Source organism: Rhinopithecus roxellana, chromosome 9, assembly GCF_007565055.1.
Source record: "Rhinopithecus roxellana isolate Shanxi Qingling chromosome 9, ASM756505v1, whole genome shotgun sequence".
NCBI lineage: Eukaryota > Metazoa > Chordata > Mammalia > Primates > Cercopithecidae > Rhinopithecus > Rhinopithecus roxellana.
Window position 1 is genome coordinate 58882156 of NC_044557.1, and position 1153433 is coordinate 60035588.

General features: G+C 40.2%; 4 protein-coding genes, 2 long non-coding RNA genes, 3 other non-coding genes and 2 pseudogenes across 22 annotated transcripts in view; 6 read left to right on the forward strand and 5 right to left on the reverse strand.

The window, feature by feature from the left end:
• The first annotated feature begins 724 nt into the window (after positions 1-724).
• NDUFAF6 (NADH:ubiquinone oxidoreductase complex assembly factor 6) lies at positions 725-113246 on the forward strand. Of its 11 annotated transcripts, XR_004059303.1 has the most exons (12): positions 725-853; positions 2289-2750; positions 9471-9570; positions 13223-13345; positions 19653-19709; positions 23994-24096; positions 25422-25555; positions 26884-26985; positions 30620-30676; positions 52462-52539; positions 104418-104539; positions 113139-113246. XR_004059303.1 is itself a non-coding variant. In XM_030937954.1 (10 exons), exons 2-10 carry the CDS (start codon positions 2554-2556, stop codon positions 52474-52476), a joined length of 888 nt encoding a protein of 295 aa, XP_030793814.1. In that variant the 5' UTR covers positions 725-853; positions 2289-2553; the 3' UTR covers positions 52477-52672. The 11 variants fall into 11 exon arrangements, 9 of the variants coding, with proteins under 9 accessions (XP_030793814.1, XP_030793812.1, XP_030793813.1 ...); XR_004059302.1 differs by lacking the exon at positions 113139-113246 and having other exon boundaries at positions 104418-104675; XM_030937954.1 differs by lacking the exons at positions 104418-104539; positions 113139-113246 and having other exon boundaries at positions 52462-52672.
• LOC115899872 lies at positions 36055-36157 on the forward strand. Its single transcript, XR_004059460.1, has one exon. It is a non-coding gene; the product is annotated as a U6 spliceosomal RNA (small nuclear RNA).
• LOC115899681 lies at positions 70404-72318 on the reverse strand. Its single transcript, XR_004059304.1, has 3 exons — positions 72170-72318; positions 71096-71134; positions 70404-70562 (listed from the first exon to the last, which is right to left on the reverse strand). It is a non-coding gene; the product is annotated as an uncharacterized LOC115899681 (long non-coding RNA).
• A 3475-nt stretch (positions 113247-116721) lies between the features above and the next one.
• Positions 116722-140470, forward strand: PLEKHF2 (pleckstrin homology and FYVE domain containing 2). The gene is made up of 2 exons (XM_010360636.2): positions 116722-117026; positions 137813-140470. The coding sequence occupies exon 2, from the start codon at positions 137827-137829 to the stop codon at positions 138574-138576; it is 750 nt and encodes a 249-aa protein (XP_010358938.1). The 5' UTR covers positions 116722-117026; positions 137813-137826; the 3' UTR covers positions 138577-140470.
• Positions 140471-186300: 45830 nt separating this feature from the next.
• On the forward strand, positions 186301-198882 carry LOC115899585. Of its 2 annotated transcripts, XR_004059235.1 has the most exons (4): positions 186301-186633; positions 186711-186893; positions 187230-187282; positions 196943-198882. It is a non-coding gene; the product is annotated as an uncharacterized LOC115899585 (long non-coding RNA). The 2 variants fall into 2 exon arrangements; XR_004059234.1 differs by having other exon boundaries at positions 186301-186893.
• A 27835-nt stretch (positions 198883-226717) lies between these two features.
• On the reverse strand, positions 226718-259154 carry C9H8orf37 (chromosome 9 C8orf37 homolog). 2 transcript variants are annotated; one of them, XM_010360635.2, is made up of 6 exons: positions 258790-259151; positions 253820-253907; positions 250279-250343; positions 249653-249718; positions 242705-242800; positions 226718-229585 (listed from the first exon to the last, which is right to left on the reverse strand). In XM_010360635.2, the coding sequence occupies exons 1-6, from the start codon at positions 258942-258944 to the stop codon at positions 229432-229434; spliced, it is 624 nt and encodes a 207-aa protein (XP_010358937.1). In that variant the 5' UTR covers positions 258945-259151; the 3' UTR covers positions 226718-229431. The 2 variants fall into 2 exon arrangements, with proteins under 2 accessions (XP_010358937.1, XP_030793832.1); XM_030937972.1 differs by lacking the exon at positions 242705-242800 and having other exon boundaries at positions 228796-229585; positions 258790-259154.
• A 258-nt stretch (positions 259155-259412) lies between these two features.
• Positions 259413-259494, reverse strand: TRNAS-AGA. The gene has a single exon. It is a non-coding gene; the product is annotated as a tRNA-Ser (tRNA).
• Positions 259495-295304: 35810 nt separating this feature from the next.
• On the forward strand, positions 295305-803847 carry LOC104654925 (annotated as a pseudogene). The gene is made up of 6 exons (XR_004059307.1): positions 295305-295364; positions 427386-427540; positions 507676-507727; positions 609533-609566; positions 700657-700666; positions 803704-803847. The product of XR_004059307.1 is annotated as an uncharacterized LOC104654925 (transcript).
• On the forward strand, positions 596982-597087 carry LOC115899746. Its single transcript, XR_004059357.1, has one exon. It is a non-coding gene; the product is annotated as a U6 spliceosomal RNA (small nuclear RNA).
• A 280430-nt stretch (positions 803848-1084277) lies between the features above and the next one.
• On the reverse strand, positions 1084278-1134498 carry LOC104671569 (annotated as a pseudogene).
• A 10146-nt stretch (positions 1134499-1144644) lies between these two features.
• Positions 1144645-1153433, reverse strand: part of GDF6 (growth differentiation factor 6) — a 19214-nt gene continuing 10425 nt past the window's right edge. The window contains exon 2 of the mRNA XM_010375067.2: positions 1144645-1147820. Coding sequence (XP_010373369.2) covers positions 1146859-1147820 — 962 coding nt within the window. The 3' untranslated portion in view covers positions 1144645-1146858. The remainder of the gene's footprint in view (positions 1147821-1153433) is intronic.

Here is a 1153433-nt window from a genome sequence, read left to right on the forward strand (position 1 = left end):
CATCTCAAATCAAAGGAGGAAAAGGTGGAATACTGAATCAATGATAGTAAGACAACTACTAAATATAAAGAAAAAAGTTGGATCCATACCTTCCTAATATTTGCCCCTCCAAAAACAAAAAAATAAAAGAAATGTAAAAAAGTGAAATCTACAAGTACTACAAGAGAAACCAGAAGGACTAGAAGAAAGCAAGGGATTCTTTTAACACATTTTAAATGGGGAAGGCCTTTCCAAAGACTGTGCAAAATCCAGAAGCCATAAAAGTAAATATTGTAAATTTGACTACATAAAAATATATTGCAAAATTTCTGCATGGCAAAGATTCCACAAGCAAAGACAAAACTAAACCAAACTGGGGAAAATAATAATGATCTATATTACAGACAAAGGACTAACCTCCCTCACGTGTCATGGCAGCTAGCTTCCCACAGAGTAAGTGATGAGAGAGAGAGAGAGAGAAAGAGAGAGTACACCCAAGATGAAATATGGAAGGTGCAGACCTTTTATAACCTGATCTCTGGAGTGATAATTGAGTTTTTCTTTCGAATTTTTCTGATTTGTTTCCCCGTGGTATCATTTATCTTGTTTCTTGTCTTTTTCTTAGAAACTTTAAAATTAGATTTAGAAGCTTAATTAACTTTATGTTAAGCCTTTTTGCCAAGAATATTTCATATGTAGTATATTGAATTTTATGTTTCCTTTTATTAGTGAAGCAACTTTCTCAGAAGCACCACAGTGGACTTGTTCTCAAGTCTGATTGGCCAGATCAGGGAAATATGCACTGTCCTGAACCAATCACTGGTGATGAAAGGACCTGCCACCGGAGTTCTGCTACTACACAGGATGAAGAGAGGTAATCTCAGAGAGTAAAAACCAAAGTTGCATGAATTGGTTAGAGTTCTTAGGTCCAGAGGACAAGGTGCTTTCCCTTGGGTTTAAACAGAAACATTAACTTGGAGTCCCAAAGGCAAGTGGCCAGAGTTGTGGCAGAAAGGTAAACTGAGGCCACATCATGGAAGGACTGCATACAACACACAGTAAATACTGCCAAGTAGGGAAACGCCATGATCAGATGGACATTTTAGAAAGAACCAGTCTGGCCACAGCAAGAAAAGTCTAGGCAAATCTGGAGGCAAGTGGTGTCACTGGGATTCAAGTGTAGGCAACTGCTGGCTGGGATCAGCTAGTTGGTAGCAGCTAGACCCACCTCTAATATTTGAGGGGCCTGAAGGTAAGAGTACCAAAGGAGGCCAACATACCATGTGAACAAATATTCAAAGTTAATCCCAGTGCTATGGGAGGCTAAGGTGGGTGGATCACGAGCTCAGGAGATGAAGACCATCCTGGCCAACATGGTGAAACCTCATCTCTACTAAAAATACAAAAATTAGCTGGATGTGGTGGCGTGTGCCTGCAGTCCCAGCTACTCTAGAGGCTAAGGTGGGAGATTCGCATGAACCCAGGAGGCGGAGGTTGCAGTGAGCCGAGATCTTGCCACTGCACTCCAGCCTAGAGAGGGTGAGACTCTGTCTCCAAAAAAAAAAAAAAAAAAAAAGTTATAAATCAAGCTAGTGAACTGTCAAAAGCTCTGTTTTCCTGCCTTGATAAACACATCTTCCTAAGGACCTGAAAGGTCAGGTTTACGTTGAGAATTTTGACTCCTTGGAGTTCCATGCTCGATCTTGGAGCCCCAGAAAAGCAGGCTCTGGCCTACGGCCTTCCTCACTTCCCTTCCCTGTCCAAATAAGACTGTGGAATAACGCAGATATTTGGAATGTTTGGATCTTACCTGACTACTTACTATTTATGTGAACTGAGGCACTTTAGCGTCTACAATTTTCAAGTGACAGCCATTGGGGGTAAAGCAGGAAACAAAATAATGGCTCTGCCCATGTGGAACCCAGAGGATAGTGGGAGAAAGAAGTCAGCAAACAGGTGAGCTATAGGTAGTGGTTGATAATGGCCTACTGTGTGGCTTCTCTCAGAGATGTATGTGCTTTTCTCCTGGAGGTGTTAGGTGGCCAGTGGTTCCCCAACAGGGCGGCATTTCTAGAGGCCTTTGGGGGTGTGTGGGCGTTTGGTGGTCACCAAGCCTGGGCATTCACGTATGGCAAACTTTCAGCAACGTGCGGGACAGCGCTATTGCGCCCAAAGTGCCAAGGGAGCACCTGTTGAGAAACGGTGCAAGGTGTTCTGTCCTCATGGTGGATTTAGGGTATAGGGGAGGCAGGGCGTGATTCTGACAGCTACTTCTTTCACCAGCAGCACCCATCCATCCCTTCTTGTAGGTGCTCTGAGGTCGCTTGTTGGGGAAGGAGAAGAGTCCAGGAGGGGTCGGACGGACTTGGGCGGGTCTTTCCTGGAACGAGGGCCAAAGAGTCGCAGCGGCGGCCCAGATGCAGAGGACCACAGCGACACCTGGCTCTTCTTCAAGCGGCGTCCGAAGGCGGCCTTCCAGCGACTCAAAGGAGTTTAAGGGGACCTGCAGGGGCGTGGCGGGGGCGTAGCTGCGCGCCGACTGCGTGAGGTCGAAGGGCACGCAGTGTCGGCGTCATGGCGGCCTCCGTGCAAGGCTCTGCTTGGGGACCGTTGCGGGTTGGCATCCCCGGCCTGTGCTGCCGCCGGCCGCCTCTGGGTCTGTACGCGCGCGTGCGGCGGCTGCCCGGGCCGGAGGTGTCTGGGCGGAGCGTGGCTGCGGCCAGCGGACCGGGCACCTGGGGCACTGACCACTACTGCCTGGAGCTGCTGCGGTGAGCGAACACGACCTTCCAGGGCGGGGGAGAGTAGTTGGGAAGCGGGGTCCTGGGGTGGGAGCGGCTGCGGCTCGCGTCCGACCTGACGTTTGAGAGAGCGGACGGCGCCTTCCTCGTGCCCTTCTGGGTGTGAGTTCTAGTGGGCGCCGGGTGTGGGTGTGCGGAGGCAGCGAGCCCACAGGAACATTCACATGGGTCACAAAATTATGGCAAAATTCCTTCGACTGCCCACGCTTGTCGCCTTATCCGAACCTTAATTTTAACCGAATTCAGAGTTTTTGCATGAATAACCTTTTTTATTCACAGAACGTCTATTAATTTTAATGACAACGGAAGCCAACTTTGAGTTCTTTCTGTGGGCCTGGCATTATGCAAAATAGATTACGAGTAATTAGTCTTAGTTACACGTTGCGACGGACAAATGTAGACCTATCATTTAAGGTTGTGAGTAATAAAGAATTTAGAACAATGCCTGGCATATAGTAAGGGCACAGTGAGTGGAAGTCATTATTATCTCATTTAACATACAAGGAAACGGGGTTTTTAAAACGGGGTTTTAAACCTGTTTTTTTAAATCTAATGATAATTTGCCAGAGGTTTACAAGAATAGCCTCATAAAGTCAGAACCCTGAAGTGTTTTGTTTGTTGGGCAGAGCCCTAGGAAGGCCTGGCACTTGGGTGTCGTTCCTTAATCATTTGTGGAGGTGGGTTGGATAAATCAGGTCACCTGGTTCATGCGGCAGGGGCCCCTGGGAATCTAGGCCTGACTGCTGACACCAGTGGCTTAAGCCCCGATGCCCTTCTGCATCTCATTTGAAAGAGTGGGGTAAGATCTCGAAGTACTTGGTCTCAAGGACTTACCAAAAGTACTCGAATAACTGAACTACCTTGAAGTTGATTATGCAAATAAAACCTGTTTTTTTAAATTCCATTTTAGAGAAAAGTAGCATAACACAACAAAATACATGCATTTCAGTGTTTTGTTTATAATCACTTTTTAAAAATTGTGGGCCAGCCGCGGTGGCTCATGCCTGTAGTCTCCGCACTTTAGGAGGCTGAGATTGGCGGATTGCTTGAGCCTAGCTGCCTGAGACCAGGCTGGCCAACATGGTGAACCCCCATCCCTACAAAAAAATACAAAAATTAGCTGGGCCTTGTGTCCCGCGCTTGTGGTCCCAGCTTCTCCAGAGGCTGACATGGGAGGATCGCTTCAACCTGGGAGGTGGAGGTTGCAGTGAGCCAAGATGGCTTCACTGCACTCTAGCCTGGAGGACAGTCTCAAAAACAAGAAAACAAAAATTATTTGTTCCCTACCTTATTTATTGATTACTTGTAAGAGAAACAAGATAGCAGTAATGGAAATCAGGCATTAAGAATTGTAAAAGCAAAAAAAAAAAGGCAAAATTGTTAAAAGATTGCATTAGTTTTACATATTTAAGTTGTTATATTTTGATGATAAAAACTTTAAGTTGCCAGAGTATACCACCCAATAGCCACTAGTGTCATAACTGCAGAGATAATCACTATTAAAAATTTCTTATCTATTCTTCCAGGGATAGTCTGTGGATTTACAAATATTTAAGGTTGGAGGAATGGCTCACACCTGTAATCTCAGCATTTTGGGAAGCCTAGGCAGAAGGGTTGCTTGAGCCCAGGAGTTTGAGACCAGCCTGGGTGACATAGTGGCACCTTGTTGCTACAAAAAATAAAAAAATTAGCTGGACTTGGTGGAACAATCTGTGGTCCCAGGGAGGGAGAGGCGGGAGGATCACTTCACTCCAGGAGGTTGAGGCTGCTATGAGCCAAGTTTGCTCCATTGCACTCCAGCCGAGGCAACAGAGCAAGACCCTGTTTCAAAACAAACAAAAATATTTAAGTACATTATTATTTTTTACTTCAGTCACATGCCAGTTTTTCTCAAGTATGTATATTGTATTTACAAATGGTCAGGTACTTAACCTGTCCATGTTATTTGTGTGGAATAGGGGTTCTTGACTCTAGTGACTTATTTCAAATGCTGAATTTTGCAGACAGGCCTGATTTGAGAGTATTAATCCCAGCTCTATCACTTGGGAAGATTCCATTTTGGCTGGGCACCATGGCTCACACCTGTAACCTTAGCACTTTGGGAGGCTGAGGAGGGAGGATTGCTTGAACCTGAGAGTTCCAGACTAGCCTAGGCAACATAGTGGCACCCCTTCTCTACGAAAAAGATAAAATTAGCTGGGCATGGTGGTACGCACCTGTAGTCCCAGCTACTCGGGAGGCTGAGGGGGGGGATCACTTGAACATGGGAGGTTGAGGCTGCAGTGAGCCAAGATCTTGCCACTGCACTCCAGCCTGGGTGACAGAATGAGACTCTGTCTCAAAAAGAAAAAAAAAGAGATACAGTTTTTTCCTCATTTGTAAACGTTTACTTTTACCTTATAGCCTGTTGTTGTGAGGATTAAATGTGATGATATAGTAAAAAATGCTTAGCAGAGTTCAGACACATAACACATAATACATTTAAAAAATAAAAATAAGCTTGAAATAAAATTTCTGACTTCTAATTGTCCATCAATAATCTCTGCAAGATTTGGCCTCTGAAATTGTGCAGGGTTGTTTTGGACGTGCATTTTATGCAAGGCCTCCAAATATTGGGAAAAATAACAGGCCATAACTTCCGGTTTGCCATCTTAGGCTCTCCTAGGAATTTAGGTTCTTGGGAAAATCTCAAGCCTAATTTACATAGGCTTCTCTGACTTTGACTTTGAGGAGGATAAACACAGAGCCTCAGGCTGTAGTGAGAAGGTGAGGAGGTACTACTGGTGATGCTGAAGTGCACTAATGTTCTTTACTTTCCTACAGTCTCACCAGGAAATCACTTCCTTTGTGCCTCAGTGGCACAAGTCCATGGTACTAATGCACAACAATCCTAATAACCTATGTGCTTATTTCTCATACATCTGTCTCTCTTGACTAAATTGAAGTCAGTACCCACCTTCAGTGTCTGGAACAGTGCCTGACACATAGTAGGCACTGCATAAATGTTAGAATGAATGAGAGGTTATTGGCCCTATTGCCATATAAAGCTGTTATATATACATCCATAATATGGCATTTCTCATTGTCTGGGACAGCTCTCAGGTAACTGGATCTTGGTTAGATGCTTAGGACATCCTTGTATATCCATAGTTCAATAATTCATATTTATAACAATAATCTAAGTGATGAAGAAATGGCTAAATAATCAGTATATCCTGTTTAATGTGTTGAAGGAGGTAATATTGTTTAGAAAAATTTCCATCCAAAATTAAAAAATAAATTTGTTAATAGGGCAAATCCTTAGCTGTGTGGAAGATTTATTTTCCAAATGTTGCTACATTTCATTTTTCATTTCCCTCTAAGAAGCTTGAAGTACTTCACATACTGCTTATTTTTAGGAGATAACCTTGATAGGTTATTAAGCTTCATTTACGAATTGGGAAATAGGAGCGATTGGTGTCATTTCTATTAATCATCAGTTGGGTGATGGAAGTTAAGATTATAGTTTGATTCCATTCAGTGTTTTTCTCACTGTTTCATGTTAACCTCAAGTGTTTTAAACACTTCTGAAATTCGGAGACTTTTTATGGTAAAATACAATTTAAAAATGTCAATTATAGAGCTGCTTTGCCTTTGCTGTCCTTAGAAACTTTTGGGGAACCATTTTGTAGGTGAAACTGCTTAGGGTGAGATCTTTTTAGTAGTACTCTTGAGATAGTAAGGTTACTGTTTGTGACCTCATCTTTTGGTTTATGTGGCAATTGGGGGAGATTGTCAAGGGAATGACTAGAAGCAGTTTAAGTTCTCTGTTAGGGACATGACAAAATGTGAACCAGTTGAAAAGTGGGAACAATGTGAATTTTAGTACCTAAACTCTATGGGATGAGACCCAGGTTAGACTCATATTAAATATTGTTTTGTAAGAAGGTTTCAATGTATTAAAGTAGGTAAATAGTCTGGTAAGTACCTTATACTTATGTCATCTTTCCTGGAGTGAATATGGTAAGGTCTATATGTTCGTAACATTTTATTTTGAAGTAATTGTAAACTTACATAAAAATTACAGAAATAGTACACAGAGATCCAATATACTCTTTAGCAGATTCCCTCATTTTTAACGCTCTGAAACATTTAAGGATAAGATGCAGACACGATACTCCATTATCTGCCCTTAATACTTTGGTCTATATATCATAAGTACAAGGATGCTTTCCCGTAAAATCACAGTACAGCCATCAAAATCAGGAAATTAATATTGATCCAGTATTACCATTTAATCCACAGGCCCTATTCAAATTTTGCTGGTTATCTTATTATGTTTTTTATCCAAAATCATGTGCCCCATTTAGTTTTATCTCTCTAGTCTTCTCCAATCTGGAACAATTCTTTAAGTCTTAGCTTTCAGGAGCTTGATATTTTTTTTGAAGAGAATAGGCCAGTTACTTTGTAGAAATCTCCTTTGATTTGGGTTTTTAATATTTTCTCATGACATGCATTTTTGGCAGAAATATCACAGAAGGGACACTCAGCTTTTCTCTCCATATCATATCAGGAAGCACATGACATTGATTTGTCCTATTACTATGATGTTAACCTGTGGTTGAAAAGGTGACTTCCAGATTTTTTTTTTGTAAATTTAATTAAGAATATTAATTATAAGCAAGAAAAGTACACTTTGTGGGGAGATACTTCAGTACTATGTAAATATTCTGTTTCCATCAAACTTTTACCCCTTTAACATTTTCAGGCATTTATTGATGATTTTTATCTGAATCAGTTAATACTATGATAGCTATCAAATGATGGTTTTTAAAAATTCCATCATGTCTTCTAAATTTAATAGTAGTCATTGTATTGGTTGTCAGGTTTTTCCTTCTCTTCCTATTTATTAATTTTTATTGGTACAGGCTCATAAGAGTCCTGTTTCAAATTGTTACTATTATTCATTTATTTATTTTAGAGACAGGATCTCCTGTAGACTGGAGTGCAGGGGCATTATCATAGCTCATTGTAACCTTGAACTCCTGGGCTCAAGTAATCTTCCCACCTCAGCTTCCTAAGTAGCTAGGACCACAGGCCCATGCCACCATGCCTACCTAATTTTTTTATTTTTTAAGTGTTTTGTAAAGACAAGGTCTCACTATGTTGTCCAGGCTGGTCTTGAACTCCTGGCCTCAAGGCATCCTCCCTGCTCTGCCTCCCACAGTGCTAGATTATAGGCATGAGCCACCATGCCTGGCCCTGTCATTATTTTTTGATCCTGAAATTGCTATGGACTTGGCCAGTGAGAGCTCTGTTAAGCCAGTTTCTGTGTTCTTTTGAGAAGTTTCCTCCATTCTTTAAACATTTCTTTACTTATTGCTCAAGAAGATGTTTTAGACTTACCTTGTGTTTTCCCTGCCCTAGGAATGAAGTCAGTCATTCCTTCCAGGAGCCTGTGTTAGTCTGTTTTGCATTACTATAAAGGAATATCTGAGACTTGGTAATTTATAAAGAAAAGAGGTTTCTTTGACTCATGGTTCTGCAGGCTGTACAAGAAGCATGCACAGTATCTGCTCAGCTTCTGGCAAGGCCTCGGGAAGCTTTTACTTGTGGCAGAAGATGAAGAGGAGCAGGCGTATCACATGGCAAGAGAGGAAGCAAAAGAGAGAAGGGGGGAGATGCCAGGCTCTTTTAAACAACCAGCTCTAGCATGAACTAATAGAGAACTCACTTATCCCCAAGGGGATGGCACCAAGCCGTTCACAAGGGATCCACTCCTGTGACCCAAATACCTCCCACTAGGCCCCACCTCTAACGCTGTGGGGGTCACATTTCAACATGAGATTTGGAGGAGACAAATATCCAAATATCAGAGCCCTAGTTTCTTTCAGTGGAGAATGGTTTCAGAAACCAAGATCTGGGTGCTAGGTGTGTTCACCAATACTGGAAATATGGGGTGGAGGCTGGGGATATTGTTACTTCTAGGCTCTTTCAGCAGGTGTTGCAAGGAAACATATGTGTGCACACAGTCCTCCGTGAATTTCTATGTCTTTTCTCTGCCTTTCTATGTATCTATGTGTCTTAAAAACCATACATTCACCCCAATATTTGCTTGAACTGTTTTAACTTGATTTGTACTTTTGAAGCTCATTTGAATTCTTACTAAAACAAAAGTGATTCTGAAACAGTTAAAATTATAAGTACTACATAAGTCAAAGTAAATTAATAGAGATTAGGTGGCATTGGGGTACATTTTTCATAATTTTTAAGGAACAGATATAAAAAATAAGACATGTCAGGCCCTTTCTGAACTGAAGCCTCATATTGTTGTTGTTTTTTTGAGATAGAGTCTTGCTCTGTCACCCAGGCTGGAGTACAGTGGCACAATCTGGGTTCACTGCAACCTCTGCCTCCTGGGCTCAAGCAGTTCTCGGGCCTCAACCTCTCAAGTAGCTGGGATTAGAGGCACATGCCGCCATGCCCGACTGATTTTTGTATTTTCAGTAGAGATGAGGTTTCACTAGGCTAGCCTTGAACTCCTGGCTTCAAGTGATCCGCCCGCCTTGGCCTCCCAAAGTGCTGGGATTGCAGGCATGAACCACCGCGCCCAACCTGAAGCCTTTTTGTTTTCAGTTAATTTTAGTCAGTATTTTTATGTGCAACTTGGAAAGTGAAGAGTAACTGTCTTTTTTTTTCTGTCTGTTACAGGAAACGGGATTATGAAGGTTATTTATGCTCCCTGCTGCTCCCTGCAGAATCCCGAAGCTCTGTTTTTGCACTGAGGGCTTTTAATGTGGAACTGGCTCAGGCTGGTATTAAGATACCTTAAAATATTATTTGCAAAATGGTGATATAATGTGTTTAATGCTGAACAATAAAGAAATATAGTTGTAATTTATATGTTAGATGTGTTTAGGGTCTCTGCTAGTGATTTCTTTCCCTGCTAACTGTTTAGGCTTAATAATTCAATACCAAAAATAAAACTATCTAATGAACTTAGTGGTTCTATAAATGCCATTCTGGAATTTTTTTTTTTTTTTTTTTTTTGAGACGGAGTCTTGCTCTGTCGCCCCCGCTGGAGTGCAGTGGCCGGATCTCAGCTCACTGCAAGCTCCACCTCCCGGGTTTACGCCATTCTCCTGCCTCAGCCTCCGGAGTAGCTGGGACTACAGGCGCCCGCCACCTCGCCCGGCTAGTTTTTTGTATTTTTAGTAGAGACAGGGTTTCACCGTGTTCGCCAGGATGGTCTCGATCTCCTGACCTCGTGATCCGCCCGTCTTGGCCTCCCAAAGTGCTGGGATTACAGGCTTGAGCCACCGTTCCCAGCCCATTCTGGAATTTTTTATTTCTCTTCCTGAGGATATTATAAAACTCTGCCATTAACGTTGCACATTTGTCTGTTAATTAAATAGGTTAGTCAGAGAATTACTGCTTATTCTTTCCAACAATTGCATAATTTACATGTATATAGCAGTTTTTCAAAGCACTTTTAAAATTGAGGTTTTAGCTTTAATGTGAGTAGGGAATGAAAGCAATTGTAACAAACCAGGACCTTAGATCATATTAATTCACTTTTGTCTAAGAATTCCAAAAGAAAGAGAGATCCTTTTTTCTTCTTTAGAATGGAAAGAATATGTGCAAATACAAAATAAATTGAAATGGTGGGTGGAGATGAGAGAGTGAAAACTGGAACAGCCTTAATCTTCTTAGTCATAAATTGAGAAGTCAGATATTGGGAGTGAAGGAACAAGAGAGGGTTCAGAGTCTTAAAGAGAGTAGCAAAGTTTGACACAGATTCTCAGGGAATATAGTAGGAAGTGAACAAGGAACAAATAAAAGGATGTGAATATGGCACTGAGGCACAACTGAGATTCACAACTATGAGTCTGCAGAGAGTCTAATAGACTGGCTCTTTTTTCCTCTGGTATCTTCCTGGAAGTCATGGGTTATGATTTTTCACCTCATGCTTTTTCAAGTATAAACTGTACATCAGCATGTTAAATCAGCCACTGTTTAGCCATAAATAGTTCCCACCTTGGTCTTTATTATCCTTTTTAAATGATTAAAATTTAATTTTTTAATTTTTAATTTTACAGACAGGTCACCCAGGCTGGGTGCAGTGGCATGATCACAGCTTATTGTAACCTTGAACTCCTGGGCTTTAAGTGATCCTCCCACCTCAACCTACCAAGTAGCTGAAACTGTAGATGTGCCACTATACCTGGCTAATTAAAAAGAGTTTTTTTTTTTTTTTTTTAGAGACAGAGTCTTGCTGTGTTGTCCAGGCTGGTCTCAAATTCTTGACCTCAAGTGATTTTCCTGCCTCAGCCTCCCAAAGTGGTGGGATTACAGGCATAAGCCACTGCACCCAGTCAATACAATTTTATTTTTAATAAACCCCCAGAGGTCCTTCTGAATTCTGTCACTTTGTACTTCTTTGTACACTTTGTACATCTTGCTACTTCTTTGCACACAGAGTCTTGTTTATTCACTCATTCAACAAGTGTTGATTGAATACAGGCACTTTATATAGACTGTATTCAATACTATACGCACATTACATGAAACAGGGTCTGCACTCAATGAACAAATAAATCATTGTGTCATGTGTCAGATGGAGAGAAATAAAGCAGGATAAGGAGGCTGTGAAGGCTGGGTACACCAGGGGTTCCTATTTTATGTAGGATGGTTAGGAGAAACCTCACAGACAAGGTGGCATTGGAGCAGAGATTTGAAGGAGGTGAGGGAGTGAGCTGTACAGATATGTGGACAGAGAGTTTTCTAGGCAGAAGGAACAGCAAGTGCAGTCTCTGAGGTGCAAGTGTGCCTGCTCAAAGAACAGAAGAAGGCAGGTGGTCCAGCAGAGCAGGGCGGGGTGCGTGGGAGGAGATTCAGTTAGGGGCACCTGGGTCAGAAAGGTAAGGTCTTGGAGACACCATTAAAATCACTTTGACCGAGTGAGATGGGAAGCCACTGGAGGGTTCTGAGCAGAGAGCCATCACCTCTTGGTTATATTTTGAAAGGATTACTCTTGCTGCTGTGTTGCTGTACTGTATGCCACTGGGATCTGGACACTAAACATTGCTAAGAAACCCACCCACCACCAGAGTATTTGGAAGTAATTTCACATATGGAAAAGTAAGAGTAGTACAAACAATACTCAGACCCTGTTGTGAATATTTTGTTCCATTTGCATTATCATTGTATCTACATATGTGTACATGTACATTTCTCTTTTTATGAATCATTTTAGAGTAACTTGACTATACCATGACCCTTATCCCTATAAACTTGAGTGTGTATCTCATAAGAATAAGGATAATCTCTTACATAACCACAGTACACTTACGAGAAAATAAACTTAACCTTGATGCAGTACTTTTATTTGATCTACCATCTGGTTCCCAGTTTTGTCAAATGACCCAGTAAGATCTTTTATGGCATTTTTTTCCCCTTCTCTATGGGATCTAATCTAGGATCATGTATTACATTTAGTTTTCTGTCTCTTTAGCCTCCTTTATTCTGGAACATTTCCATAGCCTTTCTTTGCGTTTTGTGACATTGACATATTTTAAATAATACTGCTCCTTTTAAGAATTAGAATGGTTCTCATTTGGGGTTTATTTTTCATAAGGATTGTATTAAACTTATGGATTCCTAGCGTAATATTACCTAAGTGGTCTGTGTCCTCCTTAGAGTCACAAGGAGGCATGAAATATCTGACTCCCAGCAGTAATGTTAATTTTAGTCACTGAGTCAAGAAGTTAATCCTTTTCCCCTTGCTACTAATAAGCAGCCTGTGAGGAGACCTTCTAAGACCATGTTCCTCATCCAAATTTACCTCCTAGATTTAGCTTGTGTTGGTGATTCTTGCCTCAACCTAAGAAGGCCATTCTTTTTTTTTGGATGGAGTTTTGCTCTTGTTGCCAAGGCTGGAGTGCAGTGGTGTGATCTTGGCTCACTGCAACCTCCGCCTCCCGGGTTCAAGCGATTCTCCTGCCTCAGCTCCCTGAGTAGCTGGGATTACAGGCACCCACCACCACGCCCGGCTAATTTTTTGTATTTTTAGTAGAGACAGAGTTTCATCATGTTGGCCAGGATGGTCTTGAACTCTTGACCTCAGGTGATCCACCGACCTCGGCCTCCCAAAGTGCAGGGTTTACAGATGTGAGTCACTGCGCCCAACCAGAAGGCCATTCTTAGTAGTGAGTGAGGGAGACGATCTAATAATCTTCTTTTTTTAAAAAAAGATTAAAGAATGAATAAATGAATTTATTTGAAAGTACATGCAGTAAAATTCTCTCTTTGTTGTCTTCCATAGGTTTTAAAAAATGTGGTCATGTATTTGCCACCATAGTCATAATATAGAACAGTTACATTAACTCAAAAAATTCCCTCAAAAATACTGATTTTTTGGACAGTAGAATGCATTTGCTAAAGTTTTTAAACCCTATTTGTAGGTTAAAGACTCAGTCTCTGAGAAAACAATTGGACTGATGCGAATACAGTTTTGGAAAAAAACCGTGGAAGATATATACTGTGACAAACCACCACATCAGCCTGTGGCCATTGAACTATGGAAGGTAAAAAAAAAATACTACTTTTGATTTGTAAGAATATTATTCGAGTCTACTTTTTGATGGATACAATTTGGGTCCTGGTGATTATAGTGGAATCTATTCTGAAAATATTCTTAGGCTTATGTATTCAGAGCTGTTATAGTTTTGGCACAGAAATTTAAAATCACCCACTAATAATTTACACAGGTCTTTTGTGTATTTGTTTATTAAAGGAAAAAGGAAGAATTAGTCTCTGTATTATAACTTGTATTTTCCACATTTCCATATTTGCCTGCAGAATTTAAATCCTACACATTTTGATGCAATAGCAAGTAAAATTTTCTGTTCTGTCTGCCTAACAGCAGCTCCTTATACCAGTGTTTTAATCCAGGTTCTGGGCTGTAGAACATGTGTTAATCTTTTGTGATGGGAGACTTACTCTCAGTGTTGTCCAGATACAAATCTAAAACTTGCCTTGTCTAGTTTGATAGAATTACCTATCCATTGTTGAGTTTTAGGTGTTAGAGTGGAAACCTATGGGCTAGAGTATTATTTGTATAGCTAAATGTATACCGTAAATGGTTTTATAGTAAAGCAGCTGTATGGATCCCTCACTCATAAGCAGCCACACATGGCTTAGAAATATTCTAAACTATGAGAGGAGGAAGGGAATTAGGTACCTTTCATCTCCGATCTGTGTCCCTGTTTTAATGCAATGATTGCCAAAAGAGGGTTTCTGTAACAGGAGCCACCCACAGACCTGACAGTGGTACACCTCTTCTCAGGTCTGCGCACCAGCAGAGGCAGGCCCAGTTTCTGGGCCCCAGATTGACTTCACAGAGCCCCAGTAAAGATGGAAAGCCAGACCCCCCCAACTGGGGATTGAGAAGAAAAAGTGGATGGGAAGCTGTGAGTATTAGATGAGTTCTTTACCTCTGTTCATCCCACTTCAAGAAGCTCAACCTAGGTGACTCACTAAAAAGTTATCCTAAAATCCAGAAACCCTTTCTATTTATTATTTTACATGTAAACCAGAGTATAGTGAAGGTGGAGGTTTATGTTAAGACTTGCATAAAAGGTTCTAGCCTTTGTCAGGAAATATGTGGAAGATTAGAGAGTCCTTTGATGCAAATATATCTTTCCTTGGCTTCTCTTAAAAAACCAGAAGATACATCTGAATTACAAAATGTTTTCATGTGTGCCAATTTAGGGTTGGTAAATTGTCCAATTTTAATAGCTGCTTGAATTTTGATGGTTAGTGTTGGCTGGCTTTCTGATGTGACCAGTGTTGATGCTAAATGTGAATATTTGAAAGATGCAGGTCTTGTTCAGTGCAGTTGTCCTTGTTGCATGTTCTCTATCCTTCCCCATCCTGCTGGAACATATGGGGCATATTGGGTATTTGAAGTGTTGGGTTCTTGAGGAGATTAAATAGATGGAACAATGACAATGTGTTATCCAGAGAGCACTTTTCTGTTGCACTGTTTCATTGTTATTTTTAGGGTACAAGATAGTTGAATATTTATAATTTCTTATCCATTCTATATGGGTTCCCCATTTCTCTGTGTATGAATTTTAGCTGCAGTTTGAATTTATGTTTGTAGCAAAGGTCTTTATTCTATTTGGCTTCAGTTTCCAGAGTTCAAACTTCATTCAGCAGATTTCTTTTTTTTTTTTTTTTTTTTTTTTTTTTTTTTTTTTGAGACGGAGTCTCGCTCTGTCGCCCGGGCTGGAGTGCAGTGGCCGGATCTCAGCTCACTGCAAACTCCGCCTTTCCGGTTCACGCCATTCTCCTGCCTCAGCCTCCCGAGTAGCTGGGACCACAGGCGCCCGCCACCTCGCCCGGCTAGTTTTTTGTATTTTTCAGTAGAGACGGGGTTTCACCGTGTTAGCCAGGATGGTCTCGATCTCCTGACCTCGTGATCCGCCCGTCTCGGCCTCCCAAAGTGCTGGGATTACAGGCTTGAGCCACCGCGCCCGGCCTCATTCAGCAGATTTCTAACTTCTTTAAAGTATTTACTTTTTTACCTTGGTCTCTGATTTCCTTCCGAATCAGAGCTGTATTTTATAATCAAGAATCTACAGCCATTATAGCCTCAGCCTTGAGCAAATAGGAGTTTGGCATTTTCATTTATTAAATATTTATTGAGTACTTTTACATGCTAGGAATGGTGCTTGAAGGTCTACAAAATCAAACATGCCCATCGGCCCAGACATGTGTAAAATAAAACAAGAGCAGGAATCCGTAATGACTGATTGGCTGATTCCTGGGATTTGGAAGAGAGGCCTATGGGGAGAGTCCTGCCATGTAGTAGTAGTAGTGCCGAGAACACTTAGGAACTAACTCCATGTAACCCTTTTACCTTCTATTAGATTCCTGCCAGGCAAAGTGGGCTCTGTTCTCCATACATACACCTTTGTCATGTAATGCATATTGATGAGCATGCTGGCCTTTACATAAGTATCAGTGACATCTGGGAGTCTTAGTTGAAGTATAGCATGTCCCTAGATTTTATGTTTCACTACTATATTTATTTATTGTGAAAATATGTTATGCTTAATGTTGACATGGCAGAAAAAAAACATTTTAAAACTTACTTGGAAATAATTCCAAACTTTCAGAAAGTTATGAAATTCAAAGCAGGACAAACACCTCCATATCCTTTACCCAGATTCAGCAGGCTGGAGTGCAGTGGTGCAAACATGGCTCACTGCAGCCTCAACCTCCTGGGCTCAGGCGATCCTCTTGCCTCAGCCTCCTGAGTAGCTGGGACCACAGGCATGTGCCACCACACCTGGCTAATTAAAAAAATTTTTTTCTAGAGATGAGGTCTCACTATGTTGCCTCTCCTGGCCTCCTGGGCTCTGGCCATCCTCCCACCTTGGCCTCCCAAAGTGTTGAGATTACAGGTGTGAGCCACTGTGCCTGGCCCACTTATTGTTAATATTTTATCCCATTTGTTTAATCATTTTTCCTCACTCACATATGCAGTTTCTTGTTCCTCTCCTCCTCCTCCTATTCCCCTATATGTGTATTCACATTCATAATTTTTTTGTGATAAATTTTATTTGATTGTAAGTTATGTACATCATAATCCTAACCTAAAAAATTTAGTGAATATTTTCTTTTTTTTCTTTCTTTTTTTTTTTTTTGCAGGGACAGGGTCTCACTCTGTCGCCCAGGCTGAAGTACAGTGGCACAGTCTTGGCTCACTGTAGCTTTGATCTTCCAGGCCCGAGTAGCTGGGGCTGCAGACACATGCTACCACACCCAGCTGATGTGTTTTTGAATTTTTAGTACAGATGAGGTCTCACTTTGTTCCCCAGGCTGGTTTTGAACTCTGAGCTAAAGTGATCCACTCACCTTGGCCTCCCAAAGTGCTGGGATTACAGGCGTGAGCGAATTGTCTGATTCAGTCTTTACCATGCCTGGCCTCGGTAAATAATTTCTTTTTTTCTTGTTTGAGACGGAGCTTTGCTCTGTCACCAGACTGGAATGCAGTGGTGTGATCTCAGCTCACTGCAACCTCTGCTTCCTGTGTTCAAGCAATTCTCCTGCCTCAGCCTCCTGAGTAGCTGGGACTACAGGTGTGTGCCACAACTGCCAGCTAATTTTTGTATTTTTAGTAGAGACGGGGTTGTTGGCCAGGATGCTCTCAATCCCTTGACCTCATGATCCGCCTGTCTCGGCGGATGCCAAAGTGCTGGGATTACAGGTGTAAGCTACTGCACCTGGCCTATTTTTTGTGTTTTTTTGAGACAGGGTGTCGCTCTGTTGCCCAGGCTGGAGTGGAGTGTCGTGATCTCAGCTCACTGCAACTTTCACCTGCTGGGCTCAAGCCATCCTCCTACCTCAGCCTTCCAAGTAGCTGGGACTACAGGTACCCGCCACCAGGCCTGGCTAATTTTTTGTTGTTGTTGTAAAAATGGGGTTTCATGGCCAAGTGCGGTGGCTCCTACCTGTAATCCCAGCACTTTGGGAGGCCAAGGCGGGTGGATCACGAGGTCAAGAGATTGAGACCATCCAGGCCAACATGGTGAAACCCCGTCTCTACCAAAAGTACAAAAATTAGCTGGGCGTAGTGGCGTGCACCTGTAGTCCCAGCTACTTGGGAGGCTGAGGCAGGAGAATTGCTTGAACTGGGGAGGTGGAGGTTGCAGTGAGCTGAGATCATGCCATTGCACTCCAGTCTGGCGACAGAGCAAGACTCCATCTCAAAAATAAATAAATAAATAAAAGGGGTTTCACCATGTTGCCCAGGCTGGTCTCAGACTCCTAAGCTCAAACTATCCTCCCATCTTGTCCTCCCAAAGTGCTGGTATTACAGGTATTAGCCACTGCGCCTGGCCTAATATTTTCTAAGAATAATGATACATATAATCAGGACAGTTATTTTTTTAATTTCTATTTTTTTCCTAGAGATAGGATCTTGCTGTGTTGCCCAGGCTGGAGTGCAGTGGGGTGATCATAGCTCACTGCAACCTTGAATTCCTGGACTTTATCCTCCTCCTTCAGCCTCCTGAGTAGCTGGAACTACAAGCACATACCAGCATGCTCAGCTAATTTTTAAATGTTTTGTAGAGATGAGGTTGCTATGTTGCCCAGGCTGGTCTTCAACTCCTGAACTCAAGTGATCCTCCTGCCTTGGCCTCCCAAAGTGTTGGGATTATAGGCGTGAGTCACTGTGCCCGGCCAGAACAGTTACTGGCTTTAGTAAATTTAAATTTGATAGAACAATTTTATTTAATTTTCCATTCATATTCTAATTTTGTCAGATGACCTAATGTCCACAATATCATTTTGCCCTCCAGTGGAGGATTTGATCTTGGGTCAAGTACTTAACTGTCATGTCTCTATAGTTTCTTTTAATCTGGAACATTTCCATGGCCTTTTTTTTAGCCTTTTGTGACACTGGTATTTTTGAAGAGTATCCCCCCACCTCATCTTTTTAAAATAGAACACTAATTTTTGATTTGTCTGATGTTTTGTCATGATTAGATTGAAGTTATGGATTCTTAGCTGGCAGCATACTTCATAGGTGGTATGTCCTTCTCAGAGTATCACATGTAGGGGCACACTGCGTCCACCTGTCCTTTATGGCCTTGTTAATTTTTATTACTTAGTCACAATTTTGCCTGGTTTTCCCACTGTAATTCCACTTGCAGTAATCAACAGTTTTTGAGGAGAGACTTTAAGACTGTAAATATCCTCCTCCTCATCAAAATTTCTCCCTAAACTTAGTAGCCATTAATGCTTCTTGTCTGATTCAGTCTTTACTCTTATGGTTGCAAAATGATAACTTCTCAACCTCAGCACTTGGTCCACATTTACCAGTTGGCACTTAGCATTCTGCTGTAAGAATGAGCTCTTATTTTCCTATATTTATTTGTTTATTAATTATTGGTGTCGACACATGATTTCTTGTTTTTTACAGTTTATGATTCACTTATGTACTGATTTGGGTGTTCAGGTTGTTCCAGCTTTGGACAGAGGGAACTTGTTCACAGTGGCTGCCATGTCCTTGTGACACGCTTCCATCATTTTTTGGAGCACTTTCTTATTTTCTGACACAGTAAGATATTCTAGGATCCTCTTGAATCTCTCCCTTGCCTCACCTTTGCAATCACCCATTTCTCGAGAGCCTTGATTGCTTTAAGGAGAATTGTAGTAGAGACAAGTGTCTGGGCACTAAGTGAGCTCTTTCCTACTGGGGTGTCTTTACTTGCTAAGGTAACAATTTACCATGTGGATTATTTTTGTTGGAGTTTTAGTTACTCTGTTTTTCGAGGAGTGGTTACTTTGCTAAATAGAATCTTTATCCTGTGGAAAAAAATTTGCGTGTAATGAGTAAGCATAGAAGTCAGAGTGGCTAGGCACAGTGGCTCATGCCTATAATCCCAGCACTTTGGGAGGTTGAGGCGGGAGGATAATTTGAACCCGGGAGTTCAAGACCAGCAACATAGTGAGACCCTGTCTCTACAATTTAAAAAAATAAAAAGTCGTGGTATATTACATAATAGAGAAGTTCAGTATTCGATGCGTAATTCTTGTTTTGTTTTTGTTTGAAAGTGGAATTGTTAAATTATTAGCAGTATAGGAAAAAAAAACAAGTTAGTAGAAAAGTATTAGAAATATAATCTTGTAAATGTTTTGAAATATTTTCTAGGGACGTTTTCTTTTTCCTTGATATTTCTTTAACATAACTGTCTATCTGGTGATGAGTTATTACAAATGTTTCCTTACTTAGTTTTGTATTTGGTTTGTTTATTCAGTTTTACAGAAGTCATTTCTAGTACTTTCTGAAAACTTATAATACTCTTTGTTTTTTAGGCTGTTAAAAGACATAATCTGACTAAAAGATGGCTTATGAAAATCATTGATGAAAGAGTAAGTCAAAATTGTTCAAGTTTTAAGCTTTTTCTTCCTGTTTAATTATTTTATTTTATTTTATTTTTTTCTTTCTTTCTTTTTTTTTTTGAGACAGAGTCTTGCTCTGTCACCCAGACTGGAGTGCAGTGGCTCACTGCAAGCTCTGCCTCCCAGGTTTATGCCATTCTCCTGCCTCAGCCTCCCGAGTAGCTGGGACTACAGGTGCCCGCCACTGCGCCCGGCTAATTTTTTGTATTTTTTAGTAGAGACGGGGTTTCACCGTTTTCGCCAGGATGATCTCGATCTCCTGACCTCGTGATCCACCCGTCTCGGCCTCCCAAAGTGCTGGGATTACAGGCTTGAGCCACCGCGCCCGGCTCTTTCTTTCTTCCTGTTTAATTCTTAAGCTAATTCTTCAGGAAGGAAATATTTTGATTGTATATTAATATTTTGGAGGAAGGAAAATTTTAGAGAACCATGCCATTTTATTCATACTTTCCCCTTGCATGCTACCCACGTCAGCCCCCCATACCCTCACATTGAGACAGGCACCCAGGCAGAGGCATGTGTATGCACAACCACACTCCACAATTTTGTTTTTAAAAGGAAATTTTCATACTTACATAAAAGTAGAGAGAATACTCTGCATGTGTAGAATATCTGGTGACATGTTAAAGAAAATCCCAGACATCTTATCATTTGATTTATAAATGAATATGTATCTTAGAAAAAGACAAAAAATAACCATAATATGATTATCGTACCTTAAAAATTACTAATTATTCCTTAATATCATCAAATACTTGACTAGTCATGCACATACCTTTATGTATACCCCAGTACTTGGATCTGTGTCTAAATAGTAGAGGGCATAAAGAAAGTCTGACAGTTCCAGTGAATGAAATCCTGTACTAAATTCTTAGAACTTAGTTCTAGGTCCAGCCAAGTCAGTGAATTGCTGTGTGACATGGCCTAACATGTGTGACCTTTCTGACGCATTGTTAGGTCAGTGTTCCCCTTGGCCTGATATTAATTACATGCTGTTGTCATGGAAATGTAAGTTTACTTAGTTTATTTAGATACAGTTTGCTAACTATAGGCTGTATCAATAATCAGAAGAAGCCAAAAAGAGATATTAGCTAAGAAGACCTATTTTTAGGTATCATCTTTTCTGTTTTTACAAGGTAAAGAAAATTAGAGAACCCAAGACAGAGATACCATTTTAGTTTAATGAAAAATAGACTTGGCTTTTGAAGGGGGATATTTAAAAGTAAAGAACTGTGAGCAAACATTGATCTGTAGATTCATTGCAATCTTTATCAAAATTCCAGCTTTCTTTTTTGCAGAAATTGACAAACTGGTCCTAAAATTCATATGGAATTGCAAGGGACCCAGAATAGCCAGAATAATCTTAACAAAGAAGAACAAAGTTAGAGGGCTCACATTTCCTGATTTCGGAACTTAACTACAAAGCTACAGTAATCAAATTGTGTGTTACTGATATAGGCTAGACATATAGATCAATGGAATAGAAATGAGAGTCCAGATATAAACCCATATATTTATAGTCAGTTGAGTGACAAGGGTGTCAAGACACTTCACTTGGGAAAGAACAGTCTTTGCAACAAATGGTGCTGGGACAATTGGATACCTCTTGCAAAAGAATAAGTTTTGACCCCTGCCTCACACCATATACAAAAATGAACTCAAACTGGATTAAAAGACCTAGATGTAAGAGCTAAAACTGAAACTCTTAGGGGAAAGCATAGGTGTAAATCTTAGTGACTTTTAGGTTAGACAGTGGTTTCTTTTTTTTTCTTTTTCTTTTTTTTTTGAGATGGAGTCTCGCTCTGTTGCCAGGCTGGAGTGCAGTGACACTATCTCGGCTCACTGCAATCTCCGCCTCCTGGGTTCAAGCAATTCCCCTGCCTCAGCCTCCTGAGTAGCTGGGACTACAGGTGCATGCCACCACACTCAGCTAATTTTTTTTTTTTTTGTATTTTAGTAGAGATAGGGTTTCACTATGTTGGCCAGGATGGTCTCGATCTCCTGACCTTGTGATCTACCCACCTCAGCCTCCCAAAGTGCTGGGATTACAAGTGTGAGCCGCTGCGCCTAGCTAGGCAATGGTTTTTTAGATGTGATACCAAAGGCACAAGCAAGAAAAGAAAAAATAGATAAATTGTACTAAAAGAAAAAAATATTTGCCAGTTATATATCTGATAAGGGACAATGATCTAAAATATGCAAGAAACTTACAACTCAACAATAAAAAAACCTCAATTTAAAAATGGGGAAAGACTTTTCTGCAAATAAGGTATACAAACAACCAATAAGCATCTGAAAAGGTGTTTCACATCTTTTCATTAGAGAAATGCTTATCAAAACAAAGAAACATCACTTCACAGCTGTTGAGATGGCTGTGATAAAAAAGAAAAAGATGCACGTTAACAAATATTGGTGAAAACAGGGAGATGTTAAAACCTTTCGTACATTGCTGGCGGGAATGTGAAATGGTGCAGCTGCTTTGGAAAAATAGTTTGGCAACTTTTTCTTCAAAGAGTTGAACATAGGAGTTATCATAGAGCCAGAAATTCTATCCCTAGGTTTATACCCAAGAGAAATGAAAACATACATCCACCCAGAACTTGTATATGAATGTTTGTGGCAACATTATTCATGATAGCCCAAAAGTAGAAAGAACTCATAGTCTGTTAATTAGTTGTTAAACAAAATGTTGTATATCCATACAATGGAATATTATTAATAATTTATTCAACTAAAAAAAATGAAGTACCAGTAGATGAAGAAAACATTATGCTAATTGAAAGAAGCCAGACACAAAAAGCTACATATTATACAATTCCATTTTTGTGAAGTTCCCAGAATAGACAAATTCATGAAGACAAAAAGTAGATAAGTAGATTAGTGGTTTGCCAGGGCTGAGGGGAGGGGGAAATGGGAAGTGTCTGCTTAATGGATGCAAGTTTTCTTTTAAGGGTCATTAAAATATTCTGGAATTAGATAGTAGTGATAGCTGCACAACTTTGTGTACATACTAAAAACCACTGAATTGTATTATTTGAGGAGATAAATTTTATGGTATGTTAGTTATGTCTCAATTTAACAAACCATAAAGGATGATTTTTTTTTTTTTTTTTCTGGAATCATTGCTGGTGTCATTTTCTTTTCTTTTTGTTTTCTTTTTTTTTTTTTTTTTTTTTTTGGAGACGGAGTCTCACTCTTGTTGCCCAGGCTGGAGTGCAATGTGCAATGGCATGATCTCGGCTCCCTGCAACCTCTGCCTCCCAGGTTCAAGAGATTCTCCTGCCTCAGCTTCCCGAGTAGCAGGGATTACAGGCACCCGCCACAATGCCCAGCTGCCTTCTTTTGTATTTTTGGTAGAGACAGGGTTTTACCATGTTGGCCAGACTGGTCTTGAACTCCTGACCTCAGGTGATCTGCCCACCTTGGCCTCCCGAAGTGCTGGGATTACAGGCGTGAGCCACCACGCCCGGCCTCTTTTTTTTTTTTTTTTTTTTTTTAAACCCTGCATATGGCATTTGATGCTGGTGTTAGTTTCTTCTGATTTTAAGAGGGTGAAATAGGGGATAATATTTTGCCCTAATAATAGTCTTCGTAAATGTATTATTATAAAAGTGGCTAAGTGTTCTTGCCATTAGATTCTCATTTTTCTGTTTTTTGCATATAGTGTATTTAGGGAATCAACCCTGTTATTTTATTGAGCATGGTTTCTTTTTGGGTAATGAGGTAGGCACTGGTTTCTGTTTTCTTTTTCTAGGTACCTTTTCCTCATTGACTGTGTAGATTCAAGAGTCACATATGTGGGTTCCTGTCCCCACCATTTATTTATTAACTGTGTGTCCTTGGACATGTTAATGGATCCATGCCTCAGTTTCTTCATTTGTAAAATGGGAAAAGTATTAATTCCTTATCTCTTGGTGGAGGGATTGTTTGGGTTAAGAAGATAATGTCTAAAGTGCTTACATAAGAGCTCAGTAAAGTCAGTTTATTTTGATAACTTGGACTTCAGATGAAATTAAAAAAACCATGCCGTGTCCATGGTGATTTGTACATTGATATTATTCCTGATGTCTTATTTTGAGGTGGTAATTTGAAAGTATTGAATATGTAGAACTTTAATATTGTAATTTTTTTTGTGTACTAAACATATACTAAATATTTTTATTCATTATTATTCAGTTCTTTGGGGCAAAAAAACAGCACCTTTATAAAATACTGACAGTTCAACAGATTTTATTTGCATTTTATTTGATGTAGGAAAAAAATCTAGATGATAAAGCATATCGTAATATCAAGGAACTGGAAAATTATGCTGAAAACACACAGAGCTCTCTTCTTTACTTAACACTAGAAATATTGGGTAAGTTGTTTTTCTGTTTCATACTTCTTTTTTCCAGTAAAATACCTTTGAGATTTCACTTTTTCATAATTTGGCAGTTTGACCAATTTAGCACTAAAGTCTTCCTTTGTACTATCTGTAAAGGAACAGTTTTTGTGGTTGTTGTTGTTAGCAAGAAGAGGAATTTATATCTCTTTCTTTGTAATGCAGAGTAATCCAAGACTCAGGCTCTCATACAGCTACTTTACCTCATGGGAATGTTGAAATTAATAATCTGGTAATTGCAGGTGGCTTTACTTTTTTACTATAGCATCTCCTACAGTTTGGAAGGCCTATAACCTGACTCTTCCTTTCCTGTTAATAATACTTATCCAATGAAAAAGAAAAGTAGAAGAAGTAAAACATACTTACTTTATTTTATTTTATTTTGAGATGGAGTCTCGCTCTGTTCCCAGGCTGGGGTGCAGTGGTGCAATCTCGGCTCACTGCAACTTCTGCCTCCCAGATTGAAGTGATTCTCCTGCATCAGCCTCCCGAGTAGCTGGGACTACAGGTGCATGCCACCACGCCCAGCTAAATTTTGTACTTTTTAGTAGAGATGAGGCCAGAATGGTATCGATCTCTTGACCTCGTGATCTGCCCGCCTCAGCCTCCCAAAGTGCTGGAATTACAGGCATGAGCCACCATGCCCGGCCTACAACTGCATTTATAAAAGTTTTTGAGATTTTTCTTTCTCTGCTTTTTTTAAAAAAAAAATTTGATGGTAGGATTTCTCCTCTGACTTTGTTGCCAGTTAGTGAGGTCTTATTGAAATGAGGAAATTATTTGGGCCAAGGACAATACCATCTCATTTGAAGAAGGTAATATATATCTTTATACCTCCCTAAAAGAATAATACAAGTCCCCATTGCATCTCCCAGGCCTGTTCTGGCCCACAGCTCTGGTGACATGTTTGCCGTCACAATGAAAGGAGGGAGCAAAGAGTAGAATGTTTGTTAAGCATATTCTTAAAATGAGGTCATATGGAAATTGCACAGAGGAGAAGAAATGGAAGACTTGTAAAGTTTTTCCATGATAGCTGATTAAAATTCTAAATGTGTTCTTAGTGTGCTGTAGTCTGAGGAAAACTGTCGTTTAAAAGTTGAGATTGAGATTTAGATATCTGCTAGTGGTAAATGGTCAACTTGTTTTTGTGCCATTTTTCACTCATAAATCCTGTTTTTTTCAGATATAAAACATAGGATATATGTCTATTTTTACATGTTTAGCTGATTTCTCTGTGCTATTTCTATTGATTTATTATGCACTTAGAGTAGAGCAGCCCTGTATAATTTCTGAAATCGTAGGTATAAAGGATGTTCATGCAGATCATGCTGCAAGTCATATTGGAAAAGCACAAGGCATTGTCACTTGCTTGAGAGCAACACCGTATCATGGGAGCAGAAGAAAGGTGTTCCTTCCCATGGATATTTGTATGCTGGTAAGGTTGTAATTTGTCCTTTTAATATTTACCTCAGGAATATGGGGAAGGAAGTTATCTTTTGCTTTTTTGCTTAGTCTAATCAAGTAATTGCTTTGAAAGGAATGCTTATTGCTTACTAAAAATGCTCTTCCTCTTTTTATCCCAGAGTTATCAAGTCAGAATTGTGTCCATCAGGCATTTTAGGTCTCTGGAGGAGCTTTGAGTAGGAAGGTCTAGAGAACCTCATTTGGTATAGCTTCATGTTGATGCCTTCCTCCTTTCCAAGCAACTGCAGTAATTATTCCTAGTGTTCACCTTAGCCTGTTCCTTACTTAATTTTATTGGAGTAAGTAATCCATTGTAAATATCTGTTTATGAGAACTGAGAACTTTGTTTTTTTTTTTTTTTTTTTTGAGACAGGGTCTTGCTCTGTCACCCAGGCTGGAGTACAGTGGCGTGATCTCGGCTCACTGCAACCTCCGCCTCGTGGGTTCAAGCGATTCTTCTGCCTCGGCCGCTCAAGTAGCTGGGACTACAGGCACGTGCCACCACGCCCAGCTGATTTTTTGTATTTTTAGTGGAGACGGGGTTTCACCGTGTTAGCCAGGATGGTCTTGATCTCCTGACCTTGTGATTCACCCGCCTCGGCCTCCCAAAGTGCTGGGATTACAGGCATGAGCCACTGCACCTGGCGAGAACTTTGTTTTCTATATGAGATTCATTATTATCTGTTCTTTCAAACTTTTTGTATGTTTGTTTTCTTGCTTGTATATTTTCGTTTTACCTACAACTTGTTAATTAACATCTTGTTGTGGCCAGGCGCAGTGACTGATGCCTTGTAATCCCAGCACTTTGGAAGACTCGCTTGAGTCCAGGAGGTTGAGACCAGCCTGGGCAATATAGGGAAACCCCATCTCTACCAAAAATACAAAAATTAGCTGGGTGTGTTGGTGCACACCTGTATTCCTAGCTATTCAGGAGGCTAAGGTGGGAGAATCCCTTGAGCCTGGGAGGTTAAGGCTATAATGAGCCATGATTGTACCACTGCACTCCAGCCTGGGTGACAGATTAAGACCCTGTCTCAAAAAACAAAAAAATCCTGTTGCGTGTTCCAAGTGTCACTCTCTCATTCTTGTTTTTTTCTCTCTCTCCACACATGCACACACACGCACGCGCACACACACATTTTTAAAGACAAAATAGGCATTAAACTGTACGTACTGTTCTGTCATGTGTTCTCTTGTGCTAAGTTAGTTTTCATTGTCAATTTAATTTTTCTTTCCTAGGTGAACTGTTGGAAGGAAGTGCTTTTAGATTCCTAATGTAATGTATATTTCCCCACACAGCATGGTGTTTCACAAGAGGACATTCTACGGAGGAACCGAGATAAAAATGTGAGAGATGTAATATATGACATTGCCAGTCAGGCACACTTGCACCTAAAGCATGTAAGTCGGCTTTCTTTTTTCTTTTTTTGCCAAACCATTTAGGGAATTATCATATCTAGATGTGGCTATTCTTAGAACATGGTTATGATATTCCTAACCTGGCCGTCTTTATTCCATTTTTCATTGATTTCCCAGTAGATTTATCTCAGAGTCTGTTGTAAACTTTTCTCACTTAAAAAAGTCCCTTCCCCCACCTCACAGCATATGAATACGTTCTTTACTGAGTAAATCAAGCCTGAGCTTTCTCATGTGGGCTCCTCTGTGCTCCATCCACTTCTCTCTTGGAAGACAGGGTGTCTTTCTGCCTCCCAAGGCCGAAGTCTCTCCTCCCGCTCCCAGGGATGCGCCCTCAGCCACTCCCAGCTGGTGTTTTCAGTTTGCTTCTCTGATAGGTGGCCTCTTTTATCTTCTGGTTTGTTGCTGCTGCCTTCTGAATTTACAGGCAGCCTGTAGATCCTTCTGTTGGTATTTTTCTCTCCTAGGTGAACTGTTGGAAGGAAGTGGTCTGCATTCACTGTTACCTCAGGCCCTTTCCACCTTGGCACTGCTCATCATGCTGTGATTTGGTTCCTATCCTGCCCATTCTAATAAACAATCACTAGTTTGGCAATTCTCCTTATTGCCAAATTCAGTGGTCACTTACAATTTGTTTTTGTGAACTCTTCTTCTTTTTTTGACACCATAGACTTCTTTCTCTCTGTGTCACTTACTGACTTTTCTTCCATTGATTCTCGGACTTGGCTCCTGAACTGGTTCCTGATTTCTCCTGCCTGTCACTTTAGTTGTTCCCTAAGAGTTAGTTCTTCATCTCTTAAACTTTTCCAGGACTTTTGTTTGGAATTTGACACTGTTGACTGTACTTCTCTTTCTTGAAATTGTCTGTCATTCATCTCCATGGTGTTATTCCTTTCTGGTTCTCCTTGAAGTGTTTCTTGATTTCAGTGGCTCTTGAAGACTTGGTGGAAACGTTCTATTTCCTTAGCTCCCATAATGCTAATTCTTCCTAGTACTTCTTGTGAACCTTTTTTTTTTTTTTCCTTAGGCTTCAGTAGATTCTAAAGAGTTGGACACGTACCTGCATACCACAGGGCTTTTGCACTTGCTGTTTTTCCTGCTTCTTCCCCTGTATCCCACCTCCACTCCAGTTAGTGCTCAAATGTCACCCTATCAGAAAAGTCTTCCCTGGCCATCTTACCTAAAACAACATCTTCCTTTTCCGTGACCCTCAGTCTCCTTACCTGGCTTAGCGCTTTTCACTACCTGACATTAAAAGTTTGCTTATTGCCTCCCACTTCATTGGAATGTAAGTGACTTTGTTTGATTCTATTGTATATTCTTCAGCATCTAAAGTACCTGGTACATTATGAGCACTCAGTAAATATTTGTGAAATATTAAATATGTAAGTAATCAGATTGTAAGCTCTTTGAGGGCAAAGACTATCTTCAGCTTCTTTTTAATTTCATGAATATCTAAGACAGTTCTCAGCCCTGACAGAGGTATAGATAAAATACATGGAACTTTAGATGAGAAATTACTTAGGACTAGCTAGCAGAGTTTTGGGTAAGATCGGAGCACACTACAGAATCATGAAAGGCAGGAAAGCTTTGTGTGGACCCTGAGCAGTCCCAGTCAATGGACATGTAAGGCACCTGAGAAATACCGATTCCTAGGCATCACTCCTGGATATTGGGATAGTAAATCTGGGATGGGGCCAGGAATTAAAATTTCTAAATTTCTAATTAAACAGCCAGGTTTGAACACCACTGGTGTATAGGTTATGTGAAATGTGGTCCTGGAAGATAGGTTTGGAATGGCGGATTGAAGAAAGATTATGGAGTTGTAGAGGCTTTTGAAAGACATTAGAGTATTGTGGATGAGAGTGCAAACTCTGGAACCAGAAGCCTGACTTTAAATCGTAATTCTGCCATTTACTAATCATGTAATCTTAACCTCTCTGTGCTTCAGTTTCCTCATCTGTAGTAGAGGATCATTTTAGCACCCAGCTTAAAGGGTCGTTTGGATAAATGAGTTAACATATACGAAGAGTTTAAACGTAGTACGACATATTGTACATGAAATATGTTAGTTTTCATCATCATCATCAAATAAAGCAGTGATATTAGTGTTGCAGAGTAGGAAACCCTGCTAGCAGTGTTTGACACAAGAGAGTTTAGAGGTTGGGTGATCAGTTAGGAGACTTAGGAGAGAGAGAAGGAGTATGATTTAGAGACAGTAGATGTTTATGTATGTGTATGTACATTTATATATGTATGTATACATACATGCCCACACATAACAAGTAGAATCAACTAGGCTTGATAACTAATTGGATTGTGGCAAGATCAGATAGTGGGAAAGTTGAAGGTTGCATGAAGAATTCAAGTATGGCACTTTGATGGTGCCATTCAAAAGCCACAGTGACAGCAGAAACTATTGCTATGTTTGGTGCAGATCATTAGACTTTGGACTAGCTGCTGGACATAATTGAATTTGAGGGGATTAGAGGGAGATGGGCTATTGAAGAATGCAGGATTGTGACTTTTAAAGGAAGTCAGGACTAAAGATGATATATTTGAGAGTCGTCCACATAAAAGGCTTATAATTAAAGCTCCAAGTTTGGATGGTGTTGCTGAAGAAGAATGTACAGAGGACCAGAGACAGAACCCCGAGGCCTACCTCTGTTTACAAGGTGAAGGAGAAAGGCAATTTATTAGGAAGAAGGGGAAGGAAAGAATGTTCAGAGAAATAGAACTGAGAGCCAGTGTCTTGAAAATCAAGGGAAGAGAAGATTTAAGAAAGGGGAATATCAGAGTTTTACATGCTGCAGAGAGATTGAAGAGAAAAGATAGATATGGTGATTAGTAAATCATGGATGATCATCGAGTAATTTTAGGGGATGGTTGAGGGTCAAACTGGAGTGTAATGGGTTAAGAAGTGAGTCAGGAAGTAGAGGGCTCTTCCTGGTGTTAAGGAAAGTATAAATGAAGACATGGAGACAAGAGTGGGCTTGGCGAATACAGGATGATGGGCATCAACCTGAGTGACCAGGTGTTCGTAGCCCAGAGTGGTAGGGAATTAGGTTAGATGGACGAGGTTAGAGTCAAGATGTGGGGGCCTTTGAATTCCTGGATGAATTGTTGAAACGACCTATCAGGGAATTGAAGAAGGTAAAAATGAAATGATGATGTAAGGACATTAATTTGTCTGGCTGCATGGAACGAATTAAAGGTCAGGGAACACAGGAAGATCACCTAGGAGGATCTTACTCATTTACACAGGAGATAAAGTCAGCCTAAGCTAGGGGTGCACAGGACTTGGTAATGCAAGTATTTCTTCATTTCCCACTTACTGGAGCTGGGGAGTCAAAGTTATTATGAGATATTGTAAGGTAGCTGGAAGATGCTAAAGCCAAGAAGGATGCTAAAGCTAAGAAAGGATGGAATTTTTACTACAGTAGTTACTTTTTTCTGAGTCCTTTAGGCTTAGGAAACTAATCTTAATCTACAGGAGATGAGTTGTTTTCTTGCATTTGAGAGAGGCCCCATCAATATTGTTAAACTGCTGGTGTTGCTTTCAGAGTGAGAGTGTTTATTTGCTTAATTTTGACCAGCTTCCTTTCCTCTTCCTTTTTAGGCTAGGTCCTTTCACAAAAGTGTTCCTGTGAAAGCATTTCCTGCTTTTCTTCAGACGGTAAGTAGATTAACAGAGAAGGCTGTATAATTAATGAAGCAGATGTGTATGATCTGTTTTTATATTTTATAAAGTTCCCAATGCACTTCTTTAGTTTGGAGCCTTTGTTTTTGTTTCCCTCCCTCATGGTGGCTTTCATTAGTTACTGATGCTTTTGCTGAGGGTCGTTTCTGTGTTTCTCAGAGGCAAGTGAGCTGAGTTTTTAGCACTGACTTTGCAGCCAGCTTGCATTGGCTTGAATCTGTTTTGCCCCTTACTAGCAATGAGACCTTAAGTTCCTTAATAACCACATTCCTCAGTTTACTCTTAGGTAAAATGGGAATAATAGGAGAAACTACCTTGTAGGATTGTTAGGCTGCTTATAGCTATATAAGTATTACTTACTCTTCTGTTCATTTTTTGCTCCATTGTGACCTGACCATATGGTAGCAGTGGTTCCAGAACAGTGGTTCATAGCCCACTGCTGAGCTGGTTGCAGTGGGGTAACCTGGAAAACTTTTTAAAAATATAGATTCCTGGAGTCTTCTTACCAAGTAAGACTTTTGGGATTGAGGAGGAAGCCAGTTCCTAGGAGAATCTGTGATTTTTAAAAAGTTCCTTTGTAAGTCTCTAAGGACTTGCTTTATGAATCTGGGTGCTCCTGTATTGGGTGCATATGTATTTAGGATAGTTAGCTCTTCCTGTTGAATTGATCCCTTTACCATTATGTAATGGCCTTCTTTGTCTCTTTTGATCTTTGATAGTTTAAAGTCTGTTTTATCAGAGACTAGGATTGCAACCCCTGCTTTTTTTTGGTTCTCCATTGCTTGGTAGATCTTCCTCCATCCCTTTATTTTGAGCCTATGTGTGTCTCTGCATGTGAGATGGGTCTCCTGAATACAGCAAACTCATGGGTCTTGACTCTTTATCCAATTTGCCAGTCTGTGTCTTTTAATTGGACCATTTAGTCCATTTACATTTAAGGTTACTATTGTTATGTGTGAATCTGATCCTGTCATTGTGATATTAGCTGGTTATTTTGCTCGTTAGTTGATGCAGTTTCTTCCTAGCATTGACGGTCTTTACATTTTGGCATGTTCTTGCAACAGCTGGTACTGGTTGTTCCTTTCCATGTTTTTAGTGCTTCCTTCAGGGTCTCAAAATCACAAGCATTCTTATACACCAGTAACAGACAAACAGAGAGCCAAATCATGAATGAACTTCCATTCACAATTGCTTCAAAGAGAATAAAATACCTAGGAATCCAACTTTCAAGGGATGTAAAGGACCTCTTCAAGGAGAACTACAAACCACTGCTCAGTGAAATAAAAGAGGACACAAACAAATGGAAGAACATGCTATGCTCATGGATAGGAAGAATCAATATCGTGAAAATGGCCATACTGCCCAAGGTAATTTATAGATTCAATGCCATCCCCATCAAGCTACCAATGACTTTCTTCACAGAATTGGAAAAAACTGCTTTAAAGTTCATATGGAACCAAAAAAGAGCCCGCATTGCCAAGACAATCCTAAGTCAAAAGAACAAAGCTGGAGGAATCACACTACCTGACTTCAAACTATATTACAAGCCTACAGTAAGCAAAACAGCATGGTACTGGTACCAAAACAGAGATATAGACCAATGGAACAGAACAGAGTCCTCAGAAATAATACCACACATATACAACCATCTGATCTTTGACAAACCTGACAAAAACAAGAAATGGGGAAAGGATTCCCTCTTTAATAAATGGTGCTGGGATAATTGGCTAGCCATAAGTAGAAAGCTGAAACTGGATCCTTTCCTTACTCCTTATACGAAGATTAATTCAAGATGGATTAGAGACTTAAATGTTAGACCTAATACTATAAAAACCCTAGAAGAAAACCTAGGTAATACCATTCAGGACATAGGCATGGGCAAGGACTTCACGACTAAAACACCAAAAGCAACGGCAACAAAAGCCAAAATTGACAAATGGGATCTAATTAAACTAAAGAGCTTCTGCACAGCAAAAGAAACTACCATCAGAGTGAACAGGCAACCTACAGAATGGGAGAAAATTTTTGCAATCTACTCATCTGACAAAGGGCTAATATCCAGAACCTACAAAGAACTCAAACAGATTTACAGGAAAAAAACAACCCCATCAAAAAGTGGGCAAAGGATATGAACAGACATTTCTCAAAAGAAGACATGCATGCAGCCAATAGACACATGAAAAACCGCTCGTCATCACTGGCCATCAGAGAAATGCAAATCAAAACCACAATGAGATACTATCTCACACCAGTTAGAATGGCAATCATTATAAAGTAAGGAAACAACAGGTGCTGGAGAGGATGTGGAGAGATAGGAACACTTTTACACTGTTGGTGGGATTGTAAACTAGTTCAGCCATTATGGAAAACAGTATGGCGATTCCTCAAGGATCTAGAACTAGAAATACCATATGACCCAGCCATCCCATTACTGGGTATATACCCAAAGGATTATAAATCATGTTGCTATAAAGACACATGCACATGTATGTTTATTGCGGCACTATTCGCAATAGCAAAGACTTGGAATCAACCCAAATGTCCATCAGTGACAGACTGGATTAAGAAAATGTGGCACATATATACACCATGGAATACTATACAACCATAAAAAAGGATGAGTTTGTGTCCTTTATAGGGACATGGATGCAGCTGGAAGCCATCATTCTCAGCAAACTATCACAAGAACAGAAAACCAAACACTGCATGTTCTCACTCATAGGTGGGAATTGAACAATGAGATCACTTGGACTCAGGAAGGGGAACATCACACACCAGGGCCTATTATGGGGAGGGGGGAGGGGGGAGGGATGGCATTGGGAGTCATACCTGATGTACATGATGAGTTGATGGGTGCTGACGAGTTGATGGGTGCAACACACTAACATGGCACAAGTGTACATATGTAACAAACCTGCACGTTGTGCACATGTACCCTGGAACTTAAAGTATAAAAAAAAAAAGTTCCCCAGGTGATTCTGATGCATAGACAGGTTTGGGAACTGTTGTTCTAAATCTCCATAGAGAAGTAATAATTGCTACCAGTTACTTAGAACCGTTTATGAGACATGCCCTGGGTTAGGTCATTCCATCATTATTCATAGTCTTCCTAGCAAAAATATGGTTACTTCATTTTATAGAGAGAAACCAAGGTTCAAAGATTTGTAATCTTTGAAAATTGTAAACTTATGCATTTTCTGTAATACCAAACATATCTTCTACCTTTTTCCCCTAAAATATACTTAGAGATTCATTTCGATCCCTTCACATCCTGTATCTTAGTTTTCAGGTCTGTGTGTTTGAAATCATTTTGTTTCTTAATTGAGCTTGCTAATTATAAAAGTAGTACATTAATATTTTAAATCTTCAAAGTGTAAAGATACAAAAGAAGAAATTAGAGTTCACACAATTCCACCCTATCTGGGGAGAATGTCTGTTCATCTTTCTGAACCTTTCATATACGTATAATCATATGTGTATTTTGTGTATGTTAACACATTATTCTGTATCACCCTGTTTAGTGGTTGATGGATATACCATCAGCTGTTTAACATACTAAGTAAGCTTCGTAAAGGTTAAGGACTTTGTTTTATTAACTTCTGTGGAAAAAGGTTGTTCTCAACCCTGTATGCCCATTATAATCACTTGGAGAGCTTTAAAAAGACCTAAACAATGCTTGGCTGCCCCGCCCCAGACCAATTAAATTGGTGGACCCAGGCATTGATACTTTTTAAAAGCTTCCCTTTTTACTTTTCTTTCTTTTTTTTTTTTTGGAGGCAGATTCTCACTCCATTGCCCAGGCTAGAGTGCACTGGTTATGATCTTGGCTCACTGCAGCCTCCCCGCCTCCCAGGTTCAAGTGATTCTCAGGCCTCAGTCTCCTGAGTAGCTGGGATTACAGACGTGCACCACCACGCCTGGCTGATTTTTTTGTATTTTTAGTAGAGACAGGTTTTGCCATGTTGGCCAGGCTGGTCTTGATCTCCTGGCCTCAAGTGATCTGCCTGCCTTGGCCTCCCAAAGTGCTGGGATTACAGGTGTGAGCCACCATGCCCGGCCTTTTTTTTTTTTTTTGAGACAAAATCTCTGTTGCCCAGGTTGGAGTGCAGTGGTAGAGTCATGGCCCACTACAGTCTCAAACTCTTAGGCTCAAGTGATCCTCCCACCTCAGCCTCTCAAATAGTTAGGAGCACAGGCGTGTACCAACACACCCAGCTAATTTTACAAATTATTTTTGGAAGAGATGGAATCTCACTATGTTGTCCAGGCTGGTCTTGAACTTCTGAACCCGAGCAATCCTCCAGCCTTGCCCTCTCAAACTATTGGGATTATAGGCATAAAACACCATGCCCAGCCCCCTTTAGTTTTAATTGTAAGGTATGGCTAGGCCTAAAAACCACTGTCATAGACCAGTGGTTCCCAAAATGTGGTCCCTGGACCAGCAATGTCCACCTTACTGGGGAACTTGTTAGAAATGCAGATCTTGGGCTCCACCACTGACCTGCTGAATCAGAAACTCTTGGGGTGGGGCCCAGCTCTCAGCTTCGGTTTTTTTGTTTTTTTTTTTTTTTTGTTTTTTGTTTTTTTGAGACAGAGTCTTGCTCTGTTGCTCAGGCTGGAGTGCAATGGCATGATCTCTGCTCACTGCAGCCTCTGCCGCTGGGGTTCAAGCAATTCTCCTGCCTCAGCCTCCCAAGTAGCTGGGATTACAGGCATGCGCCACCATGGCCTGCTAATTTTTATGTTTTCAGTAGAGGAGGGGTTTCACCATGTTGGCCAGGCTGGTCTCGAATGCCTGACTTCAGGTGATCCACCCGCCTTGGCCTCCCACAGTGCTGGGATTATAGGCGTGAGCTACCGTGCTCAGCCCCAGCTCTCAGTTTCTATCCCGTGCCAAGAGAGACTAGAGTGGCAACATGGTAATTCCTGAGGAACTGCTTCTGTCATACACCCTCATTCCAGCTTGGACAGGGCCTCTTACTTGTTTTATATTTGGGACATCTCTTAATTATTTTGTTCAAGGAAAGGATTTGCAGTTTAAAACTCTTTGAACATGACTAATCTAGGTATGGTATATTCTTCATAGATGAGGTTTCAATAATTCATATTCAGAAATTTGTAATGTCTTTGAGAGTTTCACAATCAATTTGTTACTCAGTTTATTTACCATTAGCCAGACTTTCCTTTGAACCAAAGCCTGATGTAAAAATATCCACTTGAGTTCTGTCTGATTTTGAGGTCATATTTCCTCTGTATTCTAATGGAATTTTCTCCTAATCCTAAAAGCAATACATTTCATAGTAAAGATTTGGACAATGTAAACAGTATTAGGAGAAAATAGCAATCACCCATGCTTGCTTCAGCAGCACATATACTAACTTTGGAATGATACAGAGAAGATTAGCATGGCCCCTGCGCAAGGATGACACGCAAATTCATGAAACATTCCATTAAAAAAAAATTACCTATAATTCTAACACCAAAAGAGAACTGCTAGTCATTCTGGGGTTTTTGGAAATGAATTTTTGTGTATAGTTGAAATTATACTTCATATGTTAGTATACTGTTTGTTGAGCATTTTTTGAATCATTTAAAAAATTTATAAATCTAACACTTAATGACTATATAATATTCTATTATGTGTCTGTACCTTAATTTTGTTAACTATTCCTTATAATTAATATCATAAAGCTATTAAAATTAACATTCTTACAGATAGCAAGTTGATCACAGTATATTAAGGGATAAAAAAGCAAGTTACAGAATATGAAATAGCATGAGCTTTGTTTTTTTTTTACGAAAAAAAGGGAGCATCTGAAAGGAAGTACACTAAAATATTTTCAAAACCAAGAGAACATGTGAAAGAAAGTGCACTGAAATATTTTCAAAGTTTTTTCTTTTATTCTCTTTTAAAATTGTTAATATTTGCTATATATTAAATGAATATATCTGTCTAGGTGTATATATTGCAATGTATAGCGTAATAAACACCATGAACTTATCACTCAAGCCAGGAACTAGCATGTCACCATTAAATTGGACTCATGTTTTTCCCATCTCATTCCCCTGCCAATGCCTTAATTTTTTTTTTTTTTTTTTTTTTTTTTTTTGAGACGGAGTCTTGCTCTGTCACCCAGGCTGGAGTGCAGTGGCGCGATCTTAGCTCACTGCAAGCTCTGCCTCCCGGGTTCATGCCATTCTCCTGCCTCAGCCTCCCGAGTAGCTGGGACTACAGGCGCCCACCACCACTCCTGGCTAATTTTTTGTATTTTTAGTAGAGATGGGGTTTCACCGTGTTGGCCAGGATGGTCTCGATCTCCTGACCTCGTGATCCTGACCTCGGCCTCCCAAAGTGCTGGGATTACAGGCATGAGCCACTGTGCCCGGCCCACTGCCTTTATTTTTAGGTAGCTCTCCTCAATTTTGTGCATATTATTTCCTTCCTTTTATTCCAAGAAGACTTTCATCATTTCATATATTCCTGAACAACATACTGCTTAGTTTTGTTTTTGAGCTTTATAAAAAAGGATCATTTTCTATTTATGTCTTCTAGGACATGTGCACACTCTTAATGTTCCTGAGATTTGTGCATATTACTGCATATTACTGCATCTACCTATAGTACATTCACTTCACTGCAGTATAATACTAATATTTCATTGTACAAATGATTCCTCTTTTTTTAGATCAAAGAATTTCTGGATTGTTTCTCTTTTTTTGAGATGGGGTCTTTGTCACCCAGGCTAGAGTGCAGGGTCACTGCAGCCTTGACCTCCCAGGCTCAAGCCATCCTCCCACCTCAGCCTTCCAAGTAGCTGGGACTACAGGTGTGCACCACCACAGCCAGCTAATTGTTTTTGTATTTTTTGAGAGATGGGGTTTTGCCATGTTGCCCAGACGAGTCTTGAACTCTTGAGCTCAAGCAATCCAGCTGCCTTGGTCTCCCAAAGTGCTGGGATTACAGGCGTGAGCCACCGCACCTGGTCTCTGGATTGTTTCTAAGTTTCTTGCTAATATAAAACAAGGCAGCTGGGCACATTGATACATATGTCTCCTGTTGTCTATATATGTAAGTTTAGGGTTTTAAAAAGATAATGAATTTGTTTGTATTTCACTCATATATTTATAAAAGTATGGGAAAAATGTCTGGAAGAAAATATTTTTTGTTTTCTTCGTTCTTATCTGCATATTCTACAGAATCTATAGGCATAATCCCTGCATTGATCACCCAGGTTCCGTGCTGCAGAACTCTAGGGGGCGCTGCTTATGTGGACTGAGGAGGTCTGGTGCCTCTTAGAAAGGTGGAGCACAAAACTAAGTGACCTGCCTGTTTAACAAAAATGTTATTAAAATAAAATAAAAATTTATAAATTAATCAAGACAATTGAAAACCAAAATTCAAAGGTACTGCACATCATTGGTGTTTTCTGTCCTGCTGTTATCCTTGTGAAAACTTTGTCAGGTTTTTTATGGTGGGGAAAGGATGGGGTGATAATTTTGCCTGGTTGAAAATCATGTGCTCTAGCAACAACGTGGAGACCTGTTCTGCTTCTTCACAAAGTAATGTCTTAAAAGACAACTTGAGCTACCCCTCATAGTACACTACATTTGGGGGTTCGGGGTGAGGATGTTTCGTTTTCCCTGATTGAAACAGCCTTTTTGCATTCCACTGAATTTAGTAATAAGTCCAGGCAAACATGATTTTGCTAATCCTTTATGTCTTGACCAAAGCTTTTTATATTATGAGCAGAAGAGGCTTGGTTTTTCTAGTACTAGATCTGTGATACCCTTTTACTGGTCTAATAGAAGCTTCTTAGATGCCTTTTTATTTTCTTTCTTTCTTTTAAAATTCTCACTTAAATTCTTATTATATAGAAAACCATCTCAGGGAAACTAAAATAGCCTAAACACTTGTGTTTATTCTTTAGTTTTTTTTTTAAGTCTTGATCATTTTATGATCTGGTGATCACTATTCTCTTTTTTCCAGGTTTCTCTAGAGGACTTTCTAAAGAAAATTCGGCGAGTGGATTTTGATATATTCCACCCATCTTTACAGCAGAAGAATACATTACTTCCATTATATTTGTATATTCAGTCATGGAGAAAAATATATTAAAATAATTTCATGGCACTGATGTTAATTCTAGTCTATTAGTTTTATAAAAGTTAGGGTTCTTATTTAGGAACAACAGGAAGTGACTGTTAAGGAGAAAATGAATTTATTGGATGGGATGTCAAGTAGCTCACAAAACTGATGAGAAGTTGCCATGGGACTAGGGTGCCAAGACTGCTGAGATTCTGGCAGAGGCACTGCCATTGGCACCACCACCCCACACAGTGTCTGCTGTGCTGTCCCTGGAAGCTGGAGCTCCAACAGGAATATCGGTTTAGCTGTACATAGGCCATAAGCCACACTTGAGCCAGCGGGCAGGGAGAGGGAATGTCATCCTCCCTTCACCACTGGGGAAGGAAAGGGGAAAGGGCTCAAGTTATCATAGGGGCTTACATGCTGAGCAGCTATAACCTAGGTGTTCAGAACAGCTGGAAGATGCATTTATTTAGGGGTCATAAAGAGTGAAATTAATATTTGAGGAGGATCAGTCACATGTTGTGGGCTTTATATCCCTAACATTTAATTTTTACAATCTTGTGTAAACATTTATCCATGATAATAATGTGACTTCTTTAAGGTCAGAGTGGCTGGCAAAAGCTAGAGCCTTAATTTGATTTTAGCTCTGGCTGATCTGGAAGCTTTTACTTTTTTATTAATCCCACTGCCTCACTCTGTCATTCAGCATTATGATCGTGAATAAAACTGTATTGACAAAGTTTGTATAAGTAATATTAACAGTATTGTATTGAACATCCATTTAAGGGTTGCTACACTTTATACTGTACATTCTGCACTATACCTTGTGCTTCCCAGTGATGAACACTGTGCTGTATACTTTCATCAGTGTTCTCATTTGGTTTTCCTAAAAGCCTATGAAATAAGGCACATTTTTGTTCATCAAACTTTTAAATTGTTTGAGACCAGCCTGGGCAACATCCAAAACCCCATCTTGACCAAAAATACATAAACTAGCCGGGTGTGGTGGTACACGCCCAGCTACTAGGAAGGCTGAGGTGGGAGGATTACTTGAGCCCAGGAGGGTGAGGCCGCGGTGACACATGAATGTACTCCATCTTGGGTGACAGAGCAAGACCCTGTCTCAAAGATAAATGAATAGTAACTAATAATAATATAAAACTTTTATAAGATACCTACCAATTGGAAAAACCAAAATTTTTTACATTGCTGGTGAACTGGTCGATCTGACTCTAAATGAATCTCACTCTCAGGACCAGGATTGTGCCACAGTTTCCTTTTTCCTGTATTTTCAGTAGCCTTGTCTCCTGCCCCATTGGGCTCTATCTCAGTTTAAGTCTTTGGTATCAGCTATGAATTAGTGCCTACTTAAATTGCGAGTGACTTAAAATGTTACATTTTTGCAAATTCAAACAGAGCTTTTGGAACAAAAGAATACATTGTTTCAATCATCTTGACATCACCCCCACCACACACCTACAATGGCTTCTGATTGAGAGCAAGTAGAAATTAATAAATGTATAGTTGAATGAATGTGCAATGTGGTTTTGTATGTTAGTAGACTCTTAGTTGGTACTGATGCTGAAAGTATATCCCCTTTAATTCTATGGCTTTTGAGAGCCATTCACCTTATCTTCAAATGAAAATACAAGGAAATGGGGCCAGGCATGGTGGTTCACACCTGTAATCCCAGCCGAGGCAGGTGGATCACCTGAGGTCACGAGTTCGAGACCAGCCTGGCCAACATGGGGAAATCCCATCCCTACTTAAAATACAACAATCAGCCAGGTGTTGTGGCAGGTGCCTGTAATCCCAGCTACTCGGGAGGCTGAGGCAGGAGAATCGCGTGAACCCAGGAGGTGGAGGTTGCAGTGAGCTGAGATCACACCACTGTACTCAAGCCTGGGTGACAGAGCAAGATTCCATCTCAAAAAAAAAAATAAATAGAAAAGAAAATACAAGGAAATGGGACATGTTTCCTCTTGGGATTCTGAATGAGCCAGGGTTGAAAAGTTCATCAGAGAGTTTGTTAGGAAGCATTGTCTGCAGGTCTTCCCAGGTTAAATTTGGCACCAGTCATCTAAGCTGCTTGCTTCCTTTCTAAGGGTCTTAAAAGGAGGGTTTAATTACGTGACTGGATTAGTGGATTCTTTACTGGCTCAGAAGCCAATTTATTATTAAGTAAATAATTTCAAAATACTTTCTAAACCATTTTAAATTTGATGCTTACAGATTTGGATGAACTAAAGTTACCAATGTAGAGATTCAAGTGGAGTCTTTGTCAGTGAAATTTACTGTACTATTGATTTCCTGCTGTAAAAGATACTCCCTTAGATGATGCTGGCATTCTTTTTGATTTTTCAAATCTCTGGGTTTTTATTAGAGTATTTTAAAGGAGTCAGATACATTTTCAAACCATTTTAGATGTGCTTTGATGTTGAATAAGTGGATAGCAGATAACATATTAAGTATAAATTACAGGTTATTCTCAGTGTAGGTAAAGTTGCATATCATTATGAAATAAGTTTTGGGTAGTTCTCAATCAATTGGCAATATTCTTTGCTTGTGGTTGAATCTCTCCTGTTGATGAAATTGAATTCTTGAGAAATGTAACTGTAGCTAACACTTATTGAACACAAACTCGAACAGGTGGTGTACTTTGCACTTTTATGCTTTAACCCTCATAGTGCAGTAGGCCTTTATTTTCCAAATGATAAAATGTCTCAGAGATGTTAAGTTCAAGGTCATGGAGGCATTAGTACTAGAACTGGTTGCCAGATCCACATTAGTTCAATGCCAAAGCCTATTATTATTATTATTTTACCATTCTTGAGATTGTAAACTGCCAAGTTTAAAAGCTCAAAGGCACACATTTTTTAGAAATAAGTATTACTGCTTAAGTTTCAGAGACAAATTAGGTTAAAAAAGGTAATTACTACATAAATTCCAACTGCAAATTAGGTGAGAGAGAAATAGACAATTGAAATAGGTGTCAGGTGCTGGTCACTGGGTGTATATGGCGGGGGAGTGTGGGGGGATACTTCACCGGCTTGGCAGTCAAAGAAGGTTTCCCAGAGGAGAAATAGTGTCAGGAAGATTGGGTAGGACCCAGGGCTTGGGGAGGGAGTGTTGACGTTTTTGTGGGGAGGTCCTGGCTGAAGAAGCAGTGTGTGCAAAGGCCAGGAAACAGAATGGATGGTCTATGTCAAGACTCTTGATTTTTTTGCCTTTAACTTACTTATGTAAAAAGAACAGAATGTCCAGAGTTCTTAGGAAAGTTTGTGAATAAAGTGACCACATCCCCTGATCTACTGAAACACTGAATTAAGATCAAAGACTTGGGAGTTCATATTTTTTCCATTTCAGCAAATCCCTAGGTGCCCTTGGATTTGTTTTAGCTCATATAAATTGGACTTTTCTGAAGACATTGGCTTAATCGATTGCCTTGTGAAAGATCCTTAGAGTTGTAAACATTATATGGTTCCTTACTGAAAATAAAACATCCTACTGTTTGTTCCTGCAAGGAACACAGGTCCAGAATTGGGAAGGGTGTTGGAAATGGGTCAGAAGAAGGGGAGAAGAGTCAATGAGGGAATGCATTAAAATAATTTTGATACTTCATTTTACCTACTTTTTTCTATAATGAATGTATATTTTTTGGGTAAGCACAAAGTTATTTCTTGAAAGTTAAGACTCTCCAAATGAGAAAGATGCTTGTAGAATGGGAAGGTGATTAAATTTATGGAACAATAAATAGGTAGGCATACATTTTTCTATCATATCAGTATATACCAGTTAAGAGTTCAGCAAAAAGGAATATTTGGCACAATAAATTATTAAATATGTAACTCATTCTGTAGTGTAAGCTGGAAAATACAGTTATTAGCTACAGGGCAGTAGAGTATTGTACAGTGATGTGAAGTGCTTTTAAGAGTGGGCTGGACGCAGTGGCTGATGCCTGTAATCTCAGCACTTTAGGGGGCCAAGGCAGGTGGGTCTCTTGAGCCCAGGAGTTCAAGACCAGCCTGGGCAACATGGCGAGACCCCATCTCTACAAAAAATAGAAAAATTAGCCAGGCATAATGGCGAATGCCTGTAGTCCCAGATACTCCAGTGGCTGAGGTGGGAGGATTGTTTGAGCAGAGGAGGTGGAGGTTGCAGTGAGCCAAGCAAGATCGTGCCACTGCACTGCAGCCTGGGCAACAGAGAGAGACCCTGACTCAAAAAAAAAAAAAAAAGTGAACTCCAGAGGAGCCTGTCTGTGTGGGTTCAGTCCCAGCTGTGCCACCCTAAGAGTTGTGTAACCTCAGCAAATTACCCCAATCCTCTGTTGCTCCATTTGTAAAACAGACAAAATCATATCAACCTCAGCGGTGGTTGTGAGGAATAAATGAATTTCTCCATGTAAAGTGCTTAGAATAGTGACCTACATGTAGTAAACAACACACGTTAATATTATTGTACAAAAGACAGACTGGCAGCCTGAACCAAATGAGGCCTGCAGGCATATTTTGTTTTGCAAGCATGGCATTTGAAAAAGAATGAGAAATTGAATGTTTTAGACAGGATGTGTCCTCTCCAATTGGCCACAGGTCCAGGCATGAGCTATTATCTCAAACTCAGCCTGACTCAAACATTCATGTTACTTGCTTACTCTAAATACTTGTGCTTGTGACCAATGGCTCAGGAGAATCGGTGGATGGTAGATTAATAACAAGGGATCTGAAATTTGAGGCTGACTTCACAAAGCACAGCCATGCTTTCTCCCAAAACGCCTGTTGTCTTTTAACTGTTTACACATTTCTCCCTCACTTAGCCATATTACTTGAGTGTAGGACAATGTTTTATTTATCTTTGTATACCCAGAACCTAAAGTAGATCCTGTTGCCGCTCTGAAAATCTTTGTGGTTCGAATGAACATGCTGTAGTATAATGTGGGCTGGGGGCTCTCAGGAAATGTAAATTGGGGTTCTGTTGGATATGTGAAGGACAAACTGGATATCAGAAAGATGGAACTGGAAGTCTGTGTCAAAGCTGTGGTGTCTGGGCAACACATGGGACGTTCAAGAAACCAGGTTGTTGAGTACAGAAAGCAGAGTGAGGAGGAAGTGAGGCTGGATGGATAAGGAAATCATAGGCAACATTAAGGTGTTTGGATTTTAAGAGTGACATGAGATTTGAAAACAAGTACTTCTCCACAGATGGTCCATAACATGTATTTTGTGTATATCCTAATGGAGATTATCTACAATGTTTCTAATGTAATCATATCTTTAGATAACCAGTGCCTTTTGAATCAGATATGAGATAGAATGTCTTTATTGTTATTTGATAAGTCTGTGGGTTGACATTTTATTCCCCTCCACAAATACTGTTTTCCTGCAGTGGCTCACGCCTGTGGTCCCAACACTTTGGAAGCCTGAGGTGGATGGATCACAAGGTCAGGGGTTCGAGACCAGCCTGGCCAACATGGTGAAACCACGTCTCTACTGAAAATACAAAAATTAGCCAGGTGTGGTGGCGGGCGCCTGTGGTCCCAGCTACTCAGGAGGCTGAGGCAGGAGAATTGCTTGAACCCAGGAGGCAGAGGTTGCAGTGAGCTGAGATTGTGCCACTGCACTCCAGCCTGGGTGACACAGTGAGACTTTGTCTCAAAACCAAACCAAACCAAAAAAAAAAAAAAAAGAAAAACAGTCCTGCCTTGGTGTACTGTGTTTTCCCTTTTATTTTGAATCACGATTAATCTCCTCAGCTGCTTAGTTATATAATAATATCCTATGTGTTTAAACACAGGCCTACATGATGAATTTCTCAGAGTAAGTTCAGGAGCTTTTTTTAAAACCACAGGATCTCTCTAATGGGCACCACAAGGATTCTTTAGGAACACGACATTGATTTGAGAAGCTATTTCACTATATCCTATATTTGTTTCTTGCTGCAGTTTTATATGATGACAGTTTTCTTTTCTTTTTTTTTTTTTTTTTTTTTTTTTTTTGAGACGGAGTTTCGCTCTGTCGCCCAGGCTGGAGTGCAGTGGCCAGATCTCAGCTCACTGCAAGCTCCGCCTCCCGGGTTTACGCCATTCAACTGCCTCAGCCTCCCGAGTAGCTGGGACTACAGGCGCCCGCCACCTCGCCTGGCTAGTTTTCTGTATTTTTTAGTAGAGACGGGGTTTCACCGTGTTAGCCAGGATGGTCTCGATCTCCTGACCCCATGATCCGCCCGTCTCGGCCTCCCAAAGTGCTGGGATTACAGGCTTGAGCCACCGCGCCCGGCCAATGACAGTTTTCTAAATTGATTAAGACATTTCTCAAGTTAATCAACATAAAGACGCTGCCTGCACACCTTTCTTGTAAGCTATTCTATTTAAGATGTTAGAAATAGATCTGTTTGAATCTTGCTTTGAGGGAATGTGTAATACACTCGTTTGTTGTTGTTTGAGGCAGAGTCTCGCTCTGTCGCCCAGGCTGGAGTGCAGTGGTGCAATCTCGGCTCACTGAAAGCTTCGCCTCCTGGGTTCACACCATTCTCCTGCCTCAGCCTCCTGAGTAGCTGGGACTACAGGCGACCACCACCACACCCGGCTACTATTTTGTATTTTTTTTTTAGTAGAGACGGGGTTTCACCGTGTTAGCCAGAATGGTCTTGATCTCCTGACCTCATGATCCACCCACCTCGGCCTCCCAAAGTGCTGGGAGTACAGACATGAGCCACTGCGCCTGGCCAATACACTCTTTCTTAAGAGGTCATTTGAAAAATGAATATGTTTATTTTCTGCTTACACAGCTAACTCCTAAGTGCTCATTGTAAAAATCATGGGGAAAAAAATAAACACAAAAGTGTAAAGGGAAAATATTTTAAGTCACCCATAATTTCACCAGGTAAGACATAGCCACTGTGATATTATCATTCATTCGTGTGTGTGTGTGTGTGTGTGTGTGTGTGTGTGTGTGTGTGTGTGTGTGTGTTCATGATTTCTGGCTCATAACTCCCATAACCCTTGTTATAGTCTTTTGCTATAATGTTGGAGTGCTTTAGGCCTCAGAAGCAGGCCTCGGAAAACAATCTCTCTGACCTTGTGCCCTCCCTTCACCTGCTCCTTTTTTTTTTTTAATTTTACTTTAAGTTCTAGGGTACATGTGCACAATGTGCAGGTTTGTTACATATGTATACATGTGCCATGTTGGTGTGCTGCACCTGTTAACTCATCATTTACATTAGGTATATCTCCTAATTCTATACCTTCCCCCCCCCATCCCCCAGCAGGCCGCAGTGTGTGATGTTCCCCTTCCTGTGTCCAAGTGTTCTCATTGTTCAGTTCCCACCTATGAGTGAGAACATGCGGTGTTTGGTTTTCTCTCCTTGGGATAGTTTGCTCAGAATGATGGTTTCCAGCTGCATCCATGTCCCTATAAAGGACATGAACTCATCCTTTTTTTATGGCTGCATAGTATTCCATGGTGTATATGTGCCACATTTTCTTAATCCAGTCTATCATTGATGGACATTTGGGTTGGTTCCAAGTCTTTGCTATTGCGAATAGTGCCGCAATAAACATACGTGTGCATGTGTCTTTATAACAGCATGATTCATAATCCTTTGGGTGTATGCCCAGTAATGGGATGGCTGGGTCAAATGGTATTTCTAGTTCTAGATCCCTGAGGAATCGCCACACTGTCTTCCACAATGGTTGAACTAGTTTACAGTCCCACCAACAGTGTAAAAGCGTCCCTATTTCTCTACATCCTCTCCAGCACCTGTTGTTTCCTGACTTTCTAATGATCACCATTCTAACTGGTGTGAGATGGTATCTCATTGTGGTTTTGATTTGCATTTCTCTGATGGCCAGAGATGATGAGCATTTGTTCATGTGTCGGTTGGCTGCATAAATGTCTTCTTTTGAGAAGTATCTGTTCATATCCTTTGCCCACGTTTTGATGGGGTTGTTTGATTTTTTCTTGTAAATTTGTTTAAGTTCTTTGTAGATTCTGGATATTAGCCCTTTGTCAGATGGGTAGATTGTAAAATTTTCTCCCATTCTGTAGGTTGCCTATTCACTCTGATGGTAGTTTCTTTTGCTGTGCAGAAGTTCTTTAGTTTAATTAGATCCTATTTGTCAATTTTGGCTTTTGTTACCATTGCTTTTGGTGTTTTAGTCGTGAAGTCCTTGCCCATGCCTATGTCCTGAATGGTATTGCCTAGGTTTTCTTCTAGGGTTTTTATGGTTTTAGGTCCAACATTGAAGTCTTTAATCCATCTCGAATTGATTTTTGTATAAGGTGTAAGGAAGGGATCCAGTTTCAGCTTTCTACATATGACTAGCCATTTTCCCAGCACCATTTATTAAATAGGGAATCCTTTCCCCATTTCTTGTTTTTGTCAGGTTTGTCAAAGATCAGATGGTTGTAGATGTGTGGTATTATTTCTGAAGGCTCTATTCTGTTCCATTGGTCTATATCTCTGTTTTGGTACCAGTACCATGCTGTTTTGGTTACTGTAGCCTTGTAGTATAGTTTGAAGTCAGGTAGCATGATTCCTCCAGCTTTGTTCTTTTGACTTAGGATTGTCTTGGCAATGTGGGCTCTTTTTTGGTTCCATATGAACTTTAAAGTAGTTTTTTCCAATTCTGTGAAGAAAGTCATTGGTAGCTTGATGGGGATGGCACTGAATCTATAAATTACCTTGGGCAATATGGCCATTTTCATAATATTGATTCTTCCTATCCATGAGCATGGATTGTTTTTCCATTTGTTTGTGTCCTCTTTTATTTCACTGAGCAGTGGTTTGTAGTAGTTCTTGAAGAGGTCCTTCACATCCCTCGTAAGTTGGATTCCTAGGTATTTTATTCTCTTTGAAGCAGTTGTGAGTGGGAGTTCACTCATGATTGGATTCTCTGTTATTGGTGTATAGGAATGCTTGTGATTTTTGCACATCGATTTTGTATCCTGAGACTGCTGAAGTTGCTTATCAGCTTAAGGAGATTTTGGGCTGAGACGATGGGGTTTTCTAAATATACAATCATGTCATCTGCAAACAGGGACCATTTGACTTCCTTTTTTCATAATTGAATACCCTTTATTTCTTTCTCTTGCCTGATTGCCCTGGCCAGAACTTCCAACACTGTGTTGAATAGGAGTGGTGAGAGAGGGCATCCCTGTCTTGTGCAAGTTTTCAAAGGGAATGCTTCCAATTTTTGCCCATTCAGTATAATATTGGCTGTGGGTTTGTCATAAATAGTTCTTATTATTTTGAGATACGTCCCATCGATACCTAGTTTATTGAGAGTTTTTAGCATGAAGGGCTGTTGAATTTTATCAAAGGCCTTTTCTGCATCTATTGAGATAATCATGTGGTTTTTGTCTTTGGTTCTGTTTATATGATGGATTACATTTATTGATTTGCATATGTTGAACCAGCCTTGCATCCCAGGGATGAAGCCAACTTGATCGTGGTGGATAAGCTTTTTGATGTGCTACTGGATTTAGTTTGCCAGTATTTTATTGAGGACTTTTGCATAGATGTTCATCAGGGATATTGGCCTAAAATTCTCTTTTTTTGTTGTGTCTCTGCCAGGCTTTGGTATTGGGATGATGTTGGCTTCATAAAATGAATTAGGGAGGATTCCCTCTTTTTCTTTCTTTTTTTTTTTTTTATTATACTTTAAGTTCTAGGGTACATGTGCATAACGTGCAGGTTTGTTACATATGTATACTTATGCCATGTTGGTGTGCTGCACCCATCAACTCGTCAGCACCCATCAATTCATCATTTATAACATGTATAACTCCCCAATGCAATCCCTCCCTCCTCCCCCCTCCCCCCTCCCCATGATAGGCCCCAGTGCGTGATGTTCCCCTTCCCGAGTCCAAGTGATCTCATTGTTCAGTTCCCACCTATGAGTGAGAACATGCGGTGTTTGGTTTTCTGTTCTTGTGATAGTTTGCTAAGAATGATGGTTTCCAGCTGCATCCATGTCCCTACAAAGGACGCAAACTCGTCCTTTTTTATGGCTGCATAGTATTCCATGGTGTATATGTGCCACATTTTCTTAATCCAGTCTGTCACAGATGGACATTTGGGTTGATTCCAAGTCTTTGCTATTGTGAATAGTGCCGCAATAAACATACGTGTACATGTGTCTTTGTAGTAGACTAATTTATAATCCTTTGGGTATATACCCAGTAGTGGGATGGCTGGGTCATATGGTACATCTAGTTCTAGATCCTTGAGGAATTGCCATACTGTTTTCCATAATGGTTGAACTAGTTTACAATCCCACCAACAGTGTAAAAGTGTTCCTATTTCTCCACATCCTCTCCAACACCTGTTGTTTCCTGACTTCTTAATGATTGCCATTCTAACTGGTGTGAGATGGTATCTCATTGTGGTTTTGATTTGCATTTTTCTGAAGGCGAGTGATGATGAGCATTTTTTCATGTGTCTGTTGGCTGTATGAATATCTTCTTTTGAGAAATGTCTGTTCATATCCTTTCCCCACTTTTTGATGGGGTTGTTTGTTTTTTTCTTGTATATTTGTTTGAGTTCTTTGTAGATTCTGGATATTAGCCCTTTGTCAGATGAGTAGGTTGCAAAAATTTTCTCCCATTCTGTAGGTTGCCTGTTCACTCTGATGGTAGTTTCTTTTGCTGTGCAAAAGCTCTTTAGTTTAATTAGATCCCATTTGTCAATTTTGGCTTTTGCTGCCGTTGCTTTTGGTGTTTTAGACATGAAGTCCTTGCCCATGCCTATGTCCTGAATGGTACTACCTAGATTTTCTTCTAGGGTTTTTATGGTATTAGGTCTAACATTTAAGTCTCTAATCCATCTTGAATTAATCTTTGTATAAGGGGTAAGGAAAGGATCCAGTTTCAGCTTTCTACTTATGGCTAGCCAATTTTCCCAGCACCATTTATTAAATAGGGAATCCTTTCCCCATTTCTTGTTTCTCTCAGGTTTGTCAAAGATCAGATGGCTGTAGATGTGTGGTATTATTTCTGAGGACTCTGTTCTGTTCCATTGGTCTATATCTCTGTTTTGGTACCAGTACCATGCTGTTTTGGTTACTGTAGCCTTGTAGTATAGTTTGAAGTCAGGTAGCGTGACGCCTCCAGCTTTGTCCTTTTGACTTAGGATTGTCTTGGCAATGCGGGTTCTTTTTTGGTTCCATATGAACTTTAAAGCCGTTTTTTCCAATTCTGTGAAGAAACTCATTGGTAGCTTGATGGGGATGGCATTGAATCTATAAATAACCTTGGGGAGTATGGCCATTTTCATGATATTGATTCTTCCTATCCATGAGCATGGTATGTTCTTCCATTTGTTTGTGTCCTCTTTTATTTCACTGAGCAGTGGTTTGTAGTTCTCCTTGAAGAGGTCCTTTACATCCCTTGTAAGCTGGATTCCTAGGTATTTTATTCTCTTTGAAGCAATTGTGAATGGAAGTTCATTCCTGATTTGGCTCTCTGCTTGTCTGTTACTGGTGTATAAGAATGCTTGTGATTTTTGCACATTAATTTTGTATCCTGAGACTTTGCTGAAGTTGCTTATCAGCTTAAGGAGATTTTGGGCTGAGACGATGGGGTTTTCTAAATATACAATCATGTCATCTGCAAACAGGGACAATTTGACTTCTTCTTTTCCTAACTGGATACCCTTGATTTATTTCTCTTGCCTGATTGCCCTAGCCAGAACTTCCAACACTATGTTGAATAGGAGTGGTGAGAGAGGGCATCCCTGTCTTGTGCCAGTTTTCAAAGGGAATTTTTCCAGTTTTTGCCCATTCAGTATGATATTAGCTGTGGGTTTGTCATAAATAGCTCTTATTATTTTGAGGTACGTTCCATCAATACCGAATTTATTGAGCGTTTTTAGCATGAAGGGCTGTTGAATTTTGTCAAAAGCCTTTTCTGCATCTATTGAGATAATCATGTGGTTCTTGACTTTGGTTCTGTTTATATGCTGGATTATGTTTATTGATTTGCGAATGTTGAACCAACCTTGCATCCCAGGGATGAAGCCCACTTGATCATGGTGGATAAGCTTTTGGAATGTGCTGCTGAATCCGGTTTGCCAGTATTTTATTGAGGATTTTTGCATCGATGTTCATCAGGGATATTGGTCTAAAATTCTCTTTTTTTGTTGTGTCTCTGCCAGGCTTTGGTATCAGGATGATGTTGGCCTCATAAAATGAGTTAGGGAGGATTCCCTCTTTTTCTATTGATTGGAATAGTTTCAGAAGGAATGGAACCAGCTCCTCTTTGTACCTCTGGTAGAATTCAGCTGTGAATCCGTCTTGTCCTGGACTTTTTTTGGTTGGTAGGCTATTCATTATTGCCTCAGTTTCAGAACCTGTTATTGGTCTATTCAGGGATTCAGCTTCTTCCTGGTTGAGTCTTGGGAGAGTGAACGTGTCCTAATCTTCCCTCACCTTTCTGATTGTGGGTCATCAGACTCCCATTTCGGAAGGGGTGCTGCCCCAGACCCTGGGGGAAGGAATGCTCCTCAGAGAAGCCAAGAAGAATCTGAACAGATGGGCCTTGCTGGGTTTCCTCATTCAGTCTATGAGCTTAGATCATACCCTTTTTGTTCATTCACATTCTACACAGTTGTCAATTATGCCTATCCAATGAAGTCTCCATAAAAGGCCAAGAGAACAGGGTTTGGAGCGTCCAGATAGCTGAACATGTGGAGGTTCCTAGAGGGTGGAGCTCCCAGGGAGGGCATGAAAAGTTCATGCCCCTTCCCCCATATGTCACCCCATGCATCTCTTCATCTGTATCCTTTGTAATATCCTTTATAATAGGCCAGTAAACATAAGTGTTTCCCTGAGTTCTGTGAGCTAGGCTGTAGCAAATTAATTGAACCCAAGGAAGGGGTCATGGACACCCCAATTTATAGCTGTTTGGTGAGAAGCACAGGTAAAACAACCTTGGGCATGCAATTGGTATGGGAAGTAGGGGGCAGTCTCGAGGCCTGAGCCTTCAACTTGGATCTGACACTATCTCTAGGTAGATAGTGCCGGGATTCAATGGGAGGTCCCGTGGCTGGTGTCCGCTGAAGAACTGATGGCTCGCTGGTGGGGAAAAGTTTCCACATATTTCTACTGACAACCACTATTAACATTTTGGTCTATGTCCCTCCTCTATTTTTTTTCCCCTTGGCATACACACAAGTACATTCTACATATTGTTTTTCAGTCTACATTTTAATTTAGTAATACAATGTAGAAAAGAAGAGATTAGAAAAATATTCTTAATTTTTCTGTAGAAGATGTTTTATTTAGTGGGAGTATGTTCTTTCTCTTATTTCGCAGTTATAATCCAAATGCACTTAAGGCCTCCAGCCTTGTGAGGTCTACCTTTCCTTTAATAACCAAATAAAGTTGCTTAAGCCACCATCCCATGGAATATTCTCTGAAAAGAAAGCATAATCTTTGCTAGTATTGATAAGGATTCTTAGGGTGGGATGGGACATGGGATTTATATACTTCTGTCACTTCTAGGTATAGTTTCATTTGCCTTTATTATGGGTGAATTTGAGCATGTTTTATGTATTTAAAAGCCATTTGTTTATCCTTTGATTTAGTTCTTTATATTTGTCCCCTTGAAGTTTATAAAACCTTTTCTGCCATGATTTCTTTTAGTACTTTCATGTTTTCATTTCTTGCATTTAGATCCACACGGAATGAATTTGAAGCAAGGTGTGAAGTATGCATCCACAGATGGTTGTCCACTTAAGCCAATACCATCAGGTTTGAAAAGCCATTCTGAGCATATATCTGTACTCAATTTCTATATGTATCTCAGTCTGAAGGGTATTTATTTTATTTTGAGAAATGAGGTCTCACTCTGTTACCTAGGTTCTAGTGCAGTGGAGTGATCATGGCTCACTATAACCTTGAACTCCTGAGCTCAAATGATCCTCCCACCTCAGCCTCCCAAGTAGCTGGCTCTATAGGCATGTGCCATCATGCCCGACTTTTTTTCTTTCTCTCCCTTTTCTTTTCTTTTCTTTCTTTGAGACAGGGTCTCACTATGTTGCCTGGGCTGGGCTCAGGTAATCTCCCTGCCTTGGCCTCTCAAAGTGCTGGGATTATGGGTATGAGCCACTGTGCCCAGCATGAGGGTATTTTAAATAAATTAAAGACAATCACTTTAAAAGAAATGTTCTCCTGAGACCCTTTTATTTAATAAAAATCACTTGATGATTTTCATAAATTCAGGTTTTTTAAAATCATTGTCTAAATGGAATAGTGTAGAGTCTAGAGAAATCAAATTTCAGTCAATCCCTTCAGTTTTCTCTTTCACTGTGTTTAATGAGAATGAGAAAAATAAGGCATTTTCTCTTTTTCGTTTCCTTTTTTGTTTTCCTCTTCCTCCCTCTTCTAACAGTGAAAAAGCAGCAGAAACAAGGAAGAGGATAAACTCGAGGCTTTGATACAGCACACTGCAAGTTAGCACACTTCTGAGCAAAAAAATGATACATTCCATAGCTCTGAATCATCTTGACTATCCATTTTGTTTTTATTCTCTTGGTTTGGACAGGTCCAAACTAAAACATTTTTAGTTTGTTGTCCCATCCAGTTTCCTGATGGGTTACCTCAGACGTGAACCATAATAACCAGGAGAAGTGGCATGCTGGGCCCAGGGCCCAGCTGAGGAATGTGAGGCCAACTAATAACTTAGCTCCTTCTAAACTAATATCCATTCAGAGAAGTTTTCAAGTCTCATTGAATGTGGATGGAGCTGGTGCCAGGGAGGACTATTTGTCCTGCCCAGGGCACTGTCTTCCTAAACCTATCTTGGTGAAACTGGTTTTAGCTGACTGTTCTAATAGCCACCTAGCAGGGCCGGGGGGAGCAAAGTCCAGCTTCAGCACTTGGCCTCTGTCCATACGGAGGGGAAGGGCTCCTGGTTACTGCTGGGCAGGGTGGCAGTTCTGGATTGCCACTAGGCCTCGTTACTGTTCCTTATGGCCTCCACTGACACCATAGGGAGGTAGCCTCATTGTCACTGGGCAGTGGTGAAAGTCCTGACTCTCCACTTGGCCTCCTCTGACACCACCCCAGCAGGGAGGTGGAGGGACTGCCTTGTTACAGCTATGAGTGGGTGGAAGTTCAGGTTCCCATGTGGTCTCTGTTGACACCATGGGGGCGGGAGCCTTTTGTCAGATGGGGATGGAAGAACCCTGTGGCTTTTGCTGATACCACACCAGTGGAGGTGAGGCCCCTTGTGATAGCCTGGACTCCCACACCCTTGGCTGGTGTGGGTGGGAGTGGACCACAGTTTTTTTCTGTGCTGGAGTAAGTGGTTACTAAGAGTTTCCTGTCGTTAGGCTGTCCCTGTCCTAGTCCTTTGGCTAGAGAAACAGGCTTTTGTTGGGGATTTTTTATTTGCTCCTGTTGGCATTTCTGGGTTGCCGGCTCCTTTAGTCCAAGTCTGGGGTCCAGGAAACTCATCACCAGGTTGTTTCTTGGATCACAAAGTCGCTGGCCAGTCTGCCTTCTTACTACCTTTCAGCATCTTCTCATGCATGTTTATACATAATGTCCAGGGTTTTAGTTGTACTCAGTGGGAGTATTCAGGAAAAGTATATCTACTCCATCTTCCTGGAAGCAGCACCAGGATGTCACTTAAAAATACTATTAATAGTTGGCTTCATGATTTTGGCATTGTACAGAGATCTGTTTACTGCTGGTATGCTGAATCCCCCACTAGAACGGTGTCTGCACATGGTAGGAGCTGAATAATATTCACTGAGTGAATCCCCGTTTCACAGATGAGAAAACTTAGGGAATCAAGTAATTTTCCCTAAATCACCAGCCAGCAATAGGAAGAACTGGGGTTTGAATGTGGGCAGTCTGATTCCAAAGCTCAAGCTCTCAGAAGCATCACTGGGGCAGTCATGAAATTCAAGGCCCCTTTTGTTCTCTTAGGACAATGAAGGAGTGAGAGGGCACTTCCACTTGAGACAGCAACAACACGACACTTTTCTACTGAATTAAGAATGAATGTCCTTGCTTCTGCCAGAAAATGCCCAACGCTGTCATCTCTTCTTCCATTCATTGCCAAACTTTCTGCCTGGTGTCCCAATTACTCCATAATTTCCGTGCAAATGGGGTTCCACTCCAATTTCTTTTCTGCAGCTTCCTTTTTTTTTCAGCCCCAAAGACCAAATTCAATAGTGTCTTTCCTAATTCTCATCCTTTTAGGTTTTTCTGCAGTATTTCCTGATGTTGTCTACCACTTCCCAGTCTCCCTGCTCCTGACTCTGCTTTCTTGGTTTGCCCTCCATCCCTCTGATTGCTTTCTGTCGTCTTTCTCCAGCCATCTTCAAGCTGGTGGAATTCCTCAAGAGTCCTCCTTTCTCTTCACTGTGCAGTCTTATTCTCAGTTCATCTAAACTCACTTAGATGACTCAACACTCACTTATTCACTCACTGTTCATTTGTTGAGCACCAGGCACTGTTCTGGAGCCATGAACAAGGTAAACAAGGTGGCTGTTCTCATAGAGCTTATATCTAACGGGAGACACAAAGGTAAACAAACAACAACAGTTACGGAGCACATAACATATCAACAATATGAATCACACTTGTAAACTTTTGTATGCATAATCCCAATTATCCCATCCTGGCTAACACGGTGAAACCCCGTCTCTACTAAAAAAATACAAAAAACTAGCCGGGCGAGGTGGCAGGCGCCTGTAGTCCCAGCCACTCGGGAGGCTGAGGCAGGAGAATGGCGTAAACCCGGGAGGCGGAGCTTGCAGTGAGCTGAGGTCCGGCCACTGCACTCCAGCCTGGGCGACAGAGCGAGACTCCGTCTCAAAAAAAAAAAAAAAAAAAAAAAAGTACAGAGGGTAAGAGTTGCATTATCTACATAAGACTACTGCTACCACCTTATATTCACTCGTATGATTGTTTGTTTTAAAGCTCTGCTTTCACATTGTTGGTCTCTAAAAATTCTATTGAATTAAAAATATAAAATATTGGCTTGGCATGGCGGCTCACGCCTGTAATCCCAGCACTCTGGGAGGCCAAGGTGGGAGGATTACCCGAGGTCAGGAGTTCGAGACCAGCCTGGTCAGCATGGTGAAACCCCATCTCTACTAAAAATACAAAAATTAGCTGGGCATGGTGGCAGGCGCCTATAATCCCAGCTACTCAGGAGGCTGAGTCACGAGAATTGCTGGAACCTGGGAGGCAGAAGTTGAAGTGAGCCGAGACCATGCCATTGCACTCCAGCCTGGGTGACAAGAGACTCCGTGTCAAAAAAAAAAAAAAAAAAAAAAAAAAAAAAAAAATATATATATATATATATAAAATACTATTTTTTCCCAAAGATCTTAATTCACAAATGTCTCAAAGCAGTTTAAAATGTTCTTGATGTTACATAGTTAGAAACCTGTCCAACCACATACCAGATGCATGGGCCGAGGCCGGGACAAGTTACTTGACCAATCTGGACTTCCATTATTCATGACTGCAGGAGCTCCTTCACTCATGAACTGTGTACCTAGACAGAGACACAGCTCAAGGCAGGCATTTTTATTGCCTTTGTGTCCCAAGGAGAGGGCCTCCTTTTTTCAGAGGCATAGCATATGGGACAAGAATGTAGTTCTGCAACTGGGCAACTTGGGTTTATATGCTGGCTCCTCTACTGCCTCCTGATTGACCACTAGCAAGTTATTATACTTACCTCTCCGTGCCTAAATTTTCTCACCCATAAAATGGCCTAGGGATAGTGCCTGCTTCCTGGAATTATCATGAAGATTAAGTTAGTTAATAACCGTAAAGTGCTAAAAATAGTGGCTGCCACTTACTAAGTGTACATATGTGTTTGCCATTTTAATCTGTTTACATACATACCATGTCACTTTCAGAGAAAAACAGGTCACTAGATTTTATCTGTTGGAATCTTGTTATCATTAAGCTTTGAGATTTGATATTTTCCATCTTGGATGCTTTAAGATTTCAGGTTATCAAACAAATTTAAGAAAGCAAACACATTTTTACTTCTTCTAACTTCAGAGAATGAGCTTCTAAAAATGAATGTTTTCTTTCCACTTTGGATTATGAAATTAAAAAGATATACATAAAACAAAACAGAAATCACATAAAAATCAATGAATTCAGGAGCTATATTTGAAATAAACAGGCTAGATGGCAGATAATTAATATATACTAAAATCATTAACGTCACACATAAGGATTATAATATATCAACAACTTCAAGCTGGGCAGAGAGTTTCTGGTATCACAGTTCACTTCTATGGGTCTTTGCTGTGCCATTCAACTGAAATTAAAAACAGAAAAACTCTATTGGTTTTAAAGCTTATCTCCCAGGATTTTTTCCTATTCCCCTCCCCTCCCCCAATCATCTGCCCTTTATTACTTGCCTTGGTCAGAGGGAGAATATAATTTTAGAAAAACACAAAAAGTAAAAAGCAATTTCTATACCAAGGAAATAATAATGGTGATAACCCAGATCACACAGAAATTAAATCTACCCTCCTTAAACAGTAAAACCAGCTAGCTTTGCATGTGTTCATATCATATGGCTATATTAAAGCATAAGGCAGACACTACCAGCACTGCACTCTCATTAGCCAGCCAGCTTTGCAGACTCACCACCCCCACAGGCTGCCCTGGAGGTTCCTGTGCCTGCAGTGGGAGCTAAGAGGTCAGCTGTTTCCCTAGAGCCCACCCCAGTAACCTTTGCAGCTTCCCTGAGGGCTTCAGGGACTTGCACCCTGTTTAGTGAGCACAGAGAAAATGGCTCATATCCTGGAAATACCCAGCCTGGCTCCATTTGGCTGTAAGTAGTTCCTGGCAAAATTCCTCATTAGGTAAGAATTTGGATGGTGGTGGAGATGTGTCCCTCCTACTTTACCCAAGAGGTAGTGGCAGTGTGGCCTGTGGGAATCTTGAGGGCAGCGGGCAAAAGTCATTCCAGTCCCAGGGCTCAGCTCCAGCAGTGCCCAAGGGCATCTCAGAAGCAGCTACATCATCATCTGTACCACCCCATACCCTGTGCTTGTTTAGGGCTGAGATCCTATCGGGAGGCATTTGGGGAGGAGGTGAGCTGCGCTGGCAGAAGGTTCCAGGTCCATCACTGGGGATTTTCCTGCCACTCACATCCCCTTCTTTCAAGTTTTCTTTAACTCTGCACAGATTGGAGTAACAGAGGATGCTGGTTTCCACCTCATCATTTTTTACCTTCTCATTCCCAGAAATTAATCTTTGCACAAACCTCAGGACCAGCACAATGCCTGTCTCAATAAAACGTTAGTTTCCTTTCCTCCTGTATCTCCTGCCGTTCCCTTCCTGGCCACCTACTAAGACACAGGGCCTTTATGTTGGGGTGCCCTACTTCACAGCACCTCCAGACCTGCCCAGGGCTGCTCCCCATGCCAGAACCCTCCCTGTCCCCATAAGAACTTGACTATCCTTTGTTTCATTCCCTAAAAGTCTTACTTTTCAAGGCTGAGGCTGCAGCATCCTTTATGCTGGTATACATTTTGGTGTTTACAAGTGTCATTGGGCATCCACTGGTACTCATCTTAGTTACCTTCGTAACAGAGCCCTGAGATATCTAACCAAAGCAGTGACTGACATTGAGATTTGTGGCTGCCTGGGTAGGTAGAGAAGAGAAAGAGAGCAGAGTTGACCATGTTTCTCAGCTCACAAGTTCCTATGATGGTTTCAAAGCCCTGACCAGCATTTTCTTCTGAAGCAACACCCTCATGGTATGTTCAGCCTTTTTCTAGATCTCTCCAAGACAGAAAAATACTTGTTGCTCCTGCATTGAGTTTGGGCAGATGGGCATTACTGGGGTACTAGTGGCCAAGTTGCCCTGATCCACCCACCTGAGAGCAGGTATGTGTGTGGTGGTGCAAGTCACTGCCTTTTCAGGCTGGTGCTGCTGGATGAGAAAATCCGAAAGTTCTATTGTTTAAAGACCAGCACAAGAGTAAGGACACACACCTTAACCGGCAGCGAGAAAGTGTTACACAGCGGGGAGGGCAGTGGGCACCTGGGAGAAGAGCAAGGCCGGAGGAGTGAGGGGAAGCAGGCCAACCTCGAGGATCTCCTCAGCACCTGAACGCCAAGGCTGGGGAGATCCTGGAGGCTGTCCTGCTTTTCCTCCTTTTTTTACAACTCCTGGAGAAGCGTGAGCCCTCTGCAGGGAGCTGGCCAGGCTGGCAGGCGAGGGTGTCAGTGCTATCATAAGTGGCTGCAGGGACCGAAGCTAGGGAGAGACGTGCTGAGGGCTAGGAGGGCCCCCACCGGGCGGAGGGACGCCGCATCGCGGATCGCGGATCGATGCCGATGCCCCGGGCTGTGCGAGTCGGGTGCTCAGCCCCAACCGCGCTTTAGGCGGGTCCCCTAGGCTCTCGCCCTTGAGCGCGCAGCCGGCACAATGTTGCTGCGCTTCACGAGGCCAAAGCGTGTCTCCCCGTTTTTTCCTCTGGGGATGCCAAAAGTCACTGGAAAAGACAGGAAGCTGTCGCCCCGTCGCATTCTCAGCAAGATGAGGCCCAGTAGGCAGCGCCACCTCTCCCGCGCGCCGCTGCACCAGCCGGGGAGGGACTGGAGGTGAAGTCGCAGGTGCGCTCCCCAGGGAATATCCGGGCTCGCAGCCCACGCGGCACGGCCGCCGCCTCGCCCGGCTGCTCCTCCTACCCCATTTCCAGGTGTCTCCTTTTCCGCATGCCCCTTAAACGTCCCACTGCCGCAGGGGTCCGACAGACCCTTTTCAGTTTACATTTCCTGCGAACCCCATCCACTGCAGTGGCTCATTCTAACACCTTCACTGGGTGTCTTTTTGCATAACAGTTAAAATAAAAATGGATCTGAATCTAATCCCGGCTTCCAGCTTACAGGACATGTAGAGGACAGAGGCACAAGTGAAAGTCCACCCAAGGAAGGCAATCAGCAAAGCCAGGGTGTGGGGAGCTCTCTCCAGAGGGTAGGAAAACCAGAGTGTGATGAAGGGCAGAAACCCAAAGAGTAAAAGAGACTTAAAAACCTGCCAACCAATCCCAACCTGTTGCCCTAATTTGAATCCTGATTAAAATCAATTGTTTTTAATGGAAACTTAAAACTTTAGTGGAAATTTGAACCTGACTCGATATTTGATGTAAGAAATCATAGGTTTTTTTTAAGGCATGATAATGGCATTGTGCTTATTTTTAAAGCATAGAGTCCTTATTTTTAGAAATTCAGACTGAAATATTTATGTCTGGAATTAGCTTCAAAATAATGCAGGGAGAAGTGGGTAAGGGTTGAGATGGAACAAGGTTGGCTATGATTTGATCATTGTTGAGACTGGGTAATGAAAACATGGGAGCTCATTCTAGAATTCTTTCTACTCTTGTATATTTTAAAAATTCTCTATAATAAGGTTTTAAAAAGAAGGAGAAAAGAAAAAAAATGGATATATTCCAGCTGATTAGTCTCAACGTTTTCAGGGCCACGTACAAGTAGGGCCCTGAAAATATGTTAATTATGTGACTTAAGATCACCTGGGAGTCCTTTTTGTTACTGACTTGTGTGACTTGTGTGGCTCGTGTGTTCTCATGCTTAATTGGGTTGGTCTTTAATCTGGGGCCAGGGAAGTGTTTGACCTGTGGCTGAGATTTCCACCTCTCTGCACTTTCCTTCCTGAACACTTACCAAAAGTGGCCCTGGGTTTCTAACCACCTGAAGATGACTTTCCACCTCCTCCAATGTCCTATGTCTAAAACTGTACAGCCTTATGCACTACCTCCTAACTTCCCCATTTCTATGAATAGCAGAGCATTTCCTCTGCCTCTGTCACAGGCTAGAAGACATCTAGCCATCTTTGACTTCCCCCTCCTCTTTTCTCTGCCCCTCCACTTAGTCACCAAGTTCTATGGATTCATTGTTCACTGTTTCTCGGACTCATCTCTTCCTCTCCACTCTCATTGCTATTGTCTAATCCCAGTTGTGGATTTTCTCCATTACATTTACTTCCTCGCTGGTTTCCTGTCCTTAGAGTCCTCCTTCCAGTGATCCCACCTGCCGCTGCCCATGGGAGAGCCTTTAGATCAAGGGCCTCATGTTATGATTAGGCTTTGCAAACTTCAAATTCCTTCTCTTACAACCTCAAAAATTTCATTCAAAGAAAGCAGAAATGATTATCAGGCATCCAGCAACCCCACCCCTCAAATAGAGTCTAAAGTGAAAAACATTATTTCTCAATTGTTAAGCAAACACATCCCTCACTGACTGTCGGTAGGTCAACAACAGCCCAGACTTGGACAGTTGACAAGCAGAACCCAGGGTCACACGGATCCCATTCATGTGGGTCAACAGACAAATGAAAGAGCTCAAATGACAGAACAGTCCAGAGATTCCTGCTGATTTTTCTAGCGTGCTCTAAAATGGAGCGATACACCAGGTTTCTAAACCATGGACACGAGACGTGACAAATGACTTTCAGATATGTGAATTCATTCATTCAGATGAAGTTTACAAAGGTGTACAATATTAAGTCATTTTTAGTTATACACTTAAAATCATCTTTATTAAGAAAAAATACATTAAATAAAATTAGGACCATCCAGGAAAATTCAGTCTGTTAGGTCACCAGGGCGAAATACACAGTCTCAAAATGCTTGGAATGAAAACAATATTTCTCTGATGCTCCCAAACAGACATTTATTATTTTGTCAGCCTAGATTAGCACTCCCTTTTTGGAGCTGGGATTTTATCCTCCCCAGGCCAACCATAAGCATCTCTTGGGACAGGGGTGGGTAAATGACCCAAGCAATGTTTCCCTAGAATTTTCTAGTTGGCTTGGTGAGTAAGGGTCCTCCTTCCTCTCTGGAGGAAATTAGGGATGCAGACACTCAGGGCATGTGTCTTGCACAGCCAGCCAGCCTGGGAAAATGAAGCCACTGGGAGAGAGATTTGAAGAACTGGAGTCTCTGATTCTAGCCATGCCCACTTCTCCAGGTACTTGAGCTTGGAAACCTTCTTGCTTAACTAGCTCTAGGCCAATCTTGCTTCATTCCAACACTCACACACTTCTCCTTGCACTATTTTGAATTACCAGAGGAGAATCTTTGACAAACATAGGTCGATGTTAGTGTGAGCCAGACTGGGTAACTACACAAAATCAAAATCAGGAAAGGAGAGGACTCCGGGGCTTTGAAATCTCTAAACAAGAGTGGTGACTCACCTCTCCTAGAAGTTGCCCTGGTTATATCATAAAAGGGTTCAATTTTTACATGAGGTCTCAATGGTCTTTTTACTTAGTGTTACATCATTAGAAAAATCAACCTTTGACGAGAAAGAGGCAGTTCCCTCCTTCCTCACACAATTCACAATTTTCTGGAATTATTAATAAAAATTGCTTATCTCTAAGCAGAAGCTCTCCAGTGCCAGATTTTTCACTAAAATTCACATATAATTTCCCTCAAGTTCCTCCTCTGCTCCTGACCTCTCAGAGCAGCCGTGGTACTCACAGGGTAAATTCCAAACACCTCACCCAGGCACTCAGGGCTTCAAGAATTGGGCCTGACCTTAGCCATCAACATCATTTCCCACTCCAGAATGAACACTTTGCCCTGGTCATGCTGGTCTCTGTATTTCCTTTACACGAGTCCTGCTCACTCCTTTTCCACATCTTGGTGTAAGCTGCCCTGAACCGTCCCTCCTGCCTGTGTTCTTTCTCTTCGTCTTTCTTTTTCTTCCTTTTAAAAAATTGAGTGCTCACTGTGTGCCAGATACAGCCCTGAGTGCTGAATACAAAATGACTCAGGCTGGGCACGGTGGCTCACGCCTGTAATCCCAGCACTTTGGGAGGCTGAGGCAGGTGGATCACCTGAGGTCTGGAATTTGAGACCAGCCTGACCAACATGGAGAAACCCCATCTCTACTAAAAATACAAAATTAGCCAGGTGTGGTGGCCCATGCCTCTAATCCCAGCTACTCGGGAGGCTGAGGCAGGAGAATCAGTTGAACCCGGGAGGCAGAGGTTGCAGTGAGCCAAGATCGTGCACTCCAGCCTGGGCAACAAGAGTGAAACTCCTTCTCAAAAAAAAAAAAAAAAAAAAAAAAAGATTCATAGCAACTGGTTTTTGCCTTTGATGAAGTCCGAACCCTCAGTACCTCACAGTGTGACTATATCTGGAGACAGAGCCTTTAAAGAAGTGATTGAGGTGAAATCATATGGGTGGGCCCCAATCTCCTATGAATGATGTCTTAAGAAGAGGAGATGAAGCCACAGACATGCACACATATGAAGACATCCGGCAAAGATGGCCATCTACAAGACAAGGAGGGAGGCCTTCGAAAAAATCAACCCTGTGGACACCTTGATCTTGGACTTCTACCTTCCACAACTGTGAGGAATAAATTTCTGTTTAGACCACCCAGCCTGTGGTATTTTGTTATGGCAGCCTTAGTAAATGAATACAAGGGGCTTACAGTCTGGGGAGGGAGACAAATAAGAAAAGAAGCAAGAACAGCACAGCCTTGTGAGCACAGTCATTCCCCCTTCTCCATGGGGAATACGTTCCAAGACTCCCAATGGATGTCTGAAACCTTAGATAGTTCCAAACGCTATATATGCTATGTTTTTCTCTATCCAGTAACTGAGATGACTACTAGGTGAATAAGGGATGGGAACATCTACAACGTGGAGATACTGGATGAAAGGACGATACATGTCCCGGGTAGGATGGAGCAGAATGGCAGGAGATTTCCGAACTCAGAACAGCACTCAATTTAAAACTCACAAAGTCTTTATGTCTGTAATTTTCCATTTAGTACTTTCAGATGCAGTTGACCATGGGTAACTAACACTGCAGAAAGCAAAACCTTGGACAAGAGGGGGCTACTCTACCATGACAGGAGAAGCACAGAACTCTCAATTGTGGGAGATGAGGAGGAGTGTTAGGACATTTCCCAGGGGGATGTTATTCTGGGTTGTAAAGGTCGTGAGAAGTGCCTGTCCCTCCGAAGGTGCAAGGGTGACCAGAAGCAAGCCCTTAGACAGGGGTGGGCTTGCTGTGGATCTCACCATCCTGCTTCTACCTGAGCCAAAGGCAAGCCAGTTTCAGGTGCATGGCTGGCCCCTCGAGATGGAGCTCATGGAGAGAGACGAACCAAGCCTGTCATATCTGCCTTGGCAGATGGAGCCAGCAGTGGGGGAAGAAGCTGAGAGCCGTGGAAGGAAGGCGGTGAGCAGCAGCCACGGGACCACAGATACAAGGCCACTCATAAAGCAGACCCAGGAGGCAGAGAAGAGGCTGGGATAAGCAGTCAGCATGGGACAGAGGAGCCCATGGAGAGAATCGAAGGTGGAGATGGAGGCCACAGGCATCATGGGGCCACTGGAGTGGAGAGAGCTTCGGAGGGTTCTGGCCAGGGTCGCTCCCTGAGGCGTGGCTCTGCAGCTGATACGTTTGCATGCACTGAGTGTGGAGAACTTGGTGTGGGTTCTTGGTGTGGAGAACTTCTATGGTTTTGGCAAATGCGTAATGTCATGTATCCACCACCACAGAATCATGCAGAATAGTTTCACTGCCTTTAAAAAATCCCAGGCTGGGCCCAGTGGCTCATGCTTGTGATCCCAGCACTTTGTGAGGCCGGGCCAGGAGGATCGCTTGAGCCCAGAAGTTCAAGATCAGCCTGGGCAACACAACGAGACTCTGTCTCTACAAAAAGAAAAAGAAAATTAGCCGGGCATGATGGCACATACCTGTGGTCCCAGCTACTCTGGAGGCTCAGTGGGGAGGACCGTTTGAGCCCAGGAGTTTCAGGCTGCAGTGAGCTATGATTGTGCCACCGCATTCCAGCCTGGACAACACAGTGAGACCCTGTCTCTATTAAAAAAAAAAAATCCCTTGTGCTCCACCTATTCAAGCCTTCCCCTCTTCCCCAGAACCTCTGGCAATCACTCATCTGCTTACTGTTTCTTTAGTTTCGCATTATTTAGAATGTTATATAAATGGAATCGTGCAGTTTGCAGGCCTCTAAACCTGGCTTCCTTCACTTTGCAGTGTGCAGTTCAGATTTGTCCACGTTTTTGTGTGACTTGATAGCCCATTCTTTTTTATTGATGAATAAAAAACACATGCAGGTATCCGTCATATGGATGCACCACAGTTTGTTTGTCTACTCACCTATTGAAGGGCATCTTTTTTTTTTTTTTTTTTTTGAGAGGGAGTCTCACTCTATCCACTAGGCTGAACTGCAGTGGTGTGATCTTGGCTCACTGCAACCTCCATTTCCTGGGTTCAAGAAATTCTCCTGCCTCAGCCTCCCGAGCACCTGGAATTACAGGCACGTGCCACCATGGCTGGCTAATTTTTGTATTTTTAGTAGAGACGGATTTCTCTATGTTGGTCAGACTGGTCTCAAACTCCCGACCTCAGGTGATCCACCCACCTCAACCTCCCAAAGTGCTGGGAGTCACTGTGAGCCACTGTACCCGGCCCTATTGAAGGACATCTTGATTGCTTCCAGTTTGGGGCAATAAATTCTTTTTAAAATAAAATATTTTGTAAAATTTGCAATACACACAAAAAAATTAAGGATATCTTATTGGGCTAAATCTACTTTGTAAATCCCCAAGAATGGCAGGTCTTTATTTTTAAGTAAATCACTGAGATAAGCAAGGTTGCTTTGATCAGAGAGCTCCATGATTTTGGTCTTCTATTAGTTTCAGTACCCATGACATTCCATTCAAAGGTCTGTGGAATCATTAAGTCTCTAAAGATGAAAGTTTGAAAACCATTGAACTAAAGAAGATTCAGTGAGAAAACTGGGTGAGAGAAGGAGGAAATTTATTGATAATAGTTAAACTATAGGACCAAACTCTTAATAGAGGAAAATAAAAACTGATTCTTGAAGGAAGAAGAAATAACTTCATTTTAATTTGTTTAGACTTTTCTTTTCTTTCTTTTTTTTTTTTTTTTTTTTGAGACTGGGTCTCGATTTGTTGCCTAGGCTGGAGTACAGTGCTACAATCTCAGCCCATTGCAACCTCCATCTCCCAGGCTCACGTGATCCTCCCACCTCAGCCTTCCGAGTAGCTGGGACCACAGGTGCCCATCACCATGCCTGGCTAATTTTTGTATTTTTTGTAGAGATGGGGTTTCATCATGTTTCCCTCTGGTCTCAAACTCCTGGGCTCAAGCAATCCTCCCGCTTTGGCCTCCCAAAGTGCTGAGATTACAGGCACAAGCCACTGTGCCCGGCCAAATGACTTATTTTCTTTTCTTGGAGCAAGCTATTTGAGCACAGCAAGCAGAGCCTTAGCTTTGGGCCAAGCTGTGTTGTCCCAGGATATGATGCTGGACCCTTGGGCCAATATGTCTCAGTTCACCCACTGTGGTCTCACCCCACGTTAGCCCACCTAGCCTCGTACTCAAGGACAGAGTGCTGATCTCCCAGCTGCTTCTTCATGCATCTTTTCCACAAATACTGAGTGTGCATGTTGGTGGCTGCACTGTCTTAGGCTCTGGGAACAAAAGAGTGAAGAAAAGTGGGCACAAGTTCTGCCCTCTGGGAGTTTACATGGAGTCCTGAGTCCTGCATCTTTTTTTTTTTTTTTTTCCCTGTCGCCCAGGCTGGAGTGCAGTGGTGTGATCTTAGCTCACTACAACCTCTGCCTCCCGATTTCAAGCGATTCTCCTGCCTCAGCCTCTCAGCCTCTGGAGCTGCTGGGACTACAGTGCATCACCATGCCCAGTTAATTTTTGTAGTTTTAGTAGAGATGGGGTTTTACCATGTTGGCCAGGCTGGTCCCTAACTCCTGACCTCAGGTGATCTGCCCATCTCTGCCTCCCAAAGTACTGGGATTACAGGCCTGAGCCACCGCGCCTGGCTAGTCTTGCATTCCTCATTCCAAAAATCTAGGTCCCAGCCCACCTTCTTTGTCAGCTTACTCGGCTATCCTGATACCCTGATTGGTGGTCTTGGTGAGGAAGGATGATGGTTGAGGAAAATGTTTAATGAGCCACAAACTCTGATAATACTCAACAGCACAAATATAAAGAAATTAACATGAAGGGAAGAGACAAATGAAAATGCTACATTTCAGTTAGAGTCTAGTAAAAAGAAAAGCATAATGTTTTCCCATCCAAGATCACAGAACCCCTGAATTTTATCCATACATCTTAGTTTAAGAACTCCTATTGCAGATAAAATCTGAACAAGAGAGAAACAGACCTGAAGCTAGTGGAAATAACTGAATTAAGAGGAATAAGAGGCATGTGGTGGAAACCAGAAAAGAATTAGACTGGGTGCGGTGGCTCACGCCTGTTATCCCAGCACTTTGGGAGGCCGAGGCAGGAGGATAGCTTGAGCCCAGGAGTTTGAGTCCAGCCTGGGTAATATGACAAGACCCTGCTTCATTAAAAAAAAAAAAAACAAAAAAAGGAAAAACTAATTGTGTAGTGGTGGTAGGAAATGGGGTGGGTGCTGTGCTGCTGCTGTTGGGATGGGAGGGTGTGAGAAGTAAATAGAGAAGCCCTGGTGCCCAGATGTATTCTCATACTGTCAGAATCATTGCCTTCTGTTCAGGATCACTCGAAGGTACTTGATACACTGTATGATTTCCAAACAGATACCTAGAATTTATGAAAATAGTTTGGATTTCCTGTTTTATGAAATAATCTCTCTCCTGTGGTGGGGGCAGGGGGGATCTTTCATATGTTCATGTGTTCCTTAGCATTCTTTTTGTTTGTTTGTTCGTAGAGACAGAGTCTGACTGTATTGCCCAGGCTGGTCTTGAGCTCCTGGCCTCTAGCGGTCTTCCCGTCTCAGCCTCCCAAAGTGCTGCAATTACAGGTGTGAGCCACTGCACTTGACCCATATTCCTTAGAATTCTTTCAGGGTTTTATCTGTCTTTGTTTTTACATTTAACTTTTCAATCTAAATGGAATTAATTTTGGTAAATTGTGTAAGGTGATGCTAAAATTTTTTTGATCCCTAACAGCCAGCCTATTGTCCCAGCTTCATGTAATAATAATTCTTCCTTTCTCCACTAAACTGGGGCTCTGTCTTTATCATCCATTACATTCTTATTTGAACCTGATCTGCTTTGAATGCTATTCTGTAGCATTTATCAGTCTAGCTATCATTACAAGTTATCCATCTAGTTATTTTTGTATCAGGACCACATCTGTTTAATTATTGAGCTCTTTCAATGTGTTTAATATTTCCTAAGACTTTTTCACATTATTCTTGAATGTTAATGTTAGCACTTTTCACATGCCCACTCATCTAGAACAGCAGTTCTTAAGCTTTACTGTGCTAGTTTTCTGTGCTATGGTTCCCTTTATTAAAACCTTTGAACCCTTTCTCAGATAATGACTTTAAATGGATAAAATAAACAGGATTAAAAAGAAAGTAAATTTAATTTAAAAATGGCCATCGAAATATTTAAAACCTTATGATGCAGTAAATATGTACTTCTTTATTAATGCATGAATTACAAGATCTAGCAGCAGGTCTCATCCCTACTACCACAGTCTCAAAGTGGTGATGATCATAAGTGATATTTCTAAATAACTATAACAACCATAATGTAATATGAAAATATCTGTGATTTCAGGCCAGGCGTGGTGGCTCACGCCTGTAATCCCAGCACTTTGGGAGACTGAGGCAGACAGATCATGAGGTCAAGAGATCGAGACCATCCTGACTAACACAGTGAAACCCCGTCTCTACTAAAAATACAAAAAAATTAGCCGGGCGTGGTGGTGGACACCTGTAGTCCCAGCTACTCAAGAGGCTAAGGCAGGAGAATGGCGTGAACCCTGGAGGCGGAGCTTGCAGTGAGCCGAGATCACACCACTGCACTCCAGTCTGGGCGACAGAGCGAGACTCTATCTCAAAAAAAAAAAAAAGAAAAGAAAAGAAAATATCTGTGATTTCTAATGGGGACAAAGTCTCCAGGGACTGCTAATATCATCATGTTTTGTTACCTACATTCATAAGTAAAGAAAATGCTACATTTCAGTTAGAGTCTAGTAAAAAGACAAGCATAACGTTTTCCCATCCAAGATCACAGAACCCCTGAATTTTATCCATGCATCTTAGTTTAAGAATACCTGTTGTAGATAAAATCTGAAAAAAAAAAAAATGTGTCACATTTTAGAAAAACTCACTAGGATATTTAATGGGAATTGTGTAAGTTTGATAAATTAATCTGGTATGAAAACTTCATTCTTCTTATATTTATTATTTCATTATTTATTTGAGAACATTAGTAAACCCAAGTTTTGTTGCTTTTCACATAGAAGTTTCTCATTGCTTTTGGTGGTATTCCTAGGATTTTTTTTTCTGTTGTGAATGCAAAAATTTTCCATTTAATGAATTTTTAAAGTCCCCTAGTTATTTTGAATCAAAATTTGGACACCCTATTATTTCTTTATATATATTTCAATAGACATCTCTAAAAGATAAAGACTTTAAAAAAGTACTACCACATCTTTAAAAAGATAATTTTGTAATATTGGAAAACATCATCTGTGTTTAAATCTTCCCAATTGCCTCATTATATTTTTTTAAAAATAGTGCTTTGTTTAAGTTAGGATTCAATATTACTCTTCATATTGTTTTTTACATCCTTAGTCTCTCCTTGGTTTTGAGTCCAACACCTTGCTAGAGTTAACTTGTGATTTGGCTAAAACACATTGGCGCCACTTTCCAATGGGTGCTATTCAGCATCCTTGGGTACCAATTCCATGGCTTGGTGTCAACTCAATTGGCTTCCTAGGTAATTGGACTCAAACATGGAGAGACTTATTTAGATGGCAAATGCTAAATAAGATGGCTAGAAATCTAAAACTTCTTACATGTCCTACCTAGACAGGGAGGTTCCTGTCTGTACCAAAACAATACTCGGGTACCTGTCGTAGGATTTAGCTTTTGTAACCAAACTTTTCCAGAAACAGAACTTGAGAAAGAACTGGGGAATGGTTAGAGGCTGCCTTACTTTTATAGCCCTTATTTTAAAAAGGCATAGCATATAGACAGAATCAGATTCAAGTAATTTTGGTTTAGATCTACCTGATGATCTCTATGCTAAAAACATCATTGGCCTGAATCACACTCAGTAAAGGCGTAAGACATTATAATACCACTTGCCAACTCCTTAGTATTTTGGCCAAAGACTGATGGCCCTTATTAATGGGTATTGGCTTTGGAGCATGAAAGCCCATTGGCTATTACCTGCATACTGGACCATACTGGACAGGGATTTGTTATCTTGGTAATCAATGCCTGCCTCAAGGATAGGCCCTGACAGGATTCAGGGTCGGTTTGTCCCATAAAGTTCTGGAAAAAGAAACCTTTAGATAATGTGATTCAAGATGAGAAAAGTTAGACCTTGATCTAAGTTCAAAAACTTTAACTACTGAAGAGCAATTGTGGGCTGTCTCCTCCTCCTCCCATGCCTCTTCATTCTACACTTTACAAAAGGCTTAAAGAATGAGAAAATCCTGTGTACCATGGTTCAAGAATAGCAGGAGAGCTTGTCAATGTCACCATGGTCATAGAAAACCTCAGCCAGGACACTCATAAAATTAGACATGTGGTGGTTAGGAACAGAACTCTTCTAGATACCTGAAAAGGCCTCTTAAGGCGAAGATATGCCACTTTGCCAGGCACGTTGGCACTTGCCTGTAGTCCTTGCTACTCGGGAGGCTTGAGACTGTAGTGTACTGTGCTCGTGCCTGTGAATAGCCACTGCACTCTAGCCTGGGCAATACGGTGAGACCTCATTCCTAAAAAAAAAAAAATTAAGAGATATTTAAAAAACTATGCCACCTTAAAAGAATACTTTGCTTGCATTTCCACAGACCTCTCTAGACTCTTTAACATTTCTAAAAAGATTCAAGACATAAACATGAAAATCAGATTAGATAATTTACATAATACCCCCATATCTGGTTCTGCAGGTTCTGCGGATTAGGGATGGGGCTTTATTAATTTGAGTAAACTTGAGTCTTGGTTTAGAAATGAACTACAAACTCTGATCATGATCTATTCTCCTAGTATTTTTGTGTTGCAGTGTTTAAATATGTGACCTCCAGAGTCCCAAATGTTAACGCAAAGCCATTGTCCTGTCACATGATCCACAGCTTACCCAGCAACAGGAGGAGCGACAAGCTTCCTTGCATCTATAGGCTGTGTTCTCAAAATCTAGAATAACGTCCTGTCTACCCATGGCCAAAACAGGGGACTGAAAGAGAAAATCTGACCAGGACTGAAAGAATAAAAATCGGCTCAAACTGAGAAAGAAAAAAAGCAGCCCTACCTTTAATCAGGCTGTGAGGATAGTGACAGGTAAAGCCAACTGCAAAATAAACAGAAAACAGTGTTCCCCTCAAGGCTGTAACATGCCACAATCCTATCTTTGAGCGATTACTGATTTGTACCAATGGCACCCCAGACGCACTTTGCTATTTTCATATGTTACTGTGGATCTATTGCTTAGCCCCATGGCAGCACCCAGTCCCTAGTTAATCCCTGCTTTTCCTGATCCTGTTCTTGGAAATAGCAAACCGTCGGAAATGACCTCCTTCCCTTAAACCCTCCTTTCCTTAAACCCTCCTCAGAATCCCTCAGTGGGAAGGCAAACCTGACAAAAGGCACTTCCCTCCTTCCTTTTGTCTCTTGAGTGCCTTCTCTCTGTGTGATCAGGTCAACACATCCTAGAGTCCCTGCAGAGGTGATGGCACCGTCATCTGAGGGAGGGGCAAGCTGTCTACTGGGTGCACTGTTAGCAGTTTGTGGGTTACCTGTGACCAAATACAACTCTTCTTTTTCTTTTTTTAAAAATTCTGCATGGAGCATATTTATTATTAAAAATTTCAAAAATATAGAAAGCTTATAGTGGTGGATACACACACATAGTGCTCTCGTTCTTAAAGAGTAGCCAACAGACGAAAGGTCCAGAAAGATCTGCAAATACAACTTTTCATACTTGCATCTTACGTTTTCTCTTTCCTGTAACGGTTTTCTCTCCCCACCTGCTGACCGCTTCTTATACATTTACAGGCGTCCCCAAGGATTTTTTTATACTCATATCTGTGATTCTTTGTACTTTTTCCTTTCTTGGAGCAAGAGGCTCTGTTTCATCATGACTGAAGTTCCCCCTTTTATTTCCCCCAAAGTTTCCTGGGACTTTTTTTCATCTCATCATTTGGCTGTAGCAGTTGTTCTTTTGCATTTTTCTGGCTGCTGGTTCAATTCTCTACCTGTTTTCCTGCATCCATGCCTTTCATTTAAACTTCCATACAGCCAACTCTATTTGTAGTATAAAACCTTTCTTTGGTTTCCTCCTTTCCAAAAGTACTTTTACTTTAAAACATTTAACGATATTTCTCACCATTCTGTGCCTCCTTGAAAAGAGATCCCAATTTCCTTCCCTTGTCCTTCGACTTTATTTTTCATTTCCTTCTGTTCAAACACGCGGTTGCTAACATGCTGGGTCCAGTTGAACCATCACCCAGCTTTTGAGACCTTCATTTCCACTGTCACCACTGTTACCCAGCAACAGGAAGAGCGACAAGCTTCCTTGCATCTATATGCTGAACAGCAGTGTCTTCCCTGGTACATTTCACAACTTTCAGTCTTTCTTGCTCATGCCCTTCAGGGCCGGGGAGTGGCACACACACAATTACAGCAAAACCCACTGTTTCTCAAGATCCCCTCTTCCTCCAGCTAATTGTGGAAACTTCAACCCCTACCTGCCCCATCAGGCTGTTTCCCGGTAGCAGAGAAGGGGCAGCTCATAAACTCTCCTTGGCAGCGCTGAAGACTAGCTGACCCTGCAGATGCCACACGGGCCCTGGCACCTTGGGCCAGCTAGCTGCTCACCACCCCCATGAGGTCGACCACAGTCAGGTGCCTGCACTGCAGCTGCTGCCACGCTTGAGGCACTGCCTGCAAACCTCATGGCTATAAGGACCATAGTGTCCCAGGCGGCCACCTGGGCTCACAGCCTCCCACAGGCTGTCTCTCACCTCTGCCACAGCTACGCCCATCCTGGGCCCCTAGAGTCCTGGTGCGCTGGAAAGTGACAGATATGCCCATTGGATGGGGTCCTAATGTGAGGCTGCCCTTGTCCACTCTGGATTTTTTCCATATTCCCTCTAGAAAAGGTAACTGGAAGGATCAAAGTCATTACCTTCCCCACGTTGAGCTAGAGTTGAATATTCTTCCATTGGGGGTTATGTGGCTGGATTCTGCTCTCTTCTACCCTGCCTCTTCTTCTCTACCCAAAACATACCTACCCCATCAATGGTTTCCCACACTTTGTAAAACAACAGGATGGGTCTACAGGAGGGTCTCCTCTCTAGATGCTGCAGCCCATTCCCCTTTTTGACATGTACACTGGAGATTAGACCCTGTATTCTCACATAGTGATCTCAGGCTTTGGCTTCAGAAATCAATTTTAGGTTAATTTCAGCCAAGTCACTTTTTTGGTTTTGTGTGTGTGTGTTTCTTTTTCTTTTCTTGTTTTTATTTTATTTTATTTTTTGAGACAGGGTCTCACTCTGTCACCCAGACTGGAGTGCAGTGGCACCATCGCGGCTCATTGCAACCTCTGCCTCCGAGGCTCAAGTGATTCTCCTGCCTCAGCCTCCTGAGTAGCTGGGATTACAGGTGCACCACTACTGCCTGGCTAATTTTTGTATTTTTTTGTAGAGATGGTGTTTCACCATGTTGGCCAGGCTGGTCTTGAACTCCTGACCTCAAATGATTCACCAGTCTTGGCTTCCCAAAGTGCTGGGATTACAGGCATGAACCACCACAACCAGCCTTGTTTTTCTTTTTTTTGAGACAAGGTCTGGCTCTGTCACCCAGGCTGTAGTGCAGTGGGACCTCCACCACTGCAACCTCTGCCTCCCAGGCTCAAGCCATCCTCCTACCTCAGCCTCCCGAGTAGCTGGGACTACAGGCACGCACCACCTCATCCAGCTAATTTTTGTACTTGTGTGGAGATGGGGGTTTCACTATGTTGCCCAGGCTGGTCTTGAACTCATGAACTCAAGTGATCCTTCTGCCTCTGCCTCCGCCTCCCATAGTGCTGGGATTACAGACATGAGCCACTGCACCCAGCCTCCAAATCACATTTCTGAAGATTTCTTTGAAATTCCCATCCAGTATCACTGTATATAGAAGAAATACATACACACAGTGTAAACTGTATATATATATATAAGGGAGAGGACAAGATTATCAATATTCTTACTTTTCACATCTCATAAATAGGATTTTCCTTTCCACGACCTCAGAGCTTTACAGAGTGGATGGAAGCAGTAATTATCGAGGAAGTGTCTGGTATGGTGGTATCAGCCACTCACTGCCTTAAACCCAGCGAAACCCTCCATAACACAGACTAGGATTTGCCACAATTGGCAATGGGTACCCCTCTTCCAAGTGGACCCAAATTCCTATCTTGGGCGTGAGGTGAGGTCACTGGTTCACTGCCCAGTGGTCATTTGCACTTGCTCAGTTCATTGTGGAGTCAGTGGGCGCAGACTAACTTTCTCTATCTTACGTGCTTTTCGAGAAATCCCAGAGAGGTTGAAAAATACTATTTTTAGTTAGCGTCACAACAGTGGGGCCCATGTGTTGTGTTTTCATAGTAGACTCCACTTACCTGACTATTATGGGTTTTACTGTACTTTCCTACTGTTTGGGTAAATATCTGCTGCCCTGAGAGTCCTCTACCCCAGGTTCTTCCAAGCCCCTCCTCCAAATGACTTCCCACATTTTTGGCATCCTGGCAAGAGGTAGGAGGGACAGTTTCCAGGACCCTGCACCTCATCAGGTGTCTCTTCTTAAGAGACACCTTAAGGTGAGTGCTCCTTATCAAAGATTTCATATTATGTCTGGTTCTATTCAGTGTGGCCCCTTTCCCAAATCACCGGTTGTGGGGAGAACCCCACAGCTGCCTCTGTGCACAGGAAGTGGCTTCTGTATATCAAATCAGGGTTCTCCTCCCTCTAACTCTAAAATTTCACATTCCTAGGCCATTTACCTAGCATGCCCACATCTGCGACTTAAGTATGATAACGTGAGTTGTATGATTGTGCTTACTTCATTCTTTAGTTCATGGTCTGAGCTCCCCTTCTCTTGTTTTTGACTTCTTGGGTTCTGCCTTTATCTCATGTCTTTCCTTGTCTCCAGCTCTATGTTCCGACATTTCTCCTTTCTTGGAGACTTGAGATTCTTTACAGTGAACTTTCTGCTCTCCCCTCCCTGCTTTTCTCCTCTACAAGCTTCAGATAAAGTTGAGTCATGGTTCTCCCATTTCCTCTGTCTTCTCCCTGCCGTTTCTTACTGTCCCCTCTTGTTGACTGTTTAATACTACGAGGGTGTGATGGTTAATAGTGCGTGTCAGTCAACTTGATTGGATTGAAGCATGCAAAGTATTGATCCTGTGTCTGTGAGGTGTTGCCAAAAGAGATTAACATCTGAGTCAGTGGACTGGGGAAGGCAGATCCACCCTTAATCTAGTGGGCACAATCTAATCAGCTTCCAGCTAATATAAAGCAGTCAGAAAAACACAAAAAGGAGAGACTGGCCTAGCCTCCCAGCCCACACTTTTCTCCCAAGCTGGATGCTTCCTGTCCTCTAACAATGGACTCCAAGGTCTTCAGTTTTGAGACTTGGACTGCCTCTCCTTGCTCCTTAAGCTTGCAGACAGCCTATTGTGGGACCTTGTGATCGTGTAAGTTAATACTTAACAAACTCCCCCATATATATATATATATATATATATATCCTATTCTGTCCCTCTAGAGAACCTTGACTAATACAGAGGGTGACCTTTCCATTCGCCAAACACCCGCTGTATTAGTCCATTTTCACACTGCTATAAAGAAATACCCGAGACTGGGTAATTTATAAAGGAAAGAGGTTTAATTGACTCACAGTTCCACATGGCTGGGGAAGCCTCAGGAAACTTACAATCATGGCGGAAGGTGAAGGGGACCTCCTCATATGGCGGCAGGAGAAAGAAGAGTGAGGAGGGAAGGGAGAAGAGCCCCTTATAAAACCATCAGATCTCATGAGAACTCACTCACTATCATGAGAACAGCCTGGGGGAAACTGCCCCCATGATACAATCACCTCCCACCAGGTCTCTCCCTAGACACATGGGCATTACGGGGGTTACAATTCAATATGAGATTTGGGTGGAGACACAGAGTCTAACCATATCACCCACCATGGCTGAACTCTATTTTATGTTCATGCTGAAGCTCTTCCAAAAAAACCTTCTCAGTCTCTTATGATACCCTCTCTTTTCTGCAAAAAGCTCTTCCCTGCATTTATTCAAGCAGAAGAAAATAACTCAACTGTTCATTTCTCTCTCTTGCTCTCTCTTTTGAGACAGGGTCCTGCACCCATGCTGGGGTGCAGTGGTGCCATCCTGGCTCACTGCAGCCTTGACCTCTTGGGCTCCAGCGATCCCCCCAGCTCAGCCTCCTGAGTAGCTGGGACTACAAGTGTGTGCTACTGCCCCTGGCTAATTTTTTTTTTTTTTTTTTTTTTTTTTTTTTGTAGAGACAGGGATCTCCTATGTTGCTCAGGCTGGACTCAAACTCTTGGTCTCAAGCGATCCTTCCACCATGACTGCAACAGGCCTTTTCCTCTTTCTGAATTCCTTTGAGGCAAGCCCAACTCTGTTTACTTCCATTATATAATATTATGCTCTGGGATAAACTGCCTAAGTGCATGTTAACCGTAAAGGGCAGATGTCATTTACCTGTCATATTTACTCCTTTCTCATTTATTTATATCAGGACTAGTGTTCCCAACTTCACACTGCCCTCCGAGTTTTGAGTCACACCTGTGTGTCTTCTGCTGTCTCTAAATGAAATTATCTACCATGTGGTTAACTTCAAATTCCCCTTGACTATATATATATATATATATATATATATTTTTTTTTTTTGGAAATAGAAGTGTCACTCTGTCACACAGGCTGGAGTACACAGGCACAATCTTGGCTCACTGCAATCTCTGTCTCCCGGGTTCAAGTGATTCTCCCATCTCAGCCTCCTGAGTAGCTGAGCTTACAGACACCTGCCATCACGCCTGGCTAATTTTTGTATTTTCAATAGAGATGAGGTTTCACCATGTTGACCAGGCTGGCCTTGAACTCCTGACCTCAGGTGAGCCACCCGCCTCAGCCTCCCAAAGTGCTGGAATTACAGGTGTGAGCCACTGCGCCTGGCCCCCTATGACATAATTCGATTCCACACTAATTGTCTCCAGGCCAAACCCCAAACTGGTCAGCATTTTTCACTAGAGCTATTTAATAGCTCATAAAGCCTGTTTTGTTTTTTTTTTTGAGATGGAGTCTTGCTCTGTTGCCCAGGCTGGAGGGCAGTGGCGCCTTCTCAGCTCACTGCAACCTCCACCTCCCAGGTTCAAGTGATTCTCCTGCCTCAGCCTCTTGAGTAGCTGGGACTACAGGTATGTGTCACCATACCTGGCTAATTTTTTGTATTTTTAGTAGAGATGAGGTTTCACTGTGTTAGCCAGGATGGTCTTGATCTCCTGACCTCATGATCTGCTTGCCTCGGCCTCCCAAAGTGCTGGGATTATAGGCGTGAGCCACCGTGCCCGGCCTCCTGAAGCCTTTTAAGGGCAATACAAAGTCCTGTATCCATTCGCATTTGCAGAAACAGTATCCAAAATAAATCCGGATTCTCTACTGCTCGGCAATTTCATGAGAACAATTGTGCCTAAGAATCTGAATTATAGAAAACATATGTCGAGTTCCCCGAGTCAGTTTCAGCGGAATTCATTACCATGGTGCCCACCATATGCTTCTCACTGGGTAGCTCTTCTAATCCCCTGGGAGTGTAAGGGGCGGGTGGGAGGGGTGGAGATGTAACTTGGGTTCTAGAGTCCGCCTTGGTGGATTTGCATTGTGACCCACCACTAGTTTCAGGACCTTGAATCTATTTTATCTATGTCTTGGGTTCCTCATCAGCAAAATCAGAATGATAGTATCTATCTTTGGGACTGTCAGAAGGAAACTTCTTATCTGAGGAATACAGGCTCCTTTCATTATCAGGCCCAAAGAAGCACTGAAACATGACAATGTGTGACAGAAGTCATGTCTCACTCCCCCTTGAGCCAAATAATTACTTCTTGAAGCCACTTGCTTATGTGAGCTCTAGACTATCTGATGCCAAGACACATAAAATTGCATACGCTGGACACCATAACTCTTACCCTATAGTTCAACAATGTATACCCAACCACTGGTCAATGTTACTTGTGTAAACTAATGAGGATTCCAAACTATTTTTTATCAGACCACTCCCTGTTCCCTTTTTGTCTTTAAAACCTGCTTGTAACAAAGTAACAAAGGCCAAAGGCAGCATTCCCCAAGGCAAATTGGAAGTGTCCTGGGCTACAGTCCTCAACCCTGGCCCAAACAAACTATATTAATTTTGCCTCAGTTTCTTTCCTGAGGTCAACAGTTAGAAGGCTTAGATGAGATAATATAGGCAATGTCCTGAAAACAATTATTAACACATATTAAGTGTTCAGTTAATGTCAGGTAGCCGGTGGTATGATTGCCACACGTCTTCCCTGCAAAGGGTCCACAGTTGTTCTTCCCTCACTTAATTAGCTACCTTCTTTTTTCTTTGCTTTCTCTTCCTCAAGGCCTTCTTTAGACCTGAAATAAATACTTCCTTTTTTTGTTGTTTTTTTTGAGATAGAGTCTCACTCTGCTGCCCAGACTGGAGTGTAGCGGCGTGATCTTGGCTCACTGCAACCTCTGCTTCCTGGGTTCAAGTGATTCTCCTGCCTCAGCCTCCCTAGTAGCTGGGATTACAGGCATGCACCACCACGCTTGGCTAATTTTTGTATTTTTAGTAGAGACAGGTTTTCGCCATGTTGGCCAGGCTGACTGCAGGTGATCCGCCCACCTCGGCTTCCCAAAGTGTTGGGATTACAGGCGTGGGTCACTGCATCCAGCCTCTTTCTTTCTTTTTCTTTTTTTCTTCTTCTTTCTTCTCCTTCTCCTTCTTCTTCCTTTTCTTCTTCTCCTTCTTTTTAAGAAATAGGGTCTTTGTCTGTTACTCAGGCTGAAGTGCAGTGTCATAATCACAGCTCATGGCAACTTTGAACTCCTTGGCCTAAGACATCCTCCTGCATCAGCTTCCTGAGTAGCTAAGACTACAGGTGCATGCCACCACGCCCGGCTAATTTCTTAATTTTTTGCAGAATTTGGGGGTTGGGGGGGTCTCACTGTGTTGCCCAGGCTGGTCTTGAACTACTGGCCTCAAACTCTCCTCCCACCTCAGCCTCCCAAAGTGAAGTGGCCACCATGCCTGGCCCACATTTTTCTATTGATCCTTACCTAAGTTTGTTTGTTGGCACTGAACAGATACTAACCATCACGCAGTTAGATAGGAGAAAGATTAAAAACAGAAAAAGGCATGGACTCCATAGGTTTGAGTTTGACCCATGGTTGTAGAGGATTCTTTCCCTCTCACAGGCAGGCATCTATGATTAATTTGCACAGTGTGCCTCAGGGGGTGAGTGAGGAGAAAATCTGGTGGTTTGACCAACCCAGAGATGAGGGTGAAGCTAGCTGAGAAGATAGTTACCTTAGTACTGCTGGAGAAGGAAGGATGTGAGGGTTGGGTGGGACACAGTCATCAGAATGGGGAAAGGGATCCAGGTCATTAATCCTTGGCCACTCTCTGTGCCCAGTGGCCTCCTCTCAACCAAAGTGCAACCTAAAGGCAATTCACCCTGAACCTCAAGGTGGAGTGCAGGGGCAGCCAGCACACCTGGGAAGGTCTGTCCCCTGAGACCTTCTCATTCTGGCCTGAGGCTGTTAAATCCCCTGGGGCTGATTGCTCCTCCGTCTCTCCTAAATTTTGTGCACTCCATGCTCACCCCACCCCCATTAGCCAATGCAAGAATTTTCTTGTGTCTAAAAAAGGTCATTTAGGTTTTTTTTTTTTTTTTTTTGGAGACCAAGTCTCACTCTGTCTCCCAGTCTGGAGTGCAGTGGCATGATCTCAGCTCACTGCAACCTCCGCCTCCTGGGTTCAAGCGATTCTTGTGCCTCAGCCTTCCAAGTAGCTGAGATTACAGGCACCTGTCACCATGCTTGGCTAATTTTTGTATTTTTAGTAGAGATGGGATTTTGTGATGTTGGCCAGGCTGGTCTCGAACTCCTGGCCTCAAGCGATCCGCCTGCCTTGGCCTCCCAATGTACTGAGATTATAGGCGTAAGCCACATGCCCGGCTGATTTAGTGCTTTTTTTGAAGTTTCAAATGAATATTCCATGTATTATCGTAACAACTTCTAAAGCCTAGCTCCTTCAGTTTTTAAGTTTACACATAATTTGTTTAAGTGTAGCAGGTTTTAGCAATCATTGTTAAGGGGTCTTCGATACCTGGCCCAATTTACAAATAGTTTATTTGCTGACAAGGAGTCAAATCAAGATGCAAGGGTTCCCTTTATTTAGAAGGACATGAAAGTTTAGGGACTGGGGGCAGTGGGTATGGAAAGTTGGAGTGAGAGAGCACTGGCTGAGCAGAGACAGCGACAGCCAGGAGACTGCTGGGCAAGAGGCACTGGAGACAGGACTTCAACAAAATTCTTGGCCTTTTTGGGAGGTCAGGCAGAGAAGTTCTGTTTCTCAGCCCCACTGCAACATCACTCAATGCCTGGGGCAAGTCACTGGCCAGGACTGCACAGGTCTAGACCTGAAACCACCTTCGGATTTTATAAACAATCTAAGTGACAAAAATGAATGGGGAGATGAAAAGGAGTCCTTAGTTAATAGAGCAAGAAGCAATAGCTGATAAAAGACAGAATTAATATTATTGAGCCCTCCCTGTGACCTGATGAGGTTAGTATCATTCTTCTCATTTTATGGATGTAAAAATTGCACCTCAAAGCCATACAAGTAGTAAGTAGAGGAGACTGAATTCATTCTGACAATATTTGCAGTATGTATGTCTTATTAAAAACTATGAACATCTTGCAAAAGTATTGGATCTGATTCAAAGCAGATAATATCGCCATGTTTTCACCTGTATCATATTCTCTCAGCCCTTAGTCCACACTGACTTTTTTCAAAACTGCCATACCAGGTTCATTACCTGAATTTCTGTGGGGCAAGAACATGCAAGTCTGATGTTGTGAATTTCTCACAAGAAAAAGAGCAGGAAGGGGTTGGTTCTCTGTTTACCATTTTCCTTGTAATTGCCAAAGTGGAGGCAGAGATGTTGTACAATTTCAGAGAGGAGACCTCCAGGGGCTAGGCAGGGACCTCTAGCAGCTCATTGGTAGCAATGCTGGTGGGATCCCACCTAACGAGGCCTAACAGGGAGTTAAGGAGAGAAGCACAGTCTCTGGGCCCCTGGGCCAATGAGCAGAGTCATTTGTACAGTTTTATCTCTGATTGGAAATGTACATTATGAACTTAGAGAGAACGTCCCATCTTTTCAACTGTCCATGGGAAATTACCAAAATACATGATGCCCCTGGCCTCAAATTTCCAAATGGAGAACGGTATAGCCTTCATTCCTTGACAACAAATGAAATGAGACTAAGAATGAATAACAAAAGAATAAATCAAGACATCTCAACTACACGTAGCAAAAGTACACCCCTTATTGGTAACAGCCTATTTGGTAAAAGCAGATAATTGGAAACAACCTAAATGTTCAACAATAGATGTAGAATAGTATATATTAAAATACTGTTGGCCGGGCATGGTGGCTTATGCCTGTAATCCCAGGACTTTGGGAGGCTGAGGCGGGTGAATCATCTGAGGTCAGGAGTTTGAGACCAGCCTGGCCAGTGTGGTGAAACCCTGTCTCTAGTAAAAATACAGATAATTAGCCAGGCATGGTGGTGTGTGCCTGTAATCTCAGCTACTCAAGAGGCTGAGTCAGGAGTATCACTTGAACTGGGAAGGCAGAGGTTGCAGTGAGCCGAGATCATGCCATTGCGCTCCAGCCTGGGCAACAAGAGTGAAATTCCATCTCAAAATAAATAAAATAAAATACAGTGACAGAATCCGTCTTCTGTCTATATTGTTGGCTCTTAAGTTGAAAATTAAGCATTTAGAAGTTGGTATACTCCCAAATGAGCTAACTTCTAAAATGCAAAGGCACTGGCCAGCTTAGGATCTGATGACTATCAGATACCTTGCAAATTCCTCATCTGTGGCTAGTGAGGGATCTCTAGGCCTACTGGAGCAGAGGGTAGCATGCAGCAGTTTGAGGGAGATTTGTGGTTGGTTCTGGACCCCTTTGTCTGGGGTTGCTACGCAACAGTAAGAAAGGTGAGAGGAGTTTCCTTATTTTCTATAGCTCCTCATTTGCAACTGGTTTCTGTTGAGAGCAGCTCATGTCTTGGTGGTGATGTTTTGATCTGGAGTCCCTTCTGCTTTCCAAAAGTGAATTTTCTTAACAGTGTAAGCAAAATGAATCTCTACTGCTACATCTGGAGCATTCCTAATGGAAAGATGTTTAAAGCAATGGATACCCCAATCTGGAGTGATCCGTTTTCTTTAAAAACTAGCTTCTGGCTGGGCTGGTAGCTCACCCCTGTACTCCTAGCACTTTGGGAGGCTGAGGCAGGCAGATCATAAGGTCAGGAGCTTAACACCAGCCTGACCAACATGGTGAAACCCCATCTCTACTAAAAATACAAAACTTAGCCAGGGGAGGTGGGGTGGCGCACACCTGTAATCCCTCCCAGCTACTCAGGAGGCTGAGGCAGGAGAATCGCTTTAACCTGGGAGGCGGAGGTTGCAGCGAAGTGAGTTCGCACCACTGCACTCCAGCCTGGGCGACAGAGTGAGACTCTGTCTCAAAAACAAAAATCAAAAAACAAAACACTGGCTTCTAGGCTGGGCGTGGTGGCTCACGCCTGTAATCCCAGCACTTTGGGAGGCCGAGGCGGGCAGATCACCTGAGGTCAGGAGTTTGAGACCAGCCTGGTCAACATGGTGAAACCCTATCTCTACTACAAATACAAAAATTAGCTGGGTGTGGTGGCAGGTGCCTGTAGTCCTAGCCAATCTGGAGGCTGAGGTGGGAAAATTGCTTGATCCCAGGATGTCAAGGCTGCAATGAGCTGTGATTGCCCTACTGCATTCCAGCCTGGGTGACAGAGCAAGACCCCATCTCAAAAAACAAAACAAAGCAAAACAAAAGCTGGTTTCTCTTTCAGAGTGCATTCTTTCTTCTGGGCCACCACCAGAGACCACCAGTTATCTCAGGCTTCCAGCTGGAAAAAAAGAAAAGAAAAGAAAAGAAAAAAAATTGGTCACTCTCCTCTGTGCCTTCCTCCATATTCTCTGCCTGCACCCACTTCTGTTGCCTGGCCAAAACTGCTAATAGTTCATGCAAGGGGTTGAGTGTAAAGAGTTCTTATGCCAGGTATGGTATAATCCCGGCTACTAAAGAGGCTGAGGCAGGAGGGTCCCTTGAGCCCAGGAGTTTAAGATCAGCCTGGGCAACATAGCAAGAGCCTATCTCAAAAATTAAAAAAAAGAAAGAAAGAAAACGAATAAACAAAGGATTCCTAGTGTTCACCTTGTCCCTAGCAGAGAGGAGAGCTCCCCTAGCAGTAGTTTCTGGAGACCAGATGCTTCTTGGATGTTCTACTTTTTCTTTCTCCTCACTCCTGGTTATGGAGCCTTAGCCTTCATCTCACTGGGGCTTGGTGGGGACACAAAGCCATCTTGAAGTTTAGCTCTCCTCATTCCTAACTACCCCACTGCTGTTGTCTCATCACTAAATCGTTTCCTATAATACGGCATCTGCAAGTGCCTATAAAATAATCCTTCATTAGTGGAAGTTTAGCTTCTAAATGTTTTCTCTGATGCCTTTTCATTGCCCCAGGCTTTGGGAGAACATGCACAGACGTGTCTAGGCTCTTTAGTATTGGTCTGGGCTACAGATAATGATCCTTAAATCATAAGTGAGGCTTGTAGTGAGTTGAACATGGATTAGCCTATCTCATCTAGAAACTGATTTAAACCAAGTGGGGACTCAATCCAGGGCTCTCTCTACCTTTCTCCTCTCTTAATCAATTCCTGCCTTAGTTCTTGCTGTGTAAGGAATAAATGAGCAATCACAAACGTTCCTGAAATGAGGATACCTGTAAGAATTAGGTTTTAAAAATGATTTCCTCCTCAGGATGTGGTCTGTGTGCAAAAAAATAAATAGAGCAACAGTAAATAAAAGACAACGTGAATAACTTGAAAGCAGGCTCTTCTCCACAAAAACTGTGGTGGAGGTATGGCTGGATTTTTTTCTTCTTAAAGAAGAGGAAAAAATTTTTGATAATGAAAAGGAAATGATCTGAAATGTTTGGTCTAGAGGGCTACTCCATGTCAGAGGCAAAGTTGCCTCTGCTTCCTGAATATATTATGCCTTTGAATATACTGATTTACTGTAGGTCTTAGTTTCACTTTCTATGTTTGTTTATGTTAAACCAATTTATCCTGTATGCCAGAGTGAGCTTAGTTTTGGATTGGACATCTTTAGAAGTTATATTAATTCAGAAAGGGTGGGAAAGTATTGGCTAAATGACGCAACTTCCAGTATGATTTATACCCAGAAACCTTTGCATGGAGATTCTGACTCAAAGTATCTATTGTGTCCATAGACTAATACATTGTTTTCTATTTTTGTAGACATTTCCTGTTTAACTTTCACATACTCTGTAAAGTAGGTGTGCCTACTTTGTTTGCTCTTGCAGTTGGACAAACCAAAGCTCAGCAAAACCAAGTTACTTTGCTCTCTTCCCTCCTGACCCACCTCACCCCAAGGTCACTGTAAAAAGCGGGAATAGAATCAGTGTTGGCTGCCTCCCAGCTTAATGTTCCATTTCTTGGGTTGAGCCAATCTCGGAGCACTTTTCATTTACCTACTCGTTTAAGCAATCTGACTTAGGTAAATATGCTTGAGTCAAATTAAAACCAAGTGTTTAATGTGCTTATTTTCAGAATGATTTTATTTATAGTGATTTCTTTCCGGCAATACATTGTGTTCTTAACAGGGCAAAGAAGGCTTTATTTAAACACCCCTATCTGGTGACTTAGTCCATTTTCTTTACATCTGATGATAACATCTGGCAGCACCCTAAGTTCCCGAGTGATTCACATAATGCACAATGTTGCCCTTGTCTGGTTTTCTCTTAGCTGGGACCATTGAATGGGATTTAGGCTAAGGAATTTCTGCAAGCATAATAGTAGAAACTTAGATTTGGAAGGGACTTTATAGGTTACTTGGTTGCAATTCCCACTCAATGCAATAATCTCTTCCACAACGTACCTGACGGTGGCGGGCACTCCTTGTCTCCCAACTTCCAGAGACAGAGCACTCACAGCTGGGCAGGGCAGTTCATTCCATTATTGAACGCTGAATTACTGGAAGGCTCTTCCTCATGCTGTCATGATAAACTGTCTCTGTAACTTCCACCCCTTGGCCCTAATTTGGTCATCATATTTATATTATATTTAAATTATATTACAGTCATATAATTCAAGTGCACCCTAACATTGAAATTCTACTTTCACATGATGGACACATGCATAGTTTTCATATTGTCCCCTCGGAAGATGACTCTTTCTGGGTAAACATTTCTTGTTATTTCAATTGTTCGTTCCCCTTTTGTGGCTTCTGTAATCAGGATCCTTCGATTTAACAGAGGCAGAAAACCCAACTCAAAATGACTCAAGTAAAGAAAAAAAAATTGGCTTCTGTAATTGAAAAAGTCCACAGGAAGAGGCAGCTTCTGACCCGGCTGGATACAGATCCAGGTTTAGCCAGTGCCATCAGGGCCTGGTGTCACCAGCCATCTGTGTCATTCACAGTTCCATCAAGAGTGAGGAGCCATGCGATTGTTTGAACGTTAGGAAAAGTGTAACCTAAAAAAGTATTTTTTTTTTTTTTTTGAGATGGTGTCTCACTCTTGTTGCCCAGGCTGGAGTGCAATGGCATGATCTTAGCTCCCTGCAACCTCGCCTCCCGGGTTCAAGTGATTCTCTTGCCTCAGCTTCCCGAGTAGTTGGGATTACAGGTGCCTGCCACCAAACCAGCTAATTTTGTATTTGTACTAGAGTTGGGGTTTCACCATGTTGACTGGGCTGGTCTCGAACTCCTGACTTCAGGTGATCAACCTGCCTTGGCTTCCCAAAGTGCTGAGATTACAGGCAGGAGCCACCACACCCAGCCAATCTAAAGAATTATTAACTATTAACAGGGGACTGGGGTAATAATGGACTGGCTAGTAAGAGATGAAGAGAATTTGAAAGAATGCAGGAATAGCAGATTTAAGGAGTACTACTTCTCCTAGGGCTGAGATAGAGCACCTAAGGAAGAATCTGCCACTCCTGGCCCCCCACTCCTGACCACCTGGGTTAAGACCCAGAACTTGTCAAAGAGCACATGGCTGTGTCTCATTGATTGACAGAGTTGCTGACAAAGTTGCTGTCATGCAGTGTCAGTGGAACTTGCTAGAAATCTATTCCCTGGAACTTGCTGGAAATTCATCTTCTAGGATGCTCAGGAAAGCAATTCAGGGGAAAGTATTTCACTGAAGGTACCTGAGGGAGGTGCCCTGGTAAGCTGCTGGTACTGAAGGAGCCAGGTGATAGAGGAGCTGTCAGTGTTGCAAGAGCTGGACCCTGGAGAAGCAGCCCATGCTCCCAGTGAACACACTGGAACCAGGAAGCAAACCCTATGTTTTCCGCAGTGTCTCTTCAGCGCCCTCTACTGAAAAAGTTTAATAACATGACAAATAGTAAAAGAGAAATACTTAAGGGCCTAGCTAGATTTTTGCTCAACAAACGATGAAGGGTAAATATGGAGCTGAGAGGCAATAGGCTGAGAGCAGCACACCACCTTTGCATTCCTTTTTTTCTCTATAGGCTCTACAGTCATGTACCTTATGATGACAAGATGGTGGGTGGCAACTCCAGGCTTTTAACCCTGCATTTCAGTGACCCCAATGCAAAGAGAGTACTTTTGTCCCCCAGCATTATGCCAGATTAAGTTTGACTCTGTTTTGCCAAGCATGTGTCACATGTTTGTTCCTGAGCCAATCACAGTGTTCAGGTGGTTTTGTGGCTCCGATTGGTCAGCCCTTGGGAGTGAGTCAACTTTTCCCCTATCAAATGTACAGAGGAAATTCCAAGGAAAATTAACCTGTTGATACCAGAAGAGAGAGAATGACTGATAGGCAGGCAGAAATCTACTGTATGGGTGGTTATTAGGAACAGAGAGTATAGGGCCAGATACAGCTTGATCAACCAATGACTGTTTTCTCCCCTGTAAAGTGTAAATAATAATAATGCCTGTTTGAGTTGGAATGGATAAATAAATGCCACACCTTTTTCTTAACCAAATTTAGAAACAATTGAGAAACTGACTCAAAAATCAGTAGGATGGCAAATAAAATGTCAGCTTTATTACTGAGAAAAGTTCATATTGAATAACATTCAGGGGCTGACCCTGTGTCATGGTCTCTGGTAGTGTTAAACAGCCCACAGGACCCTGTTCCCCAACCTCCTGCTCCTCTTGCCATGTAGATTGGCTGCTGTAAAACATACGGCATAGACATCCAGCAACTTTCTTTGGAGATAGGCAAAACTCAAAGAGAAGGATAGGAGTGAGCCAGTCCAGGCATGCATGGTTCTTTTGTCTAAACTCCCAATAAAATAAGCTATTCTTTCTTTCTTGGAGAAGAAGTTGGAGTAGGGCAAGAGGACGGGATTGTGATTCTAACAGAGTTCTCTCCACAATCCCTAGCTTTTTGTTCTCTTAATTGAATGAGCTTACCCATTAAGACTGTGATCAACCAGGGCTTTAACTCCCCACTTGTGGGGGGAGATCAGGTGTCTATCAGAGCCTGCTTCTTCCTTTATAAGGCTGCTCCATCAGTTCCAACCACTGCTTCTTTGGGTTTTCTCCTGGCCACTTACATTATTTTATTTTTATTTTTTAATGTGATAAAGACAAGGTCTCGCTAGGTTGCCCAGGCTGGTCTCAAACTCCTGACTTCAAGCAATCCTTCTGCCTCCACCTCCCAAAGTACTGGGATTAAGCTGTAAGCCATTGCACCTGTATTTTAAATTCTAATTCATTACCAACATTTAAAAGGTGGGTGACATAGCACATAAAAATTCACATTTCCTAGTTCTTTTGGGAAAAAAGAGGTCAAACAACTTGGGACCCTCGTTCTTCCGTGGAAATAATCAATTGGAACTGAGTATTGGCTCCCAGTTTCAAATAGCGCATGGCCTCTCCTGTCTACTGCAATTCCCACTACTCCCAATTCTTATATCTAGTCACCTCGCTCATACATCTACCTGCCTGGCCCCTGTACGCATTTACATTTGTAACTCCCTGTGCTAGGTCCCTATGGTTGGTGCCTTCCCTACCATTCTGGATGGCTTGGTTCAACCAGGTGGACATCCTTCTGTACTCTTTTAGGTAGGGCTGGTGGACACTTACCAAGTAGAGCCTAGAAGGGCCCAGGCAAAAGCTGGCCTATTTCTATCACTTAAAAGAATAAAATGCAAGTAGGCATCTTACAGTTGCACTTAAACACAAAGGTACTGACTTCCCTTTTGTTCTGGACTGTCTTTCTCAGCCTCGTCTAAGGATGTTTATGTAGTGAACAGTCTTGGAAGATACAGTGTCCCCTCTGGAGCAAAGAGCATTATAACTGCCCATTCTGAAAGAGTCATGCTTCCTAATCTTCGGCTTCCTCATCCCATTGTAACACACTCCATTGTGTGTGCAGTTGCCATTGGGCTCTCTTCACCCTGTCCTCTGCGTTTCTTTTGTTATGTGATTGCAGCCCCCTCACAGCAAGGTAGATTGTTCCGGGCTGGGCAGCTGGCCCTGGAGCAGCACTACATCGGCTGGTCAGCACTGATCATCTGGCCTGGCTGGGAAAGATGAGCTGTGGCAGCCAGAGTTTCTCTCTGAGAGAATGAAGTTGTTAGTGACAGGATCAGGAAACAAAAAGGATGCCCAGAAAGAGAGGAGATTAGAATTGGGGCCATGGAGGGTAAGGGTAAGTCAAATTTTTGAGTGTAACAGAAGCACACAGAGAAGCAATGATGCTATGAGAAACACACACCAACATACGTGTGCGTGCGCACACACACACACATACACACACAGAGACAGAGAGAGAGAGAGAGAGAGAGAGAGAGAGATCACGTAGCCCAAGAGAAAGAAAAAGTAGCCTCAGTTCCAGATGGCTTCCTAGCTTCTGTTCACAAAGATCTTTATCATAAATGGCCTTTTTCTAAGGAATAAATGAGTCTTTGTTTCCATCAAACAAGAGAGCCTGACCAAGACAGCTGGCCATGCCTGTAAGCAGATGTCTAGTTGAGATATAACACACTGTTGCTCTATCACAAAATACTCCTCTTCTAAAAAGTGACCCTGAATTTAGGGGCTTTTTTTTTTTTTTTCTTTTTTTGAGACAGGGTCTCACTCTGTTACCCAGGCTGGAGTGCAGTGGTGCAATCACGGCTCACTGCAGCCTCAACCTTCTGGACTCCGGCGATCTTCCCATCTCAGCATCCCAAGTAGCTGGGATTACAGGTGCATGCCACCACACCCAGCTAATTTGTGTCTTGTTTCGTTTTGTTTTTGAGATGGAGTCTCGCTCTGTTGCCCAGGCTGGAATGCAGTGGCATGATCTTGGCTCACTGCAACCTCTGCCTCCTGGGTTCAAGCGATTCTCCTGCCTCAGCCTTGTGAGTAGATGGGATTACAGACATGTGCCACCATGTTTGGCTAATTTTTTGTATTTTTAGTAGAGATGGGGTTTCACCATGTTGGCCAGGCTGGTCTCAAACTCCTGATTACGTGATCTGCCTGCCTTGGCTTCCCAAATTGCTGGGATTACAGGTGTGAGCCATCACACCTGGCCAATTTTTGTATTTTTTTTGTAGAGATGGACTTTTGCCATGTTGCCCAGGCTGGTCTCTAACTGCTATGCTCAAGTGATCCTCCTGCCTTGACCTCCTGAAGTGAGGGGATTACAGGCATGAGTCACCTTGCCTGGCCTAAGGGCAACCATCTTAATCATAGGAACCAGAAAGTTGTCTTTAAAAATATGTGTATGGGCCGGGTGCAGTGGCTCATGCCTGTAATCCCAGCACTTTGGGAGGCCAAGGCAGGCGGATCACGAGGTCAGGAGATCAAGACCATCCTGGCTAACACGGTGAAACCCCATCTCTACTAAAATTACAAAAAATTAGCCAGGCATGGTGGCAGCACCTATGGTCCCAGCTACTTGGGAGGCTGAGGCAGGAGAATGGCATGAACCCGGGAGGCGGAGCTTGCAGTGAGCTGAGATTGCACCACTGCACTCCAGCCTGGGCAACAGAGCTAGACTGTGTCTCAAAAAAAAAAAAAAAAAAAAAAAAAAAAAAAAAAAAAAAAAAGGTGTATAGAAGAGAACAGGGGCCTCAGAAATAACACTGCACATCTACAGCCATCTGATCTTTGACAAACCTGACAAAAACAAGCAATGGGGAAAGGATTCCTATTTAATAAATGGTGTTGGGAAAACTGGCTAGCCATATGTAGAAAACTGAAACTGGACCCCTTCCTTACACCTTATACAAAAATTAACTCAAGATGGAGTAAAGACTTAAACATAAGACCTAAAACCATAAAAACCCTAGAAGAAAACCTCAGCAATACCATTCACAACATAGGCATGGGCAAAGACTTCATGACTAAAACACCAAAAGCAATGGCAACAAAAGCCAATATTGACAAATGGGATCTAATTAAACTTAAGAGCTTCTGCACAGCAAAAGAAACTATCATCAGAGTGAACAGAAAACCTACAGAATGGGAGAAAATTTTTGCAATCTATCCATCTGAAAAAAGGCTAATATCCAGAATCTACAAGGAACTTAAACAAATTTACAAGAAAAAAACAACCCCATCAAAAACTGGGCAAAGGATATGAAGAGACACTTCTCAAAAAAGACACTTATGTGGCCAAAAAACATATGAAAAAAAGCTCATCATCACTGGTCATTAGAGAAATGCAAATCAAAACCAAAATGAGATACCATCTCATGCCAGTTAGGATGGCAATCATTAAAAAGTCGGGAAGCAACAGATGCTGAAGAGGATGTGGAGACATAGGAATGCTTTTACACTGTTGGTGGGAGTATAAATTAGATCAACCATTGTGGAAGACAGTGCGGTGATTCCTCAAGGATCTAGAACCAGAAATACCATTTGACCCAGCAATCCATTACTGGGTATATACCCAAAGGATTATAAATCATTCTGCTATAAAGACACATGCACACATATGTTTATTGAAGCACTATTCACAATACCAAAGACTTGGAACCAACCCAAATGCCCGTCAATGATAGACTGGATAAAGAAAATGTGGCACATATACACCATGGAATACTATGCAGCCATAAAAAAGGATGAGTTCATGTCCTTTGCAGGGACATGGATGAAGCTGGAAACCATCATTCTCAGCAAACTAACACAAGAACAGAAAACCAAACACCGCATGTTCTCACTAATAAATGGGAGCTGAACAATGAGAACACATGGACACAGGGAGGGGAACATCACACACCAGGGCCTGTCGGGGAGTAGGAGGACAGGGAAGGGATAGCATTAGGAGAAATACCTAATGTAGATGATGGGTTGATGGGTGCAGCAAACCACTATGGCACGTGTATACCTATGTAAAAAGCCTGCATGTTCTGCACATGTATCCCAGAACTTAAAGTATAATAAAAAAAAGTGTTACTCTGAAAAGGTGAATTTTATCTTATGATAATTGTATCTGAATAAAGCTATTATTAAAAATAATTTTTTAAAAATGTTAATGTAAGTACAGATTATTGAGTTTTTAAAGGTACCAAGGAAGTCATCAAGGACATATGTAAGGGACAGAATGAGTCTGCCTTTCAGCAGCTAGAGGAGCTTGGGAGGGTACAACTGAATGACCTGGAGTCATTTGGATTTGTGACCTAGGAGCTTGGATAGTACCAGAAGTAGATGGAGAAAGATGCCCTCCTGGTATTCAACCGTCTGGGCTGCGTGAGTTTGGTTAGGCTGTGTTGGCAAGTCCTCTCATCCAAATGATCTTGGAAACATCGGCTGGCACTTCACACCCATTAGGATGGCTATTATAGAAAAACAACAACAAAAAGCCAGAACATAACCAGTGTTGGTGTGGATATGGGGCAGTTGGAATCCTTGTACTTTGCTGGTGGGATGTAAAATGGGACAACTGCTATGGAAAGCAGTATGGCAGTTACTAAAAAAATTAAATATAGAATTCCAATTTTATCTAGTAATTCCACTTCTGGGTATGTACACAAAAGAACTGAAAGCAGGGACTCAAATATTTTACATGCATGTTCATAGCAGCACTATTTGGAATGTTTTGGAAACAACCCAAATATCTATTGATAACTGGCTAAATAAAATGTGGTACATACATACTATGGGATATTTCCTAGCCTTAAAAAGGAATGGAATTCTGATACATGCCATATTATGGATGAGCCTCGAAGACATTGTACTAAGTGAAATAAGCCAGATACAAAAGGACAAATATGGTATGATTCCACCTATATAAGGTATGAAGAATAGTCAAATACGTAGAGACAAAAAGTAGAACAGTGCTTACCAGGGCCTGGGGAAAGGGACAAATTGGGAGTTATTGTTTAATGGGTAGAAAGTTTCTGTTTTGGATGATGACAAAGTTCTGGACATGAATAGCGGTGATGGTTGCACACAGTGTGAATGTATTTAAGACCACCAAACTGTACATTTAACAACCAGTGTTGGCATGGATATGGGGAAACTGGAAGCTTTGTGCTTTGCTGATGGGATGTAAAGTGGTACAGCTGCTACGAAAAACAGTATGGCAGTTCCTCAAAAAATTAAATGTAGAATTACAGTTTTATCTAGTAATTCCACTTCTGAGTATGCACACAAAAGAATTCAAAGCAGGGATTCCAATATTGATTAGTTAAATGGTTAAAATGGTAAATTTTATATTAGGTATATTTTACCACAATAAAAATAGATAGATAAATAGAGTGGATGTAGCAACATTTTAATCATTGTACTGAAGTGGAGAATATACAGGTATTCATTGTACTATTCTTTCATATTTCTCAATATGTGAAAAATTTTGTGATGTTTGGGTGGAATTAGATATAGAAACAATGTACAGTTTACCCCATTTGCAGGTTTTTTTCCCAGCTCCAAGATCTTTCAGGATAACAAACGCCTCAGACTAAATCCCCCCAAAGCTTCTCAGCTCACTTGTTAAAAATGTCCTTCCAAAAACTTTAATGTTAATTAGTTGGGCAATAAAAATCAAAGTCTATCTGTCCAACATAATGTACAGGCATGTCCTTTTATAACCTTTTTAGAATTCACAAAACAAAATAAATGATTAACAAATTTAAAACATTTGATGGATTTGTGCTGCCAACAGAATAATATCCAGAGACGTCTCTAAGGTCTGTATGGTCTTACGGCCTGAGTCAAACTTCTTTCTTAGCTTCATCTAACTTCTTCCCATGCAGGCTGTTTATCCATTGGAAGAGCATCTGGAAATCATTGTACTCTTCAGAGAATGCCTTACAATTCCATGATAAGATGTATAAATGGTTGGATTTTTCAGAAAATGTAATCATAGATAGAGATGCAGCGATAGATAGATAGATAGATAGATAGATAGATAGATAGATAGATAGACAGACAGACAGACAGATGCCTTCATGATGAACCCATATATCCATCCATTTGTCTTCTCATGACCCCATATCACTTTAGCCTCTTCTTCTATCATCACATATTCCTTCTCTGACTCTGGACTTCCTACCTCTCTCTTATAAGGACCCTTGTGATTACATTGGGTCACCTAGACCAGCCGCTGCCTGCTTTACTGATAAGGAAACTGAAATTCAGATTGGTAAAGTGAAAGTGACTTATCTAACATCATGCAGGTGAGTCTGTTTCTGCCTCTTTTATGGACTATTTTGCTACACTTCCAAAAAATTTGTGAAGTTGCGTACCAGTATGTCCTTATAAGTATCCTTCTCCTCTTTATCATCTTTGAATTACCTTAATTCAACCCCCTGGATTGTGGTGAAAAGCATTCTTATTAATTTAGGAGGAATATTCTAATGACCCATTATGTGTTATCTGTGGACCTGTGGCAGTTTCTCCAATAATGGTGCTCTTAGTCCAATAATAGCCAATGATGGTGACTGGCTGTCCTTAGGAGCAGCGGCATATGCCTGAGAGATGGTTGGAGGAGGAAAAACTTTAGTTTGGAGTCACAGAACAGAATGAATAGATTTGATTCTACAGCTGTGATCTCATTAGCATCTCGCCTAACCAACAAACTGCACCAGGCAGAACATGCTTCAGCTTCTTACCCAGCAACTGTCAAGATGCCTTGGTGGAGCTCTTTATCTGCAGGCACAGTTTCATTGCTCTGTAAGGTATGGTTCATGGGTGCTACTTACTTAAGAAGCCAGATGGGCTAGCAAAGCCCATAGCAAATATCAGTGATGTGGAGTGTTGGACACATTCCAGTAAAAATAAGTTAGCTAACATACATTGAGTGCTTCTGGGTTCCAGGCACTATTCTAAGTGCTTTCTATAATCTTCAAAACAACCCGATAAGGCAGATACTATTCTTATCCTGATTGTGGAGGTGTAGCAGCAACAAAGATAAAGAGAAGTTAAGCCACTGATTCAAAAACAGCCAGTAAGTAGCAAAGCTGGGATTTGAATCCAGAAAATCTGGGCCCAGAGTCTGTGCTTTTAAATTTTTATGTTCTTCTGCCTCCTCTGTAACTGTTAAATTGATATAATGGATAATTCTACATTAGAACCATGTTGCTATCCAATCTCCTGAAGGAAAATTTGCCTCCCCCCTTTATTTTGCTCCATCAAGGTGTTATTGGATAATGTCCTTTCCGGATCTCACAATTCAGAGTCAGCTCCAAGATTTCTGTTGCTATGGAAAAGTTCTGGCTGAATGCAGTCTTTTCTATGCTGATTGGTAAATCACTTGTAACTTCTCCAAGTGATGCATTGCTAGAAAGGAATTATTATCCCAACTCTCTGATCCCCTGCTTGGAGGTGAAGCCTGGTGGGCTGGCCTGGCTTGATTGACCCTAAAGGCCTGGGCAGGAAGCCAGAGGTTCTTACCCACACTTATGACAGGGAAGCCGAGACACCCAGTGCAGTCAGGGGTAGCCAGCAAACTCAAGACTTTTATTTTAACCAGTAGCATTGAGGTAGGTAGGGAAAGATGAAGCAGGGAGGGATGAGATTAGAAGACCAGTGAAGACAGCAGGAGCAAAAAGAGGCAAGCCGAAAGGGGTCATTGGAAGGCATTCCAGGCAATTCTGAGCAACTCTATGCAAGATCAGAGACAGGAAGCTGTTGCCAGAAGCACAGACAGGTTGGAATACACTTCACAAACATCACAGAAAATATAAAACTCTATTCAAATCCTTACTGACATATGTATCCTTTAAGTACACGTGTCATCTCAATATGATCGATTCTGTGCACTCTTTTTACTTGGTGTTTATAAAGTGTTTCCAGGAAGCCACGTACTGCACATTCCTGGATTACAGTTTGATGACATTCTTTCCTTTTGCTGTTTAGCCATTTGCTTGTTCTTGAGATGTTTCCAGCATCTTGCTTGTGTAGGTAGTGCCTTGGTAAGGTGTTGTGGAAATGTGCCTGCCAAAGCAGCATGCCTTCAGGCACTCGCACACCTGCCTGCTCATCGTGGGCACCAGTATCTTGACCAAAATAGTCATCTGGGATCCATCATGGCCAGCTGTCCACTTCTAACAATAACCAAAGGGGTCCTGGAACTCAGGACCTTATAAAAACCACAGAGGATTAATTGAGAAAGACCAAGCCCAGACTATGAAACAATAAAAACATATTATTTACCATTATCATACACATGACCATATATTACGTTAGTTTTAAAATACTGTTTAGCGGGCTCCTATGTTCACTTTGTATCCTCCAACTATGGATAAGCCTTTTGTTCCTGCTTCCAGTATGATTCTTCTGCTTTTGCATCCTCATTCTGCTGGTTTCACTCTCCTGGTTAAAACCTCCCATTGATTCCTACTGCTCTTAGAAAGAAATCCATGCTTCCAACTACGGCAGACAGAATAATGGCCCCTCTAAGATGTCCACCTCCTAATCCTTGGAACCTGATTATGCTATTTTACATGGCCAAAGGGGCTTTGCTGATGTGCTTAAGTTAAATATTAAGGGTGCAAAGACCTCTGCTTTTGTATATAATTGTAATGGGTTGAATAGTGGTCCCCAGAAATATATGTTCAAGTCTGAACCCCCAGAACCTGTGATTCAGCCTTACTTCAGAAGCCGTTCTTTGCAGATACAATGACATGAAAGGTCTCAAGATAAGATCATCATGGGTTTAGGGTGGGCGCTAATCTAGTGACAGGTGTCCTTATAAGAGAAAGGCAGAGGAGATTGAAGATGCAGAGACACACAGGGGAGACTGGAGCTCCACTGACACAAGCCAGTGAACTCTTAGAGTCACCAGAAGCTAGAAAGGCAAGGAAGGATTCTCTCCTGGAGCCTTCAGAGAGAGCTTGAACCTTCTGGCGTCTAAAACTATGAGAGAATAGATTTCTGTTGTCTTTAAGCCATTCAGTTTGTGACAATCTGTTCCGGCAGCCACAGGAAACTAACACAACAGTCTTCCCTGCACTTCTCTATTACACCATAAGTCATTAAGATCCTGTTTGCCTACCATGTTGCAGACAAAAGACACCTTGCCATCCTCCTCCCTCCCATCCCTCCATGCTTCTGCCGATTCCTCTCTCTCCTCTCCAATGCTTTGATGACCCATTAGTATGTATTTCTCTGTGTGACTTTGCTTTTAGCACACACAGTACAAACATTAAGATTAAAAACAAACAGCACTAAGATTAAAAATGTTTAGCAACCAGGATGTCCCATGGGCTGACCAATCTGAATGGATGCCAGCTGCTATGCTGGAGCAAAGTCCAGATGGCCCACTGCCAGACCAGGCATTGCCCCCTTAGGTGCTGGATCCTGACCAGCAGATATTGGCAAGACTCCTGGTGTTAATTCTTACTGTGTACCAGGGTCTGTGCTGAGTAACGATCTCTTTGAGACCACCACAGTCCTACAGGTGAGGAAACTGAGACTGACTGAAGTTCAGTGATGTGCCGGAGGTCACGCAGGTTGCAAGCAAATGGCAGAGGAAGGGCTGGAAACCTAGCGGCCTGACTTTAGTCTGATTTTTTGTGGGGAGTGTGAGGAAAAGCCTGGAGAGAATAATTTCTCTATGGAATAGGGAATACTTAAAAAAGATGTGTCATCCAGTCTAGGGGCCTTCGGAAATTAAATTATTTACCTCAGACAAATGGTGCCAGAGGGGATAGTAGCTGACTCATCATTCAGTCTCCATTGGAGCTGCACGTTTAATTGCTGGGAGGGAGGCCTCATGGAGGAATGATCAACTCTGCCCCATCCCCATCCAGGGAGAGGAGACCTCAGAGCTTATGATACAGTGAGGTGTGGACTACACAGAGTCTGAGGGACCTCCCAGGGGTCAGGAATTGTATCCAGGTCCTGGGAAGTGAGAACTTGGTGGGATTTCTTAAGCCCTGAGCCTTCCTGCATTGACTCTTCTTTCCCTGCTTGCCTTCCTGAGGTCATCTGCAGTGAAGGCTTAGTCGGGAAAGGAAATAAGTACTTTTGTTTGGGAAGAGCAAAGACTGCATTGAACAAGCAATCTGCACCTCCACTCTTGGACTAGAGGAGTGAAGCCAGAGATAAGATGAGTGACAGTGACAAGAATCACATGAACCCAGGAGATTGTGGTGAGCTGAGGTGGCAAGACTGCCCTCCAGCCTGGGGGACAGAGAGACTCCGTCTCAAAAACAAACAAACAAAAAATGAATGGTGTTGGCTTTAAAGAGAGAAGGGCCCTAAGTGGCCTGAGGCTTGCACAACAGAAGAAAGGAGAAGGGTGGGGAGTGGGTACCTCACCCTTAGCCAGAGGCATGGTCCCAGGAGTTTAATCACTGAACTCCAGCAGTTCCCTGACAGGCAGGTGGAGGCGAATGTGAGGGAGGCCCACAGGACTGCAAAAGCAGCTGGTGCTATGAGTTTACCAGTAGGTGACTTTCTTGTGATTCCCCCCTTATGCCAAAAGCCATGTTTGCTGAAAATCAATGGCATTTTCTGGAACTGCCTGTGGAGGTGTACTTCACAGGAACTTTTAAATAACTTTAGTCCCAAGTGATTCATTATTCTATTACATTAGTTAGTTGTTGGCAGATCTGTCACACTGTATACAAAAGCTGAGCTATTTCAGAGACTGTACTTATGAGTCATCTTGCTGACTTTCTGTATATATTTTCTACCACTGTTCTATAATCTCTTTCATTCACCCGGTATATACAGGTGATAATTATGTTCTTTCCTTTTCCTACATTTTTCTTTCTGTGAGATTAAAATAGCAACATCAACAAAAAAGGCAGGTATGGTTTTCTTTAACGTATCGCTGAGATGTATAAAATGGACTTTGATACCAGTGCTTCAAATTAGATCTGAAATGAAAAATAAGCTAATATAAATGTTCTCCTGAGATCTGCAGAAAAGAATATGTGAAAGTGTCTCGAAATTAGCCAGGCGTGGTGGCAGGTGCTTGTAATCCCAGCTACTCGGGAGGCTTAGGCAGGTGAATCGCTTGAATCTGAGAGGTGGAGGTTGCAGTGAGCTATCACGCCACTGCACTCCAGCCTGGGGTAGAGCGAGACTGTTTAAAAAAAAAAGAAACACACACACACACACACACACACACATACACGTCTATTGAGATAGTCTTGCATTTGAAGTGCCAAACAAATCATGTACTCAACTTGGCAAATTGCCAACTCTTCAAAAATTCTTTTTATGTGTAATGAATCTAATTCATTCATTATTTCTACTGGAGTCTACAAAGTTTGTCTTGAACACCTCAATATTTGTCAGCACCAAGAAGGCTGAGGGGTCTGTTTTAGGAAGGAGAGGGAAAAATTATAGTGACCCAAGAAAAGATGGATTTGTATGACTGAGATGACTGCAAACCACATGTTCCACTTACTGTGCTATTTCTGGAAGGCATTCCCTTGGCAACTTTTAAATGTTATATTATCATTTCTTGGAGACTTCTCTAGCTGTTCAAATGTGGTGAGAAGATGAGAGAGTTATAACAGGAGAAGGAAGAGTCTTGCTTCTCTGATTGAAAACTGTTTCTCCATTTCCCTTCTTTTTCTTTTTCTTCAATCCTTGAAACTTTCTCCAGTTGACTCGGCCACATGGGTTGGAGTTCTGTTGCACATACTCAGAGGAACACACACTTCTCCATTCAAATAACCGCATCGGGAAGTTAGAAGCATAACTTTGACTCAGCGGAGGCTTTTCTATCCACATATTTCACATACATGAGCTGTCAGACCTCGGATGAGGGTCTTTAGGCAGCTTCAAGGTTTCTTTTCAGCTGCTCCAAACATGACTGCTTGGCAGATAGTTCTAAGGAGGTTGGACCTGAGAGTATGAGAGCTGCCCACTTGTTCAGGCAGATGCCCTGTAATGACACATGTCCGTCGCGCGGTGGCTCACGCCTGTAATCCCAGCACTTTGGGAGGCTGAGGCGGGCGGATCCCCTGAGGTCAGGAGTTAGAGACCAGGCTGGCCAACATGGTGAAAACTCGTCTCTACTAAAAACGCACAAATCAGCCGCGTGTGGTGGCACGTGCCTGTAATCCTAGCTACCTGGGAGGCTGAGGCGGAAGAATTGCTTGAACCCGAGAGGCGGAGGTTGCAGTGAGCCGAGATCGCACCACTGCACTCCAGCCTGGGTGAAAGAGCGAAACTCCATCTCAAAAAAACAAAAAACAAATAAAAAAAAGTGACAGATGTCTACAAGTCAACGCTTAAGGAATGCTCAACAGCTAGAAATCTGGAATATTCTCAGTTTTTAAAGTTTTTTTTTTTTTTCTAGATTCTGCAGATGGTGATTTATTCTTCAGCCATGATCATCGGGGCCTGGATCATGCTTTTTGCAAGTGACTATACTCGCTACTTTTTTGTTTTGTTTTGTTTGAGACAGGATCTTGCTCTGTCATCCAGGCTGGAATCCAGTGGTGCGATCATGGCTCACTACAGCCTCAGCCTCCTGGGCTCAAGCGATCCTCCCTCCTCATCTCCCCAAGTAGCTGGGACTACAGGTGCATGCCAACACAACCAGCGAATTTTTCTTTTTTTAGACACGGGGTCTTGCTGTGTTGCTCAGGCTGGTCTTGAATTTCTGCACTCAAGTGATCCTCCTGCCTCTGCCTTCTAAAGTGCTGGAATTACAGGTGTGAGCCACTGTGCCCAGCCTAACCACATTGAAGGATGAGTTTAACCATATTTTGAAGTAAAAAGTACATGTATTTAAGAGAACTGAAAGTGACTGTGTGACTGGATTATTGCATTGGCACTTATTAGTTAGAAGCCTTGGTTGAAATCAACAGAAAACCCAACTTACGCTGACTTAAACAATAAAAAGAATTCATGGTCTCACCTAAAAAGTCCCGAGGTAGTTCAGGCTCTAAAGGCTTGATTAAGGATCTTGTTTCTTTTCCTGTCTCTGTTCTGGCTTCCACTGTATGAACTGCATCCTACGGCAGTCTTCCTTCATAGTCCCAAAGCAGACGCCAACAGTCCTGGGATCATATGATTCCTTGTTCATGTCAACAAGGGAGAGAAACTCTCTGCCCTCAGATGTCAGATAAATTCCTGGGCTTTATGCTAATGGGACTGGTGGCTGTATCCAGGAGCATGAGTTACCCTGCTGAGCATAGATCAGCTCATCACTGGAGTTATGGGGGAATTAATCCCATACAGATTATGCTTGTCTTGCTAAGAGTGGGGTTGAATGGTTATGCAAAGGAAAATTAGGATGTTGTTTTAGAAAGAGTAAATGGACGCAAGGAGGCAAAAAATACCAACACTGTCTATTGAGTGTACTGGTAGAAAAACTGTGAGGTCCCTGGAAAGGTGGGCTGAGGAGTGACAGTGGATTTTAAAGAGTCTGAACTTGAAATCTTTGAAAGACTTTAGTCAGCAATTATCACTCAACATCCACAGAAAGCTCTCCAGGGATATTTAATATCCAATAATCTTTTTACAAATAAAGCTTTTTGTGTGTGTGGTTGTACAAGTTAGATGTCTGGATAGTGACTAGATGAATGCCTGTTATTTTAGGCATTGCACTTTTGTTATGTTTGGAATATTTCACAATTAAAAAGTGAAAGCAATGCACAGCCTTGACAGACATTACCACTGTTCACCAGTGTATCATTTTTCTCCTTCCTGGGTGCAGGAAGACTGCAGGAAGACTGCATTTCTTAGCTTGCCTTTTAGTTAGGCCGTATGACTTGGCCGTGGACAAAAATGACATATGTCTCTTCCGGGCCAAGGCAGCAAAAATTCCTATGCAAACTTTCAGTTCTCTCTTCTCCTTCAGAGTGATAGTGGAGGCCGGATATTAAGATGGTGGAGGTGTAAGAACAAAGCAGCCTGGATCACTGAGTCACTGCATGAATGTCAGCTGCTTTGGAGAACCAGCAGATGTTCTGGTTATTGATTTCCGTGTGTTCAACCCCCCCAAAACTTAGTAGTTTCAAGCAACAATTTACTATTATCTCTTATGATTCTGTGTCTGCTGACTGGGCTAAGGGGGCAGTTCTTGCTTGGGTCTTTCATCTGATTGCAGTCAGGTGTTGACTGGAGCTGCAGTCACCCTAACAACTCATCAGAGCTGGATCTCCAAAATGGCTCACTCGTCTGGCTGGAATTAATGCTGGCTATTGACTGGGTGTAAGGAAGCTGTCAATTGGAGCACCTATGTGGCTTTAGAGTTTCACTGCATGGGTTCTGGGTTCCTACCAGATGCATCCCAAGAGTGAGTATTCCAAGAGACCTAGATGGGATTCAAAAAGCTTCTTACAAGCTACCCCTGGATGTCCTGGAACATCACTGCTGCCATATTCTGTTGGTCAAGGCAAGTCACTAAGGCCAGTTCAGGTTCAAAGGGAGGGGAATTAGACTCTTACCATTAGTGCAGTGAGTAGCATATGCCACAGAATGGGAAAGTATTAATAATGGTTATCTTTTATTATCTACTACACCTGACTTATAGCTGACTTTGGGTGAGAAATAAATTTTATGTGTTAAGCCATTGAGATGTCCAGCAATTTTTGTTGCCTCACCATCAGCCTAGCCTAAGCTGATTAATAAAATGGGAATTACAGACAATATAGGAAAGACTAAAAAAAAAAAAAAAAAAGAAGAAGTCTATGGTTACCCTTTTATGTAATTTCTCCTGTTTTATTTTTTTTTTATTTTATTTTATTTTATTTTTTTTTTGCGATGGAGTCTTTCTCTGTCGCCTGTTCAGAGTGCAGTGGCACAATCTCGGCTCACTGCAACCTCTGCCTCCCGGGTTCAAGTGATTCTTCTGACTCAGCCTTTCAAGTAGCTGTCCTGTTCTTTTTTTATACATATTTTTAATATATTGTTATCATGCTATATAGATAGGTTTATAGTTTTTATCACTTAGCATTAGAATATAAATGTATCCCTTTTCTATCAAGAAGTCTTAGTAAAGACTTTGAATTATTGAATAATATTTCATTGTGACAAAGTATTCGACTGCTCTCAAACAGACGTTTAGTGTTTCCCACTTATTAATGATATTAGAATACTGCAATAAACGTCTTTGAGCATAAAGCACCATTTCTTATAATAGTTTCTTAGTTTGGGCTCCTATAACAAAATACCATAAACTGGGTGGCTTATCAACAACAGAAATATATTTTTACACTTTTGGAAGTTGGAAGTCTCAAATCAGGGTGCCAGCATAGTTGGGTTCTGGTGAGAGTTGTATACTGCCTGCCTCTTGTATCCTCCCATCGTGGAAAGAGGCTGAGAGAATTCTCTGGGGTCCTTTTATTAAGGGCGCTAGTCCCATCCATGAGGACTCCATTCTCATGACCTCATTAACTCTCAAAGGCTCAAACTCCTAATTCTATCACTTTGGGGGTTAGGATTCTAACATGAATTTGGGGGTGACACAAACATTCAGTTCATAACAGACAGATTATATTCGTTCATCTTTGTATCTTTGATTTTGAAAGATTTTATTCTTAAAATTTTCTTGCAAGCACCCTTAACTCTACTCTCATTCCCCATCTCTTTGTAGACAATGGTCAAATTTGTATTTTCAGTCCTGATCTCTCTCCTTACTCTAGACTTGATATTGCTATGTGAGATAACTAATAGATGTTTCAAACTAAGTATGTCAAATGATTCTTGATTCCTGTGACATCATGCTGCCTATCATCTTTATTTCCTTTATTGTACTCACCACAAAAAAGGAGTCTTTTTTCTCCTTGCTAGAATATGAGCTCCATGAAGACAGGGACTCTGTCTGTTTCTTCTACCTGCCCTACCCCAGGCCATCCCCAACTCTAGGAACAATACTTAGTTCATAGCAGGCAATAGATATTTGTAAATAAATGAAGGAATTGATATACAAATAAACAAGATGAGTTCACTCTATATTTTCTTTCCACTCCAACCTTATCCCCCAGTGGAAGATTTCCATGATAATTTTGGTCTTCAAATCCATGATGAACGTATTTTTATTTCTCTTTATATCCACAGTACTCCATTTCTGGGAAAGTTGAATGTGTGTCAGGACTTTTCTTGTAGGAAAGCAGAGACAAGGCGAGAATAAGGTGAAGATATGCTGGAGACGATACAGGAGAGAAACAACAGGAGAAAAGTTCAGTAAACGGAGAAAGTGTTGCATAGTGGGAAGAGGTCATTCATAACTTTGCATCGCCATCAGAAAGCTATTTAATTTAGTGTTTTCCAGATCAAAATTTCCTCTCTAACACTTAGGAATTTTGGCCCTCATTTTAGAAGCAGACCTTTGCACCAAGTGCTGTGGTCTCTGGCTATGAGCCTCTCTGCCTCTTGCCTTTGTTCCCTGTTTCTGGGCTGCCTTGCCCTTAGTTTCATTTCCAAATTTTGGTTTCCTTTCCTAAAAGATGACTTGCCTTATGTATGAGTCATAATGCAATGGTGATTTTGTGTGCTGCGGCCCAGTTGAGGGAGAATGGGGAAACTGCTCTGCAAGGAGCACAGACCCTTCTCTGAGGCACTCTTGGTCCAGCAACTTTCCCCTCTATCCAGCCATGCCTGTCTGTCTTGGTGCCCACCAGGCCTGGTGGCTGAACTTGAGCTAAGGAGTGGAGAAACATGTGGGTGAATCTGGGTAGAAGTCAGGGCTGGAGATGAGTGTAGGAAATAGCTTCATACAGTCAAAGGGAGACCAGGTGAGGAGTGGGACTGGGTGGCTGCAACTGAATGACAGTGTGTTCACATGGTATTTGTCCTGTTTGTGAACAGCCCTTTTGTGTTCTCAATTTCAGGAATATAAAGTCATTGAAGAGGCACAAAGATGGTGGAAAAACCTTTGCAAGAATTGGCCAGGGACCTGTGAATCAGACATGTCAAGGATTAATATACCACTTCCTGCCTTTCCACATGAGTGGTAAAAATTTATATTTTCTTAGTAATTTCAAGAGCAGCAACATTTGCTACTACAACTATTGCCAACACATCCTCTGTTTATTGAGCATCTATTTGCTAGGTGCCATGCTGTGTGTTTTACTTAATATTATCACTAATCTTTATAATCCTAGGGGATAGGGATTGTTTTCCTCATTTTATAAATTTTACAAATAAAGATATTGAGGTGCAGGCCGGGCATGGTGGCTCACGCCTGTAATCCCAGCACTTTGGGAGGCTGAAAAAAAAAAAAAAAGAAAGAAAGAAAGAAATTGAGGTGCAGAGCAATTAAGCCACTTACACAAAGTTAGCCAACTAAAAACTTACAGAATCAGAATAATAATTCATTTTGAATTATTATTATTATTTTTGAGATGGAGTGTAGCTCTGTCACCAGGCTGGAGTGCAGTGGCACGATCTCGGCTTACTGCAACCTCTACCTCCTGGGTTCAAGTGATTCTCCTGCCTCAGCCTCCCGAGTAGCTGGGATTACAGGCATGTGACGCCACGCCAAGCTAATTTTTGTGTTTTCAGTAGAGACAGGGTTTCACCATGTTGGCCAGGACGGTCTTGATCTCCTGACCTCCTGATTTGCCCACCCCGGCCTCCCAAAGTGCTGGGATTACAGGCATGAGCCACCGCACCCAGCCCGGCTTGCTTTTTAAATAGATTCACTTGGCAACGTTTGAATTTAAGGTTTCTGTTGAATTTTGTTTAATCTGGCACCAATTTTTAAAAACCTAATACAGTGTTCTAACTTTGCAGATTTTATGCTTATTTTGAGCTAGTTTCATAGGACATAAGCTTGTTAAATAACTGCTTTTTGAGGTTAATGTTTTGCCATTTATGGGATTTAATGTTGAGGAATACAGCATTTGCTGTGTATTTTTCCTCTAATGGCAGGGGAGGTAATGTTCCAATAATTTAGAAATTTTCTATGTAAGAAAGCAGCTGGTATGGTGTGGCTGTGTTCCCACCCAAATCTCAACTTGAATTGTATCTCCCAGGATTCCCATGTGTTGTGGGAGGGACCCAGGGGGAGGTAACTGAATCACGGGGGCCGGTCTTTCCTGTGCTATTCTCTTGATAGTCAGTAAGTCTCATAAGATCTCATAGTCAATAAGTCTCATAAGATCTGATGGGTTTATCAGGGGTTTCGCTTTTGCTTCCTTCTCATTTTCTCTTGCCGTTGCCATATAAGAAGTGCTTTTTGCCTCCCACTGTGATTCTGAGGCCTCCCCAGCCATGTGGAATGGTAAGTCCAATGAAACCTCTTTTTCTTCCCAGTCTCGGGTGTGTCTTTATCAGCAGTAGGAAAACGGACTAATACACTAAATTGGTACCAGTAGAGTGGAGCATTGCTGAAAAGATACCAAAAATGTGCAAGCGACTTTGGAAGTGGGTGACAGAGGGTTGGAACAGTTTGGAGGGCTCAGAAGACGACAGGAAAATGTGGGAAAGTTTGGAACTTCCTAGAAACTTGTTGAATGGCTTTGCCCAAAATGCTGATAATGATATGAACAGTAAGGTCCAGGCTGAGGTGGCCTCAGATGGAGATGACAAACTTGCTGGGAACTGGAGCAAAGGTGACTCTTGTTATGTTTTAGCAAAGAGACTGGTGGCATTTTGCCCCTGCCCTAGAGATCTGTGGAACTTCGAACTTGAGAGGGATGATTTGGTGTGTCTGGTGGAAGAAATTTCTAAGTAGCAAAGCACACAAGAGGTGACTTCGATACTATAAAAGGCATTCAGTTTTATAAGGGAAACAGAGCATAAAAGTTCAGAAAATTTGCAGCCTGATGCTGCAGTAGAAAAGAAAAACCCATTTTTTTAGGAAAAATTCAAGCTGGCTGCAGAAATTTGCATAAGTAGCAAGAAGCCTAATGTTAATTCCCAAGACCATAGGGAAAATATCTCCAGGCCATGTCAGAGACCTTCACAGCAGCCCCTCCCATCACAGGCCCAGAGGCCAAGGAGGAAAAAGTGGTTTCATGGGCCAGGCCCAGGGTCCCCATGCTGTGTGCAGCCTAGGGACTTGGTGCCCTGTGTTTCAGCCACTCCAGCCATGATTGAAAGGGGCCAATGTAGAGCTTGGGCTGTGGCTTCAGAGGGTGAAGCCCCAGGCTGTGGCAGCTTCCATGTGGTGTTGAGTCTGTGTGTGCACAGAAGTCAAGAATTGAGATTTGGGAACCTCCACCTAGATTTCAGAGGAGTATGGAAATGCTTGGATACCCAGGCAGAAGTTTGCTGCAGGGGAGGGGCCCTCAAGGAAAACCTCTGCTAGGGCAGTGCAGAAGGGAAATGTGGGATTGGAGCCTGACACAGAGTCCCCACTGGGGCACTCCCTAGTGGAGGTCTGAGAAGGGGCCCACCATTCTGCAGACCCCAGGATGGTAGATCCACTGGCAGCTTGTACCATGCACCTGGAAAAGCCATAGACACTCAATACCAGCACCTGAAAGCAGCCAGGAGGGAAGCTTACCCTGCAAAGCCACAGGGGTGGAGCTGCCAAAGACTATGGGAACCCACCTTTTGCATCAGCATGACCTGAATGTGAGACCTGGAGTCAAAGGAGATCATTTTGAAGCTTTAAACTGCCCTGCTGGGTTTCAGACTTGCATGGGCTTTGTAACCCCTTTGTTTTGGCCAATTTCTCCCATTTGGAACAGATTTACCCAACATTGTACCCCCATTGTATCTAGGAAGTAACTAGCTTGCTTTTGATTTTGCAGGCTCATAGGTGGAAGGCACTTGCCTTGTCTCAGAACTGAGGACTTTTGAGTTAAGGCTGAAATGAGTTAAGACTTTGAGGGAGTGTTGGGAAGGCATGATTGGTTTTGAAATGTGAAGACATGAGATTTGGAGGTTCCAGGGACAGAATGATTTCTGTTTGGCTTTGTCCCCACCCAAATATCATCTTGAATTGTACTCCCAGAATTCCCAGGTATTGTGGGAGAAACCCAGTGGGAGATAGTTTGAATCCTGGGGGTGGGTCCCCCATACTGTTTTTGTGGTAGTGAATAAGTCTAATGAGATCTGATGGTTTTATCAGGGGTTTACGCTTTTGCATCTTCCTCATTTTCTCTTGCTGCTGCCATGTAAGAAGTGCCTTTTGCCTCCCTCCATGATTCTGAGGCCTCCCCAGCCATGTGGAACTGTAAGTCCAATTAAACCTCTTTTGCTTCCCAGTCTTGGGTATGTCTTTATCAGCAACGTGAAAATGGACTAATAAAGCAGCCATTGTATATTTTTGTGTATAAGTATTTGAATTGGATCCAAAATGTACCCATGATTGTGCCTTGTGTTTTTCTAAAAAATAAAACAATACATACTTATTACAGAAGATTGGCTAGATACAAAGAAGAAAAAAGGAAAAGAAGCATGCTAGTCAAAGAAAAAACATTAATAGAGTGGTGTATTTTATATGGATTTTTATACTCAAGTTTACATATTTTACATGTAATTTACTAATTTACTTAGAATGTATTTTATTGTAGGGTGTTAAGCCTTATGTTTCTGATAGGACAGAGGTGATTATAAACCTAGTTCCTTAGTTTCCAATATGACAAGTAAATGATGTCCCTGTTAGATATAAACTTAGTTTGCAGTAAGGCAAATGCTCAATTTATATTGATTATTGGGAAAATTCACAGGATGCAATGTATACTAGATTTATATGTTAAAACTCCCAAGATCAAGATCAAATTTCTGCCAAGAAAATTTAATTTTTAAAAATATTGATAAGTATCTCAACATTACTTTTTGATTCTAAGGTGAGATAGCTTGACAGATGGTTAAAAGAGCAGTTGCCTAAGGAAAATGATTTACAATAAATCTTTCAAGAGATGAATTTAATTGCCTGCCGAAACATTTCTCAAATAACTCTCCAAGTTTAAATTTCAACCTCTCCAAGAGACGTGTGCATTTTTTTTTTGAATGGATTTTATTTTTGGAGCAGTTTTATGTTCACAGTAATATTGAGCAGAAAGTTCAGAGTTCCCATTATATCCCCTGACCCCTAACACACACAGTCTCCTCTACTATCAACATCCTGCACCAGAGTGATACAGTTGTTATTCATACAATCTATGAATCTACACTGACAAGTCAATATTACCTAAAGTCCATAGTTTATGTTAGGGTTCACTCTTAGTGGTGTACATTCTATGGGTTTGGACAAATGTCTGATGGTATGTGTTTACCATTACAATATCATATGGAGTTGTTTTATTAAAAATCCTCTGTGCGGCTGGGCACGGTGGCTCACGCCTGTAATCCCAACACTTTGGGAGGCTGAGGCAGGCTGATCACGTGAGGTCAAGAGTTTGAGACCAGCCTGACCAACATGGAGAAACCCCATCTCTACTAAAAACACAAAATTGGCTGGGCGTGGTGGGGCATGCCTGTAATCCCAGCTACTTGGGAGGCTGAGGCCAGAGAATCGCTTGAACCCGGGAGGTGGAGGTTGCGGTGAGCCGAGCTCATGCCATTGCATTCCAGCCTGGGCAACAAGAGCAGAACTCCGTCTCAAAAAAAAAAAACAAAAAAAATCCTCTGTGCTCTGCCTATTCACCTCTCCCTTCCCCCAACATCTGGCAACCACTGATCTTTTCACTGTCTTGCTATATATATGCTATATATATGCTTTATATATAGGGGTATATATATGCTATATATGCTTTATATGTGGGGTATATATGCTATATATAGGGGTGTACATATATGCTATATATATGCTATATATAGGGGTGCTATATATTAGATATATGTATAGCATACATATATCCCTATATATAATATATATATAGCAAGACGGTGAAAAGATCAGTGGTTGCCAGGTGTTGGGGGAAGGGAGAGGTGAATAGGCAGAACACAGAGGATTTTTTTGCTATTTTATATATCTATATTAGATATCTTATATATATATTTAGATATCTATATCTATATATCTAAATTGTATATATCTAATAATAATTAGATGTATACATCTATACATCTAATTATATATAATTATATATATCTAATAATTATAAATATCTAATAGTATATATATCTAATATAGATATCTAATATAGGTATCTATATTAGAGACAGGGTCTTGCAATATGTATATATTTTAGAGACAGAGTCTCTTACGTTGCTCAGGCTGCACTTGAACTCCCGGGCTCAAGAGATCCTTCACCCCAACCTTCTGAGTAGCTGGGATCACAGGTACAAGCCACCATGCCTGGTTCCACAATATATTTAAAGGAACTTTCTATGTCATTTAACTGGGAAACTTTTCTAAATGGTTTTCTAAGAGCTGACTGTAAGGGTCTTTGCTAAGATGGCACAGAACTGGCCGGGCACTGTGACTCACACCTGTAATCCCAGCACTTTGGGAGGCCGAGGCAGGCAGATCACTTAAGTCAGGAGTTTGAGACCAGCCTGGCCAACATGGTGAAACCCCGTCTTTACTAAAAATACAAAAAATAAATTAGCTGGGCACTGTGGAGAGCACCTATAATCCCAGCTACTTGGGAGACTTGAACCTGGAAGGTGGAAGTTGCAGTGAGCCAATATCTGCCACTGCACTCCAGCCTAGGCAAAGAGTGAGACTCTGTCTCAAAAAAAAAAAAAAAAAAAAAAAAAAAAAAAGGCACAGAACTGTATTTCCAAGCCCAGGGTCTTCTTGCTTCAAAGTAAAAAGTATGTGATGCTGCAATTTGGGGATGAGGTTATATGTTGGATTATTCTCTTTACATAATGAATTTTAGAAGGAATATAATATCTGATCCCACTTCATGCAGTCCAGGATTTGCAGCAAATGTGGTTGTGCCAAACTGGTTTGCAGGTCACAGTGGGCAGCAAAGCCACAAATGTCGCATATTGAAATGCTTAGAAAGATGCTGTGAGTACGATGGGTTATTTTTCCATAGCCAGGGAACATCTTGTCTTCTGTAAGAACAGTAAATTCGCTTTCTGTTCTCTGGGGAATTAGAAAAAAGTGTACAACATATTGCTGTTTAATCATATAGCAGTCACTTAGGTCCATTTTGAGACTGAATATTTATGGCAACTATCCTAGTTTGTCTTGCATTATTCAGAGTAGTTTATTTAGTGCTTTATATATATTTTAACTGTTTTCTGGGAAATAGTTTCAAACTTACAGACAGGTTGCAAAAGTAGAAATAGTATAAGGAACATTCACATACCCTTTACCCAGATCTACCCACTAACATTTTACTCCATTTGCTTTATCCTTTATGTATGTGAGTTTTCTCCTTTATATGTAATATTTAAATTATGTTATATATAACATAATTATACACACATCATTTACCCCTAAATACACTAGTGCATACATCCTAAGAATACGTATATTCTCTTATATAACCAGAACAGTAAATTTAACTTTGACACAACACTTTTATCTAATTTTCCATTCATGTTTAGTTTTGTCAGTTGACCCGATATCATCCTTTATAGCACCCTCCTCTTATAGTACAGGGTCCAGTCTAGGGTCAGGTATTGCTTTTTTTTTTTCCTTCAAGGATACAGCCCCCTACCCTTTAAAAAGTAGAATATTCAGTTTTTTGCTTTTTTTTTTTTTTTGAGACAGGGTCTCACACTGTCACCCAGGCGGGAGTGCAGTGGCATAATCATGGCTCACTGCAGCCCTGACCTCCTGGGCTCAAGCAATTCTCCCACCTCAGCTTCCCGAGTATCTGGAAACACAGGTGTGTGCCACCACACCCAGCTAATTTTTGTATTTGTTGTGGACACTGGGTTTTGCTGCGTTGCCTAGGCTGGTCTCAAACTCCTGAGCTCAAACAGTCTTCCCACCTTGGCCTCCCAAAATGGTAGGATTTATAGGCGTGAGCCAGCATGCCAGCCTTTTTGTGTTTTTTTTGCATCTAATATTTTTCCAGAAGTTCAGGAAAATAACCCGTTAGGATTTGAGCTGCATGTTCAAATGTATACTGGTATCTTAGTCCATTTGGACTGCTATAACAAAATGTCTTAGAATGGGTAATTTATAAACAATGGAAATGTATTGCTCACAGTTCTGGAGACTGGGAAATCCAAGATCAATGACCCAGAACTGGTCTCTGCTGAGGGCCTGTTCCTTACAGATGGCACATTTCTCACTGTGTTCTCACATGGTGGAAGGGCACACAGGCTCTCTCAGGCCTTTTCTTTAAGGACACTAATCCCATTCACTAGAGCTCTATCTTTATGAACTAACCACATCCCAAAGGCCCACCTTGTAAAACCAATCCGTTGGGGATTATATTTCAGCACATGAATTTTAGAGGGACACAAACATTCAGAACATAGCAACTGGAGAATGACGGGTTCTGCTTTTCTTCTGCCTTTCAATTCTTATATATGTGTCTCCACTGGCACAATTTAACCTGGAAACATTTAGGGTAAGTTCTCTGGAAAATAGAGTGCTAGGCTGTCTCCCTATAGGTGCAGAGGAGAATGTAGAAGGGGGTGGCAATCATGCCAAGTTGATCACTGACAAGCTGGCACATGCTCCTGTTGGGACCTATGGGTAGAAGGGAGAGGACAATGAGGTCCCTGGCCTCATGCAGGTTTCAGACTCCAGGGAGACCTATAAGTTTTGGGAGGGAAACAAGCAAAGGGCTGTGACTGAGAGTAACCGAGGCACTCTCTCGGACATAGTGTCCAGGAAAGGCCTCTCAGAGTCCTGAAACATGACAAGGAGCCACAGCTATGTGAAGGGCAGAGACTGTGGGGTTGTGTCTATCCGGGTAGAGAGGTGTCCAGGGCAGTGAGCCCCACAGCAGAAAAGAGCTTGATTTATTTTAGGAAATGACAGAAGGTCAATGTGAATGGCAGTTGGTGGAGTGTAGCATCATTTTAAGTTGGAGGGGATGGCAGGGGCTGGATTGTGCTGGGCCTTGTAGGACCTGGTGATGAGCTGGCATTTTGTACTAAGTGAAAGAGAAATTCTCTTATTCTATGTGGCATGTTTGGGCAAATTAGATGTCCATCTTGTTGGAAAATTGTTGTAAGATAATTTTGTTAGAATGAATCACTTCACTAAAATCTGCCAGAAAATATTAATAATAAATATTAAATTTCCAGTGCCTCCAATGTGAACACACTCTTCCATAGGGTTGTTCTACTACAACTGTACAATTCTATATGGCAGCCTTGGTGGGGAGCCATGGAAATGTTTCTTCAGGGAGTGACACAATCCTGTGTGGCTCCTGTGTGGAGGGGCCAGGAGGAGAGAAGAATAGATGAGATGAAGTGTTTTGAAGGTAGATTCTACAATATTTTGGAGATAAAGAGATTGGATGGAGGAGATGGGAAAAAGGATGACAGGATGGTGACTCATCAGGTTTGTGGATGGCAGTGCCGTTTTACTGAGATGGGCAAAACTGGGAAAAGACCAGCCTTTAAAGGTGGAGGGGACAAAGAAATCAAGGAGTAATTAAAATCCAGGTATTTGCCATCCTATCTCTTCTTGAATGTTCTGTTTTCAATTAAAAGTTAACCTAACTATTCACTTTTACAAAATACACATTAGATTCAAGAACAATAATGTGATCTTTTTTGCCTTTCAGGATTAAAAATCAGGTTAGTCAGTCTTGGCGGTGCATGCCTGTAATCCCAGCTACTGAAGAGGCTGAGAGGGAGGATCCCTTGAGCCCAGAAGTTTGAATCCAGCGTGGGCAGCAAAGCAAGACCCAATCTTTTATTCTCAAATGTAAAAAATTAAAAAAAGAAATTGGGGAAATAGAAACTCAACTTTTACTAATCTTTTCAAGTTCCTCTATGTTTTAGCAGTATGTCATACACTTTACACATTATCTTATTTCCTCCATTCAGCAGTTTATGAGGAAGTTCCTTTTTTTTTTTTTCTAAGAGAAAGGGTGTCCTTCCATCATTCAGGCTGGAGTGCAGTGGCTGGATCATTGTTCACTGCACTGCACTGCAGCCTTGACCTTCTGGGCTCAAGGAATCTTTCCATGTCAGCCTCCTGAGGAGATGGGACTCCAAGTGCCCAGCTAATTTAAAAATTGTTTTGTAGAGACACAGTCTCACCATGTTGCCCAGGCTGGTCTTGAACTGGCTTCAAGCAATCCTCCTGCCTCAACCTCCCAAAGTGCTGGGATTACAGGCTGGGTATGGTGGCTTACACCTGTAATCCCAACACTTTGGGAGGCCGAGGCAGGTGGATCACTTGTGGTCAGGAGTTTGAGACCAGCCTGGCCAACATGGTGAAAACTCATCTCTACTAAAAAGAAAACACAAAACATATCCAGGCATGGTGGCACATGCCTGTAATCCCAGCTGCTTGGGAGACTGAGGCAGAAGAATCACTTGAACCTGGGAGGTGGAGGTTGCAGTGAGCCAAGATCACACCACTGTACTCCAGTCTGGGCAACAGAGTGAGACTCAAAAAAAAAAAAAAAAGAAAAAAAAGAAAAAAAACTGGGCGGGTGGGAGGGTGGCGCTGGGCGTGAGCCACGTGCCTGGCCAGTAATTCCTATTTTTATCTTCATTTTACAGTTGAGATGTGAGGCTCAAAGAGCTGTCTTAACACTTGACTTGAACAGGGTACCACAGTTACAGGGTCAAGTAGGAGTGACTGTTACTCCCTTTCAGTGACTTTGAGTTCCCTGCTTTGTTCCAACTTGGTCAGTGCTATCCAATAGAACTTTCTGCAGTGATGGAAATATTTCATATGTGCATTGTCCAATAGTCATGTGGCTATTAAGCACTTGAAATGTGGTCAGTGTGACTGAGAAACTAAATTTTTAACAAATAAATTTACATTTAATTAAGACATGTGGCTAGTGGCTACTGTGTTAGCGCAGATCCAAATCAACAGTCTCCAAATTGGGGTGCATACAGCCCAGAGAGGGCATAGACTATGAAGAGTACAGAAAGAAAACATACATATATATATACATATATATTTAAAATCATTATTTCTGATTTTGTGTGTGTGTGTATGTTGTTTTTTAATGTACCTAACATACTAGGTACATTATAATAGGTGTATGTGTGTATATAAATATACACTACATATATTATACATATAATTCTGTGTGTATGTGTGACAGGGTCTTGCTATGCTGCCCAGGCTGGATTCAAACGCCTGGCCTCAAGTGATCCTCCAGCCTCAGCCTCCTGAGTAGCTGGGTATATTACATATATAACAATTTTTTTTTAATATTTTTTAAAATTTTTTGAGATGGAGTCTCGCTTTGTCGCCCAGGCTGGAGTGCAGTGGTGTGATCTAGGATCACTGCACCTCCGCCTCCCAGGTTTACTTAATCTGTTCTCCTGCCTCAGCCTCCCAGTTAGCTGGGACTACAGGTGCCCACCACCACGCCCGGCTAATTTTGTGTATTTTTAGTAGAGATGGGGTTTCACCGTGTTTGCCAGGATGGTCTCTATCTCCTGACCTCGTGATCTGCTCGCCTCGGCCTCCCAAAATGCTGGGATTACAGGCGTGAGCCACCATGCCTGGCCATATGTAACAATTTTTATTTCACACTTATGTAGCACTATATAAGTGTGTATATTATATATGTAATAATTTTATTTCACACTTGTAAAGCACTGTGTGCCAGGTATATGATTTACATATATTAATTCATTTAATCTGCATAATGACTCTGTGATATATACTTTTATTATCTCCATTTTACAAGTGAAAAAAACCAAAGTCATATTTGGATGTGCCAAGGTTGTTAGAGGCAAAGCCAATGTTTGATTACAGTCATTCTGGCTTCTATCTATGCACTTTCTTTGAGCTAAATAAGTACATGAGAAGTGAGGAGGGCAAACATTTTTACTAATGAGAGTGAGTGACCAAAAATATTTGATAACTAATGCTCTAGGCTTGACCTTAGACAACCAGACATAGCAATTCCTACTTTCCAAATTTAAAAGGATTCTAGGCATTATTTAGTCCTGCCTTTTCCCCACTGGTAGATATTCTGTGCACGTAGAGGTGAATGAGGTAGAGTGATGGTACAGACAAGCGACTGGCCCTGGCGACTTCCGTACTCATCTAGAGACAACTCTAAGACACGAAAGATTGTGTGTGTGTGTGATCATACAACTTTCCCCATTTAGAAAAAGTTCATCTTTGACAATTTTGTTCTAATTATTAATTAAATTAAAAAAAGACTTGTTTCAGAGACAAACTGTATTGAAATAGAGGAGGATGGGAGGCAGCAAGCCTGGAGGAGGAGGATCCCAGGTGGAAGAGCAGGGCGGAACCCAAGTCTGCTCTCTTCCCTAGGTGCTCATCCACGTGCAGCTTGGCTGGTAGTGACTCTAATTCAACAGCAATCAAACGCAGGTTAAAACAACTTACTGAAATAATAGATGAATAAGAAATATAAAATTTACCAAAACTCAATTTTCTCTTACACACCACACACACTTTGTTTAAAATAAGTATGCTGTTCTCCCCACCTCGCCCCCATCCCTGGTCTACCCTAAGCAACTTCGTTACCTCTCCACGCAACCACCAGAGCAATTAGCTATCAGATTAATTAGGGCACATTTAACCTTATATACTATGCTATAATTACAGTTTCTAGGTATGTGAAGTAGGCTGATGGGGTTTTGTGTCGTCAAAGTTTTGGAAAGACCAGAATTCTAAAGTATGCATTTAAAAGAAAGGGCTGGGTGGAGCACGTGGGGTATGTGTGTGTCGCCGCAGTTCCCTAGGTTTCAAGAGGAGGGATTTTAGGTAAAGCAAAGGGAAAGTGTGACGGGAAGGATTGCTGTGCTAAATGGGAGCAGCAAATGCCAGTACCGACGCCTTTGGGCATCTAAATCCAAAGCCTGCCTTTCTCGTTCTTCAGTTCCCTGGGGAGGCCTGCTGTGGGTGGGGAGGTGTCTTCCTTCTATTCTTCCACTCTCCCTAAGAACTTGGTAGACAGTTGAGCAATACTTTCTAAGGGCTGGTCGGAGTCAGGAAAGTCAGGTAAGGCGCCCCACGTGCACCTCAACGCGTCGCGGGAGCGCGTCCAGACATCACATACGCACAAGCTCCGCCCGCGGCAGGCCTGGGTGGGTGTGGCCTCCGCCAAAGGCCCCGCCCCTAGAGCGCGTCGCGAGGGGCGCGAGGGGTGGGGCGAAGGAACTGGCAAGAAAGGGCGGGGAGCGAGCGGTGTGGGTGTGCTCGTGACCGCGCGCTCGCGTCCGGAGTGTGGGCGGGGGCGCGCCCGTGCGCGCGCAGGGGAGAGGCCAGCCCAGGCGGCCGTTGTCGGGTTCGACTGGAGGGGCGGGGGGAGTCACCTGCGAGAGGCTGCGCTGGAGTCCGGCCCGCCCACCGCGTCTGGATCGCGCCGGCTGAGTGGGGCTGCGGACCGCACACACCCTGGAAGGCCCGGGCGGGGAGCCGGCAGAGTCCGCGCCCTGCGTCCGCGACGAGGAGGATCGGACCTTCGCCTTCGCTGCCGCCGCCGCCTGCGGCCGTCGGGGTAGGTGAAGCCCGAGTGGGTGGTCCGCCGGCTCCTGGCGGGCCGGGAGGGGAGACGTGAAACTTTCCGGGCGCTTCCTCCCGCGGTCCCGGAGCCGTCGCGGCGCCGGGAGGTGTTGTCGTCGCGGGCGGTGGCGGCCGACGCCATGTTGGGGTCTGTGAGAAACGGGGCGCTCCCAGCCGCTCCCCTCGCGCCGGGGCCGGCCCGCGGGCCAGTCGCCGCCGCCGTCCTGCCAGCCCGGTAGCAAGCCGCGCGCGCCCGCAGGACGCCGCCGCCGCCGCCGCCGCCGCCGCGGGGGAACGGGGACCGCCGGGGAGGGTCCGGTCCGCAGGTCTGCGGGGCGGGGGCCGGCGGACGCGGGAAGGAGCCCCGAGGCCGGGCGAGAAGTTTTGGCGCCTGAGGACTGGGGTCCCGGACACGGCCAGGGGCGTCTCAGGGTCGCAACAAATTTCTGGCCGAAAAGTTTGCAGGGTCTGCGTGTCGGGGACGTTGTGACCTGAACTACATATTTGTATGTCAGTTGGGGGAAAAAAATGGCCCCGCAGAACTTGCTGTGATAGAAGTGATGGTTTATTTATTTGGAGCCTTTTAAAGTTTTATGATCCTTTGCCGAATTTATTTTTCTTTTTAAAAACGTGATTGAAGGCCGAGAGCGCGCTGCTGGTGTTGCTTGAATAGCCTTGTGTGCTCTCCGTACATTCCAGCAATAACTTGAGTGTGCGGTGGAAGTGGGTATGAAGGTTACAGACACCTAAGCCCTCCTCGGTAGTTCATAGACTCACAAAACACGTTGTTGATGAATGCCTTCTTTGTCGTGTTGTGTAGTACGTTGCTGAAGAGACTCATTAAAGAAAAATTTAGATACTAACTTTGAGACTCTTAAAGGCATGTGTTCTTTTAAGAATAAGGAGAAGTGATCCTGACAGTTTGAAGTTTTTTCCCCCTCCCTTTAGTTTTTTAAGGGTGAATGCCTACCGTGTTTTGAGCATTTACCTTTTTTTAATACTCTGGTAGCTCGTGGGGTCTTCACGTTAATTCAGTATTAACGAAGGCTTCATTATAATCTCTTTGGGTCCCGACCACACGGGGGATGAATGGTATTAAGCTATTTATTTGGAAAGCACACGTAATCGGCCTCTAAATAAAAGTAGTGTAGTGACTAAGCATCAAAAGAAAAGATTCAGTCTCAGTAAATGAATCTAAATGATTTTTAAATGAAGACATCTTGCTTTAAAATTCTGTTAAATGAACTGAAAAGCCTCTTAAATACAGTAAGCCCTAAAACCCCAAATTTTTGGAGAATTTTACTTTTTAGATCTAAAAATACAGCTTCTGCTCATATTTGATTGTCAATTTCTTTTTCCTTTTTTCTTCCTTCCTTTTCCTTTTCCTAGACAGGGTCTCTCTCTCTGTCGCCCAGGCTGGAGTGCAGTGGTGTCATCTCGGCTCACTGCAGCCTCCACCTCCCGGGGCTCAGGTGATCCTCCTCGGCCTCCTGAGTAGTTAGGACGACAGGCGCGCATCACCATACTTGGCTAATTTTTGTTTGAATTTTGTGGAGACAGGGTTTTGCCATGTTGCTCAGGCTCTATTGCCAATTTCTGTTGTTCTTAAGAATTCTTTTAGTTTTGCTTCATTGTCAAGTAAATGCCATTATAATATTTATTTTTTACTTAGAAATGAAATAAACTAATTTCACAAATGTAGCAGCCAAGCTGGTATTTAACTGGGATGTTATGACTCTGAAACCTTTTCATTTTTCCTATAGCATAACTTTGTAGGATACATAACTCAGTTTTCTGGAGCAATCTGTCCATCTCGTTTGCTCTTATCACTGCTCTGACTTGAATTTAGTTCTTCAGTATACTTATTTCCCAGCGAGCTGATTTACAGGTGATCCTTGTGATGAAATTTTTCCTTAAAAATACTTAAGCCTGTACTCTTTGAAGCCTTTTCTGCTCTGTTCTCTCATTCCACTCCCTTTCTCTCTCCAGAAATCAATTAATTTCTCCCATGGTATTACTGTAAATATCGCATAGATCTGTCATGACATCTCCGTGACAGCAGGCAACACATCGGGGCTGATTTGCCTCTTCATTCCCTGTATGCCAAGAACATAGGAGCTACTTAGAAATAATATTGCCTGGATCCCACCCCAGGACAAATAAATCAGAATTACTGGATTTGGGGACAGAACATAGCAGATGCTCAGGAAAGGTTTGAATGGATGAGTACACATATGTTTGTTCCTTGTAAATATGCTTCATGAATTTCTTATGAAATTGTAAATTCCATGAGCATCATAGTTAAATCTTCTTTGTAGTCTTTTTCCCAGTACATGCCATCAACTCCATTAAATCCACAAATTGGTTTATTTTATATATATACACACACACACACACGCACACGCACATATATATATATGTTTTGTTGTTTTGTTGATAATTTACCTTAGTAACTGAGTGAATTTTGGCCTGGGAGTACAGAACTTGAATATTTATGAAATTTCTAAGTAGATAATGGATTAAAGTATAATTACTGATGTATGAGAGAGAAACCATGGATCATCAAAAGGATTATAATCATAATTTTAAGTGTGATTGAATGTATTTGAACTTGATGGAAATATTGTTAATGCTTGAAAATTTTAAAGGTCATATTTATACATTTAAGCTCTTGGAACAAATCCCGTATAGCTCTATCAATTATTGTTTTGCCGGAATTGTCTTAGAAGTTTTAGAATGCCCTGCTTAATAGAAAGTCTATGAAAATTTTTTTTTCTGTTATCTTTGATGAACCAGCTTTGTACATGAGCTGCCTGCTTATGTTTAAAAGCAATGTATGTGTTGACTTAACTGAATTAAAAATACTTGATGGACACACTTTCACAGTGCTGTTTTAAGTTGGAAAGCCTCTCTAGGTTAAGGTGTTTTGTAATTCTGTAATTTAGACTGTAGAATTCGGGGTTTATTTCCTGCGCCCACCCAAGATAACTTTCTCCCCTGTCAAACTGTAAACCACAAACTAATGTGCTCAATTTAGGGAGGTCCTGGGAAGAGAATAAAAGGCATTCAGATGGTTGCTGTGAGTGCACTGGAAAGAAAGCAAGTTGCATGTAGGATGGACTGGAACAAATAAACCTTGTCCTGGCTCAGCTCCTTGCTAGCTTGTGACTCTTGAACAAGCCGCTTCACTTCTGTAAGCTTCACTGGACTCATTTGTGAAATGGGCACAGAAATATTTGCCTCAGTGTTATCGTGAGGATCACCCAAGATTCGATGTTTGTGGAAGGGCCTGGAATACGATAGTAGTATTATTTTAACACATGAACAGAATGACAGTGAATTATATAGAATCATAGAATTTAAAAACTTTTAAAGGGAAGCAGCCTGTAGGAATACCTAGTTCAGTTTTCAGCCTTGGTTGCACATTAAAATCTCCTGAGGAGCTACTTAGAAATAATATTGCCTGGATCCCACCCCAGGACAAATAAATCAGAATTACTGGATTTGGGGACAGAACATAGGTCATTTTGCCTCTTTTTAAAAGCACCCCTGACTTTAGTGTTCAGTCAGGTGGAGAACCTTTTATTTAACTCAATTTCCCATCTCCTTTCTTATGCTCTTCATTTTGTAGTTGAATAAAATGCAGAGGAGTTAGCTGCCAGCCACATTCCTGTCAGTCAGGCTAGAAAGGATGTATTAAATACTTGGAACTGAGGAAAGCGAAGTGCATAGAGGTTAAGTAAGGGTTACATTCATTTCTGGCCAGAATGGCCACATTTGGAACTACACTAATTCCAGTGACCCTCACTGCTACTCTGCAACAGCAGCCTGCATGTTATGACCATGTTACTTGTCATCATTCAGAACCACTCTACCTCAAGTCTTAAACCTTGTGGCCAGATGGCGATGCAAGGGTCTATTTCTCTTTTTCTGTTGTAACTGGTGAAGCAGCTTTTTGTCCTTATTGTCACCTCCAGTCCCTCCTACGCCATTAGTTGTCTTCCTTCTTTTCAACCTTGAACTCTGTAGTTCATGTTCTAACCATGAACTCACTATACCACATAGTCTCTCCTCTCCTTGACCTTTGCTGGGTATAACCGGTCAGTTTTCTACTTTTGTCCCTGCCCCACACTCTCCCCCAAAGTCACACTTTTGGTGATTGTTACATACTTGTTTTCTACCTGCTATATACTAGTCACTTTCTAATATTTTTCTTATCCCCAAGTTGACTTATTTTCTCTGTTGCTTTTTCACTCGAGTCAGGTTGCTAACCCCAGTCTGGAAACACTTGACTTTGACCTTGCTTCCTTCTAAAATGATTAAGATTTTATGATGTGAATTTTCTATTTTCTTCTCTGCACCAACTTCATCTTTTTTTCCCCCCATTTTCAGAAGTGGAACTATTTTTAATTCTTTATACTTGTTTCATTTAAACAACAGTTGGGGAAAAAGATTTTTGTGTTCTTTGCTCATATTTTTATTAATTGTACATACAACTATATTTTGCTTTTTATACTTGTATTTTTCTACACATTCTTCTTTGTATTTTCTTCCCAAACTGGAAGGCTTTTTTTTTTGTCTATGAGAGAATGTGTTCATTATAAGATAATTAGGCATATCAAAATATTATTAGTCTAGTACTTAGAGATAACCACTACTAACTTTTTGGTGCATATCAACCACTTTTAAATAACAAATCGGCTTATACTATATGTGCTGTTTAGAAACTTTTATTTAATAAAATGCTTTATTTAACAATTTTTCACATTGAATATTATGTTTTCTAAAAAAAACTGCCTAAAAATTAATGGATGTGCCATAATTTATTTAGTCTCCTATTGTTAAATATTTAGGTTGTTTCCAGCTTTTCCATATTATAGGCAAAGCTAGAGTGAACTTCATGTGAACAACTTTGTACACTTTTAATTTTTGTGTATATTATTGGAAATAGAACTGTTGTATAAACTTTCTAAAGCATTTATATTGCCAAAATGGCATTTAGAAAAGTTGTTCCAGTGTGTATACAGTATTGTCAAGGATAAGAAGGCCCATTTTTACCACATCTTAGAGAGGTGAGTAATATATGAATATCATTTTAATTTTTATTTCTTTGATTGGGATTGAGAGTCATTTTTAAAATTTTCTGGTCATTTTCATTTTTTTAAATTGATATTTGTTTCTTATTTTTCTGTTGGGATATTTTCCTTTTTTCTTGTGGATTTACAGGAGCCCTTTGTATATTAAAAACGTTGGCTGGGTGTGGTGGCTCACACCTGTAATCCCAGCACTTTGGGAGGCCAAGGTGGGCAGATCAGATTGCTCGAGTCCAGGAGTTTGAGACCAGCCTGGGCAACATGGCAAAACCCCGTCTCTATAAAATATACAAAAGTTAGTTGGGCATGGTGGCATGCCTGTAGTCCCAACTACTCAGGAGGCTGAGGTGGGAGGATCACTTGAGACTGGGAGGTAGACGTTGCAATGAATTGAGATTGTGCCACTGCACTCCAGCCTGGGTGACAAAGCAAGACCCTGTCCCATCAGTCAATCAGTAAATGTTGACCCTTTGCCATATTACTTTAATATTCTTCTCCCAATGATGAAGTTTTAAAAGTTAGGTAGTAAAATTTTTCTTTTATGATAGCTTTTTGTGATATATTTAACTATTCCTCAGCTAGAAATTTAGGTTTTGTTTTTCACTATTAGAGTTAATAGTGGGAAAACGTTTTATATGCCACACCCCCTCCACCCCCTTCCTCCAGTTTATTTTTCCAGGATAAATTTTTGTGGGTACAAATTTCAGATATTTTATTGTTATACATTGCCATTAATCCTTGTTTTTTTCTTTCCGTGTGTCCCACTGCTGATTGTGACCTTTTGGCAGGTTATTTAGTCTCTGAGAGCTGTGAAACGTGTGAGAGCAGGTTGAAAAGGTGCTTTGTGCTCCTTTGTGTCCCATTCTTTTTTCTCTTAATTTTCCTCCTTTCTAAAGTAGGGGTTCCCCAAACTTTGGTCCTCCACCCTCGTTTTTCTTCCAGCATCAGCCAGTATCTCTAGGTGGGTGACTACCAAATCTGTCTGTCCTGGAGCTCCCTGCCCATCCTGGTATCTCTGTCCTGCACAAGTGTTTGTCTTGTGGATGCCCTGGAGGACTTCAAGATAAATATGTCCCAGACTGATTTCTTTTCTCTCCTGAAACAAAGCTAGCATCTGCCCAGTGGCTTACCCTTAAGCCTTTGAAGTCATCTTACAGTCCCTTTTCATCCACGTATTCAGTTATTTCCTAAATCCTGTCTGCTATGCCTCCATTATCTGCCAATTATTGTGGTTCAGTCTTTTCTTACCTTTCATTTAGAGATTGTTGTAATCCTCATATGACTGGTTTCTTTGTCTTCATTCTTCTCCATATTCTCTTCAGTCCATCCTGTGTACTGCTTCTGTGTCTGATTAATATTTTTCTATTTAAAAACCTTTGTCTTTCCATGGCCGGTATAATAAAGTGTAAACTCTTTATCTGATGTTTGCTTTCTTTTGCAGTTTGTCTCATCCCTGTTTTACCAGACTTCTTATCACTATGCCTTCTCCTGACCCTGCCTCCTCTGACCTAGGCTCCATTATTTCCTCTCTGGGCGAATAGACTTGTGTAGCATTATCCATACCCAAACCCCAGATACTTTGAGCTACTACTTTTGCTTTAAGGCCCAGCTTGAATTTCTAGTTCTTACAAGACATGTTCCTAGATGTTCTACCTGGTCAAAATTACATCCCACCTCAACTCCTTGGCCCTGGGACCTTCATCACTGTTTTTTTTTTTTTTTTTTTTTTTAATGTTAAAAAAAAAGTTTTTGGCTTGTTTTTCCTCTGCTGTGTTAGACTTTGCACAGATTTAAGTTAACCGTATACCTCAGTTTATAGCACACTATAGGGATACCAAACCCCTTCCTTGTTTCGGTTTTTTCCTTGTCAGATACTCCCATGATCATCTTTCCTATAGAAACACAACTGAATTATATATAGTTGTCTATATGAACATGAGAATATAGCTGTCTTTCTCTTCCACAAAGGTTTTCAGTTTTGAGTATCTTCTGTCCTTTAATACTGCTTTGCACAGAGCAAGTGATAATAAATGTTTGGCTACTTGGAATTTGTTAAAAGTTAATTTGCTTTTCTGAATTAATCACTTAGACTAAAACCCTGGAGATTAATTTTAGCTTTACTCTTCTATATCCAGTCTGCAGTTCTGAATCTGACCCATCCTTTCTTTTCCTATTGTAAGCTTCAGACTCTTCATCAACTTTCCCCTCTATTTTTGCAGTTACTTTTCAACTGGATCCTGTTTTCAGTCTCTTCCTTCTCAATTTGGCTTTCATTGTTTCTACAGTTATCTTAGAAAAATCCAGATCAGATCAGGCCACTCCTTCCAAAAGTTTCAGAAGGAAGTCTCAGATATTAACAATATTTTGTCTTATTTTTCCCCTCTTTTCCCACTAAATAACTCCCCTACAGCTTCTGCTGCAGCTGTACAGTGTGACTTTTTTTTTTTTTTTTTGAGAGGGAGTCTTGCTCTGTGGCTCAGGCTGGAGTGCAGTGGCGTGATCTTGGCTCACTGCAACCTCTGCCTTCTGGTTTCAAGCAATTCTCTTGCCTCAGCCTCTCAAGTAGCTGGGACTACAGGTGCATTTCACCACACCTGACTAATTTTTGTATTATTATTATTATTTTTGGTAGAAATGGGGTTTCACTGTTGGCCAGGCTGGTCTCGAACTCCTGATCTCAAGTCATCTACCCGCCTCAGCCTCCTAAAGTGCTGGGGTTATAGGCGTGAGCCACTGCGCCCCACCCAGTGTGACTTTTTATGTGAGTTTTTACTTGCAAAGCTTTGTGCCTTTATTTAGCCATTTTTTTTTTGCCTTCTTAAATTCCGCTCATTCTTCACCTGTTTTCAGTGTTCAAATGCTGTATTCTCTGTGGCATGCCCTCACTCTGCTTTTTTTGCTTCCTTACTACTTTGCTAATATTTTTATTATGATACTTACCTCCTTGTGTTTTGTATTAACCTTGTGGCATATATCTTATTTTTTAGTGTCTTCTTTGTTCTTTTTTCCACCAAACATATAAACCTTGAATGTAGTGAACAGGTTGTAACTATTTTGAATGATACTAAAGAAAATTGGCCAGGGATGTGACAGGATAACTAATTCCTCAGTAGTGTTTTAGTTGAGCTTTACCAGGTTTATTTTTCAGATATTATTTAATTACTTTTTTTTTTTTGTTGAGACAGATTCTCTCTGTGGTCCAGGCTGCAGTGCAGTGGTGCAGTCATGATTCACTGCAGCCTTGGCCCCCCAGGCTCAAGCTATCCTCTCACCTCAGCCTCCCGAGTAGCTGGGACCACAAGTGCACACCACCATACCTGGCTGATTTATGTAATTTTGGTAGAAATGGGGTTTCACCATGTTGGCCAGGCTGGTCTTGAACTCCTGGGCTCAAGTGAACTACCTGCCACGGCCTCCCAAAGTGCTGGATTACAGGCTTGTGCCGTTGTGCCCAAGCTATTTTTTAGATATTATCCAATGCTTTCTTTACAGCTGTCAGCACTGTACAGCTGCCCCTGTACAAATACTTTTAGAAATGATGTGAGTTTTTGAATCTGAGTTTTGTGATGGTGAAAATATGCACGTAATCATCATTTTTTATTTACTAACTAAACAGCTGTGCTTTTTGGAGAAAGAAGAAATCATTTATATATATTATCATGATATTGAAATTTTTTAAAAAACAGGATATGCCTTGCTCAATACTTAGAATTTTTAATTATATACTGTACTGAAATGGGCCACAACATTTGCTTGTAAATTTAAAATCTGTGGGTCTAGTGAAGCAGTTGATGGGTAGGGTGTGGTTCCTGTTTTCTGTGAAAATTAATGTAGACGTTAAAAATGAAGTCTTTGATTTTCATCAAACTCAAGATTGAGAGCTGCTGCCACTTCTAACTGCTGATCATATTCAGTTCAGTGCACATTGATGCCATTTATACAAGTATTTTTTTAGGTGCTGTTGCAAGTACAAAGTTGGAGGAAATAATCTTTTTTTAAGGAACCTCCACATCTGTTGGGAATGAGCAAGTACACACATTTTTATGAAACAAATAGACTATAAGTGCTATAAAGTGGTACAAATAAAATGGTATGAGGATATACCTGGCCACAGGATATACCCAGCCACAATATTTGGCTGTGAGGTGATTGAACTGAGTGTCTTGAAGAATTGGTGAGATTTCAGTAAATAGGGAAGAACAAAGGAGGGAGGACATGCCAAGCTTAGAGGTAGGGAAGGGAAGCCCAGAGCATATTCTGGTAATAGCTAGTAGTCTGATTTGACTATAACAAAGAGAATGTAGAGAAAGAGGTAAAACTGGAAGGATAGATTGCAACAGGTTAGGACTTGACTGTGAAGGGCCTTGAATACCAGGTTAAGGATTTTAGGTTTGATTCTGTTGCCCAAGGAATCTGGTTTCTGAATAGACATACTTGATTATAGCAATAGTTAGAGAATATTAATCTTGCCTTGTGTAGGATGATTTAAATCAAACTTGTCCAATCTGCAGCCCACGGGGTGCATGTAGCCCAGGACAGCTTGGAATGTGCCCAATATAAATTCGTAAACTTTCTGAAAACATTTTGAGATTTTTTGTGTGTGTGTGATTTTTTTTGTCTTTTTCATTTTTTTCTTTTCTTATTTTCTTTAGCTCATTAGCTATCATTAGTGTTAGTGTATTTTATGTGTGGCCCAAGACAGTTCTTCCAGCATGGCCCAGGGAAGCCAAAAGATGGGACACCCCTGATTTAAATAGTAAAATTTAAAGGGCTTGTTTAGAACTTGAAATCCATATTCGTTCCCTCTCTCCTACCTCTCTAAAGATGTTTTTAAACCTCCAATGTGACTGTTCTGATTTTCCAAACTCATTTTCTAAAATCTTCAACTATGACTTAGTTGTTCTTACATACTATATCGCTATCAAATCTTACCTATATGAAACTGCCTTTACTAGTACCCTAAATTAGTCATAGCTTTGCCTTTTACTTCTTTTTAGTATTTGAAGAATCATTTTGAGTGTATCTTATAGTTATTACCATAGATATGTAATTTCTTTTCCTCTTATTTTGTCAGTGGCTATTCCAAATACATAATATAGGTCCATATGCAAAAAATACTTCTGCCGTATTTATTTCTGAAGGTGAAGGTATAATGGAAAGAATATGCATTAAAAAAAAAAAAAAAAAGGCTGGGCACAGTGGCACAGCCTAATATTAACAAACAAAAAACAAACCCAATACTACTCATACTGTTAACCCAACACCTGCATGCTCTTAAGGAAAGTTTAAAAAAAGTAAAAGGAACTCGGCAAACTTAACACCCCGCCTATTTACCAAAAACATCACCTCTAGCAGTACCAGTATTAGAGGCACTGCCTGCCCAGTGACACTTGTTTAATGACTGCGGTACCCTGACTGTGCAAAGGTAGCATAATCACTTGTTCCTTAAATAGGGACTTGTATGCATGGCACCACAAGGGTTCAACTGTCTCTTACTTTTAACCAGTGAAATTGACCTGCCTGTGAAGAGGCGGACATAAAACAATAAGACGAGAAGACCCTATGGAGCTTTAATTTACTAATGCAATCAAAACTATACAAATCTACAGATTTTAAATTACTGCACCTGCATTAAAAATTTTGGCTGGGGTGACCTCGGAGCATAACCCAGCCTCCAAACAACCTATGCTAAGGCCACACCAGCCAAAGCGAATCAATATGCACAATTGACCCAATAACTTGACCAACGAAACAAGTTACCCTAGGGATATTAGCGCAATCCTATTCTAGAGTCCATATCGACAATAGGGTTTATGACCTCGATGTTGGATCAGGACATCCTAATGGCGCAGAAGGTATCAAAGATTCGTTTGTTCAACAATTGAAGTCCCATATGATCTCAGTTCAGACCGGAGCAGTCCAGGTTGGTTTCTGTCTATTCTATATTTCTCCCTGTACGAAAGGATAAGAGAAATAGGGCCCACTTCACAAAGCGCCCTCTCTCCATAGATGATATAATCTTAATCTAATAGAATACCACACACCCAACCCAAGAACAAGGTTTGTTAAGATGGCAGAGCCTGATAATTGCATAAAACTTAAAACTTTATAATCAGAGGTTCAACTCCTCTTCTTAACACCATGCCTGTAACAAACCTTCTACTTCTTATTGCACCCCTACTAGCCGCCATAGCATTCCTCACGCTTATTGAACGAAAAATACTAGGCTACATACAACTACGCAAAGGACCTAACATTGTAGGCCCCTGTGGGCTATTACAACCCTTCGCCAACGCAGTAAAACTCTTCACTAAAGAACCCTGAAAACCCTCAACATCCACCATTATCCTCTATATTACTGCCCCAACCTTAGCCTTTTCTATTGCCCTTCTCCTATGAACCCCCCATCCTATTCCCAACCCCCTAATTAATTTCAGCCTAGGCCTTTTATTCATTCTAGCTACATCCAGCTAAGCTGTCTACTCCATTTTATGGTCAGGGTGAGCATCAAACTCAAACTACGCACCAATCAGCCTGTAATCCCAGCACTGTGGGAGGCGAGGCGGATGGATCACCTGAGGTCAGGAGTTCAAGACCAGCCTGGCCAACATGGTGAAACCTCGTCTCTACTAAAAATACAAAAATCATTAGGGTATGGTGGTGGCTGCCTGTAGTCCCAGCTACTCGGGAGGCTAAGACAGGAGAATTGCTTGAACTCGGGAGGCAGAGGTTGCAGTGAGCCGAGATTTTGCCATTGCACTCCAGCCTGGGTGACAGGAGTGAAACTCTGTCTCAAGAAAAAGCAAAAAACAAAAAACCCAGGGAAAAAAACAAAAACAAAACTGTGAGGCCGTTTGATAATTGCTTAGCTAATTAGTTCATGACTCAGTTTTTTTGTAAAATTAAAGTAATGATCGCAACAAAATCGAGATTATTAAATGAAAGAGTATAATGTGGATGTGCTATTATGCACATGTGTAGGTGCCGAGTAAATGTTACTTCCTTTTTTTCTTTCTTGGCTGAGATTGTAGAATAAGTCTACTTTTCAGTAATAGGCACATTTGGTGCCTATGAGAGATTTAAAGAAAAAAAAAAATGACCTCTGTCTAAATGTGATTCAGAATTTTGAAGTTTCCATTTTTCTTAATCCAGTTTTAATAAATTTAAAATTAACATATGAAAGTTTTGTCTTACCAAAGAAATGAACCTCTTCCTTTTATCACTAGTAATTTCTACAACACATATTGTGTAGTTGGTTGGCCACAGTGGCAGAAATCCTGGTGGAAAGGGACAGAAAAAATCTTGACCTCTCTTTTTGTTGGAATAAGTAGAGTTTACTAAAATTCCAAATGCAATTTGCTAAATTTTCAAGTATTTATTTTTTTGCTTTATCATCTTAATGGTTTATTGAGACTCTTACCAAAAATTCCCTGATTATAATTCTGGCTACTAAACTGTAGAATTTTTGAAAGTAAGAACTGTCTTGTCCCTTGCAGATGGTAGGTACTCAGAATATTTGTTCATTTGACTTAGATGTATTAAGAAAGGAATAGTTTGCTTTGATATTATACATTTGCTCAGGAGGATGTACCTCTGATAGTTTATTGCTGTTTGTTTTTACCTCTGTTCTCCAGTTGCTCGTTAGCTTCTTCCTTTCCTTTTACATTTTCTGTAAAGTTTCAGTCCATCGGTAACACGAATTTTAAAATCTTGATTGAGATTAAAAGAGTCATAAATTTGATTAAAAATTTACTCATAGACAAGTAAGTCTACAGTAAACCAGAAAATATGGCCCATTTACTATCAAAGACTCACTATTTTAAGGACTGAAAGGGCTTTAAAAATTATGTTTTCTTCCTTAAAAAAAAAAAAAAAAGGTAAGTAATTCATATGAAATCACTTATTTAGTGTCTGAACCAAGATTAGAATCCAGGTCCTTTAGTTCATAGTTCATTGGTTTTCCACTATAATGCACGGTTGAATACTGAAGCTCACTGGTAACAGATATCATAGGTATATGTAAGAAATAAAATTAGATTTGTTTTCATTTTAAACTCACCTGTAAGGATGAGATAAGTATTGATTTTCCAGTAGAGAGAACTAGGACATAGTAGTTAGTCTATGGCATTTGGTCTCTCTTCTCAATTGTAAGTAGGATTCTCTTTTTTTTTTTTTAAGAGTTTTTCCTCTTCTAATTACATTTTTAACAGGTAGTAGACACCCCACTGAAGAACATGCTACTTTAAAAGCAGGATGTTACCAAAAGACTAGGATGGAGTTTAGACAATGTAAATGCAGTTCTTGTCTGCAGTGTGCAGAAGATAACTTGAAACCTTTGATTATTTTTAAAAATTGGTATATAAAAGCTGGCTTTATAAAAGATATGCTTCTGCTCTAATTTTTACATTTTAACTGCGAATTAACACTGCCAGGCACTGCTGGAAAAGAAGACAATGTAAAAAAAAAAAAAAAAGAAAAGAAAAAGAAAAAAAAAAGTCAAGTTGAAAACTGTTGAAATTAATAGAATTCTATGAAGTACCTGAATGTGAAAAGAAACAAGTATCAATAGTTTTCCTATTAACAATTTTAACTAATTAGAAAACATGCTGTGAAAAAGAGCTTAGATTCAAAGTGGCAACAAAAAGTATATAAAATCTGGGAGCCTATTTAAGAAGTGTAACTATCTTACAGAAGAAACATACAAAATTACTATGCCATAACAGATTTGAAGCCTTGGGAAGAGATACTATCACCCTTAAATGCTCAAAACTGTAAAGATGTTAATTCTAAATTAATTTACGGGTATAACGTAAGTTTCATCAACATTTCAGTGGGATTTTATTCTTTTATTTATTTATCGTAATTAAAAAATGGTTCTAAACCTTAGCTACATGTTACAATTATCTGAGGAGCTTTAAAAATATTCTGGTGCACAGGTCTTACCCTGCATACCCCGGACCAGTAAAATTAGACTATCTGGGGAAGAATCTAGGTATTGATGTTTCTTAACCCTTGATATTTATGAGCAGAATTCATTGTTCTTAATTTTAGGTTTTGGGTTTCTTTTCTGATAGTTTTAATTATTATATTGGTTCATATTCTATAACTCATTTCTTAAAGTCTTCCAAAGAACAAAAACAAAATTTACTTATTTTAAAAAGCAAAATAAAACTCATTCTAGCATGCAGTTACCATATGGTTTCTTTGGGCATTCATAAATCTAAGATATATTATGGGATCTTAGTGATTTTGCTTTTCCTATATCTTGAAGCATTTTGCTATTTCATTTTCCTGCGAATTATTTAATCATTATTCATTAATTTCCTCCAATTATGCCAAAAAGAAGAAAATGGAAGAGTGATAGAATTGCCAAGAAGGATGATGCAATGGTGAAATATAGCATCACTACTTTATCATTTCTCAAAAAGATACAAAAACAGTTTTGAGATCATCCTTTTTAGCATTTTTGTTCTAAACTTTCATTTAACATATTTGAGAATTCATGTTTTTTCATTTTTTATTTTCTGTCTTTAATAGCAAAAAGCGAAGGAAGACATTTTCAAACTATTATACAAGTCAGAAAATAAATGCAAAGAAACAACACTTAATAATGATAGTGAATTTAATTGTATAAGTGAAATCTTAGACTGTGAGTCTTCAAATGATGATTTCCTAGATGAGTTTTTTTCAAACTCAAGAATTAACAATATTTCTAAGGACAAAAAATGGAAATAATCCATGTTCATGCATTCAAAGTTTCATTCAAAGGATGTTTCCTATTTTGGATATATATACCTTTAAAATCAGAGAAAGATGAAATTAAAAATTTTCTTATGTTTAAGTGTTTATGAAGCTTTCTCTTAGTTTTTTTTTTAAACTACCCCTTTATTATTTTTGTAAATTAGTCATAAAATTACTTAAAATATTAAAAATAAAAAGTATTAAGTGAACATTTTTTTTCTGATATGCCAAAGGTTAAATCTGCCTTGTGATTCCAATGTGAAGCTAAGGTTGAGAACCACTATTCTAAGTAGATTTTATCTGGACAGATAAACAAGATTAGTTAAAATGTTTTTAAGTAAGTTGAGTAATGGTCTAGAATAGAGCTACCAGATATATGGTACTGAAATAGGAAATATGAAACAGGTTAATGGATTAAAGCAGATAGTCTGGAAGCAGATTTTAGAATAGGTAAAAATTTAATATGAGAGTGACATCAATCAGTAGGTTAGATTACTAATAGCATTAATGCAAGCTACCACTTGTTGACTACTTGCTGAACGTTTTATATACGTTATCTCGTTAATCTTTTCCTTGATGTATCTGCTATTACTCCCATTTACAAGTAAGGGTGTCTGAGGTCACACAGTTCTTGGTGTTTCTGGAACAATTAGTTAGTTCTTTTAGAATGCAAATATTGGAAAAGCAAAAAAGTATTTTTACCTATGCCAGAATACATTTTAGGTGGATAAAATGATTAAATGTAGAGTTTGTGTCATAAAGCATAGATAATAAATAGGTGCATCTGATATCTGGATAGGGAAGCTTAGGAGTGATGGAAGAAGAATCACCAAGAAAAGATCTGTAAGTTTAACTGCTTAAGAAATACAACGGACTTCGTGTCAAACACCATGAAACTATAGATTAATAGGAAAACAAAGGATTAATAGCTTTTATGTGTAACACACTCAGATTAATAACCTCTAAATATATAGTTTTAAAATGCAATTGATTAATAAACACATTAGAAAATCATTAACCTCATTAGGTAGCTATGGAATAAAACATTCAATTAAAAGTACTTTTCCTTCCTGTCTTGGGACCTTTGTTTATAATATTTCCTTTGCATGGCTGACTCCTCATCCCTTAAGACTCAGTTTGTAATACTACCTCAGTGAGGCCTTTTTGTACTACTCAATCTAAATGAGTTTCCCCCTGTATCTTGACAGCCGGCTTATTTCCTTCATTATACTTCATCTTTTGGAATTGCCTATTTATTTATTGGCTTTCTCTTCCACTGGCCTCTAAGCTCTGAGAAGAAAAGTGTAATACCCAGCATCTAGAGAGTGCTCAGTGAATAATTGTTGGATGAATAAACACTAAATAAAAGTGAGTCAAATGAATAAAGCAAGATGCTTTTAAAAATCTGTCATGCTTGCTGAAATTTTTAAAGAAAAATACCATATGTAGGACAAGATGGAACGGATACTGTCATTGTGCTGCTTGGTAAATTGGTGTTACTTCCAGAATGGAAATTTTGTAAAAGGTAGCGAGATTCTTTATTCCTGCCTTTTGACCCAGTAATTTTGTTTACTTCTTGGAATTTGTTCTGTGAAGCCACTTCCGCGAGGGGATGGGAAAGCTTTCTTCTTAGTTCTCCTATATTCACTAATACTCTTTCCCAAGAAAACTAGACATTACTCAAATTGAACCATGTTTATAGCTCTCTTCTGCTTCCTCTTTTGGTGCCCCTCAACGAGTAGGATATGGGAAGGACTCAGTCCTTGGCTAGGCCCTGTAATTTTGTATTCTAGTCCTCTCACAAAAGTATAGTATTCTTACTGCTTGGGGCACCTCAGTGTGCTGGAAGTAAATTTAGATTTGGGCTTTAGGGGAAGGGGGAGGCCTTGCTTAGGCCCTGAGCCAAATGGTAGTGCCCTAATCCAGTTTACCAAAGAACATTATTTGGGGTATCTAGCTGTAACCCAGATAAAAGTGGCACTTTGAATTCCCTTTTGATAACCTCTCCCCACTCCTTTCTTTCCTTGCTGGTTCCTATTTCCCTACCACCATTCTGTCTTTCTCGTGTGTGTGTGTGTGTGTGTGTGTGTGTGTGTGTGTGTGTGCAGGGCAGCATTTGTGTATTCCTGGGTTTTTTAGTTCAGCGCTTACTATCTTTTTTTATGTCTGACACATACAGAAAATGAAAGAGGATAATGGAAGAGGCTGCTTAAGGCCAAAGGCGTTAGGTTTTGTGTATGCCCATTGTTTTTCAGTTATAGGTGACAACTCATCAATCAATCAAGTGGGCTGCCAGAATCATTAAAATGAATGAAGATAAAATAATGCATCGATCATTGTTGAAATAATTATGTGAGTGTTTGTAACCTTGCAATATAAAATGTGTTTTATGTTGGTCATTGTCAAACTTTGAAAGCTATTTGCTTTGCTGCAGCCATATACTAATTCATAATGCCCCAAACCTCGCTTAAGTTGCATCATTCTTAAACAGGGAGAAAGATTTATGAACAAAGATTTAGATTTAATATATTGAAAAATTTGGACAATGAAAGATTATCAAGAGACTAGCTGGGTAAATCATGACATATCCATCCTTTCAGGTGATTTGTTCAAGGTAATATTCCCTTATCTTCAGTATTTTTAGGGTTTGCAGTGAAGGTCCAGAGGTTAGTTAATAGCTTCCTTAGAGTTCTTGTAGAGTCAGTGGAGTTCGAAGGAACAATTAGTGTACCATAACATACTGTAACATCACAGAGAAATCAGATTTGAGGCCTGGTCTGCTGTGACAGCCTTGGGCAAGTTATTTAACCCCTCTTTGTCTGTTTACTCATCCGTAAAATGGAGCTAATAGTGCATGTATCACAAGGTTGCTGCAAGAGGGAAATACAGTAGTTAAGTGCAAAGTGTTCAGCACATTGGTTGGACTCCCTATGAGTAGAGTTCATCCCAGGTTAAGTTTTGCTTTTACATTATTAAATATCTTTGTGCCTTAATGTCTTCATCAGCCCACAGTTCAGCTAATATTATTAGATGCTTCTTTGGGGGACAATGAAAACCTCTCTAGTGACTTTATAGGCATTTCAAACAGTTCAAATCAGAAAATAATATGAAAAGCACTCTACAAATTTATGATAGTATTAATTTTCATAGTAGCAATAATAGGAAATCTGTGTTGTATATGAGTTAATTAATAACTATATGTCGAAATGAGTGGACTCAGTAGTTGATTCAGGTGGAGATAAATAGATCTGTGAGTTTTTTTTTTTAAGTGCCAACATCTTTTCCTGCTTTAGGGCCTTTGCAGTTACTCCTTTTGTCTGGAATATTCTCCCCTATCCTTACCCCTTCTTATGTCTGCCCATCTAGTACAGCTGAAATGACACCACTAAAGGCCTTTCTTGACCATCTAGTCTGAATAGTGACTCTCAGTTTCTTTTAAAAATCACTTTAAAAAAATCATAGCATTGATTAGTACTAGATTCTCGATTTTGTTTTCTCTTTCCCCCTCCCCAACTAGAATGTAAACCCTGAAGAGCAGGGACCTTGCCTGTATAGTTTAATTCATTATTTTTAAAAATTTTTATTTATTGTCACATACTCAAGTATGATCACCTGTGTTGTTTATTTTTACTTTTCCTGCACCTGGATCCTAAGTGCCTGACAAATACTTGTTGAATGCCTGAATATAATGTAAAATATGAAAAAATGATCCATAATTAGACTTTCCAGAGATAAACTACCATTGTTGATAGTATAGTATATATTTTCTAACTTTATGTTCTGTGTGTGCTTACATATACAGATGTCTATGATTATGCTTTTGAAATATGTATTCCATTGAGTCTAAAGAGAAACATTTTTTACTATATTTTATGTCTTTGAAATTGGGCTGTCTTATAATCAGTGGTATGCTGTGATTTAATTGGCAACATTTTTCTCTTTATCAGTTGTACATAAATATGTCTTAAAATCTATAGCATCTTAGATTGATGAAATATGGTATTTATTTGAAATAACAATGAGATCAGGATATGCATCTCTTTTCCCCACCTGAAGATCTTGAGCATTTTCCTTGTCACTAGTTTTAGATCTATCTTATTCTCAAGAGATATGATTAAAGGTATGTCATAACTTTTTCAACCAATTTCTCTTGATGGATATTTGCAGCTTTTCCAGTTGTTTTCCTGTTATAAACAATGCTGTACTGATTATCCTTGTACATAGGATATAAAGATATAAAGATATCTTTATGCATGTGAGTGAAATTTCTTTAATTAGATTGGTGAATGCACATATTCTGTGTAGTGTACAAGGGTGCCTATTTCCCTATACCTTTATGAGTACTGCATCTTAGTAAGTTTAAAAATTTTTATTAATCTAAGTGAAAAATACACTAATGTTTAATATCATTTCTTTATGATAGAGATTGAGCCTCTTTTCCTGTTTATTAGCTGTTTTTATTTCCTTTTCTGTGATATACTTGTGCATAGGATAGTAGACTTTTAATTGGCTGGCATATTAGTCCTAATTAGAAAGAGAAACCTGTCCAGTTTGGAACCATGGGTTATCCTATTAATTCTTGGGAACAACTTTTAGGCCTGCCACATCCTACCTTTGTGGAGGACAAAAGGCCTTTACAAAGACCCTAGATTTGGAGGGAGACAGAATTCAGGAATAACCAGAATTCTAGTGTCCTTTTAATGGAGGCCAAGAAGGGTTATAATGTCAGTTTTTGAACTGAATACTGGAACTTGTACTATGCTGTTAGTCTTTAAACTTTAAATGTGCTTCTTCTCAAGGCTTATTGTTCTTTAATATGACTTGGTTATAGTATAGTAGTGTGAGTTTAGTAGGTTTGAAATAGGATACAACTTTGGGACTTGAGTGAAGTTAATATTGGACTTATAGATTAAATGTTTAGATTAATATGGTGTTTTGCACATTGTTAAAATGTTAACATTTTTTAGTACCTTTGCTGTGTCAGACCATATCAGTTTCAAACATAGCTATCAGATGATCTCTGCTTTTTAGGTTCTGCAATGGTCTATGGAGGAACAGATTTCAGTCCTTTGGTAAAAGTGAAGCTAGAATATACATGGAATATGGATAGGTCACAGGAAGGGTTTTAGTCTAGCATGGGAGTTTAAAGAAGGCTTCTTGGAGGAGATATGATAACGTAAACTAAGTCTTGAAGGATGAGTTTGAGTTAGCTGCAGTAGTAAGTAGTAAAAGGAACAGCAGTGAAATGGACTACAAGTAGCAGAGTGTTCTTAGAATGTAACATTTGAGGTGAAGAGTGACTTATGGTGAGGCTGCAGTGACAAGTAAGAACCAAGTAATGAAAGGCCTTGAACACCCTGTATTTAATAGGCTAAGGGATCATTTTGAGCAATGATAGAGTCAAATTAGCATTTTAGAGATCACTGCCAAAAGATGATTTGGGGGCAAGACTGAATGAAGGCCAGGAGACATATTGGGAAACAGTTATAGTAATCCAGGTGAGATAATTAAGGCTGTAGCTCAGTGGTAATAGCTCACTGGGAAAATAGTAGTCATTTGTCTTAGTTTATGTAACATTTTGTTCTCTATTGTTCAGAATCCCATTGAGATTACATTTCATTGAACATTATTTTGCAGAGATAAGTTATGTTAATTATCCAATCATCTTTCATTCAATTATGTCTGTAGGAAGTTTATACTTTTACAAATACCTGCTTAACTAGTGTGGTGCTACATGGAGATGACAAATAAGTGTTTTTGATGATTTTAAAAACTGAGACATGTTAGCCCTTTTGGTGTGCTTAGTGATTATCTTAGAGGGAAAGAAGTTTAGAACATTTTGCCTTTGTGTAGAAGCAATGATTTGTTAGCTTAAATTTATATATAATTAACTTACAGGAATTTATAATTTATATGTGCTAATTTCTTTTTCTTTTTTTTTAAAAAGGCTATTAGTGAAAGATGGTGGATCGCTTGGCAAACAGTGAAGCAAATACTAGACGTATAAGCATAGTGGAAAACTGTTTCGGAGCAGCTGGTCAACCTTTAACTATACCTGGACGAGTTCTTATTGGAGAAGGAGTATTGACTAAGTTGTGCAGAAAAAAACCCAAAGCAAGGCAGTTTTTCTTATTTAATGATATTCTTGTATATGGCAATATTGTCATCCAGAAGAAAAAATATAACAAACAACATATTATTCCCCTGGAAAATGTCACTATTGATTCCATCAAAGATGAGGGAGACTTAAGGAATGGATGGCTAATCAAGACACCAACTAAATCTTTTGCAGTTTATGCTGCCACTGCTACGGAGAAATCAGAATGGATGAATCACATAAATAAATGTGTTACTGATTTACTCTCCAAAAGTGGGAAGACACCCAGTAATGAACATGCTGCTGTCTGGGTTCCTGACTCTGAGGCAACTGTATGTATGCGTTGTCAGAAAGCAAAATTCACACCTGTTAATCGTCGCCACCATTGCCGCAAATGTGGTTTTGTTGTCTGTGGGCCCTGCTCTGAAAAGAGATTTCTTCTTCCCAGCCAGTCCTCTAAGCCTGTGCGGATTTGTGACTTCTGCTATGACCTGCTTTCTACTGGGGACATGGCCACATGCCAGCCTGCTAGATCAGATTCTTATAGTCAGTCATTGAAGTCTCCTTTAAATGATATGTCTGATGATGATGATGATGATGACAGCAGTGACTAAGGACACATTTGGGAGTATTTAATCAGGTGTGGCTATCTGAGAAATCAGCTTTGGGGGAAATGTAAGATTCTGAGCTCTCTGTTTTGTTCTAGCCATGAATTTGCCTGAGAAACTTGTAACCTATGTGCCTCAATATATTCCATAGAAAGTAGGTCCCCTGCCTTCTCCCACTCCTCGCACTCTTCTACAGGGATAGACTTTTGCAAATATATCAGATACATTTTTTGTTTCTTATTCTTGTTTATTTTTAGGTTATTTTCTTGGAAGGTTGGGAAAAGATGTTTGTTTAACAGATCATGTACTACTTTGTTGTTTTCATTTCTGTTATAGGTAAAACTAAAAGCACAGAATGGTGGGAAAGGGGTTATAATGTGGTTCATTAATATGTTAGTAGCTTTTTTCTAACCATCCTGTCTACTGGTTAAAACACCAGTAACAAAAACACATGATTTGGAAATACTTTGTTTGGCTTTTTCATATACCTAGTGGTGCCTTATCATAATAGCACTGTTACATGAAATAAGCCCCCTACCTTCTTACTTTCTGGATTTTGAAAAAATACACTGGTGCTCTTTGAAGTGATAAAGTGAGTGTTTATGAATGGGTGTAATTAGGAAATACTTCTCATCCGACAGCTACAAATAACTAAGTTTGGAGGTATTTTCACTCTATATGAATAAATATTTTTCCATAAAATAGTTGTGATTATATATTTGTTTTATATAGGTCCCAAATTATAATTATCAAATATATATTTTAAATTAATAATAGGTTGTCATTCTTAGGAATTTGGTTTGAAATTTATCAGTTACATAGAATTATACTGCATTAGCTTCCACCTTTAGTAAGACATATTTTTAGATATAAATTCATCTGCTTTAACATTATTTCTGGATTGAAAATCTTATAAAACCCTTGAAAATAAACAATTTCTTTTTTACAAAGCCTGTGTTAGAGCACAGATTTACCTAGGCTAGAAGATTTGGAGGAAATAATGTGTAAGGATGGTTTCAAGGCAGACCACTTTAAGTCTGGCTAGACTTCATATCGTGGAAGTATTATCTATTTCAGTGTGAAACTATCTTGAATTTGCAAATATAGTGTTATATTTTATAAAGTTTTGTAAAATCCCAAACAATATTTCTATTTTTGTAAAACAATTGTATGTGTAATCTGTATCTGAAATCAGTTTGCAATCTATGGAAATAGAGTAGCAATTGCTATTTCTAAATTGTGAACTGAAAGTCAATCTAGATTTATTTTGAGAAGTAATTGTTCACTCTTTACTTTTGAGGCAGCCATTAGGTTGAAAGTATATATTTATCATATAAAACTTGATGTGTTTTGCACTACTCTCTCCATTTATATGCTGCAAACAGCTACAGTCTTTGAAATATGGAAAATCAGCAGTCTAAAGTTTGTTTTAAATTATAAATTAAAAAAAAATCTTCAAATCTGAATATACTGCAAATGTCATGAGAAGTTTGATTCAGTAACTTGTGATGGAGGATTCTTTGGTATCTTACTGTTTGGTTAAGGCACTAATTTTACTTACCTATTAGATTTTGAAAGCATCTGAGATATACAAATCTCCCTGTAGGAAATGTGAAAGAAAAGCACAACAAAACTAGGGTTTTTTGTTCGTTTGCTTGCTTTTATGATTTTTTTGGGGTTTGTTTTAATATCAGGTGGATTTTTGTTTGTAAGCAATATATACATATAATCAACCAACATATCTGAAAAGGATCATGAAACCTGAGAAATGCTAATGGAGACTTGCTGGTACATAGGAATCTAGCAAATTCAGGAACCAAGGGGAAATGTTCTGAGATAACATTTACATTGTCAACCTTTATTGACTTTGTTTTTACAATAAAAAATATTTTACAACTTACTTTCTGTTCTCTGTATATTGTGACTTGAGGATTCCCCCCTTTGCTAAGATAATAAATATATTATGCATATTTTGCCTAATAATTCAACAGCTGTGAGTTCCTGCTGTGTGCCAGGCATTGTTCTAGGCAGTAGGTGAGAGCAGTGAACAAAACTCCCTTTTGGATTTACCGCACGAAGGCTCAGAAAACAAACATTCTTCCAAATGCTGAAGATATGGCTTAATGTTATGGGGAAGTGCCTTAATATAATTTGGCTTTGCTGTCTAATTACTGTTAGAAGGAATGACTTGACCTGAATTGACATGTCTCAGAAGGAAACATACACGTGGCTGACAGGTATGTGAAGAAATGTCCAAGATCACTAATCATCAGGGAAATGCAAATTAAAGCCACAATGAGATAATAATACCTGACACCTGTTGAATGGCTGTTATCAAAAAGATGAAAGAAGTGTTGGCAAGGAGATGCAGAAAAGGAGACCCTTGCACACTGTTGGTGGGAATGTGAAGTAGCACAGCCATTATGGAAAACAGTAGAGGTTCCTCAAAAGGTGAAAATAGAATTACCTATAGCATCTAGCAATCCCACTGCTAAATATATATTAATATCTGAAAAAAATGAGTATGTTGAAGAGAGAATCTGCACTCCCATGTTCATTGCAGCAGCATTCACAGTAGCCAAGATATGGAATCAACGTAAGTGTCTATCAGCAAATGAATGGATAAAGAAAAGGTGGTCTGTGTACACAGTGGAATATTATTCAGCCATAAAAAATTAAATCCTGTTACTTATGACAACATGGATGGAACTGATGGACGTTATGTTAAGTGAAATATGCCAGGCACAGAAAGACAAATACTTCATGATCTTGCTTATATGTGGAATCTAAAAAAGTTGAGCTCATAGAACCAGGAGTAGAATGATGGTTACCAGGGGCTGGTTGAGGGTGTGGGGGTGGGAGATGCTGGCCAAAGGATACAAAATTTCAGTTAGGAGAAATAAATTCAAGAAATCTATTGTACAATATGATTTCTGTAGCTAATAACAGCGTATCCTTGGAAATCAGAGTAGATTTTGTGTTCTCACCACAGAAACTGATGAGTATGTGATGTTAATTCCCTCAATTTGGTCATTCTGCAATGTATCCATCTTTCAAAACAAATCCACAGTACCATGTATATATAATGTATAATGATATGTATAATTATATATGACACAGTACCATATTAGATATATATAAATTTTTGTCAGTTTTTGAAAAAATAGGCCAGGTGCAGTGGCTCACACCTATAATCCCAGCACTTGGGAGGCCAAGGTGGAAGGATCACTTGAGCCCAGGAGTTCAAGACCAGCCTAACATGGCAAGACCCCAACACTACAAAAAATAAAAAATTAACTGGTCATGGTGGCATGCACCTGTGGTCCCAGCTACATAGCTACATGGAGACTGAGGTGGGATGATAACTTGAGCCCAGGAAGTTGAGGCTGCTGTGAGCTGTGCTCATGTCACTACACTCCAGCCTGGGCAACAGAGCAAGACCCTGTCTCACAAAATGAGTACATTTCAAAAGAATGACATACTATTTTGACTTAAACCATTACAAAAGTAATAGGGTAAAATCGTAAGTTTAGATTTTTTTTTTGAGATGGAGTCTCGCTCTGTCGCTCAGCCTGGAGTGCAGTGGTGCGATCTCCGCTCACTGCAACCTCCGCCTCCCGGGTTCACGCCATTCTTCTGCCTCAGCCTCCCGAGCAGCTGGGACTACAGGCACCCGCCACCACGCCCAGCTAGTTTTTTTGTATTTTTAGTAGAGACGGGGTTTCACCATGTTAGCCAGGATGGTCTCGATCTCCTGACCTTGTGATCTGCCCGCCTCAGCCTCCCAAAGTGCTGGGATTACAGGCGTGAGCCACCGTGCCCGGCCAAGTTTAGATTTTTGATGTAGATCCTGCCTTCTTACAGAAATAGTCTAATGACTTGAAACCAAAATTCCAGAGCTACATAAACCATTTCACTCAATAAATATGTATTGAGTACTTTTTTTTTTTTTTTTTTTCCTGAGGTGAAGTCTTGCTCTGACACCCAGGCTGGAGTGCAATGGCTGTTCACAGGTGTGATCATAGCATACTGCAGCTTCAAAATCCTGGCATCAAGCGATCCTCCTACCTCAGTCTCCTGAGTAGCTTGGACTACAGGCACAAACCACACAGTACCTGGCCATATTGAACACTTTTAATATGTCTACTGTCATTAGAATAAGAACAGCAATTCTTTCCCTTATTTTCATGACCTTGATATTTTTTAAAGATCATGCACCAGCGATTTTGTAGAATAACCCTTGATTAGGATTTGATGTCTTCTCATTATTAAATTCAGGTTATGCATCTGTGTAGCAGAAATATCACAGAGGTTGTATCATCACATCAGACGGTACCCAATTTCAATTTGTTTCATGGCTTATGTTCACTTTGATCACTTGATTAAGGTGGTGTATCCCAGAATTCATAGTATTTTTGGGGTGGTACTTTTGAGATTATGTAAATATTATGCTCCTCAAACTTTCAGGTCATTTAGTTTTCAGTATGAGCTCAGTTTCCTGATTCAGTGGTTCTCAAACTTGAGTGTGCTTCAGAATCTTTTGGAGGGCTTGTTAAAACAAAGACTGCCAGGTCCCATCTCTAGAGTTCCTGATTCTGTAGGTATGGAGTGAGACCTGAGAATGTGCATTTTGAACAAGTTTCCAAGTGGTACTGTTAGTGCTGCTGGTCCAGGGACCACATTTTATTACTTGTTATTGTCATTATTTTGATGCTCAGACTATCTCTATAATTTGGTCAGTGGCCAACTGGCTTCTGTGGCCTATTGACAAATCTTCATAATTTGAACGCTTCTTTACTTTTCTGCTACAGCAAGATGTTCCAGGCTCATCTTGTACTTTCCCTGCCCCAACCCTGGAATTGGCCATTTCTTCAAGGATCCCTGGTTTCTTTTAGTGCTAAGTGGTACTTAGAAGCCAAGATCTAAGCAGCAGGTGTGCTCATTGCCTTGGGAAAAGTACCACTCCCAGGCCTTTTCAGGGGATAAATTTAGAGAACATTAGTATATACATACCTACATGTTCCTATTTAAACTTCTATATCTATTGAAATCCATGACATCATACAGATGCCTCCATTTCTAACAATACTGTAGGGCTTCTTTCTTGACATTGAGGAACTGGATCTCACCAGCTTTAAGATATTTAAATTATTTGATCAATTTCCCTGTATGTAACCAATCTCTCATCACCACTGCTGCCCCTCTCCCACATGGACATCCTCTTTGCACTCTTAAGGCTCTGACACTTCACACCTGGTTGCCCCTATCATAGATGCCCCCTTTATCCTATTTGAGCTCCAACACCCTCTGCTGGCTTGCCCACACTGCCATGGACATCTTTCTCTCTAGTACTGCATTCTAGGCTGCCCTCACAGATGGATGCTCTCCACACCTCACTTGGGCTCCAGCACTCAACACTGGACCTCCTCTGTGGCATGGGGATGCTCTCCTCACCCTGCCTGGCTCTGACCCACCACTCTGGGCTACCTACATGTGAGCACATTTTACCCTGCTTGATCTCTGATTCCCCTCGCTGTGTCAGCCACACATCTGAGTGCCCTCCTCACCCTGCATGAGCCTTGACACCAGGCCCTGAGCCTTTCCTCTGTGTCGGATCTAGAACTGTGCACCAAGCTGCCCACGTAGGAGGGTGCCCTCCCCATTCCGTTTGCTGAGGCTCAAACCAGCATGTCAGGCTGCTCCCCCATGCAGACACCTGACTCTCTTTGGGCTCTGACTCTACGCTGGCTGCACCATCCCAATGCCCCCACCACCTTATACCTGTCAACATTGCTGTTCTCCTCAGCCAGCTCTGGCTCTGACCCCTCACACCAGGCTGCTTCCCCACATAGGTTCCTGCCTTTCTCTGGCCCACCTAACGGCTTTAGGGCTGAGTTGTTCAGAAGGAGAAGGGAAGGGTTATGGCCATAATATTATATACTTAATAGTCTTAGAAAGAGAGAAGGAAAGAGAAAAAAGAAGGAAGGAGAAAAAATGTCTTTTGAAAACCTGGAAGGAAGAAAGGAGAAAATAAAAGTATGTGTGTGTGTGTGTGTGTATATATATATATATATATATATATATATTTTTTTTTTTTTTTTTTTTTTTTTTGAGACGGAGTTTCACTTTTGTTGTCCAGGCTGGAGTGCAATGGCACAATCTCAGCTCACCACAACCTCCACCTTCCGGGTAGCTGGGATTACAGGCATGCACCACCATGCCAGGCTAATTTTGTATTTTTAGTAGAGATGGGGTTTCTGCATGTTGGTCAGGGTGGTCTCAAACATCCGAACTCAGGTGATCCACCCACCTTGACCTCCCAAAGTGCTAGGATTATGGGCATGGGCCACCGCGCCCAGCCAGGAGAATGTGTTTTTCAAACAAACTCACCTGGGGGTGGGGGAGGGAGAGATGATCTTTTTAAAACAAACTCACCTGGCAGCATAAACAAATAGGACAGATAAAACCAGAGCTCTCAAGCTGTTCTGCCTGAAGAAAGGATTGGAGAACCAAGAGAGGAAAGAAGAAAGGAGAAAAAATTATATATATAGTATATAATTATATATTATAATTGTATCATACAATTATAATATATAATTATACATTATACAAATATGTAATTATATACAATTATATATAATTATGTTTATAATTATATATACAATAATTATATATAATTATATAAATATATACTAAAATATATGTAAATCTCAAAATTATATATAATTATATATTATATATTATATGTATATATAATAAAATATGTATATAATAAAAACAAAATATATGTATATATGTATATAATAAAATATATAATTATGATATATTTTTATTATATATAATATATAATATAGTAATATATAATATATAGGCCAGGTGCAGTGGCTCAAGCCTGTAATCCCAGCACTTTGGGAGGCCGAGACGGGCGGATCACGAGGTCAGGAGTTCGAGACCATCCTGGCTAACACGGTGAAACCCCGTCTCTACTAAAAAATACAAAAAAGCCAGGCGAGGTGGCTGGCGCTTGTAGTCCCAGCTACTCGGGGGGCTGAGGCAGGAGAATGGTGTAAACCCGGGAGGCGGAGCTTGCAGTGAGCTGAGATCCGGCCACTGCACTCCAGCCCGGGCGACAGAGCGAGACTCCGTCTCCAAAAAAAGAAAAAAAAAAAAAATATATATATATATATATAATATATGTTATATATAATATAGATACATATATGTACATATATATTATATAATTATATATAATTATACATTTTTATTATATATAATATATAATAATATAGCGGCCAGGCGCGGTGGCTCAAGCCTGTAATCCCAGCACTTTGGGAGGCTGAGACGGGCAGATCACGAGGTCAGGAGATGGAGACCATCCTGGCTAACCTGGTGAAACCCCGTCTCTACTAAAAAATACAAAAAACTAGCCAGTCGAGGTGGCGGGCGCCTGTAGTCCCAGCTACTTGGGAGGCTGAGGCAGGAGAATGGCGTGAACCTGGGAGGCGGAGCTTGCAGTGATCTGAGATCCAGCCACTGCACTCCAGCCTGGGCGACAGAGTGAGACTCCGTCTCAAAAAAAAAAAAAATAATAATAATAATATAGTAATATATTATACATAATTATATATATTATATATAATTATATATATATATTTTTTGAGGTGGAGTCTTGCTCTGTTGCCCAGGCTAGAGTGCAGTGGTGCAATCTCAGCTCACTGCAACCTCTGCCTCCCAGGTTCAAGCGATTCTCCTGCCTCAGCCTCCAAGTAGCTGGGATTGCAGATGCCCACCACCAAGCCCGGCTAAGTTTTGTATTTTTAGCAGAGACGGAGTTTCACCATCTTGGCCAGGCTGGTCTTGAACTCCTGACCTCAAGTGATCCGCCCACCTCGGCCTCCCAAAGTGCTGGGATTACAGGTGTGAGTCACCACACCCGGCCAGGAGAATATATTTTTAAAACAAATTCACCTGGGAGGAGGGAGGGAAGGAAGAAGGGAGGAAGGGAAGAGAAGCAAAGGAAAGGAGCGAGTTTTTTTTTTTTTTTTTTTGGAGGCAGAGTCTCACTCTGTCTCCCAGGCTGGAGTGCAGTGGTGCGATCTCGGCTCACTGCAACCTCCGCCCCCCAGGTTCAAGCTATTCTCATGCCTCAGCCTCTGCCAAATAGCTGGGATGACAGGCGTCTGCCACCACACCTGGCTAATTTTTGTATTTTTTTAGACATAAAGTAGGCTGGAAGGAGGAGACTTAGGATCTTGAGGTAGATGAGGAATTCATGAATGGAATTTATTGGATTTTTAATAGAGTTTTAGTGAAATGAATCAAAAGTCAGGTACATAACTCTCCAGAAATTATTTGAAAATTAATTTTTGTGATGTGAAAAAAAGTAGCCACTATTGTATACAATTCTATATTTGTGTTTGGGCCAGCATGGGAAATCATGGCATATTTCAAAAAAATAAAATCTGTAAATAAAAATTTTGTTATCCATATGTTAAAGTACAAAGGAAATACTGCTAGTTAAATTAAAATAATTATACTGGCTGGATGTGGTGGCTCATGCCTGTAATCCCAGCACTTTGGGAGGATGAGGCAGACAGACTGCTTAAGCCCAGGAGTTCGAGACCAGTCTGGGCAACATGGTGAAACCCCGTCCCTACAAAAAATACAGAAATTAGCCAGTTGTGGTGGCGTGCCTGTAGTCCCAGCTGCTTGGGAGGCTGAGGTAGGAGGATCGCTTAAGCCCAGGAGGTTGAGGATGCAGTGAGCCAAGATTGTGCCACTGCATTCCAGCCTGGGCAGCAGATTGAGACCCTGTCTCGAAAACATAGTGATAATAATTATACAGAATACAGTGTCATTGAAGCATAGAAAAAACCAGCAAACTTAGGGAGAATTAGTTTAAAAGAGGTTACATTTGAAAAATTTGTTTTTTTGAAAACCAGTTTACTTTTAACTTGGTATAATAAAGGATATGGTTGTTTTTGAGGTGTAACGACTCCAAATTTCAAAGACTTCTATCTTTTAAAAGCATTTCTGGGGGATAACTTAAGTTTTAAAAATATTTTATTACAAGAAAATGTCTCCAAGAATCTGGGGGATATCTTAACATCTAAATCTCTGAGCATAGACACTGAGGCCTATGCTAATAGAGGTCAAGGTTTTTCTTGTTCCTTTGTGTGAATAGAACTGTGAAAAGCATGCCTCATGTGTGAACATAAATGACTTAGAAAGTTTTTACTGATTATCTGAAGTGTATATTTCATAATAGGGAAGTGTCAATGGTAACATCATAAAGTTTACAATGATAATTTAATATTTTACATCCAGTGATTTAGAAATAGCTTCTGTGATTTGGAATATTTTAGTATTAGGTTTGTGCAAAAGCAATTTCCATTACTTTTAATGGCAAAAATTGCATTTACTTTTGCATCAACCGAATACTAGCTTTTAAGGTCTTCAAAGCAGAAAGAATCAATGGCAAAATGTTAAAAGCAGCTTTCACTTGGCTAAGATGCCAAATTAACTTTAACCAGAGCAAGCTGTAGAGTCTAGGCTAAATGGTAGATTAATATAATTCCTTATTTTCACCAGGAGCTTCTCTTCTATGTAATGTGTACAACTATTATCTATGGTCATGATATATATGTGTATGTTATAACTGAATTAAATTCACTTCTATTTGTGAAGTTTTAATTTTGTGCAGAGTAACTGAGGTTTCATTGAATTACCTCAATTTAGAAAGCATGAGATGCTAGGAATATGATATTTGGGTTACTTGTAAAGTAGAAAAAGGAAGTTAAAAGCATTTTTTAATGTGGATTTTTCCTATGGTGGATAAGGGAAAATTTGTATTTTATCAACAAAAAGCTCCATAAAAGTAGTTGTGATTATTGTCATGAATATGTTGTCTGTTTTCTGGCTATAGACACTTATTTTGGTTATAGTAATCATTGTAAAGATGTTATTTTAAAATTTAACTAAATGTTTATACCTAAGATAGAAAACTTTCTTGAAATGTTTAGAGGTAATATGTGTTTGCAAAAGTGAATGAGGAAAAATGTCTGAAGTTGCTTTTTTTTTGTTTTGAGACGGGGTCTCACTCTGTTGCCCAGGCTGGATGCAGTGGCATGATCTTGGCTCACTGCAGCCTCTACCTCCTGGGCTCAAGCGATCCTCCACCTCTGCCTCCCCGGTAGCTGGGACCACAGGCACGTGCCACCACACCCCGCTTTTTTTATTTCGTATTTGTAGAGACAGGGTTTCACCATGTTGCCAAGGCTGAATTGCATCTTTAAACTCATACTTTGGTTTTTGTGATGTTATACCTGAATCCAATTTTGCACAGTATTTTCCTTCACTGTACACCTAGGTTTCAAGTGAATTGGAATTATTGTTGCCCCTGAATATGCTCTGAAGTGTTCTCACCTCTGTTTCCTGCTCACACTGTTCTTCTCATGGCAGTGCCACTGCTTATGCAACCCTTGTGTATTTAGCCCATTTTCTCCCTCCTCAGACACTACCTCCTTGAAGCTGTCCTTCCTCCTTCAGAGCTGAAATAATCCCTCTGACAATGTGTTCTGCCTTACCTTGTAATTATGCTTAGTTGTAGCTATTTCTTTTTATATTTTTATTTTTTGTATTTTTCATAGAGACAGGGTTTCACCATGTTGGCCAGGCTGGTCTCGAACTCCTGAGTTCAGGTAATCTGCCCTCCTTGGCCTCCCAAAGTCCTGGGACTACAGGCGTGAGCTGCTGTGCCTGGCCAGTTGTAGCTATTTCTTCTTGCTGCCAGCCCTTTAACAAAAGTATGGTGCATTAAAATACCTTATAAGCCAGCAGCTTGCACATAAAAATGGCTTTATAACATTTGGATAAATGAATAAACATTTGTTTTCTTAGGACCAAAAAAAATTATGTATTTTTTTCTCTCTAGAGTTAAAGTATTCATGTGCTTTGATATATAACAAACATTTAGGGTATTCTTAATTAAATGAATATGGCAGTAAGAATATTGAAAGAAAAACAGGGGACCATTCCAATTTATGGGTTGGTGGTAGGCCGTGTCAGATCTGCCTAAAACACTTTATAAACAAATAATGGGTCAGGTGCAGTGGCTTGTGCCTGTAATCTAGCACTTTGGGAGGCTGAGGCAGGCAGATCACTTGAGGTCATGAGTTCGATACCAGCCTGGGCAACATGGTGAAACCCCCGTCTCTACTAATAATACAAAAATTAGCCAGGTGTGGTGGCATATACTTGTAATCCCAGCTACTTGGGAGGCTGAAGCAGGAGAGTCACTTGAACCTGGGAGGCGGAGGTTGCAGTGAGCCGAGTTTGTGCCACTGTGCTCCAGCCTGAACGACAGAGCAAGACTCTGTCTCAAAAACAAAAACATTTGTTATTATTATTATTACTTATTGAGGTTTATGAAGTTTCTTGCACAGGGCAAGGAGTCCATTCATTGCTCCTTCATTGCTTCTGTGTCACCGTGCTGTGGATTTAAGAATCATTCAATTTGATTTACCTTTACATTAAAAGCTGTGCTGGTGTTTTAGGGGCAAGATTTACTCACACTGTTAAAAATGGCCTTCTCTCTGGTTAGGCCCTTATTTGGAGTCCCAGTTGCCCTCACTGCCTATGGTGGAAAGTAGAACTGCCTTTAGATCATAGTTGGTAGTTTTTTTTTGTTTTTTTTGTTTTTTTTGTTTTTGGTCTTTGCTTTTTTTTAAGACAGGGTCTCGCTCTGTCGCCCAGGCTGCAATGCAGTAGCACAATCTCGGCTTACTGCAACCTCTGCCTCCTAGGTTTAAGCGATTCTCCCACCTCAGTCTCCTGAGTAGATGGGACTACAGACGTGTGCCACCATGCCTGGCAATTTTTACATTTTTTTGTAGAGATGGGGTTTCACATTGTTGCCCAGGGTGGTCTTGAATTCCTGAGCTCAAGTGATCCACCCACCTCGGCCTCCCAAAGTACTGGGATTACAGGCATGAGCCACTGTGCCTGGACTAACACTTAATTTCACTCTGTATGTCAGGCCCTGTTCTAAGTACATTTATTAAGTCAATTGGATTCTTATGTGAACCCTGTGTGGTAGGTATAATATTATTATCCTTCACTTATAGGCATAGAGAGGTAGGTCTCATATTTAATAAGGGGCAGGCCCAGGATGTGAACCCAGGAAGTCTGGCTGCAGAGTTCATGCACCAATGTCTAAGTTAAAGAGGGTATTCAAAGTCAAGAAAGTCCCTGTGTTTGAAGGAACTACCATAGATTTTTGAGCAAATCAGTAACACCGGCAGATTCCTACTTTTACAGTAAGAACCAGCTCAAAGGGCCTCATCTGTCTTCCCCATTTGGTTGCTGATTTCCTGGCGCTTGCCTAGCACTTAATTTATGTATGTTTTGCATCCACCATGTTGATCCTAATGTGTCCATTTACATGTCTGTCTACCCTAGTAAATGGGACTTGACTAGTAAATGTGAGACCATGGGAGGGCAGGAATTGAGAATCCATTTTTCTCAACATATCAACCTAAATAATTATCTAACTAGAAACAATGTGCTGGCCTTGCACACCAGCTTTTAGGCAAATGTCTTCCTTCCCATTCTAGACTGGGACCTGTCGGCTCCTTTTATATGGAATGAGTAGATGCTACTAGATTCTGCAACCTTATGTCAGCTACATTCCAGCACAATGCCTGGTTCATTCACTCACCTGCGTGAAGGAGCAAGTGCTTTCCTCGAACAAGTACTTCCTTCCTTGCCAGGCACTGTTTTAGGTGGTGGATTATAGCAGAGATCAAAACAGTTTGGTTTCTGCCCTTGGGAAGCTTATGTTATAATTTATAATACAACATCACGTAGTCTAAGTGCTATGATAGAAAATGAAGAAGGGTGCTGGGGATTGAAAGTGGTAGAGAGAGCTCAGTTTTGAGTGCCTACTATGTACATACTGGGTGCCTCAAAAATGCTGAGCCCAGGAGTTTGAGACCAGCCTGGGCAACATGGCAAAACCCTGCTCCGCAAAAAATACAAAAATTAACTGGGCATGGTGGTATGCGCCTGTAGTCCCAGCTACTTTGGGGGCTGAGGCAGAAGGATGGCTTGAGCCAGGGAGGTGGAGGTTGCAATGAGCCAAGATCACGCCACTACACTCCAGCCTGGCTGACTGAGCGAGACCCTGTCTCAAAATAAATAAAATAAAATAAAATATTTTAAAAAGCTGGAATGAATTAAAGTTAAAGCTCAAGATAGACATCAAGTTTACTGTCCCAAACTAGAATGAACTATAATGTTGTAATTCCATTCTGAAGGATGAATATTTTTTAAAGTAATTTATGCTTAAAGTCAGGCTCAAGTCCTAGATAAAGCTCAGCCCTGCTAGGAAATATTTGACTTGAATTCAAGAACTTGCTCACTTACTGAATTAAAACAGAATGATAGTTTTCAGGGTCAAGTTTACATGCATCTTTTAATTAATGAATTTGTTAATATTTTCCTTCAGGGACCTGAAGAAGGATTTGGCTGGCTCTAGGATGACAGAGAAAAAGACTTCTCTGAGTGAATAAATTAGACATGCCAGCAATGGTGATAATTGGGAAGCTAGCCAAAATGTAGCTCAGCCAGGGCTCATTCTCATTTAAAGTCATTCTGTGTCCTAGTCTGTCATCAGAAGAGCTGCTTTGAAGCCTGCTTCTCGGCTGCTTTGTTTGGCATTGGAGGACAACCACTAATTAGGACGTTATGTATCTAAAGATGTAGCTGTTTCCATGCCTTTGCCAGTTCTTCTTAGAACAATGAACTTTGAAAGATTGGGGTTTGCATCCTGGCACTGGAAGTTTGGAGGACACCCAACTCCAATGTGACCACTTCTGAGAGCCTTCCGGGCCCTCGCCTCTTCACCCCTTGCCTCCTCCACACCCCCTCCCTGCAGAGCCGCATTCATATCCTGGGCGAGCTCTGCTCCTGTTGTATTAGTGCTGCTTTATCTGTGCCCCCTCCTTAGGCTACTTTGGGACCCATTCAGGACTGGGAGCTGCCTTGTCCATCCTGTTATCCCCAGCAGCTCACAGCGCCTGACATATGGTAGGTTCTTAATAATTTCTTGTGGAATTGAGTCTGATCAAAGGGTCCACTTGAGCATACTCTCTTAGGAGAAAGAGAAGTGTCTTCGAGTCTGTGGCCTACATTATCTTCTTAAAGCAGACATTGGAAGCAGAAACGAAGCCCTGCTGCTTGTTGATACTCAATTCTCCGAGTGCAAGTGCCAAGGCACGCCTGGCCACCTGTTCCCGCTTAACGGGTGGGCCCTGCGGGTGTGACAGGAGGGGTGGCCCGACTGGCCTCGTGTTCCAAGTGCCAGAAGGACAAGCCCACAGTGGTAGGGATTTCCCTTTGAAAAGACATCTGTGCAACTTCACTGTTCTATGCTCTGCCTTTGCTCAACTGCCCAAGCCACTTGCTTGCAAGGGCCATTTCTTGATTTTCACATATCCTCAAAAAGAAGAGTCAGCAGGTTTTTCCTTGTTAAAGTGAGCTTTGGAAGTGACAGATGGACTGTGCTGGCAAAGGTGAAGAATGTTTCTTCCACTCCTTATCACCTCTTTCCCGCTCTCTTACTTTGGTTACTCGCAATTTTTTCCTAGGCAAGTCTAAGAATACTAAATGTTAGGCCAGCTTCAAATTGATTTCCACTACCTCTCAGAAGGGAAGATGTTTCTACTAAATTTTCTTTGGGAGCAATTTGAATCTCTTTACTTATATCTACTATGTTTCCTATGAAGTGAGAAGCCAAAAGCTTATGTTTGGCGTTTGGGTCAAAGGGGCCAAGACTGTGACCAACTGGTAATTTCAGAAAATAGAGCACAGAAGTGGAATAATCTCTTTAAGGAATGCCATCCTCAAAGTCAGAGGGCAAATGTCTGGAAGTGAGCCCCTCTGCCAGTGGAGAGAGAGGGATTGAGGTAGGGGGTAACTGATGGATCTTTAAGCCCAAGGAGGCAGGAAAGGTGGGAATACTAGAGGAGAAACAGCACTTCCATTGTGCCTGGAGGGAGGAAACCCCCCACGGTATAGATGTAGACAGGAACAGCTCCCTTCCCATGACTTCTCATTTCTTGTGAAGTTGGGAGTGTGATATTCTTTGGAAGGAACAGAGTGTGGTTCCTTCCATACTCTGGAAAGAAGTGGTGGGACAAGAGATTTGAGGAATTGGAAGATTTTGCACTGGCTCCCATGGAGACTGGCAGGGAGAGCTGATGGGGATACCCAGAGGGATGGCTGGACTGCCCTGGGGACCCTTGCAATTGGAGACCATGAACTTATAATTGCCCAACCATGAGATGGAGGGGCATTTATGCAGATTCCCTTTGAAGCCAAAGTTTAGAAGTGGGAGTTGGGGATTAGGAAGCTGGAGTTATCCAGGTTTGGTGTTTTGCCGGGTGAGTGCAATGTAAAGATAATGTACATGGCAGGGGAGTTAAAGAGATTTATAAGATAGATGCACCGTGGAGTCTGATAGGGAAGGAAGTAAAAACAGGAAGGGGCTGATAGAAAAGGAGAAAGTACAGGAGTCGAGATACTGAAACTCTTGCTGAAATAAAATACAGGTGTGGTAGCAGTCATTGGAATGAAAGGTGGCAGCTTGTGATCTGAGTAGACTGCTGAATTAAAGGCTTCAGAGATAGAGAAATTGTGGGTGGTGACAAGGTCCAGGGAGTAGTGAAAGAAAGGGTGGTTTAGGTGTCATTGAGAGGACATTCCTTTGAAATCAAATAACTGAAATCTTGAAGCTATAAAGGACCTGGTGTAAAAAGGAAGACTGGGCAAGGTGCCAGAGGCTTCCAGAATGAGGAGGAGGAACGACTGGAGGTTGGCATCTGACACTGGCAATGTGGACTATAAAGGGTGGTTTAGCATCAGCCTGAATGAATAGAGGAACTGTCACCTGGAACTGACATTATGATTCTCCTCCCAACTCTTAGGTACAGTCTGTGGGGTGAGGGAGACTAAGTGGCATCCCCTTGGGAGGAGAATAGGGGAGACACAATGTCCATGCAAGGATGAGCAAGGTGGAGAGAAGGATCCATTGGTGACAGGGCTGTGGATGAGAGATTTTTACCATGGAATGCGGTTCTGGAGGGCTCAGATAAAGGTTATGCAGAGAGGGAGCAATGAGAGGATGGTCAGTGGTGAGGAAGATCAGAGCTCTTTGGAGGTTAGCGTGTAGCCAGAGAGACAACCTGAGAAGCTTGCATTTTGGCCATTGACTAAAGAAAATGGAAATTTGGTGTTTGGAGACACTAGCTGGCTACAAGTTTTCTAAAAGAGTGAGTTACAGACGTCTTCTAGTGCATGGGAGGAGGTAGAGGAGGACTCCAGGCCTTCTGGAAGGAGGCAGCCTTCCTTGGACTGAGGAGGAACGATTTTCCCACGGAACAAAGAGCATGGTCAGAGGCACAGAGGGAGTTTCACGCTACCAGGGTCCAGAAACTAAGTAGGTCAGTGCCGCTGGGATGCAGTGTTTGTGGAAGAGTGCCTGCCTGTCTCTCAGGTGGGGCCAGATTATGAGAGGCCTTGCAGCACTTACTCAAGACTTTAGACTTTATGCAGAGGTGTGACACAATAAGAGTTCCCTGATGCCAGTGAGAAGGGTGGGCTGAGTGCAGACCAGACAGGAGACCAGGAGCATAGACATTCCTGGCATCGGATGGGGGTTTGGTGAGGAGAACATAAAGTGATGAGGGCTACAGAGGAGTCAGAAGTGATACCCAATGACAGAGAGAGAAAGAGAGACAAAGTGGCAGGGGAAGAGAGGAGGGATAGGTAGGAGAGAGGCCAGGTGCGGAGACACATGCCTATAGTCCCAGCATTTTGGGAGGCCAAGGTGGGCAGATCACTTGAGGTCAGGAATTCGAGACCAGCCTGGCCAACATGATAAAACCCCGTCTCTACTAAAAAATACAAAAATTAGCCAGCTGTGGTGATGCTCGCCTGTAGTCCTAGCTACTCGGGAGGCTAAGGCAGAAAATCGCTTGAACCCAGGAGGTGGAGGCTGCAGTGAGCTGAGATCGCACCACTGCACTCCAGCCTGGGTGACAGAGTGAGACTCTATCTCAAAAAAAACAAAAACAAACAAACAAACAAAAAAAAAAAAACAAAAAAAAAAAAAAAGAAGGAAAGAAAGAAAGGAGAGAATGAGACATAGAGACAGAGAGAGAGAAATAAGGGGATGGGGGTAGAGAGATAGGTGACAGAGAGAGAGACACAAGAGAGAGAGACAGAGAGAGAAGGTGCTGAGAAGAGGGAGAAAACTTCAGAACACTAAGGTCTGCCCAGGGTTATACCATGGGAACATCTGAACAGTAACACAGGTACCAAGGAACAGATCTTTTTGTACATTTTGCTTTTTTGCATCTGATGTGAACAGGTAGGTATAGTAGCTGTTTGTTATGCTTCCTTTTAATGAATGATTATCAACTGTCATAAACCTCCTGCAATTTAGATTCAGATCCTGCATCACTTAGAAACCAAATATATGCACATCATTGATCCTGCAGTGACCACATCACCTGAAAATCCTTAAATGAGACATCATTATTCTTGATTTATAAATTTATTCATGCCATGTCTTCTTTAATTAAAGATTCCAGGGAACAGTAATTCAGAATCACGAGGACAGACTAGAGAAGTAAAAGGTAACTAAAATAAAAGTCTAAGTAGGGACCTAAGGTAAGATTTAGTGCTCTGAAGAACGACGGAGATTAATGAATTCACACGGTGAATATTAGATGCAAAATTCTCAGTTGTTGATCCTTGGGTTATTTAAACATTCTGAATTTATCTGAATTTCTCCATGACGGAAATTGACAAAACTATTTAATATTAACTCATCAGTATTTTATTCCTTTTGTTCTCCTGTGATAATAACAGGAGTCTGGCCGGGCATCGTGGCTCAGGCCTGTAATCCCAACAGTTTGGGAGGCTGAGGCGAGTGGATCCCTGAGGTCGGGAGTTTGAGACCAGCCTGACCAACGTAGAGAAACCCTGTCTCTACTAACAATTAGCCGGGCGGGGTGGCTCATGCCTGTAATCCCAACTACTCGGGAGGCTGAGGCAGGAGAATCGCTTGTACCTGGGAGATGGAGGTTGCAGTGAGCCGAGATCATGCCATTGCACTCCAGCCTGGGCAACAAGAGTGAAACTATCTCAAAAAAAAAAAAAAAAAAAAAGAAAAAGAAAAAAAAAAAAAGAAAAAAAACCCAGGAGTCTTTATAGATTGGGAAGTTCAGTCCCATGATGGGTAATAGGTAGATTATTTTTGCTGGCCTCCTGATCATTAGTTTGTCTTACGATGTTTTCATGACCATCGTCTCCAAGTTGGAGCAAATGTCTTTATTTTACGAGATTTTTCACTAGTGGTCACTCTCCAGTTGAATGAACATTTGCTTGTTCATTGCTTTCATTTTAAAAGTCTTGTCATTCCATCTTACTAGAAGCCACTTGTTTACATTCTAGAGCCCAATACAGTAACAGAGACTGTTTTTCTTATTGTATATCTCTGTGGTCTAAGTTCCTTAACCTGCATGATGACAAATGGAGTACAGGCCATCTATATACGTGTGTGTCTGTGTGCTTGCATGCCAGTGTGTGTATTTGTACATGCGAGTGAACTGGTCCTGGGTCAAATATTCAAAGTCAGAATTTGAAACTTAAGAGTTCTCTGTAATTCCAGCTTCCACCTGCTGTGAGGTGTTATGCAGACATGATAATAAAGTTTGTAGCTGGAGGGGCCTTAGGTCATCTGATCCATCCTCTTCTCCTTGCCCGAAGTCATGCAGAGGCAGTGAGACAGAGCAGGACCAGAACCCACATTTCTTGACCTCACAGTTACTCGGTTTGCATCTGTGAATCAGGATAATTGAGACACTGTTGTAATTTTGATAAAGAATGCAGAAATGAAGATTTGTCCTTTAAAATAAATATTTTAAGGAAGAGAATAGACAGCAGGAGAACTCGGCATTGGGTGGAGCTTCTCCTATGGGCTCATCTCACAGGCCTGGATGTTTCTGGTGTTTGGGTGCCATCGGGCCTGGAGGGGAAAGGCACCCTCCCTCATCATGACATCCATACATGAGGGCTACATTCTAGAATAGCACACAAGGCAGAAATGTAGCAAAGTGAAGGCCTCCCGTTGAAAATATTTTAGGAAGAGATTGGCATAGTGTCTCAGGAAGACAACTAGCATTTCCTCCCGCACTGGACAGGTGACTGTTTCTTCATGGAAGCACCGGGGGAAGTCACTGGTTTGCATTTAGGGGCCATGGTGTGTCCCAGACACACATCTCTTTTGCCACTAAGCAATGAGACGCTCACCCTTCCAGAGGCCCATGGTCCACGGCTCACTGAGGCGATAGTAGGGTCAGTCTTCATCCCAGCTTACTCTGCACTAAGCTCAGAGGGAGCAGGGCAGACAGTGGCATCTATGCTACATGAAAACGAAAAACTCTTTAGAGGTTTTAAATTGTAATCGGATAACTGTATTTAAATAATTTAAAAGCATATTTGCATGGTCAGTGCTACCATAGATTATTTTGTTGAAACCAATTAATTCCAATACAAAAGTCATCTAAATGAGATTGTCCCAGTCTGTCAACAGATTTCTCTCTTCTTTTATGTACTTTCTTCCCACCACTTACTTACTTTTGCCAAACTTAGCTTCTATTTTTTTTAGTAGAATTATTTTAAACACTCGCTAACTCCTTCTAAATGTATGTTGTTTAGAAAATGACACTCACTTTCTATGTCCTTCTATTTACTTTCTTGTCTATTCCCTTCTCTAAGCTTGTCAGCTACAGCTTGTTTACTCTTTGGAGGTAAGGGTAAGGGCTTTTTGTTTTAAATTTAAAAAATTGTTTTACTTGTTTATCTTGGAGGTGTGTTTAGATAAAATATGTTTAATGACTTCCCCCTCCTTCAATTTTTCCTCTATTCAATTATGCTAATTTCCCAGCTCAGTCATTTATTGGCAGTGTGATTTGACACTTTGTTTAATTTTTTGTTTGTTTGTTTTGACACTTCTTTTTCTTTTTTTTTTTTTTTTTTGAGACAAGGTCTCTGTTGCCTAGGCTGGAGTGCAGTGACACAGTCATGGCTCACTGCAGCCTCGTCCTCCTAGGTTCAAGCGATCCTCCCACTGAAGCCTCCCAAGTAGCTGGTTGATTTTTGTATCTTTTGGAGAGATGGAGTCTCACTGTGCTTGCCCAGGCTTGTCTTGAATTCCTGGGCTCAAGCTATGCACCCTGCCTTGGCCTCCCAAAGTGTTGGGATTTCAGGTGTGAGCCACCGCTCCTGGCTGACACAATTTTCTGAACTTATTGAAGCCTGCTTCTCTTCTGTGAAGCAGGGACGATAACAGTACTTTTCTCATAGTTGTTTTTATGAAGTCGATAAAATAATTAAAGCGATCAGAGCAGACTGATCTAGCACAGCAAATGTTTAATTAATGGGAACTACTAAGGTGTTAAGTTTTTTTTTTTTTTTGAGACAGAGTCTCACTGTGTTGCCCAGGTTGGAGTGCAATGGCACGATATCGGCTCACTGCAAACTCCACCTCCCGGGTTCACGCCATTCTCCTGCCTCAGCCTCCCAAGTAGCTGGGACTACAGGTGCCCGCCACCACGCCCAGCTAATTTTTTATATTTTTAGTAGAGATGGGGTTTCACCGTGTCAGCCAGGATGGTCTCGATCTCCTGACCTCATGATTCACCCTCCTCGGCCTTCCAAAGTGCTGCGATTGCAGGCGTGAACCACAGCGCCCGGCCAGATGTTCAGTTTTTAACATAATACTTGCATTCTAAATTACATGCCAATTGCTGCTGCCTGAAGATAAAGAATATTTTTATTGTTAGTTATCATCTCATTTTATTTCATCCCCACGGAACATTTGGGGTTGGGCTAAACTATTTTGAGTAGGGAGATTTCCTCATATCTTTTTATTTCTTTTAGTCTTTAATGGACTTTGTTTTTCAGAGCAATGTTAGGTTTCCAGCAAAGTCAAGCAGAAAATACAAAGATTTCCTATACACTCCCTGTCCCTGCCACCTCCCTCCTCCCCGACTATCAATATCCTGCACAAGAGTGGTCCATTTTTACAATCGATGAACCTACAAATGGCTTTTTATTTTTTCAATCATAATACTCTGAGAATAAGGTAGCAGGTCAAAGGGGCACAGCTGCATCTTAACATTTCATTATCTCTTCAAGATGCAGGAGCTCCTTGGAATTGGATGGACTGGTTAGAATAGTATAACCAGTGTGTCCTGTCTGACTGTCCCTTTTCTTGTCTCTTCTCCTTTATGAAGTTCTTTAAGGGCCTCAAAATGCAGAAATGCAGCAGGAACCCGACAATGGGGTGGGAGACAAAGCCAGCTTCAGAGATGCCAGTGTTTACGCTGAAGGGACGTGGGCAGAATCCGCCAACAAATAATCACACCAGAGTCCATTGAGCCCGAGCGAGGTCCCAGTGGGAGTGGTGAATGAGTAACTAGTGTCCCCAGCAGCCCTCTTCATTCTGCATGATAGCACAGAATAATCCATGCTGGGACTGCAAGGATCCCAACCTCCAGTTATTGTTTCCTCAACCCGGCTGCCCCGGGGCCCACTCCTCTGGCCAGCACTCAGGCACAAGCTTGTAGCATCAGGCAGGAAGATGTGGCTAAGCATTAACTTTCAAATTCAGCTCTGTCCAAATTAAAGAGAGGGACGGGGTATAGAGAGTTCTCAGACCCGTGTCTGGATGGTCAGCATATTCCAAGTTGATTTCTTTTTTGCAAGGTCACCATGCTATTAGTTACCGAAGTGATAATATTATTTCTTCTCTCCAAACAACCAGATGTTTTAAAAGTTAATAGAAGTGGAATTTGAACCTGAGATGTAAAAATGAGCCAAGGACAAGGTCTCAGAAAGCCTCCTGGTAACTTTTGCCTATTGATTTACTAAAAGAGGGAGAAAAACATCATAAAAACAAAAGATGAAGAGGAAATCTTCATTCTTTTTAGACTTTTCCATCTTCATGTCTATTGTCAAGTATTTTGTCGAGAAATGCATTATAACCTCATTTTAAAAAATAAACAGAACTTATAAAGCAATTCTCTTGGAGAATAACTGGAGTAGTTTCCAGCGATGTTTCAAAAGACAGACATACCTGGCTGGTGTTTTTGTAGGTCTGGTGATGGTCTGTGTTCAGCTGGGCAGAATAAAACAGCCCCAACAGAGAGAAGACACCTCACCCTCTGTCTTTCACTTAGGCAAAGTGGACATCTGATTTACAGGACTGGGAAACAAAACACGCACACAAAACCTATACCTCTTTTGGCTTACCGTATGTTGCTTCATCATCAACTGGCTCATTTAACCATGAGTGTGAAAGGTTGAAAAGCTTATTTAAATGTGGGCTACTGAACTTTCCTGGGGCTACAAGAACTGATAATTTGTTCAACTATTACATTCAGTGAAACTCTCTTTTTTAATGAACGTTGTTTCACATTACACAAAAGGGACCAGATTGGCTGGAAAGGGCAGGAGGCTCCCTGTGCAGGCCCACAGTGAAAGGGGGCCAGCGTGATTGCAGACAGGGTCCCTCTCTGCTAGAAAGCTTCCAATTCTCTAGCTAACAGCATCTTCCATTTTCCCTATCAGCTTTCTCCTGTGATAATTTTTCTACTTTTACCTTGTAAACCAAAAATAAAATTCAGAGCTCCCTGACCATCTGAATTGACCCCTCCTCTTGGCAAGGGCATTCCAAAGCTAACCTGAAAAACTAGCTCAGGCCATGATGGAAAAGAGGAGCTGGACATGCCTCATTATGCCCTATTCCCTTTTGGAATTACTGATAGAACAGACTCTTTAAGTCTCATAAGAAACTGGCCAGGCATGGTGGCTCATGCCTGTAATCCCAGCACTTTGGGATGCTGAGGTGAGCAGATCACCTGAGGTCAGGAGTTCAAGAGCAGCCTGGCCAACATGGTGAGACCCCGTCTCTACTGAAAAATATAAGTTAGCCAGGTGTGGTGGCACACACCTGTAATCCCAGCTACTCAGGAGGCTGAGACAGGAGAATCGCTTGAACCCAGGAGGCGGAGGTTGCAATGAGCCAAGATCACGCCACTACACTCCAGCGTGAGTGACAAAGTGAGGCTCTATCTCAAAAAAAAAAAAAAAAAAAAAAAAAAAAAATTTATAATCTATTCTCTCTGAAGCCTGCTACCTGGAGGCTTCATCTGCATTACAAAACCCTGGTCTCTGCAACCCCTTATTGTAACCCAGACTTTCCTTTCTATTGATAACTCTTTCAACCAATTGCCAATCAGAAAATCTTCGAATCTGCCTATGACTTTGAAGGCCCCCCGCACCCCCCAACCCCTTCCAGTTGTCCCACCTTTCTGGACCAAACCAATGTATATCTTACATGTATTGATGCCTATGTCTTCCTAAAATGTATAAAACCAAGTTGTGGCCCTACTACCTTGGGCACATGTTCTCAGGACCTCCTGAGGGTGGTGTCACAGGCCATTGGTCACTCATAGTTGCCTCAGAATAAATCTCTTAAAATATGTTACAGATTTTGATCCTTTTCATTGACCATCTGTTTTGGTAAATGGCTGTAAAAACATGAAGACATTGACATCTAAAGCTGTACCCCCAATTCAATCCTTTCTACCCCTTCTCTGGTTTATTTTCTTCTTCCTTGCCACTTATCACCATCTAACATACTATTTATTTTATTTAAACATTTTCTTTATTATTGTCTCTCTCTCCTGCTAGAGAGTAATCTTCATTAGGCTGAGGGCTTTTTGTTTGTGTTTATTATTATTATTTTTATTTTTGAGATGGTGTTTCACTCTGTCACCCAGGCTGGAGTGCAGTGGTGCAGTCTTGGCTCACTGCAACCTCTGCCTCCCAGTTTCAAGCAATTCTCCTGCCTCAGCCTCCCAAGTAGCTGGGACTACGGGTGTGTGCAATCACGCCTGGCTAATTTTAGTATTTTTAGTACAGATGGGGTTTCACCATGTTGGCCAGGCTGGTCTTGAACTCCTGCCCTCAAGTGATCCACCCGCCTTGGCCTCCCAAAGTACTGGCATTACAGGTATGAGCTACTGCACCCAGGCTGTGTTGTTTATTATTTTATCTCAACACCTAAATCACTGCCTGGCACCTCATAGATGCTCAATAAATACTTGTGGAATGAATGAATAATGGCAGGCCCTATAGCTTAACCCACTTCATACCTCTTAGTCCAGTGTTACTCAGAGGTCCAGTTGCTAAATACGGGTCTAGTTGATTTTATGGCAGGGTTAAGGGTTAGGAGATATAGTTGTCCTCATGGGGGTACGCTATGCAGTTGCAGAGGGACTCAAAAGGGTCCCGTACTTGGCTTAATGCTCTGCTGTCACTGCCAAAAATTCATAATAATTTTTCCTTTGAACTTCTGCTTTGTCAGTGACATCTAATGGGATAACCAGACACACAGGTGAGAGAGAGACACATGTAATCTGAGTGTCCAGCTCTATTGTTTGCCACTCCATTTGCATACAACATTCATGACACCCCAGGAACACAAAAATCTGGTGAACCCACAATCTGTGGGAGTTTAGTGAGACTCAAAGCAGGTACAATGTGTGTTAAATTAAATTTGACCTACAGCTGCATCTATACGTAGCAAACTGCAATGTAACTTAATAAGTAAGCAAATTGTAACCTAACTTAAGGAGTATATTCTTATAACAAATAACTGAGTCTTAGCCAATCACAACAGCTAAGCTTCAACCACTCACAGGCTGCCAGCTGATCAGACCATATCCATATAACGTGATGCAGAGCTGTAACCAATCGATCTACTGTTTCTGTACATCACTTTCTTTCTGTGTCTGTAGATACTACCTGCCTGCATTGCTGAGTGGAGCTCTCTGAACCCCTCCTGGTTCAGACTGGTGCTCAATTCATGAATTGTTCGTTGCTCGAATAAACACTGCCAAATTTAATTTGTCTACTCTTTTTGTTTTAAGGGTGTTGTGTCTATGCCTGAGTCGGCAGGGGCTGTCACAGCCTAAGAGCCCATGCTTTTTGTCTGAATCAGAATTTGCTTTGAACATAGAAATAAAGCAAGAAACACAAATGATCAAGGAACACTATCATCTGCTCTTACTTCTGTTCGTTTTCTGTGTTAGCCAACCACTAACACTGAAAATGATGACATAGAAGGAGAGGGAAAGATACAACAACCAATAGTACCTTTTCCTTTAGCCCTTCCTTACTTGTCAGTAAGCTGAAAGTAGAATGTTAGTTCTCTGATTTGTATTAGGAAGTGAGCTGAAATTAGTTGAGTTAGTTTGGTGCAGCATTTCTACTGTTCTATTAAGAATGAACAGGCTGGGCGTGGTGGCTCACTCCTGTAATCCCAGCACTTTGAGAGGCCAAGGCGGGCAGATCACGACGTCAGGAGATTGAGACCATCGTGGCCAGCGTGGTGAAACCCCCTCTCTACTAAAAATACAAAAACATTAGCTGGGTGTGGTGGCGGGCACTTGTAGTCCCAGCTACTCAGGAGCTGAGGCAGGAGAACGGCGTGAAGCTGGGAGGCGGAACTTGCAGTGAGCTGAGATTTCAACACTGCACTCCAGCCTGGGCGACAGAGTGAGACTTAAAAAAAAAAAAAATTAACTGCAGATTGGGTCCAGTGGTTCACATCTACAATCTCAGCACTTTGGGAGGCTGAAGTGGGAGGATCACTTGAAGCCAGGAGTTCGAGACCAGCCTGGGCAGTGAAGCAAGACCCCAATTCTACAAAAAAAAAAAAATTGGCCCAGTGCAGTGGTGGGTGCCTGTAGTTCCAGCTGCTTAGGCTGAGGCAGGAGGATCATTTGAACCCAGGAGTCTGAGGCTGCAGTGAGATAAAATTGTGCCACTGCACTACAGTCTGAGTAACAGAGTGAGACCTTGTCTCTTAAAAAAGAGAATTAACTACATATGCGTGTACCAACTCTGAAATAGGAAGTGTGTAATATGCTCTTATCCTTGCATTTAAACCTGGCATTGCACAATATAAAAATGAACAGAACAGTCCATTCTAATCATTTAAAAATTTACTTTTTCTTTACTGAGAACAACAATAAATAGCATTTTTTAAATCATATTATTTTTTTAAAAATATTTGAGACAGGATCCTGCTATGTTGCCCAGGCTGGTCTTGAACTCCTGGGCTGAAGCGATCCTCCTGCCATGGCCTCCCAAAGTGTTGGGATTACAGGCATTAGCCACCATGCCCAGCCTAAATAGCATATAAAAAACACCATGATAAATCAAGAGAGAAACTGTTGGAGAAAGAAAAAAGCTTTATATTTTAGTACCTTTAACTGCATTTTCCCCCTGCTTTTTGAACAAGGAGCCCCACCATTGGGCCCCACGAATTATGTAGCTGGTTCTGGATCTCATAGCTATGGCTGAATAATTCAATCCAGCCTGTCAAATTCTGGGGCCATGTTTCAAAAATAATTTCTTAAGTATAAGAAGCCTCAACTTACTAACAGATTGTGTTCCAACTTGTTTTATAAGTTAGCAGCTTGGATCTTGGCACATGTGTTCTCATAGGAACACTGTTTTGAATAGTGGTCAGGTTTCCAAGCTAGCCCACAAGAGCATACTGAAGCTATAATACAGCTGATGGTCTGCAGTCTTATTTGCTGTTGTAATAATGTAGCTGAAGACCATTTGTGTGGTTTGCCAAATACTGCACTGTGGGGTTGCACTAAACAGTTGGGTGGGGTCAGGGGAATTCTGGTTGGTTCTGGTCAAAGAGCTGGGAGTGGTGGTGTGTGCCACTCTGGGCCAGGGCCAGGGCATTCAGTGGGTGTTGCAAGACCCTCCAGGGTGCTCTGTTCCCCTGCCGCAGTCACTGGTAATCTTCTGGGGATGACACAGAGCAGAATCCTGGTGGACTGTGATGGGCATGTTGCATGAGCAGGAAATCTGCTGTTGTGTTTTCAGCCACTGAAATTTGGAGTTGTTACCAGTGCAAAAGATACACAGTCCAATTTTAGAAATAGTTCAGTGTGAAAAGCTATAATGTCTTTGGATGGAACTGATAAGGGAATGGGAAGTATCTACCCTCTCCTCCGATGTTTAGACAGAAGGGATGCAGAGAGATGGGACAGTAGCTAGAGAGGGATAAAGATCAAAGAGGAGTTTATTTGCTGATGCCTTTCTTATATTTTTTAGGTAGGAGATGCATAAGTGTGTTTATATGAGAGTCAAGAGAGACAGAGCCAGAGAAAGAGAGGTTAGGTACAATCAGTTTATATCTGCGGGAACTGAAGACTTAAGGGGGTTAAGTAACTTGTGCAAATCCTTATGGCCTCACTTTACAGATGAAGAAGGTCAAGTAACTCATGCAAGTTTACACGGTTTATAACTGGTTGAACTATGTCTTAAACCCATATTGGTCCGACCCCAAAACCCACATTCCTGACTGCTAGACTGCCTCACCTCCTAGTTTTCGGGTAAGTTAACACAGGAGCAGAGAGCCCGTGGCCCCACAGTTAGCCTGGGAGTCAGGGGCCTCGCTATTCCTGGTGAAAGCTTTGTCTACACAAGGCACTGCTTCCTCATTAAAACCTATACTGCCAATTCTAAGACTTTTATATAAAGTTTTCAGCCTTTTTCCTGTGGAAATTTTCCCTTAGGAAATCAGATGATATTGAACATCCTTCCACCACTGAAACTGGGTGATTCTAAGGAAATGCAGAATCTCAGGAAAGATTCTAAGGAAATAGAAACTCAGAATTTTAACACTAATGATATCCCTGCCATGTAATAAAAGAAAAACAAAGACAGTGAGACTCGGTGACTTGCTTGGGGTTCAAGAGTGTATTTAAGAACATTTCCAAGAGGTCAAACAAGCAAAAGGGAAACGCCAGTGACACTGGGAGGTACCCAAGTGTAGCTGCTGGGATAACATGGGTTATTGTTGTGGCCAGGGGGGCCTCTGGAGTGTGACCCCAAAATAAGGCTGCAGCCAGGAAGTTGTATCCTGGCTTCTCTCCAAAAGGATGGTGGTTTGCATCTCATCCCCACCAACTGGCTGATGGCAGGTGATAGCCGAGTCACATGGAGGGGGCCCAGCTGTCCGGGGGTTACCACTTCCTCCTCGCCCACAACAGAGGCCCTCTGCCAAGTGGATGTGTCTATAAATGCCTCCACCTTCAGCTTTCGGGGAACCGTGGACTATGCCTTCTGATATGACTTGTCAAAGCTGGAGGCAGCATTTCTTCCTCCGCACTCTGGCAGACAATGGGGAGGACAGGACGGTGGCACTCACATGAAAGCACGAAATTGGGATGAAAGAGATGAAGCAATTCAACAGTGGCAGATCTCGTGATAGTGGCAGCTCGGAAATAAAACAAGTCCCCAGTCACATGGTGTCTGGCACCACCAGCTTCATGGTGTGACTGCTTTGCAAAGGGAAGTTGGCTCAGGCCACTGACAAAGAACATCTAACCCCAGCAAGGCACTGCAACTGGGAGCCAGAGATGCAGCTTGATGGCTTGTTTGTGGCTTGGGGATCTACACCGGCAGTATTTTGATGTGTCCTTTTTCCTGTCCAGGCAGGGACCAGGGAATAAGTGTGTTTTAATAAAGCTTGGCCTCTGTACACCCGTGACCTTGGCCTGGCTTGGGTTATCTGCTTATCCCATGTGCACCTCACTGAGTTATTTGTTTAGATAGCATTTTGAATGACTGATTTTTTTTTTTTTGGACAGGGTCTTACTTTGTCATCCAGGCTGGAGTGCAGTGGCACGATCTCACCTTACTGCAGCCATGACTTACCAGACTCAAGTGATCCTCCTGCTTCTGCCTCCCAAGTAGCTGGGACTACAGACTACAGGCACACACCACCATGCCTGGCTAATTTTTGTCCTTTTTTTAGAGATGGGGTTTCGCCATGTTGCCCAGGCTGGTCTCAAACTCCTGAACTCAAGCAACCCACCTGCCTCAGCCTCCCAAATTGCCGAGATTACAGGTGTGAGCCAACTCGCCTGGCCTGAATGATGACATTTTAATTTAAATTTAGAATCTTAATTATTACCTCATATCTTCAAAAAGGTCACACAATGGTGTAGCATTGAAATGAAATTTCAGAAGATGACTTGCACACACCAGGCAGTGGAATTGATGGCAGTAGAGATGGCCAAATCTCTCAGAATAGATCCCAGAATTTCCAAAATTCAGAAAGTTAGAGTAATGGACAGTTTGTCAAAAACTTCTGGTTGACTTTCAGGGGAAGTCATGTAATTTCCATAATGTGAAATGCCACTAAGGAAAGAAGAAACTTCAAGGGGAACTAGAAAATGCAGGCAAACTTGGGATTCTTGAGCAGGTCTTGAACTCACATTTTGGAAGTATTTTAGAGGTCAAGGGCACAAGTCCTGGTTATGGAAAGCAGTGTGCCACTGAGGATGTTTTGCAAAGCTACTGATGATCCAGTATTATTCCTAAAGATCTCCAGATGCAGAATACAAAGCGGGCTTAGACTTAAATGTTGATTATGATACTAAAGAAGAAAGTGATGTGTTAGTGTTTTGATAAACGTATGCTATTGACAGTTGAGTACAGAGGATTTTTAGAGCCATAAAACTACTTTGTATGATACAATAATGGTGGATGATACATGTCATTATAAATTTGCCCAAACCCATAGAAGGTACACCAACAAGAGTGAACCCTAATGTAAACTAGGTAATTATGATGTGTCAATGTAGGTTCATCAGTTGTAACAACTGTAACACTCTGGGGTTGGGCGGGGAGTGTTGATAATGGGAAGGCTATGTGTGTTTGGGGACCGGGAATAGATGGGAAATCTCTGTATCTTCCTCTTAATTTTGCTGTGAACCTAAAATGCTTCAAAACATAAAGTCTTTAAAAATGCATAAGTTGAACAAGGACAGGACTCAGGAGAGGTGAACGAGATACCTGGGGTGCAAAAGGAAGGAGATGCGCATTCTTGGGGTTGTGCCGGTACAAGGCTAAAGGGTTGAGAAGTCCACGATATGGTTTATAATCCACAGCATCTTAGAATTGAGGAAATACAGTGGGCGCAGTTCCCCCAAGGGCTGGGGTTCTGAGCTCTGTATTGGGCCTTCCTGGCCTCGCCATCTCCAAGTGTTGTTTTCAGCATGAGCACCAGCTCCTCTGGGGAGGGGCTCTGGAGAAGCTGGGGAGGGTCCCGTCCTCTGCACTCTCATTATGCCCTCCCTGTACAAGTCTTTCTGTGAGTCATCATCTCAGTGGAATTGCTTTTAAAAATCTGTCTCTTCCCCAGACTGTGAAGTCCTTGGGAAGAAAAATTGTTGTGTTGCACCTTTTGTAATTGGCCCAACAACAATGAATTGACAAGCTCTGATGTCCTGTAGAGATGGGAAAAAACATAGAGTCCTCTGCGGCGTGAGTGATTAATTTTTCTTCTGCAATCATCAGTGCAGCCCTCTGGTGGGCTGATGAAATGTCTTCAGGAGCCGGAGGGCACTCCCAGTCCAACCAAGCCTTACCCTTGTCTTTGGTTGAGGAACAACTTTATCATTTGGTTAAAGTGTAATATGCCAAAGAAAGAAAAAGTTTTGCTTTTTATGACTCATGTCAACATTTTTAAAAATATCTCAAGGAAGTTAGTCAAAGTGCTTAGGGAACTTTGGAAAAAAGATGCCAGTATCTATGTACTAGTGCACTGCATGAAGTCCCAGGTGCATTGTGTAAGGTCTCAGGTGCACTGTGTGAGGACACAGCTACATCGTGCGAGGCTGCAGGTGTGTGGCATGAAGCTGCAGGTGCATCAGTGTGGCTGTAGGCTGTTTAAAATCCTTCTTGTTCCACACAACCTAAAATGCTAACTTTCTATAGAAGCGGTATCTCCTAGTTTTGCTTAGATCCCTAGACAAATAATCTGCTTTCATAGGAGCAAACACATGGCTTATACCTGACTCTAGTTTCCAAAATGCAATGTTTAGAGTTAACAGCATTTTCCATCTTGCTAGTACTCTGTAGCCACAGAATTTCCTGTTCATGGTATCTAGTTTGGATCTGTTTGTATTGGCTTATTATAATTTAAGAAGACTTGAGTTTGTAGCATTTAGAAAAGGAATTATATTTTATGTAACATGTACTTTTATTTTGGGTTCAGCAGGGCGGGAGATGGGCAGGAAGGTGGAAGTGCTGATAGCTGAAGAGATCTACAAGAGGATGAAGAAGGTCCAGATCGTGCCTTATGTCACCTTCCTAGTGATAACTGCTGATATATTTCTATCGAGCCTCTTTTAGTGGTATGTATCTCAAACATTTTGTTATAAACATAATACTCAGTTATTACAGAATTGAAGGAAAAACACTTTTAATGCCACCACTCAGATAACCAGTGTTGCTATTATGATGCCCTTTGTCTTTTTGCTTTGCATATAAAGTCAAATACTAAATTTACATTACAGTGTAAGCATGAACAAAAAAACCTGGCACACACTTTAATTGCACAAGACAGAAACAGTAGCACACAGAGCACACACATAAGTCCTATATCTCAATCTTAGACCTTGATGAAAAATATCAAACAAAATATTGACAATAGAATCCAGTAATATGGTTTAAGAAATGTATCATGACCAGGTGAAATTTATTTCAGGAATGTAATGTAGAGATTAGAACATGTTTGGAAATCTGTTAATATAACTAACCTTATATAAAAACCCTGTATGATCATCCTGATACTGAAAAGTCATATGAAGATTCATGTGATTTAAAAAAATCTCAAACTAATAGTCAGCATTATGTTTAATTAAACATAGTCACATTAAAGTCTAAAAAGACGAGTGTCATCATTATTTTCTTGTTCTAAAAATCCCAGTCAACACAACGAGCCAGATAATTAAACAAGATGTCTAAACATTGACAAGAAAGAGGCCAAATTATCTTCACTTGAAGATAATATGATTGCTTTCAAAGAGAATCCTAAGAAATTTTAGAAGTAACATAGTTCAATAGACTGTACAAAATAAATATATAAAATAAATATTTGAAAAATATGTAAAACAAATATTTAAAATCATACATTTAATATATATTTAAAATCATACATAAAAATTTAGAGTTTCTTATATATCAGCAATAACCACTTAAAAGTAAAATGAAAAATATATTCCATTCATTAATCAGCAGCAATAAAATAAAACACCTACGAATAGATGTAACCAAAGTCAAAAGCCAAACAAAGTCAAATCAAATCTTTATGCATCCGTTCTGAGAGAAATAAGACTAGAATGAACTGACAGACAAGTCTTGTTACTGGATGGGAAGCCCCGGTGTCAGAAAGAGGCACATTTTCCAACAGATCTGTAAATCCTATGTAGTCTCAAAAGGAATCCCTAAGGGATTCCAAGTGAATTCTGAAACTCAGCATGAGAATAGCCAGGACCATTATGGAAAAGACAAGTAAAATGGAGGTACTCCTCGCAGTAAATGTTATTATTATTGTCATTATTATTATTCTTTGTTCTAAGCCTGCCATTGTAGTGAATGACTACCACATATTAAAACAAAGCTATAGTAACTAAGTGTGCATGATACTAATACAGGAAAAGACAGGTCAACAGAACAAATTAGCTCAGAAAGATCCGAGTGAGTGAGTGAGTGTGTCAGCATGCATGTATATGTGTGGGTACGTTTGCATATAAATATATATATATATCAGAATTTAGTATCTGATAGAGGGGGCATCTCAAATGTTTGGAGTAACTGTCTTTTTTTGTTTTGTTTTTGAAACGGGGTCTCTCTCTGTGCTGGAGTGCAGTGGTGTAAGCTTGGCTCATTGCAGCCTCGACCTCCTGGGCTCAAGTGATCCGCCCACCTCTGCCTCCCAAGCAGCTGGGACAACAGGCGCACACCACCACACCTGGCTAATTTTTGTCTTTTTTGTAAATACGGGGTTTTGCCATGTTGCCCAGGCTGGTCTCAAACTCCTGAACTCAAGCCATCCTTCTGCCTTGGCCTCCCAAAGTGCTGGGATTACAAGCGTAAGCCACCACTCCCAGCCAGAGCAACTGTTTATTAATAGGAAAACCATAAAGCTGGATCCTTATCTCATTTTTTATACCAAAATAAATGGAAAATAATAAAAAATTCAAATATGAAAAATGAAACCATAAAATGCTGAAATGTAGGTGACTATTTTTAGCCTTAAAGTGCGTAAGTCATGATACCAAAGAGCAACTATAAAATAATATTTTATGGATTCACATAAGTAACATTTTCTAAAAGTCCTTTTGCATATTAAGAGTAATGAATAGGCTGGGCACGGTGGTTCGTGCCTGTAATCTCAGCACTTTGGGAGGCCGAGGCGGGCGGATCACGAGGTCAGGAGATCGAGACCATCCTGGCTAACACAGTGAAACCCTGTCTCTACTAAAAATACAAAAAACTTAGCTGGGCGTGGTGGTGGGCGCCCGTAGTCCCAGCTACTCAGGAGGCTGAGGCAGGAGAATGGCGTGAACCCGGAAGGCAGAGCTTGCAGTGAGCTGAGATTGCACCACTGCACTCCAGCCTGGGCGGCAGAGCGAGACTCCATCTCAAAAAAAAAAAAGGGGGGGGGGGGGGGAATGAACAAAGTTGAAATACAAACGATGAACTAAAAAAAGTTTAAAAGTTAACCATACATGTGACACTGGGTTAATATCTCTATAATACAAAAGAAATTTACAAATTAATTTGACAAAGACAAGTTTATTTAATTAAAAAGTGATCAAAAGATATAAAGAGGCAGTTCATAAAAGAAAAAAACAAATGAGAAATAAGTATATGAAAATATATTCATTCTCACTCATAATTAAGGGAATACAGATTAAAACAATGTAGTCCATGATTTGCTGCCAGGTTGGTGGTGATGGTAGATTCACAGTTATCAGGTATGGTCGGTGTGAGAGCAGTGGGTTCAAAGAAACTGTTGCTGCGGGTGTAATTGGCTCAGACTTTCTGGAGGGCAGCTTGCCAGCATGTGTTACCATGGAAATAGGTGTATTCATTGACCTAGAGAGTCCCATCATCTGACTGCATCCTGAGGAGATAATTGGCCAAGCATGCAAATTCTGAGTTACTGTTAAGATTTTGCCATGTACGAATTTTAAGTTGGTAGTGGTTAAATTAATTGATCATTTTCTTTGTGGTTTCTTTTATGCGTATGTAGTTCTTCCCTTTTTAAATTTTTTTACATTTTGACAATTACCTGGAAGGGTTTTGATTGTGAAGTGACACAGTATTTTAAATTAGTATTTTTCCAAGTTTTCATTTCCTCGCAACCTTTTGTTAAATAATTCATCACTTCACTGTTGATCTGAAGTGTACCCTTTATCATATGTCAAGTTCTTTGTATAAGATACAATTCTAGATTCTTAATTCTGCTCTGTTAATGTGTCTGCCTATGACTTGCTTATACTTGCAGTTTTAATTTAATACATATTAAAAGGAAGAAGCACCAGTCACTAATCAATACTATTTTGCCCCTACATTTCTTGTTTATTCTTCCAAATTTGTGAGATTTCACTAAAAATATCCCATTTGAATTTTAAATGAAATTAATGAAGCCATAAATTAATTTGGGAAGATTGACACATTGGTTTCTAATTCGCAGGAAACCTATGGGTTCTTGGTCATATCATTTTGCTCATTAATCCAACCAGGCCATAGGGCATGGAGCTGGAAACTGACCTCAATGGGAAGGTGGCCATGAGACCCATGACAGGACCTCACTAGCTTGGCTTATGTAAGGAAGGGGCCAGCAATCATGGGAGAGGCAGGGGCACTCCCTGTGAGAATTTACAAACTAGTGGCATTATGGGCCACAGACTTATTTTGAAGTTTTACTCCGGGATGGATCTGCCCACGGGGAAGCGAGGTGTGTGTTAACACAGATCCCTTGGTCTGGGTGAAGGGCGTGGAAGAGCAGGCTGGGACTGCCATTGCCTTATTCCTTCTCCCTGCCCTCGACAGGGACAAACTGCCTTGGTAAGAGCTCCATGGGCCTCTTTGAAATCCCACCAGGGTTTGGTGGAGAAGCAGAAGGCAATAGGTCTCTGAATGAGGCAGACCTAGGTTTGATTTGTGATGGCTGTGTGATCTTGGGCACATTCTTAACTTCTCTGATCTTCATCTGAGACATGGATAATGGTACTTCCCTGATAAGATTGTTGTTTGTGTTAAGTGAGATAATAACACAAAATATCAGTGTACGTCTGGCACATGGTCATACTTAGCAAATGGTAGCTATTAGCAATACTAATAAGATCAATGTTTTTTGGTAGTGGTGGGGATTGAACAGGTAATGGATACAAAAAGTTATATGCCTGGCACATATGACCTATTGCTATTGTTGTCACTGTATTGTTATTATTATTGAGGTTGTTATTATTAGTGTAGCATCCAGGCATTCCACACAGGACCCCCACTTGGGTAAAAAGGCACTCATTGTGAACCGTGGTGGCAGGGCTCTTGGACCTCTGCCCCACCTGCCTGTGTGGTGTTGCCCGCAGGAATGCTGGCGGACTTGGCTCATGTACCTGCACTTCTGTCCATAGTGATGTGGGATCCCCCACAGCTCAGCGCCAACCACAGCCTCTTCTTGGTTTACAAACCCCCTTCCCACCAAAAAGAAGGGTTGGGGAAGCAGCCCTCGACAGGGAGATCAGAGGCTCAAGGTTCCAGTGCCCACCCAGCCTTTCTGAACTGTGGGACCTTAAGCAAATCAGGTTACCTCTCAATGTATCCTTTTGCTCATCCATACAGTCGGGTCGACATAACTAACTTTCGCTCCCTCCCAGGGCTGTATAAGGACAGAAGGAGAGATGTGCAGACAGCATCTGATGCACTGTAGACCCCCCAAGTGGGGTCACCAGATAAATGCAGGACACCCAGTTACATCTGAATTTTAGATAAACAACAGGCATTTTTAGTATAAATATAACCCAAATATTCACAGAACATTGTTATACTAAAAAAATTATTTGTTTCGGTAGAAGAGCACAGTAAATCTAACATAAAAAAGACAAAAAAATTATTTGCTGTTTTCCTGAAATTCAAATTTACTGGAAATCTTGTCGTTTTCTTTGCTAAATCTGGTACTCTTGCCTTCAACAAATGTCATTCCTTCCCTGCTTATCATGTGTACACATGAATTTGTAACCCTTACCATCTTCCGGTTCATTGTGAGGGTCTCATTAATTTCCATGAACTCATTCAATCAACACATGCTTGTTGGGCTGGTACAGAAGATGCACAAAGGCCGAGGACGTAGATTCACCAAGTTTTCTGGCTTGAGCTTGTGTTATGAAACACCCTGGCAAGGGTCGAGGGCTGTTCAACTGCGAGCTGTTGGTATTATGGTGACCATTCAGGTTCAGGGCCTCCTTTTAGCCTGGAAACTCCAGGACAGCATTTGATCCATTTCAGGAGCTTAATGTATAGCTTAATCCGTCACCTTCCTCTGGGTCTCTGGGAGGGCCAAGTGGTGCACAGGGGATTAGCACCTCCATGTTTGCAAAGCTGCATCCCCAACCTGCGCCCCCCTCGAGCTCTCCTCCCACCTGACTATGAGTCAGCACTTTATTCTGGCTCCCCTGAAGTCATGAGCCCCTCCTGTCTGCCTCTTGTAGATGCCTTTTTGGGGCCTTCAGAATTATAAAGGGAGAGGGCAGATGGCAGCCCAGGCCCACACCTTCAGATATCCCCTGGGTGCTGTGTCTGCTGTGTCTCCTGAACAGGGAGAGGGACTGCAGATACCTGCACTGTCCACCCGCTACCTCCTGGATCATGCTGGCCTGTTGACACAAAGGAAGATCTCACTCTTTGGCTGTGAGACCTACCAGCCGGCTGGGTGATTGATGACCCACCTGCCCGAGTGGATGACAGGGGGATGTCAGCAGGTGGGTGCAAGTGAACTCTCCTTCTGCCTTTTTGAAGTGCTTGAGGTGGAGGGAAAGACACCTTGCAAAGCTCTCAGTCACCTTTAGGAGGGGAGAAGTTACCGATGTACTTCAAGCTTTTTACAAACTTGTATCAGGGTGACATGCAGGTGGATAGTTGAGTGGCTCTCCCAAGGGGAGAACAGAGGCCCCGGGGTTTAGACCTGGATCCAGCTCCGGTGCAGGCACAGTGACCTCTCAGATCAGCACTTCTTTATGCCCCAGTTTTCTGTCTGCAAATCTGTATAATAAAATGCACAATTCATGGGGTTGCTGGAAGATACAATGAAAAGATGCAACAGAAGCGCCTAGTCTAGAACCAAATATTAATAAGAGAAGGCAAAGGCTGATCTGAAGTCAGATGGAAATGGCTTCTCTTAAGTAAGCTGAAAAGATTTCCATGAAGCCATGCTTTGTGTAGATGTCCTGGGGGATGAGGGGTGGGCTCCAGTTTCTACTCCCTTCCCCCTGGCCTCCAGGAAGTGTGTATAATTGTGTGTGTGTGTGTGTAGTATGGAGAGGGTGATATTATCTCACAGCAAAACCACCACCTGACTTTTAGAAGCTGAAAAACCTGTCTCTGCAGAATTCCAACTAGCAGGCACACCCAAAAAACAATGCCAGAGGAATTTTGTCACACCTGGGAAGGGCTAGTGATGAATGTAATGATGCCTCTGTCCTCAGTTACAGATGGGTTAGCATCTGTGTGATGTAGAGTTTAAATGGTAAGTACTACTCCTTGTTTCTATGACCACCAATATATAGCCACCAAGAAAAGGTGCCCCAAAATGCTGATATGTGGGCATCCTAGGTGTGGAAAGAAGGGAAATGACATTTCTTGGGTGCAACTAGGCCCAGGTGCTCTGTCAACATCACTTTGTGCAAACTTCATTAGAACCCTTTATCATAGACAGGTTTTATCAGTTTATAGAAATGGGTGCCCAGAGGTTAAGCAACTCCCCCAGTGTCATGCAATTGTAACTGAGGGAGCCAGGATTCATACCCAAGACTGACTCTGTGGCCACAGAGGGCCTCAAGCCACTGCTCTGCCCCCCATGCCGTGGCAGATGCTGTACACTGATTGTGGCACTCTTTCTTGCTGCATCAGGAGGCAGCCTTAGTACTCTTCCAAATATAGCTGGCCACCACCAACCTGCAGGGTGGGGGCTATGATCTGAACACTTGTTTCCCCCCAAAATTCATATGCTGAAATCCTAACTCCCAAGGTGGCATTAGGAGGTGGGGGCATTGGGAGGTGATTAGATCATGGGAGTGGAGCCCTCCTGAATGGGATTAGTGCCCTTATCCAAGGAGCCCCAGAGAGACCCCTGGTCCCTTCTACCATGTTGGGACACAGCAAGAAGCACCATCTATGAACCAGAAAATGGGCCCTCACCAGACACCCAATCTACCGGTGCTTTGATCTTGGATCTCCCAGCCTCCAGAACTGCGAGAAATATTTTTCTGCTGTCTTTAAGTCAGCGTGTTATGGTATTTGGTTGCAGCAGCCTGCATGGACTAAGAATGGGCATGCAAACCAAGCCTGTGGGCCACCCCAGCACCATTCATACTGCCTTCCACCTGCCGTTGTTGGGCTGTTTGTGTCAGCTCAGGTGGGTTTTAGGGCCCAGCTCCTCTGCAGAATTCTGATGCCTGGTTCAGGTAGGCTGGGCCAGGTATAGGCATGCAGGGAAAGAGTCACCGTTTCCTGTGAGGATTTATTGTTGATGTGGGGAGTTTTTTCATTAGCAATCCATATATTTGAGTCAATCATTGTCCTCTCCTTTCTTAAGACATAAGTACCTCTGGGATAGGTAACACCTGTACTTTACTGCAAATTTATCTTTTGGATTTTTTTTTTTAAATTTTTTTGTCCAGAAGGATATGCTAGAGTTTTCCAGTTGTCTGGGGGTACTGGCTGAAACCCAAAGCTTAGAACAACAGGCAGTCTCCCTTGCCACGCCCCTCTTTTCCCGTAACACACACATTTTAAAGACAGGTGCTAGACTATGCAGGCGGAACTTGCTAAGAAGTATTCCAACTGGTCCTGCAAGTCCTGGTCTTGGCACTTCATCCACCTCCAGTCTGGATTTAATCAAAGGCTAAAGATTGCTCAAAGCAGATTTCTTTAATGAGAAAGAGTGTCGACTCCCTGTATGGCTCCCCACTGTGGCTCCCTCCCGAATCTGAGCATTAAATGCCTGGGAGTGGCATGCACGTCCACAATTTGTTGGGGCCAGGGCTGGAATGTTTCTTTGGAGTCCGAGGTGACATGATCCCTTGGGTGGTATCCAGGCCCCAGGGACTTGAAAGCACTCCACTCAAGATTTCTGTCTGCCAGGGAGAGGAGACCCCAGCAGAAAGAGCCCCGGTGGGGGGTACCTACAAGCAGGAGTTGAGGAATGGTAGGCAGTCGGCTGGAGAGGGTATGGCCCATGCTGCTTAGATCAGAGAATGGGGCACGCTGGGGATCCCCAGCAAGCAGGTCTCCAAAAATCCACAAAAATCCTCTCCTTGAGGGATAGGGAAAGAGCCTGCCCAGACAGTTACTGAACAACAGCTCCCCAAAGATATTCAAATTTTAATCCCAGAACCTCCAAATATACTGTTTTACCTGGCCAGAGGGACTTTGCTGATGTGTTTAAGTTAAAGATCTAGAGGTGAGAAAATTATCCTGAATGATCTGGGTGGTCCCAGTGCAGTCACAGAGTTGCTATAAGAGAGAAGGGTTGTGATAAGAGTCACAGGTTGCTGTAAGATACGAGGATGGAGGCAGAAGTCAGAGAGGAGAGAAGATGCTAAGCTGCTGGCTTTGAAGATAGAGAAGGGATTACAAACCAAGGAATGCAGGTGGCTTCTAGAAGCTGAAAAAAGCAAGGCAAGGGATTACCCCCTGGAGCCTCTGGAAGGAAGGCAGCCCTGCTTACCTGTGTCAGACTTCTGACCTCCAGAACTACAAGAAAACAAGTGTGTGCTATTTTATGCATCTGAGTTTGAGACAATTCAGCAGCCATGAGAAAGGAATCCACCTGCCCTGCTCTGGAGGCAGCCAGCAGCCATGGAGTGCTGCTAGAGAAAAAGCAGGACGCCCAAGTACTGCATGGGACATTCTTATACTAAAAGAGTATTTGTTGTTTATCTGACATTCCAATTTAACTTGACATCTTTTAATTTTTTTTTTTTTTTTTTCAAAATCTGGTAACTCGAAGCCAGAAGAGAGAACACTTTTATCCTTTGTTTTCCATCTCTCCTCCCTGCCCTGAACCTGGAGAGCCTGAAGTACATGGTAAACACGTGAGGAGGAGTAGAAATGTGGGGAGAGACAAAGAAGAGACCATGACCCTCCCTATAGCAGGTTTTTGCACTCTGGGTCAGGCATGGAGGTAGAAAACAGGGGAAGATGAAGGAGAGGGAATAAAACTTACATGGGTCAAGTGATTCAAGTTTTCATTTAGACTGGCCTGGAAATTTTAATATCTAAAAATAAACATCATTGGTTAATATCTGAAAGTGACCAAAATGTTTCAGAATCTTATCAAAATATCATCCAAGCTGGGGAAGAGAAAACCGAGAGGGAAGGTCTGAAAGGCAGGGTGAGAGGAAAGGTAAAGGCAATACCCAGTTATACAACCAGGAGCCCAGAATGGTCAATAAGCCAGTTACCAGTTCTTACCCATCCCTGCTGTGTCCTCTGTTGAAGTGGATGCATCATTTCTGGGAAGAGTGACACCCACATCTTACTATGCCATCATTTTACTGTATTGCTTTTTTTCTGTGCCAGGGAGAATGGTTAGGCACCACAGTGAGGGTGGAGGGCACCTCAAGAATAAGGACCACTATGAACCTGGTGACCTCTGGGGGCCTGGGCATCTCTTGAGACTGGACCTGAGCAGCTTGGTGAACCAATCCCAATTTCTACCATCAAAAAGAAAAATATGGGGTGCTTTCAAAGTTATGTGCCTGGAGCCCTCTGGACAGCTTCCGGGAAAACTTCCCAAAGCAAAGCTTTCACCAGAATTGTACATGACCATGATCACGTTGGCCACAGGGAACTGCTGAGAATGTTTCTCTCCACCTGGTTTTCTTGACTTCAGCAGATGTGAATGGCTTCTGTCTGTCTGACTCACCCTAAGCCTGACCTATTTGTGAAATGCTTTCTCTACAAAAAAGCTAGAGATAAGTGCAGAGAATTATACATTTATAATCCCAGTAGAGACGGGGTTGCCTAACCCTCTCATTTCAGCTGCTCCCTGCCTTGCCAGTGCTAGGTGCAAGCTGACCAAATGTTGGTGAGTGTCTAGTGGCCTAACTTATTTGCTCCAGTGGTAATTACCAGGATGGGAGGGGGTGGAGGGAGTGAGGGAAGAGGGAGGCAAAGGGCCAGGCAGCCAGTTAGGGAAGGGTGAGGGGATCTCAGAGATCCATGTCTAATTCTGCGTCTGCTTCTTGGTACACCCAGGAACTTCTACAGGATGAATGAACCACCTGTGAGGTATCAGCACAGCGGGGAGTTGGCTTGGTGTAGTGTGTCCGATCTGGATTAGGATTTTTTTTCTGCCATCTTTCTTGCTGTGTGCTGGTGGCTTTTCCACTCTGTCTTCCTCATGGAGATCTGCCCTCATGCTCTCAGACTTCATATAAGAATAAATAAAATACTACATACAAAAGGAATAATATTATATACTGCAAAGCACTCTACAAAATGTATTGAAAGTGCTTGGAGAGCTTTAAATAGGGTTTTTGAAAATTTGCCTTTTGCATGGGTGGTAGGAAGAGAGGAAGTCGAGTTAATTCCAAATGGCGGCTGATGCTGACTTGGTTTTGATGGACTGAGCCAGCCAGATCCTCCAACCCGCCCGTACTCTGCTTCTACTTCACTCCCTGTCAGGATTTGGGTGTGGGAGCCTAGTGGGCCCCATGCCAATCTGGGTCATAACTAGAACCGCTAATCATGCAGAGCTGCTGATAACTAATCATGCAGAGCTGCTGATCTAGTTCTTATTTCTACCCCTACCCCCATAGAAGAGGCAGTGCTCTTGGTCTGAGTGGAAACGGAGGCAAAGTGGACAGCACCTCACCCGCTCTGCCATGGCCACCTGCTGGCTGCCTTGGCCAGCAGTCACTGAGCTTGGAGCCTTGAGGGGGATTGGAGGTGACCTTGGGGCCATCTCAAAGGACACACCTGTTTCTGCTGCCAAGAGCAGCTACCTACAAGGGCATGTATGGGTTTTTTTCTGTTGCTGAAATGGGTTGTATCCCTCTCCTAAAGCTCCCCTCAGTTCTGTCTATAAAAGATGTTATATGGTGGCAGAGTTAAGTGCTTGGATTCTGGCACTGAACTTGTTTTCTTGGAGATTTGACCTGTTGCCATCAGCACCATGGGCAGGGGTGGAGCTGGCTTTCTCTGCCTCTGTTCTCCTCTACACCTGATGTTAACAGAATACCTGGATTCTGGGGACTTCCAGGTCTAGCTGGGCCAGTTTAGACTGTGCCAGGGATCTGTAATTAGGCAAGCAGTTGGGTCGGGAAAATACACAGGCACTGGAGGACCTGACAAGGTGAGGAGGGAGAGCGGGGAGGCCCTGCCTCAGCCAGGAGTCTTCAATGTAGATGCTGTGTGCTGGGCTCTGGTATGGCCAGCTCTGGGCATACAGATGAGCTGCATTGGGGAAGTAAAAAGTGAAGAGATTGGCCACATTGAGAAGCAGGACCAGAGCAAAATGCATTGACTGACAAAAGCATCTCTCTGAAAACTTTAGAGAACGGTCTTTTAGAATGTTATATGTCACTCTTGTTATATCAACATGCAAAACTATAAAGCCATTTCATTTTTGTCTTTTGCGATTATCAATAGCTAAAAACACCCCCAGCACGTGGGCAGGATGAGTACAGCATAGTGGCTAATTAAATATGCAAGTTTTAGACCCAGACCACCTGGATTCAAAACCTAACTTTACTTCCTTCTCACTGGGTGACATGGAACAAGTCATATGGAACAACCGATTCATGCCTCAGGTTTCTCTTATGGAAAATGGGGGTAATAATAGTATTCACATCATAAGATTGTTGTAGTGAGAAGAAAATGTGAGTAATACATGTAAAGTGCTTAGAACAGGAATTGGCATGAATAAATGCTCAATAAGTGTTAGCTACTCTTGTTTTATGTCATTGTTTCAAGAGTATAACTTTTCTCCTTTCCTTTTGGTATCATGGATCCGATGAAAAATAGGTTGCAACCTGTAGGTCAAGTTCAACCAGTTGGTTGTAGCTACCTAGAGAGCTGTGTTGAGAAGGATTCTGAGGCTGCATCAAGCTCATTTAAGGGGAAATTATATAGTGTCCTATGAGTATTACTATGAGTAGCATCTCTGCTACTGCATGTGGTAATGGGGAGTGGTGGCATTGGTGCCACATCATTTCCATTCCTGTATTGTATTTTGTCTTGTTGTAAGGTTTGTTTTTCCCTGCCTCTGTCTCAGCCCTCCCCTCCCCATCTGCCTTTGCCTTTGTAGGGCATCCTGGTCCTTGAATGGGCTTGGATGCCAATCGCTGCTCTGTAGAATCTGCAGTACATTCCAAGTAAGAACCTTCTGAGATGATGATGATGATGATAATGATGATTTTGGAGACAGCAAAGACCACATGGCCTGATACTGAGGATGCTGCTAGGCTGTGAAGCACCCACAGGATCCTTTGTGTGCCAGTCAAGGGCACCCTTAGAGAAACCAAGAAGCTCTTCACTGAGCAGGTTTTGTGACCCCCATGGTTCTGGAATCGGAACACTAATGATTAGCACAAAAACTTCCCCACAGCCTCAGTAATCATTGACTTATTAATCCATGCAGTTCAGGACCTTGTGCTGAGTTATCTCTATTTCCATTCAGTGGTCAGTCTTTTCTGTCTGGACACAGGACCACTGTGGTCAGGTCATCCAGTGGCACCGCCATGGCCATCCTGGTTTGCCGAGTGCCATTCTGCTAACTTTTGTGAGCTGTGCTCTGTCTTGAGTCAGACACCTGATTTGAATTTCTTGCTCCACCAATTACTAGCCTTATCATTTGGGTAAGTTGCTTAAACTCTCAAAGCCTCACTTTCCTTGTCTATAATATGGGAGGAATGACAGTTCCACCTCATCAGGTTGCCGTGAGGCCTAATGAAAGAATGCATTGTAAGTGCTTGGTATGTGCCTCGCCCATATTAAGCATGCCGAAATCGATAGCTCTTGTTTTCCTAACTCGATCAGAAAGCTCATTAAGTGATATGACATAAAAATAATGGTTCATATGTGTATGGCACTTTCACATTCATTATGCTGGGCATAGAGCTAATGCTCAATGAGGATGAGCTACAATTATTATTAAAAACAACATTGACAACGACAGCTCAACTTAAGCTGCTAGGAAGGGTGAGATAATCATCCAAGCCCTAGATTAGGCTTCTTCATCTGGTGCCTCTGGACCCGTCTGGGGATAGAATTTATGGGGTTTGTGACTGTGGATGAGATAAAAACATTAGACCTTTATTTCCACTGACCTCTAACTGAAATTTAGAATTAATTTCAATTATGAATGTAGGAAACAAAATACATCACCTGTGATGCTGACACTAATATACATCTACATCTTTTTTTTTTTTTTTTTTTGAGACAGAGTCTCACTCTGTTACCCAGGCTAGAGTAGTGCAGTGGTGCCATCTCGGCTCACTGTAACTTCTGCCTCCTGGGTTCAAGCGATTCTCCTGCCTCACCCTCCCGAATAGTTGAAATTACAGGTACCCATGACCATGCCTGACTAATTTTTGTGTTTTTAGTAGAGACTGGGTTCTGCCATGTTGGCCAGGCTGGTCTCAAACTCCTGACCTCAAGTGATCTGCCTGCCTTGGCCTCCCAAAGTGCTGGTATTACAGGTGTGAGCCACCATGCCTGGTTTAAATCTGCATCTCTTTATAGTTGTTGCAGATATCTTGAAATACTGGCTGTTTGTTGCTACTTCAAAATTATGGTAGATAGTAAATCTCTACTATAACTTATTATTTAATATCTTAATAAAGAAGCACATATTTTGATACATTTCAATATAACTGTTTTTTTTTTGAATACTATATATCTTATTTTGTGCATTTAATAATCATCTTCAGAAAAGTTCACAGCTTCACCAGACTGCCAAAGGCGTCCGTGGTACAAAAAGAGTTAAGAAGTTACAGAGTGCAAGGCTGTCCCCAGGATCACCTCACTTCTGACACCAATTGTCTGTTGAGGGGTGGTGGGAGTGGGAGGGGATTAGGTCTGACCACACTCAGATCTGATAAATCAGCAGGAGGACTTCCCAACTGAAAGCTGTTACACTTATGGTTTATTTCAGTGGAGGGAATGGGCCAAAGGAAGAAGTGTATGGAGCAGAAAGTCCCGAAAGGGAAGCTTCCAGTTGTCCTCTCCCAGTAGACTCATGGGCAGCGCCAACTTTTCCTGGCCAGGATATGTAACAGTACACATGGAATACTGCCCCCTAGGGAGCCTCACCTGAGCCTTTGTGTACAGAGTTTTTACTGGGTCTCAGGCAGGTAGACATGGTGGACTCCCTGTGTGACTGACCGTTCATCTCCAGCCCTTCTGAAGGTCAAGCTGATGCTTTGTGGCTGAAAACCCCCAGCATAAATCATGCTGTTAGGCTTTTCAATATGGTTCAACACTCCCCAAGCAAACAAAGATACTCTTATCAGGCAGGACATCCCCAGGGCTTAGAGGTACCTCCCAGGAACCTCTGGCAATGGCCGGACATCTCTGGATAAGGTCAATTCTTTACTACACAGGACCCAACTCTTGAAACTGCCACAGAGCTGCACACTTGGAGCAGTTGGAGGTAGGTGAGAGGGTGGAAGAATTAGCTAACACATAGTTGTAGCCACTGAAACACAATTTAGTGGAAGATTTCTTTTTGTACTTGCAAAGACAGCATAGAGTTCATTGCTTTCAGAGGCAACTGAGTAGTTCCAGGTTAAAAACATCACTCGGCCGGGGTTTAGCACCTAACACTTTTCAGTGTATTTTCATCTGTTGTCTCATTTAATCCTCAAAAGAGATGGAAAGAAGGGGTGTTGTTAAGCCTGGCCTGGAGGTTGGGGCTCACCAGGGTCATGGGATGAGGGAGCAGGAGTAGCATGAGGAGGGTCCTGGCCACTTCCCTCACCCTGCCCCACCCTGACTCCTCCTCCCAGGTTGTTCAGACAGAGCGAGTCCTGTGGCCAAGAAGATCAGCAGATATTTTGCAGAATCAGGTATCTGGTAATGCCCGGGTTGTACAGGGAGCTTAACCAGCTTTGGGATGGCTGTTGTGGAGTACACCACAGTGGGCGATTACATGAGGTCACTGCCCACCTGATGTGACCAACTTACTTGTGGGAAGGCAAGCTGTTTGTTGGAGTCGCCCAGGGTCATGACCTCACCCTGAAGTTTGGTGTAAATTCCATGCAATCTCTGTGTAAACATTGGAAAGCCGCTCTTTCAGGGCGCTTTCCTTTATGGGCCCTCCCTGAGGGGTTAAGCCATTTCTGTGGGGCTGCAGCTGCAATGGTGATGACTGTACCTGACTCCTCTGCAGGAGGCCGAACCCCCTGAAGGGGAAGAAAGGCAATGTGTCTGGGACTCTGCCCGCTCCCTCTGACCTGTACTGTTCCCTCAGGCTTTCTGGGGTGCAGCTGGGATCTAGATAGTCTTGTGTTTTCTCTGAAGGTGACATCTGTCTTAACAAATGTATTTGTATATAATTTGCACAGGAATTGGCACTATTTTATGGAGGTCTGTGTGGTTTTTTTGAGCTACCATTTTTGCTTCCTGCTTACCTGTGATGCTCGTCCATAATTACTGGAAGCACCACTCTTTCAGGCAGTAATCTGACTGGATTGCAGCTCCACGGGGCAGGGCCTGCCCTGTCCTGTTCACAGCTGCACCTTGGCACCTATGACAGTGCCTGCCATGTATGGCACTTGCTAAATGTTTGTTGAATCCTATGAGGCCACTCACTGACTTAGTTTCCTGTGGCTCCTGTAACATATACTGCAAACCTGGTGGCTTATAACAACATGCATTTTTTCTCTTACAGTTCTGAAGGCCGGAAGTCCACAATCAGTGTTGCTGGCTGAAATCAAGGTGCTGGCAGGCTGCGCTCCCTCTGGAGGCTCTAGGGGAGCCAGCCTCTGATGGCTGCAGCAGCTGCGGCGTTTCTTGGCTGTGGTCACAGTCTCTGCCCCCACGGCCACATTGCCTTCTCCTCTCCTGTGTGTGCCTCCGCCTTATTAGGGCCACCTGGATAATCCGGGATCAACTCCTCATTTCAGAATCCTGGATCCAATAGCAAAGTGCCCCTCCCTCTTTTCTGTATTGGTGGCAGCTACAGGTAGTGGGGATCAGGAGGTGGCTATCTGCCACACTCACAAAGGGGATGGAAACCTGAAGGGAGCTGGTCAGTGGTGGCAGTGTCACTCCTGCTGCCCATGAGGCCAGATGCCTGCTGGGGAGTCTGGCATGAACATGAGTTGGGGAAAGGGAGTTCCATCCCAACCCCTTCCCTGAGGATAAGCTTGCCTGGACAGAGAACCTCCCAGTTTACACGTGTAAGGTATATGGATGTGCTTTGGTTAAGAATAGGCCGAGGTGGATAACCAGGCCTGCATGACTCAGTGAGTTTAGAGTGCAGGCATATAGCTCTGCTTGTTATCACAGCCATGTAGCCATAACATGCGAAGGCCATGCCTTGGCCCTATGCCACTATTGTCTGTAAAAGGTATAATTGGCCTGCTGACTCCGTACAGGCGCACTTGCACCCACAGAGAGAGAGAGCCAGAGCTGTCCGACTTTGCAGATGGATGGGGGAACCAGGACACAGCTCAGCCTACTCATACCCAGAGAGAGAAGGAGTTCAGCTGCTGACCCTGAAGGCAAGGGAGAGCTGGCCACACAGGTGTGTGTGGGAGCTGGCTGCTGAGAGGAACCGCTGAGCCGGAGCAGGCAGCCAAAATAAAGGTGAACAGTGTAAAAGAGCTAGTGTAAGCTGCTGATGAGAGAGCTCCTGAATAAAATTACATTTCACCTGCCTTCAGCCCCCCGAATGTTCTTTCAGCTATCTGCTCATCCACCCACTCCTTTCGGACCTCAGCTGGGGCTGGACTGCAATCCTGAGCGTAACAACAAGCGATACTTTTGTTAGGTCCACTTTCACTTCCTTCATCAGAAACGTCCTGAACTCTCCCTGGGCACTGTCCTGTGGCTGGTAAGAGGCAGAGGTGAGTCAGATGTGAAGCCCACCCTCTAGGGGTTCCTCCTGGTAGGGCGGGTGGGCAGGTGAACCCATTATGAGGAGCCCAACAAGTTAGGTCTGTACAAGGTTCAGACTTGTCATCTTGGTATTTCCCAGATGTACCATGTTCCTTCCCACTTCAAGGCCTTGCCACTTGCTGTTCCCTCTGCCTGAACCCCTTTCTCCCCTTCCTCTGATAAGCTCCTAGTTGTACTTCAGGTGCTCCTGAAAGTCTTCCCCGAGGCCCTTCCCTTCATTATGCCAATTGCTCTTGTTCGACAATCTTATAAACCTGTGATTCCTTTTCCTTTCCCTCCTGCAGGGCAGGAGCTGTGTCAGTCTTGTTCCTTGTTGTAACCCAGTGCCTGGCACATGGTAAGTACCCAGGAAATGTTTATTGAATGAATGAAAAAAGCTGTTGCACAGAGGAGGCACTGGTTCACTTAAAAGGGGGGAATCTGGGAAGGTTTTCTGGAGGAGGTGCTGACTAAGCCAGGTTTTAAAGGAAGAATAGAAGTTTGCAGGCAGTGGAAACAGCATGCACAAAGGCTCAGAGAGGTGACGTCTTATGGAAGCTCACTGTTGTTGGAATGCAGAGTGAGGGGGGCAAGGGGTGAGGTGAAGGTGTGGCCAAGACGTGACCTGCTCATGGAAGGTCCAGTGGGTGTTTTCAGAAGCCGGGGAATGTGGGTAAGGAGGGGCTTAATGTGACCTGTGGTTTGGAAATACTGTTCTGGTGGCTGGGTAGAGTGGCCGGTGAGAAGCTGTTGTGATGCACCAGGAGAGACATGATGAGGCTCCAACCTATGCACAGTATGAGGATAGGGAGGATGGATGAGTTCGAGATTTCAGGCTTGAGTCCCAGGGCTTGATAACTAATTTGATGTGGTAGAAGGAGTAGTCAAGAGTGGAAGGTGATTCCACTAACACAAACCACAGACACAAGACAGAAGAAGAACAACTTTGAGAAAATTGGGAAGGGAAAGGTGGTTCTCTTTTAGACACATGGAGTTTGAGGATCTCTTGGGGCTTCATGTCAGAAGCATATAGTTTTATATTTGGCACCAAAGCTCAAAAGAGAGGTAAGAGCAGGAGATATAGATCTGGACTTTGGGACATATACAGTCATGTGCCACATAACAACATTTTGCTCAACGACAGACTGCATATGGTCCTATAGGATGATGCTACCATATTTTTGCTGCACCATTTCTATGTTTATCTCCATTTAGATACACAAAAACTTACCACTGTGTTAAAGTTGCCTACAGTATTCAGCTCAGTAACATGTTGTACAGGTTTGTAGCCTAGGAACACTAGGCTACACCACACAGCCTTGTGTGTAGCAGACTATAATATCTAGGTCTGTGTAAATTCACTCTATGATGTTCACACAGCAATGAAATCACCTAACAACTCATCTCTCAGAATGTATCCCTATTGCTGTCATTGGATACAATCCAATGTCACAGGAACACTTGATTATACATGGAAATTAAAGTGATAGGGGTGAATGAGACTGCCAGGGAGAGCGTGTGGAGTAAGACCAGAAAACATCTGGGCATAAAACACTCAGGGAAATAAAAATTCAGACCTTCAGAGAAAGAGGACACCAAGAAACAATGATCAGAGTAGCAGAGGAAGCAGGAAGAGAAGCTGTCACAGAGACTGTTGAAGGGTTCCTGGGTGGCCTGCCTAGCACATGTCCCTCTTTCCTCCTTCCCAACAGGTATCTGTTCTCCTTGACATAAGTGTATGGATGTTCCCACCCCACAGTGTGAATACTCATAATGGAAGCCAAAGGTGGTCGTTCCATTCTCCTTGCCAGGGACTGGCTGAGGAATAGACATGTGACCCATTAGGACCAAGGAAGCATGAAAGGGGCATTCTTCTAGAGAGCTTCTGAGAAAGGTTTCCTTATTCTTAAGGCAGAGGCGAGGACGAGGTGATTCTATTTTATCTCTGGCCTTCATTGAGACTGCATGTAATATTTGGCACAGTGGCAGCTATCTTGTGACCATAAGGAAAATTAGTTTCAGGGTCAAGTCAACACACCAAAGATGGCAGAGAGGAGACAGGGAAAGAACTGGGGTCTTTTATGACATTGCTGATCCATGGGCCCTAAATGCAATCACATGTATTTTTATGAGGGAGCACAGAGAGATCTGATGCACACAGAAGAAATGAAGTCAATGTGGCCATGGAGGCCGAGATTGGAGTAATGTGGCCACAAGCCAAGGTGTGCCAGCAGCCACCAGCAATTGGAAGAGGCGAGGAATAGATTCTCCCCTGGAGCCTCTGGAGGGAGGTCAGCCAACTGACACCTTGACTTCTGCACAGCATTTCCCCTGCCTTTCTGATCCAGGAGGTCAAGGAGGGTCCTCAGTGCTCCTGTGCCTGTGGCAGAAATGGTAGGAAAAGGCTGAGCTGCACTGCGGTTGCACAAAAAGAGGACTTTAAAAAAATGGTCTATAGAATTCCAGGAGTCAGAAATTGAGTCATCCATCCAGGAATCTTTATTATGCACCTGCTGTGTGTCACACCTGTTGGGAATACAGTTATAATAAGACTCAGAATTAGCTGTGGGCCTCAAAGAACAGGGGTGGAAAAGGCCTTCTCCAGAGGGAGCCGGCAGCTCTGAAAGAACCTTATTGACGATGGGGGTGGATTCATGTTGTCCAGGTACTGAGCTGGGGATGCAGCTGTTGGGGTGCAGGAATTCTCCAGCACATCCTGCTGGCCCTGCTAAGAGGCAGGCCTGGGCAGGAGGAGACTGGAATATCCAAAGCAGATGTGAGGAGGGAGCTAGCCCAAGGTCAGGTGTTGGCTCAAGTTTCTCCTGTACTCAACACAAGGGCAGTGGAGGAACCTGACCTGGAGTCCAGCCTGACCCGGAAGGAAGTTCATGGGGTGAAGTGTGAAGCTGCCAAGCTCCAGGGGCCTCAGAGACCTACAGCCGAGGGTGTGGGGTGGGGACTGGAAATAGCAGGCCAGAGAGCTGCCAGCCCTTTCCAGGGATGGCACTCTTTCAGGCTAGAGGGAAGTCACGATTGCAGTCACTGCTGTGTCTGCTGGGCCCTGGAAGATGGTGGAGTCCCTGAGGGACAGAGGAGCTTCCAGGCCTCTCCACCCCTGGTGGGCATGCCGTGTGGTCTGGATCTTGGTTTTTATGTGACTCTCACCTGGGGATGGGAATGGTATGTGACCTCTCCCCAAGGCCCTCCATGGCACACTGGAGCCGAGAACTCCTGCTTGACACACTGAGTAAGCAGACACGGGACCACGACGGCATTTTTCTTCAACCTCATGGAAGAAACAGAGCTCAGGGAAGAGGGAGGGGATCTTGTCAGGAAGAGGAAGGAAAGTGGGGAGTGGAGTCCTTAGCCAGGACCCAAGACTGAGGATACCAGTCAGCACCCAGTGATCAGAACATTCCAGCACATTCCTCAGGAAGAGAAGCTGCTGTTCTCTTTTTGTTTGTTTGTGGGGGCAAAGGGGATGGCACTTTGAAAGTCAGACATGGCGAAGGCAGCCACAGCTTTGGGGGTGCTGGGTGGCTCTCTGTCTCTCTTCTCTCCTCTGTTTCTCTCTTTCTTCTCGTCCCCCGTCTTCCCCTTCCCTTCTTTCTCTCTCCTCCCTCCATCCTTCCTTTTCTCACTGTATGTCTCCTTGACATCAGGACTCTCTGTCTACCGCTCACATCTGTGTCTCTGCTTCTCTCTCTCTCTCTTGCTGTCTCTCACACAGAGCCTGGCTTTATTCCTATTACCTCAGCTAAAGGGCCAGGACACCGCAGGAAGCACCTGTGCTCTGGCCCTGCCCAAGCATACTTTTTCCATGTTCTCCTTTACACTTCCTCATGCATCCCTTCCTTTAACACTTGCTCAAAATGTCATCCATGCCTTTCAGGTCCCCTCACATATTTTCATCCATTTTTATCAGCAAACATCCAGGCATTTTCCTGGTGCCCCCTATCCCATCCTCTTGGCCCAGACCCAGGCTGACAGAGGTTTCAGCTCCTTGCGGCCTGCTGGGGATGGGCGACAGGTAGGTGGTGCCAGCAGAGGTCGGGTTCCTCACCCTCGACTCCTGAGAAACCACTGAAACAGGAGGGGGCATTACAGCACCCTCAGCTCTCAGCCTCCTGGGGCTGCTCCCTCCTGAGGCCAGGACCCAGGATGAGAGCACCCAGGTAAAGGCTGCAGAGCTCCCCATTAGCACAAGGTTTAGAGGGAGAGCCTGGAGCCTGTTCTCTGACCGAGACCTCTGGCGAATCATGTAATCTTTTTGAGCCTCAGGTTCTTTTTTTAAAACCTGGAAAATTGGTATTTTGTTTGCTGTATTGTACCAAGGGTTACCCCAAATGGGTATTTTGTACTCAAAAAACCCATTTTGGGAATAAAGCGTGCCTTAATGTATAAACTCAGTCCTGCAACAACCTCACGACTAGGCAGTATTATCATTTCTATAAGGACATGGAGGTTTAGAGAGGTGAAGTCACTCATCCTAGGTTGCTCAGCTGGTAAGTGGCAGAGCTGGGGTTCAAACCCGACAGTCTGGCCCCGAGCCCCACACCCTTAAGGTTGAGTGTTTTCCTGATGGTCTGTGAAATGCTCTCTTCTTCCACTTTTCTGGGATGGCCTGGGAGAATACAGTTGGTGCCCCTTTCCAGGTACCTCTGAGAAACTCTATTTCCAGGTCTGGCTCTATGGACAAGTGCCCACAGTGTGGTTGTCCAGTCTGCAGAAGTGATAATCCAGGTGCTGAGAGCACGTGGCCACCTCCACCGGGGTCTTCTGAGGGACACAGGGTCACTGAGTGGAAGGAAGGCTCTGATCCAGGGCTGCAGCAACCATCTGTGTTTTTCCCTAAGTCTCCTCAGGCTTTGTTGCCACAATACATTTATTTTTGGAGAATTACCATCCCCAGTTCAGCGCACTGGGATTCTTATTTGCCAGCTGCTTTCTCTCTGGTTTCTGTTTAACTATGGTGTGTATTGACTTTGCTGCTGCTATCTTTGTTTTACCTCTAAAAAGAGTATTCGAGTGGCAAGTACTGTTTATTCTCTCATTTCTTCAACAAATGTGACTTCCATGCACAGGACACTGTGCTAACTACTCTGGGGGATATGAAAAATGAAACTGGTGTGGCCTTTGCCCTCAGGAATCTTAGAGTCCACTAGGGACATACCAACATGCACGGAAGTCACTGTGATGCCACGTGGAGTGTGGTGAAAGCATTAGCACCACACAGGCATATTGGGACTTCAGACAGAACTCTTAGGGAAGCTTCCCAGAGGAAATTATGTATAATTAACTAAGTTAAAGTGCAGAGACCCCAAAACACAGTGATTTATATAAGATCAATCTTAAGATATAATTGTATTTCTCTCTCCTGTGATTGTGCAGATGTAGGTGGCAGCTGAGGCTGCTGGGATAGCTCAGCTCCACAAGGTCATTCGGGGACTCAGTTCTGCTCTATCTTGTTACTTTGCTCCAGTGTTCCACAGGGTGTTGGCCTCATCTGTATGGCTAAAACTTGGTCATTGCCACATTAGTGTTCCAGCTTATGGAGGTGGAGAGGATGGAGGAATATGCAACAGGTGTTTTAAGGCCCGGACCCAGAAGTGGCTCACATATCCTGTTGGCCAGAAGTTGGTCATTTAGCACATCTAGTTACAAAGGAGATGGGGAAATGTAGTCGATGGCCAGGTGGCCAAGTGCCCAGCCAAAAGTTTAATGTGGAAGAAACAGATAACAGGTATTATTATCTCCATTACTCTATCACAATGAGTTGGACCTTGGCATATAAATAGAGCCTTGCTAAGTAAAAATTAGAATGAGAGGGCATTCAGCTGCCTTCCAGAAAATGTCAGAGGTAACGAAAGGTGCAAGATGTATTTAGGGAAAGTGAATATCCAGCATAACTGAAGTGTAGGGTTTCTGTAAAGGAGGTTGTGACCTACCTACAGGTGGAGATAGGGCAGGCCTCATCTCTTTAACAGGCTGCTCAGCCTTCCAAATCCATGCCACCTGTACACCTGTTATCCAAAACACTTGATTCTTCTCTAACCAACCACACAGGATGTGTGTTCTCTGAGCCCTACTCAGGAAATTTAACCTTGAGCTGATAGTGATCTAGATCCTATCAAAATCTCGGCTTCCTAAGGGTATGCTATTTGACTACTTTTTTAGCAATGATTCTTGTGTGTATTGATGCTGATCCCAGAAAGTTCTATGAAGGACTACATTAGCCCAGTCTCCTAGCAGAAGACCTTCACTATGTTGAGTTTCATGTTAAGCTCTTGGAAGAGATGGGCATAAGAAGAACACTTTGGTATGTTCCAATAAAACATTATTGAGGATGTTGCTCACATTTTGTTCATGGTATAACATGGTATTTTTAAATAAAAATCAACCACAGGCTCTATATCTTGCAACATCCTATTGCTCTGTCCTTGGCATTTAAGACTTCAACAAACATTTATCAAGGCACTGACTATTGACAGATACTGGGCCAGGTGCTTGGTGGGAATATAGAGAGAAGAGACACAGTCTCTAACTTCCAAGAGCTCACAGTCTGGGGCAGGGTATAGGGATGTGCCACTTGTGAGGCAGATAAGTAATAGGCATTTCTGACATAATTTGGTAAATGTTGTGTGAAGCACGGAACGAGATGCTATAGGAGCCTGGAGAGAGAAGGCGAGGAAGGCCTTCTGAAGGAGCTGAGTCTTAGAGGTTGAATAAGGGTCAATAACATTAATCATGAGGAATGGATAAAACAATGTTCTAGGCAAAGGCAACAGCTTAGCAAAGTCATGCAGAAATGAGGGAGGGTGGGGCTCAGTGTGGCTGTGGTTTAGGGGGAGGAAGGGAGATTCAGCTGGAGGGGTAGGCTGGGCTAGTCACAAGGGCCTAGCAGCCCTGCTGACGAATTTGAGCTTTTGCCCACAGGCTCTATACCATCCTGGCAGATGATCAGATCCATATCTTAGAAATGTCAGTCTTGTCAACATAAGTTAGGGAAGGGACTAAGAAGGGAAGCTGTTGCAATATGTCAGGTGAGAAATGATGTGGCCTTAAACATGTGAAGACAAGGTGGACATAAGGAGGTGGAAACAGGTTGGAGGAGTATTAAGGAAAAAGAATCAATAGCACTTGGTGACTGATTTGGGGGTGAAGGAGAAGGTGATGGGACAGTGAGGTGTTTGGACTGGCAGTGTTACTCCTTTAGAACCAGCTGATAGGGGAAGGAGCAGGTGAGGGGTGGGGGATAAGGCGTTTAACTATGGAGGTGGGCCAGGCAGTCAGATACGCAGGAGGCAGATAAAGATTTTGGAGTTACCAGTGTGCAGGTGCAGGTTAAAGATAAGGAGCGTGTCCAAAGCCAGTGAATACCGAAGGACACACCTGCGGTGTTGTCAGATGCTGTTTATTCCATATGAGAAGTTGATGCAATGCCTACTGTGGGCCTGGAGCTTTCACACTCACTCATTTACCCTGCTCCATGAACCTTGGAGGAAGAATGCATTTACTTATTGATGCTTGGCTGCAGAAAGGATTTAAGCCTATAGGTATTACTACCAGGCTGATTTTACAGTGAGGTTCAGAGAAGTGAAATGAGTGGTAGCAGGCCGGATTGCACAAAAGGCGGTGGAGGGGGATTGAAGGGCAGGCCTTTGCAGCCTGGTGTATACTACTGCCTTTTGTGATGTAGGTGACCTGCGAGCTGGAGAGGCTTAGCTTCTGGTGGCACATGCTGCTCACAGGGGACTACATGAGTCCATGGGGGCAAGGGCACTACATGAGTCCATGGGGCAAGGGCACCTCACCATGGCCTTGGCCCCCATGCATGCACTGGGTTCCGACTCTGGTGCAAACCTGGGCACACTCAACACAGTGAGCTGGTTTGGTGCTCATTGTATCATCCTTTTGGAGCAGGAGGATTTCTGGCCCTCTTGGCCCTCCACATCCCCTGCTGTCCTCATGGCTAGAGAGAAGGCCTGCGATGAGGCAAAACTGACACCAAGGCAGGCCCATCCATGGTAAAAGCAGAGATGTGCTGGCATTAGGTGTTGAAAGGTTTGCGTGGGGAAGGGATGGGTGGAGGAAGTACTTAACCACTGACGTTTATTTAGTGCAAGCCTGGCCCAGTGGGTTGAATTGTGTCCCCCCACCACCAAATATGTCCCAGTAACTGTGAATATGAGCTTATGTGGAAAAGAAAAAAGGGTCCCTGCAGATGTAGTTAAGAATCTTGAGATGAAATCATCTTGGATTTAGGGTGGTTCTAAATCTAGTGTCTCTTTTTTTCGGTTTGTTTGTTTGTTTGAGACATGGTCACTGTATTGCCCAGGCTGGAGTGCAGTGGCACCATCTCAGCTCACCACAGCCTCCACCTCCTGAGCTCAAGAGATCCTCCCGCCTTAGCCTCCTGAGCAGCTGGGACTACAGGTGTGCACCACCAGGCCTGGCTAATTTTTGTATTTTGTGTAGAGTTGGGATTTCACCACGTTGTCCAGGCTGGTCTCAAATTCCTGGGCTCAAGGGATGTGCCCATCTCAGCCTCCCAAAGTGTTGGGATTACAGACATGAGCCACCACACCCAGCCTGAATCTACTGTCTTTATAAGAGAAAGAAGAGGGAACTATGACACATGGGGAAGATGGCCATGGGAAAACGGGGACAGAGATTGGGGTGATGCAGCCACCAATCGAGGAATGCCTAGGGTTCCCAGGAGCTGGAAAAGGCAAGGAAGCTTCTCCCCTAGAGGCTTTGGAGGGAGTGTGGTCCTGCTAACACCTTGATTTTGGCTCAGTGATGCTAATTTTGGACTTCTGGCTTCCAGAACCGTGACCGAATAAATTTCTGTGGTTGGGAACCACCAAGTTTGTGGTAATTTGTTGCTGCAGTCCCAGGGAATGAACACAGCTGGCAAACATGTAGCAGGCAAGTGCCTCCTACACCCAAGGAGGATGCCAATAATCACCCTCAGTATCCCTTCTGGGGAACCCGGCGCCACCCCGATCCTGTCCACAGAGCCCTCCGGCAGCTGCTGCCACATGACTGCAGCTGCCACACTCCATGCTGTGATTTAGTGCTCACCACGTCCCTAACACCGGACTAGGCTCAGGCAGTTCAGAAAAGGGTCTGGCAGGGCCGCCGTTCTTGAGGGGCCTGGAGTCTTGGCCTGTGTGGATGTGGGGCGTGGGCGTATCACCTCTGGAGCATGAACAGTGCCTGCCAGTCTTTGGACATCTGCTCAGGCCACCCAGCCTCAGCTCAGCAGCTGGGCTTTCTCCAGCTTTCGGGCCGTCCAGCTGCAGCTCAGCAGACAGCAGCCTAGGACTTGTAACTTATTCACCTTAGGGTGAATCACCCCCAGAGATTTAGGCAGAGAAAACTACCGTTTGAGCCAACTGGATAAAGAAAATGCTCCAGTCCTTCTCCGTGGCTCCAGAAAGAAGGACTGGCAGGCACTGTTCATGCTCCAGAGGTGTATGCCCACGCCCCACACCCACACAGGCCAAGACTCCAGGCCCCTCGAGAACAGCGGCTCTGCCAGACCCTTTTCTGAACTGCCTGAGCCTAGTCCAGTGTTAGGGACGTGGTGAGCACTAAATCACAGCATGGAGTGTGGCAGCTGCAGTCATGTGGCAGCAGCTGCCGGAGGGCTCTGTGGGCAGGATCGGGGTGGTGCCGGGTTCCCCAGAAGGGATACTGAGGGTGATTATTGGCATCCTCCTTGGGTGTAGGAGGCACTTGCCTGGACTTTGCCTTTAAGTCCAGGGACAGCCTGGATTTAAAGGTCTATGAAATTCCTAAGGTGAATTCTTTCCGGAGCCATGGAGAAGGACAGCACAGAGTAAGTGTGACACGGGAGGCAGGTCTTAAAGGAGAAGCAAAACTCTCCAGATGTGGGAGAAAGGACAAAATATCACACAGGATGCAGCCTCCACCGCCCTCAAAGAGGGGTGCTTATCCTGATGGCGGGGGAGGTTTCCTCACTCAGGGCTTTCTCTTTCCTTCTCTTCAGCACGGTCCCCTCCAATTGCTTGCCTCAGAATCACTGGCTGTACTTATACAAAAGCGGATTCCTGAACTGCCTCCCAGACAGACTGAGTTCGAATCTCTGTGGCTAGGACCTAGATATATGCATTTTAAATAAGATCCCAGATGATACTGATGTATCATCAACTAAGAATTACTGGCCTAAAGGTACTTCCAACACAGCCCACCATGCCAGTACAAAGCAGGTGTGCACACTTTTGGAAGGATCCCCATTTTCTCCTGGGGAACTGGCCTTGGGATATGACCAATAGTGCCCCATAGCTCTCAGAACATCCCTGTCCCCATGGGCCCTCGCGGGCAGGCTGAGCACAGCAGTGTGGCACTCAGCGGCTGGCCTGGGATTCGGTGGAAATAGGTTTGCTGCTTCTCAGCCAAGTGGCCTGAAGCAAACGATTTAAGCTGTCTCGATTTCCTCATCTGGATAATAGGGACACAAATAGAACCAATAAAAAGTGTTGAGAAGACTGAATGCCGGCATGTGCATGAAATGCCTCATCGGTGCATAGCACAGCGTTTGATAACTCAGAACTTTTTCAAAAAGGTATGATGATGAAAACCTTATTCTGAAGAAAGAAAACTTCACAGAAATCGTCATTACAAAGCCCAGCTGAAGCTCTACTGCACATCAGACTCTCCTGGAGAGTGTTTGGAAAACATCAGTCTAGTGGCCCCTCCCTAGTCTTATGCCTTCCCCATCCTTCCCTCCTACCTGTGAAACCAGAGGAATCTCTAGTAGGGGGTGTCTGAATTTTTTGAAAAAGAGGAAGCTTTCCTATGGCAAGAATCACCCAGGGGCACTTGAAGACATGGCCTGGCCTCTCCGGAAAATTCTGCTTTGGGTGTTGGAGATGGGTTCTTGGAACTTGCATTTTTAATCAGGTGCTTCTTAACTTTTCAGCAATTAAGGAAGCACTGGTTTAAAGTGGGTTTAACCCACTGTGGTTGAGAGAGGTTTTGGTGCCACCCTGACCAGCTGAGGCCGTCTCCCATGTTACCCACAATTCCTTGTGACGATGCCACCTCTATCCAGGAGGGAAGTGTCACTCATGGTGTGGAGCTTGCTAGTCGTGTTTGGAGATTGCAAAGCACAGTCTTCGTCGATCTGTGTATGTGTTCATGTAAGCGTGCACACAGACTCACACTTCTGAAAACTACCTTGGTGATGGCAGGAAAAAAGAACTGACTAAAACTGTAGAAGTTGAGGGCCAACACAGTGCTCAGAGGAACTTTATCTCTAACACTAAATAGAAACAAAGGATGAGGAGGGGGTCCCATGGACATATGGGGAGAACGGGTGACTCAGTTCAGAGTGGAGGCCCCTGACTGAAAGACAGCAGTCCCCACGTGGAGCTCTTGCCTTCTAGATGGTTCAGCCTCGCAGGCTGCTTCTGTCTGAGAATCCTGAGAGGCTCGCCCTTCCCCATGTGCTTCAAGCCTAAGGAAGTGTTGGGAGCTGTCCTGCCACTCGTGGGGCAAGGGGAGGACTGCTTAACCAACCCTGGTGAGACGTGAGCTAGGGAGAGGCTGCTGTTCTTGCCTTTGCCCTCCCATGTCTTTCTAAGGATGATTCTAAAACCTTCTTTCTGTCTCCGCCGTGGAGCTGGCTGCCAACGGGCAGCTTTGCTTACCCAGCCCGGTGCTGCTGGTGGTGCCTTAGTCTTCCAATGTGATCTCTGTAACAGGGACTTGAAAATAACACTCAGCTGCGCCCTGCTCAAATGGTCACAGTTCACATCCTGAAGAACCATCTATTCTGGGCATGTTGAAGTTTGGAGCAGATCAGTGCTGGATAAACAGTGTCTTCCTAGGACTAGACCAGGAACACCAAATATAGTAGAAATGTAACAAGCCCTCAGAAGACGATTTATGAAAACAAAACAACAAAATGTGTAATTCTGTGAATATACTAAAAACCATTGAATTATACACTTTAAATGAGTGAATTGTATGGTATGTGAATTATATCTCAACAAAACTTTTACAAAAAAAAAAAAATGAAATGCTGAAAAGTAGATGATTTCCTGGAAAGGTAGTTTCTCATTTTAAGATGTAATTATCAGCCTGTGTGGGACCTGCTTTTCTCTCCAAGCCTGTCCTGTTTAGAAATATCAGCATGCATTTCCCATCAGCACCACAGAACCTGACTGCTCCCTACCCCACAAATCACTCAACTTCCCAAAAGAGCTAAACAGGAGAGCCATCACTATTCAGGTTTGCATTTGCAAACTGAATCCTTACTACCACAAATAACGGCAGCTTGCACTTGCTGTAGAGCTCTTCTGAGCCAGGGCCTGCTTAAGCACATTCAGTGCTCACATGAGCCTGTCGCCCAGGCTGGAGTGCAATGGCGGGATCTCGGCTCACTGCAACCTCTGCCTCCTGGGTTCAAGCGATTCTCCTGCCTCAGCCTCCTGAGTAGCTGGGATTACAGGCGCGCACCACCACACCAGGCTAATTTTTGTAATTTTTGTATTTTTAGTAGAGATGAGGTGTCACCATGTTGGTCAGGCTGGTCTCAAACTTCTGACCTTGTGATCCGCTCGCCTCGGCCTCCCAAAGTGCTGATATTACAGGCATGAGCCACTGCGCCCAGCCTACCTGGAGAGCTTTAAAAGCCACTGCTGCCTTGTTCCCATCCCTGGAGAGTCTGATTTTATTGCTTTGGGGTGCGGCCAGAGCACAAGCTTTGGGTTTTGTTTTTTTTTTCATAGCACACCAGGGATTCTAATAAGAACCCTGGCTCTAGAGTCCAACTTTACATTAAAGAGGCTATTTACTTCTTGCCTGGTACCATCCCTGTGACTTGGGTAGCTGTCCCTGGCAGCATGGCTACATTCCTCCATCTGGGGTTAACAGAGAGAAGGGGAATGAGTTTCAGGACAATGGCTGTGGCTGCAGGCTCCTGCACAATCTATCTGGCCCTGTCTGATCTTGGGCCTCTGTTGGCCTTTTCTTCCCCATAGCTGGAAACCTGATATCAGTCTCAGTCCAGTTCCAGCCCACCTCGCCCATTCTGCCCCAAGCCCACAGCCCAATTGTCACCCTGGGTGGGGGAATCAAGGCAGCCGTAGCTCAAGAGTGTGTGCCAACAGCAAGAATTCCTGATTATTAATCCACCCACCCCAACATTGGAATCCTATAAGCAGGTTGTGGTCTGCACTGTGAAGTTGGTTAAGGTAACTGCAGGCCTATCCAGCTCCTCCAGGCTTAGGATCTCATCAGGAACCTGGCTCCCTTCTCACATGTGGCCCCTGCATCTCACTTAGTGAAGGGGAATCTTGTCTTCCTGTTAGCCTTTGATCCCTGGAGCTGCCCCTTTCTATTTTAGTCTTTAATTCCTTTCCCACCACCGTGCCTGAGTAGGCAGGTCTTCCTCAGACCAGTTTTGCACTGCAGTCCTCCTGGCAGGCTGCCTCCTATAAAATATCCCTCTTTGGCGGGGTGTAGTGGCTCATGCCTGTAATCCCAGGACTTTGGGAAGCCGAGGCGGGCGGATCACCTGAGGTCAGGAGTTCGAGACCAGCCTGGCCAACATGTTGAAACTCCAACTCTACTAAAAGTACAGAATTACCTGGACATAGTGGCATGTGCCTGTAATCCCAGCTACTCTGGAGGCTGAGGTGGGAGAGTCGCTTGAACCTGGGAGGTAGAGGTTGCAGTGAGCTGAGATTGTGCCACTGCACTCTAGCTTGGGTGACAGAGTGAGACTGTCTCAAAAAAAAAACAAAAAACAAAAAACAAAAAACAACAAAAAAGCCCCTCTTCAAGGCCCACACACTTGTCCAGAATCTACATTTCCAATGTTTAAATAGGATTTGCCCGTCAAAATAGAAACATACAGTAGGGTCCTCTGAAGTTAATATGGAAATTCGGTTAGAAAAACAAGACTAAAATACTTGAGGAAAGAAAATGGGAAACCTGAGACTAAGATCATGACCCCTGGAAAGGATATGGCCATCCCAGCCTCAAGAGCTCTCAGCTCTGGGCTGCTCCCCTGCTTGCTCCCAGGCATGCTGGCCCCCACTGCAGGAGGGGACGTCCTCTCTCCCTGCCCTTCCAGCCCGGGCCAGCTCCCTCTCCTGCCCTCAGGAGTCAGCTGCAGGAAGGAACCGGAGTCGGCTTCAGCCTGACAATCACAGCAGGAAATGGCTAAACTCTCTTGGGAAATTTTGGGTCTCAGAGACCCTGGGCCTCGTTTTTGACCTTTGTCTCCAATATGGACCCTTCTTATACTCAGCCATACAGTATTCTGACTCCACAGCTCCCAACTCTTCCTACTACAGCACTCCCTGGCTCTCAAGGCTTTTGGCTTTGCCTTCTGGAAAGCCTGTTCCATTGACAGGAGTTCCCCATGGCTAGGGCCCTCTCCTCCTTCTCACTGGAGCTGAGGACACAATGGGTGATAGCCCTTGCGAGTGGAGGCTGCTCATTCTCCTGCCCCCCATTTACCTAAGGCCTGGAACCCACTGTTGGCATCTTGAAGCTTCTTACTGCTGTTTACAGGCAAATATGTGTTCATCCTCCTCTAGAAAACGCTTCTCTGCTGAGATCTGTGCCATCCTCCTCGACCATCTGTCATGTTTAGAATTAGTTCATTTGCTGACAGAAAACCCAAAATAACAGTATCTCAAACACTCGAGATTTTATTTTTTAAGTTAAAGAAGTCTCTGAGGCAGAACGTCCCGAGCAGGTAATTTGGCTTCATGAAGTCTTCAGGGACCCATGCTTTTTCCCGCTCATGGTTCTCCCATTCTTAAGGTGGAAGCCTTGTCTTATGGCCCAAGATGCGGCCCACACCTCAGCCACCACGTCAGAGCTCCAGGTCGGCCACAGAGAGAAGGGAACAGGAAGGGCTTCTAGAGCACCCTAGAGCAGGGACATAGCCACTCCCAGCGACCGGCTAGGATGAGCCACGTGATCTTAAAAAGTCTGGGTGGCAATGGCTCTGGCTAAAAATCTAACCTCTTCTTGCTAAGGAAGAAGGGGCTGATGGATAGGGAGGGAAGTCTCAGTCTCTCCCACATCACCCTCTTTACTGGCCTCCACACATCTTAGGTCTCCCCTCACAAGGTCTGAGGACTTCACTGCTCATTTCCCTCAAACTGTGCCATCATCTTGGGAGTCCTCAGCACTGCATCAGCCATCTCTTGATACCCCCATCCAAGCTCTCCCTCCATCCAGCCTCCCATCCTCAAGGCCACAGCAGGGAGCTTGTCATCCCAACTCCGAAGTATCTAGCTCACTGAACTCTTATCCTTCCTGCTTGCCCCTCTCTCCCACGAAACCTCTTCTAGGATCTCATGGGGATCTTGAGTTCCTGGCCTCCCCCCACTTACCAAGTAAAAGAGCCCATCCTCAATGCACTGCTGTTTCTGCCCCACTGCCTGCTGGCCTGGTGCCCTCATGGTCTCCCGTCCTTGTGTACACACTCCCTGCTCCTGCTTCTGGCTGAGCCAGCCCTTGCCCTCACCAGCTGAGCCCCCTTCCTCTGCTGCGCAGATCACACAGCCTCAGTCAGCAGCTGCATCCCAAAGAGAAGTTACATGTTTTGTTGTTGTTGCTTCATTTTGGGAGACGCTGCTCCCAAAGCCTCTCACGTGGACTCTGTCAGCTCCTTCTCCCATTTCCCGTCACAGCCCTTTCAGACCCTAGTGCTTTCTGCAAGCCTCCCTGCCTCCCAGCCACGACTCTTCCTGTTTTTTGGAAGAGGTGTCCTCAGTGTGGCCGCCGCCACTTCCTGCCCTGTCACCAGCGAAATTCTCTGCTTGTGTTCTCCTCTCTGTCCCCTTCTCCGAGGAAGGGTGGTCCCTCTGCTGAGCTAAGACTGAACTGTCCATAGGTGGTAAGCCTCTCATCCTCCTGCCTTCTCTGGATTATTATTCCTTTGAGTATCCTTCCATTGCCTGTGCCTTCAACCTCTTCTTCATTGGCTTCTTCCTCCCTGAAAAGGAATATGAAGATCTCTTTCAAATTACAAAAGTCCTCTGCATATCCCGCTCTCTTGGCCTATATAGGTTGTTTTGCAGCAAAGTTTGTTGAGAAAGTTGTCTTTGCTCCCTTTATCCACTTCTCTACCCCATTTGGGCTCCCACCCTTTCCTCTCTGGCTTCTCCTCTCACGATTTCCTGGAAACTGGGTGAAGGCTTCTACTTAGATGGGCTTTCCGGGGCTCTACTTACAGACTTCCCTGGGGCAGGAGACACCATCAGCCATACCCCACCCCTCTGCTCCCCTAGTTTTCCTGGCACGACTCTTTCTCTGTTGTCTCCCAGGCCAGCCCCTTTCATCTGGGTGTCTTGGGAATGCTGTCCTCCCAGCATTCCCACAGCCCATGGCTCTTCTCTTTGCAGGGCCCATCTTCCTCCCCGCAGTGACCTTTCACACCCAGGATGTCAGCTGCTGCTTACCCCCAGCAGAGCTTTCTGGTTTGAGCGGAGCTGAGCTTGCCAGGCCTCAGGCAGTTCTGGGCATGTCTGGGGACCTGGTGAACGGACTCGCCCAGGTCTATTTGTAAGGGAACTAGCAGTGTCCCAGGAAAGAACCAGCCTGTTGTTTTGCCTCCTCAATGACAACCAATCAACATATTTAACTCAACACACATTAATAAACACTATTCTAGAAACTGGGGGTACAGCAGGGAACAAAACAGACACAATTCTGGTCTTCATGGAGGCAGACAGACACAAGATAAGTAAGATCACATTGCAAGAAATGCCGAGGAGAAAAAGCAGGGTGAAGGGATAGGATGTGTATGTGTGTGTCTGTCTGTGTGTGTGTGTGTGCGTGCATGCAGGGTGGGTGGGTGTGCGTGTTGACATTTGCAATAGGGCAGTCACTGAGATGGTGACATTTGAGCAGAGACTGAAGGGTTGGTGTGTGATCATGTGCATGGAGAGTATTCCAGGTTGGGGGACAGCAGGTGTAATGAAGCTTATAGGAGGCCATTGCTTTGGGCTGAGCTTTTGCACTAGGTCCAACAGACCAGACCAAGCCAGAATGGAGCCACTTGTGCTAGCTTGCTATATAATTAAACAACTCTAAAATGGGCCCATTTTCCAAAAAATAGGAAAATAATCAGAAGGGCACCAGCTTACCTGAGCCGGCATGATAAGGAAAACCCCTCTGTTTTAACACTATCAAGAAAGTCACTTTGAAACGAGCATCCCACTTTGTGCTCCATTTCTGCTTCTTCAGCCCTCTTCTGCCTATAAGCCCTGCCCCCCACCTCAGTGCATCAGAGTACCTGTTCTAAATCTGTAGATGGGATGCTGCCTGATTCATGAATTGCTAATAAAAGCCAAGTAGATCTTTCAACTAAATTTATTTTAAAAATTATTTTATTAATAATAATAAATTATTATTATTTTTTATGATAGTCCTGAGAGAACAGCAAAAATTCTTTGCTTGAGAACTGAAGGAAGCAGAGTGAATCAGACTAACCCCCAAGATAAATCAGGTCAATAGTGGTGGAGGGGTGTGTGTGTGTGTGTGTAGGGTGGGGGTATTAGGGCTGATAATTTAGGGTTTTGTAAAAACTTGGGTTTTACTCTGAGGTAGGAAGACTAGGGAGGGTTCTGAGCAGAGGAGTGATGTGTTCTAATTGATGTTTTAAAAGGCTCACTGTGTTGAGAATATGCCAAAGGGCAGAAACAGACCTATGACAATAATCCAGGCAAGAGAAAATGGTGGCTGGGTCTGGGCTGGGAGCAACGGAGGTAGTAAGAAGAGACTAGAATCTGCTACCTTTTTAAGAGTAGCACTGGCCAGGCGTGGTGGCTCATGCCTGTAATCCCAGCACTTTGGGAGGCCGAGGCGGGCGGACCACGAGGTCAGGAGATCGAGACCATCCTGGCTAACACGGTGAAACCCCGTCTCTACTAAAAATACAAAAAATTAGCCAGGCGTGATGGCGGGCGCCTGTAGTCCCAGCTACTCGGAGGCTGAGGCAGGCGAATGGCATGACCCCGGGAGGTGAGGCTTGCAGTGAGCCGAGATTGTACCACTTGCACTCCAGCCTCGGCGACAGAGTGAGACTCCGTCTCAAAACAAACAAACAAACAAACAACAACAAAAAAAACAGTAGCACCAACAGAATTTGCTCATGGTGGACCCACAGATGATGCTATTTAAGACAGAGTAATCCAGTCTCTGGGTGTTATTGTCTACTTGGGCTATGCCTTCAGATTGCACAGTGTGGGATTAGGGTCTTTTTTCCTTGTAGCAAATGGATGTTCCCAATGTCAGTCATTGTGGAAAGATGTTAATCCTGAGGTAAGAGGAGAGGCATGCTTGGATAGGGGCCAGGGTGTCAGTGGGGACTGGGGCAGAGATGCTGGGGACCTTCCTGGTGATGGTGGTGTTGGTGTTGTTGGTGATAGTGGGGGTGGATACTGAACAAATTAGCCCTGATCTAGAGGCAGACCAGGACCTAGAAAAGGCTTGGGTGGTGAGGGACTAGGGTTGGGCTGGGTTCTGCTGGTTTTCAAAGAAGCTACTTCTAATTGTGGTCATACTTCACATGCTTTTTGTGCATTTGTTCCTTTTCAATGCAGACAGCAATGCCCTCGACAGTGGGTACATTGGTCCCAGTGAGACAGGGCAATTGTGGTGGCTCCTGGAATGAGCATCTGGACCTAGGCATGGCTCTGAGTCTTGGGTGGTCCAGGACACCACCACAGTGAGCAGGAGCAGGGAAGGGGGAACCATGGATAGCAGGTGGCACAGAAGTCTAGTTCAAGAAGTAAGTTTATGTAACCTCCTGTTCCCCCTCCCCCACCCCCCACATATACCAGGGTTTGCCAGGATTCCCTGGAATATGTTGAGAGGGGCTGGAGTTCCCTAAGAGTGGGAGGAGGCAGAAGCAGAGAAAGGCTGTCCTGGGTGACTCACTGTCATGCTATTTTTGACTCCGGGCTCCTGTTGCCTGGGAAATGTGCCTTCTTATAGTCAGCTGACTCCCAATCTCTCTCTCCAGACTGGCTTTCTTTCCTGATATCCACACCTCTTGGGCGTCTTGCCTTAGATATCCCAGACCTCAAACCCAAAGTGAGCTCTTCTCTTCTGCAAACTTCTCTCTCTCGTTCTCAGCCTCCAGAATGACACCACGAGCCAGCCAGCTGCCCAGGCTGGAACCCTGGGTCAAGTTTGAAGCCTTCTTTCCTTTTGTCTGTCACATGTAGTTAATTGTAAGGCCCTATGTATCACCTCCTAAACATCTCTTGACTCACTCTTTTTTTTCCATCCTTGCTGCCCTGGCCAGAGTTTTGGGGTGATTCCTTACAGGGGAAACTCCTTACAGGCACTTTTGCCTCATTGTGCCCTCCTCTCTGCTCCTAACCCCCCATGGCTCAGAGTGACCTTCCCAGTGTCACCTCCTGCTCGACGTTCTTCAGTAGCTCCCATCACCTTTGGGAGATGACATACAGCAGATAAGGCCGTGTTGGTATGGCTCAGGCTACCCGCCAGCCTCTGGCCACTCCCTGCAGCACTTCATGGGCAGTGATTCTGGACAGCTAATAGTTCCTGAACCCTGCTGGGGTTGGGTTGGGGTGGGGGACACTTATTCCCAGCATCTGTCTTTCTACAGACTGGAGGGAATTTCAGATTACCAGAGGGAACTGTAAAGAAGAGATACTTGGAGCTTCTCACAGACACCCTCTCTGTTCTCCTGGGGCTGGAGTGGGCTCTTTGTGACCTGGGAAAAGAAACAGAGCACACTCACCTGGGCATCGACCCTTTCTTGTCTTGAAGTAAAATGCATTCAGGTCTGTTTTCCAGTGTTCATGGATTGGGGTAGGCTCTGCTTTGAGTAGGAATGACCCTAGTTTTGGGTGGAAGGAGTTCAATTTATGGGGCACTCATTAGGAAACCCACTCCCTCCACAGTGCTATTTATTATTCCCTTAAAGTTCTAGGAAAACCAGGCTCTCTCACACCTCTGTGTTGTAGCCTCTGCTCTTCCCTGGAAATGTTCTGTCCTGCTCGCCCACATGGCAGAGTTCTCTGTCGTGTTGTGTTGCTCAGGCTCTGCATCTGCTGTGGTGGCCACTTCCCCCACCTGCCCTTTCCTGCATGCAGACTCTAGTGCTCCTTCCTGAGGCTTCCAGCACACTCTGGGCATCTTCCATTGTTACAAGAACCTAAATAAATAGCAATGTCCTTATGTCTTATGCAGGGGTGTTTTTTTCTGGCAGGGTAGGGGGAGTGTGATGGTGGTGGGGGTCATCTTTTCATCTTTATGGTAGTTGTGCCTTGCAAATGGTCCAGCACACAGTCTTTTGGTAACTGTTTGCTGAATAAATCAGTTCAACCTAGTCTATTCGCATAGATTCTATTGTAGGCACTGTATTTTGCATTGGGAAACACAAATGAATAAGATATGATGGGGACCCCAGAAAGCGGTGCAGCTTAGTGGTAAAGACACACTTGCGTAATATAAGTCCTATACTAAATCTATGAAAAATGTTGCACTTGTGTGGTTAAGAAGTATTGGATTTGGAACTGGGACTCCAAGTTTAAATTCTAGCTTCAAAACCCACTAGCCTAAATTTTCATAGCTGTGAAATGGGAATAGTAGTATCCATCTCATAGCTCAAGGATTAAATAAGATAAAGTATGTAATCACATCCTGCCTGGTTACTGGGCAATAATATACGCTCAAGTAATGTGTGCAGAAATGAATATGCCTCATTTGATGGGAGCACAGAGCCTAGAGCCTTTGGATTTGCTTGGGGCAGCTGAGCAGACTTCACAGAGGAGACATTAGCACTGGATTCAGAGAAAGTAGCTGGAAATGGCACTTCTGGAGAGAGGTCTTGGAGATAAACTTCCTGGGGCTTAGCCTGGGGGCTGTAGCTAGGTGAAGCTGCAGGCCAGGCAGTTTCCAGAGGAGCAGCCACAGCAATGGGATCTGTGGCAAGATCCCCTGCCCCAGAAGCCACTGAGTCACACCGAGGCCCAGAGGACTCTGTTTTGTTCCAAGTGAGCTTTCGGCTGAAGGACAAGCCTGGACAGGGCCTCTGTTGCTGGGACTTTGTGCTCAGCTCTGTTTTATGGGAGCAGCTTGGAGCCCTGCCTGACCCCTCCCGTCCCTGCAGGGAGGCCCCAAGGAGCCTCAGCCCAGATTCCTAAAGTAAGTTCCAGCTCTGATTTAGAGAGGGGTATGTTTTGCTTAGAGCTTTATTTTAAGCCTCACAGCACCCAAAGCAGAAAAGCCATAATTATTGCATCATAGCAGTAGGTGTAGAGGTCAAGCAGCCCTCAGGATGAAATCCCAGCTCCTTCAGTTTTTGACCTGGTGTAAGTTATTTAACCTCTTCAAGCCTCTTTCCTTCATCTGTCAAAGGGGAGTAATAAGGCACACTTCCCAGGCATGTTACCAGAATTAAATAAGAAAACACGCATTTTCTTACTTAACACAGTGAAGAGCTTTGTGCCTGGCATTTATTATTTACAGTTGCTGTGTGGGAAGGTTCAAAGAAAGGACCTGGAGACTCTCTCCCCTGATCTAATGAATCATGGAGTCCTGCAGACTCAGTGTTTCTCAAACTTTATGTCCAAATCACCCAGCGATCTGGAGGATGCACAACCTGATCCAGGAGGCCTGGGTGGGACCTGAGGGTCTGCATGATTGATGAGCTTCCAGGTGATGCCCTGGCTGCTCTGCAGGACCACACGGTGAGCACAGGGCTCCAAACACTTTTCTCCCCCTGCCCCACTCCACCCCAGGACTCCTCTCCCCTCCATCAGGGCCCAGGTAATGCTCTTCTCACGGGTTTGGCTTTGTCCAGCCTTCCTCACCTCTATGCCTGCAGCTCACTGTTGCATCATGATTCCTCTTGAAGTGTAGGAGAAAATGCTGATAGACAGTCACATATGATCGGAGGAGCTGCTGCTTCTGCTGGGGGTGAGGACAGGGGATGACATGACTCTCTCAGGAGGAGATGGCCTTTTATCTAGCAAAACACCTTGGAGACTGCTTGGTGTGAGGGAGATGAGGCACCCAAGGCTTGCTTTCAAGGGGACCTTAAGTGGTCTGAGGCTTAGCAAGATAGCTATTTGCAGACATGATCTCCACGTGTGGATGGTGGCTGTTAGGCTATTTGCTATGACTCAGTTTCTCTGTTGAAAAAGGGCTTAGAGGGGGCCAAACCTGTTGAAATAGGGCTTAGTGGGGGCCGGGCGCCGTGGCTCATGCCTGTAATCCTAGCACTTTGGGAGTCTGAGGTGGGCGGATCACTTGAAGTCATGACTTTGAAAAAGGGCTTAGCAGGTTCCTGGGATTGTCAGTGAGGGGAACTTGCTTTGGGCAGGCAGCTGGATGCAGGGCCCAGACCCACCTTCTCCTACCGTATCACTCCATCCCTGCTTGGCTCCAGTGGAAGGTGGGAGGTGGGGAAGAAAGGGTTCAGTTCAGCCTTTAAGAAACAATGGTCACACAGATGTTTAGACAGATTAAGTCTTGCTTTACAGAGCTTGTGGCCATTTCCATTATGTGCTCAGAGATACTCTGGAGAAAAGAGGAAAACATGCAGATGGATGCTGAGGAGTAAGGCTGATGTCCCGGTCAAGTGGTTGCCTGCACTGCTGGGGTCTAGATCCCACACAGGCCTTACCTTCAATTGGGATGCCTTCCCACAGTTTTCTGTTAGCCATTGGCTTTGGCAGGTAAGAAGCACTGTGCTGGCTTCACATAATTCTAATGTCAAGAAATACAAAATTGAGATTTACTGAACTGTGCAGAAACGAAGGAGGAGCTGTGTACCAAGAAAGAGTCCTGAGCTGCAGTCAGAGATTTTGCTACCAGGGGTTGGAGTGGTTGATCTCTAAGGTCAGATTCTAAGAGAAGATCTGGAGGAACATAATTTTCTAGCTGATGAATGAAAGAATGCAGATGGTAATTACTGCACATAAAACACATTCAGGAGGACATTGGGACCTCTGTGAGGCTTTATCTACTTTTTTGGTCTTCTTGTATAAAAGAGATGATTGGAGTGAGCCTAGCTGGTTTGTTAGCTAAACACAGATGTGCACTTGCAGCTGTAGTTACACTTGTTGGGCTGTCAGGAGGAAATTGTATATTGTGTATTCATGAGAAACTGATTAAACAGAGGAAACTGAAGGTTCACTGGTGATGGCTGTGATCTACTTTGATGGACTACATATAAAGCAAATGCTTTAAAACATTTGAGGACCTGGAGTTGATCCACAACACATTATTTTACACCTATGGTGCCTCTGTGGAATTAAAAAACACCACTTTCATCATCTTATTTATTTACTTACTTACTTATGTATCTGCTTCAAGAAAGTAACGGAAGCAACTTTAATTAATTAAAAACACATACTTAGTCCAGGTGTGCTGGCTCATGCCTATAATCCCAGCACTTTGGGAGGCCGAGGTGGGAGGATCACTTGACGTCAGGTGTTCGTGACCAGCCTGGCCAACATGGTGAAATCCCATCTCTACTAAAAAAATACAAAAATTAGCTGGGCGTGGTGGTGGCTGCCTGTAATCCCAGCTACTTGGGAGGCTGAGGCAGGAGAATTGCTTGACCCTGGGAGGCAGAGGTTGCAGTAAGCCAAGATTGCGCCACTGCACTCCAGCCTGGGAGACAGACTGAGACCCCATCTCAAAAAATGAAACAAGACAAAAAACCCCACATATGTAAACTGGGTAGCTTAAAAATAAGTCAGAAAGAGATCAGAAACCATAGAGAGGAAGTGGGAGAATGTTCTGCCCAGAACCTAAAGTGAGATACTAGGTATTAAATGTAATTCTGAGCCTCTCATCTTGCTTTTTTCACCTTCTTATATATGTGACTCTGCTGGAGTTGCATTTCTCATGGATCCTTCCAATGAAGTCAATAAAAATTTCCCCAGGAGTCCCAAGCTTGAGTCTGGATCAGCATTTGGCAGATTTCTGAGCCTAGAGACAGAGCACAGGCTTCTCTGGCCCATGATCTCTGCCCTGTGAAAGCCCTTGCCCTGATCTCGGCTCCCATGATGGGCATCCAGTGGCAAGGGGGCCTCTGTGAGTATATTGAGATGAGCCAGGAGGCCTGATGCTGTGCCTGAGACCCAGTCCTAAGAACAGGCCCACAGCTGGTGTCCACGCCTGGCCCATGTTCCCTGGCCAGCCTTCTTCCACCTGCTCTGTTAAGAAGAAACATGCACCCTGTGGCAACAGTCTAGCTCTCCTCAGCCCTCTTTCTTTCCCTGAGGATGTCCTTAGTAATTGTGGCTTTAGTGATGAGCAGCACCAGGAGGCCTTGGGGCGTTGGGCCTGCGGAGCAGGGAGAAGACAAGGCAGGGAGATAGAAGGCTGGAGTGTGGGCAGGGCCTTGACGGCCATGCTGAGAACCCAGAACTTCGTTCATGTTTCAAGCAGAGACACGGCCTGGTCAGATTTGATCTTCACTTGGCTCCCAGCTACAGTGCCTGAAGACAGGCCTGAACACGCAGCCCACGGGGAACCTGTTATGTGTGGAGCTTGGCAGTTGAACCTGGCTGGGGTTAAAGGTGGCGGTGATGAAAGGTGCTGGGCATCCGGGCTTCCCACCTCACCTGTGTCACTTCCTCTGCTCTCTATTACTCCATCACTCCCCAATCCTTGCTCTCCGAGCTCCAGTGACAGTGAAGCTCTAAGTTCCTTGGAAGGACTCTGTTTCCTCCTGCCTCTGGGCCTTCCCATGACAGCTGGAGTCACCTTGCCCTAGAATAAACCAACAACCTTCACTTGGTGATAGCTGCTCCTTCCTCAGGGAACACTCCCAATGCCTCATCCCAGGTCAGGCCTCCCAGCACCTTACAGTTCCCATATGAAACATGCACTTCACTTGTAATTACATGGGTGTGGGGGACAACACCTATTTTTGTGGCCTGGCAGCTTCTTTATTTGGTGTGTGGCTATGGTACCCTGGGTTTATTTTGAGGTACCACTCCTCCTCCACCATCATCCTGGGTGCTTTGGGTAAAGTTGACCCGACTCCTAGGAGCCAAGAGTGGGCCATGTGACCAAGATAGGCCAATCAGGACAATCCATGCCCCTTGGCTTCTGGGATTGGTTCAGAAATAGGCAGGTGATCTAAATAAGCCAATCAGGGCTAAGGACACTTGGTCCCTGGATTTTGGTTTGAGTTCTTGAGATCCTGACTTACTTCCATGGTCTACAATGGTGATGTGAGCCTGAAGCTGCCTAGGCCACCATGAGTAGCCTGAGAATTGAACCAGCCCAGAGGGTGCAGAGCCAAGAGATGGCTCCTAATGACATCATTTAAGCTCTAACTCAAGCTGTCCCTGAAGTCAAATCTATCCTTGCACATTTCAGCTACAGGACTCAATTCTCTTTTTAAACACAGATCTGCCTGGGTTGGATTTGGTGAGTCACAACTGGACAATCTCCTCAGCCTATGTTATCTTCCTTCTGCTATGAGCACAGGGGCTGTATTTGTGTCCCCAGGACCTGGCTCAATGCCTGGTGCCTAGGAATGTTCAACAAAGGAATGAATAATAAAGAGAGGGGTCCCGGCTTCTCCAACACTACGCCTTCACCCTTTCATACCTGGAAATGAGACGCAGATTGTGGTTCTCTCTGGGTGATGATCTTATTACAAAGCCCTGTTGGAAACAATTTTCTTCAGAGCAAGGAACTCCAACTACAAGAAAGTAGCCACTTATATGGTGTGACAAAAGGGGCCCTGGGAAAGCCTTGTCGCTCAATAAAATTTACAAAGTGCCTTAAGTTCTATTGTTAGCAAGATTCCTTTGGCTTATGGTTCTCAGAACACTTGAGAATTCTCTGTAAATATGTCTGTATTTGCTTATGTGAGTATAAAGAAACTCTGAAACGATACACAAGAAACTAATAAAAAACAGTTACTGAGAGTTGGGATGGGAACTGCCCGGATGGAATGAGGTAGGCACAGGAATGAGAACTGTTATAGTGTTTGAATTTTGAGCCGTACACATGTTTTGGCTTTTCAAAAATTAAATTAAAAAAAGAATACCCTTGAGAGTGCAGAACCACTAGAAGCCATTAGCAGCTCTTCCCAGCTATAGGGGAGGACATTTATTTACTGGCTTGTTTTTCAACTGGAGTAGCTGGTTTCAGAGGGGAGGCCCTGATAGACTGGACAGGAGTGGTTTGTCTTGGTTGAGGAAAAAGGAGGTGAAAGAGGGATGCAGAAGCCAGGGGACCATCTAGAGAGGCCTGGACTGGGCAAATCACTGAGAGAGAAGAATTAGGCAGGTTAAACAGAGGGGCAGGACATCAAAGATACTTTCTCAAGGGCCTAGCCACCCCTGGCTGGACTTGATAACTTCCAAGACTCTTTTTTTTTCCTTTAAAAAGTTCCTTATGCTAATGCTCTGTGTCTTCAGGCATGTCCCTTGAGGGCTCTGAGCCTGTGGACTCATCTGTAAAATGAAGGGGTTTGATGAATTACCTATTCTACTGTCCCTTCCACCTGTGCCGCTTTCATTTGAAGTTGTCTTCTCGCCGACTCTCCGTGTCCTAAAGCCCCACTCCTGTTCAGAACAGATACGAGTTATTACCAGGGAACACAACCTGTACCTTCATAACATGATAAGCTTAAACACCGAAGAGAGCTTCAGTGTCAAAGCATTTACTGGGGGTATTCACAGTTCCTTCCTGTGTTTAAATATGGCTCACAGAGGTTAAGCAGAGGAGCAGGTAATGAATTAGCTGAGCATGCAGCTGCCTGATGTACTTCCTGAACTGCTCACCTGTACCCTCTGGGGCTCCCTCACAGGCCCTCTGATGCCCTTGTGACACAGCGTGCTCCCTCACTGCCCAAGGGACTTCAGCAGAGCTGAAAAATCTGTGCTGGTGGCCATGACCCTAGAAAGGCTGCTGCACTCACTCCCCTCAGATTGTCACAGGCAAGGAAGGCCCTCTCTTACCTTAGGAACAAAGTGGTGACAGCTTCTGTGGTTGTCAGGCAGTGGTCGGGGGCAGCAAAGGGAGCACGGCAGCATTTGAGGATGGCTGGAAGGACACAGACCTGGTGCGGGTGATGGTGGAACAGGCAGGCTGGTCTGTGGGGCTGGAGGGTGGGCATGGGCCACAGGCACAGGGGCTGCTGAGTAGTGGAAAGGCAGGAGTTCACCAAGGCCTTGAGAGGTGACAACATGCTAGCAGCCCTAACTCTCGGCGCCTCCTTGGCCTTGGCGTCCACTCTGGCAGCGCTTGAGGAGCCCTTCAGCCTGCGGCTGCACTGTGGGAGCCCCTCTCTGGGCTGGCCAAGGCTGGAGCCAACTCCCTCTGCTTGCCGGGAGGTGTGGAGGCAGAGGCGCAGGCAGGAACCGGGGCTGCGCGCGCCACTTGCGGTCCAGCGCGAATTCCAGGTGGGCGTGGGCTTGGCGGGTCCCGCACTCGGACCGGGTGGCAGGTGCCGCCGGCCGCAGGCAGTAGGGGGCTTAGCACCTGGGCCAGCAGCTGCAGAGGGTGCTCCGGGTCCCCCAGCAGTGCCGGCCAGCTGGCGCTGAGCTCAAATTCTCGCCGGGCCTCAGTTGCCTCACCGCGGGGCAGGGATCAGGACCTGCAGCCCACCATGCCTGAGCCTCGCCACCGCCCTCCCACTCCTCCTCCTTTGAGTGTGGCTCATGGCTGTCCAGGTAGCCAATGGGGAACTGGAATGGCGCTGGAGTGGGCCTCAGCTGTGTTCTGGAACCTTGAGCACAGGGCTTTGGCATGCGTCTTTCTACCTCTACCACCTGCCCCTGCCCTTCAGCTGCCCTGGGTGAAGAAAGTGCCTTTGGATGTCAGGTGCCTCCCCATGCCAGGGTCCTGTGTGCTGGGAGCTCTGTGTACCTATCACCTGGTGGCTGGCATTAGATGGCCTGAACTCTCTTTGCCCAGAGTGTCATAATTCACACACCTATTTCTTTTAGAAATATGACCTCGATTGACTTCTCTTACTTTGTATTTCTTAAATATTTTTCATTTCCCTGATTTTCCCTGACCTTCTCCCATTCTCAATCCCTGCCAACAGGAATCTCATTGATAAATCCACTTTCTCCCTCCCTGCCCATGTCCCGCCCCTTCTTCCAAGAAGCCCTTGGCAGAAGGCTTCACTGATTGCAAGGTGATAGTTCATAAACTTGTCTATAGCCCTAGGGGGTGGCAAGGCAAAGGGAGTGGGCTAAGATACTTTAGCTATGGGAGGGAGAGATGAAGAGACAGTCAGAGGCTAGGCTAGATGTTGTTCTTTTTCTTTTTAGTTCTGTGATCTTCAGAAGCTACTTAGGCAACATGACCCAAAGTCTTAAGACATCTGTTAAATACTGTATATCTACAATATGAGTTATATAAGAAGGGAAGTTGGTAAACAAAATGAGTTTGGGCTTTGCAGTCAAACACATCTGGATTGAAATCTCAGTTTAACTATTTAGCTGAAGTGTGATGTGGACAATTCTCTGAAGAATAATTACTTTTTTTTTTTTTTGAGACAGGGTCTTGCCCTGCCACCTAGGTTAGACACAGTAGCCTGGTCATAGCTCAAGTAATCTTGAACTCCTGGGTTCAAGCGATCTGCCTGCCTTGGCCTCCTGCATAGCTAGGACTATGCCAGGCTAATTTTAAAACATTTTTTGTAGAAATGGGTGTCAGTATGTTACCTAGAATCTTCAACCCCTGGCCTCAAGTCATCCTCCTGTCTCGGCCTCTCAAAGTGCTGGGATTATGGGCATGAACCACTGTGTCTGCCAGAATTACCATTAAATTTGACTCAAGAAACAACAAAAATGTTTGAACTATTATTTTATCCTATTCCCTGTGGTTTCCTGTATGTTTGAAATATTTCATGATAAAATATATTTTAAACAGTCAGTAATGCTCAACAAACACAGACTCTTTCCGTGCCTTTAGAAAAAATATTAGTTGCTCTTATCCCTAGTAGTACTAATAGAAATTGACACAATTTTGTGAAAAGGTAATCTGGCGATATCATCTGAATTAAAAACATGTAAATTCTATAACCAAGCAATCCCAGTGTTTTTGGGGTAGGGCTTTAACAGAACTACCATTTTATTCTATATCTCACAATTCTATGAACCTTGAAACCAGACAGGCCTGGCCCGGCAATGCTTCTGCTCCACATCAGCTGAAGTCACTTGCTGGTGTTTACATGGCAGACTGGCAGGTCTGGAGGGTCCAAGATGGCTTTACTGAAGTTGGCAAGAGTGGGCTCCACTGGCACTATCCACCAGAATGCCCACATGTGGCCTCTACAGCATGCTGATCTGATTAGTTGAATTTGTTACAGGGCAGACTACATCCATGGACTTGCTGCTCAAAATATGGTCCACAGAACAGCAAACAGGCATCACCTTGAAGCTTGTTAGAAATGCATAATCTCTGCCTAGCAGTACCACTTTTAATAATCTGTTTCTAAGGAAATACTAGCAAGCATGTGTATCAATATATGTACAAAGATATTCCCTGAAGCATTTTTCATAACTGAAACCAAGATCTCCATAAACAGAAGAATGGTTAGAGAACTCATGGAACACCCACACCATGAATACCACAAAGCCATTCTAAGAAATATGTGTATATTGCTCAGGAAATACGGCCATGATATGCTGTTTAGTAAAACAAAAGCAAATGGCAGGATAATATGTAGGACAGGACCCATTTCTATTAAGAAAAATATTTCAGTAAATATCTCTATCATCTCTCCATCCATTCATCCCAAAATCTGGAAGGACAGACATTAAATGAGCAGTGTTTCTCTGTTGGGATAATGGAGGGATTTCTGCTTTTTATGTACTATATTTCAATGCACAAAAAAGTGAGATCATGAAATAATTTTTCATTTTGTTTTTCAGTCCATCAAAAAAAGCAACAACAACTCTTAAAAACAAAACCAAATTACTGTACTCTGGAAATATTTTTGCTGAACAATCATGCTCAAAGGTCATGAAGATATGGTTTCCTGGCCTCAAAGAGCCCATCAGCATTAACCTGCATGCCCTTGCGATTTCCTCCCTTAGCTCACCAAGGTCCTTACCTTGATTTTCAACCTTTCATTGTAGGTGAGGAATCATTTCATTGTTTCTCTTTAACTTTAGATTCACTTAGATTCCTTTAAGTGCCACAGAATTGATTTTTTAAGTGAATCAGTTAGAAGGTTCCAATTTTTCTTTCCCAGAAAGCAAGCTCAAGCCCACAAGCTTAGGCTCAAGCTCAAGCTCACAAGCTCAAGATGACAAGTGCTTCTGTGTTGAAAGGGCTGGAAAACTTCCCTGGAAAGATCCTAATATTTGGTGCCTATCCTTTTCTCCTAAAAGCAAAGACAGGGGGTTTACACTAGGGAGGATTTCTATTTTCAGCCAGAGAAAAACATTAGCTCCACCACTATGGGATATTGTTCACAGCAGGCACATTTGGATGAAGCGTTCTGAGTGCTTTTCCTGAGAGACCAAAGCCCAACAAAGAAATGAGATCCGGTCCTCAGTGTTGGTCTGCCCGCTATGGGTTAGATTCTCAACTTATTTGTTTCACTGTTTAGAGCGCTCGGGATGGTGGGTCTTTTACAACCCTGAGTCCCTGGAGACAAATTTGTCTCTTTCTTCTTCACTGTAAGTCACTAACTCTACCCCTGGAAAGGCTGCTTCAGGACCTCCCTCCTTTGCTGGGTCCCTCAGGTCTCAGAAACAGCCAGAGTTGGGTTCAGAATGTGACTTGAGGACTCAACAGCTGACTTGAAGTTGCAGTAAGAATTATAGACCCATAAAAGGGACGTTTAACTGAATTGCTTTTTCCCCCCTATCTGGAAGCAGTATGTTTCCAGCACAAGCATTGACACATAGGTTAGCAGTTTCCATTTTGGTCACATTATAATCAATGATGAGCAACAGGGGGATGGCCAGTGTTGAATTTCACTCGGTTGTGAAGTAGCCTAAACGCACTGTGCGTGGTGGTACTTGATGTGTGGTACTGACCAGAGTCAAAGATACCTGATGTAAAAGACCAATGATTACAGTTCCTTAGGAAATGACCCATGTTTTGCCAACCCTCGCTCCTATGTGGTGTCTGGCACCTCAGGGTCTACTGCCATGCCTGGCACAGTGCAGGTGGGCATTTAAGTGAAATGGTCCTCTGCTTTGAAGGCTCTAAAATGTGTCACTTTGGGCCTCCTGTTGTAAGATGAAACTTGGTGGGACAAACATTTTAAGGTAAAAAAAGAAGAATGTTGAAGGAAAAAACCTATCTAGAATCATGGCAGAGAGCCATGTTTAAGGTATGCATTTTTACATTGTACAGAGATCTCAGCAAATAATTCACACTTATTAAGTAATTACTATGTGCCAGGAGCCTCGCTAAATGCTTTCCATGGATTATCCCATCCACTTCCTCCCAGCATCACTCTCTGTTAGGTGAACATTCTTATCCCTGTTGCACAGGCTGGGGAGAAGAGGCTCAGGGAGGATACATGCCCTATAGAACATCACATGCCCCATAAGGCCAGTATTCAAATCCAGGCAGTCTAACCCTAGGCCTGTGCTCATAACCTCACACAATGCAGCAGCCTGTTTAGTGTGAGACTCTGCTTATTATTATTATTTTTTTGAGACAGAGTCTTGTTCTGTCGCCCAGGCTGGAGTGCAGTGGCCAGATCTCAGCTCACTGCAAGCTCCGCCTCCCGGGTTTACACCATTCTCCTGCCTCAGTCTCCCGAGTAGCTGGGACTACAGGCGCCCGCCACCTCGCCCGGCGATTTTTTTTTTTTTTGTATTTTTTAGTAGAGACAGGGTTTCACCGGGTTAGCCAGGATGATCTCGATCTCCTGACCGTGTGATCCGCCCGTCTCGGCCTCCCAAAGTGCTGGGATTACAGGCTTGAGCCACCGGGCCCGGCTGAGACTCTGCTTATTAACAGGGGCAAAGGCAAGAAGTGGCCTGGAGCTCCTTTGCTGAGGACGTGGTGCTGAGCATCATGAGTGCACATGTTATCTGTGCCTTCAAACTCTTGTCTAATCCCCCATCCCTCAAAAAATTATGTAAGGATTAAGCATTATATTCTTTGAGAGCAGATCTTTTACAGTTTTCCCTACATACCTGTGAATGTCAATTTTACTTGACTCTAAGAACTTAAAATGGCTTCTACGTTATGTAGTTTCTCTATTGTTTTCCATCCACTTTCTAGAGTCCTGCTTTCTACCTAACATTGCTAATAAGTGCTGCTCTTTGCAATGGAAGATGGTGCCAATGACTCGCTTTCAAGAGGGCCACACACTCTTAAGATACTTCTCCTAATGGGAAGAATTTGTATTGTCAACCTTTGGAGGCTGTTATTCTTTTCTATGTAAAGTGAATTGGTCATTAGGGAACTGAAACCTTGAAGTTGGCACTGACTGTTTCTAGGGGACTAAGAGAAACATTGATCACAATACACACTCAACCCTAAATAAAATAATTATTTCTGAATGATTATGAAAAGAGATTCATAGAACTTTAATTCTGGGAGGGACATTAAAAATCACTTAGTATAACCTAATATTTTTATACAGGCAGTAAGATCTTTTAGAGAATTGTTTTGTAATAGGTGAGGATACTAAAGCCCAGAGAGGAAAATGATATGCCCAAGGTCTTATTGCTGTTAGTGGATTGTAACCCTGGCTGTACAACGCTAGAATAAGTGGGAGAGTTGTTGAAAAGTACCAATGCTTGGGTCTCACTGCAGAAAAATGATTCAGATTTTCTGGGCCTAAGGCCTGGGTTACTGACACTTTTTAGAGCTCTCCAGCTGACTCTATCTGAGGCCAGGGTGGAGAAGCACTGAGCTAGACAAGAACCCAGCCCCCAATCCCGAGACTGCCAGGGTTAGCAAACCCATGGTAGTCTCTCATTCCACACCCCTGAGCCCATGGCAGACTTGACTCATGGGTCACCGAACTGTTTCCTGCTGTGCCTAACCTGGCCTTCTCATACTGTTCATGGAAGCTGCTGCCTGTCCATGAGCACTGGGAAGACAACCTGAGACATAGCTACAGTCAGGCACTGTATCTTGGCTCCTCTAAATAAAATCATACAAAATATCTGAAAGTATTATTCTGGTAACACTGGGATTGTATATTCTCACAGTCTAGTGTATTCATCTATTGGTCTGTCAAGGCTCAATGGGGGAATACCAGGGTGAAAGCCCTGTGTTACTCAGCTGAGCTAGGTCTGAACACTACTCTGCCATTTACAACCTGTGTGATTTTGGGCAAGTTTTTGTGCCTCAATTTCCTCCATGTCTCTTCTCTGGTATTAATCTCCAGCAAAACTGAAGCCTGGACCCTCAGTCTTTCCCGCTTTTTAAATCTATCTGAACCCCAATCCACTTAATCCCCGATACTAACTTGTTCTTATGAACAAAGGCTTGGTAAGAGTTAGCACTTAGGCCTCATTCCCAAGTACTCAGAGTGCCCGGAAACGGCCTTCCGAAGATACAATGCCTCAACACCATTTTTTCTTGAGTATTGTGTACTTTTCTAGCCAGAAATGAACTTTGCAGTCTCCTAACAAATTGGATTCTATTTAAATCAATTCTACTCAAAGGTGAGAGCAAAGGATGTAGGCTGCTGAACTGGGTGCAAACAACCTGACAATCCCTCTCCCCGACCTCCCTCCCCACCCTGCAGCCTGGGTTACCACCCAGGGCCAGAGCCTGAGGTTACATCACACATGGAAACTGCCTTGTTCTAGCAGAGACCAGATGCAGTTAGATCAAGGCCGCTCAATCCCCCCAAGGCTCTGATCCCTATTGTTTTTTTGGTTGAAATATGAGTTCCTTCCAGGCTCTCACCCTAATACTGCTCGTTCTTCCCCATCTCTTGCCACCCCCTGCCTTCCCTACCACCCCCAACTGTTGCCTCCTGACCAACTTCATTCACCATGCCTTCTGGAATGCCCACTTCATGGTAAGTGAGCTCCTCATGCCCTCACCCTGCCTTAACTGAACATGGCTTTCTTGGGACTGTCTTCCCGAGGTCCTTTCATCTCAAAGAGTGGGATGTCATTCTTCTCCTCCTGAGTTCAACAGGTGAGGGTATACAATCCTTCTGGGAGAGGAGACAGAGTAACTGTGAACAATAGTACCACACTTGGAAAAAGTGCTTGTCATTTTTCTCTCTCAACTACTTCTTATAATTAGTTCAATTTGTATCTCATGGGACTGTATGGGACAGACTGAATTCTTAACTCAATCCTAACTATGTCTCTAGTGCAGCCTCAGAGAAGACAGATGATATCTTTTGGAACCCATGTCTCTCTGACCCCAGAATCTGGGATCTTCCCCACCACGCACACCACATCTCCCAATGTGTGGCTAGCACAACACTAGGTGCACCAAGGTACTTTTAGAGGAACAGTACTCATACCATCTGCAAGTTAGAAGAAAACTTAATAGGCCGGGTGTGGTGGCTCATGCCTATAATCCCAGCAGTTTGGGGGGCCAAGGCAGGCAGATCATCTGAGGTCAGGAGTTCAAGACCAGCCTGGCTAACATGGTGAAACCCTGTCTGTATTAAAAATACAAAAATAAGCTGGGTGTGGTGGCGGGCACCTGTAATACCAGCTACTCGGGAGGCTGAGGCAGGAGAATTGCTTGAACCTGGGAGGTGGAGGTTGCAGTGAGCCTAGATCATGCCATTGCACTCCGGCTTGGGCAACAAGAGTGAAACTCCATCTCAAAACAAACAAACAAAAACAAACAAACGAGAAAACAATAATCCAATCCTCATTTCACATTTGAGGCCAAAGACACTCTGGCTTACTTAGAGTGATCCCAGGAAGTTAGTGACAAAACTCTTCCAGTTTCCCCTGTACCACTCAGAGACTTTAAAGAGCTTGAAATCTAATCTCCAAGATGAATACAATAAGCACACAAATAATTACAATTCAAGGTATTATATGAGAAACAAAGTCTGAAAGCAGATGGGAGAGGGAGAAATTACATCTTTAGGCTGGGGTAGGGTGGGCTAGGAAGGGTAATCAGGATTGTGTACAACAGTTCTCAACCTTTTTCATAACGTTTTTACACTTAAAAAAAAATTTGTGGGTACACAGTAGGTGTATATATTTACGGGGGTACATGAGATATTTTGATACAGGTATGCAATGTGAAATATGCACATCACAGAAAATGGGATATCCATCCCCTCGAGGATTTATTCTTTGGGTTACAAACAACCCAATTATACTCTAAGTTATTTAAAAATGTACAATTAATTATTCATTATGTATTGACTGTAGTCACTCTGTGGTGCTATCAAATACTAGGTCTTATTCATTCTTTCTATTTTTTTTGTACCCATTAACCATCTTACCTACGCTGCCAGGTCCCCACTACCCTTCCCACCCTCTGGTAACTATCCTTCTACTCTCTATGTCCATGAGTTCCTTGTTTTGATTTTTAGATCCTACAGATAAGTGAGAACATGTGATATTTGTGTCTGACTTATTTCACTTAACATAATCATCTCCAGTTTCATCCATGTTGCAAATGACTGGGTCTCGTTCATTTTTATGGCCGAATAGTATTCTGGTGTGTACATGTACCACATTTTCTTTATCCATTCATCTGTTGACAAACACTTAGGTTGCTTCTATTGTAATCAGAGCTGCAACAAACATAGGAATGCAGACACCTCTTCAATATATTGACTTCCTTTCTTTTGTGTATATACCCAGCAGTGGGATTGCTGGATCACATGGTAGCTCAATTTTTAGTTTTAGTTTTCTGTTCTCCATGGTGGTTGTACTAATTTACATTCCTACCAACAGTGTACAAGGGTTCCCTTTTCTCCAGATCCTTGCCAGCATTTGTTACTGCCTGTCTTTTGGATACAAGCCATTTTTAACTGGTATGAAATGGTATTTCGCTGTAGTTTTGATTTGCATTTCTCTGATGATCAATGATGTTGAGCACTTTTTCATATGCCTACTGGTCATTTGTATGTCTTCTTTTAAGAAATGTCCATTCAAATCTTTTGCCCAGTTTTGATTGGATTATTAGTTTTTTCCTATGGAGTTGTTTGGGCTCCTTATATATTCTGGTTATTAATCCTTTGTAACATGGAAAGTTTGCAAATATTTTCTCCCATCCTGTGGGTTGTCTCTTCATTTTGTTGGTTGTCTCCTTTGCTGTGCAGAAACTTTTTAATGTGATATGATCCCATTTGTCTATGTTTGCTTTGGTTGTCTATGGTTGTGGGGTATTGCTCAAGAAATACTTGCCCAGACCAATGTCCTGGAGAGTTTCCCAATGTTTTCTTTTAGTAGTTTCATAGTTTGAGGTCTTACATTTAAATCTTTAATCCATTTTGGTTTGATTTTTGTATATGGCAAGAGATGGGGTCTAGTTTCATTCTTCTGCAGAGGGATATCCAGTTTTCCCAGCATCACTTACTGTCTTTTCCTTAGTGTATGTTTTTGGCCCTTTTACATTCTTAACCCCCAAAGCTTGGTTATATCTATTGATTTTTATTGTATTAGAAATTAAAACTAAGAACATTAAAATATACATTAAGACCATATATACTTAAAAATAATGAACCCATTATATATTATCACATTTTTATGAAAATAACTGCATTTTCCAAAACAAATGCAGTGACAAGCGTGACATTTGTTTTCTATTTCTGCTGCTCTGTTTAATCTCTGGCTTAACAGAAGACAGCTGGATTCTCATATTTACTGCTGCATTCACTCTCTTGAGATACGTTGTTTTGGCTGAGGCCTTAGAAGAAAACTCAGCCTCATGCAGACATACAGCTGGAAAAGAGGGTAATAGTCTTTTCAGGTAACTGTGCCTATTTATCAATACTACATCAAAATTTTACAAGGAGTAGTTTCTTAAAAGTTAGCTGCAATGTAGAAACTGAAATCATATCAAATGAACTTTCAGCATGCAGTTATGTTAAAATCTATTGGTCCATCTTGCATTTTAAATGTATACTTTTGTTATATCATGTATTGGTTCCTTTGGCAATACTGGTTTGCTGAATTATACAGATCTTCCAGATATTGTCACATTTCATTATATAGTATAAAAAATTGCTTGTTAATATCACCACTAGTCTGATCTGGAAGGAATTTAAATAATGGGGACAGGCTCACAGTGGATATAAATATTTTGAAATTCTAATTTTCACTTAACATTCTGTCAGTTATTTTCTTGGAGGAGACTCACATTATTACTTTTCTGAATGCTCATAGTTTCTGTCTGTCAGCTGTTGTTTTAGGCAAAAATGGGTTCCACGAAAAAAGCAGTTCATTCAGCTCACAACTCAGACAATTGCTCAGTGCTTTAGTTGTACTTCCCATTTAGTCACTCAGAATATTAAAAAGACATGTTTTTGAAGGCTAAGGCAATAATTTTTGCCGCCTTTATCAAGGACATTCCTAAGTGAAACTGGCTTTTTTGATGGGAGGTGCACAGCATCACTGCTTTGAATGGTGCTAAGTAAGGTGCCAGCAGCACTATCTACCATTTCCACCATCTGCACAAACGTCAACACAGTGAAGAAGGAAACTGACATCTTCTGACTGACAATAGATTTGATCTTGTAGACCACCTGAAAGACCCCTGAGAGTGGAACTCACTTTGAGAACTGCTGTTGTACAAGACACTGGCTTTGAAAAATGAGTTGGATTTCGAAAGGATAAGATGAGGGAGTGTATCTGAGGAACAGCAGGTAGGCAGTTTGGTTGGAGGAGGAGGAAAGCAGAGGCAGATGAAACTGAAAAGATACCGTGAAAGGCCTGAATGCCTTCATGATGACTGACTGAGGTTTAAGCCACACAGAAAGAGGCAGGCTAGGAGGAGCACCTTTTTTTTTTTAATAGGAAAGTTGTAGCTTCAACTTATATAAAATAAAGGTCACCATGTGTACAGTCACTAGTTATAAAAATAATGATAGCATTGCTGCTTTCCTCATAGGGAATAAATAAACATCTTTACATATGACTTGTAAGAATCATGCTGCACTATTACTTCAATTTAGACAGTATTCATTTTAGAAGGAAAAAGAATGAGAACAAACCATTGTGGAAGACAGTGTGGCGATTCCTCAAGGATCTAGAACCAGAAATACCATTTGACCCAGCAATCCCATTATTGGGTATGTACCCAAAGGATTATAAATCATTCTACTATAAAGACACATGCACACATATGTTTACTGCAGTACTATTCACAATAGCAAAGACTTGGAACCAACCCAAATGCCTATCAATGATAGACTGGATAAAGAAAATGTGGCACATATACACCATGGAATACTATGCAGCCATAAAAAAGGATGGGTTCATGTCCTTTGCGGGGGCATGGATGAAGGTGGAAACCATCTTCTCAGCAAACTGACACAGGAACAGAAAACCAAATACTGCATGTTCTCACTTATAAGTGGGAGTTGAACAATGAGAACACATGGACACAGGGAGGAGAACATTACACACCGGAAGCCGGTTAGGGGGTTGGGGGGTAAGGGAGGGATAGCATTAGGAGAAATACCTAATGTAGATGATGGGTTGATGGGTGCAGCAAACCACCATGGCACGTATATAATTATGTAACAAACCTGCATGTTCTGCACATGTATTCCAGAACTTAAAGTATAATAACAAAAGAATGAGAACATTTATTAAGCAGCTATTCTGAACCAAACACTATGCTAGTAACTTTTCATGTGTTATATGATTTAATCCTTACAGCAAACTTACAAAGGCGGTATTACAATTCATTATAGATAAGGTGAATGAAGCATAAAAGAGTCATGTAACTTTCTAAGGGACATGACTCTGAACTCTGATTTTGTTACACTTCATTTTGTCATCCCTTATCTCAAGGCATTTGGGGAAAGTCAAATTTAATTATCATGTACTTGTATATATACATAACTAATGAAATATTTTTTCTTTTTTGGTTTTTCTAGTGTAATCTTAAAATAGGGCACAAAATGATGTCACAAACCCAATGAAATACAATAAGATGCAAAATCTCTAAAGAGATTGCCTATTTTAAATTTTTTCTTTGCTGCAGGAACTATTTTATACAAGAGATATTGCTGATTACTGGGAGCAGTAGGTTGGCTGACAGAGATTTTGTTAAAACAACAGTTGAGAAATATCAGCATTTGAAGTTTATGGCTAAGCTTCATCATAATGCTTTTGGATACAAAGACCTTTTTCTTTCATATTCTTAAATATCAGTAAGAAAAAGAGAGAAAGCAATTCAGACTCACAGTCTGATGACACATTCTCTGGCCCAAGAAAAAGTACTAAGTTTACTGACATCAACAAACAGGTTCTAGGTATATACCGCCAAGTCAACATGGTCTCTTCTTCCTAAACTTGGACCTGTTCCTTTGAATAACCATGTTATTTTACACGTGCATGTACATACACATTCTCTTTATGCATGCATGTATACACACACACATACATCAGAGTTATGGCATACTTCTCCTCCCCAATGTAAACAAATTATCTGTTTAACTGGATGCTTGGAAACTTTTCTGTTGACACTAAAACAATTTTTTTTGACTGGGCATGGTGGTTCACACCTGTAATCCCAGCACTTTGGGAGGCTGATGTGGGAGGATCACTTTAGCTCAGGAGTTCAAGGCTGCAATGAGCTATGATTGCACCACTGCACTCTAGTCTGGGCAACAGAGAGACTCTGTCTCAAAAAAAAAAAAAAAATCATCAAAATGATTTCAAATTAATACCCATCCAAATGAATATTTTACTATAAAATAAAAGAAGTAAATAACACAGAGTAATTATTTATTACTCATTTCTAGGCAGGATGACGGTCTGAGAGTAAAATACAGTTCAAATACAGAAGTTACCTGGCTTAACAATAGTTACTTGCTAAAGACAGAAAATTATTATAAATATTAAAAAACAAATAGGCAAAACATCTTGAAAGTTTTATAGGCTTTGCATTTTAAAATTATAGATGATTAGAAACTATACTTTTCTTCTACTGATACTAAAATAGTTTCATTTTCAGCTTAAATTACAAGTTAATAATTTATCTGACTGTATATAAACATAATATTCTTTCTACATTTTAGTTTTAAATAGTACAATATTAAAAAGCTTATAAATTGCCAATAAAAATGGGAACTCACACATACATTTCTGACATTGGGGGATTATTATAATTATTATGTTATGGAATGCCAAACATAGGCAATGTATGTATGTTTTAGGAGAGTTATAATGAAATAATAAAAGGGAAAAAAAAACAGGACAACTTTGTCCCTTCAATGTAGAGGCAATGTAGGTTACTTTGGGAGGCCGAGGCGGGTGGATCACGAGGTCAGGAGATGGAGACCATCCTGGCCAACATGGTGAAACCCTGTCTCTACTAAATTAGTAAATACACAAATTAGCTGGGCTTGGTGGTGTGCGCCTGTAATCCCAGCTACTCGGGAGGCTGAGGCAGGAGAATCACTTGAATCTGGGAGGCAGAGGTTGCAGTGAGCCAAGATTGCGCCACTGCACTCCAAAGTGGCAACAGAGCGAAACTGTCTCAAAAAAATTTTTTTTCAAATTAGTGATTTAGTAAATTTGCTTACTGGAATAAAAAAGAATTGCACCATTATGAATAATGTGTCAAATTCTACACGGTTTTGAATGTGTGGATCTTGTTGCTCTGGTATTTTTTTCCAGCAGTTGACTTCAATCAACATTCCCCTAGGTTTCTGACTCAATTACATGTAGATAAAACTTTTGGGATATAATACATTTTTATTAAAAGATAAAATCTGTCATAATATCCTTTTTTTTTTTTTTTTTTTTTTTTTTTTTTGAGATGGAGTCTCACTCTGTTGTCCAGGCTGGAGCGCAGTGGTGCAACCTTGGCTCACCACAACCTTCGCCTTCCAGGTTCAAGAAATTTTCCTGCCTCCGCCTCCCGAGTAGTTGGGATTACAGACATGCACCACTACGCCCAGCTAATTTTTGTATTTTTAGTAGAGATGGTGTTTTAACATGTTAGCCAGGCTGGTCTTGAACTCCTGACATCAGCTGATCTGCCCTCCTCAGCCTCCCAAAGTGCTGGGATTACAGGCGTTAGCCACCACGCTTAGTCTGTCATGGTATCCTTAATACAAAAGTATTAGGATTGGCCATTATAAGATCTATTCTGTTGCAATGCTAGACTTACTACAGTAAATTTTACAAGTATGTAAATATGTCATGGCTAGGAAAAGGATTCTAATGATCAGATCTTCCTCCCTTCAGTAGGGTGGTTGGAATAAATTTAGCATAAGACTAAGAAGATTATAACTTTGTTTCGGTTACTCCCTTTCAGTGTGCTCTGTATCACACATTTAAACTATATAGTACATATGTAGCAGAGGGTTTGTGGCAGATTGGAAAGCTCTCAAAAATCTCTCAATGGGGTTGGGAACTAGAAATTTTGAGGGATCTGATTTCCTGAATGTGCTGCTATTGTAGGGCTCCTCGGATCTCAGTGATGTCAGGAAGAAGCCCAATAGGTTACCTGCTGGTTCAGTTATGCTTTGTCTTTTCACTTACTCACCTAATAAACGATATGTTAACCTGATCCTGTCAGAAAAGTCCACAGGCTGCCTGAAAAATTATATTACTTGTTGTTTACTTCATTTGATGGAGTTTTAGGCATTAAAGGATAGAAAGCACTTGGAAAATCCAACAATAACCTGTACGTATTAGGATTTTTATGATTTTGGATGCATCAGACTCTTTTTATATATTATTGGGTTTCAAAATAGAAAATAACTTTTGATAGTTAAATGAACAAAAGAGGGAAAAATAAGCTAAAACTGGTAACATATATTTAATATTGTGCATAACATTGCTTTGAGTTGATGAGGTAAGATCAGCTATGAGGCAGTGTTTTTGCAAAATACCTGTAACTACTCCTGAATACCCTTCCGTTAGCCACTGATCACTTGGTTTCTGCCATGTCTAAATTATGATCTTTGGTAACAAGAGATCTGACTGGAGGAAGTGTTGTAGACACTCCTAAATGACCTCTTTGCCCTGGCTGGCTTTATCCACTTTAACTGCTACAAGTGGGGGAATGTTTTGCTAAATGTATTAGCAATCAATATTGCAGCTGCTAATGAAAAACTAGACATTTGTATGGAACTCCATAATCAAACCTCCATTAAACAGAAGACAGATTAATAAAGAATGTAGATGCCTGTCACATTAGTAAAGAATGTAGAAAGTGAAACATCCATATATCAGGAATAATTCCAGAGTGTTAGAATACATTATCTTCCTTAGTCCATTTGGTCTTCAAAACTGTATGTAGTTGTATCAGTAAAATTCACTGCTTTTTCCCACAGGGACTGGTATTGTTAGGGACTATTGTCTAAATATGATGATGATTCATGGAGACCGCTCTCATGGATGCATCTGTCTGAATGTGGAGTCTGCATTCTTAATGTTTACCACAAACCCAGCGAAGCTGATGATCTGTCTGAAGGTCAGTCACTTCTTCAATAGTTCTCCAGCTACACTGGCAGGCATATGCCCGTGTTCCTTTCTTCTTTACCAACTTAGCTTTTAATTTGTGGAATTCTGGCATGTTGTTCCTATCAGTAAAACAGGAAAGTTTTAGCATAGTGCCTTTGTTCAGTGCTTAATGATTAAAAAAAAATTTTTTTTTTTAAAAAGGTCATTGCTTTCTTTTCTTTTCTTTTCTTTTTTTTTTTTTAAGGAGTCTCACTGTTACTCAGGCTGCAGTGCAGTGACACGATCATGGCTCACTGCAGCCTTGACCTCCCAGGCTTCTACCTCAGCCTTCCAAGTAGCTGGGACCACAGGCATGTGCCACTATGCTCAGCTTAAAATTTTTTTTTGTAGAGACGAGGTCTCAGTATGTCGTCCATGTTGATCTCAGACTCCTGGGCTCAAGTGATCCACCCACCTCAGCCTCTCAAAGCGCTGAGATTGCAGGCATGAATCATGGTGCCCAGCCTATTTTCTTATTTTCCCAGTATCCGAACACTAAACAATCAAGATCCCCTCACACTAACATTAGATGATATGCTTTGGTGTTCTCTTTCTGATGGCATTTCTTTGATAATCTGTACTTTTTATGGCAATTCTCTAGGCTAGTTTATTGACTGTTGTGGAATACAATAACCTAAAGGGCTGAAGAATTATGAACATCCTATTAGAGATGAAATAATATGAAAATAGGATGGAAAGGATGGTGGTTCATCTCCTACCTCAGGTACTCACCTATGCCGTATTTTAAAAGCCTGCAATATGGCAAGTTGAGAGAACATCAGAGGTATAAAGATCATAGGTTTCTGATGAATTAACTATAGAAAATTTTCATTAGTTTCAATGATCTATTTACTCATACTATCAGCAACAAAAAGTCTATCCTGAAATAAATATTAATAATGTTGAAATAATTAAATCAACAAGTAGGGCCACCGTAAAAATGATAACCACTGGATTTGATACTATTATAAAAAAAGACTACAGAAGTTTAATTAATAAAAAATTGTGATTTCATGATAATCCATGTAATGAGTTCATATAAACATTCCATGGCAAAGAAAAATGGAAAAAAATTTTAAAAATGATGAAAAAATACAAAGTGAAAGGACGAAATACAGTATGAATACCGGAAAAAGAGAGACAGTACCTAACCACTACTTGTGGCTATCACTACAACAGAAGGCAGGCTACAAAGTGCCCTCTGCTGGTCAATGGGCACCACATTCAGTATTACACTGTACAAAATTCAGGCACAATTTAGAAGGTTAGAACCTCACAAAACCTGAGAGATTTTCCAAGCCAACTGTCTGGCTTCAGGAAACAGACTGACCAGCTAAACGACTTAGCTAAGGGAAGAAATGAATAATCTAAATTTTAACAGAAAGAAAAAAACCCTGCCAAAACTAGGTTGTTGAGGAAAAATGTCCTTTATTTGATCTGCAAAATATTTTGAAAACTTAACATTTGATACTTGACTGAATCCTTAGAGATTTTAGGATTAGGAATCATGAATAGGCAGGGATCTAATTATGACATTTAAAATGCTTTTTAAAATGCACATATCTTAAAAGCTTAGGGAAAAATCATTCCATTCCTTAAAGAAAACACATGATTTAATAGAAAAATAAAAGCATTTTCTTCAGCTGTTGTGGCAAGGTGGTAAGTATAACTTACACTTCTTTCAGAATGTTCTAAAACTTGTCTGGCTGTGGGGGGTCATGCCTGTAATCTTGACTTTGGGGGGCCAAGGTGGGTGGACCACTTGAGCTCAGGAGTTCGAGACCAGCATGGGCAACATGGTGAGACCTCATCTCTACAAAATTAGCTGGATGTGGTAGCGCACACCTGTATTCCTAGCTACTCGAGAGGCTGAGGCTGGAGGATCCTTTGAATCCAGGAAGTGGAGGTTGCAGTGAGCTGAAATTGCAGCACGCACTCTAGCCTGGGCAACCTGGCTTGTGAGACTGGCTCAAAAAAAAAAAAAAAAAAAAAAAAGGCCGGGTGCAGTGGCTCGCACCTGTAATCCCAGCACTTTGGGAGGCTGAGGTGGGCGGATCATAAGGTCAGGAGATCGAGACCATCCTGGCTAACACAGTGAAACCCCGTCTCTACTAAAAATACAAAAAATTAGCCGGGCGTAGTGGCGGGCACCTGTAGTCCCAGCTACTCGGGAGGCTCAGGCAGGAGAATGGCGTGAACCCAGGAGGTGGAGCTTGCAGTGAGCTGTGAGCTGAGTTTGCGCCACTGCACTCCAGCCTGGGCAACACAGCGAGACTCCATCTCAAAAAAAAAAAAAGCTCTAAAATTTCTCAAAGTTAGGATACATTTACTTCTCTCATCTGTAAAACAGGACAATAAAACAACTGAACAGCATTCCACTGTGTAACATTTAAATTGTCTTTGGTCATTGTCCACTTCTGGTTTCCTCAGTGATTATTCCACATCCTCCTCTGTCCGGAGCCATGAGGCCCGGAATTAGCCGACCTCTGTTGCTTGATCTCCGCAAAGCGGAGACAAGAGGGCACATTCCCGGTTTCTTTATTTACAAATCCTTCCCGCGCGCGCCCAAAGCTTTTCCCGCGCGCGCCTAAGATTTTCCCGCGCGCGCCAGAACTGTTCCCGCGCACGCCAACCTTTCCCACGCGCGCGCAAACATTTTCCCGCCCAGGAAGATATGCAGCCCAGGGCGCAGGCACGATCCCGTGCCCGGGAAAAGTACAAACCCATGGCGCATGCGCGACTGTAATTTGAGAAGACCCGGCCCCCCGTCACCGCCCTGGCCCAACCTCTTCCCCTGCCAGCCTATATAAGGCATGACCCTACACTCAATAAACGAGACTTGATCAGGCTATTTGTCTTGTCTCCATTTCTCGTGTTTTCTTGTCTCCTCCATTCCCACTCCCCCTTCCAGGGTCTGTTCGACTGTCCTGCAGGTCGGGACACCTGGCGCCCGAGCAGGGACCTGGACACGGGGGAAAAAGTGAGGAAGAAGGCACTAAAGTCGGCCGAAAGTGAAAGTGGAAAGAAATTCCTCCGGACGTCGTGGGAGCCTGCCGCGTTGGAACCAGAGGTGAGTAACAGTGTCTGATTATGGGACAAGAATTAAGCCAGCATCAAATTTAGGTAGGGCAATTAAAAGAGGCTTTAAAAACACGAGGAGTAAAGGTTAAAAGTAATGATTTGTTTAAGTTTTTTGATTTTGTAAAAGAAACCTGCCCTCGGTTTCCACAAGAAGGGACCATTGACGTAAAGAGGTGGCGTAGAGTGGGAGACTGTTTTCAAGATTACTATAGTACTTTTGGACCAGAAAAGGTTCCAGTGACAGCTTTTTCTTATTGGAATCTAATCAGAGATATAATAGATAAAAAGGAAAAAGAAAAAGATCCTGAGGTAATGGCGGTGGTTACTCAGACTGAGGAAATATTAAGAGGCAGCTCCCAAACCGACCTCGAAAAATCTATACCTAATAAAGAAATAGACCTTATATCGCTACAAAGCGACGAGGAAGAGGCTGGGGTCCCCTCAATGACAAATATAGAAACATCAAATAAGGAAAAGTTCAAAAAATACCCAGTTTTACCTACAACTAATGAAAGCAAAAGTAAAAATAACCTTAACCCTTCAGAAGTAAACTGGGATAATTTGGAGGAAGGGGCAGCAAAATATTATAATTCTGACTGGCCACAAACTCTTACTTATCCCCCTCCCTATAATAAGGCTTCTGCCCCCGCAGTTATGGCAGTAATAGACCCAAAAGAGGAGCTTAGAGAAAAAATTGCACAGCTTGAAGAGCAAATAAAGCTCGGAGAACTACATCAGTCTTTAATCACTAGATTGCAGAAATTAAGGACAGGAAGTGAGAGCATTCAATACCCTAAAGGAATAGAGAAACCCTCTCACCCTCAGAGACCCGGACAGCATGTCCCAAAAGGAAGGTCGCTTGGTAGTAGGGATAGGGAGGATTCCTCTCCTCGAGATGTTTTTCCAGTAACGGAAACTACAGATGCGCAGGGTCGAGCCTGGAGACACCACAATGGGTTTGAATTTACTGTAATAAAAGAACTAAAAACTGCTGTCTCGCAATACGGAGCTACTGCCCCGTACACCCTGGCCATAGTCGAATCTGTGGCCGAAAATTGGCTCACTCCCATAGATTGGAATACCTTAGTTAGAGCAGTTCTTTCTGGAGGCGACCATCTGATTTGGAAGTCAGAATTTTATGAAAATTGTAGAGATACGGCCAAGAGAAACCAACAAGCCGGAAATCGTTGGGATTTTGATATGCTAACTGGCTCGGGTAATTACACAGAAACCGATGCTCAGATGCAGTATGATCCTGGACTGTTTTCTCAAATCCAAGCAGCGGCTACCAAAGCCTGGAGAAAACTTCCTGTTAAGGGGGATCCAGGAGCCTCGCTCATGGGGGTCAAACAAGGACCTGATGAGCCTTTTGCAGACTTTGTACATAGACTTTTAACCACGGCCAGCAGAATATTTGGAAATGCTGAGGCAGGGGTGGATTACGTAAAACAGCTAGCTTACAAAAACGCTAACCCGGCTTGTCAGGCAGCAATCAGACCTTATAGAAAGAAAACAGACTTAACAGGTTACATCCGCCTCTGTTCAGACATAGGGCCCTCATATCAACAGGGTTTGGCTATGGCTGCTGCCTTTAGTGGACAAACCGTAAAAGACTTCCTCGCCAGTAAAAATAAGAATAGCAAGAGGGGTGCTTCAAGTGTGGAAAAATGGGACACTTCACTAGGGATTGTAAGGGAGAGCTAGCTAAGACCTTAGAGGCAAAAGCTCCAGGCCTCTGCCCTAGGTGTAAAAGAGGAAAACATTGGTCCAACGAATGTAAATCTAAAATTGACAATCAAGGAAATCCCCTAACACCTCAACAGGGAAACGGATTGAGGGGCCGGCCCCAGGCCCCGAAACAAGCTTATGGGGTGGTCAGTTTTGTACCAACCAACAACAATCCGTTTCACAGCTTAGTAGAGCAACCCCAGGAAGCGCAGGATTGGACCTCTGTTCCACCTCCCACACAGTATTAACCCCTGAAATGGGACCTCAGGCCCTAAGTACGGGTATATATGGACCCCTACCCTCAAACATGTTTGGATTAATCCTAGGGAAAAGCAGCGTCACCATGAAAGGCCTACAGGTCTTTCCAGGAATAGTGGATAGTGATTATATAAGAGAAATCAAAATCATGGCCAAGGCTATTGACAACATCATTATCATTCCTCAAGGGGATAGAATAGCACAGTTACTCCTGTTACCATTGCTAAAAACAGCTAATAAAGTCCAACCGTCCCTAAGGGGAAAGGGAGGATTCGGATCCTCAGACATCTACTGGGTACAGCCCATTACTAATGAAAAACCCTCTCTCACCTTGTGGCTAGACGGAAAGTTATTTACAGGACTGATAGACACAGGGGCCGATGTAACAATTATTAAACAACAAGATTGGCCCTCCAGTTGGCCCACTTCAGAGACCTTAACAAATTTACAAGGAATCGGGCAAAGTAATAACCCTAGACAAAGTTCCAAATACCTCACCTGGAGAAATCAAGAAAGTAATTCCGGTCTCATTAAGCCATTTGTTATCCCTGATTTGCCTGTTAACCTTTGGGGTAGAGATCTTCTCTCCCAAATGAGGGTCATGATGTGTAGCCCAAATGATATAGTCAGTGCACAAATGTTGGCTCAGGGCTACCACCCTGGAAAAGGGTTAGGAAAAAGAGAAGATGGCATTTTACAGCCAATCCCAGCCATAGGAAAATTGGATAAAAGGGGGCTTGGAAATTTTTAACCGTGGCCATTGACATGCCTGCACCCCAAAAATTTGCTGATCCAATCACTTGGAAGTCAGATGAACCCGTTTGGGTTGATCAATGGCCACTAATCAATGAGAAGCTTGCCGCTGCCCAACAGTTAGTGCAGGAACAATTGGAGGCAGGACACATTACAGAAAGCAACTCTCCTTGGAACATCCCCATATTTGTCATAAAAAAGAAATCCGGAAAGCGGAGACTCTTACAAGATTTAAGAGCAGTAAATGCTACTATGGTCCTTATGGGCGCCTTACAGCCAGGGCTACCTTCTCCGGTAGCAATCCCTCAAGGATATTTTAAAATTATCATAGACCTTAAAGATTGCTTTTTTACAATTCCCCTTCATCCTACTGACCAAAAACGATTCGCCTTTAGCTTACCATCTGTAAATTTCAAAGAACCAATGAAACGATACCAATGGAAAGTGTTACCTCAAGGTATGGCCAACAGTCCCACCTTGTGTCAAAAATATGTGGCCACAGCCATACACTCAGTTAGAGAGACATGGAAACAAATGTATATTATACACTATATGGATGACATTCTTATAGCAGGAAAAATGGGAGAACAAGTTTTACAGTGTTTTGCTCAACTCAAGCAAGAACTAACCACAGCGGGTTTACAAATAGCTCCAGAAAAAAATACAACTACAAGACCCTTATACATATTTAGGTTTTCAAATAAATGGACCTAAAATTACAAACCAAAAGGCCGTTATCCGTAAAGATAAGTTACAAACCCTCAATGATTTCCAAAAGCTCCTTGGAGACATAAATTGGCTTCGGCCCTACTTAAAACTCACCACAGGAGACTTAAAACCCTTATTCGATACCCTGAGAGGTGACCCCAACCCTAAGTCCCTTAGGTCGTTATCAAAAGAAGCTCTTTTATCACTTAATAAAGTAGAGGCGGCCATTGCTGAGCAATTTGTTACTAACATAGACTATTCACAGCCATTAACCCTTTTAATATTTAACACAACACTAACACCTACTGGTTTATTCTGGCAAAATAACCCTATTATGTGGGTCCACTTGCCTTCATCTCCCAAAAAGGTATTACTCCCCTATTATGATGCCATAGCAGATTTAATTATTCTAGGGAGAGACAATAGCAAAAAATATTTTGGAATTGAACCCTCTACGATCATACAACCTTATTCTAAGCCACAAATCCATTGGTTGATGCAAAATACTGAAACGTGGCCGATTGCTTGCGCCTCTTATGCCGGTAACTTAGAAAACCATTACCCGCCAAACAAGCTTATTCAATTTTGTAAGCTACATGCTTTTGTCTTCCCTCATGTCATCAGTAAAACACCTTTAGACAATGCCTTATTAGTATTCACTGATGGGTCATCCACAGGAACTGCTGCATATACCTTTGCAGACACCACTGTTAAATTCAAAACCAGCCATACTTCAGCTCAGCTAGTAGAATTGCAGGCCCTAATCGCAGTGCTGTCAGCCTTCCCTAATCAGGCCCTTAATATTTATACTGACAGTGCATATTTAGCTCACTCAATACCTTTACTTGAGACCGTAGCACAAATCAAACATGTGTCAGACACAGCCAAGTTATTTTTACAATGCCAACAATTAATACATGACAGATCAACACCTTTCTTTCTTGGACATATTAGAGCTCATTCAGGATTACCAGGACCTCTATCCCAGGGCAACCAACTGGCTGATATGGCAACCAAGACGGTAGCCATAGCTACAAATACAAACCTAGCCCAAGCACAGGCTATTCATGCCTTACACCATCTTAATGCTCAAACTTTGAGACTGATGTTTAAAATAACTAGAGAACAAGCAAGACAAATAGTTAAACAATGTCAGACCTGTATAACATACCTGCCAGTCCCTCACTTAGGAATTAACCCAAGAGGACTAGTTCCCAACATGATTTGGCAAATGGATGTCACTCATTATTCAGAATTCAGTAACTTAAAATACATCCATGTATATATAGATACATTTAGTGGATTTATACTGGCCACCCTACAAACAGGCGAAGCTACCAAACATGTCATAGCTCATTTACTACACTGTTTTTCCATAGTTGGAAAGCCTAAACAACTAAAAACAGACAATGGTCCTGGCTATACATCCAAAGCCTTTCAAGACTTTTGTCTTAAATTACAAATAAAACACATTACTGGAATTCCCTATAACCCTCAAGGACAAGGAATAGTTGAAAGAGCACACCTATCCTTAAAAACCACCATTGACAAAATAAAAAAGGGAGAATGGTACCCCACTAAGGGCACCCCTAGAAAGATCCTTAATCACACACTTTTTATTTTAAATTTTTTAAATTTGGACAACCTGAACAGATCAGCAGCCGATCGATTTTGGCATTCCGAGTCCAAAAAACAATTTGCCACGGTTAAATGGAAAGACCCTTTAGACAACACATGGCATGGTCCAGACCCAGTGTTAATCTGGGGAAGAGGCTCAGTTTGTGTTTTTTCTCAAACTCATGATGCAGCCAGATGGCTACCAGAGCGAATGGTAAGACAGGTACCTAACAATAACCAATCCAGGGAGTAATTTTCTCCCTGAGAGTACTCTTTTCCTCTATTGCAGAGATGAACTTCAACTACAAGCCCCTCTGGACCATGGTGCTGATTTGCCAAGCACTCCAGGTATATGCCGGCTTTGGTAATCCCCATGAGGCCCGTAAATATATACGACAACGATATGGTAAGCCCTGTGATTGTTTGGGGGGATATGTGACCTCCCTTCCAAATACATACATCTCAGCTGTGTCCTGCTCCGCTTACACAGCATACCTGTCTAGTGACTCTCTTAAGTGGAGGTGTGTGTCAACCCCAAGAATATTTAGCGGAGGGGATACCACAACCTGCCCTTGTGACACATTTGAGACTGCTATGCATAGTTCCTGCTACACTACTTATTTAGAATGTACCTCTGGCGGTAAAACATACTATACTGCTATCTTAACAAGATCTAGAACCCCTACTATAGGGGCCAATAGTGTCCCTACAGTTGTAGGAAGTACCAATAACCTTATATCAGCTGGCTGTACTGGAATTGTAGGACAGCCTGTCTGCTGGAATATTTACCCCCTCTCCACACCTCTGATGGAGGAGGACCACAAGACAAGGTCCGAGAAATTAGGGTATACAAAAAACTTGAAGAGTTGCAAAGGTCCCTGTACCCGGAAATTCACTACCACCCCTTGGCCTTGCCCAAAGCCCGAGGGAAAGAGAAAATTGATGCCCAGACCTTTGCCCTCCTCACGGCTACTCATAACTTGCTTAACAATTCCAACTCTAGTCTGGCTAATGACTGCTGGCTGTGTCTGCAATCAGGAGATCCCGTTCCTCTTGCCATACCCAGCAATGACTTAAATTATACATCCAATACCCCTTGCACCATAATTCCTCCCCTTAAAGTACAGCCTTTAGAATTTCCTAGTTCCTCTTGCATCTACTCCCCTCCCCTTAATAACACTTACGACCTCGATGTAGGATTCAATCAATTCAATAATTGTTCCACCATAGTAAATATTTTCCAATCGCTGTGTGCCCCAAACAGCTCGGTTTTTATATGTGGCAATAATAGGGCTTATACCTATTTACCTACTAACTGGACAGGACGCTGTGTCTTAGCCACACTTTTACCTGACATAGACATTATCCCTGGAGATGAACCTGTGCCTATCCCAGCTATAGATCACTTTTTAGGAAGAAACAAAGGGGCAATACAATTTATCCCCTTACTTGCAGGATTAGGCATAACTACTGCCGGAGCAACTGGGGCTACAGGCCTAGGGGTTTCTGTTACTCAATACACCAAATTGTCTCGCCAATTGATCTCAGATATGCAGGCCATTTCAAGTACTATGCAAGATTTACAAGATCAGGTAGATTATCTGGCAGAAGTAGTGCTCCAAAATAGAAGAGGCCTAGATTTACTAACTGCAGAACAGGGAGGCATCTGCTTGGCTTTACAGGAGAAGTGCTGTTTCTATGCCAACAAATCCGGGATCGTCAGGGATAAAATCAGGCGTCTACAAGAAGACCTAGAAAAACGATGAAAAGAAATAACCGATAACCCGTTTTGGACTGGGTTCCACGGACTCCTTCCCTATCTTATGCCATTCCTGGGCCCCCTGCTTTGCCTATTGCTCTTACTCTCTATAGGACCTTTGGTCTTCAATAAGCTCATGACATTCATTAAGCAACAGGTCGAGGCTATCCAAGCGAAGCCTATACAGGTCCATTATCATCGCCTAGAACAAGAAGATTGCGGTGGTTCATACTCACACCCATTATGACCACCTTCCCTGTGCGCTGAACTGGACAGCCAATGACGGGTAAGAGAGTATCATCTCTCACTAACCTAAGACAGGAGGGCCGTCATAAGCTACTGCCTAATCCCATGACAGGTACCAGTGATGAGATGCATTACTCCAACCTAAGACAGGCGCAGTTCCCGAGGGACAATCTTCTAGCCATAATTATATATAAAAAAGGGGGACCTGTCCGGAGCCATGAGGCCCGGAATTAGCCGACCTCTGTTGCTTGATCTCCGCAAAGCGGAGACAAGAGGGCACATTCCCAGTTTCTTTATTTACAAATCCTTCCCGCGCGCGCCCAAAGCTTTTCCCGCGCGCGCCTAAGTTTTTCCCGCGCGCGCCAAAACTGTTCCCGCGCGCGCCAACCTTTCCCGCGCGCGCGCAAACATTTTCCCGCCCAGGAAGATATGCAGCCCAGGGCGCAGGCGCGATCCCGTGCCCGGGAAAAGTACAAACCCATGGCGCATGCGCGACTGTAATTTGAGAAGACCGGTCCCCTGTCACCGCCCTGGCCCAACCTCTTCCCCTGCCAGCCTATATAAGGCATGACCCTACACTCAATAAACGAGATTTGATCAGGCTATTTGTCTTGTCTCCATTTCTCGTGTTTTCTTGTCTCCTCCATTCCCACTCCCCCTTCCAGGGTCTGTTCGACTGTCCTGCAGGTCGGGACACTCCTCCACTCCCTTATTTTCAGCAGATCACATCTTCATTCTCAAAACCAGGCCGCCAGGTATGAAAGCCTTCAATTTCCTGGCAAGCTCTCCCTGAACACATCAGTACCTTGCTGGCTTCCTCTCAGTCATAGAGGTCTTCCTTTTCCTATCCAAGGCTCACCTCCCATCAGTGCTCTTGGCCCTATTGTCTCTACTAACTTGCTGCTCACATGCTTGTCCCCGCCCATGTCTCCCTTCCCCTGGGTTCCTCTCATCTTATGAGCCCAGTATCTAAGAGTATCATAGACTAGCTGCTGAATAATGTCTACAGGTAAACACCAATATACTGTACAAAATAAATATCAATGATTTATATCTTGATGGTGGAGACAGCCTTATTCTTTAGCTGTTCCATTCTCTTATCTCCCAGAGACATTCCTAAGTGTCTTGAAAACCGAGACAGTATTTTCTACTGATTTAAATAATGACTACTTGTTTATTTTTAATAGTATAATAAATCCTCTAGCTGTCACTGTTTTATCTAAAAATACATATATTTTAAAACCAGGCTGCCACAGATCTAGGGTAAACCAACTGGTGTTCTTGATGACTCTGAGTTGCTGCAAGTTCCTCAAGTACCAACTAAGTTATCCATAGTTTACTTTATGCCTGTGTTCTCCACTGTCTTGATGTTACATGCATTTTATTATCCTATGATAGTTTTATAAAAATTCATGCTTCATCTTGGAGACATATGGAGATTATTAGCCACTTATTAGATTAACTGTAGATAGTAAATAGCAGAGGGTTTAGAAAAGTCAGAAAAGGAAAAGTCAACCTGTAATTAAAAGCCAACTTTTCCACTTATAGGGTAAAAAGTGGGCTAAGCCTAAAAGTATGGGTTCCTGACCTCAGATTCTGGGAATACATTAGGCTTTATTTGGATTGGAAACTCTAAAATTTTTAAAGTTATAATTTTTCCATGTATTTTTATATTTGAATTGTGTATATATGTATGAGGAGGATTCAAAGTTTTCATAAGATTTTCAAAGTGGTTCTTGATGTGAGAAAGTTTAACAACTATTAAATTAGGGTATACTCATAGATTTACCCAAGAATGGCTGCCAAAAGAGGTGTAGGGGAAAGTCTCTTACCCTTTTCTTTATGCTATTGAAAAGTGCTGCGGTAATATACTGTATTAATTTTTAGCTTTAAGTTTTTAATTGAAAATGTCAATGTAAAGTTCAAATATATTTTTATAACTTGTAACACCTTAAAGATATTAGGTATTCTGTAAGTGTATAAGAATGTACAAATTATATAAATATGAGCAAGACATTATCTCAGCCACAAGGAGAAAGGTAGTCATACACCAGCCTAAGAGCTTCAGTTTTATATTACAGTATATAATAGGTCCAAAGCACCGTGAATACACAGGAAGGGAAGAGTTTTCTTCCAGTTGAGAGAGTGGTGAAAGGATCATGGAAGACATGTGATGAACTTTACTCTGAAGGACAGGTAGGGTTTAGGTAGATCAAATGGTGGGAAGGCATCCTAGGAGGTAAAGAGGTTGTACCAAGTCAGAAGCAATGGGAGCCTTGAGTACTCTCATGTAAATGAAATCTTTCAAAGGTGAAATATACATTGTGGGAAGACAAAGCTGGATGATGGACGGATGGGAGCTGGATTATGGAGGGTCGTGAACGCCATGCTAAGGAATTTGGACATTATTCCGTAAGTGGAAGGGTGTTGAGCAGTAGGACGGTATACTCTGAGCTATGCTTTAATTCTGAACAAGGGAAGGATGGTCTGAAAGAAGAGACTGTAGGCAGAAAAACCAGTGAGGAGGTTACTTCTGTATTCTTGTCCAGAAGTAACATGTCCTTATCTAGGCTGACAGCAGGCAGATGGAGAGAAGGAGATGGATGACAGAAACACAGTCATGCATTGCTTATGCTTTGTTAGGCAATTCCATCATTGTGGGAATATCACAGATTGAGCTTGTACAAACCTAGACGGTACAGCCTACCACACACCTAGGCTATATGGTATAGGCTACAAACCTCTACAGCATGTTACTGTTTATACCAGCATCACCGCAAACATGTGCAATGCATTGCAGTACAATATTACAATGACGATGATGTCACTAGGTGTTAGGAATTTTTCAACTCCATTATAATCTTATGGAACCACCATGTATATATGTATGCAGTCCACTGCTGACTAAAGCATCATAATGTAGCACATGACTATATTGAAGAGGTGAAGCCCACATGATCTGGCCGGATCTGCCCAGACAGAATATATCAAAATAAGAAATATAAAGTACTTGGTACTTTTTTCAGAGTGAAGTTCTTTAGTAACATACCTGAAAAACAGATAATCACATGATTTGTCCCACATATAGTCATCATAGCTGACTACCAAGAAATCACAGGCTATACAACGCAGATGGTCACATGCTCTGTTCAGAAAAAAAAAATTGTATATTAAAGATTATTAGTATCTTTAAATGTGAAGACACGGTGATTTATTTATGGGATATACCACATATTACAGACTACTGAATAAACAACAGAAAAGTACAGATTAATCTGATTATAAATCTTTATACTAAAGCATTATTTGCAGTCTAAACCTTAAGGTTAAATTTTTGCACAAACCTATTTTACTACGATCTTGTACACTGAACATACACATATACTATATAGATACAAAAGAAAATAGATTTGTAGATCTTTTAATTCCATGGTTTTCAAATTAGGTCTGAGGGAGATCTTCACATAAGCTGACTTCTTTAAATGCTTCCCTTCCTACTGAAATTTTCAGGAATATCTCTACCAAAGAATATATCACATGACATTGAAATGAATCTGTTTTTCAGATAAGCTGATTAAGAGCTGGGAAAAGATTGTATTTGTTTGCTGCCTCACAACTTGGCATAATGCACTCATTCACTCACTTAAAAAATATTTATTGAGAGTCTGGTATGTGCTAGTGAGATTCTATATTCATAGAGCTTCGATTGTAGTGAGAGAAGAAACAATGCTCATGATAACTAGATTATATACTAATCTGGAGGGATATCTGAACCAAGGTGCACACTAACATGTATAGCATGATCCTACTTTTGTAAAAACGACCCCCCCAATAAATTCCTATATAGGTGGCTAGGAGTTTATAAGAACATGGAGCAAAATGTAGAAAGTTACATACTACACAGTAACACTGGTTGCATCAGGAGTGGTTGACTAAAGGGAAGGAAGGGAGATTATTATCTTTTTCTTTATACATGTTTCAATTTTGTTTTTATTCTTCCAGTAAGCACATAATACTTCTGTAATGAAAAAATAAAACAAACTCACCATTAGATTTTTTTCATTTATTTCCCTTCAAAGTTCAGATATGCTAATTTCAAAACTGCAAATACCTTTGGCCTGAAAGTTTCTTTGAGAATAAATGCTTTGTATTTCTAAAAATACTATTAACTATAATAATAATGAAACATTTAAAACCTATACAAGTTTCATAGGCAAGTCCATATTTTCTTTCAAACTTAGCAATTTATGAAGTTGCATTTCTACATTTGGAAATTCAACAACTACATTTGTACACATTTGAACTCAGACTTCGAATGTACAAGTCAGGAAATGCAAAATGATAGTTCCCAAAGTTACTATGACCTGCTTTCTTATGCATACATAGTTTATTACATGATTGCACAGAGTGTTAACTTTAATGCCTTAATACACATGTGCAATTTGGCTGAATTATTGCTGTTGTGGGAACTATAATTTAGAATTTCCTGACGTTTTGTATGTGTAAAATCTCAACCATAATGTTAAATACAGCTTTTTAATTTAAAATTTAGTAGTTTATTCAAATCTATTCACACCACATTTTCCTACAAACACTGTCCTTTGAGAAACATAAAACTAACTTGCAGCTAAGAAATCATTCCACTGCTACGATTTACTCTATTAGATCATAATTAGTACCAGTCTATGGAATAATCCAGTCTTGCAAGTAGTTTAAAAAATAATTGAGAGTAAAATGCGATTGGTTTGAAAATGCCTTCGTTTTATCTGTAGTACTTATTACTGCCACCATGCTTCCTACTACTATTCTCTCCCCTTTCCATCAACAAATGAAAGACAAATCTTTTTCTAAAATCTAAAGTCATTCAGCATTACCTCAAACCAGAGCTGTATCTAGAAATCAAACAAACAACACAAATAGGCAGGATAGATTCAATTTCCTTTATGCCCTGGCCATGTAAATCAGTACTTCTTTTCAGGGCTGAAATATATTTCTCTTTCATAACTATGTAAATAAAAGCATATCTAATATAAAGTCATGACTCCAGTGAAAGACAAACTGTCAGGTGTTTCCCTCTAAAATGTAGAGGACATCACACATGTCACCAAGAGCTTTGTTCTTTTGTCCAGCTAATAAGTAGAATTCACTATTTTAAAGATGTTTATGACAAGAATGCCCCAAATCTAACCCAATATAATCTTCTGCCCAGACACTGTGGTTCTCTATTCAATCCTATCAGATCTACACAATGGGACTAGAGAAACTTGATGTTTGGACAGTTTGAAGATAACCGCAGTTCCAACAGCAACATCAGCTAAGATTCTTCCCATTCATTACATGGCTTTCTGCTACATGGTATAATAGAAACCATAATGGATTAGGTATCAAGTAACCAACTTGAATCCTTGCTTTGTAATAATTGATATGACCTTGAGCAAGGCACATTATTTGGGAGTCATTCTTAACAACTTTCTCTCTTACCTTCCTTAATCAATCACTGAATTCTGTCAATTCTATATTCTAAATACTTCAAATTTGAGCTTTTCCCTAAGTCCTTGCTACCACGCAGGTCACAACTCCCATCTTCTCTTTCCTGTCTTGCCCCTCCAACTCCCAAGCCATTTTCTGCAGAGCAGCTAACATGACTTTTTTAAGAAACACAAATCTGGCCCATTGCACACAGGACATACTTTTTCCAAAACCCTCTAAAGGATTACAGGACCCTAAGTCAAATGTCCCTCCACTCTCTCTCCAGTCCCCTCAGCGGCCATTCTTTCCCATTATGCTCCAGCACAGCCAGATGCTCTCTGTTCCTCCCACCAGAGGAACACCCCCAGCTCCTCCCCTTCTCAGGGATCTTCTAAACATGTGTGTGCTCTGGCTCCAATGGTCACCTCTCTTTGCCTAACTCCTACTCATTTTTCACATTGTGGTTTGATTATCTTCTCAGAGAATTATTCCTTGATCCTTCATATTAGTTAGAGTGCTCATTATCTATGCTTATAGTATGCCATACTTTCCCTTTATGTCACATATCAAATGGAAATTAAATACTTATTTGTGGGATATCTATTTAAAGCCTATCTCCTTATCTAGACTGAAAGCTTATGGAGGACAGGAACTGTCCATTTATTTGTTCACCATAATTTGTTCATTTAATCCTTAGGACCTACCAGGTGATTAATATGTGTTTGACAAATTTAACACAAGTACCTCCATCTCTTCATTTATAAAATGGAGGTAAAAATTCTTGATAGGCATCTTGGGTTTTTCTCCTGTGGAGTAGGTAAGTCAATATGCATATATAAAAAGTGCTCTGGACAGTATAAAGTACTTCACACATAAAATGTTGCATATGCAGATGAACACATGTGTTTATTTTTCTATGGGTGCAAATTGTGTGTCATGAAAGGGGCAACTAATAAAAAATCTGCGAATACAAATATTTACCTGCACATATATATGCAACTGGTATCTCTTCTTACAGCTATGCAGGAGGTAGAAATGGGGTATAATTGATTTTGGCATCCCACTTGGACTAACAGTATGTGATAGGGGCCTCGAGCTATGAAAACAGGCTGTTCTTTGGTTTACTGAAATTCCATCTAGTATAGATTTTGTCTGTGGTAGAACTAAATCAAAGTACACACAAAATATTTCATACATAAGAAAATCTCAACGAAATGTTTACTTTTTAGAAGTAAACCAGAATGTATTTTTTTAAAAGATCATTCATGAAAACAGAAGGCACCTATAAGTATATGTATTTCCTGAGATTAAATGGAAAACTAGTAGTAGAATAAATATTCTAGTCCTTGAGATATAACAAGAAAGCAGGACTAATGGATAAGAAAGACACCTTAATTAGAACCCAGTGTGCCTGCAGTACCTAGCTGTCTTTTCCACCATAAGCATAGTTTTCATGTATTATTTCATTTAATCCTCAGAGTATCTCCATGAAATATGTTTAGTTTTTAAGAGTGAGGAAATAGGTTTTAGAAGATAACATCCCTTCTTAAGGCTTCAGAGCTTGTAAGTGGCAGAGTGAGGCTTTGAACTCAGGCATTCTGTCATCAGAGCCCTTCCGTTTCATGCCACAGGAGTAATCATGTGCTGATTTGTTCCTCACTGGCCAATGTTTTGCCTTTCATTGATAACCTAGCACAGGGTTTACGACATGGGCATTCAATGGATTTAAAAAATGGAAAAAATTCAAATGGAAAAATCAATCTGCAGTATGTGAATTAAACAGATAAGGTAGCAGGAGACATGCATTAGAAGGGAGTGTTGTTTCAGACAGGGAATAAATGTAAATATACTCAGACGCAGAAAAACGCAAGTGGAAAGTACAGAATGACAAGCGTCCCAGTGGAAGTGGAATATCTGACCCAGGCTTTAATTGGAGCTGAAGGAACTAAAGAGAGAAGAGGAGCAACAAGGATAACAATTTGGTAAAGCAAATAGTAAGTTTAGAGTTAATGTGAGACAAATGGCAACTCTCACTTCCCTTCTGAATAGAAGAGAGGCACTCAAAATAATATTTTAGGGATATCTTGATTGCTATATGTGGGTGATACTAGAAAAGATGGAAGTGGATGCTAACTGGGAAACTGCTGCTGTGGTTCATGGGTGACTTGATAGATGCCTGGAATAGAGGAGGCATGGCTCTGAAAATGACAGAGCAAGTCCCAACTGAGTTGAAACAGGTAATTTAGGATTGATAGCAACAACACTAAATTCACCTCTACAAGCAGTTTGTAGCTCTAATTTTTTTGTACAGAGAGTCCTCGATACATGATTCAATTACTATTAATTCTTCTTTATAGCTCTAACAGCAGGTAACATTCTGGTGGATTTATATTAGCCTTTGGCTGCCTGGTGTTCCCATATAAGGCTTCTCCAGACTCCTAATTTCACTTTTGTCCTATAGCCCTACCTTCTGGGCATTGTCCTTGGATGTAGGCTGGCACCACCACAACCCTCCAACAATGTTTTTTTAACTCCCACTTCTATGATTCAATACAGTTAATTTGCCACAGTGATGTTTTGGTCAACGATGGACCATATATACAACAGTGGTCCTACAGAATTATAACGGAGCTGAAAAATTGCTATTCCTACTTACATCATAGCTGTCCTATATAGCACAATGCTTACTCATGTGTTTGCGGTGATACTGATGTAAACAAACCTACTGAGCTGCCAGTTGTATAAAAGTAGTGCATACAATTATGTATGGTACCTAACACTTGATAATGATAATAAACTATGTTACTAGTTCATGATTTTACTATACTATACTTTGTATCATTATTTGAGAATGTACTCCTTCTACTTATTAAAACAAGTTAACTGTAAAACAGCCTCAGGCAGGTCCTTCAGGAGGTATTTCAGAAGAAGGCACTGTTTTTACGAGATGACAGCCCCATGCATGTTGTAGCCCCCCCCCAACGAAGACCTTCCAGCGGGGCAAGATGTGGAGGTACAGGACAGTGACATGGATGATCCAGACCCTGCACAGGCCTAGGCTAATGTGTGTGTTGTGTCTTCATTTTTAACAAAAAAGTTTACAAAGTAAAAATGAAACAATTGAAAAAACCTTATGAATAAGGATACAAAGAAAGAAAATATTTTAGTATAGCTATACAGTGTGTTTTAAATTACTATTAAAAAAGAATCAAAAGTTAAAAAAAGTTTATAAATGAAAAGTTTCAGTAAACTTAGGTTAATATTATTAAAGACTTTTTAAAGTAAACTTAGTGTAGCCTAAGTTACAGTGTTTATAAAGTCTACACTAGCCTAATGTCCTAGGCTTTCACAGTCACTCACCACTCACTCACTCACTCACCCAGAGCAACTTCCAGTCCTGCAAGCTCGGTTCATGCTAAGTGCCCTATACAGCTGTACCATTTGAAAAATCTTTTAGAATGTATTTTTGCTGTACCTTTTTAATATTTAGATACACAAATATGTACCATGGTGTTACCACTGCCTACAGTATTCAGTGTAGTTACATGCTACACAGGTTTGCAGCCTAGTAGTGTGTAGTACGCTAGTACACCACCTAGCCTAGGTGTGTAGTAGGCTATATCATCTAGGTTTGTGTAAGTATACTCTATGATGTTTGTACATGAGGAAGTCACCTAATGACATATTTCTCAGAATGTATCCTTGCTGGTGACGTTTGACTATATAACAGTTATCCCTCCAGAAATGTGGTCAACATGCAATCATATAACTTAGGCCGTTCTTTCTTAAAAAATTAACAGAAAGTAAGTGTTTTAGAAATAACTAGATAAAAATATTTTAATAAAGTAAGCTAGGTAAGTAGGCCTCTGCCAAAAATAGAACCAAAAGCAGCAGGAGAGTAGCGTTTGCTTAAAGCCAAACTGTTTGCCCATATTATGAAAGTGCCAGTGGAATGTGCTAGGACTATGGGGCTAACATGGGTTTGGGGTAGGTGGCATCATGACTATAAGATTGCCCAGAAAGAGGTACTGAGTGAGAAAGCAGAGGTAGAAAGGGCAGGGAAGAGACAAAGAATGTAGGGTTTCTGCTTTTGAAATATGTAAACATGTAAAATCAAGCAACTATGCTTGAGAATGTTTTGGGTAATGCAGACCTGTAGCTTTGCATGCTAACTGGCCAAGGCAGTGTGGGTAAGGCATCATGTATCTGCATGGCCACTTTGCTTCCACTGCCTGGAAAGAAGTTCACTCTCCTGTGTCCTGTGGAAACAAAGCTGGGACTGGAGTGATCCAGGCATTTCAAGTGGGGCTTAGAAAAGAGCATAAAATGAATAACACATACCTAACATCACAGCTTTCAATAGCTATCTCCCAAGAATTAAAAACAAAGAATTCTTAGATTAGCTAATAAAAATACCTCTCCTTATAAAACAGACTGATGCGAAGATGTTAAGAACTACATTTTAACAACGGGGCAACCATTTGGAAAAAACCTAGTAAGAAAGTATAATACATTTCTGACAACCTACCTCCATGAAATATTTGTTCCAATCCCACATGGAATAGAGCTTCCACCAAGGTACACCGGACTGCAACTAGATGTGTTCAACAGATGCAAAAATATGAAGTTATAACAAAAAATAGGAGAAGTTAATTGGCCATGTTAAAAAATTTTTGGTTTTGTTGACTTTATGTTCTTGTAATCAAATTGTTTATTTTCCCTAGCAAGCCAACCATTTCAAAGAAGAGCTATTTATTGTAGGATCACTGCTTTATTGGATATAACCTGTACATTCAGGAACACTCAAGGAGTTAAAATGAGTAAAAGAAAAATGTGTTTGCCAAATAATGTAAGGGACAAAGTAAATACTGAAGAATATAACAGAACATTAATTTTGAGAAACTGTTCACACTTTTTTTAAATGGCAGAAAATTATTTACAATAGCAATAATCCCCCATTTAATTTCCTTTACATGAAGGGGGTCATAGACCATAAGAACACTGAAGATATTGCTATTGGTCTTTCTCCTGAAGGCCAACCAATGCTTTGTTGTTCAATGTCACTGCTGTTTAAATGGTAACAAAATCTACTAGACTATGCTCATAGTGTTTGCTCAATAGTGTGTATAAGTCACCAAAGCAATCTCAACTTACCTTTTACCAAGGCCTTGAATGGAAGCTCTGACAGATGTGTTACCTGAAGATTTAGATTTTAATTTCTGTTAAAAAAGCAAAACAATAAAAGGCCACGAGTAACTTAGAAAACTGTAACATGAAAACTAATATTCCTTATAACAAGAATATTTTCTAAATGACTTAAATACACATTTTGATGGCATCATTTTTAAGTTTCTGAAATAAAAACAATGATCAAAACCTTTTAAAGGCAAAACGGAAGCAGAACTCCCTAAGGAATGTGCAAATTACTCTACTAACTTTTAGGCTAGGAAATTGATATATTGCCATTATTAGCATGCTAAGATTTAGAGTCACTTTATAACTCTTCAGTTAATATTACAGTTCAATGATTTAATATGAAGGACCTGCTATTTAAAACTTCATTCTAGAAAAATTCAATTGAGGAGGAAAAAAACCTCAGGCTCATTTTTAAAGGCTGTGAATGTGCGTCATAGGAACGAAAATTAAACTAACCAAGCTCCTGTGTAACTTCAGGAATATTAATTTTGATCAAATGGAATGGTATCAACCAATAAATGTTCAAGGAAAATGTAGAGCTACCTAGTCACAACCATACAGTAGTTCCTATATGGTTACATAATATCATCATCATTAGCAAGCATTTATTAAGTGTTAAGTGGTATATGGTACCAAACAACATAAACCAACCACACACTAGGACCACCGCCAAGGAGAGGAAGTGAGATGGAGAAAAGGCAATTTAAACTATGCAGAGTCGTGCCTTCATTTTACATAGTGGATGAGGAAATTTAATAGAGGCAAAAATATTGTTTTACTATGTCGCTCAACTCTTATTTGATGTTAAGCAGAAATGGAAAAAATTTTGGCACATGTCTGAAAAATAACAATATGCACGAATCTTTCTGTTTGGGGAGCATGTTTCATGTGCCATCCAGACTCATGCTTATGACTCTAAGCTGGCACACTCTGAGGTTCGTTGTTGGTTCCTGGGCTTTCTTGTGTGGGTCTGGGAACAGTTCAGAAATGCGACAGAATGGGAGAGCTGGGGGTGCGGTGGGGGAGTAGTATTTTTAGGGCATAATATAGCCTCTAATGACAACACTGGCATAGACCATCTGTTTATCAATGTTTCTTTTCTTTTTTTTTTTTTTTGAGACGGAGTCTCGCTCTGTCGCCCAGGCTGGAGTGCAGTGGCGCGATCTCGGCTCACTGCAAGCTCCGCCTCCCAGGTTCATGCCATTCTCCCGCCTCAGCCTCCCAAGTAGCTGGGACTACAGGCGCCCGCCACCTCGCCCGGCTAGTTTTTTTGTATTTTTTAGTTGAGATGGGGTTTCACCTTGTTAGCCAGGATAGTCTCGATCTCCTGACCTTGTGATCTGCCCATCTCGGCCTCCCAAAGTGCTGGGATTACAGGCTTGAGCCACCACGCCCGGCCCGATGTTTCTTTTCTTAAATGTTTTTTTCCCCAGTGAATGTTTTACTTAGACCTGCTATCTCCTTTGAAGGTTGGGAAACTGGACATAATACATAACTAAAAAAGGAAAAGATCATGCTTAAAAATTTATTTCTTCATGACTGTAAGAGCTACTTTTATTTCAAATTAGTATATCTTAAAGCCAAGCCAGAGAAGTACTTATCTTGTTCTGAAACACCTTAACTGAAAAGATAGCACCTCATAAACAGATATGCACCCTATAGTACTTAATAAATAATGAATTGTTCTGATGATTAATGAAGAGCAACAAAATGATGTAATTTTTTTCTACCATTAATTAGTACTACAAATTGGCATTACTATTCAGTGCTTACACACTTACTTGGTACTTAGGAAGTATTCTGTTTGCAGGGTACAGGTGACCCTTGAACAACATGGGTTTCAACTACACAAGTCCACTTATATGTGGAATTTTCCCAACCAAACAAGGATCAAAAATACAGTATTTGTGGCATGCAAAACCCGATATACAGAGGGCTAACTTTTCATATAGGTGGGTTCTGTAAGGCTGACTGTAGAACTTAAGTATGTATGGATTTTGGTATATGTGGGGGGTTCCTGGAACCAATCCCTTGAATATACCAAGGAATGACTATATTTAATATTGCTATTGTGTTTACATATTATTCAGCTTGGCATCAGTGTATTAATTTACTTCAGGTGAATTGAAAAAGTTTAATTTTGAAAAATTCAGATCTTAAAATCTATACTAGTCATTTGATTTTCAGTCTGGGTGACAAAAATATAAGTGGTCTCTATCCATATTCTAACCACAACCATTACCTAGATGTTTTCAGTCCACTGTTTTGCTTTTATCTTCCCTATCCTTTAAAAAACAAAACCCTGCTACTATAGTTATTTCTTACTGTTTTTTGTGGTCTTTGTAAATTAGACTTCTATTTTTGTATCTTTCTTTTAAATCTAAAAGATATGCTTGACACACACCATACTGATAAAAATTAAAACACATAAATTCTCATATACTGCCCAGTATGAAAAATGTTAAGTGATAAAGTCACTTTGGAAAACAATTTGGCAATGGGTAGAGTTGAAGATAAGCACACCTTATGACCTAGGAATTCCTCTTCTAGCTTTATACATCCTAGAGAAATTTCTGTATATGGGTAAAAGAAGCCATGTAAAGATATCTAATGAAGGAGTAATCACTGGTTTTCCCTGTGTACATGTTAAAATTTGTATGCCTTTTCTCCAATTAAAAAAAGATATCTGATGAAGCATTATTTGTAATAGCAAACAACTGAGCACAATGTAAATGTCCATCATCAGGGAAGTGTATAAACTATGGCAGTTATATAATGGACTACTGTACACAGTTACAATTGTTTATGGTTATATACATATGTAATAAAAGTATAAATGTATGGATAAAAAGGATAAATGGTTATCTTTGGGAAGGAAGGCAATAGAGTAGGATTTAGAGAGGTCTTAAACTATATCTTTAATTTGCACTTCTTTTTTAAAAAAAAGGTCCAGTGAAGCAAATATAGCAAAACATTAATATATGTTTAATATGGGTAGCTGTCATGGTATGTTCAGTATATAGGTTGCTGTTATATTATTTTGTGAACTTTTTATGCACCTAAAATAGACACATAAACATTTAAAAAATGGAAATATTAACAATTTAGTCATTGCTTCATGGGATAAGAGCAATGGCATTGCACGTGAGGTGCTAAGCACATTCCTATAATGAAAGCTGTTTGTTTTTGGCCTTTTAGAAAAGTGTTCTTAGAAACTACAAATAAATACAAGTGACCAGCTTGATGTGTGAGTTGACTTCTATGCTAACAGCTTTTCTAATTTGTTATTCTTACTGAGAAGTGCACAGGGAAACACGTACTGAGAGTTTCTAATATTTTACTACTTCTACAGCTCTTTAAGTGTAATAATTTCTTTAAGTAATTGTATTTTTCGGAATTCAAAAGATAATGGGTAGCTACTTGCATCTTCTTTAAGACTATTCTAAACATGTCTTGAAATAATGACAGAATTACTACATATTTATAACACTTGACTTACAGAGGGCTTTTTGTCCAAGTTGGACTCTTCAAATATTTCATTAATAAGACTGTCAAGATCATCTTCTTTTTCAAATGTTTCTGTTGATCTGAAAAGAAAACATATGCAGAGAAAACTCGCCTGAGGTTTATGAGCAGATAAAGCTAGTATCGGAAGAGTTTTGCTTAAAGTCCATTATTAGAGTTGATAGTAGAAAGATAAAAGTGATTTTAATTTTTTTCACTGTGGATATAGTCTAAGTTTGTTGAGACAAAGATATATTTTATCAGGTACAAATTCACATATGTTCTATACTATTACATACTTGATATTACATACTTGAGACATTTAAAACTATATACATTATATTTGAGAGGAAGCTGGGTATGTACTTATCTAAATTACATAAAGCATGTATTTAATGCAAAATATGTACAATGATAAGCAGAACCTGATATTATAAACAAAGATAATTGTAAGAGTCTTCCTGACTTTTCCCCTAAAGGTTGCATTGTAAGTCAACCATATCTCTTTACAAGAGGAGCCAAAGGTCATGTAATCAAATGACCACCCTCCCCCCAACCCCCCAAAAAAGGTGCTATTTGTTAGAATATCTCAGCTACTCAACTACCTCTACCTTCTGCAGGCAAAGTCATCACTGGATTATTAATACAACCACTACTACACAGAACTTCTATTTAATAGCTGATGCTAAATAGCTAATAGCTAAATAGTAAGTATTGACTGAATATTTACTATAACCCAGGCATTGTCCTTAGTCTTTACATGAGTGTATCTTTATTTAACCCCATTTTATAGATGAAGAAAAGGCACTGAGAGATTCAGAAATCTGTTCAAGGTCATATAAACAGTGGGAGAAAAGGCTTGGAATTGAATCTAGGGCAGTCCCTGCACTTCATACTATACAACATTAACTTTCTTTAGCGTTTATATGAAGTAGATGCTGTACATCAACTTTATAACTTCATTAAATTATTTGTTTTAGAAGACAAGTTTTTTAGTCAAACTCTCTAATTTCAGAAATGTATTTATTCTGACAATTTTTAACATAGGCCTTCTTCGTTACATCTTGGAGTAAAAAAATTTAACCTGAAATAAGAAAAGCAAGAGACTGCTGCCTACTACCTAATGGTTGATTCTATCTGTCTCCAGGCTTAGGCTCTTCAGTTGTACTGTAACTTTTACCCTTAATGTCTTTCACTGTATACTGGTTTCTTCCTTTGACTTAGAAGTATGCTTAAGGCTTTCTTCTTCAAAGAGACACTTCAAAAAACCCCTCTCTTAAAGCTGCCACCCTTTCTTACTCACTACTGAATAGTCTATATCCACGATTTCTACACTACTGAATAGTCTATATCCACGATTTCTACTTCCTTACAAGTAGACTAGATTTAGAATCAGCTGGGTGTTAATCCTAGACAGGGGTTTCTCAACCTTGGAACGACAGACATTTTGGGTCAGATAATTCTCTGGGGTGTGTATGTAGGGGCAGGAGACTGTTGTATATTGCAGGACGTTTTACAGCATCTACCCACTAGATGCTATGAAATAATAGCACACCCTTCCCCAGGTGTGACAATAAAAAAAAGTCTCCAGACATTGCCAAATGCCCCTTGGGTGGCAAAATCATCACCAGTCTAGAGCTACTGACCTAGTTTAAATTATTTAATCTCTCTGAAACTCAAATATTTTATCTATAAAAATGATATATAGATGACTACTTAAAATTTATTTCAGGTATAATATTCTACTTCTGGCCTCTAATCCCTCAACTACAGTGAAACTCTTCTCTCAAAGGTTTCCACTGCCCAAATCACTACAATATAATGGTGGTTCTCAGTTCCAATCCTCTTTAATCTTTCAGAAGCATCCGACACTGTTGGGTACCAATTCCTTATATTTCTTTTTTGATAAGAGGTGGCTAAGATGGCCTCTTAAAATTCTCTTCTTTGGCTTTCAGGACATACTCACTGGGGTAGCCTCCCTCATGCAATTTCACAATTTCAAGAATCAGATGCATCCAAACTCCACCAACCTAATCAGTACTGTTACAGATCCAAATTACCAGCTTACATAAGATTCTGGTCTGTTCTTAGATCACTCAATTTCACAATGCCTACACTTGCCTATGCTTTGCTATAGTAATAACAATAAAGTCAACATTTCATTGAGAACTCATAATTTTAAAGGACTGTATAAGACATTTTTTGGTCTTCTGATGTGATAATAATCTCAATCAAATGTTAATAAGCTTTTACTGGTTCCCTCTCTGACTCTGTTTCTGACATTCTAATCTTTTCAAGATATAGTTTCTGCTGAAAATAAAAGGTATATTCAAAATAAAATATAAACACTTAAACCTATAATTAAATGTGACAGGTATATATACAAAGCTTAAATCTAGATGTACTATGTCCTTGTGATTTAGCAATATGACTGTAGGCAAGTAACTAAGCATTGATTTGGTCAGTGAAATGGGGTAACAGTATTCACCTCATGGGGTTGTGAAGATTAAATGAAATAACATATATAAAGCACTCAGCATACAGAAAGAGCTCAATAAATGTTGGCTGTTATATATCATCTAGAAAGCTATATTATCTTTAAATATTCCCATCTGTATCATCCTGAACCACTTTATTCCTATTGCAGTTCCTCTCAACCCACATCAGTCTTTTCTTTTACTAATCACGTATTTCTTTTTATCATTTTGAACACTTCAACAAATTGCACGTTTTGACCCCTTACATTAGCAGTTGTTCCTGGTATCCAGATGTAGCATGGTCATTTATAGTATTACTTGCAAAGCTATCATTTTAAGAGGTAATATCAGTATTTTAACTCTTATGAGAGATACAGGTTACACTGTTATACAATTAGTAGGTAATCTCCTGTTAATAAATTCAAACATAAATTGTTCCTAGCTTTTAAGTATCAATTTTGCTCAAGGAAAAATTTTAATATATAACATTATAAACCAGGTTGGGACTATATTTGGTATAAGGTTTAGGCCCTTTGTTGCTGTTTTTGGTACAATTTACAACTACATTGCCAGATGAAAAGTTTTAATATAAATGACAACAGTACTGGTTCACTATGGCTTTTATGTTATTTAGTACTAAAAAATCTAATGTATTAAGGTGGGCTGAGGTACTAGAAACATTATGGATGAATTTTAGTAGAGCAAGAACAGGCATGACACAACCCATGGTTGGAGAAGATACACATAAATAGTCCCTTCCATTTTGAACAGCTTGCTTCAATACATCCTGCCCCACCGCATGCTAGTTCTCCTAAGATGAACAGCTCTGAAAAGCTCCTTGATAGATTGGCTCTATCCCCTAGAAGGACAAATGAAAAGTACTAAAGCAACAACTGTTGTGGGATACGGATGGTAGATGTGCTAATAGGCACATAAAGAATTCCAGTATACAAGATAATAAAAGTTAATGAGAGTGATATTTACAACATCCAGCCAAATGAGTGTTAGCCCGTTCATAGTAATTATAGTTGTCTCTAATTTTTGTTTTAAAATGTTGCTCAGAACTCAACTAACTTTTAGAAATTTTGTTTATGTGCTCCTTTAGAATTTTTTCGATGCTTTTATCTTCGCAGAGTGAATTTTTATAAATAAATGTCACTGGAGATAAGCCAGGTGAACTGGATAGTAACAGAGCTGGATAATACTTTGGGAAATCACACACACACCAAAAAAAACAAAACCAAATCAAAGATGCAGCCAAAAAATTAACGGAGATGACGTTCTTAGATTGATCCAAGGTTGCCTCCGTGTAATTTCACAAGCGTTTCCAAAATATTCTAGGCAAGAGGCAATTTCCAAAAGATTCTAGCAAGAGTTGCTGAAGGACAATACTCTGATGCAAACATTGTTTTTTGAGGGATTGTGGGGTAAATGGGGGAGTGAAGGAAGTCCTATTATTTAATAATTATATGGAGGAAAAACGACTGGTAAATTTGAAAGGTAGTTTTTTTAGATCAAAAACCAAAATACTTAAGAAATGTCCCTAAATTTCTATATGTATGCCTGGGACCTTTAACTAGGGGGCCATGGAGAGAAGGAAGGTAGATGATTTAATGTTCACAATAATTAACCCTTTTGTCATGAATCTAATCTCATCTTAACTCCCTGAGTTAAAAACAAACAAACTGAGGTGCGATGGCTTACAACTGTAATTCTAGCACTTAGGGGAGGCAGAGGCAGGAGTACAGCTTGAGCTTAGGAGTTCAAGACCAGCCTGGCCAACACAGCGAGAGTCTGTCTCTACGAAAAATACAAATTAGCCGGGCGTGGTAGCTCATGCCTGCAATCCCACCTAGGGTAGGCCGAGGCGGGAGGATCGTTTGAACCGGGGAGTTGGAGGCTGCAGTGAGCTACGATCGTGCCACTGCACTCCAGTCTGGGAAACAGGACAGAGCGAGACTCCATCTCAAAAAACAAAACAAAACTGAGCTAAAGACAGAATTAGGATTGGCCTGGGGAGCGGGGTCTGAGTCTATGGGATGAGGTTGTCTAACAGGCCCCTCACAGGGAGATGAGAACCGCTTGGCCACACAGAGGCAAAATCTGGCCGAGGTCAGCACAGCCTTCTCGGCGTTAAGAACGGGGCGCCTGAGGGGCATCCCGGTCCCCGATTAGAACCTCCTAGGCTCTGGCAGGCAGAAACAGGGTGAAGACAGGCTCCGGCCGCGGGCTCTGCGGAAGGGCGGGACTAGCTCTCCGCGGCCTGCCGGGGGGGCGGAGTCTGCGCTGAGTGAAGAAATGCCAGAATCCGCGTAGAGGGTCCAGGGGTGCGCTGCCGCTGAGGATAGGGCGCTGAGGGTCTGAACCGTGATGTAAGGAGGGGCTGGAGTTCGCGGGCACGTTTCTTTTGGGTTGGGCGGCGGAGGGGAAGCTTTAGGGCCCGGAGCAGGGTTTTACCAGAGCAGTCCACCCCTCCCGCCCCGTTAACCTGAGATTCTCTTTCGCCTCGGCTTGGTTCCGGTCGCTACTGTGTGTTCCGCCGTCGCAGCCTTTGGGCTGCTCGACCACGCCCCGTCTTAGAAGGTCAGGTGTGCAAAACTTGGACTCGACTTCATCCAAGAGCTCGTCCAGGTCCTCCGCCATCTTGAATCGCCTGGCGTTTTCCCCTCCAATCGCCAGGGTCCGGTCGTTTCCAGGGGTAACGCGGAGACCCGGCTGGCTCACGTTCCATTATGCGTCCCTGCGCATGCGCACTGCTTCCCGTGGCAACCCGGCGCCCAAGAGGGCTAGCGGCAGAGAACGCGGTGGGTTCGGGAGGGGCTGGCGCATGCCGGGTCGGAGTTCGGAGCTGTCTCTGCCCTGTGTCTATGTGACTCGCGATGCTTTGCGTTTCTTCCTTTAAGCTCGTCTGGCGTGGTTTGTCCCGTCTGCCCCTCCCGGGCCCACGTTGTAACCACAACCACACTTTCTCGCCCTTTCATTCTCTCCTCTCCCGTTTGGGTCCCTGTTGTGTTTCAACCGTTAGAAAATTCCTGAAATCTGTGGAAGTTGGGGCAGAACGCTCTAAAACACAAAAAGTGTTTGATGGCAAGAAAAAAAAGCTGATGTAACCGTAGTCGGCAGGATTCGAACCTGCGCGGGGAGACCCCAATGGATTTCTAGTCCATCGCCTTAACCACTCGGCCACGACTACTGGCGGTGAGTGTCTGTGGTGAGAATGCATGTAGAACCTGCACAAGCGTCTGCTGCACTGACAGGCACGTTTTGATCTGGAGGAAACCATTACTGAGCTGTTGGGAGCATATTTGAATGTTATGGCGCTTATCATTTTACTGTTTGTAAAACTCTTATAAGGTATCCCGTCCAACTCTTTGTTGGAAAAAAGGGAAATTCTAATTAAATCTGAGAGAGGGAGAGATGCGTGCTCAAAACTATTGTACACCCACCTGCTTGCACAATGTTGGAGCCATTTCCAGGAGAGAACCAGGAACCGGGTGGGGGCCAACCAGTCTCCTGGCTTCCTTGATAGGGCTGTCAGTTTCACTCTTTCGCCTTTCTCTTTGACAAAAGGCTCCCAGGACTTTCTTTTCACCCATTCATTATACATTAAGAAGCTATTTACCCAGCGATTTAAATTCACTCCGCAGGGTCAGACAGTCCCACCGTGCCATAAAAGTACTACTTTGAAAAGTGTAAAGCGGGATACAAGCGTAAGGTGTTGTTAATGGCATTCTTAATAAATACGGTCCACAGTTTAACCTGTGTTTTGGGTATTTCTAAAGTGCGATAGCAAAGAGTTTGGCATCCTTGGGAACTCTGGAGATAGTTTCATCCAGATGATTTGTTCAAAGTATCTTTTAACGTCCCTGAAGAGCAACATGTAGTGGTGTGCTGGAGTGAATGGGACCTGCTCACTCCTACCCACTGATAAATTTTCAAGGATTTTGGGAGCTAGTTGTTAAATGCAACTATTATTAAATATTAAATTATGCAAACTTGCAATTACATTATATTAAAAGCAAATGTGATACTCAAAATTAACATTCTAGTGATTCTACTACATTTTACTATTATTTATAATTGAGATTATTTACATCTGAAAGACTTTCTCTCTTTAATTTTCCATTCAGCGATGTCACTTGGGAACCTTGAAATGAGCCATAGTGGGTGTTATTTACATGAGGGAAATTGCGAATGTGCCAAAGCAGGGCTTTTTATCCGTAGGAGCTGGTTGTCATTTAGTAGCATACTGCATGTTACCATCAGACCAACTTTGAATATTCCCAGCAAGGCAACACTCCCCTTTTCTGCACTGCCGCTCTAGTTATTGTCTCTGAATCTTTGTTTTAGCTATTAGAATCCTGGCATATACCTCCCCCCCCCACACATATATGCATATAAACATATATATATATATATTTACACACACAGAGGAAACCAGCATTTTTATGCAAAATACTTAACAACATTGAGCACTGACCACTCAGATCAGACACTGCCAGGATGCTTAATTAGTATCCTAGAGGCCCCCAGACATAGTGTTGGTTACGCTTGTAGTCAGAGTAGAGAACTCCAGAGGGTGGGGAGACAATGTTGGGGCAAGGAGGGGACTCGAACACTAGTTATTTGTCTAGAATCCTGACTTATTCTATGATTTTCCACTCATTAATTTTTTTTTTTTTTGAGACGGAGTCTTGCTTTGTGCCCCAGGCTGGAGTGCAGTGGCGCGATCTCGGCTCACTGCAAGCTCCGCCTCCCGGGTTCACGCCATTCTCCTGCCTCAGCCTCCCGACTACCTGGGACTACAGGCGCCCACCACCACGCCCGGCTAATTTTCTTGTATTTTTAGTAGAGACGGGGTTTCACCGTGTTAGCTAGGATGGTCTCGATCTGCTGACCTCGTGATCCGCCCGCCTCGGCCTCCCAAAGTGCTGGCATTACAGGCTTGAGCCACCGCGCCCGGACCCACTCATTAATTTTTTAAAGTTTTTTTCCAAGTTGCCTTGCTGGGCTATTTTACCTAGAACCGGCCTCCAGCAGAAAGACAAGGAAAAGCTGCTTGAAAAAGCGGTCCTTGCAACGTGGTTCTAGGGGAAGTCATGCATAGTTGCCATCCAGTTTAACAGGCTTACATTAATGATTTGCTTTTGCTCTTGAGAAGATGAAATCTAAGGGGATCTGTAGCAATGTTGAAAGTATCTATTAGCGTATAGAAGATTTGCAATGAGAGATGGTGAAAAAATAAAAGAGAAAATGTTTCTGGTTTTCTGTTTTGTTTTTGTGACTATTAGACAAAAATCAGTGTGTTCCCTCCTTCCCTCACTTATACTCCCATTTTTCTGGTCTTTTGATTGGATGATTTATTCCGTTTACATTTAAAATTTCATTTTATTGATTTTATTTACTTTCAGTAGCTTTTGGGGTACAAGCAGTTTTTGGTTACATGGATGAATTGTATAGCGGTGAAGTCTGAAATTTTAGTGCACCTGTCACCCGAGTAGTGTACATTGTACCCAATAGGTAGTGTTCTTTTTTTTTTTTTTTTTTCCGAGACGGAGTTTCGCTCTTGTTGCCCAGGCTGGAGTGTGCAATGGTGCGATTTCTGCTCACCACAGCCTGTGCTTCCTGGGTTCAGGTGATACTCCTGCCTCAGCCTGCCGAGTAGCTGGGATTACAGGCATGTGCCACCATGCCGGGCTAATTTTGTATTTTTAGTAGAGACGGGGTTTCTCCATGTTGTTCAGGCTGGTCTTGAACTCCTGACCTCAAGTGATCTGCCTGCCTCGGCCTCCCAAAGTGCTGGGATTACAGGCATGAGCCATCATGCCCAGCCTCCAATAGGTAGTATTCTTATCCTTTACCCTCCACCCGTCCTCCTCTCTTCTGAGTCTCCAGTGTCCATTATGCCACTCTATATGCCTTTGCGTACTCACAAATTAACTCCTACTTACAAGTGAGAACATACGATAATTTGGTTTTCCAGTCCTGCCCACTCCCATTTTAATAAAATGGATGTATGGATCATCTAGAGTTTGGTATTTTGAGAATTTCATTTATGGCTCATTCAACTCTGGTGGGTCTCCTGACTTGAGTCATGTTCTCTTTCTGGTTTGCCTCTGAGAGTAAAACGTCGAGTTCAGAGTCTACAAGGAGAAATGCCACATGCCACGTAAGAGTAACATATGTGTATGGCTGTGTGATAAAGTATAAAATTACAGTGCACTAGTAAAATCTCCAGATGTGAGTAAGAAAGTTACACAGTGATAAAATTCAGTGGGCTCTAAACAATGGATGTGGATGTATAAGATGAAGGTAGTGTGGCTTTAGAAGATTCTACATTCATGCAAATCCTATTAGATCATTTTTTAAGAAACCCCTGCTATAAATTCGTTTGATATAACTTTCTGTTTTCTGAGCAATCTTCTTTCTTTCTCTGTAATTGTTAATGTGTGTAGACAATGTTGTGAATCCTTGTCCCCTGTCTTTCCCAGTCATGGAAAGCATGCTGAGTGTCAGGTATTTCATAAAGAATGGGCAAGTGCCTCCAGGTGATACAATCATTAACATGGTAAAGGGGACTGGGTGCGGTGGCTCATGCCTGTAATCCCAGCACTTTGGGAGGCCAAGGTGGGCGAATCACTTGAGCCCAGCGGATCACTTGAGCCCAGGAGTTTTGAGACTAGCCCAGGTGACATGGCAAAACCCTGTCTCTAAAAAAAAAAATTACAAAAATTGGCCAGGCATGGTGGCGCTGCACCTGTGGTCCCGGGTATGTGGTAGACTGAGGTGGGAGGATGGCTTGAGCTCAGGAGGTGGAGGCTGCAGTGAGCCGAGATAGTGCCACTGAACTTTAGCCTGGGCAAGAGAATGAGACTCTGTCTTAAAAACAAAACAAAAAACACGGTAAAGGGGCATGCCATGTATTATTACATACATTTAGTATTCAAGGAAGTATTTTAGGTAAGAGGTGTCCAAATTAGGAAATCAAAGCATTGTTGTCTTTCCCAAGTATCTGAAGAACTCTCTGAGCCTGGTTTCTTGCTAGTACCATTGTAAATAAGTTAGAAGTGGTGAGGCAGCTGGTTCTGCTGTCCCACACAGTCCCAGGCCAACTGCTTCAGTTACAAGGTGTCCTGTAATCTCCCTGGCTACTCACATAATGAATTGCAAGGCTTCTTCGAATTCCCAGGTACTTAGGTTTAATTTTCCCTTCCCTGCATCTCTCCCCCGCATACTACAGGTCTTTTAAACAAATACCCACTGCTGGGTGGTGACATTGGCATGAGGGAAGGCATCCTCCTGGGCCAGTTGCAAGCCTCCTAGCAGCTGATGCCATGGAAGAATGGAGTATGGAGTAGCACCAAAGCAGCTCCAGTTCTTTTAAGTGGTCTCTGAATTAGGCCTCGATGTCATGTAGGTAAATTCAGCCCAGAACATGCAGAATCTTTAATGGAATTTGTACGTTCATCTCTCACAGCTGTGGAGAGTTTAGACTAATCACAACTCTCACTGGGATACTATTATCTTGGTAATTTGAAAAAGGATCAGGAGCCTGCAGGCTTGGAACATCTTGAGAAAACTCTGACTCTGAAATACATCATCACATGTGGGGGACAGCACTTGCGGCATCATCGCAGCGAGCTGAAGAATGCTGAAATCAAGTATTTCTCTGGCGTGATTTCAAATGGCTTGAGAAACCTGAGAACTTTTTTTTTTTTTTTTTAAACTGCAAAACAGATTCTTTCCTCTTCCATCAACCCCACTGCTGTCAATATGTCCAGTGTTAGGTGCCAGAAATGAGCATAGCCTCTTAATGATAACAATGCCAAGGTTAACACAGCCGCCAGGGGCTCTCTCAAGAATCTGTTAGGGTGTATTTTGCTCTACAGACACGTTCTGAAGGCATGCACCTCTTTAGCTTTTCTAGTCTCAGTACATTTCTCTTCAGCAGCCTGGATAAAACCTGTCACTTTTTGCCAGAACTTCTCATGCTTTGGGGCCCCTCAGACACCATTTTTCATTGACCCCATGAGTCCATATGGTAGGGCGAGGTTCAAAGTTGGTATTTGGGAATCAGCTTCTGACAGCACAGAAGTCTGGTGTACTGCGGTCATGTGTTCAAAAGGCCAGGATTTGCAGATGTGCTATAAGAGTGTAATATAATTTTTGACTCCATCCAAATGGATATTTTATCACCATCCACATAGCAACCAACAAACAGATGAGTCTGAGGAGGCAAGTGCTAATGTATGTGGCTCAAACCAGTCGGCCCTCTGAGGAGTCAGTAGTTCAGCCTCTTTTTGAGGCTTTAACATCACAATGTTCCTTTCAATTCTACAGTTATGTGAGTACAGCTCCTTCCCTCCCCCCTTTTTCATACTGTTTTTGCTTTATAATTTTTAAGCTTTAGAAAGTTAAGCCTGATTCAAAAAAAAATTGGGGAAAAAGGGGAGGGGAATAGCAATTTCAGTCAGGCATTAAAATGAAGGCAAAGTGAAACCAAATTGATGGAGGTGATGGGACATGCCCAACAGGCCTGGGCTTAGGTTTGGTGTCCATCAGTCTTCCATTTCCCCTGATTGTCCATATGGACTCTTGGGAAGGAACCCAAGGTTTTATGCAGGCCAATTTGCTCTGTTTCCTCCGTTACGGATTCACAAGTCAACCAGTCTTTATGGCCTTACAAAAGGTACCTGTTGGTATCAACCTTGCCATGAACTGCCCACGGAATATTTGGGGGCTAGAAAGGACTTTAGTGATAATGTATGAAACTCTTTCAGCTGAGGTTGCAGTGAGCCGAGATCACACCACCGTACTCCACTCCAGCCTGGGCAACATAGTGTGTCTCAAAAAACAAAAAAACAAAAAGCCAAAAAAAACACCTCTTTCATTTTATAGATAAAGCAATCAAAATCAAGGCCAGAGAGGTGCAATAATTTAGAAATTCTTTGATTATTCAGAGATTTTCATTATAACCATTCATTGCATTCTTTTTTTTTTCTTTTTATTATACTTTAAGTTCTAGGGTACATATACACAACATGCAGGTTTGTTACATATGTATACATGTGCCATGTTGGTGTGCTGCACCCATTAACTCCTCATTTACATTAGGTATGTCTCCTAATGCTATTCCTCCCCCATCCCCCCACCCCACGACAGGTCCTGGTGTGTGACGTTCCCCTTCCTGTGTCCAAGTGTTCTCATTGTTCAATTCCCACCTATGAGTGAGAACATGCGGTGTTTGGTTTTCTGTTCTTGTGATAGTTTGCTGAGATTGATGGTTTCCAGCTGCATCCATGTCCCTGTAAAGGACACGAACTCATCCTTTTTTATGGCTGCATAGTATTCCATGGTGTATATGTGCCACATTTTCTTAATCCAGTCTGTCATTGATGGACATTTGGGTTGGTTCCAAGTCTTTGCTATTGTGAATAGTGCTGCAGTAAACATACGTGTGCATGTGTCTTTATAGCAGCATGATTTATAATCCTTTGGGTATATACCCAGTAATGGAATCACTGGGTCAAATTTCTAGTTCTAGATCCTTGAGGAATCGCCACACTGTCTTCCACAATGGTTGAACTAGTTTACAGTCCCACCAACAGGGTAAAAGTGTTCCTATTTCCCCACATCCTCTCCAGCACCTGTTGTTCCCTGACCTTTTAATGATCACCATTCTCACTGATGTGAGATGGTATCTCATTGTGGTTTTGATTTGCATTTCTCTGATGGCTAGTGATGATGAGCATTTTTTCATGTGTCTGTTGGCTGCATAAATGTCTTCTTTTGAGAAGTGTCTGTTCATATCCTTTACCCACTTTTTAATGGGGTTTTTTTTTCTTGTAAATTTGTTTGAGTTCTTTGTAGGTTCTGGATATTAGCCCTTTGTCAGATGAGTAGATTGCAAAAATTTTCTCCCATTCTGTAGGTTGCCTGTTCACTCTGATGGTAGTTTCTTTTGCTGTGCAGAAGCTCTTTAGTTTAATTAGATCCCATTTGTCAATTTTGGCTTTTGTTGCCATTGCTTTTGTGTTTTAGACATGAAGTCCTTGCCCATGCCTATGTCCTGAATGCTATTGCCTAGGCTTTCTTCTAGGGTTTTTATGGTTTCAGGTCTAACATTTAAGTCTCTAATCCATCTTGAATTAATTTTTGTATAAGGTGCAAGGAAGGGATCCAGTTTCAGCTTTCTATTTATGGCTAGCCAGTTTTCCCAGCACCATTTATTAAATAGGGAATCCTTTCCCCATTTCTTGTTTTTATTAGGTTTGTCAAAGATCAGATGATTGTAGATGTGTGGTATTATTTCTGAGGGCTCTGTTCTGTTCCATTGGTCTATATCTCTGTTTTGGTACCAGTACCATGCTGTTTGGTTACTGTAGCCTTGTAGTATAGTTTGAAGTCAGGTAGCGTGATGCCTCTGGCTTTGTTCTTTTGGCTTAGGACTGTCTTGGCAATGCGGGCTCTTTTTTGGTTCCATATGAACTTTAAAGTAGTTTTTTCCAATTCTGTGAAGAAAGTCATTGGTAGTTTCATGGGGATGGCATTGAATCTATAAATTACCTTGGGCAGTATGGCCATTTTCATGATATTGATTCTTCCTATCCATGAGCATGGAATGTTCTTCTATTTGTTTGTGACCTCTTTCATTTCGTTGAGCAGTGGTTTGTAGTTCTCCTTGAAGAGGTCCTTTACATCCCTTGTAAGTTGGATTCTTAGGTATTTTATTCTCTTTGAAGCAATTGTGAATGGGAGTTCACTCATGATTTGACTCTCTGTTTGTCTGTTATTGGTGTATAAGAATGCTAGTGACTTTTGCACATTGATTTTGTATCCTGAGACTTTGCTGAAGTTGCTTATCAGCTTAAGGAGATTTTGGGCTGAGACGATGGGGTTTTCTAAGTATACAATCATGTCATCTGCAAACAGGGACCATTTGACTTCCTTTTTTCCTAATTGAATACCCTTTATGTCTTTCTCTTGCCTGATTGGCCTGGCCAGAACTTCCAACACTATGTTGAATAGGAGTGGTGAGAGAGGGCATCCCTGTCTTGTGCCAGTTTTCAAGGGGAATGCTTCCAGTTTTTTGTCCATTCAGTATGATATTGGCTGTGGGTTTGTCATAAATAACTCTTATTATTTTGAGATATGTTCCATCAATACCGAATTTATTGAGAGTTTTTATCATGAAGGGCTGTTGAAGTTTGTCAAAGGCCTTTTCTGCATCTATTGAGATAATCATGTGGTTTTTGTCTTTGGTTCTATTTATATTCTGGATTATGTTTATTGATTTGCGTATGTTGAACCAGCCTTGCATCCCAGGGATGAAGCCCACTTGATCATGGTGGATAAACTTTTTGATGTGCTGCTGGATTTGGTTTGCCAGTATTTTATTGAGGATTTTTGCATCGATGTTCATCAGGGATATTGGTCTAAAATTCTCTTTTTTTTCTTGTGTCTCTGCCAGGCTTTGATATCAGGATGATGTTAGCCTCATAAAATGAGTTAGGGAGGATTCCCTCTTTTTCTATTGATTGGAATAATTTCAGAAGGAATGGTACCAGCTCCTCCTTGTACCTCTGGTAGAATTCGGCTGTGAATCCGTCTGGTCCTGGACTTTTTTTGGTTGGTAGGCTATTAATTATTACCTCAATTTCAGAGCCTGTTATTGGTCTATTCAGGGATTCAGCTTCTTCCTAGTTTAGTCCTGGGAGAGTGTATGTGTCCAGGAATTTATCCATTTCTTCTAGAATTTCTAGTTTTTTTTGCATAGAGGTGTTTATAGTATTCTCTGATGGTAGTTTGTATTTCTGTGGGGTTGGTGGTGATATCCCCTTTATTATTTTTTATTATGTCTATTTGATTCTTCTCTCTTTTCTTCTTTATTAGTCTTGCTAGCGGTCTATCAATTTTGTTGATCTTTTCAAAAAAACCAGCTCCTGGATTCATTGATTTTTTGAAGGGTTTTTTGTGTCTCTGTTTCCTTCAGTTCTGCTCTGATCTTAGTTGTTTCTTGCCTTCTGCTAGCTTTTGAATGTGTTTGCTCTTGCTTCTCTAGTCCTTTTAATTGTGATGCTAGAGTGTCAATTTTAGATCTTTCCTGCTTTCTCTTGTGGGCATTTAGTGCTATAAATTTCCCTCTACACACTGCTTTAAATGTGTCCCAGAGATTCTGGTACATTGTGTCTTTGTTCTCATTGGTTTCAAAGAACATCTTTATTTCTGCCTTCATTTTGTTATGTACCCAGTAGTCATTCAGGAGCCGGTTTTCAGTTTCCATGTAGTTGAGTGGTTTTGAGTGAGTTCCTTAATCCTGAGTTATAATTTGATTGCACTGTGGTCTGAGAGACAGTTTGTTATAATTTCTGTTATTTTACATTTGATCAGGAGTGCTTTACTTCCAGCTATGTGGTCAATTTTTGAATAAGTGCCATGTGGTGCTGAGAAGAATGTGTATTCAGTTGATTTGGGGTGGAGAGTTCTATAGATGTCTATTAGGTTCACTTGGTGCAGAGTTGAGTACAATTCCTGGATATCCTTGTTGACTTTCTGTCTCGTTGATCTGTCTAATGTTGACAGTGGGGTGTTAAAGTCTCCCATTATTCTTGTGTGGGAATCTAAGTCTCTTTGTAAGTCTCTAAGGACTTGCTTTATGAATCTGGGTGCTCCTGTATTGGGTGCATATATATTTAGGATAGTTAGCTCTTCTTGTTGAATTGATCCCTTTACCGTTAGGTAATGGCCTTCTTTGTCTCTTTTTATCTTTGTTGCTTTAAAGTCTGTTTTATTAGAGACTAGGATGGCAACCCCTGCCTTCTTTCATTTTCCATTTGCTTGGTAGATCTTCCTCCATCCCTTTATTTTGAGCCTATGTGTGTCTCTGCACGTGATATGGGTCTCCTGGATACAGCAAATGGATGGGTCTTGACTCTTTTTCCAGTTTGCCAGTCTGTGTCTTTTAATTGGAGCATTTAGCCCATTTACATTTAAGGTTAATATTGTTATGTGTGGACTTGATCCTGTTATTATGATGTTAGCTGGTTATTTTGCTCATTAGTTGATGGCAGTTTCTTCGTAGCATTGATGATCTTTACATTTTGTCATGCTTTTGCAGTGGCTGATAGCAGTTGTTCCTTTCCATGTTTAGTGCTTCCTTCAGGAGCTCTTGTAGGGCAAGCCTGGTGGTGACAGAATCTCTCAGCATTTGCTTGTCATTTGCTTGTAAAGGATTTTATTTCTCCTTCACTTACGAAACTTAGTTTGACTGGATGTGAAATTCTGGGTTGAAAATTCTTTTCTTTGAGAATGTTGAATATTGGCTCCCACTCTCTTCTGACTTGTAGAGTTTTCTCCCGAGAGATCCACTGTTAGTCTGATGGGCTTCCGTTTGTGGGTAACCCGACCTTTCTCCCTGGCTGCCCTTAACATTTTTTCCTTCATTTCAACTTTGGTGAATCTGACAATTATGTGTCTTGGAGTTGCTCTTCTTGAGGAGTATCTTTGTGGTGTTCTCTGTATTTCCTGAATTTGAATGTTGGCCTGCCTTTCTAGGTTGGGGAAATTCACCTGGATGATATCCTGCAGAGTGTTTTCCAACTTGGTAGCATTCTCCCTGTCACTTTCAGTATACCAATCAGACATAGATTTGGTCTTTTCACATAGTCCCATATTTCTTGGAGGCTTTGCTCGTTTCTTTTTACTCTAAACTTCTCTTCTCGCTTCATTTCATTCATTTGATCTTCAATCACTGATACCCTTTCTTCCAGTTGATCGAGTCGGTTACTGAAGCGTGTGCATTTGTCACGTAGTTCTCGTGTCATGGTTTTCATCTCTATCAGGTCGTAAGGACTTCTCTGCATTGGTTATTCTAGCTAGCAGTTCGTCAAATATTTTTCCAAGGTTTTTAGTTTCTTTGTGCTGGGTTCGTAATTCCTCCTTTAGCTCAGACAAGTTTGATTTTCTGAAATCTTCTTCTCTCAACTCATCAAAGTCATTCTCCGTCCAGTTTTGTTCTGTTTCTGGCGAGGAGCTGCGTTCCTTTGCAGGGGAGAGGCAGTCTGATTTTTAGAATTTCTAGCTTTTCTGTACTGCTTTTTCCCCATCTTTGTGGTTTTATGGTCTTTGATGATTGTGACGTACAGATGGGGTTTTGGTGTGGATGTCCTTTCTGTTTGTTATTTTTCCTTCTAACAGTTAGGACCCTCAGCTGCAGGTATGTTGGAGTTTTTTGAGGTCCTCTCCAGACTCTGTTAGCCTGGGTATCAGCAGTGGAGGCTGCAGAAGAGTGAATATTGCTGAACAGCAAATGTTGCTGTCTGATCGTTCCTCTGGAAGCTTTGTCTCAGAGGTGTACCCGGCCATGTGAGGTGTGAGGTGTCAGTCTTCCCCGAGTGGGGGATCTCTCCCAGTTAGGCTATTCAGGGGTCAGGGACCCACTTGAGCAGACTGTCTGTCCATTCTCAGATCTCAAACTCTGTGCTGGGAAAACCACTACTCTCTTCAAAGCTATCAGACAGGGAGATTTACATCTGCAGAGGTTTCTGCTGCCTTTTGTTTGGCTATTCCCTGTCCCCAGAGGTGGAGTCTACAGAGGCAGGCAGGCCTTCTTGAGCTGCTGTGGGCTCCACCCAGTTCGAGCTTCCTGGCCACTTTGTTTACCTACCTAAGCCTCAGCAATGGTGGGTGCCCCTCCCCAGCCTTGCTGGCACCCTGCAGTTAGATCTCAGACTGCTGTGCTAGCAATGATGGAGGCTCTGTGGGTGTGGGACCCCCCCTGAGCCAGGCGTGGAATATAATCTCCCAGTGTGCCGTTTGCTAAGACCCTTGGTAAAGCGCAGTATTAGGGTGGGAGTGACCTGATTTTCCAGGTGTTGTGTGTCTCGGTTTCCCTTGGCTAGGAAAGGGAATTCTCTTCCCCCTTGCGCTTCCTGGATGAGGCGATGCCTAGCCCTGCTTCAGCTCTCACTCGTTGGGCTGCACCCACTGTCCTGCACCCACTGTCCGACACGCCCCAGTGGGATGAATCCAGTACCTCAGTTGGAAATGCAGAAATCACCCGTCTTCTGTGTCACTCATGCTAGGAGCTGGAGGCTGGAACTGTTCCTATTCAGCCATCTTGGCACGGATCTCGGCCGTCTTGGTGCAGATCTCATTCTTTTATTTCAACATCATGATGGTCATTCTGGATAACACTCCTTCCTCTCTCCCTCCCTCCCCTCCCTCTCCCCTTCTCTTCCTTTCTCTCTTCCTTCCTTCCTGCTTTCTTTTTCTTTCCTCCCTTTCTTTCTCTTTCCTCCCTTTCTTTCTCTTTCTTTTTTTGAGACATGGTCTCACTGCGTTGTCCAGGCTGGGATACAGTGGCGTGATCATGACTCACTGCAACTTCCACCTCCTGGGCTCAAGCTATCCTCCCACTTCAGCCTCTCAGTAGTGTGGACTACAGGCACACACCACCATACTCGGCTAATGTTTATACTTTTTATAGAGATGGGGTTTTGCAGTGTTGCCCAGGTTATGTCTAGTGGCCATAAAGTTGATGCTATGAATTTAATATCAGATTGCCATATTTTGGAATCCTTTCATTCCTGCCATTGACATATTAATACAAATATCTCTCATGCTCTGTTCTCAACTTCTTCAACTCTGATGGCTTGTGCCACTCTACTGTACTCACATCTCTGTAGATTAGTGACTGTGTTTAGACCTCATATTATGTATGAGGACACAAACTTCTGAAGGACAGGGACTATAACTGATGCACATTTATTTCTCCTATAGGGAAGGAGAAGTGTAGTTTTTGAGAACATCTAAATTGACAGCCTATTATGATACCATTTTTTTTTGTTGTTGTGGGGGAAGTAGGATATCCTTGTTGTATTCTAACAATGAGGCCGAGTCTCAGACATGAGTCTGAACCCTGTAGGGATAGTAAATTCTTCCTTTTCCCATTTCTCCTTTCTTACTAATATGGGTGCAGAATGGTCTGTTCAAGTAACAGAAGCTCTTGGCTGAAGAAGGAATCTCCCTGAGCACACAGGGAGGTCTTAGTTTCAGAGAGGATAAGGGGGCTACAGAGAGGGCCAGAGCAGATGGCATGCTCTGTACCCCAGAGCTAGGGCTAGCATGTGCCTGGTCTATGAAAGAAAGGAACTAGTGTTTCCAGGTCCTTGGACAGATTCCTTCCGGAGCAAGAGCAGCATATTTTCTGACCCTTTGTGTTTTTTCTTTTGAAACTGACATTATCTCTAATTATATGTGGTCAAGTTCTAGAAGACATTTATCATCTATTGCCAAAACATTACCCCCTGCTTTGCCAGTTCCTGTTTGCCCAGCCTGGCTGTGGCTGCTTAAATATCCCATCTGCAAGGTGAACTCAGTTCTTAGCCAACCCAAGACTTCTCCCCATCATGGTTAGATCTGGAATTGGTCTGGATGGCCTATGTCTGGTATGCATTGAGCAAAATGCCACACTGCTGTCTTCTCTGTGAACCCCCGTGGATGGGCTTCTACTCTACTTCTAGATTGAATTCCATTTCTATTCTTGGGCTGAAATTTTGTCCAAACCCCAAAGCCTTGTCCAGGACTGTAGCAGTCTTCTATGGCTGCCATGACAAATCACCACTTAAAACAGTAGAAGTTCTCTGAGTTCTGGAGGCCAGAAGTCTGAGATCAAGGTATGGGCACTACCACACTCCCTCTGAAGGCTCTAAGGGAGAATCTGCTCCATGCTGCTTCCAGCTTCTGGTGGCTATTGGGATTCCTTGGCATTCCGTGACTTGTAGCCACATCACTATAATCTCTGCCTCTGTCTTCACATTGCCTTCTCCTCTGTGTTTATTCTATAAGGATACAGGTGATTGCATTTAGGGCCTACCCAGATTATTCAGGATAAGTCCCTCTTTTTCAGATCCTTAACTTAATCACATCTGCAAAGACTTTTTCCAAATAAGGTCACATTTATAGGTTTCAGGGATTTGATGTGATTTGATATCATTTTTGGGGCCATTTTTCAGCCTAGCACAAGGGCCCTGACAAACTCCTGGCTTGTGCTGGCCCCTCTTTTTGGGGGATCAGCCCCTTATCTCTTTTGGCCTGGCCAAGCATGTGTTTTAACATGAGCGAGTCTGTCTGGAATCAAATTGTTAACCACTTGACTATGACTGTCTCCACAGTCACACCTTTCTAGGCCTCCATTTCTACACCCTTGGGTATAAGTGCCAGCCTGGATCAGAGTAAGCTTGCCTTTAAATACTGTGATTTAGTCTGATGGACTCCTTCTCCACAAATAAGCCCAAGCTCAGGTCAATTATTTTAGCTTGAGCCATACTGGAATGGCTTCCATCTCCTTGTCATCCTGGTATTGAGGTTTCTGCATGCCTCTTGGCAACGATGTGTTGGCTATAGTATCATCATGTTAAGTATAACATATTTTTTTGCATACCTACCTTATTCTGAGCTCTTTATAGAACTTATTTTACTTAATCACTGTAGATCAAGAAATAGGGACAGAGAAAGGCGTAGTGGCTCATGCCTGTAATCCCAGCACTTTGGGTGGCTAAGGCTGGCTGATCACTTGAGCTCAGGAGTTGGAGAGCAGTCCGAGCAACATGGTGAAACTCTGTCTCTACTAAAAAAATACAAAAATTGCTGGGTGTGGTGGCATGCACCTGTGGTACCAGCTACTAGGAAGGCTGAGGTGGGAGGATCTCTTGAATCCAGGAGGTTGAGGCTGCAGTGAGCCAAGATTGCACCACTATACTCCAGCCTGAGTGACAGAGCAAGACCCTATCTAAAAAAAAAAAAAAAAAAAAAAAAAAAAAGAAATAGGGACAGAGAGGTAAGGTTATTAGTCCAAGATCATATAACCTGGATCAAACTGTAAAATTCATGTTCATTTTACCATGCTGTACTATATTTTACATGCTTAATTATCTCTCTTATTGTTATCATCTCTCCTCCTCATTAAAACAAAACAAAACTGAGACTAGGATAGGAATAAGCTTTATTTGATTTTCTAATGACTTGTGAGGACTTGGCAGACAAATTTTCTCAACCAGACAACTTAATTCTTAAATTTTTGTCTGGGGGATCTTTCCAGTTCAAGGTCTGTTATCGCATATAAGTTTGTAATCCTCTTGCCAGTTTCATTATTCTACATTTATTGCCATTGTTTTTTGTGTAACATCTGTCTGTATACTCTTAACATTTTCCAGTAACCATCCTACATACACAGAGAAGAGACATGAGTGTAAAGGAAAAGGTCAGCAAGTTCAGTCAGCCAGGAAAAGTTTAAAAGTCCATATTTCAAGGAAGGAGTCATGTGCTGAATTTGCACACTGGCCTGTGACTGAAATCCAGATCAATATCCATGCTCTAAGTACAGTTAGACGAAAACTCTTAGAACCCAAAACTATTTAAGTCCCTTGGTCTTTCTAGCATACGTTAGGAAATGTTTTCTCCTCTTCAATATTTTGGAAAAGTTTGAGCAGAATTGGTATTAGTTTGCCTTTAAATGTTTGGTAGAACTCACAAGTGAAGCCCTCAAGTGCAGGGCTTTTCTTTGTCAGGAGATTTTTGATTACTGATTCAATTTTCTTACTAGTTATAGGTCTATTTGGATTTTCCATTTCTTCATGGGCTTGTCTTGATAGGTTTTGTGTTTCTAGGAATTTTTCCATTTAGTCTAGGCTATTCAGTTTGTTAGCATATAATTGTTCATAGTGCTCTCTTATAATCATTTTTATTTCTGTAGAATCAGTAGTAATGTCCCCACTTTTATTTCTGATTTTAGTAATTTGAATCTTTTCTTTTCTTTCTTGTTCTGTCTAGCTAAAGGTTTGTCAATTTTGTCTGTCTTTTTAAAAAGCTAACTTCACATTTTATTGATTTTCTCTTGATTTTCTATTCTCTATTTCACTTATTTTTGATCCAATCTTTATTATTTCCTTCCTTTTGCAACTTTTGGGTTTAGTTTTCTCTTCTTTTTCTAGTTCATTAAGTTGTAAACTTAGGTTGTAGATTTGAGATCTTTCTTGTTTTTTACTGCAGGTGTTTACAACCATAAATGTCTTCCCTAGCACTTCTTTCACTGTGTTACATGTTTTGGTATGTTGTTTTCATTTTCATTAGTCTCTAAGTATTTTCTAATTTCCCTTATGATTTCTTTTTTGATCCATTGGTTGGTTAACAGTGTGTTGTTTGATTTCCAAAAATCTGTGAAATTTTCAGTAACTTCTGTATTGATTTCTAACTTTATTTCATTATGGTTGAAGAAGACACTTTGAATAATATCTATCTTTTAAAATCTACTGAGACTTAATTTGTAGCCTAACATATGGCCAATCCTAGAAAATGTTCTAAATGTACTTGAGAAGAATGTGGATGATGTCAATGGGTAGAGTGTTCTGTATATGTCTATGAAATCTATTAGTTGGTTTATTGTGTTTTTTAAGTCTTATATTTCCTTACTTATATTTTGTCTAGTTGTTTGATCCATAATTAAAAGTGGGGTATTGAAGTGCCCAACTATTCTTGTAGCGCTATCTGTTTCTCCCTTCAGTTCTGTTGGTTTTTGCTTCATATATTTTGATGGTCTTTTATTAGGTGTGTAAATGTTTATATTGTTATCTGTTCTTACAGTTTTTAACTTTTTATTAACATATAATATCATTCTTTGTCTCTTGTAAAGTTTTTTGATTTAAGGTCTGTTTCATATGTTAGTATATCTATCCCTGCTCTCTTTTGGTTACTGTTTGTGTAGAATATCTTTTTACATCCTTTCACTTCCAACTTATTTGTGTCCTTGGATCTAAAATCAGTTTCTGTGAACAGCATATAATGAGATCATGTGTTTTTACCCATTCTGCTAATTTTTTTTCTTTTGCGTGGGCGTATGGATGTGATGATGGTCAGTCATGTAGATGTATTTAGTTGGGGCATTTCACTGTAGAGAGGGGTTGCTTCTCTCGGTCTTTAACTTAAAAGGTTAATGCTGGGGCAGCTGTACAGTGGGTCTGTAGAGATATTTTGTAGAGATTTATTGGGTGGAGGTGTGTTGGAAGCATAGAGTAGGGTGTGGTGAGTCTATAGAGTAAATATGGGCCCTGTTTCAAAAATTTTTAGTGGAATTAATTCTACGATGATGGGTAGTTTAATTCATTTACATTTAAAGCAATTACTGATAAAGGACTTACTTTTGTTACTTTAACATTTGTTTTCTATATGCCTTATTTCTTTTTTGTCCCTCATTTCCTGTATGACTGTCTTCTTTTGTGTTTAGTAGATTTTTTTTATAGTGAAATGTTTAAATTACTTTCTCATTTGTGTGTGTGTGTGTGTGTGTGTATTCTATAGTGATTTTCTTTGTACTTACTGTGGGGATTACATTTGCCATCCTAAAGTTATAACACTCTAATTTGAACTTATAGCAATTTTATTTCTTTTCTTTACTGTTTTTTAAAGACAGGGTCTGGCTCTGTTACCCAGGCTGGAGTGCCATGGCGCAATCTCGGCTCACTGCAACCTCTGCATCCTGGGCTCAAATGATCCTCCTGCCTCAGCCTTCTGAGTAGCTGAGTAGCTGGAACTATAGGCATATGCCACTGTGCCTGGCTAATTTTTGTATTTTTAGTAGAGATGGGGTTTTGCCATGTTGCCCAGGCTTGTCTCAAACTTCTGAGCTCCAGCAATTCACCTTTTTGTAAAAACAAAACAAAACAAAACAAAAAACCACAAAAACAGGATGGTGGTTATGGGTCAGACTTTGGACCTAGACTTCCTGAGTTTAAAAGTAAACTTATTTACTGACTGGTTGTACCTTTTTTTTTTTTTTTTTTTTTTTTTTTTTTGAGACGGAGTCTCGCTGTGTCGCCCAGGCTGGAGTGCAGTGGCGCGATCTCGGCTCACTGCAAGCTCCGCCTCCCGGGTTCACGCCATTCTCCTGCCTCAGCCTCCCGAGTAGCTGGGACTACAGGCGCCCACCACCTTGCCCAGCTAGCTTTTGTATTTTTTTTTTTAGTAGAGACAGGGTTTCACTATGTTAGCCAGGATGGTCTCGATCTCCTGACCTCGTGATCCGCCCGTCTCGGCCTCCCAAAATGCTGGGATTACAGGCTTGAGCCACCGCGCCCGGCCAGTTGTACTATTTAATATATTTATTTATTTATTTTCTCATATGTAAAAATGGGGGCCAATAATAATACATGCATGATTAGGACTATTATGAGGATTAAATGAGTTGATACATGTAAAGCACTTAAATGGTTGGTATCTACCATTGGAACACTATACATACTCTATGACAAACTTTACCACACCTAGGTATACACTCAATAGATATGAATACATATGTTTCCCAAAAGACAAGTACTGGAATGTTCATTGTAGAAGTATTTGTGATATCCCCAAAGTGGAAGCTACCGAAATGCCCACCAACAATAGAATGGATAATTGTAGTATGTTTATATAATAGAATATTATACTGCTATGAAAGTGACCAAACTGCGTGTACATGCAACAACAGGTAGGAAACTTGCAAATATAATGTAAAATAAAAGAAGCCAAACACAAAAGAGTAAATACTGTATGATTTTATTTATCTAAAGCTTAAAACCAGTCAAAACTAGACAATAGGATAATGACTCCCCTAGTTGGGAGAATGAATACAAAGTACCATAAGATGGGTTTCTAGGAGTTGTTGGAAATGTGTGTTTCTTGTTGTGTCTTCTGATTATATGGACTAACTCCTTACTCAGGACTAGTTCTGCACACCAAGGGCTATGGTAATGGGGCCACCTTTGTCAGAACACAAACAAAAATCCCCTAATAACATTCCCCCAGGGGTAAGAGTTATCTACTGGCCTTACATTTTTACAACTATGGGATGCACTCCTGTGATTTTTTTTCCTGTTATAATGAAAATCTACTCCAAATCTGCTGCTGAATATTAAGGAGCTCAGTTTGTGAAAATTCAGCAAGTTGTATACTTGGGATCTGTGTATTTTTCTGCATGTAAATTGTTTTAAAATGTTTTTTAAAAGTAGCTGGTGAATAAAAAATGTATAATAAATGATATATATATTTAATTGTTTTTAGAAAGACTAGGTTTTGAATCCTGGCTTTGTGGTCATGGAGACTAGGAAGAAGTCTCTTAAACTCATCATTTCTATAATGGTAAGCAGAGGTAGTGATACTTGGCTTAAAGAGACCTTAGATATTATTGGGAACTAGTGAGATGAAATGTAAAAATATGGTAACTGCCTCTTCAATGTTGAGCAACAGACTTGAAGCAGATTTTCATCATGATAGGAAAAAAATCACATGAGTGCATCCCATAGTTGTAAAAATGTCAGGCCCGTAGATACCTCTTACTCCCGGGGGAATGTTATTAGGGGATTTTTGTTTGTGGTCTGACAAAGGTGTCCCCCTTACCATAGCCCTTGGTGTATAAAACTAGTCCTGAGTAAGGAATTGGACAATTTTGCCAAGAGGGCAAGGAGTCCCTGGAAGGAAAGGGATAAAGTCCTTGGCCTTTCTCTTGTGAGGGTTATGTCATTAGACACTGATGTATTGAGATGAACTGGACTGAAGTTTGTTGGAAAGGACACTAAGGGGGCTAGTTTGGAATTCACCATGGGCATGTCTGGTTTGGTGGTCTGGATTCAGTATTGGTACTTGGTCAGCTTCTCATGGGGAAGGATAGTTCCTTCTAGTAGTTGGCTGAGGGATGAACCTCCACACCCAGCCAGCTGGGCACAGTTTCACTGAGGAATGACAATTGAGCAAGTGCAATGACCTAGAAATACAAGTGAAGGCATAACTGTGACCTGTGAGCAACAAGGACATTTCCAAAACAAGGATGATTGGCCGCTGGGGTAGCGGGACCAGTATATAGTATGCCTATGAGGTAACTACCAAAGTGATGGTGCTGGTGGGTTTATAGAACTTTCTAGTTATTTCTCCCACCTGGCATTTGGAAGTGTAATTGACCCTTTAGAAGTGAGAAAGGGCCCAGAATGTTGGATCATCTGGAGATGGAGTATTGGGAAAGGCCCCAAGAAAGGAACACCAGATTTTCTGTTGGTGAGGTCCTTAGGCCTCAGCAAGTTGCTAGAAAAATAAATGAAACACTATTTGTACTCTAAGCTGGTGAAGCATACATCCTGGTTAATAATAATAGCTATCATTTATTGGGCACTGTGTGTCTGGCATGGAAACTGTTCTTTGTTTACCAAAATTGTTCTCTCTTTCTTTCTAGGCCTGTAATGAGACTTCATTTCACAGCCTACTTTGCATTAGATGTGTTCCTGTGATGACATTCAGAGCAGGTACGCCGTGTGGCATTTCTGGGTATGGGCCTCAGGGCAATAAAAGGATCTTCTCCATGCTCTCCTCCACTGCTACTGGTTGGAACCCCATAGTTATCCAGCTTTGACCAGGCAGATGTCCTGGAGGATGATGAGCAGCGCAAAGGAAGGAACTTTGGTACCTGAAAGACCATGTGGAGCAGGGCTTCCCTGTTACCCTGAACTGCTACCCTGGAACTGTTATGTAAGAAAAAATAAGATTCTTGCATTTCTCCAACTTTAATGGGCACAAGAATCACCTGGGATTTGTGAAAATTCAAATCCTGATTGAGTGGGGCTTGAGATTCTATATTTCTTAAAAGTTCCTAGGTGGTATTCATGCTGTTGGTCCAGTATCTACAGTTTAAGTTCCTCTCCAAGAAATTCCGATTTAACTGGTTGGAGTGGGGTTCAGGGACATGATACTAAAAGAAAGCCCCAAATACCAAAAACCTCTCCAGGTGATTCCAATCTACACCAGGGTTGAGACCCCACTGGAGAAGAGAAACATTTTTTGAGGATGGAAGAATCCAGTTCCTTTCCCAGTGCCCTTTGGAGGAGGCAATTCCTTTGAGCTCTTCCAAACAGCCTTGCCATCCTACTATCTCATTAACCACTTACAGATAATGCGTTTGATTGCTTGTCTGCCTCTGCTAAGAGTACTTGTCATCTTCTTGAAACTTCATTTCAGCCAGAAACTTCTTTTTTGACATATTGATTTGGAATGTTGAGCTTTGTTTTTGAGTAAAATAATTCAATATGATGATGTATAGAGGAGCTGATTATTGGCTGTTCCCAAGATCTGCCTTTGGGGACCATATTTGAGCATTTAGTCTTAAACACTATAGCAGCAGCCTAACTTGAGGTTTCAGCCTTAAGACAGACAGACACTCATCATTACTGACAGGGATGATGTAATAATTAAACTATTATTTTGTGCAATCAGTTTCACCTGAAGGTTGCAAAGCCTTAAGAACATCTGGTGGCAATTTGTTAGTTATCACATTATTCTGCATTTATTAAGTGTTGATAATGCACTAGGTGTTGTACAGAATGCAATCCCTGCTCAGGAGCCAAGGGAGATGGCAGGTATGTCCCAAACAAACAGAAGGTGAGGCTTACAACGGTTAAGGATTTTTCCTAAAAAATCCCTTCTACCTAGGTTAGTTGAAACTTTATGATTTTGAAAAAAAGCTGTCATTTGTATAAGTTGTCTCTAGTTTACAAAATACTTTTAGATAATCTAATTTATTTATTTATTTATTTTGAGAAAAAAAAAAAAAAAACTCTCTTGCCCAGGCTGGAGTTCAGTGGCACAGTGTAGTTCACTGCGGCCTCGATCTCGTGGGCTCAAGGGATCCTCCCCCCTCAGCCTCTTGAGTAGCTGGCATTACAGGTGCACACCACCATGTCTGGCTAATGTTTTATTTTATTTTGTTTTTATTTATTATACTTTAAGTTCTGGGATACCTGTGCAGAATGTGCAGGTTTGTTACATAGGTACACATGTGCCATGGTGGTTTGCTGCACCCATCAACCCGTAATCTACATTAGATATTTCTCCTAATGCTCTCCCTCCCCTAGCCCTCCACCCACAACTGGCCCCAGTGTGTGATGTTCCCCTCCCTGTGTCCATGTTTTCTCATTGTTCAACTCCCACTTATGAGTGAGAACATACGGTGTTTGGTTTTTTGTTCCTGTGTTAATTTGCTGAGAATGATGGCTTCCAGCTTCATTCATGTCCCTACAAAGGACATGAACTCATCCTTTTTTATGGCTGCATAGTATTCCATGGTGTATATGTGCCACATTTTCTTTTCTTTTTTTTTTTTTTTGAGACAGAGTCTCACTCTGTAGCCCAGGCTGGAGTGTAGTGGCCGGATCTCAGCTCACTGCAAGCTCTGCCTCCCGGGTTCACGCCATTCTCCTGCCTCAGCCTCCAGAGTAGCTGGGACTACAGGTGCCCGCCACCTCGACCGGCTAGTTTTTTGTATTTTTCAGTAGAGACGGGGTTTCACTGTGTTAGCCAGGATGGTCTCAATCTCCTGACCTCATGATCTGCCCATCTCGGCCTCCCAAAGTGCTGGGATTACAGGCTTGAGCCACCGCGCCCGGCCGCCACATTTTCTTTATCCAGTCTATCATTGATGGGCATTATGGGTTGGTTCCAGTCTTTGCTATTGTGAATAGTGCTGCAATAAACATACGTGTGCCTGTGTCTTTATAGTAGAATGATTTATAATCCTTTGGGTATATACCCAGTAATGGGATTGCTGGGTCAAATGATATTTCTGTTTCTAGATCCTTGAGGAATCGCCACACTCTCTTCCACAAATGGTTGAACTGATTTACACTCCCACCAACAGTGTAAAATTGTTCCTATTTCTCCACATCCTCTGCAGCATCTGTTGTTTCCTGACTTTTTAATGATCGCCATTCTAACTGGTGTGAGATGGTATCTCATTGTGGTTTTGATTTCCTTTTCTCTAATGACCAGTGATGATGAGCGTTTTTTCATATGTTTGTTGGCTGCATAAATGTCTTCTTTTGAGAAGTGTCTGTTCATATCCTTTGTCCACCTTTTGATGGGGTTGTTTGTTTTTCTGTTGTAAATTTGTTTAAGTTCTTTGTAGATTCTGGACATTAGCCCTTTGTCAGATGGATAGATTGCAAAAAGTTTCTCCCGTTCTGTAGGTTGCCTGTTCACTCTGATGATATTTTCTTTTGCTGTGTGGAAGCTCTTTAGTTTAATTAGATCCCATTTGTCAATTTTGACTTTTGTTGCCATTGCTTTTGGTGTTTTAGTCATGAAGTCTTTGCCCATGCCTATGTCCTGAATAGTATTGCCTAGGTTTTCTTCTAGGGTTTTTATGGTTTTAGGTGTTACGTTTAAGTCTTTAATCTATCTTGAGTTAATTTTTGTATAACATGTAAGGAAGGGGTCCAGTTTCAGTTTTCTGCGTATGGCTTGACTGGCTGATTTTTAAATTTTTTGTGGAGGCAGGATTTCACCATCTTCCCCAGTCTGGTCTCCAATTCCTGGCCTCAAGTGATCCTCCCGCCTCAGCGTCCCAAAATGCTGGGATTATAGGTGTGAGCTACCATGTCCAACTCCAGATTATCTAATTTAATCTTCACTTCAGCCTTGCTGCCTTGTGATTTAGTCAGCAGCAAGCAATAGAAAACCTGACTCGATAAGGAAAGCAATACAATAAGGAAAGTTATAGATACTTCTAAATCCAGAGGTGTAGTGATCTCAGGGTTTTTCCTATTTTATAACACTTTCTTTCCTCCTCCCCTATTTTTATTTGAGCCTCTCTTGTCAGTGGTTTGAAACTTTTTTGAGTCATTATATAATGACCCAGTACACACAAACACTACACACACCCACATACAGCCCCTCTGAATTAAAAGTTTCACTAAACAATACTTATCCTTAGTAGAGTGTAATTCACTAATCTATTGTATATCTTATCCTATCCTGTCCTATCTTACTCTATTTTTAAAATTCTGGAGAAATATTGGCTACCTTGATTTCATGACCCTTCCATGGATCTCAACCCTTAGCAAAGCTTCCAGGCTCAACCCTCAGCTGGCTGTTTGGGCCTTGCACTTGGCTAGTCTGCATTCCCTCAACCTCCCCATCCACTACCTGCAATGCAGTAAAGTTTCCAAGTCTTACACTTCATCTTCTGGTGATTCTGGCTCCTGCTTTCCGCTGTGACAGTTAGTCAGACACACTGACATTTAGCTCACCATTCTGCTAACAATCTTTGTTCTGCCCAGTCCTCTCTGGCCTAAGCCACTGTGAAATAGACTGGTTAGATCATGTTGGGTCCTCACAGGGCCTTTTGTCACATTTGAGTAGTTCTGACACCAATAAGTCATGAATGAAACCGAGAGAAATGATTATTTTCTAGAACAAAGATAAAAAAAACTAGAGCATTACAAAAAGTTAGCCACTTCTTTACTTAGATTTCTGTACATTCAGATGCTCTTTCCTTTTTTATTTCCTTATCTCTTTGTTACTCAGAATGAGGTGCTCAAGTAAGTGTTTGTCCCATTTAAATAGAGAACCTTATCACCATGCGTGTTCAATGTTGGCTCTGCCTGTAGAAGTGTAGATTTGTCCAGAATTTCTGCAGAAATACTGGATACATGCAGGTTCACCAGCAACCCTCACCACCTGAAATCAAGTCCAGTCTAGCTCTTCATAAGTACATAAATCATTTTAGGGAAGGTGAAAGTTCATCTGGCCCAATATTTCTCCTGTTTTGGTTTATCTTAATCCTGTTTTGCTATTTTTTCACCACACCCTCAATCTTCGCTGTCTCTAAAAGAAGCGTAACTGCCTCTTCTTAACTTTTATAAACTCTGTTAGAAGCACTTTCTTCAATAACTTGTTCCATATGTTGCATACATGAGCTCCATTAAGATCCCCCTTCCCCCCACTGCTTCCTCAATTTTGTATGGCATCCATCAGTATTTGAATCATTACAAGTAAAGGGGGAAAATACCCTTCAATCCCATCCCAATGGGACCTTTCTCTTTGGCATGTTCAGCATGTCCCATCATGTAGAAGGCTCTGTGTGGTTTTCTGAAAGTTTTTCTAACCCAGTGAGAAACAGCTGGTCTACCTTCACCGTCCTCTCCTTCTTTCCTTTGAAAGCTCCATATGGCTTGGGTGATGCCGCCTTGCCCTACTCAGGACAGCTTCCTGGGATAAAGGACAGCAAACACCTCTATTTTCCTTAGAAGGGTCCAACAAGAACTCTGAGTAGACCGAGGACATCTCTCTGGGTTTCCAGTCAATTTCCTCTGTAAACTCACTCTCAGATTTTGGCCATTCTTAACTGTAGCTGATGATTTAAATATATATATATTTTTCAGTTTCTAAATAACTCCACTTATCTCCATTCTAGTTCTTTTTGTCCTCTTTGCCCTTATTTGACTGTTTCATGAGACACATACTTAAAAGCCAGGTCTCTGCTCCTAGCCTAATTATTTCATTTCTCATTAATAATGATAATTACTTTTAGTTTTCAGGTGGCTATATCTTTTCCTTGTGAGGAGAGTTTTCTTTTCTGTGCTAGCAGGTATTACCATCCTTCACCTCCTTCTACATCTCTCTGAAACAGGAAAGGTAGCCGCTCCCTTCTCCCCTCACTTGCTTTGGGGCCTGAGTGCCACAGGTGCTAGGAGCTCTCAAATGGTTTATAGGGCCTGGCAAGGCTGCAGCAATGGGGAGTTGCACTTCATTATTGTTGTTTTGTAAGTCCACCCTTTCTTAAATGGCTACCAGGACACTGTTTTAGGGTGTTTTCCATGCCTCCCAGGCACGGAACCCTCATGGATGTGGCCAGCCTATAGAAGTTGTGCCAAGGCTCATAAGAAAAAAACTGATAACTGGTGAATATTTTGTTATAGCACTAATTTCTTCCTTTTTTCCCTCTTCCCAATCTTATAAACATGTCACTGGAGAAATGTCTATTCAAGTTCTTAGCCCAGTTTTTAATCAGGTTACTTTTTTTTTTTTTTTTAATATTCAGTTTTAGAGGTTTCTTATGTATTCTGGAGATTAACCCTGTATCAGATGTATTGTTTGCAAATATTCTTTCTCATTCCATAGGTTGCCTTTTCACTCTGTTACTTATCTCCTTTGCTGTTCAGAAGCTTTTTAGTTTGATGTAATTGATTTAGTTTTGTTTTCATTGCCTGTGCATGAAATCATTGTCAAGACCAATGTCGTGAAACTTCTTCCCTATGTTTTCTTCTAGGAATTTTTATAATTTCAGGTCATAAATTTAAGTTTCTGATCCATTTTGAGTTGATTTTTGTGTATGATATAGGATAACAGTCTAATCTCTAAAGGAGACACACAAATGGCCAAGTATATTAAAAATGCTCAATATCACTAATCATCAGGGAAATGCAAACCAAAACCATAATGAAATATTATCTCATAACTGTCAGGGTAGCTGTTATCAAAAAACAAAACAAAAGACATCATCATCTGTTGGTGAGGATTTGGACAAATTGGAAATCTTGTACACTGTAGGTGGGAATGCAAAATGGCGTAGCTGCTAAGAGAAAGTGTGGAGGTTCCTCAAAAACTAAAAATTAGAACTACCATATGATCCAGCAATCCCACTTCTGGGTATTTATCCAAAATAGTTGAAATGAGAATCTTGAAGAGATAGTAGCACTCCAGTGTTTATTGCAGCAAAAAACGTCCATTGAGAGATGAATGAAGAAAATGTATATACATACAGTGGGATACTACTCAGCCTTAATAAAGAAGGAAATTCTGCACTACATGACAACATAGATGAACCTTGAGGACATAATGCTAAGTGCAATAATGAGCCAGTCACAGAAGATTCCACTTGTATGAGGTATCTAAAATAGTCAAATTCAAAGAATCGAAGAGTAGTATGGTAATTACTAGGGGCTGGGGGAAGAGGGAAATGAGGAGTTACTAATCATTGGGCATAAAAGTTTAGTTAACAAGACAAATGAGTTCTAAGATCTGCTGGACAACGTTGTACCTATAGTCAACAATAATGTACACTTAATTCATTTTAAGACAATAAAATAAATTTAAAAAAGAGATGTCATTGGGTTTGCTCCACAGGTCCCAGTGCCTGCCTCTTTGCAAACACTGGCCTGATGCTCTTAGATGTACCTCCACTGTTGCTGGAAGTTCGTCTAAGCTGATGGGGACTCAATGGATTCATTTGGCCCCATGTTTGGCATTGTTTAAGGGAGGGTCTTCTGTTTGGCCTCATAGTGTAGTACTGAACTAAATAAACCCTGATGCCATACTGCCTGGATAAAATATCCCAACTCTGCCACTTACTCACTATGGATCTTGGGGAGGTTGCTCAATCTTTTTGCATCTGAGTTTCTCTCATCTGTGAAATGGAACTGATAACACTGCTGTCCTGAGAATTAGATAAATTAATGCACAGGAGTGCTTAGAAGCATGCCTGCCTCATCGTAAGCACCCAACAAATATTGGCTGTTATTTGGTACTTTCATGTTCCAGCTCCATTCTCCAACCCCCCTCCCCACATTCTAAGAACATTTCCAAGAATGGACAGTTAGGATGATTCTATTAGGTCTTGGTCTTCTATTAGTGGTTCTATTGATCCTTGAGATTGCGTCATTTTAAAAAAATGTCTGGTTTTATTTTGCTGACTTCTGAAATCTATGCAAAGTATGGATGTAGAATTTTTGCATTTGGAACTCCTTCAGGGGCCCAGGGATAGGGAAAATAAAAGAAGTCTTCAGAGATGTCTGTGTCTCTCCAGAGAAACAGCAGTATTACTTCACCAGTTGGCTTAATGGAATCAGTCAGAATCAGCCCCATGCAGTTTTCCCTGCCTAATTTCCCCATCACCTGTTCAAATACAGCCATTACTTTGGTATTTATTAATTGTGTTGTGATCAGCCTTTAAGGTATGTCTTTTTCTTTTTTCTTTTTTTTTTCCGACTTAGCCAGAATCACATTTTAGGGCAACCAGATTTTAATGATATTGACAGGTACTATAGCTTGACTTTCTAAGCTCTTTCATACAAAGTTAATTTTTGGTTTTGGTAATTTCGTGAAATGGATAGCCAGTTTCTAACTCTTGTATGTTTCCCTGCGTGAACTGTCATTTTAATTTTTTGTCAGGTGAGCTACAGGTAAAGCTTGTTACCTGTAACAAGCCTTTGCTCACGCCTGCAATCCCAGCACTTTGGGAGGCTGAGGTGGGCGGATCACGAGGTCAGGAGATTGAGACCATCCTGGCTAACATGGAAACCCCGTCTCTACTAAAAATACAAAAAATTAGCCAGGCATGGTGGCGGGCACCTGTAGTCCCAGCTACTCGGGAGGCTGAGGCAGGAGAATGGCGTGAACCCAGGAGGGGGAGCTTGCAGTGAGCTGAGATGGTGCCACTGCACTCCAGCCTGGGCGACAGAGTGAGACTCTGTCTCAAAAACAAACAAACAAACAAACAAACAAACAAACAAACAGCTTGTGATTATAGCAAAACATGTTTAATACTTTTGATGGAATTGAACACAAAGTTAACTTAATCTTTCACTAAACTGGCGAGTTAACTGAATGAAATGATTAGTTTGTTAGTTTCTTTGGTCAACTTTGCTTGAATAATTGGTTGATCTGCTATCATAGAGCCTAGAACAGTTTCACTTCTCTTAGTCCCATGCGAAGTATTCATTGATTGTGGTTCTTTCCCAGGCAATACTTGTTTCAAAAACACTACTACCTGAGGTATTTTCAGAGACCTTTACATGGACTGTTTTTGCAACTCTTATTCCATGGGTGAGTCAGTGCAGCAACAGGTCTGTGTGGACTCCCGGCAGGTTGTTTCTCTGACCGGAATCACTTGCCAGATAGTTTTAATGTTGAAGGGCAAAACTTAGCGTTGGTTTGTGGCCCTTTTTAAAAAATCACCAAGGAGAACAAATACCAATTCTATAGGGACTTGGGGGCAAGAGAAGTCTCAGAAGCTGGCTCATTTCTCAGTTTGGGTCTGCTAGTGAGGCAGGTTAACTCAGTCCTTATAGGTACAGGACTGTCTCTTAGTTTTATAGTCTTCAACATTTTATTAGTTTCCAGGCAGTATTAATAACTACTATATAACCCTTACTGCAGGTAGGCACTACTTGAAGTACTTTAGATGTATTACTCAATTTAATGTTCTCAACAGCCCTGTGAGGTAGGCTCTGTTAATTATCCCACTTTACAGATGAGGAAACAAAGTGCCTCAGAGAAATGAGGTTTTTGTCTGAGGTCCCATAGCAAGTAAGTGGCAGTATCTAAGGTTTCAGAGCAAGTGTGGACAAAGCCAGGATTTAAACCTAGGCAGCCTGACTCTAGAGTCATAACTACTATACGGTACTGAGGGATTGCCTTAAATCATGCTGAAACCAGAGTGGAAATGGATTTCTTTACAATGACAGGTATAATAACTATGATAATAAATATTGGTTATTTTCTCTGATTACTCTCTCCTAATGAATGAATCTACTGGAAAGTCCGAATCATTGACTAATTGTTGCTAGGTGAGAATACAACCTGAACAAAGACAGTAACAGATATTCATTGGATTGGAGGGGTAAGGAAACAGGTGACATCATTACTTTTTCTGGGCTCCAGGTCACACGGCCTCAGCCTGATTTTTCAGAGGCACATCAGAACTTGGAGCTGAGGAGTGAGCACCAAGTCTTGCCCCGTGAAGTCTCAGGTCAGTGCCAAGAGTCTGGGGCACCATTACCAGTCCCACCTGGGGTAACAAGCCACGAGGGAACCAAGGCGAGAAGCCAAGAGAATCAAGAAGTATGTGTGATGAGGGGGCTTCAAGCTGGCCCTGGGGAGGCATTCTGGAGGAATTTCCTGAGCCGGAGTCCAGAGTTTGCCATAGGTTTTTACGTGTGCCTCTGGTGTGGGATCCTTGGGATAGTTAAAGGGGCTGTGTAGGAGGAGAGTTGTTTCTAGGACGCTAAGGAAGCTGGATGGATTACCCTGTCTCCTTCCAGGGCTTTGTCTAGAACATTGACAGTGGTCCCAAAATTAGACACTTTCTGTCCTGGGTGGATCATAGTCTCAATTATAACATTCCTTACTCTCAAATTCCTTAAAAAAACTTTTTATTTTGAAATAGCCATAGATTCACAGGGGGCTGCCAGAATGGTTCAGAGGGTACTATACACTCTTAATTCAGTTTCTGCCAGTGGACACATCTTGCCTAGCTAGAGTACAATATCAAGCCAGGAAGTCGACATTGGTGCAATCCACAGATCTTTTGCAGGTTTCACCTGTTTTACATGCACTTATTTGGGTGTGTGTGAATAGTTCTATGCAATTTTATCATGTGTGGATTTGTATATTCACCATCACAATCAGGATACAGAACTCTTCCATCATCACAAAGATCCTTGAATTCCTTTTAAAAAGGAAACATTCACTTCTGAAAGCACTATTACCTCATGCTGCTAAGATGTAATTGAGGTTACAGTCTCCTTTATATCTTTTGCATTTCGTGAATATTTTTGTGTGACTACATCCTGCTTATCTCACAGACATAACAACATTTGGGTCCTTTTGACTGGATTACGAGGTTATGTTGCTTTCATTTTCAGCCCACCCTTAGGCAAGCCATGTAAGGAGGTGGAGGGTAGGTCTCTCTTGTTTACCACTCTGCATCTAGAACAGGGATTAAAACACAGCAGATGCCCCATAAGCATTTCTGAAAGCATTTAACCCATTGTATCTTGATTCTTAGTGCTTAACATTCTCAGTGTGTGTGTGTGTCCCCCGACCCTGCACAGTTCGGTCCCAGCTACTGATCTTGATTTTGAGTCAGATTCAATCCTAGAACTTTCACTGCATTGTTTTTTTTTTTAATGGATTATTGCCCACAATGGACTATTTTGTGCTTTTAACAAAATTGAAGCTAAAAATTGTTTAGCCTAGAAGAAATATCTTTGATAAATAACCATGGGTACAGCTCATGCCTTCCCCCCTCCCCATTTGCCTGCTAGCCTCTTTCTTCTTACGTATCTTCATTTTATCAGGTTAAAACACCTACCAATTCAATGACATTCACACACCACCCCCACGCTCCCAAAATTTAAGTTCTCATGAAAATCTCATTAGCAGAGAGAGGTGGAGCAAATTGAGCCTCATCTGTTTGAGTTTCGTTGTACCTGTTGCACATCGAGCAGCTGGCCACATGGGTCAAAGCTTATTCTTATGACTGCACCAGGGTTACTTCGTGGTTATTGAGAGGCCCCGTGGCAGCGACTGCTAGTTGCAAAGGGAAACCTGCAGGGAAAAGGTGGAAAGAGTAAGGGAGTAGTGATTTGTGTATGTGCCAACAAGGCTCAGGCATCAGATGTTCAAATGGGCACTGATTAAACTGGCATTCAAACTAAATTTTCATTCTAGTATTTCCAGTTTGGACAGAGCCATTCCCTTTTTTTTTGTATTCTGAGGTTTGACATTGGATTTGTTACCTTGAAATTCTTAATGTGTTAATTATCGTGGATTCTTCCTTTGACACAGCCTTATTAATCTAATGTCTGGACTCTTGAGACAGCCTTCTTTCAGAAACTACCTTCCCTGCCCACATCCTTATCCATACTGCACATTGTTTCCAATTTAACCATTAAAATACCTGGCTTTAATCAAAAGCCTAAGGCTGCCCCTTGGATCAAATCAAGTTCAAACTCTTGCCATCTCCAGCTCTCCTCTTGAAGCTGACTGCTCACCATTAGCCCAGCACTCGTCTCTTCAGGCTAGTCCAGGCTTCTTATGAAGGACCCTGAGTGTAGTCACTTGTATTTCTGTCTTCATGCCTTTTAGCATGTGTCCTTGGGGCCTGTATGTGCCTTTGGCTGCCTCCTTCACATAACATCTGACTCCTACTAATATGTCCATCAAGGAGGCACTCAACAGGCAGTGGTTAAACATGTAGTAGTAGCTTCCTGTGGTTTTTGTTATGAATGACCATAAACTTGATGGCTTGTAACAACAGGAATTTATTCTCTCACAATTCTGGAGGCTAGAAGTCTGAAATCAAGGTGTATTTTCCTTTTTCATGCTGCTGATAAAGATATCCCTGAGACTGGGTAATTTATAAAGAAAAAGGTTTAATGGACTCATAGTTCCACGTGGCTGAGGAGGCCTCACAATCATGGCAGAAAGAGGAAGTGAAAGGCATGTCTTACATGGTGGCAGACAAGAGGGAATGAGAGCCAAGTGAAAGGGGTTTTCCCTTATAAAACCATCAGATCTCTTGAACTTATTCACTGCCATGAGAACAGTATGGGGAAACCACCCTCATGATTCAATTATCTCCCACTGGGTCCCTCCCACAACACATAGAAATTATGGGAGCTACAATTCAAGATGAGATTTGGGTGGGGACACAGCCAAACGATATCACAAGGTGTCGGGAGGACTGAGTTCCCTTGGAAGGCTCTAGGGCAGAATCCTGCCTTGCTTCTTTCAGCTCTGGTGGCTCTAGCCATTCCTTGGCTTGTGGCTGTGCAGCTCCAATCTCTGCCTCTCTGTGTCCCCGCTAGGTGTCTCTTGGGACACTTGTCATTGGATTTAGGACCCATACAGGTAATCCAGAATGATCTTATCTTGAGATCCTTCAATTAATTATGTCTGCAAAGGCCCTATTCCAAATAGGGTCACATTCACAAGTCCCAGGGGTGAGGACATGGACCTGACATTTTGGGGGCCACCATTCAAACCACTACAGTAATTAAACAGTCAAACCCAAAGAGGATCAATTCTGAGGTACCAACCAATGCTGTTAAAATATAAGTGGCCAGGCGCGGTGGCTCACACCTGTAATCCCAGCACTGTGGGAGACTGAGGCAGGCAGATTGCTTGAGCTCAGGAGTTCGTGACCAGCTTGGGGAACACGGTGAAACCCCGTCTCTACTAAAATACAAAAAATTAGCCGGTTGTGGTGGTGTGCGCCTGTAGTCCCAGCTACTCAGGAGGCTGAGGCAGGAGAATCACTTGAACCTGGGAGGCGGAGGTTGCAGTGAGCTGAGATTGCGCCACTGCACTCCAGCCTGGCTGACAGAGTAAGACATTGTCTCAGAAAAAAAAATTATCTATCTATCTATCTATCTATCTATCTATCTATCTATCTATCTATAGATATGCTACAATTTGGACAAAAACATAAAACGTGCCTTTTGAATTTGTGGTTAAGATGAAGCTGGGTTAGATAGATATGTACTTAAAAACAGAAAGAAAAAAATTTAAAAGTTATAAGAATGATCCCAAATTAACAAGATGGACTTTTACTTTGTGCTTATCTCTATGACATGACATCTTACATGGTTTTGCTCTCCCATTTGGCAGGGAGTTTCTTGTCTGTGTGTTGTGTGCTTAGCGTATTTGTTGTGTAAATGAATAAAGGAAGGACTGTGAAGCCTCAACTTTGGTTCAAATGATTAACAGATAAATAATTAACAGACCAGGCAGAAATTCAGTCTTTTGGGAATTCACAGGGAGAATTATTCAGTAGCTTTCAAGCCCAAAACACTTCAAGAATGTGACATAGCTGCTAGAAAATGTCGTACAATGTTAGGGTGCATTATTTAGAGTCCTGCTTAAAGTGGGAATAAGCCTTTGTAATTTGCACAGGCTTGAAGACTGTATAGGCTCTATAGTCTTGTATAGTCTTCAGATCCACAAAAGATGAGGACACTCTATTGCTTATATGGCCAGTTTTTCTTATGTTTTAAATCAGCTGATGGATTCTTTTAGAAAAAGAGGAAATTCTTGTTGCTTACTTATGGTCATCTATGAGCACCTAGGAAAAGGGAAGTCAGTGATGAAAACTGAAGGAAGTGGAAGTAATCACTTGTCACTAGCTGACTCAATATTTTAATCAATGCTTAGGTAAAGACATACTGATCTTTTTTTTTTTTTTTTTTTTTGAGACAGGGTCTCACTCTGTCACCCAGGCTGGAGTGCAGTGGCGCGATCTTGACTCACTGCAGCCTCCGCCTCCTGGGTTCAAGCGATTCTCCGAGTTCAAGCGATTCTCCTGGCTCAGCCTTCCGAGTAGCTGGGACTACAGGCGTGCGCCACCACGCCTACCTAAGTTTTGTATTTTTAGTTGAGATGGAGTTTCACCATGTTGTCTGGAGTGGTCTCAAACTCCTAACCTCAAGTGATCCACCCACCTTGGCCTCTCAAAGTGCTAGGATTACACGCATGAGCCACCACCCACTGCCTGATCTATTTACTTTGGTTGTTCATAAAAGAGAAGGTACCCAACCATGGGCTGTATTACTAAATCAAGCAACCTCAGTGGTTGTGATGGTCAGTTTTGTGTGTTGGCTAAGCTACAGTTCTTAGTTATTCATTCAAACTATGAAGGTATTTTGTAAATGTGACTGAAGTTCATAGCAGTTGACTTTAAGTAAGGGATATTATCCTGGATAATCCAAGCTGACTCAATCAATTGAAGGGACTTAAAAGCAGGCTGAGGTGTCCCTGAGAGTGGAAGGAATTCTGCCTGGGGACAGCACCTTCAACCTTTGCCTGAGAGCTGCACCTTGTCCTGACTGATGGCCCGCCCTTTGGATTTAAGACTTGCTAAGCCAGTCCCACAATCTTGTAAGCTAATTCCTTGAAATACATCTCTTTCTAAGATCTCCTACTGGTTCTGTTTCTCTGGTAGAACCCCACCTGATAACAGCAATTGCCTGGGATGTCTGTTAAAGGGCCGAACAGCTGGGGAGGAACTGTGAGGCAGTGGAGTGTTTATCAGCGTTCCTTAAACTTTAATAAGATATCAGTCACCTGGGGGTGAGGCAGAAGAACAGGGAATTAGGATAACCAAGGGTTAAGGTATAAGGAAAGAACAGCAGGTGCAGCAAGTTCTAGGCAAGATTAGGCAACGTACAGGCCACATCCTTGTTCCTCTGATAACAAGATAGAAGTTTCCACTTCAGCCTCTGATTGGTCACAGGCCAATCCTTCATAGGGTGTAATCAATTGGAGGCCTCTAAAGTGCATCTAGGGGAGTTACTAAACTTTTGTAACTTAATAAGAAGCCTAATTGTTGTTGGTGGGGGGCGTGCTCTTGTGCCGCATCACTTGGTGGATCCTGCTCCCACTCTGAATTGTAGCTTTGCTTCAATAAATCTGTGCTTTCGTGACTTTTTTTGTTGTTGTTTGTCTTTCGTTGCTTCATTCTTTTATTGCTTTGTTTGTGCATCTTATTCCGTTCTTTGTTCAACTTGCCAAGTACCTGGACAACTCAGTCAAGACCTTCCCTCCAGTAATAGGGTCTGAGTGGACTCAGGTGATGTTGATGCTGCCAGTATGCTTTGATTGGCAAGAGTATATCTAGTAGTTCTCAAATCAGGCTGCACATTTGAATTATCTGGAGAGCTTTTAAAAAACACTGGTGTCTAGGCCACACCTCTAATGATTATGACTTCATTGGCCTGTTTCAAAGTGTGGTCAGAAGTACAGAAGAGCGTAGGTGAGTGGTTCTCAAAGTGTGGTCCCTAGATCAATAACATCAGCATCACCTGGGAGCTTGTTAGGAATGCAGATAATCAGATCTTATACCTACTGACTCAAACTCTGGGATTGAACCCCAGCCATCTGATTCCCTCCAGGTGATTCTGATGCCCACTGAAATTTGGGAACTGGTGTAGGAAGATATTGAGTCTGTAGTCAGCCTCCTTTCTTAGGCAAGCAGCCTAAGCTCTCTGTGACAGATATTAGCATCTGTAAAATGGGAATAACAATAGAACTCACGTTATGGGGTGTCTGAGCTTGATCAGGAAGCTGACACCAACTATGGGGAAAAGCTGAGGTTCCAATGCCAGGAGAGCATGGCTAAGTCTTTAATCTGGAGGGGCTGAAGACAGAAACAGAAGCACGATTTATAGTAAGCAAGACAAGAGTGAGAGGGAATGGTTTGGGGACCAACTGGGGAGATGGGGTGCCCTGAGAACTTGCCTTGGTGGGCCATGGGGGCTTGACTCAGCACCTTTATCAGTGCAGCCTAGGTGAGGACAGGTGGGGCTACGAGGATGAAATTCTAAAGGGCCAAAGTTTGGAGGGTAACGTCTTCCTCTGAGGCAGTGGAAGAACCTGCCGATGGAGGGACCACAGAAGGATCGTGGGAGAACAACGGGAACTGCAGGAGAGGTAAGAAGACCTTCAAATATCAGTGGGCAGGAGTTGGGCTCTTAGAGGATGGGGCCAGGGTTCAGACCTCTGAGGCTGAGGGAAACAATCAGGATCTGATGGGGGAGAAGAGGTGGGGGGTGGGATGGGGAGCTGTGCTGGAGGCCTAAGTGTTGTGCTGAACCCCTATTAACTTCCATAGAGAAGGCACCAAGTTCAAGAGGTCAAAGAAGAGACCTAGAGCTAGCAAATGCGACTTGGGGATTTTATTGGGACTGACTTACAGGGGAGACAGTCCAGTGGTGGTGAGCTGGACAGGAGAACCACCTTACTTATAGAAACAATCCAGCGGTGGTGGGCTGGACAATATAACCACTGTACACATGGTCCAGTGGCAGCGGGCTGGGCAGGAAAACCACAAACGCTTGCAAACGGCATGCAGATTATACAGCATTTTCATTTAACACCCTCTCCTTAATGATCTCCACCTGCCAGCTTTCATATACTGCGCTCCCCAACCCCCAACTCAGGGCCTCCATCCCCCATAGAGCCAGTGTTCCACGGGACGGCCTGAGGGCTCAGATGTTCCTTATAGACAAGGAATGAATCTCTGGGTTGGTGACTCGCATTCACTATTGGAATACATTCAGGTGCGCCTGCCATACGAGGTCATTCTCAGAGTATGCTTGCTATTGCTCTCAGGTGTGCTTACCATGCACTAGGAAGTCAGCTAGTTTGGGGTTTTTTGTTGGGGGCCGACAGGAGGAAAATGCCTGGGCCCAGGTTTGAGGACTCCTATGAAGCAGACAAACCCACCATCCCAAACTTTAGCCCTTCTTAGGCTTACCTCGGGCCAGAGCTATTCCTAGGTGCCAGGCCAAGCCAGGACCGGAACCCTTGTCTGCTTATCTAGGGCTAGTGGTGGGAGGGTGGGGATGGAGGCAACTGCGTGAATCCTGCACCCCCACTTCCTAGGCCTCCCACCCTACCCAGCATTTTTAAAGTTCCAAACATGTTTCTGGGTTCTCTATCCTGGTCCCCAAACGACCTTGGCCTTAAACGCATTGTAAGTCTTTAGTGCTCTGCTCAGAACTCCAAAGGTTGGTGTAACTAAGATAGAAATGCTGTGTCTACAGCTGTTGCCTTGAAATGGGAATGGAAAGGGCTGCCAGGAAGTGTAGTCTCTCGGAACGTGTGAGGTGCAAAGAGAAAAGCTGCTGTTCTGTCTCTGGGACCTTGTCTCTCCAGGAGGAGGAGGGGAGAGTTAAACTTACTTTACATTTTTTCACTTTTCTATATTACTGCCTTGGACTGTTTCCACTTTTCTTCTGCTTCTATCTTCCTGTCTTTCCTTTTGATGAAAGAGAAGGGGGAACTGGGCAATAATCTGATTTAATGAAACCTGCCATGCTATTTGAGAAAAACTGAAAGCTTTATTTTAGACCAAATGAAATGAAAAATTGTATATAATGTAAAATTAGTAAAACAGACACGTTAGGGGAGCACGTGCTGGGATTTGTTAGAAGGAAAGGACCCTGTCTCAGCTTTGAGGAACCACCACAGCCTAATGTGGGTTATGGGTCATGGACAAAGGCGGCACACAGGACGTCACATAGGACGTCACATATGCCTGTGCAGAGAAATTATCGAGAGACTGGATGGGCAGGATTAGAGGTCCAGAGCTTGACAAGGTAAAAGGGATCTTCTAATTCTCTTTAGATAGTTGAAACTGACCACTTCTCAAGGAAAAATGTGTTTTAGGGTATTCAAGAAAGCACAAGAAAATCAATATTTTTAGACTAGTTTTAAAGGGGTATTTATTGGCTGGTGGGTTAGGCATCTAATAGTTAACTAGTAGGTTACATTTATGAATTAGTAGCTAGGAAAGAAGACATGAGATTCTTTGTGTCTTAGTTTATTCAGGTTGCTGTAACAAACTACTACACACTGGGTGGCTTAGAAACAACAGAAATTTCTCAGGAAACTGAGAAGGCCAAGATCAATGCAATGGCAGATTTGGTGTCTGGCGGGGGCCCATTTCCTGGTTCATAGGTAGGTGGTCTTACTGTAACTCCACATGGCAGGAGGGACAAGGGACTCTTTTATAAAGGCAATAATCCCATTGTAAGGGACCTAATCACCTTTCAGTACCATCACCTTGGGGTTGAGGATTTCAATACCTGAATTTTGGTGGGGGAAGGGGTGGGCATAAACACTTTTTATCCATTGAAATTTTCAGAAATTTCCCAGAAAAGCTACAGACTGAGTTTTACATGTGGTTTTCAGAGTCAGTAGCCTGAAGTCAAATAGGTTAGGTTCAAATTCCCTCTCTAGTGTGCTTGATCCTGGGGCAAGTTAGTTCTCTGATCCTTGATTTCTCTCGTCTTTGAAATGGGGATTATTGTGGGAATTAAATGTACTACTAATGTATGCATACATTAGTAGTTTGTAGAGTTGTTTGTAGAGTGCCATTTAAAGATTAGTTGTTATGCTTCCAAAGTCCTATTTCCTAGAATAGAAGATTAAATTGGATGTCTCACGGGGTCTCAGGAGTTTCTTTTGTTTTTTGACCCACCTATAGGCATACACAACATGTATTCCAGCATCATTCCCAAGCTGCAGTGGTATTCTGGGATCTAAGCCTAGGTTTCTCTTTTTCTTTTAATGATAAATAAATGAATAATCACAGTGGTTGCAAAGTTTGGGTGAAGCCAAGCTTTTCCTTTTCCTCAGTGCAGGTTCTCTGGGCTGAAGCCTTTGTGGAACTGGGGAAAGGCATGGCTGGGGCCTCTTTCCCTAACTTGTTCTACTTCTGCACCACTCACTCTGCTGCCCTGGATGGAGGTGGAGGTGAAAGGGAAGGTGAAGGGGCTGGGAAGGTCCTGCTTGGCATGACAGCAGTAACCTGGCATTGAGGCGGCTGGATGGATTGGATGATGCAGTGTTAGTGCTTACTCTTGGTGGGCAGAGGGAGTTTGCAGTGAGTTTTCAGGGATTCTGGTCTTAGCAGTTTTCTACCTGCAATTCCCTTAATGTGGGCAGTTACTCCTGCAGTTGGACATTTGTGACTCTCCCCTCAGCCCCTGGCTCCTGGCAGTCTGTCTCTCCGTTGGGGTCACGTTATCCCTCCAGGGGATCCATTTATGGTAACCAGAGTCTGGTTCTCTTCCATGGGGTTTCCAGTTGCCCAGTGAGAACTCTGTGAATGTCTGTTTCCCATTCAACGCTGGAAAGGCTGGCTGTTCCCTTCATTCTGCCTCTTTACTACCAGGTAGCCATTCCAGCCAGCTTCTCATCTTCACCACTAGAGGGACAAGTCAGGTGTTAGTCCACAATCTCCAGGGAACAAACAGCAAACTCTCCAAGTTGTCCTCTTGAAGAGCCCTCTTGGCATAAGGAGGGGGAAGGACTACCTTCTCCTTGTCCATGGGGACTCCTGGACACCCATAACTCTCTTCAGAGAAAATCCCAACTACCTCCTAACTTCTGTCTTCCTGATGAATTCTAATATTTCTTTAATATTGTCAGGAGGTGTGTGATGGCCTCCCATTGGACGAACAGTGTTTTCGGTCACTCCCTTCCAAATCCTGAAGAGAAGGCCTTGATATCTGTTGTCTCGGCTTTGGGGCATGGCCAAAATGTTAAGATGGGAAGAGTCCCATTTGAACATCCTGCCTCACCAAGATAAGGTTAAGTGTTCTCATGGCTAGGACTGCAGATACTTCCTTCGGGATCCTTCTGCTTCCCCTGGATACCTGGAGGCCTTTGGGCCTCCCTTGTCCATGCCCCAAACTCCTTAATAAAAGTCTTAACTCTTTTAGTCCCATCTAACCACAAAGTTATTTTACACTAGTTGTCAGACAAAACTAATCTGCTTCTAGGAAATCTCATTAAAACAAGTGCATAACCAAGGCAGTTAACTCCCCCATGATTATCTGTGTGTTGAAAGAGATGGAAAATTCATGAGAGGGAAAAAAATCCAACAGAAGTTCAACATAGTTTCTGACAGATGAAACTCACACTATGTACAGTTGTGGCCACCCTGTATAGGACCAGGGGTGAGGCGGGGGAGTGCTTCGGAGATTCAAGGTTCTCTGCGTCCCTCCCTAGAGGGTCCTATTCTTTCTCTGGAGGTGGAAGTGCCTCTCCCTTCTGTTGACACTGGGTTGTCACCAACATGACTCAGACATTCTCTGTAAGCTTGTAACCTGGATGGCATATGGACCAAAATGATACCCAATTTGAAAGGTATGTGGAAATAAAACAAAACCTTCCCATGTAAATTATTCCCACAGCACCGTGTAGAAAGGCAGGGCCCTTCCGCTCCTTCCCTCTTAGCCACTTCTTAAAATGACCAGTAGGGGGCACTGCAGGGTGAGATTCCCAGCCCTCCTGCATGTCCCATTCATGAAAAGTTATTGGAACATGAAGTATGGAATGTAATACACCTATTTTAGCTACAGTAATGCTTGCTGAGAAATTGATTACTCATAAATGTAAGATCTCAGTTGTTCTTGAGATGTGATCAGCTAAAGAAGGAAGTTTTAGCTTGAAGGATAGGGGATCCGTTCTAACTAGGTGTTTGTGAAGTACCGGACCCTAATGTCCCTGGAAAAATGTCTCAGACATGACCGTTGTGTGACTATGATATATTTGGACAGGGCACCAAAAGAAGGATCTGGCAGCCTTAGATTGGGGATGCGGGAGAGCCAAAGACATGAAAGCTGAGTGTTTTTAAATGTCAGGAAGAAGCTATCTTTTATGCTGACTTTATTGGATACTTGGAAGCTTTATTGCATGTCGGGCAATTGAACTTAAAGCCAGCAGCAAGTTTATTATAAAATCAAGTGAAGAAGGGACAAACAGTTCTTTTTGTCAAGGAAGGGAAATTGAGGTACCCATGGAAAATAGAAAACAAATCTTAGATTTTAAGAGTCACAGATACAGAAACAAAAACCCAAGACAGGTTTTGAAATTGGGCCATTTTAATTTAAAACAAAGTTATTTTTCAATCAGGGAATACATTCATGTGATTCAAATCAGAAGACGCAAAGAAGTTTATAAGTCTCCCGCCCCTTCCTACCAGGCACCAATTTCCGCTCCCCGCAGCTTTCTAGAGATACTTTATGCCTTCTACAAATTACGCATCATCTTAGCTTTATGTTTGTTACACGACTATATCTTGAAGATAATTCTATTTTAGTACTACAGTGTTTTCTTATTCTTTTTTATTGCTGTAAAATATTCCATTGTCCATGGATATACATCTGGGCTAGTTTTAGCTCATATAGGAATAGAAAACCAAATACCGCATTCTCTCACTTACATAAGTGGGAGCTAAATGATGAGAACACATGGATGCATAGAAATGAACACAACACACTGGGGTCTACTGGATGGCAGAGCTGGATCCAGAGCTATCTACTGGATAGCTGTTCTCTGCTACAGAGGAGGATTTGTTGGACAACCTTATACAGGAAGCTAGAGCTCTGGGGAGTATACTAAGATTTCCCACAGCAGTCAGCTCAGTATTAGGCTGCTTCTTGGGGGCTGCCATGGAGAGGGTGTATTCAGAGGGACCCCAGAGGTCTTTACCCACCAACCCAAGACTGTAAAAGTCTATGAATCTTTGACCTCAGCTCCGATACAAGGCCGGTTATAATCTTTATAAACATTTGCTTGTACCACAGCCTTGCTGTGTAGATGCTCAAGAACTTCCTGACTTTTCATCCTGTTTCTTTGTCTTCTCTGGGCCACAGTTTCTTCCTGTGTAAAATTGGAAAGCTGGAGTATAAGTTGTTTTCAGACATTTTCTTAAACTGATGTTGTTTTTTTTTAAACCAGATAAAATTTAGGAGGAACTCTAATAAAAGCCCCAGATAAAAAATGAGGTATGATATAGAATGGTGTCTTAGTTTCTTCTTTATTTCTTTGCAGATAGTATTCTGTAAAATCTCTGAATTAACTCTGAGAAGCTGTTAGGATCTGTGGAAGATTATGTGAAAAGAAACACACCAGCTGGAAGGTTTTCTGTTCATGTCTGTGACAAGATTATAATAATGACTGGTTACCATGATTCACAGGGATCTAGGGTTCTTTTGTGATCTACCGTCTACCAGCTTCTACATAAATTATGAAAATTAGATTGACTCTGCCAAGAAGGGAAAAGACCAGAGGATTAGAAGCATGAACAGTAGGTCTGGGTGAGGGGATGGGAGGAAAGGAAGGCCCCCCTCCCCTGAAAAAAATGGTAAGAACTTGGGAAATGAAGGAGGGAAGACATTCACCTGACTTTCAGATTCATGGCTTGATCACCAAGTATCGTAGGTAAGTGGATTTTTTTTTTTTTTTTTTTTTTGAGGAGGAAGTACATTTTAGAGAAAATACAACTTTTTCAAAAAATGTTTCTTTGTAACATGTTTTCCTGTTGTATAATCTCTTTTTAAACTTTTAAGTTCAGGGGTACAAGTGCAGGATGTGCAGGTTTGTTACATAGGTAAATGTGTGTCATGGAGTTTGTTGTATAGATTATTCCATCACCCAGGTTTTAAGCCTAATTTTCCTGATCCTCTCCCTCCTCCCACGCTCTGCCATCCAGTAGACCCCAGTGTGTTGTGTTCATTTCTATGCATCCATGTGTTCTCATCATTTAGCTCCCACTTATGTAAGTGAGAGAATGCGGTATTTGGTTTTCTATTCCTATATGAGCTGATTCTTGAATGTGAAAGGGTGTCCAAGGCAGAAAGAGACCATTCATAGGAAGAAGGGAGACTAAAATGTACTTAAAATTTAGTTGATTTTAAAAATATGAAAGTATTTAGATATTGATTTTTTTCAGTAATAACTTCTTCTCTGGACTTCAGACAGGTTAAAAAGATTGTAAACATGGTGTGGTTAAGTAGCCTGCTGGAAGCATATTTCAATCTCACTCCATCTTCCAGAGGAGGAATGTGTGTGCGTGTGCGCATGCTGCGTCTTTGTTACGTTGTAGGTAGACTGAACCATCAACATTAGCCTGTGCTTTTGGTACCATTCACCTCTTAGGAACATTTTCTGTGAGTATGCTGTGTCTGGAGGAGATTTGGCTGTGGCAGGAAGAGGAGTTTAGTAGAGATATTGACTCCATAGTGAAGGCTGGGCCCGGTGCTCACGCCTATAATCCCAGCACTTTGGGAGGCTGAGGTGGGTAGATCACAAGGTCAAGAGATCGAGACCATCCTGGCCAACATTGTGAAACCCCCGTCTCTACTAAAAATACAAAAATTAGCAGGGAGTAGTGGTGCACGCCTCTAGTCCCTGCTACTCAGGAGGCTGAGGCAGGAGAATCGCTTGAACCCAGGAGATGGAGGTTGCAGTGAGCCGAGATCATGCCACTGCACTCCAGCCTGGTGACAGAGGGAGATTCCATCTCAAAAAAAACAAAAATAAAAACAAAAAAAACAAAAACACACAACAAAAAACTGCCCATAGTGAATGCTTGTAGCCCTGGCCCATCAAAAGATAACAGAGGAATCAGAAAAGCTATTCTGATTTATGAGTCACATCTAAAAGCCCCTGAGTGGCCTCATTTCCCACCCCACATCATAGCAAATTATTCCCTATATCGAAGTTAAGCAAGATTTCCAGCATTGATAAGCTAACTAACCTTTTTTCAAACTTACGAAATGTCAACAAATATACTATATAATAATAAAATTGGCATATGGGCTCATGATTCTTAATATTATACTAGCATGACCACCCCTTCCCCCCATTCTTATGAGGTTTACTGTCTCAGAATTTCTATCTGAATTTTAATGTAAATCAGAAGAGAAAATGGGAAGTACAATGTCTGTGTGTAGCAGACAAAAGGAGTTATGCCCTAAACTTCAAGTTTTCCTGATTTTATAAAGACAGCAGTAGCAAAGCCTGATGGCCCAAATCTTTTGTCTTACTCAGCCTTTAATGCTGTGTGGGATTATAAGAAATGCTGAGATTCTCTTTTTTCCTGCAAATATCTGGAAAGTTTTGTGTATCTTCAAAAAAGAATTCAAAATCTGCTTTCTGTGCTGCCATCTGTGAGAAGCCATCCTGCCCAAGAAATTCTTCACCGTAGTATGGGGAATCTCTGAAGACTCGATTGAAATGAGTTTGCGCAGGAAAATAACAGGTAACAGAATACAGAAGATGAACCTGCCCCAAAAGGTCCTAGATTTGGCCAATCAGCCTCTGAACTGAAGAGTCGAGAACTGACAAGGCCAAGGGCAAGGGCTTGATTTCCTCAGAGGCTGTTGGCCGGTTTGCCAACCCCAGAAAGAGCTTGCTGCTGCTGATTGGGGGGTAGGCTCCCCATGAATCTCTTCACTCCCATTGTTACTACCCTGTAATCAATCATATCTCTGTGTGACAAGAAGAAAATACTCTTGTTGAAGAGACGTAGTCAGATGACTTACAAAATTAACTATATCTCATTTGAGAAGTTTCTTACAATCTGGACCATTTTGAATAACTCAATTATTTTTGACCAGATCACTCTCTCATTATGCATCGTGACCATTGGCAAGTGTAGGATTGGTATCCAGCAGTGGCTGATACAGGACAAATTGTGTACCCCATTAAATCCCTGTGAACAGAGGGGAGAGTCACTGCCTTTTTTAGGATAGTGAAACATTTCAAGTTAAATTTTAAAGGTGTTCCTTGAGGAGATTTTAAACACCTTAAGAGTAGGGACCAGACCCTTTTCTTTTTATCTCATCCTTGCCTCTCATTTTCTCAGATGTGGTCTTTTAGGCAGAATGAACACTATTAATGTATTTGACAAAATAATGATCTATCTGTCACTATTTGAAACAAGTTCCCCTAAAGATCTGAAAGGAGGCTGTGGTGATGGAAGGTAATGTTAAGAAGGGGATGTGGACTTTGGAAGCAAATAGAGAACTTTGAGAGTGCCTGTAGGAGACGCAAAAGCATACTGGAAATGCTAGAAAAGATCCTGGACCAATTTCTTCATCCCTCAACTATATGATTGTAGGCAACTTGCTCACACTGTCAGTACCTTAGTTTCCTCATCTGTAAAACTGGAATAATACATCTACAACACAGGGTTTTTTCTGGGATTAAATGATCTAACGTATTAGAACTTGGAACAATAACTGGCAATAGTAGTTGCTCAACAAATGTTAACTATTCTTACTACTATTATTAAAGGTCTTGGGAGAAAAGACAGATTAGCTTTAACCCCCCAACCCAAAAGGTAAAATATTTAATGAATATATTTGATAATGTTAACTTGAGAGAGAGATGTTTATGAACCTTGCAGTACAATAATTCATAGATATGGAGTCTATCATGCTTTCCCTCGACTTCAGCCTCTTCGGTTTCTCTCACTCCTTGGGTTGTGGGTCTTGGGTGAACTTTAGAAGATTTGCGAGGCAGTGTAGCTCAGTGTGGAAGGAGCCCTGAAGCTGGGGCAGACACCTGCTTCCAGTTCCATCTCTGCTGTTTATGGCCTTGTGAGCTGTGGGAGTCACTCAGATTCTTACGTGTCAAATGACATCTGGTGAAGTGGATGGTGAGAAACATTCTATAGGGGTTTAAGTATAGAATTTTAATGAAATGAGACTGGTAATGTAACAAGTGTGACATTTTATGCATGCAAAATAACCCTGTCTCATTAAAAAGTATCTTGAGAGGCAAATGCCATGCATAACACTCAAAATAATTTGGTACTCCTTTTAGAATTGTTTTCAGATTCATGGATGAAATCCAGTCTCATAACTTCGTCACACATTTTCACTTTTTAATTTTTAAAAACTTTTAAATTTTATGTCTGAAATTTTTCAAAATGGCTGCAAAAATAGTTTGAAGTTCCACATACCCTTCATCCAAATTCCCGAACTATTGATTTATTGTATAACCACAATATACTAAAAAACAGGAAATTAATATTACTGTAATACTACTTAATCTACACACTTTATCCAGATTTCACAAACATCTTACTAATGACCTTTTTTTGGTCAGCATATAATTTAGGACTACACATTGCATTTAGCTATATTTTCTTAGTTTTCTTTAATATGGAACAATTCTGTGGTCTCTTTTACCCGTTTTGAAATTATTTGGTAGATTTTAGATTTTCTTCTAATTTGGGTTTATCTGATGTTTCCTCATACTTAAAGTTGTGCATCTTTGGCAAGCAGGCCATGGACAAGATGCTACGGCTTTCTCAGCATGTTATGTCAGCATGTTATGTCAGTCATGTTATGCATAATCTCAATTTGTTTTATTATTCAAATGAAACTTTGCTCACTCACTTAAGGTAGGTCTGCCAGACTTCTCCACTATAAAGTTACTACTTTCTCTTTAAATGAATATCCTGTGGTGGATACTTTGAAACTATATAAATCTCCCTTTTCCTATTCATTCTCTCATTTTACCATCTATAGTTCTTGCCTGGAACAATGATTACTTAGGTGTTTGCCAAATGGTCACGTTTATGTAAGACTTCAAGCCAGTATGCCTGTGGATGGTTCACTCTTACCACACTGGACTCAAGGCGACTGTGTGGTGTTGAAACTGTGGGTCATCCCCACATTCAAATCCAGTGTCTGCAAGTGCTATTCTTCTTTCCCTCTCTCCCTCCTCTGACACGTTTTTCGCTGCCTGCATGGAGGCTTATCAGGTGGAAGAAAGCACATTTTCTTTGGAAGTAGCTTTGGTAGAATCCTAGACCCACCACATATGTGTTGGGTGACCCCATTCAAGTACATTAATCTCTTTGAGTTTCAAGTGCACAATAAATAGAGAGTCTTGCTTCCTGGGTTCTTTTAAAGAGTAAATAAGATACCATGTATAAAATCTTCTGCATCAAGCATGATGTGAATCTCTTTAATGTTAGCTCTATTTTCTTTTTCCAATGAAATCACTCAAATGGCCACAGTAAATACAAAGGCTGAATTTTGACTCCATTGGTCTGGATGGAAGCCAGCTTAAAATCTCTGCAGGTGATTCTAATGTGCACCCAAGATTCGGAACCTCTGACTTTGATGTGCACTTACTGATTTAAAACTGTAAGAAAATGAAATTGAATATATCTTTACTGATATCATTTTATCAATAAAAATGAAATATTTTATAAAGGGATAAATTTTGTGAGGTAATTTAAGTATTTTACATATTTGCTAATTCATTTATTAGTAATTTCTTGAGCCCCTACGTTCAGGCATTGTGCTAAGCGGTGGGCATATGACAATGAGATAGACACGGTCAAGCAGCTACAACACAGTTCAGGGCAGTGCAAGCTCTGGTGGGGGCAGGTACAGAGATCTAATTTGCCATGTAAAGGAGTTAGAATTTTGTCCCATCAGTGTTTGACATATGAAGGATATTGAGCTGGTGGGGAGGGGGTCATGACTAAGTGTTAGAAAGACTACCCTGATGTGTTTGGAATGGGGTAGGCAGGGTGATCAGGAGAGATGGACGCTGAGGCTTTATTCTGAGATGTTACAGTGGGGATGAAAAGGAGGGGTAGGACTTGTGAGACATGTTGGAGGCGGAATGATAGGACCTAATGACCACCAATGATGTAAGGGAGGTCTGATGACTTCCAGGTGCCTCGGTAGATTGTGGCATCATTCATGGAACCAGGGCAAGGGCAAGGTTGTGGATGGGGATATTCTGAGTTCAGTTTTGAACCTATGCAGTCAAGGCCTTTGGGAACATGTTATCTAGTAGGTGGTCGATAAACGAATCCAGAATTTGGGGAGTGTATCTCCATTAAAGAGAAAGATAAGGCTCTGTGCAATTGGTATTTGAAGCTGCAGGTATGGATGAAATTGTCAGAATATGTGGAAGAATAAGAGAAAAGCCAAGGACAACATCAGGATCATTGGCATTGAGGGTACATTGAGGAATAGGAACCAGAAGAGGGGAGTCCAGGGAGCAAGAAGAGAACTGGGAGAAGAGAGCTGCAGGGACATGGAGGAGGAGGAAATGTGAAGCAAGGTAGACCAGCCAGCAGTGCAGAGGCAACAGAGGAGTCAAGTAGGGTAAGGCCTGAGCTGAACTGCAATCACTGGACTTGGCCTCTAGGTGGGCAGAGAAGAAGTTGAAAATAGTCTCCCCTTTCAAGAAACCTTCCCTGACTAATTCCACACCCCTCTGTTTACTCAACTCATTAGGAGGCTTTGAATGACATCCTCTCTGAGCTGCAAGTCCCCATATAGGTTATTTAATATACACCTTACTGAACAGTTGAGGAAATTGAGCCCCAGAAAAGTCATTACTTGTCTGAGGTCAAGTGGCAGATTCAAGACCTTAAACCAGGTATTTTCCACCTTTATTGGTACTGGTACAATTAGTTTATACCAATTTCCTACTTGTTCATAGGTCGCTTATTTACCCTCTGGTTATTTTGTGTTTATGTAATTTGTAGTTTTTGCTGTTTTCCAAGGTCACAGAGGATAGGAATTCGACTGCTACTATTTTATTACCTTCTTTCTTCCTCCATGTTGACCTTTTTGACTTCATGGGCTATTTTAAAGAAATAATAAGCCAGCACGGATAAAACTCCTTGCAAAAAGCATGACACACAACAGCTGTTCAACAAACACAATTGGACAATCAGAAGGTATTTAGATGTGATGGAACTGATGCATGAATGACAGGATAGAGTAGTCAGTGATGTTTCTTTTTATCAACATTTTGATCAAGGACTGCCAAGTACTATATAGGTAGTCCTGACATCAGGAAGTTAGCTACACGGACAGATGCTGTGTAGGTCTGGATCTCAGAGGGAAAGTCCAGACCTGTCATTCTACCTGTGGGCATGTGCCCCTCTGGGATTCACTGTTCCTGAATCTATAGCCACAGAAATCTACCCTAGGTACACACAGAATGCATACCAGGAGAATGATGGAATTTGTAATGATATTAGTGTAAGGACATTTGAAATGTTTATACTACCTAGGATCCATTCGTCCTTCCTAGAAACATCTTGATTTCCTTTTGAGGCAAGGCTTTGCTCACTGTAATGTCTTGGGACATTCCCTATGTCAGTTAGCTGTGGAACTGAAAAGGACAAGATTGTTTCTCTCTCTATCCTGGCATAGCCTGGGGTAGGGGGTTGGTATGGCTTATCACCAAAGTTAGAAATCAGACACATCTTCCTGGGACTTTGACTTTTGAGTGAGTGATGGAAAAATGAGAGAAACAGTTGGAATTTCTGTAGTTCGGTGGTGGTGCCCTGACCAGTGCTTAGTTCTTGATTCCTGGTTCTCGGGAGCTGGCTTGGATTCTGCCTGCTGTCAGGCTGGCTCTGCAGCTTCTGGTCAGTTTCTCAAGCCCCTCATTTCACTTGGCTGGCGTTAGCCATCTGGATTAGTCTGTTCAGGCTGCCACAGACTGCAAGGCTGAAACAACAGAAATTAATTTCCCCACAGTTCTGGAGGCTGAAAGTCCAAGATCAATGTTCTAGCAGGGGCTGTAGGCTGTAAGTTTGTGTTATGGTTTATTGTGAGGGCTCTCTTCCCAGCTTTGCAGATGGACACTTTGGCCTCTCATGGCCAGAGGAAACCTCTGTACATGTATGTGGGAAGACAGGAGAAAGGACAGAGCATGCATGAGGGGGCAAGCTCTCTGGTGTCTCTTCTTATAAGGACACTAATCCTGTTGGATCAGGGTCCCATCCTTATGAACTCATTTAACCTTAATTACTTCCTTACTCAGAATATAGTCCACACTGTGGGGTTAGGGCTTCAAAATATATGAACTTATTCTGGGGGAGGACACAAACTTACAGTCTATAACACCGGCCAAGGTCAGTTTTCCTTGCTGGTAAATCAGGAACCTAAACCAAATTTGCTAGTCTTATTGTTTTCTTCTGAGCTCCAAAATAAAAATCCTTTGTTCTTTCATCTTGTTCTGCAAAACTAGCTCTACATCGTTGGTCAAAATAGTAGTCTGCTTAACAAAAAGCAAGGGAACTGTGACCGACACCAGTCCCCCTTTCAGCTCCTTTCCTCCTTGCATCTTTGCTGGCTTTCATGGCATTTCTTGAGCAAGACTGTCAGGCAGGCAGGTGACTGGAGACTCTCTGATGTCATTCTCCACACTGATGTCAGATGCCAACCTTTGGGGCTGGCTGGGTGGAAAAATGACCAGCTTGGCTCTGACAGTTCTGGCTCCATGTTGCAAGAAGTTGGCAATTTTCTTCTTGCTTTTTTCTTTTTATTGCTTGTTCCACAGTCTGAGGCGCATACACAGCTGGTTGGCAGTTCTGCTTCTAAAGCTGTGGCACTCCCCATCTTAAAGGTTTTGAATCTGCCGGCTGTTCCAGACATGGGGACAATGACAAATTATATTAAGCCAGGGGATCCTTCTTCAAGGATCCCCAAGTTAGAAGTCTGTGTGGAGCCTGGCAGAGGGAAATCTACATTAAATTGCCCCCAGGATAAGGATGTTCTCAAACAATCCACCCCATGCCACATTTATACCTGAAGAGTCACCAACCAGGCTAGAGAAAGGTGCATATAAATTGGCTCTGAAAAACTTTTGCTTCATGCTCATTTCATTTTTTGTTCTGCCCCAGTATTCCCCTCTGCACCTGGGAATCACTCAGCATGAAGTAAACCACAGCACTTTCCAGAACTGTTTTTGTGTTTTTTCAACTGCAGATGTCCGGGAAACAGTAAACTCTTGTTTTGAAGCTTTTTAAAAATTGAGCTTTTGATTCCAAGCAACTGAAAATGGTTCCTGTTTATGTTTCTTATTGGTGATAGTTTAACTAGCTGGATTTTGTTTTCTCTGGATTATGTTTTTTTTTTTTTTAATTTTTTTATGGTTTTCCTTTAGGAGTTTACCAGTCCCTGGAGCTCACTGGTAGCAGAGGAAAAAAGTGTCCGGAGAAATTGAATTTCTTTTATGTCCACAGAAAAAGTGGCCAGCTGCCATTATAGGATAAACCTAGGGCTTTCTTCCCAGGGGCTCATGGATTAGTAAAATCTGAGCAATGGTAATACCTTTTTGTTCGGTAAGGCTAGAATATATACTTTGGAAAGTGTCTATAAAATTAAGTCAATATAACCACTTATTTCTGGCATTTGTTATGGGATAATTATCCTAATAGTTCTTTAGTCTTGTAATTTAGTAAAATGGATATTTTCCTTACTCTTGAGTTGCTTGGGCAAGCATGACTAATAGTTACCGAAGTGTAGATAGTTTATTAACATGTCTAAATCCTTCTTTTTAAGTCAACCTAACAGGTAGTTGTTACCATCATGCAGCATTTTCACCAGTTCTTCCCATACCTAACAATTAAAATTGCCCACATGTGATTGAGAATTCATTGTGTGTACATTTCTGGGTTCCGGGATGGGGCCTGAATGAAGGATGTAATAAAGGAAGTATTTACAGATAAAGCGTGCATGTTTGTAGTTAGTTTAGACTATAGATAATGCAGATTATGTGGAAATCAAAGTGGAGACAGGATTGGTTTTGTCAGGGCATGTTTCTTAGAGGGGAGTTTATGGTGTTGTTGGTGGGAAGTGGTAATTCCAGCCTGGAAGATGGCTGATAAGAGATGTGAATGGAAAAGCCAGGTAGGTAAGAAAACTAACTATTGTTGAGCAGTCATATGTGCCTGACACTGCTAGTGCTTTACCAGTATCTTTAAAAATTAAATCTTCTTTATTAATTTACAGTGTGGTAGGAATTTTTTGCTTTATTTGAGAGGAGGAACCTGAGACTAGGGTTATGCAAAGAATATTAGAGGTGATAGTAGAATTTAGGGTTACTTGACTCCAAATAATGAAAGTGAGTAAGACTAACGTGGGAGATAGTTCCCTGGCTGCAAGGGAGGGGTCTCCATGGGGTGAAGCAAGAGAAGAATTTGATTTCTTGGGACTGGGACAGTGAAGGCACATTTATATCTCATAGGAAAGACAACCTGAGGCTCCTGTAGCATCTTGAGCAGGCTACTGACATGATAGGGAAGCACATTGTATCTGTAATATTTATCAGTAGTTTTTTCTTTATTGCCAGTGTTATAGTCTATGGATGATGAACATTTTGGTTGTGTCCAGTATTGGCCTTCTACAATAAAGCTGCTAGTGACATTCCTATACAAGTCTTTTAGTGTTTGAAACCACTCATTTTTGTTTGAGATATTCCCAAGAGAAGAAAGACCGTGTCACAGGCATACACGTGTTTGGCTTTAGTAGGCATTGCCAGGCAAACATTTTCCCAAGCTGGTTGTACCTATTTACATTTTTATCAGCAGGGTAGAAGACTTCCAGTCTAACTTTCATGTCTTGTCTTCCTGGCATGACTTTGGATAGGAAATTATGCAACAAGGGACATACTGTTTGTTATCAGCCATATGGCCTGCACAGAGACTGTGGGTCACAGGGGTGTAAAAAACACCAAACGACTTAATAATCAGAAACTCACCAAGAATCAGATTCTCCACACTACCAAAAGGCTAAAAGAAACTGCAGGAAAGTCAAGATCATCCAGATTCGGACAAAGGCAACAAGATGACTCAAACCTTCCGTGCACCGTTTGTGAAAATCTTACCCTGTTCCTTACCGTTTGACATCAGGATATTACTCAAAGGTGAACCAAATGACTATAGACCACTGAGCCAAAAACTCTGTTTAAATGATAAGTCTTGGGCAAACAGATCTTTTTATTTGAGAACAGTAAAATGGTTTTGTCTTCTTAGATGATCTAAAAAATTTTCTAAGCAACAACTGTAGCTCTTTGTTCTCAACTTTCTTGTAGGTTCAGGCAAAGGCCTGATAACTTTTTCTAGTTAGTTGTTGAACATGGATGTGATGGTTCTCCTTTCATGAAAGACAGCAACTGTGATGGTTAAGGTGTCAACTTGACTGGGTAAAAGGATGCCCAGATAGCTGATAAAACATTATTTCTGGGTATGCCTGTGAGGGTGTTTCTAGAAGAGATTAGCATTTGAATCTGCGGAGTGAGTAAAGAAGATCCATTCTCCCCAGTGTGGGCAGGTGTCATCCAATTCATTGAGTGCTTGAATAGAACAGAAAGGTGGAGAACGGGCAGGTTACTCTTTTCTAGAGCCAGGACATCTATCTTCTCCTGCCCTTAAACATTGGAGCTCCTGGTTCTCAGGCCTCTGGACTCCAGGGCTTACCCCTGTAGCCAACACCAGTTCCCCACTCCCTCTGCTGCTGGTTCTCAGGCCTTTGGACTTGACCTGTGAATTATATCATTAGCTTCCCTGGTTCTTAGGCTTTGAACTCAGATGAATTACACCACTGATTTCCTGGCTCTCCAGCTTGCAGATGACATATGGGACTTCACCTCCATAATTGTGTGAGCCAATTCTGATAATAAATCTCCACTTTTATATATCTATCTCCTATTGCTTCCATTTCTCTGGACGAATGCTGGCTAATACAAAGATGTAGTAAAAAGCACATGAGCATTTTGGGAGGCTGAGACGGGTGGATCATGAGGTCAGGAATTCAAGACCAGCCTGGCCAAGATGGTGAAACCCCGTCTCTACTGAAAATACAAAAATTAGCCAGGCATGGTGGCGGATGCCTGTAATCCTAGCTACTCGGGAGGCTGAGGCAGAGAATTGCTTGCACCTGGGAGACAGAGGTTGCAGTGAGCCAAGATCACACCACTGCATTCCAGCCTGGAAGATAGAGTGAGACTCCATCTCAAAAAAAAAAAAAAAAAAAAAGCACATGATATGTTTTTCAAATCTCATCTTAGACACATCTGTTCTATGTGATTCTAATTAAATGCCTCTCTGGGCTTGTTTGCTTGTCTATAATGTGGCAATGACAGTATCTCCCTCTCTCTGGGTTATAAGGATGATATGTGTGAAATACAAGTCCAGAGATGACATGTGGATTGGACATAAAAAATATATCAGCCTCTTTTTTTCTTTGATTTCTTGGTGGCAATGGTTGATGTTAACATTGGCTTTGGAGTCTGACCTGAGTGGGAACCTGGAACTTGGCTCTGCCATGAATTGGCTATTTGGCCAGGTCAAGTTACTTAACATTACGGAGTCTCAGATTCTTCACTGGTAAGATGTCAATGATAATATTGCCCACATTATACAGTTATAATAAGGATTAAATGAGATAATATATGTAAAGCAAACTAGTTAGAGGCCACTACATAATAGTGACTCAATACATTTGTTTCCTTTTTCATTCTAAGATTTCCCCCACATGAGAATTGTGGTTCTAATATTTGGAACTTCCCAAAATCTAACATAAAGGGTTTGAATTGCAAGATGTCTAATGATAGAGAAGACTTGCAGTTACCTACTGATTTGAAGCAGAATATGTAAACCTGAATTTTTTTTTGGCAAAGTTTATCTTTTATGATTTAGTAAAGAATGGGACTATTTACCTGAGCATTTCAGCTTTATAAATGATTATATGATAATTAATGTATGATAACCATCTTTTCAGTTTGTATTGACTTAGTCATATCGGCTCCTCCCTCCACCCCCACCAAAAAAAAAAAAAAAAAATTCTAAACTCTTGCTAGTGAACCCAGTACTTACGATGGTCCAAGTGGATATACACCAAAAGTCAAGAGGGTAGCTTGTTTCTGGGCAAATACTTTCACGTTAGTGGATCTCACTGGGGGCATTTTGGAAATCTGTGGGAGCATTACTATTGCAAAGCACTGCTAACATGTAGTGGTCAGAATGCAAGGGTGCTCAATATTCTGTAATGTGTAGGATTGCCCCACACTGCAAAAATCACCTTGTTTCCCAGTTACTTCTCAAATGTCTTGATCTTTGAGATAGGGCCTTCCATTTTTCTTATTGTTTCCAGACCTGAAGTTGCCATAGGTTGACATATATCATAAGACATTTTAGTATCCATCAGCACCCCACTTCTTTCATTTTTCTGTGTGCACACAGAATGTCTTCTAAACTTTACTCAAATACAAGCATTCAGTGTGAGTGAATACATGCATTAGACTATTTCATTGTTTTCTACTGGAGTCCTGTATAAGCATTTACATATTAACATACAAATCATTTTATTATAAATTACTTTTATTTATCCTTTATACTATAGTTGGTAGATCAGTTTTCTGAAATTGTATATTTATATGTTGTATAATTTATCAATTTAATTTTAGAATTGTACAGACAGCTGTAAAAAGGGGGTGATGAGGCTGATAGGAAGTCCCTTCTCCACAAGTTTTTTGGGAACATTTTTACTTAGTGAGTTTCTCAGTTCCTACCCATCTCTACAGCATTCTTACATTACAGATAAGTTACACGACTGTTAAAAAAAGAATAAATGACAGGAAGAAATAGTTGAACAGAGACTCCACACTGTACCTTGGTTTATTTTCCTGCTGTATACTTATGATTCTTGTAGGACCTTTTAAGCATCGGATTCTTGTAGGACCTTTTAAGCATCGGATGCTTGTAGGACCTTAAAAGCATCGGATGCTTTTAAGAGGCTTTTAAGGACTGAATTGTGTCTTCATAAAATTCATATGTTGAAGCCCTAACCCCAAATGTGACTATATTTGGAGATAGGGCCTTTAAGGAGGTAATTAAGGTTAAATGAGGCCATCAGGGATGAGGTCCTAATCTAATAGGGCTGGTGTCCTCAGAAGAGGAGGAGACACCAGGTATGCAGAGCACAGAGAAAAGGCCACGTGAGGACATGGTGAAAAACTGAAAATCTGCAAGCCAAAGAGAGAGACCTCAGGACTCAGGAGAAACCAGAAACACCTTGATTTTGGACTTCTAGCCCCCAGAATTGTGAGAAAATTAATTTCTGTTGTTTAAGCCACTGTCTGTGGTATTTTTTTATGGTAGCCCTAGAATACTAGTACAAGGAAGAGGCACCTAATTTTCTGAGAGCCTGACCACCAGCCCCTTCTGTTCTGTCCTTCCTTCTAACACCTGCTTCCCCTGATTACCTTCAATCACATACCTACCTCCTTGGAGATGTACCTGATCTCTTCCTAATCTTTATTCTCTTCTATCTGGGATTTTTGTTCTACTTTCTGCTGGATTTAATGAACCCCCTCCTTTTCTCCATTTCTGCTCCTTTTCCTCACTGTTCCTTCCCCTGGCCTCTACTCTTACCTGCCCATCTGGTAGACACATGGAGGCATATGAGATTTATGAGTAGATCCCAGCTGATAGAAGAGAGTCTCCGGCTGCAGGAAGCCATGTGACAGGCAGTGACCTAGAGAGGCACAGCTATCATGGCAAATCCTACCAAACAGGATGCTCCTATTTGGTACCAGTTTGCTGTGTTGACAGAATTAGTTAAAGAGATGAGTAGTAAAGATCTGGGGTAGGAAGACAAAGCTTTGGGATTCTTTCAACAGTCTGATGTATTTATTCCTGTTGAGCTGGGTGGAAACCAAAAAATCCTATCATGTTTTGTGTCTTTGTTGGGGGAAAGTGCAATATATGAACTAATTATCATGTAGCAATGACAATGCAGTGGTTAAGAATGCAGGTGTTGGGTTCAAATCCTGGACTGGCTGCTCCCTAGCTGTGTCATCTTGGGCACGTTACAAACCTCTGTGTGTCTCATTTTCCTCATCTACATGATGAGATTGATAATAATGTCTACCTAGGTTGGTATGTAAAGGCTTAGACTTCTGTCTGGCACGTAGTAAGAATTTTTGTGTTAACTATTATAATAAATACATTAAGTAATTGCATTTTTTTTTTTTTTGAGACTGAGTTTTGCTCTTGTTGCCCAGGCAGGGGTGCAATGGCATGATCTTGGCTCACCACAACCTCTGCCTCCCGGGTTCAAGCGATTCTCCTGCCTCAGCCTCCCAAGTAACTGGGATTACAGGCATATGCCACCATGGCTAATTTTGTATTTTTAGTAGAGACGGGGTTTCTCCATGTTGTTCAGGCTGGTCTGGAACTCCTGCCTTCAGGTGATCTGCCCGCCTCGGCCTCCCAAAGTGCTGGGATTACAGGGGTGAGCCACCACGCCCAACCATAATTGCAATTTATGAAGTGTTTTCACATCCTCTGACTCCCTAGGGAGTCCCCATTTTATATCATTGATTTTAAAACATAGATTCAAGAATAATGGTTTTATTTATGTATTTCATTTATCAACTGTATGTTTTGGAAGACAAGGTTAAATTGGTAGAATATTTAAGTTCATATAATAATGATTTTTGTAATGGAAATCTACAATGTTGGCTTTCTTTAAATTTTTGTTGTATGGAGCAGTATTTCTGCAAGATGTTCTCCAGAAAAAGGTTCTATGTTAAAGTATAATTGGTTGTAGCACAAAGTATGCCATTTTGGAGACTCACAATGAATGTCAGCATGTTAAAGGCTCATAAAAGTCTTTTAAAGAAAATGGGTTAACTTAAAAAGTGTGATCTTTACATGGTTTCCTAGGAAATGGAATCTGAACTGAAGTTACAGTCTAAAGATTTATTGGGAGTTACAATCCTAGGGCAGCAAGAGTGAGGCCAGAAGGGACGTGAAATAGAGAAAGAGGAAAAGCAAGTGCTAGATAGTGTAGTACCCATTTGGCTGCAGTTTCATAAGGAGGAGCTCCTCATGACCAAGCAAGGGCTATGCCTTCTAGACACGCTGCATGGAACCACCATGCTTTGGAATTATCTTGTTCAGAGTTTAACCATGGAGTGTTAATGCCACTGCACTTAGGCATTGTGTTACCTGGTGTCTTTGGGCAGCTGCTGGGTTAGACAGATTCCATGCTCTGCAACATGGCCTTGGGCCTTGGGTTAGATCTGGACATTGAATCTTCTGTTGTGCCTCTGCAGAGGACGTGATGGTAACTTTGTTAGGGCCTTGTCCTTGCTCTGGGGAAGGCCGAGACAGCCTGTGGCATTGTGGAGAGGAGGCCCTGATGGCTGATGGTATGGGAAGAGAGAGGGCCAAGCAAAGGCAGAGAGGCATGTGAACTGAGTCCTGTACCCCTATGCTTCCACAAACTTTGCCTGTATAAATCTCACTTCTTTCCCTTTCCCCCTTTAAAATTACATCCATAATTATCCCATAACATTAGTGCCCTGAGGTGTAAATTATGATGTGTCTCTGTTTGTAATATGATAGAGAATTGATAAGACTGGTTTCCATGACTTTCAAAAGTGATTCTGAATACAGTGGCATATTTTTAGGGTCCTATTGATGCAGGAGTTTTTGCTCCTTAGTTCAGCAAAATCTGGGTTCTTGTCTCATGACCAGGAAAAATTAGGCATGTGGACACATTGAAGGGTGAGGAGGATGGAATTTATTAAGCGAAAGGAAAGCTCTCAGCAAAGAGCTGGGGTCCTGCTCACAGGTTTCCACCTCACAAATTGAGTACCAGGCCACCAGACACGAGCTGAAGAGGCCAGGCTCCTCCCCTGCATAAGGCCCGAATTTCTGGTGGTTCCACCCCGTTTTTCCAGTGTGCATGCAGGCCCTTAGTCTGAGCCACTCTACATTGATTTATTTCCCTTACTGTGCATGCATTAAGGGATGGAATTTTTCACCGTGGGCATGTTTAGGTAAACTGCCTGTGCACAATGACCTGGGTGGGCCAGAGGTTCTTTGGGGACCCTCCCTTATCTGCCTAGGCATTCATCTGCCTCCTGCCTCGATCTTTGTGGTTTCCCTGAAGACATTCCACTTTAAGTTTGGGGCAACAACTACAGCCATACTGAGTTGGAGTCATAGTTAATCCTATGCAGTATTTCTTTGCAAAGGGTTTATCCCAAGTAATGTCATCAGGAGCATTTGTGTTTCTTCCTAATGTCAGTCTCCGCTTGTTCTCAAATGTTCAGTTTGTCATTTACCTTTTGACTTTATTTTTGATTTTTGAAAAATCTGTTGATATTTATAAAATAACTTAAGAAGGGTTTAATGAAACATTTTATATTTTGAGACTATTTTGAACTTACAGGAAAGTTGCAAGAATAGTACGAAGAACTCCCATATATTCTTCATCCAGAGACTTCATTCAAGTTTTGCCAATGTCCCAATAATGTTCTTTATAACAGAAAGATCCAGGTCAAAGTTATATGTTGCTTTTAGTTATCATGTCTCTGTGGTCTCCTTCAGTTTGGAACAGTTCCTCAGTCTTTCCATGGCTTTCATGATTTTGACATTGTTAAAGATTACAGGCCGTTTTGTAATACATTATTCAACTTGACTTTGTCCAATGTGTCTTTTTGACTAGGCCTCAAGTTTTTTAGTTTTGGCTGGAATATCACAGAAGTGAATGTGTTGTTGATGTCATATCTTATACCGTGGCACATGATGTTGATCCGCTCCATCACTGGCAGTGTTAGCATTGATAACTTCCTGGAGATGGTGTCTGCCAGCTTCTATCACTATGAAGTTCTTCCCTCTTTCCCCTTTACAATTCGTAAGAATTTTGTAGACAGATACTTTGAGATTCTGTAAAACTCATTCCTCACACCACTTTTATCCACTAGTTTTCAAATACATTGATATTTCCTGCCTCAATTAGTGACTACTATCATGTTGCCAAATGGTGATTTTGTAGTTCTGTCACTCTTTCTGTATTTGGTGGTTGACGTTCTACTGTAAGGAAGATCTTTCTTTTGTCTCTGTTTATTTTTTCATTTATATGAGTGTGGACTCCTGGATTTTATTCAGTGGTTCTTAGTCCATTAATATCATTATTTATTTTGATGCTCAAATTGTCCTCCCAGACTTTGTCAGTAGGAAACCTTACAAGCTGGCTTCTATGTCCTTTTTACATGTCCCTATCATTCTTTGAGCACTTTCTTATTTGCTCCACAGAACAATATGTTCAAGGCTCATCTTATGTTTTCCCTGTGTTAGTCTTGGAATCAACCATTTCTCCAAGGAGCCTTGGTTTCTTATAGTGAAGAGTGGCATTTAGAAATCAATATCTGAGACAGGGTGCCCAAGATGGCCGAATAGGAACAGCTCCAGCCTCCAGCTCCCAGTGTGAGCGACACAGAAGATGGGTGATTTCTGCATTTTCAACTGAGGTACCGAGTTCATCTCACTGGGTCGTGTTGGACAGTTGGCGCTGTTCCGCGGGTGCAGCCAGACCAGCGAGAGCTGAAGCAGGGTGAGGCATCACCTCACCTGGGAAGCGCAAGGGAGAAGGGAATTCCTTTTCCCTAGCCAAAGGAAATTGAGACACACAACACCTGGAAAATCAGGTAACTCCCACCCTAATACTGCCCTTTACCAAGGGTCTTAGCAAACGGCATACCAAGAGATTGTATCCCACACCTGGCCCAGAGGGTCCCACGCCCATGGAGCCTCCCTCATTGTGAGTACAGCAGTCTGAGATCTAACTGCAAGGTGACAGAGAGGCTGGGGGAGGGGCACCTGCCATTGCTGAGGCTTAAGTAGGTAAACAAAGCCCCCAGAAAGCTCGAATTGGGTGGAGCCCACCACAGCTCAAGGAGGCCGGCCTGCCTGCCTCTGTAGACTTCTCCTCTGGGGACAGGTCATAGCTAAACAAAAAGCAGCAGAGACCTTGGCAGAGGTAAATGACCCAGTCTGACAGCTTTGAAGAGAGCAGTGGATCTCCCAGCATGGAGGTTGAGATCTGAGAATGGACAGACTGCCTGCTCAAGTGGGTTCCTGACCCCTGAGTAACCTAACTGGGAGACATCCCCCACTAGGTGCAGACCAACACCTCACATGGCGGGGTACATCCCTGAGACGAAGCTTCCAGAGCAAGAATCAGACAGCAACACTCACTGTGCAGCAATATTCTATCTTCTGCAGCCTCTGCTGCTGATACCCAGGCAAACAGGGTCTGGAGTGGACCTCAAGCAAACTCCAACACACCTACAGCTGAGGGTCCTGATTGTTAGAAGGAAAACTCACAAAAAGAAAGGACACTCACAACAAAACCCCATGAGTAAGTCACCATCACCAAAGACCAAAGGCAGATAAAGCCACAAAGATGGGGAAAAAGCAGTGCAGAAAAGCTGGAAATTCAAAAAATCAGAGCGCATCTCCCTCTCCAAAGGAACACAGCTCATCACCAGCAATGGAACAAAGCTGGACGGAGAATGACTTTGACGAGTTCAGAGAAGAAGGCTTCAGTCGATCAAACTTCTCAGAGGTAGAGGAGGAACTTTGTAACCAGCGCAAAGAAACTAAAAACCTTGAAAAAAGATTTGATGAATGGCTAACTAGATTAACCAATGTAGAGAAATCCTTAAAAGAACTGATAGAGATGAAAACCATAGCACGAGAACTACATGACAAATGCACAAACTTCAGTAACTGACTCGATCATCTGGAAGAAAGAGTATCAGCGATTGAAGATCAAATGAATGAAATGAAGCGAGAAGAGAAGTTTAGAGAAAAAAGAGTAAAAAGAAATGAATAAAGCCTCCAAGAAATATGGGATTATGTGAAAAGACCAAATCTACATCTGATTGGTGTGCCTGAAAGTGACGGGGAAAATGGAACCAGGAGAACTTCCCCAACCTAGTAAGGCAGGCCGACATTCAAATTCAGGCAATACAGAGAATGCCATAAAGATACTCCTCGAGAAGAGCAACTCCAAGACACATAATTGTCAGATTTACCAAAGTTGAAATGAAGGAAAAAATGTTAAGGGCAGCCAGAGAGAAAAGTCGGGTTACACACAAGGGGAAGCCCATCAGACTAACAGCAGATCTCTCAGCAGAAACTCTCCAAGCCAGAAGAGAGTGGGGGCTAATACTCAACACTCTTAAAGAAAAGAATTTTCAACCCAGAATTTCATATACAGCCAAATAAAGTTTCATAAGTGAAGGAGAAATAAAATCCTTTACAGACAAGCAAATGCTTAGAGATTTTATCACCACCGGGTCTGCCCTACAAGAGCTCCTGAAGGAAGCCCTGAACATGGAAAGGAACAACCGGTACCAGCCATTGCAAAAACATGTCAAAATGTAAAGTCCATCAATGCTAGGAAGAAACTGCATCAACTAGCGAGCAAAATAACCAGCTAATATCATAATGATAGGATCAAGTTCACACATAACAATATTAACCTTAAATGTAAATGGACTAAATGGTCCAATTAAAAGACACAGACTGGCAAATTGGATAAAGAGTCAAGACCCATCAGTTTGCTGTATTCAGGAGATGCATCTCACATGCAGAGACACACATAGGCTCAAAATAAAGGGATGGAGGAAGATCTACCAAGCAAATGGAAAACAAAAAAAAAGCAGGGGTTGCAATCCTAGTCTCTGATAAAACAGACTTTAAACCATCAAAGATCAAACGAGACAAAGAAAGCCATTACATAATGGTAAAGGGATCAATACATTAGGAAGAGCTAACTATCCTAAATATAAATGCACCCTATACAGGAGCACCCAGATTCATAAAGCAAGTCCTTAGAGACTTACAAAGAGACTTAGACTCCCATACAATAATAATGGGAGACTTTAACACGCCACTGTCAACATTAGATCGAGACGGAAAGTTAATAAGGGTATCCAGGAATTGTACTCAACTCTGCACCAAGCAGACCTAATAGACATCTACAGAACTTTCCACCCCAAATCAACTGAATATACATTCTTCTCAGCACCACATGGCACTTATTCCAAAATTGACCACATAGCTGGAAGTAAAGCACTCCTCAGCAAATGTAAAAGAACAGAAATTGTAACAAACTGTCTCTCAGACCACAGTGTAATCAAAGTAGAACTCAGGACTAAGAAACTCAATCAAAACCGCTCAACTACATGGAAACTGAACAACCTGCTCCTAAATGACTACTGGGTACATAACGAAATGAAGGGGGAAATAAAGATGTTCTTTGAAACCAATGAGAACAAAGATACAACATACCAGAATCTCTGGGACACAAAGCAGTGTGTAGAGGGAGATTTATAGCACTAAATGGACACAAGAGAAAGCAGGAAAGATCTAAAATTGACACCCTAGCATCACAATTAAAAGAACTAGAGAGGCAAGAGCAAACACATTCAAAAGCTAGCAGAAGGCAAGAAATAATTAAGATCAGAGCAGAACTGAAGGAGATAGAGACACAAAAAACCCTCCAAAAAATCAATGAATCCAGGAGCTGTTTTTTTGAAAAGATCAACAAAATTGATAGACTGCTAGCAAGACTAATAAGAAAAGAGAGAAGAATCAAATAGACACAATAAAAAATGATAAAGGGGATATCACCACCGACCCCACAGAAATACAAACTACCATCAGAGAATACTATAAACACCTCTATGCAAATAAACTAGAAAATCTAGAAGAAATGGATAATTTCCTGGACACTTACACTCTCCCAAGACTAAACCAGGAAGAAGTTGAATCCCTGAATAGACCAATAGCAGGCTCTGAAATTGAGGCAATAATTAGTAGTCTACCAACCAAAAAAAGTCCAGGACCAGATGGATTCACAGCCGAATTCTACCAGAGGTACAAGGAGGAGCTGGTACCATTCCTTCTGAAACTATTCCAATCAATAGAAAAAGAGGGAATCCTCCCTAACTCATTTTATGAGGCCAACATCATCCTGATACCAAAGCCTGATAGAGATACAACAAAAAGAGAATTTTAGACCAATATCCCTGATGAACATCTATGCAAAAATTCTCAATAAAATACTGGCAAACTGAATCCAAAAGCACATCAAAAAGCTTATCCACCACGATCAAGTGGGCTTCATCCCTGGGATGCAAGGCTGGTTCAGCATAAGCAAATCAATAAATGTAATCCAGCATATAAACAGAACCAAAGACAAAACCACATGATTATCTCAGTAGATGCAGAAAAGGCCTTTGACAAAATTCAACAGCCCTTCATGCTAAAAACTCTCAATACATTTGGTATTGATGGAATATATCTCAAAATAATAAGAGCTATTTATGACAAACCTACAGCCAATATCATACTGAATAGCCAAAAACTAGAAGCATTCCCTTTGAAAACTGGCACAAGACAGGGATGCCCTCTCTCACCACTCCTATTCAACATAGTGTTGGAAGTTCTGGCTAGGGCAATCAGGCAAGAGAAAGAAATAAAGAGTATTCAGTTAGGAAAAGAAGAAGTCAAATGGTCCCTTTTTGCAGATGACATGATTGTATAGTTAGAAAGCCCCATTGTCTCAGCCCAAAATCTCCTTAAGCTGATAAGCAACTTCAGCAAAGGCTCAGAATACAAAATCAATGTGCAAAAATCGCAAGCATTCTTATACACCAGTAACAGACAGAGAGCCAAATCATGAATGAACTTGCATTCACAATAGCTTCAAAGAGAATAAAATACCTAGGAATCCAACTTATAAGGGATGCAAAGGACCTCTTCAAGGAGAACAACAAACCACTGCTCAGTGAAATAAAAGAGGACACAAACAAATGGAAGAATATACCATGCTCATGGATAGGAAGAATCAATATTGTGAAAATGGCCATACTGCTCAAGGTAATTTATAGATTCAATGCCATCCCCATTAAGCTACCAATGACTTTCTTCACGGAATTGGAAAAAACTGCTTTAAAGTTCATATGGAACCAAAAAAGACCTCGCATTGCCAAGACAATCCTAAGCCAAAAGAACAAAACTGGAGGCATCACATTACCTGACTTCAAACTATACTACAAGGCTACAGTAACCAAAACAGCATGCTACTGGTACCAAAACAGAGATATAGACCAATGGAACAGAACAGAGCCCTCAGAAATAATACCACACATCGACAGCCATCTGATCTTTGACAAACCTGACAAAAACAAGAAACGGGGAAATAATTCCCTATTTAATAAATGGTGCTGGGAAAATTGGCTAGCCATAAGTAGAAAGCTGAAACTAGATCCTTTCCTTACTCCTTATATGAAAATTAATTCAAGATGGATTAGAGACTTAAATGTTAGACCTGAAACCATAAAAACCCTAGAAGAAAACCCAGGTAATACCATTCAGGACATAGGCATAGGGAAGGACTTCATGTCTAAAACACCAAAAGCAAAGGCAACAAAAGCCAAAATTGACAAATGGGATCTAATTAAACTAAAGAGCTTCTGCACAACAAAGAAACTACCATCAGAGTGAACAGGCAACCTACAGATTGGGAGAAAATTTTTGCAATCTACTCATCTGACAAAGGGCTAATATCCAGAACCTACAAAGAACTCAACCAAATTTACAAGAAAAAAACAACCCCATCAAAAAGTGGGCAAAGGATATGAACAGACACTTCTCAAAAGAAGGCATTCATACCGCCAACAGACACATGAAAAAATGCTCATCATCACTGGCCATCAGAGAAATGCAAATCAAAACCACAATGAGATATCGTCTCACACCAGTTAGAAAGGTAAACATTAAAAAATCAGGAAACGACAGGTGCTGGAGAGGATGTGGAGAAATAGGAACAATTTTACACTGTTGGTGGGACTGTAAACTAGTTCAACCATTGTGGAAGACAGTGTGGCGATTCCTCCAGGATCTAGAACTAGAAATACCATTTGACCCAGCCATCCCATTACTGGGGATATACCCAAAGGATTATAAATCATGCTGCTATAAAGACACATGCACACGTATGTTTATTGCGGCACTATTCACAATAGCAAAGACTTGGAATCAACCCAAATGTCCATCAGTGACAGACTGGATTAAGAAAATGTGGCACATATACACCACGCAATACTATGCAGCCATAAAAAGGATGAGTTCGTGTCCTTTGCAGGGACATGGATGCAGCTGGAAGCCATCATTCTCAGCAAACTATCGCAAGAACAGAAAACAAAATACTGCATGTTCTCACTCTTAGGTGGGAATTGAACAATGAGATCACTTGGACAAAGGAAGGGGAACATCACACACCGGGTCCTATTGTGGGGAAGGGGGAGGGGGGAGGGATAGCATTAGGAGATATACCTAATTTAAATGAGGATTTAATGGGTGCAGCACACCAACATGGCACATGTATACATATGTAACCTTCATGTTGTGCACATGTACACTAGAACTTAAAGTATTAAAAAAATCAATATCTGAACACTAGGTGTGCTCATTATTACAGAGATGTAACTGATTCCAGGCTATCTCAGAAGGCAGCATTAGGAAATATATGTGTGTATAAATATATATACACATATTTGTATTTATTTGGTATCTACCTCTATATATTAAAGACAATTCATTCTGCTATCTTCAATTCCAATCACACATGACAGAGTTCATCTATCCTTCATGCTTTTCATATTTATACCTCCTTTCTCCAATAGCAAGAAATCTGATTTTCATTTTCTTTAATATGTTTATTTACTTGTTTAATCTCTCTGAACGTAGCTGATCTTCTGGCCACTGGACCAGCCTACTCGGACATTCCTCACTGCAGGACCCAACCTCCACTCTCACAATCCCTCTTCAACAAAGGAATGCTATATAGAAATCTTAAACCTTAGTTGTGATTTAGATTGTCTTAGAAGCTATTTCTGGCTTGGTCATTTATAATTTTTTCCAAATCTTTTGGGGCTTAATTTATACTTCCCCTTTTTACCACTTTTTGGTAATGAGTTCCATGAATCTAATCTTTACTTTGGGAACAGTACTTCCTATTTTTTTCCTAAATTTAAGTTCCTTAAGTTTTAAAAGGTGATCTTGAGTTCTTACATTTCAGTACTTGATGAACAGATTTCCAGTAGTTTAATTCCAGCCCTCAAACCATAGGACTCAGCAGGATTTGCTCACCTCTTATCCAAATGGTTCATGGTTTTATATGTTTTGGTCATGGCTTGAGTTTCTTGTGTTCCTTCATGAGTAGTCAAATTGCATGTATTGTACCTGCCTTTTACCACCTTCCCTTGCTTCTTTCCAAAAAATGTCCTCATTTCATGATATGCTTTTTAATATCTGATTATTGAATTTTATACAATGTTCCAGCGGTTTTACATTGGGCACAACTAATTTTTCTGATTTGTTTGAATATTCTTGATTCTTCTTGGGCCACTGATGACTGTTTCTCTTTGAGGGAAGGCTGAAATGAAGGGAGGCTGGAATGTTCTTGATTGAGCTGGAACTCAATTAGGAGGGACAGTTGTTCAAAGTGGCTGGTATGAGGTAACCCAGAGGAAAAATAGAATTATTGTCTTAGAAACAAGACTGGCCAGGTGTGGTGGCTCATACCTGTAATCCCAGCACTTTGGGAGGCCAAGGTGGGCAGATCACCTGAGGTAAAGAGTTTGAGACCATCTTGACCAACATGGCAAAAACCTCGTCTATACTAAAAATACAAAAAATTAGTTGGGCGTGGTGGCAGGCACATGTCGTCCCAGCTACTTGCGAGGCTGAGGCAGGAGAATTGCTGAAACCTGGGAGGTGGAGGTTGCAGTGAGCCAAGATCACGTCACTGCACTCCAGCCTGGGTGACAGAGCAAGACTCTGTCTTAAAAACAACAACAACAAAATAAAAACAAAACAAGACCATTTAGGAAGCAGGGTGAGACAAGCTTCTGACCAATAGCCACAAATAGGGTTGGGGAGGGGGTAACATTGTTGAGGCCTTTTGGTTTAAACACAAGGGCTAAGGCAGATGGTAGCAGAACATAGAACCAGTATTCTCTGAGAATAAACTACAGTAAATGTGAGAACCTTTTCCTGGATCAAAGTTCATTCTCCAGAACCTTTCATTCTGTATGCATATTTTCAATAATTTTCCAGTTGTTTACTAAAATAGATTTACCATTCTTTTGGTCACTTACAGAGACTTGTAACACCACCTTTTGACTTATGTTTTCTATCTCACTGGGCTGCTTCTTTACCTGAAGGCTGTGGCAACAGCAGGTGCAGAGTCAATTCTGATCTACGAAAGGGTTTATCAGCAGCTCTGATGCCCACCTTTGGTAGGGTTTAGAATTAAATTGTTCTGGCCGGGCGCGGTGGCTCAAGCCTGTAATCCCAGCACTTTGGGAGGCCGAGACGGGTGGATCACGAGGTCAGGAGATCGAGACTATCCTGGCTAACACGGTGAAAACCCGTCTCTACTAAAAAATACAAAAAACTAGCCGGGTGAGGTGGCGGGCGCCTGTAGTCCCAGCTACTCGGGAGGCTGAGGCAGGAGAATGGTGTGAACCTGGGAGGCGGAGCTTGCAGTGAGCTGAAGTGAGCTGAGATCCGGCCACTGCACTCCAGCCTGGGCGGCAGAGCGAGACTCCATCTCAAAAAAACAAAACAAAACAAAACAAAACAAAACAAAACAAAACAAAACAAATTGTTCTTTGGGACTTGGGAACTGGTGGTTTAGTTCCCAAGTCCCAAAGAACAATTGTGAGATAGTGTATAGTAGGAGGTACCTAGGCTTTGGATTTAGATTCAGCCTCGGGTTTCTGCTGTTACTTACTAGCTGTCTTTGTAAGTTTCTTACATTAGTTAGAACTCAGTTGCTTACCTGTGAAGTGGAGATACTATCTACTTTGCAGGATTAATTTTCAGAAACTGAAATATATAGTGGCCCATAGGTGCTCAGAAAATGGTAGCTATCTTTCTAATTATGACTGCTACTGGACTCCCTTATTACTTCTTGAGTTGCTCAATTGTTAAACATCCCTAGGATATTCCAAGAGTGACCACTATGTACTTGTTAACTCTGAGAAAAGCAATTTCTTTTTCTATTCCATGGGCCTTGATCTTGGCCTAGAGGTTTTACACTCCGTATCTATTTATTCCTTTGTTCCCACGTGGCTTTCTGAATGGTGGAGGCTGGGAAGCCCACTAGGTTTCTGGATGAGAATCCATTTCCACCAATCAGATACACTTGTGTGATATTTGGAACACTGGTTATTTTCTGTTGCCAAGCAAGGTAGAGGAGATGTTGGCTTTTTCTGCAGCAGTGCTCTGGTATCTGTGAGGGTCTTGGCTTTTTCTGCAGCAGTGCTCTGGTATCTGTGAGGGTCTTGACTTTTTCTGCAGCAGTGCTCTGGTATCTGTGAGGGTCTTGGCTTTTTCTGCAGCAGTGTTCTGGTATCTGTGAGGGTCATGGGAAGGTTGTAGGGACAGTTGCAGTAGTTTGGTACTGATTGCTCTGTCTGCAGCAGCATCCATTGCCCACTCCCTAGCTTTGTGAGGTCAAGAAGTTGTGATGGTGATAATGTAGTTCATAGATGCTTCTTGATTCCACACCTCCTCCTTTATGGCAGAGGGAGCAGCTCCTTTGGTGGGCCATTTTGGCAGTGTTCCTGGAGTTATTTCTGAATTCTCATCCTAGAGCCCAAACTTCCAGCTTTCCAGTGATATTCCAGACAGGATTTCCCTATGTTAAATTCTTTTTTTTTCCCCTGAAAATTGCTAGAGTGGTTTTGTTTCCTTCAGGTGAACACTGCCAGATATGATTTCTGTGCTCCAAGTTTGTTGAGGTTCTCTTGGTCATCTGGTCAGGCTTGTGATTGCAGACCCTGGTACCTGCCTTCCTTTTTTGAGGCTTGCTTTCTGGGATGAAAGTCTTGACTCAAGCCTGTCCTATGGCCATAGGTAGGTATTCTGATTGGCATTTGCTCTCCTGGCTGACCCCCAGGTTTTCTCTCTGAGCACCCCTGCGGGGCTCTACCTGTCTGGATGGACTGCCTAGTGCAAGCTGTTGCTTGAGGCATCCTGAACTTGCTGTAGTCTTTGAATCCTATGCTTGGATTGAATAAGACTACCTCTTCCAATGTCCACTCAGTTCTTCCAGCCTCCAACTCAGTCTTGAGCTGGGTACACTCCCACGGTCCATTCTCTGTGGCCATGAATGATCCATGGCAGCATATACGTCCACATCCGATCACAGATCTTTCATTAGATCAGATCTCTAATGTTCTTCCTTTAACCAGAAGAATTTAGGGTTAGCCAGCAATTTGACATCTCTAGGTACTTATTTTTTTCAGATCACATGCAAAAATAGTTACTCTTACAGATTACCTGCAAAAATAGCAAAAGCTTTGTTTAGGTGTTTCCAATTAGAGAGGGTTAAATCTGCCCCTGGGTTGGTTCTTCATCGTGAAGAAGAAGTTGAAGGAAGGCATAGTATTTTTCTGTTGGAGTCACTGTGTATTTTTATTTGTATCATGATTGATAAAAGGGGAAAAAAGATGAGTTTTTCCCATCTTCAAGATGTGAATAGTTTTTATATTGGTTGAATTAATTACAACAGTATCATTTAAATTAGAGTTAGGTTAAATAGTGCTATACTAATTTTCTTATAATGAGTAAATATATATTTTAATATTTTTAAATTTATTTTCTGTGGAGACAGTCTTTCTATGTTGTCCAGACTGGTTTTGAACTCCTGGCTTCAAGTGATCCTCCCACCTTGGCTTCTCAAAGCACTGGGATTACAGGCATGAGCCACCACACCTGGTCATATTTTCTTATAAGTAATTATTTACTGTAGTCTCAATGTTAAAGGTTATATAAAACCATTATAATTAACTAGAATTAATTTCTTATATTTCATTTTACAATGACAAGATATAAAACAAATATAAATCTGAAATAAGACCTTCACCCTGATCCTGGTAAAAATTTATTATCTGGGAGACTGAATATCTAAATGGAAAATGACCAGACTGTACATAAAAATAGAATTCTAACCTACAACCTGGATAGGAAACCAAGTCTTTATCTACAAAAGCAGCCCAAGAAGCCAACCTGTTATAAGTCAGCTTATAGGAAGTCAGGTTGCTATCTCTAGTAATGACCCAGGACACCAAACCATAACCCCTGTAACAATTGGCCCCAAATGACAAGGACTTAATTAGTAACTTCCTAATTTTTGCCTCTACTTCCAACATTAAACCAGTAAGAAAAAGGCAACTGCACTCCCCTAAACATGTAATGCCCCACTTCTAGTTAGCAGGTCTACAGCTTCCCTGTCAACAGCCTCTAATTAGGGCTTATCTGATGACTTACCCTTTTTCTACTGTAAAGTTTTCCCACTCCCCCACCTGCCTTTGAGTCCTTGCAAACTGGGAACTGACTCTTATTAAAGCAAGCTCTAAATAAATAGCTTTCCCCTATTCTCATTTGGTTGGTCTTCATTTATTTCCATGTATCTGTAATGTCTTCAGGGAATCTTTTCATTTAAAGATGATCATATTTTTCTAGTTGCCTATAATGCACTGGTATTTTCAAAGTCCTGAGTAAGAATTTAAAGTTTCTCAATCTCTCAGCTTTCCTGTTATTAAAAATCTATGTCTTCTGATTTGAGCTATTAATTAGGGCTGAATTTGAAAATTTGGTTTATAATTTAAAATTTACCATTTCAAATGATAAGTACAGTCAAGCAAATGAACATATCCATCATCTCACATGGTTATCTTATTTGTGTACATGTGTTGGCAGGGTAAAAGTACCCCATGACTCTCTCAGCAAATTTCCAGTATACAATACAATATTATTAACTATAGTTAGTACTCAGACTGTTCTAGATTTATTCATCCTATATAACTGCAACTTTGTACCCTTTGACTTCCATCTCTCCAACTCCCCAGCTGCCGATAACCACCATTCTTTGTTTTTATACATTCAAGTTTTTAAAAATTTCCCCCTGTAAGTGAGATTATGTAGTATTTTTCTTTTTCTTTCTGTGAGTGGCTTATTTCACTTAGCATAATGTCCTTCAGGTTCATCCAAGCTGTGGCAAATAGCAGGATCTCCTTTCTTAAGGCTGAATAATATTCCATTGTGTGTGTGTGTGTGTGTGTGTGTGTGTGTGTCTGTCTGTCTGTCTCTCTGTCTGTATCTGTGTGTATATCTATATCACAATTTTCTTATTTATCTGTGGACAGATACTTAGGCTGTTTCCATATCTTGGCTGTTATGAATAATGCTGCAATGAACATGGGAGTGCAGATATTTTGATGAGGTGGTGATTTTATTTCATTTGAATATATACCAGAAGAGGGATTGCTGGGTCAGGTGGTGTTTTTAGTAACCTCCATATTGTTTTTCATAATGGCTACACCAATCTGCATTCCCACCAACAGTGTACAAGGGACTGAATCAAGTTGAATGTTAACTAGAAACATTTATGAATTTATTTTTGTGTGTGTGCTTATGTTTCCCTTTGAGAAATCCGAATAATTAAGCAAGTGTCCAGAAACTGTAGTGCATCATTTTCCCGTAAGTATTTCATAACCTTCCTTTGATATGCCAACATGTCCTCATTATCATTATCATCTCATTATACCTTTATTATGTTTTACTCTCTTTCCTCTCACATTACCAAAGTTTCTCAAAGTACGGTCCTCAGCTAGTTTGTATTACCCAAGAAACTTTTAAAAATGCAGATTCAGATTTACTGAAGTAGACTTTTGGAGTGGGGTCCAGGAATTTTCACTTACAAAATGCTCCTCAGCTGATTTCTAAATCAATCATCTATCTAATCCTATTCATCCTGTCTGTTTTTCTGTCTCTAGACTCAAATTTAGGAACCACTGGTCTACTATATTCCAGGAACCTGACAGGCATTATATATATATATATATATATATATATATATATATTTTTTTTTTTTTTTTTTTTTTTTTTTTTGAGACGGAGTCTCGCTCTGTCGCCCAGGCTGGAGTGCAGTGGCGCGATCTCAGCTCACTGCAAGCTCCGCCTCCCGGGTTTACACCAGCCACTCTCCTGCCTCAGCCTCCTGAGCAGCTGGGACTACAGGCTCCCGCCACCACGCCTGGCTAATTTTTTGTATTTTTAGTAGAGACAGGGTTTCACCGTGTTCGCCAGGATGGTCTCAATCTGGATGGTCTCAATCTCCTGACCTTGTGATCCGCCCGCCTCGGCCTCCCAAAGTGCTGGGATTACAGGCGTGAGCCACCGTGCCCGGCCGGTGTTATATTTTTAATCATTGAGAAGGTCACAGCTATAAAATTGCAATTATAATTTAAGGGGATGGTGGCTCAAAGACAGTAAGTGGCTTGTCCAAGGTCATACAACTAGCAAATTGTAGACCTGAGAGTAGAAGCCAGATTGTCAATAGAGAAATAATCTTGTTTGGTAAAGAAAAAAATCTTGAAGTTTTCTATAGCAATTGATCTCAGTGCTTTATGGAATCAGTTATTCAACTCAGCTGCAAGAGTCTCTCTGGTGTGGATGTAGGCTAAATTGTGAGATATGTATTTGGTAAGGTAACTTAGCCATCATCCCATTTATGAGATAAGCAATATCTCACTAGGAGCCTTGAGAAAAGGAATAAGGGATGAATTAGTTACACCTGGAGGAGCTCTAGATGCTCAGTTTAGAGCAGCAAGAAGTATAGGTTCAGCAGAGTCCCATCATTGTTGAAATTGGTACTAAAACTATGGGAGAACTAAGTTTATTTTCTCTTGCTAAAACATCTCTAAGTGAAAGTCTTTAAAAGGCTTATAAACACTTAAAAGGCCCTTGGACATCAAATGACTGTTAACAACAAATTAATCAGAAACATACGGATTAAATTTCTCATAAAATAATTTTAGGTTTAAAATTATGTGAAAAAGCTCAGGACAAAATATCTTTTAGGTTTGTTCGAACCAAACCCTAAGTTCTTGGGGAAAGTTGGAAATACTTTAACAATATCAGGATGACACTGAGCACTTATGTAGCATCTTCAGGTAACACAGAAATGCTGAGTCCCATTCTCCTGCAGTGGGGTGGGGCCTGGACTCATGTGGAAATGCAAAAAGCAGCTCTGACAGATTCCCCTGATGTTGGGTGGTGGGATGGGGTGGCAGAAGGAGTTTGGAGGATGAGGATATGGTTTTCCACTCTTCCCAGAGATAGCTGGCTAGTGGCATTTTTTCTTCGTAGGCCCTGTCCCATTCCCACCCTTGGAAAGTCTTCTAGGAGCAACCTAGGTTGATGGAGAGAGATCTGGCTGGGTGGTCAGAAGACCTGCATTTTTTTTTTTTTTTTTTTTTTTTTTGAGACGGAGTCTCACTCTGTCACCCAGGCTGGTGTGCAGTGGCACAATCTCAGCTCACTGCAAGCTCCGCCTCCCGGGTTCACGGCATTCTCCTGCCTCAGCCTCCCCAGTAGCTGGGACTACGGGCGCCCGCCACCGTGCCCAGCTAATTTTTTTGTATTTTTAGTAGAGACGGGGTTTCACCGTGGCCTTGATATCCTGACCTCATGATCCACCTGCCTCAGCCTCCCAAAATGCTGGGATTACAGGCGTGAGCCACTGCACCCGGCCAAAGACCTGCATTTTAATCTTAGCTCTGTCACTTCCCAGCTGGCTGATGTTGGTCAAGTCACCTCCACCCCAGGACAGAAGAATTGTCTTTCATGATCCACAAAGCTTCCTAAGCCTCAGTTTTCCACCCATTAGATGAGAATGGCATACAACTTGGAGTAGCGTTGGGAAGATTTAGGTGAGATGATGATGTAATCCACTTAGCATAGTGCCAGGTACCTTTTAAGTGCTCAGTAAATGATTAATATTGTTATTCTTTGGCATGATCATAAGGTTCTGAGATTTCTAAGTAAAAAGGAGCTAGTTGCCACCCAGAATGTGCCAGGAGGGAGGAATAAAGGAGGGGTTGGGGGAAGGAAGGGTTTTCCTTGCATCCAGGTAGGAAGTAGATTTCAGAATTGAATTTGAAACTAAGGATGTCAAATTTTCTTTGGATAAAAACAGCTTTTTGGTTCTTTATTTTAAAAAATAAGTACCAATCAGTGATGCATAGATGATTATTCTTCTAAATTTTTGTTTGGAAATAGTCTGGCATATATATATATATATAATTTTTTTTGTACAAATTATTGTCCCAAAGAGTTTTAGAGATACAAGTGTAAAAAAAAATTCGAAATGGATAATTGAGTCTTGTGAAAAACATCAATCTGCTTTCATCAGTTTCCTTCATTCTTTCTGATACAGGCTTCCACACTTGCCACCTACCTGCCTAGAGAGCATGGCCATCTGTAAGGGCAACTCAAGGCTCTGTAAATTTATTTTGATCTTCAGAAGTGGCCCACTTTCCCATTTCTCTCAACTCTCCTCTCTCCTGCAACCCAACCTCTCAGTGTACTCACAACTTAGGGAGACTGCATACTGGACTAAATTTGTCCATTTGTGGAGGGGTCCACCCACAAAGATGTTTTCTTGACCTAAAAATGTTCTGGTTACTGTTGTCTACATAGTGCAAAAGAAGAACTTTAAGATGTATGGATCCAACCATCATATAGTTGAGTATATTCTCTGAGAATTCTATAAGTTTTAATTAGATATTTGAAAAATGTGTAAGCACCTAAGTATGTGTTCTGTTAATTTGTGTCTTTAGCTCCTTTAGATTCATTTTTGTGTTCAAGTTTATATGACCTTGAGCACCAAGTATAAAATAAAACACATCTGTCATGCCTGAGAAATGAAGTGTGAATCTCTTCCGTTATTGGTTGCATGACCATTTGTTCATTTGACTGTATACATATTTTATTATAGATTTTAAATGAAAGAGGGCTAAAATGCAATAATTTAATGTTACCATGAGAATTCAATTTATTTTTATTATTTCCAAATTTATAGTTAACTGTAGTTTTACTTGTATTTTACAGTGTTACACATTTTGGGGGTATATCTACAATGGAAAAAGCCATCTACTGCTGAGAACTTCTTGTTAAAACTAGCTTGCATAAGCTCGGGGCAGTGCGTTACATAATGAGACAATTTACAGTCATCATGATAACAGAGGCTGTTTGCTGGAAAGAAAAGATAGCAATATCTGTAAAACTGCACCTGCAAGGAGGCTATAATTTCTGTGCGGCTGTCATAGACAATGTGAATCATGGATTATTACCATTTTTAAGGGCTCCATGCATTTCCCATTATTTATTATAGCTCCTATAGGACTTATCCCTGTATACTCACATGTATTGAGATAGATATATATTCAGACACACAGATGTGTATATAGTTATATACTTATACACATATATGCACACACATTATGCTTGTAGTTTATGGCAAACAAAATAAATAAGCTCAATGGCTAAAACCATGCAAAACACCCAAACTTAGACAAAAGGAGGTTTTACATCTGCCTGTTAACTCAGGACTAAATCCCTGGAAGGACTCTCAAAGCTGCTGCCCAGGTTTTCAAGAAGAAACCTCAATCTTGTCAATGAACCGAAGCCAAAGGTCAGAGTTCCCTTCGGTGTACACGCAGTCAGTGGGCCCCATTTGTCATTTTGCTCTGGGTTCTGTTGAGCTGCATCTAGCCCCAAATGCCCATAGATGTGACTCATTCCAGCAAAACCAAGTGGGGCTCTTTCTTTGCACTTTCCTGTTGTCATCACAAGCTGTTTATAAGCCCCATTCTCTTGGTGCCATATGATTCCCTGCTGCAAATGAATCACTTCTGTGTAATACCTACAGTCTAATTGATTATATGTTTGATTTCTGTCTCCTGTCTCTTTCTTGATAACAACCTTGACCATTCTCGGACATTCCTAGTCTCAACACTCTCTGTTGGTTATCTGTTGCCACAATAATGCTGCATAGCAAACAACTGTGCAACCTCAGTGCCATAGCAAGCATTCGTTGCTCATTCTCAAGTTGGCCAGGGTTTGGCTAGAGGGCTCTGCTGATTTTGACTGGGCTTTCTCACCTGTTTGCGGGCAGCTGGCTGTCCAGTGACCTAAGATGACCTTAGCTGGGGCAACTTGGCTTGTGCTAGATGTCTTGTATCTTTTAGCAGGTGAGCCTAGGCATGTTCTCATTGTGTTGTTAGAGGTGCAAGCAGGAGGGTGAGGTGCGAGCAGGAGGGCAAACTTCGTTGTGAAGCACTTTTCAAATCTTTTTGCATCACATTTCTGACATCTCATTGGCCAAAGCAAATATTGTGGATGAGCCCAGAGTGAGAGTGGAGGGCATTGCCAAATTACATGGCAAAGGGCATGGGTATGGAAAGGGGTAAAGAATCGGGGCCGTGATTTTGGTGTATAGGAATAGAAAGGTATAATACACCTTTCTTCCTATAGAACTGTCCTTCAGAAAAGGATCTAAGCAACATTTCCACTGAGCTGCAATGATGGTTTTATGCAAAACCTAATATATTGCCACTACCATATCCATCTACTTTTATACATATGACAATAAGAAATGGAGTTCCATGGTGGGACTGAAGATGATGACATATTCTTTGTCATTCCTTCCACCATGAGGTGGCATCTAGTTCTCCATCCCATCGCATCTGGGTTGGGTCAGCGGCTCTTTGATCAATGGGGCACAGTGGAAATAACACTTTGCCTGCTCTAGGCTCTATGTTTCATAGAACTGGCAGCTTCTATGTTCTCCTTTTTGGAATTTGTGCTCTTGAGATGCATCCTCTCAGAACACAATTGCCATGGAGAAGCCCAAGCTATGTGGAGAGGCCACATGTGGGCTCCCTGGTCGAAAGCAACCTCAACTACCAACCATGTGACATTAATGCTTCCGTTCAATTGGGACTTCAGATGACTGCAGCCTTAGCTAGCATCACATGGAAGAGAAGACCTGTCTAGCTCAGCTCAGAATTATGAGAGATGGTAAAATAATTATTTAAGCCACTAATATGTGGGACAGTTTGCTCTGCAGCCATAGATAATCAAAACAAGCTCCAAGAGGAACATTCTAGACACTAGGCCAGGGTGAAGGTGGTATTTTTGATCTTTGGGTTTTTCTAGAGCCTTTGAAAAAGGCAGTGACCTATTTTACTTAAATTTAGCGTGAAATTCTTAAATAGTTCCCTGAAAAGGTAAATGCAATTTATAAAGGGTGCTGATGTGGAAGTAGAGAATCACAGAAACTATGCAAAGGTCTTAACTGTTACAGGTTTTGCCTTATTAAGCACCTCAGGCTTTATTATCTATTCCTGACTCCAGACAGCACTGCAGGGAGCTTTTCAGAGAGCAGAGAGGGGGCAGCTTCTCTCATCACTTCCTGAGGCTTCTATGTGCCCTTTGTGCACATGCATGTGTGTTGTTATTTTTTAAAATGTGCTTTTTCTGCTGATTTCATTCTTTGGTGACACTCAGCATGGTTCAGGGTCCTGTGTGCCATACCTCCATTGTTGAATATTAATCTGTGTCCCTAATATTAGGTTTAATTTTGAAAGAGATTTGCTGTTGTGGCTGACAAATCACATTGTGTCTGGCATAGGAATTGCCACCTACTATGAATTCTCCAGAATTTTGCTCTTCTCCTTGTTTCAGATGGTCGGATGGTTGGATGCAGATGGTACAGCAGACTGTATCATCATTTAGCTCAGATGTTTCTCCCAGCTAGCTGCAAAATTCCTACATTGTCACTCTTAAACAGGGCCTTAAGGGCCACAGACTAAAGACAAATAGCAAGCCTGGTACAGTGAAAATAGTTCTGGGCCCAAACTTAGGAGACCTGCTACCACTAACTGTGTGATGTCTGTGAGTTTCTTTAGCTTCTCTGGGTCTCAGTTTCCTCATCTGTAGAGCAGGGGCAGGATAGAGATGACAGTCCTATAAGGCCCCTTCCAACTGTACAATTCTTGGATTTCACAGAGCACCTGGAGACATGAACAGTGGCTTTTGGAAACTCCTTTGAGGGATCTTTCCATGATGTAGGCAGTGTGGGGTGTCATAAGGAACATGTCCCCTAGGAAAATGAGCATGCTTCAGATCCTTACCTCCTGCTCTCCCTGCTTACTTTCCATGTTTAGTTTGAAAATGAGATCTATGGTCTTACAGTACTGCTGTGATTCACTGCCAATATTTGCTGAAGTGAACCAAAGGGACGGGTTAGGTTGGAGTACAGTAAAGAAGGCCAAATGACAGAAATAGTCACTTAAACCAATGAATTGAAAATCCAGTTCTTTTCTTCATGATGGTGAGGGGTCTTCCAAGATGGCTGAGACACCCCCTCCCCTTTTCCTACACTTCTTTGTTTCCTGAGCTGTTGAAAGCAGCCCAAACACCTAGGGTAGCTCTGGTGTTGTTAGTACATCCTGGTCTGGACCCATTCCCTTAGGAGGAGGTGGGGAGCCTAGACTCTGGGGTGCAAGCTGAGGGGAGCATACCAGATGGCTGGATGAAAGTCACACTGGTACTTGGTCCTGTGGCAGAGCTCTGGGTGATGAATGGTGCACTCAAATGAAGAGCATTACATTAAAAATTTGGAAAGGTATATTCACGTAGCGATGGCAAAGCCAGTGACCATGTGGATGCATCCAGTCACTTTTTAAGTGCTATGGGGTCAGCAAAGCATAAAACTTCTTTGCCCAGAACTTTTTCCCCCTAATTTTTAAACCCATGTGCATTTTAATGGAAATTTAATCAGTATGTTTCAGATTTATTTACACTTAGCTCATCAAAATGTTGTTTTGCAAGAGGGATTCAAGGTCCAAGAAGCCTTTTTGAGTTTTTTATAAGCTTTTTAAGGACTTTTCTTTTTTCTTATAAACAGGAAACCATGTATCACTGAGAGCAAACAAACTTGAACCCTAAGAGGTTCAAGTTTGATCTGAATCTCAGAAGTCTGAACACCAGGACTCCTCTGTGGTGAAATGGATTTCTCCATGTTTTTTCCTTAGAAATTTATAGGGAAACAGCTGAGGGTTTCAGCAGAATACTATCTATTTTTCTAAAATCAGTGAATATCCTGAAATGTACTATACAAAGTAGAAATGTTACCACTCTTTTTTTTTTTTTTTTTTAACTTGCTTTTGACACATTTTTTTCAGTGTTTTTCTCTGTAAAAGTTGGGTTAAGTGCAAAACCACATCAGAAGCAGAGATTTTTTATTTCATGTCAAGTTTCTTAGTAATATTAAAGTTATACCAAATAAATAAATAAATAAGAAAGGTTATGTGAAAAAAGGTGCCATTTACAAGAAAAACTGATTTAACTTGTCCCAGTTATTTTGTCTGTACTAGCTGTGTCTGTAGTGTTGAAGTGGAGAGGTGATTGGTTCATTTGTAGATGTCTGTAATGGTCCCCCTGCAACCCACAGGAATTGTGAAGCAATTCTCCCAAAACACCTAATCTAAAGGAAATCATTGTTTTTATAGTCTGAATCAGTATTTATATACTTCATATACTTACACCTTTAAGATTATATGCTTTACTTATATATTCTATTTACTTTATACTTACTTACTTATGTAAGTATATGTACTTACATGCTTTTATGCTTGAAATATTTTACTTACATATTCTTTGTTTACTTTATACTTATTTTACTTTATACTTATGTACTTTATATATTCCTATAGAGTCTGGATTAGTATTTAAGTTAGAATTCATTTTTATTTTGTATAGGCTGTGCCTATATGTACTTTGCCACTCTGTTGACATGTATTTGAGGAGTTGAAATAAGCAAAATGAACTGATCATTCAACCGAGAACTCATCACTCAGTGCTTGGTCTTTGCAGTGGCTGGAGAAGCAGGAATTGATTTAAAGGCAGTCAATTCATGGTTGCCAGAGAGACACCTTTATAGGTTGAGGCCCTGCCAGTAGGGCCAAATGCAGGATGGAAGCTTCCCCATGTAAAATTCACTGGAATGTGTGATATCAGCTGCTCTTCTGTGAGCCTGTCATTATCCATCCTGAAGTTTTTTTGTGTGTTTTGGTAGGAACAATGTGTGTTCTGTTCACTACCACCTGACTAAGCTTTATACAACTTCTATGAATCTACTATTGTAACTTTAAATATGGTTCAAAGTAAGATTTAAAAAAAATAGTCTTAATATGAAAGCAGTTAATCATTTGAATTTTACCAGTACTCACTACCTACATGTAAGCTGGAAGAGTCTGAAGTGTTTTCAACAGTATCTCACACACTAAAGAACTCTTATTTTATCACTAATATTTAACAACAAATTAAAAATATATCCATATCTGGCAGAAATGTCTTTTGAAGAAACAAGTAGATTTTTAAAACACTATAAAATTTGTCAATGCCATAATCACAGCCAATGAAATAACTGACTAGAAACTTCCCCAGGTTCACATCCTTTCCGGCTGTTCAGAGGAACTCTATCACATCTGCCTGGGAGAGCAATAAAGAGACTTGGTGGCAAAACACAACACAAGTAATTGCTCATCCTGTGCGAAATGCCTTCCATCCGCTCTGGGAAAACCTCCTTGTGGCAGGAAGAAGCCAGGTAGCATGGAATAAAAGGGTAAGTAACTTGTGCCAAGCAGGTACCCAAGAGCCAGCTGGCTACCAGGGACTCATGGGCAGAAACCCAGATTTAAATGGCAAAAGCCAAAGGAAAAATAAGGATTGCACCAGCTTCAGAAATGAGCTCTTAATGGCCTCACAGAGAAGGCTGTGAGGGAATTCAGCACATGAATAAAAGATAAACAAACTTAAAAACAGGCTTTATAGGTCCAGTGTAGTGTACTAGTAGTTATAGGGTCTTTGCTGGTGCCCAAGGATGCGTCATTGTGGGTGGTTATGGCTTTTGGAACAGCGCAGAGCTGAACTGGGTAGTGCAGGTAAGTTGCTGGATTTAGTTAGGAGGTTGAGATCTTTTTATGATCTGTTTGCAAACTGGGTCAAATTGTGTCCTCTGTATACAGGTCACAGTCATCTTCATTCTGAATTTGACGGAATCAATCTGCATTGTCAATATTGCTGCTTAATAATTATTTAAGGTCTCATGTGGAATAATTCAAAGAACACATATCACATAGTTACAAACTCTACGTTAATGCTGGTATCCTCAAAAAGGGTGAGCTATTCATGCATATGTATGTCAGGGTCACTTTTGAATGTTCATGTTATGTCATTTTTATTTTCTTCTATAGATTTAAAATAAAAATATTTTGATAGATAACATGAATTTCATGTGGGAAGAGTGCTTCTAGATAGATTTGCAGGGAGTTGAGAGTCTTTCTGGCAAATTGTCCCATTTGGAGTTTTGCTCAGATCATCTTTATTTAAATTTAGTTTGGGTATGATTATAGTAAAGGAAAAAAATCAGAATTATTTATTTTAAATCTGAGAAACAAAAATCCAACAGCTTCTCCTTCCCTCTCCCCATAATCCAAACAAAATTCACATACCCATCATGATTTTATCTTTAAAGGGCCTTTACTCAAAGGAGCCAAAGAACTTGGACTTCTCTACTCCTTTCCCTGGAATACATTTGGCTTTGTTCTTTGCAGCATAGGCAATTGCTGTTAAAGACACTTTCAGTTTAACATGTAATTAATAGTTTGGCATTTCCCCAGGGCTTTCCTCGGGACCCTTTTTCTGTATCTGTTTTGTATTACAGAGTTCCCTTGCTAAATATTTCCAGATCATATAGATTTAGATAAGACAAGTTCCAGAACTTAGAGTATTTTTTATTTTGACATTTACAGTATTTATTAGTGAAATGAGAATAATACTTTGACAAGTCCCCAAATAATAAATGGCAATATTCTCAAACTCTGAGTAGTTTAGAATAATTTTCAGTGGCTAGTGACCACCTGATAGTCAACTGTTCTCTTTTCAGATATGTTAGCAAATTTGAAATACCTTGGGATAAGTTCTTTTGGAGTGCTTTACCATGATGATAATTGTATTTCCCCTCAGTCCCTCTGGGTGGTCGGTGGGCCTGACATATCTTGTTCCTTTATCTGTGAGAATTAAAGAGTTAGGAGGGGATGAACTATAGCTCTGGGGCAAGTCACATTCTTTGTGTCTGGGCTTAGCACAGGGCATGCTGGGAGTCATGCTGTATTCAGAGGAAGCAGCCATTGCCCCCATACCATGTGTGTTAACCAGAGGGTGATGTGGATCACTTTGAGTACCAGGAGACATGACCTAACTGGAACAAATACTTTCAACTCAATCTGGGAACTAATTATGGTTTACTTGGATGTTTTCCAGAGCAGTCTTCAGTGAGGTGAGTTGGGTGGCCTTTATTCATCGTCCCTCTCTACCTTCTCTACAGATCTTTGCTTTTCTTATGAAACTTACCTCATTTTTGCCTCATAACTTAGTAACTTGAATATATGTCTCTATGCTCTGCTAGTTTCAAGTCTTGGAAGGGATTATATTTTTCTCATTGTATACTATCCACAGCTCTTACCATACTGCTTTGAATGAATATTTTTCAAGTTGTAGTGAGACTGTAAATCTCACAGCACTTTGTACTTCTTGTAGTTAGGCTAAGGATAGCTTCCTGGAGCAAACTACCAAATTTCAGTCGTTGCACTCAGGAAAGTTTATTTCTCATTCATGGAATTGTCCAGCAAGAATGTGTCTGGTCAGAGGTAGCTTCCTCCATGGGGTCATTCTTATTTTCAGGCTCCTTTTATTTTGTGGTTCTGCTTCCTATAGGCCCCCTGCATCCAGCCAGAGATGGGAAGAGAGAATGGAAAAGGGACGTCTGTCTTAATCGCCTTGCCTGGAAGTGATGTGCATCACTTCCACTCATTATTATTACTAATTATTTTTTCTGAGACGGAGTCTTACTCTGTTACCCAGGCTGGAGTGCAGTGGTGCGGTCTCGGCTCACTGCAACCGCCATCTGCGGGGTTGAAGCAATTCTCCTGCCTCAGCCTCCCGAGTAGCTGGGATTACAGGCACCCGTCACCATGCCCGGCTAATTTTTGTATTTTTAGTAGAGATGGGGTTTCACCATGTTGGTCAGGCTGGTCTTGAACTCCTGACCTCACAATTCTCCCACCTAGGCCTCCCAAAGTGCTGGGATTACAGGCGTGAGCCACCACACCTAGCCCACTTCCACTCATAGTGTATTGGTAAGAACTTGTCACATGGCTGCACCCAGGCTCAAGGTTGTTGGGAGTAGCCCTTGGTGAGGCTGCTGCTTCCCAGCGGAGGAGGGGAAGCTCCAGAAGGAGCAGCCCACATGTTTGGAGGGCCATTATCTCCACCATCTTTTCCAGAAGGTAAACAGCTTGAAAAATGACAGAGGCCGGACGCGGTGGCTCAAGCCTGTAATCCCAGCACTTTGGGAGGCCGAGACGGGCGGATCACGAGGTCAGGAGATCGAGACCATCCTGGCTAACACGGTGAAACCCCGTCTCTACTAAAAAATACAAAAAAGTAGCCGGGCGAGGTGGCGGGCACCTATAGTCCCAGCTACTCGGGAGGCTGAGGCAGAAGAATGGCGTGAACCCGGGAGGCGGAGCTTGCAGTGAGCTGAGATCTGGCCACTGCACTCCAGCCCAGGCGACAGAGCAAGACTTCGTCTCAAAAAAAAAAAAAAAAGAAAAATGACAGAACCACACAACATTAGATCTGAAGTGACTTTAGAGCCATTATATCCCCATTTCCATTTTACAGCTGAAGAGACCTGGGCTTAAAGGGATAATGAGAATTTCCAGCCTATTTAGCTAGTTAATGGCAGAGTTGGGTCTAGAATCTGGGTCTGTTTACTGCCAGTTATTTCTGTGGCACCATGTCCAATCAAAGTGTTTGTGATTTTTGCACCACTCAGGTGTAGTTACCCATCAGGTGACTGAGAACAGCAAACGAAGAGGGTATTTGTGGAAAGTTCAGGGTAGTTGTGGTATCAAGTTTCCTTTTAGGATATTTTAGTTCATTTGTGCTTCTATAGCAAAATACCACAGACTGCATAATTTATAGACAATGGAAATTTATCTTCACATAGTTCTGGAGGCTGAGAAGTCCAAGATCAAGGTGCTGGCAGGTTTGGTGTCTGGTAAGGGCTGCTCTCTGTTTCCAAGGTGGTGCTTTATTGCTGCGTCCTCTGGGGGGAACAAACGCTGAGTCTTCACATGACAGGAGAGTGGAAGAGAGTGAACTCAGCCCCTCAGGCCCTTTCCTGAGGGCCATAATCCCATTTATGAGGGCTCTGCCCTCATAACTGAATCACCTCTTAGAGGCCCCACCTCTTAATACTATCAGATTGGCGATGAAGTTTCAATATATGAATTTTGGGAGGCATTCAGACCATAGTAGTATGTTTAATTCAGCTCCTACTTACCTCTGACTTACCAAGGTCCTCTCTCTGTGTGGTAACCCACAATAGTAGTAAGTTGGCTGGGTTTGGAGGTGAGTGAGAAGTGAGAGCATGATTGGGGTCAGAGGTGTGGCCAGAATGACTCATGCTGCCTGTGGAGTCGTCCTGGTATTTACTCTCCAGGTAAGGTGTTGTGTGAGTCGAAAGAACACGTGTCTAAAACTTCCTGGTGATCAGCATGAATATCCTCTTAGAGTTATTTTTTAAAAAGAGTATTTAGAAGGCTCTTGTTAAAATGTATTTGTAGAAATTAATGAGGTAATATATGAGCATCCAAAAATATGTTTATTGATCTATTTGCCAGCATGTTGATCAGCAAGCAGGGTCTTAAGTGAACAAGAGAGTGGACAGATAAGTTTTAAGAGAGAGTAAGAGACAAAAGAGGTTTGGAGGATGGGATATTTCAGGGAGGGAAGACCAGAGTGTGCCATGTGAGTGGTGGAGAGAGAATATTTGTCAACAGAAGGTTAGGATGAGGGCACTGGGTAACTTACAGATAATACAGAAAGAGGGTGCTAGCTGGGAGGGTCGGGAACACCACAGAGACAAGTTTCTTCTTTCCCTTTCTTTTTGATCCCTTGGGGGTGCTGACCATCATCATCACATGGCAAAACATCCTGGATCCCAGACCTGGCTCTGCCATTCAGCCCTTGAATAACACTGGAGCAGTGACTTTGCTTTTCTGGGCTTCAGTTTCTCCAACTGTAAAACACAAGTGGCGTATGAGACCACTAGTTTTCTGTGTTACTTGGGTCCTTGGGAGTCTTGTGGCTGTGATTCACAGGTATCACTGCAGGCATGGGGGCGGGTAGCAAGCAGACATTTTCTGCCCTGCTTCCCGCCTCACCCCGAAAATACAAATTAGCTCTGTGACGTCTGAATTTCTACAGAAAATTGTTTGAAGGTCAACGTCTAAAGAAAATTTTAAAAAGCACTCAGCCTATCCCATTTGTCAGGCTTTCCCTGGTTCTGACATTTTGGGAATCTGGTCAGTACCCAAAGCCTTCCAACCTCTAAAGAAACAGGGCTAGGATTTAAAGTCGGCTGTGATTCTACAATTCATACTCTTCTTCAGTCTAGGTGTCTTGCCTGGGAATCGCCTCATTTGGCTGTTGGTTCTTTTGCAGGTGTGCTCTGCCTTGTCAGGGTGACTTAGGTGCTCATCTGGGCTGTGAAACCCTCACTAAGAGCAGTGTTCAGCACAAGGCAGTCTGATGCCTGGTGAATGATCCATCACTTACAAGCTCATCAAAGTTGCACCACTTCTGAGGGGCAGGAAGCCCCAGTAAGGTACCTGAGACAGTTCACAGAACACCACCCTGATTATTTTATGGTAAAGCGTGGTAAGATTCTGGTTTTCAGCAATGAGAAGCTACTCACACACACACCCTGAAGTCTAAAACACAGCCATATATTGAGAGGTATCTGGATTTTTTTTGAAGACTTTCAACCTCCTGCAGCTTTTTGCTTCTAGATTAATGTTTTTAATGGTTTTGTCACTCTTAGTCCTATTAGTAAATTCCATTCAACCTGCAAATTAATTGTTCAGGAGCAAAATCAAGTTGAAGATGGACTTTTAATCTGCCCTGCCTCAGCCCACTTCCATGTTTGTATAAGTTTGAAAGCTTAGCCTATCTCCCTTATTCTGGCTCTTTGAATAGCATAACCTTGGTGATGAATTCCAGATGCTGCACTACAGAGTGCTTCAGGGGCTTATACATTACAGTTCTCGGCAAATAAATGTATTTTTTTCCTTGTGATTAAAAGGCTAAACAGCAGGTCATGCGTACCTATGCATGCAAAAGGGTATTTATATTTTGGATCAGGTGAAATGCACCTGGGTGCTGTAAATATCATGGATCACTGTGATGTGATTGAATCTAAAAGTCTGCATAGCTCAAAAGACCAACTCTAGACTTCCTTTTCCCGTCTACCTTTTGCTTCTTCCCTCCCCTTCCTGCCCCTCCACACTCCCTCTTTCCTGCTCTTTCCTCTCTTCCTTTTCTCTTTTTAAATACCCTTTGAAAGCAAAAGTTCAGCAGATCATTCTTTCCCATGATCGGTGATGAACCTAGACCATCAGGGTTGATGTGAGGTTTTCCTTCACATCTCAGAGGGTGAACCTGAACTATCACTGCTTATTAAGAGGTCCTGTCAAATATATTTCAGTAGGGATCACAATCTCAAAATTGCTCTAAAAGTCTGGAGCCTACACCTTGGAGAGCCTGGACTTCTCTTAGCATTGCTTTTCTAATTACTGTGTTTGGGAGGTGGTTGGGATTGGGGGACTTTTCCCAAGGCTTCACATTTCAGAGCAAACGGAGCTCCACTGGAGAGATACTCCTGGCCTCCTTTCCTACTCCTGCAAGTTGGGAGAGCTTTGGAGAAGAAATGGGGCTGAGAGCCCAGCTAGGTCAGCCCTCTTTCTGGGAGCCCAAGGCAGTAGCATCTTTCTCTACCGTTAGACTGGCAGGAATCCTGGCAAGGCATGAACTCTTCCCAGACTGGAACCTGGGGTTTTGGCATAAGCTCAATCCTGTGGAAGGTTATCATGTTTCTTGGCCAGTCCTGGCAATGACATATGTACATACACATGTGCACAACGTTTTATTAATAATAAGGATGATACTGGGGATCTCCATCTTGCTGAGTCCTTGACACTCTCTAACTTGGTTCAGAGCGTGGATGAAGTAGGGGATCTTTTGTGACCCTAATAGTCATTAAGGTAATCATGCTCATGAAAAATTTGAAAATAGAAAAAGATGCAAAGGAAGAGTCATCCATAATTCTATTGGGATAACCCTTTTACCATTCTCTGTGTTAATCCTTTAAAACTTTCAGTCCCCTTTCTGTTTACCCTTCCCTCTCTCTTCCTCTTGTACAAATATAGGCAGGAAAACATACATTACATACATATTATGGCGATGTGTGAGTGCAAGTATATATATATATATATATACACACACACACACATACACACATACATATACCCACATTATCACAAATTAAGGTCATGCAGTATTAATACTTGCTATCATTTAAATTCTTACCATGTGCCTTATTGTATAATAAGTAACATAACCTCATAGTAACTCCATAAAGTGAGTACTATTTTAATCTAATTTTATAGATGAAGAAACTGATCACAGAAAGTTTAACTCCTTGCCCAAGCTTACACAGTAAGTGGCAAACAAACCTTTAAACTCAGTTTGAGTTTTAATCATTACGTGGTGTAGCATGTATACTACACTGTATAGTATGTTTTGTTTTGGAATCTGTTCTTTTTACTCAATACTTCATGAACAGTTTGTTCATGTCATTAAATATTCTTCCAAAATAGGATTTTAATAGTTGCACCAAATTTAAGTACAAGGATATGCGTTGTATTTAATCTCTTACCTTAGAGATTTGGTTTGGTGGTACATTTTCTCTACCATAAGTAACACAGCAGTGAACATCCTTGAGCTGCATTTTTGCTCATAACTCTGTTTACTTCTTTAGGCTAGATGCTTAGACATTGAACTGCTGAGGTGAATAGGGTCTGCCTATTTTTCAGGCCTTTGATGCTCCTGTCAAAGTCCTGATCCACCAGCTCCCCCTTGCAGATGCATGGATGCAGGGACAAAGAACTGGGAGACGCCCCTCAGGTCTCCGCATCTTGCCCATAGGGTGTATTGGTTGATCTGGAGTGGTCTTTCTTTCTTGCTAGCTTGCTTTCTTGCTTGCTTTTTCTTTTTACTTTCTTTTATTTTTTTCTTCATTTTTTCTTTCCTTTTATTTTTTCCTTTCCTTTCCTTTTTTTCCTTTCCCTTCTCCTCTCCTCTCCCATTTCTCCTTTCCTTTCCCCTTTCCTTGTCCTGTCCCTCCCCTCTCTTCCCCTCCCCTCCCCTCCCCTCCTCTCCCCTCTTCTCCCCTCCTCTACCCTCCCCTCTTCTCCCCTCCTCTCCCTTCCCCTCCCCTCCTCCCTTCTCCCCTCCCCTCCTCTCCCCTCCCCTTTCCTTCCCTCCTCTCCCCTCCCCTTTCCTTCCCTCCTCTCCCCTCCCCTTTCCTTCCCTCCTCTCCCCTCCCCTTTCCTTCCCTCCTCTCCCCTCCCCTTTCCTTCCCTCCTCTCCCCTCCCCTTTCCTTCCCTCCTCTCCCCTCCCCTTTCCTTCCCTCCTCTCCCCTCCCCTTTCCTTCCCTCCTCTCCCCTCCCCTTTCCTTCCCTTTCCTCTTCTTTCTCCTTTTTCTTTCCTTTCCTCTTGTGACGGGGTTTCACCATGTTGCTCCAGCTGGTCTCAAACCCTTGAACTCAAGCTATCCTCCTGCCTTGGCCTCCCAAAGTGCTGGGATTACAGGTGTGAGCTACCACACTGGCCTGGTTTTTCTTTTTAACTGCTATTTTAAAGCTTAGATTTACAATAATCTTCTGTCCTTGATGGAAGATCTTTGGTTAGTGTCCCTCAGAATATTTTTGGTTAGCAAGAATAAGTAGGCTCATATCCTAATTCCTTGGCTCTTTAACGTGATGAATGCCCATCCTACCTCATTGTTGCAAGAGACTGAGGATCTCCTCAGTGACATGTCCCTGGCACCCCTCTCCCACCTGTGCCTCTGCTCTTCTGGTGGCCTCACACACAAGGCCCTTTACTCTCATCTTTGCAAGTCTGCATTCTATTTATTCTCAAGGGCCAGCAAAATCCTACCAAATGGCACAGTCATCTTTGGCTATCTTTGTTCAGAATTATCAATCTTATGTCTCATTTTCCTGTCTATTCTTCCTAGAAGCTAGATTTCCTGGAAGATAGTCTTTTTTTTTTTTCTTTGATAATTCCATTCCATTCATTTTTTTCAGTTCATTCATTCATTCAAAAACCAGTACTGTGCTGAATGAATAAACTTGGAAACAACAAAAATATGTTGGCAGACTCTTTCTTCAGGTCTAGTAGGGAAGAAATATTACATAAGCCAAGAAATTCTGTAGTGTGTTAAGTATTATAATAGGAGAGTGGTATGTATAATGACAGAAAAGAGAGGAGTCGGCTAGGCGTGGTGGCTCACGCCTGTAATCCCAGCACTTTGGGAGGCTGAGATGGGCGGATCACGAGGTCAGAAGATTGAGACCATCCTGGCTAACACGGTGAACTTCCTTTGCTACTAAACTTCCTTTGCTACTAAAAATACAAAAAAGTAGCCGGGTGTGGTGGCAGGTGCCTGTCGTCCCAGCTACTGGGGAGGCTGAGGCAGGAGAATGGTGTGAACCCGGGAGGCGGAGCTTGCAGTGAGCCGAGATCGCGCCACTGCACTCCAGCCTGAGCGACAGAGCAAGACTCCGTCTCAAAAAAAAAAAAAGGAGTCACAACATGTGAATGGGAGGATGGTGGAACATGAGCATGACTTAGCCAGATGAAGGGGGGAAGCAGGAGGAAACTCCAAACATCTGGAACAGCATGGGAGAAGGCATTAAGGGAAGGAACAACATCCATAGTCGACAAAGTGAGGGGAGCCACAATTAGTGACTCTGGCTGGAGCAGTGTGAGGCATTAGTGGGGAACGAGTGCTTTGACATTCTGTACTTACCCCCATTGTGGCTTTACCACAACTGACATGACTTCTTATTTACTTGCCTCGCTCCCCCACCAGACAGCAAGTCCTTTGAGGGCACTTAGGTCTCTTCTGGCACTGTACAAACTCTACATCCAGCACAGTGCTTGCCCTGTAGTGAGTGGGGAGCCTCAGTAACTATTGAATAAATCGATAGAGGAGGAGGGTGAGAACAGGTAGCAAAGGAAGTTACCAGTAGTTTTCACAAAATGCTAGTGTCTTAGTCTGTTTGCTGCTGCTATAGCAGACTACTACAGACTGGGTAATCTATAAAGGAAATTAACTTATTTGGCTCTCTGTTATGGAAGCTTGGAAATCATACACTGAGAGGCTACATTTGGTGGGGTCTTCTTGCTGCATCATAACATAGCAGAAGGTATCATGTGGTGAGAGAGAGAGGAGTGGAGAAGGCAAAGGATAGGGCTGGAACTTCATCCTTTTATCAGGAACCCATTCCCATAATAAGTACATTGATCAGCTCATGAGGACGTGCTCTCATGACTAATTGCCTCTTAAAGGCACCACCTCTTATCACAATGGCAATTAAATTTCAATATGAATTTTGGAGGAGACAGTTGAACCATACAAGCCAGTCATACATTCACAACTCTCATGCACTTTCTACATCAGTTTGAAAGTAATCCAGCCTTTTTCCTTCTTCAGTTGAATCAATGCCTGCCAGACTCACTCCAGCCCTTGAGAGGGGATCTTTATTTGGTTGAGACTTCCCTTTCCCTGTAATTCTTCCTGTTGTGTGTTGCATTTTTTGGCTTAAAACAATAAACATTATTGCTCACATGGTATTATTGTTCTCATTCTCCTTCATGTTGTTTATCAAACATTTGTTCCTTATATAATTATGTCATCAGGCGTTTTGTGTCTGCTAGAATATGAGCTTCATGAGGGCAGGGATACCTTATTTTTCCCCATTATTAGGGCCTAGCATGTTGTCTGACATGCTCAGTAATACTCAAAAACACTTATAGGACAAACGAATGTAACAAACTCCTAAAGAGCTTGCTGTTTATTGCACATATTGTGGTGGTTGCTTATACATTGCACTCTTTTTGTCATTTCAATGGACAGATTTTGAGCTTTTTGAGACTATTGTACCTGTACCAGGAATGCAGGGTAATACTAGATTCTCTCAGACTCAATGTTGAGGGATGATCAATATGATTTGTATTACCTGTGGAGTATCTCTGAGTCTCTCTCCAAGCAATTTTCATATTCTCCAAGAATAGTATTGGAGAATCTCCTGGTTGAGTGCCCTCTAATATGTAATTAATGATGAATCTTAGCAGTTCACGTTTTCAGAAGTCTTTCTAGGTATGACCTCACCACCACACTGTGATGCCTCACTGCCAAGGGACTCCATGTGACCCTGGGGGAGGTCTCTCAGTCCAGCCAGTCTGCAGTTTTGGTGTTCATAAGATTATGAGCCTGGGGAATGTGCCCACATCCAACCACTCATTCTTACCCTGCCCAGATATTTTGACCCATAAAATGTGTGCTCGCTGATTTCAGATGGAGACCAAAGTATCCACTGGCCAAGGAAGCTTCCAATAACCTAGAACCTTCTTAATGCTGAATCTTAATTCAGATAGCCAATTTGCCCAACACTGAAAGATTTCATGGGAAGTGGGACCTAAACTGCTAAAACCAGGACAGTTCTGGGAAAACTGAATTGTTGGTCATCTTAATCTCACTAGAGATTCTGATTGGAGAATGTGGTGGGTGCTTCAATCAAAGAAAGCTGCACAAAGTGAGCAGATCTAGCCTGGTTTAACCCCTGGGTCGAAAATGAGGGTGGATTTGATAGCCCCTTGAGTCTGCAATTGGTGGCAGAAGTGAGGGCAGTCTTGTATATTGGCAACACCCTCTCTAAAATGGTACAGTTGACTATTGCAGTTCTGAATTTTCTGCACCTTAGGAAGCATTAAAATCAGGAACTGAAAATAGAATCTTCATCTCTTAGTTTGTTTTCCCTCAGAAGTGGATCCTGAGTTAAGGATAGAAGGGTAAGTTGCTTATTTGAGAGAGAAAGGCAAACACTGGTAGGGGAAGAGGAGAGAGAGGAAGGACAAGGCAGCCAGTAAAGGTTATTTTATTGAGTTGGTTACCAGCTGTAGGTGACTGGAGCTTAGTCCTTAATCTTTTCCTCTAGAGGACAGTTTATCGACCTTGGCACTCTTGCCATTTGGGGCTGAATAATTCTTTATTGTGTGCGGGCCTTCCTGAGCATTGTAGGATATTTAGCAACACCCTGGTCTCTATCCAGGGGTGTCAGTCACATTCCCTTTCCCCAGTGTGTGACAGCCCAGAACGTCTTCAGACTACCAAATTGCCCCTAGTTTATAACCAGTGTTCTAGAACACACAGAGTTTTCCCACCTGGGTGGTGAGGGAGCTGGGATGTTTATGTGCTGATGGAGACATTGAAGAAATCTCTTGGGCAAACGCTGGCAGCTAAAGCTGAGAAGTCCAAGGTCGCTGGGTGGGGCACAGACCGCACCAGCATTTCTCCATCTTCTTTAGATACTTGTTATCTCTGCAGATGGGCTTTCTCTTTTTCTCTGTCAACATGATGAAATATGACTTTCTGCCACTCCCGACCACAAATACACATCCCATCAGCTTTAAAATTCAGATTCCAAGTTCCTAGCATAGACGATCTGATTGGCCCAATTTGCGCTGGGTATTCATTTGGACCCAATCAGCTGTGACCATATAGTACAAACATGGCTTTCAAGGGGCCCACGCCTGTTTCAGTGCAGGGTACACGGGCAGCATAAGGAGATTGGCTGTCATTGCAGACAGCAGGGATGGGCAATTATTTCAGCCAACCTTCATCAGGCATCTCCCATGTGCAAGGCTATGTAAGGGGCACATGGACAAATGACTTGTCAGAGTGCAGAGAGAACGTGAGGAGAATACAGAACTTAAAGACAGAACTGAGACCTTTGGGGTTGATGGTTTCGGAAACATTCCCCTCTCCCCAGTGCTTGGGTGAGTGATTTTGCCTAGGAGAGTAGGAAGGTAAGTTGAGATAATTGTCTTTCCGTGTGCATACTCTTTATGGTGAAACAACAGAGTGGACATTTCGGTGGGCTGGGGCAGTTTTCTCGCCAGACTTTGAGATATATTTAGACCTTGCCACCAAATTCTCTTGGCCTTCTCTTGTCTTAGAGGAAGGCTGTAAAATCTGCTGTTGGATTGACTGCTCTGGTAAAGGAGGGAGGTTCATGATGTGATGGGGAGGGGAGAAATGTTATTGTCTGACAGCTTTCTGCTGGGAAGAAAAGGCAGGACTTTGTATTGCCAGCCTCTCCCCTTGCAGTCTCATTTTTTTTTTCCAAATCAATAGACACAAAACAAAAATAGGGCATAGGATGACTCTTTATCAGACCTTGGCATGAGGGGCTCTTTGCCCTTGGTGAGCCTGCCTGCCTGGGAAGTGCAGAGTGTGGGCTGTCATATACCTTGTGGGCTCTTAAGATGCTTCTGCATGGAGATAGCAGCATCCTGTTGGCAGAACAAGGACACTGCTTTTAGCTTAGAATGTGTGTTTATTATGGGCAGCTACAGGGTCCAACAGAGGTAACAGGGGTTTAGCCAGAGCCCCTTCAAGTGGACGTTGCCTTACACAAGTCAAGGAGGTACCAGCCATTTAGGGTGCAGTGTGACTGTTGTCCCTGGAGTTGTGCAGCAGAGTCCCTGCCAAGGCACTTCTGCAAAGAAGAATCGTTTGCCAAGATGTGATGGCACTTGTGCCCTGCAGTAGCTCTTAGCTGCTTCTGTCACTTCCCAGGCCTGGCTGTGGCAGGGGAAGGTGAACCATAGTTGGATTTAGCCAGGGTCCTTCTGACTTCCAGGAGGAAGTCAGATTTGCTTGTAATGGATGTTTTTCCAAAACTTGGGGCTTCATCAGGCTGAGAAGAGAGCGAGAAGCATGGCATAGCAACATAAAGAGATTAATAATCCCTCTCCTAAGTAGAGTGATGTGGTGGCCATGGAAATGTTCCTCTCTCGAAGACCGCCACCTACAGGGCTGGGGAACGGGGTCAGGTTGGGGGTGGTAACTGACCAAAGGCCCTAGCTGCCAGGCTCTCCTGGTACATCCATTGTTGAGGTCATGATTCTCACAGACTGCTCCCAGCAAATGACTGAGCAGGACAGGGAGCCTGAGGCAGGCCCATTCCTGGCAGTGATGTGTATCCTTTGATGGCCAAACTTGGCTCCAGAGCTCCCTGACTGCTTTGCAGAAACTTCATCTACCCACCCTTCTCTCACTTTACTGGGAGTCAGTCTTGCCTTGTGACCTGGCAGCTCTTTCAGCTTTACCTAGCTCCCTCCTCCTTTCTTCTCGTAAAGGTGTTTCTTCTGATAAGGTCTACCCTGTGAAATCTCATCTTGGTGACTGCTTTTCAGTGGGCCTAGATCAATGAAAAACACAGATGACCATATAATTTATACTTCAAATTGAGGCATGTTTGGAATGAAATAATGATAATGATGCTAAAAATAATAGTAGTAAACCAGGGCTGGCCTAAGGAAACCTAAGGAAAAAATTTTGAAGAAATTTGGCTTACTTTGAGATTCTTAAAGACGTAAGAAAAGCTGATAACTGGGACTTTGCTTGATGAATTTAAAAAAAGAGAACTCAACCCATTTAATTCCAGGAAATGATCAATTTGGTTTCACTGTTTGTAGAGCAACTCTTGTGTGCCAAGTAAGAGGCTGGAATAGAAAGATGAATAAGCCACAGTCTCTTCCCTCAAGTGGCTTGTGGTCTAGAGGAGGAGACTCACATAATTTGATAATGTTACCAAAATATGATTCTTATAAGATAAAGAGCTGACAATGGGATTAATTTGGCTATATAAAGACAGGACCCAGCTCCACCCAGTAGTTTCTAGTTCCTTCCTAGAAAGCAGTGCTGGTGTAGGGGAAGGGTCCTGGGTGGGCTTTGGAGGCCTTGTTTGTGCTAGTAGAGGAACAAGAGAGGTAGGGGTAGGGGTAGGGATACAAGCAAGGTGAGGATGGCTTCTGGTCAGGCTCTAGGATGCAGTGCAATGTGCCCCTAGCACTTTTTCCCCCTTTTAATTGCAAGAAAGCAGTTCCCCTGCATTCTCCCTAACCCCCAATACGTGGCAGAAAAACAGCTCTGTGATATACACAATGATTAGACTCAAGACATGTTTTCTAACAAATCCCTGCCCTACATACATGTGTACAAAATCAGCGGAGTGATTGTGCACCCTCCAAGGCAGCTTGCATTTAGCAAATCCTGGCTGAATGAAACCTCCTCAGATAAGCAGACAGGTAATTGGCCTCCTCTGGGCTCTGAGTGAATCGCCTCTCTGAGGCAGCTGGTGCTACCAGGTTTTCTGGCAAAGTTGCTCTTTCTACAAGTGGGGCTGGGAAAGAGCAAAGTGCAATGACACACACACACACACACACACACTTGAACAAAAAAACACTTGAATAAACAGATGCCTGGTTTACTCCTCTAGCCTTTTCCTTGGCCTCATGATGCCTGACAAAAATTGAGTTGAAAGTGATGGCTGGCTAAGATGAGGCCAGCAATATGTCACCCTATCAAGGCTAGCCCTCAGGGGATGGCAAAGGCATTTAGCTCCAAGCTCAGCCATGGTGCTGCCATAAGACAAGAGCCCCATAGCTCCAGCAGCTCCTCCCTACTCCTTTCCACATGATTCAATTTCATGCCATTTGCAGTTGTGAGACAAAAGAATGTTCCAGTTCCAAATTCCAGGCCCCCATCCTAAGCTCCCTGTGTAAGCCCAGGAAAGGAGGCCCAAGAGCCTCATGCATTCCTCTGGTTATAGGCAGCCCAAGCTGATGTTCAAGGGCTAGAACCACACCCTTGGCCTTCAACTTTTAACCCTAATGGGTAGGGAATCTTGAACTTGAAAAAAGTCCATGCTTTAAGAAAGAATATTAAAAAAAACAACAACAACAAAAAACCCATGGCAAAAGCTTCTTGAAGCCTGTGGCTTATTTCTCTGCACTGCAGGGGAGATCATAGCATTGGCGTATGTCACTACAGTCAGGTGAAAAGGTGCTGTAGGCCATCTCAGGATAGCATACCTGCCTTACCCGTGGGGCAGCAAGTATCTTGGAAAACCTTGATGCCCGTGCATTCATTTGCTTAGCACCATTGCTTGCCACCTGTTGTATCATAGATTGCACTTTCCACCTTCTTAGGCACTGGCTTCCACCCAAGTGGGTCCTGGGTGGATGTGGCCCCCTGGCCTCTGGGGCCCAAGCCAGTATTGTCACAGTTTAAGGTAGAGATTCTTGTCAAAAAGCAGCGACTCTAGAGTGTGTGTATGTCTTGGTAGTGATAGGGACTTAAAAAGTAATTTCTTTTTTTTTCTTTTAATTTGAGCTGCAGTCCAAATATACTTTCAGATGGGGGTTGTAGCTTGTAATAGGAACTTACATCAAAGTAAAGCAGCCCCTTACTGTCATGACAGCAATTTAAGTCCACTTGAATGGGTTGTCTTGGTGCTGTGGGGATTTAGGCTCCACCTAAGCAGTTCCAGAGTGATGCTGAGAGGTCAGAGCCATAGATCGGGTGCAGATGTGAACGAGAGGCAAGAAAAGGGAAGCAGGTAGTGTCAGTTGCTCTTTCAAAATGTTTTCTGGCTCATGGAAGAAGATCTCAAAGGCAGAATATAGAGGGAAAAATAGAAGACAGTATTTTTTTTGGCAGGGGGCGATGAAGGGGTGATATGGTTTGGCCGTGTAAATCTCATCTTTAATCGTAGCTCCCATAATTCCCACGTGTTGTGGGAGGCACCCAGTGGAAGATAATTGAATCATGAGGGCAGTTTCCCCCATACTGTTCTTGTGATCGTGAATAAGTCTCATGAGAGCTGATGATTTTATAAGGGTTTCCCTGTTGGCTTGCTCTCATATTCTCTTGTCTGCTGCCATGTAGATTGTGAGGCCTCCCCAGCCACGTGGAACTGTGAGTCCATTAAACCACTTTTTCCTCTATAAATTACCCAGCCTTGAGTATATCTTTATCAGCAGCATGAAGACAGACTAATACAAAGGGTAATGAGAGTAAAGTGAGCAATGAAGAGAAGCCTTCACTTCATGTCTCTTTCCTTTCCTTCTTTTTCCTTTCTCTCTTCCCTTCCCTCTGGTCACTTCTCCCCCTCCCCCCTTCACCTTCCCTCATTTTCCTTTCTCCCTCCCACTTAGCCGATTAAACTCTGGCAGTGGAAGAAAGTATACTGTGGTAAGAAACAAATTATTTGTGAGAAGAAGGATTGTTTGCTATTTACTATCCATAGACTTCTATGTCTTCTAAAGAGGACAGATCCTACTAAATAATGCCTTTTATTTACCAAATAGAGTGATAAGTGTAATGATTCATTATTAGAGAATCCAGGAGAGGGCTAAATTGTTGGAGATTAAAAAAATGGGGCTGGGAATTGGGAATTTCCAATCCTCCAGCAAAGACAGAATCACAAGGCTGGGAAGTCTGTGTGGGATAAAAGTCAAGAGGAAATAAGGTCACTGGGACCAAACTGGGACTTTGGAGGGACACACATGATTTTTTTTTCTGGATTTTTGTTAAATTTTACTGGGTGATATGTGACTTAATCATCATCTTCATAGGCCCACAAGATTTTCAGCAAAAATTAATTGCTAATACTTGGCAGAACGGGATTTGCTTTTAGGGGCTGCTGTGAAGTGCCAAGTTCTGCTTCAAGGCAGATAGGGAAGCAAAAACAGAGGATGCCCATTGTATTCTGCACTGCAGGGGAGATCGTAGCATTGGCTCATATGACTACAGTTGGGTGAAGAGGTACTGTAAGCCATCACAGTTTTGGATGCTAGTAACAGGAATACCAAATGGTGACCTTAAGCAAAGACGATTTATTAAGAAGTAGTCTGGAGTCAGGTGGTTCCAGGACTGGTTGAATACATCTAGCATGCTCTGATGCTCTGTGTTTCTGGTATTCTTTTTGTCTGCCCCTCATGGTTGCACGGTGGCTGCATAGTCTAGTCACCAAGCCTGCAACTTGTGGGCAAAATGAGCCTCTCATTTCATTAGGGTGGAAAAATCTGTCCCAGATGTCCTTATGCATCTCCCTGCCCAGCAGTGGGTCTCATGATCACCTTAACTGAAAGGGAGGCTTGGAAATTGAGTATCTGGCTTTTCTCATCCTCTATGGTGGGAATGTGCTAAAGATAAAGGTGGTTGGGAATGGCCTCTGAGTAATCACTGTTGTTTGCCATCCAGGTATTTGCAGGTATTATAAGTCCTTCGAGAAGAAGCTGACAGAAAGGCAACTATTCAAGAATGTTTCCACTGTATTTTTCATAAGAATGGATTTTTGTTTTCTTGCTTTCCAGTGTCTGCTTTCTTTTCAGGATCACCTCTAAAGTGTTAGAAGGCTTTTATTTGTATCCTGGTTTTTGCAAAGTGATTGAATTTTAGAAAAAATCCTCAGTCCTTTTCACATTCTTTTTCAGATGGCATATATGTAACCAAACTGTAAGGAGACACAGCACCCACTTCAGGGTACAGATCAGATTGGATGATGGCAGGGTACAGTGTGCAAAGGAGCCTGTGGCCAGCATGGTCCAGGTGTTAGCAACTTGATTTTGTGACTGAGTGTTGTTAAAGCAGCACCCTGGTTTCTAAGTGAAAATTTTCTATACATGGCTTTGTTGTTTTTATTAACATAAATTACTTTAATGACTTTTTTAAGTGGAAAAAATTTACTTTCCCTGACCCTATCTTGATAGGGAAAGTGGCAAACTACAGGGTGGCTAGCTGCATGAATCTTTTAGAGAAGGAGAGTTGCTGATAATAAAAAGGCATTTAGTAGGATGCTCTGAAGAATGCCAACCAGACCCAAGAAGATTGAGTGCTATGGTTAATGGTCACCTTCAGAAACCACTGGTTTGTGTTCGTAATGATGTATCAGTTAACCCTGAACTTCAGTGAGCCACGTAACTCTGGCTGCCTTTCTGCTCCTGCTGGGGGAGTGTACATCTCGCTGATAATGACCCCTCTACCCACTGGCCTGTTCCCAGTGTCTGTGTGGGCCTCGTGGAAGCAAACATCCACTCTTGTCTTCTGAGTGTTTCCTTGAGCTTGGGAAGCACATCTCTCCAGTACAAAGACTCAAACACTAACCTTGGATTACACTCTTCAGGATTCTTCGTAGGGCACTTCCGGTTGTTAGAAACTTTGGGCAGTATTTAGAGGGATCTGGAAGAGGGAGTTGGCAAGTGTTACCTTCTCTAGGCAGTACTCCTTCTGGCCCGGGCTTATCTTGCTCTGTGCACAATGGAGAGCAGGGAAGATGCTGCTCATGTTTTGTGTCTCCTTCAGCTCCCATCTGTTGGTGCAAAGGGAGAGTGGTCAGCCTGCCTTTGAGCTAAGCACTGTTCTTCAGAGGAACCATCCAGATGCCCATAGTGGGGCCATGTTTGCTAGGGCTGGCTTCAGGAAAAGCAGGGTTGTGGGCAATTCAGTGTAGGGGAAAGCGCATGGCACCAGGTGTTTAGAAGTTGGTTGTGTCCTCTGCTATCTTGGGCCTTGGCTGGTAGTGTCTTCTAAGAATAGGTGCTGTGCCTGCTGATTTCCTTCGTGCCTCTTTCTAGAGCACATTAAATTGTTGTCGACTGAGTTAATCTCATGAAAGGTCCCTTACCTCCTCTGAACCACTCAGTTTTCTCCTTTGAAAATGGAAATGATATCTGGCTCAGAGGAAAAGGACTAAATGAAATAAGTTTGTGTAAAGTCAAATCATACCATGGTGCCTGGCATACAGCAGATGTTGAAAAGATACCGTATCTTATTTCTCTTTTCCTTTGGTGCCTCCTATTCACTGCCTTTCCTCTCCTCAGTGGCCATTGCTTCCTGGTTCTTTGAGGCACTCAGATCCCCTCTCCTTTTCCCCTTGTTTCATTGGTCTTGCACTTGGGCAAGCATCTGAGATTCATTCACACTGAGGTGTAGGTTTCTGAAAATGATCGAACCTGCATTATGGGAAGTGTGAGGTTAGCCTAGTGTATGTGGCAGAAAGAGGAGGGGGTAGGGATGAAGTGGGGAAAGGACATCTCTGCTTTGCAGAGATGTTTGGGAGAAGAGAAAGGGGGTGCTGGAAATCTTTCTCAGCACCTTATGTTAGGGCTCCAGGCAGATGCAGCAATCTCTTCTCTCATATGGAGAAGCAAATTTTAAACAATCCAGGGCCACAAGGGCATCCCTATGAAGAACAAGACTCTTTAGTCTGCAAGGGGCATATGATTAACATTTTATAAAATCCAGTGAGACTGGGGGCTATGCTGGAAGCTCCAACATGATACTACTGCTAGTGGACATAAGGCAAGTACCATGTCTACAAGGTGGTCTAGGAACAAGTTGTAAATAGGTCTGAGAGGCATACAATTAAGTCATGGAGGGTAAATTCTTAGGAGAAACCATTAGGTACATGCTAAAGTTATGAGGTTGACATCACAGAGGAAAGTCATTTCCTCTCACCTATTAAACTTGCTGCTCTCTAAGAGACAATATGAGGATGTATGGGATGCAGGTCAGATTTGAGATGTAAAGGGAGAAGGCTCAAATTTTATCCATCAAGCTTTAAAGCATATGCATTTAAAGCATTTAAAGCAAATCCATAAAGCATTTATTTACAGTCTAGAAATAAATAAATGCAGTTCAGCTAAGTGAATTTCATTGGTCATACAATCTTCTAAACCTAGAAAGACTTTTTGTTCTATTGAGAAAAAGCCTTTTTAAATACTTATTTTATTAATAAACTCACATCAAGTACCTACCAGGGGCCAGGCTCCATGAGCAATGGTTTCCCCGCTGTCAACAGTGGGTACCCGATGTGCTTTCTGATCTCCAGGCCTCTCATAGTCCCAGCTAATGCATCCAGCCAGTATCTGCGGTGAATACGTGGTGTGGGAAAGGGCAGAGGTAGGTAACCTTTCATATGTGTTAACTATGTTAATACTTTCCTAATTAGAAAACCGGCACTGGGGAAACTATTGCTTTATCTCATTTAATCCTGATAGCAACCTTCTGAGAATAGATACCTATATTATCTCTGTTGTATAGGTGGACAAAGTAAAATAAAGCTCAGGCAGGTTTTGTGACCTGCCTGAAGGGACATAGTAGTAGTGGCAGGCAGAGATGCAAACTCCATCTGCTTCATGTCCAGTTTTCTCCATACTTATGCCTTAGATTCTAATCCACTAAGCTGTACTTTTAATATAGTGGGAGTTTAGGAATTCAGGACCTCCCTTTTATCTGCATAAAAGGAAGATCTATTACCCATATCTGCATGACTCCCAACCCATACCGTTTTGTAGTGATACATGGATTGAAAACTGCATTTACTTTTGAGGATGCTCTGGATGCCATCTCTTAAGTTATTTCCCTAAAACATTTTCATTATGCCTAAAACTTACATGTTTAGTGTAACATGTCTAATTTTACATGAGTAGCTCAGGTAAAGGAAAGTAACTCTGATAAGACCCCGGGACCTGCCTATTCCTTCCCCATCATAACCTTGCCCTAGTCCTTGAGGGAACTGATATCTTGAGTTTACGTTACTACTTTTCTCTTTGATATAATTTATTTTTAAAAAATTTTCAATGTAGAAAATGCTCTATTATAAAATATTTACTTCCATTTTCTTGTGCATTAAGTTTTTAAAATAATTGCTTGCTTCTGAGTTAAAATGACCATATTTAAGTTTAAGGAAAAAATGAAGGATTTACTGAGAAAAAAATCAAGAATGTCTAATTGGAAGATAATGAACACACCCATATGTATAAACGTATATACATATATACATTAGATAAATGGTGATATGTATCAACATACATGTGCATGTATTTATTTATAAAATTATGTAAATATCTGTTAACATTTATTTAATTATACATTATCCTTTCTATTAGCCTGGGAATCAAATCTGGCCAAAAGTTTAAGCTCTAAGATTGATATAATTTATTTAAAAATGTTTTTTATTCTCTAGATTGTAAAGTTTATTTTAGTTTAATTTTTAGATTCATTTCTTTGTGGTGAGTGAATAAAGCCTAATTGTTGCTACCTATTGAGATTTTTTTTTTGAGACTTACTACTCAGAAAAATATTCTTGACTTTTTCATAATTTTTAAACCTGAAGCCCTTAAAGTATGCCTATTTTGGCTTTACTCCCAAAGATTGAGATTTAATTGGTCTGGGGCAAGACTAGAATTTAGGTTTTCTGGATCTCAGGTGAGGGTCTCTATATTTAGGTATTTAATGATAAACGTATTTTCTCTTTGTATTATTTAGGGCATGGTCTAAGCAGCTGTAACAGAAGGAGCCTCAAAAGACAGTGGCTTATATAAAGCTAAAAGTTCATTTCCTTCTTATATCAGAGTTGTGGGGAAGAGGACCAGGGTGATAGGAAGACTCTGTTACCCTCAGCACATCACTTCTCATCATCTCCTAGTAGCTGGCAGGAAGAGGGGAAAGGGTCAGGGATGCCCACATCTAATCTTTTTGAGGACAAGACCCAGAAGTTGCACACATCATTTTTGCTCACATTCAGTTGGTCAGAAACTGGCTTCTACGGAGACTAAGAAGTATGTTTTCATCTGGTCATCCATGTGCCCGGGTATAATTCTACAACAATGAAGAATGGGCAAATAGTTTTCAGGCACAACTGTCAGTGGACCACAACCTGTTTTGCCAGCCTGTTTCCCCATCATGACAACGAAGCCTCCAGGCTGAGTGCCTCAGAGAAGGGCGGAGCAGGAGCAGCAGGCAACAGAGCTGTTACTGTTATGCTTTTGGGATCATAAGCAGCTCACAGCCCAGAAACCCAAGCTTTCTTGAAAGATAAAAAGGAGCCCTGATTTCCTAAATTCTCATTATATTAAAAGAAAAGCTTAGTGGATTATCAGATCTTATTTTCTTTCTATTTATGCCATATAGGATATGATGTAGAAGTTCCTCCCATCTGATGGGGGGAGGGCAGAGAATGGTGGAACAGGGAGAAAAGATAAATGCCAGATAGGTTGAAGGGGAAGCCAAAAACAGAGGTGATATTGAGTCTCCAAACTCAACCTGGAATTCCAGGAGGATGCTGCCCCATGACACAGGGTGGCTGAGGTGAGAATGGTAACCTGATGGAATACATCAGCAGAAAAAGGGCCTGGGAGACTACCCGGGCCTCCTCCACCTCCCATATGGATGGAAAGAATCCATAAGGGTCACTTGCTCATTGAAAAGTCATTTATTGCCAGGCGTGGTGGCTCATGCCTATAATCCCAGCACTTTGGGAGGCTGAGTGGGGGGGATCACCTGAGGCCACAAGTTTAAGACCAGCCTGGCCAGCATGGTTAAACCTCGTCTCTATTAAAAATACAAAAATTAGCCAGGTGTGTTGGTATATGCTGATAATCCCAGCTACTGGACAGGCTGAGGCAGGAGAATTGCTTGAATCTGAGAGGTGGAGTTTGCAGTGAGCCGAGATCATGCCATTGCAGTCCAGCTTGGGCGACAGAGCGAGACTCTGTCTCAAATAAATAAATATAAATAAAAGAGTTATTTATTGAAATCTTACTTTGTATAAGACCTTGTTCTAGGCACTTGGGATATACTAGTGAACAAAACAAAGATCCTTGCTCTGGAGGAATGAGGGAGGTGAGGGAGTGGAGAAGATAACACAGACAGATGTAATAAATATATAGTTCACGGAGTATGTTAGGTAATATGTGCTATAGAAAAATAGAAACGGAGAATAGGATAAGGGCCCCATGAGTTTCAGGGAGCAGACTGCAGTATTAAAAGGCAGAAGAGGCCTCATGCAGAGTTTGAGGGGTGAACAAAGGCATGAAGGAGACAGGCATTTGGCCACGTGCACGTATGGGGGAAGGTGATGGAGGCTGAGGTGCCAGCTTCTGGTATCCTCTCCTGTGTCTGCCAAAGCCCACTGTGGGGCCCCATACACACATGCTTCTCTTCCCTCTGGTTTCTAACCCTTTCTTCCATGCCTTTCCCCCTTTCTGATTCTACCTTCTATTGTTTTCCTTCCTCCTTTCCCCTTCCAGCCCTAGGTGGGACACAGGCCTTTGTGATGAGTAGAGTAAGCAGGTGGCTGGAAGGAGGGCTTGAGTCCAGGGAGGACGTATCTGCTCTGTGCAACCTTGTAGGCTATTTTAAGGCCTTTGGCTGTTACTCTGAGTCAAATGGGAGCCATTGAAGGGTTTTGAGTAAAGGAGGGATATGACTAAGTTTTATTTTAAAAGGATCACTGTGCTGTGTTGAGAACAGGCTGTAGGAGATAAAGGCGGGAGCAGGGTAGGGGGTTGAGTAGCCACTGCAAAATCAAGCAATAGGCCATGTGGTTTGGTCTAGTCTGAAAGGTAGGAGTAAGAAGTGTTTGGGTTCTGTGCCTTTAGGGGGGACTAAGAAAACATCTGAGGGTGGGGAAAGATCTGCCCTGTGGGGTTGCCGTGGTGAGGGGGCAACGTGAGCATGCCCAGGAACTTTGAAGTGGAGAGTCCATAGGTCAGAGGAGGCATGTGGCTGACACTCCGAGGACCTATAGCACAGCAAGAGCCAAAGGGGGGGTCCCTGGGCCCCCTTTTGGCCATGGAAACAGACTGCATGCATCACCAGCTATGGACACTTTAGAGTTTGCAGTAGACAGAGGCCAATTCCCAGGTACTAGGAGTCATCACAGTGATCAACAGAGAAGGGTGGTATGGGACACCCCTCTTCTCAGTGCCTCAAGGATGCATAAGTGTCACCTCATGCCCACTGTCCATATTTTCCCTTTGGAGGAAAGAATCCCAACTGAAAGTGAGTTTAAACTTTGAGAGAATATTTACCCCCAAATGAAACTGCTTTAAATAGGAAGAGACCTGGTAAACTTAACTTGTAAGTTTATTATTTTTCTGCCATGCTGGGGAATGGGCTTTTGAACAGGCTCCATTCAGATATAGAAAAATAAAAGAAGCAATGTTTGTTGTATTTATTTATTTATTTATGATGGAATCTTGCTCTGTCACCCAGGCTGGAGTGCAGTGGCATAATTTTGGCTCAGTGCAGCCTCCACCTCTCGGGTTCAAGCGATTCTCCTGCCTCAGCCTCCTGAGTAGCTTGGATTATAGGCACACACCACCACGCCTGGCTAATTTTTGTAGTTTTAGTAGAGACGGGGTTTCACCGTGTTGGCCAGGCTGGTCTTGAACTCCACTCCAGACCTCAGGTGATGCACCTGCCTCGACCTCCCCGAGTGCGGGGATTACAGGTGGCTGGCCAGGAGCAACTGTTTTGCACATTAGATTGGCAGTGTATGAATTTTAAGACCCTTGATTCAGATATTACCAGTTAGAAAAAATAATTGCGATCCTTTTCATTAACAGTGATGAATTCTGGCTACGTTTGTTCTGATTGGCTTTCCTGACTAAAGGAACAACTTTATGGTGGGCATTCCCGCAGCAAGATCAGTAGGCCAGGCTGGTGGAGGAGAGATTTGGGTGAGGTGGGCCTTTCAGGACCCCACCTGTTCAACCAGGTGAGTCCTGACTGCTCTGGGTGTGGATAGAGCTGGCTTTCCTGTATCAGAGGATGCTTTAGTGGCTGTGGAGGAAACACACATGTCCTTAGAAATAACTAGTCAGAAGATAACGGCAATACTATTATTTTAAGAAAAGAACCAGAGGGAAGGTTGATATAATAAAAAGTACTGAACCATGAGGTGTCCCTTTTTCTTTTCTTTCTTTCTTTTTTCTTTTCTTTCTTCTTCTTTTTTTTTTGAGATGGAGTCTGGCACTGTCGCCTGGGCTGGAGTGCAGTGTCGTGGTCTCGGCTCACTGCAACCTCCAAGTTCCAGGTTCAAGCAATTCTCGTGCCTCAGCTTCCCAAGTAGCTGGGATTACAGGCGTCCACCACCACGCCTGGCTATTTTTTTTGTATTTTTAGTAGAGACGGGGTTTCACTATGTTGGCTAGGCTTGTCTCGAACTCCTGACTTTGTGATCTGCCCGCCTCGGCCTCCCAAAGTGCTGGGATTATAGGTGTGAGCCACCACACCTGGCCGCCTTTTCTAAAGAAAAGAATATGTCCATCCCCTGCTCCCTTTCAGGTAGCCACAGCACTTGGGATGGAGTTGATCTTCCCAGGAGCCATCTTACCCCATTTGATTCCTGAATGGAAATCAGTGAGGTGCCTGAATATGCTGCTCTCAACTTTGCAAACCCGCTCTGAGGGTACACAGCCCTTCCTCATGCAGCTCCGGGGGTCTAGCAAGGATAAAAGACATTTTCTTGGCCCGTGGCCCACTTATTACTTCACACTCTGGTCATGCTGTGATGTCAGACTTTACCCCAAAGCCTTGCAAAGGGATGAAGCCAACCCCAGGAAGCCTGGGAGTCTAGAGGAGATGCGGTCAGTTCTAGGAGCTTTGGGGGAGAGGTTGGGCTTGAAGGCAGGGGCTCCGTTTCTGACTCCCAGTGGAAAAGAATCAATCTAGCACCTTCTGCTCACATCCTGGAAGAGGCAGGGAAGATGGATGGTGGTGTACTGGACAACATCTGCTGCTGCAGTGGTAGCCCCTCCACCCTTCAGTGTAACCTGAGAAGTGTTGTGCTGGCCTCCTGCTCCAGCCCTGCTTGAGCAGGGAGGAGGAGGCAGGGTGGGGGCCGAAGCTCTGCCAGCGGAGTGGGGCTGGACCTGTTCCGTGGCGTGTGCCTGGATGTGATTTGCTTCCCTCAGTACCAGACCGCAGGCTTCGTGTGAATTGACAGAAAATAAGAAACCACCAGCAGAAAGCATCTTGTCTGGCTCTTTTCCAGACATCGTCCTTGTGAGCCCAGTGGGGCTCTAACATCCTGCTGTTTTGTGGATTTGAAGAAGAAAAGTCAGGGCATAGCCTGCCTTGTTCCAGAAAGAATTTAGGGGCTATTTGGAATGATGCACACAGCCCAATGAGATGGCACGTGAGTCTCCATAAATATTTGGTGAAGGTGGTCATAGGGAGACACATGGGATACAGTCGAATACTGATAGGAGTCAGAGTGAAGAGAGCCATAAAGCCCTTGACTTCTTTCATAGGTGCTATTAAAGTGGGGAGAATGATAGTACCTACTTCAGAGGGTTGTTGTGAGGATGAAGTGAGTTTAAATGGCAAGTACCTGGCCAGGTGCTGTGGCTCATGCCTGTAATCTCAGCACTTTGGGAGGCTGAGGCAGGCAGATCACCTGAGCTCAGGAGTTTGAGACCAGCCTGGGCAACATGACAAAACCCTGTGTCTACAAAAATACAAAAATTAGCCAGGCACAATGGTATGTGCTTGTGATCCCACCTACTTAGAAGGCTGAGGCAGGTGAATTGCTTGAACCTGGGAGGCGGAGGTTGCAGTGAGCCAATATCATGCCACTGCACTCCAGCCTGGGTGACAGAGCAAGACCTTGTCTGAAAAAAGAAAAAAAAAAAGTGCTAAACATGATACCTTCTATGTTAGCTATAATTATTACATTGATGATGATGGTTATTTCTATTGTGAGGCACTTCTAGGTGGCAGTCTTTCCCAGTGGTTCTGCTGAATATAGACTTGAACCTGACTCTGGATTTACTGTTTCTATGATCATGGACAGATTAAGTAACCTCTCTAAGCCTCAAATTTTATTTCTATTATGCAGGGATGATAGTACCTACTTCACAGCATTGTTTTGAGAGAAACGGGAATGTCATGTTGTGTTAGCTGGGGCTGCCATAACAAAATACCTTGGACTGGGTGGCTTAAATAGCAGAAATTTCTCAGTTCTGAAGGCTGGGACATCCAGGATTTAGGTGCCGTCTAGGTAGGTTTTGTTCGTAGACCTCTTTCTTTGGTTTGTAGGTGGCTACCATTGTTCTGTGGGCTCACATGCTCTTTGTGTGCAGAGAAGGGAGAGAGAGAGAGGTAGGGAGAGACATCAGGCTGTCTGGTGTCGCTTCTTAGAAGGCACTAATTTCATCATGAGAGTCTGACCCCCATAACCTCATCTAATCCTAATTACCACCCAAAGGCCTCATCTCCAAATATGATCACATAGGGGCTAGGGCTTCAGCATATGATTTTGTGGGGGTGGGAGGGTGGGGGTGGACACAAACATTCAGTCTGTAACAGCACCACAGAGGATCTATGGAGCTGTTCTCTACACCACTGGAAGAATCAGAACCCACCTCTGTTAGTAAGATAATGGCCTTGAATCTCTACGCAGTCTGCAATCCCATTGGCTTCCACTTGGCTTTAGTTGACTCGAGAGTGGTGGACCCTGAACCTCTGCCCTCACCCTTATTCCTTTATTTATTTTATTTTACAGTCTTAGAGATTAGGAATTTATCACATATTGCACACAACATATGCATAACATCACATATAATTCTGTTTCTACACAAGCACCTAGGAACTAATTTAATAAAAGACTAAGGGTGCTAAAAAGCCCAGTGGGTCTCTCCCATCTCCTGCTTCTGCCTGGGGGCCCCTTGGTCTGAATCTGTCTCTAGAGTGTGCTCTCACCTACGGGCATGATATTCAAAACACTTGCCATCCAACCACTCCCATAGACCTACAACGGCTGGCCTAGGTCCTGGAGACCCCTGCTGTTCGCAGACCCTTTATTGACTGACCAGGACTGGTCTTTCCATATTTAACAGCCATTATAGTGCACAGTTGTGTACTCACTGAGGCTTGGCCTTGCTCCTGCCCAACCTTGACATTGAAAAGCAGTTCCTTCTGGGACCCAGATTTAGAATCTGGAGATTCCCACTCAGCACCTCACCTTCATCTGCAGCCCACCCCATCTACTCCCTTGTCTGGTTTGTATGTTGTCTGCCTATTGCACTAAACGGTATAAGCTCCTTTGAGAACTCCAGGAATGTTTCATCCACTGCCTACAGGGCTCAATGCTGTGCTTTGCACACAGTAAATCTTTGGAACCACTCTGATGACCTGAACATCACTCCCTGACAGACATGTGTATGGACTGAAGGTTTATCTATGGTGTTTTGTTATGTCAGCCTGAGCTGACTAAAACAGGTCTCACCAGTTTTTTCTTTCTTTCTTTTTTTTTAATGTGTTGATAGGTCAGGGAAAGGTTTTCTTACTTTTTCCTCTATCTTCTTGTCCATCTTCCATGTGCTTTTATCATCTGTCTACCTATCAAATATCTGCTCTCAAGAAAGGCCTGAAGTAATCAGCAGCATGAATGGTGGGACCTGATAAAGAAGAAGCACCCTCAAGGGGAATTGTAGTGGAGCAGGCACTAATATTTTGGCGAAAGGATTTTCTAACTGTGGTATGTCAAATGTCAGGTCCTTCCAGTCATATATGGGAAATCCAAAGGATGCTAGCCTTATGGCCCTGCTGGACATACAGTAAGCACTCAGTAGATATTTGAAAGTTAGCTGAACATGTCAGCATCTACTCATCAGTAAACAGTAATGGGGGCATCCTGTAGAGAAGAAAGAACATTTCTTTGGGGATATTGTCAAGTAGAAGCATCTTCTTAGCAGAAGAAAGAACTACCAGGGGTTGTAGCCTGGTGCTTTTCCCTTGACTCTTCTCAGCCAGTTGGGGGTTACTATGGAGTCTCCACATCTAACCATGGCTTGTGGAATTGGAGAAATCTGGAAGGGACTGAAGTTTCCCAAGCCTGCCTGACCTTCTGTTCTCAGCTATCTTGTGTGTTTAAACCATCTCTGTTGTTTTCTCAGGGCTATTCTCTGAAGCTTTTGAAAGAAATGAAACACCTTTTAGCATGTCTAAATGCAGAATTCGGCCATAGAAGAAAATGAACACAACACAATGTAATGAACTCTTAAAATGCTCTCCTGCCTAAAGATTCTTCTCTGAATCAATGTCTCCCTAATGCTCTATCTTTTTCTGATCAAAAAAACCAAACAAACAGAACTAGGCTCTAAGGAGGACAATGCTTTCAAGTGGTTAGGGTGTCAAGGTACCATCTAAGTGATCTCCTAGAAACCTAAAAGAGGTAAGTGGGTTTCCTAAAAACATTACTTCTCTTGGGCATAGGACTTAAAACTTCTCAGAGCAATTTCAGATCTGTTATCTTTCTTAATGACAACCTCATGTGGAAAGGCAGAGACATTTAGGGCCAGAGGTCCAGGGATGTTGAGTGCTTTTTAGAAGATCCTATAGCTGGTTGGCAACCAAAAATAAGGTCTAGAGAGACACTATAGGGAGTGTGAGGGCCTGTGAGCCTCTAGGGATAAAACAAGTAACAAGTGTTTCCTCTTGTCCCCAGGGGAAATTGCTGGTGGAAGGGACAACATTTACCTACAGTGGAAGAAATGATGATATAGAGTCTGGGTGGAGTTGAGAGTGTCACATGCCTGGTAATTACCGAAGCATTAGTTTCTTGTCATTAACAGCAGCAACAAACATCAAGTGCTAACTCTGTGTAAGGCCCAAGGCTGGATGCAACAGTAAGACATGAGGTTTGTAGTTCGTCTAGGGAGATAAGACACAAATACTTGAGAAAACACAAATGTTAAGAAAACATGGTACTTGGTGGGTGCTGAATGAGTGGCAGGAGAGCAATGGCTCGAAGAGTTTAAAAGTGGGAAAGAGAAAGTTCTCTTGAGATGGTCAGAGGGAGGGAGTTTTAGTGATAGATCTCAGAAGGTGCAGAAAGGTAGAGCATTTATGGTTCAAATAATGTAGCAAAATACACAGAGGCAAAATAATACAAGGTTTCTTGGGGGCGAGGGCATGAGTAGATCAGTCTGGAAGGAGTAGAGAGCTGATTTAGGAAATGGAATGGGGAACCCCAGTAGAAAGGAAAATAGAATGAGGTTAGAATGTCAGGCTAGGAATGACTTGCAACCTCACACTAGGGGTTTCCCATGGAAAACCTAGGAACCTTTTTGAATGACATGTAAAAGCAGAGCACAGGGGCTAGTCCATCCTCTGTGAAGGCTGTCATCACAGTGGGGCTTTCACAAGTTGCACTGCTGGGGACTGTGCTCGTGTCTGGAGACCCCAAGGTGAGTAGGAACAGTTCTTGTCTTCAAGGAGCTTTTGGTTCAATGCCAGGGACTGGACCAGAGCAAAGTCTTCTTGGTAAAGAAAAGTTACTGGCCACTGTTGTCAACTTCCATCTTTTCCTTATGTCTTACTTTGTATTAACCTCCTTATGTTATTCCTTTAATTCTTTAAATATCAGATTCCATTAGGTTCCAGTGAAAACTGTTGGAGACTGAGCCAATGTCTCTTCAAGGTGACTTTGAATGCTTCTGGTCTAACTCCAGCATTATGTATTGATTTTATTGGATAATGCTTAGGGGACAGCTTGTTTTATCTCTAAATTATTATTGTTATTATTATTTTTTGAGACAGAATCTTGCTCTGTTGCCTGGGCTGGAGTGCAGTGGCATGGTCTTGGCTCACTGCAAACTTCACCTTCTGGATTCAAGCGATTCTCCTGCCTTAGCTTCCTGAGTAGCTGGGATTACAGACACCCACCACCATCCCCAGCTAATTTTTGTATCTTTAGTAGAGACGGGGTTTCACCATGTTGGCCAGGCTAGTCTCGAACTCCTGACCTCATAATCTGCCTGCCTCGCCTCCCAAAGTGCTGGGATTACAGATGTGAGCCATCATGCCCGGCCATCTCTAAATTATTAATAAATTCTCCATTGTGGTACCTGACTGCTGCATAAATACAAGTTCAGCTATAAGCTTGAAAGTCTGCAATTTCTGGAATATATATGATATTTTATTTTTGAAAATAGGAAAAGAAGTTGTTCATTTCCAGTCTTCATATCCGTCTCCATTTTTCACATTCCATGTTGGGAATTGATAGTGGCAGCTTCTCTTCGTATTGGATATAGGCTTGATCCAAACCTGGAGACCTGAAACTTGTTTAAAGCTGTCAGATGTTTTCCTAGCACCTCAGCTGCCAGGATCTCAGTCTTGCCTTCACCATCATCACCACAATGACCTTCACTTTTGAATATCTATTTGCTAGGAAATGTACTGAAAAAAATGTACTGGGTGTCTACAGTTCAATGTAAAAATGGCCTACACTCATTCTAGTAGCATCAGAGGGTAGATATTAATATCCCTATTAGACAGATAAGGACACTGGGGTCCAATTAAGTGATTTGCCCAAGACTGCATCACCCCGAAGTGGGGATTTGAATGCAGACCTCTCTAGCTCCAAAGCCAAAGCTTGAGTCAGCACATGACATCCACTGTTTGCCCTACTTCTTTTTCTTTTTTCATCTTTTTTTTTTTTTTTTTTTTTTTAAGACAGTCTCACTTTGTTGCCTAGCCTGGAGTGCAATGGTGCCATCATAGCTCACTGCAGCCTTGGACTCAAGGTCTCAAGTGATCCTCTTGCCTCAGCCTCCAGAGTAGCTGGGACTATAGGCATGTGCCACCATGCCTGGCTAGTTTTTTTCTTTCGGTGGAGAAGGGGGATCTCACTGTGTGGCCCAGGCTGGTCTCAAACTCCTGTGCTCAAGCGATCCTCTCGCCTCGGCCTTCCAAAGTGCTATTAGCCAGGCGTGGTGTCATGCACCTGTAGTCCCAGCCACTCCAGAGGCTGAGCCACCATGCCTGACCCGCTGTACTTCTTTATAGCCGTATGTATTACTTGTGGTTCCCCCAGTAACTTCGCCTGTAGGTTTCATCTTTGGAGAGGAGGGATGGGAAGGCAGACTACCTAGATGGTAAGAGTCAAGCCTGGGAATCAGACACAAGTTTGAATCCTGAATCCACCACTTACTTGCTACCTTCGTGTCATTATTTCATCTCTTTGAACCTTCATTTCTTCTTCTTTTTTTTTTTTTTTTTTTTTGGTGGAGGTGCTTGTGGGGCAGGGTCTCACTCTATCATCCAGGCTGGAGTGCAGTGGTGTGATCATAGCTCACCGCAGCCTCGATCTCCTGGGCTGAAGCGATCTCTTGGCCCAGCCTCTGGAGTGGCTGGGACTACAGGTGCATGACACCACGCCTGGCTAATTCTTTTTAAATTTTTTTTAGAGATGAAGCCTCACTATGTTTCTCAGTCTGGTCTTGAACTCCTGTCTTCAAGTGATCCTCCCACTCTGGTCTCTCAAAGCACTGGGATTACAGACATGAGGCACTCTGCCTGGCCAGCTTTCCTTTCTGTATCTGTAAAAGAGAGATAAGAACTATCTCAGAGGATGTTGTAAGGTTTCACAGAGATGTGTGGCCTCTAGGACAGGGCGTGGAATAATAGTATGAGCTCAGTAAATGGGGCTGTTACAAGATCTGTGTTCACAGTCTGGGGAATCCCAATTCCTTGGCACACAGCTTCTGTGGTGCCGTTTCTTCTCATCCACTTTCCGCAGTCAAGTTCTTCCAACCACCCCCTTGAGTTGGTTCTGATTCCTCTCTATCACAGAAACTTTTTATTTCCCTTTTTGGCTTTCATCTTAGCCTATTTCCTACATTCTGTCCCATTTACTGGGATGGCTTCTTAATTCTTTTATCTTCTCCTTTGGCTTGAGAGTCACCAGACATAATTGGTGACTGCTACAAGGAATTTTTTAAAAAAGCAAAAATAGGACATCTACTACAGGCTGTTGGCAGTAGTTCCTTGCTGTCCAGATGTCTTGGGGCACATGTGTACTGTGCTTTCCCTAGCCAGGGATTCCTGGACCAGCGACATCAGCATCACCTGGAAATTTGTTATGAATACAGACTCTTTGGCTCCACTCCAGAAACCCTGGGTGTGGCCAGTTACTTGTGTTTTTACAAGCCCTCCAGGGGATTCTGATACGCAATTTATGTTGGAGAAGCACTGCTAGAACCCCCTGGAAAGTTCTATGAATTGGGACCTTGGTTGTACCTCTCTAGGCTGCCCAGCTACTCCCTTTTTGGGCTAGCCTTAGCCTGCGGCCAGGTGTTTTTGGCACTAGTTTGTATCTTCTGATTCCTATACTTATGTTGAGTTATTGGCTCTGCTAACTGATGTGCTAGACAGCTTTTGATGTGTTAGACACCAAATAGCTTCACAGAACTTAATTATTAAGGGTGGTTCATTTGCCTTGATTGGAATTAAATTTAGGTTAAATTTCACTTCTTTGAAAAAATGATGTAGACATTTTATTATTTAGCATAAGCTACACAGCTTTCTTTTATTATATAGCCCAAGTGTTCATTTGTCTCTTAAGAGTCACCCTTCTTTAATATATTTGGGGTGCTATTATTGTTAGGGCTATTATCTAAGGCATATCTTGTATGAAATCTTGCTTGAAGATTATTCTTGGGTTAGTAGGAATATGGATTACATTGTGAAGAGGTAAATATATGGACTCCATGACTTAGAGGGATGGCATGGACTAGATCGAAATAGGTTCAAGGAGAGTTAGCATCATGAGACTGTGAAGCTCTTAAGGTGAGTGGTGTGCCTTATTTCCCTTTGTGTCTCATTATCTAGCACCACGCCTGTCAAATGCCTGCTGAGCACCTACTATGCACGAAGATCTGAGGCTTACAATCATGAGCCAAACAGATGTGGTTCTTGCCCTCATAAAGTTATCATGATTTAGCAGAACATAATACATTCTGTATTACTAAGGGAAGCTAAGAGTTTATGGGATTTCTTGGACTCAGGAGTTAATATTAGGGTTGATCACCAAATGAATTGGATGATGAAAGTGGGTTAAAATGAAACTTTAAGCACTTTGGGAGGCTGAGACAGGCGGATCACGAGGTCAGGAGATCGAGACCATCCTGGCTAACATGGTGAAACCCCGTCTCTACTAAAAAATACAAAAAACTAGCCGGGCGAGGTGGCGGGCGCCTGTAGTCCCAGCTACTTGGGAGGCTGAGGCAGGAGAATGTCGTAAACCCGGGAGGCGGAGCTTGCAGTGAGCTGAGATCCGGCCACTGCACTCCAGCCTGGGTGACAGAGCGAGACTCCATCTCAAAAAAAAAAAAAAAAATTACACTTTAACATTTTCTGATAACAGGTACGAAACTAACCCTAGTATGAGTTTCTTAGAGAAGTCATCACTCTTGGCAAAGAGATGAAAATAAGCTGTATTATTCGGCACTTTGGGGTAACAGAAATGATGATGATGACAAGAGTGGCAGTCATAGCTAGTATGTGCTAAGTGCTCATGATATGCCAGGCAGGGTGCTCAGAGCTTTGCAACCCTTATTCTATTAGTCTCATGAGCAGTGGACAAAGACTGTCATGCTGTTCTCCCAGCTCTGCCACTAACCTGCAGCGTGACTCTGGTAAATCACTTTGCTTCTCTGGATCTCTGTGTTCTTGTCTATAAAGTGAGGGGTTTAGATTAAATGCTGTCTATGACTTTCAAGTCTATGATACCACTGTCTTTGCATGCCTTATTAATGGTCAACAGAGAAATGTTCAGTTAGAGGCTTAAGTTTAGACTTCACTCATTTCTCTCGTTTAATTCTCTAACACCCTGTTTGAGGCATGGAAAATGCATGGAGATGCATCAAGTTTTGCTCATATACTAGGGCACTGTATAGCATCTACAGATGACATTTCTTAAACAGGGCCCCAAATTAGGAAGGTATATACATGACTATCTCTAGAACTATCCTGTTTGTTTAACTACTGAATTTACTTTACCAAAGAGTTTTTCTTTTTATAAATAATAAAGTATTAGATATTACATTCAAAGAGTATGTTGATGATATCACATTATTTTGCTTATAAACAGACTATAGAACTTATGCTAAATTTATGAGACGTGCAACAGAATGTTACAGCGTTCTTGAGCCACCACTGTTTTACAAATTTGGCATCTACAGGCCTCAAAAGGCTGAAATGTTTTAAATTTATTTACACCCTGCAGTTTCCTTAGGGAACTGTTTTCCATAAGCTAATGAGGCGCTGGTGCAAGGCCTCTCTGTTATTCCTGGCAGGCACACTGAGACACATCGCCTGCTGCTCTGCTTTTTTCCTCAGTAGTCTACTGCAAATAATAAATATGGGGAAATACATCATCCCTTTGAATGTGGGAGCCAAGCTGCAGGGCTGCCAAGGTTAAAACAAAGCAATCGCAAGCTTGGAGCTCGTTCATGTCCTGTACCACATGTGCCCGCACTTTAGGGGCACTCTGAACGTGGCCTTTATCATGTCAATTTGCTTATTCTGAGCACAAAGTTAGTCTTTTGAAATCTCTATGAAACAGGTCTTCCCAAAGAAGTTGCGTTTTGTGGATTAAATTCTATCCTGAGGTTAGGGAACTTGTCTTCTGGATTATGAAATCGTGAGGATTTATCGAGCACCTCCAAGGTGCCTAGCCCTGTGTTGATGGGAGCCATGAAAAGAGGGAAGCAGAGTATATGTCTTGCTTTCACATGTGGTCATGGTCACTCTGGAGGGGGTGTTTCAGATTACAAAGGCTGCTCTGACCAGAGGTGGCAACCTCATGTGTCCACCCAACTTCCTGGCGGAGGCCTGGGTGCACCCTTGGTACACAGCAAGCTTCCAGTGACAGAATGAATAAGTAGGGGTTGCTGCTTTGCTTCTGGTCTCCCCTGAGAGCAGTCTAGTGATGGAGGTTACACTGATACTAACATCAGCACAGCCTGAGGACTAAACAGAAGTGGGTTAAATAGCCACAGGGTTTTCTCAGCCCCCAAACTCAGCCCCTAAAGCATGCAGATATTCTCACCTCCAGCTATCCTTTGATAACACCCTCTTCCAGCTTAACTCCATATGGGCAATTAAGTCTGACTGATTTAATTGGACATGTTTCCTCCTTCTCTTTACTGCTTTGTTTTCTCTGCTTGTCACTCAGAGCTGGTTGAGGTCAACCCACAAGTGTTTCTTGAGTTGGGGGAGGCAGTAAAGGGATTTTAAAAAATCTATTTGGTGGCTCATGAGAAATGGTCTCTTCAATAATTAAGCAGATGTTTCTGCCTTTGCTATAGTTCTTAGGTGGTCTTAGGTCCCAGAATAGAAGGTAGGCCTGATGATTTAAAAGTCCTTTTCCAGTTCTGGAACTTTACCAGAACCATGTTATCCTTCATGTCTGGAGGACCCTGGCATACCAGTCAGGCCTGATCCTCAACAAGGATATGAAGTGAGTGAAACTTGTCTTGTGCTTGCCCACCAAGGTACCCTCTTCTCCCACATAGCTTCCTGATTGCTCCCTACCTCCCGATCTATCTTTAGATTTTGCCCTTAGTTGGATGTCCCTCAGGGTATTATTAGAAAACCAGATTGTTAGCTAATCAGGGCTCAAAGAATTTAGAAAAGATAAGAACCAGCAAAAGGGTAGATAAGGGAGTTAAGCCCAGGTTCCGTTGCAAATTAGTCAATGTGCCTGTGGCCTTTGGATCTATTTGGGGCACACAGGGACCTATTCTAGACACAAAGTCAAATTAGACATAGCCTGGCATGCATTTCTGCCCTGCTTCTCTGAGACTGCAGACCTGAATGCTGGAAATCGCTTCATTCTGCTGCTGTTGGGAACAGTCATTTCTACTTAGGTTTTCCATAAAGAGAGGTGTGACTGGAGAGAAAATCAGAAACTAGGGGGTGCTGCGAGATTGTTTCTCCCTGGCCTAGCTATTTCACATATACTACCTCTATAATTATATATTTAAGACAACTTTATGAGGTGTATACCTTTTTTGCCATTTACAGATAATGAAACTGAAAATCTGAGAATATAAGTAGCTGACCCAAACCTCACAGCTAATATTGGCAGAGCCAAGACACATACCCAGGCTGGTATTTTTGCCCCTTACTAAACTATGGTGCCTCGTTCAGTCTATCAGCTCTATGAGTGGTCTGGGCCATTGATTGAATTCTTTGCTCACCTTTGCAGGGTAGACCATCTGGTTGTGTTCCTAGGGCCCCTTTTCTGACTGAGCTCCCACAGCTCCAGGCCTCTGCAGTATTCTTCCCTCTGCTTGAAATCCCTTCCCTACCTTGGTCATTGGGAGAATGTTAGTGTTGCTCAAATGTACTCCCACAGGACCCTGTGTGTGACTCTGATAAGGCTGGCATCTGTCGTGCTTTACCGTCCTTTTTTGTATACCTGTCTGTCTCTCTAGCATATGAAGTCGCAAGTTTCATGGAGGCCTTTTTAGACCATGCCTGATGTGGCAGATGTTCAGTAATGGCTGGATAAATGAATGGTGTAGAAAGACAAAATTTTCATCACTCCTCTCTGTGTTTCAGGACAACATGCAACTAATTCTTGCCTGAGCATGGGAAAAAATTGAGCCCAGTGGATGTTACCGTCTGTTTTAAGGCAAAGGCCAGCAGTGGACTGGAGACATCTGGGTAGGCTGTTGGTCAAAGTTCTTGTGCAGTTTTGGCACCAAGGAGGAGCAATGACAGACTGTCCTCTGCTCAATTAGCAGTTCCTTTAGGGTGATAAAATCGTCCTTAAAATGGAAATGCCTCCTGGAGGGGTTAAGTCTGTTGATGCTTTGGTGATATTAATTTTACTAATATTAGCTATTGTTATCTTAATCATTATTTCAATGTTATATTCAAACTACTTCCGGAGAGTCTGAGATGATCTCTTTGAGGGAAACAGAATGAGGAGTGGGATGGAGGACTAATTTTTAGGGCAGAGAAATCCTGTGGGGAAGACATCATTTCAGGGAGACTTCCTCTCCCCATAATGAGGTTTTGAGTAGCTAGAAGCAATATGAGGTCATGGGGGGCTATGATGGTGTGAGAGCCCCAGAGAATGGAACAGGGAGGATGGAGAGAGAGAGAGAGGGAAGATCAGAGAACAGTGTTATCTTTCTGATGGCAAAGACAACTTTGCAAGGGAAGATTCCTTCCCACAGTTGATGCCTGGGTCAGAGCAAGGCTTGCCAGAGAAATGACAATATTCTGTGATTGTGAAAAATTGCCTTTGAAGAGGAGGTCCTATGCTGGGTGTATATGGCACCTTGCACTTAGGAGGTCTTAATGAACATAAAACTAACCTGTGCCCAAAAGATGCCTCAATTAACTGAAACATAACTCAGCAGAAGCCCCAATTAAGTGATATATTTGGGACAATCTGCAATTAGCAGAAAGCAGCAAGAGAAAGCAAGCAGCATCTAGGATTTATAGGGGATGCTATAGGGGCCAAATTCTAGGTTTAGCAAATTATCTACACTGCCTACAGCTTACTAACGAGAACTGATTTCCAGAATAAGTCTGGAGTCTTGCAAGATTCTCATTCATCGAAGTTAGATCTTCTGGTCAAGGTGAAGCTGGCAGGTGGTGAGATTGTTCACTGAATCAAATTCACTGTAACTTGCACACAAACTGAGTGGTTTACCCACTCAAAGAAGCTAATGTAGAAACCTGTACTATGGTTTTATCCAGGTAGTTCCCAGGGCCCTGTCATTGTCCCTCAAGGCCTGTGATACCTTCTTCTAAATACCTCCAATGGATTCAAATCCTTTTCTGTTAACAGTGAATGGGATTTGTGAAAACATTCCACTGTCTCTGAGTTTCAAGTTTAAGGAAGAAGATAGCTGATCAAGCTGTATAGCACTTTTGATACAGAAGGATGCATGGCTTTGACAAATCATGGAGATGCCCACACCTGGATTAATCACTGCGATTAACTCAGCCCACCACAGAACCCAAGGCTCCCCTGTGGTTCAGGAAGGGCATATTCTGAAAAAACCCTCCTCAAATTGTGTGCCTGCCCTGCCCCAGCAGCACTGTTGGGGTGCCTTTGATGGCAGCCCACACAGCAGCTGATACCAAGACCTTTTCTGCACGTCTTTTTTCTTTTTCTTTCTTTTTTTTGAGATGGAGTCTCACTCGGTTGCCAGGGTGGAGTGCAGTAGCGCAATTGCAGCTCACTGCAATCTCTGCCTCCCGGGTTCAAGTGATTCTTCTGCCTCAGCCTCGCGAGTAGCTGGGTTTACAGGCGCCCGCCACCACACCTGGCTAATTTTTTGTAGAGTTGGGGTTTCACCGTGTTAGCCAGGATGGTCTTGATCTCCTGGCTTCATGGAAGCACAGTCCAGGGGAGATCTTGGGCTGACACTAAGGAGTATTCATGGACTCCTGTTGAACCAGTGGGGAGAAGGTGTTTTGCTTGCAGAGTAGTGAAAGAGCAGTGAGACATGGGCTTTGGGTTTGCATAGCTGGATTTGAATTCTGACACTAACTGGCCCTTGAGAATCATGAGATCCCTTGGAGCCTCAGTTTTCCCACGTTAGATGGATATAACAACCATAGAGGGTGATTAAGAGACTGCAAGAGAATACATGGAAAATGCCTAGTGCATAATGGAATCTTTCTGTGATTAACTCTCACTTGCCCTTAATAGTTTTGCTTAGATATGCCTTCCTTCAGGAAATCTCCTCCTCCTAAGTCTGTTAGGCACCTCTTCCATAGACACTCTCCTTTCTCACCACCATCCTTAAGACACTTCAAAGCATGTGTTTTCTAAACTCTCCACACTAGGTAAACTCTCTCTTGTTCCCTGATACCTAGCACAGTGCCTGACACATTGTCAGTTCTTTGTACTCATTTGTTAAATGAATGAAGTAAATGAATAAATGGTAGATAGTATGTGTTCCAGTCATTTGAGGATTGAGAGAAGAGCCTTTCTTTTTTAGCAGAACCTATCTGGAGCTAAGATTTTTATGGGTCTAGTTTAGTGCTGCCAAACCATGGAGCTCCAGGAATGGTTACCTCGCTGAGGCAGCCTGACCCCAGACCCACTAATTCCTTTTGCCCTGGCCACAGCTAGTAGTAAAGGTGGTCACCTATGACAGGTGAGTCAAGAGGGGGAAGTGACACTTCTTTTGCTATTGCAAGTATTAAAACACTTGGTGACTGTGGTCAGTAGTCAATAGAGTTGAGTTGATTGAAGAAAGCCTAAATGTTTTCTTTAGAGTCTGCTTTAGAGGTTGGTGATTAGAACTGTTTATTTCAGGCTTGATTCTACTCATTAGGTTGAGAGAGGGGTGAGGACACTGCTGTCAGACTCATATGGGCTATGAAGGGTCTTGCTTTAGCCCTGGGCATGTGTCAGGAATGTCAGACATGTTGATCTGTGCCTGCCACCTAGCACTCTGTGTGGGGAATGGATGTGGAGGCAGAAGACCTGAGTTTATGTGACATCTCACGCCCTTGCTGGTTGATTCCTTAACCTTTCTGACCACCCAGTGTTTCAGAGTCTCAGTTTCCTTGTCTATAAAGTGGACACAGAGTACTGATTTCAGGCTTGTGAGGATGAAATTAGTGCTATATCAAGGTAAGAAGTCATGAAAGATAATAATCTCTGGCAGTGGCACAAGTCAAACACACTGAGCATTGATGGGAGCACTTTCTGTCATGGCAGGTATGGAGAAACTTAGTACTCCTCTATTGCTCTTTCCTGTGATGAAATCAGCAAGCTAGTCCCAGTTGGCATATATGTAAATAGAAAAATAATATGGCCAAAGTAAACAGAATTGGGAAATTGCATTTGTATAATTTAAAAATAGTTTATTTTTAAAAAATTCAAGTCATTTGTTTTCATTCAAGCCATTTCCTCTTGATTTGAGTGGATTTTTTGTTGTTGTTAATTGTACTTTGCTTTGAGCTTTCCCTATTTATTTCAAGACCAGATACCATTCTTTTGTTGACATAACCACTGACCTTATTAAAAGTTTGTCCAGATAAATCACGATTTTTAAGATAAGAGAGACACAAACACAAACATGGAAAACTGGTCACCACATGGAGACTGGGATAAATAAATGCTTTATAATTGGCTAATAAGGGCACATCTTGGCCTACAGTTTTGATTTGTCTTTTCAATCCATTTACAGCCTCACTGGGAAATAGGGAAGGGCTGAGCGTTTACTTGAAGATTTGCACAGAGTGTTACATTTTTAAGAAATTTCCAATGCATTTTGATTCAGACAAGCTTTTGTTGGCTGAGAAATTACATGATGCACCCAAATGCTTTTGCAGAGTGTGGTGTTGAGTGCCATTTTATTCCCATGAACTAGAAGTTCAGTACAAAAGGCCAGGATTGAGAAATGCAGTCTGAAATTTTATATACTTACTTATATCTCACTTACATCTGAGCCTCTCCTGAAAGTTAAAAGTTTAAATTTTCCAAGTATATTTGGGGAGGGGAGTGGAGAAACTCTCAAGGCCTGAGAGGTACAGAGGCATCTCATTTGTGGGACAGTTCAGACTTTCCATTTCTTTATTATGTGTGCATGGTGGAAAGCTCTCTAATGTTAAAAGTAAATAATGTCCTTTAAGCTATAGCACTCAGATTAGTTAGTTTAAATATTGTGCATTTGTAACCACAGCCAGATTATTTGATAACACCTGTCTCTGTCTATTATCAGAGAGCACTTGGAATGCATTTCTCCTATTTTATTAAGTTTTGTTTCATGAAAAGGGGTAGATGTTTTAAAATATGATAATTTGTTTATAAAACTTCAGTTTCAGATGTAAAAAATCGTTGTTTGTTGATGAGAACACAGCATGCCCAAAGCAGAAAGGCTTTTATTACTACCATTCAGGTTTACCTGCTTTTAAGTAGCAACAGATGAGTCTTTTTGGTACTAGATAGGGAGGAGTGAATGTACTGTGTTGATATATAATCATTTTAGTTATCTGCCCCGTCTTAATTTGTCTACATATTTAGTGTAATTATCTTATTCATCTGCATTGTCTTAGGATGCAAGGGGGAATTTGACTACCCTTTCTGCAATCTTTTCCTCCTATCAGAGTCCTCAGAATCTACTCTTCTATTTCCACCCCTAATAACTAGCAGAGTAAGACTGACCAGTTTCCAACTAATCAATTACTTGAGTTACCATGTCCTACAGATTTCTACTTTGCTGTATCTCTCGACTCTGTTGCCTTGTTCATTTCCAACACCACTCTGCCAGTCCAGGCTTTGATCCGCATATGGCTGGACTAACTGCTCATCTACCTAATGTGGCTCATTCTCCATAGCACTATCAGATTAATTCTCCTAATGTAGAGCTTGACTCCCACTACTTTCTGCTTAAAGCACTGCCTGCTAAATAGCCAAGTGCCAGCCTCTCCATCTGGCATTTAAGCTGCTCACACAATGGCTCCAAACATTCATTGAAGAAAACACTCAGAACACACTGATGGTTCTGGGGATATGGTGGCAAACAGGACAGCAAGTTGCCCCTGTCATCATGGATCTTATATTCTAATGAGGGAGACAGATTTTAAATAGCTTATGATGAAATTAATTATTTGAAAATCATGTAAAGAACTGCAGAGGAGAAGCACCATGTGCTTGGAAACTGTGCTGTGGGAACGTGAAGTCAGGGAAGGCAAGCTGAACTCAAGAAGCTGTTCTGAAGTGTGAGCTGAAGCACATTAGATGGAGTATGACTTGGGGGAGGGAGACTGGGGGAGCAAAGGGGAGGACCCAGGAAACAGCCTGTGGGAAGGAGTAAGGTACACATGTGAGGAAGTCACAGAAGTCTTAGACTAGGGAGGCAAGGGGCAGGGCCAATCCTAGAGAGGACAGTTGGCTCCATAGGCCTGGGAAAGATTTTGGACTTTCTTCTCTGGGTAGTGAGAAACTGAGTAGGATGTGACATGGCCAGATAGTTTTTAAAAGTCACCTTGCAATGGGAGAAAGGTCTAGAGGCAGGCCTGGGTGCATGCAGGAACAGTTAGGAAGCTGTTACAGAAACCCAGATGAGAGACTACTGTTGCTTCATGAGAGTGGGAACAGTACAGGGGTGGAGGAGAGTCAAATTTGAGAAATATTTTGGAGGATTTGGTGATTGTTTGGACATGGAAGTAAGGGAGCACCAGAATGACTGTCAGGGTGGGAGTAACATTCTCCAAACTGTGGAATACTGAAGGAAGGCTGGATTTGGGGAGAAATGTCATGTTTAGTCGTTACTTTCTGTAAGACATTCAAATAATGACTTGTAGTAAGCAAATACATCTAAAGGCAGTATTATGTAGTAGTTAAAAGCATGGTCTCAGCAGCCCATGTGATCAGCATCTGTGCAACCTTGGGAAAGTTACCTAACCTTTCTGTGCCTTACAGTTTCTTCATCTGTAAAATGGGGAGATTCAAATGAGTTTAGTATACATAAAAACTTAGATTGGTGCCTGGTACAGAGTGAGTACTATTTAAATGTTAGTCGTTATGACTATTATTTATATACAAGTCCAAAGCTAAAAGAAGTCTGGGCTGTTCGTATAAACTTGGGGCTTGTTCTTAAGTAGTAAGTGAAGACACATGTGGGGATAAGGCTGTCTTGGGAGTGCATATAGAGTGAGGGAGGAAAAGGGCCTAGTTCCAGGTCTCTAGGAATCTGGGAGTGGACTGAGGATAGTAAGCGAGCCAAGGCGCTGCGGACTGAATGGAACAGAGAAAGGGAGAGAGGAGAAATTCAGAAGCAGACAGAAGAGTGTGTTTTGAGGAGCAGAGAGTTATTAGCAGTGTCAAATGCTGCTAGGAATGCCTTAATGCTAAGACTGGAAATTGACTGTGTGATTTAGCAAGCTGTTGAAAACTTTCCTGAGTTGTAGGTGGCAAAGTGGAGGTTGAGGACAACTTGAAGGGTGAGGAAAGAGGGACACATTAAGTGAAAACAAACAATTTGAGAAGTTTGGTTTTTCGGAGATGCAAACTTCAGCCAGGAACATAGGGCTACCCCCTGGTCAAGTGTAAGCCAATCTATAAGGACCAGCCCTAAAGAGAGTCTACATCCACTTTGGCTTGTGACAGAGAGCCATAACCCCCTCCCTCAGTCATGGCCTTCAATGGGATGGAGGGGTTGGCCTCAGAGGTCTCCTGCATTGCAAGGTTCTGGCAGTGGTGAAAGTGGCCTGTGTTAGCAAGATTGCTGTAGGCATCAGTGGCCTTGACTTCGGCAGTGGCCAACAAAAAGATCCCACCACATGAAGAAGATGATGAAACATGAAGGATTGGGGAACATGCAGCCAGGCTCTTTGTGGAGGGTGTGCTGGGCCTCTGACTCAGAAGGAACCTGGCCTCCAGACTAGGAAGAGTGGACTTTGAGTCTGGGCTCAAATGCTTGGGTTTGGGAAGACCATTCTTCTAACGTGAGTTTAGAGGAAACTCCAGATCAAAGTAACACTTTATAAAGGTGTGTACCATCGCCCTGGGAGAGGGAACCTGGGAGAGCAACCAGGTTCGGGTTGAAAATCCATGTTTTGTGGGAATGTTCTGCTTTTGGGAAAACTTTCTTCTAATGTTTTTGACTGCAAAGGGTGCAAGCTGCACATGCGGTGACTTGCTAATGATTACTGGGATATGGAGGTAAACCATCTTGGGTCATCTGATCATGATGCCAGGCCACTAATGGGTTCCAGGCAGGCTGGATTCATAATCGTGAGGTTGGATCTCATAAGGGAGAGAGTCACTGAGATTGATGATACTCACTTTCTGTAGCTTCCTTCCTCAATCCTGCCCCAAACATGACGCCTTTGTGTGAGAGAAAGAAGCAAATAAGAAGCAAAACATATAGTCAGTTATCATTATTCATAGTAGTTAAATACTATAAAGTTATGTGAACACCGATTTAGTGAATACTAAACCGTTGAGCCTAGGGGAAATACAGGGTTACGTTAATGTGAGCTTTTGGTCATAATACTTTCATCAACTAATCAATACATAGCCTTGTTTTATGTGTGTTTCTGTTTAAAGACACTTATGCAATATTAATATATGTTGTTGACTAACATTGAACCCGTGGCCAGCAGCATACCACTCATGTCAGAACAAAGCTTATTTAACAAGATATTTTCTCTGTAAGGCATATCAGAGTCTTCTTGTTCTTAGGAAAGTTATACAACACTACATTGGGGGAGGTGCATTTTAAGCAACAAAGTTACCAAGAAAAAGCACAAAAAAATGCAAACCATATGGCACCAACTATGCCATGAAAGGACACTGGTTTCCAGCAGGAGAGCTGAGACAAAAAGGCAGAGCACCACCTTGTCTGAGCTCAACTGGGAAGCTGCACATCAGGCCACTCAGGTTTTTCACCTGCTCTGTGCTTGCACGTGCTTGTAAATGACTGCAAAAGTGGGGCAAATCATTATTTTGGGATTACAAATAGATTTTAGTGACTATATGAATTAACAAATATGAATTTCAGAAATAATGAGGATCTGCTGTATATTAGCCTTTCGATGTTCGTGGCTGTCTATAATTTGGCTATAAGTTGATTATTCTAGATGCCATTTAACTCACCTTCTTACACTGAGATTCCATGATTGTCTCAAGAGTCAAAAACCAATCAGTTCAAATGTCTGCACCTTTTATACCTAAACTGCAGCACAGTGGGGAGCTGTGCAGAAAGATGACGGACATTCTCAGACTTGCTCTTCTCATGGCTGCAGGATGTTTGTGGCAGTGCTGAGCATCCTATCTGGACACAACAAAAGAGGAACTGTTTCTTCTTGTTCTGTTAGTGAAAAATCCTTCCCTAAAACATTCTAAGAGATTTGTTCTCACATCTCATTGGCTACGAATATGTCACATGTCTATCCATTCACCGGCAAGGGTAACAAGACCCCCATCACTGGCACAAACCAATCCTATTTCACCCCCTGGGGCTAGAGCTGCGCCAACTTCTGAAGCACATGGCTTTGTAGAGAAAGTGATTTTGAACAAAACTGGGGCTCTGATGAGAGGACAAGGGAAATGGATTGGAGATAATCAGACTGTAGTGTCTACCATACTTAGTAAAGGAATTTTGCATTACTATATGAAAAATCTTTTAATCTCAAATTGAATGTGTGCTTTATTTTTTGTTAGAGTTTCCAGCACCCAGCAGACTGTCAGGCCAATTCCTAGATACTTCTTTTTGGAGGAAATCTTCAGAGGGTTGGTTTCTCTTCAGACACATATGAAAGAACTTGTGATTAGAATCATGGGGGAAAAACTGTGGGTGAGAACTTGAGGGACTTAATCTTGCTATGGTAGAATAAAGTGGGGTGCTGATTCATTGCTACTACTCCCTGTCTGATTGCCTACCTTTTGAGTTGGGCTGATCTTTGTTGATTGCCTGACCAATAGATTGTAGTGAAAGTAAAGTTCTGGGACTTCTGAGGCTAGGTCATAAGAAGTCTGTCAACTTTGTTCAAGACCTCTTGGAATACTTGTTCTTGGAATCGATCCACTATGTTGTGATGAAGTCCAAGTACCCCATGGAGAAGAACCAAAGCTCCTAGATCCCAGCCTGGTTAAGCTCCCAGTTAATAGCCAGCATCAGCTTGCTAGATATGTGTGTGTGCCATCTTGGAAGTATACCCTCCAGCCCCAGTGAGCCTCCCCAGCTGTTATTTCATGGAACAGAGATGATCCATCTCTGCCAAGTTCTAGCCTAAATGCAGATTCATTAACAACCTAAGTGATTATTTTTATTTTGAACCTCTACATTTTGGGGGTGTTTTGTTACTCAGCAATAGATAACCAGAACACTTACTGCAAGAGAAAGCAAGACAGACTCAAAACTGCAATAATTCCAGCTGGATGCTTCAGAAACCAAGAGGCCTTTAGTTAGACTTCTATTGATCACCCTATCCCCAGTGTGGTGCTCCACAGCCCTCATCAAGTGAATGAATGGCCATTTTGCCCTTTATACATTCAGAATATGCAGGGAATAAGAAGAAACTTTCAGGCCATTCTTTTCTAGGAATATGATTTCAAGCTGTAGTTTTTTTCGTTTTTTTTTTTTTTTTTTTTTTTTAGAACATTCAGAAAAATCCTAGAATCAAAGGGTTAAAAGGGAGCAGGTGCAGCTTGTCACCCTGCCCCAGGGTTACTTGGCACTTCATTCATAAGCTTTCCAGCAAGGATGCTTTAAGCCTCTTCTTGTATTGTGTTTGCTAATGTCCTGTTGGCGTAAGTGAGAGAGATGGCCAAGCTCAGATTCCAGGGTAGAGAAATAGACTCTTCTTCTTGATGGGATTGATGGGAGGAACTGCAAATGATTGGGCTTGTTTTGGCCAATCTATAATACCTATATAGGAATCTGTAATTCCTAAAGTGCCATGATGCTAAGTAACCTCCAAGGAGGTGGAAGGAGCACTGACAGGTGTCAGAACAGAGTCTAGTGCCGGTGCTGCCAATTTTTTTTTTTTTTTTTCCCCTGTGGATCCTTAGAAAAGTCAACTCATCTCCTCTACCCGACCCCAGATGCAGGAACTGAAGCACATGCAAACTGTTAAGCTCAGTAATCGCCAAAGTCCCTTCCAGTATCCCTTCCAGTACCCTAATTTTATCTTTTTTCCCCAGCAGAGGAGTCAGGTTCAAAGTACACATTGTGGTAACTAAAAACATACTGGAGTGTGTTGTTTTATGGCAGTACAGGGCACCTCCCGAGCAGCCAAACCCTGAGGCAAGACTCGGAATGGACCAGGCAGTTGCCAGTGCCAAGGGCCAGCACAGCTGCGGCCACTTCCCTCTCCTTTCAAGTTTGACTCGGGTGAGTGGGAGGTGGAAATCATTTTTATTTCTGGTCTGCTTCCTGCTGATTGTGAGTCTTCCGTTCATGCCCTGTGCACATTGAATCTCACCTCCACGGTCCTACATCGAGCTGGTTTCTCCTTTTACAGGTGTTTTCTTTTGCGGAGGTGGTGGATTGATGTGGCCACATTTTCCAAATAAAAATAAGCCAGCATGGAAGGAGCCCTTGAAAGTAGAGTGCCTAGAGCCAAGTCTTGGAACTGTGGGGTGCCCCAGCCTCTTGGGGCCGCTCTCGCTTTGCTTCTCCTTGCTTTGCCAGTGAGGTGGCAATGGTGATGATTGTCCTCTTTAAGAAAGCAGCAGTCAAAAACTTGAGGGGAGAGGACATCAGGAATAGTGTCCTCTGGGGTTGGGGGCAGAATTGTGAATTTTGTCTTTCACCCACGGAAACAGCCAGAATGATGAGAGGTTATGTGGCTTTTCACATTCTCACAGCTCCTATCCCACACCTCTCTTCAGAGATGCATCCCAGGAGCCTGAATACAACCCTCTTAGTGGCCTCTTTCTCTCTAGCCTTCCCATGTTTCCTTACAAACAGAACCACTGGCAGAGAAAGCACTGGAAGGAAAAAGGAGCCCCAGAAGAGCAGCCTCCGTGCCTAAGGTGTGGAGAGGAGCTGATAGGCAGAGTGGGGTTAAGAGCCTCAGGGCTCTGTGAATCCCCCTGGCAGCAACTCCCCTAATACCCTCTCCATTCCAATCCAATCCCACAGACTGCCCCAGAGACCCTGCAGGGCCAGTGCCAACAGGAGAGCTCAAAGGCCCAGGGCTTACAGCTCCTGAGCTGGGCTTAATTCTCTGCATCAAAATAATACAGACCATGATAGTGGTAGTGGCTGCGGTGAGTGGGAGAGGAAGTGAAGGGTAGGAAAGAATCAAACGGAGCTTCCCAGACCGTCCTACAACTGCAAGCTTTTGGGTGAGTGTGGAGACTCCTTTTATTCTAATGTTGCTGCTTCTAGCAATCGAGAGAAAACCAGAAAGAAAACAGGAGCTAGGAACTGGCTGCCCTTTCTATGCTATGAGCTATTCAGCAGAAGGCCTGCCCAATGTTGGTCAGTTTCTTTGGGAGTAAAAAATTAAACAGGGTTAGAAGATTTCCAGGTAAGTGTAGTGACTCTCACCTAATGTCTAATGACTGTTGGGACAATATAAAATAGTGAGTGTTGAAAAGGAGACCATGATTGTGAGCTACAGTGATCATTGTTGGTAGCAAATGGGGACAGGTGAGTGTGTGTCAAGAGCACAATCAGGAAAGGGTTTGGGATGTAAGATAAGAAGGAGAAGTTGTTGGAGAGTTGAGTAAACATGAATTACTGAAAAAAGGTAAGGGAGATCTTGGAAGAACAACAGACAACACAATTGAGTTGGCCAAGGATATTTTGCAAGTCCCTCAGCAGCAGAGGGATAGAGTCACAGTTGTCTGCTTTTTGGCAGACAGCTGATACCATGGAGAGGCAGGGAGAGAAGAGATGACTGAGAGACTGACTTTGAGAAGGCAGCGAACTTTGTAGAAGAGTTTTGTATTTTGGATAAAAGGGGCATGAAATGGAAATTCTTAGAAGCATTCCCTCCAACTACTGCTTAAGATGTTTCCTGATCTACTCTGTCCAGGGCTGGGCATGATGAAAGATTAGAAGTAACTTGTGTAACCAATAAATCCTCAGCCTTATTAGTCTATGTCCTGCAAATAAGAATGCACTTTCTTTTAATATCCCAATTAATTTGCTGGAGTACCCATTGGCCTAATTGCAGGAAATTAGTTTCTCTGAAATGTTCCCTAGCTAATTCTAAGATAACTTCCTTACTACATAATTAAAAGGGCTCAACCAAGTTACTGCTCTGAGAACAAAGGGATAGGCTGCTTCAAAGGCAAATTCTGGGTTGCATCCAGAAGGCAGTGACTTTTTGTTACTTTCAGAAGAGACGTTCTTTTTTCAGCTTTCAAGAAAGCTAAATTGGTCTCTATAGATAACTTCAATACAGACAATTAAGTACCTACTGTGTAGCCAACTTGCTGCTCTGCTATCCCTAGGCTCCTGTCCTTGCTCATGTTCCAGGGTAGCCCATCACCACATCACAGGTGAGCCAGAGCAAAGAAGAAAGGAAAAGCGGCAAGGCCTGGAAATTGCACACACATTTTTTTTTTCGTATCCCAGAACTCATGTACATTTTCAAATGTAGCTGCAAAGGAGGGTGAACATGTAGGTTTTACTCTGAACGGCCATGTATCCAGATAAATACTTTAACAGTAGAAGAAAGAGGAATCATAAAATGAGTGAAAAGCATAGCTTTTGCTATAGGCATCTAACATATATACATGCCTTTTTTTCAGTGAATACTTAGAATAACACTGCAAGATTATTATAGTGTCCCTACGAAATGTAGGCTTAGCGAGATACCTTCCATTGGCTGAGTCTACCAGGAAGCCAGAGGGCAAGGAAGCCTCATGTAGATAGAAAGCACAGGAGGGAAAGGTTAGTGAATGGATGTGAGAGCAAACGGGTCAGTGATGGGCATGCCATTTGGAAGTCACTGTGGACTTGGCACGTGGGAGAATCCCTACATCCTCAATAAAATGAAAATATTTATTTGATATGTGCCAGAAGAATACATGCCTAATCCAAGCACTTAGGAAAAAAGAGAAATCAGATAGTACCGAGTCTGAGATTTGTAGTACAAGGTCAAAAGGGAAATCCTTTGTTAGTTGTTTTCTGAAAACGCTTGTGTGTCCGGAATTGGTTCCTTCCAGTGGATTCTTGGTCTTACTGACTTCAAGAATGAAGCCGCAGACCCTCGCAGTGAGTGTTACAGTTCTTAAAGATGGTGTGTCCAGAGTTTGTTCCTTCTGGTGGGTTCGTGGTCTTGCTGACTTCAGGAGTGAAGCCGCAGACCTTTGCAGTGAGTGCTACAGCTCTCAAAGGGGGTGCATCTGGAGTTGTTTGTTCCTCCTGGTGGGTTTGTGGTCTCGCCGACTTCACGAGTGAAGCCGCAGACCTTCGCAGTGACTCTTACAGCTCTTAAAGGTGACACATCCAGAGGTGTTTGTTCCTCCTGGTGGATTCGTGGTCTTGCTGACTTCAGGAGTGAAGCCTCAGACCTTCGCAGTGAGTCTTACAGCTCTTAAAGGTGGCGCATTCGGAGTTGTTTGTTCCTCCCAGTGGGTTTGTGGTCTTGCTCACTTCAGGAATGAAGCTGCAGACTCTGGCTGTGAGTGTTACAGCTCATAAAAGTAGTGTGGACCCAAAGAGTGAGCAACAGCAAGATTTATTGTGAAGCGCGAAAGAACAATGCTTCCACAGCGTTGAAGGGGACCCAAGCAGGTTGCCTGTGCTGGCCCAGTGGCCAGCTTTTATTCCCTTATTTGGCCCTACCCATGTCCTGCTGATTGGTCCATTTTACAGAGTGCTGATTGGTCCATTTTAGAGAGGGCTGATTGGTCAGTTTTTACGGAGTGCTGATTGGTGTGTTTACAAACCATTAGCTAGACACAGCGCTGATTGGTGCGTTTTTACAGAGTGCTGATTGGTGCATTTACAAACCTTTAGCTAGACACAGAGCACTGATTGGTATATTTACAAACCTTCAGCTAGACATAGAGCACTGATTGGCGCATTTTTACAGAGTGCTGATTGGTGCATTTACAAACCTTTAGCTAGACACAGAGCACTGGTATGTTTACAAACCTTCAGCTAGACTTAGAGTGCTGATTGGTGCATTTTTACAGAGTGCTGATTGGTGCGTTTGCAAACCTTTAGCTAGACACAGTGCCGATTGGTGCATTTTCACAGAGTGCTGATTGGTACATTTACAAACCTTTAGCTAGATACAGAGTGCTGATTGGTGTGTTTACAATCTTTTAGCTAGACAGAAAAGGTCTCCAAGGCCCCATCCGACCCAGAAGCCCAGCCAGCTTCACCTCTCACTTGTCCCTCTCACCCAAGCTGTACATGGGGAAGATATATCTGTGAACATTTGATAGAACTTGGGTGTGGAGAATAAATGCAAAATTAATACCAAATCAGATGTTCCTGTTGTCCTCACACAAACTTGAAATGATGCCAGCATCTATACAGTATGGAAATAAAGCTGTTATAAATACCATCCAGTGTACCCTAAACCTTCCATTTCCCCACTGTTCCCTGGTCTCTCCTGCCTCCTGTCCTCTGTACATGCTGTTCCACTTGAAACTGCATGCCCTAAATGTCTCTTCCCACTCCTGCCTTCTAAACCCTTTTCTATTTTCCTTTGTTTGGCAAATTGCTTCTCATCCATTATGCCTCAGTTGCATACCACTTGCTCTAAAAGGCTCTTCCCAAGTCTGAATTAGACTTGTCTTCTATGTTCCTAATACATCACTGCTACTAGTAATAATAATATTAATAGTTAGCAGTTACTGAGTACTTGACATGTTCCAAGTGCTGTGCTAAGTTCTTTCTATGCATTGTCTCATTTGAAAACCCCAGTAAGGTATGTACTGTTATTACTATGTTTTAGAGATGAGGAAACTGAGGATCACAGAGGATAAGTTTATTGATTTCTTGAGACTACCGTAACAAATTACCACAAACCTGGTGGCTTAAAACTTGGCTAGACTTGAAGCCCTAGGAGCCAGACTGTGTCTTATTGATGCCTACTATTTTCACACCATAGTGCCTGGTTGGTGATGCATTTTCAATAACTGTATGTTGAATGAATAAATCAGTGTCAGGTACTGTTAAGAATGCAGAACTGTTGAGGGCATATTGTTCAATCTGAGTCATTACTCTGGCTATAGAACCTGGCACTTCATTGTCTCGTGGCTCCCCACTACCCCCTTTTCTGAAGGTGCTACTCACTTCCTGGGCTGTGTGGCTATTGCTGGTGCCCTGAGTGGGCTGGAGCCTGAGTTGACAGCCCAGGTTTTCTGGTCTGCCCTCATGCCTAGCATCCCAGGCCTATCTGAGTGCCTCTCCACTTCTGGAATAGGATGAAGTACCACTCCATAGGGATGCACCCCAGTTTCCTGAGCAGTGGAAGGGGGACTAGATGATACAACTGAGAAATGTGGGGGATCAGGTCCCCATTGGGTAAGAGCTCCATCAGTAGGAAGCAGGGAAATTTAGGTTTACAGATCATCTCAGAAAAGACACTGTGATAATGTGTGCTTCTGTAGATGCTTTTTGACAGAATGTAAAAATTGTATATAACTTTCAAATGTTTCTGTGACATTTTCTACTTGGTCTAAAAAGTTCTTGGATTGTAATTTAAAAAATCCACATATATTTATGTAAATATAAAATACAACATCACATTTAGGTGGCGAAAAACCCTGTATCTTTCCTCCTGACTTATCTGCTAAAAACCCATATAGTGATGTTAGCATTTACCTTTCTTATCCCACATTCACTAAATGGTGCTATTCATATAGTTGCTGTTCATATAAGTGCTTATATAGTTACAGAAATGAGAAATACAGATATAATGGAATGATTAAAAAGGGGCAGGGACTGTGTGATGAGAGGCCTGGGCTGGGCCCTGATTCTGAAGAGGAAGGCCATGAACTCTGGCTGGTCTCAGAGGCGGCAGCCAGTGGAGTGCAGTGGGGCAGGAGGACAAGTGACTTGAGGAAGGTAGTGAGGAGGGGAGGGGGCATTCCAGAGGGAGGAGGGACTGGTATGGGCAAAGGACAGAGGCTGGAGCTCCTATGTCATGACGCCTCTCTTTCAATTGTTTCTTGCTTGGACCCCATGATAATCCTTTTTTAAAAAATTGAGATAAATGTATATAACATAAAGTGAGCCATTTTAAAGTGGACAATTCAGTGGCGTATAGTATTTCTCAGTGCTGTACAAGCATCACCTCTATCTCTTTCCAAAACATTTTTATCACCCCAAACGAAAGCCCTGGACCCATTAAGTAATGTTATAGACTGAATGCTTGTGTCACCCTGAAATTTGTATGTTGAAGTCCTAATCCCCAGTGTGATGATATTGGAGGTGGAACCTTTGGGAGGTGATTAGGTTTCTATGAGGTCATGAGGGTGGGGGACCCATCATGGGATTAGTGTTCTTTTAAGTAGAAGAAGGGATATGAGATCTCTCTCTGTATGCACACATCAAGGAAAGGCCCTGTGAGGACATAACCAGGAAGAGGGCCCTCACCAGGAACCCCACCATGCTGGCACCCTCATCTTGGACTTCCTAGTTTCAGGAACCATTACAAACCCAGTCTATGGTATTTGTTACAGCAGCCCGAGCAGACTAAGACAAGCATTTACCACTCATTCCCACTTTCTCCCCGACCCTGGCAATCACTAGTCTGCTTTCTGTCCCTATGGATTTACCTATTCCAGATATTTTATGTAAATGGAGTCATATAATATGTGGCCTTTTGCATCTGGCCTCCCATTCTGGTCTTTTTAACATGTCTTCCATTTTTCTCATTGCGCCTTCCAATCTGTTCTCTACAAGCAGTTACACTGCTCTTTCTTTTTCCTTTCTCTTTCTTTGATGGAATCTTGCACTGTTGCCAGGCTGGAGGGCAGTGGCGTGATCTCGGCTCACTGCAACCTCCGCCTCCCAGGTTCAAGAGATTCTCCTGCCTCAGCCTCCCAAGTACCTGGGACTACAGGCACATGCCACCATTCCCAGATAATTTTTGTATTTTTAGTACAGACAGAGTTTCACCATGTTGGCCAGGATGGTCTGAATCTCCTGACCTTGTGATCCGCCCACTTCAGCCTCCCAAAGTGCTGGGATTACAGGTGTGAGCCACCACACCTGGCCTACACTGCCCTTTCTAAACATGAAGCTGAGCATGCCACTCCTTTCCTGAAAACTGTTGCAAGGCTTCTGCTTGCCCTGGGATATATTCTGTGTGCTGTGCCTGCCTACTTCTCCAGTGTCAGCTCTTAGGCTCTGAGAGCCTTACACACCACTCCCCCTGCCCATTGTTTCCAAACCCACCTCCTTTTAGTTTTTTGCACACAGCTAGGCCTTGCTATTAGGTTGGTGCAAAAAAAACTGTGGCTTTTGCCATTACTTATAATGGCAAAACATGTAGTTACCTTTACACCAACCTAATATATGCTGTGGCCCCAACATGTAACACTGTCTCCTCACTCACCACCCTTGACCTTGCGTTAGAAAGGACTTCCTTTAGAAAACCTCTAGATGGGGTCAGTACACTTGTGTGATCTCTTATCTCTTCTTCCAGTCTGATGGTAGTTGCCCTCTCTTTTGCACCTGCTGGTTGAATACCAGTCTCCCCACTGCTTCCTGAGGGCAGGCACCGTGTAGGCCTTGCTTACTGTTTACCTCTAGCACATGGTGAGCTGGCAGTAGTGTTTGTTTAATGCAGGAAGGTAGGAAGGGTGATCTTTTCTTTTTTTTTTTTTTTTGAGGCGGAGTCTCGCTCTGTCGCCCGGACTGGAGTGCAGTGGCCAGATCTCAGCTCACTGCAAGCTCCGCCTCCCGGGTTTACGCCATTCTCCTGCCTCAGCCTCCCGAGTAGCTGGGACTACAGGCGCCCGCCACCTCACCCGGCTAGTTTTTGTATTTTTAGTAGAGACGGGGTTTCACCTTGTTAGCCAGGATGGTCTCGATCTCCTGACCTCGTGATCCGCCCGTCTCGGCCTCCCAAAGTGCTGGGATTACAGGCTTGAGCCACCGTGCCCGGCCGGAAGGGTGATCTTTTCAAGGGCTATCAGGTAGGAAAGTTTTTGAAAGGAGGGGTCAGATATTCGGCAGTGGTGTTATGCAGAGTCAGACTGGGGAAAGCCTTGAATACCAGCAGTTCAGAATTCATTCTGTAGGTCAAGGGTTAACAAATCTAACCACTGCAGGGGGCAGGCAGGAACCATAGTGGGGAAAGGCCAAGAAAGATGCAGAAGTGGTGATGGGGTCATGGTGGGCCATGAAGAGCAGGTGCCAGGGACAGGGCAGCCACCACTCAGCAGGTAGAAACATGGGCTCAGAGTTGCCAGACTTGCTGACTTTTTAAGAGAAGCCAGAAATCAATCAATTTCTCTCTCTCTCTCTCTCTCTCTCTCTCTCTCTCTGTGTTGTATGAAATCTCAATTTAAAAATGTTGTATCTAAATTATGTTTTTGAAAAACACAGTATGAGCCAAACAAAAGCCATCTGTGGGCTAGATTGAGCTCAGAGACTTCTAGTTTTCAGCCTCTGCTAGAGGCATTTAAGTTTTGCTTGAGTTGGGAAGTAACAGATTGCAAGTGGTATTGTAGGAAGGTACCTGCATAGGTGATACATAGGATGTCTCGACAGAAGAATCATCTGGCTGCAAGTCTAGCTACAAGGCTGGCACACCAATTCACTTGTTCAGCACCCACTGAGCACCAGGTCTGTGCAACACTATGGAGCTGTTCCAGAAGAGAAGACCAAGGTGGCATCTGCAGGAATAGAACCAGCACGTCCTTCCTCTCACTATAGCCCTAGTCAGTGCAATGGAAGGGCTCCAGCTTGCGCTATGCAGATGGGTAGTCTGCTAGTCATGTGACTGTGATTTGGGGTCTGACCTCCTACAAGAGCTTGCATCCCTGGGGTCTCTGTCTTGTTCTTCAGTCTTGCTTCCACTTCATGGCTGGTATCTTGCTTTTCTATGACAGAGACCCTTGTCTTGATACCTGATCCAGTGTCTTAGCCCATCTGAAGCCAGTCCCATGACTTCGTAGATTTGAATGGTGATTTTTTACTACTTTTTGACAGACTTTGGGGTTGGCTTGCCTGTTTCACCCATTTTCACCTGTTCCTGAATTCTCAGTTTGTGTGGACATCTCTGTTGCTTTCTTTAGACCTTCCTAGTCCATGCTCTGATGGTCACTGCTGCCAGAGGTGACACCTGCCATTCTCTTTTCCTTCGGGTGGGTGTTGTGTTCTGCCTGCAGGACTCAATTTCCCTGAGAGCCTGCAGAAGGCTGTGTCCCACCAGGGTCTCCCCACTCCAGCAGGTGGTCTAGTTCTGGATCCTGACCCTTTATTGCCCCACAGCTACATGCCAGGCCCTGATAAGGAGTGTCCACCCTTTCCTTAGTGTCCATCCTCACTCCTTACTGTTGACAACAGAAGTAAAAGTGTAGAACATTTACACACATTCTAGGGGTTTAGATGGGATAGGGGTCAAGTTAAGCACTGAAAAAGTTATGGTCCCCCTTCCCATCTACCTGTGTCTTAAAAACCATAAAACTCCAAACTCATCTATATGTTGGAATTAAAATAGCCTCTTTTCCAAATTTCAGCTGGCAAAATTCTGGTTGAATTGATTAAAGCTTTCTCATGTTTTCCCCCTGCTTTCCTAGTGCCTTAAACATATTGATCTGTATTGGGCCTGGGGTGAGGAGGACAGAAAGATTGTGAAGCCACCCAAGGGGGAGATCCGAGCAAAGCAACCATGAGAACGCGCTTAGGGTGGTGATAAAGCAATGGGTTTCCCAATAACTCTAGATCCTAAATGTCCTATAGTTCTTACCTATTGAATTAATGACATTTGTTGTTTGAAATAGAGCCTAACATTAAGTGGTCATTGCCGAGATTTGAACTTCAAATCAGACTTTTTCTGAATTTGAGCAAAGGCAAATGAAGCTTTTATTTTTATTTTTTGAAAGACAAAAAGGTTTCATCAATTTCAAAAGCTTCTCAGTTTATATCAAGATCCAGGAGTGGTTAAGTTAGATGTTAAAGATATTAGCAAACGCTGTGGAGCAGGAAAAGGGGGAGACAATTGTCAGGAGGGAAATTTCTGGTAGACAGAAAGGGGAAAGCCCTGCTCATGCCACGTGAGGCATCTGGAGGGCCAGGGAAGGACTGTGTCAGCTGTCAGTCAGCAAAGTGACAGCTTAGAGAGCTTAGAGCTGACAGAGGCAGGCAGACCAGCTGAGTATACCTCTGTTGTCTCCAGCACAGGACTCCGGCGAGCAGGGCGATGAGGAACATCTCAGCAGAGGATAGCCTGGAACTAGGTCTGCAGGGCCCCCTTCACTGCTGGGGGAAATGCTGGCACTTCTTGGGAATGAGGAGAGGGAGAAAGACCTCTCAAGAGGGAAGAAGCAGTCCTCACATGGAGTTTAAACTTTGAGTGGTTTTAATTGGCTGCTTTGAATATTTTTGTTTTTCTGCCATCAGCAGATTTGGGGGTTCAAAAAAGTAGACTTGTTACAACAAAATAAAATATCTTTTTTTTTTTTTCAATATCTGAATCACAGTGTGTACTTTTCAAGTCTTCCCACATATGCACATATGTGCAAGCACGTACACACAATATAGAATCATATGTAGTACTTTGTGTCTGGGTGTTGGAGACAAGGAAGAAGAAAAAATTCAAGATGACATTGAAGTGCCAAGTCTGAATGATTAAACCAGGGACAATGTCAAATATCTACAACAGGACTAGGTAAGTAGGGTGTGGTGGAGTAAGCTTGTTTGCCACAGATTGAAGGTAGCCAATTCTTCCATTCTGCAGGTAATCATTGGAGATATTCCTTCCTGACCCACCTTGCTCTGGGCTGTCTCTTCTCTGGCTAGAGTGGGTCTGTCTTCTTCTTGGCAATTATTTATCTGGTTGGGGTCCAGAAGAGAACACAATGTAATCAGATGGTGCCTCCATGGCCTAACCACTTCCTTCAATGAGCCAAAGTATAGTAAAATTAGTTTTTGTTACGAGTAGCAACTACTGACACTATGGCTGCAAAGACGCTATTATACTATGGCTGCAAATCTTTTTCAATTAAATTTGACTGCCACTGGTATAACTGAGAGTTGATTATGTGTGAAATAATTTAGAGAAAATAAACTGTAAATTTTTGATGTTGGTGTTAATTTAGCCTTGAACTTCATTGTATAATTAAATTTAACGTTTAGCATCTCAGAATCTTAGGATTAGAAGAAACCTTGGAGGCAATTAAATCCAACTTCAGCCCCACATAAAAATCAAAAAAACACTTTGGTGTTTTATCAATAAGACAAGCTCGTTGGCGGGGAGGGACTGTGCCTTACTTATTTTTGAATTCCCAGTGCATTGTACAATGCCTGGCACATAATAGGTGCTCATTGAATGTTTCAATGCTTGTCCAGTATGCTTGTTCGTTGGTAATAAGCAAGCCAGCATATCTTAGAATAAGTAGTCTAAGTTTCCAAATCTAGAGTTTTGTTCATTGTAGACTAGAGACAAGTTTAGCAGATGCTAAACCACAGGTTCTAGCTTACATGCTAGAAACATCTAAGTCAATGATGGTGATGGAGATGTCCATCAAACATTAAACATCTCTTTCTGTGCTGACATATCAGAATTAGGAATTAAAACACTTAGTTTAAAAATATTTAAAAAACCCTTCAAGACTTGGAAAAGACAAAAAGACATACCCTTCTTTATAGCCAGACAGGCTAAAGACAATTGTGATGTATAGACATGTTTTTAACATTAATACTGTTTTTTTTTTTCTTTTTTTTTGAGGCACTCTATCGCCTAGGCTAGAGTGCAGTGGTATGATCTTGGCTCACTGCAACCTCCACTCCTGGGTTCAAGCAATTCTCATGCCTCAGCTTCCCAACTAGCTGGGATTACAGGAGCTTGCCACCATGCCCAGCTAATTTTTTTTTTTTTTTTTTTTTTTTTTGCATTTCTAGTAGAGATGGGGTTTCACCATGTTGGCCAGGCTGGTCTTGAACTCCTGGTTTCAAATGATCCGCCTGCCTCGGCCTCCCAAAGTGCTGGCATGGGCCACAGCACCCGGCCAATATTAATACTTTTCATGTTGAAAATATAGATTTCACATCTGGGAATGAAGAAAAAAAAAACAGAAGCAATTTCTCCCCCAGGGATCAGCAATATCCCATCTGAAAGGACAAATTTAGTATGCTGGGGAAGCATAATGTAACTATGGGGAAGCATAATGTAACTATGGGGAAGCATAATGTAACTATGGGGAAGCATAATGTAACTATGGGGAAGCATAATGTAACTATGGGGAAGCATAATGTAACTATGGGGAAGCATAATGTAACTATGGGGAAGCATAATGTAACTATGGGGAAGCATAATGTAACTATGGGGAAGCATAATGTAACTATGGGGAAGCATAATGTAACTATGGGGAAGCATAATGTAACTATGGGGAAGCATAATGTAACTATGGGGAAGCATAATGTAACTATGGGGAAGCATAATGTAACTATGGGGAAGCATAATGTAACTATGGGGAAGCATAATTACAGCAGTGGCAAGACCTGGAGACTTTCTGGTAGGAAGAGTCACAGCAGGGAATGAGACCAAATAATAAAAAAACTTTCCAAAATGATGAGGGCCCAAGTTGTTGCATCTCCATGACAACAGAAAATGCAGTATTTACACCCTTATTTACCCTTTTATTCAGCCAAAAAAAATGCATGGCATTTGCCATGGTCATGCCTACATCATATATGCATGTATCACTTCAGATGTGTGGCCTGCTGTTCTAAAAACAACAAACACATACCAAGACATGGGCGTCATGTGAAACCTCTACTCATTTTACAGTGTTTTGATGGAAAAATATGTCCCGCTGGACCTGACATCTTTTTTTCTCAAGGATTGTGTTCCAATTTCAGTGGCAGAAAACCCAGGTGTCCCTCTGCTTCTTTCTCTGCCTCCAGAGTCACAGTGAGAGCCATGTCGATGTGTCATTGTGAGTGGATGGGGGAGGAAGTTCGGGCTAAGAGTGTTAGCCATAGGACAGGTTAGAGGGGGTTATGGTTTTGACAGGACAGGGAAGGTGGCTCTGTAGTTACAATGCCTGATTCTGTGGTGCAGGGGAGCACAGGAGACAGCTGTCTGTATTCCCCAGAGTGACTTGAAAAGCCTCGATAGTCCTCTTTTCCCCCAAAGCTTCTGTGGATTTGCATTGAGAGATGACATTCAGACAGTCACATCTTTCAATTACAGCAACGATGCTGCCTCTTTCAATGTAATTAACTAGGAGAATAATGGCTCACTCCCAAAGTAGGCAGTATCACCTTGGCTCATTAAAATTGATATATGAGCTTGTCCAGGCTCTAAGAGGACTGGGCTTGGGACTGACAAGATAGGGTAGAGGAGAAGGAAGGTGTTGAGGGTGGGGTGTTGCTGGGATGGCTTCAGAGGTTTGGAACCTCAGAAGAACTAGACCCTGGGTGGCTGAGGGATGGGGCTCAAGGTCCTGAAAGAGGCAGGGGCAAGGAGAGTGAACAAACAATCTAAGAGATATTGATTATGTCAGTGGCATGGCATATATCGGGCTCTAAAAATAAACTTCACAGTTTTGTTCATGGCTGCCCAGGTTTTCAGCTTTCTAATGTACCATGCTGTTGGCCTGACATGAAAGTTTGGAGTTTGGCTGAGAAGCAAAGTTCCATGCCATGCTGTACCACCTCCATCCCTGTCCTCTCCTGAGCCCGCCACAATAACATCTTTCCCAACCACACATCCTTGGGATGACCAGGATGGCCACAGGAGAGGGCACTCTTCCATTGCTTACCAACATTTCCCATCCTGGTATTTTGTTTGGCACCTCTCCTTGGTACTTTTCTCTTATTGCCAGTTATATGGCCACTATTTTTGGTAGTTTCTGACCCAGAGAGTCTTGAGGAAAGATCAGAGTGCCCTTATCTGAGAGTGTAGGGCTATTGTGTTCAATTCCCAGTTTAGAGTCCCACTGAGTGGCTAGGTGCTTCTGGAGGCCTAGTAGCATTCATCAGGTGAGGCTCTGCACAGTGATGAACACGTTGCAGAGTCTCTGACTTAACATAGAAATGTTTATTTCTTGTTCAAGCCATGCCCGGTGCTTCCCTAGGGCATCTTCCTTCCAGGCCTTTACTCAGAAACGGAGGCTGCTCAATATTAAATAGTCATGCTTTTGAAGCAGATTACAGGGTTGGAGGGGTCATGTACTGGCACATCCAGAAGTGGCATGCATGCCTTATTTTCACTCATGGCCCACTGGCTGAGCTTATGAATATTCAGTGATCAGTAAATGTCCCTGCTATAGTTATGATGTCCGGTGGTCAACTTTAGACTTGTGATTTCAAGAATAAAACGGGAGCAGTTAGAGCACGGTTAGGGCACAGTGATCAGTTGTCAAGAGGTCAAAAAGATGAACTCTTCTGAAGACATCCACATAAAAGTTGGGAAAATCTTTGTGTGCCACTTCTGCTGGGAAGGTGCTTTCTAATAAGCATTGTCCTCAGACAGATTGGACCAGCCAGAGACCAGCTGCGGGCTGCAGAGCCCCCTTCGCTATACTGCCTGTTGCCTGTCATCCCCTTAGCACGGACAAGGCATGGCTCCTGTTGTGAAAAGACTCATGGCTGGAGCTTCTTGATTGTTCCAGGTTCTTGTCCCCCAAACACTAGATCATCTGTTGCTTTTGTGTCTCAGGGGTTCCACCTGTTCCTGACACCACAGACCCCTCTCAGTGTAAAGAGTATGTTCCTTTGCCAAAGATATGAGATGCTGTTCTACCAAAGAAATTGAGATCCAGTTGTTCTGGAAAATTCCTGAACTCAACCCAAATTATAAAAAGCAACAACCCCAATCCCAGCAATTTCTGCTGAGGGATGTGGTGGCGGCTTATCAAAAGAGGTATAATTATCACCTCAGAATGGTGAGTGTATCAGCTCTGAGGTGCAGCATGAGGCATGGGCTGAGGAAGCAGGAGACACCAAACAGGATCTTGATGACTAAGCGCATCCCTGTGGTGACCAGGAGGGGGCCAAGCCAGACTGGCTCTGCTGAGGGGCAAAGTGGTGTGATTCATCAAGGCTCACTTCCTATGGGAAGCTGCCCCTATTTGCTGGGGCACCAGCTTCTAGTTCGAGGCTGGGTGCTGCCAGTGCTTTCAGTCTGCACTACACAATTTAGTACTAAAATAAATGGTCTCCTGTGCGGATCTCAATGTTTGTGTGTATGTCACCACTGCTTGCCAAATATCGTTAAGTTAAAAGAAAGTAGTTCCCATGTCTGCCTGTCTCTCAGCTGCTGAGAGATAGAGGAAGATCTAAGTTGGATCTTATCTGAGATCTTAGAAATGGAAAGCAGAGATGACCTTACATCTAGTCCAAGAGTCTTATTATGAGAGATTTAAATCATGACTGCAGTTGGAAGTGGAAAAGAAAAACAAAGATAACCATGGTTTCGTGTCTATGAAAGAAGTGCCATGTAACAAGCATCCTTTCTTATGATATTCATCTTTTCAATTGATCAGTTACCCAATATTAATAATGCCCAAGGCTGTCTTCTTTGGTTTTCTTGACAGCTCCTATGTGTAGGCAGACCAGGTAGAAACAGAAACATTTTGCAGGAGTGCAGGTTCTCTTTTCTTTTCTGAAAGATCTATAGCCTTTGACTGGTGGTGACTGTGCAGTGGAAAAAGGAAATAATCACAGCTTTCAGGGACTGCTGGTTGTTGACTCTGAACTGAGACGAATTCCAGGAGACCCAGAATGTTGCTATAGTCTACCAGGCAGAGTAGGGGCTTGTGGAAGTCAGGTGATCAATGAAGTTTTAGTTCAGGTCCATTTCACAGTGGGCCCAATGGGTCCCCAAACCCATTCTGTGGTTTTTTCCCCAGTTTTATAATGCGCAATTGAAATCGACACATTCAGCAGCTGGCAGAATCTCCACACTGGGAAACCTTCGTAACTTTTTCTCCAAACCTACTTGCCTCCGTTATCTGCCTCTCCAAGCTTCTCTCCTCCTCAGTATCAGTTGCCCTTTCTTTGTGCTCTTATAGCGTTGTTTATTTATCCTATCAGAATGCACATCACACTGTAGTATAATTTTTCATGCAATTGCTTTTCCCATGTGAAGGAAGCAACCATGTGCTATTTATACTTGCATCTCCGGCACCTTGCTTAGGGGCTAAGTAGATAATAAATGTGCGAGGAATAACTGAATGAACCAGTGAATACATCACGAGGCTCAGGGACATTATGACATATATCCAAGAAAACCCAACCCATAGCAGAGCCAGGCCTTGAACCCAGATCTCAATTTTAAGTCCAGGCTTCCTTTTACAGCATCAGACATCCTCACCCCTTACTGTTGACGTTTCCCTGGCCTTCTAGTTCACACATTTAATTTGGTTTCTGGGTCACTGCTTTGCTGGCAGAGTGGTAGTTATCACTAGAATTGGCTACACAACTTGCAGGACCTAGTGCAAAATGATAAGACAGGGGTCCTTGCTCAAAAATGATGAAGAAAGCAGCAGCAGAGCATTCAAATGATGCAGGCATAGGTTGCCTACCCACAAAGTTGGGACCTGGTTTACCACAGAGTACCTTTTTCCCTTAAGGAGATGTACCTGGTTTCTGACTGCATGAACTGTGACCTGTGTAGTTTGATTGTGTCTATTCCTGGAGCAAGGGGCTTGATCAGTCACCTCCAGCAGGAAGGGCATGGTGACAGACCTGTTGCAGAACTAAATTCCTGGAGAGGAGACCCTGCCCAGCATGGTTGAGCCCCCACACAAGTCCTCCCCATGGGTTCCCTTTCCCCTCCCTCCCCTGCCCCAGAACAGTCCTCAGAGGGACAATAGGGTAGTGAGTGTGTGACAGGGTCACGTGAGCCATGTGGCCTTTCATCCTCCAGCTTCTGTGTCTGAATGACTCCCTCTGATTTCACTTAGAATCCCAAATAATCCACTTGCACAAAAACATCAGTGAATTCTGTCACCTTTACGTGACACAGAGGAAACTTGAGGACATATACATTGCACATATTAGTACAACTTATAATCCCTCAACAGGTGTTTCTCTTCTCCCCTTGCTCTTCCCTTTCTCCCCTTCCCTTCTCCTTCCTTCCCTTCATGGCCCCCAGCCACCTTGGACCTACTCCCCATCCCACCTGCCCTTTATGAAAAGTAGTGCAGTTCAGCCCTTCCAGCATCGAACTCCGAATGGAGAGACACAGGTGACCCCTCTGTTGATGGAACCTTCTCCATTTATAAGGTCATCATCTTTGCTATTCAAGTGAGCCCCTTGGGGTCTTTTTCCCTTCACCTAAAGTTATTAATACATTTGTTTAATGCATGTACAGTGAAAGAGTACAATTTTCTTTATTCTTATTGCCTCTTTCATTCTGGCTTTTACATAGGACATCCCCACTCCTGTATAGCCATGGGGGTGGGAAGAGAGTGGGTGGCTAAGGCAGGGGCCGAGCCTGTTCTCTCTAAGCATGGTGAGGTCTTTTCTCCTGAGTCCCTGGCAGGAGGGGAATATCTTCCTGGCATTCTGAGTCTCAGTCCTGGATTTATGGTACTGTCTATACAGTGATCATTTTGTGGTCACTGCATGAACTATGAGCCCACTTTTACTTTGTAAGCCAACAAATTTGGTCCAGGCAAGTATCACCACCAGAAAGAAAGGGTAAACATTTCTTTTGCTGTTTTTACTTTTTGAGACAGTCTCACTCTATTGCCCAGGCCGGAGTGCAGTGGTGTGATCTTGGCTCACGGCAACCTCCGCCTCCCGGGTTCAAGCAATTCTCATGCCTCAGCCTCCCACGTAGCTGGGACTATAGGGGCCCGTCACCACGCCTGGCTATTTTTTTTGTATTTTTAGTAGAGACAGGGTTTTGCCATGTTGGCCAGGCTGGTCTTGAACTCCCGGCCTCAAGAGATCCATCTGTCTCAGCCTCCCAAAGTGCTGGGATTGCAGGCATGAGCCCCTATACCCAGTTCAAACATTTCTTTTAAGCACAGACTTTTATGCATTTTGGTATTGTCAGGAGAGAATGCTTTCTGTTTGGCAAGGCTTTGTCTTAAATAAGAGAAGTGCTTTTCCAATAAGATACAAACTTGAAAGGAAAAGAACACAGGCAAGAAATATTAGCTGTTTGGGTGAAACAGACAGATACTGTCTGCTCTTTCCTCAAGAGAAACATAACACCAGGACTAGTGTTACTAGGTGTGGTCTCATGAAGTCAGCTGGCTCAACGTTGGATGGAATCCTGCTCTTTGGGAGAGCAATATTCATGTGTTAATCTAGTATGGCAGTCGGTTTCTTTTCAGTGGAAGGAAAACTCAAATGAAAAACACAAAGCCTTAGCATCTTTCCTGACCAAGCTCAGGGGTGTGAGTTTAGGTGATGGGCTGGGTTTTCGTTCTCACTCCTGGGAGGGTGCCAGCATTGTCTTTTCCTGGATAATGGGGTGTGCGGGACTCTTGCATGCTCCTTTTCCTTCTTATTTCAGTCCCAGCCCAGCCCCTCTTCTTTCTTCTCGTTTAAACCAAGCCAGTAGCTAACCCAGGGCAGCTCCACAGAGAGGGGCCTCTTGAGGATGGGAACTGCTTTTGTTTACAGTAGTGTCCCAGGATTTTGCTTAGTGCCTGGTGTATAGTAGCTGCTCAGTAAATACTTGTGGAGTACAGAAGAAAAATGGAATGGGGAATTTGCAAAGCAATCCCGTATAAAGCACTGTGGCCCCTATTCTGGAGCAATTTACAAACTCAAGAGCAGTAAGACTGAGTAGCCACTCAAGGGGCTGTATTCACAAGCCTGGGGTGGTGCGGTGCTGGATGTGCTGCAGCAGGTGCCCGTGCCTGTCTGTACTGGACATGACTGAGACCGGTGCTGTTTGCAGACAGCAGCACATTGCCAGCGATCCTCAGAATCTGGAAGGCAGGCAGGAATTGGAATTGGAATGGATTAGTGGCTGTCTGCTTGTAGGCAAAGCTGTCTGAAATAGAGTGCAAGAATCAGTGATGTCCGTCATGGAACAGGATTCTATGAATTGAAAGGGACGTTAGAAATAATCTAATTCAACCTCCCCTTTCTCCGTCTCTGTCTTTTCCTTCCTGCTCTCCTTTGGCAGAGAGAGAAACCGAAACCTAAAGAGGTTAAGAGATATATTCAAACCACCTCCCCGGTGATCTTACTCCTGGAAAGTGGTTCTTAAACATTTTAGGGTCACTCTTTGATAATTGGATGGAAACTCTGTACTTGCATCACAAAATGCATATCCTCTGAATTATACAAAATTCTGCATATTCTGGGGATTCCTGTAAGTTACTGTTTATTCCCCCGACCTCAGTTTATTTACACCGTTGCCATTGGACAATGTCAGAAATGCCCCTGGGGTTAAAGCAAAGCTTAATCTTCACAAAGATTTTAGGTCCAGCACCTTTTAAGGGCTACAGAGCCAAAAGGCAATTTTCCTATTCTGCTGGGGAGTGGTAAGAAAGCTGTAACTATAAAATAAGATGAAAAAAAAAAAAAAAAAAAAGAAAAAAAACTACAAAAAGGACTAGTGTGATTGAATCTCAGGGGTGAAAAACTTTCTGAGTGGAAGAACTTGGAGAATGTAGAGTCATTGCCCACAGTGGGGGACTCTGGTCTCACTGTTTGAAGGATTGCAAACATGCCTAGGTACAGTCGTAGCACATATACCTTGGGGAACAATGTCTCTCTGGCAGGGGGCAAGTATAAGATGACTTAATAAATCTTTTCCATCTCTAATTTCTATGATTCTGTGAAATAAAAACGTGAGTCACAGACCTTCTAAAAAGCAGGCCATTTCAGAGCTGGCTTGATCACCAAGATCAGAATTGAAGTTAATGTCCACTTCTGGGAACTTAAATGTTCAGACTGATGTTCACAGGGAGGGCAGTCAGAAGGACATTCTGGAATCAGTTGATTTTCACACTGTTGCTTTTCAGCACTGGGTACTTCAGAGGGTGTAATAAAACAAAACTAGTCAGATCAAATATGTGAGGAGGGCTGTCTGACATTCTGTTCTTGTCCCCACATGAGGCTGGGACTTCTGTGTCCAGGAGACTTGGCTGCTGGTTCTGTGTCATTACTCTGTTTAACATCACCAGGACTGTGCAGAACTACCATGGCCATAAGGATGCCCAGGTAGACAGAGATATAATAATGTGGTCTTGGGTCCATTCATTCATTCATTCACAAATTTAGAAAGAATCCACCTGACCATGAGTCTATTTGACATTGTATACTGTGTCTATCACATGGAAGCACCCTTGGGTCTGCCTATTGAAATCAGAATAGAACCCAAATTCCTTGAAATGGCATTCAAGGCCTGCCAGCGTGATCTGGCCCCTGCCTACTCTGGCCTCATCTTCCTTTCCTTCTCCTCATTCACTGCGTTCAGCAAGCCACCCTTATTTTTACCCCCTCAAATGCCAAAACTTTACTGATCTCAGGACATTTGCACTTGCTCATCCTTTTGCATGAGGGACAGCTTTGATCTTTCTGTGGTGTCCTTAGCACCCCTCAGATCCCCAACTAGATATCCCCTCTTCAGAGAGGCCTCCCCCTTGATTGCAGAGCTAGTGCTGTGGTCCGGCTCACTCTCTAGACTTTCTCTAGAGCACTTGCCTGTACTGGGTCAGCATCATGTTTGTTTCTGTGTTTATCACCTGTCAGAAAATTAGTTCTAGGGCACCAAGTCTGTCTCATTCACCACTGTATCCTTAGTACCCAGAGCTATGCCTGGTATATAGTAAGTGCTCAGTAACAACCTGTGGACTAACCGATTAAACAAACTTAAGACACCAACTGCCTGCCAGAAACTTTCATATCTGTTGTCATGTAATGTTTATAGCCTTATAAACTATCATCCATATCTTTATAGGTGAGGAAATGGATTTAGGCAGAGTGACTTGTTCAGGATCACAGAGCAAATAAGTGCCAGAGTGAGACTTAAACCCAAGTCTTATAAACACACATTCCAAGCTCCACCTGCTAGACCCCCTCATGCTTTTCAGGGGATCGTATTACGAGAAGCCTGAACACTTCAGACGTTTGTAGGAAAAGCCTCAACATTCTCTTCCTGATCTAGCCAGGGAGTTTAGCTCTTCCAAGATTTTCGGCTTGAGGCTTACAACCTTAGCCGATAACTCACCTGCTTCTGGAAACAGGCCCAGGGAAGGCCTCAGCATGGCACCTTGTCCCCCTTCCTCAATCTTTTCCTTGTGACTTCCACTTCTGTTCTGAGCCACTTGGGAGTTAGCATCACTGACTCCATTCACCTATAGGGCCACCGCTGCCCTGCCTCTTCCCCTTCCCCTTCACAACCCAACCCTCAGGTTATACTGAGTTCAGAGAATTCTGCCATAGGGCTGTCATAGGAAGAGGACCTGTCCCATATCTTGGCAATTGTGTGGGCCTTCCCGTTTTCTTTCCCTACAGGTGCAGGGGCTGGTAATTAGATCCCAGCTACAAACAGTCAAGGCATGAAGGGTTCTTAGGGTCAGGAACTCCTCCCTTATCCTGATATTCCAGATCATTCTGAGAAACCTGAAGTAAAAACAGTAGCATAATAGGGTTAAATCAGTATGCTTTATTCTTCCCCTTCCCTTCCTTCTTCCACCACCCCCTTCTTTCTTCTCTTTCACCAAGGAGCATTTACTGGGTGCTGTCAGCCCTGAGTTACATGAGAGTGATTCAGGGGCAGATCAGACATAATCCCTGCCTTTGCCTAAGTCTGGAAGAAAGAGTTAGAAATGTAAACACATAAGTATAATTAAAGTTTTATTTTTCTCTTGAATAAGCTGGACATACAATTCTAGGTAGACTGGGATTTTTCCTCAGAAGATACCACTTCAGCACCTTTTGGACTTCGTTATTGCTGATGAGAAGTGTGTCAAACTCTAAGTGCCATTCTTTGCAGATAATCTGTTATTTTTCTTTTTCATGTTAAAGAATTTTAAAAAGAAACATTGATAGTATATAGTTTCACTATGATGTACCCAGGTATGGATTTATCTTTATTTTTGATCTCAGAATTTGAAGTACACTCTAAATATGGGGGTTTTTGTTTTCTTTAATTCTAGAAAAATCTAAGCTGCTATCTTTTCAAATATTGCTTCTCCACCATTGGTATTATTATGGACCTTTCTCTTCTCTCTTCCACATCTCTCTTAACTGTGTCTATCTGAACTGAGATTGGTCTATGCTGAATTTCCCAGGCCTGTTTATCTTTTCTGTTTTAAATTAAAATTTTTAAAAATATAATCACAAACTTACAAAACAGTTGGAAGTACAGTACAAGTAACTTTTTTCTACAGACCTATTTGAAGGTGAATAGCTGACCTGATGCTACATCACCTTCAGATGTTTTAGTGTGTTTCCTATCCCTAAGGACATGCTTCTACATAGTCACAAGGAAATTGTCAAGATCAGAAAATTAACATTGTCACATTGCTACCAGACTCCCTTCAAAGCTCACCCTGTTCCAGTTATAGCAAAATTATTCAAGCTGGAATCACATGTTGCATTTAGTTGTAATGTCTCCTTTCCCTCTTTTGATCTGGAATGGAGCCTCAGTATTTCCTTGACTTTCATGAGCATGAGGTTTTGAGGAGTTACAGGTCAGTTAGTTGATGGGATGATCATCAGTTTGGGTTTATCTAATGTTTCTTCATGATTAGATGGATCTCACACACCTTTGGTGGGAATATCACAGAAGTAAGTGGTGGGTGTTCTTCTCACTGTATCCATCAGGCGGTACATTATTTCACACCGCCTTTAGTGATCAGGAAGCCACTAAAGGGCACCTCACAGGGAGAAGGTATGAAAAAGCTGGATCTTGTGATGATCCTTTTTTTATTTTATTTTGTTTCACTTCATTTCATTTCATGTCTTAGGTATTTACTGAACATCTAGCTCCAAGGGGTTATGTGCCAACCTCAGAAAAACAGAGGATTTGGGATAAACTCTGAGAAGCAGAAAGGGATCTAAATAAAAGAAAGAGAGTGAAAACACATATGAAGGCAAGAAAAAGCATAACTTATGTAGAAGCGAGACAAGAGTGAGAAGACAAATAGGCAGTTCCAAGTGGGTGCTACAGGAGTGATAACTCCCAATTTTGGGGTAGATTGGTAAAGGCAATGAATAGATAATAGGGAAGTGATATGTTCACCCTCCCATCACCCTCCCGGCTGGGCGCAGCCAACTAGACACTACTTAAAATCTCCATACAACGGTACTTCTCTTAGACCAAAGGAGCAGTGGCCAGAACTCACCTGCCTTGGACTATGAGTTTCTAGGACAGTTTCCTTAAGACACTTGTATTCCACATCACAGTCGTTTTTAAATAACAATCTTGAGCGAGGCTCTCAAACATAAAATCTTTAAGTGGTTTCATGGCAGTTGCAAAAACTGGGTGGCCTCAACAAATTTATTCTTCAGATAATCCTGGGCAGTTAGAATTCTGGGTTGCTATTTTCAAGACCAAAAGTTAATTCTCCTCTTGTTTCTTACAGAGTTGCCACTGCTATATATCTGTTGAGAAAATGCTGAATGCTGTGTTCATGATTAAATGAACTCAACATTTTAAAATCAATGGTAATCTGTGTTTTAATTCCCAACCCAAATTTCAGAAAGTGGCAAGGTCTAACACTTTTCCCCATCCAGAATCAGGTAATATAGAAATAATATCTTGCTTCCCTTTCTCCTCTTAGTACATCTCCAAACCTATGCCCCAAACTCTTCGGCTAACACGTCTCTTGAATTAATGTGTAGAGAGTTTCCCAAGATCAACACTGACATCTTTCATCAAAGCCTTAATTCAAAACTAACTGGTGTTTTAAGGTAACAGAACCAGCTGTGCACACAACATGCTTGCCTGAGACAGCTCTGCAAGATCCAGGCATCTTAATATAATCCTTCAAGCATGAATGAGCCCCGCAGCTCCCTGGAATCTCTGACCGGATAAAAAGCAGGCAGGAAACACTAACTCTGTGAATTTTGCATTCCACATTGAGTACACCTGCTTTGACCCCCTGGGAATTTTTTTCTCTGTAATTCCAAGTATTTGGATCAAGCATCTCAGTCCCTAGCAATCTGACAGTTCAATTAATATTGTCATACCTAGATAGATGGGGCTATAAAACATCCATGTGTCATTATAATATGCCCTATTTTTTAGGAGCCACCAAAACTGGAGAGGGGTCTTACAGTCACCACAGCCTTTGGATCTACAAACTCATGATTACAGAAAGGTCCCTCCTGTTCTCAGGTGCCCTCCCTTCATGGTTCATTCTAGCAGGTGATCAATTACCAGTGTCATGGGTCAAAAAGGCCATTTATCTGCTGCATACCCCACAGAACTTAGTCCCTGAAGACACAACTTACTGGTGGAGGCTTTCCATATGCTTTACAGCCACAGTCTAATTCCTCTAACAAAAAACTTCTTTCCTTGGGAGCTCAGGAACTGAGGGCAGACAGATAGCCCTTTGCTTCTAACATCATCTTCCTCTTGTCTAAGAAGAGGCTGTTTTTCGTTGGCACCATAGTAATTCCAATCTGAATATTTGGAGAGGATTCTGACATAAGATTGCCTGATTTCAGAGACACTGTACAACTTGCAGAAACTGACCCTTTGAAGAAGCAGAAAATCTGAACTGTGCAAAAATACAACAGAAAAGGGCTTCCAGCTTTTGGAGGTACTAGGCAGATTTCATTTGAGAGAACTGGAAAAAATGAGATGAATTATTTTTCAAATAAAGTAAAATAACCTCATGTATTTACATTATTAGGCTCTGAAAAGATTGGAGAAATCAAATTGGCTTCCATGTAACTAGAAGTCTTGTCTTGAAATGGTCAGATGCTTCTACTGCTGTCATGATGCTTTTAAAAGTTTACAATATGCTTTTAATTGAATTCTGCCTATGCGCCTCAGTTTCTTCTTCAGAAGCATTCAAGAAGTTGCCTGTTTTTTTCTTCTGTTTTATAGAATGCGTTAGAAGTTTCCAGATGTACCTTAGATTTGCTGTGTGGCTCTAAGAACTTAGAATGGGGACTACAAGTTTTCCAAAGCAACATATTCTGTGACGTTTAATGGGGACCAATTTAATTTTGCAAAAATATGGCAGAATGACATTTTCTTTCCCTTCCTTCTCCTTTTCTGGAACTGGGAGCAAGATCGTCTCCTTTCAAGGGACCTGGCCATAAAACATAATAAAAGATCTTTGAAATTCAGGGAAAAGAGACGGAGACACTTAAGTAACACACCAGAGTTTTGCTCTCAGAATATTCAGGCACTGCCCCTCTTCTTCATGACCTCCCTTCTCTATTGCAGTACCTGAAGCATACACATCCGCACCACCTCCACCAGCACCACCCGCCCTAGCTCCACAGAGAGGAACAAACAGAAGCTGGGAGGAGAAAAGAGGAAAGTTTGGGAAAGGTAGAGATGATCATGAGGAAGAGAAGGAAGGGAAGGGACAACCAGAGAAGAGGCTTCTAAGGCCCATCAGAGGACATTCAGTATGGGCTAGGATAACCTTGAAGGGAAAAAAACTGATTTTTACTATCTACTGATCGCCAAATGTGTTGGATCCTTCAATAGTAAGACTTTTGTAAAGGACTGTACATTCCTGCCTTCCAGAAGTCATGGGTGGGACTTAGAGTTTCCATGCATGTGGTTAAAAGTTGTAGAGAAGTCTCATGATGCTAAGGACAATCTAGGGTTCACAGATTCGTACATTAAAAAAATAAGAATAAGGTTCTCTGTAAAGATAGACTCACAGATTCATTCTTTGCTTTCCACTGTGTTAAATTAGACTAAATTTGGCCTAAGGATGCCTTTGTACTTGGGTCCTTACATAACAAATGTAACCTAACTTAGTACATAAACTAACTGAAAGCCTAACTTAAAAGGATGTTTCTGTAACAAATAGCTGAGTCTCAGACAATCACAGCAGCTAAGCATCAGTCAATCCCAAGTGGCCAGTTGTTGAAACTATGTTCAAATAAGGTAAGCGCCAAGATATAACCAATTAAGCTGACTCTATCTCACTTCTGTTTTCTGTATCTCATTTTCGTTTTCTGCCCATATAATGCTGCCTGATCATGTAGCCAACTGATGTTTCTCTTAACCTGTTCCGAGGTTCTGTTCTGGTTCTGAGGGCTGCCCAATTTGTGAATAATTCTTTGCTCAAATAAACTCTGCTAAATTTAATTTGCCTAAACCTTTGCTTTTAACAACTTTCTTCCAAATAATAGACAAAAAGAGATGAAACCATAAGACATATCTAGGCTCAAAATATCTATAAAAATCTAAATTCAGGGCTGACACTGTGGGCCTGCTGGGTTCTGGAGTCAGAAGCAGTGATAGCCAGGAGCTGCTGGAAGCAAGACAGGGTAATGAGAACTAAAGGTTCGGTAGGCATTGGGCCAGGTTCCCTGCAAGAAGCCATAAGACTGGAGTTTTCTTGATTATGTTAACAGCTAGAAAATAAAAGGTTACTGACCCCATAAAGGGAACTGTAGCTTCATAAGAAGTTGTGAGCCCAAGGGATATGGGAACAAAGAAACAAAGCTTCATGACAAGAAACTAAGTCTGCCATCAAATCTCAATTTTAAGACCTGGCAGCTTGGTGATAAAGCAAAAATGGAACAATAAAAAAAAGAACTGGATATTAAGAAAGAGAAAAAAACAAAACAACAAAAGCTCTCACTTAAACCTGCAAACCAAAATTCTAAAACACAAGAAACCTAATACCAGGAAAGTTAGCCAACAAACTTGAACACAAATTCACTCCAGATGAAATAAACTCTATGGTAGAATTTCAAAAAATAGTAAGCATTTAGGATACTCAGAGAAATAAATGAAAGAAAGATACCATTAAACATGGACCAAAAATTTATAAAATGAAACACAAAAATGAAAAAAAGGACTGCTACACATGATTTTCAAAAGCTTATTTGAAATATTGGAAATGAAAAATATAGTCACTACAATTTTTAAAGACTCAAAAGATGTGATGTACTCTAGACTAAAAGCAAAGAGATAATTAGTGAAATTAAAAATAAGGTAGAGCAAGCAGAATGAGAAGATCATCCACGCAGGAGCAGCCTGGAAAACAAGCCAAGAGGGAACTCACACGTGGGGGCAGCCTATATGTTGCATACATATATGCATACATGCATACATGTTTATATACATGCATATCTCTATCTATTGTATGTGTATATGTAAGTATATAGAATACATATGCACATATTCCCTAGCTCTGTCCACTGAGAGGGCCTTGGGGCACAGACACCACAAGAACCATGAGCACACCGACTACCCAGATATTGGCTTCTAAGTACTATTCTCCACTGCAAGATCAGGGTTTCTTTAAAAAAAATTCCAGGGAATTTTTTACAAGGACCGCCCTTGTCGCTGCTGTTACCCCCAAGTCCCCAAGCTGCTCTGTGTTTTCAGGAGCCCTCCATGTGCCAGGGCAGGAGTGGAAAGCTGGGCATGTTCTCTTCTCTGTTACTCTTTGCTTTAAGGGTATGAAAACAGTGTGACTTTGTCTGTTTCCTACTGGGAGCTCAGAGTAAACACAGCTATACACTCTTGATTAACATCTCTCAACCTCCTTGTAATTCAGATAAATCCAAGTGAGAGGCATCGTGCTGTACTCCATTTATTCATGTACTCCATTTATTCATGGACTAGTGAATAAATGGATGAATGGAGTACAGCATGATATCTCAATTCAATGACATCCTGTGGATCTGACCCTGAACCCCTTATTGGTTCAGGGTCAGATCTATAGGATACAATGGTGATCCAGTAGATAGCATCCTTGCTCTCAAAAATTTAGGGCTATGGGCCGGGCGCGGTGGCTCATGCCTGTAATCCTAGCACTTTGGGAGGCTGAGGTGGGCGGATCACGAGGTCAGGAGATCGAGACCATCCTGTCTAACGCGGTGAAACCCTGTCTGTACTAAAAATACAATGCCAATAGCCTGGTGCAGTGGAAGACGCTTGTAGTCCCAGCTGCTCGGGAGGCTGAGGCAGGAGAAATGGCATGAACCTGGGAGGCGGAGCTTGCAGTGAGCCGAGATGGCGCCACTGCACTCCAGCCTGGGCAACAGAGTGAGACTGTATCCAAAAAAAAAAAAAAAAAAAAAAAATTAGGGCTATGGTACTGAGTGAGCCAACTTGGTGTGTCTACCTCCTTTGTCTTTAGGTGTTTTCCCTGTAAGCGTCCTCTGATTCTTAGCAGGTGGATTCTAGGCAAGTCTATCCCGCTCTTCTGCCAGGTGAGGCCAGGCAGTTGTAATGGGGCTGGAATTAATCCTACCTGGAGGTGACAGTGGGCCATGCAAGGGGTGGGTGGATCTCTGAGTCTTTTATTCCCTCCCTTCCAAGATCAGGTGCTTAGGGCTTACCCTTTCACACTACTATTCAATGTCAGACTCCTACCCTTAGTTTCAGAAGGTTTATAAACCTGATGAATAGGCCTTGCCCATGTGGGACAGTTTGGATGGCAAGGCCAATTCTTGCATGGTATGCAGCTGATGGTGGAAACAAGGGCAGCTTAGATGGCCGTTCAGTGCAGGTGGCAAAGGAGCGCATGAGAATGGTGGCTGATGGTGTGCAGGTTGGGATCAGCTCCTGCCTGGATCTTAGGTACTGGTCAGTGGCCACGCGTGTTGGGCATGGCCCTGGGCAGTCACTCGGAGCTGACCCAGTTCCTTTTGGTCCTGTCTGTCCAGGTCCGGCCTCCTCACCATAGATTCACAGAGCTCTGTCCAGGTCAGACTCTACACTTCCTTGGCTGGGCAGCTCTCCTCTGCTGTCCATATCACACTCTCTGGTCTTTGTCTATTTTTTTTTTTTTTTTGACAATCCATTCATTTGAGCAGTTTCTCAAAGAGGATGCTATTGGCATTGTGATAATTAAATAGTCATAATTAAATCCTCACCCCCATATTTCCAGCTTAACCCTACTTCCCAACTCCACCATCCTTGAGAAGGAGGGGGAGGTACCACTTCTCTCGCAGATCCCAATGACAGGGTCATGGGCACAGACTCTAAGCCTTGTTTCCTTCAGAGTTCAGCTTTTGAGTCTCAAAAACTTTTTTTCCTCTCAAAAAGGCTGGTTTCTACAACACAAAAATGTTTGGCTTTCCTCAATTATCTTGTTTCTGTTATGAATTTTTAATATCCGTGTACAAGCTTAGAAATTGAATATTAAAATGGTCTTTTTGCATCCCTGCTGTTACTCTACCTGGGGCAATGAATGGGTGGGGGTGGGATACGGCCTGGCAGTTCCAAGGAAAATCTGTGTTCAACATTTCCAAATTTCAATGCAGTGCCCATGTCTGTCTCAGCAGAAAAAATATAGCTTAGGCTCCAGTGGGTGCCTTACTCCATCAGCTGTGGCTTTCTATGACATCACCTGGAGCATCGTCCACTCCCACATTGGCACCACTTTAATCAAGATAGGCAAAACACAGCATGGCTTCTTAAGATGTCCAAAGCTAAAATCGAAGAATCATTTGCCAGGAGGTGGGGGGCACAGATTTAGGAAACAGATGACAAGACACGTTTCTAGTTTGAAGCGAATAGATCTGTAGCAGAAGACAAGGACAGCTTTGGAGAAATTGCAGAGCAGTTGAGGGTCCCAGGCCCTCAGGCGAAGGTTAAGAAAATTATTCAGAGTAAAAGCAGCATCTCATTAGAAAATATGTGTGAGGTAGATTGGTAAATCATGAAAACGTATAAAAGCCGAGAATGCTTATCTTGCTTTACTAATAAGTGAACAGCAATCGGAATGGCAAAGAGTAAAAGACGTAAAAGAGCAAAATGGCAAAGAGTCTGTTAGCACTAAGCGTGGCCAAGGAGGTCGGGTGGGGAGTGAACATTTGCTTACTTAGCCATTAAGATGGTGAACTCAGATATCCAAAACATTCTGGAGTATAGTTTGACAAAAGTATTGATATCCTTAGAAAATATATACTCTTTGATAAAGTAATTTCACTCTTGTATACACAAAAAAACCCAGCATTATAATGGAGAAAAATTGGAAAATATCTAAATGTAAATCAGCTGAGGATTAAATAAATTTACAGCATAGCCATTCACCATGATAATGTTGATCTGTATTTATTGATCATGAAATGTAACCATCTGGTTTTTGTTAAAAATTTTTTTTTGATATACAATGAAATACATAATTAATATATAAAACTTGGTGAGTTTGAAGGTAAGTATATCCCCTGAAACCATCACAATAATCTATGCCATAAACCTATCTATCCATCACCTACAATCACCTCCAAAAGTTTCCCCCATTTCTTTGGTTATTACTTTTGTGATGAGAGCATTTAATGTAAGCATATTTTAAATTATATAATACAGGATTATTAACTATAGGCACTATGCTATACAGTACATCTCTAGGACTTATTTGTCTTGTCTAATAGAAATTTTGTACCCTTTAACTAACTTCTCCACATTTCTCCTCCTCCACCATGTGTTTTGAGTCTCAAAAACTGTCACTCTGTCACCCAGGCTGGAGTGCAATGGTGTGAGCTCAGGTCATTACAACCTCTGCCTCTTGGGTTCAAGTGATTCTCCTGCCTCAGCCTCCTGAGTAGCTGGGATTACAGGCACTCACTACTACACCTGGCTAACTTTTATATTTTTAGTAGAGATGGGGCTTCGCCATGTTGGCCAGGCTGGTCTTGTACTCCTGACCTCACGTGATCTGCTCGCCTCGGCCTCCCAAAGTGCTGGGACTACAGGCGTGAGCCACTGCACCCAGCCATATGTTTTTTAAGTGGGAAAAAAATAAGACAGACTATAAAGCATCTAAAGATATATATATAATTTCCAAACATATATATATATGTTTGGAAATGTCTAAAAGGATGTATGCTAAAATGCTATCTCTGGGCTGTAAGATTGTAGGCAATTTTCATTCTTTTCCTTATAATTTGTATTTTCTTAATGCTTGGTAAAGAGAATAATCAGAATAAAAGAAGGTACTTGCCCTTAGGAATGCAATTTAGGTTATTTGTGCTTTTCCTCTCATCAGTAGCCAGAAAATGGCTGGGAAAGATGGGACAGAGAAACTTGCAAGGGTCCTGAGACTGCCCTGGGAGCCTAAGGTGATAATAGCTTTTCTTTCTGGAATAAGGAAAAAAGAAGATTCAATAAACAGTTAAATGGAGTTTGTATTTCTTTTAACTTTTGTTCTGCCAAGTATATAGCCCACGTGTAAGAAGAAGGTATTTGTCATACCATGCTAGTATTTTATTTATTAGGAGGAAATGATGTATTTTGATGTCCTCACAGAGGTAAATGGAGCATGCTTATTTGTCTCTGTAGGACTATTTGCACTTTTTATCTTTCTAACAGCATCAAAATGGAGCTGACCGCACCAAGATTGCCTTATGCTCATTACCTTAGAGGAGGTCTGAATTGTCTGGAGGAAGCAGGCACATGGGGAAAAATGGAGACCAAGCCCCAGAATGGTTAATGAAGTGTGGTTTAGAAACCCAGTTTCATATTTATTTTTCAAAGGAGTTTTGTTCTTTAAACAAAAGAAACAAGCACAGCAAGCATGGCCATACCTTGGTGGATCCACAGTTAGGTCTGAGCTTGGACCTGTCTCCTCTGCATCTGCAGTGGAGCCATGCCTCACTCGACTCAGAAGCAGGTCATGTGTATGTGTGAATATTAGGGATTGTAGGAGGGTTATTAGCATCACTGGAAGCCTCAAATTTGAACTCCATCTTAAAGACTGGTATTTTAGTGGGAACTGAAATGATAAGAACACATGGACACATGAGGTGCAGGGGGAACGCACACACACTAGGGCCTGCAGGAGGGTGGGGGTAGGAGGAGAGAGAGCATCAAGAAGAATAGCTAATGGATGCTGGGCTTAATACCTGGGTGATGGGATGATCTGTGCAGCAAACCACCATGGCACATGTTTACCTATGTAACAAGTCTGCACATCCTTAGTTGTATTTTTTAGACCACTTTATTGGGGCATGATTGACAAGTAAAAAGCTGTACATATTTAGGGTATACAACTCCATGTATTTGGGGAGAAGTATACACCTGTGAGACTATCACCACCATCATATCAAGGCCATAAGCACATCCCTCACCTTCCAAAGTTTCCTCCCACCTTCTTTATTAATGTCATTATTATTTAATTATTCATCTTGGTGGTAACAACAGTTAACATTAGGTTTACTCCCTTGGCAAATTTTAAATATACAAAACAGTCGTGTTAGCTATAGGCGCCATAGTAGATCTCCAGAATTTATCTATCTTGCATAACTGAAACTTTGTACCCTTTGATCATCACCTCCCCTTTCCTCTGCCCCCAGGGCCCTAGCGACCCACCGTTCTACTCCCTGCTTCCACGGGTTAGACTATTTCAGATTCCACGTGTAAGTGAGATCACAGAGTATTTGTCTTTTATAGAAATCACCAGTATTTTATTACTTTTATGCCAGGAAGACTCTAAGTTTTGTATTATGTACATCCTTTAGTGAATAGAAAAGTGTGCTGATAGCTTTTGTGAATGTATTTCTGAAAAGTGCAAGAAAATGCATTATTTACAAGCAGTTGAAACATTCCTTCTGCAATTTCATCTATGAGCTTCATTTTCCCAAACCCTCATGAATACCAAAAGGTAAACTCAATCACAGCACACAATTAGTGGCTTTATATGTATAATTCTTATTTGATCATTAAAACAGTTTCTGAGCTCTGCAGACCAATCTCTTCTCCCCTCTTGACCCTGCCAGCCCTTATTTCGTTGTAGCTTTATGCAGTGACCTCCGCCCCTGCCAGCCTTTTTGTCTGGCTAGGCCCACATATGCGTAACTGAAATATCATGAATTCCAGATGAGTAGGATCCAAATTTGTGAGCTTGCTCTATATGCTTATTAATTCCACTGCCCCACACAGGTGGAAATGTGGTTTTGAGAGATGTTGGACAGTGTGAATGTTCCTCATACACTGCAAGGATGGAAAAAACATGTGCTAAATAACTCTGAGCTGACCGACTGTAAAAACTCATGGTGCGCAATAGCTCTTAAATTTTTATAATGGCCTGCTTACCTTTGGTGGTCTCGTTACTAGGCTTCAGTAATTGTTGTGTTGGGATTCTGTCTAATGGTGGAAGCATGAGGTAACATTGCTTTAAGATTTCTTAAATGAGTTAATACCTGGGAGGTGCCCTTGACCCTTTTCACTCATTAAACAGAATTTCTTTGTCTCTTAGCTTATATTAAATACATTTAAGAGGACAAAAGAGTTCCTAAAGGGAATAAAAAAATGTACTGGAGTGAGATGTAAGAATGCACCTAGTCAAACCCTGCATACAAGCTTATGATAGGAAGCTAGGTGGTGGTCTACTTTGTTAGGTTAGAAATGTTCTTGAAAGAACACCAGCTACCAAAGGTGGGAACTGTGTGTATATATTGAAATAAAGTGGGAAAAGCAGGTCAGCATGAAGATTAATAGGAGGCCAAAATGGCTTTAAAAAATAGGAATCGAAATAAAGTGCTTTTAAAGTTTCACTTATTTAATTAAAAGTCACAGTTATTCATTTATCTGAAGCTGTGGTTGCTTTCTAGATTCATGGTTAAGAATATTGATTCTGGTGCTAGACTTTCTGTCTTCAACTGTGGGCTAGCTTTGTCATATTGGGTGAGTTGTTCACTTCTGTAAGCCCTAGTTTTCTCATCTGGTAAATGGGGATGACAGTAGTATCTTATAACATTGTTATGTGGCTTAAAGGAAATAATCCATATAAAACATCTAAATAGCATGATGCCTGGGACTAAATAAATACTGTTAATTTATGAGTGCTTCTTGTTCCACAGAAGGTGTTATTTCTGTATTTCTGCTCTAGACTTGAAGGATGTAATATATTTTTAATATATACTTTATGTCTTCACATGTTTTTTTTTTTTTTTGAGACAGAGTCTTACTCTGTCGCCAGGCTGGAGTGCAGTGGTGCAATCTCAGCTCACTGCAACCTCCGCCTCCCGGTTCAAGTGATTCTCCTGCATCAGCCTCCCGAGTAGCTGGGACTACAGGTGCCCGCCACCATGCCCGGCTAATTATTATTATTGTTAATATTATTTTTTGCATTTTTAGTAGAGACAGGGTTTCACCATATTGGCCATGATGGTCTTGATCTCTTCACCTCATGATCCACCCGCCTCGACCTCCCAAAGTGCTGGGATTACAGGTGTGAGCTACTGCACTCAGCCTTCACACGTATCTTATTTGATTCTTCCCACCATATTTTGAGGTAGGCAGGGCAGGTGTTATTATCACCCTGTAATAATCAGGGTAGGGTACGTAATATAGTTTGGATATTTGTCCCCTCCAAATCTCACATTGAAATTTGATCCCCAGGGTTGGAGGTGGGGCTTGGTGGGAGGTGTTTGGGTCATGGGGGTGGATCACTCATGAATGGCTTGGTGCCTTCCCCATGGAAACAGGTGAGTTCTCTGTTAGTTTATGTGAAAGCTGGTTGTTGAAAATAGCTGGCACCCCTACTCTTGTTCTCTCTCATCTTCCCTCTCTGGTCATGTGATATGCCAGCTCCCCTTCTTCTTCTGCTATGATTGGAAGCTTCCTGACGTCCTCACCAGAAGCAGATGCTGGCACCATGCTTCTTGTACAACCTGCAGAACCGTGAGCCAAATAAATCTCTTTTTAAAAATAAATTATCCAGCCTCAGTTATTCCTTTATAGAAACACAAAACAGACTACGACAGTAGGCTTCAATAACAAATAGGCCCCCAAAACTTTGGTGGCTTAACCCAATCAATGTTTACCCACTGCTCATGAAACAGTCCAAGGAAAGTATTTTGGGTTAGAGGGCAGTTTTCTTTCATAGGGTCATTCTGGGATGTATTTTCTGGCTTTGCCATCCTTTAATATGTAGACAAACAGGTCCTCATCGTTACCCACGTGCAGCTGGTGGGAAGAGGAAAAGGTGGCACAATACATTTTTGGCTTGAAAAATGGCTCACGTCACTTCTGTGCATATTCTGCTGGGTAGGAATGACAGTCACATGGCCACGTCTAACTAGAAGGGACACCAAAGATAGAGTCTAGCTGTGTGCCTGGAAAGAAGATGAAACATATGACAGATTTATGGTGAAGAGCTGGCCGTCCCTGCCACACATGCATTTAACAGGGTGAAACTGAGTTCCTGGAAGCTAATGCAACTTGCCCAGTGTGGCATAGGTCTTTGTAGTCATCGTCCAATGTGTTGGGATATGATGTGAATCCTAGCTAGAATCGTAATTAGGGGCAGTGGGGCAGTGAAGAGGATGTAGAAGGAAAATAAGACAGAGCTGGGGTCACAGAGAGCTAGCCTGACATGTGGTGTGGGGATGCCCATCCAAGCAAATTCCTTGGAGGGTGCTCACAGCTGCTTTGTTCAGTGCTCCATGCCACTTTGCTTGTATTTCTTGCTGTTTCTTTTTCCCATTTGTAAACATCTGCTGGGCCACTTGCCCTGATAAGCAACTTCAGCAAAGTCTCAGGATACAAAATTAATGTGCCGAAATCACAAGCATTCTTATGCACCAGTAACAGACAAACAGAGAGCCAAATCATGAATGAACTTCCATTCACAATTGCTTCAAAGAGAATAAAATACCTAGGAATCCAACTTACAAGGGATGTAAAGGACCTCTTCAAGGAGAACTACAAACCACTGCTCAGTGAAATAAAAGAAGACACAAACAAATGGAAGAACATACCATGCTCATGGATAGGAAGAATCAATATCATGAAAATGGCCATACTGCCCAAGGTTATTTATAGATTCAATGCCATCCCCATCAAGCTACCAATGAGTTTCTTCACAGAATTGGAAAAAACTGCTTTAAAGTTCATATGGAACCAAAAAAGAGCCCACATTGCCAAGACAATCCTAAGTCAAAAGGACAAAGCTGGAGGCATCACGCTACCTGACTTCAAACTATACTACAAGGCTACAGTAACCAAAACAGCATGGTACTGGTACCAAAACAGAGATATAGACCAATGGAACAGAACAGAGTCCTCAGAAATAATACCACACATCTACAGCCATCTGATCTTTGACAAACCTGAGAGAAACAAGAAATGGGGAAAGGATTCCCTATTTAATAAATGGTGCTGGGAAAATTGGCTAGCCATAAGTAGAAAGCTGAAACTGGATCCTTTCCTTACTCCTTATACGAAGATTAATTCAAGATGGATTAGAGACTTAAATGTTAGACCTAAAACCATAAAAACCCTAGAAGAAAACCTAGGTAGTACCATTCAGGACATAGGCATGGGCAAGGACTTCATGTCTAAAACACCAAAAGCAACGGCAGCAAAAGCCAAAATTGACAAATGGGATCTAATTAAACTAAAGAGCTGCTGCACAGCAAAAGAAACTACCATCAGAGTGAACAGGCAACCTACAGAATGGGAGAAAATTTTTGCAAGCTACTCATCTGACAAAGGGCTAATATCCAGAATCTACAAAGAACTCAAACAAATATACAAGAAAAAAACAAACAACCCCATCAAAAAGTGGGCAAAGGATATGAACAGACATTTCTCAAAAGAAGACATTCATACAGCCAACAGACACATGAAAAAATGCTCATCCTCACTCGCCATCAGAGAAATGCAAATCAAAACCACAATGAGATACCATCTCACACCAGTTAGAATGGCAATCATTAAAAAGTCAGGAAACAACAGGTGTTGGAGAGGATGTGGAGAAATAGGAACACTTTTACACTGTTGGTGGGATTGTAAACGAGTTCAACCATTATGGAAAGCAGTATGGCAATTCCTCAAGGATCTAGAACTAGATGTACCATATGACCCAGCCATCCCACTACTGGGTATATACCCAAAGCATTATAAATCATGCTGCTATAAAGACACATGCACACGTATGTTTATTGCGGCACTATTCACAATAGCAAAAACTTGGAATCAACCCAAATATCCATCTGTGACAGACTAGATTAAGAAAATGTGGCACATATACACCATGGAATACTATGTAGCCATGAAAAAGGATGAGTTTGTGTCCTTTGTAGGGACATGGATGCAGCTGGAAACCATCATTCTTAGCAAACTATCACAAGAAGAGAAAACCAAAGACCGCATGTTCTCACTCATAGGTGGGAACTGAACAATGAGATCACCTGGACTCGGGAAGGGGAACATCACACACTGGGGCCTATCATGGGGAGGGGGGAGGGGGGAAGGATTGCATTGGTAGTTATACCTGATATAAATGAATTGATGGGTGCTGACGAGTTGATGGGTGCAGCACACCAACATGGCACAAGTATACATATGTAACAAACCTGCATGTTATGCACATGTACCCTAGAACTTCAAGTATAATAATAATAATAAAAAAAAAAGAAGTTTCAACTCTCCACTGAGATAAAACAATAGCACCTCCCCAGCTGCTATTGTTGCAGGCATCCTGGCTGCAAGCTCAAGGAGAAAACCTTGAATCAATTTGTCTCATGGAGGCCAAGGAGTTGGCTGTCTGCCCTTCACAACTTGTTAAAGTGAACACTTAGACTCTAGGGGGGCCAGAGGGTTGATTCTTGCTCCGTGATCCTCCCCACTGATTGTTTTAGGTGCTGGGATGTCAGTATCACAGTTCTGAGGGCGGGGAGGGGTTTAGTGCTGAGCCTTCCATCTCTTTCTTGCCTGAAATGCTTTTAAAAAGTAAAACTTCAAATTTCCTGGAATTTTGCCTAGATACTTTTTCTCTCCCAGCCAGACTCAAATGCTCCCCCAAAGTTGTTCCCTTGGGACAAGAGTCTTAAAAGCCCATGGCTCCTCCCATTCTGGGAGAGGTGGTTGCTACTCAGGTCACATACACTTCAGACCCACAATGGAGGGGGCCCCCTCTCCATCCTGGCCGATGGCCGATTGGACCAGCCAACAAGTTTTGTTTTACTTGACATGAAAGCTGGTTGAAGTTAAGCAGGAGACATGTTTTTGTTTCTTTAATAAATAAAAGTAAGGACTCTGTACATGAATAAAAGTAAAAGTCACTCCCCTGAGGTTTTTAGGCTTCCAAAAATAGTGCCAAGCTTAGCCAAGGCCAATGCAGCCAGAATTTCCATGGAAAGCTTCGCTGGTGAGGAAGAGGCAGTGCCAGGGGATGTACAAACAGGCTGCCCCGTCTTCTCCCCCAAGCCCTTCCTGTCTCAGCCGCTGGGAGTTTAGAAAACAGGTTTTTGAAATCGGGTTCATTTTCTGGTTTCAGATAAAGTCAATGCAGCAGCAGCACTATTTATTTATCATGGAATCCAATTCAGGGGCTGCAAGGGCTCTGGGGAAGTGGATGGCGAGGTGGTTTCCATTGGAGAAGTTGGGGGAATTTGTCCTTGTCAGACAGGGAAGACTTATTTCTTGAATGAAAGATGCAGCAAGAAAATTATACTAAACAAACAGATGTTTTTAAAAAGTCTGTTTTAAAGTAGCTTTCTCTTCCTCCAAATAATTGATTATTCATGGCAAAGGTAAACTGGTTAACAAGAAATTGTCTGCCAGTATTTTGTGCTAGAGATTCCCACTCTTCTGGGTTTGCTGCACAGCTTAGAGGGCTGCTCATCGTGTCCACCTGCACCCATAGCCCAGTTGTCTCTCCTTGAACGAGACTGAAGTATTAGCATTTTTCTGTCTAGCACACTTTACTGGGTTTTAGGGGAGCTATTAGAAATATGAGAAAAAAAAGAACCGTACTGGCCAGGGTGGGTCGCACCACCTCTGCTGTACAATGACCCTTAGAAGGTGCTGTGGCTCAGAGGAACAAACCTGAAGTTTCAGGAAAGCGGATTTTAAAAATAAGCACGCTTTTGGGGGAGGGAGAGGGATGGTGACATTTTTAGTTATTAAAAATTCAGCTCTGCTTGGGAATGAGTGCATTGTTGCTTGAAAAATGGTTTTTCATAAATGAATCTGTTCTTCATGAAATCAAGGAGACTTAAAAAGGGCTCAGAAGGTAAAATCAGAAAATTCTCCAAGGGGTACCTCAAGCTGAACAAAAGAGGAAAATACTCTTTTCTGCCATGTCAAGTTGTAACTTGGTTTTTCTCATGTGCTCTCATTTGGAGGGGGTGTGTGTGTGTCCAGGATATGGAGAAGGTTTAATTACACACATTACCCATCAGAAACTTACCGAATACCAATTTGAAAGACAGAAAAAGTAAACTGGAATAAACAGTGATTATAAATTTTATTTTAATTCATATTTTTCAGTGGGCCAAATAATCATGGCAACAGGACTTTTAGAAGCCCGTCCTGTGAAAGTCATTTTCTGCCTGTGTTTGGAAAGGGTCTGTGAGTCTTTCCTCAGGAAGTCAGTAACCCTACCTGGTGAGGTGATCAAGAGTTTGCTAGCACAAGAGATGAAGGTGTGTCATCTTATTTCCCTTGATTACATTGTGGAGGAAGGTAGCAAACTCATTAACTGTGAAAAATAATACAACATATGTTTTTATTCTGGAGTCTTCAAAGAAATGATTTTTTTTTAATTTTAGTTTTTTTAAATTATACTTTATGTTCTAGGGTACATGTGCACAACATGCAGGTTTGTTACATATGTATACATGTGCCATGGTGGTGTGCTGCACCCACTAACTCGTCATTTACATTAGGTACACCTCCTAATGCTATCCCTCCCCCCACCCCATGACAGGCCCCGGTGTGTGATGTTCCCCTTCCTGTGTCCAAGTGTTCTCATTGTTCAAGTCCCACCTATGAGTGAGAACATGCGGTGTTTGGTTTTCTGTTCTTGCGATAGTTTGCTGAGAATGATGGTTTCCAGCTGCATCCATGTCCCTATAAAGGACATGAACTCATCTTTTTTTATGGCTGCATAGTATTCCATGTCGTTTATGTGCCATATTTTCTTAATCCAGTCTGTCATTGATGGACATTTGGGTTGGTTCCAAGTCTTTTCTATTGTGAATAGTGCTGCAATAAACATATGTGTGCATGTGTCTTTATAGCAGCATGATTTATAATCCTTTGGGTATATACCCAGTAATGGGATGGCTGGGTCAAATTTCTAGTTCTAGATCCTTGAGGAATCTCCACACTGTCTTCCACAATGGTTGAACTAGTTTACAATCCCACCAACAGTGTAAAAGTGTTCCTATATTTCTCCACATCCTCTCCAACACCTGTTGTTTCCTGACTTTTTAATGATTGCCATTCTAACTGGTGTGAGATGGTATCTCATTGTGGTTTTGATTTGCATTACTCTGATGGCAAATGAGGATGAGCATTTTTTCATGTGTCTGTTGGCTGCATAAATGTCTTCTTTTGAGAAGTGTCTGTTCATATCCTTTGCCCACTTTTTGATGGGTTTTTTTTTTTCTTGTTAATTTGTTTGAATTCTTTGTAGGTTCTGGATATTAGCCCTTTGTCAGATGAGTAGATTGCAAAATTTTCTCCCATTCTGTAGGTTGCCTGTTCACTCTGATGGTAGTTTCTTTTGCTGTGCAGCAGCTCTTTAGTTTAATTAGATCCCATTTGTCAATTTTGGCTTTTGTTGCCATTGCTTTTGGTGTTTTAGACATGAAGTCCTTGCCCATGCCTATGTCCTGAATGATATTGCCTAGGTTTTCTTCTAGGGTTTTTATGGTTTTAGGTCTAACATTTAAGTCTGTAATCCATCTTGAATTAATTTTTGTATAAGGTGTAAGGAAGGGATCCAGTTTCAGCTTTCTACTTATGGCTAGCCAGTTTCCCCAGCACCATTTATTAAATAGGGAATTCTTTCCCCATTTCTTGTTTTTGTCAGGTTTGTGACAGATCAGATGGTTGTAGATGTGTGGTGTTATTTCTGAGGACTCTGTTCTGTTCCATTGGTCTATATCTCTGTTTCGGTACCAGTAGCATGCTGTTTTGGTTACTGTAGCCTTGTAGTATAGTTTGAAGTCAGGTAGCGTGATGCCTCCAGCTTTGTTCTTTTGGCTTAGGATTGTCTTGGCAATGTGGGCTCTTGTTTTTGGTTCCGTATGAACTTTAAAGTAGTTTTTTCCAATTCTATGAAGAAAGTCATTGGTAGTTTGATGAGGATGGCATTGAATCTATAAATTACCTTGGGCAGTATGGCCATTTTCATGATATTGATTCTTCCTATCCATGAGCATGGAATGTTATTCCATTTGTTTGTGTCCTCTTTTATTTCACTGAGCAGTGGTTTGTAGTTCTCCTTGAAGAGGTCCTTCAGATCCCTTGTAAGTCGGATTCCTAGGTATTTTATTCTCTTTGAAGCAATTGTGAACGGGAGTTCACTCATGATTTGGCTCTCTGTTATTGGTGTATAAGAATGCTTGTGATTGTTGCACATTGATTTTGTATCCTGAGACTTTGCTGAAGTTGCTTATCAGCTTAACGAGATTTTGGGCTGAGACAATGGGGTTTTCTAACTATACAATCATGTCATCTGCAAACAGGGACAATTTGACTTCCTCTTTTCCTAATCAAATACCCTTTATTTCTTTCTCTTGCCTGATTGCCCTAGCCAGAACTTCCAACACTATGTTGAATAGGAGTGGTGAGAGAGGGCATCCCTGTCTTGTGCCAGTTTTCAAGGCGAATGCTTCCAGTTTTTTTGCCCATTCAGTGTGATATTGGCTGTGGGTTTGTCATAAATAGCTCTTATTATTTTGAGATATGTTCCATCAGTGCCGAATTTATTGAGAGTTTTTATCATGAAGGGCTATTGAATTTTGTCAAAGGCCTTTTCTGCATCTATTGAGATAATCATGTGGTTTTTGTCTTTGGTTCTGTTTATATGCTGGATTGCGTTTACTGATTTGCGAATATTGAACCAGCCTTGCATCCCAAGGATGAAGCCCTCTTGATCGTGGTGGATAAGCTTTTTGATGTGCTGCTGGATTTGGTTTGCCAGTATTTTATTGAGGATTTTTGCATCGATGTTCATCAGGGATATTGGTCTAAAATTCTCTTTTTTTGTTGTGTCTCTGCCAGGCTTTGGTATCAGGATGATGTTGGCCTCATAAAATGAGTTAGGGAGGATTCCCTCTTTTTCTATTGATTGGAATAGTTTCAGAAGGAATGGTACCAGCTCCTCCTTGTACCTCTGGTAGAATTCGACTGTGAATTCATCTGGTCCTGGACTTTTTTTGGTTAGTAGGCTATTAATTATTGCCTCAATTTCAGAGCCTGCTATTGGTCTATTCAGGGATTCAACTTCTTCCTGGTTTAGTCTTGGGAGAGTGTCCAGGAATTTATCCATTATTCTAGGATATCATTTTTTCCCTTTTATCATTTTTAATTGTATATCCCCTTTATCATTTTTAATTGTATCTGTTTGATTCTTTCTTCTTTATTAATCCTGCTAGCAGTCTGTCAATTTTGTTGATCTTTTCAAAAAACCAGCTCCTGGATTCATTGATTTTTTGAAGAGTTTTTTTGTGTCTCTATCTCTTTCAGTTCTGCTGTGATCTTAGTTATTTCTTGCTTTCTGCTAGCTTTTGAATGTGTTTGCTCTTGCTTCTCTAGTTCTTTTAATTGTGATGTTAGGGTGTCAATTTTAGATCTTTCCTGCTTTCTCTTGTGGGCATTTAGTGCTACAGATTTCCCTCTACATACTGCTTTAAATGTGTCCCAGAGATTCTGGTATGTTGTATCTTTGCTCTCACTGGTTTCAAAGAACATCTTTATTTCTGCCTTCATTTTGTTATGTACCCAGTAGTCTGTCATTCAGGAGCCGGTTGTTCCGTTTCCATGTAGTTGAGCGGTTTTGAGTAAGTTTCTTAATCCTGAGTTCTAGTTTGATTGCACTGTGGTCTGAGAGACAGTTTGTTATAATTTCTGTTCTTTTCCATTTGCTGAGGAGTGCTTTACTTCCAGCTATGTGGTCAATTTTGGAATAAGTGCCATGTGGTGCTGAGAAGAATGTATATTCTATTGATTTGGGGTGGAGAGTTCTGTAGATGTCTATTAGGTCCACTTGGTGTAGAGTTGAGTTCAATTCCTGGATATCCTTGTTAACTTTCTGTCTTGTTGGTCTGTCTAATGTTGACAGTGGGGTATTAAAGTCTCCCATTATTCTTGTGTGGGATTGTAAGTCTCTTTGTAAGTCTTTAAGGATTTGCTTTATGAATCTGGGTGCTCCTGTATTGGGTGCATATATATTTAGGATAGTTAGCTCTTCTTGTTGAATTGATCCCTTTACCATTATGTAATGGCCTTCTTTGTCTCTTTTGATCTTTGTTGGTTTAAAGTCTGTTTTATCAGAGACTAGAATTGCAACCCCTGCCTTTTTTGTTTTCCATTTGCTTGGTAGATCTTCCTCCATCCCTTTATTTTGAGCCTATGTGTGTCTCTGCATGTGAGATGGGTCTCCTGAATACAGCACACTGATGGGTCTTGACTCTTGATCCAATTTGCCAGTCTGTGTCTTTTAATTGGAGTATTTAGCCCATTTACATTTAAGGTTAATACTGTTATGTGTGAACTTGATGCTGTCATCATGATGTTAGCTGGTTATTTTATGCGTTAGTTGATGCAGTTTCTTCCTAGCATCAGTGGTCTTTACATTTTGGCATGTTTTTGCAGTGGCTGGTAGTGGTTGTTCCTTTCCATGTTTAGTACTTCCTTCAGGAGCTCTTGTAGGGCAGGCCTGGTGGTGACAAAATCTCTCAGCATTTGCTTGTGTGTAAAGGATTTTATTTCTCCTTCCCTTATGAACCTTAGTTTGGCTGGATATGAACTTCTGGGTTGAAAATTCTTTCTTTAAGAATGTTGAATATTGGCCCCCACTCTCTTCTGGCTTGTAGCATTTCTGCCAAGAGATCCACTGTTAGTCTGATGGGCTTCCCTTTGTGCGTAACCCGACCTTTGTCTCTGGCTGCCCTTAACATTTTTTCCTTCATTTCAACTTTGGAGAATCTGACAATATGTGTCATGGAGTTGCTCTTCTCGAGGAGTATCTTTGTGGCTTTCTCTGTATTTCCTGAATTTGAATGTTGGCCTGCCTTGCTACATTGGGGAAGTTCTTCTGGATAATATCCTGCAGAGTGTTTTCCAACTTGGTTCCGTTCTCCCCGTCACTTTCAGGTACACCAATCAGACATAGATTTGGTCTTTTCACATTGTTCCATATTTCTTGGAGGCTTTTTTCATTTCTTTTTACTCTTTTTTCTCTAAACTTCTCTTCTTGCTTCATTTCATTCATTTGATCTTCAGTCATTGATACCCTTTCTTCCAGTTGATTGAGTTGGTTACTGAAGCTTGTGCATTTGTCACATAGTTCTCATGTCATGGTTTTCAGCTCTATCAGGTCATTTAAGGACTTCTCTACATTGATTATTCTAGTTAGCCATTCGCCAAATCTTTTTTGAAGGTTTTTAGCTTCTTTGCGATGGGTTCGAACTTCCTCCTTTAGCTCAGAGAAGTTTGATTGTCTGAAGCCTTCTCTCAACTTGTCAAAGTCATTCTCGGTCCAGCTTTGTTTTATTGCTGGCGAGGAGCTGCGTTCCTTTGGAGGGGGAGAGGTGCTCTGATTTTTAGAATTTTCAGTTTTTCTGCACTGCTTTTTCCCCGTCTTTGTGGTTTTATCTACCTTTGGTCTTTGATGATGGTGATATACAGGTGGGGTTTTGGTATGGATGTCCTTTCTGTTTGTTAGTTTTTCTTCTAACAGTCAGGACCCTCTGCTGTAGGTCTGTTGGAGTTTGCTTGAGGTCCATTCCAGACCCTGTTTGCCTGGGTATCAGCAGCAGAGGCTGCAGAAGAGTGAATATTGCTTGAACAGCAATTGTTGCTGCCTGATTGTTCCTCTGGAAGCTTCGTCTCAGAGGGGTATGCAGCTGTGTGAGGTGTGAGGTGTCAGTTTGCCCCTAGTGGGGGATGTCTCCCAGTTAGGCCACTCGGGTGTCAGGGTCCCACTTGAGCAGGAAGTCTGTCCATTCTCAGGTCTCAAACTCCATCCTGGGAGAACCACTACTCTCTTCAAAGGTGTCTGATAGGGACATTTAAATCTGCATCAGGTTCTGCTGCCTTTTGTTTGGCTGTGCCCTGTCCCCAGAGGTGGAGTCTACAGAGGCAGGCCGGCCTCCCTGAGCTGCAGTGGGCTCCACCCAGTTCTAGCTTCCTGGCTGCTTTGTTTACCTACGTAAGCCTCAGCAATGGCGGGCGCCTCTCTCCCAGCCTTGCTGCTGCCTTGCAGTTAGATCTCAGACTGCTGTGCTAGCAATGAGGGAGGCTCGCTCCATAGGCGTGGGACCCTCCGAGCCAGGTGCGGGATATAATCTCCTGGTGTGCTGTTTGCTAAGACCCTTGGTAAAGCGCAGTATTAGGGTGGGAGTGACCTGATTTTCCAGGTGTTGTGTGTCATGGTTTCCCTTGGCTAGGAAAGGGAATTCCCTTCCCCTTGTGCTTCCCAGGTAAGGGGATACCTTGCCCTGCTTCGGCTCTGGCTCGTTGGGCTGCACCTACTGTCCTGCACCCACTGTCCCACACGTCCCAGTGAGAGGAACCTGGTACCTCAGTTGGAAATGCAGAAATCACCTGTCTTCTGTGTCGCTCACGCTGGGAGCTGGAGGCTGGAGCTGTTCTTATTCGGCTATCCAAAAATGATTTTAAGAAGGCTTCCTGGTCACTTAAAATTTTCAGACAAGGCCAGGTGTGCCTCTCATCTATAATCCCAACACTTTGTTTGGAAGCCAAGGCAGGCAGATCATTTGAGGCCAGGAGTTCAAAACCAGCCTGGGCAGCATGGTACAACCCTGTCTCTACTAAAAACACACAATTAGCTGGGCGTGGTGGTGCATGCCTGTAGTTCTAGCTACTCAGAAGGCTGAGATGGGAGAATTGCTTGACCCCGGGAGGTAGAGGTTGCAGTAAGCCAGGATTGCGCCACTGCCCTCCAGCCTGGGCGACAGAGCAAGACCCTGTGTCAAAAAAAACAAAACAAAGTTTCAAACAAAACTGTAATCACAATAACTCAAACACTTTTTTTTTTTTGGTTAGAAAGAACTCCTGTACTCTAAAGACAAATCCCACTTGGGGCCAGAAGCCTGTGTTTATCACTGGTGAGCTGAGATTCTTTGACAGTGCCCATATTTCATGCTTCTAGTCTTGGATACTCTTCTTGTTCAATTTTAGCTGTAAACATACGTAAAAGGTATGATCCTGTCCTGTACGTTTTGATACCCAACCCTTCAGATACTCGATTAGAAGAGTGTAGTGCTGCTAAGAAATGTTGTAGTCTCATTTAAAGAAACATTTTAGTGAGAATGTTCAAGAAATTGTCTGCTTGTGAATTTTTGTCTCTGTGTTGGGAAAACATCTGGGTAAATGGTGAAAAAAAAGTCAGTTTATAAAGTAGATGGTGTTTTATAGTATATCAGATCTTCAAATGTTTGTCCACCTTGGCAGTACACCTGTTGTAGACAGTAATGCCTCCCTTTATAAAAGAACATCCCTTTCCAGCTTTCAGTTATAGAAACATGCATTTCAGTAAACAAGTCTGTCTTTACCATATGCTGTGCTTCTCACAAGTCTATAGCCTTCAATGTTAACCCTCCTGGGTCATCTTTCTTACTTGAAGTGGCTGGCTCACCTGTTTTGACCCTTCCCTGTAATGAAGTTTCTTTCCTTTCCCAGTGACAGTTTCCACTGTCTTCGGGTTGGTGTGCCTGCATCTCCCTTAACCACAATTGTGGATTGTTGCATGCCTTGTAGGACATCTAAATGTCACTCCTAATTTGAAGTTGAAGAAATTGAGCCAGGAATGATAAAGGGGTTTCTCCCATCTCAGTGTGAATATAAAGGTCACCTGCTTTGTTGCCTAAATATTTCTCAGAGCTGTCACCACCTCTTTCCCTCAATATCCTCTGCCCTAGGTCAGTATTCATCGCCTTCCTCTGGACCCTATTAAAATCGCCTCTTGTGTAGTCTCTCCTTAGCTAGCCTCTCCCACTGGAGTTAGACCGGTCAATCTAAAATATGTATGTGGTCAATGCCACTTCTGTGCTTTATACTTTCAGTGAGTACCCATCACCTTTCAGATGAGTTTCAAGTTTTTTAGCCCAGTATGCCAGCTGCACTGTGATGTGACCTCTATCTATCTCTCTAGCCTGATTTTAAAACGTCTTTTTCATCTCATTCTTTATGCTCTTTTAATTTTGAGCTGCATGTGGTACCCCCAACATACGTCCACACCACCAAACTTCACTTACATTTGAAGTTTTGCTCATATTATTCCTGTATCAGTCAGATATTTTGGTTGCAAGCAAATGAAACGAACCCTGGTTAACTTAGGCTGGAAAGAAATTTATTAAGGGACATTGGGCAGCTTACAGAAGTGCCACTAAAGCTGAAGAACTAGGTCAGAGGCTAGCAGCTGAAATCATAGCTCAAATCATGCTCTGGAACAGATCTATTGCGTTCACACTGCTGCAGCCCCCAACGTTGTGGCCAGCACTGCCCACACCCTGATGCTGGGACCAGGGAGCTGCCCCTGGCTCCGCTGGCATCACAGTCTTTGGGAACAAGACCTTGGGATGACTGCCGACAGTGCCAGAAATGACTTTTTGTGGTCTGTGTTTCATTGTACCATTAGCTCCTGGTTTAATGCTTTTGGCATGCATATCTGATTATCCAAACCTAAGTCACATGCCTACTTCTTAACTATATAGAAGAAAGGAAAGTCTCAGGGTTCTACACCTTCTACAGTAGGAATTCTACCAAGCTTCAAAAGGAGAAAAATTCTCCGAACAAAGGAATAAAGTTCAGAACTGAGCATCCCAAAGAAGGATAACTGGCCATTATAATTCCTCAGCCTTTGTGACAATTCTGTGAGCTGCTCAGTGTCCTTTCATGGCTAACTTATAGTGCTTTGTCACTTCTTTATTTGCCTAGTTAAATCTTGCCCATGTTCTAACATAAACACAAATAGGTTTGCTACAAAGAAGTCTTCCTTGCATCCCAGGTTGGGATTAATCTTTTCCTTAGCTTTTGGGCATATTTATGCCTTATTGCTTATGATATTTTATTGTGCTCCTGTTTAAGTATTTGTGTCTGCGTATCATTTGTAAGTCCCCCACGGGTATGCACTTTGCCCTAGACATCTTCCAGTGCCTAGCACAGTGTTTGGCTTATATGACATGTCCAGTGAATTCACTCACTCACTCACTCACTCACTCACTCACTCACTCACTCACTCACTCACTCACTGTTTGTTGAGCCGAATTGCCAAAGATTACACATGTAATCAGTGACATAGGTGGAGTAAAATTCCAGTCTCTTCACTTTAGTGTTTCTAAAGTGATGGAAGCTGTGACATCCCTCCTTTCCTCTCCTTTCCCCCTCTTCTACCCTAATCATTATTTATTTCTTTTCATAGTTTAGCTTCTGCTAGTCTTCATCCTTCCCAGTAAATTTCTCTCCTAACCATTGCCTTGGCAAATGGTTCAAGGAGCCCAGAGCTGTTGATTTGTAAACTGTGGTCCTGCCAGGTCAAGGGGAGGCGTGGAGACTTTGGACTTGGAGTAAGCAGATGCAGAGAACTTTTGGGAAAATATGTGCAGCTACAATTTTGTCTTCAGTAATTATGCCAGGAATTGAATTAGGTTTTCTTGGAGCAGAAGGTCTAATAGATCAATGCTGTAGCCTATGAGCCCTCCGGCCAAGAAGTGCATGCGTTTTTAAGAGGAACATAAACACAGCTCACATTGGTCATATAGCAGCTTGGGTAGATGGATTTATACTTCAGCAGACACTTGGTCCCTGGGTAGAAACATGGGCCAAGGGCCAGGAGACCCCCAGTTCAATTTCCAGTTAAGTCATCTCTGTTTATTTCTCACAAAATACATATTTAAAAAATTTGAAATTAAAACGTCATGCTTAAAACACTCTACAGTAAACAGAGGCCTTAAAAGAATATCTCTTGCCAGCATCACTTTTTGTTAAAGCTGTATCCAATTTAAAGTTTATTTTATACCCAGGATACGGAATGGCGCATAGAGTGCTGCAGAAATCACCACACATCTGAGCAGGACCAATCAGATGTTTTGGCAGGACATCTCCCTGAACAGGACACCCCCAAGCTTGTGGGGGTGGCTTCAGGCATTGATGAACACATGTGGACAGGCACAAGGGGCATTAAAAACAAGGTGTGTGCATCTACAACGCTCTCCTTTCTGCTGCGCTCAACAAGTCCTATTGATTCTACCTCTTACATATCTCTCATATCTCTCCTTTGTCTTCATCTTCCCCCCACCCTTGTCCCATCGCTATCACCTCGTAATTGGTCTCTCTGCTTCCACTATTGTCTCTCTCCAATCAGTCTGTACCGTTTCACTCACACCACCCTCATCTACTTCAAATCCATCGATGGCTTCCTGTTACCCTTAGAATAAAGGCAAAAATTCCTAACATGGTCCAAGCCCTTATGATCTGGCCCCATCCAGTTCTCCAGCCTGATCTGCTCTCTGTAGGGCAACCATGCTGGCCTGCCACCTTGTGCCACATCCCTCCTGCCCCAAAGACACCCTCGTGCTGTTCCTTCTACCTTGGAAGTGCTCCATGATGACTTACCCCTTGCTCTTCACTGGCTTAATGCCCACCTATACTTCAAATCTTGGTTTTGAGATCACTTCCTTAGAAAACTTCTGTACCCTCACACCCTCATGAGATCCCCTTGTTCTCTACTCTCACAATACTGCATGAACGTTTTTCTTCTTTTTAGCATTTATTGTCACTTGAGCCGATACATTTATTTCTGTGATTATTTGAAGAATCTTGTTTCCACTAACAATACTGGAAACATGTCTGGAGGACTAATTGCAAACCTGGAAGTTTCTAAGTGTGTCAATATATTAGCATGCTTGGGTTTTACAAAAACAGAGAAAATATTTCCTATTACTACCCTCCCTGAGGGCTTCAGTAACTAGCTCACAGCCACACAGCTAGTAATCACAGATTTGGGATTTGAACCAGGCCGGCTGACCCCACGGTGCACATATTTCATCATGATTCTGTGTTGCCTTCCTACTACATCAGTGTTTCTCAATTTTTGCTTCATGTTTGCCCTCCCTACCACTCAGCTCTTGAGGCCAAAGAACCTTTGTTTAGATATGTTTTACTGATCACTCTCCCGTGAAATTTTACTACCACAACTACACTGTAGTATGCAGAATAATGCTCCCCTCCCCAAAATAGTCACATCCTACACCCTGGAGCCTGTGAATTTCTTATATTACATGGCGAGGAGGGAACTGAGGCTTCAGATGACATTCAGGTTGCTAATCAGATGACCTTGAGATGAGAGACGATGTGGCAGGCACTATACTAGGAACAAGAGATGGAGTAGTGATCAAAGCCAGAGACAATTCTTGTTTTGTAGTACAGTACATGAATTTTCCATGGGGGTAATATTGCCCCTAATGGGAAAAATAAATTCTTGGGGTGGTGGAAAAACTTTATTCTATTCATATATAAAACACAGATATGCATAGAGCATGCGCACGCGCACACACACACACACACACATAGAGTTGTATTAGTTTTCTATTGCTGGTGTAACAAGTTACCATAAACTCAGTGGCTTAAAATAACAGAAATAATTATCTTACAGTTCTAGAGCTGTGTCACTGGGCTGAAATCAGGATGTTGGCAGGGCTGCATTCCTTCTGCAGAATCTAAGGGAGAATCTGTTTCCATGCCTTTTCCAGCTCGTAGAGGCTGCTGGCATTCCTTGGCTGATAGTACCTTCCTTCTGTGAGAGACGATTATCTGGGTGGGCCCAATGTAACCACAAGAGCCCTTATAAGTGGAAAAAGGAGGCCAGAGAGCCAATGTCAGAGCGATGCAGTGTTAGAAAGACGTGACTAACCATTGTTGGCTTTGAGGATTAAGGAAGGTACTATCAGCCAAGGAATGCCAGCAGCCTCTAGGAGCTGGAAAAGGCATGGAAACAGATTCTGCCTTAGATTCTGCAGAAGGAATGCAGCCCTGCCAACATCCTGATTTCAGCCCAGTGACACAGCTCTAGAACTATAAGATAATTATTTCTGTTATTTTAAGCCACTGAGTTTATGGTAACTTGTTATAGCAGCAATAGAAAACGACTAAAATTCTGTGTGCATGTGCGTGCTCTATGCATATCTGTGTTTTAGATATGAATAGAATAAAGTTTTTTCCACCACCCCAAGAATTTATATTTCCCATTAGGGGTAATAATATCCCCATGGAGACTGCATGTACTGGACTGCAAAACAAGAATTGTCTCTGGCTTTGATCACTACTCCATCTCTTGTTCCTAGCATAGTGCCTGACACATAGTAGGTACCTAATAAGTATTTGTTGAGTAAATGAGTGAATGAAGGATTGAATGAGTACGAATTTGAATTAAGGGTCATAATCCTACTTATGAAAAATAAAAAGGGCTAAAGGACTTCATGTTAGGAACAGAGTGAATCATTGTTTTTGAATAACTATGAGACCATAGTGCCGTGAACAGCGTGTTCATCACCACGGATTTATCAATTTCCAAATGCACCTGTAGCAATTGGTTAGACCAGTGGAGGCACCAGTAGAAAGAGTCTTGGGAATGTCAGCTCTGTGGTGTGCCATGAGCATAGTGGCAGGCAAATAGCCTTCAACCATTTGGGGTAATTGAGTGAAAGGGCCTCATATCTAAGGAAAAGTAGTCAAGATCTACTGTGAACTGGGTGAAACTACTTGGCTTATTAATAGTCAAGCTTCCTATGTACCAGCTTCCTTTTGTACATTCTCTTTATAGAACCCATGCACGATCAGTATTTTAATTCCCATTAGCAGATGTCACAGCTCAGAGAAGCCAAGTTCTTGCTCAAAATTTCTTTACAAAAATTTTCTAGGCACTCCAAATCTAGAGAAGGAATGCCTTCCAATTCATTGTCATTATTTTAGCTCATCACAAATCTTTAAGATTTGAGTTTAAATAAGTCATTTTTACATTTTAGATGGAGCCAGGGAACATCAGTGGCATATGCTATTTTTCTGCCAGTTCCCTTTCTTCCCTCTCATTTGCCAAGCATCCACTCGGAAAGGGCTTTCCAGGGCTTCAGTGTTGGTGGCCCAGCTTTTGCAGGAGAACCTACAACATCATGTGATTTTCTGGCCACCTTGGCTCTGGGGAAGGTGCAGGCTCTTCCCGGGGCCTGCTCTGTGTCTGTGTAGTGGTGATGATGGGAGCACTAAGCTCCATTGGATGACGGGACATGCTGGCTTTGGTTTTGCCCCAGCATTGGCAAGTTGAGCACATTCCTTTTTGACCCTCCTAGAGCTGCTGTGTGGGGCAGTCAGGCAGAATCACACCATTGGGGTGGATCTAGGGGGATGGAGTGTGGAATGTGCCGAACTCTGTCTTCCTTGCCTAACTAGGAATGGGAAGACTGGAGGATTGCTGGAGGGAGGGCAGGGGTCTTCATGGAGGTGGCCAAGTTGGGAACCAGGGCACAGTGCAGTGCAGCAGGCCTCTGGGAGAGTCATTTCTCAGGCACATGAGAGGGATGGACTCAGAACCACACTTGGCAGGATCTGTCTCTTCACTTGATCTTACCACACGGCAGTCTTGGTCTCCAGAGCCATGCATAGCTAACGAGAAACACTTGTCTGGCATTCACATTTATAAATAACTTTCCTGTGCAGGATCTCAGGATGGTGAATCTTGGGATCTGATCCAACCTCTCCATGGCTGTTTTGCTTTCATATTTTAGCAATCACTGATTCCAGTGCCTACTATGTGCAATGATAATGGGAAACACAAGCATTTGGATTACATTTTTCATTCAACATATTTTTGACTTCCATTATCCAGTTTTATCCTATATCCCATCCTGTGAGACTGGATCTTATGCCCTCATTTTTTCAGATGAGAAAAAAATTAAAGCTTAGAGGGCAAATGAACATGTACTAGTATGTTAAGCTGTGGACACTAATAATATGATCTACCATAGTATTAACACTACTGTAAGTGCTTACATTCACTTAATTCCCAGAGCATTATTATTCTCATTTGGCATGTGCAAAACCTGAGGTGTAAAGTGAGTAACAACTTGCCCAAGATCATATAGTCAATAAGAAGAGGGAGGATGTGAACTTAGACAACCTGGCTCCATAGACTAGTTTCAACCACTGTGCTATCCAACAAAGTAGGGCTCAATGCCAGGGCTCGGTTCTATACTATTCTTTCCTCTCTACTGTGCTACCTTTCTATGCCATAGATCTGGAATATGTAAAGGAAAATGACATGGTTCTTGTTTATAGTCTGTTGGGGGAAAAGGTGTGCAGCAGGTGACTCTTCAGGGTGAAAACCCTAAGTGCTAAGCTGAGGTCAAGGGGAACTCTAGGGAACCCTGAGGAATGGCCCAGGAGACTTAGACCTCATAGCCTCCATAGCCCTTTTCCTGCTGATCCTTTTCATACTGGCCTGGCCAGTCCTAATTTCTCCCTGAAATAGAGTAGCCTTCACAGTTGTCCTGGGTTGGTCATTTTGACCTCATATTTAGGGGTTTGGGGTCATTTCTCTAGGAAGTTTCTCCCAGTATGCAGCTTGACTAATAAACGTAGAGGTCACGAGCAAGCAAACTGCTCGAAAGAAGTATCACAAACTGTCCTGTACCAAATGCTCTACTTCCTGAAGATGGGGACCCTTTGGGCTCCTGGCTGGTTCTCACCAACTTGGAAGGATCATGTGTTGCTGCCTCTGTTAGGGGCTGGCATTTCTAATCTTGAACTGAACCCGGCACATCATGGCTACTTTCTCCCAGCTATGAGCCCAGTTCAGTCTTGCTGTACTTTTGGGGTTGATAGTGTAAAATATTTGCAATTAGAGGTGTCATTTAGTTACCATCAACACCATAATTTTGCCAGAATACCTACAGTTTGGTTGCTTTGATCATCACTTTCTTCCTGCTAGCTCTGAAAGTGTATCTAGGCCCACCTCTTGGGGTTCTTGCCTGCTCTTTCCTTGCCCACCCCAAGTATACATCTTTGTCATCACAACTTGAAACTTCTGGAACCCTGGCTAATTAGTGCCTTGTGTGGGTACTCAGGAGACATGCATTTGTTTAGTTCAGGCTTTAAATTAGCCAGGAACCACCCCCTCAAATTGACTTAGAATTTGTTTGGCTATTTGATGTTTGGGGAACAAATTATATAGAAGTTGGTGTCTCACTCACAAGTAAGGATCTCAGATAGTCTTGCTTTGTGGTTTATATTGAGAAGGTAATAATCCGTGTTCATGGTAATATCACCAAGTAATATAAAACCATCTGATGTCATGTTTCCTTAGCACTTTACTCTTAACCTCAATGTAGCATTTAGTACCTGTATTAGGGTGATTTGGTTTCATGCCTGTCTCTTCCATACACAATATGCTTCTCAAGGTCAGGAATCTGCCTCATTCATTTTTGCATTTTCAGTCCAAGCATAGTACCTGGAACACAATATGTATAGAAAAATCAAATCAGTGTCTTTGATCTATTTCATAAATAATTCACTATTGTCAACCACTGAATCATAACTATATAGTTATATCTCCAAGTATTAAGTTTTTAGCTTGAGCTATTTAGCATAAATCATAAACTAAACTTCTTTATTTCTGCAGCAATCCTGTGTTCTTCTACTTCTCCAAGCATGTGATAGTACAACTGCTTAGCATGCTGAAGGAATCTATTATTTTCACTCATATTGACCATAATTTTAGTAACAAACATTCCTATTATACTTACTATATGTCAGGTACTGTTTTAAGACCTTCCATGAGTTTTTACAACAATCCTGTTACTGCCTTCTTTTTACCAAGAGCCAAAGAGACTAGCCCAAGGTGATGCTAACTGGGAAAGCTGGGGTTTGGACCTGGTACAATGAGTCAGAGGGCATGCACTTAGATGCTGTGTTAAGCTTCCTTTTGAGTAACTTCCTTAACTAAGCAACATTTACTGAGATTCTGTGGAATAGATTTTCTCAGATAATCTTGACAATAAGATTAAGAGGTACAATTTTTATAGTTTCATTTTTCAATTGAGGAAACCGAAGCACAGGTTAAAGAGCTCATCCAAGGTCATATCACTAGTAAGGGGACAAGACTGAATTTAGAAACAGATGCCCTGCTCCTTCTGTCCTATCACTGCTGGCTACAAATCAGTTAACTTCAACCATTTCTTTAATTCCGGGGCCTTGTTTGTCAGAATTTTCACTTTACCAATTTGAGTCTTAAGAGAAGAGGCTTTGGAGTTTAACAGACCTTGGTTTGAGTCCTTATTCTTCCACTTTCTAGTTCTGAGACGTTGGTCAAGTCAAACTAACTTCTTGGTGTCTCAATTTCCTTGTCATGAAAATGGGTTTTCAAATGCTGCATGTTCTCATTTATAAGTGGGAGCTGAACTGTGAGAACACATGGACACATGGGGGGAACATCACACACTGGGGCCTGTCGGGGGTGGTGGGAGGAGGAGGGAGAGCATCAGGAAGAATAGCTAATGTGTGCTGGGCTTAATACCTAGGTGATGGGATGATCTATGCAGAAAACCATCATGGTACACGTTTACCTAGGTAACAAACCTGTACATCCTGCACATGTACCCCTGAACTTAAAAGTTGAAGAAAAAAAAAAAAGAAAATGGATTTTATGTGTGAAAATTAGATGAGAGGATGCCTGAGGGGAGGGCCTGGTGCATGGTCAAGCTCCGTACATACTAACTTCTATTCACAGGGTTGGCAAATGGCCACATGGTCCAGTGGCAGAAGGAGGATTTGAGCTCACAACTCCCTGCTTGACCTTGTTGAACCCCTCTACTTCTCATCTGTTTCCTGCCTCTTTCTCTGCATCCTCCCATCTTCACCTTATTTAACAGTTTAATTGGGTAAGGGAGTATGTAAATGCCCTTTTCAGAATAAGCAAGTTTTATTAAAGGCTCTTTAATTGGTTTCAAAGACAAGAAAGTGTTGATTATAGAACTAAATAGTTCTGGGAACAATGTCACCGAGTTAAAGAAGGAGGAGCAATAGCATTAGGTCTGTGAAAATTTGTAGTCTGTGGGCCTATTGTTAGTTAAACCTCAGATAGGTTTTCTGGAAGTAGCTGTGTAGAGCAATATATGAATCCTGGAAATTAAAAAAAAAATCAGAAAGATTAGATAACCCCCAGGACAAAACAAAACAAAAATTAAATAAAGGAAAAATAAAAAGAGATAAATTAACAAATACCTTTGTACTCCGATAAAACAGATCTGTCCCATTTATGAGCTATCAAACAGTGCCTGCACTTTACCACCATTCTTTTCACTCCATGAACTTCGAATGCCTTAAATACACTAACTTAAGACAAGTTCTCACCTTCTACAGAAGCAAGGTGGAGGTAGGTCAGCTTGCAAGGTGAACTTGGCTTTCTGGGGGAGGGAGAAGTAGCAGTCTGGCAACTTCACAAGAACCTTTGCCTCTCTGCGTGGCCACGGTCACCTGGCAGCTGCCATAGCTGGGACTTGGGCAGCCCCAGGCTCTAACCTCTTCTCAATAACTGCTTTCATTTTACAAAATGATGATGTTCTTTCCCAAGTTAGGGGACGAGAGTGTTGTTTTCCAGAATGTACTCTGAAGCTAGGATACAGTTACTCATCTGGTTTAATTTAAAATGCAAAATCTTTGAAAAATAGGTATTTTCAAAATAAGCGTTTTGGTTTGGAGCTCTGGTTCTCATTAACTTGGCTGAAGCTTTTGATGATATGTTGGAACTGCTTAAACACCAGCTCACACGCCTGCTCTCAGGTGTTCCTAAACCCGCTGCTTCCCCTGGGGACCGCAGGCCTGCGGCGTCCTGACGGCCCTACACTGCAGCCTGGTGTTCCCCTTGCTCCATCCGTGACTTTTTTGAAAGGGAGCTGAATGGTTTAATGTGATGTTTTGGTAATCTCTGCCACTCTGCTGAAGTGCATGGGGCAGGAATGACAGTACTTGGGGGTCTGGTTCTGCCTTCAAACACTAGCAGAAATCTTCTGGTATCCATGATCTCTCACCTCTCCTCCTGTCATGCCTCCTTGGCCAGGAACTTACTGTCACTGGAGTTCATTGTACGTGAGTCTTGAAGAAAAAACTTTGGCTGAGTCTGCAAGCCTGATAGGGGTGTATTCAGTGTTATTAGACCAAGTCAAATGTAATCTCTGTAACTACTGTTAAGCCTAGGATGTGTGGAACAAAAAAGACATTCCAGAGGCCTGTCAAATTACGTGTGTACTTTAAGGCATTCCTTTGGTCTGTGATGTTCCAAATACTTTAAGAGCATTACCAGCCAGGCGTGGTGGCTCAGTAATCCCAGCACTTTGGGAGACTGAGGCAGGAGGATCACAAGGTCAAGAGATCGAGACCATCCTGGCCAACATGGTGAAACCCCGTCTCTACTAAAAGTAAAAATAATTAGCTTGGTGTGGTGGTGTGTGCCTGTAGTCCTGCCTACTCAGGAGGCTGAGGTAGAAGAATCACTTGAACCTGGGAGGCAGAGGTTGCAGTGAGCCAAGATCACGCCACTGCACTCCAGCCTGGGTGACAGAGCGAGACTCCATCTCAAAAACAAACAAACAAACAAACAAAAAGCATTACCTTCTGCTTCTCAGAAATAACCTTCTTTAGGGAGGAAGGCAGGAGACTTAGGAGTCCTTTTGCTACATACAGGTCCCCCGGAAAGGGATAGCAGGGCTCTGAGACTGCAGTCACCTAAATTTCAGGGTTCCAAGCCTTGGGTGTTATATGTGTGAGACATGATTTTTCCCTTCTGTTAGCATGGTGGTAGAGGTTCTGTACTGTCCACATGAAGCCGCATGTCCCCTGACCATCCCCAGAAGCTGTGATTCCCCAGAGAGGGTGCATTTGGAAAGCTTTCCTCAACCCTTCACTGCTTTGGTAGGACTTCTCTTCAGAAGACTCCAAAAAAACTTCCCATTTAGAAAGTAGGAAAGGATGCAGTCTTCTTTTTTTTTTTTTTTGAGACAGAGTTTTGCTCTGTTGCCCAGGCTGGAGTACAGTGGTACCATCTTGGCTCACTCAATTTCTGCCTCCCGGGTTCAAGCAGTTCCCTCCCTAAGCCTCCTGAGTAGCTGGGATTATACGCACCCGCCACTACGCCCAGCTAATTTTTTTGTATTTTTAGTAGAGACGGGGTTTCACCATCTTGGCCAGGCTGGTCTTGAACTCCTAACCTCGTGATCCACCTATCTTGGCCTCCCAGAATGCTGGGATTACAGACCTAAGCCACAGGTCCCGGCCAGGATACAGTCTTAATCTCATTATCCTTCTGATACTTCTTGGGACTCAACCTGCTCAAGCCATAGTCGATTCAACTGGGACCCCACATCATAGGAATCTCGGCCCTTGCCCCAGAAGCAAAGCCTCTACTGAGAGTCCTTTTCTCCTCATACTGTCCAGGGCTTCCTCTCCCATCCTCCTTTACTCTGCTGTTCCTTCTCCCAAAAGTTCTGTTCTGTCCTGTTGGATGCTTGGTTCTTGATCTTAATCTTCTCAGTGAATGTTCTTTTCACCATCTGCGCAGTAGAAACCTGTTAGCATTTTGCTGCTACAAGCCCACAGTTTCTTACCTGCAATTTTGAAAAAAAGAAATGCATTGAGAGCTAAAAGTTTTTCCTGTCCCATTTGGTAACAAAAACTTAAGTTTATGTGCAGCTATTTATTATACTTGCTGTTAATATCCATATATTTCTTTGTAGAAATATGTGTGTTTCATTATGGAGTGCTTTCCAGGTGTTATGTATTGACTGTATGTGTTCCATTATTAACTTTTCTAAAATCTGAAAAATTCTGAATCCGGAAGCACATCTGGCTCTAAGGTTTTGGATAAGGGACTGCAGGCCTGTTTTTCTAAAGCACTGCTTTCAGGTAAAGTCTTTTCCTCCATTCAGGATGTGCTTTCTGCCTATTCCCCACGCCATGTTGATATCATCTGCTCTTCTTCTGGACATTTCCCTCCACAATAGAGGCTGCTCCTCTCCATCTTTTCCTATTGCCCTCATCTCTGTACCAAATCCACCCTGACTACATTCACTGTTTGCCAACCCTGAAGACCCTTTCGGTCTTAATCTTACTTGCTCTCTCTCTGTCACTAGAAACTGTTCACCTCTCTCTTTGTGATGCCATCTTTTCCTTTACTTTCTTTGGCATCACTCTTCTCTGGTTCTCCTCTCCCTCTCTGACCGTGTAACGTGTTAGTGAGCTTTCCCAGCCCCTCGCCCTCTGCCCTTTTCTGCTCTCAGAAGTCAAGTAAGCAGGAGGGCTGGGTTAGCCCAGGGTATTTCAATACGTCCTCCCTTCCTGTGAGCCCTGCCTTTATCAAGAAAAGGAATTATTGAGTGGATGAATGATTTCTCCAGGTTTTGTCCTTGGTCATTGATATAGTTTGGATATTGTCCCCTCTAAATTTCATGTTGAATTAGAACCTTCAGTGTTGGAGGTGGGGCCTGGTGGGAGGTGATGGATCATGGAGGTGGGTTTCTCATGAATGATTTAGCACTATCCCTTTGGTGATAAGTGAGTTCTTGCAGTTATTTATTAATTTATTTTTTGAGATGGAATCTCACTCTTGTCACCCAGGCTGGAGTGCTGTGGTGTGATCTTGGCTCACTGTGACCTCCATCTCCCGGGTTCAAGTGATTCTCTTGCCTCAGCCTCCTGAGTAGCTGGGATTACAGGTGCCCACCACCACGCCTCAATAATTTTTGTATTTTTAGTGGAGATGAGGTTTCACCATGTTGGCCAGGCTGATCTTGAACTCCTGACCTCAGGTGATCCACCTGCCTCTGCCTCCCAAAGTGCTGGGATTATAGGCGTGAGCCACCGTGCCCAGCTAGGTTCCTGCACAGTTATTTTATGTGAGATCTGGTTGTTTAAAAGTCTGAGATGTCCCCCTTCTCTCTCTATTGCTCTGGCTCTTGCCATGTGATATGTTGGCTCCCACTTTGCCTTTTGCCATGATTGTAAGCTTTCTGAGGCCTCACTAGAAGCCAGGCAGGTACCTGGTGCCATGCTTCCTGTATGGCCTGCAGAACTGTGAGCCAATCAAACCTCTTTTGTTTATAAATTACCCAATCTCAGGTATTTCTGTATAGCAATGCAAGGACAGCCTAATACAGTCATCCTCCTTTCTCACTTTGTAGTCCTTCAGGAGCAATCTCACATACCTATAGCTTCACCTTCAGACCAATCTCCCCCTGAACTTTAGAGTCGGACATAAAAGTTTCTACAGGATATTGTCAACTCCACTGGATCCTCAGAATCAGCATGTCCCAACATGCCCTTCTTGTCTTGATGACCTCCCTGTCTGTTTTGTACCCATTAACTATCCCCACCTCCGCTCCAAAAGTTCTAACTTCTATCCTGTCTCCTCCGACCTACTCCACGACCAAACAAATTCAAACATTAATACATGGAATTGTTTAATTCCATTAATAAGTAAAACGGTTAGGCATTTCTTTCGGCCTAGGGAACCATGAAAAATTTACTGAGACACTAAGGGCATTATGAAGTGAGGAAGTTTGGGAATCCGTGTAGTATACAGAAAGAGTCCTCATTTTGTTTGGAAGACTAGCTACATAGTGCCCCTTTGGGTGGATATACGTCCTGTGGTTAATTCTACTGGCTCTCTGTTAATGGACCTTTGGGTTGCTTCCAGCTTTTCACTATTTCAAATAGTGCTGAAATAAATAGCCTATGCATGTGCCTTTTTGTATCTTTGCCAGTATTTCTGTGGGAGAGATTCCTAGAAGTGGGATGGCTGGGTCAAAGGGTAAATACGTATGACATTTTGCTAGAAACTGCCAAATTCCCCTGCTTGGGGGTTGTACCATTTTGCATTGCATCGTCAAATTATGAGGGTGTCTGTTCCCCAAAGCCTTGCCAACGAAGTATGATGTCAAAGTTTTGAATTTTTGCCAATATGATAGGTGAGAAATTGTATCTCATTGTAGTTTTAATTTGCATTTCTCTTATTATAAAAGAAGTTGAGTGTTTTTTAAAAAATATGGTTAAGAGTCATTTGTATTTCCTTTCCTGTGAATTATCCATTTATATTGCTAGTAAAATTTTTATGAGGTGTTTAATCTTTTTCTTCTCCATTTTAAAAAGTTCTCTCTACATAAATTGCAATTTTTTTGTCCTTTGTGTTTTTAGTTGCATATTGTGGTGTGTCTTTTTTTCTTTACTGTGCAAATTCTTTTATGTATCATATGTATATGTACATTTTTTTGGTGAAGCTTCTGAATTTTTTTTTAAACTTTAAGTTCTGGGATACATGTGCAGAATGTGCAGATTTATTACATAGGTATACACATGCCATGGTGGCTTGCTGAACGCATCAACCAGTCATCTACATTAGGTATTTCTCCTAATGCTATCCCTCCCCTAGCCCACCCCATCCCCTGACAGGCCCCAGTGTGTGATGTTCCCCTCCCCGTGTCCATGTGTTCTCATTGTTCAACTCCCACTGATGAGTGAGAACATGCGGTGTTTCGTTTTCTGTTCTTGTGATAGTTTGCTGAGAATGATGGTTTCCAGCTTCATCCATGTTCCTGCAAAGGACATGAACTCATCCTTTTTTATGGCTGCATAGTATTCCATGGTGTATATGTGCCACATTTTCTTTATCTAGTCTATCACTGATGGACATTTGGGTTGGTTCCAAGTCTTTCCTATTGTGAATAGTGCCTCAATAAACATACGTGTACATGTATCTTTATAGTAGAATGATTTATAATCCTTTGGGTATATATGCAGTAATGGGATTGCTGGGTCAAATGGTATTTCTAGTTCTAGATCCTTGAGGAATCGCCACACTCTCTTCCACAATGGTTGAACTAATTTACATTCCCACCAAAAGTGCAAAAGCATTCCTATTTCTTCACATCCTCTCTAACATCTGTTGTTTCCTGACTTTTTAATGATCTCCATTCTAACTGGCATGAGATGGTATCTCATTGTGGTTTTGATGTGCATTTCTCTAATGACCAGTGGTGATGAGCTTTTTTCATATGTTTGTTGGCCGCATAAAAATCTTCTTTTGAGAAGTGTCTGTTCATATCCTCTGCCCACTTTTTGATGGGATTGTTTGTTTTTTTTCTTGTAAATTTGTTTTAAGTTCCTTGTAGATCCTGGATATTAGCCCTTTGTCAGATGAATAGATTGCAAACATTTTCTCCTATTCTGTAGGTTGCCTGTTCACTCTGATGATAGTTTCTTTTGCTGTGCAGGAAGCTTCTGAACGTTGAATCAGAGTTAGGACAGTTTTTTTTCTATTCTATGAACTCATGTTTTCTTTTAATGCACTTTTGACTTTGCCATGTGTCTAGAAAATGGGAAAGACAATCAAAGAAAAATCATGTAAAATTTGGGAGTGCTAAGACACTGTTCCTTACCTCGAAGTGTCAGGACCTAAAATAACTTTGTGCATTTTCCTTTTGACATGTAGTCAGTCATCGTTTGTATTTGGCTTCAAGTTCCGACTCTTAAAAGGTGGCTATTCCATCTGGAAAGCTGGCTTTAAAATATATCAGGTATAACTGTCAGTTTCCTTTGTTTTACCCAATAAGAGACAGAAAAGTTAATTGACTACCAGAGAAGAGACTGCATACAAGTAAAGCAGCAATGGAATTCTAGAGGCTTGAGTGGCTCATTGGAGTTTGTGTTCATCATTGGCAGAGTTTGTGTGTATGTGCATGTATATGACAATCTACAAAGGTGCTCTGTATCACATTTTTTTCAAAGTCATGTTGACTTACGACCATTCAAATAATGCAATGCACTGTGTTGCAGGGAAGCAAGGGAAAGCTTTGTAGAAGGATGAAGTCATGTTTCTACTATAATGTTAGGAAACACTAACTTTGACCCCAATTAAGGGAAATGTTGTCCTTCCCCCCAAATTCCATTCTTCTCCTTAGTACACTTGAATTACAAAATACTGTATTTCATTGCATTTTGAATTTTGTTAATAAAAAGTTTGTGGAAATTTGTTTTTGATCTTGTTATATGAGCATCTACATAATATTCTTGATTTTGCCTCTGGGCTTGCAAAGAGTAAAACATTTTCTATTTGGCTCTATACAGAGAATGTTTGCCAATGTTTGCATTAAATAAATGATAACACTTGTGATGGATCTTAAAAGAGAAATTTCAAAGTGATGTGGGAGAGTATAGCTAGGAGATTTAACCAGTCCATGGCATGGATTCACACACTTTAGGGTGCAGAAGAATTCTCACTTTCTCTCTTCCCCCATCTCCTTCCATCAACAGTAGTGAGATTCAGTAGCTTTAGAGTGAAAACAAGGTGTCTGCATTTTAAATGAGAGAATCCAGGTAATTCTGTTGAAGTTTGGACCACTCTGAAAAACCTGGTCTGGGGTAGGGGAGACCTCTTTAAGGAAATAAAATCTAAGCTGAGACTTGAAAACTAAATGAAGCATACATGGGCAGTTTGGAGAAAAGTATTCAGGGGAGAACGGACAGTGAATGAAAGTAGGAGTTTCTGAAAAAGTGAAAGAAATCTGGAGTTTCTAGTACAGACAGAGTGAGTTAAGGAATGCAAGAGACAGAGGAGACTGGAGAGAGAGACAGAGACTCACTCCTAGAAGGACATAAGCCATGTATGGACTTGATCCTAAAGACAATGAGAAACCATTAAATATATGTTTTAAAAATAATTATTTTATATTTGCATCCTTATATATTTGTCTACATATATACATAATTTTATGTAAGTGCCATATATGCATGCCTTTGATGTGTGTGTTGTCCTTTTCTGTTTGTCTTATTGCTTGGTTTCTCTTCTTCTCTTTCCCCAAACTCTCCCCAAGGAATCCATTGTTAAGGACTGAATTGTACCCTCACCCACAACTAAATTTACATGTTGAAACTCTAACCCCCAGTGCCTTAGAATGTGACTGTATTTTGACCTAGGACCTTTAAAGAGGCAATTAAGGTTAAATTACATCCTAAGGGAGAGGCCCTAATCCAGTATGACTGGTGTCCTTGTAAGAAGTGGGAGAGGCACCAGGGATAATGGGAAAGAGTAAAGATGGTGTGAGCGCTCAATGAGAAGGCAGCCATCTGCAGACCAAACAACGAAAGAGCCTCAGGAGAAACCAAATCTGCTCACACCTTGATCTTGGACTTCCATCCTCCAGAATTGTGAAAAAATAAGTTCCTGCTGTGTAAGCCACCCAGCCTGTGTTATTTGGTTATGGCAGCCTGAGCAAACTAACACACCCATATTAGTATCCTAGATCTTGTGCATCCATAATTTTCTTCTTGATCATATAATCTATACAGATATTAATATATATATATATACACTTCATATTTCACTTAACCTAAGATGCCATTAATGAAAGACAGTGATTTTGTGTTCTATGTAGAAAGAAAAATGCTGTCATTCACACTGAGACCCAAAGCATGTCTAGAAAATGGGAAAGACGATCAATGAAAAATCATGTAAAATTTGGGAGTGCTAAGGATACCATTCCTTACCTTGAAGTATCAGGACCTAAAATAACTTTGTGCATTTTCCTTTTGACATATAGTCAGTCATCTTTGGTATTTGGCTTCAAGTTCTGACTTCTCATTTTTATTTTAAACTTATTAGTCTTTTTAGATCTGTTTAGAGATCATTCCTTTGCACACATGAAAAGAAAACTATTAGTGACATTAGTTAGGTGAGATATTTTAAAAACTTTGCGTTTGGGGTCTGACTCTTCTGAATCCCTTTTCAATTCCTAGGCTTTGGGGTCTGTGCTTTTCCACACCCCATCGTCCTCTGTGCATCCAGAGCTCCCGTGATGCATTATTGCCTGTGACAGTGCCCCGCTGTTACCTCTGTGGTATTCCTGCAAGCCTCCAGTCCCCCTGCAGGTGGGTGCACGTGCTTTGATGTGCTTGTGCAGACATGGAGGGTGACGCAAAGACTGACACATGGCAGATGGTGACACAGAGGCATCTTGATACCAGAAAAATTACAATGTGAAAACAATAGGCGTTTCAGAGTCAAGGAAATACAAATAGTTTATATATACACACAGACATTTTTGAATGGGGTAGGTAGTGATTTTTTCTTTTTTCTTTCTTTCTTTTTTTTTTTTTACCAAGATGGCATCATATTGTACACATTTTCCTGCATTTTGCTTTTCTGACCCAACAATACTGTGTAGAACCCTCTCCAAGTCACTTGACATAGCTCTTTTTTATTCTCTTAACTAGCCTTATACTATTTTATGATGCAGATATATCCAGTGTATTTCATCTGTTTCCCTTTTATGAATATTTATTTTGTTTATGAAGCTTTTTGTGATTCCTAACCATGCTATAATAAGTATTCTTGTATATATGTTTGTAAGTGTTAGTGCTTTTATTTCTGGGACTGAAATTACTCAGTTGAAGGATACTGTTACTTTTAATGTATGCTGTAAGGTTTCTCCCCACAAATGCTGGGAAACCTTGACATTCCACCAGCAGTGTATGAGAGTACTCTGTCCCCATAGCCTTCGTGTTTATTTTGGGAGAATTAACATAGTCTGCTCAACAGGAGAGTGGCTCTCGTTTGTTTTTAATAATATTTATAGTTTTCTTTATATAGTTCTTGTGCATTTCTTGCCAAATTTATTCCTAAGTATTTCATAGCTATTTTTCCTCTTAAAATACTTCGCTCATTTCATTTCTGGGGGATTGTTCTAGGATAAAGTAGGGCTATAATTTTAAAAATATTCAGCTTGTATTCATTCATTTCCTTTCCATATTGCCTTATTTCTGTTTTAAATATTTAGTCATATCTTTAGCATTAAGAGAAATTACTTTTTTCCCAGCCTCTGGAGGCTGGTAGCATTGCTTTCTTCATGGCTGTTTTCTCTTGAAGGAAGATGTGGCACCTCCATGGCTACCAGAGGTACTGTTCATTCCATTTTCCTCCTTGTAGAATAGCTTTAATTTCCCCTTACCATTCCTCTTTTCTCTGTACTCTTGAGAGCATATTTGAATTCCTCCTCTCTCTACCTTCCACTCCCAACTCCTACATTTTTGTTGAGATAGTTAGTGTTTTTTCTTACAATATTTCCCTCTTATTTCAACAGTCCTTATATAAAATATCCGCTATTGCCTTAGTGTATTTTGTGTTGCTATAACTAAATACCACAAAAGAATAGTAGTTTATTTAGCTGCTAGTTCTGAAGGCTGGGAAGCCCAAGAGCATGGCACCAGCATCTGGTGAGAGACTTCCTGTTGCGTCATGACACACCAGGGAGATCACCTGGCAAAATGGAGCAAGCATGCTAGCTCAGGTCTCCCACCAAGGGGGCCCCACCCTGATGGCCTTATCTAATCCTAATTACCTTTAAAGTCCCTACCCTCAATCAACATATGAATTTGGGAATGTTTCGTATGATTCCAACACATGAAATTTTGGGAACACATTTAAACCATATCACCTATATACTACAGAAATAGACTATGTATTTTCATTAAGATTTAAGTGTACATGCATATTAAGGATCACTGCTTAGTAATTTATTTCTTTTTATGTTCTTCCACCTTGAAGTCTCTGTTCCGGTTAATTTAGTGTTTTTGTTTGTTTGTTTGTTTGTTTTGTTTTTCCTCAGATATTTTCCTCAGATGGAACACTTGAGTAACATAATTTTTTGTTCTTGCCTGTGTTGTAGTATTTTTTCGTTCATCTGACAAGGGAATAGTATCTTGGCTGAGTATCTTAGTTCATAGTCCTTCCGTTCAATTATCTGTAGATATTTCCCCTTGACTCCTAGCTTTCTGGGTGTGGGTGAGAAGTCAGATTTTTTCACCCATAATCTCTGATGAGTTGGTTTTTACTATGTGTATGCTTGTGAAATTTTCTCTTTCTCTTTAAAGTTCAAGAATTTCAACTTGCCTGTATGTGGTTCTTCTTGTCAATCCAGCTGAATCTCTATACAAACCCTTCCTATCTGAGAACTCAGATCCTTCTTCAGTTCAGGGAACTTTTCTTTGTTCTTTATTGAATTATTACCTTTCCTTCACCTGCTCTGTTTTCTCTTTTAGCAACACCTATTATTTTTATATTAACTCTTATCAATCCTCTAGTTCTTCTTCTTTTTTTTCTGGATCCTTTAAATTTCTTTTTTTTGCTCAGTACTTTGAAGTATTTCTTGCATTTACTCTTCCAGAGCACTAATCAGAACCTTAATAATAATCATCTTTAATTTACTGAATTTTCAAAGAAAAATTATATTTTTATGCAAGTCAAGTATTTTAAAACTGCTTTTAGAACACCTTAGCAACCTTATTTTCTATTCAGGCTTCTGCCTATTTCCTCTGGCAGTTTTGTTTCATGAGAACTCATTTTGAGTGTTCTACCTGATCTTCCTTTCTCTGTTTTGCTAGGACCTCTTAGATGGACTGTTAGTTTTCCCTGTCCACTCTTTAAGACTCAAATCTGGTTGTTGCGTGTTCTTAATGATGGGAATCCTACAGGAGGGAAGAAACAAAATGGGTTTATGATCTGTGGGCCTGTAGTGTAAAGGCAGGATGTTAGCATTCTGCTGAGATCCCTGAAGAAACTCCTATGATCTCCCTTTAATCACTCAGCTTAGGAGAAGGGAAAGTTTATTCACCTGTTCTACCTCTCTTGGCTTTGGAAGGGTCTGCAAGATCTGACATACTTATACAAGGTTGATGTTAACTTTGAGGAAATGGAGGCAAAGTTGGGATCCACAGACTCCTGATTGACAAGTCCTTCCACCTGCATATCTATATCTACAGGTCCTGGCTATCACCTCTGCTCTGCTGTTGACTGTCTAGCCCAAAAGGGAGGGAATTCCACACCAGCTCTGTGTGAAGAACTTTATAGAGCCCAAGGTCTTACTCACATGTCTCAGAACCTGCAAGATGCTGGAGAAGCAAGTAGATCATTCTGGGAGTGCTGAGAAGGGCACTTTGCTCAGGTCCCCATGTTCCAGAACCCCAGTATGTGTCTGTTAAGCATAGATGTGACATGGGTGGATATGCATTTGAGCAAGATTGTAATGCTGAAGGCAGAGAGACTAGTTAGGAGGTTGCTGCAGAGTCTGGAAAAGAAACGAAGGGGTTTAGACTATGGTGGTCACAGAGCAGAAGGAAAGGAGTGAATGGATTTGAGACTTACTGAGAGGTCAATTCTATAGAGCAGATTGATTAATTGGAGGTGAAGGCTATGGAAAAGGCAGGCATCAGCAATTAACATGCTATATTAATAGAATTCAGAAGACCATCAATCCACAATCAGTTATTCAGAGGATCTGCATGAACCTTGGAAAAAGAAATATAAAAGTTTAGGCAAAGCAGTTTGTGCTCAATCCTAAAGAGAGTCTGAATTAAAAAAAATGTAAAATCAAAAGAAATAGCATCTAATTCATTCATTTGCTGAATATTTGCATAGCTCCTAATCTGTGCTAGTCACGATGCTAGGGGTTTCAGATATATCTATGAGTATGAAACTGTACTTGTCATTAAGAAGGCAATTCTGTCCGTCAGAAAGTTGAACAGAAATGCATATGACTGGTCTACTCTGTCAAAATTATTTGAACATGTAATTAGAAGAAGCACACAAACCTTTTTATAATGAGACACTACATTAGAATGGGGAGGGAAATCCTTTCAGATATTAATTTTGTGTTTATTCCTTTTTGTAGTGAGAGCAGTTCCAGCTACTTCATAGTAGGCGAGGGGGGTATCACAGGAGAATCTCTAAGTGTATGTTGTAAAAGAAAGACAAAGGACCTTGAAATTGTTTAGAAGGGTCAGGGTCAACCACTTTAGCATCACTTGAGGGGAGGTGACTGGGTCTGGTCTAGTAGGTGGTGCATGCCAGCACTTGTCCTGTGTAGCACTCCTGGGGCCTGCTTAGACCTGCCTTTGTGAGCTGAGAGCTGGAGAGTGCAGCCCAGAACTGGCAAGGTGTGAGAAGCTGGTGGCTGAGTGTGACATGGCAGTTGTCTCTCCTCAGGGTCCCAGTGGGGAAGGGCTTTGCTCCAGCATCCATCATGGCTGCAGTGGAGGTCTAGCCTTCTCACTGCCCTCATGCCTGGCCTTCAGGAAAAGTGTCACAAGTTTGGGTCAGGGCTCCTCCCAGCCCTGGGTAGACCCACCTCCTGCCCCCAGAGTTAGCTGCCCTGGAAGTCCTGAGCTTCCTCTTACCCATGAGGGATGCACAACACAGCACAATTCCTATGAGTTATACTGAAAGAATCACATGGCCTTTCCTGAGATGCGCAGGCCTATTTGAACAAAAATCCCTTTCACAGAGGATGTGAGAAATGAAAGGGCTTCAACTCAGGGGGCAAGAGCCAGCTTGGCTGAGACTTACCCTAAATATCCATGGACGACCTAGTGAAAGCCGTTTCCATTTCTTGACTTGACAGTTGTATCCAGTTTCTCAACATTCAGATGCAATCTGCGAAGCCAGTTTTACTTAGTCACAAGCAACCCAAGGCCCCGGTCAGTGTGCCTCAAGGTAGGACTGAACTACCTTGGATCCTGGCTGGCAGACCCCTTGTATGTGGTAGGGGTCTGATGGCCATGGACTTGATTCTGGACCATTGGTTACTCTTATCGACACACCAGGGATTTAAGCATTTATACTCTGGGGACAGAAAATGTGTAGAGGGACCCCATGGTAACTCTTGGAAATGAAGGCACAAATTTTCTGTATTCTGGGATTCTTTCAGGCATCTGTTGGCATGAATAAGGAAAGAATGATCAACGTCCTCACATGGAGAACCCCACCCTGTCACATTATTGAAGAGGAGTCTTAGTCATTTTGGGGAATATTCCTGAGAATCCACCGACTGGTTCTGGGAAGATGTAGCAATTTTCCATTTATGAATTGGGATTTTTAGTGAACAGATAAGTGGGCATGAAAGAATTTGAAAACCAGCTGTGGATGTGGAGAAGAGGAATGGTGGTGATTTTACCAGTAATATGGAAAATTATTCTTCTGCCACCATGCCATAGATATTTATGCTTCTGCTCCTTGATCTGCTCTCCCTGCACCATGTTCTTTCTGTAAACTCTAGGGATTAAAGCTGAAGACAGTGCCTCAAAGGATGTAAGAAGGCAGCAACCAGGACAGTAGGAAAGATGGGTCCAGGGAGGAATGGAGTAGGGTGAGGGATGGTGCTGGCTGCCTACCTGGTGGAAGCACAGCTGGAAACCAAGAGCAGCATTAGCAGGAGACCCAGAGACACTCACCATCTGGGAACTCCTCACCTTCCCTTCCTCCTCCCTGACCTGGGCTTTCTGTACACTGCCAGGAAAATGATGAGTATGGGCATAGCTGTGTGGATAATGTGGACCTGGGGACTCTGATGGTTTCATAAGGACCTTCCACCTTCTCTTGGCTCTCATTCTTCTCTCTTCTGCTACTATGTGAAGAAGGATGCGTTTTCTTCCACTTCTGCCATGATTGTAAGTTTCCTGAGGCCTCCCCAGCCATGCTGAACTGTGAGTCAATTAAACCTCTTTCCTTTATAAATTACCTAGTCTCAGGTATGTCCTTGTAGTAGTATGAGAATGGACTAATACTGGGACATTTCCAATTTTCAGAAGTACTCTATGGAATTACTTTTATTCTGTATTTTTACTTGGTAAATTATTTTATAGATTATTTAGATAGATTATAAGTTAAATGTTTACAAATTTAGTGTGCAAGAAAGCACTGTTTTTTTTCATAGTTAATATTCCACAGTATGAGTCCTAGGCTAGACCCCTGGGGACCCTGGGGACAGAGCATACACTTGGTCTACCTTTTTTTGGATCCATGTGGTATCTTTTTAATGCTTATGAGGTAGTTCTCTTGCCTTGTCTCCTCCATACATAGGCCTGATGGGATTTGCTCTCCCCAACATAGGTCTAGCTAAGACTCTGTGTGTGTGTGTGTGTGTGTGTGTGTGTGTGTGTCTGTCTGTGCCTCAACAGTTAAGACAGACCAATCTGCTCTATAGGTTAAGTTATTTTAGATCTATGAGAAAAGGAAGAGGGGACTCTTCAGTGGTTTTCAAGCTTAGGCTTATTCTCCAGCCTTTTATTCTTCACAGAGAACCTGGCACTGTGGGTGTCTTGTGCTTACTCAGCCATTACTAACGCACTGCTCCATTTCTCGCTGTGACACTGGTCCTTATGTATATACTCAGAACTCCAAACATATGGATCTGTGATTGATTCTTAATTATTATTTTTACTTATTGAAAAATGATGTGCCAATAACTTTATAATTATTCTACCTTAATTAGATGTGCTCTGCTGCACATCATCTGTGTGCCTCAGTTTCCTTATCTGTAATATGGAGGTAATGACAAAAGTGTCTGTCTAATAAATACAAAACGTAATAAGACAGACACTTTTGTCATTACTTCCATATTACAGATGAGGAAATTGAGGCATACAGATGATGTCCGGCGGAGCAGTTTTGAAGTCAGGCAGTTTAGCACCAGAGCCCAAATATATAACCCCTGTCCTATACTCTTGCAACTGCAGGCGTGGTGAGCTCAGTGTGGTAAGAGACTCATCATAGTCTAGTACTGATGCTTGGGCTCAGACACAGCCAAGATCAGTCACCACCAAGCAAGATTCAAGAGTTCCGCAACTTTCTGTTGTGCGGACTGTGGATTAATTACTCAACCTCTCTGTGTTTCAGTTTCCTTACCAGTGAAACAAGGATAATAGTAATGGTCCCTAACTAATAAGGTTACTATGAGTGTTGACACATGCAAAGTGATTAAGAAAGTGCCTGGCACACTATGAACCCTCAATAAATGTTAACTATCATTACTATTAAAAAAAAAAAACTGGGGCTAGGGAGATGAGTGGCCTACTTTTTAGGAAGCAGCTTCCTCCCAAAAGCCCACAGGGATTAGAAGAGCAAAATCTTGCACCTTCTCCTTGTGGACCTTGTGGACCAAACCTGGAAAATTTATTTTCATCTGGAAAAATCATGACTCTAGAACAATGTTTCCCAAATATTGTTCCAAGGAACCCTATATATAATAGGGTTCCTATATAACCCTATTAAATAACCCTTTATATAATAGTTCTGTAAGCTATTAGTAGATGTACAAACAGTTTCATAGTCAAGTAAATTTGGGAAATTATATTTTAAATAGATGTAAATAGGTTTCTTTGTTGCAGGACTTTTCAGAGCCTTTGACCTGCTAACAGTGACAGTAAATCTCCAAGAAGGAGATAGGGCATGCATTTTTTCCCCCAAACAGATTTGACAACAAAATCCATCCCCTCCTGCCCCCAACACACAACTCTTTCTTTTTCATATGGTAAGAAAAGCAATCCACAACTCTTTATCTAAAACCCCAATGTGAGGTATGTTTTGGAATTCAGAATATTCCAAGCTTTAGAAAGGTAATTGAGTGACAGATGTTGTCTTGCATCTATTATGGCATAGTATATATACCCCAAGCAAGGTCTGAGGAACCACCTTTTTATTATTTGCAGTTTAATTCATGGATATTATCATTCCATAGCAAACAGATTGACTATGAATATAGGCTAGTTCAGGTTTTGCACTTACAAAAACCTTTTGATTTTCAGAGCTTTTGGATTTTGGCATCTTGGATAAGGGCATGTGGACTTTTAAAAATTCCCCCTTTAATTACATATAATTAAAATACATTGATTTTTACATGCACTGTTTGATGAGTTTTAACAAATGTTTTCACTCACAATCAAGACACAGAATGCTTCTACCATCCCAAGATTTCCCTTGTGTCCCCTCAGTGTAGGCCCAGCCCACTGACCTACTTTCTATTACCATAAGCTAGATTTGTTTATTCCTAGAATTTTCTGTAAAAGAAATCATAGCGTATTTACTCTTTTTATGTCTGGCTTCCTTTGGTCAGCTTATTGTTCCAAAGACTCATCCATTTTGGTGCATGTATCAATAGTTTGTTCCTTTTTGTTGCTGAATAGTATTCCATCATTGATGTACCGCAATTTGTTTATTCACTTACCTGTTGAGGGACATTTGCATTTTTCTTCATTTTGGCTATTAGGAATAAAGATGATAAACAATTGTTTACAAATTAAAAAAAATTCTTTGGCTAAGTAACTAAAAGTAGAATTACTTGATCAGAGCATAAGTGTATACTTCACTTTAGAAGAAACTCTAAAGCTATTTTTTAGTGACTTTACCATATTGCATTCCATGCGGCAGTGTATGAGAGTTTTGGTGGTTCCACGTCCTTGATAACATTTGGTATTGTCAGTCTTTTTAAATTGTAGTTGTTCTGGTGGCTTAATGGCACCTTTAATGAGGGTTTAGTTTGCATTTCCCTGATGACTTAAGAGAAAGTCCTTAGCCACATTAAACTTAACAGTTTAGTTGAGCAAAGAATGATTCTCAAATCAGAGTAGGCTCGGAAAGACTCCAGTGCAGATTCATGGTGGAAGATTTATGGACAGAAAAAGAAAAGTGGCATACAGAAAATGGAGGTTAGGTATAGAAACAGGCAGATTGGTTATAGTTTGGTGTTTGCCTTATTTGACCACAGTTTGAACAGTTGGCCCCCTTTGATTGGCCAAAACTCAGTGATTGGCACAAGAGTAGCTTACAGTCTGTTTATACTTCCATTTAGGTCATAGTTCACTATGTACAAAGAAACCTTTAGGCTGAACGTAAAATATGTAAGGAAGCAGCTTTAGGTTAAAATTGATTTAACTTGATTAATGATACTAAACATTTTTTTTCATGTGCTTATTTACCATTGCTATAGTTTATTTTGTTTAGTGTCTTCCATTTATTTAAAAAATTTAAAAATTGAGTTGTTTTTATTATTGAGTTGGAAGAGTTTTATTTTTTAAAATGTATTCTGGATACAAGTCTTTTGTCAAGTATATGTAATGTAAATATTTTCTTTCAGTCTGTAGCTTGCCTTTTTATTTTCTTAATGGATATCTTTCAAAAAATGAAAGTTTTAAATTTGATTGGATTCAGTTTGTCTTTTAAAGCTTGTGCTTTTTGTGTTCAACTAAGGGATGTTAGCTTACCATTTTTTTGGTTGAATGTTATGTGTTTATAGACAAGAAATGGTCACTAAAGCAAAATAACTGAAAATTATGTTAGAATATGAAGGCAACTGGTGTTTTTGAGCATCTGCTATATGCCTGGCTCTATGCTAAAGACTCTCTTACATCATTAGTCTTCATATCAAACCTCTGGAGTTTTTAAAGGGTATGTAATAGAAGTTCAAGGGATGTTATATAACTTGGCCAAAGTTACACAGCTGCTCAGTAGAGAACACTGAATTCGAAATTAGGTCTTTTGAATAATGATAATAATAATGATAGCTTTCATTATTGAATACTTAACTCATGCCATTCATCTGTACTAAGTGCTTCATGTGGAATGATTTAAACTAGTCATCACAACCATCCTATGAAATGAATAATGTTATTTTACAGATGAGGAAGCCGGGGCCCAGAGATGGTAAGAAATGCCACATAGCTCTTTGCCTCAACTTTTCCTGCTTTATTCCAGTCTCTTTTAGGATTCATATTTAAGAGGGTATATGTTGGGTTGCACATCTTTGGTATGTAAGTTGCGACACTTCTAGGAAGCTTGGTTCTTCACTGGCCTGGCTACGAAACAGTAGTTTCTGTAGGTGAAGATTTAAGAAAGGATTATGATAATTTTTCTTTGTTTCAGTCCTCTAGTTCTATAATGATTTCCTAGGAAGTTGGTTTAGAACCCCATTCCAGAGAATCCCTGGGTATTTGAAATGTGTTTGCACCCATTTAATCAAGTTTTCCTGAAAATGTGGCATCTTGGTTTTGACTCTTTGTGCTCTAATTTTATAGGCTTAATCTGATGGTTTGATTCCAGATTCCCTAAGCACCGCTTTTGGTTTGAAAGGATAATTTTTGCATTGCCTATAGAAGTTTGTGCTTTACAATAATTTTAAAAGAAGGCACCTCAAGTTGCAAATATGGCCTAATGTAAACCTTACTTCTTTACTTCCATAAGTATCATTTCTCTTTAGAGCTGCATCTCATCATTATCTCTTCTCTTCCAGTATGTTTTATTATAAAGTCAGACACATTAACTATTTCTTAGTACACTGTCACCTCCAACTTCACCATAGAAGTCTCTGTGAGTCTTATTCATTCTCATTCTCTCTTTCTCAGACACTACACACAGCAACACATGTACACACATGCACCCACATTTAGGGTTAAAAAACTTCTATGAAGAGGTTTGGTGAGCTGTGATACCAGACCTCAAAAAAAAAAAAAAAAAAAAAAAAAATTCTAGAAGTCAGTCTTTTTCCTCATCTTAAAGTGAAAAAGCTCTAGATTTTCTTCTATGAGACATCTATGAGAACAGGTGATGACAATCAAAAGATGGGTTACCTTTATGAAAAGTGTAGAATTTCTCATGAGGACAATGGGCCAGAGTATTTGAAATCTGAACTGCTCAGGTCATGAGGTCACTAGATCTCTCTCTCACGCAAATGATTCGGGACAGCCCAACTCTTTCGGCTCTAGCCATTAAAATTGGTCTTCTCTGTCTCTCTCTCTTCTTATAATATGTATAATCTTTTTTTTTTTTAAATTTTACTTTAAGTTCTGGGCTTTTCACTGGCTTCCTTTTAAAGGGGAACCTGTTGTACATAGGCCTGAACTCTCATCATCTTTTAGACTGGAAACGTCAGCTCTCACGTACCAGGAATGGGGTGGGATGACAAAGGGCATTGGGCCCTGGATACTCCTCAGTTTGAGAACTAGCTCAGGACACCAGCCTTTCAACTGTGTGTACCCCTAAAGTTGTATTTTGACTTTCCAAGTGGTACGTGTGTGCAGGTGATTTTGATCAATTTCTGATCTTTACTTGTCTTCCATTTGTATTTTTTTAACACTCCCTGAGAACTCACCTGTATTCATATTTACCCCCAAGTAGAATCTTATTCTGGTGGATTGTCCCAGAGTGTAAACACCTCTGTGACCAAACAAAGTCGTAAATAGAAATATTGTTTTAGAGAAGCTTAATTAAAGTATCTCAAATTGGTGAGGATTTTCTATCTTGCCCTGTTTTGTACATATTTCCATTTAGGGTGTAGCTGAATCTGTATTGAGATGCTCTGAATTCAGAACCTCCAAAATGGTGTAGATTAATAATTATGACTCTTTAAAATGTATATTTAATTTTTAATATGGAGTGTTTTCTCAGACTACAAAATTTTTCAAGATACATTTGCCAACACCATTGGATAAAAGTTATACATGATTTCTTTTGGATTTTGCATATTATTGCCTAAGGTAGCAAAAGCCTATTTTATCACATTGTGCAATGAACTATTTACTCTGAATTTTAAGGATTTTCTACTTACTATTAAAAATATGCTTTCAAATGTATGATGAAAATTTCAGATTACTACTTAAAATGTGTGAAGAGGTTCATAGTTTTTCTAAGTTATTTTAGGGATATGTGAGCAGGAGAGCTGGCAGATTACTGATGTGAGACTGTGCTAGAATGTCCAGCACTCTCTGACCTCCCGGAAGATGGTTGAAGCCTTAGTGGAAGTGATTCATTGAAGATCTGTCATACATTTGTATGTGGACAGGTGACTCACTGATGATGTGCTATGTACTTGTACACGAACAGGTGACTCACTGATGGTCTTCCATCCTTGTACGTGGGGAGGTGACTCACCGACCACCTACCATGCATGTGTATATGGACAGGTCCAAATCCAAAGACAAATCATGTGTAAGTTTTATCTCTGGGTGTGAGCAAATGCATCTTGGATAATTTGGTAGTCGTGGAGAACATCCTGTTTAAAAGACTAAACGTACATTTGAAAGATCAGTATCAGCTGGGTGCAGTGGCTCACGACTGTAATTGCAGCACTATGGGAGGCAGAGGCAGGTGGATCATGAGGTCAGGAGATCATGACCATCCTGGCTAACACAGTGAAACCCTGTCTCTACTAAAAATACAAAAATTAGCCGTGCATGGTGGCACGTGCCTGTAATCTCAGCTACTTGGGAGGCTGAGGCAGGAAGGCAGGAGAATTGCTAGAACCTGGGAGACGAAGGTTGCAGTGAGCCAAGATTGCACCACTGAACTCCAGCCTAGGTAACAGAGGAAATTCTGTCTCAAAAAAAAAAGAAAAAGAAAAAAAAAAAAGAGTCAGTATCACTACTCTGCAACATTTTGGATGTCCTGAATTTGGAACATCACAATACGGATCTAGCTCCACACTAAAAAGAAATACAGAGTTGATAATTGATTATTATAAGTGACTTTAAAACATTTTCATGAATAACTTTTTTTACATATCCACTCACTTGTTAATAAACTTCATTTTCTCTATGTATTAATATGGCAAAAAAAGCCAAACAAACCAATCTTGACTGACATCCTTTTCAAACTTCTTGAAAGTTTTTGTTTATGGCATATCTTGTTTTATTTATTTCTGTTGAAAATATTGGTTCTGATGTAAAATATTTCAATTACCTGCCACATTTGAAGAGCCTAAGCGCTGTGTAAATTGAAGAAGTGTAGAACATGGCTTAAAGCCAGGTAGCCCTCATAAATGTAATTTTTACTGTGCAGCTGCATTTATCCTCAGAGGAAGAACAGTACTAGAAATACAGCAGTTTAGTGACCTGGTTATTTTAAAAAGCCAAAACAAACAAATATAACACAACACAAAAACTATGCCTAAACAAGGAAAAGCAGAGGATGTAATAAAACAAGGAACATGAAAGTAGCTTGCACTTATATAATAGATTTAGAAAGAGTAACATCTAAATAAGCTGGGGCTTTTGGAACATTCTAGCAACCATGAAAAAGAAGTTAAAAAAGTGTTGGGAGAAACAGAAGAACCAGGCAGGCCAAACTTGCTGCTTGTAGTGAGGGATGTACTGTAGACAGGTGAGGGAGAAATAAAGCACAGCTTACGTGTTATTTTCCGTTTGTCTTTTCTGTTTGGGTAGAAAAAATACTAAGAGGAAACTGAAGTCCAAGTAGAAGAAGCAGGACCTGTGTTTTCTCAATTAGCTCAGCAATTCTGGCCAGTATCTCTTAGAATCCTATAAAAACTAGAGAATGAAATTGATGAACAACTGTTAGGGCTATTTGAGGATTGGAAATGAGCAAGTAGCATTCTAATTTAAAAAAATAGAACATGAAAGTGGTTTCATGAATGCTATAATGTACAAATATAAGCATTTACTGGGTCCCAGGAACCATGCTGGGGACTGGGGCTATACCAGGGAACTGAGGGACACTGCCCTCACCGTCTTGGAGTGTGCAGTCAGTGGGAGGCACAATGCCGAGTGGTTTGGGAAGGGAAATATAGGGTGCATGAGATACTGGTCGAGTGCCCTTTCCAGATATGAGAACCACAGTTTGAATTTCCAGTCAACAGTGTGGAATAGATCATCAAAGCCCTGATATGGGAAGTAACGAAGCAGTGGTCACAGGGACTTCCCATTACTTCACTAAGTCACCACCACAAACCCTATTTCTTTCCTTGACAGGGGATAATTTGAATATCTTTCTTTCTTTCATTTGTTCATTCATTCAACAAAATCAAATGAAGAAAGTGCTTTTTTAGCATCTATTATGTTTCAGGAGCTGTTATAGGCACTAGGGATATGGTAGTGAACAAAAGGGTTAAAATCCCCGCCCTCTTGGAACTGACATTCCAGTGATAGATTCAGAAAACAGACAAGATAAATATGTAAAATATGTATATGTTAGATGTAGGTAAGTTCTAAAATGCCAGCAGGATAGAGGGGTTTGAGTTGTTTGTGCAGGAGGTTGCAATTTTATATAGTGTGGCCAAGCAAAGTCTTACTGAGAAGGTGACTGTGAAGTAAGAGTAAAAAGAAATCAAGATACTCACCATGTGGTTATCTGGCAGAAGAGTGTTTAGGTTGAGGAAATAGCAAGTGCAAAGGCCCTGAGGCAGGGATACCTGAGACACAGCAGGCTACTGGAGTGGCTGGACATAAAATATAATAATAGAAAACAAAACAAACAAAAAACATAACATTAAAGTTGTAAGTTGTAAAGTTGAATGTAAACTACGTCTACATTCAAAAAAAAAAAAAAAAAAAAAAAAAAGAATAGTAGACGGTGCAGTCAAAGATTTACCCAAGGGTCAGATCACGTTGGGTCTTATAGATCACTGTGGAACTTTGGTTTTGACTCGGAGTGAGGTTGCTTTTGAGTAATGAGGAAAGAATGAGGATCAATGAGACCCGACTTTTGTTTTCAGGGTCACTGACTGAGGATCGGTTGTAGACTAAAGGGCCAAACGTGGGAGTAGGTGAGAGATGCTACTGCCTGATAACTGGATTGTGGTGGCAGAGATGCTGAAATGTAATCAGATTCTGAGTATATTTTGACATTAGAGCTCCAGTATTTGCAGACAGATTGGGTGTCGAATGTGAGATAAACAGAGGAATCAACTATAACACCAAGGTTTTTAGCCTGAGGGAGTGGAAGAATGGATTTTCACTTCTTGAGATGAGAAGGCTGTAGGAGGAGCTAGTTTATGGTTATGGTAAGCCAGTTATCAGAAGCTCAGTGTTCAACATGGTTAAGTTTGGGAAACTTAGATATTCAAATGGAGATGCCACATAGACAGGCAGATATTCAGGCCTGGTATTCAGAGGCGAGCCGGGCTTCAGGCATTAGCACACAGATGCGGCAGAAGCTGTGAGTCTGGATGTAGCCAGAGGAGTTAATGTGGTTAGTAGAGAGAAGAGGTTCAAGGACTGAGTTCTGGGATGCTTCAAAATTCAGGTGTCAAGGAAATGAAGAGGAATTGGAGAAGCAGTAGCCAGAAATTTGAAATGGAAAACCATAGTGGGTATGACTTCCTGGAAACCAAATGAAGAAAGTGATTCAAGGAAGGGTGGGAGATCAGAGAAAGGCAATAGACAGGGAGTACCTGGACTTTGGCAAAGGATGCGGCCAAGTCCAATCAACAAGGAAAGAAAAAACTGTACACTAAATGGAAAAGGTAAGACAGATTTATAGATAACATCCCAGTTCTATTAAAGGATACTGATTTGTGGAATATTACTAATTCAGGCAATATGTCTTAAACACTCTTGGCCATAATTAGTAAACTTGAAAATAGCTCTTGCAGTTTGTAGTGGGAGGCCAATACTTTTTTTCCACATAAAATTATGTATTAAATATGTATTTTCAAATCTACACATTCTCTAGCTTCTCACCATGGGGACTCTGATGTGCCTCCTAAGGTGTTGTGTCATGCTCCTGAGTTGAAGGGAAGTCACAAAGGTCTCTAAGTTTTCTAGGTCACTGGTCTTGACCCAGTCCTCTCAGTTTTTTTAAAAATCCATGATGGAAGCATATAGCAAATCATTACATTTGCAGAGGTCTTAAAGCTTTAAGTAATAGCAAATACATCACATGATGAGCTCTGAACTTAATAGGAACTTGAGTAAGAGTTGGTGATCTCTTGGATTTTTAAGTACAGGGAAAGTATCAGAAGGCTGGAATATTGAAAATGTAGTTTTAAATTCAAAATTAAAGAATTAGACCATAACCAACTGATCACTGAGTCAAATATGGCCAATAATCTGGAGTGTATAACTAAAAGGATGTCTTGTGACTACCCTGAAAAGGAAGCAACATGATGTGGCCTCCCATGCTGCTCTCATTCTATCGCAAGACATGGTTCCCACACTGGCAGAACAAAAGCAAAGAGTCGAAAGCAGAGTTATATAGTCACAAAGGCACGTGATTTACTGTCAGAGGACCTTGGTTTGGGTTTTAGCTTCACATCTTATTTATGTGGTTAGAAAAATTTGCCTAACCTTCTGAAAATCTTAGTTTCATCAATGTGATGAAAATAATACCTTTATTATAAGTTGCTCTCAGGGTCAAGTGAGAGAGAGAGATAAAAGCAATTTATAAAGCATAAAGTACGAAATAGACTTCAGTTATTCTAGGTTGGAGAAGTGTTGCTCAAATGATAGTAGCGACCTAAAGTGCCCATGAGAGCTTAGCTAACTTAAGGAAAGAGCACCTAGAGCAAGAGCAGTGATAATTGACATTGTCTTTGACCTGGGAAGAGTCTTCCTGAAGGTCTATGGTTAGTTCTATATTTTTAGAGGTACATAAGCAAATTGGATTGTGACTACAAAGCCTCATGAGAATAGTGAGAAGATTGGATACGATCCTCATGAGGAGTATTTGAAGGGATTAAGAAGTCTTGAAAGTGGTGATAGTGGTGATGATAGGAGTGAAGTAACCATCTTCAAATAGTTGAGGATTGCTAGGTGGTGAAAGGATTTAGTTCGTTCTGTTTGGTCTTGAGGGGTAGCAATCAAGCACAAATGATGAATCTAGACTTCTGGTCACAGAAAGACAGGACTTTTTGATAGAGGTATGGCATGGTTACAGAAGGACCAGAGAAGTCCCCACCAGTGGAAGCTTCCAATGTGACTAGATATCCACTTGGCAGGGAAGAGAATTCATGGACCAGATGGATGGTTAGGCATCATGACCCCTTACAATACCATAAAAGTTATTGCAATAAATATTTTAAAAAGCCATAAGAAGAAATAAAGAGCAATAATAAACCCACAAAAGTGGTGCAAATAAAAAAACTAATACAGTATAATAAGTATTTTCATAGTATTTACTTTGTATCATACGTAATCTAAAGTGCCTTCCAACCTCACAAGTCCATCATTTCATGACATTGTCTATTTATTTATCTTTCTATATATCCATGTAATATTCATGAGCATAGTGTACTGTCATCTTCTGGAAGCTCTGTTATGACTGCAGTTTCCCTATTATTTAATCCCATGTTTAGAAAGGGCATTTAAACTGAGAAGTAATCTTTAATTTTTTCCCGCTCTGCTTTGGCTACCTGACTCTTGTCTTAACCCTTCATGTGCCTTAGAAACTGCAGACTCCAGAAAGCCTTCATATTATGTGAAAGGATTTTCCAAGGCCAAGCTAACTGCATTCAATCTTTATCTCAAATGAAAGAACAACTTTGATCTGTCAACTGTGAAAAGTAAACTGGGCATGACCTTCACTCATCACCAATCATCTCACTTAATGACGTTTGTTAACTTTATTCTCATATTAGATCATGGTCCTTCTTTGTTCTGTCAGAGTTTTTTCATCCAAAGTCTAATTATTTCCATTTATATGTATAAGGAGAGCTTGGAAGCCCAGTGTGTTGGATATGAAGTTTATTGAAATACATCTCAAATTTTAAAGATAGTTTGTTGTGTTTGCTATTTGCCTAAGAAAGTAGAGAAAATGAAGAGATTGACTTTAAAGTCAAATATACTTTACTCACTTCATTGCCCTTGACACCCTGAGCATTTCTTTTGCTATGTGATTGTGTGTTCTAGCTCAGTTGCTTCTGTTTTACCTTTTCACCCGGAAGGCCCTCAAATGACAATTACTGCTTCTTAAAGGATACAACTTCAGAGAAGCTGTCACCATGAATCAGGCTAGACCTGACTTGAAGAAACCTCCTCTGATCTGAAATGCTTCAAGTGTTTTATGTGATTGAACCTTTTGTTTGCTGAAAAGATATCAGGTCACCAAAAGCAGATTATCTTTTCACAGCATGGCAGAGGATAGGCTAATCCATTTTCTCATGAACAGTCTGAAATAAGCTAAATATGATTAGCTGTATAACACTTCACAATAATTCTCAAGTATTTTAGTACCTCTTAAAACTCTTTTAAATTCATATTTAAAATTTGTAATCCAAACTGATGGTTTAAATATTCAAACCTGTTTATGACATACACAGATAAGAATTAAAATAACCTGGAAACTATTTGGTTAAAATCATTGGTCTAGATAAGAAAATTGTGTCTACCATTAAGCTGGAATTGACTCAATCCATACTCATTTACTCCCTGATACCCTTGAACTGTGAGTCATGTCACTCTCTCCCTGTCCCATGTCATATCACAAGGCTAAAATAACTTGGACACTGAGTATTTGCAGCTTCCCCATCCATGGGTTCAACCAACAGCAAATCAAAATCAAAAATATTCCAGGAAGGAAACAATGCCCTAAAAACGATTGAAATAAAAAATTTAAAAAGCCATAAGAAGAAATAAAGAGCAATAATAAAAAAATCAATCCCACAAAAAATGACGCAAATAAAAAACTAATACAGCATAACAAGTATTTACATAGTATTTACTATGTATCATAAGTAATCTAGAGATGATTTAAAAATATACATGAGAATTGCCATGCCATTTCATACAACGACTTTGAGCATCCTTGGAATTTGGTATCCAAGGGAGGTCCTGGAGCTAATCGCCTGTGGATACCCAGGAATGATTATACATGTAAAAATCCTCATCCTCTTCTTCACAATACAGGCTTCTATGAAGGGATAACAAAAATGGAAGGGAAAAAGAAACAACATGTGTTAAATTTATTTTAAAAATTTATTACACACACACACACACACACACTTGCCTCAAGTAAGTATGTAGGCAGATAATTATTTTCATAGCTACATTCCTATATATTGAATTAATTGAATTATTGAAGAATGATATAAATCAAATAAAGTTCCTAATCAATTTTATTTCAATATAGCATCAAATTATAAAAAAGCAATAAAGCAATGTCTATCAAATTGCTTTTATTAGAATGTCCAGTGCTTTTTCATTGAATAAACATGAACAAATATAAACTGTCAGAATTATTATCAGTAATGTGCTGGAAATAATAATCTGCAGTATTGGGGTTAACAGCCTGTGGAAGTGACAGGATTTTGTACCTGAGTTCTTGACTCTTCCCAGCACGTCACCAAGAATGACAACCATTTTAGACATTTTGACTTGAAATTAGGCTTGAAAATAGCTACTCTCTTGGGGTGAGTTAACATTTAATGTTGGGCAAGTAGAAATGACTGCTGATTTTCATTCTTTATATTAATTCCATGGGGAGGGTGAGCTAGTAAAACATTTGTGTGAGCTGGTCATTATTTGAAATTTATTTACCAAAGTGGCTTACGTAATAATCATCCCCGTGCTAAATCAGTCAGTCAACAAGTTTTTATTGAGTCCCCATTGGATTAGAGTAATGTATAGTAATGATGTATTCAGTAGTGTACAGATGTATGCAGCAAAGATTAGACATGAGCTCGACCCCCAAGGCCTTACAAGCCATTAGAGGAGACAAACAGACACATATCATCAACTGCAATGTAACCAGATGACTTAACTCCCAGGGCATAGAAGAGTAATGGCTGAGCTGGGATTGTTCTGGAGGGTGATGGGTTGGGTTACATGTGGGAAACTTGCATGATGTAGGTGCCTTGGTCTGGGTTGGGTTGAAGAAAGTTAGTGGCTTGGTAGAGGAGAAAAGCAATTTTGCTTAGTGAATACAGTGTAACTTGGACAAAGACTGAAGTAGAGGATGGGAGTCTGTTTATTTTGTCTGGAGGTATAGCAAGATGGAGAAAGAGGTAAGACAGATAATGGATAGAATTATATGAAACCAAGATTGGCAGGGTTGACACTGGAGGGGTATAAGTCACATACCCAATAAAGCTCCAGTTTAGCTTTGTTGGAGTCTGATAGACAAAAAGTTGCACACTTTTCATGTATATGTCTTCATGAGCTTGGATGTATGCATACCAAACTGTGATACCATTACCTTAACTAAAGCACTAAACATATTCATCATCTCCAAAAATGTCCTTGTGTGTGTTTGTGTTTCTCTTCTTCCTTTTCTTTGGTAGGAACACTTAACATGAGATTTATCCTCTTAACATTTTAAAGTTCACACTACCATAGTGTTAACTATAGGTACTTGTTGTACAGCTGAACTCTAGGATATATTCATCTTGCATGACAGAAACTTTATATTCATTGAAAAATTCCCCATTACCCCTTTCCCCTAGTCTTTGGCAACCACCATTCTATTCTCAGCTTCTGTGGTATTCACAGAAGCTATGCGGGTATACCCAGTCTGTGGTATTCTGTTATGGCAGAAGAAAATGGACTTAGATGTCTATCTTTTGTAAACCAGCAATACTCAGTGCATACTTCTGTTGCAATGAGTATGCTGTCATCTTTGTTTTACTTCTCTGTCTTTCCCTCAAGACTGTAAGCACCCTGGGGGTGATAACCTAGTCTTATTCATCTTTGCATTCCTATCATTTAACAGAACACTGAGCAAACAAGGGAAGAAGCCCAGACTGTACTGTCATTTGGGGGAGACTGTGAAATACAGTGGATGTTTTTAGAAAGGAGAAGCCACTGAAGGTCAGTCTTGCTGGGGAGGGAGGCGTCACAGAGGAGCTGGAACTGTTTTGGATCTTGAAAGATGTACTGTGCATTGGAAGTTGGTGAGGAAGGAGGGCACAACCATGGGGAGAGAGGCAGAATGCCTGTCCTTCCTTACTTTGAAGCTAAATATGCCTCTCTGTGGCTTCTACTGGTTGTTCTTAGTTCATTATTTTCAGATTACACAAAACAGGCCTAATCCCTTTCTCTAGACAGCCCTGTAATGTTTGAAAAGTGTAGGTTTCCCTGAGCCTTCCTTTCTCGTGGTGAGCCTTCCTGGCACCCTGTCACCCATATCCTCTTCTGAGCCACTTCCCATCCAGGTTCCCCTAGTGTTGGGCAGCAAAGGAGGTCAGGACTAACAGCACCATGCCTCAGGTAGAGGTTTCTGTAAACAGACTATACTGCATCACCATTCTTGGTGGCCACATCTCCTTATTTACTCATGTTGACCTTAGTGTCACTGAGGACCATTGAAGATTATTTCACACATGAAATTATGTCTCCCCTATTTATAGTTACCTATTAGTGTCACTTACCATTCATTCACTCTCTCCCTCAGTCATTCTACAAATATTTGTTAAGCATTTACTGTGTGTGAGGCACTGTCTTAGGTGATGGGGACGTCATCAGCAGAGTGCCTGACATAAATGTGGGAACTTGTGTTTATCTCTGTTGAATATCATCTTGTCGGATTTGGTTGGGATCGCCAATCTTTCTTGGTCTCTCTCTCTTTCTTGTTCTCCCTCCTTCTCTTTCTCTCTCTTTCTTTCTTTCTCTCTCTCTCTCTCTCTCTCACTCTCTCTCATGTGCATGTATGTGATACAGACATAAAGATATAGAGTATGCATAGTGTGTGTATATATATATACATATGTGTGTGTTTGTGTATAAATATATATTCTAGTGTTTGTGAAGTTTCCCATTTATGTATTGATGAGTCTGATTAGGTAGAGGGAAGAAAGCTTATCATGGAGGTAAATTATGGATTATAATATTAGACAACATTAAAATCATAACTGTTCCAAGATTCTGGGATAGAGAAAAATAGTGTGTGTGTGGGAGAGGAGACTGGGTAGCATATTTGTGATAAGCATGGGTTTTGAAGTCAGACCTTCTGAGTTCGAATGTGGGTTCCATCACTTACCTGCTATGTGACTGAAGGCAAAATGCTTCGATTCCCCAAGTTTCAGTGCCATTTGTATATATTCCTGTATACTCAGGAATAATAATAGTTTCTGTTCAAAGGGTTATTGTGGTAATTAAATGATATTATGTGTATAAAGTGGTTAGTGTAGGGTCTGAGACATATTAAAGATCAATAGATGGTAGATAAAATTATGTAAGAAAAAGAATTGACTTTCAAGGAAGGAAAATGGGACTCAGTGATGTCAAAGTCCATTGGAACCAACTTTAGAGGCTATTTGAACTAAAGTTTTACTGGGATTTGACACTGAATTTTGCTGGGTTTCAGACAGTTCTGAAAAATATTTTTCCTGGAGCAAAATGTTGGTTGTGACAAAACGTACTGCTGTAGGAGTTGACTTGGATTGGTAAGTAGATAAATTAATTGTAAAAAAAAAAAAAAAATCTCTGAATCTCAAATGTGGCTTCTTTACTTACTTTTTACACATGTCACTTTCCACAATAATTCAAAATAGGTGGTGTAATTTTTCTGTAACATCTGAATGAATTACACTTCCACTATATTAGTTAGTAGCTTTGCATAGCTTGTAGATTACATTTTATTAATTAAAATGGTTTGATTTGTTATGTGCGCATGTGAAGGACTTTTAAATAAGTTGTAGGAAAAGTAATTACTGGAAAATAACCAGCTGTCTCATCTTTGACTCAGATGTTTCCAGCATTGTCAATTTTAGTCTGTTTCAGAGCAAACCAAGAGAGTCTACATTGATGAGTTAAGGATATTGCCAAACTTGGTTTTTAAGGTACTTGGGATATTACTTATAATTTCTTAATAAATTCCAGCAGCGCTTTTTGATAATTAGGGAATAAGAAAAGCCCTCAGCAGCATGCCAGTACAGTGGAGTAATGGCCGTTAAAGACATGAGCTTTGGGACTATTTGGAAACAAATGGTCATTTCACCAGAAAACTAAAACAAACTGAGCAGTTGTACTCAGCTTTCCTTCTTCGGCTCTGTGCCATATTTATAGGTCAACTCCAACTAGTCAGTCCTAGTGAGTTTTTTCTTTGTCAGCAATATGAAGTTTCACCGAGGCAGTGGTTAGCTCTGTTCTCACTCCATGCTCTGGTAGCAGGTACATGTTTATTTTCTTTATTTGAAGAAAGTACGCCAATAAAATAAAATTATAAAACAATTAAGCAGAATTGAAGCCAGTCAACTCCAGTTTATCCTGGATGAAGGCTGCAAATAGATGCATGTATAATAGATTTTGCCTTTCTGTTTCTTCTTTTATATTTTAGTGGCATTTTGATTTAAAACACTTATTTTACATTGATGGTAGCATTGCAGGGAATTTTAAGTTATATACTAGTTCTTCTACCTCATTCAGGGTATAACTTTCTGACTATTGTGTAAAATTAACTGTATGATGATTCCTTAAGAAAAAAGGGCTCATTTTTTACCCCTTCAATAGTCTACAAGGTGTTAAAATGTATGAAAATAAAAGAAGAAGGAGAATACATTTGATAAAAATGCCCACTTTTCAGTTGGACAATTGGAGTGGATCGGTTTGTTTTTGTTGAAAATATGCTAAGTAATGAAATAGTAAAGCTTTAAAGAATTGTTGGTGGGCAAAAAGGCAGGAGAAATAGGAAGCAGGTAGGACTTGGTGTTAGGTTTATGCACGATGCTTGGTGACTTTAATTTTCTTTTTTTGTGGGCTGCATTAAGTTGCTTGTTACAATTTTGGGTTAAGTCTAGCTGGTATCAGTTATTTAACTGTTCCCTTTGGCCTCTGAGGAGAAAGAATGGTAGAAAGAATGGAACATGAATGCCATTTGGTCAAAAGATTCAGGTTCCTCTAATGGCAGGACTCCAGATGCTGATACTGAGCTTTGGGCAGAAGTTTGGAAAAAGTGGCTATGAAGAAGTTGAGAACTTAAACTAGCCATGGTTCCTTCAGCAAATTCTCACAGAGACTTGGGCTCATGAAACAACCAAGAGTAAGAACCTTGAGACTGCTACCTCTTCATCTTAGAGATGAAGAAACTGAAGCTGCATATGGAAAGGCTGAAGGCTAGAGAGGTGACATGAAGTCACTCATGAAGTCAGGGCAAAGCTGGTGTTATGACGCATGGCTCCCTTACCATGATGACATTATAGCTGGCATTATAACTGCGGTCACAGTAGGGACTAGGATACCTGCAGAGTTGTAGAGGCTGATGGTAAAGTAGACAAGAGCACAGATCACTGGGCTGGGCAGCAGAAAATCTAGGTCAAAGTTGTTTCCCTGAGTCTTTCGACAAGTCACAAATGCTCTAGATATCAGTTTTCTGATTGACAGATGACTACATAACAGCCCCCATTGACCTCAGTGGATCAAATGAAATGTGGGTTGTGAAGATGCTATGACAACCAAAGGCAATACATGTGTAGGGCATTACAGAATACAATCGGCCATTCCTTCCCTAAGGAATTCTCAACAATTATTCAGAGCTGCCAAAGCATCTTAATTCACTACCACCCAACAGAAGACAACAAAATTATCTGGCAACTCAGATGAACCTGCATCCCACACACAGTTTTAGTTATGTGTGTGTTGAGAAGCTTGCTTTTAACTCAGTAAGTTGTAAACATTTATTTCATTTATTTATTCATGAACTCATTTATTGAATAAATGAAGCACAAAAAATAGTAGACATAGTGCCTGCCTTTCCCTCAAGGGAAAAACAAACAGATAAATGTGATTTATATGACAAGTGTTATATATTAAGGACTTGGAAAGACTAAGAGAGGAGGTAAAGGGTTAGGAGGAGGTTTTAAGAAAGAAGTGGTCTTGAAGGTTGAGTCATATCGGGACCTGCTGAGAAGGTAAAGACATGCTGAGATTTTGACCAAGAGAGGAAGCTTAATAAAGTCATGAGAATGTGACAGTAAGAGGCATGTATGGGAAATATTGTGCTGTCCAGTGAGACAGAGGGTAGAGAATATGGAGAGACTGTTGAGAAATGGTTCTACACAGGCAAGGTAAGGTCAGTCATGAAAGTCCTTGATTAGCAGCTAGGGAGATTAGTGTTTTTCCAACAGACCTGGGAGGACACTAATATTTATTCTATAGCAACATTCTTCCAGCTAAAAATGAGGCAAGCTAATTAATTAAATTTATAAATAATTTGTACAAGTACAAGGAAATGTAAGAAAACTACTAATTCAACTATCTGGAACTATGGTTATAACCCTTAAGTGAACATTGTTCTAGACTTTTCTCTACTCTTACATACAAATAGATTAAAAGATAAAGATACTTTTTATAAAAACAGGATTGTTTTCTGGTTCTGGCAACAATTATACAAATAAAAATAAAATATAGATTAATCTGGGAAAAAGATCATTTCTGGTATGATGGCATGCCAGAAATAAGACAATTTAGGTTTAAGCAGTAAACTTATGAATGGATGCTGTGATGGTTTTGAAAGATACTAGGTTGGATAAAGGGATTAGAGGCTGAGGTTTTAATGCTCATGTAGACGTGGGAAATATGGCATTGGGCCTGACTGAGGCAGGCTGCTGGAACACAGATCCCTATTTAAACTGGGACCCTGGAAATGAAAAGTTATTCCCTTGGTAAAAGGAGACTAGCAAAAAAAATTACTCACTAGCTCAGGTAGTGTGACTAGAAAATTTGTTACTTTTTGGTACTCTGGATGGGAAAATATGAGGGAAATGAAAGCTCCTGGTCACCAAGAGTAGATGTAAAGTTGACATTTACATTCTCCATTTAATGCTGGAATATTTAAGCTGAGAAACTAACATAAAAACTATTTTAGACAAAAGCAAAAGTTAAATAATTCTATAGCAAGACTTTTACACTCCAGGATGTGCAGGTATTCTGGGGGAAAATGGAGGGAAACAAGTAAAACCTGTAAATTCCATGGGGAAATAATCTATAATGAGAGTCAGCAGACTGTATGAATAGGAAGGCTAGTATTCCCACAAACTTGAAATAATAGCACAATCTGAGAAAGACTATACAATAACCATGCTTCAAACGGCTAAAATGAAAAAAGAAGAAATGAAAATCATAAGGAGAGAACAGTACACTGTGAAGAGATAAATTTGAAGAAAAAAAATAGAGCTTCTAGAAATATAGGCATGTCATTGATACCTCCATGAATGAGTTATGTATTAGATTATATGCAGCTGAAGAAAGAATTAGCGAATTGGAAGACAACTGAGAAAATTATGTAGAATGTCGCACAAAGAGATAAAGAGACGGAAAAAACTGAAAAAATATTTAAGAGACATGAAAGATTAGGAAGAGATATTGGAGAAGGGGCAATTCTTGAGATAATGGCTTACAATTTTCCAAAACCGATGAAAAATACCAGCTTTTAAAGACCTATGTACTCAGTGGCATGCTGGTAAATGTTAACAACCAGCTCTTCATGATTGAAAAAAGCTCTGATTTATAGTGTTTGTTAATTTCTGTGGGGAAAATCCTGTCATTATGGCTAATTTCAGGTTACTAGTATGACTTCACTGAAATGGGGATTGGGAAGAGATGTGCATAACTGTCTCTTGTGAGCCAGTATGAGCTGACTTCAGAACACAACTGCATATGCTAAATGCAGTAATTATTCATCAGAAGAGAATCTGTGTTTTGTGTCTACAACTAAGATGTTATCATTGTCATGGATGTTCTACAGTTTCACTACACTGTAGAACATCCATGACAATGATAATATCTTAGTTGTAGACACAAAAGACAGATTATTTTCTGACGAATAATTACTCTGATGGTAGACTTCTCATTGGTTTAAACCAATCAGAGCCAACGCTTGGTACTGAGCATGGGATCAGGGAGCCAAAGTATAGGAGTTATAGGAGAGGAGGAGTGGACATCTAAATGAAAACCTGTTCCTGTTAGGAAGTGGGAAGGGAAATGAATATGAGGTGAAAAACTTAGCTATATCTATAATATGGTATGTATTTTTCAATCAGAAGATTCAGGCTTTTCTTCATTTTGGAGAAATTTTTTTCTTCTTATCATCTTTGAATGACTTTTATATTCCATGTATTTGATTCTACACCTAAGGGAGACCAAAAACTTGTCCTTATTCTAGGCTGTCCATGTCATTCTTCTATATTTTCCTCTTATTTTAATCTCTGCCTTTTTTCTATGCATTTGCTAAGATTGTTCAAGCCTTTTTTGTGTGTGTGTGTTGGGGGGCAGGGGAGAGGATAATCATTTACTTTTCAGCTGAGTTAGCCTTCAATTTGTTTTCTTAGTTTTTTAGTTTCCCTTTTCATCTCATTTACCTTGCTTTTTTGAATTAATCTGCCTATGAAATTATTATATAGATTGAAGTGCTCATGGGGAACACTTTTCTATTCCATGGTATGTAGAATGACATTTGTTTAATCTGGTCTCTACCTCTGGGTAGATGTTACTGATTTACAGAAGTTACTGATATGGAGAAGGGAGCCAACTAGTGATATAAATGAAAGTTCCTGGATGGAGGTGCACTTTCATTTTGTTAGTTATGTGATAAGCAGAGTTCCAGCTTTGAGCAGTCCCCTTAGGTGTGTCTTGCTTTCTCTTTCCCCACCCCTCATTCTCTCTTGCCTAACTGCCATAGACTGTGACATCTTCACTCTGCACAGAGAAGAGTATTAGGTTCTAATAAATTGCTTCTATAAATTTGGTAGCATAAATTTGACAGGACTTTAGGGAGTTGATTGACTGGAAGCGGGTAGGCTTCCTTGAGCCTGATAATATGGTTCCTCTCATCCTCCTGGATATGACCTGAATTTACTTGATGTCCAACAGGTTCTAGACATGCAGCCTTTGGAGCAGGGGGTAAATTTGTCAGGACTCGTTTCCTTAAAAGTGGCAGAAATTCAACCTGAGTTAGTGTAAACAAAGCAAAATATAAAAGAGAGATGCTGTAGCTTATGTGCTGAAATGATGGGGTGAGCAGAGGAGCTGGTCTCTGAGTGATGAGGTCCAGGAACTGGCACCTCAGGGCTTCCTTGTCACCTCTCATTTCTGCTTCTGTCTAACTTCTAGCTGTCTTCTCTCCAGCTGACTGGTTCCATGAGGCTCCAGGAGCCCAGAATGTTATGTTCTTAGAGTCTACTGACCAGAGAGGAAAGAAAGCTCTTTCCCTCCAGACCTCGTGAGAAAACCCAGAGGAAGATTCTGATTGACTCCTACTGATCACGTGTCCAGCTGTGGGTGGGGTTTTGGGATAGTAAATTGGCAACTTTCATCAGAAATAGGTGTTCTCTATAAAAGCAAGGGAGGAGGTGATAGTCTGAACACATAAAATAACACATTTTCACTGAGGGGAGGAATAAAAGCCTCCATATGCTTTGCAGGAACTAAATTCACCCCTGCCGAGCTGTCAGGGGATATGACCCTTTATTCACATCCAAGTATATGAGTGCCATTTGATACCTTTACCATGCTCCTCTTTACCAAACCCAGAAAAATTTCACTTGTTGATTTGGTAACCTCAAATAAAAATGAACCCCAGGATGTTTCCAGGTTCAGCTTAATTCTGACCAGTTGTCACTTCCTCAGCCCAGGAACTGGTATGGAAATAGGTATTCGGCATCTGCTGCTTTGTGTTATGGCTAATGCATGAGAGAGGTGCTTTTCCAGAACCAAAGGGCCCAAGTTACACTGCTGAGGATGAAGAAAGACTGCAGGGGACCAACTGGTTTTTGTTTGGACCACGATTAAGAGAAGGTTCAGTTCTAATGCTTTTAAAATCAGCTTTGCTCCAAAGCACTTGGGTTATGCTATTTGCCATCTTGCAGAAAGGCTCAGCATTTGAGATGTAAGCCAACTGCTTTTAGCCCACTTATAAAAGACACTGCTGCCCTGGGCCCTGCTGGCTGCAGGAGCTGACTGGGCTAGAAGCCAGCTCTGAGACTATGATAGTGCATGCCATTTAATACGAAGGGGAGAATGGTGACGTGGTTTAGCTTAGGAGCAATGCTAATTGTTTACTGGATACATTTTACACAGCCCAGGCCATTTATTTTAGCCAAATTTCTCTCATTATTACATAATAAAACCTGACATTTAAAAAAGCACATTTACTTATTTATTGAAAAAGCTAGTATGCAGCATATCCTTCTTCTAGGTTCATATACTAAAAATCAATGTGCTGGGGAAAAAAGTAACAAAATTATAAAGTCTAGAGATGGGATGATTAGAAGTGATTTTATTTCAGTGGCCTTAAGTTTTATGAGGGAAGAAACTATTGTCTTGTTTAATTATTGTTTTTTAATTTTATATCCAGTGTTAAGCACAATACCTGGTATGTTGTAGGGAGTCATTAAATCTTTAATTAATGAATAAGTAAATGAATACATAAAACATGTAGGAGCAAGAACTGACCAAAGATTCAAATAAAGATTCAGGTAAAACCAAGTCTAAATATGTGCTTGCATACAATGATGGATGGTCACATGAGAACAAAATCTATCTAGTTTTCTCTCTACCCTGTTTTATCTGGAATAGGAAGTAGAAGCTCCAAACCCTCATACAAGTGGATTGTCCTTGAACTTTCTGTCTATAGTTTCTTAACCAAAGTGTTTCCAGATAAATTTAGTTAGATTTTAGTCAAACACATGACCTAAGTGGCCATATGTAAAGAGTAACTCAGAGCCTTCACCTCAGCTTTGGTATTTATGGAGTTAGGACCAGGTCCATACTCTGTGGGGCCTAGTGTAAAATGAAAATGTGGAGCCCTTTTAAAAAAATTTTAAGAATTTCAAGACAGCGAGAGTAGAACAGTAAACCAAGTGCAGGCCCTTCTAAGCATGGGACCAGCAGGACTGAATAGGAGGCATGCCTACAGGACCAACCCTTTATAGATGGCTCATCTTCTGGGAACTCTGAAAGCACTGCTGAGTTGGTATTCACAGCAAGACCCTATTGAAATTGGTGGGTTGTTTAATTATTTCAAAGATAGAGGTGAGAGGTAGAGAAACTGTAAAGTGTTGGCATAGATGAGACTGGCTTCCCATCTGAGGTGTCTTCCAGGAGAGAGAGTATGACTAAAATTTCATGTATAACGTACTTCCATTCACTTTTAAAATAAGTAGTGTTCCTAGAGCTTACATTACCTTTTTAGCAGTTTGCCTTTGGGTACCCTGAGAGTTATAATATATGGACCACTTAAAATGTCTTCTGTAAGTTTCACTCATTCTAAGTGTAGTAATTATGGTGTTTGTAATGTTGTCCATGACATGTGATATTATTTTCTAATATTAAACAACTCTATCATTATGTAGCAGCTGCAACTAAACTTGAAGTTAGTTTTCTAATATTTACTCCAATCTGATCTTACCTTATGAAAGTTTATTGGAGAGATCTGAAGCTTATCCTACTGGTCCAGAATTGGGGAGAACTGAGTCCTAGTCCTTTGTAGGCCTCTAGTCTAGTAATATTCAATAAATTGTTCTTGAATGTTTCAATAAGTGGATGTTAAATCATGTCACAGCAATTAACTATAGCTACCAATCAATACTAAACAATTCCTTACCTTTGAACAATGTGAATACTTTAGGAAAATGCATTTTATTCATCTGAAAATCGATCACAAAAAGACATTTTAATGATTCAAATAGTATACTGAATTCTGTCCTCATTGAATTTGAGTACATGTCAAAAAATTATATTTCACAAGATAATTTATATGCAATTAATTTTGAATTTACTATAATTATTTTTTTTTTTTAGTTTTGTGAGAGATAATTTACATGACATGTAGTAAAATTCTTTCTTTTTAGGTATACAGCTCGATGAACTTTGACAAACTTAAGTGATGCAATTGCCATCACAATCAAGATACATACATACAGAAAATTTCCATTATCTCAAGTTTCCTTCAAGTTCCTTTGTTGATAATCCCATCTCCCTTCCCTAGAAACCACTGGTATGATTTATTTTCATCTAGTTTTGGTTTTCCTAGAATGTCATATAAATAAAGCCATCTATATGGCAGCCTTTTGAGTCTGGCTTCTTTTAGTTATCATAACATTTTGTTTGCTCCATCAGCAGTATTTGGTAATTGTCTTTTTAAAAAAGTCATTCTAATAGGTATACAGTGGTATTTCATTAAATATGCATTTCTCCATTGATAATGATATTGAGCAATTTTTTCATGCATCTATTTATTCCAGGGAGCTTCTTTGACAGAGTGTGTTGTTACAATGTTTTCCTTTTTTTTTTTTTTTAATTTAGGTTGGTTGTTTTCTTATTATTGAGTTTTGAAAAGCCTTATATATTCTTGTTGTCAGTTCTTTATTAGATATATGTTATGCAAATATTTTCTCCCAGTTTGTGTCTGGTTTTTCATTTTTTAACTTTGTCTTCCAAAGAGAAGATGTTTTTAATTTTGATGAAAGCCAATTTATCAGTTTTTTTCTTTTATGGTTTATGTTTTTTATGTTCTATGTAAGAAATTTTTGCCAAAGCCAAGGTCATAAATATTTTTCTATGTTATCTCCTAGAAGTTTTATAGTTTCACATTTCACACTTAGGTCTATGATTCTTTTTGAGTTAATTTTTATATATTGAGCAAGGTATGGGTTGAAGTTTATATTTTTGCATACGTATATTCAGTCGTTCTGGCATAGTTTGTTGAAGAGACTGGTTTATCCACCGAAATGTTTGACACTTAGTGAAAAACAGCTTGGCCATATATATGTGACTTTATGTCTGGACTCTATTTTGTTCCACTGATCTATGTGTTTGTTTTTTCACCAATAACAGAATGTCTTGGTTTTATGGTAAGTCTTGAAATTAGGTTCTATGAGTCTTTCAACTTTGTTCTTTTTCAAAATTATTTTGGTTGTACTAGGTCTTCTGCTTTTTTATATAATTAAAAAAAAATTTATTTTAGCCAGCTTGTTGGTTTCTAAAGCATTCTGCTGGGATTGTTATTAGGATAAACTTTATCAGCCAGAGAAATTTCCTCAGCTCTCTTAAGAAACATTCCTTCAATTATTCCCTTGTGTCTGCCTCTATTTCTTGTTTCCATCATCCCCTATATGCTGAGGCTAACGTGCAGTTGATCCAGAATGACATTAAAGCTATGTAAGTAGCATGAAGGTGGTCCTGTGATTGGGACTGCAGTCTCAGGATTCAGGCTGGCTTTAAACATGGTAGAATTAGTGCTGGAAGTAGCCAGAGGTGAGAGCAGGCAGTGGGGAGACCAACTTTGCGCTATTCCTCTTAGTCTCAAGGAAACTGGAACTAACTTCCTTAGCTTGTTCTACACTCCTCAGAGGAAAGGCACGCTTGCAATGTGAAGAATGGTACTAGGGTTCTTTGACTATTTTAAAGTCTTCTCCTCCCCTTTCTTGTTGCTATTTTGGAAATCTCACTCATCCATCATTTACTCTACTTGTCTCTCCTTCTATCCCCTTTATCTTTTTCTTCTATTGCTCCTCCAATTCTTCCTCAAATTTCTAAAGCTCATTAAAAAACAATGCTCTCTAAAGATTAGAAATGTAAAGTAAATATATTTTGGTAGAAGTTCTGAGATTAAAAAATTAGGTATTAAATTAATCAAAGTTACTGGAATGCGCTGATTGTGATGAATTGTTGGATAAAATGTTCTGACAACCTAGGAATGTTTTCCCTGGTTTGACTCCACTGTTAATCCACAACTTCATCTTCAAATAGCAATGTCTCTGTAGTGCATCTTTTACAACTTAGTGGAATCACTGAGTTTCAGATTTTCTTTCTTCTTCGTGCCTGGCAGCCATGGACCAATTAGTCTGAAAATATGAACATTTGGGGAGGATATTCTTCAGTGACTCAGCAGGGCAACAGATGGCAAAATGTTTAATGTTTATTTCAAATCCATTTCCATATTGGATTCACATCCAGAAGTGTTAAAAAACATTTTTATTTGGAAAGAGACTGTTGTTCACTGTCAGAAAACAATCTCTGTTTGAAAACATCATCATTTGAATTACAACTTCTTTGACAGGTGTGGGGCAGACACTGCAATTTCAAGGATCATGAATATAGCTTTCTATCTTCCCTACCGCACACTCTATTTTACTTATCATGGCTACATTTTCAAATGCTGGTTGTTGTGTTTTTATTTTTTTCTTCTTTTCAGGGGAGGCTTAAGGTCAAAGCTTTATTCCCAATATTAGAAATAGAAAAGGAATAATGTATTTAATTTGACAAGCTTTGAAGGGTTGTTCTTACTGTAAATGTTCACAGGTTATTGTGATATGTTTATATCATCTTCCTTGTAGGGCACATGATCATTATCTGAGTCCTTGGGAGTCAGTTTATGAAATCTGAGTCACACTTGGACCATTATAAAAGCACAGAGACAGGTAGGACTCTCTGCTGACGCACAGTCAATACGTACTGACTGTTCACTCGGATAATAAATGAGCTTTCTATTTAGCTCTCTTCAGGACATGGCAACAAACAGTGGGTTTTAGTGGCATTCATTTATGTGTTCATTCACTAATTCATTTATAAAACTCACATTGAGCAATTACTACATGCATGTGTAGTAATTTATCTGTGGGTGAAAACCAAAAAAAAAAAAAAAAAAAAAAAAAGCTACAATCAAAGACTCTGAAGACCATTGAATTTAGTGACTTTGTCTACAAGATTTATTCCTATTAAAACATTTGTTTTGTTATATAACCATCCTTTTATTTTTGTTTTTGTTTGATATAACTTTCATTCTATTGTGCCTTGAAAAGTATTCAGGAAAGCTGGTTTCGTGGCTAACTAACAGAGGCAGATTTACCCTGAAGGAAATGAAACTTGTATTTCAGAGCCTCTCTTGCTTGCACAGATCCCTTCTAAGGCTCAGGCAGGGATTCTATAAATGGATTTATATGATCATAGTGTTGGTAAAATTTGCAAGGATATTTTTATTCCATTTGATCAAGACTATCTCCACTTGGAACTTTCCTCTGTCATTCTGCTTCTCATGTCAGATGGCAATGAAGTGCTGTGGATATTTTGGGGATACAGCTAAGTAAAAGTTCAGTTGGGGTTCACTTGGCTTGGTTTTTGCAAGATATATTTACAATTTGTAGTCTTATGAACAGTTTTCTAGCTGTTTCATGTAGGAATAACATAGGAATATACCTGCTGATCACTGAAATGACTCCCTGAGTGTTTGAACATGAAGTTGCAGGATGGGAAGTCATGGTATGGAGCAGTGCCTGGCATGAGAACCAAATTTGAAATATAGGCAGCCAGAAGCGATCTGTGGAAAATTCTTAAAAACAGTAAGTGTGCAAAATTGTAAGAAATAGACTTAATTATTGTCAATGCATGAGCAAAATGGTTCTCTCCCTTGATGAAATTATCTTCCCTAATGCAGCACATGCATTTGTAAATGCATCATATGGTCTTTTATTTCTATTTATAGGAACTGTATAAAGCAGAATTTATCAGAATTTTAATATTTGCAGGGCAGAAACTATAGTTGTACTATAAATAGGTAATATATTCATGATATTCATGTGACATTGTATGTTTTATGCATCCTAGTGTATTGAATAGCATCTTAGCATGACACTGCCATTAGTAGTAATGAACCTGAAATAAACTTTTCTAAGATATCAAGTATATCAAATAAATTTTGAGCAGTTATGCTAGAGGAAAACTAAATTTTTTAAAGAAAGTTTCTCCATCGAAAATATTATAATATTTGGTTATATGAAGAGGCAATCAGAAACAATAGCAAAAAAGTAATATAGAAGGCATTATACAGATATGTCAGCTATTTAATTAATAAAAATATTATTTTGACTTTCTGGATTTTGTGATTATGGCTTTGTTAGCTTTTTAAGTTTCTAATTTGTTGTAATCTGTTTTCTCATTCTAAGTTAATACTTATATTTCTGCCTAATATTATAGTAGCAATTTTGCATTATTTCTCTTAATGATACCTGATATGGTTTGGCTGTTTCCCTACCCATATCTCATCTTGCATTGTAACTCCCACAGTTCCCACGTGTCATGGGAGTAACCTGGTGGGAAGTAATTCAATCATGGGGGCAGGTCTTTCCTGTGCTGTTCTCATGATAGTTAATGTATCTCATGAGATCTGATGGTTTTAAAAATGGGAGTTTCCCTGCACAAGCTCTCCCTTTGCCTGCTGCCATCCATGTAAGACGTGACTTGCTCCTCCTTGCCTTCTGCCATGATTATGAGGCTTCCCCACCCATGTGGAACTGTAAGTCCATTAAACGGTTTTTCCTGTATAAATTACCCAATCTCAGGTATGTCTTAATCCACAGCATGAAAATGGACTAATGCAATATCTTTCAAAACTTTCAAGCTTCAGGTGTCCCAGAAGCTGGATCTGCTCTCTGTTTGCCCCAGATTTTATTTTCTTTGTCCAGTTATTTCTCAAGGAAGAGTAAATCTTTGGGACCACATCAATTCTATGGAAGGAAATAAAGAAAAGGGATTGAGGAGGGGTGCAGTAAAGGGTGAAGACAGGACAAAAATAGAAGTTCATGGGTTGAACAGTTGAATGGTTGATGTAAAGGTGATGATGAATTGAAAGAAGAGAAACATGGTAAGAAGAATGGCAATGGGGACATAGAAGAGTGAGACAGCAAATCTCATTAGTTTAGCAGAAAGACCGCAGAAGTTGGAATCAGGAAGTAAGTTCCCTAATCTGTTCAGCTGGAGGTATGGCCTTGATCAATTCACTTACAGACTCTGGGCTTCCAGTTTCTTCCTTTGTAAAATGAAGATGATAGTAATTACCCTGCCAAATAGAATTGTTGTCAAGATTGAAGACCAAATACATCCCACCTCCAGCCCATAGCATAGCCTCATTGCTGTTCCCATTGTGGTTGATCCAATCTAACTCTGTGGAGGAGGGGAGGAAGGTACAGCAAAATGCAGAACTTCAGATCTCAAGAAAAACGTGAGAGGCAAATGTGAAGTGAAAATGAAGCCAGGAATTGTCCACTTATGAAGGGAAATGAAAGGAAGGCTAAAGCAGGAAGGAGGCTGATTAGAAAAGGTGCAAGATGATTTGGGATATGTAAGATAAAAGAGGAGGATGGAGAAAATGGATTTTTTCATAATCTAACTTCTATTCAATGGAACAAGAAGAAAAATGATGGCTCTTTGATGGAATGACAGAGTGGCGCTGGAGAAGCTTCACAGGGCTCTCAGGTCAAAACATTTGAAAGTGGTAGTGTTGACATGTGTGTTTGGCCAGAAGGGTGTTTGCCAATGTATCTGCTTCTATCAGGCTAATGAAGGCTGGCTCCAGGGCTCTTGGACAACAGGCTGGAGAATATATAGAAAACCCAGAGGCTACAGTCCAATAATGAAGACTCTAGGTTAACATGGGATTTTGCCATTAAATATTGGGGTGAGCCAACAAAAATTTTATTTGTATCTTGTCAATTGTTATTCTTACCAAAGTTGGTGGGGTTGGAGGAAATAATAAGACTGTAAAATAATGAAAAAAAGAAGTGAATCACAGGAAAATAGCATGTTACTTTTAGGGATTAAAAATGTACTCTGGGTAGCTTTTGCTTTAAGAATAGTTAATTTTGAAAGGACAACTTTGCAGTCCGTGAATTAGAACTACATATTTACATGTTCCATTTACAAAGAGATGGAAAGTGGAATTCCTTTAAAATTCATCTTGCTTACAATGCTCAAAATGTCCTCTCAACTCTCTTATTTGACTAGGCCTTGGCATTGGCTATCATTCTTGGTGGGCCTCCATGGGTCAGTATTAGCAAGAATCTTGTGAAGTCAGTTTAGTGAGAACTCCCCAACCTTGGTATCTGATCATCCTTGATACCTGGGTCAAATTTCCCATTCCTCTACTTTCCATATCTGAGGCCTGCCTTCAGCAAGAATCCTGTTAGGTCAGTGTAGCAAGAACTCCTATTACCTGTGATACCTTCTTTTACTAATTTTCTGTACACCCTGTCCCCTGCACCTCTCCCTACTCCGTACCCCCAACGTGCTCCCCAGCTATAAATTTGTGCTTGTTCAGCTCTGGTTTTCATGGACAAATGTAAAGTTGTGAAAGGAAATTGTCATGACCACCTTTGTCCAGGTTAGTAAGCAATCCACTGTGTTCAGCCCTGGATACATCCTTGCCTGAATAATTTTAATAACACTCATACTTGCCTCTTGTATACAATTAAGAATTTCAGAAGCTTTCACATATGTTACTTTCTCCCCACAATGAACCTTGTGACATAGGCAGGGATCTTACAGATGAGGGGACTGGGAGAGTAGAGAGTTCTTCATCTTGGCAAGGGTCCTTCAGCTAGTGATAGCAGGGCTAGATAGAGGTTTCCAGAATCCTCATTGAGTGCTTCGAGTTATAATTGAAGTGTAAAATGTAAAAGAGAAATAGAGTATGTGAGAGACCAGAATATGCTGCCCCCAAATATGAAGGATTGTTGAGCTGAAGACAATTTAGAAGAAGCAGATACAGAACAGCTCTCTGCTCTCCCTCTATTTGCTAAAAGCAGGGCATAGATTTACAAAAAAGAATGGTATCTCATATAATTATTAGTTATCAATTTAAAAAATAAAATAAAACTGATTAAATAGCCAAAAAGGGGTATCCTGCCTCTCTGTCTGCTGGAGAGAACAAAGATTAACCACTGAAATCAGCTTTGGACCCCTGTTAGCCTTGCGATGACATCAGAAGAAACTACATTAACAAGCTTTACTAACTAACCTTATCTGCCAGTTATTTGCCTTTTCCCAAGCTGCCACCTGTAGAGACTCAAAGTCCTCTTCCCTTGTCTTGCCAACTCTCTAAAAATTTATTGTTCTTTGTTGAAGATGCTATATAAGCTGGAATTTAAAGCCACCTCTTTGAAAACTACCCATTCTCTGGGTGTCTCCCGTGTATATGTGAAGTATTCAGCAAACCACCACAGTACATGTATACCTGTGTAACAAACGTGCACATTCTACGCATGTATTCCAGAACTTAAAAGAAAACAAAATCTATGTACACTTTAAGAAACTTCTGTGTGCTTTTCACTTGTTAATCTGTCTTTTGTATCAGGAGTGGATTCTGACTAAGAACCTATGGGGGTTATTCTTCCCCTACCACTCATCAGGCATGTTGTAGCAAAAACAGCATTATAATAAAGATGGGTTTGTCTACTTTTAAGCAGGGCAATAAAAGTGTTAGGTAGTGAATCAGTATGAACTTAGGCATTAGAATGAATAATTATTTTATGGATATCCTTGACCAATCTACATCTTTCTTTCCCTTTCTTTCCTTCCTTCTTTCCTTCCTTCTTTCCTTCCTTCCTTCCTTCCTTCCTTCCTTCCTTCCTTCCTTCCTTCCTTCCTTCCTTCCTTCCTTCTTCTCCTTCTTTTCTTTCTTTTCTTTCTTTTCTTTCTTTCTTGTCTCACTCTGTCACCCAAGCTGGAGTGCAGTGGTGCCATCTGGGCTCACTGCAGGCTCTGCCTCCTGGGTTCACGCCATTCTCCTGCCTCAGCCTCCTGAGTAGCTGGGACTACAGGTGCCCGCCACCACACCTGGCTAATTTCTTGTATTTTTAGTAGAGACAGGGTTTCACCATGTTAGCCAGGATGGTCTCGATCTCCTGACCTCGTGATCTGCCTGCCTCAGTCTCCCAAAGTGCTGGGATTACAGGCGTGAGCCACCGCTCCCGGCCTAATCTACATCTTTCACCTAGAGAAAGAAGTTTCAGTAGATCTAACCTATAACAGAAGATACTTTACTTACACATATCAAGATCAAATCTTGGCTGTAAAGCTGATGATAGACTCAACGTATTATGACATCTTGTATGACATCTTCATCACTCTACCAACTAATGTAAGTATCCACTATTCTCAGACATTGGGTAAAATGCTAGAGGGAAAATGGTGGAAAAGATGCAGTGCCTGCCATCTGGAGCTCTTGGCTAGTTTGTCCAGGAGTGAGACAGTCATCTATCTAGTTACAAAACAGCAAGGAGAGGCGTGTTATTCATGTGAGTGGAGTGTGCTGATTGAAAACACTCCTTGGTCTGCTTAGCTGCGTACCTGTCTATGGCAGGAAGCAGAACCAGCTGTTCTCTTTTTTCCAATTCTTTTCTTTCATTGAATTGCAAATCCTGTTTTCACAACAGCTGCTATTTCTATTGCTATGGAAATGATGACGATGTATATCACAAATTCAAATATTATGACATGATTACAGGACTCAAGAGGAGGAAAAGATGAGCTGTCAAGGGCACAGTTTTCCTCCAAGTCAAATGCCTTTGTTAATGAGCAAGTATGTTAATAAAAAACTATGAAAAGCATAGGAAAAGGCAATTGGCTGGGAGAGTGGGATGTGTAAATGCAGTTCTTCAACAGATTTGCCTGTGGTGAGCTCAGTAGGCAAATCTTAGCACCTTCCATTAGAGTATTTCTTAAGCCAAAATGCCATCCCCCAAAGAACCCAAGAGCTGCAGTCTCCTGTTTTGATGCAAGAGGAGCCTGATAGGTCTTTCTGTGAGTAAAGTCAGGGACTAGTTACCCTTTGTCCCTGGGACATCTCCCTTTCCAGGTCGGAGGTGATGCCTAACATTAAGACTTGCTGAGTTGGCATCAAAATAAACGCTGATAGATATATCATGAGAACGACCACCATCTCTCTGAGCATTTTCAGATTCCTTCTTCTTGGCCTGGATCTTGGGAAAATTGTCCAAGTACCACTGTGGCCTACTCTGTTTTTACTTGCCCCCTGTGAGAGAGTGTTTCAACTGCATTCCTGGAACTCTCTTTCCCCTGCATTGGCAGAGAAATTGCCCATGTGGCTTAATTTTCTGTCTGAGATAGGGTTTTGGAGGGGCCCTGGAGGTTAGGCTCCGAGGTCCGCAGCAGAGTTTTCATGCAAAGCAACAGTCTCTGGTATAAGCAGAGTTGGCTGTGTGTGTCAGTATTCCCCGCCCTCTGGCCTGGTCTTCGAGGATGTCATGGTGAAAGTAAAGGAAACTTTGTTTAGTCTGCACCACAGCCTTGAATAGGCCATAAAAACTCCCCAGGCTGTGACCAGCCCAACTTGGAACGGCAGACCTCCGCTCGTCACTTGTGCACCTTCTTTGTCACTTCATATTTTTTGTGTTTCTCTCTCCACCTTGGTGGCCTGTAAACACACACACACACACACACACACGCATCTGGAAGTTACTGTGCTGATGCTATGTTCTGCAAGGACCCATGCACACATTGATAAAATAATGGGATATATGCATTGCTTTTACCTTTAGGGAACAGGACTAGATATAGATATTTAGAATTCCAGAAACGAGGTGAAATATTTCTCTGATAAAATTCCCTCTTCTGAAACCTCCCACCCCCACTATCAAATACTAGTGGCTTATACATCTTCATTATGATTTGAAGGACTATAACACAGGCATTATTAGAAACATCTTGATTCCTGATAGTTCCTGAAAAAAATCTCCATACCTGTGCTTTGAAAAAAATGTGCTTGAATATAAAGTGGCTGAAAGATTTCTTTGTATGGAAGTCCTTCTGTAACTTAGACAAACTAGAGCAATTCGATTTTTTTTTAATCGGGAAGAAAAAGGAGAAAGGCAAAGGGGAGGAAAAGGAGGAGGAAGGGGAGGAGGAGAATGAATTAAAAAAAAAAAAGGTTTGTTGCTGAGTTGAGAATTTGACTAGAAAGCCAAGGCCCAGCTTGGAGCAGAGTTTTACGGCTGAGTTATAAACTCTGAAAATAGGGCTTTATAATGGAAATGTTGACAGACTCTCTACTATAACTGGGCTAGCGGATGCCTGCTGTAATGTACTGTGTAATTTATAGGAGTCACCTGTTAAGCCATCTGGGAAAGAAAATTTCCCTTCTTTTAAAATGTTAATAACTTGATTAACCTTTTGAACTTCATCTTTATTGCAAATGGAGCCCATGCAAGCCAGTTGCTGCTGGATGGCCAATTTGTATTTGCAGATAAAATTTAGCATTAAAACAAAATCCATACTCTGTGGTTTTCTTAGTCTCACCCTGTGAGAAAATGAGTTGCTAAGGGAGAAGCTGCACCCTGATGGCTTAGAGGAAGTGCTTGCTTTCTCACACCAAAGCTGCCTGCAAGTTAGAGAAGGCATTAGGGCATCTTTATGTATGAATCCATGCACACTTTTATCTTCTCTCCTCCATTAGTTTTATGTGAGAAACCAGGAGCTGAGATTCCTCCTACCCTTAGGGGAAAAAAAAAAAGATATTGTTCACTCTGGAACCTTGACTCTATAACTATTTAATGAATTGCTAAATGGCTCATATATATGGTTTTATGACTTCTCCACTCGTAGAGCTCAAGGTCCCCAAACATCAAGTCCCTTGTTTTCTTATATTCCTCTTTCATTTTTAGTATTGCTGTCTTCTGTATCTTACAGAATGAGAATTCTTACAGAATATCTCTGTTCTCAACATCCACTCCCAAAGAGACCAGCTCCCTAGGTTGAGCTCCACCAGCTTGCCTCCTCTAATTCTCAGGACCCAGCCATGGGAGTCCTGGACTCTGAAGGAACAAATCTCCCTCAACAATGTAATTTGCAATGACATGGATGAACTTGAAGGACATTATTTTAAGTAAAATTCACCAGGCACAGAAAGACACATACCACATGATCTCACTCATATGGAATCTGTAAAAGTTGATATCATGGAATTGGGAGGAGAATGGTGGTCACCAAGGGCTGGGATGGCTGCGGGAGGGGAAGATGTTGGTCAAAGGATACAGAATTTCATTTAGAGGGCAGGAATAAGTTTAAGAGATCTGCTGTACAACATGGTGACTATAGTTAATAACTATTATACTATTAATAACAAGAATATATTGTATCCTTGACAAAGGCTAAAAGAGTAGATGTAGAGTGTTCTCATATCTATCTCTCTATCTCTCTCTATGCATATATAATTTAAAATGTCATGTTGTACACGATAAATGTATACAGTTTTATCTGTAAATTAAAAAAAGTCTCACTGAACAAATCTAATGGGGTTAGAATTCCTGCAGGCAGCATGGAGCACTTCCATGGATGCTATTTCCATTCCTTGTTGTAGGAAGATTTAATAGTTTTTGAAGATTAAATTACTCACCTGGAATTTTCTGATTTGAGAACGCAATTTCAAAGACAGACCAAGACCCTCTTATCTATTTCTCCTTGTTTGATTTCTCTAGACTGCCTGTTTTACTGCTAATCTGTGTTACAAGTGTTTTGTGTGAGGGACATGTCATTGTCTATAGGACATGGTATTCCCATGTGATCATCATTGGTTAACACAGGAAATCCTTTTTACTTTTCCCTGAGAACACTAAAGAAGTTATACCCCCAAGTAGGTCAAATAAAATAATTATCTTAAGAGATGTAATCAGGGAAGAGCCCATCATGTTAAGAGATAGCCCCACAGTTTCCTCCAATGCTTCGATCTGAGAGACAATGCTTCCCAAAAGGACATATTACCAGGAAGATACTTGTCTGATGGGAGTATATCCTTTTGTACCTTCTGGGAGGTGCATTTCTAATATTTTTTAATTAAGGCGATCAACCTTCCTGGTTTGCTGGCAACTCTGTTTTAGTAATGAAAAGTCCTGCATCTGCAAAAAACCTGTAAGTCCCAGGCAAACTGGGACAGTTGGCCATCCAATGATGGGGGCTTCCTTGAGAAATGATGAGCTCTCTGACACTGGGAACGTCCCCACAAAAGTGGAATGGCTCCCTGCATGGAGGTTGTGGAGGAAGATTGCTATTTTGACAAAAGAGGACTTCACGATCTCTAAGAGTCTTTCTAACTTTAAAATTTAAAATTCCAGATGGCTCCAAAAGACAGAAACATGACAATTAGAGATGGCCATCCAGGAATCTTAAATGCTGGTGTCTTTATGGGTCCTGTGAAGGTTTTACATTTTTATGTTAATCTGGTTTTGTATCGTGTCTAGAACTCTACTATACAGGTTTGTATAGTGCTGTTTTATTTTGCAACACATTATATACTACTTGGCTCCGAACTGCCTCTTCTGTGGTTTTCAAACACTCACCCCTTGATAGGATGGAGCCTGGGCTCTTCAATGGAATATGATGCTCATTGATGCTTCGACTATTTCTCCACTGGAACAGCAGCTCCTGACTACAGTTTGATGTCATCCACCCATCACATGCCCCAGCACTCATATACATTTCACAGATGTGTCAAGAGAGGCCTCAAGATGTTGAGAGAAAAAGTTTGCCAACGCTACAGTGAGGTTGTGAGGCACAGCCAAGAATGAAAAAGTCAAAAATCTGGCTCTGAGTCCTTTTTTCTAATGACTAGACACCACTCCCTCATTGGAACGTACTTGGTTTTAATGCCTTAAAGGGACACAGAGAGCTGGCTGGCTTACAGAACCAAGAAATACTCTTCCTCCTGCCAGAGTGGTATAGCCTTTCCTGCCACCATCTTGAGGCCAAGGCTTTCAGCTTTCCTCAATATATGAAGTCCCTTTCTACTCTGTCCTTTCTTTCCATGTCTCTTCCTCCTTAAATTTCTCCTGAATTATCTGTATGGAAGTTTATTCTGATATTAGTTGATTCAGAGCAACAGAAATTTCTACAGTATATAAACATGTTTACAGGTACATAGAATAATACAGAATCTAGATGAGGTAGGAGGTTCTTGGGCTTTCATGTCTCCTTGATGTTTCTATTGAAATAGAAGACGATGTGGAAACAAAATTTTATTCTTTATCTAAGTTGAGCTTTCTCTTCTTGAATTGCCAGAGAAATCTCTTGCCTTGACTGAACCCAGACCTTCCTAATGTCAATCATATGCTCTTTCCCTCTTTGTTACCCTTTTTCTTCCCAACCCAGATGGTTGGACTCCCTTTGATGTTATTATAAGCACTTTAACTTATTCACTAAGCATTTTTTGAACACCTACTACGTTGTATGTATCCTGCTGACTTGACAGAGTAAAATAAGTCATGTCTCTATTGTATCCTTGAAGAACTCACTTTGTATCTGGTGGTAGTCAGAGAAGGAGATAGAAAAATCTCTCAAAGAACTGATAATGTAATTAGATAAATGCTCAAAGCTCTAAATGGGAAGGCATTTAGAATTTTCTATGACAGCTAGAAAGATGGCCATTGTTTGTTCCTTGACATGATCTGCTGGTTACTTAGCCTGTTTTCTCCGGATGATATTGTGTCTGGAATTGGTGGGTTCTTGGTCTCGCTGACTTCAAGAATAAAGCCGTGAACCCTCCCAGTGAGTATTACAGTTCTTAAAGATGGTGTGTCCGGAGTTTGTTCCTTCTGATGTTCGGACGGGTTTGCAATTTCTTCCTTCTGGTGGGTTCGTGGTCTTGCTGGCTTCAGGAGTGAAGCTGTAGACCTTCGCGGTTAGTGTTACAGCTCATAAAGGCAGTGCAGACCCAAAGAGTGAGTAGCAGCAAGATGTATTGCAAAGAGCGAAAGAACAAAGCTTCCACAGTGTGGAAGGGCACCCAAACGGGGTGCCACTGCTGGTTGGGGCAGCCTGCTTTTATTCCCTCATCTGACCCCACCCACATCCTGCTGATTGGTCTATTTTACAGAGAGCTGATTGGTCCATTTTGACAGGGTGCTGATTGGTGTGTTTACAATCCCTGAGCTAGATGCAGAGTGCTGATTGGTGCGTTTACAATCCTTTATCTAGACACAAAGTGCTAGACAGAAAAGTTCTCCAAGTCCCCACTAGATTACCTAGATAAAGAGTAGGGACTGGTGTATTTACAAACCTTGAGCTAGACACAGGGTGCTTATCGGTGTATTTACAATCCCTTAGCTAGACATAAAGGTTCTCCAAGTCCCCACTAGACCCAGGAGCCCAGCTGGCTTCACCTAGTGGATACCACACCAGGGCTGCAGGCTGAGCTGCCCACCAGTCTAGCTCCATGCACCCGCACTCCTCAGCCCTTGGGCAGTTGATGGGACTGGGCACCACGGAACAGGGGACAACACTCATCGAGGAGGCTTGGGCATGGCAGGCTGCAGGTCCCCAGACGTGCCCTGTGGGGAGGTGGCTGAGGCCCACCAAGAATTCGAGCGGAGTGCAGGTGGGCTGGCAGTCCTGGGGGACCTGCTGCACCCTCTGCAGCTGCTGACCCGGGTGCTAAGCCCCTCACTGCCGGGGGCAGCAGCGCCAGCGCCGGCCAGCTGCTCCGAGTGCAGGGCACCCTGAGCCCGTGCCCATCGGAACTCGCGCTGGCCCGCGAGCCCGGCTCGCAGCCCCGGTTCCCGCCTGTGCCTCTCCCTCCACACCTTCCTGCAAGCAGAGGGAGCCGGCTCTGGCCTCGGCCAGCCGAAAGAGGGGCTCCCACAGTGCCGTGGTGGGCTGAAGGTCTCCTCAAGTGCCACCAGAGTGGATGCCGAGGCCGAGGAGGTGCCAAGAGCGAGGTCTGCTAGCTTGTTGTCATCTCTCAATATGACCTTAACTGTGAAGGAAATGAGTACTTTCGAGCTTGTATCTGCACATGGATAGACCAGATCAATGGAAAGACTTGTCCTGGTCTGCATCAATCTTGGCTTTCCATAGACTTGAGTTTTGACCTTTGCTTTCGTGTGATGCCATGAGCTTATATACTGGGATATCATTAAAACATCCCTACGACACTTGTCATTGTGTGCATTGTAAGAAGGTATTTAAAAGTTACTTTATACAGCGTTTTCTCTCTAGGGAGCCCCGGGAAAAATTTTTTCCAGTCTCAGGATTGAGAATAGTTCCATATTTTTGGCAAACTGATTTCATTTTAGCTTATGGAGTTTGTGATTCTTTTAACATTATGATTGTTTGCCTTTTTGAGCTGGGTCTTAATAGTCATTTAGTTCAATCAGTTCCACTCAATACTTGTGTTTCCCCTCAACTAGATGTATAATCTAGTTAGAAAAACTTTTTAGACTGTAGCCTATGGCCTATGCTAAAAAATGCATTTTGCATTGTAACCTAGTAAACACACACACACACACACACAAGAAAGGTCACAAAACAATATTGATATCTATTGTAATGCTCTCTGATACCTTTTATTCTTTTCTATTTAATTTCATTCCATTCTCACTTTTAAAACTACTGGTTACAATCCACTAAATTCACTTGATAACGCTTTAGTGAGTTGTGAGCCATAGTTTGAGAAACACTGATCAAATCCTTCTCTTGAACACTTCCAGCTACAGACACTTCAATACTTCCCAGGGAAGTCCATCTTATCATCAGAAAATTGGAGCTTCTCTTTCAACTGAGCTTAAACTTGCCTCAATAGATCCTACCCAGTGTCCTCCTAGTTCTTTCAGTTTCATGCAGAAAAGTCCAATCCTTATTCCTGACTACCCTTCCAATATTTGAAAAGAATGTATCTCCCTAAAAATTCCTCACCCACTTGCATGTGCTTGCGGCCAGACATCAATAGCTGAAACAAAGTGTGAAGCCAGAACAATTAGAAATGTTCCCTGAAGCATTTGAGTAATTTGAAGGCAAGTGTTGCTTTTTAAAATGGCTCATTTTAACTGAACAATTGCCCCAATTCCCTACTTTATTTCAGCTGTAGGAAACCTGGCTGAACTCCGGCTACATATTGATTTTGCTCAAAGGTGGCAAGTGACAACACAGCCATTACATAAATGACATGAGAAAACAGCCTTCTTCCCCTGTGGTATTTAGCACAGTCCACAGATGGCAACGACCTAATTCAGCCCAAAGAAGAAACAAGTGAAATCATTCACTCAATTACTTTCATTGGGTAGAGGCAGTGTGGCTCTCCTGACCCTCCTAGAAGAAAAAAAAAAAAAACCCTTCCTGAAACTGCCATGCATGGGTAATTTCATTACGACAGAGTTCCAGTCACCTCTTGTTTTCTTAAACTTGTATTATTGAAAGATTAGTCTTCTGTTTATGGTTACATTGCCAAGTATCCAAAGCAGAACTCTCCTTCATTCAGAGTTAATCGAACTGAAATGGACATGGCATTAAGAAGGCCTATGGCTCTGTGAGATCAGAAGAATTACTCAATCTGTACCACTTAGGATATAACGTTTTTTTGAAAGCAGTTAGGACAAATTGACAAAGACTGCTCACTTCAGAATACAGAGGTCAAAGTGTAGTTCAGAAAGACTTTATTATAATTACATGCTGTAATGGGAAAGATTGAATTTTGTATGGCTGGGCTCACTTAAGTGATGGCTAAACCCAACGTTGAGAGATGATCACGGATATTTACTTTCTCCTTGATCCCTTATATAAAACTAAACTAATGAGTAAGTCTGTGTCTTTGAAGGGAAGTCGTGGAGAGAATGACTTTCTTAGAAGAGGAGATGCTGCTATTTGAAAATAAAAGGTACTTTGAACTGGGTGAAACTCTCAAACATGGAGGACAAAACCACATGGTGGTTTAGGAAGCATAATGAAAATAACCTTGGCCTTCTCTGCAGTCAATACCTTTGTTCACGTCGTCTTTTCCTCTTGCTTTTGAATGGTTGGGAATCATCAAGATGTGGACAAACTGATTGCAAGGTTCTAAGCTACTAGTCTGGAGACCAAAAATAATACACAGATAGATTTGGTTTGGCATGTACAATGTACAAACATCAAAAGATCTATTCATGATAAGAATATTCAGAAAAATATGAAGCGAGGGAAACTTTCTCTACTTGATAAAAGCATGTATAAAAATCTTCAGCTGACATCGTACTTAGTGGTAGAAGACTGAATACTTTTCCCCTCAGATCAGGAATGAGGCAAGGATTCCCTGTCACTCTTACTCGACAGAGTGCTGCAAGTTCTGGCTGGTACAATAAAGTGAGAAAAAGAATTAAAAGGCACACAGATTGGAAAAGAAGAAATAATGCTGTACCTACTTTCAGATGTGATTGTTTATGAGGAATCCAAAGGAAGGTCTACCAAAAAACTAGAACTAAGTTTAGCAAGGTTATAGGATACAGAAGACATTTATGTGTCCAACAAACATATGAAAAAAAGCTCATTATCACTGGTCATTAGAGAAATGCAAATCAAAATCACAATGAGATACCATCTCACGCCAGTTAGCATGGCGATCATTAAAAAGTCAGGAAACAACAGATGCTGGAGAGAATGTGGAGAAATAGGAACACTTTTATATTGTTGGGAGTGTAAATTAGTTCAACCATTGTGGAAGACTGTGGTGATTCCCTAAGGATCTAGAAGCAGAAATACCATTTGACCCAGCAATCCCATTACTGGGTATATACCTAAAGGATTATAAATTGTTCTACTATAAAGACACATGCACATATATGTTTATTGCAGCACTGTTCACAATAGCAAAGACTTGGAACCAACCCAAGTGCCCATCAATGATAGACTGGATAAAGAAAATGTGGCACATATATACCATGGAGTACTCTGCAGCCATAAAAAAGAATGAGTTCACGTCCTTTGCAGGGACATGGATGAAGCTGGAAACCATTCTCAGCAAACTAACCCAGGAACAGGAAACCAAACACCTCATGTTCTCACTCATCATTGAGAGTTGAGCAATGAGAACACATGGACACAGGGAGGGGAGCATCACACACTGGGACCTGTCAGGGGGTAGCATTAGGAGAAATACCTAATGTAGGTGATGGGTTGATGAGTGAAGCAAATGACCATGGCATGTGTATTCCTATGTAACAAACCTGCACGTTCTGCACATGCATCCCAGAACTTAAAGTATAATAAATATTTTAATATAGTACCAATTAACATGTGGATACTAAAATCGAAAGTATAGTACCTTTTACAATTGCTAAAAAACACTTTCGTATATATCTAACAAAACATGAACAGGATTTAAAGGCTGCAAAGTATAAAACTCTGATGAAAGCAATCAAAGAATAGACATTATTCTATAGGTGGAGAGATAGTCCTTGTTCATGGACTGGAATACCTTCCCTAGTAAAGACATCAATTTTCCCCAAATTGACCTGCAGCTTTAATGCATTTCATAATCCCAGCAAGATTTTTTTATAGATGTAGAAAAAATTGTCCTTGAATTTATACAGAAAGGCAAAGGGACTAGAATAGCTAAAACCATTTTGAAAAGATAAATATAGTGGGAGAACTCAGTCCACCCAATTTCAAGGTTTATTGTATAGTTACAGCAATCAAGACAGTGCGGTATTAGCAGAGGCTAGGTCATAGATCACTGGAATAGAATAGAAAACCCAGAAATAGACCCACATGAATATTCCCAACTGACTATTGACAAAGGTGCAAAAACAATTCAATGAAGAAAAGAGCCTTGTCAACAAATGGTGCTGGAGCAAGTAGGCGTCCACAGGCAAAACCAAAATGAAACAGAACAGCAACAACCCAGAATCTCACCCTGCCTCACACCTTATACAGAAATGAACTCAAATGGACTTAAATGTAAAAACAACAACAAACCCAGAATCTCACCCTGCCTCACACCTTATACAGAAATGAACTCAAATGGACTTAAATGTAAAAACAACAACAAACCCAGAATCTCACCCTGCCTCACACCTTATACAGAAATGAACTCAAATGGACTTAAATGTAAAAACAACAACAAGCCCAGAATCTCACCCTGCCTCACACCTTATACAGAAATGAACTCAAATGGACTTAAATGTAAAAACAACAACAAGCCCAGAATCTCACCCTGCCTCACACCTTATACAGAAATGAACTCAAATGGACTTAAATGTAAAAACAACAACAAACCCAGAATCTCACCCTGTCTCACACCTTATACAGAAATGAACTCAAATGGACTTAAATGTAAAATATAAACCTATAACACTTTTAGAAAAGATAAAGGAGAAAATCTCCAAGAACTAGAGGTAGTTGAAAGGTTCTTGGACTTGACACCAAAAGCACAATTCCTGAAAGATAAAATGGATAAATGGCACTTCATCAAAATTAAAAATTTACGCTCTGTGGAAAACTCTGATAAAAACACAAGCTAAAAATTGGCTGAAAATATTTGCAAACTACCTTTCTGACAAATAACTAGTATCTAGAATATATTTTAAAAATCTCAAAAATCAATGGTAAAGACAAAACAAAACTCCAAATAACCCAATGAGAAAATGAGCAAAAGACATAAATAGACATTTCTCCAAAGAGGGTATACAGATGATAAAGCAGCACATGGAAGGGTGCTTAACATCATCAGCCATTATGGAAATGCGAATTCAAATGACAATGAGATCTTACTATGTACCTATCAGAATAGCTAAAATAAAAATGATAGAACATCAAATGCTGGAAAAAATACAGAGAAACTGAATCACTCATACATTGCTTGTGGGAATGTAAAATGGTAGAGCCACTCCAGAAAACGGGATTGAAAGTTTCTTAAAAATCTTACCATGTACCTATATTATTATCAGTTCTTTGGAGAGATTTTTCTATCTGCCTTTCTGACTACCACCAGATACAAAGTGAGTTCTTCAAAGATACAATAGAGACATGACTTATTTTACTCTCTCAAGCCAGCCAGGATACATGAAATGTAGTAGGTGTTCAGGAAATGCTTAGTGAATAAGCTAAAGTGCTTACAATAACATCAAAGAGAGTCCAGTCATCTTGGGTGGGAAGAAAAAGGGTAACAAAGAGGAAAAGAGCATAGGATTGATGTTAGGAAGGTCTGGGTTTTCTTTCCTATATGACACAGCAGTGGCATTCCAGAAAAAGGTCATTTATTCCAGAGAAATGAAAATTTATGTTCTTACAAACATGTATACAAATATTCACAGCAGCTTTATTCATAACAGCCAGAATTTTGAAAAAATCCAGATGTCTTTAAATGAGTGAATGATTAAACAAATTGTGGTCCATCCATGCCATCAAATACTACTCAGCAATAAAAAGAAACAAAATATCAATAGATGCAACAACCTGGCTGAACCTCCAGGGAATAACGTCCAGTGAAAAAGAACCAGTCCTAAAAGTTTACATACTGTGATTCTATTTCTATAACATTTGTGACATTATACAATTATAGAAATGAAGAACAATTTAAGGGTTGCCATAAATTAAGGAGAGAGTGGAAGCAGGGAAGTGGATGTGACTATAATATGGCAACACCAGGGATCCTTGTAGCAATGGAAGTGTTCTGTATCTTGACTTTATCCAAGTCAGTTTTCTGGATGTGATATTGTACTATAGTTTTGCATGATGCCACCTTTGTGGGAAACTGGGTAAAGGCTGCACAGGATCCTGGTATTCTTTCTCATAAGTGCATCTGAATCAATACTTATCTCAAAAAGAGAAGTTTAAAAATAAGTCTTAAGATAGGGTTTTTAGTTCACCAAAGCCCCTGCTATTTTTATTGTTTTCCACCTACTAATTTGCTTTTCACAGTGTGTTATATGTCTGGCACCCAAAGGCATGGGAAAGAGAAAGAAAGAAAGGAGAAAGAAAAGGAAGGAGAGAGAGAAAATGGGATTTTGCTAACAAAATACACAGAAGAAATGTCATATGGTGTTCCTCTATTGCAGACAGATGAATTCATTTTAGATAATTGAGTGGGTTTTAGTATTTGGAGAAATTGTAGTCTCATAATTGTTCAGAGACCCATATTGGAGAATGGGACCATATTTTTGGTAACACATTATGCTCTAAGGATCACAGTGTATCTCTCTCTTCCATTAAATTCCTTGAGGGCAGGGACCATGATGTTTACTCTTTATACTCCCCTCCATTCTCCTGTCTTCCCTCCCCCAGCATAGAGGCTTAATCCAGCATTTAACAGGGGAGAGAACAGATTTCTCTGTTGATTAATAACACAGCATGATCACAGTACTAACCACAAATACCCATGATCTGTTACTACCTTTCCAAGCTTTTTCTGTATGACTTCCCTCTAGGTGCCTAGTGCTTTAGCCAACCTCAACTGCTTCAGGCTATGCACACATTGAGGAGTTTTTTCACCTCTCTGCCTTTTTTCCATACCATTTCCTTTGTTTAGTATATAGGTCCAGTTCCTACTGATCCTTTCACTGTTCAATCCAAAGGCTACCTCTTTGAAGAAGTCTTCCATGCTGCAAACACTATTTACAGTTGATATCTTTGTTACTTTCAGCTTTGTAGAAAAGATTTCTGTGGGTTCTGCCCTGTGCTACTGTAAGCCACTTGGGGGCAGATCTGTCCCGATCCTTCTAGATCTTCCCACAGAAACTTGTACAGAGTGCTGCCCATAGTGGAGGTTCATACATGTGCATTGAAAGAGGAAAAAAAAAAAAAAATGAAATCAGAATGACCAGGTTAGTGTAATGGATGCTCTAAGGGTAGCTAAATAAAAATGATAGGAAGCTAGAAAGGAAACCCAAGAGTGGGTCAGAAGGAAAAGCAGACAATGTTCAAATGTTTTAAGGCTGATTTTATGTGGCATTGGTAGAGATTAGGCTGCTCACCACAGCCAGTTTCACTGTAAATCATGTAACAGACCTTGTAGAAATGCCAAGATAGTAGAAGTCTGCTTAAAATGCAGAGGTCTGAGAAACGCTTGACTTGAAACATTGTTTACTTTCTTCATTAGGAACTAAAGAGAAGCAAGTACAAGGCAGCGGGTAGCAGTTACCTAATATCTTTGCCGAAAGAGAGATTTTTCAAAATGTGCTTTTCTCACTAATCTTTGAGGGGAAATGAGGTTTATTTATGGTGTCAGAAGAGAACAAGGCATTAATAGTAAAAGATTTTATATGACTTCATGTTTTTAGGAAAGTCATTTGTTTACAAATCCGACTCAATCAAACCCAAAGGTATTTAATATATTCCAGATTTGAATGTCACCTGATTTTTTTTACCCAAATTTCAGACTAGAGGAAGTAATTCTGATAGAGTGTATACACTGATGTAAGAAGATATAGATTATAAGGATTTCCTAGCCAAGATGAAAATCTTAGACCATCCGATAGTCCAGGGGAATAATGGAATAATTAAATGCATTTCTTCCATCTCCAGCTTTAACTAAGATTGTGTGGTAATGGGGCTGTCTAAAGTTACTTAACTGTTTTGCTTGATAATTCAGGATAACAATCATTTGACCAAGAAATAATTATGTAAATAAGACACAAACAGACTGTAGTACAGCTATATGAAAATAATTATGGTTAATTTCATTCTCTTTCATTTGCTCACTTTTTTTTTTTTTTTTTTTTTGAGATGGAGTCTTGCTCTGCCACCCAGGCTGGAGTGCAGTGGCACGATGTCAGCTCACTGCAACTTCCGCCTGCTGGGTTCAAGCAATTCTCCTGCCTCAGCCTCCTGAGTAGCTAGGACCACAGGTGCATGCCACCATGCCTGGCTAATTTTTTGTATTTTTTAGTAGAGATAGGGTTTCACCATGCTGGCCAGGCTGGTCTTGAACTCCTGACCTCGTGATCTGCCCACTTTGGCCTCCCAAAGTGCTGGGATTACAGGTGTGAGTGACTGCGCCTGGCCTGCTTACCAATTCTTAAAGAAGATATCTAGTCACTAAAAATGATATCTCACATTTGGCCAAAAGTTTATTCTTCCTCAAATATGTTTGCATAGTTTGTTTGATCTTCTTACCATAATCTTACGATTCAAGCAAGGATTATTATTTGTGTTTTACCCAAGAACAAACTAAGACTCAAAACATTCAAACAAATCCTCAAGTCCCTCAAATCTGCCAAAGAAATAATATATGAGATTTTAGAGCTGGAAGGAATCTCATGAGAGGATACCTGTTTTCGTAAGCCTCATTAGATATGCTTAATAATGTAGCTGATTGAGCAGTCTTTTGATCCAACTGCCACTTTAAGGTGTGTGGTGTTACTTTCTCGTTTTGCAGATTAGGTATCTGGGAGGTTTGCACCTTGGCCAAGGTCACATGGCTGGGATGCTTTGGTGGCAGCATGCACACTTGACAGTGGGACACACTTCACAGTGGGGCAGGGGAGCTGCTCCGAGGTTTTACTGTGCATCAGTTAAGGTCTTGTTCTAGAACATCCAGACTCACTTGTGTACCCCAACTTCCACCCTGAATCTGCAGGGGAGATGTGACATGAAATGAAGTGACTTGCACTTACAGGCAAATCAGAAAAGCGATGATGTCCCATACTGAGGGGATCCCTGTACACAAAAGCAGATAGTAAGGCTCTGCAGGAGACCCCATGGCAGGTGAGCTGCTGGGTAACTCACTCATTAAATAGTGGGCTCCACCACTGATGATACCAGCATCTTGCCTGAGGAGTCTTAGCGTACTAATGAAGCTACCACAGCTCGCAGACAGCAGAGACCTAGCACAGAGTCTCCTAGAAGAATATCTGGCACAACAAGCTGAGGTGTAATATATAAGGGAGGGGTAAAGAGTTTTCCCCTCTGAAAAATGGAACACTGATGACAACAGATTTCTTCAGTGGATTTAAATCCTATTTAAGAACAGAATTATCTAGTCAGATTGCTTGCAGCATTTTCTTCCCTTCATAATAATGGTAGCAAGAAAGTTGGAAGGCAGTACAACCTGAGTATCCCTTTTCTGAAATGCTTGGGATGAGAAGTGTTTCAGATTTTGGATTTTTTCAAATTTTGAATATTTGCATTATACTTACAAAATCCAGAAATCTAAAATCCAAAATGTTCCAAAGGACATTTCCTTTTAACATGACCTTTGAGTGTCTTGCCAGCACTCAAAAAGTTATGGGTTTTACAGCATTTCAGATTTTGAACTTTTGGATTATAGATGCTCAACCTCAACTTTGTGCTTTGAACTAGGTAAGCCCTTTTGAGGGTTCCTTTCAAATTCCTAAACTATAGCTTTGGGAGTCATTAAACTGAAAGCTTTCCCAGGATTTGTGGTTAACTGAATTGTATTAAGTTTCCTATTATTCCTCTAGTCTAGTTATTGTTTTAAAAACAAAGTGTCTGACTAACTTATAGGGTCATTAATTTGTGCTTTATTTGTATCTTGGCCTCAAGAAGGTAACTAGGCCTTTGTGTTCTCTTACCTCAGGTACCTCAGAAGTTGCTGGAAGACCGTTCTGTGAAGGGATTATGCCAGGTTTGTTCCAAGAGGAAAGAAATGGCTTGGAGGGTGGAGTTGGACTTGGACAACTTGGGAAAGTAGGAAGTATTTCCAGAACTGGAAATGGGTGTGAGACTGTAGGTTCTTGAGCAATGAACAGCATTGGGGTTCCTCACAGTTGTTGCTGGGAACCCCAGAAAGGAAGGTCCGCTGGGCCACTTGACCTCCAGATGCCAGAGCACCCCGCCAAGGCAAAAGCATGTGTCCTAGCATGACATGTAAGCACAGCGCCTCCTGTCTTTATGAAGCCACCTGGCTTTGAACCCTAAGCTTGTTTGCAGTAGAGCAGTATGGACCCTCTTTGCATGTTAGGACCAGGGAAAGTCCCACAGCACCTTTGAACGATGTCCCTTAGCGGAAGAGGACATTGATAATAACTAAAATGAAATTTCTTGCCAATTCATTGGCATCTGGAGCAGGTTAAATTTGATTTAGAGAAATATTAAGAAATGTGACATTAAGTATATCATTATAATATAAAGATAATAGACTAACAGTACATGTGTAGATCTTAAAGTGTACACTACACAGTCACACCTGCTATCTCCTTTTGTCTTTATAATAACTCTGTAAAGGGGTTAATGTTGAGGTCAAATCACTTTATAAGTGATTTTCCCAAGGTCTCAGAGCTTATAATGGGCAAGGCAGCTCTAGCTGTTGCCACTTGTAAAAGGGGATCCCATACTTCAGGTCTGGGCGATTACATACATTTTTTTTCTCCATCTGCAATGGAGGCAACCATTTAGCAAACATTCTCCAAGGAACTACAACACACTGGGCCCTGGACAAGGCATGGGGATCCAACACCCAGTAAGACACGGTTCCTGCCCTCAAGGAATCTCAGCCCTGAAGAGAAGAGCTCCTGGGGAAGGATGGGGGCCCTGGTGTGGGGAGCTGGGAGACGAGGTTCAGGGGAAGGCAGGGACCAGATGGTGAATAAATGTGCTCCGTATTTTGGTTCAGCAACTGTGAAGACCATTATAGGGGTTTCACTTTTTTAATTTTTATTTTTATTAAACTTTAAGCTCTGGGGTACCTGTGCAGAACATGCAGGTTTGTTACATAGGTATACATGTGCCATGGTGGTTTGCTGTACCCATCAACCCACCATCTACATTACATATTTCTCCTAATTCTATCCCTCCCCTAGACCCTTACCTGCCAACAGGCCCTGGTGTGTGATGTTCCCCTCCTTGTGTCCATGTGTTCTCATTGTTCAACTCCCACTTATTAGTAAGAACATGCAGTGTTTGGTTTTCTGTTCTTGTGTTAATTTCCTGAGAATGATGGTTTCCAGCTTATCCATGTCCCTGCAAAGGACATGAACTCATCTTTTTATGGCTGCATAGTATTCCATGGTGTATATGTGCCACATTTTCTTTATGCAGTCTATCATTGATGGGCATTTGGGTTGGTTCTAAGTCTTTGCTATTGTGAAGGAGTTTCACTTCTTATTTTCTTTTAAAATTACAGAAGTATTGAATTATTAATGAATAATTCAGTTGGAGTCAATTCAAGCCAATAATGAAGCCAACACTTATGGAAGAACAACACATGCTATCTAAAACACTTGGTGCCTTAATTCAACAAATATTTTAAAGTGCTAAGCCCTGTGTGATGCTGGCAACACAGTGGTAAACAAGATGGGTATGTCTCTGTCCTCAATGAGTTTGTATTCTGGTTGGAAAGAGATAGAAAATATACACCTTAGAAAGTGACCTGTTTTTAATATTGTTAAGTTTTAACAATAATATTATTCAGAGTAATACTATTTTTAAGTTTTTTTTTTAAAGCAGGTCACTTTAAAAAGATTTTTTTATTTTAAGTTCCAGGATACATGTGCAGGGCGTGCACGTTTGTTACGTAGGTACACATGTGCCATGGTGGTTTGCTGCACCTATCAACCCATCAGCTAGTTATTAAGCCCTGCATGCATTAGCCATTTGTCCTGATGCCCTCCCTGCCTCCTGCCCACCACAGGCCCCAGTGTGCGCTGTTCCCCTCCCTGTGCCCATGTGGTCTTATTGTTCAGTACCCACTTATGAGTAAGAACATGTAGTGTTTGGTTTTCTGTTACTGTGTTAGTTAGTTTGCTGAGGATAATGGCTTCCAGTTTCATCCATGTACCTGCAGAGGACATGAGCTTATTCCTTTTTACGGCTGCATAGTATTCCATGTTGTATATGTACTGCATTTTCTTTATCTATTCTATCATTGATGGGCATTTGGATTGATTCCATGTCTAAAAGCAGGTCTCTTTCTAGGGTGTGTATTATCTATCTCTTGGATTCTTTCCATGATAATACCTTTAGAACTAGTTCATTCTTTTAAATTGCTGCATAATATTATTCCATAATAAAGATGTACTATATTTAACTCTTCCTCTATTGATGATTACTCCAGCTGTTCTCACTCTTCTGCTGTGACAGACAGTGCTGCAGTGAGCATCCTTAGACCGATACTCGTATTGGTGCTTTTCTTCGTTGGATGGGGTTCTAGGAGGGACAGCTGGCCCTAAAGGTTCATTCTTTTTTAAATGTTAATATATACTGGCAGACAACTCTTCAAGCAGGTTGTGGCAATAGATAAACATGCAGAAGTCTGCATTCTTTTTCATTCTTTGATGTTCACAATCTCCTTACTTTTTGCCAATCTTATAGGTGAAAAATATAACTATTGTTTTTTAAAATTTGTGATTACCAGACAACTAGACCTCAAGAATATTTCCATATGTTTATTAAGTATTTCATTTCCTCGTAAATGAATCACCTTTGTCCATTTTTCTGTCAAATTGTTAATCTTCTCTCCAGTGTATGGGCACTCTGTATACATTAGGCATATGTACTCATATAGGTACTGCATATTTTTCCTCCCATTTTATCATTTGCCTTTCAACTTTGTTTATTGAGTTGCCAAAGGGTTTTCAGCAAAGGAGTAACAGATTGTATTTCCATTTCTGAACGTCCATTCTGCAAGCACATGGAGGATTGATGAAAAGGAACACAATTAGCAGGGCAACTGTTAGGAGTTTGTAGGAGGGCACTATTCCAGGAAGTGAATGGTGAGGGACTGAGTTAAGTCAGTGACAGTGGGAAGTGAGAGGGAAAATTGATTTGTGAGTGTAAAGAAAATGATATGACTTTGTGACTGATTGAATAGAAGTTGCAAGGGAAATTGAAGTTGACTTTCAGGTTACTGACCCAGGTGAGTTAGGGGCTGTTGGTGGCACTTACTGAGAGGGCATGTGAGAATGGAGGTATGAAGTTTGGATTTGAATAGGAGTTTGGGGTGTTTAAGGGATGTCTAAATAGAGAAACTCAATAAGCTGTTGGGTCTTTGGGTGTAGCACACAGGAGAATGGGCTGGGCTGAGGAGCAGGTGCGAGGACATGGCAGTTCACAGATGGTCACTGCAGATGTGGGAGTGAGTGAAGTGCTCTGAGGGAATGTGGTTTCTGAGGGGTGCAGGAGTCTGAGGAGGAAGTCTGTGAGCATCCACATTTGTAGAGTGCACTGAGAAAATGAGCTGGTAATGAAGGCTCTTTCTTGGCTTGAGGCCGCAGATGGCAGCCCACACTCACCAGCAACAGAGGGGCCCTCAGTGGGCAGCTGTTTGCCCTGGTGTGGGACCTTCAGTCTGAGAAGAGGGCTGTGATGGGAGTCCCACCCCATCTCCTGCAGACAATTCTCTCCATCCCCCTCTTCCCTGCCTGCAACCTCGGCAGGATCCAGGGATTCTCCCAGTTTTTCTCTCATTGAAGGCTGCAGTCCTGAAGTCTCACTGCCACCATTTCTTTGCTTCCCCTTGCTTTAAGCCGAGGCCAATGCACCCTACCATCTGTGTTTCTCTCTCTTCACATTCTCCAGGGGGCCTAGGTCTCTCTTTGACCCCCATTGCCGAGCTCAATTTACTATTTCAGTGAGAGGTGGTGGAATCTTTCACTAGCTCACTACAGCTTAATTTATGCCAGGGGAGTGAAATGAATTCTTCTTAATGAAGTTCCAGTGAATGAGCTCACCCCACATTTGGGTTTTGATTTAAAAGACCACTCCAAGATCTTGTCTGTCCTCCAAATACCAGAACACTGGCTCCTGTCCATATGGGAATATTTGTTGTGTAAACCAGATTGATATGTAGCAATTTCAAAAAATTATTTATACCTAATTTTTGTCCAATGGAATGAGAGGAATTCTAGGCTGCACAGAAAGATAAGACATCAGTGTTTGTCTCTATTGATAGTGACACAGGTTTACAGAAGGACTTATGAACATAGACATGATCTAAGAAGCCAGCGTTTATGGAAGAACAACACACGCTATGTAAAACACCTGGTGCCTTAAACAGGAATATGATACTTTCTCATTTATCCAAATGTGACTTGGCAATTAACTCATAGTCTCTGGCTCAGTGGCTGTTTGTCTCTTCACTTTGATGCAGTATACATTTGGCACAAATCTAGGGCCATCCATAGTTGAAACTGCCATTGCCAGTGAGTCATAGCCATTGAATGTTATGGTTGGAAGGGGCTTTAGAGATCATCTACGCCAACCCCCTCATTTTTCAGATGAGGAAACTGAGAGTAGAAACTTGCCTAGGATCATATGACCAGCTGACATCACTGGATGTAACCTGGGTTTCCCTGATCTCCAGTCCTGTGGAGCTAGTACACCACCACAGTGTTGTTACTTAGTGGTAGTCAGGAATGGGTGGCTTGTGTGTTTGGGTGGCTATTGACCCCTCCTGTCCTTCATTTAACTCTCCCCACCCCCAGTGTCTCCAAATAAACATACAAGTTGCTGTGGTTTGAATATCCCTTCTAAAACTCATGTTGAAATTTAATTGCCATTGCGATGATGTTAAGAAGTAGAACCATTAAGAAGTGAACAGGCCATGAGGCCTCTGCCCTCATGAATGAATAAATGTCATTATTGTGGGAGAGGTTTGTCATCCAGACAGTAGGTTGTTAAGAAAAGCGAGTTTGGTCCTCTCTTGCTTTTGTGCATGCTCTTTTGGCCTTCTGCCTTCTGCCATGAGATGACACAGGAAGAAGGCCCTTGCCAGATGCAAAGCCCTTGACTTTGAACTTCACAGCCTCCATAACTGTAAGAAATAAATCTTTGTTTTTTTATAACTTACCCAATCTCAGGTATTCTGTTAGAGCAGCACAAAATGGATGAAGATGCAAGTACAACCCTGCCTTTGCTAAGCAAACTCAGCCTTAGACAAGGCCTCTGACTCCCCGTCTAAGAAGATAGGTACTTGTAGGCTCCTCCATCTAGAAATTATGTATTGGGCTTTGAGGATTGAATGATGAATCTGGCAGCAATGCGACGGATACGTTAGGAGTTAAGAGAAGTGTATAATTTACCAGACATTAGATAATAAAGAAGGACGGTGAGATAACGGGCTACCCATAGTTCACCTCCATTTTTCTCCACTTGTTTTTATGTTTGGCTCCAGTGATGTGTACAGTATCTTAAGCACCAATGGGGGATTGTTTTTTTAAAACATCTTCCCCCTTTATACTGAACTGGTTAATGAACTGAATAATAATAATGGCCAGGACAAAAAAAGTGAAAATTTATTTTGTTGATGTTTGTGTATATAATCATGCCAATAAAAATATAAAATAAATATTATAGTACAAAAAGGAAAAAGTAATAAATTAAAACTTTTAACTTATATTAATGTGTTTTTTTGAGAAAAGGGAAAAATCCTTATATCAGAAACAGTAATGAATAATAATATTACAGTTTGTTATTGAGCCTTCTGCAAATTTGTCAATGACAAATTTATCTTCTTTGAATATTCATGTTCAATAGGCAGTACAGCCAGATTCATCAACTTCACTCATAGCTGATACAAAACTTTCTATTAATTTCAATTTTTTTTATGTACGGCAACAAATATATAAATAGGAAAAGTCTCATACATAACCAAATTTGATAGAGAATCATAAAGATCCTAATCATAATATTCCAGAAATTGCAATACTGGTCATGTCTTTTTTTAAGGCACATTTCTAGTGTCTTTCAGATATCTCTCAGTAGAAACATTTCCATTAAATTACTTTCACTAGAAAATTCATTAGAAATCTCTATTATTTCTGGTAAGAATTTCCAAAGTTTTAATTCTTAAGCAAAATATCATTTAAAAAATGGCTGAATGATGGAGAATATTGACATTTTTTGATCCATGATTTTAGAACTAGTGCCCAGGTCTTGGAGAAAACATTTAAGGGATTCACATATTGCCTTGTAATTGCTTTTGGCAATGTAAGACCAGCATCTTTTGTGGTTTCTTCTGGCATCCTTCAAAGTTTGATTCTTTTTTTCTAGGAAATGTAAGGAAATTCATTTCCTTACATTTTAATGTTGCATAGTAAATGGCCTTCTCTACTATCTCTGCGAGTTTATCTAAAGGATCAGTTTCAAAACTTGCTATCTTGCTATACATTGTTCAAGGTGAATTCTGGTTGTTTGCAAACATTTTTGTGTCTGATTAATCTCATTGTATTAGTTCATTTTCATGCTGCTGATAAAGACATACCCAAAACTTGGCAATTTACAAAAGAAAGAGATTTAATTGGACTCACAGTTTCATGTGGCTGAGGAGGCCTCACAATCATGGCAGAAGGCAAGGAGGAGCAAGTCACATCTTATATGATAACAGCAGGTGAAAAGAGAGCTTGTGCAGGGAAACTCTCATTTTTAAAACCATCAGATCTTGTTAGACTTACTATTACAAGAACAGTGCAGGAAAGACCCAACCCCATAATTCAGTCACCTCCCACCAGGTTCCTCCCATGACATGTGAGAATTATGGTAGTTACAAGTCAAGATGAGATTTGGGTGGGCACACATATCATTCACAAACCATATCGTTCCATCCTTGGCCCCTTCCAAATCTCATGTCCTCACATTTCAAAACCAATCATGCCTTCCCAACAGTCCCCCAAAGTCTTAACTCATTTGAGCATTAACTCAAAAGTCCACAGTCCAAAGTCTTATCTGAGACAAGGAAAGTCCCTTCTGCCTATGAACCTGTAAAATCAAAAGCAAGCTAGTTACTTCCTAGATACAATGGGGTACAGGTATTGGGTAAATACAGCTGTTGCAAATGGCAGAAATTGGCAAAAAGCAAAGGGGCTGCAGGCCCCATGCAAGTCCAAAATCCACTGGGGCAGTCAAATCTTAAAGCTCCAAAATGATCTCCTTTGACTCCATGTGTCACATCCAGGTCATGGCGATGCAAGAGGTGGATTCCCATGGTCTTGGGCAGCTCCATCCCTGTGGCTTTGCAGGGTACAGCTTCCCTCCTGGCTGCTTTCATGGGCTGGTGTTGAGTGTTTGCAGCTTTTCCAGTTGCATGGTGCAAGATGTCAGTGGATCTACCATTCTGGAGTCTGATGGTCCTCTTCTCACAGCTCCACTAGGTGGTGCCCCAGTAGGGACTCTGTATGGGGGCTCCAGCCCCACATTTCCCTTCTGCACTGCCCTAGCAGAGGTTCTCCATGAGAGTCTTGCCCCTGCAGCAAACTTCTACCTGGACATCCAGACATTTCCATACATCCTGTGAAATCTAGGCAGAGGTTCCAAAAACCTCAATTCTTCACTTCTTTGCACTTGCAGGTTCAACACCACATGGAAACTGCCAAGGTCTGGGACTTGCACCCTCTGAAGCCATGGCCCCAGCTCTATGTTGGCCCCTTTTAGCCATGGCTGGAGTAGCTGGGACACAGGGCACCAAGTACCTAGGTTGCACACAGATGGTGACCCTGGGCCTGGCCTATGAAACCATTCTTTTACTCCTAGGCCTCTGGTCTGTGATGGGAGGGGCTTCCATTGCCTCTGACACATACTGGAGACATTTTCCCCATTGTCTTGGGGATTAACATTTGGCTCCTTGTTACTTATGCAAATTTCTGCAGCTGGCTTGAATTTCTCCTCAGAAAGTGGGATTTTCTTTTCTATTACATTATCAGGCTGTGAATTTTCTAAACTTTTATGCTCAGCTTCCCCTATAAAACTGAATGCCTTTAACAGCACCCAGCTCACCTCTTGAATGCTTTGCTGCTTAGAAATTTCTTCTGTCAAATACCCTACATCATCTCTCTCAAGCTCAAAGTTCTACAAATCTCTAGGGCAGGGGCAAAATGCCACCAGTCTCTTTGCTAAAATATAACAGGAGTCACCTTTGCTCCAGTTCCCAACAAGTTCCTCATCTCCATCTGAGACTACCTTAGCCTGGACCTTATTGTCCACATCACTATCAGCATTTTGGGCAAAGCCATTCAACAAGTCTCTAGGAAGTTTCAAACTTTCCCACATTTTCCTGTCTTTTTCTGAGCCCTCCAAACTGTTCCACCCTCTGCCTGTAACCGGGTTCCAAAGTTGCTTCCACATTTTTGGGTATCTTTTGAGCAGCACCCCACTCTTTTGGTACCAATTTACTGCACTAGTCCATTTTCACACTGCTGATAAAGACATACCTGAGACTGGGAAGAAAAAGAGGTTTAATGAACTTACAGTTCCACGTGGCTGGGGAGGCCTCACAATCATGGTGGAAGGCAAGGAGGAGCAAGTCATGTCTTACAAGGATGGCAGCAGGCAAAAAGAGAGCTTGTGCAGGGAAACTTCCATTTTTAAAACCATCAGATCTTGTGAGACTTATTCACTATCATGAGAACAGTGCAGGAGAGACCAACCCCCATAATTTAATCACCACCCATCAGGTTCCTCCCATGACATGTGGAAACTGTGGGAGTTACAATTCAAGATGAGATTTGGGTACCACTCATCCAAAGCTTCACAACAGAAATAAAAAAGGATTGCTTGGAAAATAAAAATAATTATATAAAGGAAAGAATAAAACTTGAGCTGATCATTTTGTGCCACATTTTCTTTTAGATGGCATAGTACTTCAAAGGTTGACATTAACTTCACAAAATTTGTCATTCCCATGGGCACAGCTTCATCTTGCCTGGAAAAGCTTTCTCATAGTTATACCTACATTATGCAGAATTTTTCAACAAGGAGGTGATACTGAAGTGAGTGAATTACTTTTTCCTGAAGTTCCATAAAAGTAAGAACTTTAAGTAGTCACACGGAATGTCAAAGTATTTCAAGCTCTATTTCTGTGCCTTCACAATCACTGTGCTATTATTGTTTGTTTTGAATCTACTGAATAAATACAGGAATATGTAGAACTACAGGGCTGGAGAGCTGAATTGTACCCAAAATTAGCTTCTGAACTATGCCCAACCCACTCTCCAAACAAATGTGTGTCACTGAGTCTGCATGTGTTGAGGGTTGGCTGTATAACTAGGAGTTTTCTGAATTAACCTTCGTGCATAAGATAATATTAAATAACAAATGAAAATGTGCTAATTTGAGGCTTGTGTATTAGTGTTAAAATTAAATGGAAATTGTAATAATTGTTTAGAACTTAGACCAACTAAGGATTTTTTTTTTTTTTTTAGGAAACAGTAGCTTCTCATTGACATTGTTTAGAATTGCCAGTACATGGTGATAATAAAAAGCAGATCGACTTTTTGGTCAGTTTTATTACTGTTTTTACATCCTCTACAGAAAATATTCCCAGTGTACCAGTTAGATGCACTTGGTTCTCCAACCTTTGCGTGCTGCTGCCAGTGTTCATTCTGATTCTAATTTTTGGAAGGTGCCTGTGTACCTGGATGTCTTTGTCCTCCCATTTCTGTTCTTGTCTTGCCCTTTAGAGATCATGCCTATCCCCGACCCTTTCTTTGACTTCCATGAAGACATGGCAGGAAAGGAGAAAGAAGATCAAGGTGTCATGGCAGATAAAGCAGTTACTCGATACCACCTTCCTCCTTGTCTGTTGCTCTTCTCTGTAACAACTAAAAGTGTGAAGATGAAGTGGGTTAATGCAAGTCTAATATTTAGAACTACATTTAACACATAGTAAGTACTTAATACTGGCAATTACTTGCAAATAATCAGAATGAGAGTTAGGCCATCTGGTTATAGCAGGTCCGTGAAATGGGGGCATCATTAGACTTAGATCCTTCCTTATGCCCTTTCCTCACATGACTCGAGTGTTAGGAGACTGAGTCTTCTGCAGAAGTTACTTTCTCCACCGTGTTGAAGGATTCATGCTTCTGTATGTGACTGTCAGGCATTTTGGAAAGGAGACATATCAATCATGCACACTGGACATTGTCATCCTGGTGTGGCACCGGCTCTGAAATTGAGTCCTGGGTCATTAAGGTTTCTCATCAGATACCTTCATCACCAACACATATTCCGAGAGCCCAATGTGAAAACAAGGACTTGTGCTTCCCTCAGATTTGCCCTGGTAGATGAGTATTACACTGAGGGCAATAAAATCATGCCTGCCAAAGAGAATTGCCTAATAAGGTAGGGGCTCTTCACTCATTTTAAAAAATAAAACATAATTTACATTACAAAGAGAATACAGAGATTAGTGTTTTCTATGTGTTTTGAAAGTTCTATACACTAATTTCCCACTTAAAGCAAAATAGCTAATATTTCTGTCACAGCTGAAAGTTCCTTCATTATTTGTTCATTTTAAAACTGGATCCATGTCTTCAGACCTTGGCTACTGTATAAGAGGTCTAGGGCAAAAAGAGATAGTGGAACTGGGCTGGGCGGGAGCGGGTAGTGGTGTAATGTGTGGTATCTTGGCCCACAGAAGAATGCTAAAGACCGCCTTGACAGGTGAGTTCATGAATGGCCCTTATAATCAAGGAAAAGAATTTACTCCAAAAGACAAAACAAAACTCCACCACCACCACCAACAAAAACTCAGCTAAACTAGGAAGAGTAAGAAATAAGGAGTCTTAATTAGATGTAGCATTTCCATTGGTGTCAAAGAAATATCTTCATGATCTCTTGCTAGAGTGGGTAGTTTGAGCTCTCAGTCTTCCAGATTATGTAAAGAAGCAGTACATAAATATCACTCTGTCCCTGGCTTGTTTATTCAGCTCTTGACCTGAGCTTTAGGAGGCAAATGTTTGGTTGCTACTAATGGACCAGTAGAGCAGAGCAGCATTTGAGAAGAGCTAGGGCTCCTTCCATGACACTTATTACCCACCAAAAATCTAATGATCTCAGAATGTTTCTAATCCATGCTGATTATGATAAATCCCTATTGCCAAACTAAGTCATGAAACACTGATTCAAAGGAAAACCAGCCCCATGCTGCTTGCTATGTATCAGTGAACTGCTCAGCACCTTCTCTTTCCATGTCTTATTTTTTATATGTTTGACTATGTTGATATTATACAGCTGTGAAATTGTGTAATCTGCATTTATGTAACCCTTGTTACTTGAATCTGAACTAAGAGGATGTTCTATTTTGCCAAAAACTCTCGGCTAGCTTAAATACAATGAAATAACACCACACTATTAACACCTTATGTGCTATGAGAAACTTCACATTTAGCAGCCCAAAGGTTAGGGTTTGGACTTCCAAACCTTACAGTGTTGGAGTCCTGTGTGTGTATGTGTGTATGTAGCAACTTATCTTTTATTTTTATGGGAGTGCTCACTTGAGAGTGCAGCAATCACTTAGATTTATACAGAGCTATTTAGGAGAAAACTCAGTGTGAGCAAGTTAAGCTGTTCCTCCAGTTCACCAGCAGGTTCATCAAAGCATTAACTGGAGGAAATTCTGACTGGGTAAGCAACAGTGGATTAAAAGGGCTGGTAAAAAGATCTAGACTAGAGGATATTTATCCTGGTGCTGGTCTTGCTTCAGTTCAAGGTTAATTATGAAAGTAATTTCAAAAATCTAGAATTATTTTGAAAGGGAAGAGCAAACTCAGAGTTGGGTGTGTATACAAGGTATCATCCCTGGAGAGTTCCCTGTAGAGGCAGAGGAGCCTCAGATCCAAAGCAGGCAGACAACTGAACAGGAAGCCTGATACAATGTACTCTCATGTCTTGGGCAAGATTTGCAACCATCACGTTTTACCCCCTAATTAGAATGGGAAGAAAAAGACCATGTTGCTTCCAAGGTCAGCCACTTGGGACAGACAGATGTGACTACAGGGCAAGGTTAGGTGCTAAAAGTTGGGGGTGGGGGGACTTGGTGTGTCATATGTGTGTCATATGATTGTAGAACAACTCATTTTTCCACAAATGAAAAAACGTCCATGTTATCCTCTCTCCCTTAATATAAGAATGAAGTGCTTCCCACTCAGGAGTGATTTTTTGCAGGATAGATAGAGAGTAAGTATGCAGGACCAGCTGGAAGCAGCTCTGTGAGATTACTTAGATGTGCTTTCAGGCATGTGAAGGATGCCTCCAAGACAAGGAAGGACAGTTACTGACTGATGTTAATGTTTTTAGGATTTTAGACTACTTTACAAGTTGAGTTTGTATTGTTTGTGAATCTTCATTTCTGTGTGGGTGCTTTTTCTGCAATTAGAGGGTTCTAACGCCAGATGGCACCTTTGTTATAATCATAAGGTCTGAAGAATTGGAATTCTCACCTAATATATGAGGGTGTATGTGTGTATAAATGTATAGATGTATTTATGCACCCTTAGTGTATGTACATTTACATGTGTATATGCATATATTTGTGTGCATATACTTTATGTAATGCATGATGGCTTTACAAAAATTTTAACATGGTGGCAAAAGAGGATAGACTTTGGATCTTGACTGTGTGGAATCAAAGCCCAGCTCTGTTACCTATTAGCCTTGATGATTTCGGAAAGTTATGTAATCTACCTACAAAGCAGTTTCCTCATTTGTAAAATGCGGTTAAATAATAGAGCCTATTTCATAGGGTTGTGAGAGATAAGTGAGTTAACATATTTAAATGCTTTGTGTAGTGCCTGGTATATGATAACTACACAGATGTTAACTCTTATTTACGTAATTTATTCAAAAGTTGATCTGTGGCCAGGTGCGGTGCCTTATGTCTGTAATCTCAGCACTTTGGGAGGCCGAGGCGGGTGGATCACCTGAGGTCAGAAGTTTAAGACCAGCCTGGTCAATGTGGTGAAACCTGTCTCTACTAAAAATACAAGAAAATTAGCTGGGCGTGGTGGTGGGCATCTGTAATCCTAGCGACTCGGGAGGTTAAGGCAGGAGAATTGCTTGAACCTGGGAGGTGGAGGTTGCAGTGAGCCAAGATCATGCCATTGCACTCCAGCCTGGACAACAAGAGTGAAACTCTGTCTCAAAAAAATAAATACATAAAAAAGTTGATCTATGATTATCTTCCCAAAAGCGATTCCTCCCTGGTGTGTGACAGCCATAGGATGTGGGGGAGGAGTCTGTCCCCTTACCCACAAATACAAGTAAGGGCCCTGATTTACACAGCTCCTAAATAGCTCTTGCCCTAGTGACTGGTCCAGGTAATCCAAATATAAGTCAATCAGTAGATAGCGTTGTCCTGAACACTGGAATTTATCCAGGTACAAGAAGGGTTGTTGACCTAGGTAATCCCAATAAAATATGAGTGGAAGTTTTCTGGAGCTTTGGGGAAATAAGGTGTCTTGTGATACATTGATTCAAACCCTAAGCTGCTGAAGTTCTTGCCACTATATGGGAGACAAACTGAAGATGTTGCTGATTTCATACAGGAAGAATAGAGAGACCAAAGAAAGCCAACCCTTGAAGATATTATGAAACTGTTGGAAGGGCAGGTCCTGAGACCCACACAGTCCTTCTCGATACAAGATCAAAATACGTATCTATATTAGCCTGTTCTTACACTGCTATAAATAAATATCTGAGACTGGGTAATTTATAAAGAAAACAGGTTTAATTGGCTCACAGTTCTGCAGGCTGTACAGGAAGCATGGCAGCATCTGCTTCTGGGGAGGACTCAGGGAGCTTTTACTCATGGCAAAGGCAAAGTGGAAGCAGGCATCTTACATGGCAGAAGCAGGACCAAGAGGATTGAGGGAGGTGATACAGACTTTTAAACAACCAGATCTCCTCTATCACTATACAGTACCAAGGGGGAATGGTGCTAAACCATTCATGAGAACTCTGCCCCCATGACCCAGTCACCTCCCACCAGGCCCTACCTCCAGCATTGGGGATTGCATTTCAGCATGAGATTTGGGTGGGGACACAGATCCAAACCATATCAATATCTTTATTAAAGTAGCTGAATCAGGCCATTACTAGTAATTACTAATCCTGTAAGATGATGTAATATGAAAGTAGAAAAAGAAAGCAAAATTCCTGGACCCTTCTTCTTCTTCTTCTTTTTTTTTTTTTTTTTTTTAAAGACAGATTCTTGCTCTGTCATCAGGCTGGAATGCAGCGGTGTGATCACAGCTCACTGCAGCCTTGAACTCCTGGGTTCATGTAATCCTCCTGCCTTGGCCTCCTAAATAGCTGGGGGACCTACAGGCACATGCCACCATGCTCGGATAATTTTTTTAAAGTAAATTTTGTAGAGATAGGGTCTCACCATGTAGCCCAGACTGGTCTTGAACTCCTGGACTCAAGCGACCCTCTTGCCTTGGACTCCCAAACTGCTGGAATTACAGGCGTGAGCCACCATGCTCAGCTAGCACACTAGACCCTTCTTTACTAATCCTCAGCTACAATACAAAATTCTTGGTTCTTCTCTCCTTTCACTTTAGAGCTTCAGAGAACATGCTTCAGTTCCTTGAGCTCACTGATTTAATTCTGTGTTGAAATAATGATGTTTATCTGAAACATAGCTCTGTGGGTGAATTTGTAATTGAAATCTCTGGTGCTGTAGCCTCCTTATAGCCCTAGCTTGATTTTTAGACCTTCTCTCTTAGATAGAATAAACTTTTGGAAAGGAAGGGAAGTCAAGAACAGCATGGTGCAGTTTTCCCCAAACAAGAAAACAACTTCTACTAGCTAATGGTTGTTATGTTAGAAACAAAACCAAGTCATAAAGTTTCTGTGGTCAAAGCAGTTTAGAAAAAATTGGGTTTAATAAATGTAATTATTATTTTTTAATTGCAATATCTTGAGACATCTAAAAAGTAAAACATTTTATTTGCTATAATAAATATTGTAAAACTAAACAGCATGAAATCTCGATGGCTTAACATACTAAGATGTGTTTCTAGTTCATGACATGATCCAATGCTAGGGTTCTTGTTTAGGAGGCTGCCTCTGAGAGGTCATCTATAAAGCCAAACTCAATTCATTGGAATTTCATCATGCTCAACAGTAGCTTCCAAAGTCACCCTAGGTTTATATCCATTCTAGACAGCTGGAAGAAACAAAGAGCAGGGAAGATGGTACATGGAAGGTTTTCAATTGGCCAGGCCAGAAAGAGGTGCACGTTATTTCTATGCAGAAGTCACATCTCCTCGGCCAGATTCAGTCATACGGCCATACCTAACTGCAATGAATACAGGGAAACGTGATCTGGATAGAATCCTAGGAGGACAAGGAAATGGATTGTAGTGAATATATAGTAGTCTCTGCTACACACACTTTAACTCTCTAAAAGAGAGGCTGGTAGTATAAGGCTTTCTCAAACTCACTTATCCACAGACCTTCTCCCACCATCATTCTAACTTCTGTCCGCTCAATTATTCCTTTGACAAATGCTTATGTTGTGTTTCTTCCCTTGCACCCACCTCTTCAATGGTTGCTGTTGGTTTTCTGCCTTCCAACCATGTGGGGGAAACAGAAAGAGAAATGCCGCAGATAATGATTTTTGGGGATCATATTTTGATATCCAGAGATGGTGTATTTTCTTAGCCACTTATATTTAATTTTCTGTTTGAGAAGACCTTATTCATGCTTTTTGCATGTATGTTTCTAGCTATTGGAAGTAGAGTTTGGACCCAGCCATCAACATTTTCCCCCATACAGCTATTGCTCCAGGACCATTAAAACTCCATTTAAATAGCAACTGTAGGACTTTCCAACAGCCTCCTAAGCAAGACAGTTGCCTTCCTTGTTCCCCAGTGCCTTTCCACATCTAATGCCTTTTTTGAGTCCCCTAGTGTCTTTCCACATCTTCCAAGACCTTAGCCTTCCACTGGCATTCCCCTTCCTGTTTTCAAGATGACTATTTCCAGCTTTATTCACCTTCTCTTCTATTAAAAACTCATCACCATGAAGGCAGAAATGACGGACAAGCTTTGTGCATTATTCCTGTCTTTAGTATTTACATTTTATCATGGGAAAAACATGAAAGGAGGGGAATACACTTCTAATGGTGGAATTTCAGGTATCAGTAGAAGACCTTGAAAAGGTGGTTTGGGAGGGACAGTATTACCAGCATTTTCAGAACATGCAGCTTGGGTATCTTTCTCTGAGGCCCATGTATGCAGTTAGTCTTGACCAAAGGTCCCCTGGTATTTCTTCTAGGGAAGGCACAGCAACCCTCAATTTGGCCCTCATGCCATTTCTCTGCACATAGTAATTTTATTACAGGAGAGTAGGATTTTCTTCCTAGGCAAGTTTATGAGATGTCACTTCCCATTACAACGATTACAAGAAATTTAACAAGTTTAATTTCCTTACCTGTTTTATTCCACTTTGGCCTCAAACCTAATTTGTCAAAATATAGGAGGACTCTTAGATTATTATCCTGAGTGAAAATATGACCACAAATTTGCTTTGCTCTTTCCAACCCATCAATTCTAGATATTTAGCTCTATTTGTACCTGAGCATTTGGGGGCATAACAGGAAATGGATTATTTCACACCTAATAAATCTCTGATCAAAGCTTCCTCTTATCATTAAAAGTAAATATTTTGGCATATAAGCATTAAAGTTTACATTGTAAAGTGAAGAGCTTGCTTGTCATTCTACAGACTCCATTTCAGTGAAGGAAGCTGTGTCTCAGAAGTGCGTTTCCTATGGAAGGTTGCATTTTATTAATTTGCTCCAGAAATTTTGCCAAGACAAATTACAAAAGTGAGGTCAAAATTTGTACATGAATTTTGGAAACCAACATTTTATACTAAATTTTTGCTTTATAAAAATACTAAAAAAGAATTTTAATTTTATGATTGGCATGAATGTATTCTCTGGTGGATGGAGTATTTGAGGAATTTTTCTTATATCTATACTATTTGGTAATGTATATGTTTATTTAAAAGAATTTTAATTTGAAGTCAAATCCAAGATGATTGAGTTATAATAAATATGTAATTTTTTGAAAGACCAATTCATATTTAACGTATTGTTTGATCTTATGGAAATCAATGGCAGTTGCAAAAAGATCAATAGTAGGTAGAGATTCAAAGTAGGTACTTTCTTCCTCCTTGTCATTGTAAAAGCTATTTATTTTTAAACACAAAATTATACTTTTGGTCAAGATTACAAGTCCTAGATATTGTGTGAAAACCTGGACATATCTGACATATTATAAGATGAAAAAGGAACAAACTTCTAAAATTTATCTCATGAACAATGAAAGCTTCAAACCCAGCAGTGAACATCACCGTATTGTATTGTGGTTTCAACAGGAAAAGATACAGAAGCCTGCAATCCTTACATTTTTGGTAAAAGCAGCAAGTGTCTACACATTATTGTTGAATCTCCCTGCTCTTTATCAAGTCCTCCAGCTACAAATTTTCAGTGAGTACACAGGTCCCTCCAGAAACCAGGGGTGATAATCATAGATGACTCAATATATTTTTCAAAACAATGCAGATGTGAAGCTTTTGGTAAACAATATAACTTGTGATGAAATAATGAAACCGGCTAATTAAATTAGGCTCCCAATTTCCTGCCTCAATAATGGTTTGCTGTGTAGATACATATATACATCATAACCTTGAATGTTGAATTTAGATCTACTTTTCCATGTTTCACAGAACTTGTGTCCAGTATATAGGCTACCTATAACCCTTATGTTGATGAGTTAGATTTTCCTACAATAAATTATTCCTTTATTTATTTATTTATTTTTATTATACTTTAAGTTCTAGGGTACATGTGTATAACGTGCAGGTTTGTTACATATGTATATTTGTGCCATGTTGGTGTGCTGCACCCATCAACTCGTCAGCACCCATCAATTCATCATTTATATCATGTATAACTTCCTTTTTAAAAGGCAATAGCATCAAAAATTAAAAGCTTACTGTGAAACCTATGAAAACACATTTGTTCAGCTGGGACCACAGTGAACCTTTTCTGCTTCCCTTGGATTCATCTGAATTTGGTGAGCTTAAGGTGAGAGTGAGACACATCAATTCAACATAGAGTAGGGGTGTGTTGAAGGTTGCACAGCTCTAATTAAAAAAGCCACTGTATTTTTATGGCAGGATTTTGGAGGGTTGCACTGATTTCCTGATGAATACTGACAAGACTATTAAAGCTGTGAAACAACATCACTTGAATATGGCACTGAATGAAAGAACTAGCTTAGCTATGCTGCTCTTGGGTGTTAGTAGCTGATTAAACTAGAGCCACGGGGAAAATTATCTTTGGGGCCATCCATTCATTTTCTCAATTTTGTTTGTTTGTTTCTCTGTACAAATTTCACAAAATAGGTAGCTGGGTTTCCCTGCTGCAGTCTTTAAACTCCATGCATGGCACAAAAGATAAGCCAGTGTGCCCCTGGGTCTTTTATTTGCCCCAAGACACCTGGTATGCAATGCAAAAGAGATTCTTATTTTTATATATTTATTTTTTTTGAGTCATATTTTGACTGGTTGTGTCTGTATATATTTCTGTAAAGGCAAACTAGACTTTAAGTCAAATCCATTTCAACTTTGATCACGTCATTTATTTTTTGTGAATCTTTAACCTCCCTGAGCCTCAATTTTACCTCAGCTATAAAATTGTCATGTTGATACCTTGCAAGTTTATTGTGTGAGTCAGAGATATACAAATTGCCTAACATAGGTTCTGGCATAAAGTGGACAGCCAATAAAGGGTAACTTTTGTTATTATTATTCAAACAGTCTAGTGAGAGAAAAATGTAGAAGTTATTTGCTATTTTTATCAGACAGGCACGGGAGAGGAGGAACAAATGGGTTTTTCCATTAAAGAAAATAAAATGGAATCTGAACACTTGCTTGAAACTAAATTTTAGATGTTTGGTAAGTATTGGCATAACTCTTTGAATAATTAATTTTCACAAAATTATGCAATTTCACTTTTATAGCACTTTTGAGCAATTTTCCAAGGGAAGTTGAATGAGATTCTTCCAGTCATTGCACAAAATGTGGTAAGAATCTGAGAGTTACTTAAACTAAGAATAGATAATAGGAAAATAGTATATCACAGTAGATTAGATGCAGGTTAAAGCAAAGGTATCACATGTATTTTCTATTAAGTTACTGAAATCCCATATTATGAAATTAAAAGAGGTCCCAAATACTTTTCTTCTGACATGTTAAACCTGCAAGTTAGAGTATAATTCGCTGATAGGTAACGAGATTCTTAAAAACCTTAATATTCTCAATCAGTAATTTCATTGCTATTTATTCATTCTGAAGAAAAATGTAAAATTCAGAAAATGGTCTTTGCACAGAGATGCTTACTATAGTGTTAGTTGTAACAGAAAGAAAAACAATTTAAATTTCCCCAAATAGGAAACAATTGAGATGATGCTAAATCTCATATAAATATTGTATAAACATATTATTTATGAAAAGTTAAATGAGAAAATATTTCCAGATAGAGAAAAAAATACAAAATTATGTGCAAAATTTATGTATATTAAGTATATACACAAAATCATATATAAATTGTCGTTTCAACTATGTAAAATAGTCATTGAAAAAAGCCAAAGAGGAAATATATAGTTGTGCCATATAAAGTTGCTGATTTTGACCTATAGAAGAACTATTTCACACAGTTCAATCTGATACTAACACATGAATATCTTTGGAAAGTGATAAAATTTCCAGTAATAGTCTGTGAATTTTTGTGATTTCCTACTTTTCCAGAAACATATTCATTTTGTTTAATTATAAAAAGAATTTTTAATAAATAATCTAAAGAAGCATTTATAATTTAGACAAATTTTTTAAAATTAGATTTTCATTTTTGGCAATATTACAAATTTGATACCCCAAAAAGCTATTCACTAAAATAGAATCCAAGATACTTTATAAAGTGTTTGGAAGAACGTTTTAATGCATGGCTGAGCTGGCAACGGAGTAAGGAAATCTCCAGCAGTCAAACATGAAGCAAAAGCATAAATCCTGGGAGAGAAGTCTATGACTGCTCTCAGGGCATCTACGGATTTCTGGAGATCCAGAGATTAGGCTTTAATGACCTCATAGCTGGCAGAGGACAAATTTTAGTCTCCATATAGTGAAGGAGTCAGATTAAAGACCTCCGTATGAAGCCAAGACCCTATCTACCCAAAAGAACCACAACTCCAGTGAACAGCAAACTAGAGGGAAATCTTACTTTACAAGGGGAACTTAGCTATTTTAACTTCAGCTCCAGGTGGAGAGGAAAACAAAGTTGTAGAAAAAAATAGTTTTAGGCTGGGAGTGGTGGCTCACGCTTGTAATCCCAGCACTTTGGGAGGCTGAGGCAGGTAGATCACCTGAGGTCAGGAGCTCAAGAGCAGCCTGGCCAACATGATGAAACTCTGTCTCTACTAAAAATACAAAAATTAGCCAGGCATGGCAGGCACCTGTAATCCCAGCTACTCGGAAGGTTGAGGCAGGAGAATCACTTGAATCCGGGTGGCGGAGGTTGCAGTGAGCTGAGATCGCACCACTGCACTTTAGCCTGGGGGACAGGGCGAGACTCCATCTCAATAAATTTAAAAAAAAAAAAAAGTTTTAATGTGGCTGGCAAAAGGAAGTAAAAATTTTCTCTGACTGAAATAAATGTCAACTTCAGGCCTCTAAGAGCACCTTCAGATAAAATTGCATCAGTTAATGTACACAACAGTCAAAAATTACAAAACAAGTGTGAGAACAAGAAACATAGCCAAGAGTCAGCAGAAACATCCAATAGTTGACTTAAACACACAAAGACATATGCAAATCAAAGCATTTTGAAAAATGAATATTTTTTAAGTTTAAAGAAAAAGGCTACAGAAAATATGAATAAGGTTCAGAGGCTCTCAATAAGGCACATTTGAAAAAGAAAATTATCGACTTGTAAAACATAAGAAAAACTAAGCTTTAAAAGCAGATTAGAAACAGCTCAAGAGAAGATCTAAACTGGAAGGTGAAGTTAAAGAAATAGCCAGAATGCACAGGTGTCAAAGAAATGTAACTATGAAAGTGACATCACAAATCAAAGGTCATAAAATGAGAAGGTCCAACATACATGTAGTCAGATGTCCAGAAGGAGAGGCTGGAAAGAATAAAAAATAGGTAACATTCGGCCGGGCGCAGTGGCTCACGCCTGTAATCCCAGCACTTTGGGAGGCCGAGGCAGGCGGATCACAAGGTCAGGAGATCGAGACCATCCCGGTTAACACGGTGAAACCCCATCTCTACTAAAAATACAAGAAATTAGCCGGGCGTGGTGGCGGGCGCCTGTAGTCCCAGGCTGAGGCAGGAGAATGGCGTGAACCCGGGAGGCGGGGCTTGCAGTGAGCCCAGATAGCGCCACTGCTCTCCAGGCTGCAGCCTGGGCGACAGAGTGACACTCCGTCTCAAAAAAAAAAAAAAAAAAAAAAAAAAAAAAGAAAGTAACGTTCTAAAGGATAATAGTAAAAATGTTCCCAAACTAATGAAAGACACAAATCTTAAGAATTAGGAACCACACTAAATTTCCAGGAAAATAAATGCAAAGACATGTGTACCTAGTTACACTGTAGTGACCTGCAGAATAACAAAGATGAAAAAAAAATCTAAAGAGTAATCAGACAAGACAGATTAGCAACAAACAAGTAACAATTAGGTAGAAGATTAAACATGAAAAATAGGATAGTCTGAGAGAAAATAGAGGTAAACCTGGAGCCAGCAAAACAATGTTTTAAGAATCAGAGTAGAATAAGGACATTTTCAGACAAACAAAAAGCTGTTTATCACCAAGCAATGTATTTACAACCATGAGTAGAGAAAATTTGGAAGAATATACTTCAAGGAGTTGAAAAGTGATCCCAGAAGGAAGATCTGGGAAGCCAGCAAGAAAGAAGAATGAATACATATGTGAGTAACCGACATAAATACTGTATCCAATAATACTTAGCAACAACAGTAATGTTTAATTTGTGGGATTTCAAAAAAACATGTATACAAGTAAAATACATTATGATAACATATGTTGGAATGATTAATATATGAGCATTTTAGACTTTAATACATTTTCATGTTAAAATTTCTAAACAGCTACTAAAATAACAGAAACAGAATATAAAACTTGCAGAAAAGGTAAACAATGGAAAGATTATGAAAACCTCAGGCAATCCAAAAAAAAAAAAAAAAAGACAATGAAAAAATAAGCAGAAACAGTAATGTAAATAAAAGGCAAAAATAAGATGATAAAAATTCAAATGTAGCAATAAACTCAATTGATCTCAATGAACTAAACTTTTTTGTTAGAAGGTTGTCAGTCTGTACTTAGAAAGATCTAGCTCTATGTTGTTTATGAGGGGGCTGCCTAAATTATAAAAATTGAAAATAAAAGGCTAAATGAGGATATATTAGGAAAATATTTATGAAAAGTAAATTAGTGTGGTAATATCAGACAAAGCTTTAAGGCAAGAATTACTATTATAAACAAAATAAATCACTGCATATTGATAAAAGGTTGAATTCCTTTGGAATAACAGTTCAAAACATGCATGTACATAAAAGCATAACTTTAAATCATACAAAAAATGCTAAACTATTAGGATACATATTCTTAAAACCACCATCATTATAAGCAATATTAAAATAATGCCCAGCAATTGATAAACAGAAAAATTAATTAGGATAAAGAACATTTACCCAACACAATCATCAAACTTGATACTTTGACTCCAATACCAAGCTGTTAGAGAAAAATTATCCTTTTCAAGCATCCACCAAACATTTATGAAAACTGACTAGTTACTGGAATATGTCTGATTAAATTATATAGAACTGTTATGCAGACTGTATTCTCTGATCACAATGCGACTAAGTTAGAAATACATTACAAAAAGGTTGATAAAGTACAATCACACATTTTAAAATTTAAAGACAATATGGGTCAAAGAAAATATGGAAAATAGAATGGAATAAAAATGAAAATACTAATATCAGATTTATTCAATGCAGATAAAGCCGTACTTACATATTTTTACAGTTGAAACTTGAACAACATAGGGGTTATGGGTGTCAACTCCCTGCACAGTGGAAAATCAATGTATAACTTTTGACTCTTCCAAAAATCAATTACTGATAGCCTATGTTGTCTGGAAGCCTTAACAACATAAACAATCTATAAACACATATTCTGCATGCCATATGTGTTATATACTGTATTCTTACAATAAGCTAGAGAAAAGAAAGTGTTATTAAGAAAATCTTAAGATGAAATATATGTACTCCTCATTAAGTGAAAGTGGATTATCATAAATGTCTTCATTCTTGTCATCTTCAGGTTGAGTAGGCTGAGGAGGAAGAGATGGAAAAGATGAAGGGTTGGTTGCCACTCCTATCTCAGGAGTGGCATAGGCAGAAGAGGTGGAGAAGGTGGAAGAGGAGGCGGGAGAGACAGGCATGCTTTGTGTAACTTTATGGAAATACATCATAATTTTTTTTTTTTTTTTTTTTTGAGGCGGAGTCTCGCTCTGTCGCCCGGACTGGAGTGCAGTGGCCGGATCTCAGCTCACTGCAAGCTCCGCCTCCCGGTTTTACGCCATTCTCCTGCCTCAGCCTCCCGAGTAGCTGGGACTACAGGCGCCCGCCACCTCGCCCGGCTAGTTTTTTTGTATTTTTAGTAGAGACGGGGTTTCACCGTGTTAGCCAGGATGGTCTCGATCTCCTAACCTTGTGATCCGCCCATCTCGGCCTCCCAAAGTGCTGGGATTACAGGCTTGAGCCACCGCGCCCGGCCCATAATTTCTATCTGACTTTTTTTTTTTCATTTCTCTAAAAATGTTTCCATGTAGTACCAATCCTTCTTCCACTGTTTGCTTTAATTTCAGTGCCCATATCATAGAAGGGTCAACGTTGTAAAGGAAGTCAAAAACAGCCTTGAATCATTGAAACCCTTCTGCCAGTTTGCCTAATGTCAATTTGTTTTCTGCCACTGCTTCTTCTATGTCTTCTTCCTGATCTTCTGGCACTGGTTTTGAAGCACTTGTCTCTATCGAGTCATCTCCCGTTAATTCCTCTGTTGTAGTATCTATTAGCTCTTGTATTTCTCCAAGACCCATATCTTGAAATTCTTCATGCCCTACCTTCCTCGCCCTATCCACAATCTTTTTCATAGTTTCCTTGATAGGCTCCATCATAAGTTCTGTGAAGTCATGCACAAGATCTGGACACAGTCTTCTCCAGCAGGAATTTGTTGTTTCAGGCTTGATGACTTTCACAGCTTTTTGCATTATATAAGAACAATGGCATCTTCATCGTCATCGGTGTAATCTTTCTAGACTTCATGATGTTCTCTCTGTCAGGGGTTTTTCCATAGCATTGACAATTCTTTTCATAGAGTACTGCGTGTGATGAGCCCGGAAGGTCCATATGATGCCTGATCTAGAGGCTGAATTAGGGACATTATGTTTGGGAGCAAGTAGACCATTTCAATGCCTTCAGTGTTGAACTCATGGGGTTCTGGGTGGCCAAGGACGTTGTCTCATAAGAAAAGAACTTTAAAAGCCAGTCCTTTTCTGGCAAGGTACTTCCTGACTTCAGGGACAAATCATCAGTGGAACTAATCCAGAAAAAGGGTTCTTGTTGCTCAGACCTTCTTGTACAACTAAAAGACTGGCAGGTGGGGTTTATCTTTTCCATTCAAAGCCTAGAGGTTAGCAGATTTAGAGATAAGGGCAGTCCTGATTATAAACCTACTGTATTTGCACAAAATGGCAATTACCCTATCTCTTCCTGCCTTAAATCCTGGTGTTTGCTTCTCTTCCTTAGTAATAAATGTCTGCGATTGCTTTTTTTTTTTTTTTTTCCAGAATAAGGTGCTTTTACCTGTGTTAAAACCTGTTTAGGTAGATGTTCTTTCTCCTCAATGACAGACAATTCTTTTCATAGAGTACTGGGTGTGATGTCCTTTCTCCTCAATGATTTCCTTAATGGTGGCTGGGAACTCATGTCCTGCCTCTTGGTCAGCAGAAGCTGCTTCTCCTGTTACTAGTTTATTTATTTAGAGATGGAGTCTCGCTCTGTCATCAGGCTGGAGTGCAGTGGCATGATCTCAGCTCACTGCAACCTCTGCCTCTCAGGTTCAAGCACGGACTACAGGCCCGTGCTACCATGCCTAGCTAATTTTTGTATTTTTAGTAGAGACGGCGTTTCACTATGTTGGACCAGGATGGTCTTGATCTCTTGACCTCATGATCTGCTCACCTTGGCCTCCCAAAATGCTAGGATTACAGCCATGAGCCATCACGCCCAGCCTCTCCTGTTATCTTGACAGTTTTTAAGTCAAACCTCTTCCTAAAATTATCAAACCATCCTTTGCTGGCATTAAATTCTCTAGGTTTAGATCCTTCACTTTCCTTTTGCTTTCAGTTGTCACATAATGACTTTGTTTTTCTAGAATCATATCAGAATCTATAGGTATGCCTTTCTTACAGCAATCCTGTACCCATATAGAAGCTACATTTTCAATATGAGATAACAAGGTATTTTGCAAAAAGTACAAGGTTTTTGTGCTGGCTGATGTAGCTGCAGTGATAGATTAGTGAATTTCCTTTTTTGTTTTTCTTTTTTCCTTTTTTACAGTGGTTCTTACGCTGGATTCATTTATCTTGAAATGGTGGGCAACAGCAACTGCAGACCTTAATCTACAGTACATATGGAGCAATTCAACTTTTTCTTCTAACATCATGACTTTTCTTTGCTTCTTGGGAGGACTTTTCAGCATCGCTAGTGTCACTTTGTATGAGTCTGATGGAGTTATTGAAAGTTTACAGTATTGCCCCAAACACTATGAAAACATAAGTGAGAACCATGAGATATCACTCTTTACTGTCATATACAATTTACTAGAGACAAAATGCTCACATGGAGTTGATTAGTGTCATACAGCATTTTAAGCAGATACTCGCAACACTGGAGTTCACCACAATTCAACCGGAGATGGCTGTGAAATTGTTAGTATGTACTACAGTTAGTTGTATGCAGTTATGATTTAATACTGAATCTTTACATTTGTTCACATTTCCCTTGACTTCAAATGGCACCATGTATAGTCTGTAAGTGTTTGTGCATGTACTTACTTTTTATTCTAACTTTTAATCATGGATTTGTGTATATTTTATGGTGGCAAATGATAAAATAGAATAGTATCTTCATATATTTTATGCATTCATGAAATACATAACTTTTTCCTATTTTTTCAGTATTTCTAGGCTACGTGCTTTGTCTGCAAGTGGTTTCACATTGTTGCAAATCTCCAAAAACATTTCCAATGTATTTATTGAAAAAATCTATGTGTAAGTGGACCTGTGCAGTTCAAACCTGTGTTATTCAAGTGTCAACTGTATCAGAAACGAGTGACTAAAGCTTATAAGCTAACCCTACAACTTAAAAATTTAAAAAATAAAATAAAATAGCAATATCATAAACCCAAAGAAAGTAGAAAGAAAGAAAGAATAAAAATAAAAGCAGAAATTTATGAAATAGAAAACAGAGAATCAGCAACACAACTTTGGTTTTTAAATGAAGTGATAAATAAAATTACTCAATGTTGACTTAGAATTAATTTTTAAGAAATGAGATAAAAGTCCAAAAATACTAGGAATAAAAAAGGGGACAGATGCTTTTTTATTCCTAATAAAGATGCGGAAGAAACTAAAAAGATAATATTATATGTAACATGTCAATAAATTAAAAGCCTGAATGGAATGTTAACACTCTTGAAAAAATACAACATCTTTTCTCAAGAGGAAAGAGAAAATTTGCATAGTCTTATAAAATAAATCAGTGGTTTAAAATCTTTTCACAAAAGAATGCTAGGATCGGATGATTTTATAAGTAAATTCATGTAAATACTTTCAAATATCTAAATAACAGGTAATTCCACAATTTTTTTCAGCATGTTGGGAAAAGAGAGAAAAATCTCCAATTTATTTTATGAGGCTATTAAACTTTATTATCAAAACCAGACAATTATGGAAAACAGTATGGCGATTCCTCAAGGATCTAGAACTAGAAGTACCATACGACCCAGCCATCCCATTACTGAGTATATACCCAAAGGATTATAAATCATGCTGCTATAAAGACACATGCACGTGTATGTTCATTGCGGCACTATTCACAATAGCAAAGACTTGGAATCAACCCAGATGTCCATCAGTGACAGACTGGATTAAGACAATGTGGCACATATACACCATGGAATATTATGCAGCCATAAAAAAGGATGAGTTTGTGTCCTTTGTAGGGACATGGATGCAGCTGAAAACCATCATTCTCAGCAAACTATCACAAGAACAGAAAACCAAACACCGCATGTTCTCACTCATAGGTGGGAACTGAACAATGAGATCACTTGGACACGGGAAGGGGAACATCACACACCAGGGCCTATTATGTGGAGGGGGGAGGGGGGAGGGATTGCATTGGGAGTTATACCTGATGTAAATGACGAGTTGATGGGTGCAGCACACCAACATGGCACAAGTATACATATGTAACAAACCTGCACGTTATGCACATGTACCCTAGAACGTAAAGTATAATTAAAAAAAAAAAAGACAATGGTAGTATGAAAAAGAACAAATTACAGGACAGTCTCACTAATATAGACACAAAAATTCTACAGAAAATAATAGGCAAATTAAACCCAATGAAATATATATAATTACTAAGCTGAGTTTCATAGTTATGATGTTTGTTCAATATTAGAAAATCACCACATTCATAGATTAAAGAGGCAGGGCACAGTGGCTCACGCCTGTAATCCCAGCACTTTGGGAGGCTGAGGCAGGTGGATCACCTGAGGTCAGGAGTTTGAGACCAGCCTGGCTAACGTGGTGAAACCCCGTCCCTACTAATAATACAAAATTAGCTGGGCATGGTGGCACATGCCTGTAATTCTAGCTACTCAGGAGGCTGAGGCAGGAGAATCGCTTGAGCCTGGGAGGTGGAGGTTACAGTGAGCTGAGACTGCGCCATTGCACTCCGGCTTGGGTGACAAAAGCGAAACTCCATCTCAAAAAACAAAAAACAAAAAAACCCCAAAAAGATTGAAGAGAAAACGTATATATAATCATCTTAATAGGTGCAAAGTAAGAACAATAATTAAGACCTCAAATCCATTCATATACAAAATAAACTTAGTAAATTGGAATAAAAATGAACATCTTTGATAAGTATCTACCAAAGAACTGCAGAAAACATTATTTAAATTATGAAATGTCAAAACATTCCCTTTAAAATCAGGAACAAACCAATAATGCTATTACCATTTCTATTATACAGTTTACTGCTATCTTAACCAACACAGTAAAATAAGAAAAATAAACAAAAGGTATACAATTTGGAAAGGAAGAACCGAGAATGCCATTATTGCAGATGATAGAATTATCTACATAGAAAATAAACCGATTATTTGTTTTGAACTAGTAAGAGAGTTTAGCAAGGTTGCTAGATATGGGTCAATATTTATGAGCCAGCATCTTTATAATCATCAACAAGCAGTTAGAAAAGCTTGTATATTTAAGAGATACAATTTACACTGGTAAAAAATAGCATTTTGGCAATAAACATAATGAAAGATGTGCAGAACTTTTAGAAAATTATGACAAACTATTGAAATATATTGATAAGACCTAGACAAAAAAGACTTCATCTTTTTACAGAGAGAAAAGCTCAGTATCATAAAGAGATCAACTCAAATTCATATCCAGATTTAATCTCATTCCAATTAAAATCTCAGTATGGATTTTCTTAGAATTTGATGATTTCTAGAAATATAAACAGAAGAGCAAAGAGCTCTGAATAGTTGAGATAGTCCTGAAGAAGAATGAAGTAGAAGCTTAGCATAAGTGATATAAAAAATTATTCCAAGCTCACAATTAATTACAATAGCATATTTTTGGCAAAGGTGTAGAAATTAGATCTATGGATCAGAAAAGAGAGAATAGAAGCAAACTCACACTTGTTTGGAACCTTAAATCTTACAGAGCTGGCATTGTAGATGAGGAGTGCTAGGATGACTGGCTATCTAAAGGAGAAATACTGTCAGATGCCTGCCTCACATTATATTCAAAATTTAATTCCAGATAGACTAAGATGAAATTGATAAGCCTTCAGGAGAAAGTATAGCCTAGTATCATCTTTATAACTTCTGAAGAGGGAAGGATTTTATTACTCAAAAGTATAAGTTACAAAAGAAAACATTGCTAAATTTAACCACATTAAGATAAAAAACTTCTGTTCCTTAAAGTAAATCATCAATAGATAGAGAAGAGAAGTCACATTTTGGGGGGAAATACTTGCAAGAAAACTGCAAAGACTTAATATCTCCAGTATGTAAAGAACTCCTAGGAATTCATGAGAAAATGGGCAAAAGTCATGAATAGGCATTTCATAGGAAAGGAAATCCGAATGGCCAGTAAACAAATGAAAAGATATTCAACCTCATTAGTGATTAGGAAGAAAATGTCAATGAAAACTGGCAGGATGTACTATTTCACACCACTAGACTGGGAAATATTAAATGGCTGGTTTGTCAGCAACTGACATCTGGTCACAGTGGGGGTGAAGGGCCAGTGCTGGGAGCTTGGAGACCAGCAAGGACACTGCTCAGTCATCTCGCTGCACCCCTTTGGCTTTTAGTCACTCAGCTATTGCTTTAGTATCGTTTAACTGTATTCTATAGAGAAACATCATATTGCTTTAAAAATGTTTTTGCTGCTTTTCTTTTCCTTCTCCATTTGGTGACTGTGTGCTTTATGTAGGCATTCCATTATTTACCTTCATTTTCAGAGAACCTAGTAACTAAACTTTCCATAATTTACTCTAAGGCACTTTCCATTTATTTCCAAACCAGTGTCTTTTGTTCAGTGGATCACACACATTTTTCCAAATTTTGCTTCACTGAAGTTTAATGCCTTATTTTTTCCATTTCTGGGAGTCTCCTTGGTCTTAATGGGAAAAATGACCAGCACATTCAAAGACCCATTTGGCTGCTGTGCAACCCTGTTGATTTATCATCAATAGGTAAACAGAAACTCCTTATATTTTTTTTAAAGTCATGCTTGAGATCTTTCTTTTTTAAACAACTCTCAGACAAAAATTGCTTCATATGCTTTTGCAGATTTTATTTGGAGCTCTTTACTTCCATTTTGTCTGATCAGGGTATCTGTAATCCCAGCAATGCAAATGAGAGGGCCTCCAGACGACCACAGTATTCCCTCCTCCCATCGGGTATGGCTGGCACCCCTCTCCACTCCACACACCTGCTGTGCCCTAAGCTAACATCCTCTACCTTGCAACCTTATTTGAGAAACTCTCTGTGTGAAACCAGTGGGTGTAGAAATAGCAGGTGACTCCCTTTCAGCAGTTTTGGTGGCCAGAGAAGAATTATTGCTTCCTTCACTTTGTGGCTCTGGTAAGTGCCCAAGAGGTGTAGTCAAAAAATCAACACATTAGTAATCCAGCAGGACTGACTCCAACTGTTTAACATGGCCCAGCTCAAATGTCACATCCTCGGTGATGCCTTCTCTGACCCCTTTCCTCTCCTAGTCACAGTTTAACTGCACCCTTTGTGCTCCCACAGCCCTTTGTTCAAGTTACTAGTATAGGCATTTGTCACCTATTGTCATTTTAACATTTTAGAAATTGCACTTGAGTATGGTAGAAGGGCAAGAGGGTGGATTTTCAAGAAGGTCAAATTTGGGTATCCAACTACTCTTTTGTGTTCAAGTTTGAGACTTTGAGTGAATACCCTCTCTGAACCTCAGTTTTCTTATCTGTGTGAGAGATTATGAGATTATATAGAGGAGAGCAGATCATACATAAAGCAGAAGCCTTGCCTTTAGCAGGTATCTAGCAAATGTCAGTTTCGATCATTTCTTTTCCTGCTTAGATGTAAACCTGTTTGTCTCTTTCCACTAGATCGTGAAACCCTGCAGGGAGATGCCTTGACATGAATCTTTCTAGCTCCCAGCTCTAGCACAGTGTGCTATACAGATGTTCAATACAAGAGTGTTAGATGCTGGATCAAAGGAATGCCATGTCAGGTCCTGGAAAACTTGGCACAACTTACTGACCAGGCTCCTATGACAATGCATGTGGGCCTCTATTTGGTTTGCTCCATTCTTTAGGCTTGAGGGTGATGAAGGGAGACAGGGCAACTTAATTTTAAGTCCACATAGTCTTCAAACTCAAGGTAGGTCAGTGCAGACTCCTTGTTAGAATTACTATTTGGAAAGTTGTGAGTTATAAATTAGAGGACCAGATTTGCTTGTTGAAAAAATACTGAGCTAGAACTTGGAGGCATGGTAGCTGTGGGCAAGGCTTTGCCTACAGTTGAGGTGCTTCCTAGGGAATGTTCCCACAATACCAATAAGGATTCAGATCAAGGCTTGTTGGCCTTCTTCCATGGAAAAGCACACGCATTTGGCTGAAGAAAAAAAAAGTAACTTGGCAGGAATTGTACTGCCTTAAAGTCTTCTCAATATCTGAACTAATTCTCTGTCATCACACGTAGCTTCAAGCTACTATTTCATATGAAAAATCCCCTGGTGTAATTATTACAGATAGTGTGACAATGACAGAAGTTGATGGAAATCTCCTAGTAAGAGGTAAATTATAGAGATACATGATGGTGATGGCTTGTGAGTAGTGTGCACTTTTTGGAGATCTTTTTCTCTTGGCTGTCTCCCTGACAATGCTTTCCAGACCAGTTCCTGGTTTGAGCCTATGTAAAAATCTGGCATTTCACATCTTTTCAGTTAAGTCAGCACCCACCATGAGTCAGACGCTGTTTCTCCAGTCTAAGTACTGGGGATACAGTGGGAAGCAAGACAGACAAAGTGTCTGCCCTCAGGGAGCTTCCATTTTAGTGTGCCAATAAATTCCTGTTATTTACTTCCATTTTTGGTGTTTTGGCTTTCATTTCCCTATATTCAGTTTGTCTAGTGAGTTCCTTAAGACCATTGGGAGCATTCCATTTTGCTATTTAAGGCTTTTGACTTCTCCTTTCCACTTGAAAGTTTATTTATTTTTAAGGCTATGATATGGTCATAAGCTTTTAGAGCTAGATGATATTTGAGTTCGTGTAACCCAACAATGGGCCTTGGAGATGTATGGGTTTGTCCAGTCACATGGCACCACTCCAGTGGGTGGGGCCCAGCTGACTCCCAGTGTTGCTCTCATGTTTCCATTACACTGCCTCCCTAATTTCCTATCTCATGCTTATTGTGGTGCATATTTCCTTTATTCAGCAAACATTTATGGATTCCAACTTCATGCCAAGCCTTGCACTAGACAGGAGACACAGACATAGATCCTTTCCTTAAAGAGAGAATGGGCTTCCTTCTCTGTGTATTCATCTCTCTTTATTTAAAATTTCCTCATATTTTGACAAAATTTGCTGACTCTTCATATGCCTCTCCCAAATCTCTCAATGTTTTACAGGTATTTTTATTTTATTTAAATTATACTTTTGTTCTTATTGATATATAAATATACCCTCTATTCACTTCTCTGTTTGATATGGCATTTTACATGGTAAACAGGTTTGTATAAATAAGCACTTTTCAATTAGATTTTCTTACAGAATGATCCTAAATTTTTAATTTCAGACAGTTACTTTTCATATTTCTCAGCTAATACAGATGAAATTCCTTCTTACACCACTAAGTGACCTGTGGGAGTATAGCAGCGGTTTGAGACCTAGCTACATGTTGGATTCGCGTGGAGGGAGGGACTTTTAGAAAATACTGATGCTGGGACCCCACCCTAAACAAATTCATTCAGAATATTTGGAGCAGGGAACTAGACATTGGTATGGTTGAAGACGCTCCTGTGGGAGTCTAACCTGCAGCCAAGATGTAAAGTGTTCTATAGGACAAATATCATTTCCTTCCATAAGTTTTCTCTCACGTGTCTTTTAGGATAATTTTATTTATAACTAGCTCTTTTTGCACAATTCAAAGTTATATATTGGTTACTAGAGGTGACATAATTTTCAAACTTTCATCAAATATCTTAAACCCCATATATCTGTATTACTACATTGATTTGTATAAAGAGCTCCCAAATCAGTATTAATTTTTGATATTTTTTTCTCTAAAATAGGAGCTTTTCTTTTCACTCAGTGCTCTACCTTTTAGGGTTCCATGTGCTTCTATTTAAACCCCATGTTCCAGCTTGAAGGTGCGTTTCTCCGTGCTTGTGGTATTCATGCTTTATTTCATCTCCCTGCTCTACACCCCATGGGGGCCCCCTTCTTTTTTGTCTTTTGCTGTCTCAGGCTGTGTTACTGCATCTTTCTGTAGACTTGGAGTCTGAGTTTCCTACAGAGAGTTATTGTTTTCATTATTTTCATTTTTTCCTTTTATTGATTTTCTTGAAACTTTTCTGCGGCCTTAACCTCTTGTCCTAAAATTGATTCTTTGGAAGCCAAGATTTTGTTCTCCAGGGTTTTGATATTGAAAAAGAAATAGCTTTCTAATTTTCTCCACTGTTTTCTTGATGCATTTCATGTTTACTCCTAACAATTTTAGATTTTCTTCTCCATATAAAAACCTGAAATACGTATTTGTCTATTCTTACCCTTTGTCTCACCTGCAATGCTTTGTGGTGCCATTTTTTTGGTCTGACTTACTATGTAACCCCTCTTTTCTGTGTCAACATTTGTATGACTTCTCCAGCTATGCATATAATACACGACCCCATTTATGCTCACATTCAAAATTCCTGGCAAATATTTAACCCTCCCTTTTTGTCATCATAGATCTCATGAACAATCATAATTTCCTCTTGCAAATCTCCAGCTTGTTACTTCCAGTGGGACTGTTAATACAACATCCTATCTTTTTAATTATGTCACATAATTGCTTTTATTCATGGCTTCATTTATTCTTTAAGTAAGTGATCTGGGGGGTCCAAAACCACTCAGGTGCATCTCTGTATAGTTCTTCTCTGAGTGCAGCTCCTTTCTTTCCTCAGTACAATTTTTCTAAACAAATCCTATTTCTTGTTGCTCCGGGGGTCACTGCCAAGTCCTAACTGTAGGTGATTTCGATTTTTGCAAATAGATGCTTGGACACATCCTGTAGTCACGGAACACCGGTACTGAGGTAGGTGCTACCTTTCCTCTGCACTATGCCATTTTGTCTTATTTGGGCTTTCTTGGATTTTCCTCCATGAGCTTTTGGTCTCACAGGGCATCTTTCTCCTGCTCGTAGTGTATGTTGCTCTATCGATGATTGCTTCTTATGTGAAATTGGTGGGCTGGCTGCCACTGACTCCCAGCTGCACAAACTAATTCATCCCTGGAGCTTGGCTTCCCTGTGCACTTACACATTGTTTTTCCTGCTCACCCCACTCAGAGCTGCCAATATACCAGTTGCCTTGGATTCCTTCTGCTTTTCCTCACTAGCATATGGTATGGTCTGACCTAGTGAAGCTGAGTTTCAATTTCACTGAGAAAAGAGGCATTCTGATGTAAGCTGAACATGAAAGTAACAGAATAGACACCCCCCTCTCTCATATGTGCAACAGCTTTTTCTTGAGAATTTGATCTATGCCAGGGACTTGGCTAGTATGCAAGTGAAGTTACCAATATGAGTAAGATTTTAGTTCTGACCTTAAGGAACTTTGTAACTAATGGGAGAAACAGCAAAGTTTATCCATAATTAATGCACATCAGCAAATAGATTTTTGTTATTAGAAAAGGTAGAGTAAGCTAGTGCTGAAGAGAACAGGCTTTGAAGCCAGATAGACCTGGACTTGAGTTCGGACTTCACCACCCATAAGCAAGTTGGCCTGGGGCAAGTTCCTTAATATTTCTACACTTCCCTCTCTTGTCTGTAAAATGATTCTAAGTGATAGTTCTTAAAACATAAGATTGTCATTAAGATTAAGTGAATTAATAGAGGTTACGTGCTTACTCAGTAAATGCTCAGCAAATACTGTTTTTAAAAATAAAAGTGCTATGTACAAGCTACAATGAGAATACAATGGGAGAGTCAAGGGAGATTTCTGGGAAGAGGTGACACTTAAGTTGAGTTTTGAAGGACAGGTAGGCAATAGATAAATGAAGAAAATAGCACATGCAAAGATACGAAGGTGTGAAATAATATAAGTGTATAAACTCCAAAAAATTTATTCTGTATAGGCATACCAGAAAAATTCATGACAGGAAGAATGGTGTCTGAGGGAGAGACAAGATCAGAACTCATTTAAACAGAAGGAATTCTGTAACGAAAACCATGTCACTCATCTACAGAGTGCCAAGATGAGAGAGATGCAACATCAAACTTTCAAAGATGTCTAAAGATCTCCCCTTGAAATATCAAGCAGAAAGAACTGCAGAAAGAAAAAAAAATGTGGCAGACTTTAATTTTTTTTCTTGTAAATTCATTTAAGTGCCTTATAGATGCTAGATATTAGATCTTCATCAGATGCATAGTTTGCAAAAATTTTCCTATTCTGTAGGTTGTCTGTTTACTCTATTGATAGTTTCTCTTGCTGTGCAGAGATCTTTAGCTTAATTAGATCCCATTTGTCCATTTTTGCTTTTGCTGCAATTGCTTTTGGCATCTTCATCGTGAAATCTTTGCCTGTGCCTATGTCCTGAATGGCATTGCCTAGGCTGTCTTTCAGGGTTTTTATAGTTTTGGGTATTTTAAGTCTTTAATCCATCTTGAGTTAATTTTTGTATATGGTGTAAGACAGTGGTCCAGTTTCAATCTTCTGCATGTGGTTAGATAATCCTTTCCTTATTGCTTGTTTTTGTCAGGTTTGTTGAAGATCAGATAGTTGTAGGTGTGCTGTCTTACTTCTGGGTTCTTTGTCATTTCATTGGTCTGTGCCTATTGTTGTACCAGTTCCAAGCTGTTTTGGTCACTGCAGCCCTGTAGTCTAGTTTGAAGTCCAGTAGTGTGGTGCCTACAGTTTTGTTCATTTTGCTTCATTTTGTTCATTTGCCTTGTCTATTTGGGCTCTTTTTTGGTCCCATGTGAATTTTAAAATGGTTTTCTTTAGTTCTGTAAAGAATGTCAATGGCAGTTTAACAGGAATAGCACTGAATGTATAAATTGCTTTGGGCAGTATGGCCATTTCAGCAATATTGATTCTTCCTATCCATGAGCATGGAATGTTTTTCCGTTTGTTTGTGCCATCTCTGATTTATTTGAGCAGTGGGTTGTAGTTCTCCTTGTAGAGATCTTTCACTTCCTTTCTTAGTTGTAGTCCTAGGTATTTTATTTGTTTTATGGCAATTGCGAATGAGAGTTTGTTCATGATTTGGCTCTTGGCTTAACTGTTGGTGGTGTATAGGAATGCTAGCGATTTTGTATCCTGACACTTTGCTGAAGTTGCTAATCAGCTTAAGAAGCTTTTGGGCTGAGATGATGGGGTTTTCTAGGTAGAGGATCATGTCATCTGCAAACAGGGATAGTTTGACTTCCTCTCTTCCTATACTATGCAGCAAATAATAATAAAAAAATGAGATCATGTCCTTTGCAGGGACACGGATGGAGCTAGAGGCCATTATCCTTAGTAAATTAACACAGGAACAGAAAGCCAGATACTGGATGTTCTCACTTATAAGTGAGAGCTAAATGATGAGAACACATGAACACATAGAGGGCAACAACACACACTGGGGCCTGTCACAGGGTGGAGTGTGGGAGGAGTGAGAGGATCGGGAAAAACAACTAATGGATACTAGGCTTAATACCTGGGTGATGAAATAATCAGTGCAACAAACCCCCATGACTCACGTTTACTTAGGTAACAAAGCTGCACATACTTCACATGTACCCTTGAACTTAAAAGTAAAAAAGAGGTGGCAGAAATGATGGCATCCTGACACTCTATTAGAAACATATCCAAAAGCCCGCAAACTTGCAATCTGTACCCTCCTACAGACGCAAGACCGTTCAGATCCAAATCCACCACATTAAACTTTTAACTAGTCTCTCTCTCTGCTTTTTGTTATCAGACACATAAGCATGTAGCCTAAGATCTTAATGAAAGAGCAAAGCAGCTTGGTGCTATGACACCTGAGTCTAACAGCTGTGTGTGAATGACCTGCAAAAAGAAAAGCAATACTCCTTGTCTAAGCAATGTAGACATGGCTGTGCTGTGTCCTGTAGACACCCAGGGTTGACTTTGTACAGTCATTGCCAGAAAAGTACACCACACCCACATGTCAAAACAAACATGATATCCAGGGGAGGAAAATCAAGGTTTCAGTTGTTTCTTTTCTTCCCTCTCCAAATCCCAAGAATCCAGTGAGTTTTAATAACACTTCTAAAATGTCAGGAGAAAAAAATCATACTTTTAGAAAGGTTGAAACAACCAAGGGGGTCTTTTGTGGGATCTAGTTTCACTCTGAACCCCTTGGGGATGGTAGGGATGCAGGTGTGCCTTGCTTTAAGAAAATGCTGTGAAAAAAATCAGGCACAGAATACAGACTTTAGGAGGTGATTATTCATATTATAATATGCATTTTAAATGTATCTGAATCACAATCACAGATTTGCTTTAAAAAAGCAGTCTCTTTCCTGTGAATCAGTGCCCATTTTCAGATTGTTAATTTGGTAGAGTTGGGAAGAGAGTGTTGAGAAATTTAGTGTTCAAGGATTAAATAAGTATTTTTATTTATGGAAGATACATCAAAAACAAAGACTAAGCATTTGTGAAACATTTGTGAAACACTGAGAAGGGAAATGGTATTTATTGAGTATTATGTGTAAGGCACTTTATATATGCTGTGGAGATAAAATTTATTAAAGCATAATTCCAACTTTCCTTCCTCCTTGTTCTCTGCCTCGTAGTCAATGCAACTTCTTTCTTCATCTCCCTTGTAAGAAGAGACCTGAAGTTGTGGCCAGGTTCTTATAATTTATAAACCCAGAATGAGGAAAGTAGGTAGAGAGGGGAGACCGGACAGTTCAGGAAGAAAGTGGGAAGGAAACAAGAAAACAAAAGCTAGTACAGGCAACAATATTGAGGAGAGCTTGGCAAAAGTGTCACCTAGTGAGGGACTTGGAAGGGAACTGTAGAGAAGCCATGGATTATGAAAAGCAGAAAATTTTAAAAGTCATGTTTTTAAGTTATAAATGGAGTTTCCTTTATGTTTTCCAAAAGGTACAAAGAAAGATTAACTTGCTTTTGAATCTTGGACTCTTCTACTTTGAATGTGAAAATACATTGACACTTGTGCAGGATGAGGCTCTGAGATTTATGTGATCTCATTTAATCCTTCAATAACCACCTGAAGTAGGCATTTTATTTTTATATACAGATGAAAAGACTGAGTTACAAAGATGTTCAGAGACATGCCTAAATCACACAGCTACAATATGGCACTGCCTGAATTTTAAAATAGACCTGTCGACTTTAAATAAACTTATAAATAGCATAGGATTGAATTGTGTTTTCTTAACCAAATCTGAGTCTTTGAATTTCAATAAGAAATTTTAAACCAGTTATACTTATTGTTAAAAGTGTTATGTTTGTTTTTCTACAATCTTTTGATATTATCTTTCTGTATTCATGTCAACTACCATTTCTCATTTTCTGCAATTTCTTCTTTTGCATATGGAACAGAGCTTTAAAAATTTTTTTCTCTTCTCCAATCATTTAAAAAATTTTAAGCCTATTTCAGTTCAGCTGATGGTTAGCCTTAAGATATTCAAAAGGATTTCTTATGAGTGTTATTTTTTCTGTTAAACAAAGTCAGTAATGCATGTGTTTTGATTCTTTTCTGTGTAAAATGTTGTGACATGTTTTCTCTCCTATCCTTGTCTCACATATTCCCTTCCTCCCTCTTAAATGTGTATGATTTTATAAATACAATACCTGTGTTTTATTTATATTCTCTTTTAATAATTATTTTTGATATTTGCATTCAGTTTTTATCAACTATAATTCTCATTTCAGCTACATAGATATACAACAGTTTCTTCCATATTCTGGAAATGGGTTACTTGACAACCAAATTATCGTCCTATCTTTCAGTGCTATATCTTTAGGTATTTAATGTGTTTTAGTGAGGTTTTTAGTGGAAGGGTGAGTAGGAGAGGAGGGAAATGTTAAGAGCTCTAAATACACATCTTTAATGAGGGCAAGCTAACAGAAAAATTAATAAATAGAAATATAACCTCATTGGCCAGGCATGGTGCCTCATGCCTGTAATCCCAGTACTTTGGGAGGCCAAGGTGGATGGATCACCTGAGGTCAGGAGTTCGAGACCAGCCTGGCTAACATGGCAAAAGCCCATTTCTATTAAAAATACAAAAAATTAGCTGGGCGTGGTGGCACACGCCTGTAATCCCAGCTACTTGGGAGGCTGAGGCAGGATAATCGCTTGAACTCAGGAGGTGGAGGTTGCAGTGAGCTGAGATTGCACCATTGCACTCCAGCTTGGGCAACAAGAGTGAAACTCCATAATCTTATTATAGAATAAATAGCTAAAATATTTAAAATTAGTTGCTTGGAGAATGGTAAAAGTGAGGCAAAACTACTGTTTTTTATTACATACCTTTTAATTAGATTTTTTAAATGACTTAATTTTTGAAGTAGTTCTGTGCTTATTATACATATGTATATATGCATATATATACGCACAGAACTTCAAAAATCATATATACATATATAAATTTAAAAATCCTGGTTTAAAAAATAAGTTTGGATTCTGGATATTAGCCCTTTGTCAGATTGATAGATTGTGAAAATTTTTTTCCCATTCTGTAGATTGCCTGTTCACTGTGATGATAGTTTCTTTTGCTGTGCAGAAGCTCTTTAGTTTAATTAGATCCCATTTGTCTGTTTTGGCTTTTGTTGCCATTGCTTTTGGTGTTTTAGTCATGAACTCTTTGCCCATGCCTGTGTCCTGAATGGTACTGCCTACGTTTTCTTCTAGAGTTTTTATGGTTTTAGGTCTTATGTTTAAGTCTTTAATCCATCTTGAGTTAATTTTTGAATAAGGTGTAAGGAAGGGATCCAGTTTCAGCTTTCTGCATATGGCTAGCCAGTTTTCCCAACACCATTTATTAAATAGGGAATCCTTTCCCCATTGCTTGTTTTTGTCAGGTTTGTCAAAGATCAGATGGTTGTAGATGTGTGGTGTTATTTCTGAGGCCTTTATTCTGTTCCATTGATCTATATATCTGTTTTGGTACTGGTGTCATGCTGTTTTGTTTGCTGTCACCTTGTAGTATAGTTTGAAGTCAGGTAGTGTGATGCCTCCAGCTTTGTTCTTTTTTGCTTAGGATTGTCTTGGCTATGTGGGTTCTTTTTTGGTTCCATATGAACTTTAAAGTAGTTTTTTCCAATTATGTGAAGAAAGTCAATGGTAGTTTGATGGGGATAGCATTGAATCTATAGATTACCTTGGGCAGTATGGCCATTTTCACGACACTGGTTCTTCCTATCCATGAGCATGGACTGTTCTTCCATTTGTTTGTATCCTCTTTTATTTCATTGAGCAGTGGTTTGTAGTTGTCCTTGAAGAAGTCCTTGACATCCCTTGTAAGCTGTATTCCTAGGTATTTTATTCTCTTTGTAGCAATTGTGAATGGGAGTTCACTCATGATTTGGCTGTCTGTCTGTTATTGGTGTATAGGAATGCTTGTGATTTTTGCACATTGATTTTGTACATTGATCCTGAGACTTTACTGAAGTTATTTATCAGCTTATGGAGATTTTGGGCTGAGATGATGGGGTTTTCTAAATATACAATCATGTCATCTGCAAACAGAGACAATTTGACTTCTTCTCTTCCTATTTGAATAAAATTTACAAGAAAAAAATAACCCCATCCAAAAGTGGGCAAAGGATATGAACAGACACTTCTCAAAAGAAGACATTTATGCAGCCGTCAAACATACAAAAAATGCTCATCATCACTGGTCATTAGACAAATGTAAATCAAAACCACAATGAGATACCATCTCATGCCAATTAGAATGGCGATCATTAAAAAGTGAGGAAGCAACAGATGCTGGAGAGGATGTGGAGAGACAAGAGCACTTTTACACTGTTGGTGGGAGTGTAAATTAGTTCAACCATTGTGGAAGACAGTGTGGTGATTCCTCAAGGATCTGGAACTAGAGATACCATTTGACCCAGCAATCCCATTACTGGGTATATACCCAAAGGATTATAAATCATTCTATAAAGACACATGCACACGTATGTTTATTGTGGCACTGTTCACAATACCAAAGACTTGGAACCAACCCAAATGCTGATGAATGATAGACTGGATAAAGAAAATGAGGCACATATACACCATGGAATACTATGTAGCCACGAAAAAGGATGAGTGCATGTCCTTTGCAGGGATATGGATGAAGCTGGAAACCATCATTCTCAGCAAACTAACACAAGAACAGAAAACCAAACACCACATGTTCTCACTCATAAGTGGGAGTTGAATAATGAGAACACATGTACCAGGGAGGGGAACATCTCACTCTGGGGCCTGTTGGGGGGTGAGGGGCTGTGGGAGGGATAGCATTAGGAGAAATACCTAATGTAGATGACGGGTTGATGGGTGCAGCAAACCACGATGGCACATATATACCTATGTAACAAACCTGCATGTTTTGCACGTGTACCCCAGAACTTAAAGTATAATAAAAAAATAAGTATGGAATAAATGTGGAAGAATACATGATATATCTAGACCACTTTCCCCCCTTCTCTCAAAGAAGTATAAGACCCTACAAACTGGGAGTAGGGAGAGTTAGAGAACACCAGGATAGTTAGATTCTGGTGAATGTCCTCAAGAATATGCCCTGCAGCCTGCCCCGTGCTGGACAGAATCCCTGGGAATTGCCATAGAAAGTCCCGGATATATTTGAGAATCCAAATATGGAGAAGTCTATGTTTCACTTTTTGTTGGGGGCCTTGGGAGGCAGTAAACTCCAGAGTTTCTTGAGCCACTGTGAGTTAGACAAATAGAAGCACCTATATAGGTGTCAAGGCAGACAGACCTAAGGCAAATCCATCGATCCTCCATGTGCCTTGGTGCAAGGGATGAAAACTCCTTACATGTGATTGACATTGTCCAGTACCTGAGACTGGAAGACTTGGAGGATGGAAATGCCATTGTAGATGTGGTGTGATCCACAAGTCCGGGACCTATAAATAAATCCATATGGGAAGAACAACATCTCAGGTGTGGCCAGCCTGGAGATGGGATGATCACTAAGGACTGAATAGAACAATGTACAGCTCAGCAGATATCTGTGTGGAACAAATCACGACCCAGGGAGAAGATGCCTCTGGATGAGACCCTGCTATGTGAAGCTCGGTGGATCTTGAACGCCTCTCCCCACCACCTTCTTAGAGAGATTTAGGGAGAAATACTTGCTGAACTTGTCAGGACTTTTGGTTCCAAGCAAAGAAACCAACTCTAGTTAACGTGAACAGAAAAGGAATTTACGGGAAGGACACCAGAGAGTCCTCAGAATCAATGGGCTCAGGAAAAGGGCAGAACTGCCTTCAGCCAAAACCACAGCACAGGAAGCTTCTGGTTAGATGCAGATGACACCACTACTGGCACGACCACTTCAGAAATGGACACAGGTCATCACTGCAGTCAACCTCTGCCACTCTTAGAATAGTGTTATGCAGCCACTGATGCTGCTGCCAGAATAAATCCTCCAGGGTCTCTCATTTCCTATGCACCACAGACTTCATGTCCTGGGTAGGACTATCCTGTTGGCTAACATTAGTCATGTGCCCACTCTCCAGTTATTTTTGGCTTTGATTCTGATGGGGTGGGTTTTGCTCTTCTTTATTGTGGCATCCCGTACCCTCTGCCTCACCCAAAGGAAGAAGGCTCGTGCTCATACAACCAAAATGAGTGTTCAACACTCTTGAATTGAATATCTTGAAGCAACCTGATTATCTGGAATTAACTAATTTCTGCTACTGGAAGTTTAAGATATAATCTAAATTTAACCACAGAAAAATATAAGCTTAAATTCATACACCTGAGCTTTGGTTTGAGAAATTTGTATCTGGGTCATTCAGTGGAATGGAGAGCACCTTACCCATGCACATGAATGCCCCACGTAACCATTCAGCAACTGCCCTGGACTGCATCATTAGCCCCTTTTCAAGCCAGGAATCTCAAGGCCAAGGAAGTTAAGTGACTCTTTCACACCAGTAATTAGCAGAGTGAAGATTTGATCTTGGGGACTTGTTCTCAAACTTTGAACCCTATCAACTACATCGTGATTTATTTTCAAGATATTAGGGCCAGGTGATAACTAAATTAGACTACTGTAGATCATTTGTTCTGAAACCTTGTCCTTAACATGGTGCCATTTCCTCCTATTATGATGAAAAAGAATAAATCACAATGTAGTGGATAGGGTTCCAGGCTTAGGGAGTCTGTGCATGTCAGAAAAGCTTCATGGCTCCTCCAAACACAATCCTGACATTTAATAAACCCAGCAGAATTCATCCTTCTTAGCTCACAGTCCTGTGCCACCAGAGAAGGAGAATTACCCAGAAATAAAGAGCAAAGTGCTTGTTGCCTACCCACCACATTTTATTCAATTACCTGCAAGCTCCTTTCTTCCTTTTCTACTCCCTGGGTATTGATGGGAAGAGGTGAGAAGAGAAGAAAGGCATTTTACAGGTAATCTTGTCTGCTGTGCTTCACCTTGACTGTACTTAGGGACATCACGGATCTCTATTTCTTTATCTCCACTTAGCTGAGCAGAGTAGAGGCCCGAAATGTTTAAGACCAGCACAGTAATAGGTGTAAGTAAAAAAAAGTATCTGTTTTCCATTAAGGAGATTAACTTCTCTGTTGGGGTTGTTATTATAGCACTAGGTCAAGGGCTGCTTGTGGCTGACTGGTGCCTCTTCTGACTGGGTGGTCATTGCCCCACTAGCTCCTCTCTGGAGCAGGGGTCACTCTTTCTAAATCTGGCTTCCCCTGATGGAGTCAGAATGATCAGATTCCCCACTTCAAGTATTGACACAATAGGGTAATAATGGTGAGTCCTTGTTTTCAGGACGTTAGAACAAAAGAAGGAACTATTTTGCCCATGTACTTTACAGCCGTTCAATGAGGATGATTTCATGTTGAATTGCAAAATAATTACATTTTATGGTAAAAATTACACCTTATATTGGTTTCTCACATAACATGTTTACCTCTTATGTCAACCCAATTCTAGTATGGTGCCTTGCATGGTGTCACTATGTAGTAAACATTTGATGAACAGAAGAATGAAAACTCTCTAAAGACAGAAATAGATGCAAATCCCCACAACCCAACAAACTGGATGCTGTTAAAAAATAATCGACAACTAGGTGCAGCTATTGTTTTCAGGGCTTTCCTTCTTTGCTTCTGTATTGCAAACTTTCATTATGATAATTTTCAAAGAAACACAAACAGAATTTTCCAATGAATCTCCATGCATCTATCAACCATCTTTCATAACTATATATTTTTCCACTGTTATTGTCAACCCCCATTGCCTCACACTGTTTTGGAAGGGATATTTTAAATAAAAACCAAGACATTGTTACATTGTTTGTTTCCACTCACAATCATTTTAGTGTATATTTCAAACAGAAGAGGACTTTTAAGAAATCTACAACCACAATCCCATTATCACTTCCTCCCAAATTAACTGTCAGTCTGTAATACCATCTAATACTCAATGTGTGTTTGGTTTTCATCTCTTCTGAGCTTCCTGCAAAGTTTCTTCTTAAATTAACATTAATTTGTGACTTAAGACTAGTACTTTTACTACTCTGTTAAAGATATAACCTCCAACACCCTTCCCTCCAAACCCTAATTGAATACTTAAAATTGCTAAATGAATAACTTACATCTCCACTGATTCAATGAAGACTATTTAAGGGACTTAACATGCTGCTGACATTATAGAAGGTGGATAAAATGGATAGCACCCCTGACCTCAACAAGCTTATGGTTTTAAGGAGGATATGCTCGGCTTGGATGTCCCTCTAACACTTTATACTCAGTATGATAAAACTGATCTCATTTTCTTGCCTTTGCAGCCAGCTCCCCGGGAGTCCTGCCACATCTGACAGTGGCCTCACCATTCTCCATGCCCCCCAGTCTCGACACTTGGTTCTTTTTCTTTAGCCTCCATATGTAGTCAGTTTCAAATTGGACTAATATTTTCTTCTGAAATTTTTTCTATACTCAATCTTTTTTTCACTTGAGGGTCAGCCCTCTGTGACAAAACAAGCCAAATAAATTGTTGGAATTTACGTGAGTCCTGCCTTCTGTAATGGGGCCAATCGAGAGGGAGGTGTTAGCAGCTGTGAGGGTTTGGGGTCCAGCATTGTGCCATAAAATGCTTCTTATGAGGCAGGTCCAAGGATGCAGTGTCAGGGCAGATATACAACAATATGGTATTTGGTATCCAAGTCATAACCAGAAAAATCATCCCATAGCATGCATGTGGTAAGTAGGGAATGGGCAAAAGGAAGTAAAGTTGGGACTAGGATTGTTGAGAATTAGATGCGGCAGATATGAGTGATGACTCCGGCTGATCCTTTGGAATTTCATTTAGAAGCAGCGAATCAGTGTTTGATCACTTTCTTTAATTTCATATGCAGCAACAGAAAACTATCAAATTACTATTAATTTATCAGTTTCCAACAAGACTCATTTATTCTCTCACATTTCTGCAGGTCAGAAATCCAGGCAGCTTGACTGGGTTCTCTGCTCAGGGTCTCTCATGGGGCTGTCAAGGTGTTGGCCAGCCTGGGATCTTATTTAGAGGCTGGGGAAATCAACTACCAGTTTTATTATCATTTTAAGTTGTAAAATAGAGAAAAAGACTGTCTTCAAATGATGGGGATGATTTCTACTTTATCTGTAGTTTTTTCCACTGTGGCTCTGATACCAAGAATGAACAGTCTTTCTACTAGTTTTCTCAGATTGAGCAATGGTTTAAGGTTATATTTAACATAGAAGCCCATTCTCTCTGTTTGTTAAAACACACACACACATAGAATCTTATAGGTTTGTGTATTTTATATTTAAATTAAATTCTTATAACTTCATGACCTCACCTCACTGAAAATTGAGATGGTAAGACCCATTGCCTTTTCTCATTGATTTCAAGGCCAGGGCCATCTGAAATATTTAGTGTATTTAACACATGAGCACATCAACAATAAACTTTCCATTTTATTTTCAAGAAGGCTTTTCTTATTCAGTTTACAAAAATTATTAAAAATAAGTCTCACTTTTTCGACTCATATATACTCCAGGTTTTCTTACACTCTACTTTTTTTCTGAGTGGATTCGGGAGTTTGCTAATTTTAATTTTTATTTCTGAGGTTAACATTTGAAAATGATGGAGAATTTTCAATAAGCTCAATGATTATACCAAATATGTGATTAAACATTTGTGAACATACTGCTCAGAAGAAAATAACCTTTAATTTTCTTTCAAACCAATGAGGACACCACTTTTTTTTCTTAATATGGGATTGCAATTAGGACTTATTTATTTCTTAGCATTTTAGAAAAAATACCTCTCAGCCTCACTGGGGATCTAATAGTTTTCCTATAAAATTGGAATTTTAAAAAGAATACATTTACTAGAAACTAAAATTTGATCCATGTACTTTGAAAACATCAATCTTAGATAAATAGAGTTCTTAGAAAACCAAAGCTATATTTATGGGTGTTTAAAAATAATATTCACAGGGTTAGGTATGTTAAAAGACAAAATTATGACAAATTTAGTTTACAGGTCTTAATTGGCTCTTATAGATGACTCTAGAATCAGGTGACACCTCATTCTATAAAGTAGAATGAGTGTTCCATTTTGCTGAGCAGAGGAGTTGGTTTTATAGATAGAACAGGGCTAAAGAAAGCTGAAATGGAGAACGAAAAGCAGATTGGTCATTTCAAAATTACTTTCCTTGTAAAGGGGTGGTGGACTTCCTTATCATGACAGCTAAAACTTACCCATTTGGGGATTTGGCTTCTCTCTCCTGATTTCTTGGAAGTTAAGATAAACAACTCAGTTTTGATTTAGTGGTGTGGAACCTTAGCACAAGTGACTCCATTTTGGTTTAGTCTTTTGGGCCCTGGTGCAGAAGTTTAGTCCAAACAAATGGCCTTCTACAGATTTTATTAATAGGTACTATTACCTGATCAAAATGAGATGACAAGATCTATTTTCAGGTTAATTCCTCAACTCCAAACCAATTTGATATAGTGTTGACTTAAATAGCACCCTATAGAAAACCATCCAATTCAAAAATTACTTCTATTTTAATTCCTTCAGGTATTTTGCAATTTATGTTCCATTTCATCCAGAATGAACTGGCTGAGAAGAAGAAGTTAGGGATGGCTTTTGTGCACCTGTGTTTCCATCATTCCTTTTTCCTCTTTCTCTGAGCAGATCCTACTGGACCAAAGCAGTGGTGGTGGGAATGCCTGGCCCCAGAGTTGATGCTCTGTGAATCGTTTTTGAATAGATGAATGAATGAATGAATGAATGAGGATGGCATAAAGCAGGAAGGGGAATTATTCTGGAGTGGTTGGTTTTTAGCGTCTCCAAGGCAGCAGGTGATTTTCAGTAACTGAGCACAGAACAGCTGCTTCCCATCACCTTCCTCAAAACTCCAGCAGTGAGTGTTGCTGTGACCTCAGTCTTGCTGGCACTTACTGCACAGGGAGGACGTGCAGGTTCAGAAATCTTGTGAAATAGAGTCAAGAAAATTTACAGGATGCCTGCTGGGCAGGGGGTACCGAAAAGACCAAATGGGAGTTTATGTAGTGACTGTACCAGCAAAAACTTCCCCTGGTGGCTGGCCGTGAAGTCCAGAATTTGGCTCCTAATGTCATCAAGAGTGACACATGTTATTGATGGCACTGCTTCCTGGAATCTACTTAAATCTTGCAAATTTTTTTTTTCTTGCTATCTTTATTTTTCTCTGTCACTTTCTCTCTCTTTCCCTTCTCTTTGACACATACTCTATATTTCCATGGTGGTGCTGAGCTGGTGTACAGAAAGTGACTTTACTTGGTATCTGCTGAGGCCAAGGGGCAGCTTCTCCTGTGATAGGCACATTCATGAACTCAGGGTCGTACTCCAAGAACATCTAAAGATGATTCAGCATCAGCATGAGGTACTTTGAGTTTTTTGGCATTTTCGAAGCTACCGGGGAGGGGGACAAAAAGGTGGAAATGAATCACTTCATGTAAATAAAACTTCAATAGTACTTTTCTGGAAAAAAACAGAAACATCCCATCATAGAAACGACAGTCTCCAGGCCAAGAGGGAAGTGAGCAGGGAGCAGTTCGAACATGCACCAGGTCACCTCCTGGAGTAGTCTGGTCTTACCTCTGGGTAAAAAAAGTTCAGGCAAGAAAAGTAAGGAAGGCAAATGTGTGAATAAATATTATGATGAGAATCATGGTCAATAGTTGTCAGAAGAAAGAATAAAGCAGCCAGGTAGAAATGTGTTAAGGAATTTCCTTCCTCCCACAACTTTAAGATAAGGTTCTGGAATTATTGTTGTAATTATTATTATTATTTACAGAGAAAATTCGCAGTGGCTAGTGGTTAGGGTTTGTTTTCTGTCCTGATATGACTGGTGTGGGGTCTTGGTTTGTTAAATTGTTTTCTCATGCAAGCTGTATTGTAAGACCTAACATTTCAAGTGCTGCCTTGACATCTTTGAACCTCACAAGTCCCCCAAAGCGTAACCATGAATTTCTCTGCACTTCCTAGATATGCCTTCTGCTAAGTGGAAAAGGCTTGCCCTGTCACCCACCTGTGATTATTTACCCCATTAGCCAGACTGGCTTCACCCAACCCAGTCGTCAAACTAACAGGTTTCATTTCTCTGCTGGACTGTAAAATTATTCCAACAATCCATGGGAACCAGGGGACACCTCCATGTCTTAATATTATAAAGCCTGCCTCTCAAAGGCCGTGGTTGCTTAGTTTATTCCCATGTGCAACCCCTTTGTGGCCCTGCCTGCATGGCATACAGTGTCTTCCTCCCTCAGGCTGTGGTATATGCGACTAATAAACTGCTATCAATCTCATCTGTTTAACATCAAGTGTTGTGTGTTCAGCCATCTCATACTATTTAGTGTGGGAGACCCCTTCTCTACCAATAGGGTGAATGAGAGTTTATCAGAACATGAGCACACTGATGACTTCAGGGTATTGACCAATGCTTGGCTCATCCAGTAGTCAAAGGCCTATTCAAATTTCTGGGGACGCTCACCTTCAGATGCATGGAGAGCCAATACATAGCCAGAATAAGGAATCAGTACGCATAGAATTGACCTTCCAATCCTCAGATTTTTGAAGAACACCTCATGACCCAGACACAAAGCAAGGATCAGGAGTCTAAGCTTATCCTATGAAAAAACTGACCACATCCTGCTCTATCTTCACACACCTGTCTTTCCCCAAAGTAAAGCACATTCCTTAAGACTCACAATATTCTGCATCAGCCATTTATTCTTATATCTGGGAACTGTAGTTCTTGAAGTCTCTTAATTGCATTGCTTTAAGATGGATTCCATATAGAAATATCAACATGGAAAAACAATGTAAATATTGCTTAAACTAAATTCAGAAACAAGGTACTACCTGAGGTATTTTCAGCTTAATTAAAACAGCCATGATACTAAACAGTTAAGTTGCACTGACTTGCAGTTATTACTTTATATTTGGCTTTGTTATTCTGTGTCAAAAAAGTTTGGTTCTCTTTTTCCCTATATAGAACCTCAAAATGCCATCAGTCCATGGGATGTTTTCTTTAAACTGGTCAATTTGGTGGAGTAATTTATTAAAATAAGTTTTTTAAAATATAGTTTTCTCTTTATTTTATAAAATGAGTAATGCAAGCTGGGATGTGGAGCTATAAAGTCATTGCAAAAAAATTACACAGCAAAACTGCTATTTTTGGCTTCTAATTCTAACCCGTTTGCCAACTTGTTGCAAGTTGTACTTATCAAGGGACCCTACACTTTTTCCGTCCTGTTTCATCTTGAACCCTAAAATGCTAACAGAGACCATGAATGGCATTTGATTTAATTAGCTAGTGTCGCTATTGCTTGCTGTATCTCCCAACTCTAAATATCTCTAAAAATAAGCTGCTTTTGAATCCAGCTTTTAAGTGACATAAATTGTATTCACAAGAGTAAAAATCATTACTTATCTATGATATATCTGTTTACGTTTCCACTGGAATGCTTTATCACACAGTCCTTAGTTTGTTATAAAAGGAGGGATCTATAACAAGTCAGCAGAAACCACAGGCATTCCTTTGGAATAACTCAATGGGAAACAACAAAAAACAATGTTTAAAATTAAATATTTAAAGACAGTAATTTAATTTTACTCCCTGTGAAATTTGAGATGTTGAAATTAAACATCCATAGTATATAGTACACAGGTGCAGTTGCTATTTTGCTATTTTTTTTTAAAGGAGGTATTTAGTGAATATTATTTTGGCCATTGAAATTAAATTTTTTTTTTTTTTTTTTTTTTTTTTTTTTTACCTATTTTACACAAAGACAGACTCTCTCCAAATCAAAGGATAAAAAAAGTTCCAGAATTCAAGGAAAACAATTGCCAAGTTCAGATATGAAGCTCAATAAAGCATGTGGTAGACAGAATGCTAGGATGACCTCAGAGATTTCCTCTGCCTCAGTCCCCCATGGCTGTGCAATCCCTGGGACTGTGAATATGATGGATTCTATTCTGTGATTAGGTATGTCATATGGCACAGTTGACTTTAAGGTAGAGAGATTATCCATATAGGCCTGATCTAACCATAAAGGCCCTTTCTTTGGCTGGTCATAGAAGGGGAAGTCAGAGACTTGAAGCATTTGGTGCAGTGTCACTAGCTTAAAGACAGAGGCAGCCAAGTGGCAAAAAAAAAAAAAAAAAAAAAAAAAAAAAATGTGAACTGTGTCTAGGGGCTGAAAGCAGACCCTGCCTGTCAGCCAGAAAGGAAATGGGGAGCTCACATCACTGCAAAAACACCAAAATTCTGCTAACTGCAAGAATGAACATGGGAATGAACTTTTCTTTAGAGCCTCCAGACAAGAAGTCAGGAGGTTTGTATCACCAACATCTTGATTTTGGTCATATGATACCCTGATCAGAGAACCCATCTGTGCCATGCCAGAACCTCTGACCTGAAGATGGATGCTCTAATAAGAGGGCACTGTTTTAATATGCTAAGTTTGTGATACTTTGTTACATGGGAATATAAAGCTAACACAGAGCATAAAATCATATTTTATGAGACATGTAAGTAGGAAATTTTAGGGGTTAATTCAGCAAGAGGATACAGCAATTATAAATATATATTCACTCAACACTGGAGCACCAGATATATAAAGCAAATATTATTCGAGCTGAAGACAGAGATTGATCCCAACACAATAATAGCTGCAGGCTTCAACACCCCACTTTCAGCATTGGACAGATCGTCCAGACAGCAAATCAACAAAGAAACATTGGACTTAGTCTGTGCTATAGACCAAATGGACCTAATAGATATTTGCAGAACATTACATCCAACAGCTGCAGAATACACATTCTTTTCCTCAGCACATGGTCTATTCTCAAGAATAGACCACATGTTAGGTCACAAAACAAGTCTTAGCACATTCAAAAAAAATTGAAATGATATCAAGCATCTTCTCTGACCACGATGAAATAAATCTGAAAATCAATAGGAAGAATTTTGGAAACTATACAAACACACGGAAATTAAACAATATGCTCCCATATGACCAGTGGGTCAATGAAGACATTAAGAGGGAAATTTAAAAAAATTATTGAAACAAATGATAAAGGAAACACAGCATACCCAAATCTATGGAATACAGGGAAAGCAGTACTAACAGGGAAGCTTATAGCTGTAAGTGCGTACATCACAAAAGAAGAAAAACTTCAAATAACCTTATGATGCATCTTAAAGAACTAGGAAAGCAGGAGCAAACCAAACCCAAAATAAGTAGAAGAAATAATAAAGATTGAGCAGAAATAAATGAATTTGAAATGAAGAAAATGATACAAAGGATCAGCAAAACAAAAATTTAGTTTTTGAAAGATAAAAAAAATAGACAAACTTTTAGCCAGACAGAAAAAAAAGAGAGAAAACCCAAGTAAACAAAATCAGAGATGAAAAAGGAGACATTATAACTGATACTGTAGAAATTCAAAGGATCATTAGTGGCTACTATGAGCAACTATATGCCAATACATTAGAAATTCTAGAAGAAATGGATAAATTCCTAGACAAATGCAACCTACCAAGATCGAACCAGGAAGAAATCCAAAACCTGAATTGACTAATAACAAGTAACAAAATTGAAGCCGTAATAAAGTCTCCCAGCAAAGAAAAGCCTGTCACCCAATGGCGTCATTGCTAAATTCTACCAAACATTTAAAGAATAACTAATACCAATCTTACTCAAACCATTCTGAAAAACAGAGGAGAATGGAACACATTCAGTCTCATTCTATGAGGCCAGTATTACCCTGATACCAAAACCAGACAAAGATACATCAAAAAAGGAAAACTACACGCCAGTGTCACTGATAAATATTGGTGCAAAAATCCTCAACAAAATACTAGAAAACTGTTCAACCACACAAATAAAAAGATCATTCATCATGACCAACTGGGGTTTATGTCAGGTATGCAAGGATAGTTCAACATATGAAAATCAATTCATATAATACATATCAACAGAATGCTGGACAAAAACCATATGGTTATTTCAATTGATGCTGAAAAAATATTTGATAAAATTATACATCCTTCATGATAAAAACCCAAGTGTCCATCAACAGATGATCAGATGAAGAAAATGTGGTACATATACACAAGAGAGGTCATTATGTTAAGTGAAATAAGTCCGGCACAGAAAGACAAGCTTCACATGTTCTCAGTTATTTGTGGGAGCTAAAAATTAAAATAATTGAACTGATGGAGATATTGAGTTGGAAGTTTGGTTACCAGAGGCTGGGAAGCATAGTGGGGGATTGGCAGTGTTAGTGGGGATGGTTAATGGGTACAAAAAATAGTTAGAAAAAATGAATAACACCTAGTATTTGTTAGCACATCAGGGTGACTACAATAAAAAAAATTTAATTGTACATTTAAAGATTATAATTGGATTGTTTGCAACACAAAGGATAAAAGCTTGAGGTGATCGGTACCCTATTTACCCTGATGTGATTATTATTCACTGCATGTCTGTATCAAAATATCTCACGTATATTTATGAATATCTCATGTATTTATATATACATGTATTATGTACCCACAAAAATTAAAATTTACAGAAAAGTGGGAATGTGGCTTCATATGAGCTTGACAAGAGTAGACTAAAATATTATGACACTTGAGTGTTTGTGTCTTGAGAGTCTAGAGAATATTACTAATTCATAGATCCTCTCAAATAAGTGAAAAATTTCCCCTAAATACATGGAGTGGGTCACCGTGCCTGCCCCCAGCTATTGCTTAATCAGTTTACTTAAAGATTATATATATTTAAGATGTACAATTTGATGTTTTGTCATATGTATACCGTGTGAAATAATCACCACAATGAAGCTAATTAACATACCCATCATCTCACATATTTACCTTATTTGTTTTTTGAGAGATGAGAATACTTAGGATCTGTCTACCCCATTAGCATATTTCAAGTATATAGTACAGTATACTTATTCATCAACAGAACTTTACATTGTTTCCATATCTTGGCTATTGTGAATAATGCTGCAATGAACATGGGAATGCAGGTATTTCTTTGAGATCCTGATTTCAATTCCTTTGGATATATACCCAGAAGTAAGATATCTGGGTCACATGATAGTTCGATTTTTAATTTTTTGAGGAACTTCCATACTGTTTTTCATAATGGCTACACCAATTTACATTTCCACCAACAGTGTACCAGCGTTCCCTTTTATCCACATACTTGCCAACACTTGGCCACCTTTTTTTATGGGGGGACAGAGTCTCGCTCTGTGGCCCAGGCTGGAGTGCTGTGGCACAATCTCGGCTCACTGCAACCTCTGACTCCCTGGTTCAAGTGATTCTCCTGCCTCCGCCTCCCGAGTGGCGGGATTACAGGCACGTGCCACCATGCCCAGCTAATTTTTGTATTTTTGGTAAAGATGGGGTTTCACCATGTTGGCCAGGGTGGTCTCAATCTCCTGACCTTGTGATCTTCCCACCTTGGCCTCCCAAAGTGCTAGGATTACAGGCACAAGCCACCACACCCGGCCCCTTTTGTATTTTTTAATAATAGCCATCCTAACAGGTACGAAATGGTATCTCTTTGTGATTTTGATTTGCATTTCCCTAATGATTAGTGATGTTGAGCACCCCTTCATAAAATTATTGGCTATTTGTTAAGTCTTCTTTGGAAAAATGTCTAGGATCTCTCTACCCTCTTAGCATAAGTATACAGTATTGTTACCTATAGTCACCATTGTATACATGAACGCTCCATAACTTACTTATCTTGCATAATTGAAACTGTATCTTTGACCAACATCTCCTCATTGCCCCTTCCTCCAGCCCCAGTAACCACCATTCTCTTCTCTGTCTCTCTGAGTTTGACAAGTTTAGATTCCACATATAAATGAGATAATACATTATTTGTCTTTCTGTCCAAAAATGTCGAAAAAGATTTTTACCTGTTTTTACATTAGGTGTTCTTCTGTTTGTTGCTATTGAGTTGTATGAGTTCCTTATATGTTTTGTATATTAACCCCTTTTCACACATATGGCTTGCAAATATTTGCCCTCCTTCCATAGTTTGCTTTTTCATTTTGTTTGTTGTTTCCTTTGCTGTAGAGAAGCTTTTTAGTTTGATGCAGTTCTATTTGTTTAATTTTGCTTTTATTGCTTCTGCTTTTAGTGTCATATCAAAAAATCTTGCTAAGACCAAAGTTAAGGAGTGTTTCCCTGTGTTTTCTTCTAGGAGTTTTACAGTTTTCTGTCTTGGATTTAAGTCTTTCATCCATTTTGTTTGCTTATTTATTTGAGAAAAATTATATATGTTTATGGCATATAAATGCTTTGATATATGTATACATTTTAGAACAGCTATATTAAGCTAATTAACATAGGAATTACTGCATATACTTACTTTTTGTGATGAGAGCACTTAAAACTACTCTTTTAGGAATTTCCAATTATACAATATATGGTTATAAACTATAGTCACCATGACATTTACCATAGATCTCTTGAACTTATTCTTCCTGTCTAACTGAAATTTTGTATCCATTGACCAACATCTCCCCAGTCTCTTCACTCCCCAGTGTCTGGTAACCTAATTCTACTCTCTGCTTCTGTGAGTTCCAATTATTAAAATTTCTTATATAAGTGAAATCATACAGTATTTGTCTTCTTTGCCTGACTTATTTCACTTAACAGAGTGTCCTCCAGATTCATCCATGTTTTAGCAATTGACAGCATTTTCTTCTTTTTAAATGCTGAATAGTATTTCATTGTGTATATATACCACTCTTTTTCATCCATTCACACTTCGATGAGCACTTAGGTTAATGTAATCTCTTGGCTTTTGTGAGTAATGCTATAATGAACTCAGGAGTAGTTAGTTACCTCTTCAACACACTGATTTTATATCTTTTGAATATATACCCAGAAATGGGACTGGTGTATCATATGATAGTCCTATTTTCAGTTTTTTGAGGAATCACAGTACAGTTTCCAGTCTTAGCTATACTAATTTACATTCTCACTAACCATATATAAGGGTTCCTTTTTTCCCCACATCCTTGCTAATACTTGTTATGATTCATATTTTTGATAATAGCCATTCTATCAGGGGTGGGGTAGTATCTCTTTGTGGTTTTAATTGGGTCTCCCTGAGAATTAGTGATGTTTAACCTGTAATTACATCAAACTAAAATGTTTCTGCATAGCAAGGGAAACAATCAATAGGGTAAAGAGAAAACTGATGGAATGGGAGAAAATATTTGTAAACTATACATCTGATAAAGAGTTAATATTCAAAACATATAAAGAACTCAATAGCAGGGAAACAATCTCATTTTTTAAAAGGCAAAAGACCCAAAAAGACATTTTTTCAAAAGCAGACAAATAGCCAACAGGTATATGGAAAAATGTGTGAATCTATTTTGAATTTATTTTTGTATATGGTAGAAGACAAAGGTCCAATTTCATTCTTTTGCATGAGGATATCCAGTTTTCTCAACAACATTTATTGAAGAGACTAATGTTACTCCATTGTGTATTCTTATAGCCCTTGTTGAAGATTAGTTGACTGTTTATGCCTGGATTTGTTTCTGGACTCTCTATTTTGTTCCATTGGTCTATGTGTCTGTTTTTATGACCAGATGATACTGCACTAATTACTACAGCTTTATAATATAAATTGAAATCACATAATGTGATGCTTCCACCATTGTTCTTCTTGCTTAAGATTGTTCTAGCTATCTGGGGTCTTTTGTAGTTCCATAAGAATTTTATAATTTTTTTTTCATTTCTGTAGAAAATGCCATTGGAATTTTGACAGAGATTGCATAGACTCTGAAGATAGCTTTGAGGAGTGTGGACATTTTAACAATATTAATTCTTCGCATTCACGAACATATCTTTTCATTTATTTGTGTCTTCTTCAATTACTTTTATTAATATCTTACAGCTTCTGTTTAGATTCTTCATCTTGGTTAAATTTATTCTTAAGTATTCTTTTTGATACTGTTATAAATGGGACAGCGTTCTTAATTTCTTTTTGGATAGTTTGTTTTTAGTATAGAAACACTACCCATTTTTTATGCTGATTTTGTAAACTGCAACTTTACTGAATTTGTTTATTAGTTCTAACAATTTTTGGTGGAGTCTTTAGGATTTTCTAAGTATGTAATGATGTCATCTTCAAATGGACAATTTTACTTACTCCTTTTGAACTTGGATACTTTTAATTTTCTTGCTGCTTAATTACTCTGCCTAGGACTTCTAGTAGTGTGTTGAATAGCAGTGAAAAACGGGCATCCTTGTGTTCCTGAGCTTCGAGGAAAGGCTTTCAGCTTTTCTCTCCCAAATTTGTTGAGAGTTTTTTTTAATCATAAAATAATTTCAAATGTTGTCAAATGCTTTTTCTGCATTCATTAAGATGATTGTAAGATTTTTGTGTTTCCTTCTGTTAATGTGGCATATCACATTTATTGATTGTTGAACCATTCTTGCATCCCAGGGATGAATCCCAGTTGATCATGTGTATGATCCTTTTTATGTGCTGTTAAATTCAATTTGCTAGTATTTTGCTGAGAACTTTTACATCTATGTTAATCGGGAAGGCTAGCTTATGATTTGGTTTTCTTGGAGAGTCCTTGCCTGGCTTTGGTATCAGGATAATGCTGGCCCCATAAAGTGAGTTTGGAGGTTTTCCCTCTGCTTCAATTTTATGGAAGTGTTTAATAAGGATCAGTGTTAATTCTTTAAATGTTTGGTAGAATTCACCAGTGAAGTCATATGATCCTAGGCTTTTCTTTTTTGGGAGATTTTTGATTACCGATTCAACCTATTTTCTATTTCTTGATGATTTAATCTTGGTTGCTTATATTTTTCTGGGTATTTATTCGTTTATTTCTAGGTTATCCAATTTGTTGTCCTGTAATAGTTCTTATAGGACAATACATTGTCTTATAACAGACACTTATAATTCTTTGTATTATTATAAGTATTATATTGTTTTAATTATTTGTATTATAGAAACATTTCTGTGGTATCAGTTGTAATGTCTCTTCCTTCATTTATAATTTTATTTATTTGAGTTCTTTTTGTCTTAAGCTAGCTGAAGTTTGTTAATTTTGTTTATTTCTTTCAAAAAACCAACTGTTACTTTTATTGATCTATTGCTTTTCTGGGTTTCATTTTATTTATTTCTGCTTTGATCTTTGTTATTTCCTTCCTCCTGCTCACTTTGGGCTTAGTTTGTTCTTTTTAAACTCCCTTGAGATATAAAGGGAGTTGAGATCTTTCTAATTTGGCATTATAAATTTTCCTTTAGAACTGCTTTTGCTGCATCCCATATGTTTTAGTATGTTCTGTGTCCATTTTTGTTTGTCTCAAGATATTACCTGGTTTTCCTTTTTGATTTCTTCTTTGACCCATTAGTTGTTTAGGAGTGTGTTAATTTCCACGTATTTGGAATTTTTCAGTTTTGTTTGCTACTGATTTCTAGTTTCATACTACTGGGGAAGGAACATTTGTTTCATACCATTGTTGGAAAATAATTCTTAGTCTTATAATTTTAGTCTTCTTAAAGTTGTTAATGTTTTTTTGTTTCCTAACATATGATATATCCTGGAGAATGTTCTATTTGTGGTTGAGAAAATGTGTATTTTGTTGCTGTTGGATGGAATATTTTTTCTATGACTGTTAGGTCTATTGAGTGGTGTTCAAGTCTGCTGTTTTATTATTGATTTTCTGTCTGGATGATGTCTCCATTACTGAAAGTAGGATATTGAAGTCCCCAACCATTGTAATCTTGCATTTGGTCTCTCTTTTCAGATCTATTAATATTTCGTTTATATATTTTGGCGCAACAATGTTAGGTGCATATGTACTTATACTTTTTATATTCTCTTGAGTAATTGACATGTTATCATTATATAGTGACCTTCTTTGTCTCTTTTTACAAAAAGTCTATTTTGTCTTATATAAGAATAACTCCCCTCCTCTACTTTGTTTGCAATATATACACTTTTGCATCCATTCACTTTCAGCCAATATGTGTCCCTAAAGGTATAGTGAGTTTTTAGTATGCAATATATTGTTGAGTCTTGTGTTTTATCCATTTATCTACTTTGTGTCTTTTGATTGGAGAATTTAATCCATTGACATTTAAAGTAAGTGTTGATAACTAAATACTTATTATTGATATTTTATTAGTTGTTTTTCAAATGTTTTATTTTTTGTTCCTTTCTCTCTAGCTGTCTTCCTTTTTGAGTTCATGATTTTTTTTTGTAGCGTTCTGCTTTGATTCCTTTCTTATTTTTTGTGTATCTACTAAAAGGTTTCCCTTTGTGATTACCATTTATAATTCTTTGTGATTGCCATTTTATAATTACAAAATGTTTATGTAATGTTTGTAATGTTATAAATTTTTTTTAACATTTTGTAATTGTAACAGACTGATATGGTTTAGATTTATGTCCCCACCCAAATCTCATGTTGAATCGAAAGAGGGGCCTGGTGGGAGGTAATTAGATCATGGGGGTAGATTTCCCCTTTGCTGTTCTCATGATAGTAAGTGAGTGCTCATAAGAGATGATGGTTTAAAATTATGTGGCACTTCCCCCTTTGCTCTCTTTCTCTTCTGCTCCACCATGGTAAGACGTGTTTGCTTCCTCTTTGCCTTCCACCATGATTATAAGTTTCCTGAGGCCTGACAGTCATGCTTTCAGATAAGTCTGTGGAACTGTGAGTCAATTAAACCTCTTTTCTTTATAAATTACTCAGTCTCAGGTGGTTTTTTATAGCAGTGTGAAAATGGACTAATACACAGACTATTTTAAACTGGTAAAAACTTTGATTTCAGTGACTACAGTTATTTTTAGATACTTACTATCTTTAAATTTTTATGCTATCATTTAAAGTGATTTATGCACCACCAGTACAGTATCGAGTATTCTGAATTTGACTATATACTTACCTTTACTAGTCAGTTTTATACTTTTATATATTTTCATATTGCTATTTAGTTTCCTTTATTGAAACATGAAGAACTCCCTTCAGCATTTCTTGTAAGGTAGATCTAGTGGTGATGAATTCCCTCAGCTTTCATTGTCTGGAAAAGTCTTTATCTTCCTTCATTTCTGCAGGACAGCCTTGCCATGTAAAGCATGCTTGGTTAGCAGGGTTTTTTTTTTCCTTCATCACTTTGAATATATCATCCCACTCCTCGCCTGGAAGGTTTATGCTGAGAAATCTGCTGATAATGATACACGAGCGGGGCAGGGAAGTGCTCAGTAGAGAAGGACAGGGTCCCTGGTGAGGGCTCCACCCTTGAGCCTGTGCCCACAGACCCAAACGAGGACAGGCACTCCTGTTTTTGTGCCCAAATATTGCATTTTCCAAGACCACTCTGGCCCACCATGTCCCCCATCCTGCGCCTATAAAAACCCAGAGACCCTAACAGCACAGACACAAGCGGCTAGATGTCGAGAGGAACACACTGGCAGAAGAACACACCAACAGACACTGGCAGGCCATCGATGGTGGAATGATGCAGATGCCGAGGGAAATTTGGTGAGGGCAGTTGGAGGAGCAGCTGCTGAGTGGCCCCACTGCAGGGGAGGACCCCCTTTCCACTCCATCCCCCTTCTGTCTCCCCATCCATCTGCTGAGAGCCACTTCCACCACTCAATACAACCTTGTACTCATTCTCCAAGCCCACATGTGATCCGATTTTTGGGGTACACTAGGGCAAGAACCCCAGGATACAGAAAATCATCCATCCTTGCAATAAGGCAGAGGGTCTAATTGAACTGATTAACACAAGCCACTTGTGGATGGCTAAGCTGAAAGAGCACACTGTAATACACACGCTCTGGGGCTTCAGGAGCTATAAACCCTCAACCCTAGATGCTGCTGTGGGGTCGGAGCCTATGCTCCCCATGACCTGCCCGTAGGGGTTTGAGCTGTGGGCACTGAAGAAGTGAGCCACACCCCCATCACATGCCCTGTGAGGTGGATAAGAGAACACTCCTCCCATTTCGATAGTCTTCTGAGTTTCTACATTGGCTGCAATGTGTCTTGGTGAATATCTCTTGTTCAGTCTATTTTTGGTTCTATGGATATCAAAGTTATGTTAATTTGTCACCCAGACTTGAGAAGTTTTCTGTGACTATTTTTAAAGTAAGTCTTCCTCTCCTTTTTCCCTGTCCTTTCTGGCACTGTCGTTGTAGCAGGACGAGCTGCAGACAAAGCTCCTCAGACACAAAGTTAAAGAAGGAAGGGGTTTATTCGGTCGGGGACATTGGCAAGACTCCTGTCTCAAGAGCTGAGCTCCCCAAGTGAGCAATTCCTGTCCCTTTTAAGGGCTCACAACTCTAAGGGGGTGAACGTGAGAGGGTCGTGATCGATTGAGCAAGCAGGGGTAAGTGACTGGGGGCTGCATGCACCGGTAATTAGATCAGAACAAAACAGGATAGGGATTTTCACAGTGCTTTTCTATACAATGTCTGTAATCTATATGTAACATAACTGATTAGGTCAGGGGTTGATCTTTAACTACCAGGCCCAGGGTGTGGCGCTGGCTGTCTGCTTTTGGATTTCATTTCTGCCTTTTAGTTTTAACTTTTTGTTTCTTTGGAGGCAGAAATTGGGCATAAAACAATATGAGGGTTGGTCTTCTCACTTATCATAATGCTTAGGTTGTTTTGTTTGATGTTATCTCATAAGTTATGTAGGCACAGAGTTATTTACATCCATGGATGATTGTCAAAATTGATGTTTCTATGAAGGTATAAGGACTAGAATCTCCCAATGTACCACCTTGCAGTTACATTAGTATCTCTATTCCTGAATTTAGATAAATGAATGGAAAGTCACAAAGGAATTCATATGTACAGACATACCATGTTCCTGGAAGAACTTATTCTGTTCATAATCATCACTCATGGATTTTTTTTTTTTTTTGCTTTTTTCTTAAAATAGTCATATTGCATAGACAACCAGGACCTACTCATTATCTTTAGCACCTTCCTTAGTTGAAAGTTCTCTTACTTTTTTTCCTGATAGGCTTTTTTAATATTCAAAACATTTGTTATAGAGCTTAAAAGGATTTTTCTGATATGTCATTATTCATAGGCAGACAGTGTAAAGAAAGTTAAATGGCTTAAACATGATTCCAGTAAGAGAAACTAAGAGTAGCAGGATGGTTTGTAGCATGTTCATATGAAATGTTTTATACTTTCTAAGAAATTCAGCCTCAGGAGAACTGTCACCCCATACAGAAATATGGCATGAATAATGGCAATGTTACTAAGTATAGCACCTTGTGCCTGAAAGCAACATCAGTATCATTTAATCTAGACTTTGTAGACAACACATAGCACGAGTACTACTTCTCTCTCCTCCTAAATTCCTTATGGATCCTGCTCATCAAGCAACACTGTTTTCCACTAATTCCAGACATAGACTCTTTCTCAACATAGTGTTCTAGAAAGTTAATAATAATATTTTGAGATTGCCTCAAAATTAAATTAGTATGTCATCCATAGTCTACCTGAAACACCCAAGATAGATTATATGTCTTCTTCTGTAGATTAAATTGATTATCATCTCATTCTTGTCTAGGCCTGAGGATGGGAGTGGAACTCTACAAAGAGACACCAATGTTGTTATTGTAATTTTTAAATGCAAAGGCGTATATATATTAAAATGCTTAAAAGACATTTCCTTGGACCAGCTATATATTGGCATCCCCAAATTTTGGATAAGGCTGAGAATTGCTGGATAAATTCACTCAGAATCCCTGAAAATTTAGATCAAACAACTGCCAAGAGAGTGCAAAACTGATTAAAGTGTTATTCATAGTGATTTATCAATGGTTTTTCTATCAACTAAAAGGCACAACTGATTACAGTGTTATTCACAGTGATTTATCAATGGTTTTCCATCAACTAAAAGGCGGAGGAGATCAAATGTAATTCTACTGGGGCCAGTCCTTTGCTGGCACTAGTTTGAGTCATGACTAATGAGATAGGATGGAATATACTCGTTAAATTTACAATTGGTAAGTTGTCTAGGGCTTTATATAACTGCGTTAATAATCAGAAAGACTGTATTATTATAAGCATGCTTGCTGTTCCATTTCTAATACAAGCAAACTGTAGGAAACAATAAAAGCATTGCGATGAATGTGCTTAAACTGTTGACAAAACTGGATTTTGCCACCTATTCAGTAAGCACATGGTGATATCAAGTGATTGGCCAAGATTTGATGGCTGCATTACAGTGGATGTGTCTCACTGTGTTAGAATTGATGTCACACTACCAGACCATTACAGTATCACATTTTTGGGCATATGTGTGGAGAATATGTTGTACACCCAATGCTTGTAAGGGAGAAGCTTAGAGTAAAGCATGTCATTGCAAGCATGCTTAAAACTAAAGACAAAAAATTTGGAATAAAATTGAAGCTGAATTGTTAATCTCATATGAAACAAGATAGCCTATGTACATCAAAAACTGCTGTAGGTCAGTGACTCAGTAGCTTCTAGGGTATTGTATGAAAATCAACATTATTGAGTTTTCTGATTCTTTCAATTTAGTTATTTGATGGAGTGAACAATATGACAGTGAAGAAGAAAGCAAGAAAAACAGCGGTTTTTAACTTTAGGAAGGTTTTATAATACAAATTGTATGACATAGCAATCAAAACTTTTTGAAGTTCAAATAAGTATTTAGGATGTTTGAGAGATAACTGCTGAAATGGTGAAGTGATGAGCTTTGTAGACCTTTTGTCCAATGAAGCAACCATAACTCATGAAAATTACTAAAAAAGGGGGGGGGCGGAGCAAGATGGCCGAATAGGAACAACTCCAGTCTCCAACTCCCAGCGCGAGCGACACAGAAGACCGGTGATTTCTGCATTTTCAACTGAGGTACTGGGGTCATCTCACTAGGGAGTGCCGGACAATCGGTGCTGGTCAGCTGCTGCAGCCTGACCAGCGAGAGCTGAAGCAGGGCGAGGCATCGCCTCACCTGGAAGCGCAAGGGGGAAGGGGATCCGTTTTCCTAGCCAGGGGAACTGAGACACACAACACCTGGAAAATCAGGTAACTCCCACCCCAATACTGCGCTGTAAGCATACAGGCATTCCAGGAGAATATATCCCACACCTGGCCGGGAGGGTCCCACGCCCACGAAGCCTCCCTCACTGCTAACACAGCAGTCTGCCGCGATCTATCCGCAAGGCAGCAGCGAGGCTGGGGGAGGGGCGCCCGCCATTGCTGAGGCTTAAGTAGGTAAACAAAGCCGCTGGGAAGCTCGAACTGGGTGGAGCTCACAGCAGCTCAAGGAAGCCTGCCTGTCTCTGTAGTCTCCACCTCTGGGGACAGCGCACAGCTGAAGACCAACAGGGGAAGTAGCCAGAGCCGGTGCAGACGCGAACGACTCTGTCTGACAGCTTTGGGGAGAGCCGCGGATCTCCCAACGCGGAGGTTGAGATCTGAGAACGGACAGACTGCCTGCTCAGGTGTGTCCCTGACCCCTGAGTAGCCTAGCTGGGAGAAATCCCCCACTAGGGGCAGTCTGACACCCCACACCTCACAGGGTGGAGTACACCCCTGAGAGGACACTTCCAAAGGAAGAATCAGACAGGTACACTCGCTGTTCAGCAATATTCTATCTTCGGCAACCTCTGCTGCTGATACCCAGGCAAACAGGGTCTGGAGTGGACCTCAAGCAATCTCCAACAGACCAACAGAGAGTCCTTCTGACTGTCAGAAGGAAAACTATCAAACAGGAAGGACACCTATACCAAAACCCCATCAGTTCGTCACCACCATCAAAGACCAGAGACAGATAAAACCACAAAGATGGGGAAGAAGCAGGGCAGAAAAGCTGGAAATTCAAAAAATAAGAGCGCATCTCCCCCTGCAAAGGAGCGCAGCCCATCACCAGCAACGGATCAAAGCTGGTCAGAGAATGACTTGGACGAGAGGAGAGAAGAAGGCTTCAGTCCATCAAACTTATCAGAGCTAAAGGAGGAATTACGTACCCAGCGCAAAGAAACTAAAAATCTTGAAAAAAGAGTGGAAGAATTGACAGCTAGACTCATTAATGCAGAGAAGATCATAAACGAAATGACAGAGATGAAAACCATGACACGAGAAATACGTGACAAATGCACAAGCTTCAGTAACCGACTCGATCAACTGGAAGAAAGAGTATCAGCGATTGAAGATCAAATGAATGAAATGAAGCGAGAAGAGAAACCAAAAGAAAAAAGAAGAAAAAGAAATGAGCAAAGCCTGCAAGAAGTATGGGATTACGTAAAAAGACCAAATCTACGTCTGATTGGGGTGCCTGAAAGTGAGGGGGAAAATGGAACCAAGTTGGAAAACACTCTTCAGGATATCATCCAGGAGAACTTCCCCAACCTAGTAGGGCAGGCCAACATTCAAATTCAGGAAATACAGAGAACGCCACAAAGATACTCCTCCAGAAGAGCAACTCCAAGACACATAATTGCCAGATTCACCAAAGTTGAAATGAAGGAAAAAATCTTAAGGGCAGCCAGAGAGAAAGGTCGGGTCACCCACAAAGGGAAGCCCATCAGACTAACAGCAGATCTCTCGGCAGAAACTCTACAAGCCAGAAGAGAGTGGGGGCCAATATTCAACGTTCTTAAAGAAAAGAATTTTAAACCCAGAATTTCATATCCAGCCAAACTAAGTTTCATAAGTGAAGGAGAAATAAAATCCTTTACAGATAAGCAAATGCTTAGAGATTTTGTCACCACCAGGCCTGCCTTACAAGAGACCCTGAAGGAAGCCCTAAACATGGAAAGGAACAACCGGTACCAGCCATCGCAAAAACTTGGCAAAATGTAAAGACCATCGAGGCTAGGAAGAAACTGCATCAACTAACGAGCAAAATAACCAGTTAATATCATAATGGCAGGATCAAGTTCACACATAACAATATTAACCTTAAATGTTAATGGACTAAATGCTCCAATTAAAAGACACAGACTGGCAAACTGGATAAAGAGTCAAGACCCATCAGTCTGCTGTATTCAGGAGACCCATCTCACATGCAGAGACATACATAGGCTCAAAATAAAGGGATGGAGGAAGATCTACCAAGCAAATGGAGAACAAAAAAAAGCAGGGGTTGCAATCCTAGTCTCTGATAAAACAGACTTTAAACCATCAAAGATCAAAAGAGACAAAGAAGGCCATTACATAATGGTAAAGGGATCAATTCAACAGGAAGAGCTAACTCTCCTAAATATATATGCACCCAATACAGGAGCACCCAGATTCATAAAGCAAGTCCTTAGAGACTTACAAAGAGACTTAGACTCCCATACAATAATAATGGGAGACTTCAACACTCCGCTGTCAACATTAGACAGATCAACGAGACAGAAAGTTAACAAGGATATCCAGGAATTGAACTCATCTCTGCACCAAGCAGACCTAATAGACATCTATAGAACTCTCCACCCCAAATCAACAGAATATACATTCTTCTCAGCACCACATCACACTTATTCCAAAATTGACCACATAATTGGAAGTAAAGTACTCCTCAGCAAATGTAAAAGAACAGAAATTATAACAAACTGTCTCTCAGACCACAGTGCAATCAAACTAGAACTCAGGACTAAGAAACTCAATCAAAACCGCTCAACTACATGGAAACTGAACAACCTGCTCCTGAATGACTACTGGGTACATAACGAAATGAAAGCGGAAATAAAGATGTTCTTTGAAACCAATGAGAACAAAGATACAACATACCAGAATCTCTGGGACACATTTAAAGCAGTGTGTAGAGGGAAATTTATAGCACTAAATGCCCACAAGAGAAAGCAGGAAAGATCTAAAATTGACACTCTAACATCACAATTAAAAGAACTAGAGAGGCAAGAGCAATCACATTCAAAAGCTAGCAGAAGGCTAGAAATAACTAAGATCAGAGCAGAACTGAAGGAGATAGAGACACAAAAAACCCTCCAAAAAATCAATGAATCCAGGAGTTGGTTTTTTGAAAAGATCAACAAAATTGACAGACCGCTAGCAAGGCTAATAAAGAAAAAAAGAGAGAGGAATCAAATAGATGCAATAAAAAATGATAAAGGGGATATCACCACTGACCCCACAGAAATACAAACTACCATCAGAGAATACTATAAACGCCTCTACGCAAATCAACTAGAAAATCTAGAAGAAATGGATAATTTCCTGGACACTTACACTCTCCCAAGGCTAAACCAGGAAGAAGTTGAATCCCTGAATAGACCAATAGCAGGCTCTGAAATTGAGGCAACAATTAATAGCCTACCCACCAAAAAAAGTCCAGGACCAGATGGATTCACAGCTGAATTCTACCAGAGGTACAAGGAGGAGCTGGTACCATTCCTTCTGAAACTATTCCAATCAATAGAAAAAGAGGGAACCCTCCCTAACTCATTTTATGAGGCCAACATCATCCTGATACCAAAGCCTGGCAGAGACACAACAAAAAAAGAGAATTTTAGACCAATATCCCTGATGAACATTGATGCAAAAATCCTCAATAAAATACTGGCAAACCGGATTCAGCAGCACATCAAAAAGCTTATCCACCATGATCAAGTGGGCTTCATCCCTGGGATGCAAGGCTGGTTCAACATTCGCAAATCAATAAACGTAATCCAGCATATAAACAGAACCAAAGACAAGAACCACATGATTGTCTCAATAGATGCAGAAAAGGCTTTTGACAAAATTCAACAGCCCTTCATGCTAAAAACGCTCAATAAATTCGGTATTGATGGAACGTACCTCAAAATAATAAGAGCTATTTATGACAAACCCACAGCCAATATCATACTGAATGGGCAAAAACTGGAAAAATTCCCTTTGAAAACTGGCACAAGACAGGGATGCCCTCTCTCACCACTCCTATTCAACATAGTGTTGGAAGTTCTGGCTAGGGCAATCAGGCAAGAGAAAGAAATCAAGGGTATCCAGTTAGGAAAAGAAGAAGTCAAATTGTCCCTGTTTGCAGATGACATGATTGTATATTTAGAAAACCCCATCGTCTCAGCCCAAAATCTCCTTGAGCTGATAAGCAACTTCAGCAAAGTCTCAGGATACAAAATTAATGTGCAAAAATCACAAGCATTCTTATACACCAGCAACAGACAAGCAGAGAGCCAAATCAGGAATGAACTTCCATTCACAATTGCTTCAAAGAGAATAAAATACCTAGGAATCCAGCTTACAAGGGATGTAAAGGACCTCTTCAAGGAGAACTACAAACCACTGCTCAGTGAAATCAAAGAGGACACAAACAAATGGAAGAACATACCATGCTCATGGATAGGAAGAATCAATATCGTGAAAATGGCCATACTCCCCAAGGTTATTTATAGATTCAATGCCATCCCCATCAAGCTACCAATGACTTTCTTCACAGAATTGGAAAAAACTGCTTTAAAGTTCATATGGAACCAAAAAAGAGCCCGCATTGCCAAGACAATCCTAAGTCAAAAGGACAAAGCTGGAGGCGTCACGCTACCTGACTTCAAACTATACTACAAGGCTACAGTAACCAAAACAGCATGGTACTGGTACCAAAACAGAGATATAGACCAATGGAACAGAACAGAGTCCTCAGAAATAATACCACACATCTACAGCCATCTGATCTTTGACAAACCTGAGAGAAACAAGAAATGGGGAAATGATTCCCTATTTAATAAATGGTGCTGGGAAAATTGGCTAGCCATAAGTAGAAAGCTGAAACTGGATCCTTTCCTTACCCCTTATACGAAGATTAATTCAAGATGGATTAGAGACTTAAATGTTAGACCTAATACCATAAAAACCCTAGAAGAAAATCTAGGTAGTACCATTCAGGACATAGGCATGGGGAAGGACTTCATGTCTAAAACACCAAAAGCAACGGCAGCAAAAGCCAAAATTGACAAATGGGATCTAATTAAACTAAAGAGCTTTTGCACAGCAAAAGAAACTACCATCAGAGTGAACAGGCAACCTACAGAATGGGAGAAAATTTTTGCAACCTACTCATCTGACAAAGGGCTAATATCCAGAATCTACAAAGAACTCAAACAAATATACGAGAAAAAAACAAACAACCCCATCAAAAAGTGGGGAAAGGATATGAACAGACATTTCTCAAAAGAAGATATTCATACAGCCAACAGACACATGAAAAAATGCTCATCATCACTGGCCATCAGAGAAATGCAAATCAAAACCACAATGAGATACCATCTCACACCAGTTAGAATGGCAATCATTAAGAAGTCAGGAAACAACAGGTGTTGGAGAGGATGTGGAGAAATAGGAACACTTTTACACTGTTGGTGGGATTGTAAACTAGTTCAACCATTATGGAAAACAGTATGGCAATTCCTCAAGGATCTAGAACTAGATGTACCATATGACCCAGCCATCCCACTACTGGGTATATACCCAAAGGATTATAAATTAGTCTACTACAAAGACACATGTACACGTATGTTTATTGCGGCACTATTCACAATAGCAAAGACTTGGAATCAACCCAAATGTCCATCTGTGACAGACTGGATTAAGAAAATGTGGCACATATACACCATGGAATACTATGCAGCCATAAAAAAGGATGAGTTTGCGTCCTTTGTAGGGACATGGATGCAGCTGGAAACCATCATTCTTAGCAAACTATCACAAGAAGAGAAAACCAAACACCGCATGTTCTCACTCATAGGTGGGAACTGAACAATGAGATCACTTGGACTCGGGAAGGGGAACATCACACACTGGGGTCTATCATGGGGAGGGGGGAGGGGGGAGGAGGGAGGGATTGCATTGGGGAGTTATACAAGATATAAATGATGAATTGATGGGTGCTGACGAGTTGATGGGTGCAGCACACCAACATGGCATAAGTATACATATGTAACAAACCTGCACGTTATGCACATGTACCCTAGAACTTAAAGTATAATTAAAAAAAAAAAAAAATAAATAAACTAAAAAAAAAAAAAAAAAAAGAGACCTAAAAAAAAAAAAAAAAAAAAAAAAAAAAAAAAAAAGAAAATTACTAAAAAAGAAAAATTAAAGCCTTTGGAAATTGTTCTAAGATCATATACTTATAAATGTGTTTGGATAAAGTACATTTATAATTAAAGAATAAATGAAGAAAAATGTATTGAATAACATCTACTCTGTTTCAGTAAGAATTGCAGAAATCTGTGGTATTTGAGCCACAACCTGCTAACTCTCTTACTACTCCCAGTCCAGCATGATGGAATTTCTACTGCAAGTGCATGTAGCCAATAACACGGGGATCTCTCTCCCTCTCCCAAGCTCCTGATTGAGGGCTATGTTATCTTCCTGGGAGATGTAGGTCACCAGAATTTCTCATTCCCTGTCCCAGGTCAATGTTGCAGAGGCTCTATTCCCAGAAAGAGTAGCTGAGGGACCTAGAGTTTACTTTCCCTAGCCATCCCTCATAGGGTAAAATCTCTACCCCAGGCATGGCAGGCCAAGAATACTGCGGTCCTGATTTTCTTTATCTAGTCTTGCTTGTAGGGTGGAGGCTACACATTGGGAGAGGAGAGGAAGCTGAGAAAGCCAGAGGCTGCTGTCCTAGTCTAGTGCCCTGTTCATAAAGCAGAGGTGTCATTTGAAAGAAGTAGGTTGTTGTCCCAGCCCTCAGTTTTGGAACAGTGGTGCAGAGGTATTGGCTGGGGACAGAGAAGATCATATGGACAGAGTGCTCCAAGCTCTCCTCAGAGGAACTGGCTTTATTTGAAACAGAGTGTAGGAAAGTTCATGCCTAGATTTAAAATGTGTGATAATAGTACAATAGAGGTATATTAAAGAGCTATTATATTTTACTGGAATTAAGTTAGTATAATCTGAAGTATATTCTTACAAATTAAAGTGTGTATAATCCCTACAGCAACCACTAAGAAAATAACTAGGCAAATGTAGTGAAGAAATTATTAGAGGAATTAAAATGTTAATTCAGTTAAGCAAAAGTGTTAATTAATGCAAAGAAAGCAATAAAATGGAAGAGAGGATCAAAAAAGACATGCAATATACAGAGAACAAAATGTAAAATGACATGTAAACACAACTAATATCAGTAATAACATTAAATGTGAATGGACTAAGGAATCTAAATGTGAGTGAACTAAAAAGAGTCAGAGATTGTCATATTGCATAAGTAAACAGGATCTAGCAATAAGCTGTCTATAGGAGACATAGTATAAATTCAAAGATAAAAATAGTTTTAACATAAAAGAATATAGAAAGATATCTCATTCAAACAACAACCAAAAGAAAACCAGAAGGCTACATTAAATAGACAAAATAGAAACAAAAAAAGTTACTAGAGATGAAGAAGGATATTTCATAATGATCAAAAAGTCAATCCATCAGAACAATATAATAATTATAAACATATATATGCCCTACAACATAACACCAAAATACGTAAAGCAAAACCTGACAGAACCGAAGAAAGAGGCAATTTAATAATGTTTGGATACTTCAATATCCAACTTTCAATAATGAATAGAACAGAAATTAAAACTATTAAGCACCTGTAACTGAACATCTCCAACAACAACAGAATATGCATTCTGTGCAGGGTGCTCATGAAGCATTCTCCACAATAGACCATATACTAGTATATGAAACAAGTCTCAATAAATTTAAAAATATTGAAATCATGTAAATGTGCTGTCTGACCACAGTGGAATGAACTTAGAAATCAATCATAGAAGTTTGGGAAATCCAAAAATATGTGGAAATTAGTCGACACACTCTTAAGTAACTGATGAGTCAAGAGGAAATCACAAGGGAAGTTAGAAAATACTTTTAGATAAATGGAAATGAAGAAAAACATACCAAATCTTATAGGATGCAGCTTAAGCAATGTTTATGAGAAAATTAACAGCTGTAAATGGCTATATTTAAAAGGAAGAGGCCGGGCACCGTGGCTCATGCCTATAATCCCAGCACTTTGAGAGGCTGAGACGGGCGGATCACCTGAGGGCGGGAGTTCAAGACCAACCTGGCCAACATGGTGAAACCCTGTCTCTACTAAAAATACAAAACATAGCCAGGCATGGTGGCACGTGCCTGTAATCCCAGCTACTCAGGAAGCTGAAGCGGGAAAATCACTTGAACCTGGAAGGCGGAGGTTGCTGTGAGCTGAGATTGTGCCACTGCACTCAAGCCTGGGTGACAGAGTGAGACTCAAAAATAAATAAATAAATAAATAAATAAATAAATAAATAAATAAATAAATAAATAAAATCAATTACCTAACTTTCCACTTAAAAACAGTGGAAAAGGCCGGGCGCGGTGGCTCAAGCCTGTAATCCCAGCACTTTGGGAGGCCGAGACCATCCTGGCTAACACGGTGAAACCCCGTCTCTTCTGAAATATACAAAAAACTAGCCGGGCGAGGTGACGGGCGCCTGTAGTCCCAGCTACTCGGGAGGCTGAGGCAGGAGAATGGCCTAAACCCAGGAGGCGGAGCTTGCAGTGAGCTGAGATCTGGCCACTGCACTCCAGCCTGGGCGACAGAGCGAGACTCCATCTCAAAAAAAAAAAAAAAAAAAAAAAAAAAAAAAAAAAAATAACGCTGGAGAAAGAAGAGAAAGCTAAGTGTAAAGTATAAGGAAGGAAATAGTAAAGGTTAGGGTGGAGATTAATGAAACAGAGATTAGAAAACAATAAAGAAAATCAACAAAACTTAACATAGAAGAAAAATCAAATTATTAAGATTGGAAGAGGGGGTATCACTACTGACCTTAAAGAAATAAAAAGCATTATAAAGGATGTTATGAGAGATTGTATGCCCCCAAAATTAAATTCCTAGAATATTAGAAACTTCCAGAAACTGAACTTTACCAAAATACTTTTGTGCTTCGAAGGACACCATAAAGAATGTGAAAACACAATCCATAGAACTAGTGAAAATGTTTTTGTTTTGTTTTGTTTTGAGATGAAATCTCGCCCTGTCACTCAGACTGGAGTGCAGTGGTGCAATCTCACACCTCCACCTCCTGGGTTCAAGCGATTCTCCTGCCCCAGCCTCTCGAGTGAAAATATTTTCAAATCATGAATCTAATAAGGGACCTATACATAGAATATATAAAGAGCTCTTACAACTCTAATAAAAAGACAAATTACCCAATTAAAAATGATCAAAGGACCTTAATAGACGTTTGTCCAGGGAAGGCATACAAATGGTCAATAAGCACATGAAAAGATGCTCAAATCATTGATCATCAGAGAAATGGAAATCAAAACCACAGTGGGATGCCACTTCACACCCATCAGGATGGCTATGATCAAATTGACAGATATAACAAGTGCTGGTGAGGATATGAAGAAGTTGGAATTCTCCTGTCTTGCTGATGGGTATGTAAACTGGTGTAGCCACTTTGGAAAAACAGTCTGGCAGTACCTCAAAAGGTTAAATTTAGAGTTACCATAATACCCAGCAATTCCATTCCTAAGCATTTGCCTAAGGTAAATGAAAACATGAATTCACACAAAAACTGGTATGGTAATGTTCATAGCAGCATTATATATTTTATAACAGCTATATTTCATATTAGTAAAAAAGGTGGAAACAATTGAAATATTCACCTGATGAACAAAGAAATAAAAATGGTGTGTTTATACAATGAAATGTTATTTGACTATAAAAAGGAATGACACATTGATAGGTATTACAACATGAACAACCCATAAAAACCTATGCCAACTGAAAGAAACCAGTTAGAAAGAGTAGATATTTTATGATTCTGTTTATGTGAAGTGTACAGAACAGGCAAATTTATTGCAACTGAAGTAGATTTGTGGTTGCTTAGGGCTGGGGTTGGGATGGAGGGTGATTGCTAATGTATATGAAGTTTTTTCAGGAGGAATAATGAAAATGTCCTAAACTTAGATTGTGGTAATACTTTCACTAAATATACTAAAAATCATTTAATTGTATGCTTTAAATGGGTGAATGGTATGATGTATGAATTGTATCTTAATAGACTTTATTAAAAGTAAGGTAAAAGAAGGTATGGTTAGAACATCTCAGCTAGGCAGATCTTAGCGATAACGTTAGTTTGGAAAAAGGGAAAGGCCTATGGATTAATTGGAAAGGTAAAAGATAATCATAGGGAGTTCAATGGAGGGCTGTTTCCTGGCCGTGTTATACTTCATTCAACAAAGAATCAAAGAAACATTCATTCATTCACCATTCATTCATTTATTCATCTATTCACTATTCATTTAGCCAACATTTGTTTACTGTCTGCCACGTACTAATACCATGCGTAGGTCAAGAGGTTTTATCTGGGCCCAATCTTGCCTAATTATCTAAGAATGGGATTTGCTGTATCATAGAATTTGAGATCTGGAAGGACTTATGAGGATCTTATTGCTGTCAAATGCTTTATTTTATAGTTGGTAAAAATGTCAACAGTGGATATCTAAAGGCACATTGTGACTGACTAGAGAAACTGGTTTCTGACCGGGCATGGTGGCTCACGCCTGTAATCCCAGCACTTTGGGTGGCCAGGGCGGTTGGAATATGAGGTCAGGAGTTTGAGATCAGCTTTGCCAACATGGTGAAACTCCGTCTCTACTAAAAATACAAAAATTAGCCAGGCACGGTGGAGCGCGCCTGTAATCCCAGCTACTCAGGAGCCTGAGGCAGGAGAATTGTTGAAACCCAGGAGGCGGAGGTTGTAGTGAGCTAAGATCGCCCCACTGTACTCAAGCTTGGGCGACAGAGCAAGACTCTGTCTCAAAAAAAAAAAATAAATAAAAAATAAAAATAATAATAAAGAAAAAAAGCTGGTTTCTAATTGTAGCTTGAGGAGCAACGAGTAACAATTTTTATTTAACATCTTGGTGTTTATCTAGCTTGTATTTTGGGTAAATAGATTCACAGTGGAAATGACCCAGGCAAGTAGGCAAGTGGGCTTATTACTAATTCTGGGGCTAGCTTTGCCCATGAGAATTGCTGTTACTTCTCCTAAATATATGGATGGTGATGTTATGCAGAGTTGTTTTGTGAAAAGAGAGAAAGATATTTGCCTTGCTTTTAGTCATTTTCTACACAGTCATTAGTGGAGGAAGAATTTGCAAATTGGTATAAGGTACATGAATACCTCTAGCTCTTCATCTAGTAGCTGTGGTCTAGGTGCATAGGTCTGTAGATATTTGACCGCAAAGTAGATCAACGTCACATGTGTACACAGCATAATGATCACTTGCGTTTTTGTATTGAATTTCATTGCCTAAAATAGACATTTTCCATTAATTTTGGCTCTTCACTCGTCCTGGTTTAGCATATAAACTCTTGGTAAAAGGTCAAGGGAATACTTGTTTAATGCCCCATCCTGTGTGACTTGCTGTGGATTAAAGACTGTCTTATACTGCAGAAGCTGAAAATGCTCGATATTTTCTTTTCCAACCTATTTGCCATAGAACACAGTCACTTAACATATCAGTCAATAACACCTAGGTCAGAATTTAATTCAGGAGCTAGTAACTGAAAAAATAAAAAGAACCCTCTCTTTATGACTATAGGGCCAATCAATAGAACTGTTTCCTCACTGGGTTTTAGATTGGGGGATTTTACATAACTGCTGAACTTCAGGCTCTTCTATTAATACTGTAAATTACCTGTTATCTTCTTAATTAATTTAATTTTCTTCTTAACTCAGCCAGAATTTACCTCTGTTGCTTATGACTAAAAGCTCTAATACAACACTCATAGCACACTGTCTAGATAATCTAGTCACCAGAATGAGCTGCTCTTCTGGAATGTGAAGGGTCATGATACTGAATGGAGGCGGACACATAATAAGAGTAAAAGACTACTTATAATTCTTATCTACTATAAATCTACTTATAATTCTTATCTACTATAAATCTACTTATAATTCTTATCTACTATAAATCTACTTATAATTCTTACCTACTATAAATCTACTTATAATTCTTATCTACTATAAATCTACTTATAATTCTTATCTACTATAAATCTACTTATAATTCTTACCTACTATAAATCTACTTATAATTCTTCAAACATATTTGTAAAAATAAAAATTTATTTTTAATAAACTTAGTTTGGAATGGAATAATTAAAATGAGTTGTGTATATACATCTGTTTCTTAATGGAAGATTAGAAGGTAATACAACAAAATGGAGAGATTACTAAATAAATCAGAAAGATAAGGTAAAAAATTAAGTTATGAAAATAAGATGGAGGTTTATTTTGAAGTTTTTGCAGAAAATGTATACTATGACATCTAATACATTTGCTAGAGATGACTAGTCCTAGTGTGACTGCATAATTTGTTGCATAAATGGGGGCACTTAATGAAAGGCAACTTTCTGGTTAATTACTCTAGGACAATGGATGTTAACTTGAAGTTTTTGAACAGGAACATACAGTTATACTAAATAGTGTGGGCCAGGCACGGTGGCTCACGCCTGTAATCCCAGCACTTTGGGAGGCTGAGGTGGGCGATCACAAGGTCGGGAGTTCAAGATCAGCCCCATCTCTACTAAAAATACAAAAATTAGCTGGACGTAGTGGTGAGCATCTGTAATCCCAGCTACTCAGGAGGCTGAGGCAGGAGAATCTCTTGAACCTCGGAGGCGGAGGTTGCAGTGAGCCAAGATCATGCCATTGCACTCCAGCCTGGGCCACAAAGCGAGACTCCATCTCAAAAAAAAAAAAAAAAAGTATGTAAGGGCTTATTTAATAAACGTCTCTCTCTGTCTCTCTCTCTCTCTCACATACACACACACATATGTAAATACAGTGTACACTCAAATAAACTTGGACTTCATTCTATCTAAAGTCCTGGCACGCTGCACCAGCATATGCTCAGTTATGCTGTGGAAAAGAGCAGTTCTCGAACTTCAGTGGTTTGAAAAATAAAGGTTCATACATTAATCACACACATGTCCATTGATGGGCAGCTGGGACTTTCCTCTGTTTCTTCATCATTACTCAAGATACATGGTGGTGAAACATCCACTCTCTAGAACATTCTCAATCCCTGTGGCAGAGGGAAAGGAGGATCTTGTAGCAGGAACTAATTGCTATGTCAGGAAATACTTTCAACCGTAACTCATTGGCCAGAGGTAGTCACATGACATTACCAGGAGTCCTGGAAGTGCAATCCTACTATGTGCCTGGAGTCTGGAGACCTGCAAATAAATATTTGGTTAGCATCATTAGCAGCTAGCACACAGAACTTTTTTTTTTTTTTTAAAAGACACTATCCACTATCTTTTTTTCGAAATAAACTTACTTTGGAGTAGTTTTGGATTTACAGAAAAGTTGTAAAGATTGTATGACAATTTTTTAAAAATTAAAATGTGTCTTTATAATTGAGAAAATAGTGATGCTCAGTTTAAAAAGATACCTGGAAGGAAAATAAAACTCTCTATTTTCTGACTGTTTTAAGTCTCTGTCTTCTGCCAACCAATGTTGAAAATGCAGCAATCAATCTGGGCTTGCCCTGCTACTTGAGGGTCTACCAATAGCTGCCTCTACTGCCTGCTAGCAGTCAGAGGAAGAATTATGTCATATTCTTAGAATGATCAGAGACTCAAGTCACCAGGTACCATTTGGAGTGACAGCTTTCTGTAGAACCCATAAAACTGACCTGAACACAAAAACAGGTGGGAGGTGCCAGTTACAGGAATAAACTCTGTCAGTCATCATCGGAATATAAGCCTTGGGTTTCCTGTTTTGTCTGAACTCTAAGGGTGTATCACTGATGAAGCAAAGGAAAGACATGGGCTGTGTTTAAAGGCATGACATGACAGATGTGATCTACACTAGTAGTACCTATCACATTCTTATTGTGACGTATATCTTTTGGAGTACAGAAGTCTGCTATTATTATGTAATGTGGGTGATTGGAATGATACTTTCGTTATTTTTTAACCCGTGTGATGAAAGCAAGTATTTGAACTCTGACCAAAAGGTCAAATGGAAATTAGGGAACTAACTGTTTATCTCCCAGAACATGAGGGCCATTATTGCCCTGAAGGTGAATCACACATTTGATTCCAAGAATCTAGCAATGGGCTGAAAACATGACCAATTCTGTGATTTAGCATCCGGGAGACAAAAGTACACCGGATACTCAAGAGAAATGGTGACATTGCAGCCGAGACCAGAGAGAAATGCCTCTCAGGAATTCATAAACAGAACAGCATAATATAATGGACATCACCCTTAGCAAATACTGTAATGAATTACATTGAGCTATTTCACATAATGCTGTTCAATATATTCCACGGTGTCAAAACACCGTTTCATTAAAATGAATGTATTTAATTAAGATAAATGGATCATTAAGGTTACCATAGAATTCATCATCTAAATACTTAGGCACTTGTGAGAGTAAAAGGAGATGCCTGTTAACCATTTACACCCAGCCCATGGGTGTAAACCAGGTCTGTGTAAGGCAGAATGGAACTAAGGGTCACCGGTTTATAATAGACTCTGTGTCTATTATAGAAGGTGTGAATGCCTCCTTGTTTGTGAATGTCTACCAGTCTTTCCAGACTCAACATTTCTGTGGAGCCAATCAGGCATATGGAAGTTTCAGAGATCTGGAATCAGCATGATCTTAATATACAGAGTTTCTTCTCATTGATCTCAAACCTTCATCTTTTATTGTCTTTCATATGATCTAGCTTAATCAGGGCCACATTTAACTTGAAATGTTCAACCCCTTCATTCCTATGGAAATGTATGATACTTCACTTATACATTGATTTGGCCATGTATTTCCATTAAAAAACAAAACCTGTATTATAAATTATGCTGTTATGATGAACATCCTTGTACCCATATCTTGGCATAATTTTTTATTATCATCTTAGCCTTGATGTCTAGCATTTGAATATCTAGGTATATATGACAGTTGTAAGGCTCTTGATGCCTATTTTTGAAATTGGTTTTCAGAAATTACCAGTTTAAATTTTTACTAGTATCAAATGAAATAGCCTATTTCTTTTTCGTTTTCTTTTCTTTTTTTCTTTTTTCTCTTTTTTTTGAGATGGAGTTTCGCTTTTGCTGCCCAGGCTGAGTGCAATGGTGCAGCCTTAGTTCACTACAACCTCTGTCTCCCAGGTTCAAGCAATTCTACTGCCTCAGCTTCCCAAGTAGCTGGGATTACAGGCATGTGCCACCATGCTCAGCTAATTTTTGTATTTTTAGTTGAGACAGGGTTTCACTATGTTGGTCAGGCTGGTCTCGAACTCCTGACCTCAGGTAATCCTAAAGTGCTGGGATTACAGGTGTGAGCCACCACGCCTGGCCAAGAAAGCCTGTTTCTATATAATCATCAACATTCAATTTTTCTTTCATTTTGTAAAGCTAGTAGGTAAAACATTGAATCTTCAATAAACATACGTGTGCGTGTGTCTTTATAGCAGCATGATTTATAGTCCTTTGGGTATATACCCAGTAATGGGATGGCTGGGTCAAATGGGATTTCTAGTTCTAGATCCTTGAGGAATCGCCACACTGTTTTTCTCAATGGTTGAACTAGTTTATAGTCCCACCAACAGTGTAAAAGTGTTCCTATTTCTCCACATCCTCTCCAGCACCTGTTGTTTCCTGACTTTTTAATGATTGCCATTTTAACTGGTGTGAGACGGTATCTCATTGTGGAGAAATGCGAGTGATGATGAGGCTTTTTTCATGTATCTGTTGGCTGTATGAATGTCTTTTGAGAAGTGTCTGTTCGTATCCTTTGCAGCACTATTCACAATAGCAAAGACTTGGAATCAACCCAAATGTTCATCAGTGACAGACTGGATTAAGAAAATGTGGCACATATACACCACGGAATACTATGCAGCCATAAAAAAGATTGAGTTCGTGTCCTTTGTAGGGACATGGATGCAGCTGGAAACCATCATTCTCAGCAAACTATCATAAGAACAGAAAACCAAACACCGCATGTTCTCATTCATAGGTGGGAATTGAACAATGAGATCACTTGGACACAGGAAGGGGAACAAGATATACCTAATGTAAATGACGAGTTAGTGGGTACAGCACACCAACATGGCGCATGTATACATATGTAACAAACCTGCACGTTGTGCACATGTACCCTATAACTTAAAGTATAGTAATAAAAGTAAAATAAAAAAATTGAATCTTATTTTAATTTTTATTTCTCTAAATACTGGATTTTAGACCAATAAAACCTGAGTTTTAAAAATTTCCTCTTTTTCTGTTTAACTTTATAATCCACGTAGCATATTAGTACATGTTGTGAGATAGAAAACTATTTTTCTCTGAATGAACAAGTGGTCCAGTTTGAATTTTCAACCTTGACATTTATTAAATATGTGTTTTTGGATTTTTAAAAAATGTATAGTCCATCTGTTAAGTACCATGTTGGCACAAAAATGTTTTACTTATTATCGCTTTTTGATGCTTGTAAGTTATGGCAGTCTTGCCCCCAGCCCCAATTTTATGGCATGTTTTCACTTGCTTAATTTTCCATGCGTTTTATAAATTTTAGAGTCATTACATTAGGAAAGTCACTTTGGGATTTAATGCAATCACAAAATTACAATTGCAATTGCTCTAAATACAACTGTTAATTTGTGGAGATGGCAGATAATATTTTGAAAAAAAGAATTAGATTTAATTTTGTAAATTTCTTGATAGGAATTCTTTATGTGTAGAGAGATACTATATAGAAAACCATTTTAGGAATAACCAAATGATAAAATGGAGTGATACACACCTTATAGACTTCCTCATCATCTTTATACACTTGGTAGATTAACACATAGTGTTGTGAAAATCTGTAGTAAAGGGCAGAGTGGCTAGAGGGTGTTTTAGAATAAAATAATTTCAAGGGATGGTGAAACTGTGTGCAAGAATATTGTTAAGGATGGGGAAGAAATGGGTGGAGAACGGGGAAGGCACTTAAGGGAGGGAGTGCAAGACTAAACTGGACACTTTGAAGGATGCTATAAAATTTTTCACTTTTAGTATGGGCCCACGATTTTTATTTTCACTCTGGAGTGTGGTGATCAACATCAGGGAATGGTAGACATGGAGTTTTGGGAAGGGAGACGTCACTCTGGACTTGGGGAGGCCAACCAACACAAACACACAGTAAAGCTGGCCCCTGGGTCCTCCTGAGAGGGAAGAGAGTGCATGCATGCTGCCGGCCAGGGGGATCTTGGAGCAGGCCAGCAGAATGCTTTGCCAAGGTTCACAAACCGAGATTGAATTTCGGCTGAATTTCCAGGAAATTTGAGCCAAATTGTGAAGGGACCTGGGCTGTGTGGAATGTCAGGTAGGAGGCATGAGGAGATCATTTACTTTAGGATTAGTTATTTGATCCAAAACTGTAAAATGAGGGGAGTCTAGGAAATATAAATTCATGGGGAACCCTCCCCAGTAAAATTCTTCTATCTGCTTTGTCAATCTAGGCTTTGTGGATCTAGGGCTTTGCGGGATATTAGCCTGTCTGTTCCCCCATATAGTCTTGAATGTAGAAAAAGCCAAGGCCCGTAAGTTCACCTAGAATGAAAAGAACACCACCATTCTTTCTTTGCAATGTTTGATTGCAAAAAAAATTAGTGTTCTTACTGAAGTAACTGTTAGTTGGAGATGGTATAGAACCCTGACTTCCTGAGTTTTCTATCATGGAGACTGAGGGAGGAATACATTGATGCCATCTGGAAGTAACTTTAGTTTTTCATTCTAGAATTGTTTGCTTACATTTTGCTAAGGCTTTAGGAAATTACATTTATTTAAAGGTTTTACAAATATGGTACACTTAAAAAAAAATCTTTATGCTTCAACTCTATCTTTTAGCTATCCACGGGACATAGGATGGTATACCAGATTGAGCAACGAAGATCTTGGCTCTAGATTCAACTTTTCCACTAACTACAGGAGGGACTTGGGGACAAATCACTAAACTGCTATGGGCCCCAATTTTCTCCTCCTCCTCCTCCTCCTCCTCCTCCTTCCTCTTCTTCTTGCTCCTCTCCTTCTTCTTCTTCGCACAACGTGAAGGTTTGTTACATAGGTATACATGTGCCATGTTGGTTTGCTGCACCCATCAACCCATCATCTACATTAGGTATTTCTCCTAATGCTATCCCTCCCGCAGCCCCGCACCCCCCAACAGGACCCAGTGTGTGATGTTCCCCTCCCTGTGTCCAGGTGTTCTCATTGTTCAATTCCCACCTGTGAGTGAGAACATATACTGTTTGGTTTTCTGTTCTTGTGATAGTTTGCTGAGAATGATGGTTTCCAGCTTCATCCATGTCCCTGCAAAGGACATGAACTCATCCTTTTTTATGACTGCATAGTTTTCCATGGTATATATGTGCCACATTTTCTTAATCCAGTCTATCATTGATGGACATTTGGGTTGGTTCCAAGTCTTTGCTATTGTGCATAGTGCCGCAATAAACATACGTGTGCATGTATCTTTATAGTAGAATGATTTATAATCCTTTGGGTATATACCCAGTAATGAGATGACTGGGTCAAATGGTATTTCTAGTTCTAGATCCTTGAGGAATCGCCACACTGTCTTCCACAATGGTTGAACTAATTTACACTCCCACCAACCGTGTAAAAAGCATTCCTGTTTCTCCATATCCTCTCCAGCACCTGTTGTTTCCTGACTTTTTAATGATCGCCATTCTAATTGGCATGAGATGGTATCTAATTATGGTTTTGATTTGCATTTCTCTGATGACCAGTGATGATGAGCATTTGTTCATGTGTCTGTTGGCTGCATAAATGTCTTCTTTTGAGAAGTGTCTGTTCATATCCTTTGCCAACTTTTTGATGGGGTTGTTTGTTTTTTTCCTTGAAAATTTGTTTAAGTTCTTTGTAGATTCTGGGTATTAGCTCTTTGTCAGATGAGTAGCTTGCAAAAATTTTCTCCCATTCTGTAGGTTGCCTATTCACTCTGATGGTAGTTTCTTTTCCTGTGCAGAAGCTCTTTAGTTTAATTAGATCCCATTTGTCTATTTTGAGTTTTGTTGCCATTGCTTTTGGTGCTTTAGTCATGAAGTCCTTGCCCATGCCTATGTTGTGAATGGTATTGCCTAGGTTTTCTTTTAGGGTTTTTATGGTTTTAGGTCTAACATTTAAGTCTGTAATCCATCTTGAATTGATTTTTGTATGAGGTGTAAGGAAGGGATCCAATTTCAGCTTTCTACTTATGGCTAGCCAGTTTTCCCAGCACCATTTATTAAATAGGGAATCCTTTCCCCATTTCTTGTTTTTGTCAGGTTTGCCAAGGATTAGATGGTTGTAGATGTGCGGTGTTATTTCTGAGACCTCTATTTTGTTGCCTTGGTCTATATCTCTGTTTTGTTACCAGTACCATGCTGTTTTGGTTACTGTAGCCTTGTAGTATAGTTTGAAGTCAGGTAGTGTGATGTCTCCAGCTTTGTTCTTTTGGTTTAGGATCATCTTGGCCATGCAGGTTCTTTTTTGGTTCTATATGAACTTTAAAGTAGTTTTTTCCAATTCTGTGAAGAAAGTCATTGGTAGCTTGATGGGAATGGCATTGAATCTGCAAATTACCTTGGTCAGTATGACCGTTTTCATGATATTGATTCTTCCTATCAGTGAGCATGGAATGTTCCTCCATTTGTTTGTGTCCTCTTTTATTTCATTGAGCAGTGGTTTGTAGTTTTCCTTGAAGAGGTCCTTCACATCTCTTGTAAGTTGTATTCTTAGGTATTTTTTTTCCCTTTGTAGCAATTGTGAATGCAAGTTCACTCATGATTTGGCTCTCTGTTTGTCTGTTATTTGTGTATAGGAATGCTTGTGATTTTTGCACACTGATTTTGTATCCTGAGACTTTGCTGAAGGTGCTTATCAGCTTAAGGAGATTTTGGGCTGAGACAGTGGGGTTTTCTAAATATACTATCATGTCATCTGTAGACAGGGACAATTTGACTTCCTCTTTTCCTAATTGAATATCCTTTATTTCTTTCTCTTGCCTTATTGCCCCGGCCAGAACTTCCAACACTATGTTGAATAGGAGTGGTGAGAGAGGGCAACCTTGTCTTGTGCCAGTTTTCAAGGGGAATGCTTCCAGTTTTTGCCCATTCAGTATGATATTGGCTGTGGGTCTGTCATAAGTAGCTCTTATTATTTTGAGATATGTTGAGTCAATACCTAGTTTATTGAGAGTTTTTTAGCTTGAAGCACTGTTGAATTTTGTCAAAGGCCTTTTCTGCATCTATTGAGATAATCATGTGGTTTTTGTCATGGGTTCTGTTTAGTTGATGGATTACATTTGTTGATTTGCATATGTTGAAGCAGGCTTGCATCCCAGGGATGAAGCTGACTTGATCATGGTGGATAAGCTTTTTGATGTGCTGCTGGATTTGGTTTGCAAGTATTTTATTGAGGATTTTCGCATCGATGTTCATCAGGGATATTGGTCTAAAATTCTCTTTTTTGTTGTTGTTGTGTCTCTGCCAGGCTTTGGTATCAGGATGATGCTGGCCTCATAAAATGAGTTAGAGAGGATTTCCTCTTTTTCTATTGACGGGAATAGTTTCAGAAGGAACAGTACCAGCTCCTCTTTGTCCCTCTGGTAGAATTCGGCTGTGAATCCGTCTGGTCCTGGACTTTTTTTGGTTGGTAGGCTATTAATTATTGCCTCAATTTCAGAGCCTGTTATTTGTCTATTCAGAGATTCCACTTCTTCCTGGTTTAGTCTTGAGAGGATGTATGTGTCCAGGAATTTATCCATTTCCTCTCGATTTTCTAGTTTATTTGTGTAGAGGTGTTTATAGTATTCTCTGATGGTAGTTTGTGTTTCTGTGGGATCGATGGTGATATATCCCCTTTATCATTTTTTATTGCATCTATTTGATTCTTCTCTCTTTTCTTCTTTAGTAGGCTTGCTAGTGGTCTATTTTATTGATCTTTTCAAAAAACCAGCTCCTGTATTCATTGATGTTTTGAAGAGTTTTTTGTGTCTCTATCTCCTTCAGTTCTGCTCTGATCTTAGTTATTTCTTGTCTTCTGCTAGCTTTTGAATTTGTTTGGTCTTCCTTCTCTAGTTCTTTTAATTGTGATGTTAGGGTGTCAGTTTTAGATCTTTTCTGCTTTCTCTTGTGGGCATTTAGTGTTATAAATTTCCCTCTACATACTGCTTTAAATGTGTCCCAGAGATTCTGGTACGTTGTGTCTTTATTCTCATTGGTTCCAAAGAACATCTTTATTTCTGCCTTCATTTTGTTATTTACCCAGTAGTCATTCAGGAGCAGGCTGTTCAGTTTCCATGTAGTTGTGTGGTTGTGAGTGAGTTTCTTAATCCTGAGTTCTAATTTGATTGCACTGTAGTCTAAGAGACAGTTTCTTGTGGTTTCTGTTCTTTTTCATTTGTTGAGCAGTGGTTTACTTCCAATTACGTGGTCAGTTTTAGAATAAGTGTGATGTGGTGCTGAGAAGCATATATATTCTGTTGATTTGGGGTGCAGAGTTCTGCAGATGTCTATTAGGTCCAACTGGTGCAGAGCTGAGTTCAAGTCCTGGATATCCTTGTTAAACTTCTGTCTCGTTCAGCTGTCTAACATTGACAGTGGGGTGTCAAAGTCTCCCATTATTATTGGGTGGGAGTCTAAGTCTCTTTGTAGGTGTCTAAGAACTTGCTTTATGAATCTAGGTGCTCCTGTATTGGGTGCATATATATTTAGCTCTTCTTGTTGAATTTATATCTTTACCATTATATAATGACCTTCTTTTTGTCTCTTCTGACTTTTGTTGGTTTAAAGTCTGTTTTATCAGAGAATAGGATTGCAACCTCTGTTTTGGTTTGTTTTGTTTTGCTTTCCATTTGCTTGGTAGATCTTCCTCCATCCCTTTATTTTGAGCCTATGTGTGTCTCTGCACATGAGATGGGTCTCCTGAATAGAGCACACTGATAGGTCTTGACTCTTTATCCAATTTGCCAGTCTGTGTCTTTTAATTGGGCATGTAGCCCATTTACATTTAAGGTTAATATTGTTATATGTGAATTTGATCTTGTCATTATGATGTTAGCTGGTTATTTTGCCCGTTGGTTGATGCAGTTTCTTCCTAGCATCGATGGTCTTTATAATTTGGCATGTTTTTGCAGTGGCTGGTACTGGTTGTTCCTTTCCATGTTTAGTGCTTCCTTCAGGAACTCTTGTAAGGCAGGCCTGGTAGTGACAAAATCTCTCAGCACTTGCTTGTCTGTAAAGGATTTTATTTCTCCTTCACTTATGAAGCTTAGTTTGGCTGGATATGAACTTCTGGTTTGAAAATTCTTTCTTTAAGAATGTTGAATATTGGCTCCCACTCTCTTCTGGCTTGTAGGGTTTCTGCCAAGAGATCTGCTGTTAGTCTGATGGGCTTCCCTTTGTGGGTAACCTGACCTTTCTCTTTGGCTGCCCTTACTGTTTTTTTCCTTCATTTCAACCTTGGTGAATCTGACAATTATGTGTCTTGGGGTTGCTCTTCTTGCGTAGTATCTTTGTGTTGTTCTTTGTATTTCCTTAATTTGAATGTTGGCCTGCCTTGCTAGGTTGGAGAAGTTCTCCTGGATAATATCCTGAAGAGTGTTTTTCAACTTGGTTCCATTCTCTCCATCATTTTCAGGTACACCAGTCAAATGTAGATTTGGTCTTTTCACATATTCCCATATTTCTTGGAGGCTTTGTTCGTTTCTTTTTACACTTTTTTTCTGTAAACTTCTCTTCTCGCTTTGTTTCATTAATTTGATCTTCAGTTGTCTTTTTGCTTTATTTCATTAATTTGATCTTCAATCACTGATACCCTTTCTTCCACTTGATTGAATTGGCTATTGAAGCTTGTGCATGTGTCACAAAGTTCTCATGCCATGGATTTAAGCTCCATCAGGTCATTTAGGACTTCTCCACACTGTTTATTCTAGTTAGCAGTTCGTCCAACCTTTTTTCAAGGTTTTTAGCTTCCTTGTGCTGGTTTAGAACGTGCTCCTTTAGCTTGGAGAACTTTGTTATTACCGACCTTCTGAAGCCTACTTTTGTCAACTTGTCAAAGTCATTCTCTGTCCAGCTTTATTCTGTTGCTGGTGAGGAGCTGTGATCCTTGGGAGGTTTAGAATTTTCAGCTTTTCTGTTCTGGTTTCTTCCTGTCTTTGTGGTTTTATCTACCTTTGGTCTTTGATGTTGGTGACCTACAGATGGGGTTTGGTTTTAGATCTCCTTTTTGTTGATGTTGATGCAATTCCTTTCTGTTTGTTAGTTTTCCTTCTAACAGTCAGATCTCTCAGCTGCAGGTCTGTTGGAATTTGCTGGAGGTCTGCTCCAGACCCTGTTTGTTTGAATATCACCAGCAGAGGCTGCAGAAAGCAAATATTGTTGCCTGATCCTTCCTCTGGAAGCTTCATCCCAGAGGGGCACCTGCCTGTATGAAGTGTCTGTTGGCCCCTACTGGGAGGTATCTCCCAGTTAGGCTACACGGGGGTCAGGGACCCACTTGAAGAGGCAGTCTGTCCATTGTCAGAGCACAAACACCATGCTGGGAGAGCCACTGTTCTCTTCAAAGCTGTCAGACAGGAATGTTTAAGTCTGCAGAAATTGCTGCTTTTTATTCAGCTATGCCCTGCACACAGAGGTGGAGTCTATAGAGGCAGTAGGCCTTGCTGAGCTATGTTGGACTCCGCCCAGTTCGAGCTTCCAGGCTGCTTTGTTTACTTACTCAAGCCTCAGCAATGGCAGACCCCCCTTCCCCAGTCAGGCTGCTGCCTTGCAGTTTGATCTCAGACTGCTGTGCTAGCAGTGAGCAAGGCTCCATGGGCAGATTTCACCTGCCCCCATAGATATTCTAATGCTGCAGATTTGGGGCAGGTCATAGGCATATCCATCTCCGCCCTCCATCTCATGCTGTGATTCCAATGCAGAGGTCCATGGACTACACTGTGAGATATACTAAAATAGGAAGTATGATGAGAAGTGGCCTATGAAGGTCTAGAAAGGAAAAATTGGATCCAGAACCTGAAAGTGTTAGTTTTTCTAGCTAGACAATTGTCCTTAATCTTTAGGGAAGGCAAACAGTGGGTACCTTTAATCACAGGAGCTGTTTGGTGGCAGTACAAAGGATAGATTGGAATAAAAGAGACCACAATGAGAACAACTGGCCTAGGAAGCTGCTGCTGCATTGATGTAAGGTATAGCTGGTGAAAACCTGAACTACAAGTGTTACTTTGAGGCTTGCATGTGTATTATCGAAAAATAAATAACGGCAATAATTGTTTTGAATTTAGACTAATGAAAATTTTTTGAGAGAAGTGATTTTCTCACTGACATTGTTTAGAATTGCTGATACATGGGGATAATAAAAATCAGATTGACTTTTAGTCAGTTTCATCATTATTTTAAAATCTCTGCAGATACTGCATGCCCCTACTCTGTGTAGCTTGGAGTGCCCTGCTCCCACTACCACACCTTTGCTGTATCTCTGGTGGGGAACCAGTTTGCAGTTCAAGGAGTTTTGACAAATACATACACATCAAATATCTAATTATATTGTCTAAGCCTTCTGGCTCAGTTGGGTAGTTTTTTCAAACAGAAAAACGTGATTACGTATATTGAGAAAATAATCAGGTGAGAACATTTACATAAAACTGAGAGCTAAAAATATGCTTAAACCTTTGTTTAACAGCTTTATTTTTTAAATCCTGAACTTTACAGTTTTGTCTAACAGCCACAAAGAATTAGTACTATAAAAATATCTGTGTATTAAGAGACATACTATTTATTGTTGTTGCTTTTCTGGCACTCTCACTAAAGTATGAAGCTTAGGTATAAAGACAAAGAGATTTATAATTCAAAATGTCTTCAGAAATAATTTGATTTACTATTTTCATTTAACAGTTGGAAAAACTATAACCTAGTTAGATTATGGGATTTATTAGGGTCAAACCTCCACGTCTCTGAATCAGTAATTTTACCCTAACACCATACCTCCCTAGAGTTGATGCTTTAGTTATTGTTTACCAACAGCTGCTGTACTATTAATATCAATTTACTCTTTTACAAGAACTCTCCAGAAGCATAAAAACATACAAGAAGAGAATGAATACCCAAATAGTCCTTACCCTTATTGAATCTCACATCATTTAAGTTATTCTGTTGATTCATTCATCCTAGTATACTCAGAATTTAAATCTTATTCATGTGCCTGCTTTTGCAGCACGCATGCTAAAATTGGAATGATACAAAGAAGATAGCGTGGCTCCTGCACAAGGATAACACAGAAATTCATGAAGCATTCCTTATTTTTACAAAGAGAAGCCTGTCAGGTGAATAGTGGACCCTTCGACAGAAACCTTACAAGCCAGAAGAGGTTGAAGGCCTATTTTCAGCATCCTTAAAGAAAAGAAATTCCAACCAAGAATTTCATATCCCATCAAATTAAGCTTCATAAGAGAAGGATAAATAAAATTATTTTCAGAGAAGACAAAGCTAAATGAGTTAGTTACCATTAGACCTGCCTTACAGAATGTGTTTAAGTGAATGCTGAACATGGAAACAAAAGATCAATACCTGATACCAGTGGCAAGTTGGATAAAGAAGTAAGACCCCATTGTCTGCTGTGTTCAAGAGATCCACCTCACATGCAGTGACACACACAAGATCAAAGTAAATGGATGGAGAAAGACCTGTAGGCAAACAGGAAACAAAAAAAGAGCAGAGGTTGCTGTTCTTATATCAGACAAAGCAGACAATGATCAAAAAAGACAAAATGACATTACAAAGTAATAAAGGGTGCAATTCAACAAGAAGACATGACTATCCTAAATATACATATGCATCCAATATTGGAGCATCCAGATTCATAAAATAAGTTTTAGAGACCTATGAAGAGACTTAGGTAAACACACAATAATAGTGGGAGATTTCAACACCTCACTGATAGCATTAGACAGATCATTGAGGCAGAAAACTAACAGAGATATTCTGAACTTAAAACTCACAGTTGTCCAAATAGACCTAATAGACATTTACAAGACACTCCAGCCAACAACAGAATATACGTTCTTGTCATCTGCATACAGCACATACCCTAAGATTGACCATATGCTAAGCCACAAAGTACCAACAAATTGAAAAGGCCAAAGCTATACCAACTACACTCTCAGGCCACAGCTCAATAAAGATAGAATTCAATACCAAGAAGATATCTCAAAACCATACAATTACATGGAAATTAAACAACCTACTTCTAAATGTCTTTTGGGTAAAGAATAAAATTAAGACAGAAATAAAAAATAAACTCTTTGAAACTAATGAAACAATGTGGTTGGTATGATTTAGATTTTGTAAAATTCATTGATACTTTATGGCAGAGCATGTGGTCAGTTTTACAGTATGTGCTATGTGCAGATGAGAAGAATGTGTATTCTGCTGCTGGGTAGAACATACCAGAATCTCTGGGGCACAGGTAAAGGTATTAAGAGGAAGATCTATAGTGCTAAATGCCTACATCAAGAAATTAGATCTCAAATTAGCAACCTAACATTGCACCTAGATAAACTAGAAAAACAAGAGCAAACCAACCTCAAAGCCAGGAGAAAAAAGGAACCCAAATCAGAGCTGAACTGAAAAAAATTCAGATGTAAAAATCCACACAAAAGATCAACAAAAGCAAAATTTGTTTTTTGAAAGAATAAACATGATTTATAGACCGATAGGTAGGTTAATAAAAAGAGAAGATCCAACTAAGCACAATCAGAAATGACAAAGGTAACATTACCACCTGACTCCACAGAAATATAAAAACCTTTAGGGACTATTGTGAATATCTCTGTGCATACAGACTAGAAAACAAAGCAGAAGTGGATAATTTCCTGGAACCATAGAGCCTCCCAATATTGAACCAGGAAGAAATTGAAATCCTGAACAGACCAATAATGTGTTCTGACATTGAAGTAGTAATAGAAAAGCTCTACCAATAAAAAAAATAAAAAAGCCTCGAGATGAAACAGATTCATAGCTGAATTCTACCAGACATAAAAAGATCTAGTACCAATTCTATGGAAATTATTCCAAAAAAAGAGGAGAGGGGTCTCCTCCCTAACTCATTCTATGAAGCCAACATCATTCTGATACCATAGCCTTGTAGAGACACAACAAAAAGAAAGCTTCAGTATCCGTGATGAACATGAATGCAAAAATCCTCAGTGAAATACTAGCTAACCATGTCCAGTAGCACATCAAAAAGTTACCACAATGATCGAGTAAGCTTTATTTCTGGGATGCAAGTTGGGTTCAACATACACAAATCAATAAATGTGTTGCACCACATAAACAATTAAAAACCACATGATCATCTCAATAGATGCAGAAAAACCTTTTGATAGAACTCAATGTCCCTTCATGTTAAAAACTCTCAACAAACTAGGAATCAAAGAAACGTACCTCAAAATAATAAGAACCATCTATGACAAACCCACAACCAACATCACACTGAATAGGCAAAAGCTGGAAGTATTCTCTTTGAGAAAGGAAACAAGATAAGGATGCCCACTTTTACCACTGCTATTCAACATAGTACTGGAAGTCCTAGCTAGAGCAAGTGGGCAAGAAAAAGAAATAAAACACATCCCAATAGGAAGAGAATAAGTCAAACTATCTTCACAGACAATATGATTCTATACCTGGAAAACCCCATAGACTCTGCCAAAAAAATCTTCTAGAACTGATAAACAACTTTAGAAAAGTTTCAGGATACCAAATCAGTGTACAAAAATCAGTAGCATTTGTATACACCAATAAAGTACAAGCTGATAGGCAAATCAAGAACACAATCCCATTTACAATAGCCACAAAAAGAATAAAATGCCTGGGAATACAGCTAACCAAGGAAGTGAAAGATATCTACAACAAAATTTATAAAACACAGCAGAAATGAATCAGAAATTACACAAACAAATGGAAGAACATTCCATGCTCATAGATAGGAAGAGTCAGTATTATTAAAATGGCTATACTACCCAAAGCAATTTACAGATTCAATGCTATTTCTATTACACTGCCAAGGACATTTTTCACAGAATTAGAAAAAACGATTCTAAAATTCATATGGAATCAAAAAAGAGTCCAAATAGCCAAAGCAATCCTAAGCAAAACAACAACAACAAAGCAGGGGATATCGCACTACCTGATTTCAAACTATACTACAAGGCTACGGTAACCAAAACAGCATGATAGTGGTACAAAAACAGGCACAGAGACCAATGGAACATAACAGAGAACACAGAAATAAAGCTGCACACCTACAGCCATTTGATCTTTGACAAAGTTGACAAAAATCAGCAACAGGAAAGGGGACTCTCTATTCAATAAATGGTGCTGGGATAACTGGCTAGCCATATGTAGAAGACTGAAACTGGACCCATTTCTTTTACCACATACAAAAATCAACTCAAGATAGATTAAAGACTTCAACGTAAAACATAAAACTATAAAAAACCCTAGAAGAAAACCTAGGAAATACTATTCTGGACATTGGCCTTGGCATAGAATTTATGGCTAAGTCCCCAAAAGCAATTGCAACAAAACCAAAAATTGACAAATAGGACATAAACTAAAGAGCTTCTGCACAGCAAAAGAAACTATCAACCCAGTAAACAGACAACCTGCAGAATGGGAGCTAATATTCACAAACTGTGCATCCAACAAACATCTAATATACAGAATCTATAAGGAACTTAAATGATTCGTGAAGCAAAAAACAACCCACCACATTTAAAAATGGGCAAAGGACGTGAATAGACACACTTCTCAAAAGAATACATACACACAACCAATAAGCATGTGAAAAAATCCCCCACATCACTAATCACTAAAGAAATGCAAATCAAAACCACAATGAGATATCATCTTACACCAGTCAGAATGGCTATTTTTACAAAGTCAAAAAATAACAGATACTAGTAAGGCTGTGGAGAAAAGAGAACACTTCTACACTGCTGGTAGGAATGTAAATTAGGTCAGCCACTGTTGAAGGCAGTTTGGAGATCTTTCAAAGAACTGAAAACGGAACTACCATTAGACCCAGCAATCCCATTACTGGGTGTATACCAAAAAGAATATAAATCATTCTACCATGAAGATACATGCATGCATACGTTCATTGTAGCACAGTGAATACATAGCACATATTCACAACAGCAAAGACATGGAATTAACCTAGATGCCTTTGAACAGTGGACTGGATGAAGAACATGTGGTACATATACAACATGGAATACTACACAGCCATTAAAAAGAATGAGATCATGTCCTCTGCAGCAACATGGGTGCAAGCGGAAGCCATTTTCCTAAGCAAATTAATACAGGAACAGAAAAACAAATACTGAATATTTTCACTTGCTGGTGGGAGCTAAATTTAATACACATGGACACAAAGATGGAAACAATAGGCACTTGAGGTGGGAGGGTGAGAGGGTGAGAGGGAGTTGTGGATTTAAAAACTATCAGTTACTATGCTCACCACCTGGGTGATGGAATTATTTGTACACCAAACCTTAGTGACATGCAATTCACCCATGTAACAAACCTGTACCTGTACCCTCTGAACCTAGAAGTCAAAAATACATAAATAAATAAATCTTACTCATGGGAAGTTGGCATCCCCTGTGAATTCTTATTTTTCAAAAGTTTTACAATGTATTTTACATCCTACTATCTAAATTCTTATGTATGTGTCCATAACCCTGGGGATGTAAATTGTTGAAGCTCGCTCAAATCATTTACAAATAACTCTATTCAGATCAAGTTATACTATTTAGACACTAAGTACCTTGATTATTACTTAAAATTACATGTAATTTCTTCATCTCCTCCTTCTTTCTTTCCTTCCCTCTCTCACTTTTTTCCTTCCCCTACCTTCCTCCCTCCCCATCCCTAAACTATTTATTTAGCACTTATAGTGTCAAAGTGCCAGAATTCAGGAATATAATCATGAGCAAAGTCAACAAGGAACCTGACCTCAGAGAGCACAGCACCTAGCTATAAAGAGAGATTAAGCATGCAAATATAATAAAGGGCGATCAATGTTACAAGAAGAAATACTAAAATGGGTAAACTTTTCAGTGGGGATATTACAGTTTGTGATTTTTAAAATATAATAGTTCCAAAGTGATTTTAGCAGAATGCCTGAAGTAGCAGTGACTAATAATATGCTTATATTTTGTCCTTCTTCTTTAGACCTTTGACGCCATTATCATGTTCTGTCTACTTTTTGTTCTCCCCTCCTTTCTCTCTCTAGCAACACAATTCTGTGTTATTGTTTACCTGCATAAAACCTGCAGTTGTTTTTCTTCAACATTTCAGAATCACCGTTTACATTTCATCACATAGAGTGCTTTTTATAAAAAGCAGTTACACATTATAGTGAAGGGCAAATATTCGTATCTTGAAAAATTCCAAAACCCCATATCCTAATACCCTTGACTTTTTCTTTCTCCATCATGATTTTTATGTAAAATGTGAGGATGTGGTTATTAATTTATGTGAGCTGATATATATCTGTGTTGCTCCTGGGGGGAAAAGATGTTAGATATAGTAACAGTGTATACTAGCACATGAAATTTTAACTTGACCTCGGAAGTCACGATTTGATTCTACCTCTTTTCTGTCTCCCACTTGGTAGTGGACAACATTGTTTCTACAGGTAAACTGATAATTGGTTATTAGTTTGTTTCTCTTAACAAGAGCTATGGGTTCTAAATTGGGTTCACAGAAGCTCATGGACACAGCAGCAAATCATTAGGGAAAGTTGGTGCCTGATCCCTTCATGTTGTACAAGATCAGATCGCCCCATTGGCTTCAAACTTAACCTTATGTTTGCACTTGGGATTCCCGCCTTCCTCTAAATATTCTCAAGGCCTTCTTATTGGCAGGTCAATTGAGGGTCCAGTGGCCTGCCCACCATGCCTAACTCATCTGCATTCTGATTCCTCCTCCCATTAGCCAACCTGGTCCGTCCCTGGTCTCTTAACACTGAGCATATGTCACTGTCACTGAAAAGAGGCATCTCTTTTTTGGCTGCCTTCCTCCCCTTGCTGCACACAGATTTAGCACATGGGATCTTCTCTCTCGTTTAATTACGTATTTCACCTGCTTCAGATCTGCAGAAAAGAACATCTGAGAGTGAAACTTACAGTCCAAACTGCACTTCCATTGGGAAGAAGAGTTTAATGTTGGAAAGCAAATTTTATTTTGGCAGTTATTTAATCAGCCACATGATTCTAAATTATTTCATCCTCCTTTCCCTTTGCTTCTTGGTTAGTTCAAGGCTCCGCACAACAATTTTACACATGGTTATCTCTTTACATCTTGTGTATAGGTTGGAATAACACGTGATTCAGGTGGGATTTCCTGTTTTCTTACATATTTAGTTAGGCAAGGGCTCAAGTAAGAAATCAGTGCCACTATTCTGCATGATAATGTTTACTTAAATCGTTGTTCAGATTCTCATATGCAGCAGGCTAGTTTGTTCTTGATGGTCCTTGAAAGTCCTTTTTTCTTTTTAACCTGGTCACAGTCAACTTAAGCTGACCTGGCAAGTGCCCAGATTGCTTGTACAAGAATTACAAATTATTAGTGTCATTGACTCTTTCACTGTACAAATGTTTGCTATGTTTGAGCAGCAACCAGGCAGCACTTAGACAGCCAGCCTTTCTAAATGTCCTTTAATGAAGAGGACAATTTGCTTTCAAGATCAGAATGTTCTTTCTGGGTTTTCTTAACTCGTTTTAACTTTGCCCTTAAATTTCCTACTCAGTGGATAAGTAATTGCCAAAGAAGAGCTGTCTCAGAAAAGGCTTTGTGGGCTGATCCCAGCCACTGGTCCCCAGGAGCTTTACTAAGGCATTTCTTTTTTACATTTGAGTCATAGGAGGGATATTAGCTCTTCTGGACTTCAGTTGGGCTTTTCCTTATGACCACGTGGCAATAAGACCCAGTGACAATCACTCCCTACTGGAATTTGTATGCATTGCCTTCAGTTTTCCAGCTGCTTTCATCTACCAAATTCAAGGTCCCCTCACCACTTTTCTCTTTGGTAGATATAAGAGAGTATTTGGAAGAACTAGTGAAGTTACCTGAATTTTTTACCTTCTATGCAAGAGTGAATTTTAGTAGTGGAAAGCAAATGTGTATGTAATCAATGGTGGTTTGTGTAGCCAGCCCAGTTGAGCTGGGGATATCATGGCTTTGGAAATGTATCCTGAGATACATTATCTGCTTAATAATGTTGACTGAATGTGGTCTAGAGAAAAGGCAGAGTTTTAAAAATGAGTGGTCTTATAAGAAAGAAGTCAGAATCCTGCATTAAGGAATGCCAGATATATCATGGTTATTCTTCTCTCACTATTTCTAGGTGCTATAAAAGTATTGCAAAGATTGGCCAGGCATGGTAGCTCATGCCTGTAATCCAGCGCTTTGGGAGGCCGAGGTGGGTGGATCATTTGGGGTCAGGAGTTCGAGACCAGCTTGACCTACGTAGTGAAACCCCATCTCTACTAAAATACAAAAATTAGCCGGGTGTGGTGGTGGGCCCTGTAATCCCAGCTACTTGGGAGGCTGAGACAGGAGAATCACTTGAACCCAGGAGGCGGAGGTTGCAGTGAGCCCAGATGGTGCTACTGTACTCCAGCCTGGGCGATAGGGCAAGACTCCCTTTCATAAAAACATAAAAAGTATTGCAAAGATTTAGGAATATTCTGAGATGAATAACAACATACTGCCTAGGAAACTATCTGAGTTTCTTCTCTAAGATAGGTAGGGTATGCTAACATGGCTAGGATAAGAGATTTCCTTTAAAACACATGTACCTTATTTCGAGTCAGTGTGCTCTTGATTTCCTTACTGACAGATTGTGCAATGTGAGGTTTGTGACTTTACTTTTCTGTTCCTTATTTTCTTTTCCTATAAAATGGGCAAAACAATCCCTGCATCTATGTCAAAGTAAAATGATTGCAGTATTACATTTTTAAAAAACATAACCTAAAAATTTTGCCAAAATAATTTCCTTCAATTAAAAGGAACGGTAGCACAATAATTGTAGGATATTCAAGTAGTTATTCTTTAGTGGAGTGCATTTTATTACAAATGCTTAATCAAGGATTTAAAATAAAATTCCACTTATTTTAATAATGACTCTATTTAAAGTTCTCCATTACTAAATACGTTGGGATTTTGTGTGCATATGTGATCTGGAATCTCTCAGCTAAGGGCTGGGAAATAATTGTTAGTGATTAAGTGAAAATGAGTCTCATTTTGGGAACGAAGGAAGTAAATATGTTTGAGAATAACTTCAACATTCATGCGTGGGTTTGGGGCAGGGACTGTCTTAATGTCGTAATCCTTTAAAAAGGTTCTAACTGAAGTAGATAACTAATTTGTTCTGCAGAAAGCTTTCTCAGATTACTCTCTTTGTGTGCAGGATGACTCCTACCCCACTGGAGGACTTCATTGTTCAACACACTCATCATCCATCCAGGACTGAGTAGAGTAGAATGAGGGAAGGTTAAAGGGAGAGCTTTGTGTTTTCAGACCATTCTTATGCTTCCAGGAAAGTTAATTAGGAAGTGAAACCTTAAGCAGTTGACAATGTGCATTGTTGGCTACTAGGGCATGGTGACAAATAGCCCTGAAAGGTCCTCACTTTCTTTTGTAAACAGAAAAGTAAGGAATTTGCACAAAAATGCACTGGTGAAGATCTGCTTTTCATCAAGGTCGAACCACATAGTAAACAACAGAAATAACTTGTTGTAATAAAGCGTGGTGTTGAAACGTTTATCAGCAAGTCCTTTTGACTGGCTTCAAAAGGTATATTTGAATAAGAGAAACCTTTGCCCAGAAGAACACAATCTGAAATTTAGTTCTATTTCTTTATGTCAAGGTCAAGAAACTTAAGGGAAAAGTTTGACTTTCATGTAATCATCAATTTATTTCTCATTAGGTTGAGATATTATGACTAAGTATTCACTTGATATTTGGGGTAGATACAGTTGATGAAGAGGAGAGAACTCTGAAAAATACTTGATCTGAAATGGCTTAATTCTATTTCTCTAAAGAAAAGTCTGCTTTCTACCTTTTTCTCTGGATGGGTGTGTACTGAGTTCCATAGGAAGAACTTTCAAAATGTAAAAATGTATTGTTGTGATGAGAAAATATAACAAGAACCAGGCTCATCTGATAGAAAGTGTAGGTAAATCTGGGAGGCAGGTCTGAGCCTGGCCCAAGGATAGTGGTAAAGTTTTTGAGATGTAAAACTCAAAGAAGTGGGACTGGGCAGTCCAAGCAGATAAATTTGAAATGAAAGACAAAGAGAAGGGAATAACTGACATTAACACAGTAGTTTCCAGGGTGGGAATGTATCCTGAGGGCTGGCAACAATTACACAGAAACAAATATGTTTTTTACATCCAACAGGATTTGTTCAAGACTCACTTTCTCTCTTGCAAGTAAAGAGAAGAACTTTCTAGGAAGGCTCTGCAATTCTGTCTGTAGAATGTTCTGACATGTTGGAAATGAGCTTCTGTGCTGCCCAAGACTGTGGTCACTAATGACATGTGGCTACTGAATACTTGAAATGTGGATAGTGTATCTGGGTAACAATTCTAAATTTAATTTAATTTTAATTTAAACTTTTATAGCCACATGTGGTTAGTAGCTATTATTTTAGACAGCATAGCTAGGCTTTACCTCTTCAGATTGCTATACATCATGATTAAGTGGTGGACTTTGTCGTAAGTAAGAAAGAATAGTTTTGAGAAAATTTGAGAGTTCTTTTAAGAGAGGACTTCTTGCCGGGCGCGGTGGCTCAAGCCTGTAATCCCAGCACTTTGGGAGGCCGAGACGGGCGGATCATGAGGTCAGGAGATCAAGACCATCCTGGCTAACACAGTGAAACCCCGTCTCTACTAAAAAATACAAAAAGCTAGCCGGGCGAGGTGGCGGGCGCCTGTAGTCCCAGCTACTCGGGAGGCTGAGGCAGGAGAATGGCATAAACCCGGGAGGCGGAGCTTGCAGTGAGCTGAGATCCCGGCCACTGCACTCCAGCACTCCAGCCTGGGTGACAGAGCGAGACTCCGTCTCAAAAAAAAAAAAAAAAAAAAAAAAAAAGGACTTCTTATCCTAAGTCTGTGACTATACTAAGCCCCTCAATTTGCACTAATGCAAATATTTCCCAGTTGTAAATATTTCATGCTTTGTCTCCCCTTTTTGTATTCAGGACTGATGGTAGACCAAACCTACGCTTGCCTAATCTGGCTGTATTGGCCAAAGGAAGAGAAAGGGGGACGTTCTAGCAGAGAATTAGAGAACATGCTTTTTAAACTTAATTAGATGAACTATCTGAGTTTTCTCCTACTTTGGCCTTTGAATGACTACTGAATTGCCCAGATTTCACAAAGAGTAGAATTTGTTGAATATAATAAATGTATTTTTTTGCTATCAGTTTGTGAGAAATTTGTTACAATATGTTATTATGGTTGATGTTAATCATGAATTAATTTTTGTTGTTGACAGAATGTTCTTTAGTCACCTGACAATCCAAGTAATGGTGTTTCTGTCCAAAAATATTGCCATACAGTCATTAAAAAGTCAGGAAACAGCAGGTGCTGGAGAGGATGTGTAGAAATAGGAACACTTTTTCACTGTTGGTGGGACTGTAAACTAGTTCAACCATTGTAGAAGACAGTGTGGTGATTCCTCAGGGATCTAGAACTAGAAATACCATTTGACCCAGCCATCCCATTACCAAAGGATTATAAATCATGCTGCTATAAAGACACATGCACACGTATGTTTGTTGCGGCACTATTCACAATAGCAAAGACTTGGAACCAACCCGAATGTCCATCAATGACAGACTGGATTAAGAAAATGTGGCACATATACACCATGAAATACTGTGAAGCCATAAAAAAGGATGAGTTCATGTCCTTTGCAGGGACATGGATGCAGCTGGAAACCATCGTTCTCAGCAAACTAACACAAGAACAGAAAACCAAACACTGCATGTTCTCACTCATAGGTGGAAATTGAACAAGGAGAACACCTGGACACAGGAAGGGGAACAGCACACACGGGGTCTGTCGTGGGGTGAGGGGAAGGGGGAGGGATAGCATTAGGAGATATACCTAATGTAAATGAGGAGTTAATGGGTGCAGCACACCAACATGGCACATGCATATATATGTAACAAACCTGCATGTTGTGCACATGTACCCTAGAACTTAAAGTATAATAAAAAAAAAATTACCATAAAAAGGAATGAAATAATGGCATTTGCAGCAACTTTGATGGAGTTAGATACCCTTCCTTCCTTCCTTCCTTCCTTCCTTCCTTCCTTCCTTCCTTCCTTCCTTCCTTCCTTCCTTCCTTCCTCCTCCCTCCCTCCCTCCCTCCCTCCCTCCCTCCCTTCCCTTCCCTTCCCTTCCCTTCCTCCCTCCCTTTCTCTCTCTCTTTTTTCCTTCTTCTTCTTCCTCCTCCTCCTCCTCCTCCTCCTCTTCTTCTTCTTCTCCTTCTCCTTCTCCTTCTTCTCCTTCTCCTTCTCCTTCTTCTCCTTCTTCCTCTTCTTCTTCTTCTTCTTCTTCTTCTTCTTCTTCTTCTTCTTCTTCTTCTTCTTCTTCTTCTTCTTCTTCTCTCTTCTTCTTCTCCTCCTCCTCCTCCTCCTCCTTCTCCTCCTCTCCTCCTCCTCTTCCTCCTCCTCCTCCTCCTCCTCCTCCTCCTCCTCCTCCAGAGTCTTGCTCTGTTGCCCAGGCTGTAGTGCAATGACACAATCTTGGCTCACTGCAGCCTCGCCTCCCAGGTTCAAGCGATTCTCCTGCCTCAACCTCCCGAGTAGCTGGGATTACAGGTGCATGCCATCACGCCTGGTAATTTTTGTATTTTTAGTAGCGGCAGAGTTTCACCATGTTGGCCAGGCTGGTCTCGAACTCCTGACCTCAGGAGATCCACCTGCCTTGGCCTCCCAAAGTGCTGGGATTACAGGTGTGAGCCATGGTGACTGGCCCCGGAGACTATTTTTTGAAGTGAAGTAACCCAGGAATGGAAAACCAAATATTGTATTTCTTACTTATAAGTGTCAGCTAAGTTATGAGGATGCAAAGGCATACGAATGAGATAATGGACTCTGGGGATTTAGGGGGAAGGATGGGAGTGGGGTGAGGGATAAAAGACTACACATTGGGTATAGCATACACTGCTTGGGTGATGGGTGCACCAAAATCTCAGACATCATCACTAAAGAACTTATCAATGTAACAAAAAACCACCTGTTTCCTAAAACTGTGGAAACAAAATATATACATATATTTATTCACAAGTTGATATGCCTAGAAAAAGCAAAATGTTAGTAAAGGAGAAGCATATGTAAAAGGGCCACAGAAGAAAAAAAGGGAAATATGTTTGCATTAAAGCCTTGGTGTAAGTATGAATAGCATCTAGAGATGATCTCTGAGTATTTGTTGGCAGGATGTTGTATGATGAGACTTAGAATAATTAAATTGCCATCCAGTTGGAACCCAATCAAATGCTGACCCAGGATGAGGTAATTATTTTTAGGTGGTAACTAGATACTCAAAGGGTTTTTCATACCATCTGTGTAGTTCACTCCACCTTGACAAGATCAACCAATCAATCAGTTCAAGCAATTAGCCATCCGTTCCTTCATCTCATTACTGTTCTTTTCTTGTTTTCCTTTTCAGCAATAATGACCATGAGGGATTCAAGGATTATGCAGTAAGGTAAATCTTAGCTTCCATTTTACCACTTTTTAAAGCACCAACCACTTTTGAGATCTCAACTACTTTTATAATGAATTTCTAATTTATGATTATAATTCTTGCTATCATTTTTATGAAACGTAATGTTATTGGAAACAAGAAAAGTTGTTCTGCCTTTCCTATCTTGTCCCTGGCGCATTTTTAGCCCTTCTCATCCCTGTTACTCTCTTCATACTTTTCATTATCTGCTTCTTGCTCTGTGAAGGCAGGTATTATGTCTGACTTACTCAGTGTAGTGTCCTTACTAGCCAGACTATGACTGAAAAACAATAGTTGCCAAATAGATGTTTATTAAATCTTGTTTTCTGAAGCCTAAATATCTTCCTGTTTTCCTGTAATCTTTTGGAACTGTTGTGTTGTATATGTATTTCTAGAAATCTGGGTGTGGATACATTCATAAGTAGACATGAATCAATCACACATATATATTTCATTTTTGTTATTTCTTTCTAACTTTTATTTTGGGTTGGGGGTACACGTGCAGATTTGTTAGTTACATGGGTAAATTGTGTGTTTTGGGGATTTGATGTACAGATGATTTCATCACCCAGGTAATAAGCATAGTACTCGATAGGTGGTTTTTCAATTCTCATCCTCCTCCCACCTTCCACTCTCAAGTGTCTATTGTTCTCTTCATATCCATGTGTATTCAATGTTTAACTCCCATAAGTGAGAACATGTGGTATTTGGTTTTCTGTTCATGTGTTAATTCACTTAGGATAACGGCCTTCAGTTCCATCCATGCTATCACAAAGAACATGATCTCATTCTTTTTAATGGCTGTGTGGTATTTCATGGTGTATATATGCCACATTTTCTTTATCCAGTCCACCACTGATAGACATTTAGGTTGATTCCACGTCTTTGCTATTGTGAGTAGTGCCACAGTGAACATATGCGTGCAGATATGTTTATGTTGGAATGATTTCTATTTCTTTAGGTATATACCCAGTAATGGGATTGTTGGGTTGAATGGTAGTTCTGTTTTCAGTTCTTTGAAAAATCTCCAAACTCCCTTCAACATTGGCTGAACTAATTTACATTCCCACCAGCAGTGAGTAAGTGTTCCTTTTTCTCCTCAACCTTGCCAGCACCTGTTGCTTTTTGACTTTTTAACAATGGCCATTCTGATTGGTGTGAGACAATATCTCATTGTGGTCTTGATTTGCATTTCTTTAATGATTAGTTATGTAGACCTTTTTTCCACATGCTCATTGGCTGTGTGTATGTCTTCTTTTGAGAAATGTCTGTTCACGATCATTGACCATTTTTTAAATGGGATTGCTTGCTTTTTGTTTGTTGGTTTGCTGAAATTCTTCATAGATTCTGGATACTATACCTCTTTTGGATACATAGTTTGTAAACATTTTCTCCCATTCTGCAGGTTGTCTGTTTACTGTGTTGATAGTTTATTTTGCTGTGCAGAAGTGCTTTAGTTCAATTAGGTCCCATTTGTCAATTTTCGTTTTTGTTGCGATTGCTTGCTTCATCATGAAATCTTTGCCAGGGCCTATGTCCAGAATGGTATTTCCCAGATTTTATATTTTATATAAGTTCTTGATGAAGCCTTGTTAAACATTTTATAATATGAACTTGAGAGAGTATCTGGGGTTCTGAAAAAGCATCTTCAACTACTTTGCAAAGAATTTTTACAAAAGATGGCATTCTACATTTTTTATGGGATAATTGTGTTCCTACTATCTAAGAGTCTCTGGATTCTTTATATTTTTCTCATTTCCATTGAACTTTTGGAACTCAAAGAAAGGAGGCAAGCTGAACTTATTATATTAACTAACTAATGAATCAGTTAACCAACAGACCTTGACTTCCTCCTATGTGAAAGTGACTGGTCAAAGTGATTAGACATTGGTGTGCCTGCCTTTGAACTGAAGGCCGTGTTATTGTAGAAGTGTAAATCCCTGTGCCTCCTTTTTCGACACACCTGTTTGGTTTAAAAACAAATATAAGATCTACATTCTATAGAGAACAGAAATTTTCTCTACTTTTAGTGGCTTCTAAAATGTCTGAATAATTTCATAGTATTAGTGAATATCATGAAAGAGAATAGGAATTTAAAAAAAAGTGAGAAAATGAAACTTTCACTGCTTAAAAAACACTGGCAAGTTCCCTGAAGTGGTAAATGGACCATCTGAGTGTTCTGGCACCAGAAAATGCATAATTTCTTTAAAAGTACCAGTACATAGATGTCCTTTTGAATGTATATCTGAAATAATGTATGTATTGTGTAAAAAATAAAGCAGGGAGACAGAGTGGACTTTTAAAGCACAGTGTGTGTATTTACTTCAAAACTATTATTCTCCTTGTCAACAAGAACACAATTTATTAATTTAGGTAAATATAAAGAGTCGGGCTTTTTTTTTCTTCAGTAAGGGGAATAAGTAGATCACACCTCGAAAATCTGTCTGCTCCCGTTTGGAAAAACATTGCCTTGAATCCTGAATATCTTATTGGAAATACTATAGACATTGCAGTCGGAAAGGGATAACTTAAGTTCTGACGGAAGCCACTTACTCTCCTGGTGGTCGTAGAACCTGCATGTTTGGGAACACCCAAGTCCTACCAATAGCTTTTATAGTTGTTCAGCATTAAACTCAGAGTCAAGGGAAAGAATTTGTTATGTCCTTTGTCTCGTTTCAATTTCTTCCTTCTTTTCAGTGCTAGTTGACTATATATGAAGCTTACAGCAACACAGAAATCAGAGATTAAACATCTTGGTAGAATTAATTTAGTGTCCAGCATTGTACTTTTTTCTCTATGAATGCAAATTTCCTATTCACCTTAAAACTCTCCGTGGGGAGGAGGTGGCAGTTATCAGAGGTGATAACATCGAGACCCAACCAGTAACATTTTAGCAAAATAGAAGTTTCTGGAATTTCTTTTTTTTTAATCTTTAATAATAATCTTTTATGTATTTATTTATTTTTATTAAAAATTTTTTATCCCAGGGATGAAGCCCACTTGATCATGGTGGATAAGCTTTTTGATGTGTTGCTGGATCCGGTTTGCCAGTATTTTATTGAGGATTTTTGCATCGATGTTCATCAGGGATATTGGTCTAAAATTCTCTTTTTGTGTGTGTGTCTCTGCCAGGCTTTGGTATCAGGATGATGTTGGCCTCATAAAATGAGTTAGGGAGGATTCCCTCTTTTTCTATTGATTGGAATAGTTTCAGAAGGAATGGTACCAGCTCCTCCTTGTACCTCTGGTAGAATTCAGCTGTGAATCCATCTGGTCCTGGACTTTTTTTGGTGGGTAGGCTATTAATTGTTGCCTCAATTTCAGAGCCTGCTATTGGTCTATTCAGGGATTCAACTTCTTCCTGGTTTAGCCTTGGGAGAGTGTAAGTGTCCAGGAAATTATCCATTTCTTCTAGATTTTCTAGTTGATTTGCGTAGAGGCGTTTATAGTATTCTCTGATGGTAGTTTGTATTTCTGTGGGGTCAGTGGTGATATCCCCTTTATCATTTTTTATTGCATCTATTTGATTCCTCTCTCTTTTTTTCTTTATTAGCCTTGCTAGCGGTCTGTCAATTTTGTTGATCTTTTCAAAAAACCAACTCCTGGATTCATTGATTTTTTGGAGGGTTTTTTGTGTCTCTATCTCCTTCAGTTCTGCTCTGATCTTAGTTATTTCTTGCCTTCTGCTAGCTTTTGAATGTGTTTGCTCTTGCTTCTCTAGTTCTTTTAATTGTGATGTTAGAGTGTCAATTTTAGATCTTTCCAGCTTTCTCTTGTGGGCATTTAGTGCTATAAATTTCCCTCTACACACTGCTTTAAATGTGTTTCGGAGATTGTGGTATGTTGTATCTTTGTTCTCGTTGGTTTAATCAAGCTACCAATGAGTTTCTTCACAGAATTGGAAAAAACTGCTTTAAAGTTCATATGGAACCAAAAAAGAGCCCACATTTCCAAGACAATCCTAAGTCAAAAGAATAAAGCTGGAGGCATCACGATACCTGACTTCAAACTATACTACAAGGCTACAGTAACCAAAACAGCATGGTACTGGTACCAAAACAGAGATATAGACCAATGGAACAGAACAGAGTCCTCGGAAATAATACCACACATCTACAGCCATCTGATCTTTGATAAACCTGAGAAAAACAAGAAATGGGGAAAGGATTCCCTGTTTAATAAATGGTGCTGGGAAAATTGGCTAGCCATAAGTAGAAAGCTGAAACTGGATCCTTTCCTTATTCCTTATATGAAAATTAATTCAAGATGGATTAGAGACTTAAATGTTAGACCTAATACCATAAAAATCCTAGAAGAAAACCTAGGTAATCCATTCAGGACATAGGCGTGGGCAAGGACTTCATGTCTAAAACACCAAAAGCAATGGCAACAAAAGCCAAAATTGACAAATGGGATCTAATTAAACTAAAGAGCTGCTGCACAGCAAAACAAACTACCATCAGAGTGAACAGGCAACCTATAGAATGGGAGAAAATTTTTGCAATCTACTCATCAGACAAAGGGCTAATATCCAGAACCTACAAAGAACTCAAACAAATGTACAAGAAAAAACAAACAACCCCATCAAAAAGTGGGCAAAGGATATGAAAAGACATTTCTCAAAAGAAGACATTCATACAGCCAACAGACACATGAAAAAATGCTCATCATCACTCGCCATCAGAGAAATGCAAATCAAAACCACAATGAGATACCATCTCACACCAGTTAGAATGGCAATCATTAAAAAGTCAGGAAACAACAGGTGCTGGAGAGGATGTGGAGAAATAGGAACACTTTTACACTGTTGGTGGGACTGTAAACTATTTCAACCATTGTGGAAGACAGTGTGGCGATTCCTCACAGATCTAGAACTAGAAATTTGACCCAGCCATCCCATTACTGGGTATATACCCAAAGGATTATAAATCATGCTGCTATAAAGACACATGCACACGTATGTTTATTGCAGCACTATTCACAATAGAAAAGACTTGGAACCAACCCAAATGTCCATCAATGACAGACTGGATTAAGTAAATGGCACATAAACAACATGGAATACTATGCAGCCATAAAAAAGGATGAGTTTGAGTCCTTTGTAGGGACATGGATGCAGCTGGAAACCATCATTCTCAGCAAACTATCGCAAGAACAGAAAACCAAACACCATATGTTCTCACTCATAGGTGGGAACTGAGCAATGAGATCACTTGGACTCAGGAAGGGGAACATCACACACCGGGGCCTATCACGGGGAGGGGGGAGGGGGGAGGGATTGCATTGGGAGTTATACCTGATGTAAATGACGAGTTGATGGGTGCTGACGAGTTGATGGGTGCAGCACACCAACATGGCACAAGTATACATATGTAACAAACCTGCACGTTATACACATGTACCCTAGAACTTAAAGTATAATTTTAAAAAAAAAGCCAAAAAAAATTTTTAAAAAATTTTTATTTCCATAGAAATTTTTGAGGAACAGGTGGTGTTTGGTTACATGAGTAAGTTCTTTAGTGGTGATTTGTGAGATTTTGGTGAACCCATCACCCGAGCAGCATACACTAAACCCAATTTGTAGACTTTTATCCCTCACCCACTTCCTGCCCTTTTCCCCTCAAGTCCCCAAAGTCCATTGTATCATTCCTATGCCTTTGCATTCTCATAGCTTTGCATTCTCACTTATGAGTGAGGACATATGATGTTTGGTTTTCCATTCCTGAGTTACCTCACTTAGAATAATAGTCTCTAATCCCATCCAGGTTGCTGTGAATGCCATTTATTCATTCCTATTTATGGCAGAGTAGTATTCCATCATATATATATGTGTGTGTATATATATGTGTGTGATATATGTGATGTGTGTATGTGTGTGTGTGTGTGTGTGTGTATGTGTGTGTGTGTGTGTGTATATATGTATATATATATATCACAGTTTCTTTTTCCACTCGTTGATTGATGGGCATTTGGACTGGTTCTATATTTTTGCAATTGTGAATTGTGCTGCTATAAACATGCATGTGCAACTATCTTTTTCATCTAATGACTTCTTTTCCTCTGCGTAGATACCCAATAGTGGGATTGCTGGATCAAATGGTAGTTTTACTTTTAGTTCTTTAAGGAATCTTTATACTGTTTTCCATAGTGATTGTACTAGTTTACATTCCCACCATCAGTGTGGAAGTGTTCCCTTTTCGCCACATCCACGCCAACATCTATTATTTTTGAGTTTTCAGTTATTCTTGAGGGAGTAAGATGGTATGGCATTGTGGTTTTGATTTGCATTTCCATGATCATTAGTGATGTTAAGCATTTTTTCATATGTTTTTTTGTCCATTTGTATATTTTCTTTTGAAAATCATCAAAAACAAAGGTAAGTAGGTAGGACTTAATTAAACTAAAGAGCTTCCATACAGCAAAGGGAACAGTCAGCAGAGTAAACAGACAACCCACAGAATGGGAGAAAATCTTCACAGTCAACAGAATTGGTTTTCTTCCACCGTTCCTCTTCAGGCAGCCTTCTCCAGATGAAGGTCGGCATTGCATTTCTGCCAGGCTGGTCTCCTTTCAGTTTTTGGCAAGGGTCAGGGCCTTTTGCACCTCTGCATCTTCTCATTTGCTGTTCCCTCAGCCTGGAACACTCTCCACTGGGTGAATTTCTACTTATCCCTCAGATCTCAGCTTAAATATTTCCTCTTCACAAGAGTTGTTTGTCCTTTGACTTCATTTATGTTGTGTGTATTTTGCCTCTCAAAGAGATTTGTAAAAGTTAGAATTTTGAAGTTGAACCAAAGAGAAATTGTTGTCATTTGTGACCAAACCAAAATTTATTTATTGTTGATTTTAAAAAAATCATCTCTGTTTCTGAATGACATAAAAGACACTATATATTTTTTCTCTTTTTCTCTGGTATTGAGTTTGTTCTCTTTACATTGTGGTGATTTCTGTTTTGCTTTTACTTCCCCTAAGTTTTCATAATGTTAGCTTGGTTGCCTTATAGATTATCACTCAACTCTACTGTCCTTTTTTTCCCCCTCATTTTTGTTGCAAATATCACATATACTAAAAAGTGCATGAAATTTACAGATACCGTTTAACAACTCATTATAGAACAAACATCTGTGTAACCGCTAGTCACTTCTTGAAGTAACCATTATCCTGACTTAAAAAAAAGATTTCCTTGCTTTCTTTATTATTTATGTATACTTAAATGATATGGTTTAGTTTTGCCTATTCTTGAAATTTACATGCACCAGAAAAATGCTGTGTGTATTTTTTATGGCTTGTTTTTATTCAATATTAAAGACTTACCAGTTATTGAATGCATTTGTAGATTATTTCTAAAATTTGTTTATCTGTTTTACTATTAATGGAATACAATATGGGTTGCTTCTAGATGTATATTTTCAGGTATGTATCCTGGTGTATATGTGCATGAGTCCCTCTTGGATATATAGGTTTAATTTTGTTGGATCATTGGGTATTTATACCTTTATTTTTACTAGGTAATGGCAAACTCTTTTACAAAGTGGTTGTATCAATGAACACTTCTACCAGCAGTGAATTCCCATGGCTCAGCATTTTTGCCAATGTTTGATATTACTAAACTTTTATATATTTTTATCCTTTTAATGTGTGTATTACTGATAACTAAATAGGTTTCTTGTCTTTCTACATGTTTATATGCCATTTGGATGCCTTCTTTTGGTTAGCTGTTTGTCCATTTTCCCCTTGGGTACCTGCTTTTTTTTTCTATTGATTTGTGTGAGATTTGTATATTATAGAGTGTTGGGAGTGAGGAGGGCTCTGTTCCATGCAGTCATTCAGAAACCCAGACTCTTCCAGTCAGTAGTTCCATTACCTCCTGGAACCTTGGAATCCTTCACCAGATCCTCCACATTTGGCCAGCATCTGAGGAGAGACATAATGTGAGAAGAGGAGGGTCATGTGGAAAGTTTTACAGGAGTCAGGCCTATATATCAGTGCTGTATATCAGTCACTTCCACCTAAATTCCAATGGCCAGATGCCAGTTATATGATCCCTGGGAAATATGAGTGAGGTTTGGAAATATGCTCAGAGTGCCCACAATAAAAAGGATATTGGGTTTGGTGAACCCAAAGCACTGTCTCTGCCATATATCCCATGATCATGATGATAGATGATATTCTCCTTTATCATTTTCTAAAAGCTTTATAGTTTTTCAGTTCATATTTGAACATTTAATTTGTAGTTATTTTTGGTGTGAAGTAGTCAGCTGATTTCACATGTTAATTAATTTAGATGTCCAATTTTTTCACCATCATTAAAAATCTGTCTTTTCTTGATCCATAGTATGCCATTTATCATTGATCAAGGGTCAATATTTGGGTGAGTGTATTTTAAGGCTCTCTATTCTGTTTTGTTACTCTATGGATCTTCACTGTGTCAATATCACATACATCACATTGTATACATATACAATGCCTTTTTAAAAATGAGAAACCAAGGGAAAAGTGTCTGTCTATAATTGCCTTACCTGGGCCTTGAAGAAGGTATTTAACTGTTGTAGGTCGAATGTCTCTACAATGGAGAGAATAATAGACTACTAAGACAGTTGATGGGTTAGGTTTAATTTATAAAAGGTACTATTTAATATTAAATAAAATTCACACTATTTGTACCTATAGAGTATTTATATTTAAGTTGATTATATATTTCTTTAAAATGGTAAAGGAATTTAAATGACAATTTAGTACATTTGACTTATGTCACTTCTTAGTCTCTTTCTGCTGCACTAATGATTGTGTTCTCTTGGGAAAATTAGCAACATGAAGCACTTTCTCTTACAAGAACTTTTGTTTATTTTCCCACCCATTTTGTGTCTTTCTCCTTTTTAATCCTTGTTTATTGTCTGGAGGTTTGAACTTCTCTTAATCTGAATAGCATTCATTTATATGGAATGATCTTCAGCCATTTGCTAAAAGCCCCATTCCATTATTTTCTCAGTTGGTTTCCTTTCCTTTTTTATTTAATGCAAAAGAATGAGTTCTTTTTGCTTTTATATCTTTGAAGAGTCCCTTATGAATCCACGGAATCTATTTCTTGATGCTTGCATTTTTTTCTGTGAAACTATAGCTGATTTCTTCTGTTTGCAGTTCCAACTCTCTTCTGTAGTCATGCATTTTTATAGCTTCCTTCCCCACTCCAGTGGTTCCCCACCTGTTCACTCATGAGCCATGAGTGGCTCACAAAGCTGTTTCAGGTGGTCCCTAAGCCGCCTGTCAGCTCACTGCCCGGCCTTCGCAAGCAAAGTGGGTCACCAATGAGGCCTTCTCATGCTTCCTAGCAACTGGTAGGGCCCAAACCCACCTGCTCCACAGTTTCTCCCCCCACCATGGAAAAAAAACCCCTTCATTCAAGTTTATGACTCATAACATTATAAATGAAGCATATCAGAGTAATTTAAATAATAAAAAAGAATGCCCTAGCAACTCACACCATACCAATAGGAACTCCACATTTCCTTAAGACTTGTTAACCAAGTATGAACTCAGTCACAAACTCAAAATCACCTTGCAAGATGTCATGGTTTTATTTATCAATAAGTAAACTCAGCCTAGATTTAAAAACCTGCCTTGGCTCGGTAGTAGAAAATTTGCCAGCTCCAGAAAATTCTCTAACTCTAGTCTAGCACTTGGTTCCTTAGTAGGGAAGGAGTGGTAATTAGCCAAATGAGTATTATCCACTCTATCTGGATTTTTCTGTTTCTCCTGGGTTGAATTGGGGTCCAAATCACATACGTCATAGGTATTGTGTGGGGAGGCTGGCATGTGTTTCTGATTACCTTCTGTGCTGGTTTGCCTCTTGTGAGATGGAATTTGTCCCTTCAAGCCTTGGGCTGTGCTACCTAAGTCTGCATCACCTACTGCTGGTATCGGCCATTTCTCCTTGGCTCCCAGGGGTTGGCTTCTCTTATTCTGTTCTCTCCCCACTCTGTGCTGCCCTCATACCAGCCATGAGGCCTCTTCTGGACTGTCAGTTCCTCAGCCACTCGTGTGCATACGTAGTGGCAGGGTGGAGAGGGAAAGGGTGTGATAGGATGGAGGCCAAAGGCTTTCCAAACAGCTCTTTGCTATGCTCAGGATTCTAGTTTTCTTTGAGGTCTGTCTTCTTAGAAACATTCTTCCGTCATTGCTTCTTTACTGTTTTAGTTACCATGCTGGCTTGGTAGTAGAACACTCAATCTTGTCAGTTCCAGAAAATTTACTGACTTTTAGTCTAACATTTTGTCCCTTAGTAGGGAGGGAGTGGTAATTAATTAGCCAAATTAGGATTCTAGAAAAATCCTATGTGGCTTGCAGCCTTTCTGTTTATGTCCCAGCCTTTCAAGGGGCTGCTTGGGAATCTTCTGTTCTGCTTGGGGATCTTCTCTGAGCTTTCTGTTATCCTGCTGCTCCCGGGGGCTGGCTCGGGATTCTCGTGCTGCTGCTCTCTTTCCTCTCTTTGACAAGGGATGGAGCCCTCTTCTTCTTCTGGTTGGGTGATGGTATTACATTACCCTGTATTCATCCACTTCATGGTTTAAAGCATGTGGGTCCTCCAGGATTTGGTGCTTTGTACTGAATCCAACCTCTTGAATTAAAAAAAAAAGAAAACTTTTCTCCTTTAAGTGTCTGACTCTTGCAACTGAAAAGATGTGGCTTTTAAGATTGTTGTCTCTGCTCTAGATTTATAAAAATTTGATTTCAGAACTAATCAACCAAGAATGTAATGTTTTATTCTCTTCCCCAAGTCCCTTCCCTAAGGTAAGTGCACGTTGAAAGACCTTACTGCTGCTTGAATTGGGGGTTGGGGATGGAAAGTGAGGAATGGAGACACTCACATAGGGATTTAACTAAAATATTACATTTTTGAATCTGCCTTTCTTTATGGAAAGTGTGTGATAATCACAAAATGGTCTCTTTCATGTATCATTCTCTCAGTAGTGCTACCATATTGGAAAAGCCAGTGACTTGAAAGTACATGAAAAGACTAAATAATTGTAATAAGCTATTGCCTGTGACGAAGTCAGTTGCCAAGTCCTGTGAATTCTTCCTTCACAAAATCTCAGCGGACTAGACACTTAAAATACAGTCATGACATTCTAAAATACTTAGAAATATATTACTTTGTTTGTAATTTTAATTATAATTATACAGGTATTTTAATGGAGAAGATGTGAGAGTATCTTAGACCCATTTGCACTTCCAACCTACAGAGTGGTAAGAAAATAAACTGGAATTGTTTTAAGACACGTGTTTGTGGTAATTTGTTACAGCAGCCATGGTAAATGAATACAGGATTGCTAAATCTGATTGGCACAGTCTAGGGTATGTGTCTAAGCCCCAAATAGGAAGACTGGAAAAATGATTGTGAGTTTTCAGTTTGTCTACTGGGAAATGGCCTCTGCTGTCACTGAGACTCATGAGAACACAAGAAGTATGTTCTGATGCTGGTAGCTTACCCCAACCACGCAGACAAATACTATTGGCCACAAGAGTTTTGTATACGGTGTTTTACAAATGTGTTAGATAGCAGGGCCTCTATTTTCTATGTTTTATTGGCCTATCTCCAGAACCTCATCTGGAAAGGCTGCAGAAATAATGATGATAAAGAGCATAGCACAGTGCCTAGTACATAGTAGACACGCAAAAAATGGTGATCTCTTTGTGGTTGCTATTGCTAAGCTACACTAAGCCCTCAACCAACAAGTTTGATTATTGCAGAAAACTACGTCCTATTAGACTTCTTGTGAAAGGGGAAAAAAATACTCTGGTGCAAACTATGGGAAGATTGAGGCAGTGGAACCTCAGTAGACGATCAGGAAGTAGACGAGGAGCTAGGCATGAGGAGAAAGAAAGAATAGTCTGGTAGTGAAGTCCAGTCCTCTGAGATTCTGTGAAGGAAGGTTTCACAGGACTTTGTAACTGAGGTTTTCATACGGAATGGATTTTAAAAGAGTGAAGACAACTGCAAGGTTTGAATCCTAGAGACCATTCAAAAAACAGTGGTACCAAATGGAGACTTAGGAGAAGGAGCTGTTTGGGGCAACTTTTTGGTTTGTTTTTAGATTTCCTTTAGGCAGTTTGAAACTGGGGCTAGAATCAGTTGAAGTGTTAGGCTTGACCAGGTGCAGTGGCTCACTTACCCGTAATCCCAATACTTTGGGAGGCCAAAGGAAGAGGATCACTTGAAGTCAGGAGTGCAAGACCAGCCTGGGCAACATAGCAAAGCCCCATCTCTAAAAAGTATATTTTAAAAAATCAACCAGGTGTGGTGGCACGTCCTGATGTCTTAGCTACTTGGGAGGCTAAGACAGGAGGATTGCTTGAAACAGGAGTTCGAGGTTGCAGTGAGCTATGATTGTACCACTGTACTCCCTATCTAAAAAAAAAAAAAAAAAAAGTGTTGAGTTTGCACATGTGGCTTCAGGTGTGACTAGAATATTGGCTTGCTTACATTTTAAGAGTTTGTGAATCGGGGGCTGTCACAGTGGCTCACGCCTGTAATCCCAAAACTTTGGGAGGCTGAGGCAGGTGATCACCAGGAGTTTAAGATCAGCCTGGCCAACATGGTGAAACCCCATCTCTACTAAAAATACAAAAATTATCTGGGCATGGTGGCAGGCACCTGTAATCCCAGCTACTTGGATGCCTGAGGCAAGAGAATTGTGTGAACCTGCGAGGCAGAGGTTGCAGTGAGCCGAGATTGTACCATTGCACTCCAGCCTGGGCAACAAGAGTGAAAGTGTGTCTCAAAAAAAAAAAAAAAAAAAAAAGTGTGTGAATTGGGTGAGGCTCAAAGGAGGAAGAGTACTTGCACAAGAATTTTAGCATGAAAATCAGAATTTTGAGATCATTTAATTCAATTCACTCTATAGATAAGGAAATGAGATCAAGAAGTTTTAAGTGGAATGGAAAAACAGTCAGTGAAAGAGACTGAAAACAAATATATTGGACTGTTATTGCATTGCTATAAATAAATATCCAAGACTGGGTAATTTATAAGAAAAGAGGTTTAATTGGCTCAGGTTTCTGCAGGTTGTACAGGAAGCACAGTGCCAACATCTGGTTTGCTTCTGGGGAGGCCTCAGGGAGCTTTTACTCAAGGGGGAAAGGAAAGGGGGAGAAGGCACATCACATGGCAAAAGCAGGAGCGAGAGAGAGAGAGTGGAGGAGGAGGTGCCACACACTTTTAAATGACCAGATCTCACAAGAACTCACTTTCATGAGGGCACCATCAAGAGGGTGGTGCTAAACCATTCATGAGAAATCCACCCCCATGATCCAATTACCTCCTACCTGGCCCCACCTCCAACATTGGGGATTACAATCTGAGACATGAGATTTGTTGGGAACACAGATCCAAACTCTATTAACAAGCAATCAGAGGTGTACCAAAACAGTCACAGAGGTCCAATATTACAGAAGGAAGGGATAAGAGATGCAGGTGCATCAAAGAAGAAATTGAAAAAACTAAGAGCCTGAGTCTACTCCCATAGGTTCTACTTGGTACTAGGCATGTTTTATATGTTAGCCTATTTAATTCTCACAGCATCCCTGCAATGTAAAATGTTACTGACATCTTATGGTTTGTGAAACTGAGGCTAGGAGAGATTAAGTTCCCTGCCAAAAATCACACAGCTTTTGAGTGGTAGAACTGGGATTTGACCTCATTTGCCTGACTCCCAAGCCCTCTTCGACTATAGGAAATTTTTAGACTGGGAGAGACATCTGGAGGCACAATAATCATTTTAAGAGACAATTCTTGGACTCCTTAAAATTAACCCTGTAGGAAGATCCTTTTGTGGTTTGTATGCCCAGCCCAGCCCAGCCCAGAACATTTGATCACTGACTGAAAATTCTGAAGGTGCAAACTCTAAATACAGGTGAGGAAATTCCAATAGTGGAGTCACAGAGGCCTGCTTAGTCCAGTTTGAGAGAAAAGTTGTATTGCTATTATACCCTCTTGGTCTAATTCCCTGAAAACTTCATTTTCTAGCTCAGGCCTTTTCTGATTAGCCTAGTTTCTCTTTTCAGACCTTCAGTCATACCTGGAGCATTCCATCTTCTACTCCCTAAATGTTGAGAGGCACATCTCATCTGCCTGAAGTCCCAGGTCTACTCAGGCCCCTTTAATTATAAAGTCATTTTGAGCTAACTTTTCTCTGGAGTCTTATCTTCTATTTTCCAAACTACTTTTTGGTTCATTTCCCTGCTTAGAGCTATTCCTAATAGTAGCTTGTCTGAGTTACCTATTTAATATTTATGTGTGTAAGAATCCAATTCACATCTCAACATACACAGCACTGTAAAATGGCATGTATGCAATTTGGGCATAAATAAGGCCATAGTTATTTTTAAGAGCAATTCATGATAGAAAGAGATGACACATTTGGGGAAGTCATAGGTTTAGAAGTGAGATTTCAGGGCAATGGTGAAGTGGATAGTATAGGAACACCAGAACTAGGTACAAACTCTTGGTTTGAAAAGTTTGGTTGATGGGAAAGACTGGGTTAGTAGTTGCCAGGGTTAAGAACTTTTAGTTGTTGCAGTTGTTTATTTTTAAGTAGAGGCTGCTATGAATAATGGAACTGGGAGACAAGAGAGCATAGTGATTAAGAGCTGGAGCTCAATATACAGAGTTGGGTGCTTGGGGCATGGTTTTTTTATTTTTTATTTTTTTACTGTAAGTTCTGGGATACATGTACAGATGGGGAATTATTCTTAACCAACCAAGTTCTTGCTACTCAAAGTGTGGTCTGTGGACTAACATTCATCTATAGCACCAGGAGCCTGTTAGAAATGCAGAATCTTGGTCTTTGCCCCAGGTCTGCGTATTTTGAAAAGATGCCTGGATGATTCATGTGTATTTTATCATTCGAGTTGCCTCATCTTTAAAACAGGGATAATGATGATACCTATGTCATAAAGCAATTGTGAGAATGAAACGGTATGATGCATGTCAGGCACATAGTAGGTGCTCAATACATATTTGATGGTTGTTATTGTTGTGATTGAAGATGCTGCAGAAGGAAAGTATAAGTTTGATAAAATAATTCCTTAGCAGGAAAGTAGGGATAAGTTTTGTATGTAGCCAGAAAAGCTAGCTTTAGGGAGAAGCAGAGATGCTTTGCCACAAGGCCATCAGGGACAGATGATCTCTCCCTAACAATTCTCCCATCTTGGAGAGGGACAATCTCTGAGTCCCAGCTCCCATCCCTCAGAATCTTTAGTTTTTCAAATTCTCTTCAAAAAGCATTAAAATTCTGAAAATTATGAAGACTATCTTTGAACACTCCTATATAAAGTAGCTGTATTCACTAAAGACATTTAAGTGAATCCAGCAGTCGGGCCTTAGGATTAAATGTGGGTAGAGGTGCTGGTTTTTGACCTGGTACCCAAGTATTTGTTTGAATTTTACTTAAATTGGCGGCAACTTTTGAATGCATGGTTTTGTGAAGGAATAGACAGTAAAGATAATGTTATTTCTGTTGTTTCCATGACAACGGACATGCTTCATGGAATATATCCATCATGCATAGTCTTGAACCATCTGGTTTCTAAGTCCTTGGTGAAAACCCTCTAGGAATGAAGTGTAGGTAAACTTTAATCAGTTTTATAATTACTGTAGTCTTTGCAAAAATTATTTAACTTGATTTTGCAGCTGCTTCAACATAAGGCCCAGAGGTCTTATTAGGGTTTTTATTGCCGCTTTTAAGGAGCAGTTTAAGAGTCATGATTGTACTGTAGCTGCAGATGCCACTGTTTCTGTCTTTGGTTCTGAGACTAGGTTGTAGTGACATCACACAAAGATGGAGAAAGGGCACAGTTACTTTTTCCAACTGGCTCTGTCAAATATAAAAATTAACCATACTTTGAGCTGGGTTTTATGTATTGGTAATGTATGTTTATGTTAGAGTTTCTGTCAAAACAGGGATTAAAGATAAATGTAGCTAATTAAAAGAACATTTGCTTAGAGCTCCTGGTAATAGATACCTCTTTGTGAGGTCCTGAGGTATGGCTTTCTTTAAGAACTGATGCAATTTGTGTGACTGAAGAAGAGAGGAGATTCGATTTTCTGAAAATAAAACATGAGCCCGAGAACTATCCAGAGGGAGCTCTAAGGAAATAAACGACATAATGGTTAGGTAAAGTTTGCTTATGTGGTGAGTTATATAAAATGTGCGTCTACCCTACTTCTGACCTTTCACACCACTAAATGATATTTCCCAACAAAGTCTTTGAAGCAAAGCAGTGCCTTTTAGCTGGTACTAGATGAATCAACCTATTTCAAACTGAACTCTAGATGATTAAAAGTAAAACAAAAACTTTCAGAATCAAATTAGGCAATTGTTGCCTTTTTTTCCTTAATTCTACCAGGCAGTTGAACTTTTTCTGCTAATGACTTCATTCCTGGCATCTGTGTTTTTTCTGTTTTCCTGCAGTGAGGGGGAAAAATGTGGGGGCCAAAGAATAGTTTTTCTTGCCTCCCATTGACCACCAAAGCAAAGAGGATTAAGTTCCAAAAGATCAGTTCCTATGAACTAGAAGACATCTTATAAAAGTGATAGCCTCATTTACCTCTCATAATCTCATTGGTCTTATAAGCTGCATGTTTCCATGGTGCTTTGCAAAAGAATAATTGCACCTACCAGAGAAGTTTGAATGTTAGATATAGCATGTGGTAAAACTTTCAAATAAACCACAATGGTTACCAAATATTTTGATATTTGAAACTATTTTATATTTGAGAGGGTGAGGGACTATCAAAATGATCTAATTGTTGGAGTGATTCTGGAACTCATTTCTAACCTCTAATTGACATAACTTAAGAAGTGCTATTTCTAGAATTGAAATATTTATTAGCTTTAAACCGCTTGCCAGGGACCACCCCTGCTCCCCCAAACACACATATACCACAAAGAGCTATATAAAATAGCTATATAAAGCTAGTGACTATATAAAGAGCTACACTCATTTTAATAAAATGTTCTTTGAAGATTAAGAGTTGCCAAGTTTCTGAATATAAAATGTAAATTTTTGCCACTAGATTACTGAAAAGGGTTTATGTTAGAAACTTAATTGTGAGTATAGTAATTCTACCACCAGAGGGCTCCTTATTTTTTCTTGAATGTAGCCAGAGGGAAAGAAGAGATGAGTCTTGGTACAATATTTTTTTTTTTTTCCTCATTCCACCTGTCCAAGCCATAGACCATAGCTTAAAGGCAAAAACATAGGTTTCCATTTTTGTAGCCCATTTTTCTACTTTAAAAAATATATAGAAAAATATTTGCTTTTCTGTCTCTAGGGCAGTTTTATTTCCTTTACGGAGGTAAAGGGAAAAAAAATCAAAGCATCTTATAAGCTCCTATCATTGTGTGTGTGTGTGTGTGTGTGTGTGTGTGTGTGTGTGTGTGTGATGTTGAGATCACACACACAAATTTTGAGGTCTTCTTAGAATCAGGAAAAGTGAAGAGGATGAAGATAGTGCTTTTGGATAATTTCTAATTTGCTATTAATAATTTCAGTAAACTGTAAAGATTGACAGCTGACTTCAAGGAAAGCCGTGGAAGACTCCAGTTCTTACCAGGAGTACTCTGTGCTGAGTAACAGGCTGAAGAAGACACACCATGCAGGAAAACCATGATTTACAATTTATACAATTATATGGAGCTTACAATGGGAGTTGGAAAATTGGATTCCTATGCATATAATAAGAGTGAACAACACTAAGTAAGAGAGCAGATACTGCAGAGCATCAAAGTACTGCAGTAAAATTTGTGTGAATATAAGGGACTAGAATTTGTTGATGTGAATATCTGAAATATCTACTTATATCATGTTTCTATTCATTGATCATTAATTTATGCTTACATTTTTGGAAAAAGTGATTTAAAGCAATTGCTCCATTGAATTTTTTTTTTTTCCAGTTAACCTGTATAATCTCCTATAACCTTCATAGTGAAAAGTCCATTGGTTGGGAATTCTTCTTTCTGATTCTAGCACTCACTTAACTAGTTCTGTGATCTTGAGCAAATTACTTCAGCTCCCTGGTCTTCAGCTTCTTGTGTATATATAAAAAGGAAAATATAAGTGTAGAACTTCTAAAACCTTTATTTGTATATTATATTTCAATTTTTCTGAATCACTTTTAAAAGCTTTATTGAAGCAAAATTCATGTAACATAAATTTACCTCATACAGATATACAATTTAATAATTTTCAGAAAAGACAGAGTTCTATGATGATTACCATAATCCAGTTTTAGAACATTTTTAACAACCCAAAAGTTTCCTCATGCCTGTTTGTATTCAATCTCTTCCATCCTGAGCCTGAGGCAAACAGTAATCTAATTTCTGTTTCTTTTTGTTTTTCTCAGGAAATTACATATTAATAGAATCATGCAGTGTGTAGTTGTGTTGTGCTTGGTTCTTTCACTTAACATAATTTCTTGAAATTCATCTATAAGTGGCACATATCACTTATTTGTTCCTTTTTTGCTGAGTAGTATTCCATTATATGGCTATGTTATATTGTGTTTTAAAATATTTGTTTCCAGTTTGGAGCTATTATGAATAATGCTGCCATGAACATTCATGTATAAGGCTTGGTATGAACACATTTTTATTTCGGGGGTAGATACCTAAAAATGGAATTGCTTGGCCATGTGGGAATTATATTTCTGATTTAAAATGAACTGTTAACATCCTCCAATGTAGATGTATACTTTTACTTTTTCATTATCAATGTATGAAGGTTCCAGTTTCTCCACATCCTCACCAACTCATGGTATTGTTAGTCTTTTTTTTTTTTTTTTTTTTTTTTTTTTTTTATAGCCATTCTGGTGATTATGTAGTGATATCTCATTGTGGTTTTAATTTGCATTTCTCTAATGACTAATGATGCTGAGGATTATTTTTTTACATATAATGGCTACTTGTATATTGTCTTTGGTGAAATATCTATCAAATATTTTGTCCATTGTGTTGTCTGCTTTCTTATCATTAAGTTGTAAGAATTATTTATATATTCTGTATACAAGTCTTTTTCAGATGTATACTTTGTAAATATTTTCTTCTAGTCTGTGGCTTTTCTTTCCATTTTCTTAATGGTTTGAAGAGCAAATGTTTTCAGTTTTGATGAAATCTACAGTGTCAACCTTTTAAGAATCATGCTTTTGTTGTTTTACTGTTCAACAATAGAAGAGAAAAAACGATTAATAGTTGATACAAAGAAAACTTTGGCTAATTCATTTTGAATTAATGTTTTATGTGTGATGTGAAGTACTGGTCTAATTTTATTTCTTTCTGTATTTGTATATCTAATTGTCTCTACACAATTTGTTGAAAATACTATCCTTTCTCTCTTGAATTTTCTTGGAAAATTTGTCAATAAATAAATGGAACAAAAATGTAAGAGTGTATCTGCTGACTTTCTTTTTTGTTCCATTGATCTATGTGTCTGTCTTCACACCAGTACCATATTGTCTTGATTATTATTCTAGCTTTCTAGTTAGTTTTGAAATAAGGTAGCATTATTTTTACTTTTATTCAATTTCAAAATATTTTCTAAGTATTCTTGTGATTTCTTCTTTAATCTATGGGCTATTAAGAAGAATTTTATTTAATTTCCAAGATTTGGGGGATTTTCAAATTTCTTTTTGTAGATTATTTATAAGTTAGTTCAATTGTGGTGGGAAAACATATTTTGAATGATTTCAACCATTTTAAATTCATTGAGACATGTCTTATGTCCTAGCATATGTTCTATACCGAAAAGAATATATATGTGTATATATATATGTATGTATATATGTGTGTGTGTGTGTATTTTATATATATATATATATATATATATATATATATATATATATGCTCCTGCTACTGGGTGGAGTGTTCTGTAAATGTCAGATTAAGTTGATTGGTAGTATTCTTGAAGTCCCCTGTGCCCTTAATAATTTTCTTTCTAGTTATTTATTTTAGTTATTCAGAATGCAATATTGAAATCTCCAACTACAATTTTGAATTGCTTATTTCTACTTTCAATGATCAATTATTACTTCATATATTATACATGAGCATATATTTATATTCCATCATGACATATTGACCATTGATCATTTTGAAATGTCTTTTTTTTTTCTTTAGCAATATTTTTTGTACTAGGGTATATTTTGACTAATATTAATACCATCCCTCCAGCTTTCTTGTAGTTATTGTTTTCATGTTGTATCTTTTACATTGTTTTATTAACCATCTATTGGCAGTTTCTTTAAAGTCATGTAAGTGTGTTTCTTTTGGGTAACATATAGTTGTATTTTCATTCAACCTGCTGATTTGTGCCTTTTGGTTAAAATACTTAGTCCTTTCACATTAAATGTAATTATTGATATGGTGATATTTATATCTGCCACTTTGTTGTCTATATGTCTCATTCAGTTTTTCCCTCTCTTCCTCCTTTACTTCCTCTTTTGTATTAAATAAGTATCTCTAGCATATTATTTTAATTTTTCTATTGATTTTTAATTTTTTGAGTTATTTTCTTAGTTGTTGCTCCAGGGATTGCAGTATTCTTCTTAACTTATCACAATCTATTTTACGTTAATACTGGATTACTTTGGTAAAAGACAGCAATTTTGCTCTAATATTGCTCTCCATCATCAGCCACCTTTGTGCTACTATTGTATATATTATAATTATTAATGTTATAAACCTAACAATATTATAATATAGTTATTGTTTTATACAATTCCATATTTCTAAAAAAGGGAAGAAAATAAAAAATATGTAGACAGTCTTTTATACTTAACACGTTTATTATTTTTGGTGCTTTTCATTTTTTTCCCTGTGCTTTAGCATTATCTAGTGTCATTTCCTTTCAGTTAGAAAGACTTTAATTAGTATTCCTTAGCATGGGCCTCTTAAAAACAGTTGCTCAGTTTTGGTTTATATCAGAATGTCTTTATTCCATCTTCATTTTAGAAGAATAGTTTTAGTGTATACAGAATTTTAGCTTTAAATTTCTTTTTTTTTTTTTTTTTTGAGACGGAGTCTCGCTCTGCCGCCCAGGCTGGAGTGCAGTGGCCGGATCTCAGCTCACTGCAAGCTCCGCCTCCCGGGTTTACGCCATTCTCCTGCCTCAGCCTCCCGAGTAGCTGGGACTACAGACGCCCGCCACCTCACCCAGCTAGTTTTTTTTTTTTTTGTACTTTTTAGTAGAGACGGGGTTTCACCGTGTTAGCCAGGATGGTCTCGATCTCCTGACCTCATGATCCGCCCGTCTCGGCCTCCCAAAGTGCTGGGATTACAGGCTTGAGCCACCGCGCCCGGCCAGCTTTAAATTTCTTTTTATTTCTTTAGATATATCATTCTATTTTATGACTTCCATGATTTTTTATTGTAAGTCATCTACTAATCATATTCTTTCCCTGCAGGATACAAATCATTTTTCTCTTGATGCTTTCAAGACTTTCTTCTTTTTTTAGTGGTTTGACTATTATATGTCTGAAAGTGGATCTCTTTGAGTCTACCTATGTTATGTTCATTGAGCTTGTTTTTCTTCAAGTTTGAGAGTGTTTTGCTCTTATTTCTTCAAAAACTTTTTCTGTCTCTTTCTCTCTGTATTGCAGAACTCCCTTTGCACATATTGATATGTTTGATGCTGTCCCACAGGTCTCTGAGGCTCTTTTCATTTTTCTTCTATCTCTTTCCTCTCTGGTCTTCAGATTGGATGAGTAGAAATTCTTTTTTCTGCTAACTTATATCTGCTGTTGAGCCCATCCTGTGATTTTTATTTGGTTATTGTACCTTTTAATCATAGACTTTCCATTTGGTTCTTTTTATAGTTTCTATTTCTCTACTTCCCTATTCATGGAGTCATTGTCATCATATTTTCCTTTCATTCTTTGAAGATGTTTTTCCTTTAATTCTTTGAACATATTTTCAATAGGTGCTTTGAAGTCTTTGTCTGTTACATTCAACATCTAGGTCTGTGTTTGTTGTACCTTGCCATAAAGAAGTATCTGAGGCTGGGTAACTTATAAAGAAAAGTTTTATTTTGTCTCACATTTCTGCAGGCTTTACACTAAATGTAGTATCGGCATTTGCTTTTGGTGAGGACTTCAGGAAGATTACAGTCATGGTGGAAAGTGAAGGTGAAGTGGGCATCACATGCAAGAGAGAGAAGGGGGAGGTGTCAGGCTTTTCTAAGCAACCAGATTTCACATGAACTAACTGAATGAGAACTCACTCATCACTAATGGCTTGATGCTGAGCCGTTCGTGAGGGATCAGTCACCATGATCTAATACCTCCCACCTGGCTCCATCTTCAACATTAGAAGCAACATTTCAATGTGGGATTTGCAGGGGACAAATATCCAAACAATATCAGGGTCCCATCAGAGTCAGTTTCTATTGACTATTATTTTTTTTCTTCCCTTATATGGTCATGTTTTCTTGTTTTTTTGCAATCTCATGATATTTTGTTGAAAATTGAGCATTTTATATAATGTATTATAGTAACTCTGGATTCTGAGTTTCTTTTCCTAAGGTTTGTTGTTATAATTTTTAGTAACTTGGCTGGGCTTAATCTGCAGGACCTGTCTCATTCAAAATGTACAGCCACAGATATTTTTGTTAAATTTTTTTTTAGAAAATCGTATTTATATTTTTTACCTTGGATTTCAAGAAGTTGCCCCTGTGCCTGTGTAGCTTCCTGGTCAGCCAGTCATCAGGCAGAGGCTATGCTTCAACCCCTCAGCTCTTAAGACTTCCACTCTCTGCCATGTAATTTGTATTTGTGTTAAGGTCCGCATTTAAAGTCCTGACAATTTTCAATCCCACCTCAGATTTTACTTTCTGCTGACTCCCCTTGGATCTTCCCTATGCCTGCCTATAGTTTCCCAATCAACCAGAGATAAGCATGAACTTGTTTAGCCATTCTATAGCTCTCTCATATCCAGGTTCTTCCATTAAGTTCCTGGCTGAAGTCACACCATCAGGCTGGTAGAGCTGCCTACAACTCTTACTTTTACTGACAGTACACTGCTGGGCATTAATTTCCACTCTCCACTCTGAAATAACCTTTGCTGGCAGGATGCTGGTGGTTTCCTCAGACTGACCCTGGTAAGAGAAAACAGCCACACCCAAGCAATCTGCTTTTATTCAAAATTAACGTTTTTATTCAAAATTATTAACGTTTTTATTCAAAATTATAGTAGTTTGTCATGAATTAATGCTTCTTAAGATAATGTTTATTTTTGGTCAATATCCAAAGCACTGAAATGCATATTTTTGACAATTGTGTCACTTTAAACTTATTTTTTGGGGGCAGAAGATTTCCCAGCCTCTTCACGTTGCTGCAACTGAAAGTCCCATCCTGAATAATTTTGAAATTTAAAATTGTTGATATTTATATTTTTCTACACACAATATGATTCTCTGTACCATTGGGAGTATTAATAACATGTTATTTATTAAAAGAATGCTCTAGTATGATCTCTAGTGTTTTCTTCTGGTTTACTGATGCTTGCTGTGCAAATTTTGATTATGAAAATGTTTTGATCTGCTCATAGGGTATCAACAAAAGATGATCGGAAAGTAAACCATGCTCATATTCCTCAAATAGTTCCTTTTTAAAAAACTTTTATTTTAGGTTCAGGGGTACACGTGCAGGTTTGTTTTATAGGTAAACCACGTGTCACAGGGGTTTGGTGTACACATTATTTCATCACGAAGATAATAAGAATAGTACCTGATAGGTAGTTTTTCAGTCCTCAGCCTCTTCTTCCTTCACTCTCAAGTAGGCCCTGGTTCTGTTTTTCCCTTCTTTGTGTCCATATGTTCTTAATATTTAGCTCCCACTTATAAGTGAGAACATATGTTATTTGGTTTTCTGTTATTGCATTAGTCCACTTAGGATAATGGCCTCCAGTTCCATCAACGTTGCTGCAAAGAACATGATCTCATTCATTTTTATGGCTGTGTAGTAGTCCATGTTGTGTATGTACCACATTTTTTTAATCCAGTCTACTGTTAATGGACATTTAGGTTGATTCCATGTTTTTGCTGTTGTGAATAGTGTTGCAATGAACATATGTGTTCATGTTCTCAATGGTAGAATGATTTATATATTTTTGGCCGGGCATGGTGGCTCATGCCTGTAATTTCAGCATTTTGGGAGGCCAAAGCAGATGGATTGCCTGAGCTCAGGAGTTTGAGACCAGTCTGGGCAACATGGTGAAACCCTGTCTCTACCCAAAATACAAAAAATTAGCTGGGCGTGATGGTGTGTGTCTGTGGTCCCAGCTACTCAGGAGGCTGAGGTGGGAGGATCGTTTGAGCCTGAGAGGTCGAGGCTGCAGTGAGCCATGACCACACCACTGCACTCCAGCATGGTTGACAAACTGACACCCAATCACAAAAAACAAACAAACAAGAATGATTTATATTCTTTGGGGGCATATACCCAATAATGGAATTGCTAGACCAAATATGAAAAGACTTAGATAACCAAACAGTAATACTGACAGTGTTAGATCATTGAGACAGAAAAGTAACAAAGATATTCAGGACCTAAACTCAACACTTGACTGAACAGACCCAATAGATATCTACAGAACTCTCTAACCCGAAACAACAGAATATACATTCTTCTCGTCTCTACATGCCACATACTCTAAATCACAATCGAACATAAAACCATAAAACAATCCTCAGCAAATTGAATAAAATCTGAAATTATACCAGCCACACTCTCAGACCACAGAACAATAAAAATAGAAAATCAGTACCAAGAAAATCTTTCAAAACCATAAAATTACGTGGCAATTAAGCAACTTGCTCCTGAATGACTTGTAGGTAAAGAATGAAATTAAGTCAGAAATCAAAAAATTCTTTGAGCTAATGAGAACAAAGATACAACATACCAGAATCTCCAGGACACAGCTAAAGCAATGTTAAGAGAGAAGTTTATAGCACTAAATGCCCACATTAAAAAGTTAGAAAGATCGCGAATTAACAACATAATGTGACAATTAGAGGAACTAGAGAACCAAGAGCAAACCAACCCTAAAGATAGCAGAAGATAAGAAATAACCAAGATCAGAGCTGAACTGAAGGAAATTGAGATGCAAAATAACCATAAAAAGATAAATGAATCCAAGAGATTGTTGTTTGAAAGAAAAATAAGATTGCTAGACTACTAGCTAGACTAACAAAAAATGCAAATAAACACTATCAGAAATGGCAAAGGGAACATTACCACGGACCCAAAAATACAAAGAACCCTCGGAGACTACTGCAAACTGCCTCTATGCACACAAGCTAGAAAAACTCGAAGAAATGAATAAATTCCTGAAAGTATACAACCTCCTAAGATTGAGTCAGGAAGAAATTGAATCCCTGACTAGACCAATAATGAGTTCTGAAACCGAATCAGTAATAAGAAGTCTACCAACCAGAAAAAGTCCAGGAGCAGACAAATTCACAGCCAAATTCTACCGGAAATATAAAGAAAAGCTATTCCAAAAAAAATTGAGGAGAAAGGACTTCTTCCTAACTCATTCTATGAGGCCAGCATCATCCTGATACGAAAACCTGGCAGGGACACAATAAAAACACAAAACTTCAGGTCAATATCCTTGATGTACATGGATGGAAAAATCCTCAATGAAATATTAGCAAATTGAATCCAGCTGCACATGAAAAAGCTAATCCACCATGATCAAGTAGGCTTTATTCCTGGGATGCAAGGTTGGTTGAACATACACAAATCAATGAATGTGAATCATCACATAAACAGAACTAAAAACAAAAACCACATGATTATTTCAATAGATGCAGAAAAGGCTTTTGATAAAATTCAATATCCCTTCATGTTAAAAAAACATCAACAAACTAGGCATTGAAGAAACATACTTCAAAATAATAAGACTCATCTATGATAAACCCATAGCCAACATCATACTGAATGGGCAAAAGCTGGAAGCATTTCTCTTGAAAACTGGAATAAGATAAGGATGCCCTCTCTCACCACTCCTATTCAACATAGTATTGGAAGTCCTGGCCAGAGCAATTAGGCAAGAGAAAGAAATAAAAGGCATCAAAATAGGAAGAGAGGAAGTCAAACTATCACTGTTTATAGATGATACGATTCTGTATCTAAAAAATCCCATAGTGTCTGCTCAAGAGCTCTTTGATTTGATAAACAACTTCGGCAAAGCTTCAGGATAGAAAATCAATGTACAAAAGTCAGTAGCATTCAAATAGTTCCTAAATGGTTTGTTAACTAAATTGCTGAGGAGTTGTCGTTGTTACAATAAATTCCATCAGGATTAACAACTAAACTTGTTCATGTACCTACATGGACGATTTCATTACAACCATCAACTAGGTAACAGTAATTGTGAGAGTAATCCCAAATATGAAGATATTAAAATGTGAAGAAATTAATCTCTTAGAATTGATAAAATATGTTAATATCATAATCCAGCATACTTTAGAGAGAATCTGGGATTAGATAATTTTTGCTGTAGTTTATACAAGAAGCTCAGAGCCTGAAGTAAACAAGAGGTCTCTATCTATAAAGGGGTTGTATACATGGCATCATCTTTGAGAATGAATTCAGGAAATAAAGTGATAGAGAAAATCTGGTTGACTTCTGTATTGATTTTTATTGAGATTACGATTTTGTTAAAAAGAAAAAATATTTTATTGGAATTTGAGTGGAGAAAAAGGCAAAGACATTCTATCTTTAACTGACTCAAAATCTTGCCTATGGTGAGCTTTCAGCTTGGAAGTTGACTTTAAACTATGGAATGAATCTACTTTTGCCTTTGAGTATTAATACTTTAAAAAATTACCTGACTTTCGGCCGGGTGCAGTAGCTCATGCCTGTAATCCCAGCACTTTGGGAGGCTGAGGTGGGCAGATCACCTGAGGTCAGGAATTCGAGACCAACCTGACCAACATGGAGAAACCCCGTCTCTTAAAAATAGAAAACATTAGTTGGGTGTGGTGGCACATGCCTGTAATCCCAGCTACTTGGGAGGCTGAAGCAGGAGAATCTCTTGAATCCAGAGGTGGAGGTTGTGGTGAGCCATGATCATGCCATTGCACTCCAGCCTGGGCAACAAGAGTGCAACTCTGTCTCAAAAAAAAAAAAAAAAAAAAAAAAAAATTTCCATGACATTCAAAGAACTTGAGTAGGGTTTATCTTTATAATTCTCTCTGTTTTGTACTTTGTAAGCAAAAACCTATAAAAACTAGATGATATTAGAGGAAATACCAGGAGATATGAGCATATTTATCCTTTTGCTTCTGTATTGACAGAAAGGCCTTTGTGCCTTTTGTGAATGTCTGTTTTACATATCTGTTATAACGTGGATAAGATAAGTGAGGAAGACACTGTGCCCAGGAGTTCTGACTTTTGGCTACACTGATAACCACCGTCAAACAATAAATGTATAGGGTTGGAAGGAATTATAGACATTATTTAGACTTGGTGACACAAGCACAAAGGCCTACAGAGACCAGAGAGGTAATGCAAATGAGTGAAGTAGGCCAATTTTATGATGTCACTCATTTTTCTTAAAATACAAAGTCCTCTTAGCATATGTATATGTGTATATGTGTGTGTGTGTGTGTGTGTATTTTTTTTTCTCATTGTTGACAATGACATAAGTAGTGAGAAGTATTTCTCTGAGAAAAACAGTAGTGCAAATGAAAAGATGTATGGCAGAGGTCAGCAAACTATAGCCCAATGTCAAATTCAGTCCATTGCCTGTTTTTGTAAATAAAGTTTTATTAGAGCACAACACATTTATTTATATATTACCTATGGCTGCTTTCATGCTGCAATGATGGGGTTGAGTACTTGCAACAGAGGCAGGATGGCTCACAAAGCCTAAAATATACATGGTCTTTTACAGAAACAGTTTGCCAATTCCCTGAAAATGGTAACTCACCCAGCCTCAGTGATGAGGAGATAGAAAGTAGTGGTACTGTAGCAAATGGGAGAGCTTCAGCTCCATCTTATAAGTGTTGCCAGATCTCAATTTATAAGAGAAACTCAAATTTTAAATTTTATGTGAAATTTTCCTATTTTAAAAGATTGGTTCAAATCTTACATAAACATTGTGGTCCAAACTCTCAGTATCTCTCATATGTGTTCGGGCTAGATTTGGCCCTCGGACTCCCATTTTATGACTTAAGTTCCTTTACTTAATTTTAGTTATTCAGTTTCTTAGTTTTAGGTGCCCTATTTAGTTTTCTTTTCTAAATCTACTACTTTTTATAGTTACTTTATTTCCTGTATATATTTTCAAGCTTATTTTTTAGGTGTGATTGTTTTATAATGTGATATTTTGTCTAATTTTATTATCTACGTTTTTGTGAATCTGTTTTCTGTTGTTATTTCTGCTGCTTATTACTTACGGTGCCTTCTTTTCTTAAAGGCCTGGTTATCTTTGACTATATGTTCATTATACTCGAAAAATTTATTTGTAGGAGTAACTTGAGGCCAAAGATAAAGGGATTCTATTTGCTTCTCTCAGGTACATGAGGGAATAAAGTCCAAGATGAAGTTTTCAGATTTCTTGAGCCATAGAAAGTGAATTTGAAAGAACATGAGAGAGTAGGTTTATTTTAAAGTTCTAGTTTACTGTGAAGCGATTGCCTTATTATATATATACTTCAGTTATGTGGGTTTAGGCTTTTAAATTTCTATGCCCCATGCTAAGTGAGGCCAACAAAATAAAAATTCACATTTGTTGAAATGGGCAAATGCTCTCAAGGCAAAAACATTTTCTTTCCTACTTACTGCATTCATTCCATCTTTCCCTTCAGTTTTGTCCTAGTAATTCCTTACTTTCTTCTTAGATCTTTGATCTTTAAAAAATACTTTTCCATATAGTTTATATTTATATATTTGTTTGCACATAGTTTTGTATATATAAATACACATATTATTTGTATTAGCATTTCTAGTTTATAGTGGGAGCATTATCCAAATAGCAATACTTCATTATCAAAAATTCAAACAATGTATTTCAACAGTTCTCACTTTATATTAATAGATGAAGAAGGTAAAGTAAATGATTCAAAGCCATGCAAAGTGCACTTTGCAAAACTTGGATTAGCATGTAATTCTCCTGATTTCCAAACCAGAATTCTTTCCGTCACCCACTTTCATTTGGAATGTTAGTCAGTGGTATGCTGTCAAATGTTTAACAATTACATTTCTGAAAAAAAGGTTCTGACCATTGTGTTTGCCAATTTCTATGATATAAACACTTCCACTATGGCCAATTTTGAGTTCCCAACTTGATGACACTGAACTCAAGAATTAAGAAGAGATGTGTACAATTGACTCTCGTGAGCTGGCACAACCTGGCTTTAGCATACCACTATATCCAGTTGAGAGAATTAACATTTTTTGACTATCTGTACATGCTAGGCACTTTATTTATACCATTTGGTTTAATTTTCATAACAATATTGCCTGGATGTTATTACCAGGATTACAATTTTATAGATCTGAAACTTGAGATTCAGAAAGATAAAGCTACTCAATCAAAGTCACATAGTCAGCAAGTGGCAAAACCAATATTTGATATCAGGTTTGTGAACTTACCAAAGCCAGTGATTTTCCAGATCAGCCTGTACTATTTCCTGAGTGGTATCATGGACCCAGTGTCCCTAGAGAGGGTGGAATAATTGTGGACATAGTGGAGATTTTCTTTTCAAGTGATTCCATAAGCGATTTTCACATATTACCTTCTTCTGGTTTGTTTTCCTTTGACTCTACTATGCCTTTCCAAGAAGGATCATCCAAGTTCATGCAGATATTTTCTCATGCTTATTCTGTCTATGAAGCTTCCTAAGCTTACTTCACAGTTCTAAACCCAAGTCTTCTTTCTTCCTAGGTGTTGCCCATGTCCCTTTTTTGATGCATATTTAGCCTTGAGAGCATTTGTCCATCCATCCATCCATCCATCCATCCATCCATCCATCCATCCATCCATCCATAATAGTGCCAGACACTGTGCAAGGTTCTGGGATACATAAATTAATGTGGGAGGTTAATAGTCTCTGCCCTAAAGACATTTTCTAACATTGAAAGAATGTCAAGAATGGATCTCAGGATGAAAACATAGTATAAAGACATTGGTACTTCCTCCCCCAGGGAAACAACAACAACAAAAAAACACAGTGTCTTACACAATCAATGGGGTTTTTAAACCTGAGAAATCAAAGTAACCTAGTTAGGAAGCTGGTTTTCTCCCACTTTTCTATGTTCTCTATTTTGTAAGCAGCTCCTACACTGAGAGGGAAGGAGCATATTTTAAAGTGACAGGGAGACAAACTAGCATTCTCCAGTGGTCCTCCCACTTCCAGCTGCAGAGGGTGCCCCCTTTGACCTAGTTGAGACCCATTTAACTCATCCATTTCAAAGGATGGGGACTAAGTTCCCTTTACGCTACTCCCAGCTGCAAATTCCTAGTCTTGTTCCCCATTTTCAGTAATGATTTAATGTAAATGTATTTAAAATAATAATCATGTGCTCCCTCTGCCCTCCACAGCTGTGGCTTTCTACCTTGAATTGCATTTGAACTGTGATTAATACATGTGTTTAAAGAAACAGTCATTTCTCCCTTTTTTCCTTCCTCACAGCTGTATTTTTCCCACCCTAGCAACTTCTCTTCTATCCCTATTATCTATACATATTTTAGTTCCAGACTCAAAGAAAAATTTTAAAAATATTGGATCTTGTAAGTAAGCTTTCTTTATGTTTTACAAGTGTCTTGACACTGTGGTTGTCATACCAAAATCCAGAAACTTACTTTAACAGATATATTCACATGTATCAAAGTCATGTGAATATCAAAGTCCTGCTGACAAGTGACTGGTGGCCACAGCCCTTCCTTGCATTAACAAAGACAATTTCCCATCTTCCTTCTTGACACTGAAGTGGGGCAGAGTGAGCTCCATAATTCAGAGCATTTTCCAAACTCTTAGGTGCAGAAGCTTCTCTGTTAATGGAGCCTTCTCTTCACATCATGTTAAGGACTGAAATTGCAGAAGATTTCCCAGGACCATGTTTTTTTTTTTTAATTGAAGTGTAATTTACATAACATAAATTTAACCATTTAAAAATGTATAATTCAGTGGTATTTAGTACATTCACAATGCTGTGTAACCATCACCTCCATTTACTTCCAAAATATTTTCATTGCTCTTTGAAGGAGACTCCATGCCCATTAAGCAGTCATCGCCCATTTCCCTCTCTCCTTATCTCCTGTTTTCTCCTGGAAACCACTAATCTGCTTTCTGTGTCTAAGGAAAGGCCTGTTTCTCGGAGGGAAGTGTCAGCCATACTACTCATTCAAACAGCTTCTGAATGTGGTTTGTTCCACAGTTGAGTAATGAAGGTCTTGAAGCCACAGCTGTCTGGCAACAAGATGACACTAACACATTGTGCTCTGCAGTGGATGATGGATTGGACCTGGATCTGACATGGCCCAAACTTCTGGAACCCAGATTTAACATGTGAGAAAAAATTTCTCACATTTGAACATTGTGAGAAAAAAAAGTTCAACTCCTCCCAGCCCTGACTGAAGACCCAGCAATAAGCTGTCAAGGATGTTTGAAATGAAGTTAGTCATCAGCATGGAAAAAGATGCCAAAATAACACAGGGAAAACATAAAAACTGGATGGCGACTGAGGAGAGGAACCTACAGAAAATTTCTAAATACCAAGCCGAGGGATTCTGTAATGTCTGTGTACAAAATAAAAACGGAAGAAGTCTTTAGCAATCCTAGACTTAGTCCTGATCCTGTGTCCTCTCTTCTACTGGACTAATTGTGAAAGTGCACAAACTGGGGAGGGCTGAACCTTTGTTTCTCCCCTCCTTACAGTGTTTCCTTGGTGAGCCCCCCACCACTCCATGTGGTCTCCAGGTCGTTAGTTCTGAAGAGTTTTAACAGATGTTATGTAAAAATGGTTTCATGATTTGTTTGTTCGTGCATTCATTTTCTCATTTATTTACCATGTGTTTACTAAATTCTTCTAGTATACTTAGCACTATCCTAGGTGCTGAAGATTAAAGGGTAAACACATCAGAAAAACCAAGTTTGTAAATTAGAACAGTTTTCTTTACAGATTCTTCCAGGACTTTTTTATTTTTTATTTTTTATTTATTTATTTATTTTTGAGACAGTGTTTCACTCTTGTTACTTAGGCTGAAGTTCTGTGGTGCCATTACAGCTCACTGCAGGCTTGATCTCCTGGGCTCAAGCGATCCTTCTGCCTCAGCCTCCCAAGCAGCTGGGACTACAGGAGTGCACCACTGTGCCCAGCCATTTTTTTTTTTTTTTTTTTGGTAGAGATCTCAAAAATTTTGTAGGGGTCTCACTATTTTATCCAGGGTGATCTTGAACTCCTAGGCTCATGTTCTCCTCTCACCTCAGCCACTCAAAATGCTGGGATTTCAGGCACGAGCCACTGTACCTGGCCTCTAAATTGACTAAGATCACATAAATTGTGAATCTTCAAGAGGAATTTAAAAGAATTTCTCTGAGAAGGATTTGACCACATGGAGCTTATATTCTTTTGAAACAGGTTGGGAAATCATTAAGCACAAAAAAGAGTTTCTTTTTCTACAATTTTCTATTGCCGCTATGATCTAATTCCCCAAGTAGCTCCCCTTATGATTCTTTGTAATAGAGACTTTTGTTTTTCTTCAGAGCACTTACCAAAGTCTGAAGTTATATGCTTATTTTTGGATCGACTTGTTTATGCTTATCTCTGCTCCTGTACTGCTAGCTCCATGAAGACATTGTACATGACACCTAGCAGGCACTCAGGAAAAAAAAATATGCATTCATTGAATGAATAAATAAATTTACCTATCTGTCACCTTCATCAGTTTTACCCAGTGTTTTCATTTCTCTAAGATACAGGGACACCATAGAAGAATACTGGGCAGATTGACTACCACAGATAAGGGCTGCATATAAGGTCACATTTTTTTAAATTGGGTTTAGTGATTGCTATAGGAAATGAAAGACTTTATTTTTAAAAAGCACCTGTACTCAACAGATGACAATATTAAAATAACTAACATTTTAGGTATTATTATTTGGCTCTGTTTTGAGTATTTTTATGTAGAATAGCTCACTTATTCATTATAACAACCCTATGCTGTAGACATTATTATTATCTCTTCTTTGGCAGTGAGAAAACTTAATGGTGAGATTAAGTGCCTTGTTCAAAGCTACATAGCTGGTAAATGGCAGCACCAGGATTCTGGTGGTCAGGGTCCATAACTTATGCTACAATGCTTTAACATCTGTACTGTAACACTGTCATACTCGTGGAGTGGTAATATTCTCCTGTCCTTGGAGCAAAATCAACTTTCACAGCACTTCAGTGGAAAAACAATTGCATCTGTGAGGGTTTCAATAGCTAGATGTTGTAGAAGATACTGCCAATCTTAGAACATTTTTAGGAGTTCATTATTTTTCCCTGATTATTCTGTGGTGTATATGGGATTGAACTCAGGTAGTCTTCACAATAATTAACCATTAAATCATACTGACTCAGGATATTTGCAGCCAATGCTCTGTTGAATACATATTATTCCCTTGAGAAAGCTTTTCTGTTTTCTTTATTTCTCTTTGTGGCTTTGGTATCGGTTCTTTGTTTAATTGGTTGTGTGTGTGCACACATGAATATGTTTAAATTTTAGCTCTAGTTTCAAAGGATTGAAAGGCTTAGGTCTCCTTGCCTTGGAAAGAGTTTCTGCTGGTGTGAATTTGCTGAGTAAAGTGGAAGAGGAGAAATTGGTGACCAGTAGGCTTGGGATCTAAGGGACAGCATAGCAGCAGGCCTGGATCTCCAGTGAGGAAGGAATTTCCTCTTCCTTTAAATAGAACGAGGAGACCAGGTCACAGAATAGAAGGAGAGAGCCCCAGGCAGAGGGGTTAGGAGATTGCATGTGTGCTGCTATGTTCCTGAAAGGAGGCAGAGGACAGCAACATTTAGCAAGGAGGTGAATTTCACAGGAGCATATCAAGATGACTAGAAAGGGCAGAGTGGAGTGGAAGATCATTTGAATGGTTGTTTCCATTTTAAGGGTGATGAAATTCAGTCTTGTCAAGTGCTGCCTGGCTCATAGACACACTAATTATTTTAACTATTTTAGCCGGACTAATTTTTTTAACTATTGGTAAAGCAGAGCTCCTCAAACTTGCACATCTGCACATGCAAATCAGTCTGGAGAAGGGCCCAAGATTCTGCAGTTCTAACAAGCTCCAAAGTGAGGCCAGTGCTGCTGGTTTGCAGACCACACTTTGAATAGCAAGGTAGCCTTGTACTCAATCTTCAGATGAGAAGTAACAGTTCTCATTCATGGACATTTTTGTATAATTAGGTGTATCTGTTTACACTATCCTGTGAACGGAGATCTTGATGGAAATAAAGGAGAGAGAATGAAAAGAGAATCATCTTGTCTCAGAAGAGGGATCTTAGGAAAAGCTTTAGTGCAGCTTGACAGCAGCTTGAGAGATCTGTATTCTCTGTGAATGAGTTTATAGAGGGAAGTCAGGCACCAGAAGAAATACACAAAAGGGCCCTGTAAATAAAACAAAACCAAAAAACCCCAAACTAGAACCAGTGTGGGTTACAACTGAGGAAACACATTAAAGCACAGTTCCAAACAAGATAAGCAACAGCGCCTTGGGGCATACTATGGAAATGTTTTAAAAAATGCCTATTACATTGCCTAGTGTCTTAGTCTGCTACAGCTGCTATAAAATAGTCCACAGACTAGATAGCTTAAGCAACAAAATTTTTTTCTGACAGTCTGGAGGCTGAGAAGTCAAGCACAAGGTGCCAGCAAGGTGGGTTTCAGGTTGATGCCTCTTCACTAGGCTTGGGGGTGGCTGCCCTCAAGCTGTGTGCTGACATGACCTCTTTGTGTGTGTATATGAAGAAAGAGAGAGCTCTGATGTTTGACCTTTTTCTTATAAGGACACCAGTTCTACCAGAATAGGGACCCACCCTGATGACCTCATTAACCCTAATTACCCCTTTAAAGACTCTGTTTCCAAATACAGTCACACTGGGGGTTAAAGCTTCAACATATACATTTGGGAGACACAAAATTTAGTCCATAACAAATAATATACAGTAGATATTCAGTAAGTTTCAAGTAGATTAATATCCTTAGGGGCAAGGACTGTGTCTTATGAATTGTTGTATGAACATATAGTATCATATAGTATTTATTTAATAAATAATTGCTAAATAACTAAATGAGACATTGAAAAGTCTGGTGTCCCAAAACCAGAGATGACACATTGTGTAGTCTGGGTGTAGAATGCTAACAGCTACCAAACTACAAACTGCCTTTCTGGAGCACCACGCGGAGGAACTTCTGATTGGTCACACTTGTACCTTGTGGTAAACACTGCAAGGTCATCTTTGAAGAGGAAGGACAACAATTAATAATCTACTTTCAGAGAGCGAATCACCTCCCATTTACTTTTACTAGTTTATCCATAATGTGTTCTTTTGGGTCCTTATCAATCTGTCGTCTTTGAACACGTTTTCAACAAGTGAAAATTAAAATATACATATTGGTCCACTGGTACTTGGCAGATATTGAACCAAGGTAAAAATATCTTCTAATTTTCTTTCCTTGCCCTCTGCCCCCATATCATTCAGGATGTAATGACAGCATTTCATTAGCATTGAGAGAGTGCTCTTGAATACTATCTTCTTGTAAACATGCTCAATGTAAGTAAAGAAAAAGACAGAAAAGATGACCTGGTCTCCAACATCAATGTCCTGCTGGACTGCAGAAGCAGTTAGGGTTGAATTTTTTTTTTTTTTTTTTTTTTTTTTTTTTGAGATAGAGTTTCACTCTTGTTGCCCAGGCTGGAGTGCAATGGCACAATCTCGGCTTACTGCAACCTCCGCTTCCCAGGTTCAAGCAATTCTCCTGCCTCAGCCTCCCAAGTAGCTAGGATTAAAGGCATGCGCCACCATGTCTGGCTGATACTGTATTTTTAGTAGAGATGGGATTTCTCCATGTTGGTCAGGCTGGTCTCGAACTCTCAACCTCAGGTGATCTGCCTGCCTCGGCCTCCCAAAGTGCTGGGATTACAGGCGTGAGCCACCGTGCCCAGTCCACCGGGGTTGAATTTTTGATACCAGCTGAGCCTGATCCCTGGAATAGCTCTGGGTATGTCATGCTTTTCTTCCTCCCAGGAGCCTGGGAGCCATTTAACAATTGCCTCTTCGCTGATTCAACAGGAAGGCCATAGTCTCCTACCCACACACAGAAAACTGCAGCTGATTCCAGGAATGTGAAGGAGGGGCTGTCATGTCCAGAGTTTTTCCAAAGGAAAAAATTCAAGATTTAGGAAAGAGAAGATTCTGAGTCTTTGTGGGAGAAGAGAATAGGAATGGGGAGGGGAGAAATTTTACATATTTTTTTCCTGCTAACTTTTAAAGGAGGCTCTTTCCCAAATTATCTCTCCAGATTTCTTTATTAGCACAACAGGCTTTTAGTTAGACAGAATAATATGGGAATGAAGGAAAGTAGGATTTTCAGATTACATGTACTTTACTAGTAACATTTCAAAAACTTGGTGGGGGTTGGGTAGGGCAGCCGGAGTACTGCCATCAGTTTAGTTTGCCAAATGAAGATGTTACAAACACACACGCACAACTAACATCTGCTACAATGACCGCTTCATGAGAGAAAGGGCATTTTAATATAATAGACAGTCTTTTACAAGAGACAAGAATTGGCAAACATGCCACACACACACACGAATGTTCACACACACACATATCCTCCTCATTTTTCTTATTTTGCTGTGGGCTTGTTAGATTTAATCTTGGACAGCACTGGTAAGTTTGTGACTGTTCTGAAACCATGGGGCTAGGTAACTTCTAGGGCTTGAGGTCTAAGATTCTATAATTTAATAAATCTGACATCGTTCTCTTTCTTGCATACCCCATGAATATCTCAAGCAACAGAGTCATGACTCACAGAACTAAAACACACAGACATGACTAAACATAACACACAGAAGTGAAAAATAGAAAACATATAAAGATATTGCAATGCTCCATGAGTGTCTCTCCTTCTTGGCCTAGGTTTGTTTATTTATTTATTTTATTTTATTTTTTGCCAGGACATAAATTCATTCATTCAACAAAGCGTGTAACTGGTCATTTTCAAGGTCCAATAAATGTCCAATTTCATAAAAGATTGCTTCAAGTTAAAAGTGTTGCTCAATCCTGTAATGTGGCCAGAACCAAAAAGAATTTCTTCTAAAGAAATTTCATGAGGAATTTGCAAAAGTCATGTTATGTGACATCTGAGTGTTTATTACATAAGTTATACTTTTTCCTACTTAAGGTATTTAAAAACACACTACATCTGATCTAGCTCCCCTTTAAACTCTTCCTACATGCTTTTTCTTTACCTTGTTCACACAAATACATTGCTAACCATTTCCCAATGGCCTTGATCTGATATTCCATTCTGTCCACAAGAGTCTTCTTATTTATCATTCACTTACTCAACTAGGTAGTGCTGTCTAAATTTTGGCATTCTCCTGTTGTGCTATCCTCCAGTTACTTTTCCAGTTATTGTGCACCATGAAATACCAGGGATCATATTGTGGTTCTCCCTGGAAGAACTCCTGAAATCCTCCTGCTCCGTTTGTGTCCTTGGCCATAACATTCTTGAGCTTATTGCCATAGTTATTTAGTGAGGTTTCTGGTACAGGAACATTTTCTGTGCATGGAATGTGTGTTAAATGACCAGCTGGCTCGGAAGTGCAAGAGCTGAAAGTTTCAACTGAACCGAGGGGTGAAATTATTACCCCTTTGAATGAGAAATTTCAATACGGTTGTTTTATAACTACTAAAATTCCATGTGGCCAGATTTCCCTGACTAGTCCAATCCTTTAGAGATTATAAATTGCATAGAAGATGCTCATCTAGAGGAAGATGAAGGAGGATATTACTGGTGCCAATTTTCCCTAGATGAAGGCGGATTGGCAGCTAATATGGTGACATGAAAGAATGTAGCAAAGGAAGGTATAATTAATGATAGTGTGGTTTAGACTCATTGGAATGTGATGAGTTTAGTTGAATTGTCCTGGTCAACGTATCATGGGTTCATAGTCTTGCAAGAGATTCCCAAGGATATCTGCAGGAGGATCTTCTCAGGACTTCTTAAAATGCAACTTCTAGGACCTTAACAATGGTGGAACCATCATGGAACTTTATCAAAAATATAAGAGTATTTAGGGGCCTCTTTCCACCAGTATCCACCTCTATCTCCAGTATGTAAACAGAGCAATTTGTAGAAAAGTGGGAATAAATGTTGAAATAGGGCAAGGAAAATCATTTCAGGCTGAAAGAGAGAAGAGTGAGGTCTCTGTTAGAGAAGGATTTAGAGACGTGAGAGTAGTTGTAGAAGTCCAGATTTGTAAAGAATCATTTCTAGTGTCTTGAAGCAAGAAGGTACTAAAGATCAGAGAATGAGAATTTTGGTTGTCAAAAATAGAGAAAAAAAAATGTGCTCATTGAAAGTCATAAAAGAAGAAAATTATGTCTTGACTGTAAAAATACAGATGAAATAAAAGACCATCAACAAAGCTTTATTTGAGAAAAAAAGTGGAAAAGATGATAGAATATGTACTTAGCATTTCAGAGTGTACAAAGCATTTGTTTACACATTATTTTAATTGATTCACAACATAATCCCCGGCACTAAAAGGACAACTAAGATTTTTCCTTAGGAAAGGAAACTAAGACTTGGAAAGAGGGAGGAACTTCCTCAAAGTCATGGAGCGACCCAGTGGTTGGCCAATAATATCATTATCCTATATCAGGGACCCGTGTGCATTCCTCTATACTATGCTGCAAATCTGGGACTTTCCCTTTTGGCTTCAGTTCCATTCTGAACATATGTCCACTTCTGGAGTAAAACATTGTGCATCCACTCTTTTACAGATAAAGAAAGAAAGGAATTATTTCTTATCCACTCTTTGGAGTGGATGCACAATATTCTACCTGAGAAGTGGAGAAATGTTTTTTTGTGAAGAGCCAAATAGTAAATATTTTAGTCTTTGAGGGCCATAAGGTCTCTGTCCCAATTACTCAACACTGCCTTTGTACCATATAGCTGCTGGAGGAAGTATGTAAATGAGGGGGTGTAGCTGTGTTCCAATAAGACTGTATTTGCAAAAATAAGTGGTAGACTAGATATGATCTGCAGACTGTAGTATGCCAACTCTTGTTCTACACCGTAAGATGCCATGAATCTTGTCCTTGTATAAGAGCGCCTAAATCCTTCCTCTCTGTTTTATACATAAACTTTCCATCTAGAAAATTCTGACTTTTTGAGGGCTAGGACCACTTTGGGCTTACCAATGTACTCCTACTTCTTAGCAGTGCCCAACTCAAGCAGTGTTTGACAGTTATTTGTTGAATGACTGTTTTTTATATTAGTTACACGCAATTTGCCCTCTCCTTTTGTATCTCTTCCTTTTTCTTCACTGTTTAGTATCTTCTTCTTGTTTAGCACATTTTATTTTTCAAAGATGGCTGCTACAATATCTCCTGTCCCACATGCTCTCACGATGTTATGTTAACACTCCTTCCATCAAGAGTTGGGAGACTACGTTCCCTCACCTTGAATATAGGTAGGCTTGTGATGACAGCAAAAGTGATGTTATGTGACATCTGAGGCTAGGTCACAGAAAGTGACACTGCTTTCACCTGGTTCTCTTGGAACTTTCAGTTACCATGTAAACAGTCTGACTATCCCAAAACTTTCATTCTGTGAGGGAGACCAACATAGTTCATGTGGTGTGATCCCACAAAGGGGCCCTGAGACAACCTAGAGAGATAGAAGTGCTTGCCCAACTTCCAACTACTTAAGTTCCCCTAACTCCACCTCAGCTGTCCCAGTTCCAGGCACTGTTCAACCACAATGGCATGAAAGATCCTGAGCCAAAAGCCTTTCTGTATTTCTGACCCATAAAACCTGTGCATAATAAAATGACTACTGTCTTAATCCACTAAGTTTTTATGCAGCAATACATAACTGGAACGCCTGTCTCCCCTCTTCCTGGGGAGGTGGTGTCACATAGTAGTTAGGTGATGACTTCAGATTTAGTCTTTGTTTCAGTCTCAGCTTTCACGTTTTCTAACTATGGGTCATTGTGAGATGATTAGAACTTTTTTCTTAAGTGCCTGTTTAATAAATGTTTTCCTATTTCAAATTTATAGAGATATCCTATTTATTTCCAAATTCATAATTTTTAATTTTCAAAACTAGATTTATAATCCACATGGGAATTCATTTTCCTGTATGGTGTGAAATAAGAGGTCGTTTCAATTTTTTCCCTGTAGATATCAATTGAACCATCATTCTTACCAAGGAGGTCATTCTTTCCCCACTACTCTGAAGCACGACTTTCATCATAAATCAAGTGCTTTATATCCATCAGTCTGTTTCTGAACACCCTATTCTCTGTTGTCTGTCTGTCTATATTTGAACTTATGCCACACTATATCAATTACTATACTTGTAGAGTAAGTCTTGATTCAATAAATTAGGTTCTCCTACTCTGTTTTTTTCTTCTCTCTCTCCATTCCTCCTTTTTCTTCTAATTTTTTCCCCTTCTTTTTCTTATTCTTCAAGAATATCTTGTCTATTTTTGGCCATGAACAACGTGAGATCCTCAGAACATCTCATCTCTATCCCCTTCAGACTTTCATACTATAAGTGTTATTCATTTTAATTATATATATGTGAAAATTAGGGGACATTTCTATGACTGTTTCACACTATAAATGTTCACTGAGTTTATTAGCATATTTACCATTTCCATTGCTCTATGTAGTTTCTTGCATCTCTGAGCTTCCTTCTGCAATTATTTTGTTGTTACCTGAAGAATACCTTCTAGTATTTCTTTTAACATTGGTTGGTTGGTGACAAATTATCTCTGTATTTGCTTGCTCAAAATGTCTTTATTTTTCCTTCATTTTTGATGAATTTTATGTGTATGATATTCAACCATGTTGTGTATAGCAGAAGTTTATTTAGTTCCATCATTAATGTTCTAATATACGCATATACCTTGATTTATTTATCTAATCCACTAACAATGGAACTTTTTGTTTGTCTCCAGTTTGGGATATTATGAAGAATGCACTATGAACGCGTGTGTGTGTGTGTATGCATGTGTACAGCTATATACATTTCTTTTGAGTATATACCTACAAGTGGAATAAAAGTGAGTATAGAATTCAAAGACGACGGTTATTGTGCATTGGCATTTTAAAGGTAGCATTCCATTTTCTTCTGGCTTTCGTGTGTTTGTTGTTGAGAAGTCAGGGGTTAGTCTTATTGCTCCTTTTCTAGTTCTTCTCAGTGGGAAGACTGATCCTAAATAACCTAATCAACCATGCCAAAATACTTGCAAACTGATCTTTAAAGAACATAAATCAAATTGCATTATCCTATGCTTAAAATGCTCAGTGGCTTTGCCATTGTTCTTAGTAACCCAAATCCCTTATTCTACTTTACCAGATCTTATCCCATCTGGCTACTGCGTAACTCTGAATTCTTCTCATGCCACTCTTCCTCTTGTTTACTGGAATCTAGTTACACTAGACTTGATACCTTTCAAAACAGTAATTTCATTGTCACCACTGATGACTCCTTTTAACATTAAAATCTCAGCTCAAATGATATCTTGTAAGGGAGGCCTTCCCTGACCACCTAAGTAAAGTAGTCCATCCCGGTCAATCTTTCTCACATCACCTTGTTTGATGTTCCTATTGCACTTAACCTCTTCTCATTCAGCTTATTCATGTTGGTTTTCTTGTTTATTTCTCTCCCCCTATTCCACACATTATATGCAAACTCCACAAGAACAGAAGATGTACCTGTTTTATTTATTCTCAGGACTAAGAGCAATAGCTGGCATGTGGTCACTGCTCAATAAATGTCACAGAATCATAGAAAACTGGAACAACCTCTTCCAGAAATGTTTTATAAAGCTAATAACAGGAAACTAAATTTAGAGTGGTCAACCTGACCAAAACTTGTTTTAAAAAAACCTATTTTATATCAGTATTATTTCAGAATTTACAAAGCATTTTTCAAATATATCATTAATTCTCATTTTTTTTCCAGACAAAAAAATGGGCTGAAGCCAGAATACAGCAATGTTATTGATTAAAAAGATGGAACTCTTTTTCTGTCCTAAAATTTTGATAAGGTTTTAACAATGAATTTCATGCCTAGTGGACTATCCCTATGTTTGGTTGGGTAAAGACTTTTGAAATTGTACTCTGATTTCAACTTTTTCGAATGACAATATTGCTTTTGACAATTACATAACTCTAATTTGTGACAGTATTGTTTTCTCTTCATATTTTTTTCACAGGTCTTGAAACACTTAAGAGCTACACAAGGACCTAGACTTTAGGTTTGCTCCACAGGACCACACTTCCAGTTCTGTGTCACTTCCAGTTTTTCCCAGTTTTTCATACCTTTTCTCTGGTGATGGTAGAAGAAGCAATGATCTGATTCAAGGGCAGGCAGGAGAGGAGAAGGCCAAATCGAGAGCCTAAATAAGCAATACCCAGCATAATTTCATTGACGACGTTCAGTCTATCAGTCTTTTGGGAAATATTTATATTTTTCCTCCCCCCTGCCTTTGTCACCAAAAAATTTCATTTCCCTCTTAAGTGGCTCAGCTCAGAAAAGAAGTGGGAGAGTGGGAACAATCTCTTAGGAAAGGCAGCCAAACCACAGCACACCTTGTTCTTTTGGAGTCTTGCTTATCCTCCCATTTGAAGTTATGTGAGTTCTATTTGTGACTGTTCCACTTGTACCTGCCACCTTTAGGACTATGTCTTGTAAAGTGGCAGAAGCTGGAAACTTTAGTAAACATTTTCTTTTTAAAATAAATACATTGCTTGTGAGATCAATCTGCTCCTAAGGGACTCTACCACCAGTCTTCTAAACCAATTTGTATGAGCCACAGGTGTTTCCTCAGTAGTATAATAGAGTACTTCCCCCTCCCCTACCAGCACCACAAATTAATTTCCCTGGATTTGGGACAGTTTTCTTTATAGTCCAGTGTGGTCTTTATTCGCAGACGTCTTGATCATAACACATATATGACAATAAGTTGCCTTCCCTTCTCCATAGAAATCGGACTCCAGCCCTCAGACACCAGAGCTCTAACTTTGGGGAATCTTTTTGTCTTCCCTAGTTTTCTAAAAACAGACCTCACAATTGTAGTGGGTGAATAGAAGCCAAAAAATTAAACAACCAGATGCAGGCAAATTTCTCCTCTCATGGAGTATCTTTTCACAAGCTTCCCACTTCTTACTGCACAGGACTCTCATGAAAACAACGTGGGGGCTGAGGGTTGGAGATCAGTCAGGGAAAAAAGAACAGTTATTTTATTATTACTCCAGTTGTGACCCAGTACTCCCTTTAAAAGACAGAAAATGTTAATTTTACAGAAGGGAACTGTGGATTTGAGTCCTTTAACATGCAAATGTTCATCCTGATTAGATTCTAACAGTTTCACTGGGTCATTCTTTCTGGCACAAAATGACTTCGGTTATCACTAGAGAATTCTGATTCCTCTCTTGCTTTTCTTTCTCAAGGTGGTTTTATCAGGTTGCTTCATTGTGGAGTTCATTTAAACCCTTGAAATCCAATCGCAGTTTATTTTAGATTTTTTTTTTAAATCTATAAACTTGGACTCTTTCAGTAGCCTCATAGCTGAGCCAGGTTTGCTGACCCTTGTACCTGGTTTCTGTTAAACAATTGACTGAATTGTACAGTGCACATTTGAGTAAAATGTTAGATTTCAAATGCCATCAAGAAGCTTCTGTTTCCCAAACGCCTTGGTGTAGTGAAACAGTCAGATGCAAAACTTAGGGGAGTGAAGTTCAGAAGAAACTGGAGACCAAGGTTTGCTGCTAATTTGATATTTAGAAGCAACATTTCAGGCCCTGACCAGGCTGCCAAAATGGAATTTACTGCCCATATCCCAAATGTTGTTTCAGTTTATCCCAGGGTATTGCTGCAAGCCAACAGTATCCTTTTAGGGGCTCCCGCTGCTTTTCTTACTTTCTTTGCTCTCCCGTCTATTTTTGGACACTATTTTATTAGAAATTGCCTGATGATGACTTGATGCATTTCTGACAAACCACCATAGCCATCTTGGTTAAAGCCCGAAGCCCTCCTATAGTCATCTGCTAATGGCAGATGGCATCCATATGGGACCTATGATGTTTTTCTGTGGGAGACGCTTTACCTCAGTTGTAGTTTGGTGATGGAATATACAAAAGAATGGCATAAAATGCACTTTAACTCACAGGGATCCAACTTCCTTGGTTCTCAAGAGTAATGACTATGAAATCTTTTTTTTGAATTTCCCAGCTCCACCAACTAGCACAAAACTGGGAAAAGGATATGCCCTAAAGTAGTGAAAACCAAACTTGATGTCACAGCACCTATGCTTACATATGCATTATTCTCTTGGAATTCAAGCCCTGGTTCTGTAATTTATGAGTGATTTAATAAATTTTCAAGCATAATTTGATCTATGGGCAATTTGTGCCTTAAATTTGCAATTTGAGCTGCAGAGTGACCACCATCTTTAGAGCATTTATGAACCCTGCCATTCACCCCTGTCTCTTCCGTGCCTACTTATGTTATGGACGTTGCTTGCCAGTTCCCTCTAGGTATCTGAGTTTGCAACCTCTATTCTAAATGTCATATCTTCTATAGGAAGACCCTGGTTCTATCCCGATTAACCTGGTACTTTTCTCGTCTAAGCCCTTCCCTTTCCCTGATGTGAACCTCTATTGTGGCACTTATACCTTTCTGTAAGAACATGTCTCAGCCCTCTGCGTGCATAAGTACTTTTCTATTCTCATGACTGCAGATGAACAACAAATTGCAGAAAATCACGGATAAAATAGGGATCAAGATATGGGAGTTGGCCACTTATGCATCTTCTTTTGAGAAGTATCTGTTCATGCCCCATTTTTAAATGTGGTTATTTGTTTTTTGCTTGTTAATTTGTTTAAGTTCCCTACAGATTCTGGATATTAAGCCTTTAACAGATGCACAGCTTGCAAATATATTTTTCCCATTCTGTAGGTTGTCTGTTTGCTCTGGTGATAGTTTCTTTTGCTATCAACTTAGTAGAAGCTCTTCAGTTTAATTAGGTCCCACTTGTCTATTTTTGTTTTTGTTGCAATTGCTTTTGGGGATTTAGCCAAAAATTCTTTGCCAAAACCAATGCTGAACAGAGTATTTCCTAGGTTGTTTTCCAGGATTTTTATGGTTTGAGGTCTTACATTTAAGTCTTTAATCCATTTTGAGTTGATGTTTTTAATATGGTAAAAGGCAGGGGTCCAGCTTCAATCTTCTGCATATGGCTAGCCAGTTATCCCAGCACCATTTATTAAATAGGGAGTCCTTTCTACATTGCTTGTTTTTGTTGGCTTTGTTGAAGATTAGATGGTTGTAGGTGTGAGTTTTCTATTTTGTTCCATTGGTCTATGTGTCTGTTTTTGTACCAGTGCCAAGCTGTTCTGATTATTGTGGCTTTATAGTATAGTTTGAAGTCAGGTAGTGTGATGCCTTTTGCTTTGTTCGTTTGCTTAGGATTGCTTTGGCTATTTGGGCTCTTTTCTGGTTTCATGTGAATTTTAGAATAGGTTTTTTCCTAATTCTGTGAGAAATGATGTTGGTAGTTTGATAGGAATAGCGTTGAATCTGTAAGTTGCTTTAGGCAGCATGGCAATTTTTATAATACTGATTCTTCCTATCCATGAGCATGGAATAATATTTTTTCCATTTATTTGTATCATCTTTGATTTCTTTCAGCAGTGTTTTGTAGTTCTCTTTGTAGCGATCTTTCACCTCCTTAGTAACCTATATTCCTAGGTATTTCATTTTCTTTGTGGCTACTGTAAGTAGTATTATGTTCTCGATTTCACACTCAGCCTGGATGTTGTTTATGTATAGAAATGCTACTGATTTTTTTTTACATTGACTTTGTATCCTGAAACTTTACTAAAGTCATTTATCAATTCTAGGAGCCTTTGACATGTGACAAAATGCTCAGCGTCACTAATCATTAGAGAAATGCAAATCAAACCACAATGAAATACCATCTCACACCAGTTAGGATGGCTATTTTTAAAAAGTCAAAAAACAACAAATGCTGGTGAGGCTGTGGAGAAAAGGGAATGCTTATACATTGTTGGTGGGAATGTAAATGAGTCCAGCCACTGTGGAAAGCATTCTGGAAATTTCTCAAAGAACTTGAAACAGAGTTATTGTTAGACCCAGCAATCCCATTACTGAGTATATACCCAAAAGAAAGCAAAGCATTCTACCAAAAAGACACCTGCAGTTGTATGTTCATTGCTAGGCTATTCACAATAGCAAAGACATGGAATCAACCCAAGTGCCCATCAGTGGTAGACTGGATAAAGAAAATATGGGATATTTATACCATGAAACACTATGCAACCATAAAAAATAATTGAATCATGTCTTTTGCAGCAACATGGATGGGGCTGGAGGCCATACTCTTAAGCAAATGAATGCAGGAACAGAAAACTAAAAATTGCATGTTCTCATTGATAAGAGGGAGCTGAACAGTGAGCACATATAGACAAAAATGTAGGAACACTAGAAACTGTGGCCTACTAGAGGGTGGCGGGAAACAGGTGGGTATAGTACCCAAAACTACCTGTCGGGTACTGTGCTCACTAACTGGGTAGTGGGACCCATACTCCAAACCTCAGCATCACTCACTATTCTCATGTAACAAACCTGCACATGTACCTCCTATATCTAAAATAAAAGTTTAAAGAAAAATCTGTGAGAGGGGTGGGGAAATTAAAAAGATTTGTAGGTCACAAGATCTGACATTTATCAAAGGTGAACTTAAATGTTTCTAGTGGTCAGAGCAAAACAAATAATAATTACCTGTTTCCTATATATGCCCATAAAGAAAATACATGTGAATTCCTTAGGGAAAGCAAAGATCATCTCCACAGTTGTAAATCCCTTGAGTTCTAGGAACAAGTTTTTTTTTTTTTTTCTGTCTTTGCATTGCCCCACAGCTCGCGTGACAGTTCCATGCACTGCGCAAGGACCCAGTAAATATTTGTTAGATATTTTTTGCAGAAATTTCATCGACCCAGGAAATGGCCAATTTGAAAGTACCTCAACTCTGTAGACTTACAATGTCAACTCATGCATCATATCATCAGCTTGGAAGTTCTTGACTGACAATAGCTGATAGCTGATTCATTGTGACCCAAATACCCACTGCTTCCCCTACCTATTTAATGGTTAACTTATTTTTTTCATCTCATTGTACTTAGTGACTTGAACATAAACTCAAAATTCCCTCCCTTTTCTTTACTATTTATTTTTCCTGATCATAACTTTTACAAATGTTTCAAATAATTTCTTCAAAGATTTGCACATTAATTAACAGAAGGTAGTTGTAGTGAGGTACCAAGAAGCCCGTCAAATTTACTGGACTAGATTCTTGGTTTTGTGTGTCCACAAGTAAGTCTGTTGATTAGAGGGATGAAGAAGCCATGAATAACTGATTATCATGAAGACAATGGCAGAGTAATATGGACAGCAGCAAATCATCCTATTTGTCCAGGCTTTTTATTTTCCTGGGCTGTTTTCAACGTTGTCTTTATTCTCATCTGTGAAACAGAAGAAGAGTTTGGCTCAGAAGCAGCAGCTGAGAGAATGCCTGCCATGCTGTGTCCCTGTCTCCCTGCCATGTCCTTACAGGTGGGAGTGATATACCTGGCTCCCTGCCTTGGTGCCTTTGTTCACGGCTCCCAGGAATCTACCTTTGCACCCTCCACTTTCCCTTCCGTCTCCACCCTCCCTGTGGCCCACTCTTTCAACCTGAGAACTTACCCTGGCTGCCAATAGGCAGTGCCAATGCCAGCTTAGTCTTTCTCAACCAGGTGGCTAAAGGCCAGCGTTTCAACATGAAACCTTTCCCAGATACTCATAGCACCTCAGCACATGTAAACGTTTGTACTCTGAGTAGCTGGAATGAGAGAGCCGTCAGGTATACATAGGTGCTACAATGGAAAGCTTTCTTTATTCCATGTGATTATCTCAATGAAGAAAATATGAGTGGAATCCAATGACTTCCTCTGTCATCTCCCTGCCTCTGGCATCTACCTGTTCATGTTTATGCTCAACTGCTGAGTAATCTTTTCAGATGGTTTATCATATCCCTGTTCAGGAGCTACTACCTACTCTAGGAAATGTAAACACTTCATCCAGGTGTTCAAATTCCTCAGCTTGGCTAGATGAAAAATACAAAGGATATGACAACTTGAAAGAGTTACAATCACCAAGTTCATTCTTCTGAGAGAACAATACGTAGAAACCCAGACAAGTGGAGTGACCTGTTCAAGGCCACACAGCTCTACATAGCAAAGCTGGGAACGGAGGCAAGAGGTCAAACCATTGACCAAAGTTTATCTTCCCTAAAGCACGTGCACTTCCTTAATCACAACTTGGTGAGCAGAACATGGAAAGATACACCGTTATCATTGAACTCTGTGTGCACATGTGAGGATCTAATGACTGGAGGTTAGAAAGCTTGGGAACATGTGTTATGTTGACAGCATAATAAGTTGTTAAGTCTATAGACTTTGGGGTTAGGCTGTGATTGAATCTAAGCTGTCCCTTGTTAGCTGTCTATATACTTGAACAAGTTACTTAACCTCTTTGATAATGAAAATGCTCATTGATGAGATGGAGTTATGACTTTTTTACCAAAATGTTTTGATGATATCACTAAGGGAAATGATTATTATTAAAACTATTCTACAATGCTCACGTAACATTCATGTCATTCAAGGTGATGTATTATCACCCCTCACATACCCTTTCTTTCCCAGCTTCTTGTTCTTTTCTCCTCTCTGCCTTTGGATGAACTACTCTTTTTTCTACACAGTAAATCTCTTACCTTCTCAGTATCTCTGCTTCACCACCAAGGTGGCTCTATCATCTTGCTCACTTCCTCCATGATTCTGTAGAGCCTTCGTTAGCCAAAATCTTTGAAAGAGCATCATGAGAGGGAAGTGGAGAAGATACCAATCAGTAGGTAGTTTATTTGTTACCTGTAAATTATGTGATTTCAGCAGGGTATTAGTTAAGATTCTTTTAGTTTAGTGACAGCAAAATGGACCTCAACTGGCTTAAGTTTTTTTTTTTTTTTTTTTTTTTTTTTTTTTTTTTTTTTTTTTTTTTTTTGTGTTAGTTTACCATTTCTGCTGTAACAATTTACCACAAATTTTAGTGGCATAAAATAATCCAGATTTATTCTTATGATTTTGGAGCTCAGAAGTCTGAGATGGGTCTCATGGGGCTAAAATCAAGATGTCAGCAGGACTGTGTTCCTTCCAAGTGCTCTAGGAGAGAATTTGTCCTTCTTGCCTTTTCCAGCTTCTATATGCTTCCTACATGCTTTGGCTCATGGTCCCACAATACAATGACTAAAGTATAAAATGGGCACATCAGAGGGCCGCTAAGGACCTATTCCAGTGCTGTTGCTATTATCTACTTTATAGTGTGTTGAATGGTGTGCCCCCACAATTCATATCTACGTGTAACCTCAGAACAAGATCTTATTAATAAATAGGATCTTTGCAGATGCAATTAGTTAAGATGAGGTCATACTGGATTAGGGTGGGCCCTAAATCCAATGACAGGTGTTCTTATAAGAACAGGTTACATGGCCTGGAAGGGGAGATCACAGACAGAGTCAAACAGGGAAGAAGTTCATGTGAAAATGAAAGCAGAGAATGATGCAGCTACTAGGCAAGTAATGACAAGGCTATTGGGAGCCACCAGAAGCTAGGAAGAGGCAAGAAATGAGTCTTCCTTCGGGCCTTCAAAGAGAGCACAGCCCTGCAGGCACCTTGATTTTGGGCTTCTACTCTTCAGAACTCTGAGAGAATAAATTTCCATTGTTTTAGGGTAACCAGTTTGTGGTAATTTGTTTTGGTAGTCTTCAGAAACTAACACACCACTCTGTCTATGCCATACCAGCTGTAAAATATTATGAATTTAATCTAGGTTGTGTGCCCTAGTCAGCTTTTCAAGATGGCTGTATTTTCTCTCTTGGGCCAGTTTATTTTAGGGTCAGTAGATGAGCAGACTTCACAGCAGATTTTAATTGATTCACTGCTTTGCTGGTACATCTAGCCCAGAACTGCACATTCTAATTTGTTTTAATAAAGTCTGACCTTCTTCTAGCCTCATCAAACCCAATAGGAATCCTTACCATTAGAATGTATTGATTTCTATCCTGTTGTATTAATCTTCTAGCAACGTAAGGCCTGTCCCAAATAATGCTCAGAGAATGAGAGAGAAATGCTTGCCTCTAGGCTATGGGAGCTACCAGCTCATGTTCTAATTTACATCACACCAGAGTCACGTGTTCCTAATCTGATGAGCTCCAACTGTAGTGAGGCTGTGTTCTTCACCATCATGGCTTAGAAAGGATCTTCAGCTGGCTCTGCTCAGCTCCTGATTGTGTCCTGGGGACAGTTTTTCCCCAATACTGTTACTACTACTTCAGTAATTCTTCAAGATTTATGGATGTCCTAGGAAATTACAAGGGAGTAGTTTCTTCAGGCATGGATTGGCATCACTTCTCTTTGATGATTGCCAGAGAGGTGTTAGATATGGACAAGTGCAGTCCTCTGCAGATACCTATGCATGGATCACCTATGCAGTGCTCATTGCAGTGAAGGGTGGGCTAACCTGGATGCTGAATCAGCTCCCATATGGCTCCTGGGTGCTCAGACAAGCTCCCCAAAACAGCTCTTTGCTAAAACACTCTTGTTTCTGTCAAATGACCCCCTCACTTCTCTATTCTCCTTAACTCCTTATCTATTTCATCCTCTGCCTTTTTATTGCATTTGCGGTACCTTTGTCTGATAGGCAGAAAATGTCCTACTCTCTCTTCCCTTATATTTATCTCAAGCATTTTATCTATCCCTAGAAATGCTTTTACTCTTCCAAGGGATGAAGCTTTTGCAAACAGAGCCAGGAAGAATTCTTTGGCTTCCTTCCTTGTTGTCTGTTTCCCCTGATTCTATGAGCCCAGAATGGCTTAGCTGCTTGTGAAGTTAAAGAAGATAAAGTAGAAAATTTCTGAGTAAAGATATCCATTAAATCTTCAAAGATATCATTCAAATGCATTAAAAAATATTGTCAAAACTCTTTTACTATTAACTCACAATTTTCAAATGTTGTTTCCCAGACCCGTGAAATAACTTCAGATAGACGTATGAGGGACCTATAGACTACAGAAAGACCTATAGACTGTCATGAGGTTCTAGATGTGACCTTTTCAGGGGCAGGAAGAGCATCTATTTCATTAACGTGGGACAACCCTCAGCACATGTGGGTTCTTAAAAGTGTTTCCTAGTGTCTCTGATGTCCCTAGGCCTGTGTCCACAGACCTGTCAGCCTGGTCAGGACAGAGATCTGTTTCCTCTTTTCGTGAATGATAAATAATGTTTTTGGGCCAGGTACAGCATTCCAAACAAGCTGAGAAAGTCAGCAGGAAATAAAGATGAGTGATACTCAGCTCCCAACTTTAAGAGGGGAAAATCTTTGTTGTTACATTCATCCGTTTATCCCCACCTAATGTACAATCAACTTCTTATTCCTTGATTCTGATGTGAGACATCTATCTCTGTGCCTCCAGGAGCATTAGTCTCCTCTTCTCCTAGGTAGGAGGCGTGTGTCTCTGGCACGTGGATTATGGAGTTATTACAGATGGCTGGTTGGCTGTGCAGCTGTGTAAGGCTTGCCTTGCTCTTCCAAACACAGCTACCTTATCTTTTCTTGTCTCCTCCTCCCTGAAGCTATTACCTTATTTTATTTTATTCTTTCAGGTTAAACAGCTGCCTCCTTTCTTCTTGGTTTCCTGGATCTATTCCTATTAACCTAGCACCTGAAGTCCTTGCAGGCAAAAAGCCTAACTGAGAGCAGAGAGGATAGTCCCAGTTCAGCTCAGGCCATGTGGGGCCCATTTTCCTGCACACATTAAGTCCTGACCTAGACCACTGGGGAACTGCTGAAACTCTGTAGCTTACTGAAGCTCACAGGTTGGAGAAAGGATTATGGAATCATCTTTTATAACATCCTCTGAACTTATCTGGTATTTCAGAGAACATAATTTCTGCCTGACAACAAATGCATGAATGTAAAAGAGAAAACCTCACTTTGGGTTCTCTGTTACTGAGGTCACTCTGTCCCAGGTTTACATGGCAAGCATTTTACATTCTAACCAGATCCTTAACTCTTACTATCAAAGAAAATTTATTTTTAAAAATTAATGATCCTTCTTTATAAATTATGTAGACAGGCTTGGACAGCCGTTGTCTTCCTAATCCTTCATAGACTTATTTCATCTTCAGGAAGAAACACTGCTTCCAGTGATAAATCTGAGAAGCTTCTTCTGTTTGATGTCTGATACATTGCTGTGAACACAGACATAGGAAAAATGTAAGAGCTATTTTTATGTCCCCACTTTCGAGTTGTTAATTCTCCAGTCACTCTCTTTTCTGTCTCCATCACTAAATTTTGTTTCCAAATCTTTCAATGATTTCTTCTGTTATTTTTTTTTCTCAGTGTAAACCATTTTATTATCTATCAACCCCCTCTACTTAAAAATTTTGATATTTTTATTTATTAGGCAACCAGATAGTATATGTCTCTGTTGTGATGCAGTACATCACCTATGATGTGTTCAAGCCAAAAATGTTTAACTTTAATCCTTTAAGCCTTTAGCTGCAGGAAAGCAGTCCTATGAGTCAATGTCATAAAACCCAGTTGGAGTGGGGGATGTGCTAGATTAGAAGAGGGGTAATGGACAGAACAAGCAGATGTCACATGTGATCCTGGATTGGACCCGATCTGAACTGCTCATCTCCAAAGGATGTTTTAACACAATTGGGCAAACTCAAAACTAGATTAGGAATTAGGGAAAGTAAACATTTTTGGGTATGGAAAGGTAGAGATTAGCAACGGAAAAATGTAGATTACAAAATGGCATGTGTGATATCTAAATTTGGATTAAAAATACACATGTATTTTAACACACATATACATGTATGCATATATATTAAATGCAAGAAAAATCTGCAAACATACATAATACTTAGTGTTATTGTAAAAGTCTCATGTTTTTATATTCTTATTCTTATTGATCAGTATTTTCTAACTTTCTACAAGACACATACTGCTTGTAACAATACTTTAATGAATTAATTAAGAAAGGAAGGGGTCTCATTAGTAATGATGTAATGATTCTCACTGATTTTGGTGGGGCATCAAATAGAGTTGTGAGAATTTTAGTAAAATCCAATTTTCTTAATGTATTAGATAATGATTTTCATACTGCTATGAAGAACTCCCCAGCACTGCATAACTTATAAAGAAAAGAGGTTTAAATGACACAGTTCAGCATGGCTGGGGAGGCATCAGGAAACTTACAATCATGGTGGGAGGCAAAGGGGAAGCAAGGCACTTTCTTCATAAGGTGGCAGGAAGGAGAAGTGCTGAGTGAAGGGGGAAGAGCCCTTTACAAAACTATCAGTTCTCATGAGAACTCACTCACTATCATGAGAACAGCATAAGGGAAACTGCCCTCACGATCCAGTTACTTCCACCTGGTCTCTCCCTTGACATGTGGGGATTATGGGGAGCGTAATTCAAAATGAGATTTGGATGGGGACACAAGGCCTAACCATATCACTTAATTATTGTGATTCTTAAGTATCAAGGGAAGATAATTATTCTGAAATCGGGGTCTTTGTTTACTGCTGCCTTTGGTCTCCTTAATTTTTGAAGCTTCACTCGATGTATTATAGAAGAGTAACAAAAAGAAAATAGTCACCGGTACTGGGACCAATCTGAAGCTTTATTTTCATCCACACATCTCTTCTTTTGTCATAAGGAACTATTTGGTGAAAAAGCCTGAAGGGGGGCTGTCTGCCTACTTGAGAAAAGGTGCAGAAAGTAGATGATTTATAAATGACAGAAGGCTCAACTCTTGATTTTCGAATCTGGACTGTATATTTACTTTAGACAAGGACATAGAATTAGGTAGGTACTGTAGTTTCAACCTTCATCACAGAGTTTACAAACATGATCTCATTTCTCTCATTCAGTGGACATTTTCAGAACACAGAATCATACACATGTGCCTATTAAATTGTGCCACATGTATCTCATCATGTTAGTTTTTATGATACTTACAAAATTCACGCAAAGTTAAGATGTTTTCTTGGCTTCTAATCATTCATGCTTGTGATCAGCGTGCCATTCATTAGTGGGATATGGTTGAGGAAAAGACCCTACTGCATGCCATGAGAAGCGTCCCTGAAGGGGGATATCAAAAGCAGTCATTAAACAGGTTAATAAATCCATCTAGCCATTCCCATTTCTTGTTTTGTCTGGAAGGATGCCCTGAGACACTGTTGAGAAGCTCACTAAAATCCAGAGGCACTATGCTGTTTGTTTCCTTAATCTGTTACTCTAGAAACCCTATGACAAAATGAAGTGAGGCTTTTCCAAAAAGGCTTGCCCTAACAAAACTCATACTGGCTTCTTTTAATTATGTCTTATAAAATCTTGCCTCATACTGACATGAAACTCACTGATGTATGCTTTGTACAATCAATTTTTAAATCATTTTGAAATATTTGAAATATCTGCCACTGTTAGTGATGCCACAGGGATAACTGATAGAAGTTAGCTGATTGCCTTGTAGTCTCTAGGATGCAATTCTCATTAGGGTCCCTGAACTCAATTAGAACACTTAGTTTTATTCTTACAAGCATCAGGCTTGCACTGAGCTTCGATTTCACTGTCTTTATCCAATATCTGTCTCATCCTTTCCAGTTGAAAGACAAATTGTTTTGATAGAGAAGGTGGATGCCTCATAATTTTTACTACCTTTCTGTCATCTATAAAATTACAGTTCTATCCTTTCTTTAGTCTTGTCCTCAACACTAAAAAGTTATTTCAGTGTTCTTTTTACATTTGCAAGTTTCAGCTTATTCCCAGCATGAACGTTCTGGACACCATTCTTGCTGCATTCTTTTGTTGATCCTTGGTTATGTGACTTTATTTCTATCTTTTGTACATTCCTTTTAGACTTTAAGCTACTTGGAAAGTTCTCTGTGTAGGCATTAATTTTCAGGCTACTTCTCCCATTTCTTCCTCATTGAAATCGCTTGCAGTTGCCTAGTCAGAATTATGGTTTGGAGAACAGCCTGACCCCCTGGAACTACTTTTATATCATTTCACAGAACTGAGTTATCTCTTCTCTGGTACTCATGAAGTCTGCTGGCCCCAAGGCCTATGATTGTGATAGCAGACATCTGACTGGGGCAGCTCCATGTCTCAGTTTTGTGCCTATGGCTGGCATGACTAATCAGTCGAGGTACTCTTTCCATGGTCTGCATTCTTCCTCAATACTTGGGGATCTGCATCTACCACCAGGCAATCAGAGTTGACCTTTGATCTGCTATCCCCGCTCTAAGGCACCTGATTCTTGCAACATTCTTACGTTGTTATTATTTCCATTTCAACAATAAATTGCTCCAAATTAATCAGATTAATCAGATTTAGCACTTTTAAGATATATGAAAGTATTATAAGTGAAGAAAATAATTAGGTATAGTATAAACAGTGCAGATTGGGCTGACAATCTAGGCAGATTGACTCCTTTAAATATCTAACTGGCCTGTTAATCAACTTATAAGGCACTTCAAATGCCTTCTTACTCCTTGTTATGTTCTCTCCAGACTGATTCCATTAAGGAAGGAATTATTTGTCATCACGTTAATCTAGTAATATTCATAACAACTCCCTAGTACGTCCTTTGGTCTGATCCACTAATATGAGTTTCTAATTTAAATTTATTAAAAGTGGTTCATAATGGCCATCTGTGTTTCCAGTAGTTCTGGTTATCTATTGAGGTGTAGCAAACCACCCCAAACCTTATGTCCCCAAACCACACTATTCATTTATTTTTCTCATAGTTCTGTAATTTGGGTAGGACCTGCAGGGATGGTTCATCTCTACTCTATGCATCATTAGCTGGGACAGTGCTACTCAGGGCTGGAAGATCGATTTCAAGCTAGTTTACTCATGGCTGGCAAACTGATGCTGGATCTCTGCTGGGAGTTAAACCAGGACTTGAGCCAACGGTTCTCAGTTCCTCTGGGCCTTCTTGCAAGTTGCCTGAATTTCCTCACAGCATGGTATCTTGGTTTTGAACATGACGCAAACAGAAAGCAGAAGTGCAATGCATTTTTATGACCTAGCTTTGGAAGTCACATGGCACCTCTTCTGCCATACTGTATTGGTCAGGGAAGTAAGAAAAACTTACCCAAGTTCGAGAAGAGAAGACACGGACTCCTCCTTTTGATGGAGATAGCAAGGGTCTTGAAGAACATGTGGCTTAGGATATATGGTTGTGGCCATCTTTGGAAAATACTATCTGCCACAATACCAAACTAAACGTGTTCAGTGGTCACTATCTTTTAGCAAATCAAAGGATATCAAGTGAGCATGGTTACCTTATAGAGCATCACCATTGTGGTTTGAAGAATATCACCTTAGTTCCTCTTATTCAAGCAACAGATACTGACAGCCAAAACTATGTGTCAGGCACTGTGTTAGGTGCTCTAGTGACTCTTCAATTCATATCTGAATTCTGACAAGTTCATTTCCTTCATATTCTTACCTCGAAGTACTTCATAGAAATTTGGTCCTTTCTTTCTTTTATTCTCATACAACAAGTATTATAAAATATCTACAGTCTTTATCCTGGATCCAAGAGGATATTTGCTGCAGGTATAGTGTGACTACTGCTCGTTTATTAATAGATTGATATTCAAGATGCTTGACAATTGCTTTGACTTGCACACTGGCCAATCAGATTAGAAACTGACCTTAACTGATACAGTCATATCGCTACCAGTATATATAGTAGGTGAATACTTGCTTACTTTTTAAGGAGTCTTATTTTTCATTGTTTTTTCTCCACTTAAATAAATGAATACGTGTTCAGCATTTATTATGTTCAAGAACCTGGCTTTGGCAATGAGGCAACTGTGTGTCTGTTTTCAATAGGATTTAAAAGGCCTTTTGCAATTGCTATGTTCTCTTCCCAGAAGGTTCTTTCCCTAGATATTCACGTGGTTCACTCCACCACTTCCTTCACTTCTCTGTTCCTGTGTTACCACATCAGAGAGTCTTTCCCTCTTCACTGTAAATAAAGTAGCACCCACCCATTATTTCCTATCCTTAATGTGTTTTTTCATAGCAGATACAACCACCGAGCATATTGTAAATTTATTTATTATTCCTTAGCAAGAATTAAAATTACATCCCTCGCACTAGAAACTATGAGTACACAGTAGGTACTCAGCTAATACATGTTGAATTGAACTGAATATTTGTTGAGATGTGGAAATGAAGAGAGATGGCAGAGAAAAAGATAACTGAAGTTCAAGCCAGGCTGTCAAGAGGAGTAGTGATATCATGAAGTGAAGGAGGGAGGAATTGAGGGGGAAGCATTTTCATTGAGGTTAACTGTTTTTGTACCATATCTGAAAATTTGTCCCTTTGGAGGTACACTTTTGGTTGCATTCTGTATATAAAATTTAAAAACAGGCAGCTAAATATTGCAAAATGTTTCTAGACAAGCACAACACTTCGTTAGCTATCTGGCCTGCTGTCCCTAACCTTCCAACATCTCCTGGGACATCTCTACTACAGGAAGTGCCACTCCTAGTTCTTAGGATGATCCGTCTCCATAGTTAGTTATTAACCAAAGAAAAATGATAATAACTCATGTTATCCTTTTATCCTTGGCAAAGCTGTTTCCTAGAAGTAATATCCAAACATGATGAGGTGTGGAATCTCAGTTGCCTAAACTTAGAAGGTTAATGTTGGTCTCAGTTCCCACACAGGTGCATGAGGTCGGGGGACATAATGGAAAGGGGCTGGAAATCCCAGACACAAACAGGACCTCAGGGTCAAGGAGGGCTTCCCAAAAATAACAACTCTTGAAGAGCCAAGGCCTCTCTGGGTGTGAGCCAGTGGACATCAATAGTACACACAGCACTCAAGTGGAAACAGAGGCGAATGATTTGGCAGTGGTTTCCTGGCCATATAAAACAAAGTTCTATTAACATAAAGCTAATAGAGGGATTGCTGCAGCTGTAATGTGACTGTATTTCATGTATTAATTCCTGGGGCCTCACAATAGTGGATTCTTGCTGGCTTTATTATGTAAGAGACCCCAGAAATAATCCCAGAAACCCCAGAAATAATCAGATATTTCATGATTTTCAACTTTGGTGATGCTGAAGAAATAGAAGGTATTGAGTGTCTGCTGGGGAAGGATGAAGTAGGAAGCCAATAAACCTCAATGAGTTTTCTCTACCAGCACCAACCTATATCCCCTAAACAGTCGTTTTCAAACCTTGCTGCCTATCAACTGGTCAGGACATAAAAATCACTATTCCTTAGGCTGCTCTGGAGATCAACTAAATCAGGATCTCTGGGGCTGGGTCCTGATATATGTATTTTTAAAGCTCACTAGGTATATTGGTTTTGTAGGGCTGCCATAACAAAGTACCACTGACTGGGTGGCTTAAACAACAGAAATTTATTGCTTCATAGTTCCAGAGGCTAGAAGTCCAAGATCAAGGTGTTGGCAGGCTTGGTCCCCTCTGAAAGCTGTGAGAGAGAATATATTTCATGCCTCTCTCCTAGCTTCTGGTAGCCTCAGGCATTGGCCTGGATATAGATTGATATTCTCCCCATGTCTTCACATGGTCTTCCCTGTGTGCATGTTTCTGTGTCCGAATTTCTCCTTTTTATAAGGATACCAGTCATGTTGGATTAACCATCCTAATGACTTTGTCTTAACTTGATCATCTACAAAGACCCCATTTCCAAAGACGGTCAAAATCACAGGTGCTGAAAATAAGGATTTTCAATGTCTTTGGTGGGGGTGAAATGCAGGTTAATCATTACCAGGTGATTCTACTGTGCAGCTAATGAGAATACCTGATCTTCATCTGACTTGGGCCTCCCTCGACCCAGCCACTCTTGAAAGAAGAGAGAAGGATAAGAGGAAAGTAGAGGAGCAAAGGAAAACATAATAAAAGGAAACATAAGCAAAGAAAACATAAGCAAAGGAAAACTTCTTGTCCTCAAGGCATGACTCCCTCCTGAAGATAACCTCTCTCTGACTTCAGCCTCTTCTTACTCTGACCATGTGAACCTCATCTTATCTACAAGATTGATTTGGGAACTTTCTATGTTCAATGACTGTCCAGAGTAAACATTAGGACAAACTGGGGAACTTTTCAATAAAACACCAAAACCAGGCCCCATCTCTACCAGGTAAGTCAGATTCTCGGTGGAAGAGCCTGGCCATAGCAGTATTTTAAAAGTACCCCAAGCTTCTATCTGTGATGTGTAGTAACTGGAACTGGATCTTCCCTTCTGATGTAAACAAGTAGAAATCTTGACAAAATATAGGACAGTTTTCAGATATTGAACAATAGGAAGCACAAAGCTGTGATCCCTGAGAGAAGGGAAATGAAAGAGATGAGCGCTATAATCTCCCAGCTTTCTGCCTGAAAACACTTTCTGACTACACAGAGAAAGGGGGATCTGAAGCCGAGTTCAACTGGGAAAGGAGATAAAAGTAAGCATCCAGGATAGCTGAAGCAGATGCAGTTTCTAGGACAGAGTAGCAGAGAGGAGGAAACTACATAGAGAAATCTGCATAAGATTTCTTTTGAATTCAGTCTGTTGCTGAATATTAAGCCATGTATGTATGAGGAGAAACAATACAAGCCTAAGCAAAACTGCCAAGTAGCAGTAAACTGAGCAATTTTTAGAGCTCACAGAGGGTTTGGAGACATCCACGTATGACATGCCATAATGGAGAGTTGTTAGTGAATACTCAGGGAAATCAACAGAGACTCCAGATGGGCCAGGCTATAGAGATGCTAGTTTAGTAGCAGCCCCTAGCATAAGAGATAGTCTGCACTTTCCTTAAGAAAGTTTAGAAACAAGCCTCAAACATATCAAGCTGATCCACAAGTAGCTTAACTGTCTTCCAGAACAAAGCCCAACATTTAAAGAAAGGCTACTGAATCCATTACTCAAGCATGTAAAATATACAGTGTCTGCATCTTATCAAAAATTACTAGTATCAGGTGGGTGTGGTGGCTCACGCCTATAAACCCACCACCTTGGGAGGCTTAGGTGGGTGGATTATTTGAGCTCAGGAGTTCAAGACCAGCCTGGACAACATGGCAAAACCACCTCTCTACAATAGATACAAAAATTAGCCAGGTATGGTGGCACACGCCTGTGGTCCCAGCTACTTGAGAGGCTGAGGTGGGAGGATTGCTTGAACCCAAGAGATTGAGGCTTGCAGTGAGCTGTGAGCACCACTGCACCTTTGCCTGGGCAACGGAGTGAAAGGTCGTGTCCAAATAAATAAATAAATAATTACTAGACATATGAAGAAGCATGAAAATGTGACATGTAACAAGGAAGAAAAAATCTTCAGAAATGACAGATGATTATATTAACAGATAAGAATTTAAAACAGGTATTATGAATCTACTAAAGGAATATATATATATATATATATATATATATATATATGAAGAACTAAAAGTAAAACATTTCCTCAGATGATTGCAATATGCAGCTGAAATTGAGGAGCTGATAGATGTTCTATCCTGTGTCAAAGTAGGGAGAAATTACTTTTATTTTTGGAAAAGCTTGGGGGCAAGACATTCAATGGCAAAGATAATAGTAACTGCTGTGGTTCATGTGTTCATATCTCCTAACTAAAGGTAGTGTGCTTTTTTCATTGAGGCACTTGATAAAGAGATGTTGACCCTTTTAGTTGATAACTATCATGCACAAATGCACTCAGATTTGTGTATGTGTGTACATGTATTCTCAAGTAACAATATGTTTTGTCTAGCATTAAAGAATTAATGGATTTCAATTATTTAAAAATTATACATTTTTACATTTTGAAATAATATTATAACCATGTTTTAAATCCAGTTATATAAAATAAAATATGAACATCTGAAGACCCTCTTGCATTTTTACAGACATTTAATGCTTAGGTCTCTTATAAGAGCATTACAATACATGTCATATTCTCTCAATAGAAACATTGTTAATACCCTAAAGAGATCATTGCAGAGAGGGGGATTCACCATGTTGTCATATTCTCCCAATAGAAAAATTGTTAATGCCCTAAAGAGATCATCTAGGAAAGGAGAGGTTTTAAGGAGCTGCTTAGGTTGTTATCTGTGTAAAGAGGAAGAAAAGTTGGCTGTTTGAGAATGTATTTCCCACAGAATATAGGGGTCAAGTCACTAGCTTTAGAAATGAGAACACTATTTGATTGCTTTTTAAGATGTAATGTCTTTGCAGACAAGTAACTAGAAGTATTATTTCGAATCAGTTGAATCATGACATGTGACTAAGGTACTTCAGATTTGTTTTTAAGATCCCCAGACTTAACACTGAAGCAGTGTGTGGTAAAAAACTTATATTTAACCCCCAAATTGCCCAAACATATGAGTAACTTGTTCTTCTGAAGGCTGTGGCTTTTATCTGGATCAAGAATTTTGCCTGCACAGTTGGTCACAATTACAATCTTATATCACTAGAGAAGCAACATGGTTGAGAATATTTTTAATTTGAGGAAAACCAACGCTAGTTATATTGACAACCTGAAGCTAAAGGCTCAGCAACTTGTGTAAAGAAGTGATTATCACAAGAGAGTGACTTTTGTGTTTTTAAATGGTTACATACAACATAGGAAGAGCTCATGCAGCTCCATGACTGGGACATTGGGAAAGATCTCATGATATTTCAAACTCTAAGAGAAAAATGCTGGATTGGAAGACATTCAGTGACTAACACTGAGGTTAATTCCCAAAGGAAAAATCATTCTGTACGGAGTATTTATATCTAAACAATGAGAAGCCAGCGTCTGCCTTAACATAATATCATGCAAGGCACTGAAGTCCACTGCAGTCCAAACTCAATTTGGGTGACTATGGGCCTACATTAATTTTGGTGAATAGCAGGTTATTTTGAACTGGGAAGTGGTGATAGAAAATAATGAGAAAACTTAACTTCAGATCATGAATTCCTTTCATGGGAAAAATGTGAACCCTAGTAATATTTTTATCTGATGTAGATAGTAAGATTAATAGGTATTCGGAAACAGACTTGATTATTCAAAGCAGGTATCAGGAAATAGTATTAAACTAAGAAACCATGTGAGAAAGATTATTGTGAAAGAGGACTAAATGGTGGAATGAGAAGAAAGAGAGAGAGACAGAGAGAGAGAGACAGAGAGAGAGAGAGAGAGAGAGAGAGGTATAGGGATCATGGAAACAATCCAAAGATGTCACAGGGAAAAAACATAGAATAGGTAAGACCTGCACAGCATTTTGGAGTGTCAGTTTTGATTGCCAAGTCTTTCGTGTCTCCAGCTCTTACCTACAACAGTCTTCTGATGGCTATAGTTATGTCCCACTCTGTTTACCTCTTCCCTCATCACTGTGTTAAAGGGTTACTTCTTCCCTGCCATGACTAGACCTACCAAAATTAACACACATTTTGCTGGTAGAGAAGTTATCTATGAATGGAAAAAGACTATATGCATCTCCTAATTATAAAGGCCCAAAAGAAGGGTTTTACAAAAACTTTATTACCAGGTATATCCCGTGTTTTCTCCCTTTAGCATGGGATCTGGTGCACTGAAATCAATTATTGAACACAGTAGAGATACTTCAGTACCCCAGGTCTAATTTTTATTAGGTTTGCCTATTAATAAAATCTCCTGGGAGTGTTTGCCTTACCCTGATAATGTAGAAAAATTCTGTCTCCAGACACATAACAGGAAGGCTGTGTGAGAATGTTCACATCTCTGGCTCTTGACTATTCCCCAGCTTTGCTCTCTGGCTCTTTATCTTTGTGAACTAGCTGAGTTCATAGCTTTTCATGTGATTTAATAGCCATAGCATATGTACTGGCTGCTCCACTCCACTAAGGCCTTGATTCAGACCTTGGTAAAGGAAGCATCCTCTGAACTCTCCCAAAGATACAGTGAGGGTGGGTGAGCAGACCTTACGTGAAAAATCCATGTTGACATTCCAATTTCTCAAAGCCTTTGCATACTTCCTCTACAGCATATTGAGGAAGTTCATTTTCATTAAACAACCCCACAATTTGTTCTTATATTTCAGCCACTTTGTAGACCCAGAAGTCCCTGAATAAAGAAGAAACCGGGTCCCCTTGAGGAGGAAGCCTCCTCTACTGCCAAAAATGAATGTGGTCCACTGATCACAGTAGAGATTTATGGAGATCAGGTGATCAATGAAATTTTGGTTAGGTACATCTCACTGTGGGACAATTGGGTCCAGAATCCACTCTGTGATTATTTTCTTGGTTCTTGAATGATTGGAATAGACACAGTCAGCAATTGGTAGATACCCACAACTGACCTGTGGAGTGGGGACTATTATGGTAGGAAAGGTCAAGTGGAAGCCATTAGGACTGCTTCTACCCAGCAACATAGTAAATCAAAGTCAGTACTGAATTCTTTGAATAATTTCAGTAGTTAGTGATTCCCACTTTATCTTTGTGAATTTCATACAATTGGCCTGTGTAGAAGACAGATAGATCTTATAGAATGATAGTGGCTGTTATGGACTAAAAGTTGTTAGGATTTCATATGTTGAAATCCTAACCCCCAAGTTGATGGTATTAGGAGGCAGAGGCTTTGGGAGATAATTACGTCACGAGAATGGAGCCCTCATGAATGGGATTTGTGTCCTCATAAAAGGGACCCCAGGGATTGCTCTAGCTTTCTTTCCACGCTGAGAGGGTACAGCCATCTGCCACCCAGAAGAGGACACCCACCAGAACCTGACCATGTTGGCACCCTGATGTCAGACACCCAGCTTCTAGAACTATGAGAAATAAATTTCTGTTGTTTATAAGCCACCTAGTCTGTAGTACTTTGCTAGAGCAGCCCAAACTAAGACAAGTGAACTGCTGTAAACATAATCAGGTAGGGACTGCAATTGCAGCTGGCGTTCCAGATGTGGTTTTATTTCTTGGGCAAATCAACAAATCCCCTGGCAATTCATGTGCAGCTATTAATATGTGAATGCTTTTTTCTCTGTGCTTGTTAGTAAAGACCATGGGAAGAAGGTTTTTTGTTTTTTGTTTGTTTTGTTTTTTGTTTGTTTTGTTTGTTTGTTTGTTTGGTTTTTTGCAGTTAGCAAGGCCAGCTGGAAGGCCTGTACTGTCCTGCCTCAGGGTAATATAAACTCTCCAGCCCTATGGCATCATACCATCTGTAGGGACCTTGACTGCCTTCCTTTCTACAGGACATAATACTAGCCTATTATATTGATAGTATGATGCTGCTTGGATCTGGTGAGCAGGAAGTAAAAACTACTCTAGATACATTGTTAAGGTACTGTATGCTTCAGAATGAGAAATACTTCAAAAATCTAAGGATGTGCCATATTGGTGAGGTTTCTAGGATTTCACTAGGCTGGAGCACTTTGAGTTATTCCTTCAATGGTGAAAGAGAAGTCACTGCATCTCCTACCTACCTTTCCTACCACTAACAAAGAGGCATAATGCCTAGGGGATATTTTTGGATTTCTGAGACCACATATAATCTATTCAGGCATGCTACTTTAAGCCACTTACCTCATTACCAGAAAAGAAGCCTGTTGTGAGTAGGGATAAGAATAGAAAAGGCATTGGAATTGGTCCAGGCTGTATGCAAGCTGCTCTGCTACCTGGACTGTGTGACCCAACAAATCTGATGGTGCTTAAAATGTCAGTGTCAGGGAGGGATGCTGTAGGAGCCTCTCGTGGTTCTCTATGGTTGAATCAAGTTCATACTCTTTGGATTTTGTAGCAAAGCCATGCCATTCTCTGCAGATAACTACTCTTCTTTTGAGAAAATCTTTTGGATTATTACTGGGTTTTAGCAAAAACTAAAACTGACCTTGGGCTACCCTATTACCATGAGACCTGAGGGGCCCATCAATGCTCCAGTATTAGATGTGGAGAAAATTTCTCCCGCAATTTTGTTAGGCCAAATCCTTGTAAAAATGCATATATAATGGCTCTGATTTTTTTTTAATTGAACTCTGATATATAACTATTCCCATATACATAAGCCACTTGAACTTGGGGACTGAATGGCTCAGCTGGATCAAAGGTAGTGTGCTTTTGTTCAGATTCCACCATAAACTGACAAGGAAATCACTCATGGGGTACAGTTTTTGGATACCTGAAAGTTATACTTATTTTCTAAATCCTTCCCCATTGGGCTTGTAAGGATTTTCCTGAAGAACTGCGTGATCCTCACTGACTTAAATGCTTATGTACCTGGAAGGGGTAATTCAGTTTGTAAGCTAATTATAAGTGCAGATTAGTTTTCTGTGTTACTTAGGATGACAGTTGCTGTTCTAACATATCTCAAAATGCTAACTGGCTCAAATTCATATCCTCTGTTGATTCAAGTGCAGCTATTAAAATGGGTAATGTTTTTAACCATTATTGTGTGTAAACTGTAAAAATGTACAAGTGTGTGTGTGTGTATATATATTTGTGTATATATATATGAATAATATCTAGGTTATGAAACTGTCATGGGATCCTTGGGGTGTTGCTCATCAGCCAGAATCCTCTGTGGCTAGTGGCGTCTTTGCCCAAGTTTTGCTTGGGCGCGCTGGGTCTACTTGACCTGGCTGGCTGCGCTTGGCTCGCACTGCCAGCCTGGATCCCATGCCTGCCAGGGGTGAGTGCAGCAGCAAGGGGTGTGTGAGTGAGCAAGCGTGGGGTCTGGCCACTGCACACAGTCAAGCACGCCAACTGTGGCAGTGTGGGTAGCTCCAGACGCTGGCTCCCTGAGAGGCTGCAGGTGGACCAGGTGTACTGCAAGCAGCTTCCACGGCTGGCACCGGGGAACGTGGTGGCACCTGGAAGCTTGGAGATGCCAGGAACCGCAGAGCCCCAAAGAGGGCATCACAGCCCTGGCTCAGGGAATTCCTAAGTCTGGGCTTCCAGAAGGGCCACAGCTCTTCTCTCCTTCTTGTCTCCTGCAACATGATGAGCAAGGGGCGTATTTCAGCCTGTTTGTATTACAGCTTTTTCAGCCCCGCCATTCAGTGGATCCGAAGTTCTTGTCCTGCACGCAGGAAGAATGAGGTACATGGACAAGTGGAGAGTGAGCAAGGTGAAGAGGAACTTTATTGAGTGACAGAACAGCTCAGAGGATACTCACAGTGGGTAGCTCCTCTCCACAGCCAGGTGTCCCAGTGAGTGTTCAGCTCTCAGCAGAGAGAAGACCCTAGAGTGCATAGCTCCTCTCCACAGGCAGGTCATCCTGTCATCAGTAGAGAGGAGACCCTGGGGTGGGTAGCTCCTCTCCACAGCTGGTCACCCTATTATCTCTTTTTGGGTCTGGCTGAGTGCAAGACTTTTATGGGCGTCTGAGGAGAGGAAGTGTGCACTGATTGGTCCATGTGTTGCCATGGGCTGGCCTGGGAAAAGCACCATAAGTTCCCACTCTGGTTCATGGGACTGGCAGCCTGGCCTCCAGGCTTCAGTTCTTCCCTGGCTTGAAGGTAGGGATTCACCTGGGACCCACCCCTTTCTGCCAGGGGCCTGTCTGCCTCCTGCTGCTATTCATGGAACCCAGGCTATTCCTGCTGAGGGGCACCTGCAGACCTGCACCAAGTTGCCCTCACCACCAGCCCCCTCAGCCTTGCTCCCATGGTCGTTGGCACCAGAAGTCCAGAGGGGGCTGAGGTGGCATGGGGCTGGCATATCAGCACTGCCCCAAGCATGTGCACAGCCAGCCATGTTGTGACAGCAGCCAGGCATGGCCTCAACTCCAGTCCGAGATCAGAGTGGGTGCCAAGAGCAGGGAGAGGCCAGGCAGAGGGAGCAGGTACCTTCAGGCCTACGGAGGAAGTGGGGCTTCCTGGGCTCTTGAGAGTGCAAGATGCCCAGGCCTGCAGCTTAGCTTGAGTGGTTGCAGCTGCACCTGGGAGGGTGGGGCTCCTGCCTGCTCCTAGCCCCCAAGAGCACAGGGATGCCCAGGTCCACAGCCATGGGTGGGCAGCCACAGCTGTGTCCAGGGAGTGTGAGGCTCTTCCCTGCCAACTCAGAAGTGGGGTAGGGCTTCTGCCTGTTCCTGGTTCCTGCCAACTCTGTGAAGCCCATAGCCCGACTGCACCTCCCCCACTGCAGCTGGCATCATGGCAGTGGCTACTCCAGACAGGTCGCCACTGCCATCAAAACCACAAAACCTCTTTTGACTTTTTCATGAGGAAATATTATTTAACAATTAGAGAAGTCATATATTAAAAAAAAATTGTTACAACTTAAACAGAAAGTAGGTCCCTAGGTCATGGCCACTGCAGACCATTTGGATTAGGAATGGGGACAGGGATATTTGAATATGGAGACCTTTTCTGTGCTGGGTCAGGATACCACTGGTAGGGTGCCGAGAGAAGTTACTTCACTGGGAGGGTAGCAGTTGGTAGGGAGGGAGTAAGGAAAGAGAGGCAGTGCCTATAGTGAAGGGGTGTCCAATCTTTTGGCTTTCCTGGGCTGCATTGGAAGAAGAATTGACCTTGGGCCACACATGAAATACACTAACACGAACAATAGCTAGATGAGCTAAAAAAAAAATTGCAAAAAAGTCTAATACTGTTGTAAGAAAGTTTACGGATTTGTGTCGGGCAAAATTCAAAGCTGTCCTGGATCTCATGTGGCCCATGGGCCACAGGTTGGACAAGCTTGCTCTAGTAGTTAATCACACACATTCTTGTGCCAGCCTATTTCTTTTTTATTTTATCTTTGATGTAGAGTCTCACTCTGCCACTCAGGCTGGAGTGCAGTGGCATGATCTTGGCTCGCTGTGACCTCTGCCTCCCAGTTCAAGCGATTCTCCTGCCTCAGCCTCCTGAGTAACTGGGATTACAGGCATGCACCACCACGCCCAGCTAATTTTTGTATTTTTAGTAGAGATGGGGTTTCACCATGTTGGCCAGGCTGGTCTCAGGTGATCCACCCACCTCGGTGGATCCAGCCACCCAACCTCAGGTGATCCACCCACCTCGGCCTCCCAAAGTTCTGAGATTATAGGTGTGAGCCACTGTGCGTGGCCACAGCAGCCTATTTCTTATCCCTATTCCATCCCTTCTTGCTGTGCAACCTTGGTAAGTTATTTTTTTTTCTGCCTCAGTTTTCTTATCTGTGAAATGGATACAATAAGAGTAGCTACCACCTATGGTTGTTATAAGAATTAATTGAGTTAATAGATGTATAATATTTGCTCAGTAATGAGAGCTGTTATTGTTATTGCTCCCAAGTTTGGCTTTGAACTTGTTTTGAGCTAACAGTAGCAGTTCTGTGCCATAAAAGAAGGTGCCCAGGAACATCTCCTCAGCCCTCTTTAAACATGTCCTGGCTGCTGCATGTGGGACCATCCAGGTTCTCGGAGCTTGAACTATGTGGGTAGTTTATATTTGTGTCCTCTACAAGTCAGCATCAATCTTTCCACATCTCTCATGGAACAAAATGCTCTGTGTCCATTGCTGATTTTTATCACTGTTGTTAATGTTAATAACTTTTATTAAGCACAGAGTTATAGGTGGTATAAAAAGCAAAGGAATCACCAAACAAGGGACCTAACCTCTCTACCTCCAAAACAAAACAACAACAAAAAAGATCACAATGTGCTTTTTCCTTTTGCCCTTTCATTTCCCATGTTTTAAAATGTTAATTCAAAATGTCATTTTTAATTAAATTTTTATTTGAGGGAAATGTTAAGTAAGACCAGTCTGTGCTATTTTTAGCAGTGGCTGGTCCCCTGGTTCAATGGGAGAATGAAAATGCTGTGTGTACGCTATAAATTCCATGAGGGCAGTGACCTTATCTATCTTCTACATTGTTGTCTCCCTAGTTCTTTGAGTGTAGTATACGGTCAATAGGAGACTTGTTAATACATTTTAAAGTGAAAAGTATAGCAAGTTCTGCTTTTTATCTTTGCAATTCTAAAAAAAACAAATTGCAAATGGAATGGTTATGTTGATGACGGTTATTATGATTACGGATGGTAAAAACTTGTGAGAATTTTTTTATTAGGAGAGCTCAAGTTTATATATACACACACACACACACACGTATGTTTATCTCTACACACACACAAGTACGTATATATACATATGTATGTATATCATATTTACTGCAATCATACATGTGTGATCATAGTTATTATTTATTGAACACTTACTAATTTCCAGAAATTAGGCAATGCACCATACATCGGGACTTGTTTTGGAAGCTCATGAAACACTTTGAAGGTAGATGCTACGATTGTCCTCATTGAAGAGTCTAGGAAATGGGATGGAGAGATGGGGAACTGTGTCTGACATCACAGGGTGAGAAATCATACAGGTGGGGTTGGAACCCAGATAGGTTCATTCCAGGTAATGCTGTGCCTCCTGTTTATCAGTATTTATCAGTTTTATCAATTTATCAAGTTATCAGCTTGCCTGTGTGACAACAGTGAGTGGTATAAATATGAGGAAAGAAAAGTGTGGAGGTTTTGCATTTATAAGATTCGCAAAAGCTGGGGACAACCTTTCAGCTCTTGAAAAGGTGGACTCTGAGAATCAAGCTTGATCTTCCTTTGAAATATCAGTGAGCAGAAATAAGAATTGGGAGCTGGACTATATTCCTTGAGACATAATTTTCTCAGAAAGTGAGTAAGAAGAAGATAGGAATATTGCTATTGATTAACAATCCTATTAGAAGACAGTAGCAGGATAGCTTTCCTTTCTTCCATTCTTTCTTCCTTTAAAATTTATTGAGCAACTACTTTGCACTAGGCCCTGAAAATGCACAGATGGAAAGTATACAGAAACTAACCTGGGGAGGCTCACAGTCTAGGGAACAAACAGACACGTAAACATGACCACAATATCATGTAATCACATGGAGGCATATGCAGCCTGTTGTGGACCACAGGGGAGGATGTGACTCATTCAGTCTGGTGATGTCAGGAAGTGCTTGGAATCAAGGACGTGTTGTTTGAATCAAGTTTTGAAGAATGAGCAGGAGTTAGAGGGAGAAACAAGAGTGGAGGAAACAGCATTCATTTCTGTGTTCACTCCATCATTCTCATACTTTCATTCAATGTCTACTATATTCTAGTCCTTGTGCACAGAGTATTCTGAGGATATTAAACAAATACCTTCTTTAGCATTTCTAGTCTTAAGGAAGCACACTATCCTTGAATAGTCAATTAATAGTGTAATTTCCCATCGATTTTATGACAGGAAGCCCAGTTTTTTCCAGTTCCCTAAGGTTCAAAGTCCATCTTTGTTGTCTGATCCCCTCAACCTTGGCTCCTGACCACAACTTCACTTCTCTGGATGTCGTCTTTGTTACCCGGAAGCCAGCTTTCCTCATGCTGCTGTTGTTCCCCTCCCTTTATCTTTGCCCAAAGTATGCATGCAAACCAGACCCTTAATTTCCCAGAGGAAAACAGCTATAAGCAAACTGTATTAGGAGGTTATTGAAAACTTGCAGATAACAAATGGAGTTACAATGCAGGAAACAACACAATGACAACAATGTAATATAACATGGACACCAGAACCAGATACTACGCTCCCCTAACACACAGACCACGTTCTTCCCTAGAAGTTTCCCTTTTCGTTCATTAGCCTTAGCCAGTTGCCATGCGCCAGGGGTCATCCTACCTTCCTTTTCTCTGAAATTGCCCTGTAGCACGTGTCCTCTGTTTGGAAGCTAAATGATCACCGCTCTGAGATTCCTGGAGAAATTGAAACTCCAATTTTCTTATAAAAAGACTGTAAGCTTCAGAGATGCAATTCTGTCCATAATGATGAAAATATTTAAACTTATAACACAGACACTATAGCCATATAATCCCTGCAATCTTTCCATCTCAGCATAAAATCATTGCTTTATCTTTGCATAGAGTTAACAACTTCAACCAAGGGGACACTACCAGGCCTAAGAGACAAATTCCAGTCTCCTGTTTAGAAAGAAAATAACGACTCATAATTTTAGGAATCACAACCTCTTACAAATGGATTTTGACCATCCCAACTATCCTTCTTAAACATTTTAATAAGCCACTGAGGATTAATATAACTGTAGAATGTTGCTATTGAATATTATTGTAGAGTCAGGTTTGATCTCACCTTGTATGCACCAATACAGCCACACTATTTTTAGTCATGCCAGTTTTTAAAATGGTGTCCATCTGATTGGTCAGTTGTTTGTTCTGATTAGCCAGTCCTATGTTGTACCAGTTGTTACAAACTTTGAATAACATCTGGCCTTAGAGATCATCTAATTTGGGGTCTAGAAATACATGTTACGTTTGCTGTTATTCCTGGGTCCTTGAATGACATTACTTATCTACTCATTTGTCTTCTCTGGGTCTGGACATGGCTTTATGATCCTTTTCATTGCAGGTCCTATGAATTGATCAGCCTTGGAATGCAGGAGAATATCTATTTGTCCTCCCAGATCTAGTTGAAACCCATTATCTTTCAGATGAGGCTTTGTCCACCAGACAAAAAAACTCATATTGTAGTACAGAGTTATTTGTATGCCTATTACATGACATATAGCCGGTGACAAAGTTGGGAGAGTGAGCAAAGGTAAACATAATGTTTGCAACATAGTAGGCACATTAAATATTTGCTTTAGGGCCTTTTGGTTGCGTAAACCTAAATTTTGTAGAATCAAGTTTATTAACTCCTTAATCCTCTGATTTCTTTGGAGAAGAAGGGTGCCTACTTATGTAAAGGTAAATCTCTGTGTTATATATTGAAACACTTCTTGCTTCCTATGCTGTTCCACTGAGATTTCTCTATTTGTCCCAAGTCTCTCTGGAGCCTGTCAAGTGAGCTAACTTGTATAAACTGGAGCAGAGAACATTCCCTGTGAATAAATTCAATCTGGGACAAAGCACAGCTTTTACTTTTCAGATGAAAATCAATCTGTCAGAAGAAATTCTTTACTGCTTAATTTGTCTTATGTGTCCAACTATGTGAACACTAGTGCATAAATTGTTCAGAAATTGCTTTTTCCATTATCCCAAGACTTTTTTTAATTTCTTGAAATTAATGAGAGACTTTTCAAGTATAACACCTGAAGATTTAACTTTCACTTTGCTCATTGCCATCTTAAAATGGCTGATGATGAGTTCATGGGTGGCGCCTTTTCCATGGGACGGATATTGCTTAGGTACAAGCTCATTGCTCTCATTTATTCTATAGATAACTTACAAAACTCTCAAAAAGGGAAGATGTTACAGTCACAAAGTAGAGATGCAATAGCTGTGTGGAAGATCTGAACTCAAGAAAACCCATAAATATACTTCTATAAACTGGTCCTAAGCTCCTGCCACACTGAGCTAACTGGTTTATCTGGGGGTGGTATAGATAAGCAATCAAAACTGAGTTCTATCCAGCTTGCTGATAAACATATTCTACCACAATTCTATTTAATTTCAGAGGACAGGGTATATTCTATGATTAGTAAACTTCTGAAGACCTCCTCAAGTAATGTAACAGACATACAAAAACTCTGTACTGCAGTGTAAGTTCCCTTTAGACCTTTACTTAGAAACTATGTGACAACTTCCAGGATTCAGGAACAGTATTGCAGTTGAAAATAACCCGCCTCTAATCCAAGCACTTTGGGAGGCTGAGACAGGTGGATCACCTGAGGTCAGGAGTTTGAGGCCAGCCTGGCTAACATGGTGAAACCCTGTCTCTACTAACAATACAAAAATTAGCTGGGTGTGGTGGCAGGCACCTGTATTCCAGTTACTTGGGAGGCTGAGGCAGGAGAATCACTTGAACCTGGGAGGCGGAGGTTGCAGTGAGCCGAGATTGTGCCACTGCACTCCAGCCTGGGCAACAGAGTGAGACTCCATCTCAAAAAAAAAAAAAAAAAAAGAAAAGAAAAGAAAAGAAAAAAGTAGATAGATAATTCTATAACAGATGAGGATCAACTGAATCACTAAAAAGTAAATGAACACTTTGACCTTGCAGAGTGATGTATCTTTACCCTACCCTTGTAGTTCAGTGTCTAAGTCCTGTTGCCCAATTAAATATATCAACCATGTAATAAGGTGTTTCCTGCTCTTGCTTTACAAGAGTGGCAAAGTTATTATTTGGCACTTCAAATATTTAGGGACAAACCAACCATCTGCTTTTACCTTAGATCACATTTTTACTTTTATAATTCTTAACCTCATTCCTCTGTAAATAAGAAGTTTTCTATGCCCCTCTGGTTGCCCTCGAGATTTTCTCTTTGTCTTTGATTTTCTGCAGTTGGAATATTATATGACTGTGTGTGTGTGTGTGTGTTTGCTGTTTATCCTGCTTGGTGTTCTCTAAGTTTTTTAATCCATTATTTGTTATTTCTCAGTAATTTTGGAAAATTTTCTGCCGTTATTAGTTTCTGTTCTTCCTTAATCTTCTGGTACCTCAATCATATATATGCTATACCATTTCATATTGCCCCACAGCTTTGGACATTCTATTCTGTGTTTGTTTGTTTATTTGTTTTCTCTTCATATTTCAGTTTGGGTGATTTCTATTGATTTATCTTCAGGTTCACTGATTCTTCTAACATCTGTATTGAGTGTACTGATGAGCCTTTCAAAAGCAGTCTTTATTTGTTGCTCAGCTTCAGATTTCTAGCATGTCCTTTGATTCTTATATTTTCCCTACTTCTGCTGACATTACCTATGTGGTCTTGCATGTTGTCAGGTTCTAGCCCAAAGTGAGGTCTGAGGGGTGTTGGTGGGCAGGTGGTGGGTAGCTGGAAAAACACTCGTGGAATCATAGGCAGTCTTGACATGGCTTTATTCTCTCTCTGGCCATCAGCCAAATTGCCTGTATAGCATCAGCGGGGTAGTTATACCTTTTACAGACTATAGTGGCTCTGAACCAAGCATGAGCTCATGTGAGTGGTCATCTAATGTGCCTCTCATGGCATGGTTACATACTGTGCAGGGTTGTGTGCCTGCACTCCAAACCTGCTGAGTCATGCTGCATTGGAAGGCTGCCTTGGCCTACTCCTGATTAAGGTGCAGCCATTTCCCTTACACATGTTGTCTACCTTTTCTATTAGAGCTTTTAACTTCTTAATTCATAGTTATTTTTAAATTGTCTGATAATTCCAACATCTGTGTCATATCTGAGTTTGGTTTTGATGATTCCTTTGTCTCTTCAGGCTATATTTTTGGAATGTCTTCTAAATTCTTGGTGGCAGTTGGACATATTATATAAGGAAATAGATATAATAAGGTAAAGAGATTTTTAATATGAGGATTTATGTCAATCTGACCTGGATTTGGGCTAAGTTTGTTTGTTTTAGTGATGGATACCAGAGGGTTCAAACTCTTCTAGTAACTTTATTTTGTCTTGACTCTTAGCTTTGGGGCTTCCCGTTTGTGCTGTTCCTGGGAGATAATCTTTCTCTCGCAGCTCTTTTAGCTGTAAACTAATGCTATTGTCCCTGGAGGATTATTAGTGTAATGGTAGGGTATGTGTGTATCAGGGGCCACACACTCTCTAATCTTCTGATTAAGACTCAGTCTTTGGGCCGGGCGCGGTGGCTCAAGCCTGTAATCCCAGCACTTTGGGAGGCCGAGATGGGCGGATCATGAGGTCAGGAGATCGAGACCATCCTGGCTAACAAGGTGAAACCCCGTCTCTATTAAAACAATACAAAAAACTAGCCGGGCGAGGTGGCAGGTGCCTGTAGTCCCAGCTACTCGGGAGACTGAGGCAGGAGAATGGCGTAAACCCGGGAGGCAGAGCTTGCAGTGAGCCGAGATCCGGCCAATGCAATCTAGCCTGGGCGGCAGAGTGAGACTCCGTCTCAAAAAAAAAAAAAAGACTCAGTCTTTGGAATGCACATTGGGCCTGTGTTTTAGGGTTGTGGCCTTTACGGTGTTTCTTTCCCTTCTGTAGGAACAGAGCTTTCTTCTTTCTGCTCTTTATCCCTTTCCAGCCTTCAGCAGGTGTTCTTCAGTCTTCCCAGTCTTCATTTGTGAGAACTTCTACCCTGTAGATTGTTCCTTTGCTTTCTTAGGTAAAATAGGATAGAGTGGAACAGAACTCCCCAAGCCCAGCTGGAATGGAATTTTACTGTTGCTGTCTGACATGTCCTCCATGGAGAGTAAGCCTGAGAGTGAAACAATTTAGTGGATTTCACCATGGCTACTCTTCCCCTCCTTCTGTCACAGCCCCAAGGGAAATTTTTTGGACTGTCTCCTTGATCTGCCCTAAAAGCCTGATGAGATTCTGAAAGAAAAGGTTAGCTATGTATTGAGACCCCCCAGAAACTTCTCACTTTGATGCTGTCTCACAATTGGCTTCCAGAATTCATCAAAAATTCTAGTTTAATATTCCAGAGGCATCTGCTTCAGGTAAGCACATACTCAGGTCCTTTGTCTCCCTAGAGGTACTTCTCTGTCTAGATATTGGGAGGTAATTTTCTCTGTGACCTTAGCTCTTTGATGGGTCTAAGAAAAGTATTTTTATCCCCCAACATTTTGTTATTGTAAGAATGGGAGTGACTATGTCCATGGTCTTTTTATGTCTAAACTGAAACTGAAAGTTCACACAGACTTTTATTTGTAATGTTCTTTCTAATCTAATTTTAGTGATTCCATTAGGTTTAGGTATAGCTGCAGGTGACACAAAACCCAAAATAATAGTGGCTTGGACAAGATATGTTTATTTTTGTCTCAGTAAAACATTGTCCATGGAAGGTCTGGTGTTTGTGGTATGAGGGACTTAGAATCCTTGTCCTTTTTCCAACCTTAGCAAGAAGATCCAACATAATGGTTCCAAACAGTGCTAACGTTCAATCATTACACCTGCATTCAAATCAGCAGAAAGCAAGAAGAGGTTCGAGAAGGTGCTCCTTTTAAGAACACTGTCTGGAAGCATGTGGCATAACTGTTTACATCCCATGGGTTAGAACTTAATCACATGCTCATAACTAGCTACAAAGAAACCTTGGAAATGTTGTCTTTATTCTCCATGGCTTCTATGCCCAGAAAACCTAAGAGTTTTCTGAGTGAGAAGGGGAAAATTGATATTAAAAGACAATTGGCAGTCAGAGTTAATGCTTTCTCTCTCTTTCTCTCTCTCTCTCTCTCTCTCTCTCTCTCTCTCTCTCTCTCTCTCTCTCTCTTTCTTTCTCTCTCTCTCTCCCTCTCTCTCTCTCTCTCTCTCTCTCTCTCTCTCTGTGTACTATATGTTAACTTCAGAACAAACTTTGATCTTGGGCATATTTCCCCTTTGCCCTCTAAAAATATGCTTTGTTACCCTCACCATTTGACGACGTCTGCATATGCATTTCTGCTCTTTTGGAATGTAGAGGCTGTGTCATCATATCTGAGATAGTGTTTCTGATAAATATTGTGCAAGAGTTAATTAAACCTAAAAGAAAAGAGCTCTGGTAATAAATGCAGGTAAACAATGGAACTGCCTTGGTCCATTTATGCTGCTCTAACAAAATATCTTAGACTGAGTAATTTATGAAGAATGAAATGTATTTTTTTTTTTTTTTTTTTACATTTCTGGAGGCTGCAAAGTCCAAGATCAAGGCTCCAGCAGATTGCATGTTTGCTCAAGGCCTGTTCCTCCTGGATGGTGCCATGTGAGTATCATCACATGGTGGGAGAGATGAAAAGAGCAAAAGGATATGAACACTGTGTTCTCACATGGCAGAAGAATGGAAGAGCAAAAAGGATCTAAGCTAGTTCCCTGTAGCCCTTTCATAAAGCACTAATCCATGAGGCTCCGCGCACGGGACTTAATCACTTCCCAAAAGGCCCCATCTCTTGATATTAGCACGATGGAGTTGAGTTTCAACACATGAGTTTTGGGAAACATTCAAACCATAGCAGGGGCAAAGCAAGTGGCTTATAGATAAGGAAATGACGGTTATAGGCTAGGCTATAACTTCCTGGGAAACTCAGCCTCTGTTGACTGCTTCTACATCAACTTTAGACTCAATTGAATCAAATGATCAAGGAGAAGTTTTCGAGGATTTACAGTGTTCTCAGTTAACAGCTGATACAAAGAAATAAAAGACTGATTCCCATTCCTCAAAGAACAAAGGCTAACAGATGAAACAATTTGATGTAGTAAATAGTATTGTTTTTGTATGTACAGATGCTAACTGTCATTGAAGCTGTGGAAACAGGACCCTTAGTGCAGGCAGGATACTTGGGTAGTTGAGGATGTAGGACTTTCCCCATTCCTGGGCTAGCAATAATCTGTGAAGTTAGACTAAAGATACTCTCATTACCTACCAGTATGATAAAATAAACATTATACAAGGCATAGAATGATTTCATAAAATGCAAAGTAAAACAAATATGAAGAAATTATCATTATTGTCTATAAGCCACAAAGGCCATTGCTTGTTTCACATTTGTTCTAAATTTCTGAACCAACAAGGAGTTAACAAAATGCTCCCCCACCCCTTATATGGCAATTAATGGTATGTCTAAAAATAGTTACTAATTATAATGGGCTTTTATTCTGAAAATGAAAATATCAAGACAATCCCTCACAGAAGGAAAATTATTATCTTAGTTTCCATTAAGTAATTTCCCCTTCCCACCCCAAATACTTACGGTTGGGTATGGGCTCACTGCCTTGGTAGGCTTGACTTCTTTAAGTCACTTTCTGTTTCTAACATCTCTAACTAATCATAGTCACAGAACTGACAAGTCCAAACTGGACAGCTGTTTCTTGAAAATAAAATGTCTAACGGCAAAAACTATTGCCCTTGCCAATGAAAAAGCAAAGGCATCTGTACTTCACAACTGAAAGGGGCTGTTTCTTGGTTTTTCGGTTCCTTTGTAGTTTCAAGCCACATTTAGATGAATCTGTTTTGGTAAAATACTGAATTTTCCAGTGAAATGAGTCAGGTATTAGCCTTTTGTCAGGCATTACAGAATGACAACATGCTTAAAGCTGCAGCATGCTTAGTGTAACACTAATGCTGTTTTATTCATTTTCCTTAAATTCTGAGGAAAACAAGATGCCATGGCGTGGTTGTTTGGAGCAATTTTGGAGCTGAAAAATAACCATCATTCCTACTCATTTGTTTCCATGGTGAATTGTGATGTGTTTCAGGAGATGTAGCCACGCAGAGAGGCTCAATCAGAACAGCCAAATGCCAGGGTGAACAACCCACCCACAGGCAATCAAGGACCATACATGTAAAGAGTGATGTGATTTTAGGAACTTTTTAAAGAGAAAATTGGGGCTACTCTACTTTTAAAAGTAAGATTATAAAACATATGCCTATCAAAAGTACTATAAATATTAGGTTGGGGCAAAAGTTATTGTGGTTTTTGCAGTTGAAAGTAATGGCAAAAACCACAATTACTTTTGCACCAACCTAATAATAACAATAGTAATTTTCTGGTTTCCATTTGAGGGGAAAAAAAGGTTACAGGAGAAGAGAGATAAAGAGAAGACAAGAAAGAATGAAAAAATTTTTAAAAATCACCAAAAAGAGCCATTCATGCCGGTCCAAAGAGGCTTTTCATGGAGTAATTACCCAAAGTGTCGCTTTTAAAAATATTTGCTAATAAAGACTTTTATAACTCCATGGAGGTTTTGTTACTAGGGTTCTAATAATAGAAATATTGTTATATTTTTACATTTTCCTCTTCTCAAATAAGTATGTTGAAGGCCTGATTTGAGCTTTCAGAAAGTTCTCATTCTGACCTGAAGTTTGTAATTCATCCCATCTTACAGAGTACTTCAAACTGTGGAAATAATATGTAAGAGTTACTGTAAAGATGTTCACACTGTTACAGAAATGTCTTTTTGTCATTAAAGCCTACCGAATACATGAAGGACACAAACAAACAAACAGAACTAGATTAACAATAATAGTGTTTTAGAGATGGTGATACCTAAAGTTATTTTAGCATAATGCCTTCATTTTACAAATGAAAATATCAACTCCCTCAAAACTGAAATAACTTATTCAAGGATCATAAAGGTAAGGGTGGTATGGAATCCAAGTTGTGGCTTCTATTTCTGTTCTCCTGCCTCTGCATATAGTAAAGCTATGACATGCATGTAACCCTGTAGAATTTTCCACAACATTCCACATATACTCAAAAAGCCACCTTGAATAACTGAGCCAGATGGGTAGTCGATAAAAAAATTACACTTGTTTTTCCTAAAATCTCTGGATTAAAGATACCAATGATATTTGCAAGCAGATTTTCTTTAAGTTGCTAGTAATAATTGGAATTTTTCTTGATTCTTCCCATGCCTAAATGAAAGAGTAGAATTTTTATTTTTGCTAGGACCATACAAATTCTAAAGAATTGAACGAGGAAAATAGATATATCCCTGGAATGAAACTACTAATTTATTCTTTTGCTCTTTTCTGGAACTTGTAACAACAACTTGCATCTGAGCCATCCTCAGAACAGATGAGGAGCAACCATCAAATATCTGAGATTCAAGGGGCAACCCTGACCTCATGCACATACTGTAGCCAAATACTTTTAGATTAAATTGCAAGCATTTTCTCATTGGAACACGCAGAACACATAATCAAAAATGTCATTTTTCAATGAGTTCACTTCCACTTAGTGGAGAAATCTATTCCTAAATTTGATACTAAACAGTTGTAGGACACGTAACAAAACACTTTAGCATTATATGACTCAATTTCCCCATCAGTAAGATGGATATGATCTGACTTTTCCTCACTTGGATGTTGGGGCAATTAATGACAAATTCACGGCTCTGAACATCTTAGTCCATATTAAAGTAACAAGCTAAATATTGTAACAAATTGAGATGTAAGCCACTTTTTAATTCATTAAATCTAATTTTATTAAGGCTATATAAATTGAAGCTACCCCTCAATTGAATCACCTATTTTCACTTTTGTACAATAGATAAAATATTAGAAGCTAAATCAGAAAATTTCCCCACATAGAATCTCATGTTCCCAAAATCTCAAATAGTTTGGGGATGAAATGTTGTGAATGGTATTAATGGTCTACAAGAATTTACAAAAAGCAGTTCCCCCTTTAAATCGGTTAAGTTAAATTGTCTAATAACAATACATTAGATCATCTATAAATCTTTGAAAATCATAGGAGCAAGTAACACCATATGAAATCACTTTAAGTTAGCATTAAACACTGGGAACTGCATTTTGAAGAATGATGTGCAATACAATTGGCAGGACATTGAGCACCACAGTCAGAAAGCCCTTGTTCTCCACTTTTATTGCTTTCTTTTCTTTTCAAAAACAGCAGTTAGAATTTACCCATGGAAAGAGAAATTATATTTTCAATTTGTAGAACTATCAGGGCATGGAAAATGAAAACTCTAATTCTTAATTGTTAGCAACCCAAAAATTTGACAGGGACTATTTCTGCCTAGCTCTCAACTAAAAGTATCCAAGAGTTGCTAATGAAGTGATATTTCTACTGCATGTTTTAGACTTTTGGACTTTTCCATTGTTTATTCTAATCTGCATTAGCAATTATTCTAATGGGCAGAAAGAAATTTAGATTTAGCAATGATGAGGTTAATTCAATCAATTTAGGCCAAATTCATTCATTTCCCAAGTGACTGTATGGTTTGAGTATCTAGATTTATTAATACATATTAGCTAAAACTATACTTCTTTTTTAAAATTTGAGGACATCATGCTGATAAACCCATTTAGGTGAGAATGTGGGACTCATTAAAATGTGGTAAGTTAGGTCAAAATACTTTTGGCATTCTTTATGGGATTAAACACAGACACTCTGTGAAAAAATTGTTTTTATATGTTTACATTATGAGGATTTAAAGATTTGGTACACATATCTAAAATATAAAGTCATGTTTGTTTGAATCCACTTGATATTGTATTAAGTCGTATCTTCCACCATAACACATTGGTATAGTAGAAGTCAAAGATAAGATTAGTCTAGAAAGGAAGAGCTAAAACTTTATTTTTGTCTGCTAATAACTAAAATACAGATGTAATTCCCCATAATTATATACTGCATTTAATCTGTGATGAATAAAAACTCATCAATACAAACATTATATAGTGTTCCTGGTAGACATTCAATTAACTTAGGCTCTACTTCATATTTTCCTCCATTCATCCATCTAGCCCTCTCCATTCATCTAGCTATCCAACATAATTGGAAAGATCTTCACTTGCCATGTTGAAACCCTTGTACAAGTACAACTCTGATGGACAGATTTTAATTCTTAGAGGCAGTGATAGACTATAAACAAATAGTTTTCTAACTGCCTTATAATTTACAAGTCTGTCTATCTCCATTGGAAATATAACTTTCAATGGCAAAACCTGCAATTACTTTTGCACCAACCTAATAATAGTTCATGTTATGAAAAGCAGTGTGATTTCATTTTCTTCATTCTCTCCTTTTCCTAGTTTTAAATTTAATTTTTACCCCCTTTTACTTTTAAAGTGTACTCCTTTGGGCCTGGAAGTTATTAAAGTTGACCCCTTGCTGAGTCAGTTACCTGTTAATGGATATTCCCTTAGACACCCAAAGATCAGAAAAGCTTTGAAACAATCAATTCTAGAGATTCTATTAAATTTTAGCCAAGAGCTGGCTCCTCCTCAAATGGAGGTTGAAGGGAGTTATTGACATAAGAATGATAAGATGGAGCAATGGTTTTGTTCTTCCATTTTTTATTGGTTCTGTTAATAAATATTAATTGACTGCTTACTAGATACCAGAACCTGGATGGCTCTCTTTCATCTCTATGGACTCCTCCTTGATCCACCCCTTTAAAAATGGCTGATTTCTTCCAGGGGTCTGCTTTGGTCTCTCTTTTTCTCATTGGAGGTAGATTCTGTAAGACTTCTTAATGGATCTAATGAAATTGTCCTTCTCTCTTGCTATCAGTCAGTTCATTCTTAACTGAAAAGAATCAGATAAATAGTATAAAGGGAATACAAATTGAACAGTTTAATCTATTCCTATCTTGGAAACATTAGAAGTTTTAATAATAGGTAAATATATGTCATGGTAATATAGCTATAAAATTTCAGGTCCTAGTTGCAAGGCTGAGGAAAGGGAATTGAAGGCGGGGGCTTTTTTCTCACTTGTGCAACACAAACCTCTTACATCATTATCTCTAGAAGGCTGGCCTACTTCCCTCATCTAGTCAGGTGAAGCAGAACCATTTCCCTGAACCAAGCTTGTAATGGGGTTCACTTTACTTTCGGAGAAGCAGTAGTTTGGAAGGAGAGGGATTCTGTTTTACAAGGAGAACATTCTTACCAGTCTCTGAACAGTAGCTCTACCACTGCCTGAAAGCATTAGCAACCTGTTTATTTAAGAAAGTCATAGCAAGAACTCCTATTTATAACAATATCCTCCCATTGCGTAAGACTTTCTCCCTACCATTTCCTGTGGTAAATTTGTTGGATTCTAGAAAAAAGAATAGCTTGGGAGAAACTAAGATTTCTAGATAAGATTAAAACAACTTAGACACGCTCTCCGAGAAGAAAATGCTTCTTTGGAGCAGAGAGGAGGAAATTGGCCCGTTTTGTAAAGTCTCCTGACCCATCAGGGAAGGACACGCTGCCCTGACTGGGGCCGGGTCAGCGCCAGTTGTATCCGCAGGCACCTTGCAGTCCAGGCCTTCAGAGGCTGCAGGTGGAATCCTGTGGCTGAGGACGTGACTCAGAAGTGGCAGCCAAAATTCCATGAATCTGTTCTCTCTGGCAGGTGGTCGAGGTATTGAAAGGGCTGGGCTTTGACAGCGGGAGGACCTAGGCCAAAACCTGAGGGAGTCTCAGCATGGAAAAGCTGACACTTGGCCTGGAAATCAAATTCCAGGCACATGTGGCAATGTGGTTGCTGTTTTACAAGAATGCTCAGGAGAAAGTCTCAGAAGCTGCCAGGGCTGGATCATCTGCATCCTGCCCCAGCTCTACCGAGGGTCACAGGCGGGATAGTGTTGGGCATTTTTTCCTCCCCCAAACTCCTGGTGCACGCGACTGATAGGATTCATGCTGCCCTCCTCCCTCGGCAGTCCGTCCGCACCACTGGCTGAGGTCCTCAAGTGCAGAAGTTCATTTTGTGCCATGGACTCCCTTTTGTCCTTGGTGAAGCCCATGGACTTCTCAAAATAATGTTTTAAGATACATAAAATAAAATACACAGGATTACAATGGAGACCCATTTCATTGAAAATGAATTATCAAAATACTTTTTTCATTTATGAGCAATAGAAACGTGTGTGTATGCCTTATCAATTTGTTAAATTCCAAGATTTAATGGCAGAGCTAATAACTGATGTAATTTCAAAGTAGTGATGAGTGTCAAAAACACTTTGACATCTGTAATAACTGAAATGTGATTTGAAGGCACTTTATTTGATTTCTGTTGGCCTGAGGCACAGATATTCCTAGTGCCACTCAGATTTGTTGCCTATAGTTAAGAATGAAGGAAAGGCTAAATTTCAGTTAGACGTTGATAAAAAACAAGATGTGATTTTTTTTTTTTCCTCAAGCTCATGGATGCCCAGGTTTAAACTCCTGCTCTAGCGCTGGTCTTCTGTGTTCTTCATTAGCAATCACACATCACTCTTGCCTTCTAGAATATCAAATAATCTGGAATGTCTCCTTTACCATAGTATTGCTATTTGCAAAAGACAAGAAAGGGTTGAACAATTTTGAGAGTCTTCCATGTGCTGAAAGCTTTCAAACATTTTCTCATCTAATTCAGTCTGCACAAATATTCAAAGTAGAAATGGTCTCCTTTGCTATATAGGCAAGGAAGCTGAGGCCTCAGAAGACTCAGGAAGCTCATTCAAGGCTTCAGCGGGTGAGCATCAGAACCAAGGTTTGAACCCAGAGCCCTATGCAGCCATGCTTCCTCCTTAAGTTTATCTTATTTTCTTAGGAGGATTAGTCAGTGGCCTAAAATCAGGGACTATGCAAGAGTTCTTAGAGACTTCTAAGCTAACATGGTAAGGCTTACAGCATGGTGGTTAAGTTTATAGGCTCTGGAGACAGACTTCCTGAGTTTCAGCCCCAGCTCTGCCATAACTTTTAAACTTTGGGCAGGTTACTTAACCTCTGTGTCTCAGTTTCCTCACCAGGTCATCGTGAAGGTTGCATGAGCTAATTCTAGTAAATGTTAGCTAGTATGATATTATTTGGAAGTCATGTGGAAAACATCTCATTACTTTACAGCCATGCCTTATGTTTCCTTATGCCCTCTTGTCTTTAATCTTTTCTCATCCATTCATTCTTCATAATAAATCCAGACTCATTTCCAGTCTAATTGTGTCATTTCCCTGCTTAAAATGGTACAATGGCTCCCCATTGCCTTGAGGGGGGAGTCTAAACTCAGCCTGGTGACTTTAAAGGCCCATCATGATCTGGCTTGTCCTTGATTTTCCATTCACTTCATTTCCAATCTTGTTCTTTATATTTCAAACATACTGAATTATTTGAATTTCCTGAGTGTCTCATGCTGTCTGTAGCAAACCCTGCAGAATGTAACAGTAATTTTTCCATTCTTCCTTGCTAAAGAATACTAAATGTATTTACTGGTTCTGCAGTAGATCTATCTTTAGAGAAGGCTGGGCCTCTTCCTAGTTATTGGGGATAAACCTTAATTATAGTCAACTCATTACCTTTTCAAAATAGCTTATTTAAGCACATCAGTGATATTATGTGACACTAATTTGACAAATTTTTACTCTGACAATTAGTGTCACCACTGACTAAGAGGAAGTTTGTTGAAGGTTTTTGGGATTCAAGACAGGAATGATTCCTATCATTACGCCTGGAATTTGATGAGTAAAGATATGATGTCTAGAGCTGCTAGGGTCAACTTATGATCATGAGTGGAACTGATCACTGTTGAGAATGGCAGAATGGGAAGATAAAATAATATGGATCCTTTATATTTTTGTGGAACTATTAAATTACTCTACCATTCCTCCAGGCTTGTTGTAATGTGAGATAGTGACCTTATTGTTTGAAGCATACTAACTTGGTTTTCTGTTTCTTGCTTCTGAAACCCTGGTATGTTTCCTCACCTATTGTCCTTTGCACTTATTTTTTCTCTGCCTACCCACTTTACCCAGTCAACTTCTACCTAGGTGGGTATCAAATTTTTCACCCTCGCTTACTACTGGTGGTTGTTATATGATACAGCCTGATCAGTCAAATAAAACCCAAATTTAGCTCAGAGGTTTTGGATAGCTGTTGTGTTTCTGAAAAACAAAAAACCCCAGAACAACTGACTGTCATGTTCCTTCATTCTACCTATTTATTGACTAGAATGTGGAAATATTATTTAGAGCTGCAGCCATCTGGTGACCTTGAGATGAGATGTACTAAGAAAAGGCCAGGATAATTTCAAAGACATCAACACTGACATCACTGAGCTGCTGAGACAATATCAGTAACTACCTAATTCCAGAGTACTTATTAGGTGAGCAAGAGAAACCCTTATTTCTTTAAGCCTCTATAGTCAAGTTTTCTATTACCCACAGCCAAATGGATTCCTTACAGATACAAAGATACTTAGTAAGTATTGAGCACTGGATTAAACATATTGCAACAGTTTGCTCACTAATAAAGAATAGCCTTTCAAGAAATTTCCAACCTCAAGTATAATAAAATAGGTTGTGGCAGGTCAATTTTTCTATTGTAACAATGGAAAAAAGATAACTTACAAGAATTATGTTTTAAAGACATCGCAGAGCTGTGAAAACTGTGAAGAATAGATGAACTAAAATTCTAGAGAGTGGAGGACTACTCAGGGTTGAGATGACCATCACAAGCCATTTTATTATTTAAAAACTTGTTGGATATTTAGCAACAGATTGGTCATAGCAGGTGAAAGGAATTAGTGGCTTAGAAGTTATGTCAGTAAAAATACATTCAAACCTAAGCACAGCGAGAAAAAAAAATTTAAAAATTGCGTAAGAGACAAGTGAGAACTACTTGAACATATGTATAAATGGTTTCTAGAATAAGGGGAGAGAGAATGTCAGAGATAATAACTAAGCATTTTCCAAAATTGAAGAAAGACATTAATCCACAGATTCAAGAAGCTTAGCATGCCCCAAGCAGTATAAACACATAGATAACCACATGTAGGCACATAGTTATCAAACTTTTAAATTAAATGTATAATCAAGATTTTAGAAGCATTGGGAAAAAAGAAAAGCAAAACAAATTCAAAGAAACAGAAATGACTTACATGACTTACATCTGATTTGTCAAAGGAAATTATAGAAGCCAGAATAAAATGTAGTAATGTCTCTGAAGGCCCAAATTGTGGAGAGGGAGGAGGAAGTGAAAATATTCTTCAAAGATGAAGGCAAAATAAAAATATTTCCAGAAAAGCAGCAATCCAAAATATGAATAGCCTTTACTATAGGAAATATTCAAGGGACTTCTTCAGGCAAAAGAAAATGACCCCAGAAGGATAACTCAAAAGGCAAGAATGAAAAAAAAAGAATACCAGAAAAGATATATATGTGGGTAAATAAGCAAATATTATATGTAAATATATATTGGCTGTAGAAAACAGTTGTAATGATGCTTTTTGAAGTTTCAAATATGTGTACAACTAAGATATATATCAAAAATAATGAATAAAAGAGAAAGGCATAAACTGAGTTTAAAAAGTCTACAAGTATTTGGGAAGTGGGAAAGTTAGAAATCTGTATTAGATCCTAATAAGCCACATCATCAATTCTAGGGTAACTATTAAAAGAAAACAAAAGAGTGTGTATAACTAACAAATCAGAGAAGAAGAAATAGAATAAAGAATAATATTTAACCTATAAGGAGACAAAAAAACAAAAAATAAAGTAAGATAAAACAGATGACCAAAAAAGGGGGGGAAAAGCTAGTAAAATGGTAGATACAAGTCCTACAATATTTGTAATTACATTAAATATAAGTGGACTAAATAATCTAAGCAAAACAATAAGATTGTCAGACTGGATAAAAAGTAAAACTTCACAATATGCTGTTAATAAGAGATGTACTTTAAATACAAAGATCAGAAAATTTAAGAGTAAAAGGATAAAAATATATCATGTAAGAACTAACTGAATAAAATTTTGGGTAGCTATACTTACATCAGAGTATTTGGACTTTAAAGGGACAAACTTCATTGGGGATAATCAGGGACATTTCATAATGATAAGGAAATCATTATAAAATGAAGTAATCACACTTTTAAATGTGTGTACCCCATTGCATAATTTCAACACACATAAAACAAAAAAAAAAAATGACAGAAATGAAAGGATCCATGGAAAAATCCATAGTCATAGGGAGACTGTGATGAATTAAGGCATATATTGTAAACCTTATATTAGGGATTAGCAATTTTTTTCTATCAAGAGCCAAATAGCAAATATATATATATATTTTTGCAGGCAATATGGTCACTGTCACACCACTCAGGTCTACTGTTGTGGTACAAAAGCATCTATTGACAATAAATAAATGGGTGTAGTGGTATTCCAATAAAAGTTTACTTATAAAAACAGCACACACATACACAACACATGCACGCAGTTTATAAGCCAATAACAGAGATCATAAAGTCATAGGAATCCCAAAGAATACTCAATTCGTCCAAAAGAAGGCACACACAAAAAAGAAGAAAACACGTGACCAAACAACAACAAAAAACCAAAACACCTAGTACACCTAGCTTATCACTAATGACAGTGATATTTTGAGCTCCATTTTCATGTTTCCTGTGTCCACCTTTCAATTATTTTGGACATAAGGTGGAGAAAAATGAAGTATTATTTATTGACTTCCTAAAGCACCAAAATGTATGAATCTCAAATTGAATTCAGCCCCTTTACTTTCATATACCCACCCTCCCCCAAACACGCACACAAGCACACACACAGATCCTACTCACAGAAGTATTTTCATGTTCAGAAAAGTCTGCTGAAAGTTTAGGGAAATAAAGAGAAGGTTTTACGTTATAGCTGATGTGAACTTCAAATTGCATATTAGACATATTCCTTCTTAAATGTCCTTTGGCAGTATTCTGCTTCCAGCTAGGGTAGAATAGATCATGGGTGACAGTAATCTCATTGAGAAGAACTAGAACTAGTAAGTAAAATAATTTTATATGTGAAGGGTTAGCACACTATGGCCCACAGGCCCATTCCAGCCATGCCTATTTTTTGTGTGTCTGATGGCTGTTTTGTGTTTTGTGCACAGTTGAGCCATTGTGACGGAGGCTGTTATGGCCTTCAAAGCCAAAAAAAAATTTACTATCTGGCCTTGACAGGAAAGTTTGCTGATTCCAGATATTTAAAGGCACCAGAGAAGATCAGAAGTATTGAAGACTAAAAGGGGTATAATTTTAGAGAAGAAATATTCAGAGAAAAGTTGAGGAAATGCAGCTGGCCCTGGGGGCATTTGTGGATTCTTGGTGAAGGCTAGAGTGTGGGGATCTAGGTTTGGCTTGGGTAGAGAGTCCTGGATGGAGGACAAATAAATCAGCAGAGATTTTGGTGGTCACATGGGATAGAAGCGACAAGTATTGGCAAGCTGAGGAGCATTTTCCCCTGGATTCCAAAGGTGGGTGCAGCATAAGGCTAAAGACTAAGCTAAAGCCTTGCAAAGCAAAGCTTCCCATTGCATGGGAGACAAAGCCCCATAGAGGGAGGAAACCTGCTAACATCTGGTGAGAATCTGAAGCCCTAGATTAATAATCAGTTAGCATTGGTGAGTCACAACTTTTACCCTAAGACAACTTGCTTATAAGAGACATCATGAATGGAGAATCCGTGCTAGGACCTTAGTGAAGGCTTATTGTTAGAGGACAGAGAAAAAAGTCCTCCAACAGTTAGTACCTCCCTTGGTGGGGGTAAATGACTAGAAGGGGACAAAACAGGGGGTTATATGTGATAATGTTTCTATTTCATAGTCTGGGTGTGTTCGTTGTGTAAAAATTCATTGACTGTACAATTTGGATTTGTGCACTTTAGGGTATGTTATATTTCAATTAAATTTTCTCCTAAAATAATTATTTAGACTACCCATCCTTACTTTTCCTCTAGTCATAATTTCTATGAGTTTCCAAGATAAAACAGTTGAGTTACATCTTTTGGCTACTTGACTCCCACTAACCCACACCTTCAAAATCTTACCTTATACCACAAGACACTTACTGATTTCATTTCCTAAGTGCAGTTTCTTTTTAAAAAATAATTCCAGAGTAGTGGTTAAAATTATTTATTTTCACCCCTCTTTAGAAGTAATGGCCATATTGTATTATGTGTGGGTCAGATTAGCAGAATATCACAATTTAAGAAGAACACAGAGAAATTGGAACATGCCCAGAGGAGGGCAAATAGCAAGATAAAAGTATATGGGAATTATGTTGCATGTGAAACATTTTTAGCTAATGGGGATTTTCTAACTGAAACATAACAGATTAGATTCAGAGGGGTAGTACAATCAATGCTTTCAAACCCATAACGTATTTTGTAAAAGAATAATCCATTTTATTCTAAGTATTTTGATGTCAGAATAGGGATAAATGGTTGGCTATTACATGGTAGTTTCCCTTGAATGTTCAATTATCATTTATAAAAAAAGGTTATGTTACTCATTCACTAATTGAACAGAAATTTACTGCATGATGAATACATTATAATCTCTGCTGCCAACTAGGTCATAGTCGCATATGGAAGACAGGTCTAAACGATTATATAAGAAGGCAAAGATTCACATAATTACATCACGAGGTGATGTTGGAGCTCAGAATAGAGTGAGATGGGTGAAGAGAAGGAAGTGAAGAGGTGAGTTCAAAAGCAGAACTCAAGGGTCTTCTCACCCCCAAACCTGCTCTCCATTCTGTATACTGTATAGAAAGGAACAATCTCGCCATCCACTCATTTACTCAAGCTGGTAGTCTGAGAGCCTACCATGATCTCACTCGCTCCTGTACCCTCACATCTAAACCCAGCAGCCTCTCATTTCTATGGATCCTAGCACAAAGCATTTCTAAAAAATATGTTTTCATTCCTGTTACCACTGCTGAGTTTAGAACCCTGCATCCCGTACCTGAATAGTTCTGTGACGTCCTAACTGTTCTCCTGCCTCCAGCCTTGGCACCCTCAAATCTGAGCTCACACGGACCTTAGGGTTACTTTTCTAAAATAAAAATCAGGTCATATAAATGTCCTGCTTCAAGTCCTTCATAGGCTCTTAGAGGTTAGAAAACCCCTCACTCTGTGTCTTAGGATGTGAGGCCCTTCCCTCTTTGGCTCTTGCCCATCCATTCAGCTCATCTCAGACCAGCTACACATTTGTACATGCCCCACGTTCTAATAACACTGACCCATTGTAGTGACTCTGCACTCTACTCAATCTTACACATTCACATCTGTATTCTCCATTTCCCTTTATCTGAAAGCCCCTTCCTCAACTCACCCACCTGAGAAGGCTTCTCCCTCCATGCCGTAGCTTTAACCTCAATCCTGTAAGTCCTCCCAGGCCCGTGTACTTGGAAGAGAGAGAGCATCTTTATTTGTGCATTCACTTTTTTTCTGCAGATCTCTAAAATAATTTCTGGCTTCACCTCTCTTCTCACCAGGCTTTGAGCTCCTGAGAAGCGTGAACAAGGCTGTGTAATATCATGGTTAAGAATGTAAATTCCAGAGTTGGGTGGCCTGGATTTGAATTCTGGCTCTATTTTCTATTAGCTGTGTATCTTTGGTTTGTTTATGGCTTTGAGCCTCAGTTTCTTTATCTGCACAACCAAATGAGGAATCACCTGTAAAGTGCTTAGAGCAGAGCCTGACACATAGTAATTCTATAGTAAATGTGACCTATTATTACTATTGTAACTACTATTATCTCTGCATGGGGAGTGTGTTACCAGGAAGATAGTATGTAGGAGGTCCTTAATAAATATTTAATGCATGTTTTCCAACTTTACACTTTGCAAGAAAACTATGTTGGAACACACATACACATGCATGCACGCATGCACGCACACACACAGCCCTGGGGACTAGAATAGGAGAAATTTACCTGTCATACATATTTCTTACATCATAGCAATCCATTTCTGGTCCTCAAAGGGGAAGGTTGTCCTCATAGCCCAGTCTCTCAGTCCTATAATCTTCCTGCTGCAGCATTTTAGGAGGAGTTCAGTACTTTAAATCAAAGAGGTATCTATAGAACTACCTCAGTGACATTTATCCATAAAGCAATGACAGGTGGAAAGAAACTTGGGGATGAAAATCTGAACCCACAGCAGCCATTTGACTGCTCTGTTTAGGAGCAAGTTTTCACATAACTCAAATCAGTGCTATGCTCCAACCCAGATGTATTAAAAAGTATCTTCTAGTGGCCGGGCGCGGTGGCTCAAGCCTGTAATCCCAGCACTTTGGGAGGCCGAGACGGGCGGATCACGAGGTCAGAAGATCGAGACCATCCTGGCTAACACGGTGAAACCCCGTCTCTACTAAAAATACAAAAAACTAGCCGGGCGAGGTGGCGGGCGCCTGTAGTCCCAGCTACTCAGGAGGCTGAGGCAGGAGAATGGCGAGAACCCGGGAGGCGGAGCTTGCAGTGAGCTGAGATCCGGCCACTGCACTCCAGCCTGGGCGACAGAGCGAGACTCCGTCTCAAAAAAAAAAAAAAAAAAAAAAAGTATCTTCTAAGCAAAAACTATTTACTGTCAGCTTTTATATCATTAGAGTTTTATACAAAAAGTTATATAATGCAGTCTTTGTAATGACACTATTTTGGGCCTGTCCTTGTCACTTTGCCATACCAAAACCATCTAAGCCTAATTATATGGTAAGATTTTTTTCTTTTATTCCTGGATTCTGAATAAAATTTGTTTGAGCTGCAGAGTACTTGTTTCTTTATATTTCTAAGGAAGCTTTCATAACATGGTAGCCAAATTATGTGAAAAATGTATCCCTGTGGTGATGTCATTTTCAAGGGCAAACATACTTAGAATATGAAGTATTCCCATCAGGAATCTCTGAGATCTCACATCTGTACTCTTAACCCCAAGAGGTTATCAAATGATAGTAGTTGATTGTAAAAGGGATGACTTCTAATGGGGTGTTGGCAGGCAGGCTGGCCAACAGTCAGAGGTCACTGCACAAATATTTATAGAGGAAGTGAAGGCTTCATTTTTGCTTTCACTATCAGACAGCTCTCACAAATGTGCAAAGAAAGACTAATGCTTGGGATTAAGATACCCTTGTACATGGGAAAATCCAGAAATCGATAGCTTGTTGGTAGAGTCTTACATGGTGTCAAATGCCAGCCTATAATTATTTAGTGTAGGTCATCTAAAGGATTTTCATAATAAAGAGAAAATGTCCTCAATAAATAAAGCCAGGCCAAGACGTTTGAAGAAAAATGCATCGCCTGCCCAAACAGAACATGAAGAATCCTTTAAGAATATGCAAACAGTAATTACAAAACTGCACGGAAACGTACATTTCTTGATGACTTTAGTATGGTTGCCAAGATCTAAAAGTAGAGACACTTTTTAATTCCTTTCAGACCAAAGATGTATTATGGCAAGTCCTCTGATCTACTATTCATTCCCAGAGCAAGATATGAATGATCATTAGTACAATTAGAGGACAAAATTGGAAAAGAACAAGTGGATACTCAGGTGGTCTTTTAGTTGGTTCATTGGGGAAGCAACACGGGGTGGTGGCTAGAACATAGGTTTTGCAGCAAAAATGACTCAAGTCAGAAGCCTGTCTCCACTTCTTGTTAAGTCTACAAATTTCTTAACTTCTCTAAACTCCGTTTTCATCTTCTGTAAAATGGAGACAATCCTCAGGGTCCTTGTGAGGATTAAATGAGATCATGACTATGAAACCTTTAGCATGTTTCCTAGCATTCAAACATTATTCCAACATATTTCTTATTATACTGTGGAATGAGTGACTAGAGGAAGGGGTCACCTTTTGTTTCATTCATTTCACAGATTGCAACCTGATTTTTTAGAGAGTGTTGACAAGCCTTTCAGGGATCAGTGTCAATGTTTTCAAGTCTCATAGGAGAGTCAGAAGAACCCAGACACAGACTTCCCAGCTATAAAGTAGGAGAAAGGCCTGTTAAAGCCAAGAACTGCCTAACACCAAATGCTGTGAGTCTGGCTTACAAAATAGTTTATGTTGATTCTTTGATTCATTGCTATGGGTAATGACTACTGCAGGAAGGACGGGACCATAGGGATGGCAGCAGAAGTGAGAGTTCTAGGATGAGTCACAGAATGATCACACCAGACCACATGGATTGTGCATGCCTGCCAGACAGCTGACTTCTTTCAGTGTGCAGATTGAAAGGCATATATGAGGATTTATCAGTCTACTTCCAGGTATCAAAAAAGTAAACACAGTCAACAGATAGCAAGACTTGCAGTTAATTGGTAGCCCATGAATCTCTGGTTCTGATATTGTTAGAGGAACCATAAAATATGATTTCATGTATGATGTCTTTCACAGTTACCCAGTGGGGAAATTTGTGACATTCTTTATATATATCACAATTAGCTGATGACAGCAAAAATAAGATGCTATTTCCTAAGTTGAGAAAAACTCACATTTTTATACAATTATGCCTTGGTTATCACCTCTTCCTGCTAATTTTGTTTTGAATTGGGTCTTTTTACAAAAAGACCTGACAATTTAGATGTGTGCTATTTATTCATAACTGTTTTATGAGGTTCAGCCATCCCATAAAAACATACTGTATTCATGTAACCAACATCTAATGTTCTTAAAGGACTAGACCAAGCTCTGTTTTTTATATTAAATGTGTAAAATTAGTTATCTTCACTAGTTATGATACAAAAGATGCAACAAACTCATTTAAGCCTTTACCTTGGAGTACTCTTTTATGGTCAGTATATAAAAATTTATTTTTAATTGACAAATAATCATTTTATAAATTTGGAAGAATGTGATGTTTTGATACATGTATATATTATAGAATAATTAAATCAAGCTAATTAAGTTATCACCTACTTTTTTTTGTGGTAAGAACACTATCTTGGAGTACCCTTTAAGCACAATCTATGATGACATGATTGCAGCTGTGAGTGCATATTTGCATTATATATGCATCTGTATGTTTATGACTAGAAGGGAATATGCAAGTAACCTATTGTGATAAGTAGTGACATTAAAACAGATTCAATTTTCATCCTCCAGATCCCTACCTTATTACATTGCTAATGGGTTTCTTTTACAATTAAAATGACATAAGATGAAATGAATTGGCCCAATGTTTTCCTTCAGTAGACAGAATTTAGTGGCATCTTTTTGGGATGATTTAGGACCATATGGGGAATTGAAGTGAACATCGTGAGCATCCACATTTTTATGGAAAGTAAGAGAAAGGGAATCAAGTGTGGTGACTCCAGAATATGATGTTCAGGTATATTAGTTTCTTGTGGCAACTGCAACAAATCACTACAAACGGAGAGGCTTAAAACAACAGAATTGCATTCTCTCACAGTTCTGGAGTCCAGAAGTTCAAAGTCAAGGTGTTGGCAGGGCTGGCTCTTTCTGGAGGCTTTGGGGGAGAATTGTTCTATGCCTGTGACCCAACTTTGGTGGCTGCTGGCAATTCTTGGTGCTCCTTGTCTTGTAGGTGCATTGCTCCAATCTCTGCCTCTGTCCTCACATAACGTTCTCAGTGTGTCTTCTTCCATTCTTTTCCCTTATATGAACACTTGTCATTAGATTTATGGTCCATCCTAATCCAGGATGATCTCATTTCAAAATTCTTAATCTGAATCACATTTACAAAGATCTTTTCTTCCCAAATATGGTCACATTCTGAGATTCCAGGCCATCTGCAAGCCAAGGAGAAAGGCCTCAGAAGAATACCAAACCTGCCAACACTTTGATCTTGGACTTCCATCCTCCAGGAGTGTGAGAAAATAAGTTTCTGTTGCTTAAGCAACCCAGTCTGTGGTATTTGTTATGACAATTCTAGCAAACTAATACAATGTCTTAATATAAAGCAAGTTGTGTTTTTCAAGATTAGTACTCAGAAAGGAAGAACATGCCTTATAGTCAAATCATTCGAACATTACAAAACATTCAAACAAGCATTTTATATTAGATGATGTGGTATAATTTGGAGGAAAAAACACTAGCTTGAAATGACTATAATCAGTGCTAGTTTGGAATGTTGTATGGCGGTCAAACCGGTAAAACCGGTTTCAAAAGTCTTAATAACAAAAGGAAACAAATTATTTCACAATGATTTCTTAGTGTATAGTCTCACGGTGCATATGTTAAATTTTATTTTTTTAATTTGATTTTAAAGTGTTCTTTAAAAATCAATACCTTAAGTGGTTATGTTATAGAGATAAAGCATGCACTTGCAGAATAAATAGATTGGATATCTATTATGTGAATGGGTTGGAACAATATGACTCAGGATAAAATTTCCAGTGACAGTATTATATATATAAATCCAAAAAAGTGCTAGTTCTCTGTCTCAAACAACTTAGGTGAAAGCAAGAATGGCAATTCCATTGTAGAAAACTGTTATGCTGCTTCCAAGATGACTGTGTTGATTATTGTATTGGTACCATTTTTTTGTCTGGTGGGTAGGGAGCAGAAAACTCTTTAGTTCACAAATAGTCAGACTGAGAGGAACTGTACCTGAGGAAGTAGACCCAAGGAGACTCCACTGCATACAGACCTGATTTAGGTTATGGAATCTGGGATGAAACTTGCTTTCATAAGAGCCCTGAGGGGTGTTTGTGTGTTGATGATTCTTCTGCAAGCATCATTCAGAGGCTGAGATTGAGGGAAGTTCTGCCATTTTTAACATGTTACATCTAGGGTCACCTTGCCTATTGATACCTGCTGTCAGAGAGGTGAATGTTGAAGATGCATGTGAAAAATGTGAATAAAGTTGTTTAGTTAAATATGAGTGAAATAAGGTAATATATTTATCACTTTTCACATGTAAATACTTATAAGTAAATTAAGAAATTAAATATTATAAATTGAGAGTTGATTATTTCAAATATATTTTCCAAACCTTGATGTTTAAAGTTGGTCAAAATAATAATTTTTTAAGACTTTTGTTATTGGAAAAAGAAGAGATTGCCTTATATGTGGCATCATTTTCTATTCAGGCATACATAGAAAATGTATTTAAAAATTATTCATTGCTATGTTACATTACTCCCAAAAATGTGTTCTGAAGAATAGAAGTTCCTTAACTACTTTTAAAAGACAAGTTTTCAGTCAAGCAACTATGGGAAAAGCTGCACTCACAATCTCCCTCATAGAGAATCCAGTACAGATCAGCATAGTAAAAGGCTCTGGAAAGATCTTTAGTAAAAAAACTAGTTTAATTTTGTTTAACCTAGCATCTCCCAAACATGATTTATTCAAAAGACAGAGCTCTCTATTGTTAACAAATAGACTTTTCTTTTGTAGCAGTTTTAGGTTTACAGAAGTATTGCACTGAAAGTACAAAGAGCTTCCATCTACCCTCTTTTCCCTGGTACACAGTTTCTTCTATTATCAATATCTTATATTATTTTGGTACATCTGTTATAATTCATGAACCAATATTGATATATTATTATTCATTAAGGTGCATAGTTTACATTAGGGTTCACTCTCTGTGTTGTACAGTTCTATGGATTTTAACAAATGTACCATGTCATGTAGCCACCGTTCCAGTATCAGGAAGAATAATTTCACACCACCCTAAAAATGCCTTGTGCCCTACCAGTCCATCCCTTTCCCCTTCGCCCTAAATGCCTGGCAACCACTGACTTTTTCACTGTCTCTCTAGTTTTGCCTTTGCTAAGATGTCAGACAGTTGAAATCGTAGAGTTTGTAGTCATTGCAGATTGGATTCTTTCACTTGGCAATATGCACTCAAAATTCCTTCATGTTTTTTAGAAGTTGTAAACATTCTTTACATTTTCTGGATTCACATACATTGTCAGTTACATGCATTACAAATACTTTCTCCCAGTTTGTGGACCTGCCTTTTCATTTTATTAACAAGTCTCCTGTAAGTAAGAGTTCTTAATTTTAAGTAAGTCCAATCTATCAGGTTTTCTTTTATTCTTACTATGTTTTGTCCTGTCTAAGAAACAGTTGCCTAGCCTAAAGTCACGAAGGAACTCTCCTATATTTTCATATAGAAACCTTATTATTTTAACTATTATGTTTAGATCCATCCTCCAACTCAAATTAATTTTTGTGTATGTTGTGAAGAAAAGACTGAGATTCATTATTTCCCATACAGATATCCATTTCTTTCACCATCATTTGTTAAAAATACATCTCTTCTCTATATAATTATCTTAGTGCCTTTGTTAAAAATCAATAGAGGGAGTCTATTTCTGGATAATCTATTCTGTTCCATGTATCTACATGTCTATTCATATTGCTTACATTACTGAAGATTTATAATGTTTCTTGAAATCAGTAGTCTTCCAACTTTGTTCTTTTTTAAGATTGTTTTGGTTGTCCTAAGCCCTCAACATTTCTATATAAGTTTTAAAACGAGCTTGTAAATGTCTACCAAATGCCTGCTTGGATGATGATTACAATTGGGTTGAATCTATAGATTAACTTGGAGAAAATTAACATCTCACTAATATTGATTCTTTTTGTCAATACACTTTATCTCTCTCCATGCATTTAGTGTTTTTTTGAAAAACTCTCACTTGTGTCTTATAATTTTCCATGTAGAAATTTTACAAAGGTTTCCTTAAATTTATTTCTAATTATTTTTTATTTTCATTATGGTTGTCAATGGGTTTTTTTGTTTTTTTGTTTGTTTGTTTGTTTGTATTTTTGGAGTTTCACTCATGTCACTCAGGCTGGAGTACAATGATGTGATCTCGACTCACTGCAACCTTCACCTCCCAGGTTCCTGCCTCAGCCTCCTGAGTAGCTGGGATTACAAGCACCTGCCACCACGCCCGGCTAGTTTTTGTATTTTTAGTAGAGACTGGGTTTCACCATGTTGGCCAGGCTGGTCTTGAACTCCTCACCTCAGATGATCCACCCATCTTGGCCCCCCAAAGTGCTGGGATTACAGGCATGAGCTACCGCACTCGGCCATCAATGGTATTTTTAAAATTTTATTTTCTACCTGTTTGTTTCTATCACAGATAAATTTTGTAAGTGAACCCAGCATCCTCTAATTTTGTTATATTATTAGTTCTAGTTACATTTTTGTAGATTTGGGATATGTCATCTGTAAATAACAACAGTTTTTTTCTTCCTTTTCTTTTTTTAATCTTTTATTATTTATTCTTTATTGCCAGGCCAGGGTTTTCAGGACAATGGTGAGTAGAAGTAGTAAAGATGGATATTCTTATCCTTCTCCTAGTTTAAAGGTGTCAGTTAATATTTCACCATTAAATATGATGTTATTCATAGATTTTTAATAGATGTTCTTTATGACATTGAGAAAGTTTCCTTCTATTCCATGAATGTGTGTTGATTTTTTTTTCAAATGCATTTTCTGCCTCAAACAAGTTGATTTTATACTTTTCTACTTTATTATGTTAATATGGCAAGTTGTCTGATTTCAAACATTAAGCCAACTTGCATTTTAAGGTCAACATATTGTTATTCTTTTGGTATGTTGCTGGATTTGATATTACTAATATTATGTTGTGTGTGTGTGTATTTATATATTGCAGTGTCTGATTTACTAATGTTTTATTAAGGATTTTTGCTTGTATGCTCATGAGAAATAATGGCTTGTAGTTTTGTTCCTTGTATTGGGTTTTTTGGATTTTTGTATCAGAGTTATGCTGGACTCATAGATAAGTTAGACAGTATTCTCTCCTCTTCTACTTTTGATGCCAAGTTGCTATTATTTCTTCTATTTTTTTTAGTATAATTCTCCAGTGAAGCCATCTGGATCTGGAGTTATCTTTTTAAATATAAACTTTTAAATTATAAAATGTATTTTTTAATAGAACAGGGGTATTTAGATTTTCTATATCTTGTGTTTTTCTAGGAATTTGTTCATTTCATAATATTGTCAAATTTATTGAAAAGTTGTTCATAATATCCCTTTATTACTTTATTATAATTTATATAGTTATCAGTATCAATAATGATGAACCCTACTTTCATTCTTCATATTGCTAGTTTGTGTTTTCTCTCACTCTCCATATCTAGATTATTCTTGGTAGATTTTATCAAGTTTATTAATCTTATCTTTGAAGTAACTTTAGCTTCTATACTTTCTCAATTTGGGGGATAAACTATTTTCTAATTCATTGATTGTCAACCCTGTTTTATATTGAGTCTGAGTTTAATTTACTCTCCTCTGCCCCAGCTTAATAAAGTATAGGTTTTTATTATTTTTCTAATATATGCTTTTAAAGCTACAAATTTTCTCCAAGCATTGTTTTAACTTTATGTCACAAATTGTGATTTATTGTGTTTTCATTATCTTTCAGTTTAAAACATTTTCAAATTTATTTTGTGATTTCTTCTTTACAAATGGATCATTTACCTGTGTTTCTTAATTCCCAAATGGTTGGGCAATTCCTGAATATCTTATTTTTACCAGTTTCTAATTAACTTCCACTGTGGTGAGAGAAAATACTCTTATGGCCCAATATACAATATTTTTAACAAACATTTCAGGTTTACTTGAGAAGTATATATATTATATTATTATTGGATGAAATATTCTATAAACATCAAATAGATAAAGTTGCTTGATTGTGTAATGCAAATCTTGTATATCATCACTAAATTTTTTTTACTTGCTTTATCAATTATTGAGAAAGAAGTGTTAAAACTTCCAGTGATAATCATGGATTTGTCTATTTAGTTCTGTTTTGGCTTTGTTTTAGGCGTTACATACTTAGGATTATTATGTCCATTTGTTGAATAGACCCCTTTATCATTATTGTATGTTTTTTAAATTAATTATTAATATGAGTGGGTTTAATTCCACGATCTTGTTACTCGCATTTTATTTGTCTCACCTGTTATTTCTTGGTTCTTTCTTTCTTGTCTTCTTTTCAATTAATCAAATATATTTTAGTATCATTTAACTTTCTTTACTATCTTTTTAAGGATAACTCTGAATATTTGTGTGTGTGTGTGATTGCTCTAGATAGAGATTAAAACATGAATCCTTAATAGGAAGTCTACATTAAATTAATATTAAGTCACTGCATTTATAATCTAAGACCCTTAAAACAACATAATTTAATTTAACACCCCTTCCATCCTTTGTGCTATTACTGTTCTATAACCTCAACAGTACACTGTCATTATTTTTGCCTTAACCAATCATCTTTCTAAAAATACCACATGAGAAATAACAGGTCTTTTATATTTGCATGCATGCTATTTTTAGTGCTTTTCTTTTCTTTTTTTTTTTTTTTTTTTTTTTTTTTTTTTTTTTTTTTTTTTTTTTTGAGACGGAGTCTCGCTCTGTCACCCAGGCTGGAGTGCTGTGGCCGGATCTCAGCTCACTGCAAGCTCCGCCTCCCGGGTTCTCGCCATTCTCCTGCCTCAGCCTCCTGAGTAGCTGGGACTACAGGCGCCCGCCACCTTGCCCGGCTAGTTTTTTGTAGTTTTTAGTAGAGACGGGGTTTCACCGTGTTAGCCCGGATGGTCTCGATCTCCTGACCTCGTGATCCGCCCGTCTCGGCCTCCCAAAGTGCTGGGATTACAGGCTTGATTTAGTGCTTTTCATTTCCTCCCATAGATCCAAAATTTTCACCAGGTATTATTCCTTTTTATCTACAGAACTGGAAATGAATTTTCTCAGCTTCCTTTTATCTAAAACTATCATTAATTTATTTTGATTTCTGAAAGATATTTTTATTGGCTATAAATTTTTAAGGTGACAGTTTCTTTTGCTTTAACATTTTAAAGATATTGTACCATTGCTTCAGGCCTCTGTGATTTTCAGTGAGAAATCAGGCATTGTTCTTATCGTTGTTCCTTTATAATTTGTTGTTTTTCTTTGGCTGCTTTTAAGATTTCTTTCTACATCGGAGATTTCCAACCATTTTATCATGATATGCCTAGTTGTGGCTTCCTGTGTATTTATCCTGCATGGAGTTACCTTAACTTCCTGGATTAGTGGATTTTGGCTTTTATCAAATTTGAAGAATTTTTAAATACGTTTCTGCTCTATTTTGTCTCTGCCCTCCATTTGAGATCCCAGTTATACAAAAGTTTGTTTGATTGTCTTACAAGTCATTGAAGCTTTCTTCCTTCTTTTTTCAGTCTTTTCCCTCTTTCTGTACTTTGATTTTAATAGCATCTATTTACATGACTTCAAATTTACTGCTCCTTTCTGATACAGTTTCTGATCTGCTTCTAATCTTATTAACAACATTTTTTTCTAATATTTTATCTTTCAGTGCTAAGATTTACTGTTGGTTCTTTTCAGAGTTTCCATGTCTCTCCTGAAATTGCTCATCTCTTAAGTCATTGGCAATCCATCTTTTAGTTTAAATTCCTTAACATATTTATGAGAATTATTTTAAAGTTCTTATCTGTTAATTCCAACATCTGTGGGTCTCTTCCTGTAGACTATATTTTCTCTTGAAATATAGTATTTTTTTTCTGTTTGGTAACTTTTTATTTTAAATTGAACTGTATATTTTCTTGTAGAAGATGTATCATAGAGATTCTGGCTTTTATTACTTTCCTCTAGGGTGTTGATTTTTGTTTCAGTAAATGCTAAATTACTGACACTATCTCATTTCTGAAAAGATTTGGTTTTAGGGCTTTATTAGGGAAGGTTTATTTTGGTTCTGTAAAGACACAGCTCTTAATTCTGGGATATGGTCCTTACTTCTAAGGCACGACCCTTCAGAGGTTTTACTGGGAAGTCTTAGCTGTTTACTAATTCACTCTAACCTGGTAGAACTTGAACTCCAAACTCTGTCTCCCCAGCACTTAGCCTACTGACATCTCTGCTCAATTCTTTGCTTCCAGCTGTGCGTTTGATTGACTTCTCCTTGGAGACTTACCCTAGCATTCATAGGTTTAGAGTCAGCCAAATATTTAAGAGGAATTTTTAGGCAGATATGTGCTCCATCATACATGACTAACTCCTTTCCAGAATACCTTCCCCCACCATCATTTAATTCCTAGCTGTGCTGGCAGCTCGAGATCCAATCTCTGACTCCCCAGTACAGTCAGACTGATGCTTTTGGTCTGAACTCTATCCCTTACTTCCATGCAACTTAGGGCATGCCCTTAGGGGAAAAGTTGGATAAATGTGAATCTCAGCTAATTTGTATATTGTCTTTCACAGGTCAAGTCTCCTCCAGTGTACTCCTGATTTTATGTTCTCTCCAATGCCTTCCAAGGCTTCAAGTTCAGAATTTATAATTGTTATTGGCAAGAGGGCTAGTCCAATACAAGCTACTCTGCCATGAACAGAACTAGAACTCTTCTAATTACCTACTTGTTATTTAAGACACGCTTTGTAAATAAATGAGAATGGTGACTCAGGAGCTACCTCTAATACTACCATTGTGGTTCCTGGTTTTTTTTTCCAGCACCTGTCCCCATAAACATGTAACTTCCCCTGAGTCATTTCAAACCATTAAAAATCACACAATGAAGTGAAGTAGTGAAGAACCTCATTCAATATGTCAGCCTTGGCTGCCCTGAGTTCAATCTGTGCAGCAGAGGAAACAAGAGCAATTTTCCTATTGACTGGGAAAATACACCCCCATTTTCCTCAGCAATATCATCTGGGGCATGGAAGCCTCTTAGGCAGGTAACACATGCCCACAGTTTATTCCACACTTACAGCACTCAGTAAGTTCCACAAAGCACTGGCAGGTCATGTTACTTGTTTCATTTTCTACATAGCTTTTTTATTCTTTAGGCCCCAAACACAGATTCACCTTTAAAAGTTGAATTTTCACACAGCTTAGGTCCATATCATCCCAAAGAAAATAAGCAGAGGGGATCTGGGCTGGGAGTGAGTTGTTGAACTTTGTGCCTTAGCTGGATTCTGCTTCCTACCTTGGTCACCTTGGATTTTAGAATTTCACTGGTGCAGTGAGTTATGAAATTGTCTATTTCCATGCCAGGAACTATCATTAAGTGTTTACACCTATGAATGTATTTCATCCTCACAATAGACACATTTTATAGTTGAGAAAGCAGCACAGAGATTTCAGTTATTTCCCCAGGATCACAATCAAGTATGATCCACCCAAGCATGTTATTTCACATGAGATCAAGGGGCCAAGCTGAACCCATGGTCTATGTTCTCTCTCATTTATTGGACTCTGCTGCCCATCAAGTCCTGTTAGTGCTCTGCCCCCAGTTGTAATCTGTAGAGAGTGCAAATAGTCCATGCCAAGGCCCACCGTCTCTTTGATTTTTTACACTTTCTTCCTCAGTGTTTGCTTGGTCGTTCTGCCAGATGTCGGACATGCCAGGGCATTTCTCCCAGGCTCACTCTTTCATCTCAGGAGCTGAGGTTGCATGAAGCCATCTTCCTTGGAATGGTCAGAATCTGAATGCTCCTCAATGTGGTTTATGTAACATATCTCTAGTAAGTGTATCCTTTATGCCAGACATTACCTAGATATTGGGGATAAAATAAGATCATCACTGCTGGCCTTGAGAATTTCAAGGTCTACTGGTAAAGAAGTCTACATATAGAGACACAGACGATAAAACTCTGTGGTAGACACCTGAACAAAGATGAGTAAGATCACAGTGGAGGAAGCAACCAAGTCAGCAATTCACCCTACTTGAGGGTTTTGGGGAAGGTGACAATAACAAAACTTTTATAAATGGAGCTTGGAGAGATATACAGAAATTGGAAGAACATGTCACACAGAAGGAGCAGCATATTTAAAAATATAAAGCAGGAATGAACACGGTTTCTTAGGATGGAAGTGAGAAGGTCAGTATAAATGCATAGAAATAGAAAATAGAAGATGAGCCTGTATAAGCAAGCAAGACACAGACTGTGAAGGAATTTGAATTTATCCTGAAGAATTATGATAATCTATAATTTACACCCTGATTTTATTCCAATCCTTTGAGCAACCTCACCTACTCTTCATGTCTCAGATATACATATAGACACACACACACACACGCACACACACACCCCTAGAGTTCTTACTCTCAAGAGTAAGCGTATAGCTTGACAGGAAAGTATGTATTCTTCTATCCCTGCTGGATTTAAGAACCAATCTTCCTTTAAAAATGCTTCATAATTTTGCTGTTGCCCTTCCAAAATGGATTTGCCAAGCATCTTCAAGAGAGATCAAAATGGACAAAGAACTAAAAGCCTTAAAGAAGTATAGCTCGCTATTTTCCTGTCCTCTTTTTCACCTCCTGCTCCCATCTTCCAAACAGAATAAAAAGTAAGACTCTTTTTAGAATACATAATTAGATTTATGCCAAGTAACCTGCTGCTTATTCTTCTTCACTCTGGGCATGATTTATCTCTGTGTTTTACTTAACTGCTAACAAATAGGGTGTCAAGTTGAACTAGCTATTGTCGTTTTTGCTCATGTTATTTGTAAAGAAGCCATCTGCCCTTTGCCACAACTGAAAGGCTGAATTGGGCCTTTTGACTTCCTACCTTCCCAGATGTATAGCTTCAGATTAGACTGAGGTCCAGAATAAATGTTGTTGTAGGCTCTCTCAAGTCTCATCCTTTTTTTCCAGAAGCTAATAAATTCTGAAAGTGTTGCCATAGCTGCTACCGAAGTCAACCTCTGAAAAAAGACCTAGTGTGCATGACTTGTGTAACTGCTGTAAGCACAGAAGGGAGAAATAGAAAGATAGAAAGGGCAATTTCTGACTCATCCCATCTCTCCATTTTCTTTCAGACTCTCTAATATTTCCTTTCTTCCTTGTATTCTTTTTTTCTCCATTCTCTCCCCTCCCTCTCTCCTCCCTTCCCTCCTTCCCTCCCTCCCTCTCTCCCTCCCTCTCTCCCTCCTTCCTTCTTCCTTTCCCTCCCTTCCCCTTCCTTCTTTTTTGCTAGTCTCTTTCTGTTCCTTCTTTTAAATTTATTTCTTACATTTAAAAAGATGATTCGTTTATTTAAAAATGAGTTGAGTGCTCACATACACAGAGTTCCTGTATCCAGGAAGCTTCCAATTTAGCCCCCTTGTAGCAACAAGCCAATGAGTATCAGTTTGAAAAGAGATCAGTGCACTATATTTCTCTGTGGTAGATCTCTGTGTAATGATTTTAGTTAACTTTACAAGATTTCTCCAGTCTTTGAACTAAATTCTGTGATTGCATTCTCTCTGCATTTCAATTTTGACTTTGTCTAGATAACATTATATTAGCATTGTATTTGAGAGATTATCTTTAAGTGGTAAGATATTTTCTATCTTTAATATATTTTCTACATTTTAAAAAATTAATTTTCTGTATTTTCCAAAATTTATATAAGAAACTTCTATAACCTTTATAATAAAGTTATTTCAGATTTTAAAACCAATAGTGAATTTTCTTACAGTAAAATAATAGAAAATGAATTCATCTCTGAGTGTTTATTTCTTATAATATTTGAATATAATCTACTTAAATATTTTAAAACTACATCATTAGGGTAAAAACAAAGGCAATGAAGAAAGAAAATACAATAGTGCTAGCCAAAAACATCATCCATTTTTATACCTCCTATTTCTTTCTAGTTCCTGTTTGTAGGCATACACGTTTTTACATAGTTGTGCTTATAGCTTCAGTTATGTTTTCATCATCTGGACATGAGAATATCTTTTGTCATTACTTAATATAAGAATTCCAAACAATAGAGAAAGATAAAAGTGGATGAAAATCTACTTTCCTAATTTTACTCCTCAGAGGAAAGCACTGTCAGCAGTTGTTGTAATTGCGTCTGACTTTTTAATATACAGATAAACAATTAATGCTCTCATGTATACATCTGTTCATTCCATAAAATATTATGGAATGGCTTGGCATTTTTCTAGGTGCTGGCAATACCATGGAGAATAAGCTAGGATTGGTGCATACACCCTCACAGAATTTGCAGTCAAGCAGGGTTGGGCATGAGAATGCGCATTCATAAGAAAGAGAAGATTCGTTGGTGATGTGTTGTATGGCTATGGGCATCTCTCTATGCCAGCACAAGTTAAGCTATTTTATCATTTTTAATACCTGCATAGTAGTCCATACTGTGGTTATAATAATCATAATAAAAAGAATAGTAATGCTTATTGAGTGCTCACTGCATTGCTAGATGCCATGCTAAATAATTGTGTACTTTAACTAAAGCGTCACTCATAGCCACCAATACATAGGTTATATTATTTTCTCTATTTTACAAGTGAAAAAAATGGAGTTATGCAAGTGAAGAATCTTGATCAAGTTCCCACAGCTAGGGAGAGCTAAAATCCAAACTGAGTCTCTGACTCCAAAGCCTGTAGTTTTTACTTCTCCACTATAAACATTCCATAATTTACTTATAAAGAAGCTTGTTGATAAACACTTAGGATACTTCCAGTTTTCCCACTTGAAAATAATGCAGTAATTTACATTATACTTGTATGAATATTTATACACTAAAATAGCCAAAATAGGAATTTTTGATTCAAGGAAATACATGTAATTTTTATAGATATTGTCAAAGCGTCCGTCTCAAAGCAACAATCCATGAGAGCTCGTATTGTCAACAGCTTTCTCAAAGAAACAATTCTCAAACATTTCTAAATGAGTTTTAAACAACAAATGTTTATTTGGAATGTAACAATTAGTATGAGTTGGACATGTAAAATACACAAATGCACTTAACAAATATCATTTTATCATCATCATTTTTTTTTTTTTTTTTTTTTGAGACGGAGTCTTGCTCTGTCGCCCAGGCTGGAGTGCAGTGGCCGGATCTCAGCTCACTGCAAGCTCCGCCTCCCAGGTTTATGCCATTCTCCTGCCTCAGCCTCCTGAGTAGCTGGGACTACAGGCACCCGCCACCTCGCCCGGCTAGTTTTTTGTATTTTATTTTTTTTGTAGAGACGGGGTTTCACCGTGTTAGCCAGGATGATCTCGATCTTCTGACCTTATGATCCGCCCGTCTCAGACTCCCAAAGTGCTGGGATTACAGGCTTCATCATCATTATTATAACAAATCAAAAGCTGTTATTCTCACTATACCCCTTATATTTCAAGGGCTGAACACTTTACAGAGAAAACTGAGTAAGTTTGGATTATAACTTCGGTTTAGTCCTATTATCTATTGTCAATCTTCCCATTTGATTTATTTCAGAAGCTCAGATTTTAAACCAGTGTTCATCAACCATATTCCTCAAGGAGGTTGCTTGCCCCGGTACATTCAGCAAAATGATTGGTCCAAGTACAGATTAGTTGGAAATTATTTACCTTGCCCTTCTCAAAGTTGTGAGGTGTTCCGCCTGATTATGCCGCTGGGTTTTGTCTCTTTCATGTTGCAACCTAAAGAGAATTTTGCAACTCCAACTTAAAATTAGTAATTGGACAGCAATAATGGAGGCAGTGAACCTTCCCATGTAAAGCTACTAGGTTGGTGCAAAAGTAATTGCAATTTTTGCCATTAAAGGCAAAACATTGCCTTTTATGAGTAAAATGAGTAAAAATCAAATGCCATTGCCTTTAATGGCAAAAACTGCAATTACTTTTCACTTGTTTATTTAAAAATAAGTTGAGTGCTCATAATGTGTCATTCTCTGTAATTAGCATTGGGGTAAAAAAAAAAAAAAAAAAAAAAAGAACAAAATGATACACAGAATTCCTGTCTTCAGGAAGCTTCTAATTTAGCCTCCTGTAGCAACAAGCCAAGTAATATCAATTTGAAAAGAGACCAATGCACTGTATTTCTCTGTGGTAGATGTGACATGACTTTAGTTAACTTTACAAGATTTCCCCCGTCTTCAAACTAAATTTGGTTTTAGTTCAGTTTTATTTGCCATTATTTTTAATGGCAAAAATCTTAATTACTTTTGCACCAACTTACAGTAAACATCTGCAAAGCTAAGAAATCACCATGTGTTTACCCATTCCATGATCCCTATTTTATAAGCTATATAAATGATTAGAAGAAAAATTGGAGTCTTGGGGTTCCTTTATAACATGTACACAACCTAGTTTGTTACTAGCACCTCAGTGGCATATCCAGCAATATCCTCATTCCTTTGAAAAGTTTAAGTTGGCCAGGAGTAGTGGCTCACGCTTGTAATCCCAGCACTTTGGAAGGCCAAGGCGGGCAGATCACGAGGTCAGGAGATCGAGACCATTCTGGCCAACATGGTGAAACCCGTCTCTACTAAAAATACAAAAATTAGCTGGGTGTGGTGGTGGGCACCTATAGTGCCAGCTACTCAGGAGGCTGAGGCAGGAGAATCGCTCGAACCCAGGAGGTGGAGCTTGCAGTGAGCTGAAATCATGCCATTGCACTCTAGCCTGGCGACAGGGTGAGACTCTGTCTCAAAAAAAAAAAAAAAAAAAAAAAAGAACTGCAAGTTGAAGTCCCTGCTTGGTCTTTTATTTCTTTAATCTTTACGTTTTTTTAAATTTAATTTTTTAAATTAATCTTTTCTTCCTTTTTTTTTTTTTTTTTTGGCAGAGTCTTGCTCTGTTGCCCAGGCTGGAGTGCAGTGGCGCAATCTCTGCTCAAGGCAACTTCCGCCTCCCAGGTTAAAGCAAATCCCCAGCTTCAGCCTCCCAAATAGCTGGGACTACAGGTGCCCGCCACCACACCTGGCTAGTTTTTTGTATTTTTAGTAGAGACGGGGTTTCACCATGTTAGCCAGGATGGTCTCGATCTCCCGACCTCCTGATCCGCCCTCCTCGGCCTCCCAAAGTGCTGGGATTACAGGCTTGAGCCACCACGCCCAGCCTAAATGAATCTTTTATCGAGATTGTGGGCTTGGTGTTAACCTTCTGAACTTCAGATTTCTCTTTTATGAAAGAGGATAAGACCAACCATTTCTCTGCTAACATGGATAGCCAAGATAGTAAAGTGTAGGAAGTTTATGTGCGACCAAGGGAAGAGGCTGGCTCTGATGACGTGTAGATCTACTTTAGTGAGGAAATATCTGTTCTCTAGAAGGAAAAAAGCAGCTTGGTGCTTACAGTCCAAAGGGGAAGAGCATGTAGAGAAAAGGAACCCGTCTAAATACTTGAGGTATTTTTTGCTGTTCTGTGTGACCCTCTGTGACCTTCCCTTCTCCCTCCTCTTATGGCCCCAAACTCAGCTATTTGACTAAATGTTTCACTTCTCAACAAGTTATGTTGGTGTTACGTAGAGACAGACTTAATTAAAGTTTGCATGTGGTGAGTGAGAAAGAGAAGGGCATTTAAACTCACTGAGTCAGGACCTGTTAGAAAAAAAAAAAAAAACAGCTGTGACAGAATGACACAAGGAAAAGAAGGAGGTGCAAAAAGCCATTTGGTTCGAGCCCTGTTAATTCAGGCCAGGGAAGAAGTAATGCAGAGGCCCGAGGGGGTGAGTTAAGGACAGGCTTTCTGCCTTAACTCTCAACATGCTTGGTTTTATTAGTTTAGGCCAGGCGGCTGCTAACATTATTTTAGTATCTATTTTGTGAGTGATTATGTTGTATGCATGGGCAGGAGGTCAGGCGGGTCAGGCCTTTCTTTCCAGACCATCTCTGCATGAGCCTTTCGCCTTTAGATCTTGCTGAAACTTGCCACCTGTAAAAGCAGACAACCTAATGGGAAAAAGAGCAGCACTTAAAATGCTGTTTTTTCTCCACTGCTCTCTAGTGTAAAGAACGTTGTAAAAATATTTCAAACCGGATTTTTTGTTTTGGTTGCGTTAACTCTTTGTTTGACCATCGTCACACTTTTCCCACAAAATTTACTTTCGGTAACCAGAGATGTTTTGGAGAAACTGAATATTATGTCTGCAAACAGAGGGAAACAGTCAGAGAAACCCAAAGGGAGGCTTGCTAATGTTCTGATCACTTAAACTCGTCTGTCCTATCACACACAATGACCACAGCTTTGGAAAGCTAACAAACCAGTTTCTTTTTTAGGGACTCTCTTTCATTTGTGTTTGAACGAAATGTCCATGAAACATGGACCAGCTCCAACCACAATGTTTTTGAGAGCCAACACCCAAAAGAAGAAGGGATGCAGTCTACATCTTAATCCTAATTTCTTACCCAAATGCCTGTGTGACCTTGTCTCATCGTTATGCTTCAGTGCCTCAGTTTAACTTTACAAGGATCTACTGGCCTCATTGTTTGGGGGATTGGACTTATTTATTCACTGTTACTCAGAGCTGTTAGGTAATCAGGCAGGAATCATGGGCCCAAAATGGGGTGAGTGGGCAGTGGTATAGATAGGGCCAGATCTTTCCACTCTCCAAACTTTGGTTTTGCCCAGCAGCAAAAACTTCATTGTAACTAGCAGGTGCTGAGTTCTGGTGCAGAACAGCAATGTGGAGATGCACATTTGGTTATTAAAAAAAAAAAAAAGGCGGCTGGATGCAGTGGCTCATGCCTATAATCCCAGCACTTCGTGAAGTCGAGGTGGGTGGATCACCTGAGATTAGGAGTTTGAGACCGGCCTGGCCAACATGGTGAAACCCCGTCTCTACTAAAAATACCAAAATTAGCCAGGTGTGGTGGCGGATGACTGTAATCCCAGCTACTTGGTAGGCTGAGGAGGGAGAATCGCTTGAAACCAGGTGGCGGAGGCCACAGTGAGCCGAGATCGTACCACTACACTCCAGCCTGGGTGACAGAATGAGACTCCATCTCAAAAAAAAAAAAAGCTACTGCCCTCGCTCCCTTCTGGGCCCTGATGCTCTGAAACTCCTCCTGCTTTCTGTCTAAGCCCTCTGGAAAGCTTTCAGTTATTCCTTCACTCGCTGAACAAATATTTGTCAGACATCTCCCCTGCTCGAGGCACTGTGCAAAGATGCTCTAGGACCAACTCTCCATTCTTGTGAATCTTCTACTCAATGAAGAGATAATGCATGTTCGATAAATGAGTAAATAAATATGCAGCACATCAGACGGTAAGTGCTGCAAAGGAAAGTTTAGCAGGATAAGGGAAGGAGAAAGTCTGTCAACTCTAACGGGGTGACAATGAGTAGAAACGTGGATTAAGTGGAAGACGGAACCATGCAGGTATCTGGGGAAGAGCAGTCCAGGCAGAGGAAAGAACATGCACCAAGGCACTAAGGTGGAGGCGTCTGGAATGTTCACAGACAGCAAGTGGTCTCATGGGGTAGTGCAGAGCGAGTAAGGAGGGCAGTGGTAGGGGCTGAGGTTGGGAAAATAACCGGGGTCCTCTGTGAGCAGGGCCTACAGGACAAGTTAAACATTTTGGATTTCATTTTGAGCGTGATGGGAAAAACCAATGGACTGTTTTGATCAGAGAAATGTTACCATTTGACTTTTTCTGAAAGAAGGACCAGCTGATTCCCTATAGAGAGTGGATTAAAGAGGGTCAAGAGGGGAAGCTATGGGACTAGTTAGGAGTCTGTTTCAGCAGAACAGGTGAGGGGTAATAGTGATGTGGCCTAGGGTAGTGATACCATTAGTAGAAAAAGGTGGTCTGATTTGGAATGCATTTCAAATACAGAGGTAAAAGGACTGAGGACGGTGTGAATATGGGATATGAGAAAGAATGATAGTCAAGAATGATACTTAAGCAAGTAGATGCCATTACAGAGATAGAACATTCTGGAAGAAAAACCATGGAGGAGCAGCTAGCTTGCGGGCTTCAGAGGCTGATGGGAAAATCCAAAACTGTGTTTCAAGCATAAATTACAGGGTCCATCTGAAGAAGAGAGTGTCTGGTTTCAAGGCAGAGCTATTTCATAGAGAGTAGAGGATCAAGGATGTCTCAGGTGGGCCAGAGGTGAAATGGTGTACTTTATAGGGAGAAAGCCACATTCAGGCTAGGAATCTGGGGTAGGATATTGTCACTATGAGGCAGATACCTTTCTTTGACCAAGGAAGCCAATATTGACCACTAGACCCTAATGGCTATTAGGTCTGGATAGAGAGAGTCCCCTGGTTAGAGTCCTTAGTATCCAGGCTTCTAGATACTGTTCTAGCAACAGCTTGATCAAGGGTGAGACAGGCCAGTCTAATAAAGACCAGAACCTAGATACCCTGCTTCTTACCATCTTCCCCACTGCCCTGCATCCAACATTGCTCCCTCCCTAAAAAAGTGGCAACTAATACTGGAAGGTCTTGGCTGCAAACAAGATGGTAAGAAAGAAGTTGAAAAGCCCAGAGTAGTCAGTGCAGAGGAGTGTGGCAGTCCATAATTGATGGAGGTCCAAGCAGGTAAATCTGCAGCAGCAGAGACGTAGTACAATAGGGAGAAGGGGTCCATTATGGAACAGGACTAGGGCAGGATGTTAAGGGACATCTATTTATTTATTTACTTTCTTCTTCCTTCTCTTCCTTCCCTTTCTCTATCCTTCTCTTCCTTCTCTCCCTTTTTCCCTTACCCCTTTCATCCTTTGCATCTAAGCATTCATGCCTTCAGCAAACATTTATTTAATGCCTGTTGTGTACCAGCCATTGTGCTAGGTCTTGAGAACACCTAGAAAAAACATAGGCTTGACCTTCCTGAGGCTGAGAATTTATTGGAGGTTGCAGGGGGTGGGAGGGGAATTCCCCAAATTCCCTCTTGGTTCAGTGGAAAAGGCAAAAGAGTCAAGGGTAGGAGCCACACAGGTCACCTGACCACACACGTTTGTAGTCTGTTTTCAATGTAAAATATGAAACCGCCCTGCTCTAGGCTTTCTTTGTTATCCTTTATGTTTCTGTTCAGTGAGTGGCAGGGCCTCTTTTCCTGTGGGTTTTTTTCAAAGTCTTATCATATACGTTATTCTGATGCTTCATTTTCACGCAGAAGTTGACCTTTTATATAAAAGGATATTATTGTTTGCTTGATGGCTTACAAGAACATCTTCAGAGATTTTTTAAAGAATTTTTATTAATATGTCAGGCAGGAAACACAGTGGTTAAGAAAATTGATTCTGAAATCAGACAGATCTAGGTTGAATGTAGGCTCAAATATCTAACAGCTGTGTGACCTTGGAAAATTTACTTTGCTGTTCTGAGCCTCAATATCCTCATATGTAAAAAATTACATCTAACTCATAAGGTTGTCATATATGTTAAATAAATGGGGTAGGTAAAGGATGTGATGCATAATTAAACACTCAATAAATAGCTCTTGTGAGTTGTCAAATGCCAAATTCACACGTCCAATGTTTTCTTCTAGTGTTTATCTATACCACTGTCTTTTACCTTTCCACATATTAATATCGGTTGCTCAATAAACTATGTGTGTCCAAATTATCTTTTATGTTGCTTCACAGAATAATCATTTAGGGGAAAAAGACACAAGATGAAACTAGAAAACCCCTATAGGCATAGAATTAGCAGCCACATATAAATTGATCCCAATTGTAGGGACACGATCAGGAATAGTAATTTGGGAGAACCCTGTGATTATTGCCTACTCTCAAAAATAAAACCCAGGAAAAGTGCCCAACAGATTTTAAAAGTAAGAGTTAGGTTCTGGCAAATAGAGTCACTTCAGAACAGAGGTCCTCAAACATTCCACTGCAAGCTTTAAAAAAGTTTTGTATGACACATTTTGGTACTGTTCAACAAAAGCATTAACAGGTTTGCAACAGAAAATAGATTCCTTGACATATGCCAGTTACAGTTGGTTAATAGTAGCTGCTGGGAGAGCTATGATGAAAGGCTATGAGGTCTGATACTGTATCCATGATAAAGAATGCTGTGACTCATTAAAAATATCGTGCATGGATGGGCATGGGGAATGTTGGTATGAGTGTTCTGTACTTGCCATTCGTTGTGAACACTGCTAATCTGGGTATGTTTCCAGTTTTAGTAATGCTTAAGATAAAACAAGAGTACCTACTCATCCTAAATTCTTATTAGGCTGTATTATTTACTCATTTATTCATCTTTTTTTTTGCACAGACTTATCCCTTTAACAAAAAATACTTCTGAATCTGTGTTCTGTTCCAATCTAGAATTAATTCAATTCAGGAAAACATATATTGATAAGTAGATTTGCAATATAGATAAATGGGAAAAAACAGGAATAAAAGGTGGTTATTCCAAAGGAAAAGATGAACTGGTAATTCAGTGGAGAGAAACCTTAAGCAGAAAAGAGTAAAGATTGAAAGTATTCAAAAGAAGATGCTATGTATGGAGGACAAAAAATAGAGAGTTGCGCTCAGATTTACAGTCATTCTTAGAGAATGAACTGGAATAATTACAGAGAGTCATGCTAAACAAAATTTCACAACTGGGAAGCTTCTTAAGTTGAAAAAGAAAGAAAATAATTTGAAGCTCCTGGTCAAAGGATATTGCTTTGAAAAAAATTACTAATTTTACTGTTGATTAGTATAAAATTATGATCCTCTTTATATTTTAAATGCATGAGCTAATACACAAATACCCTATGAAATGAATCAGCCAAGGTGGAATTATTAAAGCATTTGAGCAACTATGTGAATCTCAATCACTCACTCAATCAATCTTTACAAAAAGGACTCGCAGCAAATGTCAAATACAACTTTTTAAAAGTAATATAGAAAACATAAACGTTTATTGTTTGCTTGTTTTATTTTTGACTTTCCCATCCACAATTTATCATAAACTGGTTACCCATTCGATTGGGAAATTATGAAATGCACTATTGAGGTCAAATTTTTATCATTCCTTATAATTTAAAATGATAATACTGGGCTGGTTTAAGTGCTTACTTAAACCAACTTCTATACTAACAGCTCTCCACACTTCTTTCTTTTGTCCCTTGCAGTAAGCAAGTCAATTTAGTGTTATAATCTTTAAGATAAAGGTATGAAGGCTTTGAGAGAGTGTGAGCCAGGATTCAAATCTCAATTTAACTTTGAAGCCTATGCAGTTTTAACCACAGTAACTATTAGTAGATTAATAGCTATAATTATATAAGAATTGATATGTTAATAGCTAATTAATGTATTAACTGTCCAACTGGAGTTGCTACAGCTAAGAAAGATGACCCAAGGTGGTAGAAGCTATAGGAAAACCAGAGTGATTGTTATGTAGGGCCATATTTCATCCTGAGGGGTCCCTTCGTGGAAACCAACCACTCTTCCAGCACTGAACAAATTACCATTGCCAATTGGACATGCTGGGGAAAAATCATATTACCATATTGTTTAGCTCTTGGAAAATGAAGCACTCTTCATCTATAACTTCATGTAGCCATATTCCTTTATTTTCTCTGGCTCTGGGTTCTCCCATTGGGAGTGCAAAAGAATGTCTTCAAAACTCCCCCAAGCACAGAACTTTCCAGGCCATGGAAGAACATGCGTGTTGAAGCCATCCATTCAGCTGCTCACTTAGGAATTTATTTCCTGGTACATCTACCTACCTTTTCTCTGCCATGAAAGAACTGAGTCCAATTCTCAGTTTTATTGGTATTTTAGCTTCTCAAATTGTGCAAGATCTGTAGATTTACAAAATGGTAGTGCAACATCTCTCTTTAACTTTGCAATTTACACACTTACATGTACTTTTATCTTTAGTACCAGACACAACTGTTCTTTAATTTGTTAGAAAGTGTAGCTCAATAAAATACAACAGCAATATGTATTTTTGTGAATTTTATGTATGTAATATGTATATGGAGAATTTTAAAAATTATATTGATTAAGGGAACAAAAGGGACTGGTAAGTACTTTTATATATAGATTTAGTAACATTCAACTTTCTGTAAGTAGCCCCTCCCCCACCTTGATTTCACAGGGGCTTTGCAAAGAATTTAAATCTGATGCAAAATCACTGTATTAAATTTCCAAAGTCCCCAAATTCACCTTTAAATTCCTTTCATTCTTATCCGCTGGGTTATGACTTTCATCCAAGAGTTCCCCCCATATCTTTGTGGTTCCAGAATCAAGAAAATTACTCTTTACATTGGACTGATATTTTGGTGGGTAAAATAAAATTTGCCTGGATAGTCTTCTCCAATCATGCTGTTACGATCAGTTTGAAGTGGAAATGACCAGACTTCATTTGGACTACAGGAGAAACATTCTCCTTTAAAAAAAAATGAAAACAAACAAAATGTAAGTGAACAATGGGAAATGCTGCCCCAGGCCTATGTTTATAGACACAAAGACACACCCTGAAAATTGGGGTGGAGGGCTGGAGGAAGAACAAACAGCCCATCAGTTTTGCTTAAAAATTGCCTAAGAAGGCCGGGCGTGGTGGCTCACGCCTATAATCCCAGCACTTTGGGAGGCTGAGGTCACGAGGTCAGGAGTTCGAGACCAGCCTGGCCAACATGGTTAAACCGAATCTCTACTAAAAATACAAAAATTAGCCAGATGTGGTGGTGAGCGCCTATAATCCCAGCTACTCGGGAGGCTGAGGCAGAAGAATTGCTTGAATCTGGGAGGCGGAGGTTGCAGTGTGCTGAGATCATGCCATTGTACTCTAGCCTGAGCGACAGAGCAAGACTCTGTCTCAGAAAACAAAACAAAACAAAAATGCCTAAGAATTGGTGTGAATAACTTTTAAATGCAGTTTTGGCTCTATATAGACACAGCTATAGGAGTTAGATACTTTGTGAGTACATGAAGTATTAGAGCCAAAGGAACGTTGTGGCAGCAGTCTACACAAATAATTTATTTGTCAAATATTTATTGAATTCCTAGTATGCATCAAATGAATATTATGGTAGGCCTTGGAGAATCATCTTGATGAAGTCAGACCCCTTCTATATTTTGGTGGGCAATGACATTGTGTTTTTAAATAAGTGGCTGTGTTATGTTTTTTAGAGGAAAGAAGCTAGGTCTTTTTCATAAATGCCATAGTTTAATAAATAGTAATACAGTTTCAAATACACCTGATTTATAGCAATGAGGTGGCTTAGTGTCTTTGTGGCTCTAATGCTAAAATATCAAGCTGCTCAACAGAGATGAGGTTTCAAGATACAACTCATCTCCAACATGCTCTTTAAAATACAGGCAATTTCCACTGATTTGCACGAGAGGAGAGAAACTGAGATGTGACTACATAAAATGGTAAATAACAAAAAGTAATACGTCTTCTGCTTTAGTGCTTGCATTTATACATGAGTGTTTTTTGGTGGGACACCAATGAAACTCATTTCCAATGGAATCCTGTTACCATGCTTGAGGATGTGACTCGGGAGGAAGTTGGCAATTTTCTAGTTTTCTACTTCTGCTCCTATTCAGCAATGCCTCTAACCACATCCACCCTGGGACAAATCTACCTTCTCTGATTCAGACAAAATGCCCACATACAAATCTTTCCTGGAGTAGGAAGTGGCTTAACCGTCTGGTTTTCAAAGATGTTGTGCAAGCAAAGTAAACAGGGAAGCTTATTGAATTAGTAAATTGAAATTAAGCAAATTATTTCCTACCCCTTAATAGTAGCTACCCAAGATGTCAACAAAGCAAGGATCAGTGTCAATAATACCAGAAGCAAGGCTAGCAGCGCTTATTACAAGACAAACAATCCAGTGGCAGAGAGTAAATTTCTTCTAAGTTCCTGGATTCTAAACATCTCCATGAGATGTTTTGTATCCAGAGAAAGATTTTGTATCTTTCTCTGGGTCTTCCAAATTGGCAATTGGAAAAAAAAAATTGCTATTAAATAATATTAATAAGAATGATGATGATGATGATAATGATTTCTCTGTTGGGGTCAATGCCAAATTTATCAGTCCCATTTGCTTCCCTCCACCCACATTTTTGCTGTAAGCTAATAGGTATTCTATACAAGAAATAATTCTCACTCACAAAGTGTGTAATTCCATCCATAAAGAATCCCAGCTCCCTGCAGAAGCCTGGGTTTACCGATGGTTGAGATGCACTGATGACGCCTCAGATTGTGCCCTCTCTCTTGATTGAAAGCAGAAGGACCCCCACTCCTGCTTAGCCTCCTTACTTATGAACAGTGTCGATCCACTTCCTGTTCCCCTCTGTTAATTCATACCAGGACAGACACAAGATCAGAATGAGGCACCCAGCATTTCGGCACCTCCTTGGAGCAGTGTTGATGGGAGTAAGTGTTTGCAGACTGCAGGTTCCTGTTGAGGCTACCAGAGGGTGACTTTTCAATTCTTAGTTAACCAGTTCCAGCCCAGAAAAATAGCCACTGTACACTAGCACTACTCAATATTGTTGGGCTTTTTTCCCTCTTCTCTTGAAGTATTGACCACCCAACTATTATCACTACCAATTTAAAATGAAATATGGAGCTCCTCATCTGGGCTTCAAATGAGATGCAATTGTCTCTTTGTTCTGCTGAAATCAATCAAAATCTTGCCCAAATGGGAGATTTCAGGTTACCACAAGGAATGTGTTTCCAGGGGTGTTTGCTCTGAAATAAAAAAAAAAAAATGTGATAATCATTACATGGATAGTCAATAATTGTAAGCATTTCCTCTTGGAATCACAGAGGAAAAAAATACAGGGACCATATCAAACTCAAAAGAAATAAAAAAGATCATTGAATTTCTATCTGGTATATTAAGGTACCTGGTTGGGGCCTATGGCCACACTACCTTTCAATGCTGCTGCATTTTGACATCATTTGTAACCCTGATTGAAGCTGCCACACTATTTTGCTAAACACAGTGCTGAATTTGTCCAAATGTTTTTTTTCTTAAAGTGAAACACTCTAATAGAACCAAAGCTGCAATTGTCAAAAACGCAACATTATATTTTGTAGGTCAGGTACATGCTAACCTGTAAGTGGCAGCTGATTCTAGTTCTAGGGAAAGGTCAAGATGCATTAGAAAATGAGATCTTCACGGGCAATTACAGGCACCCTCGAATGTCATATGGTATGTATATTAGGTCGTATGATCTGTACTTAAAAGGGGCATGGTTGCTGCTTCAGAGACAAATATTTCAAAATGTCGTAGGTTATTTTCCACCACACATTCCTGTCTTTTTCACTAGTTCAAAGCAAATGGCCTAGCAGGTTGGGCAGATTTCACTTGCTCAACTCAAAAAAGACTTACCTTCTTAGTTTTTTTCTTCTGCTGTTTAATGCCCACGATTTAAATACATTATTTTAAAGACCAAGTGAAAGGTCCTAAATAAAGGCTATTTGCACGTCAAGTTGGGATGCTCTCAACTGTGCTAGAATCCACCTTCAGGTTTCACTTCCCAAATCTCTGTCCCCCTTTAAGTCCAAAGGGATTCATCAAGCAAAGTAACTCCAAACAGGGACTAAATAGCAACAGGCTGATAGCCCTTAGTTGCTCTGGCTGAAAGGCAAGCAGAACAGCGAAGGTTGCTTGTAGAATGATTACTTCCATTGCTGTCTCGTGGCTGTTTCACCAGAGGCACAAACTTCTGAATTAAATTGCCAAAACCCCATGTGATATGCTCTAGAAAAACCCGGGACATTGTTTTGCACCCTCGGACTAAAAGCCTCACTTACTTTACTTATACACTCACTGTTGACTACACACAGATGAATCCCATATAGGATAACTGGTACGCTCTGCTAGAATATCCAGATGGGTGCAAACCAAAGTTAGATATGCTTTACAACAGATGAGCAAGAGAAGAGAACTAACATCTACTGGACATTTTCTATGTGTGCTTGGCCCTGCATGGCCTATCTCATTATATCCTCAGAAAATACTCAAAAGGCAGGTGTGCCTATCCCCGTGCTGAAGATGTGAAAACAGATTAGCAAAGGAAGGCAAGATTTCCCAGACCTGCTGTTAGTGGCAAAGCAGGGATTTGCATTGAGCTCTGCCCCACTTTAAAGACACACCCTTTCCCTAAACCAAGCAGCCACTCAACTCTTAGTATCCATAGACACCCACAAAGAGTAGGGTCTAGATAACATCTAGTTGAGCCCATCGTTTTAGATCTGAGGAATCTGAGGTTAAGTGACTCACCTGAGGAAAGCCGAGTTAAGACCAGATGCAACTGGCCTGGTCACTAAGCAGATAGTTTCACTTAAGGACAAACACAGTTTTAAGAATTGTGCCTGCTAACCCCAAATATGCTCCCTTACCACCCTTTCCTGAATCTTGTCACTGCCAAAATTTCCCAACTGCTTTATATAAATATGGATTAATATTTCCTTTCTGAATGCATTTGATAACTTATAGTCAACAAGAATTTCCATAAGGCTTCATAGTTAAGAAATTAGGCTTTTGAGAGGAAAGAAAGTGTCTGTCATAAAGTTCTCCTTTAAAATATGGCCATGGTCATGATGATTCATGTGATATTCATGTAGTAATCTGCTTGACTTTAAGTAGTCTATAAAGCTTCTTATCTCTCCTAAAAACTCTTTCACGCACACTATCACATTTTATTCTTAAAGGAACACATGAGGAAGAAAATTTGCAACAAAACAAACCTTGGGATTTTCTACTGTGTTTGTGGATTTTAATTTTCTCTTTTAATTTGTAAAACAGTGCTGAATTTGGCAAAATTTCTCTTTTACTTTGTAAAACAGTGCTGACTCTGGTAAAAATCTGGTAAAAGTAAGAGAGGGAGTAAGAATATGCCTAGGGCAGGGGGAGAAGAAGAGAGATGGACATCAGCCCTGTGTAGATATTTGCATGAGAATTTGAATATAGGGGAATTAGACCCCAGATCAATTCCTGATAATTATCAGAGTTTAGTAAATTAATGAATGAGAACCCAGGGACAAATGGAGATTAAATATGGCTCAGGAAGCAAGAGGCAGACTGATGGAACAGACAGAAATTTACAGAAACATACCATAAAAACTGTAGCTCCCAAAACAATCCATCTGCCATGGCAGCTTACACCAAGGGTCTCTGGGGACCCTTTAGGTGCACACATGCCAAGAGTGCCCTCTGTTGTCTACCAGCAATACTAAGAAGCTTCAGGAAACTCATCCCTGCTAGAATGTACACTTCTTTGCCCACCAAGGTTTTTCCACCTGGCAAAGGGTCTGATAGGGCTTACTCCCTAGAATGAGAGCTTATTGAATCAATTGCAGAACACTGGAGTTTGGAGAGTCTTCAATAGTCACCTGATAATAGTCCTCCCATTATAGGTGGGGAGAGGGAGGCTCACTAAAGAGGAAGTGTCTCACTTAAGAACATACTGAATTAGAGGCAGACCCTTGTCTTGAACCAAGGACTCCAAGTCTGTTGCCACGTGAGATGCAGCCTCCTAACCCTATTTTTGCCTCCTTCATTCTCTTTAAGAATGGATGGATGAAACAGAATAACAGACTCATGGAATGCTTGAATAGAAGAAACTCCATATTTTCCTAATAGAAAATTAGAGTCTCTGACTTACCAGAAGTCCTTACCTTGAGTCACTTAAAAAGGGTAGATCTAGCCAGGTGCGGTGGCTCACACCTTTAATCCCAGCACTTTGGGAGGCTGAGGCAGGCAAATCACATCAGGAGTTCGAGACCAGCCTGGCCAGCTTGGTGAAACCCCATCTCTACTAAAAATACAAAAAAAAAAAAAAAAAATTAGTCGGGCATGGTGGTACGTGCCTGTAGTCCCAGCTACTCGGGAGGCTGGGGCAAGATAATTGCTTGAACCTGGCTAAGTAATATAATGGTTGCAAACTGCAAAGCACACACAGTAGGAGTTCAGTAAGTAGGAGCACCCACTTGGTGCTCCCTGGCAGACAGAGACAGCGCTTCAACTAATTGACAAAAACAGCCATTTTCCCTAGGTTACAAAGATGATCCATATCTATTTTCTTCATGTTTTATTTTCCTTCTGGATCTCTCTAGAGACATCTGTAACCAACAGAAATTAGATGCACAAATCCTTTTTGTTCCAGAGGGGCTTTGCAAACAGTTTACTCTCAAGGCGATCCCAGACCCTGGCTTTCTCATGTGGTTTTCAGACTACCCATATTACAATAGAAAACCCACTTGGGAAATTGGAGCTGACAAGTCTTGAGCTGGTTCCCCCACTAATTTCCATCCCTGCACCATTTACTAAAAGTGATACAGGTGGGTGGAAATCAGGTGAGGCCTGCTTCTCAGAAGTAACCAAAGATGCCTGCACACCTCTGTGTGTCACTCGGCCTATTCTTCCCAGGATGGCGAATGCAGTCAGGTGTGGGGCCTGGGCTTGTCGGGATACCCAAATATTTTCTTGGGAAGTAATCTCAGTTTATTAGAGTTTCTTGTCTCAATTCAGAGTATAGATTTTTGAATGCGTTTGCTGACAGATTGACCTGGACTGTGTTTTCCCCTTATTCAGGGAGCGATCGATCTTTATCAAAAGGATTTGTTGACTGACGGGCTTTCACGGTTCTAATGTGCTGTTTGATACTTTTAAAAGACATATGCCCCTTTGTATAATGAAATTATCTGATAAAACAGGGAATGAAGCTCAGGTTTTCTGAAGCATCTTAGCTCTTGACTGCTTTGGTGACTGCCAGAGAATTTTGTTTGTATTTGCCTGTGATGGAAACCTTACAACTTTAGTGAAATTGTTTTCGAATATTCAAGTTTCTAGACCATATACTGTGCTTCTAGGCCTAAGGGCCTGAACTAAACCAAGATTGTGTTTCCCTCAGGTAAGTACTTCCAGACACTCTATCCTCTCTGTCTTTACAACCCTCTTCTCCTCATTACTGTACTATGTAACACTAGATACGCATTATAGTCCACATAAAAAGCCATTTCTGTAGCATCTTGTCATCGGTTCATGGACGCTGCTTTGAAGCCGTGTTGAGTTCTGAACTCAGAGCCTAACAGCAATGGCTCAAGTGCACCACACCGTATTATTTACCCAGATGGGGTTAATTGTTAAATAAAAGAATGGGCCCTTTCAGTTTACTTTTTTGCAATCTCTCTCACACTGATTATGGAAGACAGGGAAGTCTATGATAAATATCAAACTTTCTAATCAGAAACGAGTCCAGTTGTATTTGAAATCTTGAACTTAATCCAGAATCAGGAAATGTAGCCACTTGTGTTACTGTTGCTGAAAGAAGAAAATGACCTTTTTATTGTAGCTTACATTCACTATTGTACTTGAGAGCTACAGGGAATGGAGCAAGTAAATGTAAAGGCTTAAGTAGAGTTTTCCTTTTAACAGGAAGGGTACAGCTTGGTGTGCTGAAACCATCATCTTATATTTTCAAGGGATTTTTGCCTAGAGTGAAGGCTGCACTGAAACCTAAAAATTGTATTTTACCTAAAACTTTTATAACGAAAACCTTTAAGGTTCTGATGTCAGTGTGGCTAAATGGCTGCTACTATTAGCTTTATTCATTGACTGAGATATAATTTGAAAAGAGTAAATTTCACAGATCTTAAGTGTAGGGGTTTGCAAATGTTTATATGTATGTATATACATATGTAATACTCATGTATGTAACTATATTACCACTGCCTAGAACAAGAACAGTTTAGTGCTCAGAAGTTTCTCTTAGGCCTCACTCAGTCAAAGCCCTCGAAGGTAACCACTCTTCTAATTTCTGTCACCATAAGTCAGTTTTGTCTGTTTTTGAATTTTATGTCAATGGAATCATATTCTACATACTCTTTCTAACTGGCTTCTTTTACTCAGAATGATGTTTTTGAGTTTTATCCCTGTTGTTGTGTGTATCATACCACCATCTTTTCAGGTATCATACTATTTTGGAGAATCATTGTTAAGTGCAGTAGATTTCCTGAAGAGAGGCTTTCAAGGCAACAGCAAAGTAAGGAGCAAAAGAGATTTTACTTCTTATACTCCAGTATTTCTTGTTGACCTTACTGTGGTAATATCATAAAGAGGTTTAGAGAATTTACATATCTAATGCATAAAATATAAAAACAGATTTATTTAGATGTATACATACATGTACATACGCATATACAAAAATATATTCACATTTTCATGAAATATCATCCACAGACAAGTAATTTGCCACTAAAGTCAAATTCAGGACAAATCAGCAGATTTTACAGGACTACATATGGAAAAAAATCTCTCTCAGACCTAATCAAGATGAAAGGATCAAACATTAGGACTTGAGCTGCCCAGCCTTCCAAGAAGCATATACTGAATGAAATTTTGAAGTTATTCTAGGTACATTTATTATGAGCCAGGCTGTTGCAAACTCTTTACCACTGTCTTATTACCCTGAGTTTCACAGGAATTGAAAAATTTGGCTGGGCTTAGTGACTCACACATGTAATCCCAGCACTTTGGGAGGCCAAGGCAGGTGGATCACTTGAGGTCGGGAGTTCGAGACCAGCCTGGCCAACATGGTGAAACATGATCTCTAAAAATACAAAAAAATAGCCAGGCATGGTGGTGTATGTCTGTAATCCCAGCTACTTGGGAGGCTGAGGCAGGAGAATCGCTTGAACTCGGGAGGTGGAGGTTGCCATGAGCCAAGATTGCGCCACTGTACTCCAGCCTAGGTGACAGAGTGAGACTCTGTCTCCAAAAAAAAAAAGAAAGAAAGAAGGAAAAGAAAAGAAAAGAAAGGAAAACTAGCATAGGCTAATTATTTCAGTCATTAGCCCCTCAGACATTTATGATCCACTGGATAATTGTTCTAGTTACTGTGGATTCACCAGTAAACCAGGCAGATTTAGGTCCCTATTCTTGTGGAGTTTATATTCTAATTGTAAATACACAATAAAAAGTGAATGACTACATAAATTAGTAAATAACAATCACTTCAGGTGGTGATTATTGCTAAGAAGCTAATAAAAAAGATTATGGGTAAAAAAGCAATGGTGGGATTGGGTCTATTTTGGGTAGGGTGCACAGGGGAGGCCACCCTGAAGAGGTGAGATCTGAGCAGAGAATAGGGAGAAGGAGCTGATCATGCAATGATCTAGGGGCAAGAGCATTCTGGACAATAAATAGCAAGTGCTCAGGCCCAAGGCAGGAACTGGCTGATCTGGCTCGAAGGAGACAAAGCCAGTGTAGCCAGAGCTTGGTGGAAGGAGGCAGTGGTGAAGATTAGGTCAGGGAAGTAGGCAGCAACGTCCTGTTGATTCTGGTAGGGACACAGTGTCTTTTAGTTTCAAATGTAATGGGAGATCATGGGGGGATTTTAAGCAAGGGTGATGACATGACCTGATTGTTTCTGTTATTGAAAGTTTATTCTGGCTGCTGTGTGGAGAATGGATGGTAGAGTGGGGGAAAAAATGGAAATAGGAAGACCAGGTTATTGAAAGAGGACTTCAGTTTAGACTTGGATAGCAGCAGTAGTAAAGAGAGAAATGAGGATGTAGGGTTCATTATTACCTTGGCAGGCAGTAAAGCCAACAGACTAACTAATAAATTGGATGTAGGATATGAGAAACAGAATGGTTACCTTTTCAGTTGTTGGCCAAAGCAAGTGAGTAAAAGATGGGGCCATCAAATGCCATGGAGAAGACTGGAAGACTAACAGTTTTGGAAGGAGATACCCCTAAGTTCCATTCTGGCTATGTTAAGGTTCAGATACAAATCAGATTAACAAATGAAGGCATTAAGGAAGCAGTGGATATAGTCATCTGGCAGTCAAGGGAGAAGTCAGGCCTGGAGACAAACATTTTGGAGCCATCAATATAAAGTCAGTACAAAAAGCCATAGGATTGGATAGGTTGACTTAGGAAAAGCTTATGAAGGACAAGACAGAGTCCCATGTATGCTGACTATATTGCCATCAATTTTGTCTTCATCATAATGAAAATCATCATTATCACTATTATTTTTTATTGAGCACAAAATATTCTAGGCAAAATTATTGTAGGCTCAAGAGAAATATTAATAAAAAAGAGGAATCCTTGCTATAAGGAGGAGAGGGGGAGGCAATGAAAAGTTGGAATAATAAATGCCATGATCATGGTTAACTCAAGGGACAGTGGAAGCAACAGACTCTGCAAGCCAGCCAGGCTTTGATGAGGAGGTGACATTTGGACATTTGAATTGGATGTGTAGATCTAGAGCAGTGTGATTCATGGAGAAAGCCTTCCCAGGCAAAGGGGGGCATTTACAAAAGTGGTAAACATACAAGGGGCAGGAGAAATCTGGAAGCTGACAGTGGTTCTGAATGATTGTGGTGCAGGGAGTGGACGTGGCAGGAGTGGAAGTTGGGAAGCATCTGGATCATCAATAACTGTGAACATCGTGCCAGGAAGATTGAAACTCTATCCTGAAAGGCAATGGGAGAGGGACACATGGTAGACCAAGAAGACCTTCAGAACATGACTTGAAGCTAGAGAGGACAGTGTGATGACATTGGTGACTATCGTTTAGCTTCTCTAGGCCTTAGTTTCCACATCTATATAATGGGTGAAATAATAAATACATGGCAAAGTTGTTGTGAGTATTGAAGATAGTAAGCGTAAAACATTTGTACTCAATGCAGAAAAAGTGACAGTGATTATTTCTGCTACTATTATTAATAGACATTTATAAAAGTTTCTTTTATAGGGGGAAGGATAATAAATCATTATATTAATGTGAATAAAAGTGATGAGTCCTTGGTGGTGGAGAGGAGAGGACAGAAGTGAGACAGCTTGCTAACCGGCAGGCCAAGGAAAAAGTAGGGGTGGGAGGGAAGTAAAGGGAGGAATCTCAAATGACTCTCAGGTTTCAGAACTTGGCAGCTGGATAGGGTGGTAAAATACTTTTTTGAAATTGGGAATACTGGGAAATAAGCATGTTTTGTGGAGAAGGGGATGAGTCCATTGCCAATGTATTAGTTTTTAAGATCTGTGAAGCTTTATGGGTCTGGAGCTCAACAGAAAAAATTGGGCTAGAGATACAGATGTATACAGTTCACATAGACAGGGGAAAGTGTATTGAGTGAGAAGACCAAAAAGAGGATTATAGACCCATGGGGAACATTGAGATGTAGAGATGGAGCTGGAAGTGTCAAGGATGTGGATTAAGAAGAAGCGAGGCAGAGCCATAGAGGGAGGTCCAGAAGGGCAGCTGTGAGGTGTGTTCCTCATCCCACTATACCCAAAGGGATGCTCACATACACTGGCCCCCCAAGCCCTTGCCTCTTCTTAGAGGAAGGAAGAGATATCTGTACCTTTGTGCTAAACCCAAATATGATTGATTAAATTTCAGAGTAGGAAATGTTCCATCATATTGGCAGAAATCATAAAGAGGTTTGGCCTCTTCCAACCTCCGTTTTAGTGCCAGGCCTTTTACTTCTGGACCCTACACCAGAAGGGTGTTGGCTGTTGAAAGCTGTTGGCTCTCCTGGGTCCCATTCATACAGGGCCAAGGGAACTGTAGAACTCAGAGCTGAAAGGGATCTCATGGATCATCTAATTGAATGCCCAACTCCCTTATATGAAAGGTCAGGACACCAAGCCTCAGAGAAGGCAAGATGTTCAAACAATTGATATTTTAACTATAATTAAAATGCTTTCCCAAGATCTCTATTCAGCAGTACTGCTGCTGTACCTTATTAGGTGATAACGGCCTAAGGTGAAGGCCTGCGCTGGAGATGAAGTTGACATCTCACAAGTACTCGAATCCTGCCAAACCCAAATCTAATGGTGGTAATCCAGACTTCAGAGTCAAAGAGTGGGAGAGAGATGAGGTCTGCCTCCAGACAAATACACTGTTCAAGCCAAAATTGGGAAATACCTCACAGAACAGGAAATGCAAAGAGGATAATATGATTTTCCAAGATCATTTTTAGAGGAAAATCGCTCTGCAAAGGCTCTGGATAGGATATTGAATAAGGAAAAGGAAAAACAACATGTGATTTTTGTTGCTTCTGAGATCCAAATAATCAAAGGAGATTGTTCCATGAAGCACTGAAGACCTTTTTATGGAATTATTGAGAAAAATGAGACTAGGAGGTGATCCAAAAAAAGGTGATAGCCTAAATTAACTAATAGATTAGCATAATTATTTTTACTCTATTCTAGAAATCAGTTCTTTTGGCAGAGAGGGTAGTTTTCTACCCCACTCCTATTTTTCCTTTTCTCCTTAGAAGCAGAACCCTGGTTTTTAGCTGGATATATTCCCACATGGCCAAAAGAATCCATTTCCCAGGTTCTCAATGGTGTAAGGGGTATAAATAGAAATGCAGTATTATTAACAGGGAATACAGTGTTATTAACAGGAAAAGTATCCGTTTTTTTTTAGACAGAGTCTTGTTCTGTCACCCAGACTGGTGTGCAGTGGCATGACCTCGGTTCACTGCAACCTCTGCCTCCCGGGTTCAAGCTTTTTTTTTCTTTTTTCATCCAACTGCATTCAACATGGACATGGTGGCCCTAATTCTAGTAGCCATCTTGGCCCATGAAAATGAGGGCCAAAAAGGAAACACCCACACCAGCCCTGGACTTCTCCCTTCTGAACTTTTGTTATACAAGAGAGAAGTAAACTTCTATTAAGTTTCAGCCACATTGTTCTATTAATGTATCTCAGCTTAATCCTTACTGATGAGCTTGTTTTCTTTTATTTGGTTTGCAACACATATTACAGCAAAAGCCACTGATAATAGCAACTTAAAGAATATGATCAAGAAGTTAATTATGAGTTCGTTACATAAAAAGGAGTACCTTATATTTGTAGAGTGATTTAAATTTCACAAAGCACTTCTTAACCTTATTCCTAAAATACATCTTTACCTTCAAGCTGAATTATTTAAAATTGGATTTTTAAAAATAGCTAAAATAGACCGGGTGCCGTGGCTCACACCTGTAATCCCAGCACTTTGAGGCTGAGGCGGGTGGATCATGAGGTCACGAGTTCGAGACCAGTCTGGCCAACATAGTGAGACCCTGTCTCTACTAAAAATACAAAAATTAGCCGGGCGTGGTGGCACACTCCTGTAATCCCAGCTACTCAGAAGGCTGAGGCAGGAGAATTGTTTGAACACGGGAGGCAGAGGTTGCAGTGGGCCAAGATTACACCACCGTATTCCAGCCTGGGTGACAGAATAAGACTCCGTCTCAAAAAAAAAAAAAAAAAAAAAAAGCTAAAATATAGGCCAAGTGCAGTGGCTCATACTTATAATCCCAGCACTTTGGGAAACCAAGGTGAGGATCACTTGAAGCCAGGAGTTTGAGAACAGTCTGGGCAACATAACAAGACTCCATCTCTCCAAAAAAAAAAAAAAAAAAAAAAAAAAAAAAAAAATCGATTTGGTGGCACTCACCTGTAGTCCAAGATACTGGAAAGGCTGATACAGGAGGGTCACTTAAGCCCAGGAGTTTGAACTGCAGTGAGCTATGATTGCACCACTGCACTTCAGACTGGATGACAGAGGGAGATCCGATCTCTTAAAAAAAAAGCTAAAATATATATTCATGTTCCCATGGTGATTTCTAGCTTAGCTGTTTATTGTTTATGTCCTCGACAACAATTCTTAATTTCTAATGGACTGTTTTTCATCAGTCAATCATGGATAATGATTTCTTATGTATATAGAATTACAGCAAATGACAGAATGCAATACAACACACTGATTATAAATACGAATCCAGGCTGGGCATGGTGACTCATGCCTGTAATCCCAGCACTTGGGGAAGATGAGGTAGGTGGATCATTTGAGGCCAGGAATTCAAGACCAGCCTGGGCAACATGGTGAAACTCCATCTCTACAAAATATAAAGAAGTTAGCTGGGTGTGGTGGCATGCACCTGTAATTCCCAGCTACTTGGGAGGCTAAAGTGGGAGGATGGTTTGAGCCTGGGAGGTGGAGGTTGCAGTGAGCTGAGAATGCGCCATTACACTCCAGCCTGGGCAACAGAGTAAGACCTTGTCTCAAAGGAAAAAAAAAGTATTAATCCCAATTAACTCCCAAATTGCTGTGTGACATCAAGCAAATTACATTTCTGCACCTTGATTTTTTAGTTGTACACTGGATATCATAATGCATATGCCACTTGAGGATTTTGTGAAGTAATTGAAAAAATGCACATGAAGTATTTATCACAGTTCCTGACACACTGTAAGGGCTGAAGGAGCATTCTTGTTTTACTCAAACTGTCTAGTAAAGAACCTTGATATATCAGGGTCACTCAACAGATTGCATTGCTCCTGCTGTACATCCTTTGCAACTTTCAGAAATCTCAGGAAAATTCAGAGATTAGAATAAGTTCAGTGGTCCTGAGAAAAAAAGGGAGGCCCAAGGCCAGAATTAGAGGAGGAAAGCTGGCCACCTGCCACAGCTGTCTTCTGGGCCATGGAGGAGGTCCTGGGTCCTGAGCCAGAAAAAGAACTTTGCACACTAGCTGACGAAAGACCGTTTTGCTCTGTACCCTTCGTGCTCCCCAGAGCATGCCAGAGTCACAGACTCAGACTACTATTTGGGATTGAGTCAGCCTCCAAGATCATTCAGAGAATAATAAAGACCCTGTGGGAGTCTCCAGGGCAAGTGCGCCAGCCCTGACAGGTGACCAGGGCAGATGGGGAAGGAAAGCCCAGCCCCATGCGGACAGAAATGACACCATGAGAGTGAATGCAAGATGGGCTCCTGCAGGGGCAAGAGACCCTCAGAGAAGCTCATGCAGATAACCGTGGAGGCAAAGAGCCTGGGGCGTCTGCTGACTCCAGTAATGAAACCAGATCAAGGAAATGCCAGGAATGTAGACTGCATGCCTAGCACTAGAAAGAAGCTTTCTAGTGGGAAAAGGTCTGCAGTGAGGCTACAACACCTATCCTGAATTCTCAGGGAGGATACTGCCTAGAAGCCCCACGCCATCACTTACCAGTGGGGTGACCTTAAGTAAGTCACTGAGTGTATAAAATAAGCTTGTGCTCAACAGTAAGTCTTCTGGAACTGGGTTCAGGCCTGGATCCAATTCACTAGCTCTGTTTACATAACCAGCCAAAGCCTCCATCTTCTCATCCTTAATATGGATATTGTAATACCTGTACCTACTTTATAGTATTGCTCTGGGGCAGCACTGATTGATAGAACTTTGGAGATGACAGTAATGTCCCACACCTGCATAGTCCAACACAGTAGCTACTAGACACATGTAGCTATTGAGTACTTGCAACATAATTAATGTGATTCACAAACTGAATTTTCAAATTTTATTTGAATCTGTCTAATCCATTTCAACTTAGCCACATGTGATTAGTGACTATCTTATTGGACAGCTCTAGAAATTAAATGAGGTCAGGTGTGGTGGCTCACGCCTGTAATCCCAGCACTTTGGGAGGCCAAGGTTGGTGGATCACTTGAGGTCAGGAGTTCGAGACCGGCCTGGCCAACATGGTGAAACCCCACCTCTACTAAAAATACAGAAATTAGCCGGGTGTGGTGGCATATGCCTGTAATCCCAGCTACTCAGGAGGCTGAGGCAGGAGAATCTCTAGAACCCAGGAGGTGGAGGTTGCAGTGAGTGGAGATCATGCCACTGCACTCCAGCTTGGGTGACAAGAGCAAAACTTTGTCTCAAAAAAAACAAGAAAAGAAAAAAAAAAAACTAAATGAGATAATGCACTTTATCACTGTGCCTGGCATCAGGGCTCAAAAACTACTAGTTAGTGTTTCCATTAAACTTTAGTCTCAGTTTCCTCATCTGTGAAATGATCTTAAAGATATAATAGTACCTAAGGCGAGGCCTGGCTGTTCACACCTGTAATCCCAGCACTTCAGGAGGCTAAGGAGGGAATACTGCTTGACCCCAGGCCAGCACTCTTATAGCATATCTATTGTCCTATTGTTGTTCAAGACCAGTCAGGGCAACATAGTGAGACCCTATCACTACAAAAAATAAAAAATTACCTGGGTGTGGTAGTGTATGCCTGTAGTCCCAGCTACTCAGGAGGCTGAGGTGGGAGATTTCTTGAACCTGGAAGGTTGAGGCTGCAGTGAGCCATGTTAGCACCACTGTACTCCAGCCTGGACAACAGAGCAAGACACTGTCTAAAAAAAAAAAGAAAAAGATAGTATCTAATTCATGAGGTTGTTGGGAAGATTACATAAAATATCATGGGTGAGACAACCAGCACAGTGGTTGGCACATTACAGGTGCTTAGTGAATGCGAGTTTCTTTTCTCTATTTAAAGTTCCTTGGCACGAATGAAATCACTGTCTAATAATGCAAAAGGCTATTGAGAACCTATAGTGAAATTCTTGGCAAGCAATTGGATTGTTCAGTAGTCACGTGCACATCTCTAATGCTGGCTTTGGCTGGAAAAAAAAAAGTCTTCTTGAGCAAGCAAGAAAAAAAAATATTGGCAGTGATATGTGCACTACGAGAGTTCCACAAATATGCATTTGGCAGAAGCCTGATTGTCCAGACAGATCACAAACCACCAGGCAACACACCTGCTAGATGACAGGGAATGTTATTACTGTTATAAAGATATGATTTATGAGTAATCTATACCCCAGGCAAAGACTCTCTTATAGCAAACCTATTGTCCAGACTAGTCATCATCTCTCCAACTGGGGAAATGACAGCACTGATGGAAGAGACAGCAGAGGAGGCCATGGAATTAAGCAAAACACTTGACCCTTTGGTCCACGGAAGGCTGAGCCCCAAGACAGGAAAAGACGCTGTGTTGTAGCTACTTATCCAGATGTTGCACAATGACTGGTGTGGCAGAAGAAAACAGAACAACTGCAGGTGCGTTGGTCTCCAAAGGAGTGACTGTTTCAGCCTTCTAACAGATAGGGGAATTTTAAGCAATGTCTTGTCTGAAAGAAGTCAGAAAAAGAGAAAAGACATCATCAGAGATTGTCTCAGGAGGAGCAGCTTTGCTCATGCTCCCCAGATCATTCCCAGTATCTACTCACTGGTTCTTGAAGTTCCAGCTAGAGACTGGATTCTTTTCATTTAAGGATGCCTTCTCATGGGTAAACTGATACAAGATTAGATTCCAAGTACAGGTTTTAACTCTTTGGCTGTGGTGCCTTTAAACCTTATAAGTTATTTACTATGTTTTCAGATTGTTCCTAAAAAATAAGGAGAGGAACGGCAATAACCTAAGTATATGGAGTCATAGTGATTTGTGTCATGGAGGGATGACATTTGCTACGGAGACGGTAGAAAGATATTAAAAAGGGGACATTTCCTACCAGGGTTGTGCTAAAGAAAACACATTTATTTCCCGGGAGATTATCAAAATGTTGTAATAATATTACAAAAAGCATTCTGAGGACAGAATTTGAATTCCCTTCTCCTTCTCTATCACCACCATCACTATCACCATCATCATCATTTCCCTTGCACCAGTCTGCTAGGGAACTACAGGTATGGAATTTATAATTATCATAGCAAATTTGCACTCACAATGTAGGTATTGTTAGTCTCATTTTACAGATGAAGAAACTGATGCTCAGAGGGTATAACTTAAATAAGTCAAGGTCATATAGCTAGTAAGTCACAGAGTTGGGATTCAAATCCAGATATCTCCCACATATGCCCATGAGTTTTTCATTACCAAACTGCCTCTCATAGTTAAAAACAAACAAAAACCAAAACTCTTTCGGTCTCTAGCACCCAGCTCTGTTTTTACAGTGGACGCCGAATTCAGCTAATGCGAGGAACTAAATTTTTAGTGTAATTTAATGTTAATTAATTTAAATGGTCACATGTGAACAGTGGCTACCTTGTCCAGTGCAGCTCTAGGGGCCAAACAAGAGAATGTCCTTTATCACTGTGTCTGGCATCCAGACTGAAACTGCTAAACCTTCATTCTGATGTCTAAAATTTGTTGAATACAATGTATGGACCATTTCTTTCCGAACATGTTATTTCAATAAATTAATTGAGACCAGACAGTAATAAATAATAAGTTATTCTTGTTTTGTGATTTTTCATTCTCTCATACTGTTTTACTTCTTCCCATGTTTTGATCTTCGTTGTTTCTTTGTTTATAGCTGCTGTAGTAGCTGTAAACTCTGTGGTGTTAAAGCAAAAAATATTCTCTAAAATAAAAGAAATATGGTATTAGGAAACATATGAAAAATTATGTGATGATGCACTAACCAAAATCCAAAATTGCAGATATTGATACACAGCAGTATTTGCATAGTGACTGACGATTTGATACTTTTACATACTTTATTTAGTACGATTCGTTAAATTCTCTACATTCTCTACCTATCCCTAAATTCATCAACCTTTTTTTTTTTTTTTTTGAGACAGAGTCTTTGTCACCCAGGCTGGAGTGCAGTGGCGCTGTCTCGACTCACTGCAAGATCTGCCTCCTGGGTTCACGCCATTCTCCTGCCTCAACCTCCCGAGTAGCTGGGACTACAGGTGCCCACTGCCATGCCCGGCTAATTTTTTTGTATTTTTAGTGGAGACGGGGTTTCACCGTGTTAGCCAGGATGGAACTTTTTTTTAAATGTTCATTTTAATGGTCTCTTCCTATATGTGTCTTTTATTATAGACTACTTCAAATACTCTAAGTCAAATTCTAATTATACTACACTAATCAAAATAAGTTAACCTACAAATAAATGATTAACAGCCTCGTTAAAGGAAAGGAGAAACATGGCAATCAGATATTGGAAGGAATTCCTCTTGAACTAGCTTTGGTAGGCAGCACTAAAATAATACTTACTGCGGAGAACAAATTATACAGATCAAGTCTGTGTTGTCCCAATAGACAAACCAACACAGACACAGAGAATTCACAGTCAGCTTCATGCGGGAGGGGTGACTCCTATTGACATAGCTGCCCAAGCATCTGGATGGACTGGGGCCAGGGCTCTGGTGTCCCTGGAAGCTTGTCTGCCAGGAGGACAAAGCTGTGGCCCCAAACCTGAAAAAAAAAAGGATCACCCACAGTTTTGTTGTTAACTACCCAAGTTCCCTGACAAATTGACTGTTCCATAAAATGGTTTTGTGGTTTTGTTTTTGTTTTTAAGATTTACAAAGAGGAAGAAAATGCTCCTTTTAACAACTTTTCAGATTTCAGTTTTGTCCCTTTTGTTACATTTTGGGTTATCCATTCCAAAACACTGATTCTATTTCATGTCCGTATCATGAGGGCTAAGAGTTCCTGTGTGCATTATTTCATCTGGTCCCTCAAAAACCTGTCAAAGCTGGATAATCGTTATACATTATTCAAATGAGAAAACTGAGATACGAAGTGAACTAACTTGCATTTAGGTATTTAATTGAACATGTATCTGTGCGCATTGTATGCCAAGCAATGAACTCACCACTGGCCCATGTTACCTCCTTGGATCTACATAACCATCCTAGGAAGTGGGTTTTATTCTATTTATTTTAGAAACTGACAGTGAGAGGATTTAAATAGCATGCCTGCAGTTATCAATCATAGTAAGCTAGAATTCCAGAATTCATGGAACCTATGTCTGTCTAACTCCAAAGGCCTTGGTCTATTTATGTTGACAGTTATGAGGTGGAAAAAATGTATAATTTTTTCTCATTCCATCACTTAAACAAATATCATGCCTAAAATTTCCTGCAGTAGAGGAATGGAGCTTCTTTCCCACTAGCTAGCAACGTTTTGATCTTAATTCTATGATGATACTGGTGTAATCAATTACTACATTATAATTACTTCAAATTAGTTCAATATTTAAATAAACATTGGACATCTCTTTCTGACATGGTTCGCCCCATGTCAGAGCCTTTGCTACATCAGAGCTTCCTCAACTTGTGAGTCTGCTGCCAAAATGCCAGCTCCATCCTTCCTGTTAATGTTCAAGGATCTACTTCCACTGTGTCTCTTAGTTCAAATTCCCTAAAAGGGTTAAATAAACATTGGACATCTCTTTCTTAGTACTGAGCATGAGGTTGGGGTATGGCTATTCGATACATGTTTGTAGGGTAAATGAATAGATGAAGTAACAGCTTTGAGGATGAGTAGAGAGATGGACATAGCACTCATGAATGGATAGACAGAGTCTCCATAGCACAGTGGTGGAGTGGATGAACTTAGAATTGAATGGAGGCTAAGAACTGCCTTATAGTTCGTTATGTGACATTGCATAGCTCAAATCATGCTAAATCAAGATTAGAATCAACTGTCCCATCCAGTGTGCTAAGAAGACCATCTGACTGGGTGATAAAGACTGGAAGATCACACGAACCTCTGAGAGTAACTGAATGCAGATAAAAAACTTGGACGTCAGCCAGTTCTTCAAAGTAACAGGCACCTTTGCCCTTTCCCTGCCCTTCGCTCTGCCCTCAGCCCCTCACCTCGGGGCCACTGCAGGAGTCCTGGAGGTTGTGCTGCCGCCAGTTTGGGCCCGCAGGAGCTCTGACCCTGCCAGTCTACGGTGAAAACCTTCCTCTTAATCTATGCTCTTCTGATCAAGAACTCCTAGCAAATCCTTCGAGTAACACAACTCCAGTGGACACCATCCACCTTGTATGAAAAGGAAAAGGTGCCCCATGGCCTTGGCCCTTGCTTGTAACAGAACATCCATTATTTTGTCTGCCTTATAGTGGGGGTACTCTGTGAGATTCAGTTTGATAAAAACTGTCTGAAGGCCACCAGCCTCCTGCATTATGTTCAGGCACCTTCATTTGTCCCCAAGGCCATTTCTCAGGACCTTTTTCCACAGTCATTAGTTATGGCACACAGTAATAAGATTGATATTCTTTTGTGGCTCATGGGGATTATTTCTAGAATTCTGAGCTACATCTAACTATCTCATATCTTATCACCCTCAGCCCAGAGGCTGTCTCCCTGGCAGCAAGGCAGGCCCTTAATTGTCCACAGGCTACCATGGTTCGCCCCATGTCAGAGCCTTTGCTACATCAGAGCTTCCTCAACTTGTGAGTCTGCTGCCAAAATGCCAGCTCCATCCTTCCTGTTAATGTTCAAGGATCTACTTCCACTGTGTCTCTTAGTTCAAATTCCCTAAAAGGGTTAATCTGTGGTTTTATATTCATTGCATTGGTAGGTCATAGGTCATGTGTCCACTCTGTTCCAATCATCTGTGGCCAGTGGGTAGCAATGTGCTATGATACGGCATTGAGGACTGTAGGAGCAATGGGAAAAGAATGTTCCCAGAGTAGAATGCCATTGGCAAGGTAGACATTTCAGACAATCTACTATGAAACTGTGTACAATCAAATTACCTGAACATTTGTCAACCTCACTATTCTAAAAATGTCATTATTTTAGAGTTTGTATTTTGCCTGGGGTCTCAGTCTTAGTACTGAGCATGAGGTTGGGGTATGGCTATTCGATACATGTTTGTAGGGTAAATGAATAGATGAAGTAACAGCTTTGAGGATGAGTAGAGAGATGGACATAGCACTCATGAATGGATAGACAGAGTCTCCATAGCACAGTGGTGGAGTGCATGAGCTCTACAGCCACACTGCTTGGACTCAAATCCTGGCTCCACTGCTCCCTTGGCAAATTAGTTAACTTTTTTTTTGTTTTTCGGCTCAGTTACCACATCTTAAAACAGGAATAATACTACTACTATCCTCATAAGGCTTCTGTGACAAGTTAAATGAGTTAATCCATAGAAAGCCCATAGAATAGCACATGGCATATGGGGACTTCTCAACCAATTCTTGCTATTACTGTTATTGTAACTGTTACCATTGATGGGTGAAGTCATAGGGCAGGATGCATAGTTAAAGGACAGACAAAATGTGATGAAATGCCTTATGAAAATCAGAAACAACCTTGAACTAATGACAAAGAGAAATAAGACAGAAAATTGTTCCCAATATTAGAGTAAATATAAAACTAAACCTGCAGCTTACTCATCAGAGGGAAAGAAACCGTAGGAGAAAAAGTCATGGGGGAAAGAGTACCTAGGCTGGCCAAGTGTGGTGGCTCACGCTTGTAATCCCAGCACTTTGGGAGGCCAAAGTAGAAGGATCACTTGAGTCCAGGAGTTCAAGACCAGCCTGGGCAACATAGTGAGACCTCATCTCTACAAAAAAATTAAAAATTACCTGGGCGTGGTAGTGCACGCCTGTAGTCACAAGCTACTCAGGAGGCTGAGGCAGGAGAATTGCTTAAGCACAGGAGCTTGAGACTGCAGTGAGCAGTGATTGTGCCATTCCACTCAGCTTGGACAACAGAGTGAGACCCTGTCTCTAAGAAAGACAGAAAGAAAGAAAAGAAAAAAGAAAAGAGTACCTAGGCAGTATTTGTGTCCAAGATTTGTGTCCAAAGAGCCGGTAATTACTTCCTTGAACAGGACACTGCAATGAAACCAATGTTGTTGCCTGTTTCCATCAGTTCATCTGTCCCATGGTGATGTTCGTCAGTATTTCTGAGGGGACTCTGAGTTTGTTAAATGCAGAGGATTAAGAATACAGGCATAGTATTCCATGGTGTATATGTGCCACATTTTCTTAATCCAGTCAATAATAAAAAAAATAATAATAATAAATAAATAAATAAATAAATAAATAATTAAAAAAAAAAAAAAAAAAGAATACAGGCATAAGCAAGAGGACTTGGTTAGGATTCCAGGCGCATTCCAACTATGGAGACTAGTCAGTGTCGATTTTGTGAGCCATAAAGGACACTTTGTTGCCACGGCCACTGGGCACAGTGGGGCCCAGCTGAGGGAAATCTTTGGGGGCCAGAAATCCAGAATGTGGTCTGATTGCTGAGTCATGAGCCCCAGCACAGGCCTGAGTCCAACTGAAAGAAGGTGCCTCTTCACTAACTGGCCTGCCCAGAAGGGGCGTCTTTCTGCAAGTTTCCCTCCCAGAGGGACCGTCTTTTTCTAATTAGCACAGAGGCCCATCAGCGCTTGCAGCAGCCCCTATGTGCAGCCCTGGGAGGTTTTTAAACCAACTGCAAGATAAGTTGGTTTTCAGGAAGAGAAGAGATTAATGGGGCCACGGAAAGATGGATGGGAGCTTGGCGCTGCCTCTGCCTCCCCTCACACACGCTGTGGCTAGCAGTGAGGCCAAGGGGAATGACCCTGAGTAGAGTTACATATTTTTCACACCTCCTACTAAAACTCAGCAAATGCTTGACTTGCTGTTCCCAGCACAATTTTTCTTCCTGCAAAACGTGTTGGGATTATCGCTTTTAGCCACATGTGTGCTGGAAGTATTTTGTAGGGGCCCCAGGGGCTGCAACTGTTCAAATCCCTATCCTTGAGAGGGAGCTTTGGGAGGCAGGGACCCAAAGTGCCTGTCCGAGAGCTCCCCCATAGAGGGCTGGCTCCCACTAATTAAGTCCAGTTTCCAAGACTGAATCAAAGCTGCCATCCCAATGATTTTAAGAGTCAGGAGGTAAAATACAAATTTCAACCCCAACACCTTCCCCTTATCCATCTTCTTGAGCCATTTCAGGACATTGGGTAACGTATGACTTTTCTTTAGTCAATTCGAGATGTTATCTGCTGAAATAGCTCTACTGGTATGAAAGGGAGGTTTCAAAATATGTAACAGATGCACAGCTGCCACCTGAGATGATGCATTATGAAGTCGAAACTGTCATCACCTCCCCCACCACCCCTACCCTCACCCCGAGCACATATTTGTTCATGTGGTTTACACCTGCGAGACTGTGGGATGCAAGAGAGGAATCCGATTACTGTTTGGGAGACAACCCCATCTCTAAAACCGATCCATGTATCTTTGTTTCCCTGGAGAAGCTTGAAATCTCTTGCCAACTCTTCTTGTGGCCTAGCTGAGTTAAAGCTCCAGTCTAAGTTTTCTGGAATTTGGTACCAATGACTAACTCTGAGGCCATCATCCAATCAGCCTTATGATGTCTCTCCATCTCAGTCTCCCCATTTGTATCCTGCCAGGAGGGCAGAGCAATTTTTCAGTGCCTTCAAAAGTAGGTGCTGTTGTGTACTCTGGCTAAAAGGGAAATGGAGAACTCCTGGCCCATGCTCATCTGAGGCAAACAATGACTTTGTTTCACTGTATTTAGGGGGAGCGTTCCTGCCACTGTCTGATAAAAAATACCCTCTAAGTCAGTAAGTACCAGCAACAAAAAAATAACTCCTGAGAAGACAAAGACAAGCAGAAGGCTATTCCAAGAAGTTGGCATGGGCAGGCAAGAGAGACATGATGAATGTCTGATCAGAGAGGGCCCTTCTACAAGAATACAAATTGAAAGAATTTCTGCTCACCAAGACCCTTGCACAGTTTTTAATTATATGTTGATATATTCACTTGATTAATATTGATTTACTCCACTAGATTTTAAACTTCGTGAGAGCAGAGAATCTGTTTTGCTCCTCATTGTATTGCTTATGTCCAGCATAGTACCTAGCACATAGTAGGTGCTCAACAAATCTTTTCTGAAGGACAGAATACCCCCAGAATACAAGCTGTACATCTGTGTAATGGATCTCTAGAATAAACTTCCCATTCTCTATGGAGGGAACTCTGCCTGCAGATATGAATGTGAGGCAAACTTAGTCGTATTAATTCAAGCCTTTTGTTTGTTTGTTTGTTTTTGAGTCAGAATCTCTCTCCGTCACCCAGGCTGGAGTACAGTGTCACAAGCTTGGCTCACTGCAACCTTCACCTCCTGGGTTCAAGTGATTCTCCTGCCTCAGCCTCCCGATTAGGTGGGATTATAGGCTCGTGTCACCATGACCAGCTACTTTTTGTATTTTTAGTAGAGACGGGGTTTCACCATGTTGGCCAGGCTGGTCTTGAACTTCTGACCTCAAATGATCTGCCTGCCTCAGCCTCCCAAAGTGCTGGGATTACAAGTGTTAGCTACCGAGTCTAGCCAAGCCTTTGTTATTTTATACACAGGTTGGCAAGTGCTACTGATCACCATGGAGTCTACTCTCCCAGTCTGGGCTCTGCAGCTGCACCCATACTGGAGCTGAAGCACTTCTTACGCTGTTCTTATTCTTCACTCCTGGAGGAGAGGCAGGAATTCTTGTCCTTGGCTTTGTAAGTTGCTACTTCTCATAAATGCATAGGTTTTGTGTGCTATCCTAGATGGGTCAGCTGAGGATCGAAGTTTACTAGTTGTGTTCGTTGAGAGTCCCAACACATAAAGTCATATCCTAGGCCTCCCTAAGGCATCTTAATTATGCATGTAGTCCCAGCCCTTCTTACACCTTTATTAGCCTATGAACCTAGAATTTGGTTCATGTCTGTTCAATCCTGGTTCCAGTCCCATATACCCCTTTCTGTTTATCTATGTCAGGAGAAGGGAAGTTAGTGGCAGGACCATCTCTGAAGAACTCACAAGATATTCACAACAGCATTGTAGGTTGGACTTTCCTTTTTCCCTAATCAGGAGATAAAAATAAGTGTTTGAATAGGAATGTCAATAAACACAGGGGTCAGAAGTTTGACTTAGATGCTCAATTATTAAGGCAGTGAAGATAAATGTCTCAGCATCACAAATGTATTGAACACTCATCCACCTACCAGAGGGAGTTCCACCCAGTTATAAGCCATTTTAAAGACTTGTATCCCAAAGGAGAGAGCAAGAAATTGATGTATTTTTCACAAACCGTGGACAGAGGGATGAGATTTTAATTGATGCTTTGCTTTGTCCTTTTGGTTCTCTATTCTGACTGCCTAGTGATGAAGGATCCTTAGTTTTGGTCTGTTGAGGAAAGTGTCTCACTCTAATAGCAATAATGATCAGAACACCAGAAATGTGGACTGCTCGAAGCAGCACTTTGGATCACATTCCCCAGTTCTTGGGGCTTATAGTTGACTAGCCCTCTTCTTGCTTCCGAATTTACAAAACTGCTGGTAGCCAAAGTGAAAAAGCAGAACCTCACATGCTTTTCTTAGTGAGCACATTGGGTAGTGTGTCTTTACTCAGACTATTTCTGCCTTCTACCCCCAACAAAACATTGGGAGGTGCAACATGTTGCTAATACCTCCATTGCAGAGCAAACATCTCCATCCCTCATCTCGTGCACACATATCAACACACCACACTGCAGATAATCAAACAACTCTAAACCCATACTTATGCAAGTAACACATTACCTTAAGGGGGATCCAAATTCTGAAGTCTTCTCCTAGTTCTACTTTCACAGAATGGAGGGGTATGATGTTAGGTGCAAATGGAAAAACGAAACCTGGCTCACTGTTTAGGTTTGCAAGAATGTGTTTACTCCTTTCCTGGCCCAGCAGCCACAGAGTGCTCTGTTGTTGCCTACATACTCTGAAGAAGTAGATGCTCATCAGATTTAATAAAATAAGAGGAACATAATATAAATTATTTCTGCTTTGAGTATCACAGGACTCCAATAATTTTTTAAAATTCAAAACACAACTATTTATTAAAAGAACAAAACATGATTACTAATGATTTTTAGGTTAAAGATGAGGTACAGTTTAGAACAATACCTAAAGAAATTCCTAGAATCAACCTAAATACCCATCAATGAAATTGTGGTACATATACACTATGGGATACTATGCAGCTATAAAAAGGAAAGAGATCATGTTTTTTTGCAGGAATATAGATAGAACTGGAGGCCATTATTCTTAGCACACTAACACAAGGACAGAAAACCAAATACCACATCTTCTCACTTATAAGTGGGAGCTAAATGATGCAAACACATGGACATATAGAGGGGAACAACAGACACTGGGGCCCATCAGAGGGTGAAGGGTGAAAGGAGGAAGAGGATCATGAAGAATAACTAAGGCGTTCTAGGCTTAATAGCTAGGTGATGAAACAATCTATACAGCAGACCCCCATGATACAAACTTATCTATATAACAAACCTACACATGTGCTTCTGAACTTAAAAGTTAAGAAAAAAGAAATTCCATCACAGGGATAAGCAAGTTCCTTACTCATTAGTCCTTGTCTGGTATTGATCATCCTGGTTTCTCCTAAACTGGAGTATGACGTTGCTCATCTCAATTAGACCCTCTAACGTTAGAGTAAATGATTACTGGGCCATATAGATAGATCCAGAAGAGTAGAGAGCAAAAAAAATTGCTATTAAAAGCCTTTGCTGCAGGTTGCTTTCAAATTTTCAACTAGCACATGAATAAGTCCCTTACATGACTGAAAAGGCAATTGAAGACCTTACTATTCTTCCTGAATCCTCTAAGGTTAGCTTTTTCTTACTTTCTCTTTTATGCCAGTTACACAACCCTTCTCCCATAAACAGCATGAATGGCCTGGTTACCTTCGTTCCACGCAGAAATGGCTCCTCCTTAAGTGCTGTGGAAACTTCCCCCTTGCTCTCCAGCACTCTGTTAATATTAGCAAGTGGTCTCCATAACAACTTCTACTTCACAACCAAGATATAAGACTGTTTTCTTCCTCGAAGGGATCAAATCCCCTTTCTGCGGTTTCATATTTTTCAGAACATGATTTTAACCTACAGGGTTGCTGTTTCACCAATCCAAATGTCTGGCAAAACTGAGCAAACTTACGTTGTTTAGTTTTATATGTACGTTATATACCATATATATGTGTAGGCTGGGATAAGAAGTGAACAGTATGTCTTCAAAAATACCCTAAAATTTTAATAAAAATAGTCTCCAGCCATATTTCTTGCAGGCTATCTTTGTTAATGTATGATTCTAACTGGGCAGTACTGGATCTTAGTTTCCTCATTCATACAGTGAGGGGCTTGGACCAGATGGGTGGTTTTCAAACAGTGTCTCTAGAGTGACAGGATTTCACACGCATATTCTCAGTGGCTACAGAGTGTGGGGTAGAGGGATCTGGGGAGCTGAGTGAGCAGAAGTCATAACTTCACATCACTTCACAGAGGAAATCTACTTTTTATGTGTTTTATACATGAAGTTTCTGAGTAAGATTTAATAAAATTAAATGCTTGTAGCTTAACCATTTCTTTGGAAACCACTGGCCTACGTCAGCTCCAAATTTTGTCATTCTTGCTATAAGCTTTCAAGAAACTGATTAAAATTTTAGTCCCCGTTATACCTCATTGGTATAGACCCTGTTAAGGTCAGAGTAAATTAGGGTGATAGAGTAGAGAATCAGGAAGCATTGAAGACCTGGATTTTAAGCAGCAACACTTTAGAATCCTCAAAGAAATTCGGTCCATAAAATAGTCATGCTTACCTACTAAATATTTTTAGTTGTTGGGAAAAAAATAATCTTATGCTGCTTAAGAAATCAACCCCAAACCCCCTTAGCGAACATTTTTACAGTTGTCAAATCTGAACACCAAGGATTTAAGGTGCTTCCAAGTGAGAATGCTTACATTTGTCTGAAGCTTGAAGCATTCTTCTACCTAAAGGAAATACAGTGAAATGTCAATTATGTATTAGACAAAATTCCCCTGCCAATTAAAAATAAATAAGTAAATAAATAAAAATAGAATTTTGGATGTTTGAGGTCGATTTTCCATGTGGTGATACAACAATCTGTTTGCTCAGTTAGCTCAGCCTTTTCATCCCTGGTCTCAACCTGAACACACAAGGCACTGCATCCCCCAGGCAGCCCACCTGGGGTCCTTTTGATCACCAATTGGCCCGGTCGGCCCTCTATAGTAATAACTGAACCCTGACCTCTAGTGGCAGGAAAGAATTAGCAAGAAGAACAATGGGGTAGTATCTGAATTCCTAACTAAGGGAGGTTTCCCGTGGTCCATGGGTCCTATGTGGCCCAGTTGCAGAGGCAGCTAATCTGGGAAACTAGTGACACACAACAGTGAGTAACCTGTAAAATTCCCAGTCTCAGGGACCTCAGATGTTACCATCCTGGCTCCACTGAGAAGGTGGAGGTATAATCCTAGCATGAGAAATTTTTTTTTTCTAATCTAGTAGGACTGACCCACATGGGACTAAAGGATAGGAGTTGAGGATGGATGGGAAAGAAAACATGTTCATCATAAACCAACCTTATATACAAGGCAATGAAATTTGGTTGATAATTTTAGAAAGAAAAAAATTTCCTTCTTAGGGGGACATAAAACTTCATTGGAAAAAATAGGATCTGTTTCTGGTAACAGCATAAATAATTCCCACAAAGATAATGTTGAACAGAAAGAGATACGAAGAATATATGTAAAATTCTAATCATACCAGGTTCAAATCTAATCTCTGGTGATAGAGGTCAGGATCGTGATTAAAGGGTGTATTGACTGCAAGAGGACATGAGAGAGCTTGCAGGGAGAATGGAAATGTCTTTTGTATTAACCTGGTGTTAATTCCACAGGTATGTGCATATGTGAAAATTCCTCAAGCTGCACATGTAAGATTTGTGCACTTCGATGTATGTAAATTATGCTTTAACCAAAAAAAAAAAAAAAATCAAATTAATACAATAGTTCCTGCTTATCCACAGTTTTGCTTTCTGTAGTTTCAGTTACCTGAGGTCAACTCTCGTCTGAAAATATTAAATGGAAAATTCCAGAAATAAACAATTCATAAATTTTAAATTGTACAGCACACCTTTCTGAGTATTGTGATGAAAGTGCCGTCCTTCTCTGTCCTGCGTGGAATGTGAATCATCCCTTTGTCCAGTGTATCCATGCTGTGGACACTAGCCATCCTTAGTCACTTAGTAGTCATCTCGGTTATCAGATAAGCAGATCACAAGAAGAAGAAAGTGAGTACAGTAAAATAAGATATTTTGAGAGAAAGAGGAAGAGAGAGAAAGAGCGAGAGGGAGGGAGAGATCATATTTTAACTTTTATTACAGTATGTTGTTATCATTGTTCTATTTTATTATTAGTTGGTGTTAATCTCTTACTGTGTCTAATTTATAAATTAAACTTTACCATAGGTACATATGTATAGAAAAAAACATACAGGGTTTGGTACCACCCAAGGTTTCAGGCATCCACTGGGTATCTTGAAATGTATTCCCTGCAGATAAGGGGGGTCTACTGTAAAAACGTACCTGGCACATAGTTTGAACTTTCTAAATATTAATGAAATGAATGAATTAAGTGATATTTCAGCCCCATATTATCACCAAAAGAAAAACGACTGGTGCCCAGTGCGGTGGCTCACACTTGTAATCCCTGCACTTTGGGAGGCCAAGGTGGGTGGATCACGAGGTCAGGAGTTCAAGACCAGCCTGACTAACGTGGTGAAACCCCATCTCTACTAAAAATACAAAAATTAGCCAGGCGTGATGGCAGGTGCCTGTAATCCCAGCTACCCACAAGGCCAGGGCAGGAGAATCACTTGAACCTGGGAGGTGGAGGTTGCAGTGAGCTGAGATCGTGCCATTGCACTCCAGCCTGGGCGACAGAGCGAGATTCAGTTTAAAAAAAGAAAAAAAAGTGACTAGTTTAGAGAAGAAGTAGGACAAAGAGAAAGAGAAGAAAAAGGAAAAGAAAGACAACAGTCTTTTAGAAACAAGATATGGAAGAAGCTCAGGAGAAGAGAATAAAGAGGACAAAACATGAAAAGAGAAGGAGAAAGCTGGACCCACGTGAGAATAGAAATGCTTTTCTCACACTGTTGCTTTTCCCTATGATTGCCCCTGAAAACTATTCTCTATTTAAAAATAGCCTTTTAGCTCTTAGGAAAGATTTAGTCTTTTTTTAAGGTTTAATTTCAAATTTTCTTTCAAAAATATTTCTTCATAGAATTTTCATTTTGTGTTTTTTTGTTGTTGTTGTTGTTATTGTTGTTTTTGAGATGGAGTCTTGCTCTGTCGCCCAGGCTGGAGTGCGGTGGCCAGGTCTCAGCTCACTGCAAGCTCCGCCTCCCGGGTTCACGCCATTCTCCTGCCTCAGCCTCCCGAGTAGCTGGGACTACAGGCGCCCGCCACCTCGCCCGGCTAGTTTTTTGTATTTTTTAGTAGAGACGGGGTTTCACTGTGTTAGCCAGGATGGTCTCGATCTCCTGACCTCGTGATCCGCCCATCTCGGCCTCCCAAAGTGCTGGGATTACAGGCTTGAGCCACCGCGCCCGGCCTCATTTTGTATTTTTTACAGGAATGACTCAAGTTGTAGCTTTACACTTTGAGCCATAAGTTGTCTCAATTGTCTGTGACATATATGAGCCATTTCCTGAAAGATCATCTATTGAGCACATATTTATTGAATACCCAACACGTGCCAGACCCCATGCTGGCTGCCAGGAATACAACAGGGAACAAAGTGGACCGAAACCCTGCCTGCCTGATGCTGCCACTCTTAGTTTCCTGTATTTATTCTTTAAAGACACTGGCATATCTAATTCACAATATCTAACAGCTGTCTTAGAAGCCATCATATCCCTCTTAGCTGTTTTGTTTTTGTTGGTGTTAGTTTTAATTAAAGTTAGGTGTTATTTTGTTTGTTTGGTGATTGGATATAGAGGTAATAATAATAAAGCAAGAACACTTCTGGAATATATAGGTTACTATTTTTTTTCCAGTTGTCAAGCTGTCCTTAGTATTCTGGCTCTTGCTTTTCTCACACTATAGCCAGAGTGACCCACGAGGAGTGAAGTTACGACTCGAGCTCTGCAGCCTGAGCAATAAGTTCTTATACTGAACAGGATGACATGAAGCAATAAGCTGGACACTGGATGTGGGCTGCAATACTCAACCCGGCCTCCAACCGTCAGTAATTAATAGCCATACAAAGTCTTGAAGACCTTCAGTGACAGTCTCCTTCCTAGTATGATGCACGTAATAAATATAACAATAGCAAACCCTTGTTTATCATATGTTATTATTGTGTTAAGATATATATATATATATATTTAATTTACAACAATCCCAAATAAAGTGGGTACAGATGGGGAAACTGAGACACAGAGAGTAAGTGGAAAAACCAGAATTTGACCAAGCAGTCTGGATCCAAAGTCAGCTTTCTTCGTATAACCTTATCAATCAAGAAGATTTTCATAGTTTTATAAAGTCAATGTGTACAGGACAGAGAACAGGGGATCGCTTGGGTTTTAGACTTCTCCACTATCACTTACTAACTCTGTTAACCTTAATCACCTGACCTCTTTGTATCTCAGTTTCCACATTTTACTTTATTTTATATTTTATTTTTTGAGACGAAGTCTCGCTCTTGTTGCCCAGGCTGGAGTGCAATGGTGCCATCTCGGCTCACGGCAACATCCGCCTCCCAGGTTCAAGCAATTCTCCTGCCTCAGCCTCCCCAGTAGCTGGGATTACAGGCGCCCGCCACCACGCCTGGCTAATTTTTTTGTATTTTTAGTAGAGACGCGGTTTCACCATGTTGGCCAGGCTGGTCTTGAACTTCTGACTTCAAGTGATCCACCCACCTCGGCCTCCCACAGTGCTAGAATTATAGGTGTGAGCCACCACATGTGGCATAGTATCCACATTTTAAAATTGAAGGTGTTGGTCACTTCCAGCCTTTAATACCCTTGAGCTTGAGGAGCTTACATTTCAAGATGCCCTTAAATGTCATTCAGCAGTGATTTTACCTAGATGATGGAATAATCTGGGAGTTTTGAAAATATATAGAATCCAGAGCCTCATCCCAGATCAACTGAAACCAAATTTCCAGGGGCAAGGCCACAGATTTTTGTTGTTTAAGTCTACCCAAAGGATTCTGATATGTTTTAGAACCATTGAATTAGTTCAACTTCTCTCAGTGCTTGTGTCCTCTCCATATCATTTTTTTCTTAGAAAAAATGTTCAACATACAAAAAAGTGGAGAGAATATGATAATAAACCCATCACCTAGCTTCAACAATTATCGACTCATGACCAATCCTATTTCATTTTTATTCCCACCCACTTCATAGATTTCTTGGCAGGTGATGGTAAACCTGTTTCCCTTAAATACCTCCAAAGTTGGAGGCCTCACTACTACCTCCGGAGACAGCTGGTATCAGTTACAGTCCTTTGAACTGAAAATGACAAAAAAAAAAAAACCAACCCAACTCTAGTTTAATTAAGAGAGACCACCCTTTGGAATGATACTAAGGTATTTCATACTCTTCAAGAAAGAACTGAGTGACAGAGTTGTGGGAGAATAAGAGGATTGTGAGATGCAGGAATATCTGGAATTCAGAACTCAATGCTTTTCTCTCTGTCTTCCGTCTCTCTCTTTTCTCCTCTTCTCTCCTCCTCTTCTCCCTTCCCCTTTTCTCTCCTCCCCTCCACTCTACTTACTTTCTACTTTTGATGAGAAACTCTTCTCTAGTTTTGCCTCTTAGAGCTTCAGCCACAGGCAGCGCGACTGTTCTTCACTCCCAAATCCCATAATCCCAGGGACAGGGCTCTTTGGTCTGACCTGGGTCAGACACAATCTACAGTGTATTCCTGTAATAGCCATGAGGGTGTGGAAAGTTATTTGCCAGAAGTTGGAGTGGAGGAGATAAATATTCTGGCACCCATCATGTGTCCAATCCATCGTATTTTTAGATCTCACTGACCATTGAAAATGTCTTTCTTGTAGAAGACCAATTCCTCCCTCTGTCAACCTCCACCTCTAGGTTTCTACTCCACTCTGGAAACACACAGACCCTGTCTGTTTCTCTTTTCATGTGATTTGAAAACAACTATGAAATTCCCATTTAATCTTCTCCCCCTTAGGCTAAACAGCCCTGGTTCCTTCAACACTTCCTGGCCTAACATGATTTTGAGCCCTTTCTTCGTCCTGGTCATTTTTGTCTGGATGGGATCCAGTTTGTCACTTAAAAATTGGCACCCATACTGAAGGCAATAAATATTCCAGATGTGGATAGGCCTGCAGAGCCAGGAGCAGGACTAAGCAAGCCCCATACACCACACACATGTGCACATGTACATTGTGGATACAACATTGTGTCAGCACCACTCCAGCCTGCACTCCTCCTCTGGAACCTTGAAATTCTCAGCTCAGGCCAGGTTTGCAGTCAGCTAAATCCCAGCTCTCTTCATGGGAATGGCTATTAATCCAGCAACCCCTCCTTTTCTTCAATATTTTCCTTGAACTCAAAATATTGATTCAAGGTTTTAAATCTATCTTGTTAATTTGGCCCGATTATTCCAGGCCATCAGAACCTTTTGAAATCTTTATTTTGCTCTCTCAAATATTAGTTGTCCTTCTCGGTTCTGTCAGCTGCAAGTGTGAGAAGCAGGCCTTCTTTGTCTTCAAGTCATTGGTAAATGGTTAAAGAGAACCAGTCAGAACCCCAGGACACAGGAACATACTGTTAAAGACTTCCTTCTTATTAATGTGGCACCATTAATCAGCTTCTTTTGCTATGATGATTCGTCACTATACGGAACTACAAGTCCACAATTCCTTATTTACAGTTCTAAAATTTTAAAATAAAGAAATTAAATTAAAAATCCCTCTCTTCAACAAAATACTAGAAAATCAAACCAACAGCACATTTAAAGGGTTATATGTGATGACCAAGTGGGACTTATCCCAGGAATCCAAGAGTGGTTCAACATGAAAAATAATGAAGGTAACACGCTACAAAAAAAAGGGAAGAACATCTCAATTTTTTGCAGAAAACATTCAACAAAATCCAACACCTTTCCAGGATTAAAATCTCTCAGAAAACGAGGAATAGACGATAACTTTGAAACATAATAAAGAGAGTTTATTTTTAAAAACCCACAGCTAATATCATATTCAATGGTGACAGACTGAAAAACCTCCCTTCTAAAATCAGGATGCTTGTTTTAACCAGTATTATTCAGTATTGTACTTAAAGTTCTAGTCAGAGCAACTAGATAAAAAAAGAAATAAAAGACATCCAAACTGGAAAGAAATAAGTTAAATTACCTTTATTTGCAGATGAGACAGTTCTATATATAGAAAATTCCAAAGGATCTATAAAAAAGCTGCTGAAGCTAGTAAATTCAACAAAACTGCAGAATGTAATACCAACACATATTTAAAAAGTTGTTTCTGTATACCAACAATGAACAATCTAAAAAGAACATTAAGAAAATAATTACATTTATAATAGTGTCAAGATAAAATATCTAGGATAATTTAACCAAGGAGGAGAAGGGCTTGTATGCTGAAAATGATGGAACATTGATGAAAGAAAGTAAAGACTTAAATACATGTGAATACATCTACGTTCATGGATTAGAAGATGTAATATCATTAACATGGCAACACTACCAAGTGCTCTACAGATTTAATGCAATCCCTATCAAAATTCCAGGAATTTTTGTTTGTTTGTTTCATTGGTTGTTTTTGTTTTTGTTTGCAGCAATGGAAAAGCTGGTCCTCAGATTTATATAAAATTCCAGGGAGCCCTGAATAGCCAAAACAATCTTTTAAAATGAAGAACAAAGTTGGAAGACTCACCCTTCCCAATTTCAAAATTTATTACAAAGCTATAGTAATCAAAACAGTGTGGTGCTGGCATAAATATAGACATATAGACAAATGAAATAGAATTAAGAGTCTAGAAATAAACCGATACATCTATGCCAATTAATTTTTGATGAGTGCCAATTACAGTCAATGGGGAAGAAATAGTCTTTTCAACAGATGGGACAGGCATCACTGTGATTTCCATGTGCAAAAGAGTGAAATTGGACCCCTTTCTCATGCCATATATAAAAGTTTACTCAAACGGGATCAACAACATACATATAAGTACTAAACCCTAAACCTTTCAGAATAAAACCTAAGAGTTAATCTTCATGATTTTGGACTTGACAATGAATTTTTGGATATGATACAAAAGTCTAAATGGCAAAAAAATAGATAAATTGGCCTTTATCAAAATTAAAACATTTGTGCATCAAAGGATATTATCAAGAAAGTGAAAAGACAAACTACAGAATGGGAGAAAATATTTGCAAGTCATAAATATGATAAGGGTCTAGTCTCTAGAATATACAAAAACTCTTACAACTCAACAAAAACAAAAACCCAATTAAAAAATGGGCAAAGGATTTGAATAAACATTTTTGAAAGAAGATATACAAATGGCCAAGAAGCATTAGTCATTGGAGAAATGCAAAGGAAAACCACAATGAGATACCACTTTACGCCCACTAGAATGGCAATAATAAATTTTAAAAAACACATAAAGTAACAAGTGTTGGTGAGGATACATACCTCTTGCCCCACACATGCATAAGACCCCCCATTATCAACATTCCCTCCAGACTGGTACATTTGTTATGACTGATGAACACATGACACATCATAATCAACCAAAATCCTTAGCTTACATAGGGTTCACTGTTGGTGTTATATATTCTTTGGGTTTGGGCAAATGTATGGTAACACGTATCTGCCATTATAGTATCATCCAGAGTATTTTCACTACCCTAAAATCCTTGGTGCTCTGCTTATTCATGGCTTCTCTCCCCTGCACCCTAACCCCTGACCACTACTAATCTTTTTACTGTCTCCATCGTTCTGTTGTTTCCAGAATGACACATAGTTGGAATGTCATACAGTATGTAATCTTTTCAGGCTGGCTTTTTTCACTTAGTAATATGCATTTGAGGTTCTGCCATATCTTTTTCTGGCTTCAAAACATATAGCTCATTTCTTTTTATCAATAAATAACATTGCCTTTTTCTGGATGTACCACACTTTATTTATTCATTCACCTACTGAAGGACATTTTAGTTATTTCTAAGTTTTGACAATTTTAAATAAAGCTGCTATAAACACCTGTGTGAAGGTTTTTGTATAGACATATGTGTTCACCTCCTTTGAGTAAATAGCAGGAAGTAAAATTGCTAAATCATATGGTAAGAGTTTGTTAATTTTGTAATAAACTGCCAATCTTACAAAAATACAAAGGATCAGTTATACGCCAACAATTTGGATAAATGGATAAATTCCTAGGAGTGCACCACCTGGCAAGACCTAATCATAAAGAAATAAAAACATCTAATATCTAAGCAGACAAATAACATGTAAGGAGATTGAATCAGTGATCAAAAACCTGCCAACAAAGAAAATCCCCAAATTAATGGTTTCACAGGTGAGGTCTACCAAGAATTTAATGAAGAATTAATGCTAATCTTTCTCAGACTCTTCCAAAAAACTGAAGAGGAGGGAACACTTTCAAGCTAATTTTACAAGGCCAGCTTTAAACTTATAGCAAAGACATATAAGGACATTATAAGAAAAGAAAATTACAGGCTGATATCCTTGATGAACAAAGATGCAAAAATCCTCAACAAAGTACTAGCAAACCAAATTCAACAGCACATCGGAAAGATAATATGCCATGATCAAGTGTGATTTATCCCTGGGATGCAAGACTAGTTAAACAGATGCAAATTAATAAATCTGACATACCACATTAACAGAATGAAGGATAAAAACCATATAATCTTCTCAAAATATACAGAAAAAACATTTGACACAACTTGGTATCCTTTTATGATAAAAAAAAACTTTCAACATATTAGGTAAGAAGAAATATACCTCAACATAATGAAGGTCATATATGATAAGGCCATAGCTAATATCACACTCAACAGTGAGAAGCTAAAAGGACTTCTGCTAAGATCAGGAATAAGACAAGTATGCCCACTCTTGCTACTACTATTCAATATAGTACTGGATGCCCTACCTAGATCAATCAGTCAAGAAAAAGAAATAAAATACATCTAAATTGAAAAGGAAGAAGTTAAATGGTTTCTGTTTGTAGATGACATGATCCTGCATTTAGAAAACCCTACAGATTCCACCAAAAATTGTTAGAAGTAATGAGCAAATTCAGTAAAATTGTATGATACAAAATTAACACACAAAAATCAGCTGCATTTCTATATAGTAACAATAAACTACCTCCAAAATAAATTAAGAAAACAATCCCATTTACAATAGCATGGAAAAAATAAAATACTTAGAAATAAATTTAACCTAGGAGGTGAAAGATTTACATACTAAAACCTATAAGACATTGATTAAAGAAATTGAAGAAGATAAAAAATAAATGGAAATATATTCTGTGTTCAGGGATTGGAAGAATTAATATTAAAATGTTCACAATACCCAAAGCAATCTACAGATTTATTGAATCTGTATCAAAATTTTGATGACATTTTTCATAGGAATAGATAAAACAATCCTAAAATGCATATGCAACCACACACAAACGCACACGCACACACACACACACACACACACACCCTGACCAGAAAGAAAAACAAAACTGGAGACCTCACACCTCTTGATTTTATGCTACATTACAAAATTATAGTAATCAAAACGGTATGGTACTGACATTAAAACATACGACACAAAAACCAATAGAACAGAATAGAGAGCTCAGAAATAAGTCCAGACATATATGATAAACTAATCTTTACAAGTGCACCAAGAATACACTATGGAGAAAGGACAGTTTCTTCAATAAATAGCATTGGGAAAGTTGGATATCCTTATCCATAGGTGCAAGAATAAAATTGGATCATTGTCTTATACCATAAAAAATTAATGCAAAATGATTAGAGACTTAAATGTAAGATCTGAATCCATAAAATTTCTAGAAGAAAACAAAGGGAGAAAGCTTATTGACATTGATCTCAGTAGTAAATTTTGGATATGACACCAAAAGCACAGGCAAAAAAAACCCAAACATAAACAAGGGGGACTACATCAAACTAAAAAACATCTGCACACCAAAGGAAACAATCAACAAAAGTAAAAACAACCTGCAATTGGAATAAAATATTTGCAAACCATAAAACTGATAAGGGCAAAAGAAACTACCATCAGAGTGAACAGGCAACCTACAGAATGGGAGAAAATTTTTGCAATCTACTCATCTGACAAAGGGCTAATATCCAGAATCTACAAAGAACTCAAACAAATTTACAAGAAAAAAACAACCCCATCAAAAAGTGGCCAGAGGATATGAACAGACATTTCTCAAAAGAAGACATGCATACAGCCAACAGACACATGAAAAAATGCTCGTCATCACTGGCCATCAGAGAAATGCAAATCAAAACCACAATGAGATACCATCTCACACCAGTTAGAATGGCGATCATTAAAAAGTCAGGAAACAACAGTTGTTGGAGAGGATGTGGAGAAATAGGAACACTTTTACACTGTTGGTGGGATTGTAAACTAGTTCAACCATTATGGAAAACAGTATTGCGATTCCTCAGGGATCTAGAACTAGAAGTACCATATGACCCAGCCATCCCATTACTGGGCATATACCCAAAGGATTATAAATCATGCTGCTATAAAGACACATGCACACGTATGTTCATTGCGGCACTATTCACAATAGCAAAGATTTGGAATCAACCCAAATGTCCGTCAGTGACAGACTGGATTAAGAAAATGTGGCACATATACACCATGGAATACTATGCAGCCATAAAAAAGGATGAGTTTGTGTTCTTTGTAGGGACATGGATGCAGCTGGAAACCATCATTCTCAGCAAACTATCACAAGAACAGAAAACCAAACACCGCATGTTCTCACTCATAGGTGGGAACTAAACAATGAGATCACTTGGACTCGGGAAGGGGAACATCACACACCGGGGCCTATTATGGGGAGGGAGGAGCGGAGAGGGATTGCATTGGGAATTATACCTGATGTAAATGACAAGTTGATGGGTGCTGAGGAGTTGATGGGTGCAGCACACCAACATGGCACAAGTATACATATGTAACAAACCTGCACGTTATGCACATGTACCCTAGAACTTAAAGTATAATAATGAAAAAAAAACTGATAAGAGGTTAATGTCCAAGTAGATAAGGAACTCACACAACTCAATAGCAAGCAAAAACAAAAACAAGTAACCCAATGCGAAAAATGGGCAAATGATCTGAATAGATATTTTTCCGAAGACATACATCGAGCCAAAAGGTATATGAAAAGATGCTCAGCAATGCTAATCAATCAGGAAATGCAAATCAAAATCATAATGAGGCATCACCTCATATGTTAGGGTAGCTATTATGAAAAAGGCTGTAGATAAGTACTGGCAAAGGGATGGACAAAAGAGAGCAGAGAGCCCTATACACTGTTAGTGGGAATGTAAATTGGTACTATGGAAAACAGTATGGAGATTCCTGCACTCCCATATTAATTGCAGTGTTACTCACAATACTCAAGATATGGAAACAACCTAAGTGCTCATCAATAGGTGAATGGATAAAGAAAATGTGGTATGTGGAATAGGAAAAGCTCCAGTCTCCAACTCCCAGCGCGAGCAACACAGAAGACCGGTGATCTCTGCACTTTCAACTGATGTACTGGGGTCATCTCACTGGAGAGTACCGGACAATCAGTGCTGGTCAGCTGCTGCAGCCCTACCAGCGAGAGCTGAAGCAGGGCGAGGCATTGCCTCACCTGGGAAGCGCAAGGGGGAAGGAAATCCCTTTTCCTAGCCAGGGGAACTGAGATACACAACACCTGGAAAATTGGGTAATTCCCACCCCAATACTGCGCTTTAAGCAAACGGGCACACCAGGAGATTATATCCCACACCTGGCCGGGAGGGTCCCATGGCCACGGAGCCTCCCTCATTGCTAGCACAGCAGTCTGCGATTTAAATGCAAGGCAGCAGCGAGGCTGGGGGAGGGGCGCCCGCCATTGCTGAGGCTTAAGTAGGTAAACAAAGCCACTGGGAAGCTCGAACTGGGTGGAGCTCACAGCAGCTCAAGGAAACCTGACTGTCTCTGTAGACTCCACCTCTGGGGACAGGGCACAGCTAAACAACAAAAGGGGAAGCAGCAGAGGCCTATGCAGACGCAAACAACTCTGTCTGACAGCTTTGAAGAGAGCAGTGGATCTCCCAACACGGAGGTTGATATCTGAGAACGGACAGACTGCCTGCTCAAGTGGGTCCCTAACTGGGAGACATCCCCCTCTAGGGGCAGTCTGACACCCCACACCTCACAGGGTGGAGTACACCCCTGAGAGGAAGCTTCCAAAGTAAGAATCAGACAGGTACACTCGCTGTTCAGCAATATTCTATCTTCTGCAACCTCTGCTGCTGATACCCAGGCAAACAGGGTCTGGAGTGGACCTCAAGCAATCTCCAACAGACCTACAGCTGAGGGTCCTGACTATTAGAAGGAAAACTATCAAACAGGAAGAACACCTATATCAAAACCCCATCAGTACGTCACCGTCATCAAAGACCAGAGACAGATAAAACCACAAAGATGGGGAAGAAGCAGGGCAGAAAAGCTGGAAATTCAAAAAATAAGAGCGCATCTCCCCCTGCAAAGGAGCACAGCTTATCACCAGCAACGGACCAAAGCTGGTCAGAGAATGACTTTGACGAGATGAGAGAAGAAGGCTTCAGTCCATCAAACTTCTCAGAGCTAAAGGAGGAATTACGTACCCAGCTCAAATAAACTAAAAATCTTGAAAAAAGAGTGGAAGAATTGATAGCTAGAATAATTAATGCAGAGAAGGTCATAAATGAAATGACAGAGATGAAAACCATGACATGAGAAATACGTGACAAATCCACAAGCTTCAGTAACCGACTCGATCAACTGGAAGAAAGAGTATCAACGATTGAGGATCAAATGAATGAAATGAAGTGAGAAGAGAAACCAAAAGAAAAAAGAAGAAAAAGAAATGAACAAAGCCTGCAAGAAGTATGGGATTATGTAAAAAGACCAAATCTACGTCTGATTGGGGTGCCTGAAAGTGAGGGGGAAAATGGAAGCAAGTTGGAAAACACTCTTCAGGATATCATCCAGGAGAACTTCCCCAACCTAGTAGGGCAGGCCAACATTCAAATTCAGGAAATACAGAGAACGCCACAAAGATACTCCTCCAGAAGAGCAACTCCAAGACACATAATTGCCAGATTCACCAAAGTTGAAATGAAGGAAAAAATCTTAAGGGCAGCCAGAGAGAAGGGTCGGGTTACCCACAAAGGGAAACCCATCAGACTAACAGCAGACCTCTCGGCAGAAACTCTACAAGCCAGAAGAGAGTGGGGGCCAATATTCAACATTCTTCAAGAAAAGAATTTTCAACCCAGAATTTCATATCCAGCCAAACTAAGTTTCATCAGTGAAGGAGAAATAAAATCCTTTACAGATAAGCAAATGCTTAGAGATTTTGTCACCACCAGGCCTGCCTTACAAGAGACCCTGAAGGAAGCCCTAAACATGGAAAGGAACAACCGGTACCAGCCATTGCAAAAACATGCCAAAATGTAAAGACCATCGAGACTAGGAAGAAACTGCATCAGCTAACGAGCAAAATAGTCAGTTAATATCATAATGGCAGGATCAAGTTCACACATAACAATATTAACCTTAAATGTTAATGGACTAAATGCTCCAATTAAAAGACACAGACTGGCAAACTGGATAAAGAGTCAAGACCCATCAGTCTGCTGTATTCAGGAGACCCATCTCACATGCAGAGACATACATAGGCTCAAAATAAAGGGATGGAGGAAGATCTACCAAGCAAATGGAGAACAAAAAAAAGCAGGGGTTGCAATCCTAGTCTCTGATAAAATAGACTTTAAACCATCAAAGATCAAAAGAAACAAAGAAGGCCATTACATAATGGTAAAAGGATCAATTCAACAGGAAGAGCTAACTGTCCTAAATATATATGCACCCAATACAGGAGCACCCAAATTCATAAAGCAAGTCCTTAGAGACTTACAAAGAGACTTAGACTCCCATACAATAATAATGGGAGACTTCAACACTCCACTGTCAACATTAGACAGATCAACGAGACAGAAAGTTAACAAAGATATCCAGGAATTGAACTTATCTCTGCACCAAGTGGACCTAATAGACATCTATAGAACTCTCCACCCCAAATCAACAGAATATACATTCTTCTCAGCACCACATCGCACTTATTCCAAAATTGACCACATAATTGGAAGTAAAGCACTCCTCACCAAATGTAAAAGAACAGAAATTATAACAAACTGTCTCTCAGACCACAGTGCAATCAAACTAGAACTCAGGACTAAGAAACTCAATCAAAACCGCTCAACTACATGGAAACTGAACAACCTGCTCCTAAATGACTACTGGGTACATAACGAAATGAAGGCAGAAATAAAGATGTTCTTTGAAACCAATGAGAACAAAGATACAACATACCAGAATCTCTAGGACACATTTAAAGCAGTGTGTAGAGGGAAATTTATAGCACTAAATGCCCACAAGAGAAAGCTGGAAAGATCTAAAATTGACACTCTAACATCACAATTAAAAGAACTGGAGAAGCAAGAGCAAATACATTCAAAAGCTAGCAGAAGGCAAGAAATAACTAAGATCAGAGCAGAACTGAAGGAGATAGAGACACAAAAAACCCTCCAAAAAATCAATGAATCCAGGAGTTGGTTTTTTGAAAAGATCAACAAAATTGACAGACCGCTAGCAAGACTAATAAAGCAGAAAAGAGAGAAGAATCAAATAGAGGCAATAAAAAAAGATAAAGGGGATATCACCACCGACCCCACAGAAATACAAACTACCATCAGATAATACTATAAACACCTCTACACAAATCAACTAGAAAATCTAGAAGAAATGGATCATTTCCTGGACACTAACACTCTCCCAAGACTAAACCAGGAAGAAGTTGAATCCCTGAATAGACCAATAGCAGGCTCTGAAATTGAGGCAATAATAAATAGCCTACCAACCAAAAAAAGTCCAGGACCAGATGGATTCACAGCTGAATTCTACCAGAGGCACAAGGAGGAGCTGGTACCATTCCTTCTGAAACTATTCCAATCAATAGAAAAAGAGGGAATCCTCCCTAACTCATTTTATGAGGCCAACATCATCCTGATACCAAAGCCTGGCAGAGACACAACAAAAAAAGAAAATTTTAGACCAATATCCCTGATGAACATTGATGCAAAAATCCTCAATAAAATACTGGCAAACCGGATTCAGCAGCACATCAAAAAGCTTATCCACCATGATCAAGTGGGCTTCATCCCTGGGATGCAAGGCTGGTTCAACATTCACAAATCAATAAACGTAATCCAGCATATAAACAGAACCAAATACAAGAACCACATGATTATCTCAATAGATGCAGAAAAGGCTTTTGACAAAATTCAACAGCCCTTCATGCTAAAAACGCTCAATAAATTCGGTATTGATGGAACGTACCTCAAAATAATAAGAGCTATTTATGACAAACCCACAGCCAATATCATACTGAATGGGCAAAAACTGGAAAAATTCCCTTTGAAAACTGGCACAAGACAGGGATGCCCTCTCTCACCACTCCTATTCAACATAATGTTGGAAGTTCTGGCTAGGGCAATCAGGCAAGAGAAATAAAGGGTATCCAGTTAGGAAAAGAAGAAGTCAAATTGTCCCTGTTTGCAGATGACATGATTGTATATTTAGAAAACCCCATTGTCTCAGCCCAAAATCTCCTTAAGCTGATAAGCAACTTCAGCAAAGTCTCAGGATACAAAATTAATGTGCAAAAATCACAAGGATTCTTATACAGCAGTAACAGACAAACAGAGAGCCAAATCATGACTGAACTTCCATTCACAATTGCTTCAAAGAGAATGAAATACCTAGGAATCCAACTTACAAGGGATGTAAAGGACCTCTTCAAGGAGAACTACAAACCACTGCTCAGTGAAATCAAAGAGGACACTAACAAATGGAAGAACATACCATGCTCATGGATAGGAAGAATCAATATTGTGAAAATGGCCATACTGCCCAAGGTTATTTATAGATTCAATGCCATCCCCATCAAGCTACCAATGAGTTTCTTCACAGAATTGGAAAAAACTGCTTTAAAGTTCATATGGAACCAAAAAAGAGCCCACATTGCCAAGACAATCCTAAGTCATAAGAACAAAGCGGGAGGCATCACGCTACCTGACTTCAAACTATACTACAAGGCTACAGTAACCAAAACAGCATGGTACTGGTACCAAAACAGAGCTATAGACCAATGGAACAGAACAGAGTCCTCAGAAATAATACCACACATGTACAGCCATCTGATCTTTGACAAACCTGAGAGAAACAAGAAATGGGGAAAGGATTCCCTATTTAATAAATGGTGCTGGGAAAATTGGCTAGCCATAAGTAGAAAGCTGAAACTGGATCCTTTCCTTACTCCTTATACGAAAATTAATTCAAGATGGATTAGAGACTTAAATGTTAGACCTAATACCATAAAAACCCTAGAAGAAAACCTAGGTAGTACCATTCAGGACATAGGCATGGGGAAGGACTTCATGTCTAAAACACCAAAAGCAACGGCAGCAAAAGCCAAAATTGACCAATGGGATCTAATTAAACTAAAGAGCTTCTGCACAGCAAAATAAACTACCATCAGGGTGAACAGGCAACCTACAGAATGGGAGAAAATTTTTGCAATCTACTCATCTGACAAAGGGCTAATATCCAGAATCTACAGAGAACTCAAACAAATTGACAAGAAAAAAACAAACAACCCCATCAAAAAGTGGGCAAAGGATATGAACAGACACTTGTCAAAAGAAGACATTCATACAGCCAACAGACACATGAAAAAATGCTCATCATCACTGGCCATCAGAGAAATGCACATCAAAACAACAATGAGATACCATCTCACACCAGTTAGAATGGCAATCATTAAAAAGTCAGGAAACAACAGTTGTTGGAGAGGATGTGGAGAAATAGGAACACTTTTACACTGTTGGTGGGATTGTAAACTAGTTCAACCATTATGGAAAACAGTATGGCGATTCCTCAAGGATCTAGAACTAGATGTACCACATGACCCAGCCATCCCACTACTGGGTATATACCCAAAGGATTATAAATCATGCTGCTCTAAAGATACATGCACACGTATGTTTATTGCGGCACTGTTCACAATAGCAAAGACTTGGAATCAACCCAAATGTCCATCTGTGACAGACTGGATTAAGAAAATGTGGCACATATACACCATGAAATATTATGCAGCCATAAAAAAGAATGAGTTTGCGTCCTTTGTAGGGACATGGATGCAGCTGGAAACCATCATTCTTAGCAAACTATCACAAGAATAGAAAACCAAACACCGCATGTCCTCACTCATAGGTGGGAACTGAACAATGAGATCACTTGGACTCGGGAAGGGGAACATCACACATCGGGGCCTATCATGGGGAGAGGGGAGGGGGGAGGGATTGCATTGGGAGTTATACCTGATATAAATGATGAATTGATGGGTGCTGAGGAGTTGATGGGTGCAGCACACCAACATGGCACAAGTATACATATGTAACAAACCTGCACATTATGCACATGTACCCTAGAACTTAAAGTATAATAAAAAATAAATAAATAAATAAATAAAAAGAAAATGTGGTATGTATACACAATAGGATACTAGTCTGTCTTTAAAAAGAAGGAAATTCTGCTATTTGGAACAACATGGATGAACCTGGAGAACATTATGCTGAGTGAAATTGGTCAGACACAGAAAGACAAATACTGTATGATCTCATTTATCTAAGAAATGTAAAAAAGTTGAACTTACAGAGTGGGCTGGTGGTTTCCAGAAGCTGGAGGTGGGAAAAATGGGGAGATATTGGTCAAAGATTACAAACTTTTGGTTATAAGAGGAATAAGCTCTGAGGATCGAATGTACAGCATTGTGACTATGGTTAGTAACTATATTGTTTACTTGAAATTTGATAAGAGAGCAGATTTTAAGTGTCCTCACCATGCACACGCACATAGTAACTGCGGGTGGTGATGATGCAGTAATTGATTGTGGTAATTATACATGATGTATATGTATATCAAATCACCATATTATACAATTTGAATACAGATAATTTTGTTTGTCGATTAAATACTTTAAAATTTTAAAAAAGGAAACTATTAAACTGCCTTGCAAAGTGGCTGTATTATGTTGCATTCCCACCAGCAATGAATGAGGGTTCCTGCTCCTCCACATCCTCATCAGCATTTGGTGTCAGTGTTCCAGATTTTTGCCATTCTAATAGGTGTATAATGATACCTTGTTGTTTTAATTTGTATTTCGCTGATAACAAATAATGTGTAGCATCTTTTTGTATGCTTATGTGCCATGTGTATATCTGTGGCTTGTCCTCTCTTTCTGTTGACATTATCTTTTGGAGAGAAGTTTTAATTCAATTCTTTCATAGATTGTGCCTTTGGTTTTGTATCTAGAAAGCCATCACCATATCCAAGGTCATACAGGTTTTCTCCTATGTTAACTTCTAGTTTTACAGGTTTGCATTTTACATACAGGGCTATGATCCACGAGTTACTTTATGTGAAAGGTGTAAGATCTGTTTCTAGATTCATTGTTTTGCATGTGGATGTCCAGTTGTTCCAACATCATTTGTGAAAAGACTCTTTGCTTCATTGTATTGCTTTTGCTCCTTTGTCAAAGACCAGTTGGCTATATTATGTGAGGCTATTTTGGGGATCTCTATTCTGTTCCATTATTTCTTGCCAATACCATGCTGTCTTGATTAGTGTAGCTTTATGGTAAGTCTTGATTAGTGTAGCTTTATGGTAAGTCTTGATATCAGCTAGTGTTGGTCCTCTAAATTTTGTTCTTCCCTTTCAATATTGTGTTGTTTATTCTAGGTCTTTTACCTCTTCATATAAACTTTAGAATCAGTCTGTAAATATTCACAAAATAACTTGCTTGGATTTTGATTGGGATTGCATTGGATCTGTAGATCAAATTGGGAAGGCCTCACATCTTGACAATATTGAGTCTTCCTGTCCATGAACATGGAATATCTTTTCATTTGGTTACTTATTTAATTTTGTTCATTGGAGTTATGTAGGCTTTTTCATATATATCTTAATATATTTTGTTAGATTTATACCTAAATATTTCATTTTGTAGTTTGCTAATGTAAATGGTATTGTGTTTTTCATTTCAAATTCCACTTGTTTCTTGCTGGCGTATAAGAAAGGAATTGACTTTTGTATGTATGTTAACCTTGTATTCTGCAGCTCTGCAATAATTGCTTATAAGTTCCAGGATTTTTTTTCCATTTTTAAGATATGGGATTTCACAATGTTGCCCAGGTTGGTGTGCAGTGGCTTTTTCCAGATGCAACCGGACTGCACTACAGCCTTGAACTCCTGGCCTCAAATGATCTTTCCACCTCACCCTCTTGAGTAGCTGGGACTACAGACACATACCACCATGTTTGACTTCAGTTCCAAGAGTTTTTTTGTCAGTCCTTTTGGGTTTTCTACATAGACAATCATGCCATCTGTGAATAAAGACAGTTTTATTTTTCCTTCCCAATCTGTATACCTTTCATTTCCTTTTCTTATAGTATTGCATTAGCTAGAAATTCCAGTACAATGTTGAAAAGAAATGGTGAGAGAAAACATCCATGCCTTGTTACTGATTTTAGTGAGAAAATTTTGAATTTTTTGCCATTCAGTATGATGTTAGCTGTAGGTTTTTGTACCATGCTGTTTTCATTAGCTTGTGAGCTCTTAACCAGGGCTCCATAACCCCAGGTGAATCCCCTGAAACTTGGATTTCTGGGGAAGATAGGTCTATTGCTTGTGATAGATTTTCAAATGCCATGTTAACTTAAAAAAAAAAAAGAATCACATAAATTGTTAAAGAGAATAACAGAATCTAAATATGCAGAAACTTTAATTACCAAGAATTTTTGGGCTTCATTTTTCGAAGAAATGGCAAATACCAAGTGAACAAATTCTTACTAAGTTTTCATTCAAAAAAGCAGTACACCTGACTCCGCTTTTTCACCTTGTGGGCCAGCATCACCACAGTGAGCATTAGGAAACATACGTGATCATCACCTGGAGCATCCTGGACCCCTGGCTCCAGGGGTTTCGGGTTGAGATTTTGTTATCCAAATAACACTTAAGATAGTCACACTTTTTAAAAAAAGAATAAGTGAGGCCAGTATAAACACTGGTTGCTAAGTCTCCTCTACAAGGTATAATTGGATATTTATCAATTTCGTACTTCTGAGAGTCATGGAGAATAGGAGCTGAGGAAAGCTACATTCATAGGAATGTAGACATCCATTTTCAAGGGGGTAATGGGATTTACACAACTTTTGGTTCTAAATCTCCCCATTTCAATGTATTTGAATATAGATATTCCCAAGTTTCTTGTGCTGATGAAATGAATGTACTAGAAGCCTGTTGTATATTCATTGCTTGTCATGAGTGATTGTACCCTCTGGATCTACTAAGATACCTGTGCAGTGAAAGAAAGGCTCAGGGGATTCCAGCAGATTAGTCCCAAGCTCTGTAATAATACATTTTTCAAAAAGTCTTTTTGGCCATAGCTAAGTACATAAAATAGCTTTTTCTATCCTATTGACTATAATCCCAAGGCTTTGGGAATTTTACTTTTACAACATAAAGAGAACAGTTAGTTACAACTTATACAAGCAATCCAGCAAGCCAAAATAAGAACAAAAACTCAGGTTCCATTTTTGTTTCATTAAAGTCAATAAAAACATTTCTTTGTCTCTTTGTTCCCCCTTCAAACAACAACAACAACAATTAAACCAGGTAACTTCCTTAGTGGAGTGTCACTGACACTGAAAGAAGTAGGATTATTTGTTACAGATCTGGTCCTCCAGTGAGTCTTGTCTAAACCTTATTAAGAGAAAACCATGATTATGAAAGATTATTCAACAAATTTGAAGGAGGGTTTTTTACTCATGTAGAATAAGGTTATTTTATCCTTGTCCATGACCTTTCATATGGCCTAAATACAAGGTCAGTGAACAAAAAGGTCATTATTCTTCAGAATCCAAATATGCAGGTTCTGGTTTTACAGCTGAGATGCTAGTAAGGAAAATGAAAAGTCTTCTTTAGAACCACAGCTTGATCTCCACCAGTGACCGTTAACAGTGTTCTGTTGCCCCTTGTGGGTGCCTCAAGACCTTGTCAACATCCAGAGCTGCTGGGCATTGATTCACCAATAATAATTTAGTAGCTAACATAGGCAGACTTATTATGGATTGTCAGAAACTAGAATAATTACCACACACAAATCCAAACCATCTGGCCTATAACAAAGTATGTCCTTCCATAGGTTTTATCTTGCTTTTTCAGTAATAAATTGTTCTATCACATTCCCAATAAAGTGCTGGAGAGAAAAGGTCAGGTGACCCTGAAGTTTCTGATTTAATTCAGTCTCTGCAGCTCCACATTTTATCACCATCTCCAAAGCAGAGGAGCATTTCTTTCTTTTCCTACTGGCCTGACAATCAGGAATGCTACTGGCTGAGTTATAGGAACCGTGGAAGCATTCGTCAAGCCCTGTTCACATGGGCAGGTGGCAGGAAGGAGAAAAGGGGGTGTAGGTAGTCCAGGAGAGTGGTTCCTAAACTTGACTTATTGCCAGAATCACATAAAGAACTTTTTAAAACACAGATTTCTTGAGCCTCAGAGCATGTACTTCAGTGAGTGTGGAGATTAGTTTCTGCTAAGGTACCACCTGAACATCTCAGTGACTCATACAAACATGTGTGCTCATGTTTCATGAGAGTTGTGAGTCTGCTGCAGCTCTGTTGGGCTTGCCTGGGCTTGACCTAGAAGCATGTGTATTCTTACTCCAGAAGCCAGGCTAAAGGAATATCCAGTAACTAGGGCATGCCGTTCTCATAACTGAGGGCAGAAGCTCAAAGGGATGCCAAGACAAACCATGCCAACACATCTAGGGTTTCTACATTGGTGTGGTATGTATCATGTCCACTTATAATTCATTGACTAAGGCAAACCTGTGGCCGTGCCAGTGTTTATGAGGTGAGGACTAAACTACCTAAAGGGAAGCATGGCACATATGGCAACCCTGCGTGTAGCCAGGGAGACAAATGATTGTGAACAAGTGATACAGCAATTACACTTAAGAATATATCATTTTAAGAGCTTCCTAGAAGATTATCATGAGTCCTCCATCCCCGCTGTTTCCTGGAAAAGGCATCTTCCTTTATGCACATGATGTGACAACCGAGCATCCATTACTATAGACTTCAGCAGACAGGTTGAACTAAGTAATTGGTTAGTGCAGCTCAAACTCCCATTCCATCAACAGACATGTCTATCCAATGCATGATAAAGTCTGATGCTTCTGTAAGTCTTAGCAGTTTGTGCAAAGTACATTTATATCCTTAATCTCATGTCATCTTCATAACTATCTTATTCAATAGCTATTGTTATTCCCATTTTGAAAGTGTCAAAACTGAGCCTTGGGGAGATGAAATGCCTTGATGGCAACACATATAGAAAAGAGTGGAGCTGGCTTGATCACTTATTTGTCCAAGTCCGGACCTCCTTCTTCTACAATGAATGTCCTGAAAGCCAACCCCTGGTATTGCCATCACTTCTTTTCTGAGGTACATTTACACAGATATGGGGATTTGTAACATAAATTTTAACTAATTTACTTATTTGGCAAATGTTTTTTAAGCACTTACCACATCCCAGGCACTATTGTAGGCACCAGGGAAGTAACACAAACAAACTGACAAAAGATTATAAGTAGGGGCTTATAATCTAGCCAAGAAAGATGAATTTTAAACAAGTAAACAAGTCAACCCGTGTCAAATGGCCACAGTTGGAACATATGCCAGGTGAGGACAGTGCAATAAAAGAAAATGACAGATTTTTGGCATGGTCACAGTCAGCCATTGCTAGATATTACAAGAAGTAAATCCTTTTAAATAAATGAAGAAAGAATTATTAAACTGTTTTGGTTCTCAGGCTTCATCAGAGGACAAAATATTTCTAGAACATCCTTTAAATTACTCCCATGCTGCAAATATAAACAATAAACTCACACTGAATTTGATGGGGATAAATCATGTTTTTTTTTTTTTTTTTTGACAGGTCTGTTACTAAAATCCAATTCTTATTAAAATGATACATGTGGCCATTTGAGATTCTTTAGTTACTAGTAATAGTAAAAGTAAATTAAAATGAGCACATTTTTCTTCATCTGTAATGTTAGCTGATGATCTGGAAGGAACATCATTGGCTGCATTGCAACTGAACCTCAGAATTAAGAACACCTATCACAATGATGAACAGGTATCCTGAAGTGTCTCAGTTTTAATGAAGAAAATTCCCATAATCAGTATATTCCCTACTTGTGTATTTCTGTTGAAACTTCTCTTCCTTTGAGGAAAACTGAGGAAAGACCTTACTGTTGGAATCTCCTCTTATTCACTCATAAAACAAATAGAATTTGAGCAGCTATTGTATGCCAGGCACAGATCTAGGAACAAGGCATACAACAATAAACAAAACAGAGAAAAATTTCTTGCTCTTATGGAGCTAATCATCCAGCTGGATAAAGATAGATTATTAACAAAATTCTTTGCTTGTTTGATGGAGGTTCGTGGGGTCTTAGGATGAAAAGTCCAGATGGGCCCTTGCCCTCAAGTCCTAAGGCCATGCAGACAGGAAGCAGCTCAGTGTTTCAGCACACAGGCCTTGTTACCACCGACACAGTTGTTAGGTGTGGGCCCTGGGCACGTCCCTCACTGGCAAGTTGGTTGGGAGATGTTGTACTTTAAGCCTTCTGGCTCCAACAGAATCATCTGTCAGGCAGTATTTCTGTCTAAACTCTCAAATGTGGTTATGGGCCATCTAAAGGGAGTGCGACATGATCAATTGTTGCAGAATAATTTGTTTGAAGAGGCATCATGGGCCACAGCTGGAAAGGAGCACATTAGGAGTGACAGGATCTTGGCAGTGACAGAGTCTGAGACTTTGCATCTTGCTTTTCAACCAAACCAAGTGGGATGGCTGGGCATTCATTAGGAAGAAACATCCTTCCCCGTTTCAAGACTCTCTCATGACATCAACACCCCCAGCCCCCACCCAAAGACTGAAGAGGGTAACCCCAAGGTTTCAGTTGATCAAAAGTAGGCTTGAATGACTTTCATTACAGAAGTAAAATTTATTTTGAGAGTCCAAAAATGATATAATAAAATCATTACTAATTTGGGTGTTTACTTTATGAGTAGCTTCAAGCATTCAATAAAGAAAACACAAATGGAAGAAAATTCCTATAGGCACCTTTTGCTAAAAGTCAGCAAACTTTAACCAAGAGCTTGTTCTGTATATCACGTGTCTGAAGTCCAGCCATTAACTCGCTGAAAAAATAATAATGAAGAGGTTGGGGAATTGTCTTAGCAGCTGGTAATTTTACACTGCAGGCAAAAGGATCTTAATATCTGGAACATCTGTGATATTCAGTTGGACACAATTATCAAATGCCTACTTTGTGCCACGCACCATGCCAAGACCTTTGCAAGCCTAACCTTTCCGCCTCTCCGTAACCTTATGAATTAGTGCTGTCATGACATTTGACATCTAAGAAACTGAGATTCAGAGAATTTAAGTAACTTGCCCAAGGTCAGAGCTGGGATTCAGGTCTAGGTCTGTCTGACTCCAAAACCAATGTGCTCTTTTCACAGTTTCTAACTGACGAAAGTCCTGTTTTTGACTTGCAGCAGCAAAGACCAAGAACCTAGCCACGCTCCCTCCTGAGACAGTTCTTTATTAAAGACCAACAGGTAATGGTAACACGCTGAGGGTGGGATTTCAGAGGATTTCACCACTTTATCAAATACGACACAATATTTTACTTTTAAAAATAAAGGGTGTATAGTTCGTTTTGTAATATAAGAGCATAACTTGTATTTCATTGTTATAGAGCAAAGTTCAGCACCCTGAAATCTACTCATTGTCTTTCCTGTCCTTTTTTGACCTTCCTCTTTCTGATGCTGTCTTATCTAGGTTCAAGGAAACCCATGCATTGTTGTGAAGTGGTCTAATCTCTAAGGAATCAGTGGCTAAGGAAGACTTGGATTGCAAATGACAATTAATGTTCAAAATTTTCAGAAAGGGGCCACATTGAGAGGTTGAGAGGCTTCTCTTCCTGGAGGTCTTGGGAGAAGAAAGGACAAACATATATCCTATTAACTCAGGAATTCCCCCAAGGGGCTGGACCAAATAATCCAAATTATCTGCAAAGTGGAGGTAACATTTCAAGTCCTAGGCCTGGTGTGAGGATTAAACAAAATAAGCCAGATAGAATAACCAATGTTATGCCTGACAACAGTTGGAGCTCAACTGATGCTACTTTCCTGTCATCAACCAGTGGAGACTGAATGACATCCAAGAAGTCATTTCTAATGGAAGAGACTGTTTTAATATAGAGCCCTTTATCCTCACCCAGTTGTGTGGCTCAAAATTACTTCAAATTGAATTTGATATTAAACTTAATGTTCTTGGGTTAAAAGTTCACACAAACTAAAGGAGGCCAAAGAGGAAACAGAGCAGGGCGTTTTATTACCTGCTTGTCTTTGTCTTGCAGATGGGCCTTGAAATTGCTTGGTTCTAATCCCAATTTCCAAGACTTTGTCATTTACTAAACACTCAGAAATTTCACTGGAGTAGGATTATTTTGTGTGTGAAAAACCTCAAAGCAAAAACGGTTCATATTTCCGAATACAGACCCCACTAGTAGTCAAAACAACACTTTGGATCGTACCAATTAGTTATTTACTTAAAGTTCCACATCTTCTTTCTATGACTATAGATAGTCTCTGGGGAGCATGACTTGTTTTTTCCTTATAGTTATTATATTAGGTTACTCCAGTTAACGCACTACATCAGGAATGTTCCACTTGCTAAAGTTTTTGAGGATTTCTTCAATTCGCTAACATATTCATTAGCTAAATGTGAAATCCTCTAGAGAGCTTTTGTCTTTCCCTTTCGTATTCCTCCCTCTCATCTGAAGTGAAAATATATGCTCGATTAATAATAGCACTGTCACGTTCTTTGGGGATACCTGTAACTTTGCCAGAGAGGTGCTATCTGAGGGCTTATGTAGTTCAGCTTGACTTCTCAATATCTGTACAGCTCACAAAGGAACCATTCTGAGACAGCTTGCCCATCTGTATGCATTTTCTCTGAAAAGAAAAGGATCAAGAGATGAAAGAGGAGAGGATGGAGGAAAAGAGAAGGCTCAGAGGTGGGAAAGGAAGACATGGAGACAGGGCAGACAATCAGAGTATCCCACACTCTGGAACTCCTTGTGGTATGGTACTGAATGGAATTGCTCCTGGCTTTACCTTGCAAACCATATCCTTCCCGAGCCCATGATAATCTGACAGGGATCAAAATTGTCTCTGAGTAGCAGAGGCCCCAGATTACTCACACAACATTCAGGAACATACAAAGGAAATTAACTACTTTATTTCTTTACACTTGATCTAATTTTTTAATGAGCCTTCCACATGTTTGGGTAGCAAGAAAAAAACAACAACAACTAGATTTAGTCCAATTTAGTTTCAAGTTAGTTTGGCCCAATTATTGATGCAGAAACTCGGTATTAACTAGTTTTTCTGCTCAGTTCTTCACAGTTGTCTTCGTCCTTTCTTGCTTCTCTCTGGGTCCCATGGGCCATGCCTCTGGGGGAAGGGAGGCTGTGGATTTGCACTTGTGCTTGGGTGTGAGGTGCCTTGTGTCTGCTGAGGAATGACTGGCACCACCCTATGGCTGGCGTCCCCAGCTGGCGCCCACAGCTGACATCTGTGGTTGATGGACTTGTGGTCTATTTCTGCTTTGCTTGCTCACAGTGTGGGGGCCCCTCCATGAAGACTTGCCTCATTCCCCACCCCACTCTTGCTGGTGAAGACCCTTTTGAGTCTCTGCCATATCTGCAACTTTTGGACCCAGCTGACAACCCGGGAACTGAGGCTGCAGGTCACCTCAGCCTCCATCCCAGCAGTCTGTGGCAGGTCTGTGGCTTCTCAGATTGGTATCCATACTGTGGGACCACGGGGAAACTCAGGCGCACACATTTGTCTCTTTCTCAATCTGCATGTACGACTCCACACTCTGAATTACAGGAGGCTCCTGTAATAGTTGTCTCCATCCAAACAAGGAGTGGGTCAAGAATCCCTGTGTTCTTACTCTGGTCCTAACCTATCCACTGCCCTCCTCACGCCGTGGGGTTTGAAGACCCGGAGAGGAGATATTCAGCTGGCTGCATTCTTTCCCACCTCTCTGGGCTCTTCATTCCATCATTCCTTCTCCACAATCCCTTAGGTCTAGAAGAGGCAAACTTTTATTTTATGTTCCCTTCTTTTCTCCCTTTCATAAAACCATATAATGTATTCCAGTAGGACTAGTATTGATACATTAAAAGGCACCAGAGTAATTTAGAAAATTATCACTTGATAATATTTGCCTTCAAGACCACTGTCTTGCTGTAAGTTCCTATTTTGAATTTCAAAACTCCAACAATAATTTTTCTTTATTTTTTCATTACTTTGCAACGACATTATTTTGTATTGATTAGGAAGCTGATCGTGGGAGAAGAAAAAAGAAATAATATTAAAAAGAAAAGAGAAATAATACTAACGTCATTCAAAAATATTCAAAATATTATGTTATCATACATCTTCTGAGAAAGAAATTGGACCACCAGTAAGGGGATAGTGGAAGGGAAGAGACGTCCTGCCTGGGCTCCACCCTCAGTGAGTTGTGCCTCAGGATGGCTAATGCATCTGACTGGGGCTGGGGCTTTCAGGGTAGCAGTTCCTATTCCATTTCCTAGAAAGTATCTGTCACTGTTTCTTCAGGCTCTAGGCTATGGGGGCCACCTTCTCATGGGATGCTGCCAAGATCCTGTGACTAAAAATGCAATCATTTTGATATTCTATCCATTCATCAAACATTTCTTGAGCACCCACTAGGTAATATACACTGATTCAAATGCTATATGGCACTGAAATGAAGAAGATGAGATAAAATAAATCTGCCAGAAAATATTTTAGCTAAGAATTTGAGCAACTTGAAGCAGTGAAAGTAGTAGATTTCAGTTGCCTCTCCGTGGCTTTCTGAATACCAAGAGTTATTTAAGCTTCTTCATTTATTCGTTCATTCATCTTTCCTTTCAAGATATGGTTATTGATTATCCATTATATGACAGGTGCTTTGCTAGGTTCTGGGGAAGCTGAGATGATTAAGATATATCTTCTAGTTCATAAGGAATATGGGCATTTTACTGGCAAGAGTAATGCAGTGTTACAGATGTTCCCTTTACCCTTTGTTGGTAGACTGTGCACAGGTTCATTAAACCACCTGCAGTGAGCACCAGGAAAGGCATAGTCAGTCGCCTTTTGGTTGAAGGGGAAGGTGCTCAGGAAGGCTAACTGAAGAAGATGATGACTTAATTGAGACTTCCAATATTCACAGTGTATTTTTTTTTCTGTTTGTTTGTTCTCATATAAGCAAGGAAAGATTTCTAGGCAGAGTGAAGAGCAAGAGCAAAGACCTGAAGGTGATCAGTGCATAAAGTGTCCAGGAAGCTACAAGCAGATGGAATGAGTATAGAAGGAACCAGGGGACAGAAAGAGGTGGAGACCAGCTCCTGATGCACATGCCAGACAGTGGGGACAGGGTCCATTTCTGGGTGGAATCTTTCCTGGTTCTTTTCACATCATACCTCTGATATGGTTTGGCTGTGTCCCCACCCAAATCGCAGCTTGAAATGTAGCTCCCAGAATTCCCACGTGTTGTGGGAGGTAGTTGAATCCTGGGCGCCGGTCTTTCTTGTGCTATTCTTGTGATAGTGAATAAGTCTCAGAAGATCTGATGGGTTTATTAGGTGTTTCCGCTTTTGCTTCTTCCTCATTTTTCTTTTGCCTTTGCCATGTAAGAAGTGCCTTTCGCCTCCTGTCATGATTCTGAGGCCTCCCCAGCCATGTGGAACTGTAAGTCCAGTTAAACTCCTTTTTGTTCCCAGTCTCGGGTGTGTCTTTGTCAGCAGCATAAAAATGAACTAATACAGTAAATTGGTACCAGTAAGTGGGTCATTGCTGAAAAGATGCCCGAAAATGTGGAGGCAACTTTGGAAGTGGGTAACAGGGAGAGGTTGAAACAGTTTGTAGGGCTCAGAAAAAGACAGAAAAATGTGGGAAAGTGTTTTTTTTTTTTTAATGGAGTCTCGCTCTGTCACCCAGGCTGGAGTGCAGTGGCACCATCTCAGCTCACTGCAACCTCTGCCTCCTGGGTTCAAGCAGTTCTCCTGCCCTAGCCTCCCTAGTAGCTGGGATTACGGCATGCACCACCACACCCAGCTAATTTTTGTGTATTTTTACTAGAGACGAGGTTTCACTATATTGATCAGGCCGGTCGCAAACTCCTGACCTTGTGATCCACTCGCCTCAGCCTCACAAAGTGCTGGGATTACAGGCATGAGCCACTGCGCCCGCCCAAATGTGGGAAAGTTTTGAACCTCCTAGAGACTTGTTGAATGGCTTTGACCAAAATGCTGATAATGATATGTACTATGAAATCCAGGATGAGGTGGTCTCAGATGGAGATGAAGAACTTGCTGGGAACTGGAGCAAAGGTGACTCTTGTTAAGTTTTAGCAAAGAGACTGGTGGCATTTTGCCCTGCCCTAGAGATTTGTGGAACTTTGAACTTGAGAGAGATGACTTAGGGTATCTGGTGGAAGAAATTTCTAAGCAGTGAAGCATTCAAAAGGTGACTTGGGTGCTGTTAAAAGCATTCCATTTTAAAAGGGAAACAGAGCATAAAAGTTCAGAAACTTTGCAGCCTGATGATACAGTAGAAAAGAAAAGCCCATTTTTTGAGGAGAAATTCAAGCTGGCTGCAGAAATTTGCATAAGTAACAAGGAGCCTAATGTTAATCCTTAAGACCTTGGGGAAAACGTCTCCAGACCATGTCAGAGACCTTCACAGCAGCCCCTCTCATCACAGGTCCAGAGGCCCAGGAGGAAAAAGTGGTTTTTTGGGCCGGGTCCAGGGTCCCAGTGCTGTGTGCAACCTAGGGACGGGACTTGGTGCCCTGTGTTCCAGACGCTCCAGCCATGGCTGAAAGGGGCCAATGTACAGCTCAGGCTGTGGCTTCAGAGGATGGAAGCCCCAAGCCTTGGCAGCTTCCACATGGTATTGAGCCTGCGGGTGCACAGAAGTCAAGAATTGAGGTTTGGGAACCTCCGCCTAGATTTCAGAAGATGTATAGAAACACCTGGATGCCCAGGCAGAAGTTTGCTGCAGGGGTGGAGAGTTCATGGGCAGTACAGAAAGGAAATGTGGGGTTGGAGCCCCCACATAGAGTCCCTGCTAGGGCACTGCCTAGTGGAGCTGTGAGAAGAGGGCTATCATCCTCCAGACTCCAGAATGGTAGATCCACCAATAGCTTGCACTGTGTGCCTGGAAAAGCCACAGACACTCAATGCCAGCCTGTGAAAGCAGCCAGGAGGAAGGCTGTAACCTGCAAAGCCACAGGTGAGGAGCTGCCCAAGACCATGGGAACCCACTTTTTGCGTCAGTATAACCTGGATGTGAGACCTAGAGTCAAAGGAGTTCATTTTGGGAGTTTAAGATTTGACTGCCCTGCTGGATTTCAGGTTTGCATGGACTCTGTAACCCCTTTGTTTTGGCCAATTTCTCCCATTTGGAATGGCTGTATTTACCCAATGCCTGTAACCCCATTGTATCTAGGCAGTAATTAGCTTGCTTTTGATTTTACAGGCTCATAGGCGGAAGGGACTTGATTTATCTCAGATGAGACTTCGGACTGTGGACTTTTGGGTTAATGCTGAAATGAGTTAAGACTTTGGGGGACTGTTGGGAAGGCATGATTGGCTTTGAAATGTGAGGACATGACATTTGGAGGGGCCAAAGCTGGAATGATATGGTTTGGCTGTGTCCTCACCCAAATCTCAACTTGAATTGTAGCTCCCAGAATTCCCACATGTTGTGGGAGGGACTGCGGGGGAGGTAACTGAATTATGGGGGCCAGTCTTTCCTATGCCAGCCTCCTGATAGTGAATAAGTCTCATGAGATCTGATGGGTTTATCAGGGATTTCCGCTTTTGCTTCTTTCTCATTTTTCTCTTGTTGCCGCCATGTAAGAAGTGCCTTTCACCTTCTGCCATGATTCTGAGGCCTCCCCAGCCATGTGGAACTGAAGTCCAATTAAACCTCTTTCTGTTCCCAGTTTCAGGTATGTCTTTGTCAGCAATGTAAAAATGAACTGATACAACTGCAGAGAAAACCATTAGCTTATGAAGTCAATCACTAGCCAGCACTTCAAAGGAAGGCCACATGCAAAGGGCTGGAGAGAAGGGAGAACTGGTACTCTTGTTGTGGACAATCTGGTCTCATAATTTGGAAAAATCTGCCAGTGGCACCTGCTCCTTTTGTTACATCCCTAATTCCATATCCCCAGTACCCAGAAATGTCAACAAAACCATCTCCCTGGAGTGACAGGCAACAGTTTCCAGTACTATGGAAATTTCCCCAATCATTTAAAATATCAACTTGAATCATATGACTTTTTAAAAATTCACCCAATTTTGATCTTCATTTTAAATTTCTTTCATTTTGATCCTCATAAGCTGCTAGGGGCAGCACATAATAGGTCCTCTGCACTGCTTATTTCCTTCATGACCACTAAATGAGATAAATGAAGCAACTAATAATTTGCCTGTTTTTACAGGTATAACATGCAAAAGCAGAGGGCAAGGAAGGACTAGTTACAGAAGAGAAATAGCTAATGATTATCAAGCACTTGTATGTGCCAGGCAATATTCTTATCAGTTATGTGGATTAACTCTTCAAATCCTCAAGATAATTTTGTGAGATGGGTACTATTGTTATTATACCTATTTTACAGATGAGGAAACTGAGTCATAGAAAGTTTAAGTGACTCTTGAAAGGTTAGGTAGTGACAAGGTAGGCATTCAAATGTAGGCAGCCTGCTCAAGTCCACACTCTTTTATTTATTTATTCATTTATTTATTTATTTGAGACGGAGTCTTGCTCTGTCACCCAGGCTAGAGTGCAGTGGCAGGATCTCGGCTTACTGCAACCTCCTTCTCCCAGGTTCAAGCCGTTCTTCTGCCTCAACCTCCCAAGTAGCTGGGATTACAGGCGCCCACCACCGCGCCTGGCTAATTTTTGTATTTTTTAGTGGAGATGGGGTTTCACCATCTTGGCCAGGCTAGTCTTTAACTCCTGACCTCATGATCCACTCTCCTTGTCCTCCCAGAGTGCTGGGATTACAGGTGTGAGCCACCCCACTTGGCCTGGAGTCCACCCTCTTTTAGGCCACTTAGGCCAGGGGTATGTCCATGAGCAGAGAGCTGCGTAGTCACAGGGAATAAAAATTGTTATCTATCTATCTATCTATCTATCTATCTATCTATCTATCTATCTATCTATCTATCTATCTGTCATCTATCTATCTTAAGTCTGGGACAAAATGATTTACCCAAGTCATCAAAAATATTATGAACAAAGAGGGAATTAAAGTTAACATTTGTTAAGTGACTTCCATGAACTGAGGCCTATGCTAGTTGCTTTAGAGCAGGGGTCCCCAACCCCCAGGCCATGGACTGGTACCGGTCGGTGGCCTGTTAGGAATCGCGCCACACAGCAGGAGGTGAGGGGGTCAGTGAGCAAGCATTACAGCCTGAGCTCCACCTCCAGTCAGATCAATGGGGGCATTAGATTCTCACAGGAGTGGGAACCCTACTCTGAACTGTGCATGTGAGGGATCTAGGTTGCGCACTTCTTATAAGAATCTACCTAATGCCTGAAGATCTGAAGTGGAAGAGTTTCATCCCAAAGCCATCCTCCTGCCCCCTGCCACACCCCACCCATGGAAAAATTGTCTTCCATGAAACCGGTCCCTGGTGCCAAAAAGGTTGGGGGCCACTGCTTTAGAGTGGTTGCCACACTGAATGCTCACAACAGCCTGAGTCTGCATGAAATGGTGAGGCCGCTGCCAAGAGGGTGGCTGGGAGTGCTGGCTTGGACATCCTCCCCAAGTGTCACTCTACAGTGTGCCCACTGCATGCTACCTGCACACAGTGTGGAGTGCAGAGAGATGCCAAATATCCCACATAGCCCCTATTAGATTTTAGGTAAACAATGGGGAGAATGAATGAAAAAGGAAGATTCCTTCTGCAATAATTTTAGTTTATGATGGATGGGATCCAACCAGATGCCAAGTCCTAGCTCTGTATTTCTTTATTTTTGTGGGGTTGATTAGCCCACAGGCAGCCTGCCAGTCCCTGTCCTTTTCTAGTTCAACTTGCTTCAGAGGAAATGCCACACATGGAAGAAACGTTCGGGAATTGACAATTTGGTTACATATGCCTGGGGGACAATATAAAGTAACCACAGAATGATGTGGAGCTCTGTGGCTCCCGTCCTGCCTCACTCTGGCTATGGCTATCCTGGTGAGCTGAGAAAGGCAAAAGCAGTTTTTGCAGTTAATTTTTACGGAGCCCAGACACACTTAAATATCTGTTTACATCTGTCACTCAAACGTAACCTATATCTGCACAAAGCAAGCAGGAATAATGTGATGCCTACTCTCTTAGGTCTCATTATTCAAAACAGACAGAAATAGTGGAGTGTCACCCACAAACCAGAATCAATGATTAGTAGTCTCTGGGATCTCAGGCATATCGCCTAATGTGCCCCTCAGTTTCCCTCTTTTTGTGGGAAGCAAATCAGATCAACCCTGCGGAACTTTGAGAAATTCTTGATTCTAGGTAAATAAGAGGAGGCATGAGAGTTGAGTCTTTAGGAACGCTAGGGAATCAGATCTATTTGAATTCCAGTGTTTCATTTGCAAATCACTTATAATCACCAAGCCACTGATTCCTCATCTATAGTATGGACATGATAATAATGTTCACCTGTGAGGGGCATTGTCAAGTTCAAACGAGATAATGCATTAAAAATGCTAAGCCCAATGCCATTCTAGAAATAAGGCATCAGTAATCATTTACTTTTTTGATTAAATAAGTCATGTTTATTCTCTGTATCAGCAAAGAACTGTTGTTTAAGTAGGAAGCACCACAGAAGAGAAGCAAGCCAGATTATTAGAATGCATTAAACAGAACATTTGGCATTAATAAACACACACACACACACACAAATCTAAAAACAAAACAAAACATTTTCATTGGTATTTGAAATGGTCATCATATTAAGAAAAAAAAGTCCTAAAACTAGGTGATTTCCCAGACAAAATATGTAACTGAGCATGATACTCAAGAAAATAAAAACACGGTTTTGATGTATAGCTGAGGAATTCTGCACAGAGATAGGGAGTGAAGAAAGGGCTATTGAGAGCTGAAGGGACTGAAAAGCACAGGATGCTGAAGAAAGTCCACAAGTTGGTTGAAAGCTTTTGGCTTGGGTTTGGTTTATCTACCAGCCCTGAGCAAGTGTCTTCTGTTTTCAGATCAAAAGCACTTACTGGAAATGTATCATGTGCCCCAATAAATGCCTTCAAGAATTCATTAAATTTGCACACAATTAACTCAACTATGAGGAATGCTGTGATAAATTCTTTAATGAAGACCCAGCAAGATCACCCTTGGAGCATAACGGAGGGGGTGGAATTGGGTGCTGGCAAGGACGGAAAAAGATGACAGACAAATCTCTGACCTCTGGGGACTTACAGTCTGGCTAGAGAGACAAGACAAAAGGGTTAGGAAAGAACTAACAACTTGAAGACTAGTTGTGACTAAAAGGGGCCAAGTTGTCCCCGAGAACATATTTTTGCATGCAATTTTGTGTTGATTAAAAATGCTATTTCATTCACCAAATGCACAATGGTAACTATGTGACGTGATGGATATGTTAATTAGCTTGATCGTAGTAATAATTTCATAATGTCTATGTTTATCAAAACATCACATTGAACACTGTAAATACATACAATTTTATTTGTCAATTATACCTCAATAAAGCTGGGAAAAACTAGATACAGAAAGATTTTATTCTTAAAAAATATTAAAAAGCTATTTCATGCATGAATTATTGGATCAGAAGAAAATATCATTTTGCATACCCATTCTTCCCAAAACACCAGAAAACCTATGTCCTCTACTTGAGGAAATATTTTATTTAGCAAATAGGTATTGAGAACCCACTATGTGTATTGCAGCTTAATATTACACACCTGTCTTTTTTTTTGTTTTTTTTTGAGTCCAATTAGGACAGAACTAACCTACATGTTGAAGTGGTAGGTCTCTGTGTGAAGGGGCTGTTGTCTCTGGTTCCAGACATGGCCTCGGCAGTGAGGCTGTGTGACAGCGAGTGTGTGCTTCCACTCACTTATTCTGTGACTGAGCAATTCACTTAATCTCTCTGGGCCTCAGTTTCATCTTCAGCAAAGTACGCATAGTAATGGAACCTGCTTTGTAAAATTGCCATGAGGATTACATAAGGCATTGGATGTAAAGTTTTTAATAGTGCTTGGCAGATAGAAAATACTCAATAAATGAAAGAATAATATTATGATTGCAGCCTAAGTAATAATACTATTATAATGTTCATAATCCTTTTCTATATACACAAAATATTGATACATTTTATCCTATCTCAGAACCAGTGGAACTGAGGCAGCTTGAAATACACCTTCTCTTTGCCATCCACTTGACCTGACTAGTCTCGATTGGTTCTTTAGGCGCCTTTCAAGACCCCTTTGAAACCAGGGTGAGCAGCTCTTCTGTGTGTCCCTGGGGTACCGTATACATAGTCTTGCCATAGCAATGTGGCTTTTAGAATGTGTTATAGATGTGATTTTCTATTCATTTGTCTGTTTCTGCCTCACTACCAACATTACTGCCCACAGAGGCCAAGGGCTGCATCTTGTTTTTGTTATTTCTCCAGGACCTAATGTGATGCCTGACATAATATTAAATACGTATATGTTTCAAGGAAGGAAGGAAGCAAAGAAGGGAGGGAGGGAGGGAGATAGGGAGGGAGGAAGGAAAGAAGGAAGGAAAGAAGGAAGGAAGGAAGGAAGGAAGGAAGGAAGGAAGGAAGGAAGGAAGGAAGGAAGGAAGGAAGGGAGGGAGGGAGGGAGGGAGGGAGGGAGGGAGGGAGGGGGGAAGGGAGGGAGAAAGAAAGGGAGAAAGAGAGGAAAAGAGAAAGAAGGCAGGAAGCATGAGTAGAGGTGCTCTGGTCCTGGCAATGTGACATTTGTCTGAGTCTGCACAGCCTCTTCTCTCCCTCCTCCGTCCCTCCTGCCCTATAAAGTGGAGGGAAGTTTGAGCAATGAGAATGTTTTACTTACCCTGAATCACCACTGGAGAAATCCATTGCATTACTGAGCACTGGTAATGGGTTGGCCCTGGTTCAGAATATAGGGTTTTGCTGCCCCTGCCAAGCAGGCTTATGCACGTGGGGCTTAGATGGTGCCTTTGCCCACACCTGTCTGGCTCAGAGACCCTGCTGGGCTGTCAAGGGGAGAGCTGGGCATTGAGAGAGGCTGATGGACTTTGACGAAAAAGAGAACCGGGCACACAGGTCTCATTTATAATCCATTCCAGCTGCTCCTCTGCTGGGGGAAACTGGCATTCTGTTTTGTTGGCCCCTTTTCCATCAGGACAGCTGTGAAACCCTACTCAGTGAAGTAATCGCAATAACAACCGCCACTTTGCATGTTGATGCCTTTCTTCCAAGGAACTCAAAGTTCTTTGGAGACATAACCTCATTAATCCATCCTGCATGAAGTGGTGGCTGATGGGGAGGGGCAGGAATTCTTACTCATATTTCCAGGGCTGGGGGATTTAGGAAGGGAGAGGAAAAAAGGAAGAGAAAGAGGTTTCAGAGGTAGGAAAGATAAGCAATGGTATCCCTTTCCCCTTGAACCCCACTCTGGGACAAAGATAACACTTCGCAGGACAATACTCAGCTAAATGTGTGAGTAAAAGACACTCACTGTATACTCCTCACTCTCCCTGAAAAGGAAGAGAATTCTAGATGAGGAGTTAGAAAATCTGATTTCTAGACCTAATATTGACACTGAATAGTTGTGTGACCATGAGCCAGCCCCACCCTTAGAATATTAGTTTCATATTAGAGCATGTGACCTCTCGGTAATGTCAAAGAAGCACAAAACCAAAAGTCAGCAGACTGATGCCTGCCTCAAGAGGGGCATGGTTTAATCTCCTGAGTCTCAATGTTCTTATCTGTGAGGTGAGGAAGTCAGACTGGATTATCCCTAAAGTTCTTTTCAATTCCAATAAAACCAATGGTTTTAGAATTGGTGGGCTGGGGAACATCAAATCTGCTTGGGGCTTAGATTTTAGGAAAACCAACAACTATTTGTTTCAGTTTTCTATTACTGCCACTCCAAAACTCAGTGACTTCTATGAAACGGTAGTTTATGATTTCTTACAATTTTGTGACTTGCTTCTGTGGCAGTTCTATGGCTTCACCTCAATGCCCAGCCCACCCTCAAGCTGAGGTTTTGCTGGGCAATGAACTTAGCGAGGACATGTGAGATAGCTGGGCCTTGCTGGCCTGCAGTCCTTTCATCCTCAAAGAGGCTACACCAGGCTTCCCCATATAGTGGGGGCAGTACTCCAAGAGGGCAAGCCTCAGTGCTCAAGTGCTCATCAACCCACCCTTCCTTCCTTCCTTCCTTCCTTCCTTCCTTCCTTCCTTCTTCCTTCCTTCCTTCCTTCCTTCCTTCTTCCTGCTTCTTCCTTCCTCCGTCTCCGTCTTCCTCCTTCCGCTTGTCCGGCCCGTCCTTCCGTCCGTCCCCTTCCTTCCGCTCCTCGCCCCTCTGCCGTTCTGTTTCTCCTTCCTTTTTTCTCGTGTCTTCGCTTTGTTTCTTTCTTTCTTTCGTCTTTCTTTTCCCTTTCTTCTTCTTTCTTCCTTTCTTTCTTCTTCTCTTTCTTTTCTTTCTTTCTCTCTCTCTTTCTTTTCTCTTTTTTCTCTTCTTTCTTCCTTCCCTCCTTCCTTCCTTCCTTCCTTCCTTCCTTTCCTTTTCCTCCTTCTCTTTCCTTCCTTCTTTCCTTCTCCGCTTCCTTCCTTCCTTTTCCTTCCTTCCTTCCCTTTCTTCCTCCCTTCCTTCCTTCCTTCCTTCCTTCCTTTTCCTTCCTTCCTTCCTTCCTTCCTCCTCCCTTCCTCTTTCCTTTCTTTCCTTCCCTTCCTTCCTTTTCTCTTCTTTCTTTTCTTCTTTCTTTCTTTCTTTCTTTCTCTCTTTCTCTTCTTTCTTTTTCTTTCTTCTTTCTTCTTCTTTCTTTCTTTCTTTCTTCTTTCTTTCTTTCTTTCTTTCTTTCTTTCTTCTTTCTTTCTTTCTTAGTTTCTTTCTTCTTTCTTTCCTTTCTTTCTCTCTCTCTTTCTTTTTCTTTCTTTCTCTCTCTCTTTCTTTTTCTTTCTTTTTTTCTCTTTCTTTCCTTCCCTCCTTCCTTCCTTCCTTCCTTCCTTCCTTCCTTCCTTCCTTCCTTCCTTCCTTCCTTCCTTCCTTCCTTCCTTCCTTTCTTCCTTCCTTCCTGCTTGCTTTTTCTCCCTTTCTTTTCTTTCTTTCTTTCATGGGGTTCCACTCTGTGACCCAGGCAGGAGTGCAGTGGCATGATTTTGGCTTACTGTAACCTCCGCCTCCCAGGCTTAAGCGATCTTCCCACCTTAGCCTCCTGAGTAGCTGGGACCATAGGTGCAAGTCACCATACCCAGCTTATTTTTTTTTGTATTTTTGGTAGAGACAGGGTTTTGCTCTGTTGCCTGGGCTGGTCTCGAATGCCTGAATTCAAGCTATCCACCCATCTTGGCCTCCCAAAGTGCTGGGATTACAGGCATGAGCTACCGTACCCAACCCAGCCCAGCCCAGCCTTTTCTATGTCAAATTTATTGCTGTCTTGTTGGCAAAAGCAAGTCATATGACCCAGAATCAATGAGGAAGGGAACAACACAAGGCCATTGTTATGAGCTAAATCGTGTCCTTCAGAAGTTGAAGTCCTAACCCCCAATACCTCAGAATGTGACCCTATAGGGTAGAAATAGGGTATTTGCAGATATAATAAGATAACATTGTACTGGAGTAAAATGGGTCCTGAAACCAAAATGACAAGTGTCTTTATAAGAACAGGGAAAGACTCACAGACACAGAAGGAAGACAGCCAAGTGAAGGTGGCAGAGATAGGATTCATACTGCCACAAGCCAAGAAACACGTGGAACTACCAGAAGCTGGAAGAAGCTAGGAAGGATCCTTCCCCTAGAGGCTTCAAAAGGAGCATGACCCTACCAACACCTTGATTTCAGGTTTCTGATCTCCAGAACTAAGACAGAATAAATTTTTGTTTGAAGCTACCTAGTTTGTGGTACTTAGTTACAACAGCCTAAGGAAACCAATACAGGCCCAAACACTGGGCAACATGGTTCTTTGGGAACCATTAGTGTAACAATCTCACATCTCACCTATTTTAATGGGCATAAATACATAAGTGTTATGGGATTATTTTCCAAAATATGAGAAAATGCAGGTGTGATAGATTGCAATAATGATCTCAATTCTTTACCCTTTCCTAAATCCATGCCTTTTGCCATATGACTACATGTCCCGGTGCTGCTAAAGAGGTGGAGTGTATTTCCTCTCCTGACATTGCAATGGCCATGTGACTTGCTTTAGGGAGAAATGCCTATATGCCAGTTTCTCAAGAGGGTTTTTATGTTTCTGTAACACACTGCCTGCTGCCACTGCTCTTGGAAGCCAGTCTCCTGTCGGAGATGTTCTCTCTTGGTGCTCCCAGAGCACTCTCTCCTAGGTTGAATACAGCACCTCCACTCTCAGCATGCTCAGGGTTCCAGAGCCATGTGCTACTTTGGGTTGAAACTGGAGAGAATGCCCCTATCTCTATAGAGATCAAGACTTTACCTAGACTGGCCACAGTCTTCCCTCCTGCTTTCTCCTTTTCCTCCCCTGGGCACAAGTGTCCCTAACACTTCTCTCCGGTGTTCTTTTCTCCCGTGCTTAGCATGCATGCCAACAGAAATGAGATCCAGCTTTTCTACTCTGGTTACATACATGCAAATGCCTTTATTACTGAGATGGGATCATACTATGCCAATTATTCTACAACCTGCTGTTTTTATTTAACATATCATCAAGGTTCTTCCATTACTGTAAATACAAACTCATGTCATCATTTTTAATAGCTACATATATTTCCATATGCACATAGAACCCTATTTTACTTAAACAATTCTCTATTATATAACTTGTTTGTTTTCATTTCTACTTATAAATAATGCTGCAATCAACACACTTTTAAATTAACATTTGTGTACTTGTTCAGTTATTTTCTCCATATAAATTCATAGAGATACAATTGCATGCATAAAATGCTTGTTAAGGCTTTTGATATTTGCTTCCCAATTGCCTTCTAGAAACACTATATTAATTTATACCTACTAATGTATGAGTGCTAATTTTTTTATTTTCATATAACCACCATTTTTTTACAACCTCTGACAAGTAATAAAAAAGTTTGCATTTATAGTGTATTCTTCAGCCCGTTTTCTGTTTCTTTAGTTCCCTTTTAAGCAATTGGGTAGCTTAAAAATGCATATCTAATGTCGAATAGAACAGGGACCACAAGAATAGAGAATATTGATGAAACTAGAAATGAGCTCACAAAAAGAAACAGAGAGCAGGGAAGGAACAGATGCAGTATATTGAGGAACAGTTGATAATAGTAGTGCCTCATGGGTTTTTATCTGGCTTATTAATTTACAGTGGCTAAGATGTGAGTGAATTTACACTGTAAGTCAGCACGCTCAGGGAGGTTGGTAAAGCAGTATAGAAATACCAAGGAAGAGAAGATCTGGAAAAATATAAAATAATACATCAGGGAAGAAAATTATTCCAACAACATGATACTAAGTAGGAGAAAAATGCAGTACTCAACAAAATATACTGGGGAGTAGCCAGATTAGATACGTGCTTGCAGAGTGAGAGGACTGAGATCAGCCAAGATTAATGACTTGAGCATAGGGCTGTGCCTGCCATATTGCTCTAAGATGGGACTGGGTTCTGCAAATTTCAGACAAATCCATTTGGTTTAATACCTCTATATTATCTACAGTGGGTGGTGGTTTTAGAAAGGGAAGAGCTGTTCTATCTGTTAGCTAGAGGTCAAAGGAATTAAAAGGATAACATTATATCTGTTACTTTCAATCACTGCTGATAGGAGTAAGTTGGTTCAGCCTCCCTAAAGGGTATATAACATATATGTGTTTGGTACATGTCAAAGGTCTTAAATATATGCATACCATGTGACCCACAATCCTATTTCTAACAATTCATCCCAATTAAATGATTTAGCATTTACCCAAAGATTTAGCTATAAGGATGCTCACTGACCCACTGTTTATAAATAAATTGTGGGAAAATGTATATGCTGAAACCACTTCAAATGCTATTACAGAAATATATTTACTGGTGTCAACAGAAAATCATAATATACTCCATTTTTAAAAGCAGGTTATAGAGTATGACACAGCATTTGTATGTGTATGTTAGGGAGAGCATGTCAACAGTCTATGAAGTTTCCATTCAGGACAACTATTAAGGATGCCTGAGTTTTACCAGCTCCTTAATTCTCTTTTTATGCTGAGGTAAAGAACTACTGCAAGGTTGTTTGGAATCCTAGATTTTAAGCTCTCACTTTTGCCCACTGTGTCTTCCTCTCCAGAGTGCACTAACCTAGGAGGCTGGGGCATTGGGAGTGGGATGGACAGGGGTTGACATTATAACTACACCCTGAATCCAGAATCATGACTTTCTCCTTCAGTCCCTGTTTCTGAGTTTGCCCCAGTTAGCTTGACTTTTAGGATGGATTCTTTCTCAGGGACTTCATAGATCCTCTTTGATACTGGCTTCTATGGAGTGAACATCACTCCAAACATACACAGTAAGTTTTCCAAACATAACTATGTATGTCAGAACTTCAAATTTGGACATGTTTTGAATTCCTTTCCCAGAAGACTCCTCAGGCTTCATGATTGTAGGATTATAAGGGGTACTATACAAGCTGGAAGGTTTGTAGTATGATGGAAGTAGCCAAATTAGTGATAAAGACACTGTTTTAAAGTGTGGGAGATGGAATGAAATGTGATTGCAAACAGAGAACAAATAGAGACTCCGGTAAAGATTGGGGTGGGGGCGGTGGTGAAAGAGATAAAGGCAGATTCCAAATTTACAGTAGAAGAAGAGGAGGAGACACTTGGCAGCAACCACAGATTGACTCCTTCAGTGTCTGTTCAATTTTTCCCCAACATTCCAGCCCCTCTGACTTTACGTGGTGCCCAGTGGGCTGCCCCACCTTCAGATCCACCCAGCCTTGATCTAAGGAGTGACCTCCATGTTCATGAAGGCATTCTGCCACTATTTGGTTCGGCCTCAACCCCACCAGCCTCCTCAGAGATGGGACATGCCAAAGTTCTTTCGCAAGTATGTAGTGAGAGTTTGAGTCACACTCTTGCTTAAGAGGATACTCTATGCATTTTCAGACATATGACTAACTGGGCAAAAAGTTTAAAAAATAAAATTCAGAATAACAGTGTTCAGCAGGACAGTTGTTATTTGCTTTCCATGTTATTTGGGGGGCTTAGGAAAGGGACAGAATAGGATTGGCCTGAAACATGGAACACCATAAAGAGACAGATAGAGAATCAAAGTCCCTGAATGGCATTTAATTTCCATGTTAGTGTTTTTCCTGGTCTGGTTTCAGAAATCCTCTGACAGTTGGACTCTTTGCTATTTAGTCATTCTACTGTACTTATTTTACTGACAATCAACAGGCATTGCCTAATTTGACACTCAAATGAATAAAAAAGACCAAAGTAGACTACAATGTAAAATATACATTTAATTCGAAGGTTTTGTGACTATTTTCAAATAACATATCAATCATAACAGCAGCATGTATCCACCGTTGGAAGACATTTAAGTACTTTCGGGTTTTAGCCAAAACAGCTTGCAATAACTAGATTAAAAAAAAAAAAGCCTAATTGGAGGCTTTCACATTAGGTTCTGACACACATTTTTTGGTCCCCTCGTGCCTTATTTCCAAGATGGTAGCACCTGGAAAAACAAGCTGCTTGATTTTCGTAATAGATATGAGCTCAGATAGTAAGGACTGCATTACAGCAGTTCCTTTGAAACTGGTGGCAGTTATTGCTGGAGTCCAAGTGGCTGAATCGCACGCTTGGAAATAGGAGTATATTCATCTGTTTGTGAAAATCACCAGGCATAGACCGTTTCCACCCAACACACCGTAGAAACTTGCAAGCCTCCTGTTACCAGCAAGAATTGAAGCCAAAACTCAGCAAGAGCAATGCCAGATAATTGCTGCTGTTTTCCTTAAGCCTTTATTTTGAATGTTGGACCTTGATTACTATCCGTTCTTTCGTAAGTGAGAACCTTCTGCCAGACTAATGTCAGTGTCCTTCATGAGGCAGTGGCAATTTCCATCAAATCCCTGACCCAAAAAAAGTGTCCAGTGTGTGTTCACTTTTCATCACGACTTGATTAATTACCCCAGGAAACTTCATTTCATTCTGCTTGCTAAAATGAGAGTAATTAGAGCAGCCTTTGACCCTTTCTTCCCTACCCCTCTTAGTTTACAGTGAGCTGTGAAATGTGATAAGTTAATTCTTAAATATAGACTTTTATGCCAAGAACAAGTATCTCCTATTTGACTTGCTCTTCCCCCACAGGAAGTTGGTATTGTTTGTTTAAGAATTTGACATCTAGCCTTTTTGTCAGATGAAATTGAGAAGAAATGTCCTCCAGATGACACAACTGCCCTATCAATACAGGGTTCATGAACTTGCCCATTATCTTAATATCTGTAGTAATAACTGGACTCGTGCTCCATGTGGAAGATACCATTTTCATTACCAATTTGAACTAAATGTGCAACAGGGCTAGATCCAGTAGGTAAGGATCCACTGTAATGAGATACACAAACACCAAAGGGATTGCATTTGGAAGTTAAATACTCAATTGTTCAGGTGTTTTGAAACACAACCTTTGATATGTTTGGAGGTGCACTGTGGCTAACGGAAGCTATCTTTAATTAACTCATAAGTATGAATTTTCATACTTTAATAATATACTGTTTATTCAAGATTATATACATGGTTTATGTGTAGTATGGAAAATCTGGGAAACAAAGAAAAGTATAAAGAAGAAAATTTAAACTAAATATCTTAATCCTACCTACATAGATAACCACTTCCAAAATTCTGGTATATTTCTTTCTAGTCTACTTTTTATTGAATTATATAAATATATATCTCACATGCACAAAAAAAGTAGATCTGGCGCTATAAACAGTTAACTTTTTGTCATGAGCATTTTCCCATGTTGTTAAGCACATACCAAAAACATGATTTTTTTGTGGCTGCAAAGGTTTCATAACATAAGAAGTCTTTCCCATAGCATCAAGAGTACCCTGCATTCTTACCGAAATGCAGTGAACAAAGAACACCATATAGTTGCTAGAACTCCTCAGTTGCAAGAGACACAAACACAACTAAGTATGATTCTTGCTCCATGTGGAAGGTACTGTCTTCATACCAATTTGAACTAACAGTGCATTCTTACTGAAATGCAATGAACAAAGAACACCATACGGTTGTCAGGACTCCTTAGTTGACATCTACTGTATCCATGCAGTTCCTCAAAGACCTGAAGACAGAAGTACCATTCAACCCAGCAATCCCATTACTTGGTATGTACCCAAAGGAATATAAATCATTTTACTGTAAAGACAGACACATGCATATGTATGTTCACTGCAGCACTATTCACAATAGTAGACATGGAATCAACCTAAATGCCCATCAAGGATAGACTGAATATAGAAAATGTGGTAATATACACCATGGAATACTATGCAGTCATAAAAACAAATGAGATCATGTCCTTTGCAGGAACATGGATGGAGCTGAAGGCCATTATCCTTAGCAAACTAACACAGATACAGAGAAAGTACTTTTCTTAAAGGTCCCAGCAAGACCCATGGAGATAATATCTGATTAACCTCACCAGGGTCACATTCTTCTGTGTAGCAGACTGTCCTCCTCATAGTAAACACTTCACACATATTTGTTGAGGGGGTGAGTAAATAGTCAAGATATAATTCACCCATCATCCTTGTCCACATATCTGATCTGCCACCACATTTTCTTGAGGGAAAAATAGCTCTTTAATCTGCCCAGTTTCTCATTTCTCAACCAAATTCTGCCCCTGGATGATGGAAAGCTCTAGATTGAACATGTCTAGACCACATCAGGGTTATATATAGGAGTCAATTGCACGGGATGGGGCCCCAGGCAAGATCGATGGGGGGAAAGCCTACATCTTCATCCTCTCTCTACTGCTTTTCTTTCTTTTTCTTAAAATTTGTCCTCACTAAGCATCAGCACCAGTTGAACAGTGTGAGTCAAGCGTTGCTTCTCATGTGATATCTTTAGATAAATGTACTAAATACATTTGTGAACAGTGGACTGAAAACCAACAAAATTGTTTTGTGAGAACACAGAAGAAAAATTAATTCCAGAAATCATGACAAAACCATTTATCTTTGCATTTTCAAACCTTGGGACTGTCATTAAGATTATTATTCAATCTGATAGATATCAAATGAATATAGCTTAATTTTAGGATACTGAATGGAAGTTAATAACATAATAACTTAGAAGGAGAGTCAACACTTAGAATTACAGGCACAGTTTACTTAGTGTTGCTACCATCATCCCTGATTCACTAAAGTGCTATTTGTCTCAGAAACAGAAGTTAATACACAATTTTCCCTTGGCTTACCAGCCAGAATGAGAAACAATGCACAATCTTAGGCTCTCAGCTATTGGAACACCATGCAGTGACCATTCTTTTTTTTTTGTTTTGTTTTTGTTTTGAGGATGCAGTGCAATGGTGTGATCTTGCCTCATTGCAACCTCCACCTCCTGGGTTCAAGTGATTCTTCTACCTCAGCCTCCCGAGTAGCTGGGATTGCAGGCATGCATCACTACACCCAGCTAATTTTTGTATTTTTAGTAGACATGGGATTTCGCCATGTTGGCCAGGCTGGTCTCAAATTCCTGACCTCAGGTGATCCACCTGTCTCAGCCTCCCATAGTGCTGGGATTACAGGTGTGAGCCACCATACCCAGCCTTTCCCCATTCTTAATGGTGGTGAACAATCTGTTCCTTTTTCCTCTGGGGAAAACTAGTTCTGCATTTTAGCCCATAGTGGCTGAAAAAATGGCATGCACGTAACGGTTTTGGTGCTAGATGATATCTTATCAAGTTAAAATGCAAATTCTGCAGCAGGTTGAGGTATCTTCCAGGAAATAGTTATGACTTAGGGACTCAAACCCAGTAGAGTTTGGGGGAAGTCCTTTGACCTTGTAAAGATCATCTTCATAATGCAACCTAGAAAGATTGGCTAATAACTCTATGAATACCAGCTGGGAAGATGGCACTCTTAGTGGCATATCATGACTTCAAGGGCTTTAAAGAAGACAGAAGAGAAATTACAAAGATATTATGCCAGGGACACTTCCTCATGGAGACTAACTCTGCTTTATTATTCCTGGATGACTATGATCCATTTAGCCCTCCCATTCCCAAGATCGAATGCTCTGGACCAAACTTCATAATTCTATGGCTGAGAGGCTCATTATTAACAAGTGAAGATAAAATAACCCATGGAGAATTGATTCCATTCTGAATTAATTTCCTGAACTATTCTGGGCAACTGGTAAGTGGTCTTCTAGAGCCACACAAGCAGAATCCATTTATGATCATCTGCGTTGGTGGAAGTAACCTTGATTGTGCTAATTTTTAATGAGATCTGGAATGTGCAGCTATCATAGCAACTCTACTGGAATTGTCTGCCTACATCTCCATCTTCCTTACTGAACTGTGAGTCACTCAAAGGCCAAACTGGAGTCTTATCAATCTTGGGATTCCTCTGTGTAGCAGATTGTCCTCCCTATAGTAAGCACTTCATACATATTTGTTGAGTGGGTGAGTAAATACTCAACACATAATTCCCCCATCATCCTTGTCCTCGTATCTGATCTGCCACCACATCTTCTTGAGGGGAAAATAGCTCTTTAATCTGCCCAGTTTTTGTCATCTCCACTGTCACAAGTGTCACCAGTCACTAGTCCAAGCCACCAACATTCCTTCCCTAGACTACTGCAACTACTTTGGAAAAGCTGCTCTGCTTTCCCTACTGCAGAGTACATTTTTTTTTTTTTTTTGTAAAAACCGAAGAGGGTTTTCAAATATTTTAAAATACCTCTACTGGCTTTAAAATCCAGAACTCAACCACCTACTTCTCTAGGCATGTCTCATTCCTCTCTTCCCAGCTTCTCTCTGCTGAGTCATGTTGGGGTCTTTCTGTTTCTATAGCTCACCAAGACCTACTCTGCCTCCAGTTTTTGCACAGATTGTTCTCTCTGTGATGCCCTTCCCTACCACTTTGTCCCAGCCATCTCTTGCTCATTCTGCAGGTGTCAGCCTAAATGTCACTCCCCCAAGAAGGCACTCTTGTCATCCCAATTTAAGGTAGGCTTGCCTGTTATTCTCTCCCCTGGCAGCTGCCATTTTCCTTCATGATGCCTCTTAAAATTTGTAATTATGTAGTTGGTTAATGTATTTAATAAGCATCTCTCTTACTAAACTGTAGGCTTTTCATTGAGAATAAGGACTGTATCCATTTAGCTCACTACATCGGACATCTTGTGCACTACCTCATATCCACTCAGCCTCAGCTTGTGGCCCTGGCAAGGACTTCCAGGAGGCTTCATACTGCTCTGCATTGAAAGAGAACACCTGAAGCTTGCACCACGTACCTCTGCTTCCTCCCCAGCGGCTTCCCTGACTTCCCTGGGTGGGGTGCCTGCAGGTGCCTGCCTGACATTCATACATGTGCAACTCAGAATTGTGCAAATGTTAATGCTGTGTGGGGTAACTTCCAATAAAAGCAGGCCAGGAGCCAATGAATAAATGCTTCTTCCTCCACTCCCTTTTATGCACCTTTTGAAAGGTACCAGCAGGACTGAGCACCAGCCACCCAGACTGGTGGCCACCTCTATAATGTATCCTTGTATTGGCTTCTCCCTTCCTGTTTCACTCTCCCTGGCCCCTCACTTCTTCTCTCCAAGTTTACTTCCCAAATAAACCATCTGCATGCAAGCCTTAATCTCAGGCTCTGTTTTAGGGGAAACTCAGGCTAAGATGACCACTGCACACCAATTGCCTCGCACAGTACCTGGCATACAGTAGTGACTCAATAACATTTTTAAGTTGATGAATCAGTCAAGTATAAATGAATGAAAATTACTGCAAAGCCAAGGGATAAGAACAGAAGTAGGATATTTAAAAAGCATTTCCCCATTTGGTACAATAAAATTCATCATTGCTTAAACTTACCAACTCAGCAAGGGCCCTCAGCATGCCATGTCAGAGAACTCAGAAATGTGCTTTATTTTTAGGCAGATGACTTTTTGCCAAGACCTGTCCACTTAACCCTCCCCCCATTAGCTTTAGATAGCTTGGGATAGTGAAACAAGAATGAGGTTTAGAATTAGGCCTAAATGGAGATAAATACCCACATTGCCAACACTTTCGACCTGTATGACCTTACCAAGTTCCTCAAGTTCTAGTTCATCTGTCTGTCAAATGGGAACATAAGCATTTGTTTTACAGAGTTGCTATAAATATTTAGCATTAGGTCCTTAAAAATATTGGTTTTCTTTTCCCAAAATATCTACCTTCCTTTCCTCCCCTCTTCAGTGAAACACACACATTGCATTCAAGAATTTGTTTCTACAGTGAGACCACATGGGCATAGGGAGGGGAACAACACACAGAGGCCTGTGAATGGGGAGTGGTTGTGGGGAGAGAGCATCAGGAAAAATGGCTGATTCATGCCTGGCTTAATACCTAGGTGATGGGTTGAAAGGTGCAGGAAACCACTATGGCACACATTTACCTATGTAACAAGGTTGTACATCCTGCACATGTACCCCGGAACTTAAAATAAAAAAAACAAAGAACTTGTGTCTAAATGTGTGGCCCATGACTCTGAGCTGAACACTTGGTGGGGGAATCATCTAATTTTTTTTTTGTCTTTGTAGTCTCTGCACCTACAATACACCAACTGGCAGTTCCATTATTTGAAAGAAAATCTTCAAGGTAAAGATGTTTACAATGACACAAAAACCTTTCAAAGGTATCATGGTCCTAAAGGGCTTTCCCCAAGGGATAGCACAGTGTGTTCCAGGCCCTGATGAGAGGTGAGTGTGTGGGCATGGGTGTCTCGTGAGCCTGACGCTCTCCATCCCTCTCTGACCATTTACGCCTTTTGTCTGTCTGTGCTTTCAAAGGTCAAACCCTTGTGAGAAATACTTGCTCTATTAATCATCTTGGAAGACTGCTCCAGGCACATTTTCAGAAGGGATGCAGTAAGTTTTGTCTGCACAGTGCACCCTGGGAAAAGAGTTTCCCTTCCGAAAAGCAATCTTGCTTTCAGCCAAGTCTTTTCTTTTCCTTTTTTTTTTTTTTTTTTTTTGGAAAGCAATGAAGTTATTGCATGTTCCGAAGGCATTATGAGGTAGGTACAGCCACCCCTTTGACATGGCATGTCTGTATGCCCAGGATGCATATACCTAATTAGTGAGTTCCACATGACTGCTAGTGTTGGCAATCATCTGTATCCAGCTGGTGCTCAGACTTTTGGGGATCAGTGGAAATTTTAACCATTATTTGACACAGACTTATTTGGTCAGAGAGACACAGTCATATCACAGAGAGCTAAATGTCCAGAGCTAATGAAAGATGATCCAGCAATTAGATTGACTCACAATATGGGTAATAATTTTTATACTTACATTTTGACCACATAAATAAAAGAGTGGGACTGATTTTCCCACTGCATTGCATATGAGGGAAGGAGAATGTTATTCTGTCTTCTCTCTTCATCTGAACATTAGAACTTTTTAAACCTTCAGATATGGCAGGGGCACTTCCACCCATCATTTGAATGAAAGCCAGTCCTACCTGTCTGTCTTTCCATTCAGCAGGGAGTCATTTCATGTGTGAAGCAAGCAAAAAGGATAGATGTCAGGGCTTTCTCTGTCTCCTGTAGAATTTTTATCTTTTGGCCTTTTCCACTTCCTAGTCTGCATATGACCTAATATCCTATTCCTCATGGCCAACTCTTGATAACAATGAGAAAACAAGTCCTGAGAAATGTGTTATTTATTCATTAAGCATTTCTATCTTGTAGGACTTTTTTTGTTTTTGTTTTGTTTTGGCAAAATCATGATAATATCTGCTATATTTCAGATAATTATTTTAACAAATCTGTAACCTGAATGAAAGCAGGATTCATTCTATAATTCTCAGTACAGATGAGAAATAAATGATAAACAATGTCCCACTGGAAGAGACCCCTCCAAAACCTCATGCCAAAGGAGGTAGACCACCATATTCAGTGAAAATATTTAACACCTTGGACTGTTTCCCAGTGGGATGCAGACCAGACAAGAAGAACAATTCAGGCTACTTAGGAGACTGTCTGAGGATCTCCGTGAATGGCATCTGCACTGGATAGATATTTCTTCCCCTCAGATTCCTGCTCCTGTGGATGTGCACTACTTACGGCTGAGTCATACTTTTCAAGAATGAATGTGGGTGTCACAATCAGTGATCTGTGATCTATTCCTGCTCCTGTGTAAGTGCACGACATACAACTGAGTCATATTTTTCAAGAATGAATGTGGGTGTCATCGTCATTGATCTGTGGTCTATCATTTCATAAATAGATTGTTCCAAAAGTACTCTAGGCACAGCTGAGCACAGATAGTTCTGGATGGCTTTAATCTAAGCCCATTTCAATATGCTTCTTTTTATTGTCCACACTTCTTTCTACTACCACTAACTTAAATAATTCCTATAATCAGCTAGAAGAGGTTTCAACGAAAAATCGTCTTTGAACACAAGAAATAAGGACTGGGAAGTGGTAAACAACTTGCAACTGAGGTATTCTGAAGATAGGCCTAACATAATGTCCCCCAGGCATAGCCATATATGGTAATTTGGTAAATCAACAAGGAAGTCTCATGCAACAGTGAGAATCTTAAGTATCAAGCACTAGCTGAGGTTCTGGGCAAGAGAAACACAAAAGAGAACACTACTTTACCCCACCCTCAAGGAGATCTCAGGGACAGAAATGTCAGCATCTACCTCAATACAATGACATCTGAGTGACTATCTCAAGTGAGAACTGAAGAAGATATCACAGGAAAGCTGATCTTGAAGAAAGGAGAGGAGTTGGCCTATTAGAAAAGAGAACCTGGTCATGGGTGCCTGTGATCCCAACTACTCGGGAGGCTGAGGCAGGAGAAGAGATTGAACCCAGGAGGCTGAGGTTGCAGTGAGCCAAGATCACACCATTGCTCTCCAACCTGGGTGACGGGAGCAAAACTCCATCAAGAAGAAGAAGAGAGAGAGAGAGAGAGAGAAGAAAGAAGGAAGGAAGGAAGGAAGGAAGGAAGGAAGGAAGGAAGGAAGGAAGGAAGGAAGGAAGGAAGGAAAAAAAAGAAAGAAAGAAAGAAAGAAAGAAAGAAGAAGAAAGAAAGAAGAAGAAAGAAAAGAAGAAAGAAAGAAAGAAGAAAGGAAGGAAGGAAGGAAGGAAGGAAGGAAGGAAGGAAGGAAGGAAGGAAGGAAGGAAGGAAGGAAGGAAGGAGAAAAAAGAAAAGAGAAGAAAAGAAAAGAAGGGGGCATATTCATTGAGAGAACAATGGCTCTGTTGGTCAAAGGCATGCCAGTGTGAAAATCATGACACATTCAGAAGATCATATAGCTGGGTATGTCTGGAGAGGGTCATGGATGGGCCATGGCACAAAATGAATTTCTTTGTCAAGACACTATAAAAACCTACACAGAAAAATCAGGGGAGATATGTTGTAGGGAATAATAATATTTCATTGAACTCAAGGCTAGGAGATACAAGTAGGCTGAGGAACAGGAACAGTATTGGAAACTGAAGCTGGAGTCACCCTCTCTACCTTTGTCTTTGTCTTCCTCTTTCTGGGCCATGAGGTCACTTATGGCTGCAGCTCAGTTCATTGGTCAACAGTTCTGAATTGTTCAGTCATTCATCATTCAGCAAGAATGCATGTGCCCATCCTCTGTGCTCGGTGTGCTCTTTATTAACTACATTGTGGTGGAAAATGGATCAAGGCTGGCTTCATGGGCATAGACTTGCACAGTCAAATGGTCCCACATTTGGTTTAATGCACCGCTACCACTATCTTGCAATTCTGAATGATTTCATGGAACTCGTGTTTTGTAAGAAAGTCTAATGGGATGAGGGAGCATGCACATGAGCAGAGGAAATGTCCACAGTGCCTTCCCATTCACATATAGCATTTGTGATGACACCCCATGAGCACAGAATTTAGTGGCCCACAATATTCAAGCATTCAGTGAGACTAAAAACAAGTACAAGGCAATTGTATTAGGGCTACCACTGAGAAAGGTGGGGAGGAGGCAGGTGCTGACATCCCAGAGGCCATGCTTTTTTGTTTGAAAGAGAACAAGAATCAAGGAACCCTATTGCATTCTTTCTTATTCATGTTGTCTCCGTGTATCAGCCAACTACTTTAATGCTGAAATGCTAGAAGGAGAGGAAATGTTAAGACAATAGTTTCTTTTCCTTTCAAGTTTTCCTTACCCATCAGTACCCATAAGCTGAAGGTAAAGAGTGTTGGTAGAATATATCAAGCTGTGAATTAAAAACTGTTGAGTTTCATGTAGCATTTCCACTGTTCTAGTAAGAGTGAAATATGTATGCATTTTTAAGCTACAAATATTAATTGTGTAATTTTGGTAATTGTTTTGTTTTATTTTGTCTTTTTCTCTCAAGTTTTTTAGATTCAAGGAGTGCATGTGCAGGTTTGTTACATGGCTAAATTGAATGTCACTGAGGTTTGGTGTACAAATGATCCCATCACCCAGGCAGACAGCATAGTACCTGATAGATATGTTTAGCTCCCACTTAAAAGAGAGAACATGCAGTATTTGGTTTTCTGTTTCTGCATTAGTTCACTTAGGATAATGGCCTCCAGATGCATCCATGTTGCTGCAAAAGACATAATTTCATGCCTTTTTTATGACTGCATAGCATTCCATGGTGTACATGAACCACATTTTCTTTATCCAGTCCACCACTGATGGGCATCTAGGTTGATTTCATGTCTTTGCTATTGTGAACATGGTTGCAATGAACAAATGAGTGCATGTGTCATTTTGGTAGAACAATCTATTTTTCTTTGGGTATATATCCAGTAGTTGGATTGCTGGGTCAAATGTTAGTTTTTAAGTGATTTGAGGAATTTCCACACTGCTTTCCACAGTGGCTGAAGTAATTTAGATTCCCACCAGCAGTGTGTAAGTGTTCCCTCTTCTCCAGGACCCAATTTTAAAAATGGGCAAAGGGCATAAACAGAAACTTCTCAAAAGAAGAAATACATTTGGCCAACAAATATATGAAAAAAATGCTCATCATCACTAATCATTAGAGAAATACAAATCAAAACCACAGTGAGATACCATCTCACACCAGTCAGAATGGCTATTATTAAAAAGTCAAAAAGCAACAGATGTCGGTGAGGTTGCAGAGAAATTTTAAGGATTTTTGTGTAAGAGTTAAATGCCGTTATATTTGCATTTAAAACTGACATTACACATTGTAAAGATAAACAGTAAACCATGCTAATAATTTTACATTTCCATTTTTTAACTTAGAATGTCATTAAATGGCAAATAAAGAAACACAATGGCAAGTTGAGAGACAGACCATTCAAGAAAGGAAAATATCACACTTTAGTGCCTTTAGCAGCACTTTTTCCCTTTCTCTTTTTGAACAAGGCACCCTATATTTTTGTTTTGCACTGGGTCCCACAAACTGTGTAGCCAGCCCTGACCTGGAGATGAGTGGGTGAACAAAGCAGACAGAGCTCTGTCACCATGGAGCTTACTTTCCATTGGGGAGAACAATAAAAATAAATAAACAAGAAACCTCATTGTCTCAGAACTGTTTTGAGGAAATAAGCAGAGTAACAGGATTAAGCAAATCAAGGGAGGGAGAGCTACTTGAGTTTGGGTGGCAGAGAAAGTCGCTCCAAGGAAGTGATCTTTGAGCTGAGACTTGAATTAGGGACTGTCCATCAACTTTGCTGAAGCGAATTCTGCGCCTCCATTCTGATACCCTCTATTCCACACTCTGCAGCCAGTCAGACTAAGCCTGTTTCCCTCGAACAGTTTTAAAGATGGCAACCAGGTCTTCCCCAGGCTTCCACATTTCTATCCACTCCACCTCGGCCCCTGGGTGACCATCCTCTGGGCTCCCTTGTCAAAAGAAGTTCCAGAGACTTTTCTTGTCAAAGCTATCAGTAGCCCAGAACAGGTTGAAGAGAATAACATGAAGTGCCCCTGTTTCTTCCTGAAAGCTTTGAAGAGCCCAGAAACATAGTCTCTGGAGGAAGAATTCCCTTTTTCCCCAGCAACTCCTGGGAAAAGCCACCTGACAAAACCTCCTGCCTTTGTGAGTCATGGCAAAGAAAGTCACATCAAAAGGAAGGGTGATTTGAATGAGCCCAGATGTTTCACTTAAAACCACAACCAGGCATAGCATTTGAGCAATTTTTATTTGCAGTCATTTCTTTTCATGTCATGCAAATGATCAAAAGTGGTCTAGGGAGACAGCATGTCTTAAAAGATGACAATTGCAAATGGCAGCAAATAGCAAATGCAATAATAACTTGTCATGTTTAACACAAAGTTACAGCAAAGGCAAGCTGTTTAGCAGTAAGCAGATGTGGACTAAGTAAAAGATGGTTTGCAGATAGCTAAATGCAGGCAGGTCACAAAGCATTTTGATAAAGGATTATAAAAATATTACCCATGGTAGAACACATATAGTAAATATAATATTTCAAGAAGGATTTAGAAATGTACAAGATTTACTACTGGAGAATTGAAAAAAGCACAGTTGATGTCTCAATCATAGGAGTTAAGAGTTTGCCAAGTGAAGCAGAATATGATTATGTAGAGGATTTTAAACTAGGATTTACTATTTTTTTTTTCCAAAAAGAATGCTGCACTTGGCAGCTCTCTCAATTCCAGTGCATGGAAGTTAGTAAACTGATGAAATAGCAGGGGATTCTTCTAGAGAGGCTAATTGCTACATCAATTTCTGCCAACACCATTTGAAAATAAACCCCCCTGTCCTTTTTGTACTGTTTCTAGAAAAAAGACTGGAGTTGACAATTAAAAGCTCAACAAGTAAGATGTAAATTTAGGCATTTGGGCATAGTATGTTTTCACCAAATATTAGTTGAATTAATGAAAAAATAGAGACAGCCTAGAAGTTTAGGTTGTAGGACAGTCTTCTGGACTGTACTGTACATAGGGAGCTGTAGATGCTTTTCAAGAGCATAAGCATCGATTCTTACACAATCCTGTACATATACATGTGAAATTACCTGGCATACCTGAGCTGGGAAGTCCTAACTCATGCCAATGAGGAATTTGAGAAGTTCGGTCAAAACATGGAGAAGATGAGTTCACTTGCCAATGGGACACCTTTGGTATGAAAGAGGAAAAGGTGGCTTTGACAGGTGACTGCAGTCAGCAGCACAGGTTGCATGAAGGCTGTCATTGCCTCTTCCTGCAAAAGTTGGGACTGTGACCTCTGTGGGGAGGTCCACGTATGATACAATGCAGAAAATGATTCCAACAGTGACTGTTCTTCAAGCCAGCCCCCACAGCCATCATCAGTTTATTAGATATTTTGAAGCACTTAAATCAGTGTAGGCAGATGCTGTTTATTTTTAAGCTCTCAGATGGGGAAACCTCATGAGACTCACTGAGCTGCCTCCTCAGATCAAGAACTTTGGGGATGAAGGATTGAGAAACCCACATTGTTGGAGTGCTTTTTGTTCACATGACGATGCTTTCTTATGGTTGTGACACTGAATTCAAAATTTCAAGAGAAAAGCAAAGTGCAGAGCATCACCGATAATTTCAGAAGTGCAGCTGTCTGTGTTCAAACTGGATAGATACCTTTTGAAGACGGCAACCATCATGTAATAAAAATTTTCAAGGATTATAGAAGTATTGATGAAAACAGAATTTTCATCAATTCCAGAAGCAAATTATAGTCTCTGTTGGATTGGAATCACAAGTTCAAAGAATGAACAAGGATTTACTTTGAAAAAGTAGAACTATTTAAGGTCTCCTATAGACCTAAAAGCAATGCAACTTCCACCAACAGCTTTGTTGATAAGTCCATGAATCCAGTAACTGATATTCCTTGTATGTGTCAAATTCTGGAAAATGTTTTGATTCCCCTGGGTCTGTTAAAATGGATTGTGATTTTTATGCTTCTGAAAATCCAAGCAGTGAGTCACCATTGATGCTACAAACCTGGAGTCTGAATCAGGATGTGGGTCCTAATTAAACATTAGACATTATTCGTTATGTTAAACATCAACATTCTCATCAACATGCTCAAAAGGAATCAAATATATAATTTGGCACATATGCTATATGCATGCAATAATAAAATTGATTAAAATAGTTATTTGAGGGCTGGGCACAGTTGCTCACTCCTGTAATCCCAGCACTTTGGGAGGCCGAGGAGGGCATATTACTTGAGCTCAGGAGTTCAGGACCAGCCTGGGTCCTGAACATTGTGAAACTCCTGGCTACTTGGAAGGCTGAGGTAGGAGGATTCCTTGAGCCCAGGAGGTCGAGGCTGCAGTGAGCCATGATGGTGCCACTGCACTCCAGCCTGGGACACAGAACAAGACCCTATCTCAAAAACAAAACAAAACAAGTTTGTTATTGGGAGGGACTTTTAAAAATTATTATTGTTGTTACTGTTTTAAGTCTTTCATAATTTTGAATCATTAGTGAGTTTTTCCATTATTCTTACCTTTACCTCTTAGGATTTCTAATTATGTGGCTTACTACCAAAAATAAGTAAATAAACAAATAATGCATCTGGGTTTTCCAGCTGTAGGGCATAATATTTGCTGAAAGTGAACTCTGCCTTGGAATTTAGTCCTCACTCCCTGAAGTCACTTTGTACTCCCTCTGGGCAGGCAGTAAGATCCATCTGTTTGTCTTCAGCCTTGTCCTCACTGGCAGACCCACTCACACACTGGTAAAGAGATGCCTGTCACCTTATATTTCATGGAGTCCCATGGGCTTTCTGACTCAGACATTTATGGTCTATTCTCTTCCACGCTCTCTGGGTCCAGGATACTGGGGAGTGACATAAATGGTTAGTCATCAGCTGTTCTGAGAGGACTTCCAAGAATAACTGCTACAAAACTTTTAGCAAAACTGTGTTTTAAAGATCTAGAGTGTTGTCCATCAACTGGTCTAGAATGGAGACCATAAACTGATGGCCAAATCATCCCACAGGCATGTTTTGTTTGGCCACACTAAGGTTGGCTTGCGGAGTGTTTAAAACATACTTAATTAGTTCCCAACATTGAAAAATTGGGATATTTCATGTAAAAAATCCAGATTTCTGGCATTGGTCACATGGAGTCTGCATTCCCACCTGGCAATCATCTGCTTGCAGCTAAAGAGCAGTTGCCCCATCTAGATGCTCCCAACTTTGAAGTTGGGATCTTTACTTTGGAACTACACTGTGCTAAGAAGTGTAGGGAAAAACAGGAAAAGGATAAAGCATTTGTAAGTCTTCCTGGGTTATCCTCTGGTTAGAGAAAACAATGATATAATAATAAACAATAATAGTAATAAAGTTAATTTATGGGTCAATTAAGGTCTTCATTGTGCGGTATCAAGCACAGAAGTGGTCCTGACCTACTGTGTTAGTCTGTTTGTGTGGCTATAAAGGAATACCTGAAACTGAGTAATTTAAAAACAAAAGAGGTTTAATTGGCTTATGGTTCTTCAGATTGTACTGGAAGCATAGTGCCAGCATCTGCTTCTGGTGAGGGCCTCAGGAAACTTACAATCACGGTGGAAAATGAAGGGGTAGCCAACGCATCACATGGCAAGAGCAGGAGCAAGAGAGAGTGGGGGAGGCGCCACATACTTTTAAACAAACACATCTTGCATGACCTCAGAACAAGAACTCACTCATCACAAGGGCATAGCATTAAGACATGCATGATTGATCTGCCCCAATGATCAAAATACCTACCAAATCTCACCTTCAACACTGGGGATTATGTCTCAACATGAGATTCAGAGAGAACAAATATCCAAATGATGTCACTTACAATACCACTAGTACCTGGCTCCTCCATAGAAGTGATGGCCAGGAAGAGCCAGCTTGCAGGTCCATTCATGAGACCAGTTGAAGAGTTCAATAAAGAATTTGTCTAGTTAGGCCATGTGGGTTTCTCTACCATGGAGTTCAGAGATTTATCATGCATTTATCCACTAATTTTTTCTTTTAACAAATGTCGAGGAACTGCTGTGGAGGCTTTGGGTTCACCATTCAGGTACCTCTTCAAGTTAATCTACATGGGGAGCCTTGTGACTACAGCCCCAGAAGCTGCCCCTTTGGATCCACTATGCACCCAGCTTTCTCAGGCTAACTCTCAGCTACTATCTGAGCATGGTAGGGGGCCTGGAACCAGGCCATTCCTGTCCAACATGAGGTTTTTCTAATGGGCAACCTTTGAGTGGGCTCTCCTTTTCAGCCTGACCCAGATTTTCTTAGAACTATACCGTGGTCTGATGTTCTTCTTAATTAAACCTCCTTCCTTTTCTCTCTTCTTTCACAGATTTAAGACCTGTGGCACAGTCTGAAGCTTTCCTGGCATACTCTGAAGCTCTCCTGGCACCATCCCCTTTATCCTTCATAGGTGTTTCTCCTAATAAGTTTCTTGTATGTCTCATCCCATCTGGGCATCTGCTTCTCAGAAGACTGAAACTGACACATCTGCCCACTGTATGTCAGGCACTGTGCTAGGTGCTGGAGACCTAAAAATGGATAAAACAGACAAGAGCCCTCCATTCATGGTGCTTGCATTATAGTGGTGGTAAATATTCCATAAACAAGAGAATAAATAGATAAGATACATTTAAAAACTAGAGAATGACTTGTTATAAATTGATTGGTAATCAGGGAAGGTCTTCTGAGGGGATGACACTTAAGCTGACACCTGAATGAGAAGAAGGAACTGGTCAACTGAAGACCTAGATGAGAGTATTGTAGGCAGAGGGAAGAGCAAGGACCAAGGGTTGAGAAAGAAACTAGTTTGATATATTTGAGGTGAGAAAGCCAGTTTGACTGAAGAATAATAAAAAAGGGAATGAATGGAATAAGCAAGGACATTAAACAACTAGAGAGGAGGCTGATCATCACAGTAAGTCATTTAGAGTAGGTTAGGGAGAAGACCATTCTATCAGGGCAGAACTGAAAAGGCTATGTCTGCTGCTAAATGCTGCTGTAAAAAGACAAGGGCTTTCATCACACTACAGATGCAATCTTTTGGATCCACTTATATTGAACAGACTTCATGGACCCTCTTAAGAAAGTAGTCACCACAAAAATATTACATCTATACAAAATGCAGGGCTCCAAGCCATAGATGTATATATCACATTGTGTGCATGTGTGTGTGTGTGTGTAAAACCAGCCCCAGTTTGTGAGCTGAACATGACTCCTACATGCTTTCAGAGAGAAGACAAAAGAGAGAGGACCAAGTACTGGAATAAGCCTTAGAGAACTTCTTGGAAGAATGGGAAGTTAGCTGATCAAAATTATGTTGCTTTCTAGAAAAGAAGTAAAAAGCCAGACAGTTTCTTTTGCTAAAACCGTCTGGGTAGATTTCTATTCTAAGAAAATTACAATAATGTATAGTTTTAAATAGCTAGAAGGAGAATACTGAATGTTCCCAACACAAAGAAGTAATAAATGTTTGAAATGATGGATATGTTCACTGTCCTTATCTGATCGCTATGCATAATATGTATTGAAACATCATTATGTACCCCATGAATATGTGCAATTATTATAATTCAACTTAAAAAATAAAATTAAAGAAACAAGGGTACAACAGCATACATTGTAAATGTGCTACCTCTCCACCTGACTCATTTATGAAGGTGGGGAAGCTCCTGAACAGATAGTGAAGTGTAATGAAATTTAGAGAAGAACTCTGGTACCTAGGTCTAGAGAGCAGATGTGCAACTTCTTTGGAGAATATGTTTCAAATAAAGCTTCAAGAGCTGTTCCTGATAGCATTTGGCTGTTGCCCTTGGTGTGGAGGTTCATGGAGTAATGTTTCTTGATCAGAGAACCTTGTAGGTTATTGTTCACTTCTACTCCTGCCTCTACCCAATGTATAGTTTGAGTCCTAAGAGACTTGGCCTTTTTACCTTGCCTTCCACCCCAACAGGGACAGCACAGTGATAAACAGATCTATAATGATTCCGCACATCTTTCCTTTGGAGAGTTGCTGGGAAGCTGCACATACTAGGAAAGTTTCCTGAAATAGAATTGCATTATCTGAGGCCTGGAAAATGTGTTGGAAAAGCTCACTTAGCTATGGGGAAACCGATGAAAGACCTGTCTGGTTTCTGAGCATTGTCTAGGGAGCTCAAATTCTCTAAATGGGCCCCCAAGGTGTCCATCATTTAGCCCTTGCCAAGGCTGGGTCAACATGCTGGCAAAGAACTGTCTGAACATTGAAAAATCCTCCAACCTATTATCTCATGAGAGAAAGCTAGTTATTTGAAATAGAAGTTGGATTTTAAAATTTGTATCAGCATGAGAAAATTACATGCATTATAAGTGAACAGATCAATGAATTTTCAAAAAGTGAATATAACCTTATAGCCACATCAGATCAAGAACCAGACATTACCAACACCCCAGAAGTCTTTCTACTATGCCCTTCCTGCACAGGGTAACTACCATTCTGGATTGTAATTCAGATAAGTTAACTTTGCCTGTTTTGTATTTTATGCAAATAAAGTCATACCGTATGCAGTACTGATCTCAAGGAAGAAGTTTTTAGCATTTTAATATTAAATACAATAACATGTAATTTTTTGGTAGATTTTTAAAGTCAAATTTAGAAAGTTCCCTTCTATTTCTAGTTTGTTGTAGGTTTTCATTATGAATATATGTTGAATTTTGTCAGATGCTTTATTTTATTGAGATAATCTGCTGTTTTTTTCTGTTAATATAGTGAATCACATTGATTCATTTTTCTAATGTTGAATCAACCTTTCATACCTGGAATAAAATATATTGGTCATAGTGTATTTTCCTTTTCATATAACACTTGTTTCTGCTTTCCAAAATTTTGTTAAAAAATGTGCATTTATGTTTATAGGAGAGTTGATCTGTCATTTTAATAGTAAATTTTATTATTTAAATAAATCTTGTACCAATTAAAGTTTCTTTTGTCAGTTGGGATAAATAATACTTTTATCTAAATTACCAAGTATGTCCATGTGAAGTTTTTAATAACACTTTCTTATTTTAATTTGATCTATAGGATCTGTAGTAATGTTCCCCTTTTAAATCCTGATATTGATAATTTACTTTTAGTTCCCAATCAATTTTGTTAGGGATTTATCAATTTTATAAATTTTCTCAAGGACCTAACTTTTTGGCTTTCATGATTTTTTCTATTGTATGTTTGTGAGTTTTTTTAATCTTATTGACATGTGCTCTTACCTTTATTATTTATTTCACTTAATATCCTTAAGTTTGATTTAATGGGCTTTTTACTCATTTCTTGAGATGGAAGTTTAAATCATTGATTTCCTGAATTTGCTAATTTATCTTCATTTAGAGTTATACATTACACATTAAGTAGCATATTAGCTGCATGCTACAAGGTTTAATATGTCATATCTTTCACAATGTAGTTCAAAATATTTAAGTTCAATTTGATTTATTCTACAACACCTGAATTATTTATAAATCTGTAATTTCCAGGTAGTTAACATTTTTCTAATCATCTTTTTATTTGATTTTATGTTTTTTATTTCCATAGGTTTTTGGGGAGCGGGTGGTGTTTGATTACATTAGTAGGTTCTTTAGAGATGATTTGTGAGATTTTGGTGCACACATCACCGGAGCTGTATACACTGTGCCCAATTTGTAGTCTTTTGTCCCTCACTCCTGCCCGCCCTTTCCCCCAAGTCCCCAAAGTCCACTGTATCATTCTTATGCCTTTGCATCATCATAGCTTAGCTTTCAATTATGAATAAGAATATATGATGTTTGGTTTTCCATTCCTGAGTTACTTCACTTAGAATAATGATCTCCAATTCCACCCAGGTTGCTGCAAATGCCATTATTTCATTCCTTTCTATGGTTGAATAGTATTCCATGGTATATACACATAAACTACAATTTCTTTATCCACTCATTGATTGATGGGCATTTGGGCTGGTTCCGTATTTTTGCAGTTGTGATTGTGCTGCTATAAATATACATGTGCAAGTATATTTTTCATATAATGACTTCTTTTCCTCTGGGTAGATAACCAGTGGTGAGATTGCTGGATCAAATCGTTAAAGAACTATTTTTAGTTCTTTAAGGAATCTCCACACTGATTTCCATAGTGTTTGTACTAGTCTACGTTCCCACCAGCAGTGTAATGCTCACCACATCCCCGCCAACATCTACTATTTTTTTATTTTTTGATTATGGCCACCATTCTTGCCGGAGTAAGGTGGTATGGCATTCTGGTTTTGATTTGCATTTCCCTGATCATTAGTGATGTTGAGCTTTTTTTTATATGTTTGTTGGCCATTTGTGTATCTCCTTTTGAGAATTGTCAATTCATGTCCTTAGTTCATTTTTTTGGTGGGATTGTTTGTTTTTTTTCTTGCTGATTTGTTTGAGTTCCCTGTAGATTCTGGATATTAGTCCTTTGTCAGATGTATAGATTGTGAAGATTTTCTCTCACTCTGTGAGTTATCTGTTTACTTTGCTGATTGTTTCTTTTGCTGTGCAGAAACATTTTAGTTTAATTAAGTCCCACCTAGTTATTATTGTTTTTGTTGCATTTGGTTTTGGGTTCTCAGTCATGAAGTCTTTGCCTAAACCAATGTCTAGAGGGTTTTTCCAATGTTATCTTCTCATTTTTATGGTTTTCGGTCTTAGATTTAAGTCCTTGATCAATCTTGAGTTGATTTTTGTACAAGGTGAGAGATGAGAATCTGGTTTTATTCTTCTACATGTGGCTTGCCAATTATCCCAGCACAATTTGTTTACTAGGGTGTCCTTTCCCCACTGTATGTTTTTGTTTGCATTGTCAAAGAACTGTTGGCTGTAAGTATTTGTCTTTATTTCTGGGTTCTCAATTCTGTTCCATTGATCTGTATGCCTATTTTTATACCAGTACATGCTGTTTTGGTGACCATGGCCTTATAGTCTAGTTTAAAGTCAGATAATGTGATGCCTCCAGATTTCCTCTTTTTGCTTAGTCTTGCTTTGGCTATGCAGGCTCTTTTTTGGTTCCAGATGAATTTTAGGATTGTCTTTTCTAGTTCTGTGAAGAATGATTTTGATGAGAATTGCACTGAATTTGTAGATTGCTTTTGGCAGTATGGTCATTTTCACATATTGATTCTACCCATCCATGATGAGCATGGGATGTGTTTCCACTTATTTATGTTGTCTATGATTTCTTTCAGCAGTGTTTCGTAGTTTTCCTTGTAGAAGACTTTCACCTCCTTGGACAGGTATATTTCTCATTTTTTTTGTTTTGTTTTTTGTTTTTTTTTTCCTTTTTGCAGCTATTGTAAAAGGGGTTGAGTTTTTGATTTGGTTCTGAAATCAAAGAACTGCTCGGTGTTGGTGTATAGCAGAACTACTAATTTGTGTACATTAATTTTCTGTCCTGAAACTTTGCTGAATTCATTTATCAGTTCTAGGAGCTTTATGGAGGAGTCTTTATGGTTTTCTAGGTATACAGTCATATAATCAGCAAAGAGTGATAGTTTGACTTCCTCTTTACTGATTTGGATGCCCTTTATTTCTTTCTCTTGTCTGATTGCTGTGGCTAGGACTTCCAATACTATGTTGAAAAGAAGGGGTGAGAGTGGGCATCTTTGTCTTATTCCAGTTCTCACAGGGAATGCTTTCAACTTTTCCCCATTCAGTGTTATGTTGGCTGTGGGTTTTTCATAGATGGCTTTTATTACATTAAAGTATGTCCCTGTATGCAAATGTTGCTGAGGGTTTTAATCATACAGGGTTGCTGAATTTCGTCAAATGCTTCTTCTCCATCTATTGGGATGGTCATGTGATTTCTGTTTTTAATTCTGTTTATGTGGTGTATCACCTTTATTGATTTGCATATGTTAAACCATCCCTATATCCCTAATATGAAACATACTTGATCATGGTGGATTATCTTTTTGATATGCTGTTGGATTTGGTTAGCTAGTATTTTGTTAAAGATTTTTGCATCTATATTCATCACGGATATTGGTCTGTAGTTTTCTTTTTTTGTTATGTCTTATCCTGGTTTGGGTATTAGGGAGATGCTAGCTTCATAGAATGATTTAGGGAGGATTGCTTCTTTCTCTACCTTGTGGAATAGTGTCAGTAGAATTTGTACCAATTCTTCTTTGAATGATAGAATTCAGCTGTGAATCTGGCTGCTCCTGGACTTTTGTTTGTTGGCAATTTTTTAAATTACCATTTCGATCTCACTGCTTGTTATTGGTCTGTTCAGCATTTCTGATTCTTCCTGTCTTAAGCTAGGAGGGTTGTATATTTACAGGAATTTATCCATCTCCTCTAGGTTTTCTAGTTTATGTGCATGAAGGTGCTCATAATAGCCTTGAGTGATCTTTTGTGTTTCTGTGGTGTGAGTTGTAATATCTCTTGTTTTGTTTCTAATTGAACTTATTTGGATCTTCTCTCTTCTTTTCTTGGTTAATCTTGCTAATGGTCTATCGATTTTATTTATCTTTTCAAAGAACCAGTTTTCTGTTTTGTTTATCTTTTGTTGGGTTTGTTGTTGTTGTTTTTGTTTCAATTTCATTTAGTTCTGGTATGACGTTTGTTATTTCTTTTCTTCTGCTGGGTTTGGGTTTGGTTTGTTCTTTTTTCTCTAGTTCCTTGAGGTGTGACCTTAGATTGTCTATTTATGTTCTTTCAGACTTTGGGATGTAGGCATTTAACATTATGAACTTCCCTTTTAGCACTGTCTTTGCAGTATCCCAGAGGTTTTGATATGTTGTGTCACTATTATCATGCAGTTCAAAGAATTTTTTAATTTCCATCTTTTGTTGTTGACCCAATGATCATTCAGGAGCAGATTATTTAATTTCCATGTGTTTGCATGGTTTTGAAGGTTATTTTTGGAGTTGATTTCCAATTTTATTCCACTGTGGTCAGAGAGAGTACTTGATATAATTTCAATTTTCTTAAATTTATTGAGACTTGTTTTGTGGCCTATCATATGGGTGGATCTTGCAGAATGTTACCTGTACTGATGAAGAGAATGTATATTCTGCATTTGTTGGGTGGAATGTTCTGTAAATACCTGTTAAGTCTATTTGCTCTAGGGTACAGTTTAAATCCATTGTTTCTTTGCTGACTTTCTGTCTTGATGACCTGTCTAGTGCCATCAGTGGAGTACTTGAATCCTCCACTATTATTGTGTTGCTGTCTATCTTATTTCTTAGGTCTAGTAGGAATTGTTTTATAAATTTGGGAGCTCCAGTGTTAGGTGCACATATACTTACGATTGTGATACTTTCCTGTTGGACAAGGCCTTTTATCATTATGTAATGTCCCTCTTTATCTTTTTAAACTGCCGTTGTTTAAAGATTTTTTGTCTAAGAATAGCTACTCCTGCTTACTTTTGGTGTCCGTTTGCATGGAGTGTCTTTTTTCCACCCCTTTACCTTAAGTTTATATAGTCCTTACGTAGGTAAATCTCTTAAAGGCAGCAGACACTTGTAAGTGGAGCATTAGGCCATTTACATTCAAGGTTAGCATTGAGATGTGAGGTACTATTCTATTCATCATGCTATCTGTTGCCTGAATACCTTGTTTATTATTTTAGTATTTATTTATTATGTTTGTTGTTTTACAGGTCATGTTAGATTTATGCTTTAAGGAGGTTCTGTTTTGATGTATTTTGAGGATTTGTTTCCAGATTTAGAGCCACTTTTAGCAGTTCTTGTAGTGCTGGCTTAGTAGTGACATATTCTCTCAGTATTTGTTTTGTCTGAAAAAGACTATCTTTCCTTCATTTATGAAACTTAGTTTCGGTGGATACAAAATTCTTGTCTGATTATTGTTTTGTTTAAGGAGGCTGAAGATAGGGCCCCAATCCCTTCTAGCTTGTCAGGCTGCTGCTGAGAAAGCTGCTGTTAATCTGATAGGTTTTTTTTTTTTTTTTTTTAATAGATTACCTCATGCTTTAGCCTCATAGCTCTTAATATTCTTTTTCTTTGTCTTGACTTTAGATAACCTAATAACTATGTGCCTAGGTGATTATCTTTTTGTGATGAATTTCCCAGGTCTTCTTAGAGCTTCTTGTATTTGGATGTCTGATCTCTAGCAGGACCAGGGAAGTTTTACTTGATTATTCCCCCAAATATGTTTTCCAAACTTTTCTCTTCTTCCTCAAGAATGCCAATTATTTTTGGTTGTTTAACATAATCCCAAACTTCTTGGAGGCTTTATTCATTTTCTAAAATTCTTTTTTTCTTTGTCTTTGTTGGATGGATTATTTCAAAAACCTTGTCTTCGATCTCTGAAGTTCTTTCTTCTGCTTGCTCAATTCTAGTGCTGAGATTTTCCAGCGCATTCTGCATTTCTGTGTGCCCTTGCTTTCATGAAGCTGTGATTGGTTTTATTTATGCTATCTATTCCCCCTGAAGATTTCTCCACTCATACCTCATACCTTTATCTTTCTTTTTTAATTTCATTAAATTGGACTACATCTTTCTCTGGTGCCTCCTTGATTAGCATAATAGTCAAACTTCTGAATTCTCTTTCTGGAAAATCAAGGATTTCTTCTTGGTTTGGATCCATTGCTGGTGAGCTAGTGTGATTTTTTTCAGGGTAGTAAAGAACCTTGTTTTGTTATATTACCAGAATTGGTTTTCTGGTTCTTTCTCATTTGGGTAGGCTATGTCATGGGGAAGATCTGGGGCTCAAAGACTGCTGTTCAGATTCTTTTGTCCCATGGGGTGCTCCCTTGATGTAGTACTCTCCATTTTTTCCTAGGGATGTGGCTTCCTGAGAGCCGAACTGTAGTGATTGTTATTTCTCTTCTGGACTAGCCACCCAGCGGGGCTACTGGGTTCCGGGCTGGTACTGGGGGGTGTCTTCTGGTCTCTAAGCCACAGATAGCAACACTTGCTCTAGTGGAGGTGGCAGGGGAGTGAAATGGACTCTGGGATGGTCCTTAGTTGTATTATTGCTGTTTATTGCACTAATTTTGTGCTGGTTTGCCTCCTGACAAGAGGTGGCACTTTCCCTGTGAGACAAAGTCAGAAATGGCTTCGTTGGGGACTGAAAGCTGACAGGGCTCTTCCCACTGCTTCCTCTACTGCTGTATTTCTCCTGGCTCTCTAAATTATCTGAGGTCCAGGTAAAGTCAAATGCTTTTCCCATGGTCTGGACCTTCAGGTTCCCCCATGAGGGTGTGTGCTTGAGGGTGAATGATCCCCTTTCCCACTTTTATGCTTTGGGCACTCACAGTACTTGGTCTGTCTCCTGGGTCCTGCAGGAGCAATCCACTTCCTTCAGAAGATCTGTGGGTTCTCTCAGTTTTCCTGGCATGTTCCTGCAGTAGTTCTTGGAGCAAAAGTTCATGATATGAGTCTCCACACACTGCTCTGTCTGTCCAAGTGGGAGCTACAATTTAGTCCTGCCTCCTATCCAACATTTTCCCCTAAAATGTCTAATCATCTTTTTGTTACTGATTTTCTTTTTCTTGATTCCACTGTAGTCAAAGAGCATATTCTATATGTCAGTCTTTTAAACCGTGTTTAGACTTGCTTAATGGCCTAGCATCTGGTCAATTTTAGGTAAATACTTTATGTGCATGAAAAGAATGACATTTTTGGTGCAATGTTCCATATTTATTAAGTGAGCCAAGTTTGTTAATTGTGTTATTCAGATTTTATATTTTGTTCTGAATTTTTTGACTGGTTGTTGTATCAGCTATTGACTAGGTTAAAATCTTCTACCATGATTAGGTACCTATCTATTTTTTATATTTTTCCAAATTTTTCTTGAAATATTTTGAAGACTTATGGAGGCAATCAGATTTAGGGATATGCCTTTGTGATGGATTGAACCATTTATTTTTAGGAATTATTATAAACTATCTAAAAGCATTATTTTATAAATTCAAATTTTCTGTTAAATTCTGTCTTTTCATTTAATGTGTCCATCTTCTGTTTTCTTTAATGTATTAATCTTTAGTCTTTGTCTGCTCATTCCAATAACTAGAACATCTGTGGATTTGTTTCTATTATTTGTCTTTTCTCCTGATATTCATGTTTTCTTATTTGTTCACAATGTATTTTAAAGTATGCCAGACTTTGTGTTACCAAAAAAAAAAAAAAAAAAACTATAGAGGCTCCAGATGGTATTATCTTCTACCAAAGATGGCTCTTTCTTTCCTGTGTTAGATAAGAAGGATGAGGGGCTGATTAATTCCATCTAATTGAGAATTGAGCTGGGATGGTCCTGGTTGCAGTTGTAAATTCGTTCGACTTCTGATTCCTTGTATGGCCCTACGGGCTCTTGATTAAAGGCCCGACAGGTATAAATTGTCTCATCCTTGGAATACCGTGGAATATAGAGCTTTGTGTTTCAGAGGTTCCCAGACCAACTCTCCAGCCTCCTGCCTCAGGACTTCAAAACACAGCAGATGTATTGAGGGGGAGACTGGACATGTGCTTTCGACTGGTCAATTTCCCCAGAAACTTTTTTTTTTTCTAAGCACTGAGCAATGGAGAGGGATTGCACCCTGCCTCTTTGAAGCTTTTGACCTAAGCCCCCACAGATGATGGTTATTTTTATATGACAACTTCACTAGTCTATAGCACTCAGTTATTTAATCAAACGCTAATCTAGGTGTTATTATGAAGGTATTTTGTAGCTGTGATTAACGTCTATAATCAGATGACTTTAAATAAAGGAGAATGCTCTCAGTAATGTGGGTAGACCTCATTCAATCAGTTGAAAAGCCATAAAAGCAAAAACAGGTTTTCCAGAGGAAAAAAAATTTGCCTCAAGACTGCAGCATTGACCCTTGCCTGAGTTTCCAGCCTACTGACTTACCTTTGAAATGTCAGACTTTCTAGTCCCCAGAGTCACATGAGCCAATCCTTTGATATTGTTCCCGCTCTATATCTCTCTGTAAGTATGGATGAATAGTTATGAACAAGGTATCATTTTATACACTCACAGACACCCATACACACACACACTTGTTCCTCATTATCCATGAGGAATTGGCTCCAGGACACCTTGCCTTGCCTCCCGAGACACCAAAATCCATGGATGCTCACTCAAGTCCCTTATGTAAAATGGTATAGTATTTGTATATAACCAATATGTATCCCCCTATATTATTTAAATAATCTCTAGATTACTTATAATACTTCATGCAATGTAAATGCTATGTAAATTGTTATTATACTCTATTGTTTGGAGACTAATGACAAGAAAAAAGTCTGTACACATTCACTACAGAAACAAACATCTATTTTTTACAAATATTTGAAAGAAAACGATTTTCAATTTTTTATTCCAGTCTTGTAAGAGCACTAAAATCGTTGCTAGTTTCTTTCCCCCCAGCAGAGGTTTACTCCCTTGGCAAAAATAATCATGCACTCATTCCACAATTCCCAGACTATCTAGGAAATGTCTTCTATTCTTGCATTTCAGTTCTTCTAGTTACTTCCCCAGCTCTCAGAGGCTTTTAAAGGTATGATTTTTAGAATATACCTGTAATTTTCTGATTGTAGAACTGCCATAATCTACATGCTTTCTGGAATTAGCAGCAAGAAAATACCTTTAGCAATGACAATATTAAGGGCATGGTCTCAGAATAGAGAAAAATATTTCCAAAGAAAAGAAAAATCAGTTATTTTATACCAACATATACATTATGTTATTTTTATCCACCTCTATTTATCTCCACCTCCAAACTGTGTACCAGTAAAAGCTGGGGCTTTGTATTTATTTTGGGCTTAATTGTTCTGCTAGAAACAAAAACTCCTTGACAGCAGGAAAATCAGTTTGTGATGTGACAGAAGCTCAAAAATTAGTGAAGTGGGATATATGGGTGAGTAGTTATGAACAAGATATCACAACAAAATCTAAAGTATTAGTTCTGAAGTTCAGTCATTCACCAGTCAAAGAAGGCATTACAAACATTGGGAGTTGCCAACGAAAGACCAGAGAGTCATGAAAATATATGGAGCATTTAGGATATTGTGAATGTATCAGTACAATTTTACCAGAGGCTGAGGGTGGAAGAGCAATGGAAGATAAGACTGGAAAGGGGGTAAAGATGATGGGAGAAGTTTAGTTCCCAAAATCACTCATCTGCTATGAAATTTTTTATGGAAAAGAAGGGAAGCCATTTGAAGAATTTTCAACGGCTAAGTGACACAATCTCATCTACATCTTTTATGTTGTATACACTACTTACAATCTTTCCAAATGAGAACTGCACTTAAGTACAAGGGTTTATTATAAAATTACGAATGCATTATTTTTCCCCAGCCTTACTAAGGTATGTGTCTCTTTCTAACTCCACTTTCAATTACTTCTGGTGGATAGCAGGAGTATTTACACCACAGAAATTGACATTCACTACAAATTGTGGTTCTTTTTTTCTTCTGGAGAGCAAGCTGTTAAATACTTTTCATCACATTACTGCCTGCAGGCAACAGAGTTGAGACTGCAGGGGACATGGGGCTGCTGTTTTGTTAGGGAGCCCTGTGTACTCTGTAATGGCAGGGAGCCTCCAGATGAGAGTCAGTGAATCACCTAAATGACCACCAACGCCTGGGCATTGCTTGGGGCTGAGTCTGGTCCAGCATCTCACCCAATGAGGAATGCAAGGAGTTGATTTTTTTTTTCTCACTACTTGCCAGACTACCATCAGGATAATCACCCTAAAGAAGTAGGGTAAGCATAAGAAAATAGCCACTCCTCTGTTTCACCACCTCCAAACTGCTGGAGCCAAATGTCTGAACTGCCCTCAGGCCAGGGGAGTGCTATAATATTTTTGATGAATGGAACAAAGTTTTAATGCCAGAATGAAGCTGCTTTATCAGCTGAAATTATAGAAAAGTTAATAAGACTAACATATTGATTGGTGGCCATTTTTGAGGAAAAATAAATCTCATTTTTATGCCAGAGTAGTTGAGATGTCTTATATGATTGAAGAGGAATAAACGTAGTGATTCAGAGTCCTACCCATCCATAATTCATGGTGATCCAAGTTAACTAGAATCTTGAAATACTTCATCAATAATCTGAAAGGGGTTTTGAGATACGAGTATTTGCTGAGAGGAGGTTTGATGGATGATGCAGTGAGCTGAACTGCTTTCCCCAGAGGGTGTTCCCTTTGATTCCCGGACAGATTTGTGCTATAATTATCCCACAATAGATTGCTGCAAATGCTCATTTGATTTTTCTGGATTTGTAGTGAATAAATGAAAATAGGAAAGTCGAATCCACTCAATTTGTAAATATCTGGTACTGAGAATACAGTTTGTGAATTCGCTCTACATCCCTTGTCTCTATGTCTGTACATACCCGCTGTCAATCAGTTCCAAAGAAGAAACTTGTTCAGAGAGAAGAAAGACAAATTCAAATTTACCTTTGTATTGTAGCAATTTACCAGCTCTGATAAATGTTTGTGGGAGGAAGAGTTTAAAAATTATAGTTAAATTGAGTTTTAATAAGTTATCTGTTGATTTTCTTTAACTAACTGTTACTCGTGATTCAACATGAATCACTAGTAACAGCAGAAAATTGGTAGAAGACATAATTACAATAAAGAATATGCGTTATGTAGCTTCCTTGGGCTGATTATTTTTAATGTCATCAAATCTTAACAAGGGCCTTGTTGAGGTAGGTGCTATTACCCCATGTTATAGTAAATCTGAAGAAAATGAGGCTCAGAAAGGTAATGTGACTTGAACAAAGTCTGAGAGTAAATGGTAGAGTCTCTTTTACATCCTAGTTTCAAATCCAATGGTTCTCCCACTATACCAAAGCCATCTTGATATTCTGACTTGGTTTCATATTAATTGTATTATTGGTTGTGGTAGGAATATTTATGAATACAATTACCAACTACTTAGTAAGGGAACAATTTTAAAAGCTTAAGTTTATTAGAAATGGCCAATTTAGTTTTATAAGGAATAGGTCATCCTGAAATAAGTCACTGGATTTTTCTAGGATATAGTTTCCATAGTGACCTTGGAAAGACTGGCATTATATACTTGGAATTCTAAAAAGGTTTTGGTAACATCGCAGAGATTATTAGCTCAGATCTTGGACTATGGGTAAAGTACTTTATTAGAAATCAGGCTCAAAACAGCAAGTGGAAGGACAGAGTTTTGTGGCTGGAAAGAAGGGAAAAGTAGAACACTCAAACGCCTGATTAGGTGTTTTTATATTTTTGATTCATAGTAATGTTTAGAATTGTAAATGTAATGTTCCTGATTGGTTGACAAGATATAAATTATAAAAAAGCATCTAGCCAAATTCAAAAGAATGTGTTCACTTTAACACACTCTAAATAATTATTATAATTAATCTAATTCCTTTTGCAAAAGATAATGGGCCAATTGGCTAGACAAATGTTAACCATTCTCTGTTAACCATTCTCACTGACCAAACTGTGACACAGAGACACAAAGTGAGCATATATTGTTAGAAATACGGCACCAATAGACTTGACTCAGGGTTGCCACAAACTTTCAGTTCATAAAAAATGCAGTGTCTGAGAGCACAATAAAGAGAAGTGTAATGAAACAAGGTGTGACTGTAAATGGAACCAGACAATATTTGACCCTTTGTGTCTGACTTCTTCCACAGCATAATGCTTTTGAGGTTCATCCATATTTTAACATATATCAGTACTTCATTTTCTTATAGATGAATAATATTCCATTGTGTGTATATACCTCATTTCATTTCTGATTGCATCCCTTGATGGATATTTGGGTTGTTTCTACCTTTTGTCTCTTGTGAATAGTGCTGTTATAAACATTCATGTACAACAATTTGTTTGAATACCTGTTTTCAATTATTTGTGGATATATAACTAGGAGTGAAATTGTGGGACTATATGGTAATTCTATGTTTAACTTTTCGAGGTACCACCAGAATGTTTTTCATAATGGCTGAACCATTTAACATTTGCCAGCAGCAATATATGACGGGTTTAATTTCTCAACACCCTCACCCCCACTTGTTATTTTCGGTTTTAGTATTATTACTACTACTATTGGTATCTTACTGAGTCTGAGGTGGTATCTCATTGTGGTTTTGAATAGTATTTCCCTAATGACTAATTCTTGTTGGCAATTTGTATATTTTATTTCAAGAAATGTCTATTTAACTCCTTCACCTATTTTTTTTTTTTTTTTTTTTTTTTTTTTGACGGAGTCTCGCTCTGTCACCCAGGCTGGAGCGCAGTGGCGCGATCTCAGCTCACTGCAAGCTCCGCCTCCCAGGTTTACACCATTCTCCTGCCTCAGTCTCCCGAGTAGCTGGTACTACAGCGCCCGCCACCTCAGCCGGCTAGCTTTTTTGTATTTTTTAGTAGAGAGGGGGTTTCACCGTGTTAGCCAGGATGGTTTCGATCTCCTGACCTCGTGATCCGCCCGTCTCGGCCTCCCAAAGTGCCTCCTTCACCTATTTTTAAAAATTGGGTTGTCTTGTTGTTTTTGAGTTGTAAGAGTTCTTCATATATTCTGAATACTAGAACCTTACGGTATGTATGATATGAACATATTTTCTCCCATTCTGTAGGCTGTCTTTTCACTTTCTTGATAATATTCCTTTGATGCACAAAGGTTTTTAATTTCGATGAAGTTCAGTTTCCCTATTTTTTCTTTTGTTGCTCATGCTTTTGGTGTCATATATAAGAATCTATTGCCGCGGTGGCTCAAGCCTGTAATCCCAGCACTTTGGGAGGCCGAGACGGGCGGATCACAAGGTCAGGAGATCGAGACCATCCTGGCTAACATGGTGAAACCCCGTCTCTACTAAAGATACAAAAATCTAGCCGGGCGAGGTGGCGGGCGCCTGTAGTCCCAGCTACTTGGGAGGCTGAGGCAGGAGAATGGCGGGAACCCAGGAGGCGGAGCTTGCAGTGAGCTGAGATCCGGCCACTGCACTCCAGCCTGTGCGACAGAGCAAGACTCCGCCTCAAAAAAAAAAAAAAAAAAAAAGAATCTATTGCCAAATCTAAGTCATCAAGGTTTATCTCGATGTTTTCTTCTAAGAGGTTTATAGGTTTAGTCCTTATATTTATGCTGTTGATCCATTTTGAGTAAAGATGTTGTATATGATGTGGGGTAGGGGTTCAAATTCATTCTTTTGCATGTGGAAAATCAGTTGCCCAGAACCATCTTTTTAACAGACTATTATCTCCTTTTATTGAAATTGCCACCCTCATAAAAAAAAAAAAAAATGAATTGACAATAGATGATGTATGAGATTTTTTTTCTGGACACTTAATTTTATTACATTCATCTATATGTCTATTATTATGCCAGTACTACACTCCCTTGATTAATATATCTTTTTGGTAAGTTTTGAAATCAAGAATGTGAATCCTCCAACTTTTTCCTTCTTTTTCAATATTGTTTTGTCTGGCCTACATTGAAAATAATTAGTAAATTGGAGTTTAAGACTAGGATATAGTTCTAGATATTGATACCAATATCATGTTTGGCTAATAAACAACATTATAGTATAAATAGTCAAGATAATGCATTACCAACAAACTTGTAGTAGAGATCAGATCTTCCACTGGTGAAATATACCTCCAGGAGTTCATCTTGCCTTTAGCAGAAGATGACTATGGTCTATTTTTCACCTCGATCCACAGTCATAGAAAATCATCCTTCATCTCACTTCTCAGTCCACTATTTCAGTTGGGCCATCATGAATACTTGAGAGATTCACTCCCAAATGTATAACAATGCAACCCAGAAAGAGTCAACGACTATAGTATGTTTCAGTTTGAATATACACGTGTAGTATTGGATTGTTAGAGAGAAAACCATCACAATATTGGAAAGAATCTATTTTAATATCTAGGAAAAAATGACATATTCTGCTAACACTGTTTTTTTTTTTTTTTTTTTTTTTTAGTGGCTAATGTTGCTCAAGTACCTCTGGTTTTTCATATGAATAGTTTATCTTCTGTTAATACATCTTCAAAATAAACCCACTCTGTTTTACTTGCTGACAATTTATTCTAGTTTTTCACTCTGTCATATCTGTTATATTACATGAAAATATTGTTAATTTAGATCTACTTGATCTCACTCCTACGATACAAGTACAACAAAATAGATGTTGTGTTCATAAGGAGACCTTCATCCTATCCCCTTTATGTTATTCACCCAGACTTTGACAAAGTTATTCCAGTAGAAATCTATATAGAACTTCCTCACAAAACATGCTTTTTTAACAGTAGAAAAATTAAGAAATAAAGAATTTATTTCTGAGTTCTTAAATTCACCTACTTATAAGTTTTGATCTGCTTTTATTTAAAGTTACAACAATCGATCCCAAAATCTTACTTAATATTCTCTCCTTGGAAAAATTTTTCTCTTAAATTAAAAGGTCACAAATTCACTCAACTTCCCACTTATATTTCTAAGTTTTATTTATCCTCCTATGCTATTTCTTAAGCCAACAGATAGTTCCATTCTTTGTGAAGGCACATATTTCAGCTAGTTCACATTGATGACTTTCAAGAACCATTGTTGCCAATGGAAAGGGGGAAGAGATGTGGTCTATATCTCAAAACCCTAAATTCCCATATAATTTCCAACTCACCCACCAAGCTTCTGAAACTGTGTGTTCAAAGACACCCCAGGAAAATGCACACCAAATGGGAGCTTCATTCCAAAGCTCTCTCTGGTTTCTCACTACGTGGAATTCTCAAGAGCCTCTCTTGCTTCTTTAGCACTTGCCCAAGGTCAGAGGCAGAACAAAGAGGTTTGCTACAGATATCCTATTCTTGGGTTCTTCACTGGCTTTCCCTGGACTTCTAAGCTGAAAGCATCTCCATTTACAGCATCATCACAACATCTTAAAATGAAAGAGAGAAGAGAGCACTGAGAGAAGAAAGATAAAAGGGAGAAAATGCTTGCATTCATTTCCATTTATAGTCCTTTTATTCCTTCTCCTAAAATTCCATTCCTGGCTGACATATAGGGTCCACTAAGAACTCTACAGTCTTTTTGCATGTCTTCCTCATTCTCTTACCATATGTATGTCAGGTACCATGGTGGGCATAGGGATACAATGATGGGCATGACAGCAGAGGTCAAGCTTGCACAAGACTACAAGCTACTCTGTGGTAAAGGAGGTCACAGAGTTGTTCTACATTTATCTATATTCTCCTTAACAGCCTGAAAAATATGATTATCATGTGTCTAACTCAGAAAGTAGTAGAATAAGCTTTAAAAATCTAAAATAAACAATAACAATAAGCTAGGTACAAAGCACAAACATTTCTTTCCACTCAATACATTTTTATGAATACCTTTCATTGCTCCAAGAACTGTCATATGCACTGAAGATATAGCAATGAATACATTTGACAAAGGTCCAGCCATCAATAGCCCACACTTTGGTGTAAGGAGATAGATAATATAAAAGTACACAAGTAAATGAATAAATATAATAAATTCAGAGTTATATGGGCTATGAAAGAGATAAAATTGTACTGTGAAACTGAGAATGACTAAGATGGAGCAAGCAGGAAGGTCTACTTTGACCAGGATGGTGGAAGGAAGTTCTCTCTGAGGAGAAGGTGAAAAAGCTCCCCCACACAAAGATCTGGGGTAAGAATATATTGGACATAAGAAAAAACAATGGTAAAGGCCTTGAGTCAGAGATGAGCTTGGCATGTTGTAGGAACAGAAGGTCCCTAGATAGTAACAAATGTCTAATGAATGATGGGTGAGCAGTGAAAGACGAATTTAGGGCATGGTGGGAGCTGGACCATGTATGATCCGGTGAACCAAGGTCTGGACTTCAGATTTCACCCTAAGTGAGACAGAAAAAATTTGGAAAGGGGATCTTATATACAAATCAAAAACATCTTGCTAATAGCAAACTAAATAAGCCTATATCTAGTTAAAAAATCAAATCAATAATTAATAACCATCCAAAATAGAAAGCACCAGGCCCAGATGGGTTCACTGGAAAATTCTACCAAACATTTAAGAAAGGAACTATAAAAATTCTCTACAATCTCTTTCAGGAGACAGAAGCAGAGGGAATACTTCCTAATTCATTATATGAGACCAACATTACGCTAATAGCAAAACCAAACAAAAGCATTATAAGAAAACTACAGACCAATGCCTCTCAGGAATATAGCTGCAAAAATCCTCAACAAAATATTAACAAATGAAACTCAACAATGTATAAAAAGAATAAAACACAATGACCAAGTATGGTCTATTTCAGATATGCAAGATTGGTTCAACATTTAAAATTCAATTAAGGTAATCCATCAAATCAACAGGCTAAAAAAGAAAAAATATATGATTACATCAATAGATGCAGAAAAAGCATTTGACAAAACCCAACACTCATTCATGACAAAAATTTTCAGAAAACTAAGAATAGAGGGAGCTTTTTCAACTTGATAAAGAATATCTACAAAAAACTACAGCTAATATCATATACTTAATAGCGAGAAATTCGAAGCTTTCCTAAAAAGATCAGGAACAAGTCAAGGATGTTCCCTCCCACCATTTCTTTCTAACACCATACTGGAAGTCCTAGCAATGCAATAAGATAAGAAGGTGAAATAAGTACACAAATTTGGAAGGAAGAAATAAAACTGTCTGCTCCAAGATGATATAATTGTCAATTCAAAAAACATAATTGTCTATATAGAAAATCTGAAAGAATTTTTTTAAAAAAACCTTCTGTAACTAATAAGTGAGTACAGTAAGAGTGCATGTTAAAATGTTAAAATATAAAAGTTTATACCTTTCCTTTATACCAGCAATAAACAAGTATAATTTGAAGTTTAAAACACATTATTGTTTAGCATCTGCAAAAATGAAATACTTAGATAACAAAATATATACAGAATTGATATAAGGAAAATTACAAAACTCTGATGAACAAAATTAAAGAAGAATTAAACAAATAGAAAGATAGCCCATGTTCATGGACAGGAAAACTCAATATTGTCAAAATATCAGTTCTTCCAGACATGATACAGAGATTTAATGAATTCTTAATCAAAATTCTAGCAAGTTACTTTGTGGATATCAACAAACTGATTCTAAAGTTTACATGGAAAGGCAAAGGACCCGGAACAGCCAACACGGTATTGAAGGAGAAGAACAAAGTTGGAGAAGTGACACAACCTGACATCAAGACTTACCCTTGAAGCTATGCTAATCAAGACAGCATGGTATTGGCAAGAGAATAGACAAATGAGTCAATGGAACAAAATAGAGAGCCTAGAAATAGACTTGCTTAATACAGTCAACTCGTCTTTGACAAATGAGCAAAAGCAATATAATGAAACAAAGATAGCCTTTTCATAAATGACACTGAAACAACTGGGCATCCATTTGCAAAACAATAAATCTAGACATAGATTTTATACTTTTCACAGAAAGAAACTCATGGGTCTTTTCCCTATATGTAAAATGCAAACCTGTAAAACTTCTAGAAGATAACATAGAAGAAAACCTAGATAACCTCGGGTATGGTGATGGCTTTTTATATACAAAACCAAAGACACAATCCATGAAATAAAGAATTGATACACTTAAAAACTTCTGAGAAAGGAAACGTCAAGAGAGAGAGAAGCCAAGCGAAAGACTGGGAAAAAATATTTGCAAACGACACAACTGATAATGGACTGTTACTTAAAATGTACAAAGAACTCTTAAAACTCAACAGTGAGATAGCTAACAACCTGATTAAAAGTACATCAATATCTTAACAAATATCTCACTAAAGGAGAAATACAGATGGCACATAAACATGAAAATATGTTCTACATCATATATCATCAGAAAAATGCAAATTTAAAAGAATGCGATACCACTTCATACCTATTAGAATGGACAGAATCCAGAACACTGATAATACCAAATCCTGGTGAGAATGTGGGATAACAGGAACTCTCATTCAATGCTGGTAGTAGAAATGTAAAATGGTAAAGCCACTTTGGAAAACAGTTTTGCCATTTCTTACAATAAACATTATCTTATCTTGTGATTCAGATATCATATTTCCTGATATTGACCCAAAGGGGTTCAAATTTGTGGCCACACAAAAACTTGCACATAAATGTTTATAACTTCTTTATTTATGATTACCAAAACTTGGAAGCAACCAAGATGTTCTTCAGTAGATGAATGGATAAACTGTGGTACATCCAGAAAACAAAATATTATTCCATGATAAAAAGAATTGAGCTATAAACACATAAAAATGTATGGAGAAAACTTATTATGAAGCATATTACTAAGTGAAAGAAGCAAATATTACAGTGATACATACTGTATGATTCCAAGTATATGTCATTCTGAAAAGTCAAAACCATGGAGATAGTAAAAAGATTGGTGGTTGACAGGGTTAGGGAGGAGGGAGAAATAAATAGGCAGAGCACAGAGGATTTTTAGGGCAGTGAAAATATTTTGTATGATACTATAATGGTAGATACGTTTTATTATACATTTGTTCAAACCCATGGAATGTACAACACCAAGAGTACACCATAATGTAAACTATGGAGTTTGAGTGATTATGATGTCCCAGTGTAGGCTCATCAGTTGTAACAAATGCACCACTTTGATGGAGAATGTTGATAATAGGGAATACTATGCATGTGTGGAAGAAGGGAGCAGATGGGAACTCTCTGTGCCTTCTTCTCAATTTTGCTGTGAATCTAGAACGTCTCTAAAAAATAGTCTTTAACAAAAATAAACAGACACACAAAAAGCACCGTGCTGGTTGCTGTGCTACTTTATGAAGAATGAACATTAGGGAAGAAAGAGCAGAGGTAAAGAGACCAGCAGCTATTAGACAACACATGGCATCTCTGAAGTTCAATACTTTGACTGTTTTCAGATGAGGAAAAATATGCAGGGCTTCCCATACCCAAACATAGGTCTACACAGCGAGAGACTTAGCCTACCTCAAGATGCCTGGGAAGAGAACTCTGAGTCTTTTCCTACAAAATTTCTCTCTCCAAACACCTCTGTATAAAGAGGAGGGAAACTGGCTTTTAAATAAGAGACTTGGGCCGGAATTCCAGCTCTATCATGCCACCTCTCTAGCCTTCGTTTTTTTCTTTGTAAAGTGGGACTGCTGGGCCCTCCTCTAAGGAGGGGTCAGGGATTAAATGAGACAATATAAGCAGAGGCACTCCGGAAATGTTAACTTCCCTTCCCTCAGGGAGTGGTAGCTTTCAGAAATGTGGGTGCAAGAAGCTACTCTTGTCCTATGCATCTCAGACCAGAATAGATCATGTTTAGAAACCACTCTTGTTTTTATGACTCTTCCATAAGAAGCGTGAAGGTAATGTGACCAGGGAACAAGGCAGTTCATTTCAATCTACCTTATTCAATCAACAATAAGCTAGAACTGAGAGTGACCCAAAAAATCAAGAAAACAGTCATGGAAAATGTTAGCTCATTCTATGCCGCATGAAACCACAGCATCACACCTACTCGGAGACAAAGCCGTAAGGACTAACTTTTGCATAGTTGCAAACTTTCAAAGTGCATTCCTTTCTGTAACACTCTCTGGGAATGTGATTTGGACCAGGAAGTAGTTTTGAAGAGTTTGGATCTACATGTAAAGAAAGGGCCAAAATGAAGGTTGGAGTAAGAGCTTTCACCTGACAGCCAGTGGAGGGGTTTACTTGGGTAACTGGTTTTCTAATTGACAGTTTTAGGCCCTGGCAACTGCAATTGAAGTGGAGCCCAAATCCTTTGGAGGGACTGTAACTCTAAAAGCTGTGTTAATGCGATAGATTAAATGTACCAAAGCTGTGGCAGGCCGGCAGCAGACCCCGGTGCTGGGGATTGCCTTTTCCTGGTTTCACAACTGTTTATTTTGATTGCTTTAAGTGTTGCAAAGCTCCATCGCCTTTCTTTCACATTTCTGGCCCACCTCTACCCATATTGCTGGTTCACTGAAGCTTCTATCCAAGTTTTGATTCTTCACAAAGCCTCTGTTAATCATGTGGTCAAAGATATTGGGTGGTAAAGTTTGGTTACCCTGAAAATCCATCCATGGTCTAGAATTCTCCCTTTTCCATGCATTTGCAGGACTTTTTCCACACGTTTCCACTGTAGTAGCCAGCTTATGGTGTATCTAAAACAACCTCAAAAATCTCAGGGCCTTGTGGGTTATAGGTCAGCTATGGTTTGGATTATTTATTCTGGGCTCAGCCGAGAGGCTGTGCTTTAGGGTATAGGTTTATTAGGTTGGCTCCAGGCTTTAGGTTGGATTCAGGTGTGCTCCGTATGGCCTCCATCGTACTGGAACCAGCAGCTACCTGGTGCCTGTCCTCATGGAAAATGGAAGAAGCTCAAGAGGGAAAACCAACCACACATTCAGGACCCCTACCCATTTCACTTCCTCTAACATTCCATTGGCCACAGCAAGTCACATGGCCAAACCAATAGTAAAGGGCAGGGAAGCACACTTCTTCCCTAGAGGGAAGAAGGAAAGTCATATGGCCAAGGGTACAGATGTACAATTCTAACATAGGGATGTATGAAGAGTTGGAAACCAATGAGTCAATCTATTACGTCCCACTTCTCCAAGTCCTGGTCCCAGTGTTGATCCCGGATAACAGTGAAAAGAGAAGACATAGAGAATATGGAGCCCCATCGGGGATTATGTTCGTTTCCTCACTTTCTACTCCATTTGCTCTTAAATTTGGAGTTTTCCTGGGTCTTACTAGCCTTTATGTACTGATGAAGTTACAAAAATCATGACAACTCTAACTTCACTAGTTGTGCTCCTATTGGTGTAATGTAAGATCCACTTCAAAAACTTCCCCAGTTTAATCTGGGACTCCCTAGGAGTATCTGACAAGATCTCACAAAGACTGCCTTCATGTCCTTCTGCCCTGGCACCACCTTGCAGATACTGATACTGACATCAATGTCTGCGAATTGTCCAAGAGAGGAAACCTCATCAGCACCAGTATTACCAGGGCCCCTGTGACAGCTTCCCAGTGCTCTCAAACCCTAAATCTCAGCATTTCAAAAAGGCAATGCATTCCCTGTAAGTTCCACTATGAGTCAAAGAAACAGAGCTACATGTTCCCCTCCAATACCCTGTCATCTTCCTTGTCATGTTCTGAAGAAGCCTTGCTTATTGTCCCCACACCAAACTAAGTGTAGCAGATGTTGTCAGCCTCCACCCCTCATGTTTCTTACATATTTCACTCTCCTCCAGATAACTTCTACCTACCAATATCTGCATGTCTGGGCTTGGAAGATTTTGTTTTCCCCAGAACTGGGAAAGGTGACCCTTCCTGCATGTGCAGTAGGCCTGAGGTGCCAGGGAATTCACAAAAAATTCTCAGCAAATGTTTCTTCTAGGAATAAAGTGCCCACCAAGCACTCCACACAGACCAGGACTCCCTAGAGGAAATCATTTCACTTCCAAGGGCTTCAATGTGGCACTGCACAATTAAAGTGTTGAACCAGAGTGACCCTAAGGTTCCTTCCATTCTCAAACATTCTATGGATCTATATATTCAGACCGTGCTTTCCCGGGAGGTACCGTGAGATCATTTCTAGGATATATTCTTGAGCTAAACTCCTAAATGGTGTTAAGAGTGGGAAAACTGTTCAGCAGAAACAAGAAAGTTTCCTGTTAAATCTTAACAGGAAAGAATCAATATAAGAAAGATGTAATTTTTAATAACTCAGAAATAAAGTGTGCTTTTTGCATGCTAGGAATTGAAGAAGGGAGTGAAAAGCAGAAAAAAAAAATGTGGTCTGTTAGCAATTATTGTGAATGCCAATTATGAATTTGTCCCAAACTCTAATAATTGATTAGAACCATGAAGAGGGAGAAGAAAATTCATACTTAACTTGCCAAATGGCCGGGCACGGTGGCTCACGCCTGTAAACCCAGCACTTTGGGAGGCCGAGGTGGGTGGATCACCTGAGATCAGGAGTTCGAGACCAGTCTGACCAACACGGTGAAACCCTGTCTCTACTAAAAATACAAAATTAGCTGGGTGTGGTGGTGCATGCCTATAATCCCAGCTACTTGGGAGGCTGAGGCAGGAGACTCAGTTGAACCTGGGAAGCAGAGGTTATAGTGAGTCGAGATCACGCCATCGCACTCCAGCCTGGGTGACAAGAGCGAAATTCCATCTCAAACAAAACAAAACAAAACAAAACAACAACAACAACAACAAACTTGCCAAATAATCATTCAGTGCCTAGTATTAGCCATATGCTGTGCCAGGCACTGAGGACACAGTACTAAGCAAACAGACATTCTCTGATCTCTTAAAGCTTGCTGTCATCTCAAATCTCACCATTTTACTGAGTCGGGTTCATTTAGCTCACATCAGTCCCAGTTCCATCCTTCCCGAGTCATGCAAAATGAATTCACTGCAGTCACCATTTCCATAATTTAGCGTTTTATCTTATGACCTGTTTGGGGTTCAATGCCAAGTTCTTAATATTGCCCAAACATCACCTAAGAACGAGAGGAGAGGCCAGGCTCACAAACATTCTGGGGAGGGTGGCAGAGTCGTGTTCAGAGGAGGAGGCTGAGCACAGTTATGTCCTAGAGGGAATTCCTGGGCCTGTTGCTCTGCTGTAAACAGTGGTTGTTCAAAGCAAGTCAGAGAAATGTAGGAACAGCAATGCCCATCTATGTGGTTGGCCATTTTCCTTTGCAATGTAAAGAAATAATTAACAAGAAATTGAGCTAGGGTCCTCACAGCTGCTTTGAGAAATTCTGAAGACAAGGCAAACCAGCAGGGGAGGTGAGGGAATGAGTAGGATACAGGAGAAAGATTAAAATATCAAAAAGGAAATCAGTAAATTTGAAACCTCAGACCTGGAAACAATTAGATGTCAGCTGGCAACTGTCAAGAATCAATATAAGAAAGATGTAATTTTTAATAACTCAGAAATAAAGTGTGCTGTTAGCAGGCTAGGAATTGAAAGAGGTAGTGAAAAGCAGAGAAAAAAAAAATGGAGTCTGGTAGCAATTATTGTGAATGCCAGGGGCAGCTTTAAGGAGTCACTCTCACCTTCTCAATGTACCAGCCTGAGTTGTGTTTCTGCCTGGATGCGGCACCCACAAGCGTGGCATCCCCAGGGCACATTTGGCGTTTCTGCCACTCAGCTAGTTGAAAACACAATGTGTCCAGGGTTCCTCTACATGCCATCAGTCCAAACATCGATGTTTCTGCCATACACTTCTCCAAAAAATCTAGTGTAATGGAAAACGTTTTTTAAAATTAAAGAGCCCTTGATTCACCTATTCATTCATTTTTGTGCTAAATTGATACTTTTAAATATTGAAAGCTTCCAGGAGCAACTCAAAAGTAGCTTAAGTAAAGACTTTCACATTTGGCAAGTTTTTGTAGATCTAACTAAGATAGGGATGTGCAGCCAAATGGAAAAACATATTTTCAAAAGACCTGGGGATGAGCGCAACCTGAAGATAACTGGAGATGAACACTTCTCCAAAGAAAGAATGAAAACTACCTTAAAGACCATGACATGCAAACAGACAGGAGGATCCCTGAAAAGGTTAGACTGGCATTTTACAAAGTATGTTCTGTGGAATCTTAATTCTGAATTATTTTAATAGCCATTGCAGAAAACAAATCAAACAAAATGGGTCCCAATATCAAGTAAGTTCACAAAATGCCAGGTTACCCAAAGTTAAACAGATTCCTTTATTGTAGCAGTTTTCAGATCCTTTCTCGGATCTGAATGGGAATTTAAATGGGATTGTGAAACGCAGAGTTTGTATGTGGAGTGGAATTTGCTATTGTACCATTTTAGAGTTAAATCACCCGTAAGACTTTTCCTGTTGACGATTTCACCAAATTCAGGTACTCGTTGGCCTAGGATTTTCCCTTTAACTCAGCAGGTATCCGTATCTTAAGTACATTGAAATTCAAATGGATTATTACAAGAATAATAATCACAGAAAACGCCTCTGGCACCTTTTTCAAATATTATTTCTTCTAATAAGATCTCTGGGATAAAAGAGAACTCTAACGTTCCTTGCTTCTGAATGCCTCTGATCAGTGAGTTTGACCCAATTCAGCCTTGTCAGGATCCCAGATGAGCATCAGGAAAGCCTTAATGCCAGTCTCATTTGACCTTGGAGTACAAGTAACTGTTCCCTGCTTTGTTTCCCTGGAGCTGAAAGTTATTAGACCTGAAAGGAGCCTGAGAGATCGCTGTCCCAGCAACAGCCAAGGAAACTGAGGCCGGGAGATGGGAAGCAACTGGCCTGAAAGCCACATATCAACTTTTCCTAGAAGTCAAGCCTTGCAAAGCCCACCCAGATGACTACACTATGCTCCCCCTCCCTGCACTTCGGAGGCATAAAGAACCTCACATTTCCTTCAGCCTCGTATTCCATTTGGCTCTTCAAGAGTCTAAAGTAATTCCAATGAGCCTCCCTATGCCCTGTCACAGACTGGAGCATATTAAGGGCAGGAAATTAGGCAGGGGTGTGTTTGGAGATCCGGTGCTGATTACTCTTCCACTCAGATTGTGCACCTACCAATACGGAATGGATTTCTCTCTAATTTATTAAAGGTCGGTCAGCACGGATTGATAAAGGGAAGGCCAAATCCGATACATTCCCCGAAACTGAATTCTTGGGCCACATGACCAAATCAGCAGACATAATTTATCTGAATTTCAGAAGAGCATTTAGTGCTGTACCATAGAACAGATGCATTTGCTAAGGCAAGGCATTGTGTGACGGTTAAGTGTCAGGTGGCAATTCTGGAAACAGGTTTAAAATGGCCCAGAACCCAACACTGGGTGCACTGAAAGGAGACACTTAAGAGTACAGACAGAGAGGTCAGTCTGGGGGTCATTATTTCAAAGTCCTTGACCCTAATTATAATTTAATTTCTACAATGGTCATATCTCTTGAGAGTGAAATTGGGATGAAGGGGACAGTTTTAAAAGGAACAGACTGAAAACAAGTTCTGAATTTCTTTTTTCAATCAGACCGGCTCAGGGATGAATGAGTTATTCTTCCTCCAAATGAACACAAATAAACAAAAGAGAAAAGAAGCCAAAGACTTCTGTCCAACCAAGAAATGCAGTGAACTCTGAACATGACGGCCAAGGCAGGCAGTGGGTTTCACTAATACTCCAAACTCGCAGAGTCTGAATGGATACCTCGAGAGGAAGAGAAATGGCATTTGGTGTTCCTGAGATATAAATAGGCTCAAATAATTACATAACTGTGAGTCATTAATATTCCTGCTATGGCCTCAAAAGGCACGAGCCCCTAACTCTGGTTTGAATTTACTTCTTCTTAAAGTCAAGATTTATGCATCAGCTTTACATCTTTATGCAGGCAATGTGGAATGGATTTCTCTCTAATTCATTAAAGGCCGGTCAGCATGGATTGATAAAGAAAACCCCATGTCTGATATATTTGCTTAAATTGAATATTTCCTCTGGGCTACTGCAAAGGTGACCTGAGGTGACTGAAATCAAGAATTCAGCCAGGCAGTGTTAAACTGAGATCTATGTCTAATATCCTCACAAACTCCTCAGGAACCCAAAACAAAGCAGTAGCCGAATGCAGCCTCATTTTCTTAATCGGGAAGAAGCTGTGGTGTTTGGGCTACTCAATGACTAGTTTCCAGGTCTGCTTGCAAGGTTGAAGCTAAGGATGTCCACAATACTACAGTGGCCTTGAGCATGTGTGTACTTGCACATATTGTTCTGTCTCCATGCCTCACTCTCCCACTCCACCCTGGATACCTGTCAAAGTCAGCTAGACACCACAGTCATCTCTGGCTGACACTTGCTTCCCTCTGGGATGCTCTTCTTGTCTGGAACTATGGAAGGTGTGATGGCCACTTTTATCTGTCAATTGGAAGGGTGTTTTCAGATGAAATTAACACTTAAAGTAGTGAACTTTGAGCAAGTAGGTTGCCTTCCATAATTTGGGTGGGTTCCGTCCAATCTGCCGGAGGCTTAAATAGAACAAAAAGAGAAGCCTCTCTGAAGTAAGAGAGAATTCTCTAGCAGACTGCTTTCAGACTCCATCTATACCATGAGTTCTCCTGGGTCTCCAGGCTGCCTGTCCATGCTAAAGATTTGCATGTGCAAGACTCCATAATCATATGTACCAATTGCTTATAACACATTTGTTTTCATATATATATAGTGTATATACGTGTGTATATACACAAACACAAATATACATCATGTTGGTCTTGTTTCTCTGGAGAACCCTAATATGCAGAGATACTAATAATTATACTTCTATTCAGATTTGGGCAGCCTCCAACTTCAGGTAAGCTTCCACTTCACTTCTCTGTTTCTAGGAAACTCTTGAGATCTGCAGTTTTAAAAAAAGAAGTCATGGAACAGTAATGCCACAGGATTGTAGTAGCAGGGATTAGATTGTATATCTACTCTAAGAATCCAGAATTCCAAAGATGTTATCCTGACTCCTACAGTTGGAAGCTGCTACTCTTTTAGCATTTAAGACATAAACTCTTTGCATCCTCTTTCCAGCTTTTTTTTTTTTTTTTTTTTTTTTTTTTAAATCAGCTTTTACTGGGAAACTGTGGCATTTCCTGGAGAGCGGCCTGGAAGGCTTTGAGTGCCAGTACCCTGAATCTCCTTCCTAACAATCTCCTTGAACCATCACTGCACTCTCCTTGGGGCACCATCTCTTCATCCTTAAGAGCCACAGGGAGTTCACGTCTCCTTGTTTTGGCCAAAAGCCTTAATTCCAGTGTTCCAAAGCCTTTCTCATTTCTCTCATGGTATCTAGCATCAAGAATGTCCCCATGGAGAGGGTCCTAAACCCAAGATGAAGAGTGGGACTACATCAATCCAATTCCAGGGTAGTCACTGAGAACTAAGGGGGAAGCTGACCCAGAGAAAAGGGAGAGAATACAATTTTTGAATAAATATATTGGAATTATTATTGTTGTCAATTATACTGTCAATTCATTTCTGAAACAAGGCAAGGAAGAGCAGAACAAGTTTAGCTGGAATGAAGATAAGAATGTCTTCCCACACCTGCCCAGTGACACAGAAACCCCCGGTACCCCAAGACACCCAGGCAGAAGCAGAGCAGGCAGAACTTCATGCTCCCCTCAAGGATACGAAGAGTGGGGAATGGATGCATCCTGATGGCACTGGGGGAGGTCATGGCATGTCCATCCTTAGCTTAACTTTAAGCTCCTGAAGTTGTGGATTGAGGATTCTTACAGCATGTAAGCCTTTCATTGGTTGAAAAAATAAAATGGATCACCTTAAAAAATGGATCCTCCTTCTTCAAAGACAAATGGGACTAGAAAATGACTAACATATATGCTTTGTGAAAGTGGGGTTTCTGGATATCTGCACTGACAATCAAAAAGTGGTTTCAGGGTATGTGTGGGGAAAATAATTAGTGAAGATTTTTTCTTTCCTACCAAGTCTTCTAAGTTATAGGTAGCTTTTTTAAAGTAATTTTGTTGTTTATAAATCTGTAAGTAAAAGATACAAGGCTCTAAGAACATATATAAGTCTAAAGGATTTTTCAGCCAAATAACTCTTTCATCTCTCTTTTTTTCAAACTTATAGTCATGTTAAGTAATAACAGTATTTGACCATATTGGCTTCTCAGGCCTCCAGTGGTGCTGTGAAGTGTTTCCAAGCTGTGGGCAAAGATTTGAGAAATGCTCTCTTGGTTCTACCATGCATGTCATCAAGACTTAGATTGGGCATACCAAAAGAGCTTTGTTCACACACACTATCTGGTCATTCCTTTCCACATTCTAATGGTCCACCTCCCACTTTTACACCCAAGATGATTTACAGCAATAACATCCACTCACAGCATTCCCTTTCAAATGCATTTGCAGCACAGAGACATAGATTTCTTCAATTCTTTAATAGAGATGATACAGAAAAGCAAGCTTCCAGAATGTCTCATAAAAAAATATAGGACATAAAGACTGGAAACCATCCTGTGCTCTGTTCATTTCCTGTGTCATAATTACATAAATTATCTTTGGGGGCTGGAAAAACAAATTCTTATTTCTCCAGTACAGTTTTCCAAATCCATATGTGGATAGATGGGATAGTTTTCCATGTGAGTGAGAAACTGGCCAGGAGGGTAATCAATGCAAGTCTGCAGGACTATCCAGGGCTCCTGACCCGTGTATGTGTGCACACCCAACCTCAGTGGGGCCCGGCCTACACACCTATTAAATGGGCCATCAGGTGCCACTGTGCCCGCTGCACTGACCATAAGACATAAGGCCAAGAAGATGAGGTCACGTATCCAAGTTCTTTTACAAGCCATTTGGAAATGGGGCTGAGGAGACTCAGTGCTGGGCTGTGACCTCATCAGCCAAATGGATCTTTGGATAAGATCATCACCTGGCTTTCCTCCAGAGGACTGCCGTGTTGAGAATCTTGAACTTGATTTAGAATAGAGCCTTCTGAGCCCTGCCTACCACCCTGTACCTCACACAGCTATTCAACTGCAGAAAAACAACAAATATAGAGAAAGAGAAGGAAGAATTTTGTGGCTTCTTGTCTTCTAGTCCTTGATGCAATCACAACTTTCAAGCTTTACATGTGATGCTGGTTTTGATGTGATAAATTCCTATTTTCTTGAGCTGCTAATATAATAAATTTTTTAATTTAACATGGGAGGCAAGGAACAGAAGGTATTTCCTACAGTGATTCTGTGGAAGTGTTTGGGTAAGGCCACCGTTGTAGGGCCATAAACTAGCTACCCAGTGCCATTTGAAACACTGCCAATTCACTTATCGCTAACATGCTTCTTAAGAACAGAGCCTCTCCCCTCTCCTTCCCCTGTCAGCTTGCCAAAAGCTTTATATTGCCATAGCCAGCGACAAAATGGGATGGGATAGAAGTGTGCATTAATTGTATTCTGAAGCCTGCCATAAATTCGCTGCAGTGAATCTGGATGGGAAGATTAAACAGCATTTAAGGACATTTTCCAAAAAATTACTTGAGGATAAAATAATGGTTTGTGTAGGACAGAAATAAGATGACACAAGATGACTCTGATTTATGTGTGTTGCTTGCCAGGTCACTGCTCTTCGGAGGAAGGAGTGAAGTCTTTATTCCATAAAATTCTCCACAAAAACCTACTCAATATCCTGCCCATAGTGTCCATTCACTGTATAATGCCATTGCCTGGTGGGCCGAATCATGAACGAGGCTACTTTAGGGGCACCCCGGGGACATACCAAATATTAGGCTTTGAAGAAAGAAGTGACAAGTACTTAACAAGGAAAAGATTGAGAATATGTGATAAAATTACAAGTAAAGGAACCAAGGGTTAAACAAAGTTAGGATGGTCGTGCAATTTATTGTCCAGGCTGAGATATGTTTGAGAGATAAAGGAAGCACTATAAACATTATACGAGGACAGCAGGCATAAACTGGAACTATCCTGTCCAACGAGGCATAGGCATCCTAAGCACATGAGTTCTTTAGCAAAGGAACTTCAATACTACAAAGAAAGTGTATCTATGAATAGCATGAATTGATGACAAGGTCAGGAAGAGGTACTGTATTAGCATTTTAGAGCTGCCATCACAAAATGCCACAGACTTGGTGGTTTAAACAACAAAAATTTATTTTCTCACAGTTCTTCAGGACAGAGGTCCAAGCTCAAGTTGTTGGCAAGGCTGGTTTCTTCTGAGGCCTCTCACCTTGGATTGCAGGTGACCATCTTCAGCATTTGTCTCCACATTGTTTTCCCTCTGCATATGCCTGTGTCTTCATCTCCTCTTCTTATAAGGACACTAGTCATACTGGGGTAGGGCCCGCCCTAATCCACCCTCCATTTAGCTTAATTACCTCTTTACATTTGATGTTAGCTGGCAGTCTGAGAAGAAATTAATTGCCTCTTTAAAGACCCTATCTCCAAATACAGTCACATTCTGGGGCACTGGGGGTTGGGATATCAACATACAGATTTGGAGGAGACACAACTCAGCCCATAACAGGTACTGATTCCAACAAAGACCAGAGTTTGTGCTTTCAGAAATGGCTGGGCCCTTAAAAACAAACAAACAAAAACAAACACAATAAAAAGATCAAGGATTCCCAGATTCTGAGATTCTCAGCCTCCCCAGGTAGAGTCTGAGATTCTCAGACTCCCTCCAATTCTCAGACTCATTGGAGGCTGTGGTCACATGCCAGTCCAGCAGATGGAGCCAAGTTTCACAATTAAGAATGGGAACCATGTTTCAATATTTAACTGAGATGTCTACAGGTCCTGACAAATTGGTATGAATATCAGCCACTGAGCTAGAGCAGGGTGCGGGAGGCTTCCTGCTGTGTCTAGGGCTGATCTTCAGTTGCAGGATAATGAATAAGGCCTGCTGGGTGAACGCTGGAAGAATTAGGGCAGCAGGGGTTACCTGGGGATCAAGGAAATAGCTATTTACTAACCATATAGAAATATGTCAATATTTTAGCAAATAGTGCAAGAGAGTTGAGTCTTACCAGTTCCTAGGTATATGGTTTTGTGTAATACCACCACCTCTTTGGGCTTTAGTTTTCCAGTTTGTGTGAAAGCTACGTGTTTACTAGGCTGAGGTACTTGAAGTTCAAGGTATGGTCATTGCCATGTTAACAGTTTTTCCTTAAGTTTATTGACTGGCACAAAAGTCCCACCTTCCAAGGGTACCCATTTCCTTCGCTTTTTTTCCTTTTCCATTCCCCTTTCTGTCACTCAGGAATTATCTAGGCGGGTAACAGAGGTCTCTCTCATGTAATCAGTGAGTACTTTTAGCTTGACATGATGAAGTTAGCTTTTGAAAGTAACCAGTTGACACTTTAAGAATAAAAATCCAGGAAGCTTTCCGTGGACCAGGGAGGATTTTCAACCTCATCCAAGAGACCAGATCTACTTACATGGAACAATTAAAATCTTTTGGTAAGCAACAAATTGTAAATTAATACTTTTGTATGTACTTGAACTGTGCTCAATTCCCTGGATTTTTTCATCTTGTGGTCTGGGCATTGGATTTTCCAAATTCAGAAAGATGAAGCAAGTGACAGACAATACACAGAGCATGGTATTAAAGGCTAGCTGAATTGATTGAGCTGTGGTGAACACAGCAACCCCCAGCTTGGAAGCAGCTCACCTAGAAAATATTTTCATCATTTCAAGTTGTGTCACCCAGAAAACAATGATAGACTATTCACCATTTCTGCCATCATCTTAAATAGTAAGAAATGGGCATAAGAAACAATTATAAGGAAGTATTCCTGAGGTACCAGAATTCCTGAGTGAAATAACATAATTCTGTGCTTTTACAATGTTTAAAATCAAAGCAGAGATTCTTCTCTGGAGACAGCAGGATGAAAACATGACTTTTAAATGTTTGATCCAGTTTTGTATGATGAGGATTAAAGTACTGAAGACAGTAAAAGCCAAAAATTATGTGTGAGGCTTATAGGCAAGGAATAGGTGTCAGTTCTTTAAAGAACAACAACAACAACAAAAGTCTGATTTTCTTTCCTGGATTTATTGTAAAACCATTTGCAGAGGAATCTGGGGGAAACCCTGAAACAAGAGATCATTTTCTGTAGTAAATAACTCCAGCCAAAGACCAGACATGTAGCTCACCCCTGCCTGCCAGAGGAATTGGGAAACCCACCAAGCAAAGAGAGGACTATGTTGTATTGGAGCTAAATCTCAGAAGAAAATATTGCTGGGAGGATCTTCATACTTTTGTTTCTAATAGGGAGGATGGAAAAAGGAGGGAGATAATGACCACCAACAGTGAATAGGAAAATGTAACTAAATATGGCAGCTCCAAGAAGATAGATGGGAGGGGGAATCCCAAAGCGCTCAGACTCACTTTAGAGTTTACAGGTGATGATTCCTTTTGATTCATGGTTGCCGTTCTTAAGGGCAAAAGAACTTAGTTGGCTAAAGATGGGATACAAACAGAAAGAACGGCTACTCCAGCTGGGAAAACAAAAGATGTTTGGGATGATGTTGATGAAAGCTTTTTTAAAGTGAGAGGTACAGAGAGAGTGTAAGAGGAAAGCAGCTGGAGTTTTTCCAGGTCGGCTAATGACGCATGGAGCTGCTGACACAGCAGTTCATCCAGCCAGTGCAAGAGAGAGCCGCCTTGGGGACCTGCCCTTTCTCTTAGGGCTGGACCCTAAGAGCCCAGGGCGGGGAGGCTTCACCACTTGGTTTATAAGACATTTTTTTTCCTTGAGCTCTAATTTAAATGCTCACCACTGGGACACACTTAACTAAAACTCAGCTTAATTTTCCCGTTTTTGGAATTTGTCCCCCTTAGCAGGTATTTAGTTTCTAAGATCAGAAATCAGCAGGGGAGAGGACGTTCATCTGGGTTATAAAATAAAATGAAACGCCTCCACTTTTTCATCCTCGGTTACTTAAATGCCTGGTGCTTTGCTCATGAGGCTGAGAAAAATCCAAACTGGATGTAAAATGCTCACCTAGTTGGTGATCATTTACTCATCCCAGGGACTAAGGGAACTGTGGGTCTTGGTAATTATGTCTGCTGAGTTGTGAAGCTGTGCCTATGTGATTGGAAATGTAAAATATGGTGCATGATGAAATGTTACATTTTAATCTCTCTTTTTTCATGCTGTTTCTCCAATTGAGACAAGATGACATCCAGCACAAAGCCAATATACTTGATGTTCTTCAAATGTATAACTTCAAATTGCAGATCCCATTTCACTGTCTCCCCATTATCAGTAAGTGATCTCTAACCCCTCCTTACATAATGTCAGTACGGGGAACTTACTGCCTCTGAAAGTTACTCATTCCAGCTTCAGAATTTAGTATAGGATAGACCCTAAATTTGACAAAGGTTCTTTCCAGGTGACAGCAATAAGGTTGATGTGTTGATGTCTGAAGCCTATACTCACCTGAACCCACACCGCAGAAACTGCCTTCCTATTTATAATTCACTTCTGCAGCCAAGCTCTTCCCATACTATCAGGTTTTATGGAGGAACAATTCAGACGCATTAGTGTTTGGCCTCATTTTGGTGATAATGCTTTACCTCTAGCACAATGGATTCAGTTTAGACCTTGGGAAGAATTTCCTCATATGAAGGTTTCTACACATTGGAACAGTTACTATGGGGAGGAGTGGAGTGTGAAGAATGTCCTCCAAATACCTTTCAACATTTTACCAATTCTAATGCCTCCATGACAGTGCTGCATTATGGCCATGTCTGAAACAAAGGAATGTACTAGCTGTCCTTTCCTTCATTATGTCAGATACCTCTCAAATAACAACGGGATGGTCCCAGAGATTAGTCCATCTCAGGGGTCAGCAAACTATGGCCTATGGGCCAAATATATTGCACTGCCTGTTTCTGTAAAGCATTATGAGTTAAGAATGGTTCTTACATTTGTTAATGATTGAAAAACGATCAAAGAAAGACTTTTTTGTGATGTGAATATTACATGAAATTCAAATCTTAATACCCATAAATAAAATATATTTTTCTTGGACAACATCCATTTATGTGTTGTCTGTGGCTGATTTCACATTACAAGAACACAGTCAAGCAACGGTAACAGAGACTGTATTGGCCAACAAAGCCTAAAATATTGTGTCTCACCCTTAACAGAAAAATTTGCTAACTTCTGATGTATGTCCTCCCCAAATCTTCCTGATCATATTGCGTTAAATTCAAATATAGTCTTTTTGTAGTTCATTGTTTATAAACCTTTCTATATAATGCCTGGCACATACTCAATTCTTCATAATGCTTAATGAATAAATACAACCAATAATTTTATTATAAGACAAACAGAATAAGATAATAGACACTCTGAAGATGAAAAACCAGTGGTACTTCTTGTTAGAAACAGCACAGCACTATGCCTATTGATCAAACTGTGCCTATTGAGCAAAAGTTTTTCTTGATCAATAGGCAGAGTTTGCACTAAAATGCCTGCCATTTTCTCTGTATGAGATCTGAAACTCAACAGCCTGTGCACTGGTTCTAGACCTCAGCTTGTAATTACAAAGCAAAATCCTCTAATGCCAATAACAAGACCAGCCTCTACACCTTTTAAGTGCAATCTTTTTAATTATAAGCAGCCACTGACCAAAGACATCAATTAGAGAGGGAGATTTCTAAACCCTGGGGCAAGAGTTTAGTTAAAAACAACTTGGGAAGTGGTTTAACTCCTTGGCTATCACCCACCCTCAGCACGCAGCATTCAAAGCAGATCCATTATTTCCTGCAGCAGGGAAGAAAATAACCACTCTGTGTTTCTAGTTGGGTGGCTCATCTTTTCTGAACACCATCACCCCATTTAAAGCCAATGCAGAGGAAATGCAGGCAGGGAATAGATCTGTTTGTCCCTGTCTCATTATTCTATTTCAAAATATCTGGCCCTGGTTTTAGAGCATTTGGGGGCTTCAAACCCTTTGGAAGATCACAGACATAAATCGAAGCTATACTTACCCCAAGGGACTGCTATCATCCACCATATCTCAGAAAGAGCCAAGAATTGCTGTCCTGAAGCCAGCCAGCTGGGAAGTAGAATGGCAAGGAGAAACCTAGAGAAATTCCAGAAAGAGAACCAAGAAATGCCTCACCCCCACCCACCCCAAATAGAATGCAGCCTGTAATTTACATGCATTTTTCAAGGATGTAGAATGAAAAATTTGAGCAATCAAGTATAAACTAGAGCAATGTGACACTCCTATACACATTCAAACACTCACTCATTCTTTCTGTGGCCTTTTCTCAGAAGCCTTTTGTGATTTTTTTTTAGTTGGACCAAGTCACTGTCTCTCATTATTCTCAAAGTTCCTCACACTTGGCTACCTTTCAACCTGTTTGAAATGCAATAAATATATATGTATATGGTAATGATTTGCTCTTACTGGTACACTTCAGCCTCTAGAGGGAGTTCAAACCCCCAAGCCCTGAAGAGGAAGAGTTCTGTTGTGTTGTATGGGTTAACAAATCGGAGTAAGGTGTCAGCGGTGGGGCATTTGGTAGGAGGAGTAACAAGGTTCAGAGTTCTTGCTCTTCCTGGAGACCCCATCAGAGGCTCCTCCTTTCAAGATCCCCCTTGTCCTCTTAGCTTTCTTGGAGAAACCCTTTTGAAAAATTGCTTCCCTTTTTTCTTTTTCTTTCTGTCCATGTAGCTGCTATGGTCACCTAAGCAAAATAAATCCTCCCAGCTCAAATGTGGTCTAAACTAGCTAATGAAGAAAGGGGATCAGATAGGTATTTCACAGAAAATTCCCGTTAGTAATATGTGATGAGATAAATATTGAGATACCAGAGTTCTGAGACTCAACCCCCAATCATAAAAAGGTTGAGAAAATTTTTTACTTGTCAGTTGAATGTCCAAAGCCTCCTGTCTACTCTTAAAGAAGGAGGCTTCTTTCTCTTTGGGAGCAAGGCTAAGTTGACCTACTTAATGAGGTACAGCCCAGGGGAGAAGCAGGAATGAAGGCAAGGAGAAAAGTGGCTGGAGGAGGGGCCAGGAGCAGCTGCAGGTATAAGAAAAATGGATGGGAGAGGAAAGGGACTCCAGCAAGTGTTCCTGTGGATCCCCTTTAATGTTCATTGCAGCACAAAGACCAGAATCCCTTTTTCATTTACTCTTGGCTTTAAATTTATTTCTGGACACTATGTTTTGAGACTAAACTATATGAGTCACCAGGTTAATATGAGCTACCATAGAAAATGTTCATTTGTTTGTCCAGTATTCTTTGTACATTTCCTTTGAAACCCATAGAATGTGGTTGGCTGAAAATTTGCAGATATGTAGGTAACAAAATATCACTCTATATTACAGAAATATGTATGATTATTACATGTCAACTAAAAATAAAAGAGAAAAAATGGAGTCTATCAACGGGATACTCAGAATTCTCTAGGTATGAGTGCAACTGCTTGGACTATGGCATGACAAGTCACAAAAATCATCAGGCATCTCGTCATGGCATTAATAAGAGCTCAGTTCTAGAATCGGGGCAGGGTTGCCTGCATGCTCTTGGTTTGGTAGATGGCATGATATTTGCTTTCTCAATTATCTTTTTCCTCTTTAACTTGGCAAGGATCTTTAGGGCTACCAGATGAATATATTACTCCAGAAGGAACAGAGGTATCTGCTTTAACAGGTAAAGAGGTATCCCAGATAAGGCTTTCCATCTGAGCCACTTTTCTCCAGTGATCTACCCCACACACTGCCATAAGCCAGGTTCATTTTTCTGTCCTCCCACTGGTCTGAATCATTCAAATATGTATCATATGCTCAATACTATTGTGCTGAAAAGTAGCTTATAGGATGCTTCCTGTTGGACTTATAATACAGTAGGAAAGCGTAACATGTTAAACATTAGGAAAATTATTACTGCACTAAAAGGCACTTGGAGCTAATCATCTAATGGCAGTACCCAAAAGACATAGTATGCAAATTCACATTGCTGAAATCCAGAGAATAGCCCAGTTTCTGAGCTTTTGGATACCTGAACGATCAGCTCTTCCTCCCATTCTATGAGCTCCCCAGAAATCTACAAATCTCTTTTTATTGTTTAAGCTGGCCAGAATTGCTTTCTGTTGCTTGCACCAATGGTATCTAATTGATACTGATAAACTGGAGGTTACACTCTCATGGGATGATTGTGGAAAGAGAGAAATGTGAGAATCAAAAGATAAACCAGGAGTCTTCTCTAGTTAACGAAGTACAAAGCCATAGGGACCTGGACAGAAGAAGCGTCTGAGAAGAAAGGAGAGACCAGGAGACGTTTTGAAAGAACAAAATTTTGTGACAGGTTTTATATCAAGATGAAGGAAAGGGACAGTCAAATATAACTCCAAGTTTCCTAGCTTGTTTGCAAGATAAAAACATGAGAGTAGTTCATTCATTCAACAAACCTTATGATGAGCCTGCTATGTGCCCAACCCTGAGCTAGTTGCCAGTGATGCAGAGGTTAAAAGTGACATGCTGCACAGTTTAGAGGAAAGGGGATGCATACTTCTGAAGGATCAAAAATTGAGCATTAGATTTGGGTGTCATTGATTAGTTGAGATATTACTTTAGATACAGTCTCAAGTGGTATTACCAAGCCAAAGTTATAAAAATATTATGCAGTTCTTAATAAATATTGACATGTCATTTCCCAAAACAACTATATCAATATATGAGTGCCACCAGAAAACTATGTCACTACAATTGTTAGCATGGTTGCTATCATCCAAAAAATAAACTTTTGCTTATTTAATAGGTATATATAATTGTACCTTGTTTTAATTGCTATGTCTTTGATTGTCAATGAGGTTTAACATTTTACCATGTGTTTAATAATTATATCACATTTGGCCAATTTGTCTGTTTCTTTCCAGTTAGCTATTAAATCTTACTATGTCATTAAAGGGCTTTCCAATTTATGATATTTCTTTTGATTGTATGTTATTTTATTGAACAGTTTTACCTTTTCTATGTATTCAGACATTTTAAATTATCTTATTGCTTTAATCTGACATAATTATATTATGCCTCTATTAACAAAATAAATGTATTCTCTACTATTTGGGGGATGACATTTTTTGTAATTAGGAGTTTGTTTTGTGTGGCTATATAAGATGATTTACCTCAACTTGATATTGTTATGCAAAGGCATTTATCAAGTAATCTTGGATCTCCACATATTCTAAGGGAAAACTAGTAAAAGAGTAACAAAATATAGTAGTTCTACTACCTAGCCTCTGACACTAAAGGGCTGTGTGATCTTGGACAAGTCTCTTTGGTTTGATAGACATCCGTTTATATATCTTTAAAACAAGTGAATTAGACTAAAGTCTTTTCCAGAATTAACGTTTGATGATTTTCTGAAAAAAAAAAAAAACAACAATGACCCTCATGTCAGGATAAGATAGGTGCCCCCTGAGCACCCATCTGCAGCATGGTCATCCAGCCCTTTGGTTCTTGCTTTTTGCACTTCGTGGCTACCTTACAGATGTCCATGGCCATGCAGCCCTGCTGAAAGCCAAGGATCCTGCATATTTACTTCATTTAAGAAGGCTGCACAGGATATGCCTGGCTGACATAAACGATGCCTAATGGGCTGTAAATGACTTTTGACCACTTGACCTTGGTGATGTTGATATGACCCCCATCGGGTCTCCTCCACTGTGGGACCACATGGATGCCCACGCACCACTTCATAAATGAAAAGGGTATTTCCCTTAATTGGGGAGAGGAAACAGGGTAATGCGGAGGAGCAGCAAGTCATGCATTTCATGAACGTGCAGCCTGATTGGATGCCACAGTAAATCACCCACAGCCCGGCCCTGTCAATTTCTCTGAGCCACGGCTTTGAATTACTTGCCTAAGCTTCCATTTAGCCCCATTCTAATCCCCACCCTCACCCCTTCCATTTAGCCCCACTCTAATCCCCACCCTCACCCTCACCCTCACCCAGCAGCATCTCCAGCCATGCTTGTATGGTCCTCTGCTACATTTTGCTCCTACTTTCTAGTCAAAGATACTTTTCCTATCATCCCATACATAACATTTTCTTCCATCAAGATCTTTGTTCAGTACTCAGATTCCCTGAAAAGGTTTTCCTGTGTGATGACAATGATAACAATAGTTGCAACTACTCTACTACTGCCCCCACCATCACCAACTACCACCACCACGAACTGAGCCCCTGATGGGTAGCTAGCACTATATTACATGTTTTATCAACCTCTTATCTCACAGCCAGCCTGCCTGAGTCTGAATCTTAGCTCTGGCACTTTCTAGCCTATGTGACTTTGTTTAAGTCATTCAGATTTTCAGTGACTCAATTACGTTGTCTGGAAATTGGAAATATCCATAGTACTTATTTCATAGGAATTATATGAGGATTAAATGTCTTAATCCATTTGGCTGCTATAACAAATATAACTGGGTGGCTTATAAACAACGGAAATTTACTTGTTACAGTTTGAGAAGGTTAGAAAAACACTGTCAAGTGCCAGCAGACTCAGTTTCTAATGAAGGATTGTTCCTCATAGACAGTGCCTTCTCTGGCTGCATGATCACCTGGTGGAAGAGGCTGACAAGCTCCCTCAGACCTCTTTTCTAATGGCACTAATTCCATTCATGAGGGCTCTACCTCATGTCTAATCACCTTCCAAAGGCCCCACCTCCTAATACTATTACTTTAGGGGTTAGCATTTCAACATATGAATTTTATAGCAAATGGGAAGTATTTAGAAGAATGCCTGGCACATAGTAAATTTCCAATAAATTTTAAGTAAAAATGATGTTGATGGTATCTTCATCACACAGATGAGGAAACTGAGCTTCAGAGAGATTATTTACCTAAGTGTTCAGGTTACTTGCTGCTGCATACTCAAAATTTTACTTGCTTCAAATAACAATGATTTTATTCTGAACTCATGGTTTTCTGTGTCAGGAGTTTGGGCTGGACTCAGCTACTCAGTTCTTCTGCTTCACCTGGCATTGACTAGGGTCACAGCTTGTGGCTGGGCTGGAGGGTTCAACGTGACTGTGTTTACATACCTGGCACCTTTGTAGAGATGTCTGCAGGCTGAGATCAGCTGGGCCCCTATCCATCTCCATGGAACCGCAGGCCCTTCCTATGTGATCTCCCTGTCAGGCTAGTTAAACTTTTTACAGGGCAACTCAGAGCTGCAAGAGACCAAGTGGAAGCTGCCAGCTGAATTAAAGTCTAGGCATGAACTGGAATAGAGTCACTTCTATTGGTCAAAGCAGTCAATGTCCAGCCCATATTCAAGAGGATGGATGTAGACATTACCTCTTGTTGGGAGGAGCATTGAAGAACTTATAGCCACCTCTAATCTAGTACACTGAAGTCGCACACTAACAAATGAAGTTAAATCAGATATTACTTTAAAAGTATTAAGCATGATATGTAGCACCTATTGAGCATCCCAAAACCAATAGCTATTACAAATTGGAAACCCTTTTCTCTCTGCAAATTCTGTGCGCTCAGCCTATGCTCCTCTTACATCATGGAGATAACATCCCCAGTGAAGCACAGCCTGGGTTCAGCGGGCTTTTATGAAGGACTGCCCATGGACATGTCTTATTTCCTAACATAGGCCCAAATTTTCATGAGACAGGGATCTAACTTTATTTTTGTTTCACTCACTCAGAGTACCTAAAATAATGCAGTGCATTCAACGATAATTCAACAAAATCATTTAACAAATGTTTATTAGTCAAAAAACACCAACAATAAATATTTAGTAAGAGTGTGGTTTCTAAGCATGTTGTCCATTAATTCACTCCTTCAACAAATGCTTGTTAAGCAGATAAAAATGCGTATTCTATTTATGGAGTTTGTGTTCATAGATACAGAAACTGTTAGAGCTGAGAGGGAATATAAGGATGATCATGTTTGACACTTTTATGTTGCATAGGGAGAAATCCAGGTCCACAGAGCATAACTGAATGTCTTACCTGGAAGTTTGCTACATCAGGGCAGAAAGTCAGGTTTTATGACAGGTCACTATTTTTTCCAGTAGGTCATCTGACTCTTCCCAATACATGGTAGGTGTTCCAATCCTGTTCTAAAGATGTGCTGTATGTTTAGATTAAGAGTATAGGAGTTATTAAATTTGAGTTGGAAATACTAAAATGACCGCACAATTTTGTATCTTTAAAAAATGCATATTTTTAGTACTGTCCCCTGAAAAGGCTCTAAAGCAATGATGACCCAGTAGCAATGAGTATCCTTAGCAGTCAACGAAATGGCCTGTAATAGCATTTCCAACAAAGAGGAACAACAAAGAGATCCTTAAAGAAATAAATAACTCCTAGTTTGTGGCATTATTTTGTGCCAGAAAGCAAGAAAACTATCAAAGACTTAGCTAGGTCCTGTCAAAAGGACAATGTGAAGGGATTTTCCCTAACAAAATAATTAACAAAGAATGATGACTGCAATGAATTTTACGTTACAAGCTCATGGAATATAAAATTTATTCAATAAATGAAAACCTTTCTCTCTCTCTGACTGCAAGTCCTGTGGATTCAGCCTATGCTCATTTCATGTCACGGAGATAACATCCCTGATTAATGCACAGCTTGGGTTAATACAAAACTCCATGAGCTTGCAATGTTACTTTACACAGAGAACAAAAAATACCTAATTGGTCATTATTCCGATTGCTAGAGTATCAACTATTTGCTCTGAAACCTTATAAAGGAAAAGAATTAAGCATTTATTTTGCCTTTCCTGTACAAGCTGTATCTTAGAGTTGCCAAATAGAATGTCAAGGTAATGTTCTTTAAAGAGGAATTCGAGCCAATAAAGAATAATGGAATTAGAGAACTGCACTTGTACCACTACTAATGAAATAATGGCTCTAGGCAGATTCCCATTGGATGTTAAAACCATTAGGTGGAACTTGATAATGGAAAGGATCAGGCTGAGTCAGCATTGCTAAAAATAATATACATCATAATGGGCTGCAGTAAGAAATATGCAGCACTACCTGTGCAATATTATTGCCTAAAAAGTTAAAACCGAATCCAATAAGGCCTTTACATCTAACTATTGATTTAGAGGAAATACAGGAAATAGAGGAATCAAATTAAACAACCAGGAAGTAATAAGCCAATCCCAGGATATTGGAATGTCAACACAACAAGTAGCCTGGCTTCTCCAAAAAATCAAGTAGAAAAAAAGGTGAGAAAGAAATTGTTCTAGAATAAGAATTGTATATTATGTGTGGACTTTGAATCCTGATTCAGAAAAACTAATTAGAGAAAAAAAAACTTTACACAATTTTAGAAATTTGAATATGGGAAAACCGTTATGTAATATTGAAGAATTACTGTCAGTTTTATTATGGCACAGTGGTGATAAAAACTAAGTTCATTATCAGTTATAACTGTACGTCAACATGAACCAGTTCTCTGAATATTTCCTTTGGATTTTCTCTTGCATCCATCAATAGCTTTTCAGCAACATAATCTTGATCCCAATAGCCCTTTAAATAGTGCCTTTATTGACCTCATTTAACTCCTCCTTTAAACCAAACATATTTAAGAATAAATTTGGCTTCAAATTGATCATAGTGACTTGAATGGATACAGGTTTATTTTTCTTATAGAAGAAGTTTGGAGTCAGGCAATTGCCAACTTTGACTTAACAGACAATGAATGATAGAACTGGCATCTATGTTTTGATTTCTTGAACTTTCCTATGTAATAGCAAAGCAGCTACAACCCTTAGAGCCATCACATCCATGCTCAGTTTGGGAGTATGAATAAGGGTGTGACCAGCTGCATCCATAAACCTCTATTAAAACAAAAACATTTCCAGGAGCTTCCCCACTAGATTTCTTATTATTTCTCTTTGGCCAGATCTTAGGGAAAGCTAGGAATATAAGTCAGGATTGTCATGGCTGAGTTGCACTATTATAATCCAAGCCCTGGAGAAAGGCAACAGGGTGGCTCTGAACAAACTGGAATTTGCTTAGTAATAAAGAAAGGAAACTGATTATTTGGGTAAGTAACTAACACATATATAATAATTATCTAGATAAGTCTTTCTAAAATATCAATTTCATCAGTTCTTCTTTTTAACTGCTGTTCAAAGTTTTCAGTGGTCCTTGCCTGGAGCAACCTTCCCAAGATGGTTCTCTGGCATGCTGGTCTTGAAAGATATTCCTCTCACCAAGGCTGGATTATCCAATTACTGCCACAGCTGACTGTCCAACATGCCAAGAACAGAAACGAATGCTGCCCCTCGATATGGTAACATCACCTGAGGAGATTCAACAGTCACTTGGTGACAAGTTGATTATATCGGAATCCTTGCATCTTCAAAGGGGAAGAAATGTTTTATCTCAACAGAGAGGGACATGTGTTCTAGATGTGGGGTTGCCTTTCCCGCCACACTGCCTTAGCCAGCACCATTCCTTGAGGGCTCTGATATATTTAGCATGAGATCCCTCATAATACTGCCTCAGAGTAAGGCACCTACTTAAAACACAGGAGGGATGACAGTGGGTATACGACAGTGGGTCCTACTGACCCCACCACATACGGCACCATTTAGAAGCTATCAGTATTGGAATGACCTCTTGAAGGGCAGCTAAGGCTTCTGCTTAGAGATGACCCTTCAATGATGGGGTGTCCTTCTTTAGGATGTGCTACATATCTTAAACCAATTACCATCATATGGTGCCCTGTCCCCAGAAGGAAGAATACATAGGTCTAAGAACCAAGACATGGAAGTAGGGGTGGCCCCACTGACCACCACTCCCAGGGACCTACATGAGGAATTTGTGCTTGCCATAACTACAACTTTACATTGTGTGGGTCTAGAAGTCCCAAGTCCTGGAGAGAAAGATTCAATCGGGCAATATAGTAAGAGTTCCACTGAACTTAGAGCCAAGGCTGATGCCTGAGCCCTTTGGGCTACTTCTGCCAGTAGACCAGCAGGAGCAGAAAGGAATGATGACACCAACTTGAATAATTAAACCTGCTCATCATGAGGAGGTAGGACTGCAGTGACCTAATGGAGGTGGGAAGAAATATGTCGGGTACTCATGGTCAGCTAGGTCACTCAGGCTTTCACTAGAAATTGTCAAGTAGAGCAAATGAGGCCTAATAAGGGAATGATAGAGAGAAACTCACACCTACCCCACCCCATGCAAACCACTTAGACTAGCAGAAGTTTGGCCTAGAGATAAGGAAAATGTAGAAGGGACTCATGAGAGTCAGCTACAGCCTCAGGATCAACTGTGGCAGCCACTAACCATGAATCCTAAGCTTTTCTGTAAAACGTGACAAGCAAAAGCTGAAAGAAATTGTGCCACAATGAAGGGAACTTAGTGTGAAAGGCAAGCAGATCTGAACGGGACCAGGGGTGAAATGCAGTAAATGTGGTGAATGTGGTTGGAGTCCCACCAGATCCTATTCACCAGGCTGATGTCCCCATCCCCAGCTACTGTGTGTGTTGGCTGCTGCCTGTTCATGGGAACTCTTTCTCCAGAAAATTGCCTTAACATGAAGTAATACATCCCCCTTCCTCAGGGGCTGGGGAACCACAGCCAGTGACAGGGAGCAAATGGACATGGGGATATAGCCTGGCCCCTTTTACTCAATGTGGGGCGACTCTGTAGTGCTGTTTGTGATCCAGAGCTCCTCATGAGACCAGGCTGAAACTGGACTCCAGTTGAACTCACTTCCTTGGCTGGCTTCTTGACCCTCTCTTAGCCTGCTCACCTCACTCTCTGTCTCCTGAGAACATTTTGTCCAGTATTTATCTTCTCAAGATTCCCTGTTTTGGGCTCTTGTTTCTAGTAAATCTGATCTAAGATACTGCCTGTCTTGGGTTAAATTTTGTCCCCCAAAAAGATATGTTCAAGTACCAACCCCTGGTAGTCATGCACGTGAATTTATTTGGAAATAGGGTCTTTTTAAATGTAATCAAGTTAAAATGAGGCTATATTGGCTTGGAATAGTTCCTAATCCAACAACCTGTATCCTTGTAGGAGGACAGACACAGATAGACACACACAGAGGGAAGACTATCATGTTACAATGGGAGCTGAGATTAGAGTTGTGTTGCCGTAAATGGGACCATCAGGGATTGCCACCAACCACGAGAAGCTAGAGAGAAGCAAGGGTGGATTCTTCCCTAGAACCTTCAGAGAGAGCATGGCCCTACCAACATGTGGATATTGGATTTCTAGCTTCCCAGTTTTAAGTCACTTGGTTTAAGATATTTTTGTTGTGGCAGCAACGGGAGCCACATACACTGTCATTGGAGGCCCAACTTAGATTTCATTTTCTCTGTGAACCTCTCTCCCTATTGAGTCCTGCCCCACTGACACCAGGATCTCCACAACAGCACCAGTAGCCCCCATTTTCCCCTCCATTCACTGCCTCTTACCACATGCAGCCTGTAGTACATCTTCACTGTTTGTAGGTGCCAGACTCTAAGTTCTTGGAGAGCAAAGACCAGAGATGATACTTATGCCACTTTCCCAGTTTAAGGAGTCTCTTTAGTTAGTATTATCTTTGTGATAGAAAACTCTAAAGATGTTTTCTTGTGCATTCCTATTTTAGCAAATGCTCCTTACGAATAAGAGGTAGAAAAAAAGTTGAGAATCATTCAAAATAAACAGTTTTTCCATATATATGAAAGGTTTCATTTCATTTATGTGTTGGACCACTTTGGCTGGTGGGGAGGAGGGTGTGTTAGAGCACTGACATAGTTAGGGAGATAGACTTTTTAAAAATGTGGACTGGTAAAAGTATTGGCAGATGCATAGAATGCTTTTAAAAGTTGGCATTTGTTAACCTGCTTGCTTAAAAAGGTGCTAAGACTGGGTATTCTGAAGTCATCTCATTTTGAAGGCTCATGTCCTTAAATTCCTCTGGAAGCCAAAGCATATCTAAAACAAATACAGGTGAGTGGCAAAAGGTTATATACAGATTTAACTGGAAAACAGAAACATGCTGGCCTCAATTTCAAACTCTTTGATTTTAGCATCCAACAACACTTATTAATTAAGGAGACATTCACATTCTTTTTAGTGTTCTCAATTCACATCTGGAATGTTACCTTTGAGAACAAGTGTCCTACAGAATGCCAGCCATCTATTAGGACCACATTTCTGGGACCATTCTCTTCTGATTAGACTATTCTGGGAGGTTAGTGGAAGGGAGGCAACAAGGAGAGTATTGCTAGCCCCATAGAGCAAGAGATTAATAATATCAATAAAACAATCTCATTCTTGGCTGCTGTTGGAAATTGAACCCTTAGTATACATTCTTCAAAAATAGTTTGTGAGACTGAACTTCAGGGAAGGAATTCACTGGTCAATGTGAATAATCACAAATGCTTTAAATTTAACATTTTAGCCTAGTCATCTTAAAAATAAGTCCTAAGAAAATTAAGTCTACTGTTTTTTTTCTTCTAAGTTCCCAAAGGACAGGTGGAGATGATTCAACTGTAAATTACTTGGATAACTTTAAATACAGTAAGATGGGTCATCGTCAGAGTTTTGATCTGGAATACTGCAGAGGATGAGCAGAATAAAGGCAGGATCACTTACTGACATATCCAATTTTATATTTGTAATAGAATTAAAAATAAGAAACCCATTACTGATTTTCCTGGAAGATTTAATTTTGTCCCTTAAGGCTATCTTGTTTTCCTTCTTCTTCTTAAAATATGTCAAAATGTTAGCAGAATGAGGATACTGTTCTTCTGTCCTAGATGTCTTATATTCAAAATATTCAAATGTAAAATCAGATCAAAATAGAGGTCCAGTTTAAGAAGGCAAAGAACATGAGAACATTTAGAGTATCTAGTGTCATTCTACAAAAACCTTTTCTTTCCTCATGAGGGCCTTTGATATCCTGCCCTGGAAAACCAATACACATTATTGTACAACTTGATAATGTGTGCATACTGCTCTGTGAGAAATTGGCAGAAAAAGTAAAGGAAAGAAATAATACGCGTAGTTATAAAGGAAAATAATAAGGTCACTGCAAGCACAATTTTTCTTTTTTCCAAGGCTCAGTGTTCATCATCTAAGATTGGATTTCATTTGCACTTTAATACTGGATGGGAAAACTTCACGTTAGTTCTATCAGCTCACCTGCCTGTGACAATCTCAAGATCTTAATAGCTAGACCACCAAACAGGAAATAGTCTTGCAGATCAAGTTTTTGAAGTTATCAGTCCACAAACCTTGCTTGCCAAGAATATTTTCCAAAGCCTGTACAAATTTACCATTATATTATATAAATTAAAGACAAATATTTTGTTTATGTCTTTTTATATACAATAGAAAATAAGATATATCTCAGGGTAAATTAATTCATTTGCATGTATCTGTTTATTTGCATTTATTTATTTTTTTAATCATTTATTCCTTCAACTAACCCAAGTTAGGAACTGTGCTAAGTAGTGAAAATGTAAAGATGAATAATCCATTTTCCTTCAAAGAGTTCTTAGGCAAGCAGGTGGGCAACCACTAACCATATAATGTGATGCACAGAGATGCATCCAGTTCTAAATAGGCCAAAACAGCTCCACCCAAGTGGAAAGAAACATTTAGAGCCCTTCAGAACCACTAGGACAGTTGGCTCTGATCTCAGATAAGTGGAGAAAACACATCCCCACTCAAATGGGAATTTGTTCCTCTGTGCAACTTTCTAAATCTTCTTGGCTAAATCTTTGAAAACCAAGTTCTTCATTTTCTTTCTTGTTCTCATTCCAAGAGCAGTTAACGTTGAGTTTGCTCTGCCCCAAACCCCTCTTCAAAGTGCTGGTATTTCAACTGGTTTTAAGTAAACCTCAGTGTTTTGTTTCATTTCTTTAATGCTGAGAGGAGGTGGGGGGAGGACAGGACTGCATCTCTTTCAGGAATGTTACCTGCCTGTGAGCAGAGCCACTCGCTGCCTACACTCTGCTTGCCTGGCCTTCCATACCCATGCAGCTCCAGGATCGCTTATCAGGTAAGAGATTCAAAAAAGGCAGTCAGAGCTGTAGCAGCAAACTGTTTCAGCTATCAAGTCTTGCTCTAGCTAGTCTGATTCCCCTCAATTGTTTCTTCTCTATCCTTCCCACACTCACTAACCCCTCAGTTCCTGGTCTCCAAGTTTGCTTCCCCATACTGTAGGTCAGTGGCTCTGCTAGTCTCTACTCCCTCATTCTGCTTTTGGATGAATATGTATTACAGACTTTCAGCCTAATCCTGGCATTCAAATTTCTCTGACCTTTATATTTTACTGCCTCTTTCCTAGAACTAGGTACCCTCCTTGTTCGCAGGGAGAGCTAACAGCATAGTGGATAGAATGAGGCTTTGCAGATAGAGCTGGGTTTACTTCTTGGCTATATAGCATTTCTTAGCTGTGTGACTTTAAGCAAGACCAAATCTCTCTAAGCCTCAATTTCAAACACTATTACCTTACAAGGTTTTTATGAGGATGAAATGGGATAACAATTAAAAAGCACCTAGCATATAGTACAACCAATAAACAGTGGCCATTTTATGATTATTTTTGTACACACCTTGTTTATAGTTAAGGCTGGGCATGCCCACTTCCTGGGAAGTAGGTGTCCATTCCTTTGCAGTGTGCCAAGAACTATGCAAACTCCTGACACTATAACAGTGATAAATACAAGGTCCCTATCTTAAAGGAACTCTTGGATCTTTCAGAAGAGACAAGTATGTGTACAAATTATTATGACACAGAGTTATCACACAGCGGCAGGAAAGAAGACACACTGCTTGGGGAATACAAGAGATAAGACTGTAGCATGCAGCTCACAAGAGCTGTTAAAGTCGAACTGCAAAAAAAAGTTGTACAAAAATTTTGCCCTGGGAGAAGCCAAATTAGCACAAGCATATGTACGCACAATGAACTATAAAAGGTACACAGTAAACCCCACAATTTCCTGAGTGTATCAGTAAGGGTTTGGTCAGAAAATCAGAAATAATTCTAGATGTTTCAAGCAAGAAGATTTTAATTCAGGGAACTGGGTACTTACAAAACTATGGATAGAATTGGCACAAGGGAGATCAGAGAAGACCACTGCTAGCTTTAAGGAAGTCAAGAAATTACAGGAACAACAAGAAACTGCTGGCATTACTCACAGCTCTGAGCTGGGGGTTTAGCAGGAAATGTCTCTGGGGTTGACGCAAAATCTCATGCCTGCCTACTGGTGCTGGAAAAACAATAATACAACTTCTGCTTCTGCTCGCCTTCCAAATCTCATGTGAGTGCCTACATTACCCATGTCTTTATTTTCTGATGCTTTAACATCTTGGGACCTTGTTGACCCAAGAGGCACTGCCTCTCCCAGGGTTAGCTAATTCCTAGAGATAGCAAACAAATATGCTCTGAGCATACATTTTAAAAACAAGCTAGACCATCTGGACTCCATACCCCAACCACCTCCTTTATGGCAGTCTCCTACTCTGGGTCACTATCCATCTGCCCTAATCACTCCGGTCCCAGACACCAGACAACTAAGGACAACCTCGACATCCCAGAGCCCACTGAAATTATTCAAACTAGCCAATCCTAAACCTGTATACCCTACCCCACCTGTTCTTTCCAGTGGAAACCACAATAAAGGTTCTTGTTCACACTTCACCCTCACCACCCACCCCACCTCCTGAGCAACTCTGACGCTTCTCCCATGTGCTGTGCCCCAATGGTACGACATATCCCCTTCTCTTGGGATCTGTAAACAGAACTAGCTTTTCAGTGGCAATTGTATCCTGGTCTGCTGGCCTCACTATACTTGAATAACTTCAAAAACCTATATTTTAATAAAGTGCCTCCCATTGAAGAAACCTAATGTAGAATTTGCTGGCAGAAATTTTGAAAACGTAGTTCCCAGGCTTCAGACTACTGGAAGAGAGAGCATGGAAAGAGAAAAAATAGTGCTGAGTTCCCAAGACACAATCCAGCACACTGAGCCACAAATGGGTGATAGCCCTCATTTAGTGTGGCTAAAGAAATAGGTCTAGTGTGGTCTGGATTATTCCATCTGACCAGGGTTGGCTACGTTTTTACTAAATTTTTGATTACTTAATAAAATTACTAATTTTTGTTTCTAATTTTGATTTTTTTTTTTTTTTTTTTTTGAGATGGAGTTTCACTCTTGTTGCCCAGGCTAGAGGGCAATGGCACCATTTCGGCTCACTGCAACCTCTGCCTCCCGGGTTCAAGCAATTCTCCTGCCTCAGCCTCCTGAGTAGCTGGGATTATAGGTGCCCGCCACCACGGCCGGCCGATTTTTGTATTTTTTAAGTAGAGATGGGGTTTTACCATGTTGGCCAGGCTAGTCTTAAACTCCTGACCTCAGGTGATCCACACACCTTGGCCTCCCAAAGTGCTGGGATGACAGGCATGAGCCACCACACCCAGATAAATCTTGATTACTCATTGTTCAAATGAGCCTCTCCACACTCACTGGTAGATCTCCATAGAAGTTTTTGTGGCCTTTTTTGAGTCCAGCACACTGCTTGCCACACACTTAACTTACTAACCAGAAAGGCTGTGCAGTGACCCAGCCCCTTAATGACCATGAATGACCCTGTTTTCTCTCTCATCTCATTGGTGCCACATATACTATAGCAACAGAAGAGAAATTTAGAAATTCTTTTGGCAGGAAAAGGCATTTCCTGCTTAAAATATGAGCTGAAAACGGATCCCTCCCGGGTAACACAAGTGATGCTTCCTGTGCAGTATCTTTAAACTTTCCCTATCCCAATAGTGGGGTCTTGGTAGTTTTCATGTTTAATCTCCTCCCACTGCCCTACCACTGGCATGGAGAGAAAGCTCAGAAGCTGGAGAGATTTAGACTCAAACACATGGGTTAGCCACCAATATATAGAGTGTGTGCTAAATCCATAGAAGTGTATGCTAAAACCTTTTGAAGATGGGTGTGACTTCCAGCTTCGATTTCAGTTAGAAATTGATCCCTCCTGTTGTGAACGATGTAGCACACTCCCTGTGCAACATGGTTAGGCATCCTATAGGGAGCAATAGTTCAGCAACATGGGTTTTTTTTGGCATTTATTTACTCAAGAAATATTTATTGCTTCCTTTTCTTCTTCTTTCTTTCTTTTCTCTTCCTTTTCAGAACAATTCAGTACTAAATCCATTTTGAGGGCATCTTCACCAGGGCAGAGGAAGTACCAAGCCCCTCAGCAGGTGTCAGAGTCTGACCAGGGAGAAGGTGACCACACAGAGGGTGGAGGTGGGAAGCACCTCCAGTGGGGTATGTTAGAGCTCATGTGGGGTGAGGAGAACATCAGCAAAGGAAGACATTCTGCACAGGTGCCAGCCCTGCAGCAGTGAGGAAGGTCTCTCTACCTTCCGCAGTGGCCTGGCACACTGTGTGGGAGCCCACAGGGGTGAGGGGAGAATCAGTCAGGGAGACACAGCCTGGAGTGGGGTGTCAGAGTCTGAGAGGGGAAGGCAGGCATCGTCTTGGGCAGGCAGTGGGATGAGAGATTGGTTACATGAGATGGAGGACTGATCAGCAAATATATTAAGAATAATAGATGCTGGTGTTGTCACTGTGAATGGAGAAGTTACAAACATGGAGAAGTAGAAAACTAGACCGAATCTTGTGTATTTTGGATTAGAATGGCTCAGTGAGAATTTCTGATCTTGGGTGTGTGTGTGCGCGTGTGTGTGTGTGTGTCTGTGTGTGTGCACAGGCGCATGTGTGTATTCTTAATGGGAGCAAGGACAATGAGCAAATCCTGACATCAAACCTGTTTCTGGACACCATTCTCCACTGAAAAGAACCCCTCTCTGGAGCAACTGCTGGTTCCAGGGCTGGGATAAGGAAAAGCTAGAGGAGTCTCAAACATTTTCTTGTGTCTGAAAAGTAAGAATGATGATGAGACACCAAAAGTCCACAGAACAGCTTAGATCTAAACCAATGCAAACATCAAAAAAAAAAAAAAAAAAAAAAAAAAGGATAGCCACAGATTATATAACCTGTTGAGTACAAGAGGAAACCAAGAGTCAAAACTGATATAAAGAAATAAATGGGTAGGGGCGGAGCAAGATGGCCGAATAGGAACAGCTCCAGTCTCCAACTCCCAGCGCGAGCGACACAGAAGACCGGTGATTTCTGCATTTTCAACTGAGGTACTGGGGTCATCTCACTAGGGAGTGCCGGACAATCGGTGCTGGTCAGATGCTGCAGCCTGACCAGCGAGAGCTGAAGCAGGGCGAGGCATCGCCTCACCTGGAAGCGCAAGGGGGAAGGGAATCCCTTTTCCTAGCCAGGGGAACTGAGACACACAACACCTGGAAAATCGGGTAACTCCCACCCCAATACTGCGCTGTAAGCATACAGGCACACCAGGAGATATATCCCACACCTGGCCGGGAGGGTCCCACGCCCACGGAGCCTCCCTCACTGCTAACACAGCAGTCTGCCGCGATCTATCCGCAAGGCAGCAGCGAGGCTGGGGGAGGGGCGCCCGCCATTGCTGAGGCTTAAGTAGGTAAACAAAGCCGCTGGGAAGCTCGAACTGGGTGGAGCTCACAGCAGCTCAAGGAAGCCTGCCTGTCTCTGTAGTCTCCACCTCTGGGGACAGCGCACAGCTGAAGACCAACAGGGGAAGTAGCGGGAGCCCGTGCAGACGTGAACGACTCTGTCTGACAGCTTTGGGGAGAGCCGTGGATCTCCCAAAGCGGAGGTTGAGATCTGAGAACGGACAGACTGCCTGCTCAGGTGTGTCCCTGACCCCTGAGTAGCCTAGCTGGGAGAAATCCCCCACTAGGGGCAGTCTGACACCCCACACCTCACAGGGTGGAGTACACCCCTGAGAGGAAACTTCCAAAGGAAGAATCAGACAGGTACACTCGCTGTTCAGCAATATTCTATCTTCGGCAACCTCTGCTGCTGATACCCAGGCAAACAGGGTCTGGAATGGACCTCAAGCAATCTCCAACAGACCAACAGACAGTCCTTCTGACTGTCAGAAGGAAAACTATCAAACAGGAAGGACACCTATACCAAAACCCCATCAGTACGTCACCACCATCAAAGACCAGAGACAGATAAAACCACAAAGATGGGGAAGAAGCAGGGCAGAAAAGCTGGAAATTCAAAAAATAAGAGCGCATCTCCCCCTGCAAAGGAGCGCAGCCCATCGCCAGCAACGGATCAAAGCTGGTCAGAGAATGACTTGGACGAGAGGAGAGAAGAAGGCTTCAGTCCATCAAACTTATCAGAGCTAAAGGAGGAATTACGTACCCAGCGCAAAGAAACTAAAAATCTTGAAAAAAGAGTGGAAGAATTGACAGCTAGACTAATTAATGCAGAGAAGATCATAAACGAAATGACAGAGATGAAAACCATGACACGAGAAATACGTGACAAATGCACAAGCTTCAGTAACCGACTCGATCAACTGGAAGAAAGAGTATCAGCGATTGAAGATCAAATGAATGAAATGAAGCGAGAAGAGAAACCAAAAGAAAAAAGAAGAAAAAGAAATGAGCAAAGCCTGCAAGAAGTATGGGATTACGTAAAAAGACCAAATCTACGTCTGATTGGGGTGCCTGAAAGTGAGGGGGAAAATGGAACCAAGTTGGAAAACACTCTTCAGGATATCATCCAGGAGAACTTCCCCAACCTAGTAGGGCAGGCCAACATTCAAATTCAGGAAATACAGAGAACGCCACAAAGATACTCCTCCAGAAGAGCAACTCCAAGACACATAATTGCCAGATTCACCAAAGTTGAAATGAAGGAACAAATCTTAAGGGCAGCCAGAGAGAAAGGTCGGGTTACCCACAAAGGGAAGCCCATCAGACTAACAGCAGATCTCTCGGCAGAAACTCTACAAGCCAGAAGAGAGTGGGGGCCAATATTCAACGTTCTTAAAGAAAAGAATTTTAAACCCAGAATTTCATATCCAGCCAAACTAAGTTTCATCAGTGAAGGAGAAATAAAATCCTTTACAGATAAGCAAATGCTTAGAGATTTTGTCACCACCAGGCCTGCCTTACAAGAGACCCTGAAGGAAGCCCTAAACATGGAAAGGAACAACTGGTACCAGCCATCGCAAAAACATGCCAAAATGTAAAGACCATCGAGGCTAGGAAGAAACTGCATCAACTAACGAGCAAAATAACCAGTTAATATCATAATGGCAGGATCAAGTTCACACATAACAATATTAACCTTAAATGTTAATGGACTAAATGCTCCAATTAAAAGACACAGACTGGCAAACTGGATAAAGAGTCAAGACCCATCAGTCTGCTGTATTCAGGAGACCCATCTCACATGCAGAGACATACATAGGCTCAAAATAAAGGGATGGAGGAAGATCTACCAAGCAAATGGAGAACAAAAAAAAGCAGGGGTTGCAATCCTTGTCTCTGATAAAACAGACTTTAAACCATCAAAGATCAAAAGAGACAAAGAAGGCCATTACATAATGGTAAAGGGATCAATTCAACAGGAAGAGCTAACTCTCCTAAATATATATGCACCCAATACAGGAGCACCCAGATTCATAAAGCAAGTCCTTAGAGACTTACAAAGAGACTTAGACTCCCATACAATAATAATGGGAGACTTCAACACTCCGCTGTCAACATTAGACAGATCAACGAGACAGAAAGTTAACAAGGATATCCAGGAATTGAACTCATCTCTGCACCAAGCGGACCTAATAGACATCTATAGAACTCTCCACCCCAAATCAACAGAATATACATTCTTCTCAGCACCACATTGCACTTATTCCAAAATTGACCACATAATTGGAAGTAAAGCACTCCTCAGCAAATGTAAAAGAACAGAAATTATAACAAACTGTCTCTCAGACCACAGTGCAATCAAACTAGAACTCAGGACTAAGAAACTCAATCAAAACCACTCAACTACATGGAAACTGAACAACCTGCTCCTGAATGACTACTGGGTACATAACGAAATGAAAGCGGAAATAAAGATGTTCTTTGAAACCAATGAGAACAAAGATACAACATACCAGAATCTCTGGGACACATTTAAAGCAGTGTGTAGAGGGAAATTTATAGCACTAAATGCCCACAAGAGAAAGCAGGAAAGATCTAAAATTGACACTCTAACATCACAATTAAAAGAACTAGAGAGGCAAGAGCAAACACATTCAAAAGCTAGCAGAAGGCAAGAAATAACTAAGATCAGAGCCGAACTGAAGGAGATAGAGACACAAAAAACCCTCCAAAAAATCAGTGAATCCAGGAGTTGGTTTTTTGAAAAGATCAACAAAATTGACAGACCGCTAGCAAGGCTAATAAAGAAGAAAAGAGAGAGGAATCAAATAGATGCAATAAAAAATGATAAAGGGGATATCACCACTGACCCCACAGAAATACATACTACCATCAGAGAATACTATAAACGCCTCTATGCAAATCAACTAGAAAATCTAGAAGAAATGGATAATTTCCTGGACACTTACACTCTTCCAAGGCTAAACCAGGAAGAAGTTGAATCCCTGAATAGACCAATAGCAGGCTCTGAAATTGAGGCAACAATTAATAGCCTACCCACCAAAAAAAGTCCAGGACCAGATGGATTCACAGCTGAATTCTACCAGAGGTACAAGGAGGAGCTGGTACCATTCCTTCTGAAACTATTCCAATCAATAGAAAAAGAGGGAATCCTCCCGAACTCATTTTATGAGGCCAACATCATCCTGATACCAAAGCCTGGCAGAGACACAACAAAAAAAGAGAATTTTAGACCAATATCCCTGATGAACATTGATGCAAAAATTCTCAATAAAATACTGGCAAACCGGATTCAGCAGCACATCAAAAAGCTTATCCACCATGATCAAGTGGGCTTCATCCCTGGGATGCAAGGCTGGTTCAACATTCGCAAATCAATAAACGTAATCCAGCATATAAACAGAACCAAAGACAAGAACCACATGATTGTCTCAATAGATGCAGAAAAGGCTTTTGACAAAATTCAACAGCCCTTCATGCTAAAAACGCTCAATAAATTCAGTATTGATGGAACGTACCTCAAAATAATAAGAGCTATTTATGACAAACCCACAGCTAATATCATACTGAATGGGCAAAAACTGGAAAAATTCCCTTTGAAAACTGGCACAAGACAGGGATGCCCTCTCTCACCACTCCTATTCAACATAGTGTTGGAAGTTCTGGCTAGGGCAATCAGGCAAGAGAAAGAAATCAAGGGTATCCAGTTAGGAAAAGAAGAAGTCAAATTGTCCCTGTTTGCAGATGACATGATTGTATATTTAGAAAACCCCATCGTCTCAGCCCAAAATCTCCTTAAGCTGATAAGCAACTTCAGCAAAGTCTCAGGATACAAAATTAATGTGCAAAAATCACAAGCATTCTTATACACCAGTAACAGACAAGCAGAGAGCCAAATCAGGAATGAACTTCCATTCACAATTGCTTCAAAGAGAATAAAATACCTAGGAATCCAGCTTACAAGGGATGTAAAGGACCTCTTCAAGGAGAACTACAAACCACTGCTCAGTGAAATCAAAGAGGACACAAACAAATGGAAGAACATACCATGCTCATGGATAGGAAGAATCAATATCGTGAAAATGGCCCTACTGCCCAAGGTTATTTATAGATTCAATGCCATCCCCATCAAGCTACCAATGAGTTTCTTCACAGAATTGGAAAAAACTTCTTTAAAGTTCATATGGAACCAAAAAAGAGCCCGCATTGCCAAGACAATCCTAAGTCAAAAGGACAAAGCTGGAGGCGTCACGCTACCTGACTTCAAACTATACTACAAGGCTACAGTAACCAAAACAGCATGGTACTGGTACCAAAACAGAGATATAGACCAATGGAACAGAACAGAGTCCTCAGAAATAATACCGCACATCTACAGCCATCTGATCTTTGACAAACCTGAGAGAAACAAGAAATGGGGAAAGGATTCCCTATTTAATAAATGGTGCTGGGAAAATTGGCTAGCCATAAGTAGACAGCTGAAACTGGATCCTTTCCTTACCCCTTATACGAAGATTAATTCAAGATGGATTAGAGACTTAAATGTTAGACCTAATACCATAAAAACCCTAGAAGAAAATCTAGGTAGTACCATTCAGGACATAGGCATGGGCAAGGACTTCATGTCTAAAACACCAAAAGCAACGGCAGCCAAAGCAAAAATTGACAAATGGGATCTAATTAAACTAAAGAGCTTTTGCACAGCAAAAGAAACTACCATCAGAGTGAACAGGCAACCTACAGAATGGGAGAAAATTTTTGCAACCTACTCATCTGACAAAGGGCTAATATCCAGAATCTACAAAGAACTCAAACAAATATACAAGAAAAAAACAAACAACCCCATCAAAAAGTGGGCAAAGGATATGAACAGACATTTCTCAAAAGAAGATATTCATACAGCCAACAGACACATGAAAAAATGCTCATCATCACTCGCCATCAGAGAAATGCAAATCAAAACCACAATGAGATACCATCTCACACCAGTTAGAATGGCAATCATTAAGAAGTCAGGAAACAACAGGTGTTGGAGAGGATGTGGAGAAATAGGAACACTTTTACACTGTTGGTGGGATTGTAAACGAGTTCAACCATTATGAAAAACAGTATGGCAATTCCTCAAGGATCTAGAACTAGATGTACCATATGACCCAGCCATCCCACTACTGGGTATATACCCAAAGGATTATAAATTAGTCTACTACAAAGACACATGTACACGTATGTTTATTGCGGCACTATTCACAATAGCAAAGACTTGGAATCAACCCAAATGTCCATCTGTGACAGACTGGATTAAGAAAATGTGGCACATATACACCATGGAATACTATGCAGCCATAAAAAAGGATGAGTTTGCGTCCTTTGTAGGGACATGGATGCAGCTGGAAACCATCATTCTTAGCAAACTATCACAAGAAGAGAAAACCAAACACCGCATGTTCTCACTCATAGGTGGGAACTGAACAATGAGATCACTTGGACTCGGGAAGGGGAACATCATGCACTGGGGCCTATCATGGGGAGGGGGGAGGGGGGAGGAGGGAGGGATTGCATTGGGGAGTTATACATGATATAAATGATGAATTGATGGGTGCTGACGAGTTGATGGGTGCAGCACACCAACATGGCATAAGTATACATATGTAACAAGCCTGCACGTTATGCACATGTACCCTAGTATAATAAAAATAAATAAATAAATAAATAAATTAAAAAAAAAAAAAAGAAATCAAAAAAAAAATGAAGAAATTAAAAAACGGATAAGAAAGAGGATGTATACATTGTTTCAAAGTATATCCCCCAAAATAATTTTTAGCTACAAAAGGACCAAGAGTAACTTTACTGTGGAGGAAACTGGTAGACACCACCTAAACTGAGTGATTAAAGTCAACTTCATCATTAGTGGGACACATCCCCACCTGATATCATGCAATTAGAATAAGACTATCACTTCTGTGATATGACTGCCAAAGATGCACAACTTGAATTCAACCTCAAGAAAACATTATATAGGTCAGTGCAGTGGCACACTCCTGTAATCCCAGCACTTTGGGAGGCTGAGGAGGGAGGATCACTTAAGGCCAAGAGTTTGTGACTAGCCTGGACCACATAGCAAGACCCCATCCCCACAAAAAATAAAAACAAATAGGTCAGCGTTGTGGCTCATGCTTGTAATCTCAGCACTTTGGGAGGCCGAGGTGGGCAGATCACCTGAGATCAGGAGTTTGAGACCAGCCTGGCCATCATGGTGAAACCCTGTCTCTACTAAAAATACAAAAATTAGCTGGACGTGGTGGCAGACGCCTGTAATCACAGCTACTCGGGAGGCTGAGGCAGGAGAATAGCTTGACCCTGGGAGGCAGAGGTTGCAGTGAGCCGAGATTGCACCATGGCACTCCAGCCTAGGCAACAAGAGTGAAACTCCGTCTCAAAATAAATAAATAAACAAATAAACAATGTTTAAAATATTTTACAAACTCAAGGTGAGGGGAATTCTACATAACAGGTTTGTAATTTTCAAAAATGAAATGAAGATCATGAAAATCAGGAATATTGAGAAAATATTCCAAAGTAAGTGAGATTATTTTACACTTGACAATTAAATGCAATGTGAGATTATGGATAGGTTCCTATGTGATAAAAGGACATTATTGAGATAATTGGAGTCTGTGGATTAGATGGTAGTGATACATCAATGTTAATTTCCTGATATTGATTGTTGTGTTGTGAGGATGTAGAATAATGTTCTTGTTCGTAGAAAGCACACACTTGAGTTTCTGAGGGTGGTGGGGTATCTGGGGGCATCATTTCAAATGGTATGGGAAATAAAGAGTTCTTTGTACTAGCAAGTATTCTGTAAATTTGAGATTCTTTAAGAGCTTTAAAAAAAATACACTTGTAACTTTAAAATAGTTTTAAATCTACAGGAAAACTGGGAAGATAATGCAGAGAGTTCCATATACCCCACACCTACTTCCCCTATTAGTAACATCTTACCTTACATGTATTAGTATGGTGTACTTCTTAAAATTAATGGACTGATATCAATACATTATTATTAACTAAAACCCATAGTTCATTCATATTTTCTGAATTTTAGTTTTCTTTCTGTTCCAAGATAGCATGCAGGATACTGCATTACATTAGCCATCATATGTCTTAGGCTCCTCTTGGATGTGATAGTTTCTGAGACTTTCCTTGTTTTTCACAACCTTGACAGTTTTTAGGAGTACTGGTCAGGTATTTTGTAGAAGGTCCCTCATTGTTATTTTTCTGATGTTTCTTCTCATAAGTAGACAGGCATTATGAGTTTTTAGAACTACCACAAAAGTAAAGTGTTACCGTCACCATGTCACATCAAGAGTACATAATATCAGTCCGGGTGCAGTGGCTCATACCTGCAATCCCAGCAATTTGGGAGGTTGAGGAGGGAGGATCGCTTGAGCCCGGGAGATTAAGACTAGCCTGAGCAACATAGCAAGACCTTGTCTTTGAAAAAAAATTAATTATATTATATATATATTATATATATATATATTATACAGCCTGGCATGGTCATGAATGCCTGTAGTCTCAGCTATTCAGGAGGCTGAGATGGGAGGATTACTTGAGCCTGGGAGGTCAAGGTTGCAGTGAACCGTGATCACACAGCTGCACTCCAGCCTGGGCGACACAGTGAGACCTCATCTCAAAGTTTTTTTTTTTTTGTTTGTTTTTTAAAGAGTACATACTGTCCACAGAACTTATTATCGCTAACGTTAAACTTGACCACCTGGCTGAGGGAGTGTTTGTCAGGTTTCTCCAATGTAAAGTCCCTTTTCCCCGGTTTCCACACAATGGGGAGTTGTGCTCCACCTCTTTAAGGGCAGAATATCTACATAAATTATTTGAAATTCTTCTGCATAGGAGATTTATCTATCCTCCCCCATTTATTTATTTACTTTATTTATTTATATCAGTATGGACTCATGGATATATATTTTACACTTTCCAATACTACTTTATTTTTTACTCAAATCTTTTCAGTTGGGTCATTTGGGAGGTTTCTCAGTCAGCTCGAGTGTCCCTTTGACCCTTTAACATATTGCCATTATTGGTGTGTCAACGTGTTGCCATTATTGGTGTGTGTGTGTGTGTACATGTTTGAACACTTTCTTTCTGGCACTATAAGATGCTCCAGGCTCATCTATATTTCATCTTTATTTCTTTGCCCAATATTAGTACCCATTATTTCTCTAAGGAGCTCTGGGTCCTTTTATTGGAGGATAGCACTAGAAACCAAGACCTAGGTAGGCTCCTTGTTGCTGTGGTGTTGTTGCTTCTAGTACCTTCCAGCCAACAGAGCAAGAAAACACCTGCATCTAAACTAAACCTTTGATATAATACATCTCTATAAATATTTCTATATGCAATTTTCTATATCTATACTAAATTAACTGTGAGTTTACACAAATGCCTCCAACTCTAATTCATGACTACATGGGCCATCATAGCCTCTTCCTCCCTTGCTTATCTGTAACTTCCTACTTCAACAGTGAGAAATTAGGTTCCCACCACCTACCATCCGTTTACTTAATTGTATAGTTACATGCATACTGGAATCAAACAATTAAGTAAATGGATTCCTGATGCTGGAAACCAGGTACAGAATTATTAACCTTTACTCCCATGGGAAACAACTTCATCAACTAGACTTCAGTGCTTATATATAGTTCCTTCTGCCTTAGTCTTACAGGCTACACTCATCTCCAAAGTTACTTAGGCCATTCCTTCTTCTGCCTTCTCCTGCAGTGAGATTGTTGCATACACTGAAATACAGTTAGATTATTTTGTTACATTCTGAGTTCCATCCTGAGATTCCCTGACCTCCTAAATATTTTTTTAAATTTGCATACATTAAGGTTCACTCTTTGTGCTAAAGTTTTATGGGTTTTGACAAACAGATATTATCAAGTATCCATTACTACATTATCATACAAAAGAGTTCTACCATCCTAAAAAATCCCATGCTTCATTTACTCAATCGTCTCTATTACCCCTGAACTTCTAGCAAACACTGATCTCTTTACCATCTCCTTTATTTTGCCCTTTCTAGAATCCCATATAATTGGAACTATACAGTATGTATGTACTCTTCAGACTGGCTTCTTTTATTTAGCAATATGCACTTAAAATTCATCCATGGCTTTGCATGGTTCATTAGCCCATTCCTTTTTATCACTTTTCATTGGAATAAAATTTCTTTATATGTATGTACCATAATTTGTTTATCCGGTCACTTATTGAAGGATTATCTTGTTTTCTCCCAGTTTTTAATAATTATAAATAAAGCTGCTAATGGCTGGGCGCGGTGGCTTACGCCTATAATCCCAGCACTTTGGGAGGCCGAAGCAGGGAGATCACGAGGTCAGGAGATGGAGACTGTCCTGGCTAACATGGTGAAACCCCACCTCTACTAAAAGTTACAAAAAATCAGCCAGGCATGGTGGCGGGCGCTTGTAGTCCCAGCTACTGGGGAGACTGAGGCAGGAGAATGGCATGAACTCAGGAGGCGGAGCTTGCAGTGAGCCAAGATGGTGCCACTGCACTCCAGCCTGGGCAACAGAGCAAGACCCTGTCTCAAAAAAAAAAAAAAAAAAAACTGCTATAAATATTTTATTCATGCTTTTATGTGAAGATAAGTTTTTAAATCAGTTGAGTAAATACCTAGGAACACAAGTGATGGTTCAGATCATGTTTAGCTTTGTAAGAAACTGCAAAAGTTGCTGTAACATTTTGTATCCCCACAGGCAAAAGAGGAACATTTCCATTACTTCACATTTTGCCAGAAACCAATATTGTCAGTTTGGGGATTTTTGCCATTCTAAAAGGTATGTAACACTTTCTAATTGTTCTTTTAGTTTGCATTTCCCTGATGATAAATGATTTTGAGTATCTTTTGTATGCTTATTTTCTCTCTATGTATCTTCTTTGGTGAGGTGTCTATTCATTGCCCACTTTTAATTGAGGTGTTTGGTTTAAAGTTTTTAAAGCGTTTACTTAGAAAGAGAAAGAAAAAAAAGAAAGAGAAAACAAGGAAGGAAAATTTATTAAGCATATACTCTATGCAGGCACTATTCTGCACACTGGAGATATATTAGGGAACAAAATAAACAACACCCTGCCTGTATAATGATTTTATTCTACTAGGGAGAGGAGAAAAAAGCAATGAATAATATAAATGAATGAATCAAAAGGAAATAAAAAAAAAAGAAAATAGTGAAAGGGATGTGGAGGGTGGGTACAGGTAGCCGTATAAACATTTGTTGTCAGAGAAGGCCTAATGGAAAAGGTGATATTTAAACAAAGAATTAAAGGAGATAAGCAAGCCAAGGAATATCTGGAGAAGAGTTCCTGAGCTACAGAGTACTTGAAAAAAGGACCTAAGGCAGGAATATGCCTAGAGCATTTGAGGAAAGGGGAAAGGCCAGAGTGCCTGGAGGGCAGTGAGTGAAGAGAAAGGAGGAAGAGGATGAAGTCAAATAGGTCCAGAGTCAGCAGATCAGGATGAGCTTTTTGTTCATTGAAAGAACTTTGCCTTTTATCTGACTAAAACGATGTTTTGAGTAGAGGAGTGACATTACCCGACTTACATTTTAAAGGGATTGCTCTAGCTGATGTGTTGGAGAAAGACTATAAAGGAGAAAGGTGAGAGCCAGAAAGACTTGTTAGAAGACTACTGCAATAGTCTAGGTAGGAAAGGAGGGTTGCTTTAGACCAGAGTGGTAGCAATGGAGCTGATGAGAAACAGTTGGATTATGGGTATACTTTGAAGTACCCACAGCATGATTTCCTGATGGGTTGGATATGAAATAAGAGAGGAATAGAAGAGTTAAGTTTTCAAGATTTTTAGGCCCAAGCAAGTGGCGATATGGATTTGCCATCACCTGAGATGGAGACAGCTGCGTGGGGAACACTCAACAAATGGGCTGGAGTAACACACCAAAATGAGGAATATGTTGCCTCCAAAATCCACATAAGCCCACTAGGCACTGTGCCTCTTTCTTGCTTTTAGGAGGGGCCAAATGCAGCAACTTATCCTTCACCTTAGAATGAATATCTCAACAGCCCCCACACCACTGGACCCTAGAAATTTTACTAAGGTAGCAGGTCCCTGAATTTTAGTCAGATTTATTTCCCATCCTCTGGCATGCAAATGTCTCACAAATTAAGTCCAGTGTGCTTGCTACTTTTTGCCCACTGGATTCAATCAGCATAATGCCATCAATGCAAATGACCAGTGTGATATCTTGTGGAAGCAAAAAGTTATCAAAGTCTCTCCGAATAAGATTATGACACAAAGCTGAAGAGTTGATATACCCCTGAGGTAGGACAGTAAAGGTATATTGCTGGCCTTGCCAGCTGAAGGCAAATTGCTTCTGGTGGGCCTTATGGACGGGAATGGAGGAAAAGGCATTTGCCAAGTCAATGGCTGCATACCAGGTACCAGGAGACATGTTAATTTGCTCAAGCAATGAAACCACATCTGACATAGCAGCTGCAATTGGAGTCACCACTTGGTTAAGCTTATGACAATCCACTGTCATTCTCCAAGATCCATCTGTCTTTTGCACAGGCCAAATGGGAGAGTTGAACGGGGACATAGTGGGAATCACCACCCCTGCGTCTTTCAAGTCCTCGATAGTGGCACTAATCTCCAAATCCCTCCAGGAATGCCATATTGTTTTTGATTTACTATTTTTCTAGGTAGAGGCAGCTTTAATGGCTTCCACATGGCCTTTCTCATCCTAATAACCCTTACCCTACCAGTCAGGGATCCAATGTGGGTTTTCTGCCAGCTGCTAACTATGTCTATGCCAATTCCGGCACTGGGGAAATGGCCACAGGATGAGGCCAGGGACCCACTGGACCCACTTTAAGTCAGACTCGAGCTAAGACTCTGTTAATTACCTGACGTCCATAAGCCCCTACTTCAACTGGAGGACCACAGTGATGTTTTGGGTCCCCTGGAATCAACATTAGCTCAGAGCCAGTGTCCAGTATTCCCCAAAATGTTTGATCGTTTCCCTTTCCCCATTGCACAGTTACCCTGGTAAAAGGCCAGAGGTCTCCTTGGGGAAGGATGGGAGAATGATTAACAACATAAATTGTTGGTAGTGTAGTGGGGTCCTTCCTCAAGGGGACCCAGACTCCCCTTCATTGAAAGGGTTTTGGGTCTCTAAACTGGCTCAATTCTGGAAATTGATTGAGGGGCTGTGTTCTCTGTTTTCATAATTCAAATTAGTCTTTTGTCCATTTGACTTAGAAGTTCTCTGCTTATATAAATTAAGTAGGAATATAGTAGGCTTCCTATTAGTTTCACTTCTAGGAACACCATGATTAATTAGCCAATGCCAGAGCTCTACACAAGTCAGACTATTCTGATTGCATCTTTGCCTCTGCTGTCCATTGCAATAGCTATGCCCACCTGCCCTTTGACTGTTGAGTGCCACCACTTGGCCCCTGCCACCTTGGGATCTCATTATTCCCATTGTATTTGAATTTTGTAGTTGAGCGACTGTGGTTCCCACTGTTACATCTGACATACAGAGAAAAGCAATTACAGGACTCTTCAGAAATGCAAGTGCTGCCCTCGCAAATTTATTTCACAAAGGATTGGTCAAGGGGATATCTTCTGGACCCTCCCAGATGGGATGAGTAGGTCTAAAGTGACTAATCCACTCTGCCATCCAAATCTCCCTAAGTCTTTGGATTCCTCCCTCCATAGAGTAGACATAGTACTCTATGTACTACAGTACATAGTCCAGGATTTGGGAGCTGAGTGTCAGTCCCCTAAAATAGTCCAGAAATGAAGCCAGTTGGCCAAATGCACCTTATACCATAATTGAACCCACCAAGGACTATCAGTATTCTTCATACTATAATTTCTTTTATCGAGTAGGATAAAAGAAAAAAATCCAAAGGTCAGCAACTTCAAATTTGAAGGAACATAAGCCCATAAGATGAGAAAGAACCAGCACAAGAATTCTGACAACTCAAAAATCCAGACTGCCTTCTTTCCTCCAAATGGCCATACTACCTCTCCAGCAAGGGTTCTGAACCAGGCTGAGATGGCTGAAATGACAGAAAAAGAATTCAGAATATGGACAGGAATAAATATCATTGAGATGCAGGGTACACTGAAACCCATTCCAAGGAAGATAAGAATCACAATAAAATGAGACAGGAGCTGATAGACAAAATAGCCAGTATGGAAAAGAATATAACCAACCTGATAGAGTTGAAAAGCACACTACAAGAATTTTATAATGTAAGTACAAGTATTAATAGCAGAACAGACCAAGCAGAAGAAAGAATATCCACAGCTTGAGGACTGAAATTAGGCTTTCTGAAATAAGACAGTCAGGCAAAACTAGAGAAAAAAGAATGAAAAGGAATGAATGAAACCTCTGAGAAATATGGGATAATGTAAAGATACCAAATCTACTACTCATTGGTGCGCCTTAGAGACGGGGATAATGTAAACAACTTGGAAAACATATCAGGATAACATCCATGACAATTTACCCAACCTAGCTAGAAAGGCAAACATTCAAATTCAGGAAATGCAGAGAGCCCCAGTAAGAAATCACAAGATCATTCCCAAGACACATAATCATCAGATTCTTCAAGGTTGAAATGAAAGAAAAAAATGTTAAAGGCTGCTAGAAAGAAAGGTTAAGTCGCCTACAAAGAGAAGCCCATCAGACTAACAGCAGACCTCTCAGCAGAAATTCTACAAGCCAGAAGAGATTGAGGGCCAATATTCAAAATGATTGAAGAAAAGAAATTTTAACCTAGAATTTCATATCCAGCCAAAGCTTCATAAGCAAAGGGGAAATAAGATCCTTTTCAGACAAGCAAATATTGAGGTAATCTGTTACCACCAGACCTGCGTTAGAAGAGCTCCCAAAGAAACCATTACATTTAGAAAGGAAAGACCATTACTGGGCACTAAGAAAACACACTTAAGTACACAAACCAGTGTCACTATAAAGCAACAATATAAACAAGTCTGTATAATAACCAGCTAACATCATAGTGACAGGATCAGATCCACAAATGTCAATAGTAACCTTAAATGTAAATAGGCTAAATGTCCCCAATTAAAATGTGCAGAGTGGAAAGCTGAATAAAGAACCAAGACCCATTGGTATGTCATCTTCAAGAGACCCATCTCACATGCAATGAGATACATGGGTTCAAAATATAAAGGGATGGAGAAAAATCTACCAAGCAAATGGAAAACAGACAAAAGCAGGGGTTACAATCCTAATTTCAGACAAAACAGATTTTACACAAGCAAAGATAAAAAAAAGACAAAGAAGGGCATTACATAATGGTAAAGGGTTCAACTCAAGAAGAAGATGTAACTATCCTAAATATATATGTACCCAACACAAGAGCATCCAGATTCATAAAGCAAGTTCTTAGAGAACTTCAAAGAAACTTAGACTCCTACACAATAACAGTGGGAGACTTTAATAACCTACTGACAGTATTAGATCAGCAAGGCAGAAAATTAACACATATATTCAGGACCTAAACGAGCACTGGATCAAATGAATCTGACAGACATCTACAGAACTCTCCAACCAAAGACAGAATATACATTCTTCTCATTGCCACATAGCACATAATCTAAAATCAATCATATAATCAGACATAAAACACTCCTCAGCCAATGCAAAAGAACTGAAATCATAACAACCACTCTTTCAGACCACAGTGCAATCAAATTAGAAATCAAGACTATGAAATTTATTCAAAACCATAATTTTATGAAAATCGAGTAATGTGCTACTGAATAACTTTAAGGTAAAGAATGAATTCAAAGCAGAAATAAAGAAGCTCTTTGAAACTAATGAGAACAGAGATACTACATACCAGAATCTCTGGGACACAGCTAAAGCAGTGTTAAAAGGAAAATTTATCGCACTAAATTCCCACATCAAAAAGTTAGGTCTCAATTTAACAACCTACCATCACAACTAAAAGAACTAGAGAGCCAAGAGAAAACCAACCCCAAAGCTAGCAGAAGACAAGAAATAACCAAAATAAGAGCTGAACTGAAGGAGACTGAGACACAATAAACCATCAAAAGATCAATGAATCCAGGAGCTGTTTTTTAAAAAAATTAATAAAATAGATAGACCACTAGCTAGACTAATAAAGAAGAAAAAAGAGAGAACATTCAAGTAAACATAATTAGAAACAACAAAGGGGATATTACTACTGACCCCACAGAAATACAAATAAGCATCAGAGAATACTATGAACACCTCTAAGCACATAAACTACAAAATCTAGGGGAAATGGGTAAATTTATGGACAAATATACCCTTCTATGACTGAACCAGGAAGAAATTGAATTCCTCTACAGACCAATAGCAAGCTACAAAATTGACCAGTAATGAATAGCCTACCAACCAAAAAAAAGCCTATGATCAGATGGATTCACAGCTGAATTCTACCAGATGTACAAAGAAAAGTTGGTAGCATTCCTACTGAAAATATTTAAAAAAAATGAGGAGGAGGGACTCCTCCCTAACTCATTCTATGAGGCTAGTGTCATCCTGATATGAAAACCTGGCAGAGACACAACAAAAAAAGAAAACTTCAGGCCAATATCCTTGATGAACATTGATGCAACAATCCTCAGCAAAATACTGGCAAACCAAATCCAGCAGCACATAAAAAACTTATCCACCACAATCCAGTAGGCTTTATCTCTGGGATGCAAGGTTGGTTCAACATACACAAATCAATAAATGTGACCCATCACATAAACAACTAAAGACCAAAACAAAACAAAACAAAAAAACCCCATCATTATCTCAATAGACGCATAAAAAGCTTTTGATAAAATTCAACACCTCTTCATGTCACAAACTCTCCATAAACTAGGTATTGAAGGAACATATATCAAAATAATGAATTATCTATGAAAAACCCACAGCCAACATCATACTGAATGGGTAAAAGCTGGAAGTATCCCCCTTGAAAACCAGCACAAGACAAGGATGCCCTGTCTCACCACTCCTATTCAACAATAGTACTGGAAGTCCTGGCCAGAGCAATCAGGCAAGAGAAAGAAATAAAGGGCTTCCAAATAGGAAGGAAGGAAGTCAAACTATCCCTGTTTGCAGACAACATGGTTCTATGTTTAGAAAATCCCATAGTCTCAGCCCAAAAGCTCCTTCCATTGATAATTTCTGCAAATTCTCAGGATACAAAATCAATGCACAACAATTACCAGCATTCCTATACACCAACAACAGTCACACCAAGAGCCACATCAGCAATGCAATTCCATCCACAAATGAGATTGCCATAAAAAGAATAAAATACCTAGGAATACAGCTAAACAGGGATGTGAAAGATCTCTACAAGGAGAACTGCAAAACACTGCTAGAAGGAATCAAAGATGACACAAATGGAAAAACGTTCCATGCTCATGGATAGGAAGAATCAATATTGTTAAAATGGTCATACTATCCAAAGCAACTTACAGATTCAATGCTATTCTTATTAAACTACCAATGACATTCTTCAGAGAACTAGAAAAAAACTATTTAAAAATTCATATGGAACCAAAAGCACCTGAATAGCCATGTTAATTCTCAGCAAAAAGAACAAAGATGGAGGCATCATGCTGCCCAACTTCAAACTATACTACAGAGCCATGGTAACCCAAACAGCATGGTATTGGTACAAAAACAGACACAAAGACCAATGTAACAGAATAGAGAGCCTAGAAATAAGGCTGCACACCTATAACCATCTGATCTTTGACAAAGCTGACAAAACAAGCAATGGGGAAAGGACTCTCTATTCAAATAAATAGTGCTAGGATAACTGAGTAGCTATATGCAGAAGATTGAAACCGGACCCCTTCCTTACACCATACACAAAAATTAACTCAAGATAGATTAAAAACTTAAAAGTAAAACTGAAAACTATAAAAACCTTGGAAGACAACCTAGGTGATACCATTCTGGATGTAGGAATGGGCAAAGATTTCATGATGAAGACACCAAACACAATTGCAACAAAAGAAAAAATTGACAAATGGGCTCAGTTAAACTAAAGAACTTCTACTCAGCAGTAGAAACTATCAACAGAGTAAACAGACAGTAAACCTACAGAATGGAGAAAATTTTTGTAAGTTATGCATCTGACAAAGGTCTAATATCTATAGGGAATTTAAACAAAATTAAACAAATTTACAAGAAAAAACAACCCCATTAAAAATAGATAAAGGCCATGAACACTTTTCAAAAGAAGATACACATTTGGCCAACAAGCATATAAAAAGAAGCTCATCATTGATCATTAAAGGAATGCAAATCAAAACCATAATGAGATACCATCTCACACCAGTCAGAATGGCTATTTTAAAAAGTCAAAAAATAACAGATGCTGGTGAGGTTGTGGAGAAAAGTGAATGGTTTTACACTGTTGGTGGGAGTAAGTTAATTCAGTCATTGTGGAAAGCAGTGTTGCAATTCCTCAAAGACCTAAAAACAGAAATAATATTCAACCCCACAATCCTATTACTAGATGTATACCCAAAAGGAACATAAATTGTTCTATCATAAAGACACATGCATGCATAGCACGTGGAATCAATCTAAATGTCTATCAAAACTACACTAGATAAAGAAAATGTGGTACATGTACACCATGGAATACTATGCAGCCATAAAAAAGGACAATATCATGTCCTTTGCAGGAACATGGATGGAGCTGGAGGCCATTATCCTTAGCAAAGTAACACAGGAACGGAAAGCTAAATACAACCTCTTCTAACTTGTAAGTGGGATCTAAATGAAGAGAACACATGGACACTGAGGGAATGAACAACAGACACTGGGGCCTGTTGGTAGATGAAGAGGCCCCTGAGGAGGGAGCGGATCATGAAAAATAACTAAAGGGTACAAGGCTTAATACCCAAGTAATGAAATAATCTGTACAACAAACCCCCATGATACAAGTTTACCTACAAAGCAAACTTGCACATGTACCACTGAACTCAAAAGTCAAAAATTAAAATAAAATTAAATTGTAAAATGTTATCTTTTTTTTAAGATAGGAGAAATAATTGTAGGCAGCTGGGTGCAGTGGCTCACACCTGTAATCCTAGCACTTTGGGAGGTCGTGGGGGGAAGGCAGATCATGAGGTCAGGAGTTCAAGACCAGCCTGGGCAACATGGTGAAACCCTGCCTTTACTAAAAATATAAAAATTAGCCAGGCATGGTGGCGGGTGCCTGTAATCCCAGCTACTCGGGAAGCTGAGGCAAGAGAATTGCTTGAACCTGGGAGGTGGAGGTTGCAGTGAGCCAAGATTGCGCCATTGCACTCCAGCCTGGGCAGCAAGAGCAAAACTCCATCAAAAAAAAAAAAGAAAAGAAAAAGAAAAAGAAAAAGAAAGAAGGAAGGAAGGAAAAGAAAGAAAGGTAGACTTGAGTGCTGATGGGAGTGATTCAGTAGAGAGTACAAAAAACATTGATGGGTCTAGAGAGAGGTGAAGAATTGCTGGAGAGCCACCTTTCAGTAGGTGACTCGGTAGGATCAAGTGTGTTCAAGTGTGTACACAGTGGAACTTGCTTTATATGGGGACATAGAATGCAAATCTTACAGCAGTAGGCAGGAAGGTAAAATGTGTAAACTACATGTGCAGATACTGATGGGTAGAAAGATGTGGTGGGTTTCTGGTGAAGTTCTCCCATGACTGCTTCAATTTTTTGTGTGAAACTGGAGGCTAGGTCTTCATTTGCAGATATTTGCTTTTAATCATGTCATACCTACTTTCATGTTGACTACAATTTTGAGGCTAGAGGAGAAATGCCTTCCCACAAGAGATTATAGTTAGCTGAACTGTGGGGATGAGAGTAGGGGATGCAGGCCTCCCATGTACGAAAGCAGGCAAGCCTAATGGAACATTAGTCAATCTTTTCTGCCACTAAAGCACAGACTGCATGTTTGGACAGAGATGGGAGAGGAGGCTGGAATGGTATTTAGGGTCAGATCATGTGATAACTTCAACACAATTCAGTATCTAATAGATAGTGATAATAAGGGGAGTAAAATAATATAATTTTCACTTTACAAATATAATTTGTTGGCCTCATGGTAAATGAATACCAGTGGAAAGAGAGATGCAAGTCAGGAAAACGGGTTAAGAAAATACTGCATTTGTGCAAATGGAATGTGTTGAGGACATAAATGAAGGCAGCAAGAGAGGAACAGCACAAAAGGAAGAGAATTCGTTGAGACACATGCAGTAGAAAAGATGCAAACTGGTGGTTATTTGAATGTGGGGGTGAAAGAAAAGAAGTCATCCAGGATAAGAAGGTCCCTAAATTAGGTTACTAAGTGGATGGTGGAGACATTGACTATGGTTAAGGTTGAAAATACAATTAGAAGAGAAAGTTGGGGATAGGGAGGAAAAAATGAGTTTGGTTTTAGACATTTGACCCCAAAGTCCTTTTAAGTCATCCACAACAATAGCAGATTTCATGGAAGAGAGCTGGGCTAAAGACTCAAGGGTTGGAAACATCAATATACAGCTGAGACCACCCAGAAGAAATTATAGAATGAACCAAAAATACAAGAGCAATACCAACAGTTAAGAGGGAGAAGTATCAATAAAGGGAACAGGAAGAAATGGTCAGGGAGGAAGAGAAGAATCAAAGAAGGTGATGTCATGGAACTCAAGGAAAAGAGAGTTTTAGAAGGTGGGTGTGGGGTCAGGGGCAGTGGCTCATGCCTGTTATCCCAGCACTTTGGGAGGCTGCGGTGGGCAGATCACTTGATGTTAGGAGTTCAAGACAAGCCTGGCCAACATGGCAAAACCTCATCTCTACTAAAAATACAAAAATTAGTTGAGTATGGTGATGCATGCCTGTAATTCCAGCTATTCAGGAGGCTGAGGCATAAAAATCGCTTGAACCCAGGAGACAGAGGTTGCAGCAGCCACTGCATTTCAGCCTGGGTGACAGAGTAACTTTGTCTAAAAAAAGAAAAAGAAAAAAAAAAAAAAAAAAAAAAAAAGAAGGTGGGTGTGGTAGGGATAAGGGAGTGTGATACTATCAATCACAAAGTGAGGTTTGTGCATCAGAAAACACAGTGATCACACCTGCAGAAGCTATCCAAGCAGAGTTGTGGAGAGTATTCACTTACCACATTCCCAGATCTGAACAGGCTTTTCTCTAATTCTTCATTCATCCTGAGGTTTAAATAGCTGAAAATGGCTTAAAGCTTTAGCTTCCCTTGGAATGAAGGAAGAAATGCACTGAGGTCAGACATTATTCAGCCAATGTAGGTGGGCTTGGTGGAAGGGGAGGAGAGACTAGAGGTTTTCCTGGAGCTCATAACATCACACCATCGCTCACTATGTAGTGGCTCTTCCAGTGTCAGATGTAGCCAGGCAGGGGGAGTGTTTCAATGTGTTGGTGCTGCTTACAATGATTGCTGTCTGTTTATGGGTTTGTGGCCAAAAAGACTAATGTGTGGCCAGCCTCCTTCCCATGCTGGGCACATGTGCATATTGATGTGTGCTTGGCAGAAGCATTCATGATTTGCACAGCCTGTTGTAATTTTCCTCTTATGTTCACAATCACTCTGTGGGTTTTACTCAAAAATAGCTATATCATTCCTTGGAGTTATGTTCCAAGACTGCCTCTCTGCACTATATTTTTTCTCGTAATCACCAAAGGTGATTCTTTTATGCTTTATGATTTCCAAAGCAAGTTCACATTCAATATATTTTATTCCAGCCTCACAACAACTTTGTGAGATAGATGAGTAGTTGTTAATATTATTTCTCTTTTATATATGAGAAATTCAGCCTCAAGGAAATAAAATAATTTAATGAAATTAAAACAGTTAATAGTTGGAAAAATAATAGTAGCTAATTCTGCTACTGCATTTACCCTGTGCCAGCGCTGTTCTATGTGGTCTACATATTAATTTATATTGTAACTTATATAATTCTCTCAACAACCCTGCAACAGAGATGTCATTATTACCACATTTTATAGATGCAAAAACTCTGGCACAAACAAGATATATGCAGAATAGAAGCAAACTCTTGGCTATTTGAAATGTGGAGGATAAAAGGAAAGAAGTCCTTCAGGATATGAAGATCCCTAACTTACATTACTAACTGGATGGTGGAAGAGATCTTGACTATTGTCAATACAGTTGGAAATACAATTATAAGAGAAAGTTGGGGATAGGGAGGAAAAAGGGAGTTTGGTGTTACTTGTCTAAACTAATGAGTAATATAAGATGGATTCAAATTCAAGTAGTCTTATTTTCAAATCAGCTATTCTGTCCTTGATCCTTACTTCCAACTAAACCATAGTATTTTCCATATCGTGTGGTCTTGGGCTTAATATAGCAATAAAGTGTTCCATATAGCACTTGCTGCTTGAGGTAATCTATTTTATCTAATTCCTCGAAAGTCACCTCAAATTCTACTTTTCCATTTTCCACATATGTCAAGCCCAACAGAAGTGTAATAAGATAAACAATATCTAATTTTTAAGACCCTGTTCTTTCCATCAAATGTTCAGTACCACTCAAAGAACTCAAAGTTGCTTGAGATGCTGGTTTTGAAATTTGGGGTAGTCTCAGAGCTCAGTCCTATGTGGGTTTTCTGTCTCTCACTTTCTTTACTTCTCTTTTCTCTTTGATTTGTAGCATTTTCCAGTTTCCATGGTGTAAATACCTACATTATTGTTTATTTCCATCTACCAACATGATGTCTGCCACCTTGTGAAATTCCTGAAAATTTAATTATCAGCTTTAATGCTATCTTAAGTGCTTTTTAGATAACACACTTAAAACTCCTGTCAACATCCTTGTAAGGAATATTCTATTTATTAGCAATGTTTTGCAGATGAGGAAGCTAGGTGCAAAAAGTAACTTGCTCAAAATCAAATAGGTACCAAGTGGCAGATAAGGACTTGAGCATGGGTGTGGATTTCCCCTGCTCTTTTCTGCTATGCTGTACTGCCAGCCTCAAACATTGGGCTGACCTTTCAGCTTCATTCTCACTGTCTCTGAAAAAGAAGACAAAACTTCAGTCATTGATTCCAAAGTTCCTTACCTGGTTTTCTAGCCTCCCATCTCTCCATTCCATCTTAAAGGCTACTGACAAAACTCTTTCTAAAGAAAAGAGCTGAACATATAAATCCCCTGCTCAAATATCTTCAGTTTGCTACTACATATAGGATAAAACACAAATTCCTCACCTGTGTACTCATGTCCTCTATGATCAACTCTAAATGCCCATATTTTAGTCTTTGTTACAGGTCTCCTGAAAGTTTCATCTGTTTCGAATATACCAAATTAATTGTGATTTCTAACAAGCCACGTGCTCTGTTGCACTCACTGAATGCTAATCTCTCCGTTAGAGTCCTACCATCTCTGAAGGTCCTGTGCAAATGCCACTTTCTCTCTTACAGAGAGAAAGATGATAGGATCTTTGTAAGGTCCTCCCACATGCCCCCAGTGGGAATAATTTTTTTCTGCTTCCCAATGGTCCCACTACGTGACATGTCATACCTCTATTACAACACTTACAACAACGTGTTTTTATTACAGTTATATTCTATACAGTGGGAAATATGTCTGTTTATCCTACCATAGAATGAGTCTTTGAGAGCGGGGGGCATGATCCATTCCTCTTTATATCTTTCCCACAGATCCTAGGACAGTGTCTTGCTAATAGCAAGAGCTGAATAAATATGTGAATTTCATTGCTATATGGGATCAATGAAAATCTAAGTTTGGTGTAAACTGAGTATCCATTCTCATCTTTTCCAGATCATGGTACACTATCCACCCTAGGTCATTCCCTGAGGACAGTAGTGTCGGCTTCCTCAGTCAACTAGGGAAGCAGCTTGGGAAAGCAACTAAGACAGTCAACTAAGGAAGCAACAAAACACCTGTACTGTGGCCAAAATGGGGCACATTTGTAGGAGATCAGCAGCTGGCCAGGGGAAGTCCCATTTTCGTTCTGAGTCTCAGTCTTCTCCTCTTCCACTGACCTGAGGTGGTAATGATGCCTTCCACTGCCACCCTCTTCTTGGTCACAGACACAACCACCTCCGGAACTGCAATTTCATTCTAGAAGGTGGGATCTTCCACCTCATGAACTCAAAGCCCAAAACATCTTTTTCCACCCCATCCCTCCTTTGTCTCTGCTATCTCATTTTAAAGCCTACAAAAAGAAAACAGACTCATGTGTCCACCCTCCTAAGGTGCACAGTTACCTGAAAAGTCAATACTCCCTACCTACATAGTAAGATCAGTAGAGTTGACATAGTGCCTCAAAGGACTCTCAGGCATGATCGAGGTGAGTTTCTGGGACTATTCTGGATAGACCATGAAAAGGAAAACAATAGCGCCACTTCAATTATGCACTCACCAATCCAATCCCCAGCAGGCATCTCCCTGTATTAATATCTCAACAGCAGGACTATTAGTATTTGGGACTGGGTAATTCTTTGTTGTAGGGTCAGTTCCATGCATTATATTAGGTTGGTGCAAAAGTTATAGGATATTTAGCAGCATTCTCAACCTCTACCCAGTAGATGCCCGTAGCACCCCCCTCCCTCAGTTGTTACAACTGAAAATGGCTCCATATCTTGTCAAATATCCCTTGGGAGACAAAATCTCTTCCAACTGAGAACCATCAGTGTAAGGCTTTCCTGGCACAAATCGCCATATATGTGACCCCTGTAAGGCTGAGATTCCACTGGTCTCAGCTCCAGCCCTCCAACTGGCAGCCCACAATCAGCTACATATCATCTTTGGGATTAGTGTCCACAGTTCAACCCCTGGCATGTGGATGTTCCCGGATGGTCGCCTCCACTATAGGTGGCAAGGCTGTCAACTGCAATGCTGGAAGTAATTCCCAACGGAACAGAGGGTGAGACGGGTGTGTCTCCAATAGATGTTTTGTCCAGGTTGGGCACTGTTCCTTTGAGAAATCTCTGTCTCTGGGGCTGGAACTCTGAACCAGAGCCCAGCAACGGGCCCAATGAGGTGGGGCAATGAGGTCAACCCCAAGGCTCTTTATCTAATTGGACTGCATTTCTTTGTAGAGAATAGTTTTGAAAGGATTTCATTTTATGGAACCTTCCCTAATTTCAAGCAACATAAGACATCCTCCTCAGTTGCTTTAAGAAAATTCCTCAACAGGCCAATAAGGCATTTGGGTTATGTATATAGCATATATTCTTTTATTGTGAAATTCCCATCCTCCTTCAACTACTCACACACACATACTTTTTTTAAACCAAGTTCTTCTTTTCCTTTTTGAAAGGCTTAATACATGTTTGTAAATGAAAATATCTCGTCATTAAATGTAAGAAAGTACAGAAATCATTCACAAATTTCTCAATAACTTGCTTTTCTGTAAAAGGAAACAGGACAAGTTTATGTTATATTGGTGTTCAGAACGTTTCTTTATGAAGCTTTTCCTTGGTGTTAAATGGCCTAAAGTACCATATGTTTCTTAATAAAAAGCCATGTAAAAACCTAAATTAATAAACTGAACTCAAAGAAAAGTTGCCCCAAGACGGCTCTAACTAAGTCTTTTTATGGGCTTGCCAACAATTTCAAGATTGTTTTAATGAAAAAAATTTATGTTCCTGTCTTTGTGGACCATAGCACACCAATTCCCTCCAACCCCCACCTCATTTACCCCCCACTCCACTCCCCAGGCCCAGCCAATACTCCACTGCCCTACAGAAGAGGTCACTCATACCTTGGCAAGCAGTTAACTAGAAGGGCTGAGCCATCTGGAAGCCCCTGAGTCTGTGCACGTGCACACACACCACACGTGCACACCACTTGAGTGTCGCACACACACACACGCACACGTGGCCAAGCAACCACTTCCAAGTCCCCTCCTGCTGACATTTCCAGGTACCACACTGCCACCTCCATGTCCACTCCTTCCTCTTCTGGGGCTATATCATACAGAGTAAGCAGAGGAGGCTCTATGGCTCAGAGACTTTTACAGGGAGAATTCCTTGGAGCCCAGCCTAAGGAACCATCAGCATGTTTCCAGATTTAACATTTCTCAGTGTGTTGGAAGGAAGAGAGCATAGCCTTCAGACCAATATTCATCATTCTACATTGTGATTGCTTATTTGTTTGCTAGTCTCAGTTACTGAAGTGTGAATTCCTTGAAAGTGGGATTTATTGATCAAACGTAGTGCATAACATAATGCCTGGCTTGTCAATAGGCCTTCAATCTATATACATTAATTTGATTATTTTCAAACTACAGTTTAGCCATGTACTGGTTATAAGTTAATAATATTTAAATGAATGAATGAAAAAGGATATGTCAACTAACTGCTACATGTAACTACTATGTGATAGAAGTTAATAAATGATGGTTACTGTCCTAGTCCATTTTTGCTGCTATGACAAAATACCCGAGACTGGGTAGTTTATAGGGAAAATAAATTTATTTCTCACAGTTCTGGAAGCTGGGAAGTCCAAGATCAAAGCACCAGCAGGCTTGTTATCTGGTGAGAGCCCAGTCTCTGCTTCCAAGATGGCACCATGAATGTGGCATCTTCTAGGGAGTAACAAGTGCTGTCTCTTCACATTGTGGAAGAAGCAGAAAGGGCAAAAGTTCCTGGCTATTTCCCTCTAGACCTTTAATAAGGCACTAATCCCATCTATGAGGGTGGAACCCTCATGACTTAATCGCCCCCAAAAGACCCCACCTCTTGGTACTGTTGCATTGGGAGTTAAATTTCAGCATGAATTTTGTGGGGGGGGGGGGACACAAACATCCAAACGTAGCAGTCACCTATATTTTTATTACTATTATTAATGCTGCTATGTGCACTTGAGGCAGTTTACCCTCTCTAAACTTCAGCTCTTTCATCTGTAAAATGTTTTATAATGCGCGCTTCCTTACTAGATTACCACGAGGAGGATGAAGAGGCCCCAGCAGGTGCTCAGTAAAGGTTGATTCTTCTAGTTCTCTTTTCACAGTAGAAGTAATGACCACAGAGCTCTCTGCCAACCATCTAAGTAAAAGATCACCACAGCTCCCTTATTCAACATTTGATATAACACTGCTGTAACTCTTCAAAGGGAAGATGAAATTCCACAGCAGTCTCCTTTCCCCTGTCTTATAGACAGCAGATAGAAGGAATCACCCTGGCTTAGGAGAAATATTGGCCAAATTTATGAAAATGTCTATTGATCATACAGTCACTCTCTTCTTTTTTCATTTTTTTCTTCTGCTGTTTTAATCTTTCTGACTCTAAATACATTTCTTTTTGCAAAATGCTAGCTTGTTTCTACACAGTTAATGAGAAAAAGAAAGCACTGTTAACTCTCTAGTTTTGCAAAGACGGTAGGATATTGCTTAAGACTTGATATCTGAGGGTGAACTTTCCTTGGAGTGGGAGTGAAAATGAAAACATTGGACTACTGTTGGGTGTGGCATCTCTTCCCACCTGTAACTATAACCCTAATAAAAGAAGCAAAGACACCTTGGACTTTTTTAAATCTCTTGGAAGATTTTGTCTTGGATTTTTAAAAAAATTTTCATCTCTTACAGGTTTTTCATATAGAAAAAAAATGCATGTATGTGTTCTTGGGTGGTCACAGACAGATAGTCAAGATAATGGATAGCAGTCATAAGGATGAAATTCTGGGTCTTTACAGAAAGAACATGCCAGCAATCAGAATGTTGCAATAAAAGAAAGGAGCTGGCTAGAAGGCAGTGAGTTCGTCACCCCTGGAAACGTGAAAGCAAAGATTGCATAACCTGATCAGAGATGCCACTGAAGAAAGTCTCCCTTTAAGTGGGGGCTTGAACTAGATGACATGTAACAAAATTGTTGATTTTTTGCCCCTGTGCTTATTATATAAAGTTGTTCTTATTTCTGACTTACCATATCTACCCAAACTGAATAAATGTATATACTTTTTGCTATAATCACACCTAAGGAGCTCAGTATCAAGTTGGTTTCTATCCCAACAAATGCCACTTGGCCAGGATGGAAAATGCCTTTCAGACAAGGGACTTTTACAGCTAAGGTCTTATTTTCCTAGCCCCCTTGTCTTGCCTGGCCAAATTTACCATTTTTTTTTTTTTCTTCTTCTCATTTTATCATCAGACTGGTTTTCTCCCCTCTCTGGTTTTCATCTACGTGAAAAGGTTCTGACCCTTGACTTCTCTTGACTCCAGGTCCCTGCACATGCCCTGATTTTTGTTTGTCTGCTTGGTGTCTGAATTTCTGCTTTTCCTTGATCTTAATTTATATTTGTTTCCAATTCCTAACTACCTGAAAACTCGCTGTGATGGTTAAGTGACTGAGCTCTGCATTAAGCTGGGTTCAAATTCTGTTTCTTGCTAACTGGCACACTCTGGACAAGTTGCTTTATTCTGGACAAGTTACTTTATTCTTCTTTATGCTTTGCTTTTCTTAACTATTAAATAAAATAATTATGGTACCTATGTAATGGAGGATTGGCACACAGCCTATGAACAATAAATGTTACCACAATTATGATTTGATGAAGACCCCAATTCAGCCTATATTCTCTGATCCCAGCTTCCTAATCCTCTTGATTCTGACACATTAACCACTATCCCAATACAGACAAAACCTTCCCCTTGCTCAACAGAATGAATCTGTTTCAGCTAAGTTGGCTATAAACACCTTTTCCATAAACTGAGTCTTATTTTGTCATTAAATTGCATCCTAAAATTGAAAACACAATTTTCTCAAAAACATTTTGGACCGTGTATATAGTGAAATTGGACCTCAGAATCATAAAATCTTTTAAAATAAAAAATAATTTACCAGCGAGATATTGTCTATATTTGAAAAAGTTGTCACAATCACATACTGTTTGCATAGTTACAACAGGGACAAGAGAGCAAGCACAAGATACATGTAGCTCCCAGATTCCATCCATCTATGAGGTACAATCTTTTAGAATGAATATGTGACTAAATTCATGAATTTGTGAGTTTAGAAGTCTATCCAGCAAAGTGAGATCATTTGTCAGTGTTGCAAAATCACTACTTACTACTATGTTTAGCATTATTATTCTGTCTCAGGACAGCCAAGTTAAAGAGAACCAGATATCATACGGGTCCAGACAAGAGAGCCGTGGAAATGTTTTTGATGAAACAGGCACAGTGCATTCTTGTTAGCCATTGGCTGTTTCCTGAATATGTCCATCAATCTAAAATTCACCAGACTCCTGGAAACAGGACTTGAACCAAACCTAACTCCAAACCAATATTCAAATAGAACTGAACCCAAATGTTAATGTTTCACTAAACTATGAACTGAAGCAACTTTCCCTGGGGAAGAAAAAAAATACCTACTAAAGCAGTTTGATTTGAAGCCAAAACTGTATGTTTTATGAAACTATTGAACTGGGACAAAATCAGATCAAAATATTCCCTGAACGGAATTTAAACTAAACTAAAGTTTTATTTCTTTCAAACTGAATCCCTGGCTACAAATAAGGATTACTTTAATGCATATGATATTTCATTTAATCCACATATAGCTTACATATAGCTTTTGTTAGGCAAATTCTCTTCTCAGCATCAACCTTCTTCTTTATACAAAGGTGACAATGATTACCTATTTCAGTAGAATTATTTAGGGGATTACATAAAATAAGCAAGTATTTCTGCTGTCATCATCATCATTACAGTCTGATCTACATTGTATTCAGCACACATGGGGTCAACTTTGGGTTTTAAGTCCTCCAATATGTTCACTGGCCACCAGAGGGCAGCAAAAAGGTAGAAACCATTGCTGGAACTTACTGTAGAACTTGTCCTATTTATAAGGACAAGCACTGAGAACTTCCTATGTGCCAAACGGTGTTCTAAGCACCTTACATATATTAACACATTTAATCCTTAAAGCAATGCATTCAGGTGACTTCTGTTATTTGCATAGAGCAGATAAGAAAACTGAGGCAGACAGGTGAAGAAATTTGTCCAAGATCACACAACTAGCAGGTAACTGAGCCAAGATTTGAACCCAGGCAATCTGGCTACAGAGCCCCCACTCTAATCCTCCAACTGCCATCTGATATTCTGTTTAGAGGATGCTAACCCGGGACAGGTTCGGATCCTGGCCTTGTTCATAGGCATGGGTGGAACTGCAACCCAGGATGACCTTATAAAGTCTGTCCACAGTCTAGGATCTGGAGTAAAAAGAGTCAAAACCTGAGCCAGAGGACTGTAATGTTGTCAACAGTAGTGTTGGGGGATTAGTAAAGGCACAAGCATTAACCAAGTCAATGGGAGAAGGTTCAGCGATGGGGCAGGAGATGAGATTCAGGTATAAATGTAGGAAAATGATCCGGACAGTTGCCCTTGACAAAGAACAAACAATTATTCTCATGGTGGCTTAGTCCAACTGGCTCATCCTTCTGAAGTTGCAGTATGTCCTGGGACTTAAAAAGCCAATACTAGCAAGACCACAGGGAGCTGACTCAGTTCCATTTTCACAGCCGTTTCCATCTCCTATTTTTCGTTTATTTTCTTAAATGGAAAAAATAAAAATCAAAAACTGTCATTCCAGTCAATGTCACAGCCAAGCCTTTCAGAATAACAGGCCATACTAACCTCCCAACATCTTCATTTCCCAAGCCCTCCTCAACCCTCGCCACTTCACTGAAACCTTACCAAGGTTACCAGTCATCTGTAAAATGCCAAATCCAGCAGCTACTTGTGCATCTTTTCAGATGTGCCTGCAGCATTTGACATTGTCAGCCACTCTGTATTCATGAAACCCTGCTGCCTTGGTTTGAAACTCCTTGATTGGCTATCCTCAATCCTGGATCTACCCCTGCTTCCTGGAAGACCATTTTTAAAAGTCTGTTTAATGACTCCTTTTTTCCATCACCTGTTGGCAAAAATAACACAAAGGCATCTAACTGGTCTCTCTACCTCCAGTCTGGACTCTCGAATCCATCTTCAACATTGCCGCAGTGAGAATTTCTAAAATACTAATCTGATTGTGTTTCTCCCTTGCTTCAAATCATTCGATGGCTGCTGTTTCCCATTTCATGGAAATTATTTACTATGACATTCAAGATTCCTTTTGGCTTCTTGCCTACTCTTCCATGTGATTCTAGCAATGCCCCTACATGTGCCCTTTTTCTACTCATGCTACTCAGTCATTCAAATTCTCATAGCTTCTCAAGCCTCTTTTCCTTTGCCTCTTTCAAATTTTGACTCAATTATCTCTTTCACCTTCTATCAAGACTTCCCTGAAATCTTATCCATAAACAGAGATGCTCCAGCACCCAGGAGGCACTGGATGACTATGGCTAATTCACACCATAAGCTCCTGTGCCAGTCCCTGACCTCCTTGAGTAAGGGACCATGTGGGATTTGGTATCTGCAGCACCTAACACAGAGAGACACTTAATACATGTCCTAAGGAGTGAATACATTTTCTTAAGAGAAAACAACCAACAGGGGAATGATGAAACTGAGATACAAGGACAGGTACATTTGTGCTTACAAAATGTTAGATGACTTGAATCAGAATTCTGACTTTGAATATATCTCATTAGTTCTTACAGATTGGAAGGACGGAGACAATGCTGCAAGTTATATATCAGAAGTCAACTGCTAGTAATCATATTGATTTTACTTCATCAATGGGAAGGCAATGAGAATATTAATTAAAACTAAAAGGGGCAGGTTGAACAGTGGGCCCAGCTCAAGTACCACAGGAAAAGCCTGCAGGACTGGCTTTTCTCTCCACCTGCCACTCAGCAGAGTGATCCCTGACAGTTCACCAAGGGGCATAAAATGTACTTTCTGGGTAACAGGGCATTTAGCATATTTGACTAGCATCATGTGGACCAGATTTTTTTGTTTGTTTGCTTTGCTTGCCAAAGGGAGTAGAATCTGTTCATTCTGCCTCACTCCTACCTCCTAACTTAGTAGTAATTTAATAGTCTGAGAAAATTTGTATGTGTAGCTTCCCCAGTTATTTAGTAAAAGTTCAGATAAACACCACTATTGCTCTAACCTGTAGTCCTAGCACAGAACTGGGCTACAGTCAGAAGAGGCAGAGACACCTCAGGCAGTGCCCTTGTGGCACCCGCTCACCTGCTGAGTCAAGTTTTATTTTTTGCTTTGACTCAAAGGGCTATGAGAGGGAGATAAATGTACACTTTCAGCTCTTCCCCAGTCTATTCTCTGACCATAAGATAGGCTTCTCTGATTTGGGATGAGATGGGAAAGGGAGTAAGGCAATCTTCTATTCTATTACTGTAAGTCACCAATGCAGAGTATGTCATTCCTTCCCATGGGACTTACCCCCAGTTTCCAGTGCTGCATGGTGATTATGCACATGGACTTGGTGTTCAACGTTTCAGTTTCAAATCCTAGCTCTTCAAGTTATTAGTCATGTGACTTTCAGACAAGTTATTTAACCCCTTGGGTCCTCAGTGCTCTCAATTCTAACACAGGGATAATAACACCTTCCTCAGAGAGTTGCTCTAATGAGAAAATGCCTGTAAAATGCTTGGCACTGAGCCTGAATCAGCACTTTGTAAATGTGAGCTGTTATTATTTAAATTCTTGGTCTAAATTCTTAGAAACTGAATTGGCTTTCAAGAAGCTCCAAAATCAGTCCAAGCTCAGTGTGCCTTCACATCTGGCCTAAAAGTATTTGGAAACCTCAGGATGGCTGCCATGACAGTAATGGCAGAGGACCATGTCAGTTGAGGAGAAAGAGCAGATCTGCTCCCAGTGGCGGAAGGTAATCGCTCTTGCAATCACAAGCAATTTTTGCTACTGTCAGCATTACTGAGCCAATGTTGATCTGGACGAGAAAGCTGTATCACTCTTAGTTTGTTCATATATAAGCCAATCTATCAACAAAGTTCCAAATGCCCCCTTTTCTGAGTGATGAGGTAACAAAGGAGTTGACAGGCCAGGTCATCAGGTCTGAAATCCTGCATCCCATGCGTACTGCATGCCCAACATCAGATCAAAGTGAAAAATAAATCATGAGAGAATTGAGCCAACTTTTCATGTGCAAGACTAAACATAATTTGATTTTCAAATTTCAGACCAAGTTCTCAGGCTTGACCACTGGAAAAATTCTTTCTGGATTTTCTTCTTTAAAGTCAGAACTAAAAATCGTAGAAGAAATAAAGATGTTGTTTCCATAGCCACTCTCTTAAGTGTAATCTCCTTCCTGTAGATGTAAAGTAGAGCAGTCAACAGAGGGACAGCAGTAAAGAAGAGGAGCAAGGAGAGGTTAATAAAAGCACTTTGGAAATATTCCCAGATTTTATAATTCCGGCTCTTTTAAAGTAATCTCTTAGGGGAGGTGCTGGAAAACCACTACAAGGGCATTTTCACTAACACAGATCACCCAAAATGAAATGAAGAATGCGTTTCAACAACAAGAACAATAACAAATCTAGGGTTTCAACTCAAGCCTCAATATCAGCGTGACTGATAGAGATAGTGTATAAGTTAAGATTCTCTCAGAAGCAGAGGGATAAGATATATATACATACACACATATGCAGACACACATGTCTCTACATGTATCCTGTGGTTCTGCTTCTGAGTCCTGATCAATATATAAACTAATACACACCATTACAGAGATTTGACTTGAAACTTGAAGTCTACAGGGCAGGCAGTTAGGAAGTAAAGATGAATGTAAAGCAGGGGAGAATCCCCAAGCATGAGTTAGACCTCTGCAAGGACAGAGTGAACCCATGCCAGTCCTTGTCACCTCTGACTCTAGTGGTATGGATGGCTGGAATCCTTCATCATGGAGTTAAACATGTCTACTCTCCCAGGAGTTGAAGAAGCTGAAGGAGGATCCAGGGGACTGTGAAGTAGTTGCAAGCCTAGCTACTACCTCACACCATTGAAGGGAGTCAGCCAATTAGTGACAACGCGCTGAGCTACAAAATGGCTGCTGCTTCACTTCTCTCCTCCAAATCTCCCACTTCCTCTTGTGATCCACCCCTTCTGGAAACAGGAAGGAGAATTCTGGGAAGTGTAGTTCAGCTTTGCCACGGTGACACTTTATGAAACCACCACAGGTAAATATTAGACCTCTTTGCCCCTTTCTGTGTAACTCCTCTTTGGGGAATGAATTTGAGTCTAGAATGGTTTAAAAATCCGTAGAATAAAGATTATATTCTTAATTCATCACATCAGTCATAAACTAAAAAATTATTTTAATTTCAAACGTAATTTGAATATTCAGAACTTTTACTTGAATTCTCGAGGCCAAGAAAGACCATTATAAAGTCTATAGGAAAAGTTAGTCTATTATATCAAGACCCCCTTAGTCCTATACATGTGCATGTACATACACACTAATCTGTAGTCCATAAACACCATTCCACAAGTTCTAGTTTCATGTATTTTCAATATTGGGTAAATGTTAGATCTTGGCTGGAATGTTTAGTGTGAAGTGAATGTGACTGTCCTCACTGTCCACCTGAGAACCTGTGTCCTTAAGATTGAGAGATCACTTTGCCTGACCACGCTGTCTGGAAAGCATCAAACCTCAGCTGCTCAGCTGCTCTTTAAAGTTATGTGTCTCAGGAAGGGAAACATCACACACCAGGACCTGTTGCGGGGTGGGGGAAGAGGGGAGGGATAGCATTAGGAGATATACCTAATGTAAATGATGAGTTAATGGGTGCAGCACACCAACATGGCACATGCATACATATGTAACAAACCTGCATGTTGTGTACATGTACCCTAGAACTTAAAGTATAATAAAAAAGAAAAAACAAATAAAGTTATGTGTCTCTTAATTTTATTATAACCACAGAGTATTGGGATCTTAGAGGTGAACATTACCATTTTAACTAACTCTTTAAAATAGAAACAAAAATGTAGGAAGCAATCACATGGCAATATTAAATATTTCTTTCATTATATTTTATAATAATTCTCAAGCACTGGTAATCATAAAAGTCTTCATAATGTGTTTATTGAGACCGGTAATCAATGCAGGATGGAATTTTCAATATAATGCAGGCAGCCCAGGTTTGATGGAACACTGCCCTTTTGCTGGAATATAAACTTGACTCTTTCTTTAAGGCATTGAGGTAGTAAAACACAAGAGAACTTCCTAATGGAAATGAGACCATTCTCATTAAATTAAATGAGAACATTTAATGTGGGTGACAGTGATTTAAAATTCACACACCTCCTGCAAATATGTTCTTGATTTACTTTTTAAAGAGCAAAATGGGTTTAGTAAATATTGCTAGTTATAATAAATCATAAAACATTTAAACACCGATTTGTCAAATGTAGTTTACATGAACTAGCACTTAGCATTATTTATGCCAGACTGAATGAAATGGCTGATGTGTTAGCAGGGTTTTCAGCCAGTTAGGAAACATGCAGTGAGAAAAACATTGTTCTGGGTGGTATGTTGGTTATAGAAAATTACATGACACCACCTTATCCCCAGAGTGCTTACCATCTGGATAGGGTACTCAGTCTTCAATGCAAGGTAGAATATGAGATAAGCCTGTCTACACCAGCTCCATTTCAGTTAAACCAACCAATCAAAATTACCCATTCTTATCTAATTCCGCCCATCACCCATAACTGGACACCATCCATTAAGAAAGCTCCAGCCCTGTAAAACTGTTGACCTGAACCTATCTCATTCCATCTTGTGCTCTGCTTCTAACACTTACATTTTCAGCAGCAGATGTCTTGTCTTGGATGGCTTTACAATCTCTTCTGGGACCAGCCCTGTGTTCCACTCTTTAAATATGACTGTTTTTTATAGCTTAGATACATAGAACTTGAGTCATTCTGTAATGTCCCGATGCAATTCAATTCATACTCTGGGACTCTACCATAACGCAGGCTGATTTGACTGATGTATTGCCTGATCTGCCCCTGACTGTATAACAATTGCATAGAGTCATAGAGGTGCCATGGGGATTTTCATCTTTCTTCAGAAATTAAGGTAGGTCACAGAGGAAAGGAGAACAGCATGATCAGTGGAAATTTATTCCCCTAGCATGATGATACACCGAAGTTCTCAGATGAGAGGACTTCACCAGGAGAACAGACCAGTTGCAATGTTCAAGCGCTTCCTAAAATTATAAATAATGTCTTCCTCCTTAGCATCGGCACAAATTTGTCATCATAGGCAGAGCATGATTTCAACTATCAATGGCAAATGCCCTGGTATAGTCCCTCATCTCCCAGTTATTTCATAATGTGCAGGATATATACTTTGTTTCATCTGTTACTCTTTCATCTGTTAGCTCTATTGTCAAGAACTCAAGATTGGTGATTTTCATCCGGAGACTTTATGATAAGGGCTTGAATTATAGGAGAGAGGAGTTATGTTGTAAGAGAAGAGGTCAGATATGGTTGTAAAGTTTGAGTTGGTATGCTTAGAGTCAAGAGATATAAGAGGAAATGTATACTCTTACATGGAGATTTAGAATTGGGGCAAAATCACATTGTTAAATCATTTTTTCTGTTAATGTCCTATGATTTTTTAATAGACATCAAGTCTTTTTAAAAGTATTATTCAATGATAACAGCAGGTCAGCATCTGGTTGGCCAGGATTTGCTAAGTCTGAGGGTTTAAGGTTATTTTCCATTGTAGCCTTACTCAACAGGGTGTTTTGTTGGGTAGAAACACCCTGGAACTCTACAAGTAGGGAAAGAGATGCAGAACATTAATGGTTGGAAAAAGAGGACCAATAATCCAAACCAGGGGAAGTCTGCTCCCAAAGGAACCCGGCCTCTGTATAAAATGTATGCTCCACCCATCCCCAGACCTTTGCTCTGCTATATTTTTCATGTCTTTCCCTCTGGTGGCAAACGTATAAGTGATTTAACTTATAGGCTGGCCACAAGATCCCTTTTATCCAAGGCCACAAATTTCAATAGGAAACTACATTAAAACCTAGGCTTGGTTATAGCCCAGTGCCTGTTCCACTGCTCCTTGACTCACCTTTAACTTCAGCTGTAGCTCTGGTGAGTATCTCCAACTCCCTTCACACTTCCAGCACCCATCTCAAGAGTGTGCCTGGTTTCTTTACACATTCTAACTCCAGGGCCTTCCCCATTGCCAAGGGGGTTTGAGTGTACAGGAGCAAAGATAGCCTGGGAGTACAGACGAGTTGATGCTCCTCAAGAAAACTCAGCTTTAGTACTTTGTTTATAGTTCTATATACTTTTTTAGAGATCACAGCAGAATCAAATTCCATTTTTTTCTTTTTTCTACCCTGGTCTTCCTCCTGATGTGTCTCACTCCCTGCAACTACCTCATATTGTTTTATCTAATTACTTTGCAAATAAACTACCTGCACACAAGTAGTAGTCTCATGTTCTGATTTAGGAGAAGCCCAATTGGTGCCCATACTAAGCCAGAAATCCTCCCTTTTTCTTTCCCAAAGTATATGTGTACACAAAAGAAGCATACACTTCTCAAAAGCTATCTTAATATTTTGAAGCAAGACTTCCATCAAGTTTTAGGGTATGAGAACTTGTCTTTAAAGGAGAAGGGGACATTTGTTTCTTCCTTCGAAGGAATAATTGCTATGGGAATTGCCCTTCTAATCGAAATCTGGAATATATATATAACTTATCACACACTGGCCAACAAGCAGCATGGCACTGATTCCTGACAAAAGGGAAGTAGATCAGGTGGGCCTGACAATGCAAAAGCTTACTGCCTGGAGGCAGTTTCTAGAATGCAGCTCAGAGAGTGTTAACCGCACAGCCTACAAGTTTTGCTTAAAAGAGGAAATGGTATATCTCAGGAGGTTGTAATGTCTTGGATTTGTAAGGGCAAATACTAGCGAAGAAAAAGATGCACAGAGTGAGAGCTCTGAAAATATTCAGAGGGTCCTCTTGAGTCTTGGTTGAGCAGTCAGTGTACACACGAGTAGAAATTCCCTGAGGCCAGGAAAAGAAATACTGGAACAAAGTAGACCAAACAATCTCTAGGGCTCAGAAAGGAAAGCCATTGTGGAGAAATGTTGTAGTCCACAGAGAATTTGATACAGCCCTTAGAAGTCTTTCACCTTTGTAGTAGAACTGAATTATCCCTAGAAAAAAGGATACTCTAGACCTGACTTAATAGAAATTAAAAGCATGCCAGAAGTGGATCAAACTGACCCAAAATAACTGTATATCAGAACAAAACCCAACTCTCGAAAATAATACAACAAAACACATCACTCAAAGTGTAAAACTCACAATGTTAGTATCCAATCAAAAATTAAAAGACATGCAAAGAAGAAAAGGTAAACCACAATTCAGGGACAATCCAATCATTATAAACAGGTCTAGACACGACAGAGAGGATAGATTCGGACACAGAATCTTTAAATACTATTATAAATATTAAAAACATTCTTGCCGGGCGTGGATTACAATCCCAGCACTTTGGGAGGCCGAGGCGGGCAGATCATGAGGTCAGGAGTTTGAGACCAGCCTGGCCAACATGGTGAAACCCTGTCTTTACTAAAAATACAAAAATTAGTGGGGTGTGGTGGTGGGCACCTGTAATCCCAGCTACTTGGGAGGCTGAGGCAGGAGAATTGCTTGAACCTGGGAGGTTGAGGTTGCAGTGAGGTGAGATCACGTTACTGCACTCCAGCCTGGGCAACAGAGCAAGACTCTGTCTCAAAAAAAAAAAAAATTTATTGAGAATGTGAATGGAGGTATTAACATTATTGGGAGAGACACAGAAGACATTGACAAATAACAAAATGGAACATGTAGAAATTAAAAGTGCCTAAATGAAAATACACTGGATGAAATTAATAGCTGTCTAATATTTTAGACACTGAAGAAGAAAAGATCAATAAACTTGAACAAACAACAATAGAACCTATACAAATGACACACAGAGAGAAAGGAAAAAGTTATAACAGTCTCCATGATATCTATTACAATAGCAAGTGTTCTAATATAGGTATAATGGGATTCTTCAAAGAGGAGGAAGAGATTTTAAAAATTTGAAAAAATCTGATAAAACAGTTAAAACTGTTCTAAATTTTATAAAAACCATAAACCTATAGGATCAAAAAGATCAATAAATATCACATAAAATAAACGTAACAGAAATGAAACTAAGGCACATAGTAAGATTGCTCAAAATCAATGATAAAGAGAAATTTTAAAGACAGCCAGAGGGGGAAAGAGACACATTAGGTACAAGAAACAAAAATATGAATGATATCGTACTTCTCATTAGAATTTTGCACACCAAAGGAGCAGGAAGTGACGTCTAGAAGGCATTAAAAAAACACTCATTAGAATTCTATACCAAATGAAAATATCTTTTAAAATTGAGGGTGACACAAAGGTTTTTTTCAGATATCAGATCCTCAATGTAAGAGATGTTAAAGGAAGCTCTTCAGGCAGAAGGAGAAGGGCACCAAATGGAAATCTGTAGCTATACAAAGGAATGAAGAGGTCCATAAATGGTAAATATAGAATAATATTGCCCTTATTTTTCCTATTGCTGCTATAACAAGTTGCCAAATATTTGACTTACAACAACATAAACATTACTTACAGTTCTGGAGGTCAGAAGTCTGAAATGAGTCTCAGCTGAAATTAAGGTGTTGCCAGAGCTGCGTTCTTTTCTGGAGGTCCTAGAAACGAAATGGTTTTCTCGCACCTTCCAGCTTCCTTGTTCATGCCTTTTTCCATCTTCAATGGCTGATCAAGTCCTTCTCATGATGTCTTGTCTCTGGTTCTGACATTTCTGCCCCTCATCATCCCCATTTAAAGGTCTTGTGATTTATATTGGGCTCACCTGAGTTATCTAGGCTACTCTCCCTATTTTGAGGTTAGCTGGTTACCAACCTTAATTCAGTCTTCAAACTTAATTGACTCTTGCCTTGTAATGCAACGATCACAGGTTCTGGGGATTAGGATTTGGAAAGCTTTGGGGGCCACTATTCTACTTTCCATAAATATAAATTTAAAACTTCCCAACTGCAATTCTTTTAAGAGACAATTCACTGCTTAAATTAAAAATAATAACAAAATATTGTGGGAAATACAAACAAAAAGTAACTTCATCTAGTTGCAGAATTATTTAAATAACAAAAAAGGGAACTTTATAACGGTAAGGAGTACATTTCACAATGAAGATAACACAGATATGAGTATCTTTGCACCCAAAGCCATTCCTGAATACAAAAACAAGACTAGAAATCTTATAACAAATCTAGGAATTTAATAATGAAACAAGAAGGTAAAAGGCAATTCTTCCTAAAAGTTAAAAACAAACAAAAAGTTTTAAAACAAAACAATGTCATCACTAACCAAAAACTTCTCTTTTAAATCTTGTGTCAAAAACAGAAAAAAGAAAGGAAGAAATCCAAAGGAGATTCTTGGAAGATGACAACAGTGTCATCACAGGTTTTTGAAAAATCTTTCCAAATCCCTGCATTTAAAACAGAGCGACTAGATAGAAAAAGCAAATTCCACAGACACTATTTATATTAAAAACTGAATGATGAGATGGTCTGTGAACTCCCAAATGCAACCAGGTGAGAGCACAGCACCAGGAGGCCCACCTGAGAACAGCAGTGAACTGGAGAGTGTTTTCCCTAGCTCAATTGTAGACCAATGCAAGGGGCTCACAGGGAGATTTGAAGGAGTTGGATCAGTCTAAACTCCATACACTCTCAAAACTGACTTTCCAGGGCTCCCTTCCAGGACAGAATTTTACACTGAGGAAAACCTGTTGGAAGGAGAATCAAAATTGAGCAGAAAAGGGTCACTAGAGATGAAGGCAAGAGAAGATTCAGATAAAAATGGGAAAGAAGAATAGTGCCAGGAAATCTCAGAAAGTGAGCCATCATATTTTTAAACACAACACCCACCCCCCTAAAATGAATGAATAAATGAATTAATTTTTTTTTATTATACTTTAAGTTCTAGGGTACATGTGCATAACATTCAGGTTTGTTACATATGTATACTTGTGCCATGTTGGTGTGCTGCACCCATCAACTCGTCAGCACCCATCAATTCATCATTTATATCATGTATAACTTCCCAATGCAATCCCTCCCCCCTCCCCCCTCCCCCCTCCCCCCTCCCCATGATAGGCCCCAGTGTGTGATGTTCCCCTTCCCGAGTCCAAGTGATCTCATTGTTCAATTCCCACCTATGAGTGAGAACGAATAAATGAATTAATTAATGAAAAATAAAAGAGAAGAAAAAAGACAAAAAAAAAATAAGCAAAAAACAGAAGGAGCTGTGAAACTTAAAAAGGTAGCCTGAATCATGCCTCCTTCTAGAAAACTAATTTTACATAAAAATGAACGATATAAATATATCAAAACCAAATTCCATACCAAGTTACTAGGGAGAGAATGGGAAGGGAAGAGAGAGAGAGAGAGAAAAAAGAGAGAGAGAGAGAAAAAAAATACTGTCTGTATACCAGAAGCACATGCTCAAACCTGGGTCAAATTGTAATGCGCTATTTCAAAACAGGCTAAGAAACGCCAAGAAAATTATACAAGATATAACATTGTATAAATTGTCTTAAATGACATGTAACATTTAATATATAATATAAAAACATATAATAATAATTACACAAGATCAACATTAGAATTGAAGTATAAAATAAAGTATCAGACATCAGGAAAAAAATGTAAAAATAAAAGAAAACCTCACTGCAGAAATAAAGACGAAGCTCAAAGGGAGACGAGAAAAAATGAACACAACAGATAATGCCTTAAGAAGAACAAAAGGTTACAAAACAGGAGGACATTTTTAAAATAGAAAAGAAATGAGGTAAAAAGCATTTTAGAAAAAATAAATATGTTGAGGAGAGGCAACACATATTCTGTAATTCAAAAAAACTTTGCTGATTTTTTTTTTTTAAATTTTAGTTGGAGTCTTGCTCTGTTGCCCAGGCTAGAGTGCAGTGGTAAGATCCCAGCTCACTGCAACCTCCACCTCCCAGGTTCAAGTGATTCTCCTGCCTCAGCCACCCAAGTAGCTGTGATTACTGGCACAGGCCAGCATGCCCAGCTAATTTTTGTATTTTTAGTAGAGACAGGGTTTCACCATGTTGGCCAGACTGGTCTTGAACTCCTGACCTCAAGTGATCTGCCCGCCTCAGCCTCCCAAAGTGCTGGGATGACAGGTGTGATTAATTTTTTTTAATAAAGACTGAAAGAATTAATCATGTACCTGAGAATGTGATGACCAACACAAAAATATATTCTAGTCAAATTATTGGATTTTAAATAAAAATAAAAATCTTCACACTGTTAGGCAAAAACAGCAAGTGACTTATCAAGGGAAAACTATTATATTATCAATAGATTTTTTTTGACACCAACACTTCATGCCAGAGGAAAATGGAGTGACATATTTTGGATGTTCAAGTAAAGAAAATGTAAGTCAAAGATTTCACATCCAGAAAAATGGACTTTTATGCATAAAGTGTATCCTTAGCTATTAACAGTACACAAGAACTCAGAAGAGATTGTTCCATGTCCCCTTCTTTAGAAATTTAACAGAAAAAATAGCTTCAGACAATCAAAACGAATGGGTAGACATTGCAAAGACTGGTGGTGCGCATTAAGCCTCTAGTTGTTTACAGCACTGATGAATAAGGGTTTCAAGTGGGAAAGCTTCCTGTCTAAATGGCTGTCTTCTCAGATAATGTATGTAGTGCAACTGTCATAATTTCAGTAATTATATTGCTGTGGCATTATAGTTCTGAAACTTTTATGAGTGTAATGTTAAACAAAATAAATGAGTGATCCTGGAATATTCTAATTCTATTATCTTCTATGTCCTTGAGAATTAGGGTTTTCAGTTTGGGAGAACAGAGATGAATAGATGTAATACTGAAAAGTTTTAGAGAAAAAAAAGGAACACTGAATTGGAATTGGAATTGTCCTATAAATTCACGAGGTGTTGATGGGTTCTGTTTACTGGAAAGATGCCCACATTAGTAGTGAGCGCTCTCAGCACCTACATGATGATTTTGAAACACAGTGTGTCACTGAAAGAAACCAGAGATGTTTCTAGGAATGGTTGGTTGCGGTTCTGGGGCAGAAAATTCACAAGATGAGCCTAGAACATCTCATTATTCTGGAAAGCAAGGAAGCTATCAAAGACTTCAGAATTGTGTCAAAAGGACCCAGGAGCCAACATGAAGAGATTCTCATTGGCCAAAAATAGAACAACTTGAGCTTTACAAAAGATAATAATTGCAGTTGATTGAAACCCATCAAATACATTTAAGTCCATGAATTATGATGATTTAAACAGGCTAATTGGTCACTCTTAGAGGAAAGCAGCAAACCAAGTAAAGTTGGTGAATAAAGGGAAGGATCTGAGGACTTAGCTTGTCTTTCTTATGTGACTGGCAGGTAAGGAAAATAAAAACCTCTTTGTACAAGTAATAAATGAAAAAGAAATGATGAAATTAGATGATCACCAATTGAAGCCCCCAATTAATTAATGGATCTAGGCAAGGAGCGTCAATGGCTGCCAGCACCAACAAAAGGAGAGACAACCCGATGGAAGAACCCACCCTCACTTACACTTCCTGACAAAGGGACAGAGCACAAGTCTGATCTGGCTGCCAATCTGGAGGAAATGCAAGGGTCAGAGAGGCAAGCCTGTGGATTAAAGAGTGTGAAGGACACGAAGTTTTTTTAAATGAGAAACACTACGATCTCTAGGCTGCATGTGGATGATAAACTGTGAAGATATTCAAGGAGGTGAAAAACTCCAAATAAACTCTAAACACTATCTAAAAAATAATAATAAGGAAAATATGCATCAAGCCAGCTGAAAGTGTCAACAAGAAAATGCATAGTCCACAGTACTTATACTAACAAGAAATAATTTTTTAAACGGATTAAGAATCCAAATCAAGAATTTATTTAATGAATGTAAGAAAATTATTAAAGTTAAAATAATATGATGTTTTATGAAAACATGTACATTTTAAAATTAATATACAAATTCAAAGGCTGAATGAGAAAACCAGTAAGCCCAATTAACTATTTAGTAACCTGATCCAAAAAAGTGAAAGGAGAAATCATAAATATGTAAACAAGATATGATAAAGGAAAATAACTACAAATATAGAAGAAACCAAAAAGTACCATATGCAACGACTTTCTCAACTTTATGTATATGTTAGGAAACCTTAATTAAATGAATAAATTTTCTAGCAGAATAAAATTTACTAAGCTAACTGTCTATAGAAGGAAAAAACAATCTAAATAAATCAATTACTATAGAAAAAATGGAGGAAGCTAATAAAGAGCTATTTTCCTTCAAAATCACCAGCCCCAGTTAGTTGTATGATGAGCCTCTATCTGTTCCTAAAAAATAACAATAAGGATCCTTCAGCTAAACTGTTCCAAACAGAAAAAAGAAAGCTCCCACCTTTGTTATGCATCAAGCATAACATTGGTAAAATCCAACACAGATGGCACAACAAATCTATAAACTAATCTTATGATTATTTATGCAAATATCAAATAAATATTAGTAAACAGACCCCAGTAACTCATTAAAAAATACACTACATCCGCGCCTGTAATCCCAGCATTTTGGGAGGCCGAGGCGGGTAGATCATGAGGTCAGGAGATGGAGACCACTCTGGCTAATACAATGAAACTCCGTCTCTACTATAAATACAAAAAACTTAGCCGGGCATGGTGGCGGGCGCCTGTAGTCCCAGCTGCCAGGGAGGCTGAGGCAGGAGAATGGCTTGAACCTGGGAGGCGGAGACTGCAGTGAGCCGAGATCATGCCACTGCTCTCCAGCCTGGGTGACAGAGCAAGACTCTGTCTCAAAAAAAAAAAAAAAAAAAAAAAAAAAAAAATATATATATATATATATATATACTACATCTAGTAATGTATTCCAGCAATGTGAAGGTGGTTTAATAATGAGAAAAAAAATTGTGATCCAATATATTAATAGCTCTAAAGAAAACAATCTTGTGATTTTCTTCATAGATTTTTGAAAAGGCATTTGGTAAAATTCAAAACCCATTATTGATCTTAAAAAGTAATTGAAGAAAATTGTTAATTAAATAGAAGATATAAAAATGTTCTTAACATAATACAAATCTCTCAACACATGAGCCGAAATAATGACTAAAGCACTAGAAATATCCATTAAAAACTGAAAAAAGACCATGATTTCCACTATGACCACTAATATTTAACTTTATTGGCATTAGTAAAAGCAATTTTGCCAAATAAAGAAATTAAAGGCATAAAAACTAGAAAAAAAAAAAAGTAAAATTCTCACATTTTGCTGGTAACTGAGTGAAAATTAATATCTAACCAAATACATGTAATACAGACAGAAATAAGGAAGATAAATTTACATTTACAGTAACAGCAAAAAGGAATAGTACTAGAAAAACCAGCATGAAATGTCAAAGTTTTCTCTTTGAATAAATATTTTAAATATTCCTAAGGGACATAAAGAAGACTTGAACAAATGACAAGTAATACCACGTTCTTGGAGGGGAAGACTCCACATCACAAAAATGCCAGTCTCTGCTAGATTAATTTATAAATACAACATAATCCCAATAAAACTATTGACACATTTTTATTTCTGGAAGTAGGCAAGCTGATTCCAAAGTTTAGGCAGTGAAATAAACAAGCAAGAATAGACAGAAAAACTCTGCAAAAGAAAAGTAATAAGGATGTATTACAGAAGAAAAAAACATTATTATAATAAAGTTTAATTTATTATTATAGGATCAAGAATTAAAACAGCGTGATACCGGCACTTGAATAGATTACTGCACCACAATAGAAAGCAAAGAAATAAATACAAATCTATAGAGGAATTTAGTTTTTGCCAAAGATGATATCTCAATTTTGTAGGGAAAAATTAAGTAAACAGCCAGGGAAGTCAGAGGTACCCATCTCTAAAAACAAACAAAAAACAGTGGATTGACATCACATACATTACTCAAAATAGATTACACAAAGATAAAATAATAAGTATTTTAAGTATAAACATTGCAACCATGAAAGTTCAATAAGAGGGAACATTCTCTTATAACCTTTGATCAGGAAAGGCTTTTCTAGCTATGACATAAAACCCAAAAGCTATAAAAAAATTCGTTAAGTTTGGCTACCTAGTTTTTTTTAACTGCAAAACAAAAAGTGTCATATGCAAAGTTCTTTTTTAAAAAAAAGACAAATTAGAAAAAAGTACTATTGATTTATATTACAAATTAAGGATTACTTTAAGATACAAATAACTCATAAATTAATTAAAAAGACAATATGCCAGTAGAAAAATGGGCAAAGGAGCAATTTGCAAAAGATACAATTAACTAGCTCTCAAAAAACGTAAGAAGACATTTAATCCACTCATAATAAGAGACTTGCATATTAAAAATACACCAAGAAATCATGTTTTATGTATCAGATTATCAAATATCAAAAAGTTTGATAACACACTCTATTGATACCCACGTGGAGAAATAGGCACAACCATGTACAGCTGGTGAATACAAACTGGTTCAACCTCTGTGGAGGCCAATTTGTCAATATTTCACAGTTAGACATCTATACACTCTTTGGTCCTGTGATATCACTTCTCAGAATTAATTCTAAAACGCAAACTCACACACTCAAAATGGCTTTATACTTTTACACAGTGTGACTAACCATAAAGTTTGGAAACAACCTAAATGTCACCAACAGGGGACAGGTTAATGCATAACCATGCAGCCATTTTAAAAACACTTAGGAAACTATATATTTATAAAAAAATTTTTCCAAGATAAATTGTTAAGTGAAAAAGAAACAAAGATATTTGATCTTTCTGGAAAATGACAAGGTGTACATAGCATTTTACCATTCATGAATGAATGGGTTTGGAGGTGAGGAGAATGTGTGTGCGTGTGTGTGTCTGTGTGTGTGTGTGTGTGTGTACACGTGAATGTACATACACACATATACATATATATAACATATTATATATGTGCATATGTATACACGAATATATTTATATTCATTTTTTTCTTGTATGGATAAAATAGTTCTGGATAAGACATCTCCAGAGAGCCATTCAGGAAACTATTAGATTGGTGCAAATGTAATTGCATTTTTTACCATTGAAAGTAATGGCACCAACCTAATGTGTTTGCAGCAACCTAATAAAAATTATTTTGATATGTGGAGAGGGAGATTGTAAGCCTAGAGAATAATGGCAGGTAAGACTTGTAGTCTCTATACTAGAAGACTTGTAGTGTCTATACTTGTTGAAATTTAAACTGTGTAAATGCACTAACCTACATATATGTGTCTGTGTATATATCAATGTATATATTAAATAAATAAATATAAACTATGTATGTATATGCCTGCATATACATACATGTGAAACATACAGAATATTAATAGTAAGTGCTTCTGTTTGGTGTGATTACTGGTAATTTTACTCTTCTATATTTTCTGGGTTTTCTACAATAATGTTACATTATAATTACATAACTGTAAATGTCATATTTAAAAGATTACAGGGATCCTGGTATACTAAAATAAAGTTCAATATGAGAATCAGACAACCTGGGTCTCATCCCAGATCCAACAGTTACCAGCTGGGTGCTATTTATCATGTCTTTTAACTTTTCTACCATATATGATAAAATGGGGACAATGCTGGTTTTCCTGTATTCATGGGAAAAATGAAGTGAGAAAATTATTTGAAAGTGTTTATTAATTATGGTGCTAAAGAATTGTGTGGTAATACTATAGTAAATGATGTAAGAAGCATTGCTGAAGTATTAGATTTCTCTGTTTCCTGCTTAAGATTCAAATTAGCCAGTGAGTTGAGCAAAACTAATTAGGGTCTCAAACTGCTACAAGGCAATTGACTCCTGTCCTCCACTGTGACTTCCATTTGGAAAATAGAAAGCAGAAAGAACAAGTTAAGAAGGTTCTACAGGATCACTCTAAAGGAAAAAAATTCTCACCCAAGGAGACAGCATTGCCCCTTGTTCTCCTAAAGTCAATAAGCCACATCCAATTCTACCCACTCCATTTTACCAGGCCCAGTTTGTTTCTGCTGCACAAACAGATTTACTATAAATACTGGTGCTTTGGGTGCATCTGCTTTGTTGCCCATACACAGAAAAATCTGAATGGACCCAAAGCCAAATCTGGCACTCCCCTGAGAGATTTTCCTTCCCACCCTACACCTAACACACACACATGTGCATATATATGTACACACGTTTATCTCACTATTTAAAAAATAGTATGCATAGGGTTACCGGAGAAGAGGCTGAAACCATGAAACAATTATAGTTATATCAGTAGGAATGGGGGATTGGAGCTCAGCACTGCTTGTAAAACAGTATATTGTTTCAACAAAAACAAGGCCAAAAGATCAAAAACAGTTCTGAATCAGTGTCCAAAAAGCTCCATTTTTAAGTAATGGTTTCAAAAGACTTTTTCCTTTAACATCTGAGGCAACAAACCAGACATGGCTAAGCGCAGCTGGATTCCCCTCATGCTGGCCAACTTGCTGGCTGTCTTACTGTTCCTTTTTTTTAGACATTGGGATCTTTCAAAATGTGTCAAGTGAGAACCCTAGCCCTGGTGAGTGCTAGGAAATTCATCCACGGAAGGTCAGGGGCTCACGCACTCCTATCTGCTGCACCGCTCAGCAGGGTGCTGTGCAAGGGCAGTTGCAACACACACATTTAATTGTTTCAAGTTTTTTTCCTTTTAGTTTTTAAATACCATACAGAGCCCTTTAGGAGAATCAGGATGGGGTTAAAAAAAAAATCAGTCCCTCTGAAAAAAAATTACTGTGCCTCTTTTTCTCTACTGCATAGAGTTCCTGAAAGAATTCAATGTAATTATTCCGGAAAAGTATTGAGCACAATGCCTAGGACATAATAAGCATTCAATAAATGGTAGTTGTTATTTTGCTTCTTATTAGTGGTGCCACAACAAAAGTTACTAACTGGTGCTTGAACACCTTGAAAGAGTTAATGTTCTTCCTTAAGCATCTACCCTCAGCATCTTAATACCATAGAGACTTGGGAACTATGGAGAATTAAACTCTCCAGATAGCAAGCACTGCGTAGCTTCTTGTCTCAAGTTCAGAAAACTCTGCCTCCCAGCATGGACTGTCAATGTGTGCTTCAAAAAAACTTATGCAAGCAGGCCAAAACTATGTCTTCTGTCTTGTAGTGAAGGATGCTGATGGGTTGGTATGTTGCATTCGATTTTTATTAGACTGGCTCTTCTCTTCCTGCGTTCCAGCTCATCCCTGAGCGTCAACAGACGGGTGGGCAATGCAGGAGTAGCACGGAACACACTGCTTTTTTCGGCATCTTAACACTTCTGACAGATGAAAAGAATAAACCTTAAACTGGCCCATCATTGTAGACTGTGTCTTCAACAGGACATACTTCATTTTTTCCACAAGTACAACCAAATGACCTATTGGTGAATGTTTTAGGGAACAGCTCATAGCAAGAAGAAAACTAAAGGCATATTTGGGTTTATAGAGATACCTAATTTTCCATCCCTGAGAGATGTTCTTCTTTATCTCCATGTATGTTATTCATCAAGGCATCCTGACATTATTTACTGGAAAGTAATGTCACTGTTTACCAGAAAACTAGCTTAATCTGCTACTCATTGTTTTCATCAGTTAAATAAAACTGACCTTTCATCTTTAGCATTGTGCTTCCAACAAAACATTGCCAAAATCACTAATGATCTGTATTCTTCAGACAGCTGCAAGACATTCTCCGTGAGCTAAGGAATGGTGGTATCGTCACCCCATTCAGAGATAGGAGGGATCAGCCTTTGCAGGCCATGTTGACAGGTTGTCATTCAAACCAAGCCGTTAGGATTCAGAGGAAAGACTAAGTGAAGGTAAAAAGCTTGGAAAATAAAATACGAAAACCTGGTATAGAAATCGTGGATTAAAATCCCCTAAATCAAGGGCATCAAATCATTAAGACTGAACTGACAAAGCTCAGGATCAAGGGTAGATGAACAATCAGTTGATAAAATCAAGTTTTATAGAGTTTCACACCACAAAATTAGTATAGATATTACACAGTGGAACATGATTTACCCTAATCAGTGTTCTTTAGTCATCAAGACTAGGCAAAGACCTGTCAGCTGTCCTCTTCATGTAGAATGATATCAATACAATACGTAGTTTTATTTTACTGCTCACATTGATGAAGGTGCTTATGTGAACTTCAGTTCAGTCTCAGTTTATCTCTAAAAGACAAAACCTTACCCATTCACAGGTTATAGGGTGGTTATTCTCAACTTAGATCTAACACCCCAAAGTACGCTATCAGCATTCTCACATAGTTCAACCAAATTGCAAAAGTAAACATATTTAATGTAAACAGGTACGTTCTCCAATCTTGGGTTTTTGCCTGACGCTTTTGCTCACCCACCATCCATCGATCCAACCTTCCTGAAGTAACAGTACCTTGATTCTCCTTTGAGAAATCATCTCTTCCCACTCCTATCTATGTATTTTAATTTGTATTTCAAATTATATACACAAAAATTTTCAATGCAGTTAAAATTTAGAAAAGAAAAAAAAACTAAATTTGGGCTGTTTAATAGGAGGATAGTTAAAGAAACTATAGGTCATCCACTTAGTATAGTTTCCTCCTGTTTCATCCATGTTGTCACACACGATTCCTTTTTTTTTTTTTTTTTTTTTTTTTTGAGACAGAGTCTTGCTCTGTCACCCAGGCTGGAGTGCGGGGCGGAGGGGGACGGTGATCTTGGCTTACTGCAACCTCTGCCTCCCAGGTTCAAGTGATTCTCCTGTCTCAGCCTCCTGAGTAGCTGGGATTACAGGTGCCTGCCACCAAGCCCGGCTAATTTTTATGTTTTTAGTAGAGACAGGGTTTTGCTATGTTGACCAGGCTAATGTCAAACTCCTGACCTCTAGTGACCCACCTGCCTCGGCCTCCCAAGGTGCTGGGATTACAGGCGTGAGCCACTGCGGTAGTCTCTCCTTTTTAAAGGCTGAATGGTATCCCATTATATAGAGTACACACACACACACACACCACAATTTCTATATCCACTCATTAGAATATAGAATTGTGGACACTTAGGTTGGATTCATATCTTGGCTATTATGAATAAAGCTGCCAGGAACATGGGGGTGCAGATAAATTTATGAGGTGCTGATTTCATTTCCTTTTATTATTTACCCAGCAGAGGGATATGCGTGTGGTCATATAGTAATTCTATTTTTAAATTTTTTTGAAACATCCATATTGTTTTCCATATGGCTACACCAATTTATATTCACAGCAGCAGCACACAAGAATTTCCTTCTCTCCATGCCCTCACCAACACTTATCTCTTGTCTTTTTTGTAATAGCCATCTTAATAGGTGAGAGATATTTCATTATGGGTTTTATTTGCATTTCCCTGATGATAGTTATGTTGAGCACATTTTCATGTACCTGTTGGTCATTTTTATATCTTCTTTATAAAAATGTCCGTTCAGATTCTTTGCCTGTTTTTAATCTTGTTTTTTGTTTGTTTGTTTGTTTGTTTGGGTTGGGGGCATTTGCTATTGAATTGAGTTCTTCATATATTTTTGATATTAACCACTATCAGTATGTGGTTTGAAAATATTTTCTTCCAGTCTATGGGCCACATTTTCATTTTGTTGATTGTTTTCTTTGGTGTGCAGAAGCTTTTTAGCTTGATCTCCCACTTGTTTATCTTTGCTTTTGTTGCCGGGACTCTGGCACTATACACAAAAATTTATTGCCAAGGTCAATATCAAGAAGATTTCCCGCTATGTTTTCTTCTAGAAGTTTTATGGTTTCAAGCCTTATGTTTAGGTCTTTAGTCCATTTTGAGTTTATTTTTGTGTATAGTGTTAAGACAAAGGTTCAATTTCATTACTTTGCATATAGATACCAGTTTCACAACACCATTTATTGAAGAGACTAACCTTTTCCCATTGTGTCTTCTTCATGGTGTCCTTGCTAAAAACTTAATTGACTATAGATACTTGAGTTTATTTTGGGGCTTTTTTTTCCCCCATTGGTTTATGGTCTCTTTTTATGCCAGTACACTACTGTTTTAATTTCTATAGTTTTGTAGTATAATTTGAAATCAGAAAGTGTGATGTCTCCAACTTTGTTTTTCTTTCTCAAGACTGCTTCAGCTATTTGAGGTCTCCTGTGGTTCAACAAAAATTTTAGAATTGATTTTTTTTTTCTATTTCTGTGAAAAAATGCCATTGGAATTTTAATAGTGATTGCATTGAATCTGTGTATCTGCTTTGGGTAGTACAGACATTTTAACAATATTAATTGTTCTAGATCACAAATACGGGATATCTTTCCATTTATTTGTGTTTTCAATTTCCTTCATCAATGCTTTAGAGTTTTCAGTATACAGATCTTTCACCTCCTTGATTAAATTTATTCCTAAGTATTTTATTCTTTTTGATAGAATTGTTTTCTTGATTTCTTTTTCAGATAGGTCATTATTGATATAAAGAAATGCAACTGATTTTTGGATGTTGATTTTATTTACTGCTACTTTAAAATACTGCATGATCTCGTCTACATGTAGAATCTTTTAAAAAGTTGAATACATAGAAACAGAGAGTAGAATGGTGATTACCAGAGGTGGGAAGCATCAGGAAAGGGAAAGCTATAGGTCATAGGGTACAAACATGTAGTTAAGTAGGATCCATTAGTCTGGAGAACTTGTACAGCAGGAGGACTAGAGTTAATAATACTGTACTTTATATTAAGAATTTGCAAACAGAGTAGATTTTATGTGCTCTTATCACACACAGAAATGAGGTAACTATGGAAGATTATAGATATGTTAATTTGTTTACTTTTAGTGAACATTTCACTCTCTCTACATATATCAAAACATGTTGTACACTTTAAATATAGACATAAAATAATAAAGAAAAATTTGAGTAACAGAATTTCTAACTTTTTTCAAAATGGTTTGTTACTACATGCACTATAATTTTAGTGCTTTCTAAAAACTTTAACACCATAAACAGTGTGTGATATTATTTGGTGTCAATGTTTAATTTCTACAGAAAATCAACAAAATATTAGCAATTTTCTGCTACAATTTCTGCCAAATGAAGACAATTCTCACTATTGTATTCATATTCATGAATAATCATCAGAATGCTAGACATCACCATGCCAAAACTGAATTACATACATTCCATAATGTTATGCCAATATTTTTTCTTAACATTTGTATAGTCTATTCTTCAGCATTTCTATATATATGTCTTCCAAATTAAATTTTAGTATGGATATTTAGTATTATATGTTTATGTGTATTACAGTTTCTTTACATTTACTAAGCATATCTGATAAGTGTTGCCAATTTTTATACTAATTCTCATTCTTCAGTGGATTTGTCTTATTCCCCCAAAGTTTGCAACACTGACAAAATACAGAATAGTAAGTAGTAGAATAAATAACTTGAATCTAGTGATTAATTTCACTATTTGGAATAAGTAATATAGAAAAAGTTTTACCATATATCTGTAATATCTTTCTGAAGCTTACATTTTGTACTAAGGTGGTTAAATTTCTGACAGGACAATAACATTGCATAACATTCAAATTACACAACTACATACTTGGAGCCACAGAGAGTATGTTCAGTTTAATGAATTCTTCTATTTTATCTTACAATAAAAGAAATTATAGAGCATCCAAAATATATTATGCAGAATTGATAAGAATGGGAGAAATCTATATGTACTAACATGTAACAACCTCCACAATTATCATTAAGGGTAAGAGTAAGCATATAATAATATGTGTGGCTTAATCTAATTTATGAAAATGTGTTGGCCGGGCGCGGTGGCTCAAGCCTGTAATCCCAGCACTTTGGGAGGCCGAGACGGGCGGATCACGAGGTCAGGAGATCGAGACCATCCTGGCTAACATGGTGAAACCCCGTCTCTACTAAAAAATACAAAAAACTAGCCGGGCGAGGTGGCGGGCGCCTGTAGTCCCAGCTACCCGGGAGGCTGAGGCAGGAGAATGGCGTGAACCCGGGAGGCGGAGCTTGCAGTGAGCTGAGATCCGGCCACTGCACTCCAGCCCGGGCGACAGAGCGAGACTCCGTCTCAAAAAAAAAAAAAAAAAAGAAAATGTGTTATAAATACAAATGTAAATGCACAAAAATTATCTCAATAGATATTCACTGAATTAATAATGATGATTACCCCTGGCTAGAGGAAGGAGAGGTGAAGGGGAACATTAGCTTAAATTACATTATTCTATATTAATTCTTAAAACTAATAAGATACTATATTATTTGAATTCTATATTATTTAGTTCTTATAATAAGCATGATACAAACATGTAAGAGTTTAAAAATTTTCATGAAAATGGTATGAGATAAAAAATGAAGCCTTTTTATAAAAGTGAATTATGTCCTAAAACTTTTGGGAAACACTTTGTTAACAAAAGTAGTGTCTGTTAATGAATTTGTGGGCCTAGCTGTGTTATATTCTCTTCAGACATAGATAAATGAAAGAAGTGAGTTTTCAGCATGTAACTCACTCACTGATGAAGCAATATAGTATGTCTTTAAACTGCTCAAATAAAGCTGACACCCTCCTTGCTCCAATCACAAGCCCATGCCAAAGTAACTATTGTTGTTAGTGTAAGATATTTCCTTGCAGATTTACAAATAAGTATATGAGCATGGAAATACGTGTAGCTTAGCTGTATCTTTTGATTCCTCAAGTGAGTTTTCAACATCTGCTTTCCAGGTCCTCAAACTCCAGGAAACATGGATCAGCCTTTCCAAGTGGTCCTTGCATAGCCTCTCTCACATCAAAGAAATAATGTCCTTAATTTTTAACTGTAAACTTTTAATTCTTTTACACCCTGAGTTACATCAAAATCTCAAGGGTCACAGAACTGGTTAGTCCTTTATGGATGACCCAGGCCCTAATTTTAGAAAGTGGAAGCAATTGCCACCTATTCTTGGGACCTCATCCAGAATGAAGAATGAATTGCATTGTTTTAATTACAGATTGTCAAAATTTTGAAAGGAATTTTAATATGTTGTTCCCATATTTAGTCACTTTGCTTAATTATCTTATTGGTTTTAAGAGTTTTCAGTTACTTCTCTTGGATTTTTAATATAAAAATTCATTTTGGACATACGTGATAATTCTTCCATTCTTACATGTTTTATTTATTTTTTCTTGTTTTAGTGCATTGGTTAAAATCTCCAGCACAAAGTTTAGAGTCTCAGTGATAACAGACATTCTTGTCTTTTTGCTAACTTAATTAGAAATGCTTCTAATGTTTGCCCATTAAGTATGATGTTTGCTCTAGATTTATGTTACTCATCAAAATTTTTTAAAAATCTATCTTATTTTTAGATGACTAGAAGAGTTTATGATTTACTGGTGGCTAGATTGCATCAAATACCTTTTCAACATCCCTTGGAGATAATTGAAAGGGTCTTGTTTAATTAGTCTATTTTTTGTTATTTGCATAAATTTAATCAGCCTATTAATGTACTAAATTACATGGGCAAAATTTTCTTGTATGGCATCACCTTTGCAGTCCTTGTATAACTTTACTGAGTCATGTGCTTTATCTTTTTAATAGAGTTCTGTTCTATTCACTGACATTTCAATTTAAAATTTTTGCTGTGTATTTTTAATTAAGAACAGCTTATACTTCCCTTATCTATTGTTTCCCTTTCTAAGTTTTTGAAGTCTGGTAAATGAGTCATATAGGTTTCTAATTTTTTATGTTCTGGAATAGCTTGTGAATTAGGAACCATTTTCAAATTAAGGTCCAGACATAATTTTAAAGGATACAAGCCATTGGGCAGCATGGATTTTTATACTTCGTCTATGCAAGGACAGGGGTACCTTTAAAATATTTCTAGTTTACACACATGTCTTGAGCTTTCTACTTTCACAAAAAAAAAAAAAAAAAAAAAAAAAAAAAAAGCCATTGCTTGTATCTATTATATTAACAAGGATGTCTGGGCTTCTGATTAGAAGTTTTAACATCCTAAACTATATACTCTTAAATAGTATATGTCTGATCAGAATACTAATCACACCTTAACTGTAGATTAAAATCAACTCATAATTTTCACAGTGGTTAGGCAGTAAAAGTAAGTTACAGATAAGATAACAAGAAAGAATAAGAAAATAGCAATTTCGTAATTTCCTATTAAGCTCCTTCTATATTAAGCTCCTTCCTAATAAGCTCCTTCCTTTCCTATTATACCTTCTTTGTATAAGAAAGGTCTTCACCTTGCCTCACCTTCCAACCACTACCACGTTGCCCTACTTTTTTAGAGAAACGTCTGAAGAGCGGACTTCTCTTGTGGCCTTTGAGTCCTCACCTCTCCCTCATTCTTTATTTCCCCTGGTCTAGCCTCTGCTTTTACCGAGCCTCTGGGATAGCTCTTGTTAAAATCACAGTGCAAATATTTGATCTTCCTTCTCCCTCCTTTCTATATGTCATTTTACTGTTCAAGTTTTCCACCTAACTTTCTAAGCATTTCTTTTTAGTCTCCTTTGCTGACTCAAACGATCCTTCATAATTTTAAAATTTGCTTACTTTATTAGCCCATCTTAAATTATTTCATCCACAATTGTATTCAATTACCATTTATATCCAATATCCAGCTATATACATCCAATTCTAACTTCTTCAGGCTTCAGACACTAATACCCAACTGCCTACTTCACATTTTTCTTCAATGTCTCAAAACCAAACCTCAGCATCATGAAATATACCCATGTAACAAATCTCCACATGCTCCCCTTGAATCTAAAACAAAAGTTGAATTTTTTTTTTAAAAAAAAGCACTTCAAACTTAGCATACTTCAATTAGGAATTTATTGTTTTATTCAAAACAATGTCTTCTCCTAGTGATTTTTATTTTATTAAATGGCTCTACTATCTGCTCCCATCCATTCTAGCCTGAATTCTGGAAGTCATCTTTAACACATTCCCTCCCCCAGGCCATTGTTGACTCTAGTTCCTTGATGTGTCACTTGACTCTGTCCATTTCTTTACATCTGCATTGCTACTATTCTAGTCCAAGTCATCCTTAACCTCTAACCTGAATTCTCGCAATTCACTACCAGTTTTGCCAGGCAATTCAGTCTCTTATGCTTTAAAACTGAGTCTGCTTTATGTAATGCACCACAAACTGCTAATTGCCTTCACAATTTATTTTGCCCTTCAAGAAAAAGCTGATTTTATTTGCGACGCTATAAAAAGATCACATTTCTCAGCCTCTTGGAGCTAAGTATGGCTTATATGGATAAGTTCTGGTCAGTAAGATGCAAACCAAATAATGTATGAGACTTCCAGAAAGACCTTTTAAAGAGAAGTGTTCAATTGAAGATGGCACCTCCTTTATCTCTGTCCACTTTGCCCTCCTTGGTGTCTGGAACACAGGTATGTGGCCAATGTCCCAAAAGCATTGCTGAGATCCCATACCAGAATTGTCCAGCGGAGCCCATCCTGAATTCCTGACCCACAGAAGCCATGATCGATAATAAAAACGGATCACTCTTGTTTTAAGCCATTGTGTTTGGGAGTGATTTTTACACAGCAAGAGAGGACTGGAACATTATTCACTGATTAGGTGGAGGGCTTTTTGAACAGGTGTATGATGTTCTATGCTCCCCTTGAGAAGACAGCAATGATGCCATCTGCTCTGGGATTCTCCCAAAAACTTACATGGTACATTCATTACCCTCCTTTTTTTTCAGGAATCCTCTGTGGAGGAGCAGCCGAGGTGCTGAGCCTTTTCCAGAGACCCACGATGTTTACGTTTCTAGCTGCTTCCTTTCTCATCTCCTCCTTGTTCTCTCTAGGGAAACATGATGCTACTCCCTTTTCACTGAAACCAGTTCTTACGTCCCTGAGCAGATTCTTTCCAATCTACTGTTAATGAGTGAATTTTATGCTCTCTTCCTTTGGGTTTGGACTTGATATTTCCAGTAAAAGGACCTTTATCCTCTAGCCTTTTGAGTTGAAAGCCATGACTTTTATAGTTTTCATCTCTGCTATATGTTTACGAAAGTCAATGTAGTAAAAATGGTTAAGAGGCTAAATTTTATGGTATGTGTTTTAAACCATAATAATAATAATAACACATAATAACTAAAAAAATCAACATAGAAACTCAAAAGCCAGGATCTGAAGTGTTTATTCTCTATGTATCACACTTTCCTGAGAACAGTGTATATGGAAAAATAGAGAAGCAAAAATAACTGAAAAGTGAAATATGCAATTTACCTGTTACACTCTTTAAGTAAATTAGAATTGAAATTAGAATAAAATTCAAAACATTGAACCTGACCTATAAAAGCCTGCATAACAGGGCCCTGGCTTACTCTAACTTCATCCTGAATCATCCCCCTTCACTCAGAATACTCTAGCCACCTTGGATTCCTTTCAGAGTTTTTGATGTGGCATGCTTCTTCTAGCCTTGGAACACAGTTTCCTCTGCCTATTTCATTCTTCCCCTATATCTCACTTCCTCAGAGATGCCTCCATGACTACCAGACAAGGGAAATGTTGTCCCTTTTAGATGCTTATTTAGCAATCTTTATTTCTATGAGAGTAAATAATTAACTATGTAAATAGTGGCTTAATCTTTACTTCCCTTTCTAATCTATGAGCTTTGTGAGGATAGGTCACTAAGTCTATCCTATTTACCACTGTATCACCAGTGTCTGTCACAATACTTTATGTGCAATAGCAAATTAATAACCAGTTATTGAATGAATGAGCACATCTGTGAATGAATCAGTAGGTCACTTTGCAGTTCTTGGATCATACCAGGGGTTGGATTTCAGGATGTCTAAGTTCATTCTAACTTTAAAATTACATGTTTTATGATTGTATTTCCATTTCAGTAAGGATCGTTTATCACAGACTTAGCCCATGCATATAACAGTGCAAATTCTGACCCACGTGAAGTTTATATTGTGCAGATGTTCTCACTGGTATTTGCCTTTCCAGATGCTTAGTTGATGCTATGACTGCAAATATAATGGGAGATTGAATGCACAATTGAGAGGCTCAGACAAGGCCATATGGTAATGAAGATCCAAAGGAGACAGTGATCCCAATCATGGTCCTCTTGCTATTGGGAAGCATTGATTGTTTGATCGTCCAAGGTATAAAACATTTTAGGCTCTTGTTCATCACAATAAACTGAACATATAAAATAGTGTCTGAAATAGAGTAATTGTTCAAAAAATATTTGACGAATGAATGAATAATTGAGCGGTCTCTTGCTAAGAAGCATGCACATGTAGCCCATTCAAATATGTTTGTAACCAAGCAGGGCATGATGATGCATGCCTGTAGTCTCAGCTACTCGGGAAGCCAAGGTGGGAGGATTGCTTGAGTACAGGACTTTGAGTCCAGCCTGGGCAACATAACGAGACCTGTCTCAAAAAATAAAAAAAATGTTTGTAACCAATCAACCTCACCCTACTTACCACTAAGGGGGTATGATCTATGGGTCTCTAAAAACTAATTCTGGATGCCCTGCCCCAAGTGAAACTGCTTTAAGGGAAATGTACTGACCCAACCGAAGAAGGATCCAATTGAAATTTCAGTTAAGGACTTTGGCAGAATTGCCAGCCATCAAGCTGAAAGGGACCCAAGGTGTTTAGGTGTAATATTTGTACCTGGTAAACTTCAGAAGTAGGGTCTCTAATGCTGGGTTTTTCAAAATGGGCCACTAACTGCTACAAAAGAATCAAACTGGAGCAGCACAAATAGGGAAGACGCTGGGAGATTAAATAGCCTAGCACATCCTCAAATTCTATCATTTGAAAATGGCCTTAATTGGAGTCTCTTTTTAAAGTATAATTCCTAAGTGGAGTAATAATACTCTCTGAGTAGCCAGTAGGGAGTGAGCTGGCAACAGGCATTTTTTTCACACAGCTCAAGTAACTAGAGGGACCAAGTGCAAATTCTAACACTCACAATATTACATGGACCGTGGCCAATTTTTCATGGATTTGATTCCATAAAAATGAGTTTTGGCAGTTCAGGACAGTAAAATATTGTTTCCTTGTTCTTAAAGGAGATTAATTCTGGGGAAACCTTCTTTTCTTCTCCCACCAGCCTCCTTAAATTTCAACCTCTCACATGCCCAATGAAGAAATGCTTATATAGATTTGTGCTGAACCTCAGGGGTCACAGTTCCCTTAATTTCATTATTCTAATGGGGTGACAATGAGCAACCTTGTTCTTGAGTGAAAAGTTCAGGTTTTCTGAGATTTGCTGATCCATGATAATAATTACCTAGCATCCCAGAGCTAGAGCCAGAAATTGGATAAATTCCAGAAGGCTGCTTGGAGGCTTTCTAATCCTAGACCTAGCCTCAGTGGGTACTTCTGGGCTCTAAGAATGAAAACAAGCAAAGGAAGACCAACTGCTTTTCCTGGAGAAAAGAGAAATGTTTCCATAGGAGAGAAACTGAGGTCCTAGGACACAGACTACATGGATATGAAACAAAACAAAGAGATCCCAAATACTAAAAAGGAAGCAAAAAGGGAAAGGATAAGTGATACTCAAGTCAAATTTCTCTGAAATAAAGCACTAGAAAAAAAAGCATGATGATTCCCGAAGGATCTAGGACCAGCAATACCATTTGACCCAGCAATCCCATTACTGGGCATATACCCAAAGGATTATAAATCATTCTACTATAAAGACACATCCACATATATGTTTATTGCAACACTATTTACAATAGCAAAGACTTGGAACCAACCCAAATGCCCATCAATGATAGACTGGATAAAGAAAATGTGGCACAGATACACCATGGAATACTATGCAGCCATAAAAAAGGATGAGTTCATGTCCTTTGCAGGGACATGGATGAAGCTGGAAGCCATCATTCTCAGCAAAATAACACAAGAACAGAAAACCAAACACTGCATGTTCTCACTCGTAAATGGGAGTCAAACAATGAGAACACATGGACACAGGGAGGGGAACATCACACACTGGGGCCTGTCGGGGGTGGGGGACTAGGCGAGGGAGAGCATTAGGACAAATACCTAATGCATGCAGGACTTAAAACCTAGATGATGGGTTGATAAGTGCAGCAAACCACCATGGCACATGTATACCTATCTGACAAACCTGCAGTTTCTGCACATGTATCCCAAAACTTAAAGCAAAATTTAAAAGAAAGAAAAAAAGAAAAGAGAAAAGAAGAAAAGAAAAGAAGAAGGAGAGATGGCCCAAGTGTAACTGTATGAAAAAAAGTTACTGGGACCCAGAAAAGTCTCTAAGAGAAAGAGGCATTTTCTCACAGGCATAAAAATGATTCCTCCAGAGAGGGACAGAACCCAGGAAACTATTGTAATTCCAAGCCACAAGTAGCAAGCTCACAGTAAAAACAAGCAGAAAACTGCCCTATGAATGCTAGGAGAGCTGTATTAAGTATACCCAAAAAAAGAAAAAAAAAAAAAAAAAAAAAAAGTCAGGCCGGGCGCGATGGCTCACGCCTGTAATCCTGCCACTTTGAGAGGCCGAGGTGGGTGGATCACCTGAGGTCAGGAGTTGAAGACCAGCCTGACCAACATGGAGAAACCCTGTCTCTACTAAAAATACAAAATTAGCCGGGCATGGTGGTGCATGCCTGTAATCCCAGCTACTTGGGAGGCTGAGGCAGGAGAATCGCTTGAACCCGGAAGGCGGAGGTTGCCGTGAGCGGAGATTGCACCATTGCACTCCAGCCTGGGCAACAAGAGTGAAACTCACCTCAAAAAAAAAAAAAAAAAAAAAAAAAAAAAAAAAAAAAAAAAAAAAAAAATCTGGACAGATTTGAGAAGGGAAGGCTGGGAAAACCAGTGAAGAATACTTAAAGTATGATTTGTGAGTTTTGAGGCATACAGTCAAAGAGCTAAAAGTATTGCCTAGACTCTGAGGTGACCTGCCCTAGAAAGTCATAGAATTGGACTCTAAGGAAAGCACATGGAGATGAGCCACAGTGAAGGGGTACCAGGAAGAACAATAATAAGTCAACCTAGACCTGGGTTCAATGCCTGTCTCATGGTCAGAAGAGTATCTCCTGTCACTCCTGTACTCAGAGGCCTCCTAAAGCTCTCATTTCGCTTAGAGTAAAAGTCAACACCTCAGATCAGACCACACCCTCTTAGACCTGTCCCACCCCTTCCCCTTTGCTCTCTGCTTTATCTCCTACCACTCCCTTCCCTTGCACACTCCACTCCTACCACACCAGCCTCCTTCTGCTCCTGCACACTCTCCTTGCAGGGTTTGGCTCTTTTTGTGCCCCTCTTCCTGGAATACTCTTCCCTAGATGTGTGCAAAGTTCTTCCTTATTTCCTGGAGAACTCTTGGATATTTCTTTTTCAGCCAGGCCTTCCCTGACCACCCTATTTTGAAGTGTGACAGGCCGACCCAATCCCCAGGCCTTCCTCCATACCTCTCTGCTTTTACTTTTCTTCCTGGCACTTTTCTTGATCTGATAGACATATGATTTAGCAATGTGTGTTTCTTGTCCATCTCCCTCCAGTAGAATGGATGCTCTTTGAGGGCAGGGTTATTTGCCTGTTTGCTCTGTGAATTATCCAGGGCAAAGAAAAAAGATGCTCAAAATATACTTGTCAAATATATTGAAAGATGTTTTTAAATAATGAAAGCTTTTAGCAGGCCTGGAATTGATTCATGCCATAGCTTTCTCTATGGGAGACACCATCTAACAAAATCTAAAGAATTTTACTAGAAAAACAAACAAAAGTATGGGACTAAACACAAAGCACAAGTAAAAGCAAGAAAACTGTTCTCTCCCAGCCCATAGCTCTAGCCCTGTATGTGTTGGAGAAGAAAAAGGTTTAGCTGTTGGAACCTCAAATAAGCTTCGCTAGAGGAAGAAGGAAAGAGCAGATGGGAAGAAAACATTGGACGCATACTCCAGTGTTGCAGAGAAAGACACAATAGAAAGAAAGCCTCCTCAAGATCTAAAATATTCAAACCTTGAGGAAAGGAAAAGGATGCATGAGTTACTAATCACTGAAACCATGTTATCAGTAGATAAGGAATGTATTCTATTATTCTGCCTACTTTTATACACATTTGAAATTTTCCATTAAAAAATGAGTTTTAAAAAAAAGTAGAGGAAGGGTAGTGCCCTGAGAAGCACCTGGCAGAGAGGTACTGGGAGTCACCAACCTCCCAGGGACATAATCTCCAGGAGCAAGGACAACAGCTCCAATTCATGAATCTGCTGAGGATGATTCTCAAGCTGAACAAATGTGGGCACAGAGACACCTTCTATCTAAAAAATCCCCATGAAGCAGCCAGCGTGACTCAAAGGAGAGAATGGATGCCATGTTACTACTCATGGACCTCAGTAGATAGTGCTCATCTCGGGTGCCAGAAACTGGATCTCAAAGGAAGCTGATAGACAAAAAGATTGGAACATTGCTTAAGACAATAACAAAAGCAGAAACAAAGCATACCTTACATAAGATCTGGTGACTGGGGCTGGTTCTAAACTTCGTAAAGAGTCATTATTCTCAAAGGCTACTCTTTGAGAGAAGAAACAATGCTCATTGGTAAAAGACCCTTCACTCCATACAGTCCTTGCTCTCGTAGGAGAGAGTCCCTTATATGAAATGGATCATGGGTTCTGGACAACTAACTGACAGAGTCTAACTGCCTCTGAAGGAGCTGAAACCATGTTTTTTTTTTCCAGCAACATTCCTTCCCTTAGATGGCCATTGGTACTTGGCTCTAGCAATGTAATTTTGCCTGGAATAACTGATAAGGGCTAGGAATTACTTTGTTTCCTGAATATGGTGGGTGTGAGGCCCCTACTGTGATAAACGTGCCTGTCTTTGAATTCTTTTCATAGGAGAGCAATTTACAGACTTGGCATTGAACTGGGTCAGCTTCACAAATCCTAAAGGAACTCTGCCCACTGCAGAGATACTCAGCCCAGGCAGCATCTGCTGAAAAAATTCCAGCTGCCCCTGCACACTCTGCAAACAAGAGCCCCTCAACAGCAGAATAAAAAATCAGACAAGGGTGAGTTTTAGGCTTAAATTGCTTTTAACTAATCAGGGCAAGATAATTTGATGCTGCTCTTAATTCCATTAGACTTGAAAGTTTGGGGTCTTTACCTTGCAAAAGGAATTAATTTGAGGGCCTTCATTATTTCCAGGCCAATTGATAATAAGAGCTTTTCAAATTCCAGCTTGGAAAGCTTCTATTGTGTTGGCATTTTATTATTAATGTGTATTTATGCATTTTAATATTGGAGTGTCTTAATGTTTCATTTATCCTATGGCAGAATCTCCATGTCTATATTTTACACATGGCTGAATATAAGATGGGATTGGAATGGGTAATATGTTTTTGGCCTTAAGGACAATATGGCATCAAAGTGTATTTTCATAATGCTCTGTTCTGACTTATCTCAGAGCTTTCTGAGGTAAAAATCCTCACTGCTTTCTAGATGTCCCTCAAAGGAAGGGTGTGGTCTCTCATGGGTAAGAAGGACTAACTTGATCAACTACCTGTCTCCTCTCTCAAAGGGAAAGCCACACTCCTATCTTTATCATACACTCAATAGGCAAACTCAGTGGATAAAGGGAATTAAAACCTGGGGAACCATGGAGGGAAAAGCCCATTTCCCTCTTTTTATTTCAATGAAAAGGGATTTCTCTAATCACTCCTGGCTTCCCTTCTCCTCCTCCCCAATGGAGATGGTGTGAGGTACCTGGTCAGTGACACCCAGTCAGTAGCCACAGCTATCATTCCACAATTCTTCACCAGTGGAGCTCATCTCCCAAAGATCCTAAACACAGGAAATGTGCTCTCTTTCCCCTTTTCTCCACTTGTTCCAGGGGAGGCAATGACCTGGCTAAGAGTGTTTGCTCTGCAGATTCAAACTTTCCTTCCGATAGGTTTTTCCAAAGTCTAGATAGTAAATTAGAAAGACTGTTTATGATCCTAAGCTACATCCACTATCACAGCCTTTATCAGTAATAAGGGTCCTTGTTTATTACTCCATCTTTCTCAGGCAGAGAAGGGTGTGTTACATCAGCCCTCAGAGTTCTTTGAGAATTGCTTGAAATAATTCATAGAAAGCTCTTATATTGGTGTCTGGGTACAATATGAGTGCTCAAACACTCTGGCAATGCCACCAATGACCTCTCTTGTAGTAGGTTTCCATGTGACATGGTCCGTCAGCCTTCATGTGTTACTTTACTACTTCTTGCTTTGTTTTCCAGTTATCTGTACTTATGTCATTAGGGTTTATAACTGTCGAGGTCAGAGATCACATCTTCATCATCGTTGCATTATCTGAAGCACCAACTATAATGCCTTATATGAAGAGCATTCTCGATAAATAATTACTTCAAAACCAGATGATCAAAGGGCAGTCCGATGTTTATTACTAACTCTTAAACCTAGAATTCCATATTTAAATAACCTCACAAAGTAGGTCAGCCATTCTTTTGAATCCAACTGGAGTTTGTTCTTAGACAAAATCCTCAACAATAGAAAAATATGCAGCTTACCACATGGGTGACCTAATTACAGAAAATAAAATCAATCTCAGTGGAATTGACATAGTTGTTTCTCCAGGGAAGATTAAAGCACTTTACAGTTTGCACAACATCTAGGCTCAGAGCAGTCCTGGGAGTAGCTGGATGATCCCTCACAGCTACCTAAACACTGTGTATGCAATGCATTTCCCACTTTGAAATCCTTTCTTTGGTGCTAGAAACTATGTAGATGCTTAATATATTATTATGAAAAACAATATTTGTTTGAGGCCCCATGGTGAAGCTAAGAAACTGAGCCCAGCTAAGGGTCATATCGGAATCCGCAGTCTCCCTCAGCAAAGCAGGAGAAATTTGTGACTACACATCCACTATGCCAGGCAGTCAACAAGATTTTTTAAGTGTTGCTCAGACAGGTAAGCCTCTATCACAAACCAAAGAAGAAATAAATACATAAAATACTGAGGCAGATATGATTCTTGGCCTTGAGTTGCTGTCTATCAAAAGGAAACAGAAACTCTTCCAAAAATAACACCATATACCACCAAATATGTACAGGTGCAAAAAACTAATTGGTTGTATATAGCTACAACACTACATAATGAAGAGAGTTCCCAGGGTCAAAACATATGTCTTTAATATTCACTTTGCTTTTATTTGTCTGATTAGTATAGTTGTTTCCACTGTAGTTGTTCCATTTACAGCTATGTAGTCTGGGGTTTACTCTCTTTTGGCCTTAGTGTTACTATCTGGAAAATGAGATTTTTAAAAATCTAATTTAATAACATTATGAGGATTAAATAAAATAGTTTATATAAAATGCTCAGCACAGTATTTGTTACATAGGAAGCTCTCAAAATTACTGACTGCTGTCTATCTTCTTCTTGCATGTGTCATAAAACTAAATTTGTGCATCCTAGTTTATTTTAGTTTTTGTATTCTGATTATAAAAGTCTTATATAGTCACTGCAGAAATTTTAATAAATGCAGAAAAATATAGTTTGGAAAATAAATCTCATCCATAATTCTATCACCCACAGGTTAAACTATTAACATCACAATAAATTTCTAATTTCTAAAGGCAGGGATCATATTGTTTCATCTGTGTAAAGTAACTGGCACATAGTAGGTACTTACTGAGTGGATGTTGAAAGATCTCATAGTCAGGAACAAGTGTATGACAATAAAGCTATATTTATATACTGTATAAGTAAAAGGGAAACATTCTAAAGGATAATCCCTGGGCTCCTTTCAAAGTAAAAAATCACTCAGAATTAATGGAAAATAAAAAGACAGATTCCCTAGGTTATACATAGGGTACCCCCTAAGCCCCACAACCCAACACAATACTTGCTTTCTCTGCGTAAACTGCACTAATTTACTGTCCTCTGCGTGATGATTCTTATTATGTTCCTATTTTTTTCCTTTTAGTCCTAAATTCTATGACACTGATAGATTGAAAACGACATAAGAGCAGGCATTTGTGGCCTTCTCATCCTCTTGGATTCCCCATTATCTCCTAGTCCCCGACTTTGCACTCAGTGGTCACACACTACGTTTTATGGACTGATAAACTGAGTTAGCATCTATTCCAGATCACTGACTTATCCCGACCAGGTAGGGACAAGTTTATCTAAATCTCTCAGACTGTAGGGACAGCCCAGTTGATCGTTAGTTGTTCCTACTTAGTCTCTTGCATCATATCAAAGTCATTTCTTGAGAAACTGGGCCACTAAGCACCTCAGGTTGAGTTCCCAAAACTCTTCTTTGCTGGTCCCAAGTGACTCTTTTATAGCAACCTCCTTCATGATCAAGGTAGCATAGAAAGAATGTAGCTTTCAGAGCCCCACTGCCACGGTTCAAATCCAGGATCCACTGCCACTACTGAATGTTGAGCAAAATACATCACTCCCCTGAGCCTGTTTTCTTATATGTCTGATACATGGCAAGAATTAAATAAATATAAATTAGCATTATTAGCAATAGTAGAAGTAGTAATCAAATCAAACCTACTCTCTAGTAACCTAGCAATATCCCAGCCTAGTGTGAGTACTGTCATGAATCAAAGGTTGCATGTAAACAACCCAAACCTCTACGGGTCACATTTCTTTTTTATATTTCTTTAAATAATTTCTCCAGGATGTTTACTTTTATCTGTAGATTTTACAACTTCTTCACAGCCCTAATTTTCTTTAAGAATCATTTTTCTTTAAGAACCATCTTCTTGTCTCTGAAAAACTCTTAAGTCTTTATTTTATTTTATTATTATTATTATTATTATTATTATTATTATACTTTAAGTTCTAGGGCACATGTGCACAACGTGCAGGTTTGTTACATAGGTATACATGTGCCATGTTGGTGTGCTGCACCCATTAACTCGTCATTTACATTACGTATTTCTCCTAATGTGGAGAGGCCCCAACCCCACGACGGGCCCCAGTGTATGATGTTCCCCTCCCTGTGTCCAAGTGTTCTCATTGTTCAATTCTCACCTGTGAATTAGAACAAGCAGTGTTTGGTTTTCTGTCCTTGTGATAGTTTGCTCAGAATGATGGTTTCCAGCTTCATCCATGTACCTGCAAAGGACATGAACTCATCCTTTTTTATGGCTGCATAGTTTTCCATGGTGTATATGTGGCACATTTTCTTAATCCAGTCTATCATTGATGGACATTTGGGTTGGTTCCAAGTCTTTGCTATTGTGAATAGTGCCACAATAAACATATATGTGCATGTGTCTTTATACTAGCATGATTTATAATCCTTTGGGTATATACCCAGTAATGGGATCACCGGGTCAAATGGTATTTCTAGTTGTAGATCCTTGAGGAATTGCCACACTGTCTTCCACAACAGGTGAACTAATTTATACTCTCACCAACAGTGTAAAAGCATTCCTATTTCTCCACGTCCTCTCCAGCATCTGTTGTTTCCTGACTTTTTAATGATTGCCATTCCAATTGGTGTGAAATGGTATCTCATTGTGGTTTTGATTTGCATTTCTCTGATGACCAGTGATGATGAGCATTTGTTCATGTGTCTGTTGGCTGCATAAATGTCTTCTTTTGAGAAGTGTCTGTTCATATCCTTTGTCCACTTTTTGATGGGGTTGTTTTTTTTCTTGAAAATTTGTTTAAGTTCTTTGTAGATTCTGGATATTAGCCCTTTGTTAGATGGGTAGATTGCAGAACTTTTCTCCCATTCTATAGGTTACCTGTTTACTCTGATGGTAGTTTCTTTGCTGTGCAGAAGCTCTTTAGTTTAATTAGATCCCATTTGTCTATTTTGGCTTTTGTTGCCATTGTTTTCAGTGTTTTAGTCATGAAGTCCTTGCCCATGCCTATGTCCTGAATGGTACTGCCTAGGTTTTCTTCTAGGGTTCTTATGGTTTCAGGTCTAACATTTAAGTCTTTAATCCATCTTTAATTAATTTTTGTATAAGGTGTAAGGAAAGGATCCAGTTTCAGCTTTCTACATATGGCTAGCCAGTTTTCCCAGCACCATGTATTAAATAGGGAATTCTTTCCCCATTTCTTGTTTTTCTCAGGTTTGTCAAAGATCAGATGGTTGTAGATGTGTGGTGTTCTTTCTGAGGCCTCTCTTCTGTTCCATTGGTCTATACCTCTGTTTTGGTACCAGTACCATGCTGTTTTGGTTACTGTAGCCTTGTAGTGTAGTTTGAAGTCAGGTAATGGGATGTCTCCAGCTTTGTTCTTTTTGCTTAGGATTGTCTGGGCAATGCAGGCTCTTTTTTGGTTCCATATGAACTTTAAAGTAGTTTTTTCCAATTATGTGAAGAAAGTCAGGGGTACCTTGACGGGGATGGCACTGAATCTATAAATTACCTTGGGCAGTATGGTCATTTTCATGAAATTGATTCTGCCTATCCATGACATGGCATGTTCTTCCATTTGTTTGTGTCCTTTTTTATTTTGCTGAGCAGTGGTTTGTAGTCCTCCTTGAAGAGGTCCTTCACATCCCTTGTAAGTTGGATTCCCAGGTATTTTATTCTCTTTGTGGCAGTTGTGAATGGGACCTCACTCATGATTTGGCTCTCTGTCTGTTATTGGTGTATAGGAATGCTTGTGGTTTTTGTACATTGATTTTGTATCCTGAGACTTTGCTGAAGTTGCTTATCAGCTTAAGTAGATTTTGAGCTGAGACAATGGGGTTTTCTAAATATACAATCATGTCATGTGCAAACAGGGACAATTTGACTTCCTCTTTCCTAATTGAATACCCGTTATTTCTTTCTCTTGCCTGATTACCCTGGCCAGAACTTCCAACACTATGTTGAATAGGAGTGGTAAGAGAGGGCATCCCTGTCTTGTGCCAGTTTTCAAAGAGAATGCTTCCAGTTTTTGCCCATTCAGTATGATATTGGCTGTGAGTTTGTCATAAAAAGCTGTTATTATTTTGAGATACATTTTATCAATACCTAGTTTATTGAGAGTTTTCAGCATGAAGGGCTGTTGAACTTTGTCAGAGGCCTTTTCTGCATCTATTGAGATAATCATGTGGTTTTTGCCGTTGGTTGCATTTCTGTGATGGATTACATTTACTGATTTGTGTATGTTGAGCTAGCCTTGCATCCCAGGAATGAAGCCGACTTGATCTTGCTGAATAAGCTTTTTGATGTGCTGCTAGATTTGGTTTGCCAGTATTTTATTGAGGATTTTTGCATCAATGTTCATCATGGATATTGGTCTAAAATTCTTTTTTTGTTGTGTCTCTGGCAGGCTTTGGTATCAGGATGATGCTGGCCTCATAAAATGAGTTAGGGCGGATTCCCTCTTTTTCTACTGATTGAAATAGTTTCACAAGGAATGGTATCAGCTCCTCTTTGTACCTCTGGTAGAAATCAGCTGTGAATCCATCTGGTCCTGGACTTTTTTTGGTTGGTAGGTTATTAATTGTTGCCTCAATCTGTAGCAATTGTGAAAACATCTAAAATACCTCTTCTAGGAGAACTACAATTTGCCTGTTATTGATCTATTCAGAGATTCCACTTCTTCCTGGTTTAGTCTTAGGAGGGTATATGTGTGCAGGAATTCATCCATTTCTTCTAGATTTTCTAGTTTATTTGGGTAGAGGTGTTCATAGTATTCCCTGATGGTAGTTTGTATTTCTGTGGGATTGGTTGTGATATCCCCTTTATCATTTTTTTTTTGTTGCGTCTATTTGATTCTTCTCTTTTTTCTTCTTTATTAGTCTTGCTAGTAGTCTATCAATTTTGTTGATCTTTTCAAAAAACCAGCTCCTGGATTCATTGATTTTTTGAAGGGTTTTTTGTGTCTCTATCTCCTTCAGATCTGCTCTGATCTTAGTTATTTCTTGCCTTCTGCTAGCTTTTGAATGCTCTTGATTCTCTAGGTCTTTTAATTGTGATGTTAGGGTCTCAATTTTAGATCTTTCCTGCTTTCTTTTGTGGGCATTTAGTGCTATAAATTTCCCTCTACACACTGCTTTAAATGTGTCCCAGAGATTCTGGTATGTTGTGCCTTTGTTCTCCTTGGTTTCAAAGAACATCTTTATTTCTGCCTTCATTTCGTTATGTACCCAGTAGTCATTCAGGAGCAGGTTGTTCAGTCTCCATGTAGTTGTGCGGTTTGAAGTGAGGTTCTGATTTGATTGTACTGTGGTTGGAGAGACAGTTTGCTGTGATTTCTGTTCTTGTACATTTGCTGAGGAGTGCTTTACTTCCAACTATGTGGCCAATTTTGGAATAAATGCAATGTGGTGCTGAGAAGAATATGTATTCTGTTGATTTGGGGCAGATGGTTCTGTAGATGCCTATTAGGTCTGCTTGGTGCAAAGCTGAGTTCAAGTCCTGGATATTCTTGTTAACCTTCTATCTCGTTGATCTGTCTAATATTGACAGTGGATTGTTAAAGTCTTCCATTATTATTGTATGGGAGTCTAAGTCTCTTTGTAGGTCTCTATGGACTTGCTTTATGAATCTGGGTGCTCCTGTATTGGGTGCATATATATTTAGGATAGTTAGCTTTTCTTGTTGAATTGATCCCTTTACCATTATGTAATGGCCTTCTTTGTCTCTTTTGATCTTTGTTGGTTTAAAGTCTGTTTTATCATAGACTAGGATTGCAACCCCTGCTTTCTTTTGCTTTCCATTGTCTTGATAGATCTTCCTCCATCCCCTTATTTTGAGCCTGTGTTTGTCTCTGCACATGAAATGGGTCTCTTGAATATAGCACACTGATGAGTCTTGACTCTTTATCCAGTTTGCCAGTCTGTGTCTTTTAATTGAGACATTTAGCCCATTTACAATTAAGGTTAATATTATTATGTGTGAATTTGATCCTGTCATTATGAAGTTAGCTGGTTATTTCGCCCGTGAATTGGTGCCGTTTCTTCATAGCATCAATAGTCTTTACCATTTGGCATGTTTTCTCAGTGGCTGGTACCAGTTGTTCCTTTCCATGTTTAGTGCTTCCTTCAGCACCTCTTGTAAGGCAGGCCTGGTGGTGACAAAATCTCTCAGCATTTGCTTGTCTGTAAAGGATTTTATTTCTCCTTCATTTATGAAGCTTAGTTTGGCTGGATAGTAAATTCTGGGTTGAAAATTCTTTTCTTTAACAATGTTGAATATTGGCCCCCACTCTCTTCTGGCTTGTAGAGTTTCTGCCAAGAGATCCACTTGATGGGCTTCCCTTTGTGGGTAACCTGACCTTTCTCTCTGGCTGCCCTTAACATTTTTTCCTTCATTTCAACCTTGGTGAATCTGACAATTATGTGTCTTGGAGTTGCTCTTCTCGAGGAGTATCTTTGTGGTGTTCTCTGTATTTCCTGAATTTGAATGTTGGCCTGCCTTGCTAGGTTGGGGAAGTTCTACTGGATAATATCCTGAAGAGTGTTTTCCAACTTGGTTCCATTCTCCCCGTCACTTTCAGGTACACCAATCAGACATAGATTCTGTCTTTTCACGTAGTCCCATATTTCTTGGAGGTTTTGTTCATTTCTTTTTACTCTTTTTTCTCTAAACTTCTCTTCTCACTTTATTTCATTAATTTTATCTTCAATCACTGATACCCTTTCTTCCACTTGATTGAGTAGGCTATTGAAGCTTGTGCATGGTCACGAAGTTCTTGTGCCATGGTTTTCAGCTCCATCATCTTCTCTACACTGTTTATTCTAATTAGCTATTTGTCTACTCTTTTTTCAAGGTTTTTAGCTTCCTTGTGATGGGTTTGAACATCCTCCTTTAGCTCGGAGAAGTTTGTTATTACCGACTTTCTGAAGCCTATTTCTGTCAACTTGTCAAAGTCACTCTCCGTCCAGCTTTGTTTCATTGCAGCTGAGGAGCTGGGATCCTTTGGAGGAGAGGAGGCTCTCTGGTTTTTAGAATTTTCAGCTTTTCTGCTCTGGTTTCTCCCCATATTTGTGGTTTTATCCACCTTTGGTCTTTGATGTTGGTGACCTACAGATGGGGTTTTAGTGTGGATGTTCTTTTTGTCACTGTTGATGCTATCCCTTTCTGTTTGTTAGTTTTCCTTCTAATAGTCAGGTCCCTCAGCTACAGGTCTGTTGGAGTTTGCCAGAGGTCCACTCCAGACCTGGGTATCACCAGTGGAGGGTATCACCAGTGGAGGCTTCAGAACAGCAAATATTGCAAAACACAAATATTGCTGCCTGATCCTTCCTCCGGAAGCTTTGTCCCAGAGGGGCACCCGCCTGTATGAGGTGTCAGTCAGCCCCTACTGGGAGGTGTCTCCCAGTTCGGCTACATGTGGATCAGGGACCCACTTGAGGAGGCAGTCTGTTTGTTCTCAGAGCTTAAACACCGTGTTGCGAGAACCACTGCTCTCTTCAGAGCTGTCAGATAGGGACATTTAAGTCCAGAAGTTTCTGCTGCCTTTTGTCCAGTTATGCCCTGCCCCCAGAGGTGGAGTCTATAGAGGCAGCAAGCCTTGCAGTGCTGAGGTGGGCTCCAGCCAGTTTGAGCTTCCAGGCTGCTTTGTTTACCTACTGAAGCCTCAGCAATGGCAGACGCCCCTCCCCCTGCTGGGCTGCTGCCTCACAGATCGATCTCAGACTGCTGCACTAGCAGTGAGCAAGGCTCTATGGGTGTGGGACCTGCTGAGCCAGGCACAGGATATAATCTCCTGGTGTGCCGTTCGCTAAGACCATTGGAAAAGCATAGTATTTGAGCAGGAGCGTCCTGTTTTTCCAGGCACAGTCTGTCACAGCTTCCCTTGAAAAGGAAAGGGAAATCCCCTGACCCCTTGCATTTCCTGGGTGAGGCGACACCCTGCCCTGCTTTGGCTTACCTTCCGTGGGCTGCACCCACTGTCCAACCAGTCCCAATGAGATGAACCAGGTACCTCAGCTGGAAATGCAGAAATCACCCATCTTCTGCATCGATCACGCTGGGAGCTGCAGACCAGAGCTGTTCCTATTCAGCCATCTTGGAATGGATCCCTACCAGGTCACATTTCTAATTGATCATTCATTTAGTCATTGACAAATATTTTCAAAAGCAGTTATGTTCAGATCACCATGTTAAGAACCATAGGGAACAAAAGAAGAGTAAAACATACATCTTGTTTTAATAGCTTCATAATACAGTAATAGAAGGCTCAAAGACTCAAAGTCTCAGATTGCATTATATGTCTTTGTGAATAGTATGTAGTACTATTACTCCCATATGACAAGATGCATGAAACACAATCTAAAAACTAAAGTAATCGGGAAAATGGGCTCCCTTTCATCCCTGCAGATAGCAGTCAATTTCGAAATTATTCATGTCATAAAGTTGTTCCTCACAAAACTGAATACCCAAAGTGTTAAAAGCATATATGTGCTATAAAAAGCGATATTATTAACATTTTTATTGGTGCCTTAAGAACAGACAGAGCTCAACAGTGTCACATCAAAGAGGAGTTTTCAGGGTTTTTTGTTTGTTTGTTAGTTTGTTTGTATCTCAGTGGGAAGGAAAGAGAAACTAAGAACATATAGCCAGGCAAAAATATATACTTCGATATAAAATGCAGAAACATAGACTCAATGACATGCAACCACATGCTGAGGGCCTTATAAAAACATTAGGCTCTGATCTCTGCGTGGCTTAGGGCTTGGCAAGGGATATCAGAAGAGAGTCTCCGGGTCGTCCCAACCCAGCTTACAGCAGGATAGGCTACTAGAGTTCAATTATACATGGGATAGTACTTAGGGAAATGTAATTTATCCAAAAATGAAAGTCAGATAAGGTGCCCACTGTACCCACTGCCCGTTATGAGAGATTCTCTGTGCACAGGTCACCATGTAGAAGTTCACAGCTGGCTGGGCCAAGAATAATTACTTCACCCAAAGGCTGCTCTGTAGGCTGACTATAGCCTATGAAGTGGCCTAACACTGTCCAATGCGGATATCTTCTCCTGGCTGGTGATTAGCTCCTGCCTTTCAGGGAGCATGAGTACCTGACAGAGAGAAACACAGACATTAGGGAGGAAAAGATGATAGAGACAAGTCAGTAAACAAAATGCATTAGGCAGCAGTCATCATGGGACTATAGAAGCTAGGAGTAAGCAAACATCATACCATAGAAAGGAAAGTGAATAAAATGTACATAGTCTCCAGGAAAGTTGAAAAGGTGAAGTGGAGTAACTGAGCCCCAATGATGGTAGACTACTGAACAAGGTAGCATAGCTGCCTTCTGTGGGGACCATTGGTGAAGCTGGTGTAAGGCCACTTGAGTTACAGTTGAATATGGCTAACATTTTGGTTCTCTGAGGCCTGGCTGCAATTTTTTTTTTCTACTTTGACTTCTTTATGTATTCTTATTGCACTAACTCTTTATTAACTAAGATAGCTAGGGAGTCTGTTCCTTGCAATATGAAAGACCCTAGCTAATTAGAATTACAGGTGGTAATTCCAGTTATTTAAATTACATGCCACTTGATGGCATACTGAGATCCCGTGTAGCTTAGTGGTTATGAACATAGGCTTTGAAGTTAGATTGACATGCTTTCAAATTCTAATCCTATCACTCAGAAACTGCTTGAACTAATATAAATTCCTAAAATTCTCTGAGCTTCAGTTTCTTCTTCTAGAAAACAAAAACAAGCCCACTCTAAAGTGAAGTTGTGGAGATTGCATAAGACCAGGTGTATGTATATAAAGTGCGTAAAGTTAGTACATAGCACACAGTAAGCACTCAATAAGAAGTAGCTATTATAATGACTATTTTATCATTAATGGTCATTTTCAAGCATTGACTCCAGGATTACCACATATTGAATGTATGGCATCCTTGGGTCAAAGCAGACATGCCTTGAGGGCTTCCTTTTGGGCAAGCGAGCAGCAATTTCACCAAAGTGCTATGTACTTGAGTATCTATTGCTGTCTCTAATGATCACCTTGTCTCTTCAGATTTTGATTTGATTTCATTTCTGGACTTCACAGTGTGCCATCTTTACTTGCTGTGAATACTCCTCTTCTACCTGCTTGCAAATCAGCTTCCTAGATTCCTAATTAACCCCGAGGTTAATGCTAACTCTTTATGCTGTAATGACTCAGTTCCTGCATGGATTCTCTCTCTGTCCCACACTCTCTGCCCTGTGTCTTAGGAGACATGGAAGGTTCTGGTGGGATCCATGTTCCTATCAGGCTGTAAATCCCTACACCTTGAGGACTGGTGTTTCTGTATTCTTGAATACATCTTTACCACAAGTTTACATCTGCATCTAGACATGCTAAAGCAGTTGTATGCCCTTTTTCAAGTCCTCTTCCTTCATCTCTCTGCACTCAAGGCCCTACAACACAAAGCAGAAGGAAGTAGTGAAGGGAGAAACAAAGCCTAATTGGCGACTGCTGCTTAGACCAATAGACTCACACTATTTGCTTTGGAAGGGAAATGGCCTGAATGCTTTACCCTCTGTTTGCATGAACCTACAAAGCATGTGATCCATTCAATTACATCCCATAGTAGGGACTGATGGGTATTTAAAATTACATGGGTCAGGGCTCACATGCAAGTGCAGGTCTCCCGGCTTAAGTCAAGTATTTACTTTGAGACCAAAAGTACAAATTGTGGGCTGTTGAATCAGCTGGAGTTCTCAAAATAGAATTTGACCTGACTAGAGATAATTCCATGAAAACACTACTGGAAACCAAAATGCTTATCTAATCTGTAAGTCTGGCAACATGTACAACATTACTGATCACTGGTACTGGCGAGTCTTAATTTTTATGTCTAGAGGAAATGAAGCCAAGAAAAAGCGTACCATTTCATTCAGAGGAAAGATGTTCATACATTTTACATTTTAAATTATTCCATTTGAGCCTTGGAAAATTAAAGGGCTTTCAGCCAAAAACAGTTCTATGTCACTCAGCTATGTGGAGCTTAACTAAAGCTTGGCCTTATCTAACTTCTCAGAAATACACTAACCAGAGACTCTCTAAGAGTTCCAGAACTAGCATATGCCTACAAGGGATTAGAGAAAAGCCAAAGTCGAGGAAAGCAATTTACTCATAATGGAGAGTATAATGGTTATAGATACCAAGTATGAGAAGGGTCATTCCAGACTGTCAAAATGAGCTTCTCACTCACCATCACTAAAAGATCGTTCCCAGTATGGGCAAGAAAGAGCTCTGGTAATTCCTAACAATAGCGAGAAATAAGATTCCTCTTGGGATCTTTAAAACCCCACCTTTTCTAACAGTTAAAGGCACGCAGTTCCAATGAGGAGGAGAAACAGCTGTTACTTTTCACAGAACTATGTATATTCTTAGCCTTTATTAACAGAGTACTCAAATATAATGTTATCAGGGAGGGCTTTTGAAACAGTCAGCAAGCTGGGAAGTATGACTTCAAGAATACCTAGAATGCCTTCCCACTCTGTTCATCCTACGGTCTTAGTCCATTAGGGCTACTATAAGAAATAGCATGAACTGGGTAGCTTACAAACAAGAGAAATTTATTTCTTGAAATTCTGGAGGTTGAAAGTCCAAGATCAAGGTGCTGGCAAATGCAGTGTCTGGTGAGGACCAGCTTCTTAGTTCATAGGCAGTGCCTTCTTCCTGTATGCTCACAGGGAAAGGATGAATGGGTTCCCTCGATCCTATTTCACAAGAGCATTAATCCCATACGTGAGAACTCTGACATCGTAGTCTAATCACCTCCCCAAAGGCCCCACTTCCTAACCTTAGGAGTTGGGATTTCAACATACAAACTTTGGGAGGACACCGACATTCAGGCCATAGCATACTATCTATATACAAACACTTACACTAGGTGGAGAGCACACACACACACATACACACACATGTGTGTCATTGGAAGAAAAAGCTGGAGTTAGGGTAATTGTGCTAAGCTCAGACATTTAACTATGAGTTCGAAACAGAAAGGGGCATAAAAAGCAGTGACTGATGGCTGAAAAATCAGCATGGCGGCCGGGCGCGGTGGCTCACTCCTGCAATCCCAGCACTTTGGGAAGCCGAGGTGCGTGGATCATGAGGTCAAGAGATGGAGACCATCCTCCCCAACATGGTGAAACCCCGTCTCTACTAAAAATACAAAACTTAGCCGGGCGTGGCGGTGGGCTCCTGTATCCCAGCTACTCGGGAGGCTGAGGCAGGAGAATGGCGTGAACCCGGTAGGCGGAGGTTGTAGTAAGCCAAGATCGTGCCACTGCACTCCAGCCTGGGCCACAGAGAGACACTCCGTCTCAAAAAAAAAAAAAAAAAAAGAAAAGAAAAAAAGAAAAAAGAAAAGAAAAACCAGCATGGCCTTCTGAATAATGCTGACAAAAACTACCCCTTTGCACAGCAGTTAAAGTTTAGACAAAAAAAATCCCATAATTCAGAAAAACCTGCAAATATCTAAACTACAAAGAAAATGTGAGAGATTCTTATGTCAATTTGTCAGACATTGTTTTTCCCATTGAGATCACATTTACAATTTTATTATATAATATGTATATCAGTACATAAATTTGGGCTCCAGCCTCTTCTGCAGTCACCACAACATATAAAAAGATATATGTATATACATCATATATACACACATATATAATATATGAACTGTATACATAATTCTTTTCACAGAACTATGTATATTCTTAGCCTTTATTAACAAAGCACTCAATTATAATGTTATCAGCGAGGGCTTTTTAGACAGTCAGCAAGCTGGGAAGTATGACTTCAAGAATACCTAGAATGCCTTCCCATTATCCTCATCCTGTGGTCTTAGTCCATTCTTGCTACTATAAGAAATAGCATAAACTGAGTAGCTTAAAGTTGCAAAACTAATGCAGTACATATATGTGCACATATGCATATATGGACATATATAGACATGTACAGTCAATCCTCATTATTTGCAGAATCTGTATTTGTGAATTTACCTACTCACTAAAATTTATTTGTAATCTTAAAATCAATACTTACAGTTATTTCATGGTCATTTGTGGACATGCGCAGAGCAGCAGATGTATGATGAATACAGGCAATTTGAGTTGCTTGATGAATACAGTCCCAACTGAGTTAAATCAAGGCAACAATCTGCCTTATTGTATAATATCAGCTCCGATACTATCATACTGTAAACATGTCCTTTTGGTGGTTTATTTAGTGCCATATTGTTCACATTTTTGTGCTTTTGTTGTGGTTTCATTGCTTAAAATGGGCCCATGCGTAGTGTTGAATAGCTGTCCAGTGTTCCTAAATTTTAGAAGGCTGTGATGTGCCTTACAGAGAAAATACATGTGTTAGATAAGCTTCATTCAGGCATGAGTTATAGTACTGCTGCCTGTGAGTTCAGTGTTAATAAATCAATAACAGATATTAAATAGATGTTAAATATTTAAACAGAAACATGCATAAAACAAGGTTATATATTGATCAGTTGACAATAATGTTGTGGCCAAAAGCTTGCAGGAATCTAGCCCTGTACGTCTCCTAGGAGCAATGGTTCAGTATTCATTAATTGAATGTTCACAGAGCCTTCAGAGAGCATAGCTAACACAAATAATGAGAGTTGGCTATCTATACCTTTTCATTTGGAAATAATTTAAGACTCGCACTCACAAGAAGTTGCAAAAATAGTACAGTGTCTATATATTTTACTCAGCTACCTCCAATGAAACACTCTTATTTTCAAAACTCAGAAATTGCTGTTGGTACAGTATTATTAAGTACAGACCTTAATTAGATTTCACCAGTTTTTAATATATATACAGTTCTATAAATTGTATCACATGTACAGATTCATGTAAAGATCACCACAGTTGGCATACAGGACTATTCTATCACCACAAGAAAAATTCCACATTACCGCTTAACAGTCATACCCTCTCACAATCCTATCCCTAAACAACCCTGCCAACCACTGATCGATTCTCTATCACTATAATTTTGTGCCTTTGAAAAGTTCTATAAGTGGAATTATACAGTTTGAAACTCTGAGATTAGGTTTTTTCACTTAGTCTAATGCTCTTGGTGTCCATCCAAGTTGTGTGTATCAATGGTTCATTTCTTTTTTATGTTGAACTCTATTCTATTCTATTGTATGGATGTATGACAGTTTGGTTATCCATTTAACCACTGGTGGATCTATTTGGATAGTTTCCAGTTTTTTGGCTATCCAAATAAAGCTACTCACTGTGTCTGATACAGTTTGGATACTTGTCCGCACCCAAAACCCATGTTGAAATGTAATCCCCAGTGCTGGAGTGGGGCCTGATGGGAGGTGTTTGGTTCACGGGGGCAGATCCCTCATGGCTTGGTGCTTCAATAGTGAGTTCTTTTGAGATCTGGTGGTTTATAAGTGTGCGGCACCTTCCCCACCTCCATTCTCTCGTGTTCTTGCTTTTACCATGTGACATGTAAGCTCCCACTTAGCCTTTCACGATGAGTGAAAGCTTCCAGAGGCCTTACCAGAAGCCGCATTTCCTATATAGTCTGCAGAACCATGAGCCAATTAAACTTTTTTCTTTATAACCTATCCAGTCTCAGATATTTCTTTATAGCAGTGCAAGAATGGACTAATACAATGTCTTTTCAGATCTAGTTAAAGTGGGTTCAAACACCACACCAAGTACAGTGGGGGAAGAACCTTTATTTCTCCCCAGGGACATTTGGGGTGGGTGTGGGATGTGACTGATCACTTACATTTCTATTAGTTGCCTCTGTCTCCAAGAACCCACTTACTTCTTGAATTCTTAAACTCCATTTGCTTTTCACCTTTCTTGTATACTAGTTATTGTCTACTTCATGTTGTCCTTCTCAGCACGACTCTGCTGATTTCACTCTCCAAAGCACTGCCTTCACACTGAAGGTTATGCATGAGGGGGCTTTGCTTATGGTTCTAGACAATGGAAGAGGATTAGATCACTGTGAACTATAGCAGCAATGCATACATCTCTAGTCCTAAGTGTGTCCAATACATCTCTAGTCCTAAGTGTGTCCAATGCATACATCTCTAGTCCTAAGTGTGCTTGGATCATTCCTACATGGAGGATTTTGAGTGGTCTCTGTCAAGAAGGCAGGGCAGGTCTCTTTCTTCTTTCCTTGACCTCCTTCCTTTTTCAGTCTAGCTTCTCAGTCCATAAACTCTCTGCCCATTTCTTATACAGAAATGGTTTGATTATTTTGGTCTCCCTTTTTGCTCTTTCTGTACTAGCCCTACAAACAATCTTTCCAGAACCAAAATTGTTTACCCATTAAGGTGTTTTGCTAAACAACTTTCTCTTCAAGAGAGTTTATCCATCAGCTCTTAAACTACCTTATTTTTCTTCTTTCATAGGATTTGTAATGGAAACCATCAGAAACACAGAACTTGTCTACAGAAAACAGCTTTATAGCCAGTTTTGTGTTATTTGAATCTATGAAAAATATGTATGTATGCTTCCAGATATTACCGTGTATTTAACATAAGTCAGAGGCTGACACTAATAGAAGTCTGCCATATGCAGACTTTATACTTTATAACTCCCACTAAGGGGTGCCCATGAGTGCACTCCTGGGCCATCCAAGGCAAGAATACTTCTGTTTAGAGCTCATAGGCACTCTAACTGAAACCTCTCCAATTTTTACACTTCAGTGTACTTGTCAGCTTAGCAGGAAGACTGACTGCATGGTGGGGTCAAGTTCCTTTGCCACTCCTGTCAGAATAAGGGGAGCAGTGGAATAGCATGGGGGAAGAGATTCATGAAGAGCTTTGCCAACCCCTCGGAAGAGAACTGGCTCCCTCTATTCTTCTCCTATGTCTATTCTCTTCCCTTGTGCCCATTCCCAAGTCTATCCTATTCAACAAATAGCTGCTGAGCACTTACTTGCTGCTGGGCTGTGGGTGAAGGATACAAATATGAAAGCACATGGCCCTGTCCTCAAAATGTTCCAGTGGAGTGTCAGGGAAAGATAGGAAAAAAGACAAATCATTTTAAAATGGTGCTTTTCCAGAGACAGAGCACAGCTGAAAGTTAGACTGCAGGTATTTAAGCCTACAGAAATGTAAGCAGGAAGATAATGTGATCTACTCTGTGGGAGGCAAACTCCTTGGCTGTTATGTTGAAGGGAATGAACTCAGATCAGGCTAGAAAGCAAACGCAATAATTCAGATTAGAGATGGTAACAGTCTTTTTCAACGCAGAGTTCAAGAAGATGGAGATGAGAGGCAAAACACAAGCGAGAGCAGTCTTAACAGGGTTTGGTGACTGACTACAATGTGGTAAGTAAAAGAGGAAATGAAACAGAGCAAGGTTCTTAGCCTGGGAGGCAGGGTGCATGTGTTCTATTAGCTAGATGGCCAAACAGGGGAAAGAACAGATTTGGAGGCGCATCAAACAGGGATGGGCAGGAAAATAATACATGTTTATCGTTTTCCCCCTCTGATGTAAAATATGTCTTTGGATACACAGGTAGGGGATTCAGAATGCAGCCTTAAATCTGATGGACATATATTAGGCACTCAATAAATGTTATCTGAATGAAATACATTTTGGAACTCAGAAGAGGGTTGAACATGTAATAGGAAATCAGGGTTGGAAATGTGACCTGTTGTTACCTAAGAAGCATTCTGTTCCAAAGTGACATCTCATTCCTTGCCTTCTTCCTCTGCATGTCCCCCGTAAAAAAAATTTCTCTTCCCTTTGTTTTATTAGGAAAATGTTTGATAATGCTACCTAAAATGCTTAGAAATCACCTAAGCACCTGCAACTTAACTGCGTGTATTATTTTTATGTAACTGTACATCTCTGCTTTTTACTATTGTATTTTTAAAATATTATATTACAAAGAATGGAGATGAGAGGCAAAACACAAGCGACAGCAGTCTTAACAGGGTTTGGTGACTGACTACAATGTGGTAAGTAAAAGAGGAAATGAAACAGAGCAAGGTTCTTAGCCTGGGAGGCAGGGTGCATGTGTTTTTAAACTTTTATTCTAATCATATTCTCTCAATAGTCATTTTTTATATTAAAAATTCTCTAACACACAACAGCAGGATTTTCTCCAGCTATGGGGGTAAAATCTTTATTTCTATGTGTCCCATCAGGAGACCTACCCTTTTGTCACCTTTGCTTTAATAAGCCTTGGAATTAGCAATTTATAATTCTTCTTTCACCTCACTCTTTTTTAGACAAATCAGATATACCTAAATAGGGGTATGGGATAAAGTTTGCAGTTCTGAAACAAAATAAGAAAAACTATTCACAGCTCTGTTACTCAATAATGGAGTCAACAATAAGAGGCATTTCACATGGTTGTGTATTAACCAGACGTTTCCAGCTTCTTCCAAATCATATTTTGGAAGTATTTGGAAGACTTTGCTTATAGTTTACCAAATCTTCCTTTATTATTAGCATTCTTACCTTTTTTTTTTTTTTTTTTTTGAGATGGAGTCTCGCTTTGTCACCCAGGCTGGAGTGCAGTGGCGCGATCTCGGCTCACTTCAACCTCTACCTCCCAGGTTCAAGCAATTCTCCTGCCTCAGCCTCCCGAGTAGCTGGTACTACAGACATGAGCCACCACACCAGGCTAATTTTTGTGTTTTTCAGTAGAAACGGGGTTTTACCATATTGGCCAGGCTGGTCTGGAACTCCTGACTTCAAGTGATCCGCCTGCCTCGTCCTCTCAAAATGCTAGAATTACAGGAGTGAGCCACCGCTCCCAGCCTTCATTCTTACATTTTCTATACATGTCTAGAATGGCTTCTGTGTTAGTGAATAACTCACATGCACCAGTTAATCCTTGCCGGGGGTCTACCTGAATGGAACTTTCTTTCACAGCATTTCTGGCAGCTGTGAAGGAATCAGTCTGATCTAGCAGAAGTCTCCTCACTTTTACCCTCTGCCTCTTCTGTGGAGAGAAGCACTGTGGGCCGACCTCCATCGCAGCTGATGAAGTGGACTGGCTCCTGGTGGAAGAAGAAAAGAGCCATGTCCACTTCAGAAGGTCTGAGGTGACTCTGCCTCCAGGTGTCCCCAGCAAGAGATGTGCACTGCCTGTGGGCCCAGGGCCTCTATGACTATCTCTCACCCTCAGACTGGAAATCAACCAACAGTAATTTGGAATGTTGGTGGCTACGTGGCCTGATCTAATAGAGGGAAAAGAATGGTGGCTGACTCCTGCCTTCTCTTGGGGAAAGACAAGCCAGGAACCACAAACTTTTTTTTCCTCCCTTTTTATAAGCTCACTGTTTACCCACGTTAGCTCTAGAAATGCTTACTTTGACTCTAGAAAAGGAGCACCCTATTTTCCCACAAATCATTCACTGAGCCACTCGCCTACGGAGTCCCACTCAGTCGCCCAGGATGGAGTGCAGTGACGCGGTCTCAGCTCACTGCAAGCTCCGCCTCCCGGGTTCACGCCATTCTCCTGACTCAGCCTCCCAACCTATGCCTCTTTCTTGCAAAACAACAATGATGACACACGCCTTATTAAACTTATTGTAAGTTTTATTTGATTACAACTCAAATTTTTTTCACTTCTGCGTAGTCTCCAATGTTTGCTATTTATATAAGAAATATGTGGCTAGGTACAGTGGCTCACAACTGTAATCCCCGCACTTTAGGAGGCTGAGGTGGGCAGATCACTTGAGGTCAGGAGTTTAAGACCAGCCTGGTGAACATGGTGAAACCCCGTCTCTAGTAAGAATACAAAAATTAGCCAGACGTGGTGGTAGGCACCTGTAATCCTAACTACTCAGGAGGCTGAGGCAGGAGAATCACTTGAACCAGGGAGGTGGAGGTTACAGTGAGCCAAGATTGCACCATTGCACTCCAGCCTGGGTGACAGAATGAGACTCCACTTCAAAAAAAAAAAAAAAAAAATCAAAATTGGAAAGTATATGCATACTAGGGAAACAATTTTAAAGTAAAGCAGAGGTAGGGGAAAGTGCATAAAAAATGTTGATAAAACCTGTTGAACTCCGAGTGGTAGCTATCTTTGGGGAGGGGTGGGTAGACTTCAAGTCATTTTTCCCCCTTCTTGCTGTGTTTCTCCATTTTTCACTTTTTCTTTAATAAGCATGTATTTCCAAAGTTCTACCTCCCATTTGCTCAGTAAATAATGACATGCATGTGCCCTTTTGACTCTCTTGCAATTTTTGGGAATCAGCCAGGTTCTTCTAGAGCCTTGTTGTTCATTGCTCTTGGATCATGTGGGAAGGCCGTGATTTGGATAAGTGTCTGACTATATGTTTTGGATGCTTCTGTACTTAAGAACTAAGATGGGTGGGAGAATGAGTAACACGGTGACTGAAAAATTAGAAAAGTGATTCATAAAATGTACCCAGATATCATGTCTTGCTCAGTTCTCTAAATGTCTCTCCACATTTTAGCCTCAGTTAGCATCATTGTGCTTTTCCCTGAGGGGACAGGACTGCTGAGGTCAATGCTGTGCATTCCAAATCCTTGAAACAAGCTGCCTTATGTCTTCAGTCCAAGAGCGTATACAATTCCTTAACAGAATTCAGAAGACTTTGGGGTCCAAATACATTTGCTTTATTGCCCATTTTCTGCCACTCCCATTGCCTTGGTTCTCTCACTAAAGAAAACATTTCTACTACATATTTCTAAGAAAAGAAAAACTCAAAAAGATATGGACAAGGGCTCTAAGGTCAGCTTTAATCATTAATTGGTGCATGAATTTTGTTAAGGCACATATCTAGGCATAAGAATCCAAGAGACAGCTCATGTCTTCAATGAGATCAAGATCTAATGAAGCAGAATGACAGAAAAGCAATTATAATATTCTCTACAAAGTGAAATATGGGTCAACATAGAGGCTTTAAGAATACATAGGAGACTTCACTCAGCTGAAGTTGAGGATATGACCAGAGAAGGCTTCCCAAAAAAGGCAGAGCCCTGAAGGAAAAATAGGAGATAAAGGTGGGGAGAGAAGGGTGGGCACTGCAAGCAGAGAGAATGTTGCGTTCAAAGACTGGACCAAGACAGACTCACTGTGAGTACTTCAGAATGGGTTGGCCACAGAATACAAGGAAAAGAGAAAGAGAAGATACAGTTGGAGAGGACAGTGGGGACCTAGCATGCTATGCTAGGTGAGGTTAGTAGGCAAAGTATTGTATTGTTTTTAAACGAATGAAAGATATGATCAGATATTATACAGTTTTAGAGCTAGAAAGGATCTTAGAAATAATTTGGTGTGTCATCTTGCAATTGAGAACACCGAGACCCAGAGAAGTGAAATGACTTGTACAATGTCACGCAGCCTGCTAAGGGTAGTGTTGAATCAAGAACTATTTGGGATGCTTTCCAATCCATTACATCTTTCCCAGTAGGGCTGATTGCAACCCTGTGAGTGGAGCCATATCCTCCAGAGTTTTGCATGAGACTGTAGATTCAGGTTACAGGCTTTCGTCCTCATGAGGCAGTTGCAAGTTTGGCCTCCTTCAGTGTGAGAAGAGGATTCACCATCAACAAGGATTTTCCAAGCATTTCTGAAACCAGGGCAATGTTCAAGATTGAAAGAAAGAGAAGAACTTAAGAAAAGAATGAAAAAGTGGGTTCATCAGAGCAGAAGCCCTGTTCTTTCAGCATCTTCTGTTCCACTGCTTTTCATTCAAATAACCTCAACCTCCTTCCCCTCACTTTTTTCATGTCCCTTGTTTTATTCTGGTCTCTGTTTTTATCCTTTCCTTCCCATTACCCTCAATTCCTCCTTTCCTATGCCCTAAATAGTAGGCAGACACGGTCAGAATAAGGACTGAGTGAGAAGGAGGTTAGGATCATGAGGAGTGAGCTCAAAATGACCTAAGTTTCTTTCTTTTCCCAATTCCAGCTTCCAGCCCAATATTAGCCTCCTTCCTCTGACCTATTGGCAGGCTGCTGTCACACAGTGGGAAACCCAGCCATGCCAGTAAAGCCCACAGTCAGTGCCGCTGCATCCTCAAGGCTGAGCAGTTGACCATTGACTCCCCTGATCCTCCCACCAGAGATGAAAAGTGACCCAAACACTAAGCTGACCAGCATTTCAGCTTCTTCTGCGCCGCCTAGGTGGAGCAAGTGGAGGGAAGCGAGGCACTTGGAGGTCAGCCATTCCTGGCTGGCCAGGCCTGGCTACTGGGCCCTGGCAAGCACAGCAGAGAAGCTGGAGCTGCTGCCCCCACCTGAAGCCAGTCTGGGCTCTGGGACCTGGACCTGGCTGGATGAGTGGGAGAAGAGAGGAACATCTCCTTATCCTCTGCTCTTTTGAACTTTTTTGTCTGCCAGCGAGAAGACCTTCAGGGACTGGGGCACTGCGAGAAAGGAGAAGATGATGCTCCTCGGGAGGGAGTCGCCAGGCCTCTGCATGATGTATCGGCCCTCAGAAGCCAATCTCACTTGCAGATAAAGCGCATTTGTTTTGTCCAGCTTGGAGCTGACAGGAGGAGGTTTGCTGGCGAGATGACTTCCGGCCTGTTCATCCCTCTTTTGGTAAAACCACCTCTTAGGGGAAGGCGTCTAGGTTGTTTCCTCTCCTCTGTGGCTGCTAAGCACCTGCTGCGCATGGAGCCTTCTGCTGGCTCCAAACAGCCTCCACCCCACAGAGACTTCTTGCCGCAGCCACCTGAGCCACACAGGCTTCTAGCAGCAGGCTTGTTGACAGGGAGCAAATGACTGATGAGACCAGAGGATCTCACCCCCTTCCCAGGAAGAAGATGAAAGCAGCAATGGGGTCAAATCCAGCAGAGGTGATTCCTGCTCTGCTTGGCAGCACTGGCTGGGCCTGATGGAGCATTGGAAAGGAATGTGCCCATGAGAAGAGGGCAAGCAGAGGCTCTGCTTTTGTCCTTGTCATCAGTCTGGCAACCTAGAAAGTCCTGGAGTCTATGGGAAAATCGGCTCTAGCCTTTTTATGTTCTGATTTAAGTTTAACACATTACATATTAGGTGCTTCCTGTATTTGCATTTAACAAAATAGCCTGATTGTAAACACATCATTCTTTTCTATACCAAGTGGCTCTGCTTCTCTTTTGTAAGTTCACATTGGAAGATCATTTATTGGGTTATTCAGTGACTCTATAAATATTGTTGAGTGCCTACATTGACTTGCAGTGATAATGCAGAAACCTCACAACTTTTCTCCTTGTCTTCACTTTTACTTCCAATCCTTGCCCAATGACAATACCACAGACACCTTTCTAAAGTGCAACTCTGACCACACTAAAAACTATGCAACAGAAGACATTCTTAAATCAGTCTGGTAGATGAGACCTTCACAATCTACCTTCAAAATCTCACCACTAGGCACACTGATGCAGGTCATGCTGAGCTACTAATTTTTCCCTGAATATGACAATAATAGCTGTGATGGTTAATACTGAATGTCAACTTGATTGGATCGAGGATGCAAAGTATTGTTCCTGGGTAAGTCTGTGAGGGTATTGCCAAGGGAGGTTAACATTTGAGTCAGTGGACTGGGAAAGGCAGACCCACCCTTAGTCTGGGTGGGCACCATCTAATCAGCTGCCAGAGTGGTTAGAATAAAAGCAGGCAGAAGAACGTGAAAAGGCTAGGCTGGCTTAGCCTCCCAGCCTACATCTTTCTCTCATGCTGGATGCTTCCTGCCCTCAAACATGGGACTCTAACTTCTTCAGCTTTGAGACTTGGACTGGCCTCCTTGCTCCTGATCCTATTTTGGGAGCTTGTGATAGTGTGAGTTATTACTCCTTAATAAATTCCCCTTTACATAGACATCTATCCTATTAGTTCTGTCCCTCTAGAGAGCCTTGAAATACAATGGCTAATGCAGGGAGAATTTACTGTGTACTGGTGACTCATTCAATTGGCATAAACAGTTTTTTTTTCTTTTTTTTGTAACCAAAACTTTAATCCCAAGGATTCTCACAAAACATATTACAAATGACAGCATGAAAACAAATTTTTGCATAGTAACTCAAAGTTTGCTTCTACAAAATACCCTTAAACTGGCAGGACATTGGTATTTTGAAATCTCAAATTTCCTAGTAAAGAATGTTGCAAACAGCCACGTCTTCATATATAGCAATTACATAAGGAACTTATGACCTAAAGTAAAGGTAAACTTATTTGAAATTTAACAGATTCTATACCAACTTGGTAACCTCTCCCAGGGTGAAAACTAGTTGGATTTCTCAAAAACCTCTAATTTAGTTTGATGTTGCAGCTTTTCTTTTTATCCATTGGCTTGTGTTCCACAGCAACTTTTACCACTTGCTTAACTATAGCTGCATACTATTTCACAGCTATGGAAAAAAAGTAAATCTTAGTTCCATTTTGGCCAGTTTTGTTTCTGTATTTTTTTAAATTACATTTCTACTGGGCAGGATTTAGAGGTTTATTATCAGTCTATGCGTAACTAAAATTCAAAGCAAATTGGATTTTGCTTAAGGGAACATCATAAAGTAACAATTCTTGGTGTTACATGCTTCATAGAATCCATTTCAAACCACAGAGAATTGAACCTTTGTGTGTCACTGTGCCAAAAGGCAAACAAATTTGAAAAGTTAAAATATCTTTAAAATGTACCATGCTTATGAAGTCTCAAACAAAACTTGAGTTTTCTGCACATACTCTTGTCAAATGAAGTTATTTCCTGTACACAACTTCTCTTGCAAACTGATCTTCTATTTCCTTTCATTCAACTTAGACTGGCTGAGACCTAGAGAAGGATCGGGATGGCTTGTGATTTCTCTCCCAAGACAGTGATCTCTGTGTCTTCTCCTATCTCTAGAAAGGAAGACACTTCCCCTGTGAGAGAAGCTTTTCCTTCTTGGACGTCTGTGGAGAGGTGGAGGACTCCTATGATGATCATCTTGAGGGTGACAGTCTCAAGAGATAGGTGGGGCATCATTTCTACTTCTTTTTTCACCATTTGACAGTTCTACTCTCACAGGGCAGTCACCCAGCGATCTTCCTTCTAGCTTTCATACAGCTTCAGCCGCATCTTGGATTCAAATTCAACAAAAGCTAAGTCGGGAGGATTTCTAGCAACCTACACACTTCAGAGTGGTCCTTAGTAGCAAAAGCCCATTCCAATTAGGTTGTGTTGCCATTTTTCCAAGATAACCTCATAAACTTTGCCATTCACTGAACAGAAATCATGCTGCATTTCAAGAGCTAAGGTAAAAAGTGCTGAGGTTCAAATCCACATGCTCCAATGGACCTTCCTGCTTCCCTCTTGCTTGACTCCCACTGATGCTTTTGCTTACCAGGCATCCAGGAAATGGCAGATAAACAGCTCTTTGAGGGTAGATGCTATTATGATACTTATTTTGAAAAAAAAAAAAAAAAAAAGCAATGAAGGTACTGAAAGAGTAAGTAACTTACCTCTGGTACTATAACTAGTAAGTTGCTGAGCTGGCATTTCAACCAAGCAATCTCTCGCAGGGTCTGTGTTCTTAAGCACTACACTACTGTCTTGTGACTTTGCCCATCCTGTTCCCCCTGCTCTTCCTCACCTTGTCAGTCCAGCACACACATATGCATGCTTCAATACCCAGATCAACTACGACATCCCCTATAAAGCCTTTGTCCCTCCCACAGAGAGATACAGCAGATGCCACATACCTTTATTCACTCAAGTTGAATTCACTCAAGTTGAATTCTACTGCCCTATTAAGATGTAGATTACACTGGCTCAGATCCCCAGTTTTTTAGACAGTGGGAATCCAAAACCCTTCCCCAGTATGTCTATGCATTCCTGGGAAGACTTTGAATGTGATGGGTAATTTTATGTGTCAACTTGACTGAACCAGAAAATGCCCAGACATTTGGCCAGAGGGTGTTCAGAGTGTGTCAGTGAGGGTGTTCCTGAATGAGATTTACATTTGAATCAGCCAGGAGGGTGGCTCATGCCTGTAATCCTATCGCTTTGGGAGGCTGAGGTGGGAGGATTGCTTGAGCCCAGGGATCTGAGACCAGCCTGGGCAACATAGTGAGAACTCGACTTAACAAAAAATAAAATTAACTGGGCATAGTGGTGCATTCCTGTAGTCCAAGCTACTTGGGAAGCTGAGGAGGGAGGATCACTTGAATTCAGGAGGTTGAGGCTGCAAAGAGCCAAGGTTGCACCACTGCATTCCAGCCTGGGCAGCAGAGCAAGACTCTGTCTCAAAAAAAAAAACAAATTGAATTAGTAGACCGGGTAAAGCAGATTGTGGCCCCTGAAATGGGTGGGCCTCATCTAATTGTTTGAAGTCCTGAATAGAACAAAAAGACTGAGCAAAAGGAAACCCCTTCTATTTGACTGCTTGAACTAAGATATTGGTTTTTTTCTTGCCTTCAGACTCAGACAGAAAGCACTGGCAGGCTTCAGCTTTCAGACTAGAACTTATGCCATTGGTTCCCTTGGGTCTGCAGCTTGCTGACTGCAGATCTGGGGACTTCTCAGCTTCCTAATAAATCTTTGTATGTACATACACACACACATGCACACATGCACACATACACACATCCTATTGGGTTTGTTCCTCTGAAAACTCTAATACAATAATAAATATTTATTGTATATTAAATAACAAATAAATGATACTATGGGTGAATTTTTATATTGATTTGCATTACTTAATGATTATAAGTGTATTTAGGTTGTTTAATTTATCTTGATTCAATTTTGGTCATTTATGTTCTAGAAAAAATTGTCTTTAAAATTACCAAATTTATTGGCATAAACTTCCCTTATGGCTTTTAAAATCTCTAGTCTTCTGTAATATTAGTGCTTATTTCTTCCTAATATTGTTTATTTGTATATTTGTTCTTTTTTCTTGATTAATTTTGTCAACAGTTTGTCATTATATTAAGATTTTCAAACTGGTGTTGGTTTTCTATTTAATGACTTTTTACCCTTTTCAAAAATTATTTTCTTAATTTACTTTCTTTGAATTTTTTTCTCTTGTTCTTTTTTTAAATTTTGGGTTGAATGTTTGTTTAGCTCATCAATTTTCAGTCTTTTTTTTTTTTTTTTCTTCAGATGGAGTTTTACTCTTATCGCCCAGGCTGGAGTGCAGTGGCGCAATCTTGGCTCACTGAAACCTCTGCCTCCTGGATTCAAGCGATTTTCCTGCCTTAGCCTCCTGAGTAGCTGGGATTACAGGCGTGAGCAACCGCACCCAGCCTGCCTTTTTTTTTTTTTTTTTTTTTAAAGGAGAGAACTAGAGTAATCTTCCTTTATAATTGTGGAGTAGTCAATTTCTCCTTATAATTTTTTTCCACACTGAAGCTAAATGTTTAGATATACACAGATTCAGAATTCAACATATTATTAGTAAACTGTTCCTTTTATTATTAAATAATAACTTCATCTCATAATATTTTTTGCCTTAAATTTCACTTTAAGTAATATTAATATTAGCAATATTAAAGATATTAACATTGCAACATTAATATCTTTTGAGGGGTCATTAATTGCCTGACATACACATTTTCCATCCCTTTTTTTTTATGTTTTGCCCCACACTTTCTTTATATCTCTTTTTATTTCTTCTCTTTTTCTTTCTTCTGCTTTTCAATTTGTTTTTATTTTACTAGATTCTTTAGTTGAATACACATTCATTCCTTTTCTTCATAGTGGGCCTTTTACTTCTGTTGGTCAAGCTGCTCTCCCTTCTCACATAAAGAATACCCACTTTCTTAGGTGCTTCACCCTCTCTCTAACACATGTTCTGAATAGGAGGTAGATTGCACCTGCCTCTCCGGCCCAGTGATTGGTATTGGTCAAGAGGTAGGAATCTGATTATGCTAGGCCAATCAGAGTTCTGCTCCAGGATTATTCAAACTGGAGCTGAAAGAAATGGGGAGGCGGAGTGGGGGGACCTTTTCCTCTTTGATGGTGTAAATAAGAACCTTGATGCCACTCCGTGGAGAAATTCAGTCTGCAGTAGGAGAGAGTGCACCTAACACACAGATGGAAGCAGGAACAGGAGGAGAGAGAAAGAATCCTGGGACAACTGAGCACCAGCAACATCCATCCATACTTCCCGTTAGTGAACCAATAGGTGTTTCTTTTTGTTCCAACTAGTTAAGGTTGGATTTGCTTCCATTCATAAGATTCCTGAATAATATTTGTTTTAATGATGAAAAATAGGAAGGAATGACAGGAGGTATGAATGCAGCTTTCATTGCATCCTTTAAATTTTGCTATAAACTGTTTACATTACTGTTAATTTGTAAATTGAGCAAGAGTATTTAGGAAAGTATTTTTTTTTTCAAATGTATAGGATTTCCTCTGTTTATGTTGTTTAAATTTATGCTGTTAGTTTCTAGTTTGGCTGCCTTGTAGACAAATAATATAACTCAACCCCAAGCTGTTTTTATTTTTGGTGTGTATTGGGATTTTCAATACGGCCTGTTTTGAGGTCAGTTATGAGATCCGCTTTCGTAAATGATCCGTAAGTGTCAAAAAGAAAGGTATGTTTTCGATGGTGTGTTATCAATGAATAGCTCTTAATACTATTAGTAATAAAAAATTAATGTTTTATTAAAAAGGTAACCTTAGTAACATTTAATGTCCCTTATTTTTAGTTTACTTAAACCATCAAATACTAAAAATGGCATATTAAATTCATCCACTATTATTGTATTTCTGGTGATTTCTACTAGTAAATATAAGCTTATTGTTATTTGATTTACTTTTATGTGTTATTTTTGTTATATTTCAATATTGTTATTAAGTGCAAAACTGCTTCATTACTATAACACCTGTCTTGTTTTTTTTACAGCTTATCAACAACATAAAATAACTTGCATTCATTTGATGTTTTTGCAGCTAATTAATGTTGTCTAAAGTAGATATTGTCAAATCAGTTTTTGGTTTGTTATTGCCCAATAAATATTTCCCCTTCTGTTACATTTAACTGTTCTCTGTCATTTTGCTTTTAGGTGTGTATGATCGTCAATTTTATTTGTCAGCTTGGCTGGGCCATGACACTCAGATACTTGGTCAAACATTATTCTGGATCTTTCTGAGGGTATTTTTTGGGTGAGTTTAACATTTAAATTGGTTTACTTTAAATACAGCAGATGGCCCTCCATAAAGTGAGTGGGCCTCATCCAATCAATTGAAGGCCTTAATAAAATAAGACTGAATTCCCTTGAGCAAGACAGAACTCTACTAGCAGGCTTCAGACTTGAACTACAACATCAAGAGAGTGTAAGAGAGAGAAGAGATATAGATGTTGATACACACACACTCTCACACACACACACATCCTGTTGGTCTTGTTTTCTTGGAGAATTCTGACTAATACAGTGTGTTTCTTAAAAAGAGCATGAAATACAGTTTTGCATATTAATCTAAAACTGATCATCTTTGTTTATTAACATAAATATCAGCAGATTTAAGTAAAAGCTGTTATGTTTGGTCATCCGTAATCTCATGTTATCTCTTTTTAATTATCCCTGTTCTTTTTCTTTCTTTCCCATATTTTAGTGTAAGTGCTGTGTAGTTTTATTTGCTTGTTTGGTTGGTTTTGGTTTTTTAATGAATTGGAAAGAAAATATGCAATTTTTAATTTTTCCGATGGTTACTTTTATATTTTTAAAATACATTCAGCCTATATTTTTCTAAGTGTCAATAATTAATACCTACAGATTGAAATAGAAACTTGCCTTTCCCAGAAAGTCCCCCATGAGTCCTATCCCAATCACAGTTCCTACCCTTACCCTAAAAAAGAACTCTGTCCAGACTTTCCTTATAATCCCTTCCTGTGTGCCTTTAGGGTTTGTTTTATCCCCGAGTGCACATCCTTTAGTCTTGCCTATCACTTATCTTTTAAGTCTTTTTTGGTCTTCACTTTTCCTCTATTCCTTTCTTTTCCTTATAAATCAAGCATTGAAGAGCCAAAGATTTTAACCTGTAGAGTTTCCTATGGCCTGTTTTTGCACAGCACATGCTCTTGGTGCAGTTCAACACGTTTTTGGTCCTTTGAGTTTCCTGCAAATGGACAGCTGGATCCAGAGACATTATGTGCCTCCTATTATTTTGCCCATCCCATTACTCCATTGGCAAGATAATAGGAGGTATATTATGTATGATTTCTCTGTTTTCATAATGTTAGTAGCCACTGGTGATCAGAATTGTAGGTTGAAGCATGGTAACATTAAATTCTATCATTTTGTTTTCATTTATTAGTGAAATAATTTTATGTTTCCTCTCATCTACCATTTGGTTACACCATGGTACAGATCATACACAAAAGAGCAGGATTCTTTTGTTTATTCACCCAGTTTTCAACTTAACATATTAATTCCCTGTTATCCTCAGAATATGACCAATTGGTTTGTTTTAAAATATCCCATGGATTTAAGACTATTAGATGAGTTTTGATCTATTCCAGTTTTTATCTTTAATAAAATGCAAAATATTCTATCTTTGACTAGTGGGATCCTCTTCCAATTGGTTATGAGGGCTTTGGTTTTTGCTTTTGATGTGATCCTAATAAGCTTTTACAGCTTGCTTTCTTGTTAAATATATTTTATAATATATAAAATAATTTTATATTTAATGATATATATATTTATCCATTTATTAAAATAAAATACTTCGCAATTTTATACTGCTATTTACTGATATTTTCATTCTGATTTAGAACTGCAGTGTTTTTGTTTTACCTCTTCTATGTTATATCTGTATCCCTTTTATTCCACTGTGAGAATTCTGGCTCTCAAATACACAAGAGATGATAGAAATAGAATACCTCATATTTACTCGCTTGCTTTATCCACTCTTCACATACAACTGTCTTAGAATGGCAACTTGCTACCACCAATTATAATTACTAGAAACAGTTCTAATTTTGATTTGCTCTTGTTCTTGCCATTCTTTCTCACAATTTTATGGTTGGGTTGTATCTATATTTTCAGATCTTTTAACCATTATGTATTATAACCACTTCCTTTTAAACCTCATACAGTCTTATTTTTGCAAATAATTATATGTTTAATACTTACCACGTGTCTTTAGGTTGTTGTCTTACTCATCATTTTGCTTGTCTAAAGCCTGTGTTTTCAGTAGATTATTTATCAAATCTCATGGGAGCAATATTTCTTGAGTTCTTAAAAGTTTACAACAGTTTATATTTATATTTGAAAGAAAATTTTACTGGACATAAAATTCTTGGCTCGTGTTTTTTTCCTCGACTATCTGAAATATGTTATTTCATTTTCTTCTTATGAAAACATTAATGTCAAAAGTCTGAGGATAATTTATATTTTCTTGTAAGTTATTATTTTTACCTAGACATCAAAAACATTTTTTTTCTTTAATGTCCAGTAAACTTGCTAGAATATATCTTGGCATTGGTCATTCTTCTTAGATAAACAATGTACTCTTTCAGTACAGTATTTCAAGTACTATTTTATTTTAGTGAATTGAATTATAGTCCTCGTTAGTCATTCTGTTCATTTGCTTCCCCTATTCTGTGGTGGCTGCTATATCAATATTTTGGATCTCCTTTTTCTGTCTTCAATATATGTCACTTTCTATCAATCCCTTTTTTGTCTTTTTCTTCTCTTGATTCTGATATTTTCTCTTTTATGTGTTCTATTTCACTTCAGGTATTTGTCATATTTATCCATTCTTGCTTTTCTTCTAGTTTAGTCATTTCTAAAATGTTTTTTTTCTGGCATGTTTAATTATTTATTGAGTTATATCATCTCATTTCTTAGGTTTTCTAATTCGGGTTCATGTTCTTTCACATATAGTATAATTCTCTTCATCTTTTCCATTGGTTTTGGAATAATCTATTACAGTTTCATCATTACAGGTTTATGAACATGTCTTTCTGGCATGATTTCATTGTCTGCAAGGATGTTATTCTACTTCTTAATCTCTTTTTTCCTATAATACCCCTGCAAGAGATTTGGCGTCAGTAATTTTCTGTTGCTTATTTTTATGTGAATTTAGCTTTTCTTAACTTTTAGAAAGAGGCTTGGCTCAGAGATCTCTTTTAACTTTACATTGGACAACCTCTTACATTGTTTTTGTGTAGTATTTTAAAATATAGTGGCTTATTTTCAAAAATTCCTGGCTCTGCTGCCTCTATACTTCTTCCATAAGTTTCTTTGGTATGAAGCCCTGGTGGGTCAGTTTTGAGATTTCATGGAGGTGTACTGTTTCAGTCACTTTAGGCCTTATAGGGAGTCCCATGCACTCACAAACTACTATAAAGTCAAAAGTTTGCTCAGATCTATCAACTTTCTCAAATCAGCTGACTATGATCCCCAAGAAATAACTTGGGCTATGCATTCTCTCACTCACAGGTCCCTCTGCTTTCTCCAGCACTGATGGAACACACAAACTTGTGGCTATGGTGATTTGTCACTTTTCATTTACATTTGGTTTGTGGAGATACCTTATCATGTAGTTTTTTGTTTGTTTGTTTGTTTTTTGTTTGTTTTCTTTTTTTTTTTTTTTTTTTTTTTTTGAGACGGAGTCTCACTCTGTGGCCCAGGCTGGAGTGCAGTGGCCGGATCTCAGCTCACTGCAAGCTCCGCCTCCCGGGTTCACGCCATTCTCCTGCCTCAGCCTCCCGAGTAGCTGGGACTACAGGCGCCCGCCACCTCGCCCGGCTAGTTTTTTGTATTTTTTAGTAGAGACGGGGTTTCACCGTGTTAGCCAGGATGGTCTCGATCTCCTGACCTCGTGATCCGCCCGTCTCGGCCTCCCAAAGTGATGGGATTACAGGCTTGAGCCACCGCGCCCGGCCATCACGTAGTTTTTAAAATGATATCCATGAATTTTGTTTTGCTATCAACATGCTCTGTTTTTTTAATGTGGGGATTCAGGAATGTCCCAGAGCTATGCAGTCACCACCAAAGCCGTCTTTCCTAATTCTTAAGATGTTATTAACTTATACTCTCCGGACTAGCTGAAGTGCAGCTAATTAGTGTTTTCAGCTGTTCGTTTATTCCAGGAACATACATAAATGATCTATTTCCTGAGCTCTTTCTTATCCTGAAATTTCTTTCACATTTGAAAATGTAATGAGTATAGAACTCTTGAATCTCAACCATTTCCTTTAAAGTTCTGTACAAAGTATTGCTCTGTTCCCTAGTTCTCAGTATTGCAAAAAAGAAATTCTGTATCAGGTTTCTTCATGTATTTATTTAAGGTATTTTTGTGTTGTTATTGTTTATAAGTCTTGTTGTTATTGTTCATTTGATGATCTTTGTATAATTTTTATTTGTATAATTTTAAAGTTTTATCAAAATATATCTAAATCAGCTTTGCCAAAACTGAATCCTGCAACAGTGATCTTCAAACTGACATATACACAGTCTTGATGGTATAGAAAGACTTTCCAATTTGTATGTGGGCATAGATGTAAAGGAATTAATTTCCAGATTCTCAGCTTCTATATGTAAGTTTTCATAAAATTGATCTGCCTAGCAAAAGACATGCTGTCAAGACATCAAAAGTTTCTTCTTTTGTACTTCCCCTTTCACAATTACTCTTCTGCTACTGCTATAGTTTGGATATTTGGCCTTGCAAACATCATGTTAAAATTCTATCTCCAGTATTGGAGATGGGGTCGGTGGGAGGTATTTGGATTGTGGGGACAGATCCTTCATGAATGGCCTAGTGCCACTGTCACAAGAGTGAGGGAGTTCTCAGCCTTAGTTCCTATGAAAATTGGTTGTTGAAAAGAGCATGGCTCCTCCTCCTCCTCCTCCTTCTTCTGCTTTTCTCTCTCTCTTCCCCCCGCCCCCCTCCCTGCTTTCACCATGGGATGGGCTTCTCTTTGCCTTCCACCGTGAGTGGAAGCAGCTTAAGGCCCTCACCAGATGCAGATGTCAGCACCATGTTTCTAGTACAGTCTGCAGAACTGTGAGCCAAATAAACTTCTTTTCTGTATAAATTACTCAGCCTCAAGTATTCCTTTATACCAACACAAATGAACTAAGACAGCCACTTTAGAAAAGAACTCTCTCACTCAATCTAAATCTTAATAAGGTGGTGTAGTGGTTTTTAAAAAGTGGATGCTAGTCCTTTGACATTTCTTCCTTCAAAAAGTGGAGTCCCCTTAGATTTGGGCTAGATTATAGCTGTTTTAACCAATAGAAGACGGTAGAAGGGATGCTATATGACTTCCAAAAGTAAGTCATAAAAGGCAATGTAGTTTTTGTTTTGCTTACAGGAAAACTTGTACTGGAGCTCTGAACTCCCTACGAAGTCTGACTGTACCAAGGCTGCAGTGGTGTAGCTCAAGCCACATGGAAAGGCTATGTGTGGGCCTTTGGATGGACAGTTTCAGCTAAGTCCAGACTTCAAGTAATTTCAGTACAGATACTGGGAATTTGAATGATAGTCCCCTCCAAAATTAATATGTTAAAATTTAATCAACAATGTAGTAGTATTAAGAGGTGAGATCTTTAAACGGTGATTAACTCATAAGGGCTGAGCCCTCATAGATTGGATTAGGGCTTCTATAAAAGGGTGAGAGGGAGTGAGTTTGCTATTTTCTATGCTTTCACCATATGAGGACACAGAAAGAAGGCCCCCACAAGACATACAATCTGCTGGCACCTTGATCTTAGACTTTCCAACCTCTACAACCATGAGAAATAAATTTCTGTGCTTTATACCCAGTCTGTGGTGTTCTGTTATAGCAGCCAAATAGACTAAGATGAGAAGCTTCTAGACAATTCCGGTCCCCAGCTTAGGGCCACACAAGCCTTTGATTTTTCTCAGCTGAGTCCCCACACATCAAGGAGAGGAGATAAGCATCCTCACTACGACCTGACCAATTCTTAACCACAGAATCTGTAAATAATAAAAAAAGAAATGGTTGTTTGCCTCTGAGTTTGGGGATAGTTTCTTATGTAACAACAGGAACTGACCCAGGTACATTGGCCCAGGGTTTAAAAACTTCCAGGGCACCAAACAAAGGAACCATCTGGAATGTTGGAATAGATGTTGATAAAAATGAAGGACTCTAATGACTGGCTAGCACACATTGTTACATGACATGTGGCTCCTAATCTTTTCCTTTCGACAAAATTATAGCAAGACTTTATAGATTTATTAGTCATTAGATAATTAAAATAATTTTTTATGTTTGGTAGCTATGTGACTTTTGGTACATAAGTCATAAGTCAAATAATATATAATATTGGCTATAACAAAAATCTTTCTAGTCCTATTTATGTAAGCAAAATTTCATTGCATTTGCATTCATAAAAATAAAAAATAAGAATAGAGTGGATACGAGATCATGTTTCATTCTAGTAGTAACATTCACTCAGGATCTGTGAACTGACTGACCAAAAGATAAATAGACCTAAACATCTCATTAAGAACAGCATTTCCAATAAAAATCATACTTCTTACGGTTAACTATTATTTATCAAAATGTGTGATAGCCAGGTGCAGTGACTCATATCTATAATCCCAGCACTTTGGGAGGCCGAGGTGGGTGGATCACTTGAGCTTAGGAGCTCAAGACAAGCCTGGGAAACACAGCAAAATCCCATCTCTACTAAAACCACAAAAATTAGCCGAGTGTGTGCACCTGTAGTCCCAGCTACTCGGGAGGCTAAAGTGGTGAGATCACTTAAGTCCAGGTCAATGCTACAGTGAGCCATGATTGTGCCACTTTACTCCAGCTTAGGTCAGAGTGAGACTCTGTCTCAAAAAAAAAAAAAAAAAAAAGGCGATGTAGTTACATCATTTTAATCAGTCAATAACAACAATTGTAATTATATCTCAAACTAGAAAAAAATTGTTTAACACTTAGAGCCTATGGTCACAGAAAAAATATTTTCTATCTTTATTGAGGTATAACTAGCAAAAATTACATATATTTAATGTGTACAATGTGTTTTTATATATGTATGTATTGTGAAATGATTATCACAGTAAAACTAATTAACATATTCATCACTTCACATAATTTGGGAGTTTTGGCATGGGGAAAAGAGGAGATAATGGTCAAAGGATACAAATCTTCAGCTCTAAGATGAATGATTACTGGAGATATAATGTATAGCATGGTGACTGTAGTTAATAATAATATACTGTATACCTGAAATCTTCTAATAGGGAAGATCTCAAGTTTTGTCAGAAAACTTTTTCAAGTTTAAATTTTTAAATGTATCCATTTAAAATTTAAATGTATATCATATTTCTGCTGTTGAAAATATGATAATCAATTTTTTAAAATCCATGCTTAAAATATATCCTACAGGGAAAGGAAAATCAAACTGAAAATCTGAAAAACTATTTTAAATTTTCAACTGTTAAAGATGAGCTTGTTCATGTACTTTTTAAAGTAGATAGTGGTCATTATGAAAATAAGCAAAGTATTTAGATTACACCGGACACATTTTAAGTAGTGATCATATATTTTTGTCTTGAAATATTAATGTTCATAATACACTAGAAAGATCCTTTGCAACTGTTTAAACTTATGATCTCAACTTTAAAAGGTATGAAGCAGCCAGGTGCAGTGGCTCACACCTGTAATCTCAGAACTTTGGGATGCCAAGGTGGGAAGATCACTTGAGCCCAGGAATTTGAGTCTAGCCTGGGCAACATAGTGATACCCCATCTCTACAAAAAATATGAAAAATTAGCCAGGTGTGGTGTCATGCACCTGTAGTCCCAGCTATTCGACGGGTGGAGCCTGAGGTGGGAGGATTGCCTAAGCCCAGGAGGTGGAGGCTGCTGTGAATTCTGATTGCACTGCCATACTCCAGCTTAGGTAACAGAGTGAGACCCTGTCTCAAAAACAAACAAACAAACAAAGGTGTGAAGTATTTACATTTCTTCATTACCTTTCTTTACCTCATTGAGCCTTTTTAATCTCTTCCTACATCTTAAACAACTTACTTTTAATCTTAGTCTATTGTCTCATCATCTTCTCTTTCCTTTTATTTGATAAAGGACATGGTTTGAGAATTTTATCAAGAACACAAAACAGATGCTTTCAAAGATTTATTTTGTATTCTTTCAGTTAACTGTTTTTTCTAACACAAGTTTTCCTTGGTATCTTACATGAACTCTTTGTTCTTTCTTATATTTCCTAATATTTTCACAAGCCATTTGTTGATTTTTTTCCCCTTGTTGGTTCATGTGCTCTGATTGTCTATCTCCTCCTCAGATGTGTGATTTTATTACTGTATGTAAACAATGGAGGTGGTGGACATCCCCAGCTGCATTTCTTCCTAATCTTGCTATATCTTTTAGGATTCTATATGTGACTGGGTTGATGCAAATTCTCTCTACAGATTACAAAACGCTTGACTAGTACTCCTGTTGATGTTATTGAAATCTTGCATTTTTTAAGTGATTTTCATAATAAAGCCAGTAGGGAATTATTAACCAGTCACCCTGGTAATCTATATGTTAGGGATGAGAAGCTTTCAAATGTTTATATCAATATAGCAATCTTTGTTTTTATAGAGTCATAAGGGGAATGGAGTGTGTAGAGAATGCCTCAAGTGGCAGGAAGAAGTGTGTGGCAATGAATCCCAGCTCACAGTTCACTGAAAATCAGCATGCTGTAAGATGCTGATCTTTGATTCAAGCATTTCCTTAGCCCAGCTGCTGCCTAAGAGCCTTTAATTAGAAGAAACACAATACTTTTTAAACTATGATGTTGGCTAGCATCCATTTGTATTTGGTTCTTACAAAGGCCAATATTTAATGCCGTCAGAGCTCACTCTGGGGAGAGTTCGCGCCTAACCTCCCAGAGCCAAAAGTATCCCCCATACACAAACACAAACGTAGGTTCCATTCTACACTAAGTTGAAGCAACGTATTATTTTTCGATAATCAGCAAAGTTGTAAGGAATACAAGTGTGCAAAAGGCGTTTCTCCGAATACTGCCGAGCAATGCAGATGACACCTATGGCATTTTCCTCTCAGTACCTCCTCAATCCACAGTAGTTAACATGTGAAACTCCATGCGAGCATGGTATGACCTTCACCCTCCACTCAGCTGATCGACCCAGAACTGGGCACCAGATCCAAGCTAGACCAATCCAGAGTCCCATCTCTCCAGCTACAGCTGACTTTCCAGGGGTGAGCACCTATCCCAAGCCCTGCCAGTAAGTTCCACACTGAATACTTGGACTTGGAACTGAATTAGATCAGTCTCTTCTCAGTGGTGAAGGGAGAAACTCAAGTCATATTTTCTACCACGTGGAGAAAGCCAGATGACACTGGGGGAGCGTTCCAGTTAAAATGGAGACGCAAGACCAGGTGCGGTGGCTCACCCCTGTAATCCCAGCACTTTGGGAGGCCGAGACGGGTAGATCACGTGGTCAGCAGATCAAGAGCATCCTGGCCAACATGGGGAAACCCTGTCTCTACTAAAAATACAAAAATTAGCTGGGTGTGGTGGCATGTGCCTGTAATCCCAGCTACTCGGGAGGCTGAGGCAGGAGAGTGGTTTGAACCCGGGAGGCAGAGGTTGCAGCGAGCCAGAGATCAAGCCACTGCACTCCAACCTGGTGCAGAGCCAGACTCCGTTAGAAAAAAAAAAAAAAGGAGGCTCATCTGCAACCCTGCTACTTCTTGTTTGTTGTTGTCGTTGTTTGTTTGAAATGGAATCTTGCTCTGTCACCAGGCTGGAGCGCAGTGGCGTGATCTCGGCTCACTGCAACCTCCGCCTCCCGAGTTCAAGCGATTCTCCTGCCTCGGCCTCCAAGTAGCTGGGATTACAGGCGCCTGCCATCATGCCCAGGTAACTTTTGTATTTTCAGTAGAGACGGGGTTTCACCATGTTAGCCAGGATGGTCTCGATCTACTGACCACGTGATCTGCCCTCCCCGGCTTCCCAAAGTGCTGGGATTACAGGCTTGAGCCACTGCACCCAGCCTCCCCTACTACTTCTATAGCTAACGTCTTTAACTCTTCCTTGGATTTCCCTTGAGGATCAAGAATCTTGAGAACAAATTCTCATTCTTGGTTAAAATGGTTTTAGTTTGATATCTAGATTGCAAACAATGAATTCCTGACTTATAAAATCAGGTTTATCAGTTCTGACTACAAATGAGTTACCAGTCTTTATTTTTATGAAACAGAAAGCTATATTATTTCTCTTGGTCATTGAATCTTTTCTTTCTTCTCTTTCTTGTAGTTTTCTTTTTTACCCCACTTGGGGTTAAAAAAATCCTTCTTTCAAAATGGCCTCTTACAAACAGCGATTGCTCTGAGAGTTTATCTACATAGGACTGTTCCCACATGCACAATGCTTGATAACTGCAGTAAAATATCCAGCGGTTGTGCCTTCTACTGCCAAAATTCTCTTAGAAATGGAAACCAGAACAGCCTTTTTTTTTTAGATAGGCCATATGCCAAGATTTTGTTCATTTAAGAAAAAATATAGGAAGCAAAACAAATGAAAGAAAAACAAGTCACGGCCCCAAGAAAAATTGTGCACATCGTTCCACAGCTGCTACACTGCACAGTGGGCACATGGCTACGACATAGCACATGGAGGGCTCACCAGAAAGCTAGGAAATCATTATTCCTGCCCCAAAGGCAGAAGCCATGAGCATGAGTGTCCCCATGATCAGAAAGGGAGATGGGGTGAGATGGGATGGGATGGATGTGTGTGCGTGTGCATGCACGCGCATTCATGGTTTCAGTATCTCAAGCAATTAGGATTGTGAATAAAAACAGAAATTTTCCCAGGAGACACACCAGAAACTGGCAGAAACTAATGAAGGCAGTAGGAAGAAAGAGTGGTAATCTCACTATTATTCATGATTAGCCACATACCAGCTTTGGCATAGCCACTCTACAACATCCCTACCTTGTCTTTCCAGCCTCCATTCTCAATTGCATTCCGATGTCACCCTCAAGGAGTCCTCACCAGTGGATTCTTTCATAGTCAAAGTAACTCCTGCTGGAAATGAAATTCTCTCAGAAGGAATACACATGAACCAAATAGGGGTGGCTCTTTGTTCCCCTTCTTCTGAAACATAGCAGGTGCTAATTTCCATCTCCATCTCCCATTTAAAAATAGATGTAATTAAAGTTTTCTTCTTGCTCTTCCATACACAGGCACCAGTTAGCTCTTACTCTTTGAGAGTTGCTTGCACAAAACCTAAAAATGAACATCAGTCCCTGCTTACATAGCAAAACTGTGCTATGTAATTACGCCCAGCTAATTTTTGTATTTTTAGTAGAGATGGGGTTTCACCATGTTGGCCAGGCTGGTCTCGAATTCCTGACCTCAGGTGATCCATTCACCTCTTATGAACCAAGATCTCAGACCTCTTCTTCATCCCTTCTTTGAATTTCTTCTATTCATCCAGAAAATGCTGCTCTTGCTGCAGACGTTGACTGCAACTTCTAGCACATGGAGTTAATTAACTGCCAATTTGGTCAAAACAATCAGTCTTGCTGTATTTGTTTTAGCGTCTTCTCCTTTCTAGTTAAATACAGAAGAGGAAGCCACGGAATTAGATATTGAGGCATGGTCATTCCACAAAAATGGACAGTCACAGCAACATGTAGGACACAAACAGAAGTCCATTGCCAATTACAAAACTTGAACTCAGGAGCCAAGCCCTGTTGCCCACTATGTGTTTGAGATAAGGTAGCAGAGCACATCCACGAATCAGGCTGGGAAGATATTCCCTGAAGTTTGTTGGTTGCTTCCTCTGTCCAGAAAGTTCTTATGTATAAGACCCAGAACAAGAAGCCACAGATGACAGACAAGGGCAATCCTTTTTTTTTTTTTTTTTTTTTTTTTTTTTTTTTTTTTTTTGTGACGGAGGCTTACTCTCTCACCCAGGCAGGAGTGCAATGGCGCGGTCTCGACTTACTGCAACCTCCGCCTCCCAGGTTCAAGCGATTCTCCTGCCTCAGCCTCCCAAGTAGCTGGGATTACAGGCACATGCCACCACGCCCAGCTAATTTTTGTATTTTTAGTAGAGATGGGGTTTCGCCATGTTGGCCAGGCTGGTCTCAAATTCCTGACCTCAGGTGATCCACCTACCTCGGCCTCCCAAAGTGCTGGGATTACAGGTGTGAGCCACTGTGCCTTGCCACAAGGGCAATTCTTATAGGAGATCTTCTTTGCCAGGTTCTTCATCTCTGGTTTTAAGTGAAGACAAGTAGGGCTGCATGGGTTGTGGCCTCTAGAGTCTCCAGCAGAGCTGCAGCTGTGATCATGTTCCTACATTAGCATTGCCACATAGTGTACAATTGAAGACAGGCAGTAAGAAACAAGCCCAGGTTAGGCTGAGGCTCAAGAAAGTGCTTGGTCTGCTATTATTTAAAAATTCAGCTAATATGGAACATATTGGTTTGAATGCAGTTCATTTGGAAGAGTTAGAATCTTCTAGGAGTGAAGTCTGTTAACCCTATCAGCCAGTACTGCAAACGTGTGGGAGTTCACATTGGCAAATCAAAATTCAGTTCCAAGAATTTTTCTTACAAAGGAAAAGTACAATCCATATGTGACATGTTCTTTGCCGCAGAGGCTGCCCACAGGTCCTAACTGCAGGTGTGCGAGCCAGCAGCTAACCCTGGGAAACCCACACTGCCTTCGGGAAAAGCAATGTGCCTGCCGGGGGTGGTCAGTCATAGCACACAAGGCCTCAGCTGCGAGGCCAGGAGTGCATCATTGACTCCTCCCATACTGTTTCCTCAAACATAAAAGGAGAGATTGAATTAAACGATCTCTAACGGCCGTGTCTGGGAGGAAAAGCCATGATTATTCTATGATTACTTAGTAGAATTCAGGGAACTCAGTGGCATATAAGGGTTTTGTTGTTGTTGTTAATTACTGCTGTGATAAATGACATACTTGGAACATTATTAGTGTGATAATCAGGTGCTAGACAGCACACAACATACTCCTAATATTTTCTCTCGGGTCTTACAAAGTACACACTGACATAGCAGAGATGATCAGTGTGTGAAGTAAGTCCCTTAATGAAAATTAGCTCTTTTTATGACAAGCCACATTTTGGTCACATCTCTTACATTGGCTTTCAGCCAGGGGAAAAAGAATTATTTGAGCTCAAGATAGGAAACATTACAAAAATTAATAAAATATTATAGCAGCTTTAATGGATGTTATTACCTTAGGGGTTGGGGGATGGGTGGTTACATACACAGCGTGACCCCTGAATCATTTGCTCATGAGAGAACTACATGAGTTCATATTGCAAGCAGGTTCCCGCATGTGTTTGCCAACCAAAATATGAGTGCTAAGTTCACACTAAGCTCGGGCTTTTGGAAGAAGTTCAAGACTGATGAAAGAAAGAAAGAGAGAAAGACAGAGAGACGGTGGTGGTGGGGGAAGGGAGGGAGGAAGGGAGGAAGGGAGGGAGGAAGGAAGGAAGGAAGGAAAGAAGGAAGGAAGGAAGGACTAATAATGGTTATTTAAAAGTGTACAAAATTATAGACATGACATGTATTTCAAATTAGAATACTATACTAATTAGGTTAAACAGCTAAAGGCAAAGTTGTGGAGACATTAGGGAGACAAAAAGAAAACTTCAATGAAAACTACTAAAAGGCTTACAACAAACAGAGAAGCTATTAGATTCATGGAAAAAGAACAAGGCGCTATAAAAAAAGAACATTAAAGAGAACAACAAATACTCTTGGAAATTAAACTATGAGAGCAGAAATTACACACACTCAATAAAAGTTTTGAAAATGAAAGTTGAGGAAATCTTGCAGAAATTGGAACAAGAAGACAGATAGGAAATGGGGGGAGAATAAACTTAGAAAACAGTAACAAAAATAACATACAATCTAGAATCCCATGCCCCAACCACACTGAGAGGTAAAATGTTCAAGCATGAAACTATCAAAACAAAATCAAAATAAAACACTCCCACAATGCACTCTTTCTCAGGAACCCGTGAGGGTTACTGAGCAAATGTCTCCCAGCTTTAACTTCCCCTTCCTCCTTCCTCGGATGCTGGGCTGGTCTCTGCAACCATCTTTTCTCCTTTTGCAGCGGGCTCCATGCTAGTCTCTGCCAATAGGGGGCACCAGCGAGAGAGGCCGCAAGGCTGGAGGAGGAAGAAGGGATGTGTTCCTGTTGGCTTCTTGTTTCTGTAAGTTTCATCCCAACTTAACGGTTCTCACCTGGGTAGCAACAGTTACTTCCAGTTAGCAGGTTTTATACATTATCCTTTCAGAGATAAAAGCTTTAATTGGTGCCCACTGCTCAAGAGGCATGAATCCCAGCAATGTCTCCCCTCTAAGCTCCAGAGCCACCATTACTGGCTGAGCAATACTCCTTTCCCCAGGGTTCTGGATCTCAGCTCGGCAGGAACCCCTCTCTGAGCTTTCCTAATTGTTTCTTTATTTTCTCAGTCCTATTAGTAGCATCTGTTTCCTGTACTCTCTTTCTCTGTAATACCTTATGTTTTGCCTTTTTTAGTTTACTTGCAATTTACTATATGATATCTTCCCTGTGAAAATAATTTGATGTGCTTTCCGCTTTTTGACTGGACCATGACTGATACAATGCTTCCCTAGAATGATGGAGCAAGTCGTGAAAGAGGAAGGCATGGGATCCAGGAATGAGATCCATACAAAAGTGGAAATATTTAAGAGGATGAAGAGAAACACCAAGACAGTAGCCGTGCAGCTGACCTAGAGACCAACTCGTCCATTTTAGAGCACAACAAAGGGCTCTCAGAAAGATTTCTTCAAGAAGATGAAGGTCACGAAATACTTCATATGCTTAAATATGCTGAGAAGAGATTTATATTGCTGAAGGAAAGTTTGGGATTGAATAAATAATCAGAATGTAAAGACTAAACAAACAAAGAAAAACAAACGAAGAAAGAAGGGACTTAAAATGCCAGGGGAAAATGAATGCTAGGCAGCTAAGGATGAGTGTCCTCACTGTCCCTGGCTCTGCTATGAATAGCTTTTTCACGGACATAATAATGTAACTACTTATTACTGATCTCATTAGAATTTTACTACATATACATAGGGAGGAGGTTTGGAAAATATAAAGTGTGTGTTTGCATGTAAAAGAGGTCCCATTTGCATGTGAAAGAAAGTGAAATCTTCATTTTTCATAAGGGGAAAGTCAGCATATAGGCCTAAACTGAAAAAAGTAAAATTAAGAAGCTCACTTGTACAATGATAAGAATAATACTAATAATTGAGTCTGCTTAACGGTTGTCAACATCAAATGAATTAATACATATGTAGCATTTAGAACAGTGCCTGACGAATGGTAAGAGCCATGCAAGTGTTTGTTGAGTGAATGAGCCATATGAATAATATAGGTAAACTTTTCTTTAGGTCTCACTGAAGGAACTTAAAACTGCATTTCTACTGCATTTCACCCATAGCTCAAAACAAGCAAGTACCTGAAAATTGTTTATTTTCTTGCTCCTCTTCTAGAAATCACCAGTGGTGGAAAAGATGATGCAATGAATCAAGTTTTTTCAGAATTTTAAGGGAGAATTAAGAAACATCAGGAATGGTACCTGGAGTTAGCCAAACTGCCAGGTGAAGAGTATGATCCTCCAGACTGCCAATGCTGCCCAAGACTTCTGACCCCACAGATGAAGAATTAGGGTCCAATGACAAAGTTAGAGGGAAGAGCCCACACAAGACCACCCTCTCTCTGACACCAACTAAGTTCAAGAGTTTTCTGAAACCACCCTGAGTTTCGGTAACTCAATAGAAGACTCACAAACTCCATGAAACCCATTATATTCATGGTTACATTGATTATAGGGAAAAGATACATTGAAGTCAGCCAAAGGAAGAGATGTATAATGTAGAGTCTAGCAAAATCCTCCAGAGTTCTGCCATCCCGGGAGGCTCACCTGAGCTTCTGTGTCCAGAATTTTATTGAGGCTTCATTACATATGTATGATTGATTGGTCTATTGATTGGCCACATGAATGAACTCAGTCTCTAGGTCATCTGATACCATGTAACCCAGAGCTACCGCCCTAAATTCATAAAGTTGATCTTTCTTTTGTAGTCAGGCCCCACCCTAAGACTGTTGGGTGTGGCCATCCAAAGGAGGAGAAAAACAAGGGGGAGAGGACTTAAAGATGAGGGGAGGCAAGGAGAGGAAGGGACAGGGCAAGAAGTTTTCCTCTGGAAAAAAAGAGATTAATTCCCCAAGCTCGTGACCACAACTCAGTAATAACTGCCATTTGCTTCTCCCTCCACATTAGCCAGAGCATTTTTATGTTTTATAAATTTCACAACTACTCTATGAGGTGTTTAGAGTTTTACAGATGAGAAAACTGAGACTCCAGAAGATCAAGTAAATGACCCTATATCCCCCACGCCAGAAAGAAGACACACTGAGGCTGGAAACCAGGTCTTCTGACCCCACATTCCTGTTCTTTCCAATACAATCTACAGTGCCTGTTTTCCACACTTACATCAGTCTTCTTTGTTTCAATCCTGCAAATTTTCAACTTTTTAAGTACTCATAAGTCTCTTTCCTTCTCTGTTAACTTTTTAAACATCTCATAAAATTTTGTGAATTAAAAAGACACAAATCCAGCGAAGTTGTAACCTGGGAACAATAATCTTGGGCCAAAATTTATTGTCAAAGGAATATAAAAATTTTTGCTTTGTTCTGGAATTTAGTCATAATAAAACATTGTCATTTGTCTCTTAGATTCTTTCCTTCCCAGCTCTCCCACCACCACTCCCTACTGGTGAAATTGCCACACGTCAAACAGCTAACAAAGAGATCTTCCTAAAAGGCGTCATTGTGTGCACAAAGGGTTTCTGGGCTTGAACATCATGGTGGACAGGTGAGAGGCAGGGAGGGCCAAGCGCAAGACATTTTGACCCCGATGTTTAGACTGTCCTATATCCAATTCCTGTGATTATTCTTTTTGCCACTGCATTGATAAAAATTTCCCAACCAGCAGCTCTTTATCTAATTCTTACTGAGTGTTACTGGAAGAAATAATCAACATAGATCATTAAATGCTGGTGAAACTAACACTGGCTAAAACTGTAGGTGGTAAAATTTGTTATAGATGAAAACCTGAAAAATTAAAAGTGGGAAACAGACTTGGTTGAAATAAATTTTTAAAACAAAATCTATAGTATATAAAATTGCACATGATTTAAAATTTTTTTTAGTTAAAAGTGGATCAAATCTTTATATATTTATATAATTTGACCTGAGAAATGAATTGGTAGAAATAATTTCTGCAAAAGAAAACTCGTAATCACAGAATATATAACTAGGTAAAAGTTGAGTCAAAATAAATAAATCACACTAGAAAATAATTGATCCTAATAATAATTAATATTAAAGTAATGATTTTATAAAAATGGCTTAACTGTTTTCGAAAATATTATCAAATGATTGAATTAACAAAGATTCATCCTTAAAAAGTATTAATTTTGGTGTAATTCTTATTAAAATATTTGTATATGTAAACACAGAGATAAAATATTTATGGAATCCATAAGGAAGTCCAAAACAGTGGGGTCAAAACAGCAGGGTCAAAATATTATTTATTCTTTTGTTCCTTTCTGTGAGATGGATGTAAGATTATAAAACCACTAATGTGACCAAATGCAAGCAGTTGCTATTGAAAATAAGATCAATACCTACATAAATGATGCTAACGTAAATAACTTGGATTTGGTTCATGTATCACCTGAAATGTAGAAAACAAAGTCAAATTTTATCTTGTTCCTGCTTGGACTTGTCTTGGACCTGGGACATAGAAGCAGAGAAGAGCAGATGGTGACTTAAATTGCTGGAGCCTTCCTTGCCTCAAAAGTTCTCACAGTGACCTATAAGGCCCCACCTGATCTAGATCCCCTTCTACTGTGACCTTATTTTCTTCCACTGATTCCCCGCTCCAAAACCTTTTCCATCCACATCTATGGTAAAGGAGGGTAGAGAGGGAGATAAAAGGGAAATGAGAAGTGCTTTAAGTAGTTCTGATCTAATTTGTAGATGAGTCAGCATCAGTTTATCTGATTTTTAGACACCATTTAACAGGTTGGCATCTTCCAGCTGTTAGAACTAATTTCCCACTCTGAAACTCAAAGAAATCTACTCTTCATCCTGTTACCCCAGCACCATACCATGAGTATCCCCTCCTACCTCAAACCAGCTTTGAACACACAATGGTCAGAATCCTGCCCTCAAACTTTAGTCTCACGCTTGGGTAAGCCACCCGCTACCAGACTAACCTGAACCCACCCTCAAAGGGCTGGTGGTCATAATGCTGCCCCTGCCTGAGGAAGACCTTACTTTTGTTCTGGTCATCTCTGTTTTCCTGAACTACCACCAGAATGTCTAAGGACTAAACACAGTTTAGTTTAGTCCGCAGTATTAACTACATTTCTGTTACCCACTTTTGGGTCTGCCTCTACCCTGGGCACCTGTCTCAAACCAGTGACATGTCTGATTTGAAGTCCAAACCCACTCTGTCTGTCAATTCCTGCTTTTTTTCAGCCCAAGTATAACAAGATGAGCTATGGGCTGGCCTCCTTCTCCAAATAGCCTTCATTGTCAAGTCATTCTAACTCAGGCAGACAGCATCCCAGCAGGCCCAGATGGATACATGGTGATCTATAAATGGCTGCCGTGTCCTTTACAGGGATCTCTGAATTAAGTTTAGGACACAGGGAAACTATAGATTACATGTGCTGAAAAAGTCAGTCAAATTCTTACCAAACACTTACTAGGTCCAGACAAGGCATCAGCCCAAAATATTTCTTCTTGAAAACAAAATAAAACTATTCTCCTCTGACCTCCTGACTGCCACCCCCATCTCCTCCTCTCATCCTTCCAGTCAGATTACTACAATTGGTTTCTCACTAAATTCCATTTTACTCTCTTGGTCCCAATTCACCTGGCAGTTCTAAACCCACAAGTTGTTCTGTAGAGCTAGCTTTCCAAAGGAGTCATGAGTTTCACAATCAATAGGCATATTACAAAACAAAAATAAAATAGAACATCACACTGGGTTGAAGCCTTCTTGTAGATTTTTTTTTTTAACCAGAAGTGGGGATTTGTGATATAAGCAGCTGCTACAAAACCAAACAAATGACAGCACTCAACTCAGAGTTTGAGCCTATCCAGGGGCTGAATTATGTTTGCTTTGAGGTTTTGTGAAAGGTCATGAGGCCTAACAAAGTTCGGATGAAACTTGGCTGTTTCTCCGTTAGGCTCTGGCTCAAAACTTGCAGCGTTTCATGTGGTTTGGAGTTTTCAAACACAGTGCTTTGCACAGCGCTAATAAATGATTCTCTCTCAGCATGGAAAGCAATTAAATGTATGGCCTCTTGGGCTTTGGTCTTAGAATCAGTATTTATTTATTAGGAGCTGGGAGAAGGGCTAAATGGCCTAGAAGAGGGATCACGCATAATGAGGTGAGTGAATTTGCTGAAGACACAACATTTTAGATGACTGGAGGCCCGAAAAGCAAGAGAGGAACTCCTGAGGAACCAATAAAATTAGGCCATTGGGAAACTTGCTAATGAATGGAATTTAGCGTCAGCCTACAAGGAACAAGTTGGAACTGCTTGCAAAGCCCCAGGGAAGACCACATGAAAGGACCCCAGCACCATCCGTCTTCAGCCTTCACTGGCCACTCTGAAGGGCCCCTGTGAGTTTCTATTACACTCAGAGCTTCCTCCACGGGCATGCCTCTCCAGGCAAACAGCTTGGAATCACCCTCTACTCATGCTGGGAAGGGACTGGGGGAGTCCCTTCTAAAAAGTCTTCCGCTGGCTGTTCTCTTTTAACTAAGGGAGTACATTAGTTTTCTAAAACTTCATAACAAAGCACCACAGACTGGGTGACATAAGCAATGGAAATTTATTTCCTCTCAGTTCTGGAGTCTGGAAGTTGAAGATCAAGGTGTTAGCAAGGCTGGTTTCTTGAAGCCTCGCTCCTTGACTTGTAGGTGGTCATCTTCCTTTGTGTCTTCACAAGGTCTTTCCTCTGTGTATGTCTGTGTCCTGATCACCTTTTCTTATAAGGACACCAATCATGTTGGGTTAGGGCTCACCTGTATTATCTCATTTAACCTTAATACTTCTTTAAAGGCAAATCTTTCTCCATATACAGTTACATTCTAAGGCACTAGGGGTTGGGATTATGATATGAATTCTGGAGGCACACAATTCATATTCCCATAAGGAGAGGCATCGTACCCTTCAGTTCAGTGTTGTATCTGTTCAAGCTGTACATCTGAGCCAACTCCCCAACCCTTATTGGACAGTGATGAGGTAAGAGAAGGCCCTGATTGAGGAAAGGCTCATCTTCTTGTATTTTATGCCTCCAGCTGAGCATTAAGTTAATCAAACCTGAAAGAGAGAAAGTAAAACAGCAGTGCAGCCCGCTTAGAGTACAGAAGGAAACCATATTCATGCTTGTTTATTTTCAGGTACAATTGTCTGCTTATGCAGACTTGCTGGAGCATAATACTTCCATAAAGACCATTCTCCAAATAGCGAACCCAGAAGCCTTCACTTATGACTTCAATAAAAATTCACCAATGGAACAGAATAGATAGCTCAGAAATAATGCCACACACCTACAACCATCTGATCTTCCACAAAATCAACAAAAACAAGCAATGGGGAAAGGACTGCCTATTCAATGATTGGTGCTGGAATAACTGGCTAGCCATATGCAGAACATTGAAACTGGACCCCTTCCTTACACCATATACAAAATCAACTTAAGATGAATTAAAGACTTAAATGTAAAACCTAAAACTATAAAAACTCCCAAAGATAACATAGAAAATACCATTCTGGATACAGGACCTGGCAAATATTTCATGATGAAGACACCAAAACCAATTGCAACAAAAACAAAAATTGACAAATGGGACTGGATTAAAGAAAGAACTTCCACACAGCAAAAGAAACTCTCAACAGTGTAAACAGACAACCTACAGAATGGGAGAAAATTTTTGCAAACTATGCTTCCAACAAAGGCCTTCTAATATCCAGAATCTATGAGGAACTTAAACAAATTTACAACCAAAAAACAACCTCATTAAAAAGTGGGCAAAGGACATGAACAGACAATTTTCAAAAAAAGACATCCATCCAACCAACAAGCATATGAAATAATGCCCATCATTACTAATCATTAGAGAAATGCAAATCAAAACCACAATGAGACATCATCTCACACCAGTCAGAATGACTATTATTAAAGAGTCAAAAAACAACAGATGCTGGTTAGGTCATGTAGAAAGGGAATGCTTATACACTGCTGGTAGGAATGTAAATTAGTTCAGCCATTGGGGAAAGCAGTTTGGCAATTTCTCAAAGAACTTAAAACAGAATTTCTATTTGACCCAGCAATCACGTTGTTGGGTATATACCAAAGAAATATAAATCTTTCTACCATAAAGACACATGCACACATATGTTAATCACAGCACCATTCACAATAGCAAACATGTGGAATCAACCTACTGGTAGATTGGATAACGAAAATGTGGTGCATATTCACTGCATAGCATTCCACAGTTTTTACAACGCTTGGTTAAAGGGCCCTTCTACAATATTTGGACTGGGTTAAATAAACCCAGTTTATTATTGTTAAAATAACAGACAATATTTGACTGGTAAGTCAAAGGGATGCTCAAGCCCCCCAGGACTAGCAACAACCAGGAGAGTTACCCTACCTAGGCCTGGGGGCCATGGGAAGGAAGAGTTACTGAGAAATGGTGAGAGCTTTGGCTATAGGAAGGCACCACCCTGAAGAAGCCATTGTAAAAAGGCCTTTTGATTACCCCCTTTAAGAGTACCATCTGTTTCCTGCTGAGACCTTTCCAACATATGACTTTTTCCAACCTTACTGATCACTCACTACTCTTCTTACCAGACCCCACATTCTATCCACAGTTTCATCCCCTTTCATGTCCCAGTACCCTTGCTTCTATTGTACCTTTTTCTCTTTTCTTTGAATGCCTTTCCCCTTCCTTGGCCAGCCTCTCACACAAGCTAAAGATCTGAACTCATGTGTCACCTTCTCCAAGAAGACCTCTCTAACTTTTGCCCTGCCATCACATAATTCCCCATACAGAGTTAGGTGCTCCTCCTATATGCTGCCATCACAGCCCAAATCCTGGTGTTTAATTATCATCTGTGACTATGTCTGCATCTCCATGGTGAGCAGAATGATGGCCTCCCAAAGATGTTAGATCCTAATCCCCAGAACCTGTGAATATGTTGGACTACATGGTAAGGGTATTTAAGGTTGCTAATCAGCTGACTTTAAGAGAGGGGATTATCTTGGTGATAATCCGAGGTGAGCTCAGTATAATCATGAGACATGTAAGGGGGAAGCAGAAAAGTAAAAACTAAGGATATGGCCATTGGAGAAAGACTTTACTGGCTAGTGCTGCCTTTGAAGATGGAGGAGGAGGGCCCCAAGCCAAGGAATGTGGACAGCCTTTAGAAGCAAGAAAAGGCAAGAAGTAGATTCTCCCTGAAAGAGTCTAGAAGGAAGACAACCCTGCTTGCATCTTCACTGTAGGTCAGTGAGATCCATTTGGACTTTGGACCTCCAGAATTGTAAGATAAAAAAAAAAAACTGTGTCATTTAAGTCACTACATTTGTGGTAATTTGTTAACAGCAGCAATAAAAAATGAAAATAATCCCCCAGTAGACAGTCAGATTCTTGAGTGCAGGAATCATGTCTTTCTTTTGTGTCTTCCAAGCTCCCCTAGCAAAGCTTGTCTTAGAGTGGTTCTCAAACATATTTGTTGAAGAAAAGATAGGATGCAAAATTATCTGGCTCACGCATGTTTTCTGAATCCTTCTGGGTCTATGGTCCATGTAACAATAGTTTATCTGTAGGAAGAGATCTACATTTGCTTATAAAGTTTTTAAAAATAGCTTTCACTTATCAATCTACCAGATAATCATTGAGAAAAATTACTTAACTAGTTTTCAAAAAGAACAAGGATACAGGAATGTGAAGGCACTCATGATGTCCTCCATCTCAGGAAAGCAGCTGTGGTAACAGTGTCCTGCCTCAGGACATGCCCAGCTCCCTGGATAGGCAGGGAAAAAAGAAAGTGTTCCTTCTCCCAGAGCTGCTGGCCCTGGTTTTGGCTGAATCTGGATCCCTGGGCCTCATGGGCACTGCTTGCTGTAGTTCAGCAAGGGCCTCCAGCCCTGGTATTTCCAGACGGCTGTGCTGTTACTAGTCTGAAGCAGATACCTCCTCTCATCACCATAATCTTGTTCTTATAGCAGCGTCAACAACAGATGATCTGCAAATCCCACAGCCTGTTCATGAAATGAAGCTAGTGTCTTGATTTAGAGCCCCTTTGACTTTGCTTAGAGCCCTGAGTCAAGGGCCTGAGGTGTAGTCTGGCTCTGCTTCCAACCTGCTATGTGACCTTGATTGATTTCCTTACCTAGCAAGTGAAAGGGGTAAACTTCTGCGGTCACTGTGAGCTCCTGCATTCTAAGGGTTTATGACAATCATACAATTCCCAAACACATTGATGCTTAGAAAATGCCAGTGACAAACTGTACCCACTAAAAAGGGCATTTCACTGGGACAGAAAATAAAAGCTAGAACCTGAGAAAGGAAGAAAAGAAAGGAGAGAGAGAAGGAAAGAGGGAAGGCAAATGGGAAGAGGTAGGAAGAAAAGAGAATTTACTGAGCACCTTTCTCCTGTCTCAGCCTCTTTCACTTGTCTACCAGCCCCTTTCACCTGTCTCAGCTCATCAACATTCCAGACCAAAAAGCCTCACAAAAATTTCCACCAAAGCACCTCTGACCTTGAAACAGAGTGATAAAACCTCTGGGAATCAAGCCTATAAAGCAGGAAATCTGACGTCTCATTTTATCTTAAAAATAATGTGAATTTTCTGTTCTATGCCATAAACAGGGGTTTTATTTCTTCCATGGAATAAAGCTCTTGCTACAGGAAAATGCAGCATGTTAACCCTGTGATATGCAAACCCCAGCCCACTTTTGTTTCTCTCTGAGATAGAACATTCTAGTTTTGGAGGTAGGAACCTGAAGTTGAAAGGCAAGATTTATTCCTCTAGCCCACCAAGGTCATGAGAAAACTGGTATGTTACCTGATTTATTACAGACAGAGAAACCAAGCAAAAAAATAAAATTCAAGTAGCCTAAAAATATTGTCTTTGGAAAACAAGAATGCTCATTTTACTGGGGCAGTTCTACCTGCCCAGCAGTCTGTGCCAGGAGAGAGGCCATGTCTGCTTATAACTCTGTTTACAGCCGTGAGGCATATTAATACCCTATTTGCGGCATTGTCAGCAACTTGGAAAGGCAGATTTGGGAGTGTTTATTTTCAAAAGCAGTAGAAATCAGAAAGAAAGGGAGCAAAAGTGCTAGGAAATAGAGACCACATGCTTGGGGGTTATGCAGGAGGGCCTAGCCAGAGAGAAGGACTTAGATGCTACCAGAGGAAAAGATGGGACTTAGTCATGGACCCTGCAAAGTAAGGAGGCAGAACTACGTGAGACTCTTGGAAAGCCAACCAGGGCCAAGTCTAGATGCAAAGGAGTTGTTGTTATGAGTGGAGAAAGCCCTGTAGACCATCCTCAGGGCAGCTGGGAGGTGAAAATGAACTTGCAAATACCTGCCATATGATAAGTGCAAGTGTTTGCTGGTATTATGATTATTATCATAATCATCACCACCATCATGTATCAGGAGTGAGGTCACCTTCTTTTCTAGCAAAATCAACCTTCAGGAGCAGACTTCAAAACTGGGCAGAAGACAGGAAACAGGAACTGAAGCTATATTTGCAAAACTACAGGTGTCTTGAGGAAAAGTTCGAAAATTATTGAAGTCACTGAAAGGGGACTGGGAAGGGGTCTTTTCTTCTGGGTAGGAATTAAGACTCAGAGGATTCAAAATGATGCTGAGTTACAAAGAGATGGAGCATCACGAAACTAGAATTGGCAAGAAGAGCAAGTAACAGGGAAGAGGGAAGGGCAACATGACCTAGGATTTGAGCTCATGGATATAGGTTTGACTCTTGACTAGCACATCTGGTTATATGACTTTTGGCAAGCCAGGTAACCTCTCCGAGCCTGTTTCTTCCTGTTTAAAATGAGAATAATTAGAGTACTAGTATTAGTTTTTCTCACTATCAGCTGTTGGGTAGCTATTGCAAAGTAAGTAAATGGTGCTTTGTCCATATTAAGATTCTGAGATTGGGTATGAAAAAACTTTGCCAGGAAAAAAATCCTTCATCAGAGATTTTATTTTGGAGCAGTCAAGAGTTGGAAAGAATAAAGAAGAATAAAAAAGAAGAAAGCAGGGGGGAAAAGGGAGGAGGGAAAAAGAGGAAGAGGAAAAAGAAAAAGTGGTGGAGGAAATGATGACAGGAAGAGGAGAATGGGGAGAGAGAAAAAGGCAAGGAAGAATGGTCCTGATAATTATAAACAAGGTAATTAACATGAGAATATTCCAAAACATATCTTCCATTGACCCCTTCTTCTCAGCTTCCCTCACTCTTCAGATCAACCCTTATATGTGAAAGTTCTTTTGGGGCCTGGCTCTGGCCCTATTTTTCTCTCAATTTACAAGATCCTCTTGGGCAATGGCATCCTGCCCATGGCTTCACTTACTGCCCATTCATTAATCCTCAAGCATTTATTTCCAGCCTGGATATCTTTCTTGAGCTTCAAATTTGATCTGAATAGATCAAAGTCAACACAAAACAAATCTTGCATCTCTCCCTAAAAATATCTTGCTCTTTCTCCTTTATGCTTTATTGAGGTTCCTGGCAGCCCCTCCCCTCATATCAGAAATTTGGGACTTATGCCCAGCCCTCTGACACTTCATCTGCCTTAATTTTCTTCAAAACTGGCTTTAACTATCCATTCTTATTTTTACTGCCTCAATTCAAATCCTCAGCCCTCAACCAGACCCTGGTAAGAGTTTGCCAATTGGTCATCCTGATGCCACCCAATTTATCCTCTATAATCAGACAGAGATGATGCAATACATGAAATTCCCTGAAAACTGTTTCAAGAACTTGTCTTCTAGCATACAGGACAAAATATAAATTTCTTAACGTACAAAACCCTTTATCTGACACCTACCTATTTTTCTAGCTTCATCTATCTTCCCCTTCCTTATTCCCTAACCCACACTCAAGTGGTCCTGACTGAACTGCTTATTTGAAGATATTCTTCACTCTGCCTGGAGAACTTATGATTATCCTATCAGCCTGGCAAACTCCTGAAGTGAAGACTCTACTTCCATGTTACCTCATATGGGAAGCCTTGTCTGACTTTGCTATGAGCACAATTAAGCATTCCTATACCAGTTATTTTTCTGTAACTATTTTACAGTACATATCACATTCTATGATTGTTTAAAATATGCTCTTTCCAACTGAACTGAGAGCCCTTGATGGGCAGGGACTGGGCACTATTCATGGTTGTATTCCCAGTGTCTCATAATATGCCTGGAACATAGTGGTAATCAATTTGTTACATAAATAATTGAATAAATGCGCCTGGCACAGTGGCTCACACCTGTAATCCCAGCAATTTGGGAGGCCGAGGTGGGCAGAGCACCCGAGGTCACGAGTTCCAGACCAGACTGGCCAACATGGTGAAACCCAGTCTCTACTGAAAAAAAAAAAAAAAAAAAAAAAATTATGTGGGTGTGGTGGCTTATGCCTGAAATCTTACTTGGGAGGCTACTTGGGAGGCTGAGACATGAGAATCACTTGAACCCAGGAAGCAGAGGTTGCAGTGAGTCAAGATCATGCCACTCCACTCCAGCTTGGGCAACAGAGCGAGACTGTCTCAAAAATAATAATTGAATAAATGGACAAGTAAAGAACGTTTAGAAGAATATGAATATAGTTATACCTATGAACCAAATCCCAACTAACCATAATTTCAGCAGATTTAAAACAAACTAACATTTAACTCTCTTACATTTACAGCAAAGGAGATACAGAGCTCCTGTAGAGACCCTCGTGTCTACTCAGGTCCCACCACCTTGGAGGTCTACTAGGACCATCTAGGGTCACCATAGACGCTGTCTACTAGTGTTATGCACAGCATAACTGCCCCAAACTTTAACTGCCAGTGTTCTATAGTCAGAATTCTCTCAGCAGGAGAATCTATGGAGAAAACAAGATTATAATCAGAAAATTTCCTTGATAAACATGCAGTTAGACGAAGAGGAGTCAGCTTAATTTATTCATCCATCCAACCACTCAGCACTCTCTATATCCTTCCTGAGTTGATGGAAATGGCCCCAAAGACTAGCCAGAGTGTCATCTTCTCTAGACAGTGATAGAGAGGCTCTGAAAAAATTACATTTCTTTAGCTTCTCATTTTCTAGACTTTATGCAGACAATCCCCTTGTGTTCACTGGGAAGATCCAACTGACCAGGTCTCAACGTTAGACATGTTAATATAGTCATATACATTCTTTTTTTAACTTTTACTTTAGGTTCAGGGGTACATGTACAGGAATGTTATATAGATAAATTGAGCATCATGAGGGTTTGGTGTACAGATTATTTTGTTACTCATGCAATAAGCATTGTGCCCAAGAGGTAGTTTTTCCATCATTACCTTCCTCCCACCCTCCACCCTTGGTGTCTATTGTTCCCTTCTTTGTGTCCATATGTACTCAATGCAAAGCTCTCACTTATAAATGAGAACAAGTGGTATTTGGTTTTTTGTTCCTGTGTTAGTTTGCTTAGAATAATGGTCTCTAGCTCCATCCATGTTGCTGCAAAGGACATGATCTCGTTCTTTTTTATGGCTGCATAGTATTCCATGGTGTATATGTACCACATCTTCTTTATCCAATCTACCATTGACAGACATTTAGGTTGATTCCATGTCTTTGCTATTGTGAATAGTGCCATGATGAACATACATGTGCATGTGCCTTTGTGGTAAAACAATTTATATTTCTCTAGGTCTATACCCAATAATGAGATTGCTGGGTCAAATAGAAATTCTGTTTTAAGTTCTTTGAGAAATCACCGAACTGCTTTCCACAGTGGTGAAACTAATTTACATTTCCACCAGCAGTGTAAGCATTCCCTTTCTATACAACCTTGCCAGCATCTGTTGTATTTTGACTTTTTAATGATAGCCATTCTGACTTGTGTGAGATGGTATCTCATTGTGGTTTTGATTTGCATTTCTCTAAAGATTAATGATGTTGAGCACTTTTTATGTGCTTGTTGGTCAAGTCATTTGCATTCTTAACATTACACTTGGGTTAATTAAATATCTCAGCCACTATGTTCAAATTATTGCTTAGGAAAAGTTAATTTTCTCAGGAGATTGATCTCACCCAAAATAAGTTTTCCTAAAGCTTTGAGGGGAGCCTTATTGTTGAGCCTTTGTGCTGAATTTACTATTTTTTGGAGGTATAAACATTCTAGAGTATTAAAGCTTCACTCTAGGGGGAAGCATTTCACACAGATGAGGCTAAATAGAAAAATACACTACATAGGTAACAGTAATAATATAAATTGAGCTGATGTCTTTCTTTTTTAATTGTTGGGGACTCAGTTATAGAATGGGAGGATCACAAAGCTTCTGAAAGGAAGAACCCATCCATGTAGGTCAGGATCCATCAATCTCTCTATCCCAAGATGTCTGTCTTCCCCACAGCATCACAGGATATTGGTTCAGGGCCTGGGGTGGAGGAGATAGCTGACTTGGGCTAGAGAGGGGTAAGCACCTCCCACCAGAGGATCTGGAGGGCTGAGTGGTGGGCTGAGGGCCACTGGGAAAGAGAAAGCCCCTCGGCTGACACACCTGTGAGTGTTAAATGTGCACAGATGGGAAGCCTGTGCTTGCCTATGGTTTGGACACAGGATTAGAAAGTCACATTCAAAAAGTGCCTCCTAAGAACCCCCTGGAGGAAACGGACTTTGGGTTAAAGCATTCTCTGAAGAGACTCAAAGCAATTTCTTCTCTCGTTGAGAGATAAGATAAATGAGGACCCTCACTCTTGGCCTTTCTCCCCCTACTTATAGTTTCTCCAGATGCTTGGAGTCACATGATCTACTCTAAGCAAATTCTGACTGAGGTACGACAGAGGGGATCCAGGTTTTGTGAGGCCTGAACACAATGTGGTTATTGTAAAGATTAAGAGAGACAATATACGTAATCTTTGGCTTGATGCTTTGCACCATGTAAGGACTCAATAAACAATAGTTACCTAAGGGATAGGTCATGAAGCAAGGAGTCCAGTGAGGATATTCCCTCAACAGTGTGGCCAGAGATGAGACAACTTACACTGACACTGTTGTGTGGCAACAAAGATGGAGACAGAGAAGGTGGAACAGCGCTGGAAGAAATTAAGAGGACAGGAATAGTAGAGTGTGCTTGATGATTGGATTTAGAGGATGGTTTAAGAAGTGGGAAGAGGGAAGTGCCAGCCAAAACACTGAGGAAGAACAAACAGAGCACCAAGCATCAAGTAGTGATCACTGAATGACTCAATACTACCCAGCATGGACACACCTAGGAAATATTAGCCAAAGAAATGTTATACTTGTCTAAGTGCATAAATGTCAAATGAAGGGGGCAATGTATACATTTTATTTAAAAAATAAATATTTTTATTCATGGTTATAGTCTCATATGAATTAAAGTACTAAAAAATGACTTAAGTTACCCAAAAGTGTCAATATAGTGTAATAAAAATAACCTAGAAAAGAATGTTATGATGGCTAGTAAATTATTAGAGACATAGACAAAAGACAGATTTAAATCACCACTTTATATTTTTTTCAGAATAAAAAGAACTTTTTTTTCAAATAGAGAATCTCATATGCTTACCTGTTAATAAACAACAACCCAGTTGGGAAAGGATATTTGATTGGAAGTCAGAGTACTAGTCTCAGTTCCCTAACTTACCCTATGACCGCTAGGGAATTACTTACTCAGTTTCATGCTATGTTGAAATTCTAACACTAGTTATGCTGATGCATACAGCAGGCAACAAGGAGTCAAGCGGATAGGTCATCAGGAAGAGAGAAGACACCTGGTATGAAATATACTCATCATTAGCACAGAATAAATCAGGATAGGCAAATAGGCTCTGATTTCCCATGTTATGCTGATAGAGACATTAATAAATCATAGCATCCTTTTCCTCCGAACCCAAATGTACACTTCACAGTTCAATGCTCTAAGTAGCCATTGGCAATCAAGAGTTGACATCATAGAACAAATCTATCCATCATCTTGGTTTTTCAGTCGGCATAGGGTAGGTGATGTTTCAGTAATAAATAACTCCAAAATCTGAGTAGCTGGAAACAACAGAGATTCATCTTTTGTTTAGATTACACATCCTTTAACAGCTGGCTGGGGGCTTTGCTCCACACCATGATCATGCTCACTTCAAGGCTCTAGCTAATGGAGTACACTTATCTGGAACATTGCCAATCAGAGAGGCAAAGGAAATGTGTGGAAATAGAAACTAGCTGCGAAGGCCCCACACTTTTGTTCACCTCTCATCCATCAAAAGAAGTCATACAGCACAGCCATACCTAACATCTAGTGGACAGGGAGATACAATCCCATCATGGGGCTGGAAGGAAAGAGCCTGAACACTAGACCAGCTCTGATGACTGTCACATTTGGGATAGACCCACAGGAATCTGGCCCAGCTGCAAAGCCCAGCTCCAATGGTGTAGGCGGGTCAGTAAGTCCCACACTTATTGGTAGTCTAGTCTATAGTTAGTTCTTAGGAGCTTAAAGTCTATTTTAGAGGGACTTCAGAGGGAGGATAATGTTCAAGAAAACAGGCAATTACAATACAGAACAAAGAGCTACCACAGGGTCATCGGATGCAGTACGAGAACACACAAAGGGCACTGAACCCACGCCAGAGGGATCAGAAAGGGACAATAGCTAAGCAAAGACCTAGAGAACTGGTAGTAGTTCCCTGAATATAACGAGGGGAAGGAAGGAGAAAGAGCAGCTCATCTGCAGGCAACATGACCCAGGAGTGAGAGGGAACACGGCCAGCTGCAGGAACAGCCCAAGGCATGTATGACCAAGACTGCCAGGGAGAGGGAATGGAGGGGAGGGAGACTGAATCACAAAGGGCCTTGGTAGCCATGCAGGGGACTGTGGGGAATCAGGAGGCAGGACCCGTGTTATGCAGAGGAACCCTATAACCAGATTTACATTTTAGACTTATCCAGGGTCACAAAGCAAGAAGCTAGCAGAAATTCTGCTTAAAACTAAGGCTGCACAGGGTTATTTTGTTGAGAACATTTTGTGGCAAAATTTATGGAAGAGACTGCATATGTGGTCACTTGAAAATGAAGGAAACGATGTCTTTTTCAGTTAGATGTATTTAAAAATAGCTTCCAAATATGTCTCATTTTTCCTTGGCCCTATTTGGGAAAACATCTTTAAAAGCAGAACAACATGCCCAGTGCAAAGCATTGACTCCTTCATCAAGAACTAATGAGAGGGTCAAATTAGAGCAAGACCCAAGTTGGCCACAGGCACAAGCCTGTAAGATGCTCTCGCCTTCAGAAACAGCAGAGGCATCTGCTGGTGGGACTTGAGAGACAAGCTCCTATTCTCTGAAGGGCTTCCCCAGAACTGGAGAATGAGGAATTCCATGTGTGCTCACATATGCATTCTGCATCTTCATCTGCTGCATGAGCTGAATCCTGAAAGGAACATCTGCCTAGCAGGGAGTGTAGATGGTCAGATCTCACTGAGGACACAAACAGAGCCCTTGCAAGGGGCCGGTCCTCAGGTACAGATGGCCTCCAGAGGAGCCTCCCACCTTGGAGGAAAGCTGCTAACATCCCGGAGTTCCTAAGCATGAGAGAGCCAGATAGTCCAAAAAATCTACAGGAAGAGGATTCCACCTGTGCCATGTCAGAAGCCAGGTCTTCTTGGAAGATCTATGCTCCCTTTCAAAGACTTTCCCACAACCCAGAACATCACTAAAGAGAATGAAATTCATTTCAAACTTCCGTTTCCTGAAGTTAATCATAGGGTTCCATATAGTGGCTCCCTATCAGTTCTAAGCAATATGCCCTTTGAGCGTCTTTTCAATTCACTTGTGACCTGCTTTTGAAACATTTTGCATAGCCCTCCAATTGCTAGGCATTTTCACATGAAACTCAGTATAAGACAGAGTTTCAGTTCTTTCCTTGTCTCTGTCAGAAGCAGAATGGCAAGGAGAAATGTATACTGGGTTTCTTTTCTTGAATGGTTTTCATTTTCACACTTCACAGCAGTGGCATTCTTTGTGGCAAGGATTATCCAAAAAACATGAATCCCTTTTCCTGAGGTTTGCCCAATTCCCCAAACTATTCAAATTTGAGAACTCTGAATTCTTACTGCATCATTATGTGCACAGAATCATGCATTTTTAAAAGCTTAGATATATGCATAAGGATTTTTTTCATCTAAGGATTTTGATTTCAAAAGTAAACTCTGTTACAAAACTGTAGTCTTTTCTTTGAGAAAAAGATTCATATCATAGTTCATGTACAAAAAAGCACGCAACAAAAATTGTGCTATAATGTAGCATAAAGTGTATTTTCAAAATACAGACATTTACATATTTCTTTCAAAATGAAACTACTCTATACCAACTGGAAGAGATGTTCTCATGAGAAACGGCAACATCACTTGTTCATACTAGCTGCAAATTTTACAAGTTCATCCTGGATTTATAGCTACTTCCAAGGCAGTGTCACTCTGCAGCATCAAGAGGGCAAACTTAAATTAGAAGAAAAAGTGCCTTCTTCATAGGAATCCACCGGGGTCCCAGCCAAAACACTTGCAGGTTAACATAAGAATGGGTTTGGGCAAAAAAAGAAAGAAATGTGGTTTCATTTTAAGTTAATTTAATATCAGTGTAGTTGGGCTGAATTTCTGATTAGTTTAAGGTAAATGATCTTTATTTTCTTATTTTGGGAGGACAAGCAGCTGCTTCCTTTCCTTTCCTACATTGAATTATTCATTCTTTCCCTCTTCTGTCCCTACAAAGCATGACAATCCATGCATTTTCTAATGGCTTAGTAAAAGGTTACTCATTTTCTGCTCAACTCTTTCACTGCTGGTCAAAGAAGAAGCTGTCACTCATGGGATAGAGGGCATTATGTTGAGCAACTCACTGAAATGGCCAAAGTTACCCAAGTCTGCAACAAGGAACCTCAATATTAAAAATTTCTAAAAGCACAGGCAATTCAGAATATGAGCTTTTGAAAGTTAAAAATGCAGTGATACTGTTACTGTCTTGATTGTCTGAATAACCTATTAGAGGTTGCACAGCATCCTCTACTTGGGAGAAAGGCAGAAAGTATTGACTACTAGACTCAGCTGTCTCTTTTGGAGCCAAGGCATGAAGCAGTCTTGATCTACTACAAGATCACAAATATCCACCTCAATATGTTTTAAAATGTGGGTTTTATTATTATTCAGGTGCGAAAAGGCCAACAGTTCAAGAGACAGTTGCCATTGAAAAGATAGTACATTCTTTTCAACAGGGACTATTATGGAACATTGTGTCTTACAATATTTTAAGTCAATCATATATTGTGAATATTTCCTCATGGCATTAAATAATATTTTACCACATATTTTTAATAGTTTCAGAGTATTTAACAAATAAATGTAGGGTATTTATGACTCAATCTCCTATTGTTGGGTTAAGTTTGGTACTAGCATGATGCTACAATGAACATTCCTGTAGCAATACCTTTGTCTGCTTTTATAATCTCCTAGAATTGCTGAGTTAAGAGTATTAATGTGCTTAACACTTTTGGTACTCATTTGTCGTAGTCCCTTGAGGCTGCTATAACAAAATACCATAGACTAAATGACTTATAAAGAATAAAAATTTGTTCCTTACAGTTCTGGAGTCTGGAAAATCCAAAATAAAGGTGCTGGCAGATTTGGTGTATGGTGAGGGCCCATTTCTTTGTTCATAGACAATGTCTTCTCGCTGTGTCCTCACATGATGAAAAGACAGAATGCTGGTCTCCTTGGACCGTTGTAAGGGCACTAATCCCTTTCATGAGTGCTTCACCCTCACAACCTAATCATCTCCCACAGACCTTACCCAAAACCATCACAGTGGGAATCAGGTTTCAACATATGAATTTTGGAGCATGGTGACACATGCCTGTAATCCCAGCTACTCCACAGATTGAGGTGGGAGAATTGCCTGGGCCTGGGAGTTTGAGTCCAGCCTGGACAATACAGCAAGGGCCCATCTCTAAAAAAGCAAAGTAATAATAATGTAAATAAATAAGATAAAACATATGAAATTTGGGGGGCACACAAATATTCAGTCCATAACGTCATTCGTTTGCTCAACAAATATGTATTGAGATAAAGTGGTATCCTGGGCACTGTGAACTACTCATACCAGGCCTTTGTCCACATGCAGCTTACACTTGTGGATGAGGAAGACAATTCACAATGAAAAAGTAAATTCACAATGTGATTGCAGAGAGTTATGAGTGCTTCAGAGAAAAGTAAAGTGACAGGGCCTCAATATTTTGCAGAGCATGGTTAGGGTCTGTCTGAGAGCATGATATGTGAGCAGAGACCACTTCTGTGGGTGTTCCAGGCAGAGAGAAAAAACAGGAAGAACTCGAGCTTGGCCCAATTGAAGACTTGTCAGGCCAAGGTGGTTGGAGTGGAATGGGCCAGAGGAGGAATGTGGGGAAGGTCAGCAGGAGCCAGACTGCAAGGTTCTAACCACAGTGGGAAGCTCTTTGCACAGCAGAGTGATATGATTGGCATTCCACACTAAGAACACCATTCTGATTGCTGGGTGGAGAATGGACGATGGAAACTGATGTTCAGTTAGGTTGTGTGTTGCAATAGTTCAGACAAGGATGAAAGCATTTGCTCTGGGGCAAGGAGATAGCGGGGACATTTCTGAATGTGTATTTCAAAGCAGAGACCACAGACTTGCAGATGGATTAGGTGCAGAGTATGAGGGAAAGATGAGCAATTGGAGATGCCCTCCGGAAAAGCCGTGGTACTCAGCAGCATAGACCCTCCTTCCCTACAATCTCACCAGCACTATCGTTTTCCTCTTTGCCAAATTGATAAGAAAGATATTTTTAATTGTTTTCAGTTTCTTGATTATTACTGAGGTTAGGCATATTTTGGATTTATGTGTTTATGTGTGTTTCTTTGATTGTAAAAATAATATTTTTAACTAAAATTGGTTTTTTTTTTGAGATGGAGTTTCGCTCTTATCATCCAGGCTGGAGTGCAATGGCATGATCTTGGCTCACTGCAACCTCTGCCTCCTAGGTTCAAGCGATTCTCCTGCCTCAGCCTCCCAAGTAGCTGGGATTACAGGCGCCTGCCACTACACCTGGCTAATTTTTGTATTTTTAGTAGAGATGGGGTTTCACCATGTTGACCAGGCTGGTCTCAAACTCCTGACCTCAGGTGATCCACCTGCCTCCACCTCCCAAAGTGCTGGGATTACAGGCATGAGCCACTGTGCCTGGCTCAGCTAAAATTATCTATCTGAGAAACCGTAAAGATGGATGTATGTCTTCGTCAATGGAATGTGAGTTTCACAAAAGCAAAGGACAAAATAATCTTGTTTGTTTTAGTCACTGCTCTATGTCTGGCACCTAAAACAGTGTCTACCACACAGTGATGATAAAAATGCTAACACTTAGAAACCTTAATATGTGCCAGGCACTCTTCTAAGTGCTTCTCATGCAATGACTCCTATATTACAACCCATTACAGATGAAGAAATTGAGCCACAGAAAGGTTGAGTAATTTGCCTAAAGACACACAGCCAGTAGGTGGTGGAGTTGGGGTCTGACTTTAGAGTTCACTCTTAACTGTTGTGTTCTACTGCCTTTCAACAGTAAGTATGAAGAACCATTTGAGCATAAATTAATTTTCCAATCTGTGAAAGGTGAGTAGTAGTATCATTTAATCTTAAGTGTTTGGAAGAGAAGCATGAGAGTAATTCAATAACTAAACAAAACTAAATAACCCAACACACTACAGAAATCCAGGATATAGTTATTAGAAAAGAGAAATTATTTAAAACACATTTGGGAATAAGTTAAAGAAAGGCTTAGTACATTTGAACTCTAGGATTATGCTTCAAATTCTCATCAATGAACTCTGTCTGTTGTTAAAGACCTAGAGGTGTTAAATGAGACTCTAGAATAAACATTAGTCTTCTGCTCCTTCTCTACACTTGAAAAAGCTCAAATCCATCCCATACTCTCTGCTAATCAGTCCTCCCAAAACATCGCTGAACACATGTCCTCATTGCCTTCTCAACAGCCTCTCCCTACAATGGAACAGAAACTTTGTTGAAAGAAGTGTGGCATACAAGGGAAACAGCTCACATTAGCTCCAGGGAGTACTGAGTGTGAATCTCAGCTCTCCTAGTGACTAGCAGAGTGACCACAGGAAGACCATTGAGTTGACCATCTTCTGTGTCTCAGTTGTAAAATAGCAATCATAGGCAATTGTCAGGATTGAGTAACATGAGATGTGTGCAGTGGCTAATTTTATGTGTCTGGGCCACAAAGTACCCAGACATTTAGCTAAACATTATTCTAGGCAATTCTGTGTGGATGTTTTTGGCTAATATTAATATCAGAATTGGTCAAAAAGTAAAGCAGATTGTACCCCCGTTTTGTGAGTGGGCCTCATCCAGTCAGTCTAAGGCCTGAATAGAACAAAAAGACTGACCCTCTGAGTGAGAGAGAATTCTTCCTGCCTGATGACCTTCTAACTGGGACACTGGCTTTTTTTAATGACTTTGGACTCAAACTGAACCATCAACTTCAGTTCCCATTAATTCCTGAGTCTTCAAGACCCATCAGTTCCTGGGTGTTAAGCTTAACAGCCTTTGGACAGGAACTGCACCATCAGCTCTCCTGGTTTTCAACCGTCAGACTCAGACTGGAGATAGACCATTGGGTTCCCCAGGTCTCTAGCTTGCTGATTCAACCTCCAGATATGAAACTTACCAGCCTCCGTAATTGGGTGTGCCAATTCCACACACACACACACACACACACACACACACACACACACACACACGTATACGTATATGTATATGTATACGTGTGTGTGTGTGTGTGTGTGTGTGTAGAGAGAGGGGATAGAGATGATAGAGATGATATGGGTATTGATTCTGTTGACTCTGTTTCTCGGGAGAGCCCACATTTGAAACAGGATGCTATCTCTCCCCCAGTGCATGCAGCAGCTGCTCAGCAGATGTGCATCACAGTCAGATATTTCTGGATTTCATTTCTGCTCTGCCACTGTTAGGTGTATAATCAGGGCAAGGCAAGTTAAAGTCATCTGTGTATGCTATAGTTATCTTTAAAACAGAGGCAATGCATCATTTTTTAGGCTGTTAAGATGATTAAATAAATAAGTTACGTAAATAATCCATAACATAGTAAGCTCTCAGGAAGAAGCTTGGGAATGTTTTGTTCCTTTAATACATCACTTAGTCATTCACATTCAGAGATAAATATTGGCCTTTTTCCATTCAGTAACTTTCATCCCACATATTTTTCCTATGTATGCCAGTTATAAGTCTTACTGTGCTTTGCTTTAGAATGGCACCTTAAATTATATTCTTTGACATAGACACATTAGGTAGTGTTGTATCTCTACCTAGCAATCACTACTTCATTTCCTCCCAGCTTCACTTATACCTGGGGCCTTCGACCATTTGTTTCACCCCAGCCTCCTCCTCAGTGGTCATCTCCACATGGAGTCCACTTCATTGCCACCATAGCAGCAAGTATTAGAAAAGCACAAACTCGTACCAGTACATCTCTTATTGCCTTAGTGAACTGAATGTTTTCTGGGCCCTGCCGGGAACACAATCAGGTAGAGTTCACAGGTCTTAAATGGTCAATGCATTTCTTTTCCTTTTCATTTCTCTTTTTTTTTTTTTTTTTTTTTTTTTCCGGATTTCACCCTGTCACCCAGACTGGAGCACAGTGGTGCAATCATGGCTTACTGCAGCCTTAACCTCCCAGGCTCAAGCAATCCTCCCACCTCAGCCTCCCAAGTAGCTGGAACTACAGTCATGTGCCACCATGACCAGCTATTTTTTTATTTTATTTTATTTTATTTTATTTTATTTTATTTTATTTTATTTGTAGAAATAGAGTCTCACTATGTTGCCCAGATTGGTCTCAAACTCCTGGCTCAAGTGATCCTCCCACCTCGGCCTCCCAAAGTCCTGTGATTACAGGTGTGAGGCAACATTCCTTGCTGCTGCATTTTTTTAACAGCTTTACTGAGATATAATTCACATACCAGCAGATGTTTAACAGATACTTGTTTTAGCAAATGCTATTGAATTAGCAATATGTTATTGCTAATTGAATTAGGAAATGTTATTGAAATTATCTAAAAGAATCAATCTGCATGGCTATAATGGCTTCAAAAGAAAATAAAGCGTATAATTTTTTTTTGCCACAATAATGCAGTTGTTTAGTTCCAAAGTGGATAACATCCAGCCTAATTTCTTCAGTTAACCTAGTACTTCTATCCTGTAGGTGCCAGTCTGTAAAATAGTGATTCTGAATCAGAATCACCAGGGATATTTGTTAAGGCACAGATGGTTAGACTCCACCCTGAGAATTTCTCATTCAGTAGGTCTGAGGCAGGGCTCAGGATCTGCATTTATAATGAGAACAGATGGACGCATAGAGGAGAACAGCACACACCGAGGCCTTTCAGAGGGTGGAGGCTGGGAGGAGCGGGAAGGATGAAATAATCTGTACAACAAACCCCCATGACACAAGTTTACCTACATAACAAAACTGTACTTGTACCCCTGAATTTAAAAGTTAAGAAAAATTAACGAACAACAAAAAAGAATCTGCATGTCTAACAATTTCTCAGATCAGGCTGATACTGCAGGTCTAGCTAGCACGGCTGAAAAAAATCCTCTTGAAAAATATCTCTATATAATGATAGGGCTTTGGCCCTCCCAAAGGGTGCTTGCTGAAATTTGTTACCTGAGATGACTTCAGCCTTCTGCAGCGCCTCATGATGTGTCAAGAGAAAGCCTGAACGAATGCAAGTTCGGCAATTCTGGGCTTTCAGTCTTGCCTCCCTCTAGACCTCTTAAGAAGCTGCCCATTTCACTGTGTAGCTCTGAGAATTGAGACTCTCAGCTGGCATGCCAGGACTGACCCCTTCCTGGAGCTTTCCAGCAACAGTAGTCAGAGTTCACGGAGTTCAGCCTCCTGCTAGAAGAGGACTGGCTTGCACTGGCTGCCCTGCATGTCTTGATTGTTGTCAGATAGGAAGCACACCCCTGTTTCCATTTAGAATGTGTACTATAGGTGCCCTTCTAAATAAACCATGCTCTGCCAATACTCAGACTTTCTCTAAGTTCTTTGATTAGTATCAGTAAATTGCAAATCCAGGATCTTGATGGTAGCTGAAGGGATGGGGAGTGTACAGAGTCTAATTGTGAAGGTGGCATGTTGCACCTGTTACATTCCTGGTAGGAGGAACCCAGACTTCGTATTCATATTCTCAGTATGAATACTGAGAAAGTTTAACTTGGAAATATTGCTGAAAGAGAACAACACTGGAATCAAAATATCACTTTCCCACAAGTCACTAACAGTTCCCATGTGCTTAAATTTTCTGCATCCTCAGAAACAAACATATAAAAGAAGGAGGGAAGAGTACTAAAAGTATTTTTAAAATACAGTTTTCTAAGTCAGAAGTGAAAGAACAAAGCTTTAAAAAGAAGTAAGGCCGGCCGGGCGCGGTGGCTCAAGCCTGTAATCCCAGCACTTTGGGAGGCTGAGACAAGCAGATCACGAGGTCAGGAGATTGAGACCATCCTGGCTAACACGGTGAAACCCCGTCTCTACTAAAAAATACAAAAACACTAGCCGGGCGAGGTGGTGGGCGCCTGTAGTCCAGGCTGAGGCAGGAGAATAGCGTGAACCTGGGAGGCGGAGCTTGCAGTGAGCTGAGATCCGGCCACTGCACTCCAGCCTGGGCGACAGAGCGAGACTCCGTCTCAAAAAAAAAAAAAAAAAGAAGTAAGGTCAACATCTGCTCTGATACAAATCCCAAGGAGTAACACTTAAAGATTTTGTAAATATGTATACATTCTTGGAAGCTCAACACATATAATTAATATTAAGAAAAAAAGAATACCAATAAACATGAAAGATATGGAAGATGAAGAACAGAAATCCAAAATGCAAACTATAAAAGTACCTGAAGGGCAAAATTAGTAATGAAGGTATAATTTTTTAAGATCCAGAATTTTTTAAAAAATGATTAAAAGAACTATAAATTAATTAAAAGAACAATCACTATCTCATGTTCAATAAATAAACAGAAACTAACTCTGGAAGTTAGTAACTAGTAAAATGCTTCAACTTTGAGAATAAAGATTTCACCATTTTAAATGAGCCAAAATTAGAATTTCTTCAGGTTGCTTAACTGCTATCCCAAGATAATAGAATTAGAGCTTCAGAATTTTTAAGGAAAAAAGTCCAATTTAAGAATGATATACATAGCCAAGCTGTGAGTTGTAGGAAAGACAAAAATTTTCAAATGGTCTAGCTTTTAGAAAGCCTCCAGAACATCTTCTCTGCAGAGACCACATGAGGTGTTAACCACCTCACCAAACCCTGGGACAGAAGCATAAGAAGGAGTCTTTGAAGGGGAAAGCTGATGTAGAAATGCAGCCTGGTATCCAATAAAGTCAAGTTTCTCTTTTTTCTTTTAAAAATAAACAAATGTTGGTAGAAAAAATAGTGAGTTGATATTAATAGAATAAGAGCAAATTGGAAAAAAGAGCAGATTGATATTGCTGAAATATTTAACTAATGGAAGTAATAATTTAAATAAAAGTAGGACAAAATAAATAAAAAATAATGAAGGGATAAGTGCCTCAGATTAAGAAAATAATGAATAGAAGAAAGGGGGAGCCACAAAGCACAAAAATGTCTTATCCTCCATAGACAAGATACCACAGTAATTATGTTTAAATGTACAGATGCAAAGTAATATTAGAGTAGAAAACGTACCAGAAGTGATTGTGGCTAATTTTTTTTTTTTTTTTTTTTTTTTTTTTTTTTTTTTTTTTGAGATGGAGTCTTTCTCTGTCACCAGGCTGTAGGCTGGAGTGCAGTGACACGATCTCACCTCACTGCAACCTCCACCTCCTGGGTTCAAGTGACTCCCCTGCCTCAGCCTTCCAAGTAGCTGGGACTACAGGCGAGCGCCACCACGCCCAGCTAATTTTTTGTATTTTAGTAGAGGTGGGGTTTCACCATGTTGGCCAGGATGGTCTCGATCCATTGTGGCTAATTTTACAGTAATAAATTAATGACTACTCCAATTAAGGATGCTATGGGGTGTTTAAAATTATTCATAAGTAATGGTAAGTGTAGGACATTAAACTTTCAAATTATTCTAATCTGAAAAAGAAAACATTACAGTCCATTAAAAATCATAATATAAATGAAAATTCAACTTTAAAAAATATAAAATAAGAAGATAGAGAATTAGCAAAATAAAGAACATAAAATTATGTAGAAAGCTCATCAAGGTATCTTATTTAATTATTTAAATCCATGAATGAACTTAGAGATGCACATAAAGCACAGAGAGTCAATAGTTTAAAATGTAATGTGGGCAAATATCATTAATGAGCTTTTGCATATAAGAGAAGGAGAGCATTATGCTGTGAGGGCAGATATAAGTTATTTATAAAAACATAACACTTTCTGGAAAAAAAAGATTTGAATGCATCTTAAAATCAATAATAAAAAATACAGACAGCAAAAAAATGTTAAAAATGGAAGAATAAACAAAAAGTCATATTGTATTTGGATATTTTTATAAATATACAAAAATCTCTAAATTTTAATTAATATTTAAACTGAAATACAATCAGCAAACATTTAAAAGAACTAACATCATACCCAACTACTTATTATTTCAGAAATAGAATTATGATTTAATATTTTAAGATCTAATAAAAATAACCACATAAAAAATCTATACAATCAAATTTATTTGTTTAGCAGATGCTGTAATTAATTCATTTTATTCTCAATGGTGTACTAATTAAATTCAAGAGCAAAACAAAGAAGCCTACCACTATCCTTTTTATTTTAAAATGTATTAGAGATTTTTTTTTTTCTTGAGACGGAATTTCACTCTTATTGCCCAGGCTAGAGTGCAGTGGCATGATCTCGGCTTACCACAACCTCCGCCTCCCGGGTTCAAGCGATTCTCCTGCCTTAGCCTCCCAAGTAGCTGGGACTACAGGCGCCTGCCACCAGGCCTGGCTAATTTTCTGTATTTTTAGTAGAGAGGAGTTTTACAAGGTTTAACTATGTTGGCCAGGCTGCTCGTCTCAAACTCCTGACCTTGTGATCCGCCCGCCTCGGCCTCCCAAAGTGCTGGGATTACAGGTGTGAGCCACCGTGCTCAGCTAGAGATTTTTAATAATGCAAAATTTTAGGACAAATAAGAAAAATAAGTATTAGAAAGAGACAAATTAATAACTAAAGATGACATGATTTTGTATACCTGACAAAAAATCCAAAAGAATCATGTGAAAACCACCTAAAGTCATGTGAAAACCACCTAAAGTCATGAAAGAATTTATGTAGAACAGTGAAAGTTCAAGATAAATTCTGAAAAATCAGTATCACTTCTTTGTGCTGGCAATAACTATTTTAATTATATATCATTTCTAAAAAAAGACAGATTCAGATTTCATTTATAATAAGAAGGAAACAATAAAACAAGTAAATTTAATGAAAGAAATTTAGAAAGTGTATTTTGAAAGTGTAAATATTACTGTATTTTAAAAATTTTAAGTATATAAAGAAATTTAACATCTAGGTTCACAGTATTCTTAAAAATTAGAAAACTTAACTTTTCCACCCATATTATTTTTCAGTTGAACGCAGTATCAATATAGTTATGGAATTTAGGAAACACTGATAGTTCACAAGGAAAAACCTACATGTGAGGATGACAAAAAAAATCTGAAAAAATGCACAATAAGGATATTTCCTTCTATTAGTTACTAAAACTTATAAATAAATAATAATTCAAACAGAGGGGTGTTTAAGGAAAGCAAAAACTATTCAATGAAACAAGCGTCCAGAAATAGACCCTGTTATCTATAAAAATTCAATAGTTGATAAATTAAGCTTTCTAAAATAATCATAAAATAATTTTTAATAAATAATTTAAAATTCAGATACATATATATATACATTTTAGAGGGAAATACATTAGCAATATGTCTTACAGCATATACCAGAATAAATTGCAAATGGAATTAAAGAGCCAAATAGAAAATGATGAACTGAGTCCATACAAAAATGTTAACAGAGCTCACTGCCGCCACCACCACCACTACCACAACCAGGATAACGAGACTTAAAAGTTATAGACAAGATAAATATTTATATAACAAAATGTGCTAGATTGTAAAAATGGCCAGAACTTTTTGCAGTTCTTCTCATCAACAAGTGGAATCCATTTCTCCACTACTTGAATCTGAACTTACTTTGAAACTTGCTTTGATCAATAGAATGCCATGGAAGTCATATTGTGCAAGTTCTAAGCTTGGGCGTCATGATGCCTTAAATGCATGCTTCTACTTTTTCTCCTGGAACCTCTGTTACTGTTGCCATGTAAGCAAGTACAGCTTGGCCTGCTGGATGGTAGGACATCACGTAGGGCAGAGACAAGCCATTGCAGCTGAAACATCTCAGACCAGACAACCCCCAGCTAACCAGGCAGCTGCCAGCAAATGTTTGAGTGAGTTTAGTCAGCCATAATTGGCCCAGTCACCCAGCTAAGCCAGCCCAAACTGCTGACCCATGAACTAAGTAAGTGTTAAGGCTCTAAGCTACTAAGTGTTGAGCTGGTCTATTACACAACAATTAATAATATATTCTGAGTGCTCAAATATAAGAGAGAAAACTATCAGTGCAGTATCCTTGAGAAACAGATGGGATTCATTATACAGAGAAAAGATCGCTCAGAATGTGTGCAAGAATTCTCAGAAGAGGATTATATTAAATGATGAGAGGAGCATGATAATTCACATCCGAGAAGAAAGCTGAGATTAGGAAGAAGCATGGGGCAAATGAGTATTGAATTCATTGGGATACAGACATGACTATAGGAAGGCTAAATGACCTCTGCATATTTTCCCCCAATCCCAGAAACTAGTTAGTAGCAAAAAGAATGAATGTCTCCTGTGATAGTAGCCATGTTTAGGGCAGAGGGATTGAGCAATACTTCACATGGCTAGTTTTGCCTGAAAGTAACAGAGGGTATCCAAGACCAAAAGAGATGCAAAGTATGCTCTCTGACTATAATAGAATTAAATGAGAAATCAATAACAGAAAGATAGCTGGAAGATACCAAAATAATTGAAGATGAAACAACACACTTCTCTATAACACAGGGGCCAAAGAGCAAGTCCTAAGAGGAATTTGAGAAAATTTGGAACTAAATAAAAATAAAAATGCTAATCATGAAAATTTGGTGTATGCAAAAAAAAAAAAAAGCAATGTTTAAAGTGAAATTTGTAGCACTGAATGCATATATTATAAAAGAATAAAGATCTAAAATCAATAATCTAAATGTTCATCTTATGAAACTAGAACAGGAAAAGCAAACCAAATCCAAAGTAAACAGATGAAAAGAAATAAAAATCACAGTGGAAAGCAATGGAATTCAAAATAGGAGAACAGTAGAGAAAATCAATGAAACCAAAAGCTGATTCTTTGAATCAATAAAATTGATAAATCTCTAACCAGTCTAACTAAGAAAAAAAGAGAAAACATTAATTAATAATATAAGAAATAGAAAAGATCCTCATTACTGATCCTATGGACATTGAAAAGACAGTAAAGGAATATTATGAATAACTCTATGCCCCCAAATCTGATAACTTAGTTGAAATTGGTGAATTTCTTAAAACACACAATCTACCAAAACTCAGACAAGGACAAATAGATAATCTGGATAGATAAACTAGATATCTACATATCTATATCTACATACATATACATATAGGAAGAGTTTTAAAAAAATTTACAACCATTGACCCAGTAATTCTTCTTTGGAAAATTAATATTTTAGGAAGAAATTCAATATAATATAATGTAATATAATATGAACTTATGTGGTCACTTGTATGTCCAGACAAGATGCAGCAACAAAGAATAGATTTCTTCTATCTTAAGTGAGCATACAACTGGTCAAAATATATGAAAAACAATTTTCATACATAGGACCACAGCCAGTGCAGTAATTCTGAAAAAAAAAAAAAAAAGTATGCCTTACAATTATACCAACTTACAGTCCAGAGGCAGTCTCCAGGACACAGTACTGAAATGGGTACTCTGAACAGAGCTCAATGTTTTTGCTAAGCTGGCCAGACAAAGATTGACTTTTGGGAGGCCAAGGCAGTTAGAATTTGTAGGACAGAATGCTGGAGAATTGAGAGATTTTTCAAAGAGAGAGCATTCCGAAGATATAAAAGCAGGTCCACTTGAGTCTTTGACTCACATGATCTGTCTTTGTGTGAGGGAAAACTAAATGAAGCAGGAAAATATAACCTGTAACCAGGAAAAAATCTCAATCATAGAAACATACAAAGAAATTAAAGAGATGATGGAATTAACTGATGAGGGCCTCAAAACAGAATACATTGTTAAATGACCATAATAAAAAATAATGGAATATATAAAAAAGAGTTTCTAGATATAAAAATTACAATATTGGATAAAAAACACTACAGAAGAAAAATTCAATGTGCTTGAATACATAGTAACAGAAATTATTTTTTAAATGTAAAGAGAGAAATAAACAATGAAAAAGTAAACAGAACACCAATATCCTTGGGGATGTTATCAAGTTATCTAAGATACACATAATTGAAGCCCAAAAGGGGAAAGAAACAGAAATATTTTTAAAGAACAGCTAAAACTATTCCAAGCTTGATTAAAATTATAGTCTCACAGATCTAAGAAGTTGAAGAAAAACCCAAGCAAAAGAAACAAAGAAACCACACCAAAGCACATTATAATCAAATTATTAAAAGTAAATTAAGGAGAATATCTTAAAAGCAGCTAGTAGAAAAGAAGACACAAAGATAAGAATGACAGACAACTTCTTATCAGAAACTATGCAATATAGAAAACTATTAAAATGATTAACACCTTTAGATGTTAATATGGACTCTAAAAATGATTAACATCTTTAGGGACCAGAAAGAAAAAATAGTCAGCCTAGAATTCTTTATTCAGTGAAAATATCTTTCAAAAGTGAAGACAAACTAAAAACTTCTCAGACAAGAAACAGCAAAGAGAATTAATCACTATCAGACCTAAACTACAAAAAATATCAAAGGAAATTCTTCAGGCAAAAACAAAAGGAAAATAATATCAGAAGGAAATGTAGAACTATACAAAGAAATGAATAATTGAATACTAACAAAATATTAATATATGGGTATATATATATAACAATTTTTCTCATTTTTCATCTTCTTAATTGACTGTTACTATACTACTAAAGAAAACAACCACATACTCAAAGTGTAGCTAACAAGCAAATATTAGATATAACATAAAAGCTTAAAACAAGCTTAATCTAAAGGAGGTAGGAAAAGTGGGGGAAGACAAAAAAGAACAAAAGGATAAACAGAAAAGAAAAAGCAGGGTGGTAGATTTAAACCTAAGCAATCAATGATTATCTTAAACAAATTAAGTCTAATTGACCCATTAAAAAACCATAGACTGTTAGATTGGATTAAAAAGCAAGAACATTTTAAATTTTAAAACACAGGTCAAAAGTGAAAAGATGTGTGGTCCATTTGGGGTTAATTTTTGTGTATGGTGTGAGGTAAAGGTATGTGGTTTGTTTGCTTGTTTCTTGCATGTGGATATCCAACATTGTTGAAAAGACTATCTATTACACCATTTAAAGACTTTGGAAACTTTGTTGGAAGAAATCAATTGATCATAAAGTTAAGAGTTTATTTTTGGACTCCGTTCCGTTCCATTGACTTACATATTTTTCCTTGGGCCAATGTTGTACTTTGCTGTGGCTTTCTAGCTGATTTTGGAGTTGGGTAGCATAAGTCCTCCACCTCTGTTCTTTCCAAAATTGTTTAGCTAATCTGGGTCCCTTGCATTCTCATGTAAATTTTTGGATCACTTTGTCAGCTTCTTCAAAGGAATCTGCTAAGATTTTAATAAGGGTTGTGCTAAATATGTAAATCAATTTGAGGAAAATTGCTGTCTTTGTAGTATCAAGACTTCCAATTCATGAACATGAAATGTCTCTCCATTTATTTAAATCTTCATTGTTTTCTCAGCAATATTTTGTAGTTTTCAATTACAAGTCATGTACTTCTTTTATTAAAGTTACTTCTAAGTATTTTATTATCTTTGATTATATAACGAATGAAATCATATTCTTAAATTCATTCTCAGATTGTTCATTCCTCACATATAAAAACACAATTGAATTTTGTTTCTTAAACCAGCAATCTTTCTGTATTTGGTTATTAGTTTTATTAGTTCTATTGGGGGCTTTTGTTGTTGCTGCTGCTGTTATTGTTGTCAACTACATTCAAAACCATGTCATCTGCAAATAGTTTTATTGTTTTTTAAAAAAACTGGAGGAAAAGATGCCATGCAAACACTAAGCTAGAGTGACTATATTGATATCAGACAAAGTAGACTTTAAGACAAAAAAACTTACAACGGAAAAGATGGATATTTTATAATGATAAAAACGAGACTATATGGTAACATTAAATGAGTATACCTAATTATAGAACTTCAAAATTTATTAACTAAAATCTAATAGAATTGAAAGTAGAAGTAGACAAGTCCTTAATTGTAGCTGGAAATTTAAACAATTTTCTCCCAGTAATTGATAAAACAGGTAGACAGAAAATCAGTAAGGATGTATAAGATGTAAACATTGTTATCAAACAACTCAACCTAATTGATATTTATAGAACATTTCATCCAATAACAGCCTAAAACACATTTTTGAGTGTGCAGGAAATATTAACTTAAATAGATCATATTCTATACTACAAAGCAAACATCAATTAAGTTAAAATACTTGAAATTATAAAATGCATATTCTCTGACCACAGAGAAATAAAACAAGGAATCAATAACAGAAAGGTATATGAAAAATTCCCAAATACTTAGATCTTAATAACACACTTCTAAATAATTGATGGGTTAAAGAAGAAAGCACAAGATAAATTATTTTGAAATTAGTCAAAATGAAAACACATGAAAATTTGCAGGATAAAGTAAAACAGTCCTTGGAAGGGAAATTTATAATATTTAGTGCTTTTCTTAGAAAAGAAAAATCTCAAATCAATGATGTAAACTTCTACCTTATGAAAGTAGAAGAAAAGCCAGTGAAATCTAAAATAAGCTAAATAAAGATAAGAACAGAAATTAATGAAATAGAAAACAGAAAAAAATAAAGAAATATTAATGTAACCAAAAGCTGCCTCTTTGAAAAGACTAATAATTGATAAACCTCTAGACAGATTGACCGGAAAAAGAGGGACTCATAGATATCATCCAGATATTTAAGGATAATAAAGAAATATTGTGAACTTTATGCCAATTAACTCAACAATTGGGTAAAACAGATTTCTTGAATGACACTGATTACCAAAACTGACACAAAAAGAAATAAAAAATCCAAAGAGTCTTCTATCATTTAAATGATTGGATTTGTTATTTAAAAGCCTTTCCAGAATCCCTTCAAGCCCAAATAGCTTAACTGGTAAATTCTACCACACATTTGGAACTAGTAATATCAGCTACATTAATTCTTTCAGAGAATAGAAAAGGAAAGAATATTCTCCAACTCCTTTTATGAGGCCAGCAATAAAAACATTGCAATGAAAGAAAATTATATACCAACATCCCTCATGAAAATGAACACAAAATTACTCAAAAGGAATGGGAGTCAGTGTGTCACTTAGGCTGAAACAACAGGATGCTGCCCTCCAGGACTTTGATTCTGACAAGAGTTGACATAATAAAGCAGGGATAATTAGAAGATATTCGTCCAACTACAGAGGATTGACAGAGGCAACAAATGCCCAACCACAATGCTGGTGAGTACTCCCCAGTCAGACTCTTCCTGGAAGAAGGCATTGGTTGCTCTTTGTGGCCACGTTTCTCTTGATCCTTGCCCATTGTCTAGTTTAGCGTTTTAACTTTTGATCAATTTTATGGACTATCCAAAGGCCTTTCCATAAATGCCTTCTGCTAAATTTAGCAACTAAAAACCTGAACAGTAAATCAAGTTCTGCTAAAACTTTTACAACTAAGAACCTGAACTAATATAGAAATTGGTAGCAAAGAGTGACTTACACAGGCCCCCACAGAAATGGAGGGACTTCAGGATTGGAAAACTGATCTCATTGGGATGAAGGCTGTGAAAATTTAGTTAGTATGCTGGGATAATAATCTGGAATAACAGTTCATTCAATGATCACCTATGGTCATCAGAAAAGAAGAGTTCATTCAATCTAAGGCATTGTTCAAAAAACATTTTCAGGGCTCCCCCGCCCCAATTTCTCAGCCTGATTCCCTCTGCATTGGCCTTATTATTAGAATCTATCCATGTATATTTACAGATAGCTATAATTAGCTGTAGATTTACAGGCTTTGAAATCACAATATCTGAAAGAAAGAGACCTCTCTTCTCTCTCACTACAAACATTTATGCAAATCTTTGTTAAAAAGACTCCAGTCATGTGTGGAATCTATGGCCACCTGGGGATCATCATGGTGTCCGTAGATATAGGATGCACTTACTGGCCAGCCCGTATCATGTGTCCACTCCTGTGGTAGAGAAGACAGAGTCTTTTGATTGGCAGCTCCACCTTATTCACATGGAGTGGAGGAAAAATGTTCCCAAAATGAAAGGATGTTGGACAAACAAAAAGCAATCATTGACCGCTACTGAGAGAAAAGGCAAAGATGAAGAAAAGACACTTAGTGACCTATGGATGACAGTCCCCTTTGAGAAAGTTGGAGGGGATGCACTCAAGAGTCCAGGTGGAGGGACTGACTTCAGATCAGAAGGGGATGTGTCCTTTCTCTACTGTGTATATGTACTAAGCTGCCTCAAATCCTTAACTAATTAAATTTAATAGTATCTATGACATAATTGACAGTGCAAGGTCATTGTGTCCTTGAAAATAAACCAGTTTAAGCAACAGGCACTTTAGCTATTGCTGATCAACCCTTGCTGATCAACCATTAATATGACAATATTTACATTACTAATAAAATTTCTGTTATGCTAAAATATGAACCATAGGATACCCACTTGGCATATTTGCTTATTATTTTTAGTAGTCCTATGTGCTAGATTATAAAAAAAATGAAATGTATATGTTGACCATAGAGGCCAAATGTATAATGGTTAAGAGTGCAGATTCGGAAACAAGCAGAACTGAGTTTGAATCCTGGCTACACCACTTGTCACTTATGTGACCCTAGGAAACTTACTTAATGTTGAAGTCACGTAAAATGTTCTGCAGAGGTCCTAGAACACATTAAGTTCTTAATAATATGTGTTATCTATGGTTATTTACCATGCTTCTAAAACGTTAAAGCCCATTCATTTAATGTATCACCCTCAACTTCTCATCATTCAGATTCTTTTCTAATTCAGTCAGAATTAGTGAGGTTAGACTGTACATAGATAAAATAATGTATAAATATTGAAATACAGGGTCACATAAGCACCTGATCATTGTGCTTTTTATCTTTTTTTTTTTTAAGAAAAAAAATCCTCTAGATTTTCCTCACCCAGAAATCCTTCCCAGACAGCTCCTTTAAGAACTGTAGCTCTTTCAGGATTCTTCACTATACTGAAAGAATTTAACCTTATTTACGTTGTCTAGTCAAAAACTTGGTAGTTCACTTTTAAGAGCATGTTTTCTAAACATCTCTGGTAAATGGAAATTTTGACTTTATGCCCAGGACACCCTGAGAGCTGCTCCTACAGAAAAAAAAGCTAATAGGATAATAAATCCCAAGTCCTTTTTTAATGTTTTTTTCTCTCTGAACAAGAGTTGTTTTAGTTAAACTTGCATTCACTTTTCTCTGAACGCTGCCCCCGCTCTCCTTGGACCATTGTGTTTAGTACAGGACTTTTGACTCAGCCATCATTACTCACACTTTACTGATTTTACTTTAAACACTGTTGGCTAAAACGACAATTTATCAAGACTGTTTTGCCTAGCAGTTGGGGATAATTTATTTTCCTGTTGAAGGGTTTGATATTTATTAGCGCGGCAGCGGGCCGGTCAGCAGAGATCCACACTCCAGGGGACAGGCTCTGAGACCAGCTTCATGGCCTCTGCTCCGCCCTCTCCAGCTCCCAAGCTCCTAAGGCAATTCCGGGCTGGTGCCTGAGGATGCTGAGGGGAGACACAAGTGTGGGGCTCTTTCTCTTGGGAAAAGGAAGCTCAGGGTGTTCTGCTTCCCTCCCCTGGGAAGCTGGACCCACAGCTGCGAAGATGCGTAGCCAGCAATCCCAGGGGGAGAGGTGAGCCCCCAAACCCTCTCCTCATCGGTAGAGTCTCCGAGATCCCTGGTGTGCAGACGAGGACTCATCACAGAAACATGTGTATCTGTACAGAGAACTCGCCCAACTTCAGAAGCCAAAGAGCATCTGGTTACAAGAGATTACTCAGGTAAGTTGGGGGCTGTTTGAGAAGTGGAGAATCCCAGACCTCTAATGCCAACGGGAAATGCTGCATCTTTGTAGTGCAATCAGAGTGCCTGGCAAGGGTAGGCTTTTAGTAATGATTTACTGTTGAGGCAAATGAATAACTGAAAGAAAGGAATTTGGGTTTACTGTGTGCCTGGCACTGTGCTAGATTTACATACATCCTTTTTATTTCATCCTTGCGATAACCCCGAGGATGAGTATTGGTTTCCAGTGGGCTCTGGGAAGTTCTGTAAATTGCCTATATTTGACAGCGAGTAAGTGGGAGAACCTGGGAACAAACCCAGATCTGTCTGAAACCATGCCCGTCTGATGCTTCATACCACTTCCCTACCAAAGGAAGGCCGCGGAAAGCTGGCCTGGACATACCAGTGTGGTGCCTGGAGTTCCCTCCACTGGAGTCACTCCTTGAATATGGCCATTATCTGTAACAGAAATATGTTATCTAAATAATTCATTAACACTCAGGCCACATTAGCAGGAAGGAATTTTAAGTTTTTTGCTTTTCCAGAATAGAAGGAATGGGACATGGCACAGCTAAATTTTGATGCTTCAAGTTCACACACTTGTGGGGTTGTGTGAACTTGTGGGGTTGAGAGTGTAAGGAGGAACCGACTTAGAAAATGCTGGTGTGTGTGGGTCTGCCACACACAAGAGTGAGAGCATATGAAAACACACACCTGCAGGAGGACGAAGGGAAGGAGAAGGTCAATGGGCTTTCATGCCCCCATCACAGCCGATGCACCAAGCTTCAGGTGCTGGGAGATCCGAGGTCTTAGAAGTTTCCAAACATTTGTGGTGGGCCTACTATGTGCTAGGCACTGTACTGAAACTAAGGTTATAAAACCAGATCAGATAGAGTCCCCATGCCTGAGGAGTTCATAATATTTGTCCCTGAGAGGCTGGGGAAATCCATAGCTTGTCAGGGGAAGGAAAAACTCATGGAAGCAACTTGGGGAAAAAAAGAGGAAGCCGGTTAGGAAAGGAGGTGAGGGGAACTGAAGATGGAATTCAGCTCCTCCCAGGCCTCTGTGGAAGCACCAGAGCAGTGGCACCTGCCCAGGCAAAGGTAAAGCCTACCCACTTCAGAGCAGCTTTGTCTTTAGAAAGGAGGCCTCCAGGCTCAGCCAGTCCTCAGAACCTACTGGCTGGTAGAACCTTCTTATTCCCTAGGAGCTCACTTGAGGGGATGAAGGATAGGTGAGGGAAAAGGATTGCACTCCCCTTCTTCCCAGCACAGAGGAATTTGACGTTAGCACTAACCCAGAGGGAACTGCCCCTTTGTCTATCAACTCTACTTTCTCCTTTGCTATCCCTACAGAGTAGCCCTCCCTGTGTACTCTTCACTCCCCCACCACAGTCCTGAGCCTGGACTGTGTAACACTGCCATAAAGAAATGAGGTGGGGAACATGCCTCCACTGTAGAGTGAACTGCTCTGAAAACAAATTCACTGAGGGATAAATTCCACTTTGAGAACTTCAGGGGAGGCTTATTTAGGACTTGCAGTGATGGGAGATTGACAGCAGCCTGAAGGCCAAGCAACAGATGGTGCATAAGTTCCACCGCCATTGCGTCACCATGGAAAGTGGTTGCAACACCCAAATTGACCAGCAGTTCATCAGGGCCCCGGCCCCCAGGCCTTCTGCTGTGGCCAATCAGCTCATTGTTTGAAGAACCCAGTTCATTGTTTTGTTGAGTCCACCATGAAACAAAATCCTTTCCAGAGCCTTGATTAGCCTTATTAGAGCTCATAAAACTTTTTCAGTCTGTCCAAATGTCTCCATTTTCTTCTAGATATTTGTGGTAGGGGGTATTTTTGCTGTCCGTTTTCAATTAGTAAAGAAATGTAGCAAAAAAAAAAAAAATAAAAAGAAGAGCAAATTAGAATCTGGACGCATTGCTTCTTAATACTGTGTAAAAATATTGTGATAGAGGAAGGGGGTGAGATATAGAAAATACCTTCATCTTTTTCACATTCCAAGACCAAGTCAACTGCTGGCTTACGGAATGCATGTCATGCCATTCCATGACATAATATGAGCCTTTTTATTTTTTATCACAAACTGAAAATCTTGCTGATAAATGCCAACATGTGTTAGGATTCTTCCTATTTCCTGGCCTGTGTGTGGTCATGGGCTGTATGCTATCCATTAATGATAGAACATTGACCTTGGCTGTACTCTAGGTTCACTGAACAGTTCCTTAGGGCCTGGAAGAGCACAAGACATTTTTGCCAAAGCTGTCTCCGCAACCCTTCTTCACCCTCTTAATTTTGAAACCTATGTGTATTTTAACAAAAATATTATCCATCTGTTTCTGATTCATTTACATGTAACTGACCAAATCTCCACTTGTCAGGGCTATCATGTCCCACAGGCTCTGCATTGGTGTATAATACCATGTTGAACCCTTCTTCCCTGAATATTAAGAAGCCTTGTTTAGCCAAGAAATTACATGCTTCACTCCCTAGGATTGAAGGGGTGCAGTGGGAGGGTCCAAATTCCAAATCCCTTGGTGCTTCAGTCCACTATGGGCTTGGCAAAATGTCTCCACTCATCCACAGTGCTGACTTGATTGAGCTGTTATTGCTATGGTGTATGAGTGTGAGTGTGTTTGTTTATGAATGTATGTGTGTGTGCATTGACTGGTAGTGATTAAACACATTTTGTGACATTAACTCAGACTAGGGGTAGGCTTCACTTCTCTGTAGTCAGATCAACTGGCTGACTTAGTGTGAGACTGAATTGAATTCCTCCTATGACTTCCACTGTGTTGTGTTTTATCCATCTGTCAACCAGGAGCAGAAAAATGAGAAGCAAGGCCTCTCAAAAACAGGAGGAAGAACTAAAGTTCTGGGAGTTCTCCCAGTATTCTTCACTTCAGGCAGCTTTATTCTCAGTTGGGAAGAGGGTATACAGGAGACCACTAGGTCAAGTCCACTCTCAGCATGGACAAGTGAGAGAAATCGTCGCTATTATTGCAGCTGTGTTGGATGCTGGCATCATGCCAATCCACCCAGAGCTTCTCCCAAACTAGAAGTCACAAAAAAAGACCTGGGCCACCTAAGGCTGCCCTCACAGCCCAGACAAGAGTTGGCATGTCAAATGATGAATGTTTTTTCTACCTGTTCCACAAGAACTAGATAGGGCCATCTACATCTAAACTCTATCAAACCCACAACTTGCTTTTTAAAAAGTTCATTGAAACCTTAGTTATTCAGCATTCTGCTACTTCTGACAATATTCACCATGATGAAATCAATTGTTTCTTCCAATCCAGTTTTCTTTAATAAATCTTATTTTTATAGACTTGGATTAACCTATTCATTATTTTTATTGAGTTGTGAGCTATATAGAAAATTTGACACAAAGTTACATTTGTGGAGTGACATGAAATATTCGGGCTCACAAGTTGAGTGTGGAAAAAAAAGATTTCTCAAAATCAAGCTTAACACTATCTCCTAACTTAGTAAACAGATACTGGGTTAAATAAGGAGAATAAACTTTATTCTGGAAGTACAAGAGATCTGAGTCTACTTGAGTGTTGTGGGATATGTTGCGAGTGATCTGTAGTTAACAACAGTTAAAGTACTAAAGTTTGTGAATAATTCACTTCTAAATAAAACTTACTGGTAGCTTCAAGGTAAGCCCTATAATAATGCCACTTTAAACCACCACATTCTCTGATATGCTTTATTGAGTTGGAAGTGACAGGGTTCATGTTACTTCGAGGACCCGTAAGATAGTGCATAGGGATGCAATGGGAATGTGTCCTGCATGTGAGCATCATCCATCACTCATGTTACAGCAGAAATAGTTGGGAACCTCTACATTCAAGGTCTCAGTACATGTCATAGTTGGAATTGTGAGAATCTTTCTCACTTTTTAATGTAGAGGGATTTTATTTTTAGCCCTTGTTATTATATAAAGCAAGCTCACACTCAGAAAAGGATATTTAAGGGTTTTACTGGCCAAAGTGGCATTCCTGTGCAGTGTGATCTTGTAGTAAGGCAGAATTAGGAAACAGTGCTGGCATTAATAAATTCTCTTTTCTCTCTCCCTTCCTGCTTCTGTGTGTGTGTGTGTGTGTGTGTGTGTGTGTGTGTGTGTGTGTGTGTTCATGTGTACAGTTGATTAATTGGTTGGTTGTTTAGTGTAGAGAGTGAGTTGCTGGTTCTATGAGCCATTGGCACAGCTGTGTCTGAGATAAGATTAGGAAAAGCATCAGCCACGCTGCAAATGGCACTAGATGTAATGCTAATGAGGCCAACGTCATGACTTCATGTTCAATCTGCGTACTGAGACTACTTACTATAGGCATGACCTGTGGGTTCCCTAAACCCTATCCCCATACTAGCCACCAGCCAGTATCTCCTAAATACATGCCATGGTCATAGTGTGGACCAAAAGATCAAATGTGACAATTGTTATGGATTGCTGAGAACCTCGGTGCTCCTCAAACTCCTACTTAGAATTAAAAACACTTACTACCAAGGATATAAATAATAGCTCCCTGCAGTGGCATTTTAAAACTTTCCAGTCTCTGGATAGCTATGTAAATCTGCCTTGCAGACTGAGGGTATACAATGCATTCAGATGAGGAAGGAGACCACACAATTTTTCCAGGCCAATGGGCAGGGCCATTTCATCTGTTTCTTCTTCCAACATGCACTCATCACCTCTGTTCTTTACTACCCACCTGACATTGAGATAGAGGCTGTTGCTTTTAGATTTTGACAAATTTTTGCATAATCCACTGGGCAAAAGAAACCTTGACACCTGCCATTCCTCCTTTTACCTACAACCATTAATAAACAAAAATACAGGATAAGGTTGAGTATTAGTCCCAAATGTCCCAACCAGCTATTTCAGGTAAATTTTGCCTTTTCTTTCACTTTCCCAGTCTTCCCTCTCATACCAATACTTCACCTTAACTACTACCACTTTCTTCTCTGTCTCATGTTATTAACAGTTCTAGAGTTTATCAGTTCAAAAGGTTTCAACTGCTGGTAGCAGAAATTCAACTCAAACTAGCTAAAATATCAAGGAATTACATTGGCTAAATAGCTGGAAGTTCAGAGGTAGACAGGTTATTCTCATGGTAAATTCAGGCCTCCATTTCTCTGTAAGTCTCTGCTCTCTTCCATTAATTTGTTTTATCTGAATCTGACTTCCCTTCTGGCCATAAGATGGCAGCCAACAGCAAGAGGTAGGGGATCACCCGTCCTTATTCACATCCTTTGAAAGAAGAAGCTGACTTCTGTTCTACTCTCCTAAGGACAAGGAAGAACTTGCCTGAAGTCTCCAGTAACCCATTCTTCGACCAGAATTGGGTCATATGCCCATTCCTGAAGCATTCACTAACAAGTAGATTAGATTCTTTAGCTGCTTTCAATTAATTGAGTCTTACCACTGAAGTTAGAGATGGGGTAACTTCCCCTAAATCCTATGAACAAAACTGAGATGTCACTGTGAAGAAAGGAGAGAATGGATGCTGGATAGGCCATCAACACTGTCCAATAGATTGGGTATGTTCCCTTTATCAATTTAGATGATACATTGGTATAAGCCATGAATAAGAAATAACTAATTTTGAAGCTCCATTCCATTGCCTTTTTGGGTTGTGGAGGCTCCAGAGAGCTTTGTTTGACCTAGGGGGACCACATCTGAAAGGCATTCTGCTCCTATGGGCTCATTCCCTTCCCACAAGGCAGCAGTTACACAATGAAGTAACATCCAGGCCTGAAAGCTTCTCTAAACTTAGTTCCCTTCCTGGAGAATTGGCCAACTCTACATTCCCATGTCACAAACCATTCAAGCCCCTGCGTGCAAACGCCTCACTCCTAGTATTTCAAAGGGCAGACCATTCCTCAGATGGGGAAGGCAACTGGGCAGGGCACAGGCACATGGCTCACATTTTCCTGCTCACGATATTTTTTCCATTGACTCAAACCACAGCTGCTTCTTGGAGGGCCATGTTTGCTGATGATGACACAGACTGTTTCCTATCTCTAAAGTGGTCATCTTCAGATTGCCCAGTGTGATATAACCTCTTTGGCATCAAACTTCTGTTGCCCTAAATGCCCTTGTGATTCTAAAACAGGACCTGGGGTTGCAGAACCATACATCAGCTTGTAGACATAGCAGTTTCTTCCAAGCAAAAGAAGAAAGAAATCAAGATTGTTATCACTGATCCCTTGGCATTGGCTGGTCCAGAGTTGTCCTTACTCAACTAATTCATTCCTTATGCTCATATCCTGTAAGATTCCAGAACCTCTCCACCCTTACCTCATCTACACCCAAGAACCCCAATACAAGCCCAAGTCTGTCCTTGCAAACTATGACCTAAAAAGCCTTCCTGCCTTGTTCACAGCCCTGCCCTGACTGCCCTGATCTATTACCACAGTCAACACCAGCCCTCCATCCTTTATTCTGCCAAAAAAAGTATTTCAATTCTACTACTCTTGGATTTCTGACTTTTGCTTGAGCAAATCAAGCTCCAGTTCTGTTATTTCAATCTAAAATTCCATTCAGAGTACATTGGTTTGCATAATTGAAAATACCACGCAGAGTGGATGTAAATGTGGCTCCATCAATTGCTAACTATGTAAACCTAAGCGCATTACTGTTACTCCTCATCATGTCGTCAACATGTATTTATTAAGGGCCAACTATGCATCAGACAGTGTGCTAAGCTCTAAGACTAAGCTCCTTCATCTATCAAAAGGAATTAATAAAACACATCTCATAGGGTTGTTGTAAGAATTAAATGAGATAATACATGTCAAATTCCTAGCACAATGTGAAATGCTTAGGAAACATCCAAAATTGGTGGCTTGAGTAGCTGTTATAATTACTGAGAAAGCACCTGGTCCATCTGCTTCCCCCTACAATGTGATCCATCTGAGGGCTTCAGGAGTTCCTCAATCCTTTCTTCTGCTTTCATTTCAATCTGTCATGCTTCCCAGATATCCTATAGATATGGATTGGGCAGCTGCTTAAAATGGGTCCACTGGTGATGTCAACACAATCATGTCCCCACACACAGAGCTTAGTGCAGGCACAGGGCTTAGCCAACCACAGGCTCAAGTCCCAAGTGCTATGTCCCCGGTTTGCCCTGGAGTGTGGGTGTGCTGTGCCTGTGTAAGAAGTGCACATGTCTTTAGCCATAAATGTTGCATGGCTGTTATAAACCATGAGGTCTGGTAATACCAGCAGCAGCTTATCAGGTTTCAAATATACCACTTTCTTCCAGGTTTCCAGATGCTCTTTATTCATTCTCTCTCTCTCTCCCCGCCACCGCCAACTCTCCTCTCCTTTTCCTCATTCTAAAATGCCCCGTATTGTTTACTTTAATCTAACAATTTATAATTAAGTTGAATATAACTTCAAGAGTGGGCAAAACAGCTAGAAGTGTATATTTAAAGGAGAAACAGGAGTGGAAATTTACCACATGCCTCACTGTGCCAGACCATTCATAGGTCACAGGCAGACTAAATGAAGGTGACTCAAGGCTCTTCAACTTAGAGGAAAGAAATGGGTGAGAGGATCTGACTTAATATCATTACAAATTTACAACTCATTTTCAACATTTCAACATATTTCTCAGTGTATAAGATCTAGTCCCTTAACAAAAGCAAAGACCTCTATTAAGGGGGTCTGCTTACTAGAAACCACACGTGGTCTCTCTACTGCAAGCGAAAATCCCTTCTCCTAAGACAAAGTCTATTTTTGAAAAAACAGCAATGGATTGAAGAATTACTACTAAGAGAGATAATCTAGTTAAGTGGCTCTTTCTTGACTTACCTCTTCATTTGTAAAATGGAAATTAAAACACAGTACCACCTCTGTTCTTTAAAGGACCTCAAGGGGGCTACTGATACTATCTTCCCCTCTAGTCCATCCTGGTGTTTAAGAGACTGTTTGTGCTTCCTAAGAAAAGTCTTAAGATGATGTCTGTGTTAAGGCAACATGACCCTTGGAAGGAATATCATAGAGAAGTCATCCCACTGGGAAGTTATTCATCCCATTAAGTGATTGCTACTCCGTGGCAAAGGGCCAATGAGTGATGAAATCAGACACAGGGCAAGGAAGCCAGGAGCCCGAGCACCTCTGCCTGGAATGGTGATGTCACACTCAGAGTGCCAGCAGACAGAGTTGTGAAGAGCATTATAAGATGCTAGGGGAAGAACAGCAGACAGAAGAGTTGTGTTAAAAGGATGGGAGGACATGATTTGCAGAATTCCACTGGGCTTTTCTGATTCTCATGACACATGAAAGCCACCCAAGAAGAACTTAGGCCACCAAGTTTGTGGCACTTTGTTACTACAGCCCTGGAAAACTAACACAGATTTTGGTACTCGAAGTGGGGTGGCTTAAAACAACAGAAAAATATTGCCTTACAGTTCTGGAGAATGGAAGTCTGAAATTAAGGTATCTGGAGGGCCATGCTCTCTCTGAAACATGCATTCTCTTTCTAGCTTCTCACGGTGGCCATCAATCCTTGGCATTTCTTGCAGCTACATCACTCTAATCTCAGCCCCTGTCATCACATAACATTCTTTTTGTGTGTCTTTGTCCAAATTTCTCTCTTCCTGTGAGGACACAAGTCACATTGATTACAGCCCACCCTAATAACCTCATCTTAGCTTGATTACATCTTCAAAGATCCAGATCCTATTTTCAAATAAGGTTATATTCATAGGTCCTGAAAGTCAGAACTTCAACAAATGTTGTTGGTTTTTTGGTGGGGGGACACAATACAACCTCAAATCAACCCCCCAGTAGATCATGTCGTAAGTCCTCAGTTGACTACAGTTAGTAAGTGGCCATTGAGAGTGTACTTGATTGAACTTCCAAAGACCAACGTGTGAGTGTAAATGCCACATCAGGCAATGAAAATGGATGCTGGACATGGAAGACCTCCAGGACTTGGGCAAGTTCCTCTCTTGATTTACTAACAGCTTTCCAGGCGCTCATGAAAGTTTGGGGAGCTGTAAGAAAAACCAGGGACCTTTGGCTGCTGGTGACATGAAAGTTGTGAAAGTGGTGCAAGGTATCAAATGGTTTCATAGGATGCTGAATACTTTATTCCCAGCAGGCAGTTTGATCTTCTCTGGAACTCAAAACACTGAATTTCCCAAGACACTAGAGAGAAATAATCACAACTTTCTGATGTACAAATCATACTGGCAATAAATTTTCCAAAGAGCAAAGGATCCAGGATTCTTTTTTGCTGAAGCAAATCTAAGTGATGACACAGAGAAGCACCAGGGCACTTGTGTGTCTGTCATGGAAGAGGATTACGTTTCTACATCTTCTGGTTCAAGGTTTTCAGGTGCAATCATTGCTCTCAGTTTGACTATTTCCTCTCCACATATAGGGGGCTATTCAGAGACTCCTTTGGCATCTGGCAACATGGGTTTCATGACCGCAAAGTAAAAATGAAATAATGCACATACCAAAACATAAACACATTGTAAAGTGCACTCAGCCTCAGATTCCAAACTCAGCGACCCTGCATGATTTAACAAAGGGAGAAGCCAGACTCCTGTCCCAGCAGGGAGAAACAAGGCCTCCAAACTGACAGCTGCTATCATTCCAAAACAAGTCATTGTTTATAAATGAATATTCTTTGTGATAAATTATTGAATTACATGAAAATTCTATGATTGCCTGCTGCTGCCAGATTTGGTTTTGGTCTCAAAAGCCAGCATGGAATGTACTAGAGACAGACAGCAAAATTAAAAACTGCTGTCCTTTCTCACAAAATTCTCCAAACTCTCAGTCTCCCCCAAACTTGTAATACGAGTTCTGGATTTGGACACCCACAAGACCCTTCAGAACACTTATAATATATATGGTTTTAGATTACAGACACTTTGGCTCATTCCGAGAAAAACGTAGGCATGAATCACAGCCCATGATTTACTTTGTGATAGGTAGTACTCAAAATCTAAGAGTAAAGAGAGCCATGACTTTTCATAAACATTCACTGTGTGCCAGGCATTGTCCTGGTTGCTTTACATAGTTATCTCATTTCATCCTCACAGTATCCCTAAGAGTTCATTATTAGACCCATGTAACAGGTGAAAACAACTGATGCATGCAGAGGTTAGGTGATTCGCCTAAGTTCACACAGCAGTAACTTGAGAATGCCAGGTCTGGCAGCTGGCATTTGATCCCAAAACTCATACTCTTTCCTCGATAGCACACTTGCTCCCACCACAGCTTAACAGATAACTACATCTGGTACTAGCATTCAAAGAAAAATACTGTACCATTTTCTAAACTCTTACATTGACTCTTTATATTTTTCAAATAGGTGTATTTTAGAAAAAAAACTGAAGATGAAAAAATTTGATTTGTCTTTTCCTTTGGAATAGATTTTTCCTCCTCCTTCTCCTCCTTCTCCTTTTCTTCTTCCAAATTAACTGGAAAATGAGTTAATTCCAGTGAAATTAGAGGAATAAGAAACAACAGCACTGGCTTTTAATCTCAATTTTGCTCCTTATTCACTTGGTATAAATCTAAATCTTAGCTCCTCTCTTATACAAGGGGGATGACAAAAACTGTGTTGCCTATTTCACAGGTTGTTACAATAATTAAATGATATAATATCAGGAAAAGCATTTTGTAACCCATTAACTTCAAATTCTGTGTGTAATTATTATACCCTAGAATGTTCTCTGATAGTTCAATGAGAAAGAAAAACAATTGGCACATGTATACATATGTAACAAACCTGCACGTTGTACACATGTACCATAGAACTTAAAGTATAATTTAAAAAAAAGAAAAATTAAAGTATAATTTAAAAAAAAAAAAAAAAAAGAAAAGAAAAAGAAAAAGAAAAAAATTTTAGGACAATAGTCCAGTGTTAGCCAGTGGTCTGTGGATAAGCAGGATCTCTGATAAAAACAACAATGACAACAACTTATTTTTAGCATTTGTCAATTCCCATGGTGTAAATATTCCCAACAAGAAGTTTGTAGCTCTGGCAGAACTATAAGCCAAACGAACTTCTTTTCTTTATATTAAATTACCCACCCTCAGATATTCCTTTATAGCAACACAAAACAGACTAAGACATCAACCCAACCAACCTTGCTGTTTGCTGCTTTGACCCTTGTCTGAAGAGTGAGTGACTGCCTCATCTAAAGCTGGTATGTTGCCCAGGGAAAAAAAATTTGCTCCAGGGAAATGTCATTACTGTAGTCAGACACTGGGTGCCAAGAACCAGAACTCAATCCACCCACTCTTTCCTTGTTCACAGTATAACAGCTAACATTTGATTTGGCTACATGTAATACAGACACAGTGGCTTAAACAAGATTATTTTTCTCTCTTATAAGAGAAAATGGGAAATGTGTCAACCAGAACCAACCTACATCAAGGACCCAGGCTTCTTCCAGTTGCCCTCCCCACTGTCCTCATGGTCCAAAATGTTTGCTGGCACTTAATCCATACCATATGAGCTCTAGGTAGTAGGATGGAAAAAGAAATGAAAATGAAAGCACATTATCTCACTTTTAAGGATGCTTCCTAGAAGTTCCACACAGTACTTTGCTTATATCTTGCTGGCTAGAAACTAATGGAGGGCCATACATAGCAACACAAGAGGCTTGAAAATATAGCCTTTTATCTTAAAGGCAACATATCTAGCTTCCTTAGTCCATTTTTGTGTTGCTATAAAGGAATACCTCCTGAGACGGGGTAATTCACAAAGAAGAGAGGTTTATTTGGCACATAGTAATGATGTCTGGAAAAGTTCAGGATTGGGCATCTGCATGTGGTGAGGGCCACAGGCTCCTTCCACTCATGGCAAAAGGTGAAAGGGGGCTGGCCTGTGAAGATATCAAATGGAGAGAGAGAAAGTAGAGGGTGGGGGAAGGTACCAGACTTCTTTTAGCAACCAGTTCTCCCAGAAACTAGTAGAGTGAGAAATCATCACCCCCAATCTCCAGGGAGAACACTAATCTATTCATGAGGGGTCCACCCCCATGACAAACACCTCCCATTAGGCCCCACCTCTGACACTGGGGATCAAATTTCAACATGAAGTTTGAGGGAAAAAACCTTCAAACTACAGAACTAGCAAACTATTAGGCTCTTTTATGAAGGAGGAAGGGAGAATAGATATTGGGATAAGCAACTAGCTGTCTCTGGTATATGTTTGCTCTTGTTTATACAGTCGTATAAGTCATCAGACGGTAAAGAAAGGAAGGAAAGAAATGCCTTTTTTTCTTCTACCTGAAGTTCCGTGGTCTCTTCTCCCCATTCATCTACTGTGTATCACATGAGAAGTTAGCAGTCTACAGATAATTTAAATTGCATGGATACTGAGGGCCAAATAAAGAGGAACTATATTTCTGGGATGTGTGTACAAAACATATTATAATGTCCTAATAAACTTTATCTGGAAGATAGCAATAATTATATATGATCATTATTAATATTATGGTAGGTAGAAATAGGTGGAAGTTCTTGTCTCTCTAGATGCACTTGTCTAAATGCAGCTATATCAGTTACCTACTTTGATAAAAGTAAGATATATATATCTGACTAAAGCTGATACTGACAAAAATGGGGGAGAAACCTCCTACTTTCCAAATATCACCCATCTAGACTTTTTGTGGCATGGAAGTTGGAAATCTGTTTCTTATATGAATTCTATTCAGAAAGTCTTGTTTAACCATGTAAATGCCTGCCTCCAGCCCTAGGCCTATATCCTCCATCTCTTCTTCCTATTGGAGCCAGTAAGTAGCTACTCAGGCATCAAGAACATTTGTCCCCATTCCTTGAAGGAAGAAGTCTCCGCCAGCTAAGCAAGGCTCTTCATCTCTATTTTTTTCCAAAGTAGCATGGGTACAGAACCAGAGACACATTAATCCATAAGGAATTTTTCCAGTGACAAATGCAAGAGCCACACAAACATGCAAATACATACATAAGAACATGGACAGCTACCCTGCTGAGACTAAAAGTATTTGTAGATTGTCAAATCACATCCAGGGATAAGCTATATCCTGGCAACTCTATTCCATTTTATACCACAAAAAAAGCACTATTGGACATATTGGGATAAGCAACCAGCTGTCTCTGGTATATGTTTGCTCTTGTTTATACACTAGGATCACTTCCTACAGCCTGGCAGGGCTATAAGTCCTGAGGCAATATCAGCCTCCAGCCATTCTCATCTCTTCCCAGACTGAGCATTTCTCACTCTAATCACTGTTGCTCTGTGAAACACTAGCTGGGATGACCCTGTCTGTCAGATCCTTCTGGATGGAGTATTGGAATTTTTTTTTTTTTTTTCCTGGGACTACAGGAGCCTGCCACCATGCCCGGCTAATTTTTTTTTATGTTTCTCCTTCAAGTTATTTAGGCACATCACCTCTTGATGAGTTTGAGTCTAAGAAAAACCTATAAGCCTTCCCTGAGAGGGACAGTGGGCTACAAGGAAGCAGGTTGGATTCCTGTTGGAGGAGCAAGGGGTACATGGTGTGGATTTTCCAGACAAGGCTGCAAAATATGGGCAGCGGAGAGTTTCAGTTCTCACTCAGATAAAGAAGTGAAGTGGAGAAGTTGAGTTTAGCTTTTAGCCTTAACTGATCAATAGATAAGAATCTTACCACCATAAAGAAGGGATTTTCCTTATGTTACACACAGAGAGTATCTTTAGACCAGGAAGTAAATACTGCTCAGCTAATACCAAAGAAAGAAAATACAGTATGTGCCACGTAATGGCATTCTGGTCAACAATTGACTCCATATATGACAATGGTCCTTTAGATTAAAATTGAGCTTAAAAATTCTTATTGCCTAGTAATGTTGTAGCTCTTGTAACATTGTAGCATAATGCATTACTCACACAAATTTATGGTAAGAAAAATAAACCACCATGGACGTATTCCTGAAAAGAGTGATACCTTCTCAAGGAGAGCCTGAGGCAGGTCCTTCAGAAGGGATTCCACAGGAAGGCACTGTTGTCACAGGAGATGACAGCTCCAGGCGTGTTACTCTCCCTGAAGACTTTTCAGTGGGACAAGATGTGGAGGTGGAAGACAATGATACTGATGATCCTGACCCCTTTGTGGCTACGGTGTGTATTTATGTCTTGGTTTTTAACAAAAAAGTTTTAAAAGCAAGAAAAATGTTAAAAATTTTAAAAATAGAAAAAAGCTTATAAAATATGGATATAAAGAAAGGAAATATTTTGTACAGCTGTATAATGTGATGTGTTTGTGTTTGTTTGCTTGTTAATTTGTTTGTTTGAGACCAGGTCTCCCTCTGTTGCCCAGGCTGGAGTGCAGTGGTAATATCTCAGCTCACTGCAACCTCTGCCTCCGGGTTCAAGTGATTCTCATGCCTCAGCCTCCCGAGTAGCTGGGACTACAGGTGTGAGCCACCATGCCTAGCTAATTTTTGTATTTTTAGTAGAGATAGGGTTTCACCATAATAGCCAGACTGGTCTCAAACTCCTGACCTCAGGTGATCTACCCGCCTCAGTCTCCCAAATTGCTAGGATTACAGATGTGGGCCATGTGCCCGGTGGTGTTTGTGTTTTAAGCAGTTATTACAAAAGGGTTAAAAAGTTAAAAAAGTAAAAGGTTTATAAAGTTAAAAAGTTACAGTAAGCTAAGGTTAATTTGCTATTGAAGAAAGAAAAATACGTTTTCCTAAATTGAGTGTAGCCTGAGTGTACAGTGTTTATAAAGTCCATAGTAGTGTACAGTAAAGTCCTAGGCCTTCACATTCACTCACCACTCACTCACTGACTCACCCAGAGCAACTTCCAATCCTGCAAGCTTCGTTCATGGTAAATGCCCTGTACAGGTGTACCATTTTATATCTTTTATACCATAATTTTACTGTACCTTTTCTATGTTTAGGTATGTTTAGATACACAAATACTTACCACTGCATTACAATTGCTTACAATATTCAGTACAGTAACATGCTGTACAGGTTTGTAGCCTTGGAGCCATAGACTATACCATATAGCCTAGGTATGCAGTGGGCTACACTGTGTAGGTTTGGGTAGTACCCTCTATGATGCTCACACAACAGAATTACATAATGATATATTTCTTAGAACATATCCCCAACATTAAGCAACTCATAACTCTATAGATAATCTCCACTGGTCCAATTCTGCAGCCCCCCCCCCCCCAAAAATGTAGCACAAACCACAACATGATACACACCATACTAGAGGCAGGGCCCCAAATATGTGTTCCCATTTCAAATTTTCCACATAGGTTGGCTAAAACCAGGTCCTGGAATGTTCATTAGGACCTGATCACAACTAATGGACCAGAAATTATGAAATGCTTCATGTTACCAGTCATTTAAACTAGATAGTTAAGAATCCAGTTATGGTTAGGTTCAAACTGAAGCTTAAATCTAATATATTTATTGCAAGCAACACTGAACACTCAAGTGCCCTTGTTTTGAAACGACACCACGTATTGTATCCATTTCCTGCATCTCTGAACCATGCAGCAGCCAAATCTGTCATCTTTCTTTCTCATTTGGGAGTATTCAAAGTGACATCTCCTACTATGTCACCATACCTGAGAGAAAACGGGGAGTTCGGTTCCCATGCACTGTTTTACATTAGATGAATTTAGTCTGAGAATGTAACGCAAAGCTGGTAACCCCGCTGCCTGGGTTATGAGTAGGGTGGTATACCAGGGTCAGAGTTGTTCCCATTTTTTCATTTTTGGCTTGTTTGCTTCATAAAAACATTTTCCTTGCTTTAGTCTATCATTATGCCACTTTTTCTTCTTTTTCCTAGAAATTTCCACCAGGAATGTGCACTATACGTGGAAATACAAACACAAACCGGAGTTGAGAAGGGCCTGGGTCCCCTGACTTCAAGGTTTTTCTAAAGAAAAATACACAAAGGCAGCCACGCCTCACTCTGGCTTCCTAGTAACCCCAGAAAAAAATTCCAGAAATGTGTTTTAATTCTTTAGCCTGAGTGACAAAAAGGTTAAAATGTTTCCCAAAGTCCACTTAAGAATAATTCCGACCTTGGGAAAATGGATTTTGTTAGCCCCAAAGCTTATTAAGATTAATGGCAAGAGGGGCTCATTATTCTGCCAGAAAAATCTACTTACAAATCTAAGAGGGGAATTTTATTCTGTCCATTTCTAAAAGCAGGGGACTTAGAGTGCCTGACAAGTACCCGCTAGGAAGCAGGTATGCTGTATACAGACAGCAGGGGTGCATGACTGGGATGCTCACTTGGAGAGGTATTGGCTAGGCCAGGAAAAAGGGTTCTTATACAGGACTTCCTATATAGAGAGGTCACCCTGCTCTCACTTCTGAAACCCACCAACCTGATCACACAACTAGGTTTTATGGAGCCCAGAAAGATATTCAGGGCCGAGACGGGAGGATCACGAGGTCAGGAGATCGAGACCATCCTGGCTAACATGTCTCTACTAAAAAAATACAAAAAACTAGCCAGGCGAGGTGGCGGGCGCCTGTAGTCCCAGCTACTTGGGAGGCTGAGACAGGAGGATGGTGTAAACCCAGGAGGCGGAGCTTGCAGTGAGCTGAGATCCGGCCACTGCACTCCAGCCCGGGCGACAGAGCGAGACTCCGTCTCAAAAAAAAAAAAAAAAAAAAGATATTCAGAAACTGGAGCCTTATTCAGAGTGTAAACAGCTCTCATGCCTGTTGGCCTTGTTGCTGCTCCACAACAGGGGACTGTGGCTTATTCAAGTGCTCGGCCATCACTATGACCCCACCACCTCTTGGCCCTGCTGCCCCAGCTTCAGCCACTTCTGACCAACTGACTTTTCCCATGCCTTCTATGGAAACTCACAGGCAGGATGCCGGCAATTTGCTCGTTTACCATGAAGTGGCAGGTATCTGTGTGGGGCGGCACCCATGGGCTGGCTGCTTTTTGTGCTGCAAGACAGTCGATGGATGGTAGAATTTTGGCCAAGTACTCAGCCCTGGTTATCTTGGCAAGGCAGAGCACAGAAGCCTGTTGCTGAGAGACCGGAATTCCCAGACTCAGAGATGACTAGACAAAGACTCTGGCTTTGATTATCAGCTCATGGAATTGGTGGAAGGCAAATAGACAGGAAGCCTTCAGGTTTTTAAGGAATTTGGTTCAGTCCAAGAAACCCAAGCCTGGCTGAAAACAGCCTGTGATTACTCAATCCCCGAGGTAATTTCCAGGCCCCTCAAATTTGCACAAAAAAGTAATGGGCTCCAAAGAAGTACAGATCCCAAAAAGGGCGTACGTGCCAATATCTATCTCAGATGGGCTAAGAGGACAATGGACAAGGGAGACGTTTCCAGAGAGCACATCTAGGATTTGCCAGATTGGCTAACCAAGGAACTCGCTGCATTACCAAGGCAAGAACACTTCACTGTTCCTGTGAAGCAGGGAAAAATACATACAGTGAACCAGAGACCACTGTGTACTGTTTTCTCATTGTCTATTTCTTCCAATAAAAGTTTTCCTTGAGGTTATCCTTCACCATTTTATATTTACTGGGTTAGCATAGAAAGGAGAACAGGCTTAGCTGGTGCAACAAAGAGACCTAAAACTACAGTGGCTCAAAGAAGACAGAAAGAAGTTTATTTCTCAAGTGCTAGAGCAGAACTGTCTAATAGAAATATAATGCAAGTCCCATTTGTAACTTAAAATTCTCTAGTAGCCACACTGGAAAAAATAAGCAGTGAAATTAATTTTTGATAATATATTTCTTTTAACTTAATATATCCAAAATATTTTCATTTCAGCATGTAATTGATATAAAATACTACTGATATATTTTGCATTCTTTTTTGGGAGGGATTAAATTATAGCCCATGTCAATTCAGACTAGCCACATTTCGGGAGCTCAAATACCACATGTAGCTGGTGGCTACCATATTGGGCAGTGCAGACTAGAGATCAGAGAGAGTCCCTAAACAGTTCTGTCCAGCGTTAGCCAGGAACTCACAGTGCTTTGATTTCATTATTCCACTTTCTTTAGAGCAGGATTTCTCAAGCTCAGCACTATTGACTTTTGAGGCCTGATAAAGCTCTATCTAGTGCATAGTAGGATGTTTAGAGTGAGCCTGTTCCATACCTGCTAGATGGCAGTAGCAGTACCTTCCTGTCCCTCCACATTGTGACAATCAAATATACTGCCAAATGTTGGATGGTGTAGGACCAAAAACCACCCCAACAGTGGTTCTCAAACTTACATGTGTATGTCCTGGAGAGCCTATTAAAGCAGAAGTTTCTGGGCCCCACTGCCATAGTTCCTGACTCACCAGTTTTGGAGTAGGACCTGAAAATATGCCTTTCCAGTGAGCTCCCTGGACTGCTGGTCCAGGACCCCTCTTCGAGAACCACTGGCCTGGGTTGTTATGCTCTTTGGCCCACCTGGCTCACAACCACATGGTATTCTCATTCCCAGGAAGGGGAACAGACAAGAGAGGACAAATGATATATTTTAAGGTTATAATGGGGAAGTGGCATGTTTGACTTCTGTTCACATTCCTTCGTTGTGAATTTGGATTCATGGCCACATCTAATGTCAAGAAGTCTAGGAAATGTCGTGTCTAGCTAGGTGGCCATGTGCTTGGTTGAAAATCAGGAGTTCTATTACTAAAGGGAGGATTGGGAGATTAGATAATGAGAGGAAAATTGTAAGTTTTTCCACAGGAGTGGATAATATTATTTAGCTATATCAGACTATGAAAATCTCCATCCAGAAACTGACCTAGAAGAAAACACATCAGCCACAAATCCAGAATCTGGAGCTCGATATGAGAGCTGCTTGTGATTCCAGTAGGCATGAACTTTTGGAGATGTACATAAGGAGAGAAAGGAGTGTGTGACATGGGAAGAAGCCAGAGGAGTGGATTTGTCAGTGGAATGTCTTGCCCCCCATTCCTTCCCCCATTCCTAATAAGACAAGAAACTCCCCAGATTCATGGTTTCAGCAATTTTAACTCCACTTCCCCAGCTCCAGAGATTAGCCCTGATTGGTCTAAGCCAAACAAGGAATCAGATTTCCCTAGTCACACTGATAGGTTCAGGGATGAACCCATGACTTAAACTAGTCCAACCAGAGGGAAGTTCATAACTACCGTTTGGTGTTTGGGACAGCAGAAACTATTTTTCTCCTTGGATATAAATGAGGAAACTAGTCCTGGAGCAGCTGGCAGCCTTGTGACACGAAAGAAGCCAACCTGAGATTAAGCCAAAATATGAAGCTGGGCAAAACCAAGAGTATCCCAGGAAAATGGGCATACAGCCCTCGTAATATGCAGAACCTCTGGACCAAACCATGCCTAATGGTGCACCTCCGGAATTATCAACTAAATGAGCTAAGAAATTTCTTATATCATTTAAATCCATTTGGTTTAAGCTTCTGTCACTTGTAACCAAAAGTATTCCCAGTAACAGTTGAGCTGAATATGTTTCTTCTTGATACCTAAAAATTCCTAATAAAGGCAAGGCAAGTTTATCTCCTGAACGCCTAGCATAAGCATCTCATTGTGTGAGCCCTTGGCATACACTAGCTCATGTCAGTCTCACAATAACCCTGGAGGTAACTATAAATCAGGAAATTGAGACTCAAAAAGATTAGCTAATGTTCCCAATGTCACTCTGAGAGTAAGTGGCTGGCCTGATAAGTGAGCTCGTTTGACTCTAAATCCAGTGCTCTTTCTACATCTTTGGTCTCATATGTTATTTTTTGAAACATGTATATAAATAACAAAGGTTTATATATTTACTCAAATTCCACGTGGAAAACCATTCTGACTTTTGAAAATCTGATTCATTGATCAAAAACACATGTAGAATATTAGTTAGAAGGTGGTGTAGACTGTAGTAGGGTTTTATAGGTATCTTGGGCAGGTCCTTCAGAGTAATTGGGATGTGGAATGTGGAAGTCATTTTTATGGGAGAATTGGGACATGGCCTCCTGTAGGCAGCCTCAGGCAAAAGAGTGAGTATATCAAGAACAAAAATCACATTGAACCTGGTGATAAGGTTCATGAGGATGTTAATTAAAAGAAATCTCATATTTCAAGGCTGTATCGGTGATATAATTTCAAGCAATGGCATATGACTAACACACAACAGAACCTATAAGGTTTTGCCCCAAAATGTCAGTATTCTTTTGAAAATGGTACATATGGTTTATAAATTGTCCATAGAATTCTTCTCTAGTTTGCCTACATTATTACAATGCTTGCTCTGCTTCTCCTCAAATACTCTGCTTCAGCCACAAAAAGTAGAAAGATGACTATATTACATTTTGCTTGATGATGATAAAGTTTGGTTAACTGCACTATTTTAGCCAAATCAAAGGCCTCTTTTTGTGTGTTATTCAAAATAATTACAGGCATACCTCATTTTATTGTGCCTCACTTTACTGTGCTTCACAGATACTACATTTTTTTCACAAATTGAAAGTTTGTGGCAACCCGGCCTTGAGCAAGTCTGTTGGTGCCATTTTTCCCAACAGCATGTGCTCAGTTTGTGTGTCTATGTCACATTTGAGTAATTCTTACAATATTTCAAACTTTTTCATTATTATTATATATGTTATAATGTCCTGTGATCAGTGGTCTTGGATGCTACTATTGTAATTCTCCAGGGGTGCCACAAACCCTGCCCATATAAGATGATTAACTTAATCAATCTTTGGTATGTGTATTCTCACTGCTTCACTGACCAGCTGTTCCTTTGTCCCTCTCCCTCTCCTTGGGCCTCCCTATTCCTTGAGACACGATAGTATTGAAATTAAGCCAATTAATAACTACAATGACCTCTAAGTGTTCAAGTGAAAGGAAGAGTCACTTTAGAGGTCTCTCACTTTAAATCAAAAGCTGCAAAAGGATTAAAGTTAGTGAGGAAGGCATGTAGAAGCTGAGACAGGCTGAAAGCTAGTCTTCTTGTGCCAAACAGTTACAGCCAAGTTGTGAATGCAGAGGAAAAATTCTTGAAGGAAATTAAAAGTGCTACTCCAGAGCATACACAAATGATAAGAAAGTGAAACAGCTTTATTGGTGATATGGAGAAAGTTTGAGTGGTCCGGATAAAAGAATAAAGCAGCCACAACATTCCCTTAAGTCAAAGCCTAATCTAGAGTAAGGCCTAAGTCTCTTCAATTCTATGAAGGCTGACAGAGGTTAGAAAGCTGCAGAAGAAAAATGTAAGCTAGCCAAAGTTGGTTCATGAGGTTTACGAAAAGCCATCTCCATAATATAAAAGTACAAGGTGAAGCAGCAAGTGCTGATGAAGAAGCTGCAGCAAGTTATCCGGAAGATCTTGCTAAGATCATTGATGAAGGTAACTATTCTAAATAATAGATTTTCAACATAGGCAAAATAGCCCTCTATTGGAAGAAGGTGCCAACTAGGACTTTTCATGGCTAGAGAGGAGAATTCAATGCCTGGCTTCAAAGCTTCTAAGGACAGGCTGACTCTCGTTAGGGACTAATGCTGGTGACTTTAAGTTGAAGCCAATGCTCATTGGACCATTCCAAAAATCTTAGGGCTCCTAAGAATGATGCTAAATCTACTTTGCCTGTGCTCTATAAATGAAAGAACAAAACCTGGATGACAACACATCTGATTACAGTATGGTTTGCTGAATATTTTAAGCTCACTCTTGAGACCTACTTCTCAGAAAAAAAAGATACCCTTCAAATATTCATTGACAAAGCACATAGTCAGTCACCCAAGAGCTCTCAAGGAGATGAATGCTGTAGACGGAGATTAATGATGTTCAAGGAGGTTAATGTTATTTCCATGCTTACTACACATGTCCATTCTGCAACCCGTGGATCAAGGAGTAATTTTGATTTTCAAATCTTACTATTTAAAAAATACGTTCTGTAAGGCTATAGCAGCTATAGAGTCATTCCTCTGATGGATCTCAGCAAAATATATTAAAAGCCTCTAGAAAGGATTCACCATTCTACATGCCATTAAGAACATTCATAATTCATGGGAGGAGGTCAAAATATTCTCATTAACAAAAGCTTGGAAGAAGTTGATTCCAACCCTCATGGATAACTTTGAGGGATTCAAGATTTCAGTAGAGGAAGTCATGTCAGATGTGGTGGAGAAAGCAAAAGAACTAGAATTACAAGTAGAACCTGAAGATGTGTTCAGATTTCTGCAATCTCATGAGAAAACTTGAAGGGATGAGGAGTTGCTTCTTATGAATGAGCAAAGAAAGTGTCTTCTTGAGATGGAATCTACTCCTGGTGAAGATGCCATGGGCATTGTTGAGATGACAACAAAGGATTTAAACTGAGTTGATAAAGCAGTGGCAGAGTTTGAGAGGATTTATTCCAATATTGAAAGAAGCTGTACTGTGGGTAAAATGGCATCAAATAGCATCACATACTAGAGAGAAATATTTCAATCATCAAAGAGTCAATCACTGTGACAAACTTCATTGTTATTGTATTTTAAGAAACAAGGGTAGGCACGGTGGCTCATGCCTGTAATCCCAGCACTTTGGGAGGCCGAGGCAGGCAGATCACTTGAGGTCAGGAGTTCGAGACCAGCCTGGCCAACATGGTGAAACCCCATCTCTACTAAAATTACAAAAATCAGCCAGGCGCAATGGCATGCACCTGTAATCCCAGCTACTTGGGAGGATAAGGCCGGAGAATCGCTTGAACCTGGGAGGCGGAGGTTACAGTGAGCCGAGATTGCACCACTGCAGTCCAGCCTGGGTGACAGAGCAAGACTCTGTCTCAAAAAAAAAACAGAGATTGCCACAGCCACCCCACCCTTCAGCAACCACCACCCACAGTCAGCAGCCATCAACATCAAGGTGAGATCCTCCAATCAACAAAAAGATTACTCAATGAAGGCTCACATGATTGTTAGCATTTTTAAGCAATAAAGTACTTTTCAATTAAGGTATGTACATTGTTGTTTTAAGTATAATGCTATTGTAAACTTAATAGACTATAGTACGTGTAAACATAATTTTATATGCACAGAGAAATCCAAAAATTCAGCTGGGTGTGATGGCTCACGACTTAATCTCAGCACTTTGGGAGGTCAAGGCAGGAGGATCACTTGAGGTCAGTAGTTTGAGACCAGCCTGGGCAACACAGCAAGACCCTGTCTCGACGCCCTCAACATTTTTTTAATTAGCCAGGTGTGGTGGCATTCACCTATAGTCCCAGCTACTTGGGAGCCTGAGGGAGGAGGATCTCTTGAGCCCAGGAGTTTGAAGCTGCAGCGAGCTATGTTTGTGCCACTATACTCCAAACTGGGCAACAGAATGAGGCCTTGTTTCTAAATAAAATAAAATAAGAAAATAATCTAAAAAGAAACAAAAACTTCATGTGACTCACTTTGTTGTAACACTCACTTTATTGTGATCTAGAACCAAACCACAATATATGCAAGGTATGTTTGTATTCTCTTGGCAGGATGAGAAATAAGTTCATTTTTATATCCACAGTAACTCATACACTGGGATTGCTCTTGAAATTTATCCTTTAAATTGAAATAAATACGTACTCTATCTCCTAAAAAGCAGAATAAAACACATGCCCTTACCCTCATTCCATATTTTTCCAACTGTCAGTCTCATTTTCCTTCAGAAAGTTTACGTCAAAAATGTTCTCAAAGCCCCCAAATTCAGCTTGAGAAAATACAGCTTCACCAATGTTAGTCTAATGATAAAAGTACTTGAGAACCCAGCTTGGTCTAGAAGCCCATTTGCAAGAAGCTGTTTTTACCACCTAAACATGCATGTAATTATGTCTATAAATAAATAAATACTAAAATGTCAATAAAAGAGGTTTGCCAGGATCCTCTAATATCAAGTACTAGCTATCAAGTATATTTAATACCCTTACCACTTAATTTGTATTCTTAATTTGTCTTCTATGAAGTAAAAAGTATTTTTTTTAAATCTTCACCCAGATTTCAACATTCTGTTTAACAAATTTGCTATGTAATTATGTTATTTTCCTCCATGGCAGGGATTATTGAAAATTTAGATGTTCACTAGACCCAGTTCCCCTTCCTGGGTGCTCAGCTTAAGCCACATTTTTCATCTCCCTTGCATCAAAGTGATGCCACATGGCCAATCTTCACCACAGGTATATGAGTCCAACTAGTGTGCCCCTACTAGACGGAGGCAACTGGGGTCACACAGTCCTTCCCCATACACTCTTTTTTCATTTGTTGGCCAATCAGATGCAGAATACCCAGCAGAGGACTCTGAGGCCTAAGTGGCCAAAGGGGCCACTGAAAACAAAAAGATCCGGGTCCCTGGATGACAATGTGGAGCAAAACACCCCACCTACTCCAACCCCAGTTGATCCACATTGGATGGAACATAAACAAGAAGTGTACCTTTGTCAGAGTAAGTCACTGAAATCTGGGCACTGTTTGTTATAGTATTACCTAAAATGACCAATTCATTGCCCTGTGAAATAGTGGTTAAATATTGTCTAGTGCCTTTGGAAGGCCAAAAACTTACAGAGCACCAAGTAACCGAGCAAATCCATGGCTCTAATAGTCTGAACCCTTGTTCAGACTGACAAATCTGACACTTAGTCCTTGAGTTCATCCCGCCTTACATTAGCTCCTCATCTCAACTGCAAGCAAACAAAGTCCTTATTTTACCTTCAATTTTATACTGCCTACTGCAACTGGTACATTTTGAATAGTTAATCATAGTGGTTAATTAATAAAAGTAAGCAGGCTCTAACCAAAAGTAAGAGCCTACTTACTTTTGGTTAGAAAGGATCTGGGATGGAGAAATGAAAGTAACATTTGCTGAAACACTATTGAATGCATGGTACCTTCTAAGTTCTAACCCAGATGTCTCCGGGTATTGTCACCTTAAGCCTCGCATGCCACACCAGGGGAAGTCCAAAGCCTTCTCTATAAATTTCTAGGGAAACTAACCCTCCCATGATCATCTGTAGCTCTGATTTCCATGCCCTGCTGCATCTATTCAGTTTGTGGATCATCCTTCCATCTCATACATCCTCCATCTGGCCCACCTCCTGTCAACTCAAGCACGAAGTTCAACCTCTTCAGTTTCTACCACACACATGCATATGTATGCACACACATGCTTGCTCTCTCTCTCTCTCTCTGTCTCTCTCAAATGCTATTAATGTGTGTGATACACTTGATCAAACATTTAGCCAAAGGAGAGATGGTTGCATCCTAGCAAGTCATCTAACTTAAACATTATCCTTCCTATTCTTTAAGATTCTGTGGCTCTGGCCATCAGACATTTTTCAGGGGTCCTTCTTACAACCCCAGCTTCAGGTCATCTCAATAACTTCTTTCACACACTCTCCTCTTATCTTCCTTCTCATCCCTTTCCTTCCAGGTAACCCCAGTGCACCCCCAATCCATATTCTTTTCACTCCGTTATAGAAAGGGTCTAGCTTACCCTCAATCCTACTGCCTAAGGCTCCAGGCACATACTTGCATATATTAACAGAGACACAGCTGACCCAAAGAAACTTCCCTTCAATGAAACGCAGCCTTCCTAGAAAGTCACTGTGGCTTAATTTTTTTTCTTCCTCCATTACACACACAAATGATGCAATAATAAAACCATTCACCTCACATTGCTAAATCCAATGGTCATTTCTCAGATCTCATCCTACTTGACTTCTCAATGGCATTTGACTCTAGTGGGTCACTCCCTCCCCTCTGAACACTTTCTTCATTTGACTTCCAGGATAACATACCCACCTGGTTTTCCTCCTACCTTACTGGCTGCCAGACTTCTTTGCTGGCATCCCCTACCATCCCAACCTCTACTAAATGTCAGTTTTGGGATCTAATTTCTGTTTCTAAACCTACATTTACCAAAATTAGACAAGATGTTACTCCATCCAGTCTCATGGCTTTAAATATCATCCCTTTGCAGACAATTCCCAAACACATATCTTCATTACAGATCCCTCTGCTAAACTTCAGATTTATTTATCTAACTGCCATTGTATGTCTTTACTTGGCATCTTAAATTTAGGAAGTCCAAAAACGAAGTCCTGATTTCCACTCCATGTGACACACCGACTTCTCCCCAAACCTTCCTCCTCTCAGTAAATGGTAATTCCATTCTTCCTGTTGTTCACTGACCTTTGAGTCTTCTTTCCTTAATACCCCACATCCACGCCAATAGCAAGTCAGCTTTACCTTGAAAATACATAAAGAACCCAACCATTCCTCTCCACGTTCACTACTACCACCCTGGCTCAGACACTAGACTTTCTTATCTGACTGGCCTCCCTGGTTCTTCTCTAATTAAGATTAATCATTCCATTCTGAACACAGCAGCCACAGTGGTCCTATTAAAATGCATGTCATTTCTATCTAAAACTCTCCTCAACTCAGGGTAAAGGTCCTTATAATGACCCATAAAACCCTACATGATCTTATCCCTGTCACCAGACCTCGTTGATTACTACCCTCCACCCCTACCCCTCCTCTCCAGCCAGCTAGACTAATCTATTCTATTTCTCAACCTTGCCATGTATTTTCCTGCTTCAGGGCCTTGGTTCTTATCTTCCATCTGCCTAAAATGTTCTCTCACATTCTTCATTTCTTCCTGTCAATATCACTTTACTCATGTAAATATCAGTTGCATACTTCCCACCCTCATTTCTGCTGCATTTTTTTCTTACACTTATTACCATCTAACTTATAGATATTTTACTTACTTGTTTTATTTTCTGTCTTTCCTACCAAAATATGGGCAGCTACTTTTATTGATGTTGTTCACTGCTGTATTTCCAGTGGTTACAACAGTGCCTGGCATGCAGAAGGTACTCCATAAATATTTTAATGAATATCAACAACAGCTCTGGAAGTGATTTTTGTCCCATGCTGCATATGAGAAAACAGATGGTCAGAGAGGTGACAATAATTTGTTCAGTTCATAAGTGAAGCTTGGATTCAAATTCCATTTCAGCACAACTCTAAACACTATACTAGTATCATGACACAATATTATCTTCCAGAGGGACTCAGCACTTCAAAACCACAGGAGATCTCTGCTATACTTCTGAGGTCTGTGAAACCAACTGAAATCAACTAAACACTAGCAATTGTCAAATAAATTGTATACATTGTCTCATTCATTCATTTAGTCAGCAAATATTGAGGATCTACTATGTGACAGGATATGTGCCAGCACTAAGAATTCAAAGATGACAAAAACAGACAAGGTTCCAATCTTCCCAAACATGCACCAAAAACCACACAAATCAATGGAAAATTACACCTATGCTAAGTGCAATGAGAAAGATGTGTACAAAGGTCAGCCTAGCTATGAGTCAGAGAAGGCTTTTCTGCAGTAGGGACATGTAAACTGAGTTATGAAAGGTGAGTAGGAGGGGAAAAGGGACATTCCAGACAGAGGGAGCAGCACATACAAAGGCCCCGTGGTGACAGGGTGCATGGTGAATGGGAGGAATGGAAAGAAGGCCAGTGTGTCTGGAGCCGAGAGCTTTGGTGATCCATGCTGCAGAGGAAGGCTGAAAGGTAGAGGTTGGACTTCACAGGGAGTTGCAGCCCATTTAAGATAAAGTGCCATTTATCCCAGAGCAATGGGAGCCACTGAGAGCTTTAATCTCAATCAAGACTTAACCAATTTTTCTTAAGCATCCATCATTTGTCAAACACAACTTCCAAATCCCTTAGGAAGAAATTACTAGCCCATTTCCTGGGAAAGGAAATTGAGTCTTTTAAGAGTTGAGTGACAAACCCAAGGTCACATGTCTGGCAAGTGGCAGAACCAGAATCTAGAAGCAGACTAGATCAACTTTGAAGCCCATATTCGAGAGAACATTCTCATCTGGTAAATGAGAAAAGGACAGAAATGCTGAGGAAACCAGCATTTGCCCCTCACCAGGGGCAAGATGAGGGCAAAAATTCCCAATAACCTTCAAGATATCTGCAAGAACTTCTATGTTCCATCCTTCTGTATCCACCTACCCTGAGGAAGGAGGCCTGTTCCTCCGCTCTCTGGGCCCTCAGGGCTTCTCTTCCAAGTCATCTGGGCCCAGGCCAAAAAGCAGGTGCCAAAAGACATTAACAATCATTGGTGTGATTGAAAAGTGACTGAAAAGTAGAGGATCAAAGAATATCGATAGGTCATATAGTTCCAAGAGTTATAGGAATAGAGTAACTCAACTCTGCATTTCACTTGGCTTTTGAAAAAAGGTAGTATTAATTATTATTATTATTATTTTATTATTTTGGCAAAAGTTTGAGACAGTTGGAAAAGGACTGGATTGGGGGCAGAAAAGGCCTGGTTTCAAGTCTTAGCTCTGCATTTGAAAAGCTGAGCCTCAGTTTACATAACTAAAGAAGATTTTAGAGGGTTGCTGGGAGTGTCAAAATAGATAATGCACGTGAAAGTGCTGTAAAGAACATGTGAGATGTGAAATCATTCTTGTGGATAGGCATTCAACTTTCACAATATTATGGGACACATCTACTGTTGTATCTGTTTTAGAAACATCACTATTTTCTTGGTTTCCCTGGTCCCTCCTCCAGCAAGCTGACCCTCGAATTTTGGGGGCCACAGAAGGCTATCTTAGTGTCCTTTTCTCCCTCTGCCACAGAGACTCTCTGTAGGTGATCATCTCTGGCCCCATGGCCTAAGCAGCCCTAGAACTTGAAGTATAATAAAAATAAATAAATAAATAAATAACCTCTCACAGAAGCTCCAGAGCCATTTCCCAACTAAGTATTTAACATGATGTCCTGCAGGCCTCTCAAACATAGTTCAGAATGGAACTCACTGTCTTTCCTCCATCCCTTCAACATCACACACACCATCCTGGTGAATGACACCATAAACCATTCTCTCTCTCATCCTCACTATAAACTTTGAGTCATAATAATTGAAGTAACATTTACTAACAACTTAATAGTTTTTGGGCATTGTGCTAAGCATTTTATATGCATGTTCTGATTTAAGCATTAGAAGAACCACTGGAGGTATACGGTGCGTTCATTAGCAGCCTTATTTCATAGAGAGGAAAAATGAAGGTTAGGAAAATGTTAGATGTCCTGGCCATGGGGCTCAAAGCTGTGTTACTTCGGAGCCTTGCTATGCTGTGTAGCCTCATATTCAACTCTTCCTGTTTCCTCATCTGCCCCATCCCACTGGTCACCAAAACCTCTGAAATTGTACCTCAGAAATAAATATTTCTCAATTCCAGCCAGGGCTTCCTTTCTACTTCTACTGCCAATTACTTATTCTTGACCATCAGTGTCTATTACTAACATTTATTTGTTTTACTAACAATTATCTATAACACACGTACTATGTGCCAGGCACTATTTTAAGCACTTTGCAAATATTAACTCCTATAATTCTCCTAACAATCCCATGAAATTTATTACACCCAATTTATAGATGGGGAAATAAGTAACCTTCCCAAGATCACATAGCTAAGAAATGATGGAGTTGGGGTTTGAACCCAAGCAGTGTGGTTCCAGCTGTAGTATTTTTTTTTTATTATTATACTTTAAGTTCTGGGGTACATGTGCAGTTATGCAGCCAACAAATATATGGAAAAAAGCTCATCATCACTGATCATTAGAGAAATGTAAATCAAAACCACAATGACATACCATCTCATGCCAGTTACAATGGCAATCATTAAAAAGTCAGGAAACAACAGATGCTGGAGAGGATGTGGAGAAATAGGAACATCTGTACAGTGTTGGTGGGAGTGTAAATTAGTTCAACCATTGTGGAAGACAGTGTGGCGATTCCTCAGGGATCCAGCTGTAATCTTAACCATAAATTACATCATGATATCCCTCCCATATAATCACAGCGGGGTCTCTGGTGGTTTCCCTGCCACCTGCTCTCTACTCAGCCTCAAGAAATTCTCCAGAATTTGTTTCACAAAAGTATAACTCTGATCCTTTCTCCTACATATAACCCCCCTGGCTTTCTCTTTCTACCCAATACAGGCTTTTGTGATGTGGATGCAAAGTAACATCTGGTCCCGCCTCCCATCATGCACTACACCTATCACTCCAAAATCATGAGTCTTCCCCAGGCCTGTCCTTGATCCATGAGCTTGCATCTGTTTCTCTCTATATATGAAATGCCCATCCCCTCTGAAATAAAAGTCCATGCATTCCTCAAGACTCAGTGCCATCTCCTCTTAAAGAGCCTCATTCTTTTCCTTTAGTACTGATCACATTACATTCCAAAGAATTTTAACTGCCTTTTCTGCACACCTTCCTTTCCCCCTCCTCCCTGCCTCAAGTGGAGTTGCAAAACCCCATTTGACACCTATCATGTGCACTATTTCAGGCCTTTCAATGACTCTTGAGACATGATAGGTTCATAGTCCATATTTGCTGGATGACACGTAGAATCTGTATAATTTGTCCAGAATCTTAAAGGAGGATATTGAAATATTAGTGCTCTGAAATTCCAATTTGAAAAGAAGGTAAGTAGTTTCAAATAAGTAGGAAAAGGTTAAAAGTGTGCATTGTGCCTTTCTTTCTGTAGACAAAATCAGAGTTGAGTGCAGATGTACACAATTTGAGAAAATAATCAGGGACATCCTTCGGGGGAGTTTTCTTTTTGCTTAACAATCACTACATAACCTCAGCAGGCTGCGTGGTACCCAGAGCACACACATGACTCCTCGCCTTCCCAGAGCTGACATTTCTTGGGAGAGTGGGACATCTGTATGGAATTCATGCTCACAAATACTCCACAAACATTAACTGGAGTCTTTTCACAGTTGGTTAGCTCTTCTGTTTTGTTTTTTCCCTTTCCTTTTGTTTTGTTGTTGTTTACTTCTTTTCCCTTTGTTACTGTTGTTTAATTTTTTTCTCTCATTTGTTGTCTTTGTTGTTTACTTCTTTTGCCTTTGTTGTTGTTGTTTAGCTCTTCTTGTCTCTAATTTGTCCAATAACAATAATGGCAAACATTTACTCAGCATTTCCTAAGAACCTGGCACTATACTAAGACTTCTGATAAAATCAATTTGTGGACTTCTCTCTTGTGAGCATCAGAGTGAAATAAAATTTCTGTATCTGAAAGTCAAACTGGCAGTAAACATGTTAGAACATATATTCTTTGAAAAGAATCATTCTTACTGGTGCTTCTATTATGTCAGCTAGAATTCCAAATGTGAGACTACAGTGTCAGGAGTAAGGCAGGCCTGATTTTGAAAGATGCTACTAGGTAGAATTCACTCCCACCAGAAAGACATGAGGGTGTTTGTTTGCCTTATCTCAACCACAATGGCTGCTGGCAAACTTTTTTTTTTTTTTTTTTTTTTTTTTTGAGACGGAGTCTTGCTCTGCCACCCAGGCTGGAGTGCAGTGGCCGGATCTCAGCTCACTGCAAGCTCCGCCTCCCGGGTTTATGCCATTCTCCTGCCTCAGCCTCCCGAGTAGTGGGACTACAGGCGCCCGCCACCTCGCCCGGCTAGTTTTTTGTATTTTTAGTAGAGACGGGGTTTCACCGTGTTAGCCAGGATGGTCTCGATCTCCTGACCTCGTGATCCGCCCGTCTCGGCCTCCCAAAGTGCTGGGATTACAGGCTTGCGCCACCGCGCCCGGCCCGGCAAACTTTTTCATTTTTGTTAATCTACTGAATTTTTTAAACGTAGCAAATTGTTTCCATTTGTATATCCACAACTCTAGAGAGCTGAACATCTATTCATTTATGTTTCAGTTTGGATTCCGTGAATTATTTGTTTGTAAATTTTGCCAATTTACTACTAGATTTTCCTTTCTGATCAATTTGTGAATGTTCTTTATACTTCAGAGCTCATGATCCCCTCCCAGGAGGGACTGAAAATAATTACATGTGCATCAATAGAGAAATAGTGTCAAATAAATAATGACACTGCTGTGCTATGCAATGTTGTATTTTTAAAAACTGAGCTAAATCTGTTTGTGTTGACTTGGAGGGATCTCTGGAACCAACAGTCAGTGAAAACAAGCAAGTTGTAGGTAATTTCTTTATCATGATACCATTTTATTTACAGAAATTAAAAAAATAAACCCTACTAGGCGCACGTATGTGTGTGTATGCATATGCATATGTATATGTTTATATAAATATAAATTTTATAGATATGTTTGTAAGAACACAGGGAAAATTGAGAAAGGGTACACACCAAACTGTCTCTTCGGAGAGTAAGATGAAAGTAAGAGGAGAAAGCAGATACTTTTCCCTTATATGCCACTCTGTACGATGACTTACTTCAATGAGCGGTATTAGTGATATTTTTTGAAATCTAACAAAAGCAGTGAATTTCAAAAATAAACTATGACAATATTTTCCCAAACCCCCTTATATAAAGGTATACAGTCCCAAATGTTTTTCTAAAAATGCCAGGAACTAGAAAATGTATAGGACATTTTACCTTACCTTACCTTCAAACAATGGTTCAGTTCCCTTAAATTGCAGTTTAGAGAATGTTGTCATTATCTTCTGTGTTATTAATGACACACATGTAAAACAAATGTCTCTCCCCTATCCAAATCTAAGGACATATTTATAGGGCTGAAAATCTCAGAATGGGAGCTAGAGGAGAATGAAGGGGAGAGTCTTCAACGGGTGTGCCCTGCCACTCCCCAGCAGGCCTGGTCCCTGTTCCCACAGTGGCTGCCTCAGCTACACTGGGGGTGTAAAATGCTCTCCAGAGCCCAGAGAAAGTTTCCCAGGTGAAATGTATGCCAATTGCCCAACAGCTCTCTGATTACCGAAGTCCTTCCCTGAGAGCTTTTCATTCCTTTTATGTAAGTCTTTTCTTCCCCTCTTAAAAGAAGAAAATACTTCCAGGAGAGGCCATCTGCCAAGACTGATGCGCAATTTGCACCTCATTGAGAATGAGTTTATCTGCTTCTTTCTCCAGAACAGGATTTAATAAGAGGCAAAGGCCTGAGAGGCACCCGGAATGGAGCAGAGCATAAGGACCGGAGGAAGACATTAGAAGTCAAAGGCATGGAAATAAAAACTTGCCTAAATCACTCTTTTGCCTGAGGTTAAGTAATTTTCCCTGACACTAGCCTATTGTGGTAGGAGTGGAGTGGCAGGGTGTGTGAGGCAAGAGAAGATCCACATGATGCAAACACACAGAGAGACCCATAGGGTTGGGCCCTGAGTGGATGACTGTCCAAATCACCAAAGACCTTCCTACCCTTCAATGATTCTTCCCCATCCTTTAGCACCATCGTACATCCTTCATGGAAAGAGATCAGGTATGTAAAAAGAAACAAATATAATCCAGGCTCAGACAAATTACTTAACACATCTAGGTAACAATTCTTTTCAACAGTAACACAAGCATAAAAATACTTACCTTTCAGAACTTTGGGGAGCATTAAATGAGATAATGCATGCCTGGCACAATGCCTGACCTTCAGTGGAAGTCAGTACCCTTCCTGCTGACCAGAGAAAAGTCAGAGCAATCCAAAAAAAGGTCAAAGCTCAGCACAGCTGCCCTCCTTCTCTATTAAAGGCAAGGTTATTTTTGAATGCACAATTCATGTTAATTTGTGTAATCTCTTGCCGATTCTGTGCTTATTGTGGGGATAGATGACTTCAGAGGAACATGTATCAAAGGAAAAAAGAAAGAGGAGGAAGGAGAAGAGAGAAGAGGAGAAGAGAGGAGAGGAAAGAAGAGAGGGAAGGAGAGGAGAGAGGAGGGGAGGGGAGAAGAGAGGAGGGAAGGGGAGGGGAGGGGAGGGGAGGGGAGGGGAGGGGAGGGGAGGGGAGGGGAGGGGAGGGAAGCCGATGGAAGGGAAACAGATGGAAGGGAAGGGAAGGGAAATGAAGTGAAGGGAAAAGGAGAGGAGGCTATAGTAACCAAAACAGCACGGTATTGGTATAAAAATTAGTACATAGACCAATATAACAGAAGAGAGAACTCAGAAATAAAGCTATACACTTACTTCCCTTCCCGTCCTCTTTGGTTCTTTCTTTTATACTTTCTTTGATACACAATCTTGGGAAGGATAGAGTAACCATACTAATGGCTAAAGCCATCTATCTATCCCCAGAATAAAGTCAGGATTACCAAGGCTGTTTGTTTCTCCATCTGCATCCTCTTTAAAGGATCTCATTCACTGCATGGCTTTAAAAACATATCTGTGATAATGACTCCCAAATTCAGAGATCTGTCTTCAAATCCCTAGTCTCATGTGTACTACTACCTTCTCATAAGTTGTATTTCATAGATATTTCAAAGGTACCATGACCAAAAAGGTGTTCTTGAACCTCCCTGCTCCCCAGTCCACTAAACCCCCCATCCCCAACCAAACCCCTTCAACTCATTGTTCTCCATTTGAGTAAATAGCACCAACAGAAACTTGGGAATCATTCTTGATCCTGCCCTTGCCACATATACATATACATACACACAAAAAAGAATGAGTTCTGTTCATTAGTACATCCTGAAAGCCCCTCTTCCAAAATACAGCTCTAATTTGTCCACCACTCTTTATCAACTTGCACTTGGCACCCTCACCTCTCACCTGGACTATAGACAATTACAATAGCCTGCATACTGCTCTCCCTGCTTCCACTCCTGCTCTCCTTCTATCCAGTCTCCAAAAGGAGGCAAAGAGATATTTTTTTATGATGCAGGTCACACCTACACCCCACTTAAAGTCTTTGAATAGTTTTTTGTTTGTTTGTTTGCTTTTTTTTTTTTTTTTTTTTTTGGAAAAAAAAGTGCAAACTATTTCCACAGATACATGGCCTGTATGAGCTGGCCTCTGCCTCAGCCTCCAGTGGCATCTCAAGCCACTCTCTCCCTCACCATTACTCATCCATGCCATCTTCCCAGCAAGACCTGGAAAACACCAACCTCTTTCACCTGGAAGCCTCTGTACCTGCTGTTGCCTGAAGCTGCCGGACTACTCTTCCCAGGATCTTCCAATGGCTGTCTCCTTCTCTGCTCCTAGATCCAGTTTAGGAGCTAGTTTCTTAGAAAGGATACCCAGATTAGGTCCCACACTTCTGCCATCTTTATCACAGCACTTTATTACTTTTGCAATATTTCTTTTTTTGTTGGTTTTTTTGTTTTGCTTTTTTATACTTTAAGTTCTAGGGTACATGTACACAACGTGCACGTTTCTTACATATGTATACATGTGCCATGTTGGTTTGCTGCATCCATTAACTCATCATTTACATTAGGTATCTCTCCTAATGCTATCCATGCCCCATCCCCCAATCCCACAACAGGCCCCAGTGTGTGATGCTCCCCTCCCTGTGTCCAGGTGTTCTCATTGTTCAATTCCCACCTATGAGTGAGAAGATGCGGTGTTTAGTTTTCTGTCCTTGCAATGGTTTGCTCAGAATGATGGTTTCCAGCTTCATCCAGATCCCTACAAAGGACAGGAACTCGTCATTTTTTATGGCTGCATAATATTCCATGGTGTATATGTGCCACATTTTCTTAATCCAGTCTCTCATTGATGGACATTTGGGTTGGTTCCAAGTCTTTGCTATTGTGAATAGTGCTGCAATAAACATACGTGAGCATGTGTTTTTATAGTAGCATGATTTATAATCCTTTTGGTATATACCCAATAATGGGATCACTGGGTCAAATGATATTTCTAGTTCTACATCCTTGAGGAATCGCCACACTGTCTTCCACAATGGTTGAACTAGTTTACAATTCCACCAACAGTGTAAAAGTGTTCCTATTTCTCCACATCCTCTCCAGCATCTTTTGTTTCCTGACTTTTTAATGATTGCCATTGTAACTGGAGTGAGATGGTATCTCATTGTGGTTTTGATTTGCATTTCTCTGATGACCAGTGACGATGGGCATTTTTTCATGTGTCTATTGGCTGCATAAATGTCTTCTTTTGAGAAGTGTCTGTTCATATCCTTGGCTCACTTTTTGATGGAGCTGTTTGATTCTTTTCTTGTAAATTTGTTTCAGTTGTTTGTAGATTCTAGATATTAGCCCTTTGTCAGATGGGTAGATTGCAAAAATTTTCTCCCATTCTATAAGGTGCCTGTTCACTCTGATGGTAGTTTCTTTTGCTGTGCAGAAGCTCTTTAGTTTAATTAGATCCCATTTGTCTATTTTGGTTTTTGTTGCCATTGCTTTTGGTGTTTTAGTCATGAAGTCCTTGCCCATGCCTAGATCCTGAGCGGTATTGCCTAGGTTTTCTTGTAGGGCTTTTATGGTTTTAGACCTAACATTTAAGTCTTTAATCCATCTTGAATTAATTTTTGTATAAGGTGTAAGGAAGGGATCCAGTTTCAGTTTTCTACATATGGCTAGCCGGTTTTCCCAGCACCATTTATTAAATGGGGAATCCTTTCCGCATTTCTTGTTTTTGACAGGTTTGTCAAAGATCAGATGGCTGTAGACATGTGATGTTATTTCTGAGGCCTCTGTTCTGTTCCATTAGTGTATATCTCTGTTTTGGTACCAGTACCATGCTGCTTTGGTTACTGTAGTCTTGTAGTATCGCTATAAGTCAGGGAGCGTGGTGCCTCCCACTTTGTTCTTTTGACTTAGGATTGTCTTGGCAATGCAGGCTCTTTTTTGGTTCCGTAAGAACTTTAAAGTAGTTTTTTCTAGTTCTGTGGAAAGTCATTGGTAGCTTGATGGGGATTACACTGAATCTATAAATTACCTTGGATAGTATGGCCATTTTCACAATATTGATTCTTCCTCTCCATAACCATGGAATGTTCTTCCATTTGTTTGTGTACTCTTTTATTTCATTGAGCAGTGGTTTGTAGTTCTTCTTGAAGAGGTCCTTCACATCCCTTGTAAGTTGAATTCCTAGGCATTTTATTCTCTTTGTAGCAATTGTGAATGGGAGTTCACTCATGATTTGGCTCTCTGCTTGTCTGTTATTGGTGTAAAGGAATGCTTGTGATTTTTGCACATTGATTTTGTATCCTAAGACTTTGCTGAAGCTGCTTATCAGCTTAAGGACATTTGGGCTGAGACAATGGGGTTTTCTACATGTACAATCATGTCATCTGCAAACAGGGACAATTTGACTTCCTCTTTTCCTAATTGAATACCCTTTATTTCTTTCTCTTGCCTGATTTCCCTGGCCAGAACTTCTAACACTATGTTGAATAGGAGTGGTGAGAGAGGGCATCACTGTCTTGTGCCAGTTTTCAAAGGGAATGCTTCCAGTTTTTGCCCATTCAGTACGATATTGGCTGTGGGTTTGTCATAAATAGCTCTTATTATTTTGAGATATGTCCCATCAATACCTAGTTTATTGAGAGTTTTTAGCATGAAGGACTGTTGAATTTTGACAAAGGTCTTTACTGCATCTATTGAGATAGTCGTGTGGTTTTTGTCATTGGTTCTATTTAGGTGATGGATTACATTTATTGATTTGCATATGTTGAACCAGCCTTGCATCCCAGGGATGAAGCCGACTTAATGTTAGTGGATAAGCTTTTTGATGTGCTGCTGGATTCAGTTTGCCAGTATTTTATTGAGGATTTTTGCATCGATGTTCATCAGGGATGTCGGTCTAAAATTCTCTTTTTTTGTTGTGTCTCTGCCAGGGTTTGGTATCAGGATGATGCTGGCCTCATAAAATGAGTTAGGGGGGATTTCCTCTTTTTCTATTGATTGGAAGAGTTTCAGAAGGAATGGTACCAGCTTCTCTTTATACCTCTGGTAGAATTTGGCTGGGAATCCGTCTGGTCCTGTACTTTTTTTGGCTGGTAGCCTGTTAATTATTGTCTCAATTTCAGAGCCTGTTATTGGTCTATTCAGGAATTCAACTTATTCCTGGTTTAGGCTTGGGAAGGTGTATGTTTCCAGGAATTTATCCATTTCTTCTAGATGTTCTAGTTTATTTGCATAGAGGTGTTCATAGTGTTCTCCGATGGAAGTTTTCATTTTTGGGGGATCAGTGATGATATCCCCTTTATCATTTTTTATTGTGTCTATTTGATTCTTCTCTCTTTTCTTCTTTATTAGTCTGGCTAGCCGTCTATTTTGTTGATCTTTTCAAAAAGCCAGCTCCTGGATTCATTGATTTTTTGAAGGATTTTTTGTGTCTCTATCTCCTTCAGTTCTGCTCTGATCTTAGTTATTTCATGTCTTCTGCTAGCTTTTGAATTTGCTTGCTGTTGCTTCTCTACTTCTTTTAATTGTGATGTTAGGGTGTCAATTTTAGATCTTTCCTGCTTTCTCTTGTGGGCATTTAGTGTTATAAATTTCCCTCTACACACTGCTTTAAATGTGTCCCAGAGATTCTGGTATGTTGTATCTTTGTTCTCATTGGTTTCAAAGAACATCTTTATTTCCACCTTCATTTCGTTATGTACCCAGTAGTCATCAGGAGCAGGTTGTTCAGTTTCCATGTAGTTGTGGAGTTTTTAGTGAGTTTCTTAATCCTGAGTTTTAATTTGATTGCACTGTGTCTGAGAGACAGTTTGTTGTGATTTCTGTTCTTTTACATTTGCTGAGGAGTGCTTTACTTCCAACTATGTGGTCAATTTTGGAATAAATGTGATGTGGTGCTGAGAAGGATGTATACTCTGTTGATTTGGGGTGGAAGAGTTCTATAGATGTCTATTAGGTCTGCTTGGTGCAGAGCTGAGATCAAGTCCTGGATATCCTTGTTAACTTTCTGTCTCATTGATCTGTCTAATATTGGCAGTGGGGCGTTAAAGTCTCTCATTATTATTGTGTGGGAGTCTAAGTCTCTTTGTAGGTCTCTAAGGACTTGCTTTATGAATCTGGGTACTCCTGTATTGGGTGCATATATATTTCGGATAGTTAGCTCTTCTTGTTGAATTGATCCCTTTACCATTATGTAATGGCCTTCTTTGTCTCCTTTGATCTTTGTTGGCTTAAAGTCTGTTTTATCAGAGACTAGGATTGCAACTCCTGCTTTCTTTTGCTTTCCATTTGCTTGGTAGATGTACCTCCCTCCTTTTATTTTGAGCCTATGTGTGTGTCTTGGCATGTCAGATGGGTCTCCTGAACACAGCACACTGATGGGTTATGACTCTTTATCCAATTTGCCAGTCTGTATCTTTTACTTGGGGCATTTAGCCCATTTACCTTTAAGGTTAATATTGTTATATGTGAAATTTATCCTGTCATTATGTGTTAGCTGGTTATTTTGCCCATTAATTGATGCAGTTTCTTCATAGCATTGATGGTGTTTACCATTTGGCATGTTTTTGCAGTGGCTGGTACTGGTTGTTCCTTTCCATGTTTAGTGCTTCCTTCAGGAGCTCTTGTAAGGCAGGCCTGGTGGTGACAAAATCTCTCAGCATTTGCTTGTCTGTAAAGGATTTTACTTCTTCACTTATGAAGCTTAGTTTGGCTGGATAGTAAATTCCGGATTGAAAATTCTTTTCTTTAACAATGTTAAATATTGGCCCGTACTCTCTTCTGGCTTGTAGAGTTTCTGCCAAGAGATCCACTGTTAGTCTGATGGGCTTCCCTTTGTGGGTAATCTGACCTTTCTCTCTGGCTGCCCTTAACATTTTTTCCTTCACTTCAACCTTGGTGAATCTGACAATTATGTGTCTTGGGGTTGCTCTTCTCGAGGAGTATCTTTGTGGTGTTCTCTGTATTTCCTGAATTTGAATGCTTGCCTGCCTTGCGAGGTTGGGTAAGTTCTACTGGATAATATCCTGAAGAGTGTTTCCCAGCTTGGTTCCATTCTCCCCATCACTTTCAGGTACACCAAACATAGATTTGGTCTTTTCACATAGTCCCATATTTCTTGGAGGCTTTGTTCGTTTCTTTTTACTCTTTTTTCTCTACACTTCTCTTCTCACTTCATTTCGTTCATTTGATCTTCAATCACTGATACCCTTTCTTCTGCTTAATCGAATCAGCTACTGAAGCTTGTGCATGCATCACGTAGTTCTCATGCCATGGTTTTCAGCTCCATGAGGTCATTTAAGGTCTTCTCTGTTTATTCTAGTTAGTCATGCATCTAATCTTTTTTCAAGGTTTTTAGCTTCCTTGCAATGGGTTCAAACATCCTCCTTTAGCTAGGAGAAGTTTGTTATTACTGACCTTCTGAAGCCTACTTCTGTCAACTTGTCAAAGTCTTTTTCCATCCAGCTTTGTTCCATTGCTGGCAAGGAACTGCAATCCTTTGGTGGAGAAGAGGCACTCTGGTTTTCAGAATTTTCAGCTTTTCTGCTCTGGTTTCTCCCCATCTTTGTGGTTTCATCTACCTTTGGTCTTTGATGATGGTGACCTACAGACGGGGTTTTGGTCTGGGTGTCCTTTTTGTTGATGTTGATGTTGATGCTATTCCTTTCTGCTTGTTAGTTTTTCTTCTAACAGTCAGGTGCCTCAGCTACAGGTCTATTGGAGTTTGCTGGAGGTCCACTCCAGACCCTATCTGCGTAGGTATCACCAGCAGAGCCTGCAGAACAGAAAATGTTGCAGAACAGCAAATATTGCTGCCTGATCCTTCCTCTGGAAGCATTGTCTCAGAGGGACACCTGGCTGTATGAGGTGTCAGTTGGCCCCTACTGGGAGGTGTCTCCCAGTTCGGCTACATGTGGGTCAGGGAGCCACTTGAGGAGGCAATCTGTCCGTTCTCAGAGCCCAAAAACCATGCTGGGAGAACTACTGCTCTCTTCAGAGCTGTCAGACAGGGATGTTTAAGTCTGCAGAAGTTTTTGCTGCCTTTTGTTCAGCTATGCCCTGCCCCCAGAGAGGCAGGCAGGCCTCATTGAGATGGGGTGCGCTCTACCCAGTTCGAGCTTCCAGGCTGCTTTGTTTACCTACTCAAGCCTCAGCAATGACAGATGCCCCTCCCCCAGCCAGGCTGCCACCTTGCAGCTTGATCTCAGACTGCTGCACTAGCAGCGAGCAAGGCCCTGTGGGCATGGGACCCACTGAGCCAGGCACAGGATATAATCGCCTGGTGTGCTGTTTGCTAAGACCATTGGAAAAGCACAGTATTTGGGTGGCAGTGTTCCAATTTTCCAGCTACAGTCTGTCATGGCTTCCCTTGGCTAGGAAAGGGAAGTCCCCCGACCCCTTGTGGTTCCCAGGTGCGGCGATACCCTGCCCTGCTTCAGCTCACACTCCATGGGCTGCACCCACTGTCCAACCAGTCCCAATGAGATGAGCCAGGTACCTCAGCTGGAAATGTAGAAAACACCCATTTTCTGTGTCAATCATGCTGGGAGCTGCAGACCAGAGCTGTTCCTATATGGCCATCTTGGAATCCTACCCCCTAAAGATCACAATGCTTCCTACCACATGTATTAGAGTATCATGATGGCCAGCCTCTAAGATCACCCCCAGTGATTCCCACCTCCTCAAATTCACAACCTTCTGTGGTCCTTTCCACACTGTATGAAGGCTGAGTTGTGTAACCAATAGAGTAGAGATGAGGTGATAGTATGTCACTTCTGAGACTAGCTTAAAAGACACAGCTTCCATCTCACTCTTTCTCTTTCCCTCTTGGGTAACTCATTCTAGGGAAACCAGATGCCACTGTGTGAGCAATACCATGGAGAGACCCACAGGCTGAAGAGTCAAAGCCTCCTGCCAGTAGCCATGCAAATGAGCTTCAAAGTGGGCCTGCCAGCCCAGCCAAGCCTTGAGATGACCGCCGCCCCAGCCAACATCTTGACTGCAACCTCACGAAAAACTCTGAGCTGCAATTATCAGCCCAGGCCCTCCTGAATTCCTGACCCTCAGAAACTGTGTTAGATAACAAGCATCTGTTGGTTTAAGGTGCTAAGTTTTGGTGCAATATGTTACTTAGTAAAATAATTTATTGACTGATTGATTATATAAATTTACAAATATGATCTATAAATTTACATATATATTATTTTATATATTAATTGTCTGTCTTCCCCATTTAAAGATCTAACTCATTCACTCTTGTATTATCAGTGCCTAAAACTCTGCCTAACACACAGCAGACACTCATAGATATTTGCAGAAGGAACAATTAAAATGTATTACTGTTTTTAGTAACACATTTTAACATCAATAAAACATTTATCACTGTACAGCCTAAAAATACCTGCATTATCTCAGTGAATCCTATGTCTAACAGTAAACTAGATATGCCTTCCATTTGATGAAAATGATGAAAAACCAGCAGTTCCAAGACCTCTGGTGATTTGTTTATGGCCACCCTACCACTGTATTATAGAGCTAGTGTTCCAACCCTCAGCTTCTGATTTCAATCCTGGGAATGTTTCTCCTATACACATTGACTCTTACCAGTCATCCACAGAGCATGAGCTCTGTCATTTCAACATTCATGTTTCCGCACAAAGCAGCCAGCATGTTCGTGTCCTGGGACAGCTACCTCTTGTCCATCCAACTTGTGGTTTGACTCATCGGGCTCACTTGACCCAGTGTCAACACTGGGTGGAAAAATTCCTGTGTGGGAGCACAGCATTGTTAATTTCTCTTTTAAATGGTAATGTATTACATGGGCTTTCTTTCCTCTACCAACACTATAAAAGGAAGGAAAAACATGCTTAACAGTCCCCAGGAATCGATTTTAAATATACTACCAAGCTCCAAATTCTCCAAAGACTTCTAAATGTGGATCATTTCTTCAATCCCTACACAAACATTATTTTGAATGATAGCAAGTTCTCACATATCTGGGGTGTTTTACCACTGAGCAGATTATCTAAGAATCCTCCTTTCTCCTGCCCAAGTAAGTCCCAGTTTGCTACAGGTGAGGAAGAGCATGTGTTTAGTTGAAATCGAGACTAAGTGATCCAGAAACAGCTTCACAACTAAGTTAGTATGTTTCTTTGTGCCATTCTTAAGCCAAATATAATCTGATTTCAAGGGATGAAAAAGATTTCAGATGCAGATGTTAAGTTAATTTGCCTTAAAAATCAAGTTTTTGAAATGTTTTTAGTATCACATTCACTGATAATTACCATGATCATTTCTCATGTTTCTGTAAGAAAATCCTGACCCAAGATAGAATTATTAAATTTTAATCGAATTAGGATCCCAGATTTGTTTCAAGGGCATTCTTGAGTTTGTTGCCTCTGATTTATATATAAAATGGAGATAATAAGATCCCTACCTAATAGATTTGCTGTTGTGAGGATTGAATAAGTGGTTAGAAGAGTGTCTGGCACATAGTGATCATTATGTAACTGTTGGTTATTAACATTGTCATTGTTATCATTTTATTGTTATTATTTTTTATCATTATTATTAAATTGTTCATGTCTTTGCTTCCCTCTAATAGCACAAATATTTAAAAATTTATTTTCTGAGCCAGGCGAGGTGGCTCACGCCTATGGTCCCAACTACTCAGGAGGCTGAGGTGGGAGGATTGCTTGAGCCCAGGAGTTTGAGGTTGCAGTGAGCTATGATCACACCACTGCACTCCAGCCTGGGTGACAGAGTGAGACCCTTTCTCTAAAAAATAAAAATAAAAATAAACATAAATGTATTTTCTGCCTGTGGGTTCTGCAAGACATATAAACACACGTACCTCCTCCCAGTTGTTTTCTCCTTTGAGGCTACTTAAATAAGTCATTCCTATACCTTCAATCATTCGTGCCTTAAACAAAAACATTATTTAAGAAAGATCTTGGAGAATGTCCCACATACTATTTCTAGTTGCACCACTGTCTTCCTATGTCATTTTGCTCAAATAATGTCTAATCTGCCGCCAGAAAATTTTATGATCCCTGGCAGTGGAGTGAGAAGTTGGTAGTGATTACAGGACTGAATAACTATCAAATAATTTAGGTTTTTGTTTGAGAGGCACTGGGTATAAGACTTTGTATTATTCTTATTCTGTGTCCTGAGGGTAAAAAGGAGTAAGGGAGATAAGCATTCTTTGCCCAGATGTCTCCAATCAGGATTAGGTTCCCTGAGTCATTTCCAAGATAAAATCTAGATTGTCTTATCTCACACACCTTGAGCTAAGAGTGAATACCTGTAAAACAATAGAAGTTTTGGAACTAGTTCCCTAACATGTTCATTTACATGAAAAAAATTTTTCTCGCCATCAGTATTTTTCTCCCCATGATTTCCAAACTAGGAAAGCAACAATTTCAATTGTTCCAGATAGATTAGATTAGATAGATAGACAGACTGATAAAGTCTCATTAAAGGAACATTAGTACTACATAATACAGTAAATTCACTTCATCCTTAATAGAAATCAAACAATTTTCTTTGCCTAACAAAAGGAAAGTTTTTTAGAATTGTGTATATGTTTGTTGACATATGACACAATGTCTATATACTTCCAACAGAAATGATTTAGCATAACCATAATGAAGACAGTTCCAAAAAAGAAGCAAAACGCTTTTTTTGGTATCTTACCAGAGCAGTATTTTACCTCAAATAGTCTAATTCCAGAGGGTGCATTTTTTAACTCTAAGTGACGCAGTGTGCCATTCTGGTAGACTCCAAATACTCTCTCTTTGTTAATGACTTAAAATTTTTTACTCTAACTCGGCCTCTTTCTTGAGCCCGTAACTGCCTACAGGGCATTTGTACTTGGTCATCTAATAGAATAGCTCAAACTTAACTAATCAATCACTCTTGCCTCAATGTTTACACAACACTTTGGATAGACTCCAGCATGGTCCCTGTCATACACTGCAATGTAGTGATCTACCTATATGTATCAACCTCATTTACTAGAACATGAGAAGCCAGAATGCAGAGATCTTTTGAAAATCTATGTTTTTAGTTTTAGCATATGACAGGCATTTGACAAATGTATGTTGAACAAATATCTGTTGTAGCAACTACATTTATGACTCATGTTAACAAGAACATAGGACTAACAAGCAGACAGAATGGAGTCAGTCTGGCTGAGTGGGTGAGGATAGGAAAGAGGAATAAATAGTCACAAAAGGTCAGGTGATAGAAGAGTCATGATTACAGGTCTCCAACCTACCTTTACCACATACCTGATACTTGGGGTTGAAATCACAGGAAGCTTCAAACCATCATCACTGCCTAGGCCACTTTTATGACGGTTCTCTTGGCAACAGATTTTTGCCAGAGTGTGAAAGAATTTCATGTTCAAAGCCTCGGAGAAAGCTGATAGTTCTTCCTTTTTCAATAAGCCAAACATCAAGCAACTAAGAGAGAGTATTAAAAAAACAACTAAATAAAATAAACTTAATTTTTTAATTTAAAAAGTAACTAACAGAGAGTGGTTTAGATTCATAAAAACTGCACCAAGATGGCTTGACCCCTTGGAGCCAAAACACTGAAGTCAAAAACGTCCTAGCATGTTGAGGCAACCAAGGATGTCATCTCACAAAGCTGTAAATTTTGACTTTCCCACAGCTGTAAGGTGTTTCTGCAGACCTGCACAGCAAAAGGATTCATTTTGGTTGAGAAAACATCCATCCAAACATAAAAGAATCTCTCGTATTTAGAAGGGCATATAGGTTCTCAAACATGGGTTTGTAAAAGATGCTATAAATAAATTAACTATATAATGTATTTTCCAACCTGAGACACTTTTGAAATGGAACACTAATAATATACTGAAACAACAGCATAATTCAGAACTTTCCTAGGCACACCAGGGCAGGAGGTGATTCAAGCTGCAGAGGAAAGGAATGAGGGATTTAGGAATGTGTGTACAACTCTGTCCTCATGCAATCCCATGGTGATGAATAAACACAGAAAGTCTTCAGCAAATTGGACCCTACTAACTCAGAGTTTGTGCTAAATGCAGACACTTCAGATGACTTTCATACTTAATTTGATTACTTCATCCACCAAGAGTTTAGAATATCTGGAGACAGGGGCATGATGGATTTTGACCAGCCTATATAAATCCTTTCTATCCATTCTATTCATTCAGTCTTGCAGCAAACTTTTGTTGAGCATCAAGTACAATTTGGGAACTAATTAGAGCTCTGGGCAGGGCAATTACAAAAATGAATGACATATACCTTCCCTCAAAGAGTTGGCATGCTAATAGGTGACATACATGAAACCAAATAATTGCAGTGCAATATATTTAAATACCAAAAGCACATATTTCCCAAGAGAGCACACATGACTAGTTAAAATTCTTGAGGCTGCTGGTATCCCTCATTACACAATGGCATCGTATTTTGTGATGTGAAACCCAGGTAAATTGTCATTCTTCCTTGCCTCACTTTTCTTACTGAGGTCTATTTGTATCTTAGTTCACAACATGTACTTAAGATTTATAAAATTACATGTATTTAAACATCTTCCATAATTCAGGTTGTTAAACTAAAAAATAACTCTCTTCTTTCCTCTTTCTTCTAGCTTTAAATTACATAGTTCTGTGATTTTCCTTTGCCTTTTATTCCACATGAGTAAAGGTTTACTTTGCAGGAATACTTATTAAGAAAGTATGGCCATATCAGCCAAATTGCAAAATACACCACACAGTTTTAAGTGGAAGCCAGATGAATGAACAATCTGAAATTCCCCTTCACTTCAATACTACTGAAATGCCTCAGTTGTGAGGTGACATTTCCATGAACTTCTCTTTTTAAGAAATTAGGATTCTGTTCTGTAGACCAGATCAATTCCCTTCTGAAAGTCGTTACATGTGCTCCTATTTTCCTTACTGGTTTTAGAAGTAAGCAACACCTCCGGTTTTTGCATTTACTCAGTCATCTAAGCAATTGCAAGACATATCACATACATTGGCTCATTTATCTAGCTTTATTTCCTTTCAAATTAAGAAAGCTTTCCAAGTGGGTATGTTTATTTGAGAAAGGTAGACAGTGAAATTAGTTCATGCATTGATATATCTGATGTATTATTTCTCCTATTTTGCACGTGGTAAAGTAAAAATTGTTAGACATCTGTGACACTATCTGCCAAGCAACCCGTATTCTCCTAAGATCTAACCCCTTGCTCCCTTCTTCCTTAAGCCTAGCCCCCATGGCTACTCTGGGAGTTACATGGTCTTCCCTGACCCTAACCCTGGTCACTATTGGTGATTCCAGAGTAGACATTGACCTACTCAATCATATCATCCTGCTCTCTGTTCAGCCATAAGCCTCACCAAAGCCAGATGGTTTGGGGTAGACTGGCCAGTTTGGGCCAATTAAGTCCTTCAGGATTATTGAAAAGTGCTAAAATAGTTATTCCTCTCTCACAAGAGAAGTCATAACATAAAAAATTGATACAGATTTATACTCAGAGCACTTGAGAATTTCACATCCTTGCTCCCTCTAATTATTCATTTTATTATTGAAAAGTTTATTAATCTTATTTTTTGCTCTTCTTTTTGCAAAAGATTATTTTTATTGTTATTTTAACTTGCACTTCCTAATTTGCACCCTAAGTAGGGTTTCGCTTCCCATGTTTATTGGCCATTTGATTTTCTTTTTCTATGAATTCTTTGCTCATATCTTTTGTGCATTCTATATTGGGATGTTGGTCCTTTCCCTATTGATTCACAGAAGTTCTTTATAGTTTACGAATATTAGCCTTTTATCAGCTTCACATGTTAATTTTCTACAGTTGAAAATAGAGACTTTTGGCCAGGTGTGATGTCTCACACCTGTAATCCCAGTACTTTGGGAGGCTGAGGTGGGTGGATTGCTTCAGGTCAGAAGTTCAAGACTAGCCTGACCAACAGGCGAAAACCCATCTTTACTAAAAATACAAAAATTAGCCAGGCGTGGTGGTAGCTGCCTGTAATCCCAGCTACTCAGGAGGCTGAGGCAGGAGAATTGCTTGAACCCAGGAGTGGAGGTTGCAATGAGCCAAGATTATGCCACTGCACTCCAGCCTGAGTAACAGAGCAAGACTCTGTCTCAAAAAATAAAAGAGATGTTCATAGTTACAATTTAGCTAAATATTATTTAGAAGAGACACAATTAAGCCAAGTAACAGAGAAAGGTTTAAAATATAAAGATATAAATGTGTGCCAAAAAAGTACTAACAATAACAAAACAGATCTGACAAAATAAAACTCATTCAATCCCTACAGGTCAAAATACATTGAGGCAGAATGTGATGGCTTATGCTTGTAATCCAGCACTTTGGGAAGATGAAGTAGGAGGACAGCTGTAGCCCAGGAGTTTGAGACCAACCTGAACAAAATTGTGAGATCCTATTTCTACAAAAAAAGAAAAAAAGAGAGATCAGAACAAGGATCTCCAAGGAAAGAAAGAAAAAATAAAATAAGACAAAAAAGATACACTGGGAAAAAATAAAAAATAAAAATAAGTAAATAAAGTTCATTCAAAATAGAATTCGAAACAATAAAAATAAACAGGTGAAAAGACTATTTCAGTTTTTAATAAAAGTAATCCACAGAGAAAATGTAAGGGTAAAATGTTAATGGCATGCACTTAATGGTATAGTTTTAAAAAATAAATAACATAAATTAAGGAAATGCAAAACCTAATCCACAGGGAGATTTTAAAACACTGTCTCTGAAATTAACAAACCATTCAGAGGTTCTGAATACGAACTATCATGCTGGTTCTGATGGATACCTAAAAAGTTTTACACACAACAAAGGAAGAAAATATTTTTCAAACACCCATGACGTAGTTATTGAAAAAAATTATCAAGCCAAAAGACAAAGTCTTATTAAATTTTATAAACAACAATGTATACTGAGTGCAGATTCTCTGCATAGTAAAATGAAAATAACAATAATGTCAAAACAATGAATAAAATAATATCTATGCTATTTGGAAATTTTAAAACTCTTTTTCAAATAATTGTTAGATGAAAAAAGAAATCAAAATGGAAACTACAGATTATTTATAAATGTATGACAGAGAACAATGTATTATAATCTTTGAGCTGCAGCTCAAGTGCTTTTTATACACTAAATGCACTCATTAAAAAAAGACAAAAAATAAACATAAAATTCTAAGCATTCAAAGTTTTGACAATGTTTTAGACAAATTTGTCCAAAGTATGCATAAATTAAGCTGAGAGAAAAAAATAATAAAAAGAAAAAAATACGTAAAACAAAAATCAAAGCTTCATTTAAAAGGCCAAAGTAGGAGATCAATTTTTGTAAGCAAAAAAATTAAAAAGATTCAAACATCATTAGAAATAAAAAGACATCCACTGTACATATATAAATTTAAAAATATAAACTAAAAAGTCGATTTTTCTAGGAAGATATAAATTATCAAAATTAAATAAAAGAAAAGTTAGAAAACTTGAATAAATCAATCTCTACAGAAGGGAAAATCTAGTCAACAGACCCTAAACTTTATACCAAGCCTGAGAGATTTTTATGCACAAATTTTACAAAATATCTAATGAAGAGACTCTATTATATAAACTCTTCCAAAGCATAGAAAACAAAACGTAGAAATCTCCTGAATTCATTTGATAAGTATCCTGATATAAAAACCGAACAATTATTATACAAAACAGAAAACTATATTCTCCCTTATGAGCAAAAATGCTAAATAAAACAGTATCAACTCAAAATCAGCAGTGAATAAAAAACATTGTGCATCACAACCAATGAGAGTTTATTCCAGAAACACAAGGATGACTACACATTCATTTAAATCTGAATTCATAGTCAGAGAGCTAAGGAGAAAAATGACATATACATTGAAGTATTACTATGCATCAAGCACTCTTCTAGGCAATGAGGATGCAGTCATGAACAAAACAGAAGGAATCCCTGCCCTTACGGAGCTTACATTTTAGTTGGGGGAGATAGACAGCACACTAATAAACAAAAGGTACAATATGTCAGATGCTCATAGGAGCTGTAGAGAAAAAGTAAACAAGAAAATAGGAGAGGAAGAAGTAGGTGTTGTGAAAATTTTAATGGAGTGGTGAGGAAAGAATTTATAGAAAAGCCGACATTTTAGCAGAAACTTTAAATTGATGAGAGAGTGAGTGAACGTAAGAGTAAAAGAACATGAGTCAAAGAGGTAATGAGGAAGGCTGACCATATAGAGTCTTAGATGACACTGTCAGAATTCTGGCTTTTGCTCTCAATTAGCTGGGAAACGGAGGAATTTGAGCAAAGATATAATCTGAGTTATAAATTTAAAGAATCTTTCTGGTTCCTGTGTTGAGGATAGATGACTAAGGCAGAATTAAGGAGACCAGACTGGAGGTTAACGCAATAATCCACTAAGAGGTGACGATTGATTGAATCAACACGGAAGGGGTAGAAGTGATGGAGGTAGTGAAATGATTCTGCAGGCCTTTGGAAAGTAGACCAAACAGGATTTTCATTTGTATGATAAAATTTGAGAGCAAGTCGGTGTCACGAATGATGCCCGTGATTTTTACCCAAAAGAACTAGTAGTTTAGAGGTGTCATTTACTACGATGGGGAAGGTTGTAAGAGGAGCATATTGGAGAGGAAGGCTGTGGGATGTGCACAACAAGCTATACATATCACAATCAGACGTGTGAAGCAGCCCCAACAGTAAAGGAAAAGAAAAGAATACTCCCAATTGTGGTAGTTAATTCAACATTGCTCTCACTCTCCTAACCAGTGCATGGATACTATGTGTGTGTGTATACATATATATACACATACATATACATGGAATATGAAAATTTTCTTCATTTTGAAAACAAAGATATTATTGGCATTATTTGAAGAGACTGTAACTATCTAGAAAATTAGAAATAATAAAGACAAAGATTTGAAAGTTTAGCAAGCTAAAGGGATATTAGATCAACATGAAAATAACAATAACTTTGTTACACTCCAACAGTAATCAATTATAATATTTAATTGAAAAAGAGAGTCTTTGTAGGCCAGGTGCAGTGGCTCACGCCTATAACCCCAGCACTCTGGGAAGCTGAGGGTGGCGGATTGCTTGAGCTCAAGAGTTAAAGACCAACCTGGGCAACATGGCGAAATCCCATCTCTACAAGAAATAGCCAGGTGTGGTGGTGCACACCTGGGCCCAGCTACTCACCAGATGGGGGGTGGGGGGGCACTGAGGCAGGAGGATCGCTTAAGCCCAGGAGGTTGAGGCTGCAGTGAGCGCTTATTGTGCCACTGTACTCCAGCCTGGGCAACAGAGTAAGACCCTGTCTCAAAAAAACAAAACAAAACAAAACAAAACAAAAAAAAAAAACACGCTATTTGTAATAGCATCAAAAACTGTAAAATATCTAAGAATAATCTAACGAAAAGTAAAGCCCATAAAGGCTAAAAAATATTAAAGAGAGAAAATATCAAAATATCAAAAAAGTCAATTATTTTCCATGTGGATCTATAAATTCATTGAAATCTCCCTTCAAAATCCTACCAGTGAAACAGAATACAGAACCCAGAAATAAATCCACATTTTTATAGCCAACTGATCTTCAACAAAGCTGACAGAAAATACACTGGGGAAATGACACCTTCTTCAATAAATGATGGTGGGAAAACTGGATAACTATACACAGAAGAATGAAACTGGACTCCCTATCTCTCACCAGAGGCAAAAGTCAACTCAAGATGGGTAAAGACTTAAACCTAAAACCCAAAACTGTAAAAATTACTAGAAGAAATCTTAAGGAAAACGTTTCAGGACATTGGTCTAGGCAAGGCCTTAAGAACATAGACAACAAAAGCAAAAATAGACAAATGGGACTATTAAACTAAAAATCTTCTGCACAGCAAAAGTAACAATCAACAGAGTGAAAAGACAATCTGTTGAATGGGAGTAAATATTTGCAAACTACTCATCCAGCAGGGTAATAACAGCCAAAATATACACGGAATTCAGACAACTCAACAGTAAAAAAAAAAAAAAAGTGAACAAATAATCCCATTAAAAATGGGCAACGGTGATGAATAGACATTTCTCAAAATAAGACGGCCAACAGAAAAAAACTACTTAGCATCATTAATCATCAGGGAAATGCAAATGAAAACCAACATGAGATACCATCTTACCCCAGGCAGAATGGCTAATATCGAAAACACAAAAAAATAACATATTGGCAAGGATGTGGAGAAAAGGGAACTACACTTTAAAGTGAATGTGAATATACTTTTAGAGTGAATGTGAATTAGTAAAGCCACTATGGAATAGTATGGAGATTTCTCAAAAAATTAAAACTAAAACTATCAAGGGATCCAGCACTCCTATTACTGGGTATTTATCCAAAGGAAAACAAATCAATATATCAAAGGAAAACATGTACTCCCATGTTTATTGCAGCACTATTCACAATAGCAAACATATAAAATCAACCTACATGTCCATCAATGAATTAATGGATAAGAAAATGTGATATTTGTACACACTGTAATACTATTCAGTCATTAAAAAGAAAGAAATTATGTCATTTGCACCAACATAGATAGAATTAGAGGTCATTATGTTCAGTGAAATAAGCCAGGCACAGAAAGACAAATATTGCATGTTCTCAGTCACATGTGGGAGTGAAAAAAGTTGATCACATGAGAGTAGAATGATAAATACTAGAAACTGGGAAGGACATATGGGTGGGGGTGGAGAGATAAAGAGAGGTTGGTGAATGGATACAAACATATAGTTAGATAAAAGAAATACAAGTTGGGCACGGTGGCTCACGCTTATAATCCCAGCACTTTGGGAGACTGAGGCAGGTGGATAATTTGAGGTCAGGAGTTCAAGACCAGCCTGGCCATCATGGCAAAACCCATCTCTACTAAAAATACAAACATTAGCTGGGTGTGATGGCATGTGCCCGTGATCCCAGCTACTTGGGAGGCTGAGGCACAAGAATCGTTTGAACCCTGGAGGCAGAGATTGCAATGAGCCAAGATTGTGCCACTTCACTCCAGCCTGAGTGACAGAGTGAGACTCTGTCTCAATAAATAAATAAATAAATAAATAAATAAATAAATAAATAAATAAATGTGTTCTAATGTTTGATAGCAGAGTAGGGTGGCTATAGTTAACAGCAATAAATTATATACTTTTAAAATAGCTAGAAAAGAGGACTCAAAATGTACGCAATACACAGAAATGATAAATACTTGGTTGATGGATACCCTAAAACTTTGACTTTATCATCACATATTCTATGTATGTAATAAGATTCACATGTAACCCATAAATACGTACAAATATAAGTATAAAACATTTAAGTATCACTTAGATCACACCAAATTGTGTAATAAAAATAATAATAGCAAAAAAAACTTAACAGAATGACTTCATGAAACTTGGCAAGCCAATTCTAAACTTCACCTGGAAAAGAAAATATGCAAAAAGAGGCAACAAAATTCTGAAAAAGAAGAAAAATAACATAGGAAATGTCTTATCAACTTGATAAAGAGTAATTTAAAACATGCTGTATTGACTCAAGGATGGACAAATGGATCAATGAAAGAAACTATGGTTCAGAAACAGACGTATATACATGGGAATTTGTAATATGATGTAAGTGACTTTTCAAATTATGGGGGAAAATAAAGGGTCAAGAAATAGTGTTAGGATAACTGGACATTTGTATAGGAAAAATCTCTAATCCACAGGGAACATAAAAACAAATTTCAGACAAGTCAAATATATATCTTTGTTGCTCAATATGTAACCACGATCCAGGGTGACTATTAAAACTTAAAATTAATAAAATTACAATGTTAATTGGGGAAAGAATCATTTCTTCAATAAATAGTGCAGAGAAAATTAAATTTCCATGTTCAAAACAATGAGATCACATCCTTATCTTACACCAGACCAAAAAATCAATTCAAAATGAAAAAAAGACCAAAACATAACACTAAAACCATAAAACTCTTGGAAAACAACATAGGGGAAAAACTCCTTGACGGTGATTTTTTTGGATCCCGTACCAAAATCTCATTCTATGGAAGCAAAAATAAATAAATAAATAAATAAGCCTACCTCAAACTAAAAAGCTTCTGCAAAGCGAAGGAAACAACAAAATGAAAAGGCAATCTGTGGACTGGGAAAACATATTTGCAAGCCACATACCTGAGAAAGAATTCATAATTAAAATTCATGTTTACAAAACCTCTCAAAACTAAATAGCAAATAATAATAATAATTAATAATAATAAAAGAATGAACAAAGGACCTGAATAGACTTTTCTCCAAAGAAGATATAAAAGTAGTCAACAAGCATGTGAAAATGTGCTCAACATCACTAATTATCAGGGCAAGCAAATTAAAAACACTGTAAGACATCACCTCACACCCATTAAGATGGCTATTACCAAAAAGACAAGAGACAACAAACGTTGGCCAGGATGTGGAGAAAAGAAAACTCTTATATGCTGTTGATGGGAAGGTAGATTGGTACAGCCGTTATGAAAAATAGTATGGAAATTTCTAAAGAATTTAAAAATGGAAATCTCATGTGACCCAGTGTATTAGTCCTTCTTCATGCTGCTGACAAACACATACCAGAGACTGGAAAGAAAAAGAGGTTTAATTGGTTTAATTGGACTTACAGTTCCACATGGCTGGGGAGGCCTCAGAATCATGGCAGGAGGCAAAAGGCACTTTTTACGTGGTGGCAGCAAGAAAAAATAAGAAGGATGCAAATGCAGAAACCCCTGATAAAACTATCAGATCTCATGAGACTTATTCACTACCACGAGAACAGTATGGGGGAAACCGCCCCCATGATTCAAATTATCTCCCACCGGGTCCTTCCCACAACACAGAGGAATTATGGGAGTACAATTCATGATGACATTTGGGTGGGGATACAGAGCCAAACCACATCACCCAGCAATCCCTCTTCTGGCATAGATAGGAGATGAAATCACCACCTTGTGAAGATGTCTGCACTTCTATGTTCATTGTAACATTATGCACAATAGTCAAGATATGGAAACAATATAAGTGTCCATCAATGGGTAACATATATAAATGACACACACAATGACATATTATTAAGCCTTTTTTTAAAAAAAAGGAGATCCTGCCATTTGCTACAACATGGATGGACCTGGAGGACATTATGCTAAGTGGAATAAGCCAGGCACATAAAGAAAAACATTGCATGATCTCACTTACATGTGGAATTTTTTTTAAAAAGAAGGGTCAAATATATAGACAGAAAATAAAACTGTGGTCACAGGGAATGAGGGAGGCAGGTGGAGGGAATGAAAAGATGTAGGTCAAAGGATACCAAGTAGCAAATAAGCTTATTTCCTCACGGTAGTAGATACGTCGCATAAGTAAGTCTAGCGATCTAAAGCACAACATAAGGAGTATAGTTAATAAAAGCATATTATATTTGGGATTTTTTTTACTAAGTAGATATTAGCTGTTTTTGTCATGAAAATAGTAACTATATGAGATTTGCTTCAGTGTGGTATCCATTTTACTATCTATACGTACCCCGTAACATCGTGTTGTAAACCTTGAGTGTACACTATAAAATTTATTAACAATAAAATTAAATTAAAGTGAATTAGGCTGGGCACGGTGCTAAGGATTATACCTGTAATTCTAGCACTTTGGGAGGCCGAGACAAGAGGGTCATTTGAGGTCAGGAGTTCGGTACCAGCCTGGCCAACATGGTGAGACTCCATCTCTACTAAAAATACAAAAATTAGTCAGGCACAGTGGCAGGCACCTGCTATCCCAGCTACTCAGGAGACTGAGGTACAAGAATCACTTGAACGCCGGAGACGGAGCTTGCAGTGAACTGAGATCACACCACTGTGCTCCAGCCTGGGCGACAGAGCGGGACTCCGTCTCAAATAAATAAAGTTCAGTTCTTCAGGTGCATCAGCCACATCCTAAGTGTTCAATAGCCACATGTTGCTAGTAGCACCATATTAAGCAGCACAGATGCAGAGTATTTCTATCACTACAGAAGGATCTCTTGGCACCGAAATATTTTAAACACCATATCCTTGTTAGAAAAAATAGAACAATATCTTTATAATCTTGGAGTAGGCAAGTCTTTTGTAAAAGACAAACAAACCGCAGAAGTAATAAGAGGGAAGACTGACAATTCCATTCGTCAAAACTAAAAACTTCTGTTTCAAGAAAGATACCATAAAGTTAAAGGACAAGTAACAGAATGAAAATATTTGCAACATGTGTAATACAAAAGGAATGTGAGAAAAAGACCAACAGCCCAATAGGAACACAAGTGAATGATATGAACAGGCAATGTACAGAAAAATAAAAAGATGAAAAGATGTTCTGCAACTTCACCAATGTAAAGAAAAATACAAATTAAAACACCAATGAAGTGGCCAAGTTTGCTAATCAGACAAAGCCCTCCTGGAGTATCAATGGTAATTTAAAGTGGCTGAGAAATCTGTAAGCTAACTTCAATTTATTTAACCAAGCATGTCTCAAATTCATTTATCAAATTCTCCCTTGCCACAACTGTTTAGGAAATACAGCTGTAGTGTAAAAAAGATGGCCAAGCAGAGGTCCATAGTAGTTCTATTTTAATGAAATAGAATTCTTTCTCCGTATTTACCAATACACTTGTAAATGATTGAGGCTTTAATATTTTTACTGTGGTCAGCTACTTAGTAAGTCTTTTCCTTCACGTATAACTCAGAGATAAACCCTAACTCTTCAAATAGTGTGATTCAAATAAAAAAGTACTTCTATATATCTACTAACGAAAGTCTTGTTGGTTAAGAGGAGTGTGATCTTCCTTTCTTGGGTCTCAGCTGGGGAGAAGGCTGTTACTACTCACCACGTACCAGTAGGACAAATCAAAATTTGGCAGGGAAAGTGTAGCAGGGTGCCTCAGAGGACTTGTAATTTAAAAGAGCCTCTAGGAAGTTGTACTTACCTTTATGGGAACATACCTTCCATCTCTAGCGAAGAATCACTGGTTAAAAGGATCTACTTTCAGCCAAAACAAATTTTTATCTTCTATTTTCTACTTATTAACCCAGAAGTCTCTCACTAGCTTATTTGACCAGCCTATGTCATTTATATGGCAGCCTGAAGTTTCAAACTTGCGATTTCTGTACTCTTCATACATCTACTCCAAAATAGTAAAAAGCAGTCTTATCCAAAATATAGCCTGTCTGCAAACATGTTTTTATAAAAATCTAATTCTTATCTATCAAAAATTATGTTTTCTAGTTTCCAGAACCATTTTCAAAGTTTCCATTCAAACATTCTCCAAATATTATTTTGGCAAAGTAAGTTGACAATGGGGATATTTTAAACTCCATCTGCCTTTCCCCAGAATTAAAGCTGCAAACACCCTAGCAACTTTAATTGTAAAACTGATTGACAATTTGTACCTTCAGAAGCATTAAAAAATATCATTTATTTGAAGATTTCATCATAGAATTACAAAAAAGCATTCTGATATATTAATACTGTACTTATTTAATATTTGTTAGGTAGAATTGGAAGTACTTATAAATGAAAATTTCAATATGATTAATTTTATTTTCCACACCTTAGAATCCTATTCACTAATCTTTTGAAAAATGACTACTTCATGTACTGGAAGTCACTGAACTGTGTACTTTAAAATGGTAAAAATGGCAGGCTTTATGTCACGTGAATTTTATCTCAATTTTTATTTTAAAATTTACCTCATTATCAGTCAAATCTTTTAAAATTAGCTAAAGATGCTGAGGACAAATCACCCCTCCCTAATAACCAGCTTTTGAACAACAGATGATTCCTTTGAAGTACCAAGCTCAGCCCCATAAGCCTCATTCTCCGTAATTCTGTAAATTACAGGCTATTTATTTTGCATCAGACTCTTCCCACAAACTTCGTATTTTGGATACACAGTACTGTAAAACAAGCATTCTTCACCGCTGATGGCAAAACCACTGTCCTAATCTGCCGTTCAGTTTAAAATCTGATAATAATGGTTACTTTACCTCAAGAGAAATCCTACAGGCAAACATGTCATGAGTGGCCCAGTTTGACTGAGAACAGATCCAGGCCACTGGTCATAAAGGGTAAACACTTAAGACATTTAACCCAGCCCAACAGTACTAAATGGAAGGGGATGGTCATCTGGATTATGAATCACCTAATTGACATGTCAGAAAATAAGCATTTTATTGACAGAAGGTGATTGTAGGGGAGAGTCATTTTTCACGTAAATAGCCAGATACCTTCCCTCCCTCCCTTTGTATTCATAGTTCTGGGGGAAGGGGGAGCAATCCTCTGCTACACTTTAGTATCACATGATACACTCGTTTATTTCTTGCTTTGGTTTTTGTTTCAACAGCTCTCCAGAAATCCGTAATTGTTCACAGTTTCTAAACAAATCTCAATTGTTTATAAGAGATCTTTAACTTTCTCTGTACATCCTATCAGTAGTTTAATGAAGAATTTTACAAAGAAGGTTGGTATTAGCTCCTTGTCCAACTCTTTCTCAATTGGGCACTTTTCAGTGGTTAGTATGCCAATGGCATTATAAACAGGCACACACCACACACACACACACACACACACACCCACACACCACCACCACCACCACCACCCATACACCACATATATTTCTCTCCCAGACTGGGACTGAACTAACTACAAATGGCTTAATCTGTTAGATACTTGAGGTTATTAGGAGCCTGCTGTTACCTGTCTTTATACCTCCTCCCAACTCTGCTCTACCTCACTTGTGTTTAAAACAGTTGCTTTTATGTAGTAGGTACTCAGTAAATATTTGTTAATTTTGATTTGTTAATTAAAGGTCTGTAACTTTAATTTTAATTTGTCGAGATGTATGGATGCCAGAAAATGTTATCAGGTATCTTCATGGTAGGATTAATATATTTGAATTGAAAAAATAATAATAATTTTTAAATTAAGACAAAGCATTGCACTGATCTCTCAGTTTTAAAATTGCATTTTATTTTAATTCTAGTTTATGCAACAGGCACTCACTAAGTATTCCGGAAGTCAATTTAATTGAATTATCTTGTGGTCAGGTTTTCCAACTAACTCTCTGAATTCTATATAAAGTATCTCATTTTCTACTGCATGTTTATATATTTCCCACCTTTAAAATCCTTCTGTGGGAAGATAACACCTTTAATCTAATTTATTTCTTTAGTAATGAGATCTTGGCTGAACAATAGCTTTAATAAATTCCATTTTACCTTGTAGAAATAATAGCCCTTGGCATTCTTGAGTCAATAAGTCAGAATCAAAGCTTAAACTGCAGACCTTATACACAGCTGATAATATAAAAGGAAGAGGCCCACTGTGTAAACATAAAAGAAATAAATAATTAGGAAATATATATGTAGAAATAAGAGATAAGTATTGTATTTCTAGGGAAAACTACCTACAGTTTTACATTAAGATGTCAATTGCTATTGCATTAATTTTCACAACAAATTATATTTTCTTCCTATTTCTTTTATAATTTATAAAAATTATAAGATTATTGATTTGTCTCTCCTCATCCCCCCAAACCCACCCCCCTAGTCGAGGGTGCCCAGTGGTTTCTACTCTTTTGTGTGCCTGTGGAGGGGGCTGTAATATATACACATACCAAAAACTCTAGATCTGTTCAGAATTGGCAACTAATAGTCCCCAACAATGTTTGATAGTCTCCAATCCTGCCTTTCTTTTGTTAAAAAAAAAAATGAGATTCAAGAATAACTCTCTTAAAGCAGGTCTCCTTTAAGAAATAAATCAATCCTGGCCCCGCGCGGTGGCTCATGCTTGTAATCCCAACACTTTGGGAGGCCAAGGCAGGTGGATCACCTGAGCTCAAGGATTGGAGACTAGCTTGGGCAACATGGCCAAATTCCATATCTATAAAAAATACAAAAATTAGCCAGGTGTGGTGGCGTGAGCATGTAATCTCAGCTACTCAGAAGGCTGAAGTGAGAGAATCACTTGAACCGCAGAGGCAGAGATTGCAATGAACCAAGATTGCACCACTGCACTCCAGCCTGGGCAACAGAGCACAAGACCCTGAAAAAACAAAAACAAGAAAGAAAGAGAGGGAAGATGGAGAGAGGAAGAGAGGCAGAGAGGAAGAGGGAAGGAAGGAAGGAAGGAAGGAAGGAAGGGAAGGAAGAAGGAAAGAAAGGAAGGAATGGAAGGAAGGAAGGAAGAAAAGAAAAGAAAGAAAGAAAAGAAAGAAAGAAAGAAAGAAAGAAAAAAGAAAGAAAGAAGAAAGAAGAAAGAAAGAAAGAAAGAAGAAAGAAAAGAATAAGAAAGAAAAGACGGAAACGAAAGAGAAAGAAAGAAAGAAGGCATTAATAGATAATATAGAAACAAAGAAAGAAATAAGAAAGAAGAAAAAGGATCCTTAACTAAGTAAAAGGATTACTTAAAAGGATTCTCTTAGTCTGCCTTAAGAAGTTGACCTCAGCCTGATTCTCTTATAAGAAAAGAGTATGCATGACCTAATAATGCATGGAAGAAGAAGGAAGCAGGATAGATAATCAATCCTCATTCTATCAAAGGAAAATACAATGAGCAATATGTAGTTGAGAGATTAGAACCCACTAAGAAGTTAAAGCATAACACAATTTGAGAATCTTGAACAGTTAATACCAAACACTTTTTGTATTTCATGATTGGTTAAGTTAAGAGGATTGCAAATATCTTACTGTCACAGGTGTTTGTTATAAACTTCAAGAATGACTTCTTGACTCTGGGAGTAACCTAGAAGAAGATGCAAGCCTACCTGCTCACAGTGAGAGCTAAGGCCCATTTTCCCAAATAACCAAGTTACTTTATGAAAGAAATTTTATAAAGACAGTGACAAGTCAGGGATCCCAAGTAAGGCTTTAGTTATCTCTGGGAAGGGATAACATCTCAAATTTCTTTGTATCACAGTGCATAGTTTAGTTTATAAGACTAGTATAATATTAATCAATATTTGGTATTAATGACTTGGAGAGTGGGAGAAGTCAGGGAGTTTTCTCAGATTTGGCAGTAGGAAAAGCATATTACTTACGATGGGAATAAGGAAATGTTACTTACCCTGGTCACAGTGAAAACCCAGAACCTCCAGAGGTAGCATTGAAAGGAAAATCTTCTGGAAGTTGGAAACAGCTGGGCCACATGATGCCAATTCTGTGCCAATTCTGTCATCTTCCCTTTTTGGGCAGAGTTTCTCAATATTAGCATTATGGACATTGTAAGCTGTATTGTCCTCTGTTGTGGGGCTATTCTGTGCCTTGCAGGACTCAGTTTAGCAGCATCCCTTGTCTATCCACTAGATGACTGTAGCATCCTCTCCACCAGTTAAGACAACCAAAAATGTCTCCAGACATTACCAAATGTCCCCTGGGAGGCAAAATTGCCCCCAGATGGAACTACTATTTTAGAGTCTCTCCTTGATTATCTCTGGCCTCAGGACATTCACTCCTTTAAAACTGGCCCAAGTGACAAATAGAAGAGCTAGGGAAATGCCGTGTCAAAGAGTGTAAGGGCCATGGTAAATGATTCTTGGCTTCTTTAGAATGTGCGCGGAGCAGGATAAAAGGGATAACACTTCTGCATTTTTAAGGGGATTAAAAATTGGCATGTGAAAGATATAAACCTTGACTCTCAGCGGCAAAAGTAATCTGTAATACATAATCATTCAACAGAATGATAGAAATGTAAAAAACAAAACAAAACAAAAAAAAACTACTGGCTCAAGTGTGCCCCAAATTCATTGCTTCTGGGATATAACAAGGGGAAATAAATTCCAGAAAAGATCATGAATCTAACTAATCTTATTTACAAGCTACAGCTGACTGAAGCGCAGAGCAATAAATGATATTTTGAGATTTCTTCCCACCTCCTGGTTTGCCTCCTCTTGATAGATACCACCTTTAAGTCTTTCTCAAAGGAAATCTTCCCAGACACGTGAAACCTTTAAAGACTAGATCAAGAGTTCTTTCTCCGCCAACATTCCCAGGTCTTCTGTCTCACTTCCTATCTGCGATATTTCTCTTCCCCAGGTAACTGAAACATGAATTATCTCATTTGGATAACCATATATTAAGAAAATAAAATAACCATGACATTTATTCAATAAGAGGAAAGCAACTATAGTTTCAAGGGAGTTCTTGCCTTATACAAGGTCACATGTTACATTCTAATCTAATTATCATAAAAGTTACACATACTCTCACATTTTTCTCAGAACATCTACTGCTTCCTACTGATCTCTGAGAGTTCCAGTGAAGGACGTGGTGAACAAGAGAATGAGAAGAATCTGTTTTTGGATGCTCAGTTGGCTGGCTCATGTGCATCTACACAACACATCTGCATGTTGTGATGGACGTGTTAGATGATCAGAGACCAACATTTCTGCTGTAAAAGCTTTCATTTGTTTTTCATCACAGTGACACACAATTTCCTGCATTCTCTACCCCCTGGGGTGTTTTCTGCAAAGAGAGAACATTACTTTTGACTTTTAGCATATCTGCCCTAAATTAGCCTCATAAATTCTCTGTGTTCTCCAAGACCGAAGGAGAAAAATTAACAGAGCAAAACTGAAAACTAAGCAGAACCAACAAATTCTATATTTTTTGGAGAAAGTCTCTGTAGAAGAACAGCTGTACTGGGCTGAGAGCAATCCTCCAAGCAGAAACCAATGAGTAAGACCAATTCTAATAGGTGTTTGAAAACGAATTCACGGAGAATTTAGGAACCATTCTGAAGTCTCCAAAAATACTTGGAAGTACACTTGGGCTCAAAAAGATGCATATGCTAAGTGATAAAGAAACCAGAGCAAAAAGTATGTTTATTTTTGAGGAAGCACTTGCAACAGTGTCAGCTTAACCATCACCCATGGCCTTGAGTCCTACAGCAGCCACTTATTTACTGTTTGGTGTTAAACAAGTCATTTAACCTCTTCTGTTCTCAGTTCCCTCATCTGTAAATGAGAGTCTAGATAATCTTTTTGAGTTCTAGAAGCAGTTTGTGCTTTTTTTTTAGATTAGAAGTTCTCATAATTATTTTTAATAGAAATGTGTGGAATAAGGATTTTGTCATGCATACTTTCTTCCAAAATATTCTCTGACCTTAATTCTCTTACCTTCCATGAGATACAATATTCATTGATTGAACACTGTCTACTCTGCCCAAACTGTCCTTCTGAACACTTTTGTTTCACTCACTTATACTTCCACCATCTTTGCTTGTCTAAAGCCTACTCATTTGCTAAGTCTTGCCTCAAGCATTGACCTCTCCTGGCACATATTCCATTTGCTAAAGAGCTTTCTGCCACACCCTCTGCATATATCTATCTGTACTTAGCATGATATATTAAAATGATCTGTTTCAGGAAGTTCTGTAAGTGGAATCATATCTCTTTTATCTTTGTATCTGTAGTGCCTAGCTAATGACTACTAAATAAAAAGCCATTGAAAAAATATATATTTAGTTACTCTTGTTTAATGTATCTGTAAATATAGTGCCTAGCCTCACAGAAAAAGGGACTCTAACCAGTGTGTTACTATAAAATGAGGTGATTCTACCTGTTTTATATTGTGTTCTGAAGCAGGACAAAGGACCAAAGGAAAATTCAAAAAGTGAGTGATTATTCAACTTTTAGAAGAAAACTTTAAATAAACATAAATTGCATGGCCAAAGTAAAATATAAAGTCCTATAAGGGTTTATAAAACTTGCACAGTCTGGCTTGACCCCTGCCCACTACCTCTGTGACCTCATCCACTTCATTCTTTCCTTTCCCCTTCTGGACTAGTCCAGTCCAGCCAAAGCCAGTTATATCCAGCCTTGAGGCATTTACATTTATTATTTTCTGGCCTAAATCTCCACTCTCTGGTGAACCACATGTCTTGATCTTCATCTCCTTTTAGGTATTTAGTCAGAAGGCACCTTCCTAGTGAAGTCTTCCCTGACCACCCTATTTAAAATTGCAATAGCCAACCCACTTCTCTCCTTATTCCCCTTCTCTATTTTTCTCTAGATTTTATCAACATTCAACATACTACATATTTTTACTTATTTGTCTTGCTTTATTGTTTGTCTGTCTCCAGTAGAATCAAAGCTCTAAACGTATTAACTATTGTGTATAAACCTATTTACCCTGTGCCTAGAACAATGCCTGGAACACAGTAAGTGCTCAGTAAATAATTAATTAATAGCTAAGCAAATACACAGTCAATATGCATGACCTTGATCAAATTACCTACATATTTCCTAGTGGCTTATGTATCTGACCAAAACCTGAACTCATCTCTTGAGTATCAAACTGCCTACCTGACATCTCTACCTGAATGGCTACTATTTGACTCAAGCTTAGCAAGTCTAAAACCAATTGCTTGATCTTTGTCTTAGTCTACCTGCGCCTCCATAACAAAATACCATAGACTGAGTAGCTTATAGACAACATAAATGTATTTCTTACAGTTTGGGAGGCTGGAAAATCTAAGATCAAGTTACCAGCAGATATTACAAGGCTATAGAAACCAAAACAGCATGGTATTGGTATAAAAATCAATACATAGACCAATTTAACAGAAGGGAGAACTCAGAAATAAAGCCATACACTTACAGCCAACTGATCTTTGACAAAACTGACAAAAACTTACATGGGGAAAAGGATGCCCTCTTCAATAAATGGTGCTGGGAAAGTTGGATAGCCACATGCAAAAGAATGAAATGGAACCCCTATACCCCTATGTCTCACTATATAGAAAAAATAAACTCAAGATTGATTAAAAACTTAAACATAAGACCTGAATCTCTAAAAATACTTGAAGAAAACATGGGGAAAACTCTCCTGGACATTGATGTAGGCAAAGAATTTATAACAAAGACCTCAAAAGCACAGGCAACAGAAACAAAAATAGACAAATGGGACTTAATTAAACTAAAATGCTTCTGCAATGCAAAAGAACTAATCAAGAGTGAAGAGATGACCTGTTGAATGGGAGTAAATATTTGACTATTTGCAAACTATTCATCCTACAGGAGACTAACAGCCAGAATATACAAAGAATTCTAATAACTCAACAGTAAAAGAACAAAAAACAAATAATTTCATTTAAAAGTGGGCAAAGGATAAGAATAGACATTTCTAAAAAGAAGACATACAAGTGGCCAACAGGGTTAAGATTTCAACATATGAATTTGGGCAGAATACAAGTGTTTAGACCATAGGAATCTCTTCCCACAAACTTATTCCTCCTCCAGTCTTCGCCAGCTGAGTATGTAGATAGAGCTGACACCATTCAGACAGTTATTCAAGCCAAAATCAGGCAGTCATTTGGAGCAGAGATTATGCTGTGTGTTCACAAACTATTTCACTTTTTTTTACCTGAACATACAGCCAGGTTACATTTCCCAGTGCCCCCTACAGTAATATGGTTATGTTATTGAGCTCTGGCCAGTAGGAATGTAGGTGAAAGTGATGAACTCCACATCTGGCCTGGCTCCTAAAATGTCCTGTATGGTCCTCTATGCTCTCTTTATATTCTTTAGAGGCCACCTGTTGAAAATGGAGGTTCCATAAGATGTGGAGCAGATCTCCCTCACTCTCCTGTAGACCCATATTGGATTGTGATATGAGCAAGAAAATAGTGGGTTAAGTCACTGAGATTTGGAAAGGGATGCTTGTTACAACCGCTACTACCCTGCCTAATACATATTTTTGTTACTTTCATTTTCCTCCCAAGTGCAACCCCTCATCTAAATTCTGAGAATTCTCTCAACACAATATTTCTTCAATTCTTCCTCTCTTCTTCATCTTCATTGCCGGCACTCTAGTCAAGGGTCAACCAAGTCTTACTTGGACATCTACAATAGCCTTTTTATTTTCATTCTTGTAACCCTCAAGTTTATTCTCTAAACATCCAGAATGATATTCAATAGCTTCTTGTACACTTATAATTAAATCCTCTACTGTCACATGACCTGTATCTCACCCCTTGCCTACCTCATTCCCCTCTTCATTCACTACACTTCAGCCTTTTTGACCTTTTCTTTACCACCTCAGAGTCCTTACACATCCTATTGTTCCCTTCCCTGAAGAGTGCTTACAATGACTTATGATATGGCCAATCTCCTTTCATCTTTCAGTCTTATCTTAAGCCTCACTTCATCAAGAAGACCAGTTTTGAGTGCTCAGCCTAAAGCAGGTCCCCAGATTATTCTCAGTCTTGACACTCTGCTTTTTTCCTTCGTATCACTTCACAGTTAGTAGTTACATATTTATATTTACCTGTTGAAAGTCCACTGATTATACAGTAAATTCTGAGACTGTTAGGATCTTATCCATTGTGGTCACCACTGAATATCCAGCACATGCACAGTGCCTGGCAGGTGGTGGGTGCTCAATAAATATTTGCTGAATAAATGAACGGATTGATGTAAATTGATCACTGACTCTGTCTGGAATTCATTATTTCCTTTTTTTCCCAATACTACATGTCCCTTCAAATATCACCTCATTCATCATTACAAGAGCATCTTTTTTTTTTAATTTGCAGGCACACCTCCAATTTTACGTTATTCATGTTTACAATAGAAAAATATTTTTAATAAGAGAAAATGATCAACACAATCTCAATAGCACACTACCAGAACTATTTTTATTATTGTTGTTTGTGTTACAGGGAGGACTATGTAGAAGGAAAGACTGGAAATAGATGTTGAGTATCAGCCATACAAGGGTAAATGAGTCTGTAATTCAAGCAGTCAAAGAGAGTTGGATAACATGCTTCAGTAAAAGACTTCCCTAAGAACATTTCCAGAAGTTTCCAGAATGTCATAATCTAGGGACAAAGCTGAGTTTGGAAAATGGAATTTAGTCAGGAGCAGTTCTTAATAATACTTAGATTCTACCAAGGGCCTTTCCTGTCATATTTCGGTTTTGTAATTTTTTTTTCTTTTGACCACTTGGGGTCCTTGACCTAAGTCAGTTATTCCTATTACCTCTCAGTCTTTATCTACATTGTTATACATTTTATATAGTTTAAGTAACAAGGTCATGAAATTTATATTTAATTTTATGTTGCTACACAGACTTTCTACCATTGTAAAGGTTGAAAAATGAGGCACCAAGTTGGTATATTATTCTCCTGTGTGCAAAGCAGCCTAGCGTAGAGGCTAAAGACCCATGCTTCACAGCCACACTGCCTGGGTTCAAATGCCATCTCTGCCACTTACTAGAACCTTGAAAAATAACATGAACTCTTCATAAAATATTTTTCCTCATCTGCAAAATGGGACTAACAATAATACCTGCTTCATAGAGTTACAATGAGGATTCAGTAAAATATCAGATATAAAGTATTTAGATCACTACTATGCAAATATAGCAATATTTATCATTGGATATTTATGTTTCTGATTTTTTTAGAAATACCAATAAAACTACAATAACCAACTTAATGCATAAAGCTATTTTCTTCATTGTTAACCATTTATCTAAAAAGTTCTTTTCCTTTTCATGGTTTATCCAAAAGTCTAAACCATATCCCTCTCTTAGTAACTATTTCCTTTAAACAGCTGACAATTGGAAGTTAGACTATGAACAAGCTTCCATTGCACCCATGTTAAGCAGCAGGAAAGCATCCATTTATGCTGGGGCTTAAATTGTGAGGTTGGACTCAAAGTAAACAAGCAGGTGAAGAGGTTGGGATGATGAAAGACAATAGACCATTACCTAAGCCTAATGGTGTTGTAAAGGAGATAAATGTCTTTGAAGTAGCACCCTTAAAACCTGTGACCTTTAGATTGACCTTTCCTTTCAGATTATGGTATGCAGGTTATTGTGGAGTCTGTGCAGTCAGCAATTAGAAAGATGGACCTTGAGAGAAATAGGTCTTTGAGGAAGGTGCCTACTCAGAGGTATGACTCTATTTCTTCTACTAGTTACCCATTGGCTTCCAAATTTCCCAATTGCTTTCAAAATGTTGGAGGTCTATGGCTTACTCTCTCACAGGTGCACTTTCTCCAAGACAGAAAATGCATTGAGTCTCACCCCACTGTTACAGTCCATGCTGTGAGCACAGAAAAAAATCAACACCGGAATTTGGACAAATTGCCCTTTACTTGTGAGGAGTAAAGTAAATGGAACAGATGGTTAATAACACTAAACACTAGTCACCTGCAAAGAAAACGGTATCTAGAAGAATTATTCATTTGCTAAGGTCATTGAAGAAAATACAGAATTGATGAGTTTGCTAGAAGACACCAGAAACCATACACCTTTGATCTGAATGAATGATTTAGTAGGTAATAAAGCACTATGGAGATTATTTGAAACAGCTCATATTTATACAGTATGTTAAAGTTTTCAAAAAACTTTCCCTCGTGACGATAGTTCATGTTCACACAGAGTTATGAGATATGAAAGAGGATGATTATTATTCTCCCAGTAGCCAGAACCCTTAATATTTATAAGTTCAACCTGTGTCATGCTGGGCCATACTGGAGCCTAAGACAAAAGAAAAAATTCAGCAATACTAATCCTATTTTTATTTACAATTTTGATATTGTATTCATTATGAATGTTTTGCATTTATTTTGCAGATTTTAATTTTAAAATATTGCATTAAAATATTATTTACTTTGATTACTGAGTTTTTTGATGCTCCCCATCCTATCCATTGTCTATTAGAAAGTCCCTTTTAAGTATTATTTTTAAATGTTTTTACCTTTACAACCCAGCATTATGAGTTAGTAAACTTTGTTAAATACTGCAGAAGCGTGTCGAAATTTTACACCAAGAACATATTCTGCTCTACCTGCTACAGCTCAGATGACAGTGAACCATCCCCAAGGAATTGCTATTTTTTCTTATTCTGGTCTTAGTTGAAGTAGAGAATAATAGGCGACACGACTGATTTCTGTTTAGTTGGTTTAATTTCTTGTTTAAAAATATTTCACCAAAAAATACTTATACAGAGTTTTATGTTAATCAAAACTAAGCAGAGCTTATAATGAAGAATGTCTTCCCTGTCACTTTTTCCTAATGCAGTTTCCAAGAGCAACATTTTTTAACTTTTAAAAACCATTTCTTGTATTTCTGCCATTATTTTAAATAAGAATTTACGTATTGATTTATCAAATAGATGCATTATTTACTGCTGTTATGATACATATCAAATTCTCTAACCCCAATATACTTCTCCTTTCCTTCACCTTCCCAATACAGTTATCATGTTTTTTGGTAAAATCAATAACTGTTGTTTGCATCATCATAACAACATAAAATACTGTTCTCTGCATAGCAAATGCTACAATATAATTATGCTTGTATACTTTTTTATTTTTACTGGTATTACTTAATTACCTCCTTTTTATCATAGTCATCTATATATTTTATGAGACAAAAGATACCATATCTATAAGCCATATCTATAAACAATATCCTTAGATGTTTCAAACCTCTCCATTATATGCCTATGTTTAAATATACCAGATGATGTATCAATTTTATGTTGTTCCTGGATACCTTCCTCATGAAATTCTCCCCCCTATTTCCCAATTCTAAACCAGTTGCTGTCTGGACTCAAGGATGGCTGTTATCCTGAACTTCGGTTTTACAAGATCTTGTCTAGAATTTCCTATATTTTGAACCTCAAGTTTTTCCCTTCCTTATTTTACTCTCTAATTGTACTGGAACACATACTTTTAGCTTCCTCAGTAAAGGTGAGTGAAACCCAAGTTTTTTAGTATATTTTTGTTGTTGTTGTTGTTTGTTTTTTTTTTGAGACGGAGTCTCGCTCTGTCGCCCAGGCTGGAGTGCAGTGGCCGGATCTCAGCTCACTGCAAGCTCCGCCTCCCAGGTTTACGCCATTCTCCTGCCTCAGCCTCCCGAGTAGCTGGGACTACAGGCACCCGCCACCTCGCCCGGCTAGTGTTTTGTATTTTTTTAGTAGAGACGGGGTTTCACCGTGTTAGCCAGGATGGTCTCGATCTCCTGACCTCGTGATCCGCCCGTCTCGGCCTCCCAAAGTGCTGGGATTACAGGCTTGAGCCACCGCGCCCGGCCAAGTTTTTTAGTATATTATTTAATTCCCATATATTCAAGAATTTTCCAGATTTCCTTATGTCACTGATTTCTAATTTAGTTCCATTTCTAAAGATATACTTTGTATGACTTGAATTCTTTCAAGTTTATTGAAACATATTTTATGATCTAGAACATGGTCCATCTTGCAAAACTGTGTGTTGATTTGTTTGATGTATACTTAGTCCTTGATAAATTTGTTCCCTGTGTACTGTGTGCTGGTGTTGGGAGGAGCAGTCTATAAGTGTCAACTAGGTCAAATTGGTTGATAGCATTGTTCAAGTTTTCTATATCCTTCCTGACTTTCTGTCTTGTTGTTCCATAAATTGAGAAAAGGGCATTACAATCTGTGACTAAAACTGTGGATTTGTCTATTTCTCCTTATACTTCTATTGGTTTTTGCTTCAAATGTTTTGAAGCTATATTATTAGGTACGGAAATACTTAGGATTGCTGTGTCTTCTTGATTTACTGACTCCTTTATCATTAAGAAATGACCTTCTTTACCACTGGTCATATTTTTTGCTCTGAAGTTCACTTTGTTTGATACTAACATAGCCAGTGCAGATTTCTTTTAATTCATACTAGGATAGTATATGTGCTTCCATCCTTTTAGTTTTAATCTATTTATGTCTTTATATTTACATGGGGTTTCTTGTGGGCAACATATAAATGGGGTCTTGCTTTTTTATCCAATCTGATTATGTCTGCATTATAATTAGGGTGTTTAGAACATTTCCATTTAGTACGTTTATTGACGTCACCATCATGATATTTGTTTTCTATTTGTCCTAACTGCTCTTTGTTTACTTTTTCCTCCTCTTTTTTGTGCCCTTTTGTTTTGTATTGAGTATTTTTTATTATTCCATTATATCTCCTTTGTAAACTAATTAGCTGCAAATTCTTCATTTTATTATTTTAATGGTTACTCTGTGGTTTACAATATAATTTTTAAATTATAACAATCTCCCTTCTAGTAATATTATGCCACTTCATATATGGCTTAAGAACCTCACAATAGTTTACTTCTATTTCTCTCTTTCTAGCCTTTGCGCTAATGTTGTAGTATATTTTACTCCTACATATATTATGTACCCCACGCTACATTGTTATTATTTTTGTTTAAGTAGTAAATTATCTTGTAAAGAGACGTAAGTAAGTTTTTTAAGTCATGTACTAACCAATGTGGTTACTTTTTTATTTTATTTTATTTTGTTTTTAGCTGAGTACAGGGGACTTTATGATGGTATAGTACATGGCAAGGTGGGACTCCCTAGGTCCCTCTCACTCTTCAGGGTTTCTGGCATGAAACCTGTGTCAAAAACTTCATTCTTAGTATGAAGGTGAATGACTGTGGCAGGGACTTCCCAGTCACTGAAGGCCCCTCTCCTCCATACATGCTCTCACTGGGGCTGGTGGTCCAGGGAGTTCTTACTCCTTGAAGGCCATGTGAACTATAAGGTCTAACACCCTGTTGATGTAGCCAAATTCATTGTCACACCAGGAAATGAGCTTGACAAAGTAAGTGGTAATTGAGGGCATTTCACCAACATTGAAGGGGGAAAGAGTAGGTGTCACTGTTAAAGACAGAGGAGACAACTTAGCACGTGGTGTAGCCCAGGATGCCCTTCAGGGGAGCTCTCCAATGCCTACTTTACCATCTTATTGATATCATCATATCTGGTAAGTTTCTCCATATGGCAGATCAAGTCCACGACTGATACATTGGCAGTGAGGATATGGAAGACCATGCCAGTGAGCTTCCCATTCAGCTCAGGCATGGCCTTGCCCACACCCTTGGCAGGACCAGTAGATGCAGGAATGATGTTCTGGAGAGCCCTGTGGCCCTCACACCACAGTTTCCCAGAGGGGCCATCTACAGTCTTCTTGGTAGCAATGATGGCATGGACTGTGGTCATGAGTCCTCCTCTACAATGCCAAAATTATCATGGATGACCTCAGCCAGGGAGGCTAAGCAGTTGTTGGTTCAGGAGGCATTGCTAAGGATCACGAGGTTCTTTTTTCACTTCTCATGGTTAATGCCCACCAAAAACATGGGGGCATTAGCAGAGAGAGAAGAGATGATGATCCTTTTGGCTCCCCACCCTAAGTGAGTCCCAGCCATCTCCAAGATACTGAAGGTACTGGAGGATTCCACAGCATAATCAATGCCAGCATCAACCCATTTGATTTTGGTGGGATCTTGCTCCTGGAAGATGGTGATAGTATTACCATTGGTGACACATTTCCTGTTCACAGCCTTGACAGTGCCATGGAACTTGCCATGGGTGGAATTATACTGGAACATGTAGACTATGTAGTTGAGGTCAATGAAGGAGTCATTGATGGTGACAATATTTACTTTGCCATAGTTAAAAGCTGGTGCTTCATGAGAAGTTGCAGCAGTATATCAAACAGAAGGAGCAGAGACTAGTTGCCATTTCTGACACTCATCATTTCTTTGCATAGGTCCATATTTCTATCTGGTATGATTTTCCTTCTGCCTGAAAGACTTCCTTTAACATTTCTTATAGTCTATGGGGTGATAGAGCCTTTTAACTTTTGTATCTCTGAAAATTTACTTAATTCAACTTCAGCTTCTGTTTTGAAAGATATTTTCTCTGGTTATTCTCTCTTTCAATACTATTAAAAATGTTGCTTGACTATCTTCTTACTTACATTGTAATTGTTTCTAATGGAATATCTAATCCTAATCTTTCTTCCTCTGTCTGAAAGGTGTCTTTTTTCCTCTGGCTGCTTTTAACATATTTACCTTTTGCTAGTTTTGAACAATTTGACTATGACATACCTGGGTGTAAGTTTTTTCTTTCTTTCTTTCTTTTTTTCTTTGCTTGAATTTGGGTTTGTTGAGCTTCTTGGATCTGTGGGATTACAGTTTTCATCAAATTTGGAAACTTTAGGGCTATTGTTCTTTAAATGTCTTTCCCTCCATCCTCTTTTGGTGCCCCAATTACCCATAATATTAGGCCCCTTGAAATTGTCCCACCACTCACTGGTGTTCTGTTCGTTTCTTTTGAGTCTTATTTCTGTTTCATTTTTTATCGTTTCTATTGCTACATTATCAAATTCATTAATATTTTCTTCTGCAATGTCTAATATGTTGGTAATCCTTCCAAGTAGGACTTTGATCCCAAACATCATGGTTTTGATCTCTAGACTGTGTGGAATACAGTTGCAGCCATTGTTTTAATGTCTTTGCCTGATAATTCTATTGTGTCAGTTCTGCATCAATTTTAATTGATTGTGTTGTTTTCTCCTCAATATGTGTTGCATTTTCTTTTTTTGTTTGTATGCCTAGTCATTTTTGTTTAAATGCTAGACATGATCAATTTCACCTTTTTGGATACTGGATATTTTTATAGCTCTATAAATATTCTTAAACTATATTCTAGAAATAACCTAAAAATAGTTTGATTTCTTGGGGTGTTGCTATAACATTTGATAAACAAGACCAGAACAGCATTTGATTTAGGGATAATTATTTTCCACTCATAAGGAGAGATCCTTCTGATACTCTTCGTGGTGACATTTGCCAGTCTGGATGGTAGAAATAGAAACTATTCCCAGACCTATGTGAGCTCAAGGTACTGTTACCTCTAATTCTTTTATACGGTTCTTTCCCCAGCTTCTGCAGGGATGCTGGTCAGTAATTTACTGAATACTTGAGGGGGTCCTTCTGCAGTTCTCTAGAGTTGCCTCTCTGTTCTGTCTAGTACTCTGCCCTATGCGCTCCAGTTGTTTTGATCTCTCCAGACTGTCAGCTTAATCTCCTTAACCCTTAGTTTAATCTCCCTAAATTCAGTTCCATGGCTGGAAAACTCTCTCAACACAGTAAGCTGAGGCATAGTTAATTCTTCCCCATCTCTCAGGGATCATTGATGTCTTGAAATCAATTGTTGCCTGGTATCTGATGTCTTGAAAACATTGGTTTTCAGTTGTTTTGGGTAGGAGGGTTATGTCTTTTTAAGTAATTTTCTTCCTTTGATTTTTTTCTATCTTTTCTTCTGATCTTATAATCAGTTGAATGGTGGACCTAGGTGTCATTTTTTTCATTTCTTTTTGTTTTTACCCTTTCTTTCTCCAGAAATTGTCTTTACTTTATCTCCATTCTAGTGATCTCTCTAAGGTATTTTTCAAGGTTTATATAATTTCCTACATTATCTTTGTTTTCTTTGGGTTTCTCTTTTGATTTATTTTTTCATGTTAGACACTTTTCTCCAATAAGGAAATGTCTAGGTAAGCCTGAATCATGTGGTAATTCCAAATAGTAAAGAAGCTACCAATGATTACTAATGTCACGTCAGAAGCATTCAGTAGCCAAACCCACTGACCAAAAGTGGCACAATTTAAGCTTCAATAAATATAATAATACTAATGCCTTGGATAGAACAAAGTAAATATTTTTAAATCTATGGGTTCATGACAACTGTGAAGCAAAACAAAACCTAATTCCTGACATTTGGAAAGTCCACGGCAGGATTACATTTAGTCATCATGACAACCATAGGAGCTGCTTATTTTGCACCCACTTTAAAATGGAAACTGAGGGTTAGAGGTTGAAATGACCTGTCAGGGTCACATGACTGCTAGTGGTCAGTGACAAAGTTGGAATTCTATCCTGGCCAATGTTTCTTCACCACCCTCCCACCCCTGCCTCATTTGTCTTATATATAAATCCTGGAGTTACCAGTAAGAATATCTTTGGAGAAGTAAAAATTCTTCCAGTCCACTTCCTGGTGGCTGTGGTCATTCACCAGATCCCTGTTCCCCTCTGATGGGGCTCGTCTGTTGCAGAGAGCACTCAGGAAATCTGCCAGACCCTCAGCCTAGGCCTCCAACCTGGCCTCTAGCTCTAAGGTGCAGGCAGGAGGGAAGCAGCAGCACTCAGGTTCCACAGCAGAAAGGCAAGATGGGTCGGGCTGGGTCTCTGCTGCTTTTCCTTCCCCAGTCTCTGGCCTGCAGTCTGTATTCCAGGAAAACAGTATAGAAAAAGCAGCGGGGATGGTGCAGGGGGATGGGATGCTGCCTGAATACAGGCTAAGAGCCAGCCTTTTTTAGGAAAACATGACATAAATCCTAAAATATCTAAGGGTGAAAAGATATAATGCCTGGTACTTGCTTCAAAATAACACAGGTGGGAGGAAATAGGGATGATTTGAGATTGGCCATGTATTGCTAAGCATTGACACTGAGCAATGGGTGTGTGAGGGTTTATTATACTCTTCTCTTTACTTTTATATGTTTGAAATTTTCTATAACAAAATATTTTTAATGAAACTGTTTAGAAATTCTGTGAGTGATCAAGACTTGTGTATTGGAGGTCTCCACTCTAGTGAAATGGGTCAGCAGCATGCCAGCTAGATTTGGGGAACTCTCAGTTATCAGTGGGTGAAAGTATTTTCTCTAGGGTTTCTCCAAAGAGAAGTTCTCCAGTTTCCTACCTAAGGTTTGCATGCTTGGATTTGTATGTTTTCAGAGACAAAAGAGGGACACATCCTATGGGCCCTACATTTCATTAGGGTGGTTTTGACTTACTCTTCTGCTTCAGCTCAACACCTTCCCTGCCCCCATCTTTATCTGATATCCCTGAATGATTCCAAAGAATACATTTTCAGTATTATTCATAGAATAGAATCCCCTGCTCACACAGCATCAGAGAGGACATCCTGGGATCCAATTCTTCCTTTTGCAAAATTTCAGTTCAATAAGTTCAGTATTCAGTCCCTGTATTCTGTCCCACACTTCATGCTCACCTGCAGGTTTTCTTGGTGCCTCTAAATTCTTAAGTACTACAGAAGGAAGTTTGCAGGAGACAATGAGTTTTCCAGTCATCAATATCCTTCTTGGTCCCTCATTAGCATCCCTCTTAATAAGTAATTTAGGTTATAACTTCCTCTATTCTATTATGTCAGGTACAACTCCTAGTTCTGTTTTCAATCTTCCAAAAATTGGTTTAAATCTCTTATATTTATCATTTAATATTTATTTCTTCTTTTTTGGGCCCCAAGAGGTAAAGGGAGAAGAAAAAAACACATGAAATCAACACGTCAATTTAACTAGAAGACCAGCTAAGACTGATTTAAAATAAAAGTTGCCTCATGGGAGAAACTGTTTAACTTGTTTACCATCACACCTAACACAGTGTCGTGTGCAGAAGTAATTCTGAATAATGCTTATGACAGTCACAAATTTTTTTTATTTATGATGTGTGGCAGGAGGTCAAAGGCACAAGAGCAGAGGAAACCTCTTTTGCTTTGCAAAGAAAACAGGAAAATGTCCAGAGCTCAGAAATTGATCGGTGATGTATGTGCCATTATTCTTTTCAAAGCTACATTTGAAATATTTTTGGCTTTAACTTTCCTTCCCTTATACCAATCATTTTAGTTGTTAAGTTTGTTTAGAAAGTAATTTTTAAAAGATTACACTGATAACCCTAAGCCAGTTTGAGGCAGGCTAAGTCTGCGGATGTGGAACACTTAAAATGTCCATTAGTACTCCTCTTTTGTCACTTACCACCCAGGGGGTCACGCCTTTGGTATGAAAGTTGTTTATAAACTGGTAGCTTTATTTTTAAAACAGAATGGAAGGGCTGAGGTGGAGCTAGGCAGAAGATTGTATGATTAAAGTTTTGAGATCCGTACACATTATGAACCAGTCCTGGGTTTGTGAGTATTTTATAACTCAACCATTAACCACTAATCTGTTGGAACCTGATGCAAAAAGTTTCAATCTCTTTCTAAAACCATAAGGTACTGTTGGGAAGCCAATTCTTTCTACATAATCCCTCAACAAAAGGAGATAATAATAACTTCTATTTAGATGACATAATTTCATGAAGCTTATGATTATCTATTTCACAATTATTTTGGCATTACAGAAACCTACTGTGATGTTTTCCACGTTTTGGAAATGTGGTTAAAGAGGCTAAACTGGCCTAATTCAACCAGGCTTCAGAAAATCACACCATCTTTTTTTTTTCTTTTGAGACTGAGTCATGCTCTGTCACCCAGGCTGGAGTACATGGGCACGATCTTGGCTCACTTCTGCTTGGCAACTCCCGCTTCCTGGGTTCAAGCAATTCTCCCATCTCAGCCTCCCAAGTAGCTGGAAGCACAAGTACGTGCCACCACGCCCAGCTAATTTTTGTATTTTTAGTAGATACGGGATTTCACCCTGGCTCACTTCTGATCTTGGTAACTTCTGCTTCCTGGGTTCAAGCTATTCTCCCACCTCAGCCTCCCGAGTAGCTGGGACCACAGCTGCGTGCCACCACATCCGGTTAATTTTTGTATTTTTAGTAGAGATGGGGTTTCACCATGTTGGCCAGACTGGTCTCCTGACCTCAAGTGATCCCAAAGTACCAGGATTACAGGCATGAGCCACTGTGCCAGCCTCACACCATCTTTTAGATAATACTTCCCTCATGGTTATAGTGATTTGTTTTCCCTCTGAGATTTTCATTTGTGTCACCTCTTCTCTTCTACTCAGGTACTATTATAATGTAGTAACAGTTTCTTCTAGAGGATCAGACATTTTGCATTATGCATAATGGAGGGAGAACATTCTATCTTACCCAAGTTGTCTTTATGATTATATATATTTAAACAAACAAACAAACAAATAAACCTTCCAGTTCTTCTTGCTGAGTCATGTTCAAGAGCAATGTAGAGGATGTTTCAAATGACTTGCCTGGAGTTCAGACAACCTTAAACTTCCTATTACCCTTCTCTGCCTTCCCTCTATTGACTACATTTTCTACCAGTAAATAGAAAGCTCAATGCAAGCTGTGGCCTGCATTAGTTGTTTGCTGCTGTAACAAATTACAACAAACTTAGTGGCTTAAAATAATACAAATTTATTATCTTAAATCCTGGAAGTCAGAAGTGAAAAATGGGTCTTACTGGGCTAAACCCAAGGTGTTGGCAGGGCTGCATTCTTTCTGGACACTCAAGGGAAAAATCTGTTTCCTTGCTTTTTCCAACTTCTAGAGGCTGTCCACATTCTGTGCTTTGTGGCCCTATCCTCCATCTTGAAAGCCAGCAACCTTGGGCTGAGTCCTTCTACCGCGGCCGTCTCTCCGGTTCTCACGCTTCTGCTTCAAGATAGAAGCATCATTTATAAAGACTCTTGCGGCCAGGCGTTGTGGCTCATGCCTGTAATCCCAGCACTTTGGGAGGCGGAGACAGGCGGATCACTTGATGTCAGGAATTTGAGACCAGCCTGGCCAACATGGCAAAACCCCATCTCTACTAAAAATACAAAAAAGCTGGGCGTGGTGGCTGTTGCCTGTAGTCCCAGCTAGTCGGGAGGCTGAGGCAGGAGAATTGCTTGAACCGGGAAGGTGGAGGTTGCAGTGAGCCGAGATCGCGCCACTGCACTCCAGCCTGGAAAACAGAGCAAATTGGTCTCAAAAAAGAAATAACAACGCAGGTGATTGGCAAGGTCAATGCTCAATTCTGCTTCGTAATATAACCTAACATTCACAGGTTCTGGGGATTAGGGTGTGGATATGATTGTGGGTGGGAGAGTGGGGTATTATTCTGCCCACCATATAGTCCTAGTAGGCTTGCAGCAAATAAAGATGTCATTTCTCCCCTTCCTTTGGGAGTAATTTGCTTGGTTGCTGTGGGAAGGATATCTAAATATTTTACAGGAATTTTTAGAACATCCATGAAGTAGGGGGGTGTATTGAAAGAATGAAGGTTATACATCAGCATACATCAGAAATGTTTGTGTATGAGAAACTGTGAGCATGCATGCATACAGAAAGTCATCAAGAGATCAAGTTGATTTGTATGACTCACTCCACAACCGTGGGCCATGGCTCAGCCTCTCCATGTCCATTTCAGAACCTCATTGTACTTGCCCTCACTTTTGCCACACACACAAATTAAATTAAGTTTAATTTGAATGTTGCTTTTCTAAATGTAGACTTCAAGGGTAATATGACTGCAAACACTTTTTGTTGTGACAGAAAACCTAACCCAAATCTGCTTAAACAATAAGGGGAGATTTTTGTCCTAGAAAATGTGCAGAGTAGGTTAGTTTTAAAAAGTAGATTAGTAATCACAGTCCCAGCTCTGTTTTGCCACGATTTTGCTGGCTCTGCTCCCCATCAGGTAGTAACTCGATTCTCAGGTAGAGCTGGCTCATCATGACAAAAATGATTGTGAGGCTGGGTACAGTGGCTCAGGCTTGTAATCCCAGTACATTGGAAGGTGGAGGTGGGCGAATCTCCTGAGCCCAGGAGCTCAAGATCAACTTGGGCAACATGGTAAGACCACATCTCTACAAAAAAAAAAAAAAAATACAAAAATTGGCTGGGCATGGTGGCATGTGCCCATAGTCCCAGCTACTTGGGAGGCTGAGGTGGGAAGATCACTTGAGCCCAGGGAGGTGGAGGCTGCAGTGAGCTGAGATCATGCCACTAAACTCCAGCCTGGGCAACAGAGTGAGATCCTGTCTCAAAAAAACAAAACAAAACAAACAGTGACTGTAGCACTGCAAGCCCTTTTGTGTGTGTGTGTGGTAAGAACACTTAGTCTACCCTCTTCACAATTTTTTAGTGCACATTACACTAGTGTTAACTATGGCTGCTATACTGTACAGCAGTTCTCTAGAACTTCTCACCTGGCTTAACTGAAACTGTATACCAATTGAACAGCTCCCTTTTTCCCCTCCCCACAGCCTCTGGTAACCACCATTCTATTATCTGCTTCTATGAGTGTGAATAAGTACATATGCACCTCAATTTACTATGGGGAAACATCCTGATAATCCCATCATAAGTTGAAACATCATAAGTCAAAAGTGCATTTAATACATGTAACCTACTGAACACTATACCTTAGCCTAGCCTGCCATAAACATGCTCGGAACACCTACATTGGCCTACAGTTGGGCAACACCATCTAACACAAAGCCTATTTTATAATAAAATGTCGAACATCTCATGTTAATTTATTGGATGCTGTACTGAAAGTGAAAAACAGAATGGCTATATGGGCACTCGAAGTACAATTTCTACTGAATGCTTATTACTTTCTCTTTTTTTTTTTTTTTTTTTTTTTTTTTTTTTTTTTTTTTGAGACGGAGTCTTGCTGTGTCACCCAGGCTGGAGTACAGTGGCACAATCTCGGCTCACTGCAAACTCTGCCTCCCAGGTTCATGCCATTCTCCTGCCTCAGCCTCCCGAGTAGCTAGGACTACAGGCACCCACCACCACGCCCGGCTAATTTTTTTGTACTTTTAGTAGAGACGGGGTTTCACTGTGTTAGCCAGGATGGTCTCGATCTCCTGACCTCGTGATCCACCTGCCTCGGTCTCCCAAAGTGCTGGGATTACAGGTGTAAGCCACTGCGCCCCGCCTGAATGCTTATTACTTTCGCACCATCATAAAGTCAGGAAATCATTACGTTGAACCATCGTAAGTTGGGGACCACCTGTAGTTACCATTGCTATCCACAGTTTACAGATGAGGACACTAAGACTTAGGCAGATAAAATGACTTGCCCAGTATCTCAAAAAAATAAATAAATAAAAAATACATGGAAGCACTGGGACTTAAACCCAAGTCTCCCTGTCTTCAAAACTCAAATCTTCTATTCTGTGCATACCACAGAAGTTTGAACCCAATTCTGAACTACATATAATCAAGTTCTGGAAGTTATTTGTGAGTGGTCCTTTCCGAGCTTTTTATGCTTGTTCACTGGGATTTTGTCAGTCATTTTCCTTGTTTGTTTATTTTGTTAAATCCTGATCTTAGTTCGTACACCATAAGACTTACGTCTTGATTTGGAAAGTGAACTCCAAGTCGTGGTTACTGGAGTTCTGGTTAATTGGGGTTTAACTGTACAAATCCAGAATAGCACAGCTTTTTTGCTTGCAAACAATATCAGCAGCTTGCAAACAGGGTCCTGGACAGGCTGAGCATTTGAAGCAGAATCAGCCATTTGCTGCACCTTCATGAGAACCACAGTTCCTGCAGGAGGTGGAAAGTAAATACACTCAACCTAATTCCATTGTATTGCGTGGTTTTCATGGGTCACCTGACGTGTCTATCAAAGGAATGGAAGGTAGTTTCCTTAAGAATCTATGAGCCACAATCACCCACAACCACCTCTCAGTGACAGTCACTTGTGTGAATGAGCTGGGATCCAGACTCTGGGTCATTCCACTGATATGGCTTGAGAAGCACACAAAATCCTGTCTTTCATTCTTCTGCCAGAACTCCTGGCCTACAGTCAGAATATGGCCTTCTCTGCACTGCATCCACTGCACTTTCATTGATGATAACAAGGGCTATCCATCGCAGGGTTCCTTTCATTTGCAGGTACTGGCCTAGGTGCTTTGCATACATTCTCTTATCCCCAAAATAATACCCTGAAAGAGAGGTTTTATTGCCCCCATTTTGCAGATGAGCAAGCTGAAACTCAGAAAATCGAAATAACTTTCACTAATTCAGCCCACAAGTCTTATGACTCTGTTAGGCATTTTGGCAGACTCTCAGGATACAGAACTAAAGCACCACCCTCAAGGTGCTTGAAGTCTGGTGGGAGTTCCAGACACAGAAACAGATAAATGTATCACAGGAAATTAAATGATAGAACTATGAACAGGGTATTGTGGGAGCAGAGAAGAAGTGCAAGGAAGGTGGGGAGAAGAAAGTTCAGAGGAGGCTTCCTGGAGGAGGTGACACACGAACTGAGTCTTTAAGTCTGCATAGGAATCAGGTACAGAGATTAAGGGGAGGAAAAACAATTCCTGGGAGAGAGCAAGGTAAGTAGAACCAAAAAGACATGAAGCAACTTGATGTGGGCAGGAACCCAGGGGAGTTTAATGAAGCTGCCACCTACAGGGAGAGAAGACAAAGGTGGGAGCCATGGCTGGAGTGCAAATAGAAGTCAGATTTAGGTGGACTTCATATCCTGTGGTAGGGATATTTCATCTTCTCCTGGGGTTTTAAAGCATTTTAAACACAGTGTTGACTAGCATACAATGTATCAAATAAAGAAACCTTCATCTTCTAGAAGTTAGATCTCATGGCAAATGTTCTGTCCCCAAGGAAAAATAGAGAAATCTAAGGACTATATCCTTTATACTTTTTGACTCCTTCAAATATGCGGGAAACCTAAGGGAGAACTTGATTTGGGGGTCTGTTCACAAGTTAGCATGTCCCTTTTGTGAAATAGTCTTCGTGCTTGACGTTTTATGTTTGCTGCTGTGAGAAGCTTGAGTAGAGGGTTGTCCTGGGTCTTGCCAGCACTTCTCAGTTTTGCTTTTTGTTGTACAACCGTTGCCTCTTTGTACAGCCCCTGAAGAAACCCTAACAGGCACCTAGGCAACATGAATCCAAGGAAATATACCCAGTTTGATACCTACATTCTTCAAAAAGAAAATAGCTGAAAATAAAATGAATCAGAAAAGGCAAGGCCCCAGCAAGAAATTTTTCTGAATCACCTTAACAGAACAGTGTCAAAAAGATGTCACTGGGGAAAATACCTGCAGCATAAGAAAGTTGATGTTAAATGTATCTGTGGCTGCAAAACAGCTCATGATAACATAGTCTAGTTATATGGCTGTGCTTTAAGAGACCAGAGCAGCACTTATTGAGCATCCATATGTACAGAATGAGCTCTGAAAGGACAAGCCATATATCTTAAATTTTTCCTGGTGTCTAATACATGTCTGTAAAGTAGAATAAAACAAATAGTAGCTAGTGAATGAATGAATGAATGAATGAATGAATGAATGAATGAAAAAAGATTGCAAAGAATGTGGATACCAAAAAAAGAAAACCACACAATTGTGTAAAACCCAAAGAGATCTTAGAGATAAATTCATGCAGACCCCTCTTCACCAGCTTAGGAAAGAGAGGTCAACAAAGAGTTTTATTATTCTTATCTATAAAAGTCATTGGCCAGGCACAGTGGCTCATGCCTGTTATCCTAGCACTTTGGGAGGCTGAGGTGGGTGGATCACTTGAGGTCAGGGGTTCAAGACCAGCCTAACCAACATGGCGAAATCCCATCTCTACTAAAAATACAAAAGTTAGCGGGATGTGGTGGAGTGCACCTGTAATCCCAGCTACTTGGGAGGCTGAGGCAGAAGAATCCAGGAGGCAGAGGTTGCAGTGAGCTGAGATCGTCCCATTACTCCAGCCTGGGCAACAGAGTGAGACTCCATCTCAAAAAAAAAAAAAAAAATCCAAGGGCCATCTGAACTACAGAAGTCATCTGAACTACAGAAAGTACACTTGCCAAGCTTCAAAAGAAAAGGGTTCTATAAGCAAAGTGAGTCATAAAAACCTCTTCTGATTGTGGGAACCAAACGGTGGCAGGTTATAAAAGAAAATGCAGCAAGTTCCCATAAACCACAGGGTAAGTCCTGGAGACAGTGTTAACAGGCTTTAGAGTATTCTCCTCTCTCTTGTCAATCATGATACCTACCCATGGGCATTCATAGTCTAGTTAATAAGAAAAATTGGGAGGCCGAGGTGGGCGGATCACCTGAGGTCAGGGGTTTGAGACCAGCCCGGTCAACATGGGGAAACCCCATCTTTACTAAAAATACAAAAATTAGCCAGGCATGTTGGCATGCACCCATAATCCCAGCTACTCGGGAGGCTGAGGCAAGAGAATTGCTTGAACCCAGGAGGCAGAGGTTGCAGTGAGCCGAGATTACACCACTGCACTCCAGCCTGGGGGACAGAGTGAGACTCCATCTCAAAAAAAAAAAAAAAAAATACATATATATATATACATACAGTCCTCACAATGCCTTTAAGCAGAGAGTCACTTTCAATCACAAGAAAACTAATAGAATGCAAGCAGTGAAAGCGATGAGGGATAAGGCATCCAAGAATAAAAGATAGAGAGACTGTCACTCACGGACAGGCAGGACACTTTTGCCTGCCTATCAACTGAAGGCTTACTTTGGCTTGTTTTCCCAGTAAAGATGGTAGGCTACACCAAACCATCATCACTCTCTCATCTCTGTCTTGTGAACACCGGCTCACAAATTTAAAAGAAGCTCCTTGGCCAGTGGTAAAGGTACAGCCCATAGCCAAGGAAACACTTCTCTTTCTTTGACTCCATTTGTCTTTCTGAGAGATCAAACATAGCAATGGCTAAAATATCACACCCCACCCAACTCACTTCCCAGACTAGATGAGAAAATAACAATAAAAGTCACACCAATGACCATGAACTTTGACTTGATCGCTCCTTGCCCAAGCCTGTGCGGGAAAGCACTATCAGGGTTCTAATAACTATCAGAGGTGTCGTTCCAAAGACTCATTTCTTATCTCATTTGTTTACATGCAGAGTCATCTTCTACTTGTCAGAAATAGCTGTACTCATTCATGCACACTGTTTCATGCTAGATTTTGTTGTTGTTGCACCCTAGGGAACACATCCAGTGTGTATAAGGAAGTCTTGGTCTGAAGACTCACCAGGCTTGCTTTCTAGGAGAAGGATCTGTCCTTCCAGGAGAAGGATCCTAGGTGTGGGCAAGGGAGACTCAGCATAAGAAGCATCCTGGGGTCCCCACTTCCCTCTACCCATAGGATTAGGCTCTTAAAAGAGAAGTGCCACAGGCCTAGGATGCTATAATTATCTCAGTCATTTAAGGATTATGCTCCTGGGAGACTATAATTATCCAAATATTGTTGCATTCAGGGATATTTTACTTACAAGGAAGTGCCTTCATTTTTACAGGATCTTTCAAGAGGGCCCAACGGGTGTGTCCTCTCTAATGTGGTTCCTAAAAAAAGCTAGAAATAAACAACTGCATCTGGCATGAGGGTGGGGTCCAGCTGAATCCACCCAACCAAGGACTTTTGACGTGGGCAGAAAAAAAATAACTTCCTTTTGTCACCTTAAAATCAGTTATCAGTCATTCTAGGTCAAAACCTGGGGACTGGGCTGGGCCTGGTGGCTCATGCCTGTAATCCCAGCATTTTGGGAGGCCAAGGCGGGCAGATCACCTGAGGTCAGGAGTTTGAGACCAGCCCGGCCAACATGGTGAAACCCCGTCTCTACTAAAAATACAAAAATTAGCTGAGCATGGTGGTGTGTGCCTGTAATCCCTGCCACTCAGGAGGCTGAGGCAGGAGACTCGCTTGAACCCAGGAAGCAGAGGTTGCAGTGAGCCAAGATTGTGCCATTGCACTCCAGCCTGGGCAACAAGAGCAAAACTCCATCAAAAAAAAAAACCTGGGGACTTTCTTCTTTCTTAGTCCCACTCTTCTCCTCCTCCCTACTCACTCTCATACACTTCTCCAGTCTAAATTCCATCTATTTCGAGAAATTATTAAAGAAAGTTCTTGGCATGTAGGGTACAATTTCTTCCTGAGGTTTGTGTATCATATTATTCATATCATAATACCCCCTACCTTTATTTCTCCCTCTAATTCCAATGCAATAATACTTTCTGTAAAAATTATGTAGTCTAAAGTGGGCGGGAGGATTGCAGAGAAAAAGAAGAGTAGTACTGTAGTATGAAAAAGAGATGATTGATTCAATTCAGTGAACTGCCTGGATTAAAATAGTTAACATTTATGCAGTCCTTCCTATGTGACAAGCATTATTCCAAGCATTCTGTGTATCTCATTGATGCTGACAGCATCTTTATGAGATATATACTGTTATGATCCCCATTTCACAGATGATAAATCCAGAAACAGAGAGGTTGGGTAACTTGCTCAGAATCATACAGTTGATAGGTGACAGGATGAAGATCAAAACCCACAGTCTGACTCTGAACTCATGCTTAGCTACTGTGCCATGCCACCTCCTAATCTTGGGTGTATGTCCCATGCCACTCATTGTAAGCCATGCAGTGGGAGGAACAGCAGAATGGAAGGACATGGCTCCTACTTTCCAGGGCTTTGTGAGCTATGAGGAAAGAGACACATGTGTAAAAACCACTACAGAACAAGGAAAAAATGTGACAGATAGAATAGGAGAAGCATAGACAACTGCTTTAGGAGTTTAGATTAATTCTGGTGTGGCATTAGGAATGGCTTCATAGAGGAGGTGGCATTTGACATGCCTATAGACACAGAGAAGACATGGGTGGATGGCATTCCATGCTGAGGAGAACCTGGGAAGTTCAGGCCAGGCCAGGACGCAGCATGCATGGAAGACAGCTATGAGAAACAAGATTACAAAAGTCTATTGGGGTCAGGGTATGAAGAGCAAAGAGATAGCGAAGAATGGAGTGGGACAGGGTCCCCTTTGGCTGCGGTTGAGGGGAGGCAAGGAAGAAGACAGGCATTGACTTTAGGGTTTGGCCAAGTTTGGATTCCTGTGATCTAGGAGAAGACCATAAAGAATCTGCTGATTCAGTCAGAAGGTATTTTTCCTACAGCTTCTGACTGCTTTTCTTAAATCACCTCTGTTCAGGCTTTTATCCAGTCCAGTTCAACAAACAACTCTTGAGGATCTTGCTTGATTGTTGAGTACCAATCACTCCAAAACTTAGTGACCTAAAACAACACGCACTTAGTTGCTGACAATTCTGCCATTTGGGCAGGTGTTAGTGGGGATGGCTCATCTCTGCTCCACACAGCATCAGCCGAGGCAGCTCAGCTGGGGCTGGAAGACCCACCTGCAAGATAGCCTCACTCACATGGCTTGCCAGATGGTGCTGTCCATCGAATGGAAACCTCATTTCTCCTCCAGCTGGCCTCTACATTTGGCTAAGTTAGGCTTCTCACAGCACAGGGATCGAGTTGTCAGAATTCTTACAGGAGCTGGCTTCTCCGAAAGAGTAAACCTGGAAGCTGCCAAGCCTTTTTAAGGTTTGGTCTTAAGTTCCTGAACATCATGTCTACCATGTTCTGTTGGACAAGGCAAGTTGGAGGGCCAGTCCAGATTCAAGGACAGGAGTCTACCCAAGGGCAGTTACAAAAGCCGTAATCTACCACTATCCCTGGTCAGTTTCAAGACTGGAGATTAAAAGTGTTAAGATGTGGTCCTTGCCTCAAAAAGCTAGATCCATACCATGAAAGTTTGTGTTAGAGTAAAGAGAATGAAGAGACATAATAACTGAAAGTAATGCCTATGCCTTAATTGGACCCTGTTTTTTTGTTTTGTTTTTTTTGTTTTTTGTTTTTTTGTTTGGTTTTTTCTTGTTTGTTTTTTGAGACAGAGTCTCACTCTATCACCCAGGCTGGAGTGCCTGAAGTGCAGTGGTGCCATCTCGGCTCACCACAACCTCTGCCTCTCCAATTCAAACAATTCTCCTGCCTCGGCCTCCTGAGTAGCTGGGTTTACAGGCATGTGCCACCACACATGGCTAATTTTTGAATTTTTTTAAAATAGAGACGAGATTTCCCAATGTTGGCCAGAATGGTCTCAAACTCCTGACCTCTGATCCACCTGCCTTGACCTCCCAAAGTGGTCGGATTACAGGGGTGAGCCACCATGCCGGGTTAGGACCCTGTTTTTTAAAAAATCCAGGTAAGAAGACATTTAAGGGGCAGTAGGGATCTATGTGAAATTAGATGAAACAGGAAATTAATGTTAATTTTCTTAGGTATAATAGTAATATTGTGAGTATGCAAGAGATTATCCATATTTTTGAGAGACGAATTATGAAGTATTTTCAGGACGAGATGTCATGATATCTGCAACTTACTTTCAAACGCTTCCAGAAAAAAAATTTGATTCACAGATAATGCAACTATTGGCCAAATGGTAACAATTATTGAATCTAGGTAGCAATAATATGATCGATCATTATCCTATTCTTTCCAGTTTTATAAAATTTTTGCAACAAAAAGTTGGAGATGAAAAGTTAATGGCCTGCTTTTGACCTCTCCATGGAAGAGGATTTTGTAAGAGAAAACAACCAGAAATACACATAGAAATCATACTTAAATGTGTAAGTTTCCTCATTGCATACCCTGATTTAAGTCTTCCTGCTTAATACACTTTCTAGAGCCCACAGGGTAAAGTCTGGAACAAGACTCTCCTAGAAAGGGGAGGTGGCTGCACCGAGCGTGGCACCACGGTGCTGGCTTCTCTGTGCTTCATTTTCTGACTCCAGAGAACAAAATGCTCTTCCTTCATTTCCTTCTACAGCTGAGAGAGACTAGAACTATCAGAAGAGACTTTATGGCAAACACACAGAACTCATAAGAAACATACACTACCGGGGATACAGCACAGGGCACTAATCCTATCATAGCTTTTCACCAAGCTTGGTTTCTTGTGCATTGTCCATGTGAAAGCACCATCTTGCTGGTTCAAGTTCAGGAATATCAGGGAAGGCTGAATGCTCTCCTGTACTTACCTAGGGTATTACTTCTGGGTTCTGGTTTTGGGTATGAGGACACCTTTTTCCCAGACAATGGTACACCAAATGATCACACCTTTCCAGTGAGACTCCATGCCCGAAGTCAAAATTATGATTTAATATGATTCAAGAGCCATTGCATTCCTGTAAGAACAATACACATGCACATGGAGCCTTGTTTACACAGAGTCTCCTTGCCACCATTCCTCCAGTAGCAATCATATTAGTGTTGCTCTTCCCTTCCTCCATGACACCTCCCTATTCACGTTGGTTATAAGTTCATCTTATCCTCCATGCACCTTCTAAACGGACACACATATACATGCACAATATTATGCCCCTGGCTTCCATGATATGATCATCTTTTGAGTCACCTTCTCTCTTACCGATACCCCCTGCTCTGTGTCTTTCTCTAGCTCTTCTTCTCTCACAAATGAGCTGTTTTCATGTGTTTTTTTCACTCCACTGGTAGTTTTCAATTCTGGCTGAATGTCAAAATTACCTGTAGAGCTTTGAAAAGATATATGTGCCCAGGCCCTACTCTTGGAGTTTCTGATTCATTCTGTCCAGGGTAAAGAGCAGACATTCCATTTTTTACAAGCTCCCCAGGTGATTTCTGCCCTTTATATTCCTGAGAAATCTCATCAAGTAAATGAATGAATAAATTAACAAATGAGGGAACAAATGAAAATCAGGGCTTCAGTATCACGCCTATGCTGATGACACCCATGTCAAATAAACTGCAAGTTTTTCCTGAATACAAATTTAGTATCTTAAGAGGGCATTTAGTAATTTTTTGTGACACAGAGCTGAGACTTAGCTCCAGCTCTAAGAACATCGATAATTTCCAGTAAATAATTATTGAATGACTAGTGAAGTCATGTTATTTCTAGTCCCGATATATCTTACAAGTTCTAGCCCTACATGTCCAACTGTCTGCTAGACTATTTACATGCATCTCAAACTATGTATGCATCTCAAACAAAATTTGTCTAAAACTTAACTCATCATCTTTTGTGCAAAAGTTGAGTTCCTAGCATCACCATCATCTCAATGTCTCAGACCTGAAACCTCAGCGGCATCTTTTTCTCCCTTATTTGTACAAATAGTAGGTCTGACCCATTGCCAAGTCCTTTCAACCCTATTCCCTAATGTCCTTTGCATCTTGGGAGTAAAATACCCAGGCGTGAAGTATTCTTTCTCCCAGTGCTAGATGCAGAAAGGCATCCTCTCTTTATGCAGCATAAAGCATCCTCTATTTTGGAGAGGATGTCTTGACGTGTTCTAGACCATTAGACTTCTAAACGTTTTACTAATAGGGCAGACCTCTGAACCATCCATGTGTCCTGTGAACCAGAACCATGTGTCCTCTGGAGCCCACATATCTTATCAGGCTCCAATATACTTGCCACTTCTTAGTCATTTGATCTGTTAGAATGATGTTCAGTGTTATGTTCTGAATGTCCAGATGGCCCAGGTGTCTTTTAACTATATGATGATAGACGATTACAGAGTTAACATAGGCCTGGGTCAAGACTCTACCTGCCTCTTGTTGTCTGCTCCAAGTGAATGCCAACTGTTTCTGATTCTCCTTTCTGATACTGGTGCGGGGTAACACATTTCCTAGATCAGTGGCTGCATACCATACACCCAAGGCCATGTCAATCTGTTTCAGCAAAGATGCAGCATTGGGAAGAACCGCCTTGCAAAGAACTATTACTTGTTTGAGTGTGTGATGATTTACTGTCATCTTCCAGGATCATCTAATTTTCATAAGGGTCAGACTGAAATATTAGATATAAACTTAATAGGGACCGCCACCCTGCATACTTTGTACCTTTAAAGGTGGTGGTAAGCTTCTCCTTCCTCTGGGAGGCAATGTCGTTTTTTATTTACTATCTTGGCCAGAACATGTGGGCAGTTTCAGAGGCCTCCACCTGGTTTTCTTCACTACAAAAGCTCTTAACCCAGAAGCCAAAGAATGAATGCACAGGCTGTGCCAACTACTAAGTATGTTCAGGTGTGGCCGTGGTCCCAGTGGACCCACCGTAAGCCAGATCTGGGGTAGGTTAAGTGGAGGCTGTGATGATCTTTGGGTCCTCAGATATAAAGTCAATCAGGCCTTGAAATGTTTGCCTATTTCTCTTTTTCCAGTCTACAGTTTCAACATCAATGACAGAAGGAACATTCTTTATGGAAAATTTCCAGCTAATAATCAAGGAGAAATAAAGCATTTTGCAGCCCTCAATAAAAGAATGGATGCAGGTAACAATGGTCAATGAATACTGAAACAACTAAGTAGGCAAGGGTGAACTTTTTATAATGAATGAATGAGGCAGAGAGCAGCCACACCCATTGCTCAATTGTAGCACCACTAATAGAGGAACAACGACAGGCTATGTGTCTCCTGATGTAATAGACTAGGAAGCATATCACCTTGCAAATATTTTTGTCTAAATAAAATAAATATGAATCTCATTAATCCTAGACCTAATGATCAGCTAATAGAAAAATAAAAGGAATAAAATAATAAGTTAAAGGGCACCAAAAGGAAGCAATCAGCCAAACCTAGAATGTGAGACATTCTACAGAACAAACTGTCCATTCCTTCAACAAATAAACAGCACAAGCTAGGGGATACAAGAGGGTGGACTGATATAGGAGGATAAAGAAAGAGACAGAACAACTAAATGCAACGTATGGACTTTGTTTATATCCTTGTTTGAATAAACCAACTACAAAAAGACCTTTTGAGACAAACAGAAATTTTGAAAAAGACTGTGTATCACATAATAATTAGGGAATATTGTTAACTGTGTTAGGTGTGATTCTGATACTATGAATTAAGTAAAAAATATATAGAATTTGCTTTAAAATATCCAAGCATACTAATGCTAATGTATATTCTTTTTTATTCATCTTCTACATTGTCCTGTACCCTGCTTCCTCACTTTATGAAATACCAGCTAATGTGGCAAAATGTAATACCATGTGACAAATTTAACTCAGAAAAAAAATGTCCTATAGAATGTAGTAGGAAGCACCAGTGAACACTGCAGGAGTAACTAAGTTATTTTTGGATCAGATATTGGCAATTGATTTAAGCAACAGGTATCCAGTATGACTTCAGGGTTCAGTCCAGCCATCTGAGAATGCACCAAAAGCAAGTCAATTCTGCTGCAGTATCAGTGAACTAGACACGAACTCAAATACCTATCGAGCTTTGAATAATGGTCATGTGAGTAGATTTCCTTGCCTGTCATTTTGGATTTTTTTAAAAATTAGTGATGGTGAGCCATTTTTGTGCAGTATGGTTGGCCTTCCCTGAAGAGGGTTTTATGCACATATCTTGCAAACAAACACAGGATATAGAAACCATAATTCCCAGAAACAGAGAATATCTTTGGATATCACTTCATCTCAGAATATCTGAATTTCCTCCAAATGATAATGTGAAACTTTCATACAATATGATCTATTAAAAATCAAGACCTCAAGAGTCCAACAGATGCGCAAACATTTGAAACCACCACTAACACAGTATCTCCCTGCATACCTATAAAACTAGTCTAAGCTTTGTGACCCACAAAATTTCCACAGACTGGAGGCCTTCCCAGGTTAAACCACTGTACAGAAAGGACCTTCTAAAGATCCAAACAAATACAGACTAAATAAAACTACAGGTCATAGTCACCCATTTTATATAACTATATTTCTGTTTACACAAGCATTTATTTTAGTCATATTGCTGTGCTTTAAACATTTGCCCATCAATAAATATTTGTGGAATAAATGAATGAATGAATGTTTAGGAATGTTGAAACTTCCTCAGTATCTAGTGATTTTAAAAAAACTCAAACTGGCTTATTAAAAACAATAAAAATAAAAAGGATAAAAGTGAGGATTTATTTCCTTGGATAACTAATAACTTTCAGGTCTAGTCTGATTTCAGGCCCCAGTGAATGAGGTAACACAAACAATACAATCAGGACATGGGTCCTCTGAATGTTTCTGTTTTCAAGCATGCTCTGCCGATGGTTATAGGCAGTCCAGGAATGTGTGCTTCTCTCTGCAATCCCAGAAGAAGAAATTACTACACTAAAGCATTGGAATTCACTCAAATTAAGTAGACTTACAACCTATTTTCATCCCTCCACCAATCACAGGGACCAAAAGAATTTTGTTCACCACATGGCCACACTACCGCTTTTCACCAATTACGCAGACTGAGAGCAATTGGTCCCCTGATTGGTTAGCTTGGATATCATGTCTATTCCTGAATTGGAGAGTGGACTCCTACCAGAATCACGTAACAGTAGAGGAGGGATGGGGTCCCCTAAAAGAAATTGGAATATTGTTACCTAAAGCAGGGGGGAAAATGGCAGGGTAGCTAATTTAATTATCGTTGCATGCAAAATTTCATGGTTTTTCTCTGGAGGAGAAAGCTGCTGCTAATGTTATTTTGCCTATCCAGCATCTCAGATGATTCCATATATTGAAAAGTGTGGACACAATGACAGCCCATTTCAGAAAGGTGGTCCCCTGGAAGCACATTGTACATCATTATGACCACCTGAGGCACAAAGAGATTTTTTTTCCCCAGAACAAAGGTAAACCCAGTTCTGCTACCTCCTATTACTGCTTGGAACTACAAATCTATGACCATCTAATACAGGGAAGAAGGCACAAGAGTAGAGTTGACTGAAGAGTAATAAACTTTTAGGAACTTAAGCCCCTAGAGATGTGCCCTTTTCTGTTGAATGGCACCCTTACCTCAGCAGACCTGCCATCAGTGACTCCTTTTGAAATTGCTTTCACTGCCCATTTGTCAAAACTTGCTAGAGGGCAGGGATCTTGTCCATCTGATTGGTTGTGGGAGCCCCAAAATTGAGCACAATGCCTGGGACATATCAGGTGCCCAATAAATGTTTTCAAGTGAATAAATAAGAAACAGTCAAACCTTTCACATTTTTACCTTCTCTTCCAAAGTGGACTTTCAAGTGGACTTAGTTTTGTCTGTTTACATCATAGCAAAGAAGAGAAAAGATCCTGAATTTTAATAAAGATATTTCACATTGGTATATTATATGAGTTTCCAGCAAGGTATTACATGTATTCTTACTCAAAATGACTCTCGGCTGGGGACAGGACATTAACATTATTATGATGTAGAAATGGAAGTTCCTAGAAGTTAGTTGCTAAGGTCACGTGGCTAGTAAGTGGCCCAGCCATGAAAGATGGTTCCATGGGACCTCAAAGAAGAGGTCCTTAATTCTGGTAGGAGAGGCCCTTTAACAGGAATAAACTTCTGAAAGGATTGTTGAGCAGGAATTTACTTGATGTGCAGAGATAAAGAATATTTCAGGCTCAAGGAAGGAATCACACGTACGAAGCCATTCAGGCTTGAAAAAGCGGAGTATTTATGGGCAACTAAGGGAAATGTGAAGGAAAGAGAGCAGATTCTGGAGGAACTCTATGTTTTTTAAAGAGTTAGGGCTTTATCATATAAGTAATGGATGGTTCAGAAAGTATGATCATCTGTTTTGCTTTTTTAAAAAATACGGAGGATGGATTGGAATCAGTAAGACCAGAGCCAGACAGAGTAGTTTGAGTTGGTTTAGCCACATAGTAGACACTAATTAGGGTCACCCACATACAATTTCCTCTTATTCCTGAGCCCATGTGACAGCTATACTTCTCAGCCATCTTGCAGCTGAAATGAGAAGTGATGTATGTTACTTTGAGGCTGAGACATTTCAGAGCTGGCAGCTACCTCCACACTCTCCCTTGCTGCAGTGATCTTAGAAGGTCGCTGTTAAGAAAATGCTGTCACAAGATGAAGGAAATCTAAGTCATGAAAAAAGCTCTCCAACATACTCCAACCTGCCCCTGCAAACAGCATCAGGACCTGCATGAATAAGAAATACACTTTTGTTGTGCTAAGACATTAAATAAAAGACTTCATTCCTACCACCAAGGGCCTTGTCTATTGGGAAGCTGGAAGAAAACACTGACAAACAGTGGATAGTACATGCCAATGCACAGCTGAGCGAGAAATTAGATGGACAGACTGTCATGGTGGAGTAGTCTGGAAGGCTTCATGGAATAGGCAACCTCTGTAAGAGCCTTGAAGAATGTCAAGTAGAACTTGAAGAGGTCATGGAGGTCATTAGGGAAGTGGTTGAAAAGAACATCACAAATATGTCTGCTTTAATTGGGAAATGCTTGACTTCTCATGGTGCAGGAATCTATAAAAGGGTGGTGATAGCTCAAGTTCCATCTGATTGTTTTTCCAAGTGAGGAAGATCGAGCCTGGTTTGTTTTCTTAACAAACCATATTTTTAGTGGAGTCCATTATGAATCTTACATTTTTCAAGCTGTCTCAAAGCTTATTTTATGTTGACATATTTCAAAGCTTGCAAAATTCTTGCTCAGGCTGAGATGGAGAGTTCAAAATGAAAGGAAAGTGCATAGACAAGAGCATTACTTCATAACCCATTTAACCAGAGAGAAATGATCATTTGTGGAATCCCTCACGTTATCATCCTGCTATTTTAAAACACTCCTGTTTATAGTAGGCCCGGCTTGGTGAGAATTCATTGCAGACCAGGTGGCCACCTCCTGCTCAGTCCCCTCTTCAGAACCTATTTCAAAACAAGTCATCCACTGTGACTGCTGCTTGGCAGATCCCAAATCACAGTACACAGGGAACCCTAAGGATTGATTCATTTATCTCAGCATCCTGGGGCCTCACATAACACAGGGCAAAAATATATATTCCTAGACTTGGCATGAGACTTGGCTCTATTAATATATTTTAGCTTCTAGCATCTACTTCTAATTTATTTGTTTGATCATTTTTTTCAACAAATGTTCAATAAGGAACTACCGTGTTCAAAATATAGTGCTGGCCGGGCACAGGAGCACACGCCTGTAATCCCAGCACTTTGGGAAGCCAAGGCGGTAAGATCACTTGAGCCCAGAAATTTGAGACCAGCCTGGGCAACACTGCCAAATTCCATCCTACAGGAAAAAAAAAAAAAAAAAAAAAAAAAAAAAAAAAAAAAAAAGCCAAGCATAGTGGTGCACACCTTTGGTCTCAGCTACTCAGGAGGCTGAGGTGGGAGGATCGCTTGAGCCTGGGAGGTTGAGGCTGCAGTGAGCTGTGATCTCACCACTGCACTCCAGCCTGGGTGACAGACAGGAGACAAACCCTGTCTCAAAAATAAAATGAAATATAATAAAATAAATAACATAGTGTTAAGTACCAAGGGAGACATGAAGATGTAGATCTTATCTTCTAAGAGGTCAGACTTTTCTCTTCTACTAACTTTGTGGCTGGGCCTACAAGTTGCTTCAGATAGTTGTTGAGGTAAATCAGAGTTTTCGCTGGTGCTGCAGGAAATTAAACTACATACTCTGATTTTGGAACTATGCCTCTCAACTAGCTATTTCCTGGTCAAAAGCCAAACTGAAGTTTTGGCCCTGGTTAAACTAATCACTCTCTCTTCTTCCAGTCAGACTTAGGGTGCCAATGTGGGAACTTCAAGAGACCCAGAGACTGCTCTGAAGATCAAACCAGCTCACTGGGCTGCTAAATTCATTTGGTCACTCCAGATTTTCACACAAAATTAACACGAAAGAGAAGGAGTTCTTCCCTTGCTAGCTACTAAGTGGGGTTTTATTCAACCACCAACCAAGTTGGTTAATAAAATTCATAACCAGACTTGGTGACCTGAACAGAATTTACACAAAAGGAGGACTCTGACAACTGGTGTGAAGAAAGCATTCCTCTTAAACTCTGATCACTGACAGGCTTAATTTCATAATCAGAAACAGCAGGAGCAACACTTTCTTTTTCTCCTCTCAGCTTTCAGATACACCTGGCTGTGATAGTAACAGGAGGAGTGAGGTTGGATTCAGTAGTAGAAACATGCTACTCTTTAAAGGCATCAGCCAAGCAAATAAAAATACTGGCTTATTACATAAAAGAACGTTGACTTTTATTTTAGCTATTACTGTTTTCATGAGTTCAGTAAATCCACACGTAATTTTTACCATAACAGTAAAATATTAGTTTTACAGTAGGCAGTGACAGCCGACTGATGGATTGATGGGTGATCATTGGTGCCCTCAGGTAGGGCCCTCTCTCTTGGTTTTTCTAATACATTTTATTTTGTGACTGGTTTGTTTTATGCAGAATTTGAGTTATTTGGAGGCACTGTTTTCAAAAGTAGGAAACATTTATTTTGTTTTGTCAAAGAATGGCCTTGCAAATTGTTGTTTTGGGACACTTAGTTGAACTGGCATCATCCTGTTTTAAAACATCACAGCGTTAAGGAAACTTGACCTACGTCACCAAAGTGCTCAATCTTCTCCAGCGAGCCACCAGAATGCATCTGTACATATGTCATACCATAACTTCTCCAGCTGAGCTCCAAGAGTAAACCTCCTTCTGAAAAAGAATTAGGACCCTCCCCTCACCCGCCAAACCTTCAGAATCTTACCTCTTTCTGAAGGCAAATCTCTTATACAAAAATAGGGCATTTTTATTTACTACTCCCTGGACAACGTATTTTCTCTGGAATTAGCCACTGGAAGTGAGTGTCCATCAATAGAACTAGACTTCCCTAATGTCCTGTGGGATTGTGTTTAAAATGAGGCAAAATGTCCAAGAATTTTGACAGTGAGACACAGATTTATGCACAAATATGTTAATGACCACATATTTCACAACTGCAAAGGAAAAGAAAAACAAGACACTAAATATTGGGAGATGGCTGAGTAAATTATAGTACAACTCCTATCATGGGATGTTATGTATACTTTTTAATTATGTTAATAGAGAATTTAAATGGCATGTAGAAATAAGCATTATATAACAAATAAAAAACAAGAATGCAAAAATCTTATGTAAAGAATGCTTTCCACTATGTGAAAAATAGAGAAAAAAAATCCTTAAGGTAATAGGCTAAAATATGTATCATTGTGATGGGACAGGGGTGGGAATGGAGATTGGGAATTGGGAATAATTATCCTGTTCTTTATCCTCTCCATGTTTTCTGAATTTTCCACAGTTGGCATGCACAATCTTCATATTTTGTTGTTGATGTTTTTGTTATTGTTTAGTAGATTTTAAGGCAAAGCAAAAAACAGAATCTGCCATCCTGGAACTCAGCCCAATGTCATAGTTTGTTTTTAGATGGTTTTCTGATCGTGAGATTGCATAGTAACTTATGCACTAGGGAGAAGATTGAATTTGCGGGGAATTTAGAGACACAAAGCACTTTAACTTGTTTTAAGACTCTGTTTTAAAATACATGGGGGGATGGGGAAAGAAAGATCTAAACAGGAAATGTCACAGAGAGGAAACAGGTAAGGAAGTTTAAGGATACCACGGCATAGCCTTGTGTGAGGTCAGGACAAAAATGGCAGGTTTTGAATTCAAGACTAACACCTATACATCTAAGAAAAAACTACATAAATTGCACAGACTTGGCTCACACTCACCCAGTCGTAAAGACCTTTCCTTCCTCTTTTAGGGTAACTAACTCCAAGATTTCCAAAGCCGGCCCTCCTTACTCATTGCTTAAAGCAATCAAATAAAGCTTAACAAGTTCACCTATAGTAAATAACCCTTCTTGCCTTTCCCTATTGAAATAGGCAAATAGACAGCACCTGGCAGAGAACATGAGCTTTGCTTAGCCTCCTTAGGTCCACAAGAGAGCTGGAAATGGTGCAACGGAGTCCCAAGCCTTGTTCAAAATACTCCAGGATATGTGAGAACTTCCTAAGAGAAAAGAGAATGAATGAGGTGGAAAAGATAAGGGTTTAAAGAAAATACTCTGTCCTTAAATTTGGTGCACCTCTGGGTGGCTAGGTTATTTTTCCAAAAAACAAAAACAAAACAATATGAAGAAGAAAGAAAAAAAAGGAAAAAAGGAAGGGAAAGAAAGAAAAGAAAGAAAGAAAGAAAGAAAGAAAGAAAGAAAGAAAGAAAGAAAGAAAGAAAGAAAGAAAGAAAGAAAGAAAGAAAGAAAGAAAGAAAGAAAGAAAGAAAGAAAGAAAGAAAGAAAGAAAGAAAAGAGAGAAAGAGAAAGAGAGAGAGAGAAGGAAGAAAGAAAAGAAAGACACACACGGAAAAGAGCCCCTTGTGGTTACAAAAATCACATAGCTATGTTATGAGGACCAATAAAACTATTAGCTATTGGCCCAAAGCCAAGAATCCATTAATGACAGACTGGTATCTATCCAGGAATGTAAAATGTTTTACTAAATAAACACTAGAGCAGGAAACATTCAACTTCTGTCATTATGTAAAACTCAAGTGTGATTCTATGCTGAAGTGGAGCAGCAAACAGGCCAGTTCAAAAAGAAAGAAAAGAAGAAGCAGCAGTTCTCTGGTACCAGGAGGAACCAACAAGACTTAAAATATTGTACAGTGTAACTTACAACACCTGGCTATAAGGCATAATACCACTGTTAGAGAATGCCAACCGTGGCATTTAAAAACTAAATGAAAGAAGGAACTTGTTTAGAAGGAAGTGGAGTTAACCACCTGGGATAGTGGTTAGTAATTAAACTATAATGACTGATTTTTACAGCTTTTCAAGGCTATACAAACAAAAGATTAAGGTTAATTGAAATATGAGATTGAAATAACGATTACTATTTGTTTCTTGAGGCTAACTACAGCTTTCTCACATGTATTTACATATTTCTTCAGTGTAATAAAATCTTGTGAAAATTACCAATAAATATATAACAAATTCCTTGAAAGCATGTAGTATCCAATAATAAAGCAGCAGCACAGTGCCTCACTACTTCTAGAACTCAGGATTTTGTGTGTGTCCCATAACATTTAGGATTCTTCATGTGAAGTTTATCCGCCTTCATGTAGACCACAGGGAAGAATTTTCAATCTGATTATGCTTAAATCAGCATTAACTTTCACTAGTAAAACTTTGTCTAACTGAAGAAACAGTTAAGGAGATCTATGGGAGTTACACAAAATTAAGTGCCATTCACATATTTTAAGACACATGAGGATAGCCCCAAACAAGTCATTTTGACTAAAACAATCACATTTAACTAAAGAATCCACAGCTTGATATTTCCCCCTAACAATCACTTCCCATCTTCTGACATGACTCTTGTGTAACTTCTATACCTTCTGGATGTCTTTCATCCATGGGGAACGAAAATACATGTTTTTTAAAAATGGCAAGACTTCAATTATCCTGTTAAAAGCAACACAGATTGAGAGTCAGTGATGAACCGGCTCAGACTTCTCCATTTGCAAGACAAGACCATTTTCAGGATATAGTTTTTCATCCCTAGCTGTCAGATGAAAGTTCAGTCATATATTGTATGACTCAAGAAAAAAAAAATGTGAAGTTAGGTAGAGCCTTCAAACTTGAGAATATGAACAAGAATTAGAAAGCAATCCGAGCAGCAGCTATTGCTACAAGGCCATTAAGGAGCTAGGAATTTAAGGGGTAGCTCTTCAGAATGCCAGGGTCAAGTCAGTAAAGTAAGACCCTTGATCTTTCCAATATTGCTACCACCTGTAGATAACACAGAGGTGGGACAGTCTAACAGGAGGACACCAACAAAGGTCTCCATAGCAACAGTGCTCACCCAAACTCTCTCCTAACACTACCGTATTTCCAGTATAAACTTCAGTTTTTATAATTTTTTTACAACCCACAAAAGAAGTGATGCAGAAAAAGCCCACTTAGGAAATCTACTTACTAAAAATGTTTTTATAGTACAGTAATAATTCAGGAATGCACTTGAATCCTGAAGGCCTAGAAGGTTAGAAGGCAGAAGAAATTCTGAATTAACAAAAAACCTGAATGATAAAATTTTTGAAATAAAAATATCTTCTTAATCTCAAATACACAAACTGCTGCCTTTAATAAATAATCTATTTGAAATTGGAGGATCTCTGTAAACGTGAAGAACCATAATCAAAACCTCCATTACCCTGGATCCTGCTGATGTTTTTGCTGCAATCTACCTTTAGAAGGATGAATCAACTCACAAGACCATAACTCTGCATCAACAAATGTCATTTAAAACTTCCAGAGACTTGATACTCTAATTAATTCACATCTACTGACTTATGTTGAGTGGTCATTGTTGTCCAGAATGATATCCCTGAGGAATTAAAACGTTCAGAAATCAAATTTAATTACCTTATTAGCTGAAACAGAAAGAGAGAACATGTTTCTAAGGCATTTAAACAAAAACAAAAACAACAAAAAACTTCATGGTACAAAACAATTAAGTAACCCTATCAAGATTTTACCATACAGTGCTAACGTTCTCAAAAGCAATTGTTCTCTGTAATCTGATTTACACTATTACTTACTTAGCAAACCCTCATTTTGCAGCAAGGGCATAGTTAAACCCAGTCCAGGATGAATTATCCCAAAGACTAAATGAGGGAATGTTTCATTAATGGGTTTATGCCGTACTGGAAAACCCCATCCACCATCAGTTTCATGAAAAACCTTTTGCTACTTAATGCTGGTAACAATCATACCTGATTTGACCCCAAAGTCAAGAGAAACATTTTACCAAGTCCTGTAACATCAATGTGACAAGAATTAAAGGAAAGATATCTCCACAGTTGAATTTGTAAGAATGATTCTTCAAAAAAATAAACTCAGGAGAGGAGATTCTTTTTTTGACACGCTACAACAGTACAGAATTGACAGTAATCAGCAAAAGAGGAAAGATTAGACTAAATCTGGAAAACCTCAGGACAAAAGTGTCCAAGATTAGGAGTGGAAGCAGCTTTGCTATTTGAAACAACAAATAGAAATAAAATCATGGCCTGCATATTGTAGATAAGGGTTAGTAACCGAAATGCATAGAATTTTTTACATTTTCTAACACCGTGATTTAATTATTGGATAAAAACAAAATGTGAGCTATTTAAGGAATTATCTAAAATATACACCAAGAAGCCACTGAAATAACATATGTGAATGGATTGCAATATACAGGTTTTTTTAATTATACAAATTAAAATCTACATGAAAGATGTGTACCAGTGCCATAAGAAAGCAACGTTTCAGGTGTTGGTATTGGTATGCATATGATGGGTGTGCATAAACACAGTAGCTACTGGCAACAGTATTCCACAAGCAGATAAATGCTAGAAGTAGGAAATGTGAAGGTGGAAAAGTGGTAAAGTCCTTATGACTCTCTTAAATGGAGTTAAGACCTATTAGGTCAAACCCTGCTGGGTAAATAAACTGCTCCCTGGTGTAAATTAGAAACTTTTGGAGGTGCATTAACATTTTCAGGCCCCTAAGGTACAGTTTAGTAAATTACTATTCCAGTGAACTAAATGATACCCTAGGGGCCTGACAGAGTTAATGCACCTTCAAAAATGAGCAATTTACTCTCTTCTCACCAGTAGGATATCATGCACCTGCACACCCTTGCCTACCCAGCTAATAAAATATATTTGTCCATTCATTCATTCATTCACTCAACTACTGTTTCTTGAGCTCCAGCTCTGTGCTAGGCAATGTTCAAGGCATGGGAGTATAACTGTAAAAAGGACAGGCAAGAGAAGGACAGACAGAACTCCACAGAGTTGACATCCTGGCAGAGAAAGCACACACTACGGAAGTAAAGAAAGAAGCTGCATCAGAAGTGATACGTGCATTGAAGAAAATAAAACAAAGGGATGTGCTAGAATGAGACTGGAGAGCTACTCTGAAGTGGGTGTTAGAAGGCCTATCAGAAGCAGATGTGTAAGCCAAGGCCTGAGTGTGGAGAAGGAAACAGATGGGAACTTTTGGGGGAGAAATTGTTACAAGCACCGCGAACCTCAAATGCTAAGCATGGGAGGAAGACTTGAAGGAAGAAGAAGGTCTGGCTGCCTGGAGTGAGGGAGAGTGGGGTGAGACTCCCCCGGGGACCAGGAACTTCCAGCACTGTCAGGTTCACTCTCAGGAAACAACTAGGTGAGAAAAAAAGAACGGGAATAACCGTAATTTTTAAAATTGGAAAAAAGAAAAAACAAACACCTTTAAGATGCTCAGTGGTGGTTGTGAGGCAGGACATAGCAAGCGATGGGGGGTCCTAGAGGAAAAGTGAGACAATCACTAACAGTTTGAACAGGTTCTGTAGGAATCAGTGATCTCCAGAGAGACAGAATCAACAGGTTGTATGCAGAGAGAGAGAGAGAGAGAGAGAGAGAGATTTAAGGAATTGGCTCATGAGATTGTAGTGGCCGTGTGGGTCCCACATTTAATGGGCAGGTGGGCAGGCTGGAGACCCAGGGAAGAGCTGGTGTTGCAGTTCAGAGTCTGAAGCCTGCCAGCTGGCAGAGTTCTTTCTTGCTGGTCGTGGGCAGGGTAAGAGGAAGTCAGCCTTTTTGCTATTAAGGCCTTCAACTGATTGGATGAGGCCCACTACTTTGCCATTTGCTTAACTTGATGGCTACCAATTTACATCCTAATCTCATCTAAGAAAACACCCTCAAAGAAACACCCAGCGTAACGTTTGACCAACTATCTGGGCATCATGGCCCAGCCAAGCAGACACATAAAATTAACCATAACAAGTTCACACGAGGAAATGAGAACAGATGGTCCATGTCAGAGGCATGGACCCACTCAGTATTTCCAGGGCCTACAGCACCCTCATCTTTGTCCTGACAGAACCCACACTAGGTTAGAGACTCAGGGTCCCAAGGCAATTCTGCAACCCTTCCAAGTCAGGGCTCCATGAAGCCTCGAGCCCACAGATTCACAGCCTCCACTATTCTCATGTGCATCTGACTTCGGGGTCGACCAGGCCTGGGTGTGATTCTGGCTCCCTCTCAGAACAGCTATGTGGGCTTGAACAAGCAATTTAAACTCTTTGAGCCTCAGTGTTCTCATGTAAAAGGGGGTGATAAGAGCACTGCCCTCATGTGAGAGTTTTTTAGTGACTATAAAATAAGATAACACAAATGGGGTGCTTGCACTGTGCCCAGCTCATAGTAAGCATCCAATAAATGCTACTTCTAACTGTTGGCTGAAGAGTCTTCCTAATCATATCTGCTCTTTTTTTCTTTTTAAAGGGTCTTACTCTGTCACCCAGGCTGGAGTGCAGTGGTGTGATCACAGTTCACTGCAGCCTCAACCTCTTAGGCTCAAGCAATCCTCCTGCCTCTGCCTCTCAAGTAGCTAGGACTGCAGGCGCACACCACCATGCCCAGTTAATTTTGTATTTTTTAATTATTTTTGGAGGGACAGGGTCTCCCTGTGTTACCCAGGCTGGTCTCGAACTCCTGGGCCCAAGCAGTCTTCCTGCCTTGGCCCCTCAAAGTGTTGTGATTACAGGTGCAAGCCACTGCACCTGGCCATATCTGTTCTACTCCCAAACCCCTGAATAATTGTGTGTGTGCACGTGTGTGTGTGTATTTACACACAGGCAGTCAGGGATATGTCCACAATAAAATTCCCCTGAGCAAGAAAGGAAACCACAATTTTCTCATTGAGACAAAATATTTCAACAACCAAGGAGAGAAGAAATTTATTTAGTGAACATATCCCAAGCCTCAGGTAGCAAAATGACTTTTATCACTTCCTCTCCCCTGCCCTTCACCCCTCCTCCTCTAAATGTTCTCAAAGGCCCCTTCTCTCTAAAGGTTTCAGGAAATTCTCAAGTCCCAAACATTTGTTTTTACATCCCAGAAACTAAAGTAAAGCCTAGCTAAACTGATTTTTTCAAGGGTACTAAGGAAATTGGCTACAGAGAGTCTTTCTGACTCATCTATAGAGAGATTGGGAGGTAAAATCGTAACATTTTCTAAATATTTCTAAATAATTAAAAATAAATACCAAAAAACAATTCAATCTTGCTGTTAAATATCCACATGAATCAGGTATTTTATAGGTAGCTTAAAAATAAAACCCAATAATGACATACTTGTAAAATCAATATCTTGCTGCTAAAACACCACAAATAAACATGATGGGTTAACCGTCTCGGGGTTAACCTGAGATATTTTTAAATAAAGATGGGGCCCTGGGTCTCTTCCCTCAGGTCACTTGCATATTTTTCAGTAGCCAGTGCCTTAAAAGAGACAATCTCTTTGAATGAAGAAAGCAAATGCACCATGCAAGTTGTGTCAAGTTGGGTCCGACAGAACACATTACATGGTGCAGCCTCACAGCCGAAAGTGCCCACACACTGCAAAGCAAATCCCAGGCAAGTTTGGTCATAATTGCTTTGCTGAATATAAGACAGCCTAGTTAGAAGCTGTTCCACTTAATGGGAGTGCTCTTTTAACAGGCCACCCCTATATAAAAGTGAGGGGAAGAACAATTATTCCCAAGAATTGGGTATTTAGCAATTGCCTATAGGTAGGGTCAATTGAAGAAAGCCAGTGGACAGCCAACTCATCACTGAGCATAGATAACCTGATAAGATAAAAATGTGATTCTGGTCCAGTTCTTGAAAAAGTAAAAGACTGGTATTTAGAATCACCCTATACTAGTAGTCTTACAACTCACAAGCACTTTGTTACAGTTGCTAAATCAGGAGAAAGAGGTTCTGAGGCGCCAAACCAGAAATAATGCTTTGGGCTCCAGGTCTCAACTAATTCATTGGATTTGGTGTGATTGAATAGAATACTAAAGTCCAGTGGAGATATAATACATGGGCCAAAGATGTCAGACACGACATTTTTCAATTCTTTCCCATTCACGCTCACAATAAACCCCTAAAATAAAGGTAAGCGAAGGACAGTGATACTCATTAGTTTACCCAAAGCCTCATGACTGCTAAATAATGGATCAAACTCAAACCCCTTATTTTCCAACTTCAGATCAATGCTCTTTCAACTAAACTAAGTAAGTCCTCAATGTCATCAATAGGTTCTTGGAAATTACAACTTTAAGCTCCTACATCGTGCAGTAAATTAATTTGCTTAATATCAAGGTTTCCAAGAACCTATTGGTGACATTAAGTGAGGGCTTACTGTACACTACAAATTGTCATACCTTTTTTTCTTTTGAAACAGAGTCTTTCCCTTCACCCAGGCTAGAGTTCAGTGGTGCAATCATGGCTCACTGCAGCCTCAACCTCCCAGGCTCAATGATCCGCTCACCTCAGCCTCCCAAGTAGCTGGGACCACAGGTGCATGCCACCACATCCAGCTAATTTGTTTATTTTTTATATAGGTAGGGTCTTCCTATGTTGCCCAGGCTGGTTTCAAACTCCTGGGTTCAAGTGATCCTCCTGTCTTGACCTCACAAAGTACTGGGATTACAGGTATGAGCCACCACACCCAGCCTCATCATACATTTTGAAGGCTGGAATCATGTGCCAACATCTATGTGAAATAGATGTTTGTGTATGTGCATTTTTGTGTGTGTATTACCAAACCCAGTCCAAGAGAAGTAGAGGTAAGCAACTACTCATGAAACACAAGTGGTATTCATATTTAATCAAAATTGTTTGGGAAATCTGCTTGGCCTTAATTTGCCTGGTCTCTGTTAATAACCCCATCTGCATCCCCAGCATTTCTTCTCTGGGCTCTCTGTGCTGCTTGATTGTTTTTTAATGAACACAAATTATTTCTATGGAAGAATAAAAGTATGTATATAAACCACCACAACAAAATGTAATGCTTAAATCAGCCAATCAAAAAATCTATAAGTGAGAATAATTATGATGAAAGGGGAAAAAAAGGAAATACTTAAACTCAACACTCAGATACATCATAATCTAATGGTTCTCACCCTTTTCAATAACAGGGATTTGTATTATTCCCTGGCAACCACCAAGCAAAGCAGTATTTTGAAACACTTTTTTTCACCAATCTATCATTTCAAACCACTAATCTGAAATTTCAATCAGTACAGTGTAACAATGATGTAAAATTCCGAGCCAATGCAAGAAAAAAGATATTTTAGTAAAGTGTCCAATCTTATTGTATATGTGTACAAATTTTTACTAAGCTTTTTGAAACACTAAAAAAATAAAACTGAAGAACACCATTATTATTTTAATGGATCCCCCCAGAGAACCTCAGAATAGAAGTAGTCAAACTGAAATAACTGGCATTCATATGCATCTCAAAGTAATCAACAAGTGTTTATTAAGTAATACTCAGTACACTTGCTCTCAATGTCATGGAATTCACCTGAAGAAGACAATAAAAAGAATATTTACAAATGGTGAGATATAATAATTAGCATACTTAGGGAATTGGTCAATCTCACTATTAACCAAAATTTTTTAAACCACAAGATGTTGTTTTTTGCTAATGAAATGGCAGAGATATTTAAATATTATAATGCCCAGTTCTGGCATAGCTGCAAGTAAACAAATATTCTCATACAAGTACTACTAATGAGTGTCGAAAATGGTATAAACTTCCTAGAAAGCAATTTGGTAACAACAAGAAGACTTAACACAAGCATAATTTTTTATTCAAACATCTTGACATTTAACTATTTATCTGAAGAAAATAATTGGAGCTAGCTATGTGCGCAAAGATGCATACAGGGATGATCCTCTTGGAATTATTACAATGGTGAAAAATAGGAAATAATCTAAATCTCCAATAACTGGGGAGATGATTTTAAAAATTGTGGTATATAACAAAACATTATAATACATTATATAGAGTTATTTCAAGTCATGTTTTAATGCTCCAGCCCATCCTCCCACTGTTGGTTTCTTTTTGTAGAGATGGGGTCTTGCTATGTTGCCCAGGCTTGTCTCAAACTCCTGGCTTCAAGCAATTCTTCCACCTCAACCGCCACTTAATGGTTTTAATATCCCCATTACATCACAGCAACAGCAAGCTATTATTGAGTGAGTGTTTTGTGTCTCAGGCGGGTTTCAAACATTAATAATTGTGCAAATGAATGTTTTAGGAGAATATTTTACGATATTGGAAAACTTTCATATCATTGATAAATCAAAAATGTGCATAATGATATATATGATATGATTCCAATTTTGTAAGAACAAAATATAGGTGCATGTGATTGTGTGTGTGAGTAGATACGCATACTCAGAGAAAGAAAGACTGGGAAAAGTACATTAGCATGTAAACAGTAGCTATCTTCAAGTAATGGGATTATTGGTGATTTTCACACTTTCCTGTACACTTAAAATTTTCTAAAATGAGTCCTTCTAACCATAGAAAAAAGAAATATATATTATTTATAGACCAGTGAAATCTCTTCTTCAACTATAAAATGGTAAAGTCATTTGATGCTGATATAATATTTAAGTCTAACAATAAACTCCTATAGATGACTCATGATTACGTTTCTACAAAGCTTTTGGAAAGTAATTTGGTAATAATGTATCACGGGAAAGAAAGTTGTTCTGGCCTTTTAACCAATAGCTCCACTTCAGGAATTTTTTAAAACACTCGTCCTAGATGCTCATGCTGTAAAATATATAGCATTAATTATAATGGCAAAAAATTAGAAATAATAAAAATGTTAAAAAATAAGGGATTGGTTAGGAAAATTATGGCATCCAATCAATGACATGTTAAGCTAGTATTAAAAATGATTTTCATTAAGAAATCTTGAAGGTAGCAAAAAAAATCAGGATATAAAATATATCTATAAGAGTTCAGTCACAAACCCAAGGGTTAAAAAAAAAATTCTGTAACAAGTTAATTTCCCTTTTGAGATATGTTCCTTGGAGTGCTAGAAACTTTACTTCAGAATCCAGGGTTTTTCCTTTCTCCTAGCTGCACCTCAGTATCAGCAGGGCACTTGGGCTTCTGTGGAAAAGTCTGTACCCTCCAATCTGCCATGGCCCTCATTTCCAGCCAAGATCAACTTTCCATCTTGGATCATCTTGCTGCTTCTAAACCACAGTATAGGGCCCTCTGTGAGACTGGTTTAGGCTTCCTTGTCTGAACACACACAGGGCCATTTTTTCTCTATGATTTTACCACTTCCCACCTGGAAGATGAGAACAGACTCCTTTGCTCTCAAATCTGATATTCTGTCTTCAGTTGTTGCCATTTTCCTGGTAATTAACCTGAAGGATAGAGCCTAATGTCTTCCCCTGGAGCCTTCCAAATTTCCCCTGGGTCACCTTTTTCTTCTTCCCAGCCCAGGGTTTGTGTGTGTGTGTGTGTGTGTGTGTGTGTGTGTGTGTATTGAGGAGTAGGGGAGTAAGAGCAAGGTCCTATACTTCTGAAATCCTGTCCTCACAATGCTGATCTATAATCTTTATACGCTTAAACACATTGCCTTTCAAACCCCAAAGCCAAGGAATGAGTTTTGTTTTCTCTGCTCTCTGTTCAGTCACTTATTTCTCCAGAAGCAAAGAGTCCAGAATAGTCCAGCTGTTTGGGAAGTATTAGTAACCTAAGATACTATACTTGTAAAATTATTAATAATTAAAAAGGAGTTTTTAATAGAGGGAAAAATTCACTACAAGTAAACTTGCTAAAATGTTAGTAATGGCTATTGTTTCTGGATAATGATTTTATGGGTGATTTTACTTTTTTATTTCTTCCCTCTTCCAAGTTTTTCTGAAAGCCTAAAACTATGAGAGGTGAGATATGGAGCAGCTTTAGGAAATAAAAGGAAACAAAATAAATGTACATGGAAAAAATACAATTGGGATGTTATTGAAAATATTCACAATATCAATGTGTAAATATTTCTGAAGATAGACTAGGTCAGGGTAAAACATGCCATGCATTAAGAATGCCATTGAAATGACAATGTAACAAAAACTTGTGTCTCAAAATACACAATTTGCATCTCTTAGGGCTTCATTTTACAAATAACAATGAGTTGCACAACACTGTTTATTATGTCTGGTGGGCTTTGTTAATTTCTTCAACATGAATATTCAAAACACTTCTAGGCATTATGATAGGTCTGGTCATTAAAAAAGAATTTTGAGAAAATGACAAGCTTTGAATAGGGCTGAACAGAGAATTTCTATGAAGAAGCAGATTTGAAAGTTAAGTTTATAATTGTGCTAGCACTGCTAGCCTATTAACTGTTCAAGCTCATGAAGTCACCAGGATGTACAGTTAACTTTTCTTTGCTTGGCTTTGCTTATTGTATTGTCAGTTTTATAGCATTTGTAACATACTGTCTAATTACATGCTAGTCTAGATGAACTTCAAAGAAAGAATTTTTGTACTTTACTGAAGGTTTGGTCCCCACCTCCATTAAAATTAGGTATTGCGTTTCTGCTTGCTGAATAGGCACGTTCCTGTGAGGAGTACTTACTTTCAGTTTGCCATTGACTAACCATGTGACTTGAGTAAATCCCTTCTTCCTTCTAGGACTCAGTTTTTCCTTATCTTGAAAAGGCAGCCTCTCCTGCTCCATCTTGGAGGTTCTCTGTAGTCACATTGGACTCTGAATGGTACCTGCCACTGTGTGTCTCAGTCTCCTGTTCTGATGCCTCCTTTTCTCTGGACCTATTAATATTGGTTCATCCTAGGTGCATTTTAGGGCTCCCTCACCTCTCTCTCTACTCACTTTGAAGGTGACCATCTTCAGATCCATGGCTTTTAATCTATACTTTCCCAACTGACTTATGTATACTAATAATTCCCCAACCTCCCCCATGAATTCTAGACCCATATATCCACCGAAGTCCCTCTTGAATACGTGATTATCATCTCTGACTTAATATGCCTAAATCAAACACCTGCTCTTCTCCTCAAAACCTCTGGACTTTCTGCTCTGCACATTTCAGTTAACAGAAACTCCATTATTTCCATTGCTCATGACAAAAGTCTTAGGGTCATTCTTGCTTTTTTCTTTCACACTTCCAATTCGCCAAGAAATTCAATCGACTTTCTTTTCTAATTTTATCCATAATCTGCCCAATTCTCAAGACTTCCACTCTTCTCACCTGGGTCCAAGTGATCATAATTCTTTCATTTGCATTGAAGCAGCAGCCTCCTCCGCTGGTCTTCCAACTTCCTTTCTTGCCCCCTACAGTCCTTTTTCAGCACAGCAAGTGGAATGATCCCAAGGAAACAAGTCCGTTAAAATATTGCTCTTTTCTACTCGAAGTCCTCCTGAGTGAGTGGCTTGGCCCTCACTCAGTTTAAAAGCCAGATCCTTACAGTGGCATCCAAGGCCTAACACGATCTGCTGCTTCTCTAACCCTGGCTCACCTGGCTGGATCCTCCCTGGCCTCCTGTCCCTCAAACACGCCAAGTCACCTTAAGACCTTTACCCTAGTTTTGCCCTCTTCCTAGAAAGCTCTTACTCCATATCTACATGGCTCAATCCTTCATCAATGTCAAGTCTTCATTCAAATGTCACTCTCTCAATGTGGCTTACCCTGCACAGCCACTCCCTGCCCCTCAGCTACACTTTGTCTCCAGGGCACTCATCACCTTCTAACAAACTACTCTTTATTTACTTATTTTTTAAGTTTCAATTGGAATAAATTACATAAAACATGATAAAATTTATCATCATAACAATTTCTAAGTGTATAGTTCACTACTGTTAAGTATATTCACATTGTTGTACAACCAATCTCCAGAACTCTTTTTATCTTTCAAACCTGACATTTTACTTATGAAACAGCCACTCCCCTTTCCCTCTGCCCCATCTGTTGACACACATTTTCTTTTCTTTTTCTGAGATGGAGTCTCGCTCTCTCCCCCAGGCTGGAGTGCAATGGCGCGGTCTCAGCTCACTGCAACCTGTGCCTCCTGGGTTGAAGTGCTTCTCCTGCCTCAGTCTTTGGAGTGGCTGGTACTACAGGCAGGGACAACCACCATTTTACATTCTGTGTCTAAGCATTTGACTACTCTAGATACCTCATAAAAGTCGAATTGTCTTTTTGTGGCTGTCTTCTTTCACTCAGTATAAATGTCCTCAAGGGTCATCGTGTTGTAGCATGTATCAGAATTCTCTTTATCTTTAAGGTTGAAGAAAATTTCATTGTGTGTGTGTGTGTGTATATATATATATATATATATATATATCACATTTTGCTTATCTACTCATTCTTCGATGGACACTTGAGTTGCTTCTACCTTTTGGGTGTTGTGAATAATGCTGCCATGAACATGGGTGTACAAATCTCTCTTCAAGATCCTGCTTTCAGTTCTCTCGGGTATATACTCAGAAGTGGAATTGCTGGATCATATGGTAATTTTATTTTTGTTTTTTGAGAAACTACCATGCTGTTTTCCATTGTGGCTGCACCATTTTACATTCCCGTCAATATTGCAGAAGGGTTCCAATTTCTCCACCTCCTCACCAACACTTGGTATTTTCTGGAGTTTTGGTTTTGTAACATAGTAGACATCTTAATGGATGTGAGGTGATATCTCATTGTGGCTTTTATTTGCATTTCCCTAACAATTAGTGCTGTTGAGCATCTTTTCATGTATTTATTGGCCAATTGTATATCTTCTTTGGGGAAATGTCTATTCAAAGCCTTTGCCTATTTTCAAATCAAGTTTTTATTGTTGTTGTTGTTGAGTTGTAGGAGTTCTCTATGTATTCTGGATATTAACCTCTATCAGATATATAATTTGCAAATATCTTCCCTGATTCCATAGGTTGCCTTTCCATTCTGTTGATTGTGTCCTTTGATGAGAAGAAGTCATTTACTTATTTATTATGCTTTCTGTTTTGTTGTCTGTCTCCCCTCTATAATGCAGTCTCTGTGAGGGCCAGGCCATATGTATTTTGTCCATGGCTGCATCCCCAGTGCTATGAACAGTGCTTGCCATTTAGTGGGATCTCAATAAATATTTGCCAAATAACTGAATGTGTGAATGGACAGATTAAATATATGGTCTCGGATTTTTGCAGTTCCTAAAACCCATGTGGGGTGCGAAAGTGAAAAAAATCTGAAGCATAATTAATAGTTTTTTAAAAATGCTCTAAAACAATAGTTTACAGATAGGTTTCCTGAATGAAGGACTTTTTAAAAACTCTTCTCCCATATGTAGCTGATTTCCCAGGCTAGTTGGAAAGCATGCCTGCCTCCTTCTTTGGAATCCATTAAAGTGACAAATGCCAACTCTGAACACAAACCGTGCTCATTCCATTTCACCCACCCTGTATTGTTGGCTCTCCTTGCCCCCACCCGGCCCCTTAATACCTGGCTGCTCTCCCGGTCCTCTTCCCTGTCTGAGCTGCTCCCCATGGCCCTTTCTCACATTTGCCCCCATATCTGCTTTATGTCGAAGGTCCCAGCCTGGCTCTGTCAGGGATTACTTTGCTTCCATTGTTCCGCTGAGGACCACACACCGGGGCATGGCTCAGGTACCCTTTACTCTAAGGAGGCCTGTGGGAATCTTGGAGAAAGGAATAAAGGTGGGCAATGATTGAGCAGTACTTAGGAGGGGCCAGTTACATGTCAACCCCGATTAATGATAATGGTAATTTAGAATCTGCTTATGGTTTCTATTGTTAGGCTTTGCCAAGAAGTTTCTGACATGGTATTTCAAAGGGTTCCGGGGCTGGCTGATGCTGCAGACTTAGCCTTCCACTGCAGGGAGATCAGTGAGGAGGGTGTGTGTGGATTCAGAGGAGTGGCTTGCCTGACACAGTGTGCCCTGTCATTAACGCGGGTCCTGTCTGGTCAGGTGCATCTCTTCCTTCATGTTCACCAGGATCCACCCACTCCAGTGCAGCAATAGAGACAAGAGGACTTTGATTATTCTCATTACAAAGACAAATTGTTGAGATTGTCCCTTCTCCTTTACTCCCTCTTCTAGGTTGCTATGTTCACCCAAGAAAAAAAAAAAAAAGTATACTTCCAACTGAGAACAATGAACTTTAGCAAGCTTTGTTGTCCGGGGGAGAGGCAACCTATAAATAAGGTTAAGTGTAAATGAACTTGGCCACAGGCTGCTGAGATGCAGATCCCGACCCAGTTGCTTTCTAGCCTCGAGACTTGCAGCAAAACACTTAATCTCCCCAGGACTCATTTTCCGCATCTGGAAAATGGGGATGATGATAAGACTTCCCTTTGTCATTGATCATGAGAAATCAGTGAAGTATTGCAAGTAAAACCCTAAGAACAGCATCTGACACACAGTAAGCGCTTGTCAAATGTGCATTATTACTATCATTGCACAATTAGGGAAGGGTCAGAAATCTCTTCCTTTAGAACGGGGTTTCCAACCGCAGCACAGTTGACACTTTGGGCCTGATAATTCTTGGTTATGGGAGGCTGTCTGTGGATTGAAGGATGTTTGGCAGCATGCCTGACCTCTACCTACTAGATGCCACCATCACCGTCCTCCCAACTAAGACAATCAAAAATGCCTCCTGCCAAGTGTCCCTGAAAAGGGAGGGGGAAGAGGGAAGGGAGTTTTGGCCTGGTGTCAATCTACTTCTTTAGAATGAACAGCAAACATTTTATATAAATGGATTTTTGTGGCTATATCCCACTGTGTGAAGGTAGTTTTCCTTAAACTGGGAATTTCAATATTCCTAGAGGGCTTTGAAGAGTTACAAGATCACAGAGAGCGATTCCAACACACTTTCTATCCTTGCAGTCATGGTTGGCCACCTTAGCACCTCCATCCAGACTTAATCCCTGCCCTCCATAGGGTGGTCTGCCATTCATTAGCTACTATCTGGCTCAACTCCCACCTAAAGGGCAGCAAGACCAGATGCTGCAGGCAGGACAGGGTGTGTACCCTCCCCAAATCAATGTTTGGCATGTACTAGATGCTTTATGAAGGTTGATTGAATGAAAGCAAGAGTTGAGTCACGCTTTAGCATAGTTTTGTTTTGTTTTTTTTTTTTCATTTTCTTTTTTTTCTTTTTTTTTTTTTTTTCTTTTTTTTTTGAGACGGAGTCTCGCTCTGTAGCCCCGGCTGGAGTGCAGTGGCCGGATCTCAGCTCACTGCAAGCTCCGCCTCCCGGGTTTACGCCATTGTCCTGCCTCAGCCTCCCAAGTAACTGGGACTACAGGCGCCCGCCACCTCGCCGGGCTAGTTTTTTTGTATTTTTTTAGTAGAGACGGGGTTTCACCGTGTTAGCCAGGATGGTCTCGATCTTTTTTTCATTTTCTGTTTGTTTTTGGCTCATAGAACAACATCATCTTTCCAAAGAGCAGTAAATCTCACACAAAACTGAAATCTGAGTGGCAGAACAGGAAAACTAAGGCAGAAAAAATGTCCCAGCCTAGGAAAAAAACAAAGAAGAGAAATTGCAAAGGAGTGATGGTGGGGCATCTTTTGATTCCTCCATCTTCTGGGGGAAAAAAATGTATTCTGTTTTTAGCTGGTGATACATTTCTTTCCATATTTTAGGGATGTAAAGAGCAAGGAAAGAAGAGGAGAGGGGTCCTCCTTAGAGGCTTAGAGATCAAGGCAGTTCTGTCTTCCCACTTCCTGTCTGCCCCCCAAAAGAAGGTAAAGTATGTGGGGCACCTTAAGAGAGTGGGACAGTCTCCTCTAAAGGAAAATGAAGGCTCAGAGCAGAACTGAGAGGAGAATTGAGCAATACCATCAACATCTCACCTGAACCTAAGGTGGGGGAGAAAGCGAAGTAGCCGTATGGAAACCAGAGAAACACCTGGAGATGGTCAATGAAAGACGAATTAGGCCCGACGTGGTGGCTCACGCCTGTAATCCCAGCACTTTGGGAGGTTGAGGCGGGTGGATCACGAGGTCAGGAGGTGGAGACCATCCTGGCTAACACGGTGAAACCCTGTCTCTACTAAAAGTACAAAAAATCAGCTGGGCGTGGTGGCGGGCGCCTGTAGTCCCAGCTACTCAGGAGGCTGATGCAGGAGAATGGTGTGAACTCGGGAGGCGGAGCTTGCAGTGAGCCAAGATCGCGCCACTGGACTCCAGTCTGGGAGACACAGCAAGAGTCCATCTCAAGAAAGAAAAGAAAGAAAGAAGGAAAGAAGGAGGAAAGGAAGGAAGGAAGAGGAAGGAAGGAAGGAAGGAAGAAAGGAAAGAAGAAGAAAGAAGTAAAGAAAGAAGAAAGAAAGAAAGAAAAAAGAAAGAAAGAAGAAAGAAGAGAAAGAAAGAAAGAAAGAAAACAGAAAGACGAAAAGCACGATCGAACCTCCCCCCCCTCACAGAACTACACTCCCCCCCCTCCCCGCACCAAGAAGCCCGAATCAGCCCAGCACCATCAAGAAAGAGAGAGAAAGAGAGGCAAATTGGGAGTCAATCACTCTGGTCCTCTTTTTCTCTTGGCCATGATCTGGGCTCAAGTCAGTAGGCATTTGAGTTGTGAGGACTTGGTGGTATGCTCTTGGATAGAAAAAAAAAGACCCAGAAATCCAGTTCCCCAGAAGAAAGAGACAAGTCCCCCTTTCCCTTCCCCAGATAAACAAAGACAGAGACTTTAAAAAATGGTAATTTTGGGGGTGGGGGGAATGGGGTCATGTTGAAGTCTGGGTAAACTGAGAAGACTAAGGTATGGAGAGAGAGGCTTATGTCCTCAGACCTCCTTCTTGGCCTCTTTGCTGAAATTCCTTCTCTTCTTCCTTGTGGCATTCTGATGCCACTGATTTGTTTTTTTGTTTTTCAAACAAAGGTGTTCTTGTTGCTCTCATTCTCCAGGAACTGCATTTCACTCATTCTTTTCCCTGTGTTTTATTGTAGAAAGCATTCAGACAGGATATAGCATTGAACTGCTTAGACTAGGAGATTCCCTTGAAGAGCTCTTGGATGGTGGTTTTTTGCTAACGTCCACCTTGAGCCCGTGGGTTGGAATGTTGTAGATAACTGTCTTGATACTGTTGGGGACCCATTCCTTGTAGCAGCTGCTGCTCTTGATTCTTAGTTGAGCATGTCCTTATATACTTCCTTCATAGACTTCTGTCCTCAGAAAATGATGATGATGATAACATCAGCATGACATGGATCACATGCTGCCATCTTGTTTTGGCATTGAGAATTTGCTGGGTGAGCTTTGCTGCAGTCAGAGCAGAGTACTAGTAGTTTTCCAAGCTAGTGAGTGAGGCAAAACCTGGCATAAAGAAGTAACATAAGGAATGGGGTCCAGGCAGACCACCAGTTTGTGGAAGTTTGTATTGAACTGGCCAGGAAAGTGGAGACAGGCAGATCAAGATGGGGTGGCTCAGGTCACTGTCAATGTCAGAGGGTCAGCTTGAAGTTTCAGAAGCAAATTAGAGCACCGCATTATTTATGGTATCCACCAACCAGTGGACAGAGAATATGACATGGTATTTGGCCATGGTGCCTAAACTTTGGTTGAAGGACTCGTGCTAGATGTTATGAGGTGATCAGGGTCCTGGATACAGACCTTGCAAATGGGAACGGTGCCCATGCCAGAGCCCATGCCCGAGCCCATGCCCCCATCTAGCCATTGAGTCCATAGGAAGCCTTGAAGCCTATAATGGCTCTAGATACCTTAGATACAATATCATGATGGAGTCTCTCAGTTCTGCTTCCTCTCTTCTGTGGCCATAGCCTGCTACAGACTGACTAAAGACAAAGTTTGTCTGGCCTAAAGATCTGGCCAAAATGATGTGAGCAAACATATTTCATAGTCTTTGATATAGAATCATCCTAGATGGCAAAAGAAATCAATCAACTACCTGTAGCCTTATTGAAACACCTGAAGATCTGGTCTGTCTACAGATCACTGTTCTATTTTAAGTGCTGGCGGGCTTGATGCTTTGCTCATCATTGAGCATCAACCAGAACTTAGTATACACTTGATTGCCACCCTACACAGCTTGGATATGCAAGATTTCCTTCAGATGGAGAATTTACTGTTATGTTTACCCCTCAAAGTATGTGAAGAACAAGAGAATAGTACATGTTTTTTGCTTATTGCACACTTTAAGAATGGGACATGGCCCAGGAAGCTACAGTCACTGTATCGGAGTTCAGAGATTCTGTGATTGCTGCAGCTCTTGTTCTTCAATTATTTTCCTTCTAATTCCTTGTACCCATTTTAGTTCAGAAGCTTTTGAAGGCCAAAAGATGATGCCTTCTCCATTCTATTAACTATCACTGTGCCTAAGAGTGTTCAAGACTGGCCAACGATTCAACAATCATTGGCTATTTAAAAGAAAAAGTTTTGCAGGCTGTCGACTTAACAGATACCTCTTGTGCCCATCATTTCTCAAACATGGTACATGGGTGGATCTGGCCTGAAAGAAGGAGACATTTCAGGGGTATAAGACAGCAATTTTTCAGGGCTCCATTATTTTCTGTTGCTCACTTTTCTTGTTGTCAGAACTGAAGAAGCACCAGCTACACATACATCAAGATAAGAGCTGTGCTTCCATTAATGAAAGGGGAGGGTGTGTTGGGAATAAAGGAGTTTTTTACATTGCACATGGGAAAAGGGAATTTGTTTTAAGGCTTTATCTGGCTTTTGATCATCTGGACAGGCTTACAGAAGGGAAAAGTTGGTGTTTATTTTACAGACAAAAATTGCTTTTTCATTGCATCAAATATGTTTTGCAGCTGCTTATACACATTGCTCTGAGAGGCAAACAAGGTAGACCTGTTCAGCCTAGGTACACAAGACAGTCAGCATATTAATAAAGAAAGCTGTACTTATTGTACTTAATGCAACCAGTTTGTAAAAGGCAAGAGGACTTTCAAAATCCATGTCTGACTGCCTAAATGAACAGCATCCTACAATAACCAGAGGGTACCACACTTAATAAGCAAGTGTCCGTTCATATTAAGAGAAACGAAACAGGGAAACAGAAACACCTTCATCTGGCTCCTCTTTTCCAATCTGGGACCAAGACTCTGAGAGAGAACACAGCTCATCTAGACTGCCAATACCCAAACCAGGGGTTGTTTCAGATATCCATTAGCTGCACAACTCTTACTAATTTATGCTAGCTATGCAGTCACTTCCCTGAGGCTCCCTCTGAGCTCACACTCACAGACTTATCCCCAGTCTACCGACCACCCAGCACTCTAATTACATCTGACTGCTGCTCTCTCTCAATAAAGCACCTTTAGGGAGAATATGGTGTCTTTTCTACCTCTGATTCTTAACATGTTGTTTGGCAGATGCTAATATACTTTTACTGAGCAAATAAATTAAACAATGAATGAATGAATGGGCATCCACCGGTATTACAGAGTGTGACTATCATCACTACATGTTGTTCTCTTTGTGTACATGAGAAACAACACTGAACCCCCAGGGTGGCTTTAATTCCTAGGTTAGTGTTCATCAATGAAATCTATTACAGTCCAAGGGTACCTCTTCATGGATGTTAAAAGCCTGGCTAGCCCCAATCAGTTAATCCTTTCCTTTTATTTCCTATCAACCTTATCTCAACGGCCTCTTTGCTTCTGCCTCCTTTCTGTTCTTACTCTCAGATACCTCCCTTCTTCACTCATTTTTTTGTGTCGCATAACATTCCCCCTACATCTTTTCATCAGTTGTAACTCTTCCTATGGCAACTAAGAAAACCCAATCCAAATGACTTAATCAAAAGAAAACTAGTGCTCATACAACTGAAAATGGCAGGGCTAGGACTGGCTTCAGGCATAGGGTTCAGATGACTTCATGAAGACTCAGTTTCTCTCTCCATCTATTAATTATGCTTTCCACTATGTTGTCTACATTCTCTGATAGACTCTCCCCTCGAGGTTGTAAAATGTCTGGAGCATCTCCAGTTTATATTCTTCCACATACAAGTCCTAGATGAGAGAGTCTTCTCCCTCAATCGCTTCATTAAAAATCCCAGAGTTGAGCCTTCCTAGCTCTGACTTGAGCTTGGTGCATACTCATGTACAAATCACTGTGCCCAGGGGACGAAATACACTATTAGAATCGGACCAAGTTACCCCAATGCTGGGACTCAGTATCATCAGCTAAACTCCAAGCACGCACGCTAAATGCTGAATAAAGGTGGTTTCCCCAAAACAAAATCAGGGCATTCTTGATTCAAAAAGTGTGTATGAATGTTGACTGGCAAAAACAACAAACAACCACTACAATCCTAAACTTGCTTTCTGCTTTTCTCATCTTCTCTGTGATATTCGTATCCCACCTGAGCCCAATATTCTTTTTCTTCTCTTCTCTCCTCTACTGATATCTCTATTGATATCTTGGTATCTACCTCAGACACACATTAGTCCCATTTTTGTCCCTGGCTTTTCTCTGCCTCTTCAGTAATTTCCCTCTTTCAGCCATCCCCCAATTTCTACCTGGATTTTAACTTCCCATCATTATCTTCAAGACTTGGAGTACCTGCTGGTAAGAATCCTCAAACCAGAACAGTAACATCTGCTGGAACTGTTTGCTTTCCTCAGTGACCACAGACTCTCCCTCATTTTTCATCAGCATTTTCCTTCTGTTTCTATAACCCCATCAAAACCAAATATACCCAGGCTTCCCCATCCATCTTAGGAAACAAGACAAAACCACTTTCATTTAGCCTTGGCAGCATGCCCGCCTCCACCTTTCCCCTTCCTGTCCCCTGTTCCCTCCCCACCATCAAACTATCACTCCATCTCAACCCTCCCCTCCAGGCTTAAGTTCTCTGAACTTGTCTCTGCTTTCTTTCACCAAACTCATTTCTTACATCCCTGCAGTTTTGTTTCTGGGGCTGTCTCCTTTCACCGCCTTCCCAAAGATTTCATCATAGTCAAAATATTTGAGTCCTCTCTCTTTCTCACCTTCCACATCCAAATTGTCCTCAAAACCTTCCAAATAGACCCTGCAAGTGTCCCCTCACTCTATCTCTTCCTCTCTATTCCTCTGCTTCTGACAGATGGGAATTCTCTTGCAGTTCCTCTCCTCCCCTGGTTCCCTCGCTCCATCCAGACTCCCCATACTTCCACGTCCTTCAAGCCAATGCTCACAGCGAGTTTGTGAAACACTCTCCTACTTTAAGAAATGTTCCTGGCAAGCCAAAATTCTTATACTCCAGCTTGAAATGCAAGGCTGCCTATCCTGCGTCCTCACCTGCCCTCACAACCCTAGAGATGCTCTGTACTGCAGCTGCACCTCCCTGCATGTGCTCACACAATCCTTCCACCTTCCCCTGCTTGTACAACTAGGAAATCCCTATGCTTTCCTCAAGGCTCTCACCAGCCACCTCCAAGTCTGACACTAATTTGGCTCCTCTCAAGCAGGCTCCCTCTCCCCACCTTGAAGCAGAATTCACCCCTTCGTGACTGTGCTCCTCAAACAACACTAAGAATAACTGTTTGCTTGTGATTGTCTTAAAGCACCAGAACCTGAGAGCTGCCTCCATGCATCTCTGTCTCCAACCTCGCACAGTGCCTGGCACACACAGCAAGTGAGATCTTCACCACCCCTCTCTCCACGCCCGAAGCTTCATCTGCTCTACATCTCTTCCATTCCACAAATTATTGCCTCTCCAGTGTTGTTTCTGTTCCTTTGATGTGACCCACTAAGAGCCAACATCCACAGAGCCTTCACACTTCTTTCTAGATATCATTATCCTAGAAAATCATATCTGCTTCTAAGCAGTCACTTCCAGGCTTTGCTCCATGTCCTTTCTTCACATCAGTCCTACTTCCTCCACCTGTGCACAATTTCATTCATCTAACAAGCACTCATTGGTTCTTCCACATTGTTTATGTAATAAATATCTATTGTCCCTGGGGATCTTGCCATCATATGGAACATTACATCTTTCCCTCATGGTTCCCCACACTGACTGCCCACTGTCCTTGTTGACTGGACATAACCAGGTAGGTCACTTTTCACTATTCCTATCATCCTACTTTTTGTTTGTTTGTTTACAACCATCTCTTCAAGATCTCTCTCCCTCTGCATGTGCATTGCTAAGTATGTGATTTATTCTTTGACCCTCAGTCATATGTAAACTAAGGCCAGGGTGACTGTGTAATTTAACAACCAAACAGGATACTTGGGCGGTGAACAAGGGAGCTATTAATAGTTCTGCCTGGGCAGTAAGTATAAACTGGGACTTTCTTCGACCAATCAACACATCTGACTTTCCTAACAGCGGCCTTATTACTTGAATTTTTATCCAGTAGAATCCAACACTTTAAATGCTACCACCGTGGTGTGATGTGGCCAGCATCATCTTCTTACCCTTCATTCCAGCCTCAATACTCTTTAGTAATTTCCACTGCTTTTAGCATCAAATTCATGCTCTTCCTCCTGGAGTTTGCCACAAGGCTGTCAGACCCAAAGTCTTTGTTTGATCTGCTGTCAAGCAAATACTGGCAACTTCTGTCCTTCTCTCTCTCTCTCTCTTTCTCTCTCTCTCTCTCTTTCTCTCTCTGAAAGATTTCCGTCCAGTCCTCACCTGTAGGAATTACCTCCTCTTCACAGTTCAGATTTTCCTTCTCTTTCCAATTAAAACCCACCCTGAAGCTTACCTTCACCAGGAATTCCACCATGATGGTAAAGGATCTGGAAAGGAAGTATTCCTATCCAAAGCCAAATATCGACCTGCCCCATTTATTTCCATTCTGCATTATCTATAAAAAAGAGACAGAGTAAATGAAGGGGGGAAATGTTAGTGTTCATCTACACTTCTTTTTTATATTTTAGCCTTGCAGGTACAATTCATGCCTTCTACATGTTTCAATCCACCAGCATCTGGATTAGCATATGGGTATTTTGAGAATAACAATATCAAGGATGTTGATGGGCTTTCAAGTAATTAATGTATGTTTGAGGATAGCTTCTGCAGGTTTCAAAACAAAGTTGCCCAAAATGGTACCTAAGGTATCAGAGCTGCCAGAAAATATTGGTATTTTCTACTCCAACAGGATTTTTAAATTTAACAATTGTTCTTAATCCTAAGAGTCTAAGCATCTTTGGAGCTAGGTGCCCATTCAAATATGTGCCTATGCATCACTCACATTCCAACAGAAGCTGCTCCCTCTTCTGGTCAACACCAAGGGAGAGTGCAGTGGGAAGAGAGACTCCTCCTTTGCTCTGAGCATGCAGAGATGCAGTGTGAGAAAGACAGAGTGTCCTGCTTTGGAAGACAATCGCAAAGATGAGATAGGTTCATCTTCAACTCAATTATCACATTTGGTTTAATCAGCTTTGTGAGACTTTCATTTTAACCAGAGTCAGAAAATGCCCATTGTCATTCTCAGCAACTCCAAGAGTGAAAACAATCATTTCCTTTCTCCTAAAGACTGCAGCCCTGCCAGACCACTGTATCAGTGCAGTTCTCGCACCCGCCCTGCGCCCCGGCAGCTCCACACCGGGGAGCCTTGCCAAGCTGAAAAGGAAGGAGACAGCAGTTCGGGTCATTAGAATGAGTTGCCAAAAAGTGCTCAGAAAGTGAACAATTAATTTCGGCTGTCAAAACAGATACTAGAGGAGCCCAGCTAGATTTCAAGCATTTTTTTCTCTAACAGCAAATCCAAGGCTTTGTTGGTGATAAGAGATGGAGCAGATTCTGAGGATGTTTGTGAGACCACCATGGGCTTTGGGATCAAATTGCCTGCTGTGGGTCCCATCTTTGCCTTGTTCTGGCTATGGCCACGGGTATTTTATTTAACCTCTCTGAGCCTAGTTTTCTTATCTGTAAATTAGGGATAATACAAGGAGAGAGGAAGAAATGGGGGAGGGTGTGCTGGATGCAGGAAATGCACCTAGTATTGTAAGAAGTGAATACATGGTTGGCATTTTTTATCATTATGGATGGTGGTGATATTTTCCTCCAAAACCTCCTGCTTGTCTTGGAAGTTGATAAGTTAAATCTGCTTGTTTGAACCTTCTTCCTGGATGGCTAGTACCTTGCCCAGATTTCAGAAAATTTTCTGAAGATCAATTCCTTTGGGGGGAATGCTTACTGGTAAGCCACAATTTATTGACTCAGTAAAAATGTTCCCCATGAATGTAAAACCTCAAAGTAAAGAGAAATATATTTTGTTGTTGTTCTCCCCTGGTTAGGCTGCAGTGCAGATGACACATACATAAGTAAAATGGAATTTGTAAAGCAAGAAGCAGAGTATTTTGAAAAATTAAAAGTTTCTTATAAATCTTTAAGAAAATGCATCTGTGTCAACACAGTAAAAATAATATCCCACCCTACTGGTTTTCATCTTCTAGCCCTGCATAAGCATTAACTCATTAACCCCTTCCACCACTATTCAGTGGTTAGGAACTGAAGAGTGCTGCTACTGCTCTTCAAGGGGTGGAAATGAACACTCTACCCTCATCTCCCACGACATGAGTTTCCCCCCACCATGGGTCACAGTTTTCCAGATAACTCAAGAAAGTAATATCTTAAAAGCACTTTGTACAATGGCATTTAATAAAATTAAGAATAAATCATCTTCGTAATTGAGAAAAATGGGAATATTTTTTCTGGTTTGTAAAAAAAAAAAAAAAAAAAAAGCCTCACCCTACATTCCTGGCTCCTCTTTCTTTCTCTATTTCCACTGACATGTCCCATGTCACTCTTCTTAACAACTGTGGAGTCTGGTAATCCATACTATGCCTATTGTCTTACAGACTACTAGTATCTTCCCAATATCCATTATCCCTTCTCCCATGGTTACAGAACTTCAGTTTCATTTGTGGCAATAATGTGCTCAGGTAAAAAGACTACATTTCCCATCATCCTTTGTAGTCAGGTTTGGGGAGGCACATGACTAAGTTTTAGCCAATGAGATGGAAGTGAAAGTGTCAGGTGAGATTTCCAGAAAGACTTCTTAAAGGTGGCTGACTGTGCTGAGGTGAGGGTAACCCCTTTTTGCCTTTCCCTCTTCTCTGTCTTGCTCACTGGAACGTAGATGTGATGACCAGAGCTCCAGCAGCTATTTTGAACTATGTGGCAAACTTGAGGATAAAAATCGTACATTTAAATGACTTTTTAAATTCTCTGATGAGAAATCACCATAAGCAAAACTGAAATGCCAAACTCCAGGTTTTGTTTTTGTTTCTGTTTCTTACCAGACAGAAATAAACTACAGCTGCTTCTCAACTTGTGATGGGGGTTAGGTCCTGATAAATAATCCATCCTAAGTTAAAAAATAGCATAAATTGAAAGTGTATTTAGTACCCCAAACTAGTACTCCAAAATGTATTTAGTACCCTGTAAGGTCAAAAAAATTCTAACTTGAAAACATCATAAGTCATGGACTGTCTGTATTCTTGTTTAAGCCACTGTTGTTTGGCGTTTTAGGCAGATGAACCTAATATTAATTGACACGTCTACTTTTTCCTTCTTTTTTTTTTTTTCTGGCCCCAAACCAAATTCTTTGCATTGGTTCGTTTGATTATCTGTTCTCAGAGTTCATTCTACCAAGCAGGGTTGACACAATGCCCCCTCCATAATTTTTAACATAGTTTTCTAAAATATAGAGTCCAGGTGAGTTTGCTCATTAGGGTTAATAAGATATATGCCAATATTCTGATTCTCCAAAGGCATACATAGTTTATTTCAGGTAGAGAAAAAACTAATTTTGTGATCACATGTTGCACACTAAGCTTGGCAACCTGTCTTAACAGTGTGAGAAATTAACAGTGAGGGTGAATGGCTCACTAAGGACTCAAGGAAATGTCACTTTTGTACAGAGGAGATCTGCTTCCTCTTCTTTAGCGTATTATTTGAATATCTAATGCTATTTACCACATTGGGCAATGATTTTAGCAAATCTTCTCTTTTACAGAGATGTTTCTATTTAAGTCTATATCCTTAGTGCTAAGCACACCACCTGCCAAATGGTAGATGCACAAAAAATATTCACAACTATTTAATAAATTATGTCCTTTATTAGAGGCTCATTTCAACTACCACTCCTATCACCAGTCAAAAATGATGTAGCTTTCAAAAAATCTATCAAAAAATAATATAATAATAATGATGGTAATAATAATTACAGAGCACTTTTTTTCTTTTCTTTTTGTTTTGTTTTGTTTTGTTTGTTTGTCTGTTTGTTTGTTTGAGGCAGGGTCTCACTCTGTCACCCTGGAGTGGAGTGGTGCAATCTTGGCTCACTGCAAACTCTGCCTCCCAGACTCAAGCAATCACCAGAGCACTTTCTATATGGATTTTTTCCTCAGTATACATGGGAGATTGGTTCCAGGACCTCCTTCAGATGCCAATATCCTCCATGCTCAAGTCCCTGATATTAAATGGCATTGTACTTGCATATAACCTACGCAAATCTTCCTGTATACTTTAAATCATCTCTAGATTACAATGTAAATGGCATGTAAATAGTTGTTACACTGTATTGTTTGGGGAATAATGACAAGCAAAAAGTCCGTCGTGCTTGTTGAGTACAGACACTTTTTTTTCCTCAAATATTTTTCATCCACAGTTAGTTGAATCCACAGGTGTGGAACACCCAGATACAGAGGGCCAGGACAAACCATACTAGGTCATTTATTAAGCTTGAAAAAACTCTGAGAGAGGTTTATGTATTGTGTGTATTTAGTTCTACATTATGTCTATAGCTACATTCCATGCCCAAGCCACACAGAATCAAAAAAGAAGCTATTTAATTTGGTGCTGTGATACCGAAAGCCCCTCCTCTCCTCTCCACCCACCCCTGCCATATCCAGAACCTGAATTGACTTCTGAATGCCTTGCTGAGTGTACTTTTTGGAAGAAATGCTTTGACCTATGATCTACCTTTCTGAAGCAAAATAACATATGAAGTTATAGGGCACTCAAAGTGTGGTCCATGAAAGAAACTCAACCGATAACATTCATACAAATTTCCATCTTCTCCATCTGTAGAAAAAGACCAATGTGTTAAATAACAAATAATGTAGACTATTTTAGATGTAGGGGAAAGATACACAGAAGACAGATCTGCCTACAGTTGCAGACCTACCAATAGGCAACCCAAATTCAGACATGTGGGATAATCTGGAGGAATTCTAAGATACAGTGGCTGTTCAGAGAATGCCTCAAAGGGGTCTCTAATCACAACGCTGGCCCATTGTTTAGCCCAAGGTACTCTCACTGCCGACTAGAGAACAGCAGCTATCTATGTGCCGGCTAAGAAGCCACTTTCCAATTAACACAAGTAAACTTTTAAAAAACAGAAAATTGTTTTTTAATAAAACTATTATCTAGGAAATCGTTTTAGGAAAAATCATTTGTTCAGTGCAATGGGAGGGGTTAATGGTCACTAACAACTCATTCCCAACAAACTTCAGGAGTCAGGCTTTAGTAAAAGACAAAGCATGGAATGAATACATACAGTTTTGTTTAAGCCTGAACCAAACATACTTATAAGAATAATGTTGTTGTTTGTTCTAGATAGCAATTGTAAAGTCAGAAAAATGAAAAGTGCTTTCTTATGTGAATAAAGCATGAACGGAGCCCTCTAACCAAGGGATTTGAACAACTCTAAATCTTCTACCATGATTTGAATGCTGTTGGTGTCTGATAAACATTAGCCACTAGTAAGGGCAAAAATAATCATACAACTCAGAGGCTAATTATTTATCTGTAGTTTTCTCAGCTTGTCAGATATTTTAGGGATAAAACTGGAAACACGGGAAGTTCCAAAACTGAGACCGAACCTCTGAGACTTTTAAGACTATCTTGACAAAGACAGGTAAATATTCCCCATGTAGATTACTAGACTGGTTTTAAAGGAAAGGAGTGATGATATTTTGGAGTCCAAGTAACCTTTTCTTCCAACAAATTAGAGCCCATCATTTTCCTGGAACTTTCAAAAGAACGTTAACAAAGTAGGAATCAAATCGCTTTTTTTTTTTTTTAAGTTTAGGGCACAACTGGATGGCATAAGTCACTTGGTTTTCCCAAGTAAATCACGAAGTCTTCTGAATAGAAAAGAGATGTAGAGACACATGAGATGTGCCCTTTTCCAACAAGGGGTGACCAAACATGAAGCTGTGGATAGCTGAATCTCAGCATCATGGATATGTTCCTTTTAGTCACTGACCTAGTTTAAAAGTAAATACTCCTGTTATACTTGTTTTAAAATTCCCTTGACACGTCTTGTTGGTTTTTATCTGTTTTCAGGGGAAATGATAATATGAACTAGTTTCACATTCCTGTTACTAAATAATTATCATGATTAAGATCTCCCACTATTTTTCAGAGGTTAAAAAATAATCACTTGGAAATGTGAATTTTCAAAAAGAAAGTTGAATGAAGAAATTCTAATTTTCACTCATGTGATCATTCTCAGACACATCTGGTATACCTATTCGCAGATGACACCAATATATAATAAGTATAATAAGTGTTTGTTAAATTCTGTCTTAACAAGCATGTTATATTCCTAATAAGTCTGAACTTCTTAGAAGGGTCAGCATTGTACCTGTTTCGAACATCAGAATGGTATAGAGGACCCATGGCTATAAATGTTACCCTTCTCCTCATCCCTCAATCCCTAATCCTATTATCCTCCTTCCTCAATAGTTATAGGGGACAAAGGCGAATTAAGCTTTGACAGAATTTGTAAGTTAGAAAGCAGAGGAGTAAGTCATAAAAGCAGAACTTATGTCAAAGGAACAGCTTGCCTGTATGAGTCTGGAAAGTCTTAGAAGTTCAGGTTCAATTTTGAATTTCCTTTCTCTCTAGTTCTATATGTAAAGTTTCCCAAAACCTCAAACAGTGCCTGCCAGACCATGGTAACTCACTAAATAACAGCTGAATGACAGCAGATGAGAATACACTCTAGATTCTACCAGATTAAGTTCTAGCTCCTCCCAGGCAAGTGATTGAACCTCTCTAACTCCCAATTTTTTAATCTGTAAAGCAAAGTAATAACAAATAGAGTTGTTGTGAAAATTACCTAATAAAATTATAGTAGTAATAATATTCCGGTGAACTCTTCAAGCATAGGGACCAGTTTTTCATTAACACAACATTAGTATTGTGACCAGAGAACTAGACAAGGAATAAGGGATGTATGGTTTCCATTAGATGCCATTTTAACATCTGTAAGAGTTGTAGCTCTTCCAGACAGAAGCATATAGGAAAAGAAACACACAAAATTCAGATGATCAGAGTTTGATGATAAAGTCAAAAGAGGTTATGAACAAATATGTAAGGGCAGAATAATTCAATATAGTGTCAATAAAGTACTTTCAAAGCCAAAGATGAAAGCAAAGAAATGTCCTAAGAGAGATAAATAATAATGAAATCTAATTAATTAGTGAAGCAATTTACCTACAATCTTAATGGGGAGTGTGGAATTCAATTTACCCAAATCGGGAGGAAAAATCAATTAAATGGCCTATCTTGAACCTAGAAGAGGCCAACTCTTAAAAGATAGAAATTCCTTTTGTTTCTGTGACTCTTAAAGGGGACTTAACATGTTGGGTAGTGTCCAGGGAAGGTCCATCTCATTTCTTGACCAACACCTCTGGTAAATTTGCAGCCAGTCTGCTGAAATAGTCACCCCATCTTGGTTGTGACAGTATGATTTTTCTGTAATGGGTTAGTGTTTTTAACCCAAAGATATTTTAGAATGAAGTACAGATATTAGGTAAATCAAATTTAAATTATTAACGCTTTTGTGTTAAGTTCAAAAATAGTCTTCGCAATAATTGGGACAATCTGCATATATTTGGTATTTAAAATATTTGTGGCTGGGCATGCCTGTAAGTCCAGCACTTTGGGAGGCTGAGGTGGGCAGATCACCTAAGGTCAGGAGTTCAAGACCAGCCTGGCCAACATGGCAAAATCCCCTCTCTACTAAAAATACAAAAATTAGCCCTATCATAAATACAAAAATTAGACAGGTGTGGTGGTGAGCACCTGTAATCCCAGCTACTTAGGAGGCTGAGGAGGGAGAACCGCTTGAACCCAGGAGGCAGAATGTGAAGTGAGCTGAGATCGCACCACTGCAATCCAGCCTGGGCAACAACATGAGACTCCACCTCCAAAAACAATAAATAAATGAAATGTTTGCAAGCTTTAAAAATGTACTTTATTAAAATCCTAACAGGTTACCCTCTAACATCAGTTTAAATGGGTAGTTGAGTAATTAATTGTAGGTTCCTGATGTTGAGTCAAAAGGTATAAACTACATTGGGATGCTTAATAGAACTTATGAATCACCATCTTTAGAAGTTTAATGTATTAGCTTTACTTGGAATGGTTTAAGTATACTGGAAGGTTTTTCTTGTTAGAGAAATTTGAAGGGCTTTAAAAAGAAAATGGAATATATTAAGCTCATAAAAGCAATGTACAATAGTTAAAGGAAGTTTATTACCTAGGTTGAAACTAGAATTGGTTAATTAAGGGAGGTTGGTCCATTCAATGTGAATTGAAGACATCCATCAAAGGCTCCCTTGAAAGTGACTGTTAAAATTACTAGATGTATAAGTAGACTAGGATTTGTAATGTATTCATTCAGAATATTTACTGGGTGTCTGCTATGTGTTAGGCACTATTCTGGGTGTTAGGAATATAGCAATGAACAAAATAAGGGCAAAAACATATCACAATGGGGCCTGGATACATTAAACTTAAGAGCTTTAGAGAAAATTTTAAAAACTAAGTTATTAAATTATTTGCTTCAGTATGTTAGATATTAATGATAAAACAAACTGGCCATAAACAGCCTCTCTATTGCACAGAATTTCTCCTAAGGGACACTAAAAACTCACATTGACAAGTGTCTCTATTCATTCTTTTATCACTAATGCCTCGTTCACGTTTAACTCTCAAAATTGTGTGTAGCTTGAGTGTTGAAACTTCTCCTCTATGTTCTGGAGTTTTTCACATCATTCCCAAAAAAATCTGAGTTAACCAAGATTTTCTTCTTAAAATGCAAATCTCTCTAAGGTTAAAGGCTAGGAGATATTTACATCTTCATGTAATTCAATCAGATTGTGTTTTTCTTAACACCTGAGTTAAGGAATAAACTAACAGAGGAAAGAAAGAAAAATAACTTCGGAGGTGAAAATATTTGTGCAGAAAAGGGAAATCTCTGGATTGGGAACATATTAAAGTACAAGGCTGGTAGTCCTCAGGGCATTCGTGAGCATGGGCAAACTGGGTGGCAGATATAAAAAGACTGGTGCAAAAATGCCAAGAATTCTCAACTATTTCAAAAGCAGCTTCCACTCAGAAAAGAGTCTTCTTTCCACTTTCCCGGGTGATTATGTCCTCTCAAAACCCAGAAGTCAAAATTGCTTCGTTAAAAATTTCCATTTGGGTAAATAAAGTTTCTGCAAAAACTGGCTGGGCGCGGTGGCTCACGCCTGTAATGCCAGCACTTTGGGAGGCCGACGGGGGCGGATCACGAGGTCAGGAGATCGAGACCATCCTGACTAACACAGTGAAACCCTGCCTCTACTAAAAAATACAAAAAATTAGCCGGGCGTGGTAGTGAGCGCCTGTAGTCCCAGCTAGTCAGGAGGCTGAGGCAGGAGAATGGCGTGAACCCGGGAGGCGGAGCTTGCAGTGAGCGGAGATCGTGCCACTGCACTCCAGTCTGGGCGACAGAGCAAGATTCCATCTCAAAAAAAAAGTTTCTGCAAAATGACCTGGAAATTCAAACGATCACTGTGTCCACGGGAAAATGTTTCTTAGTTCTAAGGGTCCACTTGCAACCAGTCTTTTGAAACATGACCTATTCGTAAATTGACTATTGTGCTGATAACCAAAACTCATAAAAATCACACCCAGGGCAGTCCCAGCAAAGTGTAGAGAGTCAAAGCCCAGTAATGGCTTAAACTGTAAGTTTACAGGGCCAACCCAAAGCTAAGAATTCAAGGAGTTTTGCATCTCATACCCATTTTTCAGCTGCCCTTAAGCCAGCAGTTACAATTCACACACTCCAAAACTTCAGGCAATGCTGCTGGCCCCTGTACCATCTCCTCCACCGCCAGCTGACCAACCCTAAGGATTGTAGCTAACTGCACATTCCCCACGTGGATATTTGGGGACCAATCAGAGAGCAGGTAGATGACCTGGGGACAGAATTGTACAGTGGTTAACTCCTCAGGCTCTAGAGTCTAAATGAACTAATTTTAAATCCTAATTACAATTCCCTGGCTGGATGACCACAGGCAGGTTACTTAAATTATCTGCACCTTGGTTTTCTCATCTGTAAAATGGGGATTATAATAATATCTACCTCTGAGGGTTTTAAATGAGATGACACATGTAGAATAACATCATGAGTGGTAGAGTGAGTGCTCACACTCACACGTGGGTTCCCCAATTCACAGCAATCACAGAAAAACATTTGTGTCTTCTGGCTCCAGTGTGCCACAAATGTAAAGAGTAATTACACTGACATCTTGATTGACTTAGGTAACCACTTTCTTACCTCAACATTACTGCTTTGTTTTTTCAACATTAAAGAAACTAAGAAATAATCCAATTTCTATTTGGATTCTGGTCTAATAGCTGACAAGGATTTGGCTTTATTCTAGTGAATAAAAATGTCATGAAAAAGGAGTTATTGAAGAGTTAGGAAGAAAAAGTGTAATGCACTAAATGATAGATTTTTTAAATCATCAGATTGTTTTCAGACATTCAGTTCCAAACTGGAACGAACTACCTCTGACAATAATTCCTTAAGAAAATGATTTTTCTAAATCGATCCATATAAACCAGGCTGAGTTATTAAGGAGAAAAATGCATTTAATAATATAGCATTTGATTGTGTATCATCCAGGAAAGGTGTACTGTAAAAAATGTTTTGATTATTAATTGACCGCTGGTAACTTTGGTGTCGTAAATACTTGTATTATATGAGGTAGACAGTTTTAAAAAAACTCTCCATTAGACAGACTTAAAATTTTGTAATAATATTTAAGGAAATGATAACATTATGAAAAAATGAAATATCCAATTAATGCTTAACTTTGTACAACTCGAATATAAACTTTAAAAATATTAGAAATTATAACATTTGAGTGCATATAACGTTTTGTACATTAGGATGAATTGCATGCTGTCCATTTCCTCTTTGCACTTTCAGTCACCTTAAATAAACAAATATATACAGCCTTAACAGAACAACAGTGCATCCAAAGCAAATGTGCATTTTAAATTATTTCTCCTGGCCAAGTCTTTTTTTCACTTAGCATTTTTATATTAGTATTTCTTATCATCCCCACCCTTTCTTTGACAGTTTGTAGTTCTCTGAACCAAACAAGCAACAGGTTTAGATTGGAAGACAGCAAAATCACTTAGGAAAAACTAAAACTCTTTTTAAGGGCTGGTACAAATTCCATTGATCAAACAACTTTATAGTCAAAGATGAGGAAGAAGCTAACTCTTCAAAGGGCCTACTCATGGGCAATGTTTGAAAACAATACTGGTGCAGGCTGGGGGAAAGTTCATGTTTTTGACTATCTGGGAATGGGTATTTCAATTTCTCTGTACTCTCTCTAGCTTCCTCCCAGAAGACAAATTCCACCCCTGTCTCCTTCCTTACTGCCTGTTCCCCATCTCCCACCCCAAGCTCAATGTAACACTTGGCTCTTTTCACAGTTTCTCATTACTAAGTTTTAAAAACATTGCCTAACTGATAATTACAATCTGAAACAATTCTTTTGGGGGAGCCCTGGGCTATTGCTGGCTGGTAATCTTTCTGGAATGTCAAAGAGAGGGGAGGGAACTTAGATTTTAAAGAAACTTCAGAGACAGGGACTTGTGTCCTCTTTCATCCCTCCCTTCCCCATTCCTGGCTCCTGGCCTGTCCCTTGATCCCCATCCTCCCTGAGGCCCACCATCTTCCCTCCTGATGGGACTCCTTCTACTTCTTGGTTCCTATTTCCTCCTTTGTAGCTCTTATCTTGTTTTGTTCCCCACTCCTGCCCATTTTTTTGGAACCGGGAAATCACTTTCCCCTTAGAAGAGCATGTCTGAATTTTGGCAAATTCTGTTGAAAGAAATCAATTAGAATCAGAAAGGGCATTTGGGTGGGCTACCTCCAGCCTGGGCTAATGCACCTCCGTGTCAGCCCCAGTCAGAGGCAGGCCTTGTGGTTTCTCATTATCCTTCAGGGGGTTCCATTTGGACTAATTCTTGTCATTCCATCCATACCAGTTTCCCTTGCCCCTACCAGAAAAAGCAACAATGAAGGCAGAGACCTGGGCCCTCAGGAGTGAGGTGAAGGTTGCCACTTCCTGGTACTGGAAGAGGCCAGGGCAAAGCTGGTAAACTCCCAGAGTACACAAATGGATGAGAGGAGCACTCATGGGCCCACCTCTCTCAAAGCTCTTCTATAGGCAGTACCATTCCTGATTTAACTATTCCTTTTGCCAGTTTCCCTATCTAACACTTTCTGTGTGGGAGGGCACAAGACATGGGCTATGAGATGGCCAGAGACCCCACCTTCTTTACACCAGTAAAAACCAACCAAACCAAGACGCGGTCAACGGTGATTCTTCCTCCCACATTGTTTCCCTTTTTAAACTGTTATTTTTTCAATCCATGGAGCAGTTGAGAAACGGGTATGCATCTCCTCTCCCCTCCCCTTCTACCAAAAGCTGTAAGACACACAAGGAAATCCAAAGCCACAGTAATAGAGAGAGAGAGAAAACACACACACACACACACACACCCAGAACAAAGAAATCCTCCTTGGCTTGCTTTTCCAGGGTGGCCAGGCAAGGTGTCAAAATCCGTATCTCCCTCTGGGCTGGCAGGTAGAAGGTACTGGGAAAGCTGCGCTCCCTCTCTCCCACCGGCTCTCACGTCCAGGCTGTTCCCTCGCCCTCAGCCTCCCCCAGCTCCAGCTTCCTCGTCCTCCTCTCTGCAGCCAGGCCTCTCCTGCAAGGTGGACCTTGGCCCGCCTTGGTTCCGGGCCAAGGCAGTGGGAAAGGCACCGCTACCTGCAGCCGCACGACTCCACCACCATGTCCTCGTACTGCTTGTAGACCACATTATTGCCCGCGTCGATGTACAGGATGCTGATGGGAGTCAATTTGGTGGGCACGCAGCAGCTGGGCGGGGTAGAGCCGGGGTCCATGGAGTTCATCAGCGTCTGGATGATGGCATGGTTGGTGGGCTCCAGGTGCGAGCGCAGCGGGAAGTCGCATACACCCTCGCAGTGATAGGCCTCGTACTCCAGGGGCGCGATAATCCAGTCGTCCCAGCCCAGCTCCTTGAAGTTCACGTGCAAGGGCTTCTTGCTGCAGCGTAGCCTGGACTTCTTGCCGTGACGCTTGCCATGGCGACTGGCGAAGGCCGTGCGCCGCCGCCGGCGGCCGGGCGAGGGCAGCCAAGGCCCGGCGTCCGGGGCGCCCGACGGCGGCGGCCAGGACCCCTCGGCGCCCACGCCCGGGCCCGCAGCCTCCGCCGACCCCAGCTGCTCGCGCATCTCTGCGAACAGGTTCTTGCGCTGGGATCTGGTGAACACCACGAGCAGGGCCCTCTCCTGAGGGGGCCGCACCCTCCGGCCGAAGCCCAGACTCCGCAGGTCCGGGGGCGGCGGTTGCTGGGGTCCCCGCGCGTGAGTCTCGGCCTCCCCGGCGTCCAGCTCGCCCCATGCGGCCCGCAGCTCCAAGCACAGCTGCTTCCAGGGCTGGTGGCGCAGCCCCTGCCACACGTCGAAGACTTCCCAGCCGGCCGGCGGCGCCCCCTGCGGGTCCAGGGTCCGCGCGTCCAGCAGCAGGGGCGAAAGGCACGGAAAGAGCTGCACGTGGAGCGGCCCGGCTGGTGGCCCCCAGGGCGCTGAGGGCGCCTGGCGAAACAGCCGCAGCTCCGCACCCACCAGCTCTTCTTTGTCTGAGAGCATGGACACATCAAACAAATACTTCTGTCTCCGGAGAGGAGTGTGCGAGAGATCGTCTGCGAGATAAAAAATAATTACAGTCAGTTTCACTTAAGGGGGAGATCAGCCCGGTGCTCTTCGGCCGCCCCGGGAGGAAAAGGGCGGGGAGTGGGGGCAGGTCGGCCGGGGAGTCCAGCTTGCCCGGCCCGGGGCCTGACCACCCCGGCTTCCCATCTGGCTGGTGCATGGCGCGGGGAAGTGGGGGCGCCAGGGCAGGCCCCCTCCTCCGGGTCAGCTCCGGACTCTCAGGGCGGAAGTCGGTGGCTGCTGGCGAGGCGGCGGCAGCCTACCGTGTTTTCCCCCCAAAAGGCTTGGTAACCACTAATGTGCCCTTTGTGGTCTCGAGCCTGGGCCGTGCTTCCCTCAGGCCTCCTCCAGGCTGAGGAGGAGGCTGGCTGGTGCTCGTTCACGTCTCAAATGTCACCTCCTCCAAGTAGCCATCCCTGACCACCCTGATCTAAAGTAGCCTCTCCAGGTCCCTATCAGAGGACTGGCTTGATTATCTTCCCGGTACTTAGGATTATCTACAATTACCTTGTTTATTTTTATCTCCTTAGTAGTCTGCCTTTCCCAGAAACACTCTGCCCGCCTTCACCAGCCCACAGGAGCTAGGCCGATGTCATAGTCCCCCTTGCTCCCCTCAGTGCCTAGGGCGATGCCTGACCTGGAGCACATGCCCGTCGGTTAAGTGGGAAACTTCTACCGCAGTGAGTCTTAATCTGGCTCACTAAAATGTCCTGGAGAACTGAAAAACTTCCAGGGCCAGGGCCTGATTCAGCCTATTGAGTCAATGTCTAAGGACAGGACTGGGCATGGGGTTTTGTTTATTGTTTGCTTTTTTTTTTTTTTTTTTTTTTTTTTTTTTTTTTAACTCCAAGATGATTTAAAGGTGTAGTTCTAGTTTAGACTCACTAGTCTGGGGTAACATTGCTGCCCATCAGGCGGTTTGGGTGGGTCCAACAGTGCAGGCAGAATGAAGAGCTGGTGAGGGATTTATTTATGTATTCACCAATCATTAAACAACAAACAAAACAGCCATGAAGTTTCAGAAGTATTGGGGACAGGGGGTGAGAAGTGAACAAACACACCTTGCATCTATCCATTGAGAACATCCTGCAGTCAATGAGAAAAATATATACCTGGAAGGCAGAAAACCTCAGCCAGGGACAAGTAGATACACACACACACACACAGAGAGAGAGAGGGAGAGAGAGAGAGAGAGAGAGAGAGAGAGAGAGAGAGAGAGAGAGAGAGAGAGAGAGAGAGAGAGACTTTCCCATCTCTCCTCCCACTTCCAATCTAAAATTCTCCCGCTTTGCAACTATTCCTGAAGATAAAAGGTTTGGTCATAAGTGAGAAAAAGAAATTTAGGACAGGTGAGGTAGGGGAGTATAACAGGCTTTTAAAATCCAAGGCAAATTCTTCAGAACCAAGGCAAAACTGGACTTCTTTTTTGACACATTTGTGCACGAAGCCAACTCCACTTCAATGTGCAAGGCGGAAAGCTAACCAGATTTTCCTGGGCTGCCTTCCCATAAAATATTTACAACCTAGCAAATACAAAAATCCCCAAAGCCCCCAGCCTTCCCCAGAAGCTAGTAAAGTTTGGGTCGATTTCAATAGTAAAAGTGTCACTGGGCCCAGCATCCAAGCCTCTGTACCAGTCCAGATGTAGCCCAGGGGCGCTGGCTCTGGAGCCTCAGCCACACCCAGTTTGTACTCGGGGCTGACCGTAGCATTGGCTGGTTCACTCTTACACACATGCCCCAACCTGAGATGGGGTGTGGGAAGGGTTAGAGAGGTGAAAAGGGAAAAGCTGCTGCAGGCAGTTGATTTATGGAAGCCAAGACCTTCAAACCGACCAGGGTCACATTAAAATCAGGGGGAATTCAGCACACTTTCTTCTCCTTCAAAGAAACCTGTGTCTGACAATGCTCAGCCACCACCCAGATCTCTGGACCTACTGCCTTAAGCTTGGCTTCCTGCCTCTCTCCCCAAACTAGGGATGAGATGAGAGCAACAAATCTAAGGCACTTGCTGCACTAGCTAAATGTTGTTAGGGATAACATATTTCTAATCTATATCCACCTGCACAGAACAGTTCTGAAAGGTAATTACTTGTATTATTCTCATTTTACAGATGAGAAAACCAAGGATTGGAGAAATTAAGGTATTGCCAAAAGTCAGACAGCTAGAAAGTGATGAAGCTAAGAGCCACACTTATGTCTATGTAATTCAGAGTTGGAGCATTTAGCCCCTAAGCCCCATTGCCTCTCCACTGTAGTCCAGGCACTAGAGTCTAAAAGTAACCAGAAGTGGCCAGTGTATAAGAAAAGGGGGAAAGAGTCCAAATTATTTGCAGGGTTTGCTAGGAATAAAATCTAGGCTCCCTTAGGAAATCATTTCCATCTTTGCTTACACAACTCTTGAGATGGTTTGCCACTGGCTGCAGTGTATTAGTCAGGTGTAAAGAATTATGATTTATTTCTCTCTCATGCAATATGGGAGAATCAGCCTGCTTTTGTTTTTACTCTTTTAAAAAATATATATGTGGGCCAATAAATGATTAATTTGCACAGCTGAGTTAAAACTGAGGCAAGCATCTATAGAGAAAGAGCTCTTACTGATTCTGCAGCCTTAGGATTTCTGATGATCTTTCCAGCAAGACCAGCCCACCCCTACCCTTTCCAGGTTTCAGTGCAAGAATGCAAATGGGACTTCAGCTAATTCTCTGTTCTCTTCCTACACCAGCTCTGTCACCTACTCCAAGGGGCCTCACCTGTGTGCATGTGGCCACTCCAGCTCACAGCTTAAAGCTGTGCAGTTTCACAGGTGCACACATCAGTGTTGTGATCTACCTTCGGGGGAACTGAATGGATGAAGAGTCTGTCCAGACCCTGGAAGTGAGCTTAGGGATATTTGGGCAAGAATTCTACAGCCCCGGTATCTGGAGCTTGGCCTGGAATAGTGACTCTTAAAGCCACTAAATCTGCAGTGGTCTTTAAATCTGAATCCTCAGCATCTCATAGGCACTGGCTAAAAATGCAAATTCTCTCTGGCTCTAGAGGCTTGTGGTAGGGTCTAGAATTTGCATTTCTAGTAAGCTCTCAGATAATTCTGATGCTGCTGATCCAAGGAATTACTCTAAGAACCACTGATCTAAGTGGGGGTTGTCCTCTAGGTTCTTTGAATTCACAACCAAGTAGGGAGGAGCACCAAACAAAGTGCTGTAAAGCGTAGGGCCAGGGCAGCATCTAAGGCAGTACTCACCAGGACCGAGTCAATTCTACCTCTCCCAGCCCATTTCTGGCCCCCAAAACCACCCCCATTTTTTTATCCTTTCAGCCACAAGTTCTTTCCCCGGGTCTCCAGTACCTCTAACCCCTAAACAGAAGACCCAAGAAGGTGGCTCCTCTGTGCACCTCCCCTGCAGACCACATTCCCCACCTGTCTAAACCTGCATCACAGAAATAGCTCAGAGGAGGCATCCAATCTGGGAAGTGAATATAACACCATGCACTGTTACCCTGAAGACACTTTCCCTGCTGCCTGCTGACCTGGCATCACAGAGCCTGGCTCAGCTGCTATGAGCCATCTGTGGGCAAAAAGCCAGACCTTCATACTCCCTTCCACAAGCCTCCTCTCCCATTAAGTCTTGTATAAATGAAGACTGATGTCATCAAATGATCCTCTCTCCCACCCCTTTGACTAAAAAAAATGCACTTATCACTTCAAAATCTGTGGCACTTTCCCATATCCTGGGAGTGAATCCTATGCTTTGGGTCCTTAAATTGAAATTGACCAGAAATACATGGTGGAAACTTTTTATTTCCCTTTTACTTTGCATCAACCTGGTTTGTTATAGCTTATTCACACCTCTGCTAACAGTGTCTGCTGAATATTAGACATACAAACATTTCCCGTTACAATTGCTGGATTTGGGCTTATCTTCTTTCCCTGGCAGGTGCATAGAGAACGGAGGGGGAAGAGAGAAAAATAAGAAGGAAGGAACAAACCGTGGCATATTAGAAGATACTCCTTCATAATGGTCAACAAGTTGGTAAAAGGCTGAAAGCACCTCAAACATATATTTCTGGTGTAGAATTTAGGAAAAATTTAAAAGAGGGGAGATGTTGGTCAAAGGGTACAAATTTTCAGTTAGGGTGAATATAAAATAAAATTTTAATTAAAAAAAAAAAAACCAAGAGAAGAAATGGTACCTATTTGCAAGGTAAGTACCATTGCACCCATTTTAAATGAGGAAACTGGCTTAGAAAGGAAAAGGGCATCTGTTCACGGTCACAGTACGTGGTTGGAGAAAGTTGGAGTCGCAAACTCCAGAGCAGAAAGAGAAGATGCCCGCAATGCCAAAGGCCAGACGCCTGGGGAACCTCAGCCCCAGGAGGACGGCATGAGGGAACGACACGCAGCTGCAGGACACTGTGCGCCTGCCCACTCCAGCCTGCCCACTCCAGCCTGCCCACTCCAGCCCCAGTGCCTTCTGCTGGGGTCTACTTCCTTAAGCTAGCCTGTAGAGGGTTTCCAAAAACCAGAAACTTCCTTTGGTTGGAGGTGGGAAGGGCCCAGCATTGCATTTTCCCAAGACATCTCTGAGATATATACTCAGTTTGAGGTCACTTTTGAGAGTCCTAGTTGGATTTTGTCACTTGCCTGGCTGTGCACCCACGGTTCCAGCTCTCCAGATTTGCAGGATTCTTGGCACGGCAGACTCTGGGCTCCACGAGATTCCTCCGCGCGCATCTGGCTCACATCTCTGAGTACGCAGTGACCCCGATAGTTACTGGTCAGACGTCCCGCCACGCCTCCAGCCATGTTCTCCGGAGGCACAGGCCCCGCGACTAGGCCACTATTCAGAAAGTCGAGAAGATAGTGGACTTCCTATCCCCAACCCCCAGGCAGGGAGAATCACCCATCTTTGCAAGAGAAACTCTAGGCACCTTTCCCTCACCCCCTCATTTTAGAGCCAGCAGCAGCATTGAGCGCTTGTAGGGCACCACCTTTGTGCTAGGCACGTGCTCAGAGCTTTAATGGTCTCTCTCACTGAATCTTCACAGCGAACGTCTAAGGTCAGGCCTACTGTGATACTCACTTATGGATGAAGAAACTGAAACTCTAAGAGGTATCTTGCCCATTGTCTTGAAACTAGCAAAGGAACAGGTGTTGAAGGTCCTAATTCCAAGTGCCCTGATCCCAGTCCTGCAGCCATGCCTCTCTACCAGGGTCCTGTTTGGGCAGGCAGCCAGGAAATAGGACATAACTTCATCATCAATGTAATCAAGGTGGGCTGGGTTCCCCCAGGATTTTTTTCTTTTCTTTTCTTTACTACAAAGAAGACCTCCAAGCTCAAAATTCATGACTGGGCTTGGAGTCATTTTCTCAACTAGGTCTCTCACGTTCAGCACTGCACTGAGGGGGCAAAGTCCATCAGGTTGGAAATAGAGCCAGGTGTACTGGGTGAATAAAAATGAGCCACCAACCCTTCCCCCTGGAGTGTGAAGGGCTTTAAGGGGAATCTGTGTGCCTGAGGAGATACTCATCCTGAGTCAGGCCTCTGTTGAGATCTGAGCTTTGCAAGCTGCTGATGCATTGCTAGCATTCTTACTGAGATG

What these genes read in the sequence shown, in the direction of transcription:
- NDUFAF6 (XM_030937952.1), top strand. Translation starts at nt 2,554, where the DNA reads ATGGCGGCCTCCGTGCAAGGCTCTGCTTGGGGACCGTTGCGGGTTGGC. An exon ending in TACTGCCTGGAGCTGCTGCG is followed by an intron (nt 2,751 to 9,470) that starts GTGAGCGAACAC and finishes TGTCTGTTACAG; the next exon opens with GAAACGGGATTATGAAGGTT. An exon ending in TTCCTGCTTTTCTTCAGACG is followed by an intron (nt 30,677 to 38,687) that starts GTAAGTAGATTA and finishes TCTTTTTTCCAG; the next exon opens with GTTTCTCTAGAGGACTTTCT.
- PLEKHF2 (XM_010360636.2), top strand. Translation starts at nt 137,827, where the DNA reads ATGGTGGATCGCTTGGCAAACAGTGAAGCAAATACTAGACGTATAAGC.
- C9H8orf37 (XM_010360635.2), bottom strand. Translation starts at nt 258,944, where the DNA reads ATGGCGGAGGACCTGGACGAGCTCTTGGATGAAGTCGAGTCCAAGTTT. An exon ending in GGAACAAATATTTCATGGAG is followed by an intron (nt 242,801 to 249,652) that starts GTAGGTTGTCAG and finishes TTTTCTGAACAG; the next exon opens with AGCATGTGACCATCTGCGTT. An exon ending in TGTGATTATCTGTTTTTCAG is followed by an intron (nt 229,586 to 242,704) that starts GTATGTTACTAA and finishes TTTTACTGATAG; the next exon opens with GAACAACATGCCAGAATTCC.